This window comes from Lepus europaeus, chromosome 5, assembly GCF_033115175.1.
Source record: "Lepus europaeus isolate LE1 chromosome 5, mLepTim1.pri, whole genome shotgun sequence".
Taxonomy (NCBI): Eukaryota; Metazoa; Chordata; class Mammalia; order Lagomorpha; family Leporidae; genus Lepus; species Lepus europaeus.
Genome location: NC_084831.1, coordinates 148,735,529 through 149,883,504, shown reverse-complemented (window position 1 = coordinate 149,883,504; position 1,147,976 = coordinate 148,735,529). Strand labels below are relative to the sequence as shown.

The following is a 1,147,976-nucleotide window of genomic DNA, read 5'->3' as shown; positions in this document are numbered from 1 at the left end:
TCCTCAGAGAACACTTCCAGGGGATTAACTTAATGCTGGAGAACTCGGAGCTGTTCAGTGTGGGTTGGCCTCCTTGGTGGCGAGTGACTTCTCTGTCTGGGTGCTGTAGAACCCCCGTGAGGTGCTTTGCAGTTCTGGGGGCCGTGTGGTGCCCTCCTGTCTGGGGGCTCTTCCAGCCCTGAGGCCCTCCCTTGGGTTCATTTGTAGAGCTCACAGCCCTGTCTCTTACACCCCTAGAACACAAGTGGCTGGTGTTGTAGGGCTGGTTCTTCCCTCTGTTGGGGGTTTTGGAGGTGAGAAACCCACCGTTGTGGACCAACCTCTTCCTCTCCTGGATTCCTGCCTCCCAGGCTTGGGATGTGGGGGGATATGAAAGAACAAAACCTCACCCTTGGAGCGTAGGGAGATAGAGCAGGAATCCCCTGTACCCGCAGAAGGTAAGCTGGTCTCACACTTCAGACTGGCCCATTAATCATGTTCTGGACGGGGGAGCCCACGTGACAGGGGCCTTCTGTCTGCTGATACTAGGAAAATCAAGCTGGGGCTGGCGCCGTGGCGCACTTGGTTAATCCTCCACCTGCGGCACTGGCATCCCATATGAACGCCGGGTTCTAGTCCCCGCTGTTCCTCTTCCAGTCCAGCTCTCTGCTATGGCCCGGGAGGGCAGTGGAGGATGGTCCAATTGCTTGGGCCCCTGCACCTGCATGGGAGACCAGGAAGGAGCACCTGGCTCCTGGCTTCGGATCAGCACAGCTCCGGCCGTCGTGGCCATTTGGGGGGTGAGCCAACGGAAGGAAGACCTTTCTCTCTGTCTCTCTCTCTCACTGTCTGTAACTCTACCTGTCAAATAAATAAATAAAATCTTTTTTTTTTAAAAAAAAAAAGCACAAGAAAAAAAGAATAATAATTAAAAAAATCAAATAAAAAAATCAAGCTCTAAGACAGGTGGAAGGCACCACGCCACGCCTTGTGGTACCCTCGGCAGGGAAGGGTTTGAACAATGGTCTACATTAAAACACGAGAGATCGGAAAGGAAATGGTTCCTTTCAGGAGGAAATCAGTATTTTCCCTGTGTGGTCTCAGCAAGTGGGTTGTTATTCTTCCTGTGGTCACGCACAAAGATTTCATGGTTAAAAAGATGTTAAAATAACAAAAATAGAATAGCACTGGAAGGCGCCAAGCTGACAGCATTGTCATACCAAGGGGAACCTCCAGGGTCTTCAACATATGCCATACCTTTGTGCTTCCAAGAGGGGCACACGGGGATGGAGGGGCTGCAGCTTCTGTGGGGCTCACGGTGGGAAGCCTCCCACCTGCCTGGCTGTGTCGGGGGAGGGGCAGAGCGCGGGATCCTCAGCATCACTGGGAACTCTCAGCAATGCAGGTTCTCAGGTCCTCCAGACCCACTGAGTCAGGAACTCCTGTTGTGGGCCCAGCAATCTGTACTGTTTTGTTTGTTTGTTTCTTATGTATTTGAAAGGCTGAAAGAGAGAGAAGGAGGGAGGGAGGGAGGAAGGGAGGGAGAGAGGGAGAGAGGGAGAGAGATAATGAATGAATGAATGAGTGTTTCATCTGCTGATTCAGATGGCTGTAACAGTCAGGGCTGGGCTGATCTGAAGCCAGGAGCCAGGAGCTTCTTCTGGGTCTCCCACATGGGTGCAGGGGCCCAACCACTTGGGACATCTTCTACTGCTTTCCAGGTGCATTAGCAGGGAGATGGATAGGAAGTGGAGCAGCCAGGACTCAACCCAGTGCCCATGTGGGATGCCGGCACTGTGGTTAACCTGCTGCACCACAGCGTGGGCCCTGTGGTCTGTTTTAACAAGCCCTCGGGGAGCATAAGATTGGGTACCACAAGGAAGATAAAGGTCATGATCATGTTATTCCTACTTGATTCCATAGTCTGGTTTACAGGGAGATGCTGTGTGATAGAAGCGCCCATGGTCTGTGGATTGGCAAGCGTTGTCTGTAGGATTCTTTTGGAGATACCATGGACTTTTAGAGTCTTGTAGGTTTTTGGGAAATCCTGCAAAGAAAAAAAAAAAACCCAATTACATTTCAGCTCGTGTGTTTCAAATGTATTTGACTCCACACTTTTTTTAAAAGAAGACATTTATTTGAAAGGCGGAGTGACAGAGAGAAATGAGGGTTGGGGGAGAGAACGAGTGAGTGAGTGCACTGTCGTCTATGTTCTGGTTTACCCCCCAAATGGCCACAGCAGCCAGGGCTGGGCCAGGCTAAAGGCAGGAGCCTGAAACTCCATGTGGGTCTCCCACATGGGTGGCAGGGGCGTGGGCACTTGGGCCATCATCTGCTGCCCCTCAGATATAATAGCAAGACGCTGGATCAGAAGCAGAGCACTGACTCAAACCGGCACTCCAATATGGGGTCTGGCGACACAAGCGGCGGCTTCACCTCCCATAGTCTGCTGAGTGGCAGTGCTGGCCCAGACCTGACGCCTTTTTTAAATAACAATTATTATTAACACACTGCAGCACCTGTGCTTGGCAGCACTTCCTCATAAGATGAGCATAGCAGGGGCCGGCGCTGTGGCACAGCAGGTTAAAGCCCTGGCCTGAAGTGCCAGCACCCCATATGGGTGCTGGTTCGAGTCCTGGCTGCTCCTCTTCCGATCCAGCTCTCTGCTATGGCCTGGGAAAGCAATGGAAGATGGCCCAAGTCCTTGGGCCCCTGTACCCCCATGGGTGACCCAGAGGAAGCTCCTGGCTCCTGGCTTTGGATCAGCTCAGCTCTAGCTGTCGTGGTCACTTGAGGAGTGCGGCTTTACCCACTATGCCACAGTGCCGGCCTCTGATTGTAAAAATTAGTTGATGAGTGATTTTTTTTCCTGTGCGATTTAAAATCAAATAAGCATGCCGTTGGTTACTTGGGACAAGAAAAAATTTGGAAAATGAATTAGAAAAATTAGAACGTGAATTGTAAAGAGTTCGTTGAATTCACTGTATCGTAGGATCTTTAATAAACGCTGATGGAAGTTTCTGCATTCAGAATGGTCTGTGTCACACCTTTGCCTCTCAGCATGGGGCATGCAGGCCAGAAGCTGCCTCCAGCTCATTGGAAATGCAGAAACCAAAATGCACTGTGAACAGGCTCCCAGGTTGATTCATGTGCACATCAGAATTTGAGAGACACTATGTCTGTCATGTGGTGATGACACAGTAAATTTCCTTTGGGGGGGGGGTCCTGAGACAATGAGATTGTTAAAGGGCCAATGCCTCATTGTTTTTCTAAACTACATTAAAGTAAGAGGGATCTTCAAAAAGTTCATGTATTGGCCGGCGCCGCGGCTCAATAGGCTAATCCTCCACCTTGCGGCGCCGGCACACCGGGTTCTAGTCCCGGTCGGGGCACCGATTCTGTCCCAGTTGCCCCTCTTCCAGTCCAGCTCTCTGCTGTGGCCCAGGAGTGCAGTGGAGGATGGCCCAAGTGCTTGGGCCCTGCACCCCATGGGAGACCAGGGGAAGCACCTGGCTCCTGCCATCGGATCAGCGTGGTGCGCTGGCCGCTGCGCGCCAGCCGCGGTGGCCATTGGAGGGTGAACCAACGGCAAAAAGGAAGACCTTTCTCTCTGTCTCTCTCTCACTGTCCACTCTGCCTGTCAAAAAAATAAAAAATTAAAAAATTAAAAATAGTTCATGTAAAACACGTGTTGTGCAAAAACTGTGCGTGGGTTTCCATTGTCTTTCATCGAAGACCACAATTTTAGCCCAGTGCAGCTAAAAATCTTGCTTGCCTTCCAGGTCGTGCCTCTGATGCACATCTTTTTTGAGCATTAGGTGTGTGATACAGACACGCACAGCATGGCTCAGCCATCCTGTTAGAGCTGCGTGGTTCCCTTTGTCTCACTTCCGGTCCTGCTCCTTTATGGAACACACTCGGCATGGCTACTTCAGAGTTCATGGGAGACGGAATGAAATGATGTTTGTTTTGGTGTAACACGTTTTTGAAATCCATGCACATCCTTCACATGTTAGTGTAGGTTAAGAATGTCCCAGCTTCTGATCCAGCTTCCCGCTGGGGTAGGACCTGGGAGGTAGCTGGTGATGGCGCAAGAACTTGAATCCTTGCCACTCACTCAGGTTTGGGCTTCAGAATCCTGGCTTTGGCCTGGTCCAATCTCAGCTATTGGGAGCGTTTAGGGAGTGAACCAGCAGTGGAAGATCTCTGTCTCTTTCTCGCTTTGTTTTTCTGCCTTTCAAATACAGTACAGATAAATGAAATGCATTGTTACCGTGTGAACTTTTCTGAGACTCGCCTCTCTGTCTTCTGATGGAGACTGGCTGTTCACACCTGCAGTTGTTAACATTCAAGACTTTATCTGCTATTTTTTTTCTGAAGCTTTTCTTTAACTTTGTATCTATGGAAACCAGCTCAGAAATGCTTTCTTAATCCAAAAGCATAATTTGCCAAATATCCTTATTTTGAAGACATTGTTCCACTTCAGGAAATTGTCTGAGGACAAAAACACAGGGTGATTAACATGCCGCTCAGGAAACACCTCGTAGAGGTCGATGCTATCACAGCCTTAAATTAATGAAAGAGGAATGCATAATGCTGACAGCCCGTTTCCCAAACAGTAACTCCTGGGCTTTAAAAACAAACAACATAAATTCTGGTAGATTTCCTGAATTTGGTACCATTTCCTGTTCTCCAGAGAATTTAAGTAAATCTGTGCAATTAGGAAATTGAAACCAAGGAAGTTACTAAGAGTGTTAGTTCTCTTTTTCTTAAAAAAAAAAAAAAAATCAGAACTTACACCCGACTCTTTGGCCACCTCCTGATGTGGGACACAGTGGTTCTCTTGGGGGAGACCCTGACTTTGTGTAGGGGAGGAGTGGAAAGCAGGGCCAACTTCAGAATAGTGGCCCCTGGTTTGAACAAGAGTGGATTAAGAAAGATTGGATTAAAAAAGCAAAAGACAGTGCAGACGTGAGGCCCGGTGTGGACGTGTTTCCCTCCAGTGATGGAGCCGACAGGTCAAGAACACTGGGGGGTGGGGAGGAGCTTGAGGAGCCGTGGTTATCATTTTCATGGGCTCCAAGAATCCCCCTCTTCAATAAGGCACCTGTTCCTTGTCTGTGTGAGTGGGCACCCCCAGGCACCTGTGTCCCATGATGCCTTGTGCTACACCAGCATGGAATGAGGGCTGAACAGAAGGCCACCTCCCCTCCTCCCTCCACACACATACACACAAGGCACTGGGACCTGCACACGGAAGCGGTTCAGTGGTGAGCCCTGAGGTTCTGCAATGGCTGTGGTAGAAGAAACCTGACGTGTGTTTGCTAACATCATTAGCTCAGAATTCACAGCGTAAAGGTATCACGGAGGCCAGCATCGCCACATCGTCACTGTTTAGGGACGCATCCTGTAGTCTAAGACCCCAGTCAGTGGTCATGCGGTCCTGAGGCCAGAGCGCCAGTCTTCCCACTCTCAGGAGAATCCGTGTACCTGGCACTCTGGGAGAACATTCCAGAATGCTTCAGGTGAGTGATCCCCTTGATGGAGCCTTGCTTTTGTGTCCCTTCCTTCTTGGCCTCGGCCAGGATTTCACTGCCGACTTCTGGTCTGCATAGTGACTGTGCTCTCCTGGGGTTCAGCCTGTGCCGGTCGAGTGATGGGTCGGCTCCGGAGTGAGTATGGAAAGCATCCAAACCACTGGGCCGTTGTGTGGCCGGCCTGGGTAACTTCAGACCATGCGTAGTCTACTGCCTTTGGCCTGAGAAAAGTAATTGGAGCTCGCGTTGTGCTTGGGATCCTCTGGATGTCCAGAGATTGTGGTCTTCCGAGCCCCTCTGGGAAGTTCAGCCAGTGTCGGTGTGAATGATTGAGATGCCAGGGCCCTCTTGTCTCCAGAAGCTTACGAGCTCTCGGTGAGCACTGTGCCTACCTGCCAGTCCCGAGCCTCGTGGCCCCGCCGCAGCCTGAGCTGACATTCACGACGCCTGAGCCCGGGAGAAGACTGGCTCAGACAGACACGCCCTCACCACACGGGGTGATCCGTCACGAGCTGTCAGGCCAGCAGAGATGGGGGTACTGGTGCGGGCGGCTTGGCTGGCCTTGCCTCCACACTGCCCATCCACGTCTTGTACCATCTGTCTCTTTCCCCTTCCAAAGTTGGCCTCCAGAGCAGATTTTGTAACCCAGTCAGAATGAAATAGAACAGCCTGGTATCCTCCAAGTGCCCTGAGGTTCTTAGCATTTTAGGGTGGAGGCCCGAGCCTCTTGCTGTGAGTGGGAGAGGGCAGTGGGGTGGCAGTGTCAGAACTGGGGAAATCACGGTGGGTGAGGGGCAGGCACCACTCTGCAAATCCCTCCGAGCTGTGTCCCGGGTGTGGCGGGGGCAGGGAGGGAGAGATTGTGGGCCTCCTAAAAGAGCCCCTGACCCAGCGGCCCAGGGAGGGAGCCCTACAGGGTGTGTGGGGGACGCTGCAGGGACTGACGTCACCAGGCTGCAGGCCTGGCTGTGCGCTCAGCAGCGTAATTAGAATCCCCTCTCACGCCGGAGGAGGTTGGATGTGCTTCCGTTTCAGGCACTGCCCGTCCCCTCTCGTACACAGAGAGACAGCTGGTGGCAGGGGTGAGCACTGTCGCTCGCCTCTCGGAGCGCTTTCTGGGAGTCCACCAGCAGGGATGGGCGAGGCTAGGTGGCCGGAAGCCACCTGTGTGGACCCTAGGAGTGGAGCTGCAGCCTCTCTTGCTCCCTCCCTCCCTGCGTTGTCTTTGAAACAGCAATGGTAGGGCGAGGGAAGCAAGAGGCTCTGACCTGCGGTGTGCACTGCCTTAGATAACGGCCTTGGAACACGGGTTTCTGGCTGCTGCCTCCTCCCCCTGGGGGCAGAGCTGGGTCGAGGCGCTTTAATCTCTTGCTGTCTTTCAGGGCCCTTTTCTAAGAATAGGCGGTTCTGAATGTAGAACCCGGTTCCGGTCCCTGCCTGGATTTCCTGTCCTGGTTGAAAGCAGTTTGGGGTTTGATCTGATAGAGACATTCAGTGAGACTCCGTGGCCCCAACAGTGCCGGCTGCTGCCATCCATGATGGTGCCAGGACCATGGCAGTGGCCACCACCTGGGCACCAGGACCCTGTGCCAGGCACGGCCGGGGGCTTTATTCTCACAGCTCCTGCCATGGGAGCAGAGCGGGTCCCCACTTAGCTTTGGGAAAGTGAGCCAAGGTGTGTGCCTGTGATACGGAGAGGTGGGGCTGGTCGGCTTCCTCCCTCAGAAGGAAATGAACATGGATTTTCCCAAGACCGGCTGTCTGACACCGTTCTTTGTAATGCTGATGGGCTTCCTAGCAAACAATGCAAGCTAATAAAATTCCCTGTAGCCTCACTTCAGGTGTTCTACCAGGGAGGGAAAGATAAGGCGCCTTTGATGAGAGCCACTGCTCTGACAGACCTTGGCACTGAGAAATGTAATTGATGAGGAATTACCATCGCGGGCATCTCTAATATCAGTTAATTGAAGGACCGACTCCAGGCGAGAGTCCCGGGGTCTCCAGGGGTTCAAGCACAGCTTTTCTGGAGATTTCGGAGGGAGATGAGACAGAAATACAAAATAACAGGCAGTGGGTGGTGAGGGTCACGCACCATGGGTGTGGCGAAAGGCCGAGGGGCAGCGGCCCCTGTGGGTCACCAGTGGTCAGTGGGGGCTTGGGAGTGTGGCGAGGCTTTGCCAGGGTGTTGAACTGGGCGAGCAGCAAAGGCAAGGTCTCTGTTACTTTGCGTGGAGCTTTTTAGATTATAAAGTCTCTTGTTCCTTGCTGATAGTCGAACAGCATTGCAGTGCGTGACACTGAAGTGAAAGCTGTGACGACACAGGTGACAGTGTTGAGCCCCGGGGTCCGGATGTCAGACGTCTGTGACATCTTGGGTCACTGTCAGATGCCAGCTCACATCAGGTGGGTTTTGGGGTCTCTGGGAATTGTTTAACACATACTTCTTTGCATCCGTGTGGCTGTCAGGGATAGGGGTGAGGCTGGCTGTGTTACAGGAGCTGTATTGGCTGCTGCTTGGTAGAGGACCCCCCCCGCCCCCCACTTGGGCCATGCCTCTGCCTCTGAGCCTCTGGGTGGAGGTGCCGCCCCTGTAGCACGAGGAACTACGGTCTCAGAGGAGGTGACCCCTCCTTGTGGGTGGGGCCCTCAGCTGTCAGGGGTCTTGGCCACAGCCACCCCCACGAGGGCCCTTCCTGCTGCTCCAAGGGCTGGCCCACCCACCCCCAACAGGAAGGTGTCACCTTCCTGCACACTTGTGAGCTCTTCTGCCCCGGGGGACATGCACCCCGTGAAGCTCAATCTACACTTACAAAATCTCCTGTAGCCAGTAAGTATAGCTGTGCTTTCTCTGCCACTAAACTTTTTTTTCTCATCGATTTATTTGAAAGAGAGATTCTTCCATCCTCTGATTCACTCCCCAAATGTCTGCCGTGGCTGGAGTTGGATTGGGCTGACGTTGGGAGTTGGGAACACCACCCAGGCTTCCCAGGTCGGTGACGGGAACCCAGTTAGTGCCACGTCCCTGAGTCTTCAATGGCAGGAGGCTGGCATCAGGAGCTGGGGCCGCAGACCCAGCCCAGGCGCGCCGATGTGGGTCGTTGGCATTTGACCGCTGCGGTAAATGCCGCGCCTCCAATGCCACTTTTAGGAGGAGAGGGAGCTAGTGAGGTTTTTGCTGCGATTATGGAATCATCACATTGTCAACCTGGGGGCTTTGCAGGCCTCGCATTTAGCTCCCTCTGTAGCCCGAGAAGTGGTTGCTGTGCTGGGGTGAGACTAAAGATGCCATCCCCCACCCCAGAGGTGCTCCCTGCTCTGGAGGGAGACGGGTGGGCAACCTTCCTACTGCAGCGTAAGGGGCCAGGTGTGGGACAGGCAGCAGGCCAGGCCTCATGGGAGGTGATAAGAAGGTGTATTTCTGTAGGCAGTCAAAATGGTGCTTGCTACTCAGCTCTGGGCCCCAGGGCTTGGTTGTGGGCCCCGGTACTATTACAGAGGTGTCCTGGAGGGAGACCCAGCCACGGAAGTGCTGGGAGAGCTGGGGATGCTGCCTGGCAAGCTCTAACACACCCATCTGCCCCTTACGTTTGCTTTTCCTTTGCAGGTCAAGCATCACACACATGCACTGATTCACAGTGGCTGGAGTCTGGGAGCTTGCAGGAGGAAACGCTCCAGGTTAAGGGAGAGCAAACAAAGGAGGGGCACCACCCATCCTGGGCTCCTGCTGGGCCGTGGCCAGACAGGGCCCCTGCTCCCGGGCTGTTTTTCCGTGGGTTCTTTTGGTTTCTTCAGAATCTGCTGTGGGCTACGCCCCACCGTGGGCTGCAGCACCATGGTTCTCTCGATAGTGTGTGGGTAGAGCAGACCTTGTGTGTGCAAGGTCAGGAGCGGGGGGCAGCAGAAGAGGGAGGTGACGCAGGTGTGGTTAGAGGAGCAGAGTGGAGGGGGCCCCTGGCCGGGTCCTGCACCTGTTGCACCCCCTGTGATGTGAGGGCCCTCCCTGCACCCTGTAGGGGGCCTGCACATGTGAGGATCAGGACAGGGAGAGGATTGGGGAGAACCGCTCGACCCAGAGGACAGCTCAGTGTTTCAGTGCTCCTCTGTCTCCCCAGGTGCAGACGCGTGTGTGGGACCCACGCCCCCCTCTTACCTGGCACAGCGTGGAACAGTGGGGAACAGCGTGTTTTGGAGAGAGACGGACAGACCAGGCTTTGTGTCTGGTTTCACCACTCCCTGGCCGTCTGGCTGTGGGTGTGTGCCTGACCTTTCCAAGTCCTGCGTTCTCATTTGTAGAACTGGGAGTGGTGGCAGGTGTCCTGCAGGCTGTTGGAAGGGCCGGCGACAGCCAGAGCCGGGCTCCAACCGAGGGCAGCTCTCGACTTACTGCATGGCCTACGGGGCGAGGTTTCACGCCGTGTTGTTATTTACTGCACCGGAGAACTCAAAGAGAAGAGCAAACACTGCAGAGTAATGGGAAATCGATGAGCGAGAGCGCTTTGTTATTTGTGGAAAATTACCACTGGGGAAACAGTAATATACTTGCTATTAATATATGCCATATAGTCCACATGGCGGATGGATTTTGTTGTAGTTTTCATTAGTTACAATACTAAATCATTTATGGTGTTTCTAGCATTATCAGCTCTCAGGAAAATTCGGTGAGAATGTTCTTGGATCCTGAGAATCGTCCAGTTGTTTGTAGCCGAGCCCATAGCACCGATCCTGCTCGTGGGGCCCATCTGGGGAGAGAATTCATTGTCTCCGGGACCTTTGTCTCATGTTAGGTCCCCAGAACTATCAAATTCTTGGGCGTCGCCATTTGCCTCATCTCGGGGCTTTGACAAAACCCTATGAGTGGGGCCGGCGCTGTGGTGTAGTGGGCTAAGCCCCTTCCTGCAGCACCAGCATCCCACATGGGCACCGGTTTGAATCCCAGCTGCTCCACTTCTGATCCAGCTCCCTGCTAATGTGCCTGGGAAAACAGCAGAAGATGGCTCAAGTGCTTGGGTCCCTGCACCCAACTGAGAGACCTGGAAGAAGCTCTTGGTTCCTGGCTTTGGCCTGGCCCAGCCCTGGCTGTTGGGGCCATTTGGGGAGTGAACCAGCAGATGGAAGACCTTCATCTCTCTCTCTCTCTCTCTCTCTCTCTCTCTCTCTCTCTATCTCTATCTCTCTCAGGAGCCAGGTGCTTCTCCTGGTCTCCCATGGGGTGCAGGGCCCAAGCACTTGGGTCATCCTCCACTGCCTTCCCGGGCCACAGCAGAGAGCTGGACTGGAAGAGGAGCGACTGGGACAGAATCTGGCACCCCAACCGGGACTAGAACCCGGAGTCCCAGCGCCACAGGCTGAGGATTAGCCTATTGAGCCGTGGCGCCGGCCAAAATGCCGTGTGTTTTCATGGAAAGGGTAGGTAATACAGTAAAGCTAGGGATTACTGGTCTGCAGCATTGCGCACCACATGGTTCAGGGCCAGGTGGGCTGCTTGGGTGTTCTTCATGGACTTAGCTGCTGGCCTCCGTGCAGTGTCGGGCCTTTGGTGTAGACCATTGGCGAACTGACGCCCGGACCAGGTGCCAGAGCCCGTGTGAGGCTGGAGGACGTGGGGGTGAGCCAAGTGTCCGCCCGAGAAAGAATTGTTTTTTTCCTTGATGACTTATGGTCATGATCACTATTAGTAGGTAGCTGCTGTTTAAAATGAAATGTGTTCTTGCTTAATTTTAGAGCAAACAGCAAGACAAATAAATTAGAAGTGAAATTAGCATATTGACTGGCGGGGTGAAATATGCCCAGCGTTTGCAGCTCCAGCAGTAAATAACTTGAGATCCTGCTGTCGCCGTCGCCTCCTCTCCCGGGAGCGTTGCTGGGCTCTCTGACGCTCTTCTTCGTCCGTCCTTCGAAAGGGTCAAACGGGGCAGGGCGTCCCTCCAAGGTCAGGATCCAAATGTGCATTGCCACGCATGCCTTGTTCAGGGCCTCTGATTGTCAGCCGTGACTCAAGCAGGGACGGGAGGAGCCCAGAGCCCTTCCCGGCAGAGCTCTGTCCTCTGCTGTTGCCACGGGACGGGCAGGGTTCTGCGTGTGAGGCCGTGTCCGACCCTAGTGGAGAGGCGTGTGTGCACGTGTCCCTGTGTCCTGCTTTCCTCAAGGCCATTCTCCTGGCACCGGAGCCCCGCTGCGGTGACGCTGGGTGGAGAATTGTGTCACCAGCAGCAGCACGGTCAGGACGAGGAGCGGTTCTGTAGCACTGTGACGTCACCCTTTGCAGAGTCCGCACATGGCCACGTCCTGGCCGCGCCCAGCCTGTCCTGGTTGCTCAGGGGCTTGTGAATGCCAAGGGCCTGGGTGCTGGGAGGGGGTAGCAGGAGGCCTAGTGGGCGCCCCAGGGCCGAGCCTCTGTCTGGACTGCAGTGAGGGGTCTCGAGGCTCAGCGGTGGGAGAGCCCAGAGGTCGCTTTGCCTGGCCCTGCCTCCAGTGCTCACAATGCAGACAGTAGGGCCTGGGGGCTTCCTCAGACCCCTGATGCTGTGGGGGAATGACCTGGCATTTAGGCTTCCAACTCCCCAGTGCTGGTGCTGCTGTGCCTGGTGTCCCCTGGGAAAGTTCACTGCCGATTGCCTTCCCGGCTGCTTTGCCATTTCCACACCACGCTGCCGGGCTCAGGTGCTCGACGGAGGGAGGAGTGCCTGGGGGCTTTCAGACAGCCAGACTCTACTTAGCTCGCCTGGTCTTGAGTGCCTGCCCGCAGTGGGCAGTGTAGGCCAAGGAGCCGGCTCACCTTGGTTTCTCTGGGATGCCACTTAGGAGAAACAGGCCCTGAGCCATAGCCCCTCCCAGCCCGCCGTGATAAGCTGCTGCCTTCTCCTTTGGGGAGGTGATAAAGCTGTCACTTGCTTGGTGAATTCATGGTAATTCTATATATTTAGTTCTGCAATGATACTCGTGCTTTTTAAGATTGGTTCATTTATTTGAAAGTCAGAGTTACAGAGAGATTTCCACCTGCTGGTTCATTCCCCAGCTGGCTGCAACAGCCAGAGCAGAGCCAGGCCAAAGCCAGGAGCTCCTTCCAGGTCTTCCTTGTGGGTGGCAGGGGGCCCATGGACTTGAGCCATCCTCTGCTGCTTTCCCAGGCGCATTAGCAGGGAGCTGGATCAGAAGTGGAGCAGCCGGGACACGAGGGGGCACCCGTACAGGATGCCAGTGTTGCAGGTGACGGCTTTACCCACTACGCCACAACGCTGGTCCTAGTAATATTCGCTTTTGCTTGCTGTGCAGATAGATGGTGGTCTTGTGCGTCACTCAACCCGTTTTTGTGTCGTGTAATTGCATACTGCAGCTCTGAGGATTTTACACCAATGTCCTGGTGGGGAGTTAGCGATTGGGGGCTCTAAGGCACCTCTGAGAGGTGGATTGCCTTTGTAACTCAATGTCAGTTCCTTTTATTCATCCATTGACTCCGAAGCACCTGCTGGTTACCAGACACGTGGACAGCCGTAGTAGAAATGGTAGAGGTTAGCAAGAGACATCTGTGGTTCCTACCTGGAGGTGCTCTTGGCCAGGAGAGAAGACATGGAGGAGTCCTGTGATGGGTGTCGCACCTGGGCAGTCACGGGAGATTCTGTGGTGGACTCCCGGGTGGGATGTAGTGGCTGGATGGGACTTTGCCAGTTGGAGAAATGGCAGTGAAGACCTTGTCTGCCTCGGCAGGAGTGGGTTCTCGGTGTTGCCGGGAGGCATGGGGTGCTCAGCGTGCACGTGGCTCCTGTTGGCTTCTGCCCCTTGGCTGTGCCCCCGGGGACCCCAGCTTCCGGTGACGTCTGCTGCTCAGGCCGCCGTCGGCCCCCTGCACCCTCTCTGTTTTCTTGAAGCCCTTTCTGGATCTGCGGGGCACACAGCTGACCGCCAGCCTTCCCCACCTGCCCTGGCCTCAATGCCATGGGCGAGTGAGTTGCTGCGGCCGCACCTTCCCGGCTCACGTGGAGGTTTCCACGGCTCTTTCTAGGTGCGGACAGAGACCCCGCAGCCAGGAGCTGCCTCTCCTCCCGCGTCTTCCCCCGAGGGCCGAGCCCCTGCATCTCTCCGTCCTGTCTCTTCTCCCTCGCTCCTCCGTTCTCCTTTCATTGCCCCTCCACCATTGCTTCCTCTCTTCATTTTTCCTCTCGTCTGTGCCCGGCAGTGCAGCTCCAGGTGTGCCTGTGTGTGAATTAGGCACATGATGCTGAAGAGAAGGACCAGAGGTCCTGGCCCGTTTCTGGTGCCGATGGTGCTGACCTTAAGCTCAGCCAAGCATCCCCTGGGAGTGGCACAGTTAGCGGAGCGGAGTAAGCCCAGGAGGGTGTCTGCGTGGGTCCCCATGCCCATGTGTGCCTGCGAGACACGGGGCACACGGAGCAGCTTCCTGATGGAGAAATCGGCCCAGGGCACGCAGGGGCCTATGGTTCTGGCTGCAGGATAGTCAGGCCTGTCTCAGAGATGCCAGATCAGAGTGGCCCCTGCCTGGCTGTGAGACTCTGCAGCCGGCAGGTGCCTGGGCCGGCAGGGCGCGCCCCTTGTTCCTCCTCTCACCGACTCGCTGTCTTTTGTTTCTCTTGCCCAGGCTGCCTGTTCGAGGATGGCCTTTGCGGACCGACGGAGGCCTGCGTAAATGGTAAGTGTGACGTCCTGGATGTGTGCAGCTGGGGTTCGGGGTCTGCCTCTCTTTATGACGGGCTCCAGCTGTGTAGACCGAGGGGCCTCCAGCCCCGCCAGGTGCAGTGTGTCTCGTCTGGTGCTCCTGGGGAGAGCCGCGGCGCTGGGGCTCCTCTGGATGTCACATCAGTGGCGGGGGAGGGGACGTGGATCGTGCTGTTTGTATGCGGTTTCATGGATGCACGTCTTTGCCTGTATCTGGGCTGCGGCATTGTGGGGCGGTTCATGCGAAGCTTGGTAGCAGTCGGGGTGGTGTCCGGAGCCGTGGACAGTGGATTCCTGTGCGCCGGAACAAGACTTTGCTGGTTTGGAACGGGCACACCTGCCCTGACCATTCTCAACATTAGCGTCCACCATCCACAGTCCTGAACACGGATCGCTTGTCTCGCTTCTCCATCCTCCTGCTGGTTTTGTTACAACAGTGAGGTTTTTGTCCCTGTCGCCACCTGCTTGCCTGTCTTATCAGATAAAAAAATATCTTGCTTTAGAGTAGGGTTGAAGCTCACACAGGTGGCAGTTACAATACAGGGAGTGTGGGAAGTCCATAGAGAGCCAGCATTGGCCAGGGGCTACGCCAAGGGGAGGGGTCAAGCCAGAGCATCCACTAAGACACGTCCGTGACTGCTTTACCTGCAGTCAGATTGGGTCCGCACTGGCCCATCCTCTCCCTGCAGCTCTCTGCCCGCTCTGTTTTTAGGGAGATGGGGTGGGTTTGACTCCTGCAGGTTCTGCCCGCCCCTGTTGATGACCTGGCACAGATGTCCCCCGGCACCTGGACCCTGCATGAACACGGGTGCTGGTGGGCAGGGCCCACTTGGCAGAGGAAGGCATGGGCCTTGGGGCATGGCCCAGCAGGGCTGTTAGTGTTTTGAGCCCATTCCACGTGATCCAGGGTGGCCCTTCCCTGAGCACGGGCGTCTGAGCTGGGCATGCGCTGTTAGAGAGAATGTGCTTATGGCTTGAGGGCCCCAAAGGCAGTCGTCAGCGCCCGTGTGTGCAGTGGTGGGACCAGGCCAGGAACTTCAGGGCTGGGGACCATGTGCTGGTAGGAAGCAGAGCCGATGCTGGGAACTTGGAGAACACACTGTGGACAGTCTGGAGTGTTCTGCTTTGTGCTGTTTCCTTTTTTGGGGAGAAATGTCGGTACAGAAGGTGCTAAGTGCTGGCCTGGATTAGAAAGCAAGTAGGGCCGGCGCCGCGGCTCAACAGGCTAATCCTCCGCCTATGGAGCCGGCACCCCAGGTTCTAGTCCCGGTCGGGGCACCGGATTCTGTCCCGGTTGCTCCTCTTCCAGTACCGCTCTCTGCTGTGGCCCGGGAGTGCAGTGGAGGATGGCCCAAGTGCTTGGGCTCTGCACCTGCATAGGAGACCAGGAGGAAGCACCTGGCTCCTGGCTTCGGATCAGCACGGTGCGCCAGCCGCAGCGGCCATTGGAGGGCGAACCAACGGCAAAAGGAAGACCTTTCTCTCTGTCTCTCTTTCTCACTGTCCACTCTGCCTGTCAAAAAAAAAAAAAAAAAAAAAAAAAAAAAAAAAAAAAAGAAGAAGAAGAAGACAAGTAGAAGAGCAGTTGCACAGGTCGCAGGTCACAGTGCAGGGACAAGTGGGGGTGACGGGTGCAGCTCTGGCCGGCCGCCGGCCACCTGCTCAGCCCTGCTCTGTGCTCCTTGGAATGCACCTTAGGCAGCTTGTATTTGGAAGCTGCGTTTAAGAAAAATAGTTGTTTATTTTGAAAGAGTTACAGAGAGGGGGAGAGACAGAGAGAGAGCACTTCTATCCACTGGTCATTCCCCAGATGACTGCGGTGGCCAGTGCTGGGCCAGGCCAAAGCCAGGAGCTTCATTCGAGTCTCCCACATGGATGGCAGGGGTCCACATGCCTGGGCCATCTTCCACTGTTTTCCCAGGCCATTAGCAGGGAGATGGATGTGAAGTGGAGCAGCCAGGACTCGAACTGGTGCTTATATGGGCTGCCGGGTCACAAGGAGCAACTTTACCTACTATGCCTCAATGCTGGGCCCAAGAATTATCTTTTTTTTAAAAAAAGATTTTATTTATTTGAAAGGTAGAGTTACAGACAGTGAGAAAGGGAGGCGAGAGAAAGGTCTTCCTTCCATTGGTTCACTCCCCAATTGGCCGCAACAGCCGGAGCTGCGCCGATCCGAAGCCAGGAGCCAGGAGCCTCTTCCGGATATGCCGTGTGGATGCGGGGACCCAAGGAGTTGGGCCATCTTTCACTGCTTTCCCAGGCCACAGCAGAGAGCTGGATTGGGAGAGGAGCAGCCAGGACTAGAACCAGCGCCCATATGGGATGCCAACACCACAGGCAGAGGATTAACCCAGTGAGCCCCGGCGCTGGCTCCACCAAGAATTATCTTTTAAAACATACGTTATCTGCCTGGACTCAACTGATTTTGATGATAAAGGAAGCAGCTGTGTGTGTTTGTATGTGTGTTCATGTGCACATGTGTGTAGTTTGTGTGTGTGTGTGTGTGTGTGACTTAACTGGAGACACAGGCATCACCTGTCGCCTCAGTGGAAGGCAAGAATCCGTGGTGGCCACAGTCATTCTTGGATTTTTTTTTTTCCTTAACCTCAGCCTGCCTCCCTGACATGAAATTATATTAAGATAATAGCTTTGAATTCTTTGGAAAAGAAAAACAATTTAAATGTAAATCGTAAACATAAATATTCAGGCCTTGATTTATGGAAGTGGAAACTATTTGATATTCTGTCTTACTAGTTAAGGCCTAGGAAATAGCAAAGTGGGTACCGCCCAGTCTCACAAAATCGTGCGCATTGTGTAGCTGATGGGAGGAATAAAAAAACTGTATCCTGCTGCTCCGAGCCTGGATTTATGGTTGCCACGGTGACTGTATAATTCAGCCTGACAGCTATTTGGGGTGGAGAGGTGTGGCCAGGCAGCCACCGTGAGGATAGATGCGGCTGCGCTGGGGTGAGCCACGGCGTGGAGTCCAGAATGTTCTGTAGTCAGATCCGGCATCTGTCCGTCAGCCTGTCTCTCGTCCTCTCTTGCTACGTCACTCTCGTTTCTCGGGATACAAGTAGAAACATATAATCCTATTAGCCTGTATGTTTTTTTCCAAAAAAAAACCTTGTTAAAAAAATAAACATTAAAATGTTTGGGTGGAATAAGATACTTTATAAAGTAAAAACATTAATGTGTTTACTATCTCACATCCATTAGGATAGCTATTAAAAACATTGGCAAGGATGTGGAGAAAGTAGAACCCTGTGCCCTGTCAGTGGGAATATAAAATGGGCTGTAGAAAAACAGTGGTGGGGGGGGCCTGCATGGTGGTGCACTTGGTTAATTCTCTGCCTGCAGCGCCGGCATCCCAAATGGGCGCCGGGTTCTGTCCCGGTTGCCCTTCTTCCAGGCCAGCTCTCTGCTGTGGCCCGGGAGGGCAGTGGAGGATGGCCCAGGTGCTTGGGCCCTGCACCCCATGGGAGACCAGGAGAAGCACCTGGCTCCTGGCTTTGGATCATCGGTGCAGTGCCAGCTGTAGTGGCCATTGGGGGAGTGAACCAACGGAAGGAAGACCTTTCTCTCTGTCTCTCCCTCTCACTGTCTAACTCTGCCTGTCAAATAAATAAAAATCTTAAAAAAAAAAATAGAAAAACAGTGGTGGTTCCTCAGAGGACAGGGGTCTGACTCACCATGGCATGCAGCCAAGCCACTTCTGGGTGTAGACCCACAGGAACTGGAATCCGGGACTGGGAGCCGTATTTGTACACGCATGCTCCCAGCAGTGTTAGTTACAGTAGCTGTAAGGGGAACAGCCACGTCTCCATTGACAGAATGGCCAAGCACAGCATGGTGTATACAGAGAATGGACTACTACTCAGCCCTAAAAGGGAAGGCAGTCCTGACACCCAGGACAACATGGGTGACCCTCGAGGCCACACAGTGCAATGGAATAAGCCAGTCTCCCGTACACGAGGTACCCCGAGTGGTCAGGTGCACACAGAAATGAGTGTGGTGCTTGCCAGGGGCTGGTGGGGGGCGGGGGAGAGGCCGGAAGTTACTCCTGGTTGGCATGGGGTTTCAGGTTGAGAAAATGAGAGATTTCTGGAGGTGATGATGTACAACACTGTGAATGTAATTAATCCTGCTGGCTGCACACTTAAAAATGGCCAAGATGCGAACTTTTACATAGACATTACCACAATAAAAAAAAACTGAAAAATTAGAACTCTAATTTTGGTTGTTAGAGAAAAAAGCTAAGTTTTGACAACTTAGCTTTTTTTTTTTTAAGATTTTATTTATTTATTTGAGAGGTAGAGTTACAAAGAGAGGGAGAGACAGAGAGAAAGATCTTCCATTTGCTGGTTCACTCCCCAAATGTGGCTGGAGTTGCACTAATCCAAAGCCAGGAGCCAGGAGCTTCTTCTGGGTCTCCCAGGCATGTGCAGGGGCCCAAGGACTTGGGCCATCTTCTACTGCCTTCCCAGGCCATAGCAGAGAGCCACAGCGTAGCCCCCTGACAGTATGTCATAAGATTGGGTGATTACAACATCCTGGAGTAGCTTGCAGGAGGGAGAGCTCAGATGTGGTCTCATAGCTGTCCTAAATAATGGAGAAGTGGGTTTCAAAACAGTTTCTTAAATGGATTTGCTTCCATGGTCAGTAAGTAAATGGGACACACCTACAGCAGATGGTGTGTTCTAAAAATAACTTCTGAAGGTTTAATAATCTGCTGTTCCGTACATAAGGAGACCGGGGAAGCAAAGGCAAGAAGAAGGTCACTCCCGTGTCAGGAAGCAAGACGTCGGCGTTCACACACTGCTGGGGGGAGGCGAGCAGTACAACCAATCTGGAAGTCAGTTTCCCAACATATTCAGATGCCTCAGAAGCGCCAGAGTCCAGGGCCCAGATATGTCATTTGTAAGAATATATTTTTGGGCCAGCACTGTGGTATAGTAGGCTAACCCTCTGCCCGCAGTGCCAGCATCCCTTATGAGAGCCAGTTCGAGACCCAGCTGCTCCACTTCTGATCCAGCTCTCTGCTGTGGCCTGGGAAAGCAGTAGAAGATGGCCCAAGTGCTTGGGCCCCTGCACCCACATGGGAGACCTGGAAGAAGCTCCTGGCCGAGCTCCGGCCATTGCAGCCATTTGGGGAGTGAACTAGCTGATGGAAGACCCCTCTTTCTATCTCTCCTTCTCTCTGTAACTTGCCTCTCAAATAAATAAAATCTTTAAAAAAGAGAATATATTCAAGTACAAAGCTGTTCTTTGCGGTGATATTTGTGCTAATTTTAAGAACAGTGGACAGATTTTTAACATTTAAAAACACAGGAATGATTTTTTTTGAAAGGCAGAGAGAGAGATCGATCTCACTTTTGCTAATTTACTCTCCAAATGCCTACAACAGCCTACCTTGGAGCTGAAATTCAGACTGGGTCTCCCATGTGGGTGACAGAAGCCCAACTGCTTGAGCCTTTACTTCTTCCTCCCAGGTGTGCATTAGCAGGAAGCTGGAATTGATGATGGGCCTGGGACTCCAACCCAACACTCTGGTGTGGGATGTGGCCACCCTAAGAGGCTCAGCTGCTGGGCCACGCGTCCACCTGCAAATGCTGTTTTTTTGGTTTGTTTTTTAAGGATTTGTTTATTTTATTTGAAAGGCAGAGTTAGAGAAGAAAGAGAGATCTTGCATCTACTGGTTCCCACCCCAAATAGCCACAAAGGCCAGGGCTAGGCCAGGCTGAAGCCAGGAGCCAGGAGCTTCTTCAGGGTCTCCCATGTGGCTGCAGGGGCTCAAGCACTTGGGCCTTCCTCTGCTGCTTTTCCAGGCTCATTAGCAGGGAGCTGGATCAGAAGTGGAGCAGCTGTGACTTGAACCGACACCCATGTGGGTTGCCATCATCACAGCTGGCGGCTTTAGCCACCACACCACGGTGCCAGCCCCCTGGGAATGCCTTTGTAAAGTTATGTTCCGGTCACATGATTCAACTACTAGACAGACATTACAAACGAAGTGTGCATAAAGTTGTTAATGCATCGGAAAGTGCAGGTGGCGGGATGTAAAATGCGAAATGAAAAACTTGGGAACTAAAACTGTGTTTACTATGGTGACAGCTATGCAAAAATACGGATAGGAAAAAGGCAAAAGAAATGTGTCAGCCTTTGGAGAGTGGTTACCGCTGGGTGCAGATTTTATTTTCCTCGTAGCTCTCTGTGTTTTCACACTTTTTCATCCAAACACGTCTCTGTTAAGAGAATTTGGAAGGCGGCATCTAAGTGGACCTTGTACCTTTTGAGCTTAGATCCCTGGAGACAAAGCTCCAGGGACCCTGGGTCCAGAAAGAACCCAGGATGCAGGTGTGGGCTGGAGGGGGTGTGTGGCCTAGGTGCTGGGCACTGTTTCTGTCTGAAAGAACCAGACGAGGTGGCCGGGTTCCTGCACAGAGAGAGGTGGAGACGCCAGCTCTGTGCTGTGGTCCACTGAGGCTGAGTTCGTGCTGTGCTAACCAGCATGCCCAGAGCCCGGGGCCCCACGGTGAGGTGTGCCTGCGGGCTGTTGCAGGGGCATCTGGCCTGTGTATCCACTCACTGGTGGGAGGGCCGCCTCCTAGGACGCAGCTGTGGGAGCCGCCCCTGTCTTGTGCTCATGGTGAGGGGTGGGGGGCTTGCATGGCCTTGGCTTACACCCAGTGGCTGGGGTGTGAGCTTGCTACAGGGCAGGCAGTGACCCCTTCTCCATCGACGAGGGCAGGGTGTCAGCAGGAACCGAGGCTGTCTCTTACAGTGGGGTATCACTGGGCTGTGAGAAGGCATGTAGGGCTGGCACACGCTCCCCCGTGGGTGAGCCTTGGAACATGGCAGTCCCAGACTGTATGGTTCTGGTTATAGGAGCAGATCCTTGGAGGCAACAGTGGATTGGTTTGGGAGGCAGAGACCAAGGCAATGGCTCACGGTGCAGGCTTGTTTGTCTGGTGATGAGCTTCTGGTGATAATTACAGAGCTCTGAATATACTAGAAACTGCTGAATTGTACAAAGTGAATTATGGGGCATGTCAATTGTTCTTTTTTTAAGATTTATTTATTTGAAAGGTAGAATTAGAGAGGGAGAGACAGATCTTCCATATTCTGGTTTACTCCCCAGATGGCTGCAATGCCCAGAGCTTGGCTGACCTGAAGCCAAGAGCCACATGGGTACAGCAACCCAAGTACCGGAGGCCCCCCACCCCACTATTTTCCCAGGCAATTAGCAGGGAGCTGGATTGGAAGTGGAGCAGCCGAGACTCAAACTGGTGCTCATATGGGATGCTGGCACTGTAGGTGGTGGCTTTATCCACCATGCCACAGTGCTGGGCTTGTGAATTATATTTCAATAAGGCTATTTTAGAAAAGAAAAATAATAAAGGAATCGAGGATAGAAGTGTGGGGGAAGGTCTGAAGAGTGGAGGATCTGGTGAGAGAATCTTGCATGTCTGATCCCAGACACATCTGTCTCCCAGGGGCTTTATCCAAGCACGGCTCGGGCATCACCACTTGAGCGCAGGACCAGCGCAGGGGCCACTTTTCCCACAAGATGCTCACTGCACCACCCAAGAGCTGAAAGCAGTGGGGATGCTGACGAAGGGAAGGACTTTAGGATATTCAGATCTGAAACTTCTTCCCAGGTCTGTTTTTCTTTTGTTAAGAAACATTTTACTTATTTTATTTGAGAGGTATAGACAGAGAGAGAGAGAGAGAGAGAGAGAGAGAGAGAGAGAGGTCTTCCATCCACTGGTTCACTCCCCAGATGGCCACAGCTGCGCCTATCTGAAGCCAGGAGCTTCCTCTGGGTCTCCCACATGGGTGCAGGGACCCAAGGACTTGGGCCATCTTCTACTGCTTTTCCAGGCCATAGCAGAGAGCTGGATCAGAAGGAGCAGACGGAACCAGAACCAGTGCCCATATGGGATGCCAATGCTTCAGGCCAGGGCTTTAACCCATTGTGCCACAGTGCCGGCCCCCTTTTTTATTTTTTTTTAAAAAAGATTTATTTATTTATATGAAAAGCAGGGTTACAGAGGCAGAGAGAGAGAGAGAGAGAGAGAGAGAGAGAGAGAGATCCTCTGCTGGCTAGTTCACTTCGCTAATGACCATAATAGCCAGGCCTGAGCCAAGCTGAAGCCAGGAGTCTGGAACTTCTTCCGAGTCTCCCACATGAGTGCAGGGGCCCAAGCACTCAGACCATCCCCTGCTGCTTTCTCAGGCTCATTATCAGGGAGCTGGATCGGAAGTGGAGCAGCCGGGACTTGAACTGCTGCCCACATGGATGCCGGCACTGCAGGTGGCAGCTTTACCCGCTACGCCACAGCGCCAGCCCCAGGATCTGCTAGGTTTTGTGGGCCACTCCAGGGCAGAAGGACAGGGGAGTCCTAGTTTCTGGGCCTGCTTCCGTGGTTTGCTCAAAGGTCGACGTGCTGTATGTTGGGGCAGCGTGTCCTGAACCCTGTCGGAACAAACAGTGCATCCTCAAAAGTGTTTTTCAGAAATTGCTCAAGAAAGGCTAGTGGAGGAGATCATTTGTATCACACACACACGCACACACAGGCACACACACACGCGCGTGCACACACACGCACACACACAGATTTGTCATCTATTCCTTACTCATAAAGTGGAAGTCTTCTCAATCTCTCTGTTCGTGTTTTACGTTACAACAGACTCACATTTTATGCGGAGGAAATCATTACCAGAATCTACCTTCTTGGGATGTCCACGTGTAGCAGTCACTTTTACGGGGTAGGGAGATGGTGCCCTAATTGAATATGCAAACAGGGTGGAGTCTGCGTGAAGCTTCTGGATGGCGTCTCCTCCATCCAGGCGTGGGAGAAGCAGGTGCATCATGGGAAAGTGGGCATGCTGGATTGACAGGTAAGGGGTGGAGTTGCAAGGCAGGGCTAGGGGCAGAAATTATTAGGAAGATCGTCCAGCACACGTATTCCTGCCTGTCTCCCCCACATCGAAGCCAGCCCCCTCCTCACTAGACAGTTGGGGACCAGGCCTGCCCACAGGCATCTCGCCAAGTCTTCACAGCTGGACAACCTCGGAACTCCCAGATTTCCTTTTCCTTTGCAAGCTCTTTAGGGTGGTTCATGATTCAGACGGTGTGGATTTTATTGCTGCTACCTAATCTCTTTTTCAAACCAGCTGTGCTTTTTCACAGTCTCCCAGTTGTCAAATTAAGACTTCTTATTATTCTATTTTTTTTCCCAGTGCAATAAAACAGAATAGCTCTGTTTATCAAATTTGCCACAGCATGCTGGGTAACCCACTAAATCACAACCAGCCATTGAGAGAACCAGCTTGTGGTTGCTAGACATGAAAATAGAAAGAAAAAAAAATGTTCCAAGCCCTTCCCACAAAGTGTTTGAGCTACGTGCGTCCTTTAGACGTCAAGAAATCTTTAGGAAGGAGAGAAGAGAGGAGAGAGGAAGCTGGGAGGAACAGAATCCATCAGTAACAGATACACCTTATAGCATCTGCAGTTACATCGACAACAACAGCCATACGCACTGTGAACCGGGTGCTCACAGTTCAGTCCACTGCGTTCTGAGTACTTGGGCCACGTCATTTTGCTTACGTTAACTAATGCAATCTCACCCACGTGTGACGGTGAGGAAAGTGGGATTTGTACAGCTCCAGCGGCAGCTGGTTTGCACCTGGTCTGCCTGAGTCTGATCTGTGTTTCGGTACAAGGCGGGTGGGACAGGAGCTTGGCGGCGGGTGAGGCGCTCTGTCTCCGTGAAGTGCCGTTAAGGAACCCGGGAGCTGCACCTGCAGAGTGGGGGCCGCCTGACCCCCGTACTGCCGCTGCACACCGCCCACTCTGAGCGAGCGTTGTTGAGACACACGCAAGAGCAAAGCTCTGGGGACCGTCTCCTTGACCCTCGGCATAGTCACTCTTAGATGTTCACTGGATTGTTTAGGTGTCGTCTCCCTAGCTCTGCCGAGGTGAAGCCCATTTTCGCCTGTTTTGGATCCTTTGCATCTCCTCCTCTGACCGTTCGCACCTTTGCCCGTCTCCCCATTGCCTTGATTGGCAGGCGCTCTTTGTAAGCAGGCGTGCCACGCATGTTGCTGATTCGTCCACATGAACTGGCTTCTTTGGACATGAGTGCGTGGATCAGCATTTACCTGATGGTCTGTCCTGTCTGTCCCCTGAGCATGGGGCCAGTGTATACAGTTGTCCTGGTTCTTCCTCACGGCATCTCTTCTGTCAGCCTTGTTTTATTTCCACAGCTGTTCTCCCTGGCCCTGGTTCACTGTGTCACCCTCCTGGCTGACCTGCCGACCTCCCTTCTCACATCCTGCCCTTCATGTCCTCACACGCTGCTTCAGTTCCCCGGTTCCCCTGATCCCAAAACCTCATTGCCCCCATTCCTCCCCAGAATCGGTGTGAACCCAAGGCAGCATCAGCGTTTGTGGTCATTCACTGTGTGTTTCCAACCTCAGGCATGGTTTTTTAAAAATTAATTACTTAATTAAAAAATTTAATTTCAAGTTATTTATTTGAAAGAGGAGAGAGAGAGAGAGAGCGAGCTTCTGTCTGCTGGTTTACTCCCCAGATGGCCACGATGGCCAGAGCCAGGCCAGGTCAAAGTCAAGAGCTTCTTCCGGCTGGCGCCGTGGCTTAACAAGCTAATCCTCCGCTTGGTGGCGCCGGCACACCGGGTTCTATCCCGGTTGGGGCGCTGGATTCTATCCCGGTTGCCCCTCTTTCAGTCCAGCTCTCTGCTATGCCCCGGGAAGGCAGTGGAGGATGGCCCAAGTGCTTGGGCCCTGCACCCGCATGGGAGACCAGGAGAAGCACCTGGCTCCTGGCTTTGGATCAGTGAGATGCGCCGGCCGCAGCAGCCATTGGAGGGTGAACCAACGGCAAAAAGGAAGACCTTTCTCTCTGTCTCTCTCTCTCACTGTCCACCTGTCCAAAAAAAAAAAGAGCTTCCTCCACGTCTCCCATGTGGGTGCAGCGGTCCAAGCACTTGGGCCATTCTCTGCTATTTTCCCCGGGTACGTTAGCAGGAAGCTGGGTCGGAAGTGGAGCAGCTGGGACTTGAACTGATTGCCCATATGTGCTGCTGGCACTGCAGGCAGTGGCTTAACCCACTGCCCCACGGCGCCAGCCCCGGCGTGTTTTTAAAGTGACATCTTTCGTCAGGATCCTTTCCACTGTGTCCCCCATCCCTTGTGGTCCAGATCCACCCATTCTTAGGGACCAGGGGTATGCCTCAGCTTCCTCCCTGTTCCAGATGCTCTGATCTCTCCCTGCTTGTCCTAACCCGCGTCACTCAGTGCCTGGAGCGTTGGTCAGGGGCTGCTGTTTGGCATTGCATCTCGCAGCAGCTTCGTTAAAATGCTGGGTGCCCGCTGTCCCGCACAGGTGTCTGTGACTTCTGACAGTTTGCCTCAGGGCAGCAATAATGGGGCCTGACTGATCCTTGCTCGATTCAGGGCTGCCATGCCCCATGTCTCCTGGCTGTGTCACACTCAATGTATTCTCTCCAGTAACGGGACCTGGACCTGGGAGGGCCGCTGTGCCACTGGCTGCACTCACAGTTGCTCTCTGCCCATAGACCCACCCACTCGACTCTTCCCATTGGACTTCCCAGCTTTGTGGGGTCCTCCATGCTGCCCACCGGGGTTCCCGGAGCTGCCCTCACCCCTTCCCTGGCCAGGGATGGGCCCACAGCAGCCAGGAACCCGTCTCTTTGTTCCCTGTTTTGTGAAGGAGCTCGGTGTCCATCGGAACTGAATAGAGCCACGTAGGCACGCCTTTGTTGTGCCTTTTTGGGACTTTTCTGCCACCTGCGTGGGCGACTACAGAACTGGCGTGAGCGAGGTGGTCTTGCAGTGTATACAGATTTCCATAAGCTTACGGAAAAAAAGACTTTTGTTTTGCCTTTAATAGAGAATTCCTCACATTATTATTATTACTATTATTATTCTTAAGGTTTATTTATTTAGAAAGAGTTACAGAGACAGAGGGAGAGACAGAAAGAGAGATCTTCCTTCTGCTGGTTTGCTCCCCAGATGGCCACAAAGACCAGGGGTGAGCCAGGCCAAAGCCTGGAGCTTCATCTGGGTCTCCCACGTGCAGGGGGTTTGCTGTGTGCCCTGCGGACGGTTTCCCCTGCAGGCGAACGCAGACCTATGTCGGGCATGGCTTTGTGGTCTGTGGTAAATGAAGACTATCTCGCAGTTAGGGTGCCGCAATGGTGTCAACCTCTGGGGCATTAGTTATTCAGCAATTGGTAGGACGGGCTGTGTGGTCCCGCCCCGTGTCCTCCTGAAGTTGTGAGACCCAAGATGACATTGCCAGGAGTCTCGTTCCACGCCCAAATTCCAATTAATCAAACCTAAAAAGGGATGGGAGTTAATTACGGGATTACGCGGTGTGAAACTAAGCTTAATGAGGCGTGTTAACAGGAAAAACAAAGCAATGCTCAGGCTTCGCGTTAATGACGTGGGGTGGGTTAACATGGGCTCTTCTGAATCTCACACGCACACAATGGGGCTCTCGCGATTTCTGTGTGTGCCACCCTTCCTAAGCTGTTGGGAGAAGGAGGTGCAAGGGAACCGAACCTGAATCCCATCCTGATCCTCTTACCTGGTTGTATTTGTAGCATCCATACCGGGGAGGGGGGCGCTCTCATTTAGGGGAGCTTGTTTTGCTTGTCTTTCCAGGCTGCAGGGTGAATGACAGCACCCTTACGCTGACAGAAGGCAGATCGCTCTTTGGATCAGGGTCACACTCATGAGAGCGTGGCCCGCAGGCTCCTCTGCAAGGCACAGCCCCTTCTCCCCTGCCCTCCTGTGAATTTCTTCTGAGCTGTGAATTTCCATGGAGATCCAGGCTGATCTTTGTGTAGCTGGTGACAGAATTAAAAAGTCCTTCCCAGGCTGGGTGCATGGACTCTGCCTCTCTAGGCTGGCACAGCTGTGCCTCATCCATGTCATTGCTATGGCCCGAGCTTGGTCCCGTCTGCTGGGACTTTGTACCTAAAATGATAAGTTCTAGAGAAAGATGGAGAGTGTTTTGTGGTCTAAGCATGAGTGCCAGTGAATTGTTGCGAAGGGTGCAGAGCCGTGACATGTCCTCTGGGGTGTGTGCCCCTCCTGGGGTGTGTGCTATACCCCCCGGGGGTCTGTGTTCCCCCTTGATAGGTGCCCCCTGGGAGGTGTGTTTGCCTGGGTGTGTCTCCTGGGGTGTGTTACTCCCCTGGTGTGTGTGTGTCCCCTGGGGTGTGTCCTCTGGATGTGTCCCCTGGTGTGTGTGTGTCCCCTGGGTGTGTCCCCTGGTGTGTGTGTGTCCTCTGGATGTGTCCCCTGGTGTGTGTGTCCCCTGGGGTGTGTTCCTCCCCTGGTGTGTGTGTGTATCCCCTGGGTGTGTCCTCTGGATGTGTCCCCTGGGGTGTGTTCCTCCCCTAGTATGAGTGTGTCCCCTGGGTGTGTCCCCTGGGGTGTGTTCCTCCCCTGGTGTGTGTGTGTCCCCTGGGGTGTGTATATCCCCTGGTGTGTGTGTATCCCCTGGGGTGTGTTCCTCCCCTAGTATGAGTGTGTCCCCTGGGTGTGTCCCCTGGTGTGTGTGTGTCCTCTGGATGTGTCCCCTGGGTGTGTCCCCTGGGGTGTGTTTCTCCCCTAGTATGTGTGTGTCCCCTGGGTGTGTCCCCTGGGGTGTGTTCCTCCCCTGGTGTGTGTGTGTATCCCCTGGGTGTGTCCCCTGGGGTGTGTTCCTCCCCTGGTGTGTGTGTGTATCCCCTGGGTGTGTCCCCTGGGGTGTGTTCCTCCCCTGGTGTGTGTGTGTATCCCCTGGGTGTGTCCCCTGGGGTGTGTGTATCCCCTGGTGTGTGTGTATCCCCTGGGGTGTGTTCCTCCCCTAGTATGTGTGTGTCCCCTGGGTGTGTCCCCTGGGGTGTGTTTCTCCCCTAGTATGTGTGTGTCCCCTGGGTGTGTCCCCTGGGGTGTGTGTATCCCCTGGTGTGTGTGTATCCCCTGGGGTGTGTTTCTCCCCTAGTATGAGTGTGTCCCCTGGGTGTGTCCCCTGGGGTGTGTTCCTCCCCTGGTGTGTGTGTGTATCCCCTGGGTGTGTCCCCTGGGGTGTGTGTATCCCCTGGTGTGTGTGTATCCCCTGGGTGTGTGGTCTTTCCTGGCGACAGCATGCAGGACAGAACTCGCTCCCAGGGTGGTTTCTGCACAGTGGGTCTTCCAGTATCTGACTCCTCTAGGCTCAGTAATTGATTCACCCAGATCTGTTGGAATCCCTCCAGGAGTCAGCCCTCAGGTGACCAAGACCGTCTGCACAGCCGTGAGCGTCGGCTTGGAGTTTCCAGTGAGCTTGAAGCAGCCACTTGGCCCGCAGGCCTGAGTGGGGAGGCAGGCGGAGGAGGAGCAGGACAGAATCCCTGTCCTTGGAGCCAGTCGGGGTGTCAGCCCCCTGAGGGCCACCCCTGGGCGGGGGGTGTGCGCCATGCGGGGCCCGGTCCATGTTGATTTCTCTGCAGGAGAGGCCTCTGGGAAACTTTGAGTCTGTAAAGACATCATTTTCAAAGTGGCCTTTGTTTAAAATGGGCAAGCATGTGAAACCAGGGGGTGGGCTGGCCTTTGCAGAGCTGGGCTTCCTCACAGCATCTCCCCCAGGCCACAACTGCGGGACCTTACCCTGAACGTGCCCGGTCCTGACCCCGTGACCTCGGTCTCCCTTGGCTGGTCGGCGTCTGCCCCCTGGGAGCTGAGTGAGGCTCCTGGGACTCCCCAGCACCCCTTCCCGAGGGGGCATGGGGACAAGGAAATCCCTCTGTGCCTCGTGGTCACTTTGCTTGTGTCTGGAGTTCAGCTTCCATAGTCTGCCCGCCAGCCCTGGTCCTGCCTGCCTCTCCCTGGAATGTTCTCCTCCAGGAGCCCCAGGTGGCCCGCCACCCGATGTACCTTGTCAGGAGGAACGACTCCCGTTCCCAGTGGGCTCGGGACTTCCGCAGAGGGTACACCCTGCACAAGCCCACGAGATGTCATGCGTTCCTTTTATTTCCAGTGCCTGGATTGATTGACCCATTTATCAGATTCACCCCTCCAGGCTGGCGTTGTGGTGTAGTGGGCAAAGCCACCAGCTGTGACACCGACATCCCGTATGGGCGTTGATGTGTGTCCCGGCTGCTCCACTTCCAATCCAGCTCCTTGCTAACGGCCTGGGAAAAACAGCAGAGGGTGGCCCAAGTGCTTGGAGCCCTACATCCTCGTGGGAGACCTCATGAAGCTTCAGACTCCTGGCTTCTGCCAGGGCCAGCCCCAGCCAATGTGGCCATCTGTGGAATGAACCAGAGGATGGAAGACCTCTCTTGTCTCTCTCTCCTTAACTCTCAAATCAATCAATCCTTTTTGTTTTCTTAAATTAACTCCTCAAAGTCTCCCAGTTTCCAAGATACGAGAGGGTAAGGAATTATGTAATAGATGAAACTCATTTGCGCATTTCCCATGGCCGGTCCTCGAACAGAATAATTTTGAATGTTTCCCTGGAGGAAGGTTAACTCCAAGTTGCCAATTATGGTGCTTCCCAAAGAGCCTGGGATCCGCAGCCTGCCCCCCGCCCATCAAGTGGCTTAACCAGCTTTTCAGGGAAGTTTCCAAGTGTGGACTCCCAGGCAGCTTGGGTGGGGGTTGGCTCTGTGGGGGTCTGCGCCCACCTTGGAGGTCCACGGTCTGCAGCTGGTCTGCTTTGCCCATGCTCCTGTTTCCGCTTTGGTCTTTGAGGACCAGATCTTGATGTCTGCCCAGCCCAGGCTGTCATCCAGGCGGAAGAAAAGAGATTTTCTATGCTGAGGGGGTGCGGGGGGCCTGGGCAAAGCCAGTGCGGCCAATCGGTGATATCAGAGCCAAGAAATGCTCATATCCCAGGTCGCTTTTGCTTTGCCGAGTGCTTTTCAAAATGCTTAAAACGTTTGGGTCTTGAGCTATTTATAGCCAACCTTTTCTTTAAAAAAAAAAAAAAAAAATTAAGACGGCAGGATTTTTACCCCCAGGTGGTCTCGGGTGGTCTGTGCTGTCTTTTGAGCCACGGGGCGGGGGGGGGGGGGTGGTGTTCTCCAGTGCCCGCTTGGGAAGTGCGGGCGTCTGAGCCTCCTCGGGACCCCCTGTTTGACAAGTGTCTTCCTAAGGCTTAGGAAGCAGCTGCTGCCCGAGAGTCCGGAACCTTCCCTCCTCTTTCCCAGAGTCCCGTTGCCATGGAGATGGTAAATAAATTATGAGTCGGGGAGAGGCCAGCACAGCACACCGAGGTCTGTGACGCCGTGGCAGACGTGGCTCGGCTCACTGTGGCGTGGACTTAGCCCTAGCCGGGGGTCGCGCGGGTGGACCCGGGGGCTCTGCCCGTGTGGTTACCGTTCCTTCCCCTGAAGCCCGAGTCGCTGCAGTATTTATAGCACTATGCGAAATCTCGATTTAATTTTGGGTCGTTTTGCTAAGGGATTGGAGCAGCCTGGCAGGCAGTCCCGGGGACCGTGGGACCGTTGGTGTGCGCAGCCGTGAGCAGGAGGTCGGAGGAATGATGTGTATTGGTTGTCACGCCGTTTGGGAAAAACACAGCAATTCTTTATTACTAAAGCAAAAAATTTTAAAGTGAACTTGGGCCCTACAGATTATTATTATTATTATTATTTTGACAGGCAGAGTGGATAGTGAGAGAGAGAGACAGAGAGAGAGAGAGAGAGAAAGGTCTTCCTTTTTGCCGTTGGTTCACCCTCCAATGGCCGCTGCGGCCGGCGCACCGTGCTGATCCAAAGCCAGGAGCCAGGTGCTCCTCCTGGTCTCCCATGGGGTGCAGGGCCCAAGCACTTGGGCCATCCTCCTCTGCACTCCCGGGCCATGGCAGAGAGCTGGCCTGGAAGAGGAGCAACCGGGACAGAATCCGACGCCCTGATCGGGACTAGAACCCGGTGTGCCAGCGCTGCAAGGCGGAGGATTAGCCTGTTAAGCCACGGCGCCGGCCCCTACAGATTATATTTTAAAATCCTGTTTTATTTTATTTTATTTTTTCCTGTGTGTGTGTGTGTGTGTATGTGTGTAACCTATACCTGTTCCGGGCCTGGTTTGTAGCTGACTTCCAGGGTGTAGATCCTCCTGCCATGGCTGACTGCTAGCTGCCTGGGCAGTGTCAGGAAGGGTGGGGCTGAGAGGCCACGTGGGCCACGTGGGCTGTCAGCTGTCATGACCCGGCACACCTCCAGGCTGGTGCTGGCTCTCACGGTTTCAAATACGCGATGTACTCATCTGGGGGAACGTTTATCTGACCACTTCTGAGGCACAGTTTCTGCAGCTGTGGGGTCTGCGTGGTGAGCGTTGGTGGGAAATGTGTGATTTTCTACAGTGCTGGCATCCATGTCACATACGAACTCACAGGGGATTTTCATGGCCAGAGTTCTCGCGATCAAAGCTTGGAGTGGGGTTATTTTGGAAACTGTGGTAGTCTATTTCAGATCTCAGAGTGTGTGAGATAAGTTTTTTGTTTTTTTTTTAAGATTTATTTATTTGTTTGAAAGTCAGAATTACACAGAGAGAGGAGAGACAGAGAGGTCTTCCATCTGCTGGTTTACTCCCTAGTTGGCTGCGATGTCTGGAGCTGCGCTGATCCGAAGCCAGGAGCCAGGAGCTTCTTCCAGGTCTCCCATGTGGGTGCAGAGGCCCAACCAAGGACTTGGGCCATCTTCTACTGCTTTCCCAGGCCATAGCAGAGTTGGATCAGAAGAGGAGCTAGCCGGGATAAGAACCGGCACCCGTATAGGATGCTGGCATTGCGGGTGATGGCTTTCCCCTCTACACCACTACACCAGCCCCGTGAGACAGTTTTGAGCTGGATTAAGAACCAGCACGTTGCCATGGTGACTGAAATGCCATTGAGAGTAGTGGTGTATTTGCATTGGGTTTTGTACCTTGCTAAGTGCTTTCTGGGCTTTTGCAACATCCCAGAGTTAACGGGGTGGGGGTATTTCCCTTTTCGTTGAATGGATGGGAAAGTAGGTCTCTTAGATGTTAAATACAGGTGAGATGGATGGGATCTGCACTAGAACCCGTGGCTGAGCCAGGACTTCCCAGGTCTGCCTCCACTTCAATTCGCCACTTGGCTTCCCAAAGGCCCAAGGAATATACGGAGGTTCATTATATCTGTTTCAAGATGTTCTGGGAGTGCTGCTTGGACCTGCAGTGGTGTTTATCTGTGTCTTGTGAATTCCTTACGATACAGGCACAGACAGGAATGGGTTAGAGGAACATGGAAGGGAAGAAAGGTCATACCCCACTCACTGCCTGCAGGACGCTTGGCTGGGGTTGGGGACGTCAGTGAGCGGCCGGGCTGGCTTGTGACTGTCACGTGCCTTCCTCTTGTCCTGAAAGGGAGCTTCAGTTGCCAGACTGAATCCAGCATGACACAGGCACACCTCTGAGAGGAGTCCTGCGGGGAGGGTATCCATCTGTTTGGAGTCTGTTCTTGGTTGCCCTTAGCTTCAGAAATAAGAGAAAATGATGGGTAGAGGTCTTGTGTTCTTTTTTATTCATTTGGCTGGAGATCGGTCTTGCTGATGGGGTTCTTGTTCCCAGAACTGGAAGGGACCCCAGACACTGGAAACTCAGAAATGCTGTTGGTCCCCAGGCTAAGGGAACCCCAGCTGTGGACCCGGCAGACACCCACCCACGGTGTCGTCTCTGCTCACCCACCAAGAAGCACCCCCGTCCCTGTAACATGGGGTGTGGACTGTACACACTTCCTGCCACAGGCCCACTGTTTGTGGATCTCAGTACATCCCGGGTGTGGGGGCTTTCCCAGGCTTGTTCCTCTGGGGGGTGGATGCTGCCTTCTCCCCCTGACCCCCTCTCTCGCCCTCCTGAGTGCTGGACACAGTTCCTTTTGTTGCTCTGTCCCAGTCCATGGATGACTATACTGTGTTTACTTAGACCCTGTTCCCAGTGTCTGTTCTGGGTGGAGCTGCCATCAGCATTCTGTTGTGAGCCTTTGTGTTGGGGGAGGGGGGGAGCTGACTTCTCAGGGAAGGAGGAAGGCAGAGCTAGTGTTGGGCACCCACCAGGTTCCTTGAAATTTTGAAAAAAAATGCAGAGATGTAAAACATTAAAAACAAACAGGGGCCGGCGCTGTGGCATAGCAGGTAAAGCCGCATGTGCAGTGCCGGCATCCCATATAGGTGCCGGTTCAAGTCCTGGCAGCTCCACTTCCAATCCAGCTCTCTGCTATGGCCTGGGAAAGCAGTAGAAGATGGCCCAAGTGCTTGGGCCCCTGCACCCGCATGGGAGACCCGGAAGAAGCTTCTGGCTCCTGGTTTCGGATCAGTGAAGCTCTGGCCATTGTGACCATTTGGGGAGTGAACCAGCGGATGGAAGACCTCTCTCTCTCTCTCTCTCTCTCTCTCTCTCTCTCTCTCTCTGCCTCTCCTTCTCTGTGTAACTCTGACTTTCAAATAAATAAAATCTTTAAAAAACAGACAAATAAAAAAATGTATCCCCTAAGCTGCTAAGAAGTATGTAGTTGTCTAGTCATACAGTCCTATCCTCTTGATCAGTCTATTTTTTTAAATAAAAAGATTTACTTGTTTACTTGAAAGGCAGAATGACAGTGATACACACACACACACACACAGATGTTTCATCTATGGGTTCACTCCCCAAATGCCCGCAATAGCCAGGGCTGGGCCAGACTGGAACCAGGATCCAGAAACTCCATCCCAGTCTCCCACACGGCAGCAGGGGCCCAAGCACTTGGGACATCCATCTTCTGCTGTTTTCTTGGGTGCACTAGAAGGAGTGGAGTGGAGCAGCCGGGATTTGAACTGGCGCCCCTATGAGATGCCAGCATTGCCACTGCACCAAAACATGGGCCCGTTTAGTGTTTGTTCTTCAACCAAGTGGCTAATTTATGCTGTTTTCCAAGCGTTGAAGTGAAGTGATAGAACCAACCATGTTTGATTATAACCTGCTCCAAGGGCGGGTCTTCGCTTCTGCTTGATCCTTTTCTGACCTGCCAGATGCAATGGTAGAGATGACAGAAAAGCATCCTGCCAGTTTCCTTTGGCTGGACTTCTCCCTCATTTGCTGCGTGACATGATCCAATGCCCTTTGGCGTCCTGAGGAATGTGGGTAGGCTTGTGGTGTTCTTCTTTGTTTTCAAGCAACAGCAATGCAGCCAAGCACATACTCCACAGGGTTGGGTAGCTTCCTCTTCTACGAATGACGGGGTGGTCAGCAGTTTGCACTGTGTATCTTCACTCTTTAAGATATAATAGCAGGCTGGCGCCGTGGCTCAACAGGCCAATCCTCTGCCTAGCGGCGCCGGCACACCAGGTTCTAGTCCCGGTTGGGGCACCGGATTCTGTCCCGGTTGCTCCTCTTCCAGGCCAGCTCTCTGCTGTGGCCCGGGAGTGCAGTGGAGGATGGCCCAAGTGCTTGGGCCCTGCACCTGCATGGGAGACCAGGAGAAGCACCTGGCTCCGGGCTTCAGATCAGCGCAGTGTGCCGGCCGCGGCGGCCATTGGAGGGTGAACCAACGGCAAAAGGGAAGACCTTTCTCTCTGTCTTTCTCTCTCTCACTGTCCACTCTGCCTGTCAAAAGAAAAAAAAAGATAGACTAGCAAAGCAGCTATACACTAACTTGATACATTTTCAAGTCTGTTCGTTGTAAGCGAATGTTTTCACTTTCTTAACCTGAGAGCCCAATGCCATTGATTCGTCTGGTGCGTGCATGGATGTATATGTAGCTGTGCACACAAAAGATAGTCATGGTTTTTGTGTGGCACGCACATAGTGGGCCTGAGGTCAGAGACGTGGGCCTCGAGTGGCCTTTGCCACTCACTGTTGGCCTGACCTGTGGTTGAGTCACTTCTCCACTAATGTTTCAGGTTTCTCCCTGCAAGATGAGGGAGTCGGTCCATCAGTGGTCATCAACCCAGGTGGCCCGTTAGAAACTCCTGGAAGGTCATAGACATGCTGACCCCCAGGACCCGCCGGGCGCAACTGCATCAGCATCCCTGGGGGCAGGGCAGGCGTCCTGTCCTACTCTAATGTGTAGCAAGGGTTCAGAATCACCGGCTCAGATGACGATCTCCGTGAAAGCTTTAGCCCCCCGCACGTCATGAAGTCTGCCCTGAAATGCCAGCTGTGCTTTTTATGACAAAGCCAAGGTATGGAGCGGGGAATTCACTCTCCTCATTATTACCTCTATGGTTTGTTAGCAAGAACACCATTAGCATGAAAGATATTTCTCTGTGGACATGCAAATCAGTGCAAATGACGAATTCGCCATTTAAGAATTTGCAAATTGCAGTGCAAAATTGTCTTAGGTAAATAACCCTACCCTAATTGAGTGACAGTATTCCATGTTTTGTTATTAAGGATATTAGCCTAAGACATAAGAAGACCATAAAAATGCTGCACAGTCTTACTAATTACTTGCATGGTGTCTTACCATTTATGGGAGAGTTCATGCACATGATTTCATTTGAACCAGAGAATTCCAGTTGCGTCTTAGAGACTAGCGACCTGCAAGGCTGTTACATGGTCAGAAAGATGCAAGAAAGGGTGGCAGAGAAAGCAGGAATGGGAGCCGTTTGCCACAAGAGAACCCGACAGAAACAATAAAGAACACTGACGACAACAAGGCCGGATCCAGGCTACTTGTCTTCAGCAACAGCATTGCCCAAGTTTTGGAGGTTGGTGACTTCAACATATGCCACAAAAGTGGATAGCCACAGAAGAGAGGTCCTGCTGTGAGCTAGGGCACGATCGGAGAGAGGACAGTCTCTTCCCCAAATGGTGCTGGGAAAAGCAGACATCCACATGCAGAGGAATGAAATTGGACCATTGTTTTATACCATGCTCAAAAAACAACTTAAAATTCTTTTTTAAGATTTATTTATTTGAAAGGCAGAGTTACAGAGAGGCAGAGGCAGAGAGAGAGAGAGAGAGGTCTTCCATCTGCTGGTGCACTCCCAAGATGGCCTCAACAGCTAGAGCTGTGTCAATCAGGAGCCAGGAGCTTCTTCCAGGTCTCCCATATGGGTTCAGGGGCCCAAGGACTTGGGCTATCTTCTACTGCTTTCCCAGGCCATAGCACAGAGCTGGATTGGAAGTGGAGCAGCCGGGACTCGAACCGGCACCCTTATGGGATGCTGGCACTGCAGGCGGTGGCTTTACTGGTTATGCTACAGCTCCGGCCCCTTAAGGTGTTTTGAAGACCTAAACGTAAGACCTGAAACATGAAAAAGAAGCAAACACAGGGGTAAAGCTCCTTGATGCTGGTCTTGGCAATGGGTCTTTGGGTATGACACCAAAAACACAGGCCACAAAGCAGAAATAAACAAGTGGGACCACGTCAAACCACAGAGCCTCTGCATAGCAAAGGAAGCAGCCAGCAAAGTGAAAGGCAGCCTGCAGAATGGGAGAAGACATTTGCAAGTCCTGCCTTTGTTAAGGGGTCCGTGTCCCACATATATGAGGAACTCACGTAATTTAATAGTAAAAAATGAGTAGCCTGGGGGCTGGTAAATCTGCCGCCTGCAGTGCTGGCATCCCACATAGGTGCTGATTTGAGTCCCGATTGCCCCACTTCCGATCCAGCTCTCTGCTGTGGCCTGGGAAAGCAGTAGAAGATGGCCCAAGTCCTTGAGCCCCTGCACTCAATGGGAGACCTGGAAGAAGCTCCTGGCTCCTGGCTCTGGGTCAGCATAGCCCTGGCCGTTGTGGCCATCTGGGGAGTAAACCAGCAGGTGGAAGACCTCTCTCTCTGCCTCTACCTCTCTCTGTAACTTTTCCTTTCAAATAAATAAATCAATAAATCTTAAAACAATGAGTAGCCTGATTAAAAAATGGACCTGTAGAGATATTTCTGTAAAGAAGGCCTGAAAGTGGTCCACAGGTATAGGAAAGAGTGCTCAGTATCACCAGTCATCAGAAAATGCAAATAAAAACCCCAACAGAATGTCATTTCACTCTGTTGGAACGGCTTTTACCCAAAAGGCAAGCGATAATAAGTGTTGGTGAAGGTGTGGAGAAAAGAGAACCCTTAGACAGTTTCAGTGGGGATGTACACTGATTGGTTTAATCCCTGTGGAAAAACACCATGGAGGTCTTCATAAATGAAAAACAGAATTGCAAGATGACCCAGCAACCCCTATTCTGGGCATATACCCAATGAAAATGACATCACAACCTGGTAGATACAATTGCACACCTGGTAGATACAACTGCACACTTGGTAGATACAACTGCAGCATTATTCACAGTAGCCAAGAAAGAGAAACCACCAAGGTGTTCAACGACAGGTGAACGGGTAAAGAAATTGTGGGGTGTATGTCTGCAGCAGGGTGCTGAGAACATTAAGGGTGTCCTTCCATTTGTGACAGCATGGAGGAACCGGAGGACATTATGCTAAGTGGAATGTGCCAGATGTCGAAAGACAAATAGGGCATGATCTCACCGTGCGTGGAATCTGAAAAACAATCGAATATGTAGCAATGGAGAATGCAAAAGTGGTGATCGGGGTTGGGAGCAAGGAATGAAAGATGTGGGTCAAAGGGTATAAAATAGTGGTTCTGCAGGGTGAGGGTGGAGTCTAATGACAGCACTGCAGGCCGTGGCTTTACCGGTTATGCCACAGCTCCCGCCCCTTGAAATGTTTTGAAGACCTAAATGTAAGACCTGAAAGTGTAAAAAGAAGAAAAAGTGGGCCGGCACCGCGGCTCACTAGGCTAATCCTCCGCCTTGCGGCGCCGGCACACCGGGTTCTAGTCCCGGTCGGGGCACCGATCCTGTCCCGGTTGCCCCTCTTCCAGGCCAGCTCTCTGCTGTGGCCAGGGAGTGCAGTAGAGGATGGCCCAAGTGCTTGGGCCCTGCACCCCATGGGAGACCAGGAGAAGCACCTGGCTCCTGCCATTGGATCAGCGCGGTGCGCCGGCCGCAGCGCGCTACCGCGGCGGCCATTGGAGGGTGAACCCACGGCAAAAGGAAGACCTTTCTCTCTGTCTCTCTCTCTCTCACTGTCCACTCTGCCTGTCAAAAAAAAAAAGAAGAAAAAGTGAATCACACTGTGTACTGGCAGTTGGTCAAGAGAGTAGATTTTTTAGGTACTCCCACTGCAAGCACACACACACTTCTATGAAGAGAGAGAAAGAATAAGAAAGGAATATGTTAGGGTATGCTAATTTGCTCAATCATTGTCACCACTTCAGTATGCTTATCAAAGCTCCATGTAGTACACCTCAAACATACACAATACAAATTAAAAAAAATAAAGTGATGAGGGCCAGCATCTTGGTGCAGTGGGTTAATCTTCCACCTGCGGTGCCGGCATCCCTTATGGACACCGGTTCTAGTCCCGGCTGCTCCACTTCCAATCCAGCCCTCTGCTGTGGTCTGGGAAAGCAGTAGAAGATGGCCCAAGTCCTCGGGCCCCTGAACCCACATGGGAGACTGGGAAGAAGCACCTGGCTTCAGATTGGCACAGCTCCAGCCGTTGCAGCCATTTGGGGATGAACCAACAGAAGGAAGACCTTTCTCTCCGTCTCTCCCTCTCACTGTCTGTAACTCTACCTCTCAAATAAATGAAATCTTTAAAAAAATAAAGGGATGAGGTGAATTTTGTATCTACCTTGTGGATGTCCACTTCATTGCTGCGTGGAAGGAAGGAAGGGCACTGGGCATGTGCAGGGGATCTGGGTGCAAGATGTAAAAGCTTTTAGACAGCTCAGCACACAGGCTCAGCACATGGGACTGCACGGGTGCCCGTGGGCTCCCTGTGTTGTAGGTGTAGACTTAGAGACCAGGTTTGTCCCGCCCATGTGTGTGGCAAGCACCTGCTGGAGGTGTTGTATAAATACGCTTAGAGCAGCGTTGTAGTCAGAGCTGCATCTCATGCAATGGAGGAGCTCATGCCCTGGTGTGTGGGAATCAGGCCCTGCAGGGACTTCCAAGTATGGGCTCTTTCTAAGCCTCACTTTGCTTGTGTGTAAAGTATAACAATGCCACCTTCCTTGTATGGAGATGAAATTGCAAGTGGAATATTGAGTGCAATGTCTGGCAAAGATTAGGTGCTGAGTGAACGTTGGCTAACACTTACCATAATGACAAATGCCCTCAGTGAGCTTGTCTAGGGAGGAGATAAAGCAGAACCAAGTGACTTGCTCAGGAGTTGGAGTAGGGGAGGCCGGATGAAAGAAGAATGGAGACATTGTTTTAGGACTTGACAGGGGGCAAGGGGAAGGACAGAAGGGACCCCAGGTGATAGACAGAAGGCGGGCTCAAGGGAGAATTGTCATGGGTCTTGACGGGACTGGATTGTGAAGGTGGCATCAGTTGACAAAGCTTATGAGACAGGCACTCTTGGTGTTCGAGCATGACAGGAGGGGAGGCCCAGGGCACTTTGGGAACGGCCTATGATCGCAGACAGACCTACTTCCTGCTGGAATCGGGATTCGTCCCTAGCTAGCTTGGCTCTGAGCTGCCAACTGTGACCTGTCGTGTTATCCTTAGCAAGTCGCTTAACCCTTTTGAATGAACCTCCACTCCCCCTTCTCTGAAGTGGGGACAGCACTGTTCATCCGCAGATTCGTGGTGACGAGCGTGGCATCCCTGGCACAGACGCAGCACCCGGCTGTGGTGTTCACTGAACGGTGCAGCAGCTCTGATGGTGAGGAAGGTGAGGAAGGCGATGTGATGAGTATGACGATGAAGGTAACGTTTATAAAGACACTGATGGTTGATTTTGGTGTCGGTGACAACAGAGATGGTGGTGATGGCGATTATGACGGTGACGATCATGCTAGTGACGATGACCAACATGACACTGGTAGTGATGGTAGTGATGCCGAAGATGACAGTGGTACTGGTAATGCAGTAATGACAATGACAGCAGCCATGATGGTGGTGATGATGATGGCAGTGGTGATGAAGGAGGGAACTGGGAAATGGGGAAAGAGGGACTGAGGAGACGATGGGTACCTGACCTCTTGGAACCTGCTGTGTGCTCGCGTATTGAGGACAATGGTCTAGTTAGTGCTGCCCAGTGGCTGCAGCCACCTAGGGAACATACAATAAGACGACACTGAGAAGTGCAGCATCTCCCACTTTGAGCCTTGGGGTGTCTAGTACTCAAACAGTACAGTAATTCTGAGGCACAGCCAGGTTGTGGGAACCATGCCCCTTTAGCTCCAACAGCTTGTGATTCTGAATTCACTGCTATAACGCACACAGCGGAATAGGCTCAGTAATTTGTGCTCAATAAATAAATATCACACCCACGTTGTTGGAATGTTATTTGAAATAATTCACATTATTGGATTTTTTTTTTCAATCATGGATTTGCTTGAAGGGACCCAGGTTCCAACCTTAAACTCATCCTGTTTTTCTGAATCCCACACATAAGGAGTTTTCACAAAATTCACGGGAAGTGATTATTATGAAAAATCTTTGCATCAGTTTGAAATATTTTATACCAACCTATATTCATACTAATTTGTTACAACATATCTGAACAGGATCTGGTTTGAGGCACTAAGAAGGGAGGGTGTCGGTTTGGAAACAGCCCCCATCAGGGGCAGCATGAATTTTGGTGAAATTGAAGGAATCACAAAGATCAAATTTATGGTGAAGCGTGGGTGGAAGAATGGTGAAATCACTGATGTTATGAAAAGTTTATGGAGCTAATGCCCCCTCCCAAGTAAGCAGTTTGTGGGTGAATTCCTCATTTTGGGAAAGGATGAGATGATGTTGAAGGTGAAGTCTCCAGTGGCAGCCCATCGCATCAGTCTGAGAGGGAAAAGTTAATCTTGTCCACGCCCTAATTGAAGGGTGTTGATGGTTCACAGCAGAAACAACAGCCAACAACAGAGACACCTCAGCTGGTGTAGTACACACATTTAAACTGAAAACTTACAGTAGAGCAAGCGTTTGCTCGATGGGTGCCAAAGCTATGCTCAGATCGGTTTCAGACAAGTACAGTGCATTCTGTGGACACTTTGAACAAGCGGATCGGGATCCTGAAGCATTTCTTTGAAGAATTGGAACACGGGATGAAACATCGCCTGACCAGTAGGATCCTGAACACGACGCACGATCACGTGATGGCTGCCAGGCGGTGGAAGTGGTCCCGTCAAAGCATAGCCAAAGCAGAGCAGCTGATAGCAAAGGGCGTGCACGGCAGGTGTTCCGGGCTGCCGAAGACATTTTGCTTGTTGGCTTTCTGGAGGGTCGAAGAGTGATCCCGTCTGCTTCTTAGGGGACTGGCTTGAGGAAGTCAGCCAACGTGTTAGCAGAAAAGTGTTCAGGAGAGCTTCCTTTCAATGCCCGTCTTGTTCCACTCATCAAAGTGGGACAATGTTGTGAGTTTTGGTGCTGTCTCATCAGGCATTGTCCTCAGAGTCCTGGAGTGTCGTCTTCGGATTTCTCTGTGTTTCCTGATCCTAAAACACCTTCAGGGGGCACCTGTTTTTCTTCCGTTGCTAACATGAAGAAGACGGCAGTGAGGTGGTTATGGTCCCCCGGCCACCAGCCGCGAGTCCTCATCTCCAAGGTGGCTTGAATTTGATGAGGTTTGTGTTGAAACATGAAGTTGCTGTTTTTTATTTCTCTCTTTTAACTTTATTTTCCACAAACCTTCGAAAGTCCCTCTGTTCCATCTCTGGCAGCCCCGAGAGTTCGAGTCTGTCAGCTGGACACCCCTCCTGTGTGTGTGGGCGTGTACCTGTCTGTCATCACTACACGTGTTACTAGGGGAACGTGGGCCCCAAGGCAAAGAGAATATCCCTTTCTGTAATATCTTCTGTGTGGAAATCCTCGACTCTCAGAAGCACTCTTGGATCGCTGTCTGTTCTTGTGCATTTAAAATCAGTCTTTACCAGCTGGAGATGGGAGAGAGACTTCTTCCAGACCCGAAGGTGCTTCATCAAGTGTAACAGCTGGGGCAGGGAGCTAGGGCCGTGCCTTGGCTTTCTCAAGAGAGAACTAGACTAGTGTTCAGCAGCTGCACCTCTCACGCTTGGTTGCCTCATAAGCTTCTTTCCAGACAGCTGGATGCATAGGTGACCCTCCTGTGCTCACGAGGGGACAGCCTGTGTAGGAGGAATGGCAGGTTCCAGGGGTGTGGGACCACGGTCCTGCCCTGGCTCGACACAGGAAGTCACCGTGCTCCTGGGGGAGTCTCTGTGTCCTCCCTGGTGGTCCTAGGGTGGAGAAACCACAGGGCACCACAAGACGGGCTGTTGCAATTGGAGGAGGGCTTCAGGAATCCGGATTCCATTTAATGGGATCCTGGCACTCCCGGGCTGTGGCCCTCAGAGGACGGTGGGAGGAATAGAAGCCAAAGCAGCTAGGACTGAGGAGGGAGTCGCTTTGGTAGCACTGTGTGGAGAGCAGAGGCAGGTGGCTCCTGCAGCCCGTGAATCCCAGGACATAAGGGCTTCTTGCTCACCGCGGCCTGTGTGTGCACACGTGTCTGCATGTGCGCATCTTTGTGTACCTTGGGCAGGTCATTGCAGCTTTCTCTGGTCCCATTATGTTCCTCTGGGAAGTGGACACATTGGAACATGGTCTCCGGAGTCCTTGATTTGTGGCAAGTCCGGCACAGGGAGGCCGTGCCAAGGCCCTGGTGTCACCAAACAATGGCCACAGGCATCTGTCCTCTCACGTGGCATCCCCTTGGCCACTGCTCCAACTTGCCTCCCTCACCGTCTCTCCCTCCTGCTTCTCTTTGCCAACACTCAGCTTCCTCTCTCTCCCCCTCAAGAGGTGGCCCTCTTGGTGACCCTGCGAGCCGTGGTAGTGTCAGCCGGATGATCAACCATGATCAAGAGGGACGTGTGTTATGCATTCATTCTGTGCTGGTTACTAGGACTACAAAGGCAGATGAGATGGGTCTTTGCTCTCAGTAAGCATGGAGCCTCTGTGGGGAGGTGTTTTGGGAGTGCAAGCTTTGTGCTTGGATCCTAAAGATGCCAAGTAGCTAACAGTTTTGACCTGCAGGTCTCTCAAGTGTCAAATAGAGCGATCCTTGTCCTGACTTTGTAGGGTAGATAGGAGAACTGAACAGGGGGATGGATTCTCAGGTCCCAGCCACGGCCTCCGTGGTCGGCCCCAGGGACAACAGTGGGAACACCCAGGTGTGTTCAGGGGTGGTTCCTGCATTTTGCTAAGTGTTAGAATATTCAGGGGGTGCTCAGGCTGTGCTCCTTGTCAGTGAAGTCAGCCTGGGGGTGAGGCTGGGGAGCTGGTCTTCCGCTGCGTAGCCTCGGGGTGTTCTCCCCAGCCCTCTGGGTCCAGCCCGCTTTCCACAGTGCTGGTCTTTAAGAACCACTGGATGTTGGAGGAGAACACTCCCCTGGGGTGGTGTCCAGGCTGGAAAGGCGGAGGGGGCGTGCAGGCCATGCTGAAGGCGGGGAGTCGTGCTGGGTGGGCATTTCCATTGCTCTGTAATGAGGGATGCACATCACAAACTCTCGGTGTCAGGAGGCCTGCGAAGGGTCCGAGAGACAAGGATCAACTTAAAGCTCTTTCACCTCGTTTTTCAACCACTTCTTCCAACTTGCAGTTTCTAAAATGAAAGAAAAGATATAAAAAAAAAATCTATCTAGGGAGACTCCCAAGAGAATTGGAACATCTGTACATGGAAAGAAATTCGACCACAGACACGAGAGTTTTTGACCTTATGGAGAAAATTCAGGATGTTTGTGATGGCTTGAGCAGCCTTCCCTGGAAGGCCAGGTTTAGCCCGTGGGGAAGGGCAGTTTGGGCGCTGTGGTCCCTCATTCCTCTGTGGTGCCATGGGTTACTCTTGTCCCACGGGCCCCATTGCTGCCTTTGTGTTAGGGCTGGTGGGTTAGAGCTGGGCTCCTGTGGTCAGCTGCTGGCCGTGGGGACCAGTAACCTCGTGCCAGAGATGGCAGGTTGTTTCCTGTCCCTTCCTATCTTTGCCCTCATCCCCTCTGGGCCTCACACATGCACACCACCCATCTTATCAAGTCCCCAGCTGCAGGGACACTTTCTCAGAATCCTGGCTCTCTGGCCTGTGGTCATCTTGGGCCCTCCTCCCACAGTGTGCTGTCAGCGGCCCGTGTCACGCCTGTGGATAGGAATGGTAGTGGAGATGGGTGGGATAGGTTCTTGTCTTCGCGCGAGAAAGAGTTCAGGTGTGAGACGGAGAGGAGTGGTCAGCAAGGTAGCAAGGCTGAATGGGGTAGGGCATCCATCAGAATGGACAGGCACTTCTCCAGGTGGGGTCTGAGAGAGCGTGCCCAGCCATTCAGCCCGGGGAAGGCGAGGTTACGTAGCATGATGGAGAGGATACACTTGGCTGGCCAGGCGGGCATCTCAGCGAAGGTCTGAGCACGCTGTCTGTGTTCAGACCGGGGCTAGCAAGGGGAACGGTGGTGGTGGTGGTGGGGTCTAGTCCTTCCCACCCATTTCTCCTTCCGTCCTCCTGGACAAAAGGCTTGCTGGTAAAATTCCTCCCAAGGCTTTATTACCCAGTGTTACCAGTTGGTGCTGGGCAGAGGAGGTTCCCCTAGGGTTCCTCCCTTGAGGGAATGCTGGGACCCCCTGTCAAGGATGGGGGGGGGGCTTTGTAGTATGAAATACTGGGCTGCTTCTAATGCTCCCAGGGGCTGCTATAACCCTTTATTTTTCCATGGCTGCTTTGTTTTTCTTAGGCCCTTTCCACACGTAGGCTCAGTTCTAACTTCCTACCTAACAGGAAGAGAAATTCTGTGGCAGGAGGCGGTGGCCACGGTGAGACTGCAAAGGGCTGGGGTGGGAGTTACGAGCCAGCAGGACCCCAGCTTCTTGCCCCTGCAAGCGTGGAGGGGCTCATTGGGACTGCGCTAGTCTGGGAGATCAGGCCAGGGAGGCCTGGCTGGCCAGCAGTGCCCTAGCCAGGGGCACACTCCGTCAAGGCAAGTCTTGTCCTGGGGAGTGGAGCTGGGAGCCTCATAGCACAGCTGCGGCTCTAAGGACTGCCAGGAGTTGCCCCAGCCCGCTCAAGCCTCTTGCACATTAGAGCACTTGGCAGTGAGGCAGATCCCATCCAAACTCTGATCATGACCGGGACTGGGGTACTGTGCGGTCCTCAGAAGGGAGAGCCCTCTCTGGCTGGGGGTCAGAGGGTGCCAGACATGTCTGCGAGCAAGGGGGTGTTTCCCGAGTGGACACAGCAGGTGAGCTGGCTGCAGCGTGTGGAGGGGAACCGGCTGCAAGTGATTCCAGCAAGGTGGCAAGGAGGATGGAGACAGTCACCTGCCCCGAGGATGCGGGAGATGCCAGTTTAAATCCTCCCCATTCCTGGGGGCTCAGAGATGGGGCTTCTCGGACTTGCAGACAGGAAGCTGGGATGGGATCCAGGGTCAGGTCACTGTGCAGCTGGGGCGTCTCTGAGCTGTGCTGTCCCTACAGCGGGGAGAGCCGGGTGCTTGCCTGGTGGGTTTCACAGTGTGAGTGGAGTCACCTGAGTCAAGAGGCCCCAGTGCAGGGACGGGCAGCCGCCGGGGCTCCAGGAATGTGAGTCCTGGTCCTTTTCCTCCGGGCACCCAGGGGGAACAGCTTCAGGTCTGCCGGTTGCTTCCTGAGAACCAGGGTCTGATGCGGGGAGCGGGGGGCTTTCCTTGTGGATCATCAGCCCAGGGATGCCTGGGTTATCAGATGTGGACAGGTGCTTCCTCCCACGGCCTGTCTCCTGCCTGTCACAGCTACTTCTCTGCAGGAAACAAAGTGATTTGGGACCATTTGGGCCTTGTGGAGAGGAAGCTGTTACAGCCCCCCGCCCATCTCCCCTGCTGCCCCACCCCCGTTTAGGGAGCTGCTCTGTGGGTCTTCTCTTGAGTCCTGCTTCTGGGTGATTTGTGTGACCTCCACCGTTCCAGCAACCCATGGGCTTGGCAGAGCGTACCTTCCCTATGTAGGTCTGGAAACTCAACGTCGCAGCTCCAGGTGCAGAGCGCTACCCGGAAGTGGTGAGTGCTGCCCCCTCTCCTCCGTTTTCCACCTGCATGTGGAAGACCCCCGTGTCATAACGCATTTCGGTTGAAGATTTATTATTTTCAAGGGCAGAGTGGCAGAGAACGGTTGGGAGTAGGGGGGGAGAGGGCAGGAGGTGAGGGTAGGGAGAAGGAGATCTTCTGTCTGCTGACTCACTCCCCAAATGCCCACAACAGCTGGGGCTGGACCAGGCTGAAGCCAGGAGCCAGGAGCTCCAACCAGGGCTCTCAGATGGGTGGCAGGGACCCAAGTACTTGGGCCATCTTCTGCCTGCACAGGTGCATGTTAGCAGGAAGTTGGATGGGAAGCGGAGGTGGGACTTGAACCCAGACACCTGGGTTTGGACGTGGGTGTCTCCACTGATGGCTTAGCCTGCTGTGCTACATTGCCTGCCCCCGTAATGCAGTCTTATGTGAGACTTAAGTGTGCTCACAGGATGTGGTGACAACTCCCGTGACAATTTAATTCCACTCTCTGAGGCTTGTTTCTGACAGTAAGATGGGCGTGGGAGTAGGCTGGGTACTTGAACGGTGATCAGGAGCCAGATAATTCAATTAAAAACCCTCAGATAATCCTCTCTGCCAAAGGAGGTAAATAAGTATACAGATGAATAGTTACTAAAAATCCTTCAAGATTTATTTATTTATTTATTTTTTTACCTACATAGCCCTGTTCTCAAAGTTTAACTGATTCCTTTAAGATCAAAGCTCTTGTTTAAACATCAAAAGGTACTTGGGTTTTTTTTTTTCTGTTTACCCTAGGACAAACTCCCACTGCGGGAGCTGCTGCTACACCTGCAGAGTCCAGCGTTCACTTAGAAGTGTGGGCAGCTCAGTTAGCATGGGTCACGGTTGGGGCAGCGCGGCAACCCTGCAGGCTTCCCAGGTTGGCTCAGGGCCTCGTGGGCGTAGTTTAACCAAAAGGTGCTGACAGGTGTGGTCCAGGTCGTGGCATTTCATGGAGGTTTTGTTTATTATTATTATTATTTTTTTTCCATTCTAAAAGTTCTGGATGGAAGGGAAATTAGGAAGATGCAGAAAAGCAGAGAGAAGAAAAGAAATCTGTGGTCCTCTCATTTGATCTCATTTTTTTCTTGTTTTTTCCTACACGTGGACGTGATTTATACATTCATAAAAATGTTATTGTAATTATGTCTTCAAGCTATGTAATGAATATTTCCCCTTGTTATTTCACACTCTCCTAAAATACAACATTTAACAGCTTGGAGCCCTAAAATTAATAACAAAATCAATACCTTTATTACCTGGAAGAACATATTCATTCGTTCACTGTTTTCCAAGAGATTTTTGCTGAATAGGCACCATTGTCAAGCTGTGGTCCACGCCAGGATTTGAGTCTATTCTCTGAGGATGCAGGAGGTGAGTTTTGGGGCTGGGGGTGGACAGCTCAGTAACTAGGAGAAAGCCCACCCCAACCTTATCCCACCTGATGGTGGTGGAAGAGGAAGGAGGAGGCTCAGGATTTAATGAGCGCAGGGAACCAGAGAGAGCGAGCAGGACTCCCCAGGTTCTTACAGACCTTCCCTGGGGTCTCCCCTGAGCTTCCTCCGTCGGGGGCCAGGTCGCTGCTTTCTCAGCTCTGTTTGGATCCTGTGTCTGCAGTGGTGTGGGGGTGGCCACCTGTGTGTTTCCTCCGCTGGGACAGGGAGCTCTCGTGCTCACTGAGACAGGTGCCCTGTGGTCGAGGGGCTCAGAGCGTGCAGTCCTCCAGCCTCCTGCATCACCCTCCCTTGGGCGGTACGTGCAGCTGACAGCCTCACGTGAATTCATGCCGCTGTCCCCAGGTGGGCCTTTGTGGTCCTTAGGGCCCTTGGTAAGCGTGCGGACCAGCCATGTTCGCGTCCATAGGCGTGTGTTTCTTGAAGAAATGAATGGGCACGTTAGCTATAATGATATTGTTTGCAAAAATGCTGTCTGTCAAGGGACTGAAAAGTCCACTGGTGATTAAACAGGGAAGGAAAGCTTTCAAATTCTCTACTAGAATAACAGCACCGATGTTAGAAGTGGTGTGAGATAACCCAAACTAAAAAATTATAGTTCAGTACCATTATTAAGTATTCTCTTAGAAATCCTAAAGAAGACGTCTCTAATATGATCGTAATCCAGTAGCACGTAGAGTACGAGGTCAGAACCAAGTAGGGCACATTCCAAGAATAAAGAATCAATCAATAGTAAGAAGTGAGTATAATTTGCCATACTAATAGGCTAAGGGGAAACTCAGGTATTTATTTGCGTCATACCAGAAATATAGTAGAGAAAATTCCACATCTGTTCTGGACAAAGATTCTTAATCAAATAAGATTTGGTGGAAAATTCCTTAACACGGGAAAACATTTTGAAAGTGGAAAAACTGACAAGTGAGAGACAGACACCATGGTTGTCAGCATCCACCCATACACACTTACATATACTATCTGTTCATAACGGTGAGACTGCGCTGAGTGTGCCAGTGTCCACACAGGAGACAAGCAATTCGCATGCACGCACACCCATCACACTGACAGTAGCAGGGCAGCGTCCACACAGGTCAAGTGTACACACCTGTACACCCATCACACTGACAGTACCAGGGCAGCGTCCACACAGGACAAGTGTACACACCTGTACACATATCACACTGACAGTACCAGGGCAGCGTCCACACAGGACAAGTGTACACACCTGTACACCCATCACACTGACAGTAGCAGGGCAGCGTCCACACAGGACAAGTGTACACACCTGTCTACCCATCACACTGACAAGTACCAGGGCAGCGTCCACACAGGACAAGTGTACACACCTGTACACCCATCACACTGACAAGTACCAGGGCAGCGTCCACACAGGGACAAGTGTACACACCTGTCTACCCATCACACTGACAAGTACCAGGGCAGCGTCCACAGAGGGACAAGTGTACACACCTGTCTACCCATCACACTGACAAGTATCAGGGCAGTGTCCACACAGGACAAGAGTACACTCCTGTACACCCATCACACTGACAAGTACCAGGGCAGCGTCCACACAGGACAAGTGTACACACCTGTCTTCCCATCACACTGACAAGTACCAGGGCAGCGTCCACACAGGACAAGTGTACACACCTGTCTACCCATCACACTGACAAGTACCAGGGCAGCGTCCACACAGGGACAAGTGTACACACCTGTCTACCCATCACACTGACAAGTACCAGGGCAGCGTCCACACAGGACAAGTGTACACACCTGTCTACCCATCACACTGACAAGTATCAGGGCAGTGTCCACACAGGACAAGTGTACACTCCTGTACACCCATCACACTGACAAGTACCAGGGCAGCGTCCACACAGGACAAGTGTACACACCTGTACACCCATCACACTGACAAGTACCAGGGCAGCGTCCACACAGGACAAGTGTACACACCTGTCTACCCATCACACTGACAAGTACCAGGGCAGCGTCCACACAGGGGACAAGTGTACACACTGTACACCCATCACACTGACAAGTACCAGGGTAGTTCCACACAGGCAGGTGTACACAAAAAGGCACTTGAAAAGTTCATGGGGGGCCGGCGCTATGGAGAACTGGGTTAGCGCTCTGGCCTGAAGAGTCGGCATCCCATATGGTTGCTGGTTTGAAATCCAGCTGCTCCACTTCCTGTCTAGATCTCTTCTGTGGCCTGGGATAGCAGTAGAAGATGGCCCAAGTTCTTGGGCCCCTTGCACCATCATGGGAGACCTGGAGGAGGCTCCTGGCTCCTGGCTTCAGATTGGCGCAGGTCCGGCTGTTGTGGCCAACTGGGGAGTGAACCATCGGATGGAGGACCTCTCTGTCTCTCTCTGCATAACTCTGACTTTCAAGCACAATAAATAAATCTTTAAAAAGAAAAAGAAAAAAATTCATGGAACAAGGAATTAAAAGATAAGTTAATTTTGGCACTAAATGTTTTTTCAATCCCTGCACATTTTTTCATCAAATGCATTTTTCATGAATCCCTTGGAAGACTCCGAATGCTTGCATAAGCACCATCAGCGCTTTCAGTTAGCATAGCATTCTCAGGACCAGCCCAGGGCTGCTCAGCCTCCAGGGCTCATCAGAACCACCTAGGAGCTTTAAAGAACTACCATTGTCTGCAGTCCGCCCAAGGCCAATCGAATCAGAACATCGGGCTTGAGAAGCGCTGTGTTAGCAAACGAAAGTGAATGAAAACTGTGGGAGGTGAAAACTAAGGAGGAAGAGACCATGTGGTCATTATTTGCAGACGATACAATCATGATCATTTACCCAGAAAACCTGAACAGATCTACCAAGAAGCTACCGGCAGTACTCGGGTGACTCGGTACACACTTATCATAGAAATGGAGAGCCGTGGCTCACTTGGCTAATCCTCCACCTGCAGCGCTGGCATTCCATAAGGGTGCCGGGTTCTGTCCCGGTTGCCCCTCTTCCAGTCCAGTTCTCTGCTGTGGCCCGGGAGTGCAGTGGAGGATGGCCCAGTGCTTGGGCCCTGCACCCTATGGGAGACTGGGAGGAAGCACCTGGCTCCCGGCTTCGGATCGGCACAGCTCCGGTCGTAGCGGCCATGTGGGGGGTGAACCAACGGAAGGAAGACCTTTCTCTCTGTCTCTCTCTCTCATTGTCTGACTCTGTCAAATAAATAAAAAAAAATTGTAAATAAAAAGAAATGGAGAGTCTTTCTCCACACCAGCAGCCATCACAAAATATCATGGAAGAAAACACCAACAAAGGTCCAACCATCTGGAAATCATCATAAGAATGTACAGACCTTGTGTGAAAACACTCGAGGTGTAGTTGTTTCTGACTGCGGGGTTAGCTTGTAGCTGACCACTTTGTCCAAAAACTAAAAAGAAGTCTCATAACATACAACCATATTCTGGTGGGAGACATCAGAGGACTGCGAGGCAGCCAGGGTTTGGAGTGGTGGGAGAAGCAGCATCAGTTGAGCCGACCTCAGCGGCATCCCCCAGGGACTGCATGCTCAGCGCTGGTGGGAGGGGGAGCCGCCAAGGGGAGGCTGGGTTGTCTCGGTGGTCTCTACAGGCTGGGAGAGGAGTGCAGAGCTGTCATGGTGTCTGGAGCCTGAACAGCTGAGGGGGAGAGAGCCCTGAGCCTGGTTGCCTGAGCTGTTTTTCCCTTTGAGGCTGGGCAGGAAGGAGCTGCTGACAAGCAGGGTCTCGAACTGCAGGGCCGGTACAGATTGTCCATCAGGGCCGCCGAGGGCAGAGGACCCTGCTGGCACCCTCTGCCGTCGGTTGGGATCCCTCAAAGACCATGACTACAGCAGGGAGACAGGTAGATGGGACTCGGCCGTCTCAAGCCAGCTGAGGCCACGATTACACACAGATAATCTGTTCCTACACTCTGGCTGGCAGTAGAAAAGAGCTTGTGGGTGTAGTGTGTCAGCAGGAGCCTCTTCAGTTCCGGGCACACTGTCCAGCGCTCGTTCAGATGTTACCATGGATGTCCAGCGGCCGGCCAAGGGAATGGAGGCAGGGAGCAGACCCAGATGCAGTGGGTTATGGGCACTGATGTGATTGGACTTGGAAACTACAGGGATGGTGGTTAATACATTCAAACAGTAGCTGGTAAGTGGAGAATTTCAGAGAATTGCAATTTCTGGGAAAGAATTACGTGGGAATTCTAGTACTGGGAAATATACTACCAGAACTGAGGATTGCAGTCCGTGGGTTTGATACAGATGGGGAAGGAGGGTGGAAGAACACGAGCAGAGAGAAGATAGGATGGACGAGAGAGAGAGAGAGAGAAAGAGAGAGAGAGATCGAGCGAGAGGGGGAGAGGGAGAGAGAGAGAGGGAGAGAGAGGGGCGAGAGGGGGAGAGGGGCGAGAGGGGGAGAGAGAGAGAGGGAGAGAGAGAGAGAGAGAGGGAGAGAGAGAGAGAAAGAGAGGGAGAGGGAGAGGGAGGTAGAGAGAGAGGGAGGGAAGGAGGGAGAGAGATAGAGGGAGGGAGAGAGAGAGAGGGAGGGAGAGAGAGAGAGAGGGAGAGGGAGAGAGGGAGGGAGGGAGTGGGAGAGAGGGAAGGAGGGAGGGAGAGAGGGAGAGAGAGAGAAGTATGGGGCATTCTCAGAGAGCAGAGTGATGATGGGAACAGAGAAGTGTTTAAGAGGCACTATGAATCCCCAGGAGGGGGAGGGGAGGAGGAAGTGAAGGAGGGGGAGAAGCAGCAACAACCTAGGGACAGTTTAGTGAAATTGTTGAAAATACAAAAAATAAACAGCGAACAGATGTATCAGCCAAAGGAACAGAAACAAGAGCAAGCGAGAGGTTGCGTGGACGCCCCCTCTCCTCTCTAGCTGTCAGCGTCTGTGCTGGTCCTGTGTTGTGGATGAAGTGCCTTCTCCTTGGCCCATTCTGGGGTCGGCACTGAGGCTGGCCTGGGCCTGCAGGGTGAGGATGCTGTGGCCGGTGGGCCGAGGTGCTGGTCCTGACTCTAGGTTGCTCCCGCGCTCCTCGACGTTATCAGAAGACTTGAGTGGGCTACCCTGGCGCCCCAGGTGATGGAGAAGAGGCGGAGCTGAGCCCCAGTACTCACCCTGCTGTGAGGAATCCCAACAATCGCTTTACTTTTTTATTTTTATTTTTTTGACAGGCAGAGTTAGACACTGAGAGAGAGAGAGAGAGAGAGAGAGAGAGAGAGAGAGAGAGAGAGAGAAAGGTCTTCCTTCCGTTGATTCACCCCCTCCAAATGGCCACTATGGCCGGAGCTGTGCTGATTTGAAGCCAGGAGCCAGGTGCTTCCTCCTGGTCTCCCATGTGGGTGCAGGGCCCAGCACTTGGGCCATCCTCCACTGCACTCCCAGGCCACAGCAGAGAGCAGGACTGGAAGAGGGGCAACCGGGACAGAATCCGGCACCACGACTGGGACTAGAACCCGGGGTGCCGGCGCCGCAGGTGGAGAATTAGCCTAGTGAGCCGTGGCACCGGCCAACAATCGCTTTAAACCGTTGGGTTTTGGTCGTGGTTTCTAACGTGATTTACAGCTAGCCTCAAAAGCAGTGGCAGTAGCTAGTAGGTGGTGGACTGATCTAACGTGCTGGAAGAAAGTAACAAGTCAAGCTAAAATTCTATACCCAGAGACAGTATCTTTTTGAAGAGAACGTGAAATAGCAGCATTTACAGACCATCAGAAACCCGAGGAGCTCTATTGCTGGCTGGCCCCGACTGAACATACAATGAAAGGGGTTCTTGAGGTAGACGCTGTGGGTGTGGATGGAAGCCCAGAGTGTAGAGTGTGTGGGGAGCACGCTGTGTGTGCGTCTGAAGTCCCGCTAGGAGACTCGGGGGGTAGATGATAGGAAAGACAGCGTTCCTGGGTAGGAAGCCTGAATCGTGTAAAGATATACGTTCTCTTGAATGAGCCTCTGCCCTTACATGGCTGCAAAATGACACTAGATTTCTTAGACGTTAAGCAAGCAGGCTTCAAGGTCAGGGTTGAGAGCTACACACAGGCAGGGTAGGAAGAAAAGTTGTGTGCAGGGGGCTGGCTGACGTTGCATAGTGCGGTGCCGTACACGATGGAATAGATGCGGGTAGACAGACAGATTGAAGGGAAAGGATAGGAAGCCTAGAAATAGACCTGCATGCATATGGGTATTTAGTATATGGTAATGATGGCATTTTAAATCAGTGGGGGAAAGACATTATTCAGTAACGATTTGGGGACAACTGGCCAGACATTTGGAAAATATATATCTGGATCCCTCCCAAGCTCTTTACCCCAAAATAAAATCCAGATGGCTCCCAGACTTAAAAATATAATGGAGTTTTATAAGAGGCAAACTTGGGGGGGGGAATTTTTAATAATTTTGAGAGGGAATTAATTCTTAAAAGTAAGACCAGAAACTCTAGGAAAATTTAAAATTCATGTACTCTTAATTCAGCAGCAGTACTTTTTGGAAATTGCGTGATGAGTATGTTCGAGCATATGTGTGAGGAATCACATGTGAAGTGGTCCTTTGAAACATTGTAGTAGGCAAAGCCATGAGCATGCTCACTGTCCTCCAAACGATGGTTCGTCCTCAGGATGAAATGTGTGTGCTGACATCCGCAGATCCGATACATTCTGGGTGGAACAGGAGCAAAACAGCTGGAACTTAGCAAAGATGCGGTTGAACCCGATTTCTTTTAGGAAGATCAGCTCTGTCTTCTTCAGTGTGAAAGGCAAGGCTGTCACAGATCTTAGATGACAATGGGTCTTCCTGGGGGAGGGGTGGAGGAGTCTAAGATAGCACGCAAAGGCACTAACAACGAAGTACATGGTTAGTAATTTCAGTGACATGAGATCTAGGATACCTCTTTTTCATTTAAGATTTATTTATGTATGTGAAAGGCAGAGTGACATCCATTGGTTCACTCCCCAGATGCCTGCAGTGGGGCCAGGCCCAAGCCAGGAGCCAGGAACTCCATCCTGGTCTCCCGCATGGGTGGCAGGGGCCCACGCACTTGACCCATCGCCTGCTACCCTTCAGTGTGCTCTAGTGGGGGGCTGCAATCAGACTTGAATCCAGGTGTGGAAATATGGGGTTGCGGGAGTCTCAACCAGGGTCTTAAGTGTCTCACCAAGCACCTGCCACAGCATTCTATTCCTGACCAGGCTGTTGATTCTAGGAATTTTCACTTCCTAAGTGTTTGTTAGACTATACATTTTCGTGCACATTGCTGTATGTTACGTTCCACAGGAAGGTTGGGGAATAAAGCAAGGGTGCATCCCAGTTGTGTTTATGTGTTTGTATTTGTCCTTGTGTACAGACCAGTGTTCTCTGAAGGCTGATGTGATGGACTGGATGTTTGTGTTCACCCACAATTCACATGTAGAAGCCCTAACCCATAATAGGACGGTGTTAGCAGGTGCGGCTTCCTAGAGGTGATTGGAATTCGATGATGTTTGCAGGGTTGGGTTCCTACAATGGGATTAGGAGCAGACCTGAGCCCTCTCTCCACCACACGAAGACGTAGTGAGAAGGTGCCTCCTGCAGCCAGGAAAAGAGCCGTACCCAGAGCCCAGCTGTGCTGGCTCCGAGATCCCAGCCAGCCAGCCTCTGGAACAGAGAGACAATCCTGTTGTTTAAGTCACCCAGTGTATGGTGTTCTGTCGCAGTATCTTGCACTAAGACAATGTCAAGGGTTAGCAAGCAGTAATCCGGACAATGGGAGGTTAGTATAGGAAAATTTTATTTCAATTTAAATTCATTTTGGGGCTGGGTACCATGGTATGGTGGGTTAGGCTGCTGCTTGGGATGCCTGCATCCCATACCAGGTTTAAGTCCTGGCATCTCTGCTTCCAGTCCAGCTTCCTGCTAATGTATCTTGGGAGGCAGCTGGTGATGGCCCAAGTGATTGGGCCTCTGCCACCCATGTGGAGACCCAGATGGAGTTTCAGCCTCCTGGCTTTGGCCAGGCCCAGCCCTGATGCTGTGGACATTTTTTTCCTGCTCTTTCATCACAAACAGTGGAAGCTAGCACACTGATCCTGTTAAACCCGCAGCCTACAGAGTGCCAGGGAGCTCCTAGGTGCCTTGGTCTTGCCTTGGTTTCTTTCAGTGCAATGGCAGTGATGTGGGTGAGTTTGGAAAGAGGGAAGGCAAAACACTCCCATGAAGAGCTACCTCCTCCAAAGCTGTCGTCACTATACGTTAAAGTCTCATGAGGCCAGTGCCACAGCTCACTAGGCTAATCCTCCTGCGGCGCCGGCACTCCGGGTTCTAGTCCCGGTCGGGGCACCGGATTCTGTCCTGGTTGCTCCTCTTCCAGTCCAGCTCTCTGCTGTGGCCTGGGAAGGCAGTGGAGGATGGCCCAGGTCCTTGGGCCCTGCACCCCATGGGAGACCAGGAGGAAGCACCTGGCTCCTGGCTCTGGATCGGCGCAGCACCGGCCGTAGCGGCCATTTGGGGGGTGAACCAACGGAAGGAAGACCTTTCTCTCTGTCTCTCTCTCTCTCACTATCTAACTCTGCCTGTCCAAAAAAAAAAAAAAAAAAAAAAAAAGTCTCATGAGCTCATTCCCCCTTTGCTGGCACTTGAGCTTGGCTGAGCCGCTGTTGGCCCCTCCCCATCAGAGCCCATCTCTGGAAGGGCCCCGTGTGTGAGCCGAGTGTGTGAACTCGACATGGGATTGGAATTGGTTTGCTGAGTTTCTCTGGTGGGAACGAGCCTCCTTGAGGGCCATGAATGGCCTGGAAGGCAATGGAGTTTATTGTTTGTTTCCCTGGGTTGGTTGAACCCAGAAGGAGTGGGAAGAGAAGCTGGGTTTATTTCTCCCTCTGCTGTGGATACTCTGGGCCCTGGGCTCTCCCGTTGCTCAGAGGCGGAGCTGAATCCTGCAGACGGGGTCTCAGGCCCTAGCTCTGAGTGGTCTGTCACCTTCCCTTAGTTTCTCTCCACGTCATGGGGATCCCATGTCTTCCACCGTGGAAGGGAGCTGTGGAGAGAAGGGCGAGACAGTGTCATCGGAGTGCCACCCCAGTGCCCCCCTCCCTCCCGCCACAGACACCTTGGGTCCCACAAGTCTCTTAGATGAAAGCTCTGGTTCCCCTGGGGGTGGAATGGCCTAGGGTGCTCAGGTCTTGTAGCCCGGTTTTAGCCTGCGGGTCTCCTTAGGCTGGAAGGAGACCCTCAGTAGGTGGCCTTCCTGGGCCTGCTCCTGGGTGCTCGTGGAAGACTTCACACAAGGTCAGCCGAGCTCCCATGGCGGGACTGCACCATGGAGACAAAGAGGCCCTCCAGGCTGCAGCCCCTCAAGTCCTGCCCTGGCCCCTCCATGCTCCTGTCCTCCCATCTGAGAGCCACCTCATGGGTGCAGGGCCCTGAAGAGCCTGGGGTGGCAAAGCCAGCATCAGACTCCAGCAAAGGCCTGGCAGGGCTGCCTCCGGAGCAGGGAGGGCTGAGGTCTGGCAGGAGCCCTGTTGGTGTGTAGGGAGAGCCCTGCTGTGCAGGGCGTTTGGGGCCAGGCTGAGTAATTGCACTCACAGAGGGACATCCTGTGGGCTTCTTGTGGGGTGGCATGGTTGCTGTGGTTGTGAGTCCACAGTGATCCTTTCCATGCCAGGCTCCTGTACGGGGCCATTGCAAGCGTTGTGGCCCGCACAGGTGCAGAGGGACACCCACCTGCACCAGGCCCCTTGCTGCCTTGTCACTCTATCTTCCCACCAGCACTGCCGGCTGCTGTGGCGTCTGGTGTGACCTCGTTTGAGATCACTGGGAATAGATGGGCCTGAAGCCGCTGTTGCTGTCTGTGTGCAAGCCTTCCGGTTGCCTCTGGTTTCTCCCGGGTGCCAGGGCTGAGACTCCCCTCTGCAGGTTGGTTTGATGACAGCAGGACAGGAACTAACCTCCTCTCTTCCTCCTCCTCTCTCTCTTCCCTTTCCCCCCCTCTCCTCCTCCTCTGTTCTTGCCTGGTTTTGGCAGTGATAGTTTCCTGCTAAATTACTGGTTTTTCTAGTGAAAATGTAATGTGTGGTTAGGATAGAACATTGGGAAAACATAAGAAGTGCTAAGGAAACGGATATGCCACCATTCTGATGTGTATCTCGTGTGTAGCTTTCTCTCTGACCTGAGGACGATTTGCAGATATTCTGCTGGCCTCTCTGGAGTTGCCTGCTCCCACCCCTACTCTGCCCCCGCCCCCCCCCCCCCCGGCTCTGCTGCAGAAAGAGGCCCAACAGCACAACACAGACATTGACAGGATGGAGGGCTGTCTGCTGTCCAGGGTCCTGATCGGACAGAAGCAGGCAGCCCCTGTGCAGGTGGTCTGGTTTCTTGGGGCAGTAGGGAAGAGGCTGCTGATAAAGAGGAGCGAGATGAGCAGACCCCAGCCTCATTAGGCTGTGGAAGGCAACATCTGTGCAGGCTGGGCGGTGGCCATGCAGCTTCGGGGCAGCTGGGCAGGGGGTTGGTGCCCTGGCCTGGGTCTCTCAGGGCTTAGTTACTGAGCTGAGTCTTGGGCTGTGTGTGATTTATTATCTTCCTTTCCATCTTTGTGTGTGTGCGTGCCAAAGGATTTCATGGGGGGAGTTGATACAGCAGTTTACCATGTAGCTTGAGGCAGTGAATGGCTGGAATGCGAGTGGTTAGCTAAAGTGCAAGTCGAAACCATACTTTGGTGCCTTTCCCTCACAGTGGAGGCCGCAGAGATGCGATGAGTGCTGTCTGGGATCCAGGAGCAGCTGCCTGGGCCCTGATACGGATCCTGGATTGGTCATAGATTCTTGGTTCTGTCCTCACTTGGGAACAGTGATCCTGCTTGGTACCTGCTGTCGGCATGTCCCACCTGGTGTCCTGGATGCATGCCCTAGTGGGCACCTATGTCCCCTGCCTTTTTCTCTTCTAAAGTAGCCCATGGCTACTCGCTGCAAGTGGCCAGAAACAGTGTGACCTGGAGCTGTCCCCTCCCGACTGAGCTCTGTCTTTGTTCTGCGCGAGGCAGCCTGGAAGTATGTTCCAGTTCCTGCAGTCTCCACCGTGTCCACGGCCAGAGGGAGGTGAGGAGCACTGCGGGGGTGGAGCTCCTGGTCTCTGTGGCTCAGGGGATGGTGGAAGGTGGAGCCAGGAGCCATCTGGTGCTGCCCCAGGCTTCATGGATGCCAGACTGGTGACCATCTTGGTCAAGGAACCAGATGGAGGGCAGGGCTGGCTCTGGTGGAGCTCCTTCCCACCATCTCCTGCCATCCACCCCCCAGGCAGCACAGACCCCAGGATGGGGCAGGAAGTTCTTTCCCACAGAAGACATGAAGGCACGCCCTACGTTTAATGCTAATGTCTTTGTATACATGCGTGCGTGGGAGAAATCCATTTAGAGTGGGGCAGGGCGTCAGAGGCTCCAGACTGACGGGAGTTTGGACTGGATGAACCCGAAGGCCCTTGGGCTTCTATGACCTGTTTCCTGAGCGATCCTCGGTCTGATCCAGCTCTGCCACGGGGCTTTGTAGTGTTCTCAGCTCCAGCCTTCAGCAGGGATCTGGGGGTCAGTGAGGGGGTCTGACGGAAGTGACCTCCCTGGAGAGCTTCCTGGAGGAACACACAATGGACTTAATTCTTTTTTTTTTTTACAAGATTTATTTATTTATTTGAAAATCAGAGTTATACAGAGAGAGGAGAGGCAGAGACAGAGAGAGATCTTCCATCCGCTGGTTCACTCCCCAATTGGCCGCAACGGCCAGAGCTGTGCCAGTCCGAAGCCAGGAGCCAGGAGCCTCCTCCAGAGGTCTCCCATGTGGTACAGGGGCCCAAGCACTTGGGCCATCCTCTACTGCCTTCCCAGGCCATAGCAGAGAGCTGGATTGGAAGTGGAGCAGCTGGGTCTCGAACCGGCGTCCATATGGGATGCTGACGCTTCAGACCAGGGTGTTAACCCACTGCACCTGGAGTTGTTTTCTATTCTTTGGACTTAATTCGGGAGGAGCTTGCCCTTTGGGCTGATTGAGGCAGAGGTCAGTGGTTTGGGGGGGAGTCTGGCTTTTTGTTTGCTGGTAAGAATAAGTTTGTGGAAGAACAAGTTTGTGGAGCTGCATGCCAGTAGCTTCGAGTGGCACAGATGTGAAAGAGTGGGCTAGCCTGGAAGACAGGGCAGCAGGGGCTGGGAGAGGCTCTGTCCCCCATACCTGACCTTCTTCTCTTCCATTCTCCCTTGTTGCTTGCCCCTGGGGAGAGAGCCCCAAGGCTGGGGAATGCCCGGTGTGGAGACATCTGCCAGTGTGGTGTGGTGTGAGAATTCACCTGTCCTAGCCCTTGCTGAGGTGGGTCAGGGTGGCAGGTGCCACCATTGCACCTGCTATGGGAGGCTCCAGTGGTGGGCAAGACAGAGTGTTCTGGCTCGGCGTGATGGATCTGCTAGGAGAGGACACAGGACGGGAAGTCAGATAGAAGAAAATGGGTTCTATCAACCTCAATAACATCTAGAAAAATTCTCTGAAGATCGATATGTTTGGGAGTAGGGACTCTGTGTGCTAAAATAAGCTATGGCCTATTCAAGGAGGTTAAGGCAAGGGCACGTTTTTAAAGAAAAAATGAGGATGATTATGTAAGTCATCTGGAAACACCAATCCTGGTTCAAAAGGATTAACAGCAAGGGTCACACCAGCTGAGGTTGGGCGGGCAGGTGCCGGCAGAGGGTCACACCAGCTGAGGTTGGGCGGGCAGGTGCCGGCAGAGGGTCACACCAGCTGAGGTTGGACGGGCAGGTGCCGGCAGAGGGTCACACCAGCTGAGGTTGGGCGGGCGGGTGCCGGCAGAGGGTCACACCAGCTGAGGTTGGGCGGGCGGGTGCCGGCAGAGGGTCACACCAGCTGAGGTTGGGCGGGCGGGTGCCGGCAGAGGGTCACACCAGCTGAGGTTGGGCGGGCGGGTGCCGGCAGAGGGTCACACCAGCTGAGGTTGGGCGGGCGGGTGCCGGCAGAGGGTCACACCAGCTGAGGTTGGGCGGGCGGGTGCCGGCAGAGGGTCACACCAGCTGAGGTTGGGCGGGCGGGTGCCGGCAGAGGGTCACACCAGCTGAGGTTGGGCAGGCAGGTGCCAGCAGAGGGTCACACCAGCTGAGGTTGGGCGGGCAGGTGCCGGCAGAGGGTCACACCAGCTGAGGTTGTTCATTTCTTCATGTTGGGTTCAGCTGGATCTAGGTAGAGCAGGGTGTGATGTCTAAGCTGTCCTCACCAGGGTCTTGGCCCGAGACTTGGAAACCCCACTCAGCTGCTCACGTGCACTCTGCAGGGTGAGGGAGATTCCCATCCAGCGGCTCAGGAGGGCGGAGGTCTGGTTTATGGAGCCGATGTTTGTAACTGGCGTGGAGATGTCAAATGAAACATCAAATCGGGCTTCTCAGCAAAACATAAACAGATGTTGGGTTGACCTTGTTGTCATTGTGGTTGAAGCTCTAGCTAGGCTGGGCTGGTCAGGGGATGGAGGCTCCATCGCAGCCAGGGGCTGGCTCAGGTACCAGTGTTGCTGAGCTTGCTAGGGACTGGACTAGAATTAGGGGACAGGGGAGGGAATGGCCCCTCCCCGCCAAGACCTCATGCCCTGGACTCTGAGCTTGCCCTTCCAGGTTGGTGCTGGGGTCCCAGCACTGCCCCGAGGGACTGGTGGCCACAGCTTCTCCTGGCACTGCTGGGAGAAGAGGCAGCAGTCCCAGCTGGGGCACTTCCAAGAGTAAGAGAAGGTGCTGTTGGAATTGTGGGAGGAGACAGGCATGACACCAGGGCAGGTGTCACACACCCCCCTCTCCCGCCACCCCAGGTGTCACTTGGGTGACTCCCAGCTGCCCAGCTGCTCCGATGTCAGTCACCCAGAGCGAAGACCCCACAGAGGCTCGCACAGTAAAACAAGCTCCTCGTGGTCCGCTCGGTGACCATGGGCCGTGGGCGGGGTCTCTGCTGCAGTTCTGCGTGTCCCGTAGTAGGGAGGGGGTGGCTCGTTCCGGCTGCCGTGGCCGCTGGCGTCTGGCAGGAGGAATTCGTAGAGGCATTGCCCTTCCCAGCAGCTCCTCCTGCCTTCCGCTCGCTGCTCAGTGCCTGGCAGCTGGAGGCAGCACAGGTGCACAGCGACACAATGAAATTTAACAGCTCTATAATGGGATTGGCCGGTTGGGGCAGGGCGTGGGACACAGTTCTTAAAGACTTAGTGGGGAAAAAAAATCTCATTAATTCTCCATGGATTCACTTTATTCTTTGCCAAGAAGTTAAACTTGCTTATCCCTTGGAGACAAGCCGACCCCTGGGTTAGGGGAAACTCGGGCCGGAGGTGAGAAGCTGCAGAGACTTGGGAGTGTGGCTGGCGGTGAAGGCAGAGGCGGGTTCTGCAGCTCGCACAGCTCCTCCCGGGCCCAGGGAGCTGCTCCTCCCGGGGCTTGCTGTCCACCTGGTGGGAAGATGTGGTTCCTATCCTGGTTTTTGACAGCACTGAAAAGCATTCTGGCTTAAACAGAACAAAAGATCTGTTTCAAAATGAGATCCTTAAGTCGCGGAGAAGGTGTCTCTCTGGGGGCATTTATCATCCTAGGTCAGAGGCTTTGGCATTTTAGGTTTCTACAGATTTTTTTTCCTTAAAGATTTATTTATTTATTTACCTATTTTTCTTTTCTTTTCTTTTCTTTTTTGAAAGTATTCTGCCACTGTGGCTGGGATCTTTTTTCTTTCTTTTTTTTTTTTTTGAGATTTATTTTATTTATTTGAAAGGCAGAGTTACGGAGAGAGGTAGAGACAGAGAGGTCTTCCATCCACTGGTTCACTCCCCAGAGGGCCGCAACGACTGGAGCTGTGCCGATCCGAAGCCAGGAGCCAGGAGCTTCTTCTGGGTCTCCTACGTGGGTGCAGGGGCCCAAGGACTTGGGCCATCTTCTAATGCTTTCCCAGGCCATAGCAGAGCTGGATCGGAAGAGGAGCCAGCCGGGACTAGAACTGGCACACGTATGGGATGCCAGCTCTTCAGGCCAGGGCTTTAACCCGTTGCGCCACAGTGCCAGCCCCCTTAAAGATCTATTTATTTATTTGAAAGTCAGAGTTACACAGAGAGAGAGAGAGGCCTTCCATCTGCTGGTTCACTCCCTAATTGGCTGCAATGGCCAGAGCTGCACCGATCTGAAGCCAGGGGCCAGGAGCTTCTTTCGGGTCTCCCATGCAGGTGCAGGGGTCCAAGCACTTGGGCCATCTTCTACTGCTTTCCCAGGCCATAACAGAGAGCTGGATTGGAAGTGGAACAGCCTGGACTCGCACCGGTGCCCATATGGGATGCCAGCACTGCAAGCGGCGGCTTTACCTGCTACACCACAGCAGCCCCTCTTTAACTTAGTAAAGAGCCAATAAAAGCCATCCTTTGGGGTCAGCATTGTGGAGTAGTGGGTTAAACCACTGCCTGCAATGCCAGCATCCCATATGGGCACCAGTTTTAGTCCCTGCTGCTCTACTTCAGATCCAGCTCCCTGCTGATGCAGCTGGGAAAACAGTAGAAGATGGCCAAGTGCTCAGGCCCCTGTACCCACAGAGGAGACCCAGAAGAAGCTCCTGGCTTCAGTGTGGCCCAGCCCTGGCCTTGTGGCCATTTAGAGAGTGAACCAGTATATGGAAAACCTCTCTCTGTGTCTCTCCCTCCCTGTCTCTGAACTGTACCTTTCAAACATGTAAAATAAATCTTTAAAACAACAACAAAACAACTCTAAACACAGTTGTTTGTTTCGGGTCTGTCTCCTCTTCATGTTTCCTGTAAGAAGGGTGGAAGTAGAGGAATCTGTTTTAATTCTCCCCAAATGAGAAATGTATGTTTTATTTTCTGATAAGATAATAAATGCCCTTCCATGCTCTTTTCAAATGCATGTCTCCCATTACTATAATTAAAGCATCTACACAATTTTTTTTAAAAAAGGAAACATATTGAAACAAAGGAACACATTGAAACAAAGGAAACACATAAGAAACAAAACCAAAATCACCCCTTGATTGTGTGCTAAAACCCCAAATAGTCACTGTGAAAAGTGTTTGGGTCAATATCATGTCAGATGCTTTTCTGGGCTCCTGCACACATACATGAACACAGAACAAAAATGGAATCCTCTAATTTTACAGACCTCTCTTGTTGCATACCAAAACGCAGACCCTCTTATGGCTGTTGGCTGCTGTTCTCCCACTGGGTGGGTACAGACGGATAGTGTCCCATAGACAGATCGTGGGATGTGCCATTATTTATCAAGCCAGCCCTCTAGGGGGGAAAACTTAGGTCTCAGCATTTCTTCATTATTCAAATGACAACTATGAATAACTGTTCACTTCTAAGCCACTGCATGTTTGTGTGTGGAGAGGGCTGGGTGGAAAATGTCTTGGCTTTTTTTTTTAAGATTTATTTATTGATTTGAAAGAGTTACAAAGGGAGAGGGAGAGGGAGAGAAGGAGAGAGGGAGAGAGGGAGAGAGGGAGAGAGGGAGAGAGGGAGAGAGGGAGAGAGGGAGAGAGGGAGAGAGGGAGAGAGGGAGAGAGAGAGAGATCTTCCGGCTGCTGGTTCACTCCCCAAATGGCCACAATGGGCTGGAGCTGGGCTGATCTGGAGCTGGGCTGATCTGAAGCCAGGAGCCAGGAGCTTCTTCTGGGTCTCCCACATGGGTGCAGGGGCCCAGGACTTGGGCCGTCTTCTACTGGTTTCCCAGGAGCATTAGCAAGGAGTTGGATCAGAAGTGGAGCAGCTGGGACATATAGTGGCACCTGTATGGGATGCTGGTGTTGCAGGCAGTGGCTTTACCCTCTATGCCACAGCACTGGCCCCGGCCCCGGGGCTGTGGGTTTTGATGTTCTCGGTTTTAGCCCCTGTAATCATCATGTCTTGGCATTCCCAGCTCGTGCTGTGGGGAATCCACTGCTCTCGGTGTTGTCGGCTGGGTGGCCGGAGAACTTGTCACTGTGGTCAGTGTGGTGCTGCCAGCCTGGCTGGTGGTGCTAGAATCCCAAAGGTACCAGGACTCAGTCAGCCAAGGCCTCTGATTCTGTCCCTGCAGACAGCTTCCGTCCAGTTCGTGGGGACTAGAGCTGTGCTCGAGGGGTCTCTGCCCACAAGAAGACCGCTGTGGAGCATGGGTCTCTACCTTTTTGGATGCTGGCCAGCCAAGCCTTTCTGGTGTGTTTGAGGCATCATTCTTTGTCCCTATAGCTGAGTTTGCAAGAATTGTCCTCCAAGGTGAGGACACACTGGGTGAGAGGCCGGGCCTGGCAGGACCCCTGTGAGCACACAGAAACAAAGCTCTTTCCTAAGTGACGTAATGAAGTGCAGGTGGGGCCCAGTGTGGCCTCAGAGAGCCCGAATGCAGCTCCTCTGTGAGCTTCTCCTCCGTGGGTCCAGTCAACCTGGTCACTCCCAGGACATGGTATTCTAGAAGAGCTCGCCTCCCTGTGGGCACTGGGAGCTACATCCTTTAAACAGGCTCTTGGGTAGGTGTCGGCCTGCATCTCACCGTGGACATCTGAGTCCAGTTCCTGGATCCAGCTTCCCGACAATACAGACCGTGGGAGACAATGGTGATGGCTCAAGTAGTTGGATCCTTGCCACCCTCGTGGGAGACCTGGGTTGAATTCCTGGCTCCTGGCTCTGGCCTTGACTCAGTGCTGGTGTTTGTGGGCATTTTGGGAGTGAATCAGCAGGTAGGAGCTTGCTCTATCTCTTGTCAATTAAAATGTTCCCAGGGGTTTCTATAGATGTCTTTCCAATGCATAATTTTTTTTTTGACAGGCAGAGTGGACAGTGAGAGAGAGACAGACAGAGAGAAAGGTCTTCTTTTGCCATTGGTTCACCCTCCAATGGCCGCCGCGACTGGCATGCTGCGGCCGGCACACCGCGCTGATCCGAAGGCAGGAGCCAGGTGCTTCTCCTGGTCTCCCATGCAGGTGCAGGGCCCAAGCACTTGGGCCATCCTCCACTGCCTTCCCGGGCCACAGCAGAGAGCTGGCCTGGAAGAGGGGCAACCGGGACAGAATCCGGCACCCCGACCGGGACTAGAACCCGGTGTGCTGGCGCCGCTAGGCGGAGGATTAGCCTGTTGAGCCACGGCGCTGGCCCTCCAATGCATAATTTACAACTGATACAGAGTGGTATCTAAGTCCTATACTTTCCAAATCTGTTCGATGCATATTTATTATATAATCTCTATACCAACACACACTCAAACCTGATACTAAAAATAATGCAAAATGATCAGAAATGGAGATTGGCAAACCTTTTCTGTAAAAAGGTGATAAATATTTTTGGCTTTGAAGCTTACACAAAGTTACTGCTACAGCTGCCACTCCTCCATCTCTCCTCCTCTTTCCCTTTAAAAATGTAAACCTTTTCCACACTCCCTGTAAAAAGAGACTAAGGCTTTAGCTGGTCACAAAGTTATTCATGGCAGAAGTTCTACCTTGATCAGAGGAGCACCCGGCTCAGCCAGGGTTTCAAAGTACGTTTCACACAGCATGTGTTTGTATTTGGCAATTTCCAGGAGCCAGGAGTGAGTTGCAGGCGTCTCCTCTCGGCGATGACGATGTTGTACTTTGTGGTTGACCGGATTCCCTGCACACCCGGATGAGACACGTGGGACATCCGGCTGGCGACTCTGGGAGCTGCTCCAGCCCCTGGGGTTCAGAGGCTGAGGTCCAGTGCAGAGACTCTGGGGAGAAGGTGCCCTGCATTCTGCTCTTCCCTTGGAGCATCTATGAGTCTTGCGGAAGAGCTTGGGACACTGGGCAGGGGTGTAGGAAGGAGGCAGAGAATCCAGCAGAGCAGTTTGCAATCTCATGGGGGCTAGAGTTTCCAGAACAGCAGGATTCTAGATCCAAAGAGAAAATAAGTATGGAGAAGAGGCTGGCCCCTGTGGCTTCTCCCTGGAGGCGTTGGACTAATTCTTGAATCTCATGGATAGTGGCTGATCAGAAAGCATGGGGAAACAGAGCAGAATTTTTGGCATTCTCCTGATAATGAAGAGGTAAAATGGGAATTCAGGAACTTAAAAAATATTAACTTATTTGAAAGTGGCAGAGAGGGAGAGACACACACAGAGAGACATATCTTGTGTCTACCGGTTTACTCCCCAAATGGCCACAACAGCTCTGAAGTCAGGAGCCAGGAACTCCATCCTGGTCTCCCCATGGGTGGCAGGGACCCGAGTGCTTGGGCCATCTTCTACTGCCTTCCCAGCACATTAGCAGGAGGCTGAATTGCAAGGAGAGTGGTTGGGATTTGAACCGGCACTGTAATGTGGGATGTGGTTGTCACAAGTGGGTGGCTTAAGCCACTGCATTACAACGCTGCTCCCTGGAATTCAGAAACTTTTAAGAAAGAGGGGACAGAACTTACGCTGCAGATCTCAACCCTGATGAGTTACACCCTGGGTGTGGGGAAGACCGAAAGGGAGACTGACCTTACAAGAATGGCAACTCTGTCTCGTTGGCTGTGGCCTTAGGTTCACGCCAGTCTGGCAGCCTAACAGAAAAGGAAGGGACAAATATCACATCACCTGGATCCTCTGCAGTTGCCTACGTAATGTCCAGTCTTCAGTTGTCAAGAGACAAGTCTAAGGCAGTAAGCAGATAATAGAAGTATGCCCACAGATGGTTATCATACTTGTCACACAGGACTTCAAAAATAGTGGTGACTTACTTGTGTAAGAAAATAGATGATGAGATATAAAATTTCACCAAGGTAATGAATTCTATAAATAAAGTCATCTAGTAGAAGTACTAGAACTGAATTTAAGAATTTCATATTTGGGTATAATAAAAGATAGGGTATGGAGGAAGAGAAGGTTAGTGAACTGGAAGTAGGTTGGTGGGAAATATCCAGGCGAACAGAGCAGAATTGGTAATAATTATAGAAAAGGGTACGTGACTCACATGAGATATATTGAAGAGGTCTACTCTATGAGGGGCCTCAAGAAGTTCGTGGAAATAGTGCATTATCAGGATAATTAAAAATTTTTTTTGAGAGGAGTGAGAGAGTGGGTTCTCCATTCACTGGTTCTCTCCCCAGAGGTGTGCAACAGCTAAGGCTAGCTGAAGCCAAAGCCAGGAGACAGAAACACAATTTGACTCTCCAGCGTGGGCTACAGAGACCTAAGTACTTGAGCCATCACCTACTGCCTCACAGGGTGCACATTTGCAGGAAACAGAAACATTATCTTTTGATTATGTTTTTCCACTATTTCAACCCCCTCATGCATATAATTGGAGTCCCAGAATAGAAGAGAGAAAACAGTGCAGAAGTAGTAGTTGATGTAACAATGCCTGAGATTTCTTTTTTATTTTTTTTAAGATTTCTTTATTTACTTGAAAGAGTTGGTGGGGATCTTCCATTATTGGTTCATTCCCCAAATGGCTGCAATGGCAAAGGCTGGGCCAGGCAGAAGCCAGGAGTCAGGAGTTACATCTGGGTCTTCCAAGGGCAGGGACCCAAGCACCTCATCCACCATCTGCTGCTTTCCCAGGCCATTAGCAGGGAGCTGGATCAGCAGTGGAGCAGCCGGGACTCAAATCGGCTCTGGGATTCTAGTGCTGCTGTAGGTGGTGGCTGTGCCTGCTATGCCACTACTCCGCCCCCTAGATTTAGAGACCCTGAATAGCTAAAACAACACTAAATAACAAAAATAAAGCTGGAGGCATCACCATACCAGATTTCAAGACGTATTAAAGGTATGCTACAGGGCAGTTATAATCAAAACAGCCTGGTACTGGCACAGGAATAGACACGCAGACCAATGGAACAGAAGCCCCAGAAATTAATCTGTGCATCTACAACCAAATAATCTTTGACAAATGAGCTAAAATCACTCCCTGGAGAAAAGTCAGTCTCAACAAATAGTGTTGGGAAAACTGGATCTCTTAAGGCAGAAGTATGAAACAAGACCCCTACCTTACACCTTATACAAAAATCGACTCATAATTGATCAGACCTAAAACCATCAAATTATTAGAGTAAAACACAGGAGAATCATTGCAGGACAGTGATGCAGGCAAGGACTTCTTGGATAAGACTCTAGAACACAGGCAATAAAGGCAACAAAAGGTGAATGTGATTACATCGAACTAAAAGAAGCTTCTGACAGCAAAGTAAGCACTCAATGAAAAGAGGCAACCGACAGAATGAGAGAAAATATTTGCAAATTACAGGTGAGACAACGGATTGGTGTGCAGAATATATAAGGAGCTCAAGAAAAATCAATAATAGCAAAACAAAAAATCCAGTTTAGAAATGGGCGAAGGACACTGAAGTAGCACCTTGACAGTAGGGACTCCATTTTGGAGCACTTGAGACTCCACTCTGGGAAAGCACCCCCCCCACCACCACTGTGAGACTCTGGTCTGAAACTATGATCTAAAACAGTAGAACAAAGCAGTCCACTACATCACACTTGGCAGAGCATAGAAACCCCTAGTATAATTGTACAAGCTTGAAAGTAGAAAGGTTGCACCTGGGTTAATGATAAAAATGTAATTTGTCTATGTCCTACATATAATTAAAACCAATACCTGGATTAATGTCAGGATTATAAGATTGTAACTGGTATTGTCAAGATTATAATTGATACTAGTTTCACATAGGTATTAGGTCAGCTTGACCCCGGTAACCATGTATTCCCCCCTGTTCCTAGCAACCATGAATTCCCCTCTTGATTTTGTGGTTTTTGCCTTTATAAACCCTGTTGCTTTAGGCTTCAGGGTCAAGAGTTCTTTAGGGCATGAGCCCACTCTCTACTGCTGGCAAATAAAGGACCATCAGATTTTATCAATGTGTGGAGCTCCTTTGTTCATACTCGCTCAGGTACAACAACATGAACAGGCATTTTTCCAAGGATAAAATACAGATGACATGTGGAAAGTGCTCAGGATCACTGGACACCAGGGAAATGCAAATGAAAACCACCGTGAAGTTTCACCTCCACCCAGTTAGAACGACTGTCATCCGAAACAAAGTAGCATGCTGGTGAGGATGTGGGGAAAACGGTATCCTAATACACTGTTGGTGGGCGTGCAAGCTAGTACAACCACTGTGGAAGACAGTGTGGAGTCCTCAGACGTCTGAAGGTAGATCTACTGTGTCACCCACCTGTTCCTCTTCTGGGGATCTACCCAAAGGAAATGAAATCAGTATGTGAAAACGGTATTTGTACTCCCATGTTTGTAGCAGTTCAATTCACAACAGCTAAGATACAGAACCAACCTGATGTCCATCAACTGATGATAAAGAGATTGTGGTATATATACATGGTAGAATGCTGCTCAGCTGTAAAAATAAGAATGGAATCTTACCTTTCCCAACAAAATGGATGCAGTTGGAGGCCATTATGCTTAGTGAAGTAAGCCAGTCCCCAAAGATAACGCTCATATGTTTTTCCCTGATTTGTGGTGACTAATCTACAGAGTAAAAAAAATGGAATGTATATGAACAAAATTGATGTTTTGATATTTCATTATCGCTTACAGCCATTGTCAATACTCCTGAGGAACAGTGGTTTTTCTGCTTACTCATTGAATTCTTTATTTAGTGGTGGGTTAAGCTTGTCAATGTGAAGTTATTTGAAAGTATGACTTTGTCAAAATTATAGGAAAAATAAGGAAGGTGGTGGGAGGGTGGGAGTGAGGGAGGGAGGGTAAGGTGGGAAGTATCATTATGCTCTTAAAACTGTATATGAAATATATGAAACATGTTCCCTTTATATAAATAAAAAAATTTTAAAAAACCTGAAGACAGGCACCAAACCTCGAATTTTGAAAAGAGCTATTATGTTGCCATTTGGTAGATGAAAGGGGTTGTATATTGGGGGTTTTGTTTAGTTAAGCCTCACATAATGAATACAGAGCAGCACACCTGCGCACATCACTGTGTTTTTGGTAAAAACCAAAGCTAAGAGCAGATCTGGCCGGCAGCCAGCCAAAGGGCATGTGCTGCTGGGCAGCCAGCCGGGTTACGCAGGAGTCTTGGGAAACAGAAGATGCTGTGGAGACCCCTCTGAGGAGGTAGGGGGAAGTTCCTGCCCCGGCTGCTCGGATAGATCCGGACAAACGGAGCCCGAGGACTCCCTCCGTGGTTGGCTCCCCCTCAAATCCTCAAGGGAGTTTTTCTAAGAACAATAATCGCACATGCAAACAGGGAAATGCAGGAAGGTGTGGCGAGCTGGGGGTGGGTAAAGAAGCAGAAACCTGGGTGCTCAGGAGGCGAGATGTTCCTTTTCTAGGTTTCGGCATGATCTGTGATGGGGTGATGTTTGCTATGCTGTGATAACTCAGGGTCCGTTTTTAAAATAGCAATCAGAATACAGCAATGAGATTTACCCTCTTAACGTATTTTTAAGTATCCAATACAGTGTTGGCTACTACAGGCATGATGTTGTGCAACAGAGCCCTAGAACTTTCTCATCTCACATAATGGACGTTTTATACCCATCGATTAGCAACTTGTCCTTCTAAACCCCTGCCCCATGGCCAGTGGCAACCCCCCTTCTCTCTGCTTCTGTGGGTTTGACTATGTCAGGCGCCTCATATAAGTGGAATCATGCAATGCTTGCCCTTCTGTCCAGACTCTTTTTGATCAGATATTTATTTATTTATTTATTTATTTATTTTTGCTATTGAGTCCTGGGAGTTCCTTATATATTTTGGATATTAATCCTCTTATCAGATACATGGTTTACAAAGATTTTCTCCCATTCTGTACGTTGCCTTTTCACTCTGTTGATTATTCCCTTTGCTGTGCAGAAACCTTGTAGTTTGATGTAGTACCACTTGACTATTTCTACTTTTGTTGTGTTCTGTCGCTGCAGAAATTGGTTGTGGATTTGGTGCCCTATACAAAAAAATCATTACCAAGATCAATGTCATGAGGATCTCTTCCTATGTTTTCTTCTAGGAAGTGTATAGTTTCAGGTCTTATGTTTAAGTCTTTAACCTATTTTGAGGGTTTTTTTTTGTAGTGTAAAACGAGGGTCCAGCTTCATCCTCTGCACATGGGTGTTCAATGTTTCCAATGCCATTTGGGGTATGATGATGTGTGTTCCATGGTAGCAAGCCAAGGATCCATCCATGTTATAATAGAGGGTGACAATGAAAAGAACAGCTGACAAGCCAAGAAAGGCAATAAAAAGGAATAATAAACATAAAATAAAAGATGGTGATACAGAAAAAAGAAATATAAAATGGGGACAAAGGAAAAAACAATATAAGAAGGTAGATATACACTCCAGTGTTAGTAATTGCATTGAAAATGGTGGACTAAATATTCTAATTGAAAATGAAAGATTGTCATTAAAAAACATACCATATTATATGCTGCTTATAAGGGATCATGTACAGTGTTGCAAGTTAAAGGCTGCTGGCAGAGGGTACCGTGAGAATATTAACCTGGAGAGCTGGTGGATCTAGACGAACACAAAGTTGATTTTAAGGCGCGAAGCATTTTTAGAGGTAAAAAGAGCCATCATCATCATCATCATCATCATCATCATCAAAAAGACCGTGTATTAGGAACTCACAATTGTTATAGATTCGATGCACCCGGTAATACAATTTCAAAGCAAAGCAAAAATTGAGGGAAATAAAGGGAAAGAAAATGCACTCTCATAGCTGAAACCTTTACCATAGCTCTCTAAGTAATAGAACAAACAGTCCAATTTAAAAAACTCAGAACAGCAAAGATGGCGAGAACTGGACACAAGATTGCTAAGCTTGGCCCAACTTCTAGACCAACATGCTGAAACCTGCAAAGTAGGACATAAGCTCCTTTCAAATGCACATGGAAAATTTATCAGAACAACTATTTGTGCTATGATAAAGCAAATCTTAACATATTTCTAGAGTTTGAAATCAGAGTATTTCCATGGCCAAATAAATTAAGATAAAAATTAATGAAAAAAAGATAACCTAGATGTTTGGAAATTGACTAGTACTCTTCGAAATACTCCATATGTCAAAGAAAAAATCCCAGTAGAAATTGACAATATTTTGATCTGAATGTTAATGAACACGCAATATTTAGCAACATGTGGGAGCCAACCAAAGCTATGGTGAGGTGGAAATTTTAGTCTTACATGTTTTTGTTAGAAAAGAAGAAAAGTTGAAAATAAATAATCTTAAGTAGTCATCTCAAGAATTTAGAAAAAGAACAGGAAACTCAACTCAAATAAGAAGAGAAATATATAGTTTTTTTTTTTTTTTTTTTTTTTTTAGCAATGGAATGTAATAGAAACAAATCAAATGTGGCCGGTGCCATGGTTTAACAGGCTAATCCTGTTGCAGCGCCGGCAGTGGAGGATGGCCCAAGTGCTTGGGCCCTGCACCCGCATGGGAGACCAGGAGAAGCACCTGGCTCCTGGCTTTGGATCAGCGAGATGCGCCAGCCGCAGCGGCCATTGGAGGGTGAACCAGCGGCAAAAAGGAAGACCTTTCTCTCTGTCTCTCTCTCTCACTAACCACTCTGCCTGTCCAAAAAAAAAAAAAAAAAAAAAAAAAAGTACAGTAGAAAGAATGAACAAAGCCAATCATTGATTCTTTAAAAAGATTTTAATCAAAATATCTTATAATGTTGGTCAGGAAAAAAAGAGGGAGGGACCAATTGCCAATATTAGTAATAAAAACTAGATTTAGGGGCCGGTGCTGTGGTGTAGCAGGTAAAGCCGCTGCCTATAGTACCAGCATCTCATATGGGTGCTGGTTCGAGTCCCGCTGCTCCACTTCCCATCCAGCTCTCTGCTATGGCCTGGGAAAGCAGTAGGAGATGGCCTAAGTCCTTGGGCCCCTGAACCCACATGGGAGACCTGGAAGAAGCTCCTGGCTCCTGGCTTTGGATCAGTTCAGTTCTGGCCATTAAGCCATCTGGGGAGTGAACTAGTGGATAGAAGACCTCTCTCTGTCTCTTTCGCTCTCCCTCTCTCTCTGCCTCTGCCTCTCTATAACTCTGCCTTTCAAATAAATATACAAATCCTTAAAAAAAACCCCAGATATAGCTATAGATCCTACAGACATTAATGAGAAAATAAAGAAACATCTTTAAACAACTTTTCCCATAAATTTCAAAATTTCAATGAATAGGCAAACTTTGGTTTGTGTTTTTAACCCATTGCTTTCATTCCAGCAGCTGTGGTTTGTTGGCATAATAATTTAAACATATTCCAGGAGGCCTTCAAACACATCATCTTAGCTGATGCGTTCAGCATTCGGGAAATTTTCACCTTCACCAGGTAGAGGTGGGCTGGGCCAGAGCTTGGAACCTCTCTCTCCAGCATGTCTGAAGGTGATGTAGAGATCAGAGATTCATAAGTGACACGTTTGAAGTCTGCTGTAAGGGAGTTTGCTGCTTGACAAACTTGGGTGTTCATTTAGGGAACACTTTTGTGATCATTGGATGTCGCTGTGTGTTTTTGACCATGAAAACCCCTGTCCTCACGTCACTCCTAGTCCTCCCGTGGTTGGCTTCCTTGAGGTCTCTGCAGAGTTCATTAGTGACGGTCTCTACTGACCCATTTTCTCTTCTGCACGGCCATCCAAGGTCCGTGTGGTGATCTTGGCCCCTCCCCTTCTGTCCTGGAGCCAATCAGAGCATTCCAGGGTACCGGCTCCACAGACAGGTTCAGGAGGGATGAGGAGAGCAGGGCCAGTCCTGTCAGAGAATTATAGTACTCCGAGAATCCTGAGGAAGACCCTTTGCCTAGCTCAGGTGGACAGAGCTGCAAGGTCCTGGGGGCTGCTGGTCCCAAGAGTGGTGTCAACATCGAGGCAGATCACGGGTCACGGTGGAACCCTTTGGGGAAGCCCCTGCCTTTGATGCCCAGTGTTTTCCCTGCATTGAAGCTAGCTTGGTTCCCATTTTCTGATTATGACGGAAAACATCCCGAGGCTGAGATGGAAATGTAATTTGATCTGGCTTCTTTGCAACCACACAGCTCCTAAAGACCGAACTCTGAATTCCAACTTGTTTTTCTCAAGCTAAACTTGTCCCACTTGTTGGGTTAGATGCTCTGTGGTGGTTCTTGTTGTCCATCCTCCCTAGGGTTAGGTTCAAGTCCAAGATGAATTTTAGACACCATCTGATGTTCAAGAGGTTTATTCTGGCTGCGCTCTTGTAAGATGGGTTGGCAGGAGCAGGCTGGGGTTGTGGGCCAGATATACATAGTATCAGCTCTGTGAGATGTTTGAGTGGATCTTAGAGGCGTCATGATCTCATAGCCACAGTGTGTCTCTTGTATCCTGCGTTTCTGAACTGTTTGTTAAGTACAAAAAGCAAACATTCTAATAGAGTGACCTTCACTCCCTGAGCCTGAGTCCATCCCAAGAGAGCCGAGCTCACACCGAGCCACCTTTCAAGATCGCATGACCCTTTGCATACTTTTGTGGATTTACTCAGGGTCATCCTCACCCTCACAGATCCACATAAAACATAGACCTGGACTGGCATAGCCCTCTTCCGGCTGTGAGACCACAGCCTCTCCTAGGACGGGGCAGGAGCTGCTCTCACCTGGCTCCATCTGTTCACTGTATTCTTCAAGCCACTTCCAGTTCAGCTGGGTTCCCTCACCTGTTGGTCCCTCCCAAAGCATTGCTGTTTGAGAAAAACGAGTGTTACACAAGCGAGTATTTTTACCACGTGTCGTCTCAACGTGGGAGCTGGTTAGGTGTGGGGATATCGCTTGTCTTCAGCCTTCGTGTTTCCTCTCCTCGCTCATCTTTCTTCCAAATGGTTGCTTTCGTTTGGAGATTTGGCCTTGACATTTCAAACCCCATTAGCTCATAAGCCATGGTGTATTAGAGAAAGCTACGCCTTTGTCTATTTGAATTTAAATTAACATTTAAGTTTTTTTTTTTTTTTAAAAAAGCTGTGAATGTAGTGGAAAATCAGAAACTGTGAGTTTAACTGCATCTTCCCACACATGTGCGTGCAGGTGGTCTGGGCTGGAGTCTCCTCCAGGGCAGGGCCCAGCTACTTGGGGGACTGATTTGAGCAAGGGTGGCAGGGGCGAACAGGTGTCCACGGAGGGGTGAGACAGGGTGGGAACCAGGTGGCCCTGGAGTCTGTGGGAGTTGAGGATGAGGACCCAGTGTTGGAGCTGGTGGACAGTGGGTGGGAGGCAGAAACTGCTGAAGGGGCAGACGGTGGGTTAGGAGGCTGATGGCAGGACAGTGACAGGGGCGTGGCGGTTGCTGGACATCGGGTCGGCCTCACTTCAGACAAGATCCATCCCAAGAGTTTGTAACAAGGAGAAGCCCTTACAGTAGGCTCACGGCCACATGGTCTGTGTGTGTGTGTGAGAGAGAGAGCGGGTGAGTGTGAGAGAGAGAGTGTGTGTGTCCAACAGTCTATGGATCTACCAGAATGTGCTTTGGTTCTGACTTGAACATGACCCTTCTTGAGATACTGAGCGGCTCAGAGTATTAAGAGAAGTTTCCGATGCCATGTTTCCACGCTCTTGACTTTGACAAAGCCCCTGGACTGAGCAGGGAGCTCAGGGACCGGACCCAAGGACAGCCCCTTGCTTGTATGTCCCTGGGAAGTGTAGGTGATACATCCAAAGCACATTGGATCAGAGACTGGATTCTTCAGTAACAGAGCAGTTTTATGAGAATACCGTGGTTTAATAAATGAAATAGGCAGAGCAAGGATGCAGAAGGCTTGGTGCAAGTTCTGTTTGTTACCAGCTAGATAGTGCCCTCATTTGATCAGTTACAGTTTGTAAAGTGTAGCGCCCAACCATGATGCCAACACGGCCGTGTCTCTTGCAGTAACACAGCCTGGGCACCAGGTGGCACCACATACAGGTGGTAGATGCACACAGAATAATTTTGTATTGAGGTAGCATATTTATGATGAGTTTTCTAGGAACATAAGACAGTTTTGGTGGAATGATGTTAAACGAAAAAGGAAGCTCAAAACTATACCAATGATGGGATGTCATCCGTGTACAGAAATGCTAGCCACGATTCCCTCAGATTGGTGAGGTCGTGGACAATTTTAGTTTTCCTGCTTCGCAGTTTTCTTTGTGTGGACAAAAATTATTGAAAAGGCAGCCCGAGTGGCTTGTAGGACTGGCACCATGCTCCGCCTTGGAGCAGACAAGAACAGACCCTACTCTGGTGTGCCTCGTCCTGCACCTATTTTTTAAATTAATTTTTTCTCTCTTTTTAAAGAGCTTATTTATTTATTTGAAAGGCAGAGTTACAGAGAGGCAGAGGCAGAGAGAGAGAGAGAGAGAGAGAGAGAGAGTCTTCCATCTACTTATTACTCCTCAAATGGCTGCAATGGCTGGAGCTGGGCCCTTCAGAAGCCAAGAGCCAGGAGCTTCTTCTTCTGGGTTTCCCATGCAGGTGCAGGGGCCCAAGGACTTGGGCCATCTTTCTACTGCCTTCCCAGGCCACAGCTGAGAGCTGGATCGGAAGAGGAGCAGCCGGGACTAGAACCGGCACCCATATGGGATGCTGGTGCCACAAGTGGAGGCTTAGTCCACCATGCCACAGTGCCCACCTCTAAATTATTTTTTCTATTATAGAGTAGAAGAAAACACTCCACCTCCTCTTCTGTCTTGTAGGAGTGAATTTCATACGCAGCCCTCATTTACATATTCTCATTGGTTTTCTGGGTTCTGTCAAATCCTATTTTAATTCTGGGTTAGAGAACAGCTGAGACTTGGCCCCCAGGCAGAACTCAAGGCCTAGGTAGAGTCAGACCAGGCATCAAGTAGAACGGGGTAGGATTTCAGCTGTTTTTCTCCCAGCGAAAGGGTAGGTCTTCTCACCATGCATTGTTTCTGGTTCTCAGCTACAGCCAATGTCACTGTTCCTGCTTCTGCTTCTGGGCTCTCAACTGATTGGCTACCTTATGGAGGCTCATTTCCTACACTTAAAGTCAGTCGATGGTAGATGGACTCACATCTACAGCACAGCATGAACCGGAGTTTGACCCAACAGCCGGGCACCAAAGCCTGCCCAGGTCGATGCCGGAGATTAACCAGTGCAGCAACTGCCCAGCTTCTCACCGGCAGGACCTTGTCTGTCTGGTCGTCAGAGGTGGGCTGGGCTGGGTGCCCTCCTTGGTGTAGGAGCGCTTTGTTCCAGGGACCGCCCTCTGCAGGCGTCTCAGCCCCCTTGTTAGAAGAGCAACTCCTGGCCGCGGTAGTACACGTGCTGATGTGTGTGCGTGCGTCTGTTCTCTGCGCACGTACAGTTTGTTTCAATGAAGCCCGAGGCGCATCAAGAAGGGAACCAGGGGAGCTGATTCTCTAATCCATCTTCATCTTCCGTGTCGTGGACATAGCCTCTGTTTGCATGAAGCCATGCGCTCTCGGTCACTCAGAGCCAATGTGTTATAATCACAGACTTTAGGAGCGATGGAGCAGTAATAGACAGAGGTTCTGAAAATGACGCCTCACTTTGCTCCTTAACTGAATTCTATTACAGCCGAGAGGGAATCGATAGGACCTCCTGTTTTATCATCGCTTTTCTTCCACATGGGCAGCTGCTTAATAAAGCTGAGAGGTTCGACCCCACGGTGGACAGAGTGGCAGATGCTGTTTACCTGCCCCCCGGGCCTCTGTCCTGTGCCACAGAGCACACCTTGGGCACGTGTAGGCGTGCATCTGCCCTCGTGATAAACCATTCGGTGCCCTGTAGGGTGGGATGGGTGCCACGCCGGTGATCCAGTGGGTGCTGGGATCTGGCAGCCGTCTCCTAGGTCTGAGACCTTCAGCAAGGCGGTGGGCTTCTTCCCACCTCACCCTCCTCATCTCTGAGTGAAAACGTGACAATCATTGCCTAAGAGGGAAGCTGGCCATTAAGGGTTACGGATGTGCGGACGAAGGGAAATGGTACGCGCACCCTGATGATCACAGGAGAGCTCAATGCATTGCAGCTACTTTTGTGTTCTTCAACAGGCCCTCACTCTCTGCTTTACTGTGTTTTGATGTCTATTTTTCTATTTGCTCATCTGGAAGAGGGAGACAGAGGCCCTAATCTCTATGATCTCTCCCGCCATCAGAGCATCTGAATTAAGACCTAGTGCTCCAAGAAGAACGCATTGGGTATGTTGGGTGGGCGTTAATGGGGCAGGATCAGCACAGGTGCCTGAGCCCAGTGTATGTGCCAAGGGCTTGCTGTGCTCCCCACAGTGCCTGCTGAAGCTCCAGGGTCACTGGGGCTCTCCCAGAAGCTGTGGCCAGTGTTGTTCACCATGTGAAGGGATGGCAGGGCAGAGGGAGAGGCCCTGAGACACACGTCGCTTACTAGAGGTGCTGCTCGGTGCCGACCAGGGGAACGTGGGTGGGTCATGGTTTCCTTCCCACTGGTTGCCTGGGGTCTCTTACCTGTTTTGCAACAGGTGTGATTTATAGTTTACTCTCAGCTCAAGCCTGTTTCCATTCTGACCTTAGTAAGTGTTTGCAGTATGTTTGCATCCAGGCCCTCTTTCTCTTGTGGCTTTGGGCTGACTAGGGGAGGACAAACGCTGTGCTGTCAGACTGCAGTGAGATTGGTTCCCACCCAGGAACTTGGTTTGTCTTCCACACTGGCCATGGGCCCCCTGTTCTCTGTGTTTGGAGAGCAGTAAAGAGTGGTGCTAGACCTTGGAAATTGTTCCTTTGCTGCTAATTATTGTGCATGTGTTACACATGCGTGAGAACCCCCGGGCTTGCTACTGCTGGCTGCCCTGGGGGGTATTTTGTGACCAGGTCTGAATGGGTGGTCACTGGTCACAGGCACTGTATCCAGAGCTGCCGGCTGTGGTCTCTCAGATGGTGTCCGTGGATTCCTGTGGAGGCGAGTGTTTCTTTTTCTTTTTCCTTCTTCCTGTTTTCCTTTTATTCCACTTTCTTTGAGACATGCAAAAGCACGTGTGTGTGTGTGTGTGTGTGTGTGAGAGAGAGAGAGAGAGAGAGAGAATCTGGCAGCCTTCAGAATTTTCCAGCTCACGTTCATGTCCAAATTTGTAATTCAGAAAATCAGATGGTGTTTTGAAGCTGCCACTGATGGGCTTTGTTGATCCTTCTCAACGTGTCTACTCCAATTCTCTCCGAGCCCAGTTGGCCAAAGAGCCCAGAGCCTGGCTTTCCCTCTGCAGAGATGTGGGTGCTGCCTTGTACCGTCTCAGAGTCCACCTAGGAGTTCCATTCGCATTTTTGCAAAACAGTGTTGATTGCCGTTTAATTCATCACAGGCCACAGCTCTGTCACCGTTTTCGGTCTCCGAGGAAGATTTAGGAAGTCTGTAAACGTTAATGAATTCAGGCAAAATTGCATTTTAATGACACTTTCTCGTGGCTGGTCTTTGAGTAGTGGATTTTATTGAAGTATTTCTGTGATGCAACGTGACTGCCAGTGCGGAAACCTCACTGGCTGCTTGTGACCCACCTGCCCCTTTCATCAACAGCTCGCTCCACAGTTTCAGCCTCCGTTGCTTGGGGGTATTTCACAGATCTGAAAAAAGAAAGAGAAGCAACACTGCTTAGGGGTAAGGAACCTTGGCTTTTTTTTTTTTTTATTATTATTTATACCCCAAGCCTTAGGCTATTAGTAATTCCTTATTTTCCAACAGGTTTGGTCACTATTTTTAAATGTTAAAAAACTTCAATGTTCTATTCCATTTATCTCCAACAGACCATATGGCTCTCAGAGCAGCCCAGAGCATCCTGGGGAGGAAACCAGCCATTTACTCCACTCCTCAGCTCCATTTTCCCTTCATTTTCATGGAAACCGTAAGACTGTTTTCGTGTTTCAGATCAAACATGTTTCTGAGCGGAGAGCGTGTTCCCCAGCTGTCCTGGGAGCCATTACTTATCACTGTTCAAATTCCATCCGCGCCATCTGGTACCTTTCTTTCTTTCCATTTAGTTTTGAGAGGCACGTCACAGGAAAGCTGCTCCTTGACATCTCTCACTTGGAGAAACTACAGACAGGGAAATATGTCGGAAGCTTTGGATGTCGTGTTGTCAGTGGGTTTTGCATAAATAAGTCAGTGTGATTCAACTCAGTCTTGAAAAACCCAGCATGGATTACCCCAAGTTAAAAGTCAATTTGAAAACTCCAAGATTAAGAAAAAAAAAGAATCTGGAGGCTGGTGCTGTGGTGTAGCGGGTAAAGCCTCTGTGTGTGACGTTGGCATCCCAAGTGGGTGCTGGTTCAAATCCCGGCTGCTCCACTTCTGATCCAGCTCCCTGCTAATGCGCCTGGGAAAGCAGCAGAGGAGGGCCCAAGTGCTTGAGCTCTGCACCCACACAGGAGACCCGGAAGAAGCTCCTAGCTCCTGGCTTAGGCCTGGCCCAGCCCAGGCTGTTGTAGCCATTTGGGGAGTGAATCACTGGATGAAATGTCTGTCTGTCTGTCTGTCTCTCTCTCTCTGTAACTCTTTCAAATAAATAAAATACATCTTAAAAATTTAAATAAAAAAGAATCTGATATTTATCACTCTTAATGATATTGTTCTAATATCCAGCGATTAAATTTCTTCCTTGTAAGTGTGATACTAGTCCATGTTTAAAAATATTATTTTCGGGGCCAGGGCTGTGGCATAGTGGGTAAGGATGCCGCCTGAAGTGCTGGCATCCCATATAGGTGCCAGTTCGATTCCTGGCTGCCCTTCTTGTTATATGGCTCTCTGCTGTGGCCTGGGAGAGCAGTGGAGGATGGCCCAAGTCCTTGGGCCCTGCACCCGCATGGGAGACCTGGAATAGGCTCCTGGCTCCTGGCTTTGGATCAGGGCAGCTCTGGCCATGTGACCATCTGAGGAGTGAACCAATGGATAGAGGACCTTTCTCTCTCTCTCTCTCTCTCTCTCTCTCTGCCTCTGCTTCTCTTTAACTCTGCCTTTCAAATAAATAAATCTTTAAAAAAACGTTATTTTCTTTGAGAAGCAGAGAGAAAGAGATGGAAGGAGATTGAAAAACATAGACAAAGCTCCAGTCTGTTGGTTCATCCCCTAAAAGCATTCAACGACTAGGGCTGGGACAGACAGAAGCCAGGGGCTGGAACTCATTCTGGGTCCCCCATGTGGGTGGCAGCGAGTCGGCAACTTGAGCCATCCCCTGCCACTTCCCAGAGTGTGCGTTGGTAAGAAGCAGGTGTTGCGAATAGAGTAGGGACTTGAACCCAGGCACTGTGGCATGAGATGCAGGTATCCCAAATGGCATCTTAATTGCTAGGCCCACGCCTGCCCTTCCAGTCAACATCTTGTCTCAGGTCTTGAGAGTAAATGATAGTGTATAACACATATAGTAGTGTGTTTCCTGCTGGCAGTGTAACTGGTAAGTGGGTCTAATGGGTCTATTTTTATTCTGAAGCTTGAAATAAAGATTTGAACCACATGGGCTTCATGAGGTGTGGGAAGCACCAGTCCAGCAATGAACTTGAACCCAAATACTTCCCTATAGCAGCAGATGACATTGGCAGAGTTGGGTGCGATGCGTTTTCTGAAAAGCGGCAGTGGCTTTGGGAATTACAGTAAGATAACGGCTAGGATTATGGGATCTCTGGCAGAGATGGGTCACTCTGAGATGAGGCAGGTCACGTCAACAGGGACGTGGCGGAGAGTGACACATAGGGGTAGCAGCATCCCCAGCCAGAATTGAGCACCGTCCACAACAGATACGCGGGCTGCACATTTCACAGACAGTGCCACAGAGGAGGGGGCAGGGGCCACTTTACCGGTGGGCTTATTTCTGGGAAGCCCGTTTGGAGTAGTGAAGACCTTGTTCTCATGACTCGTGTCCGTGACAGCCTGGGTCTCTGTGAAGGGGATGTGCGTACATGTTGCGTCCAATCAAAATGCATGGAACTTTCTCTTCTTTTAGCTAAGAGCATCAGGCAGTTTTGCAATATGCTGATCTGATTGACTTTTGATGAAGAGAGAGCGATGCATGCTGGTCCCTCTGAAACAGTCCTGGGTTCCCCTCTCCCCAGAAAAAGACAATGTAAGATTTTATGTCCTGGAAACAAATGGGTGTGACTCCGATGCCCTGACACGTGAGAGGACCAAAGGTGACCCTGGGTCAGCCAGACCTAGTCAACCAAGGGCAGCTGTTGCTGTTGACGGAAGAGTCACAGTGTCTTTCCTCTTCGCTTCTTTGCTCTCTGTCCTGTGCCGATGGAGGAAGGAAAGCAGTAGGCTTAGGAAGAGAGAACCCTTTCCTGTTCTTTGCTCACATACTGTGGTGTTCAGACACACATGTGGCGGAAACTTACCATCACGTGGCTTCTTGGCACGGAGGATTGGGCGTGTCAAGGGTCGGATCAGTTGCCAACATGTAGAGCTTGCAGGAGCTGTTTGTTGGATACATGACAGAGGTAGCGGAAGAAATCTGACAGCTTCGTGTCAGACTGACACAGGAGAGAGTTTCAGTGTCTGCGCCCTGGCACCGGAAAGCCCTTCTCTCTCAGGAGTGGCCTTTGAAGTAAGGACCGCCACCTGCTTCGGGACGTGGGCAAAATGCAGCCCCGGAGCCTGAGCTGCCGAATGTGTTAAGGCGTTAGTTGTAGTCTTAGCCATCTCGTGGTGGTGACTATCAGCAAAGCAAAGTAAAGCAGGCTTGTTCGTTGCACTGCTTGCCCGGAGCTCTCAGGCAGGTGGATCACTTTAGCTGCACTGGGCAGTTCTGTGCTGACTGGCCCCTTGGCATGGAGGGGGAGATGAAGGTGCTTGTGAATCAGCATCGACCCCTTAGGAACAGCCACTGGGAAGGAAATGGCCAACACGCAGCTGACTGTCCGCATGAATTATGCGTGTGGGAGAGTCCTAGAAGTCCGGTGCACTGATGCATGCTTCCCAAGTCCTGGGTCAGTACTTAACGCAGGAAGGGAACTCTCGTTTGCTAGAGCATATATGGCATTCACAAAGCAGCCATTTTCTACAATGGAGCCTGCCTGGCCTAAAGTGCTTTATGTCGATTCCCCGCCCCCTAAAGTTTGTGCTGGCCTCTCATTATAATATCAGAAAGCTGGGTGTGCACATGGGTCATAGCTGGGCCGTCTCAGGAACCAGTTGCCAAGACGTATTCTTGCCTTAGCCTGTAGGGTCAGTCCTGCCAGCAGAGCTGGGCCGTACTGTGTGTGCTAAGGGTGGTGTGACAGTCGGGCACAGAAGCCGGGGCCAGGCGGTCCCTGTGTTGCACCACAGTGAAGAGCCTCAGGAGGAGTCACGTAAGCCGAGGCCACACAGCCACCACGTTCACTGGGGGAAAACCTTAACATCTTTGTTCAAACCTTAACAGCTTTGTTCAAACCTTAAAAGCTTTAAGTTATAAATGTATAGAGGCTCTTTGACTTATAGTGAGTTTTCTGTTGAGAGTATCATAAGTTAAAATACATTTAATACACCTAACATCATAGGTGGGCCAAGCTTTCCTTGAGTGTGATAACTTCTGTTCAGTTGTCAAGTCAGCAAATGTTAAGTTGAGCCAAGTTTCAATTGTGGAATGCTGAACCTTGGTAAGTTGTAGGAAGTTGGACCATGATACGTTGGGCTGTCACTCTGGGGAAATGAAAAAGGGTGACACTCGGTACTGATTGTGTAAGCTATGGCCTGAGATGCTAGAGCTTTTGAGAGTTAGGGTACCTCCAGTGTGCTTTGACTAGAGCCTGCCTCTTGTCTTGTACACTGTGAGAGGATCCTCCTTTCCACGACGTGGGAGCTGTCCCACCCCTTTCTAAGTCTGGATCCGCTTCCGGTGTTTTCCTACTCACTTTCTTTTTTTTAATTTTTATTTAAAAAAATTTTTTTTTTTTATTTTTGAAAGGCAGAGTGGACAATGAAAGAGAGAGACAGAGAGAAAGGTCTTCCTTTGCCGTTGGTTCACCCTCCAATGGCTGCTGCGGCCGGCGCACTGCACTGATCCGAAGCCAGGAGCCAGGTGCTTCTCCTGGTCTCCCATGGGGTGCAGGGCCCAAGCACCTGGGCCATCCTCCACTGCCCTCCCGGGCCACAGCAGAGAGCTGGCCTGGAAGAGGGGCAACCGGGACAGAATCTGGCGCCCCGACCGGGACTAGAACCCGGTGTGCCGGCGCCGCAAGGTGGAGGATTAGCCTGTTGAGCCGCGGTGCCGGCCCTATTCACTTTCAACGTGGTGAAATGCCTCCATGTATTCCTTTACTCGAAGATTGCTGGTGTTGTCTTCATCCTTTCCCTCATAGCCACTTCCCTCGTTTATGTGGACAAACCCCTAAGTTCCCATGGAGAGACATTTTTTATTAAAGATTTATTTATTTATTTGAAACACAGAGAGAGAGAGAGAGACAGACAGACATATCTTCTGTCTACTGGTTCACTCCCCAAATAGCCACAACAGCCAGGGCTAGAGCAGGCCAAAGCCAAGAATCAGGAGCTTCTTCTTAGTCCCCACATGGGTGCAGGGACCCAAGCACTTGGGCCATCGTCCACTGCACTCCCAGGTACCTTAGCGGGGAGCTGGATAGGAAGTGGAGCAGCCGGGAATTGAACTGGTGCCATATGGGACTCCAGTGTCTCAGGCAGCACTGCCACTCTACTACACAGACTCTGGAAACACATCTGACTGTGTCCGCTTTCCGCGGTCATCTCTCCTCTACGAGTATGCCCCCATCGGCCTTCATTTCAGATTTCACTCCTAGCGTGACCCCTTTTTCTCCTTCTCTGTACGTCCATTTCTGTGAAATGCCATGTGGTTTGTCCCTGGCAGACAGGGAGGCAACACAGCTCCATGCTTTGCTGTCTGTATATAAGCTCAGGAACAGAGGCACGATGATTGATCAACATGACAACCAGTCCTGATGCACAGTGGCTGGATGGTCGCGGTTGAGGAATGAAGACCCGGTAGCAACCTTTGTCCTTCAAGCAATTGGACTGTGTTGTTGGGGGCTAGCGATATGTCACTAAATTTTGGTACCATGCATGCTGGACCCAGCGAAAAGAGAGGAGCCTTATGGAATGACACCATCAATAGCAGTAGTCCCAAACCTGGCTGATTAGTGAGTGATACCGAACTTGGATTCCCGACTCCCCAGGCCTGTCGTCTCACTAAGACTTTGATGCACGGGATGTGGGAATGTGTATATAGGAGTGCTGTGTGGTCAAGTGTGGGAAGCACTGGCCCAGAAGATTTACTGCCACTGAAACCACGGCCCAGGTTGGGTGTGGATGGAAAAAAAAGCCGGCACTCAGCACTGATTCCTTGGGGAGACAGGGCATGGGGTGGTTGCTACCAGGGCTGTCAGTGCCTACAGGAGCAAGCAGCAGGCAGGCTTAGCACAAGGAACCTCAAGCCAGGCCCAGGAGATCACACTCTGCTGATGCAGGACCTCTGTGGCTCCCGCCTTGCCCTCCTGGGGGATGCTGTCCTTGACGACCTTCATGGAGGCTGTTTTCTAAACTCCTCTGGAGAATCTTCTAGACTGAATTACCCGGATCTGTTTAACTTGAGAACATAATGTCCTTATTCCATCCAGCTGGGAGGGAGAGTGGATGCCGGGGAGACCTTGATGAGGAGGGGATGTGAATGAGCCACTGTAGGGTAGGGATAGGGAGAGAGAGAGAGGTCCCAGGGATGATTCTACATTGTGATCTAGGGCCCAGAATCTACGTCCACAGCATAGATCCTTGTTCTAAATCCTGTCTGCATATGCAGGTCGCCTGGGCACCTCACGGAAAAGCCCAGTTCCCAAGCTACTTACATGTGAATCTTCTGGAGGCGGGGCTCAGTATCTGCATTGCACTTAATTGTTTAATTTCTTTACCCCAGAGAGGAAAAGACAGTAGAGAGCTCCCAAGACCTGGCCCACTCCCCCAGGGCCTGTGGATGCCAGGGCTGGGCCAGGCTGAAGCTGGAAGCTGGGGACTCCTACTTGAGCCATCAGTGCTGCCCCCCAGGGTCTGCATATCAGGGAGCTGGAGCTGGGAGCCAGAGCAGGTATCCAACCCAGGTGCTTCACTGTGGGGCGTGCGTATATTTGTGAACAATTTAAAAATATTTATTATTTGAAAGTTAGACAAAAATCTTCCATCCGCTGGTTCACTCCCCAAATGGCCACAATTCCCGGAGCTGGGCCGGACTGAAGCAAGGAGCCAGGAGCTTCTTCTGGGTCTCCTTCGTGGGTGCAGGGGCCCAAGCACTTGGGCCATTCTCTGCTGCTCTCCCAGGCCATTAGCAGGGAGCTGGATTGGAGGTGGAGCAGCTGGGACTCTAACTGGCGCCTGTATGTGATGCTGGCTACATCACCGTGCCAGCCTCCAGGACATAGGTACCTTAACTGGTGTTTTAACTACTGGGCCAAAAAGATACCCCAAGATCTTCATTTTATTTTTTTAATTTTAAAAATTATTTATTTATGGGGCCAGCACCGTAGTGCAGTAGGTTAATCCTCCACCTGAGGTGCCAGCATCCCATATGGGCACTGGCTCTAGTCCCAGCTGCTCCTCTTTGGATCCAGCTCTCTGCTGTGGCCTGGGAAAGCAGTGGAAGATGGCCCCTGCACCCGCATGGGAGACCAGGAAGAAGCACTTGGCTCCTGGCTTTGGATCGGCCCCGTTCCAGCCGTTGTGGCCATTTGGGGAGTGAACCAGCAGATGGAAGACCTTTCTCTCTGTCTCTCCCTCTCACTCTCTGTAACTCTTATCTCTCAATTAAATAAATAAATAAATCTTTAATAATTATTTATTGATTTGAAATAGAGATATATTTTCAACTTATTTGCTTGAGAAAAAGATAGCTCCCATCTGCTGGTTTATTTTTCAAATGCCTGCCACAGCTGGGGCTGAAGCCAGGAGCCAGGAACTGAATCTGGGTCTCTCCTGTGAGTGGCAGGGACCCAAGTACCTGGGCCATCACCTGCTGCCTCCCGGGGTGCACACTACCAGGAAGCTGGAATTGGAAGCAGAGCCAGGGCTTGAACCCAGAACATTCTGATACGGGAGGCAGGCATGCTAAGTGGTCTCTTACTGCTGCACCAAACCCCTACCCTGTCTTCTTTAACATTTTTTATCTGAAAATTTATTTATCAGAAAGGCAGAGTTAGAGATAGAGAAAGAGAGAGAGACAGAGAGGGGTAGAGAGGTCTTCTAGCCACCGGTTCACTCCCCAGATGGCTGCACCTGCTGTAGCTGTGCCGATCTGAAGCCAGGAGCTTCTTCCAGGTCTCCCACACGGGTGCAGGGACCCAAGCACTTGGGCCATCCTCTGCTACTTTCCCAGGCCATTAGCAGGGAAATGGATCAGAAGTGAAGCAGCCAGGACTCAAACTTGTGCCTGTATGGGGTGCCGGTGTTGCAGGCGGCGACTTTACCTGCTGTGCCAATACATGGCCCTGCTTTTCTTTTTTAAAGTTTGTTTATTTTCAATTTATTTGAAAGGTGCACTTGGCAAAATGTCTGCAATAGTCAGAACTGGGCCAGGCTGAGGCCAGGAGCCCCGAGCTCAATCCAGGTCTCCCATGTGGGTAGTAGGGACCTAAGTACTTGAGTAATTTAAAAGACATTTATTTATTTCATTTTATTTGAAAGTCCAAGAGATGGACATGCCAGACCTACTCTTAAAAGTTCCGAGCAGCCGGCGCCGCGGCTCACTAGGCTAATCCTCCGCCTGCGGTGCCGGCACACCGGGTTCTAGTCCAGGTTGGGGTGACGGATTCTGTCTCGGTTGCTCCTCTTCCAGTCCAGCTCTCTGCTGTGGCCCGGGAGGGCAGTGGAGGATGGCCCAAGTGCATGGGAGACCAGGAGAAGGACCTGGTTCCTGGCTTCGGATCAGCGCAGCGCACTGGCCGTAGGAGCCATTTGGGGGGTGAACCAACAGGAAGGAAGACCTTTCTGTCTGTCTCTCTCTCTCTCAATGTCTAACTCTGCCTGTCAAAAATTAAAAAGAAGTCCTGAGTAGGGGCTGGCTTTGTGACGTAGAGAGTAAAGCCGCCTCACATGGGCCCTGGTTCGTGTCCCGGCTGCTCCACTTCCAAACCTGCTTTTCCTGCTGATGCCTGGGAAAGCCGTGGAAGATGGCCCAAGTCCTTGGGCCTTTGTCATCCACATGGGAGGTGAGGATGAAGCTCCTGGCTTCAGCCTGGCCCAGCCCTGGCCATTGCAGTCATCTAGGGAGCAAACCAGAGGATGGAAGACCTTTCTCTGTCTCTTCCTCTCTCTATAAATCTACTTTCAAATAAATCAGTCTTTGAAACAAACCAAAAACACCCCAAGGGAGCGTACTGTGCAGCTAGGACTGAGGCTGGTTGGAGGGAGCTTGGTGCTGTCAGCCATGGCGCACCTGCCCAACCCTGGGTGGCAGAACCAGTTGCTTCTTTATCCAGCACAGGAGGGAGGTTTTCTTGGAACGGCCTGCTGCAAGGTTGTTTTTATTTGTCTTTCATTCATTAGATTTCCAGCTATTTACCAAGGCAGTTGTGTGGTCACGGAGTGGTAATTGAAGAGTAAAAATGGATTTGGAAACATCAGCCGAAGGTACAATTTATGGCCGTGCAATAGGTCAGGGAAGTAAACTGGTTTTTATCGGTGCTGCACTGCTCAGCTCCTGTTAAACAGAATTACGACGGGAACGGCTCCATTAATTTCATAGCGTGCTTTCCGTGTAGCGCCCCTCTCATGTGGGTGACTAATAACATTTTCTCTCCAACAAGTTGGTTCATTCAATTAGCGTGATGGATTTGGGGTGGAGAGGCTGTCGTCCGCCCCTGGCTGCCCCTCCCCTCGGGTTGCAGCTCTGAGTGTTAGGTGGGAGCCTCCGAGCATTAAACCGCATGGACGTGGGTTTGGCAGGAGGAGACGCACACCCAGACAATCACACTGGATTTAGGACCTCACAGGCGAGGCTTTGCGGGCCTCCAGCTCCCCCCCGTGCAACACCCCGGCAGGCCGGCGTATTCTTGATGGGAATTCGCAGTGGGTGGTTCTGATGTATTACTTACAGCTGAGCCCCGAGAGGGCCTGATTTCTTCTGCAGTTCTCTTTCTCACAGATGCAATTACTGTAGCGAAATCTGGTCCAGGAGGAAGTGACGAGATTCTATTTTAAGGTCGCTCCTCTCTCCTCCTTAGTGAGGAGCGAATAGCCATTGTTAAGCACGCGCGTGCCCTCGTGGCTCTGCCCTTTGGGACTTACTGCTCCGGCCCATTAATGTGGCTCTTTAATTTCTCACAGGTGAACACTGGCTGTCAGTTCCTTTGTCCTAACCTCCTGGTGTGGTGGTTATCCTTATTCATGATGTGCGGGTTAAATTCACTCCACTGCTGGGGGGTGGGCGGGGCTGGTGAGAGGAAGTGCGCGGCTGTGAGCTGTGCCAGGCGCTGCTCGGGAGCTAGGATGTCATTTCTGTCATTTGAGCGCACTCGGTGCTCCGTGCCGTACGGGATTTGCGGCAGTCCTGGTTCCCACTCCTGCCTGCGCAGCAGGGTCACCTGGGTCAGCAGCCTGGCTGGGCAAGTGCCATGGAAACCAGATGTACTGTATGGACTGTGACCTCCAGGGTTTCCCTGGAAACCCACAGTTCAGGCCAATTTTGTAGACAAACCCAGCTCAGATATTTCAAATAAGTCACCCAGGGTCTTGGCTAGGAACTCCTCCCTGGCCCACAGAGATCTCCCTGTAGGGCTTTCTGTGGGATAAAGCAGTGATGCTGAGGTTGCCATGGAGACCTGCCGTGGCCCTCCCGGGAGGGCTCCCCGCCTTGCTGTGTGCCAGCAGGTGGATCAGAAAGGCCGAGAGACGGATCCTCGTCCATTTGTTAACTTCAGGTGCAGGGGGGCGGTGGCCAGTTTCTCAGCCGGGATGAGGCACCCTCTCGTGAGATGCGGTGCGAGGTCCATGTAACGTTTTATCTTTAAAGATACAGTTTCAGCTGCACTTCTGTCTGCATGTGGGTTTAGATGCTCAGTGAATCACACAGGAAGTTTAAACGCTACGAGTTGGATTGTCTTTCTTTTTACAGCTGATTGTAACCAAGAGACAAAAGATTATTTTTGAACCTGAACAAAACTTAGGGTCGCGGTTGTTCTTGCCAGGGGTCTCTCATCAGCAGGCATATGTTGGATTGAAATTAGAAAGCAAAGTCTGTTGTGTGGTGAGAGGAAAGGGAATGGTGCTGGGGAGAGCAGAGCAGCCACGTGCCGGCCACGTGCGGGCCACGTGAGGGGTGCTGACACGCGCGGACTCCTGCCTCCGGGGAGCCCCTGCACCCTCAGGGTGTCCCGACAGGCTGACCAGGTACAGAGGAGGAGGGGGAGGCTTCCTAGCTTTCTTGGGGTTCTACAGCAGTCAGATCTGGGCCCGTGACCCTGGTTCCCTCGCCCAGCTCCCCCTGCAGTGCCCTGACCTCTGGGGTTGTGCCCACCCAGTAGGGTGGTGTGCACTTCCAGGCTGGGCCGGGCCAGTTTCCTGCCTTGAGGAGTACTTTGGGTAATGAGGAGAGTTGGTGCGTCCTGATACCATCTCCTTCCCCACAGCGTGGATGACCAGGGAGATGGCCTCTTAGGACCAGCAGGAACGTGTGACGTGTTCTCCCCAGCGCTGTCGGGTCTCCCCCTGGAATGGAGTTACCATGACAGCAGGAGGTTTGCGGGTGGTGTGAACGGTGAGAGCTTTGCATTCAATGTGGCCACACATCTGGGGGATGTGTGGATTTCAGGAGCTGGGGAAACACTGCTCCTGGGGCAGGCAGGCCAAGAGCTTGTTCCCCTCTCAGACTGGAATCAACCGCTAAACCTGTAAGCCCCTGACTTTGTGATCCTGTAAAAGGGGAAACACCGGCATCTTCCGTCCTGGTGCAAGAAACAGGATGTATTTCTAAAAATAAGGAGCTTAGGGAATTTTATTAATAGGCAAAACACTAATGAGAGCTGGTCTCTGGGCCTGAAATAGCAGTTATTATTAGATGGCATTTAGAGATAGTGCAACCTGAGGCTGCTTCGCACCTGTCGGCCCAGTCCCTGGATCAAGATAGGACAGAAGCTACCTTTACATTTTGACATCTGTAGGCCCAAAGCTTGCACACCACCATCCGTGTGTGCCTCCCCACTCTGCTCAACCCAGGTGAACTGCATAATATCGTCCATGGACAGATCACTGGGGCGGGAACCCCCCTGAGAGGGATCAGACAGGGGCTCCAAGTCTCCCTGAGGTACGTGGGCAAGGTGAAACCAAAGCTCTCACTGGTCACATCGGAGCTGCCTGCAAACCTGCTTTCGTCACTGCTGTTCTGAAGATCAGATGGTGTGGTGGTTAAGTCCCAGCTTGCATGCACACATCCCATATCAGAGCACCTGTTTGGGTCCTGGCTCCTCTGATTCCAATTCCTGCCCATGCATACCCTGGGAGGCAGCAGCTGATGGCTCAAGAACTCGAGTTCCTGGCTCCTCGCTTCAGCCTGGCCCAGCTCTGGCCCAGCTACAGGCTCCAGGGAATGAAGCAACAGATGGAAGGTCAGTCTCTTTCTCTCTCGCTCTGCCTTTTAAATGAAATAAAAACAGATTTTAAAAAAATGGTCACTAATTTAAGGTAAGCAAATGAAGGAAAGAAAATGTGGGTGAGAAACCTGTTTTCATTTAGATCTGAGAAATGCATATTTAGTGACTTGAGAAATCTTCTCTAAGGTGTGGCGAATACAATACTCGAGTGGCTGTGGAAGGAGGAAGAGAGCTGGGCTTTGGTTATGTTGCACAGGTTGGGTTTGCTCACTGGTCTGAAAGGACCTGCTGGGCACTGGCGAAACAAAGGCGCAGAAGCGGGCCATCACCCAGGGAGCCTGCGAGACAGGACGAGACTGTGCCCGGGGAGAAGGACCAGACTTGTGACAGCCCAGCTTGTGCAAGTCCCCACCAAGTGAATTTCCTGCTTGCAATCTGTGTCGCGTGAGGTCCTTTGGGTGCTTTGCCCACACACCGTGCCCTGGGACCCCAGGACCCCGTGGTGCCCCCTTCTTCTTCCATGGGCCCATCATGGCATCTGGGGCCACTGCAATGCAGGACCATCTCATCTTTTTTTTTTTTAATTGTATTTATTTTATTTGAGTGGAAGAGTTACAGACAGAGAGAGGGAGAGACAGAGAGAGAGGTCTTCCATCTGCTGGTTCACTCTCCACATGGGCATGATGGTCCAAGCTGTGCTGATCTGAAGCCAGGAGCCAGGAGCTTCATCCAGGTCTCCCATGCGGGTGCAGGAGCCCAAGGGTTTGGGCCATCCTCCACTGCTTTCCCAGGCCATAGCAGGGAGCTGGATCGGAAGAGGAGCAGCCAGGACTGGAACCGGCGCCCACGTGGGATGCCAGCACCGCAGACAGAGGCGTAGCCTACTATGCCATAGCGCCAGCCCCGCTGATCTCGTGTTGAAATCCTTCACTGGTCACCTCTGTCTCAGCCTCTGAGGTTCTGGCAGACATTAATCTGGGCGGGGAGGTTCAGAGCTTCTGATGTTTTTGTTTTTCTCATTTTATAGCCGGGAAAAGAGCAGCTCAGAGGTGGTGAGCTCCACCAAGGGCCGCTGCTGGGGTGACCCCACGTGCCTCACAGCCAGGGCATCGTAGGGCTGGAAGTAACCTCTGTGGAGCTGGACGGTGCCAATCACATCACCTTGTCCCACCAGAAGGAGCTTGCTGGCTCGTTTGTGTAGCCTCACCTGGGAAACTGAAGACAGTAGGATGGAGCCTCTGGCCTGTGTCCTGCCCTACCTTGGGGAGGACAGTCACATCCATGTATCTCGCTAGGTTAGTGTTTTGGTGTGGAGGAGGAAAGTGCTATAGAAAGAGAAATGGCTGGGACACCTGTGGCGTCAACATCCCTATGGGTGCCTGTTTGTGTCCTGGCAGCTCCACTTCCAATCCAGCTCTTTGCTATGGCCTGGGAAAGCAGTAGAAGATGGCCCAAGTGTTTGGGCCCCTGTACCCATGTGGGAAACATGGAAGAAGCACCTGGCTCCTGGCTTCGGATTGGTCCAGCTCCGGCCATTGCGGCCATCTGGGGAGTGAACCAGCAGATGGAAGACCTCTCTCTCTGTTTATCCTTCTCTCTGTAACTCTACCTCTCAGATACATAAATAACCTTTTTTTTTTTTTTTTTTACAAAAGAGAGAGAATGGCAATCTGGGCTATGAGTGTGCCTAAGGTTTGGGTGGGAATAGAACCGGTTTTTTTTTCCTCCTTAAACTTCTTAAACGCTGCCCAAGAGGTAAGGTGTCTCAAGTCCTCCATCATCAGCAGGTGCACTCGGTTTCGCTTGTGGCCCCTGGGGGAAACTGAAGTGGACCTTCAGGGGCACCTCCTGTGCCACGATTGAGCTGCTCTGATGTGTGTGTGGGAGGTTCAGGGCAGACAGGGACCAGGGCCTGCTCCCCAGCTCCTCAAGTTTTCAGAAAATTTTGGAAAACAAGTGCATGGATTGTGCTCAGAATGCACCAGTTTTTTTTCCCTTTTAAACCAGATTTTTTGACAGGCGATGTCAACACATTTTTCTCAGCTCTCCAGTTCTTAAAATACTCACAGACTCTGCAGGCTCTGAGCGTCTCTGTGCTCCCTAGCCAGGCGAGGGTTTGCAGGCAGGCAGCTGGCCGGGCCCTGCCCTGAGGGTGACGTGGAAAGCCAGCCAGATGGCCACCTATTCTTAGAGACCTCCGGGACGCCCTTTTAACCCTCCCTGGCTCGGTTCCAAGGATGAGCTCTTGGATGCTCCCTGAATTCTTCATTGTGCTCAACTTGGGTTTCAGTGGTTTTAACCACATCCTCTGTGGGCATGTTCGCGGTATGGAAAATGGCTTTGAGAAGCAGCCTGAGAAAACCTGCCTGCCTCTGTCTGTCTGTCTGTCTGCTTCCTCCCTTGGGCTGGTGGACCGACGGACTCTTCATGCTCACATTCGTACGAGTCCTTGGGGATTGTCCTATGGGTGACCACGCCCCCACCTGCCCATAGGGAGCCAGGCCAGGCTGGCCCTGAACACAGGCAGGTGGGGCTTTCAGCTGCAGACGTCAGGTGGGCCCCACGGCACCTGCTGTTTCCAGATGCCCACTTTGGACACCCACTTGGGACGCCGTGCAGTATCTGGGCTGTGCCATCATTCACCTCCATGGCCTGCATGAACTCAAACCCAGCCTTGCCGGCTGGGGCTTGGACAGAACCTGGTCTCCTCTGGCCCCGAGCTGTGCTCTGAGCCGAGCCCCGGCCTCCTTGCTGCGGAGCCCAGCTGGACTCAGGTTTGCGTCCGTTCTCTTGCGGCTGTGTCTGCTCAAAACTGCACGTGCAGAGGAGTTGTGGGCGGGGTAAAGATCAGGTTCTGAAAGACAGGCAGCAAACCCGTCAACAGGACAGCAGGGAAGCCCCTGTGAGGGGCGGCAGGCCAGAGGTGGAGCCCCTGGCTGTGGAGTTTGTGGTGCCCGCTCACTCCCGCATGCTTGCGGGTTGAGGGGCGGGGTTGGCCTCTGCTGTGACCTGGACATCTCCGTCCAGTGGCAGCTGCTGAGGCCCCTAGGCTGGGCAGTGCTGGACAGAGGGGCAGGGGTGCTGGAGAGCATGGTGGCCAGCTTGGGGGTCCAGGGCATAGCAGGCAGTCAGGAAGGCTTCTTGGAGGAGGCAAGCATTGTAGGAATGAGCAGAATAGAATGCTTGGGTGTTAACCCAGAGCAGGAGGGGCTGAGGGAAGAGCTTTTGAGGAAGACCGGCCAGACCAGGGGGCCGTGCAGGCACGTTCAGGCCACTGACCTTCCCCCGCAGGGCCGGAAAGTGACCGCTTATGCTGTTCTACCTCCTTATGTGCGGCTTGCGCAGCTGTAAGGTGGGACTCACGCATCTAGGGCATGTGAACATTGAGTGTAAAGTGGTTAGCTCGGATCTGGTCTCAGAGGATTCCTTGTTGTGCGTTTTGGTTTCCAATTAAGGAGAGTGAAATCATTACCAGAGCAGGTGACAAATGTGATGACTGACCTTGTATCTCTTAAGGTAATAGTCACGCCAGCAGGTTGCAGCTGTGTTTGGCGGGGGTAGGAACGGACAGGCCGACAAATAGAAACATGCAGGACTAAGTCTGGCGTCTCTAATAGCATTTTAGATGACATGCATGTCACCAGAGAATTTGACCTTTTCTCTGGGTCTTTTTTTTTTTTTTTTTTTTTTTTGACAGAGTTAGACAGTGAGAGAGAGAGAGACAGAGAGAAAGGTCTTCCTTCCGTTGGTTCACCCCCCAAATGGCCGCTACGGCTGATGCTGCTCCAATCTGAAGCCAGGAGCCAGGTGCTTCCTCCTGGTCTCCCATGGGGTGCAGGGCCCAAGCACTTGGGCCATCCTCCACTGCCCTCCTGGGCCACAGCAGAGAGCTGGACTGGAAGAGGAGTGACCGGGACAGAACTGGCACCCCGACCGGGACTAGAACCCGGTGTGCCGGCGCCGCAGGTGGAGGATTAGCCTAGTGAGCCGCGGCGCTGGCCTTCTGGGTCTTCTTACTCCTCTGGCTTGGTTCTCGCTGCAGCCAGATCATAAATCAGGAGACACAGGTTTATTTCCGCACACGCAGGCAACACCTTAACTTACATGATGCCATTTATCTTTCCTTACTTGGGCTTTTCCCGAGCCCGTTAAATTACCCGTTATGAATGTAATTTTGCGACACATTTGGTAATAAAAACCGTTTTTCACAAATAAGTAATCTGCTTCCCACGAAGACGTAGTTGAGCTCAGCGCCGCCTTTGTACTGTCAGCCCGCACAGGCGGGGATGCGCCTCCCGGCTGGTGCACACTGTGCCTCTTTTCTCTTTCTTCTTCTTTTAAAAGATCTATTTGAAGAATTCTGCTGCAGAGGAAGCTACTCTAATCTGCCCCCTAAGAAGATTTGGCCTGGGAAGAAGAAAATCATGCTTTATTATTTTGGTTTATTAAAATTAAAGATATGCATAATGACACTCTATTAATGTATTCACTCGCTCATTAACATTTTATACTGCCGCTGGCGGTGTTTGCTTTCAATCCCCAAGAAAATGCACAGGCAGCTCTGGTGCCGGTGCCCAGCATTTCTTCCTGCACTCTGAAGCCACCAGATGTCAGTGTAACTTAACAAATGAAATCTCTCCTCTGCCAGGCTGGTGACTTCATTTCTGGGTCTAGGCGCGACCTTTCGTGGTTGGCCTCCTAGCAACAAAGGGGAAGACTTTAAGAGACTTGAGCTGCTTTATGGTGGGAGAGCCTCCTTGCTTTCCCTCTGTTTTGTTTTTTTTTTTTTTTATTTTTGACAGGCAGAGTGGACAGTGAGAGAGAGAGACAGAGAGAAAGGTCTTCCTTTTGCTGTTGGTTCACCCTCCAATGGCCGCCGTGGTAGCGCGCTGCGGCCGGCGCACCGCGCTGATCCGATGGCAGGAGCCAGGCGCTTCTCCTGGTCTCCCATGGGGTGCAGGGCCCAAGCACTTGGGCCATCCTCCACTGCACTCCCTGGCCACAGCAGAGAGCTGGCCTGGAAGAGGGGCAACCGGGACAGGATCGGTGCCCTGACCGGGACTAGAACCCAGTGTGCCGGCGCCGCAAGGCGGAGGATTAGCCTGTTGAGCCACGGCGCCGGCCTTCCCTCTGTTGTTAACTCATCCTCTCTTCCCCACCTAGCGGCAAGGTTCTGTTGCATCCAGAGGACGGGCTCCAGACCAGGCAATGGTGGTGTTACCGGAGGGAAGGCCGTGGAAGCCGTGGGGTTCTTGTCTTCACGTGAGAAAGAATTCAGGCGTGAGACAGAGAGCGGAGTGATAATGAAGTGGGCAGGCATACAGGTTAGAATCGATTAGGTTTGTGCGTTGGAAGACCACGCCTTCACCACACCCCTCTGTGACCTCATGCCCCTACCTGGCCACACCTGAGTGCCCACCGGCCATGGTATCGGAATTTGGCCCCCTAAAATATGATACAAAATGTGGCCCCCTTAAAGTTCCCCAAATGTCCCATCTGAGGTGCCACATGTTATCGGAATTTGGGGTGCCATACAATATCATCATATGCTTATTAATAAGTTCCCAATATTGATAAGCCTGTGTGGGTTCTTGCCTAATATTTAGAGAAGAATTCTGAATACCGGCATAAATAAAGGAGGCAGCATGGTACACTTTAGGCTTTTATTTAGTGAGAAAGATGCATAGGAGAGTGAGGGCTTTATCTAAGAGAGAGAAAGGTAAATCTGGGTTCATACCGAGCACCAGGAACCAGCCACGTGGAAGAGCATCTAGGCCAGGAAGCCTAGGGCGGGTTGGCCAAGCGCCCTGCAGGCTCTGGGCTACAGCCGGCCCCCTCCTGGCAAGAGGCCAGGGCGAGGGAAAGGAAGAGAAGGCCCGACACACCCTGTCCCAGGCTTTTAACCCACTTCCAAAGGGGAGTGGTTAATTAACCTAATTGGCAGGTGGGCACTCAGGTGTGGCCAGGTGGGGGCATGTGGTCACACAGGGGCGTGGTGAAGGTGTGGTCTTCCAGCTCACAAACCTAATCAATTCTAACCTGTATGCCTGTCTACTTCAATAAGGCTTTATTGGGGACAGGGCATCCATCAGAACAGAAGAGACAAAGAGAGAGCGCCCAGTCGCTCGGACGGGGGGGAGAGCGAGGTTATGTGGTTGAACAGAGAGAACACACCTGGGCAGGCCAGACGGGCAAGTCAGCAGAGAGGCAGAGGGCTGAGCGCACAGTCTGTTTGGACTCCCTAGGTTTTTAAGGGAGCCTGTTTACCCCCCCCCCCCCCCCCGGACAAAGGATGGAGAGTCCTGGCGGAAGGGTTTGTTGGGTGAAAATTAGCAAATTCTCCCCAGATTTGCTGGCTCCTGCAGAGTAGGGGGGCTTCCCTTAGGGCTCTGAGAAGGTGTTGTTGCCCCATGTTATCAGCTAACCCCTTTGGTCCTGAGGAGAGAAGTCTCCTGGGAGCTTTCCTTGGGGAAGGGCCGGGACCACCTGGGAGGTTGTCAGGGTCTGGGCAGGACTTTGAAGTGCAAGATGCTGGGCTTCTGGGGCTTCCAAAGTAGATGTTAGCTTCTTCAGGCCCTTCTCACACACATAGGCTAATTTTTTTTAAAAGATTTATTATACTTGATCTTAGCCAAAAGGCCGAGAAGCGATAAAGATTAATTAATTTATTTGAAAATCAGAGTTACACGGAGAGAGGAGAGGCAGAGAGAGAGAGAGAGGGAGAGAGAGAGAGAGAGAGATCTTCCTTCTGCTGGTTCACTCCTCAAATGGCCTCAACGGCCAGAGTTGGGCCGATCTGAAGCCAGGAGCCAGGAGCTTCTTCCAGGTCTCCCACGTGGGTGCAGAGGCCCAAGCACTTGGGCCATCTTCTGCTGCTTTCCCAGGCCATAGCAAAGAGCTGGATTGGAAGTGGAGCAGCCAGGACTTGAACTGGTGCCCATATGAGATGCTGGCACTGCAGGCGCCAGCCCCCCGTAGGCTAATTTTTAACTTCCTAATTAACACCCAGATGGCCGAAGTGGCCTGTGTCAGGATCCAGGAGCTTCCTCTGGGTCTCCCATGTGGGTGGAATGGCCCAAACACTTGGGCCATCTTGTGTTTTTCCCAGGCAATTAGCAGGGAGCTGGATCGGAAGTGGAGCAACCGAGATGTGAACCGGTGCCCATATGGGATGCTGGCATCGCAGGAGGTGGCGTTACCCACTGTTCCAAAACGCTGGCTGAAACATAATTTTTTTTAAACGCCTGATACCACATGGGATAAATCGTGTTTTGCAGGCGGGAAAGAATTGTGTAAGTAAAGCCTCATTTATTAGGGAGCCTTGAAGTTTCTGGTTTGTTGTTCCTGCCAATTAGGGGGAGAGAGCAGATGCCTGCGGCTCAGGTTTGTGTCCCTGGCAGGCTGATTGCTGACAAAGCATTTCTCCACAGGGCTGGAGGGAGATGCAACTTCTTCGAGGCCCTAATTAGGAAGACCTCAGACCTCCCGGACCAGGGCGAAGCTTGCAGCCAAAGCTTAAGCATCTGGAGAGTTTTCCTTTAGCCAGGCCACCTCTGGCCTCAGCAACTCTGGCCATCTGCATTGTAGGGGCCCCAGAATCCTGGGAGGGTGTGGGATCCCAGAGTCCTTTCCTTTCCTTCCTGTCTTTTTTTTTTTTTTTGACAGGCAGAGTGGACAGTGAGAGAGAGACAGAGAGAAAGGTCTTCCTTTTGCCGTTGGTTCACCCTCCAATGGCCGCCGCGGTAGCGCGCTGCGGCCGGTGCACCGTGCTGATCCGTTGGCAGGAGACAGGTGCTTATCCTGGTCTCCCATGGGGTGCAGGGCCCAAACACTTGGGCCATCCTCCACTGCACTCCCAGGCCATAGCAGAGAGCTGGCCTGGAAGAAGGGCAACCAGGACAGGATCGGTGCCCCGACCAGGACTAGAACCCGGTGTGCCGGCGCTGCAAGGCGGAGGATTAGCCTAGTGAGCTGCAGCGCCGGCCTCCTTCCTGTCTTTTTGCGTGGGAAGCCATTGCAGCAGTAGAGCCTCCTGGTGGGAGCTGGGGACCAGGCAGCTCTCAGGCCCTGTGTCTTGATCCTCACACAGGAGTCCTGCAAGCTGCACCTGCTGGGGCTGGCGTCACCGTGATTTAAGGGATGCAACCCACAAGCGCCCTGGTAGGAGGCCCTCTCTGGGCTTGGGAACTCCGGCCTGTCTTGTTCGTGTGGTTGTCCGTGGGACTGGCCACAGCTGCTGAGCAGGGGAAAGCTGGAGTGGGATTAGTTCCTGCTGTTTGCTGCACACGAGGCATGGGGCTCTGGCACTTGTGCCCCCTCCTGATGGGCTCTGATGTCCCCGAGGAGTGACTGGCCGTGGTGTCCGTGCTCCTGGTGCTGCCTGGCTCTGCTGCTCCCTTGGTGACGCATCAGGAAAGGCCTCAGAGAGACCCTTCTCGGTTTTTTGTTGTGCTGTGTTTAGTGTTTGAAGTTCAACTGTAATCCTCCGCCTGCGGTGCCGGCACCCCGGGTTCTGGTCCCGGTCAGGGTGCCGGATTCTGTCCCGGTTGCCCCTCTTCCAGGCCAGCTCTCTGCTGTGGCCCGGGAAGGCAGTGGAGGATGGCCCAAGTGCTTGGGCCCTGCACCGGCATGGGAGACCAGGAGAAGCACCTGGCTCCTGCCATCGGATCAGCGCGGTACGCCGGCCATAGCAGCCATTTTGGGGGGGGGTATGAACCAATGGAAAAGGAAGACCTTTCTCTGTCTCTCTCTCTCACTAACTCTGCCTGTCAAAAAAAAAAAAAAAAGATTTATTTGAATTACAAAGCAAGAGATGGAGACATTTATTTTCCTCCGCTGGTTCACTCCCCAAGTGACCACAATGGCCAGGGCTAGGAGCCTGGAACTCCATCCAGGTCTCCCACGTGGGTGCAGGGGCCCAAGCACTTGGGCCATCCTCTGCTGCCTCCCCAGGTGTGTTAGCAGGGAGCTGGATCAGAGGCGGGGCAGCCGGGACTTCCACTAGTGCTCTGCCATGGGGCGGGGCAGGGGGCATGTGGCACGCGGTGGCTTACCATGGAGCCATTCTGTCTACGGCAGGCGAGCACCCCGGCTCCAAGCTCTGCCTTTGGTTGTTTCTGGGTGCCTGGTTCTGGGAAGCTCTGAAACCTGCCTGTGTGCACTGCGCCTCGGTCCAGCCACTCTGTTCTCCTGTTTCGGCTGTTCTCTCTCTCCCAGCTTGAAGCTGTCACATTTATATTCAGTGAAGTGACATTTCAGTCTTGGGGGGATAGTGTGCTCTGATGAAGTGATTTTTATAAAATTGATTTTTCTTATCGCAGTGAAACCTTTCATGATAGAAAGTTCAGAGGATGCACGTAACGCGATGGAAGGAACTGCAGGTGCGGGTGTCCTGTCACCCTTACATCTTGGTGTTATTTTTGTGCATGTCCTATCGGCTTCGCTTCTCTGTGGCTGCGTGCATGAGTACTTGTGAAAATGAAATCGTGGTGCAATTTGTGACTTTTAACCTGAGATTTCGATTCTCTGACCTGGATTAGTTAGCTGAAGAAGTAAGCCAGTGTCTGCGCTCCCCTCCCACCAACCCACCCACCCCTGCCCAACCACAGTTGCCCGTTTCCCAAGTGTGTTATCTGCAAGTCAGTTTTACGAGCTGGGGGGGGAATCAAAATTCCATCTCAGTTCTATGGGCTTTCGGGTTGAAGTGTTCTGAGTGGGGGTGCCATCTCCCCCCATCCCCCGAGTGGGTCTTTAGATCCTGGACGTCTGGTTCCCAGTCTGTCCACACTACACTGGACTCACCCCGGCTTGTTGCTGTTTTAACGAGCAGAGTGGAGAGAGGTGCATCACCATGGCAACAGAAGCACCTGCCGAGTGACCTGCTAGGCAGAGATGCTAGATCAAGCAGGTGCTGTGGGCAGTGGTGCTCAGCTCCGCTGCCCGGGAGAGTGGCCTGGGAGCTGACCCATTGTCTGGGGCTGATCCCAGGGTCTGAGTGGCACCTGTAAAAGTGCTCATGGGAAAAGCCCTCAGCTGGGTCGTGTGTGTAGCCTGGATGGAGAAGCACCCTCTGGCCTGTTCTGGAGTTACCTCTGTGAGTACACTGCACTGAGTCACTACAGAAAAGGACATTCCCTGCTGGGGGTTTTGCATAATTTGCTTTGCTTGGGCTCCTGTGAAGGAGGGCTCTGTTAACGGGGAGATCAGCACTTTGGTGGAAGTGAGTCTGTCTCTGTTGCTTGTGTGACTTTGTGTTTGTCAACTGCTTGCCTTCCGTGTGGCAGTAGTCAGCTTTTTTTTAAAAAAAGATTTTATTTATTTGACAGGTAGAGTTACAGACAGTGAGAGACAGAGAAAGGTCTTCCTTCCGTTGGTTCACCCCCCAAATGGCCACCATGGCTGGAGCTGCACCAATCCGAAGCCAGGAGCCAGGTGCTTCCTCCTGGTCTCCCATGGGGTGCAGGGCCCAAGCACTTGGGCCATCCTCCACTGCACTCCCTGGCTACAGCAGAGAGCTGGACTGGAAGAGGGGCAACCGGGACTGGAACCCTGTGCCCATATGGGATGCCGGTGCCGCAGACGGAGGATTAACCTAGTGAGCCATGGCACCAGCTCCAAGCAGTCAGCTTTTCACACCATAACGAATTACGCGAGTGAAGCAAGCTTTATAAAGAGAACAGGTTTAGGTAGCTCACAGTTTTGGAGGTTCAGGTTGATGTTTGGGTGACCCCATTGCTTTGTCGTCTGGTGGGGGTGGAAGGTGGCAGTGGTACAGTGTAAGCAGAGGAAGTTCCTGGGGAGCCAGGGACCAGAGATAGAGAAAGAGCGGGGAGGGAGGGAGAGAGGGGAGGGCTGGGCTCAACCCAGGCCTTTGTATTCAACTCCTGCAAGAATTACCTTCAGAGGGCGTGCCCCCAATGACAGAGGATCTCTGAGTATGGACTCCCTACCTCCTGCCGTGGGGACCACACCTTTAACACATGTGCCTTTGAGAGGCCCCCAAACTAACATGCAAACCACAGCACATGTGGACACCACGCTGGGCGGTGCCGGACCCCACCAGGGAGACGTTTCAGCAAAACCCCCGAGCTGTTGCCAACAGAACCTTATGGGAATGTGGCAGGTGTCCGTCTGCTGTCTCTGGGACAGACGCTCCCTGTACAGCCTCGGGAAGGTGCTGGAATGTTCTGGAATGTTCTGAATCGTGGGGACAGAGCCCTGGGGGATCCTGAGGGCCCCACAGTCGATGGAGAATCGTGAAATCAGGAGTGACCCTGCAGAAAACAGCACGGGCCATTGCTCAGCCGTTCTGGGTGTGCTCTGTCATGGGCTGAGTCATGTCCCTTTTTTCCCAAAATTAATCAAAGCCCAAAGCCTTAGAGCGTCAGAAGGTGACCTTCTTGGAGACCAGGTCTTTGCAGGTGTCATGAGTTGAGATGAGGTCCTGGCTTGGCTCTTCACCCAGTGAGGCTGGAGTCCTCATCGGAGGACGCACGGACGCACACACGGGGGACTCAGGGTTGACGGCCGTCTTCAAGCCAAGTGGGGAGGCCTGGGACAGGTCCTCCCCACACAGCCTCGGAAGGAAGCAGCCCTGCCCACACCTTGGCCTTGGACTTCTGGTCTCCAGACTGGGAGAGCGTGAGCTCTGCTGTTCTGGACACCCCGCGTGCGTGCGGTGCTTTGTTACGGAAGCCCAGGCCACCTCCTGAGCCGAGCCTGGCCCTCTGTCTGTCTTGATGGTAGATCTAGCTACTCATCTTCTCAGCTCACTTCTCCAGGGAGCAGAAGGTGCCGCGGGGTCTCTGACCCCCAACTCCCAAGAGCTCGCTGGCTCGGTCAACTCTCACGTGCATGCTAGGAAGGACATTCTTTTCTTTTTAAATTTATTTATTTTACTTGAAAGTCACAGTTACTTACAGAGGGAGAGGGAGAGGGAGAGAGAGGGGGAGAGAGAGAGAGAGGGAGAGAGAGAGGGGTGAGGGGGGAGAGAGAGAGAGGGGCAAGAGGGGGAGAGAGAGAGAGGGAGAGGGAGAGGGAGAGGGATCTTCTATCTGCTTGTTCACTCCCCAATTTGCTGCAATGGCTGGAGCTATGCTGATCCGAAGCCAGGAGCTTCTTTCGGGTCTCCCACATGGGTGTACGGGCCCAAGGCCTTGGGCCATCTTCTACTGCTTTCTCAGGCCATAGCAGAGAGCTGGATCAGAAGTGGAGCAGCCGGTTCTTGAACTGGTGCCCGTATGGGATGCTGGCACTGCAGGTGGTGGCTTCACCTGCTACGCACTGCGCCGGCCCCAGGAAGGACATTCTTAGTTGTCTCTTTCTGCAAGCAGTCTCTCTCTCTCTCTCTCTCTCTCTGGAATCATTAAGCCATTCTTAAAAATGACAGGAGCAGGCAAAGCGTGTGACCTTCTCTGGGAGCAGAGATGACGTCTTGATGAGGTCACCACCGCCATGGAGCTTTGATGGGAGCTCAGGTTGCAGAGTCTAATCTCTGCACCTGTTTCTGGAGAGGTGTGCACAGAGCTGTGTGCTGGCCGGGGAGGGAGGACGTGCAGATGTGTGGCCCCGGCTGCACCTGCACCACTCCCTCTGCCTGGCCTCCTGGGATGCTGGGCACACTGTGGGAAGATGGTGCAGGATCAGCACTGTGTGTCTTCTGTTTCAAGTCACGAGCTGTGACCAACAGCCAGGGAGGGGGGACTACTAGCCCTACGTCCTCAAGTCTGGCTGGCCAAGGACCAACGCTGCCTATTCTGAGACAGAGAGGAGGGAAGCTCAGATAACCAGTTCCGGTCAAGTTTGTCTCTGTTGCTTATTTGGTGCAGGATTCTGAGTTCTCTCTTCCCTCCAGTTGCTACAAATCCTGGAGCTGACCTAGAGCATACAGCCATCAAGGGGAAACCCTAGTGGGCTTCTGCAGGTGGATGAAAACCTTGCCAACTAAATCCAAGTGGGATTTAGAACACTCACTGTGTCTTGTCCCTACTGTGCTCCATGGAGCAGGTGATGTGTGGACGTGGTGTGTCCACACGCCTGCTGCACCGACGGACACAGTGGCAAAGTAAGGCCCCTGTTTGTACCTACAGTTACTCTTCTCCTTCCAATGGCACCTGCAGGTGCATTGTGTGTGCTGCATGTGGTTGGAGGGTTGAGTTTGGTTGCAATGAAGAAAGCAGCTGTCACGCAGGCTCTTGGAAAGAACCAGGGGCTGGAACAGACCACATGGAATTGGGTTGCAGGAGGACCGTGCATTTGTCTGCCCGTTTGCAGGCATTGTGGAGGTCACCAGGTGGGCAGACGGGCAGAGGTGGCTGAGCCGCCACCCCTTGACTCATGGACTTGAAGTGTCCAGAAGAAGGAGTGGGACATTGTATAGACAGCCTGAGCCGTTGGAGTGCCAGGCCAGGCCATCAGTCCCCAGTGCTGTGTCCCAGGGCAGCCTCAGATTGTATCTTTAGTTCTGGGAAGATTATCCACCAGATTTGGCCTTGAGTGATGACGATGACCAACCATGCTGGCCAGCACTGATGCCAGGCTAAGTGTCCTGTGTCAGTTCTTTCGTGAAAGGTAACTGTTCTTGTAGGAAGGAGCCCACTCTAATTACTGCAATGGTGAGAGATGAAAATATTTTGGAAGCTCAGGTCCCTGCGTGCACAAGCTGGTGCCTGGGACTCGGGCCCATTGCTGCTCCATTGGTGCCTGCAGCCATGCAGAGGGGGTGTTAGTTTAGCCCAAGCAGAGGGAGAATCATGCTGACACAGGCTGATGGACGCGTCTCCTCCAACGACTCACCCGGATTAGCACAACCCCACGCAAACGTTGTCTAGGCTTTGCAGCCCTCGGCTGACCAAGGCTTGTCTGGACCTTATGTCTTAAGCAGAGCATCAGTGTGTGTGACAGCAAAACAGCTTCCCACTGTGAGTTCACAAGAGCACTGGGGAGGGCCTGTGTCGGGGGCAAGGAGCAGCCAGATGTCCCCAGACTCCCCGGTGGACCCTCTGACTCCAGGTACCCCTAAATCGTTCCCTTTTTCCCTTTCTATCTGCTGTTCCCAAAGTCCACCTGCAGGTAACAGCTCCTGCATGGTTCCTGCGGCCCTTGCTGGGTGGGGAGGTATCTGTGTCTTTCCCCAAGCTGGGCTCCTGCGGCGAGATGGGGATTCTGGGGCCCAGGTGGGGCTCAGCCACAGCTCTGACACCCTGCAGTGGGGCTGAGGGGTTCATGGCGTTGGTTCTGATGATGATGGGAGATGTGGGAAGGGACCTGCAGGTGGGGCTGAGATTGGGTGGTGGTGGTGCGGAGTGTGGTTCCCTGAGCCCCAGGGACCAGCAGGGAGTGAATGAGCTGACAGGTGGGCGCCTGCACCTCTGTCTTGCTCTGATGGCACCGTCCAGCGTCACTTCCTGATGTCTGGTTCTAGGTGTTCTGGGAGGAGCCCCGTGAGCAGCTCTGGTCCTGATGCCTGTGGTGGGGACAAGCTCACCTTGCAGGGCGTGGGTCCTGAGGTTCGGATTTCTCACCACGAGAGGGTCCCGCAGCCGCAGCCACGGGAGCTGAGCGATGGGCGCGCTGGCTTGCAAGGGAGCCAGCGTGTGTCCCAAAGCCCCTGCGGCCCCTGCAGCGCCCCCACTCAGCGCTCAGCCTGTGCCCTCCCTGCCTCACTCAGCCTTGTCAATCAGATGCCCCTCTTCCCACGGAGGTTTTGGGGCTGGCCGCTGTGAGGACCTGGGAGAGGTGCGACACCCTCTTGGCAGGGAGAGGGTGGGAGTCTTGCATGGCAGGTGCAGATCCTGTGGTGCACGGGAGAGTGAGCTGCTTGTGTTCAGCCGTGGATGACGGTGGCGTGGGTCTGGGAGGATGGGACGCGCCTCCCTCTCGCGGGCCGCCTGTGGACCTGACATAGAGCCCAGCGCACCAGCAGGGCTCGGCTGGACTGGGCTTTCCAGCATGGAGGAGACTTGCTTTCCTTCTGTTGCATCGGTTTCTCTGCACTGAGCCCCCTCGGGGGGATGACACCCACGAGTCCCACAGACCCGAGACTTCCAGCGCGTCTGCTATCTGTCAGTGGCCAGCTTCCTGGCCAGTGGTCATGGCTGCCTCGGGCAGCCGGCTGCTGTGAAGACTCCCGTGGGGGTCCTGTGCGCCGTACATCCCCTCGGTTTTCCTTCTTCTCTAATCACCACCTTCTCGTTCACGCTCTGCTGCCGCGGAGACGTGGGGGGAGAGCGTCTTTCTTTCTGACCCGCTGCCTTCCCGCCCCGCTCTTCTGCATCAAGTGAGCGTTTGCTGCTGGGGAAAGAGAGGGAGGGCCAGGCGGTCAGCTGTGCCGGCGCTGGGCGCCCCCTGCCTTTGTGGGCAGCCTCTGTCCTCAGCTGCCTCGGACATGCACCGGCCTTGGACATGGCCCCTCGGCTCCCTTCAGCAGGTGCCCTGGAGACAACAGGTGTCACAGTGCACAGGTGACAGCCGGGCCTCCAACCTGAAAACCTTCACCTTCACCTCTCTGACCCTGTGACCTTGAGGGTCTTGCCAAGGCCACATGCCCGGTAGTATCAGGAAGAGAATTGTCAAGAACTCGCTGAATTTGGGGGAAGAGTTTACTTTTTTAAAAAGATTTATGTATTTATTTGAAATGTAGAGTTAGAGGGAGGAACAGAGAGAGAGAGACAAAGAGAAAGAGAGATATCTTCCACTGCTGGTTCACTCCCCAAATGGCTGCAATGGCTGGAGTTGGGCCGACCAGGAGCCTGGAGCTTCTTCCGGGTTTCCCACATGGGTGCAGGGGCCCAAGGACTTGGACCATCTTCTACTGCTTTCCCAGGCCAGAGCAGAGAGCTGGATCGGAAGTGGAGCAGTTGGGACTTGAACCAGTGTGCTTATGGGATGCTGGCACCGTAGGCAGTGGCTTCACCCACTACACCACAGCGCTGGCCCCAAGAGTTTACTGTTATCCAGTAAACACCGATTGAGCTCCTCCCGTGGAGGAGTGCACACGATATTTAGAGTTTGCCTCTACGGCATTTGTATTCCAGAGGGACATTTGACTCCCACTAAGGTAAATTCAACATAGGCATAAGAACAATTGGAAAAGGGTGGGGAGCCTTAGCTCAGACCCAGTATCATAAAGGGGCCCACACCAGCATGTCAGGTTACAGCTCCGAGGCGAGCTCTCGTCGGGAATGTGCACACGTGCATGGAGGTTGCACCCCCAGGTCAGCTTGTTTAGGGTGCCACTGATGGACGTGCCTCCCAGGGACGCGGGTCCCGCCACCCTGGCATGGACAGCCCAAGAGTCAGCACCTGGATATCTTGGGTTTGTCACTCGCTGGTCACCAGGTCCTACGGGACACAAGTACAACTCCTTGTGCCCACTCTCCCGTTGGGGTGTGCCTGGGATTCCTCTGAGGGAGGTTTGGGGTGGGTGCTGACTATGCTGAGCTCTCCTCATGTCCCGTCCTGTGCCGTGTGCCCCCCAAACCCTGCCTGGTGGGTATGCACAGCAGGGGTGGGACAGAGGGACTCCATCACTCCTACAGAGGACGGACGCTTAGCAGCTCGGCTCTTAGGGGTCATAGAGCCCCCCTCTGATGAGATGCCTCCGGAGGAATGACCAGACTCCCCCACGGAGACCTCCGTCTGCACTCTTGGCTGGCGGGGGTCTTGTCTTGCAGCCTGGAGGTCGGTCTCAGCTGCTGGAGGAGATGGCGCCACAGCGGGAGACCAGGAGTTGGCCGGGAGGGCGACTTGTGGTCATCCCTCACCGTGGTCCTCAAGGAAGCCAGAGCCCAGAGGTTAATGCACTCCCACTGTTTCTACTAGATCTGCATTGGCTTGCCCCTTGCCACGCCCTGGTGTCGAGACGGCTTGGCACCTCAGAGAAATTGACGCGCGCGATCGTCAGATGACCCCAGTGTCGTTGATGGCTGTAATTTTGTTGTCGTGACATGAAGAGATATTTTTCTGTCAGGCGCTGTGTTGGGAAACACACAGCAATAAAGCAGCCAAAACCTGTGCAGACCCAAGTGTGCAGGTGCGCAGGCAGGGTGACTCCTATGTCCAAAGGCCTGCTCTGTCTGCACCAGGCAGTGCTCTGGTCATGTTCCTGCTGAAACGTGATGCCCTGGGCCGGAGGGGACCCACGTGTTGGTCTTGGGCAAGTACCCGTCAGCTGTTTGTGGCGGAGTCTGTGAGCTTCGTGAGGGTCTCTTCAGCTTTGCTGTGTTAGGCAGAACATCCAAAGATGAGGTTTCAGGTCGTCAGGGGGCTCGCTGGATGCATTTCCAGCATTCTGCTGGCCCTTTGGTTTTCTGCGTGATCACAGAACGCGTCTGCGCGTCCCGTGAGGAAGGTGTTGCATGTTCTCCCTGCCCCAGGTCTTCAAGCATTCAAATACTGACCTGATGCAAATTGCAGCTCAATTGGAAAGCAGAGTGAGGAGTGCTATGAGAAAGAGGGTGCAGGCCCATCTTCTATGTCTGAGAACCGGAGAAGTAGCTGTGTGCGTGTCATTTAGAGATACAGAGAGGAAAACCACTTACATACACTGACGCTCTTGGTCCCTGGAGAACAGGGGAAAAGGGGTGGTTTGCTGGTTGCCCTAACAAGCCTTCAATTTCTCAAATTACGTGCATGTAAAAGGTTGAGACATGAATCCGAAGAGGAGAAAGTTAATTCTGCAAGTGAGAGAAATGCGTAGGGGAGTGAGGGTTCTGTCTATGGGAGAAAGGGAAGTCTAGACCTAGATGGAGCAGAGAGCAGGCCTGGAGCCGCGTGCAGCAGGTGTTTGGTGATGAGCAGCTACAAGCAGCTTAGCATGGGCAGAGCGAGCGGGCGGCCCGAAGGCCACGTGCCCCAAAGGCACAGGGCAACAAGAGCAGCAAAAGGCAGTAAGGGGGAAACAAAAGGAAAAAAGGGCCGGGTCCACCCTCCTCCAGGCCTTTTATCCACTTCCAAAGGGGCGTGGTTACTCAGCCTGATTGGCAGGTGGGCATACAGGTGGGGTCAGGTAGGGGCATGAGGTCACACAGCCTTCTCTCGGGGCTTTGGGGGGCTATTTCTGGGCTCTTGATGCCCTTGTTTCGGGAACCACTGCAGAGCTGTTTGGCCTTCACCACGGCTACCGTGGCAGAAAGAGAAACAGAATCGCAAGGGGGCTTGTCACTGGTGCGTGACGTGAGAGGCAGCCCGAGGGAGACCCCACCCACTCCTCAGGATCTCTCTGCAGTGACGTGACTGTGTGTGCAGCTTAAAAGGACTTTTCATTTGGCTTCATTTCATGTATTTGAAAAAAAAAATAATCCTGTTTTCCCGCCAGTATGCCTTCATTTTCTTTCAAACAGTTTCATGTATTGGTTAAAAAAATAAAATGCTCAAAACGCCTTTGCTGCCGACTTGGGGAAGCCAGTCCTGGCTTAGGGAGCGGCTCCTTCGGCCTGTGCAGCGCCAGGTGCACCTTCCCCTGTGTCCCAGGCAGGTCTGCACCCTGTTCCTCTGCAGGGAACTTGGGCAGCTTGGTCCCCCGTGGACGGAAGGTGCCTGTGGAGGAGCCCTGGTACTCACCTGGGCCCGCCGGAACCAGGACCCTGCAGCTGCAGAACTGTCGCTCCTGGGCGCTTGCAGTTCTGCCTCCTGGGTCTGGTGGGCCAGGAGTGAGGACTCTCCCTGCCTTGGTGAAAACTGGCAATGTTAATGGCAAGGGTGAATTCTGTAGCTAGATTGGATTCAGCAAAGACCTGTCCCTGGTGCCATCTTGTGGCGGCACGCTGGTATTGCAGCCTCTCTGCCTGACTCGCATTGCAGGGTGGTGGCAAGAATGGGTTCTATCACAGCTTGTGGAGGCGAGGAGCAATGGTGAAGCTCCTCCCTGACCTGTCAGAGGCAGGTGGGACAGCAGGGAGGCAGGAGGGGGGCTCTGGAGAAGCCCGCCCTGCTTTGTGACTGGTTGGAGCGTGCCCGGCTTCCTCTGCTTGGTCCCGAGCTGGAGCCAGGGAAGCTTCCAGGTTCCAGCCAAAGGCGGGGTGGGCGTGTGCACAGTCTGATCCGGCTGCGGCCCTGTGTCCTGTGAATCTTAGCAGCGGGCACCCCGGCTGCCTGTGCTCCTGCTGGGGCGTGCTTTTAAATGCCAGGCTGCGTCTTGCCCACTGTCAGTTGCCTGCAGTCCTGGCTCCTTTTCCTAGGGATTAGAAGCTTTGACATTTGCTTTTCATCCCCAGCTGCCCAGTTGTGAAAAGTCTCTCCATTTGCTCAGCAAACATTTGTGTCTTATCTACTGCCTGTGCTTGGGGGGGGGGGGAGGGACAAATGCAGCCTGGGGCTCGTGGCCGTCCAGCTTCGAGGGGAGGAGAGTCTGGGTTTTACGCGGATGGGGTCTGGGGTCTGGGGAGCTATAGGGCCTCTGTCTCTGTCCATCATCTCCCCAGCTGCCCCACTGCCCTCCTGGTCAGTCTCAGGGCCCTGACAGTGAGTCTGCATGCGGATGCTTCCTTCCACGCGCCCATGCATGTGTGCATGAATACCTCCTGTGCAGTCCTGCACACATCTAACTCAGGTCTCCTCTGGGGCACAATCTCCTCTTGGAAGCCTTTGCTGATGGCTTCCAGCTGGGAGCTCCTGGCGCCCGCCCTGGCTGCACTTCAGAGGCTGAACCAATGCAGAGGGGAGCCAGCTCATCATGGGAGGGGCTGCTGTTCCCCTGGGGTCCCAGTGGAGGGGGCTGAGAGCAGAGTTAGATGGGGACAGGTGCAGGGGAGAGCAGGAGCCCTCGCAGGGCTGTGGCGTCCTGGGGGTGGGTTGTGTTGCATGGTTGCAGGTGGGGCTGGGGTGGGAGAGGGAGTCCAGCGCAGGTCTGTAGGTGGAGCAAGTGCGTCTTGCAAAGCTGGTGACTGACACTCCACCACGAGGGGCGGGGCTTCGTGGCATGGAGGCTGCACCCCCACATTCTGGTTCCATCTTTGCCAGTGTCGGGTTGTGATGAACGCCATGAACGCCATGAGGGTTGTCACCCCATTTGGAAGGATCACCCGATAATCCATGAGAAGTTGCTTTGAAAAACAAGAAACTTGACGCAGTGTTGAATCCCCGTTGCCCGGTACAGATTTACCGCGGCTGGGACTGGATCTGTAACAGGCACCCACGCAGGGGACCTGTGTGTTGTTGGGAGCAGGGCTTTCACCCTCCAAATTATGCTGTAAATGTCATCTTTCACACGGGGAACCAGGCCTGTCTGGGGCTCACCTGGGGCTGCGGCTTCTCCACCCCGCTCACAGGGAGAGCTTTCATTGCCGCGCCTTGTCGGTGGCAGGGTGTGTTAAGTACACTTGACCTTTTTGCATTTGTAACCACAGTGCTCGGATCTCTGGGGTCTTTGCAGGATTTTTCCAATTCAGGTTTTTGGCTAAAAGAAGCCACTGAGGTGAGGTGGGAGGCAACATAAACAGGTGCCCAGCTCCCGTGCCCTTTCAGCCCTCTCTCCTCTGTGACCCAAATGCACGAGCAGCCTTGATGAGCCCGTACAAAACCTGCCGGCTGGAGCGGGGAGGAGGGGCTCCTGGTGGTGCACCTGCCGCTTCCTCTCTGTCGGCCCGCTCTCTTCAGCCTCCCTTGAAAGGGCAGGAGCTTCTCGGCCCACAGTTAAGTGGACAACGTTGGGCTTGAGACATTTGCTTGAGGTTGCACACGTGAGGACCATAGAGCCAAAGGCCCAGCTTCTGTCTGAGTTCCTGTCCCCTTCTTCCCATAATGAGAAAACTAGTTCCAGAACTCTACCTGCAGGGGGCGCACCTGCGGGTCCCAGGAGGAGACTTTTATAGAAAACCAGGCAGGGAGGGGGCCTGCTTGCAGGAAGACCCCAGGAAGCCCTGGCAGGATCCCAGGCTCAACCTCCATGGGCCCCGGGGCCTCCTGCTGCCACCCAGACCCCTGGGCTTGGCCTTGTATCTGCAGTTTCTGGTGCAGACTCCCCGTGGGCTGAGTCCCACTGACCGCTGCATCTCCTGGCTCTGACCCAATGCCCTTGAAAGGAACACCGTCCCAAGCACTTCTCCATGCTGGGGACGGTGCCAGGTGCACGGGGTCTCCGTGGAGGCCTCCCTCTGCCTGACAGCACTGGGCACGCTGGCAGATCCCCACTGTGCAGCTGTCCCTGGCTAGGCCGGCACACCTACAGGGGGGTCTGTTTTGCCTTCGTGTGGCTCGGCAGCAAGTTCTTGGCTGAGACTGCCTCACAGAGCATCCTCAGGATGTCCTGTGTCCACGGGTCGTGGTGGTGCTGGCGGCCCCTCATTCATGTTTCCTTGGACCCGGTCAACCCAGCACACAGCTGGGTGTGCTGATTCCTAGGGTGCCTCACAGTGGTGAACCTACTCCTGTTAGGTTCTGGGGTTCAGTTGTTCAGTTGTGGGGCCACTCACCTGCCCAACACCCCCTGCCCACTGAGCTCGGGGCCCAGGCTGGGCCACCCACCCTGGCCTCTGTTCTTTCTCCCACTTGAGCACCCTGGGGGTGAGCTGAGTCTGGGCCCAGTGGGTCAGGCTATGAGGGGGTCAGGGGGGTCCCCCTTCCTCCTACTCTGTGGACCCTAAGCCCCCCAGAACTCTAAGATCTTGGCCTCCCTGGGGTCCTGGGGGACCCTAGCATCAACAACATGGGTGATGGTGGGGGGAAAAATCTCAAAGGACCCTCCTGTGGGGTAGCTGGATGTTTCTTATAAAATGAGACTGTTGTCAGGGTGCTTTTAGGTCCTAGAAAGAGGCCTGGAGTCCCTCCCAGAGTGTAGACCATCCAGAGTATAGACCATTGTCCCTAAGGGGGAGATTCCCACTTGACTCTAGCTGGGAGTAGCTGGGAGCTTCTCCATGGACTGGGATGCGGGAAGTGTTGGGGGCTGGCCAGGAGAGGGGCAGTTCTGTGGAGGAAGGGGGGAGGCTGGAATGGGCTCCCTGCCTCTTTCTCCTGGATCGTGAGCTCCCAGCACCACCACGTGGGATTCTTGAGGAGCTGCTTGTCATGAGCTGGAGGTTGGTTTCTGGAGTGCGGATATTTTGTAGCTTTAAAGGAACAGAAGCCAGTGGGTCTCCACATTCTGAATGTATTTGTTGCAGTTTTGTATCTCAGTATCAACTATGCAATTGCTCTGTTATAGATGAGATTTCAGAAGGAGGGCTCCTATCTGTAGGATTTTGGCACCTGAGCCTGGGAGCTGGTCAAGCCAGGCTGGTTGGATGGTTTGTCAGTTGCCTGCTCCCTCCTACTTTTTGCAAAACTCTCTGCAGTTTGCTCAGTTTTAAACACGTGGATCTGAGCATTTGTCCTGCTGTGGCATTTTGGGGAGGATATTTATAACATGGAGCCGATGCCCAGGGTGGTGGTCAGGAGGGATGGGGGAAATTGGCCAGGTCTCGCAGGTGTTGAGAGCTTGGTGGGCCTGCACCCTCTAGGGGCAGAGCAGGCTGGCAGCCAGGGGAGTGGAAGGAGCCCAGAACACTGTGTCCTCAGCAGAGCTTGGTCCCTTGCCCCTCAGTGACCAGCAGGCCTGAGCGCTCCATTCCACCCTGTGTCCCAGGAGGGCACCCCAGCAAGGCTGTGCGGGGCATTGGCCCCAGAGCTCTGGGTTGTCGCTCAGTGAAGCCCCTTCACTCCGAGGATGGAGGAGGGATGTGCGGATGCTGCCCAGGCCCTCCAGGAAGGGACCACCCGCCCAGGGGGTCTGCTCTTGTCTCTCCTTCTGCCTCCCGTTGAGTTGTGTTTTTGCTTTAGTGCTCTTTGAAGGCAAGCCTGTGTCCCATCAGGCAAACTCATTTGACTTGACTTTGCTGTGGCTCGATGCCTTGGAATGGCCCTTTAGTAAAACCCTGTGCCTCATCCCAGGTTGCCTGGTGTGCTTTGGCTCTGAGCAGCACTGGGCCCTGTGACCCATGGAGGAAACGGGAGGGCCTTGACCCCAGTTTGATGCCTTATCGTTCCAGGGGAAACCGCGTTTACACGTCAGAGGGAACTTGGCCACTGGATGGGGGTGGAAAGGGAGGTGAGATGGAGACATGGAGGAAATTGATTTGAATAGAAGTGGCTCACGTTGAGCGGGCATTTTAGAGACTTGATTGATCTTATTTTGTGGACAGGACCACAACTGCACGTGGCATCATTGGGGGAGTCCTCCTGGAAGGTGGAAAGTAGGAACGTGGCATTGGCAGAGCGGTGGGCCTGGAGGGCGTGCGTGCTGCGGCAGGTGCCCCCGCCCAGCGGTTCTGACCTTTTGGGGCATAGCTATGATTTCACAGCTTGTGGAAAGAGCACCCACTCCTCTGTCTCCCCTGCCCTCTCCCTGCCCCCTCCCCAACCAGTAGCTCATTGTGAAAACTTAGGAGACAGGGCAAAGACAGAGGAAGAAAAGTACCAGAACAGACATGGAGCTTACTCCATTTTCGATTTTGGGAGCTACAGGTTCCAGTTTGTAAATCATATGCCAATGCATCTAACAAGAGTCCCTCATCTGACCCCTGCAGCCACAGACACAGCAGAACCCCGTCCCCAGAGCTAGGCTGATGAGGGATCCAGAATGACACTGTGGGCGTAGCATCCCTTTAGTTGAAGTGCATTATTCTTAAGTATTGATCTCGCACAAATCCCACTATTTTTCATTTGCTTAACGAGAAGAAGTGCTGGTTTCGTAGCTCAGAATCAAAACTCCCCTGGCTCATGTGTGCTGTAGCGAGTGCGTGAGTCTGTGAGAAGGTGAGCCTGGGGGCTGGGGCGTTGTTCATTGACCAGAGAATTTATTGAGGCGCCACACATGACCCAAAGCAGGTGCGGCGAATCTCGTTCCTAGTGAACTTGCATTTTCAGAGCTTGAAGCCAGAGTCAAGCGGTTTTCCAGCCCGAGAGCAGAGAGTTTTACTGTTTGTGGTTATTGACCGTGGCTGTGGGTCATCCATGTGCTTCCCCACGCGTGCACTGGTTTAAGACACACTTTGATATGACGCTACTGTTTCATTTCCTTAGGAATTGCTCCCTGGAACATGGGGTGGGCCTCAGCCACGTGTCTGCTTCCAGGCTAGGGCTGGAGAAGGCTTACCTTTAACCGTGGGGAGACTGCCAGGCCTGGGGCTGCCTCCCCCACAGGAGGACGCCAGTCCTCAGTGTGCGTGTCTCCCTTATGTCGTTACAAGGCTCCTTTGCTGGAAGGTCTTCAGGTGTCCCCAGCGAGCTCAGCAGAGCAGACCGGAAGCTATGTCATCTGTATGTGGCTTAGGGAAAACACAGATTTGGTCTTTGTCCCTGGCACATGGCACCCAAATCCCTTCGACACCTGCAGCCCTGCGCTTGTCCCCTATCCACTTGCTGAGTCTCCAAGCTGCCGAGCCCTCGGCCCCAGACTGGCCTTGCTCCTGCACCCAGAGCCTCCCACCCCAGATCTCCTGCTCCCTGTCAGTCAGCTTGGCTCAGAGGGTCCCTTGCTGGGTGAGGGACACTTGGGATCATGGAACCATTTGGCATGTTGGTTTACATGGAGATGCGTCTGTTCCCTCTGCTGGGGTGAACCTCAGGTGACAGATTCTGTTTCTGTCTTTTTGTTTCCAATTCCTAGCGTACTCCATGGCACAGAGTAGATGCTCAGTAAATTTTAAAAAAAAAGATTTTATTTATTTATTTGAGAGGTAAAATTATAGACGGAGAGACAGAGACAGAGAGAAAGGTCTTCCATCCACTGGTTCACTTACCAAATTGCTGCAATGGCCAAGGTTGAGCAGATCTGAAGCTAGGAGCCTGGAACTTCTTCCAGGTCTCCCATGTGGATGCAGGGCCCAAGGACTTGGGCCATCTTCCACTGCTTTCCCAAGCCACAGCAGAGAGCTGGATCAGAAGTGGAGCAGCTGGGACATGACCCAGCTCCTGCATGGGATGTGGGCAGTGCAGGTGGAGGCTTAGTCTAATATGCCACAGCGCCAGCCCCCGCTCAGTACATGTTTAATAAATAATAAATAAGAATTTATTAAATAATAATAATAAATGCCAAGTGGGTGAATGGGTCAAAGTGGCAAAAGGCTGGTCTCTGGCTGGTAAAAGGCCAGCCCCTCCCATCACAGAGCCCTCAGCCAGCCCTAGTAGTATTGATACAAGATCACTTCCTGGGCGTCGTCACCTCTCATGGCTTCAGTCTCTAGCCCTCGACTTCTTTAAATCTGTGCACAGCTGAGAAGTGTGTGATGAGATTGCATGGTGTGTTCTCTGACTGCACTGTGTGGGGAAGGGGAAAATGGCAAGGATTGGCTGTGCCTGTCTCTGCTCGCAGCACCAGCAGCGATTCTGACCGCTGACGAGGCCGTGGTCCGGGGGTGGGATGACCAGATGAGAGAGGGACCCCACTCTCGGCCTGGGGCTGCCCTCCTGGAGAACACGGCTCATCCTCGCGTCTCTGGAATCTCTTACTCCCCCTCTTCCCACCCCACTTCATTCCTGCCAAAGCCCCTCAAAGATTCTCATTTTTGTGGACACCACTGCACTCCCATTTCTGAACCCGCCCGGGGCCACCGCAGAGGAGCTGCACCCTGCATCCATCCTCAGCCCCGCCCACAGGGCTGCCTGATATCTGGGCTCTTAGGAGCCTGGTGCATGGTCGCTTCCCAGCACCGCCCGCTCCCACCCAGCGCTGCACACGCCGGGGTCTCCTTCCTGCCTCGGTGGCTCTGTGCTCCTCCCTGCATACCCTCTGCTTCCTCTAACCTCATCCCTGCACCTGCATCCAGCCCCTGCTGCCTGCTTCTTCCTCAGGGCTTCTGCATTCCATCTGAACCACTCAGTCCCTCGCTTGTTCTTTGCTGGCCTTTGCTCTTTACTTAAAAGCTCTCCTCTCAGCCCGTTAAGAATACACCTGAGACATTCCCTCCTAAATCCCCAACACCCAGAATAAAGAAAAGAACGAACAGGCACTCATGTGCCCTCTGTGCCGGGAAGACCACACGCTATGTGGAGCTTATTTCTAAGTGGTGAGCTGTCCAGTAACCCAAGAAAGGAAAATGATTGTTCTTCAAGACGGACAATAGAATGATTGTGGAAATGCTGTAGGTCCATTAATCTGTTTCCCCACAACCTAGAGACTCCAGAGAACCACCCGCTCAGCGAGGACTGCTGAGGGTGGCACGTTCGGCTCCTCAGTGGGAGAACTTGGACGAGGAGTGGGGCTCCTTGGTCTGGAAATAAATGTGCAGTTACGCGTTGGAACAGCTGTGATCTCGCGAGAGGCTGAGTTGAGGAGGCCACAGCGAGCTCCGAGGGTCACTCATGGTTCTGTGATTCGGCGCTGACGGTGGCATCCCACATCTTTACCCCGCCACCTGGCCCGTGGCCATGGCAGCTGGCGGCACCCACCGAAGGAAGCACCTTGCCCCTAGATTGGTGCCTCCCATTTCAAGATGTTGCCTTAGATGACGCCCTAGCCTTGGCTTCAGGCATCTCGGATGCGTGGCCTCAGGAGGAGCCTGGTTTTATCTCCTCAACTTGGTTCTAAGGATGTCTCTTGTCCCTTGTGCATCTAGCTCAACTTTTGCAATGACATCGACCCTCTTATCAGTTAGGACAGCCCCTCACAAGTGCAGGGCGTTGTCCCAAAGGTGAGCTCCCCAGACTCCCCGCAGAGTGATTCCGGTCTCGGAGAAGGCACTTGGGAATCTCCACTGTAGCCATTGTGCTTGGGGACCCCAGGGAGGCACACCTCGAACCCAGATGCGATGGCTGTCAGACAATAGCACATCTCAGCTGCTGGGGGCGGGGGGACCTTTGCAGCTCTCGATGACGCCCTGCCCTGTGCCAGACCCATGGCTTCAGAGCCTGTGGGAGTGGAGGGGGTGTGGGGTCAGGCAGCAGTGTTTCCTGGAGCTCTCTCTCAGTGATTCGCGTGTGCAGCCAAGCTGGGAAGTCTCTGTTTTTGGAGAAGAGGCTCTCCTTGTTGAGCAGAAGTTGAAATGCTGTTCTGGTTCTGGAGATCTGGAGGGGTGGTGCAAACGAGAGGTCCTGGCCCCGGAGCCCTGCTGTTTAGCTGGGCGCCTCCTCGCTGCCCATTCTCATTTCTAAAGAGAAGTAGCTCAGGGTCACGAGGCATGCAATGGTGGGCATGACTCGGCGGGGGGTGGGTGGGGGGTGGGGACACACTCCAGCAGGTCAGTTTGGTTTTCCCTATGGTGAATTCCTGTGCGTGGAAGTGCCTGGTTGATGGTCACCACGCGTCTCTTGGCTTCATCCAGGCATTAGGCAACGGGAATTGCATTCCAGAAGAGCGCTTGAAGACTGGCATAAGGGGCCTGTAGACCTGATTTCAATACCTAAATACAAGCAAATTAGGTGTCTGTGTTTACATTTCAGGTCTGTGTTACAACAGCAGCTGAGCCTACACACCCACGGGGCAGCTGTTGGTTGAAGCTGAGGATCCGTGGATCCACTGCCCCCTATCCCGTGTCTTCCTGCATCCTCGTGTTTTGGGTTAGCTGCCTGGACCGCAAAGGTCTTTGAGTAAACAGTCGGTGGTTTACAGCATACAGAACAGTCCCTGTCGTGGGGCTCTGAGTGAGGTGCAAATTAAAACGTATAGATTCTGTATTTCTGCACGTTTCCCTTCAATTTTTCTTTTGGACTGTGGTTGACTGGGGGTCACTGAAACCCAGAAAGCAAAACTGGATAGGAGGGAGACTGCTGTCCTGCCAGAAAGATGCACAGTGAGATGAGGACTCACAGTCTGCAGCGACTTGAGGCTTGGGTTGAAAGGAAGGAGGCAGGAGCCGCAGAAGGGCTTCCCGGGGATTTACCTGCGCCCACGGGTCTCCTCCTGGAGCTGGGTGGTGGTGAGTGTTCAGGGCCCACCGTAGTGTGTTCTGTGCAGACTCAGAAGGTGGAAGCCAAGGACCTTCTCATGTAATCTCCCAGAGGTGGAAGATTAGGTGAGTTGGCTGAAATGCTGGAGAACTGCATTAAAATTTAAAATGACCGCAGCAAGATGGGAGCATAGATTGACCATAAATAGGCTGAGCAGCAATTAGGAGAGCGGCAACTGAGTTAGGGAGGAAAAATCGCGCTGCGTGAGTTCAGGGAGTCTTTCCTCTGCAGAAAGCAGGGGTGGCCATGGCCTGGGACACTGAGTGGGCCTGGTTGCTCAACAGGGGTGAGCAGAACCCAGGACAGACGCTCAGAAACATTTGTTGATTACAGACGTGTCACACCCTTAGGAGGTGAGAAGGTAGAAGGATGGAGCAAGTATGTAGCAAATCCCTGTGGGCACTGCTGTGGCTTTGGGGTGCACCTGCTCTCAAAGCCCCACACTGATCTGGGTTCTTCATTTAAACTCTGGTGACAGGGTCTGTGGATAAACCATCAGCTGTTTACCTCAAGTGATTCTTGGAATTTTGTCCAAGTTTCTTTTTTTTTTCCAGAGCCTGACTTGAGGGTAGTTATATGAGGCAGATAGTTGTAAAAAATGGTCATTGGATTTCTGCCCTGTGATTCTTTCCTATGGATTTTTTTTCCCCTCCAAGGATAACTGTTAATTTGGTTGGCAGTAGTGTACGTAGTATTACCTATGGCCCTGTTGGACCTGTGGCTGACCAGGAAAATCCCGGTTTCTGAACTTTATTTACTTTTATTAAGACACACATACGCTCTCTCCTCCATACATAAATAGATATAGATATAGATATAGATATAGATATAGATATAGATATAGATATAGGTCTGTCTCTGTCTATACTCTCCCATCTGTTCCTCCTTCTGTTTTCCATCTGTCTGTCCATCTCATCTACCTGTTTCTATAATTTTTTAAAAAGATTTATTTATTTATTTGAAAGAGTTACATAGAGACAGAAGGAGATGGAGAGAGAGAGAGAGAAAGAGAGAGAGAGAGAGAGAGAGAGAGGTCTTCCATCCACTAATTCACTCCCCAAATTGCTGCAATGGCCTGAGCTGTACCAATCTGAAGCCAGGAGCCAGGAGCTTCTTCTGGGTCTCTCACACAGGTACAGGGACCCAAGGATGTGGGCCATCTTCTACTGCTTTCCCAGGCCATAGCAGAGAGTTGGATTGGAAGTGGAGCAGCCAGGACACGGACCCGCACCCATGTGGAGTGCCAGCACTGTAGGCGGTGGCTTTACCTGCTATGCCACAGCGCTGGCCCCATCTCTATCATTTAAAGGAAATGAAACAGTCATTCCTTATAATGATGTTATTGTATCCCTGGAAAAATCCAAAAGAATAAACCTAACATCAGTTACTACTAATAAAGCAATTCATTAAAGTTGTGGGTTATATCAATATATTTAAATTTCTCATTAGATTATATAATAGAACAAAATAACATCATAGCAACACAGATATCATACCTATGAATAAGCTTAAGATGAAATGCACAGTGCCTATAAGACAAAAATTTTAAAACATTATTAAAGGAGACAAAAATTATATGTTCTTGAACCAATGGAAAGATAGGTTTATGGATAAGAAAACTCAACACCATAAAACTGTCAATCCTCACAGCTAATTCATAAATTTAATGCAATATCAATGGAAACACTATGAGCTATTTTATTTTCTATTGTTGTTTGGAACTGGAAAAGTTAACTCTGAAGTTTGCCTACCAAAAATAAAAATGAATGGCTAATGGAGCCATCGGTGGAGTGAAACAAACTTTGCTGAACATAAAAATATATCTTATAGCCTCAGTGATTTTAGTTTTGTGTTTTGTATTTTTTAACAGTGTTTCCTCAATTGCTTTTTAAAATATTTAACTATTTGAAAGTCAGAGTGGCAGAGAGAGATATTGTCCATCTGCTGGTTCACTCCCCACATGGCCACAGCAGCCAGAGCTGGGCCAGGCTGAACCCAGCAGCCAGGAGCTCCATCCGGTGTCTGTATGGGTGACAGGGGCCCAAGTACTTGGGGCATCATCTGTTTCCTTCCCGGCTCATCGTGGGAAGTGGAGCAGCCAAGGCTCGAACCAGCACTCCAGTGTAGGATGCTAGCGAAACAACTGGCAGCCTAACCCGCTGTACCACAGCGCTGGCCCCAAACTCTGCAATCTTAATAGTTGGTGTTGTTGGATGCATAGATGGACAGACGAATGAATCTAATGGACAATTCCAAACTATTGTTTTGAAATGTTATATAAGATAAAAATAATATCTCAAGTCATTGGAGAAAAAAATTGAGGCTTTGGGAAAAAAAAATGCTGGACCAACTGAGGAACCTGACCCATAACCCCACCACACACCAGGATAAGCTCCAAATGGATCAGTAACATAAATGGAAAAGCGAAGCCACAAAAGCACTAGGAAGAGCAGGAAGTGGGCTCTTTCAGAGCCTTGGAGTGGGAAAGGCTGTTCTAACCACGCCCTAGATCCAACAGCTATACAGGATGAGTCATGCCAGCCCACAGAAAAGAAAATTTTTTCTTTGGCAAAGAACACAGCAAGAAAAGAAGTCGTTGTTGTCCAGTTCTTCTGAGACCTTGTTTCTATATCAGATGCTTCTAGAAATGAAAATAAAAAAGCCCAGAAACATAACTGTTTAAGTGGGCAAAAGACAGTGATAGATTTCTCTAAGAAAAGGAAGTACTAATGGCTGCTAAATACATGAGAAATTGCTCGACTTTACTCATTAAAAAAAGCACACCCAGGTACCATTTTTCATCTTTCATGTAGGAAAACTCTCCACCTTGGCCGACACGCGTTCTGCTGCTGGGGCCGTGTTTAAGCCGGCGCCCAGACTGCTCACACAAGTGCACACTGGTGCAGCCCTGGTCAAGGCGATTTCTCAGTGTTTATGAAATGTACAGATGCGTTTGCTGTCTGAAAGAGGGAACCTCTGGGGATATATCTGACAGCTGTGTCTGGACGGATATTGCAATGAGTCATCTGCAAGTTATTTTTTAAACTGTTGTTTATTGATTTATAGCCAAGGAGTAGCAACAGGCCAAATGTGTGTCCGTAGAGGACTCGCTAGGTCGTGCTGTACCTACTCGGTGGTGCGCTGTGTAGCTGTAGAAAGGGGACCACTGGGCGTTTCTCTGCACTGATGTAGGCAGACTCCAAGATACGTTGTTAAATGAGACAAAGCAGCATCCATAACAACCTTAGACTCTCTTTTATGTAGAAGAGATGTAAAATTGAGAAGGTATTTTGTGTTAATTTGCATAAACTTTTGAAGGATTGCAAAATACTTATAAGAGGCCAGTGCCGTGGCTCATGTGGCTCATGTGGTTAATCCTCCGCCTGCATTGCTGGCATCCCATATGGGCGCCGGTTCTAGTCCTGGCTGCTCCTCTTCCAGTCCAGCTCTCTGCTGTGGCCCGGGAGTACAGTGGAGGATGGCCCAAGTGCCTGGGCCCCTGCACCCGCATGGGAGACCAGGAGAAGCACCTGGCTCCTGGCTTCGGATAGGCTCAGCTCTGGCCGTGGCGGCCATTTGGGGGTGAACCAACGGAAGGAAGACCTTTCTCTCTGTCTCTCTCTCTCACTGTCTATAACTCTACCTGTCAAAAAAAAAAATACTCATAAGAGTGGGTACTTTTTTTTTTTTAAGATTTATTTATTTGGAAGTCAAAGTTACACAGAGAGAGGAGAGGCAGAGAGAAAGAGAGAGAGGTCTTCCATCCACTGGTTCACTCCCCAGATGGCTGCAACGGCTGGAGCTGTGCCGATCTGAAGCCAGGAGCCAGGAGCTTCTTCCGGGTTTCCACGTGGGTGCAGGGGCCCAAGGACTTGGGCCATCTTCTGCTTCTTTCCCAGGTGCATTAGCAGGGAGCTGGATTGGAAGTAGAACAGCCAGGACTCGAACCAGTGCCTATATGGGATGCCAATGCTGCAGGCTTTGGCATTACCCGGTATGCTGCAGCATTGGCCCCTAAAACCGTGTTTCTAAGAACCTCAAGTCTGGTTGAAAGAAGGCTGGGATGCTGCCAAACAGTCAGGTTCTCTTCTGAAAGCAGGTGGGGAGCAGTGAGTAGGAGACTTCAGGAGCAGCCTGGGGGCTGGAGAACAGAGCAGCTCCACGAAGTCCTGTAGAGCTCACCGTTCCCTGTGGAGCGTCAGCCAGGCCCACTAGAGTTTCTGGATTTATTATTATTGTTATTATTATTATTGACAGATAGAGTTAGACAGAGAGAGAGAGAGAGACAGAGAGAAAGGTCTTCCTTCCGTTGGTTCACCCCCCAAATGGCCGCTACGGCCAGCGCTGCGCCAGTCCGAAGCCAGGAACCAGGTGCTTCCTCCTGGTCTCCCATGCGGGTGCAGGGCCCAAGCACTTGGGCCATCCTCCACTGCACTCCTGGGCCACAGCAGAGAGCTGGCCTGGAAGAGGAGCAACCGGGACAGAACCGGTGCCCCAACAGGGACTAGAACCCGGCACCCATATGGGATGCCGGCATCACAGGCGGAGGATTAGCCAAGTAAGCCACGGTGCCGGCCCTGGATTTATTCTTAAACCAGTCTGGAAGGTTTTGAATGAGGCTCTCCTGTGTCTCTTTGGGCTGGGGTCTCAGGGTCTGGAGGTGGCAGCCCGGGATGGGCAGCTTGGCACACGTAGGGTCCCCCCCAGGTGCTCTCCCTGTGGCACGGCACCTGCCATTGCTGCGTCACCTCTGGTGAGCAGAGGGTGAGTGCTGTATGAAGTAGCTCTCGTTAAATTTCGAATGAGAGTTGGGCCTTTTGGAAAAGATTGTGTGTGTGTGTGTGTGTGTGTTTGGTATCTGGATTATCAACCAGTAGCAGGTGCTGCCCTTGAGAGCCCAGACAGAGAACAGGCGAGTGTCAAGCCGTGCCTGGGATCCGTGTGGGCAGCTGTGGTGTGTCCAGCCTCACTCCAGGGTTCTCTGGCACACAGAGCCCTTTGCTCCTTGAACTACTACTGACTGTTGAGTGGCCAGAGGGGAAGATCAGCATCGGATGAGACCAGGGTGGAACAAAGCTGGGAGAAGGTGGAGGAAAACACGCACTCAGGAGGAGGTATTTTCCTATGGGCTGTCTTTCTCCAAGCTCTTAAATAGGACCAGACCTGGGCTGGCACCGTGGCTCACTAGGCTAATCCTCCACCTGTGGCGCCAGTACCCCGGGTTCTAGTGCCTGTTGGGGCGCCGGATTCTGTCCCAGTTGCCCCTCTTCCAGGCCAGCTCTCTGCTGTGGCCCGGGAGTGCAGTGGAGGATGGCCCAAGTCCTTGGGCCCTGCACCCCAGGGGGTGAACCAACGGAAGGAAGGCCTTTCTCTCTGTCTCTCTCACTGTCTAACTCTGCCTGTCAAAAAAAAAAAAAAAAAAAAAAAAAAAAAGGACCATACCTGACGGCAGGGTGAGAGGGGCAGGAGGGGTGAGGCTCTTGGGTGAGCACAAACTAGAAGAGGTGTCTGTCCCTCTTTTTAAAATTTTATTCATTTAATCAGTTTATTTAATATATTCAGGGAGGTGAGAGAGAGAGAGTAGTGGGGGGAGTTATCTTCCATCCACTGGTTCACTCCCTAAATGGCTACCGTGATTGGGTCTGGGCCAGTCAAAGCCAGGAGTCAGAAATTCCATTCTGGTCTTCCACATGGGTGGCAGGGACCCAAGTACCTGGGCCATCTTCTGCCGCCTTCCCAGGCTCATTAGCAGGGAGCTGGATCAGAAGCGGAAGAGCTGGGACTCAAACCCGTGCTGTGGTCTGGGGTGCTGGCGTGACAGACAGTGGCTTGGCCCGCCGCACCACATCAGCAACCCTGCGTCCCATTGCTCTTGGCAACACTGTCATCTCGCCCACCTTCAGTTCATCAAATACCTTGTGAGGAAGCGGAATTTAACATTAGGAGGAAACAAGCATGTTGGTAGGATTCAACCTGAATACAAGAGTCCAGCGTCTTGTCTCCGAGGGCCCTGCCAGGCTGTCCCATGCAGTGTTATAGAGAAGGTTCTAGAAGACTGGGTCTGTTCAGGGTCCTTGCTGTGAGACAACCCGAGTTCCCATAACCAATTGCCCTGAATTCCCACGACCCCAGGCCACCCTGATCCAGAGAGGGGACTCTTTCCAAGATGCCAGCCCGAGGACTGACCGACATGGTTGGGGGACCTCCTCTAAGCCAGGGGGTGATCTGATCTGTGGGGCCCTGGCCGCTTGGCCCTCCTGGCTCCTCGTCCATGGAGAAGTGTCCTGCTACTGCCGTAGTTGGTATGTGCAAAGTTACACAGGTTGTCATCCCTGGGCTGGAGCTCTTATGTACTAACATACCCTTCCTTCCTCATTTTCTGGTCTTCGTCTTGAATTCCACATTATGCGGTCTTCATATACCCACCTCAGCTTTCTCTGTGCTATTTCCCTGGTGTGTATTTAATTCGCAAGCTTTCTAAATCTTTCTGTTTGGATGTATCTCTTATGGATAGCATACAGTTGGGCTTGCTGTGTGACCCATTCTGAAAACCGTTCTGTCTCTATGAAGATGTACTTTTATTAAAACAAAACGAGCCTAGGAGCTGAGGCCTTGTTCCCTGTCATGCCTTGGGAAGACCCCTTCTGTCCACCCCCTCATTTCTGAGTCCATTCTGATGGGTGAGGCCTGTCGGGGCTCAGCCGGGATTTCTGAATTAGTCACTAAAAGGGTGAGGTGCACTTGCTGAAGCTTACGAGGGAGGGCCTTTCTAGGTGTTTCCAGGGCCCAGTGGTCCCAGGACCTGCAGGAGGCCTTTGTGTTGGGCTGTGTCTTCCCATCTCTTGGGGGCAGTCACAGCACTGTGGACTAAAAGCATCGATTTGGAGGTTGGGTAGAAAGGTTCTGGAAGGTAAGGAGTTCTCTACTGTGTTCTTTGGAGAAGAGATGTGCTTGGCTCTGAGCACTAGGGTTTGGCAGGAAAATGCCAGGGGTCCAGGGAAGGAGTCTTCTTCTGTCTTGGAACCTGGCGACAAATGTGCAAAGAGGCGACGTGCAGCATTCTATGGGGTGTACAGCCACGCAAACGGCCTCTGGCCACCCTCTTCCGAGAGAGTGAGAAAGAGAGGGAGTGAGAGAGAGAGACATCTTCCATCTGCTGGTTCACTCCCCAAATGGCTGCAATGGCTTTGGCTGGGCTCAGCTAGGCTGAAGCCAGGAGCTAGGAGCTTCTTCTGGGTCTCCCATGTGGGTGCAGGGCCCTAAGCACCTGGACCATTGTCTGTTGTTTTCCCTAGGCTGTTAGCAGGGAGCTGGATGGGAAACAGAGCAGCTGGGACTCAAACTGGTACCAGTATGGAACGCTAGTGTTGCAGGTGGGGCTTAACCTGCTACACCACCATGCCTGCCCCCTTGTTCTAAGTCTTACAGATAGCAGAGAGCAAATGACAATAGTTTGTCCACTTAACCTCAAGCTGTAGATATGGTGGTCTCTATGCTTAACACCCACCATAACACCTGAAACCTATTCCTTGGTGGATGTGTGTGTTTAATAAGTGAATAAACTCATATGTCTGCTTATAAGTGACTAAGCTTAAAAATTAAGTTTAAGGGGCCGACACTGTGGCATAGTGGGTAAAGCTGCTGCCTAAAGCGCTGGCATCCCATATGGGCGCCGGTTCGAGTCCTGGCTGCTCCTCCTCTAATCCAGCTCTTTGCTGTGGCCTAGGAAAGCAGTAGAAGATGGCCCAAGTCCTTGGGCCCCGGCACCCACGTGGGAGACCCAGAGGAAGCTCCTGGCTCCTGGCTTCGGATCGTCCCAGCTCCAGCCGTTGCGGCCATTTGGGGAGTGAACCAGCAGACGGAAGACCTCTCTGCTTCTGCCTGTGCCTCTCTCTCATTCTGCCTCTCAAATAAATCTTTTTTTTTTTTTTTAAAAAGCTTAAAATAGGCTTCATCATTGTACAACTTGGAAGCAGCCAAGATGTCCTGCGGTAGGTGGATGGTTTGATAAACTGTGGTCCTTCCAGACAGTGGACTGCTCTTCAGTGATCAAAAGAAACGAGCTGTGGAGCCATGAAAAGACAGGCAGGCAGCCGCAGTGCACGCTGCCAAGTGGAGGAGCCAACGTGCAAGGCTGCACACCTGGCGATTCCCGCGCTGTGGCATTCTGGGAAAGGCAAGACTGCGGGGGTTTCTCGGGTTAGGAGAGAGGGAGGGCGATGGGCAGGAAGAGACAGGGGAGAAACACCCAGGACCCTGGAGTCTGTATTAGACTGTGCACCCTCCACGGTAATGCTGCATCTGCTAGGCGCATCTGTTGTGACCAATCTCTCCGGTGGTAATGGGGGGATTGTTGTGCACCTGGGGGTCGGGGGTTATGTGGGAACTCTCTGCACCCTCTTCTCAATTTTCATGCGACTTGAATTGCTCCCGAGCATAAAATCAATTAGTTAAGAAGAAATAAGAGGGTCTGGCACTGTGGCATAAGTGGGTTAAGCTGCTGCCTGTGACCCTGGCAACCCATATGGGTGCCGGTTTGTGTTCTGGCTGTTCCGCTTTCCATCGGGAGGGCTGGATGAAGCTCCTGGCTTCGTTGAGGCCATCTGGGGATGGCCTGCAGATGGGAGATCTCTCTGTCACTCACCCTCTCTCTTCCCCCGCTATGGAACTCTGCCTTTCAAATAAATAAATGAAATTTTTTTTTTTTTTTAAAAAGAGGGAGAACAAAGAATCTTCCTTATGTAGAGAAAGGAAGCATGCAGTGGCCTGTGTGTTATGAGGCTGCCCCCAAGAACCTGGGGATGTGTGGGTGTGATAGCCTGGGCATGGGGAAGCAGAGCCGACTCAGCGTGGAATGTGGGTGGGGAATCCCACGTGTGCGGGAGTAGCAGAGGCTCCCGGTGGGTGGGGGTAAAACCGTGGGGGTGGGGGTGGGGGGAGTAGAAAAGGGGGCAGTTTTGGGAGCACAAATCAGGGAAGATGAGCTTGGGCCATCAACAGTGAAGTCTGAAAAGAACTGAGCTGCACCTTGCAGCATTTTTTTTTTTTAAAAATGATCCATGTGAGTCAAGAATGCCATGTTCCTGGTTTATTTTAAGATAAATATTTTACATCTGTTTGTATATCCACATCCCGGACACAAGGACGTATGTGTTCATACAGTTACACCTGTACATGCATGTATTTGTGATAAAGGTAAAATAAGGAAACAATACAAACATGAGCATCCGTGTGAAGATGGTGACATAAATCTCGCTTGATGGTGACTGAGCAGGGACACCGGGCATGTGCTGAGTTATGTCATCGCTACTGGAAATCACATGGTCTTCCATTAAAGATAGAAATATGGCTTAATTATTTTGGTACACTCACACAGACTGGAGTATGTGAGCCATGAAACACATTTGATTCAACTCACAGGCATGAAGGTGGACATCTAGGGGAGTCCACCACCTGAGCATGAATCAGAGGAAGGTGAGCAAGGTATCTGTATTTTTTAAAATTTATTTATTTATTTGAAAGAGTTACACGGAGACAGAAGGAGAGCCAGAGAGAGAGAGAGGTCTTCCATCTGCTGGTTCACTCCTCAGATGACCACAAGGGCCAGAGCTGCGCCGATCCGAAGCCAGGAGCCAGGAGCTTCCTCCAGGTCCCCCATGCAGGTGCAGGGGCCCAAGCACCTGGGCCATCTTCTAGTGCTTTCCTAGGCCATAGCAGAAAGCCGGATTGGAAGAGGAGCAGCTGATTCTTGAACTGGTGCCCATATGGGATGCTGGCACTGCAGGTGGTAGTGGCTTTGCCTACTGCTGCACAGAGCCAGCCCCTGTATTTTTTTTTTTAAAGATTTATTCATTTATTTGAAAGGCAGAGTTCCAGAGTCGCAGAAGGAGAGACAGAGCAAGATCCTCCATCCGCTGTTCACGCTCCAAATGGCTGCATCAGCTGGGGCTGGGCCAGGCTGAAGCTGGGAACCATGAATTCCACCCTGGTTTCGCTTGTGGGCAGCAGGGACCCACGCAGTTGGGCCATCTTCCAATGCCTTCCCAAGCACATTAGCAGGTGCCTGACCCATAGCAGAGAGCTGGGATTCGGACCTTGGCTCCTGTGGGATGCCGGCATTGCAGGCTGTGGATTAACCCACTAGGCTCCTTACTGGCCCCCCCGCATACCTGCACACTCCCCATGGTCCACATATCGTGTTTGACAGACATTGGTTGGTGTGTTTTGCCCTTCCTTCCTCCCTCCCTCCCTCCCTCCCTCCCTCCCTCCCTCCCTCCCTCCTTTCTTTCTTTCTTTCTTTCTTTCTTTCTTTCTTTCTTTCTTTCTTTCTTTCTTCTCTCTCTCTTTCTGATTTATTTATTTGAAAGTCAGAGTTACACAGAAGAGAAGAGAGACAGAGGTCTTCCATCCGATGGTTCGCTCCGCAATTGGCTGCAACGGCCGGAGCAGCACTGAGCTGGAGCCAGGAGCTTCTTCTGGGTCTCCCACATGGGTGCAGGGGCCCAAGGACTTGGGCCATCTTCTACTGCTTTCCCAGGCCATAGCAGAGAGCTGGATTGGAAGAGGAGTGACCGGGTCTCCAACTGGCACCTGTATGGGATGCCAGCGCTTCAGGCCAGGGCATTAACCTGCTGTGCCACAGCGCCGGCCCCTGCTTTTTCTTTTTGTGATAAGCATCTCTTTTGACACGGTCCCAGTTTCCAGATCCAACTTTACAAGCAATATGCTGACGATCAGCCATGGAAGCCTGGCGTACCATGTACAGTATATCTGGTGTATGATGGCTGTGACATCCCCTGAGGACGAGGGGTGCTGCAGGGGAGTCAGTCCTGGCTTGTGGAGTCTGCTGTCCTCAGCTGTCCTGGGAGGTCGGCATGAGCGGGGCAGCCAGGACGTAGCGTCCTCCACTGAAGCTGAGTGAGGTCTCAGCTCCTGAGATGAGCATGACTGTTCCAGCTGGAGGGTTGACTTGACTTTGTGCTACAGGTGCATCCTCCCAGTCACAGTCGTAGCCGAGATGGTTGGGGGTGAGGGTGGAGAAGAAACACATTTTATATGTGCTTGAGATACAAGAAAAATTTGGGTATGGCAGGTGTGTTTGCTGCAGGTCCTTTAGCAATAAATCTTGGATTCCTTCCCTTGGTTTAGGAACACGTGGAAAAAGCCACATTCTTAGCATGCATTACGAGTGTGCTATGGGCCTGCACCAGCAGCTGGAAGGATGACTGGTGACGGGTGGGAGCTGACTGTCCTCAGAGAATCCAACAGTCAGCTTTTAAAAAAAGTATTAATTTTTATTATCTTAATGTTATGTATTTGTAAGGCAGAGAGAGAAAGAGAAAGACCTTCCCTCCATTGCTTTAATCCCCAAATGCTTGCAACAGCTGGAGCTGGGCCAGGCTATAACCAGGAGCCTAGAACTCCATCCAGGTCTTCTATGTGGGTGGCAGGGACCCAAGTACTTGAGCCATCACCTGCTCACACCTAGGGCGCACATTAACAGGAAACTGGAAATAGAATTAGAGCTGGGACTTGAACGTAGGCACTGCAGCATGAGACGTAGGCTTCCCAAATGGTTTTTGTTTTTGACAGGCAGAGTTAGTGTGAGAGAGAGACAGAGAGAAAGGTCTTCCTTCCGTTGGTTCACCCCCAGATGGCTGCTACGGCCGGTGCACTGTGCCAATCCAAAGCCAGGAGCCAGGTGCTTCCTCCTGGTCTCCCATGCGGGTGCAGGGCCCAAGCACTTGGGCCATCCTCCACTGCACTCTCGGGCCATAGCAGAGAGCTGGACTGGAAGAGGAGCAACCGGGACAGAATCCAGCGCCCCAACCGGGACTACTAGAACCTGGGGTGCTGGTGCCGCAGGCAGAGGATTAGCCTAGTGAACCGTGGCGCCGGCCCCCCCAAATGGTGTTTTAATACATTGTGCCAAATGCCTGCTCTGTCAGGTTTTGTGATTAAGTTAGTCATAGATACTGTTAGGATAAAAGAAGACACTCAGAACCATAAATAAGTGTCCACAAACCGCAGACAAAATGGAAAATTGACGAGAGAGTGAGCTCCGAACTGCAAGGTTGAGTGTTGCAAATACCAAGTCTTTCTTTTGCTGGGATTTTTAACGTTTTTAAATTAGCCCTATAATAATATGACCTAGAAAACCAAGGAAAGCAACAGTAAACAAATGGCTTGTCATGTCAAACTCTCTCCCTCGCAGCAGCCACAGTGGGGAGCAGATTCAGGACCCTGGAGGGCTGGGCTGCTGCTGATGTTGTGGGTCCCTTGAAGTGATGGTTGCTAGGTTGTGGACTTGCATTCGATAGTGATGGGGTTTATTTTCCTTAAAATAAGATCAAGGAGGGAAGGGATTGTTGACATCAAGGGCAAAGACTGAACCACATCCCTAAAGGTGCTCCTATCAGAATTCTCAGGACAAAGTCCTGCTCTGCTTGTGTATAGGACCTCGTGGTTGCTAAGGGATTTCCTGGGTCTTTATTGCACTGGTCTGAGACTGAATTGGCTGGGACGGGGGCTGCCTCCCTGACGTGGAAGTGGAGCTGCTGAGATTGCTCTGCCCAAGACTGGCACGGTGAGGCGGAACTGATTCCCTTCTGGCTCCGTTAGCGGAGGAAATTTCCAGATAATTACAGGCAGACGCTGCTGGCGGGCTGTCGTGCGACTCCGTGCTCATCTGTCCTCGGCAGACAGAAAGGGCACTGAGGGGAAGGAAGGATCCTGGGGCAGACATCGCTGAACTGCTGCTCTGCCAAGCAACAGGAGACGTTGTCTCCACCTTGACCTTTCCAGCCCAGACAGGACTCCGAGTCGGGGAGCGGGGAAGAGGCCAGGCTGAGGTCAGATCCTGGCGGGGGACACAGGGATGCATCTGTCCCAGGAACGTGGGGTGCTCCCTGTGTGCTCAGCATCCAAAGGGCAGGGGTGGGGGCTGGGAGTGATTCAGCCACTGTGGATGTTGGGTGGAGTCTGCAGGAGAGACCAAGCAGAGCCCATCTTAAAGGCACAGCCGAGGAAGGCGAGGGGAGTGCGCATCCTGGCTGCCTGGGCTGATTCTGCCAGACCAAAGCCAGGCCTTGTTGGCCGTGGCCTCTAGCGGTTCCTGAACAGGTGCCTAGTTACCAGCCATGAAGGAAGGACTCCTAAGCCTATTCCAAGTGACTTGGAGTGGGGACTCGCCCCAGCGTCATGCTGAGTTTTAGGATTATACATATGTAGTACAGGTGCTAAAGCTTCCCCTGTCACAGATGTGGTGTTTTCCCGTTCTGGTTCAGGGCCGGCCTGTGTGGCTGAAATTTGATCTGTCCCTTTAATTAAAGGAAGACTGCTTTGGCCATGTTAATGAGTGGACTTTGGCTGGAGGGCATGGAGGAGTGAGACCCTACTGTTCCATTACATCCTTCAACACATTTCTTACATTGGTGTACACATTGTTGAGTAAGCACCAAGGGGAACTGTTCAAGATGACACATTTGTGGGTGACCTGCCACCTCTGAGTACCTGGTGTGGTGCTATGGTGTGGTGCACAGGCGCGATGCTGGGACGTACTGCCCCTTCCTAGGTCTGCGTAGGCAGAGCACCAGGTGTCTGGAGGAGGAGCCACCGCCTGCTTTCTGGCCTGGAAACAGGGTCCTGAGGTTGGGGGTGGGGTGGGTATGGAGTTCAAGTACATCTGAAATAATTTCACATTTAGATGTAATTTTACTGTCTTAAGGATGGAACTTAAACTTGGATTTTTCAACATGTGTGTCAACCCTGTGCCATGATTAGTCTCTGTGTGTAATCTGTTATAATTATTTTGATGTTTTTTGGAAAAGGTTTCTCTAGGGATATGACCCCTTGAGCATCCTAGCACATACAGGCAGGAAAATCAATGGGTGAGCTGTAGGAAGCGATGGGATATGAGTGCCACTGGCCAAAGATGCCTTCTCAAATGTAGGGCTCCATCTCTGTTTTCCTACAGTAGTCTGTAACCCATATTCAGGCTGTGTCATTAGCCCTTGAGTTGACAACATCTGGCTAATGAGGAAGGCAGTCATTCCTTAGCTATGGTCATTCCTTAGCTATGGTCATTCCTTAGCTATGGTCATTACTTAGCTACCCGCACTATGGTGCAAATGGGGATGGTTCCCTAACAGGTCATGTGTTGGAGGCTTGCTCCTCCGTGTGGCGGTGGGAGACGGTGGATCTAGTGGGCGGGCCTTGACTTCCTAGAAACGTGCCCCTAGAGAGGACTGTGGGAGTCGCGTCTCTCTGGCTTCCTATCTAAGTGGTCTCCCTCTCCTGCATGCACACCCATGTGAGGCCCTCATCAGAGGCCGAAGCAATGGAGCTGCCTGATTTTGAACTTTCAGCTTCTAAAACTCTGAGCTGAACAAATCTCTTTTCTTCATAACGTTAGTCTTCCTTAAGTATTTTGTTATAGTAATGAAAAACAAAGTAATGAAAAGCCATAGGGATTTTGTTTTTTCGGGTTAAATCTTTGGTCATTAGGGTGGATTGACAGTGTGTTCATCTATTTTTTTCTGGGTTCATGTCTTGAGTGCGTCAATTTCCTACACCCATCTGTAGCTATAAACCCTGCCACTGGCCCTGCCGCGCAGCCTGGGAATGTGTATTCCATGGTCCAGGGGAAGTGGATGAATATGTCTGCACGAACTATAATTCACATCACAGGGAAAACGTTTAGAGCACATCACTTACGGTGGAAATGCTGCAGAGCCATCTCCATGGAGATAAAACCTCGCATTATCCCCAATGGGAGAAACGCACAGGGCCACTGACCAATCGTCCTGCTTGAGGCTGTGGAATTGTGGACCTGGAGATGGATTTTTTTTTGGGGGGGTACAGGCAGAGTGGACAGTGAGAGAGAGAGAGAGAGAGAGAAAGGTCTTCCTTTTCCGTTGGTTCACCCCCCCCCCCCCCCCCGCCCAGTGGCGCACTGTGGCTGGCGCACCACGCTGATCCGATGGCAGGAGCCAGGTGCTTCTCCTGGTCTCCCATGCGGGTGCAGGGCCCAAGCACTTGGGCCATCCTCCACTGCCTTCCCGGGCCACAGCAGAGAGCTGGCCTGGAAGACGGGCAACCGGGACAGGATCGGTGCCCCATCGGGACTAGAACCTGGGGTGCCAGTGCCGCAGGCGGAGGATTAGCCTGGTGAGCCGTGGCGCCGGCCCAGAATGCTTTTTTGATAGTACATAGCTTACTGGTAGCAGGTCTGAACTTGTACTTTTCCATATATACCATGTGTAAAATTTGAGTGATATCTAAACCCCATTAAAAGGGAAAATTTGCCATGGACTTATTACATTGACTAAGGTGTTATTATCACTATTGTCATTTTAAAAAATGACTGTAGTGAATCAAGGTATGGGATATTATTCCTATAGATCCTACAACATCACAAATTATCAAGTAAATATAAACAAAATAAAATATAATTTAGATTAATTACTTTTATCTCATATGATGAGCAGCCTTGGCTTGTAGACAATTCCAGAATCAGCATAACTGCTAGGATGCAGATTTTCTCAAACTTCATGTGCGTCTTCTTTCCTAGAACTTTTCTGTTTTTTTTTTGATACCTTTTTAAATAAGAATTTTAACTTTTAATAGTAATTGTACATACTGATGGGGTACAGTGTGATGTTTCTTTTCTTTTTTTTAAACTTTTACTTAATGAATATAAATTTCCAAAGTACAGCTTATGGATTACAATGGCTTCCCCCTCCCAAAACTTCCCTCCCACCCACAACCCTCCCCTTTCCCGCTCCCTCTCCCCTTCCAATCACATCAAGATTCATTTTCAATTCTCTTTATATACAGAAGATCAGTTTAGTATATATTAAGTAAAGATTTCAACAGTTTGCCCCCACATAGCAACACAAAGTGAAAAAATACTGTTGGAGTACTAGTTATAGCATTAAATAAGAGTGTACAGCACATTAAAGACAGAGATCCTGCATATTTTTTAACAATTGATTACTTTTGTATGCAATTTCCAATTTAATACCAGGGTTTTTTTTTTTTTTTCATTTCTAATTATCCTTATATACAGAAGATCGATTCTGTATATACTTAGTAAAGGTTTCATCAGTTTGCATCCACACAGAAACACAAAGTGTAAAAATACTGTTTCAGTACTAGTTATAGCATCACTTCACATTAGACAATATACATGTGTACACTGTGTAATGGTCACATCTGGGAAATCGGCATGTCTTTCTCAGTGATTCTATTACTGATACTTAAAAAAGCTACTGATATTTTGCCCGTTGATTTTGTATCCTGAAACCTTATTGAATTTGTTTATCAGTTCTAACAGATTTTTTGTGGTGATATCCTAAGACGTTTTATACATAGAAAATCATGTCATTTGCAATCATGGATAATTTGACCTCTTTGATTTATTTCTCTGGACTTCCCACTCTGACAAGATTTCCAGTATTATAGTTAAAGTGGACATCCTTGTTTTGTCCCTGATACTAGAAGAAATTATTTCAGTTTTTCCCAATTCTGTTTGATGTAGGCTGTGAGTTTATCATGTACGGACCGTGCTGTGTTGAGGTACTTTGCTTTTGTCCCTAACTTTTGAGGGTTTTGTTATTATGAAAAGATGTTGACTTATTGAGTGCATTTTTTTTTATTTGGCAGGCAGAGTTACTGAGAGAGAGAGAGACAGAGAGAAAGGTCTTCGTCCCGTTGGTTCACCCCCCAATGGCCACTACAGCCAGTGCGCTGCGCCCATCCAAAGCCAGGAGCCAGGTGCTTCCCCTGGTCTCCCATGCGATTGCAGGGCCCAAGCACTTGGGCCACCCTCCACTGCCCTCCCGGGCCACAGCAGAGAGCTGGCCTGGAAGAGGAGCAACCAGGACAGAATCCGGCACCCCAACCAGGACTAGAACCTGGGGTACTGGCGCCGCAGGTGGAGGATTAGCCTATTGAGCCGCGGCGGAGGCTAGCATTATCCTAATACTAAAACCATACAAGGAGCCAGCACCGTGGCTCACTTGGCTAATATTCCACCTTCGGCGCTGGCACCCCGGGTTCTAGTCCCGGTTGGGGTGCCGGATTCTGTCCCAGTTGCCCCTCTTTCACTCCAGCTCTCTGCTGTGGCCCGGGAGGGCAGTGGAGGATGACCCAGGTCCTTGGGCCCTGCACCTGCACAGGAGACCAGGAGAAGCACCTGGCTCCTGGCTTCGGATCAGCACAGCACACTGGCTGTAAAGGCCATTTTGGGGGTGAACCAACGGAAGGAAGACCTTTCTCTCTGTCTCTCTCTCTCTCACTGTCTAACTCTGCCTTTCAAAAAAAAAAAAAAAAAAAAAGGATAATGCCGGCCTCAGAATACATTTGGAAGAGTTCCTTTCTTCCAATTTCTTAGATTAATTTGGAAAATAATTTGTGTTAGTTCTTCAAGGGTTTGATATAATGAATAGTGAAAACTTCTGGTTCTGGGCTTTTCCTTGTTGGGAGATGTTTCACTATTGCTTTTATATCACTAGTATGTATTATTTATTTGTTCAACAGTTGTCAATCTTCATGGTTTGATTTTGGTAGGTTGTATGAATCCAGGAGTTGATCCATTTCTTCCAGGATTTCTAGCTGGTTGGTGTATAGCTGTTTATTTATTTATTTTTTTTATTTTTGACAGGCAGAGTGGACAGTGAGAGAGAGAGAGAGAGAGAGAGAGAAAGGTCTTCCTTTTGCCATTGGTTCAGCCTCCAATGGCCGCCGTGCTGCGGCTGGCACACCACGCTGATCCGAAGGCAGGAGCCAGGTGCTTCCTCCTGGTCTCCCATGTGGGTGCAGGGCCCAAGCACTTGGGCCATCCTCCACTGCACTTCCGGGCCATAGCAGAGAGCTGGACTGGAAGAGGGGCAACCGGGACAGAATCCGGCGCCCCGACCGGGACTAGAACCCCGTGTGCCGGCGCCGCTAGGCAGAGGATTAGCCTGTTGAGCCATGGTGCTGGCCGGTGTATAGCTGTTTATAACAATCACTAATGATCATTCATGTTTCTGTGGCATCAGGTGTCCTGTCTCCTCTTGTCTCTGATTAATTTGACTCTCTTCTCTAAGCTTTGTAGATTTTATCTTTGCAGACAAACAACCATTTCTTTGATTTTTTGTGTTACTTCAAAAGTGTTTTTCATTTGTTTCTGCTCTGATATTTTTATTTAGTTATTTTCTTCTAGTAGTTTTGTGTTTTCTCATTCTTGATTGTGTAGCTTCTTGAGTTGCATTGTTAGGGGGGTATTTTAAAATCTCATTCATTCTTTGTTGTTGTAGACACTCATGCTGTTAACTTTAGTTCAGTACTGCTTTTGTTACGTTCTTTAGATTTTGGTGTATTGTGTATTCATTGTATCCCCCCCCCCAAATTAAAAATTTCCCTTTGATGTAGTCATTGACATAATGGCTGTTCAAGAGTGTTGTCCGGTTTCCCTGTGTGCACAATGCATAATGGCAGCTTTGTTCATTTCTAGCCCTGTTCGTTTTTGGTGTGAGAAGATACATGCTTTGATTTCTGTTATTTTTGAATTTGACCTAACATATGCTGTGTCTTGGAGAGTGTTCTGTGGCTGATGAGAAGTATGTATATCCCCCATCTGTTGGGTGAAACATCTTGTGAGTGTCTCATAGATCCATTTGGTCAGTAGTATCATTTCACCTCATTTGTTGATTTTTTTTTGGTCTGGGTGATCTCTCCACTGATGAAAATGACATGTTGAACTTCCCTATTGTTATTGTACTAGAATCTATCTCTCTCCATTTAGATCTAATAATGTTTGCCTTACGTAATTGGCTGTTCCAGTATTAAGCACATTTATTTGCAATTGGCTTTTCATCTTGCTTAATTGATTCTTTATCATTATGTAGTGAGATTCTTTGTGTCTTTTCACAGTTTTTTATTTAAAGTCCATTTTATCTGATACATTTAACTGCTCTTCCTTGCCTTTGGTTTCTATTTGCATTATCCGGTCTCTTCACTTTTAATCTATGTATCTTTACTAACGAAGTGAGTTTCTTGTAGACAGCATTTTATTAGGATTAATAATTTTGAATACGTTCAGCCAGTCTATCCTTTAATCGAGGAACTGAATCAATTTGCATTCAAGGTTATTGATGATAAGGACATATTCCTGATAATTCTGTTAATATTTTAAGGTGGTTTTGTATGTCTTTGTACCCTTATTCGTCTCCTGTTTGTCTTTGGGTTGGTGGTGAGATAGGTTTATTCTCTTTCTCGTTTGTGTATCTGCTGTACTGTTGAGTTCTATGCTTTCACATAGTTACATGCTGAACGTTACTCCCATATGTATTTCTTGTAGGTCTGGTATGGCGATAATGAACTCCTTCCATTTTTGCTTGTCTTAAGACATCTTTCCTGGGGCTGGCGCTGTGTTGCAGTGGGTAGGGACCCTGGCCTGCAGCACCGGCATCCCATATGGGTGCTGGTTTGGGTCCCGGATGCTCCACTTCTGGTCTGGCTCTCTGCTGTGGCCTGGGAGGGCAGTGGAGAATGAACCCAGGCCCTTGGGCCCCTGGACCTGGGTCCCTGGACCTGCATGGGGTCGTCCTGGGAATGGCTCAGCTCTGGCCATTGTGGTCATTTAGGGAGTGGGCCAGCAGATGAAAGACCTCTTTCTGGCTCTGCCTCTCTGTGTAACTCTTTTTTTTTTTGTAATTTTTTTTTTTTTAGAGTTATAGGTAGAGTTATAGACGGTGAGAGAGAGAGAGAAAGACAGAGAGAAAGGTCTTCCTTCTGTTGGTTCACCCCCCAAATGGCGGCTACAGCTGGCGTGCTGCACCGATCCAAAGCCAGGAGCCAGGTGCTTCCTCCTGGTCTCCCATGCGGGTGCAGGGCCCAAGCACTTGGGCCGTCCTCCACTGCCTTCCTGGGCCACAGCAGAGAGCTGGACTGGAAGAGGAACAACCGGTGCCCATATGGGATGCCAGCGCCACAAGTGAGCCACAGTGCCGGCCCTGTAACTCTGTCTTTCAAATAGAATAGATCTTAAAAAAATACATCTTCATTTATTTTTCATTTCTGAGTGATAAGTTTGCTAGATACAGCGTTCCTTGTTGGCCGGTTTGTTTTTCCTTGCAAGCCTTTGCGTGTGTCATGCCACTCCCTTCTAGCTGAGAAGTCTGCTGTCGTGCTAATGGAGAGGCCCTTGTAGGTGACTTGCAGCTTGTTGTTTGGAGGATTCTGTCATCTGTCGCCAGCTGGACTGTTATGTCCCTCGAAGGCGGTTTTACTTTTTGTGGCCCTTGCGCTTCCAGGGCCTGGGTGTCCCTGTTTCCAAAGATTTGGAAAGTGTTCGGCAATTCTTTAATTGAGTAGATTTTTCTATTCATTTCCCCCTTCTTTTCTTCTTTGTCCAGTAGTTCATCAATTTCCCTTTGTTTGGGGTCTGTTGCTAGATAGTTGTTGTGTTCCTCTGGGGGCATGATGCTATGTTGTTTTTCATGCTGTGTGTGTCCCTACACTGGTATTGGTGTATTTGGTCTCTCTCTCTGGCTTTCGTATAAAAAACTTCCAGGCCGGCGCTGTGGCTTAACAGGCTAATCCTCTGCCTAGCAGTGCTGGCACACTGGGTTCTAGTCCCGGTCGGGGCGCCGGATTCTGTCCTGGTTGCCCCTCTTCCAGGCCAGCTCTATGCTGTGGCCCGGGAGGGCAGTGGAGGATGGCCCAAGTGCTTGGGCCCTGCACCTGCATGGGAGACCGGGAGAAGCACCTGGCTCCTGGCTTCCGATCAGCACGATGTGCTGGCCGCAGCGGCCATTGGAGGGTGAAACCAACGGCAAAAAGGAAGACCTTTCTCTCTGTCTCTCTCTCACTATCCACTCTGCCTGTCAACAAACAAACAAACAAACAAAAAAACAAAAACCAAAAAACTTCCTACTGGAGATGATGTATGCTAGGGTATTGATTGTCTATGCTGCATGGGTTTTGGCTTCAACATTAATGTGGTGTTTGTGCAGTTCCTTCGGCTCCAAGCAATGTTGGCCATGTCTACGGGTGGCCTAGGCTGCAGGAGTTCTGTGACTGCAGTGCCAGCTTGGGTGTGGCTGCCTCAGCTGGGGCAGGTTCATGGGCAACTCATGGAGTGCCTGTCCGAAGATGTGGGGAACTCATCAGCTTGTGTGGGTTGTAGGAGGGCAGAGCCACTCTCATGGGCCCCGGTGGCTGTGGCACAGTGTGCCCCATAGAGGGTTAGAATGCTTTGTTTGTGTCTGAGGACTGCGCGTGGGCTGGACCACAAGAGTAGGCACACATGGGACCAGCTGTATGTGTTTGAGGGCTGCAAAGGTGGCTTCTTGGGACCTCCACGGGCCCACTTGCTCAGGGTCATGTGCTCAGCTGCCTTCAGGACCGAAGGGTTGTATGGTTTCTTCCTTGGGAAGTTGGAGGGGAGTGATGCCTCCTTGCTCTTTTCTGGGGTCTTCTGCAGGCCAGGCTGCCCAGAGAAGGCCAGGCAGGTGTTTCGTGGTATCTTGTAAGAGTGTGTGTGGGAGCTCCTGTCGTCTTCATAGGCTTCTACTGGGGGCGATGGCCTGGCTGCTTCGTAGGCTCCTGCATGGGTGGAGTCTCAAGATGACTCGGTGCTGCAAGCGCCTGGGTGGGGAGAGCACCCAATGGGCCGAGCTCTCTGTCTGGGGCGGTTCAGCACGATGGTAACCTGCCAACTCCCTGGACCGGGTGCAGGGTCTTGCGAGGGCCCTGTGGTCCTCCAGTGGTAAACGTCTCGGGTGTCTGTGGTGTGGCAGGGGGCTTCTGCTTCCACTGTCCCCAGCCACCTTGGTTCTGGGTTGATCTTGAGAGGAGAGGGAGGTGCTGTGTGCTTGGTTCCTTCTTCGTACGCCATCTTGTATCTCCATACTCTGCAAGGTCCCTGTCTCCTGCCCACTGTGCCCTGGGGCTCTTCCTTAATCACACCTTGGAAGCAGCTGCTGTTCGTTCCTTTGTTTTGTGGAAAATCAGCCATCTTGTTGACGTCACCTCCCAGCTGCCTACATTTTTGGTAGCATGTGCCTTGGGATTTTTTTTTTTTGCTTGTGGATCTGTAAGTGTGAAAAAAAATTCTTAAAATGGTTCTATTCTTTGAAAGACATTTCTAATTCAAAGAGAAAATAAATAAAAAATTTTATTCCCTGAGAAGTATTATTTATTTATGAGAACTTTTTTTTTTTTTTTTTTTTTGGACAGGCAGAGTGGACAGTGAGAGAGAGAGACAGAGAGAAAGGTCTTCCTTTGCCGTTGGTTCACCCTCCAATGGCCGCCGCGGTAGCGCGCTGCGGCCGGTGCACTGCGCTGTTCCGATGGCAGGAGCCAGGTGCTTCTCCTGGTCTCCCATGGGGTGCAGGGCCCAAGCACTTGGGCCATCCTCCACTGCACTCCCAGGCCACAGCAGAGAGCTGGCCTGGAAGAGGGGCAACCGGGACAGGATCGGTGCCCCGACCGGGACTAGAACCCTGTGTGCCGGCGCCGCAAGGCGGAGGATTAGCCTGTTGAGCCACGGCGCCGGCCGAGAACTTTTTAAAGCAATGATATTTCCAGTCCACGCCGTTCAGTGGTGGGGCAACCAAATCCTCACATTTTCGCAAACGCTCTTGCAGAGCCCGAATAGATGCTTGGCTCTGTCCCTGGGGTCCGCAGCACTTTGCACTTCACACTGCCTCCGTGTGGCACCCTGTCACCTCTTGTTTATGTAGAAGAGAACATTTACGCGGCCGAGTTAAAGCCATAGAAAGTCAAGAATTTAACCAGAGAGAGGCTAACCTGGGCTCATCCTAGGGATTCTTGTAAGAATGACTGTGACCTTGTTGGCTGGATGGTGAGCTGGACTCAGAGCCTCCCTGCGGCCAAGCAGAGGGCGCCTGGTGACACTGGCAGTGTTGCCCATACAGACCTGGGAACCAACTCCAACACCTGCAGAGAGCCTTTGTTGGCCCCAGAGGAGGAAGCTGGTCACATCACCTCCATGAGCACCTTCATTTGTTCAGTGCTATTAGCAGTGGGGCCCAAAGCTCCCTTTAGTTAGAACTGTCAATGCCAAGGACTGGCTATGGTGGTGGAGCTTAGGGGAGAGAGCAGGTGTTGTTTTCTCATGTCTGTCCATGTGGCTTTTGTGGTGGAGTTTATGGACAATTGTGCTGTCTTTATGGAGAAATTAATTCAGTGAACTGTACTGAGTACAGTAGAGGTGCGGACTTCTTGTTCTTTGGGCTCGTGGAGGTGGTCTTTGACTTTCACTCTGAAAAGCACAAGTCAGGGTCACCCTTGCACTTGGTGGCAGATCTCCTTGACGTCTTTTCTGCTCCGTTGTGTTCTCACTGGGAGAACACACTTATCGCCGAAGACAGGAGCCAGGTGCTTCTCCTGGTCTCCCATGCAGGTGCAGAGCCCAAGCACTTGGGCCATCCTCCACTGCCTTCCCGGGCCACAGCAGAGAGCTGGCCTGGAAGAGGGGCAACCGGGATAGAATCCGGCACCCCAACCGGGACTAGAACCCGGTGTGCCGGCGCCGCAAGGCAGAGGATTAGCCTGTTAAGCTACGGCGCCGGCCGATTCCTGAGTCTCACAACCTATACCAGCCAGCTGCGTCCCCAGGAACAGCACAAAATGAAGAGAAGCAAGTTTATTAAATCTGGGTTAGGAATCCCCCTGACTGCATTTGGGGAGCGTGTTTTGGTAGGGTCGAGTTTCCAAGAGAATGACCTTGCATTGTGCTTCATTTTTCCCATTTGGACAGAATTCACAGGGCTAACTTTATGACGCCAGCCCATCCCAGCTCAGGTGTGTGCTCCAGGAATGTGGGGGACAGAGGTACCTGAATCGGTGACCGAGGACGGCTGGGGAGGTGGGAGCCACCCTCACAGGTCCTCAGTAGTTATTCCGGCAGCATCTGGGGCTGGCTGGAGCCGATCACTTCTGGCCATTGTTATCTAGAATAGGACGTTTCCAGGAACTTGAAAATTAAAGATTAAATTATTTGGCATTCTGATCACTGAGAAAAATAACATTATGGTTTTGATGGTAGTGATCGATTTTTACACCACGCAGGAAGCTTTATATTTGCCCAAGTTTGTGATGTTCTGCCTTAACCTTTTTCAATAGCTTGGTTTGGTCTCTATACAATGATATTTTTAAAATGGAAATACAACAGGTGCCAATTCTACTTTAGTTGTTGTAGGTTTACTTTCACATTTCTTCAGAAACTTTCAAGTCTGAAATTTCGTCAGAGTAGATGTTCATAGGTTTAATTTAAAAAAACTTTCTCCCCATGGCATCTTGCCCTAAATGGGACAGGAAAAAATTGTCATTGTTTGGGGATCTGGCCTCTGGAGTTATTTCTAGGACTTGATATTAAAGCAGCCAAGTTCTAGTGGGACTCATGCAATGTTGGTTTACACAGAAGATGCCCAGGGCCTTGTTTATGTTATCAGGAGAGAAATGGTTTCATGTTTACCAGGCAGTGTACCAAGGGCATTGCTAGGACCGAGGGAGATGGAGGGCTCCAAGAAAACTCTGTTCAGGAACATTGAGGTACCAGGTGGAAGCCAGCACAGGGAACTGCCAGGAAGGAGGCGCACCTGCTGTTACAGGTGAACACGGCTCCGTCACTGTAGGGGTCCCTTCTAATGTACAGGTGTTTTTTTGGTTGCACCTCTGGAACATCAAAATGTCTTCTAAATATTAGTACTTCAGGTTTTATACCTTTGGTCACTTTTATAACAAATACACATTCAAGAGGGACGCATAATAATGTTAGTAAGTTAAATGTATTTGAAACATGCAAATAGACCTTACTTACAGAATAAGGATAGACTTACTGTCTTGTTATATAGAATTATATGTGTATGGAATTTGCAGTGTTTGGGGACTAGCACTGTGGTGTTAAGACACCACTTGGGATGCTGGCGTTCCCCTATCAGAGCGTGAATCCCAGCTGCTCCGCCAGCTCCCAGCCACCTCCCTGCTGAAGCACCTGGGAAGGCAGTGGGAAATGACTCAAGTCCTGGGGTCCCTGCCACTCATATGGATGCCACCCTGGTGGAGCTCCAGGCTCTGGGTCTCAACTTGGCCGAGCTCTGGCATTGGGGCCATTTGGGGAGTGAACCAGAAGATGGAGAGAGTCAGTATCTCTCTCCCTCTCTCCCTCTCTATTCCCCTCTCTCTCCCTTTCCCTCTCTCCCCCTCCCTCCTTCTCTCTCTCCCCCTTCACTCCCTCTCTCCCTCGCTTTCTCATTTTCTGTCACTCTGCCTTTCAAATAAATAAAATAAATTTGAAAAAATTTTGCAGGGCTTTGTTGGGGAAGGGGAGGTTAATTTGGTCCTGCACACACTCCCCTGGATCAGCCTCTTCTCTGAGATGGGCTTTTGCTACGTGGCACTCACTTGTATTAGCCTAATCGTGGACACCTGCACTGATTTAAGTGGTTTTTTTTTTTTCTTTGTGTACTTTAGATTACACTGCAGAGATCTTCAATTGTTAAGGGATCGCCCACCCCCTATAGCGAGCGATCACCTGTACTTAGCCTTCACTAAGAGCAGCAGAAACGCCTTTGGGAGGTTGAGACATGGCCTTGGGCGTGCTACATTAGTTTTCCTATGTCGCTGATGATCCCAGGAACTTGGGCGTTTGGTCTTGGTGTTCTTTGTCTTGTGAGCTTGTGCTCCCAAGAGACATGTTGGGAACGGGCTGAGGAGTCCTTACTGGACTCTGTGAGTTTGAAAATGCAGGAGAACACTGACCCTAACCATATCCTTCTGTGGGTGGCCCCCAAGTGCTACTACGTGAACGATGCTGTGGACAGAGACATACTTGCTGCGGATTGGATGTTAAATGTCACAGCGGCCCACGTGTTACAGGCTTGGTCTCCGGGTGTCTTTGTTGGGAGGTGATGGAACTTTAGAAGGTGGACCTAGTGGAATCAGGTCACTGGGGGTGTGGCCCTGGAAGGGACTTCTCCTGCAAGGGTTGTGTTCAAAGTCTGAATTTGGGTCCAGACCCCTCTGTGCCCCAGCTCCTGTGGGCTCTTACCTTCACATGCACTTTGCTGTCTCCCAGGGTTTCCTCAACGAGGGCTAAGGCCTCTGGCAGATTTTTGGATTTTGAACCTTCAACCAGAATGAGCCTTCTCTTTTACAAAGGTATCCTGCCACAGGTATTTCACTGTAGTAATGAAAAGCTGATGCATACAATGCCTGACAAAAATGAGAAGAGGCTAAACCTCCACCTGTGTGTCAACATCCATATGGGCGCCGGTTCGAGTCCCAGCTGCTGCTCTTCCAGTCCAGCTCTCTGCTGTGGCCTGGGAAAGCAGTGGAAGATGGCCCAAGTGTGTGGGCCCCTGTACCTGTGTGGGAGACCCGGAAGAAGCTCCTGGCTCCTGGCTTCAGATTGGTCCAGCTCTGGCCATTGCAGCCATTTGGAGAGTGAACCCATGGTTGGAAGATCTCTCCTTCTGTCTCTGCCTCCGCCTCTCTGTAACTCTGCCTTTCAAATAAATAAATAAATCTTTAAAAGTTATCCCATTCTCTGAATTAAAGTTCTCAGCAGAAAGTTTTAACAATCCAAGGATTCAACAAAAGAAGGAATCCTTCAATGTATTTAACTCTCTTGATTATGGTAATCCTCACACATCAAATGATGCTTTAAGATTTACTGATTTATGGCTGGTGCCGCAGCTCAATAGGCTAATCCTCCACCTGCGGCGCCGGCACACCGGGTTCTAGTCCCAGTCGGGGCGCCGGATTCTGTCCCGGTTGCCCCTCTTCCAGGCCAGCTCTCTGCTGTGGCCCGGGAGTGCAGTGGAGGATGGCCCAAGTGCTTGGGTCCCTGCACCCGCATGGGAGACCAGGAGAAGCACCTGGCTCCTGGCTTCAGATCAGTGTGGTGCGCCAGCCGTGGTGGCCACTGGGGGGTGAACCAATGGCAAAGGAAGAACCTTTCTCTCTTTCTCTCACTGTCCACTCTGCCTGTCAAAAAAATAAAAATAAAAAAAAAGATTTATTTATTTATTTGTAGGTCAAAGTTACAAAGAGACAGAGAGGACAGAGAGAGAGAGATCTTCCATCCACTGGCTCCCTCCCTGGATGGCTGCCAGGAAGCCAGGAGCTTCTTCCATGTGCGTGGCAGGGGCCCACACACTTGGGTCATCTTCTGCCTTTAGCAGGGAGCTGGATTGGAGGTGGACCAGCTAATTGGTGCCCACGTGGGATGCGGGCACCATAAGTGGTGGCTTTACCCACTGTACCACAATACCAGCCTCAACACTAATGGATTTTTAACACAGTAGTGGCATTGTTACATACTTCTACAAAGAACTCGCTGAAATCCCGAATCTGCCGTGGTTTCTTGCTAGCACTGCGCATCGTCTCTTGTTGAGACACACTTGACGTGAAGGCTGATGGCGCCTGGGCGAGCCCCTGCACCGTCCACTCGAGCTTCTGTGCACGCACGCTCGCTCCCGAGAAGCACAGCTGGGCTGCTGCAGCACCGGCCGCTCTTCGATCCTTTTCAGAACCGTTTAGAGCTCTCCCGCTTTGATGACTTTATTTAGTATTATCTTGACTTTGGAATTTCAAATGACGTTTCTGATGCTCCAGCTAGTTAACTTAAAAATCATTTCTCGGGATCCCTGTAGGGTATTTAAAGTATCTGATTTCGTGTAATTAGTAAGAAACCGAGAGCACATTTAGCGGCAAAACTCAACACTTTCAACGGGCAGCTACCGAGGGGCGCCTCTGATCTCTTCTTGGGAAGATTGCACTTCAGCATGTTAAGTACGCGTTATTTTCTACTTTATTTATGGGGTTGATATTATTTGCCTTATTGCTCTTCTCGGAAGCCAATATCGGCACCGTAGATCGTATCAAATAGACAGGCTCAGTAACAGAAATGCCTTATCCATCTGCTACGTCTGCCTCCAGTTGGCTTTTTTTTTTTTTTAACTTTTTTTGAATGAGTTATAAAAATACTTCTTCAAAGCTGTTTAATAGGAATTTTACATTAGGTCTGCCTTTGAACTCCTGTCATGTTCAGCTCGGGAGGCGTGTCTTCCAGGGCACCCTCACCCATTAGCGGGCACATCCATGCTCTCTGGGCGTCGAGAAGTGGGTCTGCATTAATACATCATGAGCGGGTCGGAGGGATATATGTCTCTATTAGTATGCTGCAAGAGGGTTCGTGGAACTGCATCGAGAAAGTTCTTCTCCAGAGGCAGGCTGGGCCTTTCTTCCTTCCATGGCGATTTTCCGAGAGGAGAGGAAAGGGAGTGGGAGACGAGGAGAAAGTGGCATTTCTCCAGTGCTTTCCGGATGGGATGCTGTTTCCACGGCTGAGCACCGGGCTCGGGCGAGGTGGAGTGACAGGCCAGGGTTGTCTGGGGCGGGTGAGATTGGTCTACAAACTCAAGGTGGCAACTGAGCTGGCGCCCTTGAGCCTGGAACTCGGTCCCCTGGGGCTGCTCTCAGAGGGGCTTCCAGCATTGCTCAGGCTGTGCTGAGCGGCCGGGGGCTGGGCGCACACAGATCTGAGCACCACGTCGGGCCAGGGGTGGGTTTGACTCGGCATGTTCTGTCTTGAATGGTGGCTCTAAGGGGCCTCTCCTCTGGGAATAGCTGGCAACTACCTGCAGCTTAGGGTCTGTGCTCAGACACTCCGTGTGCCCACGTGAATCTGCTGTGGGTCTCTCTCCTCTGTCCATTTCTTTCCGTGCAACTGTTGTTGTTTCCTATCTACACACTTTCCTACAGCCTCCTCCGAGCCAAAGTCACTGGGAATTTGTTTGGACCTGGTCCCTTGGGATGGGGCTTTCCTTTCCAAAATAATCCACTTCGATTTCTTTTAGCTTTCCTTTCTTCTTCTTCTTCTTCTTCTTCTTCTTCTTCTTCTTCTTCTTCTTCTTCTTCTTCTTCTTCTTCTTCTTCTTCTTCTTCTTCTTCTTCTCCTCCTCCTCCTCCTCCTCCTCCTCCTCCTCCTCCTCCTCCTTCTTCTCTCTCTCTCTCTTTCTCTCTCTCTCTCTTCGCTCTGTGTAACTCTGACTTTCAAATAAATAAATAAATCTTTAAGAAACAACAACACAACAGAAAACCACCTCTTTGATGGATGTGCTTACCCAGATCTACAGGAGCAGAAACCACCCGAGCCGGGTGTGGAGCCTGGTGGCCGGCACTGCAGGGCTCAAGTCTCTGTGTCACTGCTTGGGAAGCATGAGGCTATTGAGGCTGGTGACTGAAGGAGAACGTGGGTGAGGGCTTTGGTACCGGCAGCGTGGCCTCAGGACATTCCCAAATGGAGAGGGCACCCTTTGGGGAGCGGCTCACCTTACAGAGGATCGAACAGCCCACGCTTGTCCTGGCACAGGGCTCTGTCACCGTCAGGAGCCAGAATCCTTGCCATGGAGCCCAGGAGGAGGAGAAACTGCCCGGTGATGCCTCCAGGTGGCCCATGACACCTGCAGGCCACTGTGGGAAAAAAACAGCCATCCTGGGAGGCAGTATCAAGACTGAGTGGGACTGCCTGGAGCCAGATGATGGGCTGCGGTGGCTTGATAGGTTAGAAAAACAAACCATTGTCAGGGACTTTGCGGCTGTTATTGATAACCTCCCTGAGCCTGCCAGAGGGTTGTCCTAAGGCCAGTGCATTCCAGCTACCTTTGAGTCGGCCTTATCGAGGTTCCTTTATTTAATTTGCATGTAGTAAATGCAGTGCACAGTGGTGATCTTGACACTTGCTCCCATGGGAACAGCACCATGACCGATGGTGTCTAAATTTGCTTAGCCCAGAGTTTCCCTCCCTCCCTGACCCCACACCTGTGATGGCCGATGCCATGCAGTTTTGCTCAGCCACAGCGTCACGTAGATGGAGCCCTGCAGCACCTACCTGGCCGTGGCGCCTGGTGTCTCTCATTTGCATGGTGCACTTAAGAGTCACTCGTGCTGCTGTGCGATTGAATTCAGTCCTTTTTCTGGCCACGTGGTATTCCCTTGCATGAATGTGCCGTCAGTTTTCTTTTTTTTTTTTTTTAAATACATCCTTTAATTTTGTACAATTGCATTGCTTTCAGTTGTCTGCTGTTGCGAGTCGCTGTAATAAACAGGGCCCCACGAAAGGGAGCAGATATTTTAATTTCTTTTGGGTTGTTGACCAGGAGTGCCGTGGCTGGATCACATGCAGAGGACGCGTGTGCATGTCTGCCTGCCCTGTCTGAGCGGACTGGTTGCTCCACATCCTCTCAGCGTTTGTATTAGTAGGGTTCCTTCCTCTTACTCTCTGGGTTTGCAGTGGAATCCCACGTGACCTTAATTTTCTTATATATAGTGATGTCATCTTCTCATGGGATATTTGCCATCCTTATCTCTTCCCCAGTGAAGGCCAGTACCTTTCACATGTATGCAGGTACTTATTTGAGGGGTGGGAGGATGAAGGAGGAGGGAGGAGAGAGAGAGAGAGCGAGCGAGCATATGAGAGAGCATTCCCGTTCACTGGTTTACTCACCAGAAGCCTGCAACAGCTGCGGCTGAGCTAAGGCTGGAACCAGAGGCCAGGAACTCAACCCAGGTCTCCCACATGGGTGGCAGGGACTCAGTTCCTTGAGCCATCACTGCTGCCTGGAGTCAGGAGTCAGAGCCGAGTGTCGATCCCAGGTACTCGGTGTGGGATGCTGCCCTCTGAACCTTGAGCTGCACCCCTGCCTCCCCCTACCTTGTAACTGTTCGCCTGTCTTAGATACAAGAGCACACATCAAGATTTTCATTAACACAGGCAGTCCTAGTTGCTACTGTGCCCATGATGCTTTTCTCAGGAGAACGACTGGTTTTCAGGGATTTAAAATGTGTGGGTTTAGGAGCAGGGCTGCTTGTTCATATCCCTGACCGGGCTGAGTCGGTCTCACAAGGTGCTTGGTGCCTGGTTGCCTTCCACGGTCTAGAACGTCTGCCGAGGTGCAGAGACTTTGTCGTCCACTCTCTCTGCTGTTTTCCTGGGCCTAGGACTCTGCCTGACTGTCAGGTGTTACCAAAGATTTGTTGAACGAAGGATGGTGGGCAAAGTAGATCCATGGCTGACACGTGGCCGAGGGTCAGCAAGGCTGGAGAGACCAGCGTGCCCCCTGCAGGGTTATGCTCCTTTCTGATTTCATCTCTGAACAGCCACTGCCTTGGTTTGAAGCAGGAAGGCATTGTGGCCCCATTTTTTAAAAAATTTGTGTTATTTATTTGAAAGACAGAGTTACAGAGAGAGGTAGAGGCAGAGAGAGAGAGAGGTCTTCCATTCGCTGGTTCACTCCCCAGATGGTTGCGACGGCCAGAGCTGTGCTGAGCCGAAGCCAGGAGCCAGGAGCTTCCTCCAGGTTTCCCACATGGGTGCAGGGGCCCAAGGACTTGGGCCATCTTCTACTGCTTTCCCAGGCCGTAGCAGAGAGCTGGATCAGAAGAGGAGCAGCCGGGACTAGAACCAGCGCCCATATGGGATGCTGGCACTGCAGGCTGGGGCTTTAATCCACTGCGCTACAGCGCCAGCCCCTTAGCCCCATTTCTTTATTATTTTTTGTTTACATTTTTCCAGTTAAATTTTACATGTAGTAGAAATCCATAGATCTCAAGTATTCAGTTCGGTGCATTTTGGCAAACGCGTGCACTGTGTAACCCCTACCTCTGTTAAGGTTACTCATAGAGCACTTTGCCTCACCTGGAGAGTTTTTTGCACCTTTTTTCTATCAAGGTCACGGCCCCCACCCAGGAAATGGCTTCTTTGATGCTTGTCCCCTCTGCGGGTGGTGCTACCAGCTCACAGCAGCACATACACGGATGTCTACAGCGTCAGCTACTTTGACTTCAGCCTGGTGTCTAAGAGAACGCTCTGGCCACTGTGCACCTCGGTCGTTAGTTTTCAATCGCCAAGCAGCATTCTATTATAAGGAAAAGACTGCATTATGGAATCCATCTCCCTGCTGATGGACACTTTTTTTTTTAGGAAGTCCTTCCCTCCTCAGTTTTTGGCTAATTTGAATAACGTCTCTATGAACATTCTTGTGCACTTCTTTTTAGGGGCATGTCTTCCTTGCCCTGGGCAGGTTCCTAGGACGGAATCGCTGGGTCGTGGAACCAGGTGCGTGTTCGACTCTAAAGGACTGGAGAGTCCTCCCTAAAGTGATCGTTGCCTTTTACCGGGAACCTGTGAGCGTGCCGGAGGCTCTACATCCTGCCCAGTTGCAAACTCCATCTTTCCAGTTGTTCTAGTTGGCGTGTGGTGGTGTCACACCGTGGTCTTAGTTTTCATTTCCAACGGCCTGTTCTGGAGACTGGTTCCCTATTCTCAGCAGCAGACCCTCGAGATCAGGGTGTGTTGAAACCCCCCTGCTCTGTCCTCGGCTGCTTCTAGGACCTCGGGGGAGAGGCTCGGGTGCAGGCTCAGTTTCCAGATCTGTGTGATGGGGTGATATCTACAGGAATCCTTCAGACAAGTGGCAGTGGTGGTAAAAGGTGTCAACTCCAGTGCCTGGTGTCGTCCTCGCTGCTGTCCCTGGGATGCAACGCTGGCTTACACCCCTGTCCGACTCGGCACCACACACCAGCACCTCTTCTCATTCATTTTTCCCATAGGCATCTGGGGCAGCAGGTGGGCACACAATGGAATGCTGGGTCTGCTCAGGAGGCGGGGGTGCTCCTGTGTATCAGGTGAACAAATTTTCCCTTCCTGGCTTCTGGGCCAGGCTGCTCTTCGGTGAATGATCTGAAACACAACTGCTATTTAATTGGATATTTCAGAGTCCTGCTTGGGAGACTTTTGTTTTTGGAGGATTGGCTGCACTGCGATATGATTCTTCGTTTCAGAGTTGGATGGATCACATTAATTCAGCAAACAGCAGTCGGCAAACCCAAAACAACCAAATATCTGCACCAGCAGGGAGATGTTATTGAATTCCAGGGTAGCTGTTGTGTGTTTCCCCCCAAAGAGATCAAGGAAAGGAATCTTAGGCACTGTGTGTGTGTATGTGTGTGTGTGTGTTGTGTGTCACAGAAATGGTCCCTCAGCCTTTGTGCACACTCATTTTCAAAAACGAAATATTTTTTTAAATCAATATAAATTTACTCGCTGAAGATACATGTATTGAAGAACATGGTGGGTGACATGAAATCGCTGTTATTCATATAGCAGAAACAAGAGCAACTTGTCTGTGAACGTTTCCTTTCAGAAGTCGCCTCCCTCTAGCCTCGGCTGGCTGGAGGTTCAAGTCACCAGCTCGGGATTCTGTTTCCATGGTGTGGTTCTGCAGTGTGTGCGCATCACAAGGACGTGCGCTGCTGTCTGACTGGTTTTGTAAGTGGCACTGCGAATGCTCCTGGATGGACAGAACCACCTTTGGCTCACATCAGTCAAAGTTTCTTCTGCAGGAAAATGCTTGACAAGCGATGCCACTGGCTTGAAGTCCTCCTGGTTCACCTTGGTTCAGCTCTGAGCTCCGGTGAACGGTCCATTCTGGCTTTAGCTTTGGTTTTCCCATGGGGCCGTCCCGAGTGGCCTTGGGTGTCCCTGAGTCACAGGGGAGATATTTTTTTTCTGCACTTAAAAATAATGCAAATTTCTGCCTGTATAACAGGCAGAAATACCAAGCAGAAGGGAGATGCCCGGGAGGCTGAGCCTGAGAGGGTGATGGGGGTCGTGGCTATCTGGGGGTGAGCTCCCAGGACCCACTCCTCAGGGAACACGAGACCTCGATGCAGCCTTGAGCTGCCTGGGCTGGGGGGAGAGAGAGAGAGAGAGAGAGAGAGAGAGAGAGGCTCTGCAACCCCAACAGAGAGAGCCTGCCAGCAGAGTGGTTCTCTTCCATGCAAGTGCTCAGGTACCCTCTTCCATCCACTGGTTCACTCCCCAAATGGCTGCAATGGCTGGAGCTGGGCCAATCTGAAGCCAGGAGCCAGGAGCTTCTTCCAGATCTTCTCATGCAGGTGCAGGGGCCCAAACACTGGGCCATCCTCCACTGCTTTCCCAGGCCATAGCAGAGAGCTGGATTGGAATAAGAGGACTTGGGACTCGAACCAGTGCCTATATGGGATGCTGGCACCTCAGGCAGAGGCTTCACCCACTATGCCACAGCGCTGGCCCCACAGCTACTATTGATGCTGAGTGTGCTGCTTCCGACCTTTAATACTTCATCTGTCTTTATCTTGTAGAAAATTACGCATATGTGATTATACAACTCTACTCCACAAATATAAGCATCTCATGTTGCCTGTTTTAAAGCTACAGTCTCCAATACTCACATAACCTTCACCTGTGGTTGGAAATTCCTTGGCTTTTCATTGTTTGCTATTTCAGTAATAAGTAAACAGTCTGTGGGAGTGAAAATCTCCGGGTCAGTGGGTTTATACGTTTTTGAGAGCCGTCGGATTGTCCTTCAGAGACATTGCATCAGGTTGTCTCGCCGCAAGCTTGGGTGTGGAATTTTGTTACCGGAAAATGCTTTTTGCGTGGGGGCAAATATGCTTTCTTTCAGTTTTCACTTCTTATGCTGAGTAAGTTTACTTTTATATTTTTTTAATTTGATGGCTAAGATGTTATCCATGTTTTATCCAGTATATCATTAGATTCTTCCATTTGAGAAATATCTAGGTTAAGCGTGGTATTCGGCCTAATGGTTAAGGTGCGGCTTGGGACACCTGCATCCCATCGTTAGTGTGTCTGGGGTTGATGCGTGGCTCTGCTTCTCATTCCAACATCCTGCTGATGTGCACACCCTGGAAGGCGGCAGGTGACGGCTCAACTACTTGGGTCCCTGCCCCCCACGTGGGAGACCCGGGTTGAACTGTCACTTCTGGCTTTGCCCAGGCCCAGTCCTGGCTGCTGCTGGCTTTGCAGAGTGAACCAGTGAATGGGGGCTCTCTGTCTCTGCCTCTCAAATCCATAAAATAAACACATGAATAAAAATTAAAATGGATAAAGAAAATGTGGTATACATACACAGTGGAATATTATACAGCCAAGAAAGAATGAAATCCTGCCTTTCGCAGCAAAATGGTTGGAACTGGAGAACATCATGTTACATGAAAAAAGTCAGGCACAGAAAGATAAACATTGCATGTTCCCATTCATAGGTGGATGCTACACACACACACACACACACGCACACACCAGATGAAAACCACCTCAATCTAAACACAGATAATGATGAATGGAGCCTGCCTGGGTTAGGGGAGAGACAGCTGTAGAGACAGCTGGGTAAGGGGTGCTGGATCAGAGTTAGAAGAAAAAGTTCCTAGTGTTGCCCAGCATAGTGGGTGACTTTAGTTCGCAATGACCTGTTATGTGTTTGATGAGCAATAGAAGAACGGAACTTTAATCATAAATTGATGTCAAAGTACGGGAATGGTTGACTAACCTCATTTGGTCAGTACATATTGTATGCATGTATTGAAATGTCAAACGGTACTCCAACTATGTACAACTATTTTCAATAAAAGTTTACAGAAATTCAAAAAAAGAAAAACTATAGGTTAAATCTTTATGAAATTAATTTTCTTTTGTTTTTCTTTAAATTTAGAAAGGCCGCAGCTGGCACTGTGGTGTAGTGGGTAAAGCTGCCACCTGCGGTACCGGCATCTCATATGGGTGCTGGTTCTTCTAGTCCTGGCTGCCCCACTTCTGATCCAGCTCTCTGCTATGGCCTGGGAAAGCAGTAGAAGATGGCCCAAGGCCTTGGGCCCCTGCACCCGCGTGGGAGACCTGGAAGAAGCTCCTGGCTCCTGGCTTCAGATTGGCACAGCTCTGGCCACTGTGACTATCTGGAGAGTGAACCAGAGGATGGAAGACCTTTCCCTCCCACCCTCCCTCCCTCCCTCCCTCCCTGCCTCCCTCCCTCCCTCCCTCCCTGCCTCCCTCCCTGCCTCCCTGCCTTCTTCCCCCCTGCCTTTCCTGGGCAACTCTGACTTTCAAATAAAAAAAATTTAGAAAGGCCTCCCTAATCTTAGATGTGATAACTATCCATCTAAACCTCTTTCTGCTTATTTCTTTTTCTTTTCTTTTTTAAAAGAATTATTTATTTATTTATTTTTAAAAAGATTTATTTTATTTATTTGAAAGACAGAGTTACAGAGAGAGGTAGACACAGAGAGAGAGGTCTTCCATCTGCTGGTTCACTCCCCAGATGGCCGCAACAGCCTGAGCTGCACCGATCCAAAGCCAGGAGTCAGGAGTCAGGAGCTTTCTCCAGGTCTTTACACGTGGGTGCAGGGGCCCAAGCACTTGGGCCATCTTCTGCTGCTTTCCCAGGCCATAGGAGAGAGCGTGATCTGAAGAGGAGAAGCCGGGACTAGAACTGGTTCCCATATGGGATGCCGGCACTTAAGGCCAAAGGCTTTAACCCACTGCACCACTGCACCGGCCCCTAAAGAATTATTTATTTATTTATTTGAAAGTCAGAGTTACACAGAGAGAAGGAGAGACAGAGAGAGGAGAGGCAGAGAGAGAGAAAGGTCTTCCATCCACTGGTTCACTCCCCAGATGGTCACAATGGCCAGGGCTGAGCCGATCCAAGCCAGGAGCCAGGAGCTTATTCCAGGTCTCACACATGGGTGCAGGGGCCTAAGGACTTGGGCCATCTTCTCCTGCTTTCCCAGGCCATAGCAGAGAGCTGGATTGGAAGTGGAGCAGCCGGGACTAGAACCGGTGCCCATATGGGATGCCAGCACTGCAGGCTGCAGCTTAACCTGCTATGCCACAGCACAGCCCAGTTCATTTTTTTGTCAACATCATCCCTGGGTGTATGACAGTTTTTTGTACAATTGTGGATGAGTTTGTTTTCTAAGGGTAACTGCTTCTACACTTTTTTTTTTTTTTTTACTTTTGTCTTGCAATTGTCTGCCTTAGCAAAAACAATTTCATTTTGATTTAGGTCATTTGATTTTTTTTAATTCCGATAATTGCTTACAACGGTCTTCTAAAAATGATTAAAAAGGGTATAGCCTTCCAGTCTTCAGACTACAGTCTGTAGTCCTGAAAGATTTCCTGTATTGTATGTTTGATGACAGCTTCCTTCCCATTTATTCTGGTTTCTCCTTTTTAAAATAAAGGCAATTATTCACATGCTGCCTCTCCATTGTCAATTGCCTCCATAAGTCAGCTTCTCACACTTTTCATCACTTCGTTCTTATCATCTGCAATTTAGATTTTTTAAGCTTAGCTTCCCCATTCTTGATTTGATGTTCTACAGAGGTAATTATGTTCTTTTTTAATTTTTAAAGATTTATTTATTTGAAAGTCAGAATTACATAGAGAGAGAAAGAAGTTACATAGAGAAAGAGTTACATAGAGAGAGAGGTCTTCCATCCGCTGGTTCACTATCCAAATGGCTACAACGGCCGGAGCTAAGCTGACCTGAAGCCAGGAGCCAGGAGCCAGGAGCTTCTTCCAGGTCTCCCACGCGGGTGCAGGGGCCCAAGGACTTGGGCCATCTTCTACTGCTTTCCCAGGTCATAGCAGAGAGCTGGATCAGAAGTGGAGTAGCAGGGACTCAATCCTGCACCCCATATAGGATGCCGGCACTACAGGCCGGGGCTTTAACCCACTGCACCACAGCGCCGGCCCCTCTTTGTGTTTCTAATCCAGATTCCCATTTTCAGGGCTGTCTTTTCTTGGTACTGTGTGTTTGCCTTTTAGTCTGCTTTACATCTGGCCTGTAGAATTATTATTTCATTTTTCCTTAAAAAAAAAAAAAACATTGAATGGCTGGAGTGACAGAGTCAAAAAGACATACACACATTCATATACAAGCAGAGAGAGAGAGAAGAGAGATAATTAATTGATTGGTCTTCTAGGTGCTGGTTCCCTCCCCAACTGGCTACAGCAGCCGGGGCTGGGCTAGGCTGAAGCCAGAAGCAAGGAGCTCCGTCTGGGTCTTCTACAAGGATGGTAGGCGCTCCAGTCCTTGGGCCGTCTGCTGCTGCTTTCCCAGGCACATTAGCAGGAGGCTGGATGGGAGGTGGAGTAGCTGGGACCTGAACTGGCGCTCCAGTACGAGCTGCGTACACCCCAAGCGGCAGCTTCACCCACTGCGCCACAGTGCCTGCCCCTCGTGTTTTCACAGTAGCTGTTTTCTTAAGAAGACAAACCAGATGCTTTTTAGAGTTCACAAGAATTTTCAATCGTGGTTTTTAAAAATGTTTCTCTTCTGCATTTTTAATGTCAGGTTGCTTTTTTGTAGGTTACAAAGTCATTTTCGTGTTGTTTTCATTTTTTTGTGCGTCTCAATTTGCTCTGGTTGTTTTTAGCTACTTTCTGCCTTGCGTGAGAAAAAGTGTGTTGGGCCCTGCTGTGCATCATGGGTGGACATCCCAGTCCCCTCTGCTTCCCTCCACAGACGATGGCTCACTCTGTGTAAGGCTTAGCGCTGGGGCTGGTGCTGTGGTGCAGTGGGTTAACGCCCTGGCCTGAAGCACGGGGATCCCATATGGACACTGGTTCGAGACCCAGCTGCTCCACTTCTTTTTTTTTAAATACGTATTTGTATCCTAGGTCATGTTGATTTTAAACTTGTAACTGACTCCAGCTCATTGCATCCACTGGGGGTCTGTGTGTGTGTGTGAGAGTGTGTATGACTGCCATAGCTGATGTTTGGGAGAGAAACAATGATTTTGGTTAATTCTGGGCATTCGTAAGGGGGTGGTTTAGGGGTGCCATGGGTTCAGCCACGGCTCGGGACGCCCAGATCCCACAGTGGAGCCGCTCACACAGGAGACCTGGATGGAGTTTCCCAGCTTCCAGCGTCAGCCCCTGGCCATTGGGGGCATCTGGAGAGTTGAACAGGTGGACAGAAGCTCTGGCTCTCATAAATAAACATTTCCATAGTATTTCTTGTATTAAAAACTAAGTTTATAGGAGGATGTGGGCAGTTGCTATGCAAATAGTATACAAGATTTGACAGGCAGAGAGAGGAGGGAAGAGATAGATATCTTCCACCTGCTCACGACAGCCAGGACCCAGGAGCCAGGGTCTCTGTCTGTGTTTCCCACGCAGGTGGTGGGGGTTCAAGTACTTCATCCTTTACATGCTGCTTCCTGGGCCCAGTAGCAGGAAGCCACTGCTCCACTTTCCATCCAGCTCTCTGCTATGGCCTGGGAAAGCAGGAGAAGATGGCCCAAGTCCTTGAACCCCTGCACCTGCGTGGGAGACCCAGAGGAAGCTCCTGGCTTCGGATCGGCGCAGCTCCGGCCATTGCAGCCAATTGGAGAGTGAACCAGCGGATGAATGGTTCTTCTCTTCTCTTCTCTTCTCTTCTCTTCTCTTCTCTTCTCTTCTCTTCTCTTCTCTTCTCTTCTCTTCTCTTCTCTCTCTCTCTCTCTCTCTTTCTCTCTCTGCCTCTCCTCTCTCTGTGTAACTCTGACTTTCAAATAAATCAATAAATATTTTTTAAAAAGTCCTAGAGGTGCAGTGTTGCCTGGTGCCCCTGCACGTCCTGTCCTGACCGCACCCCTGTTCTGGGTTGAGGGCTGTTTTGGGACTCTGTTCCCAGATAAGCAGGGAGAAGAAGCTCCCAACATCGCCCTGTCTCCTCACCTTCCTTGTCCCAAAGTTCCAGTTCCTGGGTGAACCAGGACAGGGATTTCGGGGCTGAGCCTGAGGGGCTGTGTAGGCCTGGGGCTCTGAGGTGGCCCAGAGTGGGGGCTCAGCTGTTTCCCTTCCTCGTGGTGAGGTGCTGCCTGGTGTGCTCCCAGGCGCTTTGGACCCTGGTTGTTCTTGCCTTTTTGCCACGGATCCAAGCTGGTGTGCTTGCTGTCCCCAGGCTTGCCATGTCCTTCAGTGATGGTGGGAGGCAGGGTGGGTCAGGAGCTAACCCCTCTCCCCCTGTAGGAACAGACAGACCGATCTCCCATTCCCTGGCTCACCCCCCAAATGCCCACAACAACCAGCACTGGGCCAGGCTGAAGCCAGGAGCCAGGAGCTCCATCCAGGTCTCACATGTGGGTGGCAGGGACTCGAGTTCTTGACCTCTCACCTGCTGCCTTCCAGGAAGCTGGATGGAGAGTGGGAGAGATGCAATCGTAGACACTCCAGCGTGGGATGCAAGGGTCCAAGCAGCGACACAAGTCCTACGCCAGACGCCTGCTCCTCAATTTAATAATTGAACTCTTCTTGGAGGTTTGTAGAGGTCAGATTAGGAATTCAATGGCTGCAAACAGGAACACAGCCCAAAGTTTCGGCGGGGTCAGATGGGCCATTTTTGGATGTTGCTTGCCAGGGTTGAGCTGTGTCTGTGTTCCGTGGAAATCGCTCACGTCATTGAGCCTCCTGAAATGAAGTTGTTACACACAGGCCTGCGTTTCAGTGGACAGTCTTGGGCCTGCCTCATGACACCCATGAAAGTACTCAAGAGGTTGTTTTCCACTCTTTGGGAATAAAAAAAAACAACTTTATTACATTTTATCTCACACTTTTTGGTTCTGCTTCCAAAGGATGCAGCACCCTGACTCACTCACAGGCTCATTTCTCTCATTTTTCTCCTTCCTTCTTCATTCTTTTTTGTTTTCCCCTAAAGATTTATTTATTTATTTGAAAGGCAAAGTTACAGAGAGGCAGAGGCAGAGAGAGAGAGAGAGAGAGAGAGAGAGAGAGAGAGAGAGAGAGGTCTTCCATCCACTGGTTCACTCCCCAGGAAGCCGCAATGGTTGGAGCTGTGCAGATCTGAAGCCAGGAGCCAGGAGCTTATTCCAGGTCTCCCATGTGGGTACAGGGGCCCAAGGACTTGGGCCATCTTCTACTGCTTTCCCAGGCCATAGCAGAGAGCTGGACTGGAAGTGGAGCAGCCGGGTCTTGAACTGGTGCCCACACGGGATGCTGGCACCGCAGGCGGCGGCTTTCCCCGCTATGCCACAGCACCGGCCCCCTCCTTCTTCCTCGAAGGACTTGGGATGAATTAAGCTGACAGCTGTGGCTGCACACTGAGCCTGACTAGTGTGTGACCGGCAAACGGCGGTGGCGGCGACATCCTGACTGCCATCTCCATCTCCTGCTCCTCCTGCCTCCAGGCCAGGGCGGCCTTTCTCCTTCTGACCCCGGTGAACACTGAGTAGCAGGGGACATAGTGATAAAGCCCAGGCATGTTGCTGGTGTGACGCCTTTGTTTTAGAGTTGAATGAACAGGGAACTGGAAGCTCTTGTGTAAGCTGGTGGTGGAGCCTGAACCAGAACCCTGGCCTTTGCCTGTGCCACACTTCCTCATTTGGTTGCAGGAGCATGATTGCCCGTGTTGTGGCTACAAAGCTTCAGGGGCCGGCTCACAGATAGAAATCCTGTGTCTAGGCCGGCGCCGCGGCTCACTAGGCTAATCTTCCACCTGCGGCGCCGGCACACCGGGTTCTAGTCCCGGTCAGGGCACCAGATTCGTGTCCCGGTTGCTCCTCTTCCAGTCCAGCTCTCTGCTGTGGCCCGGGAGGGCAGTGGAGGATGGCCCAAGTGCTTGGGTCCCTGCACCCCATGGGAGACCAGGAGAAGCACCTGGCTCCTGGCTTCGGATCCGCGCAAAGTGCCGGCCGTAGTGGCCATTTGCGGGGTGAACCAACAGAAGGAAGACCTTTCTCTCTGTCTCTCTCTCTCTGTCTAACTCTGCCTGCCAAAAAAAAAAAAAAAAAGAAGGAAATCCTGTGTCTAGTTGAAATTGCCTTTCAATGCACAGAGCTCTTGTGACGCCGAGCTCAGCTTTTTTCACCCCAAGCCTCCAAAGTTATTCCCCCGACCTCACCCCCAAGTCCTGCATAGCAGAGAACAGAGCTACCCACCAACAATGGCTCTGGCAGCTGAAACACCCGCTAGAATCCGCAAAAGGAAATGCTTTGCTGTTGTGACTCCTCTTTGCTTTCCTTGCAATGTTTTCAGCTATTTTCAAGGTTTATTTCCATTGAGAATACCTCTGAAAACAGGAATCGGTTCAATGACAGCAGCTTTGGCTCTCTGGCAACCAGAGGCAAAGACAAAACAAATGCAGGGGAGAGAACCCTGGCCGTAAGTGGTAATTGATTTTAGGAAGAAAATGTCTTAAGACAAGCCCCAACTAATGACAGATGAAGCACCCCAGGATCTAGTTGCCTCATGCCCTTCAAGCAGCGTGAGTCTTGGTAGCTGGAGATGCAGTGAGGGTGCTGTGTTCGGAGAAACAAGGAGAGAGATGGGTGCTTGTTCACGGTTGCTATGGTGATTCCTCATTATCTCCAAGTCGCAGAGAGACTCCCGCGCGGGGTATTGACAGTTTATGTATGGACCGCGGCTGCTTTTCCAGTGACGCTGTGTGCGTGTGTGTGCATACCCCCGCCCGCTGCCTTCCCTACAGAAGCGACTCCACTCGTACCAGTCCTAGTGGGTTGCAGCTACACACCGGCCCCGTGCCAGAGCCTGTGCCACTTCCTGCAGGTGCAAACATGTCTTCCTGCCACGCTGGTTGACTGATCAGATGCTGGGTATCAGCGAATAGATGTAATATGGTTTACTCTGGAGGAAGGGAGGGAGGGCTGGGGAAGGAAAGAGAGGAGAGAGAAACCACATCCTTGCTGATTGTAATGAGCTTAAAAAAAAAATATCCCAGCTTTCAGAAGAACCAATTAGGCTGACTTACAGCTTGGCCTGCCTTCTAGAACTCTGAGCAGTCCCAGCGGCAGTCCTAATCAGTGCAGACTTATCCTGACCGTGTGGTTCGCGTGGGACAGGTTCAAGGGTCATGTTCATCCACCTGTCCCTTTTATAGTCCTGACGTAGGGGAGACATTTCTGAACCTGGATGACATCTGAAGAGCGCTGTGGACCACATCACCCAAACTGACCATTCCTTTGGGATGAGAATGAGTGCGCATGGGCGTGAATGGGTGCACGTGTTTGTTGTATGTGTGCATGCATGTGGACACGTGCTTGAGTGAGAGTGGCCATGTGCAGGGAGGTGCTGGGTCAACGATCCCATTGTGTTAGCCGCCTGCCTCAGTGGTGGCCGTGTCGCTGCTCTCTGCTTTTTCTTGGTGGAAATCGAGTGCCTGTGCGTGTCCAGGCGATGGTTCCTGCAGGGAGTAAGTGTGCTTTGCTGACCTGTTTGCGTGTGAAGAGACAGTGGAATGCCTGGCTTGGAGATGAGGCCCCACAAACGCGTCGAGGGTGTGGATGGTGGCCTTCCAGCTGTGAGAACAGAGCTCGGGTGCTTTGGTGCCTGGATGGAGGAGTCTGCCTGGAGAACCTCGTGCGTGGTGTTTCAATGTGGCGTTTGATGTTTAATTGATCACCCATCCCAGCTTTAATAGGGACTTCTTCATGAAACTTACATGTGGATCTCTGACTCTTGACTTTATTCTCAGATCTTGGGGGATCTAAAAATGGACCTCTGCTCTAAACCAGAGGAGGAGATGTTCTCGTTCAGTCTTAACGTAAAGTGAAGGCGGAAGGCCTGGAAACACCTGTTTGGCAGTAGATTTAGGGTCATTCGGAATGCCTAGGAGAGCAGGTTCTTATGGGTCACCCATAACGGATTCTCCTTCCCAAATCCCATTGACTGGAATGTCATTGACGGGGTTAATGAAGTACTCCGTGTCAGGATGTCATGTCCGAAGACATGTGTGTGTGTGTGTGTGTGCGCGCATGCATGTGGGCGTCTTAGCCTGTGGTGCTCTGCTGTCTTGCCCTGGTCCACTGCATCTGGACACCAGAGATTGTCAAACCTCCCTTCCTCCAGGGGTGGCTCTCCTCTCCCTGACCTGCCAGGAGGAGTCTGGGGAAACCCAGCCTCCGTGGCTGCCTTTGCTGGCATCAGTGAAAAGGTCCCAGCTCACTCCCCTGCCCTCGCGCTGTCGTCTGCAGTAGCTCCAGTGCCCCAGCGGCCTGCGCAAGGTGTCTGCAGGTTGCGCTGAATTTTCACATGAAGTCGTCTCCCGTGCAAGTGTGCTGTGTATGTGTATTTTGGAACTAACACGTGAACTATCATGACTAGAGCCCCTTCTACTAAAAGAAACATCTCCTTGGGAACTGGTTTGCAAACTTGGAGAAACTGTGTGAGATTTCCAGTGAGAAGAGTGAGTTCAGAGTCAGCGGACTGACTTTTCCTGTGTCTTTAGTTGTTCCAAAATTGGACGCAGCACAGCTCCAGTGTGGGTTTTATTTATTTATTTGAAAGAGTTACACAGAGAGAAAGAGAGGCAGAGGCAGAGGCAGAGGCAGAGAGAGAGAGAGAGAGAGAGAGAGAGAGAGAGAGAGAGAGAAAGAGAGAGAAAGAGAAAGAGGGAGAGAGAGAGGTCTTCTATCTGTTGATTCACTCCTCAATTGGCCGCAGTGGCTGGAGCTGTGCCAATCTGAAGCCAAGAGCCAGGAGCATCTTCCACTGCTTCCCCAGGCTGCAGCAGAGAGCTGGATCGGAAGTGGAGCAGCCGGGACTCGAACCAACACCCATATGGGATGCTGGCACTGCAGACAGCGGCTTTTACCTGCTACACCACAGCGCTGACCCCAGTTTAGGTTTTAGTCTCAGAGGCTCTGAGGAGGTTCCTCCCCCTGCCCCACTGAAGGCAGCATCTTCCCATTTGCCTTCCAGAGCTGGAACTCACACGGAGGATTAACCACGTTAGCATTAAGCGCGTTAGTGGACAGGCAAGCTGCAGAACTGTGCTATGTGGGGTTCTGGCCCATAGTTTGTGCTGTCAAGTGGAGACACCTGGGAACCCTCCAAGGCATGCGTCTTTATAGACCCATCCCACAGATGATTGGCTGCAGTGCAACCCACACAGTGGTGGCCAAACTTGTCGGTTGTGTTTGCAATTATGTCATTTTTAAAAATCAAACTCAATTTTTCTTTGTTTCTTTCTTTATTCGATTTATTTTTATTTGAGAGGCAGAGTTAGAGAGAGAGAGAGAGAGAGAGAGAGAGAGAGAGATCTTCCACCTGCTGGTTCACTCCCTTAATGGCTATACTGGCTTGGATGGGACCAGGCTGAACCAGGAGCCAGGAGCTTCTTTGGGGTCTCCCACGAGGGTGCAGGGGTCCAAGGATTTCAGTCATCTGCCGCTGCCTTCCCAGGTGCATTGGCAGGGAGCTGGATCAGAAGTGGAGCAGCTGGAACTCAGACCAGCACCCACATGGGATGGTGGCTTTACCTACTGTGCCACAGTGCCTGCCTCACAGTGATGTCAGTTCAAGGCCATTCTTGTTTAAATCTGATTCAAGGTCAGTTCTCAGTGAAAGTAAGTGTGAGCCAGTCCAGTGTGGGGTTTGGTTCTGCTGGGCCCTTGGGTAGTTGGGCCCAGAAGTGAATGATGTTTGTGCAGATCTCCAGGTACATTTCTCCTGCCCCACTTGCCTAAGGTCAAGGATTTCCTTTATTTCTCCAAGTGGACTTCGGCTCACTCCCTAGATGGCTGCAATGGCCAGGGCTGAGCCAGGCCAAAGCCAGGATCCAGGAGCTTCTTCTGTGTCTCCTACTTGGGCCATCTTCTGCTTTCCCAGGCCATAGCAGAGAGCTGGATTGGAAGTGGAGCAGCCGGGACTAGAACTGGTGCCCATGTGGGATGCTACACTTCAGGCAGCCCCCAAGTGGGCATTTTCGCCTGTATTAACACCACTGTTTTAGACAAACTTGATTTCTTTTTATTTGAAAGGCAGAGTCATAGAGAGAGGGAGAAATAGAAAGAGATCTTCCATCTACTGGTTCACTCCCCAAATGGCTGCAGCTACCAAGGCTGGGAGAGGCAGAAGCCAGGAGCCAGGAAGTCCATCTGGGTCTCCACGTGGGTTCAGCGACTGAATCGGTTGAACCATCCTCCACTGCCTTCCCAGGTACAGTAGCAGGGAGCTGGATCAGAAGCAGATCAACCAGGACTCAAACCAGAGCTCTGTTATGGGATGCCAGCTACACAGGTGGCAGATTAACCTACCATGGCACAACACCAGCCATGCTTTTCTTTTTATGCGTGCACCCAGTTACTTCCCTAGAGTGTATTCCTAGGAGGGAAATTGCTGGATCTTGGAGTTGAACGTTTTAAAGCTTTCGGATGATATATCACGATTGTCCTTTAGAAAGGGCCACCTAATTTGTGCCCAGCAACAAGCAGGTGAACCTTTCTCATCATCCAACAGCAACCCGGATTATCATCACATAAAACCCTTTGCTAATTTGATGACTGGTGGACAAAATGGTTATGTCTTAATTCCCACATCTTTATGTACAAGGTAACTAAAATAAAATTGTGTATGCACGTGCAAAATAATGAGAGAATATTTTTTTCTCCATGCCTTTTTTTTAAAAAAACATTTATTTAATTTATTTGAAAGGCAGAGTTACAGAGAGGCAGAGGCAGAGAGAAAGACAGGGAGAGAGAGAGAGAGAGAGAGAGAGAGAGAGGTCTTCCATCCACTAGTTCACTCCCCAGAATGGCTGCAATGGGCAGAGTGGCACCGATTTGGAGCCAGGAGCTTCTTCTGGGTCTCCCACGCTGGTGCAGGGGCCCAAGGACTTCGGCCATCTTCCACTGCTTTCCCAGGCCATAGCAGAGAGCTAGATTAGAAGTGCAGCAGCTGGGACTTGAACTGGCTCCCACGTGGGATGCTGGCACTGCAGGCAGCGGCCTTACCCGCTACGCCACAGTGCTGGCCCCTCCATGCCTTTTTGGTTCCAGAATCTCACTGGGAGTGTCAGGAGCAGGGTTCCATCCGAGCATCTGTCTCCTTGTCACAGGATGGCATTGGCTTTGGGGAAGACTCCATCGATGTTGGTCGGCTTGGGTAGGCAGGAAAACCTCTTCTTTTAGGCAACACTAAGCTGAGTTAGAAGAGCACGGAGTGATGAGGGAACCCAAGAAGTCAGTGTGTGTTGGGTTGGGGACCGTGATTTTTCTCTTCACTGTGGTCTGGTCCTTAAGTTGATGCAACAAAATAGAATTGGATTAGCAGGTTAATGGCAGCAAAATGAAAAGAAGACCAATACACAGAGAAGGGAGGGAGAAACCTACAGCACCAGCATCCCATATGGGCGCCAGTTCAAGTCCCGGCTGCTCCACTTCTGATCCAGCTCTCTGCTGTGGCCTGGGAAAGCAGTGGAAGATGGCCCAAGGCCTTGGGCCTCTGCACCTGTGTGGGAGACCCGGAAGAAGCTCCTGGCTCCTGGCTTGGGTTCAGTGCAGCTCCGGCTGTTGCAGCCATCTGGGGAGTAAACTAGTGGATGGAAGCCCTCTCTCTCTCTCTGTCTTTCTCTTTACCTCTGCCTCTCTGTAACTCTGCCTTTCAAATAAATAAATAAATCTCAAAAAAAAAAAAAAAAGAATAGAGGAGGGATGATGAGTCGCCAGGTTAGAACCCAGGATGGATGGGATGAGGCCAGAAAGCTGATGTGAGAGGATGGGGGGAGGTTTAGTTATAAACAGAGTGAGCATTGGAGAGTGCTTGCTGAGGCACACACACGAAGCCCTGCCGCTGGCCAGCCTGTCCGCGGTGAATGGTCGTGATTCCACACCTAACTGCAGGCTTTGCACCTGCCTAGGGAGGTCACCGGAGTCTGTACCTCCCTAGGGTCTGTGGCTCAGCACCTGTTGAAAATAAGTCCCGAAGGCAAGGACTAGATCCAGATTTATTTTTATTTTATTTATGTACTTGAGAGATAGAGTTACAGACAGAGAGAAAGGTCTTCCATCCAATGGTTCACTCCCCAAATGGCCACAATGGCCAGAGCTGGGTTGATTTGAAGCCAGGAGCTTCTTCCAGGTCTCCCACATGGGTGCAGAGGCCCAAGCACTTGAGCCATTTTCTGCTTTTCCCAGACATTAGCAGAGAGCTGGATCAGAAGAGGAGCAGCCGGGACTCAAACTGGCACCCATATGGGATGCTGGTGCTGCAGGCAGAAGATTAACCTACTGCGCCACAACGCCAGCCCTTAGGTCCAGATTTCAGTCTTTTTGTAAAGCAGCTCCCTCCCTGTGGTCACTTTGATCTCAGTGTCTGGCCGTTAGAGCCCAGAGCGTAGATGGGACCGAAGGATTTCTGTTGGAGGGTGTGGGCAGTCTGAGCAGCAGGAACAAGCCAGAATGGTTTTCACAGTCCTCTTCTCCATCCAGCTAATGGTGGAGCCTGGGTGTGGATGGACGCAGCATCCGCATGGCCATCCAGGGTGCGGATGGACAAGTATTTGCTTCTCAACTGAGCGAGGCTGTGTGCAGGTCGATACTCGCGTGATGACTGAGAAATGGTCTTGCCCTTGACTCTACTCCTGTTTCTGATCGTCTTAGGCACCAAGAGTCCCCAACCCATGTGGTGGTTAAGCTACTATCTGTTGGAAGCCATCGGGGAAGGATGGCCGTGTCATCTGGCTTCTAAATTAACGAGAGGCTAGCTGCTCACTGGGTCTTTCTTCAGGCATCTGGGCTCTCGTACGGCCTGCCATTCTTAATCATATTTTAATTTTCAAATAAATTGCTTTCATTATCTTTTCATTTACAATACCGTGTGTGCATTACTGCTCATTACTGTTTGTCAGCTACTTTGCTGAGGCTTGGTTTTTAAATAGCCATGGTTGCAATGCAGTAATTAAAGATGATCTATGTTGGGTTTACAGAAATTATTATTTCTCTTTAGTCTTTGGGAAAACAACCTAGTGTGTTGCTGAAAGTGGTCCTGTAGGTGACCGTACTTGGAGGCCCTGACAGTTCCCTGTGTTGGTCTGCTGCACCTGCTGGTTGAGTTGTCTCTGGCTGGGGAAGTGAGGGTGGTGTTTCCTTTGGTTATTGTCTGTTGCCTTAGAAAGCTGTCTGTCAGTGTGATTCCAAATGAAGTGTGTTTGTTTTACATCTACTTGAAGGAGCAGTCTCTATACCTTAGAACGGGATCTCACCCAAATCAGAAGCCAAGATATTTTCACACTTAAGTGATGAATTCTGATAACTGCTGGTTTGTGTGGAATCTTTCAGGAGCAACAGTGGGTCATGTGGCCAGTCTGGAACAAAGCCTTGCTGGTCGTAGCCAGTAGTGCTCGCTGGTCCCGGCTCTGGGGTTGGGACTGCTGTAGACCAACACTTTTATTCTGTACTTAGCCTGAATTTGAAATCCCAGATTCCTTAAAGTATTGATGACATCTCTTCCATTCAGCTCCTCATTCATTTGGTAAACTTTAAAAAAAAATTATGGTGAAATATGGATGACCCAAAATTGCCCATCTTAGCCACTGTGGAAGCATTGAGGTCCGTGGGGCTTAAAGCCCGTTCAGCTCGTTGTGTATCCATCACCACCATCCGAGTCCAGAACTTTTCCACCTTCCCACACTGGAACTCTGTTCCGTTTCTCCTCCCCCAGCCCCTGGTCTCCAACTGGGACCTCAGATCAGTGGGATTATACAGCTGTGCTCTGTGACTGCCTTATTTCAGTCGGCAAGAGCTGGGATTTCCTTCCCTTTTGACGTGGAGTAATACTCCATTCCAGGGATGGGTTGGGTGTTCTCTGTCCATTCATCTGTCATGGACACTTTGGTTGGTTCCACCTGTTGGCTGTCGGGAAGAGTGTGCTGTGAACCGTGGCGGGCAGATGTCCCCTTTGAGTCCTTACTTCCGGTTTTCATAACTTCTGTGAACCATTTCCAGGGCCACAGCATGGTGACGTCTGGGCTGTGACGATGAAGAACCCTCTGTCTTCCTCCTAGCAGACACACTATGCAATGCTCCCTGGGCCCCTTCCGGAACTGAGAGTGATGCTAAGGGCAAACAGGCACCCACAGGGAGTCAGTCTCAAGGGAGGAATGAAGGGTCCCATGGAGACCCCGACCGCTGGATCCACCCTGGTGGACATGGGGGTAGAAATGAAGAAACAGGGGAGCAGTGTCCCCAGTTCTCCCCACGTCTCCCCATGGTGGGTGCATGCGCACCGAAGAAACAGACAAGGAGCAGCCAAGCCAGGGCAGCCCAGGGTGTTTCTGGATCCACGTGTCCTGGTGGATGGCATGGTGTACAGCCCAGGGCATCACGGCCAAGCCCATGCAGCTGATTGTGAGAGTACACACGAGAACAGAGGGGCTTAAGGGTTCAGAGGCAGAGGCCCGGAGCCGTGCCCATGGCACTGTACAGGTGGCCGGGCTCCTGCTGGGAAGGTCTGGCTTTTGGGGCTGTTCCACCCCTGTTCTTGGGTGGGCAACTGGCAGTCTCACGGTGTGCGTCTAAACAGGAACCTGGAACCCTTGGTCCTTGGGTCTGGGGATCTTCCAGGAAGAAGCAAAGACACAGCTCAGCCTTCTGCCTTGTCTCTGGAGGCCAGAGGGTAGGGGGCTGCCTTCAACCCTCCCCAGCCTGCCCTGCTGAGGATGGGTGTGAGTTCAAGGCTGAATTCACAGGAAAAGTGATACCCTGTGGCAGGGTGAGCTTCCTGGCCACTCCTCTCCTGCGTTTCCCTCCCATGAGCTTAAGAACAGAACCCAGAGTGAGTGGACAAGGGAGCAGACCCAGGTCTGTCCACAAGGGGGTTTGAGGCATCCTCCTGAGGGTGATGCTGGAAGCAGGTGCACCCCTAGCCTGGATGCTGTGCGGCCGGCTCTAGTCCCACCTCCCTTGATCTGAGGCTGCAGATTTGGGTAACTCAGAAAGTGGGACCCATGATTCTGGGCTACCTAGTGTTTCAAGGCAGTGGTGGGGGGCAGTTGTCAGAGAGGGGAGGAGAGAAGAGGGGAGGGCAGTGAGCTGGGCTGTGAGCCAGTCCCCTCCCTCCCTCTGGAAGAGGGGCCCGGAACACTTCCGTTGGTGGAATAAGTAGTGATGGGTGGCTGCCTGTTGAGTAACGGCCACTGTCCAGATAAGGTGAGGGCTAGCAGGTTCTCCCCTCACCCACATAATATGCCATTTTCATCTCACGCCGCTCACAGCCCACATGTCAGGCCCTTCTGTTCTTGTCTGAATAGGCCAGGGGACTTCAGGGGCCTGATAAGAGCAGCCACTCGGTTTCTTGGAAACAGCCCTGCGGCTGCTGCCTGGAGAGATTCGCCGGTGCAGATAATGGCTTTTCTCTGGGTTTCACGCTGCTGCGGCCGCGCGGGGAGTGCCACTCTCAGCCGTGGGGGTGGACCTGAGCATCCTTGGGCTGGTCCCCTGTCCTCATCCAGGCTCCTGCCCCAGGATAAGTGAAGCCAGCCCGCCGGGGTGTGGCCATCCCCTCCCGCTGACGATAAGCTTCTCGTCACCTCCATGAGGAATCAAATCAACCAAGGGTGATGGATCCCAGCCCTCACCTTTTGGGGCGGGGCCCTTGGGTCAGCAGCCCACACAAACAGCACCCCCTGCTGGGCTCATGTCTGTTCCCTTCATCTCCTACTTTGGATTCTTTTCCCCCATGGAGCTCGGCTGGTGCATGAGTGAGCTGCAGGGGAGCTAGGTGGTCCCCGTTCCTGGGTGCTGGGTCTGGGAGCTGCCCTCGTGCCAGCCTCCATTCACTTGTTCCTTCTGCTCCTCTGTTCCTTTTCAGTCCTGGTTGCCATCTTTGGTTGCTTGTACAGGACCACACAATCTCAGCACTGGAGGAGATGTGCAGGGCACTGTTGCTCCACTCTGGTATCTGCAGGGAGATAAACCCTGAAGTCCAGAGAGGCCAAGCAGCCAGAGAAAGTCACACAGCTGATCAGCCGCAGAACCAGCGGGACTCCCTGGCCCTGGCGCCCCCTCAGTCTTCCAGTGGTGACCATGATGAGGTCGGCAGGTGTACAGACACATTATTCATGGATTTCCCCAAAGGGAATGCGAGCAGAAGATTGTTTGTTGTTTGTTTTTATTTTTTTAGAGAGCGTTTCTACTCTCCTTCATCAGTTTCCACGTTGCTGTTGTTATTTGCTCTCTGGATCCTCAAGGGAAAAATAGAGATAAGCTCTGCCCCGTTATCTTGGCATTTTTGTCATGTGCAGCTCTCAGCCCTGCCCCTGGAAGATGGCACACGTCCTGAATCCGGGTAGTAATTCATTTACATTGAATTCATTTACTCAAAAAGCATGTGTGTTGAGCATCTACTATATGCTTAGCACTGTGCCATGGATGGCAACCCTGGTGCCTTTGGGTCTGTTAACAGCTTTTATTATGTTTATCTCCCCCCCCCCAAAAAAAAAAACCTATTAAGTAAAGACATAAGCCACAAGACATATGCATTTTTTTTCTAAAGATTTATTTATTTATTTGAAAGTCAGAGTTACACAGAGAGAGGAGAGGCAGAGAGAGAGAGAAAAAGACAGAGAGAGAGAGGTCTTCCATCTGATGCCTCACTCCCCAATTGGTCGCAATGGCCAGAACTGCGCCGATCCGAAGTCAGGAGCCTGGTGCTTCCTCCAGGTCTCCCACACAGGAGCAGGGGCCCAAACACCTGAGCCATCCTCCACTGCCTTCCCAGGCCACAGCAGAGAGCTGGATTGGAAGTGGAGCAGCCGGGACTAGAACCAGTGCCCATATGGGATGCTGGCGCTTCAGGCCAGGGCGTTAACCTGCTGTGCCACAGCGCTGGCCCCAAGACATATGCATTTGAAATACAGAGAAAGGAAAAAGAAACAAATGTTCCACACAAGGTTAATGAAGCAACTGGAATAGAGGAATATAGGGGAAAACAATGGATTGAGTGGAGTTTTATAAATAATAAAAAAATTTCGCACACTGTATTGGGCAAGGACGCGAGTGACTGGTTATTTTAGAACCTGGGGGGATTTTCATCAACAGGGATGACCCGATCGTATCGCCTGCATGTTCAAAACGTGAGTCTTTACGTTGGCATTTGTGAGTCATCTCCGAACCAAGACAGCGTCCATTGGTTTTCCCGAGTGTGCCAGCTCAGCACGGAGGAACGTTCGATTTTCCGTGATAAGAAAGAGATTGGATTTGGAGCTCCATCCTGAGTCCCCGTGAGGATGAGGCCTCGGCTGGTCATAGTGACCAGCCTGCTGTGTAAGCCGTGGGCACGAGTGGACGGTCTGAGTGCTGCGTGGAGGTTTCGGCACTCCCGGTGAGCTGATTTCTGCTCCCGCGTGTGTCAGTCCTGTGGCCTCCGCTGTCATCTAGGGCATGCGTGTTGTTTTGTTTTCAAACAGCAGAGAGACAAAGGCAGAGGCATCTCCTGTCTGCTAGTTCAGTCCCCAAATGCCTGCAGTATCCAGGGCCGAGCCAGGCTGAAGCCAGGAGCAGAGAACTCCAGCTGAGTTTCCCATGTTGGGTGGCAGGAACCCAACTACTTGAGCCATCGCCTGCCACCTCCCACGGCGCGCATTAGCAAGAAGCTGGGATTGGGAGCAGAGCCAGGGCTGGAACCCGGCGCTCAGATAAGCGAGGCAGGAGTCCCAAGTGGATATTGGGTTTTGGATGCGGCTCGTATGGCTCTGCAGCGCCGGGGAGCTTGAGGGTCCTGCTCCTGGAGAGTCCACTGTGCCCCTGCTGCTTCTGCTCCCACCGTTCTTGGCCATGGTCAGCTCAGCCCAGCACCATCTGCTGATTTTCTTCAGCTCCGTGTTTGGACCCAAGTGGATACAGCGCGAGCCCCTGCGAGGAGGGAGCCCCACAAGGACCTGGCTGCGGATGCCCAAGAATGGCATGAAGGAGGTCTTGCAGCTCAGAAAAACCGGTTTACAAGTTATTTTGTGTCCCAGCTGTTTTTACACAAACACAGAGCCTTTGATTAGAGAGGCTCTTAGAGAGGCTGGCGTGATGGTGCAGGCGGGCAAGCCGTTGTCTGTGACATCGGCATCCCCTTAGAGCACTACTTCCAGTCCCAGCTGCTCCACTTCCCATCCAGCTCCCTGCTCGTGCACCTGGGAGGGCAGCAGAAGGTGGCCCCGTGCTTGCGCCCCTGCCACTCATGTGGGAGACCTGGATGGAGTTCCTGGCTCTTTCTTGGCTTTGGCTTGGCCCAGCCTTGGCCATTGCACAGTTGAACCAACGGATGGAAGCTTCCCCCTTCACCACACCCTGGAACTGCCTTTCAAATAAAATAAATAAATCTTTGGAAAAAAGGGATCTTAAAGAGTGTCTGATTCAGTGGTCCTATTTTAGGAGAGCGAGGTGCGCAGCAGGCTGGTGGCACGGCTGGGACCGGAAGTTGCCTTCCTGTGCCCCGTATGATGGTGTTGCTCTGTGCTGTCTGTAGTAGAACTCAGAGACAGCCGACGGCTTGAGACGTGTCTGGAAAATGTGGTCTCACGCAAGCGTAAGAAGCTTTGAGCTGTAGCCTCGATACTGCACTTGGCAAAGTGAGCAGTGTCCAATCAACACGTTCTAAGGACTTGTTTATGCAGCTCGAAGCCACGTGCTGCCTTCTGACTTTGTTCTGTTGTTTTCTATTAAAGGAAAACAGACACTGGGGTGTCCTACCAGGACCGAGAGTGAGGCCGGCTGCACACAGTGGTCAGGCAGTGTGATGGGGGTGGGAGATGCACCCCCACCCCCTCCCCGACCCCAGCAGGACCAGGGCGGGCCACTCAGTCTCTCTGGACTTCAGTTTTGTCGCCTGGAAAACCACAGGACTTGAATAAATGACAGGCTGCCGTTCTCTTCATCTGTCAGTAAAGACGGATTATTGTCACTAATAAGAGCGTGAGGCCCGTCGACCTGCTGTTAGGGGACTGGCAGAGGAAGGCGTGTGGCCTGTTGGCACCCAGAGCGTTGCGAGTACAGTGGGTGCCCGGCGGCAGCCCTGTGTTTCGGGACAGAGCAGCCGGCTGCAGCTCCGAAAGGTTAATGTCCCCATTTGAAAATCTATTACTGCTCGTGCCTCAAACATTCAGATTCAAGTGACTCAAAGCCATGGTTGATGATAATAAGACAGTGTTTTCCATGCAGAGAATGGGCCAGGAGCTTGGAGGCTCAGGTGTGATGCGTTTTTGCCAATCAATATTGTACTCAAGATGACCCCTAGAAGCCTCTCCCAATCACTCCTCTCTGAAAAGCACTGAGCCTGGAACCTTCTCCCCGCGGCTGCTCCCAGCACCTCGGCTGCCAGACCTCCTCATCAGGGGTCGATCAGAAGTTCAAATGCTCCCGCCCAGCCTCACGCTCTTTGGGGCACAGTGGTTATCCTGGGAGGGAGAGGGAGCTGTTGTAAGAGCCATTCAGATATTTCTGGAAAACACATCACAGCCAACGCCGGGATCCGAGAAGTGCTCGTGTGGTCTTGCTCCCGGGTGGCCGTGCCTTTTCTCTGTGTGGGCCTGTGGACTTAGGCTGCCTGAGTCTAACCCACTGCTAGTGAAAAGGCTTTCTCCGTGGACTCTGACACGCCTGTCCCCAGGAGTGGGCCAGCTGGCCTTGGAGGGACCAGCGAGGGAGACTACACCAGGGCCGGGTTCATGTGGGAATCCTGTCGATTTATCCCCTCCGGCCCTGCAGAAAGACTGACCCCTTCTGCTACTTCACTCCTAGCCAGCACTGAGAAACCTGGGAGCTAAAATGCCTGTACTGTCTTCCGGTTCCTTAAAATGCCTCTCATGGGACAGTGGGTTCGAGTGACTGCACCGGCATGAGGGAAAACAAGTAGAGCCCATGGCTGCCGCCCCAGACACCTGTGGCCCAGCACGGAGCACCGGACATGGATGTACAGGCTGTCGTCGGCGGGTGCTGGGGAGAGAGGGCTAAGCGGGGACACACACTCCTGAAAGTGAGGCTCTGGCCTTCCCCAGCCTCGGGAGGGGGGCTGCTCAGTGAGCCCCTGCACCCCCACCCCTACACTAACCCTCCCGCCAGCGGCCCTCTGGGCGGTTGCTCAGTGTGTTCCTAAGAGCCAGGTGTGTGTGTGTGTGTGTGTGTGCACACATGCCCACAGAACGTGGGACAGTGACAGCGTCCCCAAAGTGTCACCATTTTAATGGGACCATGGTAGGGCCTGGAAGCCGGCTTGGATGTGGTCCAGTTATTCTCCGCAGGGACTCATGGGTTGGTTGGGAGTTCATGGTGGGGGAACCAGCGTATGAATTGTATGCCAAGATTTTTTTTTTTTTAATTTATTTTTTCACTTTTCAGAAAATCAGGTTTTTTTTTTTTCCCTGCCATGTGCATTTCGTTGCTACCCCAAATCCAGCTACTTAGTTTCGTGCCTGTTCCCTCATCCTGCAGGCCCCCGTGTAGTGTGAGTGAGGCACTGGCCGGGCTTCTGTGAGGGACTGATGGTGGTGGACTGCAGGTCAGGTGGTCACGGGGCTGGTCCTGTGCCCCATGCAGCCGGCCTCCTGGGTGGCCCTGGGAGGCAGATGAGGCGGCGATGGTCAGCGGTGCTCTGAGAGGCATGGTCACTCTTTAGTGCCAGCTGCCTGCGTGGGAGCTGGAGAGAGGCTGATGGGCGGGGTGGAGTCAGGGCAGAAGCTGCTCTTTTTGTGTTTTTATTCCCAAATCTCCCTCCCTTGCTGGGTGCTTGGAAAGGGGCAGCCTGAGGCCAGTGTTGTGGCGTAGTGGGTAAAGCCACTGTCTGGTGCCAGCATCCCATATGGGTGCTGGTTTGAGTCCTGGTTGCTCTACTTCCAATCCAGCTCCCAGCTGATGTGCCTGGGAAAGCAGTAGAAGATGGCCCAAGGTTTTGGGCCCCTGCACCCGTATGGGAGAGCTGGAGGAAGCTCCTGGCTCTGGGCTCAGATCTGGCCCAGCCCCGGCTGTTGCTGCCATTTGGGGAGTAAAGGAGAAGCAGAGAGAGAGAGAGAGAGAGAGAGAGAGAGAGAGAGAGAGAGGTCTTCCATCTGCTGGTTCACTCCCCAATTGGCCACAATGGCTGGAGCTGAATCAGCAGATGGAAGATTCTCTCTCTCTCTCTCTCTCTCTCTCACTCTCTCTCACTCTCTCTCTCTCTCACTCTCTCTCTCTCTCACTCTCTCTCTCTCTCTCTCTTTCTCCCCCTCACTCCCTCACTGGCTCTGCCTTTCAGATAAATAAATCTCAAAATAAAGAGGGGGACATCCCGTCCTGTTGGAGGCTGATCCCAGCAGAGGGAGGCAGCCGCCCCCTGCGCTTCTCCGTGGCTCCCCAGGAACTGACCCAGTGCGTGGGGCCAGAGTCTCTCTTGACCCTCCTCCCCGCCAGCACCCCCACCGTGCCCCAGAGACCTGGGGTCTTTCAGGGCAGACAGAGGTCAGCCCCGCCTTTGCTGAGTGTCTGTTGTGCAGGAAGGAGGTGGCGCTCTTTGTTTTTTTCTGTTAATGTATTTTATTGAAAATACTAGCATAGCAAAAGCTTCCAGTTACAGCCGGCGCCGCGGCTCACTAGGCTAATCCTCCACCTTGCGGCGCCGGCACACCGGGTTCTAGTTCCGGTCGGGGCACCGATCCTGTCCCGGTTGCCCCTCTTCCAGGCCAGCTCTCTGCTGTGGCCAGGGAGTGAAGTGGAGGATGGCCCAAGTGCTTGGGCCCTGCACCCCATGGGAGACCAGGAGAAGCACCTGGCTCCTGCCTTCGGATCAGCGCGGTGCCCCGGCCGCAGCGGCCATTGGAGGGTGAACCAACGGAAGGAAGACCTTTCTCTCTGTCTCTCTCTCTCACTGTCCACTCTGCCTGTCAAAAAAAAAAGCTTCCAGTTTCAAAAATTGTATGTAGTCACCTAAAGTAAGTAAATATTTGTTTAAAAATAATATGTGGCCAACAGTTTTGATTCAGAAAAGTTTTTTTTAAAAAGATTTATGTATTTATTTTGAAAGGCAGAGTTAGAGAGAGACAGAAGGGGAGAGAGAGAGAGAGAGAGAGAGAGAGAGAGAGAGGTTTTCACTCCCCAAATGACTGCAAGGACCAGAGCTGAGCTTATCTGAAGCCAAGAGCTTCTTCCGGTCTCTCTTGCAGGTGCAGGGGCCCAAGGACTTGGGCCATCCTCCACTGCTTTCCCAGGCCCAGCAGAGAGCTGGATTGGAAGTGGAGCAGCTGGGACTTGAACTGCCACTCATATGGGATGCCGACACTGCAGACAGTGGCATTACCCACTACCCCACAGCGCTAGTCCCAGAAAAGTTTTATTAACAATTATATGTGGATAGTAAAGGCTTGTTTGTTTTTTATTAATTTATTATTCATTATAACTTGCTAATATATTCATCAATACTTTCAAGACGATAACTTCTATTTAATTTTTTTTCAATTTTTAAATTTACATAATGTAAGCAGGTTCCATGTATTCCATGTATACAGCTCTGGGAGCTTGGAGATACTTCCCACCCTACCCCTCCTCCTCCTTCCCTTCATGTTCTTTTAATTTTCACAATGACATACGTTCAGTTTATTTTGTAATCATAAGCTTAACCCTCCCCTGAGTAAAGAATTCAACAAATAGAAGAAAAAAACCTCAAAGGTAGGGTCAGGGGCTGCAAACGATCATGGAAGCTCAAATGTCGATCTCATTCCTGTACGTTACATTTTTGGTTTTAGTTACCCCAGATCAGGGAAAACATATGGTGTTTGTCTTTTGGGGACTGGCCTATTTCACTAAGTATAACGGTTTCCAGCTTGTTGCAAACGACAGAATGCCATTCTTTTTGACAGCTGGGTCGTATTCCATGTGTATAGACACCACATGTTCTTTATCCAGTCGTCAGTTGGTGGGCATCTGGGTTGATTCCACATCTTAGCTATTGTGAATACACACAGAGGCACAGCTCACTTGTTCATAGGCTGACTTCGTTTCGCTCGGGTACACTCCCAGGAGTGGGATGGCTGGGTCATATGGGAGATACATTCCCACCAACCGTGGGTTAGGGGTGGGTGCTTTATCGTAGCTCCCTGTCTGCTGTGGACACACCTGGGAACGAACGCAGTCACACGTTCAGGTGACAAGGAAGCCAGGTGGGCTGCACAAGGGAGAGGGATGGGGACCCTGTGCAGTGGGCTTGGGGACAGGAAATGGGATGAGTCAGGTGTGGTCACCATCCAGTGACCTTTCACCTTGTCAGGGTGGGAGAGCCCCTGGGGATTGCAGTGTCAAACCTTAGGGTGGTGTAGCCAGGATTCAGGCCTGCCGCTGTCACCAGGACCTCACGTGTGACACTGAGGCAAGGGGCCCCGGTGCTGGAAGCTGGCCTTGGTCAGGACTGCAAGACACCGAAGGAGACCAGAGTCGGGTGGGATTTCTTAGGAGGTTCTGATCTGGCTTGGCCGGTTCTTAGCTGCGCCCCCCTGGCGGGATACTTTGTCTCTGGCTTTCTCGGACCCTCCAGGCCGTGTTCAGAGGCATGCTGGGCCACCATGCTTCTGCTTAGCAGCCCATTGCGTGAGAGAGAGCGGCATCAGGGCAGGGCTGTGGTTTGCAGAGAATCCTGGGTGCCTCCTGACGTCACTGGGCAGCAGTGGGGTGCTTGCTGTGCCAGGTCCCTGCTGCACGGGAGCAGGCCCCAGGATGGACAGCTGTCCTGGGACCCCCCACGACAGGGGAGGGGTGGCCCTGGAAGAGCAGGGTTGGGCTTCTCCAGGGGACACCGGAAGCCCCATAGGTAAGTCTAGTGCGGGCCCTACTGCCTCCGTTTCTCCCCCAGCCACTCCGGCCTCGTTTCGTTCCTTCTTCCTCCAAACCTCGAGCCCCCTAGGCTGCCAGCCCTGGCTTCTCGTGAAATCGCCCAGGGTCTCTTATGAAGAACCAGCCTCCCTGAAGACGTCCTTGTGGCCCCAATAGCTCATGGGAACCCCACATTACAGAACCCTGGCTGGGAGATGGGCTGCTAGGCCGGAGTACCTCCTTAACGTCTGCTGGTGCGGAGGGCGCCTCTTGTTCCGAGCTGGGGCTGGGAGCAGGCTTCTGTCAGTGAGGGTGGCCTGGACGCAGCGGGGTTTTTACCTATGAGATGAAAGGGTCTGGAGTTCCGTGTTTGTATGCCTTTCCAAATCCATGTGTGGCATTTCTGCCCAAACCCCAGCATTTCTTACATCGCATTCCGGGTGCTAGAATTGCACGCTCAAAACCCAGTGCTGGGCGTTGCCAGCATTCTCTTAATAACTGCAAAAGCAAGCCGTGTTGCCTGGGGAGTCACACGTTGTTGGGGCTTACGCATCAGACAGCCTCATGTCTGTTTCGTGCTGGAGCAAAAGTGCTGATGGTGGCTCTGCCCAGTGCCGTACCCGGCATGCCAGCTCCCTCTCCAACCTGGGCTGTGCTGGGGGCTTTTGTGCAGGTGGGGAGTTGCCTGAGTGTTGCCTCCCTGTGTGGTCTTGGGTCCCTGAAGCCAAGGCCCTGCCCTTTGCTACCCATTGTCATGGCTGCACCAACAACCCGGATGCTGGCTCTGGCAGGGTTGGGGCAGAGGGCACATTTGTGTGTCTGGAAGGTGCTGGGGTGGGGGTCCCCTACATCAGGCTGAGATGTAAGAGAGGGGCTGTCCTGCTCTGAATGTGAGCTTCTGGATTTGGGGTGCGTGGGGTGAGGTTGTGTTCACTGGTCTGAAATGAGCTGAACTTGAACTTGGTCTGGTGACTGGAAGTGCAGCCTTTGGCCTCCACCAAAGCCTGTTGCATGTGCTTCATTGTGCATTTGATGGCAGGAGCGGCAGCAGCAACACTCAGAGGTGCCGTGAACGGGAGTGCGTGAGCGTCTGTTCAAACCCCTGCTTCTAGTTCTTTTGTGTATATACCAGCAGTGGGACCACTGAACCACGTGGCAGCCCTGGGTTGAACCTTTTGAGGAACTGCCACCATTTTCCACGGTGGCCATGCTGTTTCACGTGTGTAGGTACTTCTGGGCACCCACAGATGTGTGCACCTGCAGATCGTGGCCAGCAGCATCCATCCTGGGCAGCCGAAGGGGAAGCGCCCAGCACTGAGACCCCTGTGCGGGCAGGCCAAGCTTGGGGCTGCACAAAGTAGCCCAAGCACCCAGTATGCCTGTGCGGGGCCTCAGCCCTTCTATCTCATGGTACTACCTCTTCTGGGAGGTTCCCACCGCGTGGCCACCTGCAGGGCTGGGGGAACATGGGAGGCCTGGGCCACTGCCTGTTTCTGGGACACACGTGGTAGGGCTCTCTCTCTGTAGGGCTCCTGCAGCAGGGCACATGGCTCGTTCTGGTGCAGAAGTGTGTTCAGACCCGGTCACTGGTAGACGCTGGCTGAGGAGAACCAGGCTCTGTCCATCTTTCCCATCTTATTCCCCCTGCAAGCCCCTGAGTAACTTCTTTTTCCTGGATTGAAGCTCAAGTAATCGTGACGATGAAGGTCCTGGAACTATTTGCAGTCTGGAACACGGGACTTCGCTTCCGTGACCGTCTCACTGGGTGTTAATTATTAGTCGCACGTCAGTGAGGAGGCTGGACTCCAAGGCCAGCCTGCTGTTGGCTGTGTGACCTCGAGCAGGACACACAACCTCTCTGGGCCCTGCTTTTCTTGGCAGGACAAAAGGGACCCTGATGGTTTATACCACTTAGGGCTCTCGTGAGGATGAACTCAGCTGGTTCAGGGAGCCGCTGGCCACCTGCTGCTGACTTCTTGCAAGAAGGGAGCAGTGGAGTCGGCCCAGCTTCCCAGGGCCACTGGGACTTCCAGATCCAAACGTAGATTTATACCCTCCCTGCAAGAGGCCTGGCTGCTGATCGGACATATGGGGTCGCTGGGGCTGGGCACAGACCCTGCAGGTGAGGGTCGCTAGCCCTGGTCACTAACTCTAGAGATGGGGTACCCTCGGCTTGGGCACTGACCTTGCCAGTGAGATCTGTGGGCCTGGACCAGACTCTGGCTTGGTCACTGCTGCTTCCAGCGTTGTTGGGGGGTGAGGGCAGAGAGGAGATCTGCTGGGGGCAGGAGCTGCCTTTGCCAGCAGGACCTGACTCCACTGTAGCAGGCAGTGTGTCTGTCAGTGAGCCACTGGCTCAGGCCTGGCAGGGGACTGATGGGAGGAGAGGGCTGCCTGGCGCCCTCCCTGCGCCCTCCCAGAACTGCCCCTCCACAGCGACAGGCCTGCCCTGCAGAGCCATGGACTCTGGATCGCTCTGCAGCCCTTCACGGGGGGGCTTCTGTGTCTTCCAGGAGCTGACGGCAGGGTGTGCAGTGTGGGAGAGGCAGGGCACGGCCCATCCCTGCCCAGCCAGCAGGCATGCAGCATGAGCCCCGTCTGGACAAGGCTTGGTCAGGGTGCACAGACCCCAGCCATGGGGGACGTCTGCAAGCCTACAATGCGGGAGAAATTTCCAGAAGGCTTGTGCTGATTCTTCTTAGTGTGTGGTATGAATATGTGTGTGAGTGTGTATGCACATGTGACTGTCCATGTGTGGCTGTGACTGCGTGTGCAGGCATGCGTGTGTTTGAGGGCATCTGTGTGTGGGTGAGCCCGCACGTGTGGGAGTGTGCATATGTGGGTTTGGGTATGTGCACGCGTTGTGAATATCTGTGTGGGTCCTGGTGTGTCTGTGCACGTGTGTGTGTGTGTCTGCTCTGGGCAGCAGTGACCCATCCCTTGATGGCCACATCACAGCTCAGACTGAGGGCTAGCCCCGTTGGCTCCTGGGCCTCCTGTACAGGGCATCTCCTGTCCACCAGGCTGAGAGAGAACCAGAGCTCTCTGCAACCTTTTGGATGAAGAATCTGGCACTACAGGGCTGTGGCCACCAGGGGCCACTGTTGCTGCTTCATCCTCGCTGGCATCTGGGTGACCAAGTTGGATTGAGGGAGGGAGTAAATGATAGACCAGTTTAAAAAAAAAAATCCAGCATGGAGCAGTTGTCACCGGAGGCAGATGCCCTGCCCGGGCTGACGGATGCACAGCGCGGCTCTGAGTGGACACCGTGTTTTCCCTGAGAAGTGAGCCTCTGAGCTCGGAGGGCTGTAGCTTCCAGGAGCTGAGTTGCCTCTCAGTGCATCCTGGGAGGCCCCGTTGCGGCCCAGGGCTCCCCTGCAGTTCCCGGCGCACTGCCTTAAGACAGACCCCCAGGCTCCTTTTATCTGTGTGGGTCAGCCGGCAGCTTCACCATGGAATGAATACATTTGCTGTCTACTGCATACAGTGTTTTGCAAACCCGAATGATGGCACAGGCCATCATCGCGTGGTGCTGGGTCCCTCCCCTGGCTTCCCGAACGCCGCTCATTCGCACTCTTGCCAGGAGTTCTGGACCTGGGGTGATTTAGCGTGTTTCTTTCCTGCTCTGTGATTATTTTAATTCAACCTCTGGTGCACCCTCATTTTCAGAGACTTAATAATTGTGGCACCTGTTCTGTCTCTTCCCGCTCACAAGTCAATAACTGTTTTCCTACCATGGTGTCGAGGGAGCGAGGATAATACATTTCTATGTGCATATTTTTTTTTACCCAAATAAACTGAACAAGTATGTGCATTGGTGATCATTTCAGTGCCCTAAGTTAATTACACCGTTTTGAAATACCAAATCAGGCGATCATCCTGTATTTATTAATTCCCAAAGATGTCGTCTGTCTCCCTAAAGAGATAAGGAAGAAATATAAAAAAGGTCTCTAATAAATAAAAATAGGAAAAGCAGAAAAGAAGATACAAATAGCCATTGTAATCCATAAGCTGTACTTTGGAAATTTATATTCATTAAATAAAAAAAAATTATTCCATAAAATAAAAAAAAATATTACTGATGCTAAGAAAACAGTGGTTTACTGCCATAAGACCATGCCCGATCCAGAAAGACTGCTCCCATCAAGGGCAGGGAGGCCACTCGCTGGTCAGCTGTGTTCACACTGGGGTGGGGTGGGAGGAGATGTGCTGGCCCTAGAGTCTGCGGGCTCTTCTGTGCATTCCCATGGTGATGTTTCCCATCAGGTGCACAATTAGATTCCATAGGCTGTTATCTTAGGGTATCTTTTTTTTAAAAAAAATATTTATTTGAGAGCCAGAGAGAGAGCCAGGTCTCACCTACTGGTTCATTCTTCAGATGCCACAGTGACTGGGGGCTGGGCCAGGCTGAAGCTAGGAGCTCAGTTCAAGTCTCCCACGTAGGTGGCAGGGACCCAGGATGCACTTCAGCCATCCCCTGCTGTTTCCTAAAGAGCACATTAGCAGGAAGTGGAGTTGAGGGCAGAGCCAGGGCTTGAACCCAGATACTCATGGGACGTGGGTGTTGCAAGCAGCACCTTAACTTCCAGGCCAAATGCGCACTCTGCTCTTAGGAGGTTTGTAAGACGAGCCTGGGCATCTCAGCTAAGTGAACCCTGGCACACACCCGTCGCTCGTGAGGGGCTGAAGCCGGCTCCTTCAGTCCACAGCTTTCAAGTATTCCGGCTTGATGACTCGGGGCTGTTTTCTGAGAGTCCTGGCTGGTGGGCAGCCACTGAACATGCACAGTCAGCATTTCAGCAGAGCCCCCGTCCCCTCCCCAGAGCACAGGTGCACTGCTCCATGCCTGGAGCTAGGAATGAGGTGCTGGGAGGAAGCCAGCCCCCAAGCTGAAGCAGAGGAAGCAGGGATGGGGAGAGCTTGGGTCACCAGGACGCAGGCCACTCGTTGAGGTCCAGCTGGGTCATCTGTCAGGAGGCGAGAACTGCTGAGTCAAGGTGAGGTTGCAAGAGAGGAGCCGTCTGGCTGTTGGGGCTGAACATCTCCGTGTTCTTTCAGGCACCTGGGAAATCAGCAGTGAAGCACGAGGGTCTCTTTCACCCACACTAGCTGCAAGGCATTGCACCCGACGACGCTGTGGGAAGGGTAGCCAGGCTGGAGCCAGGGCTGAGGCCCTCCAGGGACTCTCAGTGCCACTCACAGGGGAGCATGTGGGGGTGAGGAGTGGCTTGGTCCATGTGGAATTTGCATGTGTGTTTGTGGGTGGGCGTGCGTGTGAGTGTGCCAAACACGTGCGTGTGAATGTGTGCATTTGTATACATATGTAGGAGTATACATGCATGCGCGGGGGGCCACATGCAGCCCCACAGACTAGGGGCGAACCGAAATGGCTGGGATGTTGGACCCGGGCCAGGCCTTGGGGCCCTGAGGAGGCCAGCGTTTCAGGGGACAGTGGCAATTTTGAGTGGAACTGACTTTGCCCGTGGAAATACTCCAAGAAGCACTAGTTAAAGCAAACAAATAGGCAAGATAAACAAGCACTCTTTGTTTTTGATGGCCTTTCAAAAATTCAACAGCTAAAGGGTCAGTATTTTCCCTTTCAAATGGAAGCAACTGATGCTGCTGCTTTAAGCTCATCAAAGTCTCTCTGAACAGAGCTTTTGCTCCTCAAACAACATGCTGGACGCAGGACTTGGAGATGGCCGTCCACCCCTCAGCCCCTCCACCGTCCTCTCTGTCTTGTGCTCGTGTATGCTGGGGAGCCAGACTCTGCTGTGCATCGTAAGGGGGGTGGGCGGGCTGCTCTCCATCCCCTGGTCATGGAGGACACCCTGGTCAGCCGAGTCCACCAGGCTTTGAGTAAGGCCACCCATCGGATGGCCAGGGCCAGAGGTCGCTGTTGAAACTCACAGAGTGAGGTCTGGGGTGCTCCTCCCCTTGGGGGTTCCCGGTGGTCAGCAGGAGGGCTGCCATCTGCCCCCTGACCCCTGTCGCCCTGCCCGGCAAGGCAGCACGAAGCTTCTGTTGCTGCTTTGGGAAGTCTGTGAATCGTCTCCCAGAGCCCCGTGTGCCCGAGCCGCAATGCCTGGTGGAGAGGGCCTGGTGCCTGCCGCAGCTGTGGGTTTACCAGCTCTCCACCTGCCCCGGCCTCGCCATCATGGCTGCCACCCTGCTCTGGCTCAGGGCTGCCCCTTTCACCCACCTGAGCCCTGTGCACTCCTGGATACAGAGATCTGTCTCAAACTCAAATCCAACCAAGCGCCTGCCCTGCCTGGAAACTCGGTGCTCCTCCAGCCCTGGGGATGAAGGCGAGTTCTCCCACCCTCAGCCTTGGCCAACTCGGAGGCGCTGAGCGAGACTGAGTCCCAGGTGGAGCCTTGGTGGTGAGTGCACAGGGGACACTGGGACAGGAGTCGTGGAAGGGCCGTGTGCAGGAGGTGGTTCCCCAGGGCTCGGAGCTCCGGGCAGTGTCGAGGGTGGTTAAGCAGTTGGTTGGCCAAGTGACTCGGGCTGTGTCACTTCTTCGGATGGTTTTAGAATCCAGACTGTCTTACGTGGTGAGAAGCATTGATACTTTCACATCGGCTCCTACAATCTGCGCTACGCTTCGCCCTTAACCCCGTCATCTCTAGAGACTCAGTTGTGCCGCACGCTTGCCTGTTTAAATGTCCCCCTCCAGTCTTTTCCCGTAATCTTTACTGTTTGCTTAGAAGTCTTTGTGGGGACTGTGACTTAGTGCTAAAGTGCTATCAAGCCATGGAGAGACAGGGAGGCACCTTCAGTGCCTATGAAGTGATAGGAGCCGGTCTGTAAAAGTGGCAAACTGTGAGAAAGGCAACACGGCTGGTGCTGTGGCTTAGGAGGTAAAGCCGCTGCCTGTGACCCTGGCATTCCATATGGGCGTGGGTTCGAGTCCCGGCTGCTCCACTTCCAATCCTGCTCCCTGCTGATGCGCCTGGGAAAGCAGCAGAAGATGGCCCAAGTGCTTGGGCCCCTGCTCCCATGTGGGAGACCCGGAAGAAGCTCCTGGCTCCTGGTGTTGGCCTAGTTCAGCCCTGGCCATTGTAGCTGCTTGGAGAGTGAACATGTGAATGGAAATTCTCTCTCTCTGTGTCTCTCTCTGTAACACTCTCAAATAGATACATCATATATATGATGTATCCAATGGCTCTCTCTCTCTCTCTCTCTCTCTCTCTATATATATATATATACATATCAGCACTACAGACACGATAAGGAGACTGATAGTGCCCCGGGGCTGGGGAGGGATGAATGGGCTGAGCTCAGGGGACTTGCAGAGCAGGGAGATGCTCTGTATGGTTCTGTAGTGATGGACGCACGCCATCATGCAGGTGTCCAAACCCACGGAAAACACAACAGCCAGATGAACCCTGGAGCCATGGACGCGGGTGGGACTCGGGTGGGGATGTGTCCGTGTGGGTTCATGGATTCTAACAACAGGGTCACTCTGGTGGGGATGGAGATGGTGAGGGAGGCTGTGCTTGTGTAGGCACAGTGCCCATGTGGGCATTCTCATCCCTGTACCTGTCTTCCTCTCCATCTTGCTGTGAACCTAAACTGTTGTGAAAAGTGAAGTCCATTGAGAAGTGCACTGGGGGACAGCGTCGTGGCACAGCGGGCTAAGCCACTACTTATGCCAGTGCTGTCCCATGTCAGAGTGTTGGTATGGGTCCTGATAGCTCTGGTTCCCATACAGCTTCCTGCTGATGTGCATGGGAAGTTGGTCCAGGTACCTGGCCTTTGCCACCCTTGTGGGAGACCTGGAAGAAGCTCCTGGCTTCAGTCTAGCTGAATGTGGGCTATTGCAGCTGTTTGGGAAGCAATCCAGTGAATGGAAGATATTTCTCTCCCTCCCTCCCTCCCTCTCCCTCTCTCTCTCTCTCTCTCTCTCTCTCTCTCTCTCTCTCTCTCTCTGTTGCTTAGCCTTTCAAATAAATAATTTAATGGAGATAGATAGATAAATCTTCTTAAAAAATTAAACGTGCATTGGGATGGTGCTTGTTTGTTGTCCATCAGCATGGATACAGAATTGGGACAAAGAGAATTGAGGATTAGTTTCACCCCAACTTTCAAATAGTTTAAACTCTTAGGGGCTGGTGCTGTGGCATAGCAGGTTAAAGCCCTGGCCTGCAGTGCCAGCATCCCATATGGGCACTGTTTTGAGTCCTGGCTGCTCCACTTCTGATCCAGCTCTCTGCTATGGCCTGGGAAAGCAGCAGAGGATGGCTCAAGTCCTTGGGCCCCTGCACCCATGTGGGAGACCTGGAAGAAGCTCCTGGCTCCTGGCTTTGGATTGGCTCAGCTCCGGCTGTTGTGGCTACTTGGAGAGTGAACCATTGGATAGAAGACCGCTCTCTTTCTCTCTCTCTCTGTCTCTACCTCTCTTTGTAACTCTTTCAAATAAATAAAATCTTTTAAAAAAATATTTAACAGTATAAAGTTATGCATTGTATTACATGCAATCTAAATGGATGTTTAAAAGGTTGCAAGAACATCTAATAGATATTCTGAGACTATAGTTACGACACTGGGTGCAACAACCCTCATTTAAAGAGTGATGCCATTCTGCTTTGGTAGAGGGACAGCTGACCCTCAAAGTTCCAGAACAGAAATGCAAAGAGTGACGGGGCCAGCGTCCTGATGAAGGCCATCCTGAGCCCCATGTGTCAGTCCACTTTCCCTTCCTTTAACTAAAATACCCGAGAGGAGCTGCTTTGGGAGAGTAAAAGCTTATTTCAGTTGACAGTCTGGAGATGAGAGATCGAGCGGCCCCACAGCCTGGCTTCTGGTGGAGGCGGCTAGTGGATGGAGGCACGGATCATACATTGAACCAGGCAGGAGCGAGAACCCAGACTGGACTTGAACTCCAATATCAAACCTCTCAGGAGACCCGCTCTCCGAGGGCATGCCCTTAGTGGCCCAGACCTCCCACCAGCCCCACCTCCCAGATCCCACCAAGTCTCCACCCTAATCCATCCACCGTTACCATGACGACATCTGAGTTTGAACAACTGCAGGAGTTTTGGGGAGACAGGTCCTGCTGTACCTGGACCACCATCGATGTGTTTCTCCTGTATTTGCTGCCAAGTTGAATGGTGTGTGTGTGTGTGTGTGTGTGGGCAGATGAATAGGTCCTGCCCAGCCACGAGCCTACCACTTTGCACCCACCATGGGGTCATCCATCCTGTTCAGACCAGACATGGGCATGGCCGCTGGCCTGGTGCTGCAGCCAGGAGCAGGTACCTGGATCCCCGTTGCGTGTTCCTACCACACAGTGTAGCTGTGCAGGGTCCCAACTTCCATGGTCACCGGTGAGGACCCCAGCCTGGAGTCCAGGGACCTGATTCCATGTCTTCTCGCTCAGCTCTCTGTGGCCTTGCTGCTCATTTGTACCCTAAAGCGGTAGAACCATCTTAATACTTCATCCAGCTCCTACATATCCCGGTTCTACTTTAAAGATGTTTCCATGTGTAAAGTAGAAGGACGAGTTCTGAATACGTTTTAAGCAGTTTTCCTTCCCTTCAAGTCCCCCCCACAGGCACGCACGCAGGTCCACAAATTTCTGCAGGTTTGACAGAAACCACAGAGCGGGGGAACCAGCCCTGTGTGTCCCTGCAGAGCTACCTGCTGGGCGGGGGCCGCCCCATCCTCCCCTGGAGTCGTCCCTGGGAGCCCTCCCGGCTCTGTGTGGCCGTGGCCGTGGCCGTGGCCGGCACTCACACGGGAGGAGGAAAGCACATGCAGAAGGTGTAACTTCTCCGCGGCCTTTGTCTGCCGGCTCCGAGCAGCTGGGCACGCCGTCCGCCCGGCTTCTCCGGGCTTTGTACAGTCCCATAGAAACCCTGAGATACTTGCACTACTTAAGATGATTTTATGCTAATCACACGGTCTCGGCTGTTGTGAGTGTGTACGTGGTGTCAGCCCGGCAGTTCCCGAAGCAGCCTGGCTCTGGGCAAATGTGTCTCTGCTAATTAAACTTGTTGCCTTTGAATGGCTGCCTTCAGCCGCACGCACGGCGCAATGAAACTGTTGTGAACAATAAAAGAAACCATTTTCTTCCTTCCTCCCCGGCTGAAGCTGCAGATGGCTGCCCTGTGTGTGAAGCACTAGCCCCTGAATTAGTCTTTTGTGTGAACCAAAGAAGGTGATTTGAATGTTGGAAGCCTCCCCCGACCCACCACGCACCCCACCCCAGGAAGCTTGTCTCAAAGTGAACAATTTGCTGAATAAAGACTAATTAGGCCTAAATTAATTAGAGGGTGTGGTTTGAAAGCATGTGGATGAGCAGAGCCTGTCATTTCAGACAAACGGGAGAGAGCTCAGTGAATTAGCCCCATTAATGCGCATTGTTCCCGCGCGCCTCTCTTCTGTGGTCAGAAAGCACCCTGGAACCCGGCCTGCGCCTGCCTGGGGGATGCTGCCCCCAGGCGCCGCGGCTCCTGCGAATTAATATTTCTATTTCCCAGGTGTTGTGTTTTTCACCTGGAAAAGTGGCCTTGGATGTCACCGACTTGACAGAGGCAAAGGTTCACATCAGCCATGTGAAATGTGGTTGAGGAGAAGTGGGGGGCTCCTGGGGGAGGTGGGGATGTGGAATCAAACATTCGCACTACATGGGGCTCCTGACTCCTCTTCTCTCCCCTTCCGCATTGTGTGTTTTCCGTGGCACGGGGTGTTTTGGGCAAACAAAACCTTCCCCTCTTTGCAAGTGCTTCCAGGTTCTCCTGGCTCTTTGATAACCTTCTAAAGCCGCATTCCAAGGCCTCACCATGGTGCATCATGAAAATAGATGGTAAAGATGTGTGTTATACCTTTCTCCTGTCTGAAATTGAAATGTCACGTTCTCTCTCTTCGCCACCTGCCTTTTCTCACAGATGGAGTGTTTGGAAGGTGCCAGAAGGTTCCGGCGATAGACATATACCGCTATGAAGTGTCGCCCGTGGTTCTGCAGCACCTGAGGGTCACCTTGCAGAAGCTGTCCCGCACAGGTAGGGCGGGTGTGGGCTCCAGGATCGTGGTGGCTTCCTGCACGAATGCTCAATGATGAGTTTGCTTCTCCTTAAATGTCCAAGGGCTTTTTACATGGACTGACTTTGGTGGCAGTGGTCTGTAACCAGGGAGCCTGGGTCATGGAAGGTTCCCACTGCACTGTTCAGTCTGGGGTTAGAGGGTCCCTGGTCTGCTGCTGTGCACACGGGACTTGGAGGAACGTGAGTGTCTCAGGAGACCAGAGATGCTCCCGGCTGCTGTAGCAGAGGCCTGTGCCTGGTATAAGAGGACCAAGGTCAAGAGGACAAGCAGGACTGGCTCAGCTGGGGCTCACTCTCCGCCTGATTTTGCAACAGTGCAACCTTTTGTTAAGGTTTTGTTGTGGGAGATTCCTGCTACTTGTTTACGTCACAGGGATGCTAAGAATATTGCTTAAAAAAAGTCATACCAAAAGTTATGTGTGTTTAACTTGATATAATTTATGTGCGTTTTCATGTACATAGTCTGTTATGTGTTAGCTCTGTCATGAGGTCCAGCATTATTATGATGGTTACTAGGATAAGGTCAAGGGTCCTCTCCTCCAAGGCAAGAGGCCGATTTGTGATCGCTTGGGTGGTCATAGCCAGAGGCCAGGGCTGGAGTTCTTGGGGGAGGAGTACGATCTGCCTGTGTCACGGTCAACACTTCAAACAGCACCCGGCAGGGCAAGGCCTCGGATGGGACCAGCACCCCTGAGCCCTGCACTTGAGGCTCCATGTATATGTGAGGCACACAGCCCTTTCTAGAAAGTTCTTGAGTTGCTCCATATTGACAACACGTTTGGGAAACGTGACTTCCTCTGTCTCTCCTTCTGGATGTCTCGTTGGAGGCGCTGGGGAGTTCTGTATAGTGAATCACGTTCGTTATTAGCTCCCAGTCATTGGACCGGGGCGGCTTTCCTTCCGTTGATCCCAGAGAAGTAGAATTTTGGGGAGACCCTGTGAGAGTATCTTCTGTGATCGTTGGAGCCAGTGGAGCATCCATCAGATGCTGTCTTGCATCTGGTGCCTGCAGCCCCCAAGGCAGGCACTGGAGAAGGAGTGGTGCGTGGGAACTGGGAAGGTCAGGGTGAGCTGGGACCTCCCAAGGGTGGACAGGGGCTGTGGCTCCTCCTGTGGCCTTAACCTTAGTGTTGAAGATCAGCCCCATCCCTGGAAAAGAAAACAGAATCTCTTCTGTATCTTTGGGTGGTGTTTCTCCTTATCTGATTATCCTCCCTTTTTCTGACGTCCCATATCTTAAATCATGAGATAGAAAGTTAACTATGTAAGTGTCACAATGATATTAACACAGTCATGCAAAGATACTCACACATTTTAGATGGTAAGGAGGTGAGGGAAGTGAAGAAAGTATTTCATAGTATAGGACAGAACATGTTTATGTAGAATAAGGAAGAAATGCTCATATCTATTCCAGGCCTGTTTCTGGATGTGTTCATCGTTGGAGTCTCTGTCTGCCTTCTTCTGTCGCTTGTTCCACGTTGCCTCTCCCCTTAGGAAGCCATCCTCTTCCTCACGGTTCCTTGCCCAGTGGCGGATGGAAAGCTTTGTGCCCGAGTGTTTGGGGCCTTTTGCTGTCTTGTGTGGGGGTAGCAAGAGGCGCCCGGCATCTCTGATATGCTTCTTCTTGCCCCCATGGTGTCATGGCAACTGGATCTCCCAACAGTCAGGGTCAGTCCTGTAAGGAGCATAACCCCGTCTTTGCCTGTGGACTCAGGCACGAGGAACCCAAACTGGCTGAGCTGCCGTCGCAACTTCCTGTTCAGTGGAACCATTGCTTATTCCCTTATTCTCTCTTTGGAGCTGAGACCTCCAGACTGGCAGAGCATGCATTCTTGGGGACAGGAAGTAGAAATCTTGCCAGTGGGTCACTAGGGCTATTCATGGTGCCACTTCTGCTTTTACCCCTTGATTCTTGGACCTGTGCACCCTGGTTGTGGGAGAAACATATGACCTACAGGAACTTGAGAGCACATATACAGCTTTCCGGATAACCTTGCCCCAGCCCTGCAGGGCGTTATCACCTAGCTGGTCCTTCCACCATCTGTCAAGCCCTGGGTGGGGACCATGAATTCCGTGAGCCTGAGCATGAACCCATTGTGACACTTCCATTTGTTGTGAAGTGAGTTCCTTGATCAGAAGCAATGTTGTGTGGAATTCCATGACAGTGGATAAGTTACTCCGTAAGTCCACGGGTGGTAATTTTGGAAGGAACGTAGCACACAGCAAAGGCAAGTCTATATCCAGGATGTCTATTCCAGTAGGAACAGAACGCTACCCCTTCCATTCTGGGAGTGATCCAGTGTCATCAACCTGCCATGAGATAGCTACCTGGTCACTCCCAGAAATTATGCAATATCACAGCTTCAGGGCTGGTCTCTGCTGCGTGCAGATCAGGCACGTATCCAGTCAGCCTTGGAGAGTGGAAATCTGAGTTGCTCAGCCCATGCATAACCTGCATCCCTGCTACCATGGCCACTTGTTCATGAGCCCAGTGGGCGACGACATGGCTGGCTAGGGAGAGAGGCTGACCGGTATCCACAGACGGGGACATCTCATTCACTTGAATATCAAAATTTTCCTGTGCTGAAGTCAACCTTTGGTGAGCATTCACGTGGAACACACATTTCTTTATACACTGTACCCATTTAGAGAAATTCATTTCATACAAGGGTTCTTTAAAAAGTTCATGGAGCCAGCGCCGCGGCTCAGTAAGCTAATCCTCCATCTGTGGCGCCGGCACATCGGGTTCTAGTCCTGGTCGGGGCGCCGGATTCTGTCCCGGTTGCCCCTCTTCCAGGCCAGCTCTCTGCTGTGGCCTGGGAAGGCAGTGGAGGATGGCCCAAGTCCTTGGGCCCTGCACCCCATGGGAGACCAGGAGAAGCACCTGGCTCCTGCCTTCGGATCAGCGCAGTGTGCTGGCCACAGCAGCCATTGGAGGGTGAACCAATGGCAAAGGAAGACCTTTCTCTCTGTCTCTCTCTCTCACTGTGCACTCTGCCTGTCCAAAAAAAAAAAAAAGTTCATGGAGAAAGCAGGTGTTTGGCACAGCAATGCTATGCTGCTTGGGACGCCTGCATCCCATATTGGAGAGCCTGGGTTTCCTAACACACAGCCTGGAAGCAGTGGTGATGGCACAAGTAGTTAGGTCCCTGCCATCCACATGGGAGACCTGGATTGAGACCCTGACATTTAGGGAAATGAAATAGTAGATGGGAGTTACCTTCCTCTCTCTCTTTCTCTGCCTTTCAAATAAAAATAGGCAACATTCATAAAAAATAAAAATCAAAAGTTTATTTTTTTTAAAAAAAAGTTTATGAAAATGGAATTTAAAAATAAGCTTATTTTATTGCAAAGGAATTTTGATGTCTAAGCTTAGTTTTTCATAATATGCATTTTCCATGAACTTTTTGAAGATCCCCCTCAGTAGTGCAAAGCAATTCAGAGATCATCAGGGTGCTATTTTTATTTTAGGCCCAGAGTACCCAGGCCCTGGGTCGTGGCTGCTTACCGAGGAATTAAAAGGATGAGGTTTCCGAGAACGATAGAAGGTGTAGGGCCACAACCCCAGTCCATAGAGCTATAGGCAGGAGACCCCAGCTCAGCAGCTGCAGGGCTGTGGGAGAGAGCGGTTTGCAGGGGTGAGGCCCAAGCAGGGAGAGACTGAGGGGCTGACCTGCTGTGCTGTGGGAGCTGCACCCCCTTCCTAGTGAGCCAGGAAGGTGGAACCTCAAGCAAAGAGGACTGTGTTGGAGCCTTGAGGTTGAACGTGGTTTGCTCTGCTAGGTTTTGGATTTTCTTTCTCGTTTGCAGTGGGACCCCTGGGCTTCTTCCAACATTGTAATTTGGAAAACACATAACTAGCTTGGTGTCACAGATTCACAGCTGGAGTGCAAAGTATCTCAGAATGGATCTTATCTTGGATCTCCACCCGTATCTGGTTTAAATGAGATTTAGATGAAATCTTAGATTTGAGACTTCAAAACTGATGCTGGAACAAATGAAGCCACTGGGACTGAAGAAATGTTTTCTGGGTAAGAAAGACACATTTTGTGGGGTCAGAGGCAGAATGCTATGGATTCTTTGTGTTACCCCCAGATTCCTATGTTGAAACCCTAACCCTCAATATAATAGGGGTGTGATTTGGTCATGAGGGCAGAATCCTCATAGATGGAATTAGTGCCCTTTTATAAGAGACCCAGAGAGCAGCCTTGCTCTTTCTTGTTTTGTAAAGACACAGCTGGAAGAGAGTTGTCTATGAGCCAGGATCAGGCACTGGTTGGACACTGTAGCTGCCAGGGCCTTGATGTTAGACTTCGAGCCTCCGGAACTGTGGGAGATACTTGTTGTTCAAGCCACAAGTCTATGGGACAGTTGCTGTAGCAGCTTGAATTGGACTAAAACAGGAAAAAAAAAAAAAAAAAACCACCTATGACTATTTTAAGAGATAGAGAAAAAAACATTTGACAAAATCTGACACCCCATCACCATAAAAACACTGAACAAGCTAGGAATAGAGAGAAATGACCTCAACCTGATAAAAAGGCCTCTGTGGAAAAAAACAATTATCATCATAGACCAACGACCTTCTGCTAACATCAGCAGCAAGACCGGAGTATCTCCCAGCCACATCTTCCCACTGCATCATGAGACCAGGGTCTCTGAAAGGGATGAGGACCACAACCCCACCAATACCCGGGGACTTCAGAAAGTTTCTGAGAAAGTGAAATTAAAAGATAAGTTTGGTATAAAACATTTGAAATCCATGCACGATGGATGCACATTTTCTATGAACATTTTTAAAGCCCCCTCATCTTCATAGATTTTATTTTTTTTTTGGCCCCAAAGTGAACTTTTATTTCCATTTTTCACAGACTTTTTCAAGTACCCTCATATATACCTCTTCTCCTTGTCACCAGTTTTCCAATTGTGTTCCTTCCAAGTGTCTGGCTATCCAGCCTAACAATTAGCCACAGTCTATAAATCAGTATATAGTTTGTATGTCTGGCTGTCTCTCCTTCCAAACACAATGCACAACCAGGCACACTGATTGAAGTTCTGCATGCTGGCAGGATTCTCTTTCACCATTGCCCTGCAGGGATGTCCCAGATGGGACTGCATTTAGTACAGCCAGCTATCCACTTTTGGTGGAACCTACATATTATCTAGAACCATCTATCAACCTAGCCTGAGTCATCTGAGTTCAAGATCCATCGGCACCTCCCCCTGAAGCCAGTCTGCAGGCTGAGAGAGACAGAAGGTCATTTATAGTTGCACGGACCAAGGCACCTTGGCCACATCCTGCTTCAAGCTCTCTGTGCCTGCAGAGCCTGCTTGAACTGGGTTCCTGATCCAGCACTTCCATCTGCAGATGGAGTGTGGGGAGCATGCCCAGTGTTCTGGCTTGATGGATCCTTCGGCGACTAGTTCATAAGAAAGTCAGGACCTGTGGTAAGTTAGGTGGCTCATAAGCAGACATTCAGTCTTTTATTAAAAAATTATTTATTTGAAAGAGTTACAGAGATAAAGAGAGAGAGGTCTTCCATCCACTGGTTCACGTCCCAAATGGCCAGAAAGGCCAGAGCTGTGCCGATCTGAAGCCAGGAGCCAGGAGCTTCTTCCAGGTCTCCCATGTGGGTACAGGGCCCCAAGCACTTGGACCATCTTCTACTGCTTTCCCAGGCACATTAGCAAGGAGCTGGATTGGAAGTGGAGCAGCCGGGACCTGAGCCAGCGCTGCAGGCCGGGGCTTTAACCTGCCGCACCACAGCGCTGGCCCCAAGCATTCAGCCTTAATTGAGGCTTAGGAGCAGGAAAACTCAGTTTTTTAACTGGAGCATAGTTATCACAGAGGACATCTTGTATTGTTTCCAAACGCTAAGAGTGTGTGCTGTGATTGTCATCAACAAAGGTCTTCCAAAAGCTCCAAACAGCAGCTCTGTCTTCCACTGCCATCCTTTGGCGTGCAAGGGTCTTTAAAATGTGTGTGGATTAGTTCTACTTCCTGTTCACCAGGTCCAGTCCACATAGTGTCACCAATGGGATGGGCAGCAATGATGTCCTGTGGAAAGAAAAGTAGCTAAGACCCCAAGACCACATGATGACGCAACGCTGGAAGGTAGACAGCACCTGTTACAGGGCAGTGAGAGCATACTGCTGGCTTTTCGAGGTGAAATCAAACTACTTCTGAAGCTCTGCAGTACAGATATAGGGGAAAAACATTCATCAAATTAATAACTGCGTCATAGAGACCAGAGGACGTGTTAATTTGATCCAGCAGAGAAACTACATCTGGTACAGCAGCTGTAATTGGAGTTACCACCTGGTTGAGTTTATGATAATCCTCTCATTCTCCAAGCTCCATTTATTTTTCGCTTGGGTCACATAGGTGAGTGAAGTGGGGGTGTGGTGGTGGAAATTGCCAGCTCTGTATCCTGCAAGTCCTCTTAGAGTGCAGTGTTGCTTCCAGTTCATGATTCTAGTTCGTAGAGATAGTCCTGGTGGCTTCCTGTGGACTTTTCCCACGATAAAAGCCCTTACTCCACAGGTCAAGGAGCCAGTGTGGGGATTTTGCTAATTACTGAGTATGTCTATTCTAATTATATACATGGAGCATGGGAAATAATCACAACATGGATTTGGGGATCCCCTGGGGCCCCTGTGAGTCAGACCTGAGCTAAAACACCATTGATTATGGGAAATCCATATATGCCTACTCTGACTCAAACCGTAGTGACTTTTTGGGTTTCTCAGAATCAGTGTCCATTCAGAGCCAGTGCCCAGTGATTCCCTCAACCATCTTGGTAAGAGTCTGGGAGAAAGAATAACAGTGCACATTTCTGAACTCTGTCCAAGGGTCCTTTTTCAAAGGATCCTGCTCCCCTTTCAATCAAGGAGCTCTGGTGGTTCAAGTCTGGGGATTTATTGAGAGGCTGTGACCCCTTATTGGGATGGTTTAGGTCAGGCTTCTGTTCAGTAGACCCAGAACCATGGTGCTTATACTGATCTGTATGGTGTTTGAAGGCTGCTCATCTGTTTCAGTCCTGGGAACACCCCAGTCAATGACGCAATGCCAAAGATCTCTATGAGTCAAGCTCTTCAGACCATTGCTTTGTGGTGACCATGGGCCACCATGAGATCTCACTGTCCCACTGCACGTGGGAATCTTGGGTTGATGTTAGCAGTTTCTACTGAAATTTCTGACCTACAGAGAAACATCACTGAGGAGTTCTTCAGCATGTCTGGACACCTCTGTGAATGTATTTCTTGTAGTCAGGGGGAATGATGTGTCCTCTGGGCCTTCCGTGATAAGTCCAGGGGAGCATGCCACGCTCCCTAAGCCTTTGGACACTTGCCTCTGTGCACGGCAAGGGAGTTAGAACATTGCAACTTCATTTCACATGGACCTCCTTTGCTTCTACAGGTGTGCCAACCAGCCACGGAAACTGTAGAGCCACTTCTGGCCCCTCAATCTGAAACATGGGCCTGCTTGAATTTCTGTCCATTCCACTTTGATTTCTCATCTGTAAGGTCCTTTCTCCATGTTTCTGTTGACATCAGTAGATACAATCATGTGGTTCTTTTGATGTGCATTGCATTCCCTTCTGGGCTGCATTTTGTATTCTGCCCTAAGGGTCTACTGGGAATTGGTCCAGGTCCAGGTGAGAGATGGTGGGAGTGGGTCCTGGGGAGGCTCAGCACAGCCCTGGAAGGTGACCACTGTGAGATTGGGGCTTTACATGCTTTTTAGGCCAGGTGAGGCTTAACTCTCTCAGCAAGAGAGAGGAACACTTCTATTGGCACCAAGTGCTTGGTGAAATTTAAGGTTGTGTCCCCACCATCATCAGGGTCTGCCCATATATCCCCATACCAGTTTTCAGGATCTCATTCCTTTTTAATCAATGCCATAGCTGTAACAAAAGATGGAGTTCAGTTTGCACTGAAATTCAGTCACTTACTCAATTGATGTTCAATTAACAACTTCATGAAGTTGTTAAAAATGGAACAAGTGGTTTTTTTACTTAATAGATTTTATTTTTAGAACAATTTTAGATTTGTAAGAAGTTGAGCAGCAGGTAGAGAGCTGACATGTGCTCCTCATCCCAACAGTTCCCCCTTTTATTCACACCTGTGCTGGTGTGGGGGATTTTGCAGTGGGTGAGCCAAAATGCATCCATTAGTAACTAAAGTCTGCAGTTCACATTAGGGCTCACTCTTGGCTTTGCACGTTCTGTGGGTTTGAAGAAATGTTCCAGGGACTTGTATCTGTTACTATTGTATGTTCATTCTCCCCAGCCCCTAGCAGTCGCTAAACTTTTTAGTGTCTCCATAGTTTTGCCTTTCCCAGGATGTCATATAGTTGGAATCATTCATCCCATATCCTTTTCAGATTGACTTTTTAAAAAAGATTTATTTATTTGAAAGGCAGAGTTATAGAGAGGCAGAGGGGAGGGAGGGAAAGAGGGAGGCAGAGAGAGAGTCTTCTATCTGCTGGTTCACTCCCCAACTGGCCGCAATGGCCAGAGCTTTGCCAATCCTAAGCCAGGAGCCAGGAGCTTCTTGTGGGTCTCCCATGTGGGTGCAGGGACCCAACGACTTGGGCCATCTTCTACTGCTTCCCCAGGCCATAGCAGAGAGCTGGATCGGAAGTGGAGCTGCTGGTACTCGAACCGGCACCCATATGGGATGCTGGCGCTGCAGGTGGAGGATCAACCCACTGCGCCGCGGCACCGGCCCCCAGAGTTGACTTTTTAAAGACACTTATTTATTTGAAAGGCAGGATGGAGGGGGAGGTTGTCTCCCATCTTCTGGTTTACTCTGGCAAGAACGGGGCCAGGCTGAATCCAGGAGCCAGGAACTCCATTGGGGTCTCCCATGTGGGTGGCAGGGGCCCAATCAAGCACTTGGGCCACCTTATGCTGCTATCTCCGGTGCATTAGCAGTGAAATGGAGCAACTGGGACTCGAACCAGCACGCTTATGGGATGCCAGCATCTCAGGTGGAAGATTAACTCACAGTGCTACAACACCAGTCCTGATTTCTTTCACTTGACAATACACATTTAAGTTTCCTCCATGTCTTTTCCTTGTTTCTTTTTATCCCTGGATAATATTCCAATGTCTCTAGGCACCACAGTCTCCATTTGAAAGGGAACTTGTTTGCTTGCGAGTTGTAGCAACTATGAATCAAGGTGTTGCAAGTGCTCAGGTTTTTGCAGACATACATTTTCAATTCATTTGAGTAAATGAAAAGGAATCTAATGGCTGGAACATGGTAAGAGTATGTTGTGTTTTGTAGGCAACTTCCAGACTCTCTTGCAAGGGTGGATATGGATAGAGAGGGAAGTTCCTAAGCTCTGAGGCTCTATTTTTCCATATGGTGAATGGAGATATTAAAATAGTGTTGTCATGAAGGTAAAATGTATTGAAAACGTTAAAAAAATTTTAAATGTATTTCCCAGATATTCAATATTAATTTTGATAATCCATTTCTACTTACTGATAGCTAATATGTAGATCATTTGTGCCTATTCATTTTCTTTTTTCCAGTTTTATATATTTTTTTCACTTCAGAAACCTTTTATTTAAGGAATACAAACTTCATGTATTTCATAAGTACAGCTTTAGGCACATAGTGATTTTTCCAACCATACCCACCTTCCCACCCCTTTCCACACTCCCTCTCCTGTTCCCATTCTTACTTTTTACCAAGATCTATTTTCCATTGACTTTATACTCACAGGATTATATGCCTATTAGTTTTCGTGGGGACACTGCAAAGTTTTTTCTGAGTTGGTGGGTGCTGTGTAGAAAGTCAATGCCAGAAAAACAACTGTTTTCCAAGAGACAAGCATGTTCTCTAGTTCTTGCCTTAAAATGACAGCGATGATGATGATGATGGTAATACAGTGTAACATATTGCCTCCCTTGATAGGCGTCTATGCCATGAAACCTTGGTGTGGGTTTGAAATGGGGTGTTCAAATCTCTCACACCCATAGGCATTTAGCACTCTCTGGCAGCATGTCATATCAAGGCTACAGCTTGCGACAGACACCAGACTCTGTCATTATCATTGTTTTGGCACCACGGGCTTAGGAGTCAGAACCTGGGTGTTTTTTCAGTAAAATAAGACACAGAGGGGGAAAAAAACCCCTGTTGACTGATGCACAGAGTTTTTCATATGTCACTTCCCCAGGTCTTAACTATGCCACAGGCTCCACTCAGACGTAGGGGAAGCTGCAGAGGACTGCCAAGGCTTGTTATTTCTGGACTGTGATTTTTGGGTGGGTGGAGGGGGGTGGTGAGCAAGCAGGTATGGGTCAGTCATGTGGGGACCACGTAGGTCACACTTTTGATAGTCCTGGGGTCTCTCAAGCAGATGGAACTTCATTTCCATCTGCTTCCTCTCCCCTCTTAATAAAAAAAAATAGGAGACCGAGTATACTTTATAATTACTCTCTCACTATCCACTCTGCCTGTCAAAAAAAAAATAATTACATGCAACTGAAAGCTAAATAAAATTGAACGACATGCAGGCAATGGATGGGTGCCTTGGTACTGGTACTGGCTCCGCATCTTACGGTTCAAAATGACTACAAGTGCATTCTAACTCAACCTCAGAATGTGGTGTGTTGATTACTTTTGGGTATCAGCTGCATTAATGGATATTTGGAAAGCTGGTAAAGTGTTATCTCTGAGTGTGTCTGTGAAGGGATCAGCATGTGAGGTGGTGGTCTGAATGGGGGAGATCTGTCCTCCAATGTAGGCAGGGATCATCCGATCGGCGGGAGGCTTAGATGGATCAAAAAAGCAAAGGAAAGTGAATTTTCTTTCTCGGAGCTGAGACAAACTTCTCCTCCCTTGGACATCAGAACTCTGGGATCTCTGGCCTTTGGATTTGCACCAGTGTTCCCAGATCCTCATTCTTCCACCTCAGGCTGAGAGCTGTCCCGTGGACTTCTTTGGTTCTGACTTGGAATGAGTCTTGCTGCTGGCATCCCAGGGTCTCCAGCTTGCAGATGGCCTACCATGGCCAAAATGGTCTGTATAATTTTGTGAGTCAGTTTCCCTAAGTCCTTTCTATCGCCATCTCTCTTCCTTTCCCTTTTCCTCTCCCTCTCCCTCTAACCATATTATTGATTCTGTCTCTTGGGGGAACCCTAAGACACATAGGCTTACGAATTGCTACTTTGGATCAATTGTACTTTTTGTTTTTTTAAATTTGGCTTAAAACACTAAAATGTATTAAGAGGAACTAGGTAAAGAGATGTGTCTGAAAGACAAAGAGGTGATATGTAGATAGGTAGATAGATGAGGACAGATAGAGATTTAAATGATGTGGATAAACATGCAGGTGTAGATATAGATGTTAATATGGAGTAACTTCTCCTGCACCCCTGGGCCTGTTAACCACTGTCTGTCCATCCTTCTTCCCCCACAGCTTTCCGGCCTCTGGTAACACTGTTCTTCCTTAGAGCAACATTTTAACTTCCATATATAAGTAAGAAAACAACGTATTTGTTTTTCTCTGCCTGACTTATTTCACTTAACATAATATCCTCCAGTTTCACCCATATTGTCACAAATGACAGATTGTCATTCTCCTTTATGGTTGAATAATGTCCTATTACATAACATTTTCTTTATGCATTCTTCCACTGATGGACATCTAGAGTGACTCCATATGTTGCCTACTGTGAATAGTGTTATAGTAAAAAAGCAGAACAGATGATTTTTCAACATAATGACTTCATTTTGTTTAGATACATGCCTAGTAGGGAGCTTGCTGGGTCATAGGGCAGGTCAGTTTTAAGTTTTTAAGGGATTGCCATACAGTTTTCCTCAATAGCTATACGAATCTAAATTCCCTCCAACAGTGTATTAAAGTTCCTCTTTCTGCATCCTAACTAGAATATGTTACTTGTTTTCTGTCTGATAATAGCCATTCTAACTAGGGTGAGGTGGTATCATATTTGTGGATTTCATTTGCATTTCCCTGATGGCTAATGACATTGAACATTTTTAAATATACCTATTGGCCCTTTCCATTCTTCATTAGAGAAGTGTTTATTTAGGTCATCTGCTGATGTTTAATTTGAGATGATGATGTTTATGAGTTGCTATTGAGTTGTTTGAGTTACTTATATACTCTGGGTATTAATCTTTTGTCAGAGGAATGGTTTGTAAATTTTTTCTCCCATTCTATAGGTTGTCTCTTCACTACACTAATTATTTCTTTTGCTTATAATAGTCCCTAATGATCCATTGTACTCTGTGATATAAGTTGTAATGTCTTCTTTTTCACCTGTGACGTTATTCACTTGTATCTTCTCTGCTTTTTTCTTGGTTAGCCTAGTTAATGATTATGTATAAAAAAACCCCAATGATTCATCTCATTGATATTTTATGCATTTTGGTCTCTAGTTTTTTTCTGCCATGGTTGTCTTTTATTTACTAATTTTGAGTTGATTTTTTTTCTTCTTCTTCTAGTTCCTTGAGGTTTAATGGTAGGCTGTTTATTTGATGTCTTTCTGATTTTTGTTGTTGCTGTAGTTATCGATTGCTATAGACTTCCCTTTTAGTGCTGTCTTTGCTGTGTTCCATATGTTTTGGTCTTTTGTGTCTCCATTTTCATTTATTTTAAGAAAACTTCAAGCTTCCTTTTTAGTCTCTTCTTTGATCCAGTGGTTTTTCAAGAATATGCTATTTAATTTTTGTGTATTTATAATTTTTAAATTTTTGTTCTTATTGATTGCTAGTTATTTGCATTGTAGTCAGAGAAGGTATGACTTCATTTTTAAAAATGTATTGAGACTTGTTTTGTGGCCACCATATGATGTATCTTGGAGAATGTTTATGTTCTATACACTTCTTTTATTATGGCTTTATTTATTTTTTAAATTAATTTTTTAAGGAATACAAGTTTCATAAGTACAACTTTAGGAATATAGCTATTCTTTTTTTAAAAAATTTATTTGACAGGTAGAGTTATAGACAGTGAAAGAGAGAGACAGAGAGAAAGATCTTCCTTCCATTGGTTCACTCTCCAAATGGCCACCACAGGCACTGCACTGATCCAAAGCCAGGAGCCAGGTGCTTCTTCCCGGTCTCCCATGCAGGTAAAGGAGCCCAAGCACTTGGGCCATCCTCCACTGCCCTCCTGGGCCAGAGCAGAGAGCTGGACTGGAAGAGGAGAAACTGGGACTAGAACCCAGCACCTTTATGGGTTGTCGGCACCACAGGTGGAGAATTAACCAGTGAGCCATGGCACTGGCCCTTCGAATATAGTTATTCTTCCCACCATACCCACCTTCCCACCCATACTCTCACCCCTTCTCCTCTTCCCTCTCCCCTCCCCAGTCCCTTCCTCTATTAAGCTTCATTTTCAATTAACTTTGTACGACCAACTCTACACTAAGTAAAGATTTTAACAATTTGCACACATATGCACACAACAAAAAAATGAGAACAAGTTTTAGTGTTAATTCTCATAATATAACTCATTGAGGACAGATGCCTTATGAGAAGTTAGTGCACAGTGACTCCTGTTGTTAATTTAACAATAAACACTCTTACATATGATGTCAGTGATCACCTGAGGCTCTTGACATGAGCTGCCTAGGCTATGGAAGCCTTTTGAATCCACAAACTCCGTCAGTGTTTGGACAGGGCCATAAGCAAAGTAGAAGTTCTCGCCTCCATTCAGAGAAAAGTACATCCTTCTTTGAGGATTCTTCTGCTGTGTGGACTGTTTCCCATGTTGGAACATTCTCTCCTTTTTAATTCTATCTATTATTATTACCAGACACTTGATCCTATTTATATGATCACTTTAAATTGGATATTCTTTCTTCTGCTTCACCGATTCTGTTGTTAAGGCTTTCCACTGCATTTTGTATATGTTCTTTTGAATTCTTCATTTCATTTTGATTTCTCTTTAAGATCTCAATCTCGTGGGAGAAATTTTCTTTCATGTCCTGTATGAATTTCAGTAGTTTGTGCATTTGCTTCTGGTTACTTCTATGTAACCTTATGATCAATTTTTTAATTCTATTTCTGACATTTCTTCAATCTCATCATCTTCACAATCTAGTATTGATGTGTTGTGTTCTATTGGGGGCATCATGTTGTCTTCCGTATTCTTGTTTCTAGAATTGGTATTTGTTATTTGGCATTTGTGGAGATACTTCTTGGTTTCTTCTTTTTTGTTGGTGTTTTTTTTTTTTTCCCCCTGTGGTGGCTTTTATCTTTGTACTATGACTCTGTAGGTAAGTGGAGTGTCTGCTTTCAGTGAATATATAGAGGCATGTATTAGGTGTGGTCAGTGAGCTCTGTTCAGTTCTCCAGGGTGAAGGGCATGTCTAAGGTAACACACCCAGGTTGGTGTGGTAAATCTCTCTCTCTCTCTCTCTCTCTCTCTCTCTCTCTCTCTTAATCAGAAGGGAGGTTTATTCTGCTCAGCTGAGTTCCTGTCCTCATTGGAGACCAGTACCTGAGCGCTAGCCACAGTAGGTATAATATTCGTCCACTCTACCCCAAGGACCACACAAAGGATTTGTGCAGTCCTCATTGTAAGCTAAGATTCCCCAGCAATGTCTCTCACCAGGAACCAGGAAGCCCTGAGTGTATGGAGTCTCCCACAGTGACTGTCCAAAGTCCCAGCCACACCATGGGTCCTCCCATACACCCTCAGTGATTTCTACAGTCCTAGCACACAAGCCTCCCACAGTCACGAGCACCCAGCCCCGTCTGTTCTCCCCATCAGAGTCAGGCGTCTCCACTCGGCTGGTTGCTGAGCAAGGACACAAGCTTGTTCTATGCACTTCTGAGAAGAATGTATATCCTGCAGCTCTAGGTGAAACGTTCTGGCCTTGTTAGGGCCATTGTGTTTAGGCTGTAGCTTAATCCTACAGTTTCTTTGTTGGTTTTCTTTCTGGATAATCTGTTCATTGCTGAAAGCGGTGTGTTAAAGTCTCCTGCTATTGTTTTATTAGAACATATCTCTCTTTTTATATCTATCAGTATTAACTTAATATATTTAGATACCTTGACATTGTATACATATGTATTTACAGTTGTTATTTCCTGTTGAATTGGTCCTTTGTCAGTATACAGTGACTTTTCCTGTCTCTTCTAACTACTATGTGAATTGATTTACCTGATATAAGTTTGATTATTCTTACTTTGTTTTGGATTCTGTTTACATGGAATATCTTTTTCCATTTCTCTACATTAAGTCTATGCATGTCCTTCGAGATGAAGTGAATTTATCATAAGGAGCATATAGTTGGGCCTTCTTTTTTTCCCCAATCCACTCTACTCTATGTCTTTCAGTTGAGAATTTAATCTATTTATATTTGAGGTAAGACTTGATGGGTGAGATCTTATTTCTACCATTTTGTTACTTGTTTTCTGGTTTCATTGTACTTTCTTTCTTTCTCCCCCCTGTCAGTCTTAGTGGTGATTTTGTCTAACAGTGTGTGTTTCTTTATTTTGAGTGTGCTTATGATATTTATTATTGTGGTTACCATGAGGCCTGCAAAAAGTATCTCTTGGTTATAACAAGCTGTTTAAAAATGATAGCAACTTGGCCGGCGCTGCGGCTCACTAGGCTAATCCTCCGCCTGTGGCGCCAGCATCCCGGGTTCTAGTCCTGGTCGGGGCACCAGATTCTGTCCCGGTTGCTCCTCTTCCAGTCCAGCTCTCTGATGTGGCCCGGGAAGGCAGTGGAGGATGGTCCGAATGCTTGGGCCCTGCACCCGCATGGGAGACCAGGAGGAAGCACCTGGCTCCTGGCTTTGGATTGGCACAGTGTGCCGGCCGTAGCGGCCATTTGGGGGTGAATCAACGGAAGGAAGACCTTTCTCTCTGTCTCTCTCTCTCTCACTGTCTAACTCTGCCTGTCAAAAAAAATAAAATAAAATGATGTCAACTTAACATTGATCATGAACTTAGAGAGAACATGGTCTGCGCTCTCTCAGGCCCCTCTCATGGTCTGGTGTTAAATTTGCACACATTCTCGCGGCTTAGGCTGGAAGTGAACTTCAACACTCCTCCCTGGTGCAAACCTCCAGTTCTGAGGAGCAGGCCTGTGCTGCTGACACAATTTAGGGTTGGGCTCCGTGGGCAGAATCGTTGTTCAGCTGGGGAGTGTGAAGACTGGCAGTAGGTCCAGTGTGTTCTTTGTGGAGGGAGTTGGAGCCCTGTCCACCTCACTGTCCTTTTATTCCTGTCTCACTTCTTTTTCCCAAAGGAGCTGAGAAGGGGAGAGAAGTGGGGTGAATACTCCGTTTTCTCTTGACAAAAATAACATTATCATTTTAATTTTTTGAAATCGTTCCACAATGAAGTCTTCCTGGACCCAACCTTTCTTCCAGGCTATTCATGGTTTTGGCTTGACCCCATTCATCCCGAGCTCTGAGCCAGAGCACCATGGAGGTGGCCTGAGCCTGCACAGGCTGAGGCAGGGAGTGGCCAGGGCAGCCTCTTTATGACTTCGCTCAGCACCTGCCCAGAGACATTGTATCCTCTTGACATTCAACTCAAGCCTGAGAGTTCACTGCTCCACGTTGGTGGCACTTACTCTGGAAAACAAAGCGGGAGGCCAGGCCCACTCCAAATCTCCCGCCTGCGTAGGCTTTGGCCGAGTGTCCACGCGTGTGCATCATAGCAAGTAGGACATGTATGCTGTGAGCTCCGTCTTCTGGGGCTGCCTCCAGTCACCAGTGGGCTCTGTTTCCTGGGTTACAAACTTGAGGAAATGGCAGAACCACGGGTCTCTTCCCAGTTGGGCTCTGAACATGAGTTTGCCTGGGGACCCTTGGTCTGCATTTTCAGTGAGCACAGGAGACCCGTGTGGTCACTGTGGATCATGGGTGTGTCTCAGCCCTGCTCCTGCACCTGGAGCCAGGGATGCTCGCAGCTGGAAGATGCCTGAGTGTTGCCTGTGTGGGTGATGGAGGAGGCCGGTAGGAGGGGCGGTTGTGTGTAGGAATGGAAGGTCTGGATCACTGCAGTGGTGTGAATTTAGAAGGTGAATAATTTGGGTGTGGTTTAGATTCTGGAATGCTTTAGCAGATGTTAATCTTAGAATGGCCTCCATTTTTAGGTCCTTATATTTTTTAAAAAAGATTTATTTATTTTTTATTTGAAAGGCATAGTTACAAAGAGAGAGAGAGGAGGACACACACACACGCGCACACACACACACACACACAGAGAGAGAGAGAGAGAGAGAGAGAACTAGCTAGCTAGCTAGCTTCCATTGGCTGGTTCTCTCCCCAGGTGGCTGCAACTGCCAGGGCTGGGCCAGGCCGAAGCCAGGAGCCAGGAGCTTCTTCTGGTCTCCCATGTGGTGCAGGGGCCCAAGTGGCCTCAGGCACATCAGCAGGGAGATGAATTGGAAGCGGAGCAGCTGGCACTTCAACTGGCACCTGTTTGGGATTCTGGTGTGGTTGGCAGCGGCTTCACCTCCTATATCACAACGCTGGCCCCTTTAGGTCCTTTGTCCTCACTCCCACCTCCGCCAACACATACTTGTAGGTACATACAATACAGGTGTGCACTTGTGCTCACTGTATACACCTGCGCACACACACCCCTAAGTACATGCACTCATGTGTTCACAGTAAGTGTGCACACAAGCACACATCTGAACCTATACACACACTAATACATGCACCCACATTCACATGGTACAAGCACACATAGCCACACGCTTGCACACACAAGGACATGCAGGCACACATTCACATACAGCAACACATGCATGCAAACATGTGAACAGACATGTACACACATGTGTGCTCACTCACACCTGCACCACTTTGTGACCCCTCAGTCTAGCACAGTTCTTTCCAACAGTGCTGTATCATTGCAACTTTTTAGAGAATTCCCAGGGCCAGCGCTATGGCTCAGTGGGTTAAAGCCGCCACCTGCAGTGCTGGCATCCTATATGGGCACAGTTCAAGTCCCAGCTGCTCCACTTCCGACCAGCTCTCTGCTATGGCCTGGGGAAGCAGTAGAAGATGGCCTAAGTGCTGGGCCCCTTGCACCTATGTGGGAGACCCGGAAGAAGCTCCTGGCTCCTGGCTTTGGATTAGCGCAGGTCCAGTTGGGGAGAGACCCATCAGATGGAAGATATTGCTATCTCTCTCTCTCTTTCTCTGCCTCTCTGTAATTCTGCCTTTCAAATAAATAAACAAATCTTAAAAAAAAAAGAATTCGCTCAATTTCTACTGTCTACTTAACTTTTTTCTCTGGATCTTTCGGGTTTCTGGCTTTGATGATGGCGGCCTCCGCTGAGGCTGGCGTCCTGGGGTAGTGGGGGATTCTACGTCTTGAGGGAAGAAGCTGTAATAGCCAACGTGGTTAGCCTGCTGGGGGGATGTTTGGAGAGGGACGGTGTTCAGAACCCTTGAGGTCATTCCACCTGAGGAGCTGCGTGTGGCAGAGCAGGTTTCTGTCTCCTCCTCTTGTCTTTACAAAAGCCACTTCGTGGAGAGTGGTGTTGGCCTCCATGGTGGAGAGGCTCACCCTGCCTCTGGGAATGTCCACAGGAGGAACACAGGGTACATGGGACTTCCTTGTGCAGCTTTTCTTCTGCGACGTCAATGTGTACACGCAGGGACAGTACACATTCGCTTTGTTTTCACCGTTCTTGTCTGCTACCAGCAGCGTCAGTTCATGGGCAGACACGCTGTTCTCGCACATATTACACTTTTAAAAAATACATTTCACTTCTCCTGACAGGCCATTAAAATTCAGCATTTAAATGGCACTTGTTGGCATGCAATTTGCTGTCATGAAAACAACTATGGATTTATTTTCTGGCAAGGATCTCCTGACGTATTGAGCTATATGTCAAAAGCAAAAAGCAAAATAAGAAAAAAAAAAAAAAAACCTAATACAGTGTCATAATTGCTTAAAAGAGAATGAAAAGGAATCTCTCAAAGTCTGGCACCCGGCACCTCAAAGCAAAGGCCGTGGTGGTGGTCACGGCTCGTGTTGGCCGTCGGCCATGGAGCTGGCTGCTGCTGTGTGTGTCCATGCGTGTTCTGTGTGGCACTGCCCGGCACAGGCCAGGGAGCCTAGCTCTGCCTTCCTCCCTGACTGTTCTTTCTGCCTGAGGTTGATCCCCACTTCTCTTGTTTCAGCACCTGCCCTCTACCCTTGAAAATAGCAGGTGTTGCTCCTTACTGAGGTCCAGCTGAGACCCAGCACCCCACACTCGGGGCAGACTCGTGGTATAGGGTAGGAGGAAGGAGAACAGTTCCCTCCGGGTCTGATGGCTGCATGAGGCTTTGTAGCACAGTCACACAGCTGACAGCTGCCTTTGCAGGATTCAGCCTCTCTCCAGATAAAGAAAGAGTGGGTGCGGGTGGAGCCGTCCCTGCAGAGGGCCCTGATGGGGACAGAGAGGCTACAGACCACTGGCCTATTCAAACTGTCTACCTACCTAACCTGTAGGTAGGTAGCTGTGTCCAATTTCTCTACATCCCAAGGTGTTTCTGGGCGAGGAGCTTTTATCAAGCACACTCCACTTCCTGAATCACCAGTGTTAGCTTCTGGCACCCTAAGGTGTTGGTAAGTGGTGCTATGGATGGCCGAGGATATTGCTTTCTGTGATGTTGCATGTGATGATGGAGGAGGAAGCCTGGGAGCCAGCAGGGCTGCCCTCTGCTCCTAGCCCTGCAGCCTGCAAACACAGCTTTGTTAGCCCCTCGCTGCCACTGGGGATGTTGTTTCTGAACGCAGAGCTGTGAGGGTGTTAAGGCCTGTGTAACACATAGCAGTGACTCCTAGGTGATGAGGATTACCTGCTTGATTTTAACCAGAGTGAGTGCAGTGTTCTGAGGGAGGGGAATCTTTGTAAAAAAAAAAAAATCCATGCAGTAAATCCTTGCATAGCAGGGGAGCTGGAGGATGCTCACCCCAACATGAGTGATCAGACTTAAACTGACTTTAACTCTGATTACGTAGGTCCTTGATCAAAATTGAGTTAATTTTTATATGGTTTGAGGTAGTGGCTCAACTTTTTATCCTTTTCCATGTAGACAGAGCTAGCCAGCTGTTCCAGAAACACTTGTTAAAAGATCATTCTTTTGACAAATGCCCTAAACAGCACTCTGGCCTCAGAATCAGCCCTTAAGGCTAAAAAGCCCATGAGAGCATTTCAAAGCATGGAAAGCCAAGACACTGTGGCAAAAAATGACCCAAATGAAAGATCTCTGTGAGACCCCAGTGGAAAGAAGGGGCCATCAAAGAAGGAGGTACCTTTCTCTGAAGGGAGGAGAGAACTTCCACTTTGACTATGACCTCGTCTAAATAAGGTCAGAGTTTGTGAACTCAAGAGGCTTCCATAGCCTTAGCAGCTCATGACAAGAGCCTAGGGTGATCACTGACGCCATAAATAATAGTGTCAATTGTTAAATCAACAACAGGAGTCACTGGGCACTTACTCCCCATGTAGGACCTCTGTCCTTAATGTGTTGTACTATGTGAATTAATGGTAAAACTAGTATTCAAACAGTACTTTATACTCTGTGTGTCTGTGTGGGTGAGGTCTGTTGAAATCTTTATTTAGAGTTGATCTGTATATAAAGATAATTAAAAATGAATATTAATGAAGAATGGCATGGGAGAAGGAGTAGGAGGTGGGATGGTTTGGGGGTGGGAGGGTGGTTATGGGGGGAAGAACCACTATAATCCAAAAGTTATTCTTATGAAATTTATATTTATTAAATAAACGCTTTCTATAAAAAAAAGATCATTCTTTACTCATTGAATGGTCTGGTTATTCTTATCAAAAACCAGTTTACTGGCTGGTGCCATGGCTCACTTGGCTAATCCTCTGCCTGTGGCGCTGGCACCCTGGGTTCTAGTTCCGACTGGGGTGCTGGTTCTGTCCCGGTTGCTCCTCTTCCAGTCCAGCTCTCTGCTGTGGCCTGGGAGGGCAGTGGAGGATGGCTCAGGTCCTTGGGCCCTGCACCCGCATGGGAGACCAGGAGAAGCACCTGGCTCCTGGCTTCGGATCGGCGCAGTGTGCCGGCCATAGTGGCCATGAGGGGGGTGAACCAACAGAAGGAAGACCTTTCTCTCTGTCTCTCTCTTTCACTGTCTAACTCTGCCTGTCCAAAAAAAAAATGTTTACCTAGACGCATGAGTGTACATCTGGACTCTCAGATCTTTCTCACTTATCTGTGTATGGCCAATGCCCTCACTGCACACAGGAAGTTTGCAGTGGGAACACGTGAGTCCTCATTCTTTGTGTTCTTCTTCTTTAATGAATTGTTACAGGGTGGGGAATCTCTGGCCCCTGGTCCGTATAAGACCCATGAATCATTTGGGCTGACCCCTGCCAAGGCAGCTGCAGGGGAGACTTGAAATTCAATAAATCTACAGCAGGCTAATTTTTAAATTGATAATTTTGTACAGCCCCAGGGATGATGTTATAAATAACCACATGGCCCTTGGTTAAAAAAAAAAAAACAAGGTTCACCATCCCTGGCAAAATATTTATTTATTTTGAAAGGCAGAGTGACAGAGAGGGAGAGACAGTAGTGAGATCTTACATCTGATGGTTCACTCCCCAAATTGCTGCAGCAACCAGATCTGGGCCAGGCTAAGGCCAGGATACTGGAAGTCTCTGCTAGTCTCTCACAGGGGTGCAGGGGCCCAAGCACCTGGTCCATTTTCTGCTGCTTTCCCAGGCACATCAGCAGGAAGCTGAATAGGAAATGGATTAGATGGGACTGGAACCAGCACTCCGACACCCACTCTGTTATGGGATGCTGGCAGGAGGCCTGACCCGCTGTGCCACATTGCTGGTCCCTTTTCTGCTTTTTAGAGATCATCTTGGCTATTCCAGATGACTTGCCTTTCTATATGCATTTTAGGATAAGCTCATTAATTTCTGTGTAACACCCAGCTGAGATTTTGATGAGGACTGTATTAAATCTGTAAATCAGATTTTGAAAGTAATACCATTTTAATAATGTTAAATCTTGCAATCCGAGACACTGATATCTTTCCTTTTATTTGGGTTTTCTGTTAACCTTTCAGCTTTTCTGTGTACTAGCTTTGCTTGAATTTTGTTAAATTTATACCTAAATAATGTTATTATTTTTGGTGTTTTGGCAAAGAAAATTTTTTCTGTAATTTAATTTTCAGATAGCTCAGGAGTTCTTGTTAAATTCTTTGTGCTAATTTTTTTTAAAAAATATTTATTTGAAAGGCAGAGTTACAGAGAGGCTGGGGCAGAGAGAGTGAGAAAGAGAGAGAAAAAGAGAGAGAGAGAGAGAGAGGAGAGAGAGAGGAGAGAGAGAGGTCCTCTATCCACTGGCTCACTCCCCAGATGGCCACAATGGCTGGAGCTGGGCGGATCCGAAGCCAGGAGCCAGGAGCTTCCTCCAGGTCTCCCACGTGGGTGCAGGAGCCCAAGGACTTGGGCCATCTTCTACTGCTTTCAAAGACCACAGCAGAAAGCTGGTTCGGAGGTAGAACAGCCGGGACTTGAACTGGCACCCATATGGGATGCTGGCACTACAGTCGGTGGCTTTGCCCTCTATGCCACAGTGCCAGCCCCTGTGCTCATTTTGTGTGTGTGTGTGTGCATGTGTATTCCTTAAGATTGTCTAGATACAAGATGATGTATATGGTGAATGGATATAGTTCTGCTTTTTCCTTCTCATTCTGGATGCCTTTTATCTAGCTTTCTTGCCTAATTTCCCTGGTGAGGCCCTCTAGTACAATACAAAATAGGAGGAGGAAGAGTTGTCCACTCTTCTGGTCTCGATCCTGATGTTAGGGGAAAGTTTTCAGTCTTCATTAACTATGATGATAACTTTTTTTTTTTTTTCCACAGACGACTTTCACCAGGTTGAGGTGGATTTCCCCTGTTCCTAGCTTGTTCAGTGTTCTTACTGTGGTGGGGGTCAGGTTTTGTCTGCATGTATTGGGATGGTCAGGTGTCTGCTCCCCCAATGTGAGCCTGTTTCAGGCTGCTACACTTGAACAAGTCTTTCTCGTCGCTGTGGAGGATGCAAGTCTAACACCAAGACCCTGGCAGCCACAGTGTCTCCTGAGTGCCTGTTTTCTGGTTAATCAACACCTCCCTCACAGTCATGTCTTTCCATAGCAAAAGGGAGCAAGACTGCTCTCTGGGTCTCTTGTATAAGGGGCACTGTCTATGAGGATTCTGCCCTCATGACCTAATCACACCCAAAGGCCCACCTGTGGTGGAATGCTAACGCCATGCCAAGATGGCCGCTGGCAACAGAAACTGCCTGGCAACAGGCTGTGATTGGATGGATTCAGAAACTACAGGACAGTGGAGTCTGCCTGGCAACAGGCTGTGATTGGATGGCTTCAGAAACCGCCTGGCAACAGGGTGTGATTGGTTAGGGCATAGACCCCCTCCCTTGACCGGATTGGCTGCCTTGGCTATATAAGCTGCTGTAGCAACTGAAATAAACGAGTCTGCAGGCTGCTCGCCTCTGGCCTGCTTTCATTCGACTCCCGGGGTCCGTGTGGTGACTCTGCACCTCTTGCCCCCACCACGCTCCTCCTCCCAGAAATGAATCCACAGCAACACCCACCTTCAGATCCCATCGTACGGGGGGTTAGGAGTTCAACATAGGAATTTTGGGAGAGCACAAAGGCTCTGTAGCATGCGGCCTCTAACTCTCCAAAATTCATGTTTTTCTTATACACAAACTATTTCTTCAACCCAAATAGCTCCAACAGTCTTACTGTATTCCAGCATCAGCCTTAAAGTCTGAAGTCTAAGGTTTCATCCAGATCTCATTTGAATCAGATAGGGGTGAGACCCAAGATGTGACTCATCCTGAGGCACCTTGCACTCCAGCTGCCAACCTGTGACACCACGCACATTATGTGTTTCCAAATTACCGTGATGGGACAAGCCATGGTGGACAGTTCTACTCCAAGAGAGAAATAAGACAGATGAGAGGGTTAACGGGTTTCAGAGTAAATGCAAACTTAACAGGACAAACAATAAGCCTTAAAACTCAAACACAGGGGCCAGTGCTGTGGCGTAGAGGGTAAAGCCACTGCCTGCAGTGCTGGCATCCCATATGGGCACCGGTTCGAATCCTGACTGCTCCACTTCTGAACCAGCTTTCTGCTATGCCCTGGGAAAGCAGTAGAAGATGGCCCAAGTCCTTGTTCCCCTGCACGCATGTGGGAGACCCGGAAGAAGCTCAGGGCTCCTGGCTTTGGATCAGCCCAGCTCCGGCTGTTGCAGCCATTTGGGGAGTGAACCAGTAGATGGAAGACCACTTTCTCTTTCTCTTTCTCTTTCTCTTTCTCTTTCTCTTTCTCTTTCTCTTTCTCTTTCTCTTTCTCTTTCTCTTTCTCTTTCTCTTTCTCTCTCTCTCTCTCTCTCTCTCTCTCTCTCTCTCCCCCTCTCTCTCCCTCCCCCCTCTCTCTAATTCTGCCTCTCAAATAAATAAGTAAATATTAAAACCTGTGCATAGATATCAAGACTCTTTGCACCAAAATAAATTTCTCTCAATTCAATTTTTCCATAAACTTTTAGAAGTGCCCTATATTACCTAGCTTTGGTTGATATGGCTGGTCCATTTTAATCTCCTTATGCAAATGATTTATTGGCCTTGAGTTGTTTTCCCAAACATGCTTTTTCTCTCTCTCTTTTTAAATAATATGGATTGACTGATATTTTTTCAAATCTTTATGTTCTGGTTGCTTTTTGCTTCATTTCAACTTCGAATCATTTCTCTCTTGTATTTTACTATAAGCAGTTGGAAGGGACCAAGCTGATCATTTGATACTTCGCTTAGAAATCTCTTCAGCTAAATATCATATTTTATCACTCACAAGCTCTACCCGACACAGAAGACTATGCCATGAGCACAATTCAGCCAAGTTCTTTGCCGCTTTCTCATTGTCCGGTGGCAGGTTCCTCACTTCTGCCTCAGGCTTTGTCAGAATGCATTCCTGCTGCCTTCCCACCAGGGTGGCACAGGTATTTGCTGAGACAGAAGCTTTCTCTCACCTCTTACTTTTTTAAAAAATTTATTATTATTTTTTTTTATTTTTGACAGGCAGAGTGGACAGTGAGAGAGAGAAAGAGAGACAGAGAGAAAGGTCTTCCTTTACCGTTGGTTCACCCTCCAATGGCCGCTGTGGCCGGCGCGCTGAGGCTGGCGCACCACGCTGATCCGAAGCCAGGAGCCAGGTGCTTCTCCTGGTCTCCCATGTGGGTGCAGGGCCCAAGCACTTGGGCCATCCTCCACTGCACTCCCGGGCCACAGCAGAGAGCTGGACTGGAAGAGGAGCAACCGGGACAGAATCCGGTGCCCTGACCAGGACTAGAACCTGGTGTGCTGGCGCCGCAAGGCGGAGGATTAGTCTATTGAGCTGTGGCGCTGGCCTCACCTCTTACTTTTTCTGATGCCTAGAAGAATTGCCTCTAGAGGTGCGGTGCGTTCATAGCAAAATAGACCTTTTCCAGGTGGTCTCTCAAAACCCATTGCACCGGTACCCACTTCCCATTTTAAGGTGCACAAACACTTCCTGAGGTCTGAAGCAGGAGTTTCACCCTTGTGACATGTTCACGTCTTAAGTGCCCCTCAGCCTGATGCCATCACTTTAAGGGTTCAGTTTTTTTAATTCTTCTATATATTTTTAAATATTTATTTATTCAAAAGACAGAGTTAGAGGCAGAGAGATCTTCCATCTGCTGGTTTACTCTAGGGGTTCAGATTTTAATATATGAATTTAAACAATTTGAGAGGCAGAGAGAGAGAGAGAGAAAGTGAACAAGGTTCTCCGCCCCTCCACCCACGACTTCTGCTCCTCCACTCCCCAAATGCCTGCAAAAGCTGAGGATGGGCCAGGCTGTAGCCAGGAGCTGAGAATTGGATTCAAGGTCTCCCATGTGGGCGGCAGGGACCCAAGTACTTGAGCCATTGCCTAATGCCGTTCAGGCTGGGCATTACCTGGAAGCTGGCATCAAAGGCAGAGCCGGGACTCAAACCCAGGCTCTCTGGTGTGATATGCAGACATTCTAGGTGGATCCCCGCTGCTGGAACCAACCTTCACCTGCAGTGTAGGAATCTGGGGAGAAAGCACGCAGTCTGTAACACCCCATCTTCTGTGGACATAGTGAGTTAACGTTCGTTAGTGTTTCTATGTTGAACTTACCTGTATTCCTGAGATAAGTTTTAACGTGCTCCATGGATCGCTGTAATACTCCTTTTTAAATGTTGCTGCATTTATCATCCTAGGATTTCATTGAGAATTGTTGTGTCCATATTCACAAAGTATGTTTCTTTTCTTCTGTGATCCTTGGTTTGGTATTGTGGAAATACAAAATTCTTCAAATTAATTAGGAAATGTTACTTCTGCTTCTGTTTCTAGAAAAATATGTAAAAGACTTATGTGAATTCTTCATTAAATGTTTGAAGTGAAGTAATTGATAATGGAAGTTATCTGGTCCTGGGGTTTACTTTGGGGGAAGGTTTTAAATAACTCATTCAATATCTTAACTTGTTTTAGTGTATTCAGAATTTTTATTTCTTCTTAAGACAGTTTTAGTAGTTTGGGTCTTTATAGGAATTTTTCCATTTCTTTCATTTATCCAGTTATTTGCCATACTTTTTTTCATAGTATTTCTGTATAATTCTTGTAATTTTTTAAAAAAGATAAAAAGGAGGGAGACTTATAGACAGAGAGAGAGAGACAGAGAGAAAGATCTTCCATCTATTGGTTTACTCCTCAAATGGCTGCAATGGCTGGAGCCGGGACGATCCAAAGCCAGGAGCTCGTAGCTTCTTCTGGGTCTCTGGTGCAAGTGTAGGGGCCCAAACACTTGCCATCTTCCACTGCTTTCCCAAGCCATAGCAGAGAGATAGATAGGAAGAGGAGCAGCTGGGACACAAACTGGCACTCATATGGGATGCCAACACTGCAGGCGTTGAAGACTGGTTGTTGAGGCACAGGTTAATTTCTGGGGTTTCCATTCCATTCCGTTGGTCTACATGTCTATTTTTGTGCCTGTACCAGTCTGTTTTGATTGTAACAGCTCTGTTGTATGTCTTGAAATCTGCTATTGTGGTGCCGTCAGCTTTGTTTTTATTGTTTATGATTGCTTTGGCTATACAGGGTCTTTTGTGTTTCTGTATGAATTTTATGATTTTGTTTTCCTAGATCTGTGAAGAATGTCCTTGGTGTTTTGATTGGAACTATATTGAATCTGTAAATAAGGCTGGCATGTAGTGACACAGTTTTTGCCTGTCTTGGAAGGTCTTTATTTCACCTTCATTTTGAACAAGAGATTCCCTGGGTAGAATGTTCTATGTTGGCGTTATGATATAATCTTTGCTATTTCCAGTCTTCTTGCTTTATGTTTCTTTGCTGTTCTTTTTATAAACTTATGAAGGTGGAAGTTTAGGTTGCAACTTGAGATGATTTCTTTTTTTAAGATTTATTTATTCATTTGAAAGTCAGAGTTACACAGAGAGAGGAGAGGCAGAGAGAGAGAGAGAGAGAGAGAGAGAGAGAGAGAGAGAGTCAGAGTCTTCCATTCGATAGCTCACTCTCCAATTGGCCACAACGACCAGAGCTGCACCGAGAGAGAGAGAGAGAGAGAGAGAGAGAGAGAGTCAGAGTCTTCCATTCGATAGCTCATTCTCCAATTGGCCACAACGGCCAGAGCTGCACCGATCCAAAGCCAGGAGCCAGGAGCTTCTTCTGGGTCTCCCACACAGGTGCAGGGACCCAAGGACTTGGGCCATCGTTCACTGCTTTCCCAGGCCATAGCAGAGAGCTGGATCGGAAGTGAAGCAGGCGGGACTTGAACTGGCGCCCATATAGATGCTGCTGCTTCAGGCCAGGTCATTAACCAGCTGAGTCACAGCACCGGCCCCATGATTTCTTTTTTTATGTGTGGGTATTTATAGCTATAAGCGTCCATCAAAGCAATCTTTTCATCACATCCTATACAATGTGCTATGTTTTGTTTTCATCCATCTCAAGGTGTTTCCTAATTTTATCTATTAATTTCTTCTTGCACTCAGTTATGTAGGTGCTCTTAGTCTCCTCATACTTGTGAAGTCCCCATATTTCCATGTTATGGACTTAATTTCATTACATTGCAGGCAGAGAGTGTTCTCTGAATGACTTCAATCCTTTGACATTTGTTGAGCTTTTTACATTTAATATGTGGTCTTGCTTGGTGAATGTTTCACGGCCACTTGAGAAGAACACACTTTATGCTTTGCTGTGTGAAGTGTTCCATAGATGTATTGTAGGTCTGGTTGCTTTATAATGGCCAAGCCTTCCGTATCCTTGTTGATCCTCTTCCAGTGGTTTTATTCATTATTTAAAAGTGGGGTCTTGAAATCCCGAATAATTGTCTATTTCTCCTTTGCATTTTGATAGTTCTGCCTTGTGAGTTGTGAAGCTCTGTTATTAGGTGTGTATGTATTTATATATCTATTGACTGGTCTATCCTTTGATCATTATGAAATGTACTTCTTTGATAGCTGTTTGAAAGTTCTCACAGATTCTTTTGTTGAAACAAGATTTCTTTATTTATTTTGAAGGCAGAGTGACAGAGAGGAGGAGGAGGAAGAGGAGGAGGAGGAGGAGAGAGAGAGAGAGAATGATAACAATTTGCCCTTCACTGGTTTGAAACCCAAAAAGGCTTCAACAGCCAGGGCTGGCCAGATTGAGGCATCTGGGTCTCCCACGTGGGTGACAGGGGACAAGCACTTGGGCTATCCTTCCCAGGCACATAGCTGGATCTGGATAGAAAGTAAAGCAGCCGGGACTTGAACTGGCACTCTCATAGTGATGCCAGCACTGCAGGTAGTGGCTTAACCTGCTACACCACACTACCCCCATCACTTGAAGGTTCTAAATTGATTGACCTCATATGGCACTTGTTACCTCTTAGACATTTTACTGGTGGGCACTGGCACTCTGGCGCAGCTTGTTAAGCCTACAGAGCCAGCATCCCATATGGGCACCAATTCAAGTCCCGGCTGCTCCACTTCTGATCCAGTTCCCTGCTATTAAACCTGGGAAAGCAGTGGAAGATGACCTAAGTGCCTGGGCCCCTGCACCCACGTGGGAGACCAGGATAAAGCTCCTGGCTCTTTCTTTGGCCTGGCCCAACCCTGGTCATTGCAGCCATTTGAGAAGTAAACCAGTGGATGGAAGACTCTCTCTTCTCCTCTCTTCTCTCTTCACTCTTCTCTCTAACTCTACTTGTCAAATAAATAAATAGATCTTTAATTAAAAAAAAGATTACCCAGGGGATATCTCTTGAAAATTATGCAGGGTAATATTTCTCTTTTCATGCATAACATGAGGCTAACACTGAGTTACCTAAAACTTGCTTTATGTAGCAACACACAGGTCACTTTCTGTTTGTGTCTTCAGGTTTTTATCTGGAAAGCTCCTCTGAGCACATAGGAGGTGAGGCCTGGGGAGATAGGTTTCGGATCTCTTCAGTAGAGACTGGTTTCATGTGTGAGTTGCTTCATTTCGTTGGGAGTTAACAAATAGCGAACTGTCTGCTAAGTGCTTTAGGAGCTAGAGATGAATCCGAGCTAGGAGCTCTGTTTGGGAATTCCGAATAAATACGTTTGTTCAGCTGTTTAGAAGTGAGCACAAATTAGTGCCAGCAGGGCAGAGAGCTGAGGAGAGTATGTCACGAACCCTGGACACAGCACCTGCGGCACAGCTGAGCCAGCCGTGGTGCAGCCATGTTCCTGTCCTGCAGCCACATCGTTAGTAGGGTTGGGGGGCAAAGTGAGGATGTGGGCCCTTGGTTCAGAACTCACGGGAAGCACCATGAGAGGAACCAGCGTGTGTTTCCCTTCATGGTCTCCCTCTCCACTTGTCCGGGTGTATTTTTTTAAGATGGTATATATATTTTTTAAAGATTTATTTACTTATTTTGAAAGTCAGAGTTAGAGAGAGAGAGAGAGAGAGAGAGAGAGAGAGAAAGAGAGGATCTTCCATCTGCTGATTCACTCCCTGTAACAGCCAGGGCTGGACCAGGCCGAAGCCAGGAGCCAGGAGCTTCCTCTGGATCTCCCACATGGTTGCAGGGGTCTAAGGGCTTGGGCCATCTTCCACTGCTTTCCCAGCTCATTTGCAGAGAACTGGGCCAAAAATGGAGCAATCAGGGCATCGGCTGGCACCCGTATGTCGCTGGCAGCAGCTTTACCTATTACGCCACACGGGGGCCACCGACCTGGTGTTTTGATTTGCTATTTGACGGTCTAAAAAGAAAAAAAAAGATTTAAATTATTAGCGTGAATATTGCCATTCATCTTTTAAAAAAAAGATTTATTTATTTATTTATTATTTTGAAAATCAGAGTTACAGAGAGGGGAAGAGAGAGGGAGAGAAGGGGTGGGGGGAGAGAGAAAGAGGTCTTCCATCCGCTGGTTCACTCCCTAGATGGCCTCAATGGCCAGAGCTGCACTGATCCGAAGCCAGGAGCCAGGAGCCTCTTCCGGGTCTCCCACGTGCGCGCAGGGGCCCAAGGACTTGGGCCATCTTCCACTGCTTTCCCAGGCCATAGCAGAGAGCTGGATGGGAAGTGGAGCAGCCGAGACTTGAATGGCTTTACCCGCTATGCCACAGCGCTGGCCCCACCATGCATCTTTAAATCATGCAATACTGGCTTCGTATGCAAACTGAAGAGCATTTGATTCATGTGCAGAATTGTTAGCACTGTACAGTTTGTATCTCATAGCTGGAGCAGGCGTTTGTCTTTCCTTTTTATTAGCAGAGTGGAAATGCAGCACAAAACTGACTTAGCTGTTTCAACTGACTTATTTTTTTTAAGATTTTTTTTTTTTTATTTGGAAGGCAGAGTTACAGAGAGAGAGGCAGGGGGAGAGAGAAAGAAAGGGATCTTTTATCTGCTGAGTCACTCCCTAATGGCCATGATGGCAGGGGCTGGGGGCCAGGCTGAGATCAGGAGCTGGACTCCTCATGCAGGTGCAGGGGCCCAGGCACTGGGGCCATCTTCTGCTGCTTTCCCAGGTACATGAGCAGGGAGCTGGATCGGAAGTGGAGCAGCCGGGAATCGAACTGCGGCCCATATGGGATGCTGGCACTGCAGGCGGCAGCTTACCCCGCTGCTCCAGAACCCTGGCCCCACGACGTGACTTCTTGATGTGCTCTCGTTCCTGTACACTGTCCGCCTTTGGTTCACAAACGACGAAGCAAGAGCTGCAGGCTTCCCAGCCTCCCATCCTTTTCTGCAGAAATGGTGGCTACGACAGCTGGGCTCTGAGAACAAGAAAGGAGCCGGCAGGTCCTTGGTCATTTGTGTTAGAACACCATTGGATCTGGACGAAGACACACTCTGCATAGACATGACACATTCCTTTTAAATCGAAGTTTTTGTAGGGGCTGGTGCTGTGGTGTAGCAGTAAGGCTGCCATCTGCAGTGCCGACATCCCGTATGGGCACCTGTTCAAGTCCTGGCTGCTCCTGTTCTGATCCAGCTCTCTGCTGTGGCCTGGGAAAGCAGTAGAAGATGGCCTGAGTCCTTGGGCCCCTGCACCTGCATGGGAGACCTGGAGGAAGCTCTTGGCTCCTGGCTTCGGATCGGCAAAGCTCCGGCCGTTGTGGTCATCTGGGGAGTGAACCAGCAGATAAAAGACCTCTCTCTCTCTCTCTCTCTCTCTCTCTCTCTCTGCCTCTGCCTCTCTGTGACTCTGCCTGTCAAATAAATAGATAAATCTTTTTTTAAAAAAAATCTACGTCTTGGAGAGCCCCCAGCAGGTGGCCCGATGAGACTGAGCTCAGGGACCTTGCCTGCAGGTGTGCCTCGGGGCAAAGGTGGGCAGACTGGAGGTGCCTTTTCTGCAGGCGTGCAAGCCGTATCGTCCCACCAGACATCTCGTACAAAGCACAAGAATTTCCGAACAACAGCAGCTCCTTAGGGCTCACGTGCGCCCTGCTGAGCAGGGGACCCTGTGTGCACACACAGGTCATTGCCCGAGAGGCCGCCCTGCATTCTGTCCCTGACAGCTGGGTCCCATGCCTCAAGGGACCTGGCTTCAACTTCAGAGCTGGGGGCGGAGCCCACGCGTCACCACTGGTAAACTCCGCAGTGGATCCAGCCCTTATAATTACGATCACTTCAGCATTTTTTTTTTTTCCCCTATGAAATGGACTTCCGTTAAGAAAGTTTGCCGTTTCGGTGACCCGCAGCCTAATCTCACAGGCTTCCTCTGTGGTGCAGAGTGACATAAATTGCTTGCTGCCAAAACATCTCAGATTTTCACGCAGAGCACAAATATGTTCAACCGTCAGACTTTCGGAAAAATGTGATTCTTGTCGGAGGGGAGGAATGGTGCTCGTGTGGCTCCCTGACCCCGTGAGCCCGGTCAGTGCTGCTTTGGGAAGGGGCTTTTCTGAGACATGCCTGTAATTTCACCTTACTTTGTAAACTGGTTTGCAAGGCTGGGGCAGAGTGGGGCGGGGGGAAGGCAGGCGTGCAGCTGGGGGAGGTCTCAACCGAGGAACTGAACTGCCAAGGCAGAAGCTGGGGAGTCGTGCCTGGTTCCCTGGGCTGTGCCTGGTTCCCCGGACATTGCCTGGAGAGGCTGTGCCTGGGGGTAGGAATGCAGAGGGTGACCGGGAGGAGGCAGGTCAGTGTACAGGGGCCGTCTGGCTGTTGTGAAAGACAGATGTGCAAGGCTGAACCCCACGGTGCTGGGTGGAGAAATGGCTCTGTGTGGCTGTGCCTGCACCAAATGGAGTTGAGATGCTTGCAGCCCGGGGGGAAGTTTCCAGAAGCAAACTGAGCCCTAGGTGCTGAGGTAGACATGGTGGAAGTCACAAGAGGCCACTTCCAGACAGGGACAGAGGCCTGGGTCTAGGCTGCCCAGGGCTGTCTGACCCGTCTCCACCTTGTCGCCAGCATGCTCTGCCCTTGCTGCCATCCTGTCTCAGGGAGCTGCAGCCCATGGCTGCCCTTGTCATGACCTTGGAGAAGCACCTCTGGTCCTTTGACGCGGCTGTAGAGAAGCCTCTGCACAGGAGCCCCCAGCTCCAGGGCAGCATCCTGTCTTGGCAGTTCTCTCCCCAGCCAGCGAGTGTCTGTCTTCCAGCCAACCTCAGAAGCATCTGTGTCTCTGGCTGAGAGGTGTCTGCGTGGTCTGTCGTGGCCACGGTGAGGGGGCAGACACAGGACACAACTGCTGAGCACCCGTGGTAGAGTTTGGAGGAATTTAGAATTTGGAACCAGGAGGAATTTTGAGGGAGACAGGAGGTATACTGGATTATTATTATTATTATTTTTTTTGACAGGCAGAGTGGATAGTGAGAGAGAGAGACACACAGAGAAAGGTCTTCCTTTTTGCCATTGGTTCACCCTCCAATGGCCACTGTGGCTGGCGCACCGCGCTGATCCGAAGCCAGGAGCCAGGTGCTTCTCCTGGTCTCCCATGCGAGTGCAGGGCCCAAGCACTTGGGCCATCCTCCACTGCCTTCCCAGGCCACAGCAGAGAGCTGGCCTGGAAGAGGGGCAACCGGGACAGAATCTGGCGCCCCAACCGGGACTAGAACCTGGTGTGCTGGTGCTGCAGGCGGAGGATTAGCCTAGTGAGCTGTGGCGCCGGCTGGATTAATTTTGATCTATTTATTTGAAGCTGGAATTACAGAGTGTGAGAGAGAGAGAGAGAGAGAGAGAGAGAGAGATATCATTCATCCTCTGGTTCACTCCCCAGATGGCCACAAGGCTGGGGCTGGGCCATGCTGAAGCTAGGAGCCGGGAGCTTCTTCCAGGTCTCCCACGTGGGTGCAGGGGCTCAAATTTGGGCCATCTTCTGCTGCTTCCCCAGGCCATTAACAGAGAGCTGGATCAGAAGTGGAGCAGCTGGGACTTGAACCGGCGCCCATATAGGATGCCAGCACTGCAGATGACAGCTTTACCTGCTACAGCACAACACCAGCCTCAGATTTAAAGATAGACAGAAGGTAGAGGGAAAGAAACAAAACAGTATAAATCAGTGTCTATGTTCTACTGGTGTGAAAATTAGTTAACTGTGCAGCATTCATTCATTGGCCAGGAATACTGTGAACACTGCAAAGTCCCAATTTTCAAATGCTGCTACTCTCGGAATGTTTTGTGGCTTTGTTTAGTGCTTTTAAGTTTCTCCTGATTCATTTGCAATGTTGGCAGCATTCTTTAACCACCCCTAGCAGAGAGAGGAAATGGTGGGTGGTTTAGTCAGAGGCCAAATTCTTCTGAGCAACCTCCTAGGGCATTCCAAACTCCCCAGAAGGCAGCAGGTCCAGCCCAGGGGTGGATGCCCTTCCCTGAAGCACCTCCATCCTCACGCCTGTTCCCACAGGCTGGCTAGGATTCGGGTGGGAGTGCAGGTCCCACTCAGATAGGGCTACTGGGAGCCGCTGGGGAGCATGTGCTTGGAGGGCTGTGTGCTTCTTCATGGAAGACCTACCAGGACTCACTGTCTCTCCCCGCCCCACCCTAACCCACCGTCTCCACCCCTTCTCTGATTCCTTAGGGGAGGGCCATGTCCCCTCAGTCACCAGGTTTGTAAATACTGCCCCAGGCTCTGCTTTGTGGGCTGAGGACACTGAAGCTCACCGAGCACCTGCTGGGGCGTCCCTGGGTGGGAGGTGAGCGGGACCCTGGCATGGCTGGGATGCTTGCTCTGAGCACATCCAATGCAGACTTAACCTGTGGCTGGTCAAGCCGCTGGCGGGTAAGCAGCTCCTCTGTGGCTTTCACAGGCGCTGGCTGGCTGTCTTTGTCATGCTCCTGAGCTGACCAAGGTGGCTTTCTGGGAGGCCCTGCACTGTAGACCTTGGGGGAGAGGACCTGGGTGGGAGCTTCCCCAAGTGGGCTGCGAATGGGTCAGGGGCTCAGTTGGTAGTTCCAGATTTGCATTGGATTACCATGAGGGAGGGTATGGTGGAAGGATCACCATGTTCCTAAGTTGTGATCACGAAATGTATGAAGCTTGTATTCCTTAGATAAAGGTTTTAGGGGAAAAATAAAAAGAAACATGAGACTAAGTAGTGATGGCCTCACCCTCACTGCTTGGAATGGAATTTGAATCTGATGAAGCACTGACGTCGTGACTGTGAGAGCACCCTGATTCATCAGTGTGTGTGTAGGTGCACCTAGGTGGGTGTAGGTACAGCATTAGATTCATGTGCTCAGAAGGAACTGAGAGCCTGCATGTAGTCGCCCCTACTAGGTCTGCCTACACCCACCTAGCTGCGCCTACTCCCACCCAGCTGTGCCTGCACCCACCTAGCTGAGCCTGCACCCACTTAGCTGCGCCTACACCCACCCAGCTGTGCCTGCACCCACCTAGCTGAGCCTGCACCCACTTAGCTGCGCCTACACCCACCCAGCTGTGCCTGCACCCACCTAGCTGTGCCTGTACCCTCCTTTCTCTACTTACACACACCTAGCTGTGCCTAACCCACCTAGCTGTGCCTAACCCACCTATCTCTACTTACACACACCTAGCTGTGCCTACACCCTCCTCTCTCTTCTTACACACACCTAGCTGTGCCTACACCAACCTAGCTATGCCTACATTCACCATAGCTGTATCTACCCATACCTAGCAGTGCCTACATCAACCTAGCTGTGCCTATACCCACCTAGTTGTGCCTACACCCACCTAGCTGTACCTATATCTGTCTAGCTGTACCTACACACACCTTGCTGTACCTACACACACTTAGCTGTGCCTACAACCACCTAGCTGGACCTATACCCACCTAGCTGTGCCTACACCCACCTAGCTGGACCTACACCCACCTAGCTGGACCTATACACACCTTGTTGTACATACACCCACCTAGCTGTACCTATATCTGTCTAGCTGTACCTACACACACCTTGCTGTACCTACACACACTTAGCTGTGCCTACAACCACCTAGCTGGACCTATACCCACCTATCTGTACCTACACACACCTATCTGGACCTACACACACCTAGCTGGACCTACACCCACCTAGCTAGACCTATACACACCTTGTTGTACATACACACATCTAGCTGTACCTTTTCCCCATCTAGTTGTAGAGGCCTACCCCTTAGCTGTGCGCTCATATACCCAATGATGCCCATACCCGGTATTTCCATCCACCTGGCTAGCTGTACACACACCTAGCTGGCACTGCCTGATCATAGCTGTACCTACATCTACCTACCTATACCTGTCAGCTCCTAGCTGTACCCGTCCCCCACCTAGCACTACCTGTTTTCCACTTGGCAGCTTCTGCCCTCCACCTGGCTATAACACCCACCCCCCCCATCAGCGGAGGCCCCCTCGATGCTGCTGAGCACAGAGCAGCCTGCCCTTGCAGACGTTTCTCCTCCTGAGCACTGTGCTGCTGTACTCGCCAGTGAGAGCCAACTCTCCCATGATCATGAGGGGGGCCCACAGGGCTGTCGAGCTGCCCACCTCAATTCTGAGAGAAGACAAGGCATGTTTCTCAACCACAGAGAGAGACCCCAAGAAGCACATAGACCCTGGGTCAGAGGTGAGATGAACGAGGCCTGGGCCCAGATGTTGTCATCTCACAGCAGCCGCGTGCGAGAGGAGCATCTCGCCATGCGTGTGCAGGACAGGCGATGGGGAAGTCTGTGTCGGCAGTCCTGGTGCACTCGTGTTTTTACTGCTTTGAGCCCTTGAGGTGCGTGCAAGGGGATCATCCCTGGGGACATGAGGAGGCCCCACCTGGAAGCGGAGGGTGCCTGAGTGTCCTTAGTCTCTCTGGAGTCTCGCTCTCTGTCTCTCAACCCTAGGTCTTCACCTTCCTGGAGTTGGTTCTGTTGTGTGCGGAGTCGGGCTTGTATCTGGGTGGGTGGGTGTGTGGGGGCCAGGCTGGACAGGCTGCACCTGTGCTCTCTGTCTTCCCTCCCCAGCTAACAGAAGGGACAGAGTCACAGGGTGACCTGGAGAGCGTTAGGAGGGCTGGCCTCCTTGCTTCAGTTTGCAAAGGCGTCTGTCCCTAGGAGCCCAGCTGACCTCCGCCTTAGGCCTGGCTTATGTTTGGGTGTGGGTGGCGGGGTGGGGGTGTCCCAGACAGTGTTCCTCAAGGGGTCTACTTCCTGACACCCCCTCGGCCCCTCCTGGATGTTTCTTTGTGTCTACGCCTCACCCCCCACCCCCATCTCTCAGTTTCTGGTTCCGTGCTGGTTTGTGTCATCACTCTCGCACCATCACGTTCGTGGGGGTGGCAGTGGGTTTATCTGCCTGCCTAGGACAGCAGGTGTTCCACAGACGGCACACCGGGGGATGAACAGAGAGATCGGCTCTTTTCTTGCCTTTCCATTCCATATCTGTCTATAGGACCACGGAAGGAGACTCCATACACAGTTTGTTTTAAAATTATTATAGTGAGATCTTTGGATAATAAGAAGAGAGGGTAAACACATAGTGCTCTTTGGGTTTTTTCGGGGGGAGGGTATCTCTGAGTTTTAACCCTAATGTTCTTACCCTTCCCTCTAAACTAGGCAGAAAGACACATGGCTGTTGGCAGGTGTATTCCATTTCAGTACTGCTGAAAAAGTTAATATTTTACCTTTGTTGTTCAACAAACAAAAAGTCACTGAACAAAGCAAATACAGCGAGACAGCCCACCAGAGTCTACGGGTTCTTTTCCTTTTTAAAAGTTTTATTTATGTGTCTGAGAAGTTGAGTTATGGAGAGAGAGAGAGAGAGAGAGGGAGAGACTGAGAGAAAGGTCTTCCATCTATTGGTTCTCTCCCTAAATGACCACAATGGCTGGAGCCGATTTGAAGCCAGGAGCCGGGAGCTTCTTCCAGGTTTCCCACGTGGATGTAGGGGCCCAGGCACTTGGGCCATCTTCCACTGCTTTCCCAAGCCATTAGCAGAGAGCTGGATTGGAAGTGGAGCAGTTGGGACTCAAACTGGCGCCCATATGGAATACTGGCACTGCAGGTAGAGGCTTAGCCTACTACACCACAGTGCTGGCTCCTACAGGTTCTTTTCACCCCAACAGCACACAAAGCTGGATATGACTTTGGAGAGTGGGAAGCAGAATCCACAAACCTTCCCAGGAGCAGTAGCATCTCAAATCCAAGCACTTTCCCAGTTTATTTATCACTTATGTTCATTGATTTATCCTTTGCAGAAACATTAAAGGAAAGCCCCTGGTGAGAACTTCTGGCAATGGTTTTGCATCCGAAAGGGAGAGCCTTGCTCTGGGGAGAGCACAGGAGAGAGGGCTTTCCCTGTTAGGTGTCTAAAAACCAGCTGGTGCTGAGAGGGGGAGGTCTTGCGTGCGATGAAGAAGCCCTGGTGGGCAAGGCAGGGCACTGGGAGCTGTAGCCCAAGCCTCCTCCTGCCAGCGCCGCCGCTCCCGGGCCTCTTGGGGCTCCCAGCATCTTGTTGTTCTCCTGTCCGGAGCTCCATCACGGCTGAGGAGGGGCTCTCAGAGATGGCCACGTGCCTGGAGGTGACCAGGAAACCGGACTTCCAAATGCCCCACGGGGCCTCCCGCCTGACTCCCTCCCTGTTTGGAAGTGGGCGGAGGTGGTGGGGTGCTCTTGGTTGACTCACAGAGGGGAGCTCTTGGAGGTCAGTCCCCTCCATGGCGTTTCAGGAAATAGCAAAGTGACCTGCCAGACACAGCCCTAAGACGACAAGACGGGCTGGCGCTGTGGCTCAGCAGGTTAATGCCCTGGCCTAAAGCACTGGCATCCCATATGGGCACCAGTTCAAGACCCAGCTGCCACTTCTGATCCAGCTCTCTGCCATGGCCTGGGAAAACAGTAGAAGATGGCCCAGGTCCGTGGGCCCCTGCTCCCCCGTGGGAGACCCAGAAGAAGCTCCTGGCTTCGGATCAACGCAGTTCTGGCCGTTGTGGCCAATTGGGGAGTGAACCATCGGATGGAAGACCTCTCTCTGCTTCTCCTCTCTCTGTGTAACTCTGACTTTCAAATAAATAAATAAATCTTTAAAAAAAAAGACGACAAGACTTGCTCTGGACTAATGGGCATTTTTCTGATAGATTTCCACTCGGTTCAACGATTAGGATGGAGCACCGCGTCTCTGGGAGGTGAAGGGAGTGGATTGCTCTCTCCTCTGTGAGCTGTCTTCCGCTGGGTTCAGAACAAGTGCCACCCTCTGGCTAGTTCCAGGTGTCACCCATTTGGATGAGAATGGCCATCTTCAAAGTGGTGTCCTTGGGAGGTGTTTGTACGAACTCCATCTAAGCCACGCCTGCTGAAGCCACACTTGGAATACTCTAGAAATGCAACCAGAGGGTAGCATGTGTTTACCTGACGTCACTGAAGGCGGGACACTTTACAGGTGGACACTCATGGAACACCTCACTGATTTGCAATCAGATAAATCAGAATGACCAGGAAAATTTTCAGGGTGAAACAACCCCATGGCTTAAAGGGATCAGAGTGTTCACAAGGTGATGCTAAAGGTAGTTCCTGAAGGACAATTCCCGTGGAAATGGCCATCCTTAGAGTGAGTGCTTGTGCACTCGTCAGGACCATGTTTACGAAGGACAGGGTTTCAGAAGCGCCAAGGTCCCCGAGGCCCGGCAGAAGAGGGTGGAAGCCACTCTGCTGTGACAGGCAGGGCTGCCCTGACCAAAACAACCGTGAAGAAATAGACGAGGATGTGACCCAGTGAGATGGACAGCCAGCGGAAGCAACAGGTGGAATCAGACTCCTGGAAATCAGAGTCTGGGCAATAGAAATAGTGGAATAGTCTAAGTGGCCATATGCCAACTGTTTACGACGATTGACAAGAAAATAATGCAAACCATAATATACAGAGGAATGAGAGGGGAATGACGGACTGAAGCAAGATAACTACAACTTCCCTCTTTTAAAAAATTTTTTTGAAAGACAGAGTTCTAGAGGCAGGGAGAGAGACATAGAGATCTTTTTTTTAAAAAAGATTTATTTTATTTATTTGAAAGACAGAGTTACAGAGAGAGGTAGGGAGAGGGAGAGAGAGGTAGGGAGAGGGAGAGAGAGGTCTTCCATCTGCTGGTTCACTCCCCAGATGGCTGCAATGGCTGGAGCTGCACCAATCCGAAGCCAGGAGCCAGGAGCTTCTTCCAGGTCTGCCACATGGGTGCAGGGGCCCAAGGACTTGGGCCATCTTCTACCGCTTTCCCAGGCCATAGCAGAGAGCTGGATCGGAAGAGGAGCAGCCGGGACTAGAACTGGCGCCCCTATGGGATGTCAGCACTTCAGGCCAGGGCGTTAACCTGCTGTGCCACAGTGCTGGCCCCAGAGACACAGAGATCTTTCATCTACTAGTTCACTCCCCTAGAGGCCACAATGGACAAGGCTTGGCCAGGCCACAGCCGGGAGACTGGACCTCCATCTGAGTCTCCCACAGGGGTGGCAGGGCCCCAAGTTCTTGGGCCGTCTTCCACAGCTTTCTCAAGTGCACGAGCAGAGAGCTGGAATGGAAGTGGAGCACCCAGGGCTTGAACCGGTGCTCATATGGCATGCTGGGGTTGCAGGTTATAGCTTAACCCACTGTGCCACAGTGCCAGCCCCAACTAGAAATTCTTGAATTGAACAAAATGCAATCCTAGAGGTTAGAAACTGTGTGGGTAGATTAGACAGCTGATTAGACACAAATGAAGTGAGGCTTCTTGAACTGGAGGACAGATCTGAAGAAATGACCCAAAATACAACTGAGAGAGGGAAATGGATGAAAAATGTGTGAGATCAGGTGGGAAAGGTGCGGGGAACTAGGAAAGAGTAAAGAGAATGCTGGAGAAGCAACTCCTCCAGAAGTGCTGAGAGGTTCCTGAAACAAGCAAAATCATCAGACTTCAGATTGGAGGGGGACACAGGTACCCAGGAGGATGCACAAAAATAATTCTTGGACACTAGTGAAGCTACAGACACCACAGCCCCAGAGAACCAGAGGAGACTTAACAATGGCCAAACACACACACACACACATACACACATGTATACATGTATGTATATATATATATGATAATAATTAGTACCATCTCAGTAGCAATAAGGGTAGAAAACAGTGTTCTTCAGTGTGCTGAGAGAAAATAGTTGCCATCTAGAATGTTAAGCCCACTAAACTATAACTAGATGGATAAAATGAGACAGACACCGAGTTTCTCACTGATGGAGATAACTAAAGTAATTCCTAAAGCATTTTAGGAAGCACAGGGCCCTCTCCCTACTCCCCCAAAATAAAAAAAAAAATACAAAGCTTCACATGGCCAACACGGACTTAAAGTCCGGAGTGTGAAGAACTCTTGACAGTTTCTGCACATCCCTCAATTCAGAGGGACGGAAATTAACCTCAGAGGATATTTCTTCAATAACTGTGAAAATTAGCAAGAAGGAAAGTGTCTGAGTACCAGCTGATACCTAGGGCAAACTGCAAATTCTTAGGCATACCTGATAAATCATTGTGGATGTTATTTTGGCAACAAAAAATGGATTAAATAATAAAAACCCCTTCACCGTACCTCCCTTTCTAGCTGTCTGCTCTGCATTGCTGTTCTTGTGCACTAGAATTGTACGCGATGTTCCTATCTGTGTGTATTGTGGAAGCAAACAAAATAGATAGAACTAAGCACCCCTCAGCCAGGGTGGCTGCACTGTGCCGAGTGACCAAGCAGGTTAGTGGTATGGTTATCAACATCGTGTGGAGCTGAAAGCCGAGGTCCCAGCAGAGCTCACGTGGAATGAGACTGTGTGTGGAGTTCAGAACAGGAAGGGTGCACTGGGCTGTGTGGAGGATCCTAGCGGCACTAGCATAGTGGAGGTCGTGGATGCGGAACGCGTGTCACAATGGTTGTCTGAGAGAGGCATTCAGACGAGAGTAGCAGTGAGTCTCCTACTGCAGTGTCGTGTTTTCCATCTTACATAAAACTGGTCTATATGTGGAACATTTCATAGTAAACAATAAGACGACCAAAAAAATAGCAACTGTGTTAGCAAGAAGAAAATTATGAAATGGATGCAAATAAATAATTCAGGGATCAAGAGGGTGAACAAATACAACTCCAGTTCTATGAAGAGACTCACAAAACAGACCACGGTTTGACTGACACTAACATAAAGGGCATAAACACGCAATTGAAGTGGAAAATGAAGAAAATCATTATAGGTAAGTTGAGTTTAAAAGAGAGAATACCATTGGTGACTTTGTTCTAAGCAATGTGAAAAGGTGATTTAAAAAAAAAAAAACATAGAATTGGGGTTGGTGCTGTGGTGTAGTGGGTAAAGCTGCCGCCTGTAGTGCAAGCATCCCATATGGGCACTGGTTTGAGTCCCAGCTGCTCCACTTCTGATCCAGCTCTCTGCTATGGCCTGAGAAAGCGGTAGAAGATTGCCCAAGTCCTTGGGCCCCTGCACCCATGTGGGAGACCTGGAAGAAGCTCCTGGCTTCAGATAGGCCCAGTTCCGGCCGTTGCAGCCAATTAGGTAGTAAATGAATAGATGGAATCTCTCTCTCTCTCTCTTTGTCTCTCTCTCTTTCTCTCTCTGCCTCTCTCTCTCTGTAACTCTGCATTTCAAATAAATAAATAAATCTCTTTAAAAAACTATAGAACTTTTATAGAACTATAAAAGTGACTCAAAATGTATATAAAATACACCTCCAATAATTAAAAATTCATGTCCTTAAGTATTTCTAAAATGTTATAAAATAAAATATAAAAAGTAAACACATACAGGTGTTATAAACTTGGTTCTGTCAGTTCAGTGGGAGTAATCCTCGTTCCTAGCAGGGTATCTCTTCTGTCCTACAAGCTCTCCTATTGTGATTTGCCCCAAAACATGGGAAGTGAGGACACACCATGATGAGAGAGAGAGAGAGAGAGAGAGAGAGAGAGAGAGAGAAGCACTTCCATCCGCTGGTTCACTTCCCAAATGCTCGAAATGCCTGGGGCTAGAGTGAGAGCAGAGCCAGGAGCCGGGACCCCACTCCAGGTCTCCTGTGTGGGTGACGGGAACCTGATTCCTCCAGCCGTCATCTGCTGCCTCCTGGGAGATGCGTAGATAGGAAACTGGAATTGGGAGCGGGAGCCGGAATCGAACCCGAGCAGTCTGAAGCTGGACGCAGGCGTCTTGGCCGGTATCTTAACTTCTAGGCATGTGGCAGTCTGTGGAAACCACTGTCTGGCCGAACATTGGCCATGCCCTCCTGTTTCACAAGAAACCTCCTGAGGATATTTTCCTAAGTTTGTGTGTGGTTGGGACACACCCTTGAATGACTCTGCACAGTCCTCACCCAGCACGGTGGCGAGGCAGGACAAGAATTAAAGGAGAAATGAAGATAAAGACCCTTCCAAGACCAGACATTGGCCTTCTGTTTCTGCCGTGGAAAGAAGGGTTGAGGTCCACGCACGGTGTCCATGAGGGTTGCTGAACAGAGAGTTCCTTGGTGCATTTCGGAATCGGTTTCCAGATTATAACACCAGCTTAGACGTGCTGAAAGCCAGAGAAGAAGGAGCAGCTACCGCTGCTTGTCAATCAGTCTGCAATGAAGAGAAAACAGTCCTGTGTTAGAATAGAAGATGCGGGCCGGTGCCGTGGCTCACTAGGCTAATCCTCCGCCTTGCGGCCCCGGCACACCGGGTTCTAGTCCCGGTCGGGGCGCCGGATTCTGTCCCGATTGCCCCTCTTCCAGGCCAGCTCTCTGCTGTGGCCAGGGAGTGCAGTGGAGGATGGCCCAAGTGCTTGGGCCCTGCACCCCATGGGAGACCAGGAGGAAGCACCTGGCTCCTGCCATCGGATCAGTGCGGTGCGCCGGCCACAGCACGCCTACCGCGGCGGCCATTGGAGGGTGAACCAACGGCAAAAGGAAGACCTTTCTCTCTGTCTCTCTCTCACTGTCCACTCTGCCTGTCAAAAAAAAAAAGAATAGAAGATGTGATCCGTGTTGGGGGAGCCTAGCCCCAGGTCTCTGTAGTCTTGATGTCGGAAGCTGCATGTATGCTGCCTGTCCACTGTGCAGAATACCTAATGACATTGAAAGACACAGGGACAGGAGCTTGGATTTTCTGTGGGTCCAAGGCCCTTTAGAACACTGGCGCCGTAGCTCAATAGGCTAATCCTCCACCTTGCGGTGCCGGCACACCGGGTTCTAGTCCTGGTCGGGGCGCCGGATTCTGTCCCGGTTGCCCCTCTTCCAGGCCAGCTCTCTGCTGTGGCCCGGGAAGGCAGTGGAGGATGGCCCAAGTGCTTGGGCCCTGCACCCCATGGGAGACCAGGAGAAGCACCTACCTGGCTCCTGGCTTTAGATCAGCACAATGTGCCGGCCGCGGCGGCCATTGGAGGGTGAACCAACGGCAAAAGGAAGAGTCCCCCTGACCCTAAACCTGGCTTGTGCTTGGAGTTCCGTGGGTGTCATGCACGCAGAGTCCTGGTCTTCCCTGGATCCTGTGTGGGCCAGCTGGCTTTGAGTCCCTGTGACTACACACCACATGCTTGGCCCAGCCTGCTGCCTCAGACAGACAAGTTGGTCCTAAGAGGATGGGCCGAGAAAGTGTAGATTAATCCACACAGATCCATCTTTCTGTTTATTTAACTAACGATCTTAGACATAGGACGTGACAGTTGAAAAAACTGATTTGATAACTTGCATCAGTTATTAATGAGCAAATAGGTTATTATGAAATACTGCAAAGTGCCAAGAGAGGTGCAGTGTCGCAGGCTCCATCGATCCAGATCTGCGGGAAGATGGGAGAACCAAACATTTGGAACTAAAAGCAGCCTACATTCCTGTGTCCCATCACAGCCGGACTCCCACAGCTCGGTTCCTCCGCTAGGATGCTCCTCTCTCACCTCATGCTTCTTCCACCTTCTCTCGGCCCTGGGCCACCTCTCCCACTGTGTCGTGTCCAGTGCCCCAAGGACCCTGGCTGGTCAGTGAGAACGCACACACATTTCCAGTGTGTGTTTAGTAATTTCAGTTGAGGAGCTGAGAGCTAGGAATTAGTTGGGATTCTCAAAGAAGAGTAGGTGCAGAAAATAAAATTTCTGTTGTATGGGCCGGGGGACTGTTTGCTGATACCGGAGTCAACCTTCAATTTACATGAAGGATTTTCTAGAAATCTGGGACAATGTATATTCTCATGCAAATTCATCACTTTTGGGGTCAACCGAAAAAATCAATCATATTTATGAGAAACAGATTCTTGTCTCATAGGCTCAAGAAATGTTGATAAACTATACTCTCCTCTTAGACTTGCAACTCACTGGCTTCCCTTTGAATGCTTTGGAAGCTGGCGTTTGTTTTTTGTTTTTTTTTCTCATGCAAAACGCAGAGTTTGCTTTTGAGTTTTAACATGTGAGGTTGGGTAGACTTCATCCCTCTTTAAAACTTAAAAAGCCAGAAGCTTGATTGCGGGTCCTGTTTAGCGTTAATGGAAGGCGGACTCCATCTGCTTTTGAACATCCTGGAGTAGGGACCGTCTTTGTTTAATAGAGGCTTCATTTCAGACACAAAAGAGCCTTCCCCCTCGAGAGAATTAGATGTATCAACAGAGGAGGAAATTGAGACCTATCGAAACCTGGAAGCTCACCAGATGGCACAGAAAACTCTGGCATTTTTCTGAAAGAGGGAGGAAGGTGGGGAGAGGAGGGATCCATTTATGGGCTGTATGGAATGTAATCTTGTTTTAAACCTCACTAAAAGCTATATAGGTCATGGAGACAATCAGGCTTTTATTCTTTGAAATAATTCACATTACAGGCTTGTGTGTTACTTGCCTTATCAAATAAAAGCCTTTGGACGCGTGTGGGCAGATAATTACAGATTGATTTCTGGACCTCTCGTTCTGGAAATGGCTTTTCCCCTCCCCCTCTCTCTCCTCTCTCCTCCTTTTTCATCTCTCTCTTCTCCAGTTCAACTTTCCTGTGATTTTGTAGAGTTCTGGTGGTGTTAGCTGGCTGGCTGGGTGAAAGGCAAAGCTATATGAAGAAGTCACTTTTATATGAAGTCAGAAATTAAATTACAAATTGATGGAACATTGGTGCAGACAGAGAAACTTTTTTCTCCACATTGTATTCAGCCTCTAAAAGTGATTACCCCAAAAGCAATAAGCCAGGCAGCCAACAGCAACAGTGTTATCCAGTGTCTGTCTGGCCTGTTCTGGGGTTGTTTCTTGTTACAGAAGCCTATTTCTCTTAATCCAGTTATTCTTAAGTTTTAATCCAAAAACCAGATAAATAAACACCATTTGTAAAACATTAAAACCCACCCAAGATCTAGTTTTTTCATCGAAACTGCTGGGGGAGGCAGCCCCGAGAACATGTGTCTGTGTGTGTGTGTCTGTGTGTGTGTGCGTGTACTCTTTCTCTCTCTAATAAATTATATTATTATTTCCCCAGATCCCCAGATCTACAAATGTATATAGTTGTCTATCATATAACTTTGTACATCAAGGAAAATTGGACAGTATCCAAAACATTCCTAGAATCTTCAAGTATGAAAATGATCAGATATCTTAAGTAATAATACAAAGAAATGCAGTTAGGTTCTCAGTTAAAAAGTTGTGAAGGGGCCAGTGCTCTGGCGTAGCAGGTAAAGCCGCTGCCTGCAGTGCCAGCACCCATATGGGCACCAGTTTGAGTCCTGGCTGCTCCACTTCTGATCCAGCTCTCTGCTATGGTCTGGGAAAACAGTAGAAGACGGCCCAACTCCTTGGGCCCCTGCACCTGCATGAGAGACCTGGAAGAAGCTCCTGGCTCTCGGCTTCAGAATGGCTCAGTTCTGGCTGTTGCGGCCATCTGGGGAGTGAACCAGCGAATGGAAGACCTCTCTCTCTGTCTCTCTCTTTCTGCCTCCGCCTCTCTGTAACACTAGCTTTCAAATAAATAAATCTTTAAAAAAAAGGTTGTGAAGATCAAATAGGCTAATAATGCTGAATGTACTTTGGAAGTTATCAAGTGCTATAGGAATGGAAGCTATTACGTCATCCCCAGATGGAACAGAGTGGAGACAAGCCCCTGCAGCTCTTCTGGTCATATGGCTCTAAACCCCTCTCCCTCCCGGGAATGGAAATGCCACACCTCTGTACCCTGCTCGTAGCTCAGCTGACCTCCTCGTCTGGCAAAGCTATCCACACTTCATCCTTTGTCTCCTTGAGGAATCTGATGCCCCTTTCCCTGCATATTTGGAATATCAGTGCAGTGGTTTGGATAACATCCCCCATGTATTGGGGGATCGGCCTGCGAGGCCTTGTGTTAATGATTAATATAAATGATTGATAAATTAGGGGTGGAGATGACCTCTGTTGTGTAGGTGGGCCCAGTGAGAGGTCCATGGGTCGCTGGGTCCCTGGGAGTTCGTGGGTCGAGATGACCTCTGTCGTGTAGGTGGGCCCCAGTGGGAGGTCCATGGGTCCCTGGGTCCCTGGGAGTTCGTGGGTCACTTCTCATAACGAGGTAGGTTGTGTAAGCTGAGTTTGCCCAGCTGCTCTGTCCCTGCTCCCTGGCACACTGTGTGAAGCTCTGGCCACTTGCGTTTCACTGTCCACTGCCCTCATGACACTGCAGACTAAGGAGGCTGCCCAGTGTTGGACTGTGAACTCCCAAAACCACGAGCGAAAATCTTTCCCTTTATAACTTAGCTGCTCTCTGGTATGTTCATCAAGGTAATAAAAACAGTAATTCATTCGGTCGACATTTATCAGCGACGACCATCGGCAAGAGGGCAGAGTAGGCAGGACTCTGTAGCCTTTGTCTGCAGCAAAAACAGCTATCCACACCCAACAATACCTTCACAGGAGCTAAGGAAGCCAAGCAAGAGACAGACAGTCGTGGCAAGCACAGACATTGAAGAGGGATAAAGGAGACTGTTGCATTATCCACCTGCAGGCAGCACAGTGGGGAGAGAGAACCTCCATGTGGGGGAAGGAGAGAGCGGTGCCTTTGCCTCAGACCCCAGCACTGGGCCCACCTCAGTAAAGTCCAGCACTGAGCAGGCCTTTATGACCCCAGACAATAGGATACTACCCATGGACAGTCTCCAGACCCACCGTGGACCCAAGCAGGATGTACAGCCCAAGGCCCCACGTCCCTCCCAGCACCATGCCTACTCCTGTGGACTCATACCACGCCTTTGCCAGTGCCTGGCCCGCCCATGCAGGCTGAGGGCCAGGACCTACCCCCGGAGAAGGTCAACCCCATGAAGGACCAGGAGTTAAGCTGGCCGTCGCGGACACAGAATCCAGGTCTGCCCTCACTGGCCCAGGTTCCTGGGCTACCCCTGAGGACCCAGTCAGCAGATCCACTCCAGCAGATCCAGGCACCCCGCCAGTCTTCAGGCAGTGTGGCGGTGCATGGACTCTGCCAGACGGCTTGCCCAGACTCTCTGGACAGCCTGGCTGGTTAAGGGCCAGAGCCAGGCTGCAGAGTTGGCCTAAGTCCATACTTCTTCAAATGCCGACATCAACATAAGTCAAGGAACATCTAAATCCAAGGAGACACAGCGTTACCAAAAGAACATACTGATTCCCCAGTAGTTGTCCCAAAGAAATGGAAATACACAAACCACCTGACAAAGAATTTAAAATATTTTAAGGGAACTCAGAAAGCATTAGAAAGTAAAGGGAAATAATTCAATTAAATCAAGAAAACAAGAACTGATTAAAAATGAAGGAACTTAACAGAGAAACTGAAATTATAAAGGACATCAAATAGAAATTTGGGGACTGAAAAATACAATGAATGAGATGAAATATGCAATAGAGAGTATCAGCCGTCAGAACTGACGAAGCAGAGTCTTTGAACTCAAAGACGCTGAGGAATGAGAACGATCAGAAAAAAGAGAATAAAAAGAAGAACAATTGAGTTATAGGAGTTCAAGAAGAAAAAGAGAGAGTCAAAGGGCCTGGAAGCTTATTTAAATACCTTTTCAAGTCTGGGTAAAGATATCCAAATACTGGAAGGCCAATGATCTCCAACAAGGCTGCTCCAAGACGTGCTACAATTCATCTGTCGAAACTCGAAGTTGAAGATCCTGAATGTAGGAAGAGAAAGTAGGTATATCACATAGAAGGGAGTTTCAACAAGGCTAGCAGTGGATTTCTGGACAAAACCGGTACAGATCAGGAGGGAATGGACTGATACAGTCAAAGTGCTGACGGGGCAAAGCAAAAACCAAGACACCGGTGACCGAGAACATTGTAACTGGCAGAAATCCCAAGGAGAGAGAGAGTTTTCCAGATAAAAACTGCGGGAATTCACCACCACCAGACCTGTCTTAGAAGAAATGCCCAAGGGAAGATTTCTTTACACCAGAGGAAAAGCGTGCTAATTAGTAACACAAAGACATAGAGTTTAGGCCGGCGCCACGGCTCACTAGGCTAATCCTCTGCCTTGCAGCGCTGGCACACCGGGTTCTAGTCCCGGTCGGGGCGCTGGATTCTGTCCCGGTTGCCCCTCTTCCAGGCCAGCTCTCTGCCGTGGCCCGGGAAGGCAGTGGAAGATGGCCCAAGTGCTTGGGCCCTGCACTCGCATGGGAGACCAGGATAAGCACCTGGCTCCTGGCTTCGGATCAGCGCAATGTGCCGGCTGCGGCGGCCATTGGAGGGTGAACCAATGGCAAAGGAAGACCTTTCTCTCTGTCTCTCTCTCTCACTGTCCACTCTACCTGTCAAAAAAAATAGAGTTTAGAAGGATAGTTCACCATTATCAAATTGGAGTTATCTAGAGATACAAGGGAGCAAGGATGATTTAACATGTGCAAATCTATAAATGTCATATACCAATCCACAGAATGAAGAATTAAAAATTATATAATCAGGGGGCCGGCAGTGTGGAGCAGCAGATTAAAGCCCCAGCCTGCAGTGCCAGCATCCCATATGGGCGCTGGTTCTAGTCCCGGCTGCTCCTCTTCCGATCCAGCTCTCTGCTGTGGCCTGGGATAGCAGTGTGGGAGACCCGGAAGAAGCTCCTGGCTCCTGGCTTCGAGTTGGCTCAGCTCTGGCCGTTGGGGCCATCTGGAGAGTGAACCAGAGGATGGAAGACCTCTCTTTCTTTCTCTCTGTCTCTGCCTCTCTGTAATTCTGCCTTCAAATACATTTTTTTCAAATAAATCTTTAAAAAATTAATAATAATAAAAAATAGACATCCTCAAGAATGGCCAAGATGATGGGTGATGATGATTCCTTTGAAGGATGATCTCAGACTGTGGGCACAGTCTGGCTCATGGTGAGAAGGCTGGATGGAGACTGAGGGGACAGAGGTCCTCCATACCACTTAGGGCTGCACTGTGGTGAAAAGGGCATGCATAGGCAAGCATCGTGCCAGCCAGCCTACACCGTATTCTGATGCGTATGCACGTGTAGGTAACTGTTCACTTATTCAGGCCTGTGCATTCAGGACGGGGAGCCTGGAAGAGGCAGAGGGGGAAGGAGAGGGAACGGGTCAGGAACCAGAGCGAGTCCTTAAGGAGCCCAGGAGTGCAAAGGCAGAGAGGAAGCGCTGGAGAAACACCCCTGTGAGTTAGGGATTCTCCCAGCGACTGCTAAAGAGTAATGGCTTATATATTTGGTTTGCACATATGAATCATATATATTGGCAACCACACATGTGTGTATGTGAGTAGGTGCTTGAGAGAACTGAAGGATACCAGTGTGTAGTGGAAATACGACCGTGTGAAAACCTAGCTATGCAGTTCTGTTTCAGGCCTGTTTTAAACACGTTATTGATTAACGTGTGAACTGATTATGATTTCCTTAAACTTAAAACCTTTCAAAGGTGAGGACACAGTCGTTTTGCAGGAAAAAAAAAATGTCTGAACGGCCAGCTGGTTCAGCCTGTGCCTCTCCCAGACGTGGGGTTAAAGGAGGAGGCAGTTCTAGCAGGTGTATTTGGTGCAAGGCTCGCCTTTGCTACATTTTGGGAGTTCAGGGGCCAGTTGAGGGTGGGGCTGGGAGGCTGGGCTGACCCTCAGTAACGTCTGCTGCTGCTCCCTGCCACAGGCGTGTCCACCAGGGGGCGGATGTGGGCTCGAACTCACGCCTGTGTGTGCTGGCATCCGGTGCTGTTGAAGACGAACCTTCCAGCAGGGCTCTGAGGACGTGGGCTGGAGCGGGTGGGCTGTTGGCCCTGTGAGTGTCCTGGCCCCTTCTTTCCTGACTTGGCAGGTCAGCATGACCCGTCCTGTGGGCAGGTCCTTGTTTCCCCGGGGGAAGCCCAGCTGCCCCCAGGAACCCATGCCCGTGCGAGTTACAGTCATTCCGCTCTCTGGACATGACCACATCCTCGCCGTTCGTCATGAGCGCCAGGGGCTCTGGGAGGGAGAATTGTGTGTGTGAGCCAGCAATGGGCAACTGTGCCCTCCTCTCCCTGGGCATGGGGGCCCAGCCTGGGACTCAGGGCCTTGCTTTTCCCGTGACAGGTGTTATCTGATTACAGCACCTGCTTGATTTTCTTGTAGGGAACGTGAGATCAGGGCGTGACCTGGACCAGCCTGGGTTTCCTCGTGGGTGTAGGTTCTGTCTGATCTCAGGAATGCTTTGCTGTGCCCTCTTAGCCTGAGTGGCGAGGGGCTCCGTGGTGGGAGGTGAGAGGGAGAGCAACGGCCTGGGCTGCTCCCCAGTGGGGCCGTCTCACTCCACGGCAGACTTTGCAAGCCAAGCACAGGTATCTCTGACTGCTCCAGCCCGGAGCCTGCCTCCATTCACTGCCGCCAGCTCCAGTCCAGGACTCCCGTGTGCACCTCCCAAGCTCTCGTGCTTATTCCACGGCCCAGTTGGCTTTTGCACCTGCCAGGAAGCGACTGCATGCTATTCTCATCTTCGATGGTAGAAATAACTCACTTCTGGCGAGTTCCTTTCCCAGGACAACAGGGGAAGTTGTTACCCAGCTGTTGGTTTTGGATCCTGTGCTTGTTATGCTGGGTGAGAATCTGTTGTGAAATAACATGAAGGCATCTGAAGCTTTTGGACAGGTGTCTAATCTCTTCTGTTTCATTGCCTAACAAAAATCAAAGAGCGACTCCCGAGGCCGATCGGATTATGAACAACAGGAGTGCTATCCGCAGGCTCAGATCAGCTGACCAGCTTCTCAGGGGAGAGTCTGAGGTCTTAGTCCCCAAGACCAGCATCCCCCCTCAGAATGCAATGTCCCCTAACCCTAACTGTGGACAGGTGCCCACACCTCCTGCAGGATAAGCCTCCATGAGACCCACAACGTCTGGGAGGGAGATGCGGGGGGCTTTGACCTGGGAGCCCCTGCATGTGGAAATGGCGTGGGTCCCCTTAAAAATGCAAATCCTGCCCCCTCCTTAGCGAGAATTAGTTTTCACGGTCAGGCCCAGTGAGACTTCCGCCTCAGGAGGACTAGCAGGGTGTATTCTGGTTTTCTCTGATGCTGACTCCACACCGATGGGGAGGGATGCCTTTGCTAGGAGCACAGATCGGATGGAGCCCTGGAGGATTTTTGGTTTCCTTGATGCAGTTCCAAGATGCCAAGGCCTGTTCCGGCTGCCTCGTTCCTCACGGCTTGGATCTGCTGTGTGGTGATGCAGACCGGGCCATTCTGTCAGACAGCCTGGGCCAAGAGCTCTGCTTCCGCCTACGTCTGTGTCTTTGCAGCACGTGGGGGATGCCATAGTGCTTTATGTGTCACTGTTCTTTTTATTTATTTATTTGAGAGACAGAGTTATAGACAAAGAGAGGGAGACACAGAGAGGTCTTCCATCCTCTGGTTCACTCCCCAAATGGCTGCAATAGCTGGATCTGGGCCAATCCGAAGTCAAGAGCCAGGAGCTTCTTCCAGGTCTCCCATGCAGGTGCAGGGGCCCAAGGACTTGGGCCACCTTCCTCTGTTTTCCCGGGCCAGTAGCAGGGAGCTGGATTGGAAGAGGAACAGCTGGGACATGAACCGGCACCCATATGGGATACCAGTGCCTCAGGCAGAGGCTTAGCCCACTACGCCACAGCGCTGGCCCCAGTGTCACTGTTCCTATACAGGTGGCCCTGCCCACCTCTTGGGTTTTGGTGACACCATTCACAGTGGAAGAATATAATCACACATTCCCAACATTCTTTCTGCTGTTGTTTTTATTCGTTTTCATTTTATTTGAAAGGCAAAGTAATAGAAAGATGGAGAGTTAGAGAGAGAGCTTTCCTCTGCTGTTTCACTCCCCAGACGCCCACAACAGTCAGGGCTGGGCCAGACTGAAGCCAGGAGCAGGGAACTCAACCTTGGTCTCCCACGTGGGAGGCAGGGACACAGTGTCTGAGCCATCACCTGCTGCCTCCTGGGGTGTGCGCTAGCAGGAAGCTGGCATTGAAAGCAGAGCTGGCACTGGAACCCAGGCACTCCAAGATGGATGTAGTGTCCCAAGTGGTACGTTAACCACCGTGCCAAGTGCCCACTGCTCCCGGTATTCTTACCTGTACTTTGTTACGTAGGAATATGTTATCGCTATTTTAATGATTTTTGTGCTTCTAAACCATGCACAAAAATTTTTATAAACGATGTGATGAAGAACAAACAAACTTCAGAGTATTTTCTGTGTTTACCCTACGGCTAGTTGAGCATTTCAGACACAGCCCACAGCAGTGGGGCCATGTTTGTGCTGTGATGTGTCCTGTCTCATCTCCCCTCCCTCCAGTCAGCTCCTGCTCCTTGCTTTCTCTGCTCTATTTTTCTCTATAGAATTCTGTGCTCTTCTCCCTTTCTCTCAGTATTTCAGGAAAGGTCTTCAAAGCCCAGTTTCAAAAAACATCCCCTGGAGCTTGTGCCATGGTGTAGTGGGTAAAGCCACCACCTGCAGTGCTGGCATCCTCTATGGGTGCTGGTTCAAGTCCCAGCTGCTCCACTTCCAATCCAGCTCTCTGCTGTGGCCTGGGAAAGCAGTGGAAGATGGCCCAAATCCTTGGGCCTCTGTACCCATGTGGGAGACCCAGAAGAAGCTCCTAGCTTTGGGTCGGCTCAGATCCAGCTGTTGTGGGCATTTGGGGAGTGAACCAGAGGATGGAAGACCTCTCTCTCTCTCTGCCTCTGCCTCTCTGTAGCTCTGCCTTTCAAATAAATAAATAAATCTTAGAGGCCAGCTCTGTGGCATAGCAGGTTAAATCCCTGGCCTGAAGCACCGTCATCTCATATGGGTGCTGGTTCGTGTCCCAGCTGCTCCGCTTCCCATCCAGCTCTCTGCTGTGGCCTGGGAAAGCAGTGGAAGATGACCCAAGTCCTTGGGCCCCTGCACCCACATTGGAGACCTGGAAGAAGCTCCTGGCTCCTGGCTTCGGATCAATGCAGCTCTGGCTGTTGCGGCCATCTGGGAAGTGAACCAGAGGATGGAAGATCTCTCTCTCTGTCTCTACCTCTCTCTGTAACTCTGTCTTTTCTTTTCTTTTCTTTTTTTTTTTTTGACAGGCAGAGTAGACAGTGAGAGAGAGACAGAGAGAAAGGTCTTCCTTTTGCCGTTGGTTCACCCTCCAATGGCCGCTGCGGTAGGCGCGCTGCGGACGGCGCACCGCGCTGATCCGAAGCCAGGAGCCAGAAGCTTCTCCTGGTCTCCCATGGGGTGCAGGGCCCAAGCACTTGGGCCATCCTCCACTGCACTCCCTGGCCACAGCAGAGGGATGGCCTGGAAGAGGGGCAACCGGGACAGGATCGGTGCCCCGACCGGGACTAGAACCCGGTGTGCCGGCGCTGCAAGGCGGAGGATTAGCCTAGTGAGCCGCGGTGCCGGCCATCTGTCTTTCAAATAAATAAAAAATAGATCCTTAAATAAATAAATAAATCTTTTAAAAAAATCCCCTGGAGACAGCCAATTAAATACCCAAGAATGGTTCACAGTGAAGACTAACTCTCCTGAGTTCCCAAGTAGATCCAACGCCCCCGTCATCCTCCTGGCCACCTACTCAGTGGATTTCAGACCAAATTGTGCTCTGCTTAGCTGTCCAGTGGCCTGGCCAGTGCTGCCTGCTTGGGCAGGACGTTGCTCAATGGTGGTGTTAGCAATGCTCTCAGAGCCTGCTCCCTCCCTGAGCTGACATCAGCATGGTCGGGGACCTGCTTTGGGGCTGGTCAGAGGAAGCCAGACATCCTTGGAGGTGGCTGAGCTAGGGTTGGGGAAGTTCTAGACATGGAGTGGGACACAGTTTGTGTTCCTGTGGCCTGAGGATTTGATAGGCGGTGCGGGCCTTGAGCAGGTGTACCACATTGGAGAGCTCAATGTTGTCACATGTCTTGGGGCAGCTCAGGGGCCAGGTTGGTCCAATGGGGTCTGTGAGATGAGACGTGGACCTGGGGTGCGGCCACTTTGATCGTCACTGTCTTCATGGAGCTGATGAGACGTGTTGATTTTAACTGGCCACTCCATGGCTCAAGTTCACAGGTGTGTACAGATCAGGACGTGGCAGGGGTCTCGCTGGTTATTATCGATGGTGAGAACTTGACCTTGATTTCCTCCTCTCTGTGGGCAGGAAGTAAGGTAGTACGGGCAGACCACTCCTGCATGGGCAGACCACCCCCACTCTGTTCTCACGTCTCTGCCCAGTACGCAGCGTGTTCTAGAAGGCCATTCCTACATCCTTCTGGTTGCAGGAATGTTCTAGAAGCATGGTATGCAAAGCTGTTCCCAGCCCCGTGGAATCACTGGCCACCAGGACAGTGCCAGATATGATGAGCTCCCCTGGTGATGGCCAGAGAAGACTGGACCTCTGTTTCCTGTCAGAGCGTATCGGGGCACCAGGAGCATGTGACCCTCAGGTGGGTCACACTGTGCTGAGAGCCTATGTCACACTTGTGACACAGGACAGGAGGGAGGGGTGTTTGGTTCTTCCTCGGGGCACGGAGGGGCAAGCAAGGCCACTAACAGGCCCTTGTCCCTGCCTTGGTGCCTCTCTCCATCAGTGGGGAGTCATTTGGAGTCAGACTGAAGTCAGCATGAGGGTGATGGGGGTCTCCTTCCGGGAAGACACCATGGTGTTTTCCTCTGTTTCCACAGAGATGGGTATTGGAGACCAGGCTTGGGCTCCTTAGCATTGGGCATAAATCCTGAGCTTCCCAAGCAGAAGTGTGGGCTTCTTAGAGCAGCTGACTCCAACATGGATGGCGGTGCTCCTGGCCTGTCGAGTAGACTTGGGGACGCACAGGTAGGGTCCCTGGTGCCTCACCTCCCTCCATGAGCCGATTTCAAGGTGACATTTTTCCAAATCAGTCTCATTCCAAGAGTAGACTTGAGGGCTTGCAGGCTCAGGGCACTGGGGCTCTAGGGAGCTGCCTTGTGTCCAGTCGGCACAGCCTCTGCTTTCCTCCCCCAAGCCACACTGCTTGGGCCTTGGCGCTGAGACCCCGTTGAGTGGCCATGGGCTCTGGGTTCTCGTGGCCCCCAGGCTGCTTCTTGCAGCTCCTGTGGGCTCAGGAACCATGTGGACAGGACCTGCTGGTGGCCAGACTGATTTTCAAATGCTGTCATCTCACCTGCTCCAGCACTAGAGCAACGTGAAAGGGAAACCAAATGATGGGGTGTGACGATTGTGTATATGTGCATATGTGTAGAGGGGTGTGTGTGTATGAGAGAGAGAGAGAGAGAGACAGAGACAGAGACAGAGACAGACAGACAGAGACAGAGTAACAGGCGGTTTACAGAGGGCCGGTCAAAGCTAGTGTAGCATTGGTGCTGGGAGGGACCTTGCAGGATCAGTTTAATCAGCAGTGGCATTGGTGTGTGTGGCCACCTCCCACGTCGGGGGCACTGGGACAAACACCCTCACAGCTCCCCACCCCTTGCCCTGTCATGGGTCACTTGGGAACTTGGCCCCTCTCTCAGATGATTGCTAGCCAGTGAGTGGACAGGCCCTTGCTCCAGCTCACATGTGGGCACTTGGACCTCTCCTCCTTCCACACTGCTGTGAAGAGCTCACCTGCACGCGCGCCATCTTGGTGCCAGGGAAGTGTTCCTGATGGTCGTGAGCCCGCTATGTGTCCCTGTGTTACGGGTGCGGCGGCAGTGGAAGAAAGATGACCTCGGTTCTTTGTCTCACCTGGAGGAAGAATTTCCAAGTGGACAAGGCAGAGAGAAAAGCAAGATTTATTTAAGTCAGAGACCTCCTGGTGGAGTGGCCAGGGTGGGGCTCCAAGAGAGGAAAAACCCAAAGGTGCTGGTGGTGGTGGGGTTTTGAAGCACAATTTTTGGGAAAAAACACCCAACTTCACAATCAGCTTGACATTGAGTTACAAGGCAAGGACAAAACCCATCCAAAGACCTTGATCTGTAATCTTGCTTGCAGAAGGGTGAGATAGGCAACTTGTTTTACAGTAAACTGTGAGCTCAGAAGTACGGAATCGCCAGTGCCTTGCTGTTCTCATGGTGAAGCTGGAAGCTTCCAAGGAGTGCGCAGGCACTTTTGACTTTGCTAAAGATAATTTCTGGGGGAAGCAAGCATTTTGCACCCTCAGTTTCCACCAGGATCAACCTGACTGCCTTTTTAAAAAAAGAGTTATTTATTTATTTATTTGAAAGTCAGAGTTATACAGAGAGAGGTAGACACACACACACACACACAGAGAGAGAGAGAGGTCTTCTATCCAATGGTTCACTCTCCAATTAGTCACAATGACCAGAGCTGTGCCAGTCAGAAGCCAGGAGCCAGGAGCTTCTTCCGGGTCTCCCCTGTGGGTGCAGGGGCCCAAGCACTTAGGCAATCTTTGCTTTCCCATCTACTGCCCAAGCACTTGGGCATCTACTGCTTTCCCAGGCCATAGCAGAGAGCTGGATGGAAAGTGGAGCAGCCGGGTCTCAAACCGGCGCCCACATGGGATACTAGCACTTCAGGCCAGGGCGCCAGCCCGCTATGCCATAGAGCCGGCCCCCTGACTGCCTATTAACCCAGCTGACTCCTCAGCCCTGGTTAGGGTTAGGGTTAGGGTTAGGGTTGGGTTAGGGTTAGGGTTAGGGTTAGGGTTGGGTTAGGGTTAGGGTTAGGGTGCAGACAGTAGGGGGTGGGAACAAAGATGACCATGTTGTTGGGGAGGGGGGCTCAGTTTTTAATCCAGGCTCTTGCCCTGCATAAAGAGAGGAATTCTTTATGTTGGTATATATAGAGTTTATTTGGAAGCTGAATAACACCTGAGCATGGGTTGCCCCACACAGAGAAATACCCATCGTGAGTGGGCAGTGGATCTAGAAGAGGAAGACCGTGGGGGAGAGGAAGGAGAGAAAACACCCCAGCACCTCCTCTGGTCGTCGTCTCCAGCAGACGAGAGCTCTCGCCACCTGTCTGTCGGCCTCTTCTATCAGGTCGGAGCTGGGTGGCTGGTTACATCGTGTCTGCCCCCCCACCCCGCCCCGCTGGGTCCCGGATGAAGGAGATACATCCTGGGAAAGGAGGCATTTTGATTGACAAGTAGGAGTGCATATGGGTGGGAGGTGGTGGCTGGCGACTTCCAGCTCTGTGGTCCTAACTTAGCTACTTGCCTGTCCCATGTCAAGAGGTGCGCTTGGGTGGGGAGGGGTCGTAGATGGGACCAACTTGGCCATCAGGAGTCTCTGCAGGGAGCTGGGGCAGATGGGATGGCCCGCAAAGCCGACAGCGTCAGAATGCTGTTCTGGGTGGTTTCAAGGGGTCAGGGGTGTTGATGAGGAGGGGCATGCTTTCTGGAGAGTCCAGGCAGCAAGATGGACCTGCTACTCTGGAAGGTCCCCCGCCTCTCAGGCCCCGCTGGGCCCTGGGTGGCCCACAAAGGAGAGAGACTGCCACGCTGCTGATGCGGGGGCCCGCGGTGGCTTGGGATCCAAGACCAGGTCCACCACAACTCTGTGTCTCCGGGGAGGCCTGGCCTGGGGTGGCCACACATGGAGGTGCCCAGGGTGGGGGCCCAGCCTTGGAAAGCAGGCCTGGATAATGCAGCACCTTGCTTCTCGCCAAAGACCAAAAATTACTGACAATTACATGCAATTAGCAATTTTAAATTATTAATGGTGGAGAAAGAATGTGTCTATTCAACAAGTAATTTGTCGTAATTTTTGGTAATTGAAAGTAATTTCTAGCAATTAAATCCTAATTTAGTGCATTTTCTGGGTGATGCCTTTATTCCAGGGGCGCCTCTGAGTTTGATTGTTGGCTGCTGTTTTCCAAGCACTTTGTTCCTAGAATTTGCTGCACGGGAAATCTGGGGAGAGCAACACAGCCAAACTCCAGGATGCATGGAAACAACCAGAGAGGACCCAGCTAGGAGGGCTGTGAAACCCAGCGGGCGCTGCCTCCCGCTCCGCTCACTTCTCCGTGTGTTCTGAGCCCCTCGCAGGAGCTGGACCCGGTGGAGAGCTGAAGATGGGCACGGGGGCAGCGTCCATCTGGGAAGCTGGCCCAGGTGGCAGCTGGTGGCCAGGGCTTGAGAAAGGGCAGCTTTGGCTGCCCAGCGCCCACGTGGCGGCAGCCAGTGCTGCACTGGACATGGGATCTGCTTAGTTTGTTTACTTCTGTGTGATCTCACTCGAATGTGGAATCTGGAAAAGTGGACCTCATTAGAAGCAGCGGGTGGGATGCTGGGTATCAGAGGTAGAGAGATGGGGGCGTGTCGGTCCAAGGGGTTCTAATTACAGGTAGGCTGGAGGGATTATTAAAACACGCGCCCAGAAGAGGCAGACACAGAGACAGATGAAGTGATTGCAGGGTACCGAGGGAAGAGAGATGGGTATGACTGCTAATGGTTATGGAGTTTCGCTTCCCTGATGAAAATTCCTGAGATGGATCGCCCAGCTCTGTGTGCACTGAGCACTGTCGGATTGTGCACTCTGCATGAGTGAGTGGAGCGATGTATGAATTATTTCTCAATAAAGATGTTAGAATAACGTAGAACACCCTTCACCCATGGAAAAGCAGCTTCCTGGGCCCCATCCCAAGGGCGGGGGGCGGGAGGAGGGGTACAGGAGGAGGGCCAGGGAAGGAGAGGGTCTCCTACACCCCAGTTAACCTAATCACGGTGGATTTGAATATGAAAAGCGGTCCTGAGCCTGTCTTTGTCTGACCCAGGGAGGGAGATCTTATCAGGGGCCTAAGTCTGCCTTCTCCTTTGTCAAGCAGCAAATAAATATTCTGCTAACTTCTCCAGAAATGAAATGACTGCGGTTTATCTGGGAATGCGTTTTATTCCCCTTGGAAATTAGTTATTTTGCCTATGCATGGCTTCTTTCTCCCGCCCTGGGCTGTAATGGAAACTTTGCTCAGGTTCCCGCCTTCCCCTATGTATTTCCTATTGTGATGGTTGGTACTGGAGCAAGGAGGAAAGAGCTGAGAGCCAGGCCCGGGCTGCACGTTGCTTCCATCTTGGTCCTGACCAGAATCCGGACCACGGTGACTCCCTGCTCGGTGGGATTTGGGACAGGTGTGGGTCTACCCCGCCCCGGACGGCAGCCCTGCACCTCATAGACACCTACAGGCCTCGGTGTGCTGTGGCTTCACGCTGTCCCTGGCCAGTTCATGTGAGGTCATCCGCTGGCCCCAGGCATGAGCTGACGTCCACAATGGCCCCCCACGCGCTTCTCTGCTTCTGTGTGTTTACCTGTGCGCTTGGCATAACTTCTCTGTCAAGTCCAGACGTCCCTGTCTGGCTGCCGACTGGGTTTCCCAGGACCGAATGAGCAGGCACTGTCCGTACAACGTCGTCCATGGCCAGTGTCTGTCACAGCCCCCGCCTAGCCGGGGCCCTTTTGTGGCAAATATTTTTGTCATGCTCCTTTTACCCCTGAAATGACCGCCAACACACAAATTTTTTTGTTAAAAAAAGTCAATATGATGCCCTTGCTATCAGATAAGGCACAGGGAAGAGAAAAATAAATGATGATGAAATAATACATTTTGTGAAGTGGGAATGCAGAACCCCCAGTGACAGCGCCACCTACTGGCTGCACACTGCCGTGTGTGTGTGTGTGTGTGTGTGTGTGTGTGTGTGTGAGTGTGGCGTGCCCCTCAAAATGTTACTCTTGGTGTTGTGGTATTCTGAAATAATCAACTACCCTTAGCATGTTTTTTGAGGGGGGGAAATGCAATTTTCTCTTTTTCACATTATAATTGCATCCTGGAAATTTAATTATAGAGCAAAACTTAGAAAAAAGCCTGGTTGTGTTCATGTGCACAGCAGGATTCTGTCCGGTTCGGAGGATGACAAACAGCCTTCACGAGTTCGTGAGGACGTGTGGGTGGGTGGGTGGGTGGGGTGTCTCACCATGGCAGGGCGCCTGAGCCCCCACCCCGAGTGCTAATGGAATGATGTCACCCTGACCATAACCACAGCCCAGGACCCCCCTGCATGTGTCCAGAGCGTTTTGCCGTGAGGCTGCCAGGAGCCGCGGGTCGGGTCTCCTAGGTCACCCCACGTACGCTGGACCTGAGATGCAGTGTGCTGGTTTGTGGACTCGTGTGCACCCAGGAGGCTGAGAGGATGCTGCCGGCAGGGCTGCCTTAGACAGGACGTCTTACGATGGAGAGGAAGTGTTCCGGGGGGTGCTCAAGACGGGCCAGCAGGCAGGAGACCGAGAAGCCTCTGGAACCCACGTGCCCCGTGTCAGGAGGGCTCGTCCTCTGCCTCCCCGAGGGACAGTTCCAGCCTGGGGTCTGTCCTCTCTCTGCTCCCAAGGCCCTGGCTGTGCCTTTCCTGGGGGCAGGTGTAGCATCTGCAGTGGGATTTTGTGTCAGAGCTTTGCCCTGCTATGTTAATGAGCTGTTTGCAGGGCCCATGGACCCTTTGCACCTGTGGGCCTAGTCCCGGGCCCGAGTTACAGTAGGTTCTCAGTGAATGGTGACTGGATGAGAGGAGCCGGCTTCTAGAGGTTGTACGCCTGTCTTGCGTTTCCGGGAGATCACCAGGGTCCTTCAGGGCACAGCTCTGTGTTTCTGTGTCTTTCTTGCTGGCTGGCCCTGTGGAAAATGCAGAGCCGAGGAGCTGCGGGCGGGCAGTATGGAGAGGTTGACCTCCTGTGTGTCCAGGGGCAGAGATAAGAGCGTGGACACACATCTTCTCCCACCCCCTCCTCTTCTCCTGGAGCCCACGGCCAGGGGCCCCCGCTGCTCCGGCTCCCCTCCCCTGGGCAGCAGAGGGCCACACCCCCAGAGCCCAGTGGTTGTCTGGCTTGTTCCCCAGGGCTGAAGCAGTGGGCTTGGGTAAACCATCATTGCGAGGGGCACTCTGTCCACCCTGAGGAAAAGCCAGCAGAGCTGCTCTCTGGATCATTTGTTAAGGGCGAATCTGTGCGGTAGCCGGGGTGCCCCTGGCGAGCCCTGACCTTTTCAGCTTGCGTTGACTTGGTCTCTGTGTGGAAACAGCGATTGTACCTGCCAACGTGTCAACAAGCCAAGTGGTTAGGGGGCGGGAGGGAAGCAAAGGGCAGCAGGTTCCCTTTGTACAAATTTAACCAGAGAAAGCAAAGGTAAAGTTTGAAGAGCAAGGATCAATCTGTGCGCCAAACATCAAAGAAGAACAAAAGATCACTCATGGGATCAAGCTAATGGCCACTCATTGGCTCTTTCCATGGACTATGAGGGGACAGTAGGACCTTCTATCCGTCATTCTACTTACCTGGGTGACACTGGCTGAATGCATGGTGTGCCGGCCGAGCTGGCCCTGTAGGCACGCAGGTGGCTGGGAAAGGGGTGTGTGTGTGTAGGTGGGGGATCACTCTACCCAGCTCTCTCCTGGCTGTGGGCTGCATGTTCCTAACTCTGGTTTGGGTTGAAGACCCTCCACTTCTCTTCCCCTGCCCTGGTGAGCTGGAAGCTAACACACGAAGTTGGCAGACCCACAAGCGGGAGGCAGATTGGGTTCCTGAGGCATCGGTGGGCAGCGAGGCAGCTTTGGTGGCTGCCTGGCCCGCAGTGGACTTGGGTGAACAGGATGTAAAAGCTGTGTTGTGTTACAGCACCAAAGCTTGGGGCTGGCTTATTAGTACAGCAGCGCCAAAGCCTGCCTTGACCCATATCAAGGAAATTTGCAGTCTGGAAGAAGCTAACATAGAAACAAATAATAGTGGTATTGTTCGATAATTGGAATAGAAGCTTGGCATGCATGTGGGTGGGATACATGTGGGGTCTTCAAAAAGTTCATGGAAAATGTGTGGTATGGAGAAACTATGTATGGATTTCAAAAAGTCTTGCATCAGAAGCAATCTTACTCTTTTAATTCCCATTTTCCATGAACTTTTTGAAGTACCCTTGTGCGCTCAGATTTTTGCTAATGCCAAAATTCATTGACTCTATTACTGCATATAATTTATTCCCTTTAATAGTGGACATAATGATTTAAGAAATTAAGAAAAACCTCAGCGCCTTAATGATTCTGTATGTGTTGGGAACAAAGATGTTAATAAAGATACCAAAATAAATGTTGTCGCCAAAATAAATTTCACGTTTGTTAAAGCAACCCTGAAATGAGCAGGATCTGTGAGATGAAGCATTGAGGCATCGAGTGGTGTGGGCCCCTGACCTGTTGCCCCTGCGTGGAAGAAGTGGGGGGCTTGCCAAGGTGAATTAATTCCACCTGAGCTCAGGAACGCCCCTGACTTCTTGAAACATTGTCAGTGTCACCAGAAGACACTTGAATCAGTTGGCCGTGCCATCATGGCAAGAACACCCTCTAGATCAGTTCTCTTTTTTTTTAAGTTTATTTGACAGCTAGAGTTACAGACAGTGAGAGAGAGAGAAAGGTCTTCCTTCCATTGGTTCACCCCCCAAGTGGCCGCTACGCTGGCATGCTGCGGCTGGCGCACCGCGCTGATCCAAAGCCAGGAGCCAGGTGCTTCTGGTCTCCCAAGTGGGTGCAGGGCACCCCAAGCACCTGGGCCATCCTCCACTGCCCTCCCAGGCCACAGCAGAGAGCTGGACTGGAAGAGGAGCAACCGGGACTAGAACCTAGCACCCATATGGGATGCCGATGCTGCAGGCAGAGGATTAACCCAGTGAGCCATGGCGCCAGCCCCTAGATTGGTTCTTTTGGAAACACATGTAATTCGCAACCTTCTCCACACTGTGACTGTTTCCTGAGCTGGAACGTATGGGAGGATTTTTTTTTTTTTTGGAGTAGTTTTAAAACAGCAGCCTGGGGATGCTGGTGAGGTGATTATGCTCACGGTAGAATCAACAGGTTCTGAGCACTGCAGGTGCTCCTTCGTTACTGTGCCTGACTTCCCCCCGTCCTTCCTAATCTTGTCCACTGAGTGGACGCTGTCCATGTCTATGAGGCCATGGCCGCCTTCGTGTGGTAGTTTATGAAGGCGATCCCAGGCAAGACATTACTGTCTTGTTTCTAAGTGTTGTCTGCCCCCACGCAGCCACTTCTCATTTCCCTTCAGCTGATGCTGGGTTAGCTTTGTACAGCTGGCCCATGTGTAGACTCAGTAGCACCTGGGGTGCTTAGGATGTAAGCCCCCCCCGCCCCCCCCAGTGCTGCATGTGGGGTCCACCTGCTGGTGGAGAGCAAGACACAGGGGTCTCAGAGTAAAAGTGTTACTGTTTCACACGCAAACTGTGTTTTTTGGACCAACCAGCCCAGTGTCTTTGGCAAGCAATGCCTAAAATTCAAGATTCTGTGTCTTAAAGTATTTCTCTACTTCTGACACAAACCATTTAAAAATCAATCAACACAGAATTATACAGCGACTCAAACCTTTAAAAACCCTTCTAGCCGTCTAAAGATTTTATTTATTGGAAAGGGAGAGGCATAGGGGGTGGGGGAAGAAGAGATCTTGCCTATCTATTGTTCCCGTCCCAGAGGACCACAGCAGCCAGGGCTGGGCCAGACTGGGGCCAGGAGCCAGGAGCTCCATCAGAGTGGATGGCAGGGACCCAGGTACTCGAGTGATCACTTGCTGCAGCCTGGAGTGCACCTTAGAAGGAAGATAGAATCAGAAGCGGGGCCAGGACTCAAACCTGGGGACTCTGATACCAGATGCAGGTGTCGCAAGTGGCGGCTTAACCACCATAGCAAACGCCCATCCCCCTTCTGTCAGTTCTCATTCCTGGGGAGTTTGCATAGAGCAAACCCAGTTGGAGCGTGAAGGTGGCCACAGTTTGCCTGTGACCCAGGACTCCAGGACCTGCTGCTCCGAGCCCAGAAGTTCCTGAAGGTCTTCTCAGTAGGACTCATCCTGCTTAGCTCGAGACGTGCTAGAATCTTCTGTCTCCTCCAGCAGAAGCTGAAATGGTCGGTGGTCGGCTGATAACACCCTTTGGGTCAACGTCATGTCTCAGGAGGAAAAATGCATTTTAATTTGGCTTAAATGAGGCTAGAACAGGCAGCCCATTCTCCAGTCCCAGAGCCGGGAGCAGCTGTGTCTTGCTTGTGGAGAATCTGAAACTCACAGTGGACGTGGGGACGAGGCCACTCCTGCCCTGGCTGATGGAGACCTGAGATTTGCTTTCCACTAAATAATGGATGTGTGCTCTTTGTACAGAGACCGGAATAGCTCCAGACGATGGAGCTGTGTTGAGCCGAAAAGAATGTCAAAAAATTATTTTTTGTACATAATTGCAAGTTAGTAGTAACTTTTGCAATGGACTGAATGTTTGTGTTGCCTCCAAATTCCTGTTGAAACCCCAGGTGCCTTGGAGATGGGCACTTTGAAAAGCACTGGGCTACAAGAAGGGGGCTTCATGAATTGTATTAGTGCCCTTAGAAAAGACACCCTTTTCCAGCCTGCGAGGACACAGCAGGTGCCACCCGTGAACCAGGAAGCTCTCACCAGGACGCCGAATCTGCTGGTGTCTTGATCTCAAATTTTCAGCTCCCAGAACTGAGATGATTTTTGGTTGTTTATGAACCTCCCAGGCTGTGGCATTTTGTGTGAGCAGCCCAAACAAGTGAAAATACCTAGGAAGGAAGGACTTAACATTTGTGACAATTTGGCATGCATGAGCTTAAAAAACTACAGCACCTGCAGAGAAGTCTGGCGACCCCACCTGGCCTCATGGCACCGTGGGTGCCCCCCCATGCGTGCGGGCTTGCTGCTGCGGTACCCACAGTTAGAGGGGAGGACTCTGATGCATCGTGTCTCCTTGGGCTTCCTGGGTTGTCTGTGGTTTTTCATTATACGTGGCATAATCACACACTTTAATTAGAAATTGCTGCTCATCTGGTTTCATCAGCGTGGACTTGCCTGCTGTCAGATGCTTTGTTGGTTATGGAGCGTGTGGAGGGGCCTCTTGTGCCAAAGGCGTTTTTGGTTCATGGATCCCCATCACCGGAGTTTGCTTGGTGGCTCCTGTGGCATTCGGCCTGGTTCTGGTAGATGTAGCAGCTGAATGGGAGTGGGGCCTGGCCCTGGGCGGGTGGGGGAGGGGGGCTCAGCTCTCTCTGAATGTAGCTCTGTTAAGGCGCCAGCCCGTGCTCCGGTGGCCGGTCACCTGCCGTGTGGAGTCACCTCGGGGAATGCTTACTGTCAGCGTGCCCCGACCCGGCTCTCTCCACCCCTGCAAATCCACCCCTTCCTCTTGCCCATCTTCCTCCTGGCCTGAGACCTGCCCTTGGCCCACGGATGCCCCTGCCCAGCCTCTCATTACAGACGCTTTGCAGGCCCCAAGAGTGGCTGTGGCCTGACTTCTTCCCTGGGCTTGGCTTCTGCCTGCATTCTTATGTCCTTGGGCTCCTCATTACCTAAGCCTGGGCTCCTTCTCCACTAACAAGCTGGCCTTCTGCAAAGGAGTCTGGTCAGAGCTGAGTCCACAGGCAGAGTGGACAGAGTGCAGGGCCAGCAGCAGAGTGCATGGCTTGTTAGCTGGTGGGAGCCATGCTCTGGATCTCTTGGTGCCGCATGGGGAAGTGTCCCACAGCCTCATCACCAGTGAACCTCATGAGCTGTCTCTCTGACTTCCTTCCTGTGGATCTGAAACAGAAAACAGGGAGAGCTGGGGCTGGGTCTCCGTCTCTGGAACCCGTATTGTTGCTTCTGGTGTGGAGAGCGACAGACCGGATCTGTATTCCTGGTTGCCACTGCCTGCTGCCTCCTTCTTGATGCACCTGCCAAGCTGCTGGGTTCTTGTCCTGCCTGGCTTCTGAGACACGTTACAGCCTGTTCTTGTTCTTGGCACAGGGCATCGTCCTCCCGACCCTGGGGAGCTGAGAAACCCAATTTGAAAGAAACCCAAATAGTGTCGGAATTAGCATTGCCAAATGTTTTTCTCACACATCTCAGAGCTGCCAGGTGGGATAGCATCAGGGCACAGACAGAACGATCAAAAGGTAGCAGGAAGAGCAAAGAGGCTGTGGAGCTGGGGCGTGGGGGGCCACTGGCAACACACACACACGCACACACGTGCACACACACACGCACACACATGCAGTGAGGATGCGTGTCTACAAAGCGCGCTGTGACCTGACAGAGCAGGCCTCCACCAGGGAAGGTGTACCCACGGCTGCCACCTGTGATAGTGTGTGGTCATTAGTTACCAGAGCAGTGTGGGTTAAATCTGAACCTGTGAAGTTGGGCTCATGGGGGTCCTGTGGCCCTCACCCATCACGGGTGTTCATGGTGGCACAGACTGTGTGCTCTAGGAGATGGGGCCTTGTCTACCTGTCACACCTCCCACCTGGGAACAGCACAGTGGGCAGTGGCTGCCCGATTCGAGGGACCGAATGCTGGACAGCAATGGCCCATTCAGATTGGCACCAAAGAAGACGGGTGCAGAGGTGAGCTGTGATAATGTTGAACTTGACCGGCGCCTCCTGCTGCTGGCATTTTGGACCCTTTCTGGACCATGCATACCTGTGAGCTTAGTGCTCAGCCGCCCTGCTGAGGGAGAGGGAGCCACTCTGTTTCCCACAGGGAGGCAGGTTCAGAGATGGCCGGCCGTGCCTGGGGTGGAAGCCCTGCACTTGGCTCCCTCCCGGTCAAGAGCAGGGGCGTCTTCTCCATGGGAACGAGAAAGAGGCTCTCCCGTTGGTGTGTTTTACCCAAAGAACAACCAGACAGATGATTGGCGGGGGTGGGGTGGGGTGACCAGAGACAGCGATGATGACTCCTGAGGGGTCTTTGAGCTCCTCAATGCAACAGTCACTGTGTCCGTTCTTGAAGACAAAGCGGGAGACATACAGTACGTGCTTTCAAAAAGCTGCAATTTGCCGGCCCGGCAACTGCTTTCAATAACAATGTCACAGGGATGCTTCGCTCTCGGCTCTGTGTGCGTGTGCAGCTGTGGCCCTGAACGTTTGCAGACCATATTGTGTCATTGATCCGCTAAGAAATCTCTAATTAGCTGTCGGCTAGATGAGCCGTAATTGCTGCTGAGGCACTGCCATGCGCTATTGTGTGGAGGGTCCTGTGCCCCGAAGAGCGCTGAAATGGGCCCTGGCCCCACGGCCGCAGCACAGACGCCCCCAGATGCGATCTGTGGGGTCAGCATCTATGTGTTCCGCTGCCCCCCAATGTGTGTTTCAGCGGCAGGCTAGCAAGGGTCCGTGGCAGCCGCGTTTGGACGCCGTGCAGGTCGGAGGTCGGGGAGGCGATGTTAGGAGCTAGGAAAGACTATTTCTGATACTCGAGGCACACTTAGTAATGCAAAGAGCCCCCCTGACTCCTCGCTGTAGAGACAGCCAAAGGCAGAACTGTCCAGCCAGAACTGTCCACAGGGCGCAGGCTCTTTGCTGCCCCCAGCCCTGAGACACGGACATGTCTACAGTGAGTAAAGAATATTTGTAGCGTGAGCTCCTTAATGTATGGGAGGAGGAGAGACTGGAGAAAATGAGAGATGGCACCACTGGGGTTTAGACTGTGACGCCCAAAAGAGGCGTAGGATGGTTGCAAGGTTCAACTGTAACCAGGATATGGGACACACAGCAGGCAGTCCCTATATCCCCGGGGGTCCACTCTGTGCCTGATCACCCACTGCCTTGGCTCCTCTGGGTGGGGTGCAGCCCACATCCATCTGGTCTCCGAATTCCTGCAGCTCCAACACTGAGTGTCCCCGTGTGGACCCCTGGCCTTGTCCACAGTCAACACACGCACTAAGTCGCTCTCCTGCCTCCAGCCGGTGGGAATACAAGCCCTGCACCCTCCCCATCGTCTGCTCTAACAAGGCTCCTGCTCCCACCGGGCCTCGCTGCGGGGGAGAACCACGCGGAGCTGGGCGGGTTGATTACAATAACCTCCACCCCATTGTGCGAGGCCTGCCCTGGGTGCTGGGCTGATGCGAGGCGGGAACTGTTTTCCTCACCCTGTGCAACGTCTTTCTGATTAAGCCATCTTTAAAATACCACAGCGAGGTGTAAACATCTCTGAACCTCTTAAATGAGAAAGCTTCTGAGCGCCGGGCGGCCGCGGCCCAGGTGTGATGGCTGTGTAATGTATAAATCATCATAGGCAGGCCTTGAGAGCCAGCGGGCCTTCCTGCCTCCCCACTCTGCCCTTTAGTACCAAAGAAAGAGGAAAATACCAGCGCGTCAGGTGCAGAGACGGGAGGGCGGCGGCGCGGGCTCAGCCCAGGGCGCTCGGCAGGCCCGACCCAGTATGCGGGGCAGGTCCCCACAGTGGGCTCGGCATCGGCACCCTGAATTAACAGCAACACTTAAATACTGTCCCCGGTCTTCAGGGTCGTGTGAGTTTATTTTCCCTTTCATCCAGCTAGGGAATGATTTTTTTTTTTTTTTAATTTGGCGTATTGACAGTGCACGTCGAGTTCTTGAGCTGCTTGGGAATTCAGTCGTCAAAGGTAACAGAGCTGTTTTTGCCTCCACTCTGATAACAACTAGGACGTTGTAACTGAGCACATGCTGAGTCCCTCTTGCAGGGTCTTTTCCTAGTTCCCTGGAATTTGGGCCACCGGCTCCCAGGCATTAGCCAGTGGCTTGTTCGTTCAGCAAAATGCCACTTAAGACACTGTCCCGAGTCTCTTGGGACCAGGGGGCTCTGGTCCTTCGGACCCCAAGGGCAGCTCTTGATGGCAGAACTTCCCAACACCTCCTGGGAAGACTCTTCCTGGTCTTGCTGTCTTTGTGCCTTCTCTGGGTTGGGAATACTGGAGGGTGCACATGCCTGCAGCCCTTGGGCTCTGCACCCGGCTGGCTGAGCCCCAGGCAACAGCAGCAATGGCCGCTGGCCTGTCTGCAGATGCCAGACAGACTGGGCTGGGACCAGGGTCTGAGGAGGCTCCATTTGGCATTTTAATTAGCTATAAAGGAGGCCGGCGCCACGGCTCACTAGGCTAATCCTCTGCCTACGGCGCCGGCACCCCGGGTTCTAGTTGGGGCTGCTCCTCTTCCAGTCCAGTTCTCTGCTGTGGCCCGGGAGGGCAGTGGAGGATGGCCCAGGTCTTGGACCCCTGACCCGTGTGGGTGACCTGGAGGAGGCTCCTGGCTCCTGGCTTTGGATTGGTGCAGCTCTGGCCATTGCAGCCAATTGAGGAGTGAACCAGTGGATGGAAGACCTCTCTCTCTCTCTCTCTCTCTCTCTCTCTCTCTCTCTCTCTCTCTGTGTGTCTCTCTCTCTGCCTCTCTGTGGCTCTGCGTTTCAGATAAATACATAAATATTTGGAAGAAAAAAGTATAGTTCTTATAGTGGAGTGGGCAATCCTGCATTGGTGGGGTTATGGACCTTAGTAAGAAGTAACCCTCATGGCGCCCCCTGCAGGCTGTGCTCAGAAGGTGAAAAGTGAGCAGTCAGGAGTCCAGAGAGCCCCATCATGGGCTTCTGCCCCCTGTGTCTTCCCTGTGACTCTGGGTCTGTGGTCACTGCTCACAGATGTGTCATCCTTGGGCTTGCTGAACCCCATCTGTCCACCTGGATCTCCACTGGGCTCCTCCTGATGGCTCCCCAGAGGTAACGACCCGGGATTGGGGGAGCTACTGCCCCTAGGGTACTGCTGACAGCAGCGTGGCCCCTTCCCCATGCTTACTGCTGGGGAGACGGAGTACCAGCCCCATGCGCAGTCACGGGAAACTGGCCAGCCCTGTCTCGGGGCCTGTGGGCCGAGCAGCGGGGAGATTGAGCCGTCCCACACTCTCTGGCTTCAGAACTGTTCCTCAGGTGCAAGGTGATGCTTGGGTTTGAGACACCACGAGGGCGCATCCCCGAAGAGGAGGCCAGCTGGGACATGCTGGGAAGGGAGCTGCCGTGTCCACTCTGTGGAAGTGCAGCCCAGCACGGGCAGACAGCCCACCCTGCAGCTGGTGCCAACTGAGAACAAGCTCCTCCTTCTGCATCCTAAGCCAGGACACAGCTCGGGCATCTTGGGGGAGACAGCAGTCCCTTCCCGTGGACGGTCGCGGCTTGTAGGACAAAGTAGCTTAGAGCACTCGGAGGAGCCAGCAGGAGGCAGCCAAGCCTTTGAGCATCACCCAGCTCCACAGGTGACACCGTCAGGAGGTTGTTGACATTGAGACGGCTGACATGGCTGACACGGAGGGGCTGGGAGTGGCACGATGTCCTCCCGGGCGCCCTGGTGCCGCCTTGTGCAGCTTGCACAATATTGTGATAACCAGGATTGAGCTTTTCTGAGCTAGGCTGAGGAAGAGGGAGCAGGAACGAGGACCTGGAAAATGCAGTTCTCTCTCGCTGCTTCCTGGAGGACTTGAGCGTCCACAGGAGGGGATGGATAGACAGTGCGCGGGAGTGTGGGGAAAGGGTACGTATACACAGCATCGTCAGGGCTTCCCGGGAAACGCGCCGGGGACACCAAAGCTTGCCTTGGCTGTGTTAAAGACACACCTGGGGATGAAGAGCTGCCGAGGCCTCTGAGAGTTTGTGCCTTCAGCAGAGGGGTCCTGCTTGGCCTCTCCGGTGAAGCAGAGTGGGGGCTCTGAGAGGTGAGAAGTTCATCTCACAGGTGGCCAGGAGCCTGCGTCTGTGCAACTGTGGGATCCTGTTGTGCTGGAGAGAGAAACTGGGCAGAGAGAGGGTGGACACAGCCCCATGGTGCTGGCCCTCTGATTGTGTGTTCCGTGGGTAAGGGTTGTGGAGAGCCTCAGCCCAAAGGCGCTGGTTGAAACACCTGTTGATGGCTAAGACCTGGATGTGTGGCTCGCACGTTGTAGTCGCTCTTTGGTTGCCTGTTTGTTTCTTTCTGTGAACCAGTGTTCATCAAATACTGCAGGCCAGGTCCTGTACTACTTGGTAATAACTGTGTTCCCCCCACCCCCAGGCGGCTCTGGTTCTCTCTCTCTCTCTCTCTTTTTGACAGGCAGAGTGGACAGCGAGAGAGAGACAGAGAGAAAGGTCTTCCTTTTGCCGTTGGTTCACCCTCCAATGGCCGCCGTGGCCGGCACGCTGCAGCCGGCGCACTGTGCTGATCCGAAGGCAGGAGCCAGGTGCTTCTCCTGGTCTCCCATGGGGTGCAGGGCCCAAGCACTTGGGCCATCCTCCACTGCACTCCCGGGCCATAGCAGAGAGCTGCCTGGAAGAGGGGCAACCAGGACAGAATCCGGCGCCCCGACCGGGACTGGAACCCAGTGTGCCAGGGCCGCTAGGTAGAGGATTAGCCTGTTGAGCCACGGCGCCGGCCAGCTCTGGTTCCCTTGAGGGCCATTTGTGATGAGTTGATGACAGTACCGGGGGATGCCTCACCCGGAAAACAGGCACTTCAGCTACAATGGGCATTTGCATAGGGCAGCCTGGCCAAGGGAGTTGGGCGGGGGAGAATGGAGGCCGGAGGGGGAGACATGCATCCCGCTGGTGTGTATGGGTCTGTGTCAGGGCCACAGGTTCTGTTGCAAGCCCAGCAGGCTGTGCCTCCAGCGAGATGAGCCAAGGACAGGCTGTGAAACTAGGACAATGGGAGGTGCACCTGCTATAGGCTGCTGCTTGTCAGTTTCTGAGCAATGCCAGGGTCCCCAGCTGGCTTCCTGTTGGGCCCAGAAGTGGGAAGAGCACAAGATAGAAGATGTGGTCCCCACCACTGGGGTGGTGGGGGCTAGCCTGTGTAGAGCAGGTAGTGAAGGCACCCAGAGGAAGGTCCCTGGGCTTGGGGGCCAGTAGGTTCCAGAGAGGAGAGAGCCCTGTTGGGGGCAGGCAGCTTGTCCTCTGCCGTAGCAGGTGAGGACAGGGCTTCCCGGGGGAGGGAGAAATAGGGATGGGGGGCAGGGAGAGGAAAAGGCCGGGAATACTGAATGGCAGCACCCCCAGGGTTTCGACAGTGCCCTGAAGGGAACAGGGCATTAATGGGGAGAGATTTGTGCTCTGTGCTGTTTTGAGGATTTTTTTTTTTTTTTTTTTTTTTTTGACTAGGACGGTACATATCACAAGCCAGCCTTAGAATGGGCAGTTTTCAGTGCCTGCTTGAAGATGGGTGTGGAGCTTGGGCGAGGGAGGGGAGCGCTCCCTTGCCCCTCCCATCCTGGGGGCTTTGAGACCTTCTCAGATCTCAAGGCAACTACCACGTAGCGGGGCTGTCTCGTGTGGGCTGTCTCGCGTGGACGGTTGCTGGAGCCGCCTAGCAGGTCCCTCCTCTGCTCTTACCCCTGCAGTTCAGCACTCCCAGCCCTGGATGTGGAAGTCGTGTGTAGCTCCAATCGATTTATGTATAAACAGGGAGTGGGGCCCCGGGCAGTGGTCTTGAGCTGGGAGAGCTAAGTGGTGTGGGGCTAAGAGCCTCCCAGTGTGCAGTGCACAGTAAAAGCTCAACACACGGCTCTGGGAACGACGGCTCTAATCCAAGGTTCCTGGGAACGGTAGATGCTAAAATCACACACAAATAACATCCTGATTTTCGATTTCAGCAAGCCTGTGTCTTAGTGCACAGTTTCATCCGGATGTGCGTTTTATTTCCTCTGCTGAATTGCGTAGTTTTATCCCTAGTGCGACATTTTTAGAAGGTAGTTACCAAGTCTAAACAGATGTTCATTACACTTGATACACTGCGATGGTTATTAATTAGGGTCAGTGTCATCAGCAAGCCTTGAATTGAAAGTTAGGAGACTTTAATCATCCTAAATAACAACCCTCCGCTGCTTCAAAGCCCCCGAGGATAAAATGAGGGTGGCGAGCATATGAGTGGTGTTTGCGTGTGAGGAGGGAAAGGAGTTATACATGGAAGTCAGCTCCGGTCAGCTGGGCAGTGCCACCGCTGAGAGACTGCTGATGACATTAGGCTGTCAATCACCGGGAGCTGGTTACCACGCAGGATATGCTAATGAGGTGTTGGCACCTGCCCGGCCCTCACTGCAGCCTTCCAGATGGGTTTCTATCCGGAGCTTCCACAGCCACGCTGTGGGGAACAGGCTCGTCCGCTGGGGGCCGTGGCGCTGCCCAGGGTATAGGTGTGTGCAGGTGATACACAGGGGCACGTGCTTGTGTGCCTATGTGTGTCACGCAAGCACAGAGTGTGCAGTGAGAGTATGTACACATGTTTGCACTCATGGACGCGTGTTTAGATCAGGAACATGGCGGGGAGAGACAGGGAAGTCAGAGCAGCCTTGGGCCCTGGTGTGGGCACTTTATTGTTGAGGGCCTGACTCCAAACATCCCCTACTACAGTGGAGTAGGAGCCCCGGGTGCCTTAGAACTGGGGGGAGATAAAGAGGGTAGTGTGGACACTCAGCTTTGGGCCCAAGTGAGCTTCCCTAGGCTTCTGTCTCCTGAGCACTGCTTCTCCTGAAATTATGGATCTCTCCCCACCCACACTGCCCCACCAGCAATGTGCAAACTATTGTAGACACAGCTTTCCTAGAATCTTTTCAAAAACATTTATTTATTTATTTGAAAGGCAGAGAGAATGATGTCTTCTATCCGCAGGTTCACTCCCTAAATATCTGCATTGGTTATGGCTGGACCAGGCTGAAGTCAGGAGCCAGGAACCCCATCTGGGTCTCCCACGTGGGTGCCAGGGGCACTAGCACTTGCTCTATCTTCCACTGCTCCCCAGGCTCATGAGCAGGGAGCTGGATCTGATACGGATGTGGTGTAGTCCGCTGCACCACAATGCCAACTCTATTCCTAGAACATTGTAGCAGCTGACGCTCCGGTCCTGGAAGGTGTCTCTTGGGCGTCCCGTGCAGGGGGGTCTGCATCCTGACATGCGGACCTCTGGCTGGCATTTCTGAGTGCTCTGGGGGAGCCGGCTCCTGAGGTTGATTCTGCTGTTTGGTCCTTTCTGTGCTGTCCACAGAGAGATGTCCACATGCTGGCTTAGGACAGGCTGCAGGCGTTCCCCGAGACCCCACGTGCCCCGGTCTGGAACACGTAGGGGAGCCACCGACCTCCTTCCCACCTGTGGGGAGTCCGGACTTTCTTCACGTGGAGTCGCTGTGCCGACGCCCACCCTAGCAGAGCAGGACCCCTGCCTATCCTGGCTCAGTGCTCCTGGAACAGGGACCAGTGATCCTGGAGGAGGGACCGGTGATCCTGCAAAGTCGTTGGTGACCCGTTAGTGCTGGAAGGACATGTGCCTCGTGGTTTTAGATGCGTGGTTACATCCTGACAGCTACATCTTCTGGTTGTGTGGACTCCCTGCCTTGTCCGCTCTTGGCCGGGCCTATGTCCCACACCTTTCTGGTGGCCTTGTCCTGCTGCCATACTTGTCTGCTTGTTTGCTAACTCTGCCTTCTCCTTTGCCCCCTGCTGCCCATGGCCGTGGTCCTCTACCTTCCACCATGTCCTGTGACGCATCGGGAAAGGGCCGTTCAGGGCGGGCCACTGTTTAAGATGGAGACAGAATTTCACTAGCCAAGGTTGAGCCTCATGGCCAATCCCATTACCGTGTGAACCTCTCAGAGCTGTTGACTGTCCCCATCGCCTGCTGACTGATGGCTGCACACTGTGGAGTTGGTTTTAGAACTGGCAGGTGCCCCTTCCGTCTTCATGTCTGTTTCTCGGGAAACAGGAGCAGCGTCCTTGCTCAAAGACACCTGTTCTAGACCGCCAGGGAGATGCTGCTGCCCCTGCTTGTTGGTTTGCTTTCTTCCCTGGTCTTACGTTGTCCATTTCTGAGGTTCCTTTTCTTACGAGGATTTAGAAGGAGGGAGCCGCCGTGGCCGAGGTCCCTTTTCCTCGAGGAGTGGAGCAGCAGGGAGAGTCTTGTCTTAGAGTGCTGTCCCGAGGCATTTCAGTCCCATGAAGTATGAGCAGCAGCAACAGCTCGCCTGGATGTGAATCCTTCGGAAAGTTTATGGAAAATGTGTGTTATGAAAAAAACTCCGCATACCTTTCAAGAATGTTCTGTGGCCAGAATAAACTAAATTCCATTCTTCGCGGACCCTTCTGAAGTACCCTCATGTTTGTGTAAGTGTGTTCTTCGTGTGAGGATTTTAACCTCGTAAGCATCTGCGTGTCCACAGGATAAAGTCATAGATGTCTTTGGTCTTGTTTTGGGCATCGTGGGAGTACACGCTTTTACCATGTAGTCCATTGGGCTTTATTCAAATAGCCCCCTTTCCTAGGCCTCCAGTGGGGCCTGTGGCTTCTGTTGACCATGATTTATGGCTGTGTGCATTACTGTACATTACTGACGTATTATTCATAAGGCCGAGTTTTGTATATGCAGTCTTACTTCTCCGTGGAATCGGTTACTAACAGTCGCGCTGTGTGCTGAGAATACAATCTTGAGGGTGCCAGTGTGCAACCTTTTGTCACACTGGTGGCTGATTTGGGAAGGCAGCCCAGGCAGGGTCCTGGCTTAGTGTCCTTGGCACTGCTACTGTGAGGTGTGCAAGCTTTCCAATTCTCATGTGTGGAATGTGCCCCCTCCCATACCCACATGCATGCCCACACGTGTGTGCACACACAGCCTCATGGGCTTCCTGGCAGGGGCTGAAGGGGTGGGTCACACTTGTCCCAGTTAGGGAGCAGGTGGGGGCTCTGGGAAGAGGGAGTCCCTCTCCTGGGGTCTTACCAGCCTGTACACGGAGTGCAGCGTGTATAATCCAAGGTGGCAGGGAGACTGTTTAACTCTAAGACACATCCTGGCCATTGGTGGTGATGGCCTTTGGTGGAGGCTACAGAGCTTCCTTTAGGTTAACTCCTAAGGACTCTGACCGGTCACTGTGACGTCCCCTCTTCCTGGGAGCAGTGGTGGCTGCAGGGATGGATGTGAAGGGAGAGGCCCCACGCGCTGCCCTGAGCTGAGGGTGGTTGTGTGTCCTGCCTCGCCTGCCAGCTCTGCAGCCAACCCCTAGATGGTCAGGGACCCCTTGCCAGTTGTTTGTGGGCCCACCTTGAGGACACCATCCGGAGCCTAGAAGCTCTGCTTCTGATCGCTGTGTTTGGGATCGAGGTCCTCACCTGATGGATGTGTACAACATTAGAGGGAAGAGAGGCGGCAGGGGAGGGCCTTTCTGAGGACACGCTGATCAGATCTGATCACGGACAACTTTGGGACCATTAGCATTGAACAGCTTTGGGAAACAATGTTCTCAGTATCCACAGCACCAGCTCTCTGTGAAGCGTCAGACCAGATGGGCTTACAGGTAAATTACTTTCCATCTTAAGAAATTGATGATGTCAGGCTGTTTAATCTATTCCAGGGTATAGATAAGTGTTGGAAGCTGCTAGGTTTTGTACTGTGCTTTCTAGTTCAGTAGCAAAAAAGACTGGAGTCCAGAAATAGACTCAAATACATATGTCATCTAAGTATGATAACCATGGCGCTGGCACAGCAGGTTCATCTGTGGCTTGCAAGGCTGGCGTCCCTATCAAAGGGCCAGTTTGAGTCCTGGCTACTCTGATTCTTGTCCAGCTCCCCGATAATGCACTTGGGAAGGCAGCAGCAGATGGCCCAAGTACTTGAGCCCCTGCCACCATGTTGGAGACCGGGATGGAGTTCCGGGCTCCTGGCTTTGGCCTGGCCCAGATGTGGCTGTTACAGCCATTTGGGAAGAATGAGTAAAAGGGAGATCTCTCTCTGTCTCTGTCACTCTGCCTTTTAAATATATACATGCATCCAGTGTTAAATAGGAAGGAGAAAAATTATTCAGTAAATTGTGTTCTAGATGTTTTGTAGGAAAGAAATCTGAGTTTGTTTTTAGGCAAAAATAAATTCCAAATGGATCAAAAACATAAATGAAAATGATACAGAAAGTTGTAGAAGAAGGCGTGGGTGAATTTGATTTATATTGTAGGAGCCCTATTACACTGTGTTTCAAAAATCACAAGCCATGGCCGGTGCCACGGCTCACTAGGCTAATCCTCCGCCTGTGGTGCCAGCACCCCAGGTTCTAGTCCCGGTTGGGGCGCCGGATTCTGTCCCGGTTGCTCCTCTTCCAGTTCAGCTCTCTGCTGTGGCCTGGGAGGGCAGTGGAGGATGGCCCAAGTGCTTGGGCCCTGCACCCCATGGGAAACCAGGAGAAACACCTGGCTCCTGCCTTCGGATTGGCGCAGCGTGCCGGCTGTAGCAGCCATTTGGGGGGTGAACCAATGGAAGGAAGACCTTTCTCTCCATCTCTCTCTCTCTGTCTAACTCTGCCTGTCAAAAAAAAAAAAATCACAAACCATAAGTAGGAAGAGTCATAAATTTGACAAAAAAATTGAATGGAAGAAGTGTCAAAAGAAAGTGTAAACAGAGTGCCCGGGTTTGAGTGGCAGCTTTCCGTCAGAGTCCAGCTTCCTGCTCACGCGGATGCTAGGAGACAGCAGGGGACGGCACAAGCGCTTGGGTCCCTGCCACTTACGTGGGAGACCGAGATTGTGTGCTGCCTCTGGCTTTGGCCTGGCCCAGACCTGGTCATTACAGGCATTTGGGGAATGAATCAGAGGGTGGGGCATCCCTCTTTGTCTCTCTTTTTACCTTTCAAACCAATCAATAACAGACAAATCACGGGCAAAGAGTAAACTTTCCTATGCCAACATCTCACCCAAGTGAAGGAGAAAAGGACAATAGCAGTCAGTTGGAAAATAGCAAAGATAGTTTATGGGAACATGAAAATGATTCAACTGTAAATAAATAAAATATTCAATCTCATTCATAACTAAAGAGAAAGAAACCAGGACAACAATAAACTGCAATTTCTCACCTATTAGACTGACAAAACATAACTTTTGGTAGTGCCCGTTCTTAGGAGTTCCAAAACCTCCCATATACATGGCTAGCGGGAATGTATGTGGGGACTTCAAAAACTTCGTGGAAAATGGAGTTAAAAGATAAGTTTATTTTGGCGCAAAAATGTAGGAAATCCATGCTTAGTTTTTTCATAATAGTCATTTTCCATGGACTTTTTGAAAATCCCGCATTGTATAACTTTCAACAATTTTTGTACCAAAATAAACTCAAGAAGTAACAGTAGGCGGCAGCTCAGAGAGAGTGTTTATGTGTTTTTCTGGGGTTTATGGTTGCATGTACGAGTCAGGCAGGAAGCTGTCAGGGTTAGGTTCTAGAGGAAGCAGGTGCTGTGTTCCGATGGTCTCTCAGACAGCCGGGAGTGAAGTGCCTGTAACAGAGGTCTCAGAGTGAGGAAAAAAAAAAAAAAAAACCCAACAACTTAGCAGAGTGTGGAAGAGAGGTCCTTGTCCCACGTTTCTTGTCGTTGGTCCTTTGGGACAGTTTCAGCAGGAGAGACACTTCGGAGGGCTAGATCTACAGAGGTAACCATACTGTACATCCATTTGCAGCGAGAGGGGCTCCTTTAAGGGCTGTGTGCTCCCTAGAAGGCAGCCAGGTGTCCAGCAAGCAGATGGGGGTGCTGTTTCAGACCTCTAGAATTCCAGAGGTGTCTGAGAAGAGTGATTTCCCTGGAGACAGGGGTAGCGTGGCTGAGCCACACTGTGGGCGGCAGAGGCTCCCAGCAGCTCTGGGAGAGCAACTTGATAGTCTCCCTTCCCAGGACGAGGCATGGAAAGCTGAGGTGCTGGGGTGGGCATGGGGACCAGGATGACAGAGAGGATGACGGAGAGAGGGGGTATTAGGACTGAGGCTGCGGGGGGAGAGGGAGGTGGGGTCCCAGGGCCACAATCAGAGGGCATTTCTGGACAGATTGGAAGGGACACAAGGACTGGCCAAGGTAGGGGTTATTAAAGTGCCGTTCCCGAGGGCGTCTTTGAGGGTGGGAAGCATTTCAAAGGATGAAATCACGGGGCTGGCGTCATCACCCAGCAGGTTCTGCCGCTGTTTGCGATGCTGGCATCCCACAGGAGGGTACCAATCCAGCCCCCTGCTAAGACACCCAGGAAGCAGCTGAAGGTGGTCCAAGTCCTTGGGCCTCCTGTCACCATGTGGGAGACTCAGATGAAGTTCTGGGCTCCTGGCTTTGTGATGGCCACTGGGGTAGTGAACCAGCAGATAGAAGAAGATCTCTTTCTCTGTGTGTGATTCTGTCTCACTCTGTTGCTCTGCCTTTCAAATAAATAAATAAGTCTTAAAAAAATAAAATTTTGGATTGTTGACCTATTGAAGGAATAGGTCATTGATATTGCCTGTGTCGTTGAAATCCAGGCCAAAAGACTTGCCCTTTTCCCTCTTTTTTTTTTTAGCTTCTATTCAAATAATATTTAAAAAATATAATTAGAGAAAGAAGAGAGAAGAGAGATCCACCTTCTACCTTTCATGCCAAATGGTTGCAACAGCCAAGGGTGGGTCAGGCTGAAGCCAGGAGCTGGGGACTTCATCCTGGTCTCCCACAGGAATGGCAGGGACCCAAGCACTTGGGCCATCATTCACTGGCTTCCCAGGCACATGAGCAGGAAGCTGGATCAGAAGTGAAGTCACTGGCACTGGCTCTCCGATATGGGATGTCAGAGCAGCAAGCCACAGCTTAGCCCGCTAGGCGACAACGCTGGCCGCACTGTCTCTTTTTCAGTCTATGCAAAGGGTCGTCCTACCTTTGGGGAGTGTGGGAAGCCCTGCACGTTGGGTGTGAAGGAGTGTGGTGCTGTTGAGTAATTAGTACTTTCCCTGCAGCCGGCCCCGTGCAGGATGACATGTTGCCGCTGGTGATTCAGGGCCATCTGTTAGACTGGAGAGCTTAGCTAGCCCAGGGAGGACAGCTGGGAAGACCTGAAGGGAAAGGAAAGGGGATGCATGGCTACTGAAGACAAACTTGGCTTTTCACCTGGTCTTGTCCCAGGCTGGGTGGGATGTGTGGCATCCCAGGGCTCAGGACCTCTGTCGGGCATATGCTACAAACACCAGACATATCACTCATCAGGTCGATGCGTGGTGGGCTGTGTCCTGTGTGCTGTTTCTTGTTGAGTTTCAGTGCTCCCTAAGCTCCCCCCACCACAATGTGACCTGCAAAGCCAGGAGCTGTTCCTGGGTCAGTTCGTTCTTTCTTTTTTTTTTTAAAGATTTATTTATTTGTTTGAAAGGCAGAGGCAGAGAGAGAGAGAGAGGTCTTCCACCCAGTGGGTTCATTCCCCAGATGACCGCAACGGCTGGAGCTGTGCTGATCCTAAGCCAGGAGCCAGGAGCTTCTTCCAGGTCTCCTACATGGGTGCAGGGGCCCAAGACTTGGGTCATCTTCTACTGCTTTCCCAAGCCATAGCAGAGAACTGGATCAGAAGTAGAGCAGCCGGGACTCGAACCAGCACCCATATAGGACGCCAGCACTGCAGGTGGCGGCTTTACCTGCTACACCACAGCGCTGGCCCCAGGTCCGTTATTTCAGTCTTTTAGGATAAGGAATAAAAAAATAATTGGAGTAGTCCTAAGATTTTGCTGTTTAAGAGGAAGTCACAGGCAAGAAGGCTGCCGAGAGTGACGGGGCTGGCACAGGTGCAGCCAATGTTAGTGCTGTCGGCAGCCCAGGTGAGGCGGATGGGATGCCTGGGCCCAGAAGGTGGGAACAGCTGGGAGCAGTTTATCTTGGTGCCCTACAATCCAAGCTTTCTGCAGATCACCTGCCAAGCCCTACTGCATGGCTTTAAGCCAGATTCTCTTGCTGTATATTAGTGTACATGTAGTGTATGGAGGGGTGTTCTCAACAGCCTTGGGAAATTGAACCAAGACACAGGTTTACGTTGTGCTGAGGGGGGACCTCCAGAGAGGGCTCCGAAAACCCTGCATTCCCCCTCCCTGTGAAAGCCACTGATTGGAGCCTGCTTAGTCCACACTCAAACCAGGTGGCTTCAAAGAGTTCTGCGGGCCAGAGGTGGTCTCTCTGATCCTGGCACTTGGCTGATTCCTGCTACACTCACTCCCATGTCATGCGTTGGGGTGGGTGAGCTGATGGGGCCTCTCTCACGTGTCTGAAGGAGCAGCTGGGCTGTGTGCGCCTCACCGGCCAGCAGCCTTGCTCCGGCTCCACATATGGCGGTCTCAGAGTTCCTAGGAGTGGCAAGAAGACAGGTGAGAGCACATTGAGAGCTTGGTAAACCTCTGCTTGCATTTACTTCTGAAATGTCTATGCCCCCAAAAAATAGGAGTGAGAATTAGGCGATCATAGGCTAGCAATGATTCAGCTCCAGCTCTCTGCTGGCTGACACTGGGATCACCTTGATCTCTTAGATGGGAAGTTATCACGTGGCCCCGTTGGATCACGTGTGCATTTTTGGTGATGTGATGTTACTGTGCCTCTGTGAAGACACGTGTCTTCCCCTTCAAAGGGGTGTGGCATGTGAGTTATGTTGGCAGGTGGAAAAGGCAGAGGGCGTTTGCTGTGATTCAGACTGTAGGCTGGAAGCATTCCTCAGTGTACTGTACCCTTCTGGTACCCTGCGATCACCATTCTGCTGGGAAACCCAGCCACGCCCCCTGGAAGACCAGAGCCACGTGCAGGAGATCTGGTGCTCCCCAGCCAGCAGCCAACACAGAGCACTGGACACCGCAGCGGGGTGGCGGTGGACCCCTGGCACTTTTAGCCTGTGGCCCCTCTGTGCTTTGTTGTCATGTCGGGGTCAGGCTTCAGAGAAACTGTGAATGTCCAGGCACAGGCAGAGAGTGATTGAATGCGATTCAGTTTTCCAGTGGTGTGATCAACTATTGAAAACTGTAACAGATAAAGAAGAAATCAGGGACAATTTCATGGTGGACATAGATTTAGTCAGAGGTCAGTGAGAGGGAGAATAGGAGTTTTTCCAGGCTATGGGAGTCACAGGGAGGGTATTGATGGTAATGACGATGGAGATGGGGAGGTTGGGGGAGAAGAGGAGGAGGAGGATGAAGGAGAGGGACGAGGGAGGGCAGGGTGAGAAGGAAGAGGGAGGGAGAGAGAGACTGCAGAGAAAGACTGAAGATGGAGGGATGGTGGGATGGATAGATATTTCTGCAGCCCCAGAATTCCTCTGATTGTGCCTTGTTCCTCCTCCTTCTAATGAAACTGAGTGGTGGCTACTCTCTGTGAGCACCCGAGATTTGGATGCTCGCGTCCTGGCCGCTTTCAGTAGACAAAGCCTTGGCTCCTCTTAGCCCGTCTCTTCCTACGAAGGGATTTTTGGGGTTGCTTCCCGGACGACCCGGCTTTCTTCTGACATTGCACGCATATCATGCACTGTGCGTACTGCTCTGCCAGTGTGGTGGGTGTCCAGGGAGTAATGAACTCTGCCGAACACAGCCAGGGGTCCAGTGGAAACGGCACTGTGTAGCCTCAGTGGAGGACATGGCTGGTCCATCACGGGAAGGTTGGCGGCCCGGATCACCTGCTTACTGCAGAGAGAGAGCTTTGGCACCAGTGCCTGGAGCGGAGCCAACCCGAGCTCGTTGAAGCTTGGATTGTGTGGTCCACACCTTTTGTTCTGAGCCAAATGCATTTGGCGCCCTGGGTTCCGACCCCTGAGCTTACACTCCAAAGGTAAGACTGGGTCATTTTCCTGTGGCTGGTGTGCATAGTAAGAGTTAGGAAAGACCTGATACGTGAGCGTGCTTCCTCAGGAGTTGGCCCTGTGAGCCGTGTTGACCTTGCTGGCTGTTTTGGGTCTTAAAGATGTGTTTTTGTATGTTTCCCACCGTGTGAGAAAGTTGGTCTGAGAGGCGACAGGGGCATACCTTTTTTTTTTTTTTTTTTGACAGGCAGAGTGGACAGTGAGAGAGAGACAGAGAGAAAGGTCTTCCTTTGCCGTTGGTTCATCCTCCAATGGCTGCCGCGGCCGGCGCACTGTGCTGATCTGAAGGCAGGAGCCAGGTACTTCTCCTGGTCTCCCATGGGGTGCAGGGCCCAAGCACTTGGGCCATCCTCCACTGCACTCCTGGGCCATAGCAGAGAGCTGGCCTGGAAGAGGGGCAACCGGGACAGAATCCAGCACCCCAACCGGGACTAGAACCTGGTGTGCCGGCACCGCAAGCTGGGGGATTAGCCTATTGAGCCACAGCACCAGCCAGGGGGATACCTTTTCAGAACTAATTTACACTAAAGTGTGAGGCACTAGGACAGATACTGGGAGGACGGGGTGGGAGGAGCTTCTCCCCTAGGCCACACCATCCAGGTTGCGGCTGTAGAGGGGGTCCTGCCTGCTCCCTGGACCCAGGAGCCAGCGGCTCTGCCATCACAGGCCGGCGTGCTAGAAGTGTCTTCAGGGAGCATCATTTTCTCTTTTTATACCTAAAATAATCACTGCTGTGGGCTGGTCACATCCTGACATTTCAGGGCTCTGTGACTTGGGGACCCTGGCCCTGTGCCTGTTTCTGGAGCTGACTCGTTCTGGAGAATTCCACCTGCCCTCTGAGTGTGTCACTGTGGAACACCCCCGACTGCAAACCCCCAACCAGAATCGCCCCTACGACTGTGGGGAGGAGTTCAAGGTGGTTCCTCTGTTAGTTCCTCTGTAGTGGAGTCTGCTATCTGGTCTGCATAGGGTTGGTTTGGTGATCAGAGAAGATTCCAGATGAACACATTGTTAGACTGGTGGGGGACAGGGTAACCACCTTGTCCAGCGTGGTCTCAGCTGTCCCCTGAAATGCTGAATAGCTGGTTGGCAGCCTCGATTGCTGTGGGTGCAACCTCCGAGCCACACGGGGTTTGAGGTTTGGGGGGGCATGGTCCTTTTTCACAGCTCCTAGGGGTCATCCAGAATTCCAGACAAATGCAGGTTGCCTGGTTGACCCGGAATGTCAGGGGACAAGGAATGGTTATTCAGTAGAGGTGTGTCCCAAATTTTGCATGGGGCACACTCAACGCTAGAATCTGTTGTTGTGGCTGTTCACCTGACAGTAAGTTGAAGTAGATTCTCTGCAGTTTTGTTAGCTCCATGTGGCTGAAGAGGGCGGTCACTGTGGACACCGGGACTGGTGGACGCTGGATGCTCAACACTTCATCCTCCATTCAGCCAAGGCCCAGGGGTGTGAACCTTCTGCAGGTTTGGGTTCCTGTTCTAGGCTGATGGAACCTGACTCATCCGGCTTCAGCCATGAGTTAGGATCCGCTCTCCCACACCTCCGAGGTCAAGGGCACAGGATGCCCCTGTGAGTGCCACCCCGAGTGTCTGAGTTCCTCAGCCACCTTTGCATCAGCCCAGACCACAGGACAGCACAGATGTGCTGGGCTCTCCTGCTGGGCTCAGAAGGCTGCCTCCTGTATGTGCTGGGAGCCGCTGGCCTCCCATGAAACCTCAGCTCCAGCTGAACGCCAACTGTGATGGCTGTTCGTCCTCGTGTTGACAGGATAGACTCAATGCCTGTGCTTCCGTAAGTCCTAGACACGGGACTGGATCCTTCCACCATTCCTTAGAGACTGTGTTTTGGGGAAAAAAAGCCGTAACTTTTTTCCACCCCAAGGACGATGAATTTTATTACCGATGTTAAAGGATTTGTGCACAAAGTGCCTGTCAGGGCTGGGTTGAGTTTCCAGGGCACGGAAGGTGGGAACGGCTGTGCCAAGGCTACCTTTGCAGCACGCTCTCTGTGGCCCCTGCAGATTTGCCAATATTGGCAGCTCTATGTGTCTCCAATCAGCTTGAAGGTCACGTAGCCTATGTAGCCTCCCAGGTGGTCCTGATGGGTCTGGGCCACACCCAGGAGCCGTTTACCTGATTGGAAATGACAAGGCCCTTCAACAGGGAGCGGGTGTGTGTGTGTGTGTGTGTGTGTGGTATGCCATGCCATTTTAACCTGCTGCATGGGCTAGGAGGCAGTCTCCCAGCCAGGCACAGGATCACCCACAGGCCCCAACACACCTTTTCTTAAGTACCTGAACAGGTGCTCCTTCTGAGGCTTCGTTGGGACGTGTTTCTGCTACTGCGCGTAGACTCCTCACTAAAGCTTATAAAGGCCGGCGCCGCAGCTCACTAGGCTAATCCTCCGCCTGCGGCGCCGGCACACTGGGTTCTAGTCCCGGTTGGGGTGCTAGATTCTGTCCCGGTTGCCCCTCTTCCAGGCCAGCTCTCTGCTGTGGCCCGGGAAGGCAGTGGAGGATGGCCCAAGTGCTTGGGCCCTGCACCCGCATGGGAGACCAGGAGAAGCACCTGGCTCCTGGCTTCGGATCAGCGTGATGTGCCGGCCACAGACTGCTGGCTGCGGCGGCCATTGGAGGGTGAACCAACGGCAAAGGAAGACCTTTCTCTCTGTCTCTCTCTCTCTCTCACTGTCCACTCTGCCTGTCAAAAAAAAAAAAAAAAAAGTCAGCAAAGTGACTGGTATTGTGGTCAAGTGGGCTAAGCCGCCGCCTGTGACATGGGCATCCCGTGTGGGCACCGTTCAAGTCCTGGCTGCTCCCCTTTAGATCCAGCTCCCTGCTAATGTGCCTGGGAAAGCAGTGGAAGATGATGGGACCCTACACCCATGTGGGAGACCTGGATGGAGTTCCAGGCTCCTGGCTTCAGCCTGGCGCATCCCTAGCTATTGTGGGCATCTGTGGAATGAACCAGTAGATGGAAGATCTGTCCTCTCTCTGTAACTCAGCCTTTCACACAAATAATTTTTTTTTAAACAGAAGTGAGCAGAGAGAGCTAATTAGAAATGAGCATGGGTGTCCTGAGCGCAGAGAGATGGATGGAATCAGGGGAGCCTCAGGGCAGCATCAGCCAGTCTTGAGGCAGGTGCTACGAGGAAGGCGTGTGCTGGCTTAAGTTGTAGAGGAAGATGGATTAGCATGGCCCTTGTGCAAAATGGAATAAATGCTGCTGGGAGACTTAGCATTTGGTTTAAAATGACAGAGGAGACGTGCACATCTCTCACTGCCAAAAAAGTGGCACAGTTTCCAAGTTCTCCCGGCAAACATTTCTCCTCTGCTCTCCTCCGTATCTATTCTTTTATTCCTGAAGCTCCCATGCTGAGGCAAATGAACCTTCCTTTGCAAAAGTTTGGTTCAGCCACGGCTCTGGACTGGTGAGAATGCCGATGGGAGTCGTTGTTTCTGCTACAGGCAGGCAGTGCCCTGCTGCCTGGGAACCTAAACAGACAATCTTATGCCCGAGTTTCTTCTCCTTAACTCGGTCCCAGAAGCTGACCAGACTCGCATCACAGGTTCAGCTTCATGATTTTGGTTTCTTCTGTGGCGTGTTTTGAAGGATGGTTGTAGGAAGGGTCAGGTGCAGCCCAAATATCTATCCAAATATGCTGAGTGGAAGCTTGCCATTGGCGCTGGTGGTCTTGTTGCGGGAGTGGAGAGGGAAGCATTGCCTCGTGTGATCCTTCCAAGCCTCAGGGACACCCAGGAGTCCCTACAGAAAGCAGGGAAGACTAATTTTAACCTCTTCTACCCATTGTTCTTGGGGCTAGCCCATGCCTCACAGACTTCCCTGTAGTGCAATAATTAGCATTTCCTGTTTGTTTTTGCTATGCAAAGCAGGTGTGTCTAAGAAATATACTGCACGGCTAGAGAAAGTTTAAAAACACTGGTTTTTCAAGAGCAAAGATGACCCCAGTGACGCCCTGGCCTGTGGGGATGCAGCTCCTGCCCTCACCATCCTGATGTGGGCGGTGCCGGCAGGTTAGGTTGTGCCATCCGGAAGCTGCTACAAAGAGAAGGAACTTCTGTGTGCCTCTGAACCCCTGCTGCATTGCCCTGAAAAGTTTGTGCACTTCTCTGTGGCAGTGTTTCTCGTCTTCTCCTCCCTGTGTTTTCTAAGCACCAGCTGCCTCGTTGCCCAGGGTAGTCCCAGATCCTGGTTCGCCCCTGGACACGTTCTGAGGACGAAGGACAGCCATGACCGCTGCAGAGGACGCGGGCCAGATTCAAGTGTGGGAGCTGCCCCGTGCCAGCAGAGCCTGGGGCCCTCCCTGACCCAGGGGATGGCTGGTTTTGCAGATGGGTTCTTTGTGAAGCCACAGGCCGGAGTGTAACCATGGCAACCTGTCAAGATTGGAGATATGTATTCCTTCTTTCTAGAAAATGCCACCTAAAAGGAACCCCTGTGGCTTTGTCATCCTGTGAGAGGAACAGGTTGTTAAAAACCAGCCGTGTAGAGGACAGAGCCCCTGGCTGCCTTAGGTTTTGGCACAGTTCTGGGGCAGCTTCAGCTGGGCACGTGTAGGTACAGGTGATCTGGAAACTGAGCTGGGGCTACACGGATCGGGAAGACTCCTGCTTATGGAAACAACAGACTCTTCGATGTGTTTTGAATTCTTCCAGTCTTAATGCTTGGTACATTTTAAAGCACTGAGTTAAAAAATAAAAAACAGCTATGTAATCCTGGTTTTAGCATGCTCTGGACCACCAAGTCCCTTCCCAAGAAATTACATTTTCTCCAAGTTGTCCTCAGTTCTTTGTTTCATGAAAATGACATAAGCAATTTTGGATCATCTGGTCCACCTGAGGGTTAGGGCTGAATGATTAGCTCACCCTAAATAAAGTGATGGCCCCTATTAATCTCCCCATCAACCAGAATGTCCGGGTTGGTTTGTGTTCTGGGGCACGTGAGAGCAGGATGTCCTGGTTTTGCACCTTGTGTTGCTTATTGTTAGGGACTTGCTGTGTTGTTTTGCTGTTCAGTGCTCAATTTAACTTCCTGTCAGGCTCTGTCAGCTGCCAGCACTTAGCTGTGTGTGTTGTGCTGAACCTGTCTCGTCTACACAGCCCTGATGGCCAGGCACCTGGAGACAGGTTAGAGGGAGGCTTGTCAAACCCCCGATCCTTTGGAGAAACATGTCTCTTGTTTGCCCGTGATAACCAGGCAGCGGGAAGGCGGGAGATTAGAGACGGCAGAAGCTCCAGGCTCTCGGGTCCCTCCGGAATGCACACCAACCAATGACATACAAATAATTTAGTAGCAATATGCTCAGGTCTGCCGGCATGGAACAGCGTCCGTTCCCGCCACCGGGCCTGCTGCTTCTGCCTGTACCATCCAAACGGTGACACCCCTCGCTACGCAGAGGCTCAGGGTTGATTTCTTTTTCCTCCCAGTAATTGGCTCCAAGAGGCTTGCCCGTGTAGCATGATGGGCTGCTCTCGGTGCTGGGATTCTCCACAGTGGAGGGAGGGAGGGTCCGTCAGGCCGCGGGGCTGTGCCAATTCCCACCCACTCCACGTAGTAGTAGCTGGGGATTCTGGGGGCTGCAGAGTAACCTGAGCCGGAGTTGCCATGGCAACCAGAGAGGCAGGCCGCTTAGGTAAATGACAGCGGAGCCTTCACTGTCCACCACTCCTCTTATTTTTACTAAAACAGGTGCTTTGCAGAGGTGGCTCCAGAGCTCTGGGCTCCAGGTGGGCTGTCCAGGCTCAGTGTTTTTCCCACCAGCCCCTCAGGAAGCTCATTCTTGGCAAACGGTCCCAGGAATCCAATGGAGGCATCCCATCTCGGCTCTGGTTTCCGTGTCTTTCCTGAGACGGAAGCTCTGTTTACCGAGCGTCCGTGCCTGTCCCTGGTGGAGGACCGTTTGCTGGAAGAAAGGGAGAACTTGGATCCGTCGCGAGATCTGCACGGGGCGATGAGAGCACTCTTTGTCCCCAGGGGCTGCCCGCTCCCTCAGGGATGGATATTTGATTACTGTAAATCTGTGTTATTCCTGAGTGTCCACAGAGTGACCCCACGCCTGTGACCCCTGTCACCTGTGCTGTCATGGAGCTAGTGTTGGAATCTGCTCTTACATTATTTCCACCAAGATCTTATAGCACTTTAGTCTCTGTGCTTGTTATCAGCAAGTAAAATGTTTGCTCAATGGACTCAATGATTTCACTTTTTTTTTTTTTTTAAAGATTCTCCTGAAGGCACTTAGAACAGGTGAACTGTTAATTTTTCCCTATCTTTGCTAACAATGTAGGTAGCCAGGCAGAGTTACCGCTGGCTGACAGGTGTATGGGATAGCGCTAAACACTAGTGGCTGGATCTTTGAAAGAAAATGTCAGGACCGTGTCTCAGGAATCACATGTGGTTTATGTCACATAAACAGAGTAGGGCGGAGACTGTAAGCATTGAGCTAGAGATTCAACACAGGGAATCAACTTCTCCCTGAACATTGTTTATTCCTATAACGTTCTCTTGTTCTCTTTCTGTGTGGGGTGTGTTGCGTGTGTGATATGTATGTGATGTGTGCATATGTGTGTATGGTGTGTGTGGTATGTGTATGCTGGTGGCATATGTGTATACGTGTATATACTTGTATGTGTGAGCTGGTACTTGTGTATGTGTGTGAGTGTGTATTATGAGTATGGCTTGTGTTTTTGTATATGTGTGGTGTTTGGTGTGTAGTGTGTACGTGGTGTGTGTGATGCAGTGTGAGTTTGTGTGTGATATGTGTGTGTGTGTGTGTGGTATGTAGTGTTTGCATGTGTGTATATACAGAAACAAAGCATATATCCAGCCTGGGGAAAAGCAGTTTGAGCTTGTCGTTGTGATGCAGTGTGTTAAGCAGTAGCTTGCAACACCAGCACCCCACAGAGGTGCCTGTTCAAGTTCTGCTTGCTGTGTTTTCAATCCAGCTCCCTGCTAATGCGACTTGAAAAGCAGTGTGAGGTTTATTTTATTTATTTGAAAGGGAGAGTTGGAGAGGGAGAGGGAGAGACAGAGAGATATTGATTGATTGATTGTCCATCCACTGATCCACTCACTCCCTGAATGGCCACAATGGCCCAGGCTGGGCTAGGTGGCTGAAGCCAGGAGTGAGGAACTCCATTCAGACAGGAGATTCCTCCAGGTCTCCCACGTGGGTGCAGGGGCCCAAGAACTTGGGCCATCTTCTGCTTTCCCAGGCCATAGCAGAGAGCTGGATTAGAAGAGGAGCAGCCAGGACTCGAACCAGCAGCGCCCATATGGGATGCCAGCACTTCAAGTGGAGGCTTAACCTACTATGCCATAGCACTGGCCCCTCTATTCATTTCTTAAAGGAGGGCTGAACAGTGCCCTTGGCTAGAAGGCCTTGAGTTTGGGGAGAAGAGGCGGGGTTGGGGTGAATCTGCTGGAAGCTCTGCGTGTCTGCTGTGAGCGTGCAGGGGGGGCAGGTCTGAGCAGCACCTGCACGTCCTGCCTCACTCTCCACACCTCCCTCCCCCTGACTGGTCTTCGCACTGTTGAGCCAAGCCCTCACTATTGGATTCTCTCTCAAGAGCCTGCTAAAACCTCACTGCTTATCTCAGAAATCTGTAAGTTCTTTTCCTTCGACATAATATGTGATGTTACTTGGTAAGTTCTTGCTGTCTCGCTAGTGGCAATGACTGGGGAGAAAGGCACCTTCGCCCTCTTTCCTGCTCTTTCTGTTGGGTGGTTCTGGAGACCATGGTGCCCGCCCCCTGGGGCAAATCCTGAGGCTGCACTGTCCTAGCTGTGTCCTTTTTTTTTGAACAGGCAGAGTGGACGAGTGGACAGTGAGAGAGAGACAGAGAGAAAGGTCTTCCTTTGCCGTTGGTTCACCCTCCAATGGCCGCCACAGCTGGTGCACTGCGCTGATCTGAAGCCAGGAGCCAGGTGCTTCTCTTGGTCTCCCATGCAGGTGCAGGGCCCAAGGACTTGGGCCATCCTCCACTGCACTCCTGGGCCACAGCAGAGAGCTGGCCTGGAAGAGGGGCAACCGGGACAGAATCCGGTGCCCCGACTGGGACTAGAACCTGGTGTGCGGGTGCCGCAGGCAGAGGGTTAGCCTAGTGAGCCGTGGTGCCAGCCGGCTGTGTGCTTTCGAGCATTCTGCTCCTGTCTCTGTGCCCTCACTTCCTCATCTGAGAATGTCAGTGGCTATAGACCCTCTTGGCTGCATGGGGGTGGCCCCAGCACATGTCTGAGCGTGGAGTGCTGGGAGCAGGACGAACACCTGCGTCATGGGGAACGGTGATGCCTGAGCCGTGCTTGCTTGCTCTTCCCGCCTCTTCCCTTGCTTTTCCCTGTGCCTCTTGCTTAGAGATACTACAGAAGGTCAAGAGCACCCTCCTCTCCTTTTCTCTCTCCGCTGTCCACAGCCACCCCCAGCAGGACTGCACAGTGCCTGGCAAAGCTCCTTCGAGAACAAGGCAGCGCCCAGCTGCCAGGCTGAATGTCAGCCAGCACTCACTGTCCCTAGTCACACTTGCTAGTGTCCCCTACACAGGGCCACTTGGTGGCCAGGCGCTCAGTGCAGAGAGGAAGGAGAAGGGTGGGAGACATCCCGGCCCCAGCGTGGGTTCCCCCAGCTGCTTTGACCACTCTGTGGTCCAGCCTCCTAGGCAAGTCCCAGCTCAAGCTTGGCCCTAAGGCTTCGCTTCCTGTCTTTCCTCTGGAAATGTTTCGTACTGTTCCTGGAGGTATCTGACGCTTGGAACATCGTCTCTAAAGCTACCATTCTTCGTCCGGTTCTCACAACCACCAACACGAGGGGGTCGGCCTTACCCGTTAGCTCTGTGGGGTTGAATTGCAAATAAAACTGGATTATTTTGGTTGTGATCACTTTCTATGTAAGTCCTTTTAAAAGGGTCAAAAGGAAAATAAAAAACACGTTCTTTAGGATATATGGGCTGTCCTACTTCAAAAAGTCCTGGTGACAGGAACACTCGTTACCCAAAGTGAGTTGTGAAGCGCTCACCCTTTCCATATCCTACTTCGGAACCCAAGCTGCCTCCGTTGGCACTGTAGACATTCCTCGTCCCCCGCCCCCCACCAAGAGGGCTCACTTCCTGTGGACAGCACCCAGGTGAGCGCTGGATGTGGCATTATCGGAATTCCTTGTGCACAGGTGGAGAAGTGGATTCTCACAGGGGAGGGCTTGCCCAAGGTCAGGCCGTGTGTCAATCACAGAGCTGGGTCAGGATCCAGGCACCTGAGCCCCACATCTCTAACTTCTGCTTCTTTGTCCATCTCCCACCTCCACGAATGCCTATAGGTTGCAAGGAGACCCATGGTGCTGTCATTCCCTCAACAACAAGGTGTTCCTCCCTTACCTCTAGACCCTACTTTGATTGCATTTATGTGCAGTATTTCTACTTTGCTACGTGGGTCACCCAGAGGCTTAGGAGCAACGTGTATTTGAAGTCAGTCAATCGTCAGCCAATGCAACCCAGCTCAGACTATTCATTTTTAATGCCTCTTGGTTTTACAGCAACTGAGTCATCACTGGAGAGTAGCATCATGCAGTATTTATTGTCACGGGTGGGGAAGGTGCTCTCAAAATCTCACTGCTGCCAGCCATGCCCTGATATATGTCTCGGCACAACTGCAAACCACTTGAATTAGGATCTGTTTCCCAGTGAAACTCTTGCACAGTGTGACTGTGTGACAGATTGCGTCTAACCCTAAGCGCGTGTGTCGGGGTGGGGACAGCCCTGGTGCCAGAATCAGGAAGACGTGAGGGCTGCAGGGAGGACCTGGGGTGCTCCCACCAGAGGCTGCCGTCGGCCCAGCTCATTAGCCGCCGTGCGAGATGTCATGTCTAACTCTGGGGAGGAAGGAGCTGGAAGATGGTGCTTGTTGGCATTTCTATCAACTCAGATAAATCCAGTCCTGGGAAGTTCACTTGGCCCAGTTAATTGATAAGGTGGCGTTAGTCCTACTCTTGCTTATAAAAGCAAGTTTTATGCTGTTTCGCAAGATCTGCTCTGAGAAAGGATCTTTGACACAGGCCGGGCGGCCCATGCATTCTTAGATGAGGGCATGAAGAAGATGCCTTCTAGGGGCTCATCAAGAAAATCCGAGAGGCCCTGTGTTCCTGGCCAGGTGAACAGGGCGCAGCCCTCACCAATTCCAGGTTAGCAGTGTGGATTCCGTCCACCTAGGTGGTGCTTCCTCTGGCTGCAGGTGTCTGAAACCCCAACATTCCAACATTGCCTGGGTCTCTGTGTGCATGGAACCGCAGGGAAGGTGCGCTCTCTCTGGCTCTTCTGAAACAGCCCCCCACCCCCACCCCAATCAGACGTCCCGTGGTGTGGCCTGAGCATTGTCCTTGTTTTCAGCAGGTGCGGGGAAGGGCGGTCTCTCTGTGCTGGCAGCGCTCAGGTGTGGCTGGGCTTGCATCTCTGTCTCAGCGCCCGCCCACAGCCGCCTTGGCAGGGTGTCCTTCAATGGATGAAGCGTCTGGTCATTGGGACAGGGTGTCACTTGCGCAGGTGACACAGAGTCAGGGGGCCCTAGACCCGGGGCCGGGCTCAGGCCTGTTGCCACTTCCTAGGCTTCTGCTCTCCGACACAGATACGCTGTCGAGTCGGGGGCACTCCATGCTCAGAAAAGTTTAGAGTCCTGTTTGTCGCACACACACCCTCATGCTCCTCCGATGGCTCGCTGTCTGTGGCTGCCCCACATACTCATCTGGCTCTTGTCGCGTGGATACAGGGAAGGCACCGGTGGGAATCTCTCCACCTCCTGGACACAGCAACGCCTGCGCCTTTTGCTTGTCTCGTTTGCCCTTTGGTGCTCTCCCCTCCAGTGCCCTGGTGCCAGTTTGGAGATCAGATTCATTTTTCTGCTCTTCTGAAATCAGAAACAGAAGTCACGCTGGAAGTCAGCTGACATGACATCAGGACGGTTTGTGGGCTCCACAGGCAGCCCACACTCCTCTGGGAGGGGACCAAGCCTGCCTTCCCCCTCACCTGGATGGGAGCCATCATAGAAGTCCCGGGGGAGGGAGGCCGCTTGCTGTCTGCCCAGGGACAGGGTGCTGCCGGGATGGGCAGCAGCAACCCTGGGCTACATGAGAAAGGGGAGGAGGAGGATGGAAAGCCAGTGGAGAAACTCTGAGGGAGAGAGGGAGAGAGAGAAAAGGAGGGAGAGAGAGAGAGGGAGAGAGAGGGAGGGAGAGGGAGGGGGAGAGGAAGAGAGGGAAAGAGAGGAAGAGAGAAGGAGGGAGAGGGAGAGAGACACAGGGAGAGAGGGAGGAAGAGGAAGAGAGAGGGAGAGAGAGAGAGGGAGAGGGAGGGGGAGAGGGAGAGAGGGAGGTGGAGAGAGAGGGAGAGAGAGGGAGGGAGAGAGAGAGGGAGGTGAAGAGAGAGGGAGAGAGAGAGAGGGAGGGAGAGAGAGGGAGGAAGAGAGGGAGAGACAGGGAGAGAGGGAAGGAGACGAAGAGAGAAGGAGGGAGAGGGAGAGAGACACAGGGAGAGAGGGAGGGAGAGGAAGAGAGAGGGAGAGAGAGGGAGAGGGAGGGGGAGAGGGAGAGAGGGAGGTGGAGAGAGAGGGAGGGAGAGAGGGAGGGAGAGAGAGAGGGAGGGAGAGAGGGAGAGAGGGAAAGAGAGGAAGAGAGAAGGAGGGAGAGGGAGAGAGACACAGGGAGAGAGGGAGGGAGAGGAAGAGAGAGGGAGAGAGAGGGAGGGGGAGAGGGAGAGAGGGAGGTGGAGAGAGAGGGAGAGAGAGAGGGAGGGAGAGAGAGGGAGGAAGAGAGGGAGAGACAGGGAGAGAGGGAAGGAGAGGAAGAGAGAAGGAGGGAGAGGGAGGGAGAGGGAGGGGGAGAGGGAGAGAGGGAAAGAGAGGAAGAGAGAAGGAGGGAGAGGGAGAGAGACACAGGGAGAGAGGGAGGGAGAGGAAGAGAGAGGGTGAGAGAGGGAGAGGGAGGGAGAGGGAGGGGGAGAGGGAGAGAGGGGAAGAGAGGAAGAGAGAAGGAGGGAGAGGGAGAGAGACACAGGGAGAGAGGGAGGGAGAGGAAGAGAGAGGGAGAGAGAGGGAGAGGGAGGGGGAGAGGGAGAGAGGGAGGTGGAGAGAGAGGGAGGGAGAGAGAGGGAGGAAGAGAGGGAGAGACAGGGAGAGAGGGAAGGAGAGGAAGAGAGAAGGAGGGAGAGGGAGGGAGAGGGAGAGGGAGGGAGACTGAGAGTGGGAGGGAGAGGTAGGTTATTACCAAGGAGAGATTGCTGCTTACGATGTACTTAGTACTCAGTAGTACTTAGAGACTATTGCTTTGGGTACTTGTACTTGATACCAACTAGAGGCTACTAAGGAGTGACTTAGCATTTAGCAGTACTTATTATTAAGCAGAGATTATTACTAAGCAGAAATACTTAGTAGTTGATAGTAAGTAGAGACTGCTATGTAGGAGATATTTAATAGTTACTAATACTTAGTACTAAGCAGACACCATGCCAGGAGACCGTTGTGATACTTGATGCTTAGCAGAGATGTTAAACTAGGGGTACTTAGTACTTAGTACACTTACTAGTACTTAATAGACACTACTCCTTGGGAGTAGTTACTTACTTGATACTAAGCTTGACTGTCATTTGGTATAGTACTTAATAGTACTCACAACCCAACAGAGACCGTGATCAGGAGGTAACTGGTCCTCAGAAGTACTTAGAGCTAACCAGAGGAGCAGAGCCCGTGCTCCTTGGGGATGGGGTTGGCCTGCGGGATGTTGCTTCGTCTCAGCCTCCCAGATCCCCCTGCAGCTCCTGGCTGCCTCAGGGCGGAAGAACCTTGCTGGGTGGTGTTCTGGGCCCACGGAACCAGCGGGAAACTCAAGAAGCCTCTCTCTGGGCATTTCTTCCCATGAAACCAGAAACGATTTCATGGATCTTTTTCCTCAGTGCCTGGGATTTTAAAAATCTAATTGGCCGGGATGTGGTACTCAATGTGGGAATTATTTTTCCTGGGACTGAGCAAGAGAAAATAGGTGAGAAGAGCCAATCCGAGCAGTGAAAGGATTTGCTATTCTTCTAGTTTTGAGAAAGAGAAGGTTTCCTTCGCTGCTGCTTTTGCCTTTTTTTAAAAAAAGATTTACCTATTTATTTGGAAGTCGGAGTTATGCAGAGAGAGGAGAGACAGAGAGAGAGAGAGAGAGAGAGAGGGAGAGGTCTTCTATCCGATGGTTCACTCCCCAGATGGCTGCAACGGCCGGAGCTACGCCGATCCGAAGCCAGGAGCCAGGAGCTTCTTCTGGGTCTCCCACATGGGTGCAGGGGCCCAAAGACTTGGGCCATCTTTCACTGCTTTCCCAGGCACAGCAGAGAGCTGGATCAGAAGAGGAGCAGCTGGGACTCGAACCGGTGTCCATATGGGATGCCAGCGTTTCAGGCCAGGGTGTTAACCTGCTGAGCCACAGCGCCGGCCCCTCTTCCTTCGCTTTGAATCTGATTTACAGGAACAGAAACTTGCCTGCCCTGTTCTGTCCTAATCAGAGGCTGAGTCTGGAGTAAAGGCATCCAGTTTTGTTAGCGCATTTTTGTTTTCTAATCAAATAAACAACAGCACCTCCCACCTCAAGGAACTAGACAAAGAGCAAAAGCCCAAGTTGGCAGAAGGAAGAATATGAAAGAGATGAAGGCATCAGCAAATGAAAGAGAAAGGAAATAGAAAAGATCAATGAAACTAAGAGTTGGTCTTTTTTTTTTTTTTTTTGACAGGCAGAGTGGATAGTGAGAGAGAGAGAGACAGAGAGAAAGGTCTTCCTTTTTGCCGTTGGTTCACCCTCCAATGGCCGCCGCGGTAGGCGCGCTGCGGCCGGTGCACCGCGCTGATCCGATGGCAGGAGCCAGGTGCTAATCCTGGTCTCCCATGGGGTGCAGGGCCCAAGCACTTGGGCCATCCTCCACTGCCCCCCTGGCCACAGCAGAGAGCTGGCCTGGAAGGGGGGCAACTGGGACAGGATCCAGTGCCCCGACCAGGACTAGAACCCGGTGTGCCGGCGCTGCAAGGCGGAGGATTAGCCTGTTGAGCCACGGCGCCGGCCAAGAGTTGGTCTTTCGAAAAGACAAACAAAACTGGCAAACTTTTAGTTCCACGAAGAGAAAGACTGAAACACGTGAGCCAGAAATGCGAGACATCAAGCTGATGTCACAGAAATACAACCGATCGTGAGAGACCGTTAGCAACAATTATATGCCAACCCGCTGGATAGCCTAGGAGAAAAGAATACATTCCACCTGCCTGTATTGAATCAGAAGAAGCAAATCTCAACCAACCAATAATGCATTAGAAGATTGAATCAGTAATAGGAAGTCTCCCATCAGAGAACAGTGCAAGACTCAACGGCCTCACGGCTGAAGTCTGCAAACAATGTAAAGAACTAATGGCAGTTCTTCCCAAACCTTCCAAACTCTGGAAGGGAAGGGGAGGTTTCCCAGGTGGTTTTATGGGGATAGTGTTACTGTGATACCAGAGTTAGACAAGCACCCTCCAAGGAAAGAACCTCAGGCCAGTGTCCCTGGTGGACACGATCTAGGTCTATGCAGGAGGTTCTCAGTTGAGAGACTGGAGAAATCTGTGTGTGGGCAGGTGGAAGGTCCCGCCCAAGACTGCAGACAGAGAAGATGCAAGATGCAAATGAGATCAGAGCAAGGAGAGAGGAAGGTGAAGAGGCAGGGGGTGGGGGGAACACAGTGGGGATTTTGTGTTCGTCCTTGGGCTGATGGTTACAGCTGGGGGAAGCAGGAGCCGCTCGGGATCCATCAAGCGACTCTACTTGGGTGTGCTAAAGCCACCATTTGGGCCAGCCAGGTTCAGTGACCACAGTAAAGAAGCACTAGCAAATTTAAACAGCAAAAATGGAGCCAGTTAGTGAAAATATGGCCTCTGGCAGCAGAGAGGCCATGTGTTGTATAAAAACATGGGACACCAGAAAATGTCTGATTTCAGCGTGGTCTCCCCTCTCTCAGGTCTGTATGCATCTTTTTTTTAGGACCCTTAAAGCACTATGCAGCTTTTCCTTGACTTAAAAAGAAAGTTCTAATACATTTTTTTCCAAGCCCACATTTGGGGAGGAACTCAAAGCTTTGATATCTCACGAATGGAACAGTGAACTATTAAATGTTTGTTTAAAAATCGATCCCAGGCTTTCAGGGGGACACTTGCTTGTTTCCTGCTGTACCAAAAACAGAGGGAGTGGAAATTCTAGGCAAAAGGTTGTCATAGCCGAGTGCAGGTGGGATGGGGTGTCTGAGGAAGAGAGCGATTATAGCTGACGGTGAAATCTGTCGCATGGATGCTATGAAAGGGAAATATGGCCTGAATCAGAGGCAGGAGAGAGCTGACTTGGTAGTTGAAAGAATCTGTGAAACATTGGAATTACAGAAATGTGGACATCTTGCGTCACGAAGCTGGCCCTGCCTGCTGGCTGGTCCTCAGTGCAAAGCCAGTGCTCCCGGGGCTCCCAGGTCAAGGGCGGCCGCCCATGGGGCTGCTTTGGGCGTCTGTGGTTAGAGGTGGGCTCAGGCACGGTTCCTGGGGGCTGCAGCAGAGGCCCCTGCCAGCAAGTCCAGTCCCAGCCTGTGCTCCCGTAAACAGTTTGATGGCCTCACAGTAAGAATTCATGGCAACTATTTAATGGAGTTTTTCTTCCTTATGGTTATTGAAATACGGGTCCTGGCTGAACCAGGCTTCAGCAGAGCATTGGGGGATGTGGCCTCTGGGAGGTCGGGAGGCAAGCTGTCCTTGTCACTAAGAAGCCCTGGTCTCAAACAGCAAGCTGTCTTGCTTATAGCTGGGTTTTCCCTCCCTCCCTTCCTTCCTTCCTTCCTTCCTTCCTTCCTTCCTTCCTCCTTCCTTCCTTCCTTCCTTCCTTCCTTCCTTCCTTCCTTCCTTCCTTCCTTTTTTAAAGATGTATTTATTTACTTAAAAGTCAGAGTTACACAGAGAGAGAAGTAGAGGCAGACAGGCAGAGAGAGAGAGAGAGAGAGAGAGAGAGGTCTTCCATCCACTGGTTCACTCCCCAGATGGCTGCACCTGCTGTAGCTGTGCTGATCTGAAGCCAGGAGCTTCTTCCAGGTCTCCCACGTGGGTGCAGGGACCCAAGGACTTGGGCCATCTTCCACTGCTTTCCCAGGCCATAGCAGAGAGCTGGATCAGAAGTGGGGCAGCTGGGACTTGAACCGCTGCCCGTATGGGATGCTGGCACTGCAGGCAGTGGCTTTACCCGCTACGCCACAGCGCCAGCCCTGTGGGTCTTTATTTCATAATACCGACCACCTTTCTTTCCCTCTCCACCTCCCTCTTCATATTTATTTGAAAGGCTGATTTGTTGCTTTTATGTTCTTGTGACTCCGCCCTCCTTTTTTTTTTTTAACGTGTTCCTCATCAGCCACTGAGATTGTTAATCAGAGGGAAATTACGTGATATTAAACTTCTTCCACGTGTAGCAAAGAGACAATAAGTGAAGATTGACACAAGGAGAACCGCTCCACCAGATGGTGCCTGGGAGCCCGGGGCCCCGTCTGATGCCTTGGATTCCCCATTGGCCTTTTTCCTCTCTCCCTCTTAACTGCTGGTTGCAAGCCCTGGGGTCCACTGTGCCTTCCTCCCCGCCATGGGTGGGATTGTAACCAGCATCGGCAGTTCCGACTCTGAACTGCATGTTGGCGGATAGGCTGCCCTGAGACCCCGGACATGCAGCCCAGGCAGCCTTCACCCAGCTACTTGGGGTCAGTGAGAGCTTCCAGAACCTTCCTGAGCAACCAGCCATCATTAGCCAGGCTTTCGTGGAAGTGTGCGAGGGCAGCCAAGAGTGTGGCAAGTCACGGCCCCGTGTCACCCGGGCGCTGTGAAAATGGAGAAGAAAGCCGATCACACGGCGTCCCCGCGCGCTGTGTCGGCCGAGGGAGCCGCGAGCCATTTGCAGTAGGGTGCGAGGGGCTGGCGCGCTGCTCTGCAAGGAGTAGCCAGGCTGTGGGCTGACACGAGGCATCGTGAGCTACAAAGATGCTCCAGAACAGCTAAGCTGCTGGTTCGTTCCTGGCTGCCATTTAAACAGAGGCCTGTGAGTCCCCTTAGAGCGAGGCTGTGTCGTGTTGCTCCCACGGAGCAGAGGGCTTGCTCTTGTCTGGACAGTGAGTCAGCCACCCCGAGGCCTGGGGTCCCTAGAGCCATGTGAGCTGTGGCTTCTCCATCCAGGAGACTTGAGGCAGTTGGTTGGATCCGCATCAGGCATCCAGTTCCAGCAGTGGCGCGTCCTGACACCCCTGCGCTCACACTGTGTCTCCTCTTGACGCACCTGGGCATGGTGGCTCCCTCTTGCCCGCCACCTCTCACCAGTCCCCAGCACTACAGGGTGCCCACTTAGCAGTCATAAAACAATGGGAATGTTCCCATGTTAAGAACCGGGGCGCGAAAATGACTTAGAGTGATGATGGAGAAGGTCTGAAGTCTGAAATAAAATGGGCTCCATCAAACAAAAATTGGGGAGTGATGTGGAGGTGTGAGCGTGGCTGGATGAAGAGGGACGGGAAGCAGAGGCAGAAAAAGTGCTTTGTGGATGAGCCGAGGGGGCCTGGGAGCTCTTGGGCTCATGGTCTGGTGATGGGGGCATATATATGGACGATGACTGTATCTCCCGGCTGAATCGATGCTTCTGTCAGTGTGTGATATCCTTCCGTTGTCTCTTTTTTACAGTGTGTGATTTAAAGGCAGGTGTATCTGATAGGAGCACAGCTGCTCTCGCTTGCTTTGGTTTCAGTTTTCCTGATTCTGAGCCTTTCACTTTTGGTCCATGTCTATCTTTATTTGTAAAGTGAGTTTCCTTGGCCAGCGCCGCGGCTCACTTGGCTAATCCTCTGCCTACGGCGCCAGCACCCTGGGTTCTAGTCCCGGTTGGGGTGCCAGGTACTAGTCCCGGTTGCCCCTCTTCCAGTCCATCTCTCTGCTGTGGCCCGGGAAGGCAGTGGAGGATGGCCCAAGTGCTTGGGCCCTGCACCTGCATGGGAGACCAGGAGGAAGCACCTGGCTCCTGGCTTCGGATCGGTGCAGCGGCGGCCATGGTGGCCATTTGGGGGTAAATCAACGGAAAAGGAAGACCTTTTTCTCTGTCTCTCTCTCACTGTCTGTAACTCTACCTGGCAAATAAATTTTTTTTAAAAAAGTGAGTTTCCTGTAGGCAGCAGGCAATTGGGTCTTTTTTTTTAAAATTTTTCATCCATTCAGCCAACATTATCCCTTTTGACTCGGGAGTTTAATCCATTTACTGCTGCCCATAAACTCTTTGGTTTAGCATCTGCTGGGCCAAGGGAGAGGGAGGCATAGAGGGTGCTTCCCAGGAGTTACGGCAGCCCTCACTCTGATCCCTTGGCGCTGGGTCCCCTCTGTGGCCACCTCTGGTGTCTTTCCCCAACAGCCAATCCAGCCAGGGGTGGGTGCTCTCCCGCAGGTGTCGGGAGCAGCCAGCACAGGTGGCCACTGAAGCAGGCTCAGGTGCGTGCAACGCGACGGTGGTCCCGCTGTTCTCACGTCTTTCTTGAATCTCTTTTGAGCTCAGCACGGGGGCAAGGGTTCCTTGTTCACACTTGATTGTTGTGTGTGGGTGGGTGTTTAAGAAAAAGGGCCGTAGCAAGCCCTGGACTGTGGCAGAGTGGCAAAGAGACCAGAAGTGGGGGGTACATTCGGACTCTTGGGGTCGGGGGGGTGGCTGCTGTGATGACGACAAAGCACGCAAAGGCTCTGAGAGCACAGAGCCCCCACTGCACCCCCATCCCTGGAGGGCTGTGTCTGACCACAGGCCTGGGGGACGGTGCCTGCGCTCTGGGGAGTGTTGACCTAGAATCGCTGGGTGAGCTCTCCCCAGGGAGGATGGGGGAGTTACAGAAAGGGAGGAGGCAGGGGTGGTCCAGGGTCACCTGCGTGTAAGGGGGCAGGTGAGAGGCAGAGGTGAACAGGGGCCCTGCAGGAGGGAGCCCTGGATTGCAGGAGGTGATGGAAGCTGGGTGGGGCCTGCTCCCGCTAGGAGACCCACGGAATGCGTGCCTCTGCCGCTGGCTGCGTGATCAGCAGGTGCAGGGATGAGCTCATTTATTCTCCATGATGGCACTAAGGCGAGTTCCTATTTGTATCCTTATTGAGACTGAAGCTCAGAGGAGCTACTGGTGTGCCAGCCCCACAGCTGGTGCAGGCCTCCGCCTGGCTGAGAATGTGCCGATCTGACGGCAGAGGCCCGTCCAACCAGGAGGGCAGGCCCCCCACTATGTGTGCTCCCCATGTGTGGCTTTATGCCCTGCAATGAGGGCTCTGGGCCCACACGGTTTTATCCACCCACGCTGTGCTGTCAGCGGGGAGCGTCAAAGGCTGGTGGAAATGGGTTTCTTCTTTATTCCCCCAAGGAACCACAAATGGCCCTTCCTATGCCAGAGAGAGGAAGCGGGGGCTCCGTTGGGATGAGTCAGCACCACCCTCACCTGGCTGTGATGTCCACCTCACTGCACCAGCAATGACGCTGGCCGCGTGCCAGCTCCGTGCTCGGCACTGTATGTGCACCTGCTCAGCTAACCACCTCTGTGCCACTGAGCTACACCTCTCACCCGAGGAGCAGTTCTAGGCGTTGTTTCTCAGTGATTGCACAGTGCCCCTTCCTTCTTGTGATCAATCATGCTGTCCTGGAACTTAAAATAGCTGCGGTGGGGCTGGCACCGGCACCTCGGGTTCTAGTCCAGGTTGGGGCGCCGGATTCTGTCCCGGTTGCCCCTCTTCCAGTCCAGCTCTCTGCTGTGGCCCGGGAGGGCAGTGGAGGATGGCCCAAGTGCATGGGCCCTGCATCCGCATGGGAGACCAGGAGGAAGCACCTGGCTCCTGGCTTCGGCTTGGCGCAGCATGCCGGCCATAGCAGCCATTTGGGGGGTGAACCAGTGAAAGGAAGACCTTTCTCTCTGTCTCTCTCTCTCACTGTCTAACTCTGCCTGTCAAAAATAAAATAAAACAGCAGCGGTGGTGGTAACTCCCAGATGTCCATCTCCAGGCCTGATCCCCCCCCCCCCTCCTCAGCTCCAGGCTGATATCTCACTTGGCAGCTTTTCTTAACACATCCAGAAGGAATCTCACACTTGCCATGGTCAAGATGGAATTCTGGAACCTTCTCTGCCCAGTCGCTCTGCTCTTGGTCCATGGGAGTCTCCATGGCCTGGTTGTTGAATCCCAGAGTTAGAGGGTGTCATGGATTGCTCATCTCCCCACGCATCTCTTCTTCCTGAATCTGCCCACTTTTCTTCTTCTCACAAAAGCGCCATCATCTTGGTCCTCTTGGTCCTCTTGGTCCTCTTGGTCCTCTTGGTCCTCTTGGTCACCTGTAGTTCCACAGTCCCATTCTGCAGGTGGTAGCTGGCATTATTTAAAAAAAAATTTATTTTACTTATTTTAAATGCAGAATTACAGAGAGAGAGGGGAAGAGGCAAAGAGATCTTCCAAAAACTGGGTCATTGCCCAAATGGCCGCAACAGCTGGAGCTGGGCCGATCCAAAGCCAGGAGGCCAGGAGCTTCTTCTGGGTCTCCCACGTGGGTCCAGGGGCTCCGGCACTTGCGCCATCCTCTACTGCTTTCCCAGGCCATAGCAGAGAGCTGGATCAGAAGAGGAGTAGCCGGGACTCGAACCAGAGCCCATATGGAATGCTGGAGCCGGCGGCAGAGGCTTAACCCACTGTACCACAGTGACAGCCCAAGGAACAATAACTTTATAGATTAAAACAAAAAAAATCCTGAATGCTGATATGTTCCTGATTATCTCTACCTCATCAAATATTTACAAATCCTAACCAGGTATAAAGTGCTGTGTTCCTATACTCCCAGGAGCCAAGCCGCTGTATGGTTAGCTGGAATAGGCAGCTACAGGTGTGTGGGTCAGCATAAATGGCATTTCGGTAAGTGCAGAGGCAGGTGTTCAGCCCGCAGATATGATGCCGTGTGCTGCGTCAGAGTTCCTGGGTCCGATGCCCGGCGTCAGCTCCTGATCCCAGCTTCCTGCTGCTGTAGACGTGGGGAGACAGCCGTGATGGCTCGAGCAGTTGGGCTCCTGGCATCCACGTGGGAGACCTGGATTGAGTTTCTGGCCTTCAGCTTTAGCCCCAGTCCGGCTCTGGCTGTTGTAGGCTTCTGGGGAGTGAATTAGTGGAAGTCTGTCTCTGTGTCTTCCTTTGTCTCTAAAAGGTCAAAAGAAAGAGGGACGGGAGAGAGGGAGGGAGGAAGGGAGGGAGAAGTTCAATGGTGCTGTATTCCCGATGGCAGGAGACACGTGCACACAGGCACACAGAGCTGATGGAGACCAAGTTGAATTACCCTAATTGTTTGTAGTCAATAAGGCTCTGATGGGGCCAGTGCTATGGCGTAACCTACAGCATCAGCATCCCATAGGGGCACCGGTACGAGTCCTGGCTTCTACACTTCTCATCCAGCTCCCTGCTAATGTGCCTGGGAATGCATTGGAGGGTGGCCTGAGTGCTTGGGACTCTGCCATCGTGTGGGAGACCTGGAAGGAGCTCCTGGCTCCTGGTTTCGGCCTGACCCAGTCCAGGTTGTTGTGGCCATTAGAGGAGTGAACCAGTGAGTGGAAGATCTCTCTTTGTGTCTCTCCCTCCCTCTCTCTCTCTGTAACTCAGCCTTTCAAATAAAAAAAATCTTCAAAAAAAGGGGCAGAGGGCTCTGTTTCAATTCTTTTCCTTTGAAAAATAAAACTTATATTTTAGCACTAATAACATGGATTGAATCAGCTGTGCTGCCACATGATAGGAGGGCACTTTTAATATTCCATTTCTGTTGTCTTCCATCTTAAAACTAAATGGCGATAGGGACCAGTGCTGTGGCATAGGGGTTGAAGCCACCGCCTTCAATGCTGGCATCCTATATGAGCATGTTGGAGTCCTGGCTGCTCCATTTCCAATAAAGCTCCCTGCTAATGTGCCTGGGAAGGCAATAGAAGGTGGCCCAAGTGCTTGGACCCTGCCACCCATGTGGAAGTCCCTGATAGGGGTTCTAGGTTCCTGGCTTTGGCCTTGTCCCAGCCCCAGCCATTGTGGCCATTTAGGGAGTGAACCAGTAGATGGAAGATTCACTCTCTCTTCCTCCTTCTCCCTCCCTCCCTTCCTCCTTCCCTACCTCTATCTCTTTAACTCTGTCTTTCAAATAAACAAATAAATCTTTTTTAAAAAGTAAACAGCAGATAAAAATATTCAAATGGCGTTCCTTCTGCAATTGGCTTATGCTTTTTTCATTAGTGGTCAAATGTACAGATTGTAAAAAATAAAATATCCGTGAGTATAATTCTCCTGATCAGGTGCTGAGCTGGTAGTTTTCAGGATATGTGATCACACCTGTTCTGTTTCTTGCCTGTTGCAAAAATGCAGAGCGCAGCCAGACTCGGCACACTAGCGAATTTTTTTTTTTTTTTTTTTTTTGAGAAAGAGAGCTTCCATCCACTAGTCCACGCCTCACATGGTTGCACCGGCTGCACCCGGGAGCCAGGACCTCATCCCAGGTCTCCCATGTGTGTGGCAGGGACCCTACTCCTTGAGCCGTCATCCCTGCCTTCAAGGGTGCACGTCAGCAGGAAGCTGGAGTGAGGAGTTGGAGCCAGAAATGAAAGCGAGGCACTCACACAGGATACAGGCTTCACCCCTGGGCTAACGCATGGAATGTGAAATGTCGTGGTATAACATATTTCATTCTCAAAGACCCCACCTTGGAAAGATGTCTGCTGTCGTTTAGAACATTGAACACGTCTCTGAGCTCCTCCTTGACTACACTGGCATGGGCAGTTTCTGAATGTTCTCAGGAATGCTGAGCCCTTTCTCTGTGTAGGCAGTTGTGTGGGGGAAATGATGTAGCGTCATGTGCTACCAGGTGGGATGCGTAAGGTGTTTACATCCACATCAATAAGTAAGTTGACTATTACAGGGTTCAAAGCAAAAGTGATGTGTGAATGTATAAAAATAAGACTGATTTCTTGCAAAATCTGTTTGTAACCTGTCTTTGATAAATGTTTTCCAAAGAGGAACCTGCCTTTGAATGCATATACAGCTTTGAAGATCTTTTGGAGGTATAGATTCCAGGATGACATACAAATAAAGTTTTACAACTTTTTAAAAAAGTATTTCATTATTTATTCCTAAATATTTATTTATTGGAAAGGCAGAGTAACAGAGAGAGAGAGAGAGAGAGAGACAGAGATTTTTCCATCCATTGGCTTGTTGCCCAAATGGTTGGAACAGCCAGGTCTGGGCCAGGCAAAAGCTAGGTACTGGGAACTCCATCCTGGTCTCTCACATGGATGGCAGGGGCCCAAGTACTTGGGCTATCATTCACTGCTTTTCCAGGTGTGTTAGCAAAGAGCTAGATCAGAAACAGAGTAGCCAGGACTCCAATCAGAACTCCGATGTGGGATGCCAGCATTGCAAGTGGTGGTCCCAAAGCTTTATAACTTTATAGCAACACTTGGAATTCTTGTAGGGGTTGTGAAAACACAGTGTAAGTCAGGGAGTCTGTGTTGGCCCTGGCAAGCCTGGTGCAGGCGGTGCCTGGTCTCTATGCCTGCCACGCTCTGTCACCTTGGGGAGGACATGGAGATGCTACCTTCTCTGCCTGTGCAGGAGGACATTTTTAACCTTCAGCTCTCAATTTACAAGGCTCGTCATCTCTGCTCGGATCAATCTCGGAGGTGCTCGGCAGAGCTGCCCTGATGACACCGGGGACTTCCCCAGATGACTCTTCAGTAAAACACATTTGCAACAAGAGTTCTTTGCTGATTAGTGTTGCTCTGACTTTTGCTTTTGTTTTTAGGGTTTTCTTTAGTTCTTAATATGTAATGTCTTTTTATTTACTTAGACACACACACACACACACAGAGAGAGAGAGAGAGAGAGAGAGAGAGAGAGAGAGACAGAGAGGGAGAGAGGGAGAGGGAGAGAGGGAGAGAGGGAGGGAGAAAATATTCCCATCTGCTGGTTCAGTTCCCAAATGCATGTAATGGTCCCTGGCTGGGTCTGGAACCAGGAGCCAGGAACTCAATCCTGGTCTTCCCATAGGTGGCAGAGTCCTGAGTCCAGGAGCCATCACCTGCTGCCTCCCAGGGAATACATGAGCAGGTGGTTGGCATAAGAAGTGGAGTTGGAACTTGTACCCAGGCACTGTGATGTGGGATGCAGGCATCCCAAGCAGCATCTGTAGGATCAGGTTTCAACCCTGACCTTGTCCTGATTTTGAAACAGCTACCCATTTGCAGCCTTCTCTCTCTCTCTCTCTCTCTCTCTCTCTCTCTCTTATTTTTAATTGATTTATTTATTTGAGAGGGACATTTTCCATCTGCTGGTTCACTCCCCAAATGGCTGCAACAGCTGGAGCTGGGCTGATCCAAAGCCAGGAGCTTCTGCCAGGTCTCCCACGTGGCTGCAGGGGTCCAAGCACTTGGGCCGTCTTCCACTGCTTTCCCAGGGCGTATCAGAAAGCTGGATCAGAAGAGGAGCACCCAGGACTCCAACTGGGGCCCATATGGGATGGCAGTGCTGCAGGCAGAGGGTTAGCCTCCTATACCACAGCCCTGGCCCCTACAACCTTCTCTTGAGTAAAGCAAATGCTAAAAGATTCCATTTTCTACTCTTTCTACTCTACTTTACCTCTCAGGATTCCCGAGTTTGCAGTCACTGCTCTCCCTCCCTCACCCTTGAAGTTGGTCACCTTCTCTAAGCTCCCTGCACCCAGTCTTAGGTCGCCTTTGCTCTCAGCTCCTGTTCCTCTTGCTCCTCTCCCAGACGGGTGGAGGATGCATCCCGCTCTCCTTTTCCTTGCTGCCATAGGAAGGTACTTTAAAAAGTCCTGGAAAGCAGAATTAAAGCTTATTTTAGTGTAAAAGTTTTGAAATCCATGCATGCAAGGGATCTTCAAAATATTTATGAAAAATACATATCATGAAAAATTGGGTAGGTTTCAATTTTTTATGCCAAAAGGAGCTGATCTTTTAATTCTACTTTCCATGGACTTTTTGAATATTTTCCCTTCCCAGTCTCTCCTGCTTACACATGCAGCACAGCCTGATCATCATCTTTTCTTTTTTTTAAAGATTTATTTATGTATTTGAAAGGCGGAGTTACAGAGAGGTAGAGGCAAAGGCAGACAGAGAGAGAGAGCGAGTCTTCCATCCACTGGTTCCCTCCCTAAATGGCCACAATGGCTGAAGCTGTGCTGATCTGAAGCCTGGAGCCAGGAGCCTCCTCCAGGTCTCCCATGTGGGTGCAGGGCCCCAAGGACTCGGGCCATCTTCCACTGCTTTCCCAGGCCATAGCAGAGAGCTGGATTGGAAGTGGAGCAGCCCGGACTCGAACCAGCGCCTACATGGGATGCCAGCACTACAGAAGGTGGCTTTATACCCAATACGCTACAGCGCTGGCCCCCCTGATCATCATCTTCACACTTGGCTTTGTCCTGTGACCTCCAGGGCTCCCTGTCTTCACTGCCTTCTTCTTTGTTTCCGGTTCTCAGCATCTCTGCCTGGAATCTGGCTCCATCCCTCCTGACGGGTTGTTGTCGCCTGGCTCTGATCTTTCTTGAATTGTGAGCTACACCAGTCAATGGGCATGAGAATCTTCGAGTGCTGCAGCCACTAGAAGCTTATAAAAGTAAAACAGAAGAGAGTACATAGATGAAATTTTTTTTTAATTTTTTTTTTTTTGACAGGCAGAGTGGACAGTGAGAGAGAGAGAGAAAGGTCTTCCTTTTTGCCGTTGGTTCACCCTCCAATGGCCGCCGCGGTAGGCGCGCTGCGGCCGGCGCACCGCGCTGATCCGATGGCAGGAGCCAGGTGCTTCTCCTGATCTCCCATGGGGTGCAGGGCCCAAGGACCTGGGCCATCCTCCACTGCACTCCCTGGCCACAGCAGAGAGCTGGCCTGGAAGAGGGGCAACCGGGACAGGATCGGTGCCCCGACCGGGACTAGAACCCGGTGTGCCGGCGCCGCAAGGTGGAGGATTAGCCTAGTGAGCCACGGCGCCGGCCCATAGATGAAATTTTAATAAGGTAGCCTGAACTATGACACGCTGTAAGGGCAGGTGGAAATTTCAGTTTGTCTTCCCCAGGTTTCACTGTAAAATGTGCATCTTACTCTTGGATGCTACCAAAAAGAAAAAATGAAGCTTGAATGCTACTGTCTTAGTTTCCCGTATGTGCCACACACTTTTTAAAAAAAAAATTATTTATTTGATAGGTAGAATTATAGAGAAAGAGGCCGGCGCCGTGGCTTAACAGGCTAATCCTCTGCCTTGCGGCACCGGCACACTGGGTTCTAGTCCCGGTTGAGGCATCAGATTCTATCCCGGTTGCCCCTCTTCCAGGCCAGCTCTCTGCTATGGCCCGGGAAGGCAGTGGAGGATGGCCCAAGTGCTTGGGCCCTGCACCTGCATGGGAGACCAGGAGAAGCACCTGGCTCCTGGCTTTGGATCAGCGAGATGCGCCGGCTGCGGCGGCCATTGGAGGGTGAACCAACGGCAAAAAGGAAGACTTTTCTCTCTGTCTCTCTCTCACTATCCACTCTGCCTGTCAAAAAAAAAAAAAGAATTATAGAGAAAGAGAGAGATCTTCCACTGCTGGTTCACTCCCTAAGTGGCTGAAAAAGCCAGGTCTGAAGGTAGGAGCCAGGAACTCCGTCTGGGTCTTCCACCTCGTGGCAGGTGCCCAAATGCTTGGGCCATCTTCTGCTACCTTTCCAGGTGTATTAGAAGGGAGCTGGATCAGAGGTGGAGCAGCTGGGATGTGAAATGGCGCTCTGGGATGAGATGCCATTGTCACCAGCAGTGGCTTAACCTGCTGTGTCCCTGTTTTTGTGTTTTGTGGTCCTTGGTGTGCTTATTTACATATTGCTCAGAAACATGACCCACCATGTTCAGTCTGTGTCCTATTGCTTTATTGGAATGCTGGACACCGGGTACTATATAAGGGAAATCGGTGGGCCTGGCATGTGGTACAGGAGGCTAAGCTGCCGCCTGCAATACAGGCATCCCATGTCAGAGCGCCAGTTTGTATCCAGCGATTGCTCTTCTACTGCTAATGCTCCGGGGAAGGCAGTGGAGAACGACCCAAGTGCTTGGGCCCCAGATGGAGTTCCAGGCCCCTGCCTTCAGCCTGGCCCAGCCCTGGCTTTTGCAGCTATTTGGGGAGTAAACCAGGTGATGGAAGAATCATTCATTCTCTCTCTCTCTCTCTTCTCTCCTCTCTTCCCTCTTCTCTCTCTTCTCTCTCTTCTCTCTCTCTCCCTGTCTCTCCTTCTCTCTGTTGCCCTGCCTTTCAAATAAATAAATTTTTAACAAAAGGTTCTCGCCTCCATAACATAGAAAAATAAATAAAGAAAAGAGGATGAGTTGGCTCCCTAGCCTGGGGGCTGGGAAGCCCAAGCAGCAGAGCATGGTGGTGCCGGTGCCACCGTGGGGCATCTTACCACGTGCTAGGAGTGCCCGTGGGCACGGTGAGCTGGGGCACGAGAGGAAGGGAGAGGCCAATGGCCGCCCTCCTGCACGGATCCTGCCCCTCCAGCCCAGCCCACATCCACTAAGGGGCAGTAATCCCTGCCTGACCTCCCCAGCTCCCCTTAGGCCCCGCCTCTTCAAGGGCCCGCCGCCTCTCAGTGCTGTTAGCTGGGGACCACACAGGGACCCTGGCGCTTTGCACACTCTTCCTCCTCCTCCATTTCTCTTCCTGGGCACCTGCCGCTTGCATTCTCCACCAGCCACATCCTGCAGTGCAGCCTTTGAACAAACCGTCCTCCTACCAAGCAGGTGTGTCCCCATCCCCCGCTTTCCCAGGGGCCTGGCCGGCAGGCTGTCCTGTTACCTTATGTCTGGTTCTCTCTTACATCTGCCCATAGCTGCTGACCAGTTTCTACCAACTCTGCTTCTCAAGGCATTTACACCAGCGGCCATGGAGTTCACCACCCTACAGCGTCTCTACTGGACTCCTTTTTTTTTTTTCAGATTTATTTATTTATTTGAAAGGCAGAGTTAGAGAGAGAGAGAGGTCTTCCATCTGCTGATTCACTCCCCAAATAGCCACAACGACCAGGGCAAGGCCAGGCTGAAGCCAGGAGCCAGGAGCTTCTTCCGGGTCTCCCATGCCAGTGCACGGACCATCTTCCACTGCTTTCCCAGGCCATAGCAGAGAGCTGGGTCGGAAGTGGAGCAGCTGGGACTTGAACCAGCACCCACATGGGATGCCTGCACTGCAGGCAGTGGCTTTACCCGCTGCACCACAGTGCTGGCCCCTAGTGAACTATTTTGATAGCTCTCATCCAGTGTTTTCCTGTTCCCTCTACTGTCCTCATTTATTCACAGGTGCAGAGGGGTAAAATAGGAATTAACCTACAACAGTGGCCAGCTCATGGTTTAGGTCCCTGTGAATAGAAACTGCTGTTATTTAAATGTTTTGTTTCATAATATCATGTTGATCATCTTTCTAAGGCACAGTGGAGTACTATTTCTGCCATATTCAGCGAACTTGCATTGCTCCCCGCGGTATGCAGCAGGCATCAGCTGTTCTGGGCCTGGAGACTACACACAACCTCCCTGCCTCCCCCTGCCCCCTGTTGGACCCCCTCCTTGCCACCCCCCGTTGCACAGAGCTCCCTGAGCATGCCATGGGACGTTACAGCCATTTCTCCCGTTTCTCACGCCATCGTATTATCTCCCAGGTCTTCCCCTAGCCTGTCTCTGTCTGTGAGAAATCTGTTTACCTCTCCAGTCTTGTGCAAATGCCACTGAGGATGCTTTCCTAATTCCCCAACTCAGATTAACCTCTTCATTTCTCTAAGTTCTTAGAAGTTTGCTTATGACCTCATTATGTAATTGTCATACTCCAGTATGCAGCTGACCAGCGATGTCACCGTCCATGTTCAACACTGGACTTTAGCAGAGCACCAGGGGAGGTTGTCTCTGTTATCTGAATGCAGTCAGACGTGTAACCTTTAGAGATTGGTTTTCTTGCTCAGCACAGGGCCCTGGGCAGCCAATCAGGTTGTGGTATGAACTAGCAACTCTTCCCTTTCCATTGCTAAGTAGTACTGTGTACTGTGGACATATCACTGTTTGTTTAGACATTCACTCTCTGGAGGATGCCTGGTGGCTTCTAGTTTTGGGTTATTATAAGGGAGATTGAGATTAGCATCTGTAGCTATGCTTTTGTGTAAACTTAAGTCTTCATTTCTTTGAGATAAATAGCCAGGTATGCAACTGTTGGTTTGTATGATAAGTATACAAGTGTGTTTAGTTTTTTTTTACAATTAACTTATTTGTTTACTTGGTGAAGGTGATGGAGAGATCGAGAGAGAGAAAGAGAGAGGGGGGGAGGAGAGAGGAGAGAGGGTGATATATATATATATGTATAGAGAGAGAGAGGAAAGAGGGGGGTATATATATGTAGAGAGAGAGAGAGGAGAGAGGAGAGAGGGGGATATATATATATATGTATATAGAGAGAGAGGAGAGAGGGGGATATATATATATATGTAGAGAGAGAGAGAGGAGAGAGGAGAGAGGGGGGTGTATATATATATAGGGGGGGAAGGGGAGGGGGGAGAGGAGAGGGGAGAGGAGAGGGGAGAGGGAAGAGAGAAGAGAGAGAGAACCGTCTGCTGATTCACTTCCCAGATGCCCACAGTGGCTGAGTGGCTGGCCTGGCTACAGCCAGGAGCTGAGAACTCAGTTCAGGTCTCCCATGTGGATGGTAGGCATCAAATTTCTTGATTCTGTAGTAGTAGGCAAGGCAGCTGGACTCAGGGACGGGAGCCTGGCACACAGCTCCTCTGATATAGACGTGCGTGGGTGTCTTAAGCTATGCCAAGTGTGCACCCCTGATTTCCGTGTTTTATAGTCCTGCCTTCCTCTCGTAAAACTGGGTCCTGCCATCTCGCTTCCTACTTGAGGTTCTTAAGAAACTGCCAAACTCTTCCAGAATGGCTGCCCCCCTTTACATTCCCACCAGAAAAACGTGAGGGGCGTCCAGTTGCTCCATGACCTTGCCGGAGTTTGATGACGTCCTTGTTTTCTGTTCCAGCCGCTGTGATAAGCATCTAGTGGCAGCTCCTTGGGGGTTTCCTTTACCCCTCCCCAGTGGCTGCTGGTCGTCTGTAGTCCTCTTAGTGAGCATGCATTCTGCCTACTGTCTAACTGGATTTTTAAGAAAGGTTTGGCTTTGAGAGTTCTGTAAGCATTGCAGGTTCTAGTCCTTTGACAAATGCTTTGCAAATATTGTCTCCCGCCCTGCGCTTATCTTTTATCCGTTTAGCAAGGCTCCGTTTGGCAGAGTGAAGGTTTTAATTTTGGTGAGGTCTACTTTTTCACCTTTCTTTTGATGGGTATCATTTGCTGGCTAGTCAAAGAATTCTTTGCTATCCCCAGATTTTTTTTCTAGAAGTTTTTTATTTCACATTTTGTATTTATGTCCATGAGTTATGTTTTGTGTAAATTATGAGACGTACACAGAAGTTCGTATTTTTACCTCCAGTTGTCCACTTGTGCCAGCACTGTTGAAAGTGCAATATTTCCACCATTAGGCTGCTTTTGTACCTTTGTCACAAATCACTTGGACGTATTTGTGTGGATCCTTTTCTGGATTTTCTGTTCTGTTTCACCAATGTATTTATCTATCTCTCTATGTACTACATAGTCTTGATTAGGTATCTGTATAAGATTTGAAACTAGGTATACTTCCTTTATGATTCCATAGAAATAACTCATCTTTGTCTACAAAGAATCTTGCTGGGAATGATATTAAATATTTATACCAATTTGGGGATAATTGGCATTATTATGTTGGTATGTCTAACATTTAGTTCGTATTTGGTTCCATAATTTTTTGGCATAGAAATCCTGTACATGTTTTGTTAGATTTACACCTAAATATTTAATTATTGAGTGATTGTAAATACTATTTCATTTTTAATTTCAGTGTCTATGTGTTCATTACTAATGTATAAAAATTAGCTTACCAGTTCTAGGAGTTTGTTTTTCTTGCAGTAAATTCTTCATGATTTTCCAAGTAGATACCATGCCATCTGGAAGCAGGCACTGTTTTGTTTTTTTCTTCCTGATCTGAATGTCTTTTATGTTCCTCTCTTGCCCCACTGGTCCGAATGAGTGGTGAGTGCCTTGCTCCTGATCTATAGTGGAGAGCTGATGGTTCCTCTCTGTTGGGTGTGGTGCTAGCGGTAGGATTTTTGTAGACACTCCTTATGGGGTTGTGGAAGTTTCTCTGGATTTCTGTTTTTCTGACAGCCTCACCATGAGTGAGTGTTGATTATCTTCAAGTGTTCTTTCTATGTTGATCGCTATGATCATGTGGTCTTTTTTCTTTAACCTACTAATATGGTACATGACACTCCTAGTGTTGCTTTAACTGCACCACAAATTTTGATATGTTGCTGTATTTTCATTTTCATTTAGCTTAAGGTATTCTTTCCTCATACCCCACCCCTTGCCTGGATTTTTTTGGACTTGCAGATTATTTAGAAATGTGTTGTTTGGAGCTTCTCCATCACTGATTTCTAGGTTAAAGAACATACCCGGAATCATTGCCGTTCTTTTAATTTTTCTGAGAGCTATTTTATGGCCCAGGATTTGTCCTATCATGCCATATATTCCACAGGCCATTGAATGTGTGTTTTGTTTTGTTCCACAAATTGTTTATTAGATTCTCTTGATTGATGGTATTTTTGAGTTCTCTATTTTTACTGATTTTTCTGTTTAGTTGGTCTCCCATGTGGGTGCAGGGGCCCAAGCACTTGGACCATCTTCTGCTGCTTTCCCAGGCCACAGCAGAGAGCTGAATCAGAAGTAGAGCTGACAGGATTCAAACTGGTGTCTGTATAGGATGCTGGCACTGCAGGTGGTGGCTTTACCTGCTGTGGCACAATGCCGGCCTCCTTTATTCCACCATTTTAATTTTATTCTTCCTATATCAGTATACTTAAGTGAACTTAAATATTTTAAAATCTGCTCAGCCATCATCTGTGTTTTCATTGCTTTATTTGCCCATTTATATTTAATATGATTATTGATATGTTAAGACTTAGATATCTGTAACTTCTGTTTTCTGCTTGTTCTATTTTTTTTCCTCCCTTCCTTTGGGATACTTTAATATTTTTAAACATCCATTTTGACTTATCTGTAGTGCTTTTTGAGTGTTTTGATAGCTTGTTTTAGTCATTCTCCCAGATATTACATTACATATGCATTGCTTCTCATAGCTGACTGGTGTCAGAATTTACCAGTTTGGATGAAATATGGAAACTTTACCCCCCTTTATGTCCCTTTGCCTGTTCCCCTCACTTTTAATTGTTTAAATATTTCTTCCACATGGTTTAAAAGGACATCAGCCATTAAGTCAGACCTAAAACTCAAGGGAAGAAATGCTTGTTGTGTGTGCCCGTGTTGCTGCTTGCCGTGGTCCTTCCGTTCTGATGTTCCAGGTTTCCTTCGTTTGTTGTTTCCTTTCCGTTGAGAGGAGTTCCTCTGGTGAGTCTTTCGCAGTAGGTCTTCTGATGAAAGACTCTCTAAGTTTTTCTGAGAATATCTCAATTCTGCCCCACCCCTGTTTTAACTCAAGTGCACGGTGCCTGTGTGATCCTAGGAAAGCTCAGAGGTTGGGGCTGGGGGCACAGGGTCTTCCTCAGACTGCCCAGTCCAGATGCCCCTTAGCTGGCCAGCTGTTGTCCCTTGGGACTGAGCCCTTTCCACAGATCCCAGAATCAACACAGCTCAGACAAAGAACATACTGAATTGTAGTGACACTTAGATTTTATACATTAAATTTTTTTCAATGGGAAGTAACTTTCAGGTCTTCGATTGTTTTTTGGTTGTTTCATAATCAGAGGAACCTAAGGGTATCCTTTTGGGAATGGCATGGTTAAACTATATTTCTTTTCTGAGTCTACAGTGCTAGATAGTGTACTCACATTAAAATGAGCTTTCCATTGAGCAGAGTCCTGGGAATGGGCCAATTATAGTGACGTAAACACACATTTCCTAGAAGGTACGTTTGGCAAATGGAATAGATTTGGTTATTTTCAGTACATTTGGTCTTTGGTAAGGGCACCAGTGACTGTGGGGCCTGTTTTCCCTGCAGTGAATTGTTTAGAACAAGCTGGAGGCCATTGTATTTGGTGACTTTTCCCATCCATTTCCACTTTGGGTAACGCCAATGAGCCTTCTATGATTTGAAAATATGCCAACTGAATGTTAGCATTTTTAAACTTAAAAATTTTGGAATTTTGCATTTGAAAAAATATTTAAATGTGTTCATGAAAATAGATGCCATCTACTGAGTCTCTCTTTTAATTCCATCCAGAATATGTGGTTCTGGACCTGCACACCACACTCACACACACACACAACACATACACACACAGCTATCCTGATTTGAAGATTTTGGTAATGTGTTTTTGTACAGGGCATAAAAATATATCTCTGTAATTACATGATATTTAGTGATTAGATAATTGTGGGTAATTGCATGGGGTAGTTCTAAGTGCTGAAGTGTTACCATAAGATCTAAAATGTACAAATTGCACAATAATTATTCTTGGGAGTTATTTGGTAATTCTGAGCGTAATTATCATGTGATCCACAGTGCATGTAATTAATGCATAATCACATGGATTTTGCCTTCATAACTACTTCACCCTTGTTATAAGGCTCTTTGTCATAACATTTGAGTGTAAATATAATGTAATTGGCTCCCAGATACAGTACATTAAGCTCCATGATAATTGCTTTCACAGTTACAATACCCCCTATTCCATTCCAAATGCTTGCCTCTTAAGCAAGATGGGGTTAGGAAGAACAAATTACCCATGGTATGGGGGTGAGCAGGCAGACTAGTGAGTGAGTGGTGGGTAGACCTCCACACTCTGATTTTGCTCTGACCAAAACCTTGCATATAGAAAAATTTCCATCTTTTACACTGGACAAAAATCTGCTTTCTTTTTTTTTTTTTTTTTTTTTTTTTTTTTTTTGGACAGGCAGAGTGGACAGTGAGAGAGAGAGACAGAGAGAAAGGTCTTCCTTTTGCCGTTGGTTCACCCTCCAATGGCCGCCGCGGTAGCGCGCTGCGGCCGGCGCACCGCGCTGTTCCGATGGCAGGAGCCAGGTGCTTCTCCTGGTCTCCCATGGGGTGCAGGGCCCAAGGACTTGGGCCATCCTCCACTGCACTCCCTGGCCACAGCAGAGAGCTGGCCTGGAAGAGGGGCAACCGGGACAGGATCGGTGCCCCGACCGGGACTAGAACCCGGTGTGCTTTCTAACTGAAGTCACGTATGGTTGAATGCCACTGACTCTCTGGCCACACAGAGCAAACATCCATGAAGCCTTTTAAGAAAAGATAGCAAAGCTCCCATTATTTTTGTGGTCTAGAAGTTTCAGAAAGCTGGACTTTCTACAAGGAGGAGATCGTACATAAGGTACAGAGGTGGAGGCCCTTGTTTGTTGATGACATCATCAGCTGGAGCGGTAGCACTCGAAAGGAGGCGATTAGAGAAGAAACAGCTCTGGCTAAACTTCCAAGTGATAATGCAGCTCTTGCTACTTTCCGTCACAGGTTTCACGTGGCAGGATGACTACACACAGCGTGTGATGGCCCAGGAACTTGCACACCTACCCAAAACCTACCCATGGCATCCTGAAGTTTCCAACCCAGCCAGGTATGTGTAGACTCAGTTTCTCTCTTCTTGTTTCTCAGCCAGAGCTGTACCCATTAAGTCTACTGTGCTTTTTTTTTTTTTAATGTGTCGTATTACCCACCATCATTCTGATGTAGAAGTTTCAGAAAGTTGAGTGGTCTAGAAGAATGTAGTGTGCTTCCATCTGCTGATTCCTAGCCCATGAGAGAAAGATGTGTTGGAATGACTTGTCACTGGGAGACACATCCAAGGTCCTTCCCCATTTTCCCATGAGACCTTGGGAAAAATCCTTGAATTTATGTTCACCATAGTACAAAGGAAAATCTTTTTCTTCTCCCTCCCAAAGCATAACAATCTATTCTGAGCTACATATGTTGTTTCATATCATCTCATTTTATCCCCACTTCAGACTTGGGAGTGGATACTATGTGATGCCCATTCTTGTAGGTGAGGATGTTGACACAATTGGGAAGTTGAAAAAGTAGTTCAAAGACGAATCACAGTAGGAGTCAGAGGTGGTGTGCAGAGAGCTTCCATCTGCTGGTTTACTCCCCGAATACCTACGACAGTCAAGGGCAGGGCCAGGGTTAGAGCCAGAAGCTAGTAACTCAATTCACATCTCCCAGAAGGGTGGTAGGAACCTAGCTACTAAAGCCATCACTGCTACCTCCCAGAGCCCACATTAACAGGATGATAGAACCAGGAGCTAGAGCCAGGAATTGAACCCAGGTCGTCCAATGGGAGGCACAGGCATCTTAACCAGTGTCTTAGCTACTAGACTAAGTGCCCACGCTGCACTTTAAGTTGGATAATTGGGGTTTCCTGTGAAATTGGCTCAGGAACAGGGCATTGGGAGAACAGGGAAGAGGAACTCAGGAGAAACTCCTTGTGTCACCTAGGAAGGCCGTAACAGGTGCGAGCCAAGCAGTCCCCAAGTAGGGATTTCCAGAGGGAACCTGTGTCTGAGAAATCAAACAGGGTGGCACACAGGAGGGTGGCCTAGGCTGTGCATTGTCAACGGCACCGAATGTGGCTTTGGATGTTGTAAAAATACCAGTCTGACTTTGCAAAATGACACCTTTGTTTCTTTTGTTTCATTATAAGTGACATTAAAAGTGTAAAGAGGGTTAGTGTTATAACAGTTGGAACTTTCTTCTTTATAATTTTCCCGTACATGATCATGGTCCATGTAAAACCCAGTTCAGCATAGCCCTAAAAACAGGCCCTTCCGGGAAGGGTTGCATGGGCATTCCCAGACCCCTAGAGTTCCATATTTGTTAACTTGCTGTGGGTTGTGCTATGAGCTGCTCTTGGCTCCTCCAGGTCGAGCACAGTCAGACCCCACTGTGCTTGTGTGAACAGTTTCTGGGTTAGTGTGAGTGGGTGATGGACCACAGAGACTTGGCCTCAGCCTGGTGTCTGGGAGGTCTTAGGTCCCTGGGGGCATGCCCTCTAAGGTGGTTCTCGTGCAGTGGTGGTTGTAGAAGCAGAGTTTGTGCCCTCTGTCTCTACTCCTAGCTTGTCACACGATTCTCCCTCTGCATGCATTTTGCCTTCAGCAGACAGTAGACAAATGAAGCCATTGATGAACCTCCAAACCATAAGCTCAAATAAACATTTATTTTTTAAAAGATTTATTTATTTGAGAGGCAGAGTTACAGACACAGAGAGAGAGAGGTCTTCCATCTACTGGTTTAATCCCCAAATGGCTACAATGGCCAGACCTGGGCCGATCTGAAGCCAGGAGCCAGGAGCTTCTTCTGAGTCTCCCACATAGGTACAGGGGCCCAAGGACTTGGGCCATCCTCTACTGCTTGCCCAGGCCATAGCAGAGAGCTGGATCGGAAGTGGAGCAGCCGGGACTTGAACCAGCGGCCCATGTGGGATGCCGGCACTGCAGGCAGAGGCTTTACCTACTACGCCACAGAGCTGGGCCCCTAAAATAAGCTTTCTACCTACTGAAGAAGCTCATCTTTGGAGCTTTAGTTGTGTGGTAATGAAAAGCTGACTGTGCAGCGTATGTACTATCCTACTGCAGTGTAAGAATTATTCTGCCTATGTGTAGTTATAATCTCTTTGCTACTTTATTATTTTTTATTTTTTTGACAGGCAGAATGGACAGTGAGAGAGAGAGAGACAGAGAGAAAGGTCTTCCTTTTTGCCGTTGGTTCACCCTCCAATGGCCGCCGCGGCCAGCGCATCTCGCTGATCCGAAGCCAGGAGCCAGGTGCTTCTCCTGGTCTCCCATGGGGTGCAGGGCCCAAGCACTTGGGCCATCCTCAACTGCACTCCCTGGCCATAGCAGAGAGCTGGCCTGGAAGAGGGGCAACTGGGACAGAATCCGGCGCCCCAACTGGGACTAGAACCCGGTGTGCCAGCGCCGCAAGGTGGAGGATTAGCCTGTTAAGCCACAGCACTGGCCTCTTTGCTACTTTAAACTCAGTTTTTCTTTTCATCTTTTTAACATGATTTTTAAAAAATATCTCTTGGATTTTCTTCTTTCAGCTACTCTTAGATTTACTTTTTTTAAAAAAAAGACTTCTTTAATTGAACTTAAATTTTTATTTTTTTTTTAATTCTTTATATTTATGGGGAGGGCCCTGTGGAAGTTAAGCACACGCGCACACACACACAGTAATATGTAATGATCAGATGATAGTCATGGATGCTATCTCTTACCTCAGACACAAATTCCTGTTTTATGTTGGAAGAGTTGAGCATTTTGTCCTTATTTTTATTTATTTGTTTGTAAGGAATAATGGAATCATATAAATTCTATTCATTTGCCTTGGAGCGTAATTTGGCATTACTCTATAATGTATTCTCATTTGCTTTTGTTCTAAATTATCTATAATTATCACTTTATGTCCTTTTAAACAATAAGTGTTTGGTAGGGTTTTTGATGTTTCCATGTCTTCTTTAAACTTTAAATGAGTGTTTCATTCTACTGCATTTTAGTCAGAATATGACTTGTGCAACTTTCACTTTTGTGTGTCCTACTTTTACTTTTTCTAATATTCAGTAGGTGGTTCGGGAAGATATTTGTACTCATTATTTATGGGATATAAACATGAACTTTTTGAAGACCTCTTATATTGTGGATTCCAAAACTTTAAAAAAAAACCTTATTTGTTTTTAAACATTTTGAATTCATTTTTAAGATTCAGTATGGTTTTTAGATAAAATTCTAAGCATATAATGCTATTCCCTCTCACCCTCCCTCCCTCCCCGTTTCTCCCTCCCACCTGCTTTTCTTCTCCCTTTCTGTTGTTTTAGAAATTTTTGGGATAGCATACTTTAAATTTGCATTACAGTAAAAAGGCTTAATACTTTACTGAATAAGAAGTTTAACAAATAAAAAGCAAAAAGACCCTAGTTTAGTGGGAATATACCCAATGGCTATAAGCAATAATTGAATGGAAAAATGGCCATTTCACCCATATATAGTACATTTCAATGTAATCCCAGATCATTCAAACTGCAGAAGTATACCATTCTTAACCATTGGTTTGACAAAGGTCTAAAACAAAGTTTCACAAAACTATTTGCAGCAATACTGATGCACACATGGGTTCCTTCCTTCTTTTCTTTTTAAATTTTAGCTCCCACATATGAGGGAGAACATGTGGTATTTGTCTTTCTGGGTCTGACTTATTTCATTCAACATGATGTCCTCCAGTTGCATCCATTTTGCTGCACATGATAGAATTTCATTCTTTATTATAGCTAAATAATATTCCCTTGTGTGTGTATATATATGTGTGTATATATATATATATATATATATATATATATATATACACACACCACATTTTCTTTATCCATTCATCCGATGATGGACACCTTGATTGATTCCATATTGTGGCTGTTGTGAACAGTGTTTCTATAAACATCGTGGTGCAGTGTCTCTGATACATTGTGTTCATGTCTTTTGGGGAGGCACCCAGTAGTGAGATTGCTGGATCATTATGGCAAGTCTATTTCTAGTTTGGTATTTTTAAGAAATCTCCTCTGTGTTTTCCACAGTGGCTCCTAATTCATGTTCCCACCAACATTGTATGTGTTCCCCTTTGTTCACATCCTCAATAGCATTTGTTACTTTCTATGTTTTGGGTTTTAGCCATTTTGATAGGGTGAGGTGATATCTCATTATGGCTTTGATTTGCATTTGATTTGATGGCTAGTGATGCTGAGCATTTTTTCATATATTTGTTGGCCATTTTATTTCTTCTTTTTAGAACTGTCTGTTGAGGTCCTTTGTCCATTTCTTAACCGTGTTTTGTTGTTGTTGTTGTTGAGTTTTTAAAGCTGCTGATATATTCTGAATATTAATCCTTTGTCACACAGGTAGCTGCAAGTATTTTTCCCATTCTGTTGGATGTCTCTTCACTCTATTGGTCATTTTCTTTGCTGTGCAAAAGCTTCCGAGTTTGATATTGTTTCATTTGTTTAGTTTTTGCTTTAGCTATCTGTGCTTTGGGGGGTCTTGTCCAAGAAGTCGTCCTCTACACCAGTGTCTTGGAGTGTTTCCCCTACATTTTCTTCTAGTAACTTCACAGTCTCAGGCTTAAATTTAGGTCTATGCCCTATTTTGAGTTGATTTTTGTATATGGTGAGAGATATGACTCTAATTTCATCCATATATATATATATATATATATAGATCCAATTTTGCCAGCACCATTTGTTGAAGAGATTATCTTTACTCCACCGTATGGTCTGAGCACTTTTGTCAAAAATCATTTGTCTGTATGTATGTTGATTAATTTCTGGGCTCTCTATTCTGTTCCATTGATCTGTATGTCAGTCCTTATGCCAGTGCTATGCTGTTTTATTTACTATAACTTTGTAGTAAAGTTATAGTAACTTTGAAGTCAGATATTGTGATGCCTCCAGCTTAATTTTTCTTGCACAGGATCGCTTTGGCCATTTGGTGTCTTTGTGATTCCATATGAATTACAGGATTTTCCCCCTAATTCTGTAAAGAATAGCATTGGTGTTATGATGGGGTTCCATCTGTAGATTGCTTTAGGTAGTGTAGACATTTTAATGATATTGATTCTTCCCATCCATGAGCAAGGAATATCTTTCCATTTTGTTGTGTCCTTGGTGATTTCTTTCATCAGTGATTGATAATTCTCATTGTAAAGATCTTTCACTTCTTTGGTTAAGTTTATTCCTGAATATTTGATTTTATTTTTGGTGGCTATTGTGAATGAGATTTCTTTTTCATTGAGTTCATCATTTGCATATAAAAAGATACTTTTTTGTATATTTATTTTGTAACCTGCAACTTGACTGAATGGGTTTATCAAATCGAACAGCTTTTTGGTGGACTTTCATCATATCACCTGCAAACATGGCTGATTTCACTTCCTCTTTTCCGGTTCCGATGCCTTTTCTTTCTCCTCCATAGTTGCTCTGGCTAAAACTTCCAGTGCTGAATTGAATAAGACTGGCAAAAGTGGGCATCCTTGTCCTTTTCCATACCTGAGAGGAAGAGCTTCCAGCTTTTCCTCAGTGTGTGACCGGCTGTTGGTTTGTCATACGCAGCCTTAACAATTTTGAGCACTGTTCATTCCATACCTAATTTGCAGAGAGTTTCATCATGAAGGGGTGTTGAATCCTATCAGATGCTTTCTCTGCATCCACTGAGATGTCCACATGGTTTCTGTTCTTTATTCTAGTGATGTGGTTTATGTTTATTGATTTGTGAATGTCAAACCACCCTAGAGAAATCCCACTTGATCTTGGTGCATGATCTTTTTAATGTGGTTTTGGATTTGATTTGCTAGCATTTTGTTGCAAATCTTTGCCTCTATGTTCATTAAGGATATAGGTCTGTAGTTTTCATGCCGTATCTTTGACTTTGGTGATTTGCTTGATTTTTTAAAACATTATTTAAAGATTTATTTATTTATTTGAAAGGTAGAGTTACAGAGAGGCAGAAAGAGAGAGAGAGAAATCTTCCATCTGCTGGTTTACTCCTCAAATGGCTGCAATGGCCAGAGCTGGGCTGATCTGAAGCCAGGAGCCTGGAGCTTTTTCTGGGTCTCCAATGGGCGTCCAGGGGCCCAAGGACTTGGATCATCTTCCGTTGCTTTCCCAGGCCTTAGCAGAGAGCTGGATCAGAAGTGGAGCAGCAGGGACTAGAGCTAGCGCCCATCTGAGATGCCAGCACTGCAGACAGCTGCTTTTACCTGCTATGCCACAGTGCCAGCCCTGATTTGCTTGTTTTATCCTATTCGGTATTTGTCTTACTTTAAATTTGTGCCCTCCACCTCTAGGTTCCCAAGTTCTTTTTAAGCTAACAAACTTATTCCATTATTAACTGAGAGAGTCCACTATTTCTCTGTGTGAATAAGGAGTCTGTTAGACACTCGTCTTCTTCCCTTCCTCCCCCAGCTCCTTCTAAAGGTTGCTTCCGACCAATTATCCCCAAGGCAGAGTTAGTTACAGAGAAAGAGTGATAGCGAGAGTGAGAGTGAGAGCGAGAGTGAGAACGAGAGAGAGAGAGAGAGAGAGAGAGAGAGAGGTTCCATCCTTCCATCTGCTGGTTCACTCTCCAAACAGCTGCAGTGGCCGGGGCTGGGCCAGTTCTCCCATGTGGGTAATAGGGGTCCAGGTACTTGGGGCATCTTTTGCTGCTCTTCCAGGTGCAGTTGCAGGGAACTGGATGAGAGGCACCTGCTGAGCTACAGCACCAGCCCTCTTTGTACCTAATTTATGCGCTTTACAAAGAAGACGTTGAGTCACTGTGTTTGGAAGGAAGGAGTGATCTCAAGCTTCGAATTATTGTATGGGTAACTACACAACCAACAATTCACTTGGCTTTCTTCATCCCACACGCATCTACAGAGCATCCTGTACGTAATAGCTCTGCAAGTATCCTCAATCAGCCAGTGAAGTTGTAGTTGGAATTCTTCACACAAGACACTTTAATCTTTAGCGAGATTGAGTAACTCACCCCACACTGATTATCCATTAGGAAACAAAGATGAGGTTAGAGTTCCCGGTCCCATTCTTGGGGTGATCAGCATTCACAGCCCAAGGTTGTCTCACCTGCCATTTCTCCTCTTCCCACACTGGTGTGCCTTGATCAGGGTAAGCCTCGTGTGAGGAAGCCGGAAACAGGCACAACATGGAAAACCAGCAAAGCAGTAGTGCATCGTGGATCCTGGCTATGAGAACAGATCTGCAGGCATGAGGCTCACTGAGAATGTGGGAGCATTCATTTGCTGAGGGTTCCTGAGACAGGAACAGGAAACAGGCTGTGTGAAAAGCAGCAACAAATCTGTAGAGACCTTCACGGCGGTTGTGAACTTTGTATGTGGAGAATAATATGGGGCTGAAATGATTCTTGAGGAAAGTAACGAGAACTAGGTTCATGGTGTACTCTAAGATGATTTTGTTCCTAATTTGGATCTTTTTTTCCCCTCCAACAAATTGGGTAACAGCTTAAAGCAGATCATATTCTTGAAGCTTGAATGCCCCAGTGTGGAAGTGGAGAAAGCCAAGAGTGTAACGCTAAATGCAACAGCGTTTTGCATCTTTCTGAAGTAAGAAGTGTATATTTAGGAGTGTAAAGTTTTGACCTACTTCAAGCCACATGACAGGGCAGAAGTCAGTTTGCAAGTTAATTGCTACAACATCGCACAACATAGGGATGAATGCTCTCATCACTGTAACATATTACAGTGTCACAAACAAGTCCCTGAACATGGACGAGGCACAGAGGAGATGAATAAGACCATTTAAAGGCACATTTATCAGGTGGCTCTATCTGCATTGATTAGCAATTAGTGAGAAAAATAGACAAAATACCAGAAAAGTAAATTGACTTTGGTTAAATTACACTCTGACAACACGGAACATGAAATCTCATCCATTAAAAAATGGTCAAGGGAACCACAGCCATGATCTGAGATGCAAAGATGTGTGAAGTTCCTGATAATTTATACAATTTATATGCCTATTAAGTCTGAGCCAATCTAACTTGAAAAGGCACTAGAAATAAAACAGGATGACTTTATCTATTGAGATAATTAAACCCAAACAGGAAGATTTCCAGTAAGTCTCTGATTTTATGAACTATATACAGGTAGCACATACCTAACGTTAGAGGTCTATTCTTAGAAATCAGACTTTCTAGGCTCAGTGCCTTTGAATGGGGACTTTATAATGTCACCCATCCACCTGTCTCTCTGTGTCTTCCTGAAGTTCATTTAGTTTCCCTAAAGCAGCAGTTTTAAATTCTCCATCCGAGTTCATACAACCAGATTGCTTTGTGGTCAGTTTCTGGTGCCTTTGTCTGTTAGCTGGAGTCGTGGTTCCCTGAAGTTCCTGGTGCCATTGGCGCATGAGGACATCTGCACATTGGAGAATTCAGTCTTCATGGTCTCGCTGTGTTCTTTCCTTCCAGAAATTCTAAGCAGGCTGCTTGTCTTCTCTGAGGCTGCCATCAGTGCCATTGTTTCAGCACCAGATGGCCCTCTAAGCCCAAGTTGGCCGTGAGTCTGTGGTGCGTGGGTTGTCACGCTTTCAGCCCTAGAAGGTGCTCTACGCCTACATCAGTCATGCTGCTCAGGATGGACCAGGGGAAGGATGCCCTGGAAGGCTGTCTGTGCAGCTGCGGTTGTCCGAGACACCTTGTCCACAGTCACCATTCTGGGTCAGGCACAGCACGATCCTACTCAGCAATGAACCTCACGGTTGAGGGACTGACCCCGGGCTCCTTTGCAGCTCCTCAGTGCTTGTCTCCTTCTTCCCCACACAATGACATTGGACTGCCTGCAGCTGGGAGAAGGGAGGGGTGGGCCATCCCGTGGCCACTGATGCCATAATTCTGGGTCACAGCTGGAGCCCACAGTCCAATGAGACCAGGGTAGCACAGGGACAGGTTTACGGCCCACACTGCTATGGCCCACCTGTTGCTGCGGGATACTTGTGGCCTGAGATGGCTGTAACCAGCTAGAGGTTATGCTGTTCAGAATACAAATCCATCCAGTGGAGGCTTTGTGTCTCTGCTTGGCACTGTGGCGTTCTGGGCACAGGCACCACTGGGATTGACCCATCCCAAGGCAAACTCTGTGCTCTCTTCCTTTCCTGTTCCCTGGTGGATGGAGTCTTTCTCTGTGTTTGTTTTTTTGAAATTTTTATTTTCTTTATTTGAAAGGCAGAGAGAGAGAGAGAGAGAGAGAGAGAATCAGACAGACAGATAAACATAGACATATCACCTATTTACTCTACACTCCTCCAAATGCCCATAGCAGCTAAGACTGGGCCAGGTCAAAGCCAGGAAATGGGAACTTCGCCTGAATCTCCCACATGGGTGGCAGGGACCCAAGTACTTTGCCACGTGCTGCCCTCCTGGGTGTGCGTTAGCAGGAAATTGGAACTGAGTGTGGATCCAGGACTTGAACCCAGGTACTCCCAGTATGGGACGTGGGTGACCAAGCAGTGTCTTTCCTGCTACACCAAATACCTGCTCTTGGACTCTCTCTCTGTTCTGTTCTCGCAGCCTGACAGGCATGGAGACGTAGTAGAGCTAGTCCCTTGGCCAACAGGCTAACGCATGGGTCTGGAGGCTCCTGCTGTGGGCTGGGTGGGTTCTGAATTTCACCCTGATGGGTCTTTTACCAGATTCCAAGCCCAACACTTAAGTTCCCTCTCTCCCCCACATGGAACGCGTTTCTCTCTGGGCTGCATTGCTTGGAGTGAAAAGGGCAGCTCTCTCCTTCCTGCCCTCTTTCATGCATCTTGTCTTTGTGTTACTGCTGAAGCCAGGCTCTGTGATCACTCGTTTTATTTTCTTAGATCTTGTGAAGGTACTTTCACGTGTGACTTGCTGTTGATACTGATGTTTCTGGTGGAGCCAGGGTGGGGGAGGTCTCCAGTCAGACTGGAAATGTTGTCATTTATAGGTCACTGGGTGGAGTGTGGTAGACAACAAGCACGCCTCTATGGCAGTTACAGCCAAGTAGACACTGTAGTAGAAAATATTAGTGAACTTGAAGACACAGCAATAGAAATGATTGATGAGGAAACAAGGATTATTGGGAAAAAATTAAAATCTGGAGCAAGCATTTAGCCTAGCGGTTAAGATGCCCGAATTCCATAGTAGAGTGCCGGGGTTCAGTTCCCAGCTCTGCTCCTAGCTCCAGCTTTCTGCCAATACAGAACCTGCAAGGCAGCAATGATGGCTTCATTAACTGGGTTCCTGCCATCTGTGCACAGGAGACGTGTGTCATGGCCAGGCTCCTGGCCTTGGCTTAGGTCCTGGCCCAATTGTTGAAGGCTCTGAACCCAGTATATGGGAGCTCTCGCTTGTTCTCTCTGTCTCTCTCTGTCTCTCTCTCTCTCTCTCCCCACTAAAACAAAAACATCATCAGTGAGTTATAGGAGGATTTCTAGATTCCAAATATATGTGTAATTGGAATCCCAAAGAAGAAGAACAGAAAAAAAATTCAAAGAAAATGACTAGAATTGTTTCAATATGATCCGAATGATAAACTCAGATCCAAGAAGCTCTGTGATCCTTGCAAAAAAAGAAACATGAAGTCCATGAAACATCATAATCATATTAAAACCAGTCAGAAAAAATGACATTAATATTTATCAGTGGGAAATATTTTTAAAAAGATTTTATTTTATTTATTTGAAAGGCAGAGAGAAAGGGAGAGGCAGAGACATCTTCCATTCATGGGTTTGCTCCCCAAATGGCAACAATGGCCAGGACTTGAGCCAGGCTGAAGCCAAGAGCCAGGAATTCCATCCAGGTCTCCCACGTGCGTGGCAGGGATTCAAGGACTTGGGCCATCTTTAGCTGCTTTTCGAGGTGCATTAGCAAGGAGCTGGATTGGAAGCTAAAGAGCCAGGACTCAAATCGGCACTCAGATATGGAATGCCAGTGTGGCACACAGGGGCTGAACTGGCTGTACCCACAGCACCAGCCCCATTTTTAAAGTCCCGAAAGAAGAATTCTATATTCCATGAAAATGCCTTCTAAATGTTAAAGGTAACAATAAGACTTGCCCGGGGAATCCAGAAGCTCAAAGAAGCCATCACCAGCGGAAGTGTCTTTCCAGGAATAGTAAGGGGCGGACTTCAGGTAGGAGGAGAGTCACGCCAGGCAGAAACAGGAAAAGCGCACAGAGCAGAGACTCCGTGGATCAGCAGGTGCAGTGTTTTCTCATTATTTAAATAATAGTGAAAGATACTGGGACTGGCGCTGTGTTGCAGCGGGTTAATGCCCTGGCCTGAAGCGCCGGCATTCCATATGGGCACTGGTTCTAGTCCCGGCTGCTCAACTTCCGATCCAGCTCTCTGCTCTGGCCTGGGAAAGCAGTAGAAGATGGCCCAAGTCCTTGGGCCCCTGCACCCATGTGGGAGAACTGGAAGAAGATCCTGGCTCCTGGCTTCGGATCGGCGCAGCTCTGGCCATTGCGGCCAATTGGGGAGTGAACCATCGGATGGAAGACCTCTCTCTCCCCCTCTCCTATCTCTGTGTAACTTTTGACTTTCAAATAAATAAATAATTCTTTAAAAAAAAAAAGAAACTGATAGCTTACACAGAAGTAACCATGTATTGTGGAGTTTATAGCAAAGCTATAAATAGAATTTATGACAAGAGCAAATGGGCCAGAAGGGAGAAATGCAAGCGTGTGAATACTGTTTTAAGGTTTTTGATGAATCGTGTATGTGGAATAGTATAACACTTGAAGGCAGGTTGGGATAGGTTAAAAATGGGTGCTGTCCATTTCGAAGCAACCACGGCAATTACAAAAGAACTGTGGCTAATAAGCCAATAAAGGGAATGTAAATACTCAATTAAATAATGTTAGGGAAATTTAAGTGAAGAGTATAGGGGAGCCATCTGGACTGTCTCAGCAGTTTTCTGTAAATCTAGAAGTTTCTACCTCATGCAGCACCCGCTGTGGTTCTTGCCTTCTTGTGCCGGCCAGGGCCACAGCAACTGAGGTCTGTGCCTTGGCTCCCGAGGAGCACCTGTGGTCCCCTTGGACCGGCCTCTGCCGGGGCTGGGGCAGAAGTGCGTGGGCAGGCTGGGCTGTGACTGTTGGAGCTGCACACTGTCGAGGGGAAACTGGGAGACCTGGGGGAGGCTGGGCCAGCAGCGGCATTGCAGGTCAGAGCCAAGGTGACCCGACTGTCCAAAGATGGTTCCAATGCGGAACCTGGGCTTGGGGTGTGTGGATGTTTCCCAAGGCAGTAGGGGATCAGGGGTGGTAGCTCTGGGGATGTGGGGGCCGACCCTGGCTCCAACACACTTTTTTTTTTTTGACAGGCAGAGTGGACAGTGAGACAGAGAGAGAAAGGTCTTCCTTTTTGCCGTTGGTTCACCCTCCAATGGCCGCCGCGGTAGGCGCGCTGCGGCCGGCACACCGCGCTGATCCGATGGCAGGAGCCAGGTACTTATCCTGGTCTCCCATGGGGTGCAGGGCCCAAGCACTTGGGCCATCCTCCACTGCACTCCTGGGCCACAGCAGAGAGCTGTCCTGGAAGAGGGACAGGATCGGTGCCCCAACCGGGACTAGAACCCGGTGTGCCAGCGCCGCAAGGCGGAGGATTAGCCTAGTGAGCCGCGGTGCCGGCCTCCAACACACTTTTCTTTAACTGTAATTCCCATCTCCTCTTTTGTGGACAAAAACAAGGCCCTCAATGACTTGAAAAGCTGAAAATGAGCAGAATTCACAACTGCTTGGTCAGCACTAGGAAATACACCTGTGTCTGTGGATGAAGTGGTCTGTGGAACACGGACATTAGGGAAAAACCACGCATGGCTTGCACAGCTCTCCCGCACCCAAACTTGTCTTAATTCCACTTCCCATGAACTTTCTGAGATCCCCTGGTGTTGCATCCTGGCTGGTGGATGGGCCTTGTTGTTTGAATTTCCTTCCTCACGGAAGGTACCCCCTGGGTCCTTTTGGGGTGGGTGAGAAGATCAGAAAAGCAAGGGCCTAGGTCAGCCATGGGGAGCTCCAGGGAACGGAGCTGCAGTGTCCACAGCTCCAGGCTGGGAGGGAACCAGGCTCGGAGAGGCCACCTCGTCGCTCCCAGGGAGCTATGGTTAATCAGAGGACAGAGCAGTCATGACAGGACGCCAACATGCCTCCCCCTCCGACTCTAAACTTCCTCCCCAGGCCCGAGTGCAGCCGGTGGCCAGTCCCGACATCTGTGTCTGCAGGTTCCCGTGGGGACACCCTTTCCTTGGCTTTCCCAGCCCCTCGCTGCTGGCTCTGTCTGGGCCCTCTCTGGTTGCCTTTCTTGATGGCTACACTTCACAGTGACGGATGTCTCACTGGCAAATGAGCCGTTCTTTCTATGACTCTGAGTGTAATTAGTGGTGGCTGCGTGCAGTGGGTCCTTCAAACTCTCCCAGAGTCACCCTTTCCTCCATAGTCCTGTGGCCAGCCATGCCTGGATTTCTGTGCCCTTGTCCTCACCACTCCTGCTCCCCAGCCCCCCAAATCCTGCTGCAGGGTGAGCTTCCCAGGCTCAGAGCTCTTTGCTCACATGGTCTGTGCACACAGTGGTGACCTGTGCCTCGTTGTTTAATGGTGGTAGCAGCCACAATGGAGGAGCACAGAGCACCTGCTGTACAAATGTAACATCCCTCAGTAGGTAAGTTAAGAGTCCAACATGCATCTCACTAGGATAAAGCCATAGAGTGGGCAGGGCCAGCTTCTATTGGAACCCCCAGGCGAAGGTCTGTGGCTGGCTTTCCCAGTGTCTAGAGGCTACGTTGTCCCTTTAGAGCCAACAGAAGATCTGACGTCCACCTCCTGAACACAGACCTTCCTAGCCTCAGTCCGCCCCTCTCCTGCTTGCCTTTGAGATCAGACCCAAGTCAAGGGTCAACAAGGGGAGCCCCGGACCCCACAGTTTTGTGCACACAGCCTGCACTGTTGCGTGAGCTCTGGAGGCCACACTGGGCTCCCATTAGGCATCTCACCAAGACTGGCCCAGGCTGGTCAGCGCTGGTAATCAAACACGTGATTGATTCTTGGTTTTCTTTTCAGGACCTCAAAACAGAACATGGAGAATGACGTGGCCCTGGCCAAGACGCTGCAGCGCTACCTGCCATACCTGGGGGCTCTGTCCCAGGCCACAGCTGCAAATGTGTACCCCAGGAAGAAACATGACAAAGCCCCAACTGAGGTGAGGCCGGTGGCTCCCTCTCTGGGCCCAGAGCTTGTCTTTTGCCTGCTTGTGCAGGTTTCTCCAGGGTGTGCAAAGACTTGGGAGTGTATCCTAGACGTTTAGACTTGACTCCTGTCTCCCAGGCCAGTGGGCCTGGGAAGAGCAGGTGCTGCCTGCAGAGAAAGATTCCTGGAGCCCTTTGGAGTTCACATAGTCTCAAGTCCAGCAGAACTGGCCCTCCATGGGGTGGTCTTCCTGTTAGAAATGTGGCCCAAGCTGCCTTTAGGGGTGAGAGTCTTTAGAAGCTCATCTTTGAGACGAAGTGTTGTTGCCCATCGTGGAAACACAGACACAACACCATAGAGTGGTAGGTGGGGAGCAGAGCCTTGCTCTGTCATTAGGGACTGGGACAGCCGTGGACATGTGACCCTAAAGGAAGGACCCTCAGCTTGGCTGTGGTTGGGTGGGCATTGAATGTGTTCTGTTTTGGGCACTGCACCTGCTGCCCCCCCCGCCTCGGAGGCCTCTCTTTCGCAGCAGACCCATGCTGGGCAGCACTGCAGGGTGACAGAAGGGCTCTATCTACAGGTGCAGGCATGGAGGGGGCGTGGTCTGGGTGCCACGCACGGACACGTGCCCAGGACAGCAGGGCAGGCAGGCTTGCAGACACAGGCTCACCTGTCAGGGTGCCCAGGTGGAAGTTCTTTTTATGCCAAAGCAAAACCTGCTGGAAGCCATTTCAGGAGGCAAAGCCCATTCTCAGGAACATTTTTGGAGAAGCAGAAGGGGAAATCTCAAGGAACGTTTTAAACGGGAAAGAATGGTTTAAATGGTTTTGATGCGTATTTGTTACGCTGGGGTCACCAGCTTTCAAGTGGCCAGGAAGGGGAAGGAGGGTGTGGGCTGAAGGAGCAGGATCCAGAGCCTGACGTGCCCGGGCCCTCTCCAGCCCCTGGGCAGGCTGAGAAATGTGCGCCCAGCCTTGCACGCAGGCCGTGGGCAAGCCTCGCCACAGGAGACCAAGCCGAGTCCGTTGGACGCTACTTTTTAAAAAGTTAAACTTGGATTTTCCTACCCATTCACTGATAAGGACTCAGCGCTTGTGAGGGGCTCGGCTACTGTGAGGGCCAAGGTAGATTCCCGGTGGATTTTCAGGCTGGGAGCCAGTGCAGGCTAAGAGGAGCTCTCCAGTTCTGCAGCCAGCTCAGGAGCCAGCTGCTCCGTGCAGTGCTCTGTGCTCCAGGGCAAGTTGGCTAAGGTCTCCGTCCTGCGGGGTTCCTGGCTGAAAAATTGGGGTGATCGCTGGGCATGAGGTTATTGTGAGTGAGAACCAGAGAACATGTACAGGGCTCTTTGTGAAGTGCCCAGTGCATAGTCGTGAATAAGATACTTTTTTTTTTTTTTTTTTGACAGGCAGAGTTAGACAGTGAGAGAGAGACAGAGAAAGGTCTTCCTTTTTCTGTTGGTTCACCCCCCAAATGGCCACTATGGCCGGCGCTGTGCTGATTTGAAGCCAGGAGCCAGGTGCTTCTCCTGGTCTCCCATGCGGGTGCAGGGCCCAAGCACTTGGGCCATCCTCCACTGCCTTCCCGGGCCACAGCAGAGAGCTGGACTGGAAGAGGAACAACCGGGACAGAACCGGCGCCCCAACCGGGACTAGAACCCGGAATACCAGAGCCGCAGGTGGAGGATTAGCCTAGTGAGCCACGGCGCCAGCCCAAGATACTATTTTAAACATGGAATGAAAATTAGGTTAGGAGTCTGAAAACCAGGAACTGGGGACCTCGTGGAGTTCTGTGACTCCACAGAGGCGAATCAGGAGAAAAGAACAGTGCCCACGGAACAAATTTCATCCATGTGCCCAGAGCCCTGGAGAGGTTCAACCAGCTGTCATGCTGTGCACTGTGGATCTCATTTCTTGATTTTGTGACACCACGGGAAACAGGTGTCCCAGTCCTGTTGTGTCTTGGTGATGTAAGAACATACAAAGAGCAAACAGGTGCTTGGCCTTCCTCCTTTATCCCCTGATGTGCCTTTATCAAAGGGGCCAAGGAGCTTCATGCTGTCTTCCCCGCCACTGTGGGATTTATGGTGCCTGTACTGGAGACACTGCATCATGTCCCCAGATGCTGGGAGTGAACAGTCAGCCAGGAGCAAGCTGGGTGCAGCCCAGAGAGGGCATTAGTGACGCGAGAGAGCAGGGGATGAGAGTCATTAATAGTTTGAAGACGTAGAAGGAGTTCAAATGAAAGGGAAGGAAATGTGTTCAGATTTTTTTGTAGACATTTAATTATTTGAGAGGCAGAGTTACAGACAGAGAGAAGGAGGCAGAGAGAGAGGTCTTCCATCTGCTGGTTTACTCCCCAAATGGCTGCAATGGCCAGAGCTGGGCTGAACTGAAGCCAGAAGCTTCTTTCGAGTCTCCCACTCAGGTGCAGGGGCTCAAGCACTTTGGGCCATCTTCTACTGCTGTCCCAGGCCACAGCAGAGAGCTGGATCAGAAAAGGAGCAGCCAGGATGCGAACCGGCGCCCGTATGGGTTGCCAGCACCGCAGGTGGAGGCTTAGCCTACTACGCCACAGCGCCAGCCCCTGGATTTTTCTAAGAAGCAGTTTAACATCTTCCCTGCTAACTTAACAGTGATGGCTCCGCCTAGATGTCCACCCAAAGTGTGCTCTTGTTCAGCTCAGAAACAGCAGGAACACAGACTGGGAGCCACAGCCGGCCGATGCCCCAGAAGGGCCGCGACACTGAAGCACCAATGGCCAAGGTGGTTTGGTTTCATGTATGGGAATCTCAGCTGCTCGATCCGGACCTGGCGTCCTGTTTCTCCCCCAGGTGCAGTCATTTGCTTTAAAATTAGCTCTCATACTAAAACGGAAGAGGCATACTCAGAATAGAATTGGCTCCTTGGCCACGGCATAGTAGACTGTTCACCTGCTCAGGTGCCAGGGGTATAGCCTGAGATCCCCAGGGAGTGCCTGCCATGCTATTTGCTGTTAGTAACCCTGTGTATGGCGAAACTAGCAGGTGTGACTCGGGGCTGTTAGACACGAACTGCAGCAAACTGCAGGGACTTGTTGAACACGGAACGGTTTGGTGGAGTATTGAGCAATTCGTGCTAGGAGGTGTTGGACGGTATCTTGGGGAACCCCTAGGGGGAAAGCAAAGCCTATACGTGAGAGAAGCGCCCGTCTCTGAGAGCCACTCTCAGGATGTGCCTACAGAATTCTGCGAGACCCACAACAGCTGGGTGCACATCCCGCCACAGCTGGGGGAGGGGCAGCAGGTCTGCAGCCTCACTACTCAGTCAGCAGTGTTGGCTTTGCTCGGCTCGTCCTGACGTAGCTGCTCTACCATTGCAGCACCAGGAACCTGACCCCGAGTCTCAGGAATGCTTTCAAAAGCAGCCGACAGGCAGCTGAGAGCAAGCTGGGTGCAGCCCCGAGATGGGCTGCAACGTCTCTGTGCTGCAACACTGGCTGTTCAGGAGCACGGTCCATCTCTTGTGCTGTGTGTCCACTGGCTCAGACATATGCCTCGGGTCTAGGGTGCTTGGTGAATGGGGTGCAGGCCCTGCCCGTGTCTCTACCTGCCTCCACATCAAGAAACCATAAGGGGGTCAGTGGGGCTGGCAGTGGTCATAGCAAACGTTCCATCAGCAAGTCTCCCCTCCTCCTACTAAGTGTGCCTTCTGTGATATTTCAAACTCCCGGCCAGGGCATTGATTGACCATGCTTTGTGGTTTGCCCCAGCTGTTCTTTTTGGTGCCAGTTGCCCAGACCGATGGTCGCTAGGTCCTCTGTGACCAGTTTGAATGAATGAATGAATGAATGAATGAATTCTGTGGTCATCCTGCCACACAACCACGTGAGCAGGACACTCATGGCGTTATTCAGAGACAGCACTTGGTGGCATTTTTGGCTTAGGTAATTTTTTTCTTTTGTGTTGAGATGGATGCTTCTCTATGTTTTATTTTTTTAATGCATGAAAATCCAGAACTCATTATTTTTTCTGTCCAATGTTTAAATGAGAAGCAGGCTCTGAGTCATCTCTCTAATGAAGGAGCATTGACTAAAGTACAAGAAGCACATAATGAGGTGTTACCAAGCTGTTGTGCTGACGTGGCTGTGTGACATTTATGTATAAATATGGCCACGTAGGCATTTGGGCAGCATCTTCTGGTCCCCTGCCCCAGGCGATTGGAAATTTAAGGTTTCTATACTGATCTTCCAAGTGCAACCAGTTTCCAGTGAATGGTTTTATAAATCATTTTCTATGTATCTATCATAAAACAATCTAACTGTAGCATACAGAAATAGTATGAATTTATTATCTTTCAAAGCTTTTGTACTGATTACTTCATAACCAAAGCCATAGGGAATAAAATCACACCACTCCCCTTAAATCAAACCAACTAACTCAGAGCTCTGACACACTAATTGAGCTCTTATTGATCACTAAATCAACGTGTTGTTATTACTTCTGCATTGTTAGTGATGGTTACCAACTTCTCATTTTATTGACTGCAGTATCTGGGTCACAGGCCCATTAGTCATTGTGTAGAACACTAGAAATTCCTCACTCACACTGTGTTATGGAGGAGGGTTAAACTGAAATTAATTACTTGACAGTGATAAGTAATTAACTGATTTATTTGGGAAACATTTTAAAGACACACTTAGTGTGCAGGAAGCTGTATGAGGTGCCGATATTAGACAGATAAAACTTAGGCTCTGCCCTCTAGGATTTTACAGTCTTCCTGGTTAAGAAAGAAAAATCAAACAAGAATTGTAGTTGAAAAGCAGGTGCCATTCTGTAAGGGAGAGGACACTAAAAAGAGGAGGAACGCTGAAATCACGGGGCAAGCAGGACCCAGGAGGGCTTCTGAGAGGATGGGCGTTGGGAGAACAGCCAGACATCACCTGTTGGTGGTATAGGATGGACCAAAATGCATGTCCAGAAGCCAGCTCCACCCCTACCCCCCAGGCTGGCGAACAAACCAGAGGAGCTCTCATTATACCTGTTAGGAAACCCCCCAGGGAGGTGAGGGTATAAAGAAACCTGAGCGAACTCAATTCCAGAATGAACTCTTCTGGGGACAACTGAGCACAGCTCTTCCCATACGACCAGGACAAGAGTCAGGGAGACCAGTCCCTGGCAGGGTGGGGAAGAGTTTGGCCTACATTTTCAGGTGCTGCTCTCAGTGTCTGGAGACTAATTTGAGCAAGGCTAGGCTGCACAGTGTGAGTGGGCCCCCAACCCTGGCTCCTTCCAGTGGGACTGTACCATACGGACAGGAGAGGGGGAGGAGGGCTGGGAGCCGGCTTTCCAAGGAATGCCAGGCATTGTCCAGAACACCACCGTGGCCCACTGAGGGCATGGACAAAGCAGCAGGTGGAGATGGGTCTATCATATGGGATGCAGAACACATGGGGGGGGGGGTGCTGGGGAGGGAAGAGGAGTCCTGAGCGACTTACGCGCAGGCACTCAGCCTGCAAGCAGAGATAGAGAACTTGGCAGAGACACTAGAGCCTGGATCCAGGCCCTGCCCGTGAAGGTAGACTGGGACCCGCACTGATAAAATTACATTAAATAGAAGTGGACTAAGTCCCCCAGAGAAGAAGCAGAGATGTACAAACTAGATAAAAAAACCAAAGCGAGTTCCCGGTATACTCTAGTAAAACCAAGGCATCTGAGATTGAAAGACATACAGGTTGAAAGCAAAAGGATGGAAAATATATATGATGGAAACTCTTAAATATAAGAAGCTGGGCTAACTCTGCCAATACTAGATCAAGTGCACTTTAAGAAATTAGCATTATCAGAGATAGACACATTTTCTAATGGAAAAGTGGTTACTTCGTTAAGAGGACATGGAAATCTTTTTATGAATCTTGTGCCAGGGTTCAGATACATAAAGCCAAAATGTGAGAATAAAGAAAAATCCAAGTCCATAATCATTAGAGATTTCACCTCGCTCAGTAGCTGATTACAAGTTTTTAAAAAGATTTATTTATTTATTTGAAAGGCGGAGTTACAGAGAGACAAAAACAGAGAGAGAGTGAGAGAGATAGATAGATAGATAGATAGATAGATAGATAGAAAGATAGAGAGAGAGAGAGAGAGAGAGAGAGAGAGAGAGAAAATGAATCTTCCATCTACTGGTTCACTCCCAAAATGGCAACAATGGCCAAAGCTGGGCCTAGCTGAAGCCAGCAGCCAGGAGCTTCTTCTGGGTCTGCCATGCAGGTACAGGGGCCCAAGCACTTGGGCCATCTTCTGCTGCTTTCCCAGGCCATAGCAGAGAGCTGGATCTGAAGTGAAGCAGCTGGGACTCGAACTGGTGCCAATATGGGATGCTGGCAGTGTCTTTACCCACTATGCCACAGTGCCAGGTCTGCTGATTAAAATTTAAAAATAGGTAAAATATCAGTAAGGATACAGAAGACTTGAAGCATATCAGCCTACCTGATTCAATTGATATTTATAGAATCGAACACCTAAAAATGGCCAAATACATATCTTTTTAAAGTATACATAGACTATTTCCAAAGATAGATTCTGTTTTGGGCCACAAAATCAATCTCAGTAAATTTCAGTGTGTCAAAGTCAACCTGACAAATACATTAAAAGAAAAAAAAACTATTGATTTGCAGATAATTATCCTTTAGAAATATAGGAGCAAAAATCTGAAGCAATATTTTTTTTCAAATCAAATTCAATAATATATAAAAAGAATAGTATATCACACTCAAGGGAGACTTTATTCCAGACATTCAGGGTTGGTTTGATGCTTGAAAATCATCAGTATCACTCACCGTATCAAAAAGGAAACAAAAAACATATCTCACTGGGTACGGAAAAAGTACTTGAGAAAGCCAACTTCATTTATGATTAAAAACCTACATCTAGCAGATACTGGATGGTGTCTGTAATTAGACAAGGACGTGAGCTCTCAGGTCTTCTCTTCACCATGGCATTGGATGTCCTGGCCAGTGCAGTGACAGAAGAAAAAGGATAAAAGTGGCCGGCGCCGTGGCTCACTAGGCTAATCCTCCACCTGCGGCGCCGGCACTCCGAGTTCTAGTCCCAGTTGGGGTGCTGGTTCTGTCCCAGTTGTTCCTCTTCCAGTCCAGCTCTCTGCTGTGGCCCGGGAAAGCAGTGAAGGATGGCCCAAGTGCTTGGGCCCTGTACCCGCATGGGAGACCAGGAGGAAGCTCCTGGCTTCAAATCAGCGCAGTGCCAGCCATGGTAGCCATTTGGGGGGTGAACCAACAGAAGGAAGACCTTTCTCTCTGTCTCTCCCTCTCACTAACTCTGCCTGTCAAAAAAAAGAAAGAAAGAAAGGAAGGAAGGAAGGAAGGAAGGAAGGAAGGAAGGAAGGAAGGAGGGAAGGAAGGAAGGAAGGAAGGAAGAAAAAGAAAGGATAAAAGTAATCTGGATGACAGAATAACTTCTATAGAAAATTTGGCAAATCCTCTAAGGCTAGTGTGTAAGTGTGACCGTGCTGGCGTGCACAAGGCCCCTGCATAAACACAAGTTGTATTTCTACGTAATGCCAACAACTGGATTATAGCATTTTAAAAATCTCATTTGCGATCGTTTCAAAATTAGGAATAACTCTAAAATTATGTGTAACAGCTTTACAATGAAAATTGTAAAATGTCGTGACAGCAATTAAAGAAGAGTTAAATGAGTGGAAATATGTTCCATGATCATGTGTCAGAGATTTAGTAGCGTTCGGCTGCCAGTTTTCTCCAAACTGATCTCTAGCTGTGACACCAAAAGCGCATTCCAGAAAAGAAAAAGTGATAAATTGGCTTTTCTCAAAATTTAAAAATCTTCCTCTTCCAAATACTCTGTTAAGAGAATGAAAAACGAGTCACAGGCTGGGAAAATATTTACGAACGATACATCTGAGAAAAGTACCTCTTTTCAGAATGTGTAATTAACTCTCAAAATCTGTTAGAAAGAAAAAGCAGGCAAATAAAAATGAGGCACAACAGAGTTGAACTGACACTTCACTACAGATAAATAGATGGCCGATGCGCTCATGTGACATGTTCAGCATCGTTATTCATTACAGGTGGAAATCAAACCACCCCGAGATCCCATACAAGGCCACTTGGAATGGCCAACAGTAAGTCTGAGTGTTGACAAGGAGGTGAAGGAACCGGTGTTCTCATAGACAGCTGATGGAAATGTAGAATGTTACTGTTACCTGCGAAAAAATGTTGACTGCTTTTTAAACACTGACACACACACGGACCTCTGATCCAGTCATTCTGCTTCCGCCCAAGAGCAGTGAAAGTGTACGTCCATTCAGAGATTTGTACGTGAATCGTCGTGGTAGCTTTAATAGTAAATGTCCACATTGTGTCAACAAGGAAATGCGTAAATGAATTTTGTTTGGTCTGCAGAATGGAATGCTTCCCAACAATAAAAATGAATGAACTATTGATGCACATGACAGCCCGGGATAAATCTCAAAATAATTCTGCCGACAGAAAGACAGGCATAAGTAGAGCACCTGCTGTAATAATTGCATTTGTATAAAAGTGTAGAAAATGCAAGTAGTGTTGAGGTGGCGGGAAGCCTTGAGGGATGTCGGCTGGGGAGCAGAGGGAGGGAGGTATCACCCAGGGCACGAGGAACCTCTTAGGCTGACAGGTATGTTCACTACCTTGACATTGGTGATGATTACATTGATGTGCACCCAGGTCTAAACACATATGTACTGTTGATTGCATGTCAACTTATGCCTCAAAAAAGCTAAAAAAGAACAGAGAGCCCAACACACACACACACAAAAAATGTATAAAAGTTTTAAACAGATGCTTTGTAAGAAAAGATATACAGACAACCAGAGAGAGGATCGAACCTACTCGACATCATTATTCACTAGGGAGGTGCAACATAAAACCAAAAAGAACTGCTACTTCATGTCCATGAGATTGCCTGAAAATTGTTAAAAACGTCTCACACCCACACGTATGCTATGGAGTCACGACGATTCTCAAAGTGGTGGGCACATAAACTATTGCAACCACTGTTTGGCTGTTTCTTTAAAGTTAGGCCTATCTGTCCCTGGACCCAGCAATTCCACTCTTGGGTGGAAGGGATGGCAGGCATTCACCGGAAGACTGGCAGAGGGTGGCCTCATTCCTAACTTCCCCAAACCAGAAACAAGCCAGACACCCACCAGCAAGCCTGCCTTCTCGCCTTCTGTTTCTGAAGAGATACAGCCTTAGGTGGTTGCACCTGGGGACACAGCGTTCCTCCTTGCCCTCTACTCTGCTATGCCATGGGGACATGGTATGCAGAGGCACAGAGCTGTGAGAAGCACGGTCACATTTTGTGTGCCGCATCTATGATGTGCATTTGATTTAAAAAAACGAAAACAACAGGTGCCTGCTCATGCCGTTCTTTCCGCTGGCCTTGGTGGGAAGCTGAGCTGTGGCGTCAGAGCTGTTCGCAGGGTTCGTGTCGCGCTCTTAGCAGGCACACTAGTGGCTGTTGCATGATCAAGGGTCAACGCACGCGGGCCACAGGCATGAGGATCATCCCCAAGTTCACTGCCAAGCAGCCATTCTTTTCTTAATGAACACTCACAGTGGCAGATAAAATGCTACCTACAGAAGCAGCCCTGCTCCACTTAGAGAAAGCCTATGGTTCTAACCAGCTCATTTTAACTGCTCAGGGAAAACCACCCTATTAAGATGTGTTTGTGGCCGGCGCCGTGGCTTAACAGGCTAATCCTCCGCCTTGCGGCGCCGGCACACCGGGTTCTAGTCCCAGTTGGGGTGCCGGATTCTGTCCCAGTTGCCCCTCTTCCAGGCTAGCTCTCTGCTATGGCCCGGGAAGGCAGTGGAGGATGGCCCAAGTGCTTGGGCCCTGCACCTGCATGGGAGACCAGGAGAAGCACCTGGCTCCTGGCTTCAGATCAGCACGATGCGCCGGTTGCAGCGGCCATTGGAGGGTGAACCAACGGCAAAAAGGAAGACCTTTCTCTCTGTCTCTCTCTCTCTCACTATCTACTCTGCCTGTCAAAAAAAAAAAAAAAAAAAGATGTGTTTGTTCACCTGTTTACCCAGCGGGTTGAGTATCTAAGGTGTGACAGACGCGAGAGTTCTTGGCTCAGATATGATCTTATTTGCAATATGGTTGTAAACATTTCCATGCCAGTCAGACCCACTCCCCGTTCTGTCCCTGCTCCGTTCTCACGCCCTGGGTTCTCTCCATGTGGTGAGTTGAGCCTCTCCTCCTGCCAGGCCCAGTGGAAGACACGGCAGGTCAGAGGAGTGTAGCCGGCCCTGCCATCTGTAGCCGACTTGCCGAGGGAACAGGCAGTGTGCAAACACATCCATGCAGCGGGGACGAGGCATTGTGCGTTGTTGTTTTCATCATGTTTTGCTTTAGTGCTGAGTTCTGCGTGGGCAGAAGACAAGATCTTTTTTCTTTTCTCTTGACTTCTGATTTAGCTTCTCGTGTCACTGCGGTATTATTCTCTGTTGTTCGCCTTCCCCAACTGGGTGCTTCCAGGCTCATCAGGCGAACCAGAACACTCAGCAGGCGTCTTCTTACCTGAGGGTGTATTCTACTTTGGGTCGCCTTGCTCTGAATTAGGATGAGGAAGCCGGGAGACCTTTAGTCCATGCCTGTCGGTTTGTAGATAGGGAAACTGAGGCTGAGAAAGACGAATACAATGTTTTATTGGTGGCGGAAATGGATGTAGAATTCTGGACTCTTTGTTCAGCGTTTTTGGAATTTTGGTAAACTCAGGAAGGAAGATCATCCGACTCCCGTCTCCAAACCACGAATTCTGGCATTTTCCACCAGGTGGGCCGGGAATGCCACTGCACTGTCTGTGGTGTGTCACAGCCCTGGGTCAGTCAGCCAGGGCCGCGTCCTAGCACTGCCCTCTGGTCTCTCCTCTCCCTCACTGGGGGTAATTCTGTTTCCACTGTAGAGTTGCGAAGAGGGTTAAGGAGGACCAAAGCATACAAAGCCAGCAGCAGCCGGGCCCCGTGCTCTGTGTGGTGAGTCCCTTTGTGACGATGGTCTCCTGTCCTCTGAGGTTAGTATAGACAAGTGGCCTTGCTGGGTGCTGTGATGGTGAGGTAGTTTGGATATTGAATGTCCCAAGTCCCACTTAGGAAAGCTTTGGTCCCCAGAGTGGAACTAACGGGGAGTGGTGGAATCCTTATGAAGTGGTGTCTAGTGGGGAGTCCTTAGATCACTTGGGTGTGCAGTTCTCATGAAAGGGCTGTTTGAAAAGCCCGAAATTGGGCCCGGTCTTTCTTCTGCTTCCTGGTTCTCAGTGTGATCCCTCCTCTGTACAAACTCTACCTTCCAGCATCTTCCAGGAGCCCCTCCCCAGAGTCAAAGGCTGCGATGTTGCCACGTGGACTTTTAGCCTCCAAAACCGTAAGATAAACGAAGCTTTTCTCCTTTTCAGTTGGTTGCCTCGGGTTTTTAGTTATAATACTGAAAACTTGGCTCACAGAGAAAACCACTGTTGAGGATGCAATTGGTACTATAACTAGACCCAAGGTGGGGAGGAGCTATTAGTGCTGGTTTACTAGAAAAGATTCGAAGGGTTTGGAGAAGCAAGTGAGAAAAAGCCTGGAGCGCTGTAACGAACAGCTGAATGAGGCTATAGGTGATTCTGGTGATGTGGACAGAGAAAGCCATGCTAATGTGGTTTCAGATGGGATAAGGACCCCTCTGGGAACTGGACCAGAGGCCGCCTTTGTCATACTATGGCAAAGAACCTGGCAATCTTGTGTCCATGCTGATACTTTGTGGGAGGTGAACTTGCAGGTGACACATTTGTTTATCTGGTGGGAGAGATGTCCGGGCAGCAGAGTGTCCAGGCTGTGGCATGGGTTTGATGGACTGCTTCTGATCAGTTTTACAGTGAGATCTGAGAGTAAACAGGAGCACAGCGAGAGATTTCCAGAATCCATAGCCTGGCCAGAGAAGAAGAAAAGGAAGCACGTATGCATCCACAGCAGGAGAGTGTGATGGAGAAATCACTTGCTCTAAAGATTAGAGACAAAGTAGGAGCCATGGAGGGGCTGGCATGGTGGCGCATTGGTTAAGCTGGTGCTCGCAAAACTGGCAGCCCACATCGGAGCACTGGTTCGAGTCCCAGCTGCTCCACTTGCAAACCAGCTCCTGCTGATGAACCTGGGGAGGCAGCAGAAGATGGGTCACGTATTTGGGCCCCTGTCAGCATGTGATAGACCCAGACAGAATTCAAGACTATTGGCTTTGGCCTAGATCTGGATATTGCAACCATTTAGGGACTGAACCAGCAGATGGAAGATCTCTCTCTCTTTCTCTCCTTTGAAATAAGTGGTTTTTTTAGAAAAAAAGGAAGTCATGTGCTAATCAGCAAGGCAGTAGGAAAAAGGCCTTGAGGTCATCTCCAGAGTCTTTTGGGGGCTCCTCCTATCACAGGCCCAGAGGCCGGGGGGGGCACAAGTGTGTCCTGCAACCCGGGATCCTTTGCACAGGCTCGCCGAAACCTCAGAGTCACTGCCTTCAGCTAGTGAAGAGTCCATGGCTGTAGCCAAGGGGGCCCGGGTGCTGGAGATGCTGGTGGCAAGCTTCGGTGTTGTCCATGGAGTGCTCTTTTGCAGGCATGCAGGATGCCTGAGTTAGGCGGTCATGGAAGCTTCCACTGAAAGTCCAGAGGGAAGCCTGGAAGGCCAGGTAGTGTGCTGTAATGTGGGAGTCCCTTGCATGGAGCCCCCATGGGTGATGTCCAGTGGAGAGCTGTGGGAGTGAAGTCAATGTGGAGACCCCAGGAAGGGGAAGCAACCAGCGCTGTGCTATGCCAGCCCTGGGAAGTCACAGATATCCGTGTGCATCCCCAGAGAGCGACCACGTGGGCTGTGGGTGTCAGGACTGCCCAAGCCCTGGGGAGCTCATCCCGCACCACAGGGTGGCCACAGTGCCAGACGTGCAGTGTTAGCATTTAAGAGTCTAGTCTTGCTTTAGGTCAAGTCCTCCTCTTTGCTCTATCCCTATTTCTCTCTTTTGGAATGGGACTGTATACTCTGTGCCCATCCTGCCGTTGTTCTGTTGGGGGTAACTTGTTTTTGATTTTCACAGGGGTTCATAGCCAAACAAGTTTGCTCTGAGTCTCAGATGAGGCTTTGCACTTGGACTGTGGAGCCGTGCTGGACACTGAGACCCTGGGACTCCTGGGGCTGGAATGAATGTGCTTTGTGGTGTGAGATGAACACGATGAGCCTTTGGGAGCAGGGGCTGGTTTGGATATTAGTCTGGATGTCGCATGTGTCCCGAGGGCCTCTGTGTTGAAGCCTTGGTCCCCTGGGTGGCCCTCTTGGGTGGCAGTGGAACCTTTAGGAAGTGGATCTAGCGGAGGTCGCTGGTTCTCTGGGGGCGTGGCCTCGGAAGGGCGTTCTTACAACAGGGTTGTGATCAAAGCTGGAGCTTGGGCCCAGCCTCTCTGCTTCCTGACTCTCCGTATCACCCCCACTCTGCACACGCCGCCATGGACTCCTCACGGGTGCTAGAGCCTGAGCCATACCATGTGCACCTTGAACCTCCAGAACTGTGAGCTGAGATAAACCTCTTTTCTGGATGAAGTTAGCCTGTACAGGTATCCCACTGTCGTGAAGAGAAACTGACCGATGCCAGGGCACATGGACCACCAGGTTGCAGTTCTTGGCCTCAACCCATTCTGTGTACTTTCTCCTTGCCAGGGCTAGGGCTGGAGGCTGTGGAGGCTGGAACGGCCACAGTGCAGGCCGGGAAGAGAGCATGAGCAGGCAGAAATGACAGAGGGTGAGAGGCAGTCTAGAGTGGGGGAGAAATGGTGATACTGGCTCTAGGTCATCGCTGTTTCTTTAGAATAATCCCAAACTGGCAGGATGTGCATCCTTCGTGGAGATCTGTAACATCTACATTTCACATTACTGTCAACTTTCTGGACAATGTGTCCGTGTGCTAGTTTAGAACGGAACACCTCTCTCACCCCATAGGTTTTGTGAACTTGGTAAAAACTGCTCGGGGACTTTTTTTTTTTCTAACTGCAAGGTGTGTCTAGGCTGCAGAGATACACAGGCACCTCTGCCTCCCTCAGGGCAAAACACTCTTCTGTCCTCGAGACAACATTGTCAGTAAGAATGACCTTTCCATCTTCCCCTGCACTGGGGAGGGAGGAGCACAGAGAGCTGAACCCTAGGACACATGGCCACTGCCGCCGTGGTGAGATGGAAAAGACAGAGACACAGAGAGAGAGAGCAAGAGGTTTATGGGCGCAGAGAGAAGAGAGAGGCAGAGAAGAGAGAGCAAGTCGCCAGAACCACCTTATGGTGTGAGCCCAGAGCAGGAAAGTAACCCAGTCTCCATTAATGAGCTGGACACGGCCAGTGCCAGAGACGCCCCCCGCGCCCCGCCCTGAGCTCCCAAATCTTGCTGCCTCCAGTCGCTTCCTGGCATTGTCTCATTAGGAAGCCGGTGGACGGCCCCGCGACGGTGTGCTTTGTCAGGCCAGCAGGCAAGCAGGTCTTGATCAACATACCTGTCAAGGCTGCCTTCAGGCTGTGAGGCAGACGGGAGGAAATGTGTGTTATGTGGTCAGAGATGTCCTGGTTTGAGTTTCCTCATTTGTTTTGGATCCTTGGCACAAGAGAATAGCTGATGAGCACGAGCAACCCGTGCGCAAAGGAAATCTCCTCCACTCGGTGCCCGTGGCACGTGCGTCTCCCGGGACCTCCGGGTCTCCCTGTCAGGCTGAATCATAATTGTGCAATCGGGGACTGGGCTGGGAGGGTTTCCAGGACAGACGTGTTTCTTAGAGGAAGGAGCCCTGATGTTTGGCTCTGGATCCTTGTCCTGCAGGCTGGGAGCACGGGGAGCTAGGGGAGCTCGTCCTCTGTGCCTCTCGCTGCTGGGCAGGTGGGGATGTGACACCAGGAGGGGCCACGTGGAACAGTGAGCTGGCTCCAGAAAGCTGCTCTGACTTGCCCCAAATGAGAGTCTCGTTTTCAGTCACAGTTACTGTTACAACCGTGTCAGTCTGCAAGCTGTCTGAGGACAGTGCTGAGTTATTCTCTCTGATACATTGTATCCAGAGCTTGGCACACAACAGCGGTCTTAGCATGATGCTGCTGGGGGTGCTGATGCGGGGCGTTCATGATGCTGGTGAGGCTGCTGGCGATGGCCACGGTGCTGATGCTGGTGATGCTGATGGTGGTGGCGAAGGCAGTGGTGATGGTGGTGATGATATTTCTGACTGTGGAGTTGATGCAGATCACGGTGGTGCCAATGGTGGAGACGCTGCTGCTGCTGCTGGTGGTATTGACAGTGACTGCCATTTATCAAATACCTCCTCTGAGATAGATGTATGCTATAGGCGCTCTTAGCTCTGCACTCCCTAGCCCTCACAGCTACTTTTAATGAAAAGGAAATGGTTTTTCCAGTTTTGCAGGGTTGTAGATGTGAGGTTTAAAGAGGTAAGCTAAGTGGTCCCAAGTTGCAGTTACACAGAACTGTGCTGATGGGATTGGCCTGGTCTCCCATGCGTGCCTTCTCTCCTACTGGTTTTCTTCAGTGTAGGTAGGTGCCTGGGTTCCACCTTGTCTTTTGTAGAAACACCATGAGTTCAGATGGCACCTAGAGAGGGTGGCCATGTTCGCCTTAAGGACACCGTGTTACCGGCCATGGTTTGGAGAGGACCTGATGTGGCGTGAGAAGCAGGTGTTGTCTGTTACTCCTGCAGCCGCTGTTTGGGCTGCTCTCTCCCTCTTCACCTGCATTTGATTCAGAGCATAAACAAACCAGGAAGAGTTTGTTTGTCCCAGTCTGCTGCTCAGCCCACACTCTGCTGTGATCTTGTAATGCATCGTGTGAAGCCTGCTATGGGCTCTACCTGGGGCTGCTCTACTCGACGTTAATTAAAGGCCCTTTGAGAGAAAGCTCCAGGTTGGGCTGCATTCCTGGCAAAGAGAGGAGGGATGCTCCTGGGCACATTAATGAGGTATTTGAATGTGAGTTCCCAGCCCCCAGCCTGGTGACCTGACCAGGTGTTCAGCGAGCGCCTTTCCGAAGGGAAGTGCAGGCTCAGCTGAAGATTGGCATTTGCTCCCAATTTGTGGGAAATGGCTGGAGGGGCTCTTTGCTGTGATGCCGCTCTCTCCCTCTCTCTCTTGTCTCTCTCTCATCCTGCTTTCTCTTTGCTAAATGACGAGCAGTTCATTTCAGCTAGTTCTTGGACAAAGTGGGACAATTTGGATGATAGGGTAAGTCACATCATTGTGCACGTAATAATAAAAAATGTAGAGATCATATCTAATCGCCTTCTTTGACAGAAAACAGAATTGAGTCTCAAAAGGTCAAGTGATTTTTCCTGTGCGTACACAAGTGCCAAAGCCCAAGCCCGTTTCTACCCACTTCTGCACTTCCAGCTCGGCCACGTGGGACTCTGTCGCCGAAGCCTGAACCCAGGTGTTTTCGAAAGTCATCAGACCTGGGAGTCGGAACCACTCGCCTTGAATTCAGTTGGACTGAACACATTAACTAGCTGTTGGGGGGAGCATCCCTGTTGACTCAGCATGCATTATGTACCCTGGGGAGGTACAGGGAGAAAATATGAGAAGATTTAAAAACGAGTGGCCTGTGGAGCCATGCCTCACCTTCACGGGAGCTCTGGGTGTGTACCAGGACAGCCGTAGCCACTGTGAGGGCCCCCAAGTTGTGCACGTCCCTGACTTTTTGGGCAGCACCAACGTGAGAGGTAGACCTTTGAGATTTCTCGCATTTTTTATAGCTGGAGAGGGACAGCCGCTGGGCCCTGCCATCTCCAGTGGCAGAAACAAAGTATGAAGGGGTCATCGTCACCAAGGGGAATTCACCAAAGCAATGAGGGGCTCAATGCAATGTCCACCACGGCGTCGGCCAGTAAGTGATGTCAGAGGTCGTTATTTGGTGAAGGAACCTGGCAAACCCCCTTGCACGGAATATTGCTATTTTGAAAAAGTAGGCTAGGGGCTGGCGCTGTGTGGTAGGTTAAGCATTCTCCTGCTGCACGGGCAGCCCATAAGGGCGAGTGCCAGCTGTTGCACTTCCCATCCAGCTCTCTGCTGTGGCCTGGGAAAACAGTAGAAGATGGCCCGAGTCCTTGGGCCCTTGTACCCATGTGGAAGACCTGGTAGAAACTCCTGGCTCCTGGCTTTGGATTGGCCCAGCTCTGGCTGTTGTGGCTGTTTGAGGTGTATAGCAGCGGATGGAAGACCTCTCTCTCTGTCTCTCCCTCTCTCTGTCTGTAATTCTGCCTCTCAAATAAATTATTTTTTAAAAAGCAGGCTATAGAACTGTTTCACATCATTAATAAAGGAGTGGGACCAAAGTAGAGACCTGCAGACAAAGTTGTTGGAGACTACTGAAGGAGAGATTGAATTATGGAGAAAGCTGCCTTCTGGAGTTACAGTAAACACTGTGCAGGCAGAGGAGACAAATGGATGTCTTTCCCAAGAAGATAAATAAATGGCCAAAAAGCACAAGAAAAGATACCCAACAGCATCAGCCATCAGGGAAATGCAAATCAAAACGATAAGGAGATACCACATCCTAACCACTAGAATGGCTGCAGTAAAAGATGGACAGTAACAAGTGTTGACAAGGAGGTGGAGAAAATGGGCTGCTCATACTTTACTGGTGGGATTTGAAAATGATGTAGCTATCCTGGACAACAGGCTGTCAGTAGGTTAAATACAGACTCCTATGTCCCAGCACTTCTATAGCCTAGGTATATATCCGAGAGAATTGAAAACATGTGTCCATCAGCATTTTAATACACCAATGGTCATGGTGTGGAAACCATGCAAATGGGTATAAACTGATCAAGAATACACAAAATGTGGGCTGTATGTACTGTGGAATAATATTATTTGACCTTAAGATAGGAAATTGTGACCCCTGCTACCACAAGGATGTCCTTGGAGAACCTGCTATGTGAAATAAGCCAGACACAGAGGACCACGGGTTGTATGATCCCAATTACATAAGGTGTCCAAAGTAAGAAAATCCATAGAGACAAAAGGTAGGTTAGTGGCTTCCAGGTAATGAAGTCAGGAATGAGAAGGGTGCCAAGTTCTTTTTTCAGGGTGATGAGATTGTTCTGGAATTAGATAGTGGTGGTGTTTGCATGACTCTGGATATGCTAAAAACCACTGAGTTGGGTGAATTTCATGGCGTCTGAGTTACAAGAAAGCTGTTATCAAAAAGCCAGTGATCTTCTGTATATAAAGAGAATTGGAAATGAAAAAAAAAAAAAAAACAACCTGGTGTTAAAATGGAAATGGCATAGAAAATTAATTAATTTGAAAAAAAAATTATGTAGGATCTCTGTCTTTAATGTGCTGTACATTGCTATTTAATGCTATAATTAGTAATCCAATGGTAGTTTTTTCACTTTATGTTGCTATATGGGCAAAATGTTGAAATCTTTACCTAATATATACTAAACTGATCTTCTGTATACAAAGAGAATTGAAAATGAATCTTTACATGAATGGAAGGGGAAAGGGAGCGGGAAAGGGGAGGGTTGCAGGCGGGAGGGAAGTTATGGGAGGGGGGAAGCCATTGTAACCCATAAGCTATACTTTGGAAATTTATATTCATTAAATAAAAGTTTAAAAAAAAAAACCCACCATTAAAAAAAAAAAGCCAATGCAATAATAATGGTGGGATAGCAAAGTTGGTATGGCGTTGGTATGAAAGCGGAGAGCCCTGTTTTGGGTTTGCATTTCATAGATGCCTGGTGTGTAAGAGGCCTTGCAAATCGAGACCAGGTGCGACTGAGAGTGGCCGACTTTGGAGCCTGAGCTGTTGCTGTTTTGTTCCTCTGCCCCTTCAGGGTGATGGCCCATTCCCTGAGAGCATCCTGACCTACGTGGCCCACACATCCGCACTGACCTATCCTCCCGTGACCCGGACCAAGTACCCTGAGGACCTCCCACTGCGCACCTTCAGCCGACTCCAGCCAGATGAGCTCACTCCCAAGGTGGACAGCGGTGTGGACAGACAGCACCTGATGGCGGCTCTCAGCGCCTACACTGCTCAGAGACCCCCTGCGGCCTCCAGGGAGGGCGACCCGGGGCTGCAGTATCTCCTGCGTGATCCCTCAAGGGTACCGAGGCCCTTCTCGGCACCAGCAGCCCCCCAGCAGTGGTCCTCACCTCCAGGAGACCCAAAAGACCCCAGCATGGATGATGGTGAGTGAGCCCCTTGTGTCTCATTTGCTCACCTGTTTCCCTGGCCCTTGCTGATGCTCGGTTCACTGCATCTTTCCCGTGCTGTGAGGTCTTCCCATCAATGTCTCCCTCCAGGACAGCGTGGCAGAGGCAGGACAGAGTGGCAAAGGGACTCCCAGGTCCCCAGGCCCCATCAGTGTTGGGGGAAGAGCAGGCCATTTTCCTGCCCAGGGGGGCACCTGCTGCTGGAGGGAGAGCTGGGTGCTCCTGTCCTGGGGTGCCATTGTCCATATTGAGTTCTCACTTCTCTCCCATCCTTCCCCGCACATCACAAGTGCATGGTTTTATTGATGGAGATGAAAAAATTGGATGGAGAACATGGCCCATAGGTTGTATGTGTCGTGTACATTGTTTTTGGGAAACCAAATAGGAATGCCTCCATGTGTCCCCTGTCTCCCGGCTTGAAGAGGCTGATCACGTGGTCACTCATATGTCAGCTGTTATTTGCCTTGTCCTCAGTAGGATCTCCTCTGAGGATTCTACTGTGTATAGCACATCGAGTGTATAGTGCAGACCTTGGACTGACTGCTGTGTCAACACTGTGTGGTCTTCAATATTTGCAGGTGCATTACAACCTAATTTATTTTGATCATCCCGGAAAAGCAGCTCCTCCACAATACGTAGAAAGCTTCGAGCTATTTATTTTCTAAGAGTGTTTCCCCAGAACCACCCTAAAGTGGATTTCTGATAAAAGATGACTTCTCCTTTGAGAGGCCCAGATGCCAAAGTTAAGCAGATAGCGTGTTTTTTTTTTCTCCCTTAAATATTGCCTGAGAATCACATTAACATTGCACTCTCTATTTTCTGTAAGTGTAAGCTTAATTGAGGTGCTTTGAAAGTCGCCTTTTCTGCTGGCTGCTGGCTTTCAGCCGGGCAGCTCGCTCATTCTCACTCTCTCTTTGTCCACATGGCCATTACGGCAATTTTTAAATGGAGTGAACTGAAAATTAAAATTAGAGGGAAAGATGTGTTTCCATTACTGATATTTGCCTCTGGGTTCTGTCTTGAAAGAAAACGGCGTGCAAGGAAGCAGACTGTGAACGTGGCGAGCAATTGTTTGCGCATAAATTCACCATTAAGGAGGCTGATGTTTGTGTACAGGAAGTCATTTTTCCTGGAGTTTCTTCCTCTTGGAGGCTGCTCCGCTTCTGCTTTACACCGGGCACCGCTCTGAGGAATCTTATTTTCTTGATTTTGCGGCTTCTGCACCTGTACGCGTCATGGACTCCGTGGGGTTGCCTCTGCTGCTGTCGTGGCTCTCACACGATCACCGTGCTTTCTGGTCATGCCCAGCTCAGAGCGGGCTCACCCTCTGCCACTGCGGTGCCCCCTCCAGGGTGCCGGCCACCCTGTCCCCTGTATTTGTGCTCCTTCCTGGAAGCCACGAGGTGTTGTCCTCCTCTCATTCTCTCTTCTCTGTCTCCTGTCCTACCTCCCACAACTTAAAAAGCCCATTTACTGATGACCTCTGTCCTGGTCCTTGGAAACAGGAAGTGGTAAATACGGCTCCCCCTGCTGGAGGGACTGGAGACCTGGGTGTGTCCCCAGGTAGACCAGGCTCTGCCTCGCTGTGTACGCTGTCCACACTGCTGGGAGTGAGCTGCTTGCCTGCCCCTTGCCTTGCTACCTCCCCATTCTGCTCACCTTCCAAGCTGCAGACTCCGAGGATTCTGGCCCTTGAAAAATCCCCTCTCCACCGCCCAGTGCTCCTTGCATTTATCTAATTTCCTTGGCATTTCTCCCCCTGATGCTTGTAGCACTGGTTATCTTTTTAAGCATCTCGTCTTCCCAGCTGCACTGGCTTGGAGCTGCCAAACAGTGGTACCAGGAGCCCCCATGTGTGCATCACCTGGCTCCCGCAGGTGGCAACCCCTGGGATTTCTTTGCAGTGTATTTGTACCTGCTCACACCTTCTGCTCCTTCCCTGAGTGATTTTTAAAGCAAACTCAGGCATCAAATGATTTCATCTGTCAATATTTCAGTATTGTACGGCTGGGAGATTAGGACTCTGGTATAAACCTAGCCATGATAGTTTTCCCATTCATAAAGATTCATCGCAATGTCTGAACATCACCAAATACCTTTTCAGCACTCAAGTTTCCCAGCTGCCTTGGTTCTCCACAGTTGGTTCTTTTGAGTCAGGACCCCCACCGGGACCCTGAGTGGGTGGGTAGATTTGTTCAGCCTATTTTAGTCGACGGAGCCTTCTTCTCCCTCTTTTTTCTTTCCTAGAATTTCTTTTCTCAGAATCTAAGTCATTTGTCTTTTTTTAAAAAAAGATTTATTTTATTTATTTTAAAGAGTTACAGAGAGAGGCAGAGACAGAGAGAGAGGTCTTCCATCAGCTGGTTCACTCCCCAGATGGCTGCAATGGCCGGAGCTGCACCGATCTGAAGCCAGGAGCCAGGAGCCAGGAGCCAGGAGCCAGGTGTTTACTCTGGGTCTCCCACGTGGGTGCATGGGCCCAAAGACTTGGGCCATCTTCTACTGCTTTCCCAGGCCATAGGAGAGAGCTGGATTGGAAGAGGAGCAGCCGAGACTAGACCCAGCATCCCATGTGGGATGCTGGCGCTTCAGGCCAGGGCATTAACCCGCTGTGCCACAGCACCGGCCTGGTCATTTGTCTTGAGGAGTTTTCCCATTCTGAATTTGCCTGTTGCAGCCCGAAGATGTGTAACTTGTTTTTCTGTGTGTTTCCACTGAAGTAGGAATGGGACCCAGAGTTATGAGCGTTTGTGTTCAGAGCGGAGCAAGCTTTCAGCAGGAGGATCTGTGTGTTCACAGGAGGCTGGTCTTGTCCAGCTGGGTCTGGGGTCAGCTGGCAGTCGTGGGTCATTCAGCCCCCCTGGCACATCCCAGCTTAATGTTCCCAAACTGCTTGGGAAACCTTTCCTGATCCTTGTACAAGATGAGCACCCCCATCTCCCGGGGCTGCCCTCTTTTTTTTAAAAAAAAGATTTAATTATTTATTTGAAAGTCAGAGTTACACAGAGAAAGGAGAGGCAGAGAGAGAGAGAGAGAGAGAGGTCTTCCATCTGCTGGTTCACTCCCCAGATGTCTGCAACAGCCAGAGCTGCATCGATCCGAAGCCAGGAGCCAGGAGCCAGGAGCTTCTTTCAGGTCTCCCATGCAGGTGCAGGGGTCCAAGCACGTGGGCCATCTTCTACTGCTTTCCCAGGCCATAGCAGAGAGCTGGATCGGGAGTGGAGCAGCCGGGACTCGAACCAGTGCCCATATGGGATGCCAGCACTGCAGGCAGCGGCTTTACCTGCTACACCACAGCGCTGGCCCCAAGGGTACCCTCTTGACACCTGCCTTTTCTCTTAGTGCACGGTTCGCCATTGCACGACTGTGTGACTGTCAAATGTTATTCCCTCCTTAATGAAAATGGCACACTGCCTCTCTCTGTGCCATTTGTATCTCAAGGCCTCAGCATGTGCCTGACACAGTATTTGTTGGGTGAATGAATTCCTCCATGTGTGGAAAAGGTGAGCCCACTAGCTCCTCATATCAACCTACAATGATCGTAGTAGTTTCCGCCTCATTGTCCTGATGAGGAAGCTGACGCGTCACAGGTTAATTGGTGGCACCTGGCCAGGAAGTCGGCTCACTTTAGAGAAACTAGGAGCTCTTAAGAACCCGTTATCTAAAATGTAGGTTGAAACACCATTGAGTTTATTAGGATGGCTAATTGGTCCTGAACTCTGATGTTTACCGTGGCCATTCAGCTCCAAAAGTCCAGCTTCCTCTGGTTGTGCGTGGTGTACAAAGTGGTACACTAAGCCCTTGGAGGGGAGCAGAGGAGTGGGTGAGACCAGCTCTGTTGCTGGTTGTGCAGCAGTGGAGGCCAGAGGTGGGCACACAAGACCGAGACAGAGGTGGCCGTGAAAGGAGATGAAGTACTGCTGAGAGTCCGGAAGAAGAAGACCACCAGCTCACTTGGCTAATCCTCCACCTGCGGTGCCAGCACCCTGGGTTCTAGTCCCAGTCGGGGCACCAAATTCTGCCCTGGTTGCTCCTCTTCCAGTCCAGCTCTCTGATATGGCCCGGGAGTGCAGTGGAGGATGGCCCAAGTGCTTGGGCCCTGCACCCACATGGGAGACTAGGAGGAAGCACCTGGCTCCTGGCTTTGGATCAGAGTAGCACGCCAGATGCAATGGGCCAGCCATAATAGCCACTTGGGGGGGGGGGTGAACCAACGGAAAAAGGAGGACCTCTCTCTCTCTCTCTCTCTCACTGTCTAACTCTGCCTGTCAAAAAAAAAAAAAAGACCACCTGGAAGCAGACAGGGTCGGCTGAGATAGGCAGGATAAAGACGTCTCTCCTTACAGTTTCCAACAACAAAGAGAAGAAAGCATCAACGCACTGTCAAGGTGCAGTGTAGGGGCTCCCCTGGACTGCCTCTCCAGGGTGCAGCACAGCTGGGATCTAACAGATGGTGAGCCACAGCAAACACTCCCTGGAAAACCGATGGCAGCCCCCAGGATCACAGCGACAAGGTCAGATAGATTAAAGAGGACACAGTCTCATAGGAAGATGTGGGGACGCCAACAGCCCTCTCCATGGAACCCTATTTTACCTCGAAGGAAGCCGTGAGAAAGTCAGCGGGCAGGGCCAGAGGCTGGCGAATGGGGGTTTCTCTTCCGGTGTGCAGTATGCTTGCGAGGGTGGTGTTGGCACAGATGTGGCTCAGAATGGGGGGCCTACCAATTGTGGCAACATGAGATCCAAGATGGGACTGTCAGTTCAGTGTTCAGACAGAAGAGAGGGAAACCCACTCTTGCCTGCTCCCAAACACAAGGTCATGACTCCAAGATTGTGGATGTGATGCATACGGCCCAAGTTCACCGGGACAAAACTTAGAAAACAGAATCTCTTTCTTCCTTCGGTATTTACACCTTATCTGCCTTCAGAAAGCTTTAAGGAACCTGGAAATCAAGACTTACGTAAATACGAGCTTGGGAAGGAGTGCAGGTCAAGCACAGTGGAGAGAGGAACTTGGAGCCCTTCCAGGCAGCGTCTCCAATGCGCCCCGGAGCAAGGCTACTCCTTAGGATGCTGTCATTTCGTGATTGGTTCACTGTGGGAATCCGAATCAGAAAGCTTATTTGCTGGGCTTTTTGCCATTTGTAAAAATAATCATTGGTGACTGTGCGAAACTTGAATAGCAGGTACGTAGACAGGTAGTCATCTCTCAACTCATCAACACAGGATATATCCCTCCCTGGTGTTAATATGCACCAGTGAGGAGGAATCACGGGTGTGGCCACAGGTTGTATTTCCCCCACGGTGTTTCTCTAATGTATTTCGTCTGGCTGGTCTCCACCCTCCCCAGATGAAAACTCAGCAGGCACCATGGTTTCCGGCCACTCATAGCTAATAGGAAGTGCCACATCCATTTCTGTGTCAAAAAACTTTACCTATGATTGAATGCACAAAACCTCACATTTGTTGTATTAACGATTGCTCAGTGTGGAGTTCAGTAAGATCATAGTCACAATGCAGTGCAACATCAAACACACATCTACCATACCTCCACCACCACCTCAACCACCACCTCCACCTCCACCTCCTCCACCTCCTCCACCTCCACCTCCACCTCAAGCTCCTCCACCTCCACCACCTCCACCTCCACCTCCTCCACCTCCTCCACCTCCACTTCCTCCACCTCCACCTCCTCCACCTCCACCAACTCCACCTCCACCTCCTCCACCTCCACCTCCACCTCCACCTCCTCCTCCTCCACCTCCACCTCCACCTCCACCTCCTCCACCTCCACCTCCTCCTCCTCCACCTCCACCTCCACCTCCACCTCCTCCACCTCCACCTCCTCCACCTCCACCTCCACCTCCTCCACCTCCACCTCCACCTCCTCCTCCTCCACCTCCTCCTCCTCCTCCTCCTCCACCTCCACCTCCTCCATCTCCACCTCCTCCTCCTCCACCTCCACCTCCACCTCCACCTCCTCCACCTCCACCTCCTCCTCCTCCACCTCCACCTCCACCTCCTCCTCCTCCTCCACCTCCTCCACCTCCTCCTCCTCCACCTCCACCTCCACCTCCTCCACCTCCACCTCCTCCTCCTCCACCTCCACCTCCTCCTCCTCCATCTCCACCACCTCCTCCTCCTCCACCTCCACCTCCACCTTCACCACCTCCATCTCCACCACCTCCACCTCCACCCCCACCTCTACCTCCACCTCTACCTCCACCTCCACCTCCATCACCTCCACCACCTCTACTTCCACCTCCACCCCCACCTCTACCTCCACCTCCTCCCCCCCCACCTCCGGAACTTCTCATCACCCCAAGTTTAAGCTCTGTCCCTGTGAACACCGATCCCCATTTTCCCCCACCCTCACCTCCTGGCACTCCCTGCGGTTCTTTCTTTCTTTGTGTATTTGACTCCCCTCGGGAGCTGGTGTGAGTAAAATAACAATATACTGTTTGTTTTGATTGGTTTACCTCACTTCTATAATGTCCTCTGGCTTTATCCTGTTGGTAGCGTGTGCCAGGATTTCTTCCTCTTTTAACTGAGCCATGTTCCATGGTATGAATGGGCCACATCTTGTTTATCCACTCATTTGTTGAGGGCATGGATTGCTTCCAGCTGTATGCCAGTCATGACCTATGATGAGTTTAATTTTTAAAATATATTTTGTATTATACAGTTAGTATCTGCTCAGTTAAAAACCCCAATAGTGCAGAGAGTTCCAAGTGAGCAATGCAGTGTCCTTCCCCTTGGGCAGCAATCCTAGGTAGACTGTGCACAGCATGGGGTGTATCCTCTCTGATCTGTCTCCCCAAGCATCTGTCTGTATCTCTGTGTTTACGTATGGGATATGACTTCACAGCACATTGGGGCTTGCATTTTGAGCTTCATATAGCTTGGACATATCTGTATATCAACATATATGGATCTGCTTCAGACTGGTTGAGGACACAGAGTGTTTCTTCATATTTCTGCTGTGCAATCCAGTTTTAAGTCGTTTTGAAGCCGCCTTTTCTCATTGAATGTGCTGTTAGCACTTCTGCATCATTAAGTGCATTTCACTCATTGTCTTTGAAATAGAGTAAAACTGGGGCTGTTGCTGTGGCGAAGCGGGTAAAGCTGCCACCTGCAGTGCCAGCATCCCATGTGGGCGTCGGTTCAAGTCTCGGCTACTCCACTTCCAATCCAGCTCTCTGCTGTGGCCTGGGAAAGCAGTAGAAGATGGCCCAAGTGCTTGCTCCCCTGAGCCCACGTGGGAGACCCAGAAGAAGCTCCTGGCTCCTGGCTTCGGATTGGTGCGACTGTGGCTGTTGTGACCAATTGGGGAGTGAACCCCTGGATGGAAGACCTCTCTCTGTCTCTGTCTATCTGTCTCTCTTTGTGTAACTCTTTCAAATAAATAAATACATCTTTAAACAAACAGAAAAGAGAAATAGAGTAAAACATCGAAGCCATTTCTATGTCTCTGTCCATCTATTAAACTCTATTCAGCTTGTCAACTTTTGCAGTCCGTGTGATGTACGGTTCACAGCTTTATGCATTAATCTTTTTGATCACGGAACCTTGACTGTAATTTTTCTCAGGCTCAGTGGTCCCCGAGTTTTAACATAGTCTAAACCCATTCTTTTTTTTTTTTTAATAGATTTTGTCTTTTAGAGTCGTTTTAAGTTCACAGAAAAACTAAGAGGAAGGCTTCTTCCTGTCCCTCCCTACTGCCCCTCATTAACAACACCCCACCCCAGGGGTTCATTTGCTATGGTAAACGCACTGACCTGACACCTCTTTCTCCATAGTGTGCATTAGGGGTCCCTCTTGCTGTTGTACATTCTGTGGGCTTGGATGAAAGGGTGCTGACAGGTATCGACCACCGTGGTGCCATCCAGAGCGTTTTCACTGTCCCACAAACCCTCTGCATGCCACCTGGTAATCCTGGCTTCTCACCCACCCAAGATCTTGGCATGATCTCTGCAGCTTTGTCTTTTCCCATGGAATGTTGCAACAGAGACTTTTTCTAGGTCAGCTTTTTTGCACGAAGCGATGTGCATTCCAGGTTCCTCCTTGTCTTTCCATGGCTCCATCACTCATTTCCGTTGGGTGCTGAGCAGTAGTCGCTGTCTAGGTATTACACAGTTTCTTCACTCATTCATCTACTGCAGAGCATCTGGGTTGCTTCCAAGTGGTGGCAATCACGAACAAAGCTTCCCTTCACATCTAGGTGCAGGTTTTTGTGTGGACATCAATTTCCAGCTCATTGGAGTAAATATCAAGAAATATGAATGTTGCATCGTATGGCCAGACTACTAACTTTTGTCCTAGATCTTTCAGATCTTGCCACATGCTCTGTTGTTGTCTTGTAGTCAAGTGTTTTGTCACTTGTGTGGTCGCCCACCCCCAGTCCTCCACCTGTGCTAAGATGGGTTTCATCACACTGATGTGGGAGTTGGAAGAGTAGCCTCTGCTATGGGATATGTGGCTGTGTAATTAGGAAAGCCTGGGCGTACTTACTCATCAATTCCGTCCCTCAGATAGCACTGGCTACTCCCAAGCAGTCATATAGAATGTCTGATGCTCTTTCCCCATCCAGGAAAAACATGTTTCCTGACCTCTTCGCACTCGAACATTCCACAACCTTGTAGCACCCCCATTCACCTGCTGCCCTGGGAGTCCCCGCCTGAAACTCACACACATCACGGCATACCCTCTGCACCCCCAATCTCAGCAGGGCACTGAACCCAGACTTTGGCTTTTCATGGTGACAGTGGTAGATTACAATATAGAAAAGCTACTTTCAAATGCTTTTATCATGCTGGAGAAAATGTGCCCACAATTTTGGGGTCCTTTTCACTTGAAAGGAAGCACCTGCTACCTCTTTCATTTTTGACGAAATCCATTCATATTTGAGTGAAGGGCAATGTTGCTCAGTGCTCTAAAGCCAATCATGCCTTTTGGCTTTGAAGAATAACAAGACCAAATTGGCTCCCTATTCACTGGAGCAAAGAGGCTGCCTCTGGTCCCGGCTCCACAAGGAAGCTGCTGATAAGCCCTTTCTCCTGGATCCATGCCCCTCGCCGGAGATTCGGAGCACCTTCTAAGACAGCAGAGCGAAGGTGGCTCCGTTATCAAAGAGCTCCTCCCACATTTAGTGTGCAATGCCTGGTGCCTTTATCAGCCCATCACCGTCCCATCACACGTTGGCAGCAGCCACATTCCTATAGTGGAAGAGAGGGGACTGGGAGTCTCTGGACCACCACTCTGTGACTCCCACACAGGAGTGTGGCTTCTCTGGTCACACGTCCTGCTCAGAATGCATCCGGTGAGTTAACTAGGCCCAATGGCTGCAGCTTGTATGACCGGAGGGAAAGCCTGGGCGTGCCACCGTGTCCCACCTTCCGCCCAGAGCCATTGCCTCCACTCCAGCACAGTCACTGTTTTCAGACTTGGTCGTGAACTCTGCTCCAACCTGGGGGCACCTCCTCTGTCGCATCTTTGACTTTGATGGGCTCTCAGGCTCTGCCTAAGCACCTGTGAGCTCAGTGCTTCTCTGTGAAGTCCATCCCTCTGTCAGCCAGCTGTGTTTGTTCGAACGTTCTTTATTCTGAGTATTGAGCTGAAGTTTGCCTCTGAGAGTTATTCAGGCACTTATTGCAACTGTTCCCGTCACTTTCTTTTTTTTTTTTTTTCTTTTGATAGGCAGAGTTAGACAGTGAGAGAGAGAGACAGAGAGAAAGATCTTCCTTCTGTTGGTTCACCTCCCAAATGGTCGCTATGGCTGGCGCGCTGTGCCGATCTGAAGCCAGGAGCCAGGTGCTTCCTCCTGGTCTCCCATGGGGTGCAGGGCCCAAGGACTTGGGCCATCCTCCACTGCATTCCCGGGCCACAGCAGAGAGCTGGCCTGGAAGAGGGGCAACCGGGAGCCCTGGGTCTTTAAACCCCAATTCCATCTTCAGGGGGCCTCGGACACGCTCCATGACCCTGAGACCACCTCCTGTGCCTCCCGGGGACCACCCTGAGCCTCAGAAGGGAAGCATCAGCATATATAGTCAGGCGGCCATTGGAGGGTGAACCAACGGCAAAAGGAAGACCTTTCTCTCTGTCTCTCTCTCACTGTCCACTCTGCCTGTCAAAAAAAAAAAAAAAAAAAGATCCAGGGCTGTTGGTTTGGGCTGATCATAAATTGTGTGTTATCGCCCATCCTCTAGACTTGGCCTCTCTGGAATGTTGCTGGACAGCTCTCCTCACTCAGCACTCCTGTGAACGCTGGCTTAGCTCATTGAGCTAAGGTGACAGGTGTCAATCACTGCCCCTGGTAACCAACTCTAGACTGGCATTTGCAACCCAGCCCGTGTCCAGCATGCCTGCCCTTGGCGTCTGTCAGTTGTTGATCTGAGCGAGTAAGCTCCTGTTAGTGGGAGGCTAAATGATTCGTTCTGTGGGAAACAAGTTGACTGCCAATCCACACCATCGACGAAAGTTACATAATTAATGCCAAACTAATTGGACACTTTTTCTTCTTTATGCTACTGTTGCACATCATAGAGAGGTCAACAGGGAGAAGACCGTCCTGGGAGTGTGAAATGGCCTGGCATGACACTTCATTCCTACCGCGGTTTGGTCAGTTTCCATTAGCCAGTGAGAGAGAGATGCCACTTAGCTGGGGTATCCTTGGCCCCTCAAATTGGAAGGAGAATGTACTCATGTTATTTATGGTGTTTTCAGTGAACATAGAAGGGATGTTGACATCTTATACCCCTATCTTCTGGGCAGAAGCCCCAGAGAGGACAGGATAAAGTAGTAAGCTTCTGCTGAATTGATTTAAGTCCTTTCCAAATACTCAAGTGTTGGACTCCAACAATTTAATGGGCTGTGCACCCTCTACAGAAAAGAAACACAGCAGTTCCTCATGGTGATGGCTGATGGTGATGATACCGATGACGATGATGGTACGGGTGTGGCTAAACCTTGTGCACCTTCATAGGAACTTGTACATGCGGATGAAGGCATGTAGGAGCAAAACCCGTCATGCACGCTTCCCGTCGTCTTTGTTAAAGCGATTTTGTGTTGAGGTTATCTGTGGGTGATTGCTCGTTCTCTAAAGCTTATACCATTTTGTCTGGGAGACCCTATTAAGCCATATAATTTTAGTAGGTCAGGCCCATGACACTTGTGCATATGGAGCCGTCGCGAGGTGACCCCTTACTCCAGACCTCACGTATTTGATGTCCTGCCATTTCGTGTAATTGCCCTGCTAGGGCCCACTTGGCGCATTGAAAGCTACTTAAAATGTCATTATAAGCTGGCCAGATCTCTGAATTATATGGTGCAGTTGATGGAACAAAAGAGCGCTCCCTTTGATGCTCGTGGTATTTGATTGTGCTCGGTGGCACAGTTCTTCAATCCACCAGGGCCAGCTAGACTTGAAGTATTGCGTCATTTCTGTTCATCTTCAGATAACTGACAGCGAGTGCCTTTGAGGTAACTCAGTGTGGTCATAAAATGTGCGTGTGTGGGGCTTACACAGGTTATATGGGAGGGGATTTCTAGAATGCATTGTTCCCACAATAAGCTAGTGACTTGGAATCTACCAGCCCAGAGCCCAGGTTCCTTTAAAGTTCTTTTTTGTTACTAATGATAACCTGAAAAGTTTCTTTTGCAGTTGAGAGGAGTTGGTTTTAGGAATTATACTTTATTATTGCATTTTGAAGGTGGACATCGCTTAACAATAGTCGCCATAAAAGCCTAGAAGTGTCTTCTGTTCTCCGATCTTTATCTCAAAGAACGCGAGGTTTTATTGTGTGGTGCCGTATAATTCTGCTCCTCCCTCTGTCTAATGAGACTAGAACCCAAAGAACTGAAGGAAAAGAGGTGGTGGGCACCGTGAGAGGGTTTTTCTGAGCTATGGAGTGGCACAGACTGTTAGGCGAAGGAACACAGTGGTGCAAACAGAGTATCGGACAAGTGGGCAAAAGAACCTTCATTTCATTTTCAGAGCAACCCATCTGGTGGGAGCTGTCGGTTCCTTCCTGCAGGTGCAGAGCCTGAGGCTGGGCAGGCTGGGCAGGGCGCCCCAGGTCTCAGCGCAGGCACGTGGCAGGGCCGAGGTTTGAACCAGGTTGGCTTGCGCCCCACCCTGCCCCTGGTGTGACGTTGTCCTCTCTGGAACACTTCTGGGGCTCTTCGAGTATTTCCGGCCTGGCTCCCACAGCCTCTGAGCAGCAGGCGTGCCTTACCTAGTTCCCACTGGCACTGGCACCACACCTTGTTACCAGGTGGGTGCTCTGAGCCCTCGCCGGGCTCCCCATACTGGAATAGGTGCTTCCACAGCTCCTGCAGCACCCGCTCGGGCCAGTGTATTAGCTGACCCCGCCGGGGCTGTCTGCCAAGCAGCCACGTGCCCCACTTTCTCCCTTGGAGCTGCTTCACATGCTCCTCTGCCATCCCCTGCCAGATCAGACGAGACTCTCCTGGGGCCTCCCTGCCTCTGGCTTTGTCTCAGTACTACAGAGTGGTCCTTTTAATGTTGGGGATCGGGCTGCACTGTGGTGCCGCAGGTTAAGCTGTGGCTTGCAACTCCAGCGTCTCCTATTAACACACCTGGGAAGGCAGGGGAGAATGGTCCCATTACTTGGCACCTTTGTGGGAGACACAGATGGAGATCCTGGCTCCTAACTTCGGCCTGGTCTGGACTTGGCTATTGTGGCATTGGGGGACTGATCCAGCAGATGGAAGAGCTGTGTGTGTGTGTGTGTGTGTCCATGGCTTTCTTTGTCTTTCACTCTGCCTTTTTTTTTTCTTAAAGATTTATCTGTTTATTTGAAGGTCAGAGTTACACAGAGAGAGAAGGAGAAGCAGAGAGAGAGAGAGAGAGAGAGAGAGAGAGGTCTTCCATCCGCTGGTTCACTCCCCAGATGGCCACAACGGCCGGAGCTGTGCCCATCCAGAGCCAGGAGCTTCTTCCAGGTCTCCCATGAGGGTGCAGGGTCCCAGGGACTTGGGCCATCTTCTACTGCTTTCCCAGACCATAGCAGAGAGCTGGATTGGAAGTGGAGCAGCTGGGACTCAAACCAGTGCCCATATGGGATGCCAGCACTACAGGCGGCGGCCTTACCTGCTATGCCACAGCGCCAGCCCCTCACTCTGCCTTTCAAATAAATAATAACTCCTCAAAAAATATAATTTAAATAAGATTATTCACAATGTTCAAAGAATACACCAGGGCTTCTCATCTCAGTCGGTAAAAACCACCGTCCTTATCATTGTGTGTAAGACCCTGTGAGATCTGCAGGACCACCCACCCTGACACGTCTGTCGCTTTATGACCCATCAGCTCCTCCCCTTGCTTGCTGAATTCAAATCACTCTTGCCCACTTTCTGTCCTGCAACCCAACATACTCTGGGGGGTTTCCGCCCCAGTACCTTTGCACTCACTGTTACTTCTGCCTAGAGAGCATTTCCCCAGGACCCTCGGGGCTCATGCCTCACCTCCACCTTCTCAGTGAGGCCTTCCCTAATAATCCTCTAAAAAGCAGCACCCTCCCACCCTCCTCCCCTGTCTCCCACACCCTGGAGGAGTTTTTCCAGAGCATCTGTCTCCATTGCACAGTCTGTGTTTATATTTTTAGTTGATTTTCATCTATTCCAAAATGGGGATACTTCAAACAGTATACGGGAAATAGAATGAAAACGCAAGTTTACTTTGTTGCCAAGATTGTTGAAGTCCATGGGTTGTTTTTCATAATGCACATTTTCGTGAACTTTGTGAAGACCTCTTATATTAGACGGAGTTCCAAGGAAGCAGAGAGTTTGTTCACTGACTTAGCCTTTGTTCACTGACTTAACCTCTGCACCTTGCAAGGGAGCTGGTGCAAAGAAACTGCGATCAATGTTTGCAGAAGGAGAAGAGAAAGGAAGGGGAGAGGAGGGGAGGGGTGGAGGGGAGAAGAAGGTGGAGTGGGGGACGATTTCATGGCCTGAGCTCCCTCATCAGATACCCAAAGGGGGCTGGCAATGGTCAGCCCCCAAGCAAGGGGCTGCTGGAAGGGCCTTTCTCCTGAGGGCTGTGTGGGGGCAGGGGTGGGGAAAGAGGTGTTTGTCTGTGCAGGGGGCCGGGCAGACCCTGGTCTCCCACCCAGAAGGTGGCAGGAGGGAGTTAAGAGACACTCACATTGCTGGGAGCAGGATGAGATGTGCAATGGAAAATTGAGCCTGCTTTGTTGTTTTGTCTCGGGTCAGTTTGCTGACAGCCAGTGTCTGAATAATCACCATGAAAATTCATATTCTCCTCTTTGTGTTCCAGCTCCAGCCACAATAATCCCCATTATGTTATGTTCACAGTGTGGAATTAGAGGGAGGCTGGGGATAAACTCAAGATCTTCAAAGGCAGAGAACTTTTAAGATAGACAATCAACCTTGACATTATCTAAAAGTCCATTGGATTCTGGGCTCAGGGATTTTTTTGGCAAATCGCGTGATTCCCTTGGCTCAACCTAGAATTGCAGTGTCATTGCTGTGGGACCTGAGACATCCACTGGCCAGCTTCTGTTTGTGCCAGGTCAGCTGAGGGGCAGGGGATCCACCTTCAGGACACCTCAACTCTGCAGGCTGAGGGAGGAAAACAGAGACCAAGTCAGCCAAGGGGCTCAGGGATAGAATATTCTTGCCAGCTGAACTTCTGGTTAAGCCAGTGTTCGTCAAAAGTGTTCACACTCACACACACACACACATGCACACACACACAGGCCTGACAAGGCATCAGGTGTCTACAGGGGTCTCTCTCACATACACACACACATGCACACACACACAGGCCTGACAAGGCAGCAGGTGTCTACAGGGGTCTCTCTCACATACACACACGCACACACACACATAGGCACACACACACATGCACACACTGGCCTGACAAGGCAGGTTTCTACAGGGGACACACACACACACACACGCATACACACACACACACATGGCCTGCTCAAGGCAGCAGGTGTCTGTAGGGTCACGCACACACACACATGCACATACACACACAGGCCTGACAAGGCAGCAGGTGTCTACAGGGGTCTCTCACACACACACACACTCATGCACACACACACGCACAAACACACACACGCTGGCCTGACAAGGCAGCAGGTGTCTGCGAGGTCACACACACACACACGCACACATACACACACACATGGCCAGCTCAAGGCAGCAGGTGTCTGCGGGGTCACACACACACACGCACACACACAAACACATACACACCCTGGCCTGACAAGGCAGCAGGTGTCTGCGAGGTCACACACACACGCCCACATGCCTACACACATGCACACACACACGCACACACAGGCCTGACAAGGCAGCAGGTGCCTGTAGGGTCACACACACACACATGCACACACACACACGCTGGCCTGACAAGGCAGCAGGTGTCTACAGGGGTCTCACACACACACACACACACATGCACGTATAAACACACACACACACGCTGGCCTGATAAGGCAGCAGGTGGCTGTGAGATCACACAAACACACACACACACACGGCCAGCTCAAGGCAGCAGGTGTCTATAGGGGTCACACACACACGCCCACACACACACACACGCACACACACAGGCCTGACAAGGCAGCAGGTGTCTATAGGGGTCACACTCTCACACACACATGCACACACACACATACACACACAGGCCTGACAAAGCAGCAGCTATCCGCAGGGGTCAGCGTTGTTCCCGGATAAGCCTCAGCGCTCAGACGAGGACCAGCAGTGTCCGTCTGCAGTGGTTCTGAAGCTCAGATAATTGTATTTCCTCACGTTTTGTGCCACTGTAGCCACAGTGCAGGCTGCTCAGATTTGGTGGGTTTATAATGAGGCTCAATAGACAATAGGGAATTTTCTTTTTTTTATCTTATTTTTCATGTTTTATTAATTTTCTCCTTAAAATAGATTCTTGCCACTTTCTGCTCTAGGTAGCCTAGATTTCAAAATTATACAGTAATAGTTTATAAAAAGTAGAGAAGACATAATTTAGATTTAGTTTACAGAATCAGTAAGCTAATTGGGTTGCATTTGTTAGATATTAAAAATAAGAATTATTAAATTTTTTTAGTAAAATGTTATAGTTTATACAATTTAAGGGTTTGTAGAGAAAAGGAATTCATCACATGTAAGTTTATGTCAATTTAATTGTTAATTTCCGTGAATAAAGTAGAGACAGAAGTTTACAAATAGATTATGTTGTGAAAGTTTGGAGGTCGTGTAGTTGAAACTCGGGAAGTACACTTGCCTTACAAATACTGTTATAAGTGACACTTTGGGGAACCTGTCAAGCTAAATACTTGTCTATTTTGGGGGGAAAGAGAAATGACTTGAGATGTGCTGGTATTCAGTCTTCTTTGGGTTTTAAAGGTGGATGTTCCAGCCGGCGCCGCGGCTCACTAGGCTAATCCTCCGCCTTGCGGTGCCGGCACACCGGGTTCTAGTCCCGGTCGGGGCACTGGATCCTGTCCCGGTTGCCCCTCTTCCAGGCCAGCTCTCTGCTGTGGCCAGGGAGTGCAGTGCAGGATGGCCCAAGTGCTTGGGCCCTGCACCCCATGGGAGACCAGGAGAAGCACCTGGCTCCTGCCATCGGATCAGCGTGGCACGCCTACTGCAGTGGCCATTGGAGGGTGAACCAATGGCAAAAGGAAGACCTTTCTCTCTGTCTCTCTCTCACTGTCCACTCTGCCTGTCAAAAAAAAAAAAAAAGGTGGATGTTCCACATATTAAGTTTGTACCATCTACTAGTCAAGTCTCTCTGCATTCTAAAACATTTTGTTGTGCGCTAACAGTATTTTAGACCCCCCCCCAAATTATACCTTTAATTTCTCAAATTTCTTGTGATAATTTCTATTCTAACTATTGAACACAATGATGCTCAAAACAAGTTGGTGAAATGGACAGTGGGTGGATTGGTGGATGGAAGGATGTTTAGATGGAGGGATGGAGGAGGATGCATGATTGATGGGTCGGTGGATAGACAGATGACTGTGTTGGCAGGTGGATGGGTGATGGATGGATGAGCAGGTGAATGGGAGGCTGGGTGGATGGGGGGTGGATGATGGGTGAAGAGGTGGAGCCTGGGGTCTGACTTTAATGGCTGAGGTTCACATTCTTTTGAATGTAGGTTTGTTTTTGAGCAGAATCATGGTACATAATCCTATTTTATTTTATGTTTATTTCATTGCTAGTCTGTCTCTAGATAGAGACTGACAGTCTGAGTTCCCACCCACTGGTTTACTCCCCAGATGCCTGCAGTGGTCACACCTCAGTCAGACTGAAGCCAGAAGATTGGAACTTAGTCTAGGTCTTCCATGTGGATGGCAGGGACCCAAGGACTTGCACCATCACCTGCTGCCTCCCACGGTCTGTGGCAGTGAGCTGGAATCAGGAGCCAGACCAGGACATGAACCTAGGCACTGTGAAACAGGACACAGGTCTTAACCGCTAGACCAAATGCCTGCCCATGGTGCATTGTCTTCCACTGAATGTTGAACAGGTTGGGAGGTACCAGTCTGTAAAACTAAGTGTTCCAAGGGCCTCTCTGGTTGTGTGTTCTTTGTTTCGTATCTGAGGATTTTAATGACCTATGGCCAGAGCTCTCCATAGAGATCCCAGTGTTTGTCTTTGGAATGGATTGGAAGGAGGAGTGAAAGACAAGGGGGCCTAATCTGATTCCTCGCCATGATAAAATTCTCACCATGATGGTGGTTGCACTTTATTAAGCACTCAGAGTATGCCAGACATGGGGTTCTCGTGTGTATTTTATGTCCTCGCTTTGTAGGTAAGGAAACTGAGTCATAATCAGATGAAGGAACTTACCCAAGATCACTCAGTATGAGCAGCAGGGCCACACTTGGCCCCATAACCTGATTTGGACTCCAGCATCCTTGCTTGTAGTTCCATCAGCTCATGGCTTTGTGGAATCATATTTGGGACACACCACTGTCCTCTTCCTTTTAAGTAGCAGTACACTCCTCACTGGAAAACAGTCAACTCTCCTTGTGAATCCAGTTCAACAATCCCGAGGGCATAGTATCACAAGGATGGAAAATTTGATGGGTAGGAGTTTTGGATATGTACTTGAGGTACTTGAGAGCCAACGTCTTAACTAGAACTATAGCAAAGGATGGACAAGTACAGGTTTTGGAATGTTTTGGCCTGAGGAAGTAAAGTGGGGCTCCCCACCACCGTGGGGCTCCGGCCCACATCTGGTGTCTGTGCTGCTGTCCACACACAGCCCCCTCCACGCGTCTGGCGCGTGTTCTGGCTTTGCACTATCCTCTGTCACTCAGGTTTTCTGTTTCTTTCCTTTGTAGCCAACCACAGAGCCTACTCAGTTTCTCGAGGCTGGTTGCCTGCCAAATCTGAAAACTGCAGGTGCCCAGCCTCTCTCTCCACTCCTTGTGCCCCCCCCCCCCACACACAGTCAAGGCCTTTGTGTGGTTGAGTGTGGCATTCATCATGACACAGTTTATATTGGGACGACTTCCCATTCTCACCATGAAGCAAAGTAAGGCTTGCTGCGCTCTTAGTATTCTGCAGTGGACTTGGAAAACGTGAGTGCTGTGGACTTTTTCTCTCCAAGAATAGTGAGAGTGAGTTCTTGGCCTTTATGTCGGTTTGGTAGAACAAGTCTGCACCATTTTGTAAAGAGCAGGGTGTCTCAGCACACCTCTTGGTTTGTGTCACACATGCTTATTAGATCATAGTGACATCCACTCACCATTGCACACACACACACACACACTGTACACCTTTCGTGCACCTTTTCCTTGCAATGGCCCAAGAAGCACAGGTACATCCTTCAGAGAGTCAACACACTCCATATCATCCGGATGATGTAGAGTGAGTTGCCTGTGGGGATACATTCCCCAGTGTCATCTTTCTTTGGACACTTTTCTTCTGAGTGTCTTAGCAGTGCTATAGCCCCTTCGAATGGCATAATCCCGGCATACACCCCATGCAAACGTTGGGGAGTGCAGAAACGTTCATTTCTTGGAAGTATGTGGTGGCCTGCGTGGTGAAACAGGACTCGTGGCCACTGGAAGTTCTAAATGTGAGAATTCATTCAACCTTCTTCAGAAGCCAAGGGATTTTCATTCTTTGACTATTCATTATTTTCATTTTTTGACCATTCATGAAAATATCACAGACACCTTTTTCGGGCCCCTTAGAGGCACAGGGCCTTGCAAGAAGAATATGTTATGAAACTGCCTCCTCCCAGCCTTGCCCTCCAGCACCCCAGGATAGCTTTTCTGGGACCCTGGATGGCCTCACTGTGTTTGAGAGGATTCTCTGGGCTTTGTGACTCCCTGTTGAGGTGTGTGCCCAGTGGGACCTCAGCTGATGTTGGATGGTGAACCAGCCTGCCCACGGTGACTCTGGAAGGTGCTGGCTGCAGTCTCGGGAGGCTGCTCTGAGTTCTTGTGGCTGGGGGATCCTCTTTCGTTTGTGTGGTCAGGACAAAGGGATCTTCTGACTTGAAGATGGCTTGCTCCTGGGGACACCTGGGAAACTCCCTATTGCTATTTGCGGACATGTGGGCAGCACCTGCCCGTGCCCAAGAGGTGGCCTCTGATCTGTCCCAGCTCACCTGGGAACAAGGGAGTAGCCGAGGCACTCACCTGCTATGCAGGTTCTCAGCGCTCTATGGGAAGTGCCTGCCCCTTGAGAGCTTTCATTCATTTCCCACCTGTGGTTCCTTCTCGCAGATGAAATTTGGACATAGGGCCCTGGCTCCCATGGTGGTATCACAGCCCTGTTCCTGGCGGGCTGGCCAAGGCTGCAGCCCTCACTCCCATGCATGGAAGGGTGGTGATTTGGGGCACTGAAGTGACTCTTCTCTCTGGGTTTCTTTTAGCGGCCCTGCTGGTCACCTTTGGGGGTCATCACTGTGTTTTCTTCCAGGCCAGTAGACGCTCCAGGGAGACAGAACCTTGACACTGGCTGGGTTTGCCTGATGGGCCAGGAGTCCCTTACAGAGCTTGCAGGCTGAAGCTGGTGGCTATTGCTTTTCCCTTGATATGTTCCTGCCTCCTTATCCCACCCCATCCCCATTTCCATTTTCTTTGAGATGGAGTGAGTCCTTTGTTGTCGGTGTTGGACCTGTGGGCGTGGGCAAGTGAGATAAGACTTGGTGAGATAGAAAGCACCAGAGAAGAAAAGGGGGTTTGGTAGGGAGGAGATTGTCTTGTGAGAAAAATGAAAAGGTTAGACTTGGCCTGTTGCTCGGTGGCGCAGGTGCAGGTCTGAGATGGTTCCCTCTGATTGGAAGGCTGCAGGGAACGGCACGTTGCTCAACACAGCAACAATGCCCGTGACACACGCCCTCCTTTAATTCCAAAGCACGTCTTCTATCCTCTCTACAAGACAACATGTACCTCGTATCAGCCTGGAGAAGCAGGAATACTGACACTGTTTGTGTGGGATTGTTCAAGCGCTCAGCCTTTTGTCACTTGTAGAAAGGGGAGCCGGATGGGGAACACTGCAAGCATGTTCTTGCTTATAAGAAAGTGAGGGATATTTTTCCAAGTCCACACCTTGCAGCTGTGTTTGAAAGCAAGTGTTCAGCCGATGAACACTGGGCAGGGGTCACTGTGGTGGGCACTGATGGGTTCTGGGGCTGCAGGGTGGGGGCTGTCGCCCAGTCCAGGACTCCAATCTAGGGGAGAAGACAAAGAGAACTGCACTTCCTTCTACAGGAGGGAGGTGTAAAACCTGGGTTTTGTTATGATTCCCATTCTGTGAAGGCAGCTGGTCAGGGGACCACCACTGCTGAATGTCAATCACAGTTCTAAGAGGTGGGGTTGGGGGTGCTCAGGGTAGCAGCAGACAGGGGGTGGGGTGGGGTGGTGAGCCAACGTGGGTAGTGTGGTTTCTGGGGAAGAAGTGGGTGAAGCAGGGTGAGCAGGCCGGGATTGGCCAGTCTGAATAATTTCCCCAGGCTCTGGGCGCTAAGAGTGACCAGGGTGGGTGGACAGTGGCCCTGAGTTTAGTGTCTGGGAGTTGGCTTTCCCTGGTACAGGGTCAGCAAGACCCTCATTGGCACAACATTCAGAAACCTGTGGTTGATGTAGAAACCAGGGTGTGGATGGTGAAGATCTATATAACCGGGTTTTGTCTCCGGGCTGGCTCTGTTGTTGGGGGGGTGAGGCTTGTGCTGACCAGATACGAAGTCTACGACGTCCTGCTACTGTGGCACTGACCTAGACTCAAGCCCTCCCCCTGAGAGGACAGCAGCCACAGGCCTCATCTTCCCAGCCACGCCCAGGGGTACAGATGCTACCTGCCTTTGCCCATGCGTTCAGCCACGCTGTTTATGGAAGAGTCTGGCTCATTACAGCCAGCATCCTCCTGGTTCCTGTGGGCTTGCCCAGGTGTCTGGGACTTTGCAAGTCTCCAGGGGTCCTCATATACTTTCTGCATGTTCCCATTACGTACAGAGCCATTTCCCTGTGACATTGCCATGTAGAGTGCCCAGAGCTTTCTCCCGCCTGCTGGTGAGGAAGATCAGGCATGACAAATGCAACTCTAGTGTAGATCCCAAAGAACAAAACCCTGAAAAAGGTCAAAAGCCCAAACGTCTTCACTTGTAAGAAGCAGGAAACACCTCCCACCCCATCTAGGTGAGAGGACGGAGTGAGATGGGGCAGAGGTGCTGCAGGGAAGTCCTTGGCCCGCTGTGCGTCTCCGCACCACCGTACTTCGGGGAGGCAGAGGTGCGGTGGTTAGACCCTCACCTACACCTGTGAATGTCGGAGCTGGAAATTTCAACCTGACACTCTTAGGAGAGTCAGGTGTTGTTTCTAAGATAGGAAATGAGACTCCAGGGAGCTTATTTAGAGCTCGCTCTTTTGTTGTTGCGGTTGAGGTAAATTTATATGGAGTGCGATGTGCAGGTCTTCAGTGTACGTGGGGTGTGTGTGTGTGTGTGCGCGCGCACTGGCAGCCAGCACGCTAACACCATGTGGCACGTTTGCTCTCCCCCTGATGCCAACAGCCACAGGCAAGCGCTCTTCCGATGTTCCTAGACTTAGGGAATTCCTTGGCGACTGATTCCTTTTGTCCACATCTTTGCCTGTGTCCGTGGCGCGTTCCTTTGCATTTCTGGTGTGGGTAGACCACAGATTATCTGTCCATCCTCCTGTCCGTGGGCCTTGGGACTCTGAGAGCCTACTTTCTTAGCTGTTGGATGCACGAGGCTGTTCATCATGTTCATGTGTGAATCTTGTGAGTCTTCATTTCTCTGGGGTAAACACTTCCAAGTACAACTTCAAGACCATGAGAAAGAAGTCTGTACAGTGATGGCTGAGTGGTTTTCCCGAGGGCTGTAGAAATCCATATCCCCAGTAGTGTACGTGAGTTCCTATGGCTCTGTCTCCTTTCCACCATGTGTTCTCGGTCATTCCAGTGGGCACTAAATGCACTTCACGTGGTGTTAAGTAGCCTTTCAAGGGTTACTAGTGAGACCGAACATTTTTTCATGTGCGCCTTGGCTATTTGTATGCTTTTACTTGGAGTCATTTATATTATTCATTATGGATGTAGAAGGTTTGTTATTTAATTGATTGGGGATAAAAGTGTTTTGCCAGAGTGCTTTTTCCATCTTTTTAAAAATAGACTTAGCTGTCTCCACTGAAATACCTTGGTGCCTTTGTTGAGAGTGTCCTTAGCCTCATCGCCATCGCACTTCACATAAAGTGGAGAAAAACTTACGCCGGCGTGACTTCAGTTACCCTCCATCCTCTGTGTCATAAACCTGTGTTTCATAAACTCCACATTAGAAGGGGCCGGTTTATCCCCTCTAAGGGTTACATTTTACAGAGATTGAGACCACAAGGAAGGTGGTCTTATTGTTTTATTTTATTTTAAAATATTTATTTATTTGAAAGTCAGAGTTACATAGAGAGAGGAGATGCAGAGAGAGAGAGAGAGAGAGAGAGAGAGAAAGTTCTTCCATCCGATGGTTCACTCCCCAATTGGCCGCAACGGCCGGAGCTGCGCCTATTGGAAGCCAGGAGCCAGGAGCTTTTTTCGGGTTTCCCACGTGGGTGCAGGGGCCCAAGGACTTGGGCCATCTTCTACTGCTTTCCCAAGCCGTAGCAGAGAGCTGGATCAGAAGTGGAGTAGCCAGGTCTCAAACCAGTGCCCAAATGGTATGCCAGCACTGCAGGCCAGGGCAATAACCCACTGCACCACAGCGCCAGCCCTGAAGGTGTTGTTTTTTTTTTTTTTTTTAACAGGCAGAGTTAGACAGTGAGAGAGAGAGAGAGAAAGGTCTTCCTTCTGCTGGTTCACTCCCCAAATGGCTGCCACGGCCGGTGCTGCACCGATCCAGAGCCAGGAGCCAGGAGCCAGGTGCTTCTCCTGGTCTCCCATGCGGGTGCAGGGCCCAAGCACTTGGGCCATCCTCCACTGCCCTCCCGGGCCATAGCAGAGAGCTGGACTGGAAGAAGAGCAACCGGGACAGAATCCGGTGCCCTGACCGGGACTAGAACCCGGGGTGCCAGCGCTGCAGGCGGAGGATTAGCCTAGTGAGCTGCAGCACCAGCCCCGAAGGTGGTCTTTCTAAATCCCCACACACAGTTACCCTCCCAGGGACTTTCCCAACGTGTCCCAGAGAACTGAGCTTCTACGTGGTACACGTCTCCAAAGCAGAGCACCTTCTCTGAAGAGCCTCATGGTGCAGTTCTGTTGCTGACAGATTATCTTAGCTCGCTCTCTCTTTTTAAATTTTTGCATATACGTGCTAAGAAAGTGTCTTTTTTCACCTTCATGTTTGAAGGATATTTTCACTGGATATAGTCTTCAGAAGTGAGGGGTTTTTGGACCCTTCAAACATGCCATTCATATACACACACACTGTGACATATCTCATTACATAGGATGTCATTCTTACACAGCATTCAGTATGCCTTGTGACCTCCATTTCTAAGAACATTTTCCCGCCATGTGTAACATGTCTTTGTACCCTCTGACTGCTGTATATACTTAAAAATTATTTGTTTGAGAGGAACAGAGAATGAGAGAGGGAGGGAAGAAGAGAGAGAGAGAGAGAGAGAGAGAGAGAGAGAGAGAGAGAGGCTTTCTTCCATTTACTGGTTTTCTCTGAGAATGCCTGCATCAGCACAGCTGGAGATGAAACCAGGAACTCAGTCTGGAGTCTCCCGCATGATTGGCAGGATCCCAGACACTTGAGTCGTCACTGCTGCCTCCCTAGGTCGGTGTTAGCAGGAAGCTCGAGTGAAGAGTGGAGCCAGGGGCCGGTGCTGTGGCGTAGTGGGCTAAGCCTCCCTCTGTGGCACCATCATCCCATATGGGCACCTGTTCGTATCCCTGCTGCTCCTCTTCCACCAGCTCTCTGCTATGGCCTGGGAAGACAGAGGAGGATGGCTCAAGTGCTTGGGTCCCTGCAGCCGCATGGGAGACTCACAAGAAGCTCCTGGCTTCGGATCGGCTCAGCTCCAGCCATTGCAGCCATTTGGGGAGAAACCAGCAGATGGAAGATTCTCTCTGTCTCTCCCTCTCTCTCTCTGTAGCTCTACCTCTCAAATAAACAATTTTTTAAAATGGAGCCAGGATCAAAACCAGGTAGTCTAATGGGGAAGTCAGGCATCCTTACCACTAGGTAAAGTACCTGCCTCAGACTGCTTTTAAGAGATATTTTTCTTTCTTTTTTTTTTTTGCAGGCAGAGTGGACAGTGAGAGAGAGACAGAGAGAAAGGTCTTCCTTTTACCGTTGGTTCACCCTCCAATGGCCGCCGCGGTAGGCGCGCTGCGGCCGGCGCACCACGCTGATCCGATGGCAGGAGCCAGGTGCTTCTCCTGGTCTCCCATGGGGTGCAGGGCCCAAGAACCTGGGCCATCCTCCACTGCACTCCCTGGCCACAGCAGAGAGCTGGCCTGGAAGAGGGGCAACCGGGACAGGATCGGTGCCCCGACTGGGACTAGAACCCGGTGTGCCGGCGCCACAAAGCAGAGGATTAGCCTAGTGAGTCACGGCGCCGGCTATATTTTTCTTTTTTAATAAAGATTTATTTGTTTGCTTCAGTCTGCTGGCTCCTGCTGTACCACAAAGCCAGCCCCTAAGGTATCTTCTTTACCTTTGATTTTTCAACAGCTTGACTATGAGATGCTAGCATGTGGTTCTTTTTGTATTTATTCTTCTTGGGATTTACAGAGCATCTTAAATCTCCATGCTAATTCTCCATCAGATTTGGGAAATGTGTGTACTTTTTATTGGGACGTCTTTTCTTTGTCTGTGGCTTCATTTTTCCTTTCCCTGCTGGACTCCATGACAGTACGGCATGCTTGAGACTGTCCCACAGGTTACTGAAGTCTGTTCAGTATTTTTCATTTTATAAAAAATTATTTGTTCAATTTTATTGGAAAGAGAGCAGAGAGAGAGGGAGGTCTTCCTTCTGTTGGTTCACTCCATAAATACCTGCAATTGCCAGGGGTGGCCAAGCTGAAGCCAGGAGCCCAGAACTCCATCCAGACCTCCGAAGTGGGTGGCAGGGACCCAAGTTCTTGTGCTGTCACCTGCTGCTTCCCAGGGTGTGCATTTGGAATTGGAAATGGAGCCGACACTGAAACCCAGTGCTCCAGGATGGGACGTGGGCGTGCTGAACCGTGTCTAACCACTGAGCCAGACACCCATTCCTGTCGGATATTTTTATTGTTTTTCAGATAACAGTAATTTCTATTTTCTGTCTCCAGATTCACCAACCCTCTCTTTCATCAGCTACTCAGCTATGAACCCGGTGCAGTGAGTTCTTTCATTGCAAATGATGTGTTCTTCATTTATAGAACTTGTGATGGTCCTGTTGTGGTTGTGGTCAAGTTCACTTGACCGCCTTTTCCGTGACTGTAGGTCATGTTTCCAGCTTCTGCATGCATTGTGGACACAGGGACTTGGGATTATGTCACTTTCCCCCAGTGGGGCTTCCAGCAGCCGTTGACTTTGGGACAATCCTCTGATCCTGTGAGACATCTACATCTTGTATTTTATCAGAGTTGACCCTCTTTTGGTGGTCCTTCTCCTGAAGACACTGCCATCCTGGCTTTGCCCCCTCAGCGCACAGGTGTTCCATGGCCTAGTGTTTGACTTTCTGATAGTGACATTTCGGTCATCGCTGAAAACACAGAAGACGCATCTTGAGGGTCAGTCTGTCTTTCTGCTCCCCCAGTGATATCATCGCTCCATCCAGAAGCAGCTGGCCATGCAGGCGTGTGAACTGAGAAATGACCGTGGGAGTGAAATGTCTCTCCTCCCTTAGGCACCGGCCAGCATCTTGGGTTTGGGCAGGTTGCACGCAGCGTGGTGGTGGTGCAGGGTCCCCAGCGCCTCCCATGCTGTGTGCCTCTGCTCTCTGCTCAGCTCTTAGCCCAGCACTTTCTGTCCTAAGCCGTCTACCCAGACCTGGCTACACCCCTTTGCCAAGAACCATAGTGGACTTGGGTGCAGAGTTCTGGGGTGCCCCTCCTCCCGAAAGTGCTCAGCTCCTCAATTCGTCACCAGCTGCAACCTGTGGCCCTGACCCCTTAGCTGGGGGATCCTATTGCTCCTCTTCCTTACCAGGATCCAGAAAGTGCCCACACGTAAAGCTGGCCAGACGCAGGGGCCTCTTCCCAGTCCCCCTGCTCAGTGACCTCGGCTTCTCTGCCCACACTTCTGTTTCTGAAAACCACTGCTGGTGCATCCAGGCTCACAGCTGAGTGTCGTGGAGGACATCGCTAGCTCTGTCTTCCTGGTGTCAGAAGCAATATCGGCTGGACTTGTCCTAAATAGCAGGAATAAGGCTATTGCAAAGCGTTGGGTCGTTAGTCCCATCCCATCCCTAAAGCCACCTGCCTTTGTCCCATTAGCCTCCCTGGATACCCGGTCCCCAAGACTAACCTCCTGTGTTGTCTCTCCCGAGGGGAGAGGCCTGAGAGGAGGCACCTGGGAGCCAGGAGGCACCTGTTCACGTCTCTGTGATGGTAGAGGTGATGCATCCTATGTGTCCAATGAAGAAGCAAGCAAAATGCAGACGAACCATACAGAAAGATTTGGACACCAAGCCCGGGCCTGTACTGAGTGTAGCCGTAGATCTCCCACCTGCCAGACCGCACGCCCGTCCGTCTTCATCACTGCTGGGCCTGGTCTTTTTCTATGTGGTTGGCAAAGGGCAGAGGGGAGGTTGGTAGGGGGCGCAGGGATCTGCGGTGCACAGGAGGGGTGGTGGGTGGGGGTCTCAAGGACGAAGCTGGAGAGTGGTGAGCTGCCCGCCATTTTCAGATGCAGCTCATTCTTAAGGGGCTTTTTGCAAATTGGCATCTTGCCCCATGTTTGGTCTTATTGCCGCCTGCCTTGAGTGGTGGGTGCCCGGCACGCCCTTGCCCAGGCCCGGAAGATGGAGCTTGCTCTAGGGACAGGGGATGGGGCAGAATCTGTGAAGGGCAGGGGGCGTCTGCTGGGGCCCTCGCTGGGGGGAGGAGCCATCTTGTCCCCAACAACTGTAGTTTCTCTGATTTCTTTCTTAGATGTTCTTAGGATAGTGACTCGAGGGGCTGGCTTTCCAGGGAACCTACACCTGATGTGATTTCCAGGGGGCCCTTTGACTTTGCTGTTCACCTGCAGATCAGCTCTCAGACCCAGCTGTCTTGTAGAGGTTGTCACATCACAGAGCGGGCTCATTGCCACGGTGGCCAGAGTTCACCTGAGGCCTTTGTTAGCTATAGAGAAAAAAGGAAAGAAAGAAACAGAGAAAAACCAACACGGGAAACATGCTGTGTCCATGTTTGCAGTGTCACATGTCTAAGAGGACAAGGCACAGGGCTGTCCCTTTACATGTATTGTCTTTCTTTTTCTCAAATGAGAGGCAAACAGCCAATTGTCCCTCCTATGTGACCTACAGACTGATGGATTGACCGTGCCTTCCTCTTTTGCTCAGCTGTGGCGATGGTTATCCAGAGACCCGCTTCCCAATCCGGCTAATGCATTTGTCCTTCCTTCCCTTGCTTCTCCACATCCGGAGAGTTTTCTGAAGATGCTGACCTATGGCATTGACCAGTGGGTCGCATGTGACTTGGCGATTCATAATCCAGCGTAACAGGTGTCTGGTGAATGTCTGCCATGTCCAACTTTGGCAGGAAGTTGCCTTGGAAGCTCTCGGCCCACGCGCGGTACCCTTGGGTTTCCTTGGGATATAGCAACCTACCACTTCCTTGTGTTCGTTTTTGTGTATTCTGCAGGAGACCTCATTCAGAACCTGCTCAAGGACCTGAGGAAGCAGCAGGCCGAGGTGGACAGCCTGAGCTCCCTGGAGTTGGACGAAATGGCAAATGTGATTGCCAACATGATGCAAGGTGGGGGTGCAGGAGGAGGTCAGGCCAGCCGCGTGAGAGGAGCCGCAGGGGAGCCGAGAGAGCAGGTGGACAGCCCGGCAGCCGCGCTCCAAGGTGACCTCCGGACCGCTGGATCCTTCGCTTTGGGGGTCGACACTGGGGGGAGTGGGGGAGGCCTCAGAGCTGTGGAAGACCTGCAGCTCGCTGTGCTGTAATGTATTCTTCCTCCTGGGGACATGGGATTTGTATTAATGATTTTTATCTGTTTGAACTTTTGCCTCTAAAAGCTTTCTTAACAGACTAAGCCCACCCGAGCAATTATGTTGAATGGCAAATTGCTCTCGGTGAGGAGGTTTCATTCCTCCGTGTTGGGTTTCAGAGTTGTAAAAAAAAAAAAAAAAAAAAAAAAAAAGAATGGGAATGCGAGAAAGTGTTTTTGTTTGGATTATGTGTGTGAATGTTGTCAAATATTTGAATGATACGGTGGAAAGGGTTCATTCGGATGTCAGCATCCACCCTCTGAGGCTGCTAAGGGGAGGACAAATTACTGCCCCGCATCCCACGCTACCCATGTGGACAGCCAGACCCCTGCGCAGGCCATGACTGCAGGCCAGGCTCCTCTGAGCGAGGCCCTTCCCTGTGGCCTGATTGCTGTTCAGAGTTCTTGAAGGCCTAATTCAGTGCCACGCATTCAGCGGGCCAGAAAGCAAAGGGAGGACACATCCCTCTCCCTCTGTGGGCGGGAACTTTCTAGAAGCTGCAGCCTGGCTGCACGGAAGAGTAGGACGTAGGAGAAGATAGAGGCACTCCACCAGGACAAGGCCTTGTGTGAGGCAGCCAGCCAACAGTGAAAGGGATTGATGTCTACACCGGGGCCAGGAGGGAGGTGGGAGGTCCTCCAGGTGAACAGGCACCATTGGGCATTGCGGATAGGGTGTTCTTGGAGAGAAACGTGCGCCCATCAAACAGCCTCACCGAACGGATTCTGAAGCCATCTTAATTGCGAGACGGGTTGGGTTAGACACTTCACTTTCCTGTTTTGTAATTATCAACTGCTGCTGGGTACAATGGATTTTTCTTGCTGTGAGCTGACACATAGATCCACAGAAGTGGGAAATGCAATTTGTGACTGACTTCGTGTCCGTCCTGTTGCTGGCCAACCCTTCTTTCATGAAATTGACAGGACACTGTGTTGTCCTACGAATGGAAAAGGTTTACTTTGTGATAGAAATGAGGCCAGCGTCGTTCCTCCTCGTCTTGGGTAAAGAAGGGATTCTAGGTGCTTGTCTTTTTACACTGTGACACCTTGTGATGACGTCCTCGACAAGGACTTGGATAACGTGCCTGTCTTTTACAGATAACAGGGTACACGATGATGATGGTGGTGATGATGATGGAGTTTACCAAGAGGTAAGACAGAGCATCTCTGGATACAGTTATCTTGCTAATTTTTTGTGTCCATGATTTGAGAACATTGATGAAATGCAAGCTTTTATCTTTCTAAAAAAGAGCAGAAAAAAAATCCTCATAATCCCCAAATTGAGAACAAGTATAAAATTGTACTTATTGAGATAATCATATTTATTTTAATATAAACTAATATTTACCCATTGCAGTAATAGGAAAACCATGGAAAATTAGTATCTCTTAGAATTTCCCCACCAAGGGAAAGTGAGTGGTGACCCCGTGTGCCAGTTTGCATACATGATGTTGTCCTGTGAGTGCAGGTCTATGGCTCATTTCCTATGGGGACACACACAGTCTCTAGCTCACTAAGACCCGCACTGTCCCATATGCAGCCACCAGCCACGTGGAACTATTTAAACTGAACTGTAAATTACTTAGTCTTAGAGAAATGAGGAATCCAGTTCCTGCACTGGCCTGGCCACACTGCAGGTGCTCATCGGCACTCTGTCTGGTGCATCAGGCTGCTCAGATGCCGAACCCGTTACGGCAGAAGACTCAAACAGCACTGCCCCGGGAGGCAGCTGGCAAGAGGCTCCGTCACAGCACCTGGGCACTAGTGTTTCCTAAGTTTGTTGCTTTTGCCTGTTTGCAAGCTTTTTTTTTGCATGAATTCAAGTCTTAAGAATGCAGAAAATCAATTTATGTGTAACAACAATGGCATCGTGTAGATCTCTGTAACTCTGATTTCTGGAGTAAATAGGAAAAAGAAAAGTCTGGCTTGGAATTCTCTTGTCACACTGTATTCGTGTTTTGTGATTCAATGCCTGTTAGCAAACACTGGCAGAGAGCATGAGAGACTGTTGGGACTGTTCATTACGAATGGCAGCCCAGTCTCTGAGTTGTGGAGGGAGGACTGGGCAGGGAGACACCTTTCCGTCCTTAAGGAAGCTCCAGGGAGGGATTCTAGGGCGTCTGAGGGTGACGAGGGTGGCAGCCGGGCACCTGCTGCACCCAAGGCTACAGGACAGCACATGGCACCTAGTGGGGCTGCGTTCCTGAGTCCCCCAGTAGGGGGAGACTCCCCACGCCTCTCACAGCACAACCTTCCCATGCGTGGAATCACGCTCCACTGCCCTGTTGCGTGGGGTTCATTTTCAAGCAGTTTTCTCCCCAATTTTTGTTGTATTTCCTGAGTCCTTATGTATCTAAGAGCGTCCATCTTTTCCTTCCCATGTGAAACACACAGTGAGGCTGGTGTTCTCTGCTATCCCTGTGTGATAACACAGACACTAGGCACTGTTGTCGTGTAGGATCCGAATTCGAGCAAATGGTTTCATCAAAGGAGAAACTATAAGTGATCTTTAGTCACAAAAGGAGTAACTAACTTCCTTAATTTCCCAAACAAATGTGCTTTGGTAAAGCGAGCTATAAGCTAAATCTAGTCTTGTTTCTGCTAAAAAAAATGTTGGAGTTAAACTATTCTGGCTAATAGCAATACCGCCTTGAGGGGTGGGGAGGGGTGAAAGAAGTTTGGATTAATAGAAGAGGGGAATGGCCGGTGCCGTGGCTCAACAGGCTAATCCTCCACCTTGCGGTGCCGGCACACCGGGTTCTAGTCCCGGTTGGGGCATCGGATTCTATCCCGGTTGCCCCTCTTCCAGGCCAGCTCTCTGCTATGGCCCGGGAAGGCAGTGGAGGATGGCCCAAGTGCTTGGGCCCTGCACCCGCATGGGAGACCAGGAGAAGCACCTGGCTCCTGGCATCAGATCAGCGAGATGCGCCGGCTGCGGCGGCCATTGGAGGGTGAACCAACGGCAAAAAGGAAGACCTTTCTCTCTGTCTCTCTCTCTCACTGTCCACTCTGCCTGTCAAAAAAATATAAATAAATAAATAGGAGAGGGGAAGCCGGTATCGTTCATTAATTGTGACAAAGATACTAATGCGAGATTTTTTTATAAAACATTTTCCCTTCCTTTTTTTTTTTTTTTTGAAACATTTACCTATTTATTTATTTGAAAGGCAGAGAGAGAGAGAGAGAGAGAAAGAGAGAGAGAGAGATATCTTCCCTATGCTGGTTCACTCCCCAAATGGCCACAATGGCTGGGGCTGGGCCAGGCTGAAGCCAGGAGCCAGGAGCTTATTCTGGGTCTCCCATGTGGGTGAAGGGGGCCTCACACTTGCACCACCCTCTGCTGCCTTTCCAGGCACATTAGCAGGGAGCTGGATCAGAAGTGGAGCAGCCGGTTCTCGAACCAGCAACAACGTGGGCTGCTGTCACTGCAGGTGGAGGCTTAACCTATGCCTCAGCCCCAGCCCCTAATATGAGACGTTAATAGGGAAAACAGGGTGCGAGGCATACTGCTTTGTAGTACTACCTCACAGTTTGGTAAATTGAAAACTATTCTAAAATAAAAATGTTCGATTTTCCCCCACTGAATGGTTGTAACACTTGCCATTCATATGTTCCAAGAAGTGCCATTGGGCTGCCTTGCTGTGTGCAGTAGCAGGGGCACCAGATGTCACCCAGATGTTGGGCATCTGTAAGTGGCAGGGTGGCCCAGTGATGGAGACAGAATCTTTGACATCAGTTAGGTCCAAGATCAAATTCTGGATTTGCCAACCAGTCCCTCTGTGGTCTTTGTACGAATTATTTAATTTTAACCCGTATAAGCTGTGGAGTCAACGACTTAGACATGAAGCTAGTGTTGTGTTCATAGGGTTGGGTGATCATTAAAATAATTTTCCAAAGCAAATTTGTACCTGACATATAATCAATGCAGAAAGTTGTAATATTCATCAGTTTGGATGCCAATGGACTAGTTCTCAGGAACTTCTTGTCCAAGAAATGGGGCTCAGGATGGGGTGAGCCTTGCCCATAGGAGGACCCGAGACCCCTTGGAGATGGTGGTAGAATGCAAGTATGAGTCCTTGTGCCAGGCTCACCCGTAGGTCGGACTTTCTGTGCCTCAGTTTCCCTGTCTGTGGAGAGGGGCCTGGTGGTGGTCCCTCGTTCACAGAGTTATCCAGACTCAGTGCGTTAGTTCATAGGAAGTATTTAGTGCAGGCTTCGTATGCTGTAAAAATTCAGCAAATGCAGATTGTTGAAATTGATAATTATTATTAGGCGTTCATTGCTTCTGGAGGGATGGGGTCTTGATAGCCCATGGATTATTCTTTAAACGTGTAGAGACCAAAGATCTTCCCTTGGCTGTATGAGATCCTTCAGGAAGTAGTGCATGTGTGTGTGTGATGTAAGTATGAGAGAGAGAGAAGGAGGGAGGGAGGGGGAGGGGAGAAGGGGAGGGGGAAGGGGAGGGGACATTGAGTGATCATGGTAAACAAGGCCCTCATCTTTAGCATTTTCACATTCAGATCTAATTCCGAGCTTAGGCTGTGAAAGGTGTACCTGCATTGCTTGATTGCTTGTTGCCCTGTATGGATGACTAGTGCAGGTGTTTCTTCGTTGACAGATGTCAGTAATCCTCATCATAGACACCACCTCACCGCGTTTGCTTTCCGCCAGGTGAATCGTTTGAGCGTCAGACTGGGTGACCTCCTGCAGGACCGTGGGTCTCGGCTCTCCCCTGGGAGTCCCACCCCTGCAAAGTCGTCCAAAACGGAGATGAAGAAATCGGAGGAACCGGAAGCTTCCCTGTCTTCAGAAGAGGAGGCTGCTGGGGTGGAAGACGTGAAAAGCCAGACTTACTCCAAAGACCTGTTGGAGTTGCCGAATTCCGAGCCCAGGGTGGACAGGCTCCAGGAACCCCCAGACTGGACCCGAGGGCCTTGGAAGAAGCAGCAAAGCCTTCAAACAGGAGCCCGGGACCCTGCCAGGGAGGGCTTGCAGCTGGAGGTCAAGTCTTCAGAGGAAGAGGAGTACGGCTACGTTGTGACACAGCGCGAGTGAGTAGGAACCCTGGATTGTGTCTCCTGCTGACCTTAGATGCTGGTGGGAGGTGGGGCTCGTCAAAGTAGGGACCTACTTATTCTTGAACATCTTTAACCAAAAACACTTGGTGGAAATGTTTAGAGTCTTGGGGTAGGAGGCAGCCAGGAGCTCTACCAGAGAGTCCCACCTCCTGTTTCTGAACCAGCCACCGAACTTGGCAGTGATTCTCTGAAACGCACTAAACCAGACCCAACCAGACCAGACCGGACCAAGCCAAACCGAGCCCTTCCTGGGTTCTGTGGTCTTGTGCAGCAGGCAGATTCACCTTCGGAGTTGGCAGGCTGGGCTGCGAGTAGCCAGGTCTGGTCAGGTGGCATTGGGGGTGACCGTGCACAGGAGAGCGAGCCCGGGCAGGCTGGGGGGTGTGGGTGGGTGCAGGTCTGTGCCGACTACATGCCTATTAGACACCGGAAAGCTTTGTCTCTCTGCATCAAAGTTGTCCAAATATCAGAACCGGAGTCGCCCTCAGAGGGAGGCGCGAGCTTCACACACCAAAATGTTCCTTTCTCGCTCTGATTTTGATCTGAGCGTAATGAGGGGAAGGATTCCCACGCGATGTACCGAGCCAGTGACAAACGGTCAGCCATGTTCTCAGGTCATCTCGCTAATGAATCTGACATCTGACGCCATGCTTTGGAAAACTCTGTGTTTTTCTTCAAGGAAGGGGAGCCACGTTTCAAAGAGAAGGGCATGTCTGGCTGGCCTTGTGTACACACGTGTGTGTGTGTGTGGGTGTGTGTGTGGGTGTGTATAAGTGATAATTTTGCTCTTTGGTTATGATGCCCATTTGCTGGGGTAGTTGTACCTTAGTTACAAAGTACACTGTACCCCAGTGTTTATCCCCAGCGCACTCACGGCTCTCAACAGAATCCAACCTGTGACACACCAGCCGAGACGTCATTTCATCAGCCGGGGGTAGTCCCAGGGCACACCTCGGTGGAGAGTTTTAATCTTGAGCTCAAACCACAGACTGTATATCAAAGCCAAGTTAAAGTTCAAGATCGTAGTGGTAACCATGGTCTTTTCTTGTGTCCTGGGGTCAGTCGTAAGCAGCGGAGGCTCAGTTCTTCCCAGGGCGTGTTTTTCCTTAGGCGGAGTCGGCCCACGTCTGCCCTCTGCTTGGATGGCGTGCTCCATGGCGCTGTCCCTGTCCTCGGCTCCGGGAGGCTGTCTGCAGGTTTCTGCTCGTGTTGCACAGAGCAGTGCAGCAGGGACCTCACAGCACAGGTGGGGGACCTGCTGCCCGACCCTGGGCGGGAACGCACTGTTGTCACCTTTGCTTCCTACCAACAGTCAGATGTTGTGTTGTGGGCTTCTCTCTTCTCTAGTGAACATTGTGTGTGAGTGCTGTAGGGTGTAGGGTGCGAACCGTGTGTGTGTGTGTGTGTATGTTCTGGCATGTGTTAAGTACATGTATCATGTGTGTGGCGTCAGGTTGCTGTGTAGGTGTTGTGTGTGGCATACATGTTATCTGTCATGTGGTGTGTGTGTTGTATATTGTGTGGTTTGTGTAGGTGTTGTGTATGGTATATGCATTGTGTTCTGTGTGTGTGATGAATTTAGTGTGTTGTCTATGTGGTACAGGGTGTGTGGGTTTGTGTTGCATAGGGGTGGTGTGTTGTGTTAGTGTGGTATGTTGTGTGGTATATGCTTTTGTGTATGCTGTGTCTGTATTGTAATTTGTTGTGTTTTTATGTATGTGGTATGTAGTGTATATACATGTGTGCTTGGGGTATGTGTTTTGTGCAGTGTGTGAGTTGTAGGTTGTGCTGTGTGGGTTGTGTGGCGTATCTGTATGTGGTATGTTAAATATCGTGTGTTTTGTGTGTATGTGTTGAGTGTGTTGTGTGTACATGCTATGTGGAGGGTTGCATGTGCACATTGTGTCTTATGTGTTGTGCTGTTATGTGTGTATGATGTCTTGTGTGTGGTGTGTGTGGTTACCCGTGGGCCTGCACCTCACACTCTGCTGGCACAGCCCTGTGCTCACTCACCCACGCAGCCCATCCCCCACCTGAGGGCTAAACTCCCCCTGCAGGGAGACAGCTGCCCACCCCTCCTCTGGGCACTGGGCTCAGTTTACCACACAGGAGAGACAAGAGCAGGGCTGTGAAGATTCCTGATCGTTTAGAGACTTCCAGGTAGCAGCCAGGAGGTCCACCAGGGAGTGGCAGGTGGCAGGTGCCGTCTGCGCTGATCCACAGCTCACGTCAGGCTAATCCTTGGAGTGCAGTGCCAGCAAGGGCAGTGGGCTTCACGTAGCCTCAGCACTTCTGATAAGAGACCTGGCAAGTGGGGCCATCACAGTGGCCAGGTTTATCTTTGCATTTGCAGTATATTTTCTCATAGCACCTTCGCTGGCCACACCTTTTAAGACTGGAACCCTTACCTGCTGAAAGCCGTTAAAGAAAAAAAAAATCATTATGTTGTCTTTGTTGGCTGATTTCCCCTTTTTTTCTGTTGTCACTTCAACTGGATGAAAAATATCTGGTGAGGATAATGCAGCATTCTTTCAATAATTCTCACTGTTTTTGGCAAGGCAGAATGCACGGGAAGACCGTGCCTCCCTCCCTTCCACAGAGGGAGGGAGGAGTTGGCCCCAGGTATCAGATTAATCAATGATTTGTCATTCTCTGGAGCAAGATTTCATGGGATCCCAGCTTAAACTGTAATGGATCAGCTATTAATAGACTAGAATCAGATTCTTTGTCCCATGAAGAGGAGCGGGTATGTGACTTGTGAACTGTGTTGTCAACCACACAGGCTCTTTTCGCTGATGTGCGCAGCCTGTGGCTTAGCTTGGCCTTGTTTCCTGATTGATGGATTGCCATTCAAGCATTTATCCTTTCTACAGAATTCTGGATTATTCCAGAATGGAGGGAAGTGAGGGTAGCCACCTTCAGTCCTCCGAGGAGGATTCTAAAATTACTTCCTGATGGGGAGAAATCACGGAGTGGAGGCCGAGTTTGAAGCAAAGGGAGTTATTTCTCTATTTCACATCTAAAATACACATGCTTCAGCACACATGGCCTACACACATGCGCCTTTCTTTGCTTAGCCATAAAGTCCTCTTGTTGAGAGACCCATTTCTAGACGAGGATAATTTTTGGCCAATGATACTGACTTCAGAGAAGTGAAACCCGTGGACAGAAAAGTGTGGAAATTAGAAGTGGGAGGAAGGTGTGGCTTGCATTTGATGTCAGAGACCGGGAAAGATCATGTTGGAGTAGACCCTGCCTTGCCCTGGGGACAGAGCTGGCCCAGCAGGCTTTGCAGGAAGAGTGGACGAGGAATCAAGAGGTCAGGATCAGTGGTGCCGGCATCCCATATGGGCGCCGGGTTCTAGTCCCGGTTGCTCCTCTTCCAGTGCAGCTCTCTGCTGTGGCCCGGGAAGGCAGTGGAGGATGGCCCAAGTGCTTGAGCCCTGCACCCGCATGGGAGACCAGGAGGAAGCTCCTGGCTCCTGGCTTTGGATTGGTGTAGCTGCGGCCGTAGCGGTCATTTGGGGGGTGAACCAACGGAAGGAAAACCTTTCTCTCTGTCTCTCTCTCTCACTGTCTGCAACTCTATCTGTCAAATAAATAAATAGGTCACGCTCTTTTAGGACCCCCCTCAGCCATTCGGTGGAAATACTTGGGATTCCCGTGTATTGAAAAGGCTTTGGGGTCCCTATGGCCTGCACTGAAGATACCTCTGAAGCCTGGATGCTAGGGCCGTTGCTATCTCCCCCTGTGCTTGGGTCTCCCCTAACTCGAAAGCAGCCAGCAGCTGTGCCACCACCCAAGGTTACAAGGAAGAGTGAAGTCATGTGATACTGGAACAGCACCTGGGGTGTAGCCAATAGGAGGCCTCTGTCCATGAGAACACAGTTCACCTGCAAGAGAAGAGGAACAAACAGATGTCCATGGGGGAAAGGTTGGAGAAGGTGCAACACAGAGGTGCTAGGAAGAGGGGGACTGGGATGGTTTGCCCTGCCTCAATGCCTCCCGATAGTCCCAAGAGGCAGAGTTGGAAGTCAGGTTTCTTCCTTCGGTGGCTCCTAACGAGAACGCTTTCTTTCACTTGGAGAAGCCGATCAGTGAGGTTGCCAGCGTTGTTTCCCTTCCGCTTCACACCCAGGTACTCAGGGCATGACTAGCTCACGAGTCGGGGCTGTGCTGGTGCTCTCTCTCTCTCTGACAGTGGCTTGCTGGGAACTAGGTCAGGATGTAGGGCTCAGAGAGATGCCCCCGAATGTCAGGCTCGGGGCTGCTCTTCCCCCACTGGCCAGCATGAGAGATTTTGAAGCCAAAAGTTTTTTTTTTTTTTAAAGATTTATTTTATTTATTTGAAAGAGAGTTACAGAGAGAGTAGAGTCAGAGAGAGAGAGAGGTCTTCTATCTGATGGTTCACTCCCCAGATGGCTGCAATGGCCGGAGCTGTGCCGATCAGAAAGCCAGGAGCTTCTTCCAGGTCTCCCACGTGGGTGCAGGAGCCCAAGGACTTGGGTCATCTTCTACTGCTTTCCCAGGCCATAGCAGAGAGCTGGATTGGAAGTGGAGCAGCCGGGTCCTGAACCGGCGCCCATATGGGATGCCGGCGCTTCAGGCCAGGGCGTTAACCCGCTGTACCACAGCGCCAACCCCGAAGCCAAAAGTCTTAAGGAGAGTTCCGAAGTCAGTTTCTCCACTTGGCAGCCTATCAGCGAGTGCTACAAGGCACGAAGCCCAGAGACTCGCTTCTTGTCCTTGTCCACCTCTTGTTTGCTGTATCTCACCCTAAGTTAAAACCCACACCATCAGCCCCAGCTTACTTGTGTCCCTGGGGGCCAGTGCAGTGAACAGCAGGTGATGGGGAAGAGTCCAACCCTGGTTCTACCGCTTAGGGCTGTGGCAGCTGAACCTGAACCAGAGCCCACCTGCCCCACTGTAGGTGGCGGCTAAGGAGAAGGGCAGATGTGAACCTTTGTGAGAGCCAAACTGGGTGTAGGTGGGGATCCTGCACCTTGTTTCTTGTCTTTACATCCTTGGTTGGGACAACAGGAATCTTAAGAGTCTTGGGGGTGGGTCCTGAGGATTCTGTATTTCTGGTGTGGGGCAGAATCTCAGATGTGTTTTCTAACTCCTGGTTCAGTGGGTGCACCTGCCATCTCTATACAGGAACATCGTAGAGATGGAGTGCCCCCTGCTTAGGCACCAAGTGTCTCTTTCCTTTGCCTGTCTTAGAAGAATAAAGATCTGAGATGGAGGGAGGCAGTAAAAGTCATCATGGTTGCCTGTGTATAAATAGAGAAGGAGAGGTGCTGCTGTGTGGTGCAGCGGGTTGAGCTGCTGCCTGTGATGCTGGCCTCCCACATTGGAGCACCACTTCAAGTCCTGGCTGCTCTGCTTCTGATCCAGCTCTCTGCTCATGTGCCTGGGAAAGCGTCAGAGGATAGCTCGAGTCCTCAGACCCCTGCACCCACTTAGGAAACCCAGATGGAGTTCCAGGCTCCTGGATTTAGCTGGTCCAGCCCTGACCATTGTGAATGTTTGAGGAGGAAACCAACAGATGGAGGGTATCTCTCTCCTCTTGTGGGAGATCCAAATGGAGTTCCAAGATCCTGGCTTCAGTCTGGCCCAGCCCTGACTGTTGGGAATTTGGGGAATGAATGAGCATATACCACATGCCATTATCACGTCTAATGAATTAACTGTAATTCCTTAACATTGTCAAATATCTAGTCTATGTTCTGATTTCCAGTTGTCACATCCATGTCAAAGTTGTGGCTTATTTCATTTTTTTTTTAAATCTGCATTTGAATTAAGTTCCACAGCTTGAAGGTGGCTGTTTTGTCTTTAATGACTAAATCAGTAGGCTCACCCCCTTGTCCTCCTGTGCGGAGGCTGGAGCGCTGGGTTAGATTGTGGTGTCTCTTGTTTTTTGGAATTGTAGGACTGAGGGACATTTCGGCCTCTGTGACAGTAGCAGGTGAAGTAGAAAAAGCAGTGCTACAATAAACCGAGAGTCTAGTGGACGTTAAGTTGTTAGAGGGACAGCATTGTGATGCTCTGGGTTAAGCTGCCCCTTGGGATACCACATCCCTTGTTAGAGTGCCAGTTCAAGTCCGGGCTCCTGGCTCCTCTCCTTCAATCCAACTCTATTGTGATGCACCTGCGAAGGCAGTGGAAGCTGGCCCAAGAACTTTGCTCCCTGCCACCACCACATGTGAGACCGTGGATAAAATCCCAGGCTCTTCCCTGTGACCTGGGCCTGCCCTGGCTGTTGTGGGCCTTTGGGAAGTGAACCAGTGTGTGGAATTCATACTCCCGCCCCCCATCTTGTCCTCTCTGCATCACTCTGTCAATCAATCAATCAATCAATCTTGCTTACAAAGTTGTTAGAATGCAGCAAGTTTTCATCTCTTGACTTTCCATGGAACGAGCTGATGGTTATTGACAACTTTACCATGATCCTCCTGGACCCCCACGGTTTCTGAGCTTGGCCATCTCTAGCCACCCAGAGAGATGCCAGAGGAGACATGGCCTTGTCAGGAAAGGGCCCTGTGCGTCTCTGACTGTGCACCTGTGCCCTCCACTGTGGCAGAGGGGAGTGAGGGGGGCGGGGCAGGGAGGGAAGTGTTAGAATGGCCCGCTTTGACCATGAGAGCCAAGGGCCTTCTGTGCTCTCCCTGCTCTGGGCTTGTCCTGAGCGCCTGGTGGCCTGTGTCTGCTCACCAGCTCACACAGCTGGTAGGAGGGGCTGGGAGGGTCCTAATGATAGCAGCAAGGGGGTCCTTAGGTAGACAGCTGAGTCTGATGCCAGATTCGGGTCCTTAGGTAGACAGCTGAGTCTGATGCCAGATTCTATAACCATCCAGGAAGTTTTGCTTTCCTCTTCAGTGGTGCCATGAAACTCCAGGGCAGAGCAACCCCCAGGACTTTCCTAGCCCAACCATCATTTAAAGATTGATTTATTTGAAAGTCAGATCTACAGAAAGAAAGGGAAACACACAGAGAGAGTGGGGAGGGAGCGAGAGAGGGAAGAGGAGAGAGAGAGAGGTCTTCTGTCTGCTGGTTCACTCCCCAGATGGCTGTAATGGCCAAGTCTGGGCCAGGCAGGAGCCAGGAGCCAGGAGCTTCATTGGGATCTCCCACATGGGTGGCAGGGGCCCAAGCTCTTAGGCCATTCTCTGCTGCGTTTCCCAGGCCATTAGCATGGAGCTGGATTGGCAACAGAGCAGCCGGGACACCAATCAGCACCCGTGTGGGCTTCCAGTGTCACAGGCAGCGGCTTTACCTGTGGTGCCACAACGCTGGCCCTCGTAATTGATTTTTTTTGCATAGTGCTGGCTGTGTTATAAATCAACCTGCCCTTAAATCTGTTTAAGTGGTTTAAATTTCACCCCTACAGAGGAAGGTGTAAAAAGGAGGGTGAAAAATCTGGAGAGAGGAGATTTACTGCTCTCAAAATAGAAGTAAATCTGGATGGATGAGGAATCCAGAGGAAGAAAGAACAGAGGGAAATAGTCGCAGACATTGCTCAGTTGTGGAATATCGGTTTATTTGGCATCATGACTTAAGAGAAAAGTGTTTCACTAGGCCAGCCGGCTGTGGATTACCGAGTCCTAGTACATCCTCTTAGATTCTCAATAAGCAGGAGCCAGCTTCAAGCTCAAGACGGACTTGTAGGGGTGGCCGTGTGGAGTCACCACTGGGACACCGGCCTCTGTATCAGAGGACCTGGTTCCAGCCCCAGCTGCCCTGCTTCTGTCCCAGCCTCCTGCCGATGAGCACCGTGGGAGGCAGCAGGTCCCTGCCACCCAGATGGGACACCTGGATTGAGTTTGGGGCTCCCAGCTTTGGCCTGGCCCAGACCTGACTATTACAAGCCTTTGAGGATTGAACGAGCAGAGGGAGGATGTCTCTGTCTGTCTGTCTCTCTCTCTGCCTTTGAAACACATTGAGAATAAATACATTTTTAAAAGATGAACTTATGGGATGGCTTCAAGCTCAGTGAAAAGGGCAGTGGCTAGGCAGGGCGTCATGTTGCAAGGGGGACAGTGCACGGGAAAGTCCTGTGTTAGGCGGAGCGTGGGCATTGGGCGACAAGGCGTGGGAGACAGTGGGGGGTGGGGGAGTGCAGGGCCCCCTGATGTGGGTCTGGGTCCTCAGCCAGCAGCATGGAGGCCTCCTGGGTGCTGAGCATGGGCAGTGTGCTCTGAGCCCTCTCCTGGACAGCCCTGGTTGCTGAGTGGAGAGGCCAGGCCTGGAGGAGTCACAGCAGGAGCTGGGTGCGTGGAGTGGCATCTGGCCATTCGCCCACCCCTCTCACTCTGCCCTGCCTGGCAAGGGGTCGGCCCGGCAAAGAGTCATCTGTGCTGTGATTGGCTAACGTCTAAGCTAGACGGGTTAACTGTGCTTTGCCAGGGGGCTTTGAAGAGGTTCCCCAAGCAGCCTTGCTGGAGGCAGAGGACACGGCTGTTGAGTGAATCCATTCGACAAGGGAGGTGGAAGAAGGAGGACCTGGACCCTTTAGCGTGTTGGTGAGGGCAGAGGTGGGAGGGGCAGGAGGGGGAGGAAGTGGGGAGCTGTCCACAGGGGTGCAGGGCCGGGTTGGGGTCAGCGGGGCAGAGAAATGCCGTCTAGAGTCGCCAGCGAGAAGGCCACTGCCTTCTTGGGATTTCTCCTCGGAATGAAGTCGCTGTTCATCTTTGTAGTGTAGTTGATGTTACGTGTGTCTGTGTGTGGCCGTATGTGGCATGTGCATGTTTAGCGTGTGTGATTTTGTGGTGCGTTTGTGTTTGTGTATATGGCATGTGTGTGTATGTGTGTGTGGTTTGTGGTCTGTGGTGTGAGTATATGGGTATTTGTGGTATGTATGGCAGGTGTGTATGCTTGTGTGGTTTTGTGTGTGGTGTGTATATAGGTGTGTGTGCAGTGTGTATGGTGTGTGATATGCATGTTAATATGTGCGTGTGTGTGCTATGTGCAGTATGTGGTTTGGATGTATGTGTGTGGTGTATACAATGTGTGGTATGTGCAGTGTGTGACATGTGTGCTGTATATGTATGGTGTCTGGTTTGTATGCACAGTGTGTGGCGTATGTGTATGTAGTGTGTGATATGTGCTATTCACCTATGCACATAGAGGTGAATATGTGATTGTGGAATAGATGTGAACAGTGTGTGCATATGTATGTGTGTGTTGTATCTGTGTGCTGTGCATGTGAATATGTGACATACATGTGGTTTGTGTGTGCATGGTATATGTGTATATGTATATGTAACATACTTGTGGCGTGTATGTGTATCTATGTGCTATGTATGTATGACACACATGTGGTTTGTGTGTGCAGTGTGTGTATATGTGTGGTATCTGTGTGTTGTGTATGTGTGTATGACATATATGTGGTTCGTGTGTGCAGTGTGTGTATGTGTGTGGTATCTGTGTGCTGTGTATGTGTGTATGACATACATGTGGTTTGTGTGTGCAGTGTGTGTATGTATGTGTGTGGTATCTGTGCTGTGACTGTGTGTATGACATACATGTGGTTTGTGTGTGCAGTGTGTGTGGTATCTGTGTGCTGTGTATGCATAACATACATTGGTTTGTGGGTGCATGTGTATGTGTGTGGTATCTGTGCGCTGTGTGTGTGTATAACATTGTGGTTTGTGCGATGTGTGCGTGTGTATGTGGTATCTGTGTGCTGTGTATGTATAACATGCATGTGGTTTGTGTGTGCAATGTGTGTATGTGTGTGGTATCTGTGTGCTGTGTGTATAACATACATGTGGTTTGCATGTGCAATGTGTGATCTGTGTGCTGTGCATGTGAATATGTGACATGCATGTGGTTTGTGCGATGTGTGTGTGTGTATGTGTGTGGTATCTGTGTGCTGTGTGTGTATGACATTGTGGTTAGTGTGATGTGTGTGTGTGTATGTGTGTGGTATCTGTGTGCTGTGTGTGTATGACATTGTGGTTTGTGTGTGTAGTGTGTGCGTGCCTGCGTGTGATGGGGATAAAGGACGGAGGGTTCCAGTGCACAGAGCAGTGTGTGTATGTGTGTGGTATCTGTGTGCTGTGTATGTGTGTATAACATGCATGTGGTTTGTGCATGTAGTGTGTGCGTGCCTGCGTGTGATGGGGATAAAGGACGGAGGGTTCCAGTGCACAGAGCAGTGTGTGTATGTGTGTGGTATCTGTGTGCTGTGTGTGTGTATAACATGCATGTGGTTTGTGCATGTAGTGTGTGCGTGCCTGCATGTGATGGGGATAAAGGACGGAGGGTTCCAGTGCACAGAGCAGTGTGTGTATGTGTGTGGTATCTGTGTGCTGTGTGTGTGTATAACATTGTGGTTTGTGTGTGTAGTGTGTGCGTGCCTGTGTGTGATGGGGATAAAGGACGGAGGGTTCCGGTGCACAGAGCAGTGTGTGTATGTGTGTGGTATCTGTGTGCTGTGTGTGTGTATAACATTGTGGTTTGTGCGTGTAGCGTGTGCGTGCCTGCGTGTGATGGGGATAAAGGACGGAGGGTTCCAGTGCACAGAGCAGTGTGAATGGGAAACCTGGGCTCAGACGTGCGTTCAGGAGACAGCTCCAGAGGAACACAGCCAGTGGCTGCCCATGTTGGAGACCCCATGTGTGTGCATGGGGCTCAGGGCCCAGAGTGGGGTGAGAGGGAGTGAGCAGCCACAGGAGAGTGGGCCAGGGGTCCCTCCAGACGGCTTGTCAGCACACCCTCCTGACCCACTGTCCCATAAGAGAGAGTCCGGTCCACCCATTCCCACTGCCCCCAGCCCAGTACACTTTTCTCAGCCTCTGGTCCAACTCTCACCCATCCCATGCTTCCCGAGAAGCCTGTCCATGCCCACACCCACGTCCACATCCATGCCCACGCCCATGTCCACGCCCACACCCATGCCCATGCCCGTGCCTATGCCCACACCCACATCCACGCCCTTACCCACATCCATGGCCACGCCCCACATGCACATCCATGCCCACACCCACATCCATACCTATGCCCACACCCACATCCATGCCCATGCCCCACATGTATGCCCATGTCCACATCCATGCCCACATCCATGTCCACCCCCACATCCATGCCCACGCCCCACATCCATGCCCACATCCATGCCCACATCCACATCCACACCCACATCCATGCCCACACCTACATCCATGCCCACGCCCACACCCACTCCCACGCCCACACACACATCCTTGCCCACGCCCCACATGCACGCCCACATCCATACCCACACCCACACCCACGTCCACACCCACACCACCACGTCTCTGGGGAGCTCTGGTAGCCATCACACCCTGCACCACAGCACTCAGTCCAGGGAGCTGCTGCTGACGTATCCATAAGAAGAAAATCGCAAGAGCAAGGCTCTGGTGTTCACGGCCTGCCCGCTGCTGTCAGAGACCCGCACAGGTGGGCAGTGGTCTCAGACCCCAGCCTGGGCGAGGGCGGCCCACAGAAAACCCCAATGCTGATGGTAGTTGATGCTTAATGTAGAAAACCCCTCACTGTCGTGGCCCTACCCCCACAATTGTTTGCCTGCTGGTAAAGTTGACAGACACCCAGACCCATGTCGAGTCCCGCCGGGATCCCAGCCCTCTAAAAGCAACATCACAGCCCACGCAACGCCACAGACATTGTGCGGTTAACGTTGATGAGGCTGTCGGCTTTCTTGGAGAGGCGCACCTGTCGGTAGTCGGGAGCACAGCCGCATCTCGACATCAAGCTGTGAGGATGCGACTGTTTCCCTCCACGGGTGTTCTTCCCATGCCGCAGTGCTGGCTGTTGGTCACCTCCCTCGGCAGGGCCACTTGGGGCTGTTTGCAGCTCCAGGCGGGCTCACGTGGACCCTGCACACTGCCTGGCGCTCAGCAGGCAGAGGCACCAACGGTCATGGGTCCCTTCGCTGACCCTCTGAGAAGCCTCGGACCTTCCAGGGAAGAAAAGGTGGCAGGAACCGAATCAGAAGCGCAGAATCTGGTCCCATGGTGGGGGTGCGGAAGCTAGGTCCTGCTCTCATCTTGATTTCACCCGGTCCCTGAGTGACAGTAACAATGCTACAGACGTGACCAACTCTGGGTGCAGACTTAGTTTAGTTTTGCTAAGACGAAAGTATGTAAGACACAACCCCACCTTGCTGGAGACCTGTGCTGCAGTATTGGGTTCATAGTAACCTTTTCTGTTTGAGTTTCTCTCTCTCTTTCTCTCTCTCTCTCTCTCTCTCTCTCTGAAACTTGCTAGTAGCATGAACTTGGGTAAAGACTTTTTTTTTTCCATTGGTTCATCCCCCAAGTGGCCACTATGGCTGGTGTGTTGCGGCTGATGCGCTGCACCAATCCAAATCCAGGAGCCAGGTGCTTCCTCCTGGTCTCCCATGCGGGTGCAGGGCCCAAGCACTTGGGCCATCCTCCACTGCACTCCCGGGCCACAGCAGAGAGCTGGACTGGAAGAGGAGCAACCGGGACAGAATCCGGCGCCCCGACTGGGACTAGAACCCGGGGTGCCAGTGCTGCAGGCAGAGGATTAGCCTACTGAGCCGCGGCACCAGCCCAAGACTTTTATTTCTTTCACCTCGGTTTCCACTTCCTTAAAGCGAGAGTGACAGCAGCACCTCCCTCAGAGGCCTGTTCTGAACATGACATGAGATCCTTTGTGAGCAGTCTCAGCAGGACAGCCAGCCCAAGAGCGCTTGCAACAGTTTTCACTACTCTTGATATTTATTTTTTAAATAAAGATTTATTTATTTGAGAGACAGAGTTATAGACAGAGGCATAGAGAGAAAGAAAGAGAGAGAGAGAGAGAGGTCTTCCATCCAATGGTTCACTCCCCAAATGGCCACAAAGGCCAGAGCTGAGCCTATTTGAAGCCAGGAGCCAGGAGCTTCTTCCAGGTCTCCCACGTGGGTGCAGGGGCCCAAGCACTTGGGCCATCTTCTGCTGCTTTCCCAGACACATTAACAAGGAGCTGGATCCAAAGTGGGACAGCCAGGACTCAAACCAGCGCCCATATGGGATGCTGGCACTGCAGGCCAGGGCTTTAACTGGCTGCTCCACTGTGCCGGCCCCTATGGTTAATATTTCTGATCCTCCAGTGATCTTCACTGGCTCTGTAGGAGGGTGGCACTCCCCAGCCCCTCCCTTGTCTAAGGCAGTCGCCGCTGGCTCCTCTGTGCGTCCAGGCTGACTGTGGTGCCACTTGGAGGCCCGTGGCCAGGATGGACAAGAGGACATTGTCATGTCTCATAATGAGCCTCCCATCAAGGGAGTGATGACCAATGCTTTGTATTTTCCCCATTTTTCTTAGTTAGCAGATCCCTGGGAGCAGGCTCGTACAGACGATTGAACAGTCGTATGAAAAGATTTCAGAGACATGCGGCTGTACTTCGGGGTTAAAACGCAGTAGAGAACAGACACTATCTTTAGCTTAAAAAATGCTTTCTGCTGCTTCGCATTGAGCGTGGAGTGAGGCCTCACAGGCACTCCCAGCCCCGACCCCGACCAGCTAGAAGTGCCAGTGCCTATTTCTCTTCCATTGCAATATTGGACGTCCAGGGAATCAGGGTGACAGCTGCCACACACAGACAGATAAAATTGCACGTGCCGTAGTCTTCCATTGATTTTTGAGATTAACTCCAACTGCTTTCTAAGGAAGTTCAGACTATGAAATGACAGATGATGGTCGCGTATTTTAAAAAATAAAATAGAGGGAACTGCACGCTCATTTTATGCACAATCAGCCCCATCTGATTTGTCCGATGTATTGAATGTCGCCACTATTGTAATCAGCCATTTGCACTCTGTGTGTGGAGCTGTAACAGCTTGCGATGGGGAGGGAGGAACAGCGGTGGTTATGCGTTAGTAGTCTGTGTAATTAGGGATGTCGCGCTGGTGGGGGCCAGGGGTTCATGTCTGGGCTCGTGGACTTCAACATTGTCTCCAAGGCTGTTTTAAGTAATCTTGCTGTGCGTGATAATGTTGAGCGTCTGTACCGTGGGAGTGAAGGAACCTAGAGCCAGGAGGTAGTCACAGACTCATAGTCGGGGGGCTGGCGCTGTGGCGTAGTGGGTAAAGCCCCGGCCTGCAGTGTTGGCATGCCACATGGGTGCCGGTTCAAGTCCTGGCTGCTCTGTTTCTGATCCAGCTCTCTGCTATGGCCTGGGAAAGCAGTAGAAGATGGCCCAAGTCCTTGAGCTCCTGCACCTGCATCGGAGACTTGGAAGAAGCTTCTTACTCCTGGCTTTGGATTGGTGCAGCTCTGATCTTTGTGGCCATCTGGGGAGTGAACCAGCAGATGGAAGACCTTTCTCTCTGTCTCTACCTCTGCCTCTCTCTGTGTAACTCTGCCTTTCAAGTAAATGAATAAATCTTTTTTGGGGGGACAGGCAGAGTTAGACAGTGAGAGAAGAAACAGAGAGAAAGGTCTTCCTTCCGTTGGTTCACCCCCCAAATGGCCACTACGGCTGGCGCGCTGCGCCAATCCGAAGCCAGGAGCCAGGTGCTTCTCCTGGTCTCCCATGCAGGTACAGGGCCCAAGCACTTGGGCCATCCTCCACTGCCTTCCCGGGCCACAGCAGAGAGCTGGACTGGAAGAAGAGCAACCAGGACAGAACTGGTGCCCCAACCGGGACTAGAACCCGGAGTACTGGCACCACAGGTGGAGGATTAGCCTAGTGAGCCCCAGCGCTGGCATGAATAAATCTTTAAAAGAAAAAAAAAAGAGTCATAGTGGGCACTGGGACTCATGTTGGAACCACTCTGGATTTCATTATAGTACCAGCTAGCTTAAAAAAAAGCTAAAAATATAATTCATGGGCTTTGGTAGCAAACAGTGATGAGGAAGTTGGCTTATGTTTCAGCAGGGGGTTATGAGTTTTGGGGAGACAAAGATAAGACGGGGCTCATGCCCTTGATGAGTTTGCGTTTGTGGAAGGAGGCAGGATTCGGATACAGGAAACAGAGCGTAGTTCAAGGCCTTCTACCGGCGCCGCGGCTCACTAGGCTAATCCTCCGCCTTGCAGCGCTGGCACACCGGGTTCTAGTCCCAGTCGGGGCACCGATCCTGTCCCGGTTGCCCCTCTTCCAGGCCAGCTCTCTGCTGTGGCCAGGGAAGGCAGTGGAGGATGGCCCAAGTGCTTGGGCCCTGCACCCCATGGGAGACCAGGATAGGCACCTGGCTCCTGCCATCAGATCAGCGCGGTGCGCCGGCTGCAGCGCGCCTACCGCGGCGGCCATTGGAGGGTGAACCAACGGCAAAAGGAAGACCTTTCTCTCTGTCTCTCTCTCTCACTGTCCACTCTGCCTGTCAAAAAAAAAAAAAGGCCTTTTAAAATAAGTGCTAGGCTGAGTGGTTCTGACCAGTCGTAGGAGGAGTTGTGAGAAGAAGAGAGGTTTACAAGCCCAGGTAGTTATACCTGGGTGCCCGTATCTGACCTTCCTACCACTTCACGGAAATCGGGTTCTTCATCACGTGGCCCTGTGAGCCCGTGTCTGCTACTGGATTCAAACAGTGAAGCCGCACCACGGTGATGTGAAACCGAGTTGTGCGAACATGCCTGTGTTCAGCGTGGACACCCTTGAATGGACATGAAACAAAGGGAGAGTACAAGTGCTTTTTGCTGGAGTCTAAATCTTTCCACTGAGCCCAACTGTAAGAGTCTCAGAAGCCAAGGGATCCCTTGCGGAAGTCCCCAAAAATGATATGTAGGAGTCAGGGATGGGCAGTGAGTCACATGGGGGGTGGCAGGTGCCCAAGTGCACATGTTACTGGTCCCCACCCCCCCATCCCCGATTCTAAGCTTGTGCCCCATGACCCCCCACCCAGGAGCATCCTGTGGTCTCTGTCTTGTGTATCTGGGCGCTGGGGTGTGGCTCTGCACTGAGAGATCCCTTCAGAGCGCACCTGCAAGGTTGCAGCACTGTTCACTGGGGAATGGGTGTGGAGCACAGGGCAGGTGTGGACCTGGGCTCAACTCCGTGCTGTCCTCACAAGGGGCAGGTGGGACTGGTGAGCGACAAGATGGCCAGGTGCAAAGACCTCATCCCCAAGGCCCTGTTGCCAGGGAGTCGGATGCCTTGGGGTCAGCAGGGGGCATGAAGAGTGACAGGAAATGCTAGGTACTGCTCAGCCGCTATGTGGCCTTGGTGATAACCCGAGTCCTGAGCCTTGGTATTTTGCCCTGCAAAGAAAGGATTGCTGGGATCAGTGCTGTGGTGTAGTAGGTTAAACCTCCACCTGTGGCGCTGGCATTCCATACAGGCACTGGTTCAATCCCGGCTGCTCTACTTCTGATCCAGCTCCTTTCTAATGATCTGGGAGAGTGGTAGAAGATGGCCCAAGTGCTTGGGCCCCTGCATCCATGTGGGAGACCCAGAAGAAGCTCCTGGTTCCTGGCTTTGGATAGGACCAGCTCCAGCTGTTGTGGCCATTTAGGGAGTGAACCAGTGGATGGAAGACCTCTCTCTGTCTCTCCTGCTGCCTCTGTAATAATGACTTTCAAATAAATAAATAAATCTTTAACAACAATAACGAAAAGAAAGGATTGTTACATGCCTGCCTCACCCTATGTTGGGAAGGTGGAATGTGACGTAACAGAGATGAGCATCTTCCTGGGGTTCGTAGTGAGTTTTTCTCCCATCTCTAAACCTTTGTAGCTTCTGGGATTTTGCTTTCTTTAGCCCTTCAAATGATCTGATTTTACATGTCAGAATATTCCAGGGCTCTCCCTCAGCAATCTCACCAAGTCTCAGTGTTTCTGAGCTAAAATGCTGAGACCTTCGTCACTCCTGTCTCCGAGCCCACACAGTGGCCCTCAGCCTCAGTGTCACCCAATCCCAAAAGCCCCATTGAGCCCCCTGCCACTAACCCTTGTTTTGGGGGACCCCAGGCAGGTGCCTGAGTCCCCATTTCCTGCCCCCTCCCCTGCAGCATGATGTCAGCTTCCTCCTGTAGCACCTGCTCCCCACCAGAACCTCGTCCTTGTCCCACAGCTGACCCCTTCAGTGTGCCGTCTCCTGCCGTCTAGCAGTTTCCTGTCTCAGCAGCTTGGAGCAGGTTCGCCAGTCCCTGCCTCCTATCACCTGCTTCTCAAGCCCCCAGGGAGACTGTCACCCACTTTTAGGGGAAAACTAACGTTGGAAAGGCACAGGAAAAGCGACAGCAGCTGGGATCACTTTTCTTAGCTCGCACCCCGAACAAGACTGTTGGTTGTTTTTCAACTGTAAAATTACACAGAAAACGACTTCGGCACAGCCATTGATACAGAGTGTGCCACAGGCTTTCCTCAGAGACAGGGGGTGCAGGAAGGGACTCTAAGGAGGAACCCAGATCAATTTTCCTATCAAGCGATGCTGTGAGAAGTGTTGTGGTGACACTGAAATAGTACCATTAGTAATGTACTTGCCTTCCATGTAGAAAGTAGTTGAATTTCAACATGCTTTTGCTTAAATTGTCTTATTTGATTTTTTCCCCCATTTTTTGTATTGCTTTAAAATACATGTAACTCTAAATTTACCATTGGCATCATCTTGAGCCTGCAGTTCAGCGGTATTCCATTCATCTACAGTGTTGGTGTGGCCGCCACTACCGTGCCTTCCTGTGACTGCTTCTGGCATCGCAACTGTTCACATGAAACATGAATCCCCACTCTTGCCACCAAGCACCAGCACCCACCATTCTGCTTCCATCTCTACGAATTTATATTGTCCCTTTTCCATTGAATGATCTTCGCGACCTTGTCAACAGTCATTTGACCATATATGGGAGGGTTTATTTCGGGGCTCTGTTCTGTTTCATTGGTCCATATGTCGGCTTTTATGTAGTACCACTTTTTAACAATTTTCACTGTAGCATTGTAGAAAGCTTTGAAATTAGTACGTGTGAGTCCTTCTTGTTTTTTTTTTTTTTTTTTTTTTTTAGGATTTCTGTATTTACTTGAATTTATGAGAGACAGAGAGAGAGGGAGAGAGATAGAGAGAGAGAGGGAGGTAGAGGTGGAGAGAGAGAGAGAGAGATGTTCCATCTGCTGGTTCACTCTCCAAATGTCTTCAACAGCTGGGGCTGAACCAGACCAAAGCCAAGAACCAGGAACTCCACCCCGGTCTCCCACACAGATGACAAGGGCCCAGATGCTCCAGCCATCTTCCACTGCTCTCCCGGGTGCATTAGCAGGAGCTGGGTCAGAAGTGGAGCCGTGGGACTAGAACTGGGGCTTCTGTCTGGGATGCTAACAACCCTGGACCCTATTCTTTTTCAAGACTGCTGAAGCTGTTGGTCTCCCTTGAAATTCCATATGAATTTTAAGATAGTTTTTTTCTATTTTTGCAAAACGTGTCACTGGGATTTTTAAAGGGATTGCATTGAATCTGGGAATTTCTTGGGTTGTATCTGCATCTCAAGAATATTAAATATTCCGATCCGTGAACATGGCATTGTTTCCATTTTTTTCATGTATTCTTTAGTTTGTTTCAACAATATTTTGTAGTTGTCATGGTATAAGTCTTTCACCTCCTTGATTAAATTAATTCCTAAGTGCTTTATTCTTTTTGATGCTGTTTTAAATGGAATTGTTTTTGCAATTTCCTTTTCATACTGTTTATTGTTAGTGTATAGAAAAGCAGCTGATTTTTTTGTGTTGACTTTGTTTTAGACACTTTGCTGAATTTATTTGTTTTAATAGGGGTCTGTGCGTGCGTGTGTGTGTGTGTGTGTGTTTAGAATCATTAGAGTTTCTGGGCCCAGCTTTGTGGTGCAGTGAGTTAAGCCACTGCCTGCAATGCTGATATCTCATATGGGTGTAACTTGAGTCTAGGCTGCCCCACTTCCAATCCAGCTCCCTGCTAATGTACCTGGGAAAGCACCAGAAGACGGCCCAAAGTCCTTGGACCCCTGCAACCAGTTGGCAGATTCAGATGAAACTCCTGACTCCTGGCTTTGGTCTGGCCCAGGCTTGGCTGCTGCAGCCATTTGGGAAGTGAACTAGCAGGTGGAAGATTCTCTCTCTCTCTGCCTTTCAAATAAATAAAATAAATCTAAAAACAATGCTTGAGATTCCCACCTAAAGACTATATCCTCTGTGAATAGAATTAATTTTACTTCTTTCTTCCCTGTTTGGGTGCCTTTATTCTTTGCCTAATTGTTAAGGCTAAGTTTCAAGTACTTTACTGAATAGAAGTGATGGAGGGAGGCACCTTGCCCTGCCTCCGATCTTAGAGGAAAAGTCTTCCATCTTCTTCTACCTTGGAGGTTGATAATCATTGTGGGTTTTTCATATGTGGTTTTTATTATGTTGAGGTAGTTCTATTTCTAGTTTGCTGAGGTTTTTGTCATGGAAGAACGTTGAGTTTTTTGTTTGTTTGTTTGTTTGTTTTTTTTGATAGGCAGAGTGGACAGTGAGAGAGAGACAGAGAGAAAGGTCTTCCTTTTTGCCGTTGGTTCACCCTCCAATGGCCACCGCGGTAGGCGCGCTGCGGCCAGCGCACTGCGCTGATCCGATGGCAGGAGCCAGGTGCTAATCCTGGTCTCCCATGGGGTGCAGGGCCCAAGGAGACTTGGGCCATCCTCCACTGCACTCCCTGGCCACAGCAGAGAGCTGGCCTGGAAGAGGGGCAACCGGGACAGGATCGGTGCCCCGACCGGGACTAGAACCCCATGTGCCGGCGCCGCAAGGCGGAGGATTAGCCTAGTGAGCTGAGGCGCCGGCCTGAACATTGAGTTTTATAACATACTTTTTCTGCATTAATTGATATGATCCTATGGTTTTTTTTTCCACCCTGTTTATGTGATGTATTACATTGATATTTGTATGCTGAGCCATTCTTAAATTCCATTTGTTAACTGTGTATAATACTTTTAGATGCACTGCTGAGTTTGATTTTTTTTATGTGTTTTTGCATGAATGTTCCTAAGGAATCTGGGTCTGTAGGTTACTTGTGTCCTTCTGGCTTTGGTATGATGGCCTCATAGGAGGGGCTGGAAGGAGCCCCTCCGCTTTGGTTTTCTTGGAGAGCTTTGAGTAGGACTTATGTTATTTCTTCTTTGAATGTTTGGTAGAATCACCAGCAAAATTGTCAGACCCAGGACTTGCTCTTAGTCAGGACGTAGCTGAGCAGTGCTTCTGTCTGCTTGTTAGAGATCCATTCCAAATGTCTGCTTCACAGTGTAGCTGCAGTAGGTTTTGAGTTTTGTGGGATTTTTTTTTCCGTTTCATTTAGTAGTCTGATTTGTTGGCATATAATTCTTCGTTGTATTTTCTTATGATCCTTTCTATGACTGTCAGAGTGTTTCTGATTTTAGTAATTTGTCTTCTCTTTTTTCCTTAGTCTGTCTAGCCAATGGTTCTTAGATGCTTGATCGTTTTAAAGAAACAACTTCAAATTTCATTGATTTTCTCCATTGTCTCTCTCTTCTCTAATAATTTAGCTCTATTCTAACCTTTATTGTTTTCTACCTTCCACTAGCTTTGGTCTAGTTTGTTCTCATTTTCCTGGCTAGTTATATTGCAAAAGTAGCTTATTGATTTTAGATTATTCTCCTTTTTGGTGAAGATTTATTTATTTGAGAGAGTTAAAGAAAGTGATATATATATATATAGAGAGAGAGATCTTCTATCTGATGGGTCACCCCCTCAGATGGCTGCAACAGCTAGGGCTGGACCAGGCCAAAACCAGGATCCAGGAGCTTCTTCCAGGTCTCCCACGTGGGTGCAAGGACCCAAGCACTTGGGCCATCTTCTGCTGCTTTCCCAGGCCCATTAGCAGGGAGCTGGATTGGAAGTAGAGAACTGCACCCATATGGGATGCTGACAATGCAGGTGGTGGCTTAACCCTCTATGCCACGGTACCAGCCCCAATTTTAGATAATTCTTATTCCTACATGTAAACACATATAAGTATAAATTTCCCTTTTAGTAGCACTTTTGCTGCCTTCCATAAGCTTGAGTATATTGTTTGTTTATTCTCATTTGTCTAAGCATTTTCTAATTTCTGTTGATTTCTTCTTTGTTCTTTTGTATTGGTTGTTTTAGAGTATGTCTTTTAATTTTCACAAATTTGTGAATTTTCTAATTTTACTCTTTATGGAAGTTATTTGGTGGGCATATATACAGACAGACACACATATCGGTAGATAGCTATAGCTACAGATGGCTGGACAGACAGACATCTCCTGTCTTTTGCCTCACTCCCTGGATGCCTGCAGCCCCCAGCACTGGGCCAGGCCACGGCAGACGCCGGGGACTCCATCCATCTGGGTCTCCCTTGTGAGTGACAGGGACCCAAGTACTTGAGCCGTCACCTGCATCTGCAGAGATGCACATTAGCAAGAAGCTGGGATGGAGAGAGGAGCCAAACTCAAACTAAGTCACTCTGATATGGGGCATCCTCACAGCTGCACCAAATGCCCACCCTCAGCTTTGCTTTGCTACTGATTTCTAAATGCATCCTGTGGTGGTTGGAGAAAATATTTGTATGATCTCTATCATTGTTCATCTATTAAGAATTCATTCGTGGTCTAAAAAATGGTCTTTTCCTAGAATACGGCTCATGTGCACTTGAAAAGAATGTGTGTGTTGTTGTTGAATAAAGTGTCTGTGTGTGTCTGGTAGGTCTACTTGGCTTATTGTGTTAATTTCTCTATTTTCTTACTATCTTCTATCTAGGTATTCTGCCCATTATTGAGAGTGAGATATTAACTCTCAAACTATTATTTTAGAACTATCTATTTCTTCTTCCAGTTCTATTAATTTTTGCTTTATGTACTTCGTTAGTCTGTTATTAGGTGCATACTTTTTTTTAGATTTGTTTATTTGAAAGACAGAGTTACAGAGAGAGGTAGAGACAGAGAGAGAGAGAGGTCTTCCATCCACTGGTTCACTCCCCAGATGGCCACAATGGCCAGAGCTGTGCTGATCAGAAGCCAGGAGCTAGGAGCTTTCTCTGGGTCTCCCACATGGGTGCAGGGGCCCAAAGACTTGGGCCATCTTCCACTGCTTTCCCAGGCCACAGCAGAGAGCTGGCTCAGAAGAGGAACAGCTGGGACCAGAACCGGAGGCCACATGGGATGCTGGTGCTTCAGGCCAGGGCTTTAACCCACTGTGCCACAGTGCTGGCCCCAGGTGCATACATATTTGTAATTTCAATATCTTCTTGCTGTATTGAAGCTTTTATTTTTTTGTAATGTCTTTTTTTCTCTTGTAAACTTTTATAAACTTAAAGTCTGTTTTGTCTGGTGGTAATATAACCGTCCATGCTCTGTTTTTGTTGCTATTTGCATCCTTTTATTTTCAGTGTATGTGCTATTTTGATATTGAGTCTCTTGTAGTTACCATATTAGATCATGTGTTTTTGCCCATTCTACTTGTCTATTTATTTTGACTGGAGTTACATGTAAAGTAATCACTTGTAACAAAGAACTTTTTCATGTAATTTTGCTACTTTTTTCTGTATGTCCTATGGCTTTTTCTCCCTCATTTTTAGTAGATTTTATAAGTGTGTTTAGTAGATTTGATAATAATGTGTTGAGTATATTTTGTAATAGTGAAATCCTGAAGTTCCTTTCTTATTTTCTCTTGCATATATTGGTAGCCCTTTTCTTGTTGGTTACCATGGGATTAGATTCAGCATCCCAATGGAAAACTCTAATTTGAGTTATAACATCTTACCTTCAATAACATACAAAACTTGGCTCCATTACAACTCTGTCTCAACTCTCTTTGGCAACTGATTTCACAAAAGGGCATCTATATACACTGTGTGTCACCAGACATAAACTAATAATTTTTTTTTTAAGGATTTTATTTATTTATCTGAAAGAGTTACATAGGGAGAGAAGGAGAGATAGAGATAGAGAGAGGGAGCGAAAGAGAGAGAGAGTTCTTCCATCTTCTGGTTCACTCTCCAACTGGCCACAATGGCTGGAGCTGCGCTGATCTAAAGCCAGGAGCCAGGAGCTTCTTCCAAGTCTCCCATGTTGGTGCAGGGGCCCAAGGACTTGGGCCATCTTCTGCTGCTTTCCCAGCCCACAGCAGAGGGCTGGATTGGAAGTGGAGCAGCTGGGGCTTGAACTGGCACCCATATGGGATGCTGGCACTGCAGGCAGTGGCTTTACCTGCTATGCCACTGGCCCCATTAATAATTATTTTAAAGCATTAGTTTATTAAATAAAATGTGGAGTTACAAACTAACATTAGAATACTAGTTTTTAGACAACTAGTTGGTTTTAAAAAGTCGTATGGAACACAGAAAGGAGCTACAAACCATTGGTTCAGTAATGCTGGCATTTATAATTCTTGGGTATTTATCTTGTTGGAGACCTTTGGTTTTGCATACAGCTTTGAGTTGTGTAGTATCTTTCATTGCAACTTGCAGGGCTAATAACTAATCAGCACAGTGTGTTAGCTGGCTTTTCATTGCTTTAGCTAAGACACCTGGGAGGAGGGAAGAAGGCTTATTTTGGCTTACATTGGGAGAGTCTCAGTCTAAGATCAGGTGGTCCCAATAGTTGGGCATCGGGGAGGCCAGAAGATGCTGAAGGAGCAGTCACATGGTGATCCATGTGATCCAGGAAGCAGGGAGGTCCAGGGAGCACCAACCCCTTCTGAGGGCAAGCCCCCAAATGACCCAAGGACCTCCCACTAGGCCACCTCCCAGACGCCATAGCTAGGTCAAGTCTTAATCCATCATTAACCATCAGCATTAGAGTCTAGGCTTTAAATGTCTACATGGGTTTGTGGTGCAGAATCCTGTTCATGCAGTAACTTTGCACCCCTGGCTCCCCGAAACTCATGCCCTTCTCATATACAGCATCTATCATTGCATCCCCAAGTCCCAAAGTCTTATCTCAAAAATCCAGAGTCCACCATCTCATCTGAGTCTCCCTTAACCGTGAACCCTTGTACAACCAAAAACAAGTCACAGACTTCCCGGAGACAACGGTGGGACAGGCACTGTGTAAAACCTTCCCGTTCCAAAAGGGAGAGGCAGGGACATAGAAAAGGTTGGTCGGGCCCAAATAAGACAGAAAAACAGCAGGGCAGGCGTTCAATCCTGAAGTTCTGTGGGGGGCATCCTGAGCACACTGTGGTTGTGGTTGGGCTCCCAACGACTTCAACAGCCCCTCGCTCTAACAGCTCTGCTGGTCACAGCCCATGCTGCAGCTCGCACAGGTCAGTTTCTCTCTGCAGCTCTGCTGCGTGTTTCCCTGGTGGGGACTCCCTGCAGCAGCTCTGATTCCGCATTTCTCTCTGGCATTGTCCTGGTGGAGGCCCTGTGAAAGAGCTGTGCACCTGTGACCCAGCTCTGTCTGAGCCCCCAGTGTTCCCAGAACACCCGTTGAAGTCTAGGCAGGGGCCTCAGTGTCTCTCAGGCTCTGTTGGCTGCCTTCTGAGAATGCATGCTGACGTCAGCAGCTTTCCCGGGCTCACATGGCACACTGCTCCTAGCTTCCCCTAGCAGGTGTCTCATGATGCCGGTGCCTCTGTTTTCCTGGAGTCGCCTTTGTAGCTCTGCTGTCACAGATTCACTGTGCATTGTCCCACGCTTCTGCTGCAGCTCTGCCTGGCCTCCTCCACTGTCCCTGGAAGTCTCAGTGGAAGCCGTCAGGACCCCTGCAAAACCAGCATCATGTGACGATGCCACCGTCTGCCATCAGCAGGGGCCGTGCCTGGAACAGGACCTGCTGGAGTCAGGGCTGCAGTGGCCTCTGAGACCGGGCTGGTGAGCCAGGATCCAGAGCTGGCTCTGAGGTTTCAGGAAACGATTCTTCACCTCTGGGCCTTTCCCCATCAGCAGCTTTTACCTGATGAGCTGACCCTTTAAGCACGTGGCTTTTCTTACATCATTCTGTCCCAAACCTGTCTGTCTGCCCCATTCTGTCCCAAACCTGTCTGCCCCATTCTGTCCCAAACCTGTCTGCCCCATTCTGTCCCAAACCTGTCTGTCCCATTCTGTCCCAAATGCACTGCCTTTCCTTCATTCCTTCCCCTGGCTGGGCTACAGACATCCCAAACCTGTCTGCTCCATTGCACTTCTAATTCTCACCGTGAAACTTAACTAAGAGCAGCCTGGAACACCCTTGTTGCGTCCTTGAAATCTCATTTGTTAAACTAGGAACCATCTCAAAGTTCAGCCTCCCACAAAGTCTCAGGATATGAACAACAAATGCCATGTAACAAAGAAGGCCTTTATTTCCATCTGAAAAGTCATCAACATGTTCCCGTAGTGTCTACACGTCTACGAGCACTTGGTCTTCTAAGCGCTCTGCAGAATCACCCACAATTTCCCCCTTGGGGCATCTAGGCATTTGCTGACTTGCTCCTCCAAACTCTGCTAGCCTTTTCCAGCAAACCAATCCCAAGGACTCCTCCACACCTTTGGGTGCGGTTAGCAGTAAGGACTCCACTTACTTGAAATAAGATTCTTGAGCGCATCAGCTTGGGCAGGATGTGGGTTTGTGCTGGCTTCCGGCCAGGAGGGTCTCAGTCCAAGATTGGGCGGGGTCCATGAGTACTGCTGGTGTAGCCGGAGGGTGGCCAAGGTATCACATGGTGAGCGAGGAAGCAGAGAGAGGCAAGGGAGCCCACTGTGCTTCATAACTAACCTCTAGCAAGGCCAAGGCCCGCTGACCTGGAGACCTCCCACTGGACCCACCTCCCAGATGCCATAACTGGATCAAATCTCCATCCTTAATGCATCAAGGTATAAACTATTAGTGTGAAACTTCAGGGGTTCGTCGTGTACATGAGTTTGTGGAGGCAAATCCTGTTCAGACGGTAACACACCTTCTTCCCGACGCCCCTGCCTGCTGTTTTTGTGACCCTGGGCTTTCTCTCGTTCTGTGTCTGGAGCTGTGCTACCCTGTGTAGCTGTGTGCTACAGTATCCTTCTTGTGTAAGGTGCTGATGCTTGGATTTAGACAGAACCTTTTCCCAAGCACCTGTGCAGCGATGACCCCAGAGCTTCCAAAGCTACCCGCAGCCTGGACCCTGCGTGCAGAGCCCTGGCTGGCCATGGAGGGCAGGGGGGGGGGGGGGCGGTGGCAAGGGCTCAGGCTCCCAGTAGGCTTGATTGGAATGCAGCTGGCTGAGAAAAAGAAGCTGCAAACTTCAACTTGGGAGAGATGCAGGAAATGACAATGAGGACAGAGAAGTCCCATTGGACTCTCCCGCAGCTCTGTGAGATGATGTACTCGTGGGGGAAAGAAAGCACCTTTCACTCGTGAGAGATGACACTGCATTTCCAGACATTTTGGGTTAGGACATGGGGAGATGGGTCACAAAGGAACCCTTCCCCATGAAAAGCACACATCTTTTTTTAAAAAAAGATTTATTTATTTATTTGAGAGGCAGAATTATAGACAGAGAGAGGGAGAGACAGAGAGATCTTCCATCTGCTGGTTCACTCCCAAAATGCCACAATGGCTAGAGCTGGACTGATCTAAAGCCAGGAGCCAGGGGCTTCTTTCAGGTCTCCCACAGGGGCACAGGGACCCAAGGACATGGGTCATCTTCCACTGCTTTCCCAGGCCATAGCAGAGAGCTGGGTTGGAAGAGAAGCAGCCGGGATTTGAACCAGCACCCATATGGAATGCCAGCACTGCAGGCAGAGGCTTAACCTACTGCACCACAGTGCTGGTCCCAGCACACCTATTTTAAAAAACGCAAAATGGATATACCCGAGTCCCTCCATCCAGGATTCATTGCTTGGACACTGTCTGGACAGGAGGTGCCACTGATGGCTGCCACCCTGGAGCTGTGTGTTTTGGGAGGCTGGGGTCTCGTTCCTCCCTGGTGGAGAGTTTCCCAGCCCTGACTGCTCTGGGCTGGGGAAGAGGGCACAGAGGGGAAGGGGGTGGCTGACCCCAGGGAGGACCTGCTTCCCACGGCTGTGACCGGGGAGGCTGGACATTTGTGTCATTACCTCTTAGTGTTAACACCTTGAGGGCTGCAGGGAGGTTCTGGAATAATGACCCAGATGAGGTCCAAAAAGCAAGCCAGCCTGGGAGGTGTCTCAGTACAAAAATTGAGCTCCAGATTCTTCCCTGGAGCTGACAAGGCTCTTGCCAGCCGCATGGGATGGAGCATGGAGGTGGGCAGGATCTCAGGGCAGAGTGTCCCAGATGAGCTGTGTGACTTTGGGCTAATTCGGGACCTCTCTGAGCCACACTTTCCGGGGGCATTGCAGCACAGGAGTGAGAAATCCTAGAAGCGGTTCTCGCAGGGCCGCTGCCTCCCCCGTCCAACCACAGCCCTAGGGTTGCTGGCTCCTCCGTCTGTAGACTGTGGCCTCCCAGGCAACAAACACTCGCCAAGTAGCTCCTAGGTCAGTTCTTCCTCCTGAGACAGAGAGCGGAGTGATAAGGCTTTATTGGGGACAGGGCATCCGTCAGAACAGAAGGGACAGAGAGCGCGCCCAGTCACTGGGACTGGGGGAGAGTGAGGTCACATGGTTGGATGGAGAGAACACACCTGGGCAGGCCAGCAGGGAAGCAGAGAGCTGAGCACACAGCCTGTTTGGACTCCTGGCTCTTAAGGGAGTCTCATTACCTCCTCCCCTTCTCTTCCAGGACAAAGGATGGGGAGCCCTGGTGAAAAGGTTTGTTGGGTGAAAATACAAAAAAATTCCTCTCCATGTTTCCCACTGAGGTTGTCAGAGGTGGGAAGCCTTGCTGGTGTCAGCCTAGGGGCGTCTCTCTAGGGTGCCTGCCTTAGAGGAAAGATGTCTATCAGACCAGGTTAGAAGGGGCAAGACCACCTGGAAGGGTAGCAGGGTGACTTTGAAATGCAGATGCTGGGTGCAGATGCTGGGCTGCTGTAGGCCCTTCTCACACACAGAGGCTAATTTCTAACTTCCTGCCTATCAGAAGGTCCTGGCCATGCCTGCCTGCCAGCTGTTGGTGGCCTGGGATGGTCCTTGGCTTGTATGAGCTCTTCTTGTGCTGCCATTTCGTCTCCCTTCGTCTCCCTTCGTCTCCCTCCGTCCACGTCGATCACTGTGTCCAGATTTCCCCTTTTTCATAAGGAAACCCCGGATGCTGGATGAGGGGCACCTTAACTAATTACATTCCTGACAACTTTTTCTTAAATAAAATCAGGTCATCTCAACCATCAACAGATGAATGGTGGTGAGGGGACCATTCAGTCCTTAACAACCCAGCCTGTTTCTGTGTCCCTGTCTTCCTCTGTGAGAATTTGGCTCTGTGAGGCAGGGACCTGCCCCTTGTTGGTGAGTCTCCTTCTCGAACAACGGCTGCTGAGTGACCGAGTGCGCGGTCCTCAAGATTGAGAACCTTAGTGTATAACATGGTTTTCTGACTGCAACAATATAATAAGATGCTTCTCTTTTTTCTCATTTGCTGGTTCATTCCCCAAATAAATTTCTTTTATTCCATTTTTCTTAGCTTTTTGAAGTCCCCCACTTATGTATTTAAAATTGGCAGATAAATTTTTAAAGAGTTATTTATTTACTTGAAAGTCAGAGTTATACAGAGAGAGAGAGAGAGAGAGAGAGAGAGAGAGAGAGGTCTTCCATCTGCTGGTTCACTCCCCAGATTGGCCGCAAAGGCTGGGGCTGCACTGATCTGAAGCCAGGAGCCAGGAGCTTTTTCTGGGTCTCCCATGCAGGTGCAGGGGCCCAAGGACTTGGGCCATCTTCCACTGCTTTCGCAGGCCATTGCAGAGAGCTGGATCGAAAGTGGAGCAGCTGGGACTCGAACCGCACTCATATGGGATGCCGGCACTGCAGGCAGCGGCTTTACCCGCTATGCCGCAGTGCCAGCCCCGACAGATAAATTGTTTTTAAGAAAGCTTTTATTTAATAATATAAATTTCATAGATGAAGATTTAGGAATATAATGGTTCTTCCTCCATACCTCCCCTCCCACCCTCACTCCTGTCCCATCTCCTACTCCCTTTCTCACCTCATTCTTAAGATTCATTTTTAATTAACTTTATATGCAGAAGACCAACTCTATACGAAGTAAAGATTTCAACAGTTTGCACCCACACAGACACACAAAGTATAAATTACTGTTTGAAGACAAGTTTTACCATTAATTCTCATAGTACAACACATTAAGGCAGAGGTCCTACATGGGGAGCAAGTGCACAGTGACTCCTGTTGTTGATTTAACAATTGACACTCTTGTTTACGACATCAGTGATATTTCTAATAAGAGTTCACAGGCAGCTCGTGATGGACGAAGTTGCATATACTGGAAATCAGGATTTGTAACTGGAACTTCAAATCACACACAGCTCCTGCCCCGTGTCTCTTAGAAGGGCAGTACTGCTGTCCTGTGGCCTGGCGGGAGACTGGGCCATGGTGTTCTGCTGGACCACCCGTCCCCGTTTCCATGAGCGGCTGCTAGTGGGTGTGTACCTGCGCTCACCATCTACCCTTACATGTGTGACATTTAAGTATCCTTTCACTTTAGAGCCAAGTCCTCTCCACGGTGGGGGCTTCCTTCATACACTGGCCCTGTCCCGCAGGCTGACTCCCAGCACCAGCTCCTCGTTCCATCTCCCAGCCTCGCCCTCTCCCTTCTCCCTCCACTGCACCTCCCGTTATTATATTTTCATCGAAGGCTAAGATGAGCTGGTTGCCGCATCACAGGCCCATTACACTTCCTAACAATTCCATTTGCACCGTATTGTCTGTCTCATTGCTGGAAAATTCAGGTGATTCATCATGCCCGAAGAAGCACCTGATCCCAGACCCCCGAGAGCAGAGGCGGCGTGTGTCAGGGAGCAGCACGAGGGCGCGGGGCCGAGGGGGCTTCTCTGGGGACTTTTAGCTTCTCGGGCATTAATGAGCTCCATTGGTAATGCTGCCTCCCGCCTCTTCCTCTCCGTCCACAGCCCCCTGAGCCTGGAGAAGGGGAGGCGACTGATGGAGGACATCGCCCAGCTCCTGCAGGTGCCACCGAGCGTCTTCGCGGACATCAAGTAAGCACGGATGCGGGCCCGATGGTTCGTTCTCTGCCTGTGTCGTGTTCAGACTCAGAAATTGGCTTGCGAGTGGGATGACGGTGTGCCTGGGGTTCTTGTTAATTATATCACAGAGAAACTGTTTAGAAAAGAAATGAAAGGAAAATTCCTGTGGGCTTTGGGAAAGTTATTTAAATAGAGCCCAACCCTGCGATTAATTATAAGAATTACAATCTCTTGCAAGAATAGCGTTGCTGAGACCCTGGCTCAGCGGTATCCAGGAGGCCTGGCACACTGGGAACCCTGCCTTCCTGCAAACAAGTGAGATCCTCTGGGGATGTTCATGGCAGCAAACAGCACATATTGAGTACCCTGTGTATACATGGCCCATCTACAGGGTACAGGGGGGTGGGGTTGGAGGTGAGCATTGGAGCCTGGACCACTGTTGTGACTGCAGCTCCGGAGTGTCCTTGTCTCATCAAGCAACTGGACTTAGGGTCAGCGGCACACGGCATGCACACAGGGGATGGCCACTTCCCTATTTCTTGTAAGTTGTAGAAATACTCGAGAAGGGTGTATGTGCGGATGGGACTTGGAAACAGCTGGACATGGTCAGTGAGCAGAGGTGAGCTGACTGCCTTGTTCTCACGGGAGAGCCTGGCTGTGGAGATGGGATTTAAAGAAGAGCCATGGGAAATCAGCACACCTGGAGAGAAGTGTTAGAACCAAAGGAGGGCCAGCACCGCGGCTCACTAGGCTAATCCTCCGCCTGCAGCGCCAGCACCCCGGGTTCTAGTCCCGGTTGGGGCACCGGTTCTGTCCCAGTTGCTCCTCTTCCAGTCCAGCTCTCTGCTGTGGCCCAGGAAGGCAGTGGAGGATGGCTCAGGCCCTTGGGTCCTGCATCCGCATGGGAGACCAGGAGGAAGCACCTGGCTCTTGGCTTCAGATTGGCGCAGTGTGCCGGTTGTAGCAGCCATTTGGAGGGTGAACCAACGCAAGGAAGACCTTTCTCTCTGTCTCTCCCTCTCACTGTCTAACTCTTCCTGTCAAAAAAAAAAAAAAAAAGAAAAAAAGAAAAACAAAGGAGAAGACTTGTTTGAGTTCTTGGTCTCTGTGTGCAGGGGTACAGGACGGTGCCCATCCACATGGCCTTCTGTCCTCACAGCAAATATTCACTAAGCACCTGCTGAGGCCAGGCTGTGCGGATCACAACTCAATGTCCTTGCTTCAAATCTTAGCATGTCGGGTTCTCCTGGGCCCATGGGGCCTCCTCTGCACCACAACAAAGACTCAGACCATGGGTTCTGAGTCCGGCCCCATGGTCTGTGTCTCTTGTCTCTCACTGCACTCTCCCACAGCAACTGCAGATCAGTGTGTGTTAATAGACAGAACGAGGGGCTGACAGTGAAGGCCTGGTCCTCCCAAAGCAGCCCCCACCAGCTACATCAGACACAGCAAGGCTTCCACAGCCTAGGGCATCTCACCTGCTGCAGCCGCCAAGGCCTGTGCTGCCGGCGGATCCATGAATGAGTGCATGGGTGCGTGCTTAGCGCAGGTCAGCGTGTCGCGGCAGAAACCGGAGGTCAGTGGACAGCAGGCAGGGCTGCAGCCACAGGGAGGCCCTGGCACGCCCAGCCCTGAGCAGCGGGAGGAGCTGTTACAGCGCAGCCACATTATTAAGACCATGAACAAAAGGAAGGTAATCACACGGAGCAGCTTTGGAAGCAAACTTCCTCAGGCCCACTCGGGATTGCAGTCATTGAATTTTCATTATTTTCCTTCAGCAAAACCCTCCCGTGGTGATTGGGTTGCAAATGGAATGCGCGTGCATGGGGCCTTTGTGTTTCCCAGGGATTCCCTCTGCCTGCCGCTGAGGTTGGTTATGAACCGCAGGCTGTTTGCATCCTGACTCCAGAATGAGCGCCCGGGGCGGGGGCCGCCGCCCTGCCAGGGTGTGTGCTGCTGAGACAGTGCCAGTGGGGACCTGGGGCCTGGGAGAGGAGCTGCTTTATTCTGGGGATAAGACCAGGGCCAGCAGCAAGGTTGCTGAGAGCTCCTTGGCCCCACTGCCAGCAGCTCATGGGAGCCCCAAGGCTGACTGGGGTCCAGGCTGCACCCCTGTGCCCCCTCTGTCCTCTTTCATTGCTTCTGGAGATGGTAAGTCACCTGGGGATGGGGCAGGACTCAGAACCCACGGCGTAGGTGGGACGTGCAGTGGGCCCCAGCCGTACTCCAGGCTGGAGGCATACAGGGGCCAGGTGCATTGTGGCCCACGCTCACCACCACAGCACTCCCTGAGCTGACAGGTGCACCCGCCTGGCTGAGAGCACGGAAATGGGACTTGCTCAGACAGGAGATTGGACTGCTTTGAAATGCTGCATGGCCTTCATTGACATCCTGTCTTTTAAACTTTTTGGGTGTTTGAGGCCGAGAAGCGTGGCTTCCCCTGGACCCAGCCCCTGGGCGCCGTCACCTGCCCATCTTCTCCACCAGTGTTCCACGGGGCCCGCAGGGCCTGGCTGCTTCCTCTCCGTCCTCCCCAGCCTCACCTGGGGCTGTACCTCATTTCTCCCATTTCTCCCCGATAAGCCTCATCTCCGCATTGGATAATCCCACTAACCTTTAAAGAGAATCTCATCAAAATGGCAGATTAACCAGAGCCAGGCGCAGGGAGGGAGGGGCTGTGATGGCAAAAAACCAGGCAGTGCGTATAGGCACAGGGCTCACCCCGCCTCCCCCTGCTCCTTACCTGGGGTCACCCCTCCCACACAGAGCCCCTTCCCTGGCCGAGGATGGGCTTGGGTGGGCCTGAGCCTCCCTGTGAGTGAGGTCTGAGCACAACCACTCTGTCCCTGAGGGGCTTCGGGTCCCAGGTGAGTGTCCTCCCCACGGCTGTGCCCGGCTGGGATCTTTCACCCACCCAGCTACTCTTCTGGTTCTTGTCCCTGGGCCAGAGCTGAAGTCTCATCTTTGCCGGTCCTTAGCACTGTGCTCCCCATCCTGGCTCTTGGATTAGTGTGTGGGCCTCTTGTGCACACCCCCTTAGAGCAGCGGGCACCCACCCGGCAAATGCTCTCGGCTCTACAGACTGACTTGGGCTCGGGCTGACGCGATGACACAGGGTGTCTCCGGGAGGGAGCCACTCACGACCAGCAGGCCCGTCCGTCATCACTCGACACTTCATTGAAGAGCACGTCCCCATAGCCGCTCATTGTTCCAGGAAAGGAAGAGGGGACGTGTGTGCCGGCGCACGCAGACACGGCCTGCATTTTTATGGAAGTACTAGTTATGCTTAATATGTTTTGTTAATGGTTATGTAGCTGTCAAATAAATTCCATTATTTCTTATTACATCATTAGAGACCATTAAAACAGCATTAGCATGCTGATGTAATTATGCCAGCAGACGTACAACGACCACGGTTATGGTTTTATAATCTAATCACGGCTGTCCTAGGCAGGGCTGACTGATGCTTGGGCAGCTTTCCCTGGTATTTTGGTCAGGTGGGCAGCCGCAGCACTGGGAGGAACAACACCACCACCAGCAACAAAAAAGCATTCCCAAGAGCCCTTGCGCCCACAGTGAGATGGGCCCAGCGTCATTCTTGCAGACGTGCTGGGAAGTGCTGCATTAGCCTGGGGGTTCGTTCTGGGATCCATCTTCCTGCACGCTCAGGATGTGAGAAGCAGTTCAGCATCTCCTCTGTGGGACTTACTGAACTGATGGATACAGGGTTCTTGGTCTTCAGGGCGGTTCCTGGAGCTGCAGGAGTGGGGATTCTCCACCCTGACGCGTTTCATTAAGGTCCCCCTTATGCTCCCACCTGAGCCTCCCTGTACCCACCCTCCTGCACCGCCCTCTTAGCGGGAGACAGGGTCCCTGGGAGGTGGCGGGCTTTGGGAGATAATGCCTCTGTTTCCTGGGACCAGGGAAGAATTGCGAATATTTGAGCTGGGACTTGTCTGTCTATGTCGCTGGGCCGACGGGACTGGTGAAGACATTAAACAGGAAGCAGAAATTGGGAGACTGCTGATGCCCTTGGTTTTCTGTGTGGCCCTAAGGATGACAAAGCCTGGCCTCACAGGTGAACGGCGGCAGAGATCATGCGTGGGACAAATGCACGATGTTACTCAGAGCCAAGCACAGGAGGACCCCGGTGCCTGGAAGAAGGACTTGGCGGCCACCCTTTGCACCTGCTGCCTGCACACTCACTCTCACTGGTGGTGTCACTGTCCCGCCTGTGCCCAGGGTTTGCTAGGTGAGGCCACCTGGGGCAGGCAGAGACGGGCAGGCCTGATGTTATGAAATCCTTCCCGTTGGAGTAGGAGTGCGGGGTTTGGCCGCAGTGTCCTGTCTGTATGTCGTGGAAGATCGCAGAGGTGCAGTCCGGTGGCTGGAGACAGCTATGCGTGGTTTTCCTTACAGATAAGGAGCACCCTGGGAATGTGACAGTATGTCAGAACTACCCCAGTGCTGTCTGCAGATAGAAGAGGAGACAGCAGGGAAGAGCCACTGGGGATTTGGAAGCAATCATTCTGCCCGAGTGCAAGGGGCTGTTTTTTCATGCTAGGTAAACCGCGTGCTTTGGTTAAAGATTTTAGTATTTGAAGTACAAATGGAGCCTCCGTTCCTAGTGTGGAGTGATGTCACCACGCAGGAGGGGAGTGAGTCTCTTGCCTTCCAAAGCCTCAGTTTCCCTACCTGCTGTACAGTGAGAAGCCAGCGTGGGACCTGCTCTCGGGAGCCCCACCCAGGTCCGCGCTCTCCTGTGTCCATCTCTAGATGCTGATAATTCTTCATCAAGGGACCCTGTGAATTATGGAGCTCATCCCGAGACTGGCGGCGAGGTTGTGGCCACTCTGAAGAGCATAGGCCAGTGCCTGGTGTAGAAGCGCTTGGCACCTGTTGGCTCCTATAGTCACCCTGGCGTTGGCTCTATTGTGCTTAGGAAGAAAACCACGCTAACATCTACCCCAGGTGATCTTAGACTGGCAAAAATAAGCCACTCAGTTCTTTTTTTTTTCCCTAGACTTTAACATACACATCTAGCATGAAACGTTGGGTACATGCAGCCGTTGTGTGTAGAACTGGGTAGTCCAGTAATCAGGGACTCCTTGAGAGACTTTGTGGGTTCTTGTAGTGATAATTTTCCTCTGCGACTGTTGTCGTCTCTACTTTTCCCAAGAAGCTACATCCTGCTTGAAGTCAGGAATGGGGTCTGCATTGCTCAGTGCTGTGAATCTGTCTGGCCCAGGACAGGTGTCCATTGTTGAGTGAGTGGACAGATGAGTGAGTTGGCTTTGGAGTCAAAGACGGTTTTTTCAGATTGCTAAAGACATTGACACTTGGCTGGCGCCGTGGCTCACTAGGCTAATCCTCCACCTGCAGCGCCAGCACCCCAAGTTCTAGTCCTGGTTGGGGCGCCGGGTACTAGTTCCGGTTGCTCTTCTTCCTATACAGCTCTCTGCTGTGGCCTGGGAGGGCAGTGGAGGATGACCCAAGTGCTTGGGCCCCGCAGGGAGACTGGGAGGAAGGTCCTGGCTTCGGATCGGCGTAACTCCTGCTGTAGCAGCCATTTGAAAGGTGAACCGACGGAAGGAAGACCTTTCTCTCTGTCTCTCTCTCTCTCACTGTCCAACTCTATCTGTCAAATAAAAAAAAAAGACATTGACACCTTACTTAGGCCACAGTGTCTCAGCCTTTTCATCTGTGGCCTAGAGGCCAGTGTGCCCATATTGCACAGTCGTGGTGAGGACTGAGTGAGCGCTGTGCGAATGCTCTCACACACATCACTCAGGGAAGGGCAACTTCCTGTATAGAATGTTATCAGCATAATAAAATGTTACTTAAACCGAGAACCATGGACACAGGTGAGACCTAGATGTATATTGAAACAAAATGCACACTTTATTTATGACATGGGCTGTCAATGCTAGATGTCATTATTAGCTTCTTAGTTTGTTTGTTTGTTTTTCGACAGGCAGAGTGGACAGTGAGAGAGAGAGACAGAAAGGTCTTCCTTTTTGCCGTTGGTTCACCCTCCAATGGGTGCCGCGGCCGGCGCACCACACTGATCCGAAGCCAGGAGCCAGGTGCTTCTCCTGGTCTCCCATGGGGTGCAGGGCCCAAGCACTTAGGCCATCCTCCACTGTACTCCTGGGCCACAGCAGAGAGCTGGCCTGGAAGAGGGACAACCGGGATAGAATCCGGCGCCCTGACCGGGACTAGAACCCGGGATGCCGGTGCTGCAGGCGGAGGATTAGCCTAGTGAGCCGCAGCACCGGCCTTCTTAGTTTCTTATCAGAACAAAGCATAAATCACTTTTCAGTCTTTGAATGTCTCTCTTGAGCCAGAGACAGAGCATGCTAAATCATCCAGGCTTTGGAGCAGGTGGGCCAGGCTGTGTTACTCAGGATCCATCAAGGACCTTGGAGGAAGAGAACTGGATCTTGCAGTGCAAGACAGAAGTGCTGCCAGTGGTCCTCCGTCTCTGCTCAGTGCTGGCCTATAAGCTCTGCTCAGTTACCCTGGGCATTGCAAACTGGAGGTATTGAAGGCCACGCAAGGACCTCAGGATTAAGCAGCCCAGGGATCCAGAGAGACAGACCCATCCAATGGCAGGGAGAGGAGTGGGGGAGCACAGAGGCTCCTCTGCCTTTGCTGCCTGTCATGTTAGCCCTGAAAGGCGCCTGGGCCAGGTCTCTGAGCCTCCACGCTGAAGCCTCAGGTGTTTGCCACTGGTCATTCAATCATTTTGTTAGCTTCATTCATCAGGCACCGTGGGAGTCGATAGAAATACGGCTTCGGGAGAGAAGGGCTTTCTGGTGTTCCTGCTCAGATGTGGTGCCCACCTCCATACGGATGCAACAGAGGGTTCCTTGGGATGCTCACAGCACCCCGCAGTTGTCAGAGAGAGAGAATAGATCGCTGTGAGAGTGAAAAACTAAGCCAATCTTTCACAGTTCCAAGATGAGGCATACAAACAGAATAATCTACTTTATTCCACTTACTCCATGAGAAGAAAAGAGTGCCAGGCAGAGCATCCCCTAGCTACAGAAAGGAATTCCCAAATCGCACTACGCACAAAGTAATTGCAAATAAGATACAATCTGCCCAGTATTGCCAGTGCTCAGCCCTTTAAGAAGATAAAGTATCATCAGTAATTATGTGTTGGTTAAGGCTTGTGAGAATGTTAAATTACCTTGCTGTAACTTGGTCAGCCCTTATTTGCTCACACATTCACACAGGACTTGGTTCTTCTGTTAGTCCTTCTTCCTCTGTAAGCCCTAAAATGTGACATTTTGGCCTAGTGTTTGGAGGCAGGTGTATGCGACAGAAAATGAGTTTTAGGAACAGAGAAGTATGCATTTGTTTGCATCTTCATGGACTTCGGGAGTTTGATGGTCCAGGCAACCCCTCTGTATGTGACATAGATGGAAGAAGGCTTGCAGGGGCAGTTCTGTGGCATCCAGACCGGACTTCATTTGTTGGTTTTCTGTCGGTAGCTTGAATTAGGTCAGTGCAAACTACAGGTTCCCGGGGCTGGCGCTGTGGCCCAGTGGGTTAATGTTCTGGCCTGAAGTGCCAGCATCCCGTATGGGTGCTAGTTCAAGACCTGGCTGCTCCCCTTCTGATCCAGCTCTCTGCTATGGCCTGGGAAAGCAGTAGGAGATGGCCCAAGTCCTTGGGCCCCTGCACCCATGTGGGAGACCTGGAAGAAGCTCCTGGCTCCTGGCTTTGGATCAGCACAGCTCCAGCCATTGCGGCCAGTTGGGGAGTGAAGCAGCAGATGGAAGACCTCTCTCTCTCTCTCTCTCTCTCTCTCTCTCTCTCTCTCTGTCTCTCTCTGCTTCTCCTTCTCTCTCTCTGTGTGACTCTGACTTTCAAATAAATCTTAAAAAAAAAAAAAACAACAACAAACTACAGGCTCTCCCAGTGGCATGGTAAGTTAATGGACAAGAATGGGGGGAAGCCAGTGGACCCAAGAAAGACCTCAAAGTCAGTTCTAGTTCTAGAGAAAGAAAACATGAACTGTGTGGTTCTCGGTCCATAACAAAGTTGGAAATGGACTGGTGAGTGCCAGTGTGTGGGTTTTACGATTATAGGTGTTCTTATGAAAAGCTCTCAACTGAGACTCAAGCATTAATTCATATTAAAACTGGACTATTTGGGGGCTGGCGCCGTGGCTCAGTAGGCTAATCCTCTGCCTGTGGCGCTGGTACCTGGGTTCTGGTCCTGGTTGGGCGCTGGATTCTGTCCCAGTTGCTCCTCTTCCAGGCCAGCTCTCTGCTGTGGCCCAGGAGTGCAGTGGAGGATGGCCCAAGTGCTTGGGCCACCCACATGGAAGACCAGGAGGAAGCACCTGGTTCCAGGCTTCAGATCGGCACAATGCACTAGCCATGGCAGCCATTTAAGGGGTGAACCAACAGGAGGAAGACCTTTCTCTCTGTCTCTCTCTCTCAGTGTCTAACTCTGCCTGTTAAAAAAAGAATCACTGGACTATTTGGGGCTAGTCCCTAAAACTCCAGGGTTTCAATTTATTCCTCTCTAACATGAGGGCATTACCAAAGGGGTTGCTTTATGCTTGACTTATGCGATTAGGCCACTGAGCACCACCCTAGGATCATCACTTGGATTGTGCTCACTTGAGGCCAGCTGCAGGGCTGAGCCCGATCCCTAGTGCCTGAGTCTGAAGGTTAATAGAGGGACTGATTTAAATAATCATTAAAAAAAACTTGCACTGTGTATAAAGAAGTCTTTTTGTTCTTACTTTGCCTCAAGTTTTCGCTCAACCAGATACAGTAAGTCTCCTAAATTATTCTGGTTTTGTTTGGTAAGTTTGAGACCTGTAGGAGCCCTGTGCTTCTCTTAAGTTGGTAGTGAGAAAAGTACAAGTGGGTAATCCACTGGATGAAAAGAGTTAACTCAGAAGATTTCTTACACCAGTATTTGAAAAAAAAACTTACATGTTTGCATCAATATAGGCCATCTATACATGCATTTCTCTATTGTCTACCCATCTGCTTATCCATGCATTTCTGTATTATCCTCCCATCCATCCATCCAACCATCCGTCTACCCATGTAGCTACCCATCATCCATCCATCCATGTATGCACCTGTCCATCAGTTCATCCATGTAGACCTCATCCACCCATCATTCATCCAGCCACCCATTCATGCATCTGTCCATGTTGAGAACTTCACTCCACATCCAAATATCAACGAGAGATCTTCATTTGCTGGTTCACTCTCTAAATGCCTACAGCAACCTGAGCTGGGCCAGATGAAAGCTGAGAGCACAGATCTCAAGTGGGGTGCAGGAACCCCACTATCTGAGCCAGGAAGCTGGATTGGATGTGGCACTGGGTCTCAAACCAAAGCAAATGACATGACGCGTGGGCATCTCAAGTGACAGCTTTACTGCCGCACCAATTTCCCCCTCTAATGATTACCTTTAAATTGCTCTACTGTTGCCAAAATACTTTGGCTATCTTCTGCTTATATACAAAAGTCCAGGGGATCTAGTACCTGAGGATTTAGTCCAACTGATCACAAAATTGTTAACTGCTCTTTAGGGAACATTTGTGTGAAACACTATGGTCATCTGTGTTCTATTCATTATACCTTAAAGGTTGACTTGTGACCTCCTGTGTGATGTATATCCCATTATGACGTGGCAATCACTCCCAGATGAATCCCAATAAGTGGAACCCGTAATTGGAAATGCTTTTAAATAACCAGAAAAATAAGCATTCACTGAGATTCGGTTGCCTGCCCGCTCTCAACTGAATATGGATTGAGTTCAATATCTTGTTGTTCCCATGTGTCTGTGAGTGTCCTGCAGTGAAAGTTTATTCTCAGAAGATGACCTTCAACTCCATGACCATACATCAACATGTTGCTATTACAAAGGCATTGCATGTACTTTTCAATCATTTAAATTATTATTGAAATGATTAAAAGTAGGAAAAAGGGACCGGCATTGCAGCATAGCAAGTTAAGCCTCTGCCTGCGGTGCCAGCATCCCATATGGGCACTGATTTGAGACCCGGCTGCTCCACCTCTGATCTGGCTCCCTGCTAAGGTACCTGGGAAAGCAGTAGAAGATGGCCCAAGTGCTTGGGCTCCTGCACCCATGTGGGAGACCCGGATGAAGCTCCAGGCTCCTGGCTTCAGCCTGGCCCTGCTGGGGCCAGTGACAGCAGATAGAAGGTCTCTCTCTCTCTCTCTCTCTCTCTCTCTCTCTAACTCTGCCTTTCAAATAAAAAGTAAATCTTTAAAAAAAATAGGGAAAAACATATTTATAAATAGTTCTCAGAGATAAGACCATTTGATTATAACTTACTCCCTACACTGTGGTTAATGGAAGGTTGGTTGATTTAGTAACTTGAAGTGATAGGCTGGGAATACTATGGAAAATGAGTAGTAGGTGGACTTTAAAATGTTAGGAATAACTTCTTTTCTTTGTTCAAATATTCTATGACCATAGAAATAAAATGAATAATTATCAGTATATAGTAACATTTCAAGTAGAACCACTGAATAATAACATGATTCAGTAACAACTGGACACAGAGACAAAGTCATTCCTCATCCCGTGCACATGCCTGGTCTCAGGCCTGCTCCAGTCACTCCACCGCACGGGGCCTCAGAGGAAGACTCGCTTCGCCCTGGAGTTCAGATGAGACTGAAGAGTTGACCAAGTGAGATTACAGGAGCGTGTTCTCGCTTTGACCTGCGCAAGGCACCTGCTTTCCATACTAGGAGCAAGAAGTTTTGCTTGAGCCATGGACCACACCCTTTCGGGAAGCTCCGGGGAGCCGGGACAGACACTGGGAGAGCCTTTGCGTGCGCCTCCAAGAGAGAGGAAGTTGGTGCCAGATGTTCCAATGGTTCATACTCTCCAAGGAACCACAGCACATAAGGAGATGCACAGCGTTTGTGTGGAATTAAAATTTCATGGGTGGAGGCCTTTAGGGGAGGAAGCCCAGAGTTTCCTTAGGGAATTAATAATGACAAAAAAGTGGCAAAACACTGTGTTAGAGTGAGAACTTGTTGAGAGATGAGCCTTTTGGTTCTGGACTTGTGAGTCGGCCTGAGGCCATGTTTATTTACTCTGTGTATTTGTCTTTCTAGACAAGATCAGCTTCTATCTCACTATATTAAAGTGGATCAAGGCAGGCTGCAGCCTGCGCCAGCTCCAGTCGCCACAGCAAAGGTGGGGATGATAGAAGGAGCCTGGCTGTGGCCACACAAGTTTGACAACGTTGCATAGAAATTACAAAGTGGAAAGAGCAGCGTGGTCCTACCACACAGGTGCTGGTAGGGGTCCGCTCACAGTGGGGGAGACCACCCCATGGGCTACCTTCTGTGCCTGGGGAGGCCACCGCGTGGGCTACCTTCTGTGCCTGGGGAGGCCTCCGCGTGGGCTACCTTCTGTGCCCCTCTCAGGCAGTGTCAGCAGTGTGGGACTTTACCTCCCTGTGACCCTGACGTTCCCATCTCTGTGTTTTCTCTCTCCTAAAGACACGTACCCACCCCCTTCCTCCCCCAAGGTGAACTGGCCGATCCCACCTCCTGCTCCAGCTAGGGGGTGGGAAGTGCCCTTCCCTCTCCTTCCCGGGAACTTGCTCAGCCAGGAAAGACCTACAGGGCTACGCTTCCACTGCACCGGGCTTGGGGGCTTTTCTGAGCATGCTCATTGCTTCCACACTCAGAAGGTGTGGCCAAGGGCCGAGAGGGGCCCTTGGAGTCCACTTCAGACCCAGGGGTGGGGTAGGGGGAGCAGCAGCTATGACATGCTTTCCCTGAGCCAACTCTCCCCTTAGAAGGATCTGTCTTCACTATTCACCCCCAAAGGGACTCCTTTAAGGACTACAAGTAGCAAACTCCCACAACCCCCATGGCTGTAGACACTGTACCAAGCATAGCTGGATCCATGCTCCCTGCTCTGCCATACTGAGTGACAGCGAGAACCCAGGGAACCAGCAGGTCCAGGGTTCTTTTTAAGATTTATTTGAAAGGGCAGAGTTAGAGGGAGAGGGAGAGAGAGATCTTATATCTACTGGTTCATGCCTCAGATGTCTGAAATGGCCAGGGCTGGGCCAGGCCAAAGCCAGGAGCCAGAAACACTATCTGGGTCTCCCATGTGGGTGGCAGGGGCCCCAGCACATTAGCAGAGAACTGAACTCTTAACTGGTGATCAAATGGGATGCCAGCATGGCAGACAGAAGCTGAACCCACTGATCCACAACTATATTTTCATTTTTATTTAACAGGGAGAGAGGGGAGGGGAGTAGGGGGAAGAAGAGAAAGATATGGAGATAGATCTTCCATCTGCTGGTTCATTCCCCAAATGCCTGCAACAGACAGGGCTGAACCAGGCTGAAACTGGGAGCCTAGAATTCAGTCTGGTCTCCCACATCAGTGGCTTGAGCCATCACCCACTGCCTCCCAGGTGCATTAGCAAGGAGCTGAATTGGAAGTGGGGCAGCCAGGACTGGAACCTGGCTCATATGGGGTGGTGGCCTTGTAGGTGGTGGCTTAACCCCTGTGCCACATCAGCCCAGCAGCAGCTGCGATTCTCCAATGTCTAGCGTGCCTTACAGCGCTGGGATTTAATTGGTTACTCTTGGACTAGCCAGAAATATGCTTTGAAGATGTCTCAATGACCCGTACCTAAATGCTAGAGTACGTCATGAAGTTCATGGGAAAATGGAATTAAAAGATAAACTTAAATTTTGAAATCCATGCATAGTTTTTCTCCAAACACACTTTCCAGGAACTTATTGAGGACTTGTCTTATGCTTAATGTCAATATCAAAGCACAAAGTAATGAAATAGAAGCTCTTTGTATAACTGGGCCATAGCCCCCTTGTTAGAGGCCTCTGTTGACATCAGTTTCTGAAAGGGAGAGAGAGAGAAAAGAGATCTTCCATCCACTGATCACTCCCCAAATGGCTGCAGCAGCCACATTGGGCCAGGCCAAGTCAAGAGACCAGGAACTCCATCCACGTCTCCCGTGTGGGTGGCAGAGGCCCAGACACTTGGGCCATCTTCCACTGCTTTCTCTGGTGCCTTAGCAAGGAGCTGGATTGGAAGTGGAGCAGCTGGCACTGGAGCCCTTTAACCAGTGCTCCGATAAGGAATGCCAGCCTTGGGGTACAGAAGCTTGACCCTCCTTGCTACAACACCAGTCCCTCTTTTGACATCTTCAGGGTTTATTTTGAAACAAGATCAGGAAGGTGCTATTAGCTATTTCCAGAAGGGGAGCCCTGGGAAGAGAGCAGAATTCAGAAGTCTGGTCCTTGGGACAGCCAGGGGGATGGAAACCCATGCGGTCCGGGATGCCAGAGTGGGTGGGGCTTTGAGTTCCTGGCGCAGCCAGCCCCAGGACGGTGTGTGTGTGTGTGTGTGTGTAATTGCTTATCTGCAGGGTGAGAGGGGTGCTTGCCTGCCTTGGGGAGATAGCCCTGGGGCAAGAGACCTGGAGGGGGGGAGGGGAGAGTTAGGGGAGGGGGGGCACCCAGTACAACTGCAGGGGAGGTCCGTTATCCATGCAGAGTGCTGATTTTCCAAACAGCAGAGCAGAGGACCCCTGGGTAGTCTGTGGAAGGGGAACCCCTGGGGGCTCTCTGGGAAGCCTGTCCTTGGGCCAGGGATTGTCATGCATAGAGGTTGTTTACTCTCTGGTCTGATTACGTTTGCCTTAATTAGTGTGTTTGGGAATGCCCTGGAGGAGAGACCTCCGGGAGAGTTGTAGGCTGCTGTGAAGGTTCCCCTGTTTGAATTCCGGAGGGGACTCCCGATCGCTCTTCCAGCTACTGCTCTGTAGCACAGAGCAGCGGCGGCACTGCACAGGGATTGAGCTGCAGGACCTCACGCGCGGGCCTGTCATGTCAGAAACAGCTTCGTATGCAGATGCTGAAAGCGAAGACGGAAAGAGAGGAAGAGAAGTGTGAATGATGTCGTGAGCGCTTGGCGACCAGAGGGTCCTCCTGGCTGGGGCTTTGCCAGCCTCGGGCGACAGCCGCGGTTAGGTCAAAGCCATCGTGGGCTCTTCCCCACTGGTGAGAATGACAGGCACACAGCCCGTGACACCCCGGGGACCCTACGCTGTGTGATTGTCAGTGACGCTGGTCTGTTCCTTCTGTACCTTCTGCCCAGTGTCCTGGCTTTGGGTCTGGGCGGGTCTCAGGGAGAGTGATCTGAGCCCATGGCAGCCCCACCGACCTGGCTCTCTTGGCCGGCTTGGGCAGTCTGCAGGTTTAACCCACCAAGATGCTGAAGTGACAGCTAATAAGGCGTTTCTTTAGTCCATGGCTGCCAAGTATGCACCTCTCATGTGAAACTTGCATGTTCTGCTCGCTCTCCTGGGGGAAGATGCCAGAAGCTGAGGCTGTCCTCAGGGTTTCCTCATGGGGATCCCCTGATGGGGACTCTGCCCACGCCTGCTGATGTAGCCGGGGCAGGGTGAACTCGCGTCACACACAATCTCGCGTTTAGTCCACAATGTCATGGCAAGGCGCTAGTAGGGCATTCTGTTTTGCACCAGGGCTAATTCACCCTAGTGAACCTTGAACTCCTTGCATTTAAAAATATCAGCACATTACCCTCCAGGGTACTGGCCCAGCCTCATAGCACAATGTACAGCGTGTGTTCCGGCTGAGCCCATCACAGCTCTGTTCCTGGTCCCATCTGTCGCTATTGTCGGTTTGCCGGCATCTCCTCCACCACTTCCGTTGGCCTGTGAATGGTGGTTGAGCATCTCCCGTGTGCTGCCGTGTGCCAGAGGTGGTCCTCGGGAGTGGGTCTGAGCTTCTGGAACTTTCCTCCACCAGAGGATATGATCGGGTGCACCTGCTCCTTGGACAGCTTTTCACAGAAAGGCAGGAAGAGGAACAGGCCAAAGGGCTCACGCTGGGAGCATCACTTTAAGACACTTAAGGGCTCAGATCTGTAAATACTGCTTAAGCAGATAAGTGACCAGGCCCGCCTGCTGGCCACCTTTGTGTCACTCTGTTGACCAAGCTTCTTTTCTGTTGGGAAGGGTGGACCCTCTGAAATGTCCACCATGGAGGGCATCTGTTGAGGCAGGGTGGGCCAACTGTCCCCTCAGCGCCAGCCTCAGACCCTGTCTGTACAAACCCGTCATTAGACATCTCTGGTAAACAGAACACAAGAGGGAGTGTGATGACTGGCAAGATGTTGCCATGCCTATAGAGAGATGGCCTTTTAGGGCTGAAGGCAGCGTTATGGAAATAGGAAGAAATTAGCAGCAGGAGAACTGATGGCCAACAGAGGGGGCAGCTGCCTGTAGGTTTCAGCTAAGTTATTTATCAGGGCGTTAAAGGGGAGGGTGCACTCGGCACTACTCCCCACACAGGCCTCGCTACGTTGCCTACCTGGACGGGACAATAAATCCTGAAATAGCCTGGAAAGCCTTGTAAGTCGGGATCCGCAAACTCGACTTCCCACTGTTGTATAAAGCGCCTGCTTCTATCTGATCATGTGAGCATTTTCCCAGCAGCAGTGCGGCGGTCTTTCCCCTCCTGCTCAGTCTGTGGTCTTCCCTTGGCCGTGAGCCCACAGTGCCCCTGTCAATGGCTGGACAGAGCTGCTGTCTGCTCGAGGCCCCGTGGAAACCGTGTCTACCAAGCCTGTGGTCACGAGCGGCAGAGTTTGATGCAATGTGCAAACAGACCTCCAATGCCGTCGGGGAGGCATAAAGCAGAAATCAGGGGGAGGGGGGAGGGAGAAGACCCCCCCATTCGAGACTTGGCTGTAGAGGAATCGTGTGTTTTGTAGCATTTCTTGGGGCCGACTTTGCCTGGTTCGTAACCATTGTGGCCTACTGAGTCCCCCTTCAGAGGCTCCTGTAGGCACTTGTGGCACATTTGATGTGGGAGCTGACACTTCCTGTTCCGGCCCCATGGCACAACACTTCCTGATATGGTCCCATGGGACCCTGGGGTCTCACGGTGCTTGCTGGGAGGTGTGTGTGTTGTGTGTGTGTGGGGGGGAGCTTTGTTCTAGAAGGCATGGGTGGGGAAGCTTGTGTCTTCCTGTGGCTCTGTCCTGTGTGTCAGGAGGCCGGCAACATAGCAGTGCATTTTGTGGGGGACTACTGGGTGCCTGTGAAGGTGTGGGCAGGGGCTGTCCAGACTTGGGCCCCTCCTGCCTTCTTGTTCCCAGGGTGCCACTCAGCAGTAGTGCTGCCATCCATATCACCTTACATTGATTTGTGGTAGGCAATCTGGGGTCTCCAGGACAGAGCACAGCCAAGATGCCCTGTGGGCTGTGCCCCATTTTACAGATGAGTAAACTGAGGCCTGCCAAAGCCACAAGGCTCAAGAACCCCAGAGCAGTGACACTCAGAATGAGACTCGCAGCTGGGATCCCTGTGGGAAGACGTTTGGCATCATCTCCAGGCAGTGCAGCGACCTCGGGTTTTAGGAGAGAAGCGTGTACAAACGCAAGTCGGGAAGATCATGCAGTTGGGGCCAGTTGCCCCTGAGTCTCCTCCAAAATGGGTTTACTGGTCCTCAGGCTGGGTTCTTGCGGGCATGGGCCAGCTGCTGTGCCCAGGGCTCAGGGGGTCACAGAGATGGTGAGAGGCTGAGCAGTGCTCACGGCTGTGCTCGGGGCTGCGCACCTGCAGGAGGCAGTGCTGAGAGCACACAGGTGCTCTCTCATCATGAGAGCAACACAGGCCGTGACGCTCGGGCCGTGACGCTCAGCCCATGGAAAGGAAGGCTGGTCTCCACGCTGGCGTCTCCCGGAGCTCTGTGCGTGCCGGAGGTGATGGTGGTGAGCAGGTCTCCCTCAGAATTACAGGGCCGCCAGGTCTCTGAGATGCTCCGTACAGTACGTAGAGAAAATGTGCAGCACCAGAGAGAAACACTGGGTTTTGGTAAATGCCAGTCCCATCGGTCAGGGCCCCTGGCAGATGTGGTTTATACTTGACATTTGGTAGAAACGAACCAACACACCTCAAGTCCTGCTGTTCAGATCTGTGCTGTTTTGATGGTAGGTGACTACTGATAAGGACTTTCCATGAATGTAGAAACTTTGCAGCCCACATGTCTTGTCAGTCACACATAGGAATTGCTCCTCCACTTCGTGGGTAAGGTCATGGCAGGAAACATGACGCAAGCCCTCAAGGAGCTGGTCATCGGCTTGGGGCCTGAGAGTAACCTGCGAAATAATCCATGTGCAGTTGAAGCTCTGAGTATTGGACAGCCTCCACACTTGGTAGAAGGTTTTGGAGAATGGGAGGATTGGTCACACAGCCAGGGCTCTCAGCTGGGGAGCAAGGAGAAGCCCGTATGGAGAAGGCTTTGAGAGCTGGGGAGAATTTAACGCAGCCGTCTCCCTTTTAGTTCCTGGGGGCTACATTCTGAGACCCTCAGGGGATGCCCCAAACCTTGGATGGTTCTGAACCCTATATGTGCTATGTGTTCTTCTACACATCCATCCTCTGACAGGGCTTCGTTTATAAATCAGGCACACTAATAAATGAACAGTGGTGTCTAATAAAGTAGAACAACTAGGCCAGTGTACTTTAAAACAGTTACTTAAGAGTCTTGGAAAATTTACTTCTGGAATTTTCCATTGTGTTCTGTGATTGATGTCTGGTAACTGAAACCGTGGGAGGCAAAACCACAGATAAAACCACACATAAAGGGGGACAGCTGTCGTCACAGGCAAGGGGACAGAATGGTTGACTTGACTAAGACACAAAGGCAGAAGTAGCCATTGACTGGCTCCCGTGGGCCAACAACCTCATGCCAACAGCAGCTTCCAATGAGGAAAACGGGAAAAGGGCTCAGCTGAGAAACTTTAGAAAGGTGGTTCTGGGGGCCAGAAAGGGACTTTAAGCTTGGCTTGAGGGGCCGGCGCCGTGGCTCACTTGGTTAATCCTCTGCCTGCAGCACCGGCACACCGGGTTCTAGTCCCGGTTGGGGCACCAGATTCTATCCCGGTTGCTCCTCTTCCAGTCCAGCTCTCTGCTGTGGCCCAGGATGGCAGTGGAGGATGGCCCAAGTGCTTGGGCCCTGCACCCGCATGGGAGACCAGGAGGAAGCACCTGGCTCCTGGCTTTGGATTGGTGCAGCACGCTGGCCATGGTAACCATTTGGGGGGTGAACCAACAGAAGGAAGACCTTTCTCTCTTTCTCTCTCTCACTGTCTAACTCTGTCTGTCAAATAAAAAAAAAAAAAAAACAAAAAAAAAAAAACAAAAAAAAAAACCTTGGCTTGAGCCAGGAGATAACAGGCTCTGCTCGGTGACTAAGCTGTGGACGTGCTCCCAAACATAATCCCCCCAGATTACACCTGCAGGAGACCTGGACGTAGGAAACTGCTCAGCTCTGCCCTGTGGTGGTATGAACTTGAGCTATGACAGGTGCAGCTGAGCTGAGACAGGCAGGGGGGCACGAAGGCGTTTTCCAGGAGTTTCAGCAGCATCTAGTGTCTGTCTGGGTGTTTCTGGCCTGAGGGTCCATAAACCCGGAACCTGGTTTTCCCTCCGGAGCTGGAGCTGAGCCCAGGCGGATCTCATTGAGCTCTGAGTGATGCTGAGACTCATCCAGCAATGACGCGCGAATGATCCTTGTGCTGGTTTGCAAAGGCGTCCCAAGTTCACACTTGCAGAAGGTTTTCACACCAAGCTAGCTGTCTAGGAAAGCGTGTTGGAAACTCCCAGGAAGAGGACCAGAAATGGAGGTGTCATACGCAAAGACGATATTTGAATATACAAATGTGGGCGAAGCTTGAGGAGGCTGACTTAGCTCTAACAACGGGCAGCCCCCGGGGTGTAGGTAGTGGACATGCTGACAGCGTGCCTGGTGCTAGGAGGGAGGGAGGGAACCAGGAGATGGGAGGTGGGGGCGGACTGTTGTCATGGTAATTCCACCCCCACTGACTGTGCTCCCACCCTTAGGTGTTAGGGTGGCAGTGGGGATGTTGAAGATTTCTGGGTTACGTGGCAGAGTTACGTGGGCAGAGTGAAAAAGCTTGTGAGAAATAGTCGACCTTCTTGGTGCCTTCTCACACCTCAAGTCAGTCCTGTCTCCGTTTCTTGTCTGTTGGGGGGATTTACCCTTAGGAGTTATTTAAGGAGTTTTGTGCCATGAAGAGCTATTATGATTGCTGTCTATGGCAGTGGAGTTCGTCTGCCCTTATAAATGGACCCGAATTCCTGACCGAGATTGCCACACATAACAATATCCAGTTCCTAAAGCATGGAGGTATTCAGATGAATTAAATAGCTAAAAAAAAAAAAGTGATGTCTTTAAAAAAATCACACTCAACGTGGTGTTTGAAAAGCTTCAAACAATTTTGATAATTCATATCTAGCAATTCTCTGCCAGTCATTTTTTAAACTGAATAGTTCTTAATGACTTTGGTAGTTTTTGAAACAGTGGCTGTCAAGAGAATTTTTAAAAATATTAGTCTCTTTCCTTCTGTTCTTGCTCCCTTGGGAACCAAACACTAAAATCTGTTTCCATAACAATTTTTCCTTTTTTCTTGGGAAGATTGTCTACTTGCTGTATTTGGGTTACTAGGGTTGATTCGATTTTTTTTTTTTTTTTTTATGGTAAGAGCCAATCACACTGTAGTGTGTGTTTTAGAAAAGCAGAACCTTTCAGAAAGGGGGTACAGAAGCAAAGAGGCACAGTGTCAAGGAAAACCAACACCCAGTGGAAGTCACCCCTCAGGGTGCCGGGTGTGCATGTGCTTTTTAAACACATCCATGTTTCCCATGTGGTTTGCAGAGGAACACGTGGTGTGTGGACTTTGCAATGAAATCATTTTTAAATGATCTCTTCCAGTGTTCTGGGATCCGCAGTGACCTTCAAGGTGAACGCCAATGTCCAGAATTTAACCACTGCAGACGTCGCCAGGGCCACAGGTAAGGCTGTTTCCACACACGTGGCGCACACATGCACACACACACATGCAGTGTCAGGGCAGAGACGAACGGTTCAGAGCCGCCCAGAAGAAAGTACGTATTCCCCTCCCCCAGGCTGATGTCTAATGCAGGGTGTAACTTCAGGGTCGGCTATCAGTCCCTGGGACCTCATGGTTTGGCGAGGAACTGGGTTACAGGAGACCACAGCACCATGTTTGTGAGCAACAAGGCAAGCTTTAGGAAACACAAGGATTTAGTGTCTGGAAACCCCAGAGAGAACAGCGCAAATGCAATTTTGCTTTGAGGTTTTTCCTTTGGTTGCAGATCAGAAGCACAAATGGCCTCTACTTCTATTTATCACAGAGACTTAGCACAGGATCTGGATGGTTTGAGTAAAAATGGGGTTGCTTCCAGATGGTTTTGCTGCTGAGTCTCTGGGTATTCCTAGGCACACATCTTGGTGACCTGTTTATTCACAAAGCTTGGATGGTTCTTGTTGTGTGGTTGGCGTCATTGAATTTGAAAACAAAGCTCTACCAACTAGCATCTAGAAGAATGAAGGGGGTGGTGCTTATAATCTTCCAGTTTTCTTAAACCTGATCTTTCCTTTTATTAGCTTATTGAAAACTCTCAGGAAATGTATTGTACAGTCATTCTGCATAGTAAGAAAAGTACCAGACACAGAACAGAACCTTAGTACAGTTTTCAGTACTTTGAGGTGACTCAGCATTTTATAATAATTTCTTTTGTACTTTGCAAACATTTCTAAGAGACCTGGCTGAGTGCATGATCCCAGACATAGCAGAAAATGTTTCTTGTTCTAGCCAATACTTTATATTGCTAAATAGATGGACTACTTTTGACTTAAGTTTGTGTCCTTTTATTCCAATGTAAAATACAGTGACATATTCTTACTGATGTAGTGATTTGGACATTTAATTCTCACTAATTGAGGCTTCACTGATCACTATCCAACAATGGTAAGCAAGGCTTCACATCGCTGCTATATTCCATTTAATGGAATCAGTTATTGGTCTTATCTATTTTGATTGGTACTGGTTTTACTTGTAGTTTATCTTCATGCCCTTAGTAACTGTTACTTGCTGAAGCTGGTGATGGGAGTAGGGGGAGGTTCCTGGAGTTCTTTTCAAAGTTGTAGTAAACTCCAGGAATCTGACAGTTGCAGCTTCGTAGAGTGCTGAATCCCCTGGGCTTCACTTCATCGCCCCATTTCAGGACAAGGCGTGTGGCCAACAGGGCAGAGCGGTCAAGTGCGATTGCTACAGCAGAGCAGTATAATGTGGCCCCAGCAAAAGTCAGTGGAGTGCCTTCTAAATACTCTGCCATTATAGGGGAAGAAGTTCCCCATTAATGGCTCCGGCCCCTGGTAGGCACAGGCTCTCGCCTTCCAATAGCGTCTACTTTACTTGTACGAGTTCTTCAGCCTGTGTGATTATTGAACATACTTAGGACCGAATCTGCTGCCAGACTACTGGCATTTCCTCCAGGAGTGAGAAGTAACACTTTTGAAATTGGGTTTGCTGGAACTTAAGGATGTTCTAGGATAAAATAGAATGCAATGGAGTTTCTAAACCTTTTTTTAAAATCACGACAATATACTCACAGATTATGATCTTTATTTCATTGCTTTCTAGAGAAAATGAGGTTGATTATTGGAAACTTACTTATTTCTTTGTCATTTCCAGTGTGTTCACATCATATACTAAAATGCTGTACTAAGAAGAAAATTACATATAAAAATGTGTGTTTGGGTCTCATGTCAACAATTTTCTAAGTACTCAGATTTTGCTCCTTTCACTACTATATTCCTGTTAACTGTTGTAGTTGTGCAAGCCAGGATATTTCTCACTTGTGTGTATGCAAAATTGTCGCTACATGGACATGGTTTAAAATATCAGTGCTTTTTTATATTGAATAATTTTATGGTGTCAGGACCATGGCTGATACTAAATGGGAGAAGGATTATAAAAAACTTGCAGGTTGGCAGTAGCAATGACCTAGTGCAGTGGGTTGCTAGTGTGTCTGGGGAGAATGTTGGTTTCACAAAGAGAAATGATTTCTCACTGAGTTCCAAGATCCAGGTGAGATGTGGATACGCTCACACGAAAACAAGGAAGAATTCTTCACTCCAAAGCAACTTCTCATGGTTTCTAGTGTTAAAAGATGGAGGGGAATCATTGCAAGAAACCCAGTGTTATTGTTGGGTAGAGAAGCAATTTGGAAAGATGTTGGTGACGCTGGCACATATGTCTCCACCATCCAAAAGTTAATAGAATCGTCTTTTGAAGTTGCTGGGGATATTATGGGCTGCCTACATTTATGCTGCCTACAAATCCCATGAATGCATTTGGTTCCTTAAGGGGCTTTGTGACGCTTCGCTATGGAGATCTTCTGTTATTATCAATGAGAGGAGATGCGGCTCTGGCAGTAGAATTTAAATGGTATTTATTTTGCTCATTTTATACAAAATGATATAAAGCTTAATGAATAGCTAATATCACACCAGCCACACACTAGGGCTTTGTGCCGGCTGACAAATGTAGCTGGCTTTCATAACTCAGAATCCTTTCCCTATTCTAGGAAATCATTTTCTAGGAATTCTGTCTAGTTTATGAACTTGGGTATTAGCAAATATGAGCAATCAGTGAATATTGTACAGGAGGCACCGACGGCGGGGCGGAGTGTGCAGAAACGAGAGGTAGTTGCATTTGGTCTTTGTGGCTACATCATCCAGTCCAACTGGGCAGAACAGAAAAGTACTTTTCACCCTCCATTTCCTTGGTAGTTTATTTTCAGTGGTATATTTATAATGAATTGTTGCGTTTCTCCTTTCAAAGAAAATGGAATCAATCATGTTTTAGAGAAGCATTTGCTCTTCCTCCCCTTCCCACTCTATAGAGATCCCCACTTAATAGTCTTTTGGGTTCCCCTTGATTTATTGCCAATAACTTCCTGGCATGCCTGCTGTGCCTCCTTCCTAGCCTGAGAGTGGGCTATTTATTCAAACTTTTTCCTCTCCCGTCTCGGGAAAGGTTGCTGTTTTCGACCCTGAGCACCTATCTGGGATGTGTTTGACTCATTAGCTCTCTGTGTGTCCTTTGCCGTTTGTCCCTCCCTCTCAATGCGATCTGTTTGTCCAGCGAAGCCTTGGGGTCCATTCTTTCTCTGGCTTGTTGGAAAGATACCCTCTGTCAATTCAGACAGCACAGGGACTTCCTGAAACTCTTCTTGTATTCTTGAGTCTGGCTGCTGTAAATTCTTAGTTTCCCCTGTTGGACACTCTCGGGAAGTTAGGAGGACTGTTCTCCCCTTGGCTACAATGTTTCTCTTGTGGCTTGCAGTTTGTGGTTTATAAAGTGAGTTGTATACACAGAGGGTAATGCCTCGTCTTCTGTCTCATGGTTCCTCCCTTACATGCTGGATTGGGACCAGCTGGACTGGCGGAAGCCACAACCCAGTGCATCACATCTGTGGGTTTGATCAGAGCACTCACGACCAGAGTCCAACCCTCTGGTATCTGGGTGCAATAGACAAGTTGTACCTATTTTGAAAAGTGTCATAGAATCGCTCCTTATAAAGTAAAATGAGTGCTTCTGTAACACAGATTTACGATTCTGCTCGTCTTAACTGGTGATGCCAAATGAGCATCAGTGTTTTCCGCTCCAGTCTGCCTTGGCTTTGGTCCTCTCTTGAGCAGGGCATCACATTAGCCCTAGGGTGATATAAACCTGGCAAAGGCTGGGACCCTGCCCTTGAGGTGGGCACAGAGTTTGCAGGGTTAGTGAGGATCACAGGAAGGCAAGAGAGTGAGGAGTTGAGGAGGAGGCGCTAAGGGGCCCAGGTGCAGAACCTGATGTGCCGGAGACGTGCAGGCTGCTGGCCGCTGGGCTTCACAGTTTGGTAATATCATCTTCGGTATCCACTGAGCAGAGCTGAGATTTGAATGCCCCTACAGCTGATCAGCACTCCCTTGGGTGACACAGGAAGGCTTGGCAGGTGGTCCATCTCGGGAGCCTGTGCTGGGACTCCCAAAACCAGGAGGCCACAGGGTGAGTTGGGAAGAGGAGCCTGCCTTGTTGCATGAGTCCACACACACAGCAGGCTTCTCGTCTGGCTTCTCTCATGGCGCACTCACACCTGTATACCTACCTGCCACTCTGGGATGGAGCTGTGCATCCAGCAGAAGCCACTGGGCAGCCCCAAACCTGTAGATGATCATCATCTGTCCACCGTGATTAGGAGTCTGGAGTAGGGGGCTAGAGTTGCAGTGCAGGGGTTTAAAGCCCCTGCTTGTGAGCCAGCGTCTCCTATCGGAGTGCCAGGTCATGTCCTAGGTCCTCCACTTCCTATCCAGCTTTCTGCTAATGCAACCAGGAAGGCATTAGCCTTCCTAGCAATAGTTGATGGCTAAGTACTTGGTCCCCTGCCACCCGTGTGGCATACATGGGTGGAGTTCCTGGGTCCTGACTTCAACCTGGTCCAGCTCATTTCTTGGGGTATCTGGGGAGTGAACCAGTGCATGGAAGATGCCTTCTCCTCCCATCTCTTCCACTCCTCTCCCCTCCCTTCTCTTCCTCTTCCCTCCCCTCCCCTCCCCTTCCCTCTTCAACCCTTCCCCTGTGTAGCTCTGCCTTTCAAATAAATACATGAATGAGTAAATTTGTATAAAGAAGAGAGAGACTAAAGATTAGAGAAACTGATGAATTGTGAATGTGGAAAGAAAGTTGCATTTTTTAAAATGGGAAATAAGGTAGACATGTGGAAATGCTTAGAAAGTCTATTTGCTAAGAAAATTGTGCTCATTTACAGGTGAATGAGAAAACCGTTAAAAATTAATAACAGCAAAGTTCTACAAGGATCTGTTTTCTGAGAATATAAAGCTTGTGAGTTGGAGGGCTTTTCAGGAAACTCGGAGCTGAGCAGCAGGTGATTCTGATGCGGGGGCTGGTCTTCCTCCCCGGGCTGGGAATGGCCTTGTCAGGTTTTCCGGGTCTGGCTGGATACCCCTCAAGAACCAGCTGTGGCTGAGGTTTCTCCTGAGCCCAGATGCATCGCACTGGCAGCTGCCACGTTCAGCCTCCTGCTCCGGGCAGCTCCCTCTGTGGGTCCTGCAGAGACGGACCGGCCTGGGGGTCAGAGCAGATGGGCAGGGGGATGCCCAGAAGATGAGCCCGTGCTCACCGCCTCCTCTTGGGAGAGGGCTGTCCCTCACTCACTGTGTTGTGTGCACCAGCACCCAGCAGGTGTTTGGATACCTGAAGAAGAAGGCGATTGGGGCAAGTTATCAAGAGCTATAAGGGGAAAAGACAAAGATGTGGAGTGGGAACCACAGGCCCCAGATGGGGCAGGGAGGCTGGTCTGGGCTCAGGGAGGTGGCCTGGCTCCCAGCTGAGACCACCCCTCTTGTGTGTGCCATGGAAGTCTGATTAAGAGAATAATTTTGAAAGAAATGGTCTGTTTCCCAGCTCCGACTGTTCCTGTATTGATTATTATTTGGAAGAAAAGAGTTTTACTTTCTTTATTTAACTTAACTGATAGATTATAAATTTCAAAAGCAGAGTATAGGAAAGAGTTCTCTCATCAGTGTGAACATCCTAAAAGAAAGTTCTCCCATTCTGTAGACTACAGAATAAGAAATCGTCTCTTTAAAGACATCAGCGTAGTTGTGAGTAGACTGTTTTCCCTCAGAGGGAAGTTGGGTTTTGAGGTGCTCTGCTTTTATGCGTGCCTTTTGCTTGTTTGATGATGAGAAAGGCAATCTAAAGACAGAGAGCCACGCTCCTCATCCCTATTTATAAGAAAGCACACGATGAGTGACAAAGTTTCATCCTGGATCAATTTAATGACCTAGCTCCAGAGGGCTCGCCTGGGAGTAAGATGCGCTTCTTGCTATTGAAAAACTAATGAATTGACTAACAGTTAAAACGCACTGTCACTTGGGAGGTATTTCACTATTTGGAGAACTGAACTCAGAAACTTCGTCCTCTTCATATTCATGAGCTGACAAAACTTCCTTCTGTTTGGAGAGACATTAAAGACCTGCTCAGGCTACAGACCTCTCCGCTTGTCTTCAATCCTGGAAACAATGGGTCTCATCTATGTCCTCCCTGCACTGTGCCCACCCCCGGACAGAGTGTGGAGGGGAGGCTGGCTTTCCTCTGGCATTGCAGCGCTGGTGGGGCTGGTGTTGGAAGGTGACCCAGGGTCAGGCATGCATTCATGTGTTCTCAAACATGTGTGGCGCACCCCTGTCCAGGACGCTCCTATCCATACCAGAACACATCAGGGAGCAGAAGCTGATGCCCCAACACCAAGTTCAACAAGGACGTGGTGCACATCCAGCTTGGCTGTCACAATGGGCAGCTATGGCCCAGGATCTGGGAGACCGAGGAGGGTGAGCAGGCTTCCTCTGGGAGTCCCAGGATATCCTTAGAAGGATGGAGGGTGGGGCTGCTGCAAGGGGCTCTGGGTGGGTGGGAGGCAGGCAGAGGCCACGCCCTGCCACGGATGGAAACAGCAGTGTGATGTGCTGCAGCTCAGCTCCCAGCCCGACTGCATGGTGTGCCTGGCCAGTTCCAGAAGGCCATGCAGGAACCCAGGATGGAGGAACAGCAAGGCACAGACTGTCCAGAGGCCCATGTGGAGAAGACTGGGATCTCTTGTCTCTGAGGACGTAGAGTCTCAGGGAGTCTGCCTGGTACTCGACGCCAGGGCTGAAGGACTTAATTATTCAGGTGCTCCCTACAAAGAGTCTTCCATGTCCCAGCACCGTGCAGGTGGGGGAGAGACCAAGCTGAACGAAACACAAAACGACGACTGCCCTGGTGAAGATGATGGCCGAGAGGGACGATGGAAAAGCAGGAATTAGACAGGCGCTACCACACGATGGCGTATGGGACAGCCTAGTGTAGTAAAATGTGGGAGAAAGCAGCGTGGTACAGCCGTCCAGAGTGGCTGAGGAAGCTCTGTGAGGAAGGGAAAGGCCCGGGGTGGGATGGGGAACTCTCGTGGTTCTGGGGGTCAGACCAGACCTCAGGAAGTGGCACTGGTGCAGACCCCACAGATCTGGAGGAAGGGTGAGGATGTGCAGGTTCTGTCCTGGGAAGCCTATGTGAGCCACGCGTGTCTTCCAGGGCTGGGTCACCACCAAGGCCAGTCCTGAGCCACATATGTCTTCCAGGGCTGGGGTAGCCACCAGGGCCAGTCCTGGTCCACGCGTGTCTTCCAGGGCTGGGTCACCACCAGGGCCAGTCCTGGCAGGGCCTGGGAGGCTGGGTCTCCCTCAGGGAGGGCATCCCAGGGGGCTCTGACCCAGCAGTGCTTAGCCTTGGTTGGAGGTGGAGGGACCCTCTCTGGCTGTTGTGTGGAGAGGATGCCGTGGGCCTGGGGCATCTCCCAACACAGCAGAAATGCCGGTGAGAGATGCAGGTGGCAGAGTCTCACCCAGGGAGAGTGAACTCAGAGCTGCACTGATGTGCAGCCAGGCACCTGCTTGGAGACCCAGCAGGAGTGGGAAGGGAAGGGGAGCTGTCTCCCAGGCACGGAACAGAGACCTCGTATTCCAGGAGCATGTTAGTCAGAGATGAGCAGAGGTCCTGCCTGCCAGAGGGCAAATGTGCCGACTGGCCATGACCTCTGGAAGGTTTTCGGTGGGTGACAGGAGAAGGTGGGGCGCTACACCCCATTGCTCCTTTCTAAACAGCCAGGTAATTGCTTCTGGCATCTTGACAAGCCTTTGCCGCTGTGGAGGTCAGAGCTGTCGGCATGGAGGATCCGTGCTAATCTTCCCAGCTGGGGAAGACGGGGTGGCTGATGGTACTGTAATTAAACGTTGCAGAAGCTGGTTTTCACCGTGGCTTTACCCTGAGTCAAGGATATGAAGTGATTTTGTTTGTTGTCGTTTGCAGAGTTGCCCGTGTAGAACCAGAGATCAGGGGGTGGTAAGGGAAGCTACCTACTAGGAAGCCCACTGTCTCATTCCGCATTCACTCTTCTGCATTCATTTTCATACAAAAGGAGTTCATGCATTAAAGAGGAGTCACCTGTGGTGGGAGGACGCATTCTCACTTGCAAATGAGCGGAAGTGGGTCCCTCGGGTTCCAGAAGTGCATCCGCTCTCTTTGGCTGCGTGTGACATCACGGCTTGAGAGTAGCTCTTGTGACACCCTTAGGTGCACATTTATTTAGGAATCGCTCCACGAGGGAAGGCAGGGGAACTGAGTGGCTGCCGGCTTCCTGGCCCAGCTCAGGAGAGCCACACCTGAGCACCTGCTGTGCGTCTGATTGCCTGTCATACCCACACATTTGCCAGGGCGCCGCTAGTGCAGGCAGGGATTTGGGGGCCTGGGGACAAATGCCCTACAGGTTCAGTGGAGACTTCAGGCGCCAAGGTGTGCACTGTGACCCCCCTATCTTAGGGCTCTCTTGCTACCCTCCTGGGGCAGGCTGGAAGGGCAGTGGTTTGTGTCTGTTGGAAGCACCCTTAGCAGAGGATGGATGATACCTGCTCCTTCTCCTTCGGGAAGAGTCTGAAGACGTCCTGAAGCTGCCTGCAGGGTTGAGGCTGCGTTCCAGGTGGTTGCTTGCTCAATAATGTCCCATGATTCCCCTGTTGGTTACCTTCCCCTCCTGCCTCGCCTCTCCCCCTCTCTCTATGGTGTCCCTTCAAATAAGCTACAGGCTCAACTACTAGTCTCAGACCAATGTCTGGGAAACCCAATACATAGGACGTTGGCCTTTCCTTCGTACAAGACAGGAAGTCCCTGGTGACATGATCTGACACATTTGGAAGGCTTGGTTTGCCTGCTGTGTCAAGGCAAGATTGTGTGGTTGGGGTTTGAGATAAGGGAAAGCGAGAACAGAACCAGAGAGAGCGCGCTCACAACAGTTCTGATGTGAGACGGTGTTGGCTTGCCGTGGGTGATAATGTAGAGCTGCTCAAATTCTCACCAATCTCCTCCCATCCTTTCCTCCTACCCTCCCTTTCTTCCTCTACAAAGATTCGCCAAGTGCCTCTCCAGTGCCTGGTCCCACGCGAGGTGTCAGGGTTACAAAGTGCACTGGTCTTGTCCTGGTGCAGCTGCCTGTGGAGATGCTGGGCTTCAGGGTTGTGAGAGACATGGAAACCTGGGCCCCACAGCGGAGCTCCGAACTAGGCTGAAAACCAGGGAGGCTCTCCTGAAAGAAGAGCCTTATGGCCAAGTCGAATTCACTTCCCCTTACCAAATGGGACTCACTGCCTTATTTTCTGTTTCACTCAGCTGGTAACTGGCATTTGCTTATCCAAACAGGAGGACGTAAGGATAAGTAGACTAAGGGGGAGATGGTGAGTTTGGCTTTTCGCCTGTCAAGTTTTGGGGACCCATGCGCTGTCTAAAAGGAGATGTGGAGTGTGCAGTTACATAGGCAGAAGGGCTCAAAGCAAGGCAGCCGGTGAGCCGGCACCCTCTTTTCTGCACCCTGAGCTGGGTTTTGGGCTGGGGCAGCTCTGCCCTGGTGCAGACATTGGAGAGCCCACAGGGCTTGATTCTGGTCACGCAGCGACACCACCCAGCTTTCTGATCTCAACAGGCTCCCTCTTCTCCAGGGCTTGTGAGCTCTGCTGAGTTGGTGGTGTGGAAGCAGAGCTGGCAGGACTGTGGAGTCATGAATGAGGTGGGGTCCAGCAGCAGGCCCTCCATGCCATGGACGGGCAGTGCACAGGTTGTGCTACAGCTGTTGCTGTTGGGATCTGGTCGCCGGGCACACTATCGGGCCCCCTTAGATTCTCTCTCGAGGTGTTCTCTTCCCTGCTGCAGGGGTTTCTCTCCTTCCCTCTACCTAATGGCTCTGTGAAGTCAGACACGCTCTGGAGGACCCTGGACTGGCATCAGCGGTCAGGGCACACGGGCACCCTGCTGTTGGTGGTGGTCGCTCCCACATTAGCCAGTGACCTCCACTCTTAGGAGAATTCAGAGGGAAGTTGGGGTTAGCAACAGGAGCTCCGCTGGGTGCAGTGGGCATTAGGGACTCACAGCCTCACCGTGACACTCTGTGTCCACTGGGCATCTTACCGGGCAGTGAAAACCCCAGTCCATCCAAGATGCAGGGTGACAGCTGTTTCCATAACAGTTTTCACTCTGTGTACATGAATGCTATTTCTACTCTCTCAATACCTTAGCACAGACATGCCTTAATACCTGATTAGAAAGTGGCTCATTTGCAAAGCAATAACCAGTTTAAGTGACATTGCTTCAAGATAAGCCCCCAAGGGAAGAAAACAAGGAGGGTGTGAGACCACACCCAGAGGTGCAAGGATCAGCCTTGTGACCCAGTAGCTGGCACCCAAGGCCATGCTCTTGCCTCAAGGCCACCTTCCAGCCACAGGGCTGCCCAGGAGGCTCCCTCCTGCTCTGGCTGGGAAAGCAGGCTGCCCCTGTTGGGAGCTGACTTCCTGGGAGTTCTCCTACAAATACCAGTCCTCATGGCAGCCAGAGACAGGAGAAGGAACAGAGGCACAGAGGTGACTGTATTTCAATTAGGCTGTGGCTCCTCATGCCTGGGGCAGGCATCACCTGCACCTTATGGCAGGGTCTTGGTGCCCGAGGTTGCCACGGCAGTTTCCAGCCGCCTGTGCCAGGAGCCATTGCCCTCACCCCCTGATGGCCCCAGAGCCTTGTTCCACCGCTGTTGCAGGTCAGGAAGCATAAACCATGCCAGCAGGGTGCAAGGGTCAGATCCTGAAACACGGAAGCATACAGATGCTGTAATTGGAGAGGCTCTAAGAAGTCTAGCTACCGAAAAAATTCTTTTCCACCAGCCCATCAGTGTCTGAAATCCTCTCTTTATTCCTAATCTGTGGACCTTGGGAACCCCAGAGGCCTAGACAGCACCTGGCGAGTGTGGAACATTAGCCCCTCAGCAGTCATTAGCACTCATTAGCACAGAGTGATTAGCAAACTGTCACTTTGGCCAGCCTAGTGCAATTCCTGCTGACACCAGGACTCAGGAGACGTGGCTCTCGGTTGGGAGCACGGAGGAGACTCAGGGAGGTCCCAGGACTGCCTAGGATGGGATGGGATGGGTCCATGAGCACCGGGCACTTGGAAAAGAAATGCTTTTCTTTGTGGACAGATCTTGCATGGTCCAGCATGCCGGAGGCTAACCCTGCCTCCTAGGGCTTGCGTTCTACCCGTTAGTCCATTTTTTCCTCCTAGCCAAGGAAGACTAACACCTGCTTGGTGCTTTCTTGTCAATGAGCCTGCTAATTTGCATAGTGAGGCTGACACCCCCAATTCGCCTGACCCTGTAATGCTTATTTATGAGAAAATGGATACAAGGGTGGTGTCCACTGGAACAAGCCCATTTGATTGATTGATTTCTGACGTGTAGACAGTTGCCTCCTGGGACAACCGTCCTGGGGGTGATGACCAACTCAGTGGAACAGAAAGGGCTCAGTGGAGGAACCGTTAAAACCCTACCTTGAGAGCTCTCTTACAGCCTCCCCAGGAACTGCCTTTGTATTTAGCGAAGTGGAGAGTGGTAGAACTGGCCTCACTTTTAGCCTAGTGCCTGTTTTTACATTCTGAGGTGTGTGGTCTTGATGGAGAGCCATGAATCGGGCAGCGGTGCAAACCAGGTTCTGGTGCCTCCAGTCCTGTTGGGGCGCCCTCTCTGGTCTTTCAGAGTCGCTGAGGGTGGTGAGGTGGACCTGCTTAAGCGCAGGGGACTGCAGGTTCAGAACCTCAGTTGTAGGCCCCCGTTCTACTGCTGTTTTCAAACTCTCTGTCCAAGAGGAGTGATAATTACACTCTGTGAGGCTACAGTAGGATCCAATAGAGTAAGAAGAATTTCACATGAAAGCAAAATGTGAATTCTAAGGGGCTTATAAATGGTTGGTTTCCATTGCTTTCCCAAGGTTTCTGTTGACTTTGTAGGTCTGAGCATTCTCCAGAATGATATGAGGGTATTTCAAAAAAATTCATAGAAATGTGAATTTGCTTGCAGCAGAATACACGTACATTTTAATTTCATTTCCCACAGACTTTCTGAAATACTCTCATATTGTGCCAAATCATCTCGAAACAGATCTCATTTCAGAGGAGCTGCTCCCTGGGCCATGAGCCAACAGTATTGTCTCATGGGATTAGAACAACAGTGATGGGCCAGCGCTGTGGCTCACTTGGTTAATCCTCCACCTGCGGCATCGGCATCCCATATGGGCACCAGGTTCTAGTCCCGGTTGCCCCTCTTCCAGTACAGCTCTCTGCTGTGGCCCAGGAAGGCCGTGGAGGATGGCTTAGGTGTTTGGGCCCTGCACCTGCGTGGGAGACCGGGGGGAAACACCTGGCTCCTGGCTTTGGATAGGCACAGCACCGGCCGTGGCGGCCATTTGTGGGGTGAACCAATGGAAGGAAGACCTTTCTCTGTCTCTCTCTCTCACTGTCTATAACTCCACCTGTCAAATAAAAAAAAAAAAAAAAAAGCAATGTATCACAGAGAAAGATAGAGGCAGGCCTTGAACTAAGAAGATCTCTTGTGTTAGGCAGTAGAGACCCTCTGGTGCTGGCCACTTCTCTCTGGGCTTCCGTCCATGGAGAAACCACACCTGTTCACTAATGCGAGCGTGTGGGTGGTGTCACGCAGGACCTATGGTGGTGGAGGACCACTTGAAGTGGGTGGCAGCCTGCACACTCAGCACATCTCTTGGAAGACAGCCCAGGAAGGAGAGTTCGAATGTCTGTTGATACTTGAGCATTGATTAAAGGTGCATGTACAATTATACGTTCTACATTTAAAGACAGTTTGCACTCTATCAACACCTTGTCTTATTACAATTGCAAAACATGGAAAAGCAAGTTCAGAAGGAAAAGTCTTCAACGGAAGCAATTATCTAATTTCCTCCCGTAGTATTAAATGATACAAGTAAGAAGTCTCACCACCTTCACCACCCTCTTCGAACAAAAATGACATCAGCGTGACTAACGAACGCTGGGGGCAGCAGCTTCAGCCGCCGCTTGCCTGAAGAAATCTGAGTCTATTTAGACTGAAGAAGGTGTGGATGGACTGACCTAACAGCGATGATTCGGAATGAGCCCATGGTCACCACCGCTGGTGATTTGTTTTATAACTCTTAGCTTTAAGATGGAAACAGTGACAACACCAACTTGTTTGCAGAGTTTGTTCCTCTTGGTTTGAGAGCTTACAGCAGAGATGCTGCATGGTGGGCCTTATACTGATTTGAAGGAGCTCCCCAAGCCTGGCAGAACCTAAACAGATCCAGGAAGAACAAACCTGAGTGCCCTTGGCTTTTTCCCAACTTGGTAACTTCCTGGCCTCTTCCTTCTCAGTGGATAAAGAAAAGGCAGAGATGGGGTGGGCAGAGCCCTCTGTGGCTGCCGGCTCTGCTCCCAGGCGGCTCCTTCACAGCCATTGCAGCCGGATCCTTGCTTCCACCTCTGCCCTCTTGCTCCTGCAGCCCAGCCGGCCTCCTCCTTCCTCGGCTCCTCTCCTATCTTGCCTTTCCCTCAACGCTCAGATCACAGGAAAAGCCTAGATGGCAGTCCCGTTGGTTCCTCTCAAACTGCACAGCATCCACCTTGGTCCATCCCCGCCTCACCATCTGCTGCTGCGTTGGCAGATCCAGCTGCTGCCGATGCTGGAAGTAAACACAGCCACACACCTTCAGGGACTTGGCCTCTGCTTACACTCTGAAGGCAGAGTTGAGCAGTTCTAAGAGAGAGTATGGGGCCCAAAAAGCTATTTAACCTTTGGCAAGCTTCAGAGAACATTTGCTGAGCCCCAGGTTCTAGAACCATGGTTCTCAACTGCTGGTTATCTTCAGCTGGACGCTGTTAAAAATGCAAGTTTGGGGGGCCTGACCCCAGATGCACTGAAGTTCATTCCTTGGGGTGAGGCCCGGTAGCCTGAGTTGGACTTAGCCCTTGGGTGAGTTTAAGAATGGTCATCATTCAGTGCTGTAGACCAAACCTCCTTAAACACAGAACCCAATTCTCCTGTACCTGTAGACCCCACCCCTCAGATCGCTGCTTTGCCATAGTGGGTACTCAGTAAGTGATAACTGATAATGAGCACAGTGGTGTGGAAACTGGGAAATTTGCTGTGAGACATTTGAAAATGTTTTCCATTTCATTAGACACCTTAAATGGAGGAGTAGTCTTTATTGAAAAGTATTTGTGTGGCATTATCATTTATGTGGAAATAAAATGGTTCATTCTAATTCGACTACATGGTCCCTCCTCCCATCTAAACATACCCCAATCCGACCTTTGGGTGTAAAAGCGTAAGTAGCAGCTACAACAGCAGTAAACCACTGTGGTGCTCAGTACAGGAAGAGAATTTTCAGGAAATAGGAACATGTAGCCTGTTTTCTCCCGAGCTATAGGCTAATCCTCCACCTGTGGCGCCGGCACCTGGGTTCTTGTCCCAGTCGGGGTGCTGGATTCTGTCCTGGTTGTTTCTCTTCCAGTCCAGCTCTCTGCTGTGGCCCGGGAAGGCAGTGGAGGATGGCCCAAGTGCTTGGGCCCTGCACCCGCATGGGAGACCAGGAGAAGCACCTGGCTCCTGGCTTTGGATCGGCGCAGCGCACCAGCCATAGCAGCCATTTGGGGGGTGAACCAACGGAAGGAAGACCTTTCTCTCTGTCTTTCTCTCTCACTGTCTAACTCTGCCTGTCAAAAAAAAAAAAAAAAAGATTTTAATTATAATTGTAACTGCTCCTCACTGTGATTGGAGAGATTTGCTAATGACAAGGGGAAGTAACTGCAAATCTATGATTTTGCTTTGATTTCCCACCTGACAGCCTGGAGATCCACCAAGCGATGTGGTTTCCTTGTCACAGTTGCCCAGTGTGTCCAGTGATACGCTCCAGTCGCAATAGCCAGTCCTTTCTTGTCGAATCCCAAAGTGCAGATCCCACACCACGCCTGGCGTTGCTGGGTGTTGTCGATGCCCTCCTGGGGTACAAACTCTGGACAAGGGTGCAAGCACCGGGGAGTCCATCAGGTGAGACTTGAAGCAACTCAAGTGAACTGCTTGTTTCTAAAAATCATTTTAGCTCTCACATTTTTGTGTAGAGGAACCACTTTTTTCTTGTATCTATAGAATGTTTTTACAATTTCTTGGCAGCATTTTGTGAATGCCTCATTGTGTCTTCTTTTTTATTTGTCTTCATTTTCACTTGAAAGGCAGTGGGGGGGGGGATAAGAGAGAGAGAGATAGAGAAAGAGAGAAATCTTCCATCTGCTGGATCACTCCCCCAGTACCTGAGCCAGACCAAAGCGGAGAGTTGAGAACTCTGTCCAGGTCTCCCACATGGGTGTCAAAGGCCCAGGTGCTGGAGCCGTCACTGCTGTTGTCTGGGGAAAGTGTTAGCAGAAAATTGGCGTTGGAAACAGAGCCCAGACTTGAACCCAAACACTGCTATGGGATGTGGGTGTCCCTAGCCCCTTACAATGCCCTCTTAACAGATGGCGTTCACGTACGTGAGTCTCTCCATGCTGAAGAGCTTGGAAGACATTTGAAGGTATTTCCAAAAGGAGAAGCACAACAGACAGTGCTTGTTAGAAAGTTAAAGCCCGAGCCCCAGTAAGATAAAACCCCCTGCACGTCAAGTTGTCCACTGCCCGTGGCTCTGAGCCTGGCATCTCCTTCCCTCACACTGGGGCCGGCGTGGTAGACTCTTGTGGGGGATCCGAGGACCTTGCCCTCCCAGTCCTGCTGTTCACAAGCAAGGTTGGAGGGTGGTGAGGGCCATGTCCTGCAGCTCATGGAGCGTCAGTTCAGTGCTGGGACACTGAGTCCCAGTCCTCGGACGCTTACAGGGCCCGCTTGCTAAAGAAACAAAACCGCGTCATTACGTGCATCCCAAAGAAGGGATGTAGACACGTACAGCTTACTACCAGAGGGGCTCTGGGACACGTTGGCCAACTGAGGCAGAGAAGGATAAGCCTGCCCCTGTCTGCGGGCTAAAATCAGGTTTCCCAAAAACAAATTTCTTTTATGTGTATTCCGACCCATTCACCTTTTTAAAGGAAACCTTTTTAAGAACCAAAAGATCACATAATTTTCTTATTCTAAAGTACTGCACACTGAGAGACAATGGCATTTTCATGCTCTGGGATAATCTCCATTTTTAATGTGCAATTTCTCATCTTCTAATAGAAGTCAGATTTCTTTTATCTGTAATTAAATCCAGACTATGTTGTGGTTTGTTTTTTTTTTTTTTTTTTTGAGGGTCCTAATGGACTTTTGATTTTATTGTACTAAAAAATGAATGAGTGAAAAAGAGTTTCAGGCATCAGGTTAGTGAATGATTTAAGTTATCCACTCTCTGCGGCACTGTGAATCCTACAGGGGCCCCTTGAGTTGAGTTGAAGCAGTCCCCACCCCAGTGCCAGGCCCCGCCGCGTGCCGGCCTCGTATCCCTAGCAGACGCCTCCTTGGCCAGTTGTGTGCTCGCTGGCTCGTGCCTCCTGGCCCTCGGCTTCTGCTCCATCATTCTAAGTCAGAGTTTTGTGTCGGCCTTCTGTGCACCTTTGTAGGACGCTGCTGTGACGTCATGTCTGTGGTCTTCATGAAGGAGGTGATGAGTAAGCTCTTGGGGAAACCTCAGCTGCCGCCGATTAGTTAGTAACCTTTCCAAGTGTCTCTGCTTGATAAATCTTGGTGGTCAAGGCCAAGGTAAAGCTTGCTCTTCCTGTTGAACTTCTGTGATTCCTCCTGCTGGGTAGTAAGAGTGACTTAATTCATCACTCTGTTTTTTTTTTTTTAATATATTTATTTATTTTATTTGAAAGGCAGAGTTTCTGAGAGGTTGAGGCAGAGAGAGAGAGAGAGAGAGAGGTCTTCCATCCGCTGGTTTGCTCCCCAGATGGCCGCAATGGCCAGAGCTGGGCCAATCTGAAGCCAGGATCCAAGAAGTTCTTCTGGGTCCCACCAGATAGAGGAGCCCGAGCACTTGGGCCATCTTCCACTGCTTTCCCAGGCCATAGCAGAGAGCTGGATCGGAAGTGGAGCAGCCGGGACTCGAACCGGCATATGCCAGCACTGCAGGTGGAAGCTGTACCCGCTACGCCACAGTGCTGGCCCACCCTTTCCTCTTTCTCCCAGCAGGAATCTCACATCTAGATTTTGTGCTCACTTGCTTAGCTTTTTGTCCCCCAGGAGTGTATCACTGTTATCATGTACATATTTTATACTTTTTTTTTTTTTGCTTGCTTTCCCCTTCATTACTTTCTTCTCAGCCCTTGTCTTCCATGATGCTGTTTGTGTTGCTGCACCTGGGCTGCTCTCCGATCCTTTCAGAAATAAGCGGAGCATCAGTCAGGCCTTGGAATTAGCTGCTGTGCGCCCCATCACCCAGGGCCCCTGCCCTGTGCTTTCCCAGTGAAACTACTACATAAGGTATCAGTAGTAGAAGTCATGCATACACGGAGTCATTGAAAAGTTCCCTTAAACTCTTTTTTTTTTTTTTTGACAGGCAGAGTGGACAGTGAGAGAGACAGAAAGAAAGGTCTTCCTTTGCTGTTGGTTCACCCTCCAATGGCTGCCGCGGCCGGTGCACCGCGCTGATCTGAAGCCAGGAGCCAGGTGCTTCTCCTGGTCTCCCATGGGGTGCAGGGCTCAAGCACTTGGGCCATCCTCCACTGCCCTCCCGGGCCATAGCAGAGAGCTGGCCTGGAAGAGGGGCAACCGGGACAGAATCCGGCGCCCCGACTGGGACTAGAACCCAGTGTGCCGGCGCCGCAAGGCGGAGGATTAGCCTGTTGAGCCACATAAACAATCCTTAGAGAAGAGTATACCTGAACTTAGCTGACTGCATTCACAGGGTGGATGGGTGTTCCCTGCAGCCCCTGTTCCCCCCAGCAAGTAGTGAATGTTCCCCAGCAAATGCACTGGAAATGGTTTCATGTTAAGTAGAATAGGACAGTGACATTGAAAAGGAACAAGGAATGTTCCATGAGGGATGGAGCCATTGGCCCCCTTCAAATCCAGCACATCAGTGACTCTCTTGCTATAACAGTCAACTCCAGCAGAGATCAGCAGCAAGGTGAGGAGTGGTACCTGCTGCTTGCCCACTGTGCCTGGACCAAGGACCACAGCACTCCTGCCTACGCCGCTGCTTTTTGTCCCCTGGCCTCCCATGGCCGGAGCTGAAAGGCTCCTTCCCTCTGGTTCCACTGCTTTCCCTTGCAGCCACCCACACTCACTGGAGGGGCTGTGGTTTCCTTGGGAAGAGCTGTCCTTGTCTCCTGGATATGGGCTGGTCCTGAGAGGGGTCCCAAGAAGAAGGCCATGAGTACCCAGCTCTCAGACGGCTGGATTCAGGATGCTCCGTGTGTTTTCAGTCTGTTTGAGCTGAGTGAGGCTTACCTCCAACTTGCTTGGCATAGCTCCCTGTTTCCTCTGTGAATCACGTAGAATTAGCTCTGAGTGGCTCTCCTCCCTCTTGTATGGGAAGATTGGTCCTTTATCTGGAGGTTGAGGCCTGGTAGCCTGCAACCAGCGTACAAGCGCTTGCAACACCCCTGTCCTATGGGGGAGGCTGCCTACTGGTGGAGAGCGAGCTGCATGTACCCTGGGAATGCGGGTCACAAAAGCCAAGAGTGGCCCTCTGACCAGGCCCATCTGATTGTTACACTTTGCAGTGCCGTAAAAGTTATCCTGCACAGCATCCACATTAACTTCCCGAGTCATGTACTCAAGTGTGGGAACCACAGAGAGAACGCAGCATTTGTTTGCGACCAGCCCATCCCACGGCTCTTCCCAGCGTCTTACCTTGCACATCGTGTGTGTTTGTGTGTTAAGAGCACAGAATGGTCCTTGATTTCTTCAGGGTCTCCTCTAAGTAGTCTGGCTCTTTCCCCTGACGTATCACTGAACTTGCTTGAGAAACTACACAGCCTTGCACACATGTCCCTGGCCTGTTGTGGCAGGAATAGGACTCAGTGTCTACGGCACGGGCTGGAGTCCAGCAGGACTGGGGTTGGATCCCAGTGTCTCAGTGTACAGGTGACTTTGGACAGGTTCCACCCTTTCTCCAAGACTCCCTTTCTCCATGCGTAACACAGGTTGGTGCTCCTTCCCCAGCCTGAGCTGATGTAGGATCAGTCAGATGACCTCTGTAAGTGAGCAGTGTAGTGCCCTCGGCCATCGTCATGGCTGCAGTGCTGATCCCACTGCAGAACTGGATTCAGGCTTCAGATTTCACAGCTGAGGGAGGAGATCAAATCGGTGACCTCGGCTTCCTCTGGTGTGGGAGCAGTGCCTGTGTGGATGCTCAGGTATGGCTAGGTGGCACTTCTTTGGGCTGGGGAACAATCGTGTGACCCCTGTTTGTTTAAAATCCTTAGTTACCCTGTCTACTTGCCAAGAACAGTGGCGCCAGGCACTTCCGCGTGGGGAGAGAGGTCTCCTGCTCAGAATGGTACCCCCCTTTGATGCTTTGACAGGTTAACAACTTTCCCCTTCAACGCCATTGCAGCTCCCCAGGCGTGGTCCCTGAGCATGCACTGTATGTATAGATGAAAGATCGTTATGCCTGGGTAAGTCAGGACACCCCCATTTCATCCAGAAGTCTTGGAGCTATGTAGCTCTGCTGTTACAACAACAACTCCTGGTGGTAAGGGTTTCCTCTGAGTCCCAGCCAAAATGTCCCCTGGGAGCACGTGTGATTCTGGCTGCCACCATGCCATCACCGATGGTTGGCATCGTAGCCACGCCCCACAGCAGCAGTCGGTCCTCTTATGAATGACTGGCACCTGCAGAGGGCTTGCTCCCTGTCCTGCTTCTCCCAGCATCGCATCACGATGGGGTCCCCGAGCTGCAGGCCTCCCAGCCACAGATTACTGACGGCAGAGGGGCGCTGGGGCAAGCATCCGGGGCAAGGCAGCTTGCGGTCCGTTGTCAGACTGTGTGCAGACCGTGCCCTTGGCTTCCTCCTTGTGTCGGCGTCAGCCTTCTCCTTGTGGTTAAGTGGTTCCTGGGTCGTTTGTGCACATCAGTAATTGCAGAGGCGGGATGCCCGTTCTCTGAGCAGAGCAGCCTGGCTGGCTTTGTCCCGTTAATTTGCGATGCATTGCAGCAGGATTGTAATCAGCCATCGCCCGGGCTTCTGCCCGCTCTGCCGTGACCACACTCCACTGAGCAGACGCCTGAGTGACAGGGACGCCGCCGTCCTGTCTCGGGGTTGGGAAAGCACTCCTTAGTCAGTCGAGTTAGACCACCCTGATTTATTCTGTATTGTGGAAGGTCAGTTTGATTTAAGGAAATGTCAGGCTGATAGAATGTTTTGAAAGAAACGCAGTTATAAATACTGTGTTGAAAGCTCAGCCCCAATACTGGCGCGCTCTGCAAAATAACTTAATAAATGAAGAAGCTTTTGATTCAAACAAAATGCCTTGAAAGGTCTTCCCTCACTCTGGTGCGGACCGTTCTTAACCAGGTGGACGCGGCCTCTTTTCTTGTGTTCATTGCTTTGTGAAACCTTTCAGTGTTCATGAATATAGAGATAATGAATGTGATGTGTTCAGCAGCCTACCTGGTGAATGGCGGATGCTCCGCGAATGACAGCGGCTGTTAGCTTCTATTGTGGATAGAGAGGGTCCTCAAACAGGTGTGCTGACATGCTAACCTCTGGTGCCTGGGAGAGTGACTTTGTGTGCAAGTGGGATTGTTGCTGATACAGTGGAGTTGCGGGGAAGGTCACCGGGGTGGGTCCTTAGGAGACGAGGGAGCATTGCACGAAGGGGGAAGGGACCGTGTGAAGATGCAGGCACAGGTTGCAGAGATCCTGCTGTAAGCCAGGGGACGCCAAGAGTTGCCAGGAACCATCAGAAGCTGGGGGCCAGGGAGGCGTCCTCCCCGGAGCCTCCAGAGGAAGCATGGTCCTGCTCACCCTTGCTCTCAGATGTCTGCCCGGCCACCTGGTTGCAGTGACTTGTTTTGGTAGCCTAGGGAACCAGCCGTCCCAGTGCCAGCACCAGCACCAGCACCAGCACCAGTTCATAGACCATTCTAAACCAGTGAACCAACACGGTCCACGTAGCGTTCACCCAGCACACTGCAGCATAGTTTTTTTCTCTGCAGATGGCTCCTAATTAGTCCACTGGAGATGGACAGGTTCAGTCGATGCTGACAAGGCACGGGGAACAGGTTTGCAGGTGGAGAGCTTTGTGCCAAGGGCGGCTTCCTGTTTGGATGTAGCCCAGGCCGGTGTAGCCTCATCAAAACCAGAGTGCTCAAGAGCACGGGACCCAGATCGGCAGCCCCAGGCTCATTCTTACAGCCAAGGAAACCAAAGCCTGGGGCTGAATGGTCCATCTGAGGTCCTACCACTGGTGACCAAAGAAACAGGGATTTGCCCCCAGCCCAAGGGCCCCAGAATTAATTAATACAAAGAGCTTCCACACATGTGTGTGATTCAACACTGACCTAACACCCGGGGCAGAGTTCACTTGTCACATCGTAGGCAGGGCCTGGCCAGGCTGAGGGTCTGTCCCTTGACAGTGCTGGGCCACCTCCTGCCTCCACCCAGTGTCCTTTCTGCCCAACCCCTGAAGGCTGCCTCCGAGGCACACTGCTGCTTGCAGCTTCGTTTCCTTTCTTATCCTGTTGTACTTGCAACACCATCCTTGGAAGAAGTCTGGGGAGAGAAGGAAGGTCGGCACCACCGGCTGTCTCGGCACCCAGCACAGAGCCTGGTGTGGAAAGGACATGGGGGCCGGTGCTGTGGCTCAACAGGCTAATACTCCACCTTGCGGTGCCGGCACACCGGGTTCTAGTCCCGCTTGGGGCGCCGGATTCTATCCCGGTTGCCCCTCTTCCAGGCCAGCTCTCTGCTATGGCCCGGGAAGGCAGTGGAGGATGGCCCAAGTCCTTGGGCCCTGCACCCGCATGGGAGACCGGGAGAAGCACCTGGCTCCTGGCTTTGGATCAGCACGATGCGCCGGCCGCAGCGGCCATTGGAGGGTGAACCAACGGCAAAAAGGAAGACCTTCTCTCTGTCTCTCTCTCACTGTCCACTCTGCCTGTCAAAAAAAAAAAAAAAAAAAGAAAGGACATGGGATTGTGAGCGTGCTGTCTTGGTCATGCTGCTTCCCTTCTTGACTGGCACAGCCTTTGCCAGTGATGGATGGGGTGTGAAGCCTGAACGGACCTGGTTCTGCCACTCATAGCCATGTGACTTTGGGTAGGTTTCTCCCCTCTGAACCTTGGTCCCCACTTGCAATGACAGAGTGAAAGAGGCCACAATAGGGTTCTCCAGGGAGATAGCATCTAGACCAAGACCCCGCAGCAGGAAAAGGTGGCCCAAGCGTCACCCAACTCAGAAGGTGCGTCCATGCCATGAGGAATGGAGCGTCTCAGGCAGAGCCCCCGGTGCTGTGCAGGTGCCGGGGCAGGGAGAAGCTTGGTGTGTCCAGGGCATAGTGGGAAACCCAGGTCTGAACATATAGGATGGGAGCCAGACCAAGCCTATCAAACCCTGGGCAAGCAGATCTGTCTGTTTTGGATGAGTGCGTTAGGAAGCCTTGGCAGGAACAGGCACCTGTTTATGTTTGTGAGAAGTCTTCCATGTGAGGGTAACACATGGTAGAGTCCAGAGTGGAGAGCAGCAGACCTTGCGTGAGAGGTTGTGCAGGCTGAGGGTGGGGAATAAAGCAAGCAGATCTGAGTAGGCAGGGAACATGTGACCTGCTGGTCTGTCAGCTAGGATGGCTTGGAGAAGCCCAGTTTCTGGACTAAGCAACTCAGCTGAGGGTGTGACACCTGCAGGTCAGAGGAATGTCAGAATCGCAGTCAGCAGGGAGGGCTGATCAGGTAACACGGGAGACGTGTGTCCAAGATGCTCAGGTGGTAACTGCACAGAGGCTTGGGGTGAGAGGTGAGCGCTCAGGAGAAGGATGGTGCTATGTTTGCCCAGGATGTGGCCGTCAAACTCATGTAGATGGTTAAATCTCAAAGGCATGGCTGATGGATGGAGACTTGATCTAGTTACCGTGTCCACGGGGCGGGCCTACTGGAAGGTCCTTAGGCCACTGGGGGTGTGCACTTGGAAGGTGGTCCTTGCAAGAGGGTTGGTTATAAAAGCCAAGCTGAGTCTCGCCTCTCTCTCTCTCTCTCTCTGCTTCCTGGTTTACCATTTGCCCCTTCTCCTGCATGTGTCCCACCACCCACCACCCACCACCCACCACCCTCATCAGATGCTAGACCAGTGGGGGCCATCTGATCCTGAACTGTGAACCTACAAAACAAAGCTCCCTCCTTCATATGTAGCTTCTCACAGGTATTTGTTATAGGGATGCAACGCTGACTGGTGTGGAGGGGATAAAGATAGGTGTGGGGAGACGACACATTCTGTGAGCGGGCAGTGCTGCCCGGGGACCAGGTGAGGGGAGATTCGAGAACTGTTCTCATCTACACTGATACGTCGCCTCCCACAGTATGCAGAGCAACTCCACTGCAGAAGGAACTAGGTTTCCACGGAAGAAAACATAAGCCTTCCTTATGCAGATTTATTTGTAATAGGCCATTGCGTTTGTTGGCAGATAATCACAAAGTATTAATAAAGCACTTTCGTGTATGGGTTATGGACAGGAAGGTTTTTCAAACAATGGGAGATGTGATCTGGAGATTTCAACAAATTAGAAAGAAATAAGGGAAAAAAAGACATTTTAGTCCCAGATCCAAGAAGTTTGACGCCTTTGTAGCTGGTGTAGCTTTGGTAACTTTTTCTTTGAGTATTGTTAAAAGATGACAGCACAGGGGCCGGTGCAGTGGGGCACTAGGTTAATCCTCCACCTGCGGTGCGGGCATCCCATATAGGCGCCGGTTCTGTCCCAGTTGCTCCTCTTCCAGTCCAGCTCTCTGCTGTGGCCCGGGAAGGCAGTGGAGGATGGCCCAAGTGCTTGGGCCCTGCACCTGCATGGGAGACCAGGAGAAGCACCTGGCTCCTGGCTTCGGATCAGCGCAGCGCACTGGCCGTAGTGGCCATTTGGGGAGTGAACCAACGGAAGGAAGACCTTTTTCTCTGTCCCTCTCTCTCTCTCTCTCTCTCTCTCACTGTCTCTAACTCTACTTGTCAAGAAAAATAAATAAATAAACATTTAAAAAAAAGAGATGACAGCACAAGAAATCCAGTTTTGCACTCTTAATTGGCTTTAATTGCAGTTCTATAAGCAGGCAGCATCTGGACCGATGGGCTCAGAACGCTGTGCCCAGCCCGGTGGCCAGGTTGTATTTATAGCCAGAGGAAAGGAAGTGACCCGCAGGAAGCAGAAGTGAGGGACGGCGGCAGCCGGGTTGGTTCCAGCCGGGCATTGGCCTTACTTGAACATGGGTCAGAGTTGGCCGCCCGTGACTGGCTGCGGCGTGGCTACTGTGACTGGCTCAGCTCCTTGTTGCCAAGGCCGATTCCTAAGTTATGTTTTCAGTAAACTAAGTTAGGTGGCAACTTCTAATGTAAGCAGCTTGTTATGGAGGCTTCCTGGAGCCAAATTTAGTTTGGATTTTGACAGGCGTCTTCATGAGGAGTGATCTTTCTTGCCATTTTAGGACATGTGTGAGTAGGCACTGATGGTGGAGGAGGGAAACGCGCAGCTCTGGGCAGGAAATCAGAGGAGCTCGGAGAAGACAGGGTGGTTCGTCGTGCCAGGGAGTCTTGGGAGCTTGGATGGCTGTGAACATGCAGTCTTTGCCATGAGGGTTTGCTAGCAAGAAACTCAGGGGTGGCCGGCGCCGCGGCTCACTAGGCTAATCCTCCGCCTTGCGGCGCTGGCACTCCGGGTACTAGTCCCGGTCGGGGCACCGATCCTGTCCCGGTTGCCCCTCTTCCAGGCCAGCTCTCTGCTGTGGCCAGGGAGTGCAGTGGAGGATGGCCCAAGTCCTTGGGCCCTGCACCCCATGGGAGACCAGGATAAGCACCTGGCTCCTGCCATCGGATCAGCGCGGTGCGCTGGCCGCAGCGCGCTACCGCGGCGGCCATTGGAGGGTGAACCAACAGCAAAAAGGAAGACCTTTCTCTCTGTCTCTCTCTCTCTCACTATCCACTCTGCCTGTCAAAAATAAAAAAAAAAAAAAAAAGAAACTCAGGGGTGTCGCTTCCCCTTGGGAGCCTCAGCTGCCCTCCCTCACCCTGGTGCAGGTGAGCGAAGTCCAGCTCACCCGCCCAGGCCAGACGAAGACAATTCAAAGCGTGTTTTCTTTGCAGTTCTTAAACACAGGCCAGGAGAAATCTAGAACTAATAATTCCTGTAGCACCAGAAGACCACATTGTTTCATAGCTATAGGCTAGTGCTTGTAAGCCTCCGTGGGTTGGTGATAATGACGGAGCATGTGAGTTGTTTTAGGGTTTATCCGAATGCTTGTATTAAAGAAGGAATGCTTGTATTGGGCTTTGCTGTGTGTGAGGCTGAAGTTAATCTCAACTCATAGTCTCCATAAGTCAGATGATTTCAGTAGACCGTAAATATGCTGGTTATTAGCAAGTATTGCACCTGCAGATTCAACAAAAGTGCTGGAGTTTCCTCTCCGTTCTGTCACTGCCAGTGGAGAAGCAGAGAAGGCAGGGGGGATTTAATGAGAAAAGAGAGAGAGAGAAAAAGGGGAAAAGTGTGGATTTGGGATCATTGCTTGTATTAGAATTACTGGCAAAGGGAGAGGGCGTTTGGTCTAGCGGTGATGGTAGGAAGCCTGCGTCCTGTATCAGAGTCCCTGTGTCTGACGGCTGCCTCCAGCTCCGGACTATGGCTTCCTGCGAACAGGGACCTCACAGGCAGCCGTGGTGCTGATGGTTCTAGTAATTGAGTTCCTGGCTCCTGGCTGCAGCCCTGAGCTCAGCGCTGGCGGTTACCATTTGGAGAGGGAACAGGTCGGTGGGAGCTCTCTCTTTCCATCTGTTTGTAGCACAGATAAATAAATGTTTTTAAAAACAGAATTACAGAAAAAAAAATTGGGAGAAGTTCCTACACCCAAACACTGAGCTAGCCTAACAGAGATGAGGACTGAGCTAAGCAGCGAGAGCTGCCAGACTTTACCAACAAGCACCGAGAGAAGTTTCCCCGGGGGCCGCTGTGTGAGTCCACGGCCTGTTTCCTTGCTATCGTTTTCCAGTTGTACGGAGTTCGCTGGCTCATCGGACTACCCAGCGTGTCATCAGGTTAGCGCGGTATTGGTGGGTGCTGGTGCAGGTAGGCACAGGATCCCGATGTGAGAGCAATGCCTGTTTTACCTGGCTGCACACCGGGCCGTGACTTGGTGTTGACTGTGAATAACGTTTGGAACTTAAAAGAGAAGCCCCTACAATGATTCAGAGGGCGTTCATAGCATGATGGCTGCCAGCGCCATCCATGCTCCTGTTGTGTTGGCGGGACCCACTGAGAAAAGTCACTCAAAGTGAAATGAAAGTTGGCACGGCTTAACAAAGAGAAATAAACCTTACTGGAGAGAAGAGGTGATTATTGGCAAAGCCCTGCTCCGGAGGTTGACTTAGTTTTGGGGTGAATCGCTGTGCAGCCTGGCTGGTGACAGCATGCACGCTGGGGTACGTCCCATCACAGGCCCCAGTGCCCCCCAGGGGTTTTCAGTGCCTCTCTCTCCCTGGGTGCAGGGCAGCTAAAATGAACACAAAAGTGATTTTCACAAATGTAGGTTTTAAAACACTTTCCCTGGGAGGTGACTGGGGGAGGAGTGAGCACCTGGTGTTTGAGCCCTGAATGGTGCCCTGCTACCCCTCTGAAGAAGCCCCCCCTCCCACCATGCCATGCCCTTGGGATGCTGGGCCTGTGTGGGTGGGACAGGCTGCGGTGGTGGGCGGGTGCTGGGAGTCGTGCTGTGTGGTCTCTGTGTTTAGGGAGCGTCTGTTAAGGAGGTCTGAGTCAGTTTAAGGAGCAGGACGTTGCCCCTTGGTGGAGGTGACCGCTAGGTTGGAGGGAGTAGGCAGAGCAAGTATCAGCAAGAACAGAGCATTGTGGGCAGAGTGAACTTGCAGCCAAAGGTTTGTGTCAGGAGAGAATGGCCATCTGCTAACAGGTCCCAACCGAAAAAGGAGAGACAAGAACGAGGCAGGGGGAAGGTAGGCCTGGACCGTGGGTTTTATCCATAAGCTGTGTGGTGTGGGGCATGAAGGTCTGTTAGAAACATCCCTCCGACTGCTGCAGACAGCATGGGCTGGGGCTGAGGGAGTAGCAGGTGGAGACCACAGCCTGGCGTTGGGGCTGCTATGAGGGACAAATGGCTCCCGCCCTCCCAGGCTTGTCAGCACACAGTCAGAGAGGGAGAAGCCCACGGGGAAGGTGACAGGTGCAGGCAAAAGTAGCAGAGCACCCAAATAGAACATGAGACAGGCCACAGGTGCGGAGCCCAGCTCCATCCCCTGACCTGCTGTGGGGCCTCCTACAGGATGGCTGGGGCTGCCCTGCAAAGGCCACGTAGGGACCTTGTGAACCGGTCGTGCCGTAAACAATCGCAGTAAACAGTTTGACAGCGTGGTTGTCAGACTCTGAACTCAGGCGGACGAGAGCGCCACACCCACTGTTTTCCCCTTTCTGGTTTCCTCCTGTTCTCCCTCCTGGCTTACAAGGAGGGATCCATTTAAGCCTAGGTGGAAAGGGTGTTGGCTTCCTCTGGCTGAACCCTGTTCTGTCCCACCTTCCCCTCGCTTCATCTCATGGCTGCCCTGCTGCGGTTTCCTTCTTGGTGTCAGGTGGGGCCCCAGCCCGGGCGAGCACCTGCTATCCATTTCTGGGAGCCGTTCTTACGTCACCCTACGTGAGCACGCCCCACGGCAAGTAAGCTCCCCAGTGTGAACATGAGCGTCCAGCCAAGCCAGATTGGGAGAGGATTTCTCCCTAGGCTCCCCCACTCTCTCTAGGGTTGCTTTCGATCCTCTGCAGTGGAATAAAACAGTATTTAAGTGAAAAGCAACGACAGGCATCTTTCTGGAGCGTGCCTGTTTGGCTTAAATGTTTTTCTTTTGCTGCATTAAACAAATTGAAACCCTTTAAGTGTGTTTAATAAAGCACACAGGGAAAGCATGGTTTTTTTTTTTTTTTTTTTTTCCATTTTGCCACAATGTGTGTTCATTTCCGGAACCTCCCCTATTTCTCGTCCTGAACATGTTTTCTTTTTCCCTCCTTCGAAGAAGCTGATTTCCGCTTCTGCACTCTTTGTTTGCACATCAGTTGAGCCCCGGCAAGGCTGACACAATCGGAAGGTGAAGAGGCACTTTCAGCTCAACCCCACATCCTTGGAGTCGGTTGCTTAGCCCGCTGGTGTTTCTCTGTCGGTTACTTATTGCTCGTCTGCTCCAGCTGCAGCAAGTTTTCTATGGTTTTAGTTGATTTCCCAAAAAACTATATGAGTGAGGATCGTACATTTGGGGGCTACGATGTGAAGCTGCGGTGGGTACTGCTCAGATCGCGGTGACTGACATCAGCCCCTCGTTGGCATTACGTTATGGTTGGAGCTGGGCGCTCCTTGCTTCTGTTTCTCGTACACTAAGTGCTAGGCTATCTGGACTAAGTCTCCGCACTCTGCTGTGTAGGTGTTTGGTGCAGCAGGTAGGATGTCTCTGGGACTACTGCATCCGTGTCAGAGTGCCTGGGTTTCAGTTCTGGCTCCGCATCTGACTTCAGCTGCCTGCTAACGTGCACCCCGAGAAGCAGCAGGTGAAAGGTCAAGTGCGGGCCGGCGCCGTGGCTCAGTAGGCTAATCCTCTGCCTGTGGCGCCGGCACTCCGGGTTCTAGTCCCAGTCGGGGCACCGGATTCTGTACCAGTTGCTCCTCTTCCAGGCCAGCTCTCTGCTGTGGCCTGGGAAGGCAGTGGAGGATGGCCCAAGTGCTTGGGCCCTGCACCCGCATGGGAGACCAGGAGAAGCACCTGGCTCCTGGCTTTGGATCAGCGCAGCGCGCTGGCTGTAGCGGCCATTTGGGGGGTGAACCAATGGAAGGAAGACCTTTCTCTCTCTCTCTCTCTCTCTCTCTCTCTCTCTCTCTCTCTCTCTATCTAACTCTGCCTGTCAAGCAAGCAAGAAAAAGAAAAGAAAAGAAAAAAGAAAAGAAAAGGTCAAGTGCATGGTTACTGCCACCCATGTGGGAGACCTTGATGGAGTTCCTAGCTCCTGACTCATGTGGCCCGGTCCTGGCTATTGCAGGCATTTGGGAAGTGAACCAAGGAATGCAAGGAATAGAAGATCAATCTCTCTCTCTCTCCCTCCTTCTCCCCTTCCTTCCCCCTCTCTGTGTTTTTTGAGAAGTACAAAAACACCTTTTTTGTTTGTTTGTTTGTTTGTTTTTATTTGCCAGGTAGAGTTACAGACAGTGAGAGAGAGAGACAGAGAGAAAGGTCTTCCTTCCGTTGGTTCACCCCTCAATGGCCGCTACAGCTGACGCTGCACCAATCTGAAGCCAGGAGTCAGGTGCTTCTTCCTGGTCTCCCATGCCAACACCTTTGTTTTTTAAGCCCCTTCTGATGCAACATGGACCTAAGCCTCAGCCATTTCAGTGCCTTGCCTGAAAGTAAACCAGACTCTCTGAGGGGCTCCTTTACCCCTGCCATTTTTTCAAACACTCAGCTCCATCCCACTCCCTGTGCTGTTCCCACCACACCTTCAGCACTCTCTGCTAAGTTTAAAAAACCTGTACGAGCTAGCCCAGCTCTCGCTCTGCCTTCCCCTCCAGGCCCTTAGCCCACCCTTCGGTACATGAGACCAGGCCTGCTGCAGGGCTGTGCCCTCCAGCACGTGTTTGCTCTGTGCACATGTTGGCAGTCAGCCACCTCTGCGAATTTCTTTTTCTTTTTCTTTTTAAATTTATTTATTTGAAAAAGTTACACAGAGAGAGAAGGAGAGGCAGAGAGAAAGGTCTTCCATCCGCTGGTTCACTCCCCAGTTAGCCTCAACGGACAGAGCTGCACTGATCCAAAGCCAGGAGCCAGGAGCTTCTTCCGGGTCTCCCACATCGGTGCAGAGGCCCAAGCGCTTGGGTCATCTTCCACTGCTTTCCCAGGCCTCAGCAGGGAGCTGGATCAGAAGTGGAGCAGCTGGGTCTCGAACCAGCACCCATATGGGATGCCGATGCTGCAGGCGGTGGCTTTACCTGCTACGCCATAGCACCAGCCACATATTTTTCTTCTTAATAAATTCGTTTTGCCTGTGAGTTTGTACCCTGTCTCCTCTCTGTTCTACTCCTCTATCCTTACACTTTCTAGAACCTTAATGCCTAGCAAACGTGTGCTCTCTCACTAGCCATAAAAATTATTCTACATTTGTTGATGAAAATCACTTACTGGCATTAGTCAAGATTAAAAAGGTAATCCCTTCCCAAGACTATGGCAATGGCAAAAAGAAAAAAAAATAAGAAACAGAAAACAGACCTGCTTGTAGTTTAGGCGGGGCTGTCAGCAGGTCCTCTGAGAAGCAGGCTCCGGGGTGGGGTTGGTTGGGGCAGCCGAAAAGGAACAGGATGGGGACGGAACTCCAGACCAACACATAGCAGTGAATGGCTGTGGTGCTGGGAGAGTTCCAGCGGAGACGCGGTCCAACAAGGCCAGCCCTGCAGCCCTGCAGTGCCCTGTCCTTGCTGGCCACAGCCTGGGGGCTCAGCATGGCCTCAGGGGATGGTGATGGACGCCAGCAGCCACGACGCTGTGTTTCCTCAGAGGTCCTGTTGAGGAGGTCTCCAGGGCACCTCCGCACCCACCAAGTGATGGGGGAGACACAGAGCCTCCCAGGAGGCCCGGTGCTGGGGTGGCGCACAACTGAAACACACCTGACATCACTTCATGATTTTAACAATTTCTCTCTAGTCACTGCCTTCAGAGGAATCCAGTTTAGGCCTTCTGTCTGTCTGTAACGTCCACAATCCAATTTTCCTATGTGGGTTTTTCTGCTCTCCTCTAAAGAGAAAGTCAGAACGCAATGAACAAATGAATAGAACATCAAAGAAGATCACTTATGATAGAAAATGCTATGCATAATAAACATTAGCACATGTTTAACAAAAAAAAATTTTCCCCTAGTAGAAGTCATTGCCATATTAATTTAATCCTGCTGTCCAAGATAATATAATCTCTTTGAAACAGTCTTGACTTTCGTGCACGGGGACTTTTCTGGATCAGAGGCCAAATTTCCATCACCTGATGAGCTAATTGGACGAGGCAGCCTCCTATGCAGATGCAAACTATCTTGTCAATAGCTTTTCGTCAGAGACAAAGAGAGACAAATGTCTATATTCAATCCCTCCCCTCATGCGTGAGTAACACCACCTTTCCTCTCTTCCTCCCTCTCTACCAGGTAGTCATTGCAAATTTAAATTTTAGCCTTTGTGTTTGCAGCTCGCGGTGCCTGCAAAGCTGTTTACAGATGCCTGGCTGCCTAGACCCCTTGTTTAAGTACAGTGTGTATTTTGACATGTAAATTTACAGGAGGCATATTTAATCAGTCACAGTGATATGCTAATTGGATTCATCTGTGAGCTGAATAAACCACACATTTGAAGAAAAATGAAGTGAACTTATTACCAGCTGAGACACTTGGTAATCAGCTCTGTGTGTCGTCACCACAGGCATTGGCTGTAGGTATTTGCTGGGGGACAGCGGTCTGGGCGTGATTCAGATCGCTTCCTCTTCTAGCTTCACTACACCAGATAGAGTTTTACTTGCAAACAGCTGCTACTAAGGGCCTATTTTTGATGCTGATAAGCCAGAGAACTTGGTGCACTATGTCCCAGAGGGATGTGTGAATAACTGGGGGGGTGGGTGCAGGCAGGTGGAGGCACTGCTGTGCCTTGAACGTTGGGGTGCGTGTTGCCGTCTGGAGGGGAGGAGGGCTGCCTTTCCCGCCCTTTCCCGTCCCCAGCATGGTCTGATCACTTGAGAATTGAGCTCTGGCCGGAACTCAGATGAGGCAGTTTACCTTTCTCTCCAGCATCCTATGTTCCAATAACAGGGTGGTCCGTGAGCGTGAGGTTGGGAGCCAGGCTGAGTCATCTGGAGTTGGGCCCTTCCCTCTCCACTTGTGTGGTTTCCCTGGGACACCCAACAACACCTCTGTGCTTTCTCACAAGCTGGGAAAGGTGAGCAGAAATACCCAGGGCACCTGGAACTCCTAAGACCTACTCCTGGCCGGCGCCGTGGCTTAACAGGCTAATCCTCTGCCTTGCGGCGCCGGGTTCTAGTCCTGGTTGCTCCTCTTCCAGGCCAGCTCTCTGCTATGGCCCAGGAGTGCAGTGGAGGATGGCCCAAGTCCTTGGGCCCTGCACCCGCATGGGAGACCAGGAGAAGCACCTGGCTCCTGGCTTCGGATCAGCGCGATGCGCCGGTCGCAGCGGCCATTGGAGGGTGAACCAACGGCAAAAAGGAAGACCTTTCTCTCTGTCTCTCTCTCTCACTATCCACTCTGCCTGTCAAAAAAAAAAAAAAAAAAAAAAAAAAAAAAAAAAAAGACCTACTCCTGCACTGTGTTGGCCTCTGGAGCCGCTAGGGGGATTGGGCTTAGGGGAACGCAGTTGCGAGGTGCGCTTGTCCTGATGGGGCGATGCGTGGGAGTGGAGGAGCCAGTGTAGCCTGGAGTCGGAGGGGCTCTCTGGGGCTCCTGATGTTCCAGTGCCTTCTTGCATGAGCGCGTGTGCCTGGAGGGTAGGAGGTTTTTTTTTTTTGGCATTTGAGGAGCTGGGAACAGGTAGGGCAAGAGGCAGGAAAGGGACAGAACAGTGTTGGGGTTCTCAGCCTAGCCTGAACCTTCTGCTAAGATGGGGAGCCTTCCGTTAACCTTTCGGCAGTGAGGTTAGGTGTGAGTACACACCTAGCAGGCTGTGCACTTTGGGAGAGGCGGGGAGACCGTCGCGTACAAGTCGATTTGGGAGGACTGTTTAGGAGCCCCCAGGGGACACCTGCCGGAGACCCTCGGATTATCAGAGGCTCCAGAGGAGGTGGACTGCAGGCTTTACACACGTGAGCCAGCGAAGATGAGGTATCGAAGCTGATGTAACCTTGTTTATGCCAGTAAAGCTGCAAGGCATGGAACGAAAGAAACACCACAAAAAATTCTACCCACGCATATTTACAATGTGGGGTTTAGCAGGGGTTTCATTCAATGAATTGTGTTTCTCTCTGATTCTAATAGAAGTTAGAAATTCAAGCGTAATTGCTGTAGACATGAATAATCCATGAAAATCTGCATTCATGAAATGTTTCTATTCTTTTCAAAGTAATTCATTTTGTCAACAGTGTTTTAGCCAGTAACCTTTCTTAGGCCATTAAAAAAAAGTTATTTTGACTTAAACATACCTTTTTAAGGAAGATAGTTGTTATAAATCAAGGTATGCCCTTTACATGTATTTTATTTTTGTCCTAAAAACGGGGGTGGTTTGCAATAAATTAATGTGTGGCTGGACTATTCCTGTCTCCTTTCAACATTTGAAGGTAGTAGCTGCATTGCAACAAATCATTGTTGAACACCCGATTTCTATCCGTTTAGGATGCTGAGTGCTATCAACTGCATGGCCCAGGCAATGGAAAACTATGTATTCAGGTCCACATTCCTTAAGGAAGCAAACTCAAGGACCAACTGAGCCTTCAGTGAGTGGGTCCTGGCTTCCAGCCTGTAGATGTTTTTGCATGAGTTATGGAGTTGAGATGTGTACAGACCAGTGAAAGCAGAAGGACCCGGCAGGACGTTGAGCCAGCCCTCCTCTAAGGAGAGTGGGCAGACATGGTAGACAAAGACATTACATAAGATTGGCACTGGAGGTAGCAGGGGCAGTGATGGGAGCTGCGCCGATGACGGTAACCTGGGGGAGTTTATTTAACCTCTTTAGATATTAGCTTTCTCCTTCAGTAAGTGATGAGTTGTTGATAATATGAGCAATTAGAGAGTTGTTTAGGAGACTTGCCCTCAGTATAGTGCCTGACACATAATGACTGCTCAGGACATGTTGGCTGCCACTATGGTTATTTTTAATGAGTACAACACGAGTAGATGAATTCCCTATCTGTATTCTACTCCCAGAAACATGAGAGTGATCACTGAGCTACATAAACGCATTTAGTGATAGGCATCGAGTGAACAAGATTGTATAATGAGAGTAAAGTGGAGGGGTTTCCCCCCAGGGACTGTGCCTCAGGAAGGTGGAGGTGATGATGGTGACATTGGTGACGCTGATGGTGATGATGGGGACTTGAGCACTCTTCATATTCCAGTGTCACTCACCCACCCGAAAACAAACCATCCAAGCGTGCACAGCCCACCCATATTCCCCTGATTTAACAGAACTTAAGTCTGGGAAAGTGGATCGAAGTCAGGACAGGCAGGAGACATCTGTGACCAGTAGGGGCTGGTGATTTCTAGGCGAATATGGCACCTTCCCTCGGTGCATTTCGACAGGATCTGAAAAAGAAGGGATGCTCCTCAAGCTATAGAATTCTGAGAGCTGGAAAAGTGACATTTCCCCCCAAGATTTTATTATGGAAATATACAAACAAAAATGGAAAGAACAGGACTGAACCATACATATGCATGAATACACAGGAAGGTGCATATACTCGTGCATGTATTAGAGATTTAGAGAAGAAAATGTGTCAGCAGAAAGCTCTTAGGTACTGTTCTTAGCCACCTTCAATATCCATCTGTCCCTTTGTCCCTGTTACTCCCATCCTGTTATGCCAGTACTGGCTCCTACTGCCTCATGCCTGAATTGGGATCTGTCTTACTTGTGTTCCGCCTGCTCATAAAACCCCTAACCCTGGCTCATCCTTCACAGCCCCGTTCGTCTCTCCATGTTGCCATGTTGTGTCACTGAACCATAGAGCACTCCCAGGTTGCCCGGCCTGTGTGTGTCTGTGCTCTGTACCATGTCCTGGCACTAGCTCCACTCTCCAGTCTCAACCTGTTGCTTCCCTGCTGCACCAGTTACCCCCCAGCCCTTCACCATCTCTCGAAAGCCCCTGTGATACCGCCGGCCCTGGAATGCCAGGTGCACCAGCTCACCTCTCTCCTAACCTGTGCAGGGAGCCAGCTCTCTGCACAGGTGACTGGCTCCCTTCTCTGAGGTCCAGCATCACACCGGACCATTTTCATTGTGGTTCTGACGGTTGGCGTTGGGCCCTATCATGTATGCCTCCCACTTTACCCTCCTGGGTTGAAAACTTGAGAGGGAAAGAAAATTAAACAAACTGCCCTTGGCTCATTGAGCTCATCAATGTGGTGCCTGGATTCCAACATGGGTGCTTCTACTCCGGTGTGCCTGGTCTCTTTCACTGTACAGCCTGTCTTTGGGGACTGGTTTACGCATCTGCATATCCCTGGAAGAAAGTAGCACGATGTATCATACAAGAGTAGGCACAACAACCGACGTTCTGAGAACAAAGTCGTGTGAGGGAGGAGTGGGACAGGGGTTTGGGCTGAATCCCGCTGGAGACTCCATCCAGGGAGGCTCATCGGACCTCCGTCTGTGTCAGCAACTCTCCTCCCTTCTGGTACATCTGATTGCCTATCCCTCAGCTGATCCACAGGATTAAGGTTAAATTAAAAATAAGCATCTGTGGATTTAGACAGCCTTCTTGGTGAGCAGGTGGAGCTGGTGCAAGGTGAGGGGTGCACACGCCCGGAAAGACGACGAGAGCTCGGCTCCTAAAGTGGCAGGTGAGGGATTACTGCTGAAAAATCCATCCCCCACCTTCTCCAAAAAACGTCCACCTAGAAAATCGGCCTTGGAAAACGCCAGGGCATGCTGAGATGGACACGCTCTTCCCTCTGTTCTCCGGAAGCCCCCCAGCCGGGCATCCTCTTCCGGCTCCCGTGGCCACAGCGCCTCAATGTCCCAGTGTCCTTTAATCTCAGAGCTGCCACTTAACGCTGCACATCCTGAGACACCAGCCGGGATTTTCTATCAGGACTGAAGGCAGGGTGTTGAGACCACGCCACATGAGAGAGGCAAGCGCTGATCCTAGCCGCCTCCCAGGCAGGGTAGGGTCTCAGGCGTTTAGGGTTTTGCTCGGGGATCTGTCACTATTAGCAAGTCTCTCTGCCTGTTCCTTAGGTTCCAAGGTGGGGGATTTATGCTAATCCTAGATGGGAGAGTTGTGCTAAATAATGTCTGAAATCTATTCCAACTCCAAGGCTTTTCCTGAGTGTACTGGCCATCTCCAGCACTGTGGCCCATACCTGTGCCTGTCTTCTTTCCGCTGTGAATCGTGTATCTAATTATTGTTGTAAATATTTAACGTGCTGACATAGGGTCTGGGCCAGCAAGGAATTTGGGATGCTTCAAGTGCTATTTCTCTGGCTAGCTAGGATCTTTAACTCTGAAAAGTGAAAAACTGGAAATCTGATGAATGTAAACATCTTTCCACTTATTTTTTTTTTTTTAAATAAGAAATTTACTTCCCTAGCCATTTGGAGCTGTGTGACGTAGCTACTAGTTTAGCTTTGCTTATTCAGCACTGTCTTTCCTAGAAACAAAGAACACTGATGTTGCACATCATGTCAACTTTGAGTAAAAGCCATAAATTATTTTTTTAGCCGAGTCAAATCACGGATCTCCAGGTACAGTTGCAGCCTTTGGATGATTTCAGCATAAATCCCTGATCAATTCATGGGTCAATATCATTTACATGTATAAGTTCAGCCCAATCGCATTTAAGCTCCCTTTTTATTTATTTATTTTTTTAATTTAGGAAAGCTTTTTTTAAAGCCATAACCAAGCAATAATTATTGATATAAGTCTCTGGTATGTCCTAAGGAAGTAAAAATTGCACATGTTATTTCTGGCCACCTTTCATTGTTTTTCATTATTTCTATCCATGAATATAAGGTTCCTCCTAGTGTCTTCCAGGTGCTGTTGTGGAGACTAAAATGTCATTCCTGTGGTATACTCTTCAGTACTTAATTATAATCAAGCTGGCATCTGTTGGCTTCTGGTGCGGGAGAGACTCTTTCTCCAAGCAGGGGAGAGGCTGGGAACCTGGGGCTGCCAGCTCCCCTGGATGCCGATTCTGAAAATGATTTCCTCTGTGGTCCCCTCTGGGATGGCTCATTATCTCAGCAGCTTCAGGTCTCCTTCCCATTGCAGTTTGTTCTCCTCTGTTGAATCTGGGTTAAGCAACATTGTTACAGGCACTCAGGGCCCAGGAGTCTCCCCCAGAGGGAGGGCTTCAGAGCCACCTGCAGTGGGTAGACTTCCTGAGCCCCCAAAGACTGTTCTGTCTTTGGGGGTACCAATAACAGACTCAGCTCCGGAGCAGTCCCCACTTAGTGGCAGCAAGACAGACACACATGTCATAGGGTGCTCTTTTTGTTTCTGGAAGTTTCTACAGAGGCGGCCATCTGAAGGGAGAAGGGGCAGGGGAGTCCCATGTGGCTAAATGTCTACTAAGAACGCCCTCCTCCCCCAAACTCCCTGGCCTGTTTCTTCTGGCCGTCCAGTGTCCATCTCCCTGTGACATGTGTCCCCTAGACACACAGGATTCATAATTGCTCTTCCTGTTTTTCTATGCCACTCAATCATTTTTTATTTAACCAGAGTCTGCTCTGGACATTTCTTCGGTTATTGGCTTATAAAATCATAGAACTCTGATAAAATTATTCTAAACGTTCTTATCTTAGGCACCCCACAAGGTTGCTTTGAGGGTTGATTAATTTTATGAAAATCGTGTGTGCCATGATGTACTAAGATATAATTTTTACTATTGGTCTGTCATCGCCGATGGTATTGTGAGCTTTCTCTTTATTTTTTGCACTCTCTGCCATACTTAGCAAATTGCCATGCATATATTAGGTGCTCAACAAATTCTTTGAGTGAAGGACAATAAAGCGGTCTCGACTGTTTTCTGTTCAGCACTGAACGGATGGTGCAGGACTGTTTGTGTCTTTCACCTCGCAGCGCAATGCAAAGTGTTCTCTCTGAAGCAGCTGTGGTCTCTTCAGAGTCGTCAACAGATTCTGGAAGGCTTGCTTGCCTTGGTGCCCCAGAATTCAGGACAAAGCTTCATGGGCAGCTCTGTAAATGTCAAGTTACACTCCCTGGCAACCCTGCCTCGTGCTTGGCAACTGGTCTTTTTAAACACAGATGGCCTGTGAGCTGAGGTCAGACCTTTCTTGGCCTCTCCATTCTTGGCTGTGTCTTATGCCCAAATGCCATGCTCTCCTGCCTGGAGTTTGGTGTCAGGGAGGTTATTGCTACTGTGGTTGTTTGTTGTTGTTGTTGAAAAACTGTGCAACCCTTTAAACTCAAATGGGCCAGCGCCGCGGCTCACTAGGCTAATCCTCCACCTGCGGCGCCGGCAACCCGGGTTCTAGTCCCGGTTGGGGCACCAGATTCTGTCCCGGTTGCCCCTCTTCCAGGCCAGCTCTCTGCTATGGCCCGGGAGTGCAGTGGAGGATGGCCCAAGTGCTTGGGCCCTGCACCCGCATGGGAGACCAGGAGAAACACCTAGCTCCTGGCTTCGGATCAGCGTGGTACGCTGGCCAAAGCAGCCACTGGGGGAGTGAACCAACAGAAAAGGAAGATCTTTCTCTCTGTCTCTCTCTCTCACTGTCCACTCTGCCTGTCAAAAAATAAAATAAATAAATAAATAAACTCAAACAACAGGAGGCGAAGTCCTGCTGCACCTGTGCCCTGGTTTGCGATTGTAGCATCACTGGCCACCCCAATCTCTGATTTTTAGAGGTGAGAGTATCGCCAGGAGGATTGCCTCTGTTACTTCTCGGCGGGGTAAACTCCTGTGTTTGTTCACTTGGATTAGAGAAGGGCTTCCTCCTTCACGGCGTCTTAATTCCCTAGGAGCTTTTCATTTAACCTACTCCTCGTTCCACACCTCTCTTCTCCTCTCCACTTCACGCTGTCTGGATGTCTCAGACACTGAAACATTCCAGAACCTTCACACATATATTTCAGTTTATGTGGAATTGTGGCATTTATAAATGAAGTGACTTGCCGGTAACTGTAGTATTTAATTAGCCAGAACTCCCTATTATCAACTATGCCAGATGAAGAGAATTCACCACAATGGCATGGTAAATTGATCTTCTAGTTTCTTTCCCTTCCTTGCTCTTTAAAAAAAATATTTATTTACTTATTTATTGGAAAGGCAGAGTGATAGAGAGAGAGAGATCAATCGTCCATTTGCTGGTTCCCCAAATGACCTCAACAGGCAAGGCTAGGCCAGGCTGAAGCCAGGAGCCAGGAACTCCATTTGGGTTTCCCACATGGGGGGTAGGAACCCAAGTACTTGGGCCATTGATGACCGCCTTCCCAGGTGCATCAGCAGGGAACAGATCAAAAACAGGGAGCAGAAGTTTGAAAGCCTGCACTCTGACAGTTGATGCCGAGTGATGACTTCACCTGCTGCACCACCACACCTGCCCCTCCCTGGCTCCTTTTTTGCCATAGATTTGGAAATCCGTTCGTTATTTTCTCTGGATGTAAAGTCTACCTGTGAAGTCAGTGTTTCAATGCATCTGACTGCCCGTCTGCATCTTGTTACCATAAGCACCTCACAGAGTGATCCATAGGCAAAGTTGTGTGTCTGGCTCCGAAATTTTTTTGGTTTCTTTAATTGCATCATCTTTTAAAACACATGTTTTTCTTTCAATGCTGGTCTTCGCAAAAGCTCACTCAGTAATATCTATATCTAAAGAATTCAAAACCACGTGATTAGTAAGAGCTTTGCAAGACACAAAAATTAATAAAGAAGCTAGACATGGCTTGGAGGAAGTCTGCGTTTTCAACATGAACTTAATCATTGGTAGGAAGGAAGCAGTATTGGGAAGAATCACATAACAAATAATAGCAGATTCAGAGATGAACTTAAAACTAAATCCACATAAACTTAATTCCTCTGTTTTGAACCCAAGCATCTAGGTATTTCTTTGACTATAGACGTTTCAAGAGACTAAATACTGACTATGTGTGACTTTGAATTGTTTCTTACAGAGGTGGGGAACCTTTTGTTCTTCCAAGGGCCATCTGGATATTTATAACATCATTCGTGAGCCGTACAAAATGATCAACTTAAAAAGTAGCCTGCTATAGATTTATCGACTGCTGAGTCCCGCCTGTGGTTGCCTTGGCAGGGCCAGATCAAATGATTTTGCAGGCCTTATGTGACCTGGGGGCTGGATGTCCCCAGCCCTGCTTTATAACAATGTTATGAAGAACTACTTGGAAGTAAACGATTGGCAACTATACAGATAATGTATTTGCATTTTTACTTTCCACTTCCCCTGATGCTTAGGAGGTTCGGTTCTGCCGCCCTGACTTTCTTGCCGTTTCTGCAGCATTCTAAGCAAGCTCCCTGCTTGGGGCTTTTGTGTTCTTCTTGATTAACATTCCTGATTGACATTCTTCCTGGTGACACCTGGAATACCTTCCCTGGTGTCTGCATGGCTGCTTGGTGTGGACACAAGTTACTGACCTGTACCGTTTTCTTTCTTTCTGGAGAACAACTTTTAGCATTTCTTGCAATACAGGACGACTGTTGGCAAACTCCTGTTAACTTTTGTTTGCCTTGGTCTTTGCCTTTCCTTTAGTTTTGAAGGCTGATTTAATTGGATACAGAATTCTAGGTGGGTAGTTCTTTTCTTTGAAAAGGTCAAATGTTTCATTTCCAGGGGAGGTTTTGCCTGTGTACTACCCACAGGCACTCACAGCTGTGTGCCACGCTGCACAGGTACGCTCCACGGCTGACAAACAAGCTGCCCCATACCAGCCGAGCTGCTGTAGTGAACCCCCTCCTGCCGTGCCACCTGCGGAGACTGATAGCTGCAAGGTGCACCACGCAGGTGCATTGTCCTCAGTGCCACGCAAGGCACCTTGTACCTGCCTGGGGCCACTGGAGTGGCCCTGCTCCTGTAGGGCCTACAGACAATGACTGGTGTCTTGCAACTGCTGTTGCACACACAGCCCCAAAGCTACTGGGGCATGCAGGAGTGTGCCATCAGCATGTGATCCTGGTCATGACTTTGCACCTGCCTGGTCCTGTTGGAGTAGCCACCTGCCAGGGCTGCTGCCGTGCCTCACGCCTGCATGGCCTCAGACATGAGCAGGTTCTCTGACCCTGCCACAGCAGCCACTGTGCCCAGAGCCTTTGACTGCAGCTGAAGAAGCTGTAAGGAGACTACACTGTGGTGCCCAACTAGGACCACAGCAAACAGAACATGCTGGACCAATGCCCCGAGACACATCTAGAGGACAGTCACTGACTATGGAAGCCATTCTGTAAGATTGGCAGAGATAAAATGACCTTCCTGATGCATAAATATCAACATAAGGACATAAGTGTGAAAAAGCACGATAATCTGATGTCTCCAGAGGAATACAATAATTCCCCACCAACAGACCCCGATGAAAAGAGATGATATGTCTGAAAAAGAGTTCACAAGAAGAAGTCTAAGGCAGCTCAATGAGATACAGGAAAATAGACAATTCAATGAAATTAGGAAAACAATTCATGTTGTGAGTGAGAAATTCAACAAAGACATAGACATTATTTTTAAAAGCACCAAATGGGTATCTTGGAGCTTAAGAATTCATTAAGTCAAGTAAAAAATACAGTTGAGAGACTCAACAATAGACTATATCAGGCAGCAAAGAAGAATTTCTGAACATGCAGATGGGTTCTTTGAAGGAATCTCAGATTTAAAGAAAAAAGAATTCAGAAGAATGAAGGAAGCCATGAAGACACACGGGATACCATTAAATTAATAACATATTGAATTATGGCCATTTCTGGAGGAAAAGGAAAATGGCATAGAAAATTCAACAGAAAAGGACTGAAAACTTCCCAAATCTGAGGTCAAATATGGACATGCATGCCTAGATGGTTCAAATGACCTCAAGCAGATTTGACCAAAGTCCTGACTGTGGCATATTAATCATCAAACTGCCAGAAGTCCAAAACAAAAAGAATTCTAAAAACTCCAAGAAAAAAAGTGCCCGGTCACCTTCAGGGAAACCCCTATTAAGCTAATAACAGGTTTCTTAGCAGAAACCCACAGGCCAGGAGTCAAATGACATATTCAGAGTTGTAAAAGGAAAAATGCTGCCATCTAAGAATGCCATACTCGGCAAAGCCATCCTTCGGGAATGAAGTAGACAGAAACCCGTCGCCACCGACCTTACAAAATATGCTTAAGGGAGTCCTACATCCAGAAGCAAAAGGAAGTTAAACACCTTCATGAAAACATGTGAAAATACAAATCCCAGTAGAAGCAGGCGCACAAAGAAGAGAGCAAACAGAATCAAACTTGTATCAGTTCAGAGAACCACCAAGCCATGAAGATAAACAACTAGAGACAAAGACGCAGGGTTATTCAAAGCAACCAGAAGAAAACTAACAAAATGACAGGAGGGATTCTTTATATATCAATAATAGTCTTGAATCCAAACAGATTAAAATATAGAATTGAGGATAAGTGGATTAATAATGCAAGACCCCACATTAAAGGGCACGCAAGAAAGTTCACCAGTAAAAATACACACAGAATGAGAAGAAATGGAAAAAGATGTTGCGTGCAAATGGAAATCAAACGCTAGCAGGAGTAGCTATATGTAGATAACGGAGACTCTAAGTCAACAATGGTAAAAAGAGACAAGAAATGTCATATGTAATGATTGAGGGATCAATTCATCAAGAGGATGTAACAGTTGTAAATGTATGTGCACTAATGCAGAGCACCCAATTTTATAAAGCAAACATTATTAGATATAAAAGAGGAGGGAGTGTGTCTACTGCAATAATAATTAGGAATTTCAATACCCCACTTTCCTTAACGGACAGATCATCCAGACAAGAAGTGAACAAAGAAACATTGGAGTTAGACTGTACTACAGACCAAATGGACCCAACTGTCTTTTTTTTTTTTTTTTTTTTGACAGGCAGAGTAGACAGTGAGAGAGAGAGAGACAAGGGGAAAGGTCTTCCATTACCATTGGTTCACCCTCCAATGACCGCTGCGGCCGGCGCGCTGCGGCCGGTGCACAGCACTGATCTGAAGCCAGGAGCCAGGTGCTTCTCCTGGTCTCCCATGAGGGTGCAGGGCCCAAGCACTTGGGCCATCCTCCACTGCCTTCCCGGGCCACAGCAGAGAGCTGGCCTGGAAGAGGAGCAACTGGGACAGAATCCGGTGCCCCAACCGGGACTAGAACCCGGGGTGCTGGCGCCACAGGCGGAGGATTAGCCTAGTGAGCCACGGCGCCGGCCCACAATCATCTTTTCTGAAAAATGCCTGTTTCACTCCAACACATTACATTTCAAGTATTTTATTGGTTGCATCGGATCAGGGAAAACATATGATATCTGTCTTTTTGGGACTGGCTTATTTTACTAAGTATAATGGTTTCCAGTTGTGACCATCTTGTTGCAAAAGACAGGATTTTATTTTTTTTACAGCTGAATAGTACTCCATATTGTATGTATACCATGATTTCTTTATCTAGTCAGCAGTTGATGGACATCTGAGCATTGTATTCTTATCACTACGTGAAATGTTGTTAAAAATAGACCAGATACTATACACAAAACACGTCTCAGCAAATTTTAAAAAATCCAAAGCTTGTAACGTATGCTTTATGACTGCAGTGTTTTAAAATTAGAAATCAACAAGAGCAGCATTAGAAACAGTGCAGGCATGGGGAAACTAAGTATCACACTTTGAATAAACAATGGGTTATCAGAGAGATCAAAAGGGAAATTTTAGGATGTCTTGAAACCAGTGAAAATGGAAACACAGTGGACCAAAGCACAAAGCACACAGCAAAACCAGTACTGAGAGGGAATTTATAGCAATGAGCACCTACATCCAAAAAATAGAGAAAACAGGAAGGAAGGGAGGGAGGGAGGGAGGGAGAGGGGGAGGAAAAAAGGGTGGGAGGGAGGGAGGGAAGGAAGGTTGATTTGCAATACAAACCTAATGATGCAACGTAAGGTAAGAGGCTGGCGCCGCAGCTCACTAGGCTAATCCTCCGCCTGTGGTGCCGGCACCCCGGGTTCAAGTCCTGGTTGGGGTGCCGGATTCTGTCCCAGCTGCCCCTCTTCCAGGCCAGCTCCCTGCTGTGGCCCGGGAGTGCAGTGGAGGGCCTTGCACGCACATGGGAGACCAGGAGGAAGCACCTGGCTCCTGGCTACGGATCGGCGCAGGCTGGCCGTAGCGGCCACTTGGCAGGGGTAAACCAACGGAAAAAGGAAGACCTTTCTGTCTCTCTCTCTCTGTCTAACTCTGCCTGTCAAAAAAAAAAAAATAGCAAGTAAGAAATAACAAATATCAGTCCATAAATAAGTGAAATAAAGACAAAAAGTACACAAGATCAACAAAATGAAGATTTGAATTTTTGAAAAGATAAACAAAATCAACAAACCCTTAGTTAGACTAACCAAGACAAAAAGAAGACTCAGATCAAATCAGAGATGGAAAAGGAAAGCTTAAGACTGATATGACAGAGATACAAAGGATCATTAGGAACTGTTATGAACAGTTATGTACCAACAAATGTGAAAACCTGGAAGAAACAGGTAAGTTTCTGGATACATGTGACCTACCAAAATTGAAACGTAAGATATAGAAAACCCAAATGAACCAATAGCAAATAATAAGATTGAATCAGTAGTAAAAAGCCTCCCTCGGCCGGCGCCGTGGCTTAACAGACTAATCCTCCGCCTTGCGGCGCCGGCACCCCAGGTTCTAGTCCCGGTTGGGGCACTGGATTCTGTCCCGGTTGCCCCTCTTCCAGTCCAGCTCTCTGCTATGGCCCAGGAGTGCAGTGGAGGATGGCCCAAGTGCTTGGGCCCTGCACCTGCATGGGAGACCAAGAGAAGCACCTGGCTCCTGCCTTCGGATCAGCGAGATGCGCCGGTCGCAGCGGCCATTGGAGGGTGAACCAACGGCAAAAAGGAAGACCTTTCTCTCTGTCTCTCTCTCTCACTATCCACTCTGCCTGTCAAAAAAAAAAAAAAAAAAAAAAAAAGCCTCCCTTGAAAGTAAAGTCTAGTATGTGATGGCTCAACTGCTGAAATCTGCTAACTCTTAAAGAACTAATTCTTCTCAAACTATTGAAAAGAAAATTGAAATGAAAGTATCTCTTTACAAAGCCCTGATATTACCCTGGTATCTAAAGCAGACAAGAACTCAATGAAAATGAAAACCATAATCTCCCTGATGAGCACATATTCAAAATTTCTCAACAAAATAGTAGCAACCAAATCTAAGAGCACATCAAAAAGATCATACACCATGATTGAGTGGGATTTATCCTAGGGATAAAAGATGGTTCAGGGGGGCTGGTGCTGTGGCTTAGCGGGTAAAGCTGCCACCTGCAGTGCCGGTATCCCCTGTGGCCACCGGTTCAAGACCCGCCCGCTCCACTTCCAATCCAGCTCTCTGCTACGGCCTGGGAGAGCAGTGGAAGATGGCCCAAATGCTTGGTCCCCTGCACCCACGTGGGAGACCCAGAGGAAGCTCCTGGCTCCTGGCTTCGGATTGGCTCAGCTCCAGCCATTGCAACTAATTGGGGAGTGAACCAGCAGATGGAAGACACCTGTCTCTCTCTCTCTCTCTCTCTCTCTCTCTCTCTCTCTCTTTCTCTCTCTCCGCCTCTCCTCTCTCTGTGTAACTCTGATTTTCAAATAAAAATAAGTCTTTTTTTTTTAAAAAAGAAGATGGTTTAGTTCATGCGGATGAATAAGTATGATACATACATCAACAGAATGAAGGCTACAAGCCATGTGACAAAAGGCTACAAACATGTGACAAAATTCACCCCTTCATGATGATAAATTAGATACAGAAGAAACGCACCTCAACGTGAGAGAGGCTGCACAGGACACATCCACAGCCAACATTATGCTGAATGGATGGATGCAGAGAAGCTGAAAGCATTTCCTGTAAGTTCTAGAACAAGACCAGGATGTCTGCTGTCACCACTCTTCATCAGCATAGCACTAGAAGTCTTAGCCAGAGTAATAAGGCAAGAGCAAGGCATACGAGAAGTACAAATAGGAAAGAAATCAAATTGTCCCTCTTTGCAGATGACATGATTCTATGTAGAGAGAAACTTTAAGGTCCACCAAGAGACCATTAGAATTGAAAGAATTCAAAAAATATGGCCGGCACCATGGCTCAACAAGCTAATGCTCCGCCTAGCGGCGCCGACACCCCAGGTTCTAGTCCCGGTCGGGACACCAGATTCTGTCCCGGTTGCTCCTCTTCCAGGCCAGCTCTCTGCTGTGGCCCGGGAGTGCAGTGGAGGATGGCCCAAGTGCTTAGGCCCTGCACCCCATGGGAGACCAGGATAAGCACCCAGCTTCTGGCTTCGGATCAGTGCAGTGCGCCGGCCACAGCACGCCTGCCGCGGCGGCCATTGGAGGGTGAACCAACGGCAAAAAGGAAGACCTTTCTCTCTGCCTCTCTCTCTCACTATCCACTCTGCTTGTCAAAAAAAAAAAATATGCAGGGTACAAAATCAATGTAATAAAAATCAGTAGGATTTTTATACGCCAATAACAAGCTTGCTGAGAAAAAACTCATGAAAGCAGTTGCATTTACAATAACTAAAAAGCAAAACAAAACTAAGAATAAGTTTGGTCAAAAAGTGAAAGGCCTCTACAAAAAATTACAAAATAGTGATGAAAGAAATTGAAAAATAAACAAAAAATTGGAAAAACTCCTGTGTTCATCGGTTAGGAGAACTAATATTGCTAAATTCTTCATACTACCCAAAGTAATTTATAGACTCAATGCAATAACCATCAAAACACCAATGATCATCTTTATAGGAATATATTAAAAAATCCTAATATTCACATGGAAGCAAAAGAGACCCAGAGTAGCCAAATAAATCTTGAACAGAAAGAACAAAGCTGGGTATATTATAACACATGCTCTCAGCACATACATGTACTACAGGGCTATAGTAGCCAACAGAGTGTGGTACTGGCATGAAAACTGACGCATAGCAATGGAACAGGACAGAGGTACCCAAAATAGAGCCACTGATCTTCATCCAGCTGACATTTCAAAAGGCTGCCACAATATATACATCGGGGAAAAGGACAGCCTCATCAATAAATGGTGCTGTGATGCTGTGAATACTGGATATCCACCTAAGATGTGATCGTATCTTAGGATATGAAGAGTAAATCTTCATCCTTATCTTTCACCATAAACAAAATGAACTGAAAACAAAATAAAGACCTAAGTGTAAAACTGAAACTGTAACATTACCAGGAGACATCATATGGGAAACACTTAAAGACATTGGCATCAGCAATGATTTTTTTTTGGGGGGGGGGGGGGAACAGCCAAAAAACCACAGGACACAAAAGCAACAACTGGACAAATGGGATTATATTAAACAAAGAAACTTCTGCACAGCAAAAGCAACCACCAACAGAGCTAAGAGAAAACCTGTACAATGGGAGAAATATTTACCAGCTTTCATTTGATAAGAGATTAATACTTAGAATATGATAGTACTACAAGAATTGTGGAAAATTGAATTAAAAATAATTTATTTTGATGCAAAACCATTTTGAAATCCATATGTGGTTTCTGACAGTAAACATTTTCCATTAACTTTCTGAAGACTGCTTATATGTAAGAAATACAAAATCAGTAATAACAACCAAAATTAAAACATGGGCAGATGATCTGAATAGACATTTCTCAACATAAGATATAGGGGCTGGCATTGTGGGGCAGCGGGTAAAGCTGCTGCCTGCTACACTGGTATCCCATTTGGGTGCTGGTTTGTGTCCTGGCTGCTCCAGTTCCAATCCAGTTCCCTGATAATGACCTGGGAAGGCAGCAGAAGATGGTCCAAATGCTTGGGCCCCTGCACCCACGTGGGAGACCCGGACGAAGCTCCTGGCTCAGCCTTGGCCATTGTAGTCATCTAGGGAGTGAGCCAGCAGGTGGAAGATCTCTGTCTCTGTCTCCCTCTCTCGCTGTAGCTCTGCCTTTCAAGTTTTAAATAAATAAAGGTTTTTTTTTAAAAAAAGAAGAGATAGAAATGACCGAAAGCTGTGTGACAAACTTCAATATCACTAACCATCCAGGAAATGCAACTCAAACCACCATGAGATACCGTCTTTCCACAATCACAGTGCAGTTATTTAAAAAGACCAAAAACCAACAATTCTGGGTGAGGACGCTTAGAAAAGGGAACTCTTACATACTTTTCTGGGAATATCCCCGGGACCTGCACTCCATATGTGTTTGCAGCGCTATAGGCAAAGGCCAAGAGACTCAGTCAGCCAAGATGTCAGTTAAAGAAAATGTGGTATTAACACACAATAGGAGAGTAGTTCAGTGAAATAAGCCAGGCGTAGGAAAATAAAGACAGCATGTACTCATTCATATGCAGAAATTAACAAAAGTTGGTGTTAACGTCGATGTGAGTAGGGTAGTGATTTTAGAGGGTAGGAAGTTGAAAGAAAAAGGGATGGCAGGAGGCTGGGTAGTAGAACAGTAAGTTTAGGTGGCCAGCAGCCTGTTGGGGTATCTGTACCTTACAGTAATATTATATATTTGAGAAGAACTAGACAGGGGGATCCTAAACTCACTAAGCATATGAAATGGCAAGGAGATGAAAATGCTAATTCCTTGACTTGATCATAATACACTGTCTACATGCATTGAAGTATCATACTGTACTCCATAAATACATAACTATTCCATTTCACGTCATTCTCTTCTTGCTTGTGTGCTTTCTGAAAAGATGTCCAGTGTGATTCTCTAATTCTTTTCTTCTGGCATTGAGAAATTTCTCTTTGTGCTTGATTTCTCTTTGTGCATAGATTTTGGAGGTATTTATCCTGCCTGGTGTTCCGTGAGCTTCCTGGATCTTCAGATTCATGTCCGACATTAATTTTGAAAACGCTCAGCCATTACTACTTGAAATGTTTCTTCTTTTCTCTTCTTTTAGCTTTCTTGTGCTAGAGATCTTCCCAAAATAAAAACAGAAGAGAGAAAAAACTTACCCTGGGAATAGAATGGGGTCATTATCTGCTTGCATGTAACTGGTGAGCTTCTGCTTGCTAGCACAGAACGCTTGGTGTTAACCCTTGTCAGACAGCATATGCTGAGTACGCGTGTAAAAGTAACATCGTCAGTAACTAGATGGGCATGGGTGGTATTGTATTGACTTCTACAGCTGCCATACATGGTTAGAATATCCAACTAAATGCATGCATGTAGCCATATGGGGAGACTAACAAACTGAAAAGTATGTAAGGAAATATCCCTCTTTGTCCTTCCGTCTTTAAGCCTCTAGCTTTCCAGTTTGGGGATTTTCTGTTAGCGTTATCTTCACGCTTACTGAGTCTTTCCTCAGCCCTTTCTAGCCTACCGATGAGCCCGTTAACGGCATTCTTTATTTCAGTCACAGTGCTTTTGATGTCACACATTTCTTTTTAATTTCTTCTTGGCATTTTCATTGCTCTGCCCAAATCCCAAGTCTGTTCTTTGGGTTGGCCACTTCTCCTATGAAAACCCTCAGGGTATTAATCATAGTTATTTTATATTGCTGACCTGACGGTTCTAGCATCTCGGCCATGTCTGACCCTGATTCTTTGCATCTTTGACTGTATTATTGTCCCCTTTTAGGATGACTTGTAAATTTTTTGTTGAAAACTAGACATCATGTTTCACAGAAAATTAACCACAATAAATAAGCCATCAGTGTTGGTCTTACCTGTATCTGGCTAGAAGTCAAGCTGTTTGCTGTTTGCTGTAGCTGCTGGTGACTGAAGTTTCTGCTGGTGTGCGTTTTCTTTGGTTTTCCCTGGAGAGTTCTCCGTAGCGAAGGCCTGCAGTTCTTTTTACCTGTAATCTGTCATTGCGCAGGATTGTAGTTTGATGGGGGGTGAGGTGTGGAGGGAGGGAGGCACTCTCTAGTTCCATGGTTAGGTTTTGTTTCGTTGGTGAGAGTGAGCCCTGGGCTGTGACCTACCAAGTTCCCAGCTGCCTTTCCCTCCCCTCAGTGAAGTAGGAAGGCGCGAGGAAGCTGGACTAGGGACAGCGCTGGCTTCTGGTGAGGGAGGCTCTGCTAAAAGTTCCCCCTGAGAGCAGGCCATTTCCAGAACAGGGTGAAATATGTCTTCCTTCACTCACAATTCTATCTGGAGGGTTTACCATGTTGATGCTTGTAGACCAATCAGTAACTATGACGTGGCATAACCATATTATTTATACATTAGTCCACTATTGAAGGGTACTTAGGCAGTTTTTAAAATATTTTTCCACAATCGAATTTAATTGCTATAAAGCCTTTCAGTTTATGCCAGAGGATGGTCATAAAGAAGTGTTTTATCATTGCTTTTAATATGCCTTTATCTGATGTTTTTTGAGATTGAACAACTTTTTGGTAGATTTATTAGTTATTTACATTTTGTTCTTTGTGAATTACCTTTCTTTTTTTAAAAAAAATTATTTTACTTATTTGAAAGAGTTACAGAGAGAGGCAGAGACAGAGAGAGAGGTCTTCAATTCACTGGTTCACTCCCAAGTTGGCTGCAATGGCTACAGCTGGGCTGATCTGAAGCCAGGAGCCAGGAGCTTCTTCCAGGTCTCCCACATGGGTGCAGGGGCCCAAGGACTTCACGGGTGCAGGGGCCCAAGGACTTGGGCCATCTTCTACTGCTTTCCCAGGCCATAATAGAGAGCTGGATTGGAAGAGGAGCAGCCAGGACTAGGACCACGCCCATATGGGATGCCAGCACTTCAGGCCAGGACTTTAACCTGCTGTGCCACAGTGCTGTTTTGTGAGTTACCTTTCTAAACACTTTAATTTTCATGGTGGATTTTTTTTGTCATCTTATTATTGAAAATAAGGGTTCTTTATGTCTGATTATACTATTCTATAAATCCACATTTACATATTTTATAATTATATAATTTAAGATATACTTTATAAATATATATAATATTTATGTAATGCATTACAAATACTATATATGTTGTACAAGTATGTATGACATATAAATACAAATATTAATATGTAAATATATTGATATCCTATATATTATGTATAGTAGAATACTTTAATATACATAATATATGGCATATTTGAATACTTTGTTAGTATATTATATAATACAAAAATAAAGATATGCTTTATCTTAATCTTTTTATGTGATATTTTTTATTACATAGGATTTCTAAAAATTTAATCTCATTTTATCAGATTTTTCTTTGTAGTTTAGAATTCTAGGGTTTTAGCCATGGTATTTTTCCCTCTACAATGATGTCATAAAAATATTTGCCCACATTTTTTTTCTAAAATTTTATATTCTTTAATCCACTTGGCATTTTTTTATCATTGTTGTGAGCTAGGGATTGAATTTTATTTCTTGCTACCTAGGTAGAGAAGTGTCCTGGCACCTTTGTTTAAGAGGTGAGATAGCCTTTCTTCCTGCAATATGTGCTTTTACCTTTGCTGTATATCTAATTCCCATGAGCATATAGTTTCCAGCTTCTCATTTTTATTCCACTGGTTCTATTTGTCAGTCTTTCCAATATCATGCCGTTTTCTTTTTTCAATTCAATTTCCTCATTGTACCTTCTTGCATGTGTAAATTTCTGTTGAAGAAGAACATACCTAAGATGCACAGATCTTAATTGTACAGTTGGTTTACTTTTGACAAAACAGCTTCATTGTGTAATCACTGTCTTGCCCAAGACAAGGCTGGGGCACCCCAGGGGTTTCCATCAGTGTCCTCCTCACCTAACCATCCACCAAGTGGAAAGTTAGTGGAGTGAAACGTTTTACATTCTTTGTGTCTGGCATATCCCACTCACTGTTGTATCTCTGAGGTTCATCTACCATGGCATATAACAGACTTTTAAAGTTTTGATACTAGCTTTGTGACGTCTTGACAATGGGTTAGGTGAACTGTATTCCTGCCTAATCCTTTTTAAAAATATCCTGTATTCTAATATCATTTGTCAAATGAGCTTGTCAAATTGTGGAAAAATACTCTCTTGACTTTTTTATTGGAGTTGTGTTTAGTGCATAGCTTGTTTTGGACAGAATCAACATATTTACAATATTAAGTCTTCCTGAGTACTTCTATTTTATCTATTTTCATTTATTTACATATTCCTTTGCTAGTCAACTTTTATTTTTTTATTATAAAGCCCTTAAAAGTATCTTGTTAAATATTTTGAAGTAGTTTAATATGATTTGAATTATTTTTAAATCAGTATCTAACCATTTAAAATTATTTTATAATTGCTTGTTAGTGGTATGTATAGACACATTGTTTTGAGTTCTGACTTTGTTCTTGGATCCTTGAAGAAATTCCGTATGGATTTTAGTTGTCTGTCAGTTCTGTTGGATTCTGTGCAAGTTTGTCATCTGTGGCTATGAATAATTGTTTTCTTCCTAACCCCATCTATCTTGTGGTTTTGCTGTTTTGTTAAATGAGCTAGAATTCCGAGTACAGTGTTAAAGGAATTATGGTAGGTATCATTTTCTTTCCCAGACTTTAAGAAAAAGTTTTCAATATTTCATGGTGTTAAAAGCTCTTCTTGGCTGGCACCCCGGCTCACTAGGCTAATCTTCCGCCTGCGGCGCCAGCACCCGGGTTCTAGTCCTGGTTGGGGCGCCGGTTTTGTTCTGGTTGCCCCTCTTCCAGTCCAGCTCTCTGTTGTGGCCCGGGAAGGCAGTGGAGGATGGCCCAAGTGCTTGGGCCCTGCACCCGCATGGGAGACCAGGAGGAAGCACCTGGCTCCTGGCTTGGGATCAGCGCAGCGCCGGCCATGGTGGCCATTTTGGGGGTGAACCAATGGAAGGAAGACCTTTCTCTCTGTCTCTCTGTCTCTCTGTCTAACTCTGCCTGTTTTTTTTTTTTTTTGTTTTTTTGTTTTTTTGTTTTTTTTTAAAGCGCTCTTCTTTGCTGAAGTACTTGGGTAGAAAACCTTTATCAACTTAAGGAAGTAGGATTCCTAATTTCTTAAAAATTTAAAAATGTTGAGTGGATGAAATGCTTGTTCTTGAATCCTTGAAACATTACGGCTTTTTTTTTTTTTTTTTTTTTTCCCTCCATTTACTCTCTTAGTAGAGCAGATTACGTTGATGGACATTCTGGTGTGGAACCATTTTTCTACTTCTGGGCTGGGCCTTTTTCCATAGGTTGCGTTTCATTGGTTTTCTGTTGGTTCGTTCTGCTGACTTTTTTGAGAAGTGAGAACCACTTGTTTTTCTGTCTCTTATTTTCTTTGTAACCTCATCAAATAGGCAGAGGCTCTAAAAATGAGAAAATTGCCTACAGTAGGAGGCGACTGTTGCCTGAAGTATTTCCTTTTCAGGAGAGTTGAGCTTTTATTGTTGATTTAAATATTTAATGGCTACAAGTGTGGTCGGATTCTGGGCCTCTCAATTCAGTGTTGGCTTCTTGTAGACTTTTCCTAGGAATTGTTGCATTTATATCTTCCGGTTACGTTTCTGTCGTACCCAGTATTCTCTTGTGATTTTGTAAATCTCTCCCATGCTTTATTCTTTCCTAAGTGTTATTTATTTTTGCTTTCTTTACTTTCTTGTTGATTTCTAGAGACGTTTTACTATGTTACTAGTATTTTCACATAGCCAGTTTTATGTTCTTGTCAATACTTTATCATTTTTCTGTTCATTACTATAATCTTTCAAGTTTATACGGTGTTAATTCTCTAGTTTGTATTATCTTTTACATTTTGCTGACAGTTTCCCTTTGTGTATTGTTTCCTGTGTGATTTAAACTTTTTTTTTAAATAAAAAGATTTATTTTTTTTGAAAGGTAGAATTACAGAAAGAGAGGAAGAAACAGGTAGACGGAGAGAGAGAGATCCCCCATCCATGGATTCACTCCCCAAATGGCCCCAACAGCCACGGCGGGACCAGGCTGAAGCCAGTACCCAGGAGCTCCTCTGGTCTCCCGGGTCTCTGGAGTCTCCCACATAGTGGCAGGAGAAAGTACTTGGACCATCTTCTGCTGCTGTTTTCCAAGATGTGTTAGCAGGGAGCAGGATTCATAGTGGAGCAGCCAGGACTCAAATTGTCATCCATATCAGATTCTGGCTTAACCCACTGCACCACAGCATCAGTCACTATAACTTTTCGTTAGGATCTTTTCTCCTTGTTATGAGAGCCACATGAAAATCCTCCCCCCAAAAAGCCCTCATTGATGGAAGTATCCTTCCAAAGTGATTTTAATTGAAAATCGTTGTTCTGTTAGAGGGAAAGTGTTACTAGGACAGGACACTGTGTGTCCTGTGTGATGGGAAGTATTTTTGTTTCAATCCAGAGCTTGCTCCCTGTGTGAAGATGCTGTGTACATGGGCTGTCACCCAGCAGCCTTGCACCATGTGCCACCCAAGCAATGGCCTGCTCTTGTGTGGTTGGTAAAACGCCAGCTCCTGCCCTCTGGGGCCTTAACAGAGACCCCTCCCCAACACCACCACTGCTCAGCCCGCCTCCCTGCCTGGCATCCCTGGAGCTGTTGGTTCTCCGTTTCCGGCATCTGGGAATTCCCCTCTCTTCCTTTCAAGTTTAGTAACGTATCAACATCTCTGTCTGTCACATTTTATTTAGCATATTCATGCATTAGACTGCAGCGGGGCTGTGTTTTTTTTTTTTTTTTTTTTCTTTTTTCAATGTTTGCTTGTACCTGAGGTCCCTGTTGACTTTTTTTCTCTCGAGTTGTTATATTGTAGACGAGCCTAAGATGCTCGCTGGTGGCGAATCTTTAGCGTTTGGAAGCGTATTGATGCCATATTGATGCTTGCAAATACAGGGGCTATGCACATTAGATTCTGTACGCAGTAGACTTTCAAATCTTCGGTCCTCCTGAGGTCGGCTGCACGCGGCAGGACACGTGTTTTGATTTTGGAGTTCTGAAAGAAATGGTGACAGCAGCCGGCTCTCAATTTTCCCATTGTGTTCAATGCAGATAGCCAGGGAAGATGGATCGCTGACTGACAGGTTCCTGTGTGCACGTCCACAAAGCCTCCTTCAGAAAAATACGAAGTCTACCCCTTCAAACCATCGCCCCGATGGTCATTGTCATTGTTGGTCAGGCCTAGCAGCCCCCAAGTGAAGGCCCGGGCCTCACACAGCTATCCACACACTAGGGGTCCCCCCCCCCACCCACACTTCTGTAAATTCTGGGCTCCACCCATCTCTCAGGTACAAGTCGCTTGTCGCTCCTCTTGCTCTGGTAGATGTGGGTCTTCCTGGCTCCGTGCACGGCCTTGCACGTGGCCTTAATAAGCATGGTGACAGCGCTTGCTTTAGCTGGTATCTTTCAGGTGGTACCTCTGGCCCAGCGCTATCCTGACCTCCCTCTGGACCAAATCCATGTTCTGCTCTAGCGCACAGGGCCTGGGACCTAGAAGGTGGCCAGTGGCATCAGCGATGATTTCCAGAAACAGAAACATGCTAGAACACAACTCACAGAGGTTCTTATAAGGAGCCCTCCCCCCACCCCACCCCTGCCCGCCCTCTGCAGTTTAACCATTTCACAGCTCTGGGCACCCCTCAGCCCTTTCCCATGTAGCGTGGAGGAGACCCACCCTCACTGTCTCTGCAGCCCTGGGCACAAGACCCTCCTGGTCCAAACTTCGTGGGCCTCACCACCCCTCCAGTGTCCCCCTGGCTTCCCCGTGCATCTACATCTGAGCAGTTTTAGAATCATTTTGCATTTACAGTTGTACAAACTTAGCACTCACGGGATTAAACCCCCTTTGCCCGACATTTTCCTGGACTGAGACGCACAAGGCCCATGTAATTCTGGAACCTAAAACAAGTCCCAGGTGTGCCCGTGGCTACTCTGCACACACACCAGTCAGAACTTCAGAGCCCGGCTTCTCGACGTTAGCTGTAGACTCCTTCTGGATCGATGCTCTTCCGTTTTAGGATTTATCTTGCCCTGTCTTCCTCTGGATTCTGTTACATTCTGAGATGTATATGTGTCATGTATGACTAGGGTGACGTGACGATACGGGGCACGCGTTGACTTGGTCACTTGGCGTGGCTTGATCCCTACCCATCTTCCCAACATTAAAACTTGTTTTTAAATTCACCATTTCCCACTAGAAAAATGATGGCTTCTCAGAGTTGATTGTGAGGTGGCCCTGACACCTGGAGACCGTAGCTGCTGCCTCTCCAGTCACAAAGTTCCCTGCTCTCAAGGGGACACGATGGGGCCCCCCACATCTCACACTCGTGTTTTCTTCCTTGTTCATGTAAACCGGAGACAGTCAAAGAAGAGGGATTTTGACCAACACCATAAACCATAGATGCTTTTGGTCTTGGTTTCAAAGACATCATATGTATTTGCAGGTAACATCATATGTATTTGGAGGTAACTGAGTCATAGAACTATGTTTTATTTGCACATAAATAAGTAGATTGTCAGTTTGCTCCTTAGCTTATTCATAAATTGAGGTTCCTCCCCACGTTCAGGGTGTGCTGTGGTAGGAACCACTTCTCTGTGGCTGGTGGTGTGCCCCCAAATCTGACACACAGAGGCAGCAGCTCTGGGGGCTGGACAAGAGTGCCAGGTGCCACCTGGCACCCCGGCCGCCCTCGCACTGGGCCTGGGGTATGAGTGTGGCAGCACACGCCACTCTCGCCGGCTGCGAGACCTGCCCAGTGGCCTGGCACAGTGGGACGGGAGGAGGACTGGGGAGACTCGGCTCCCTCTCACGTGGTCCTCGAGGGCCCACGGAGGGGCCTTGCACAGAGCAGCGCCTCCTTCCCGCGGCTTCTGCTCCTGGGCAGGGTGCAAAGCAGTAAGTGCAGAAAATGGGGAGCCGATCGGGTCTGTGAGCGCTGCTGCTCAGCCAGGGCCAGGAGCCGGGAGCTGGGGTGTGAAGAAGCAGCCCGAGGCTGCACACAGCACCCCGATGACCTGGGCAGGAGCAGTCCCGAGATGCGCGGTCTGGTTTCTCATCAGTGGAGGAGAAAACAGCCAAAGGTCCCTTGAAAGTGAAAGCTCAGCCGCTCCACGGTGTCCTCCTGGATCCCGGGGAGGAGACAAAGGAAGCCGAGAAACTTCAAAGGTTTCTATGGCATTTGGCGGTCCGGCTTCAAAGCAGCCCCTCTCTTTTGTAGTCTCACGCTAACTATAATTAATACATTTTAAATAGCGCCACTGTACACAGCCGTGGCTGAATCCTGCCCACCTTTTTTCCTGGATGACTTAAATTGTTTTTCTGACGTTGTCAGTTGATTTAGTGGCTCTTAACCTTTCTTTTTCTTTTTTGTTTCTCTCCCTCTTTTTTTTTTTAACAAATGAACAGTAACATCTATTGAAGATGAAAATGCCTTTGGAAACGTGTATGTGAGAATGCCATGCCTAGGAAATACCCTTTGCTTGCCCTTCATGTATCATTTTTTCCCAAAGTCAGAATAAGCGTTAATTTGCCAATTCCTGAATATGCACTACCACCCTATGTTTTCATTTAAAAATAAACACCGGGCAACTTAAAGGGCTCCCTCCCAACACACACACACACATGTGCACTTTCATTTGCGTGTACTATACGATCACAAACTGATAGCATTTGGCACAAGCATCCTGGGTGTGAATGAATATTTTATGACAATTAGAAGCATTTCTGGAGCTTTATTGTCTGTTGCTCTACCCTGTGGGAGATCTTTTCCTTGAAAACAAAATAGACCCCAAATGTCAAATATTGGAAACAAGTGAGTACAGGAATGTAAGAAAAAATTCAGAAAGGTGCAATGTAAAATTTATCATCTTGTCATTGATGTACCAGTCGCTGCGGGATCAAGGGAGCCCCTGAGATCTTATGCAGAGTCTTTGGGAGCTCATATGAGGTCCTGTCTGTCTGTAGGTTTTAGAAAGCCTGGGTAGAATAGGACAATATTAAAGGCAGTAGTCGTCTAATTTATCAACAAGTTGTATTCTATTTAGCATTGTCCACCATGGCTTGTTGAATTAAACATAGTACCTTTAGATCTCAGGCAGCTACTGCAAATACTGCCTGATGATATTATTTAGTACGACTCCTTTTTGTCTGTTTCCAGTTCAGCCACAGTGACGGAGGAAAGGTAAGGCTTCCAGAGAGAGAAGGAAGCCGTGGCCTGGGGCTCACTTCTGGGTGACAGCCGTGTGGGGTGAGGATGGTGGAGGCGCTGGGTTGGCTTCCTACGGCTGCCACCCTCAACTGCCACAACCTGGGGGGCTGACCACAGCAGATGCTTCATCCCTCGTACTTCTGGGGCCTAGAAGTCGATGTCAGGGCGTTGGCGGAGCCCCGGTTCCAGAGCAGGGTCTCTCCTCGCTTATTCTAGGTCCTGGCGCCTCCTGCAGTCCTTGGCCTTCTTGGCTTGTGGTTGCATCTCTCCAGCTTCTACCTCTTTACGTGGGATTCTCTTGTCCTTCTGCATTTTTCTATCTCTGTCCAAATTTCCCCTTTAATTTTTTTAAAAATTAAAAATATGTAATGTAACATAGATATATGTGTATATGTATATATACATCATAAAATCTGACCCCTTACCCATTTTTACCTGTTGCTTATATGTATATTTCGTTGACACTTCTCATGCAACACATGTTAATTATATAATTCAGTGGCATTGAATTGATTCAGTGCTGTGCAACTATCATCATTTTAAAAACTCATTTATCAGCCGGCGCTTTAGCTCACTAGGCTAATCCTCCACCTGCGACGCCGGCACACCAGGTTCTAGTCCCGGTCAGGGTGCCAGATTCTGTCCCGGTTGCCCCTCTTCCACACCAGCTCTCTGCTGTGGCCAGGGAGTGCAGTGGAGGATGGCCCAAGTTCTTGGGCCCTGCACCCGCATGGGAGACCCTGAGAAGCACCTGGCTCCTGGCTTCGGATCAGCGTGGTGCACCGCCCACAGCGCACCGGCTGTGGCGGCCATTGGAGGGTGAACCAATGGAAAAAGAAGACCTTTCTCCCTGTCTCTCTCTCACTGTCTACTCTGCCTGTAAAAAAAGAAAAAGAAAAAGAAAAAGAAAACTCATTTATCTTCCCAAACAAAAATGCTGTCACTGTTAAAGATTCATTATCTGTTCTCCCCTTCGCGTAGCTCCTGGCAGCCTAACCTCTGTGAGTTCATCTCTTTCCAGTGTTTCATCTAAGTGGGATGGGATAATACCGGTCCCTTGCTGCCTGTCTTGTTTCCCTTGGCGCAATGTTTCCAGGCTTCTTCGGTGTTGGAGTGTGTGTCTGGATGTCCTCCTGTTTTACGGCTGAATGACACTTGTTTCCGCCTTCTGACTGTTAGGAATAATGCTGGCATGTATGGATCTAAGTCGCTGTTTTTAACCAACTACTCTGCAATGGCCCAAATTGTGCGTTTTAGTGCCTCGTCCTAAGCGACTTTCAGCCAGCCCTGTACCTTTAACACCTTCCCCTTACATTTTCTGCTCTGCTACCCCAGCTTCCAGGAGTACCTAGCGCTGCCAGCTCCTGAGTTTGATGACATGTTGTGAGTCATACCAGCTCCTCCCTTTCCCCACTGCCAGTGCAGGGTTGCATCCGGGGCTCTAGAGTTTCCCTTTTATAAGATCATCAGGCAGATTGGGTTGGCACCTACCCGAATGAATTCATTTTAGCCTGGTTTCCTCTGTAGAGGACCCCTTCCCAAAACACCCTATTCACAGGAACCAGGAGTTGGGACACGGACCTTGTTGGGGGCGGGGGGGAGGGCACAGTCTGTGCATTGCAGATGGTTTTACTCCTGCAATGGCCACAGGACTTAAGCAGCATTGTGTGGTCCCACAAGTTTCTTAGAGTGCTTTTGAGAATCTGTCCTGCTTATATGTCGCATCTCTTTTGACCGACTTATATCCATATTATTCTCACTTTAAAAAATAACCAGACTCCAGGGAGAAGGTAAAATTTCAGGATGAAAATAAGATAAGCAGGTTGGGCTCTGTCTTCTGAACTATTCCCAGTAGGAGCTGCTCGGTCTTTCCAGGGTGGCCCAAGTTGGTGTTACGTCTGCTCAGGAAAAAGGTTTCTTTGAATCTGACAAAATGCTGTTGCTACTGTAACCTTCATCGTCAGCAGCATTATGACCTCTGTGTGAATTTCCTCTCGATGAATCTCTGGTCATAGCTGAAGTTGGCAGAGCAACCACCATTTACACACGCAACACACCTGTCCCCTTTTTATTGATATTTTCCTGCTTAGCAGGGATTGGGGAAGAGAAATGGGGATTTGGTTGTTTCTGATTGCTGTGTGGATGCTGGGAGCCAGAGTCCCAGCGCCTGTGAGTGATCTCTTCCTGGGCAAAGGTGAAAGGTATTGGTACTTTTATTTTCAGATGACACAGTCGCACACATGTCTCTTGTCCTTATTTGTGGGTCTTTAGGGTTTAGGACCCTGGTGCTGAGAAACGTGGCTGCTCACCTAGGGAAAGGTGAAGACGATGTGTGAGAAGGGAAACCATGGGATTGGGTCTGCATTTAAGGGAGGCACAGAGGAGACAAAATGACAGGGCTCCAACCATTTGCCCTCTGGGAAGCTGCTGGAATGGACAGCCAGGGTCTGCTCATAGCCTTGGAACGATGTGGCTCTTCTGCCCTCTCTCTGGGAGTTCTTGACTGTTCTTACTGCGTGGCTTCAGGCTGCTGAGTGGAGCTAATAACACAGCATCCTGGTTTGGAAGTTAAAGCGGCCGTTTCCACCAGGCTAATGGAGTTTCAGCCTGCAAATTTTCACTTTGCAGACAGTTCTGCCTTAAGATGTGTCAGCTTACACGTTTTTGACTTTATAAAGTTTGAAAGCAATGCCTATTCAGCCTAAGCCACTGTTTGAACCCCAGGCTGGTTCTGGACAGTGGCCCAGCCATAGCTCGGGGTCAGCCTCAGCAACAGCGTGAACCAATCACCATGAACCACGGCTGATGCGCTACAGTAAGCCACGTTGCTGGTCTAGATGGTCAGCAGTTCAGGTACGGTCAGTGCATTTCCATTCTTGAGGTTTTCAACACGGCATGGGTTTATCAGGATGTAACCCCATTGTAGCCCAAGGAGCATCTACATGGAGGTCCTTCAAAATTTTGTGGAAAATGGAATGAAAAGATAAGTTTAGTTTAGCACAAAAATGTTTTGAAGTCCATGCAGATGATGGGATCTTAAAAGTTCATGGAAAATGCACATTATGAAGAAAACTATATATGGATGTCAGAATATTTTGCATCCAATAAACTTAGCTTTTCCTTGTAATTTTTCAGAAACCCTTTGAAGTTCCCTGCTGTCGGTAGCGTTGGGGTCCTCATCCCTTCCTGAGACCCTGGAAGGCAATGAGAAGATGTGGTTTTCTTCCTTTGCGTCGTGAGCTTTATCTTTCCTTTCCATGGGCATCAGGTTCCTCCCCTAACATCCTGCCCTGGGACGGAAGCAGCTGCATTCAGTTTGCTGGTTACTGCCTCCACGTGACACAACCTGTGGGAGAGAGAGGTGCGTGGGTCCATGTTTCATAAATTCAGGGCTTCCACTGTCTAAACAATGTTTGGCTTCTCATGGTTTAGTCTTTTTTTTTTTAATCAATATCTTATTTTTTTAAAGATATATTTATTTATTTGTAAGAGTTATAGAGAGAGAGAAGGAGAGGCAGAGAGAGAGACAGAGACAGAGACAGAGAGAGAGAGAGGTCTTCCATCTGCTGGTTCACTCCCCAATTGGCTGCAATGGCTGGAGCTGTGCTGATCCAAAGCCAGGAGCTTCCTCTGGGTCTCCCACGTGGGTGCAGGGGCCCAAAGACTTGGGCCATGCTCTAATGCTTTCCCAGGCCATAGCAGAGAGCTGGATTGGAAGTGGAGCAGCCAGGACTAGAACCAGCGCCCATATGGGATGCCAGCACTGCAGGTGGTGGCTTTATCCACTATGCCACAGCACCGGCCCCCAACATAAGTTAATTTAATTCACTTCTCTGTCTTGTTCCTAACTTCCATTTTTTTCCCTCTACGATCCCTTTCCCTTTTCGTTCTTGTTGATACTCCCTTCCTGTTTGTCCTGATCTGGCTTGGTCGTTTTTTGTTGGTGGAGTTCCTGTTGCCCTCGCTTTCTCCTCGATTTGGAGGGGGAAGCAGGGAGCTCTCTGGTTCTAGGAACATTTTGTTTGGAAGCTCCTTCGCTTTGCTGTGTACTGAATTCTCCCTCTTTAAATTAATTTATTTTTGCTACCTGTCTTTTTTTCCATTCTCCTCCTCCTCCCCCCCTTGAGCAGAGTTCTCGCCTCTGTTTCTGTTTGTGTAGGTTTTGCAAGCTGACTGCCACTCAAAACAGTCTATGGCCTAGCCCGATCCCCAGGGATGTCAGTGGAAAATTCTGTCAGGGCAGGTGTTCTTGTGTGGTTTGCAGCCCTCGAAATGTCCACTGGACTTTCGTCCGAGCTGGAGAGGAGACAGCAGGGTGGCAGGCCAGCTGGTACCTTGGGACAGTCACACCTGGGGAGGGAGCGCTCACGTCCCACTCAGATCCTTCACGCCTGCCGTCATCTTTGCATTAATTATTCATAGCAGTGGACATTTGCCTGATTCATCTGGCATTTCTGCAGTGTAAGTGAAGTTCAAACTCAGGGCTGCAGAAGGAAGTCGCGGCTTTCGATGCTCTTTGTAATCTCCGGTGTCTGACCGAAGGTCTCGGTGACGCCGACATCTGCAAACCTGCCCGTGGGCGCCCCGAGCTTCTTGCAGCTTGTGGGTGCTGCCTCATCTGGCTCTCCCTGGGTGCCTCTCTCGGTGTAGGGTCCATTTCCCCTTTAAAAGTCATTTCGCGGCTCAACAGGCTAATCCTCCGCCTGCGGCGCCGGCACACCGGGTTCTGGTCCCGGTTGGGGCACTGGATTCTGTCCCGGTTGCCCCTCTTCCAGGCCAGCTCTCTGCTGTGGCCTGGGAGAGCAGTGGAGGATGGCCCAAGTGCTTGGGCCCTGCACCCGCATGGGAGACCAGGAGAAGCGCCTTGCTCCTGGCTTCGGATCAGCGCGGTGAGCTGGCCACAGCGGCCATTGGAGGGTGAACCAACGGCAAAAAGGAAGACCTTTCTCTCTGTCTCTCTCTCTCTCTCACTGTCCACTCTGCCTGTCAAGAAAAAAAAAAAGTCATTTCGCTGTGGACTGTGAGCACTCATACTGTGTCACAGGAGCACTGCGGGTCTGCCCTGTTGGGGAGCACGTAGCTCGGCCTTGGTTTCAGAGAACTCGTGGTGGGGTGACTTGTGCACCTCAGAAGCATTAAGGAGTAACCGAAGTGCTTACAGCAACGTGGGAGACCGAGATCCATTCCAAAACCCAGAGGGAAGCCATAGAGGCATGCAATGGCAGGTGGGAGGACCTGGGTGTTCTCACTGCCCCTGCCCCGGAAGTTCTCGTTTAAGTTTCTGGGTGTTTCTACACCTCCTCACCTTAGGGTTTGGCCAAGAACAGAGACCCTCAGGCTGTGTCATGAGGAACTGCAGATAACGTTACCCGGAGGGGCAGGGTGAGGTCAGCCGTAGGTAGGGTAGATAGTCCACATCTGTCTTCCCCTCCCCCACCAGGATGGAAGGCGGGCCCTGTCTGTTAATTTGTCCAGAAGGAGGGAGTGTCCCAACTTGTGGCAGTCATTTGGAGTTCCAGGTCACCATGGCAGGGCCTGGTTGTGCTTGTGATGGGGCGGCGTGGCTCTGAGAGCTACAGCCTCGTCACCATCGATGCACCTGCCCCTACACCTCACGTAGGTCCTGTGCAGGTCCCGTGGGGAGGCCTTTGTCGTGAAAAGCATCCCCACTGTGGTCCCACCATCGAATTCTCCAGCATCCCATGCATCTGAAGTGGAAGTGCACCTAGTGTGCTGGCATCTCTGACAGGGTCTCCGGAGGGCAGACCGGAGGGCAACAGCATTCTCACCGCCGCTTGTCATGGTGTCTACTGCCTTCATCTATTGCTAAATAGATTTCTGATTTTCTCCTAAGCTGGACTTTAGAGTTTCTTAATTTTTTTTTTTTTAATTTGGAAGGCAAAGATGGAGAGAGAGAGAGAGAATATGGATGAGAATGATCTTCCATCTGTTGGTTGCTGGTTCACTCCCCTAAATGCTCACAACAGCCAGGGGTGGACCAAGCCAAAGTTAGGAGGCAGGAACTCAATCCAGGTCTCTCACATGGGTGGCAGGGACCCAAATGTTGAGCCATCATCTGCCACCTGCCAGGATGTTGGAAATGGGAAGCAGAGCCGGACTCACACCCAGGCACTCCAGTGGGGGATACAGGCACCCCGAGTGTCATCTTACTGTTGTGCCGAATGCCCACCCTACAGTTCTGCTGGTGACTCTCTGGCAACTGGGAGCATAAGAAGTTGCCTGTGCTTATGCTTAAGAAAACGGAAAGAGAAACAGCTTCCATGAATAATGACGTGAACGAGAGTCTTTGGCCTTCCAGAAGGAATTGGGCGTTCCTGGACCCTGCAGAAGTCTGGCCCGGCGTGTCCTCCAGCATCTAAGCAGAGAGACCCTAGCTCCCACTATTGCAAGAGCTACGTGGACCAGATCGGCCACCTCCTCTCGCATTTGCTGTGCATCCAAGTGCCATCATTGGTCGCCTAGCATCTTAATATATTTGGGGAAATATATCAATAGCGGGGATACCGATTCTATAATTTTCCCTAAATAGGCACTTACTCCGATGAAACCATGAAGCCTAAATAATACATAAGCATGTGGGAGCCCGCTGAGCCCCTCGCACCGCCCCAGCCCCCCGGTTTCCATCTAAATCAATATCCACGCTGCCGTGATGTGGCCCAGCGTGCGCTGTGCTTGGCGTACAGAGAGAGCTGTGTTTGTGCAGCCGCTGAGAGGGTCTTAGCAAAAGCCGCCTCCCCTTCAAAACACACCGCCTTTGAAGCCTCCTATTAATTGTCAGTAACAACCGCTGCCTCCATTACAAAAGGAATTGAAAGCAAAAATAAGACTCAGACAATTGAAAATAAACTGAAGAGCAAATCCCGCTCTGGATTTGAATTGTCTGTTTGGCTCGTTAATCCTTAGGCCTGGCGCTGTGAGCGTGGCCCGCGTCTTCTACAGGGCTTTGCTTTCTGATCTTATGTCAATTACAGCACAAAGCCTTCACTCCACACGGCGAATCCTTTTCATAAGTGCTTGAGTTTTTGTTCAATATTTTATGTTTCTGCTTCGAAATCTTACTTGCCGATATTCAGCTGATCAGCTGAGTGGGGAAATATAGAGAAGCCAGCCCCTTCTCTCCTCCGCCCTGCACCACCACCACCACACACACACACACACACACACACACACACACCCAGCTCCAGGGTGGGGGGCAGGGGCGAAGATTGCCTGCGTTTGTGTGCTTTTTAGTGTAATTGAGGCTGTCTGATATGTGTGTGGCGTCAGACCTTGCTGCACATACGGAGTTGTGTCTCACCCCTAGGAGCTGTGTGTCCTGCCACTGCGCAAGTCCAGCAAGATGGCTGCCCAGCGCTGGTTTCCAGGGAGGGTGGCCGTGGGGTGGGAGTGCTGAGTGAGACTTTGGGGCGTCCCCTCTGGACGAAAAGCTTGAGAACAGAAACCCAGCCGAGGGAATCGTACCATAGGGGCCTTTGTCTACGTTTAAAACTATACGTGTGATATTAGCAGAGCGGGAGAGGCTGTGGCTCATTGCATTGTCGTTCTACCTGTCAGTCGAATTACTGACGCCTCGGCTGACGTCTTCATTAGCGTGGTAAGCAGAGGGACCTCTTTCTGAAACGGGGCCGTCCTCATCCGGGCTCCTGAAGTGCAGGATGTTGCACGCTCAAAGCCTACTCCTCCTTTAACTGCTGCTGCACAGCTGTCTCGCGTTGTGCCTCTGCGTTTGGCCAGCGGTGGTAGAATGTTTGCCGGCCTCCCTTGGGGGTACCTGTCACTCCGCAGCCCGGCAGCCCACTTCCCCGTATGTGAGGAAGAAAACCTGATCCTCACTGTCCCAAGCCACCCAACCACCACCGGCGCAGCCAGAGGGGGGCCCCTGCAGCCCCTGAGCCCCACTCGATCTTCTGGGTTCTGTTTTTCTTTTGCTGGCTGCGATCTGTGGTTTATTGAGAACCTGCTGAACGGGTGGCTGTTTTCTCCATGCGAACAGCAGAGAGGAAAAGGAAAAGGAAAAGTGTGTATTAGCCAGAGAAGAGCCAAAGCAGCCAGTGCCTTCATCTCTCTGAAGAGCCTTCTCCAGCACACAGCTGTGGCAAAGTTGGCCTCCTCCCCACCCCCGCGACCCCCGCCCCAGGTCCCCAAGGCAATTTCCTCTTCTATTATCAGTTTGTCACAAAGCATCATGGTCTCTGCCCCACAGACCAGCTCTGGGTGGTCACCTCATCATCAGGGCCTGGGAAGCACCTCCAGCCTTGGTGGGGTGGGGGTGGAGGTGGAGGGATGCTGCTCATGAACGGTGGGAACACTGGACCGAGGCGAGGTGCTGCAGCCACCAGGCCCTTACGCCCAGGGCGTGCCTGCTTGTCCTCTGGTTATTACGCCCTTTTCAATAGCCTTCGGCAGTCGGCTGGCCCTTCTTTCTTCTAGAAATTTAAATGCATACGTTTCACTAGAAACCTTTAAACTACAGAGAGCCAAGGAGCGATTATTTCAGTTGAGTGGACTGTTCAGTGTAGCCAACTGCGCTTTTGATTGATTTGCTTCTTGGAACGAACTGATCGGTGGGTTGCCTGGACTGACCAGTCAATTAAGTCAGGACAGTGCATCCAGGCTCCTTGGGTTTTTGATGCGCTAATGCCGAATGGCAGCTAGTATTCTGAACTCCATCACCGTCAGGCTTTGCTGGAGTGCATTTGGGCATTTTGACGCAAGACGACAATGGGCCTCGTACTTCAAGGGGAATTGAAAATGCGGCCAGATACAGGCACCTGGCAGTTCTATTTAGAGGAGCCGCTTGGCGTGGGCCAAATACAAAACCCCACGCACCATGCTGGGGGTGTGTGTGTGGCTGTGTGTGCAAGCATGTGCTGGCTGTGTGTGTACATACGTGTGTATGTGTGTGGTTGTGTGTGCCTGCGTGTATAGGGGAAACAGAGAGACTGAGTGACTTGAGAGGAAAGAGGGTGATGAGATGAGAAATTAGGGCATGAGGATTTGTGTGCTGATCACAAGATAGGTTCTTCTAAGTACACACTTTCCCCGGCTGCAAGCTCGGAGGGTCTCTGCACCTTGGTAGTCTCTCTGAAAGCTCTAATCCACCTGTGCACGGCCCACGGTGGTGGGGGAGAGACACAGCCGAGGAGAACAACAACAGAATCCCTCCGTGCTGTCGACCTGCTGCCCTGGATGGCTCAGTCCCACAAACCACTGCGCATCTGAACAAACCCACTTGAGCTACTTCAAAGTATGGAAATTAGAAAAAAATACGTTTTAAAGGAGTGTTAACTACCACGAAGGAGAAGACCCATAGGAGAGGTCCCGAGAAATTGGCAAAAGGCCCAGAAGAGCAGCTCCAGGAGCTGAGCCAGTTCCCCAGTGGCCCTGGGGCATCTGGAGTCACAAAGCCCAGAGTTATCACCCCCCCCCCCCCGGGGGTGGGGAGCCCACCTTGACCTGAGCTGTCACAGAAGTAAACCGAGGGCTGGTTTCTGACGACTTGAAATGGGTTACGTGGATGCATGAATGTGGCCCTCTTTGCCAAATTGTTAGACAATTCCCCGTAATGATGAACATGTTTAAAATTTGTTAATCAATAATGAGTCATAAGGAAGCAGCTGCTGTGTTGGCACAGGGACCTCTGTTTTTAGCACAGCAGGCTGTATGCTCTGTTCTCCGTGTATCGGGGTGAGACACACACTGAGGATAAAGCCCTTTGTCGCTTTTCCCCCTGGAGACTGGTGAGAAGCCACCACTGCACACAGGCCTAAAGTTGCTAAGGTCTGGGGCTGGACCTCTCCTTTAAGCGCTCTGGGCTCCTGGCTGAGGCCTCCAAAAGGTTAAAGCTCTTCTGACGGGGGCAACAGCGGTTTGCTGTGTCAGAAAGAACCAGAAGCCAGCCCAAACAAAATGCCTGGGCCTTTCCTCCTGGGTGATAAATGCGCTGAGGGCTCAACTTGTCCTCCTCCAGTGCGTTAGCTCAGGCAGTGACGGACTAGAAGGGTGGGAGTGCTAGTTCGGGTTTTGATGGGAGGGCCCACTAGAGTCATCATGGAAGACCTCCAGAACGCGGACGTGTGCGCTGTGAGGATGTGAGGCATCCGAGCAGTGCAAGGAGCAGTGTCACAACGCCTAGGGTGTTAGTGCTGCGCGAAGGGAAAAGCGGTCACAGGAGGCCGCTTCCTTTTGTCATTGTCATCGCTCCTGAAGCCGACTCCTCGCGCCACATCTGTGGGAGTTGCTGAAAAGTAGAGGAAGCCCTGCAGCGGGCATACCTGCCCTGCCGATCGGTTCTAAGGCCGAGGTGTTGGGGACGTCTTCTCTCTGTGGTCCTGCAAGGCAGGAGGACAGCGAGTGTGTGTTGTGTCCTGTGTTCCTGCAGGAGGCAGGTGACACTGACAGCTGGGCTGCTGGGTCCTCACCAGCCTTTTCCCAGCGTTCCCCTGGGGACCTCATGAGGTCACTTGTCTTTGGCTTCAGGCCCATCTCTAGAACAGAAGTGGATGAGGTAGGGCCCATGAGCCGGCCACTTGTTTTATAAATAAAGTTTTGTTTTTTTTATTTTTTACAGGCAGAGTGGACAATGAGAGAGAGACAGAGAGAAAGGTCTTCCTTTTTGCCGTTGGTTCACCCTCCAATGGCCACCGCGGTAGGCGCGCTGCGGCCGGCGCACCGCGCTGTTCCGATGGCAGGAGCCAGGTGCTTCTCCTGGTCTCCCATGGGGTGCAGGGCCTAAGGACTTGGGCCATCCTCCACTGCACTCCCGGGCCACAGCAGAGAGCTGGCCTGGAAGAGGGACAACCGGGACAGAATCCGGCTCCCCGACCGGGACTAGAACCCGGTGTGCCGGCGCCGCAAGGCGGAGGATTAGCCTAGTGAGCCGCGGCGCTGGCCTTATAAATAAAGTTTTATTGGGACGTGAGTTGCTTCTTGTGTTAGTCTTCCCAGGCTGCCGTGAGATACGACAGGCAGAGTGGCTTACACATCCGACGTGTTGTGGCGGCACTGGTTTCTCCTGAGTGGCCTTGCCTTGTGCATGGCTCCTGCTCACCGTCTTCACACGATTGGTATTTGCATTTAGAACTCCCTAATACTATCTTCTCCCCGTGTGTGTCTCACACACCACACACACTCATGTATTTATTTTTTGCCAGCAACCTGAAGAAGTTTCTCATGGTCTTGAATTATAAAACTCTCTGTCCATTATCTTCATTTCTTTCTTTTTCTTTTTTTTAATTCTCTTTAACTTGCTATTTTCATTCAGGGCTTTTGAACGTCTTTTCTGCTATAATTACTGTGGCTTGAATGACACCCAGCTCTTTCCTAATACCTGCTCCGTCCTAACAAAGTGAATGCAGGCATTGAAAACCTTCCACACCAAAGGGTATCAACAGGCTGGAGAAAAACATGGAGAAAAGCGACAGAAATGATGAAGAGGCTGAAGGATTTTTTCATAAGGAAAGTGTCCAGGAACTAAGTAAGTTTTTCTTGGCAAACCAGCAACAGAGGCGGGCTATAAATGCCGCCGGGAATTTCAAGTCTAGAAATCTCAGGGCGAGAGAATTATTTTTGGGGTGGCGGAGGGAGTTTAATTACCAAAGTCCTGCTGACCAGGATAGAACTGTTCTACAGAGCTGGACCCAGCAGAGAGGGGCATCTACCCTTCCAGACCCAGGGTGAAGCGTGCCTTGGGGCGGGTTCATCGTGAGCCTGGCCCACGTCACCTGTCAGAGGCTCCTGGTGACACCCCTCCTTCTACTTCGCAAAACACAACTCCTGACCGGCTGCCCCCCGCACCCCTAAAGGAGACATAGTCACTGCTTCTGCCTGTACTGTTCCTTTGATGTGTCAGTTTCGGCCACGCTTGTCAGACATTGGCTGCTGGGCTTTGGGGACCTCGGACTCAGCCAAGTCCGAGTTTACCCCATTGACAGTACCTCCCCAAGGATGTGCGAGTGTATTCTAGCCTCTGATGGCTACACCACGTGCCTAGTCCAGCTTGACCTGGACCTATCTACAGAGCCACCCCCCTGGCCATCCTTCCTACCCGTCTGCAGGACGCCCTGTTGCCATGCATCTCACTGGATCCTGCAGGGACTCCTGGGCGTGGACCAAGGCCACGGTCTTTGCCCACCTCCTTTCCCCTTATCCAGCCACTTCCTGCCCTCTCCCTTCAGGTTCCTGGCAACCTTGAGCTGCAGCCAGCTCCCAGACTGTTGCCTTCTTTTTCTTACCTATTCACCTCTGCTCCTGAGCTTCCCTTGGTCAGGAACACCCAGCTGTAAAACTGTTCATCTCTGACAGCTCAGCTCAAGCAGAGCAAACCCACTGACCCTATCCACGGCTCTAACCGAACACCCACCTTAGGTGACCCTCCCTGAGCGCCGTTGTTCTCTGTGTGTCTGTTTCCAATGTTGACCAGAGGAGAAGAGTTGAACGAATAAAGATCGAAGGGGTGGTGTTGCAGGGAGTAATAACAGTGGCAGGGACCCTGCTTAAGAAAGGGAAGGGCAGAGCGGGGCTGGGGCTGCATCCAGCCAGGATGCTGGGCCTGGCAGGGATATCCCAAGCCCGAACCACGCTGAAGAAGCAAAGCAGAGAGTCCCAGCTCTAGCCCCTCAGTGCAGAGGCTCTGGGCAAGGGGTGGGGACTCAGCGTCGGAATCCCCCTTGGTCTATCTGGATTGGAGCAGGGCCATGGACAGCCATGCGAGGGGCAGGTCCTAAACTGCAGGAACGAAGATCATCTCAGGGGAGAGTTGAAGTGGCCGAATGTTGTGCACTGGAGACAGGGGCCGTTATCCTGGTACATCTTCTGAAATAAATTTGTATTTATTTTCAGAAATAAACCCAAGGCACCTTGATTAAAAATGTTAAGCCATACAAGTTGACATGAAATAAATACCAACATTTCTCCCCTGCCCCTCTGAGCACGTTCCCAGAAGTTGGCACCTGCTTGTGCATCGGGGATGACTTTTGTCTGCGTCACCCACAGGCATCTGGGTATCACAACGATACATTGTAACAGAGTGTGCATGACGTTCCTTGGTGTGGTTTGGCCATGTTAACAATACGCCAGCAGCCATCTTACCATTCCAGGGCCTCCTCTGTTTAAGGACCACATTTGTTGAGCCATCCTTGCCCAATGCTGGGCGTATTAGACTGTTGTAGTTTACTCCCCAATTCGAACAATGAACACGGGACAGCTCTACCTCTCTCAGTGTTCTCTTGAGAAATCGGGCTGGTCCTTCTACATTCTCTACCTCTTTTGGAAGTTGGCCTGATGATGCAGAAGTTCATGCATATTCAGTCCTGTTTTCCCCCTTGGTCCCCAAAACCAAGTATGGGAGGGCCGTGAGCTAATGATGGTTGCCTGAGGATTTAGAATCAGCGAGCTGGTTCCTAGGGATACCAGGAAGTCTGCTTCTACACCCTACACCAAAAGGATGGGCTTGGAGACCTTTGCTGGTGCCTGAGCAAAGAATGAGGCTCATTGAATTCCTGTCTCTGCAGCGATCTGTTATTGCAGAGGGACCAAAGGTAGCTAGGGAGTGAAGCTTCTTCAAGGTAATCGGTCCCATAGGTGAGGCGTTCTGTGTTCTGCTGAGCTGTCAGGTTGGTTGGTTGTTGGTGTTGCTAGGCTTTCAGTAAAGAAAGAACACGGTGCCCAGGTTGTGTTGCAAGCCCTCTTGCACACAGACCTCTGGTGGCTTCTGTGTGAGAAGTCCATGGACGATGTTTGAAATCCTCATGAGATGTGAGCTAGGGGCTGCATTGGAGCCATGTTCCCTTCCACCCCATCCCTGGGCGTTCCAGGTCTTTCCAGATGTCCCTTATTGGAGGGGGCTCCAGGGAGGAGCCCTGGGGGAGCAGGTCCTAGGGCCCACCTGGACCAGGGCATCTGGAGCCCTCCTGGACGGCTCCTTCCTCTGCGTACATGCTGTCTGTCTGGGGGCCTGGTGTTCCCTCTACTCCCCCAGCTCTTTCTAAGTTGCTCGCTCGTTGCTTCTCAGGCACTGTCCATGCATTTAACAATTCAACTTAGGCAGAATTGGGGTAGTTAATACAGAAATGAGAAAAAGAACGAAAGTTCTTATAGGGCATTTGAAACCCAAACTTAACCCCTTCATGGGGTGCATCTCAGTAGAGTGAGTGAACTCTGGACTCCATGCCTGACAGGTGCTGGTGCTGATGGAGCCCAGAGTGAAGATCCTTCAGTGTGCTCCTTGGGCCTCAGTCCTCTTGCCCCAGGGAGGGGGCCAGGCCACCCAGGATGCTCAGGACACAGGACTCTCTGGAGCCTCTCTGCCCAGTGTTTCCAGAATGACCTCTTTGAGCTGGGAAAACCAACTCTGGCTAATTGTCCTGGCCACTTCTTGAGCAAGCTTGTTCATTGGGAGCCACACTTGACAGAATGCACTGGCATTCACCAGCAAATGCACCATGCTGTAATTTTGAAGCCAAAAAAAAAAAAATATGCATTCCCAGAAGCCCACTCTGCCCTTTGCCATGGTGTTTGTTAACATTATTAATCTGATTTAAATGAAAATTATCCTTTCTACTGCTTCTCGCATATACACACACTTTCCCCTGTTGAAATTGGAAGGTTATACCAAATGCTCTGTTTTCCTTTCCTGCAAAGATGCACGGGGGCTGTTTTAGTAGAGATTAGTGGAAGTGCAATAGCAAAGCGCTGTAGGTGGTGCAACTCGGTTATCATTTGTATGATTAGTTTCACCTTGTAGCTGTGTCTCTGAAAATGCAATTAACAGTTTCATAGTCAGTGTAGCTAGCTTTTATTCCTGCTGCATGGTGTGCAACATTTGCATCATAAAAAAAAACTAATTGGTAAACACAGTCTTGCCAGCTTCTCCCCGATCCACCCAATTCTCTTCCCGTTAATTGGCTCAGCTTCAACACACACTGGATGGGATTTCAAAGGACGCCGCAGATTAGAGAGCTGGCACGCACTGGTGTTTCATGGAACCGACTCCAAGGAGACGCGGGGAAAATATTTTAAATGAATGCCGATTGCAGGCGACGCTCTTGTCCGATCGTTGCCATGGAGACCGTTTTGTCTGCTAATCTGATGGTGGGGGTGTGTGTTTATTGAAATTCGTCTCTAATGACCTTCAGAGAGGAAGTCGGCCGCCTGGACCCTCTGTGCCTGGCCAGGGCAGTGGCTAAGTGAGACATCCCGAGCTCTGTGTGGCTTCCTCCTCAGTCACACATGATCCCCCCCATCCCGTCCCCACCTCAGCCACTCGCGGCCGAACCCGAGCATGTGACCTGGCGCATGTGTGACCCCAGGGTGGCCGCCCGAGAAACACGTGGCTTGTGATGCGTGGAGCAGTGCCCACCTCGGTGGTGTCGCCGTGGAACCCCCTCTGGACGCCTCCCCGCCAGGTCCCCTGGCTGTATAGAGGCTCGGAGCTGTCGGGTGGGTCCTGAGCTAGGAACTCTGCCTGTCTTGAGGGAGACTCTGTGTCTGCCCCTTGTGTGCAGAATCTGTGCAAGAGCTCCCTCGGAAGCGAGTCTCATTCCTCCAGTGTCACTCCCCATGCTGTGTGTGCTCGCAGAACCTGAGACACTCGACCGCACGTTGTCCCTGTCACATGTGAGGAAGGAGACCCAGCTCCCCCAGTGACGTGGCTGAGCTTCTCTGAACCGGAGCCTCGCCTTGCCTCGCCTCGCCTCTCCTCTGCCTCTCCTCTGCCTCTCCTCCTCTCCCCTCCTCTCCCCATCCGAGGTTCTGTGTATATTTTTGTCTTAATTACCAGTCTCTAATGAACGGATGTTTTCCCCAGTGTTGAACGTGGGGGCTGTCAGACAATTGTAACAGACAGACGTGTTTGTTATTTGTTTTGAATTCCTACAAATAGCTAGTTGCTTAACTGCAGGGGAAAAAAAGAAGAAAGACCTCATATGTGCTGTGCTAGTGGCAAAAAAAAAAAAAAAAGCAGTTCTCTTTAGTTAAAAATTAACAAGTGTGTCTCTGATGAGAAGAGGAAATGATAGTGCTCTTCCTGGAAGTGGGTTCCAGATGCATAGACCAGGAGGTCGGTGTCGGGGGAGGGGAGGGAAGGATGGACCGAGGAAGGGCATTTGTCCATCCTCTCTGTCATCAGCAGGGGAGGGGGAGAGACAGTGTGAGACTGTAGTCAACAGACTTGGGGTTGAGTCTCCAGCTCCTGCATCTGGATGGGTCTTCCCGGAGGACACACATCCAAGCTTCCCTGTGTCCTTCTTGTTCCCTGTCTCCCCCCAAGACTCCTCTCCCCTGTGTTTGTCACAGATTAACTGCAAGGACCCCAAATCTTTTTTATCAATAGACGGGGAATTTGTTCACTTTAATTAATAAACAAAACGAATAAACAGAACAGCAAATGGAGAAAGCGGTAATTGAAAATCTCATGGCTGAGAGAAGTTCAAAGGTAGACAACCAAATAATTAGATTCAGCATGGAGTACAAATGAGGCCCAGATTGGCACTCAGCATTGCTCGCAAAGAAAGGTCAGCTGACTGCCCACACTCCCTGGGTGTTTGGAGCTGGGGCTGTTTTCCTCTGCTCCATCTAAGCCACCCATTTCAGCAATCCACTTTTTTCCCAAGGGTTTTCAATATTGAAGGGGAGAAAAAAGAAAAGAAGCGAATGAGAGAAGAGGAAGAAAGACATTCTAGAGAAACTTGGATTCGCTTAAGGAAAGAAAATACACTTTAGCATTTAAAAAGGACTGTGTAATAAACAACAGCCTTAAATCTTGTTGGGAACAAGGGAAAAGACAGATGGGTGGAAGTGGGGATGGGTGGATGGATGGACAGATGGGTGGGTAATGGATGGACACGGATGGAATGAACAGGTAGGCTGATGAATGGTTGAAAGATAATGATGGATAGATGGGTGGACAGGTGGATGGATGGATGGATGATTAATAATGGATGATCTGTGATAGATGGGTGATTATGGCTGGATGGCAGTTGGTAACGGGATGGAGGCATGCTTGGATACATGGTTGCTTGAAGGTACGGTTGGAGAATCTTCAGCAGGTGCAATAATACCACCTATTGGAAGATCATCTTAGAAATATGCTTAGTCTGCTGGAGGGCTGACTGGCTGAGGAGTAAAGGCACGAGGGCTGTGATTCTGAGGTGGAATACAGGGAACAGGATATTTCCTTCAAGGAGCAGGCTGTTCAGCTGTAGAGAACTTGCCACCTGTGTGAGGGGATAACATTACCCGTTCTCCTTTATGGCTGAGTTCTCACCAACCCATGCGTTTCATGCTGTATGGTGGAACAGCTTCAGTGGGTGACGACAGACCCAAAGAGCCACATGAAGAGCATGGTTTGGGACTGTGAGAGGTTACCATGGTGAGCACCTCCACGCCCTTTTTCTTTGCGCTCTCACGGGGTGCCCACGTGAGGACCAATGTGGGTGGGCATCCCTGGCACTGTAGCACACAGACTTTCCTAGATCTCTGATGCTTTGTCCACTGTCTCCATTGTAGCCTACCAGGCGTGCTCCATCTGATGCCAGCCTCTGTGTAGACTCCCCCAGTCCCTCACGGAGATGTGACCAACCCAGCATGTAGATCATTCTTTTCCATAGTAGCAGGACTGACGGTTCAGTCTGGGCTCATGGTCACCTCCACCTGGAATAAGCTCTACATTTCTCAGGCTCCCCTTTATTGGTGTGGCCACTGGACTAGGTGTTGGCCAGGGAGATATCAGCTAGAATGTTCTGTGTATGCCCTCTGTCCCTTCTTTGTCTCCCTTCCTTGTACCTGCTCCCGGAATTCCAACGTGATGGCTGGAGCTGGAGCTGCACCATGGTCTCTGTGAGCTGACCCGTGACTTAGGAAGGAAAAGGAAAGAAATCTTTGTGCATCAGAGTTCTCATAGTCACTCTAGACCGCCTCCTTCCACAGTTTTACACGAGGAACAGAAAGAGAGAGAAGCGCACTGTTGTTCAAGGTGCTGTTAGTGGGGACTGTCCATTCTCTCACGGCCAAACTCTGTGCCAGCAAAGGCAGTAGCTTCAGGCTGCACTTGCTTGGTGCCACTGTGAACTGTGTTTCCACACGTCCCAGCCCAGACTTTTCAAAGTCTTCCTCCTACGTTTCATGTATTCTGGTAATTCTCCCATGTGGATTTGTTACTCTTTACTTTAAAATCGCCCACGGTGGTATACTAAACACTGCAGATTATTTTTCTTAGAAACGTGGCTGTCTAAATTACACGCCCCTGAGTGAGCTTGCCTGGTGGTGACTTAATGGGTATAAAGTAGCATCACAGTCTAGGTTTCCAGCTTCTGCAGGCGTTGCCTCCTTTATTGTTTCACAGATTCACTCGCTCACCTGGTAGATTCTTGTAAACATCTGCTCTGTGAAAAGCGTGTCTGTAACACTGTGCAAAACACATGGATGCAGGAGTTGTGGCCTTGGTCGCTGTGCATTTGCAATCTATTAGAGAAGGTGCTAGGAGGGAACAGTCATCCCATAGTGATGGGACAAATAACTCATGCAAAATGGAGGTAAAAGTGACTTCCTCCACGTTGAGTAAAAGATTTCTATAGTCCTTTGATCTCTTGCTGTTACAGTTTCTAAAAAAAGGAATGAGAGGAGAGAAGGATGAGGAAGGCAAATCTGATTTAAAAAACTGGAAATAAAGTACCTTACTGTAGAATATCTAGAATCAGTTAAATCAGCAGGGCTTTTTTTTTTTTTTTTTTGGTAGGATTGTTTTTTCTCTAAAATTAGAAATGGTCTTCCACGTGTCTCCTGCTGCCTTCTCATTGGGTTTTACAGGACTTCTCTGTAAGATAGCATCAGAGAAAGGGCGATGGTCCCTGGCCTTCCCTGCGTCATGATCGGTAGTTTGTAGAACAAGTGAACAGAGGGGACAACACACAAGGTGTGGCTCCTGCTTCCACTTTCGGTTTTGGTATCTTGGGCTCTTGCGTGTGCCTGTGCTTCTCGCGCCTTGTGAAGTCAGGCACTGTGCTGTGTGCTTGCTTTGTGTATCTTTTCATCACCAGCGGCTCTGTGACCGGGGCCTGTGGTTCGGGGGCTTCTTTTAAACATGTGCTCCCTCTTCTGGTTGAATGGATGCTTCAGGCTGGAATGGAACCAACGCAGGCTTGGCTCTGACTCAGGGCACTGGTAATTCTTGACCAAGGACTTCGGAGACAAAGGTAACACAGAGGAGGCTTCCATCAACCCTGAGTGATCACTGGGAGATACAGACCATGGTGTTGTTCTTTTGTAAATTCCTCCTTCTTCATACATCATGGGAGAGCGGAGTTTCCATGTGAATACTTTGATGTTCTCTGTGGGTGATCTGCAGACAGGCGTGGTGTTGGTGAAGTCACCACGGAGACCCCTAAGAAACATGATTTTGGCCATTTCTGAGTACACCTTGACTGTCTCCTCCCAGGGTCCCACCTGTGTTCCTAAATTGGTGGGCTTCGAAAACCATCTGTGTGTAGAAGTGATTGTTATTCAAAGTGGAAAGGTCTTATTAAAATGGGGTGCTTCCTCCCTCTCAGGACCCCCCGGGGATCATTTGGAACAAGGATAAGCAGCCCACCTGCCTTAATAGCATCCTAGGCCCTCGGTTGGTACCCAAGAGTGGCTTGCTAATATTTGAAGTTAGGCGTCTTAGTCACCCAGATAAATTAGTTTTTGTTCATTCTGGCATGCTCACAGCCCCAGAGAAATAAGCAATACTCTTTAAAAATAGACTTCTGTTAAAAGTATATAAACCTCTCATACTGCTGCTTCTGTAGGTAGCAGGGAGTTATCCCACAATTAAATTTGTTTGGAAGAACCTTTATCTCACTGATGCTCAGTTGTCTTCCTTAAAACTTGAATTTTTATAGAGTCACAGGCTTAATTCATTGTATGTTAACCTAAAAGCACAGTGAGCATGGGAAAATGGAGTTGACTTCTGTGGAATAGTTCATCAGCACTTGTTTTGCAGTTTTGAGCAAATCCACCGTGGAAGATGCTGCTCCAGCCTTCACCACCTTGCTTGGCTTGCCAGTCTTGGGATCTGATGTGTGCAGCCTACTGGGGACCACCCTACGCTGCCGGTGCGACCTAACAATAGAGTGGTCTGTGGTTGTGGCTTCAGTCTGTGGACGCATCTGTCCAACAGCTGGGCTGTTGGGTTGAGAAGCAGAGGGAATAGAGGACAGGCGTGGAAGGCTTCGCAGCTGCAGGACCTCACGGTGCGACAGAGGACACAGACAACCCGTAGAGCCGATGGAGACTTTGCAGTGGGCGGAGCACCCCGAGGACTTCTGGGATGCTGAAGGGGAAGAAGCCCCAGTGCAGGCCGAGTCCAGCTCCATCCTGCAGGTCTAGGGCAACACAGAGCATCCACTCAGCACACAGGCGAGCTCAGGAAGGGCCCTGAGAATTCGGGAAATGGCAGGAATCGGTGATTCAATTGTGTGGGAAACTCAGGAATGTTGAGTTTGTAACAGGTGCATCATTGTCAACATCTGTATTTCCAGACTGGGCATTCACATGCTTGGTTGGTGTTGCCTTTGGTACTTTCTCCCCATCAGGCTTAAACAGATCTGTTTATTACTCTTCCCAAGCCCAGAAAGAGCCATGCCCAGGCAGACACTGGAAAGAGACGGGGCTGGAACTTTAGGGATGATTTTTGCTCTTTGGCCAGGATGTAAATGTATCCCTGATGTGCAGCACAATGTGATGGTTTTTTACATAAGTGTGAAAATTTTATTTGTCTACGATCTTTGATTAAGATTACCCAATTATCATTAAGAAGGAGGGCCTCATCATTGGCAACTCTTCTCTGTTACATTTTTAATACACTGTGACTTACAAATCATGCATAGCACTATTTCTTTCATTCGTGGGTTCTGCTCTCTAATGCTGAATTGACTTCATTTGCATTGAAAATAAGATTCTGCCTTTCCCATGGATAACAGCAAGTAGCAATCTAGAATAAAGACTTCCTTAGGGAAATTCCTTGTTGACAAAGAACTTGGAAGCCCGTGTGGTGCCTCAAAGATGCTTGCAAACACACTGGGCAGACACAGGTTGGGTCACTGGTGAAGGGGTTTTCAGGTGCAGCCTGTAGAGGGTGACTGTAAATTGTCTCCGATATCAACGCGGGTGTGAATACGATTCACTGAGTGGGCCACATGTCCTGCTGCTCCAAGGAGCATGTGGGTGGAACTGGGTGGTGGGATTTTGTTGCTTCGGACGAATGAGAATTCCCACCGCATCTCCAAGAACTGATCACACAGGCAGGCCATAGTGTTGGGCTTCCAGAGAGCTTGGAACCGAGGAGAGGTGAAAGGAGGAAGTCTGGGTGTATCACTTCAGAAGGAGGTGGTGGATATCAGCATGAATGATAAAACCTGCTGCCGATAAAGCATTCGACTGTCACTCACATTCACCAACATGCATATTTAACAGTGAAAGTTAGAAAAAAAAAACTTACGGTGACTGGGCCTTGAGAAAGATCTATGTGCATGGGAGAGAATATAGAAATAAGAGTTTTCCAGAAGCATTATTTATTTTCCCAATGTATTAAATGCCTACCAGGCAGTTTTTGCAGGCACTGTGCAAAGACCAATAATAAAAAGGCCTGAAGCCCTCACAGCCCCGAGTGAAGAAAGATCAGTGCAGAGTTTCCGGGAGAGGGGTGGCATTGTTCTTTTTTTTTTTTTATAATGACTTCCACATTTGGTAAAATAAATAAAAATTAATGGAAGGCAAAAACTCAAAATGCTAAACCTCTCTGTGATAATTAGAAAGCACTGAAGGGTATTGCAGATGCTTGAAGCCATCATAATGAACGTGGGATATATTTATCCTGTTTGTGTGGGCGTGGATGGAGCTACGTGAACAAGCACAGACTCTGTGACGAGCCCTGGCCGCCTCTTCTGGAAATAGATCTCGCCTTTTTGGTTTTTCGCACCTGTTCTCGTTCTCCTTAAAACGACGCGAAGACGGAGCTGTTATTTAACGCTTTGCCACCATGCAGAAGTCAGAAGCTTTAGCGAGTGTAGATACTGATTCATTTTTCATTCATTCTCCAAAGCCCTCCAAGCTGTCGTGGGATAGCAGTTAAGCGCCAGCCTTCCCTATGGATGCCAGTTCATGCGCTGGCTGCTCCGCTTCCAGTCCAGCTCCCTGCTAATGGGAAAGCAGTGGAAGGTGACCCAAGTGTGCGAGCCCCTGCCACCCACACGGGAGACCCCGGGTCAAGCTCCTGGCCTATGAGAAAGGAAATTTCCATTGTTGACCCCTCCACGGCTGTGGTGTTTATGGAGGCAGCCCTAAGAGACGGATGCATTTCCCAATTGTCAGCTTGTGAGTGGATGACCAGGGGAGCCATCTCTGAGGGCTGCGTTTGGCTTGGAAGGTCTTCTCAGCCCAGCACGACCGTGCTGGGATTTCCATAACGACTCATCTCATGGAGACCAGATTCCTTAGCCATTTCCTTGAGGAAACCCAGCAACAAACAGGGTAGCCCCGGCCAGTCTCCGTCTCTGCTGTGGACCCAGACACAGGCCTCAGTGAAGCCTGTCCACACTTGGCCAGGACACTGACTGCCCAGGTGCCCCTGCACGCATCTCTACATCAGTCGAATGACCCTAAGGATAAGCACCTGGCTCCTGGCTTCGGATCAGCGCGATGCACCGGCCGCGGCGGCCATTGGAGGGTGAACCAACGGCAAAAGGAAGACCTTTCTGTCTGTCTCTCTCTCTCTCTCTCTCATTGTCCACTCTGCCTGTCAAAAAAGAAAAAAGAAAAAAAGAATGTGTTGACATCCACAAAGTCTTTGCCTGGACTGGCCCCTGCCGGGACTCAGCGTGGGTATCCTGCAGGGTCTGCAAGGCCCAGACGTGGAGGGACAGCTGAGCTTCTGGAAATTCTCAGCAAGACTTTCTGGGTGCCAAAGAAAGCCTCGAGGTCCAGACCCGGCCAGCATCTGAGCCATGGCAGCTACAGAAGAGCAAACAGGATCTGGACTTGGCCTGGAAACGTTGGTGAAAACAGATAAGCTTCCCTGGCCTTTCGTTCTTACTGCCCAAAGGAACTGTGGCTCTTTGACAAGGAGAGAGGCTGCTGGGCGCACAGATGTCCTGTAGAACGTAGTGGTGGCCGCTTCCTTATGGATGTCACATCAGCCATTAAGTTAAACGCAGTAGTTAGCGCCAGCTGCACTGAGCATCCAATGGGGCTTGTGCCCTACCTCCCACGGTTCATGGGCTGGGTTATAAGAACCTGTAGGTTAGAAACGACAAAGCCCTGTGGACTGTGTCACAACAGAGGCACGAGGAAGACGCCTGGGAGTCCCGAGGGGCGGGATTCACGTGAGAGCCTTGGGGGAGTGGGAGACTTGCAGACAGTCATCGGAGCTGGGTCCTCTCTCTGACAATAGCTGCTATTTGCAGCACGTTTCTCGCCAAAGAGATTTGTCTTTAAGCACTGCAAAGAGATGTGGGTTCCCAGGGATGTGGCTTCTCAGCCTTTAGGCTCTTGTTTTCATAGGATTAAAAGAAGTGGCATCGACTTTTCTGCTGTGAATGTTCTAGCTACTCTAGCTACACGTAGCGATATATATATATATATATATATATATATACACACACACACACATTTTGGCCCAAACACACTCTATACTAACAGGATCTAATCCGGGTGCACACAGCAGCATGCACAAGGAAGTCGCTAGGCCAGAGGGAAGACAGATTCACAGAAGAATTGTTAAGACCTGTCCACACCCCACCATGGAGGGGCCCCCCAGCCGTGGCCCCGTGGCCGGAGCCCCAGCCAGGACACTCGGCTCAGTGTCCAAGCTCTGGATGTGTTTTCTGTCCCCACTCCTTTCTCCCTGCCCCCGCAGTTTTTAACTCTCTGCAGACAGCTGGAAAACCTAACCGCCACTTCTGATCTGATTTTCTGGCCTTTATTAGCCCTCACTTTTTTTTTTTTTTTTATTGTAGTCCGTGTTAGATTAGTGAATTCCAAACTGGCTCAGAGGCTGCGCTTCGTGACCTTTCTTTTCATTGCGTTTTTTAGAAGAAATCAACAAAAGACGACAATAGTAACCTTTCCATATTCATTACCATAAGCTGCTCCGACCTTAAGAGCACTGTGCAGCCTCATACCCAGGCACTCCGTGGCAGCCTGGTGCCAGCCAGGGCTGTGGCCCCCTGGGGAGAAGGGGAACTCTGTTTCTCTCTCACTTTGGTCCAGTCTCTTTGTTTCTGGGACTGTTAGCATTTAGCTTTGGTTTCTACAACACATTTTATACGGCAAGATCTTTGGAGTGTTAGCAAGATCACCATTGCTAAGGGAAGTAAATATTTTTCAAGACATAATTGGGTTTTCTGATGCCATTGGTTACAAGCTGATTCTAAGTCACAGAAGCGAAGTTTGCGTTTGTTGCTCAAAGGATGTGGTTTTATAAACACGCCTCAGGGAATCCAGTATTACCTGAGTTTTTGCAAAACGGAAACAAATTTAGGGAGAGTCAGCTTGGAAGGGGCTGAACCGTTCCCGACATGCACGTGGTGTGATAGATCCCAGAAACCGTGTGTGTAAAGTGGTCAGATTTGCCTGTTCCCAGAATATTAGAGAAACATGATGGATGGAAAGAAGCAATGAAAACCAAGGTTGATTTTTTGAAAATGACTTTTTGTTTTGGTCAACAAAAGTCTCATTCATATAGAAAGAATGCGCCCAATCCTTTAAAAATACGTTCTGGCTAACTTTATTATTGCTGTTAAAGAAACAGCACTTTGCTCTGGACACGGTGGGAAGCCCCTGGGAGAGACAGGGAATGGAGATCCAGGTTTTCAGTCTGTTGAGTGACCAGGTAAGGGTCTGTCCCGCAGCCTGGCCAAGTAAGCAGGTGACTCCATGCCCCAATCCGTGGAAGACTTACGGCGTAGGCTCAGAAAGCTCACCTAAACCCTGCCTACTTTTCCCAGGCAGAAGCAACACTAATAGTCTCTTTTTTTTTGGTGGTAAAAATCCATTCTTTACCCCCAAATTGGACCCCGGAAGCATTAGGAGAGCCACTCATGCTTTTGCCACGGTTTCGGGTCACGGAACGTTGTAAATGGGAGACTAACAAACAGCCGTGCAAAGCGGCTCCATCCCACAGCCGGCTCACTCCAGCTCCGTATAGATTTTCTGCATCGCAGTGAAACGAGAGCCCTCAGCCAGGTTTCGAGGCGCTGACAAGTTTCCTATAATGATATGACACTAGCAAATGATTTTTTTACAGTTTATAGAATTGTAAATGAAGTTTGCTGATTAAGTCAGCAACGGTGATGAAATTAATAGATACTCTCAAAGTAATTAGACAAGCAAGCCATTCTTCAAAAAATAAATAAATAAAGAGGTCTGCAGAATCTTATTCCCTTTTATCAATGGCCTTAGACACATGAGGGAGGGCTGATAAGCCCAGATGAAAAGCTCGGGATCACCAAGAAATGAGGTCCCCCAGCGAAGCCCAGATAAGTCCGCACTGAGCTTTCTCACCTGTCATGGTCAGCTGGGGCTACAGGACAGGACCTGCAGAGTGGGTGGCATAGCAACAAGAAGCTGAGCATCAGGGCCTTGGCAGCACTGGTGTCCGTGGAGGCCTTGCTCCCTGGCTCGTCCATGGCACCTTCTCCCTGTGCCCATGGGTAGGGTTTCTCTGTGCAGACGCACCCCCAGTGTCTCCTCCTCTCATAGGAGGACCCCAGTGCTCTGGGATTGGAGCCCCGTGCTTGGGACCTCACTCTTTCTTGCTGAGCTCCTGGAAGCCCGGTCTCCTGTACAGTCCCCCGGTTGGTCTGTGGCTTCAGCCTTGAGGGGGAACGGTGCAGCCACAGCCTAACCCGGGCTCCACCGTGTGCCCTCTCCTGTTCTGATTCCTCCTAATCTGAACTCAGGCCCATGTGGTGGATGCTGCCTTCTGCCACTAGGGTGCAGCACCAGGGGTAGCCATGGCCCACGTCACTGACCACTCATGTGAGGGTCACGAAGGCCTCTCCCTCCCTTCCCTAAGGACTGTCCAGACACTGGGGCCTGTGTGGTGGCCTTGTCCCCACCCAGATCCTCCCCCACCCATCCATTCTCTCACTCTTGGTGCACCTGCACACAGCCTCTACAGAACTACTTCCTGGGAAGCAGAGCCCAGATTACGTAATTCCTAGAGAATTTTCCCTGGACAACCTCCCTCCCCGCCATCATCATGACCCTTTGAGTCTTTCTCATCTCCTTTTAAATAACCCATCCATTCCATCCTGATCCCTGGTTTTAGCTCTTCGTGTGGATTTGGTCTGAGCCTCACGTGCTGCAGTGTTATCCCAGTAGTCCAGTTCTGCAATGCGTGAGGTCCATTGTCAGCACTAGGCTTGCTTGGTGCCATGGAGCCTGGTGCCAGGGGTTTAGGATATAGAAGTGATTGTCCACAGAGTGTTTCATTTCCAACAGGTCTCCTCACCACCAATGAAATGCAAGCTCTTTAAGGGCTCCAACCCAGTTACCTCGGTGTAGGGTCTTCCACCCCACACAGCTGTTCCTTCTCCCTCTTACTCTAAACCAAGTTAACTCAGTAAGTAGCTGCTGTCCAAATGAATGGATGGGTGGATGAATGGACGAATGAGTGACCATTGTGTGTCCCTAGCACGCTGCCTCCATGTAGGGGGAGGTTCAGTGGAGGGTATGGTTTCCGTTTAGCACTCACCGAGCCAAGGCTCTTTGGCAGCTCTGGTGTTTCCCATGGGCCAGGGCCGTCTGCCTCCCGAGTGCCAGTTTTCCACTTCATTTCCCATAGGAAGTTATATGATGGTGAAATATGGCTCCCTCCTCAGTGCTGGGGAAAGCTGGCCAGCACTGTCCCCCGTGAGAATTCAGCACCGAGTGTCAAGGCTCGTAATGCCTAAACAACCGAGTGCCGGTATTGGGAGACAGTTGGTCTGGCTTAGAAGCACTTTCTGAGTCTCATCACAGAGTGTTTGCATTCTGAAGCTCTTCGTCCAGTGGGCTGTGGACCACTTTGTACATGTCCAGCACAGTTCCAGGTGAGAAGTCAACAAGGATCGAGGCAAACCCACATCGCTGGAAGGCCCGGGGACCTGGGTTTTCCAACTTTTAGAGTATACATTGATCAAAATGTTTTTCTAGAGCTCTGTATGGTAGGAGCTGTTCTTGTAGTATCGATTGAGAAGCTGTAGCTTGGGAGAGTGACTGTAAGTTTACCGGTGCTTTTGTGCAGCGTCATAGCTTGTCAGTGCCAGCAGCACCTGTGTCTGTAAGTGAGGTGCAGGCACCTGTGTGCCACTCACCTGTCTTCAGACCGCTTACTGTGTGTGAGTCTCTGTGCACTTCGGAGCCCTTCAGTCCCCCGGGGGTTACAGGTGCAGTCGGCTACACCCAAATTCGGACTCTGGTTTTCATGTGTCTGTGAGCTCAGGCAGAGTGTTCATCTCTGAGTTTGTTTCTCCACACACAGACACAGGCTCTGACCTCTGCCTCTCGGAACTGGCATGAGCCTGCAGAGGAGCACCCCTCTGTAAAGTGCCCAGGGTGGCACAGAAGAGGCCAGCAGGAGGGGGTGCGCCCCACACCCCTGAACCCTGACGTCATTCACACTTCCTGGAGGATCTCCAAGATGGTAGCCTTTTGAGAAGGAGAAGGAGAGCCTGTAGAGGGGTTTAGCTTTGAAGATCGGGATGCAGTGAGTGTGCTCTCGTTCGGGGTGATTTGCTTTGGAGGACCCCACAGCCTAGGCACAAAGCACGGCCCCAGCACTCTTCCGGCCTCCCAGTTGCCTTGGCTAGTGTTTTTGAAGCAGTAACGTTAACCTTTTTTTTTTTTTTTTTTTTTTTTTGGAACGGCAGAGTTAGACAGTGAAAGAGAGAAAGAGAGAGAGAGAGAGAGAGAGGTCTTCCTTCTGTTGGTTCACCCCCCCAAATGGCTATTGTGGCTGGCGCACTGCGCCAATCTGAAGCCAGGAGCCAGGTGCTTCCTCCTGGTCTCACATACGGGTTCAGGGTCCAAACACTTGGGCCATCCTCCACTGCACTCCCGGGCCACAGCAGAGAGCTGGACTGGAAGAGGAGCAACCGGGACAGAATCCAGCGCCCCGACCGGGACTAGAACCTGGAGTACTGGCGCCACAGGCAGAGGGTTAGCCTAGTGAGTCGCGGCACCGGCCCAACCTTTTGTTTTAATTCTCTGGTTATTCCCCTGGCTGCAACCTGAGATGTATCCTTTGGCAAAAGAAAAGTTTTATTAATACATTTAAAAAGCCATAGGTCTGAGTTTGTTAAGTCAAACGTGGGTGCCAATCCTATAAAACCCCGCCCACCTCTCCCCCAGCATCCGGAGCAGGTGGGTTTCAGGCAGCCATGGTGGGGTCCTGAAGAGACGCATGACCACCTTGCACTTCTGTCATGGAACCTTGTGCCAGGAAGACAGGGCGCTGGCTGCAGGCGATGGGTCTCTCTCCTATCTGCTAGCCATGTGTGTGCAAGGGGGGTTCTCCAAGCCACTCAGCCCCTGGGCACGGTGGGTGCTGACCGGTCCAGTCAGTCACAGGTCCCACCACCCACATTCTCAGGCCAAGGATGCTACAGCTCGCACTGAGAGAAAATACCAAGTAAGTGGGAAAAGCGAGAGACGAGATGAAAACGTGAATCAATAGTCTTTATTTGACTGCTTTTATCTTTGTGTAGCACCATAGCATACGAAAGTGAGCGCATCTGAGGTTTTGTGAGAAATTTGGGTGGCGCAGTGCTCAGTCACCGTGAAACTAATTTCACTCGGGGAGATGAGTGGTGAAAATGGGTTTGCTGTTTATTTGGAGGGTGGATGAGAGCAGGCAAGCCGACGAGAACCTCTGGTGGCAGAGCCGGGAGGAGGGGTGTTTGTGTTGGGGTGACTAATCCTCCTTCTCTCCTCCTTGCAGGCCTGTTGGTGTGGTGCTTGGGGATCTGACTGTGGGTTCTCACGGGTAGAGATTTAACATTTGGTAGGAGGCTCCCTGTGGGCACGCACGTGGTAGCAGGATGGGACAGGTGCCGGCACGAGGCAGCCGCACTCTGAGCACCGGCGTGGTCGACCCCAGCTCATCTGCAGACCGAGATGGGTTGGCACTGACTTTGAGACCTGCCCTTTCCCACGGACGAGAAGCAGGCCTGTCCATGACCTTCTCTCTCATGCAGGGTGTGGAGGGTGGAGTCCAGCCAAAGATGCTTAAACCCTGGAATGAGACCTTAAAGTGAGGTTGATTTGTAAAAGCGCATTTACCGAGTTCAGGTTGTATGGCTGGTTTACTAAGTCTATATCTAAACCCACATAGGTTCACACTCCCAGGTACTCCACTCAGCTCGCTCTCACAGTTGGGCCAGATAACCCTGCCCCGGCACACACGGTGGCCCAGATGTGGTCCAGGGGCGGACAGGCAGGAACGAAGCCAAGGCAGGCACTCTCGCCAGGGCCAGAGCCTGGAGTGAGCCCTGGCTGTGCTGCTTGCTAACTCGGGCTGGGTTAGAATTCTTTAATTATTCCATGGCCCTCTTCCTGTGCCACAAAGGAATACAAATTAATTATTTGGTCGGGCAGTTAATTTAAAAAAACGGTCTGAGTCTGGTGATTAAAAAGCTGTCGTGAGGCTGGAGTGCAGAGCTGCTCTGTCTGTGTGAAGCAGGCGCATCTCAGTGACTTTATGTACACCTGTGGGAGCATCGGACTGTGCGGCACTGGGCTTTTTGTCATCGCTTCCGGTTTGTGGAATTGTCTCCTGTCCACATGTGGTTTCCTGCTTTGGGTTGTTAGCTGCTTCTTTGCCAAGGTGAGGAAAGCTCCTGGGATGTGCTTGGTTTGGGTCCACCGGGATGAGTCTCTTTCCTTCTCTAAGTGAACATCTTCCCGTGGTCCTTCAAGTTGCTGATGGGCAACTGGGAACAAGCAGCATGGGCGGCGGGCACCAGCAGGTGGAGGTAGATGTTTGTGTCTGAGCCGGGAGGGGATTCGCCAGGAGCTGCTTGGCTGGGTCTTATGCTCAGCCTGCTGGTGTGGGGCCGAGTATTGATGAGGGGAACGGAGCAGCTCAACCAGGCTGAGCCTCTTTGACCTGAATCTAAAGCTGGGTGCTCCAGCCACTGGGGAGCAGGCCACGGTGCTCAGGTGACCTGGACAGTGTGCCGCACGTGGAGATGCTCCAGCAGGGCAGTCTCAGAGGCTGGAGCCCCTCCATCCTTGTGTGAGGCGAGCTGGAGCATGAAGGGTCTAGCTGCACCGAGTGCTGCGGCTGCCGCTGACCCTGACATTCAGGCCCCGCTGCCTTGCTGTGGAAGCAGGTGCTGCCCCAGGCGATCCTGTTCCCTGGTCACCTTGGCATGGGGCATCCTCTGAGGACGATGGACTGGGGCCTTTGCCACTTCCTGGTGAGGCTTCCTGCCTCCTACCTTGTGCACGTTCGGATGCTAATGCGTTCCTGCCTTGTGGTCTTTTCTCTTGCTCCTGGTTTTTGTCCACTCTCAGTCCCTTTTCACATCACTTGGGAGCAGGACCTTTAATTCTTTTTTTAAAAAGGCCCAGTCCCACTGCTTCATTGCCTGCAGGTGCTGTCTAAGTGCCCAACCTGGACAGGAGGCAGCTGGTCGCCTGAGCCCAGTCAGCTGGCCTTTCCCTATGGGAGGGCGAACAAGCAGAGAATAGAAAAAAGACAATTGGGTGTACTCGTGCCACCAGCTGCCCTCATAGCCCAGCATCCCCAGTTTCCTGGCCCCTGCTCTGTCTGGTCTTCAGGGATGCTGACTCCTCTCCAATCAACTCTTCTACTGAGGTCAGCCAGAAAGAGCTTCTGGCTCTGGAAGCTGGAAAAATCTGGCTGTGGTAGCCTCCAAGGAGCCTCCCCAGAGCCCAGGCAGCTCAGGGGTCACTTGCCCTGGCTCACAGGGGGAGGGGTGATGGAGGACGTGGAAGAATGATGTGGGTGAGCAACCTCACATCAGCTTGGAGCTCCTGTTAGTCCCCACGCCACCCCTCTGGAGCAGGTTCACTGCTTCCAAAGCTTAAGTCAGGCTTGGTAAATCCTGGAGCCCCCAGGAACAGATGGGGCCCTGGTCAGCCGGCCTCCTCCCCCGACCGTGGCACCCTCACTGGTTCTCCAATAGGCCAGTCATGACCACTACACCACCCAGGGACAGGCGAGAGGCAGAGCTGGATTTAAAAATTCAACAAAAAGGGGAAATAGAGGTGGGCTTGCAGAGAGGACAAAGAGGGTTGGGGGCCTGGGCAAGAGAGCACACATGTGCTTAAAAGAGGATCAGTTCTATAAGGCAGGGCACGGGAGAGAGAAGAGGAACCTTGGTGACTGGTTCTTGGTGATAACAACGTCAGAGCACTTGTTTGCTTTCCACTCAAGGTGTGGAACGCAGAAACTTGTACCAGAAATAGTGCAAGGTCTGGCCCTGAAGATCTGCTACTTAGGGGGGGGTTTGGAGCTGTCTTACCACCCCTGGGGAGGGGCTTACCAGGGCCTGAACCATCCCAGGACAGGAAGCAGGGGGTGCTCCAGCAGTCAGGGGCTGCCCACTTGAGCTTACCTTCCAAGATACCACAAGAACATAGCAGATCCAAGAGAGCCAGCACCCTAATCTGCAATGTCGTTGGCTCCTCCTCACTCTGCAGGGGCCATGGCTAAAGGATAGCATGTCTCTCCCATTCTGCCCAGCTCATGTATGGACAGACGTACCTCATTCACTCCAGCCAGTAGCCTGGCCATTGCCAGGCAAGATGGGGCTCAGCCCTACATGGCAGGGGAACTAGTAACAAATGTGGTAGCAGGTTCACTGGCTCCTACGTTTGGCTAAATTGAAAGCCAGCATAGAGACCAGAGTGTTGTCTACTCAATCTTAATTATTTTTTTAAAGATTTATTTATTTATTTATTTGAAAGATATTTAGAGAAAGAGGGAGGGAAAGAAGGGGAGGAGAGAGAGAGAGAGAGCGCGAGCGTGAGAGAGCGTGAGAGAGCACTTCCATCTGCTTATCTACTCCCCAGTTGGCTGCAATGGCCAAGGTTGGGCCAGGCTGAAGCCAGGAGCCAGGAACTTCATCTGGGTCTCCTACATGGGTGGCAGGGGCCATAACACTTGGGCCATCCTCTGTTGCTTTTCGCAGGCCATTAGCAGAGGGCTGGATTGGAAGTGGAGTAGCCGGGACATGAAACAGCGCCCATATGGGGTGCCAGTGTCACAGGCGATGGCTTTACCTGCTGCACCACCATGTCAGTCCCTTACTTAACCCTCTTAAACCAGCGTAGGCTAACACAGGGGCACCAGCTCTAGATTCAGGCAGACACTGATTGGAAGGCGTGCTGGCCCTCTGTACCGTCAGGTCCCGGTTCCCTTAGCTGGAACCAGGGCTGCCCATGTCTGCTGTGCTGGTGTGAGAGTCAGAAGTGAAGGGTATGGAGTTCTCCCTACACTGCCGTGGGTCATCTCTGTGATGACTCTAGTTAGTAGCAGTGAGTGATTATCTGAAAGGCTGTGGATACACTCTCAGGTAGCCAGGCTTTGCAGCGCGTCAGGTGGACCACTTGTAGCACAAGGAAAAAGTGCCATATATACTAAGAATGTGATACTATTTAAAAAGTGTTATATATACTATATATATACTGTGCAACATTAGATAAGCACAGCTAATAGACACATTCTGTACAGTTCAATTTTTATTTTTGTTATATGTCTATCTTCAATGCAGACCTTATCCATATATACTGATACATTCCTACAGATTGGAGCTATTCTATTGTGAACCAATATTTTTGAATGAGTGACTTTAGCTCATTTTAGGTAGGGAGATGGCCTTGACTGCAGGTGCACCATGGGCCAAAAATCCAGATGATCCATTTGTAACCCAGGGTGTTTCAGTGCACAGATCAACCACACCAGCTAGCAAAGGTCATGGTGGGCGCAGAGCCAAGCACATACTTGGCATTGTTTTCTATACACGTGTTAATACAGTGAGTTAGCACCCTGCCAGAGCTGTGGGTTATTTTTAAGTGTTAAGGAAAAGCTACACAAAGTTACAGTGACCTTCACGTGTACATATGGAATATAAAATGCAGATGTATCTTGCAGAATGGGTTTACTTTGGCTAGAACCATTGCCCTAAGAGTTACCAGGACCTTCCCTCGGGCGTGTAGAATTCGTGCTGGGTTTCGCACGCTGCTCCGGGTAATCCCGATCAAGCCCTTGCTTCAGTGGGTTCCTTCCGTGCTGTGAAGTCTCATTTTCGGCAGGCACCACCTTACCTTCTGGGGGTGCCCTGGGCAGTGGGGTGCACCTGGTCACTCGAAATCACGCAGCTGCAGGAGGCCCTGCAGACGTTACCTCCTGAGTGCCGAAGGTCTCCCCATGCCGCACGTTGAGATCGCATGAATGGATGATGACACCTGTCCAGGGCCAGTCGTCCTGCTGACAGGCGCTCCAGCTTCCAGAGGAAGTGAGACCAGGGCCGTCAAAGCGTCTGTCTGCCTGCCTGACTCCCATTTGGAAATCCCTGCTGTAGGACCCCTGTGCCCTTCAGCAGTTACTAAGAAAAGCCTGCAGAGGCTGCCCCGACCTCATAGCATGGGCAGGAAGAGGAATGCTGGGTGAGAGGGAGGGGTCCCCACATAAACCAGCGTCACAAGCCAGGGCCACGCGTGGTCTCAAATGCTTCCTGGTTGCATGTGTGAGGCCAAACAAGAGGGCTGCTGGTATAAGGTGAAGCACCTGTGTTATAGGGAAACATCACAATCTGGCCTTTAAACACCTTTTGTTGTTATTAAATTGAATCCATTGACCTGAGATGCTGAGTGGGGCTTGTTCAGTACAGCAGCCGCATGTGACAATTAAAATGAAATGAAATGAAAAATTCAACCCTCCGTCAGATGAACCGCGGTTCAAGTGCCGAGTGACCACAGTACTGGACAGATGGCAGAACTTGTCACCTTTGCAGGAGGTGGGACTAGATGGTGCTGTGGGACACAGGACAAGGCCATGGATCAGTAACAGCAATGGACGCTTACTGAATAGGACGTACTGTTTCTGCGGGAGCTGGAGTCATGATGACGCCTGTATGCGTGTGTTTTTGGCGATATAAAATGATAAGAGTAGAAAGACTAGTATGCACATGGGCTGGAAGAACTTTAGCTGTGGTGGCCGGAGAGGTGCCTTCACGGACAGTGTGAGGTCTGAACAAGACCTTGCCAAGTTTGAATGGGCTTGTGTTAGAGCATCTTACATCTGTGTTTAGTGCCACAGAACTGCCTGTGGGGGTGGGGGGTGGGGTGGAAGCTGTCCTGAGGAGGTGTTAGTGGGTTTTCCGTGATGATCAGAATGCTGTTAACGTGTTACAGTAGGTGACGTCGAGGAACACCAGGCACATCCTAAGAACTGGAGGCAGACTCCAGCATCATGGCACAGCAGGTTAAGCCGCCCCCTATGATCTGGCGTTGCATATAGGAGTGCCGGTGCAAGTCCTGGCTGCTCCACTTCCAATCCAGCTCCCTGCTAATGCACCTGGGAAAGCAGCAGAATGTGGCCCACGTGGCCCCTGCCACCCACATGGGAAACCCAGGTGGAGATCCAGACTCCTGGCCTTGGCTATGCCCAGGCCTGACTGTTGCAGCCATTTGGATAATAAATCAGTGAGTGGAAGATTCTCTCTCTCTCTCTCTCTCTCTCTCTCTCTCTCTCTCTGCATAATAAATACAATACATCTTAAAAACCTGGAGGCAGATGCTCCAATCCTCAACATTCTACTGTGTGGGGAGTTTTACCCAGGAAGAAAAAGGGTTATTGAACTATGTAGATCCTTTAACGTGGGTCAGCCTCCAAGATCTGATCAGACGGACAGATGCAGAGTTTCGGTGTTCAGACAGCTAAACCAGGCGCCTCTCAGATGGCTCGGTGTCGGCACAGAAGGGATTTCTGTTATAATTTTAGAAAACGTCGGCCGACGCCGTGGCTTAACAGGCTAATCCTCCACCTTGTGGCGCCGGCACACCGGGTTCTAGTCCCGGTTGGGGCGCCGGATTCTATCCCGGTTGCCCCTCTTCCAGGCCAGCTCTCTACTATGGCCCGGGAAGGCAGTGGAGGATGGCCCAAGTGCTTGGGCCCTGCACCCCATGGGAGACCAGGAGAAGCACCTGGCTCCTGGCTTCGGATCAGCGCGGTGCGCCGGCTGCAGCGCGCCTACCGCGGTGGCCATTGGAGGGTGAACCAACGGCAAAAAGGAAGACCTTTCTCTCTGTCTGTCTCTCTCTCTCTCTCTCACTATCCACTCTGCCTGTCAAAAAAAAAAAAAAAAAGAAAAGAAAAAAAGAAAAAGAAAACGTTCATTTCAGAGGCCAGCCATTGAAAGTACAAGTTTAAAAGATGCTGACTTCTCAGCACCTGGATGGATGATCGTGTAAATCAGTTACCCTCAGGGCAAGAAGATTCCCCAAATTACCCCAAACCTCCCCGGTCTTAACGTCACCTTTTAAATAAAAAAATGAGCCCATTGATGGAAATGCACATTTGCTTTCTGCTTGGAGCAAGGGTCAGAAAGAGGACCTGCGGCTGAGGTCCAGCTCCCGGGCTCCCACCTGTGCCTCTTCCATGGCGCAGCTGACCACAGCCAGAACTACAGGAAGCAGCGAGGTGCGTGGACTTGGAAGCCCCTCCCCTATGGAGTGGAGGAGCTTTCGAAGGTATAGCAGGCCCAGGCCTGCGTGGTGATGGGTTTTCATTACGCTTTTTCTACGACAGGAGACACTGCAGGGAGGGAGGGGGCATCATCTTTGTCCTCTGGGCTCCACCAGGAAGCAGGCAAGGAGCCCCCCCCCCCCCACCTCCAGTTGGGCTGGAACAAGTCTGCCCCATCCTGCAAACCCCAGGCCAGGCCACTAAGACAGAGCCTTCCATGTGACACAGGGGCAAACCGAGTTGTCCGGGCTGCCCTGAAGGGCGCTCGGGGCCTGGAACTCAGCACGGAGGGAGCCTGCTGGTGGCAGTCCCTGCCGTGGCCTAGCGTGGCCTTCCGTCTGCACGTCCTGGGGGACGGCAGACACAGAGAAGATGTGACTGAGCACAGCTGAGACCTCGGTGTGGAGGGGAGGCTTCCTGGGGACCCCTGTTGGGGGAGATTCCATTCTAGAATTACTTCCGGTGCCTCTTAGGCGGAAAAGCAGGATTTATAGAGCAGTCATGTGCTGAGAAGGCAAAAGTTGCCGGCTTCCAGAGAAGCGCGTTCATGTTCAGCCCAGGACTTGAGACATGCACAGGTTGGATTTCTCACTGCCCCTGGCCTGGGGGTTCACCCTGGATGAGAGAAAATGGTTTGCTGGAGGAAGAAAAGATCTGTTTACTATTACTGGATTGAAAACACCTTTTGTTTCCCCCAGTGCAAATCTAAGTTATTCCCAGGAAGAATACATTCTCTCTCTCTCTTTTTTTTTTTTTTTTTTTTTTTTTTTTTTTGACAGGCAGAGTTAGACAGTGAGAGAGACAGAGAGAAAGGTCTTCTTTCCATTGGTTCACCTCCCAAATGGCTGCCATGGCCGGCGCACTGCGCTGATCCAAAGCTAGGAGCCAGGTGCTTCCTCCTGGTCTCCCATGCGGGTGCAGGGCCCAAGCACTTGGGCCATCCTCCACTGCCCTCCCAGGCCACAGCAGAGAGCTGGCCTGGAAGAGGAGCAACCAGGACAGAACCAGCACCCCAACCGGGACTAGAACCCGGAGTGCCGGTGCTGCAGGCGGAGGATTAGCCTAGTGAGCTGTGGCGCAGGCCAAGAATACATTCTTTAAAGGAAAATAAGAAAGAAGGAGCCTGGGGAATGTGCCTTTGCCGGTCTGGTGTAAGGACAGAGCCACACTGGCCATGCCAACCAGTCTAGTCTGGCACGTGAGGAGGCCCAGGCCCTGGGCTGGTGCAGCAGGAGCCCCTGGCTCATGAGAGTGGCTAAGCCCCCTCAGGTACACCTGATTCTGCTTGGGCCTGCAAAGAAAGAGATAGCAAAATGAGCAATTAAAATTCCCCACGCACTGACTAGCAGAAAAAACCCAAAATCAGCCCCGGTGTTAGGTGATCTTTATCAAAGCAGTCTGATCAATAGGTTATTCATCATCATCTTTTTCAAAGAATAATCTGCTTTTAAAAGCTTTTTCCTCAAGCTTGAGCATGCCTCAGAAGTCATATCTGTATGGATGGCTTTTCCTCTCTGTGTGTCGACACGCACGCACAGGTGGGTTCTGTCCTTGTCCCCAGTTGGGGACGTTGAGACAGAAGCCTGTGGCCATCCCTGGCATCCCCAGGGCTGAGGACCTGCCAATCAGCACCCCACCTTAAGGTGGGCTTAATGACTGTGAATTGAATTGAGACAGCAGTCTTCCCCCGGGGTAGTTGAGCATTTTCGCCTCCCAGATGTGGCCAACGTGGGGTTAAATTTGTCGCCGAGCATCAAACAGGCATTGGAAGAGCCCAGTAAGAATAAAACCGGTTAGAAACCTTAGACTGCTACACGGCATTAAAGCTAGGACTGTGGACCTCATCTCAGGGAAGAGGGGCTGTGGGCTGAGAAGTGAAGCCACGGGATGAAGCCGGACGCCCATCCCGTTCCCTTAGCGAGGGGGAGACCACACCCATCTTCCTCCTTCTGCCCTGCCTGGTCTGGATCCTCAGCTTCCCGTCGGTCCATTTGAAGAACAGAAATATTAGGAAGTTCCCACGTGCGTCTTGGTGAGTTAGATGAAGAAGGAAACAGTGGCAGGTTGTAACCGACAACCTCTGAGCAGTCGCCACCTGCTTAAGGAAGCAGTGTAATGATTCGAACATTGTCAGTGGGCCACGGTGAAGCGTTGTGCGTTAGGAGTACTTACAGAGGACGATGCAACGTGATGGATTAGGTCTGTTAGGTGGGCGTCGAAGAAATGCTCAGTACCGTCCTCAAGAATATAGGAAACCTGTCAGCGACGCAAGGTGCAGTTTGTGGTGTTTATTGGAAATTAGGGGCGTAACACAGCCGCCACCCTGTATGGTGACAGAGGCTAACGCAGGCTGTCCCAAACAAGCAAGGCATAGGGAAAAATCTCATGACCACCTGGGTTTGTTTTCTGCTGGTCAGTGGCCCTCGGGGGCAGGCCTCCGGCTCCTCCCAGCAGACCCGTCTGCTCATCTCAGCACTCTACGGAGAGTCCTTCAGCCCCCGGCATGCAGGCTGCAGGTTGGAAATCTGAACGCCCAGCATTGAGGGGACCAGCTTCCCCGTGTCTCAGGCCCGAGCAGTGCCCTCTCGCCAGCCCCTCTCTCTGGCCCTCTTTCGCTGTCCCTCCTCTCTTCTGCAGCTCAGCCTAGTGAGGTGGGAGTCAGGGGCAGGCCACATCTCGGCTGCCTCGCCTCTGATGGTGCCGGCCTCGCACACGGTGAACGGTGCTGCTCTTGGGGGTGTGGGGGGCTTCCGGCTGCCCCTTCTCTGCTGCAGGTCCCTGGACCTGGGAAGGTGCATCTTAAATTACTCTTCTGAAAGGAAGGCCAGCTGACACGGACAGTGTGTCGTGGGTGTGCCCAAGGACAGGCCTCTGCGTGTAGGGTCTTTTTTTTCTACAAATGCTAGAAGCTGCTTCTGGATAGTATTTTTTTTTTTTAATTTCATAAAGTCCTACCACCTAGGGAACAAAATTCTCTTTTTCCATTTCATCTTTGGACTTAATGTGAACACGGACTGGTACACACCGATATGGGAAACCTACTCTTCAGAGAAATCCGCATCTATTTATGTTTTGATAGAAAATCTTGCAAGCCGCCCATGATATGTTGTGGCAAAATGAGGTTGAGGCAGCTATCAGAAAATGGAAAGTCACAGTACACGGCCCAGTGGCAGCCAACCACCCAGCAGTGATCTTCCCAAGAGCTCGGCCCACAGGCCGGAGTGGAGGGTGGGGGGTGGGAGGTGGGAGGGTGACCTGGACGGGCCCCCTCGCCCCTGACCCTCTAATAAAGCAAGCACCTGCGGCACGCAGCCCACCTCGGCAGCACAGCGCCCCGCTGGGTCTCACAAGGATGCTGCACCGTCTCCTGGTATCTGTTCCCTTCCGAGGGGGCTGTGTGGGGGATACAGAAGGTATTTTCTAATGCTTCCTACATGCAGGAAGGCAAAGGTCTTGGGATGCTGGGGTGCATTGTTACATCTAGGTGTTTGCAGTAATTAAACTTGGGCTCTGCAGGTGTCTAAAGAGATTATCTGCAAAGTCCCCACACTCTGGTTGGCCCCTAAGGCTCCGGATGGTGGCTGCTCGCCATCTCCTGTCTCTGCTCAGCCCTCAGTAGACCACCCCCCCCACCAGGGGACCCCTCATTAAGGCCTGACTGGGATTTTCTGGGGGCGGGAAATGGTTTGTCACTTTTATTTTAATGTTCATGCTATCTGAAATACTACTGAAAACCTAGCGCTGTATACCCATGACTTCATGGATGCCGGGGTTGGAGCAGTGGCTGGAGGGCTGGGTGGCCCGGTGATTCCTGCTCCCCGACCTCACCTCCTGCTGTCAGCCCAGTGACAAGATTCCTGCAGGGTCACAGCTGCCCTCCTCTGCACGGAGTCTTTTATCATGATTTAAAATGTCTGAAAATGTCTGTTTATTTATTTGAGAGGAGGAGAGGGTGTTCCCATCACTAGTTCACTCCCTAAATGCTCAGAGGGGCCAGGGCTGGGCCAGGGCCTAAGTCAGGAGTTGGGAACAGAATCCAGGTCTCCCACAGGGCTGGCAGGGACCCAATTACTGGAACCATCAACTCTGCCTCGCTGGGTTTGCATTAGCAGGAAGCTGGAGTCATAAAGCAGAGCCAAGCATCCAGCTCTGATGTGGGACATGGGCATCTTTTTTATATAAATATTTTTATTTATTTATTTGAAAGGCAGACAGAAGGGTCTTTCATTCTCTGGTTCACTCCCCAGATGGCCACCATGGCTGGAACTGTGTTGATCCAAAGCCAGGAGCCAGGAGCTTCTTCCGGGTCTCCCATGTGGGTGTAGGGGTTCAAGGACCTGGGCCATCCTCCACTGCTTTTCCAGACCACAGCAGAGAGCTGGATCTGAAGTGGAGCAGCTGGGACTTGAACCGGCACCCATATGGAATGCCGGCACTGCAGGTGGAGGCTTAGCCCACCACCCCACAGTGCCGGCCCAGACATGGGCATCTTAACCAGTGTTTTATCCATGACACCACACGCCTGCCTTGGTTGTTTAAAATCTTAATAGAATAACGTGGAATTGTTCTTATGCAACTCATCGTTGTGATTGCCTTTGTCGTAACAGTGACACCAGTTTTCAGCTACAATAGCAAAACGTTATCTTCCCACAGTATTAACTCGTGTAGCAAAACCGAGGCTTTTACCAGTGATCGTATGTGTAAGAGCTGGGGCGGTGTGCGGCAGTGAGCACTCCAATTGAGTTACGACATCCGCACGTCTGTTCTGAACCACTGGCTGGGGGCCTCCCCCGTGCCCGGGCTGGGCCAGGCTGCAGCCCACAGCTGGTTGAGGTCCTTGCTCCGCACAGGTCCTGGATGCAAGTCCGTTAGAACCCTGGTTCTTGGGTCCCTCCCTAGCCTTGAATGAGTCCCTCACAGGTGCTGGCCACAAAGGGCTCTGTATGCCTCCTGCCTCTTGCCATTCCTATCTCCCATTCCAACAGATTCTTAGGGCCCCCCACCCAGCAGCAGGACTGTGCTAAGGGCCCGGGTTCTACCAGAGAAGCAGGTCCATCCTCACTCTGTGGGCTTAGGTCGCTGGGAGGTAGAAGCCATCTCTGAAACTCTGCCCACATGGGCAGTGGCTGGTGCCCCCCAGGGCATGGTGAGTATCCATGTTGGGTGCCAGAGTGAGATGTCAAACCCACATTCAGCATCAGAGATTAGAGGGGCAGGTGACAGGCTGCAGCCCTCAGCTGTCCCGTGGGGCTCTGTCTCTGGGTTCACAAGGAAGTCTCGGACAGCCACCCTTTTTCCGGCCTCTTCCATAGTATGGATTGTTCAGGGTGCTGTCCCGAGAGCCCCTGGCACGCTCAGAGCCTGGCCCCCTAGGTGGTGGGAAGGGGTTCAGGAAAGGAGGATCCAATCGTGGCTTGCAGACCCCGGGCCCACAGCTCTGCCCCTGGGCTCAGGAGAAGCCCGGCTGCCTGCCTCTTACAGGAACAGGAGCAGAGCGGCTGGGTACAGGCCGTGAGCTGGGCACATGTGGGAGGGCGGTGAGCGACCCTGCAGGGCAGGTGCTGCTGGCCTGAGGCCTGGGCTGGCATCTCCCCAGTGCCTGCAGAGAGCTGTATTAGACTCCTGGGGCCCCGTCTGAATCCTACTGTCCCAGCCAGCTGAGCTACTGGGCCACAGAGGCCCAGGCAAAACCATAGGTTTCCCCAGTCTCAAGGAGAAGACTCACTGCTGTCACCAAGAAGTTCCTTCTTCCCTTTGAACTTCCGGTGCGGGCCCCAAGTCCTGTATCGGAGGGCGTATTTATCCCTTCTACACTTCTGTGCGCCTCCCTCACCCCCCACCCCACCACCCTAATAGTCCTTCCTGCCTTCCCCTCCCCCTTTCTTTCTGCCTCTCTCTCCTTCCCCCCATTGCTGGGGAATGTCAGCTTTCCTGCCATCTGGGTTTTGCGTGTCGCTCTCTGGTTCCCTGGGAAAGGACAGCCAGGAAGCTGCTTCAGGTCCACCTGCTGGTCCCGTGACTCTCCCAGAAGGCAGCCAGAGGAGCCGTGCCTGCTGCCAGCACCTTGCTCTGCTCCCCTCCGATTGGACAAGGAGCGGGGTGTGGTCAGGACTGTGGGTTAGGATGAAGCAGTGGCTGGGGTGTCTGTCTTTCTCCACGCTGATGTTGTCGAGGGAGACCCCAGCCTCTCAGAGGTGGGAGCCACTGGGGACTGCTGAGCCCCCACTGACTGATTGATACCACTGTGGGCCGGTAGGGGTGTCCCAGGCTCCAATAACAACACTACCATGGCCTAGCGCACCCTCCGCCCCCCAACCCTGCAGAGCTGTGCTCCGATCTCTCAGCGGCTCTGGCTCTGGGTCGTTTAGAAACTGCCGCTCCCATGGCCCTGCATCCAGTCTAAGATTTGTCGAACTTGATGAGCGTTGCCTTTTTTCCAGATGGCATTAATAAATTATTGATCTGAGATCCCGCTCCGTCTCAGGCTCTTATTAATATTAACTGGCGGTCCCTGGTCTGCAGTTTTCACCCGGCTTGGTTTCATCCTTGGGCACTTGGAGCACAGAAAAACAACTCGTGGTTTTCTTCACAGGGCTACAGGGCCAAGGTTTGCTGAGCAGTACGGATTCCATTTCCCTCTTTCTGAGAAAATGATTGTCGCTGTCGAAGAAGGGACGCACACTCTGCATTTGGCAAACCTGCCGAGAAGTTGCCTTTTCCGGCAGGCGAGGAGTGTGGGAGAGGAAGGGGCATGTCGGCCCAGGGAGCGGGAGTTAGTGGGGTTAGTGTGGATGGAAGGCAGCCAGCCCAGGGGCTCGGGGTCCAAAGTCCTGGCCCTGGCCTTCCCTGCCTGCCCTCCGCTGTTATGGAGTTGTCCCGCTATGTGAAGTGGAGCAGGGGAGCCCAGTGCTGTGTCACCTGGACGTGACAAGTGCCTGTGGTTCCAGCAGTTCCAGTACTGAAGATGAGACAGCACCTGCCTCTGAGCTGGCTCCCCAGAGCCGTGAAATGAGGGATCCCTCGGCCCCTCTCTCGCTGTAGCAGGACTTGGTTGGGGTGGGGAGGAGGGGCACTGAGACAAGCCACACCAGGGCCATCCCAGGGCTCGTCATTAGTCAGCAGTACCCCCTCTCCATGATGCTCCTGCCACCCTGAGCCTCGCTGCCTCACCGAGACCACTGTCATCCTGCAAAGACGTGGCCAAAGGGAGCCGTGCTGAGACTTCGCTGCCGGCAGCCCTGTAACCCGGGCCAAATGCCCCAGGGGCGAAGGGCAGGCCGATGGCCCCCTAGAGCTGTGGCTCGCAGGGAGCGACCCAGCGCCATCATCCAGCTCATGTTTAGTGGCCAGGAAATGAATCCTGACTTTATTAGAAAACGCCCACATGCAAAGGCTCACACACCATGGCCAGTAACAGCCTGGGGACCAAGCCGAGTGGGCCGCCCCTCCTTCGTTCCTTGTATTCGTACTGGAGCCGGCCCACGTGTGGTTTCTGCTCCAACACAGCCCTCAGAAGGCTCGCTGGGTGCTCACTGTTCCTAGCATCTGCTTTGAGGAATTGTTTGCTTCTTGGATGTCAGCCTCATCCAAACAGCGAGCACATGGCTCAGGGCCACGTTCAGAACCACCAGCTGTGGTCAGCGGCTCCTGGGCTTCCACTGCTCCAGCTGGGCTGGGCCACTGGAAAACCAGCCCTGGGCTGAGCATCCTGGAGGCAAGAACTGGCTGTTCTGTGTCCACTTTGCGACACGTTGGCTATGAAGCAGAAAGGAGAGAGAGAAAGGGAGAGACACACAGAGATAGAGAGAGAGAGACTGTTGGACATTCTCTATGTAACCAAAGTGTGAGTGACCCAGCGAAGGGCTTGTCTATGGGCCCCTTCCCACCCCACTGCCTGGGCCAACTCTGCCCGCACATGTGCGGAAGCCCACCCTCAGCAGCTGGGATGCTACACATAGGGGTCTCCAACGGCCACTTCCATGCCGGTTCCCCAGAGCAGGGTTCTGAGCAGCCACACACAGCCCAACAGGTGAGGAGCCGGGGCCCCACTGATCTTTAACTGGAGAGATCAATCAACAGGCATTGCTAAGTTGCTCCATCCATCATTCACCCATTCAGAAAAACCAGGCCCTGTGCCGGACATGGGCTTGTGTCACTGAATCAAACAGCTTTGGCTTGTGCTCTTGGTGACTGCAGGCCTCTTGGAGAGACAGACAACAAACAACTTGGCAAAAAAGCAACAAAATGCATATTTTTTGAGTTGTCGTCTGAGGCTGGAAACCAGCGAGTTCGTTGACAGGTAATGGAGAAGGGGAGGCGGCGGTGGACACAGAAGAAATGACAGGTGCTGGGTCATTTAGAAGTTTCCACAACACAATGAGAGAGGCGATCAGAATCTAGACACAGCTTAGAAAGGTGTAGACGTGGGGCGGCGTCGCGATGCGGCAGGATAAGCCACCACTCGGGAACCATGTCTCATATCAGAGTGCCTGGCTGAAGTGCTGGTTACTCCATGCTTGTCATCCAGCTTCCAACCAATGTGCCTGGGAGGCAGCAGGTGATGGCTCAGGGACTTGGAGCCTGGCCTAGGCCCAGTTATTGCAGGCATTTGAGAAATGAACCAGCAAGTGGAAGATTCTCTCTCTCTTTCTCTCTCTCTCTCTCCTTCGCTTTCTGTCTAACACTGTGCCTTTCAGATCATAAATACAAAAGGACTGGACTCCGATTCTCCTCTTCCTTTGTAGGAGCCAGCTTTGACCCTGGCTTGGAGAAGACTAAAGGCGAGGCCCTTTGTTGGATGCTTGCTTGTGTTAGGGGTGGCAAAAGGTGGAGTCGGGGAGAGCCTGATAACCCAAGGTATATACGTCCTTAGTTTCTGGGAAGAGTCCTCGTTGACTCTAACTATGGCTCCCAGAGTGGGATGATAGCAGTGACAGGGCTACAGGACAAAGAGCCGGTAGTGTTTAGAGAAACCTGTGGTTCTCATCGTCTGAACAAAACCGGGAGGCTGTTTCCTCCTGTTACAGCATGTGCAGGTGTGAGTTAACTCACCAGTGGGACAAGCAGACCCTGCCTGGACACCAGCATCCTCCTCCCCAGGGGACATCATGCCATCCATCGGACTGCTCCTGGGCGGTGCTCTCAGGCAGGCCGTAAGGACTGGCCATCATGCCCTGTTTTTGTTTTTGTTTTTGTTTTAACTTTTATTTAATAAATATAAATTTTGAAAGTACAACTTTTGGATTACAGCGCTTTTTCCCCCCATAACCACCCTCCCACCCACAAACCATCCCATCTCCCACTCCCTCTCCCATCCCATTCTTCATTAAGATTCGTTTTTAATTATCTTTATATACAGAAGATCAACTCAGTATATACTAAGTAAAGATTTCAACAGATTGTACCCACACAGACACACAAAGTATAAAGTACTGTTTTAAGACTAGTTTTACTGTTAATTTGCATAGTACAACACATTAAGGACAGAGGTCCTACGTGGGGAGCAAGTGCACAGTGACTCCTGTTGTTGATTTAACAATTGACACTCTTATTTATGACGTCAGTGATCACCCGAGGCTCTTGTCATGAGCTGCCAAGGCTATGGAAGCCTCTTGAGTTCGCCGACTCCGATCTTATTTAGACAAGGTCATAGTCAAAGTGGAAGTCCTTTGGGCACTGGCTTATTTCACTCAGCAGGATGTTTTCCAGATTCCTCCATTTCGTTGCAAATGATCGGATTTCATTTTTTTTTTTTTACCACCGTATAGTATTCTATGGAGTACCATCATACCCTGTTAACGACTGTCCCTCCTGCCCTCCCTGAGGCTCCAAGAGCTTCCATACCTTAAGGGAGGAAGGCATTGCAGAAGCGGATATTCCAGCTGCGAATGGAAAGTCCATGCTGGCAGACCCTGTGCACACAGCACACTGAAGAAGGGGCCTTCACTGGCTCACTTCCTGCCGGGCAGTGGGGGGGTGGGGATGTGGCTCCCCTCGTTGTGTGACCATTATCCCTGCAGGTCAGAACTGCAGTTGTATCCTAAAGGGAGCTCCCCTGGGGCCCGAGGGCGTGAGGTCATCCCATAGCCTCACAGTCGCTGTTGCTGCTGCCCCGGGGATGACTCCAGTGCCGTCTGGGCTGCTCTGGCTGTAGGTCCATCCTGGAAGAGCTAGGGGATGGATTGAGTTGGCAGTTTTTATAAATGGGTAGGCATGGACCATCTGCTAAAATATGTCTCTTCTTGGGGCCAGCGCTGTGGCTCAGCGGGTTAAAGCCCTGGCCTGAAATGCTGGCATCCCATATGGGCACCGGTTCTAGTCCCAGCTGCTCCACTTCCAATCCAGCTCTCTGCTGTGGCCTGAGAAAGCAGTAGAAGATGGCCCAAGTCCCTGGGCCCCTGCACCTGCATGGGAGACCTGGAAGAAGCTCCTGGCTCCTGGCTTTGGTTTGGCTCAGCTCCAGCTGTTGCAGCCATTTGGGGAGTGAACTAGTGGATGGAAGACCTCTCTCTCTGTCTCTACCTCTCTCTGTAACTCTTTCAAATAAATAAAATAAATGTTAAAAAAAAATCTCTTCCATCTGTGTAACTCTCTTCTTCCTATCTGTTGGTTTTCACTGCTGCTTCTTCAGGATGTAGAACTCTGTGGAAGCGGGAAGCCCAGCTTATTATTTATGACTTACTGGTATTTGCTGTAACCAAACAGCCTTAGTATCAAACCTGGGTAACGTTGAATAAGTGGGAATGTTTGAGTGAGGGGACACAGAAGCTTGGTATCTGGGAAGTGGAGACTTCCCAGAAAGATCAGGAACGAAAGGCATCACAGGGCAGACCCCACCTGGGGGGAGGGGGCACAGCCTTTGCCATAGACAGGTGGGAGGTGGAAGGACCCTACCCTGAATTCTCGTCCTGTCTACCAGTGGCCGGAAGCCCTTCTCCTGTCATTGCACCATAGCAAGCTGCTGCACCTCTCTGGGCCTCGGTTTCTGTGTCTCTAAAGAAACCGTAGTGGCTTACTTCTCAGGCCTTTATCTGCCCCCAGACTCTGTGTTTTTTTTTTTTTAAAACCATCCAAACCTAAACCTCACCTCCTGGTAGTTTTTTCCCTGGGACCTAACGGTGGATCCTTCGTTTCCCAACGTGTGACAGTAGCGTATCAAATGCAGAGGCGGTGGGCTGCAGCTCCATAGCTTTCCCTCTGCCATCATCCGTTGTGGACGAGAACATCTTCCTACACCCACTCCAGAGACCCCGAGAAGCAGAGCAACATCCTGTTCTGCTGCCTCCACCATCCAGGTGGGGGTGACTGTGTCTGGTGTCTCGCCTTTTTCTTGCCACTGCTGGAGCAATTAGTGATGTTGCCACTTCGGTTCCCTGCAGTAGGGGCTGTGTCTTGCAGGTGCTCTCCAGATGAAATGAGAGACGGTTGGTTAGGACGCACTCTCATTAACCGAGTGGGACGTCTCTGCTTTTCTCACTCAGTCTAATGGGCTCTTGCATACACCTCTCTCAGGAGTTTGCTCAATGGCAAGGTTGGCTTCGCGATTTATGGGAGACGCACTTGCCGTGTGTTAGACAGAAGACAAAATTAAGAATCGAAGGATGGAGCCTTAGTGCTCATAGTGATAGCTCTGGGGGTGACTGAATCTTAAATCCCATACGTAGTCCTTTCTGACCAAAGGATTCTATAGCATAACTGTATTTCTCATCTCTAATCACCGGTGCTACATGTCAGTATCTTTTATTTCTACCCCATTTTGAGTGACACAGTGTGATATGTCTAATGACAACTAGAACAAATTCTAATGAGGTCACCTTGGGCCTGCATTACTGTCTGACTGCTGTTTTCCATAGAAATTATTTGTGAAGGCGACCCACGTGCTCGGAATATGGCCCTCTTCCTCAGCGTGGGTGTAGACAGGCCAATACGTTAACAACTCGTGGGGTGGAAACGGCTCACTGTGGCCTTTCTGTTAAACTCATCAATTGCTCTGTAATGAGACGGCGTCTCCTTTCATCATAAGGAAAGAGGGATTGGTTGTGATTAAGCTGTGTAGTTCCCGTTAGGTGCCAGCTTTCTATGCAGAATGGACGGAGTGGCTTAAGTAGAAGTGGGGCCCACACAGATTACATTGTTGTGATATACAAAGAGCGTGTTTAGTGAGCACCTGCCATGTTCCCAGCGTTGTAGAAAGGATTGTTTGTTGTGGGAGAAAGTACTCAGCAAAACGTGGTTGCAGACATCCCTTGATGGCCGAGCAAGGTTTGGGAGAATGCAAAGCAATAGGGTGGTCCCTAGCATCCTTTGGTGGGGGTCACGTCCAGGGCCCCTCACAGGTACCAAAATCTGCAGGTGCTCAGATCCCCTCTATAATTTTTTTTTGGACAGGCAGAGTGGACAGTGAGAGAGAGAGACAGAGAGAAAGGTCTTCCTTGACCGTTGGTTCACCCTCCAATGGCTGCCATGGCCGGCGTACCGTGCTGATCTGAAGCCAGGAGCCAGGTGCTTATCCTGGTCTCCCGTGGGGTGGTGCAGGGCCCAAGCACTTGGGCCATCCTCCACTGCACTCCCGGGCCACAGCAGAGAGCTGGCCTGGAAGAGGAGCGACCGGGACAGAATCCGGCGCCCCAACCAGGACTAGAACCCGGGGTGCCGGCGCCGCAGGCGGAGGATTAGCCTAGTGAGCTGCGGCGCTGGCCCTATCTTCCATATACTTTCAATCATCTTGGGATTATTTAAGATACCCAGCACCAGTAGATGCCGTGCCAACATGTGGGCTTGTTATGCTATACTGTTTGGGGAGTGATGTCAGGAACACAGTCTGTACGTGACCAGTACAGGTATGGTTCTTCTTCCAAATGCATTGGCCCTGCAGAACCCACGAACGTGGAGTGCCAGCTGTGTGGATGCTCAGCACGGGAAGTAGCATGGGCACAGGGAGGGAGCAGGAGCGATGTGGGCACTGAGAGGCCATGAGGAGGCTTCAGTGCAGAGAGGCAGGGTGGGGGGTGGGTCTTCCATCCGCTCGTTAACCCTCCAAATGGCCACAGTGGCTGGAGCTGGTCCGATCCAAAGCCAGGAGCCGGGAGCTTCTTCTGGGTCTTCCACGTGGGTGCAGGGGCCCAAGGACTTGGGCCATCTTCTACTGCCTTCCCAGGCCACAAAAGAGAGCTGGATCAGAAGTGGAGCAGCCAGGACTCAAACTGGTGCCCATATGGGATGCCAGTACTACAGGCGGCGGCTTTACCCATTATACCAAAGCACTGGCCCAGGAGTGACGTGATTAAGTCATACATGGTGCTGCGGGGCAGACTGGGGTCTGGGGGTAGCAGGACCACCTATATGGGGCATGGTTGGAGTTGTGAGACAAGCACACTGAACAGTGTGTTCACCACGTTGCTGCAAGGATTGCCAGGTGCCTGGAACTGGATGGAAAGTCGGAAACACGAGGGCGTGGTCACAAGAAGAAATATGTGTTGTGCGGACAGCTGCAAGGGGCCCATGGCATTTGGCACCCTGGCCGGAGTCTGTGGAGTATCAGCTAGAACAGGGTGGCCGGAGCTCAGGGTGGCTGAGGGTGATTTTGGATTTTAGTAGTATTCACAGGCGATTCAGACAAAGTCAACTCTCTCTGGATAACACTTTCTGAATAATAAGAAAATATGAACTGAAATAAAGCAAGCTGTGGCACTTACAGCCTGCCGCATAAGTCATAGAGCCTGGCCTTCTCCCTCTCTACTTGGCTGTGCAAGTTCATCTAGACAAGCTGTATTTTCCAGTCTCGGAGAACCCCACTGTGATTCAGGCAAAAAATAACTCCTCTGCTTGGAGTACTTGGCATCTCATTAGTGTCCCTCGTGGGCATGGGAGAGGTCCCTTGTGCCGTGGTTTCCTTCGGAGCAACACCAAAATCCACCTCTGTGTCCAGGGCCAGCACTGCTATGCACGGGGCCAGAGTGGCACTTTTGAGTTAATGATGTTGGCACAAGTTCCACTTGTGATGATCCATAAAGCCCATCACTGAGCCAATGATCCCATGAAGAATGACTTAATATAGTGATTGGACGGGTTTGGCTAGCATCCTGTTCTCAGATACACATGTGTGTAGAGGCTTACTCACGCCCTCACACGCACACACAGGTACATACAGGCACAAACTAAATGTCTCTCAAAAGCACGCATGCTCGCTGTCTCTAAGCCATCGTTCTAGATGGAGGCTCCCTTGTGGGGGCTGTGCTGACACGTGTGGCTGGAAGCTTCCTGCCTTCCTGCAGGAGCTGAGTGGACGAATGGACATGAACTTTAACATAGTGACTTCAGATGGTACCTGTGTCAGAACCAAGCATGGTTAGCATGCAGCAGGCTTGGGTTGGGGTCCTATAACTTGCATCTCTAAGCATTCCCAAGTAATGCCTGGTCTAGGACCTGCACTGAGAGAATTGTTGCTTTATAAAACCATTGAATAATTATGGCATTTCATAGAGGGACTAAAGCTACATTAACTTGAGGTCCTCAAATCACAACTTATGCCGTGCTGAAAGTGTTGCCGATTAATTAACTTGGTAATGGGTCACCCAAAACACCCAAAGGCAATTTTAGAGCGAGCCTTGCTTTATGTAATAGATGTAGATCCTGATACATTATGAGCCAGTAGAATTGTAGTACATGGAAATCATGAAATCATTTGGTACACTCAATTATTAAAAAGAAAAAAAAAAAGAAACTGGAATAGCTCCCTGGCTAAATTAACCCAAAGGGAAAAGTCCCCTCTAAAACAGGAATTACTGTTTCTTCTATTTTATCTATGATTAGAGTCCATTTTTTTTTTACATCTTGATTACATTAGTTGGTTCTGTTGAAGTGAGCTTCCTCTCTACTGGACTAGAATTCTTAATACCATAGGAAAGTTTCTCCTTGTCTCGTGTTATTGTCTAAATGGCACTCTCATCATATAGTTTCGTCTTCTGAATTTGCGTGAAGCCCACGCAATGCGTGGGTTCCTTCAGACTCCGAGGTCACCTTCGGGTAAAAGCCTATTTGATAGATTTCTGTACAAGTGAATGATCTTAATGCTGCAGTGCCTGACACACTGCCACAGCGAGAGATGGGTGGCCTCTCTCCATGTTCACCGGCACAGTATGAGGCTGTGGGCCAGTTAGGTCTCTCCTGTGAGCCACATCTTTCACATCCAGGTAGGGAGGGCGGTTAGCCTGTCTTCCAGGGCTGTGGACAGGCATGTGCTAGCACACGAATGTGGTACCTGATGGCTTCTCGGTCCTCGTGTTTCTCTTCCACCTCCCACAAAGCGTTGGAGTCAGTTTGAATCTGAGAAACTTGACTTCATTTCTGAGATACCTGAAGGATATTCCTCCCTGGAAGTTGGTAGAGAAAGCAGATTCCTCGCGGCCAGCGCCATGGTTCACTAGGTTAATCCTCCACCTGCAGCGCCAGCATCCCATATGGGCGCCGATTCTAGTCCTGGTTGCTCCTCTTCCAGGCCAGCTCTCTGCTGTGGCCCAGGAGGGCAGTGGAGGATGGCCCAAGTGTTTGGGCCCCTGCACCCGCATGGGAGACCAGGAGGAAGCACCTGGCTCCTGGCTTCGGATCGGCACAGCTCTGGTCGTTGCGGCCATCTGGGGAGTGAACCAACGGAAGGAAGAGCTTTCTCTCTGTCTCTCCCTCTCACTGTCTGTAACTCTACCTCTCAAATAAATAAATAAAAATCTTTTAAAAAACAAAAAAGAAAGAAAGCAGTTTCCTCCTTAACGTCCAGAATAGCTTAAGACTCAGGGGCTACATCAGGTGAACTCCCTGACCACGCAGTTACCATCAGTACTGCATTTTTACCACATCATCAGAACGTGACAGCCACTGAACCTCGTGAAGTTAGCAAAGGTGATGGAGTCCCCGGTTATCTTTGCAGAGCTCTCCCAGGCTCTTTCCATCCTTGAGGAAACAGGCTGTAGTGGTATCAGATGCTGGCTGACAAAGGCCCCCCCGGACTCGCCAGCTGAAAACAGTGAGCATTTATCACCCACAGTTTCTGTGAGTCATAAACCCAGCAGTTGCTTAGTTGACGAGGTTCTGATTTCTGATTCGCGGTCTCTCTTGAGGCTGTAGTGGATCTTCTAGCCTGGGCTCCCGTCTCCTCTGGGTATTTAACTGGGCCTGAGGGCTTGTGCCTTTAAGAAAGCAGGTGCACATAGCTGTTGGCCTAAGGCTTCGGGTTTCTCACAGCGTGAACCATGGCAGGGGGGAATCCAGGACCAGCTTCCCTAGGAGCAAGGAGTCCAGGAAAGAAAGTTTGAGCTGGAAGCCACAGTTCGTTTTACAACCTGCTCTTTTCTACTTATGCTGTGTATATGAATCATCAAGTGCAACCCACACTCCAGAGGCTCCGCCCCTTGAAGTGGGTGGTATCAAACAGTGTGTGGGATTCTAAAACCACCATAGTATCCCCATGATAAATAAGGATAACATCACTCTGGTGTCAGGCTCCCTGAGCTAAGATATTGGCTCTTCTACATATTAACCACATGCCCTTAAATCTTGCCTGTTTCTCTGTCTTTGAAACGTGGGCTGTAGTAGTAGCTCCCTCTTAGGGTTTGCATGAGTTAAATATGAGTTAGAACTTACAACAGTGACTAGGACAGCCTACACTCAAACACTATGGCTACTAGTGCAGAAACCTCCTGACTTAACATGAGTTGACTTAGGATTTTTCTGCTTTATGATGGTGTGGATATGAAATGCATTTGGTGGACACTGTGGTTTCTGTTCTACAGGGTACTGTGTTTGCTAAGCTAGGATGTTCAGTGGGATAGGTGTATTGAATGCATTTTTGACCTAGGATAGTTTCGATTTTTGATGAATTTATTGCTCATTAACCCCATCCCAAGCCAAGGTATCTACTGCATCAGCAGCAGTTCGTCATCGTCTCTGATGCTATTGCAGCTGCTGCTGCAGCCCACGGCTTCGTGAAGAGCAAAAGTTCTAAAGTGTGGTGGTTTTACAGAAAAGCGTGGAAGTAGGGATAATGTTTTCTACATTTTCCTTTACAGTTAGCATGCCTTTCTATTGGGCGTTTCATCTCCTGCTAACTTAAACAGTGTCCTTTTGTCTCCTTCAAGTATTTCAAACACTTAAAATATTTTTCAGAGAGGGTGTTTGGCACATGGCTTAGGATGACTGCAACCCATCTCAGAGTGCCTGGGTTCAAGTCCCGGTTCCACTTCCGTTTTCAGGTCACTGTCAATATGTACTTTGGGAGGCAGCGAATGATGGCTCAAGTACTTGAGTCCTGACCTGGATTGAGTTCTAAGCTCCTGGCTCCAGTCTCGCCCCATCCCAGCTGTTGTGAGCATTTAGGGAGTGAAACAGCAGATGGAAGATGGCTCTGTGTCTGTCTACCTTTCAAATAAAGAATAAGTCCATTCAACGTATGCTCCTTAGGTACTTCCTGTTCCTGGGTCCCATGGTAGATTCTGAGTATACAGAAAATAAGAAAAGACCTCGTCTACCCTAGGACTTACAGTGGACAGAGGACAGGCACAAAGTGAGCACACGTGGCCTTAGGGGATGTGGCACCAGATTCTGGTGCTAACCACATCTTGCTGGGTCGCTGCCCTTCCCTGGCTGCCGTCCGACGTGTACAGTAGAGGCCAAGTGTTCAGCCTCGGGGAGTGGCCACGGAGGCCCAGACGATGCTCTAGGTGCTTGTGGAGGTCTCGCAGGTGCCACAGCAACCAGTGACCTGGGCCCCAAGAAATCAGGGCAGAGCTGTTCAAGGAGGAAACAGGACTCTTGCCTTGAACGAGGAGCAGAAAGAAAAGACAGCGTGGGCCTCCTTCGAGGAAGAAAACAAAACGTGTGTAGTCCAGGAGGGAATCTGGGGATGCTGAGGGAGTCTCTCCTGTTTTAGAAAACGCCAGTCCCTTGGGGCCAGTGCCGTGGCTCACTAGGCTAATCCTCTACCTGCGGCGCCAGCACCCCGGGTTCTAGTCCCAGTTGGGGTGCTGGATTCTGTCCTGGTTGCTCCTCTTCCAGTCCAGCTCTCTGCTGTGGCCCGGGAGTGCAGTGGAGGATGGCCCAAGTACTTGGGCCCTGCACCCGCATGGGAGACCAGGAAGAAGCACCTGGCTCCTGGCTTCGGATCAGCTCAGCTCCGGCCGTTGCAGCCACTTGGAGAGTGAACCAGTGGAAAGAAGACCTTTCTCTCTGTCTCTCTCACTGTCTGTAACTCTACCTGTCAAATAAATAAATAAAAATCTTGGAAAAAAAAAAAAAAGAAAATGTCAGTCCTTGGAAATGTCTTAACTGTGATCAGATCTCTCCTACAGAAGAGTTTATCTCTGGCTTCTGTTCTCATAGGCAGTGACATTGAAGGGTTTACTAATGATGCCAACGTGAAGACCTTTCCATTATTTTCACAAATGTCCCCCTTTCAGTGTGAACGAATGGGCTTCCTGTGCCTGGAACCGAGATGGCCTTGAACCTGAAAGCTTTCTAGAGAGCAAGAGACCCAGGACGCTGCTGAACAACTTCTCAGATGGAAATTTGACTGTGGGAGAATGTGAAGTCATAATATTTTGATACGTCTCTTCTAGGAGGAGAGGCTCGGCTCTTGAAATGAAAGGTCAAGAAAAATGTGATAAATAGAGCACGTTGTGAGGCCACACCTGACCGTGGAGAAGGTTAGGGCCCTTGTGGAGGGTTTTCTGACTTGAACTGTTCAAAAGCAAGAATGCTGAACATTTGAAGCTCTTCGCCACGGATGGCACAGCTCCCATAAACCAAGGAAACTTGAGCGCTAGATTCAGATTGTGCCAGATCATCTGGTCAACCTCTTTTATCTTAATTAGTGATAACAATTAAAGTCTACCTGACCTATTGTTGGCCATTGTTTTATAAACATGTTTGGAATTTAATCCATGGCTGTTCACATGATACACCAGGGAGTTCAGGATCAGAGGTTCAACTTATTTCCCAAACTCCAGCAACCTCCTGCTCACCACACAGATCTTATTGGCCTTCCCAGATGTGTCCAGGCTCTGCCCTTCCTTCCTGCGTCCCTGGCCTCTGTTCTCACTGCTGTCCATGCTGGCCAGGAATGATTCCACTTCCTGTTTTCTCCTGCAGCAGCCACAGGGATCCTTACACTGTAACTGAGTCGTGATGTTCTTGCCGACAACATCGCAGGACACCACGGTCCCGGCCTCTGGCTCCAACCCCGTCTGCTTGCAGGGCACTAGATGGTGGCATGTCTGCTCCCTGGTCACACTCTGACCGTCAGCCTCGGTGGGTCCTCAGCCTGCAAGTCTGATCCCCGTTCTGGCTCTGAACTTGATTCTGAGCCCTCATCGTGATTGAGATTGTCTTGGCTAGGGTCAGCACTGCCACAAAAGAAGAGCCCCGTGGCCCGGCCCCCCACCCCCACTCCCTACCGCTGAGTCTCCACATTGGGTCCCAGGAGCTGGGACAGCATCTGTGTGTGATGGGTTCCCCAATGGCTGTGATAGTCAACATGAGATTCATTGATGATATAGATGCATGGACTGTTAACCCCGGCTTCTACCACGTGCCCTTCTTCAATTCCTACTCATAGTTGTCACTATGAGTGACACTCTGTTCATCATTGCATTTGTCTTCCAAAGCTGCCCAGATGTGTAACACTTCATGGCATGTCAGTTATCTTTGTTAAGGAACTTTGGTTTAATTCCGACAATTTCTCTTATCCTTAGTTTGGCTTTGTTGATCCTGCTGCATGAGCAAAACTAATTTTTCCTCTGATGACTTAGTAAAAATGCTCCCCGTTGTCACTCCAGAGCTCAATATAAACAAGACTAAGTGGGCTTAGACACGTTAAAAATTATTATTCAGTTTTATTATTAACTAGGTACTAAATATCTTTGCCTTAATTATCTATGCGGAGACTACTTAGCTAAATCCAGTGCACATTTACCAAAGGTTTAACTAAAATGCAAGATATCACCCTGTATACTCTAGAAGATGTGGCAAAGAGTGAACAACAGTTTGTGGCTCCAGACACTGTAGGGACTAGAAGGGCTACACAATAAGTTCACAAATGACCACAGTGGAACGTGGAGTTACAGTGCAACTGGAGGTTCCTGGGGACTCGGAAGGAGCCAGACTGAGACCCTGTGTGTGTGCAGTGGTTTGGTCTTCTCACACTGGGCTTGTGACACAGTAGATGAGCTGATATTTTTTTAAGATTTATTTATTTATTTGAAAGGCAGTGTTACGGAAAGGCAGAGAGAGAGAGAGAGAGAGAGAGAGGTCTTCCACCTGCTAGTTCACTCCCCAGTTGGCCACAATGGCCAGAGCTGTGCTGATCTGAAGCCAGGAACCTGGGGGCTTCCTCCAGGCCTCCCATGCAGGTGCAGGGGCCCAAGGACTTGGGCCATCTTCTGCTGCTTTCCCAGGTCACAGCAGAGAGCTGGATCGGAAGTGGATCAGCCAGGACTCGAACCAGCGCCCACATGGGATGCCGGCTCTGCAGGCAGCAGCTTTACCCTCTACACCACAGCACTGGCCCCAGGCTGGTATTCTAAGGAGGCGATTTAGCACTGCACTGTGCATAGCAGGGCTCCTAGGGTCCTATATGGGTGGCTGAGGGACACAGTCCCTAAGCCAATATTATAGGGAATTAGGGGTTTGGGACCGTTGAGAGGGAGAGGTTCTTAGACACAGCAGACAGGTTGGCATCTAATTTGTGATCAGAAAGTGGAGGTTTAAACCTTGGAGAGAATTGGGGGCAGAGACATACAGATGGGCTATAAATGCTCAGGACTGATGAGAGTGTGAGTAGGAAGGGGTCGCTGCAGCTAGGGACCTGGGAGGAGGAGGAAGGGCCCAGGACTGAGCCACGCCCAGCTGGTTGAGGCCAGGTGGAGTCCATGGCCTTATGTATTGACCTCAGGCCAGACACACCCTCTGTCCTCCACTCTCCACTGTCTCCTCACCCTTGGCCAGTCTTGCTTAGCGGTCATGTTTATCCGGAAGCCTTGCTCTGGGGTGGCCTGCGCTGTCCCCACTGCTCCCCTCTGTTACTCCTGGGCCTGCACGCAGTGTGTGCACATGTGTGTGTGTGCACCTGAGGAAGCAGGTCCGGGGGAGCAGGTGCACACCTTGGGAATGCCAGTCTTCAGTCAGTTCAGCTGCAGACCAGGCACTCCAGCCCATCCCGCCCCTAAGGCACTTGCTTCCGGACTGGAGCCCTCGCCTGCCTGCACGTGGGGGCTCCTGTTTCTGGCACCACCGTCCTGAGGCCGGCCCTCACCTGCCTGAATTGACCACCCCCTCCCACATCCAGCATTGGGGTCTTCCTGCAAAGCCCTGTCCAGCCCTGTACCCTCCCTGGATTTCAGGCTGGGGTCTGAGATGACATCCAGCGTAAAAACCAACTCCGATGGCTGAAAGCAGACGTGCCCCAAATCAGGGGCATTTCTTGTCTCTCTAATATCGCAGTGCCGCCTGGGGGAAGACGGCCACGCTGTCTGCTAATGAAAGACGTTCTTCTGAATACCTCGCCCTACTTTCCTCCTCTCCAAGTGCACTCCTCAGCTCCTGTGGCAGGCCCGCCGTGCGACGCTTGGGCACCTCGGGGAATCCCCCAGCAGATCGGCACCACTCTGCGTTAAGTGCAGGTGTCGTCCCTGTGCCGGGGGGAGCCAGCCCTTCCTGCTGGAAGGTGCCACCTTGCCGGGGCCTTGCCTGAGCATAAATAAATACTCACTAAGTGGAATTAAATTGAATTTATTGCAGAGCTGTCCCGAATGTTAACCAGACTGCTGTCCGTTTCTCCCCGGCATGAATAATTGACCCCGGCTATCTGCCCAAGCGGTGCTCACGGCCTATCTGGTGTCAGCGCTCCTCACTCGGCTAATCAGCGGTGCCCAGCGCGCTGACGGCTGCACTCCACCGCGCGGCAACCTCGCCGCCCCACAGTGTCAAAAGGAATGGTCAGAGAGATCTAATTATAAATGTGTCATTCAGTATTTATTCTAGAAGAAAAGCTCACCAAAGGCTCTTAACACCGCTGACAATGAACACCTTGAAATGTACTTCCAGTCGCTCCTAACAGAAAGATTACTACGCGGAGAGGCTGTTTCCTTTGCTATATTGTCTTTTCACAGGGGGCTGTTTATCTTGATTCTTTTTCTTTTATCAGTTTTTTTTTTTTTTTATTTGGCACTGTCATTTTTAAAAAGCGACTACCGGGTTTTAACATCTTCCAATCATGCTCTATGTCTTCTATCTGCTACCAGATGTCTATCCGACCCAGAATCAGAAGGGGGGGGGGGGCATTGATATTTCAGGATTGCCTCCCTCTCACCATCTGCTGGTGCCTGATAGTTGCAGAGTTTCTCCCGTGGACCAGCTTGTGGGGCCCCAAGCAGGTCTCTCCCATAAAGCCTCTGATGGTTTTGCCGCGTTATTCTAAATGGCAATGTATAAACCCTGGAAATTGATCTCCCCTTGGTTCGGAACATGATATAAGTAAGAGGTCTCTAGATACATCAGAATCTTCAGTACCAAAGGGTCAATCCCATTTGTTTTTCACCTCTTGCCACGTCGCTCCCTCCAAACGCCAGTTGCTATTTTACATCCATGAGTCTCCCATGAATCTCTAGTTGGCCCTTAAACCACGTCTCTCCTGTCATCCCGTAGGCCAGGGTCAGGTGCCCAGGACTGTCCACACTGCTCTTTCATCCTCGCCATGCTGGCACCGGGCACTGGTTCCCTGCTCCGGGGCCGTCTGAACTGTGTGCCTCGCGCCTCCGCACACTGGCCGACGCCTGTCGCTCCGTCCCAGGATGGAGTTCCACGCCACCTTTCGTGTGGCTGGCGGCGGGGCTGCTGTCTTGCTGTGAACTTCCCGCGGTTCCCCCCACCTACACCCCTTCCGAGCTGCAGCCAGCCCTGTTGCTGGGACGGTGTCAGTGTTCCCCCGTTCCCGGTGTTTGTCGCTCGGCGCTTAATGCATCTCCAGGTGCTCTTGTTTCATCCGTGCCGATCTGAGGCGTCGTTTGCTGCCTTCCAGGTGCTTCCACGGTGCCTGTCATCCCTCGGATGCATTTGAACCAGAGAGAGAAAACCAGGATGATGGACGTGGCTTTTGACCCGATTTTTGTCAGGACTCCGGCATGCCATTTGCTGGGGAGCTTATTCTAATGACTGCCTTTTACACGTCCAAGCTGCACAACCTTGTGATACGTTCGCTTTTCTTCCACCTCAATATCCAAATGCCAATCACTGGGGAGAAAAATTATGCTCCTGAACGAGATAGCATGCAATTTACCCTCTAGAAATTGAACAGTTACCTTAAGTGGTAAAAAAAAAAAAAATGTTTTCTAAACCTCGATAGAAGTTGCATGTAAATCCTTGCCGTATTTCTCCTTCATGTACACAGAACATATATCTTTGCAAATTAGCCTCTTTTCTTTCACTAGCGTGTTTAATACACATTTTAAAATCACTTCTGTACATATGCAGCTAATACATTAAAGCACAGGAAAAGGTATTTTCCGTTTACACCTTCTCTGGGGAGTTCTTTTTCTCTTCAATTCAAGGGTAGCCCCTTGGCAGCGACAACTCTGCTATGTTGCCAGCGTTTTCATTACTGCGTTCCAGTAAGGTACGGGCTTTTTTTTTTTTTTTCCATTCCTACTTTTTTTCTTTATTGGCTCGGGATTTGTGTCTTAATCAAAGTGTGCAAGAAATGCACTTCATCGTAAAGCAGGGTGACAGTTTTACATGATGCTCCAGTTAATTAATGCTGAATTGCTGTGGAATGTTCCAGGAGTGCAAGTGATTTTCCATTTACATCAAATGAGTTTGCTGTGATTAATGTTATCATAGGAAATACCAAAGGAATTAATAATGATTAGGCCATTACTTGCAAGTGGCGCTGAAAATGCAGAGATCTTTCTCATTACAACAAGAACTTTAAAAAAAAAAAGAAAAAAAGCTCACCAACTTTTTCCTTTCTCCGTTCTGATGTTTTATATTCATTGGACTCGAGTGGAGTGGGTCCCCAGACTCATCGGATGTTCTGACTTCTCCAATTCATCTTTTCTTCTAGAAGTCTTCAGATTTGGGCTCCTGATGGATTAATTGCTTTCACAAAAAAAAAAAAATTTGAGGGGTTCCTGCTTCAAATATCCATTCGTTCTTTGCAAGAAGTATGAAGTCCAAAGGCAAATATTTATCATGGGCAGGGCTCTGAGCTGACAGCTCCTCAGGGGTGACACCAAAGATAAACCTGACACAGTCCCTTTTCTTGAAGACCTGATGGCAGAAACCCCACATGAGCATGGGGAATCGCAGTCTTGTGGAAGGAACTCGCTCCAGGGTCATTTTAGAGGCTGTGCAGGGGAAGTGAGATTTCAACTACTTCCAGGCTGCTAGAAGAGTTGAGTTTGCAGCATGGAGGAGTCAGGTCTACTGCTCCTGAGACAGGACGTCCCAGGAGGGTGGCCAAGAAAACCCCTGGGCAAGCAGCTGGAGTGGGAAGAGAAGACGGAGAAAGCTCCAGGCACGGAGACTGGTACAGAGCTTTGCAGAAGCGACGTGGACTCCCAGAGACGGATGGGCTATCTCCAGTGCTGGCCACCAGGACACTACACCCGGGGCACTGGAGTCACTCTGCTGGCTTCACCGTGCCTCCTGGCCGGGCCTGAAGACACAGTCGTCCTGCACCTGTCCATGGTTCGTCTTTCTGTGATCTCTGTAACCTGTGCTCAACGCTGGCCCCTGAAACACTGACAGCTGTTTTGAAGCTTTCAAGAAAGAAGAGCATAGTCACGTAGCTTTTATGACACCGTATTGTTGGCCTTCTACTTTATTATTAGTTATTGATCATCTGTTTCTGTGCCCAGTTTATAAATTAAACCTTTTTATCATACGTGCGAATGTGTAGACCAAAACTTAGTACACATGTATATGGGGTTCAGTCCTAGCCAGGGGGTCTTGGTGTCTATCCCCCCTCAGCTAAGGGGGACTATTGTTAGAATGGATATCATGGACCCAAGTTTGCCTGGGTCCAAGCTGTTGTCCTTGAGCCAGATGTCCTGGGAGAGGAGATCTGCTTCTGAACTTGACCGTGAAGATGACGGTTGGGAGAAATAGGAAAAGAAAGCCCCCAGCCGTCCTGCTTTCCTCCACCTCCCCTCCAGGCTGAGGGCCTCCTAGACTTTGATCCCTGCACAGCAGTGGAGGGCATCCTATCCGCATGAAGAGGTCCAGCCTGGGTTTCCTCTGACTTGTTGGTTGTCCCAACTCTTGCAGCACGATGCTGTGTTCTCTCTCCATAACCTCACATCCCTGTACCAGGCTGGAGACCTCCTTTCTGCCTCCTGGGCTCATCACCTCTATGAGCTGACCACCTGCTCATCCTCCAAGTGGAGCACCTGGAACAGAGTGAGGGGCTGACCAAAGCAACTTGGGTGGACCCTCTGTTTGCCTGTTAACGCTCTACTTAACCTTGGTACAAGTGTCTCCAAACACTTAGCTTTAGAGCTTGGGGAGTTCACAGGGCCAAGGTGGAAGACGTGGTCTTTTATGACCGACAGCTCTGTGTCCAGTGTCTTCTGAGCTCCAGTGAGTGCGTGGAAGCTCCATCGTGTGGAAGAGGAATGTCTTCGAGCAGTTCCCCTGTGCTTTCCTGGAGCCGAACCTCTGCTGTTCCCCTGGCTGAGGCTGTTGATGTGAGGGTGTCCCTGCACCCTCCTGGTGCCTTCCTCCAGGGCAGGACCTGCACCTCCTGTGGAATCCCTTGGGGCTCTGCTGTTGCCTTCCCTCCTACCTTTTGGCTGCTCACTTCTTTCCTTGGCTGCTTCCTGTCCCTTCCAGCCCCAGGGTTGTTGGCCAAGACCCTCTGATCATTTCTCCCTCCACTATGGGAGCTCAGGACAGACAGCCTTCCTGATCTGGTGTTAGAAGCTCCATACGCCTCTATGATTCTTTCTCTGTGGCTGTCTCACTGTCATCCACAGTCCCGTTTGTCCCAAACCAGGTGCCCCAGTGTGCTTGATGGTGCCTGTTTCCATTGTGACCAGAACCTCAGGGTGAACCCCTCCTCTCCTCCACACCCAGGATTCAGGCCGTGTCCTCAGAACTCCCTCCCCAGGCCTTCTCCTCCATGCCCATGGTGACCACCACAGTCACTCTGTCCTCAGGAGGTCTTGAAACCAAATAGCTGCACCAGCCTTTCTTCATTAAGATTTCATTTCAGAAACTAGAAGCAAGGAAGTGTCCGTGGACAAGCTCAGGAACTTAGGAAAGTGGAATGTTCATGCTGTAGATATTAGAAGATGTTACACCTTCACATGCAGCTCTCCAAGACTTAAGCAAGTATAAAATTGAAATGGGAAATTCTTTTGTGATTCCCCAGGATAAAGAGGTCTCCAGCTACTTCTCTGGCAACTTCTATAGAGGTCACTTCCATGGAACAACCCCACAAAGCCAAAGGGGAACCAAGGACTTAACTCCTGGCTCATTTCAACTACTTAGATTGTTAAATCAGTTCCCACATGTCCAGATTACAATAGCAACCTGATATTGTTCTTTATTTTTCCTTCATCCTCTTCACTATATGTATGGCAATAAAGTAAGTAAAATGACATCAGGAATTCACTAGAAAACACAGAGCAAAAAGACGCCCAGGCTATCTCATGGGTCAACAGACACTCAGGATGGATTCTTCATCTTTGATGATAACCCCGGGGAAGCACAGAGCAGGTAAGTTAGGATTCCAGGGCAGGAGATTCCCATCCTTAGTCTGTGCCTACTGAGCAATTTTTTTTAAATATTTCATTAATTTATTTTTTTAAAATTTTTTTGACAGGCAGAGTTAGAGAGTGAGAGAGACAGAAAGGTCTTCCTTTTTCCGTTGGTTCACCCCAAAATGTCCGCTACTGCTGGCACTGCGCCAATCCAAAGCCAGGAGCCAGATGCTTCCCCTGGTCTCCCATGCAGCTGCAGGGCCCAAGCACTTGGGCCATCCTCCACTTCACTCCCAAGCCACAGCAGAGAGCTGGACTGGAAGAGGAGCAACTGGGCAGAACCAGCGCCCCAACTGGGACTAGAACCCAGGGTGCCGGCACCACAGGCGGAGGCTTAGCCAAGTGAGCCACAGTGTTGGTCTCATTTATTTATTTTAAAGGCAGAGTTACAGAGAAAGAGAGAGAGACAGAGAGAGGAAGAAATCAATCTTCCATCCACTGGTTCATGCCCCAAATGGCTGCAGTGGCCAGGGAACTGAAGCCAGGAGCCAGGAGCTTCTTCCAGGTCTCCCACATGGGTGCAGGGACCTAAGCGCTTGGCCATCTTCTGCTGCTTTCCCAGGCCATAGCAGAAAGCTGGACTGGAAGTGGAGCAGCCGGGACTCGAACTAGTGCCCATATGGGATGCTGGTGTTGTAGGCAGCAGCTTAACCTGAGCAATCTTAGACAAGCAGCTCAACCTCCTGGGTCTGAGATTGCTGCTCTGGGAAAAAAAAAACAGAAAGATGCTGAGTGCCACCTGTTGCTTGGACTCCTGAAACCTAGAAGCCTCTGAGAATTGTACATTCTTCACGGCTCCCTTTGCGGTCAGAGGTGATAGATGGGCGGCTTTGTATGCTCCCCACTCATCTCGGTGTGATTATTCCTATGTTCTGCTGTGGAAGTATCCACACAGGATGCTCCTGAGTATCGCCCGCAGCCGCTGGGTCTGGTGTACAGAGAATGGAACACGTGCCATTCCGAAAAGCTCTCCAGGCTAAAGTTGGCTGCCCCAGGGTTCCGCGAGAGCTGGACCTGCGCTACCTCCATCTCAGTGGATGTACATTACAAGTTGTTCGCTGTGCAAGGTGCTTTATAGGCCATAACATTTCATGCTCATGTTTTAGTATGAATCTTCGATGGCAGCCCTCAACACATTCCTGGAGCTGTGGGATTGTCACAGAGCTGGGTGTCAGAAGTCCTCACCCCCCACCCGCTTCTCTGCAATAATTCATGACCCCTGGGTGGCACTGGGTGAAGTGGCCTCTCAAGAGCTAAGTCTAGAAATGAAAGATACAGAAAAATAAAGCCGCTGTCCGAGAGTGCGCTACAGAGAAGTTCTCTGAAGGGTGCTGCATGAAGACTGTTCAAGCCGACTGCTCATGCCCGAAACAGAAGCACAAATTAGATGAACTAATGGACGCCTCCCTAGGCCTCCACTCTGAAGCCATTGCCTGCGGCCCGGGCTCCTCCTCCCGTGACTCAATCTTTACTTTCCCTGAAAATTCATTGCAGGATCAGTTGGTCTTCACTCCTAGAGCCCCAGCCAGCCACAGTTCTCCGTTTCCATCCTCCTACCACTTATTTCTCCTGCTTCCTCTGTATTTTTAACACCTGTTTTATTGGGTATCTTTGACGCTGAGTCTGCTTCATGCATTTAACTTGTGCAGTTTGATGACTTTTAAAACAGGTGAGCATCTCGCTCCTTACCCATCACTGAGCAGCCCTCAGGCATCCACTCCTCTGAAACAGGACCAAGACACACCCACCCTCTCTACTGCAGAGTCACCTTTCAGTCACTCCCAGTCTCCTTTAGGTCTAAGGAACAGGAGCAGCTAATGCTATTTACAATGCCAGGCTATGTAAATGAGCTGTAACCACCACACAGAGAGACTGGGCTGCATCTCCCCACCCTGCTTCTGATCACCTGGGATCACTCAGAGACGCCCTGAGCCCTTGGACACCTGCTCCTCTGAGCCCTTGGACACCTGTTCCTCTGAGCCCTTGGACACCTGCTCCTCTGAGCCCTTGGACACCTGCTCTTCGGCGTGATCATGCCAAGGGGATGAGGGCGTGCTTGCTCGATGCAGTTGTTACTATATTGGATTATGTGCATTCAGTTGTATTCTCTCTATGCCTTGAAAAGTGACTTTCCACTACATGGTATTTCGTAGACCACGAAATGTGAACACAGTTCGTTCCTTGATGACTGGAAAATAGGAAGGTAGGTGGTGTTGTCTCAGTTTTATTATTGGAAGAGCAGAGATTCTGAAATGTCCAAGAAAGGAACAGCATCTAGTAATGCATGCCCAACTCCTGGTCTGCTTTTTATCCAAGATACTCTGTGGTTGACAGAATAATATCCCTCCCCGCAGGGTGTCCTCATCCTAACTCCCAGAACCTGTGAATACCTTACATTATATGGGAAGGAGCACTTGGCAGGTGGGATTAAGTTAAGGAAAGTGACCTGAGGTTGTCTGTGTAGACACAATGAAATCACAAAGATCCTTGACAGTGGAAGGAAGGTAGAAGAAGAGACTCAGAGGGAGATGTGAGCATGGGAGACACAGAGACAGGAAATGTCGATGTTGAAGATGGAGGAAGGGGCCATGAACCAAGGAGGGTGGCAGCCTCTAGAAGCTGGGAAAGCCAGGAAATGGGTTCTGCCCTAGAGCATCCAGAAAGCATTATGGGCTGGCCAACACCTTGATGTTAGTGATGTGAAACGCATGTTGGACTTCTAACCTGCAGAACAATAAGTTTATTGACTTTCAGCCGCTAAGTTTGTGGTCCTATGTCAAAGCAGCTGCCATGTAATTAGAATATGCATCCAAATTCAGAGCTTTTTGGAATTCAGTCCTTTTAAAAAAATAATGATAATCAGGGCTGGTGCTGTGGTACAGTGGGTTAAGCTGCCGTCTGCAGTGCCAGCATCCCATATGGGTACCACTTTGAGTCCCAGATGCTCCACTTCTGATCCAGCTCTCTGCAATGGCCTGGGAAAGCAGTGGAAGATGGCCCAAGTGCTTGGGCCCCTGCACCCACATGGGAGAACCAGATGAAACTTCTGGCTCCTGGCTTTGGCCTGGTCTGGCCTGGCTCAGCCCTGTAACCAGCAAATGGAAGATCTCTCTCTCTCTCTCTCTCTCTCTCTCTCTCTCTGTCTCTCTCTCCTTTCTCTCTATAAACTCTGGCTTTTGAATAAATATATCTTTTAAAAAATGGTGATGGAGAAGTGATAGTGTCGCTGACAACAGTGATGTTGATGATGGTGGTGGAGGTGATAAAGACGGTACCAGTGGTGATGATGGTGATAGTAAAAGTGACAGCAATGGCGATGGATCGAGGATGATAAAGATAGTGACAGTGATGATTAAAATCACAGGAATGGTGATGATGCTGAAGCTGTTGATGGTGATGATGGTAACAGTGATGCGGAGGAGGGGCCGGCACCGCGGCTCGCTAGGCCAATCCTCCGCCTGCAGCACCAGCACACCGGGTTCTAGTCCCGGTTGGGGCGCCAGATTCTATCCCGGTTGCCCCTCTTCCAGTCCAGCTCTCTGCTATGGCCCGGGAAGGCAGTGGAGGATGGCCCAAGTGCTTGGGCCCTGCACCTGCATGGGAGTCCAGGAGAAGCACCTGACTCCTGCCTTCAAAAAAAAAAAAAAAAAAACAACAACAGTGATGGGGAGGAGGAGCAGACATCTCAGGGACCAGACAGGGAGCTTTACTTCATGGGAGGCAGGTGAGCCAGGACAGTAAGAATACTGCCTCATTAATACTGATTCCCAAGTGTAGAACATGATTCCAAAGCAGCTCCCAAGGGTTTTGTAGCGCACTGAGGTCTCCCTTCTCCGAGAGGCAGGCTGCGTACTGGAGGAATACTGCCACTGGAGATGGGCCCTGCAGGTCTGCTTGTGGACTGAACTCCGAACGTCTCTGTTCCTGCAGCTGTGAATGTGGGAAGCTAACATGCCACCGTGGTGTCGCAGGGGCTTATTCTGCAGTGTGGTCCAAGGGCTTGGTCCCAAGTACTGTGGTCCAAGTACTGGGCTTGGAGGAGGGGTTCAGTGGCTCTAGAGGGGGAGGGGGTTATGGAGTTTCTGCTTTCCTTTGGAGGCATTTTGGGAAGCACGCATTTCAGTAAGTTTTTGGTAAGCAGAGGGCCTGGTGTTTAAGCCGACAGAATTCTTTTGAAAATCATGATTTGAGCATCAGACTGTCAAGCCGGATATGAGCAGAAGACAAGTGGTGATCTAGGAAGGTGGAAGAAGAGACATGGGACGATGGAGAAGAGGACACCTGTTCCCAAACATTGGCAATCTCTCTGACTCTGACTAGCCTTTCTCCTTCCTTCACAGGGCCCAAGCCTGGCCTGGGAACTGGGTGGGGAGGGTCACCGTGGAGTGACGTTTGAGTGGCACCTACAGTCAGGATGGTGTAGGAGCAAAACCTCAGAATCTTAAACTTGGGCCAACTTCGATCTGGACATGGGCTTTCACTTTCGGCTGTGTGCACCTGGAAGGTTATGCAACCCTTGGAAGACTCACTTTTCCCTCTGTGAGTGTTTGTGAGTGCTGCAGCCCATCCAGTCCAAGCCGGGAACGTTTTGAGAAGCAGCACCACTTTATGTGTCGTGAGAAAGAAAATACTAAACTGTCCTGTTGTTACAAAGAGGCCTCTTGATTTCAGAGATGTGAAAAATTTAGAAAACTCTGTCTTGAAATTGATGGAATATGCCAATACTTATATGTGTATGTGAGGGTTGACTAGGGAGTATTTAGCACCAATCGGGTGCTCACAGAATATTGTGTCCTTTTTCATCTCTCTCTCTCTCCCAAAACACCTTCCTTATCCTTTCAAAGTTCCCTCTAGGGAGACCACCTTCTGGGTGTCTTGAGGTGTCTCCTGGCATTTCCTATTGTGTGGAATCATGTCACCTACTGGTGAAGGGACCGCGTGTCCCCATTTGCCTGGACAGTCCTGGCTCGTATTTCTGATCTCTGTATGGCACTGAGACACATACTCAGAATCCTCTGGCTGAAGGTGAAGTTACGTGACGATCTTGCTCATAGGGAGCAGGGGCTGCTATCCAAACCCCAGGCCCACGAGCACAGTTAGGAGCTAGGAGGCAAGAGGAGAATGGTGCAAAATGCAAATGGCGATGCATCGTGGAGGGCTGAGCGGGAGGGGTCTCACAGATGTGCCAGGGAGCAGCTAGCCGAGGTGCTGCAGACACACCTGTCGCTTTGCCTGGGGCAGGTCTTGGTGGTAACAAGTGCACATGTCAGATATGGGTCCACTCTGCATCTGAATGCTGTAAGAAATCCCCCAGTCATCTGTAGCTGTGTCCTCTATCATGGGCTACTTGGGCCAAGTGGGAGTGGCCAAGCATTTAAATCCACATTCATTCATTCCTCTCAATTATCCTCAAGTTTCACTGGGTTGACCAATTCAAGGATTTTTTTCTTCTTCTTCTTCTTCTTCTTCTTCTTCTTCTTCTTCTTCTTCTTCTTTTTTTTTTTTTTTGTGGCACAGAATCAGAATGTTAGAGCCAAACATCATCTTTAGATCTTTAAACACATTTCATTTTACTTTTTTTTAAATTTATTTATTTGAAAGAGTTACACAAAGAGAGAAGGAGAGGCAGAGAGAGAGAGAGAGAGGACTTCCGTCCACTGGTTCACTCCCCAATTGGCCTCATGGCCAGAACTGTACCGATCCGAAGCCAGCAGCCAGGAGTTTCTTCCTGGTCTCTCATGTGGGTGCAGGGGCCTAAGAACTTGGGCCATCTTCTACTGCTTTCCCAGGCCATAGCAGAGAGCTGGATCAGAAGTGGAGCAGCCGGGTATCAAACCAGCGCCCATATGGGATGCTGGCGCTTCAGACCAGGGCGTTAACCTGATGAGCCATAGCACCGGCCTCTCATTTTACTTTTGAAAGTCAGAGAGAGAGAGAGAGAGAGAGAGAGAGAGAGAGAGAAATATCCCATCCACTGATTCACTCCCCAAATACCTGTACTAACGGGGGCTGGCTCAGGTCGAAGCCAGGAACTAGGAATTCCATCCAGGTCTCCCATTTGGGGACAGGGACCCAGGCACTGGAGCCATTGTCCTGCTGCCTCCTGGGGTGTGCATTAGCAGGAATTGGGATTCGGCTCCAGCCCAGAATCTCCAATATGAGACGCAGGCGTCCCAGGTGGCATCCTACCCACTGGGCCAAATGCCCACCTCTCATCTTAATAACCATGCAGGAATCATCTCGGAGGATTCTTAGCTTGCTGGTGTTCAGGCCCCACCCCCTCACTGATGCATCAAACTGTAGGAGCGGGACCCAGCTTCCATTGTCAGTACACCTCAGTGACCCCGCTGTGCACACCGGGGCAGGAACCCGCATCTGGCCTAGTGTGCATGTAGACGTGTGAATGTCAACCATCTGGGAATTGTAGCTCAGCTACCCAGGGAGTCAGGACCAGAACTCAGCTCCCTTCTGCCCAGCTGCCCCCAGAGTACACTGGGTAGCAACGGCGAGTCCCTTGGTCATGAGCAAGAAGACGGTTTGCTAAACCACCTTCTACAGACAGGCACTGAGATCTATTGGGAGCAGTCTTCATTTTTTAAAAAGCATGTATTCAACGGCAAAGGAAGACCTTTCTCTCTGTCTCTCTCACTGTCCACTCTGCCTGTCAAAAAAAAAAAAAGCATGTATTGTTGGAACTTAATCAGGGAAAGAAACCCACAAACAGAATGTACTAGCAAAAATTGAATTTCCATCCTGCTGTTAGATTGGAAAGGCAAACAGAAGCCAGTGAGTGAGTAAAGTTAAATAGGTGTGTGTCAGGACACCTGGCCTCCTCTTTGCTGACAAGAGGTGCCGTGGCGCTGTGTGGAGGTGGCCTTTCTGTAGAGAGGCAGCGAGTCCGAGAGCCTGACCAAAACGCTCAGCTGTCCCAGCTTCCGCCCCAAGCTAGAGCTGTCTCCTGTGCTTAGCCAAGGTTGCACAGGTATTGAGGGACTTCTTTATGCCTACGGAACACATTCTCTGAGAAAATGTAAAGTAATTAAATCCAAGCTAATGGGCTATGTAGCAAACGACCTGATGTATGTAACACATATCCTGTGTAATTCTTTTTAAGAGCTGGGTCTTAACCACAGACGTGGTGCTTAAAGAGAAATAATAAAAGCAAATTGATTCTTAATTATTCTAGTCCTAGAACACACGGGTGCTTTCAGTAGATAAAGTCCGTAGATTCCTCACAAACCTTGTTTCTAACATTAGTTCCAATATTTTCCAGGTGACAAAACTGTCAGTTTGTTTTCTTCCTGTCTTAACTTCTCCATTGGCTTCTAGAGTGGAAACACAGAAAGCATGGGGTGAAATAGAAAAACAGGGATTGGCGTTAATTAAAAGTCTAGCAGGCATTTGGTGTAGCAGTTAGGCTGCCGCTTGGGTGCCTACATCCTATCACAGTACCAGGATTCAGGTCCCAGCTCTGCTCCCAATTCCAGCTTCCTGCTAATGAACACCTTGGGAGGTGGCAGGTGCTTGCCCAAGTACTTGGGTCCCTGCTACTCATGTAAGGGATCTAGATTGAGTTTCTGGCCCTCCAGAAATTGAGGAATTGAACCAGCAGATGGAAGTTTCTTTTTTTTTTCTCTTCCTTTCTCTGTTTCTCTGTCTCTCTCTTTCAACCTCTCAGTTAAACTAAACTAAGAAGACTGTTTTAAATAGGCAGAATCCCAGTATGAGGCACCAAGTTGCCACTGCTATGTCTACAGGGCAATTTTCACAATGGCATCAGAGTTGGGAGTCAGTATTTATGGAACCCAGAAGTACTGAGTGCTGGGTTGATTCGTTTATCCACATATCATGCTTAGAGGAAAGAACATCACCCCCTTTGAGGGTGAGGATAACTGTGGAACAGACAATGTAAGGGCAGCATAAATCCATGCACAGTTTGGGTCATAGTCCTCATTTTCCATGAACTCTTGGAAGATACCTTGCCTGTATGGATTTCAAAATTTGGCACCAAAAAAATTTCATTGTTTATTCCATTTTCTAAGAACATGTTGAAATGCCCTTATAACTAGCCAACACCACATGGATAATAGTGGATTTTATCACCATTTCAAGGCTCAAACACTGATTTGCCCAAGGTCACCTAAGCTGCAGGAGATGGAGCCAAGAACCGAATATGGGTTTATCTGATCCCACAGTCCACACAATATATGGCCCCCAAACTTGATAAAAAGTTTTCTCGAAATCAAGTTGTGACATTAACATTTGTACATTCCTTCTAGAGTATGGCTGAGATCATTCTTTGTCTTTTAAGACTTATATATTTGGAAGACGGAGTTAGAGAGATTTTTCCATCTGCTGGTTCACTCCCCAGATGCCTGCTACAGAAGGGACTGCACCAGGCCAAAGCCACGAGCCAGGAACGCCATCTGGTCCTGCCACATGGGTAGCAGGAGCTCACTTACTTGTACTGTCATCTGCTGTTTCCCAGGCACACAGAACTGGATTGGAAGTTAAGTATCTGGGACTCAAACCAGCACTGTGGGGTGTGGACAACTCAAAAGGGAGCTTAACCCAATGTGCTGTAGTGCCCACTCCTGAGATTATTCTTGATTGGTTCATTTTGAACTTTCCCCAAGTCCTTATTAAAAGGATATTTCATAAATAGATATTCTTCCAGTGTGTACAATATAAAACACTCCAAGGGGATTCCTTCTTTATTCTGTCCACAGATGTTTGAGTTCCTGCCGTGTGCAGGCTGGACTTGACTCTTAGTAGGTACAGAACAATGCGAGGCATGGGTGCTAATTTTAGGGAGGTTGCATAGTAACACTTGTAAATAAAAGTAATCTGTGTATTGGATACTTGTATTGTCACAAAAAATAGACACCCCTGGGTTTGGGGGGTTGGTCAGTATCTCCTGATTTCCAGTCATAAAACTTATTATTGAAAAATAAACTTGCTGGTGACTGAGCTTGAAACTTCTGTTTTTCTGTATACCTGAAAACCTCTATGTTAAAAGCAACACCAGAAATCAGGACATCAAAGGGAGAACTAGTCCCTTATGCTTATGACTGGCTAATCACATCAGATTTTATTCTCTGAGCTCATCATTCCATCACAAGCAGGAAACACACAAACATTGGTAGCCGTCTATGCTAAATCACAAACATTTTAAAAGCTTGTTGCTTCTCTCCCTGAACCTCAAAGGAAAATAGAAGACATGGTGAATTTTTTTTAAAAAAAGTAAATACCCTACTTTCTTCTCTTGATTTTTTTAAACCATTGATAATACTCCCAGACTGGAACATGCTGAAGGCACCACACCATTTGTGGGCACCTATGGAGCATCGGGGGTCTTTGCATCAGCAAGGAAAGCAAGCATGTGCAGTTACCAGGGGCCACCCTGGTAACAGCCACCCTGAACCACCTAGCATACCCCAAGTTCAGCCAGACTGGGGGTCCCCAGATCTCCCGTGCCCACTGAGCATGGGTCTCAGGCAATTTTTTCCATATATATATATATATATATATATATATATATCATAAGACTACCTGGTGCCATTTAAAATTTTGCATCATTTTTACTGCCCGAATAATTTTTCATGGACCCCAGAAATAATTCACTTAGCTATTCCCCTACTGCTAGACTTCTATTTCTATAGCTCATATTTGGTAAAAATCTCTTTAAAAGTATTATAGAATGAAGGATATATCTTTGAATTGAAATTATATCATCAAAATCCATCTGATCTTTAAAGACTCTTGGTATGTGTCATCTAATTATTTTTTAGAAAAGTTTTATTAATTGATAGTCTTAAAAAAAATGTTTGACTTCAAGTTTTCCCATAGTTTTTTAACAATGATTTCTTGCAGGAATGTATATGTAGTAAAACTTGCCATTTTAACTACTATTCAGTGTACAGTTCAGTGGCATGAAGTATGTTCACTTTATTGGACAACTATCACCAACATCTATCTCCAGAACTTCTTCATCTTCCCAGATTGGAACTATATCCATCAACAAGATCTTATCAACAAGGTCTTACCATGTCCCTCTCCCAACCCCTGCTGTTCACCATTCTACTCTCTGTGTGATCTTGACTACCCTAGGTGCTCACATAACTGACGTCACACATTTACCCATTCAGTACATGGTTTATTTAACATTGTATGCAGCATCCATCCATGTTGTGCATGTATCAGAATTTCCTTCCTTTGGAAGTGTGAACAAAGATTCCATTATAAATGGATACTTCAAAAAGTTCATGGAAAATGGAATCTTATTGCATTTATTTTGATGCCAAAAAAACTGAAATTGTGCAGTTTTCATAATATATTTTCCATGAACTTCTTGAAGATCACTCAATATACCTGAAACTCAAAAAATGTTTGCATCAAAATAAACTTGCTTGTAAATGTCATTTTCCATGCACATTTTGAAGTACCCTCGTATGTGGGTACCACATTTTGTTTATTCATCCACTCACAAGCATATGATTTTGCTTCTACCTTTTGGCTGTTGTGAGCTACGTTGATTTAAACATTGGTGGACTCGTAAAGTTAGAATCCCTGTTTTTGAATCTTTTGTGTGTATACCCAAAACTGAAAATGCTGGGTCTTGAATTCTGTGTTTAATTTGTTGAGGAATCTCCAAAATGCTTTTGACACTGGCTGCACTATTACACGTGCCCATGAACAATACACAAGAATTCCAGTCTCTTCACACCCTGATCAGCACTTACCTTCTGTTTCTATGATGATAGCCATCCTAACAAGTGTGAAGCAGTATCTTATACTTCTGATGTGCATTCCCCTAACGGTTGGTGAGGTTGAATATCTTCCCATTTATTTATTGGCCATCTGTGTGGGTTCTTTGGAAAAATTTCTATTCAAATCTTTTGCCCATTTTTCAGTTGGATGATTAGAGTTTTTTGTTGTTGAGTGGTAGGAGCTCTTTATATATTCTAGACATGAATCCCTTATTGGGTATGTGATCTGCAAATGTTTTCTGCCATTCTTTGGGTTACCTTTTTACCTTTTTGATAATGTTTAATACACAAAAAGTTTTAATTCTGATAAAGTCCTATTTGTCTATTTTTTTCTTTTGCTTCCTATGCCTTTAGTGTTATATCCAAGAATAATGGCCAAATCCAGTGTCCTGAAGCTTTCTTCCTGTGTTTTCTCAGAGTTCTAGCTTGTGTGTTTGAGTCTGATCCATTCTGAATCCAACTTTATTCTTTTGCAAGAGTGTATCCAATTGTCCCAGTTCTACTTGTTGAAAAGATTCCCCTTTGAATGGTCTGGCTACTCTGTCAAAAAGTATCTGATCATGTTTGGGAGGGTTTCTTTCGAGTTCTCTGTTCTTTTCATTGACCTGTGTGTCTGTCTTCATGCCACTCACACACAGTTTGGATAACCGTAGCTCCGGGTAAGTTTTGAAATCAGGAAGTGTGAGTCTGTTAACTTTCTTCTTCTTTGGTTATCTGGGGACCCTTGGATTTTTTTTTTTTTTATAGAAATTGTGTCGACTCCTGGATCACTTTGGGTGGCACTAACGGCTTAACAAGTCCTGCAACCCATGAGCGTGGAATATCTTTTCATTTATTTGTGTCTAATTCATTTCAGCAAAATTTTCTAGCTTTGGTGTACAAGTCTTTCACCTTCTTAGTTAAGTGTACTCCTAAATTCTTTATTCTTTTTGATGCATTTGTACAGGGAATGGCTTTCTAAATTTCCTTTTGGAATTGTTTTTGTTAGTGCATAGAAATGCAATTTTTAAAGCATCAAGTAATATTATCAATTATCAACTGATAATTGATAAATTAAAAAGTAGCCAGAATACTATTTTAAGTATTTAGAGTATTTTATAATTTATAGTATTTTAAAATTTTATGTATTTATTTATTTATATTTGAAAGGAGAGAAACAGAGAGACAAAGAAAGAGAGAGCTTTTATCCACTGGTTCATTTTCCAAATGCCTGCAACAGCCAGGACTGGGCTAGGCTGATGCCAAGAGCCTGGATCTTAATCTAGGGCTTCCACAGGAGTGGCAGAGACCCATGTCCCTGAGTCATCACCATTGCCTCCCTCTGTGTGCGTTAGCAAGAAACTGGAATGGGAAATGGACCCAGGACTCAAAACTCAGGCACTCCGGTATGGAGTGTGGGTGTCTCGAGCAGCATTTAAACCACTGTGCCAAATACCCCATATTTTTAACCTTTATCATTGTGTTTATGGTGAATATTTTTCCTTAGGGATTATTTCACCATACCCTGATTGTGTTTTCATTCTGTAAATTCCTTTTTTCTTTAAACTTAACTATTCATGGCAATGTTTTTATAGGATCCACTCATATGGATTAATATTCAAGTGTTAGATGCCAAACACTATTATGAAGTAGTGTTTCATAGTCGCACAGTTCGGATACCCTGCTATGCTGTGGCGAGAAAATAGGTATTGGTGTGGGGTAGGTCCTAGGACGTGTTCATCAGGTGAGTTTGTGAGAATACCAACTTGCTTTCATTCCTGCACTGGTGTTGGGGTGGGATGAAAAGTCTGAGCACCTCTGAGCTCGTTGTCCACTCTGACCTCCTCACTTGCTTCCGAGTCGTCCATTCTCTGAGCAGCTGTTCCTGTCTCTGGCTTTGGGGCAGGGTTTGTCCGTCAGGGACAGCCTGAGCTCAGGGAGGGGCAGGTTTTTGCAATGGGATGCATCGGATATTATAGCTAGGTTTCAGATGTCAATGATCCCTTTTGGTTGGTGACAATTGAAAAGGCTTCTTTTTGTGAGTTTCTAGCATGAATTAGTCACACAAATGAATTCCAGCTCACAGGCTCAGAAGCCAAAATCAATCAGGCCCTGTCTATAAAAATGTATCCACAGGGAAAGTAAGATTTTTGTTAAAAACTGCAGCGGTGACCCCTGAAACTTGACTACTTGTGTGGGCTTTTACTTCTTGTGGCCATCCATCGGGAGCTCCCCGGGGAGAAGGGGCAGCTCTGTCTTGGAGCCTTGTGGACGGTCCCTGCTCTGGGGGGCTGCGGCATCTCTCTGCTTGCGTCTGTCTTCATTTTCTGCCATGATGAGGCTAACGTCGGAAAGCAGGCTGATAGGCTAGGCAGGGAAGAGCAATGGCAGGTGCATCGAGGGATGCCGCAAAGCACTATCACCCGACCATTTGTAGCCTGGTGGCACAGGTGCAGACTGAGACTGGCACATGGCCTTGCTTATCCCAGTTCATGTGAAATCCTCATGCAACTTCCTGTTCCTCTCTCCCTGTTTGTGCTGCTTCCTGCTCCTGTGCACACAGAGAACCCACCGGGAACGTCCCTGGCTCCAAGCCAGCCACTCCCTGGATATTTCTCATGAAACAGCCAAAAAGAACAGAGTGCGAAATGCCAGTGTGTGGGAAGAATACAATCTCATGCGTGTCCAGCAGCAGAGCGTCGTCAGTTTTCAAGGCACATTAACAGATTGGAACAATGTCCCAGCAGCTGATGTCACAATAAGAGAACACGTTGGCTGAAATTTGCATGTTTCTTTCTTGGTCTCCTGGGTCTCTGCTGACCTCTGGCTTTCTTTAGAAATATGCAAAGGCCACTTTTTGTTGTTGAAATTGCACCAATTTTTGGACTTTCTCAGAGATGCTATTTGGGAGTCTCTTGACCTCCGCCTAATAAGGCTGGGGTGCAGGGCGCATGCTGAGCCGCTGACCCTCAGCTGACAGGGACCAGGGGATGAATGCTGGCTGCGCATTGTCCACGGGCTCCCCGTGGGCACCCCGCTGGGCGAGGCTGCTGCACTGGCCCTGCCGTCCCTGGTCTTTCTTTTCTGAGTGGTGCCCTGCCACTTACAACCAAAATGATTCAGAGTGGAGGAGGAGGAATTTGATCCTGGAAAACATTTCTTCAAACGCTTCAGTGGCCGCCCTGCTGTGTGCTGTCTAGAAGCAGCTGGGTGCACAACTGAGGAGTGGCTGTTCTCAAGGGATCAGAGATGGGCCCGCAGCACTTTCCCGGTTCCTGTCTTTAGAGAAGTTAACATGGTTTAAAGATCCCTGGCTGGCCCTCCCTCTTCCCAGCTGCTGGTTAGATGTGGAAATAGCTCCCCACCAGGGGTAATGCAGCCCTGCCTAACGCTTCTTGTCAGGTTTCCCAGCTGCAAGGGACCTACGGTGTCACTAACATAGCCTGTGTTCTTAGAATCGCTTTTCTCCCCCCAAGTTCCCAGTGATCTGTCATAAATGTACAGCTTGTGTGGCAGACGCAGGTCGCTTAATCAGTCGTGAGGAAGCATGGCTTGGTAGAACATGCCGGAGCTTCCCCCTGCTGTATCACTCTCGTTTCCAGCACCTGGGGGAGTTGCCTTTTTGTGTGCACTGCTCCATGTAGGCAAGAATGGCCTTAGCAAAGCAGGCGTTCTGGAATATTCCTTCGGAGGATGTCCTTCTCCGAGCAGTGAGCCTACCCTGATTCCATACCCTCCAGCCCCGTGGCACAAGACGAAGATGAACGAAGTTGTGGTATTGGATAGAGACAGAGAAGTGTCAAAAAAACCCTGAAGTTGTACGTTGTAAGCGTATCGTTTTGTTTGGTCATTCTTTAAATTTATTTTAAAAGATGGTTTCATAGAAGTGAATAGAAATGGTGTCTAAAAACACACAGTGTCCAGATGCCTCACCTGACACAGCCGAGGGTGCTGGAGGGAGCCGGGAGGAGCCGGGAGGAGCCAGGAGAAGCTGGGAGGAGCTGGGAGGAGAATCTGAGCTCCTGTGCCCAGGAAGCTAACTGCAGCTCAGCAAACACATTGTCCTTGCTTGGTCCCTGGGGTGTTCAGAGGGCCAGGGGCTTCAGCACCATCTTTCCTGAGTGACACCTGAGTGAGACCTCTTTTCCCTCATCCTGGAGTTGGGCCCACTCACAGCTGACACAAACAACATACACAACAAACCTTACACACATGCACACATGCCACACTACAAACACACAAGTACATGCCACACAGGCACACACCGTACACACATACAACAAACCATACACCACACACTACACACACCACAAAAACGTATGTTGGCCGGTGCCACGGCTCACTAGGCTAATCCTCTGCCTGCGGCACTGGCACACCGGGTTCTAGTCCCGATTGGGGCGCCAGTGCTGTCTCGGTTGCCCCTCTTCCAGTCCAGCTCTCTGCTGTGGCCCGGGAAGGCAGTGGAGGATGGCCCTTGGGCCCTGCACCCCATGGGAGACCAGGAGGAAGCACCTGGCTCCTGCAGGCCGGTTGTAGCAGCCATTTGGGGGGTGAACCAACAGAAGGAAGACCTTTCTCTCTGTCTCTCTCTCTCACTGTCTAACTGCCTGTCAAAAAAAACCATACATATGTACAAACACACAACATGCATACAACCATACACACACACCCCATACAGGCACACACGCACACACACACACACACACACACTCCCCGCCCCATCTGAAGATCTCTCAGGCAGTTAAGAGTAACATAACAATTGAAGGTTAAATGCATGGCATTCCCTTTTTACCCAGAACCCACCTGTCTGTTTGCTGGAGCCTCCACTGTTGTGACATTTAGAAAACAGCTCTTTGAACTGGCTTTTATGAGCGCTCTCTGGATGCGACTGCTCCAACATGCACCTTCAAAGGGTATGCATATTCGAGGGTGAGCAAATGGAGAAAAAATCTCAGCCAGCTATTTCTGCCCGCAAAGCTTTGCTTTCACTTTTTCCCATTCATTCCTCTCCCTCTACCCCCTTTCCCTCTCTCAGGATAAACCACCAGTCTGTGCCAATCCCACTGCCGAACCCAGCTGCCAGTGTCACCCCCACCCCCGGGGGAGTCCCGCAGCCCCCACAAGTCAGCAGTGCTGAGCTGAGCTGGGCTGGCTGGACCCGCCTCCTGCAGCCCCTTTGTCGGGGCGCTGAGCAAAGCCCCATGCTGGATGGCACTGGCACTGACTCTCACCCCAGGCAGTGGAGGTGTGGGACCGCCTGCTCGAGGACGGGGCCATGCAACAGGAAGGAGACTGTTTCTGCAGGTCTGGAATACAGAACCAGCCCCTGAGTGGGGTGGAGCAGAGCCCAGCTCCCCAATAACCAAACTGACCTCCACGAAGAATCCTCCGTGGAGGAGGAGGGTTTCCATGCAGGGAGCATCCGGGCATGCAAGCAGGGCTGTGTTGGGGTGTCATCAAGGCTTGCACGAGGGGTGACAAGAGCAGCCCCCCAACAGCAGGGATGCAGGCTGACCGTGGGCACAGACACAAAGCCAGTAGGCAGAAGGTGTCCACTCCAGTAATCCAGCTGCACAAAGGAGGTGAGCAGCCCCGTGGGCAATGAACACACTTCTTTCTCCAGGGGGCAAGGTGTCCAGCCCCGTCCACGCCAGGCCCACTGAATCAGTGTGTGGTTCCTGCCACTCTTATAAGCCTCCTCTCTGCCCTGTGCGCTGAGCAGGATGCAGGCTCCTGGGAGGAAGGAGCTATCCCATCTCGCCCTCCTGGGCTCCCCTCCAGCTCATCCCACTTGTACACAGAGCCAGCCCAGGACTGGCTGATCCGCACAGGTCATGGGTGCAATGCAGCATTGCACATGTGCATCTGTGACTCTCTCTGGGATGTTGCACAAGATTTCTTGCACTGGATAACTTACCCACGTCTTTCAACCGCAGGGCTGTCCCTTGTCACTGTGGTGAGTTGCTTTCCTCTATCGCTTGTTAACGTCCAGGCAAAGGAGGTCTCTTTCGTGTGCCTGAAGGGGGAGTAGCTAGACAGGAGATGTCAAGTCTGACTGTGCCCTTGGAGACTGGGGCTGATTCAACTCGGAAAGAAAATGAACGCTTTTCAGAGCATTTGCTGAGTCATCTTTAATTCCCCAGGGATTCCCGAGCCTGCTTTTCATGTTATAGGATGTTGTAGGTGGTGGGCACTTGGACCCTGGTTACAATGCCACTTGGGATGCCTGTATTCCCTATTGGATCGGCCTGGGTTCGAGTTCTCCCAATTCTGGCTTCCTCCTAATGTATGTCCTGGGAGGTAGTAGGTGATGGCTCACGTGGTTGGTCCTTGCTACCATGTGGGAGATCTGAAGTGAGCTCCAGTCTCCTGACTTCAGCCTGACCCAGTACTGGCCATTGCAGACATTTGGGGAAGGAACCCATGGACAGAAGCCCACTCATGCTCTCTTTCTATCTCTCTGCATTTCAAATAAATAAAATCAAAAGAAATGTTTTTTAAAGAAAACAATCACTCAGGAAGTACATTCAAAAAAGGTGTTGTATTTAGTTTCAGAGTAGATCTAGGGTCTCTTTGTCTCCGTCCCCTTGTGTATCTCTCTGTCTTAGTTCCCTTCCTCACACTGCATACATGCACACACACACACATGTGTGCACACACATACACACATGCGTGCACACACACGCACACACATGCGTGTAACACAGGCACACACATGCGTGCACACACAGACACACATGCATGCACACACAGGCACACATGCACACACGTGCACACACAGACACACAACCCTCTAAGTGCCTCTCTTACCCCTTCTGCATCAGTGTTCTTTTGCTGTCTTTGCAATGTGGCTGATCCTCAAAATGCCTGTGCCGCACGCCTCTGTGGGCGCTGAGCTCACCCTGGCTTAGCTCGTGGCTTCTTCTGTTGCCATGAGTGGCTTGCACAGACTTCCTGCCCAGACTGGCCGAGCTGCCCAGCTCAGCTTTGGGTTTTGTCTTTCTCTTTGACCCCTTGCCTCATTGCAAGGCATGTGGAGGGTGCTGTAGCATGAGGAGAGCAAGACATATGGCAGTCAGCTCCTGAGCTTTGGGGAAATATGGGCAGCAAATCTCAAAATGAGGCCCAATCTGGAAAAGATAAATGAGGCATCTGGAGAACAGAATCAGAACGGCCGCTGTCCTGGATGACAGCGGCAGTGGAGTGAGCTGATATCCCGGCACCAGCCACGTACTTACCAGCTAGTCCGTTTGAGGAAGCAGCACTGGAGCCAGCCTGGATGTGCTTGTTAGCATCCCGTGCTCCTCTCAGGTTCCACCTGGACTAAAACACAGGCATGGGGGCTGGCGCGTTGGCGTAGGGGGTAAAGCCGCCACCTCCAGTGCCAGCATCCCATATGGGCGCCGATTTGAGTCTTGGCTGCTCCACTTCTGATCCAACTCTCTGCTATGGCCTGGGAAAGCAGTAGAAGATGGCCCAAGTCCTTGGGCCCCTGCACCTCCATGGGAGACCCAGAAGAAGCTCCTAGCTCCTGGCTTTGGATCAGCACAGCTCTGGCCATTGCAGCCAATTGGAGAGTGAACCATCAGATGAAAGACCTCTCTCTCTCTCTCTCTCTCTCTCTCTCTCCGTCTCCCTCTCTCCTCCCTCCATCTCCTTCTACCTCTGTGTAACTCTTTCAAATAAATAAATAGATCTTAAAAAAAGACAGGCATGCAAATCAGAAGTGTGGGAGCAAAGGGAGGAAACCGTAGGTAGAAATGATGGTGGTGCAGAGGCAAACCCTGAGATGTTATCTTGGTCAAGCCAGAAGAATAGAAACAAGGCTCCGGCTTATTGATGATCTCTAAAACCATCAAATCTTGCCACACTTAAGACTATGGAGGTCACAAGATGAGATTGCTTAGTTATTCTGTTTCAATGAGACTCATGTAGTAAAATAATTGTGTTTTAATCTTGTGTTGAAATGTTGTTAAAGTGTGTTTGTGGATGTAGAGCCCGAGTGTATTGGACTATACTGGAATCCTTCTTACTGTGATGAGCTGTGCTGGGCTTGTTTCTAACAACATCAGGTCTGGTTCTGCAGGATTCAAGGTGTTGATACAGAACACAGGAAAAGTTGATATAAAACATGCACCCATCGCGGCACATCGTCCATCAGTTCTAGTTTGCTGTTCGGACAGTTGTCAAACTGTTGTCATTCATTGCTGTGTTTCCTCTTCTTTACCAGTGATTCTTTGTGGAGTCAAATTCTAATTTCTTGAAGGTTTCTATGAAAAGCGTATAGTAATAGCTTCAGACGACAGGGCGCTCTTCTCTGAACGTTGTGAAAGTGGGCATTGGCGTGTGCTTCTCGCCTCTTTGTAAGAATGAGATTTGGAGTATGCGACTGGGTGGCTTAAGAGGGCAGCAGCTGGGCTCCTGGGGAGGTTTCTGTCTTAGGGTCCTTCTGTCCTGAGAACATGCTGTCAATTTGGGGGTATGGGTGACAGCACAAAATAAACCTGTCCCATAGGAAATTAAATGAGGACAACTGGCAGTTAGCCATCCAAGGGTCTTCCTAATCAAAAATTAACAGAATAACTGCATAGGTGAAGGTGGGTGCCCTTTTTTTAAAGATTTATTTTTATTTATTTGAAAGACAAAGTTACAGAGAGAGGTAGAGACAGAGAGAGAGGTCTTCCATCTGCTGGTTCACTCCCCAGATGACTGCAATGGCTGGAGCTATGCCAATCCGAAGCCAGGAGCCAGGAGCTTCTTCTAGGTCTCCCACATGGATGCAGGAGCCCAAGGACTTGGGCCATCTTCCATTTCCTTTCCAGGCCATAGCAGAGAGCTGGATCAGAAGAGGAGCAGCAGGGACTAGAACCGGCAAACCCTTTTGATTGTTAAATTTTTTTGTAAATGGAAAAAGGACCACTCTCCTAGCAGATTGATGGCTGGTCGACTCAGACGGGTAGACCAGATAGATGGTTTGGGTAAAATACCCACAGCTGCTCTCCCAGTAGCAGCTGGGCTTTGTAGCACTTCCACTCTTGATTCCTGGTTCGATGCATGACACTGTTCTCAAGGAACTCCTTGCCTCCTTCATTATTTCCAGAATCCAATCTGGAAAACCAAGAGCTTTTACTCCAAGCAGACCTACTTCGTTTATCTTTTTGTGAAATAGTTGCAGAGGGCGCTAGCTTCATTCATGAAACAGATGCCCACCAATGGCAGGTGAGGTTGTGTTTGCTAGAGACAGAAATCAGGAATAACCAAGGAGTATAGAGATGTCAGAGAAATAGGGGTGGGTGGGTCGCAAACCAAAATTCCCACCTACAGGCCAACAGAAACAGCCACCTCTACATCTGAACGTTTCAGGGCAGAGATGGGGCCAGTTACAAGGGTTCAGTCCATCAACAATCTCTGCTCATTCATTCAACCAGAAACACCTACAGGGCCTGAATTGTCTGCCATGTTTGGAATTATGACCCAGTGGAAGAATAAATATTGGGGCCAGCGTTGTAGCACAGTGGGTTAGGTCACCGCCCATGACACTGACATCCCGTGAGTGCCAGTTGAGTCCTGGCTGCTCCACTTCCAATCCAGCTCCCTGCTAGTGGCCTGGGAAGGCAGCAGAAGATGGCCCAAGTTGTTGGGCCCTGCCACCCACATGGGAGACCCAGATGGAGTTTGACGCTCCTGGCTTCAACCTGACCCAGCCCTGTTTTTGTAGCCATTTACAGAGTAAACCAGAGGATGTAAAGTCAGTCTGTCTGTCTGTCTGTCGGCTTGTCTGTCTCTTTCTCTTTCTAACTCTGCCTTTCAAATTAATGCATAAATCCTTGATAAAAAGAATAAGTATGAAAATAGATACTGATAATAAAGCAAGAAAATTACCTCCATGGGGAGATACACAGTGTCTATTAAATATTTAATCCTTCATAACAAACTTTAAACATTTATTATAAAGTTTTTCACTAAGATATAAAAACATGGGCAGCACAAGCTAAATGAAAAGTATTTATCAAAACCCCACCATCTCAGGGCCACCGATCCTGTATAACTTCTCAATACTTCTCTACCAATGTAAACTTCTTTAATGGGTGAGACTGTTAAAAGCTGGTGAGGCCTAAAGAAGTCTGAATTGTCATGGGAACCTCTTAAGGAGCCTCGGATGAGTCCAGGAAGTGAGAATGCCTGCTTAGCTCTGCTCCACTCAAGTTCTCACCCACCTGCTAATTTTTTTTTCCAGGCAGAGTTAGACAGTGAGAGAGAGAGAGAGACAGAGAGAGTTATAGACAGTGAGAGAGAGACAGAGAGAAAGGTCTTCCTTTACAGTTGGTTTACCCCCCAAATGGCCGCTACAGCCGCACGCTGTGCCGATCTGAAGCCAGGAGCCAGGTGCTTCCTCCTGGTCTCCCATGGGGTGCAGGGCCCAAGCACTTGGGCCATCCTCCACTGCACTCCCTGGCCACAGCAGAGAGCTGGCCTGGAAGAGGGGCAACCAGGACAGAATCCGGCACCCCAACCGGGACTAGAACCCGGGATGCCAGCGCCGCAGGTAGAGGATTAGCCTAGTGAGCCACGGCGCCGGCCTGTGGCTTGTTTTTAAGGGTCTTGAAAGAACATGGTCCAAAGCTGGCGGTGGTCAAAAATTGTCAACTGTGGGAACAGCAAAGACTTCCGGAGAGGGGGCCCTATGACCCGCACCCCGAAACACCAGACAAGTACAGGCACCCCGATACATGTGCAGTCAGGGATGAGGAACAGTTCTGAACATGAGAGGGGGCGCTAAGGGGTCTTCAGTTATGAGAAAGGCCAGTTTTGCATTTCCCTGTGTGGTGATAGAAAAATTAAAGCTGGAAACAGACTGCATAGATGATAAAGGCCAGGGGAATGTGCCAATGACCCAGGAGAAATAATATGAGGGTCGTCCAGGCAGTGGCCGTGGGGATGGGGGCCTGGGGACTGATGGACAGATGCCCAAGGGGCTGGCATTAGGAGCTTGGGAAATGCAGAGGGAGTGGTTGAGGTGCAAGCTTGGGTGAGGGGGGTGGGGGGGCGCAGTTCATTGGATGGCACAATTCCAGGACAGCACTTGCTTGGTCCGGGCTGGACGGAGTCCCTGGTCAGTGGCCCAGACCCCGGCAGAGGCTGGTAAGGACCAGACACCCCCACCTCCTGCCGAAGGTGCTGTCGTGGCTGGGCCGTCAGAGGACGCTGTGAATTTTCCAGAAGAGTGGAAAGTCCCCCAAACCAGCATCAGAAAAGATCGCCTCGTTTTCTTGAAACTTCCAAAAATCCTTTTAGCAGAGAATAAAACCTTTCACTCCTTAGCCAAAGATAAAAGGCTTAAAATGCAAATGCCCCATTGATGCCTCATGCTGACTGACACCCATTCTCCCCAAAGTATAATCATTCAATCAGTGGGAAAATGTGTCTGACAGAAGGAAGGGTGGCTGAGGACTGCGGATTCCAGAAAGCAGAGCCGTGGAGGCGGCGGGAACCCTGGGAAATAGTGGGTGCTGAGAGCTTGGGCGGTGGGTGCACCTGCTGGCCCTCCTCTCGGTCTCAGACGGATGTGGTGGACGTCATCCTGACACTCAGCCGCTCCATCGTGTAGAGTCGGCATTGCTCTGTGTGTGGTTTCAGCGAGGTTTCATTCTCTTTGAAGAAGCTTCATTCTAAGAGAGAGGCTTTGTGTTTGAGAGGTGTGTCCACATTAGAACATGGTTCAAATTAGAAGACACCGGCCATTACCTCCAGGAAGCCAAACCATGGCCCTGACCTGGGCCACTGAAGCTTTTTGACATGTTGCGCTGGCTCCACACCCTCACAGGGCAGGTGTTCTGTGTTACAGGCTGGAGGGCAAAGGAGACCCTGTTCTAGCTGGCTTAGCTGCGTGTCCAGACCCTGATGTCCTCAGCAAAGTTTAGTTCTGCATTCAAAGGAGATGTTTCTGGTATAGGTGTTGTCTATTTGTTCCAGTTCTGTGACACTTCTCTTTATGGTTTTTCAACACGATTTCAATAAAGCCTAAGACAGTGCTTTCCCTCAGTAAAACTGGAGGTTACCTGAGATAAGGTTTGTCCTTGGACCTGCTCATCACCCACCGCACCCCACTGTGGGACCTCCCTCCTCTCCTGGGGACAAGGCATTCCCGTGAAACTGAGCCCCATCCCAGGATCCCTCCCTGGTTGGTGAGCCTCTGCCTCAACCTCATCCATCCAACTTGACAAGAATTCCCTGTGCACCTACTGTGTGCACCTGCTGTGGACATCTTAGATGCCACAGGGGAGTCGCATCATCATAGCATTTGCAGACTCAATGTTAAGCTGCTTCCGCTCCTGGCCTCCCTTCCAGGGAAAATGCAGTGGAAGAGATGAGCTTAGCTCCTGGCTTAGTTCTCCCGTAGTTTTCACACTGAGCGTGCCTTTCCGTTCATTGATACCCGTGTTTAGAACTGGATAGTTGTCACATAAAACAGCTTTCAAACACAAGCCAGCTACTTTGCCTGGCTCTCGAGATAAGAACCCCAATTTCTCCCACAGCTGGGGAAGGTAGATTGGGGGATACTCAGGAGAGAGTGTGTTGGCCCTGACTCCCTCTGATCCCAGGACACTTGGGTGGTGGGGATGGATGTGTGGCAGTGGCACCTAGCAGACGACCCGCCCACACCGGCTCCTCGGGGCTCTCATGTCCTGGACGGCTGGTTGTACACCACCTGATACCTGAGGAATGTCTTTAAGGGAAGGCACACGCCCTTGAGAAACTCGGTGACTTCTACTCGTGTTTTTGGAACGGAGTCCGGCAGCCCTGGGAGCAAGGCATATATGCACTGGACTTGTTTCTCTGGAGCAATGTTGCGATCTTGACTGTGTACCAGAGATCATCTGGAAGGTTCTGTAAGCACATGTATACATGTAGACCCATGAGTACATGTAGGCCCATGTATATGGAATGCCTTCGATATATATGGAATGCCCATGTATATGGAATGCCCATGTATATGGAATGCCCATGTATATGGAATGCCCATGTATATGGAATGCTTTCGATTGCCACAGCGCCTGGTCCTCCCCAAATGTGCTGGGTGCTGCTAGGAGAGCAGTGCCTGTCAGCCCCACCTTGGACACGTGCTTGTCGTCACCACCCCCAAGTCATTCCCTCCAAGGCTGGATCTGGGGCCCAAGGATTTTGTACAAGGTTTTGTTTACAGCACTGGCCGTCATAACAGGCCAGGCAGGCAGTGGTCACTGTTCTCAGACGTGAGGCCAAATGGATGGCGAGGAGTTCCAGGACCTCAATACATTCCTTGCTGACTTCTGTTTTATTCGTAAGATTAAGATTGATAATATTAAGGCTCTACTTCTGAGGATAAGCCTCTGGATGAAGCCTTCACACCAGGTCTGTCTGTCTGTCTGTCTCTCTTGTATGCACGATGCATGCCTGTTGTTCAACTTAAGGAAATGAAGGCCGCAGATGTTAACCAAGCGGCTTCAGCTGTGAGCGACAGGCCCGCACGCGGCCCCTCGGGGCCTTGCTCCGCGGCTGATCCGTGCTGCTGCTATACGCGCTTGTGTCTGCTTTCAGGCATAACACCATGCACTAATTGGAACGCTGGGAATAGTTTTAGGAGATCATTCAGATCCAAATTCCACACAGAGCAGCCTGTCTTACAAAGAGCTGACGTTAGATTAACTATCATTCCAGGAGATCAGACCTGCCTACATCTTGTATGAAGTGGAAGAAACCCAGAGAATAAGCTGTGGATTTTTTTTATGATTTTGATTAAACTAGGCAACTTCAGTGTGGGACATACAGCCCGTTAGCAGGTTTGAAGTCAAATGTCCAACATGCGTGAGCAGAAAAATGCACTCAACACCCCAGTAAAAGCGTTAAAGACTGGGACATCCCAGGCAGCAACGTCGATCAAGCAGGCAGCGGGGAAAGAGTGGGCAGGGGCAAAAGGGAAACCCCTTGGTCACCTCTTAGCAGACTGACTCCCGCATCGTAAGCCCCTGCACTTGCCCAGGCTGCTGGGTTTGTGTGCAGGCACTGAGCTCTTCGGCACCCCGGTTTAAAGGACTGGTTAAATAGATTCCCATCAGTGTTGCTCGTGCTGAGCACTGAAAAGTGGAGGAACAGGGGGCTGGGGCTGGGTCAGTGCCGTGTCACCAAAGAACATCTGCTCCTGAGCCGGGTGCTCCATCCTCCGGGCAGGTGCTCCATCCTCCGGACAGCTGCAGCGCGGCTTCCTGGGGGAGCGTTCGCTGCTATGAGGAACAGCCAACAAACAAAAACCAGTAGAATTCATAACTTGTTAGAAATGACAGTTTTTTTAAAAAATTTTATTGAAGATATACTTATTTCATGTATTTCATATATACAGGCTTAGTAACATAGTGCTACTGCCCACCCTACCCTACCTCCCGCCCACACTCCCACCCTTCTTCCTCCTCCCTCTCCTATTCCCACTCTTAATTTTTACAAAGATCTACTTTCAGTTAATTTTAAACTCATAAGGTGAACCCTACACTAAGTCAAGAGTTCAACAAATAGTATGAAGAAAACACTGTTCCTCAACAATCGAGACGAGGGCTGTAAACAATCATCAAATCTCAAAATGTCCATTTCACTCCTACACAATACCTTTTAGGTTCTCTATTAATTATCACAGATTAGGGGAAACATATGGTATTTGTCTTTCTGGGACTGGCATATTTCATTAAGTTCAATGGTTTCCAGTTACATCCATTTTGTTGCAAAATACAGGATTTCATTTTTTTTAAAACCGGTATATAGTATTCCATAGTATATATCTACCATAATTTCTTCATCCAGTCTCCAGTTGGTGGACATCTGGGTTTATTCCACATCTTAGCTATTGTGAATTGAGCTGCAATAAACATGGAGGTAGTTAAAAATGGCTATTCTGAAACTTCCTCAAAGTTGTGTATTCCTATCCTTACTGCAACTGGAAGAACCAAAACTTGTACAAATCAGCCAGTGCAAATGAACTGTTGGAAAGAGAGGGCTTAGCATTGTGGTGCAGTGGGCTAAGCTACCACTTGGGATACCCACACCCCTTGTCAGAGTGCCCACGATCATGCCTGGCCTCTGCTTCTAGTCCAGCTCCCTGCTGATGTGCCTGGGGGTCAGCAGATGATGAGTCCCTGCCACCCACATGGGAGAGCTGGCTCCAGGCTCTGGTGTGGTCCAGCCCTGGGTGTTGCTGGCAACTGGAGAGTGAACCAGCTGATGGAAGATTTCTCTTTCTCTCGCTCTCTCTGCCTTGCAAATAAACAAAAATGAATAAATAATAGTTTTAAGAAGAGACAGAAGCAAAGAGAAGAAGAGGAAAACAGATGGAGAAGTCCGTTGGTGGCCTGAGTCAGCAGTATGTGGACCGTGGCATGAGTCAGCAGTATGTGGACCGTGGCCTGAGTCAGCAGTATGTGGACCATGGCCTGAGTCAGCAGTATGTGGACCGTGGCCTGAGTCAGCAGTGTGTGGACCGTGGCCTGAGTCAGCAGTGTGTGGACCGTGGGTGTTATGAGGAGCCGTGGGACACGCACTGGAGTTTGCATGTGTTTTGATTTTGATGCTCCTGCTGAATGGAAAGTTCAGGTCCATGGCTTGAACTGGCCCTGCACAAAGTGGGCTTCAGTGTTCGTTCCCTGGTAGTGGGTCAGCCACCCATGTCTGACTTACTCAGTGATACTAAATTTCACAGTACTTGATGCTTCCAACGGCTGTATATGGTGCTGGGCATTGTGCTGGATAGCACTATATAAAGAAGAATCAGGCCCTATTCGTGACCTCAAAAATCTTATCATGTAGAGAGGCAAAGAAATAAGATATAGATAAATGCAACACAGCTAAGTTGATGGAGCCTTTTTGAAAACAAAATTGAGATAAAATTCTCATAACATGAAATTGGCCATTGGGGCTAGTGTGGCGTAGAGTTAAGCTGCCACCTGCAATGCTGGCATCCCACGTGGGCACCAGTTTGTGTCCTACTTCTGCACTTCTGAATCAACTCCCTGTTAGTGAACTGGGGTAAGCAGCAGATGACCCAAGTGTTTGGGCCCCTGCCACCCGCGCGTGAGACCCAAGTGAAGCTCTTTGCTTCAGCCTGGCCCAGCCGTGGCTGTTGCTGCCATCTAGGGATTGAACCAGCAGATGGAAGATCTCTCTGTGTCTTTCTGTCTCTCCCTCTCTCTGTAACTCTGACCTTCAAATAAATAAAGAAATCTTAAAGAAATTTGCCATCTTATAGTGAACAATTCAGTGGCATTTAGTACCGTTCGTACATTCACAATATTGTGCAGCCACCATCTCATTATAATTATTAAGCATTTCATCATCTCAAACCATATCCTTTCACTTTCAACCAATTGATGTCTGGATCTAAAGTGAGTCTCTAATAAATAAAATAGTTGGATCACGATGTTTTATGTATTCCGCCAGTCTCTGTCTTTTAATTAGTAAACTTAACCCCTTTATGTTTAAAGTAATTTCTGATAAGGAAAGACTTATATCTGCAGTTCTGCTATTTCTTTTCTCTATGTCCTTAACCTTTTTTGTTCCTGAATTCATCTAATATACAATTTCTTTAGGGTACTGTTTTGATTTCATACTCATTTCCTTTTTTTTTGCAAATTTTTAGCTATTTTCTTGGTGGTTACCATGGAGACCACAACTAATATGCCATGTTTATTACCTAATTTGAATGAATACCAACTTAGCATCAAAAGCATACAAAAACACCTGCTCCTGTACAGCTCTATCCCCTTGCTTTTTATTTTTCTCACAAGTTCTCTCTTTAATACACTGAGTGTCCATTAACATAGGTTTAAATTATTGTTTTATGCATTTGCCTTTTAAATCATGCAAGGAGATACAAACCAAAGCTACGGTGTCAGTGGCTTTTGTCTTTGCCCCTGAGGTTCTCTAGCTGCACATCTTGATTTTGCGGTTTGGGTTCGGGTCATGCTCTGGTGTTCTTCCTTTCAGCCCGAGTGGATCCTTGAGCAGGTCTGCCAGGAATACACTCTGGGAACGCCTGTCTGGGAAGGTTTGAATTTGGGCTTCACTTGTTTAAAAGATATGTTTGCCAGATGTAACTTCTCCCTTGATGGTTATTCTTTTTCCAACATGTTAAAAATGGCTTCCCAACGCCTTCATACCTTAGTGGTTTCTGATGAGAAATCAACTGTTGATCTAACTGGGGATGCCTTGTATGTGAGGAATTGCTTCCTCAAGATTCCGTCTGTCTCTGGCCCTTGACAACGTGATGCCAGTGTCGTGGTGTGAGTCTCTGAATTAGTCGAGCTTCTTGGAATGTTGTTGGTCAGGATGAGTCCTCAAATGATTCCAGCAGGTGCTGCCTGGGAAGCGGATCCAGCCCAAGGTTGCTACACAAAGGTTACTCTGACGGGGCTCAATGTTCTTTTGTAAGATTTATTTATTTTTTGAAAGGCTGAGTTGCAGCGAGAGAGAGAGGTCTTCTACCCACTGGTTCACTCTCCAAATGGCCACAATGGCTGGAGCTGTGCCAATCAGAAGCCAGGAGCCGGGAGCTTCTTCCAGGTCTCCCACATGGGTGCAGGGGCCCAAGGACTTGGGCCATCTTCTACTGCTTTCCCAGGCCATAACAGAGAGCTGGATAGGAAGTGGAGCAGCTGGGACTTGAACCAGCGCCCATATGGGATGCTGACACTGTAGGTGGTGGCTTTATTCACTACACCACAGCACCACCGCCTGCCCACCCTCCATTTTTAAAGATTCATTTTGCACAATGTTCTTTAGAATAAAAATCCATTTTACTTCTGGTACTTCTAATTCTCACCTGGAATGCAAGCTTCTATGCCCATGACAGCTGGTAGCTGAGAAAAGGAGTAATAGATAATCAAAAATATAAGAATGCATTTCCACAAAAACAGCAGTTTTTATTTTCATTCAGCACCCCCTTGCTTGCTGTCAGTTTTTTAAAAATATATTTTATTTATTTATTTGAGAGGTAGAGTTACAGACAGTGAGAGAGAGAGACAGAGAGAGAGGTCTTCCATTCGTTGGTTCACTCCCCAAATGTCCACAACGGCTGGAGCTGCCCCGATCCGAAGCCAGGAGCCAGGAGCTTCTTCCGGGTCTCCCACACGGGTGCAGGGGCCCAAGCACTTGGGTCATCCTCCACTGCTTTCCCAGGCCACCAGAGAGCTGGATTGGAAGAGGAGCAGCCAGGAACTAGAACCGGCGCTCATATGGGATGCCGGTGTCGCAGGCGGATGACTGACCCACTGCACCATGGCGCCAGCCCTGCAGTTTTTACAACTAGATTGTGGAGTTCTGTCAGTCTGTGCCAGCTTAGTGGTTACTTCCCTGGAGGAACGTATCTTTGGAGCCACCACCTCCCCCATTTCCATGGCATCCGCTGATCTGATGGAGGCCATGGGCTCTTCCCATTTGGGAGAAGAAGCTCTGTAAGAGACTGACCTGCCCTGAGCCTGGCGGTGCTGTGCTGGCAGCTCCTCCTCTCGTCTTTGAGCACCTGCGCCTGTCTGAGCTGAGCAGACACTCGCAGCCTTGCCCGGGGTGGGCTCTTCCTCAGAGAGACCCTCAGGGAACACGGCACGGGCATTGGTGGGCAGTCACCCCTGCTGCTTTGCCCTTGGGATGGCGCCGGGCACACTGCACACCGTCTCTTGGAGGAACGGGCTCCAGTTGCCGGCCAGCACTTTGTCCGTGGCCCTCTGTTGGCTTCCTCCCTCCCGGATTGGCTTCCGCACTCTGTCACCTTGGGTTCCTGGGATCATGTCCCACATCCCTTCCAAGCAACCTGCCTCCTGGTTTCAGTATCCGTGAGGAAACCCAAAGGAAATCAACCTCTGCTTTCATTCCTCAAAGTACCTGATGCCACCGAAGTGACATTGCAGCCGCCGAGGCGTGCTGGGTTAGCCATCAACAGCTTTCAGGCCAACAGATGCAACCCAAGCGGCCCGGGGCAGCCAGGCGGGAAGCTGTCCGTTGCTGGCCAGGTGATGAGCCCTCAGTGGCTGGCAGTGGGTCCTAACATCTGGGCTCCATATTAACAATTAAAAGCCTCTCGTCTGTGTACAGCTATGTCAGGGCGATGGCATACAGAACCCTTGCCTTGGGATAAGAATAGACACGTGTGAAATGGTGTGAGAAAAAATAGCTTCGCTGCTCCTAGTCTTGGTGACTTCATTCAGTGCATAAGCGATATTTTTCCCTGTTGGATTCCCAAGATTGAAGAAATCGTTCTCTCTGCGGACCAGCTGGGTCTTACTATTTTTTTTTTCTTTTGAGTGTCTTCTCAAACACAGAAAGATCTATAAAAATTCTCATGAGGCATTGAGGCATGAGCCAGCTGAAGAGACTTCAACTACTTGATTGCATTATTTTACAGAAGTAGAAACATGGGGGGATTTTTCCCCCTAAAGTGGGTTTTAGCAACTTCGCAGCACCACTGGGAGAGGGGGATGAACGACTTTTCTCCCCTTGTTCCCTGGCAGCTGTCTGCTGGGAAATGGTGCCAAATGTGTAGTAGGTGCCAGTACAGAGCTGGGTTCTAATTTCTCATGCTGTGCTGTGGGCACATGGCCTCCCAGCCCAGTGCCCTGGGCCCCCGGTTAGCCTAGGATGCAGGCAGCAGAGAGCAGGGGCTTTTTTGGGGGGGCGGCCACAGCCTGGTGGTGATGATTCATCTGCAAATCAGAGCCTTTCCTGGTGGGATTTCTTCAAACAGTGAGCTTGGATACGGTGACCGTGACACCTTGACCAAAGCGCCGGGGAGAGCTTGTACTGTAACAGGTGCACCTGGGGGAGAGGGAAATTATACCCTTGAAACAGACATGATTCCAGAGGGGCAGCCACGCTCAGAGCGAATCCGTGGCTGCTCTCCTCCCTGCCCCTACCCCAGGGTGCGTCTGCTCTTTGCTGCGGCTGACAGTCACTCCTCTCCTCTGTGCCCTCTGGAAGCTCTGCTGGGAGCGCTGTCTCACTGCACCCTGCCCCGGGCAGCTGAGGCTTCCCCGAAGTTGGTGCCTCAGCTATGTGTCTCCTGGGCAGGAGCTTCTAAGAGCATAGACACCGTGAAAGAGCTTGTGAGAACTCTGCCTGACTCAGACGTTTGGGCAAAAGGCAAAACCCTGAGCTGCTTCTAGCTCTCAAGATGAGAAGCACTGGGGAGTGGGTGGAGTGGCTGGGCAGGATGTGAAATCAGGAAGCGGCTCCTGAGTCTACCTAGGTCCGTAGGAACCATGTTAGGAGCCTTACGTTCAATCATTTAACTCTCAAGACTCGTGCAGTTGGAACTTAAATGTGAGACGGCGGAACAGAAAGAACCTTGTGGAACCTGAGCTAAGCCTTCCTGGGGGTCCTGACCACTCTGCTGGGGGCTGTGTTCCTGCCCCTGGGTCCTGGGAGGGCCTGGCTGGATGCCCCCCTCTCGCAGGCTCTCTGGGAAGAACGTAGTTGGGGAATGCACTGGTCCTCGTGGACTAAGGATTTTGCATATGGACCTCAAGAGGCTCGCGTCCCCTCCCAGGGCCTGTCCGGGCTGTGTAGGGAGAGCAGCAGCAAAGACCCTTGAGGATGCCAGGGTTGCTCCTGAGCCATCGAGGCATGGCTGGGTTTGCTTGTCACAGAGCTGGCTTCCATAGAGGCTTAGGGAGTGTTGTGAGTGCGGGCACAGGGGCCAGGTAAGTCCTGGAGTTACGGCACTGAGCGTGGAGATGAGGAAGAATGAATGGATTGGAGAAGTGTTCAGGAGACAAGGCCTGTTTGTTCTTCAGACGGAGGACAAGGGAGCAGGAGAGAACAAGGTGGTTGCAGGGGGAGGCGATGGGTTCTCTTGGGAGCCTGCTGATCAAGGTGCCCAGACAGGCAGGCGATGACGAGTCCCGGTGTCTGGGAGGAGAGAGCCCAACAGCGGGCAGCAACTCAGGCATCGCTGCTGTAAAGGAAGATGTTGAAACCGTGAGAGAGAGAAAGGCCACTCTGGGAGGAAGTGCCTAGTGGAGAGAAGCAAGCCAGGAAAGCTTCACCCTGGAGACCCTCTGCGCATCTGGGACGGCCGGCTTCCTCCGTCCCTGTGCCAGCCGGGGCCTGGCCTCTTGCCGTATGCCCCCTATATCAGAGCACGCATCCAGCGCTTAGAGATGCTGATCTGAAACCTGACTTGATAGAAATCTGAAAGTTGCAAGGAAAATCAAAGCACTTTTTTTAACCTGGGAGTAGATGAGTGGTAATTCTTCCTTCCCTTGTGACAGAATACAGCGCTGGGAGTGGGACAGAACCCAGTCCATACACGGTTGGTGTCAGAGTTTTTATCCATTCCCCCACGGTTCCTGCAGGACCCAGTATGGCAGATATGCTGTGTTCTGTGTGCCAGCCAGTCTACCCTGTATACTGAGGTTCCCGCCCTCGAGAAGCACCCTGCCCTCCTGGGTGGATGGGCAGGTGCGTGTCCCTGACCAGGATGGGTGAGGTGTGTCTAGCAACAGCGTAGGAAAGAGCAGTAGCTCTGCAGATGGGCTGACCTTGATCAAGGCCTAATGACGAGTTTGCCTGTGAAATAACTCCTTTTCCAGGGTATTTGCATCTATACTCGTGTCCTAGTCTTTTGGGACATATTTTGACCCCTTTGAGATGATTTTTAACCAATATGTCTTAGTGTCCTTATGTTTCTGATTTAAATGTTTTCCTTTTACAGATAATTATTAGATCTGCAGCAGTGTGAATGACTGTAGCAAGCATTTTACATTAGGGGTGTGTGTATGTGTGTGTGTGTGTGTGTTTTAAGAGATAGACTCTACATGAATTTAGCTTTATCTCAATACACATATTCATGCTACCCAGTATATTAATCCAGCTGCAGTTCCTGCACCGTATTGATCCCAAAGTTCAATCTGTTATTGGCAATGGATGCCGCACCAAATCAGGACATAGTTTGCTTTATTTGACCAGAATTACTGGGCCCCTGTCTTGGGATAAAGCGTGTGATCCCCAGGAGCAGTTAACCCTGTGCTGTGTGTGCAGTCCTTTGTCATAATACCACCAGAATAACTCTCTCTAGCAAGAAAAGAATGCCCAACCTTCTCTCTAAAGGCCATTTGTGCGATGCAAACAGTGAACTTGGAAGTCTGTCCCAGAGGGCAAAAGTGTCTCTAATTGGCACTGCCAAGCACAAGAGATAACATTTCGAATACTTACTAGAAACATTAAATTAAGCCTGACATCCCCTTAGAAAAATTGGCTTAAAGTCCTTAAAATGTGAGGGAAAAAATGACAGAGAAAGACTAAGATAGTCTTAATGGATTTGTTTTAAAAACCCATAAGAAATTGCAGTAAGATAAAAAATAATAGAAAATCAGAAGAGATACAAAAACTCCTAACAGCATTGAATGCTGGTCAAGTGGGCTATCAGGCCTCCTGGTTGTCAGTGTGTTTCTAATTTGTCCTGGAGGGAGAGGCAAGCTTCACCAGGGAGGTGACTCTGGGCTGGACCTCACGTGTGAGTAGAATTTCCTCAGCGGGCGGCCCGAGGAGAGGGGCCAGGAGGGTGTTGGGAATGGCAGGCGACACGCGGAGGTCAGCTGGGGGTGAAGGAGCTTGAAGGGCACGCGCTGAATAGGCAGACGCGGGGGAGTGGGATGTGAAGGTAGGAAAGCGACTCTGTTGGATGTCACTGATTTAAGGCTAATTCAGTTGCCCTCCAACTGTTGTCCGGGGACTCCTGGGGTCCCTGTGTGTTCTCCAGGGTCTGCAAAGGTCTGCAGGTCCCATGTGTTCCTAGCAAAGCTACAAGCCTATTTCCTGGTTACTCACCTTCTCTCCTTTTCTTGTGGGTTTCCATGAGTGGAGCCTCTCAAAGGCCTGTGACGCTATCATTGTCACAGCCAGTGGAACGTGTACTCGTGTGGTCTTATATCCTAAAAACTTCTCCATTGGTTTTAAGTGAAGACAGAGGGCATATTATCATGTAGATGGTATGACTCAGCGAAGACAATATTTTTGCTATCTTTATACCAAATGAGATGGCATCCACACATTTTAAGTTTTGATACAGTCAACAGCAATAGACATAGGCCACAGACACAAAAGCTCTTAGGGATCCTCAATAATTTTTAAGTCTAAAGAGCTGGTACCCCAAGACATCTTTGGAACCCCTATTATCCTTTGGGTATGGCCTCCCCCACCCAACCCAGCTCCGGTGTGTGTGTGTGTATGTGTGTGTCTGTGTGTGTGTTGCATGAGTGGAGATAGAGGGTCTACAGATGCTGAGATTGGTGGAGATCAGGACCGAGTCAGGTCACGGTGACTCAAGCCAGGACCAGAGGTGAAGCGGACGAGTACCATGGGAATAGAAAGAGGGGAAATGGAGGGAAGGAAGAGTTCCAACAGCTCTGGTGCCCCCTTTCTGAAGGTGGGGGGCTGGTATCTCATTGTCACGGGGGCACAGCCTGGGGAGGACAGCAGAGGGATAGAGATGCTGAGTTTGAGGTGTTTGCTAGACACACAGATAAACTCAGAGGAGCTTAGCGAATTTCACTTCCTGTTGTTGATGGGCACACCTGGTCCTGAGGATGCAGGTGGAGGCTGGGACCCTGGAGCGACCCCCATTGCCCACCCGGGGCCACCTCTCAACCGCGTGCCGTTCTCGGTCTTGACCTCTGCCGATGCCCTCACCGCCCCTTTCATTCTGAAAAGGAGCTGAGTGATATACATCCCCAGGAAGTAGCTTCGCACAGCATTCCGTGTCTGGTGGAATAAAAATTCGCAGCAGAGCCGTTTTCAGGAATCCTACTACGACCAAATTGATTTACCTGCCGCCCGCCACCTGCGGCGAGGTCAGAGGTCACAGCAGAGTGAAACCCAGTCCTGGGACGCAGGAGTCACTGGGGTTAAACCGGAGAGGCCCTCGCTGATGGGCTTGACCCTCCTACCACTGCGCCCCTCCGGACCGCAGGGCCGGGGAGCTGTCGAGAGCTGAGAGGCTGTTCACCGTGCCACCTGGAAGAGCACTTTCTTGGGAAAGGTTTTGTCGGTGCACCACTGTGCGTCATTTCGTGGCGCTGCAGGATCTCCATGCTAGGACTAACCTCTTGGCAAGGCAGGTCAAATCCATCCACACGGGACCGGTGAGGACCACTGAGAAAATGAGTTTCTCTCCTCCAGCCTTTTAATTGCAGTGTGCTTCCTAGAAACTCCACAGCGGACCGCGAGTGCTCTCCTCCACCATCTCACAGCCAGCCCTCCGTGCTGTCGGAGAGAGACGGCGTCCGACTGGAGTGCGAGCGTGGTTCTGGGTGCGTCCAAGGCACCTGGAGCCGAACCCAGGACCCTTCCTGTCCCTCGGCCGCTGCTGGGTGACCCAGATAGGGCCGGCGTGCATTTGCGTGGGACGGCTGTCTCTGAGCTCACCCAGACGTGAGAGAGACTATTTCTTAGATCCTTTGAACTGGAAGGGCTCCTTGAAATTGTTTCACACAACCCTTAATTTTACAGATGAAGGAACTGAGTTTCTGAAAGTGTCCATCGCCCCGAGAATGTCAAGTGGCCGTTGAAACCTCCGCCTCCCAAACTCACCCCCGGAGCCTGAGACCCTCGGAAGCCAGCCTGATGCTGGTGGGCACCGCTGGCGCCCCGCCCCTCCAGACTGCATCTTCAAGAGCACAGGGTGGGGGCTGGCGCTGTAGCATAGTGGGCTAAGCCTCTGCCTGCAGTGCCAGCATCCCATATGGGTGCCAGTTCAAGTCCCGGCTGCACCTCTTTCAATCCAGCTCTCTGCTGTGGCCTGGGAAAGCAGTAGAAGATGGCTCAAGTCCTTGGGCCCCTGCACCCATGTGGGAGACCCGGAAGAATCTTCTGGCTCCTGGCTTTGGATCGGCGCAGCTCTGGCTGTTGCAACCATTTGGGGAGTGAACCAGCAGATGGAAGACCTCTCTCTCTCTCCTTGCCGCTGTCTATCTGTAACTCTGCCTCTCAAATAAATAAAGCTTTAAAAAATTTTTAAAGAAGGAGCACAGGGTGGCTTCTGACCCCTGAAAGGGGCTGGGTGGGTGGTCCCAGACAGCGGCTGTCCCTCTACTCCATTCTGTAGAACTGTTGGCCCCATCCTCAGAGGGGCCCGTACTGGCCAACCCTTTTGAGCACCTCTGTATTTCATCCACTGGGCTGGGCCTGGAAGGTCCTGCATGGATTAAGTGTAGTGCTTGCTTGCAAAGCACTCTCAGTGAGGCAAGCAGGCCCGACGGGACCGACTACCAGCTGTGTGTTGAGAGGACTGCCTATCACTGTTTGGAACCACGCCAGGACACACTGACCAGTCCAGGCCGAGTCCACTGCAGCCCTAACTGTCACCCCCTAGGAGTAGCACCTCATGCATGTACTGTCACTCTCCTGCCGACCGTAGGCCCCTCGGGAGGCTCTGCTTGTCTTCAAACTCTCCCGAGAGCCTGCTAGAGCTCCTTATGCATTCAAATACCAAGCGTTCTGTGGGGAATGGAGGAGTGAGGAACTCCGTACGAATGTCAGAACATGTGGCCGGCCAGAGCGAGCTTTCAGTGTCACTTGCCATTTGAAGTCGCGTCTCTCGGAGGGTTCCGGTGAGCCGAGGCCCCCCAGCTCCCAGCCAGCTCCCTCCCAGACGCGCTGCACTTTCCCAAAGCTCTCCTGTGCTTGAGTGCTATAGGGAGTCGTGTCTGTGAATTGACGGTGAGTTCAGCGAGGGAGCACAGTGTGTGGGGATGCCGTAGCCAGGCCTGGGGGAGGACAGGACCCACACTGTAGCCCGAGTGAGTGGGACAGTGGGAGCCTGCACCTGCTTCTGTGTGCTGTGCTCATGCTGCTGGGAAGAGAACACAGCCCCCGACAGGGGAGAAACGACTCCGGAAGATAGACAGGGGTCCCGAGAGCTATGTAGAAAGAGATGGAAAAACTAGTAAAATCAACTTGTCAACAACCGAGGAGAACTCAGTGGGCCACACCAATGTCATACGTAGCAGAAGGCAGACGCAGGGCCTTCTGTCCTGGGGAGACAGCTGGACTCATGCTCAAGTGTGTGTGAACGGGCAGGTTCCGCTGGGGGCTGCTCAGAGTCAGCCTCCCCCCACACACACACTGTCACACTGTCTCGCCCAGAGACACCAGGAGCCTGTCTGAGGAAGACAGCCATCTGGGGACCATGGTGGTTGTGATTCTGTCACTAGGCTTCCCGGGTCTGCAGACAGAATGCTTCCTGGAGAAGAGAGAGCAGCCCGAGGTCTGGACGTAGTCAGGTGTGGCACCAAGCGAGGGGGAGGGCGGAGTCCCAGGGGGAGGAGCCAGCAAGCCCTGCCTTGGTCCCAGCTGGCCAGAGCCGGTCCTGCAGGAGAGCAGTTGTGTGCTGTGAGAAAGGGTGAGCTCTGAGGCCTGGTCTCTGACAGTTCACGATTGGAACTGTCCCCAGAAGCCCACCTGCTGCCACTTGAGGGGCCGAGGCCCGGCTGAGTGTGCCTGATTTTAAGAATCTCCAAGTCCCTGCTTTGCTCGAAGGATTCAACCCCCCACCCATCCTTTGTTGCTTTTATTAAGCAATTGCTCCTTCTCACACTCAGAAGGGCCTTCTCCAAGCACAAGCAAATGAACATAGGCAGAGGGGATTCCAAGAGAGAAAAAGGGAAGGGAAGGAGAAGCCAACTCAGCGACACACAGGTGCGTGTCAGCAGCGTCCCCTGGAACACAGGCCAGTGTTAGGAGGCACACCTCCCGTGTGTCAGCTCTGCCAAGACTGGTCGTAGCGTGATGGAGAGATTGTATACGAGGGTCTTCCAAAAGTTCATAGGCATGAAAAACCATGCATATACCTCAAAATTCTTTTGCACCAAAATGAAGTTATCACTTAATTCTGTTTATCCACAAACCTTTGCAGACCCTTCATGCTACAGACATATATGGACAAACATGGGCATGGGGTGTCAAGAGTGCATGCGTTCACACCTGGTCCATTTGTCACATTGATATTGATCCAACTGTTTCATCTGGAAGCAGAAAGGAGGCAGAGCCCCGCTCCATGACAGTGGTTCTGTGTGCCGCCGCCGTGCCGGGAGTCTGGTGCTGAATCACTTCCCAGGTCACAGGGGGTGAATTTTAGCTATTTTATAACACCAGGGATCTCTTGGCCTCTTTATTTTTAATTTCCGGTATGTTCATGTTCGAGCACCTGCTGGGTACGGGTCTGCCTCTCCAGGGCAAGGCAGAGTTTTCTTTGAAAGTAAGGAGTACGGACTTTATAACGTTTAATAATGAAACCAGGAAGGGGAAAGGAAAAAAATCTACAACCAAATTTCCAGCAGGAGCAGGGTTTGACTTGGAGCTAAGTCCTGGACATGGTTATTGGTGACCGAGCGGTGGGACAGAAGTGCTGAGGGTGGTGAAAAAGCAGAGGGGGCACGTCCCCAGGGTCTGTGCCTAGGGTCGATGGGCACAGGGAGGTCTTCCCTTCTGTCTGTCATCCACGCAATGAGACCCTCCTCTACTTGGTTCATTGGTTCATTCTTTCTACAAATATTCGCCTGCTATGTACCAGAGCCTGGACGTTCAGTGGCTACCATGGCCAGAAGACCCAAGTATCATTCGCAGACATGAATACGTCAACCCATACCTTCCTGGGAAAAGTGCAGCACCTGTGGCCAGCCACGTGCATCCTTTCAAGGGCCTTGCAAAACCAGCAACAGCATAAGCACATCCCAGAGCCCCCGGATTAAAACAGATCACAGACGCCGCCAGACGGAATGCCTGAGCAAGACTTTGGGAGGTGGGATTCTGCATCCGTGTGTGCCCCGCCATTGTGGTGGACACCAACGTGAGGCCAGTGGGCCCTGCGTCTGCACACACGCTGAGATTACTGGTGTGGACAGATTTGGTCCGTATGCGGTCTGTGCCCTCTGTTGGTGGTGCAGCCCTGTCCACAGAGCGGTTCCTCACACTTGGTAAGCTCCCTCCATAACAGTCAGCACTCGGAGGAAGAAGTTGGTCTCCAGGGTGCTCTGGCTTGCTCTTCTGTAGCCAGCAACCAGAGCCTCCGGGTAGCACGGTCCTGGGGCTTCTTGTGACTATGGAATGTACAGGTGCACACTGTGTAGTGTGACAGGCAGCTGCTGAGTGCTTGGAATGGTAACAGTGCGACAGACACCGGTGCAATGGTTAGGGCATCTTCGGGACACCTGCATTCCATCTTGGACCGCTTGGGACTGAGTCCCAGCTCCACACCCAGTTCCAGCTCCCGCAAGCACACACCCTGGCAGGCAGCAGGTAATGGCTCAAATAGTTGAGTCTCTGCCACCCAGAGAGAGACCCAGGTCGAGATTCTGGCTCCTGGCTTTGGCCTGGCTCAGCCCCAGCTGTTGTGAACATTTGGGGAATGAACCAAAAGACAGAAGATCTTTCTTCCTCTCTCTCTGCAATTTGAAAGAGTGGAGGAAGGAGTGGGGGAGAATGGGAAAAAGAAAGAGAGCGAGAGAAAAAAGAGGAAAGGAGGGAGGGAGGGAGGGAGGGAGGGAGGAAGGAAGGAAGGAAGGAAGGAAGGAAGGAAGGAAGGAAGGAAGGAAGGAAAAAAATCTGTCTCCTGGAATTTGTGGACTGTGGAGACGTGAAGAGTTCTGCTCTGGTGTTCCTGGAGTGTCTGCCTCTGGCCTCTGTGCCAACGTGAGCATCTTGACACAGGCAGACTGTTTTCTGTGGGCCCAGCCTACAGATCTTCAGTCTTTTTGTTTCTCTGTTCAAAGCTGGAGCATCCCACCTGATGGGTAAGCCTCCAACTCTGGCTATTTTCTTTAAAAAAAAAAAAACAGGTTTAAAGTATCAGAAAGATGATATATCCTTGACATGAAAGAGAAGTTTGATGAAAACAGTTCCCCAGCATCCTTGACTGAACAGCTTAAACACTTAAATACTTCATGTATTAACTTGGTGGGTCTGATACTGAGTAGTGAGGTCTTTGGTGTGAGACCGACGTAGGTTCAGATCCTGCCTTTGCATTTTGTGGTGTGGCCTGAAGATGACTGACAGCTGTGCTAGGTCTCCCTTTCCCCCCGCCCCAGGGAAAAGTAGCAACAATTCTGAGCTCTGTGCCAGGCACGTGGCCGGGGCACATCAGTAGCAGTTCCAGTTGGCACAGCTGAGCCTGATGCTCTTTTGACCATGTGGTCTGTTTCTCATGTTTTCTGCTTTGTCCTCTCCTGAGTCTCCCTGGCTGAGCAGGTGCATTTAGGACCTTTGACCAGGATCACCCAAGCAGGTCCAGGTGTCTCTCGGGTCCAGCAGCAGATGACGCCAACCTGCGGGTGCAGCACACACATCCACCTCCTCATGGCGGCTCCTGCCTGAGCGCTGTATTTCCCCTGCATTTTCGCTTTAGTTAAGATGGAATTTTCAACCCAGTGGGTGCTCCAATTTTTCTGAAACAGTCAACCATTCAAAGCAGAGGAAGCCTTTCATAAACCATAATTCGTGTGTGCATTTGGCAGCCCAAGCTAGGAGCCCACTCTGAGGCAGCCCCCTCTGTCCAGAGCACTCCGCTCCACACCAAAAGTGGCTCTTCACTTTGAACAGCTGGGCTTCGAGTGATGCCTTAAAAACATATTTAGATGGCCCCACATGCATTCTGCTCAGATCTGAGAGGCTCCCCGTGTCACACTGCTTCTCCATTCTAGCCTGACATTGTCAAAGGAAAATAAAGCTGGAGGGAGCAGGGAAAGTGTCAAATAGTTATTAAGTTTGCAGGTCCTAGCGGCTGCAAATGGTCCTGCTGAGCACAGGCGATTGCCCGGCTCCCAGCATCAGAATGCAAGAGGGCAGGGGAAGACCGGTTCAGAGACGCACGGCAATTTCCAGGCAGACTTCGCAGCTTCTCTGTAGAGCTTCATCCATTCATCTTTTTCTATGTCTATGGGCCATCAGGCCCTGACTCAAACCAAAGCATAGGAAGGCTCTGGTGCATTCTCAGCAGTTGGTGATGGTCAGGAGCAAAACCTTTGGACTAACAAGTCCCAGGGACCAACCCGACTTCTAAAGGCGCGTTCTCCAGGGTGTAGAAGGTGAGACACTCGGGTTGACTCTCGCTTTCTAGAGTCACTCTGGAGCATTCTTGCCAGAACATGAAGTCATGAGATGCCTTGCCTCAGATGATATTATTCTCTCGCCAGACTCCTGTGGGTGTCTCCTCTGTCTCAGGGTTGCACCAGACAAGAGCAACTTGGTAGAAGCCAGCATGATCTGTTCCCACACCGGAGGCATACACAGAGTCTCACTCCTTTTCATCTCTTCAATCATTTCACTTCTCTGTTTGTTTCAGTAATGGCTCAGGCCCCTACACGTTCAGTTTAAAAAAATTCCTGGATCCACCTCCAAACCTGTCTCTTCCTCTTCCCTTCTTGACATTGAAGCCAGCTCACTTTTTCTAAGATTGCCTAGTCACTGGTTGGGACTTCATAGTGCTCATATTAGGATGTCCAAGAAGAGTCCCAGGCCTCCCATGTGCAGGAAGCATCCGCCCTGAACCTCTTTCTTAAGGGAGAGCTTCCTTGAGAAGGCAGGCCAGGCCGAGTTCTGAATGATGAGCTACAGTTTCCCCGGTGAAGTGTTTGACAGAGAGATGAGAGAAGCAGATGAGAAAACACTCTACAAGAGGCAAAAATATGCGGAAAGATCCCGAAGTAGAAGTCCACGTGACCCGTTGTGACAAGACGGCTGAGAGAGGCAGGAGAACCTGAGGATTCTCAGAGAACCCTTAGAGGAGGTCACCCAGGGTTTCCTGTGTTCAGATTTGCATGGAGAATCCTGACCTGGCTTCTGAGTGGAAGAGGTGTTAGAAGTGAGATTGACTGGAATTTCTGTGCCAATCTCAGGCAAAGATGGCTCAGAAGAAGAGAAAGGAAGGGGATGGGTTGATAGCTATCAGGAGGACCCTCTATAGGATTTGGTGAAATGGTTGGACATGGAAGAGGGGACAGGAAGTAGTCCAGTAGATTCTGGTTCAGGAAGCCATAGGGGCAGTGACCTAGTGTGTATCGCCTAAGGAAAACCAAGAGTTGTAGCTCCGGCAATTTCAATCTTGTGTTAATTAGTGGAGGCAAAATAGTTTTTCCTGTCTGTTTAGACTTTCATGTGGTAGCAGGACAAAAACTCAGCGATGGAGACTAAGCATTCTTGTCCAGGAAAAATGTGGTCAAAAGTTAAAGTAGGATGCGTATGTATGCATTTACTGCAGTGGCCGATGTGGGATTCACTCACTTTTGCATTACAAAATGCACCTGTCAGCACTGTGTTAATTCACACTGTAAGGATAACTACACACCCAAAAAGAAACGAAGCAGGTGCTCATGACTCACAGTTATCTTAGATTTTACAAAGCAAGTAGCAGGCTATGGCCGGATTCCTAAGTTGCACCATTCACAATGCCCAGCAGGGCCCTTTTCCTCCCTGGCTGCCTGTGAACCAGCTTCCATCATGAATGTCAGTCTGATGACTTGGGTGGAAACAAATGATCATCAATATCCTTCACCCTGGGAAGGCAACAGTTCCCAAGACAGAAATTCAGGGAAAATTAGCCAACACACAAAGATCATACTGGTGTCATCTTTGCATTTGAATCCAGAAGCCATTCTCAGACAACTGGCTTTGGCATGACTTATGATTCCTTGGATTATGTAAAAAAAAAAAAAAAAGAATCAAAGTGTAGATTTGCAAGAGATGGCCAGTGTGCTACCCCAAGTAAAAAAGTTCAACAAATAGTATGTAGAGAAAACAAAACACTGTTCCTCAATGAAAGAGACAAGGGCTACAACCTATCATTCATTGTCAAAATGTCTATTTCACGTCACTACATTATATTTCATTACCTCTGATCAGTGAAAACAATGTATCTGTCTTTCTGGGACTGGTTTATTTCACTCAGCATAATGGTTTCCAGTTGAGAACATCTTGTTGCAAAAGACAAAATTTCATTTTTTCTTACAGCTGAGTAGTACTCCATAGTGTAAATATACCATAATTTTTTATCCAGTCATCATTTGATGGAAATCTAGGTTGATTCATTGTGTGACCTGTGACTTGTTCTGTGATGAACATGGGGGTACAGATAACTCTTTCGTATACTGATTTCTTTTGGCTTGGGTATGTACCCAGGAGTTGGATGGCTGGATTGTATGGTAGGTCTATATTCAGATTTCTGAGGTATCTCCATACTATCTTCCCCAGTGGTTGCACCAGTTAACAGTCCCACCAACAGTATATCATGGTACCTCTTTCCCCAGATCCTCACCAGCATTTGTTGTTTGTTGATTTCTGTATGTGGGCCATTCTATTGGAGTGAGATGACACCTCATCATGGTTTTGATTTGCATTTCCCTGATGGCTAGTGATCCTGAGATTTTTTTCAAGTGTCTGTTGACCATTTGAATTTCCTCTCCTGAAAAATGCCTGTTCAAGTCCTTTGCCCATTTCTTAACTGGATTGTTTGTTTTGTTGTTGAATTTCTTGAGCTCTTTATAAATTATGAATGTTAATGCTTTATCAGTTGTGCAGTTTACAGATATTTTCTCTCATTCTGTGGGTTTCTTCTTCACTTTGCTGATTGTTTTCTTTTGCATTGCTGAAGCTTCTCAGCTTGATGCAGTCCCATTTGTCAGTTTTGGTTTTGATTGCCTGTGCCTCTGGGGTCTTTTCCAAGAAGTCTTTGCCTATGCCAACGTCTTTCAAAGTTTCCTCAGTGTTCTCTAATGATTTGATGGTATTGGGATGCAGATTTAGGTTTTCGATCCATTTTGAGTGGATTTTGTGTAAGGTATAAGATAGAGGCCCAGTTGCTACTTCTGCATGTGGAGATCCAGTTTTCCCACCATCAGTTGTTAAAGAGACTGTCCTTGTTCCAGCGATTGATTTTAGTTCATTTGTCAAATATAAGTTGGTTGTAGATGCATGGATTGATTCCTAAGGTTTCTGTTCTGTTCTGTTGGTCTACAAGTCTGGTTTTGTGCCAGTACCAAGCTGTTTTGATTATAACTGCCCTGTAGTATGTCTTGCAGTCAGGAATTGTGATGCCTCCGACTTTGTTTTTGTTGTATATGGTTGCTTTAGCTATTCAGGGTCTGTTTTGTTTCCATGTGAATTCTAGCATCATTTTTTCTAGATCTTCAAAGAATGTTATTGGTATTTGGATTGGGATCACACTGAATCTGTAAATTGCTTTTGGTAGTATGGACATTTTGATGATGTTGAATCTTCTGATCTATGAATAGGGAATGTTTTCCCATTTTTTAATGTCTTTTTCTATTTATTTCTTTAGTGTTTTGTAATTTTCATTGTAGAGATCTTTGACAGCCTTGGTTAAATTTATTCCAAGGTATTTGATTCTTTTTGGAGCTATTGTGAATGGGACTGTACCTAAGAGTTCTTTCTTAGCCATGACATTGTGTATAAAAGGCTTTTGATTTTTCCATGTTGATTTTATATCTGGCCACTTTATCAAACTCTTTTATGGGTTCCAATAGTCTCTCAGTGGATTTTTTTGGATCCCATGTATAAAGGATCATGTCATCTGCAAATAGAGACATTTGATCTCTTCCTTTCTGATTTTTATTCCTTTGATTGCTTTTTCTTGCCTAATGGCTCTGGTTAAAACTTCTAGTACTGTGTTAAGTAGCAATGGTGAGAGTGGGCATCCTTGTCTGGTTCTGGATCTTAATGGGAATGCTTCCAGCTTTTCCCCATTCAATAGGATGCTGGCTGTGGGTTTGTCATAGATTACCTTGATTGTGTTGAGGAATGTTCTTTCTATACCCAATTTGCTTAATATTTTCATCATGAAAGGATGCTGTATTATATCAAATGCTTTCTCTGCATCTATTGAGATAATCTTATGGTTTTTGTTCTTCAATTTGTTAATGTAATGTATCATATTGAATATTGCAAATGTTGAACCATCCCTGCATACCAGAATAAATCCCACTTGGTCTAGGTGAGTGATCTTTCTGATGTGTTACTGGATTTGATTGGCTAATATTTTGTTGAGGATTTTTGCATCTATGTTTATCAGGGACATTGGTCTATAGATCTCTTGCTCTGTTGCATCTTTTCCTGGCTTAACAATTAAGGTAAAGGAGACTTCACAGAAAGAGTTTGGGAGGTTTCCATCCCATTAATTGTTTTGAATAGTTTGAGAAGTACTGGAATTAGTTCTTTAAATATTTGATAGAATTCACCTGTGAAGCCATCCTGTCCTGGGCTCTACTTTGTTGGAAGAATATTTATTACTGATTCAATTTCAATTTTGATAATGGGTCTGTTTAGCTTTTCTGTGTCTTCATGACTCAATTTAGGTAAATTGTATGAGTCCAGGAATCTATCAATTTCTTCTAGGTTTCCCATTTTGTTGGCATAAGCTCTTTGTTGTAATTGCTGATGATTCTTTTTATATCTGGTATTTGTTGTTACATTTCCTTTTTCATCTCTGATTTTGTTGATTTGGCTTTCCTACCTCTTTTTTTTTTTTTTGGTTAGTTGTGCCAATGATGTATCTATTTTGTTCATTTTTTCAAAAAACCAGCTCTTCATTTCACCAATTTCTTATATTTTTTTAGTTTCAATTGTTTATTTCTTGTCTAATTTTAATTATTTCTTTCCTTCTGTTAATTTTGGGTTTGGTTTGTTGTTGGTTTTCTAGGTCCTTGAGATGAATTGATAGCTCGTTTATTTGGTTCCTTTCCAATTTCTTCATGTATGCACTGATTGCTATAAACTTCCCTCTGAATACTGCTTTTGCTATATCCCATAATTTTTTTTTTACTTTTTGACAGACAGAGTGGATAGTGAGAGAGAGAAACAGAGAGAAAGGTCTTCCTTTTGCCGTTGGTTCACCCTCCAATGGCCACCATGGCCGGCATGCTGTGGCCAGTGCACCATGCTGATCCGAAGGCAGGAGCCAGGTGCTTATCCTGGTCTCCCATGGGGTGCAGGGCCCAAGCACTTGGGCCATCCTCCACTGCACTCCCTGGCCACAGCAGAGAGCTGGCCTGGAAGAGGGGCAACCGGGACAGAATCTGGTGCCCCGACTGGGACTAGAACCTGGTGTGCCGGCGCCGCAAGGTGGAGGAATACCCTATTGAGCCACGGCACTGGCCTCCCATAAGTTTTGATATGCTATGTTGCCATCTTCATTTGTTTCCAGAAATTTTTTTATTTCCTCTTGACCCACTGTTCATTCAGAAGCATGTTGTTCAGTCTCTGTGTGTTTTCACATGATATAGGGATTCCTTAGTTGTTGAATCCTAGCTTTATCCCAGTGTAGACTGAGAAGATAAGATGGAATGATTTCTATTTTTTGAATTTACTGAGACTTGCTTTATGGCCTAGCATATGATCTATCCTAGAGAAAGTTCCATGCACTGGTGAGAAGAATGTGTATTCTGCAACTGTAGATTGAAAAGTTCTATAGATATCCATGAAGTCCATTTGGTCTATAGTATTGATTAATTCTGCTGTTTCCTTGCTGATTTTCTATCTGGTTGATCTGTCCATTGCTGAAAGTGGGGTGTTGAAATCCCCCATTACTACTGTATTTGAGTCTATGTCTCCCTTTAGGTCCCTAATATTTCTTTTAAATAGCTATGGCCTTTAATTAGGTGCATATAGGTTTATAATAGTCACATCTTCCCTTAATCGTTACATACTGTCCTTCTTTGTCTCTCTTAACAGTGTTTGTGTTAAAGTCTGTTTTGTTTAATTACTAGGATGGCTACACCAGCTCTATTTGGGTTTCTGTTAACATGGAATATCTTTTTCTATCCTTTCACATTCAGTCTGTGTGTATCTTTGTTGATAAGATGTGTTTCTTGTAGGCAGCAAATAGATGGGTCATGTTTTTTTCAATCATTCCAGCCAGTCTTTATCTGTTAACTGGAGAGTTGAGGTCATTTACATTCAGGGTGACTATTGATAAATAACGACTTTGCCCTGACATTTTTCCATAAGTATTCCTATTGTTTACTTTGGATTTCTTTTGTACTACTTCTGGGGGATTTTCTGCCTTCTCATTGTTTCATAATGATAGTGATCTTTCTGTGTTTCTGTGCGTAGCACATCCTTAAGCATCTTTTGTAAGGCTGGATGAGTGGCAACGAATTCTTTCAATTTCTGTTTGTTATGGAAGGTCTTTATTTCACCTTCATTCACAAATGAGAATTTTGCAAGGTACAGTATTCTGGGTTGACAGTTTTTTTCTTTTAAGACTTGGACTATATCTTGCCAGTCCTTTCTAGCATGAGGGTTTCTGATGAGAAGTCAGCCATGTGTCTAATTGGAGATTCTCTAAAAGTAATATGGCATTTCTTTTGTGTACATTTTAGAATCTTTTTTTATGTTTTACTGTGGAGAGTTTGACTGCAATGTGTCATGTGATGTTCTTTTCTGGTTGTGTCTGTTAGGAATTCTATATACTTCCTGTATTAGACATCTTTTATTTCTCCAAACTGGGGAAGTTTTCTGTACTTACCTCACTAAATAGGCCTTCTAATACATTCTCTTTTTCCACACCTTCAGGAACTCCTATGACCCATATATTGGGTCATTTGATGGTATCCCATAAATCTCCAACACTGGTTTTAAGTTTTCTATTTTCTTCTTGTGTTTTTGGTCTGACTGTTTTATCTTCTAGTTCTAATATTCTTTCTTCTGCCTCACCAAGTCTGCTGTTAAGGCTTTTGACTGCATTTTTTATTTGACCTATTGAGTTCTTCATTTCTAATATTGCATTTTGATTTCTTTTTAAAATTTCAATTTCATGGGAAAGATTTTCATTCATGTCACAAATAATTTTCTTTAGTTCATGAATTTGCTTCTTCTTGCTTCTGAGAAGTCCTATGATTAATCTTTAGAATTCCGTTTCCAGCATTTCATCAATCTTTTCATCTTCTCATTCTAGTATTGAAGTGTTATGTTCCTTTGGAAGCATCATGTTGACTTTTTTATTTTTGTTTCTTGAATTGCTGCATTTTTTTGGCATTTATGGAGATACTTGTTTGTTTTTTGTTTGTTTGTTTGTTTGTTTGTTTTCCCCCATGATGGCTTTTATCTTTGTTCTGTTCCTCTGTGGCTTAGTGGAGTGCCTGCACTTTCAGTGAATACCTGGAAGCATGTGCTGGGTGTGGTCAGGGAGCTCTGTTCAGTGCTCCAGGGTGGAGTGAGTATTCAAGGTATCACCCGAGCTGGGGGTGGCAGCTCTCTTCTCATTAACAGAAAGGGGAGAGGGTCACATTGGCTGGTCTCTCCCTTCCTCTCCTTTAATCTGAGCAATAGCTGGGTGTTAGTCCCCAGTGTGTTCAACACCCATCTGTGATCATGAGTGATCTGTGCAGAGCTCCTAGTGTTCATGGTTCCAGATGCAGTGAGCAGCCCTGGCAACCGAAGAATTCCCAGAGTGGGCTCTGCACCCAGAGCTTGCCCAGAATCCCAGATATACCCTGCCCCCTCTTACACAGTCACTGCATTTTCACAGTCTCAGCACACAGGGCTCCTACAGATAAGGAATGCAAGAAAATCCACTCCACCCCACTAGGCTGTCCTGTCCACAGAGAGGCTGGGGGGTTCCCAGAGCCACTGCCTGTGTGTGTTCCACCCCAGGCAGATGGAGTCTGATCCCCCCAAGCCAGACTCAAAGTTTGTGGGGAACTCAGTGGGAATCTGTTTGCCTCTGGGGAGCCTTGAGGTGGGTGCAGCTGGCGTGGGAGCTGGCGTGTGTGCAGCTGCCCTGGGGCAAGGGCCAGACAACTTAGCATCTTTAAAATTCTGCAAGGAGGAGAAAAATGCAGAGTCATACGAGCAGCAAAAAATATCCTTTAAAATCAGGGTGACATAAAACAAGTTTCATGTCAACCCTTCATGAAAGAACCTGCAATATAGACCTGCACTTTGCAAAATGCCAAAGGAAATACTTCTGACGGAAGTGAGAGCAGAGGGAAAGCCGTGTACAGAAGGGAACAAAGAGCCAGGACATGGCCGACAGTCCCTGAACCAGGCAGCAGAGTGGGTGCTTTGGATGAAATATTGAAAAAAAAAATGACATACTCTGGCAGGCTCAGTGGCCTAGCAAGAATCTGGTGCCTGGAATTCTCTGTTCATCTCTTGCCAAGGAAAGATGTATGGTCCAGTGAGTCTGCAGGGGGTTCTGTGCAGGGCAGGGAAAGACAGGAGCAGGAAATAGAAATAACTTTGTATCTAAGAAATAATAACAAAAATAAAGATGGAGTATGTTGCTAAGTAGGAAAAAGAACTCTACGTGCCAGAAACTTCCAGTCCAGTGTTTGTTTACATACAGATGATGTCAAGGTAAACTGGTGTGCCAATTTACTTCTGTCCGGTCCAATTTCCTTCTCCTTTTCTCCCCCAATTACTCTGTTGAAGTAAGAATGAAAGGTATGTCATTCATACTTGCCATCTATGGCTATTAGCACTTAAAATTGCCTTCACATTTGATATGTGAAGAATTCTTTATATTAAAATCACATAGATCTTGTTTTAATTTTTGAAATCAGAAAGCAGAGAGGCAGACATAGGAAGAGAGAAAGAGATTTTCCACCTGATGGTACACTCCTCAAATGGCCACACCAGCCAGAGAAGGGCCGGGCTTTATCCGGGGGTCTGGAACTCCATCTTGGTCTGGACAGGGATGGCAGGAACCCCAGTACCTGAGCCATCATCTGCTGCTTCCCGGGTGCGCATTGGCTGGAAGCTGGAGTAAGAAGCAAAGCCAGGGGATCCATACACTTACTCGCATCATTTGTAATAATTCTTGACCCAGACTGCCAGTGCACGCTAAAATGCGGAGTGGGTGAGGGAGCTTCTGCGGAACAAGCTGGACCTCACCACAAGATACGTATTAATTAAATGGTAAATAATAATGTTTGCAATGAGGAAATCTGGCAAATGATGAAGCGGATATCACCAGCAGTGGGTAAAACCAACCCGTGTGCCTTTTGGTGATACATTGGGAAGCACACAGTGTAACTTCTGTGACAGTCACACCAAAAATGCAAAACCTGAATCCAGTCCCGAGGCACACACCACAAAATAACTCATCTGCACTCTGAAAATGTCGTTATTATAGCAAGATAAACGCTGCGGGATCATTCTCAATGGTGACTGCCAATACATATTCTGGACTTTGATATAAAATAATTGGTTCAGTGGACAAATTGAACAAATTTTATGGACTAAGTATCAGTACTCTATCAGTGTTTATTTCCTGATTTTGATAATTGTACTATGATTATGCACGAGAATGTTTTTTAGGGAAAAAAAAATTTTAGGGCTAAAAAGATGCCATGTATCCAACTTTGTTTCAAATGGCTCAGAATAATAAAATAAAAATGCAAATATAAATATAAATATAAAGAGAGAGATTGGAAGAGATAATAAACTGTAGTAAAATGTTAACACTGGAGATTTGAATGAAGAAAATATGTGTTGGTATGATATTCTTATAACTTTTCTGTAACTTTTCATATTTTGAGATATGTCAAAATTGCATGTTTTTAAAAAATGATTTATTCATTTGAAAGGCAGATTTACAGAGAGAAAGGGAGCAGTGGAGAGAAAGAAATCTTCCATTTGTTGGTTTACTCCCCAGAGCCAGCCTGAAGCCAGGAGCTTCATCTAGTTCCCCAACGTGGATGCCAGGGGCCCAAGTACTTTAGCCATCTTCAGCTACCTTCTTAGGCACATCAGCAGGGAGCTGGATCTGAAGTGGAGCAGCCAAGGGCATGAACCTCTATCTCTTCCTCTCTCTGTATCTCTGCCTTTCAAATAAATAATTAAAAAAAAAAATAAAATGAAAACCTGGCCAGCACCGTGGCTCAACAGGCTAATCCTCCGCCTAGCGGCGCCAGCACACCGGGTTCTAGTCCCGGTCGGGGCGCTGGATTCTGTCCCAGTTGCCCCTCTTCCAGTCCAGCTCTCTGCTATGGCCCAGGAGTGCAGTGGAGGATGGCCCAAGTGCTTGGGCCCTGCACCCCATGGGAGACCAGGAGAAGCACCTGGCTCCTGCCTTCGGATCAGCACAGTGCGCTGGCCGCGGCGGCCATTGGAGGGTGAACCAAAGGAAGACCTTTCTCTCTCTCTCACTGTCCACTCTGCCTGTCAAAAAAAAAAAAAAAAAAAGAAAACCTAGATCCACTCACATGCATGCACCTGCTGAGAACAGTCGTGGACTGATCATCTACCTCCTGCTCAAAGTGCTGTTCTTTAAGTACCCATTCAACATTGGTTTGGAGAAAGCTTGGATGCCCTGTGGAAGAAGAGCAAAGAAAAATTACCCAGCGTCTATTAGCCTAGTGATTCTTCTCAGGCCCTAAACTTGCACACCCTTCTGTGCTACGCACACAGCTGTCCACTGGACGTGGCTTCCTTGGAAAGGAGCATGGACAGTTATCTGAAGTCACTGTTCTCTCAGCCTGAGTATCTTGTATCAGTCCTAGCCCTTGCTGATAAGTAAAACAAACCTGGCTTAAATAGCAGCTATGTTTAGGGAAAGATAAAGATGTTTGTGGGATGGAGAGGTAGGGAACAGGCTCTGAGCAGCTTGTCCTTGGCCATTGCCACCGCTACTCAACACCAGGTGCAGCATCCCATGTCACAGACCTCAGCACCATGGCTTCAGAAACCCCATCTCGCTGCGTCTCCCACAGCTGCAGGAAGATTTCCCCACTCCCTCTTCCTCTTCCCTCTGGCTCCCTTCCCAAAGTGCTGGCGGGAACATCCAGTGTCACGTGCCTGCATTGCCACTGTCGGGAGAGGAGGAAAGCCATCGTCCCGCTCGGCATCTTAGTTTACCTGGGGGAAGCTGGTTCTACCTCTTGCCAAAAAAGAACAAAAGCTTTGATGCATAGGAGGGACATCCAGATATGTTGATCAGCCAAAAAGAATTTTTTTTAAGCAGGCAGAGCTAGACAGTCAGAGACAAAGAGAAAGGTCTCCCTTTGGTTGGTTCACTCCCCAAATGGCTGCTAGGGCTGGTGCACTGCGCCGATCTGAAGCCAGGAGCCAGGAGCTTCTTCTGGGTCTTCCATGTGGATACAGGGGCCCAAGGACTTGGGCCATCTTCTACTGCTTTCCCAGGCCATAGCAGAGAGTTGGATCATTAGTGGAGTAGCTGGGACTTGAACCAGTGCCCATTTGGGATGCCAGCGCTGCAGGTGGTGGCTTTACCCGCTGTACCACAGCGCCAGCCCCCAGTGTGTGTTCTTGCAGGCAGCAGGTGATGGCTCAGAAAGGTGGGTCTTTACCACCCATGTGAGAGATGGGAGACCTGGGTTAAGGTCCTGACTGCTGGCTTCAGCTTGGCCCAGTCCTGGCTGTTGCAAGTGTTTGGGGGAGTAAACTGGTAGATGGGAGTTCATTCTCGCTGTCTCTGTCTTTCTTGGTGTTTCACATAATATATATACATACACGTACGCATTTCATTTATCATGGTAGCTGTCCTGTGAGTAGTCATAGAAGGTGCATTGTACTCCATGCTCTCCATTGGCCTCCCTCTAGGCTGACACCCTGGGAAGGGGCCCAGCTCCTCCTTTGCCCAAGGCATGGCCTACCAGAAGCAATGATGCCAGCTGGTGTGTGTCTTGGGCATCACACCAGGATCTTGGGAACAGGAGAATGAGACAAGAAGGTTCTCTATAGCAGCCCTCCGAACTCACAAGGGAGAGCTGGCTGGCTCGTACGCTCCAAGGTTTCACATGGGGGAGAAGTGACAAGCATTTCAATGCTTATGGCACCTAAATCCACCTGCTGTCACCCTGGAAAGGATCTGCCCTGCAGAGGAGCTGTGAAGGGCTGCAGCTGGAAGGACCTGCGTGCAGGGGAGTCCCCGGGCATTTTGCTCTGCTGCTCCTGTGGTCAGATGTTAGTGAGGAGGGTCCTCACGTTCACTGATGACACTTCGCACTCCGTGTGCTACTCCTGTTCTGGACCTGGGGCCCAGTGAAACACGAGCAGGAGTAACACGGTCTGCTGGTTCGCACAGAGGGACAGATCCCACCCTGGAAGGTGCCACTCACCCCCAGGCGGCCCCCGTGTGGATCTCGGACTTCCTGTGCAGGCATGGTTCTGGTGTGGTTCAATCGGCTCTTCACAACAGTGCGCAGAATGGCCTTGGTTACACTGCTGCATGTCATTCGGGCTGAGAGACGGCTGACAGTGGCCCAGAGCCGAGCCTCTGAGCTGGGTCTGGGCACCCAGCTCTGTGCGGGGAGCCACTATGATGAGCAAACTTATTTTACCTTTGAGGCTTTGCTTCCAGACAGGGTGCTGGTATGGGGGTCCCTGGAACCAGAGTTCTGGGTGCAAAGGACACAGCCCCAACAGTCGGGGCTGCGGGGTTTCTAGCAGGGTTAGATCCAATGATCTACAAGAGCTGAAGGCAAGAATTTCCCTCCCAGGGCTGGGCAGTAAGCAAGGGAACGATGTTTTAAATTGACTGCAGGACATTTGTTACAAAATGTGGCTCCCAGAAGGGGCACTGGAGTATGTGCAGGGGAACTTGGGGCTTGGGAGAATTCTGATCTGCTGCCCGGAAATCATGTGGCCCTGGGAAAACCCCTCCTTCCTGCTGCTGTAACCTAAGTGGGATTAAACCAGATGACTCTGCAGTTGTTTCTTGCCTTCTCAGACTTTTTGTTGAACAATGACTATCTCATGTGAACTTAGAATCTGTGTGTATATATATATATATATATATATATATATATATATCTCCTAATATGGAACCTGGCACAAAGAGATGTCCAATGGTTTTTATCCATTTATTATGACTATGACTTAGTGATATCTTCCTATACAAATATAGAGATATATAAATGTATAGCAAATCCATTCATTTGCATCACATACATACTCAAGAGCCAATAAAGTCTATACCAATCTGCCATAATTATAGTCCACATCTTGAGGACTGTAAGAAAATCATAAAATATATTTTGTGGAGAAATAATCCTCTTATCTCTGGAAGAAGCAGCGTCGGGATTACCCAGAAAAAAAATCTATGGGAGTATTTTCTGATCCTTCTAATGGGTGCCCATATTTCTCTCTGATCTGTCCCCCTTGTTTAATGACATTTCATTTTCTGCCAATTGTTTCAGGGTACCGTGATTACGTGCTAGTTTCTCCTTCGCACCTGTATGTGATCTGGACCGGGATCTGGCTTGAAGTATAGGATTGTGTGTCCCACTCTAGACCTTTGAGTTGGAGCTGCATTTTAACAAGATGCCAGTGGTTACCATGCACAAGAAAGGTGGAGAAGAGTCACTGTTTGGGCCCTGTGGTTTCCACTTGTCTCTGATTAAGACAACTGTCTGCCTCCCATACATAGGCAGTGTTTGCCTCCAGCCAAAGGAAATTGTAGAGAGTAGGATCAAGGATAGGTCTGGGTTGGTAACAGGGACCATTAGGAAGCTGAACTCAAGAAATGCTGTTCTGACAGCCATAGCTTGAACATGGCCAACACAAGCATTTTGAGTCTCAGGGTTCTGGAAGATTCTGGAAGAAATTCAGCCTACTAATGCAAGGTGCTTAAACAGGTGTTTGGACTTAAGCTGAACTGTTTTCACCACCTAAAGACAGAGAGAACTGTGTGTCTTTAGCTATGTAAAGTCGGATGAGAGAGGGAGTAAAATATAAACAGCAAGAGGTACCGTTTCCAAACTGGCATAGCCAGTCTTATATCTACTTAAGCGCGGAGTTCTTATCCCTCTGTTATCAGAATAAAATAGAGGCCTCATCCCATCAGCTGTAGAGGTTCCACGTTACATCTTTCCAGCTCAAGAAAGCAAAGCATTGCCACCAGGGCAGGGCCAGCCATGGTTCGTGGTCAGTAACAGCCTGGCTCTGGACCCCAGCGGGGCCAGCGCACAGCATGGCCTGTGAGTCGGGCAGGTCCTGTGAAGGGCCCCTGGAGGCTCCTGGGTCAGAAGGGCACAAGGAGGAGTGGCTGGGATGTGGTGTCGCAGATGGATGACCGTTCTGCTCTCCTCCCAGCTCGGCTCGTCCCATCAGCTGCTGATCCAAGGGAACTTCCTTGGCTTTGAATCCCAAGGGCTATTCTTTAAGATGCTTCAGCAGAGAATTCTCCCTTGTAAGGAAAGAAGAAAAAAGGTGAGGTGGTTTCCATGAGAGCCACCTCCAGGAGCCCCAGAGACCCTGCCGACACCCTTGCACCCACTCTGGCCTTGTATTCTCCGTTGCCCCTCCCTGCCAGGTGGGGAGGACTTGATGTGATGACCCAGTTGCCTCCCTCCTCCACTAGCCTTCTGAGATGAGCAAGGCTGTTGGCCTGCTACGGACCCCTTCCCTGGATCCCTTCCCCAACATAACCTTTAGCCTTTCTATTCAAACCACCCGCCAAGGGATGCCAACAGGGCCTCTTAACAGTGGTGTCCAGAATTGAAAACGCTACCGAAAGTGTAGTCCACAGCAAACAGAACAACGGTTCAGCAAGCCGTTCTCCCCTGATTCAAGGAAGTGAGCCTTTAGTCCTGCCTGATAATGACGTCACTCTTTGACCAATCATTCTGTATTGCTGAACTCAACTAAAATCTGTGTCTTACCGAAGAGCTGTGGAGGCATGATCGTTATCGCTCACGTCCTGTACTGACAATGTTTATTCTTCAAAACACTTCCCATCACTGATGGCAGAGATTCCACTCTATCCTTCGCAGTCTCCTCTCACTGGCTGCTGGCATCAGCACTTCTACCAGTGAGAGCCACGTGCAGAAGTGACCACCTCTCTGCTCTGGGTTTTTTTCCTGTCTTGGCTGAGGGATGGGACGTGAGCTGCTCAAAGGCCTGACAGTCAATGACTTAGCCCGATACAGCTTGAGCTTGGTCTTTGGAGTGTGTAAGGGTCCTGCACTTGGACGAACATGGGAACGGTGCTCTTGGCGTATTTCCCAAATAGTGACAGCCTGATGTCTCACACTGCCTCTGAGGATGGCTAGCACGTCCGAGCCTCAGCAGCCACAGCCTTGAGAAACCTGTGTGTGTGTGTGTGTGTGTGATCCCCAAAGGGCCTGCCCCCCCCACCCCCTTCTGACATGCCCACCTATTTTTTTCTCAGTTGCAGGCATAATAATCAATTGCCAACTGCTCCCACTCTACCTATTCTGCTAGTAGGAAAAGATCTTGGTGACTTATGTGATTTTTATAGGCTGGGGTTAGAAAAATTTCCCAGTGGAACTGCAGCTCTAATATTGTGTGGTGCATGGTATTGGGATGAAAATGAAAAACCCAGAATGATGTTTTATTTATAGACCTTCATTGAAACCCACACGGTTTAGGCTAAATTTCACATTAAACACTGGTTACAAATAAACGTGTCACCTGAATAAACACTCTCTGGGGTCTTTATTAAAATGGCTTGAAGGAGAGGGAAGAATTCTTTTTTAACTACCGGGGACAGGACACAATGGGGAAGACTGGGTCCAGAGCCGCCTGTTTCTGGTGGCATCATTTGTAATATATATTTCCATTTTGCTCCAAAGCAGAGTAAATAGATTTTTGTAAGTGAATGACCTTAAGGATTAGCTGTTATTTGTGACTTAGCGAAGCAGTCAGTTGAAATATTGAAAACGTTTTCCCAACTCTGGCTGATTCCGGCGGCGCTGCAGTAGTGACATGACGTGGTACTTGCTAATGAATAATAAAGATGGCTCGCCTCCTGCGATCTGAAGGGAGAGAACCCAACCTTAGCACAAGTGCTCCTCCTCTCCCCCAGCGAAGGAGCTCAGATGGAGAGAGCCGCGGAAGCAAAATCTTATTTGCTAATTTGCATCCAACTAAAGAGAATGTTGCTCTTGTTTAAATCAGTACTTAGCTGTGGGTCCGAGTGGTTTCCTTATGTGCTCCACCCATAATTTTCAATGTCGTTTCAGTTTTACAAAGTTGGTAAAACTGCCAACTCTAGGATTATAAGACCAATACAGGACTGATCCAAAATTCCTCTTTTCTTTTCCACTTACTCGGCTGGCTGCATGGTGGGGTGCGGCGTAAGGCTCCATGGCACAGCAGAGGACACCCAAAACTAAGCCCTTCTACAGGTCACCTCTTCTTCTTTGCCCCTGTTCCCGAGTTCTTAAAAATTACAAATCCCACGGCGAGATGTTGAAGGAACAGCAGTCGGTTGAGTTGGAAAATAATAATCTCTCTTCAAAACTCTCCTATCATTCGTGGCAGTAATACTCTTTGTCTACCCAGAATGCCCTTTGCCTACAGTTTTTAATGGGTCTAACATCCACCCAGGGACATCTGTACTTTCAATAAAAGCAGGTCTTGGGACAGACGTTTGGTGTGGTCGTGAACCCACTGCTTGGGCCCCCGAATCCCCTTTCGGAGTGTGTGGGTTCAAGATGCGGCTCCACACTCCATTCTGGCTTCCTGCTAGTGTGCACCCCAGGATGGCTCAAGTACTTGGGTCCCTGCCACCCATCTGGGATACCCAGTTTAAGTTTCTGCTCCTGGCTTCAGCCTAGCCCAACTCCAGGTTTGCCTGAAGGGGGCATTTGGGGAGTGAACTAGTAGGCTAAAATGCAAACGACCTCTGCCTGTGTCTTTGTCTCTCTCTGCATTTCAAGTAAAATGGAAGCAATCTTTTTTAAGAAGTGACTGTTAACCTTTTTAGTTTCAATAGGTTTCATTTTTAGAGCAGTTGCAGATTTACAGAAAAATGGAGCAGAAAGTGCTTATACACCCTGTCTTACACACACACACACACACACACGCCTTCCCTTATTCATAACGTCTTGCATAGGTGTGGCACACCTGTTGCCTGGATGAACCTGCATTGACACAACTTGATCACCAAAGCCCATGGCCACCCTTAGGGTTCACTTGCAGTGATGTGTGTTCTGTAGGTTTGGGCAAACATGTGAGGCCGTGTGCTCACCATGATAGCATCAGGCAGAACGGCTTCACTGCCCAAGGAGTCCTTGTCCTGTGTCTTTGCCTCTGCCCCCCGCCAGCCCCAGGCAAGCACTGGCCTTTTGACTCTGTGCACAGTTTGGCCCTCTCTAGAGAGCCGTATAATTGGAACCACACAGTAGCGAGCCTTTTCAGATTGGTTTATTTTGCTTAGTGAGATGCACTTAGGGTTCCACGTAAGGTTCTCCTGGCCTGGCAGTGCCCCACTTCTTAGTGCTAAATGACATTCCATTGTGAAGATGTGCCACAGTTTCTCAACTCTGGCCCTGAAGGCCGTCTTGGTTGCTTCCAAGTTTGGCAACTGTGATTGAAGCCACTGCACACATCTGCGTACAAGGTTTTGGGTGGACATGGAGTTTCAACTCCTTTGGGTAAAAATAAAAAGTGTCATTGCTGAACTGTATGCCAACAGGGTGTTTAGTTGTTAAAGAAGCTGCCAGACTGTCTTCCAGTACAACCGTCATTGCACCAGTTGTCATTTGTGTTACAATGTGCAGTGTCCTAGGGACATTTGATATTGAGCTCTTTCCATAGGTTTATGTGCCACATTTTTTTTTTTTGCAAAGTATCTGTCCATGTTTTTTGCCTTTTTCTTATTGTTGAATTTAGGAGTTCTTTGTATATTTTTGCATGATAGCTCTTTTATAGATAGATGTTTTGTAAATGTTTTTTCTCCCAGCCTGTGGCTTGGCTTTTCATTTTCTGACCAGTGTCTTTGACCAAGCAGAAGGCTTCAAGTTCAGGGAAGTCTAGCTTACCAATTTGTCTTTCATGGATTGTGCTTTGGGTATTGTGCTTAAAAGGCCATCAACAAACCCAGGTGACCTAGAAGTCACCCTAGGCATCTTCTACGACTTGTGCGGCTTGGAATTTCACACGTGGGCCTGATGTTGAGCGGGGCTCTGTGTCTGCATTCACTGTTTTGCATGTGGACATCCAGGTATTTGAGAACCAGTTGTTGGGAAGACCTCGCTTCTCCATCCATTGATTACCTTGCCCCTTGGTCACAGCTGAGCTGGCTCCATCCATGTGACTGACGCTTCCCTGTTGACGTGTCACATGGCATGATGAGACACGTGCTTAGCACAGCTGGCGTGGGAGGTTTCACACGTGGCAGCACCTGTCCTGTGGCAGAACTTCACACCCAAAGGGCAGGGGGAAAAGAAGCAGGGCCGCCAGCCCACCATCCAGGGAGGCCTCCATGCCACAGTGAGGCCCCACCAGCAGGACTGCACTCATCCGCTGTGAGCCCGGCCTGACAGCACCGCCTCACGGGCTCCTGGGGCTCCATGGTGTAAGACCTGCTCATTCTTTGAAGTTTTGAAAGAATTTTTTATATCACAGTCAAGCCCTAGTACTTTTCTTGAAGGAAATGTCTTTGAAAACCGTGAATTTGCTCCTTGGTTATCTATTCTGAGTTCTCTCTCCGATCTTCATCAGCTTAGTAATTTATGTTTTCTTTGTTCGTGATTCACTTTTTAAGGGTCCCAAGTTCTTATCCACAGATATATAAATAAGATTGCTGGCTTATAACTCTTTCATTCCCACTGTACCTGTCGTCATTTCTCCTTTCCTAATTCATTTTTTATTTTTTGGAGTTTAAGATGCTCTACTTTTCTTAATATAACTTCCACAAAAAGTGTATGTATATTCTTTATCCTAAGAGCAAACTCTTGGATTTATTCAGCAATCCTGTTTCCATTTTATAATTTTTTAATTTATATCTTCATTATTTAATTTCTGCTGCTACCCTCAATGCTTTGGTAGGCTGTTTTACTCTTTTTTTTTTTTTTTTTTTTTTTGGACAGGCAGAGTGGATAGTGAGAGAGAGAGACAGAGAGAAAGGTCTTCCTTTTTGCCATTGGTTCACCCTCCAATGGCCACTGCGGCCGGCGCGCTGCGCTGATCCAAAGCCAGGAGCCAGGTGCTTCCTCCTGGTCTCCCATGGGGTGCAGGGCCCAAGGACTTGGGCCATCCTCCTCTGCCCTCCTGGGCCATAGCAGAGAGCTGGCCTGGAAGAGAGGCAACCAGGATAGAATCCGGCACCCCAACCGGGACTAGAACCTGGTGTGCCGGCGCCGCAAGGCGGAGGATTAGCCTGTTAAGCCACGGCGCCAGCCTGACTTTTTTTTTTTTTTTTTTTTTTTTGACAGGCAGAGTGGACAATGAGAGAGACAGACAGAGAGAAAGGTCTTCCTTTTGCCGTTGGTTCACCCCCCAAATGGCCGCCGTGGCCGGTGCAGCACGCTGATCTGAAAGCAGGAACAGGTGCTTCTCCTGGTCTCCCATGCAGGTGCAGGGCCCAAGCACTTGGGCCATCCTCCACTGCACTCCCGGGCCACAGCAGAGAGCTGGACTGGAAGAGGGGCAACCAGGACAGAATCCGGCGCCCCAGCCAGGACTAGAACCCGGTGTGCCGGCACTGCAGGTGGAGGATTAGCCTAGTGAGCCGCGGCGCTGGCTACTCTGACTTCTTGAATGGAATGCCTAGTTTAATTCCCTGCTCTGTAAGGTCAGGTGTTCAGTGTGCAAATGCAAGTCTGGTGAGTGCTAGGGTTCTCTCCCACAGTTTTGGTTTATAAAGTCCTCATTACCATCATTTCCTAAATATTCCATACTTGTGGTTTCATTTTATTCTTTAACCTGTATTACTGAGAATAATAATTATATAAAATATTGGAAGGTGCTTTCTTTTAAGAGTTGGACAAACAATCGGAGAGAGAGAGAGAGATCTTCCATCCATTGGTTCATGCCCCACCCAGATGCCGTCAGCAGCCAAGGTTGGACCAGACCAAGAACTCGTCAGTCTGGGCCTCCCGTGTGGGTGGCAGGGACCCAACTATTTTAGCCATCAGCGCTGCCTCCTTCGGTCTGCATTTGCAGGAAGCTGGGGTCAGGGGTGGATTAGGGGACCCAGCCGTCTCAACCACAAGGCCAAACGGTCATCCCTAGAAGGCATGTTTGTAAGCTCAGCTGATTGCAGAGTTTTGTCTCTGTGGTTATTAATTTCTAATTTGTGATCAAAGAACGCAGCTTGTGTAATCTCGACCGTTCGGCGATCTTGAGGGCTGCTCTCAGGGCCAGAGCAGATCAGTTGCGTTTTGGTTCCTGGACCATAGTGTTTGATCAGCCATGGTTGAATTCTCCTCCTGGTTAAATTCTCAGCCTCTACCTGTCCCCCGTGGGGCTGGGGAGACTGGTCTGCAGGGTGGCTCTATCCACCAGCCCTGAGAGTGTAGGTACACTACTCACCTCTGTGAGGCGTACTCTCCCTTGCTGGTGAAATGGGGCTGTCCCAGGGGGCCGCTGTGAGGGCCGGGTGTGCAAGGTAATCAGAGGGCTAAGCTCAGCACCCAGAGTGTGGTGAGACAGAACCAGGACGTCCGTCTGCCAGCCCCCAAGCCACACTGCTTTATGTGTTCTTACCACTTCTTGATGAATGTCAGCGTTTTATTCTATTTCTTGGCGCGTATCAGTTTATGAATGCTGTGTCTTCATTTGGATGTTTAAAAATTTATGTAGGGCTGGTGCTGAGCGCGTTAGGTGAATCCTCTGCCTGTAGTGCCGACATCCCATTTGGGCACTGGTTCTAGTCCCGGCTGCTCCTCTTCCTATCCAGCTCCCTGCTAATGGCCTGGGAAAGCAGTAGAAGATGGCCCAAGTCCTTGGGCCCCTGCACCCACATGGGAGACCCAGAAGAAGCTCCTGGCTTTGGATTGGCTCAGTTGCAGCCATTGCAGCCATTTGGGGAGTGAACCAGCAGATGGAAGACTCTCACTGTCTATAACTCTACCTCTTAAATAAATAAAAAACTTTTTTAAAAAAAGCAATGTATATTTCTCTGCCTATCCCATTATTATAAAAAACTTAAGATGTACATTGTACCTTGTCTAGATGTTAGTGCCATGACCACTTGTTTCTGTTTACGCACCTTATAATTTTCTCCTACTTTTTTTTTTTTTTTGGACAGGCAGAGTTAGTGAGAGAGAGAGACAGAGAGAAAGGTCTTCCTTCCATTGGTTCAGTCCTCAATGACTGCTACAGCCGGCGCGCTGCGCTGATCCAAAGCCAGGAGCCAGGTGCTTCCTCCTGGTCTCCCATGCGGGTGCAGGGCCCAAGTACTTGGGCCATCCTCCACTGCCTTCCCGGGCCACAGTAGAGAGCTGGACTGGAAGAGGGGCAACTGGGACAGAATCCGGCGCCCCAACCGGGACTAGAACTCAGGGTGCCCACGCCACAGGTGGAGGATTAGCCAAATGAGCCACGGCGCCAGCCTGCTCCTACTCTTAATTGTTAATCTTTTTGAGTGGCTTTTTCTGGATGTGTCTCTTGTAGATAACATATGGTTTGATTAATATAGAAGATTTTGCCCAAATAGAATTTAACCTATTTATATTTATTATCACTGTATGTATTTTATCATCTGTTTATGTTTTCCTTTTATTATTTCCTGTTTCTTGATTATTTATATATTTTTGAAGTCTGAATAGTCCTCTTAATTTATTTAAGAAATTTATTGATACATTACATTCTTGGGGTCACAGCAAGTGCGTGATATTTACGACAACACAGTTCTCATCTATTCTCATGTTCGTGTGATACTAAAACAAAGAGAACAGATGTGGTGTAGTCCACAAATACAGTTCTATCCATGTAGGTCATGTTTGGTTTGGTTTTATAGTGTTCTCACGTAACTTGGGGGTTACATTCACAGCTTTGCAGTTCTTCACACTTTGCAAAAACAACTTGGCTCTGCGTATTTCTAATGATCAACTTCTTGTCATAGAATATCTAATATCTAATTTCTCCCAAAATTTTTAACAGAGGAGATAGAGACCTCATTTAGCTTTGTGTTTGCCTGTATAAAAGGAATATCTTCACCAGAATTGGTGCTAATATCTTGGAAAAAAGAAAAAAAAAAAAAAAAAAACGGAAACCACAACATGTGAGAAAACTCAGAACCGGAACCGCTTGTGACAGTGTGTCCAGGAGGAAGAGTGTTCAGGGCAGACTCACAGATGATGGCTGAAAATTGTCACAAAATGTGTTTCGAGGATGTGGCTGTTGATTCAGAAGGCTTTTAATACCAAAAAAAAAAAAAAAAAAAAAAAAAAACCTTAGATTTCACTGAAATTAGCATTGGGAAAGCCAATTACATAGTGAAATTGGTGGAAAATCTTATTATTATGAGCTCCCAGCCCCTGTGCTACCTGCTTGCTTTAATGTCTAGAGATAAATGATAAGGAGACAAATTTCCATTTCTCCTAAGCACCGGCAGGACCTTGGTGCTTCCCTTCCCATCACTTTTATTGAACATAGCAGCTTGCCCAGGACCTACGCGTTGAAAATTGCTGAAGATAAACATTGTATTTTAAATTACTCCAGGCAACCAGGCAGACTGGAAAAAAAATCATTTGAACAAATTGAAAACTGAAATGTTGATATCAGATATTAAATTAATGTAAGTGAGATTGAAACAATATCTAATTAAAATAATTTGAAAAATGACTTGGAAATTGAAGCTGACATTAGCTTTTACCAGCCTGTCATGATCAGTGCGATGCAGCCGGGCTCGGTTCTCACGGACGCCCTGCCTGCTCGCAGGAGACCCTCGGGTGGACGGCTCATTTATTTACCCAGTTATAGCTGGAAAACCAGGGCCTAGCAACCTTTCTCACCACCCTGAGGCGTGGGCTTTGACAAATTGACCTTTCAGCGTCCAAGGAGAAAATGGGTTTCAGCTTCTCGGCTCCACTGCGTGCCCCTGCCCTGGGTGTGCCTGGTGATGGAGGCACTTCCTGCAGGCAGGGTCTGGGACTGCAAAGACAGCAGCTGTCAGCAAGTGGCGGGGGTGCACAGCCAGTGACCCCCGCCACGGTGTCCTCAGCAGGGCAGTCACAAGTGCCTTCCCCTGAAGGGGACTCCTCGTGATGTCAGCAGTGGGCGCTGGCCGGCAGGCGGCCAGAGCGAGGAGCTGAGTGTTCTGCAAATGAAGGGCGCGTCTCCATGCTCCTGCTCCGGCATCTGCTTCCAGCTGTCCTCACCACTCTGTTTTAGGAATAAAAGAGCATTAAAGGAGAGAGGTTTACTGCATTAAAACTCACACTTCTTGAGCCAGGAGGGCTGACCTGACTTCCCACAGCCCCTACTTGCAAGCTAGGTAGCGTTGGGCAAAGCTCCAAGGGGCCTGAGCTCCTTGGTTGTGGCTGGTGAGCACTAGCCATGGGACTCCTGTTAGGAGCCCAGGGCTGTGCTGAGCTGGAGCCAACAGTCAGCCTCACGCCCTGGAGCAGGTGCAAACGCATTGCATTGTGGGTGAAGGCGAGACCACCAAGCCAGAACTGGATACCAAGTGGAAATGTCTTTCCATAAGAGGACTTAAAAAATAGAGAGTTACAATAAAGATAATTTTAGAAACATAAGTTTGTCACCAACAGATCCTCATTTAGGTATATTCTAAAGGGTTTGTTACAGGCAAAAGAAAATAACCCCAAAAGGAAGATCTGTGGTGCAGAAAAAAGTCAGTAACAACACAAACACATCAAAGCAAGACACGCCCTGTGAAACAGTGTCTTTTTTTTTTTTTTTTTTTTTTACAGGCAGAGTAGACAGAGAGAGAGAGGCAGAGAGAAAGGTCTTCCTTTGCCATTGGTTCACCCTCCAATGGCCGCCGCAGCCAGCGCGCTGCGGCCGGCGTACCGTGCTGATCCGAAGGCAGGAGCCAGGTGCTCCTCCTGGTCTCCCATGCAGGTGCAGGGCCCAAGCACTTGGGCCATCCTCCACTGCCTTCCCGGGCCACAGCAGAGAGCTGGCCTGGAAGAGGGGCAACCAGGATAGAATCCGGCGCCCCGACCGGGACTAGAACCCGGTGTGCCGGCGCCACTAGGCGGAGGATTAGCCTAGTGAGCCGCAGCGCCGGCCCGAAACAGTGTCTTGTGAGGCTGAAATCTGAAATAGCGAATGGGAAATAGCATAAAAATGAGGGGGCAGGTGTTTGTGCACTGGTTAAGCCACTGCTGGGATGCCGCACCCCGTGTCTGAGTGCCTGGGTTCAAGTTCTGCTTCTGCTTCCAGGTCCAGCTCCTTGCTACTGTGCACCCTGGACCAAGCGCTTGGGCCCTTCCACTGATGTGGGATCCCAGATGTGGAACGGCCCCGAAGCTCCTGGCTTCAGCCTGGCCCAGCAGTGGCTCTTACGGGCAGTAGGCGGAAGACCCGTCTCTGTCTTTTTCTGCCTTTTAAATCGATTTTTAAAAATTAATTAAAAATTTAAAAATGGGATGAAGGTGATTAAATGCCCTAAGGTCTTTACAATATTAAGAAGGGAGTATAGATATTTACTGCTTAAAAATGTATTTATGTGTTTATTTATTTGGGAGGCAGAGAGAAAAAGATGGGGCGTTCGCTCTCATACACTGGCTCACACACACATACACCCCCCTCCTCCTTCCCCGCCATCCATCCCCACAAATGCCACACCTGGACCAGGGCCAAGGATTGGAGGTCTCCCATATGGGTTGAAGCAAGCAAACCACTTGAGCCACCGCTCCTGATGACTGGAGTCCACACCAGCAGGAAGGATTCGAGCCAGACACTCTAATACAAGTGGAGGGGCTGATGCTGTGGCAAAGTGGATAAAGCCACAGCCTGCAGCACCAGCATCCCCATATGGGTGCCGGTTCAAGTCCTGGCAGCTCCACTTTTGATCCAGCTTCCTGCTAATGTGCCTGGGAATGCAGCAGAGGCTGGCCCAAGTCCTTGGTTGCCTGCACCCGCATGGGGGACCTGGAAGAAGCTCCTGGCTCCTAGATGTGAACCAGCCCCACTCTGGCCATTCTAGCCATATAGGGAGTGAGCCAGTAGGTAGAAGATCTTTCTCTCTTTCTGTTTCTGTCTCTGTCTCTGTCTCTCTCTCTGTAACTCTGCCTTTCAAATAAATAAAATCTTAAACTAACAAAGCAAGCATAAGACAGTATGTCCCAAGATGCAGGCAGTAGCTGTGTATCTCATGTTTACTCTGTCTCTTGATTGAGTTGGGAAGCCATATTGAGTGACTGGCCCACTCCAGGTTTGCATTGGAACACTCTGCGACGTTCATGTTCCCACAGTGACAAAAGCACCTTCCAATGCATTTCTCAGAACATGGCTGCATCATGAAGCCATGTGTGACTCTGTGTGTGTGTGCATGTGCGTGCAAACCTGTGTGCATTCGTATGTTGCCAACCTAAAGCAACAGAGAGTCCCCTGAAGAAAAGGCATTGATTTGCAATGGAGATGGGCGTGGCTAAGTTCATGGAGGATGAGGCAAAGGGAAAGTTTTAAAGACAAAATGAGGGGATCACACGAGCTGTCTTGAGACAGGAATCCTTGGCTACAAAGATGGATATCAAGGCAGTGTCGAGGTTGGACGGGCAGGTGCTGGGCAGACGTCCCTGCCCAAGTACTTTTTTTTTTTTTTTTTGACAGGCAGAGTTAGACAGTGAGAGAGAGAGACAGAGAGAAAGGTCTTCCTTCTGCTGGTTCACCCCCCAAATGCCTGCTACGGCCGGCACTGCGCCGATCCGAAGCCAGGAGCCAGGTGCTTCTCCTGGTCTCCCATGCGGGTGCAGGGCCCAAGGACCTGGGCCATCCTCCACTGCTTTCCTGGGCCACAGCAGAGAGCTGGACTGGAAGAGGGGCAACCAGGACAGAACCGGTGGCACGACCGGGACTAGAACCCCGGGTGCCGATGCCACAGGCGGAGGATTAGCCTAGTGAGCCGCGGCGCCGGCCCCAAGTACTCTCTGTGTGTGGCTGCAGGGGCCTCTGTGCAGAGCTGTGCTCCCCCAGCCTTTTGTCGTAGTTATCAGCCAACTGTACCTGAGAGCCCCTCCTTCATAACCTCCGGGCTTTAGTGATTATTTTGTTGTTACTAGGGTTTGACACAGGGATCCATTGTAATTCTGACAACTCTCTGGGTTTTTTTTTTTTTAAGATTTATTTATTTATTTGAAAGTCAGAGTTACACACAGAGAGAAGGAGAGCCAGAGAGAGAGAGAGAGAGAGAGAGAGAGAGAGAGAGAGGTCTTCCATCCGCTGGTTCACTCGCCAGTTGGCCGCAATGACCGGAGCTGTGCTGATCCAAAACCAGGAGCCAGGAGCTTCTTCTGGGTCTCCCATATGGGTGCAGGGGCCCAAGGACTTGGGTCATCTTCTGCTTTCCCAGGCCACAGCAGAGAGCTAGATCGGAAGTGGAACAGCTGGGACTCAAACTTGCGCCCATATGGGCTGCCAGCACTGCAGACGACGGCTTTACCCACCACGCCACAGTGCCGACCCTCTTGACGACTTTCATAGGGTATGCTTAGAAAGGAAGATGCAAACCTGCCATTATTTACCATCGCATTATTTACTTGGAAAAACAAAAGTGGGAAAATAGAATTAGTTACACGGTTTAGGAAGGCTACTGTAGATGAAATCATGTACAGTAAGAAAATGCTTTTCTGTACTTAGGGGAAAGTTAGAAATTTGCGGTTTAAAAGATGATAACCGGGCCGGTGCTGTGGCTCACTAGGCTAATCCTCTACCTGTGGCGCCGGCACCCTGGATTCTGTCCCAGTTGCTCCTCTTCCAGGCCAGCTCTCTGCTGTGGCCCGGGAAGGCAGTGGAGGATGGCCCAAGTGCTTGGGCCCTGCACCCGCATGGGAGACCAGGAAGGAGCCCCTGGCTCCTGGCTTTGGATCAGCACAGTGCTGGCTTCGGATTGGTGCAGGCCGTGGTGGCCATTCAGGGAGTGAACCAGCGAAAGGAAGACCTTTCTCTCTGTCTCTCTCTCTCACTGTCTAACTCTGCCTGGCAAAAAAAAAAATAAAAAAAAAAAGGATGATAACCATCTACAGTAGCTTTGGAAAGATGAAGTACTAGATATTTATTTATTAGTACAGGGAGGCTTTGAACAGTCCGTGGAAAATATCTATTAACTTTTCATTCCATTTTCCACAAGGTTTCTGAAGCTCCCTCGTAGTTTTAAACACGCGAGGATTTTATGGGGAAAATTATAAACATTAGTGAAAGATGTGAAAGAAATCCCAACTAGATGGAGGTGCTTCCTTGTTCACAGATGGAGAGTAACTCCCAGGTCTCCTAAACTCTAGATTAAATAAAATTTGAACAAAAGTCCCAAGAGACAGATCGACTGCTAAATGTAACAAGCTGATTCTAGAAGTCTATTAGTAGATACAAAGTCAAAACATCCAGAACACTTCTGAAGGAAAAGAGCCAGGCAAGCCCCCTGCCTCCCTGTCTTCAAGGCGTGCACAGCACGTAGGACAGCGTGAGCCTGTGTGGGAGGAGACACAGAATAGGCCCTCGTGTAGAATAGGTCGATGATAAGGTTGGCATCACATGGGTGGCCTAATTTGGGGGAAAAAATTAAAAGTTAAATTTTTAAGAATGGAATGAAGTGACCCTTAGCTCCAATCCCACATCAAAGTTAGTTCTTAGATGTTAAAGACTCACCTGTGAAGAGCTACTCTTAAATCCTTGAGAAGAAAACGGAATTCTATCTTTATAGTCCTGGAATGGAGAAGAATGTTTCACGTAGGATACCAAAAAGGCAAAACCATAAAGAAGTTGATAAATTGGACTCAAAAGTGAGAACCTTGAAAACCAAACTGCGGCAAGATAGTGACAGCCCATCAAATTAGCAAAGTGTAAGTATGAAGACTGTTAAAAATACCCTCAAATGATCAAGAGAAAGACCAGTAATCCAACAGAAAAAGAGACGAAGAGCACAAAGATTTCACGAAGAGGAAGCGCGGGGTGGAGAATACACATACAAGAAGCCGCTCAAGCTGATTGGTTGTCAAGGATACGCATATGAAAAGCGCAGGAAGGGACATTGTGGTGGCCACCAAGTGCGCGAAAGTGTCTCAATCCGAGGGATTGACGAGAGCCCAGAGCAGCAGAAGTCCTGACTCTCTGACGGCAGGGGTGTAAGTGCCTGAAGCCCTTTGGGATGTTTGTGTCATCAGGAACGTGGTAGAGAAAACGCTCTACATGTGCAGGAGAGGTGTGCAAGGATGCTCACGGCAGCACTGTGAGAGATGTGGGAGAAGAAAAGAAGCAACCTGTTTGCCAGCGGGTTGGACAACAAAATGGCAAAATCAAGAGTGATGCACTGGAGCAATACGGGAGAGCCACACAGCTGCGGATCTCAGAGCCATGGAGTGAACCCGGGGAAGCAGGTGTATCACCGAAGAACGCGTATCTTGTCATTTCATCTTACTAGGTTCAAGTTCAGCAAAGCCAAACACCATGGTGGTTACGGATATACACATATGTGGAAGCCTACAGAACGTAAGGAAACAACCAACCAAGCACTCAGAAGAGTTAGTAGCCTGACAAGATCAGTGAGAGCTCAGAGAGAGAACCAAACACAGATTGCGTGTTTTATCTTTTTTAGCATGGTGTCGTGAGTGTTTGCCATCTTATTAGTTTTTAGAACCAATATGTAGTTTACAAATGTCCTTGGGTCACCTGCCTGATCTCTAATTGAATATCATTATAAAATATTAATAATTTGGGGCCAGCACTGTGATGTAGCGGGTAAAGCCACTGCCTGCAGTGCCGGCATCCCATATGGGCACCAGTTCAAGTCCCGGCTGCTCCGCTTCCGATCCAGCTCTCTGCTATGGTCTGGGAAAGAAGTGGAAGGTGGCCCAAGTCCTTGGGCCCCTGCATCCACATGGGAGACCCAGAAGAAGCTCCTGGCTCCTGGTTTCGCATCAGCACAGCTCCGGCCATTGTGGCCAACTGGGGAGTGAACCAGCGGATGGAAGACCTCTCTCTCTCTCTGCTTCTCCTCCTCTCTATGTGTAACTCTGACTTTCCAGTAAATTATAAATAAATTAATTAATTAGTTAATTAATTGATACATTTGAGTCACAGATTAGCAAAAACATTTTCTAATTATCAAGCACAAGTCAGCATGAGTTGGCAAAGACGATGCTCTCTGGAACGTGCGACGTGCGTATTCATTAAGATAATGTATGAGCGTACTACACATACGCCGGTAAGTATGCTTTTGTTATTTCTACCAAAAGATCTTCGTTGTTCCTTTTCTAAAGCGCAGTGAGACGCTGGTCGCTGTTGTAGAAATGAGCATGGCTGTGTTGTGTGGCCAATGTTCAAGCATCGGTGTGCAGAGAGACCAAGTAATGGGTGGGCGCTCCTTAGTATGGCCGTTCCTGCAAGAAGCCTGCGACTTTGCCGTCACGCCTAGCCCCTCCCTCTGGTGACCAGGCGTGGGCCCCCTCCCCAAGGCACAGGCGGGGACCTCTCTTCCTCGTTGGGCTGCCTCCTCCCGGGCCTGCAGGGCTGTTTCTAGTTCTGCCCAGTGCCTCTAGAAACGAAACTCCAGGAGAGAAGAGAGCTGGTGCAGTCAATTTCCAGCAAACACGAGGGCACTTCCTTCTCTTCCCCTCTCTTAGAATTCAGCCCTAAATGGTACCTCTAGTTTTAGTAAGTAATTGTCAGGAAAGCCGCTATGTTGCAGGGTTATTTTAATTCTTTCTGACAGTTAGCAGAATTAAATATCCAAACATTGTGGCAACACGCTACATTCGGAGGGCTTGACGTAAAATGATTAACATCAAAACATGTCCTCGTGTTTTGTGTTGTTGCTGTGCCATGGATCACAACACATTACAGAAACGTGCCCTGGCTGCCGGGCACATCACCGCCGCCGCACACAAGTGCCCCTGCGTGCTACCATTCTGCTCTGTTTTGATAGTCAGCTGTGTGCGGCTTTGCTCCGCATACAAACAACCAGGTTACAGTAGCCACGTGAGCACTGGGAACCTGCGCTCGCTGTGCGTGAGGCTGGGTTTGCATGAGCGAAAGCCGGAGTTCACGGGGCAGCAGAAGACGATTAGGAGACTCCTAATAGGGTGTCCTTGGGAATCTTTTTTGCGTTGGCATTTTGATTCAAAACCCAGAACCACAAGTGTGAAGGTGTAGAAAGGGCCACTCCCACTTCTACACCGTTGGCACCGCCTCTGGCCCTGATAACAGAGGTGGCAATGGTCGCTCCATTGTTCCAGTGATGGCAAGGTACAACTCTGGCCGGGAATGAATGTCTTCCTTCATCCTATAAATTCCTTATTTATTCCCTCAACAATCGTCATCAAGAGCCCTCTTAGGCTCCTGACACTGTTCTCAGCATGAAGGCACTTCCCTGTCTTTGCCTAACTTACATGCCAGCCAAGAAAATAGATAACCAACAAACAAGTGCACGTATGTCAGATGGGGACCAGTGTTGTGGGGGAAAATACAGCAGGATGGAGGGGGTAGGCGGGCATTAAAGGCAAAGGGGCCGTAATATTAGGTAAGAGAGAGAGAGTCGTATGGCTACTAGAGATAGCTGGAAGAAGGAGCATTCTAAGCCCAGGAATAAACAGCAGGTGCAAAGGCTCTGAGGTGGGTAGAATCTGAGAGTTCCTGGGTAGAAGGAGCTAAGCAGGCTGGGCAGGAACTGGGTGTCTCGTAGGAGGTGACAGCAGTGGTAGCGAAGGGCTCGATCCCGAAAAGCCCTCAGACTTGACCTTGGAGAGAGGAGGGAGGTGGCTGCCGGCTGCTGGATGAGGTCGTTCCCCTGAACCTACCCAAGGCAGCAGTACAAACAGGGGGCAACCTTGGCTTTGAAATGGTTCAAAGTCTACGTCAAACTCGCAAGGTGTAAAATGTCCTGTCTCTGGGCTGGGTGTTGTGCAGCAGGCTCAGTCACTATGTGGGACAACCGCATCGCATGTCTGAGTCCAGTTCTTCCAATCCAGCTGCCTGCTAGTGCACCTGGGAGGCAGGAGATGATGCCCAGGTGGGACACACAGCGGGGCTCCTGGCTCCTACCTTCAGCCTGGCTATGTGGGCATCAGTGGAGTGAACCAGCAGATGAAATAACTCTCTCTGTCTCTCTCTGTGTCACTCTGCCTTTCAAGTAAGTAAATAAATCTTAAAACATCCTGTCTTCATACTTAGCATATTTTAATAATCAAAAACTAATATAAATATGCATATTTGAATGTAAATTATTCCAATATAAAGTCAGTTTGGTGGAATTATTATCATGTAGGGATTATGATCAAGTAAGGGTGTTCTTTTGATGGGCTGGCAAGGTTTGTGAGTAATAAATTATAGACACACATAATTCCTAAATTATTCCATATTAACTTAAAGTTGTATTTTCTTCCCTTCATTGCACAAAACCACTAAATCATTTAAGGAAGGTTTTCATAAAATTGTTGGGTTTTTTTTAAAGATTTGTTTATTTATGTGAAAGAGTGACACAGAGAGAAGGAGAGGCAGAGAGTGAGAGAGAGAGAGATCTTCCATCCACTGGTTCACTTCCTAATTGGCTGCAACAGCTGGAGCTACGCCAATCCGAAGCCAGGAGCTAGGAGCCTCGAGCCTCCTCCGGGTCTCCCATTGAGGTACAGGGGCCCAAGGACTTGGGCCATCTTCTACTGTTTTCTCAGGCGATAGCAGAGAGCTGGATCAGAAGTGGAGCAGCTGGTCTTGAACTGGCGCCCATCTGGGATGCCGGCACTGCAGGCAGTGGCCTTACCCACCATGGCACAGCGCCGGCCCCAAAATTGTTGTGTTTGACACAGAAATTACCCAACTGTAATTGTACATAGGGTATAAAATGTGAAAGTGTTTTTATCCAAAATATAAAATTCATCTAAAATTGAAAATTAAGGGGCCAGTGCTGTGGCATAGCAGGTAAAGTCGCTGCTTACAGTGCTGGCATCCCATGTGGGCACTGGTTCAAGTCCCGTCTGTTCCACTCCTGATCCAGCTCTCTGCTATGGGCTGGGAAAGCAGTAGAAGATGGTCCAAGTCCTTGGGCCCCTGCACCCACATGGGAGACCCAGAAGAAGCTCCAGCCTTCTGGCTTCAGATCGGTGCAGCTCCGGCTGTTGCGGCCATTTGGGGAGTGAACCATTGGATGCAAGACCTCTTTCTCTCTGCCTCATCTTCTCTCTGTGTGTAACTCTGACTTTCAAATAAATAAATAAATCTTTTTAAAAAGTACATGTTTTCAAAATTTACATATTTTCAAAATTGTTCAAAATACTCAAAAATAATATAAATGAATTGTTAATGTTATAAAACAAAATATAACATGTCAAAATTTTAATCAGAAATAGAGTCTTAAGTCTATTTTTTTAATTAAATGAAATTTTAGTCCATATTTTTATAAAAATAAAATACGTGGAATTCTAGTTTCAATATACAGCTAGTGGGGCTGGTGCTGTGGTGCAGTGGGTTAAGGTTCAGCCTGTAGCACTGGCATCCCACATGGGCGCTAGTTCAAGTCCCAGCTGCTCCGCTTCTGATCCAGCTCCCTGCTGATGCACCTGGGAAAGCAGGGGAGGACAGCCCAAGTGCTCGGGCCCCTGCACCCACATGAAGACTTGGATGCAGCCTCCTGGCTCCTGATTTCGACCTGGCCCAGCCCGGCCATCGTGGCCATTTGGGCAGTGGACCAGTAGATAGAAGATCTCTGTCTGTCTGTCTATCTCTCCTTTGCTTTCTGTAACTGTGCCTTTCATTTTTTAATTTTTTTATTTTTATTTATTTATTTACAGGCAGAGTGGACAGTGAGAGAGAGAGAGAGAGAAAGGTCTTCCTTTGCCGTTGGTTCACCCTCCAATGGCCGCCGCGGTTGGCGCGCTGCGGCCGGCGCACCGCGCTGATCCGATGGCAGAAGCCAGATGCTTCTCCTGGTCTCCCATGGGGGGCAGGGCCCAAGCACTTGGGCCATCCTCCACTGCACTCCCGGGCCACAGCAGAGAGCTGGCCTGGAAGAGGGGCGACCGGGACAGAATCCGGTGCCCCCACCAGGACTAGAACCCAGTGTGCCGGTGCCGCAAGGCGGAGGATTAGCCTAGTGAGCCGTGGCGCCGGCCTAACTGTGCCTTTCAAACAGATTATATTTAAATATATGCATACATCTAGTTGCTAATTAATGAAACAGCAGTATGGTTCCTGTGTGTTATGGCTAGACAGAAACATAAAAATTGAAAAGTAATTGTTTAGTTCAGTGGTCCCTCCTCATCCATGGATTTGCTTTCTGAGGCTTCGGTTACCCACAGTCAATGATGTTCTAAAAATAGTACATGGAAAGTTCCAGAAACAAACAATTCATGTGTTTTAAATCGCTTGCCATTCCGAGTAGCATGATGAAATGTGCTGTCCTGCTCCATCCTGCTCCATCCTGCTCGGGACATGGATCACCACTTTGCCCAGTGTATCCCCCTATATATTCTACCTGCCCAGTGGTCAGATAATGGTTCCCTTGATGATACCTTGACTGTCAAGTGTAGCAGTGCTCATGTTCAGGTAACTCTGACTTTACCTAACAATGGCCCAACACACGAGAGCAAGGATGCTGGCAATTTAGGCGTGCCAAAGAGAAGTCATAGACTGCCTCTGTTGAGTGAAAAGGTGGAGTTGCTAACGTCTACAGTAAGAAAAAAAAAAATCTGTGAAATTGTAAAGAAGGAAAAAGACATTTGCTGGTTTTGCTGTTGCACCTCCAACTGCAAAAGTTACGGCCACAGTGCAGGTTGAAGTGCTTAGTTAAGATGCAGAGGCATTTGATTTGTGTGTTTGTGCCTAGGGAAACACTTAGTATGCATGGGGTTCATACTGTCTGCAGAGTTAGGCGTGCACTGGGGATCTTGGATTGCATCCTGCACAGATAAGGAGATCACTGTCTTGGAAGACAGGGGGTGGTTGCTGGGAACACCACGCATATCCATAGCCCTTCCAGGAAAATGAGACCCCGAGTGGGTGCCCAGCACTGCTGGGAAGTGACAAGGCTCTACACACAGGTCTTCCGCTGTCCTGCTCTCTGAGAGGCAGGACTGACGTGTTATTAATGTGTGTCTTTTAGCCACGTGCCGCTGCTCTCCAGAGCTTCCCTTCCCTCCTAGGCACAAGCAGCTCCATGTGCCATACTGCTTCCGGAGCAGCAAGGCTGCAGGATGGGGCTGGAAAGACCCTGCAGCTTGGCCCAGAGAGGCCCCTCGCACAGGCTGGCATGGGCAGGAGATGCTGTTGATGGCCGAGCCAGGCAGCTCCATTGGGGCAACTACAGGATCTAGGGTAGAGAACCTGGTGCTTGAACAAGGATGGTGAAGAGAGCGCACAGGTCCTGAATGCCTGTTGGGGGTAGAGCCAGCAGGACTTCCTGATGAACTGGATGTGTGGTCAAAGGAAGTGAATTAAGAATGTGCCACTGGGCCGGCGCCGTGGCTTAACAGGCTAATCCTCCCCCTTGCAGCACCGGCACACCGGGTTCTAGTCCCAGTCGGGGCACTGGATTCTGTCCCGGTTGCCCCTCTTCCAGGCCAGCTCTCTGCTGTGGCACGGGAAGGCAGTGGAGGATGGCCCAAGTGCTTGGGCCCTGCACCCCATGGGAGACCAGGAGAAGCACCTGGCTCCTGGCTTCGGATCAGCGCGGTGCGCCGGCCGCAGCGGCCATTGGAGGGTGAACCAACGGCAAAGGAAAACCTTTCTCTCTCTCTCTCTCTCTCTCTCTCTCTCTCTCTCACTATCCACTCTGCCTGTCAAAAAAAAAAAAAAAAGTGTGCCACTGTTTCTTGTCTAAGCCGCTGGCCGCTGGCAGGCTGGAGACATCAGGGAGGAACAGATCTGGGGAAGTCGGTGACATCAAGAACCTGTTGTTGTTCTTTAAGGTTTATTTTATTTATTTTTTGAAAGGCAGAGTGCCAGAGAGGAAGAGAGACAGAGAAAGAGATCTCCATCCATTAGTCCACTCTCAAACTAGCCACAGTGGCTAGGGTTGGGCCAGGCCAAAGCTAGGAGCCTGGAACTCCATCCAGGTCTCCCACATGGGTGGCAGGGACCCAAGTACTTGGGCCACGTTCTGCTGCTTTCCCAGGCACATTAGCAGGAGGCTGGGTTGGAAGTGGAGCAGCTGGGGAGCAAACTGGTGCGCTGATCCAGGATGCTGGCGTTGCAGGCAGTGGCACGACCCCTGAGCCACAGCCCAGCCCCAGGAATGTGTTTGGAGATGTCCACTAGACATCCTAGTAGAGACGGCAGGGAAACGGAGGCTAGGATCAGGCCAGAGGAAGGGACACAGGCCAGCCAGCAGCTAAATGGCATTGGAAGCTTAGGGCCGAATGAACTGCCTGGGAGTGAGAGAGAAGAAAGAAAAAGTTAAGGCGTCAATCCCAAATCACTTCAATATTCAGGAAAGAGGCAACTGAAAAAGGATGTCAAATTAATATGAACGTACCCAAGACAAGAGGGAGTCCCATAAGCCAAGTACAAGTGTTTGCAGGAAGGGGCACAGAACGTCAAACACCAAACACTGCTCCCACGCTAAGACGAGCGTTGTGAGTTGGTAAGGAATGAGACCGACACCAAGAAGGAAGCCGTCTCTTGCTTCTGTCTAGCCCATTTCACAGGTAAGAAAACTGAGGTGAAGCACGACAGAGGAATTTGTCTCAGAGGCCGTAGCTATTAAGTGACAGAGCTGAGTTGTAACTTCAGCTTCCCTGTCCTAGCCCTTGGGTGCCCCCCCCCCACACCCCGATGCCACTCCACCCTGCGTTGAGGTAGGTTTGAGCTTTAAAACTAACAGCCGACTGAATCGTGAGAGATCCGTGCAGATGTGAGGGGGCGATGCCAGCTGCCACTCTGTTGCCAGTCCTTGCCTCTGAGGGTCTGGGGACGATGAGTCATTCCTGGCTTAGGGACTGTGGACACAAGGGGCCGGCCTGGCCACCGCGGTGCCCTGCACTGTGGTGGGGTGGAGACAGAGCTGGCGCCACAGATGCTGCCAGCCCAGGCCCAGGGGATCTCTGTTCCTCCCGTGCCCAGGGCACCTCGTGTTCTAGCTGAGGAGCCAGGCCCTCTGCAAAGCAGGCTGGGCGAGATGAGGGCTGTTGCCTAGCAGGGATGTGCCCACGCCCAGCTGCTAGGCCGCTGCTCCGATCCAGCAACAGAAACCTAAGAGAGCCAGGTTCGTGCGGATTTGCCCAAGTTCTTCCTGCAGGTACAGGTCCTAAGACAGCACCCCGTCTGATGGGGGGGGGGTGTCTTATGAGCTGGAAAATCCCCCCAGAGAGTCTTCTCACCTGCATAAGGAAATGTCCAGGGCCACGTAGCCCCCACCTGCCCTCAGGCTCCTGGGCCCCTGTGCCATGCAATTCCCCTGACATCTACCCTTCCCCAGCCCCAGGCTGCACCTACAGACACATCCTGCCCCACACGCGCCAGCCTCCAACCTTCCTGAAGCATGGCCCGGCGTCCCCAAGTGACCACAGAGCCATCTTTTTTGTTTTTTTTTTTTTCAAGATTTACTTCTTCATCCAAAAGGCAGAGTGGCAGAGAGACAGGTGGGGGCGGAGGAGGGAAGGGCCGGTATCTTTCCTCCTCTGGTCAACTTCCCAGATGGCTGCCACAGCCAAGTCTGGACCAGGCCAAAGCTAGGAGCAAGGAGCTGGGAACTCTACTGGGGGTGGCAGGGGCCCCGTCACCCAGGCCATCCGGTGTAGGATTCCAGCTGCTGTGGCATAAGGCCAGACCCAGGACAACCATCTGAAATTCCCTTCCTAAGTTCTAGACCTTTCCCATGGATGGACAGGCTTCATTGTCTGAAGTCTTAGCTCTGTGTTTGCATACTTCAGCCACAAGTGCTGGCTGAATGATAGTGTTTGGTTTTGTAATGACAGAATGATCAGTCATCACTCTGCAAGGCATTTGATTTTTGACAGAGACGGTAGGGGGCTGGCGCTGTGGCATAGTGGGTAAAGCCACTGCCTACTGTGCTGGTATCCCATAGGGTGCTGGTTCAAGTCCCAGCTGCTCCACTTCTGATCCAGCTCTCTGCTGAGGCCTGGGAAAGCAGTGGAAGATGGCCAAAGTCCTTGGGCCCCTGCACCCACGTGGGAGGCCTGGAAGAAGCTCCTGGCTCCTGGCTTCAGATTGGTGCAGCTCCAGCCATTGTGGCCATCTGGAGAGAGAACCAACAGATAGAAGACCTCTCTCTCTCTCTCTCTCTGCCTCTCTGTAACTCTTTCAAATAAATAAATAAATATTAAAAAAAAAACAAACACAGAGATGGTAGAGGGTTCTGGAACCAAAGACCCATAGAGCTCGACCCTACCCTGGGGGCCCATCAGGCCTCAGCTGTGCCTGATGTCTTATGAGAGGAATCAAGATGACCCAGGGGTGACACCGCTCCCGCCCCAGGTCTAATGTGGGTGCAGCCCCTTTAGGGAGCCACACGCTCATCTCTCTGTTGAAGCCCCCAAGGAGGCCAATAATTTTTTAGGTGTTTAACTTTATTTAGCTTTGTTTCCCAAACGTACATGAACAGAGACTCTGTTATTTCACAGAATTCCTGTGCAGGACAGGGCCTGGTCTGGGCTGAGTCAGGGCTGTGGAGGGGACAGAAGTCACCCCTCTCGGGCTGCAGCTTCTGACCCGGGTGTGGTCTCTTCTTAGATCTGTGGGGAGGGCCGGCGCCGCAGCTCACCAGGCTAATCCTCTGCCTTGCGGCGCCAGCACACCGGGTTCTAGTCCCGGTTGGGGTGCTGGATTCTATCCTGGTTGCCCCTCTTCCAGGCCAGCTCTCTGCTGTGGCCCGGGAGTGCAGTGGAGGATGGCCCAAGTGCTTGGGCCCTGCACCCCATGGGAGACCAGGAGAAGCACCTGGCTCCTGCCTTCGGATCAGCGCGGTGCGCCGGCCGCAGCGGCCATTGGAGGGTGAACCAACGGCAAAGGAAAACCTTTCTCTCTCTCTCTCTCTCTCACTATCCACTCTGCCTGTCAAAAAAAAAAAAAAGATCTGTGTGGGGGCTGCCGTGTGGTGCAGCAGCTCCGATGCCACCCGGGCCCCCCAAAGCCGAGAACGGAGTGCCCGGGTTCAAGTCCTCACTCTGCTTAGGATTCCAGCTTCCTGCTAATATACACCCTGCGTGATGGCTCAAGTAGTCGGTGCCTTTCAAAAAAAAAATAAAATAAATAAACCTTAATAAAATAGAAGAAGGGGCTAAAGTTGTTAACTTTGGACATGTCTCCTTTTTTAAAAAAATCCTGTTATTGGCCGGTGTTGTGGGGCAGCTGCTTAAGCCACCCCTTGCAGGGATGACGTCCCATATTGGAGCCAGGATTGAGTCCCGGCTGCTTCACTTCCGATACAGCTTCCTGCCAATGCACCTGGGAGCCAGCAGGCCATGACCAAGTGCGTGGGCCCCTGCCACTCGTGGAAAACCAGGCTTCAGCCTGGCCCACACTTGGCTGATGGAGAAATTTGGAGAGTGAACCAGTGGATGGAAGATTCTCTCCCTCTCTCTCTCTCTCTCTCTCTCTGTCTCTCATTCTGAGAATGGCCACAAAGCAAGTCAGGATCCCCAGTGTCCCCTCCCCGCCTCCCCAGTGCTGGGCTGCTCTTCGTCTGCTCCAGCTTTCTAATAGAGCGAAGCCATTAAGTTGTCCCCATTGTAATTTAGATCACAAAGAGACTTCTGCACATTCTTTCAGGTTAAAATAACGGGGATAAAGAAAGTAGGCAAAATTATTCCACTGTAGCTACGTGCTTAATTATATGGAATACTGCATAAATTGTCAAGTGCAAAGAATTATTCTGATAAATTAAAATACTAATTAAATAGGCTATTGCAGAATTTTGAGAACATTATATGGTTCCGCTTCTTCAGGTAATTTGCATATCCTTCATCTAGTGAATTTAATTTTAAAGGACTTCTTTCTTGTGTTTGGAAACCCTTTTTGTCTCCTATGAAGATAAAAATGGGCTTTCTGTGTTGTTCTCTGCCTTTATTAAAGCAGTTCCTCCCACTGTCTCCACGTCCTGGCCTGCTGGCCAGCTCTCATACATATCAACCCAGAAAGTCCAGGAATCAACTTAAAAAAAAAAAGAAAAAGAAATTGAAAAAGAGCTGGCCACTGGAATTTGATAGAACATCTGGCTGGAAGAAGTCTTCTTTCTCCCCACCACCTGGCAGTGTCATCAGGGGGGTTCCCTGTGAGGCGTGAGAGCCTGCTGGGTGTCCTGGGCTGTTTCCCCCAGACCCAAACTGAGAGGCGAGGTTCCCATTGGGTGAGCTTCTGAGTCTGAGAACTTGATACAGGTGCCCCGGGCATCTGTGGGAAGGCTCAGCTGACATCACAGCTCCGTGAAGCCCAAGGAAGGTCTACGAAGAAATCCTCCTGGTGGCTGCCCCGGGAAGTCCACACGGAAACATTTCACAACTGTGAATGCTGGGGAGAAACCCAGAATGCTCTGTGGACAACGAACAAATGCTGAAGACTACTGTGCTTTGTGTTTCTTTCTTGGGCTCATGAGTATTTGAGCTCAAAAATGAAGAAACGTGTGTTTTGGCATAGCAGGTTAGGCTGCCACTTGCCATGTCTGCATCCCATATCTGAGTGCCTGTTAGTCCCAGCTGATTCTCTCTCCCTCTCCCTCCCCCTCTCCCTCTCCCTCTCCCTCTCTCCCTCTCTCCCTCTCTCCCTCTCCCTCCCCCTCCCTCTCCTTCTCCCTCTCCCTCTCTCCCTCTCTACCTCTCTCCCTCTCGTTCTCTCTCTCCCTCTCCCTCTCTCTCTCCCTCTCTCTCTCTCTCCCTCTCCCTCTCTCTGCTCCCCTCTCCACTGCTGTGTCTTTCAAACAGATGCCAATAAAAATAAATAAACACAAAGCAAAAAAGAAACAAACAGAAGAGCTGTGTTGCTCCGGATAAATTGTGTGACATTTTACGTAGGCTAGAAAAAATGGGAAATCTCACAGCCTCTCTCTTTTTCTGTCATCGCCACCGTGAGAGATTTCAAAATGCACAAAATAAAATAGAAAGGGAGAGCAGGCACTGTTGAAAGGCAGCTGAAGCCAGAGACTGACAAGGTCACAAGAGAACACAAGCCCGCATTATCAGGGAGCTGGATTGGAAGTGGAGCAGCCAGGACTTGAACCGGTGCCCATATGCATTGTCAGCATTGCAGGCGGCAGCTTGACCATTATGCCACAGTGCCAGCCCCACGAAGTTTGTCCCTTTACCTTGTTATTCCACATTGCCAAGGGGACTTGCAGTGTTGAAAGCACTCTGCACCCCACAATGGGAAAATGGGGGATCAGGATTCTGTCCCCTTTGAGAGTCCCCACTTTCTTGACATCTCTGCAGGGCACTGCTGGGCTTTCCAGGGGACAAGGGAGTTCCAGGAAGTGCACCAGGGGGTTGGCATGGTTCTGCAGTGAATTATTAAACAGAAGTGGGTGGGCCCTGCCTTGGGAAGGTGGAGGTGACTGCAGGAGCCAGGCAGGCTTTCTGTGACATGTTCTGCCAGACCTTCCATCTCCCTGGTATCACAGCCATGACTGGCCTTTGCTTAGCTAGGACTTCTGACTGCTCCTGATGTCCTGGTGAGAAATAGGAAGAAATGTGGACAGAGGGATGTATTGTTGGTTCGATTCCTCACTCAAATAACCACAAGTAAAGAACAAACCCTGTGGGGCCGGCATTGTAGCATAACGGGTCAAGCTGCCACCTGCAACGCTGACATCCCATATGGGCACCGGTTCAAGTCCTGGCTGCTCCACTTCCAATCCAGCTCCCTGATAATGCACCTGGGAAAGCAGCAGAGGATGGTCCAGGTCCCTGGACCCCTGCACTCAGGTGGGAGACCAGGTGGAAGTTCCTGACTCCTGGCGTCAACCTGGCCCAGTCCTGGCCATGGCGGCCATTTGGGGAGTCAACTGGTAGATGGAAGATCTCTCTCTATCTCTATCTGTCCCTGTCTCTGTTACTCTCCCTTTCAAGCAATAAATAAAATAAATCTAACAATGGCTAAATCAACTATATTATTAAATGATTAAAAAAAATTGTGGGTTAATCTAACTTGGAAAGATAGCTTAGTCATCCCTGCCTCTGTTCCTGGGTCTATCTTGTCTGTGTCTATGTGTGTGTGTGGAGGGGGGAGTGGTTACTTAAATAGGAATTTAAGAATCTTCCTCGTGGGTGAGGTAGCTCTCACCCTGCAGTCTGGGTGAAGAGCAGCCGGGACCCTAGGATGAACTGAACATTGCTCTGTGGATCGTAACCGGCACGGATGTCATCTTGAGGTTGAAGAGGAGTCGAGGTTAAGACGTGGTGCCATCCCACAGGGCAAAGCCTCGATGTGTTACCCCAGCCGCTCAGCCTGTTCAGCACAGCTGCAGAGCAGGTGGCTGGTCCCTCACACCTGCAGAACAGGGGATGCCCTCCTAGGTTAAAGTGGAGTCCAGATCCTGATCCTTTGCTGCCGCTCTGGGGGCTGCACCAGGAGTGGGACACTCAAGCGTGGTCGAGCGTCTTTCAGGAGGTCCATGGGCTTAGGAACCAGCACACGTCCAGGACACGCCCCCCACTCCTGCCGCCTTCCATGCCCCACCTGCTGGTCCACTCACAACCCTGTCGCAGACAGACATGGTGTCTTCTCATCCCTCTCCCCAGAAGCTCAGCTCAGAGAGAGCACGGGTCTGGCTGGTCTTATGTGCAGCACCTAGCCCGGTGCCTGAGTGGGTGAATGAATGAATGAACAAATGAATCCAGGAGAGGGAGGGATGGAGGGCATGATGCTTCATTCAGGGACACTGAAGTCTGGCTAATCCTAGCAGGTAGTTCCTGGTAAGACAAGGGAGCAACCTTCTTAACACGTACGGTTTACTACACCCTGGTTCTGGATGTTCTGGGTGGGGCCAGGAGGAGTGTTTTCACAAAGGTCCCAGTTTGGGGGAGCTAAATAAACTCCCTGTTCTGGGGTCAGCGGAAGGAACAGAAATTCTGTTCTGAAGATGAAGAGAAACCAGGAGATATCGAGTGCCCTTCATGTTGGGTAGAAGAGCAGAGAGAACCAGGTCTTGCTGCTCTGAAGGCAAGCTGGTGAGAGACACAGTGATGCCATGGTAACAGGAAGATTTAATCATTTGAATAACCTAGAACTAAGTCACCTCTACCTGGTGTTTCCATAATGCCTCCTCCTGATGGCTCCATCCCATCTCTACCTGGTGGCTCCATCCTACCTCTACCTGTTGCCTCCATCCCACCTCCTCCTGGTGGATCCATCACATCTCTACCTGATGTTTCCATAATACCTCCTCCTGATGGCTCCATCCCATCTCTACCTGGTGGCTCCATCCTACCTCTACCTGTTGCCTCCATTCCACCTCCTCCTGGTGGATCCATCACATCTCTACCTGATGTTTCCATAATACCTCCTCCTGATGGCTCCATCCCATCTCTACCTGGTGGCTCCATCCTACCTCTACCTGTTGCCTCCATTCCACCTCCTCCTGGTGGATCCATCACATCTCTACCTGGTGTTTCCATAATGCCTCCTCCTGATGGCTCCATCCCATCTCTACCTGGTGGCTCCATCCTACCTCTACCTGTTGCCTCCATTCCACCTCCTCCTGGTGGATCTATCACACTCTACCTGGTGGCTTTATCAGACGTCCACAGGACTCTACGTCAGTCTAGGGCTTCCTGGGAAGTGTGTCTTTTGGTCTCTACTCAGCCCCTACCCCACCTACCCACTTCTTCTTGTATTTTGACATATGATTCCCTAGAGTGCTTCATTCTGGTCTCAGGAACAAACCTATAAAACAGATTCTTGTCATCCCCCCTCCCCCCGCCCTTGCTCATCTGGACAAGATTCTCAGAACTCCCTGGGTTTCCAGGGTAGAAGCACGTAGCAGAGAAACACATCCCTAAGCAGAATCTGTGGCTGTGAGCATCACTCATCAGTTCCTGGCCTTGGTGACAGAAGGGCCCAGATCACCGTGGCTCAGATCCAGGCCTTAGAGACAGATCCACCTCTGACTGAGCAGTGACATCATTTTGTTCCCCACTTCTTGAATGGAGGTAACAGAATGTACAGTCTAGGTGGGTTGAAGCAGGAAATAAGCTAACGTACAAACAGTGACTGCACCGGTGACTGGCAGGTAGCAGGTATTAACAGCAGGCAACCTTACATTTAAATATTCATTATTTAGATTTGGACTTAAACTTGTGTCTTGGGTTCTTGGATTATTTCAGGGACAAAGCAGTTCGTTACTCTTTGAAAGCCCTTTAGACTCTGCAAACAACACACTGATTTACATGGCTCAGGTCGCTTGCCTCACTTGCTGATGGCTTTGAACGGGCCAGACCGAACTGAGAGAAGGTCAAGGCAGTTCTGAGAAGCTTGTCCAGCGGTACCCAGAGGCACGCTGGCCGGGGCTGCTGGAAGAACACTCACTGTTCCAGAGCCCATGAAATGAGGATGCGTGTGCTGGGGGCCCTCGCAGTCGGCGTGGGAGGCAGATAGCACTAAGAGCACACAGAGGCCATGCGTGTGCTGTGGCTCTGGGCACCAATCAAAGGGCAAAGACACAGCCAAACCCTAACCAGCACTTAGCAGCTGCTCAGAATTGTTCTGTAGGTTGAGCAAGCTCGCTCTTACTCACGCAGAATCACGCTGGCAGACACATCTCCAGGGATGATTCTAACAGCGGGTGGATTAAAGACTTCCTGAAGCACAGTCACATTCAGAGGCCACTCCTGGGTGTCCCACGGCTCTGGTTTCCCACGATGACAGCATCCATCACACCATTGGTGTTGGTGACACGACACTTCTGACAAGAGCTTCTTACAGCCTTCCAGAGCCTAAAGACAATTGTTCAGAGGCTGGTTAACGTAGTGCCATCTCGGGCTTGTGAGAAGGCGTTGTCTGCATGTATCAATAAAGTTTTATTGGAACACGGCGCCATCCATCCACTCTGTACACCGCACGGCAGGACAGAGTTACTGCAACAGAGACCATTGCCTGCCAAGCCTAAAATCCTTTCTGGCCCTATAGGAAATTTTGCTCACTCCTGGACTGGATTACTCTCCATCATTAATGGTCAGGCTGCAGAAATATGCTTCTGCTGGTTAGCGATGACTGAAGTGTTTTTTAAAATTCCTTTGTTGATGCACTTCCTGTTTCTCCGTCTGTTTAAAGGAGTTCACTAGGTGTTATCCCACCCCCAAATAGCTTGCCATGAACGAACATATTTCCTTTGTTCCTCGCAGAACATTAAACTTGATTATTTCATACTCCGTGTCTTTAAGAGATACTCTCCCAGGGCTGACATTGTGGCACAGCGGGTTGAGCTGCCACATACTGCTCCCACATTCCATGTCGGGGTGCTGGTTTGAGTCCAGGCCACCCCCCTTCTGACCCAGCTCCCTGCGAATGTGCCTGGGAAGCCAGAAGGTGGCCCAAATACTTGGGTCCCTGCTACCCAAGTGGGGAACCCAGCTACAGTTCTGGGCTCCTGGCTTCAGCCTGGCCTAGCACCAGCTGTTCAGGTGCAGTTCACTCCTTTAGGGAGTGAACCAGCAGATGGAATGTATCTCTCTCGCTCTCTCTGCCTTTTAAATAATAAATAAATAAATCCTTACACAGTTGAAGGTATTCTCTTACTGTTCGAAGTTTACATGTGCAGCTCACTGTCCACCCTCCTCCTACATGCGTACCCCATCCTAAAGTAATTTAAAGCACTTTTGATCTAACCCAGATTATTTTATGTCTGCTTCATGAATGATTACCTGTATGTAAAAAAATAACATTCATTTGTTCAAAGAAAAAAAAAAAAAAACTCCCTGTAAGACAATGAAAATGCCCTAAAGATGGGAGAGCAGCCTATAACAAGATCTCATTTGTATCCCGTAAAAGATATAATTTCATTACTCGGGATTAATGCAGGAGTATTACAATAAGAGGTGAAAGTAATTGCTATTTTCTTGCTATCTTGTTCTGTATTAATCACAATGGCAATGCACTCTTTATTCATAGGGTTTGCAATAAAATTCTGTTTTTCCTGGTTTTCATTTCCAAAGTGACAGGGGCTTTATCCAAAAGAATATTTCTGCAGAATCGTAAGCCAAGGTCAATTGCCTTGTGACACACTCCCTCTCTGTGAAGTGGGGGCAGGTGGGCTCGCCGTTGTGGGCATTGGAATGGCTGAGTTTTCATTTACATCTGCTAATTGTTTCCAAAGCTCATTTCTCTGGGTCTGATACTGAGTGTAATTCATTCTCTGAAAGTCTTCCTCACTCTAAGCCAGGAGCACACTAGAATGGATTAGGCTTTTATTGGTGCTAAATTATTATAGAATGTTTCTTGGAGGGACTTGAATAAAGGAAGAAATAGCTGTCAGCTTTAATAACATAAATACACACATTCAGCTGCGCCTTCAAGGGAGCTGTTTTAAATAATGCTACTCGATAAAACATATTTCCCGATGATTATATAATTAACAACCAATATATCCTTTTAAAATAAGACTTTGCCATTTGAAAGCTGTTCTGTACACAATGTCTCATCAAGTCTTCACAGCCATTCTGTGAATTTCCTAGTCTGACATCATTTCATTGATGAGGGCAAAGGCACACAGTAGTGCCAACCGGAAATGGACCAGGCTGCTCATGGGAAGTAGGGTCTCAAGTCAGGGCCTCTGACTCAGGCTTCCTGACTCCACACTGGTCCATCCATCAGAGCACCTGTTCTATTAGACAGTCCAGCCCGTGATGAAATTGAGGTTTTCAGTGCAGGAAAATGCTAAATGCTCAGCTGTGACTTCAGGCCCATTCCTTCGCCTAGCTAAACCCTGTGCTTCTTAATTTTTTTCTAACAGTGGACAACAAAGACAAACTGGAAAAAACTTCTGGATTGAAAATTCTTCAAACCGGAACCGGGTCGGTGAGTACATGAGGGGCTGGTGGTGGTGCTGGTCTTGTTTCTGGTGCAGGTCTCGGCGCCTGTGTCCAGTGTGTGGGTTGATTGCACCAACGTTGTGTTGACATACAGAAGACCACTGGGTAGCTCCTCCCATTGGTTGGGAATGAATGCTGGTTGGTGTTGGTGACTGGCAGATTCGACTCTTTGTTTGGCTGCCTTTGAAATCCTAATTTGGTGTCTCCCCAAGAAAAAACAGTCATGGATAAGAAAAACAGAGAAACTGTCAGAAAACATGTATTTTCTGCTTCAGATACTTCATAATTGCTGAATTTGTGAAATGAACAAGTGTAGAGAAACTACTCTTTCCTCTTGGGATCTAGTAGAACATGTTTTTATCTTCTTATAAATATATATATATATATCATCTTATATATATTTGGAATTGGTAATATAAAGGAATGAACACCTCCATAATGTAACTTAAAATCTATCTGATACTGGTCATGTCCAAACATTGCTATCTTGGTATCCAAAAGAGGTCCTTGACCAAACACTCCATCGGCAATTACAGCCGATGGTCCTCCCTTCCCCTGCACCTTGCCAATACTGGCTTCCCCAGCCGCATGGCAATTTAATGAACTGTACACAGAGCCGCGACGCGATCCCTCTCAGGAGTGGTATGATGCCACTCCTAAGTCAGCGTGGACCGAAACCAATCTGTACTATTGCGTTTGAAATTTTAGATTTCACAGCACTCACCATTAAAGATAATTAACTATTAAGGAGTGCTTATTTGTGAGAGTTCTTGCTACACGGCAGAAATGTCCTCTGCAGAGCCACTTGAAGATTAGTTGCTTCTTTGGGGAAATCTCTTATTCACTGGCTCTGAGTCTTGGGCTCTTGAAATAAGAACTTGCTTAATTGGTTGCTCTTCCCAAACACAGGCTGCTGTGCTTACCAAGTAGTATATTCTTAAGAACTGCTTGAATTGCAACTGTGCCTTGAAAATGTTCATGTTTAGTTAAACGATGGGCAAATGCAGGAGAGAAACACAACAAAGGGCTGATAGGAACTTTTGAGAAATTGCTTGAAGAGTCCTGATGGATACTACGGTTCTTGGTGTTTTCCCATTGCCTTTTTGGCACAGGCTGGATTAATGAAGCATTTGACAGCTCTGACATCCCGGTCTTTTCCCTGGTAGCTCGCTGTGGCTTTAGCAGCCAGTGAAGGAAGAGGAAGAAAGCAGGTGTCTTGGGGTTCCCAAGAACCATCTGTATCCTGGGGCAGGTGCAGTGACCGATGGCAGAGGGGGCCGGAATGGCTTAGCGAATTCAAGTCAGTGGTAGGGGTGCTTTGATTCAACTGCCTGTCGCTTGACATTGAGAAGATCTGACATCCCCGTGCCTCCCTCCCTGCTTTCCAAGCTCATCACGTGGCATAATCTGGCATCTTATTCATTCCGATAGAAAGAATCATGGTGTCCAGTGAGTGAGTGCAAACCTTAATTGATACTGGCTATCATTGGTGTAACCCAACCAGAGGAAGCCCCAGTGCTATGAGCCCTTTCCTTCAACGTAGATTATTTAGGCTACATTGGAAACCAGCTATGATGGGTTGGGAAGTGTGTTTGAGGTGAAGCACGTTGTATCCCGAGAAGCTGGAGAGGTAGGCATGGCGTTGGGTGAATGATGAGACTCTGGGGCTCATTTGGGAGGTGACTAGCCTGATACCTGGTGCTCAGGTGCCATCTTCCTGTTTGGGACATAGACTCCCATTGATTCCAGGAGAGAGAGGCAGGATGCTGTGACAGGGCTGAACTGACTGGCCGGCCCTCATCAAGCACGGCTTTCACACGTACCTCCTGCACTTTGCTTCCTAAGCTTTGGCAACCAAATGCTATCATCAGTACAAATCGGAGCCTGAAGGTCAGACCCTCCACTGTGGCCTGCTTAGGATGAAGCTGCTTCTGGCCCACACAGGAGGAAACAGCCACGGAAAGTTGTGACGTCAGCCTTCTGACCACGCCAACAACAGGGCCAAACTCTGATTTCTGGCACCTTCTTAGCACTGGGCACTGTGTCCGTCTATCAGGAAACTTTAAGCTTACCCTTTTCCATACTCGATGTGCTCCTTAAATCCAATGGCCTTCAATTCTGCAAAATTTTCATCCATTATTTTTTTGAATATCGGCTCACTTTCAATTTTGTTGCCTCTATTGAAAATTGGATAATCACAGTATCCCTCTCATTGGATTTTGTAAAGGTTTATTGAAATATAAAACACCTGAGTGTGGTAAGAACTCAAGAGCATCACTCATGTTACTGTTGCTGTTTGGATTCTTGTATGATATTCTGATAGACACATGTTGGACCTTCTTTGTCCATCCTCTTTGCCTCATAGTTTTACCTCCTGCTCATTGTATCTGTGGTCTCTCCCTCATGGAGGTTTATTCTCTTGTGTAGTTTATGAGGGTTGGTTAGTTGGCTTTTTAAATTGTTGATTTGTCATTAGCAAGATTGATTACACTGGAGGTGTTGGGTTTCCATGTGAGAATTTCTGTCTAGGAAGATTGGCACTGTCTCTCAATGGCTCAGGGTGTCCACTTCTATGTTAATTTGCTACCTGGATGTTCCCATCTCATTTGGGCGGTGAAACTGAGAGGCCCCACCCTGGCATATGGCCCAGGTAGGGGTTTAGGCCTCCCTTCCACTCCTCCAGCAGGTGAGTGCTTTGTTTATGGACTCCATTCTCCAGTGAAGCAGCTCTTCAAGATTCCAAGCTTGGTATGGTTCCAGCTTTCCCACCACTGTCAACTCCAAGGCCACACGTGCTATCCTCGTATGGGTATAACAACCCCAAATCCCAAACCATGGTCCTACAGCTTGGGTCCAAGGTACTGCTTTTCCAAGATCAGCTCTAACATCAGCTTCCATATTCCTCTTCATTTTTGGAACCTGGAGATTTTTCCCTTCTTCTTTTCACTCTTGGCTTTGTGTTGTCTTATGCTGATGTTGTATTTTATGCAGTATTTCTGCATAAAGGTCCATTGAGGGATAAGGTTCATCCTTTCCCATCACCTGCATTCATTTATTTCTGTACTCATAGAGGCTTCTTCAAGCCCAATGGCCTTTACATGAAGTCCATTGATGGACACCTCTTACAATTTTCCATCACCCAAGATTGCACTGCCTCCTAATTTGTGCTGTGGCAGCTCCCTCCTCTCTGTTCGACTAATTCCCTCCTCGCCACAGGCTTTCTTTGCCCTCTTTGAGACCTATGTCCCTTGAAGTCTCCTTCTCTCTTGATCTCTTTTCTCTTGAGGTTCCTGCCCTCACCATACCTGCTGGCATATTGTCTGCACCAACTTCCTGTTCAAAACCCACCCTTCTTCCCCGCACACTCATCCCCTCCGAACTCCAAGACCACTGCCTCCTTGCACTAAGTATGTGTTGTCAGGAACTCACATCCTTCCTTGCTGTGGTTCCTTTCCTCTGCCTCCTCCGCTGGGTTTCTGGATGGCAGGGAGTATTTTATTGACTTTGATGTCACCTCCCTGTTGTGCTGATTGATGTCACTTGAAATTCATCACAACAGTCCTCGAAGGAACACTCAACACTGACAGACAATTATTCCCAAGGATGTTCACTCTCCAAACCAGCTATTTTATAATTCTCCCCTTTCCAAGTGCCAGTCTACACATACGTGTGCACGTGTGCACACACAAAGTCATACACTCATAGTCGTATTTCATTGAGCAAAAGATCCTGGCATACTCCCTCCGATCTACTCTGCGATAAGGAGGAACCTTGCTGTCTCTTATTTAATAGTAGATAGAATACCTGTTTCTTCCTTGCTTTGGGTCCACTTCCTCTTGTTAATTAAAGAAAGATCCGCTTCTTCTGTGACTTCCTCTCTGTTACATCACTGTGATTCCTGCACAGACCTGTTACTATCAGCATACAAATGCACTCTGGTGTTTCCCATCTCACTGAAGCTGCAAAAAATCTTTGACGCCAACAGAAATTGTTCTCACCCTCCCACCAGTTCTGTTTCCATTCATGCAAAACTTAGTTTATCCCCATTTATCCATTACCTCACCACCTGTCTCTCTTCACACCCTGCAGTCAGGAATTTGTCCCTGCTGCTGAACTGCAGTATCGATTGTCAACCTGATAGGTAACTTCCTGGTCGCAAAATCTGATGGTCACTCTCCTGAACGTGGGCCACATGTCCTCTCCACACCGTGTGCTGATCACCTACCTTCTTGAAACACCAACTTCTCTAAGGAGGCCTCTTCAGAGTCCCCATCTGTCAACCCTTCGTCAGCTTGATTTCTCCGTGTCTGAAAGCCCCAGGCACTGGTCCTCTCCTCGTGCCTCGTCCAGGCCTTGGCTTCTTGCCTTATCTGTGATATGATGATCCCAAACTTAGGCCTGTAGTTCTGTGCCGCCCTAGTCTGTACAGCCAACTGGATTCCTTTACTTGGGGATGGGTAGAGATATCTCAAACCTAACACGGGCCAAGTAGGACTCTCTGCTGTCCTGCCAGAACCTGTCTCTGCTCCCCTAAATCTGATCATCTCAAAATAGAAATTGCATCACAATAAGCTGGTGAAACTGTGATTAAATTAACGTGATTCGTAGAAGCCTGAATTGCCACTTAGATTATTTGTAAAGTTAACTTAACTCTTGAAGGAATGACCCTCTGCCCACTTGATACGCACAACCTTCTCACACGTGTACAAGAAGCTTGGTCTAAACCTGTGGACTCCTGGCTAATGAGCTTTCTGAGGGTAGCTGTGGGAGCAGTGGCTCCAGACCAGGGAGCTAAGGACAACAGCAAAGCAAAACCAATACCACAGCACTGGCTCCTCCATTTTTATGCCAAGTCAGATCTGATCCCATACCTGGTCCCTAAGTGATGAGAAGACTGACCTTGCCACTCCCATGGGCAGAAATTCAGCCATCCCTTGTGGCAGAAAATGATCCAATCCGTGACCACGTATGTCATGTATGTGAAGTGCTCACAAGATAATATTTCTCTTACCTTTGAAGTTGATTGACATCATGCCCTTGGGTTCTCAATCCCCGGATCTCTACCCATTCCATTTGATTTGTGCCTAACCAGTATCCAATTGGGAAATGGCCCTTCACAGAGAAAAAGCAAGTTGATGTATTTGGAGCAGATTTGGGGCAATAAAAATGGGGAGAAAGTGTGCAAGTTGAAAAATTTTTAAACAAAATTAAAATTATATTTTAATTGCTTTCTCAGTATTCAGTATGATTTTGATTATCTGGGATTTTTTAAAGATTTAGTTAGTTAGTTGAAAGGCAGAGTTACAGAAAGAGAGAGAGAGAGAGAATGAATCTTCTATCCACTGGTTCACTCCCCAAATGGCCACAGTGACTAGAGCTGGGCCAATCTGAAGCCAGGAACCAGGAGCTTCTTCTGGGTCTCCCACACAGGTGCAGGTGCCCAAGGACTTTGGCCATCTTCAACTGCTTTCCCCGGTGCATTAGTACAGAGCTGGATCAGAAGTGGAGCAGCTGGGATTCAAACCAGCACCCATATGGGATGCTGGCGCTGCAGGCAGCAGCTTTACCTGTTATGCCACAACGCCTGCCCTGGTCTTGAATTTTTTTTAAGTACATTTCAAATTCTTTTCATTCCTGATTCCAGAATGGGAAGTGGAGTTCGATTCTTAGAAATCTAAAAACATTTACAGAATCTCTCTGCAGTACCTGTGATTCACATGTGCGATGACAGATAGTGGAATTAGAACATGTTAAGCCGAGCAGAAATATCTCAAAACAAAATGTAAAGGGAATGAAGAGATTACAGTGCAAGCACACATGTCTCTAATGGATTAGTAGTACTTTGATGTACTTCAAAATCTAATTTCTGATATCTTGAAAAGTTGTACATTTTATTCAAATGAATAAAGCCGCGTTTCTTTTAAGGGAAAAATAATCACCACAAAGAAAAGCTCAAAGTTGTGTAAGAAAAATGATCTAAGTGATTTTCAGGAGGCAGATCCGTGAACACAGCTCCCAGAGTCGTGTCTGGAGTAAGGAGGTACTTTCTGATTTCTGAGCAGTAGTGAAGTGTGTAAAGTTATAAGGCTGGCCTGCCCAGTGCTTTAGTAAGAAATAGTGGCTGACCCTTGAGTGACCCAAGTCGCTGACCCAAGTCCCAAGTGGCTGACCCAGAGGCGTGGCTGCAGTGGACTCAAACACTTTAATACGGGCTGAAGAAGCAGTACGTTTCTGCAGTAGACACTGTGGCAAAATGGGCGAAGTCGCCACTTGGGATATCCACATCCCACATCAGAGTGCTGATTCAAGTCCCTGCTACTCCACTTCTGAGCCGGTTCCCTGCGCGTGCTTCCTGGGAGGCCACAGATGATGGCTCAAGTACGTGGTCCCCTGCCAGAGACCAGGATGGAGTTCTGACTCCTGGCTTCACCCTGGCCCCGGGGCGTTTTGAGGGAGTGAACCAGCATATGGAAGATCTGTTTCTCTTTCTCTCTGTGTCACTTTACCTTTCAAATAAATACAAATACATAAACATTTTTTTAAAAGGAAGCAGTACATTTAGACTAAATGGAAGTCCTGATTCGGCCGCCTTGGGTGGCAATGAGCTCTCCATCAGGAAGAAGGGAATCTATCTATTAGTGCCCAGTGATGTCAGAAGTGATTTTCAGATACTTCTACAAAGAACCCTAGGGGTTCGAAGAGTTTTGCTTGAGCGAAGATGGTTGAGTATAAATCCCAACATCACAGCCGTGCTCACCCTCTGCTTTAACTAGCTCTGTGCTTTTGTTGTCTCTGTTACTTATTGGGCTCCTGGGTAAAATTATGTTCACAGAAAGGATTCTGTAGCTAGGAATATGTTGATCCCAAAAGTCCCTTAAAAGTCTATGAACCTATGATGATGCTCCCACCCCCATGAATTAATGTCCATTTACTGTGTGCTGTGCGTGTTGTCTGGAGGCAGGGGTGTGTATGGATGTTTGACTGTCATTACTGTGCAAAACAAGAAGGCATAAAGGAGATACATGGTAAATGAAGGAGAAAACAGCTTAATGTTCCTCCCCCCCCCCAATCACACCCGGTCATTTCCCACCTCTCTGTTGAGGTACTGCTACTATAAATAGCGATTAACAATCTAAATCCAGTTGCTTAGGGATTGCTAAGAGAAAGTGGGATATTAAATGCAGGAATTGGGGGCAAATAGGTGGCAGGAAAATGCTGGCAGTGATGGCCCAGCCTGGTGGTGCACCTGTGTGGCTGGGAGGTTTTTGAAGGTGATGTTTCATGCCTGACTCTGTAGATGCCAGCTTTAGTAGGTCCGGTTTGACCCAGGAGATGAAGAGGGACCAGTGCCCACAGACCCTGGAGTGGCATAAACTTTGTCCAAAAGAGAAACCATGGCGGAGTTGCTGTCTTGGGTTGTCCGGTTGGCGGTGAGCTGGGATATTTCCCATGTGGTCATTTGTGTATTATGGGAGCAGCAAGGGCCTGCCTCTCTCATGCTTACCCAGCACTTACAGGTTGGTCACCGAGGCTTTTGGATAGAAGCCATCAGGAAAATGCCATCAGGGTTGTGCCACGGTAGGTCAGTTGAGATCTCAGAGGACTCTCTAGCCAAAATAAGATTCCCATGAGACAGGAAGCTTGCAGTCAGGCGCAAGGTGGAATGTCAGAGCCACACCTGAATGTGAAGTTAGTCAGTATCATCCTGGAATCAAATCCAAGGACTCATCTTTAAGACTAGTATTGGGGGTTGCTTAAGCATAACACTTTTTTTTAAATAAAGGTGAAATTCAATAAAGCTTGGGTACACATACTCCATCAGGGGCCAGGTAAATCAGTTTAACTCTTTTTATAAAGCAGTCTGTTAGTAGATACCTATAGCTTAAAAAAAATTCTTACTCTTCGGCTCAATAATCATACTCCCAGAAATTTGTTATAAAGACCATCCACCAGACAAGAAAACAAAAACCTTCACAAAAATAAGCAAAACTGATTTAAAATATAAAGCCACAAGAGAGTAACTAATTACATTTTAGTAATAAAATAAGTAGAGTTCTTTGCTTTCATTAAAATCATGAGAAAGCCAGGGGCTGGCGCTGTGGCTCAGCAGGTTAAAGCCCTGGCTTGAAGCACCAGCATCCCATATGGGCGCCGGTTCTAGTCCCAGCTGCTCCTCTTCTGATCCAGCTCTCTGCTATGGCCTGGGAAAGCAGTAGAATGTGGCTCAAGTCCTTTGGCCCTGCACACGCGTGGGAGACCTGGAAGAAGCTCCTGGCTCCTGGCTTCAGATTGGCACAGCTCCAGCCATTGCAGCCAACTGGAGAGTGAACCAGCAGATGGAAGACTGCTCTCTCTGTCTCTACCTCTCTCTGTAACTCTGTCTTTCAAACAAATAAGTGATCAATTTCAGTTCACAATTGATCATACTAATAGGTCTAAGAGTCAAAAGGATCACATAAACAAGACTAGTGTCTGCAAATACTAACTGATAGAATAAAAAAGGGAGAGAATGATCCAACATGGGAAGCAGGATACACAGCAGACTCCTAGAATGGCAGATGTCCTAAACAGCACTCTGGCCTCAGAATCAGCCCTTAAGGCATTTAGATTTGGCTGAAGAGACCATGAGAGTATATTAGGCATGGAAAGCCAAGAGACTCTGGGAAACAAAAAACAAAAAACACCTAAATGAAAGATCTCTGCGAGTGAGATCCCAGTAGAAAGAACGGGTCATCAAAGAAGGAGGTACCTTTATCTGAAGGGAGGAGAGAACTTCCACTTTGACTATGACCTTGTCTAAATAAGATAGGAGTCGGTGAACTCAAAAGGCTTCTATAGCCTTGGCAACTCATGACTAGAGCCTAGGGAGATTACTGACGCCATAAACTAGAGTGTCAATTGTTAAGTCAACAGCAGGAGTCACTGTGTACTTACTCCTCATGTAGGATCTCTGTCCTTAATGTGTTGTCCAATGTGAATTAATGCTATAACTAGTACTGAAACAGTATTTTACACTTTATGTTCTGTGTGGGTGTCCCAGTCTTCAGACAGGGCACATATTTGGAAATCCAAGAGCAGGAGCACACAGTGTGGGTGGCAGGGGACAGTGTAGTGAGTGACCATGAGCCTGCGGGTCCCAACTGGGGTTGGTCGGGTGGTGGGGCACGAGAGCTCAGAGGAGCTGGTCCCAGGAGCAGATGCTTGCCTGGCCCAAGACAGGCAAAGAGTAGAGCAAACACGACTCAAGAGCGTTGCCAGGAAAAGGTTGCAGCATCTGAGCCAGTACAGTGAATTTAAAAGACAGGAATGTCAAAGTGGACAGGGACCTTGGCATTGAGACGGTGCGTTGAGTCTGAGATGACACTGGCGGGTTTGATTGCAAGTGCGCATTGTGCGCTGGAGAAATGAGGCGTGGGATTCTTCAGATGGGAACTCTTAGACCCCGCGTCCTCATGTTGCTTGTTCCCGCTAAGTCTAAAGAAGCAGTTTGCCACAGTCGGAGGGAGGGAAGCTGGACTTTAGGAGCCATGGCCTCCCCCACCGACCCTGAGAGCCCAATCACAGTTCCGGGGCTCTCTCTCCTCGCATGTGCCACCCCAGAGGGGCAGACAGATTTACACACTGCTTCACACCCCCCGCCCCGAAGCCCACCCAGTGATGTCCTCGGAGCTCCAACACAGCTCCAAGGAGCAATGGCCGAACCTCAGCTGGGGACAAGGGGGGTGGCTCGGCGGCAAAGGAGCCCAGGCTGCCGTCCAGTGCCAGCTGCGGCCACATCCTGTATGGTTCCTGCTGTGAATTCTGGGGCAGGGCTGAGGAGGTCTGGGGTCCCCATCAGTCATTGCCACTGTGCGTGTGTTCGCCTTATTTTGTTCTGATCTGCATTTCTTGGCAGAGAAAATGGAATTTTTTTTCTCCTAAATGGGAAAGGACATAAAGCCTGTTTAAATATTCTTAATTTGTGTTTGCAAAGGGAAATCTGCATGAAATGGTATTAAAATATTTGCAGCAGCCCACCCACAACTGTTCTGTGGTCCTCCCGTCTCAGGATGTCCTGTGCAGGGTGCAGAACTGTGGGGCTGATGTGAGGTCAGAGGTCACGGAGCAGCACTGGGGGGCTCAGCTCCTGCCACAGCTCCCATACGTCATCCCTACCTGCTGCTCTTCAGACGCTTTGCTTAGTCCTTACACGTGAAGAAAATCGCATGAAAATACGTTCGCTGTAATTAACTGCACTTGACGCACCAACCAATACGGGTTCATCATGAAACAACGTCTTTTTCCTCTGAAATACTACAGAGAGCGTGAGGCTTCCAGTGTCATGAATGTCTTCTCAATACTTTTCCGTGATTTAAAGGCGGGAGAGGGGCCGTGGGATATGGCAGTTGCCATAGCGACAAATTCAATTTTTATTCAATATCAGAGTAAACAGTCACGTAAAATGAAATAAGTCGTGTCTACCGGTGGCATTGGAAGCTCCTGCCTCCTACCCTCCTCCTTACCTCTTCTCTTACCTTTCCTAATGTTTTCAGCTACAATTTGATAGAACTATGCATAATACAGACTTCAGTTGCAGGGACATGGCTTATTATCCGAGACTGGGATTTGTTGATATCTTATGCCAGATTCCCCATAAGAAATAGAGGGACCAACTTTTGCCTGTGTCTTCACAGAGCACAAGATTGTTCCTGTAGGTTCCCTGTAGTAGCCTCCGTAGTGTGACATCAGAAGTTAATTTCCATTTAAAAGCTGAGCTCTGGAGATACTCCTAAGAGCCCACAGGATATAATATTCCAGGAGCCCACCTTCAACTCTTGAGCCTGTAAGACTTGCAATTGCTTACGGAGAGTGATGAAAACTAAAGGAATACCACGCCCACTCTAACCTCCCACGCAAAACAACTGTGGCATGCCAGCAGCCAACATTTCCTTGATGCTTTCTCCCTGCCAACATTGTATCTACGTCATCTGCTCTGTCCCTAGAAAGTAGCACATTTCACAGATGAAGTTAAGGCACAGAGAAGTAATATGACAGATACAGTGGCTAGGGGTCACTCCACTCTGTTTAACTCCAGATCCCCAAATCGTGCTTCAGTAGCCTAGAGTCACAGACACCCTGAGTTCTGCCTTCTGACTTGGGTGCTTGGAAGTGGACCCACTCGTGGGAGGGGCCTCCTGGATGGCACATGAGCACCAACAGACAGATTAGCATCTGCCCGGAGACCCCACAGCTGGCTGCAGGGTCTAGCCCTCCTCCGTGGGCTATGGGGTATAGCTAGGAATACTGTCCCACCCTGAATGGAGAGGCTTCAAACTGATTGGAAGTCCTGTGTAGTAATCGTTTGACAATGCATATATATGTCAACTCATCGCACCATGCCTGTTAAATATACATGTGTCTTATTTGTCAATTCTACCCCAGCTGAGTTGGAGGAAAAGGACTACCCCCTGTGTGCATGACTGGGAGGGCGATTGCTGTCCCACACCTCTTACTGCGGCGTAGAATCCCTCCTCCTGTCATTCTTCTGTAATATTTATCAGAGTCCATTCCAGTTATATGATTTCACGTCTGTCTCCCTTTTAACCCCTGAGCTCAAGAGTGGAATCCCTGTGTGTCTTCACCATCTTGGTGTCTCCAGCATTTAACACAATGCCTGGCATAAAGCAGGAACTCAATAAACACTAGTAGAAATGAATTGAGTTGTGAACTCTGAGCTGCAGGATAGATACTGCCTTACTGGGACACTTCCTCTCTCTCTGCTATCTGTTTCATGGGTTATCCAGACTGCCTTCCCCAATACTTTGAACTTCAGTGAGAAATATATTACCCTTTAAACGGTTCCTCCCTGCTAGTGTGCCTGCTTCATCTGTTGTCAGTGAAATAACCAACGACCCCTCTTCAATAACATCAGCTCTGCATGTAGCCGAGACACTCTCGTTCCTTAACTGTTAATATTCTCTCTGCTTCTCCAGACGCTTGTCTCTAATTACCCATTTGAATGCACCCCTTACGCCTAATGCCATGGGTATTGAAAAAATGTCTATTTTCACCCATACGAAATAAATGGCCACCTGTAGCACAAAACATACTCAAATGCCAAGTTCAAAACAATCTCATGTCAAAATAGACATACCGTAAGAGCTGTGGGAGTTAGATGCAGCAGATACTAATATAGCTTGGATTATATCACTTATCAATTATGTGTTGATGTCTCTTCTATAGTAAGAAAAGGATCCACCATATAGAAATGTCCTAGAAATTAGGCCTAATTCATCGGTGTATCTCTAGCACCTAAAAACTATAGGAATTAACCAAAAGTCAACAAATAAGCAAGAATCCACAACTAGCATGGTATAGACACAGTAAGTGTGGTGTAGATGTTAGAGGGACAGAGCCCATGGTAGGACCCAGGTCCAGATTCAGCCCTGCGGGTGGTGAGAAGGCCCACAGCTCAGCAGAACCGTCCCTCTGCTCTTCCCTGTACAATCACGGACATCTGTTTAGCTATTCCCTAAGGCACGCTGATGCCCACTGTACCTTCTGAGTGTAAAATCTCTGTAAAAGGTGAAGCACAGTTAGAAAAGGTTTACCTAGCAAGTTCAGGAGACTCAAGAGAAAAGCCAAGTTTCCAGGTCTGAGTAAGCTACCCCTATGATGGACCTGGCGGGGGTAATGGAAGGTCATGGAAAATGTGTCTCTAAGGAGAAAGCCTCGTGGTCCAGGAGAGCAGACAAACTATTAGATTTCAGTATCACGCATAGGCCAGGCCCCTCCTTCCTTCCTGACCACCCCAGCCCTTCTGCCCAGGACCCCTTCTCCACCTGAAGGAACCAGGAGGTCAGAGAGCTCTCGGCCTGGTCAGCTTCAGGGTGCAGTTGTGGTAGACATCTCGGCGTGGACCACAGCACCTGCCGTGCTTTCACTGTGGCCAAATGACTGGAACTTGGGGTTGCACTGCGGGGCAGGGTGGGGTGTGCTTCTGTGGCCCAGGGCACACCTCCCTCCTGCAGAACTGAAGGTGGAATCACACCTGTGCCGGTGCAATCCATCGTTCTAGCATCTACTCTGTAATTCCTGTTTGTATCCCATTTGAAAATCGTTGATTAGCTAATCCTCCAAGCGTGCAAGTACAAAGAGTTTGCCTGAGACGATGGCCCCAGCCTACTTGGTGAAGACGAGGAAAAGTGATGTTTCTTTTCTTTTTTTTATTTAAGATTTTATTTATTTTATTTAAGAGGTAGAATTACAGACAATGAGAGGGAGAGACAGAGAGAAGGGTCTTCCTTCCGTTGGTTCACTCCCCAAATGGCTACAATGGCCAGAGCTGCACCAATCCGAAGCCAGGAGCTAGGTGCTTCTTCCCAGTCTCCCATGCGGGTGCAGGGGCCCAAGTACCTGGACCATCCTCCACTGCCCTCCTGGGCCACAGCAGAGAGCTGGACTGGAAGTGGAGCATCCGGGACTAGAACAGGTGCCCATATGGGATGCCAACGCCGCAGGTGGAGGATTAACCTACTGCGCCATGGCGCCAGCCCCAAAAAAGTGACTTTTCCCTCTGCTCTTCTTAGTTCTTAGTCAGGATAGACCCTTTTAGCAAAGGAAGATGACCAAGAGAAAGCAAAAGTCTGTTAACATGGGCACCTCTTGTATTCCTAGGCGATACCAACAGAGATGAGTCAACCCTAAAGAGGTAGCTTAGACCAGAGACGTAAACTATCATCTGTGAAACAAAGGCAAGAGGGCATTGGAGGGGGTGGGGAGGGCTAGGAACTGGGGGAGGGGGTGTCAGTGAGTGCCAGGTGGTTCTGCGGACTCCCTCCGTGTCTGCTCGGTTGATAAGAGTCAGCCTCCTGTGTCTGGTAGCAAGAAGAGACGCCCTAACAAAGGGAACTGTCTTTTATAAATATGAACTTACTGGCTTACACAAAGCACACTCCTCTGGGTTCAGAGCGTCTCCTGTGTCTGCAGTTACTCTAAGTCGTCCTCCGTCCAAAGAGGCAGGTATTGGAGTGGCAGATCCTGGTGTCCTGCTGTCATGTTCTGGGGTGGCATAATCTTATCTCCTGTCTCCCAAAGGGTGCGGGCACAAGGCGCTGGGGGCCTACAGCTCTTAAACTGGTACACACACAAATGTCACCTTCCCCTCTGTTTCTGTGAGGCAAAGGCTTCTGTAGGTGCAAACCCATTTTACTGAACTGCAGCTCTGTTTTCGGTTCTGTTTGGTTCTAAGAATGTGAACGTAAAGGAAAAAGAATTCTTAAGAACTAACTTTGTCCTGTTGGCAAGCACTCGGACTTAGGGCCACACTAAGAGCAACTCTTACGTGGTCAGTGCACACCCCTGCAGGCGTGGGAAAGGACTCATGTGGGACAGTTGACGCACACCTAAGGGGCCGTCCCCGCGCCGACTACACTGGCTGGCCCACGGCCTGGGGGCTTTAAGAATAGAAACGTGTTCCTCTGGGTTCTGGGGCTGGAGGCTGGAGACGAAGCTGTGGCGGCCTGCTTTCTCCTGGGGCCCCCGTGCTTGGCTGATGGACAGCCAAGTGTCCCCTTACAGTCACCCCGCTGTGTGCCTCCGTAACCTAATCTCTACCCGAGGACACCAGCGAGATTGAGCCAGGCCAGCCTGGATGACTTTGTTTGGTTTAATAACCTCTGCAAAGATACTGCCTCCCTAGGCGGGGGTCCTGGGGGCTAGGGCTTCTCTTGGGCTTTTTTGGGTGGCCACAACCATAGAACATTGGCCCATAGTCCAGTACAGCCTGGGATGAGTGTCTCATGGAACTCAGAGGTCTTTAGTTCATAATTAGAGTTCTTCTTAGTCATTAACAAAAGATAGCATTTGGGCAAGCTAGCTTCTAAGAAATATATCTAGGCTATTTTCTTAAACCTTATCAAATAATAAATTAAAAAGTAAGAAGTCTACAAAGGCACTCAGAATTAATTGATTTTTAAGACTTATTGTGTATTTTAGAAGCCTAAGAGGACTATTTTGTCCAAATCCCATTACATCTACGGTTCAGTCTGGGCCACCCAGACATGGCCAAAACAGTACAAATCACCAGAGTGCAAATGAACTAACATATCACTCCCGAGGAAATTCAGGGTGGACAAAGCTGGCCACTCCGAGGAGCGGGGGAGGATGTAGCTGTGCCTGCTTGGTCTCCGAGGAGCGGGGGGAGGATGTAGCTGTGCCTACTTGGTCTCCGAGGAGCGGGGGGGGGGGATGTAGCTGTGCCTGCTTGGTCTCCGAGGAGCGGGGGGGAGGATGTAGCTGTGCCTGCTTGGTCCAGGAGAGATTTTCAGGGAAGGTGTGCAGGATCCTCCTCCCTCCAACAGGATGTGAGGGCTTTGATGAGGACATTTTCAGAGCAGCCAATGCTGGCACCTGAGAACATTCTTGGCTTGGAAACCATGTCAGTTGTGTTGGAATTTTGCTTCTGTGGCCAAGGGTTAGCCTCTCTGCCACTTATTTACCGGTAGGGGGATCTTCATTTGGGTGTTGCAGCAGGTAGAGTAATGACGTTGTTTCAGAACTGTCGGTCATGTTTTGGGATGCCGCCTTTGGCAGCAATAGAAGAGGGACTGATTGTTAAACTTGTAATTTACAGATCTCCTCTAAGTGAATGCAAACAAATTCTGGTCCTCAAAACCCTACTAATATACAATGTTCAATTTTTAATTTCCAGTCCATCTTAGATTATGGGGATGAAAAACAATATTTAATCCCTCGTTAACACATGAATAAGCGGGAGCTGTCATTTTCAACCAGACAATAACGGGATTATCTCAAGAACTGTCAGTTTATGTGAAAACATTATGTTGCCCAAATTTTCATAAAAATTAGCAGTGGATAATATTCAAGATCAGAGCAATGGAAAGAGAAAAATCTGCATTCACGGTAATAAATATTCATATTTGTCTGCTTGGGAGATGAAAATCTAATCAAGAGGCTATTGATGCACTGGGTTTCTTTCTTTCTTTTTTTTTTTTTTTTTAACCAAGACGTTTCATCTAAATTGGGTTTGATATGGAAATTAGTCTCACTCACAGTCCTCCAGGCCACGCGCTCGCTGGCATCACAGGGGCTAGGGTAGCCACTGTATCAAATGTTACTTCTGGCATATGCTGCTATAGACAACGGCACCAGTGTGTAGGTTAACGACGTCTCCCTCGGTTCCGTGTCCTCGGAGTTTAGGGCCACGGAGCGTTTTGGACCCCCCTCCCTTTATTAAGGAAAAAATAAATAAATAAAACAGCATACTTGCATGCTAGTTAACTCCCAGCTACTGCAGGGTTAAAATTGTCTGTGTTTTTCCCTTTTATTGACAATTACCATAAATCAGAAGACACTCTGCATGAAGCTTAATGAAATATGTATGATTGTAAACAGAAAAGGTGGTGACTGCGGGATGTGGCTTCTCTCTGTGTGCGTGCGTGTGCACGTGTGTGCGTGTGTTCCTGCTATGTTTCCTTCCACATCAGCAGGCATTGGAAAACATGGGATTCAACAGCTGTTTTATGAAGCACTTCGATGGATTGCCTGGCCCTGTTCAGGAGTCCCCGGCCACCGTCACCGTTTGACGGTAGGCTCCACGTCCCCGGGTGAATCCTGGAGGCTTGGGGAACCCCTTAGGCCACAGGTCACCCCGGGATGGGCTTTTGGGGGGCATGCCCTCTCCTAGCAGGTGCTTATAGACTCCTAGGAAGCAAGAAGACTGAGTCCTTGCAGCTCTAGCCAGGAACTCAAGGTGGATCCTTGAGAACAGCAGGAACAAAGATGCGTGCAGGAGCCTTTCTCGGGGATCACAATGGTTTCCTGCTACATGAACGGGATTTTCTTTCCATGGCAACTCTGTTAGGGGGCAGAGTTAAAGTTATGTTCCTGAAATACAAATGTTCCTTTCACGTTGACCCCTGAGCCAAGCAGAGCCCATCATGGGAGATTCTGATGATTCTGGAAATGCACACGGCAAGCATGACTTCTAACGACGAAAAGTTCAGCCTCCTTTGCTGGCTGCACCTGCAACGGACGGGGGCACTGAAGACAGGAGAGGCAGGGCGGGGCTTTAGGAAAGGCAGTCTCCCCAGTCCATGCGGCTTTATGCCTCGTGTGTGCCCCTAGCGTGAGCTCTGAAGTCGCCAAGAGCAGCGGGCTCTCTCCTTCTCCAGCACGCCGTGTGCTGACCACAGCCCCGACTTCCAAGTGGGGCCCAGAGACACCTCATTCCTCCGTGCGACATGGCCGGGGATACGGAGACCACAGAAAGGGCCCATGGGAAGAGCCAGGCTCGCCACACTCAGCTCTGTTGGTTGGGGTCAGGAGCTAATGAGCTTCCCAGGGTATCACGACCCTCCTAGAAGCCAGGTTTGGTGTGTGTCCCTTGTGTCCTTCTTGGGTTTGACCTGAGGGGTGGCTCCCAGCACACAGCTGCCTGTCATTGACGCTCCCCTGTCATGCTGGCACTGTGCCTGTCCCCAACGTTTTTCCCAGAGACCCCTCTGCGTTGGAATGTGGGAAGAGGTACTACGTTGCCTTAGAGCACTGCCTCCCACTGCGCCCCGACTTCTCCTCATGCTTAGGGGACTCTGTCACCTCTCCTAACCCTGCCAGTGTGACTGTTCTTCCACACAACACCTTGGCTGACGTGGATGGCGTTGAGCGTCTCTTCCTGCACCTGCTGGCCCTATGTGCGTGTCATCTTTGTGGAAATGTCTATTCGACATCCTTTGCCCGTAAGGAGAACATTTTAATAGGTGGGGATTTTTGTGATTAGGAAAATGCAACAGCATCTTTTAAAGGAATGATAATTTGTCGCAGTAAAACAAACCTAACACAACGTTCAGCATCAAGGTTAGACACATCCCACACGCATCTTCTGGTGATGGACTGTGTCTTGGATTGTGCATTCGTCTTGGGGCAAAGCACCGTTTCCAGGACAATGCCCCCGAGGGAGCGTGGCTCTCTGTCCTCCACCCCTCTGAGGCCACGCAAGAGAAAACTCAACCTAAATAGCAAGTGTGTCTCCACCGCAGTGGAGACCAACAGAGGACGCTGCGGGGCTCACTCGGGCAGTCGTTCACGGCCTGGCTCATGGCGACCTCACTGTGGAAGGCAGAGGCCTTGGGAAGGCAGAGTGAGTGGAGGGTGAAGTGGATGTCGATGCTCTTAAGGAATGGGGGTCCTAAGCTCTGACCACGGTTAAAGGAGCTTTAGCAGGTGTTTCCCCACCAGAGACACTGCCTGAGGATCGCGATTCAGTCAGCGAGGGCACAGGCATGGCCGCAGCAGGAGAGCTAGCCAGTCCCTGCAATGACACCTAGCTGGGCAGCTCTGGGGGACTGCCTGTGGGTCTAAGCATCCCCTGCCCTCCCCATCCGGTGGCCTGTATTGCTGCCATCCATTGTAGCCACTAGGGGTCAGACTTACACATCTCTTATCTAGAGTTAATGGGTTCCTGAAATTAGGGTGACTTAATCCTCCACGGGTTGCCAGGCATTTACCAGGATTTAAAGGAGATGGGAAAGGAAAAGAGAAAAAAAAGATGTGAGGAAGAGATAGGAAGATGGGAAATAGACAAATTGGAAGAATCTGGAAAGATCTGCCTTGGAGTCACTCTGCCTTCCAGAATGAAGACTTCTGAGACTACACGAGAAAAGCCCCGGGAGGGAAAAGACTTCTCAATGACCTGTTTTCTAACATTGACATCTGAATTGAAGCTCCCTGTTGCCAACGCGCGGCCTTCAGCAAGGGCATCAGAAATTGCTGTTGAACATTTCCCACCTCCCGCTGCAGCCTCTGGAAGCTGATGGAAAAAACCCATCGGTAATGTCCTCGGTTCCTACTCAAGACCTGAAAACTTCCTGGTTTCCTCTTGTTTGAAGAAGTAGCCCCCAAGGGGCCCCCTGGAGGGCGCTGCCCAGACCGTTCCCAAGCCCTCTTAGGAGCAAAACAGCAAATCAGCTGAGTCAAGGCAATGGTCCCACGGCACCGTCTTCCCTCTTTCGAAGGGCTTCCTGCACAGTCATGCAACAGGAAAAGGACTCTGACCCAGTGTCCTCTGCCCAGTAGTGAGTGGCTGTGAGTGTGTGTGTGTGTCTGTGTGTGAGCTTGTGTCTCTGTGTATGTGTGCATGTGTGCACGTGTGTCTGCATAGCTGAGGGTATTGTGCACACATCGCTGTGCACACACATGCACATATGTGGGATTGCTATGTGCACGCCCCCGCTTGTGTCCACACATGTGTGTGTGTTCCTGCTTGTGTCTCTGTGTGTGTGCATGTGTGCATGTGTGTCTGCATAGCTGAGGGTATTGTGCACGCATGGCTGTGTGCACACACATGCACATATGTGGGATTGCTATGTGCACGCCCCCACTTGTGTCCACATGTGTGTGTGTTCCTGCTTGTGTCTCTGTGTGTGTGCATGTGTGCACGTGTGTCTGCATAGCTGAGGGTATTGTGCACGCATTGCTGTGCGCACACACATGCACATATGTGGGATTGCTATGTGCACACCCCCGCTTGTGTCCACACCGCTTGTGTCCACACATGTGTGTGTTCCTGCTTGTGTCTCTCTGTGTGTGTGCATGTGTGCACATGTGTCTGCATAGCTGAGGGTATTGTGCACGCATTGCTGTGCGCACACACATGCACATATGTGGGATTGCTATGTGCACGCCCCCGCTTGTGTCCACACGTGTGTGTGTGCATGTGTGCACGTGTGTCTGCATAGCTGAGGGTATTGTGCACGCATCACTGTGCACACACATGCACATATGTGGGATTGCTATGTGCACGCCCCCACTTGTGTCCACACGTGTGTGTGTGCACCTGTGCTACTCTGCTGCTTACAGCAAACCCCAGCTCCATGGCTCCATCATCTTCACTTTCTCCACTTCTCCCCAGACCCCAGCAGGTCTGTGTTAAATGAGTCAGAAGTTTTTTAATTGACAGGCAATGCAGGTGCCCTGAGGGTTCTCCAGAATAAAAGTTTAGGTTGAAGGGATCACGGCTCTTCCCATGGGGACCTAGAGTGATTTGGGCAGATACAGACCATTGCTCTAACGTGCTATGGTACCTCTCACATCCCAGCCCTAGATGAACAGGACTTCTTGGCTCCGATCTAGAGGGAGCTTTTTGGCTATTACATCTGATAAATTCTCTCCAGGGTCATGCCGTAAGTGAAAGAACACTGGTCCCCTCAGCCAGCGGCCCTCGTGTTTGTCCCCAGAATCACCTGTAGGGTTTGCGATGGCTCCAGCTCTCAACCCAGGCCAGGGTCTGGGGCCCACCCGCTGTGGCTGGCACGTTTGTACCATGAGGTGAGGCAGCAAAACTAGACCACCTGTCTTTTGCTTTCTTCCCTGAGGGTCTTGGGCAGGACCTAAGAATCTGCTTTTCAAGTGAGCTCCCCGGGAGGCTGCTCACCTGGGGACCCCCCTCTGAAAACCACTGCTTTGAGCTACTGGGTCTTCCAGGCTGGATGAGGGGAATGGGCACCAGGGTCAGAGTTGCTGCCTCTAGAGGGACCGAGGAGCCAGGTTCTTTCTCAGAGCACTTGGTCCCCAGCCATGTTCCCATGACGACACTGCTCCCATAGGCACCCGGAGACAGCAGTAGCTGCACCCCACCCACTCCAGCGGTGCAGCACAGGGGAACCCCTGCCCAGCGGCCCTGCAGAGTCATGGGCAGGGGACACTTTTGTTGTCTTAGAGCTGGGCTGTCTTATCCCCAACACCTAGCACCTAGTAAACATGGAAGGTCCATCCACCTGAAGTCCCACAGAGACACTGGCGACAAATGTTCTAGGAAACACCCAGGGCTGCGAGGGACCAAGGACGGGAGATGCCCATGGGAAGTCCTCTCTTGGGCCCCTGGATGCCTGAGTAGCTCATCCCCCTCCCCACTGGTGCTCTTCTGAGACTTGGAGTGGTCAGCCAGGCTTAGGTCATATTTGTCTGCTAACTGGGGACACAGTATCTCATGCTAAGTGTAGTTCTACAGAACTCTCTCACCCCATGACTGAGTTCCCAGGAATCCTGCGTGGAGGAAGGAGCAGGTGAGAGGCTCCTGCCCTTTCTGCAGAGTCCCTGGGACCTGCTCTGACCACCCAGGCATCACGTGGTACCTGCTGGGAGCCAAGCAAGCGCTGCGCACATCCCTGGGGCCCTGGGCAGAGTGGAAGTACCAGAAACGTGTGTAGAAAGAGCTGCATCATTCTCATAAAAACTGCTCTGGCAGCAAGAGGAGGATGAGAGCTTTGACGTTAAAACTGGAGGGCTTACAAATGTTGCATACCAATAGTCTCCCCTTGTCTAGGGGGACCACGTTCCGAGACCCCAGATGGGTGTCTGAAACTGGAGAGTGCCGAACCCTACCACTTAATGCCCTTTCCCTCTTAACTAAGCACCAACCACTCACTGTGGCTGTAACTTTTGCACTTCGAGGGGAGGCAGCAAGACTAGCCCGCATTTCTCTTGCTTCCTTTACAACGTCACAGGTAGCAGAAGATGTCTTACTAAGCCGAACACTTGCCCTCTTCACTTAGAGGAAGAACTTGGTGGCTTCTCTTTGACATATCCAAATTGCCAACATCGCCACTTCTGCAGTTTGGGTAAAATGATTAGGTAAACTAAGGATGACTTGAACACAAGCACTAAAACAGCAGCAGTGGGTCTGTAACTGAGACAGCTCCCGGGTGACTAACAGGGGGTGCGCATATACCCTGGATACACTGGGTGAGAAGACGCGACAGGGACATCCTAGGTGGCGTGGAGCAAGACAGCAGATTTTTTTTAGAAAACTTTTATTTAATAAATATAAATTTCGGAAGTACAATTTTTGGATTACAATGGCTTTTTCCTCCCATAACCATCCTCCCACCCACAAACCATCCCATCTCCTACTCCCTCTCCCATCCCATTTTTCATTAAGATTCCATTTTTAATTATCTTTATATACAGAAGATCAACTTAGTATATACTAAGTAAAGATTTCAACAGTTTGCACCCACACAGAAACACAAAGTATAAAGTACTGTTTGAAGACTAGTTTTACCATTAATTCTCATAGTACAATACATTAAGGACAGAGGTCCTACATGGGGAGTAAGTGCACAGTGACTCCTGTTGTTGATTAAACAATCGACACTCTTATTTATGATGTCAGTAATCACCCTAGGCTCTTGTCATGAGCTGCCAAGGCTATGGAAGCCTCTTGAGTTCACAAACTCCGACCTTATTTAGACAAGGCCATAATCAAAGTGGAAGTTCTCTCCTCCCCTCAGAGAAAGGTACCTCCTTCTTTGATGGCCCCTTCTTTCCACTGGGATCTCACTCGCAGAGATCTTTCATTTAGGTCAACAGCCGGAGATGTCATCACATTGCTCAGAAAGGCACACGGTTTAAAACTTGGGGATCTTTTATTTCTAGAATTTTCCATTCAGTATTTTCAGGGTGCAGTTGGCCATGGAAAATGAAACTCCAGAAAAGAGAGTCCCAGAGTACATCAGGCAGGCTGTTCCGGGGCCGTTGGGGTGTCCCATCACTGTCCCCTCTTAGGCCTTTAAGAATCCTCATCCAGTCCTACATGGACCCTAGCCCAGAAACAGCTGGTGTTGTGGCCAGAATGGTGGAGGAGGGGTTGGGCGCCAGGTGTCACCACGAATGTACTGGTAGTGCCGAAGGAGTCCAGGGACCCCTGCTGACCTCATTTCCTGTGTCTGACACGGCAGAAGTGGGCAGTGCCTCCATGGAAGCTTCCGGGTGGGGCACGGGTGAGCGTGGGAGCTGCACCTGTCTGGAGCCAGCAGCTCAGCGTGTGTTCCTGATACGTTCTCCATCAAGCTCTGTTGGACGAGAGAGTGGGTGGCGGATAGAAAAGTGAATGGGCGCATCCTTCAGTTGTTCCGCTTGGCAGCCCTGGGCTGGCAATGAAACCTTTCTCCATGAGCTGTTCTTTTCTTCTCTTTAAGAGATTTAGCCAGTCCTAGAAATAGGTCATTTTGCTGAGTTAAACCAGGGAACCCAGAGAGCATAGTCAATGCCCCTCTCAAATACACGAGCTGTTTTCCCCCAAGCACAGTTTTATTTCAAAGATAGGGGATTCTTGAGGCTAGCATTATGGCATAGCAGGTAAGGCTGCTGCCTACAACACTGGCATCCAGTGTGGGAACCAGTTCGAGTCCCTGCTGCTCCACTTCTGATCCAGCTCCCTGATAATGCTGGAGAAAAGCAGCAGTGGATGGCCCAAGTGCTTGGGCCACTGACACCCACGTGGGAAACTCGGGTGAAGTTCCTGGCTTCGGTCTGGCCCAGCCAGTGAACCTGCAGATAGAAGATCTCACTCTCTCTTTCTCTCCTACTCTCTTTATACCTCTGACTTTTAAATAAGTAAGTTTTTTAAATATAGGGGCTTCTTTCCAAAGCCCAGGGCCTCGAGAGGTCATTCTGCAAAGCTCCAGTGTCTTGCCCCTGTAAATTCCTCACAGAGATATGATGTCATGGATACAAGCTCCAAAAGGGAAACCTATAATGTGGCAGACCCCCTGGGCTGGGGCAGCCTGCAGAGAGCCCAGCTCAGAGGAGCTGGCTGGTCTGAAATCCACCTGTCGCTTTAGACATGAACCAGTTATAACACTCCACTGAGCCCGCAGGAAAAGAGCGCTTCCTGCATGTCAACACGCAGAGAGCTGTGTGTGGGTCAGCACGCCACACCTGCGCATTTGACCTGCTTCCTCGGTACGTCCTTGGTTCCGGAACGTGCCTCCTGCGGGATCCTGGGGGTTCACCTGGCCTTTCCCAGGTGACACGCAGTGACCATGCCAGCATCAGTGAATCCAGGCGGGTCACGGTCACTGGGTCACCACCCAGCCCAGAAGGCTGTGGCACTTGGTGTTGTGGGGCCCCTCAGGTCCCGGCTTACCTCTGGCGCACCTGCACTCCCCTCTGCTCACGGGCTCTGTTACCCACCCCAGACCACCCCAGTCATTCCTTAGGTCTGTGTGTGCACAGGAGGAGGACTTGGGCCTCCATGACTGAATTTTGAGAGGGACCAACCATCCTTTTATCTTCTTGACTGCTAAAGCGTAGACTTTTCTAGTCTTCCTACCTGTTCTGTGTTGTTGAGATTTATTCACATTGATTTACGTGAACCTAGTTCATCCTTTTTACCTCTGGCACCAGGTTTTAGTCTGAATTGAAATCGCAGTCCGTTTCTCCATCCTACCCTCAGTGAGGATGGGAGTGTTCTGCTGTGTTACCATCAGCCATGGCTGTGTGTCTCTGGGCAGGTGCACTGCTGAAGAGATTCCGGAGGAGTGGAGCAAGTGTTCGGGCTGCCCACGGTCAGATGGCCTGGGTGCAAAACCCCGACTTCACCACTCACGGCAGGGCATCCTGGGGAGGATGTGAGCCCACCTCCATCACTGCAGGCGTATGTCACTGCTATCATTGGGAGGGCAGACAGAGGCACGTGGTGCTCCAGAATGTCATGAGCACTGCGTGTCTGTCCACATGTGTACACATGTGCACACGGGCATACATGTGGGTGTAAGTGTGTATAGGCATGTTGCTTCTGGGCATGCATGTGTGTATTGTGTAAGAGTGCATATCCATGTGTATATATGGGTGTGCATTTTGGTGTGTATGTAGATGCGCCTATGTGAGCGTGAGCATGCATGTGTAGTCTGTACATGTGTGTGTATTAAGTGTGTGCCTATACACATGTGTGGAAGTGTGTATATGTGTATAAGTATGCAAGGCACTGTGGACATGTTCATGTGTTCGTGTTATGTGATATGAGCACATCAATTGTGTATATGCTTGTGTTTGCAAGTGTTTGCGTGTGTGTGTTACGTGCAGCGTGTGTGTGCATGTGTGGTTGCTGTGTGCATGTATGTGGGGGGCATCTCTATGTGTGCATGTATGTATACATCGTGTCATTTCCTTGTCACTGATTCTTAATTTACTAAGACAAAGGCGCAACTAGCTCCGAGCGGGAGGCAGCACTCGGCTTATCACTCGGCACACGGAGTGAGTCACCGCTTTTCCCACAGTTGTAGCCTTCACATCACCAAAGCCGTGCTTGTATGAAAGGAACAGAAACCACAAAAAAAAGGTGCATTTGAGTCTGATTTTCTAGCATCTGCTAGAGTGTATTCATGCAAAAAGAGGGGAGGGTCCTTGTTCTGCAGCAGGAGAATACAGGGGGGTGCAGCAGGAGGGGGAGGCGGGCGCAAGGGAGCATCTGTCAGTCGCAGCCGCGCAGGGGAGAGGTCACTGAGGATGGTGCCCGGAGCAGGGGCTGGGGGCCTTTGTTATGTTAACCGGCCCCCCACCTCACTCCCCTGCCCACGCCTCCTGGAGGCAGGTGCAGCGGCCAGACTGGTGTTAGTGACACAGCGTGGAGGTGGCAGCCCCTGCTCTGACCCCACACAATGCCACGCCCAGCCCGTGGTCAGCCTTGTCAGTGGAGGCCGGCCGTGGGCACCGCCGCTCAAGCTGCACCAGCCTCTGTGGTGCATCACACAACACAGGCACGAGTGACACGCACCGAGTGTCTTCTACGGTAGTCCCCGCCGGAGCAGGCTCAGTGCCCCCAGCCCAGCCTTCCCAGACTTGACCTCGCCCACGATCATTGCTGCTTCCCCCAAGCTGAGCCTTCATCAGGCCCTGACTCTGCCAGCTCCACGGGCAACATTTCTGAGGTTCCGGTGAGCTGAGACCATCTGTCCCCAGGACATCTGACCGATGATGGTGTCAAGACTCGAACTCAGGTAATGGATTAGTGAAGATTGGGAAGATCGGCTGAACTAATAAGCCCAACACAGAGAAGTCGACTCCTTGTTCTCTGTGGAGGCTGTCCTAGGGCTCTGCCCTCACTAGGGGCTCTCCCTGTGCAGGTCCGTCTGTGTCCAAGTCCCTGCTTCTGACAAAGAGCCCCGGTGTTGGATCAGGGCCCTCCTGATGATCTCATCTTACCTTAATTAACTTGCTTTTTTTAAAAAATATTTTACTTATTTATTTGAGAGGTCGAGTTACAGACTCGCAATGTGGCCATTACGAACCAGCAAATGGAAGACTCTCTCTCTCTCTCTCTCTCTCTCTCTCTCTCTCTCTCTCTGCTTCTACTCTCTGTAACTCCACCTTTCAAATAAATAAATTTTAATAACTAAAAGAATTATATTTACCTTCTCAGTTTTGGGTGGCTTATCTTTTTCTTTTGAAAACTGCTTCTGAATATAGAGTTTTACTGGGACCAAAGTGGGTCCAGCCAGATGTTCAGCGTCAACGATACTTCAAGTCCGGGAGCTGGTGGGCTCGCCCAGGAATTTGGCCTCAGTCAGGCCTCTCTGAGATGTAGACAGATGGGAAAAGATGACCAGGGCCTGTGTGTGGGCACTTGGCACACGTTCTCCAGAATACTCATTCCATAGGACACCTCCAAGGGGAAAAGTAAGAGTTATAATACAGTAGGTTGAGAGGTATTGTGTGGGATATACCCTCCTGCAGCACCCCATCAGCCCTGTAAGGTTCCAACATCCCATGGCAAAGTTTGAACACCCTCTCAAGGTTCCCAGACTGTAGAACTTATTTCTTACATCATACTTCCTATGGCATACTTCCTAGAGAACATTGGTTCTTGTGAAACCACGTCACTGGATGTGTCTGATCGTAGCCCCTAGGTGGAGCATGTGTAGGTTGGCACAACACTCTTGTGCAAGGAAATTTTGTCCATGTGGAGCCACCCTGAGTTCCAGCTTTCTGGTAGCAGTGCCTGTCTTCTGTCTTCTGGGTGTTTGCAAAGGACACGCCCACATTGTCAATCTCACTGCCCTCTTCCCTCCGCCCCCCATCATGCAAGTAGAGGAACAGTTGTGCCCTGTTTGACTGTCATGGCTGTGCCTTGTGTCTCCTGCATGTCTCTGGGCTTGCGCTTCCCAGAGTTGTGCCTGAACAATACATGGAGTCTGTGCAACCTTGGCAAATCCTTTTACATTGGGGATTGTGCTGGCTAGGTAAGAGGCTCTGGGATTGAGCAATCTTTCTCTCTCTCCCTCTCCTTCTCTGGGGGTGAATGTGAGAGTATATGAGTATGACACATTCACTCATTCATTCCATAAATGTATTTTAGTCCCAGGAACAGTGCTTGTCCCTGGGAACTGTGAATAGAGCAGTTTTTGATCAAACACACAATCACCAGTAGTTTCAGCTCAAGGGATTTGAAAAGCAAGACAACAAATATTTGGCCATTTGGGTGCCAATTTCTATTCTAAAAATAGAACAGAATATAAAATTTCAAAAAAAAAGTCATGGATCCTTCTCTCCATTAATAATCTTGTGGGAGAAATATAATATATGCATAACCATTAAATACGTCAACTGTATGTGACAAATCAGCGTATGAGGGAAACAAACAAGAAATCGAGAATCCCATCACAGTCATAAAGGAACTTCTAACAGATGGTTCATATGTGCCTCTCCCCAAAATAGGTTAAAGTTTTAACCCCCAGTCCCTCAGATTCTGACCTTGTTGGTGCAGACCTAATTGCACGTGGGACTAGGGTGGGTCCTTAACCCAGTGTGACTGCTTCCTTAGGAAAAAGAGGAGACGAAACACACAAGCGGGAAGAGAGTCATGTGACAAAGCCTCCCGGCCAAGGGTTGCCAGCAAAAACAGAGCTGGAAGGATCCTCCTCAAGCCTTCGGACCGAGCCACGCCCTGCAGATGCCAGGCCTGAATTCCAGACTGAGATGACACAAGTCTGTTGTTTCAATGCTGAGTCTGTGGCACTGGGTTCCCATGTCCCCTGGGGCCTGATACAGCCGATCTGTGGATGCCTGTGGCATATCTGTGGCTGGAGACAAGGGAAGGAAGCTACCGAGAGGAGGAGCCCTATGCATGGCAAGAAGCTGATCTTGGGAGGGCACCGGGCTGGTGGGGAGACAGGAAGTAGCCCAGGGCACTGAGGCCAAGCGCTTAACCGAATCGGAGCCAACACACTGAGCCTGTGCCCAACAAAATGCTAAAGTCACTGCCAATGGAAATGGACAAGGCAGGCTGGGGGCTCCTCATCATCCAACCTGCTCGAGGCCCCTCACACAGGGGCTTCAGGGCAGCGATCCAGTGTTACGAATTCCGTTTCTTTGAGGAAGGGTAAGAATTGAACACTGGGACCTCCCGAGGTCATGCTGCTAAGAAGCCTCCCATGAGTCCCTTCTCGGAGCCACGCTCTCCCTCTGTCTATGAGAGCGTCGGTCTTCCCAGCTGATATCCCGAAGCCCCGCGCGCTTTTCACCGAACTTGAAATCTGCTTGCAATTTGGGAGTTCCTCTCCGTATCCCTTTAAGAAAGAACAGATCAGTCTCACGTTCCCCCTTTTATACAATTCCCTTGAACGAGCCGCATTTCATTTATCCTCCTCTTGATTTTTAATTAACTTTGGGTTGGCCCAGCTGTGCCTGTTCTGGACTCCAATTTTGACAACTATTGACTGAATTGCCTGGTCAGTTCCATGAAAAAATAAAAATAAAAATGAGCCCAACCAGCCAGTTGCTGATTGAATGAACCAGCCAGTGCAACCAAATGATTTTTCAAGTTGCCTGGCTTAGACGGGCCATGAATGCAGGTGGCTGGTGTTTTATTTAAACCGTGTGTATTTTATATAAATATAAGAATCTGTCTGCTCTCTGCCCACAGAGTAATTGTCTCACTCTATCACTTAATTATCTCCACACGTTTAGTGAGCCAGACATTAAAGCAGAAGATGAGATATTAAAAGACATCGTTAAAGAACAGAAATGAGATTTGTGTAGACGGGTTTCCAACTCCAAGGTGGGGCTGCGTCCACAGAGCACATGATTAGATATGTAGATTTTGCTCTGAAACACCCAGATGGGAGAACAAAGATGAAAATTCACTACTGTGAATGTATGTCAGATATACATATCCATATGTGTGTGTAACTCTGGCATGTTTTAGGAAATGGCATCCTGCGACTCCCCAGGAAGTGCCTGACGGTAAATGAAGTGTGGGATCCTCTCTAATTGCCAGCCAACTCCTGGAGAGTCCAGGCACCTGCGAGCAGGGGTGCTTCTCCATGGCCATGTGGACATGATTTCGAGAGATGCACGGGTTGGGTACCACCCTCCACCTCGTGTGTCCTCAAGGGGTCCTGTACATCCAAGGGACTCTCAGAGAGGAACACAGCTCAAGCTGGGACCTCCGGGGTGCAGGCTCATTCCACCCCCAGACAAGGCCTCCCCAGAGGGACGGCTGCACCCGCAGATGGCCATCTCCACCCTGCTTGCCTGAGCGTCACTTTGCAATGTACCATCAGCGTGCCGTGATGCTCACCCATGTGGCCTTTGAGTGAAAGGTCACACTCCAGTGTGTCTCAGGGTTTTAAGGACTCTGCCTGTGGGAGTGCTGGCAGCACCTCTGTTGGGGTTATGAGGCCATTGCGTTGACTCTGGGAACAGGAAGAGGTCTGAATGTCTTCCTGCACTCCTGGTCAGGCCTCTGTCCTTTGCTGGTCTCCTGCTCCTTAGGCACACGCCTGTGTCAGCAAAGCATGTTCTCATTTGTGTTCCTGTCCTGCAGGACCAGGGACCATGGCTTACCCACCTTTGCCTCTCCAACACCTAGCATAGGTCCTTGCACAAAAGAGGCGTGAAAGCATTGTTCAGCTGATATGAATAATAATGACTGTCCTTCATGGGCACTTAATGTGCCATTTGGGGAATACTCCAGGTGCCTTGCCTTATGACATGGGTCTTAGGGACGGAGCTGCCTGTCAGCCCAAGTGGGGAAACTGAGGTCAGGCCGGAGGGTCCGAGAGAAAGATCTCTGACTCCTTGGTAAGAAGAGCATTGCCTGGGGCAGGCAAGCAGACACAGGCACGGGCCCCTTCCCAGAGCCGGTGTCAGGATTCCTCATGGAAGGCTGGATCTGCCACTCAGAGGGAAAGAGACTCCAGTAAGAGGAGAGGGGGGCCGGCGCCGTGGCTCACTTGGCTAATCCTCTGCCTGTGGCGCTGGCACACCGGGTTCTAGTCCCGGTCGGGGAGCCGGATTCTGTCCTGGTTGCCCCTCTTCCAGGCCAGCTCTCTGCTGTGGCCCGGGAGTGCAGTGGAGGATGGCCCAGGTGCTTGGGCCCTGTACCCGCATAGGAGACCAGGAGAAGCACCTGGCTCCTGGCTTCGGATCAGCGCAATGCGCCAGCTGCAGCGGCCATTGGAGGGTGAACCAACAGCAAAAAGGAAGACCTTTCTCTCTGTCTCTCTCTCTCTCACTATCTACTCATCCTGTCCAACAAAAAAAAAGAGGAGAGGGGAGCACAGAGCCTTAAGGAAGGCAGCTGGACCCCCACTCTCGTCCTCCCAGATGAGGTCGCTGACCCTCTTCCCTGCAAACAGGTGGCCATGAGCTACAGTGAGGTGCAGAACTGACATGGCCCCTCCTAGTTTGGAAGGAAACCGTGAAATCAGTGTCATCACTTCCAACACTGTCCACTGTCCAACCTAGAGCCGTGAGCAAGCCCGGGAATTCACTGCTGCCTCCATTCTCCCCAGCACTATGGACGGATCAGCTAAGCTGCACAAACAACGCAACTGGTCCATGCTCTCCTTGGTAGAACCGCCTCCCTGACTGACTGCTGGCTGCCAGTGCAACAGCTACACACACATCATTGTCAGCAAGTGCTTGGGAGAAATGCAGAAAGACATTGCTAAATATTGGAAGAAACCAATTTGAGAGCACATTATGAACTGCAGAAGTTGGCTGCACAGTTGGCTGAACGTACAGATGCGACCCACCTTTCTCTACTTACAGTGGTTGCTAAACGTGGGCTCAGTACTGAGTTTTATGAACTACTTGGTTGCAAACCACTGAAGAAAAGATGTAAAGAGCAAGATAGGTTCCCAGTAAATGGTTTCTCTAATAAAAGCAGTACTCCACGGGGAAGGGTGAGCTCCACCCCTGTGTTTTCTAATTGTTGCATCAACAATGTGCAGCTCCATGCTCAAGAAGTTAATTTCATACATGTGTGTAATCACCTACATTTTTAACTTTTATAAAAACAAGACCTTTGAACTACGGTTAATTAACCTTTGTAATAATATTTTAACAAAATAAGGAGAAGCCAGGAAAAAAAAATGTGTCTTTCAGAGGGTTGCTGGTTGCCCATAGCAGAAATTTTTAAAAGAATTGAAGGGCTGTGAGATGCACGGGAGCCAGTGTTTCCAAGGCGCTGGCCTCTGACTGGGAGTAGGACGGCCCCAGCAAATATTTTCAAATAAAACAAACCTTCCATGCAAAAAAGCCGTCTCAGCAGTGGGCACCAACGTGTCTGCTTAAGACAGCACAAGTGAAAACACAAACAGGAAAGCACCCACTTGTGGAATGTTTTAAAAATGACTCCGGTATTCGGACGTGTTTCCCTTGCTATAGGATAGAGTTACAGGCAACAGTTTGCTTCCCTTATAAAATCACTCACAGCTATGTTTCTGTAAAACTTGAAAGCGGGAATTGTCCAATCTATGTCAGCATCTTTCCAAATGATGTGTTACAGTGGGTCGAAAATATATTAAAATTATAATACAGATGTGACACATTCCAGTTGCTTTCAGGAGACACTAATGGACATCAGGCAAAGTGGGGGAAAACGCTCTTTGCATGGCTGGGAGATGGGAATGAGCAGTCAGCCCCATAATTCAATAGCACAGCTAACGTCTTACATTCAGGTCTGTACACCCATAGACAACGGTCACCTGGTAAACTAGTATTTCAGCTACAAGAGCAGTGAGGATAAGTATAAAAATGATACTAGACATAGAGTCAGACTTTCAGTGGCTGCAAGACAGGATATAAATGCAGTATCAGTATCAGCAAAAATAAGGAGGCACATGCAACCCTATGGCTGTTACTAAAATTATTTGTTTCGAGAGAGCAATACGATTTTATGCTGTTAAATGATACATGGAGTTATGCTTAAAATGTTATTTAAAATATTTTTCTCATCCTTGAAAGGTTACTTTTTGCGTGTTATGCAACATTCACAACATATTGGTGCAGTAATCGTCGAATACGAGGCCAATACACCCATCAATATTGGCAGGTGCTCAAAGTTACAGATAACGAACATTGAAGAAGAGAGGCTGACGATGTATGGGTTCTGAGGGTTGGCTTTTTTTTTTTTCTCATTCTTCTCTATGTCCCAATGTCTCTGAAAAATACCCACCTTTATAACTCCCAGTGCACCCACATAGATCTCTGACAGCTCCTCAGGTGCACTCAGTGTTGGAAATGAGGACAGGTTCCCGCTGGTCTGGGCTCTCCAGCCACCGGCATCAGGGCATGCTGGTCCTCCTCAGCCATCCCTGCCTGCATCCCTTCAGGGCGTGGCTTCTGGCTTCCTGCTCAGCTCAAGCCCTGCCTTCCCGCTTCCTGTCCCCCGTGCTGCGTCCTGTGGAGGCTGTTCCGTCCTCCCTCGCAGTAAGGTGTCACCCCTCGGGACACAGCAGCCTGTACCTGGACTGTTCCACAAAGAGAATTCTGCACACTTCTGGAGGGACCCTACTGATCCCAAGGGCCCTCAGGCTCACACCATGGGCCCAAGAAGTAACATCACTGGCCGGCGCCGCGGCTTAACAGGCTAATCCTCCGCCTTGCGGCACCGGCACACCGGGTTCTAGTCCCGGTTGGGGTGTCAGATTCTGTCCCGGTTGCCCCTCTTCCAGGCCAGCTCTCTGCTACGGCCCGGGAAGGCAGTGGAGGATGGCCCAAGTGCTTGGGCCCTGCACCCGCATGGGAGACGAGGAGAAGCACCTGGCTCCTGGCTTTGGATCAGCACGATGCGCCGGCCGCAGCGGCCATTGGAGGGTGAACCAACGGCAAAAAGGAAGACCTTTCTCTCTGTCTCTCTCTCTCACTATCCACTCTGCCTGTCAAAAAAAAAAAAAAAAAAAACCACCACCTTAAAAAAAAAAGAAGTAACATCACTACATCTGGTGTCTTTAACTTTGAAAGAAATACATCCAACAGATTTTGTTGTTATTATTGTTTGATAATTGCTGTTGTCTGCTACAATCATTGGCATTAAGTGATCCTGGAGTCTGTGTGGCTCAGATGTTTGAATCACAGGGACCAAGCTAGAGTGAAATACAAGCTTGCTTAATTCTACCCAACCAGAAACCTGCCCCTTCTGGGTTCCAGCCCGAGTCTCTCCAGCCTCTTCCCGGGATTGGTGCTGCTCCTCTGGGCCATTCAGAGTGCAGGAGATGCAGATGTGTGGGCTGCGTGCCTAGAGGGATGTGGACGTGGAAGGGTGGGGCAGGAGGTTCCCCCCCACCCCCACCCCAGAGCTGAGAGGCAGTGGAAGAACTGGGGAGCTGCACCCAGGCTTCCTGCTCTGGAGTCCTGTGGGCTGAGCATGTTTGCCTTGCTGGCCCTCTGACATCCTGTGGGCACAGGCAGCACCACATCCAGGCTTGTCCTGAGGGCCAGGGAGGCCGGCTGGAGAGGGCGAGCAGGTGCAGAGTGTTGGTGTCCTGCCAAGAAAGCACAGCAGGCTGGGCCACGTGGACAAGAGGACTTCTTCTCTCGCGGTCTGGGAGCTACAAGTGCAAGGTCAAGGGCTGGGCAGGGCCGGTTGCTTCTGAGGCCATAGAGGAGGGGACCTGTCCAGGCCCCTACTCGTGACTCACGGACACTTGTTTCCCGACCACACGGCATTCTCCCGGGGCTGTCTCTGTGTCAGAGAACTGTCAGAGATCTATGTGGGTGCACTGGGAGTTATAAAGGTGGGTATTTTTCAGAGACATTGGGACATAGAAAAGAATGAGAAAAAAAAAGCCAACCCTCAGAAACCATACATCGTCTGCCTCTCTTCTTCAATGTTCGTTATCTGTAACTTTGAGCACCTGCCAATACTGATGGGTGTATTGGCCTCGTATCCGACGATTACTGCCCCAACTGAGGGGCATCTTCTTCCTCGCTATTGTTCACTGCTCAGTCAGCAGGGGGAAAGCTGATCTCCACACATCCCACTTGGTAGAAGGGCACCGGTATCGGCTTAGGGTCCACCGTAACAACCTCATTTCAACCTAACTAGTTATGTCTGCAGAACTCTGATTTCCAAATGCACCACATTCGCAGGGACCAGGAGTTCAGCTCCGATGTTGCAATTCTGAGAAGGCCTGGAAGTGTCTCCGCAGAGACATGGCTTTGCCTGCAAGCAGTCAGGGTGGGGGTTGGGGTGGGGGTGGGGGTGGGGGGGTTACCACACGAAGCGCTCACTTATCCTGGATGAAACCTCATTCTATTGTGCAGGAATTTCCGGGGAGACTTCCTTCCCTGGGCTTTTTGCTCTCGCCTTCTCTGAGCTCAGCGTCCGGGCCTGATCTTCCAGGCCGTGTTTCTGATAAAGAATCATCGGGGAGATTGTGCAGCCACAACAAAGGACCGCCCCGGCCTGCTTGGCTTGGAAGGGGCTTAAATTGTTGATTGCAAGGATTTCCCACCTCAGCATTCAAACAAAGGTCACATACAAAGAATATCGTGCATGGAGGTACTTGGGGGTAGAGAGCGAGCCAAACAAAAGCAAATGCCCTTGGACAGCGTTTAAACCAAGTTCCCCTTGCATTAGCAGGAGAGAGAGCCCAATCTGATCCTGGGGCAGCCTAGATCCTGAGGGGGCTGCTGAGCCCCGGCCCTCACCAGCACTGGCTGCATTAATAATCAAACCCATTTGAGGGGCATCTTCTTCCTCGCTATTGTTCACGAATATTTATTTATTTATTTTTTGACAGGCAGAGTGGACAGTGAGAGAGACAGAGAGAAAGGTCTTCCTTTTTGCCGTTGGTTCACCCTCCAATGGCCGCCGCGGTTGCTGCGCTGCAGCCGGCGCACCGCGCTGATCCGAAGGCAGGAGCCAGGTGCTTCTCCTGGTCTCCCATGGGGTGCAGGGCCCAAGCACTTGGGCCATCCTCCACTGCACTCCCTGGCCACAGCAGAGAGCTGGCCTGGAAGAGGGGCAACAGGGACAGAATCCGGTGCCCCGACCGGGACTAGAACCCGGTGTGCCGGCGCCGCAAGGGGGAGGATTAGCCTAGTGAGCCGCGGCACCGGCCTATTGTTCACGAATAAATTGCTGCTCGGTCAGCAGGGGGAAAGCTGATTTCCAGCCCCCAGTGACGGATCTGTGCTGTGAGATGCAAGTTAGTTGCTTCTCATTGGCCAGCTTGGTGGATAGGAAGTTCATAAGCTGGTTCCCCGAATGCCTCATGTCCGGTGGGGTAAGGGAAGGGCCCTGGGACCTACCTGGTCACCCTCGTGTCCCCTTCTTGTCCTCGCGATGCTGGGACACATTTCATTCCAAAATCAACAGTGTCCCCAGTGGACAGGAACAGTGGGTGTGGGCAGCGTTCACTCTTGTAGACTAGCTGATGGTGCACCCCCGTGTTACACGCTTTGTTGGTGCTGGTTCCCCAACATCATTGAAAGACACACACGTTGCTGGTGTTTTCTTAACGGAGCAGACAAAATCTAACCGATAGAAACCTCTTTTTGAACACACGCTACGTGTACCTACATGCCGTTCCTGTTGAATATGCTTTTATGACCAACTGACTTGAGCTTTTAATTTAAAATCATTTACAAAAAAGAGGCATGAGTTTGAAAATAATAAATGTTTAGATTTCCATTTTTAGCTCAGTCTTCTGAATTTTATTCATAAAATTATCTCAGCATAAGTGTACCCAATTCTACTTTTTAAATATTTGGTTTCTTAAATATTTGTTTCTGTAATTGATTTCAACAGAGATCTACAAATTGACCCTATAAAAGAAGATACTGGTGTCCTCATGTGGAAACCTATGATAATTTTTTGAACATTTATTTGAAAGTCAGAGTTATGAAGAAGGAGAAGCAGAGGCAGAGAGAGATCTTCCATCTGCTGGTTCACTGCCCAAATGGCCGCAATGCTGGAGCTGGGCCAGGCCAAAGCCAGGAGCCAGGAGCTTCACCCAGGTCTCCCACTTGGGTGCAGGGGCCCAACCACTTGGGCCACCTTCTACTGTTTTCCCAGGTGCATCAGCAGGGAGACAAATTGGAAGCTAAGCAGCCAGGACTCGAACTGGTGTCCATGTGGGATGCCGGCCCCGCAGGTGACGGCCGAACCCACTGCACCACAGCACCAACCCTGAAAGCCTACAACAATTGAGCAAAGAGTCTGCTAACATCTCAGCACCTTAGAAACAAAATAATTCCATGTAACTACAATTTCCTTGGCTGTGACCCTGAGACATTTTTAAGCATATTTGAGAAATCTATATGCATTAGTGGGTACTATTTAAGCATACTTTACCCTAAAGCCTAATAACTATAAGATGTAGTTTTCATTACACACAAAATCCAGCAGAGGTATTTTTTTTTTCCTTAATAAGTAGTTACGCACTACTTTTAAAATAGGATTCTCAGTAACACGTCTGCCCCATCAACCTTGCAGGAAAAGGGGTTGCCTGAAGTGAGGGGAGTGGGTAGCATGTGTGCAGCACCTTGAGAAGAGAGGTGTTTGTTCGGCACAACGCGCAGGGGCTGAGGTTTTGTGCCAATGAGAAATCGGGAGGAATATTTGCAGCGTGAGCGCCTCACTTACACGGGGCAATCCCGTAGGTCAGTGCTGGAAAGAAAGAACGCTTTTGGGAGAGAGACTCGGAGTCCACACTGCCTGCTGGCTTGGCTGGGTTTTGTCACAGTTTAAGACACAAGCGTAGGGCCGGCGCCGTGGCTCACTTGGCTAATCCTCTGCCTGCGGCGCCGCATCCCATATGGATGCTGGGTTCTAGTCCCGGTTGCTCCTCTTGCAGTCCAGCTCTCTGCTGTGGCCCGGGAGGGCAGTGGAGGATGGCCCAAGTGCTTGGGATGTGCACCCGCATGGGAGCCCAGGAGAAGGCATCTGGCTCCTGGCTTTGGATCGGCGCAGCAGCGGCCATTGGAGGGTGAACCAAGGAAGACCTTTCTCTCTGTCTCTCTCTATCTATAACTCCATCTGTCAATAAGAAAAAAAGACACAAGCGCAAACCAGAAAACCCGAAAGCCACCTTCCCGGAAGCCGCTCTGTGGTGACCAACACCTGTCCTGATGGGCAGAGCCGCATCTGAGTCTGGAGAGACCTGGGACACAAGATTTCTCTTAAGGGAGAGTGGGTTATCTACGTCTGCGGGTGGCCGGGCCGGCCCCTACGCGAGGCGGTGACCACACTCCGTAACGTATCTTCCCTTGTGAAAAACACAGGATACTTGACTCAAGCAGGTTCTGTGACCGGGGAGTCTCCTGGATGGCAAATTGCTGTTAAGCAGGCAGATCGGGGGGCCGGGGAGCACGGTGAGACCCCGGGGCTTCCCGTCGGTGCGCCTGTGTGTGTATTCAAGTGACAGAACTGGAGCCGCATTTTTATTCATGAGCCGTATTTGTGTGAATTTTCAAATGCGTGTTATGATTATTTTGAGAAGTTAAGGGATAATTTAGGTTCTCAGCTGATATTCTTTTTATTATTTAAATAGTGCATGTGCTTATTAAGCATTAACTACCACGCTGTAGGAGGCGGGAACCCAAAACAGCCTCATTAGGGGAATGATAAAATGCACCCTCGTTCGAGAACTCTTTTCAGGACTTGGTAATTACCGTAGATATTTATTAAGTAAAAAGGGATGCGCCATGGGATTCAAAAACACAGGCGGCCTGGCTCCTGCCCGTGGCTGCCCTGTGCCCCCTGCCCGGTTTCCCTCTGCCACCCCCTTCCCCAGCCCAGCAAGAACTCACCTTGCTTTGGGCAAACCAAGAATTCTCCAGATCTGAAAAAAAAAAAATCCTAATTTATAAAACATTTCAGAGGTCCTAGTTCACTTCCCTGAAAGATGATTTTGCTCATTAATGTGGCACGGAGTTCCTGCCTAAGCAGGGATTAAAGCATGGCTGTCACCCACCATCTCCACCACAGCCACCTGCTATGCAACGCAGCGCTTCACCCACTCCCCAGACCAGATCTGTGCCACCGTGAACCTGCAGCCCTTGGGGTTCTAGACTTCACGTCCCTCCAGGAACTAGGGGGCCCAGGACCTCCCTGAGGCCCCTGGAAATACTCATATTGTAGGGAACTGAATGAGGTAGGTCTGAGAGGGATGTGAGAAAGGTGCATTCTGGGTACGGGATCATCTTTGCTTCTTCCTCCAGCCTCCTTCCAGGACATCCAGGGAGTGGATGTGTCAGCCCCTCCAAAACCCCAGATCCCTTAAGGGAGACAGGGGTGGTACCTATGGGAGACAGGGGTAGCATCTATGGGAGACAGGGGTGGGGCCTGTGTTATGTTTCTTTTCTCTGACTTTGCTCAAACCTTCTGGAATTAACTCAAAATGCCTGTTCTTTCAGTGGAGAGAGACAAGCATTGGCCCCACTTCTTAGCAGCAGGTAATACTCCAGGAAGCAGTTTCAAGCAAAGCTGACCTGGTAGTTCACTTAAGCCAACAGCATTTGAGAGGAAGGTGATGCCAACTAAAACAAATGACATAGAAGATGCTTTCCTGGAAGACCAGAGAGCCCCCGCACCCTAAGCATTTCCCCAGGGACCAGCACTAGCCACGTCCATGCCTGCCCCTCCGGGCTGCAGGTGCATGGTCTGTGCCATCTCCCCTTAGCCAGGTGATGCCTGGTCTGACTGTGAATGGACATTCGTCCCACCTGGGGTGACCGTGAGGCTGAGCATCCAAGGGAAGCAGAGGAAAGTGAAGGGCTCCGGTGCCGGCTGCCACCCAGCAGGGACTCTCCCCTGCCGCCCTCAGATTGGTTGCACGTGAGAGGAGATTTCTGTTCTTGGCAGCTGAGTTTGGTCCTGAACATTTAGTTAATCCAGACTGGTGCAAGACAGGGATTTCACACAGCGGTGGGGACAGTGTGACCCAGGAACCCGGTGGCAATGCTCTAATGCTCTTGTTAGGATTTATCTGATCCTTCTTTGCTGTGTGGTTGTGTGACCTGGAGCAGATACGTGATCTCTTTGGATCTGACGTGAATTGGTCGGGCTCAAGGGGAGGGGTGGCCACTTGCTGTCTTCCTCCCATCCCAGCCTGGGTTGGGGGAGAAGGTGGTGGCCTCTGGGTGCACTTATCTGCAAGTAAGGAGGAGTGTGGGGTGCTGACGCCATGTTGGGTTTGACCTTGGCTGAAAGGACCCTGAAGCATCACCTTACGCTGTGTTATCCCAGAGTGGCTTCGGTCAGCTGGTGGGACTGTGGATAGGAAGTTGGGTATTGGGTCTGGGAGTCCTGGAAACCAGCCAGGCGAGAGGTGATGGGAGCCACTGATGTCACCCCAAGCCTCTGCAGTCAGGTGAGATGTGATGGGGACCAGAGCTGTCACCAAGACAGCAAGACCATGTGGCAATGTCCAGACCATGTGCCCTCCCAAGGGTGGTGACGATTGAGCCAGGAGTCAAGGGGACAAAGTGGCCATGCACTGAGCTGCCACAGACCTGGTCACCGCAGAGGCTGGGAACTACAAGCCGAGCCGACCCCTGCTGCAGGTGATCGGGGTATGTGAATGGTTAACTCAGGGACGCATTCGTACAGATGGTCTTTCTAGAGATGGTGACCCCAGGCAAGAAGTTCTCGCTGCCCCCTGAAACCTTATTGGAACTATGAGACCCTATGATTCTGTCTCCCTGTGGCGGCCTGGTGACGTGTTCTGGGACTTGATTGACTTGGGGGACTCAGTTTTCTCTCCTGGGAAATCAGGCAGCTGTCATCTGTCTCAAGTGAAATCGTGGAAGTGCTTTGTCAACATCCACGCAGATACACGATGCAGGGATACCTGCTACCATTGTGAGCGTGGTGACTCAGCCAGTGATGAGCTGAGAGCTGGTGCTCCATACATTTTATTGACTGACTGATAGGTGAGAATCCGGCCCCCTACCCCGATCTCTTCTGGCCTCAACATTTTTGCAAAAAAATTTGCAAAAAAAAATTATAGTGAAGCCCCAACCTGCTCAGTGCATCACCAACAAGAGGTTGATGGGCTTTCCTCAATGGCTGATTAAAAGGCGTTGTATTTTTAGAGCCTCATTTTCCTGCAGGCTTCTTGACATTTCTTACGTGACACCTAATTAGTCCTTTCGTCGCTTCCCTGCAGTGGGAGTGGATCACTCGTACATGAGTAGGGTTACGGGGTCCTGATCTCCAAGGTCAGTGTTTCGCTCTTTAATTGTGTAGAAGGCAGGCTGAAGTCGCACCTTGGGAGGTTTTGGGAAGGTTCACTTTCAGTGCTTTGTCTTTTTGAGGACGAGATTGGAGGAAAGTCTCTTCTACACTAAGTTCAGAGAGCTCCTCAGATGTTTTCCTGTATGTTCTTTGAACCAGCTAGGATTTTTTTTCACATTTCCGCTTTACCCTGCCTAGCAGCTGAGGTCCAGGTTTATCTGCTCTGCTTCCCCGTGTGAACTCCACTGGTTGGTCCTTCCTTGTCCCGTTGACCTGTGGAGGTGCCGTGGCCACCTCCTGTTGGCTTGGTTGCTTGCTTCACCTTCTGCCAGTGCCTCACTGTGGGTTTCCACAACTGCGTGGTGCGTGCCGGGATCAGCAAGGCGGCTCTTCCCGTGTTGTCACTCATCAGCGTTGCCCCATGCAGCGGTGAGCCTGAGTGACGTAGAGAGATCGCAGGCCCATGGAAACAATGCCAAGGGAGGAGACCGTTCTGTACTCTGCCTCCCCACGGGGCAGGGGAAGAACAGGGATGCCATTGACTGTCTGCTGTGGCTTTTCTGACCCCGGCTGAGGGTACTTCTGTGCTGGTTACACCAGTCTAGATACAAAACAGTCCATTTGCGGAAGGCCAAAGGAAAATACTCATGCCGTTCTATTCTATGTAAAGGCGAGGGAGAGGACTGGGGTGTCCCGTCTTGGCTGTGTGGTTGTTGTCATCTGAGGGCAGACTCTACAAGAGAAGGTAGGCTCCCAACCGACACAGCCCTGCTGTCAGCCCATCACCGTCCAGGGCTCTCGTGGGACGGCCAGCTGGACCAGAAGAACCTGCCCTACATAATCATACAATCGTACAAACAAAGGCCCTCACTGTGTAAGCAGCACACCCACAAGGTGCCTTCGTGCCCCACTGTGTTGTTGTCAGACTCTGGTAGTACCCAGCCCACCTCTGCAGAGCTCAGAACTCACATTGTCAGGAACACAGACCAACGTCAGAAGGGAAACAACCCTTGAGCTACCAATAAAGTAATCTTACTCATTTCCAAAAGCTGTCCTTTGGGGATGCTGAACCAAAGATTCCAAGTCCTTGCGTTTGACTCATGCCCACCTGTTCACTTCCATCCGCACCCTCTCCAGAAGATTCCGTGTGCCTCGCTTTACCAGCTTCCGTGCTGGTGCACCTACCTGCCTCTGCCCTGGAGACCTCATTCTCCCTGGAGTTTCAGTTCCAGTGTTACTTCTCCTTCTCACCGCCCTCCACTTTCCACGTGCCAGTCCTCCTCCGCTGAGCCCAGCATCCACAGCTTGGAGACTTCTGCCCCTGCTTGGCCTGGATGGTAGCAGGGTGAGGTCAGGGAGACCTGGATAGCTCCTGCAGAGAGGGGGGCTCTCATCCAGCAGAGAGACGAGAACCTGCCATGGCTGGTTCCTCCTGATCTCTACTCTGCCGAGACCTGAGTTCAACACCTCCTACACGCAGGGCATCCGGATTCTTTGCTGGGCAGCCTCCTTCTCCATGGCAGAGTTCACAGTGCAGACAGCAGGGTCGCTGTGGAGATGGCTCACGTCAGAATCCCTGTATAATACAGTTGCCTGGCAAGGATGCCAGTATTGCCCTGCCCTCTTCTTCCCTCCCTCCCCTTTCATCAACAAATTAACATCCTTTGCATTCAGCCTCTGTCCATGAATCAGCAGCAGCAAAACAGAGATTTCCTTTCAAACTGTGTGTACAAAACAAAGACTCATATTTATTATTATGGCACTTAGGGAAGAACCCAGAAGAAATCTGCTTGTTGATAGAGGGTCACTGATTTTCTCCAACACCTGCTCTCCGTGAATACCCCCAGGCTGTCCGGGGTCACCTCTCAACCTCCCCCAGAGAATGTGGGTGTTCAGTGGCAAGAGGACTCTCTTTCCGTTTCCTTAAACTCGGGAGGCCTGGGTGCTTTGTTCAAGTGCCCCAGGTAAGGGGAGGTACAGAGCAGCCAGCCAGGAAGCAGCAGTCAGCGCCCTGATGAGACCCACACACAGTCCCCTCCGCAACGATTCATTCATTAATGCTGGAAGCAGCATTGCATTGTTTTCTTGTAATTATACACACCTCATACGCTCGCTTTTGAAGACATTAATTGCATGATTAGTTTTATGATTTCTTCTGATTACCAATTAAGTTACCTTTTTTCTTTGTATTTCATACATACCATTAGACTTTATAGCACGGCTTTTTTAATTTCTCACCTAGCAGGGGTTCTTGCACGTCTGAAGGCTACATTATCCACTCAATAAACAGAGAGAGTTTAATTTTCTGTGTAAAGTATTGGTGTGGACTTGGGAAGATGATGTATCAGATATTATGCTATCAAGAGTGACATTTAATTTTACAGGGGGAAAAATCTTGTTTTTCACTGTCATAACGATGTTCACAGAGCATGATTTTAGACCAAATCCAGCGATTCTGTGTCGCGGGCTTGGACCAACCTGTCACGGCTCCCTTGTCTGAGAAAGATACCACCCATCCCTCTACGCTTGCTTTACTCCCACTTGTTAATACATTTAATGTGCCTGTGCCCAAGATTCTGTGACCATTTGGTGCAGTGCCATCCCCTAGGCAGACGTCCCGTGGGTGTCGCACGCCTGCCGGGTTTGCAGACACAAACTGGTTGTGCGCAGCGGCTGGGGGCGCAGGCACGGGATTTCTGGGGTCCTCCTAGTCCTGAGAAAGCGAAGTGGCCAGGCTGCACAGCCGCTCCCAGATGGCTTTCCCGCGCTTGCTGTACTACGTGCCCGCCAATGTCTCCTCTCCTCCCCCCAGGAAAAAGGAGAGCAAACAATCAATGGACGGTCAGGTGGACAAGAGCCGCAGGGAAACGACCCCATAAAGCGGGAATGTGCGGGAGGGGGCCCCACCGGTTCACAGCCCCGCGCACAAAGGGGCCCCCCCAAGCCTCTGCTCTGCCTCTGCTGATGTTGTGTGTGGGTCGCAGGCCTTCAGGTTGATTTAAAATGTATGGTTCCAGGGCTCTGACAGCCAGCCCGCCCCGAAGGGGAAGCCACTGGGAGGTCTAAGATACTTTTAATTGAATGTGGCTATAGAAAGAGAAAGTTCCAATTTTGATGTTGATCCTTGAAGTATTAGCCTGACAAAGCTTTGCATTATGGTGGAGAGAAAGGGGGTGGGGTGGGGGAAGGAAAGCAACCAGAGGTTGTCCTGTGTGCCCCAGCAGGTCCCTAGAAGAGTGGGGGAAAGTCCCAAATTGAAGGTGTTCCGCGATGACCAGGGAGGAGGTTACGGGCGCCCTGCACCCTGCAATTTTTCATAAATGCTAGGAAAAATAGTTGGGTTCCCTGAGTAACCTTTACTTACTCCTGCTCGGCTTTTTAACCACACTTTCTCTCTCTTGTTGGAGTCTGCTTCCTGTATTGTCCCACGCTCATGAATAATGCATGAGCCAGCCAAGGGTTCGCCTGTCCAGGCTGCACAAAGGCCCTCCCACCCCGCCGGCACCCCCTTAGCCTCGAGGTAATTACTGTCCCACATTTGTGTGTGTGTTTTTTTTTTTTTAGGACCAATTTAAGGTTTCTTTCGGGGAGCTTTTCAAAGTCATCACGTGTGGGGTGGGAGGGCCCATTCACTGGGGTTTCATTGAAAGCCCAAATGCAGTACGATGAGTTTGGGGCGAGGGGAACTCCATCAGGAGAAAGAAGACAGCCCTTTCAGTGACCACTTGAGTGGGCTCCAGGGCCGGCCTTCTGTGTGCTTCCGCGTCTTCGCTGGATCTGACCTTGTCTTTCAGCCCACACCGGGAAGGCTGTGGGGAGGGTAGGCTCTGTAGAAGCTGCATGTCCCATTCCAAGAGCAAACCTTCGGAGTTCCTGCCCCCGCCCATCCTGGTGGCCCGGGAGCCACGCTGTGCAGTTAGGACGTCCACAGAACTTATGCACCTGTGTTCTGCGTGGTGCCGGCTGGCTGGATAGTTCCAGCAAGGAGGCGCACGGGTGGAGTGGTAGCACCGCTTTTGCAAGTGGAGAGTCACCTCTGCCGACTGCACCCTGAGGGAGGAGGACGCAGCAGGGGCAGCCGCACAGCCCAGCTGTGGACCGGATGTGGCCACAGCACCTTTACCATGTGCATCTGTTCCCCAGATGCAAAGAGAGGGGGTGTGCTTGCTCCGGGGGGGTACTCCCCCAGGGGTCCCCAGCCCCATCTCTTTAAGAAGAAAGCTTTCTGGTCCCTGGGGATGGGGAGGGTGTATGTGGGGTCCCTTGTGGGAACAGCTAGGTGCTTTCATTGGTGAGGGCTCTGGGAAGTGCTGGAGGCCACCTCTGCTCCCAGGTGGGGAGTTGGCAGCTGCTGTCTGAATGCATCCTAAAGTTGAGCTTCCTCACACACAGGCGCTGCCTGGGGCAGTGGGAGGGTCTGGTATGGGGGGCCTCGGAGGAGGGCTCATCCATAACACCCCATCTGCCAAGCGCCCCAGGTGTCGCCCACATTGTACAGGTGCCTCAGGAAGTGCTGAGTGCGCAGCTGCAGCTACCAGAGCCCAGGCTCTTGGGACAGAGAAGTCACAGCCGGAGTGGGTCCCGGCGATGTCAAACACACCGTCACACACACACTCCTACACAGTGACAGGCCCACTCACACACACACAGAATGCCCAGTGACCCAAAGACAGACTCACAAACACAGTGACACACACTTAACACAGTGACACACACTCATTCACATACATAGTAACACAGAGACACACAGTGAAACACACCTAACACAGTGACACACACACTCATTCACATACATAGTAACACGGTGACACATGGTGACACACACCTAACACAGTGACACACACACACTCATTCATATACATGGTAACACAGAGACACACGGTGACGCACACCTAACACAGTGACACACACTCATTCATATACATAGTAACACGGTGACACACACCTAACACAGTGCCACACACTCATTCACATACATAGTAACACAGAGACACACGGTGACACACACCTAACACAGTGACACACACACTCACATACATAGTAACACAGAGACACATGGTGACGCACACCTAACACAGTGACACACAACACTCATTCACATACATAGTAACACAGAGACACACGGTGATGCACACCTAACACAGTGACACACACACTCATTCACATACATAGTAACACAGAGACACACGGTGACACACACCTAACACAGTGCCACACACTCATTCACATACATAGTAACACAGAGACACACGGTGACACACACCTAACACAGTGACACACACACTCACATACATAGTAACACAGAGACACATGGTGACGCACACCTAACACAGTGACACACAACACTCATTCACATACATAGTAACGCAGAGACACACGGTGACACACACCTAACACAGTGACACACACTCATTCACATACATAGTAACGCAGAGACACACGGTGACGCACACCAAACACAGTGACACACACACTCATTCACAAAATAACACAGAGACACACGGTGACGCACACCTAACTCAGTGACACACACTCATTCACATACATAGTAACGCAGAGACACACGGTGACACACACCTAACACAGTGACACACACTCATTCACATACATAGTAACGCAGAGACACACGGTGGCGCACACCTAACTCAGTGACACACACTCATTCACATACATAGTAACGCAGAGACACACGGTGACACACACCTAACACAGTGACACACACACTCATTCACAAAATAACGCAGAGACACACGGTGACGCACACCTAACACAGTGACACACACTCATTCACATACATAGTAACGCAGAGACACACAGGATGACATATACGTAACATAGCCATACTCACAATGACACACAGACACACATACACAACACACAGTGACAACTCTCAAACTTACCACATAACACAGTCACACTCACATACACAGAATGACACTTATACACAGAGTCACACACAAGCACACATACGTGTTCCAAAACACACACACAGGCATTCACACAGATTAAGTCATTAAAAAAACAATTAAGTGGTGGCCGGTGCCATGGCTCAACAGGCTAATCCTCTGCCTAGCGGCACCAGCACTCCGGGTTCTAGTCCCGGTTGGGGCGCCGGATTCTGTCCTGGTTGCCCCTCTTCCAGGCCAGCTCTCTGCTGTGGCCCGGGAAGGCAGTGGAGGATGGTCCAAGTGCTTGGGCCCTGCACCCCATGGGAGACCAGGATAAGCACCTGGCTCCTGGCTTCGGATCAGCACAGTGCCAGCCGTAGAGGCCATTGGAGGGTGAACCAATGGCAACGGAAGACCTTTCTCTCTGTTTCTCTCTCTCACTGACCACTCTGCCTGTCAAAATTTTTAAAAAAAGCAATTAAGTGCTAATCTGTCTCATGCTAGATGTAAGTCGCTGGCTTTGAGAAAAAGGTATACTCAGAAAGGGATGGACAACACGAAGAAGTTAAATCTTGGCTGCTCCTTGGAGGACACGAGGGATTTGAATAAACAGAGAAGTAGGAAGACTTCCCAGCATAGAACTTGTATTCATTTGTCCCTTCACTTGGCAAGCATCACACCTCCACCTCTGTGCCGGGCAGTGAGGACATGAGATACCCCTGAGCCAGGTACTCCAGTCTAATAGGCACACCCATGGCAACAAGGAGTAAGTGTGTGCTGCTTCACACAGGAGCCAGCTCTCCCAGGAGGAGGCATGAACCCCAAGGATGTGGTCAGACACGGAGGTGGTCCTGGATGTGTCTGCTGGGGATCGAGTGCACAGGGAAAGCTGACTGCCTCCCGAGAGGGTGGGCTAGCATCTGTGCTCCACCCACCCCTATTTGGCCACGTGATGTGACTGCATTACAACAACCTGTTCCCTCCACCATCTCTTCTGTTAGCCTCTCCTCCCACCAAGGGCATAAATTAGGTCCTAACCATTCTTTGCTTGTAGGGCCTGACCTACAGCATACCACAGAAGAAAGCTCATCTGATTGGTGGATTGGTTGACTGGCTGAATGGTTTCATGGGTGGATGGGTAGATGGGTGGAAGGGAGGATACGCAGATGGACAGGTGGATGGATGGATGAGTACTTAGGTAAGTGGACAGGTGGTTGAATGAATATGTACACAGAGATTTGATGACATCAGCAGAAAGTCTCTGGGGAGTTAAAGATGGGCTGGGACAGTATGTTTTCATGATGTAGGCCATAAGCTGCCATCTGTATTTTCAGCTAGGAAATCATATTTTTATTAAAATGCTTCTTGAGTGCTTACTGTGGAACACCTAGAAAATATATAATATAAAAACTAAAATCACTCATAATTATGCCACCTAGGTTTACTCACTAGTTGGTATCTCTTTTAGCATATGTATCTGGGTTTCTCTTGTTTTTTACTTTGTGTGTTTGGCCCTAAAATTTTTTAAGGAAGAAAATTTAGTATTATAAATATTAACATATATTAGTATATAATATAAAGAATATAAATTCTTTATAGGTTGCACTATAATTTGTTTAACTCATCTGCCATTGTTGAATATTTAGCTGATTTCTAGACTTTCAAGTGTTAGGAATTTTGCGGTGTTTAGTGTCTTTATCCATACATTTGACCTGTGTGGCTTATTTCTTTAGGACACATTCCTAGAAATCTAACCACTGTCCAAACATGCAGAGAATTTTTTGGCCGTGGACATTTTGCGTGGTGGTGAAGATGCCGCTTGGGAGGCCTGCATCTCATGCTGAGTGCCAGGGTTCTCACTTAAAGGCCTTGCAATTCTCCAAGACAAATGATAGCATCATTTTTTAAAGATTTTTTTTTATTTACTTGAGAGGCATAGCTATAAACAGAGAGAGGGAAAGACACAGAGAGAAAGGTCTTCATCCTCTGGTTCACTCCCCAAATGACCGCAATGGCCAGAGCTGAGCCAGTCGGAAGCCAGGAGCCAAGGGCTTCTTCCAGGTCTCCAGCATGGGTACAGGGTCCCAGGCACTTGAGCCATCTTGTACTGCTTTCCCAGGCCATCAGCAGGGAGCTGGATCAGAAGTGGAGCAGACGGGGAGTGAGCCGGCGGCCATGTGGGATGCCAGTGCCTCAGACAGATGTTTAACCTACAGCATTAGCCCCAAATAATAGCTTCTCATGGTTGGTTTAGGTTGTAATTTGGGGGTTTTCTGTAAAGTTAAACATTTTATTATGCTTACTTTATTCTACTTCTGGGAATGATCTACAAGTTTTTTTATGGGAATATTAATTTTCTTAAATAGATTCAGAGTGCTCTTTGTTTGACTTTTTGCTTCTCTGACTTATGGCAAATGCTCTGCCAGTCTTGTCTGTCTAATTTTACTCATTAACCTGTTTGAAGTTCAGAAATATTAAACTTTGGTGTATTCAAATATATAGACGGGGGGCTGGCACTGTGGTGTAGCGGGTAAAGCCACTGCCTGCAGTGCCTGCATCCCATATGGGTGCCAGTTCAAGACCCAGCTGCTCCACTTCCAGTCCAGCTCTCTGCTGTAGCTTGGGAAAGCAGTAGAAGACGTCCCAAGTCCTTGGGCCCCTGCACCCACGTGGGAGACCTGGAAGAAGCTCCTGGCTCCTGGCTTTGGGTCAGCACACCTCAGACTGTTGTGGCCAAATGGGGAGTGAACCAACAGATGAAAGACCTCTCTCTCTCTCTCTCTCTCTCTCTGTCTCTCTGCCTCTCCTTTCTTTCTGTAACTCTAACTTTCAAATAAATAAATAAATCTTTAAAAAAAATAAACAAATATATAGACAGTCCCTGACTTACGATGGTTTCACTTACAAGTTTTTGACCTCCCAGGGTAGAAAAGTGATGTACGGCGCGACCCTGTCTCTCCTTGCAGGACAGCGGCAGCAGGGCCAGCTCCCAGTCAGTCCCGATTCTCCACAGTGTGCTGCGTTGTTGTGAACCTCGGTGCAGATCAGGGTGGGTACATGCGGTACATTTGCAGCGTATTGCCTTTTCAACTCTTCATGCGTTTATCTTGAAAGAACCCACTGTCAGCTGAGGATCAGCTGTCCTTATCATTCCCCATAGCATGTATAAATTGCTCTCATGTTTAGAATGCCCTTACTCATCCCATGATCAGTTAAAGCTATATCTTTTTATGGGTTTGCATTGTCCCATTTAATGTTTTCATTTATCTGGGTCATTTTTGGTTGCTGTTGTAATACAAGTATGTTGTGAAGTGAGGGGTAAGCTTTTCCCAAACTCAGCCATCACTAGTTGATGAACCCACTGTTTGTCCATTGATTTGCAAGGTTTCCTTCATCAGTATTATTTCTGCCTAAGAGAAGCTTCCAAAGTGTCTGCCCTGGATCCCTTACGAAAATCTTTTAGATTTGGAAACCAAAATTATATTGGAAATTTTGCAGCTGTTTTTCCTAATTGTTCTGGCTTTTTCCCACCCCTCCCTGATACCTGTCATTCTTAGGATAAATCTCCGTCCTAATATCCCTTCTTTCATTGTTTTTTGTGCTTTTACTCATTATTCCAGAAGAGCTTAGCAAGTTGAGCTCTGATATTGCAGTCCGTTCTGCTCTGTTGCCCCCAATGTAAATTTTAACTCTGCTATTGTAGTTTTAATTTCCTTGCAGTTATTTTTCATCTCTCCCAGTTCCTGTTCTTTGCCTTCCTAACTTGAGAGCTGTTTTTGTGTTATTATGCCCAAATTTTATTTTTTATCACTGCATTACGTATTTCTGCCATTTCATAGACTGTGTGTTCCTGTATTTCTTCTAGAATGGGCAACAGTTTCCTTCTGACCCCACTGGTAAATCCCGTCCCCAAGCCTGCTCGTCCTTGGAGGAGGAGAGTGCTATTGCTTTTCCTACATGCCAAGTGTTTGTAGATGCCCGCGATGCTGGGTTTTGTCCTCCCTCTTGACTCTTTCTGACATGAGGAGCCCTGTCCATCCTCTTTTCCTGACAGAACACAAGTAGGATCTCACTCCTTTGGCTCCAGTCATTGTCCACTTGTTTGCTAGTTGTGTGCTTTTCCCAGATGCATAGCATGGGGAGTGTGTGTGTGTGTATGTGTGTGTGTGTTGGGGGGGCAGGTGAATGTTCACAGTTGCTTTTGTGCATTTTCATCAGCTTTATTGAGGCGTAAGCTACTGTAATAAAATGCACTCATCTGATGCACTTTGACAGCGATGTTAGGCTTGGTCACCCCATGATCAAGCCCTACAACATTTCCATCACCCCAGAAAGCGCTTCCTCACCCGTTTCTACACTGAGTCCTCTCTCCCTGGCCCCAGCCTGAAGAGCGTGGATTTACTTTCTATCATTCTAGCCTTGCCTTCCTGAGTTCCACGTCCATGGAAAAGTGCAGCCAGGGGTCTTCTGTTTTGTTCGCCTTTCATCTAGCATGTGGCCTTGAGAGTCATCACCGTGGTGTGTGTGTTGGGTTTGTTCCTCTTGCTGTGGCATCGTCTTCTCTTTCATGAATTTGCCACCATTTGTATCTCACGGTTTGACACTGTCTGTTTCATTGGTCACCTGCAGGGTCTCCCCTTCCTCCTCTGCTTTTCTGGGACTCTGACCTCAAACACTGGAAACCCGAGTGGACCCCTATGAGGATGCTCCCATCTCTGTCTTCCTGTGATGGATTCCCTGGGGCACCACCACACATGCAGTTTTCTCTTATCTTCAGAAAGTTACGGTGTCTGGACAGATATAGGAAGAGCAGGCTTAGGGAAGAATATAACCCCAGGCACCTTACAGAGCAGCAGCAACCCTGCAGTGGAGTGCAGCTGTGGTGCTCTGGAGGGTAAGTGCCTGAATCTGGCCATGGACAAAAGGCTGGGGAAGGAGAAGCCCACGTCCTTCCTCCACTGCAGGAAGTTCCGGCTCTGTGTCCACGTCCCTCAACTTAGAGAACTGTCGTCCAGTCCTGCTGGTAGGCTCCCTGTAAGGCTTAGCTCTCAGCATTGTGTATTGTTAGCTTACTTTTAATTGACAAATGGTAATTATATATAGAGAGAGTATATGTATGATATTTTGAGCTATGTGTCCAAATAGAAAACGTGTCCATCAAGCTAATGATACATCTACCACTTCACTAGTTTATCGCTTTTTTGTAATATGACTGTCAAAAGTCTATCTTGGCAATTTTGATAAATACAATGTGTTATTACCCACTGGGGTCACCATGCTGTGCTTGATGTTGTATTATAGTGCAAAGCTGGGAGACTGTGTCATTGGGCACTGATGGTAGACGATGACAAGAAGTTTATGTATGCACATGTACAGATTTTTAAGATTTATTTATTTATTTGAAAGGCAGAGTTACAGAGAGACAGGGGAAGAGAAAGTGGTCTTCCATCTACTGGTTCATTTCCCAAATAGTAGCAATAGCTGGTGCTGGCCCAGGCCCAAGCCAGGAGCCAGGAGATTCTTCCAGGTCTCCCACATGGATACAGGGACCTAAGCAGTTGGGCCATCCTCTCCTGATTTCCTGAGCACATTGGCAGGGCGCTGGATCAGCAGTGGTACAGCCAGGACATGAGCTGGCACCCATATGGGATGCTGATGCTGCAGGCAATGACTTGACCCGCTCCGCCACAGTGTTGGCCCCACACGCATTAAATGGTAAATGCGTTTTTTTTAGTATTTAAGCCTAGATATGATGTTCCTAAGTCACAAGACATTTTGGGTCATGACAAGAAGTTCTTCTTGTTTCTCCAGTAGCTTGTTTCCCCTGAGATGTGTCTTCTCAGTCAATGCAGAGCTTACCTACCCAACAAGCCCAGTTCTGGTGTTCCTCAGGGGTGGACCTCTGCAGCCCCAATGAAAGCCCCTTCCCTGACAGGTGTCATTCGTGAATCTTTATCACCGACAATTACTTTTCTTGTCCCTCTGACTCACCCTAACTTCCCTGCGGGCAGCGTCTAAACCAGAGCACCCCCTGGCAGCTAGCATGGTGCCAGGCACAGTTGGCGCCCTGGGGCATCGTTTGATCGATTGATGGAGAGCACTTGTAGCTAATTGACGGATGAGTGCAAAGTCCTGCAGGGTTTTTTGAAGGACATTGGCAGGGAGACAGAGATGCTCCAGTACCTCCTGTTGGCACCTGACGCACAGAATTTGAGCAAAGTATTGGTCGCTGTGTGTCCTGGACTTCTTCAAGGCCCAGGCATTCCTCAAGCCACACTGAAAATAGGCAACTATAATGTCAGTTCTACCCACTTTCTGCCCCAATTTGTTGCCTCGAGTGCAATACTGCTTTATAGAGGTGGGTGTCTGGTTATCCCTAAGTTTCCATGTTATTGAAAGCTCTGCCTAGAAGAAATGCAAAGATTTTTTTTTTAATCTAGGGGTATTGATTTCTTCTAAAAGGAAGTTCCACTATGTATAGCAAGTGTGCTCATGGCTAATTGTCTTCACCACGGTCTCCAAATTATTGAGAGCTAGGAACACACTTCCCTAGTTCCCCCAGCTCCGTTCAGTTGTGGGTGTGACACCCTCCATGCCTTTCCATTCCTTCTGAAGAACCCAGTGGGCTGTCACATGTCTCTGACTGTTCGCTGTTTTCCCCATTTGGTAAATTGCTTGGGTAACTTTTCCCACTGCCACTATGTGGATTTACCATGGATGCAGTAATTCTCTGCTGTTGCTTTTGCTACGAGAAGGATGAGGGCAGCTCCATGAACAGAAATAGTCTGGGCCATACCTTCCAGCAACAAAAGCTCTCTCCACTCAGCCCTTCAGCCAACCCCGGTTCCCTACAGGAAGCACCCGTTTCTGAACCAGATTCTGTGTTCTCTTCCTTCTCACCCTCACCTCCCGCAGGCTCCTCCTTTGTGTTTTTCAGTTCCCTTATTCCTTCTTTAATCACTCCTGTGGTATCTGGAAACAAATGTAGGAGGGCTTGAATAGGTTCAGCCGTGGGGGGAAAAATGTGGGTAAAACTTAGACGCTGTGGGTGTAGCCATGAACTCAGTGGAACCACTGAGTTTTCTTGATTTCATCCCGCTCCTAAATTCATAGTTAAGATAAAAACAAAAGCATTCCATCTCCAGTTTACAAAAATGCAGCCATCCCTAACAGACCGGAGTGGATTAGAGCTGCAGCATCCGAGGAGCCCACTTAGCAAGCTATGAAACGCAGTCACAGCACAAGGCAATTTGCAAAATGCAGGCGCCTCTGATCAGTCTGAAATAACCCTCCTGTTTATGAAACAGAACAGGAGACGCAGCATCAAGCCCCATGCCAATTACACCGGTAACACGGTTTTAAAATGGAGCCCAAGGCCCCAAGCCTGTTGGACCAGCCAAACATCTGCTCGCAGGCTCGCTTATTCTCTTTCTTATCCTTGGTGCTGTTTGGGTGCTGCGACAGGAAAAGAATTAATCACATGCTCATGCGCATAGTTGCCTTCCCTGGGAATTAACAGAGGCACTGGGGACTCTGGAGACTCCACAGCACCATTCATAATCCCACCCGGCTCCGGGCAGCCGCCCAGCCAACGCCTCTCATGCAGATGCCAGCCAGAGCCAGGGCAAACTTTTTCTATCCATTTGTCAACAGTGGCTCGCCCTCGGGTTAGAGAACTGGCCTCCGCTGCTGTAAGGATGCCTGTGAATTAAACCTTTGACTGCTGGTGTATTTCAGTGCCTAGGGTACAACTCCAGCTCTACTGATTCCTGCTTCCAAGGAGGTGCTGATGAGGGTCCAGTGTGGTGACGCCCGTACCAGGACTGGGCTGTGTGGCCATGTGGTGGTGACATGAGCTCTTGGGAAAGTCGCGTTCACCCTGGGGACTGCAGTAATTACCTTCTTTGCTTCCTATTGCAGGACCTGAAACAGAGAGGGCCCAGATGCCAAATATTTGTGGATTTTTTTTTCTAAAGATTTAGTGTCTTCCTACTCTTTTTGATGCCCAAGATTGCTCAGAAATGTATTCTGCATATATCCCAAACTCTGCTTTTACCATTGTTTGCCTTCTTTGTCCCACTCCGTGTTATGGGGTGAGAAGTGAGCTGGGCAGGAGTGGGGGGGGGGGGCGGCTATGGAGTCTCTTTGCCCCCTTCCCTAGGGACAGCTCCCAGTGTGCCCCATCCTTTTCTACCTCTTCTCTCGAGGCTGTAACCTGTATGAGCTAAGATGCGTTGGGAAGAATTAATAGGGGGAAAAAACACAGTGGGAGAGGGCTCAGTCCACAAGGTGTTGACTACCGCAGGTGAGCAGAAGCCCGGATGTGGCATGGTTGCAGAAGTGGTTTCTGGTGCAGGTGGCTCTGCGGCTTTCACTGAAGTGGCTTCTGCCCTCCTGCTCATCCCCTCCGGGCCAGGAGATGGGAGAGTAGCTTCCAGCACACCCTCTTTCTCTAGCTGTGCTCTTCAGGGCAACAAAGAAGGGTCTTCCTCCATGTGTTCTTCCTGTATCCCCCGGAATTTTATTTTGCAAGCTCCAAACTTTCAGAGAAGTTGAAAGAATAGTAATATTAGCACCAACATGCTCTAGGTCTGCATTGACCCCGTTGTGGACTTTCTGACATGGTTTCAACTCTATCATGCACCTGCCTACCTGGATGGAAATCTTCTCTTAGAGTGGGTTCCAGACTTTATGAAACATGCAAGCATGTGTTTTCCAGAAATAAAGATACACGCCCACATCATCCCCCAAAGTTCAGCATGAACACAATAATATTATTTATCAGAAAATTTGAGGTCAAATAGTTCCCATGATCCCAATAATGTTTTTCATATCTAGCTTGTTACTATCAATCCAGACTCCAACCAAGGGTCAGAGCCACATTTTTGCTGTCACTTCTCCTTCATTGTCTTTATTCTGGAATACTTTTTCTTTTACCCTGTTATTTAGCATTATTTTTGGTCTTTTCCAACACTGCAAGCTAGGTTGGTGGTGCTATAGATTAGCCCTTCATCTAATTTTGTCAGGTTGATTCTGCACTAATTAGGCTCAGACAAAAGGTTTTGATGAGAGTGTTGCCTGGGTGAGCAGGGAGCCTCCTCCCATCCCTGCAGGTGCGTGATGTCATGGTTTGAGCCATGCTGAGTGTGACCGCTTGGCAAGGCGGAGCCCACCACATTATTCCATGACACAGGTAACTTCTTTCCTTGGTAACTGGTCAACAGCTTGTGTGGTGCTACTTTGACACTGTAAGAACATTCTGCTCCACCTACCTTTCATTATGTTCTTTCAAAGAGCTGACAAGGAAAGAAGGGGAGAGAGAGCTGAGGAGGGAAGGAGGGGAGGCTAGGTGGCCCTGGCCATGAACCATGATAGCACTGGCCTGCCAGGCCTCCTGGGGTTCATGGTGGGGCCTCTCCACCGGTGAGCAGGCACAGAGAAGCCACCACTTTGTTTCCTCTGAGTTGGAGCTTACTGTGAGACCAGAGGGTAAAAAGGCAGGAGGTCAAGGCCGCCAGCGGCAAGGATGGTGGGAGGGTAGGGGGAGAAGCAGGAGAGCATTGGTCATCAGGGGAAGCGAGGATTCTGCAGGAGACAGGAGTTCTGGTGAGCTCGAGGCATCATGGTTTTAGGAAGAACTCAGCCACAGCACTGCTTAGAGACAAGTGAAACTCATCAGAGGAAGACCTGCTCAGGCGAGGTCATGGCTGACTGGGGGCTGCAGGGCAGTGGAGAACATGGCCACATGCTATGGAAATCTGGGTGGCATAGCTTTTCCCCAAGGCTGGATTTGTCAGTGCCCAAAGCACTGTGTGTGAGGGGGGTCAGAATAGAGCCTGTCCTGGGGAGATCTTCCAGGGACCCATCCTCCCCCACTTCTCTGATCATGTTGGTGCCTCTGCTCTTGTGGCTGCCCTGTTCTTGGCCAGGAGGGAGGACTGTGTGGACATACCATTTGCCCTTCCAATTGTAGAAACGTCTTAGCCTACAGAAGCGTGGCGCTTTTCTGCTTTCTTAAAGAGTTCTGAGCATTAGCCACCTTCAACTTCCCTTGTCAATCTTGTTGGTCTTGCTGGAGCCTGTAGAGAGGAGAGCTTTCATTTAGCATCACCTGGATCCCCTGACAAACCTGCGTGCATGGATTTCCCAGGCGGTTTCTAAGCTTTCCCAGCCGCACGCATCAGCCTGCAAGGTGCGCATAGTCGTGTTGGTGGCCTCAAGGAAGTGTTCCGGACCAGCCTAGTGTTTGTCACTTTAAAAGGCCTCTATTTACCAACCAAGTTTGTTGTGAGTCACCGGTGGAATCACATCTTTTGTAGGCCAACAACCGCAGTGTTTGGGTAGCACCTGCCTAAACAATTCCTTTGAGAATGGATTCCTTGAATTCTTGTTGTCAACTCTAAATAGCTTCTCTTTGTAGAAGACAGTTTATTGTGGACTCTCTCAAGTGCATTTCTAAGGAAACAAATTTAGTTGTCCTTATTAAAAATGTATTACATATTTCAAAATTAAAATTGTGACTCACGAGCTCCCAGTGCCTGGTTGCATCTTATGCTAGCATCAGCAAACGCAACATGAAAGGAAACGCTCTGAATGCATTTGAAATGAAAATTGTGTTTAGTTTTAAGATGGGGTTGTAATCAATTTCTCTTAGAAAATTATAAAAACTGTGATGCATAAAAAAAGTAGCTTGGAGAAAGAGTGATGCCATCTTTTTTACCGAATTTATGACTGCAAATGACTTACCTCTCAGTGATAACTTTTATAAGGAGCTACACAAATAAAACTCGGTGGCATCATGAACATTTTCTGCCGCTGACCCCTTTTAGCAAAAATGGGCACATTCAGGAGTCAGAAGCCCAGACAGGTCTCTTGTAATTTGTCAACAGTTTTGCAGGAAGTTGGTACTTTGCCATAGATTTACGTTTTCCTGGTTTTGTTTAACTTCTCATCAACACATATTGTACTGGGTTATCCATATCTGTGATAATCAGGAGTTCTATTGGGGTCTCTTTATGAGACTTGAGAATGTCTCCTTGTGCGCTGTCTTCCTGGTGCTGACAACACAGATGGCCACAGGGGCTTGAAGCCTGGATGGCACCGCCGTGGCTGGGCCAGAAGCTTGTGTCAGTGGGGCTTTGTCTAGTGATTGACAGCTCGCTTCATGCCTCGGGTCTTCAGCCTTGCTAACCTTCTTTCTTATGAGCTGCTTACCAACACAGACCGGCGTTGGCTCCAGAGAAAGACACACGCTAAAGTAAAGGCTATCCAGACAGACCAGCAAGGAGCTCTGTGGTTCTGGAGGAGTTTTGCTAAGAAATCGCAGCCTAAGGTAGCGTCAGTGCCCTCACCATCCCAGCACCAACATGTGAGAGTCACTGGCTCTTGTCCGTGGGTCTCCCGGTAGGCCGTCCGATCATCCCTTCAGGACCAATCTATCTTGTCTACCTTTGTATCCCCAGTACCCAGTACATGGTTCTTAGAACAAAAGCAACTTAATAAATTATTATAGAAAGGAACCATAGAAGAAGCATGACTGTTCTGGAGGGGGATCTTTATTAAACAGAGAAAGAACGTTTCAACAGGTTCTCTGACTTGTCCAAGTGCGTGCTGATGACCCTAGAGTCAGGGAGGGACCACCAGGTCTCCGGGGTGCTGACCCAGTCCTCCCTGGTGTCACCAGCTACTCAGCACTTCCGGAATCTATATTTGTAACACGTAGCCATGGAGCAGCCTAGTTTGTGAACTGGCTAGCATGCTGTGATTGGGGAGGTTCTCCCTCCTGAGTCTTTGTCTCAGTAGCTCCAAAATGATGTAGTCGTAGGAGGTTCTCTGAGGACCTTGCGGGCTCAGACACGTCATGATTCACTTTCTCGTTCAGCAACACGTGGGATGTCAGTCATGTCCACAGCTAACACTCCGCCTGGCTCTGGGCCCCAGGCCCGAAGTGTGTTGTCACTTGAATCTACCCAACAAGGCAATGAGTCACGCTCATTTTTCAAATGCAGAAGCCACATCAGAGACAGACCAAGTGACTTGCTCTTGGTGACACTGGGTCTGTGACCTCCGTGGTAGGGGAGCCTCACCCTGTGAAGCAGGCTATATCTGAATTTCTTTGACTGGGTAGTGTTCCTACAGGCTTCTGTCCAGCTCTTTCACCAGCTCTGACCTGGTGTTGGAAGACCACTTGCCCACGAGTCTCCCTAGTGGGAAGCATGTCCCCCCTGAGCCCCCGTGCTCACCACATACCCCCCGACACACACACACATGCACACACACACAGCCCAGTCTTGTGGATACTCACACTGGACGAGAGCTGTACACACAGAAAGAGCTCAGGGAAGCAGGAGGGCACCCTGGCGCCTCCACCTGCAAACGGTGCTATGATGATCAGACGCCACGTCTTCTTTATCCCAGAGAATCAGGTTGGCTCCAGCTTGTCTAGATTTGGGGAAAACTATGATAAGGAAAGAGGGGACATCAGGACTTTAGTGCTTTACGGTGTGCACCTTACTGGAAATAATTTTTCGATTGGCTTCTATTTTCCTGAGGTTTCTGTTTGCGCCTGTGTTTTGAGTGGTGCGTCCAGAGGGGTCTGCTAGGGTCCCAAGCCTCACCCTGAAATGTGAGGAGCAGTGAGGGGAAGACCTGTGGGTGGTGGGAAGCTTCTAGACTTGCCGTAAAGAGCTGTCAGTGAGATGATCCACGCTAGTTCCTTCCCCCCAGGGCTTCTGATCCGCACCTCGCACTCCCCGTGGTGGCCTGGCGCTATCCTCAAGTGGGTCCTGTGTCTGCTGCGGGGCCTTTGCTGAGGGTGGGGAGATGTGTGGCCTGTACCCCAAGCTGGCTCTTTGTCACGTGACTCCTTTCCCCTTGTCTTGGACTCTGTGTCAATTCCTCTGTATCCTTCAAGAAAAGACTGTATGTAAGGATCTTCGTGTAGTAAAACTCCACAGAGTCCTTGATTGTTTGTTTTTAAAACTATTTCTGCATGTAAAATCAACAACCTGAAGGCACACGTAGAGAGGCACGTTACTAGAAGAGAGGGGTTGGGACAACCCCCGGAGAAGGGGTGTGCCCCGGAGCTGCTCCGAGCAGAAACAATGACAACACGATCCCCTCCTTGAACCCTGTCTTCCAGCTAGGGTGGGCGTGTGCCCCTGTATGGGAAGAGCAGGTAAACCTGTGGGGCATAATTAGCCCCTGTGAGCGATGCTAAGCACCCCCTCCATACATACCCTGCTGAGACTCCTGGTGCAGGATGGATCCTGGACCAGAACAGCTAAGAGCTAGCAGCCAGGAGTGGCCCCAGGAGGCCCCTAGAACACAGAGCTACTGACAGGATGTCAAAGTCCTATCCGTGCCTGGACCCGCCTCCTGCCCCTCGCACAGGGCGGGGAATCCCCTGCTCCCAGGCTGTGAGGAGACCTGCGTGACCCCACCACCACCACCACGGGACTCAACACGGGCGCGTCCTGGTCAACCTTTCCTGGAGTGACGGTGACACTCGCAGAGTGACTGAGCCAAGTGGGTCCCCTGACGACTATGACCCTCATGGCACCTGCCCCATGGAGGCTCCCTCAGCACCCCCACATCCCACGGCTGCACCCCATGGCTGGATAATCCGTTCATGGCACACACGTTTGTATTAGGATGCCTCCTCATGGTCTAAGGTGGCTGCTGCTTCTCCCACCAACAAGCTCACATTCCAACCAGCAGTAAAGAGCAGGAGCTGAAGATGGGCCTGTGTCCTCACCCGGGACCCTTCCTGCAAGTGGCATTCAGCTCTCGCACTCATCCGCGTGGCTGGAGCTCAGTCACGTTCCAGCCACAGGAGAAGCTGGGGATAGAAACTTTGGCTCATGATGTGTCCGGCTGAAGACCAGAGGTTCCAAGGACAAAGAGGGTGGCCAGCAAGCTGGCGTGATGAATCGCCCTGGCTTCCCACCGGCCAAGCCACCTTGAGGTAAGGTTGAGGTCAAGGCCACCAGGGGCCAGCCAGATCAGGCGATGGCAGTAAAGCCACAGGGACCCCAAGTGCCTCAGACCCTCGCCCGTGCTCTGCCATGACCCAGGGGCCCAGTGTGGATGTCACTCTTGACGCCCTGATGCCTGAGTGGCTTCCCGTGCCATGGTTGGCTTCATCACCCTGTGGCCTCCTCCAGATGTTTGTGTCCATCTCATCACTCACGCTGAGCGAGGTTAAGAAGGGCCCCCTGCCCAGCGGCTCCCTGAGTTTTGGTGCCCCCTGCCCAAGGACTGGGGAGTGATGCTCGCCTGCCGGACTCGGTGGAGAGCAGTGCCCAGAACGGCACTCACACGTGCTTCTGCCTGGGATCCAAAGCTGTGCTTATCTCCTCAAGCTTCCTGTTGAGCCAGACCTCGTCCTCTGCCCCCGAGACCCGGAGACAGCCTCCACTCTCTACTTTGCGAGTGGCGCAACTCCTACCCGCAATTCTTCCTGGGGTGAGGATCAGCTCCACGCCTGCACACCATGGGAAGTGCGGAGAGTCCACAGACAGGCTGCACCTGCCCCCTTGGCAGCTTCTGCCTGCTGCAGATGGACCTGCTCATGAAAGACCCTGCTGTAAGCCAGCACCGCGGCTCACTAGGCTAATCCTCCACCTGCAGCGCCAGCACCCTGGGTTCTAGCCCCAGTTGGGGTGCCAGATTCTGTCTCGGTTGCCCCTCTTCCAGGCCAGCTCTCTGCTGTGGCCTGGGAAGGCAGTGGAGGATGGCCCAAGTGCTTGGGCCCTGCACCCCATGGGAGACCCGGAGAAGCACCTGGCTCCTGGTTTCGGATTGGCGCAGTGCACCGGCAGCAGCGGCCAATGGGGGGTGAACCAAGGGAAAAGGAAGACCTTTGTCTCTCTCTAGGCATGTTACTGTGTTGGAGCCTGTCCCTCTAAGATCATCACTAAAGGGAGGAGGCCCAAGAAGGGACATTGTTGCCATTCCTCTCCCTGTCCCCTGCCAAGGAATGAAGGCTGATGATGTCCTCAGTGATTAAGGTGTTTGAATTATCTGAGCTTTTCAACCTTAAGGAAAAGCTTGATATGATCAAAACCTGCATCTCAGGACATCAAATCCCCAGATGTTGAAGGTGGACCAGACATCAAGGCTTTGAAAAATTCAAAGTAATGAAAAAAAATCTGAAAATCTAATCAGTCCTCACCTGTCAGATGAACCTGAGGATCTAACTGGTAGCCTTGGATGCTGGGGGCCTCAGAGACCCGACTTCCAAGCCAAAGCATTCTTACAAGAAGAAGACATGAAGGATCCTAGGAGTCCAATTCTAAATAGGGTCTCCATGTCAAGAATGAATAATAGATGGAGTCCAACTGTTTGGTAGCAGAGTGCAAATGAGCAATTCATTGATTGTAATCAGAAGCAGCTGCTTATAATCATAGACCAGGTACGAATCGCCCATTGTCAAGTGCTGTTAACACTTTGCCTATAGCCCGAGCACGAGGTTGGGAGCAGCTTGATGCTGGAGATAACCTAATCTTGTAAACATTAATTAGAACTTCTTCTAGCAATAATTTGCTATTTTTCCAGGCTTTCATATTTTAGGCTTTTATATGTTTTTAAGATCTTATGAAATATTTTAGATATTTGCTCTATTTTTAATAATGAGTTCTCAACAAAAGTTTGGATGGATGAGTGGAAGGAAGGAAGGAATAAAAATGGATGGATGATGGATGGATGGATGGATGGAAGGATTGATGGGAGGACTGATGGGTGGATGAATGAATGAGGGTAGTTGGATGGATAATGGATGGTTGGGAAGATGGATGGGTGGAGCCAGATCTCTCACCTTAGAAATGTCTCTTACAGTTATCTTTACTACCATGCCTGTCATCGTTCTCTGTGACTTCAACAGCCATCCAGTTCCCTGGCCTCGGATTGCTTTGTCTTCCTCCTGGCCTCCCTCAGTCCTCTCTCCCCCTAGCCTACTGCCTCCACATGCTGCCCGCACGGGTGGGCCGCAGCCCACGTGAGGATGCTTTCTATCCTCGCCGTACCCACCAGAGCCACCCGTGCCTTATGCTGCCAAAGTCAGTGGTCAGTTGCTCAGCCTCATGGGCTGTGGCCTCTCCAGGAGCATGTGGGAGCTGATGAGCCACCTCTCAGAACCTTCTCTTTGCTTGGTGTCACTTCTGTCCCCTTCTTCTTTGGCTGCTCTTTCTCGGCTCAGCAGCCACGCTCACACCCACAGCATCCCTCAGTGCTGGAGTCCCTCAGGGTGCTTATCTCCAAACACTGTTCCCCGGTGACCCCACGCCTCCCTGTAACTCCAAACACCAGCCAGGGACGACTTCACCCCGGTCCCATCCGACTCCACACTTCTGTCTTCAGTTGGGGATCCTATGACTTTTACATAAAAAAAAAACAAATTCTTGGTGTTTTCTACAAACTTCTTATGAGGCCAGTTCTCAGGTCACCTTCCCATGTCCCGGCTCAGTCAAGGCAGCAAAGTGCACACAGCCCCATCCTGCCCTTACCACCTCCTGGCCTGGGCGAGCTGTCCGGTGCCTCTGGCCTCACCTCCCTCTCTTCCTACAGCATGGTGAGTCTCCTCTGGGGCCACACAGGGGAACTCCTGGTGCGTTGTGGCTGCTCAGCAAACACCAGCTCTTTGCTTTATCCACTGCCCTAAAGGGCTGACAAGTAAACCCCAAATCTGAAGCTGCTTCCGTCCTTGGGCAGGTTGCTAAGTCCCTTGGTTTGTGTCTCCACCTTTCCTGGCATTGTACAGAGAACAATGAGTAAGCCCGGGGCCAGCATCATGGGAACCTCAGGTGCACAGGCATCATTTGGGGAACCTCAGGTGCACAGGCCGAAAGGCTCTGAGTCACCCTCTGAGTCTCCACACACGGCCTCACAGTTCCCTCCGTCTTAGCCTGGCTCCAGGTCAGAGTGTGTGCATCGGCGTGCATAGAGCATGTGTGTGTGCCTGTGCACGTGGAGGTATGTTGTGTGTGTCTGGGTATGCTGTGTTCGTGTGCATACACAGTGGGTGTGTGTTGCATGTGTGTGTGCATCTGTGTGTGTGTGTAACTGGCACTGAGTGGGCAGCAGGTACGGTGCTCAGAGGGAATCCCAGGAGACAGTGATGATGGCGATGTTACCTTCATCGCTCTGCTCATCCCACACACTCCCCTGCACTGCCTAAAGGGAGTGAGAGGGAAGGCTGCCTCGCGGTCTGGTCTGGCCTCAGGGCAGGCGTAGCACCTGCCTTGCCCTCCTCTGTCCCCACCCACACAGACCCTGCCGTGCAGTTCTGAGCTGGGCCAGCACCCAGGCTCCCTAATTGATGCTGACGAATGGACTGAGACTTGAGGAGCCAGAGCCAGTTGAGTGGAGCCGTTGGAAAGTCTCACTTATTAACCCAAATCCTCCACCCTGTTCCCGCAGCCTGTCAGGGTTATGCTAATGAGGCCCCCGGCACACGGAGCGCCTTTCAGAAGATCCAGCGCCAAATTAGCCGCGGCCGTCTGGAGTCTGGAGGCGAGAGCCCTCCCTCCATGGGAGTGACTCATCCTCCAGCAGGGCCCGCTGGGTCGGATCCTGCTCCTGTGGGGCAGCCAAGTCTGCACCCAGGACTCAGGACTCACAGGGTGTGTGGGAGGCTGGGACCCAACGGGGTCCACGGCGCACCTGTGCCCCGTCGGCAGGCTGGGCTGATGGGCTGATCAGTCTGACTTCTGTGTTCACGTGCATACGCAGGGTGTGTGTGTGTGTGTGTGTGTAACTGGCAGTCGGGTGCCCCACAGGAGATTCTCCACACAAATGCATTAAGGATGCATAAAAACATTTATAGGATGTTTCATTTTTCTCACTAAAACTAACATGTGATCTTCCCAGTCATCCCCTGAGGGGATATTTGCTTCATTTGATAGATGAGCAAACGGAATCTCAGCATCCGGGGGACGCACACTCGTGACCTCTGGGCTCTGGATGGCCCCTCTGCACTCAGCCACGGTCAGCGCCAGCTGGGGAGTTGGCTGCTGGGGGTCCTGCCTCTGGAAGGTGTTTTATCTGCAGCCCCTGGCTCAAACCATCCCTCTCTCCAAAATGACCCGCACAAGCTTCCTGTCTTCCTCGTTGTTGAAGGCTCGCCTTCCCTTACAAAGTCTCCCTAACCATCCAGGTTGTTAACTGATGCTTCTGCTGCCCCCGGCTCACCCCACCTCAACTCCAGGGTCTTACAGCCCTCCCCCGAGGTTCACTCCATTTTAGAGAAAATGATCCATTTGCTTCTCTCTCTCTGCTCCTAGACTCCACACTCTGTCTTTGTCCACTCCCAGCTAGCACAACGCCTTGCCAATGTTAGATCCTTGGGAAGGATTTGTTGAATTGAACAGAACTTACAAACACATATGTACACAGCACACACGTACACACGGCACGCACCTGTGTGCACACACAGGCACTCAGACACACAAACATGCATAACACACACGGCACGCACACACACAGCCCAGCTGCATGGGCTGCCCAAGGTACCGCTTCTCTCGTCCCGTTTATGACCTTCACAGCAGCTCCTGATATTGGATTGTGAGAGCTGGATGTGTCCCTTGTCAACACGTAATAGAAGTTACATTTTCCCCTCTTTTCTCTAAGGGCAGATATCATGTTATTTGGTCTTCAGCTACCCGGGGAAGTGAGGAGGATTTGATGGGGTGAAATTGTGCAGTGATAACTACGATGGGGCCAGGGTTCTTGCAATAACACCGTCCACCTAATACTCATTTAATCTTGCTGCCATGTGTCTTCCCCTCTCCCTTCAAAATCCATTCTCCGTGTCCTTGTCAGCTTCCCTGTCTTCCTATTGGAGGACAACAAAGGAAGAGTTTGTCTTTGAGTTTTTGCTGTGTTGTTTTTTTTCTCATTTTGGGGAACAATAGTGCCTTCTCTTAATAAGCCACATGTACTCCAAATGCATGATGCCACCTGCAGTGGGGAAAAATAAAAACAGATCCTCAACACATACAGTTTCTCTCTCTTCTAAAAGTACAAGGGTTGAGACACCTAATAGGACCTTGCCGGTCGCTGCAATGCATCACAATCTAGCGTGGGTAGGGAGGAAGCTTACCGAGTCCTGAGAACCCCTGGGTCCCAGCAGCCACAGCCAGCACTTCTGCACAGCCTCATCTAATCCTCAAGGAACTGTGGCCTGGGTGCGCCTCTGGGAATGTCAGCAAATTGTCCAAGTTCACTTGGGCAGAGGCTGGTGGCCCGAGGCCCTGTGAGATGCCGTGGGTATCTGGCTCCCAACAGAGCCCTGAGGAGACCTTACCCCCAGCGCTCCCAAATCTGAGGTCATGATGCTCATGACTAAGATGGGATGTTCTTGACGAAAGAGGAAGGAAGAAGGGAAAGAGGGCATGAAGACATCACAGGATGAGTGTGTGAGTGCGTGCATTGGGAGGGAAGGGAAACAGGAGTAGCTGTCCAAGCAGAGCCCCATGTAGGAGGGCAAAGGGAAGATGCTGTGGGAAGAGCCCTCTCTGGCTTTTAAGGATGTACTGAATGCCAGAACAGGCCAGCCCCAGCGCACCTCTGAGCAAAGCGCACACCCGGCACTGATGGCCTCAACACTCTAGGGCAGCTTCCCCACCTGCCCTTGGGCTCCCTCATAGAGACAGCCAGCAGTTAAGAGAACTCTGGCTGCTGCTAATGACATCTCCGAATCTTCAGGACTTAACCCAATACAAATTTATTTCTTGCTCACTTACAGTACGGTGACTCGTTGAGGGGTGACTCACAGTCACCCTGAGATCCAGGCAGGCCCAGTCTCTGCCCATCCGTCTCAGCAGGCCAAGGAATGTGTGTGCAAGGCCAATGAAGTGAGACTGGAATGGAATCCGCCATCACTCACCCCAGGGCTGACCCTCTGTCTGACACATAACCACACGGAGCAGCAGGAGTATGCACAAGGGAGCCATGGGCCCAGAAAGGAGGGAGACAGACTGGTGTGAAGGCAGCAACTGGTGTCCACACGGTGCACTCCTGGGAGGTGGGAAACAGGCTTGACAGTGGCACGGATCTCTGGGCTACAAGGTATGGATTGTGCTGTTCCCTGTCGGGATGCTTTCATGGACAAGCATGGGGAAGGCACAGGTGTGCTCATGCATACGGGGTACAGCGGCGGGGAGAGGGTGGTGTTCATGTGCACACAAGAGTGAGAGCACACGCAGGACAGTGTGTGTATTCATGTACATGAGAATGTCCCATGTATAGAAGCAGGTGTGAGGCTGTGTTCATTTGTATACACGAGCAAGAGTGTGTGTTCATGTATATACAGGAGAGAGGGCGTGTTTTGAGAAGGCTGGAGTAGGGGAAATGGTGCACCCCGGCCCTCTGCTGTGGGGTGGTACTTCCTCCTGGGAGCACCACCACTGGGCTCTTGGGAGCAGTCATGTTTGCAGCCATGCTGTTGCCGAAGAATACCAGCAGAACCTGCCAGCCTGTACTCTAGGACACACACGGGTTCCACAACCCAGACATGCTCAATGACACACATGCCTCAGGATACACACATGCTCTGCAACACATGTGCTCTATGACATGCATGTTCTACAACACACAACATGCTCAATGGTGTGCTGCTTCAGGGCACCCACATGCATATGATTTGCATGCGCTGTGTGACACACTGCACCACGATACACACATGCTCAACAACACATGTGCTTCAGGACACACGCCTGCCCAACAGCCCCACCCTGACAGATCTGACCCAGGCCTCTCTCCCAGCTGCTGATGGCCTCGGAGGTCTTTGTCTTATTGGTAGTTTTCTCATCATCTCTTCCCTGCACGCATCTGTCTCCGTGTCAGATTCTCCTTTTAATAAGGACATCATCGGAGCTGCCCTAATGACTTCATCTTAGCATGATTATCTGCAAAGACTCTATTTTCAAATAAGGTGACATTCACAGGTGCCAGGGATTAGGATTCCAACATGTTTTTTTAAGATTTATTTATTTATTTCAGAGGTAGAGTTACAGAGAGAGGGTGAGATAGAAAGGTCTTCCATCTGCTAATTCACTCCCGAAATGGCTGAAATAGGTGTCCCACATGGGTGCAGGGGCCCAAGCATTTGGACCATCGTTTGCTGCTTTCCTGTGCCATTAGCAGAGAGCTGGATCAGAAGGGGAGCAGCTGGGACATGAACTGGCGCCCATATGGGATGCTGGCACTGCAGGTGGAGGCTTAGCCCAGTACACCACAGTGCCAGCCCCTCCAACATGTTTTGAGGGACCACAGTTCACCCCATTGTCACTTCTGCCTCACTGGCCATTTCTAAGTTGCTTCACAAATACACATGAAATGTCAGCGAGACACTCCAGGGCTAACTTTGAGTTTTCATGGACAGTGTGAAAATTGAGAGCCCACTCCATGGAAGGATAGAGGACAGAAGAAAGAGGGTCATGGCCACAGGAGAGCCCAGGTGCTCCCCCAATCCAAAGGTAAAAGAAAACGCAAATCCACCGAGATGCATAATTCTCAGCCCCCAGCCCAGGGTCCATGCACTCCCCCAGCTCTTGTGGCCTCTCCCCAAGCAGAGGGTCTCTCGCTCGTGTATGCCCACCCACTGGCCTGCTCAGCAGCACCCAGGTGGGGGACGAGAGATGAGCAAGGTTAAAGGTTGCGGAATCTTCTACAGATACCACACACTGGAGTGCCTCTCTCCAGAAGGGCTCTCAAAATCAGGAGGAAAAGGTTGCAGGCACAGAGGGAGAGTGACGGTGCCACTTTTAAAAGGTCAACATCAAAATCACCGGAAGCCAAATCATCATCGTGATCATTTACATGGGAGCATTCAGCGTTAGTGAAACAGATATTTAGCGTGGGCTGGAATTTGCTTCCGTTCCCTGTGGGTCCAGGTGTTTGCTTCTCTTGTCCCGCTACTCTTGAGAAAGAAAGCAGAGCAGCCGTCTTCAAAGCCATGGAGACTTGAAACAGGTTGGTCACAAATGTGGGCCTTGCGACGCTAAGCCAGTTCCGAGGCTGAAAGATGTTTGCCTTTCTTGTTTTCGAAATGATGGAGGGAGCCCACCAATGTGGGGTTGAGCCCACGGCCCTGTGTTTGTTTTGATTTTGGAGGGATCTCTGTGGCCCTGTCCCCTCCCACAATGGCAGTTAACACATTCCAGGGTAGCAGAAGCTGAGGCTGCCCTGGGCTTGATCAGGAGTTCCCAGAAAATTCCCTTCCCAGCCTCCTTTCTCCTTGCTGTGGTGCTAACCCCAGCCTGCATGCCCCCTCTTACCACCAGCATTCATAGGCAATGCTCTTTTCTTCATTAGAAACCTATCTATTTATTTAAAAGTCAGTTACAGAGTGTGTGTGGGAGAAAGAGAGAGAGAGAGAGAAAGAGAGAGAGAGAGAGAGAGAGAGAGAGAATCTTGCACCAGCTAGTTCACTCTCCAGACGGCTGCAACTGCTGGAACTAGGCCAGATCAAAGCCAGCAGCCAGGAGCTCTTCTGGGTCTCCCACGTGGGTGCAGGGCCCTAAGCACTTGGGCCATCTTTTGCTGCTTTTCCCAGACCATTGTCAGGGAGCCAGATCAGAAGCAGAGCATCTGGGAAATGAACCGGTGCCCATGTGGGATGCTGGCATCGCAGGTGGCAGCTTTACTCGCTAGGCTACGATGCCGGCCCCCTTGATCCCTCCCCATCTTTCTTTGGAAATCATTGTGATCAGGGCACATCATTGTGGCCCTGGCATCCATGCTGGTCCTGTATGGTGGATCATGGCATCTCCTTCACCTGCACGAATCTGTTGTAAGATGCATAAAAGCATTTCAAGGACCTGGAGTAAACAGGGACATCTGGGCTTGGAGGTAGCATCAGAAAGCAGCACCCACACCTGCCTACGCAGGACTAAGTCAACCCCAGGGGGAGGCATTCTTGAACAGATGTCAGAAGGAAGCTCTTCGTGGTGCTGTCCAGTGGCTGACCAGCATTCCGGGCCTCCCCTGGGACAGTGCTCTATGGCCAGACAAGACCCTTCTGGGAGTCTCCCTCGGTCCTGTCAATCATCTCTCAGGATGGATCTGGCCTCAGCAGGTTTGGACACCACTGGAGCAAAACATCCTTGCTGTACATTGAGGGATGAACCTGTCAAAGGCACCACAGGCTTGTGTGGCGTCAACTTGTGGGTTCTCCATGTGGGGTGCGCAGCCCTTGGGAAATGCTGAGAACGTACATTCTCAGGACCCACCCCCACACACAATGACCCAGAAGCGCTGGGTGGAGCCAGCAGTTTGTGTGTTGGCACACAAATCCCAGGTGATTCTGACTTCTCTTGATAACCGTGAAGGCAAGCCGGTTGTGTGAGTGATGACAGGAGAAATATTCAGCACCTGGGACAGCACCCCAAAGGGCAGGAGCTCCAAGCTGGGGTGGTGCACAGGACAGCCAGCCTTGAGCCCATTTCCATCCTGGTGTCTCTCATCTTTGTGCACCAGTGTCCCCCTAAACAGGACTGCCCACGTACTGTGGGGCCCAGGGCAGACTCCCATCTGCCTGGCCTTGGTACCACCGGTCCTCGTGTGTTAGCCATGCTCTGCTCTTCTTGACTGAGCTGTTAAGTGGTTCTGCCTGTTAAGGTGATTTTTGCATGCCAGTCATAAAATTGTGCAGTGATTTTCCTAGTTTAACTGTCAGAGTTCTGGGAATATTTTGCTGCCACCTGCCATGTTGTCCATTAGAAATGTTTTTGGCTCCATGTAGTAGACTGCCTGAGAAAAAGGTGAAGAGCATCAATTATCTCACATAACAAGAAGCTGAGAGGTCAGCTGTCCAGCAGGGGCAGCAGCACCATGACGTCCACTCTGTGTCTCTCTGCTCTGCCATCTCCAGTATCCATGGCATGAGATGTCTCTGTGGCTCTTTGTGTCAGAATCAGGGTGGTGGCCCATGGAGTTTGTGCCACCAGGTGCCAGGCAGAGCGAGAGCTTTGCCATGAGCTCCATAGGCAGATTCTGCTGTAAGTCTAGACTTGACCAGAGCTGGGTCCCATGGTTGCCCCAAGCCATGTGAGAGTCTTGGAAAGTTGCAAGATGCTGTGAGTGGGTTAGACAATGACTAGAGCTGGGCACATTGCTGCTCTGAGCAAAGCTGGGTTCCATTAGCAAAGACCAAGTAGGGAATTGATACTGAGGAGGCCTTAGCAGTGGCAGCCACGTCTTCTAAGCCCAGTGTATCCCCAGTAGACAGATGGTGAGGGACCTGCCCCAGTGTCTTGTCTTGTTTGTTTGTTTGTTTGTTTGTTTTGAAAGATTTATTTCATTTATTTGAAAGAGTTACAGAGAGAGGTAGAGAGAGAGGTCTTCCATCTGCTGGGTTCATTCTCTAGATGGCCACAATGGCCGGAGCTGCACCGATCTGAAGCCAGGAGCCAGGAGCTTCTTCCGGGTCTCTCACATGGATGCAGGGGCCCAAGGACTTGGGCCATCTTCCACCACTTTCCCAGGCCACAGCAGAGAGCTGGGTCAGAAGAGGAGCAGCCAGGACTAGAACCAGTGCCCATATGGGATGCCGGCACTGCAAGCCAGGGCTTTAACCTGCTGCACCACAGCACCGGCCCTTGCCCCAGTGTCTCTGTAATGACTCTGAAGCCACCTTGGATGCTGCCATCTTTGGAACAAAGGATGTAATGTTATTTTGAATTATTTGAGTGCCTGTTTGTCTTGTGTGAACTTCTCCTTCCAGAACCAAAGTGGAGACATTCCTTGAAAGCCCAGTCCCCGGATAACATTACTGAGGAGCCAAAAATTCTCCCTCCACACTGAGATCGATTCTAAGGGATTGGCTGCTCACTTCATTGTCATCTCCTCCCAAGCGGGAATGCTGTTGCTTAAAACATGGCATCTGAGCACCTGTACTGGTAATTAGAGAAAGGAGCAGAGGTGATTCCAAGAGAGACAAACGGGCATTCAGAGCTGGCCACGCAGCCTTGAAAATGCTGAGTCAGGGCTGTGAGTCAGGGCTGTGGGCTGGGACGGCCGTGTGTTCTCTGCACACCAGTGGGTCTCCGAGTGCCCCCACATGGCATTTCAGTGTCACTAGTGAGTGCTGTCCTTGGGCACGGGTCTTGGGGCTCAGCCAGCTCCCTGCCACAACACATATGTTGCACCATTTGGGGGTGCAACAGGTTGGTCCCCAGGACCCATCAGTCCAGAATAATGGGGGTATTGAGGGTGACTTTAGGACCGCACCTTCAACAGAGATCAAGTGACCATGAATACCTGGATACAGCGGCTCTGTGCAGTGTTGCCATCATGGTGGGCAGGATGGAGCCTTGAGTTGCCATCCAGATGTGCATACTTCATTGACTACAGATTACACTGAATTTTAAAGGGAGCCAATCTTTGCAAAGTCAGTAACTCCTTTCTATTTGTTTGTAAAGCAAATTTTCATTATAAAAAAGTGCTCTTGGAATTGACAGAGCTTCACAGGAAAGCAGTTAGGGGGAGACGTCAGCCCTCCCCCCAGCCTGCAGCAGCTCTCAGCAAAATGTCAGTGCTCTGTGGACACCGGCCCTCCCGTCTCAGTGTGATCAAGCCTGTCTCTTATCACTGCCTTCACCCTCACCCCTGCCTCAGGGTAGAACCTTCTCCCCACCCAGAGGGTCTTCCAACACCAACTGATTAGAAGTAACCAGGCTGTTTCCTGCCCACTGACGTGCACACAGTGAGTTGGGACTGGCTATCGCGCGTGCATCTGTGAGCTGGCTGTTTTCTAAGTCGGGTTATCTCACACTTCAAGATGTGCAAGGCAGCTGAGAAGGCAGAAGCAGGAGGCTGAGATATGGGAATCTGCAGACTCTGGTGGCTTTGGGAGACAGAGGGAGGCAAAGTCATCGCAGCCATGAACCCTGGGAGAGCCCGAGGCCTCCGAAGCTCGAGGCGTCATATCATGCGGTTGAACAGCGCTTGGCTTGGTTTGATAATCTGGGTACTGTACATGAGATCACTGACACATCTGTGTCTGGAAAGAGACGTGGTTGGGCTGCGAGGTCTCCCCCAGTCCTGTCTGCTCCAGACTTGTAGAGAGCCACGTGGGAAAGGCCTTCGGGAGTCAGCCCTGCGGGGGTTCTCACGTGAGGTTTGGGGCTCTTGGAACCCTCTGCTGGTGTGGAGTGAGGAAGCAGGAAGTATCCTCTGTGAAGACCATGTCCCCTGGTGGAGCCAAGGCCCAGCAACAGCTCCGAGATGCAGCCTCAGGTCTCTGGCCGCCATACACGGTGTCCCCCCAAGCCCCGCTCTTTCCTTCTAGCTGCAAACCGCCCAGGAAGTAGGGAGGTGTTCTCCCCGTCCTGGTTCTTCTGCCTCCCCCTCCGCCCCCTCCTCTGTTGACACAGAGGAGGTTTTACTTGGACCAAAGCTATTGCCCTGGGTGAGGGGCCACCCCGGTGGCCTCCGGGACATCTTTAATTCTTTCTCTGGCTGCTTCAGATGTTCAGAAGGTGGTCCACTGGTCATTCCAGGTCATTCTCATAAGTCGGATTTTTCTCCAGCGGTAGCACTTTGTAAGATTCTGTGCGGTGTGTTTATAATGTCTCTATGTGGGTCCCTATTTCTCAGGTTGCTGTGAACAACTGGACAGAAACAGAAAGGAACTCGGACCCTGAGCCTTTCTGAGGCCAGCCCAGTAGGTTCTGGTGCGCTCACGGGATGGGGGAGCCTGCTCAGACCCCTGCTTCCCTTCCCACCATGGGGGCGGAGGTAACACCCACAACAGGTTCAGATACCTGCTGCCCACTGACTCAGCAGATGGCACCAGCGCCCACCAGCTGGGACCCCAGACCTGGGCCTCATTCTCAAGCCCTCTCTGGACATCAGCTCAAGGTCCACTTCTTGCCACAGTGTGTGCCCCTGGACCTGGCATGGCCTTCTCTAAGAATACGCAGTGTATAAAATGCTGCCCTAGGGGATGATTTGGCTGGGTGGCCTGGGGGCATGATGTCAGATAGGTAAGGTTTGTTAGCGCAGGGCCCAGCATGGAGCAGACAACCCTGTCCAGGTTGCTATCATTTGTTCTTCAATTCTGCCTTCAATCACCAAGGTCGCTCTTCTTGACAATACAGAAATCCATTCGGAGGCCAGTGGTCCAATTCAGATAATTAGATGGGAGCATGGAAAAAATGAACAGGCATTTGTTCCTTCTGAGCAGAAGGAGGTTTTGGGGTTGGGGGAGGGTCCGTATTTTCCACATTATGACCCCAGTTTGCACAATCCTTGTTTCCAAATAGAGTTTTCAACACGAGAGAAGAATATGACAGCAAAAGCCCTGGCTCCCTTTTGTGTGAGCTCAATCTCTATTTCCATGAACCCCTGTTTCTTGCCTGTTGTGGGTCAGATGGATGAAATTACAGGCCTCCTTGGCTATAAATTAAATGGAAATTGGCTGGTACCTGGTTACCGTGGGGTGACATTGCAGTGATGAGAGAGAGACATCTGCGTGTGGACTACAGTCATTTTTTTTTTTTTCATCTCTTCTGTTGATAAGTTTCTCAGCCAAAATATAGTTTCTGGTTTCCTCTGGCAACTTCTTCCTTTCCTTGTTAAGAAAAAGCCCAAATCATTTTAATCTCATCTATACATAAGGTATGATAAGAGTTCTTTTCCCCTTTGATTAAAGAAGTTTCTAGAATTCTGGGTGCTCTGTCTTGTGGGCTACCCTGCCTCTCCATAGAAGTCTTCTTGCCATGTCAGGTGACCCCAGGATGGCTCTCTGTCTCAGGAGCCAGGGAGAGGCCCCCATAGACCCTTCCTCATTCTCAAGTGAGAAGAGCATCCTAGGTGTTGCAATGGACAGTTGCTTGGGACAAGCGGAGCAGTCTGTTATCTGCTGTTGGAAATACAGGAAGACAGGGCAGGGCAAAGAGACTGGGAAGTTGGCAGGAAAACGTTCATGGTTCCTTGGACCATGAAGTCTCCACACATGTGTTGCCTGTGTGTCTGAACACACAGGGTCGGCTGGAAGGAGAAGGCTTCTGCCCCACACTCAGGGTTTCCTAACAAATGTGTGGAGAGGTATTTGCTTACAATATCTTTTTTCAACATTCATGGTACACCTTAGCATGCTGACGGCTCTGAGGAGTTCTGCAGTCCACACAGCAGAGAGAACCCGGCAGGTTCCATCTCGGCATCTGATCACCCCAGGACTCCCATCCGGAAGAGCATCCCAGGAACCTCCCCTGCACAGCACACACTCAGCTCCCACTCGCTGCCACAGTGCCTGAAGGAACAGGCTGCCCTGCACAAGCCCTGATGAGTTCCTGAGGACGATGGCCACACGGCTGTCTTCAGAGCACCTCCCAGCTGCGGCCTGGAGCTGGGCCCTCAGCTTTGCATGTGTCTTGCGGTCCCCCTCACTAGCCCTGGGTGTCCTGCAGGTGGCCCTCAAGGCACTGGAGGCGCAAGACCGAGCTAGTGTGGCGCAGCAGAGCGAATGAACATGGCCCGGGAGCCAAGTCGATCTGGGTTCATGTCCATGCCCCCACTGAAACGCTTTCTGCTCTTGGCAAATGTCCTAAGCTTTCACCAAGGGGGTGGGGAGGACTATCTATTAAAAAATGCAACTTGTGATTCCTATTTAGCAGAACTGACAGAAAGAATAATTGCAATAGTGAGCAATTAGGGATGTAGTGCAGTGCCTGTAATACATAGTGTTAGTTCCATAATACAGTTCCATAAATGCTAGTCGTTTTGGTGATTCCCAGGGGCCCCTTCGGTTCCCCTCCCCCCAAGCCTGTGGGCCCTGCACACATCAGTTTGTTCTGGAAAGGAGGGAAGGGGCAGGTGGGCTTCACCTGCTGGGTCCTCAAGATGGACTTGCCTGTGTGGTCCTATGGCAGCGACAGACCAGGCTCTGCCCTGCCAGCCAAGCTCATGCCTGAGAGGCACAGGGTACAGGCGGGATTCCGGTATTGCAGTACTGGGGCACGGAATAGGCATATGGAACGTTAGGTCAAGATTGAAACGGAAATAGGACTTACCTCCTGCAGGTGGAAAAAATGCACTTGAAAGGTGAATCTGAACATCTCTGGAAAGTTCCGTGGGCAGAGCGCGCCCTGCCTGCTGGAACCTCTATCTCAGGAGCTCACAGTCGTTTCAGAGCACAGCAAATACTGGTTTGCACACACAGCTTCTCGCACACACAGCTTCTCACTCACACAGCTTCTCACACACAGCTTCTCGCACACACAGCTTCTCAGTCACACAGCTTCTCGCACACACAGCTTCTCGCACACACACCTTCTCACACACACAGCTTCTCACACACAGCTTCTCGCACACACAGCTTCTCACTCACACAGCTTCTCACACACAGCTTCTCGCACACACAGCTTCTCACTCACACAGCTTCTCGCACACACAGCTTCTCACACAGCTTCTCGTACACACAGCTTCTCACTCACACAGCTTCTCGCACACACAGCTTCTCACACACACAGCTTCTTGCACACACAGCTTCTCACACACAGCTTCTCACACACACAGCTTCTCGCACACACAGCTTCTTGTACACACAGCTTCTCACACACACAGCTTCTCATACACACAGCTTCTCACTCACACAGCTTCTCGCGCACACAGCTTCTCACACACAGCTTCTCACTCACACAGCTTCTCGCACACACAGCTTCTCACACACAGCTTCTCACTCACACAGCTTCTCGCATACACAGCTTCTCGCACACACAGCTTCTCGCATACACAGCTTCTCACACACAGCTTCTCACTCACACAGCTTCTCGCGCACACACAGCTTTTTGCACACACAGCTTCTTCCACACAGGGGCTTGCTAGCCTTTATTATGGAGCAAGTATTGCATAGACTCATAGTATATCCTAGCACAATATCTGGCTACCGTGATATTAAACACTAAATTACTGCGTTGTGTTATTAGGATTGGGTGCCAGCCATGGATTATGTCCTTCCCCAAGCCTAACCTTCCCAAAGTAAGGTACATACCCCAGGTATGCAGCACCATGCCAACAAACAGAAGAAAAGTCCCTCCACTCAACACAAAGATTTGGGTGAGATGATTTTGATACTAAAGCAAACAGACGTTACTGTACTATAAGGTACATCACAACACTCCCTGTAAATTTTTAAGATAAGAGCAATTCAAAGACATCTCCTGCTGCTGTTGGACCCTCGCAGCTCTGTCCTGGAGCTCCTGTTGTGGGGCCTGGGCAGTGTCTGGTGCAGAGGTATGAACACCTGTCGGAAGGAGGCCCTGTTGTCCTGGAATCCACACACAGCACCTCGAGCCCGGCATGGTGGCGTCTGTCACATTGCAGAGCCCACCCGTGTGCCAGCATGCCTGCGTGACGATCCCATCCATGTAGATTGTCAACCGGGGTCACTGAGGGCATTTGTGCTGCTCCGATGTCCTGTGTTAACTGTCCACAGTTAGGCAGGCGTTGCTTCAAGAACTACTATTGGGCTAAGCATCACAATTTTAGGAAGCAGAACTTGAGCCTCTTGGCAGCTAGACCTAAAATACTTCAGCACATTGCCCTCACCCAACTCCTCCATGCCGGCTGCCCCATGGACCTGGACTCATGGGGCTCTCCTGCCCATGCATCCTTTGTGTCATTGTCCCCCAGCCCCCTGGACGGGACAGTTTCCCTGGGCTTTGTCTCTTGTCTGGGGACAGTGAGTTCCTCCAGAGAGTGAGTCCAACAACACAGAGTTGAGGTCTCTCGTGAGTTTTCCGCAGTAACACAGAACCCTAGATGGGCATGGGGGACTCAGAACAACAGAAATCTATCTCCTGACAGTGCTGGAGCCAGACGTCCAAGACGAAGGTGCCAGCATGGCTGCATTCTCTCTGATGACTGGCGGGGAGGATCCCCAAGGCTCCCCTTGGTGCTCCCTGGCCTGGAGATACATCACTCTAGTCCCTGCCTTGTGAGCACAGCACCTTCCCTCTGTTTGTGTCTGAGCCTGTGTCTCCTCTCACAAGGACATCACCAATCCTGGATTAGAGCAGCCGTAATGCCTGCAGCTTAGGCCATTGCACCTATAAAGAGTCCATTTCTTTTTTTATTATTATTTTAGATTTAATTTATTTGACAGTAAGAGTTACACAGGGAGAGGAGAGGCAGAGAGAGAGAGAGAGAGAGAGAGAGAGAGAGAGAGAGAGAGAGAGAGGTCTTCCATCCTCTGGTTCACTCCCCAGTTGGTTGCAACAGCCAGAGCTGTGCCAATCCAAAGCCAGGAGCCAGGAGCTTCTTCCAGGTCTCCCACGTGGATGCAGGGGCCCAAGGACTTGAGCCACCTTCTACTGCTTTCCCAGGCCATAGCAGAGAGCTGGATCGGAAGCGGAGTAGCCAGGTCTCGAACCGGCACCCATATGGGATGCCGGCACTTCAGGCCAGGGCGTTAATCCACTGCACCACAGCGCCGGCCCCTGAAGAGTCCATTTCTAAGTGAGATCACCTCCCAGGCACTGAGGGTTTGAACGTCTCTTTTGGGACACAGTTCTACCCCATCCCATTGCTACCCATCACATGTCATCTCGTCCACCCCCTGGGCCTACACAAGAGCTTGCACATCTGGTGGATGAGGGGCTGCTCTGTCCCGTGTCCCCGTGTCCCAACTCCTGGCTCCTACAGAAACTGTCCGGAACCCAGGGCCCTGAGGGCCAAAGTCACAACCTTCTGAATTCACACAGAACTCCTGGGTCTTCACCAGGGCTTCCTCTTTGAACAGATTGCGCTTTTCAGATCCCTTTACTCAATCCTAAGCAATACCCTGGAAATCATGGTGTTGATGTGCTTTTATGGTTTTTTTCCAATGCACATTAAAACAAACACATATTTCTACAAACCATCCACATTCCACCCCAAACCAAATTACAGCACCGCACTTTGGGAAATATTGCCGATGCTCGATGTTTAAACTGTGCATCCTCCGAGGAAACAATTGGATTTTATCAGAAACTTAATTTTAAAAGAAAGCTACTAACAGCAGCGATTCTAAGCCCCATGGTGGTCTGGTGAGCAGAGATTGGGCCTGGGTGCCCCGGGGGGCTCTTGGACTTTTCTAAAGAGCGCCTGCTTCGGGGGCAAACAAACTTGGCTTTGGGTCCCAGCTCTGCCACTCCCTGACTTGATGATCTTCATGTACAGTGCATAACCCTCTGGCCTCGGTTTTTGGTCTAAACAGGTTTTTGCTAAACAGGAACCATTGTAGCAGCTGGTAGGGTTTGTTGAAGCAGTCCACATAAGGCACCTCACCCAGAGTCTGATCCTCCATAGAGACTGGGTCTCTCCTGCCCAGTGGGAAGCCCCCTGTGTCCAGAACCACTCATGGGCCAGCCCCAAAGGAGGGCCAGAGCAGTGCAGAAGCCTGGTGTGCCCAGGGGACAACCTCTCTCTGCTGCTGGGGATTGCTGAGATGTGCAGTGTAGACGTCAGAGGCTCCCGGGTGCCTGGACTTCTCCTTCCTCTCTTGTGATGGATTGAGCCAGGCATAGAAAGACCCAGAACAGTAGACTCCCTAGCTCTTAGGGCCTTGCAGTCCTGCTGGCCCAAGAGGATGCCCCTCTTTCCCATTGTCCCAGGTCCCAGAGGCAGGGTCCTCTGAGCATCAGAGGAGACAATTATTCCCTCGAGGATGGTGCTCAAGCCATCCCAGCTTTTTGAACCCATGTGTGGCTCTCATCTCCGCTTCCCTGGAACATCTTCTGTCTCCAAGCAGGCGATGAAGAGTTCTACCTTCTATGGGCCTGGCTTTCCTCATAGAGATCAGAAATGACTTTTCAGCCAGTGCGCGTGTTCTCTTTCCATCCATCTACCCTAATCCATCACAGGAGGGTGTGAAAGAACCAGGTGTGCAAGGGCCAACAAATCCTGCACGTGGTTAAGGTCTGTACTGCACGTCTCCGCGTGCCATCGGCTCTGAGGGTGCCACTCCTGCAGGCTTGGCCTGGCAGGCGGCAGAGTTGTTGAAGCCGTGGAATCCTCAGGCATGGTTCTCTGGAGGCATGAATGGCCCACCTGCGGCTTTGGCTGGGCACGTCGGAAGAGCCAAATGTCTGCCTCTCCTCCAAGAAGGTCATGTCCAAGCCACCAGACTGTCCAAACCTAGCAGACAGCCGAGAGCCAGGTCAGGAGAATCCTGGGAGAGGGGAGTGGACCCTGAGGCAGCAGGGAACTCTTCCCCGAGCAGGGGAGCAGTGCTCAGGGGGCAACCCCAGGAAAGTCCTGGGCTGGGCAGTGCTAAGGTTTAGGTCTCACAGGGGACGCAGGCTGCACACGCAGAGGGGACACAGCTGGGCCTGGGCTCTGAGCCTTGCACCGTATGTGCTGATGAGAGGACGTGCTCTGTCTGGCTACCACTGTCCTGGTCTGGGGCTGAGCAGCTGCCCAGGACATGGGCTGTCAGAGCTACAGCCCAGAGGGTACCAGGCAGTTAGGACAAGTGGCCACCCTAGCTAGTATGGGCTCCTATGGGAAGGCAGGCCAGTCCCTATAAACGTGCTGGTAAGACTGCAGAGAATGGGAGAAGCAAGGTGTATGCACAGGCACACACATTTATACCTATACACACACATAGATATACATTAGCAAGTACACCTATAGGTATACACATCTTATACATTTGTATATATACATGCATGCCCATATACACACATGTGCACACACAGCATGTAAAATGCATACATATACACTCGTGTGCTGTACGCACATGTTTTATTGCTTCCAATATTCAGCTTTCCCCGTGTGTGAGTGTCATTCTCTTCACAGAGAGAACTCAGTAAGTGTTCCCTTGCACTGAGACAGCCTCCACAGCTGATGCGGCCAGCCTCGGCTGCACCCCCATAGACACGGGGTGAGGAAGAGAAGCTCCTAGCCAGGCCTGGTTTCTGTGTCCCAGAGCCTGGAGGCCCCTGTCTCTCCAAAGCGCTTCATGGAATCGCAGTGTGGGTCAGGGCATGCCCAATGCGCAGGGGTCATCCCCTCCATTCGCCAGGCTCTCCCAGATGGAATATTCTGTGTCCTTCTCCGCCTGGAATCACCTTGGGCTCCCCGCTGTGCCATTTGCCTCCCTGCTGAATCACTTATGTTCTACTTTGCAAAATATGGTTTTTTTATGGAAGCGCCATTGTTGTGCTAATTAATTAAAATTCTTTTCTTAAATATCGGCCAAGGGCTGCCCCACTCCCATCCATTAACTGGTAAACAAAGCTGGGAAAACCATCACCTGACACCCAAAACAACTTTCCAGCACTTGAAACGCCTAGGATTTTATGTCTGATGAATGTTCCATGCATCTAATTTTCCTCTTTGTTGCTCATTTAAATTCTTTGCATGTTTTAAAATCTTATTTCTTCCTTTCCTGTCTCACTGAATTTTACTCCTGCCTAATTTATAAGAAAAATGTGCTTTGAACTTTTAACTAGGGTGTTGAAGAATAAGCCACCTTTCATTCTTGATAAGCTGACATTCTTCTTCCTTTCTTTAAACTTTCAATTGCTGGTATATATTTTTCCTTTGCTTCTTAAAGAAACAACAAAGTCTAAAAAGACCTTCCAAATACAATGCATGAAAAGTTCTCCGAGGGAGGGGGACCAGCACTCAGAGAGAAGGAAGGGAAGATTTCCTTAATTCCTTATTGGAGTGTGTGGGTTTCTGGCTTTAGTGGAAGCCGTATCTGCTAGCACAGGCTGCGGCTTTTGTGGTTGTAGTTAACGGTGAGGAAGAAGTCCAGGCCATTAGTGCCAGACGCACCTGCCGCACTTGCGTGATCCACTCCTCTGGGAGCTCAGAGCAACAGAAGCCAGCTGGGCAACAGGCAGCGCCACTCCCAGTGGCGTCCCTGGGTGGGGATGAAGCTCCAAACAGCACAGGGAAAGCCAGTCCTCACCCCTGAGTAGGACTCGGGCCTGGGGGAGACTTGGAGGACAGAGAGAGAGGCTGCAAACATCGCCATTGCCAGAAGTCAGAGGCCATAATATTCTGAGAATGATGGGCTGTTGGTCTCCGTACCAGCTGCTGGTCAGCTGTTTTGGGTAGGAAAGATCAGAGGAGAGATTTGGGTGCGTGTGTCTTGCCTGTCCATATCACGGGCTCCTCTAGAGCTATTCAGCTGGGAATGTAGACTTCTCTCTGGGAGCAGATGAATAATTGCACAGAATAGAAACTCCAGGCCACAGAAACCGGCTCTGTTTGGTGTTTTACTGCTGTCATCCAGCCCCCAGGAGCTTCCTCACACATCCTAAGTGCTCAGCCGGTATTTGATGAATTTTAAAAATGAGGGAGAAGAGGGAAGGGGGAAAGGAAAGAAGGAAGAAAGACGGGCAATCCACCCAAACACTGAAGAAAAAGACCCCTATCTACTTCCCCCAAGGAACATGTTAACAAGAATGTTATTATTTCTCTGTCAAATTTTAGTCTGCAATACATAAATTACACCAAATAGAAGAGTTGACATAACTTTCCGTCATGAGAAATCTGCCCACAATTCTTAAAAAAATCATGCAACACTCTTCTTATTTCAAAATACATCACAAAGTGAAGTGATTAAAATAGTATGGCACTGGCGTAACAACAGACACAGAAACCAGTGGAACAGAACTGAGACTCTAGGAGGTAAACCCACACATAAATTATCAACTAATATTTGACAAGGCTGACAGAATATAGCATGGAGAAAGGACACTCTTCAATAAATGGAGTTAGAAATTAGATATCCACAGGCAAAACATTGATATTGGACATAAAAATCAACTCAATGGAAATGGAAGACTTAAGTGCGAGGCCTGAAACTGTAGAACTACTAGAAGAAAACTGGGGGGGAAGCTTCATGACATTGATTTGGGCAAAGATCTCTTGTATAGAACACTGAAAACACAGGGAATAGAGGCAAAAACAAGGATGTGGGACTACCTCAAACTAAATGCATAGCACAGCCAAGGAAAAAAGTCAACAAACTCAAAAGGCCACCCATGGAATGGGAGAACATATTTACGAGCCACATAGCTGATAAGGAATTAATATCCAAAATATATAAGTTAGTCTTACAACTCAATAGCAAAGTAAGTAAATAACCCAATTTTAAAATAAAGGACTTGATAGACATTTTTCCCCCAAAAAAAGACATCCACATGTCTAACAGCTACAGGAAAGATGCTCACTTTGACTAATCTTCAGTGACGTTCACATTAAAGCCACAATGGGATATCAGTTCAGACCTGTTAGGATTCCTGTGATTTATCAAAAAGATGTGACAAGTGTTGGCGAGGACATGGACAAACCGGACCCTTTGCACTGCTGGTGGCAGTGGAAATTGGCACAGCCATTGTGGAAAATGGGCAGCTGTGTTCAGAAGTTCCTCAAAAAACAAAAGCCAGAACCACCCTAATGCCCAGCAAACTTCTGGGTATATCCAAAGGAATTAAAGTTGGCATATTGAAGAGCTAGCTGATTCCCTGTGTTTACCATGGCGTAACTCACAGTAACCAAGAGCAGAGTAGTATTCAGCCACTAAAAATAAAGAAATCCTCTCACTTGACACAGCACACATGAACCCGGAGGACATTATGTTGAGACAAGCCAGACATGGCAAGGCAATTGTATGTGCATTTATATATAAAATTTTTTTTAAAAATTATTTATTTATTTGAAAGGCAGACTTAGAGAGAGGGATCTTCCATCCTCTGGTTCACTCCCCAAATGGCTTCAACAGCCAGAGCTGGGCTGAACTGAAGCCAAGAGCCAGGAGCTTCTTCTAGATCTCCCACATGGGTGCAGGGGCCCAAGGACTTGGGTCATCTTCTTCTGCTTTCCCAGGCCATTAAGAGGGAGCTGGATCAGAAGTGGAGCAGCCAGGCCTCACACCGGTGCCCCTATGGGATGCCGGCACTGCAGATGGTGGCTCTACCCGCTTTGCCGCAGCGCCGGCCTCTACATATGCAATCTAAAACAATGGAACTTGCAGAAGCAGAAAGTAGAGTGGTGATTGCCAGGGACTGGCGCTGGGAGGAGATGGGGAGATTCTGGTCCACGGACACCAAGTGTCAGTCATGCGGAGTGTATCAGTTCTAGAGATTTGCTGTACAGAACGTGCCTACAGTCAGCAATACGGAACTAGACAGAGAATCTGTTAAGGGGCAGGCCTCCTGCTAAGGGCTCTTCCCACACAGAAGAGAGTGAAGAAGGTGGAGTCAGAGAAGCCACCCACTGGCTTTGAGATGGGGGGACGGGGGCGGGAATGGCAGATCCGGGAATGCCATCAGCACACACTGGGAAAGAGAAGGAACTGCCCCAGCAGCTCCAGAGATTGCCCGACCACATCCAACACCTGTCTTGCAGCCCCGTGCATACCATCTTGGACTTCTGGACCTCCAGAAAGCTAAGAAAATAACTGTCTGCTATTTTTCACCACCCACCACCAACAAAAACCCTGTGCACACGTCCAGTACGCTGCAGCTGTCTTGGAGGGAACCCGTGAGCTCCAAGACCAGAGACTCTCGCGTGTGGCAGCTCTTCCTTGGGTCCCTTCTGCTCCAGATAATGCTAAATTATACTTTTCAGCTGAGGTATTCAATAGCCACTTCCTTGACTTTCCTTAAATATCACTTGGCAATAAACCATATCGTGGCCATCAACTTTTCCCCTAGAGTAAGTAATTGTTTTTATACCTTTAAAACATTTGCTCTTTCATTCTTCCAAGATAATGTTTGTTTTCATGCAGGCTAAAAATATATGTTTTTTGCTACACCCTCTCACCCACAGATTTCTTAACTCAGTGGGGCAGAAATGGGGATTCGAGCTCTGTTTTCATGTGGAGTTCGACATTAAGAAAAAATCTGTGTGTCTGCTCCCGTGGGGGCGCATCACACACACCCCCAAACGGATTAATGAATAACTCTCTCGATGCATCCCTGCAACGCAAGGGGCCCGAGCATAAATCACTACAGCTCTTTCCGGAGACGAGAAAACAATGTTCAATAAGTGATGGCATTTATTCTGATTTACCGTTGTTGCTCCAAACAGGAGAAGCTGGGAGACTAATCTCTAAGGAAGTGCCACGCGGAATCAATTATTCTCCTGGTCTTAGTTCAATTTGTGGTGTGGAGTAACTTCTGCCTGGATCGCATAATCAGATTAGATGTACAAAATGCATTATAACATCTCAGAAACACCACGGCACAGGAAGCTGTGAGCTGGATCTTCATATTTTAAATGTTAAAAAATTCTCAAATCCTGTCTTTAATGAGGTGTTGACTACATTTTTAAATGAACCAGGTTCAAGAGGTTAAAAAAATCAACACCTGTGTCCATGGAGTATTACACAAGGTGTTACCCAAGGAACAGCATTGTGGCCTGGGATACACACACGCAGTCCCTCCATTCTTCAAAGGGCTCCAAAGTTGCTCTGATGTGCCAGTCACTTTTGCAGGAGCTGAGAGCCACATGGGAAGCAAAGTGGTTCGAGCCATGTTGTTATGGAACTTGCAGCTCAGCGGGAAAAGCGGATGGCAGAAGGGGGAGTGGGTGAGGAGGCAGTCTCAGACAATAAGGGATGTAAAGGAAACAGAACACAATGATGGGACAGTCAGGACTGGACGGAGGAAGTGCCCACTCAGGGGTGAGACCCAGCTGATCCCCAATGCCAAGCAGAAGCCCACCTTGCACAGGCCCAGGAGAAGGGACACGCAGGCTCATGCTGGGGCTGACCTTGACACACTCGAGGAGCCAAGGACGCCGCTGGGGGTGGCTGAGCGTCAGACCACCAGGGTTTGATGATTCTGTTGAGAGTGGGGACTTCGGATCCTGTGCCAGCCAGGGTGTACCAGGAGGAAGGCAGCATGATTTAAATCATGATGGAGAAAGGTCGCTTGGATCTCAGCGTAGGAAGCAAGAGAGGAGACAGGGAGCCAGGAGCTGGGAGTCCCCGAGGTTGACAACACCATGGTGTACCCGGCTGGAGCTAAAGATGATCAGTCACGTGGTAAGGATGTGTGGCGGTGGGCCACCAACAGGACCCGCTGCTGGACCGCATGTGGGATGCCCAGGCCAGAGGAAGAAGAAGGGCTCTTGGGCTTTGTCTTGAGCACCCAGGTGCTCCAGGCTGAGGTCAGTTGTGGTTGGGAAACAAGAGCTGCGCTTGGCCGGGTTCTGCAGGGTATTCAAGTGGGGACTGTGAATGAGCAGTTAGGTGCACAGACTCGCAGAGGACTCAAGGCAGGAGATACCAGTGCAGGGGGCTCAAGAGCCTGAGGCAAGCTGGCTGCCCGGAGCCGAACCTGAGCGCTCCGGGGACAGGTGCAGTGTTCAGCTTTGGTCTTGGGATGATTGGCTCCTGTCTCTCTCTGTGTGCCCATCATCCAACCACTGAGCACACCTCCTGAGCACAGAGCACATTCACCTTTGGGGCCCCTCTCTGCTCCCTTTGGCTTCCTCAGTACAGTGGACAAAGCCGGGCACAGTCTCCCCATCTGTCCACCTCAGCCTCCGTGCCCCTAATGCAGAGGTACTGGCTTGAGTCTGCCCTCTGCCCTCCTCTGTGCCCCTTGTTGGGCAGTGAACAGTGTAGGTAGGGCTCCGCCTACCTCCCCCAGAGCCCAGTGCCCCTTATCCTGACCATGATAAGTCCAAGAACAGGGCCTCATCAAAATTAATGGCTCCTAGGGATTAGTATTGTGTACAGCGGGTAAGCTATTGCTTGGGATGCCTGCATCCCACATCGGAGCACATGGTTCGAGACCCGGCTACTCCACTTCTGATCCAGCTTCCGGCTAATGTGTCTGGGAGGCAGCGAATGATGGCCTAGGTGCTTGGGTTCCTGCCATCCACATGGGAGACTCAGATGGAATTTCTGGCTCTTGGTTTCCACCTGGCCAAGGCGTGGCTGGTGTGGGCATTTGGCGAGTGAACCGGCAGATGGACGATCTCTCTGTCTCTCCCTCTCTTCTGTCACTGTGCTTTTCAAATAAATAAACAAGTCTTTTAGGATGATTAATGGTTCCTGGCATATCACTGAGCACCTGTTTCCCCTTGCACCTGTCCCATCACAGGGCTTTGGCACACACCCCATTAAACTTCATGCTAATTACACTTGTGATAGCCTGTGCCTGTCAGTGCTACTACAGTCCTCCAGGGTAGAAATTCCTTCCTGTGCCTGCTTCTGTGTTCCAGAAGTAGCAAGCCTGGCTGATTCTTAGAACTAAGGCCAGAAGGCAACGAGGCAGGTGTGTGGGTCTCGGTCTCTGCTGGGTGAATTGGCAACTGGCCGTGCTTCAGGGGTTGTACTCTGTGGCTGTGGCCAGCCATGCGGCTTGCTCCACAGAGTGGCCATTGACACAGTGACCAACACGGGGCTTAAAGAGCCGTGTTCCTGGATGCAGCCCTGCCTTTCCCATGTAGCACCTCTGTATCTACTCTGACCTCAGTTTCTTCGTACACAAAACGGAAACAACACTCTTCAACTCATGGGCTGGTTGTAGAAATTAAAAGAGTTGGGGCCCAGCGCTGTGGCATAGCGGGTAAAGCCCCGGTCTGCAGTGCTGGCATCCCATATGGATGCCAGTTCGAGTCCCAGCTGCTCCACTTCCAATCCAGCTCTCTGCTATGGTCTAGGAAAGCAGTAGAAGATGGACCAAGTCCCTGGGCCCCTGCACCTGCGTGAGAGACCTGGAAGAAGCTCCTGGCTCCTGGCTTCGGCTTGGCCCAGCTCCGGCTGTCGCAGCCATTTGGGGAGTGAACCAGCGGATGGAAGATCTCTCTCTCTCTCTCTGCCTCTGCCTCTCTCTAACTTTGCCTTTCAAATAAATAAGTAAATAATTAAGAGAATTAAATTCTGACCGGTGTGGCACCCAAAACGAAGGGAGGTGATTCACAAGCAGTAGCTGCTGCTGTGCAGTGAGTGACAGGATGCACAGTAACATGACTCCCCTAGGATAATGTAACAAGGAAATGGCTTAACAGTGATGTCCCCAACCATGGGACAGCCAGAGAGCCACAATGGACTGCACCCCTGGGCAGCTGCACTTCCCACCGTGGTCGTTGCCTGTTGTTACATGTTTCTTCAGCAACCTAGAGTGAAAGCTAAACAGACGAAGGACCCCCCACTCTCCATGCTACCGCAGGCCAGGAAGGCTGAAGAATTTGTAGCTGCAGTGACAAAAATCAATGAGCATGGAATCCAAGGAGTGCGCATTTCTAGGGAGGTCAAGAAGAAATCTGAGCCAAAGTTATAACCATGGCCGAGAAGAAAGGGGGCATGGGGGTGTTGAGAATGCACCTGTACATGGGGGATCCCTTCCTCCCCAGGGCAGGGACGGGCATGGATGTATTAAGGGAGAAGCGTGTGCAATGACACCTGTTAAAGCAAAGCCAGGCAGACTTCACATAGCACCACTACGACAGGTGCAGGCCTCATCACACGGGGGTTTGCAGGGCAGGAGAGCTCAGCCCTTTGAAGACGGATTGGGCAGGTGGTAACGGATAGCCAAGGAGCAGGATGGGGCCGGAGGGTGGACAATGACAGAGGGTGAGGGGGATTCCGATAAAGTGGCCAAGCAGGATTCTTGCTGAACATAGCTCAGGGTGGTCAGACATCCCCTGGCGGAGAGCAGGATGAAGAGTTTGAGCAGGTCTTGAGGGGCAGAGGGCTCTCGCTACATTGTCTCAGCAGGGCTCTTGCTCTAGCTGTATCTACAAGGAAATGCATGGCTGGGCTTTGGAGAAGGTTCAGAGCCTAAGGCTTGACCATGCAGACAATCTTTGACAGGAGAGTCGTGACAGGGGGACACCCCTGCAGCCCCTGCTGGGCAAGCAGGGGACAGAGGGGCCACCTGAGGGCTCGCTGGCGATGGAGGTTTTCTCCCTATGGAGGTTCCGGCGTGGCCAGGCAGCCTGGACAGAGACCTCAGCACTGACCCTGACGGCCATCCACTCCCCAACTCAGGACAGAACGAATGGCAGGGACTTGACCCTGAGGGACTTGCAGTCACGGGTTTTTGGTCACTTCTTCGGACCACATGTGGAACTTAGAGATAAAAGGACCCGGACCATGCACCCCAGCTGTGCAGATGGCATTGAGGTGGCATTGAGATGGGATTAGGAGTCTGTGTTTTACAGCTGCCGTCCCGGAGATGCAGCCGGGAGCAGGTCACAAACAGTGAGATGTTTTCCCCGAGATGAGCTGGCCTGACCCAGACTGCATCACTGCACCCCCACCCCAGGAGACATCTACTACTTGGTTTCCAGTCTCAAAAACACGAAGCAGAGAAGAGTCTGTAATACTTTTAGCCTTAGATTTTTTTTTCATATCAACAGGCAGAAAAGAGATAATTAATAAAATGAACATGAAGTTGTAATTATAGGGTATAAATATCTCTCTCATCAGAATCATTAAGATGAGCGATGGTTTTGTGATTAGAAGGAGAAGGAAATAACCTATTCAAAGAAATGGAGAAGAGGCAAAGTTCTCAAACTAAATGTGTTACGTGCATGTGTCTGTGTGTGTGTGTATATGTAGGGGTGTGTGTGCATGTCTAAGTGTGTGTGTTTGTGTGTAGGTAGTCTGCATTTCTGTGTGTATGTGTGTGTCTTTGTATATGTATGTGTGTAGGTGTGTGTGTGCATGCCTATGTCTTTATGTATGTGTGTATATGTGTGTATGTGTTCATGTGTATATGTATGTGTCTCTGTGTATATGTATGTGTATAGGTGTATGTGTGCATGTCTATATGTGTGTGTGCATTTCTGTGTCTGTGTGTATGTGTTCATGTGTATGTATCTCTATGTGTATGTGTCTGTGTGTAGGTATGTGTGTATGTGTGTGCATTTCTGTCTATGCGTGTATGCATTTCTGTGTCCATGTGTGTATGTGTGTATGTGTTCATGTGTATGTGTATGGGTCTCTGTGTGTAGGTGTGTGTGTGTGCATTTGTGCATCTGTGTGTATGTGTTCGTGTGTATGTGTCTGTGTGTAGGTATGTGTGTATGTGTGTGCATTTCTGTCTATGTGTGTATGCATTTGTGTGTCTGTGTGTATGTGTTCATGTGTATGTGTATGGGTCTCTGTGTGTAGGGGTGTGTGTGTGTGTATGGGTCTCTGTGTGTAGGTGTGTGTGTGTGTGCATTTCTGTCTATGTGTGTATGCATTTGTGTGTCTGTATGTATGTGTTCGTGTGTATGTGTATGGGTCTCTGTGTGTATATGTATGTGTGTAGGTGTGTGTGTATGTATGTGCATTTCTGTCTATGTGTATATGCATTTCTGTGTCTGTGTGTGTAGTGTTCATGTGTATGTGTATGGGTCTCTGTGTGTAGATACTCTGTGTGTATGTGTGTTTGTGTGTGAGCCACTGCTAAAGTCTGCACAGTCAGAAGACATGACTGTTCTGTCTCTGGTGGTGACAAGACGTTTAGTGTAAGGGGTCAAAGAAGGCTCTGTCACCTGCAGGTGACAAATGACAAGTTTGCTTTAAGGGCAATTTCCCAGTCCAAAGACAGCTAGATAACTCTCACAGCAGGGTGGGAAGATGGACCTCACTCATCCCACATTCTCAGACTTGGAAGTTGTGGTGGTTGTGAAGTTGGGGAGATCTGCACTAGCAAGGCAAATAGGAAACCACAGAGGACACTAATGAAGAGGTGGGGACCAGAGAAAGACGCAGGGATAGATGGGAGAATGTTACAGTGCAGGCAACACCCATGCCTGGTCCAGGGTCGCCTCTTGGCCAAGCTGCTGTGGTCAGGCTGTTGGGGCAGGTGCAGTTACAAGAATGGCACCTTCCTGTTGGACAACCTGGAACATCTGAGAATACAGCAGATGGTACCGGCAGCTCCTCTGTTCCTAGTCCAGTCACCTGGTAGCCTATCCCAAGGTCCCAAGCACCCTCCTCCTGCCTCTGGCTCGGGCGATTGTCACACAGACATCTGGTATACCCCTCAGCAGAGGGGTGGGGATGGAATGGGAGGTGAGAGAGGCAGGTTTCATGTCACAGACCCGAAAGGTGAGAGGAAGGAAAGCAGCAACATCATCACTTCTTGTGGGATAACCCCAGGCACAGTGATGCCAAGAACCTGGCTTTTCCCCTGTTTCTTACCAAGGCCCTCCTCTGAGATTCTAACTGGGTGTGGGGTCGGGTCATTGGAGGAATAGATATATGTTCCCCTGCTAATTCTCAGGAAGCTGGATATCAGTTCTGCTTGTCTGGACATGTGCAAGCCTGAATGGAGGTGAGAACTGTGGAAGGAGCCAGATGGGCCTGAAATGTCTGTGTAGAGCGAGAAGGTGAGTAAGGAGGTGCCCAGGGCTTCTGGAGTGATGGACGTCCATAAAAGGTGCTGAGCATCTATTCTACCAGGGGAGAAGGGACTCAAAGGGGCAGAATGAACCTGACCTTGGAGCCCACCTCCCTGAGAGAGCCCTGCTGCAGCTGCACCAGGTCCTCTGTCCCATGGTGAACTTGAGGTGCTGTGATAATTCATTGATAAAATATTGGAGTTGTTCTTGGTGATCTTTTAGAAATTGTAGAGAGTAGGAGTACTTCTCAAAGAGAGAGATGGGTACATGTTCAGATTTCAAAAGGAAGAAGGCATTTGGAAAACCACAACTGAACACCTTGACCTGTAGCCAAGTCCATAACATATATGTTTTAAGAGTGGCAGGTGAATTTTAGAAAAGAATGAGATGAGCATAGGAACCAGCTTGGGTCCACTAGGGTAAGCCATCTTGGAGCAGGCTCCTTCCTGTCCCTTTTTTTTCAAGTTATAAGCCCATTCCACCATATACTTGGAGGTGTAGAAGACATTTACAAGGTCTTTATTATACACTTGAAGAAAACAAAATGATGGGTATAATTAAGCATGCTTGTAGTTAGTTACATAGCGAAAGAGCACTAATTAGTGGTTGAATGTCAATAGTTGGACTTTTCCACAAGCTTACTAAGAACAGACCTATTTCACTATTTTTATTACAGGCTTAGGTAAAACTATAAGAATCATGCTTAGCCAGTAGTCTTTATGGGTGAAGCAAGGGTGTGACTTGGATGGTGCAACCCAGATCTCCAGAGAGCCAAAGGCTCTCTCTCCGTGCCTCCAATCTGGTCTCCATTCTCTAAGGTTATCTTCCTGCCCCCTGCCCCCTGCCCCAGGCCCCAACCTCAAGCAAGTCCTTACAGCTTCCCCAGCTGTTCTGTGTGGCCCTGTCCCATCTGACCCTTGGAACCACTCTTGGCCAACAGCCTTTGCATGACCACCCAGGGGGTGGATCCCAGCCTGGGGCCACATTAGCATCACTTGAGCCAGCTGATCTAACCGGGCCAGACCAGAGGCTGAGCTAGCATCTCCTTTATCACACATCGGGGTCAGGCTGCCCTAGCAAGGAGCGCATGCAGTATTCTGCTTGGTGGGGAAAGGTGTGTCTATAGGAACATGGTCTTTGGGGCTGACTTCATGCTTCTTCATTTTTGATGATTCGATGGTTAATTTGAAGCCGGAGGTTTCGCTGATCCCACGTGTTACAGATGAACCTGAGGATGGGACAGTTTTGTTTTTATTTCTAAAGTCATTGGGATTTTGGTGCCATTTAAATCCCATGCTTTTCAGCTCAAGTGCCATCCCTTTCTCCCATGGTGCCTGCACATGCATCCGAACCATCAGGCAGAACTTACTGTAGATCCCTCCGACTGCCAAAGGTTGTTGGAGCTTAGTTGTTCCCCCAGCTAGATTCTTCAGAGCAAGGTTGTATCTTCCACTCCCCTGCGCCTTTCCCAGGAATCAGGACGGCGACTTTGGAAAGTAACTCCCCGTTGACTCAGCACCGCCGGTTCATGACTCCTTTGTATTGCTCTGGTAGACACAGCAGCTCTGTTTGTAATTGGGTATAAATATGCCTTGGTTGACATTCTCCTCGGGGCCCCCAGTGCCCCAAAGTGATGTCATTATCCTAGTAAAATGTGTGCACCATTAATGAACAGGAGAATCATTTGTTTAGCGTGTTCAACATCAGCAGTTAGGAAAGTTCATTGGGAAAGAAAAGAGCCATAAACCCTTTCATCAATACTTGCAGAAACAAGATAACCTGGCAGCTGCAATTTCATTGCCTGGGTGTGAGCATTTGCCTCCTCTCTAAGGAGGATATTTATGTAATTTAGATGGAAAATTGATGGAACTTGGCAATTTCCTCTGATTTATGTGAAAGCTTTATTTCACGTCCTAGAATGTGTGTGTTGATTTGCTCTTTTACTGTGTTGGCTGTTTTCTCTCCAGCCAGGCAGGATGGGAATGTGCACCTCTGGGCCTCAACCAGGTTGGCCCTCGGCTGCACCTGCCCCCCTTCATCAAAGTGATTACCTCTGGCCACAGTGCAGGCCTTCAAGGTGCTTTTCTGCCATTTGTATCTGGGATGCTCGGTGGGATCCCTTCCTTGGGCAAATCTGGGTTTCGGGGAGTGTGAATGTGTGCAGGAGGCTGGGACCAGCACAGGGGCCCACAGAGGCTGCAGAGCAGCATCCTGGCTTCCCCTGCAGCATGGTCATTGTTCCGTGATGGCCTGGATCTTGCTGAGAGCCGGGAGGAGCCCTGTGTCTGGGTAGACGTGAGTCACGGTCTCCTTGGCAACCCCAGGCCTCTGCGACTGCATGCCCTTTGCTAGTCTTATCAACCTTTGTTGATAGTTGCAGTCCCTCACCCCGGTTACCAGCAGGGATGGGCTTGTGAGACTGAGCTTCTCGATCCTAGAGCCTGCTAGAGCCCCAGAGCCTCGTCTTCTGGGATCCAGCACCCATGCTGCAGGGACAGAGTGGTTGCAGGAGTGGGGACAAACTGACACTGTGGCCAGCGGGCAGCCTGGCACCAGGGCTGCCTGTTCAGAGCGAGGGACGGGGAATGTCAGAAAACAGACAGTGGCCATCTCCCGGCCTTGCTGGGAAGCCCTGGATGAGAGGAGGTCCCCTACAGGACAAGGGTAGCTGCTTCTCATCCTAAATATAATGATAATGAGCATTCTCTTTGGGCCAGCGCCGTGGCTCACTAGGCTAATCCTCTGCCCGCGGCGCTGGCACCCCGGGTTCTAGGCCGGGTCAGGGCACCGGATTCTGTCCCGGTTGCCCCTCTTCCTGTCCAGCTCTCTGCTATGGCCCGGGAGTGCAGTGGAAGATGGCCCAAGTGCTTGGGCCCTGCACCCGCATGGGAGACCATGAGGAAGTACCTGGCTCCTGGCTTCGGATCAGCACAGCGCTGGCCGTAGCAGCCATTTGTGGGGTGAACCAACAGAAGGAAGACCTTTCTCTCTGTCTCTCTCTCTCACCGTCTAACTCTGCCTGTCCAAAAAAAAAAAAAAAATCCCATTCTGGATGTGACACAGATAGAGTTGTCCCTGTCATTAATCTACATCCAGAGCAACGGCCACGCCCCCCGCACCCAACTGCTTCATGACGAAACCTAGCACGCGCGACACCCCGTGCCTGTGGTCCCTGAGGGTCGAGATTCAGACCCAACCCTGGGTGTTGCTGGCAGTGGATGCTGGTGGCCAGTAGGTACTGTCTAAAGGCCTGTGCGTCCTGTCTGCCTCCAGGGGGAGGCTCAGGGTGATAAGGGAACAGAGATAGAATTGGGGAGAACAGTGAGGAGCCTGGGATGACAAGACGCCAGCAGGCAGGCAACTCGGCCTCTCTTCCAAACACACCACAAGCTGCTGTGAGACACGGATCACAGACACGCACCTGAGATACATGGAGGCAGGCGTTCCTGCCCTGGTTCCTGTTTCATAGCCCACGATGGCTATAACGTGCTGCTGTCACCCCACATTGGCTCCCCGGTGATGCCTCCGTGCCCCATGCTGTTAGCAGCACACGCCTCTGTTCTCTGCAAGTGTTACCAGCATGTCGCCTGTCCTGGAAGACTGGAAATGCCCCCAGCAAGGCTAAGGCGGGTGGCTCCTCTGCTTCCTGTGGCCTCAGGTAGGAGGTTACCTGTGTACCATGGCTGGTGCTTAACAGCAGGGGCCACGCAGGCTCCACAGGGGGTGAGCCAGGCTGGTAGACACGGCACAGAACGCGCACCAGGGCAGCTGGCTCCTGCTGGCACCTCCTAGGGTAGGCTCAGGCACTCCCTTAGGAATACCCACGAGCCCCGTCTTTCAAAGATTCCTCCAGGAAGGCAGACGGCATCCTTGAAGGGGGGGATGACGTTGTTGTTGTCAGTAAGAGATCGATCACGCAGAGCCACATTTCCTGAATAAAGGGGAGGTGCGAGTTTGAGGGGCAGTGTAGGAAGTGCTAAGAAGGATGCTCTTGTGGGGCTTGTAAATAAACACTGAGTGTTCGTCCATCGGTAGGGTCTTGGGAAGAAGTTGAGAGCAGCCATCCTCAGCCCTGGCTGTGATCAGAAAATCAGCGAGGAAAGTGGTGACCTCACTGCCCTGTGGGGTCTGCCCACTGCTGGTGCTCCCAGATGACGCCAATGGGCCCAGGCACCTGCTCCAGGATCCGTGTCTTCGAGGAAGGCTCACCCCTTTCTAATCACATCCCAAATAAGTGAGGAAACACACGAGCCTTTCACATGGAAACGCTGTCTCTCTCCAGCCAGTGCTTTAGCGTGACAGTTCCTTGGGGCAGATAGGAGGTGTTTGGTGATTGAAATTCTGCGCGTGATATTCCAGAGCGGCTTCAGCTGGGAAAGCAAGGTGGCACACTGCTGTGCCAGCGAGGTGGGCGCTAACTCAACACCGCCTGGCTTTTATTTTCAGCCCGGATGTCTTCGGGCTCCTTGAGCTGCTTCGAAGTAAATAACACGATAAAAATATAAAATGCGTAAGGTGCCGATTTTCCCCTTTTATGGTTTTCCTATCGGCGGTGAAGAAATGAAATCCATGCATTTAAACAAAGCAGAGAGACAGCGTCGGCGGTCGTCCTATTGTGTGGCTGCCCGGCGTTCGCTCGCGGGGAAGACGAGCCTATTTTCATATGGATCCAAAGGCAGTGAAACTGCAAAGAGTAGGGCAAGACACAATAGGCCTTTCAGAGGGGAGACCTCACTGCCATTGTTGACTGTATAATTTGTCGCCCGGGTGCCCAAGCACCCAGGGCAGGACACAGGACACTGAGTGGCCGGTGTGGGGCTGGCTGGGACATGTGTGGCTTGGGGAGGAGGGGATGGGGTTGTGAATGGGAGATAGGAGCCTTTTTGGTGAGGACAGGGTTGACCAGGCTGAGATATCTGAAACAGCCCCTCCCCGGTCCATGCCATCCGACACCCTGGACCCTGCGGGCTGAGCAGCCCCTGGGCTCGCAGTCCTGGTACTGTTCACGAAGAGAAGGCTTCCTCTCTCTAGCACTCTCTCCTCACCAGCCACGGGCACCCGGAAGGCAGGCACCCTCTGAGAAGCAGAGGGGCCATGGGAGTACCCAGGAAGGTCTTGGTCCTGGCTCTGGGTGAGGCGGTCACTTGTGGAGCTTAAGGGGGCAGATCATAGGAGGAGGAAGAAGAGGCAGCTTGCTCCTCCTTCTTGAACAGGAAATAGTCACCTCTAAGCCTTGGGAGAAGAGGGAATGATCCCCATGTCAGGGGTATTATAAATTGTGCCATTCAGTCATCCAGGCAAAACCAAGGTCCAAGGAGATAAAGTACACTGCTAGGGGCTGGCGCTGTGGTGCAGTGGGTTAACACACTGGCCTGGGATATATGGGCACCAGTTCGAGACCCGGCTGCTCCTCTTCTGATCCAGCTCTCTGCTATGGCCTGGGAAAGCAGTAGAAGATGGCCCAAGTCCTTGGGCCCCTGTACCCATGTGGGAGACCCAGAAGAAGCTCCTGGCTCCTGGCTTTGGATCGGCGCAGCTCCGGCCGTTGTGGCCAACTGGGGAGTGAACCAGTGGATAGAAGACCTCTCTCTCTCTCTCTTTCTTTCTCTCTCTCTCTCTCTCTAACTCTGACTTTCAAATAAATGAATAAATCTAAAAACAGTGCATTGCTAGAGATTAAGCAGCTAGAATGACAACTTGAGGCTGCAGTCAACCTGCTGCAGCTCCAAAGTCCAGGTCAGTGCCCACTGCATACCTGGGGTCTTCAAGTAGCTTGGGAATTCAGACTGAGCCCAAAACCTAGTCCTATTAATGTGTGACATGTGACATTCTTTTGGCCAAAAGAGTGTGTTTGCTGTGAAAATGTGACCTCAGGGACTTGCAGCTGGTGGCAGTGCCTGATCCCAACCTATAGTGCAATTCTGGAACTTTCTCTCCGAACAGCATCCCCACCCAGTACAGCCCGCAACAAAGGGGCTCCATTAGTTTTGAAAAAAAAAAAATCCTACAAGATATGTAGAAATTTTGTCCCATCTAGTTAAACGCATCAGTGTTGGTTGAGCCAACCAAGATACCTAGCACCAACTTGGGGTGTGTGTGTGTGTGTGTGTACTTTTTCATTGACACATATTTATGGGGTACAGTAATATAACTTGATATCTGCATACCATGCATCATGATAAAATCTCAGCATTTCCACCCCCTCAAACACTGCTCATTGCCATGCGTGGGGAATCTTTGTATTCTTTTCCAGTTATTTTGAAATATAGTATATTGTTGTAGACTGTGCTATGGAATACCAGAACAAATCCCTTCTCTCTAACTTTTTTTGATGCCCATTGCCCAGCCTCTCTGTGTCTCTTTCCCTCTCCTTCCCCCTCCCTAGTGCCCACTATTCCACTCTTCTCTTCCAGGAGCTTGAGTTTTTAGCTTTCCTAAATGAATGAGAACATGTGTGTGGCTTAATCTCTTCACATAATATTCCACACTTCCATCTGTGTGGACACAAGCAACAGGACTGCAGTGTTTTTACGGCTCAGCAGTATCCCATGGTGCATACGCACTGCATTTTCTTGACTCATTCACCCATTGGTGTATACTTCGGTTAATTCCAAATCCTGTCTTCTCCGAACAGTGCTGCAATAAACATGTGGGTTTATCTTCGAGGTGATGATTCCATGCCCTTTGGATATAAATCCAATAGTGGAAGTGCTGGATCATGTGATACTTCTACCTATAATTTTTTGAGAAAACACCATACTGTTTTCCATCATGACTGTACTAATGTATATTCCCGCCGATTGTGCAAGAGAGTTCCTGTTTCTCCAGTCCTCACCATTTGTTATTTTTTGGCTTTTTGATAATATTAATTCTAACTGGAGTGGGATAATATCTGTTGTGGTTTTGATTTGCATTTTCCTGATGAGTAGTGGTATTGAGAAATTTTTCTTATGTTGTTGCCCATTTGTTTGTCTTCTGTAGAGAAATGCCTATTCAGGTCATTTGACCATTTTCAATCAGGTTGGTTTTTTTTGTGTTGTTGAATTGCTTGACTTCCCTGTGTATTCTAGATATTTCTCTCTTGTCAGATAGATTTACAAATATTTTTCTCACTCTTCTGGCTATCCCTTCACTCTGTTGATTGTTTCCCTTTGCTGTACAGAAATTTCTTAGATTGATACAGTCCCATTTGCCTGTATTTTACTTTTGTTGCCTGTGCTTTTGCAGTCTTATCCAAGAAACTTTTGTCTAAATCGATGTCTTGGAGTGTTTCTCCTATGTTTTTTCCTAGTAGCTTCATAGTTTCGGATCTTAAATTTAGGTATTTGATCCATTTTGAGTTGCTTTTTGTATATGGGGTGAGACAAGGATCTAATTTCATTCTTCGATACATACATATATATACATATTCTATGCATATACATATATACATTCTTCTATACATATATACATTCTTCTACACATACATATTTATATACAAATTCTATATATACATATGTAGACACGTATCTCTCAGCACCATTTATTGAAGAGTTTTCCTTTCTCCAATGTATGTTCTTGGCTCCTTTTGAAAAAGTTTATTGGCTGGGGCTGGTGCTGTGGCGCAGTGGGTTAACACCCTGGCTTGAAGCGCCGGCATCCCATATGGGTGCCGGTTCAAGACCCAGCTGCTCCACTTCCTGTCCAGCTCTCTGCTATGGCCCGGGATAGCGGTGGAGGACGGCCCAAGTCCTTGGGCCCCTGCACCCATGTGGGAGACCCGGAAGAAGCTCCTGGCTCCTGGCTTCGGATTGACTCAGTTCTGGCTGTTGCAGCCATCTGGAGAGTGAACCATTGGATGGAAGGCCTTTCTCTCTCTGTCTCTCTCTCTCTCTCTCTGCCTCTCCTTTCTCTGTAACTCTGACTTTCAAATAAATAAATAAATCTTAAAAAAAAAAAGAAAAAGTTTATTTGCTATATGTATATAAATTAATTGTTGGGTTCTCTATTTTGTTCTATTGGTCTAAATGTCAGTTTTTATGCTAGTATCCTGCTGTTTTGATTACCATAGCTTGGTAGTATGTTTTAAAATTAGGTATTATGGTGCCTCCAGGATACTTTTTGCTCAGGATTATTTTAGCTATTTGGGGTCTTTTTGGTTCAGTATAAATTTTAGGATTATTATTTTCATTTCTGTGAAGAATGTCATTTGTACTTTGGTGTGGATTACAATGAATCTGTAGATCACTTTGGTTATTATGTTTGTTTTAAAACTATTCATTCTTCCAACCTATGAATATGGGATATCTTTCCATGTTTTAATATCTTCTTTAAATTCTTTTATCATAGTTTTGTAATTTTCACTGTAGGAATATTTCATTTTCTTGGTTAAATTCATTCTTAAATTTTTTGGTAGCTCTTGTGAATAGGGTGACATTCCTGATTCCTTTTTCCAGTTAATTCATTGTTGGTCTGTGAAAATGCTACTCTTTGTATATGGGCATTTGGTTTTACAACTTTATTAGATTTGTTTATATAAGTTCTAATAGCTTTTTAATAAGTCTTTAAGTGTTCTAATGTGAAATCATGTCATTTGCAAACAAGGATAAGTTGACTTCCCCCTTTCAGTTTGGATGTCCTTTTGAGTATTTCATTCTCTTGCCTTATTGCTCTTGCTGAGAATTTCAATACTGTGCTGAATTAGAATGTTGAAAGTGGACATCCTTGTCTTGCTCCAAGAACCTTAGAGGAACTTTCAAACTTCTCCTCATTCAGTATGATATCGGTTGTGAGTTTGTCATAGAAACTTTATTCTGTTTAATCATGAAAGGATATAGAATCTTATTGATTGCTTTTTCTGCATATATTGAGATGATCATGGTTTTTGTTCCTCATTCTGTTGATGGGATGGATTGCGTATGCTGATGTGCCAATATTGAGCCATCCTTGCATTCCTGCAATAAGTCCCACTTGATCCTGGTGTATAATCTTTTTGACATGCTGTAGGATTGGGATTGCTAATGTTGAGGATTTTTGCATCTATCCTCATCAGGTATATTGATCTGCAGTTTGCTTTTTTTGTTGTGTCTTTGGTTTTGCCATCAGGGTAATGCTAGTCTTATAGAAAGAATTTGAAAGAGTTCCTTCCTTCTCGATATTTTGAAATACTTTGAGAAGTAGCTCTTTAATTTTTTAAATAGAATTCAGCTTACTAGGTTTTATGTGTCAAGGAATTTTTTCGTTTCTTCTAGGTTTTCTAATTTGTTAGTGTATAATTGTTCCTAGTAATTTCTTATCATCCTTTATACTTCTGTGAAATCAATTATAATGTCTCCTTTTTCATCTCTGATTTTACTTATTTGAGTTTTATCACCTTTTTCTTTGTTCATTTAACTAAAAGTTTGTCTATTTTTTTTTACCTTTTCAGAAAACTGACTTCATTTCATTGATTTTTGTATAGTCTTTTAGGCACCAGAATTTTTATTTATTTACCCAACTTCCTGCTTTCTTTTTTTTTAAGGTTTATTTATTTATTTGAAAGTCAGAGTTACACAGAGAGAAGAGAGGCAGAGAGAGAGAGAGAGAGAGAGAGAGAAAGGTCTTCCATCCTCTGGTTCACTCCCCAGTTGGCTGCAATGACCAGAGTTGAGCCAGTCTGAAGCCAGGAATCAGGAGCCGAAGAACTTGGGCCATCTTCTACCCTACTTTGTTTTAAAACTAAACATTACATAAACATTATAATATAAATTAGTATTCTTTTGACCCAGGGATGTGATAGAAACCATCATATTACAAACTGATGGCAGATCTGTGCCTCCTTTTGCTTTTTTCTGGCCCCTCTCAACCTCTGGCTGTCTCTTATAGAGGTTATTTTAACCCCTATAAAATGAGAACTAAAAAGAATATTTCATCTATTTCTGCTCTGATATTTATTATTTGTTTTCTTCTACTAATTTGGGGTTAGATTTGTTCTTACTTTTTTGAGTACTTGAAATGCATCATGAGGTTGTTCATTTGAAATCTCCTGTTTTTGATATATGCATTTATTGATATAAATGTTCTTCTCAGTACTTTTGTATCCCACAGGTTTTGATATGTTATGGTTTCATTTTCATTCATTTCAAGAAACTTTGTATTCCCCTTTTAATTTCTTATATAACCCAGTAGCATATTATTCAATTTGTATGTTTTTAAATATTTTTTCAGGATCCTATTAATTTCTAGATTTATTCTTTCATGATCAGGGAATATATTTTATATTATTTAACTTTTTTGAGATTTAGTGAGACTTGGTTTGTGGCCTAACCTATGGTATATCCTGGAGAATATTCCATTAGCTAATGAGAATATATTCTGCAACCATTAGATGAAATTTCCTATAAATGTCTATTACATACATTGGCTTTATAGGGTAGTCCAACTCCAATGTACCTTTGTTGATTTTCTGTCTGGATGATGTGTCCATTGGTGAAAGCAAGCTACTAAAGGCCCCACTATTATTGTATTGGTATCTCTCTCTCCTTTAGATATAATAGTATTTGCTTTATATTTTGATCGTTCATTGTTAAATTAATATATATACATATATTTTCACCATTATTATATTATTTAACTGAATTGATTCTTTTATCACTATAGAATGATCTCCTTTGCCTCTGTTTATGATTTTTTATTTAAGTTCTGTTTTATCTGATATGACTATAGCTATGCCTGCTCACTTTTACTTTTTATTTCTGTAGAATATCTTTTTCTTACCCTTCACTGTTGGTGTTATAGGCAACATACGTTTGGATCTTGTTGTTTTTAATCCAGTCAGCAGATCTGTATCTTTTGATAGGAGAATTTAGTCTGTTTACAGTTAAGGCTGTGAATGGGTAAGAACTTACTCCTACCATTTTGCTAATTATTTTCTGATTGTTTTATATATGTTCTCTCTTACTTTCTGCTTTTAGTATTTGTCTTGGTGGTTTGGTGGTTTTCTGTAATGAAATGGTTTTATTATTGTTCAGTTGTGTCAGTTTTATCAGTGAGTTTTATACTTTTGCCTACTTCCATGACAGTTGTCATCCTTTGCCTCTGGATGTAGAATTCCCTGAATATGTCTTGGTCTGGTGGTGATGAATTGTCTCAGTTTTCATTAGTCTGGGAAAGGCTTTATTTCTCCCTCATTTCTAAAGTAGAGCTTTGCTGATACAGCATTCTTAGTTGAATACGTAGATTTTTTTTCTTTCAGAACTTTGACTATATCATCCCATTCTCTTCTAATCCACATTGTTTCTGCTGGAAAACCTGCCGTTACTCTAATGGGGGTTCCCTTTTATGTGACGTGGTGCCTTTCTTATGCTGTCTTTAGAATTTCTGCTTTGTCTTTAAGTTTTGAAAGTTGACTACACTTTGCCTTAGAGAAGATATTTCTAGTTGTGTACATTTTAGTTGGGGTCCATTGAGCTTCCTGAATCTGAATATCCACATCTCTTTCAAAACCTGGGAAATTTTCTTCTATTACATTGTTAAATAGGTTCTCAATGCCTTTTTCCCTTTTTCCTCCTTCTGTCACCCCCACATTACAAATATTTATTCAGGTAATGATGTCCCATAAGACTTGATGGCTTTCTCCTTCTTTTCTTTAATTAACTAATTTATTTATTTTGATCTGAACTGGATTATGTCACGATACCTATTTTCAGGTTCCATCTTCTGCTTGGTCCAGTCTGCTACTGAAGCTCTCCATTGTATTTTATACTTAATAAGTTGAGTTTTTCAGGTTCAAGATTACCATTTGGTTCTTTTAATGATTTTTTATCTCTTTGTTGAATTTCTTTCTTTCTTTTTTTTTTGTTTTTTTTTGTTTGTTTGTTTGTTTGTTATTTGACAGGTAAAGTTATAGACAGACAGAGAGACAGAGAGAAAGGTCTTCTTTCCATTGGTTCACTCCCCAAATGGCTGCCACAGCTGGTGCTGTGCCAATCCAAAGCCAGGAGCCAGGTGCTTCTTCCTGGTCTCCCATGTGGGTGCAGGGCCCAAGCACTTGGGCCATCCTCCACTGCACTCCCGGGCCACAGCAGAGAGCTAGACTGGAAGAGGAGCAACCGGGACTAGAACTGGAGCCCATATGGGATGCCAGTGCCACAGGCAGAGGATTAACCAAGTGAGCCACGATGCCGGCCACTTGTTGAATTTCTTATTCCTATCATTAACTGCTTTCCCTGTTTTGTTGAATTGTCTCTGTGTATTCTCTTGCATTTTGCTGAGTTTCCTTAGGGTCATTATTTTGAATTCTTTTTTAAGTACTTCATAAGTTTCTTTTGCATGGGGGTCTGTTTCTAGAGAGTTATTGTATTCCTTTGGTGATGCCACAATCCCTTGCTTTTTCATGCTTCACTTCATGTCTCCATTTCTAGTGTAACCATCAGCTCTTCCATTTTTATGGAGTAGCTTTCACAGGAAGAGACGTCCATTTAGATAGGACATAGTGTGTCAGTTGGGTAAGTGCTTTGGCAGGGGTTCTAAGCAAGCACGGAAGTGTAGCCTCCTTCTGATTTCTTCAGTTATAGCCAATGTTATCAATGTTTACGGGTTCCCCATCATCTAGATAGCAGGTGTTTATGGAGGTAGTGGTGTGAGCTTCCAGGGTTGTGTGTTCTCAGGCCCTGCAGAGTTGAATGCTTGTTGGCACTGGGGTTTGTGGCAGCAGGAGCCACAGTCCCAAGGCTGTGGACCACAGAGGGACTCGTCTTCAGGCCTCAGGAGGTGAGTGCCAGTAATGCCAGTCTGGCCTGCGCTTTAGACAGAATAGATCAAAACCCCACATCCATGGCCATGGAAACATGATGGAGATTGATCTGCCCCCATGGTGCTTTGGATTAAAGAGAAGGGTTCATTGATTGCTTATGTTAAATTACCAGCTGGGCTTTAAGATGTAAAAGCCACAAATAAGAAGTGTCTGAGCACTCGCAAATGTCACTGTTAGAAGTCACCAGGGCCCCTCATTGCCTATGTGTGCAAGCGTGATGTGAGAGCAGAGCTCTCCTCCCTCACAGAGGGTCTCATGGTACAGTTTTGGCTGGAAGAAAGGCATATTTTGTAGATTCTCTTTAATGATATTAATGAGCACCTAAAATTTCCAAGGTCCTTCCATGTTGGTTGGTTGGGATGCTGGGGAGGAGCTCAGAGATGACTCACTATTATGCTGAGTAGGATGGGGTCATGCGTGCTGGACCCCTCGCACCAACCCCTACCTCCTTCCATATCTGAAAAAATTACCCATGGACTAAAAGGCAGCTGCTGTTGGGAAATGGAGGCCTCGGCTGGACACTCACAGTCAAATCCTGGAAGCTCCAGGCCTCTGCTGTGTCCACCTGCAAACAGCCACAGCAAGTGGGAAGAGCCCCGGAGAGATGATGGCCTTTCACCCAGCGTGGGTGAAACTCAAGGGAACAGCTACAGTCTGGGCTGCTCTGAGTAGAGCAAGGATGCTACACACCAGGCTCAAAAATGGATCTGCAGGTCCTTCTGAGCCCTCCCATTGCGTGTTGGCTCCCTGCTGGGCTCTGGGTCTTGATTATGTCAGTTCTGTGCATTTCAGAGGTCGAGTGGGGACACAAGACCCCCGGCATAAAACAGTTCCAGATAGTCTGTGACAAGTTGCTCCGTTGTGCAGCCTGAATGGGGGGGGGGGGCTTCCCAAGGCCAGGGATGCCTAAGATGCCACGTTGCCCGGCTTTGATGGGGCATGACTGATAGGGGGAAGGAAGAGCTCCCCTGGTGAAGACGGACTCTTAAACAGAAGGCATATTTTATATTGTTTTTAAGCCCACTTTATCGGCATGATGATTGACGTGTAAAAAGCTGCTCATATTTAATGTATACACTTTGGTGCGTTGGGGGTTATGTATACATCTGTGAAACCATCGCAACCATTGAAGCCATGCTTATCCCCATCACTTCTCTAAGGCCTCTCCCGCCCCTAGATCGTTATCATTGTGATTTCTGTGGTTGGAGCACTCAGTGAGAACCACCCAGTGGGCCAATTTCTGCTGGTGCTGTGCCGCGGAATATGGCTCCAGGCCCTTCCCTCGGGCAGGTCCCCAGGAAAGACGGTCTGTCAGAACTCCTCTGGAATCATACTTTGTGTTTGCAGCACGGCACCTGTAAGAACTGTGGAAGTTCAAGGTTTTGTCTCGCACTTTTGTTGCCAAGTGAACATAAGAACATACAGGAAGCTCTTCCCTAAGGGGAATGGTCATATGACCAGTGACTAAAGCTCACTGAAGTCACTGTGGTTATTCTTGTCACCCTGAGTTGTCACCCTCAGTGGAGCGAGAGGAGGTGGCAGGCAGATCCTGGGTCCTTGCAGAAGCCACGGCCTCAGCAGGAAGCAGCAATGCTTACGCACGCCCGTCTGTGTAGGTCTGGACCCAATGCCAAGCTCAGTGGCCCCTACCTCTCAGACTGTGGGCACCATTGTTGTCATTACTTCTTTATTTCCCTGGGCTGTGCGGGCTTGTTCATTTTTACATTATTTATGTCCTTATTTTTATTTGAAAGAAACAGATAGATGGACAGATAACCCATTCACTGATTCATTTCCCAAGATGCCCACAACAGACAGGGCTGGGCCAAGCGGAAGCCAGGAGCCAGGAACTCAGTCTGGATCTCCCATATGACTGCAAGCACTCAAATATTTGAGCCATCACCTGCTGCCTCCAAGAGCGTACATTAGCAGGAAACTGGAATTGGGAGCAAACCCAGGACTTCAACCCAAGAACTCCCATCCAGGGACTCCAGGATGGGATGCGTGTGTCCCAAGAGACAGCTTAACCACTATGCCCAGCATCCACCCGAGCTCGCGCCCTTTCAAAGATCCAAAAAATAAAATCAACAAAACCCTTAACTATTACCCTCCAGTCACATTCAGGAAAATGCGTAACCTGGCAAGGGTCTCAGCGAACTCTCTCCCCAGCCCCACTGCAGACCCCAGAGGTAAACACTGCAGAGCCCAGCGCACCCTCACTGACCCAGGCACAGAGAGCCATGCCCTCAGGTTATGATTTGTTGGTGGGTTTTGTGCTGTTCTGTTTTGAAAAATAAAACCAAGCATTGCATGTGTGTATGAACAGCGGAAATGCTTCACAGCAACCAGCAGAATATGAAGGCCCTTCCTCATCAAACCATATACCATATCCCATTCTTTATAATTACGTAAACTATTTGAAGGCCCAGTGAGAGCTTGTTTTCTGCTTGTTTATTTGCTATTGCAGGCAATGCTGGAGTTATTGTTCTCATACAAAAATATGCATTTATGCTATAATTTTGGTAAATTATATTACAAGGGATGGGATGTCTTTGCTCATAGAGTATGTGCATTTTTATTATAAAATTACACTTCAGGAGGGCTTACCAATTTATATGTGTAACAGCACTATAGGAAAAAATAACTATTATTAAACTTTTAATGTGAGAGGCAAAAAATGTTGAATTTTTTATTTTTTAATTATTACAGAATCAAATGTCTTTTCCTGCACTTTACATTTATATATCTTCTATTATTTACCTAATCATCATATATGCTTATTTGCTATTTTTTTCCTTACTGGCGTATAGGAGGGGTTATTGGAAATACTAGCCTTCTAATTCTTTTGGATATTTAAATATAGCTTCAATTTTGTAGCAGTTTTTCCCCAAGATAAGACAAAAAAGTATAATATACTTTCTTCTAATCATTTTTTAAATTTTTACTTATTTTTATTTATTTGAAAGGTAGAGAGACAGAGATCTTCCATTCTCTGGTTCACTCCCCAAATACGCGTAACAGCCGAGGCTGGGCCAGGCCAAAGCCAGGAGCCCAGAACTTCACCAGCATCTCCCACCTGGGTGGCAGGGACCTGACTCTCGGGCCATCACTGTGCCACCCAGGGTGCACAGTAGCAGGGAGCTGGAGTTGGGAGTGGAGCTGGGACTTGGACTCTGGCGCTCTGATATGGGACGCGGGCCTCCACACAGTGGCGTGACTGCTGTGCCAGGACCAGGCCCCTGTTTGCATCTCGTCATTGTAGAATTGCTTTCTCCATTTAGATTTTGAGCCCTCTGACTTTTCTGTCTTTGCTGGAGTCTCACTACACTTTCTTCTACCAGGATATCTCATTTCCCAGATGTGTTTATTGGATAATTTATTCTCTGCCCATCGGTTTGAGACGCCACCTTTATCTTACACCGCATTTCCATGTATTGCTGGCTCTGGCTCTGGATGACCTGTTTCAGCCCACTGATCTGAGTGTTTATTCTCATGCCAGTGTGAGACTGCCTCAGTACTTCACAGTGCGTTTGTCCAAACCCTGAGGGCATGCTGTTCCTCTTTGTTGTTTCCCCAAATTTCTTGACTGTTCCTGAACATTTCTTCTTTCAGGATCAGAATCCAAATGATCTTTTGAGCCAGCTTAATGAGACAGCTCTCCCACGTCCACACACACACACACACACACTTTATTATTAGAACTATCCTTAGATTATATTGCAATTATGTGTTTGTGCGTAATGGACTGACCTTTCAGAATTGGAACTCCTTCAGCGCAAAGCTGTAATTCGGCTCTTCAGTCTTGGAGGACTCGCTTGCGGTGTGTTAGCAGTCACGTTCCTAGGTGCCTTACAGGTGCTCTTTCCGTTGTAAATGACTCTGCGTCTGCATTTCAATTTCCTACCGAATGGAACTGCAAAAACAAGACGCAACAAAACAACGCACTGGCTTTGGGACATTACCCTTTTCCAACCATCTGGCTGAATTCCTGTTCGCGCTGGAAGGTACCGTTGGAGACGTTATCACGTCACAGTAACTTGAACCTCTGAGACAAGATGGACAGGGGCCTTCTCTGTCATCTTGCCGACTCCAATAGCCTTAGTACAGAAGGTTCCTGAGTTAATGAAGGCTCAGCTTAATGACTGTGTTCACGCTGTGATGGTGTGAAAGCGATACACATCAGTAGAAGCCATGTTTCACCTTCTGAGTTTGGTGCCAGGCTAATGATGTGGGGGATGACGCCATCTCAGCGCTGGGCAGGGCTCGAGGCCCTGCAGTGTATGTGTTGCTCAGCTAGGATGTTCTGCAGGTTAGGAGTGCTGGATGCAGCCTCAACTCGGAGCATTTTCAATCTATGGTGGGCGTATCTGTCCATAACCCCATCCTACATCAGGGAGTGTCAGTGCCAGCAGTGGTGCGCTCTGCCTCCTTAGAAATGAATGTTGAATGTTCCTGAAGCCAAAGGCCCAGTCTCACCAAGCACTTGCGGAGTGTCTACTGAAGAGTCGATGGCTAGGAAGAGAGAGAAGGCAGAAGCAGCAGGCAGGCTGCTCCGATGGAGAACTCAGGGACGGCTCAGCCCCGGAGCTGGGTCCCCTTGCACTACCAGGAAGGGAGCTTCCAAACCAGGACTCTCAGGAACTGTAAAAGGGGCAGTGCCCGAGGTGGGAAGGTGTGCCAAGAGCAGGCCACTGCTCACTGACCGTGAGAACCAGGCCATTCCTTTAAAGGGTCATCAAAGTCCCCAGAGCTTCTGACTTCTCGATCTCACCAAGAGGATCAAACGGACAGAAAACAGGTGCTTTTCCCCCACCGGAAATGCACATGTACTTAGAAGCGGCTGACCTCCCAGAACGCCTAGGAAGGTGTCCAGACTCAATTCTGTTGAGGTCTAGCAGCATCTTCTCGTGTGTCAGCCCTGTCGCGACACCCCCGAGGCAAGAGAGGGTTCTCACCAGCCTCGTGGGGTACACAGGAAGCCTGCAGGGACGACACAACCAGGTTTGAGGGACCAGCAGGTCCTGCAGCTTCAGACCTGGGCTCCCCGTGGTGGGAAATCTCCCCTTGAAGTGCTTCCTCTGTGGCTGAGCCCCGGCCCGTGCTGGCCTGCGGGGAGCCCCTCTCTGACCGGACCGACCTTGGCTGTGTTGGCGGATGACAGCCTAAGGCGACACCACGCTGACAAGTGGCAGTAGTTGCTTTGCTGCTTTTTCCTGCTCTTTCTCTTCTTGGGGAGAATTTTGAATTTCGAGATCGACACCAGGCAGGGTAGAAGTGGGGGTCTGGTGTATGGAGCCCCGTTGTGTCTGCCAACCCCTCGTTGTCCCAGGCTCCACAGGGGGCACCATCACTCTCATTGGCATAGCCTTGTTGGGTGAGGGAATGAGGAAAGACCCTGTATGGAGAGAAGCAGAGCCTCCCTCAGCCCACGGCAGCTGTTGAGTGCTCTGTCCAGCCCACGTGGCCAGCGCAGCCTCCACACTGTGGACAGATGACATCTGGGGGGTGGGAGGGAGGGAGGGCCGCTCCTGCCATCACTCAGGAGCTATGCAAGGCACGCCCCTTGCCACCGTGGAACAGGAAGTCACTAGGAAGAGCCAGCTGCTCATTCACAGGAAGTTCACTTCCGTGTCCCGCCCCCATCATGGCTGCTCTCTCCTGGCCCCCTCTCTCCCACAAGAAATGAAGGCTGATGACCAAGGAAGAACAGGACCCCAGGGTTCCATGGGGCTCCCGTCCCTGGGAGGGGGCGCTTACCTTTTAAGGCTCTTCCTGGCCACTGCTCTGCCTGCTGGTGGCTGAGCACCTGTGTCTACAGCTGAGTTCGCCACCCCCTCCCATCCCATGTGCAGTTTCCATCGTTGCCCCATCACATCGTCACATGTGAGCCTCCACGGAGGTCGGATGTTCTCCCGTCACCACCCCTACTGGGTCAAGGACAGGGCCCTGGGCATAGCAGGTGGCGCCGCCTCTTTCCTCACACGGTCTGAAGCATTCTCCGGTGAGATTGTCAGAGGTAGCAGGCCGGCACCTGGGGGTGCGTGCCGTGCCGGGTAGATTCCTCATTGGAATTCTCCACGGACAAGGCCACTGAGAAAGACAGCCGTCCCGGTGCTTCCGTGGTTGCCAGCACGCGTGGGCCGGCACAGGTGCTTTGTGGTTGGGAAAAGTGGCAAATCAGCCCAGCCCCGGGAGCTTCTCCCGGGAGAACAATAAACAATCTTGTTTCTCAAGCTTTGCAATAAGTTCCTTGTTTGGGCAGTTTTTCAAAAAACATGCTAATTTAAATAATACTGAGCTAGCATTAAATCAGTGAGAAAAATCAGCAAAAATGCAAGCCCAGGGACAGGGAAGTTGGAGCAGGTCTGGCCGTAGGTGCTCGTCCTGGGTGGTAGCAGTCACGCTGCACCCCTGGTGTGGCTTATGTGTGCAAGGAGGCGGCCACGCAGGGCTCGCCCGATGCATGATCCACGGCACGAGATCCACACATCAGAAGCTTCCCAGCCAGCACAATGCCCACGCTCCTGCCCCACAGGGGACAGCAGGGGCCTGGAGCAGGTGTCTGGGGAATGGTCTCCCCCTGGAAAGAGAGTCCTACATCTCTGCAGCCATCCCTACCTGGCTCTCCCACCGTAGGTTCAAGACCAGGCTGGTGAGCACAAACAGGGGTGATTATTGTTCACCAAACTGCTGAGCAGAAGGGGAGACCCAGCTCGGCTCCCGGGCCCAGCGCAGCTCCGGCTCGCCAGGCACCTGCCCGACTCCCCTTGCCTGGAAAGAAGTGTGGCTGTTCTCTCTCTTCTGCTCCACTTCCCTTCCTGGGCAGGCCCACACGGTCTTCAGAGGATCCCTCCACTCCATCTCTAACCTGACCCCTCCTCCGAAGCTGTATCCAGTCTGTCCCCTATGTCGGCCCCGGCTCCTGTGGCCCAGCCAAGGTGTCAGGCCACCCTCTGCAGGAAGTGGGCCCTGCCCACGCTCTGCCCAGTACCCCCTGAACAAGATCACCTCCACGCTTGTGCAGTGATCATTGGGATATGGCAGTGACCAGAGACATGACCCTGGTATCCTGGTCCTGGCAAGGCTTAGAGTCCTGGTGCCAACCAGCAGTGGAGCCCTCCAGGAGTTGGGCCTCCCAACAGCACCCCTGCCTCCCTCTTGGCACTGCTCATGGGGCTCCTGATTGCCTTGCTTAATGTTCACAGATGATCTAGTTCCAGTACTCTCTGCTCTGGGTTTATGAAGCAGCTCCCAGAGGGGCTGGTGCAAGCTGCAGGGGACAGTGGAAACAGACTGAGCCACGGATTTAGAAGGGCCTTTGGTGCCCGCGACAGGAGGTTCCAGTTCCCTGTGTAGCCTGCAGGGCATGGCACAGCCCACAGCCCGATTTCCAATGTCTGCTGCAGATCTATAGACAAGTCATCGTTATCAGATAGGCGGAGTCCAGAGAATTTTCTTCACTCTTTTAACTCTCGAGACCTCGGTCTGATTTCTCCTGGGTGCCAGGCACCACCGCCCCCACCAGGTCGGTGAGACACTTGCGGTGGCCACTTTCATCCACACTTCCTGGTGCTGTGCCTGGGTCACGCATGAGTGCACATCAATGAGGATTTAAATCTGTGGAAGTCGTACAGCTGCGCTATGAGATAGCTCTCATAATTGCTGCTCCAACCAAGGACGCAGAAGCCGAGAGGGACTTCAGTCTGGACCCTGCTGCCTCTCCCTCTCCCTCTGCCGGTGGCTAATCGGGCCACCAAGGCAGTGAGAGTTTGCCTAGGTCTGAAGATACCGCACTCTTAGTACTTGTGCAGCCCCTCTGGATGCCCTGAGCCCCACAGGTCCCACCCTGCAGGCTCATTGCTTTCTGTTTGTGAATTTTCTGGGAAAAAAGCTGGGAAAGGCCTGGCGTGGGGGTCGGGGTTTGCTGTGACATGCTGAGACCCCCAGGGACTATCAGCTTGCCCCACAGGGGGGGTCAGTTCCAGCCGTCCACCTCAGGGGTCCAAGTGCTTTTCAAGCCCTTAGCCAGGACCGGGCTGAGGACCATGGGTGTGGTCGCCCAGCCCTGGGGCTATTTCCTACAGGGTCAGGAAGCTTTCCTAAGGTAAATTAAGGCCTTTGTCAGTGAGGCCAAATCAGGATCAGCACATGCACCCCCCATGGGGGATCCTGGAGGCTTTGCATTGTCCTAGGAGCACCACCCCCTGTTCAGAATGGCAGATGCCCAAGACGCCCACTATGCCATGCTCTCCAGCTATGTCACTGCACCAAGGACACTGAGCCCCTCCCCCAGCCTCCTGACCCCTCACTGTGCCTCCTCCACTGCATCAGGCTGTGTCTCCTGCAGGCTTAGAGTCCTTGCGACTCTGAGCTTCCCACCAGCAGCCGTATAGTAAGTCCAGTACCTTCCGTAACGTTGAGCAGCCCTGTGCCATGGCCACAAAGCTGGATTCAAGACCAGCTCTCTGTATTATTTTGTAAAGACTTATTTCTTCAAAAGGCATAGCAATATTCAGAAGGAAAGACAGAGAAAGAGAGAGAGAGAGAGAAGAGAGAGAGAGAGAGAGAGAGAGAGAGAGAGAGAGAGAGGTCTTCCATTCACTGATTCACTCCCCAAATGCCCCAAAAGCCAGAGCTGAACCCTGGAGCCCAGAGCTGCATCCAGGTCTCTCATTTGGATACTTAAGCCATCCTCTGCTGCTCTCCCAGGCGCGTTAGCAGGGAGCTGGATCAGAAGCAGAGCAGCCAACGCTCAAATTGGCGCTCTGATATGGGATGCTGGTGTCACACATGACCCCTTAGCCTGCTGCACCACCGTGCCAGCCCCCAAGACTACTTCTTTAGAGATTAAAAATACCCATCCTACCTTTCTTCTCTCCCTCCCTGTTTATAACGTGAGCAGCCTTATCTTCAGAGGCTTAAACTCCAACCATGTAGGAAGCAAAGCTGCACCACTCATCCTGAATGTACACCCTCTGGACTGGAAATACACACCACAGAAAGGAGTCCCAGGCCCTCAGGACAGACACTTGTCTTCGGGGTTTCATTTTTCTACTTGAATGAAAACAAAGCAGGGCCCAGGCCTCAGGGGGCCTGCAGCAAGAAGACCATGTGAACAGCCTCCAAAGAGAATCTTCCACAAACAGGGTCTGGAAGCAGGCCTTCAGCCTCGTGGTTAAGGTAGCTGCATCCCTTTGGAGCACCTGACCCTGGCTCCTGACTCCAGCTCCCTGCTGGTGAACCCTGGGGAGCAGCAGAGACGGCACAGCGATTGGGTTGCCTGCCATCCTCATAGGCATGGGAGACCTTGATGGAGTTCCCAGCTCCCAGCCTCCACCGAGCCCAGTCCAGCCCTTTTGGGCCTTTGGAGAGAGAACCAGCAGATAGAAGCTCTTTCCCTCTCTGCCTCTCAAATCTATAAAGCTCGTCTTTTAATTCTGGATTTTCTTCATCTATGATCTCCTGTTAGAAAGCTTCTGCCGCTTCAGAGTAAGTGAGAGGAGAGCCCAAAACAACCATGGACATACCCATGGGCAAAGTCATCCTCACACATTATGGGAAGCCGTCCTGCTTGTGGCCGTATGAGTATGCGGATACATCCTCCATCATGGACACGTGTGTGCAAAGACATCCTCCATCATAGAAACACGTGTGTGTGCAGATACATCCTCCATCATAGACATGTGTGTGCAAAGACATCCTCCATCATAGAAACATGTGTGTGTGCAGATACATTCTCTATCATGGAAACATGTGTGTGTAGATACATCGTCCATCATGGACACATGTGTGCAAAGACATCCTCCATCATAGAAACACGTGTGTGCAGATACATCGTCCATCATGGACACATGTGTGCAAAGACATCCTCCATCATAGAAACATGTGTGTGTGCGGATACATCGTCCATCATGGACACGTGTGTGTGGATACATCGTCCATCATGGAAACATGTGTGTGCAAAGACATCCTCCATCATAGAAACACGTGTGTGCAGATACATCGTCCATCATGGACACGTGTGTGCAAAGACATCCTCCATCATAGAAACACACGTGTGTGCAAAGACATCCTCCATCACAGAAACACATGTGTGTGCAGATACATCCTCCATAATGTACACGCGTGTGCAAAGACATCCTCTATCATAGAAATACGTGTGTGTGTGGATACATTGTCCATCATGGAAACATGTGTGTGCAAATACATCCTCCATCATAGAAACACGTATGTGCAGATACATCGTCCATCATGTACCCGCGTGTGCAAAGACATCCTCCATCATAGAAACACATGTGTGTGCAAATGTGTGCAGAGATGTCCTGTATCATGGCCACACACGTGTGTGAAGCCATCCTCCGTTGTGGGTACTTGTGTCTGCAAAGACCTCCACCAAGGGTGTTTTCTCGGCAGCTGAGCTACAGCTCGTGGAATCTTGTTTATGGCCCTAATTTTCTTGGCAGAACTTTTTGTAGATAAAATCAATCAGCTTTTGTGGACTCACTGGCTACGGCAAGCTCTAAATTAGTGGATTCTTATTAATAAGATTATTTTACACTAGATTAAATAAACACAATGCGCTATCAGGACTGTAGCTGTCAATTCTTCTTAGGCTAACCCAGCGCTGAGTAACGTGAAGCTCAAGTGTGCATGTGATGAGTGTCCCCAGGCAGTGTTTGAGCACACTCCGAGCGTTTCGTGCGTCTCATTGGAAGTCTCTGCTAGGACGTTTCATAATAAAATAATGAACTGGATCACAGGAAAGCGAGGCGCTGTAGTATTTCCATCGCGGGCAAATGCCACTGTGCATGCCGTAGTCTCTCAATCAAGAGGCAAGAACATCTCTTCTACAGAAGACAAGGAAGCCGAGCCGATAGCTCAGTGTCTATTTCCCTCGGATTCCTCTTTGTGAACGGGGCGTTTTAGTGCTGGGAAGAAGTGTTGAATGTTGATGAGCTGCTGTGTGATCATTTCTCGGGTAGTCATTTTCCAAATAATTTCTTTGAGCAGCAATGCTGGTTCCTCTCTTGGAGGGACCCCTGGGAACAGTTGGGATATTATACATGTATGAGTTTTTAGATGGGCTCTCTCTCTCTCAGAGTATTTCTGCTGAGATTATAGACAACGTAACCCGGATGGTTGATTTCACAGGTTGACCCTGGGCGGCTTTCCATGCCTGGATGAGCAGGAAGAAATCCCGGATCCCATTCGTGTTGTTGGGGGCGGGGAAATTGTGCCTCTTTCTCCTTTGTGCTGAGTCCCTCTCTTTTTAAATTCTTGTGCCAAACTCATCCCTTCAAAGTCCTTCCTGTAGTTGATTCTGGCCAACACGGCACACTCCCTAACCCTGCACCCCTTCAATCCCAGACGCTGGGGTCCCCAGATCCACTTGACTCAGCTGGTTGGAGCCTTGCTGGGGGGAGGGTGGGGGGAGGGGTGGGACTGGGTCATTGGTTTAATTACCACATGAACCAATTACTTGTAAAGCAGTCCATAGCTTCAGAGCACTGTCCCCCCTCAGGGTGCCACTCCCCAGCCTGTGCCTGTGGAACTGCACGAGGCCAGGGGAGACCAGGACAGGTCCAGCTGCACCACTGGGAAGGCGAGCCGAGGTCTCTTCCCATTTCGTGATGGAATGAACGAGTGTGATGTGTCCCAGGCAGTATCTGTTCAGCCCAACTCAGGCCTCTAGTGCCTTCCTGGAAGAAATAAACAGCTGACATATACGAGCCTTTTCAGGTTACAGGTGTCAAGTCCGAAGCCACAATGGCGGGCGTGTAGAGCCCATCTCCCAGAAAATGATGGCGGTTAGTACACATTAACAGGAGTGTGATGTGGAGCCAGCCAGGAGGCCAGGGTAGGTTATTGAAGCTGAGCTGAAATAATATAGAATATTCTAGATGCTGTTAAGTCAGAAGACTTGCTAAAGACAGAAAAAAAAAAAAAGATGATTTAACTTAGGGCAAGAAAACAACCCAGGAGAAAACTGATTCAACCTTGATCCAGTGACGAGTCTTCCTAGACCGCATTGCCCAGCAGGTCCCCGAGCTGCACGCTTTGCGCCCTGACGTTTGTGACAATAAAACAAGAGGCTATGTGGGATTTTGCTGAAAAGGTGGCCGCTTCTCAGGTTGGTGCAAACCCTTCTCGTCTTGAAGCCTCAGACTGCACACAGCTGATCACGGCTGTGAGGCTGTAGCTCATGGCTTCATGCTTGCTGAGCCTGGGGAGAGAAAAACACAAGAGGTGCCGCAGGGACTGCCCTCAAAAGAGATTTGACATCGGTGGCTTCGGCACACAAAGGGTTAACTGCCTATCTTGCCAAAAATGATTTTTGGGTCCAGGCAGGCAGGCAGGCAGGCTAGGACAATAACTTAGCGGTTGGACTACTTTGGTTATATAATCATCAAAAGTAACACATGTAGAGTGTCTCAAATAAAAAATAAATCCAGCTTCAGGAAAGAGAGCCTTTGATTCAGGATTATTGCAAGGGGGAGGGAATGACTGTCACAGTAGCTGGGGGAGGGGGGTGCATCGGGGACACTGTGACCCAAAGGGCACATGCGTTGTGACACTTGAGCCAAAAGAGGTATTTTGTTTGTTTGTTTATAGAGGGAAGTGAACAAGACCAGAAACAACCAAGAGCGGGGAATATGGGGTGGCCACGATGGGGCAGTAGCCCTGGGAAGATCTGACCTGTGATGGGGTGGGGTGGGCCAGAGGTCAGGGCCAGGGGAGAAAAATGGGTCTTTTGATCAGTCAGCGGGAACGAGAGTCAGCTAATCATAGGGAGCACAGATCGCATGGGGACAGGGGCTGTTTGCAGCAGGTGGGCCACCAGCACACGAGGGTGGACTTTGTTCACCTTCACATCCTGCCAAGGTCACGGGTTCAGGTGAAACCCCACAGTGCCATGTGCCTAGCTGTGTCTGTATGTCTACCTCATGTATTCTAACATAAATACTCTATCAGCCCTACTGAATAGGTATATATCCATCTGCCTGAGTGGGGAAACTGAGGCACAGAGGAGCTCTGCCACTCATCCACTGTCTCTTATGGCTGAGAAGTCTGGGGTCAGGATTTGAACCCTGAGCGATGGCCACAGCGTCTGTGTCCTTGACCCCTACCCTCTGGGCTAGGTCAAGGGCCCCCTGTGGGTATGGTCATCCCTCAGTTGTTCACCTGGCTGTCCAGTGGCGAGGTCCCTTTGGATCGGGGCTGGCTCTCTTCTCTCCTTTGGTGCCTACCTGTGGTTACCGCCCCACCCATAGAAACTGTCAGGTGGATGGATGCTCTGACCTCACCTGAGACTTTAGGTTCGTCTGCTACTTCATCTCGTCGCGTTCTACTTGTTAGATGGGAGCGAGGAGGGTGTGTATAGAAGTCAGGACAAGTCACCTGCCCTGTCCTGGAGATATCTCAGGAGAGGTACCGCTCGGAGGCTACTCTTGGAGCAGAAGAAAAGTAGCAGTAAGATCACAGGGTGATGATTCTTTCTTTGGCTTTCCTTTGGTGAGCAACCCAGAGGTGCATGCTAATTCTATACTGTTCCATCAAGGCTGGTGCTGTGGCACCGTGGGGGTAACCTGCTATTTGTGCTGCTACAGGTTCAAGTCATGGCTGCTCAGCTTCTGATCTGGAACTAGCTAATGCCCCTGGGAAGGCAGCTGATGATGGGAGCTGCCACCCATGTGCGAGACCCAGATGGAGTTCCTGGCTCCTGGGTTCAGCCTGGCCCAGCCTTGACAGTTGCAGTCATTTGGGGAGTGAGCTAGCAGATGAAAGATTCTCTCTCTCTCTCTCACTCTCGCTCTCACTCGCTCTCTTCTCTCGTTCTCTCTTGCTCTCTCTCCCTCTGCTGCCCCCTTCCTTCATCCCTCCCTTCCTCCTCCTGTCTTTTCCTGTACACAAAGGGTGGGGACATCAAAAACACATAGCAGTTCATTGATAAGTCTTAAAATCCTGCTCTCCCTGGATATTGGAAACCCTGGAAATTTGAGTCAACATTTTTATTGACCAATGATAGACACAACATTCAGAAACAGTATTCCATTCCTTGCAAGCTGTTTGTAGAATCTTACAGTACTGAGAATTTTAGTTAATATTGATTTTAGCAAAGTTCCCTCCTACTTAAACCCCAGTGTTTCCTGGGCTTTTGAATGGGAAGAGAGCTGGTGACCAGGAATAGCATTTGTCTAAGAAAAACCTCTGAAATTAGTGCACCAGTTGTGTCCGTTTGCCTCAGCCACCACTGCTCCCTCTGCCCTTGTTTTGCAAAGCAAAAATAAGACAAAAATGATGTCCTATGGTGATGGACAGATATGGAGCCCAACTCAATCCCGGCACCATTCAGCGACTGAAATTACAGGTGGGTGAAATTCAGAGGACAGGGCAAATCCAGGTAGTTGAGTCATGGCATGCCCACCCAGCTCCTCTGTCACACACCTGTAGAACCATTTATGGGAGGGAGGGGAGGATCAAAGCGGCAATTTGAGCAATGCACTCATCATGCTCAAGTCTTAACAACGAGGACACACACTGCCTGCTTTGAACGGGGGCAGCCAGAGTTCCCTCTTCCAGGGGGCTGATCTCAGGTGCACGTCTGGGCGGCTTGGCCCGTTGGTCTCGTGAGCTATGAAGTCTTCACCTGCCCGTCAGGACTGCTCCTGAGCAGCTGCAGGTCAACACGTCCATCCGGGCAGCTCCCCTCGGCCCATGGCTTCCTGTGCAGAGTCTGGCTTCGTCTTCGAGCTTGGAGACTGCAGGAACAGAGCTGGAAGCAGGGACAAGTTCATGAGAGACTTCACGGCTCACCACTGTCCTTAGACCTTTTAGGAACGAAGCAGATGACCCTGGTCAGAGGGCTGGTTCTCTGGGCCCTGGCAGGAGGAGCATGGCACGGAAGAGTGGGTGAGGGGCAGTTATGCAGCAGCCTGTAGTCCCCCAAGGACAGGCCCCTCTTGGTCTGGGCAGATGAGAAACACTGGCTTTGTCAGGACAGCGATCACTATGTGATCATCTGGTCAGCTGCCCCAGAGCCGAGGCAGCCAGGCCTTAGCTAACTGACCAGTGCCTGCTGGCCCTGGCCAATAGGAGCCAGCCGTGCAGGACTGGGCCTCCCGCCGTGAGGACACACAGTCCAGCATCTGCAGCAGACCGCTGGCACCTAGACTCAGTTTTGTATTGGAGATCTGCCTGCGCCCTGGCGACCCAAAGGAGTGCTTTGCCCCCAGGCAGAATTTGCTTGAGGCACCCAAGACCCCCGGGAGAGCAGCATCTGAGGGCTCCTGAAGGCAGGCAGGAGGCTTCCCCAGGGAACGGGCCGTCCAGCTAAGCCGCCGCTCTGCCTGAGCGATTCCGGAGAGAGAAGTCAACAGTTTCCTAGCGCGGGAGTCAGCAGAGGGGAAACCGGATGGAGCCGCGTGACCGCCGTGTCTGGGATGTGGGCTTCAGAGAATCAGGTGCACCATGAAAACGCTGAGCTACTTACTGCTCCACGAGGGGACTTGGGCACCCGAGCTCAAGTGTACATTTGTCATCACACAGACGGACCTTGGGCTTTGGACTTTTATTTTTTAATTGTCTTCCTCGCTGTCCTTGCCTGTTCTCTGCTGGGGAAGTGAGAGGGGTCCATGGCATTTGTGGAGTTGTCTGGTTTTCACTGCAGAGTTGGGTTGGCTCACCTTGAACTCTTGTTCTGTGGCTTTTTTTTTTTTTTTTTTTTTTGACAGGCAGAGTGGACAGTGAGAGAGAGAGAGACAGAGAGAAAGGTCTTCCTTTTGCCGTTGGTTCACCCCCTAATGGCCGCTGCGGCCGGCGCACCACGCTGATCCGAAGCCAGGAGCCAGGTGCTTCTCCTGGTCTCCCATGCAGTCTCAGGGCCCAAGGACATTTGTTTTCAGGTTCTTTCACACTGTAGAAGTCAAAACAGAAAAGCAGAGTAAGAAGAGAAAAAAAGGGAGAAGCCCCAGCAAGCAAGGAGGGGAGGGGACGGAGGGAGAAAGGGAGAAGTAGTAAGACTGCAATTTGTTGAACTTTATTAAACTTTTTCTTTTTTTTCTTTCAGAATAAGAATTTATTAATAGGAAAAAGTAGATAACTAGATGCCGCCCAAATTGCTGCAGTAGGCAATGCACAGCACCCCATTATGTAATACAAGAGGACTTCAAAAGCTTCGTGGAAAATAGAATTAAAAGATAAGTTTATTTTAGTACAAAAAAATTTGAAATCCATGCATATGAGGAGAATTCAAAAGATCCATGAAAAATGTGTATTATGAAAAAACCATGCATAGATTTCAATTATTTGGGGCATCAGAATAGACTTATCTTTTAATTGCGGTTTGCCACAGACCCTTTGTTTTTGCTTTGTCTATAATTTCTATTTATTTATTTTATTTATTTGAAAGGCAGAGAGACAGAGAGAATTGCAGGCAGATGAAGAGAGATCACGTATGTGCTGGGTCATTCCCCCAAATGCCTGCGACAGCTGGGCGGGGCCAAGCTTAAGACAGGAGCTGGGGACTCAGTGTGGGTCTTCCATGCAGGTGGCAAGGGCTCAAGAACTCGAGCCATCACCTCCTGCCTCCCCAGTGCACACTCGCGGGAAGCTGGGATCAGAAACAGAGCCAGAACCCGGACTCAAGCACTCAGAGGTGGGATGCAGGTGTCTCAAGTGGGATTTTAACCTCTATGCAAAACATCCACTCTTCCATGAGCTGCTGGAACTCGTTTCATATTGCTAAAAGTTTCAAACCTGAACCTGATAATGAAGAGACAAAGTGGGGCCAGCATTGTGGCACTGTGAGATAAACTGCCACCCGTGACGCCGGCATCCCTCCCAGGCGCTGGTTCAAGTCCTGGCTGCTCCACTTCCAATCCAGCTCCCAGCTAATGTGCCTGAAAAAGCAGCAGAGGATGGAACAAGTGCTTGGGCCCCTGCACCCATGTGGGAGACCCAGAGGAAGCTCCTGGCTCCTAGCTTCCGCTTTGACCCAGCCCCAACCATTGTGGCTATTTGGGGAGTGAAGTAGCAGATGGAAGATCTCTCTCTCTCTAATTCTGCCTTTCAAAAAAATAAATTGAATAAAAATGAGCAAAACAAACAAACAAGAGAGGAGCCCAGCAGATTCTACCCACACCTCTGTGTTGTGGAAGGCAGAGTCTGAGTCCTTCAGACGGTTGCAGGGTGCCTTTCCGTCTCCCGTGGGGTCTCCTGTCTCATGGCGGGAGTTCCCCAGGCATGGGCAGGAAGGGTAAACAGCTAACTTGTGTGGGCATTCGGGATGTGCCAGGCCCTGAGCTCAGGACTTCTTCATGACGTCATTAAAGTGCTCACTATTAATTCTTGTTTGCGAATGAACAAACGACCTTGAGAGGTGACGGGTGTGTGTGAGAGAGAGACAGAAACAGAGAAAGTACACAAAAGTATCATAAATGCTTCAGGCCGTCTATTTCCATCGTGCCTTTCTCTTTTAGCTTGTCCTGATGTGGCCAGCACTGGCCCAGGTGCTATTTCAACCTTGTCGAGAGCAGGCGGCATGGGCTGGGCAGGTGGCACAGGCACCGATGGCATCAAGACGAGTGCCACCCTTGGGCTCACAGCAGAGGATGGGGCTCCTCTGAGCAGGGACGGATGGCCTGACAGGTGAACGGTCCAGGGTGAACAGGGCAGGGCTCGTCCGTCGGGACGCGCCCCGTCCTGTGAGCAGGGCCCCGTCGTCCACGCCTTCCGCTCAGTCATATCCCCATTCTGAGAGCTCTGCCTGCACATCCCAGAAACCCTCCACCTGCTTCCTTCATTCCGGGCACCTCTTCAGACCCCTCGTTTCCCCCGAGTGCCCGAGGCAGGCAGACGTGCAGTGCTGCTCCCCGGAGAAGTCACCGTGTTTAAATGGGCACCAAATCCCTAGGCTGCACTGTGTGCGTTTTCCAAGTTGTGAGCCCCTCCGATGAAGATGGGAAAGGACACTCCAGTTGGAGGCAAAATGGACAGTGGTGTTTTTTGGCGGTATTTAAGTTGACCTTGAAAAAAAGAAAGATGAAGTTTAGGGGTGCAAAGTGAAGGAGATGGCATATTCGGGTAGAAGGAAGTATGGGGGTTACGTGTGAGAAATGGCACCCTCACCTTCCAGCCCTGGGGTCACTGCTGCCTCCCCGGCATCTTCCCCTGTGGTCAGCTCCCAGAGCGCTCATCTGGCTCCAAAGGGCATCCACAGGCACCCAGGCTCGGGCCAGGGAGGTGAAGACGGGGGCCCTGCTTTGAGATCACACCCCGCGCTGCTCCCCAGCAGGTCCCCACGGGTAAAGTGAGCTGGAACTGGAGACCAAACAGGACGCCGGGGCCAACAGGGAAACCTGCAGATGCGAGGGAGAATGACGTTCAAGGCCAATGCTGCTTCCTGGGCTCCTAGGGCTCTGCTGGGGTGTGAGCTACACCTGCCATTTCCACGTCATACGTCATAGATGTCCCCTCTCAGTGTCCCCTCTCACTTCCGCTCCTCCTTCCTGCCAAGCCCTCCCCTCCCCCCAGGCCAGCAGGAAAACAAACCAAACGGGATGCAATGCGTGCTCTTAGTCCCGGTCTCGGACAGCCCCTTCCAGGAGGGCCCAGGTTTTATTCCGCTCACTCTCTGAGCAGGTTTCCGCTTGCTTTGGTGCCCTGGGAGGGGGGAGGGAGGCCTGATGGACGAGGAGGGGACCTGGTTGTGACTGTGTCCTCGGCAGGTCACCGCGGAGCGCTGGTTCCATGTCCGTGAACGCAGCCCAGCATTGTGCACCCCTAGATCCTGGGGGTGCTCTTGGTGCTTCCGACTCAGCCACGCATCTAATCTATGAAATGTAAGAGAGCCGAACGCTGGGCATCCCCAGCCAGCCACCGCTTGGCCACACCGCAGGGGGAGCAGGGAAGAAGGGCTGCCCCGGGGCTCGAACACCACCCTCTCGCACTCTCATGCTCACTGGAGCTTGCTGCTGTGGCCAGCAAGGGGGAAGGGCTCCCTGGGCGAGGCTGGGAGGGTCAGGGTCAGGGTCAGGTGCAGGGTCTCCTCCACCCCAGGTGTCACGTGCATGCACACCTCCCACCAGGGGCACAGTGCAGCCTGTTTGCCCAGGGAGCTCATTGTTGGGGCAGTACCTGCAGGCACAGCACCCACCTAACCAGGGAAACCCCAGAGGGCGGCAGGCCACCTGCGTCCCTCCCAGGCCACCTGCGTCCCTCCCAGGCCGTGGGAACCACCTCGGCAGCCAGGGACTCTGCTAAGAGCCCAGTTCCTGGATGCCCTGCGAGAGCCCTCCTGAAGACAGGATTTGCTGAAGACGCCATCCACAAGCCGGCTGTGTTACCTCTGCCCGCCCACGCCTCCCCTGAGATCCCCGCACCACAGGGTGGGGCACAGGAGCCACCCTCTGTCCTCAGGGACGCCCCAGGGACTGGTGTTCCTCTGAGGACCAGGGCACAGGCAGAAGGCCCCAGGACCCCTGCTGTGAATTCTTCTCCTCCCTTGCTGTACCCTTGCTTCTCACCGGGAAAATGAGTGGGAGGTTCCGTCACATCCTGCGTGAATTTGGCAACTGGCCTTTCTCAGACAGGCAAATGTGGTCACTTCCCAGCCTTCTCCGGCTCAGGAGGGCGGGCTCTGCTGCCTTTACCCTCCATGCGTGAGAGGAGGAGGAGGTGAGAAAACTTGGGGAAGTCCTCTCCCAAGAAAACAGCCCGCGCCGTGGCATCATTTTATTTTGCTGATTAGAAACTGTGACGTCGTAGGTTTCCATTCCTTCTGTCATTAAAACAAAGATCTAAGTAACCACTACGGAACCAGGCTATGCTGGGGAAGGCAGCATAGACCAGAGGGATTCCTACCCAACTGTTTGTGCCCGAACCGATACAGATGTCCGTCCTATAGAAGGTGCACAGATCTTGTGGAATCCAATAAGCGTTTTGTGGATTTTCCCGACTTAAGCTTCTAGAACTGTGTTTGGCACACAGTAGGTGCTTAGTAAATGCTGAACAGATTTTTAATTGCTGAACAGATATTAAATATGAACAAATGGCCGTAGAACATACCTCTGAAAATGGTTCGCGTTTGTACATTACCCAAAGGCTTACTCGTATTTCTTTCTGGGTTTTGGGAGCCTAAGGATCCTGAAGATACCATGGCATTCTGTCTGTCTCCCAGCCAACTCCCTGGGTCACACAGAAAACCCCGATCTCACCTTGAGCATCCTGTGGGGACTAGGGTGGAGTCTCATGTGCAGGCTCTCAGGTATTTTTCATAAAAAAAAAAAAAAACCATGAATGCTATGGCTGAATATTGATCTCATTATAACTCATATTTATTTCATCGTTTCTGGGCTGCCCAGGGAAGGGTACTCACAGCTGGGTGACAGATAAAATGAAGCTATCATTTAGGACACGTACCAGAGCTTTTTCCTGGATAAGCTTTCTTTAGATATGAAGAAATTCTCGTAAGAACCACATGACAACATAGAGTTCTAAGCCTCTTCAGTTTCCATGACGGCCAGGCTTAGTCCTTCTCCAGACTTTTGGAGGAGGGAGGTGGGATGACTACCTAGAGTAGGGGTACTGTTTGAGGAACAGAAAGATCACCTGCCTGGCACCCAAAAGCAGTTAGAGGTGGGACACAGAGCCCAGTGGTCACACTGAGACGACAGAAATTGCTGGAGGGTCTCGGAAAGAGATGCCTTAGAGAGTCAGCAGCGGGGATACGATGGGGAGGGTGTGTGGGAAGATCAGGAAGGCAGAGACCCCACAATTAGGCTTTCTGGGCCATCTTCTGTGCCCCAGCCCTGTACTGGATACCTGCCTGCCCTCCATGAGCTTTTCATGAAAATTTTCCCATAAGTCTGGTTTCGATCGTAAGAATTCCAATGGTAGCAAGAAAAAGAATTCTTGTGTGTTTTGAAGATAGGTGGTTCCCTCTGATTGCTGTCTCCTACCCGGAATGGAATTGAAAGCAAGCAAGAATCCATTCCAGCTTCGGACTTGCGTGTTGACTGGAGGCTGGGTCTTTTGGTTCTGGCGTTGTATGAGAGTCGATTTGAGTCGGGTGAGCTCCCTGCAGGCAGCCCCGGTATCCTGGCACTTTTTGTTGCCATGAGTATCCCAGTCTTTGTCTAGGGAAGTTGGGAGTCCACCATTCACGCAAGTCTGGAGAAGGATTCTATGAGCAGCACGGAAGGCTGCTCCCCGCCCTCTGTCTTGCGTGGGAGTTGCGTCTTCACCTCCTGCCAGCTGCACCCTGGGGGCCATGGCACAGGTCCGAGGCTTGCTTTGCCTCTGGGAGCCCCCAGGTGGTCTCCATGCCAGCCCCGCGGCTGCCTGGCTCTCTCCTTCCTCATGGAAAAATCCCGTCCTGCTCAGTCTCCAAGTCCCCAGGCACTCCCCACTGCTACTGATGGGCTCCCTTGAGACCTCAGCAACACCTGTGCAACCTTGAGCAACACCTGTGCACCTTGCCCCCTTGCCCCTGCCATCACCCTTGGACTCTCCGTGGCACTTCCTGTCTCCCTCCCCCTGCAGGAGCCGGGAGTCGGGTGGGCAGTGCCCCGTGAGCTCACCCCAGCAGCCACACGAGAACCTGGCACTCAGTGGACCCCCAGCAGCTACTGCTGCATGGAGCATGACTGTGTGAATGTGGACATCCTGGTGGCTTCTGGCAGAAGGGCCGAGGGCCAGGTGCCGGGAACAGTGGCCCTGGCAGCTTGCTGACCTTTGGGCCCTTGGGGTAGATCCCAGGAGAAAGGACAACCAGCCGGTCCCGACTCAGCAGCACCAACTTTGCAGCCCCAAACCGCGTGATGGAAATACCAGTCTCGGCTTAAAGAGGCACTGGGAATACCGCACTTTACTCCCTTCTGTGTGACTTCTCTGTGCTGGGGCAGTGCTCATCACCAAGGATGTAGGACCCCAACCCCACAGTGCAGGCAGCAGAACCACAGAGAGCCCCCTCACAGCGCCAAGTACCATGGGAGCCCAGGGGAGCAGGAGGCGACAAGACTAATGGGCAAAGTCACGTCCAGGATTCTCAAGGTCACTTGCAAAGTGTGCAAAGCTCTTGTCTGCCTGTTTCCACAGGGAGTCTCTGTGAGCATGAGGTTTAAGTACCCAGAGGTCATCCCTAGTACAGCCTAAAAGCAGGAAGCCATGACCTGTTAAATTTCAGGACCTTACGAGAGGGGGACACCCAAAGACATGAATCTCTAATGGTGCATGCAATTGCAGTGGGTAAAAACACGCAGTATCCAGCCAGCAAGGTATGTGCCCGCACAAGAGAAAGGTGTTAGAAAGACATAAAAAAAAAACAGGCCCCAGGCCAAGAACTTCCTGTTCTCCTAGAACAAGAACATCATGGACTTCTTGTTTACAAGATTAATTTGGTCCATGCAGCACTTGTCATGGCGGATTTCTAAGGTGACTAAGCATTCAATTAGAACCATAGCTACTGATGGAGGCGATAAAAGCAGACTGTCGACAACGGCCATAGTGGTAACACCATAAGGAAGACAGGGCACGTGAAGGTTGTGCCCATTTTGCAGAGGAGAACACCAAGGCCCACAGGGCAGACGTAGCCCACCTGGGCTCTCCGTGCCCGAGATCCTGGCCTCCCCACTCCCCTTTGTCCCTTTGTGACAACTGCCGTGTCCGGAGCTGTAGCCCCTGGGTTGAGCCATGGTTTCAGAAGTTGCCTCTCTTGGGAACCGGCCTGCACCCCACTTCCTCCCCTTCCCTCCGCCCATATCCAGGGCAGCCTGGACCACTCAGGGCAGCCTCCCTTCTCCCTGCACCCACCCGCCCTGTCTCCCAGCAGCTCCAGGCGCTGGAGGCATAGGCCTGCTGCACAGGGAGGAGGGGGGCTGCCACACAGGGTCCCCTCCACTCCTACCCTGCAGCTTCAGCTCTCTGTCTTCTGGTAGCTTCTGCCAAAGACCCCAATGGCCACCCACTCGTGTTGAGCTGGGGCCTCTTCTCCCTCCCCTCGCGTGGCTCCATTCCCAAGAGCTGGGTGCTCGGTCCCAGCCGCTTGTTGGCCTTGGTTTGCCAGCTGAGACTGGCGTGCCTGGGCTCCGTTCTTATTTCCATCCCTCTGTTCTGGATCCGGCTCCATTTCCGGGCCAGGGCCGTCCTTTCTGGACTGGCCTGGTCTGTCATTCATTGTCACTCCGTCGTTTGTCCCCAGCTGGAAGCTGGAGACTATGCTACTCACCCCAGAAGAGCAAGCACCCTCTCCCTCGAGGCTCCTCACCCACCTGTGTGACCTGCATTAGAAATCTGGCTAGGTTCACCTGCGCGCTATGACCATACGTAGTCCTAGCACCCTCGTGGTCCCCAGGCCCTACACTCACCATTGCCTGGGACTGTGGGGTCATCCATCCAGGAGCACACGCTGTCCAGGAAGTAATTGCTGGGGCCCCCAGACCCAGGTCAGCTCCCAGGGTGCACTGCCACACTGGTTACCCCTCCCGTGTCAACGTAGAGAATGAGGGTACGTCAGACGACATCGGGAGCTGATTCAGCCTGGCCACGGGCGGCCCATGGACTCCGCTGGAACAGGGAGTTCTCTGGGTTTGCCTCCTGGGACTGCCCCTCCGAAGAGCAGGTGGTACCCAGGACGGCATCTGACGCAGCCCAGATGGGTGAGATCTGGTGGCTCCCACGGCGCTGAGCCCTGTGGAGTGGCACTGTCCCACTAAGTCAACAGCCGGAATGGTGACGCTGTCATTAAGCAGTGCCACGTCCCAGGCTGTTCACATTTGCACGAAGCTTTTCTCCAGGCTCTGCTGGAGCAATTAGGATTCTGGGGAACCTGTGGAAGTCCCAGCAGTAGATGCACAAAGTGACCAGAGACCATGTTTGCCTGAAAAGACACTCCACCACCTCCGAGCTGGGCGGGTCCCCCGGGGCCCTGGTCACAGACCCCTTGTCCCAGAGTCCTCTTTGTCCCTTGGCATTGCGCTGGGTGTTGACTGCACCTTATAGCGGGAAATGCCTGGGTCTCAAGTTCAAGGACGTTTAGGAGAACAGGAGCCCTCTATCGGGGGCAGGATACTCCCCCAGTTTCCCTCTGCAGGTCAGTGAGCAGCCCAGCTCCTGACACCAGAGCTGGCAGGCCCCGGGAGCCTGTCCACAGAGCTTTAGGGAGAGCGTCGGCATTGGCAGCCCACGGCTGCAAGGCTCCCTGGAGAGTCCACTCTGAAAACAGTGGCACCGCTGGGAGGCGGGCCCAGCAGGCTGTGACTGCACAGGAGCCCGGCTGTGAACTGTCACCGTGGAGACCCGCAGCGAGGGGCGGAGGGGATCACCGGCCTGCCCCTGCCCCCACCATCACCCCACCTCCTCCGCACCCTCTTGAGGCTAGCCACATCACCCCCACGCCCAACACGCCCTGCGGAACAACCCAGACTCTCTCCTCATGGACCTCCCATGTCCTCGCCGGCCTCTCTCTTTCCAGCCTCTCACTTCAGGCTGCTGCCCACAGCCTCCTGGCCAGGGAGGCCCCCTCAGGCCCTACCTCTCGCCTTGTTTGCAGTGGTTACCTGGAAACCCGGCTCCCTCCAGCTGGGCAGGGCTGTGCCCTGACCTTGGGGTCAGGAAGACCTACACTCAGCTCCATTCTTCCTAGCTGGGCAAGCTTGGAGGAGCCTTTCAAGCACCGTGAGCCTTGGTTTTCTCGTCTGTAACGTTGGGGATATTAACAGGAACCAGTTCACGGGTGTTTCATGGCCATGTGTGAGTGGTGCACACCACGTGCTTAGCAGGGTGCCTGGAAGGCACACCACAGGTCCCTGACAGATGTATGTATTGTTATTGCCCTATCAAAATCCTATTCTTGGCCAGCACCATGGCTCACTTGGCTAATCCTCTGCCTGTGGCGCCAGCACCCCGGGTTCTAGACCCGGTTGGGGCGCCGGATTCTGTCCCGGTCGCTCCTCTTCCAGGCCAGCTCTCTGCTGTGGCCCGGGAGTGCAGTGGAGGATGGCCCAAGTGCTTGGACCCTGCACCCACATGGGAGACCAGGAGAAGCACCTGGCTCCTGGCTTCGGATCGGCACAGCACACCGGCTGTAGTGGCCATTTTGGGGGTGAACCAACGGAAAAGGAAGACCACTGTGCCTCAGTGCAGAAGGGCCTGAACCCTCCGCAGGCCAGATGTAGTGTTTTCCGTGGAGTCGCATAGAGGGGAGAGAACCTCGGCAACCTATTGCCGCATAGCAAGCTTTCCCAAAGCTTAGGGCTTAAAGCAACAGCAATCGCTTGTTTCGCACACAGAGCTGTAACCTGGACGCGGATGGTAGGGAAGGCTCGTCTCTGCTCCACTGGCATCAGCCAGGGCCGGCCCAGCAGGAGCCGGAGGACCTACATCTGAGGTGGCTGGTCCACATGGCTGGCATGTTGGGATGGGCAGTCAGCTGGAACCAGCCAGGGCTGGGGGCTCCGTGCTTCTCCAAGTGGGCGCCTCCCCAGAGCTGCTTGGGCTTCCTCTCTGAATGGCAGTTTCCCAGAACAAGCGTCCCAAGAGCTGCCAGTCTCTCCAGGCTGAGCCCGAAGCCAGAAAGTGGCAGGCCATCCCTTCTGCACTCTTATGCCCGAGCAGGCACTTAGCCCCCAGCCTCAAGGGCGAGGACAGAAGTCTGCTCTCTCGGGTGGACAGGTGCATCAAACAAGGGTCACCCAGCACGGAAGCTACGTCCCAGTGCCTCCCGACTTTGCCGCTGGCCGATGCCAACTGGCAAGCTCTACTCCTTAAGAATGGAAGTCTAGTTTAACTGCGCCAGGATAACGTGTTAGGATTTTTTTTTTAGCTCTGTTCTGTCGCTGAGCCGAAGTGCCTCCCCCCATGGCCCTGCATAACTTTTTAACAAAAGTTTCTCTCCAGAGGAGAGGGTAGGATTGCGTATCTGCAAAAGCTCATAGTACCATTGAAGGGAAATGGAAAGAAATGAGCTTCATGCATTCATGATTCCCCCATTCCTCGGGTGCATAGAGCCTAACAATAGCAGAAAACCTCTGGTTAAACACAAAGAGAGAGGGGAAAGCTGCTGAGAGCTTCAACATAGCAAATGCTTAATTGAAAATTTGGTTTCTCTACGTGTTGCTGTTAAGAATACTTAATTAGCATTATCATTTAGCAATAATAGTTTGTTATAATGACATTATGCGTTCTGTGACTGATACGTTTAAAGTAGCAGAGACCTCGGGTTATAGTCTATCTATAGAAATATGTTTTGGAATATGTTTCCAATATGTTTTGGAAATTGAACTTGCCAGATTAAACAGATAGAATGAAGGGTGCCAGGAGTTTGTTTTTTGTTTTTTTTTTTTTAAGAGGTGGAGTTATAGGTAGAGAGAAGGAAAAGCAGAGACAGAGAGAAAGGTCTTCCATCCACCGCTTCACTCCCCAAATGACCACAAGCTCTGAAGCCAGGAGCCAGGAGATTCTTCAAGTTCTCCCACGTGGGTGCAGGGGCCCTAGCTCTTGGGCCATCTTCCGCTGCTTTCCCAGGCCACAGGAAAGAGCTGGATCGGAAGAGAGCAGCCAAGACTCGAACCGGCGCCCATGTGGGATGCCGGTGCCCCAGGCAGCGTCTCAGCCTACTGTGCCACAGTGCCAGCCTGGGTTCCAGGATTTCATATGTGCATTGCCTATGGTGCAGGGGAAAGGAGTGAGAAACCATGGCTGGGTTTGCTGACTCGCCGTGTACCTCACCAGGAAATAAGCCGTGACCTGGAGTTGTGCGCTTTGGTGAGTTCTAAAGGAAGTGTCGAAGGTGAGCCCAGCCTTCCCTGGCTCCAGACTCCGAGGCTGCACCCTGGATCCGCTGCACTAGAGCCTCCCAGACACGCAATGGTGAGGCTCTTACTCCTTGACTTACGCTGCAGGACCTTACGAATAAATGGCCTTATGGCATCAACCACTGTATTTAATGCTGGGCCACTGTTGCTGCTTCCACGAGCTCATAGTAAACCGATTCGCATTTTTCTCGTAGATATTATGATTCTTGTAACAGTTTTTCTTTGCTTTGGCCTCCTGGCAGCCTGGGACCAAATTTATCGCTAGATTGGAGCAGCCATAATGTCATGTTAGGGTCTGCATATCTGCTGTTTAATCTTCCACTGGGAGTTTTTATTTTTAGGGATATTTTCCTTGGACCTGATTTTCCTTCTAATTTACATATTTTTCTATGTTATTGTATGTACTCTTTTTTTAAAAAATGTATTTATTATTTAAAAGGCAATTCTAGAGAGGCAGAGGAAGATAGAGTCAGAGACAGAGAGAGAGGTCTTCCATCTGCTGGTTCACTCCCCAGATGGCTGCAGTGGCCGGAGCTGGGCTGATCTGAAGCCAGGAGCCAGGAGCTTCATCTGGGTCTCCCACACAGGTGCATAGGCCCAAGAACTTGGGGCATCTTCTACACAGCAGAGAGCGGGATCAGAAGTGGAACAGCTGGGACTCAAACCTGTGCCCATATGGGATGCCGGCACTGCAGGTGGTGGCTTCACCTGCTATGCCACAGCGCCGGCCCCTGTATGTATTCTTATAAGCGGTCCTTTGTAGAATGAGAAGAAATAAGTTTTAATGCTTGCATGAATGGATAAACAAGGAAATGTATCAAATATTGGCATTTATCAAATGGAGAGTGTGAGAAACCAGATACACATTATCAGAGTACATCAAAAATGTCATGGAAAAATGGGTTAAAAAATACGTTTATTTTAGTGCAAAAAATTTTAAAATCCGTGCTTAGTTTTTTTATAGTATGCGTTTTCCATAAACTTTTTGAAGACCGCTTGTGTGTTTAGATTTCAGGAAACTTTGTTAAGATTTAATTATTTATTTACTTGAAAGGCAGAGCGAGAGAGAGAGAGAGAGAGATCTTCCATCTGCTGGTTCATTCCCCAAATGGCTGCAACAGCAGGGGCTGGACCAGGCCGAAGCCAGGAGCCAGGATCCCCATCCAGGTCTCCTATGTGGGTGGCGAGGGCTCAGGTTCTTGGGCATCTTCTACTGCCTGCCTAAGCACATTACTGGAAACTGCATTGGAAACACAGCGGAACCTGAACTGGCACTCCAACATGGGATGCTGGCTTCACCTGTTGTACCAGAACACCGGCTCTTGATTTCAAGTTTTTTTAAATCTTTTAATTCCATTTTCCACGAACTTTTAAAAATGTATCTGAGAAGCAGAGAGAGTTGCCATCTGCTGGTTCATTCCCCAAATGCCAGCAATGGCTGGATCTGGGCCAGGGCCAAAGCCAGGAGGCAGAAATTCAATCCAGGTCTCCCACGTGACGGTGGCAACCCAACAACTTGACCTGTCACCTGCTGCCCCCAGGGCCTACACTGGCAGGGAGCTGGAGTTGGGAGCTAGAGTAGAGAGCTGAAGTCCGGTGCTCCAACTGGGGCTCCGTGAACGTTTCGGAGTTCCCTGAAACATTCAGTATTTTTATATGGCTTTGGACTAGTGGGTTGTGAAGAGCATGCTTTTATTCCTTTGGCAAATACTTACTGAGTGTCTACGCTATGGTGGTGCCTGTGCTTGGTCTCGGTAGCATCTAGTGGAAGCGATGAATCTTCAAATTGCAGCTAAGTTCTCTTGACCCCCACTGGGCTAGCGGGAAAGTCAAGTTTGAAAAGCTAACAAGGAGTGGATGGTGAGAGGGACCAATAGGGAGGGGGGCACAGAACAGTGTTCTAGAAGCAGAAGCAGCAAAGGAGGGGGAAACACAGCCTTTCCCAGAGTGAGAGGCCTTGATTGAGATCCAGAATCCACAGATAGCACAGAGAGCGCTGAGCCAGGGCCAACCTGGCACCAGGTCTGGTACTTCCCAGCCTGTGTTGGGGTCTCCACCCTCAATGCAGTAGTTAAACCATGGAAGGCTTCACCCTGGAGGCAGCACATAGATTAGATAACGTGTTGCAGACCGTCTGCTTGGTCTCGCGAGAACAGGGTGCAGTGTGGAAGGGGTGCAGAGTAGAGGGGGGGAGCTCACGTGAGGAGTGCCCCAGGGCCCTCTGGTGTGGCCATGGATATTTAAGATGCAAAACCAGCAGGACCAGGAGTGGAAGCAGATGCATGGGGGAAGGGGACGCAGGAGGTAACAACATGCCTAAGAAGCCGAGAGACCTGGAAGAGGCTCTCAATAGGAGGAGGAGGAGGTTGGATGTTTGCAGTGCTGTTTAGAAATCCTCATAAGGACGCTGAGTATGGAGCTGATACAGAACAGGGGAACCCAGGACGTGACTACAGCCGTTCTTTTGTGCCCAGCATCCGCTGGAGACGTGGGGTCCGCCCAGAGCCCTTACGGTCTCAGCGGTACTTGTAGCACAGTTCCCAGACGTTTGCAGGGGGCTGTTGGATTCCGGATATCGTTATGACGTTTGCACTTCTCAAGCCTTCATACTCCACAGCTTTGCAAGCAAGCCTCCAGGTTCCATATTTGCTTAGTCATCCTGTTCCACCCAAAACACAACACGAACTGCTGCTTCAAAGACGAACAGCACTATTGGGGAGACACCGGGGCGTGTTGGAGGAAACGGTGTTTGGGGACTCCAGCAGGGTGAGCTGCTATTGTGGCGTGGATCCCTGGCAGCTCATTAGCTCGGCCCCCCCTCAGATTAGCAGTAATTAAACTGTGAAATCAGAGCAGCGCCTTAAGCCCCGACACCATACCAGGCTGTCAGGAGGAGTCCCGGGGGATAAATCAGCGGCCCGTGCATCGGTGTCCCCTTGGCACGGGCAGGGCGTGCGAGAGGCGGAATAATGAGGACATTCAGTCGCTCCTCGCGGGTGGACACTGGGCAGGCGAGCTTTGGAGGCGTTGTCATGGCGATGGCGGGGCACAGGCAAACTCTCCCTCCCACTCACTGTGGTTAATGAAGACGATAATGAAAAATTACGCCAACATTATGGCCATTTTTTTTATGCTGCCTGGCACACGTAACCTCACGCCCAGCGACACCACACAATGGTGACAGTAATTGTGCGTTGATAAATGGGGTAAAGATGGCGAGGAAACATCTGACTTGGTGATGCACAAGTTGAGTTAGCTGAGTAATTTCTTCCAATGAGCCCGTGCTTTGTTCTTTAAACCTCAGTAGGTGGCATTGGATTCTGGGTGCCAGAAACGTCTCTAATCACTTTCCATTGTTGCCTACAGAAAAGACGCTGTAATCAGAGCAGGAGTGGCTCCCCTCCGCAGGACGAGTGAGATCGAGCTAAATCCGAGTGCTGGTTTTTAATTTTAAGGAAATCGCGTGTGATTTCCAAATGATTTTTCTTGCAGGGTGCTTCTTTTTTTAAGTTTGTTTGTTTGGATTTTTTTTTAAGACTGCTTTCATCTCTGGGCCGAACCACTGTAGTGAGATGGGGCTCCATCTGTCACTGGCTGACCCTTGCTCCCCACAAGCTGGAGCGCCTGATGTGTGTCCCCACGGCATCCCCTGTCAAGATAAGGGCTGCAGGATGGGGACGTGGGAATGGGGAGGCCAGGACCTTGGGGATCCAGGCCAGAGCTGTGTGCTCTGTCCCCATGGCGGGTCACCCTCAGCACACAGAAAAGCCTGGTGAAGACAGCATGTGCCTTGAGCCTTGTGCCCCATGCTTTGGGGCACAAATAAATTGATTGCACAAATAAATGCAAATGAGCCGCTCTGAGGAGCAAACAACAATTTACTTACTGTAAAATGGGCATCTGCTGTGGGTCAGATTTGAAGTTCCAACCATTTAGCCAGTCCGTGGAGACTCACCGATATAGGGTGCAGTCTGCTTTATTCTGTTGTTAGTCTCATTAAACAAATGAAATCATGTGGTGGTGAGTCTTGTTGAGCAAAGCTCCAGTAATTGCGATTCGAGGCGGAGTTTGTCTTCCCATTGTTTTTATTTTGCTTTTGTTTTTGGAAAGCCGGTAGTCAGTGCCACGCTACAGAGTTGGGTGATTCATGGGAGTAATTCTCTTTTTATTGCTCAGTATCGGCAATAGCAGGGATTTGTGCGGACACAGTCTATTACTGCGTCTTCGAGTCTCTAATGCCCCTCCACGGAGCTCCCTCAGCTCCTACGCCCCAACTTCCTTTTGAGTTAAAAGAGAAAATACCCAATCAACAGCAGGGAACACGGGACTGGGGGGCTGCAGCTTCAGCTTGGGGGCCACTCCACTCCCAGTCTGATGGCAGGACCTGCCAGGACCACTTGTTGCTACACACACACACACCATGTTTCTCAAAGGAGTGGGACTATGCAAGATTTTAAACTCCATGGCTGCATCTCAGAGCCTCAGAACCTTGCTCGCCACATTCCAAAACAAACTGAGCACTGGCACAACGTTGCGGAAGGAAGGTGCGTCTGGTTCAGCAGGGCCTGGCGGTTCCCACCCTCAAGCGCCCGCTCCTCTCTGTGAACTGCACTTTCTTTCTGCCAGTGGGAGTGTTTGGGGTCTATCGCAGCAGGTGTCGCCCTATGGACTTCTGAATGATAGGTAGGCAAAAGCACGCCAAAGAGAGTATGAAGGGTAACGAGGTAACAACATTCCGAAGGCAGGAGGACGGAAGGCAAGCTGGGCACCCTGAGAAAGCAAATGACAAAGTCACCTGCCCCAGTGAAGGCAGAAACACTGGGAAGAAACAGGAACATCTCCTTTTGTTGTTCAAGAGCTTCAGTGCCCAGCAGGTGTGCAAGGGCTCAAGGGTAAACCTAGTGGACATGGACTACAGGTGGCCACGTGGCAGCTGAGTGGACACTGTGTCTCAGGCCCTGTCTGGCTGTGTCATTTAGACTCAGAGCAGCAGGGATGGGAGGGCCATCGTTGTCCTCAAAGGGAGCTCAGGAACTCACCCAAGTCCCTTATCTACACTGGAGAAGCCAGGATTGGAATCCAGAGGAACTGGCCCAGTGAGAAGGAGTGTGGTATGACTACCGCGTGGCGCTGTGTGGGACAGAGGTGGGCGGTAGTGGGCTCTTGGCACCCAGAGGAAGGACAGGCCCCTTCTGATGGAGCCACCATATAGGGCTCTGCTGCCCAAAGGCTGGGCGCTCAGGCTGAGCTGGGCCAGGTGGCCAGCAGGGCCAGCCCTGGTTGCCACAAACTCCAGGGGCAGATGGGGGCACCAGGACCTGAGCGGGGTCCCTAAGGCGGCGATAGATGCGGCTGAGATGGCTGAGGAGCGGCCTGACCTACAAGAAGCGACGACGTGTCCTCCAGACGCCGTGGGGTCTCAGGCTGGTCGCTTGGCTTCAGCCCCGGGCATCTGTGAGGTTTGCCCAGGCCACCGGGAGAAGCTCTCTGGGGTTCCACCACCAAATCGGCAGTAAAAGTGTTGGTGACTTGGGGGGCAGGTTCTGGGGAACTTGTCTCTCCTCTCTCTGTCCCTTTCCATCCCCGCTTTAAAACAGACCAGCTTCCCCCACCAGCTCCGCGTGGTGGAGGCACTGCTCAGGGCTTGTGCTTGTCCCTAAGGGAGGCCCCTTTCTGAGAGCAGGAGGCCTCTGGTCCCTTAGAAACCAGGGAGCCAGCCTTCTCCAGAAAGGAGACAGGAGCGGCAGGCCAGGGCCCAAAGACTGAGCCCATACACTGCACGGGGCAGTTGGGAAATATGTCTAACTTCTCAGCTGCACACAGCACCTAAATGTCTGGAGTGCGAGAACACCCGGCAAGACAGGACACCCAGCAGGTGGTTTCAGGGCACAGAAAGACACAAGGGCTGGGAGTCCTGAACCCCTGGGCCCTGCTCAGCCCTGTGGCGCCGTGTGCCGGGGCAGGTGACAGTCGGGGAAGGGGGGGACGATGCAGCAGGTGCCTCTGCCTCTCCCCAGGTCCTGGTGCAAGTCTGTCCATCATTGTCGGGAAGGAGAGCACTGCATGCTGGGTAGCATCAGTCTTGCTGGTTCTTCCCAAAGACATTTGTGTGCCGAGCTCATGTGGGGCAGTGGGTGCCCATCGCCAGTCGAGAGCAGATAACGTTTTATTTCACTCACATCATGTCCCCAAGGTTCACCCATGTTGTAGCATGTGTCAGAATTGCCTTCGTGTGTGTGTGTGTGTGTGCAGTGTCTATCCGTTCTTCCGTTGATGGACAATTGAGCTGCTTCTACCTGTTGGCTCTGGCAAATGACGTTGCTGTGAACAGGGGAGTACAAGTATCTCCGAGGCGCTGGTTTCAGACTTTCCGTAGAATCGCTGGATCGTACGGAATTCTGTTTGAGTTTTTGAGCAAGCGCCCTAGTGTTTTCCCAAAGTGACTGTACCATTGTACAATCGGAGTGACACTTCCGATTTCTCTGCACCCTAGCTAACAGCTTTTCCCTTTGGGGTTCTCTAAATTGCAGCCGTCCCTGTGGGCGTGCGTGGCACCTCTACTAACCTCTGCTTCTTCGTCTCAGATGGTTCTAACCAAAGCCTCCCTGTGTTCTGGGGACACGTTGAAGATCAGCATGAAAGGCCTCGGATGCTGGTCTTGGGTTGGACCGAGGATGGAGCACTATTTTTGGCATCTCTGAAAACAGAGGCTCCTAGGCATACTGGCACAAGATCTGTGCCTAGCAAAGTCAGCTGTCCAGGAGCACAGCCCAGGGGTGCTCTGCAGGAAGGCATGTGATGGAGAGAGAGGCTCAGAGGCACAGGGCGATGCAGGGGCAGAGCCCACTGTGGACCTGGAGGCCCCCACGTCACTCAGCTCACTGGCAGTTGGAGATGGTGCCCTGGCCACCACCTTCCAATTTGCTATGCGTGAGGAGGCTGCTGGACAGGGTAGCGGCCACGCTGTAGAGCCTCCAGACAGCCACTGCCCCAGCCACAGAGCGGATCCTCCCGTGCTTCCACTCCTGTCTCTCCTGCCCTCAGGGGTTCTCCCGTGCAACTCCACATGCAAGGAGAGAGAGCATTTACTACCAGCTACCACCACCCAAGGGAAAATTAATTCCTCATGGAGAAGAAATCAACTCATGAGTCACTTTCGGATTTTAAGCGGATTCCAGTCAACAGGCACAACAGCATGGTGAGGCAGGTCAGGGATGGTGTAACTCAATGGGTAACTCAAGACAGTGGCGCCCCTAGACCCCTAGACTGAGATTGGCGCCTACGGTGAGGCTCGCCGCGGGGCTGGAGGGGAGGCGCCTCCACAGAGCTGCCAGTGGGGCTTGCAGGAGGAGGTCTGCCCCAACGCCAGGGCTCCGTGCCGGCCAGCAGGCAGTGGGAGCAAGGACCCCAGTGTAGCCAGTCACCAGCACTGTGTGCCCTACTCTCCGGGCTGGAGCTGGAGTCTGGTTCCTGGCCTTTGTCTCCAGTTCTGAGCTCCACGCTTGGCCCACGGTTCCTTCCACCCCACCTCCCACCCCCCAAACCATGTTGAAGAACAGGAAGGAGCCAGGGAGAGGGAAGAGGATGCAATGTTTGCCTGGAAGCCAGGGTTGAGCCGGGCGTCTCAGGCCACTGTGTGCTCTGGCAGGTGCACCTGCACCATCCAGTGTGCATGCGCGGGCGCTGGCCTGGATCAGGCGGCTGCAGAGGAGCTCAAATGCACAGGACACTGCGGCAGGGCTTAGGGGGGCTTTGAGAACTCACAGGGATCTATTCCCAGAGCCCCTGTGCCATGGTGGTTGGGTCCCTCTGCACTCACCCTTTGCCTCTGAAAGGTTTTCCCAATTTCAAGCACCTCTAAGGCGAGTATGCCAGGAGATTCCTGTGGAGGCTGTGCCCCCCGAGGAAAAGTGGCAGCGAGGTAAGGTTGGGTGAAGCCAGGAAAGGGCTGGGGGGCCCGAGATTGGGGCGGGGGGGGGGATGCAGGGGCTGCTTTGTGATTTTTCTCCTGCCCAGTGCTCTTGAGAGTCTGCTCTGGGCCCAGATGATGATCGCTTCAAGAGCAAGACTGGTTCTGGTTTTATTTGCATCGTGAGCATTTAGGAAATTTGCAGCTGTGAGTGTTACAGCGAATTGAAGGCCACAGAGCAGTTAAACCTATGCCCACTGCCTCCACACGGAGGTAGTTTACCTTTCTCTATAAAAACATGAACCCAAGTCTTGTTCTGGATCATGCTCCCTCGCTCCACATCAGCTGTAAGATATTGCAAAAGCTACCAAACTCCTTAGGTATAAAAAGAAAAGACTCCTGGGGGATGCTTTTGGCATCCAATAGATAATGTAGCCATGGAAGGAGACCCGTGGAGCAGGAGGCGGAAGCTGTCCTACGGCTGAGATGCCAGCTTCCCCCCACACACATACACAAGGCCGTGTCCCTTGGGTGGGGACAGTAGCTTCTTCCATCCCAAGGCCCATACAGGGCCTGAAACTTCATATGTGAATGATTAACTGTTTGAGGACAAAGGAACAGGTGAAAGTCAGAGTTACACAGAGAGAGAAGGAGAGAGAAGGAGAGAGAAAGAGAGAGAGAGAGAGAGAGAGAGAGAGAGGTCTTCCATCTGTTGGTTCACTCCCCAGTTGACCGCAATGGCCGGAGCTGCACTGATCCGAAGCCAGGAGCCAGGAGCTTCTTCTGTGTCTCTCACATGTGTGCAGGGGCCCAAGGACTTGGGCCATCTTCTGTTGCTTTCCCAGGCCATAGCAGAGAGCTGGATCAGAAGTGGAGCAGCCAGGACTAGAACCGGCGCCCATGTGGGATGCCGGCACTGCAGGTCAGGGCGTTAACCCACTGTACCACAGCACCAGCCCTTCAGTGATGGTTTTATGGATGCTTCTCATCCACATAACAGAAGATTAGCTCCCACCGCTGTGTGACTTGAGATCCATCCAGCTCCCCCACCCCAAGAAGCATGGAGGCTGGGCTGGGTTGGTGCTCCCAGCTGGGTACCTCCCCATCCGGGACCTGGAGCATCCCCAGTGAGAGCACAAAGGACTTCCGGTGCAATCGCTGCCCTGGTGACCGTTCCTGACATGTACGTCATTTTAAAAAGTATTTTTTAAAAAAACCTCAAAGTGATGAGTCCTGAACTTGCAGATCTGAACGTGAAAATCATTGACCAATAACACACAGCATTGAAGATCAAAGCCGGAACACACAGGGCTGTGGGAGCCCCACGCTCTCCCGAGAGCTGTGTATTGTGTGGCTTCCATTTGAAGAAGGCATTTGAAAGGACAGCACCCTCACTCCTTTAAAGTCTGGCTTTAAATTTAGCATTAATGAAGGAGGCTTTTATGTACTCATGAGGAGCTGACACTAAATGTGCAAGAGACAGCGTCCTCTGTGATGGCCAGAATGTTCCTGGAAGTGTCAAAATGAGTGGCATCCAAGGGCAAAGCAATACATCCCAGTGCATTTCTCCAGAAACGCATTTCTAGCAAGTGGGTCAGACACACTGGGGGATGTCAAGCTGCCAGTTTAGAGATGGATAACCAGGCACCCTTCATTCTGTGTTGGGTGCTGTGAACAGGTAGGAATTAATGGAGAAGTGAAGATGCGAAATGAGAACACAGCTGGGAGCATGAGGCCACTCTTCTGCACGGTGCTCCTGTGGGTCCCCTTATCATTGCCCGAGTGGTTGCTGACCACAAGGAAGACCCCAGCCACACCCTGCCCACCACGGCGAGCATGCACAAGTGTGGGTGCTTCTCCCTCCTGGGGTGACTCGGGTCTTTCCAGTTGCCCAATCTCCTCATGTTGCCGGCAAAAGGGCCTCCAAGTTTCAGCAGGAATATCACTCCCTACAGTGCTGCAAAAGCCGGAAACTCTCCCAGCACATGGGCTTCCACAGGGCATGGGGTGGGATGGCAAGAGAGACCCCTCACCTGCACAGAGCTCGGGAGATCGCAATCACTGAGCAGGGGAGATATCGCTTAGTCCAAACCTAACAGCGTCCAGGCTGGCTGGTAGCCCTGCTGGACCCCAAGAGAAGGGACAGAGACAGGCAGCAGCGGATCTCTGGGGGACTATGACCCCAAGGTTGGTCTGAGAGGCTTTGTAGGACTTGATTTTTTTTTCAGACGCAAGAAGAATGAGGAATGAAGTTTCCTTTCCTTTGAAGCATCTTTATCAGTCAGTGTGACTTGTCTAACTTTGAACACGCTACCTAGACCCTAAGTGTGGAAGTTGAGGCTTGAGCTCATTTCTTTTTTTTTTTTTTTTTGACAGGCAGAGTGGACAGTGAGAGAGAGAGAGACAGAGAGAAAGGTCTTCCTTTGCCGTTGGTTCACCCTCCAATGGCCACCGCGGCTGGCACGCTGCAGCCAGCGCAGCGCGCTGATCTGATGGCAGGAGCCAGGTGCGTCTCCTGGTCTCCCATGGGATGCAGGGCCCAAGCACTTGGGCCATCCTCCACTGCACTCCCTGGCCATAGCAGAGAGCTGGCCTGGAAGAGGGGCAACCGGGATAGAATCTGGCGCCCCGATCGGGACTAGAACCCGGTGTGCCGGCGCCGCAAGGCAGAGGATTAGCGTAGTGAGCCGCGGCGCCGGCCAAGCTCATTTCTTTAACCATTCAGCGGTGACCTACCACTGTGGATGAAGCAGAGCAAGTTTCACTGAGCTGCAGTGTCTGCTGGGACTCTGTGGGGCAAGCCAAACCACAAAAGGCCCCCCATGAGGGTTTGCTAAGCAGGGACCCTCTGTTGTGCAATGGGAGTCTCTGTCCGGGATCGTGGGGGGACTGGAGAAGAAGCCATTGCCTCTGTGTGCCCTGGGCCAGCAGAGTAGGCAGCCAGGGGAAGATGCTGGACACGAAGGCAGGAGAGTGAGGAGTGCAGGGGTCTGGTGATTGGGATACAAAGGGCAAGCTGGGACCTCTCTCAGGGAGCCACACATGTGCCTGTCCAGGACTCGGAGGATGACACCCCGCAGGAGCACCAATGGGCCCACCTGCAGGGGCCTGGCCACAAGGCCTTCCCAGCATAGTGGCTGCCTGCTGCTTCCACCCTCCTACATCTCGTGTAAATTCCTTCCATAGCCAGTGGGACCCAGAACTGCAGAGGGAAGAGATCTGGGCACCAGGGTCCCCACTGGGCTGAGTTGCCTGGACGCATGGCCATCACCTCTCTGAACCTGTTTTGCTATTCAGGGAAGTGGGGATTACCCTGACTCATGGGCAGTTTCACAGGAGGGTTGTGTGAACCCAACGAAGTGATAGAATGTGGAGGCCCTTGGGGCCAGTGGTGCGATGTAGTTGGTTAAGCCGCTGCCTGCACCGCTAGCATCCCATATGGGTGCCATCTGGGTCCCAGCTGCTCCACCTCCAATCCAGCTCCCTGCTAATGGCCTGGGAAAACTAGCAGAGGATGGCCCAAGCGCTTGAACCCTGCCACCCATGCAGGAGACCTGGAAGAATCTCCTGGGCTTGGCCAGGGCAGCCATTTGGGGAGTGGATCAGTGGATGGAAGATCTCTGTCTCTCCCTCTCTCTATGACTCTGCCTTTCAAGCTATTAAATATATCTTTAAAAAAAAGTAATGCATAGACCCTTGGGAAAGATGATGGTCAGGACAGGTGTGAGCTGTCATCCATGCTCATTATTATCCGTAGTTGAATCTGGTTGTCATTAATACGTGTTGAATAAATTATTAGGGTTGACCTTTTCTTTCCTCCCAAGCCACACTTGATGATGAGAACAGCACCTGTTGCCTTCCTTCTCCATTTCCATCATGCCTGCTTCGATAAGCCCTTTGTTTCCCTGCTTGGTTGCAGGGCTATATGTTTAGCCGGCATTGACCCTTGCTTGCGTCTAGCAGGAGACTAACCAAGTGGTGTTGAATTCTAAAGGTGCCTCTGAGATTCTAGAGAACCCAAGGTTGCCTTTGTGTCTCAAATGCCTTGGATGTCGGGGCAGGCTCAGTTCACCTGTGGGGTCCTAGTTCAAGTTTAGCAGCGTGGCACACTTCAAATACCTCTGCCTCATCTCTTTGTAAGCCAGGGGACCTTTGAAAGAACATTCCCCTTGTTTTTCAAAAGATCTGTTTTGCAAGCCTAGATTTTTTAAATATAATTATTTATGTTCAGATGGGAGAGGTTTTTTCTTTAAAAAAAAATTTGTGAGCAACGTAGAACCCCAGATGAATAATGGACAGAAAGACACGCAGGCTCAGAGATGGACAATGTCCTTCTAACTGACCGATTACCATAAATGCTGCCGATCTTGGCACCTCAGGTCTTTCCCAACTGACTTTCCTTCCCCTGTTTCCAAAGTTACTTGGGGATTTGCTGGAACTCCAGCCCTGCAGGCACCTGCCTGGCCCCCATTGGTAGCCCTGGTTACCCAGTGAGCTCCCAGTGTGCTGCTGTGGCCCTGGAGGGGTAAGCGCGGCTTAGGACGTTGGAGTTCTTTGTCTCTCTGCTCGCCCCCTCTGCCTCGTGGGCCTGGCTCCCTGTGTCTCATGGCTTTGGGTAGAACATTGTCCCATTCGGAAGGCTGCTTAGCTTCCATCCCAGCGTGGGTGTCCTCCCTGGACAGTTTAATCTTGGCATCCACCCACCACCCTTGCTTGGGGGATACTGCTCACTCCTCTGGGTCTCATGGACCCTCCTGTGCTGTCAAGGATCTCTTGGTTTCCTGTCAGCCCATCTGCTGCATGGGGCACACCCTTGCCCACTTCCCAGGCTTCTGAACCCCGATGGGCTTGTGTATGTGGCTGTGTATGTAGAGCTCCATGTTTCACAGAGAACCTTCTCGTCTTCAACTCCAGTATTGACTAACGTTTCAATCCATACAACATTGGCAGAAGAATAATGGGGTGGCAAAGCCATTTCTTCTTTCTCTGAGCAGTTTCTCACCCATCAGTAACAGTTGATCTTTTTCTTTTTTTTTTCCCCCTCTCCTGAATTCTCACCCATAGATTGTGTGGCCTTAATTCCTATCAAGTTAAAAAGTTAATGTTCATTGAGTCTCTGTGCTTAGCACGTTCCATGCCATTTCTCATCTAATCTCCGTGTCTGTAGTGAAATTGCTATGCAGTGCCAGAAGTGATTATTAGTGCCCACTTAAAAAAAAAAAAAAAAAAAAAACAGGCTACTGGGGCTTAAAGAGGTTGTGAAATTTGGCCAAGTTTGCCCAGAGAATAAATGACAGAACCAAGACCCGCACCCCGGGCCTAAATTATTAACCCTTTCGAAAGCTTAACTCATTTATGGAACTCTTTTTTGTTTGTTTGTTTTAATTACCCACTTTTCCAGAGAATTCCATTTAAAAACACAAAAACTCTGTTTTTGCTGCAATAAGTCTGATCTTGTCACTGCCGTGTTGTATTGGTTTTCACATGCACATTTTGGCTTGAAACCGTTCTTGTCTGGGCATACAAATCCTGTCCAGGAAATGTCAAAACAGTCAAGTGCCACGTACTGGCAATGTGTTTTACCTGCATGTCCCTAACCCCACCCTGACTGTGGGCACTAGACACAACCATGAAAAGGGCCTTTGGCAAACTCAAAGGGATTCCGTGTTTCTTTCTGTTGAAGGAAGATAATTCAATTTTACAAACCCACAGCTAAAAACAAACCTAACTATGAAGATTCTGAAATGTGATGAGCTTCTCAAATATACTCTGTAGTACTCCTGCTCGTACTCTAGCGTAAAGAAATATGTTCTGTAATGCTACCACTGGTGTCTAGTACTACATGATAATTTTAAGATAATAAACGTCACTAGTAGTTAGTGCTTTTGTATTGTAGTTCTTGACATTTGGCAAGGTTCCAGGTTCCTGGTTAATTCGGCCTTGCCAGCAGCCTCAACCTAAAATCTCAATATTTACATTTTTCGTATAGATTTTTAAAATAAAACTTTATAATATTAGACTTTATTTCCATTGAATCAAATCTTGTTGGAGACTTTTCATTACATACTTTCATGTCCCGCAACTTAAGTGTTTGTTCTAACTTTTACCGGAAATGGCCAACTTGACCTGGCATGCCTAATAATTACAAAGAAAAATGCTAAGTGCAGCTGAGAGGATGTCTCCTTAACTCAAATGAAATACATGGATTTCCTTGGAAGGACCCTGCAGACCCAGCGGTGACTCAGTTTGCCCAAGCCTGTTCCCTCAGAGGAGTGGGAGGGCTCCAGGCTCACAGATTGCCCAGGGGTTCTGTAAGCAAGAGCCATGGGGTGTTTGGGGCAGTACCTGGAACACAGTAGGCACTTGTTTTGTTTTCTTTACTTTTTACTTATTTATTTGAGAGGCAGAGAGAGGGAGAAAAAAAAAAAAAAGCTCTCCCATCTGCTGGTTCACTCCCCAGATGCCCACAATGACTGGGGCTGGGCCCGGCCAAAGCCAGGAGCTCAACCCCAGTCTCCCGTGTGGGAGGCAGGAACCCAACTACTTGAGCCTTCACCACTGACTCCCAGGGTCTGTGTTAGCAGGAAGCTGGAATGAGGCGTGGAGCCAGCACTCAAACCCAGGTACTCCAGCAGGGGACACGGGCGTCTTAGCCAACATCTTGACCACTACAGGAAATGCCTGCCCCAAACCACAGTTATGGCAGGACCAGGGTGTGCTTGTTCCAGTGGTTGCCTGTCACTACACACTTCCTCCTTGCAGGCTCCCTCTAGGAAGCTAAGTGCCTTGGATTGCCCTACTTGGCCAGACCAGCAGCCTGTATGGTGGGTGCTGTGGGCTCCAGTTGGGCAGAGCACTGGCGATGGGACTCCAGGGGACCTGTGTCATCAGAAGGCACACCAAGTGGTCTGAGCATCCTGACACACGAGTCCGAGGAGGAAGCCGCAGCGATTCCCAGACGTACCTGGGCCCTGGGTCCTGCCTTCCCAATGCTTGCTCAGGACTCGCACTCCACAGATGTCCCCTGGAAAAGGCCATTGTCATGCGAGGCTGTCCGTGTGCTTGGAGGACACGAGCCTGAAACAGGCCTTTCTTTTCATCTTCGTTCCTTAACTCTTGGGGTTTACTAAACACTCCCTCCTGGGCGGCCTCAGACCCTGGGTCGGGCCCCGAATCTCCTGACCTCTCATCAGTACCCACTGGCAGACACACAGCAGACATCAGTGGACTGGAAAAGTGGGGCTGTTCTACGGATGTGGCCAGCCAGGGTCAGGCCTGAGAAGGAGATGGGGCAGTGCTGCTGGAGCTAAAGTGGACGGTGTGGTTGCCATGTGCTGCTCCGGTCATGATCACAAGCCAAAGTCACCTCTCCAAGTGGGTTTAATTCTAGTTTTATAGAAAAGCAATGAGGAAGAAGGGAGCCAGAAGGCTCCAAACACAAGGAGAAAGGGAAGAAATGGAAAAGTTTGTTGCCTGGTTGGATCGGTTTATGCCATATATACCCCACGAAATATACAAGTATTGCATGTTGCTCTAGAATTTCTAACAAGGAAAGGGTGAAAATGAACATGGAGCCAGAGCAGGAGTGGTGGTGAGGCTGCAGAGTGTCGTGTGTGCAAGCACTGGCAACACAACTCAGACAGAGCTTGGGTAGGAGCTGATGGTGAGGAATCCACACAAGCGAGAGGACCAGGCTCAGACCAGACTCGTGGATGTTTCCAGAGACGCGGCACTGAGGCAGCAACAGTGGTGCACAATCCACTGAGGATCTAGACAACAGCACCTGGGGCTCTAGGCTGCGGGACCAACAAGGGCAAGGGAACTGGACTGTGGGCCAGATTGTGGTCAAAACGGCAGCATGGTCAGTGCACTGATCGTATTTATAGTTGATTTTTTTAAAAATCTAGGGCCGTATTCCAGGGGTGCAAAGGAAAAAATATAGTGGCTGAAAAATAAATTAATATGCATTAAGCTGCATTTCCTATTTGTAAGTTGTAATATCCCCGAGCAGAGATCTTTTTGAAAACACTCTGCAGTGCCTGTTATCTGCAGGGGCCCGTTTGGCATGTCAGCTTTTTGGACAACACCTGTGTCCTAAGTTGAAGACGATCCTTACAATTCATGTGACAGCACTTTGGGAGCTGTTCTGATGGACACGGGCCCAGCCGTGGAGTGGGCACGGATGCTGAATTCCACAGAGGAGTGGGGAGGGAGGTAGTTTAGGATTCGAGCAAAGAAATTGTTTAGGGAAGCTTTATTGTCCTCATCCACTGGACGGAACAAGGACAAAGCGTGCGCCTGTGCAGAGCTGGACAGGGGAGCTGGCACACTTGGCAGCTGCACTTCCTCCCAGTTAGGTTGTGCCCGACTGAGAACAGAGCCATACGGTGGCCGGGCCATCCGCCCAGGTGGCCATCTTTGTCACCAGCGCCCTCAGCCACCTCTATCGATTGTCGGGACTTCTGTGATGGATAGACGCCCTGAGCTGTTTATCAGCAGGGCCTGGATCAAGGTGCCGCTGCTTCTGAGTGATGGCCGTGGCCACCCCATCTGTAGAGCCTATCAGCACAGGCCACTCCTTGTGTTTGGCTGCCCTCGCCGTCTCTGAGAAAGAGCTGTCTCATCTCTGATAGCTTATTCCCCGTGTCAATGGGCTGTGGCCTTGCAGAGTTGTTCTTTTGTTGTAAGACACGGGAGCAGCGTGCCCCAGTAGGAGCTCGAGGTGGGAGAGGAAGAAGCAGGAGTCAGGGAAGAGAACCAGGAGCAAGAAGAGTGGTCTCTGTGCCCACGTGAGGGATGTGGATTAAGTTAGGGGGTGGAGGTCTGCAATCAGGGAAAGGTGGGATTTGGTAAGACAGGAACTGGAAGTCTGGGTGAGGAAGCCAGCTGAGAAACAGAGTGTGCTTAGACAGGAAATGGAGCTCAGGGCAGGCAGGAGACTAGACCAGAGGGGAAGGGACAGTCACCACCATGAACCAAGGTCCCCTGGCTCTGCTCCAGGTGAGCCCTAGACTGGGAGAGGCGGCTGGGGTGGGAGAATTGTGAAGCTGGGGACACGAGCTGCAGACCCATCCCAATGTCTGGCCTCCCTGGGATTTGTAGAGGGGATAGGAGACGGGCTGTGCCCAGAAGGAAGGTAAGGGGAGATTCTGATGAATCGCCACTGTGCAGAACGGCTCCTGGGGTATTCCTCCACCAGCAGCCCCCACCGCTGGTGACAGCCACCCTTCTCTGGTTGGCCCGGCCCCTGTGGGGTCTGCCCTGCAAACAGCCCAGCCGTGCCCACCACGAAGTGCCGGAGGAGCAGGTAGGGCGGGGCTTGGGAAGTCCCTTGAATGAGACCAAGGATCTGAAGATGCCAGTTCTTGGGGCTGAGCATCCAACAGTTTGTGGCCTGAAAGCTGGTGTTTATCTAAACACCTCTAAGCCTCTGCAGTTGGAAAATTGGATGGGAAATCTCACAGGGCCAGGTTTTCCCTGGCGATTTGAGTCCCACATGGCTGCAAAATCCTGTCTGATGCCGCACCCGTCCACACTGGGAAGCACCGAAGTGCACTTGCCACTCCCCTCTGGCCTTCTCCCTGCTTCCACCTCCTCCTCCTCCTCTCTGTTTCTCTCTCCTTTCTTCTTTAGAACAGGAATACCTTAGATGTGTGTTTCATCCCCCAGGACATGATCCCTTCTGCCTTGGTTAATATTGGAAACAAAGGATGCCGGGCCGTTGGGATTCTGAGCAGGCCGCACCATCAGCCTTGATTAAGTTCTCCAGGTGCGGGCTGGCTTCCATCACGGGCAGCCCGGTGTGGAGTAACCTCAATTAAACAGTCATTCGGAGGAGAGAAGAGAGACGATGCCTTCCAAACAATGCTCTTGTGTGTTCTACCTGCCGCCTTTGGGTTCACCTTTATAAAGACCCTCCCGTGAAGGTAGATGGAGGACTCACCTCCTGAGCGAGATCTTTCTACAGGGCGCTGGGGCGGGTGCAGCAATTAACCACTCAGAAGAGCTGTCGGTTTGCTATGCACACCCTCAGCCTCTTGATGCCTGGATGCTAAATTATATCTGACATTTAATTTAAATGCACAGTGCTTTCATTCAAAAATAAACCCTGCTGCCGCAGTCCGGGTATTCACGGTATGGATTTTTTTCTTTTTGCCCACTCTCCCTCTCTGACCCCGTGCTCACCTTGTCCAGCTCACACAAACTGGAATTTAGCCCATCTCTTTAGTCTGGAGATTGCCCAGTGCACCCTATCCCTGGGCTTCCCTTTGCATGTCAGGATGTCTCCATTTGCAATTTGTAACTGAGAAAGAAATCAATTCCTTGGTATTGCTGCTGCATGAAAGCCCCCCAGCCCATTAATGGGCATTTGGAACGCCTTCTCCACTTGGCACCTCATAATCAGTGCTGCACAGCGGCTCCCAGCCTCAGCATCTGGAAGATTCTGCCCAGAGGGGGGCTGGGTGCTTATTGGAGACTGATTTCTGTAGCAGGAGCCTATGGTCCAGGAACCCTTCCCAGTTAAGACGTAAGAGGTGGCCCAGAACATTCCATGACCTGATGGGGAGCCCCTTGCCTCTGTCCCCTGAGCCAGCCTCACCCCGGACAACAGCTACACCTGCATCTTCATGGAAACATCTCAGGTTGCCTGAGACCCAGTCCTAGCTGCTTCCAGCCAGACGGAGGGTGTCGGGGACCTGGTACATGTAAGTGTTTCCCTCCGAACAGTTCCTTAGGTACGTGACCACGGAGCCAGGAGAGAGAATAGGAATTGAAAGCCAGAGGAGTTGATACCTGAAACTTTTTTTTTTTTTTTTGGCTTCCAAAACCTATTTTTGGAAGAAATCAGAGACATTCCAATAAATGGCAAATTAAATGGACTGTGCTCCAATGGGAGGGGTGCAGGGTCCAGGGTCTCCCACTGGCCTCTCCTTCATCCTCCTCTTCCTCATTGCCATGGCCCACTGGGAAGCCTGGTCCCTGAGCATTGTGGAAACTCAGTATTCGGCCTCCTGATGTCGCTTTGTTAGTTTACAAGAACAAAGTGGGGGAACCTTGACACCATGACCAGAATCCCCTTGGGCAGCAGTAGCTGGCTTGGATGTGTCTGGCTCTGTGCGACTCCAGTTTGCCTCACCCTCTCACTCTGCCACACCCCCAACAGGGCCTGCTGGTCTCCTGAGCCCCTCACCCCAGAAATGGGAGTTTCTAGCCACCCACCACCCACACCGATGAGTAGATATGAAACTCTATTTCTGGGGCCGGCACTGTGGCCTAGCGGGTTAACGCCCTGGCCTGAAGCACCAGCATCCCATATGGGCGCTGGTTCTAGTCCCGGCTGCTCCACTTCTAATCCAGCTCCCTGCTGTGGCCCGGGAAAGCAGTGGAGGATGGCCCAAGTCCTTGGGCCCCTACACCCACTTGGGAGACCCAGAAGAAGCTCCTGGCTGCTGGCTTCGGATCGGCGCAGCTTTGGCCATTGCGGCCAATTAGGGAGTGAACCAGCAAATGGACAATCTTTCTCTCTGCCTCTCCTCTCTCTGTGTAACTGACTTTCAAATAAATAAATAAATCTTTTTAAAAAAAACTCTGTTTCCAAGCAAAAGGTTCCCCCCACCCCCGAGGTCTCCCACACTTCTCTGGGAAGGTCCCGTGGGCAGAGGCAGTGGCCTTCCTAGCATAACCATTGTCAGTGCCTCCCCAGTAAGAGCAAGGTGAGAGGCACCTGCCCACCTGACGTTAGCCCCCTCCCCTTCTCCTGTCCACCAACCTGTGTGTTGATGGGGTAAGAAGAGGAGCCCCCGCCGGACTGCAGGTCTGCGCCCCACTCACCACAGCTTCGCTCCAGCGGTCGGCTCGGCTGTGCAGAGAGAGGAAAAGGCTCGGCTCTAAAGCATGGCGGCTGATGTCTGGGCTAAGCCATGACAACCTGGGCTGGGCAGGGTCATAAGTAGAAAGATCTTGGCCAGGGGTCGGGAGCTCTGGGCTCTGCGGGAGCCTCACGTCTCACCGTCCCAGTTTCTTTTCCCATGAGGTGCTTGGGCTGGGTAACTCAGGGTACTATGTCAGTGTCTGGGTCTCAGTGCCCTCTGCTCTGACCCGGGCTGAGCCTCGGTGTCCAGCGCACGCCCCCTCAGCTGCAGTGCCAGGCACCTCCCAGATTGATTCGTGGAGTCCCACAGGGTGGTGTGGCGGGGGTGGGGACCTGCCCTGCGTGGAGACAGGTGGGAGGGGAGGGCCGTCAGCTAAGGCTTGGCTCCCAGAGGCCCGATCCTCACGGCCCCTCAGAAATTCTGGGGAGCAGACTCAATCTAGCACCCGCAGGCTAGGGAGAAGTCCTAATCATTCCGTTTGTGTTCCCTGCATCCATTTTGCTTTGCTTTTCCATTTGTTGTGCCTGGAAGAATCTGAGTGATAAGGACAATGGAAGTGGTTTGCTTTCTCTTAGCTTGCCTCGAAATAAACCAGCCAGGCTACCTGTTCTTAGAAGCATTTTCCCATCTTTCCTCTTCTATGTATATGTGTGTTCCGATGGCACTAAAGCACTTCACACATTTAAATGTGAAAAGAGCAGACTTTTATTACTTTCTTAAATTCAAAAGCAGATCCAATCTCATATCTTAACTTGAGGTGATAGCTGGCTACTGTATTATAATTCTATTTATGTTTTAAATAAAGGATTATTTTTAATTTTTAATATTAAAATGGAATCCTGAGTATGTCCACAAAAGAGCCATTTATTATTTCCAGAGTGGATTCCATTTTTGTCATAATAGACTCCACATAATAGACCGAGCGCTAAGAATAGAGGCTCTGTTCTATGAAACAGGCACTAAATTGGGGTCCCCATCCCTGTTACATTTAGATGGGCTTTCCAATACCTTCTATCTATTTGAATGTTAAAGTCTGAATCTAATTCGGCATCTCGGAATGCTCTTAAGTTTGCACTGTCTGGACAAGACATTGCAACTCACCCAGTGCCAGGGCGTCTGCCCCACACGCTGTTTGCCCGGGCTTCTCATGTCCACTTGTTTATGCTCTGGTTATACATTGGACTCCTTGTATCCCTATCACCTAACACATAGTAACTGTTCAATAAGTAACTGTTGGATAGAAAACATAAAATGATCCAGACAGTATGAAGTATCTGCTCTTCTGGGTTTGGAGTGGATGCCTAACTTGTTCTGCTGTTGAACTAGCTCAGTGTCCGTGAACAGACACACAAGTCCTTGGCGTGAGGACTCGAGTCGCATCTTTAGCATCCTTGCTAGCTGCCACCTTACACAGTCACCCTAGGAATATGTATCTCACCCAGCAAACGTTTTATCTCAATTCAGGAAAAGCAGGATGAATACCGACAACAGAATAATTCGGATCGTCCCTCACCAATGTCACTGGTAGACTGGAAGCCTAATCCTCACTCTGGCTATCAGTGTAGCCCATGCATCCGGCAGCCCTCTGGCTCATCACGGCCAGTCCAGTTGTGACACATTGTGTTATTCCTGGCTCAGAGACACTATTTTGTTGGGAGGACCCAGGGTAGGTCCAACCCCGCAACCAAGCCTTGTTTTTAAAGGCTGCTCTTGGCCAATAGCTTTAAATCTCCGGCAAAGGCTGAGAGTTGGTTTCTGGGGCCGTCTCCCCTCTCCCTGGCCTCAGGAGACTCCTGGCCTGGGTCTCTAGAACGCCCCATCAGAAGTCAGGTGGGTGGAGCTGCTCAGGCTAATTGAGTGGTCACTTCATTGAAAAGCTCACTCTACCACGGTTAATGCAATCAGAGCCTTAGCACGGAGCATCTGGTCAGATCGATTCAGCACGTTAGCGAAATTCTGAGTCCTTTTAAGATGCATTTAATTGAGGAGAGAATAGCCATTTTCCTTGGCTACTTCTGAGTAATAAACGTCAAAACATGGGATTGTAAACAAAGACGTTAGTAAGAAGAAACTAGCTTCCAGGCTGGTATCCTATCACTTAGATTCTGTCTATCTGACCACACTGTCAAGTTAGCTGCTAAGAGATCAAGAGAGGTTGGGCATTTGGTGTAGGGTGGGCTTGATCCAGCTTCCCTCCTGAAACCTGTTTCCTGCTAATGCACACCCTGAGAATCAGAGGCGATGGCTCAAGTGCTTGGGTCCCTGCCACTCACTTGGGAGACATGGATTGAGTTCCAGGCTCCTGGCCTAGGTCCGGCCCAGCCCCAGCTATGGAGGGCACTTAGACAGTAAACCAGTGGGTAGGGATCTCTCCCCCCCCCCCAACCTGTTCCCCCTCCCACATGCAGTGGGAGAGGATTTTTTGAGAAGTTTGAATTCAGACACAGAATGACAGCAGACGGCAGGCTCACATCCTGAGACAGAGATTGGTGCAGGGAGATTTGGGTCTGGGCTCCTTCACCCCGGACTGCGGATGACTTTGAGGACTCCCACCCTCAGGGAAATGCATGCTGTCGCTCGATGTCACGAGCCTCCAAAACACCGACTGTGAATTTCCACCACATTTCCATCTGCCCTGCCATCCTTGTTCATCACTTACCCCATTAATGAACCAGTCTACAGGCCCATCCCTGGGAGACAGAAGCAGAAGTCTACTCATCTAGTGCAGTGGTCTTTGCATACCTCCCAAACTCCTAGATGCGTGGACACCTCACTATCTACATGGAAAACTTTCTGTCCTAGTTACACCTAAGCAAATGTGGTTTTCTCCTCCCCTCTTAGAAACTCTCAAGGCAGCTGTGTCAAGTACAGTCAAGCAGCAGAGGCCCCAGCCAACTGTGTTCTTCGTCTACATATGCAAAAACATGGGGCCGGCGCCTTGGCTCACTTGGCTAATCCTCCACCTGCGGCACCGGCATCCCATATGGACGCTGGGTTCTAGTCCTGGTTGCTCCTCTTCCAGTCCAGCTCTCTGCTGTGGCCCAGGAAGGCAGTGGAGAATGGCCCAAGTGCTTGGACCCTGCACGCACATGGGAGACCAGGAGGAAGCACCTGGCTCCTGGCTTCAGATTGGTGCAGCGCCGGCCTTAGCAGCCATTTGGGGGGAGAACCAACCCTTTCTCTCTGTCTCTGTCTCTGTCTCTCTCTTTCTCACTGTCTAATTCTACCTGTCAAATAAGTTTTTTAAAAATGCCCTTTCCATGGTTCAAATCAGTTAATATTTTAATATTTTCAAGGTATTTATAGGTACAAACAAAACCTTACTCAGAAGCATTGAGTGCAGCCCACCATCTTGGAGAAAGATGTCTAGGGAGGAAATGCACTTAATTATTTAAATATTTGCCAACCCAGTGCCAGAACACCCATGCAGAAAGAGTGTCAGTCAGACTGGGGAATATGGATGGGGGTCTGCACCATATCTGATGGCACACATCAACTTGTTGTTTGCTCAACTTCTACAATCTGACGGAGGAGGTAACTCAGACTGCACTCTGCCCTCGGGGAACCCCGGCCAAGAGGAAAGACAAGCAGATAAGGAACTGTGATTGGAGGTTTCAATGTTGAAAATTCTGAGGACAATACTGAGAAAGTGCCAGGAAGTCCCAGAAGACGTCAGAGGTGGGTGGGTTGTCTACAGTGTCCGTCTTCCCATGGACCACAGAGATCACAATTTGCTCAAATGGATGTCCTTCCTCCTGCCTCAGAGCTTAGATGTGTTCCTGCCAGGATTCCATGTCTAACCAATGAAACTGACCCACCCAGAGAGGAGAGTCCTTAATTATGTTGGGTCACGGACTGGGTCTTGCCCATCCCTGCTCAGAACATGAGTCGTCCAAAGAGAGGGGAGGAAGAGAGCACCAGGGGTGAGAATCAGGAAGGCTTCAGAAGGCAGTAACCCTTGGAATGGGTTTGATAGAAAGGAACCGTTCTAGACAAGTGGAGCAATGTGAGCCACGTGGCAGGGAGGAGGGGCCCGCAGGGAGAGCTGCCGCCCAAGCCTGGCAGTGTCTTCCCTCACCTGTTCTCAGTCTTGCGTTTGATGTGGGCCAGAAACAGCCAACCCTTCTTGTGGGTGTAATGGACGTAGTAATTTTATTTCTTGAGGCTACATTCACATCAGTGTTCGTTACTGATTGACTAGTCGCTTTTTATAAATGAGCTTAGCTTTTTTTAAGGTTTATTTATTATTTATTGGAAAGGCAGAGTTACAGAAAAAGGAGGAGAGACAGAGAAATAGAGAGAGAGAGAGAGAGAGAGAGAGAGATTTTCCATCTGCTGGTTCACTCCCCAAATGGCCAGGCTGAAGCCAGGAACTTCCAGGAGCTTCCTCCGGGTCTCCCACCTGGGTTTGGGGACCTAAGCACTTGGGCCATCTTCCGCTGCTTTCCCAGGCTCATTAGCAGGAAGCTGGATCAGAAGTGGAGCAGCCAGGTCTCCAGCCAGCACCCATATGGGTCGCCAGCGTCACAGGCGGAAGCTTAACCTGCTTTGCCACAACGCCGGCCCCTAACTAGTCATTTTTAAAGTGGGAAAACCAAGCCATAGCAAAGGTGTTGAAACCAAAGCTGTTTTTCAGATGGCTCCAGGATGGCCAGTTTGACACTGCAATGCCTACAGCGAGGAGGCCGTAGACTACCCTGCTCGGGTTCTGAGTTGGAAACCAGTAGAGATCCAAACAGTAGCTTGCTAACCACACGTGCTTCCTCCTCTAAGTAGCTGTGTGGCTCATTTTCAGTAGCTTCTGAGCTGATGTGTGTTTTTGGTTATTTTCTTCTTCTCTTACAAAGCAAATATTTTGTTCTAACCTCCCGTGCAGAGAGAACAAGATGACACACGGGTTTTCAAATAGTGTTTTGGCTTCTTGACTGTGCTGAGGGGAATTTCCAAAGACTGGGGGCGCTAATTGTAATCTGAAAACTGATCTGTCTATGAACCCATCAGAACTTGAGTCTCGGGACCGCACAGACCTGTGGCACAGAGGTTATTTCAATGTTTGCAATAAACAGGAGGCCAAAGCAGCCCGTCAGAGTGGGATTCTTCAACCTTCTCAATAGCTTATGCTATTATGCAGTAAGAAAAGATGGACTGTCAGAACTCAGGAAGGCTTTTTTTTTTAAGATTTTATTTATTTATTTGAGAGGTAGAGTTGCAGACAGTGAGAAGGAGAGACAGAGAGAGAGGTCTTCCTTCCACGGGTTCACTCCCCAGTTGGCCGCAACAGCTGGAGCTGTACCAATCCAAAACCAGGAGCCAGGTGCTTCCTCCTGGCCTCCCATGTGGGTGCAGGGGCCCAAGCACCCAGGCCATCTTCCACTGCGTTCCCAGCACCCATATAGGATGCCGGCACCGCAGGTGGGGGATTAACCCATTGCGCACGGCGCCGGCCCCTTGGGAGGCTCTTTCTGCGCCCCAGTTTCTTGCTGGTGCTTCGTGGTTTCTTACAGGAGGCTGTCTTTTCCTCCCTAATGAAATCAGAGTCAAATGCAGGCACTCCCAGGGTGGGGGGAGGTGGGGGGGGGGCTCTCTCAGGCACAATGAACTCGCAGCCGATTGGTCCCCAAGTGCTGCAGAGCTCTGGAGGCAGGTGCCAGGAGGTGAGAACAGGATCAGGAAGAGGAGGTTGGGGGTCCGCTGATGCAAATTGCATGCATCTTATCAGCTTCCCTGAGGCGGCCCCAGCCAACATCACATCCTCTGCTTTTACGGGTGTGTCTAGCTGCTGTTATTTGGGCGATTCAAAGCCCTGACTTTCAGACAGACCAGAGTCAGCTTTGATCTCCGGAACATCACAGATCAGCCGCGTGACTCTCGGTAAAGTCGCTGTGCTCCTTAGGTTTCGGCTCTTCATCTCTGCAATAGTTTAGGACACACTACCTGTCTCCCTGTCTCGCAGGGATTTGGAAACAAGACATGAAAACTTAGGTGAGAAGTGCTCAAAGCTTCCTGGAATACGGATCCTGTGTAAATTGGAGGAGCCTGTAAAAATAACCCCATGCAGAATTCAATCTTGAAATCGCAGAGATCCGAGGGGCTCCCTTGCCCCCACTGCCAGTCCCTTCCCCTGTTCCTCCAAACCCAAAGTGTGCAGGAAGCGCGGCCTACTGGTTGAACAGCCCCATGCTAGCCTGTGTTGACCCCTTCATATGATTAAAAATAATATGCATAGTCATGAAACTTATGTCTAGGAACAGCAGAGTTCTGATTTTTTCCTGTGGTGTCTCATGACAATGACTCTGATGCCTGAAACACTAAATATCAAATTATCTTTAATATTAAAAAGTAGATGTCCTAAGTATAACCTTGGTCTGCTTCCAAGCAACCCAATGTTGGTTTCGCCAGGAACAACCCAAGACCAACCAATGCTGAGAGCCTGCCTCCCTCGGGCTTGTGCTTTGACAAAGAGCAAAGGAGCTGCCGGCCCTTGGAGGTGGAGAACTTCCTAAGAATCAGATTATGTTCATGAATCCCTGGTTCCAAATAGGTCCTCCTACCCCCGCTGTTCTGCTGACCAACTTCATGCGAATACCCAACTCTTAGCCCCGTTCCCTGCCTACCATGTTTCCTCTCCCGTGAGAAGACCTGTAGAATTCAGTGCACTGGACATTGAAGTATCTGCCTTCCAGGAGCAGGAAGCAGTGTTGTCTAAGGGTCATAGGTCATAGGTCCCTGTTGATCCTCAGTTAGTGGGCTATGAGATCCTTACTCTAATAGCCATTTAAAAAAATATAGTACCAAGAGCACTTATAAGATCATGCAAAAATGAAAACTTTCATGATGCAATACAGTTTGTAAGTAATGGCAATCTTAAGAAGAGTGGGGCCTTTTGGGGGCACAGGGAGATAAGTGGGGCAGAGTGGTAGCCCTTGAGAAGTTGATTCTCCCTTGATTAAAACCCCGAGAAAGAAAAGGGAGACCTTCTCTTCTCTTCTCTTGCCTGTGCGAGCACACGAACTCCTGGCGCCCTGGACTGCAGGTGACCCAGGCTGCCCCCACCCACCTCCAGGTGAACACACAGTGTCCTCACTCAGTAGTCAGGTGCTGTTCTAGGAAGCTATGTGGGACTCACATGTGTTTTTGCCCTGTGGATTGTGGCCAGCTCTCCAGCCAGGACATAGCACTACGCCAATGCACCTGAAGACTAATTAATGCTTGCCACACCCAACCACCTAGAGGGTATGGGATGGGGTGGAGGTGGGGGAGACAGACTCCTTCCTATAGGAGAATACTCCCAAGCTTGAACTCAGGACAAGGGAATAAGAATAGGAACACCTCACTCCCCCCACCCAGCCACCCACTGAGCTCAAAAGACCTCGTAGATTTCTGGTGGTATTTTTGCTTAAGGGAAGATCAGCTGTCCCCTAGAGCTCTCGGCCAGGACACAAAGACCTGGTTCCCCAGGAGATGAGGCTGCTGTCAAGGCCCACTGAGCTCCCATGGGTGCAGGTTCACACATGACACGTGTGTAGTCCAAGTTCAAGAGCTCCGTAGTTCCCTGGAGCATGCTGGGGTAGGTCTGGGGTAAAGCGAACAAAGCCACCAAGTCATTTGGGCAAAGAAGCACTCCTAGGGGCCAGCTAGGTGCTTGGCCTTAACCTGGGGACCACTCGGGGCCTTCCACACGGGAGACCTCTGCCAGGTCACCTGCTGAAGGGGCCAGACGCCAAGATAAAATCAGCGCGCGTCTTAGAATGTGTGCTAAGGCTCCGTGAAATACTTGTCAAATTAACTTTGTAAATGAGTGTGTGAAATAAATCCAGCTGGAACCTAGGACGTAGTTCACTTATGTTTATCCAAGACGCCCGGTGTGATCCCTGCGACGGCTTCTTCTCGTCTAGAAGATGCGTTGCCCTGGGAGCCCCCACGAAGCCTCTGCAAAGGGCAGCAGACGCAGGAGCAAATTTATTCTACCCTTTAAAAATGTCATTTCCTCATCTCGCCAGGACAGAGAGGAGCGCCTCATTTGTAGAGGGAAACTGTTAGCCCTTGACTCCAAAACCAGTGCGCGTCCGGGCTGGCACGGGCATCGTTCTGTCCTGTGTGGTATTTTTGAAAAAGGAGGGGAAGAACGCAAAGCGTAGATGCACAGCGCAGTGTGCACACAAAAGTAAATACATAGAAGCCAGGCAAGTGGCACGCCCTGGAGGGGCCTGGAGGAAGAAGCTGAGCGTCACCCCACACAAAGATGGACGCCGTCTGTGTTCCCAAAGCCATCCCCTGCCCCCCACTCTCGGTGTGCATCAGCTTGGGCTGTGCTAGCACACTGGGTGCGTTCAACAAAGGAAGTGCACATTTCACTTCTCTCCAGGCGGGAAGTCCAGGGTCAGGGTGTTGGCAGGGCTGGTTCCTCCCAAGGCCTCTCTCCTTGATTTGGGGACAACTGTCTTCTTGTTGTGTCTTCATACATTCTTCCCCTTGTGTGCCATCCCTGGAGTCTCTCACTCTTATTATAGGGACACTCAGGAATCCTACTGGATCAGGCCCCAAGCCTTATGATCTCATTTAACCTTAACTGCCTGTTAAAGGCCCTGTCTCGAATACAGACACATAGGTGGCCATAGCTTTAATATATGGACTCAGGGGACACAGTTCAACCCATAATGCCTTCTAAAAGTGCAAAGCTGGAGTTACACCCTGAGTCCTGCCCACAATGAAGCCTGGAACACACAGGTCTCCCAGCTAAAGACTGTCTTGCTTGAACGGTGGGAGGAAAAGGGAAAGTGTGGGATTTGACAAGGGCAGTGTTGTCGTGTATTTTGTTAGCAAGCAGAGACACTTGTGTACCAGGAGGTACACTGGGACAGCAGGTGCCAGCCCATCCTAGGCAGAACGAGGACACTGGCAAAGTCCCACTCCCAGGGCACAGGACTCAAGAGGAGGTATCTACGAATGGGGCCCATTGTGGGGCTATGCCTGATCCTCTCTCTTCTGAGGCCCATATTGTAAGTCACAAGCTGGAGAATGACTGTCTCAGCTAAAGGAACACAAAATAGCTCCCTCCCTGAGACAGCCTCGTGGTAGATCCAAGACCCTCCCGGGTCGCTGTGATCCAAGTTTACCAAGGAGGCACTCAGCAGCTGCTGGTTGGGTGAACACATGAACAGAGCAATTCATCCATTCCCAATGTTGCTATACATCTTCCATGAAGAAAGAGCACTAAGACTGTGCACACAGAAACAAATGCACCTGCCCTGAAGAGTTTAGAATCCAGCACAGAAGTTAAACGGTGTTCTGAAATGTGAAGTGTTTTGATGTCATCAGATCCTGTTGTAATTTTTTATAACAGATTTCTCCTTATTTTTAGCCCCAGATGATTCTTCTAAAACACGCAATGTTGAACTCCCTAATCATTTATGAGGTACAGATTCAAAACCTTTTTTTCAAAGCCAACTCACGTGCACTCCACATTCCTTAGGCATCCGTACTCAGTTGAGTGTGAGCCCAGGTAAGATGGTGGTCACCAGGGAAATCGAATCCTCCCAGGGCCACTCTGTGATGCCTCAATGACACCTGACTGTGCACAGGCACAATGAATGGGATTGTTGCTATCAAAACGACTCACAGGTTTAGTTCAATAATGGAAAAATTGGCTGCATTTTCCTACCAAATGTAGGCAAAGGTTGCCTGACCAGGCCTATTTACTCAAGATAGCCAACCCCATTGTGAGTGTGGGCACTGAACTTGAACTTGGAGGGCCACAGGGAGCAAAACAGTAAGGGATTATTTTGAATATAAGTGAATGTTAGGACCATGCCTATTAGAGCCGGTTCCAGGGTGATTCAGGCACACGGCACTCACAGTTGTTGGAGGCAGGGTCCTCATTACCCAGAGGACCACGGCCATGGCAAGACTCTGGAGCCACCAGATGCACCACTCACAGCCTCGCGCTGCGCCGTCAGCATCGAGACTACAGTTCATGGTGGGGGCGGGGGGTAACTCCTTCATGGTAGCAGTAGTGAGTGGCTGCTCTTTAGCAACTTGGCTGGCTGGCATGCCACCATCCACTCAGTGAAAGGCCAGTTTGGGGACAAGTAGTGGGTTGGAAGTCAAAAGCCCAGGCCCTAGAGAAGGCTTTCCTGTAACCAGCTGACCCATGGGTCCCCAGTTCTTCATCCACGCCTTGGGTGGGGCTGGACTGGGACCACCAGGGCCCTTTCACATCTAGGACATCATACTAGCCTTGTGTTATCATTTCCAAGCCCATGAACATGGCTTTATTCCAGATCAAAGGGAGCCTTGTCAGATTTTAGTGAGATGGGAACAGAGTTAAGAATAGAGTATTAGTTATGCAGGCAATCTTGGCTGAATCACCATTTAGTCACTGGGATGTTGTTAAAATATTTGTACATCTCTGAGGCTAGATGTTGAAATTGTTTCTTTGCCTTCTTCTTTTGCTCTATAACAGATCCAAAGAGCTAAAATTTACTATAAAGGCATACCACTCTCATTACAGTAGGCATGGCACTGAAGTTGTCTATAAATCTTTTTTTAAACACTGAGTTGTGTGTTCCTGGAACAAACATTGGTGGAGCTACTATATGTCTATTATATACTAGGTGCAAAGAGGAGGAACATGGCCCTTTTCCCAAGGTATGCCTTATTAATTCGTTTCTTTTTAAAAAAAAAAAGATTGATTAAATTATTTGAAAGTCAGAGTTACAAAGAGAGAGGAGAGGTAGAGAGAGAGAGGTCTTCCGCCCACTTGTTCACTCCCCAATTGGCCGCAATGGCCGTAGCTGCGCCGATCCGAAGCCAGGAGCCAGGAGCTTCTTCTGGGTCTCCAACATGGGTACAGGGGCCCAAGGACTTGGGCCCTCTTCTACTGCTTTCCCAGGCCATCAGCAGAGAGATGGATCGGAAGTGGAGCAGCCGGGTCTCGAACTGGTGCCCATAAGGGATGCCAGCACTGCAGGTGGCAGCTTTACTCACTATGCCACAGCGCCAGCCTTGATTAATTCATTTCTTCCTCTTTTCAGTAATTTTTTGTGCTGAGGCTGTATTATATTCCAGATACTGTTCTAGTGACTGTGCCATCTACTCCTTACACAAGCAGTTGATACTATGATGGTTGCATTGTTCAGCAGGTTGAATCATGAAGAGAGCCATCGTTTATTTCATGTATCTCAGGACAAGGAAAACAAGCAGTTGTCGTACAGTGTAGTCATGTTGTCACAGAGCTTTGTACGTGGTGCATAAACGGCAAGAAGGAGGCTTGGTGAACTTTCTGGGGAGCTCAGGTTGGGCTTGGCAGAGGAGTTGCTATATGAGCAAGGTCTTGAGTGCAAAGTAGTTGGACAGCTTGATGAAGTTAGCAAGAGCTTTCTGGGTAGGGGGCGGTGCTTTGGTAACGCCATGCATTAGCATGGCACACTAAGGGAACAGGTAGCTGCAGGAGTCTGGGTACATAGGATGTAAATTTAGTGGTGGGGTCAACTGAAACAGGACAGCAAGATATTCCACCGGACAGCCTCAAAGTAGCCACAAGTGGAGACATATGGATGTGGCCACGGCAGGTAGTTGTGTTCAAAAGGTTAACATGACAGACTTGCAATCTGGGAGGAAAAACTTGGAAAATATCTTGAATGGGGGAAGGCAAGAGGCAACAGTATGAATCCAAGGAAGAAAAGAGTGACAGCTGGTCTCCAACCATAGGAGGAAATAATGTGTAACACATAAAAGAAAGGGGAGAGTGGCTCAGGCTGACGCTCAACTAAATAGGAAAGGAAATGTCTCAAGGCAGCCTGGGGCAGCACAGAGGCACCGTCTCCCTTCATCATGGGGCGTAGACAGAGCTCCGAGCAACAGGAGACAAAACTGATGGAAACAAAGGGAACAGAGAATTCACCCTACTGTAGGAGCCTGGAATAATTCAGAGACTGATGGATCAGGCAAACAATAAACAAGGACAAAGGCAGATCTGAAGAGCGCGACACATGGGCCGGGCCTGCTGTCCAATTATGAGCCCAACAAAGATGCAAATCCTTTCCAAAATGGGACTGTTGTCAGCAAAGATCCCAGGCCCTAGGCCACCAAATTGGGGTCTCCGTGTATTCCCATGAGGACAAATGGCATCATCAAAGCATTGCGTTTGGGCTCAGATCACCACAGTGCCTGGCCACACCGTTGTTCTGTGGTCTCAGATCTTCTGCCTTTGTCATCAGGGGGCTGGAGGAGGAAGACAGGTTTGCTGTCTTATTTTTCACATAACCCAGTGGGCTCACCTGGTGTCAGGAGGGAGGCATTGCAATGGACAAGAGCCCAGGAGGGCTGGGCACAGGGTAGGGGCAGATACCAGGGGAGACGCTTGCTAGTGGGGTTGTGCAGGACGGACAGAGGGGACTTGGTGCCTCACCCAAGGCTAGAGAGGTGGGGAGCCCACGTGTGGCACTGCCAGTTCCCCGGCTACCTAAGAGTAGTTACAATTGGTGGTGGGAAGTCAGAAAACAGGGGAGCAGGCACTGAGGGAAAGAGAAAGAATTATGAAGACACGACAGACATTCGCCAGAAGACGAGGGTTCCAGGTCGCACCTATGTGGTCGCAGCCTGCAGAACTGCAGGATGCACCAGGGTGGACGTAGCAAAGTGAGTACAGCTGGGGACCAGGTGGTGGAGGGAATCCTAGTGCTCTGAGCCCGAGGTGTGGCTCCCACCACCACTCATATCCAAGCAGGCGAGAGACGTGAGCACCCTGTATGAAGAACCTCCCAAGGGTGCATCCATCTGTCCAGCGACATACTATGCTGCCTGCACAGTCTTAGCCTGGATCCCATAATAATCCCTCTGTGACACACTATGGTGGCTGCACAGTCTTAGCCTGGATCCCACAGTGATCCCTCTATGACATGCTTTGCAATGCTGTACAATCTTAGCCTGGATCCCATAGTGGTCTTTCTGTGACACGCTGTGCAATGCTGCATAGTCTTAGCCTGGATCCCACAGTGATCCACCTGTGACACACTGTGCAATGCTGCAGTCTTAGCCTGGATCCCACAGTGATCCCCCTGTGACACACTGTGCAATGCTGCACAGTCTTAGCCTGGATCCCACAGTGATCCCCCTGTGACACACTATGGTGGCTGCACAGTCTTAGCCTGGATCCCACAGTGATCCCCCTGTGACACACTATGGTGGCTGCATAGTCTTAGCCTGGATCCCACAGTGATCCCCCTGTGACACGCTGTGCAATGCTGGACAGTCTTAGCCTGGATCCCACAGTGATCCCCCTGTGACACACTATGGTGGCTGCATAGTCTTAGCCTGGATCCCACAGTGATCCCCCTGTGACACGCTGTGCAATGCTGGACAGTCTTATTCTGGATCCCACAGTGATTCCCCTGTGACACACTATGGTAGCTGTACAGTCTTAGCCTGGATCCCAGAGTGATCTTTCTGTAACACACTGCACAATGCTACACAGTCTTAGCCTGGATCCCACAGTGATCCCCCTGTGACACTCTGCACAAGGCTGCAGTCTTAGCCTGGATCCCACAGTGATCTTATGCAAAGCTCAGTTGTGAATCTTGGCAGAGGGAGGGAGAAAGGGCCCAACCTTTGTTTCCTCCTGCACCCGTTGCAGGTGTTGCTCTCACAGGGCCAGGGAGAGGTGCTCAGGAGCTCAGGGTCCTTTTCAACTTGGACCACTTAACACTTCCAGCCCTGTCTCTGGGCTCCCCAACCCTGTTTTCCCAGAAGAGGAAGGGGCAGGTCCCCAGGTTCCTAAAAGAAACTACAGAATTCGTGTTTGGTTTATAAGGTGAACTTTGAAACCAGGTGCGGGTAAAATGCAAGGTGAGTTTTCTTGATTAGCAGGCCTTCGAGTCCAGGATCCTGTGCTTTGGCTGTGGTGGCTCTGCTCCATCCAAAGGCCCGGGCGGTGACACGAGGTTGGCGCCTTGCACTGGGTGTAGCCCATCCCCACAAGTAGCAGAACAAGAAGCCAGAAATTGCCAGGCTCTGTTCCCTGCTCTGGTTAAGGTTTTATTTGAACTTGGAATTCCACTACTTGAAATGGGCATTTTTTTGTTGGGATGTAAAAACAATTTTCCCTAAATCGTCCCAAAAAATTGACCCCCAAGAATGTAGGGCCATGCTTATCTTTTAGCTTCACATCCTCTTGGAAGAGAGAGGTGTGGTCTCTTTAAGCATATTGCTTTCTCTCCTGAAAAGGAATGGGGGAGAGAGAAAGGGACTTAGGGCCTCCTGTGCTATGGGGACTTCTCAACACCCCCTCCTGGGTGTCCCTAGGGGCACCTCTCCAGGAGCCTGGAATCTCCATCCACCCCGAGAGTTGTGCATGTGGAAGCCCCGGAAACCGTTCTGACCATCCTGGACCCTCTTCTGTCCCACCCCAGCCTGCTCTCCTCCCTCCCTCCTCACCACTGCCGCAGCCTCACTGCTGTCATCTCATTCAGTGAAGTCAGCCACCTCCTACTTGTCTGCATTAACAAGGGTTCTCTGGGGTTTTTTTTAAGATTTTATTTATTTATGTATTTGAAAGTCAGAGTTACACAGAGAGAGAAGGAGAGGCAGAGAGGGAGAGGGAGAGCGGGAGAGAGAGAAAGAGAGAGAGAGGTCTTCCATCCTCTGGTTTATTCCCTAATTGGTCACAATGGCTGGAGCTGTGCCAATCCAAAGCCAGGAGCCAGGAGCCTCCTCTGGGTCTCCCACGTGGGTGCAGGGGCCCAAGGACTTGAGACATCCTCCACTGCCTTCCCAGGCCACAGCAGAGAGCTGGGTGGGAAGTGGAGCAGACAGGACTTGAACCGGCACCCATATGGGATGCCGGCACTGTAGGTGGTGGCTTTAACCGCTATGCCACAGCACTGGCCCCACAAGGGTTCTCTAGACAAACAGAACCAGTAGGAGATGAGAGATTATGACAGGTAGGTACATGGATAGACAGATGATAATTGATGGATAGATAGTAAATACATGAATGGATGGATAGATTATAGATCAATTGATCGACAGATGGCAAATCAAGAGAAGGAGAGACTTATAAGGACTTGGCTCAGGTTTTGGAGCCTGAAAAGCCCACCGTCTGCCTTCTGCTCACTGGACAGCCGCTCATGGAATTCCAGCCCGAGTCCAGGGGCTCCGCTGGCTCCCTGGAGGCAAGTGTGAGGGCGTGAGAAGATGAGAGGCGATATCCCAGCTCAGGCAGAGAGAGGGAGTTCTCTCCTGCTCGGGATGTGTGGTTCTGACTGCTTCCCGGGTGGATCAGATGAGGACCACCCTCACTGGGGAGGCCGGCTGCTCACTGGGTCCACAGATCCAAATGCTGATCTCATCGCAAACACCCCCACAGACACCCAGAGGCTGCCCAGTCGGGTTGACAGAGAGGCCAACCTTCTCACCATCCTTACCTCCTCTGCTCTGGCATGCTCCCTCTCCCCACGAGGCCTACAGCTGATCCCTAAAACCATGACACTGTCACCCCCCTGGGCATCACCCTTACTGTGCAAGTGAGATTTGCAGGCCACCCTCACTCTGTGTGCTTTTTTAAATTTTTTTTTTTAAGATTTTATTTACTTATGTGAGAGGCAGAGGCAGAGAGAGGTCTTCCATCTGCTGGTTCACTCCCCAAATGGCCACTATGGCCGGAGCTGGGCCAATCCGAAGCCGGGAACTTCTTCCGGGTCTCCCATGTGGGTGCAGGGACCCAAGCCTTCTACTGCTTTCCCAAGCCATTAGCAGGGAGCAGGATTGGAAAAAAGCAGTAGAGACACAAACTGGTGCCCATAAGGGATGTGGGTGCCGCAGGCAGAGGCTTAGCCCACTATGCCACAGCGCTGGTCCCGCTCCATGTCCTTTCCAGCCACAAGGGCTCTTGGAGTCCAAACCCTGTGACCCCCCCAGCAGCCCCTGAGGGCCATGTGGAGACCCGGAAGCCCCTCCAGAGAGCAGGTCACCCTTTCCAGCCCCCGAAGGACCATGACATCCTTCCTGCCAGCCATGGGAATGTTTGCTGACGCCCACTGTCCAGAGGGCTGGAGGCTGCACACATGGGGGCCTGTCTCGATTTTTGCCATCCCTGGGCCCAGTGCAGCGCCAGTCTAGAGGGAGGTATCTGTGTTTAAAGGTCCCTTCTACTCGTTAAAGCAACAGCTTCTCGTGTTCTGTCTGTGGGGACATTTCCTCAAAGAGAAACCTTTCTGGAAATTCAAGGAAGAGTTGAAGGCAGAGCTGCTGGGTGGGAGCAATGCGGGGACCCCGCGGGTGTCCACCTGCAGAGTGTGGACTCTGGTCACTGTCCTAAGAAACAGCACAGAGTGACCATGTGCTTCTGAAAACCAACCCAGGCTGCCACAAGCTGTGGTTTCAATGTTTTCTTTTTTTTTTTTTTTTTTGGGGGGGGGGGGTTTATTTATTTATTTATTTGAAAGTCAGAGTTATAGAGAGAGAGAGAGAGGCAGAGAGAGAGAGGTTTTCCATCCGCTGGTTCATTCCCTAATTGGCCACAACAGCCGGAGCTGAGCTGTTACGAAGCCAGGAGCCAGGAGCTTCTTCCAGGTCTCCCAGGCGTGTGCAGGGGCCCAAGCAACTGGGCCATCTTCTACTGCTTTCCCAGGCCACAGCAGAGAGCTGGATTGGAATTGGAGCAGCCGGTGCCCATATGGGATGCCAGCACTGCAGGCGACGGCTTTACCCGCTACACCCCCCCCCTTTTTTTTTTTTTTTAATATATGTAGCTTCAAAGATGAGCAGCCACATAAAATACTCGATAAGGTATTCAATGAAGCTTCTATTAAAAAGATCAATATATGCACATAATTATTGGCTTTTCCATCTTTTCTGCTTTCTTCCCATTTATTTTCATTTCCCAATTTTATTCCCTAGATGCAGATGACCAGGTAACAACCCAAATTCTGTTGTCCTTGGCCAGACATCAACCTCAGCATGGCCCCTGCGTGGCAGGGCTCAGGGGCCTCATGCCTCAGCCCCAGGAGGAGCTGGGCCAGGCAGGCTGTTTTCTCTGTCTCCTGGGGAAACTGACGAGAAGAGCCGTGGTGATGGCGTTACCTGCTCCCACCAAGAAGGGTTGCCCCAAGCCTGGGTTCCGTGGCGCTTGGGGAAGTGTGTTCTCAGGGCCGCGGGGTCCTGGCCTGGCTTGGGAATTCATTCCTTTTTGTTCCAATTTCATTAACCTCGTATGAGAAGCAGGTGAAAGCAATTTATGTAAATCCTTTTTTCAATAGTCTAAGACATTTTACCTTTTGATAATAGGCAGTCAGCCGAGGGAGAGCGCCTCAGACAAGCAAGTGTTGAGGACCAATTTAGGATTGGAGCTACCTTTTTCTCCCCCCCCCCCACCCCCCACACCTCTTCAAAAGCTTCTCTGGGGTAAGATAAGAGTGTAATCCCTTAGTTTGGTGCAAACGTTTGCGACTTTGTGTTTCTAAAATCCAATTTGAATGAGCCTTGAACTTTAAAGCTGTTTTGTCTACTGAACCAAAAGACACCACGTGATGCCCGTCACAGGGACCCATGTGCCATCCCCCTTGGCTCACCTGCTGTGACCCTTGGCTGCGGTTGGTGCCGGGAAAACCAGCTCCCAGGCAGAAGCCATCACTTCGCAAAGCTGCCGTGCTTGTTTTTTATTTATTTTTTTGCAACTATGATTTTCCTAAGTTCCCTTCCCCACAGACTTTAGGAGTCCCACAGCTCAGTAACACGCCTAAGCCAAGTGTGACCGCAATAGGATGACCGTCTGGAATGCGGGCACAGGAACTGGGGAGTGACCATGGCTTGTGGTGGAAGGCAGAGCTCTGTGTGTCCTGTCCTGGGCCTCCTAGGAGCACCGCGCTCCAGGCCCTCTCGGCAAAGCACCTGCTCACCTGCTGCACGCCAGGCAGCCCTGGGAAGTATAAGAAAAGCTCCATGGCCAGCGCCGCGGCTCAACAGGCTAATCCTCCGCCTGTGGCGCCGGCAGCCTGGGTTCTAGTCCCAGTCAGGGCACTGGATTCTGTCCTGATTGCCCCTCTTCCAGGCCAGCTCTCTGCTGTGGCCCGGGAGTGCAGTGGAGGACGGCCCAAGTGCTTGGGCCCTACACCCGCATGGGAGACCAGGAGAAGCACCTGGCTCCTGGCTTCAGATCAGCACAGTGCGCCGGCCGCGGCGGCCATTGGGGGTGAACCAACGGAAAAGGAAGACCTTTCTCTCTGTCTCTCTCTCTCTCTCACTGTCCACTCTGCCTGTCAAAAAAACTAAACTAAAAATAAATTAAAAAAAGAAAAGCTCCAGTGTTGGCATGGAGTCAGGGCCCCACCAGGGATGGGTAGGGTGACATGGGAGCCCACAGACCCCCATAGCAGAGAGAAAGGACATGGGCTGAGCAGAAGCTGCGAGTGTTGGAGAGAGGGAGACTCTCGGGGGGTCAGCCAGAGACACAACCACGCACACGTCAGAGCACCTGGGTTCAACAGCAAGGATCCGCCTCCATGGCGGGGTGAGGCCGGGGACAGAGGCTGGGGCGTCAGCAGAGGTCAGATCTTGTAGGGCCTCCCCCATCTCACCATTTCCCAATTTTGGTTTGTATGTGGGTCTCTCAAGCCCTGTTCTCCGTAACGCACCACCCAAGATGCCCCATAGCCTTCCCCTCCTATGTACGTTTTTATAGTGTAATAAGCTATGTATTACAGTTTAGCACCTTAGACTTGCAGGTGCACACCTCGGGGGGACGAAGGGCGTTCACACTGCTGTGGACCCGTCACTGCCATCCAGGTCCGGAGTTCATCTTGAAACGGAAACTTGTCCCTGCTGAACCCGAACTCCCCAGCCCCTCTCCCTCTGCCCGTGGCACCCCCGTCCTGCTTTTTGCCTCTAGGAAGTAGGCTCTTCTAAGTATCTCAGATATGTGGAGTCAGACAGCATTTGTCCTTTTGCCACTGGCTTATTTCACTCCACGTAACGGCTTCACCCCTCTGGTCGCCTGTGTCAGGATTTCCTTGTTTTAAGGGAATGCTCTGTTGTACGGAGAGACTCCATCCATCAGCAGCCGTCTGGGTTGTCTCTGCCTGTTGTGCATAATGCTACAAACAGGTGCAGAAATATCTAAGTGTTTGCTTTAGTGATTTGGGACTTGCAGCCGGAAGTGGGTTGCTGGAACACAGGCTAACTCTAGATTGGCTTTTTGAGGAAGCGCCGTACCGTCTTCCACAGTGGCTACACCGTTTACGTGCCCACCAGCAGCATACAAGGGGTTAAACTTCTTCGCCTCCTCTGGTTGTCTGGTTTTGTTCCCTGATAGCAGCCATCGTACTGGGCACTTCCCTAAAGTGCTTTAGGGAAGTGCTTACCGGAGTCATTGTTATATATATATATATATTTTTTTTTTTTTTTTTTGAGAAATGTTTATTCGTTGTCACTTTGAACTGGGATTGTTGTGGTTAGTGTTGGGTTGGGGAGCTCCTTGTATGTTCTGAATATTAATCTCTTCACAGACACACGATTTGAAGATTTTTCCTGATTTGGTAGGCTGCTTTCTTTCACTTTCTTGGTAGTGTTTTTTGATGTACCACATTTTATGTTTGGTGCAGCTCCTTTTACCTCTGTTTTCTTCTGTTCCTGACACCTTTAGTGTCGTATTCCAGACGTCAGTGATGAATTCATGTTGTGAAGATTTCCCCCTATGTTGTCTTCTAAAAATGTGTATTTTACCTCTAATGCTTAAGTCATGGATCCATTCTGACTCAGTTTTGATAGATGGCATAGGATGAGGCCAAGTCATTCTTTTACATGTGGATGCACTCTGTTCCCAGCGCCATTTGTTGAAGCTATGGTGCTTTCTCCATAGATCTGTTTTGGGGGTGAGTTTACTTTTGTTCAGTATATGGGGCAAAAGATTATTTATGAGCAAAAGATAGCTTTATTCAAATAAGTGCTTTTTTGAAAAGATGTACCTATTAATTTGAAAGGTAGAGTTACAGAGAGCCACTGGTTCACTCCCCAGTTGGACGCAATGGCAGGAGCAAGGCAGATCTGAAGCCAGGAGTCAGGAGTGTCTTCCAGGTCTCCCACGTGGGTGCAGGGGCCCAAGGACCCAGGCCATCCTCCACTGCTTTCCCAGGCCATAGCAGGGAGCTGGATCAGAAGTGGAGCAGCCGGGACTCGAACCAGTGCCCATATAGTATGCTGGCACTGCAGGCAGCAGTTTTACCCACTACGCCACAGCAGCAGCCCCCAAATTAGTGCATTTTTAAAATTAATTTATTTATTTAAAAGGCAGAGTTATACAGAGGCAGAGAGAGAGAAAGAGATCTTCCATCCACTGGTTCACTCCCCCGATGGCCAGAACTGCGCCAATCCGAAGCCGGAAGCCAGTGGCTTCATCCTGGTCTCCCACGTGGGTGCAGGGGCCCAAGGACTTGGGCCATCTTCTACTGCTTTCCCAGGCCATAGCAGAGAGCTGGATGGGAAGTGGAGCAGCTGGGACTCAAACTGTTGCCCATACTCCAGCACTTCAGGTGGTGGCTTTACCCGCTATGCCACAGTGCAGGCCCCAAATTAGTGCCTTTTTAAAAATGATAAAATTCATTTAATATCTTTAAATTGATCGTATATAAAGCCAAATGTTGACTTTGTTCATTTAACATCTGATGCATACTTTCTCATTCACTTTAAATTAATTGTGCAAGAAAAAGCATAACTCATGAAAAGTAGACTCAACAATAATATGTCATGTTTAGTTTGGAAACTGAATATGTATATATGAAAATGGAAATTGAAATTTAACTAGATGCTACGGCTCCAATGACAGACAAAAGGTGCTTTAATGATCTGATGTTTAAAATTTTTGCTTTTGCAATCTAGGAGGGTTTATTTTTTATAATTGCTATGTTTATTAATGCTAAGATAAAATGAGAAGTTCCAGGGTGTTATTTGGAAGCAAGCCTCTGGAAATCAACACATTTCACATGTGGATAGTCGAATTTCTTAATAAATTAAAAGCCGAGTCCTTGGGCCCCTGCACCCATGTGGAAGACCCAGAGGAAGCCCCTGGCTCCTGGCTCCTGGCTCCTGGCTCCTGGCTTCAGATCGGCTCAGCTCCAGCCGTTGTGGCCATTTGGGGAGTGAACCAGCGGATGGAAGACCTCTCTCTCTGTCTCTGCCTCTCTGTAACTTCACCTTTCAAATAAATAAATAAATCTTTAAAAAAAAAAAAAAGCTGATTTGGATATACTCATCCTTAAACTTGCTGTTGTGGGCATTGTTTTTAAGGAAGGGAGTCATTTCGGTGTGCTGTTTGAGAACTGTGATTCGATGGAGGTACACTTGTTGTTGTTAGTATTACTTGTGTACTGCCTCAGCAGCTTGTTTAGAGTCGATACGCTTTGCAAAGCTGCCTTTAATCAGGACTCCATTATGGGAAACCATTTAACTGTGTGTCCCTGAGTATAAAAATCTGTAGTTTTACATCTGTAATGCAGGGTCTGTCCATGTGGCTGGCCGTGGCTAAGTGGTGGCAGGATGGCCACTCAGTGGACAAGCAGGAGCCCCAGGCTGGCGACGCAGGAGGTGTTGGGGCCTGGTCTCGTGGTGGAAGGCGAAGAGGAGGGAGAAATTGAGAAACAAGAGCAGTAGCACATGGCGATAGTCTGAGTCCAGGGTAAGAGGGGTCAGAGGGAAGGGATTCAGCCTGGAGCTGGTGTGTGCTAGGAGCGGTGCCTGCCATAGGCCCAGTGAAGAGGTAGCTAGCTGGTCCAGTGACAGGCAGGGGAGGCCAGGGGAAGGGGTCTGGGCAGCACCTCAAGGGGAGAGCCAGAAGCAGAGCTGTGATTCCGGACATCCTGGTACCAGAGCAGGGGACAGAGCCCAGGCCTGGCGTCATTAGCAGGAGAGCCATCTACTAATTGGACTCTTTTATCTTGGCCCTAGCCTATCGTCCTGGATCAATTCCATTATTCTCAGAAGTTTGCTGTTTGGCTTGATTGTGTGAGCTCCTCTTTGAAAGAGGATTTCTGGATATTGCTTAATTCAATTTTGTACCTCCAACAAATCTTCCCTCATTAAAAATAATTAGGAGACCATCTGCATGAGTGAAAGTCTGAGTTTATAGAAAATCCTAACTATACTTTGAAGTAGGGGCTTGAAATCCATGCACAGTCTTTTCATACTCTGCATTTTCCACGAACTTTTTTGAAGACCCCTTGCGTGCATAAATTTCAAAAATGTTCACACCAAAACAAGCTTACCTTTGAATTCCACCTTCCAAAGACTAACTGAAGATCCTTGTGTGTAGTCATGCCGTCTCACGGCCGTGAGAACGAGTAGCCGTGCCGTTTGATTGGCACGTTGCCTGCATGGATGTGTGCTGAGCACCTACCAGGGAGGTAGGTGCAAGGCGTCCAGGCTCACACCACAGACCCATCCACAGGCAGCGGCTGCGTGAGGCCACACTGTGCACTCCCTGGTCCCGCCCTCCTGAAGCTTGCAAGTGCCCAGTGCTTCATTGTTGCCTCCCATCGGCCCCATTCTCAATGTCTGCAGGGGGCAGTCCCCTCCCAGGGTCCTCCACCTCAGGGTTGTATAGGAGCCCCTTCCTGCACACAATCCAAACACTGCAGTCCAAACTCAAAACTCCCCGTGATCTGGGCCATTCTGTTGTTCCAGCTTGTACCTCCTGCCACCCCGCCCCTCACCAGTCGGCTCCACAGGCACTAGCCACTTGGCTTACTCCTCTAACCCAGTGGTCCCAGTTATCTACATGCTAATACTCTTCCCTCCGCCTCGCCCTGCCGTGCATTCACCCACACATCCAGAATGGACTTGGAGTCCCGCACCCTCCACCAGCCCTCCCCGCCCTCAAGGAATTGTTCCCTTCTCAATGTCAAGTTGAAGGCTACCATTTTTTTTAATACAAGGCGTCCTTCATTTGTGATCTCGTTAGTCCTCCTGACAGGGCTGTGAGGTTGGGGTAACCTCGTACAGGTTACTGTGTTACTGGTTATAGGTTACTGTGTTACTGGTTACAGGTTACTGGGTTACTGGTTACAGGTTACTGGGCATTCTCAGGAAGGGTGAGTGAAGTCCCAAGGCTCGTGAGTGCGGGAGCCAGGTGCTCCCCGTGCCCCTAGCCTCCTGAGACACACAAGGCATTTCCATTGTGAGTGCCTTCAAGGGAGGGCCCGAGAGCACCTTGCACAGCGCCCAGCTTAATGCTTGGTCCTCAGGGAACCTCTGTGGAGTGAATGACCGTGGGTCTTGGTTGCTTTTGTGTTACTCCAAGTGTTTGAGGCTGGTTACTTTGTAAGCAGCTCGCAATTCTGCTGGCTGGACAACTGAAGCAGCGTGGCACCGTTGCCCTAGCGAGGATCTCCCAGCCGTACCACAACGTGGCAGAGAGGCGGACAGGAAACCAGCCACCTGCAGAAGGGGCTAAGCATGTGAGGCGGCCTCGCTTCATCCCAGCCTGCTGTTGTGGGAACCAATCCACTCCCGTGGCACCCAACCCGTCCCCTGAGACCAGCATTAATCCTTTCATGAGCGTGGAATTCCCTGACCTAATTCCACTGGGCCCCACCTCTTACAACACCACCACACTGGAGACCAAGCTTTAGCACATGGTCCACTGGGGAACAAACCAGAGCCAAGCCCTAGCTCTGTGGCTTAAAGACATCTGTGTCCCTTACCTCCCTCTCTCTCTCTCCCTCCCTCCCTCTACATATGTGTGTATATATATATATCATGCTCTCAAATAAAATACATTCAAAACAGCAGAGAGGTTTTGACACAGAAGCAGGTCTTGTAAGAATGAATTCTAAGGGTGTAACGGCAGGTGTGCCCCAACAATGATGCGTACGGTTTCCTATCACGGTAGGACTTCTGATCTGGAAACACTTCAAGGGGTTTTACTGATGTGGGGAAAAGGTCACAGTGTATTGCTAAATGAAAAAGCACCTGTCAAAGAAAATGTGCAGGTGACACTTGTTAGCGACCAGCGCATCTATACGGGCAGCTCACGGAGAAGCCACTGTAGGGCAGCATGCATGTTCAGTAGCGAGATCTTAGCAGTAATTGAGAAACAGGGATTTTTTTCCTCTCTGTGTCCCCCTTCACATCTTCCTGGAACTCCTCCCTTCAGCCCTTGAGTCTTCTGTGTTATGGACGTACCTAAAAGAGGCGGGGACACACACACACACCGCAGAGGCGCTGGGGGTCACCTTTGTCATCGTGTCCCCTGCCTGCTGTGCTGAGACTGTTCCGGGCATCCTCTCCGTGTTCTCCCAACCCAGGGCCTCGTCCTGAAGTCAGAGTCTTTGCTCGCTGTGGGACTGATCCTCCTCTTGCCCCAGAAGAGACCCTCTGGGTGGAGAGACCCGGAGCTGACCTGCCCGGCCTCCGTGCCAGGCCTGGGACTCCTCCCGAGCCGGGCTGGTCGCTGCTCTGTAACGAGAGTGCGATGTGTTCTGTTTCCCTATCTTTTTACGAGTCCTCTCACAAAAGTGAAATGTGTTCCTCCTTTCCTATTAGCCTGGAAGGAGTTTTCTCCGCACCCAAGTGGCCTAATGGAGACTGTGGCACTGCAACAGGTGCAGCAGTGGGAACTCTTCAACAGTGTGCGTTCAAGGTTCCCACCCATGTCGTGCTGTGTCAGTGCAGCCAGGACCGTGCCCCGCCCCCATCCTCAGCTTACCACTGCTGAGCAGGCTTTCCCCTCCCCACCTCTGCCAAGCCACAGAGGGAGGGGTGGGGTGGGGTGGGCAGGAGGACTTTGTGTGTGTGCCTAGCTGTGCATCACACACTCCCGGATAGACAACAGGAAGATGGGATGCAGGCAGCAGGCTGTGCCCTGTGCCCACGCATCCTCCCCTCTCACCCCCAGGAACCTGTGTTCATCCGGGGTGAGAATCGCCAATAGAGTCATACAAGAAATCCCTGTCCCCTTGTCACACAGGTGGCAACCAAGTTAAAACCATACCCAGAGAGAAGCCCCTGGGCAGTACTCGGACAAGGGACATCCAGTGCTGGCCATGCATCAGTAATGGCTTCAGATGAGCTTTCCAGGATCCACTACTACAATGCAGGCAGAATCACAGGACACGCGTGGTCTAGGCGTGCCGGGCACCGTCTGCCCCTTCCTGCACAGCTCCAGTCCTGTGACAGCTCCTTTCTCCCAGCAAACCCTGTGATGGGCTCGACAGCAGGTGCATGACCCCACTGCTCTTGTCTCATTGACCTCAGGGTGCAAACATGAAATGCATGGCTGGGAGAAAACCAAACAGGCCACCTTAGAGTGGCGACACTCGCGTCAGGAGCGCTGTGGCCTGAACTGGGGGCCTGTGGTGCTCTGTGCTGAGCTCCCCTGGTGGCGGCACCAGCGAGCCTGTAGGAGATGGCTGGGACAACGCCGGCAGAAGGAGACCACAACAGAAACTTGCATCATCTGCCTCCCAGCAGCCGTGACCTCTGCCCTTTGCGTGGGCAGAAAACTGACACATGACTAGGGCAGGAGAACACCGCTGTGTCTGTCATGGGAGCAGTAGCTGCGGCCAGGAACCAGCAGCCCCAGGCTGCCGTTGGATTGGAACAACCAGGGAGGGCATCCCAGGTGAGCTGGGTGCTCTGCCCCCTGGCACTGCCGCTGGGGACCAGGGTCAGCATTGCCTCTGGCTGGAGCAGTGCAGGCTTCTACAGCAAAGAGTAGAGAGGAGGTAGGGATGGATCAGAGACACATGTCCCCTCTGCTTCCATTTCCCGAAGCAAGTGACATCGGGAGACGCTGTAGCTGCCCACACAACTCCTACAGGGACATACCCAAACTGACCCAGAACATTTAGCTACAGTCGCAAGTTCCATTCTCCCTGTTTTATTAGGGAGATGGGGTGAAAGGGGGACTGGGGTCATAGACACACTTGAGGCCTGGCCTGCTGGTTACTGGTCACTGGGCTTCTTTTGCGTCTTCAAGCCTGTCTGTGATGTGGCCCTGGTGATGGATGGCTTGTATCCAGAGTCGGGACCCGGACCCTACCACAGCCCCCTGGTGACAGCTAAGTCTCGGAGGAGCCAGGGCAGGTGGGGACAGTGTCCAGGCTCCAGGGGCTGTCCTGTGCATGCTAACGGTTTGGCATCCCTTGAAGCCAGCACTCTCGTAAACGTGTTTCCCATTTTAGGTGTCGGTTGAGGGACAAACTGCGTTCTGCCAGTGAGATGACATACTGGAATTCACTTGTATTGGCCAAAGCTAAGGCGATCCGAGAGAATGTCCAGTGGAATGTGTCCGGCTCCTTGGTGGCTTTCTCTCACTTTAGTTTTGTCCCTGTGGCCGTTTGTAACCAGGGCAGCTGTTGGAGGCATGGTAACAGCCATGGACTGTAGGTAACTGAAGTCGTTACCACTGAGGAATTCTAGCACTACAAGAGGACTTCAGAAGTTCATGGGGGCGGGGAATGGAATTGGAATATAAGTTTATTTTGGTGCAAAAAAAATGTTGAAGTCCACACATTTCTCATAATCCCCATTTTCCATGAAGATTTTAAAGAGCCCACATATACATGGATTTCAAAAATGTTCTACGCCAAAATAAACTTATCTTTGAATGCCATTTCCTTGAACCTTTGGAAGGACCCCCATCTTCAGCTTGAGAATTCTGGTGGACGGGCGGCATTGTGGTGTCAGGGGTAAGGCCACCACCTGCAGCACTGGTAGACCATGTGGGCGCCTGTTCAAGTCCTGGCTGCTCTGCTTCTGATCCAGCTCCCTGCGAACAGCCTGGGAAAAACAGCAGAAGATGGCCTGAGTGTTTGGATCCCGGTCACCCACGTGGGAGACCCAGAGGAAGTTTTAGGCTCCGGATTCTGCCCTGGCCATTTGTAGCCAGCTGGGGAGTAACCAGCAGATAGAAGACCTGTGTGTGTGTGTGTGCCCCTCACTCTGTGTGGCTCCAACTCTCAAATGAATGGATAAATCTTTAAAACAAACAAATAAGCCGGCGCCACCAGCTTATTAGCTCATCCTCCGCCTGCGGCACCGGCACCCCGGGTTCTAGTCCCTGTTGGCGTGCAGGTTCTATCCCGGTTGCTCCTCTTCCAGGCCAGCTCTCTGCTGTGGCCCAGGAAGGCAGTGGAGGATGGCCCAAGTCCTTGGGCCCTGCACCCGCATGGGAGACCAGGAGGAAGCACCTGGCTCCTGGCTTCAGATCAGCGCAGCGCAATGGCTGTAGCAGTCATTTGGGGGATGAACCAATGGAAGGAAGACCTTTCTCTCTGTCTCTCTCTCTCACTATCTAACTCTGCCTGTCAAAAAAAAAAGAAGAAGAAGAAGTCTGAAACGGAGGGTGTCAGCAAGGCCACACTCCTTCTGGAACCTGTAGTGGAATGCTCCCCACCGCCTCCAGCTGCTGGTGCTGCGGACAATCCCGGGTGACCTTTGGCCTGTGGCCGTGTCACTCTGATTTCTGCCTCATGGTCCCCTGAGACATGACAGAGACCTATGTGTGTTTTCGTGTGCCATCCTCTTGCAAGGACACCAATGATCCTGCATCCGGGCCCAGCCCACTCCAGGATGGCCTCAGCTGAACTCCCTGCATCGCTAACAACCCTGTTTCCAAATAAGGTCGCATTCAAGGCAGCGGGGCGGGGGCGGAGGGGTTAGGATGTCAACATATCCTTTGGAAGGGGATGCAGTCCACCCCATAACACTACCCCCAGGGTGCTGTCTCCTTCCATGCGAGGGAGACGCATTCGCAAGCATCTCCTAATATTGCAGTTTTCAGAAGGGCAGGAAGGGCTCCCCGCACCGTCCCTACGCCTCCTCCAAGCCTCACTCTGGACCTATGAAGATCCAGTTCAAAAGGAAGCCAAGGGTGGCACACAAGGGTGAACTGCTTCACTTGCTCAACCCCACGCTGAAAATGGCCCCCGGCAGTACCATAAGGCTGATAAGAAATCTTTCCTATAAATGAATCCTGTCTCCTCCCAAGCAAAAGTGTTCTCTAAATTCCAAAGGAATTGTATCTTTTATAGCATGTATCACCTTTCCCAGTGCATTGGAGTCGTTTTTGCTGGTGGCTGCCTACCCCACGGGGTAAGGAGAGACTTCGGAATAGGTACCACGTCTTATTTCTCTTTATGGTCCTCTTAGCAGCTATTACAGTGCCTTGTACTTCATAAGGATCCAATAAATGCTGATGAATAGACACTAATGAATTAATTAGTTAATGTGCTGGTAACAAACCTCTGGTCCAGTTAGACTGTAAATTAATAAGACCTTTGAGGAACGCACAGAATGAGTGGGGCATCCCAGAAAGGCAGGGCACAGAACACGGTGTCTCGGGAGAGGACCTCTGGCCTCCGTCCTCCCACCTCTTCTCCCTGGCCTCTGCCAGTCCACCCGCACGAGCAGTTCGTCTGCAAGAGGGCGTCTGCCGCTATCCCTCTTCCTCTCGGGGAACCTCTTGTTCCTACTGCTTCCATGGGCTACTCGTGCCTGCGTGCTGACTGCAGCTCCTGGGTGCTAGGGACCAGCCTGGAGGTGGGAAGTTCTTGCTGTTCCCTAGGAGGGTCGGTGCTCCTGGACAGGATTTGCAAGGAGGTGATGGGAGGCAGTCTTGCCTGGCACCCTCCTCGGGCATGGAGAAGGGCAGCATTGAAGAAGCTGGGGGCAGCTCTTCTTTGGAATGCATAGCACGTTCCTCCACTCCCTTTTTGGAAGTCCTCAAACCAGGGACAGGGCCTTCCAGGAAAGTTTGATCCTGGTAGCTTCTTTAGTTGGTGGGGAATGGGAGCTGGAGGCAGACTTCCGTGTAGAAAACCTGGCTGTAGTGAACCAGAAGCTTAAAGGAGATGAAACCTCAATAAGGTCCACCTGGCCTGGGGCAAGTCTTAAAGGGGCCTACTGAGGGGCGTGTCCTGCTCGGCTGAGAGGACTATGGAAGCTTGGTTTGGGCTGCAGAGCTGAGCAGGTGTTTTGGGGACCAGGGCCAGTCAACCAGAAAGACAACAGGGGCCCCCTTGTTGGAATCCACACGGGCAAGGACATCCTGCAAGAAGAGGTGGTCCAGAGAGCAGCCATCCCAGGCAGGTCAGAAACCAGATGGGGTTTAGGGGTGGGGGCAGGGGACAGGGAAGATGGCCGGCAGCCACGGTGCCGCCTCTGGCAGCGCCACCTGCAGGAGGGAAGCTGCTCGAACATTAAAGTGATTTGGGAATCAGAATTACAGACATCTGCACGTTGTAGAGCTCAATTGGAGCCAGCTGGGGGAACTAAAAATGGCCATCCCAGCCCCCAAGTCAGGCTCCCAGGGGCCGGGGGAGAGAGAGTTGTTTCCCAAATGAACCCCACCAATCCAATTATGGAGCAACCATTTCATTCACAACCTGGTCTTTACCGATCTCTCGGACTGGGTGTGCTAAGGAAATCAGTGCTTTTAAAACTTTCACTAATCCCTTGTTTTATTTGGTTTACATGAAAGCAGAAAAAACTGAATTGTTTTAAAAATAGCCTCTCCTTCTACAAGTGATTATTTGTGGAATTAGCTGATAGTTCAAAAACTCAATTCATTTGCCATGTGCATTCAAATTATTCTGATTTTATCATCTTTCCCAAATCCCATATTTATTAGAGCTTATTTATTATTTATTGCTTGTTCTTTCTTGTCCCCTCCCACACACACACACACTCACCAATGGCTTAGGAGAGATTGCAAAATGTAATTTAAATAGAGACATCATCATGGCAAGGCTACTTACAGAAAATTTCAGGACGAAGCACCCCCCCCCCCGCCCCCAGCCACCACCCAGAGTGGAAATGTGATTTTCTGGGGAAGACAGCTCAGGGCCCTGGTTGCCCACCAGCGTGGAAACATAAATGAAATGGTTGTGTGTATTTCACAGTCACTTAGAGGAATACTGACAAATGACTTCCTATTAACATCTGAAAGTTATGCAGTGGTAGGAGCAATTAATTTTCTTCCGTGGTAAAGAATCCAAGTGCTTTGGCACTGATGAATGTCTGGTCTTTGCTCTCCAGGGCCTTGCAGCAGGTGTGATAGGGAGTGAGAAATGGGAGCGTGCACCTGCCGATGGGGATGCCACTGCCATATGTCCCCAGCCATGCCCGGCACGGAGCCACCAGGTTCTGTGTCCCTGTGTCCCTGCAGGAGAAGTTGGGCTGGCTGGTGCCTGTCTATGTGACATTACACTCCCATGGGTGATTGTAATGGAAGGCATGGCAGACTTGCAGGAGCCATCAGAAAAAAACCATTTCCTCCATGCAGGTAACCCTGGCCCACTAGGGAGGGCACCAATTTCACGTCCAGAGGCCCAAGCCCAAGCCCTGGCTCAGCTGCTTCCTACACGTAGGAGCCTGAAGAAGTCCCCTGGCCCTTCTGAGCACCAGTGACACACCTGCCGTGGTGGCCATGTGTCTCCATGCGGGGCTGGTGGTGATGTTTGGGGTCATGTTTGCAGGGGACCCAATGCCAGGCCAGCCCAGCGCCGCGAAATCCTTGCTCCGCACGAGCCCAGCCGGCTGTTACATCACTTACAGCACCAACAGGCTCTTCCCGACGCTCCGTGGCGTTCAGGCCTGGGAATAGGTAATGCTCACTGAACCAACTAACCAACTAACCAACTAACCAACTAACCAACAGCTGTGCGTTGTCTGCAAGTCTTGGGGATCGATTCTGATGACGTGGTGAACGATCCCTCTCATAGCCACGGCTCCCGGTTCTAGGAACAGCAGCCGCACACCCGTTCACCGGGAGGCTTCTGTGGGCTCGGGTGCCGATCCCAGAGCCACAGTTTCTCAGTAAGAGAAATCGAGGCAGGTGTCTTCCTTCCCGGGTCCAGCAGGGTCTCAGCCACTGTCATCCATTCCTGAGCAGCTTTGCTGAGGCTGGCGGGTCCTTTATTAACCAGGCAGGCTCCTTAAGGCTTTGGTTTCCATCCCTAGTGTTAGGGGCAGTGGGTAACACAGAATTGCATTGGAGGGGAACAAGAAAAAAAAGCTAAGTCAAAGCACTTAACGCCAAAGTTCCTGACCGTTGGTGGCTGGTCACCATTCTCTGCTTCCCCCTTCTCGGAAAGCTGCCCACAACTTTGCCTTGTGAGATGTAACTCCAGCTCCCTCCGTTATGCAAAGTCCCGTTTCTTCCTGTGTTGGGTAGGAGATGCTAAAAAAGCAAGCGCTCCCGCCAATGCAAGGCTCTGTGCTGGTCCTCCCCACCCCACCCCCCCATAGTTCCTCCCAGCCAGCAGAGACGCCTTGCCTCTTAGCAGTTCTGGCCCCAGGCAGATTTGCTTGAAGTCACCACTCAGCTCTCTGCTGTGGCAGGCGCTGGCCTTTATCTGGAGAGATCTCGGTCCAGGATGATGGACACCCAGTGATCTTGCCACAGCGTGCTACCTGTCACTGCGGCGGAAGCCACCATTCGTTAGCATCAAAGCAGCAGTCAGCAGAGCTTAGAAACAACTAACAGGGAGGCGGCTGCCTGGTGGCCGAGCCACGGAGGCCTCATCCCACTTCTGGGGGCCACACAGCAGCCTTCGCACTTCGTCCTCTGTCCCCTGCTTTGCCCTGTCCTGTTTTCCGCCTCAACACTTGCAGAACCATAGCAGGAGGAGCCCAGCAGTCCGATGTCTTTGTGTCTCGCTGTGGGGGTGCTGGCAGCTGGAGGGGGATTCCCAGAGAGGTCGGGGGACACACACAGGATCTCCCCAGACCCACCGGCCTGATCCAGTCTTGCCCTGCATCCCCCTACATGTGCACACTCCCCTGGGACCCTGCCCCGGTCCCCTGCCTCCAGCTTCCCCCACATCCCACGTCTCTCCCAGCCTGCAGGAGAGGGACCGTGCTCATTCAGAATGGAGGTGACACAGAAGTCGCCGGTGACAAATTACTGGAAAGCTGGAGCGGCGGAGCGCTCGGAGAAAGCGCCGGCCTGGGTGCTGGGCTTCCGTGGGAAGCTGCCGCCGAGCGCTTTCACACCATCTCCGCCCGTGAGCTCTCTCATTACAGCAAATACTGCGTTTCTGGAGCTTTAAGGATATTGATTTTCTGAGGAGGAAAATAGTTTGAACATTCTGCTCAATACCAATTATGTATCCCCCATATCTAAATTCATAAGTTTCTCTCTGTGTTTTAAGCCTCTGTGGGGAGTCATCTCTCCCACAGGCAGCTCACCCTGGGAAGGGGCTTTCTCTCAATCCTGAGACAGAGGGCCATGAGCACCGGCCCTGGGGGACAAGGAAGGGCCCCCCTGATTGTCCTGACCCGAGTCACGTGACCACCTGGAGCCCATAATTCATAAAAGATGAGCAGTTTGACAGCTTGTGCCGTACTGGTGATAAAATGAATCAGCCTGGCATCTGTGTGCTGCGTTAGCCAAACTCAGGAACGAACTGAGGTTTTAAAATATTCTTTCTGTGTTTTAATGTCTTTAATTTTATTTATTTGTTTGAGAGGCAGAGAGAGAGAGAGAGAGAGAGAGAGAGAGGTGGATAGAGAGCACCCATTCTTTGCTTTACTCCCCAGATGCACATCATGTCCTGGGCTGGGCCGGAGCTGAAGCCGGGAGCCAGGAACACAATCCAGGTCTCCCAGTGGGTGGCAGGAGCCCAACCACTTGAGTCGTCACTGCTGCCTCCCCAGAGTCTGCAGCGGCAGGAAGCTGGAGTTGGGACCAGAGCTGGGTGTCACACCAGGGTACTGGGACACGAGCCGCGAGCATGTTAAACGCCAGCCCAAATACCGCCCTCGCTTTGATGTCTTATGGCAAAGCAACGTGACTTTGAAGTGGCACCACAGAATTGCCAATGAGGCCCTTGGGCTCCCCTGAGAACGTGTGCCATCTGATGGCATCAAAAACAAGATATGGAGCTTGCGTATTTGCCACAGCCGCTCAGACACCACGTGGGATACCCACAGGCCATATGGCAGCGCCTCGGCTCTCAAGTCCTGGCTCCACTCCCGTCTCCAGCTTCCTGCTAACCCACACCCTGGACGGCAGCTGGTGGAGGACTTGGGTCCCTGCCACCCACATGGGGGACCTGAATGGAATTCCAGGCTTCTGGCTTCTGCCTGAGCCAGCCCTGGCTGTGTGGGCATTTAGAGAGTGAACCAGAAGATGGAAAACCTGTATCTGTCTGTGTCTCTGTGTGTATTTCTCTCTGTCTCTCTGCCTTTCACATAAAAATAAATAAATAATTTTTAAAAGAAGATATGGGAAAAAAGGCCTTAGTATCTTCTTCTAGTTGCACATCTTAAAATCTGGAGTTTTACTACTTATGTAGTTTTTTTCTTGAAGAGTTAAACACCAGCTAGAGATCTCAAGGTGGAGAATAGATCATAATCGCAATGAGAACTTTGCAGCTTCAGGTTTACTGATGCCTCCTTTGTGAGGGGCATGACACTGACACCACGGAGTAGCCTGTGCATGTCCATGTGAGGGCTCAGAGCCATCCTCTGCAGGATCCATGACGTGGGCGTGTGGCTGTGTTCTGTGGCCATGACGTGGGTGTGTGACTGTGTTCTGTGTCCATGATGTGGGCGTGTGGCTGTGTTCTGTGACTGTGACATGGGCGTGTGGCTGTGTTCTGTGGCGATGACGTGGGTGTGTGACTGTGTTCTGTGACTGTGACATGGGCGTGTGGCTGTGTTCTGTGGCGATGACGTGGGTGTGTGACTGTGTTCTGTGACTGTGTTCTGTGGCCATGACGTGGGTGTGTGACTGTGTTCTGTGTCCATGATGTGGGCGTGTGACTGTGTTCTGTGACTGTGACATGGGCGTGTGGCTGTGTTCTGTGGCCATGACGTGGGTGTGTGACTGTGTTCTGTGACTGTGTTCTGTGGCCATGACGTGGGTGTGTGACTGTGTTCTGTGACTGTGTTCTGTGGCCATGACGTGGGTGTGTGACTGTGTTCTGTGACTATGACATGGGCGTGTGGCTGTGTTCTGTGGCCATGACGTGGGTGTGTGACTGTGTTCTGTGTCCATGATGTGGGCGTGTGACTGTGTTCTGTGACTGTGACATGGGCATGTGGCTGTGTTCTGTGGCCATGACGTGGGTGTGTGACTGTGTTCTGTGACTATGACATGGGCGTGTGGCTGTGTTCTGTGGCCATGACGTGGGTGTGTGACTGTGTTCTGTGTCCATGATGTGGGCGTGTGACTGTGTTCTGTGACTGTGACATGGGCATGTGGCTGTGTTCTGTGGCCATGACGTGGGTATGTGACTGTGTTCTGTGACTGTGTTCTGTGGCCATGACGTGGGTGTGTGACTGTGTTCTGTGACTATGACATGGGCGTGTGGCTGTGTTCTGTGGCCATGACGTGGGCGTGTGGCTGTGTTCTGTGACTGTGACATGGGTGTATGGCTGTGTTCTGTGACTGTGACATGGGCATGTGGCTGTGTTCTGTGGCCATGATGTGGCTGTGTTCTGTGGCTGTGATGTGGGCGTGTGGCTGTGTTCTGTGGCTGTGATATGGGCGTGTGGCTCTGTTCTGTGACTATGACATGGGCATGTGGCTGTGACGTGGGCATGTGGCTGTGTTCTGTGACATGGGTGTGTGGCTGTGTTCTGTGGCTGTGACATGGGCATGTGGCTGTATTCTGTGGCCATGATGTGGCTGTGTTCTGTGACTGTGACATGGGTGTGTGGCTATGTTCTGTGGCTGTGACATGGGTGTGTGGCTATGTTCTGTGGCTGTGACATGGGTGTGTGGCTATGTTCTGTGGCTGTGACGTGGGCATGTGGCTGTGTTCTGTGGCTGTGACATGGGCATGTGGCTGTATTCTGTGGCCATGATGTGGCTGTGTTCTGTGGCTGTGACATGGGTGTGTGGCTATGTTCTGTGGCTGTGACATGGGTGTGTGGCTATGTTCTGTGGCTGTGATGTGGGCATGTGGCTGTGTTCTGTGGCTGTGACATGGGCATGTGGCTGTATTCTGTGGCCATGATGTGGCTGTGTTCTGTGACTGTGACATGGGTGTGTGGCTATGTTCTGTGGCTGTGACATGGGTGTGTGGCTATGTTCTGTGGCTGTGACATGGGTGTGTGGCTATGTTCTGTGGCTGTGACGTGGGCATGTGGCTGTGTTCTGTGGCTGTGACGTGGGCGTGTGGCTGTGTTCTGTGGCTGTGACATGGGTGTGTGGCTGTGTTCTGTGGCTGTGACGTGGGCGTGTGGCTGTGTTCTGTGGCCATGATGTGGACATGTGGCTGTGTTCTATGGCCGTGACGTGGGCATGTGGCTGTGTTCTGTGGCTGTGACATGGGCGTGTGGCTGTGTTCTGTGACTGTGTTCTGTGGCGATGACGTGGGTGTGTGACTGTGTTCTGTGACTGTGTTCTGTGTCCATGACGTGGGTGTGTGACTGTATTCTGTGACTGTGACATGGGCGTGTGGCTGTGTTCTGTGGCCATGATGTGGACATGTGGCTGTGTTCTATGGCCGTGACGTGGGCATGTGGCTGTGTTCTGTGGCTGTGACATGGGCGTGTGGATGTGTTCTGTGGCTGTGACATGGGCATGTGGCTGTGTTCTGTGGCTGTGACGTGGGCATGTGGCTGTGTTCTGTGGCTGTGACATGGGTGTGTGGCTGTGTTCTGTGGCAGAGTCTCCAGCCCAAGAGAGTTGCATGTCAGGATTCTCAATAATATTACATCAGGGAGCTGTTGTCAGGGGTGTCTGAGGGATTAGTGAGCTGGGGAGGATGTCAAATTGACAGAGTTGGGGAAGAGCTTCTAAAGGGTTGAAGGTAGGACTGGGAGCTGCACATATTGGATCTATGATGAATCCAAGGGACGCATCATTAAACAGAGGGGGAGGGAACCCATGATCACCAACCCTCTTTTTGATGGTAGTGCATGCTCGGAGATCAAGGAACTGCTGTTGGCTCATGAATCCAGATTTTGGATGAGCTTGATTGATTGATTGATTTGAAAGGCAGAGCTACAGAGAGGAAGAGATCTTCCATCCCTTGGTTTGCTTACTAAATGACTGCAATGGCTAAGGCAGGGCCAGGCTGAAGCCAGAAACCTGGAACTCCATCCAGGTCTCCTTCATGGCTGGCAGTGGCCCAGACATTTGGGCCGTCTTCTGCTGCTTTCCCTGGAGCATTAGCGGGAAGCTGCATGGGAAGTGGAACAGTCAGGACTCAAACCAGCATCCGTATGGGATGCCAGTGTCCACAACGCCGGCCCCTTTATTTATTTATTTTTCAAAAATCTCCAAAAGAAAAGCTAGCAAAGTGAAATCATGATGTCATTAGATCGGTTCTACCCAAGTAAGCTCCTCTTGCAGATTATTAATTAAATGATTCGTTAATGAGGAAAACTAGACGAAGCCAGTAAGGGGTTTCCTGGAATGCACCATGGAATCCTTCCTCCATTCTGTCCTGTTGCTCGTTTTCGTCAGGATCTTATGGAAGATGTGCAATTGGGCTTCTTAGATTCTTACCTGGTATGGAGTTCAAAGGAGGAGGAGTGACGGAACAAGATAAGGATTAAAGTTTTAACATTGATGCTGAAAATAGGGAGCAGTCAGATGAAAATGGCTGTATGGATGCTTTACGTCCAGTCCACTCCAGAAAACCTGCTGATTCCTAGCCGGGGACCCACGCCCCCTGGAGTGATACAGGCCACACACATATTGCACGTGTGAGTCTCCTGTGGCTGCCTTAAGGCAATAGACATGTATTCCGTCACAGTCCCAGGGCCCCAGCCCAGGTCAAGGCATCTGCAGGGCCCTACTGCCTCCACGGGCTTTGGGGAAAGCCCCCTCCTGCGTCCGAGTTTCCCTGGCTGCTGGCTGTGTCCCTCCAGCCTCCGGCTCCTCCTGTCACCCCCCCGCCCCCCGCGCCCGAGTCTTCACATCTTTGCATCTGGCCTGTTTCCAAATTTCCCTTTTTTGTCTTGGCCTAGGGACTCAGCCTAGTATCTGTATCACAACATGATCATCTCTAACGATCTTGTCTCCCAGTAAGTCAGGTTCTGAGCTCCCAGGAGTTAGGGCCATATCATCATTTTGAGTGGACACAATTCAACCCCTGGTAGCTCACTATTTTCTTTTTTTTAACATTTTTATTTATTTACTTGAAAGAGTTACACAGAGAGAAGAGAGGCAGAGAGAGAGAGAGAGAGAGAGAGACAGAGAGAGAGAGGTCTTCCATCCACTGGTTCATTCCCCAGTTGGCCACAATGGCCGGAACTGCACCAATCCGAAGCCAAGAGCCAGGAACTTCTTCCGGGTCTCCCATGCAGATGCAGGGGCCCAAGGACTTGGGCCATCTTCTACTGCTTTCCCAGGCTATAGCAGAGAGCTGGATCAGAAGTGGAGCAGCCGGGATTCAAACCAGCGCCCCTATGGGATGCCGGTGCCGCAGGTGGAGGCTGAGCGCACTGCACCACAATGCTGGCCCCTGAGTGGTTCTTTTTTTTTTTTTTTTTTTTTTTTTTTTTTTTTTTTGACAGGCAGAGTGGACAGTGAGAGAGAGACAGAGAGAAAGGTCTTCCTTTTGCTGTTGGTTCACCCTCCAATGGCCGCCGCGGTAGGCGCGCTGCGGCCAGTGCACCGCACCGATCCGATGGCAGGAGCCAGGTGCTTCTCCTGGTCTCCCATGGGGTGCAAGGCCCAAGCACTTGGGCCATCCTCCACTGCACTCCCTGGCCACAGCAGAGAGCTGGCCTGGAAGAGGGGCAACCGGGACAGGATCGGTGCCCCGACCGGGACTAGAACCCGGTGTGCCGGCGCCGCAAGGCGGAGGATTAGCCTAGTGAGCCGCGGCGCTGGCCTCCCTGAGTGGTTCTGTAAAGACCCCAGTGGCCGTGGTCTGCTCAGGCTTCTCATAGAGCACCAGGCACTGGGAGCCTGTGAAAAGCAGGACTTTCTTTTTCACACTTCTCCACGCTGGCCGAGCAGAGTGAGCTGCCCGCTTCCCGGGTCGTGGACAGTGCCTTCGGGCTGTGTCCTCATACTTTGGAAGGTGGTAACTGAGCTTCCTCAAGCCACTTAATACCATACCTTGGGGGAGGAGGTGAGGATTCCAGCATTTGTATTTGGCGGGGGGCATCAATGATCCCACAGAGCCCTCCACACAGGGCTGGGGCACTGGCTTCTGATGAGTGGACTTGCGGAGTCCAGGTAGCCTGTGTTCAGCCCAGCCCTGCGGCAGTGAGCTGCCATGTTCGTGTGCCTGTTCATTCTCTCCCCTGCACAGTGCAGGAAGGGACAGCCACCAACAGGCTGCGTTTCTGAACCCTGGATGTGTTTCTTACCCAAGAGAAAAAGTGGATGAAATGCCAGCATCATGTGCAGTCGAGTGGAAGGAAAATACGCTTCTGGTGTAATGTTGCAAGGGATGTGGGTTACCAGCATTCACTATTCTGTAAAAACCTGGGGCAAAAAGATAAGTGCACTCGATCCCGCCAGGCAGCTGAAGGTATGGCCTTGCTCGCCACCACCCCTGGAAGTTTGGTGGCAGAAATCTGACCTGTGGAGAAGTTAACATCTCCCTCTTCCCAAACGTGGTTTCCTAGTAGACTGGGATGATGCTGCTGGCTCCAGCCCCAGACCCCTTCCCTGCCTGGACTTCTCTGTGGGGCCTGCCCTCTGCAGCACCTAGGAATTCAAGGCCCTGACATAGAAGATTGTTGGAGGCCGGCAGTGCAGCTCACTAGGCTAATCCTCCGCCTGCAGCTCTGGCACCCCGGGTTCTAGTCCCGGTCGGGGCGCCGGATTCTGTCCTGGTTGCCCCTCTTCCAGTCCAGCTCTCTGCTGTGGCCCAGGAAGGCAGTAGAGGATGGCCCAAGTGCTTGGGCCCTATACCCCATGGGAAACCAGGAGGAAGCACCTGGTTCCTGCCTTGGATCAGCGTGGTGCACCCGCCGCAGCGGCCATTGGAGGGTGAACCAACAGAAAAGGAAAACCTTTCTCCCTGTCTCTCTCTCTCACTGTCCACTCTGCCTGTCAAAAAAAAAAAAAAAGAAGAAGAAGAAGAAGAAGATTGTTGGAGCCCCTTTCCCCCATTTCCTCTCAACCTCTTCTCTGCTTGGAGGAGACCAGCTGGGCCCAGCGGCTCAGGGGCTCAGGGGCCAGATGGGAATCCCCTGCCCTCCACAACATCGAGCTGATGTCCCATGCTGGGACTTGGACACTCTTGGTTTCAATTTTGTCTATCATGACTCAGTTTGGGTAGGTTGTATGTGTCCAGGAATCTATTCCTTTCTTCCCAGCTTTCCAATTTGTTGGCATACGTCTCTTTGTAGTAGTGCCTGATGATTCTTTTTATTTCTGTGATATCTGTTACGTTTCCTTGTTTCATCTCCAATTTTATTGATTTGCATCTTCTCCCTCTTTTTTTTTTTTTTTTTTTTTTTGGTTAGTTGGGCCAATGGTGTATCAATTTTATTTATTTTTTCAACAAACCAGTTCTTCATTTCACTGATCTTTTGGGTTTTTTTGTTTTCAGTTTTGTTTATCATGACTCAATTTTGGTAGATTGTATGTGTCTAGGAATCTATGACTTGGACACTCTTGGGAAGAGTGTTGTAATTCTGTGTCAGACATGATACAATTGAGCATGGAAGTAATTTTAATAAGCACATAGCCACTGTCTCCACAGTCTGAAAAGCCCTGTATAAGAAATGGAGATTTTGCTTATTCTGAAATTTCCAGAAAGAGTAAGTGGGTAGGAAGAGAGGAGAATGCTCAAACTTTAGCTCATTGTAAGGAAAACTGACCGACGCCTGTAACCCATGTATGCTGTGTGTTCCCCTATAGGTGGGTGCTCAATTTGGTCCCTGTGTCTTTCATCTGATGGTTGTCCCCTGCCCAGTATCAGGGCCTTAGCCTTGTCCCCTTTCTTGTTCCCTCTGGATGTCCTTGGGGTGGTACTCAACCCACACGTCAGCCATCTCCCCCACCCCAGCCCTGCTGCCCCATCTCTTGATGTGACTGCCACAGGGAGTCTCTTGTCCACCTGGGCTGGCCCAGACTCCCCAGCCGCTGGAAGGGCCGCACCTGCCCCACGTCTCAGAGGTGCAGCTCTCTCTGGTTGTGTTCTGGGTCCTTGTCTCTAACACAAGAAAGAATTCAAGGATGAGACACAGAGGAAGTTCAGCACAGAAACGAGATTTGTTTACTTGAGAAGTAAAAGCACACACACAAAAGGGAGTGTGGCTCAACAAGGTTCGGAGCTACGCCTTCCTGTGAGCTGGAGGGGTCTGGCATGGGGTTTGATTGAATATTCAATAGGGGCACACTTTGGGGCAGGGTTTGAGTGCCACCCATTTCCTTGCCCTTTTATGGAAATCTTGGGAGTATCATGGTATCAGGTACAAGGTGGGAGTAGGGAGCTACCAGGGTAATTTTATTATAATGACATTATAATGAGATAAAGGTCATTGTGGGAACACAGTTGGCAGCCATGTTGGATATTTTTGGCCAGCTCCAGTTCTGGGTGGCAATTTCACAGAAGTCATGATTTTTTTTTTTTTTTTGACAGGCAGAGTGGACAGTGAGAGAGAGGGACAGAGAGAAAGGTCTTCCTTTGCCATTGGTTCACCCTCCAATGGCCGCCGTGGCTGGCGCACTGCACTGATCCGAAGCCAGGAGCCAGGTGCTTCTCCTGGTCTCCCATGGGGTGCAGGGCCCAAGCACTTGGGCCATCCTCCACTGCACTCCTGGGCCACAGCAGAGAGCTGGCCTGGAAGAGGGGCAACCGGGACTAGAACCCGGTGTGCTGGCGCCGCAGGCGGAGGATTAGCCTATTGAGCGGCGGCGCCGAACATAGAAGTCATGATTTTTACACTCAGTGGAAGTAGAAGTTGGGGGAGGGAGCCTTGATCATAGCAGGTGGGGTGCAGGGCGGGGCTGGTGACCTCAGCTCCTCCTTGCCCATGTAAGTCACACGGAAACAACTGCACACATCTGTCGCCCCAGCAGCACGGCCTGGGCCTGGGTGATGCTGCATGTCTCTCTCTCTGCCATCCGCCGTTTGCACGCCAAAGCCAGGGCCAGGCATAGGAAGCTCAGATACACACCCCTATCGTAAGGAGCCCCTACTGCTTTCCAAGATGGGGTCCTGATACGGGAGCTGGCGTGCGCTGCCAGTCGTCCATTGTCTTCGTTTATGGCGATTTTCCCCCTGCGTCTTCATTGGCCATCCCTGAATGGCAGCTTCCTAGAATGTCAAACGTGTGTGCAGGTATCCCAGCCCCACTACAGACAGGTGTGGGCTCTGCCCCCTGGAGTTTCTGAAGCCCACGCCACTTGGGGCATGAATCTAAAAGGCCCCTCAGTCACTCAGTGTTGGAGCAAGCATCTCAAATCCTGAGTCCCACCTGGTGCAGCTGGGGGCTGCTCCCCGCCCCCCCACCACCACCAAGGCCACGAGACTGGACACCATGGAGAACGAAACCTCAGAACGCGGAGGCCTGGGGCCCCCGTTGTGGCACAGCAAGTGAAGCCTCTCCCTGCAAGGCTGGCATCTCATATGAGCACCAGGTGAGTCCTGGCAGCTCCACTTCCAATCCAGCTCCCTGCTAATGCACCTGGGAAAGCAGTGGACCCACTGAGACCCACTTGGGCCCCAGCATCTACATGCAAGACTCAGATGAAATTCCAGGCACATTGTATTGTAGCCATTGTGGCCTTTGGGGAGTGAGCCAGTGGATAGAAAATGTCTCTTTCTTTCTCTCTCTCTCTCTCTCTCATTCTGCATTTCAAATAAATTCTTTTTTAAAGATTTATTTATTTATTTATTTATTTTTATTTGACAGCTAGAGTTACAGACAGTGAGAGGGAGAGGTCTTCCTTCCGTTGGTTCACTCCCCAAATGGCTGCCATGACCGGCACTGCTCCAATCCGAAGCCAGGAGCCAGGAGCTTCCTCCCAGTCTCCCATGCGGGTGCAGGGCCCAAGCACTTGGGCCATCCTCCACTGCCCTCCCGGGTCACAGCAGAGAACCAGACTGGAAGAGGAGCAACTAGGACTAGAACCAGCGCCCCAACCGGGACTAGAACCAATGTTCATATGGGATGCCAGTGCTGCAGGCAGAGGATCAACCAAATGATCCATGCACCAGGCCCTAAAGATTTATTTATTTATTTATTTATTTATTTATTTATTTGAAAGTCAGAGCTACGCAGAGAGAGGCAGAGAAAGAGAGGTCTTCCATCTGCTGGTTCACTCCCCAATTGGCCACAACGGCTGGAGCTGAGCTGATCCGAAGCCAGGAGCCAGGAGCTTCTTCCGGGTCTCCCACGCAGGTGCAGGGGCCCCAAGGACTTGGGCCATCTTCTACCACTTTCCCAGGCCATAGCAGAGTGCTGGATCAGAAGTGGAGTAGCCGGGACTCGAACCAGTGCCCATATGGGATGCCGGCACTGCAGGCAACGGCTTTACCTGCTACGCCACAGCACCGGCCCCATAAATAAATCTTTAAAAAAGGAATACAGAGCTCCCAAGACAGCTGTCAGGGGTGGGCCCCCGGTGAGGGGGAGAGGCTTTGCATTTCTGGGATCGCTAGGCAATCACATGGTAAACGGCTCCCGCAGATAACTGCCCGCTCTACCACACAGCCTCACAGATCTGTGCTCTTAGTTATTCTGGGAAAAGAGGGGCTAAAAGAGTAGTCAGAGGTCAAAAATCATTTTGTAATCCTCCCTGCAAACAAAATTCTGTAGCTTGTTTCAGAAAGTATACCCGTAGGGAGTCTGCACAGAGCGGCATCATCACCCTGCCCTCCGAGTGAGCTCCTTCCCCCAGGACACAGGCTTGATTACAGGGCACGTCTGGCCACAGGCAGTGTGTGCCCTCCCTGCCCCAGGCAGCCCTCGGTCAGAGGGAGCAGAGACCACGCTTGGTTCTCCCAGGCTCACTCCTCTGCCGTCTCCCGACCAGATCTCAGCATCGAGGCCCCTGTAGCTCCCCATCACCCAGGTAGCTGACAATTAATCTCTATCCAGACCCTGAGTGGTGGCCAGGCTTGCAGAGAAAAATAAATGGAAGGACGTTTTCATCTATTAATGGTAACTTTTATTGAGCCCTTCTTGGGTTGTTATTAAATTGTGACTATGACCCATATTATGTCTGATATAAAGGATAAGGAAATTATGCACCTGTAGGTGATTATATTACATTCTTTGGTTTATGAACCTAAAAGTCCCACAGAGAGAATTATCAATGACATGGCACCTTCATGGCTGGATTTAAAATTTAAAGCACTAAATTGCTTTAAAATGTGTAAAAGCAGAGAGCTGCTTCTGATGTGGATCTTATAATTATTGTATGGTTTTACAAAAGTTTGGGCACAGGTGAGGCATGGCCCAGTGTAGGTGTAGACGGCGACCCTTAATATTCTCAGCGGAGAGCTCTCTGGGGAGGGTTGCTGTTCTCTGTCCATCTCTATCCAGGGACCGTGGTGGCCTCTGGGGGTGGTGTGTGGCCATGTCGCCCTCAATGGGAGCCTCTCTGCTGGTGATACGGTCATGCTGCAGGGAAACCCGGCTCTGAGACCCACAGAACACAGATGCAGGACTCTCCGTGCTCACACTTGAGAATGCAGAGTGAGTGAGAAAAGAAGCCTCTGTTGATAGGGGAACGTGTAAGAAGTTGGGACAAAGTGAAGCAGCGTCGTGTCGGAGGAAAAGTGTAAGAAAAAAGCATCGCCATAGAGGGCAGGACTCGCTCTAAGGGAAAAGAGCCCGTGGAGGGCAGACACCTTTCCCCGACGCTCAGCCTCTCCGAGGCTCCCCTGCCCTGCCTGCTGGGGTTCCCCCGCCCAGGTACTGCTCCACTGATCCCCTGGACTCTGTGGATTGCAAGTCAGCTTCTTGGGGATGATATTTTTGCCACCATCGCAGTGACATTTGCTGAAATCAGATAATAAGATCCACAAGGATTTGATTTTTTGACAATCAAAATTAAAGGAATTAAACGTCTTATTGTCACACTTTGTAAAAGGTGCACAAAGAATCTGTCTCTGCCTCTTTAATGTAATCCGGTTCCATGAAAAGTTATCTGCAGAAGTAACTAAAACCTGCCAAGAGTGAGAACGCCTTGTGGAATTCTTCTTAAACAACTGTCAGGATCGCCATCGCTGGGGTGGTATTTAGGAAGCACATATCTCACATGAATTTGCAATGTTATCAGTGATAAGGAAGTGCAGGCTCTGTGTGTGTGTGTGTGTGTGTGGTATGTGAGTCGTGTCTGTGTGTGCTGTGTGTGGCATGTGGCATGCTGTGGCACTGGTGTTGTGTGTGTGTGTGTGTGTGCCATGGTACATGTGGTGTGAGTGTGTTGTGTGTGGTGGATGTGTGAGGAGTGTGGGATGTGTCGTGTGTGTGTGTGTGTGTGTGTGGTATGTGGGTCGTGTCCGTGTGTGCTGTGTGTGGCATGTGGCATGCTGTGGCACTGGTGTTATGTGTGTGTGTGTGCCATGGTACATGTGGTGTGAGTGTGTTGTGTGTGGTGGATGTGTGAGGAATGTGGGATGTGTCGTGTGTGTGTGTGCTGTGGTATGTGTTGTGTGGATGGCATGGCTGTGGCATGTGGGATGTGTGTGTAGTGTGTGTGTGTGTATATAAGGATGACTGGGGATGCTGAAGCTGAAACTACAGACTGCCAGCTACTTATGCATCAGAAAGGGAGCATTGTTACTGAGTTTTCTGTTTCCTTCAGCTGGGAAGGGTGCAGGTGGATCAAGAAATCAGAAGAGTTGATTCGTTCAGTTCACACCCACCCTTGTCACTTCCTGTATGGCCTTACATAGGTTACCTAGCAACCTGCACTTCCGTCTCAAATCTGGAAAATGGAGACAATAATAGAACCTACCTCATAGGATTATCGTCAGTTTTTAGAAAAAGACCTGTGGGGCCGCTGCTGTGGCACAGTGGGTTAAAGCCCCGGCCTGAAGTGCTGGCATCTCCTATGAGCCTGGGTTCGAGTCCTGGCTATTCCACTTCCGATCCAATTCCCTGCTTATGGCCTGGGAAAGCAACTGAGGATGGCCCAAATCTTTGGGTCCCTGCACCTACGTGGGAGACCCAGAAGAAGCTCCTGGCTCCTGGCTTTGGATCAGCTCAGCTGCAGCCATTTAGGGAGTGAACCAGAGATAGAAGACCTCTCTCTGTTTCTACCTCCCTCTGTAACTCTGTCTTTCAAATAAAATAAATCTAAAAAAATAACTCTTTAAAAAGAAAAAGTCCTGCAAGTATGTAGGCTAGGACTTGGGCACAGAGGCAGGGATTGTTTTATAACAATCAAGGTCATTGCGTGAGGGTTTTCCAGTTGTGAAAGAGCTGCTCTTAATGCAGAGACATAAAGATTACTTTACATAATTTTATAAAGATTTGTTTATTTTATTAGAAAGAATTTTATGTAGAGAGTGTGATCTTTCATCCTCTGGTTCACTCTGCGAATGGCAGCAACAGCCAGAGCTGAGCCAGTCCAAGGCCAGGAGCCGGGAGCTTCATCCAGTTCCCCCACATGGGTGCAGGGGCCCAAGCACTTGGGTTGTAAGCACTCAACTGCTTTCCCAGGAGCATTAGCAGGGAGCTGGATTGGAAGCGGAGCAGCCAGGACTCGAACCTGCGCCCATATGGGATGCAGACTCTGCAGATGGCAGCTTTACCCGTTACACCATGATGCGGGTCCCTACTTTACATATGTGATCTATGTCGATGCTGAGTTAACACTCATCTGCTTTGAAAGTCCCAAGAGCCACAGGACGGTTACCCTAAACTCCGGTAAACACCTATGGCGAGGTGGCAGCCCCAGCATCCAAACTCCTCCTGTACCTGATGTTCCCCAGGAGGTGCTGGTCAGCAAAGACACCGAACCCCGGCTTCTCCCCTCCGTGTGGCCCCAGAAGAAAAGCTAAGCAGGGCAGCACAGTAAGCAGACACTGTGGTCCTCAGGGGTCCTCCCCACTCCGTGCTCAAGCTCAGGGCGCCCAGTGCAGATGGGCTGGAGCACACACCCTCCACTGGGGGGCCATTCTTTCCACTTTACGTTTCTACTACCGGATTGCATGATTTTATATTGCAGCTGTAATGTCCGAAAACAGAATTTTCCTTGGCTTCCATGACAGTGCAAGGAAGAACACATATGATGGAGTTAATAATAAAGCAGTAACCAGTACTTGGGAGCGTTGACTCCCACACACGTTCCCAGGCATGACACCTGGTAGATCATTTCAGCAAGCCCAGGAGTTCGGTACCTTTTTATCTGCATTTCTTTTTTTTGACAGGCAGAGTGGACAGTGAGAGAGAGAGACAGAGAGAAAGGCCTTCCTTTTGCTGTTGGTTCACCCTCCAATGGCCGCTGCGGTTGGCGCGCTGCGGCCGGCGCACCGCGCTGTTCCGATGGCAGGAGCCAGGGGCTTATCCTGGTCTCCCATGGGGTGCAGGGCCCAAGCACTTGGGCCATCCTCCACTGCACTCCCTGGCCACAGCAGAGAGCTGGCCTGGAAGAGGGGCAACCGGGACAGGATCGGTGCCCCGACCGGGACTAGAACCCGGTGTGCTGGCGCCACAAGGCGGAGGATTAGCCTAGTGAGCCGTGGCGCCGGCCTTTATCCGCATTTCTAAAGCAAGAAACTGATGCACAGGACAGTTAAGCCACACAAATGGTACGGCTGAGGTGGAAACCCCCTTTCTCGGAACCACCACACGATATTGCTTCTGGCCACCACTGATGTGAGCGGGAAGGGACGTTTCATAACACACGGCGTTCAGGAGAGAAGGGGAATGATCCCAGTAGCTGTCTTCATCCCAGAGAACACAGAACAGCAGTTGCGATTTGGAAGTAACAGAGGCCATTCAGCTTCACGTCCGGTGAGATCCTCAGCGAACCTTGGACCCTGCTGCAATGAGGCGCTCGCGTATTCTCTGAGCGTAGCAAGACGAAATGTGATCCACCAGGGGGAGGCGGCGGCTGCTGCAAGGGATGAGAACCAGTACTTGGCCAGTGATGCTCTCTGGCCTCCCAGTGATGGTGAGGTGGGGACAGGCAGACTTGTGGGATTGTGCAGGTACAGGGGGTGGTACCCGCAGCCTGCCAGGTGGTCTGGAACCCACATTTTATGTCACACAGATGGCTCCGCGGAGCCCAGAGGAAGCTCTTTTGAGGAAGGTCCATGTGGGCCATGTCTCCTGCATGCCTTGATTTTGCTTTAAGATCATTCCTAAAGGCCAGAGTTTGGCCGAGCAGTTAAGCCACCAGTTGGGAGACCTGTGTTCCAGACCAGAGTGTCTGTGTTCACATCCGGGATCTGGCTCCTGGCTCCTGACTCCAGCTTCCAGAATGAAGAAATGGGAAGGCAGTAGCGATGGCTCCACTAACTGGGTGCCTGCCACCCACATGAGCCCCTAGCATGGGCCCCAGCCCAGCCCTGGTTGTTGTGGACCTTAGGGGAATGAACCATTGGATGGGTGTGCACTCTTGCATTCTCTCTGTCTCTCTCCTCTCTCCCTCTCTCTCTCCTCTCTCTCTCTCCCTTCCCTTTCTCTCTCTCTCTTCCTTCCTTTCCTCTCTCTCTCTCTCTCTCTCTCTCTGACCCTCCTCTTTCTCTCTCAAATGAATAATCTGAATAATGATAAAAACATTCATTCCTAGTTCTATAACTCATCCTTTGCTACGTAACAACCTATCCCAAAACTGAAAACTGTCTCTCAGCTTCTGTTGAGGGTCAGAGTCTTGGACAAACAGCAGTTGGGGGTCCAGTACAAGGACCCATGTAAGACTGGGATCAAGGTGTCATCTCAGGGTTCAGCGAGGTCCACTCTGCCAGCAGGCCTTGGCTCTGGCTGCACACACTGGTTTCAAGCCATGTGGGTCTGCCCATCTGCTGCTTGGGATGTGGGCGCTGGTTTCCTTGGGCCTGAAAGGCAGCCAAGGGGATCTGTCTTGTAGCCTAGTCTTGGAAGTGACCGCCATCACATTTGCTGTATCCCACTCTAGAATCAACTCCCTAGGTCCTGCCTACAGTCAGGGGAGGGGATGTCAGAAGATGGGCTCCCTGGGGTATCCTGAGGGCTATCCACCACACCAACCTTTCAAAATAAGCCCTGTTCGTTCTTTTTTTAAAATATTTATTTTATTTATTTGAAAGAGTTACAGAGAGGGAGGGAGAGAGAGAGGTCTTCCATCCACTGGTTCACTCCCCAGATGGCTGTAACTGCTGGAGCTGAGCTGATCTAAAGCCAGGAGCCAGGAGCTTCTTCCAGGTCTCCCATGTGTGTGCAGAGGCCAAGCACTTGGGCCGTCCTCAGCTGCTTTCCCAGGCCCATTCGCAGGGAGCCGGACCGGAAGTAGAGCAGCCAGGACTCCAACGCCTATATGCGTTGCTGGTGCTGCAGGCCAGGGCTTTAAAACCATTTGGTTTTAGTCCAATCACTTTGCCACAGGCTGGACTTAGGAGTATGTTTTCTTCATTTATTTCACAAACTTTCCATAGGGTAATTATGATCCTTTTTTTTTTAAGTCTTCTTTTTAATTTGGGACTTCCCCGAGAGGTTTTATTGCCAGCCCTCCCCTAAAAGTAGTCCTGTTTCAAAATGGTAGCAGCTGGAAAACAGCTGTGTTGGCAACTCCAGATGTAACCGGTCACCCCCAGATTGTCCTGGACAGAGAGAGGGCAGATCGATTCAGCCACCCAAGGCCACCCAGCTGCCCGCTCAGCATTAGACAGGCCACAGTGAGGAAGCCACATGGGGTGGACTACCGGTACCAGAATGAGCACACCTGCACTCTTCTGGTTGTGTCTGTCATTGGATTCGTTTAACCAAAAATTCCATTTAACCACCATCAGTACACAGAACTGACAATAAGAGGAAACAGTCAAAAAATATTAAGGAACATATGCTAGAAATCTAATGGGGAACCAGTGGTCCTGGGCTCTCCCCGTGGCTGGACCACACCCACCATGTGACAGTGGGTAAAGCCAGTCTGTGAGAAGCCAGTGAGCCAAACATGCAAGCAGTTAGGGTACAGGGCTGGCAGCAGGGTGGGAGGCACACACTAGGGCTTGTCCCTCTGAGAGGAGCGACCAACTCTCACCAAAGCTGGTCGTGCTGGTAACCACGTAGCCCAGGTCAGTCAGTGCAGCCTTCCTTGTCTGAAACCCCAGTTCTTTTATGATTAGGGCCGAGCATGGGATAAAGTGTGTGTGCACAATTGTGGTCCAGAATTCTGTGGGGGAGGGACCCCAGGGCAGCAGTCAGAGGCGGGTTGAGGTTGTATCTGAGGCTTCCATAACAAACACCGTGTTTATTCTTGGATTGGGCGCGGTAGAATGAGAAAAGTGACAACAATGGAAAGATGCCTATGACTGCACTATATAGAAGGCCAAGAATGAAGATGGTTATTGTTGTGGGATTATTATCCAAATCAGAAGAGCTAGAGCTAGTACTAGTTGCAGGGGGAGGGCTTGAAGGGTCCCGTGGAGATAAGGGAGTCCAAGGCTTATAATGAGCTCCTTACTGCGTGATTCCTTGAGTCTCTGACTACAAGCCAGGGTTCGCCCCGGAAGACGTGTGCGCTCCTACGTATGCATGTGCCTACGTGTGTGTGTGTGTGTGTGCGTTTACCGAGGTTCCAGCATTCACCAACAGGCGTGGGCTATTTCACAGACCTCTCAACACGTTGGTTTTCTCATCAGTAAAACTGCAAATAACGATGCACAGATCACATGGTCTCTGTGAAATGAAATATGGAAAAGTAGCTAAGAAGTTGCAGAGAGCGTATTTGCTTTTCCCCACAGGTGCAAAACTACGCCTGGGGGTGAGATGGTTGTACGAACATGAACTGTAGTTCCCCCTTACCCAGGACCCCCCGCTGTTGCCTGAGACAAGGACCAGCACCACTCTTACCATAGATCCGAGCAATCCTAGCATGCGAGTTCTCCTTGCTCTTTCCTTACTAAGAGCTTCCTTTTCACTTAAAGGAAGCACTTTATGGCTTCTCTTTGGGGTCTCTGAATTGCCTGCGTCACTGCTGTTGTGCCTGGGGGCCATTATTAAGTAAAGGAAGCTTGATCACAAGCACTGTGACACTACAGCAGTGGACATGATAACCAAGACACCTGCTAAGCGACTACTGGGCAGGTCGTGTAGGCAGTGTGGATACACTGGACAAAGGGATCCTGCTCAGCCCCGGCCAGGACAGAGCAGAAAAGTGCGAGATTCCATCACATTATTTAGACCAGCGTGCAGTTTAACATGGGTGAATTATGTATTTCTTTTTCTAAGATTTCCTTATTTGTTCGAAGGCTGGCTGGCATTGTGGTACAGTGAGTTAAGCTGCCACCTGTGATGTCGTCATTCCATATGAGCATCGGTTCAAGTCCCGGCTGCTCCACTTCCCATCCAGCTCCTGTTGAGGTACCTGGGAAAGCAGTGGAAGATGGCCCTAGTACTTGGGCCCTTGCATCCACGTGGAAGACCCGGATGAAGCTGCTGCCTCCTGACTCCAACCTGGCTCAGCCCTGGCCATTGTAGCCATTTGGGGAGTGAACCAGCAATAGAAGGCACCCCTCTCTCTGTGTCTCTCCTTCTCTCTCTGTAACTCTGCTTTTCAAGTAAATAAATGAATCTTTTTAAAAAATGTATTCATTTGAAATGCAGAGAGAGAGAGAGAGGTGTCTTTCATCCCCTGGTTCACTCTCCAAATAGCTGCAACAACTGGGACTATCCAGGCCAATTCCAGGAGCCTGGATCTCCATCCAGGTCTCCCAAGTGGGTGGCAGGATCCCAGGTCCTTGGGCCATCTTCTACTCCTTTCCCAGGCACCTCAGTCAGGAGCTGGATTGGAAGCAGAGCAGTCGGGGCTCAAACTGGGGGCTCCAGTAGATCCTTAACCTGCTGTGCCACACACCAGCTCCTGAATTATTTATTTCTAGAGTTTTCCATGTAGTATTTTTGGGTGGTAGTTGACCATGGGTAGCATGACACTGGGTAAGCTGGTTTCAAACAAGCGGAAGACCCACAACAGGCCATTGTCCCCTGATCTGGCAGGGAAAGCACAGAGGAGTAGGTGCAGCCCCAGCTTGTGGGCAGCTCTGGGGCTCCTGTGGGTGGGCGCTGGCAGGCAGGGTTGCCCTGAGAGCGCCGCCTTGTGCGCTTGCTTGGTTGGATGAAAGGGGAGAAGCCTTTGATGGATCTGAGGAAGTGTTGATGAGATTACTTTTAAAAAGTAGTAAGCATTTTCATTTTATTTGGAAGGCCAAGAGACAGAGAGAGACAGACAGGGAGAGATCTTCTGTCTGCTGGTTCAATCCCCAAACACCTCTGATAGTCACGTCTCCCACATGGGTGGCAGGGACAGAGGCTCTGGGCCATCTCTGGCTACCTCCAAGGCTGTGTGTCAACAGGAAGCTGGATCTGAAGTAGAGAGGCCAGGACTGGAGTCAGACACTCCAAGCGGCATCCCAGCTGCCATGCCGAATGCCCACCCCCTGAGATTCTTAGTGAGGGAGAGGGAGTTGTTTAAATGAGGTGGAGACAGCTGAGGGGGGAGGGAGGTGCCCTGGGGAACTGGGGGGCCCCAGGGCTGCTCTGCGCTGAGCACCAGCAATAGGGTTGGGACTAGGACTTAGAGAACAAAAGGTACCACTGAAAAAAGTAACAGGAGCTGACACAAGATAAGGAAGCCTCCAGCCTCTCTCTCTCCCCAAAGATGGACCTCCAGGACAGGAGAAGCCCAGTGGAGGAAAGTAACTGGGGCTGCCGTGATCATGTGTTGACATCCATGATGGCAGCCGGAGAAGGAATCTGCTTTCCATCTCACTGTCCTGGCTCACCCATCTGTCCAAATGGCCCTAAAAAAGACATATCCCGAATGATAGCTCTTTCTTTAAAGGTTTTTAAAAAAAACTCTCAAAAATCAATTGGAGATAAGGGTGGCAAAGAGGGGAGAGGGGTGTGATTAGGTCAGGTTGTGCGGTTTGGGGGACTCAGGAGCAAAAAGTGGCTGGGAGATGGGAAGCTCAATTTCTGGTTTTGTGTGAGCACATCTCTCAGATAATTCCAAACCGGAATTTCAGAAATGCCCGAGCAAGGTCGAGCTAAACACGTAACTTCCTAAAGTGTTTCAATGGAAAGATAGGAGGCTGTATGCATCCAATGAGTTTGTAAGCATTTTAAGAGCTGTCTCAGTCCATTATAGCGCCCTATTTAAGATTATATGCTAATGTCACGCCATACTTGCTGAAATGCCAGCGCACATCACGCTGTACCTAGAGCAGACTCAACTATTTTTTATTCAATTGGCTATTTGGCAGCCATGGGTGAATTCATGTGGAATTCTGAATTACCAGGACTAAATTTTTTCAGAGTGATATCTAACCCTTGAGCCTTCCCCATGTTGTGTCAGAATGGAAAACCACAAGCCATTTCCTGAATTTTTGTCCACATTAGGTCTAAACACAGGGAGATACATTTGCAACATAAAATCAGAAAATATCAGTTTATAGTAATTCCTTTTCAATAGAATCTGGGTCCTCGGGCAAGCTGTTTTTGTCAGGTAGTGGCTGATCCTGCACTTAATTGGAACCTATTTTCATACATTAAAATATACATAGGCATTTTTCTTAAAGCATCTGTGAACAGTACATAGCTGAATTATGTAATTGTGAAACAAACATTTACCTGCATTGTTGCTCCACGTTTAATTCCAAAGCAATTCACGGAAAAAGCTGTTTCCAAACAATTATAATGGACCTGTTAGTATGTAACTAACAAAATACAAGAAAGAGCTTTTAACCGCAAAATGGAGATAACCTGAAATTCTTCACAGCAGCGGTTTCCTCCCTTTCATCTGAACATAATGGCACTATTTAGCCATTTTCAGAAAAGTTAGATTCTTGTTCACGTGGTAATGAGTCTTTCTTACAAACATTCAGTCTAAGGAGTTTCAGCTCAATTTTGTAAAGAAGAATAAAATCTAGTCTTGAACATTCAATATAGACACTATACTGAACATCGGCTATTAAATATGCATTTTATAGCATTATTTTGTAAATAATGAGAGGTTCGATCTTTACGCAGAGGTAAATTGACGGTATTTATCTTCTAGGCTCTAGCATCTAGAGAATAAAAGCGAGATTAACCTCTGGGGAGACCGTGCCGTCACTTAATACCTGTCCCACGGACAGCAGTTTTTCAGAATGCTACTTCTAATGGACAGAATTAACAATAGGAACAATAAGGTCTTGAGGCTTTTCTTGCCCTTTGAATTGTTATTTCAAAGTTGGAAAAAGAAAGTCTAAAAATCCCTACATGTTTGCAATCCTGCAAGCATAAGTTTTTGCTCAAATATGCATTTGTTTTTTAAGCACATGGTTTCATGTATTCACATTAAGCCATTGGGTGGGTATCAAGTCTATCTCATAATAGAATTCCTGATTTTGGATTTCACAAACTTTAGATCAATGAGATTATAAACCAACGTGGGAGCTAATAATAACTGTTGAGTTATTTGGTAATTTTTTTTCCAAACAAAAGACTTGGATTTGTTTTGAGTAAGGAATTCATATTTTTTCTTGAAATACAGTAAAATATCTGAACAAATCATTTCAGTATGTCTCAATTCCTCTCAGTTTTAAAGTGAAGGCATTGATTCTTATAGCAGCATCCTACAGTTGCTTCCATAAGCAATGCAGTGAGGTCTTCTGTCCAGGAATCTCCCCAGTTCATGAATTTGAATGTCCTGCAGGATACACTCTGCTTGCGTCTGTGAGGGTAGCCCAGAGGGCGCCTCCAAAGGGCAGTGCTTGCCTTCCCCATTGTTGCACTGGACTTGTCTTCTTTCACTGTAGATAAGAACTTCTCACCAGTGCCTTGTGCTCTTCCAAATATTGTCCTTGAACACAGCTATTTGCTGGCAGTCAATGAATTTCAATTTATAGACGTCCATCTTGACTCACGTGCCCATCTCTTCTTTATAAAAGCATCTTAGTGCCAATTAATGTGTTTCACCAGCAGGTTGACCAATGAAAACATCTTGCTTTTCAAAATTCATTAATATGAATATGTGTATGAAAATGCCATAGGCACGCACCTCCAATATTTTTAAGAATCTAACTAAATTTTTATAAAATTTAAATCATTGAATAGACTACACTATTTGTGTACTATAATTATGAATCATTGTTTTATTTTACAAACAGAATTGATTTAGGTTTTCTTAAATCAGGCATCTCAGAAGGTTTTCTTTTATAAATCATTTTCTGCCTTATCATTTCATTTAAATTTCTGAAATAGGTATTTGGCTTTATAATCATAAGTTTCCCGTGACAGTCTTTCCCTATTTTGTTTAAAAAATACGTTTTCTCTGATAATTTAGTACACTGGAGATTTCTTCTAATCACTTAAATGTGTGATCTATAACTGTTTGGTGTTTCCCAAATTGAAAATGAGATTCTTATCACAGAACATTAGGTTTTACACATAACAAATGTGAAATGCACTTTAAAAGAAGTATTAGGACCAGCACATCAGTGTAAGTTCTGTTTTTTGATGTTTTGTAAGTCTCGAGGAATTTTACATGTGGTTTATTTTCCTTCATCAGCCAAGCAATCCTAATCGCCTATGAATAATATACTCATTTGGTGTATATATAAATGATTTCAATCAACATGTCTCAAAAATATTCTGGGTCATGCTTAAAAGTTTTCTCTGAAAATCTGACTCTGAAGCATGTAAATTTAAATTCATTACTAGGTAAAGTCTAAGCTTTCATGACCAAAAACAAAAAAATAATCCTAGCATCATCATTCTCCCTGAAGATGGCTGAGAGGAGTCTGACGTGGTTTCCCAGACACTTTTTCTATAAAGTATTTTCAAGAATTAAAAGGTACATTTTTTTTCCCCTGCCCTGGAAATAAAAAAGGAATTGTAAAATAAAGGCAAAATAGAACGAAGATCTGGTGGATTAATTTATCAGTTTTTGAAACAGCGGGCTAAAAGGATCAGCCCCTAAAATACAAATACGTTCTTTTAATGAATTCCCTGGACAATCCGTGTATCTGTCAGCTTTGAGAGTGCCAGTTAAACAGCCAGGCATTGATGTCAAGGCAAAGCCGTGGGGAGGTGGAAGGCAAGGGGACCAAGGAAGGGGACGCTGGAGGATAAATCGTCGACTCCCACAGAGAATATATCGTGGGCGGAACACCAAGTGGTTGGTGATAAAATGTACTTTCCTACCTAGGAACACCTGGGCGAAGCTACCCCACAGTTCACAAAGTGGCCGAAATCGGCCCTAAACGGTGCCACCTCTCTGTCCAGCCTTCCTCAAAGCCCTAGTGAGCCGACGAGGCCATTACATTCAGAGTAAATCAGGAATGTGGTGCTTTGATGTTGCAAGGGAAAGCCTCTGGGACAACTAGAAAACTCGCTAAATAAAATACGTGTATTTATTACTTGCTTATTTATCACATGTCGTGCTGGTGAAGAAAGCAAAACTGGCTCTGGAGCCTTGAGCCGCGCGCCCTGTGCTGGGCTGCAGCCGGCTTTGAAGCCGCCCAGCCCCTGGCCGCCCCAGGGCCCCTGGGCCCCACGGCCCCGGGTCCCGCTCGCGCCGTCCTGCGGCTGGGCCGCGCGTGGAGTGCGCGCCTCCTTGGAGACTGAGGAGTTGCACACTTCCTGGCTGAGCAAGACCGCCCTTTCCCGGGCCGCCCGGGTGGAGGCCACACCTGCTTGTAGCTGCTGGCGACGGAGGGCTGGAGAGGCGACCCAGGCGCGCGCGCGGGAAAGGGGCCCGGCGCCCAGGGTGGCCGAGAAGTCGCGTCTTTGGAACTGGCTCAGCCCCTTGCATGCGGCCTCCTGGATCCTCTCCGTGTTCCGCCCCGGGGACCTAGCGCTGGTTCTGCAGCGGCGGGAGCTGTCGAGGCCCGGAGCTGCTGCAGGCGGTGCACTGGTCCCCCAGCCACCGACCCCGAACCCGGCGCGACCCCGCCCAGACCTCAGGTGCGCCGGGCGCTGGGGCTCGGGCGCAGGGCGCCGGGCTCCTGTCCGTCCCCGCGCACCTCCCGCCCTGCTCCCCGGCGGTCGCTGGGCCCAGTGACCGCAGCAGCAAGGCCCCGGGAGCCCTGGTGCCCTGCGGGGCCGAGGCCGGGACCCGGGCGCATTCTCCCACCCATCGCAGTACCCGGAGCGGCGTCCACTGAACCTGGGGTGCTCCAGCATCTCCGAGGCTGCGTCCCCAGGCCTGAGGGTCACTCCTCGGCCCCTCCACCCCCGGGTCCTGTGAGTCCTGTGCCCCCCGCCCCCAGCCCGGTCAGGGAGGCGCAGAAACTCCCCCGACACACACACACACACTCGCAGACACTCGCGCGCGCAGGCCGTTGCCATGGAGAGGCCGGTTACCAGCGAGGCTGAGGGCGGCGGGTCCCCTCCTCCAGGCCTCCCTCCCCTCCACGGTCTTCCCCCCTCTTCCCGCCGGGGCTCCTAGGCCCCCTCCTCCGCGCTCCCGCCCGCGCGCCGTCTCCCCTCCCCTCCTCTTTCTCTGCCCAAGGCCAGGCCAGGGGTCGCTCCCCAGACTGGCTGGGCACGCCGGAGCACCGAGCGCCCTGGGGTGGCCGGAGCCCTGGTGGCAGGGAGGAGCTGGAGCGGCCACCACGCGGGTCTCTGCCTTGAGGAGACCATTCCGAGGCCCGCGCGGGGTGCCGAGGTCCGGGCGTGGGCCCTGGGGGGTCAGGGAAGCCCGCTTCTCTCGGACCCGCCTGTCCTCTGCGAACTGCCCGGCCGGCAGGCAGCGGGGACGGCCGCCGCGCCCCTCGCCCAGCCGGCTTGCAGGGCATTGTGCAGGCCCTGCCCTTGAGGGGACAAGAGAAGGCCCCGGTGACCGGTCCCCTCCCAGCACACCAGGTGCATGGGGGTTGGTGGTACGGCGAGCCTTTGCACCATCCCTCTGTGGCATCTGGGTAACCGATTTTGCACCCGGTTTCTCTCCATCGAGCTGCAGGCGAGCCTCCAGCCGCCCCGCCGTCCTGCGGGAACTGGGCTTGGGCCTAGAGCTCCTTGTGGCTCTCATTCCCTGTCCCTGTAAACATAAAGTGGAACTCAGCCTTGGCCTGGGGTGGTAGGAAACGGAGACCCTGGGACACTCTTGGACGCGGGCATGGGCTCAGCTGGTCTTGCTCTCGGAGCAGTGGACGACCCCTTTCTGGGATCCGTGCCCTCGGGGTTCACCCGGAGGTTTTAGGGAACTCGGCTTCCAAGCGCGCCAGCGAAGCCCTGGACTCGGGGCAGGTCTGGGGGCAGCGCAGGAGTGGGAGGGGCAGGGGAGGGTAGATGCTGGAAGCTCCGCCCGGGCCGAGCCTGGGGTGGGGGTGGGTGCGGAGTTCGGGAGGGGCCGGGAGCGGGCGCCGCGGGCAGCCGGGTGTGGGGCGGGAGGGGGCGTCGGATGGCGCGGTTCGCCGTCTCCAGCTGTCCGGAGCGCGGGGAACAATGGGGAGGCGGTGGGAGAGGGGGACTGAGAGGGGGGCGCCGGGGTTTCCAGAAAAGGAGAAACTAAAGAGCCCTCCGCGGACTGTCATCTGCCTGTGACGAGATGCGCTCCCCAGGCTTTTCTTCCCCTTGTTCCTGCAGCTGTGGGCCTCGCAGAGGGCATTGTACACACAGATGTTGCGTTTCAGCTCTCCGGCTCCCGGCTGCTCCGCGGGGGCGCCGCGCGCCGGGGGTGCCCCAACCTGTGGCAGCGACTCAGGGTCCGGCGCTTGGGGAGGGCGAGGGGGCCGCGAGAGGCGAGTCACAGGGCTCCCAGGCGGCCGCCAGTGGGTCGCTCTCGAGGCCCCCGCCAGCCAGGCTCGCGCCCTAGGCCCGCGCGCGCGGGGGTCCAGGGACAGTGGCGAGGCTGGAGCGGCTGGGAATGTGATCTGGCGGTCCCGTGCCGCTCCGCCCGCCCTAGGGTTGGTGGTCCAGGCCGGGCCACCGTCCTGAGTGTGGGAAGGAGGGCAAGGATTCAGCTTGGAGTCCCCGGCTCTGTTGCGCGCCTGGGTCCGGCAGTTCTCCTGGACCAAAGGTGGCAAAACCTCCTTAGTGCCCGCGTCCTGCAAGGCGCTTTCTACGCGCATCCGAGACCTAAAAACTCAGCGGCGCCGGCAGCTGGAGGCCGGAGGGTGGGGGCTCTGGTAGCGTGATGGGGGAAGGGTTACGCGTTGATCTGCCCTGCGTGATTGGCCTGTTTCAATATAAAAAGGGAACGCAAAAAAATCCACGGTGATATTGGAAGTAACTGGAGACAGCAGTGTTGCGCGAATCGGTTTCTTGCTGAGTTGCTGCGCTCCCCACCCATCCCTTCCACAGTAAAGGTCACGGCAGGGCCGTGCGGGTTGACTTTTCTCGCCCAGGCCTCTCTGTCCCCCGAGAGCTACCCTGAACTTGCCCAGTGTGAAGTGTGACTCGCTCGATGAAAGGGAGAAGGACTGAAAAGAAAGAAAAGGCGAAGGCCCTGGCTGCGGCGTTGTCCCAATGACTGACAAAGCCGATGTCCATTCATAGTCTCCGGCGGGAGAGGGTGTATGGAGAGCCGCGGCCCCTTAGCCAATTGCTGTCAGCAACATGTGGGGGGGGGGGACATCGCTATAGCAACCGGTGGCTGGGCCGCGAGCCGCGCCGCCGCCGGCCGGGTGCGCGCGGGGCCGGATATAAGGCGGGGCGCAGCGGCCGCGCCGGTTGGAGCTGCGCGCGCGGCCGGCGGCCCTGCGGGGACCGTCCCGCACCCGGCCCTGCGCCGGCCAGCGCTGCGCCCCAACCCAGCGCGCCTATCCCGGGGGCCGGGGCTGGGCGGACCACGCAGAGCTGGGCCGAGCCGGGACCAGCGGAGCTGCGGCCACCCGTGGGCTCCGAGCCCCTGCCGCCGCCGCCGCCGCCGCCGCTGGAGACGCGACGCGCGGCACCTTTGTCTCCACCGACCGTCCGAGAAGTTTGTGGTCGGAGCAGGATGGCCCTGCTCGTCTGTAATTCCAGCGCAGGGAAGCAACTGGCTGTGATGATGGCGCCTTTGCTGCCGCCGCCGCCCGCGGCCGCTGAGCCCCAAGGCCGCTCGGCCCGGCGCACGCCCCCACCTCCTCCCGCTTGGGCTCTGGGCACCGACCCAGCTGCAGGTAACCAGGAGCGCCGGCCCGGGCGCGGGCACTGGTGGGGCGGTCGAACGGGCTCTGGGAGAGGGGTGGAGGGAGAGGGACTAGGGTGGGCGGGAGGGAGCAGGAGGGACCCACCGCGGGCATCTCCCGGGGCGCAGAGTGGGATACTTCGAAGGGTGGAGGGTGTGCGTGCAGGGCTCCGATGGGCGACCCGGGCGTCCGAGAGCCCAGCTCAGAGGGTTACGCCGACTCGCCTTAGGACACCTGTCAACGGCTCGGGCGGGCTGGGGAGATCTGAGACTGGGGTCATCCCCGGATGGGTTTGGGGTGGGCGTCTGGGACAGCCGGCGGCTGGCAGCTCTTCTTGAGCGCACAGATTCAGAGGGGTGGCAGCCGTGCCAGCCCAGCGCCCCGAGGGGATCGTCCCAAGGAGGCCTATCCGTAGACTTCCCTCCAGCGCTCTGCTCTCTGCCTCTCGCGTCGCCGGCTACTCTGGGCTGATCCAGAAAGAGGCGGTGGACCGGGGTGGGGGGGTGGGGTAGGGGTAGCAGTGGGATGCTTGCGGTTAGGGCGCGGGGCCGGGAGGAGTGTGGGACGAGGAGGAGGAAGGCCGGGGTTGAACAGTCGGCGAGGAAAGGAGCCAGCGTGGGGACATTTTTCCTCCCAGCGCATTTTGGAGCGCTCTTCGCCCTCCTCACCGGGGTCCGGGAGCGCGCCTCTGTACCCACCAAGTATTCCTGAGGGCAGCGAGTTGGAGGAGGGTCCGTGGGGAAGCAGGTGGGGCGGTCAGTGAGAGCCGAGGGGTCCTCTGAGCCCCAGCCTGGCGGAGACACTCCGGAGAGCATCCGCCTCTGCTCCTCCAAAGGGAACCGGAGAGCTCCACTCCCCTCCCCATTTAACAGCACCCCCTCCGCGCGCGCGGCCGCGTGGACGCCCGAAAAACTTCTGACTCGACGCTGTTTGAACCAGGGACTCCCTTCCCTTCCTTCGTGGTTGTGAACAGCTGCCTGCTTCGTGGTTCCGGGGAAGCCTGGCTCAGTTAGTCGGGCGCACCCCAAAATGAGGGGTTAAAAAAAATCTCAGCGGAGTTGGCTTTAAGAGCTGGAGACTCCCGCCCCTGTGCGTTCCGCGTGCACTGCTCTCGCGGCGGCGCTCCTGGCTGCATGGCCGAGGTGGGGGGGGGGGGTCGCTGTCACAGCCGCCAGTGCGCTGGACCCCCATAGGCCCCCGCTACGAGGGTCCTGGCAGCTGGCTGAGGGCAGCTCGGGTCGCAGGGCGCAGAGATGGCTTGAGGAGGCAGCGACGGGCGCTCCCTGAGTGGCTTCGCTCGTCCCCCGCCTCACTCTCAGTCCCTTGTGCTCTGGGTTGGACACCCTTGGGTCTCCTGCGCGGCTTAGGTCCCCGCTGGGCGCCAGGGAGCCTCCCCGCCTGGAATGAAGGGCTCAGCGTGTCCAAGTGGTCTTCGCTCAGCTGGCTCTGCCCTGCGATGCCCAGATTTTAGGACGCAAGCGAACGTGCGAGGAAGTGAAGGTTTGTGCAAAGACGAGAGAGGAGACGCTCGCGCCTTTTATCAACGCAGGAGGAAGTACGCACCGGCACCCAGCCAAGCACACCGGGCACTGGGCTCCGGAGCAGCCCGGGGGGCCTGGTGGGGCAGCCTGGACCGCCGTGTGCGGCGCTGGGGCTGTGGAGCGCCCGGGATTCCTGGGGGAACGCGGACGCTGTTGGGGACATTAATCCCTCCTCGGCGGCCCGCGCGCTTTGTGGCCAGGGAGGTTGGGCCGCGGCATTGTCCCCGCCGCCGGGAAAGGGGGCTTCGGGCCGCGCCGAGTCCCGTCTCAGAGCTGTGAATACCCGCGGCTCCCGGGGGCCCTCCACCCTTTGTGTCCGGCGCTGCGATCCGCTCCCACCGACCTCTGCAGGGATCTTGTGAATGAGTGGGGGGGGGTGGTGCTGGGAAGCAGGGGTGAGGTCCTCCTCGCCCTGAGTGGGGGAGGGGAGGGCCCGAGACCGACTGCCAGCTCCGCCGGACCTACTGGCAAAGTGGAGCCACCGCGGGGTCCCGACCGGCGTCGCCAGGCAAAGCCTCAGGATGGGGCTGCCCGGCCTGGGTCCAGGGGGCAAGGCCAAAAACCCCCCTTCCCAGAAGCGAGTTGGGTCCCTGCGGGGCGGGGAGAAGCGGCTCCTCCGAGGCTGGCCGGGGAAGCACCTGACCGGGCCGGCGCGCGCCTGCGTGTGTGCCAGCCCGGGCCTCGGGGGCCGCGGACGCGTGCCAGAAACGCGGGCCCGAGAGGCGTGCGGGGAGCGGGTCGGCCGAGCTCGGGCTGGGATGGGATGGAAGCGCAGGCAGGGGCTCCGCGGGAAAGGACCAAGTTTCCTCTTGGGGGGCCCGCTCCGTGTCGCCCTGTCCTCAGCCTGTGGGCCGCCCTCGGTTCCACCCGAGACGACTTGCCTGGTTGAAGGCTTGCTTAAGAATTAGTTCGCGCGAGGACGTCCCCTCTTGGTATCTTAGAGATGTCTGTGGAACTGAGGGGGTACTTCAAGATGGCAAACAGCAACGTGTTACCTTCTGTATTCACTTTTATGCTATGCCTGAAAAAATCTTCAGCAAGTAGTCCGTTTTAAAATAGCATATCCCAACTTATTTTCATTAAAGTTTACATTTAAGAGCAGGTATTTCTTAGAGATTCTGTTCTTTTGCGCATATAGCCTTTTTTTTTTTTTTTTTTTTTTTTTGCTACTTGAATGGCAGATTTGCAAGTACAATTTCATCTGCAAGGAGGAACAATGGCTTTCAGTTGCACAAAGGACTTCTCCCACCCTGAATTCAGACCGCAGTGCCTCTTGCTCTGATAATAGCTTCTGAAAAGATTTTGTAATGCAGAGAATTAATACATGATTATTTCCGCCTGACTTCTCTCATTTATTAGAATTCTGTGGCAAATTCCAAATTAAAAATAGTTCAGTTAACAGCTTTAAAAAATACTTTTATAAATATTATAAGACATTCCTCCCCCGTGTTTTTAAAGTTTGGTCACTTGGCCACAGCCTGAAAACTTAAACATTCTGATCCACTTTAAAGGGGTAGTTACTATGCTTTGGTAAATTTATCATGGAATTTCCAAATAACTCTAACATGATTCATCTAGCCAACCAAAGGCAGACTTGCTACAGTAATTCATTAATAGTCTCTAAAGCTAATTTCTCAATTTTACAGGGGGAAAGCTTTTTATAATTATAGTAACATGAAAGTGCCGACACACAGGGCTTGCAAATCAAATTCTTTAGAAATGAAACAAAAACACTGACAGTATCAGAAGTTTAATGTTAATGAAATTGAATGCTGTGTCCCTAAGTTGTGTTTTTTTGTTTTTTTTTTTTTTGTTGTTGTTGTTGTTGTTTTTGGTACAAGCGTATTTTAAAATTGCAAGTCAGTGACTTAGATAATGCTCTTGTGAATGGTGGCGTTACATAACCTTGGAAGAATACTACATTTTGTTAGCTGTCAACAAATATTTGCCATGAAGTGTTGTGTGTGTGTGACTGTCTCAGTTCTCACAATCGACTGTGGGTATAGAATGCCCTGCTTTTATTTTTCCTCTTCTCCTTTCTCTTAAGCCTAACACATGGACAGCTAAGAAAAAAGTCCTGAAGGCATTTTGCCATAAATGGCTCAGAAGGGTCTGTAACAGAAGTTCTATGCACTCTGACTTACAAGCACATGCAGTGTCGAGGTGCTCATTTTGAAGAACAGTTCTATAAGTTGTTTCCGGGGTCACACATTTCTTTAAGCACCCCAACGTTTGAAAAACTGCATACTCTTAATGTGAGGAGTTGCAGGTGCAGATGGATGAGAGAAATGGGTAACTGTGCTGTAACTTACCCTCCGGAAACATCTCTACTGCTATTGGGTTGACTTGATAACTCCTGGTGCTGGAAAGTTGTATTGTTCCGGCACCTGAGTGCTTGGTACCTGAGTGCTGATATCCCTGTGTGCGTCTCCTGCAACTGGGGATGCTGGGGTGTCCGTGTGCACCTGCGCCCCCAGGCACGTTTTGGAGGGCTGCTGCTTCTCCACCCTCCTCCTCCTCACTGCTTGCCTGTTCCAACCCTCAGTAAATGGAGCTGCCGCTGTACAGAAGGAGGTGTTCTGGTTTTAAAAGGCGCCTGACTGTAAATGTCAAAGTCATAAATATTTAAGCATCATTTTCTTTCAATTTCAAGTCAAGACTGATAAGATGCCTCTAATTAGTCTGGGCTCTCTTCCGGACTTGTAGTCCACACAAAGTTGCTCAGTGTTGGGGAGCCAGGTTGGTGGGGGGAGGGGGCCCACCCAAGCCGCACCTGGCGTCAGGAGTGTGATGCAAACCCACTTTCAAGCCCACAGAGACTCATTTCTTTCTCTTAAAGCAGGGGTCATCAGTATCTTTTTTTTAAGTCCATACACACATATCAAAAATAAAAAAAAAAGTTATTTAAACTCTGTTAGTGAAAAAGGAATTGCCATGTTTAAAAAAAAAATAGCATTTCTATGCATTTTCGTGTCTTCCGGGATTCTTAAAACCAGACTTGCACGCAGGCCCTTCTCTCCCAATGCTGCCCAGAGCCAGGCAGGACAGGGGGAGCTGTGGCAGGGTGGGGGAACCTCGGGGAAGCGTGGCTTTTCCAGCTCCTTCTCAAAGGTCTCCGGCCGGTCCGGAGGCAGGGTGTCCCAGCCGGGCCCTGAGACCCCGCGACCTCCATGGCAGCTGGTCCCTCGGTCACACCCCGTCTCTCCCTCAACACTGGCGCGGCCAGACTCACCGATGGCCCCGGGCCTCCCTGCGCAAGGGCTGGAGGTGGTGAGCCGGAGGCGGCTCTCATCCTGCCTGGGGACCCCGGTCACCCCTTCTCCGTGGAACAGCCCAAGCCCGGGCAGCGGGGGGGAGCCCAGGGAGACCCGAGAGTATGGGACTGAAGGGGTCGAGGTCACCTCTGGTGCCTTCGCATCCTTTCCCTTCTCCGGGAGCGCCTGGGACCCAGCGAGGGCCCTGGGAGCAGCGATTCTGAGGTCCCCGGGCAGTCACTCTCTCTGACATTTTTCTTTGACCTTTGAGTAAATCCCAAGGGGCCGAGTGAAAGACAGCCAGGCAGACCCGTTCCGCTTAGCGCGCAGGCCAGGCTCGCCGTGGGTCAGGGCGACCGTCATAGTCCGGCGAGGACTCGGCTGGCCGCGGTGGTCTCAGCCTGCGCCGCGTCCCTGGGATGAGCTTTGGCGTGGTCCCCCGGGGGACCGTGCGGCTCCCGCGCGTTCACAGCTCCTTAACTGGCAGGAGTGACACCCAGCGTCAGTGTCCTCCGCTTGGGAGGCCGGCGGTGGTCCAGGCCCTGTGCGCCCTGGTGCCTCTGCCGCACACCGTGGAGACCCAGGCTGGCCACCGCGCGCGTGTGCGCCTCGGGTCGCGGGGCGGGAAGATTCGGAAAGTCCCCTGTTCCCAGGCGCAGGTGGCCACGTGGGCTCCCCGGGTCCTCGCGACTGCTGGGCGGGACCCCTCGCGAACGCTACGCTTCGCTGGGGGCGCGGAGAGCGCTCTCGCCTGCGCGGGCGCGGGTTGGGAAGGAGCGCAGGGACCGCCGGGCTCAGGGGTGGGAGGGCAGCAGCCGGCGCCCACTCTGCCCGCCGTGCAGCCGCTTCCTTTGTTTCCGGGTTCCGTCCGCCTGGGCGAGGCGGAATCCACCCGAGACTCGGCGCCGCGCCGGAGTCGCCGCTGGCGGGGGACCCTGAGCTGTCCTGTGGGCAACCCCCGCCCACCTGGGTGTCAATTCAGGCCTGGGGGAAGGCGGCCCTGTCTGCCGGGCGGCGAGCCGGGCCCCCTTGTCCTGGCGCGCACCGGACCCCAGGCTGGAGCTCTCGAGGAGCGTCCGGGGCTGGAGTCCCGGGCGCTCCTCCCCGCCCCCAGCTCCGGTGCGCTGCGGCTGCTCCCCGCGGGACAGTGCGCGGGGTGCGGCGGGCTGGGCGTGAACGATCCTCCGCGCTCCGGGCCGCCGAGACCCCGGCCCTAGGAGGTGGCGCTCCCTCTCGCCCCGGTCGCACGGCGATCGCCTGGGTGGGCCCCCTCCGGCTCCTTTACGTGGCTTTGGCTCGCGCCCCGCGCGCGGGGCGGGGAGAGGGGTGCGGGGGATGGGGGACTGCGCGGGTGGGGGCTCCGAGCGGCTACCTTGGGGAGGGGGGCGTGGGTCGGGCGGAGGGACTGTCTTCTGGAAGCGGCTGCGTGGGCCCGGGAGGGAGAAACGACAGAGAGGGGGTGGGGGGAGAGGAAGCCGGGGAGGGTTGGGGAGGGGTCTCCTCTGCGCGCTCTCCACGCCGAGGGCGACTGTGCGCGCAGGTTCCCCGCGGCCGGGGCCGCTGGGCCGCCCCCGCCCCCTCGTCGTCATCCCGGGTCCCTCCCCATTCCTCCCCCCCCACCCACCCAGTCTCCCGCCCGCCTTTCTCCCACTGCCCCTCCCCTCCGCTCCGTCCTGCTCCGAGCGCGCAACCAGGCAGCAAAATCCGGGCGCCTTTTCTCATTTAACCCGCGTTTCCATTAACTCAGTCCCTGCGCCCGCTAATCCGCGGCAGCGAAGGCAAAAGGAGGCTAATTAATGACCAGCTTTCGCAGTCAAGACCGGCGATAATTGCTTTCGTGGCCTTTATGATTACAAGATAAAACTGGGCCCGGCCTGACACAGAGGCACTGTGTACACTCGGAGACAGGAGGAAATGGAAGAGTTGGGAGGCTGAACGCGGAGCAGAAAATTACTAATAGAGGAGAGATAATGAACAGGCCGGCCGGGCATTCATGGGGAAAAATCCATTTTGTTACCACGCGAAATGAGGTGGTGGAAAAGAGTTTGCTAATTGTTCTCCTCTTGTAGCAAACCGGCACTGAGGCAGGGCGTGCTTTCCCATTCATTTCCCCAGTAATTGTGGGGGGCGTGGGGCGGGGGTCTGCTGGCCGGGGGTCTCGGGCGGTTTGGCTGTGGCGTGCTGAAGGGTCGCTAATACACCTCCTAATGAAGCTAATGAGGGGAGCGCCGTGCAGCGCGCTGCACGTGGAGGGGAGCGCAGCGCGCCGAGGGGATCTTCTCCTACTCCCCCACCCTGCACGGCCGAGACGGGGAACTTCCCGGGCCGCCCGGCGGCGGCGGAGGGCTGGCGGTTCCGTTCCGGGAACGGCGGCGCTTGGGCGGCAGGTGCTGGGGTGTGCGCTGGAGTCGGCGGGACCACGGACGCCAGGGGGACGCCTGGGGTGGCCAGGGAGCGTTTCCCAGGACTGCAGAACGCCTGGGTGGGGGTGGGGGGGTGGACAGGACGGGTGTGACTGTGAAAGCGGGTAAAGCCAGCCCCGCGTTCTGTGCACGCCCTGGATATATACAGGTGCACCTGCTTAGAAGAAGGGACGCGTGCTTGATTTAAGACAGCGAATTAGCTGCCAGACACCTTAACTTTGCCACACAGCCACCCACCGTGGGGGACTGATGCCTCCAACTCCCTGCGGAGTGCTATTTTGAAATCACTTCTGCTCCCCTTGGGAGGGGGGGAGGTGCTGTCTGGTCTGACCCTACCACCCTCCCGTGCTGCCTTGGCGGAGCTTGGCTTTTCAGGGGGGCGTGGTTTGCCAAGGCCTAACTTGCCCCGTCTTTTTCCTGGGTCTGCAGAAAAGCCAGCTGAAGCTCCTGCCTCACCAGGCGGAGCAAGAGGACTCCACCAAGTTCATCGTGCTGACCTTCCTGTCCGTCGCCTGCATCCTAGCCGTCCTCCTGGCTTCCGGCCTCCTCTACTGCATCCGCCACAGCTCTCACTACAAGTTGCGGGAGAAGCTGTCAGGACTAGGGGGCCACCCGGGTGCGGATGCCACCGCCGCCTACCAGGTAAAAGGATACTTTGTTGTTGTTGTTGTTCTAAGTGGGGTATTGGAATTATCAACAATTTCGTTCCCTCTCCCATTGCCAGCACTTGCTCACTTATTCATAGTTTGGGTTCTTTTATGGTGCCAGTTGAAACTTCTCATTAACATGCATGTCAGTACCTTGCAACTACAGTTTTACGGCTCTTATATTAATCTTGGGCCGTTCTTGGAGGGTCTCCTGTTAGCTGGGAACGCAGGTTGCTAATTAGAAATGGGGGGGGGGAGCACAATGCATGAATTATGTATCATCTGTTATCTTTCTTAGTTTGGCCTCTATTAATGAGAAATCCAGTGTTGCAAGATGAATTGCTTGTGTGGGTGTTTGAAGATGTCTTAAATCATGCACTTCCTCTCAGGGTCTTAGATGAAAGATCTTTTGACCTGATCTGCCCCCACCCTCTGCTATTATTCTGCTACCGTGAAGTCTAACATTGGCAAACTGCAGGTAAACCAAGTGTGTCTGCAGCCGTGAGCTGGGAACACAGAGCGCTTGCAAACACACCTGGAAATAAATTAGACCAATGAGGGAGGGAGGGAGGCAGGTTCAGGCGGAATGGGGCAGGAGACAGCTTGCAGAACTGTGAGAAGTTGTGTGGCATGCATTTCGGGCTTCATTGTGTCCTGTAGTGAAAATGCGACTTCGGTTCCCAACAGCAGTGCCAACCCAGCAGATACGTCAAGTCAGGCCACTTGATTTGCTTTCGTGTAAAATAGTCTTTCATTCTGAGTGTAGATTCCCATTTGGGAAGATAAAATAATTTGCTTAATCACTGTTTTCCAAGTTCAATCAGTGAAAATTTGTAAGATTTTTTTTTTCCTCCCCATTGGACCCTTTGTTTTCTCAGGTCACGTGATGATGATGTATGTACTATGACTTGTAAATAATTCATTGCCTTTTACACTGATATAGAAAGTGAATCTTATTATCCTGTTGTCAGAGTTTCCTAGGTGGGCTCTCAACCTCTTTCCAGAAATACCCTCCATTTGACCAGCAGTGTGCTCCCCCCAACCCCACCCCCCTCCCCACTGCCCATGCACCAGTCTGAGCTGGCATGCCTGCTCCATGGGGCTGCTCTAACCCTGCCCCACGGAAGGAGCTGCCATGAATTTACAAAATCGCTGTGCTCAGAAGCGAACAGGGACAGGAGATAGCCTTTCCTCCCATTTCAGATTTTCAGTGTTGTCGTGGAGTGGAGAAAACCTCTGGTCTCCTGGCAGTGCGATCTTTTTCCCGTAAAGAAGTGGCAACTTCAAATGTGGCGAACATGGCATTTCACTCGCAGCGCGCGGCTTTGCTTCAAAGTGAAGGGGAAAGAAATCATGTTTGAAGAAGCAGCCTGAAAAAAAATGTCACCTAAACTAGTCAAAATTCATCCAGAAGTTCTATTGAGCAGGACCGTCAATACAGGATGCCAGGTCTCAGGGCCAAGTCCGAGTCAGAGCATAAATAAATTATCACACCAGTTCTATTCCATGTGTGAGAGACGGGAGATCACACAGGCGTAGGTTTTTAGAAAGCTTGTGTCCTCTGATACACTTTGAAATTCAAATATAAAATATTGATAGAATGGGAAGGTTGGTCTTGCATGCAGAAATGGCTAATTTTTTTTTTTTTGCAAAAATGCAGGTTGAAAATGCATACTTAGGACCGAGTTTGTGATAATTAACAGGAAAAAAAAAAAACTTCCCAGTGACAGCTCTAATTAATAGTATCTGTAATTAAAATCATGCCCTTCCAGCAGGAAAATTGTTTGAATTTCTTAGAGTGACCTTTTTGCTGTTTCTCCTGGGGGCATGGTGGTTAAGTTGATATTGATTTTATAATGAGCTCTGGTTTGTTTAATAAGAATGTGTAATCCAGACAATAAAGGAAATGTGTGCTTTGCTTCAATCCAGATTAATAAAACGGGAAAAAAAAAAAAACAAGGAAAAGATTTCCTTTAAAAATATGATCTAGGCAAATTTGGAAATGAAATGGCTATAAAAAATATTTGTTACGCTTCGTTTTGAAATCACTCTAAAATATTCTTGCAGGGACTTGCCTTGATAAAACGTGAGGGTTTGCCCCACTGAAAGCGATTGTTTTCTTGTGAGAAAATTCTGGAGTTAGACTGTTGTGTTGTCCTGTTTTTTGTTTTGTTTTGTTTTGTTTTGTTTTGTTTTCAAAGGAGAGCAGGACTCAGCAAATGAGGATGGGGGTTTTGTGGTTTGGGGCTTTAAATTTAGCTGAATAATGTATGAAGGTCCCATGCTGGTGTAGTTACAAATAGAGCAACTTCATTGGTAGATGAAGCAGGTATTAATTCATTAATGCATCCATATCTCTGTGGGCTTTCAGCAGCTGCCACTGATACCCCCTCAAGTTAAAAAAAAATAAGATTTAAAAAAAATTGCAAGCCTAAAATGACAGATGTCAGGAAAAGTATTTGTTGCATCAATGCATTTATTTATTTTTAAGTAAGAATTTCTGCACTTTGCTAATTCTACAGTAAAATTGAGGTAGTAAATAGACCTCATCTGAATTATAAGGAAAGTTAAACAATTTGATGTTGTGCTTTACTTCATGGGGATATAATAGGAATACTGTGTGTTTTCAGGGCTCCTAAAAGAGAAAACGATTATGGTGTAAGTTAGACATAAGTAACCTAGGAATGACAGCAGAGTAGGTGGCAATGTAAGAAGTTTTATTACTACTGGAATATGTAGCTCCCCTTTGAGTAAGAGAACTCGGTGTTCTTGCGCAGAGAAGGACAGGCTAGGAGCACAGTGGTTCTGATGGGGTGGAGGAGAGAGCTCGGTGATGGTGTGCTGGAAGAGGCATTGGTGGCCTCCCCTTGCGGGTTCCCTTCTTCCCTGGGAGTCCAGAAGGAGAATCCACTGTGCCCCGTTGAACAGCACCAGCGTGGGTGAGATTCTTCTAGCACAAACTACATAGACCCTTTGTGCTGTTGACCCTCGAGGAAGCCTTTATCTGTGTCAGCCCTTGGAATGCACACGGTAGGGGTCTGTGCAGTCCCCACTGTGTGCACGGAACTCATTGTGAGGCTTTGGGTCAGATCCCTGGGAAGATCCTGAATGGTCAGTCAGTTTCTCTGAATGTGAGGTTCAAGGTGGCAAATCGTTTGGATTTTTAGATTCCAATGCAGACATCTTTAAACATCATTATAAATTCTCTTCCACAAAATAGAACTAGTGCATCAACAAGAGGCAGGATGTTAGAGCTCTCTGAGATTGTGTGTGTGTGGATTGTTTTTGGTTTGCTGAACCTATTAGAAAGTCAAATCTTTCTTGACAGATCCTTATTCTCGTGACACTTTCTAAGATGTCAGTCCCATCAGATCATCTAGCAAAGATTAATGTGCTCAAACTTGGAAAAAAAAACTGGTTGCATTCATTTTTAGAATAACTGAAATACGTTTTAAGGGTATTTAAGAAATGCAATACTGTACCATGCTTTCCCCCATTTTTTAAAAAGTTGTATTTTATTTATTTGAATCCAACGCCTTAGACCACTCAGCCATCCTGACACACTATTTTATTCATTTGAAAGAGTTGGCGGGGAGGATGGTCTTCCATCCTCTGGTTCACTTCCCAAATGACCACAATGGCCCAGGTTGGACAGGTCCAAACCCAGGAGCCAGGAGCTTCTTCTGGGGCTCCCAAGTGGGTGCAGGGACCACAGCGTCTTCTGCTGCTTTCCCAGGTGCACTACCAGGGAGCTGGATCAGAAGTGGAGCAGCAGGGACTTGAACCCATGCCCATATGGGATGCAGGCATCGCAGCAGGTGGCCTAACCCGCTGTGCCACAACACCGGCCCATTCCCCACTGCCTCTGTAAAGGTGACTTTTTTTTTCTTCTGAAACACAGTATGTTTGGATTACATCTCTATTTCATTATCTACAAAGCAGTTTTGTTTACTTTTTGCACGCTGGTGTAGCGTATCATACACGTGTGTACACAGATGTGAGTACGTGTAGACACACACAGACACAAACACTGGGATAACGTAAAAACAGAGAAGGGCTGTGCTATTTGGTATCCATACATTTCATGCATTTTTTTAATGTAGGCGTCCTATTTCTATGGGAGGTGATTGGGTGAAAAACTGTGCCAAAAATAAGTTGTTAGGTGATTAGAAGACATTCTCCTCCTTTCTCTCTCTGAGTCTCTTTGAATGTTGCATCCATTTCTCGGAGGCTTTGATCATCTCCGAGCAGCAAGTTTAGTATTCTGCCAGCCCTCTCTCCCTTCCCCGACACGAGGGCAGAGACTCCTGCAGAATTTTCAGCAAGTTTTCTTTTGATGGTTGATTTCACAGTACCCAGCAGGTTTCCTCGTGTACTTGGAGGCCTTTGGAACCAAACCCAGAGGAAGGCATGCGTTGGGGCTACAGGGACCGCCTGTAAACAGAGCGGCTAAGTGCACATCTTGGTTGCCGCTGCTCCTATTAGCAAGTGATTATTACTGTAATGACAGTGTGCATGGTGATGGCGGCTATGCAAGGCTGCTCGGTTGACTCCGGCTGATGGATCTGCACTTCCAAATGCACCCTGGCTTCTCACCTCTGCTGAGAGAAGCTGCGTTCTGGCAGAGACAGGACAGGTCACCAGTTGGCTCATTTCTCTTGTGAATTAAGAGACCCTGCTTTGTCTAGGTGAGTTTAATCTTCCGTAATTGGTGTAATCACTAGTAATAGAAATGGAGAAATGATAGGCTGACCCCCAAGGCCACTGGAAAGCAGAGTGAATTTTCCTGAGGTCGCTTGACCCACCACGAGTGTTTGAGAAAGCCTTGTCCACTTCAGCCAGCTGTGTGTCTCTTAGGATGGCTTTTCTTGCTGTGCATTTAAATTTTCAGGTCAAGATCCTTTTTATTTTTTTGCAATTGTTTGCGACGCAGAACCTACCTTGCTTGGAAATCGGAAGGGGGTCCTAAAATATTAATTTGAAGCCTTTCTTTCCCTAACATAGCCAAGCCTGCGGATTGAAATTTTTCTGATTTGACCTTTGCAAAAATAGCTAGTAGGATGGATGTCCGGAGGTGGGATCCTCTTGAGATTTTTCCGACATGGACATGGTTTTGCAGATGCCAAGTCCTTGGCGTGAGATTTGTCCTACTGTTCGCAGTCTCCCGGTGCCCAGAAGCGTCCCTGGACCTATCTGTAAAGTAAGCAGATGCTACATGGTGGTTTAATTGGTGCCAAACTCCAGGCTTCTTGAGGCAGTAATGTGATGATCCAAGGACAGCTAGCAGAGTTTGGCCGTGATGAGAAGAAGGGAATGCAGTTTGTCCCCAACAGCCCAAGAACTAGTTTTTGTTTGCACGGGTGCTCTGTTTGAAATGACCAGTGTGCACGGGCAACACGCTTTGTTTTTGGGAACTTAGTAGCATCTCCTCCATACCTCCTCACTACGGGTCTGAGCAGTTTTCTGGAAGGCATCCATTGGCGATGCGTTTTTCTCCTAAACCTTAAGCTTTTAAATATGCACTTTCCAAAGCTGTGACTACATGTCTGTTCCACAGTTTTTGCCCATGCAAAATACTTCCTCAAATAGAGCTCCTGAGATGTGAAAAATAGATCTTCAGAGAACACTGACGTCTGGAAAGGTTGCCAGAGAAAAATAGAGCATGTGGCCCGTCCTGATACAGCAAGCCACTTCCCTCGATCAGACAGGAATAATTAGATCAGACTTAATTAAAAACAGCACTGAGATGTTTGGGCGGTCACGGACTGTGATGCCTAAAATGTGAAAATTCTGGGGCCTGAATTCGATGGCTTCTTTCTGCTCCTGTGGTGTGTACTAGGTTTGTTTCTGCTTGTGTAGCTTATTAGCAGGCCTAGATACTGCTGGAGTACCTGTTTCTAAGGAAGCCCCTTCATGCTTTCCAGGAGGAAGAAGACAGGGAAAGGAGGCAGGGGCGTTAGGAGGGACACCCGGCCACCTGCCAGGTGTCTTTGCCCAGGGAAAACCATGTTGCCCTCTGGCTCCCAAAGAGAGAACCTTCGCGGCTCGCAGAGGGAGGTGTGTGTGTGTGCCCACGCAGCACTGAGCGAGGGAACAGTTTCGGTGGTAGTACGCCTTGCTGACATCGGGTGTATTCTAGTGCCTGTCTCTCTTTCCTTGCAAAAGCAAGAGTAGCTCCTCAAGTGACACTGCGCACACACAGAGGGGGCCTCTGAGGGTCCCTCTTCCCCAGCTCCTCCGCTGCTCTCGGCATCGGTCAGCCACATCCCTCCAGGGAAGCCCTGGTCCTCTCGTTGCCTCCTCGCAGTCGCAAGAGGGAAGCAGAATCCCGCCACCTCCTCCACTTACAGGTGGACACAGTGGGCGCCAGATAAGCTGTGTCTTGCCCCGTCCCCGGGCGAGCAGGTGTCAGAGCTGTGTGAGGACCAGGCTGCGGCATCCAGGCCTCCCAAGTCTGCGAGTGGTTAAGAGGTGATGGGGATGACATTGAAATCAGACACCTGTAGATGACAGAGGAGGGACCCCCGGGGACAGCCGGTACCTGGAGGATTTCGTGGTGGGCTCATGGAGCAGGTGTTGGCTGCGTGGATGGGTGGAGAGGCTGTTCCAAGCAAGAGCTGGGAGCCGGGCACTGGGCGCTCACATCACAGTGGTGGCAAACCCGACAAGGACCAGGCATTCTATGGAGCAGCAGGAGGATCTGTAACGAGTACCAAGAGCCGTCAACTCTGCAGAGCTGGACAGAGGCACCCCTCTCTGTGGGGTGTCACAGAGAGGACTCCTGTGTCAGGCCCCACAGGAGTGGAGGGTCCCCGGGTGTCAGGCCCTGCGGGAGTGGAGGGCTCCCAGGGGCATACAGGCACATGGGAAGGCTAAGGGTGTCTGTGTGCTCCCTGGGAGGACTTGGCTTCACCATGTGGCCAACTGATTACAGAGAATAAGAGCCTCATCCTGCCCTCTCCATCCGTTCCTTCCTCGTCTGCTTTCGCTCGTGCCGCACTTTGCGTACTTTTCCATCATGCAAACTCATGCAAGAAAGAGACCATGATACCCTGCCTCCCTCTAGGCCCTGAGGGCTCCCCCGGGCCCCACCTGCCCCCTCTGTAAGCTGGGAGGCTGTGCGTTTTCACCCCCCTCGCTGGGCTGCCGAGACGGTCACGTGTGGCCCTGCTTCCAGGCGAAGGGTGAATTACGCGTGGCGATGGTACTCGTGGACCTCCCTTTCCCAAGAATGTCTCCTGCTACTTCTCCTCCTTCCTCTGGGGCGGCTCCCTGTCCTGTAAATCGGACTGACAGAAGCCGGGCCTGTTGTCTGAACTAAAACTCAGGACGTACAATCTGCAGAGAAAGCCTGAACTTCTAGGGAAGACGGGCGGCAGATCTGAAGTCCAGGCTGTTGTACAAACTCCAAGGCATGTTAGGGCAGGCATCCAGAGAAGGTGTGAGTGTCCCGGTGGACTTCTAGGTCATTCGGGACTCCACACAGGTAAAGTCAGCCCTCCAGTTCATCCCCAGCATCAGGTGGGCTCCGGGATGCAAATGCAAGCTTGGGTCATCTTCAACCTGCTTCAGCCCCACCACACAAGGGGGTTCCTCGCCCACGTCCAGGTGAGGGGCTCAGCAGTAGGAGTTCTCAGTAAGGAGAGGCAGCTACTGCTGGCAGAGCGCCAGGTCTTCCATGCGAGAGGCTGAGCTGTTGAGAAATGAAGTGGGTGTTGGGAGCAGGGGAAGCCTACAGGCGTAAAGGCAGGTGTCAAAAATGGATTAGACAGGGATTTTAAGGTAAATGGATGGAGCGTGGGGAAGCAGTTCTAGAGGACAGGTAACCAGGGACTCAGAGCAGCTTGTAAGGGAGGGAGAAGTTCCAGCAGGAGTAGCAGACCCATCCGACGTGGCTGCAGTCGCTTGTGCTTTGGCCCCCAGTATTTCAGCATTGGTCTCTCCAGCTCTTGGGCGGGCCGGCATCCTGCTGGGGGTTAGGGAGCATCCCTAAAGGCAAGGTGAGGAGGCCCAGGCAGCTCTGGAGAGGCCCTCTCTAGACACCCCGGTGGGTGGCACTGCTCCCGTGGAGGAGTGAGACACCTGTCGGGCTCCGACGCCCCTTCCGGTGACCCCCCTCCCCCGGAGCTGCAGGGCAGGGAGAACCGTCTGGGAGGCTCCCTTAGGGACGCACAGGGCACTCAGACCACGCTCCTTCTCCGCTGTCTGCCTTGATGGGTACGAGAGGATGTGCCTCGTGGTGAATGGCGTTATCTGCCGTGAAGTGCATTAGTCTGTCAAAAATAGCAAAGCCCTGCTCTTCACACCACGTGTGTACTGGCGTAAAAGAACGTGAGACGCTGCACAAGGAGGTGGAAGGAGGAATGAGAGCTGGGACCATCAGAGGCCCGCAGGGGCTGCGTGCGCACCAAGAGAGAGCTTTGGGAAAAGCATCGCACAGACGGAAGAAGGAGCGGGCAGAGGACCGTCCTTTCCAAATGTCAGGTCAAGACCACTCCGGGGATGTACGTGCTGAAGACCCACCTGACCAGGAGCCTCCAACCAGAGGCAACCCCGTGCAGGAGAAAGGTCTCGGTGCCCAGGAAGGACTGTCCCCCGCTGCTCCACTGTTTCTCCCACCAGCCGGGAACCTCCAGGTCCATTCCGCCTTCTCCGAGGCCCCTGAGGTCTGGAGTCCTCTTTGCCTCTCAGGGAGCCCCGCTGTCCTCCCACCCCTGGCTGGCAGCCGCATTGGGTACTGGCTTCTGGCCAAGGCCCCCACAGGCATGTGGGTCACCCCTGAGGACCAGGCGCTGCAGAGAGCCCCAGGTGGCCTTGGAACCCTAGACTGCCAGACTCAGAACTGGTCCCGCAAGGGTCTTTCCAGAACACGGATTTCTTCTGATAATAGGATCGCACTTTCTGAAACCACAGGAACAGCAGAGAATTCGGTTCTGTGTGAGGGTGGGCCCCCATCTATACTCATGAAGCATTCCTGGGTGTTCAGAGGGTGGTAGAGACAAGCGACACTGCAATGACGTGGCGGGGGGAGGGCTTGGGGAGGCCACACAGGGAGCCCCAGGGGACTCCTAGAGGACGAAGGAGGCAGTGTGCAGGCAGAGATGTCCTCCTGTAGCCAAGGCTTACGTTGAAGAGAGAGAGCAGCTTAGAAAGGCTTGAGCCAAACCAGAGAGGGCCTCGGACGCCCAGATAACAAGGGGAGGAATTCCAAGGCCCAGGCAAGCTGTTTATCGTCTCTCCTGTAGACCTGGGAGTTAAGCAATCCAGCCGTTTCTCCAGGTGTCTCAGTAATGACTTTTCCTGTCACTCTGGAGGAGTTAAATAATAGTGTTTTTCTTCCCCATCTAGTTAACCATTCTTAAACTTTGCTGCTCAAAATCTAAAGTCTCCATTGGGGTTTTCTGCTTTGGGAGAATTGCTGATAATTAAGAATGGAATCTTAGTAGATTATTTCTCTATTAGCAAGCCCAAGGTACACAAAAGGACTCTAATTAGAGAGGCAGCAGTTGTGAAAGGTACACCTTCCAGATTTTTTTAATGTGAAGAATAATGCCACTAGCTCAGTGAAGTATCTAAACGTGTGGTTTTGTGTGTCTGTGTGTACAAAATTGAGGGCACAGGAAAAGGAAGATGAGGGGCAGGTTGTTTGGCACAGCCGTTAAGACACTCACGTCCATATCAGAGTGCCTGGGTTCAAATCCTGGCCTGATCCTGGCTGCATCTTCCTGCTGGCACACATCCTGGGAGGCAGAGGTGAGGGCCCGAGTAGCGGTGCCCCTGCCGCCCACATGGGAGACCCTGATGGAGTTCCCAGCTCCAGGCTTCCGCCTGGCCCAGCCTGGGATGCTGCAGGCATTTGGAGAGGGAACCAGTGGGTGGAAGATGTTTGTCTATCTCTCTACCTTTCAAGTAAACAAAGACATTTTAAAAGGGGGGCTGGTGCTGTAGCCTAGTGGGCCAAGCCTCCTCCTGCGGCTCCTGCATCCCATATCGGCACCAGTTCAAGTCCCGCTTGCTGCACTTCTGATCCAGCTCTCTGCGATGGCCTAGGAAAGTAGTGAAAGATGGCCCAAGTGCTTGGGCCCCTGCACCCGCATGGGAGACCAGGAGAAGCGCCTGGCTCCTGGCTTCGGATCGGCACGATGTGCCGGCCGCAGCGTGCTGGCCGCGGCGGCCATTGGAGGGTGAACCAACGGCAAAAGGAAGACCTTTCTCTCTGTCTCTCTCTCTCACTATCCACTCTGCCTGTCAAAAAAACAAACAAACAAACAAACAAAAAAAAACCAAACACATTTATTTGTTTATTTATTTATTTGAGAGGCAGAGCCACAGACAGAGAGAGGGAGAGACAGAGAGAGATCTTCCATCTGCTGGTGCACTACCCAAATGGCCACAGCAGCTGGAGCTGGGCCAATCCGAAGCCAGGAGCCAGGAGGCCCCCCACCCCAGGTCTCCCACAAATAAGTGTTTAAAAAAAAGAAATTTTAAAAATTTGAAAAGGAAGATCAACAAATGGTTGTGTCAGTGACTAAAGCCAGTTTTTTTAAAAAAAATGAGTAACTGTGATATTTAAGAAATATGGATATAAAATACAATTTAAACTTGGATTGACTTTGTTTTTTTGATAGTATATCAGTTAAAAGAGTTTCTAATGGCCCAGGAGTGCAGTGGAGGATGGCCCAAGTCCTTTGGCCCTGCACCCGCATGGGAGACCAGGAGAAGCACCTGGCTCCTGGCTTCAGATCAGCACAGTGCGCCGGCCGCGGCAGCCATTGGGGGGTGAACCAACGGCAAAAAGGAAGACCTTTCTCTCTGTCTCTCTCTCTCTCTCTCTCTCTCACTATCCACTCTGCCTGACAAAAAAAAAAAAAAAAGAGTTTCTAAGTGGTAAATGCTGGGATTGCTACATGGCCTAGGATAACGTTGGCATCAGTGTGTAGCTAGACTTAAATCTTCTAATTAAAATAAAAACTTGGATTTGCTCTGCAGGTAAGCAGTGCGTCATTTTCATCTTTTTGTTTGTAGAGGCAATGAAACAGAAGAACAGCACTTAAATGAAAGAATATTCCTACAAGTCCACTTTCTGTGGACCCGTGAAATACGCACTTGTACCGGAAATCCAGGTGTTCTTGACTGGAAGCAAAATACAGTTCACACATAGAACAGAAGAATGGAGGTAGGAGTTATACCTGGTTTGAAATTGAAACGTGAGGCAAAAGGAAACCAGGAAAGAACTCCGATTCTTCTGTTGGTTGGATGGAAACGCTGTGGACTCCTTTGTGGGGGCTCTCGCAGCATTCCTGGCAAGGCCATGGTGCTCCCTAGCACTTCTGCTGGGCTCAGCCTCGCTTCCACCCGGCCAACACCTTGCTTCCAGATGGTTGAGGCACATCTTTTTTTTTTTTTTAAAGATTTATTTATTTTTTGAAAGTCAGAGTTACACAGAGAGAGGAGAGGCAGAGAGAGAGAGAGAGAGAGAGGGATCTTCCATCTGCTGGTTCACTCCCCAAATGGCAGCAACAGCTGGAGCTGGGCTGATCCAAAGCCAGGAACCAGAAGCTTCCTCTGGGTCTCCCACATGGGTGCAGGGGAACAAGGACTTGGGCCATCTTCTACTGCTTTCCCAGGCCATAGCAGAGAGCTGGACAGGAAGTGGAGCAGCCAGGACTCGAACCGGCACCCATATGGGATGCTGGCACTTCAGGCAAGGGCATTAACCTGCTGCGCCACAGCACCGGCCCCCAAGGCACATCTTGACTCTTCAGATTTCAGAAGGACTCCTAGTGAGACCCCAAAGCAGACCTGATACCCGGCGTGTGACAGATGGCTCTTGTGCCCCCCCCACCAGTGACCCTCCCACTCTCCCCTTCCTCTCGCCCCACCCCCACCCTGGTCACTTCCCACAGTCCTCCACTCTTCATCTCCAGGAGCCCCCCCCACACACACACCTGCTGGCTTTTCTCCAGGGCCGGTGGGAACATTGACTTCCTGTGAGAGGTGCTGCACCTGTTCCCTTCCGGCCTTCCAGAGCCCTGGGTCACGAGGCTGGAGACGAACAGGGCCCTGCTGATGAACAGGGCCCATTTGCTGGTGGCCACGCGGCCGGGCTCAGGCCTGAAGATTCTAGAAGGAAGGTCCTCGCACAGCTGTCAGGCCCCACGTCATTCAGATCCGTCTGAGATGGAATAATGGGGCCCCAGAATGATGTGCAGTTTCTGAAAATGTAGAAGCAGCTGCGCGGGTCCCGCTCCCACTCCCCCAACACAGCCCTGCCCTGTGGCTTAATTAAGCAGTGGCCACCAAATGGAAAGACGTGAATACCTTTTGTGTTCCTGGACTGGGCTCCCTACAGCCCCCGAACCACCCCTGTGCTTGCTGCGTCTGAGCCTTTGTTCCCACTGCCCCCTCCCTTGAAGGCCCTTCCCCCACTCTGCGGCCGGATCACTCCCATCTGTCAAGCCCTGTTCAGATCCCCCAGCCCCACCACGACCACCACCAAGCCCCCCCGCCCTGCCCTGCCCCAGGCCAGGGGACCAGTCCCCGTTCTGATGGCCAGAGGCCCTATTCATCCACACCTTTCACTTTATCCTTTGTCGTCTTCCTCCGTGGCGTTCCTTCTGGCTGTATTCTCCCCGTTAACAGTTACTTGTTCCTCTGTGCAGGACCCAGACAGACGTGATGCTGAGCTGGACCTGTTCCCTGTGTGTGAGGGGCCCCTCAGTTTCCCCGGGCGCCACATCTGTACAAACCCACAGGGGACCTTGTTGGCGCTTGATAAAAGCTGATCAATAAATGGAATTAAGACTGACGTGAGAAGGGCTGGGTTGGCGTGGCTACGGCGGCAGCAGGAGTTGGGTGCATTGAGAGCTCACTTCCCATAATTTCCAACGTGCAGAACGGCGCTGGGCATGCAGGAAGCAGCCGGCAAATGTTAGGCATTGCAGGTGTCTAAGGGTGACAATGAGGATGACGTAAATGGTATTTGCCGTGTTAGGAAGGCAGCACAACTTTCTTGTGCGAAGGCTGCTCTTTGTGGCATCCTGCATCTGGCCCAGGCTGCTCCTGGTTTGAAACAGGAAACCAAGGGGTACGTACGGGCACCCTGCTCCAGGGCGGTTGTGCCCACAGACGTGAGCTAGAATCTGTGGTCTTGGAGGGCACCCCCTGACTTTTGGGGAGCCCCTAAACTCTTAACTGCAGGGCAAGGCCTCAGCTGTGCCAGCTGGGAGAGTTTGGGGTTGGCATTTGCCGTCTTACCAGGCGGCCTGGCTGGAGGAGGGTTTGCAGCAGTGGCTGAGCCCTTTGAAAACTGGCAGTGTTTTGGGTGTCAGAGATCAGAGGCGCTCTGTGCTGCACAGGAGCGTGTTTGCACCGGGGACTGAGAGCTACAGAAGTGATGAGATGAGGCCTGGGTTATGCACGAGGGGAAACCCCAGAATCATGGCCCTCCCTCCTTGGTTTTCATCCTCACCGAGCTCCATCTGATATTCACCTGCAGCAGACAATCGAGGGAGGTGAGTGTCTTCGGTCTTAAAGGAGAGAGGTCTTTTAAAGGGAGGTGGTGAGTGCGCTGTTGGGCACGTCGGTAACTTCTGGAAACAGCGGAGCACGCTACATCCCTCGCCTTCAAGTCCTCACCTTCAGCCAGCATGCCCACTGCAAATTTTATGACCCTGTGCGTCTTCGGTGCTTTGAAACTGTGCAGAACGATAGCGTTGTCCAGCTGTCTGAGGGGCTTGGACAGAACTGAACTCTCTTCATCAGACGAGGAAGCCGAAGCGCCTGGCAGCGGGATTCAATTCCAGCTCCTCTGGCAATGCCTCGTCCACGGTCACAGGCCACTGCCGCAGGGTGTGGGCTCCGAGGGCCCCTGCGGTGGGCTGGCACGCCGCCTGGATGCTGGTGCTACTCATCGATCAGCAGGCATCCCATCGAACATCCCTGCTGTGCTGTGGCTCCGGGTGAGGAATAGGCGAACAAGCAATAGGGACTCCTGTTCTCGAGTCTGGGAGGCAGAATGTGTCGAACATGAGAATTAGAAGGCGGTACAAGACTGGGTGTTATATAGCGCCCAGCTGGGAGGTGTGTGTGGCAGAGAGAGGGACAGGCGGCCTAGGGATATCATAGGGAATCATAAGGCTGCTACAAACCATTTTTTTCACTTCTATTTGTTAAAGTGTGTCTATAGCTTTAAGTCTCATTTTGAGAAAACATCTTGCAGAATAGGGAAAAAATTAGTATTGCTGGGTAAACACTGCTGATCACGGAGCTGTTTTGGTGACTTTGCTAATGTCGTGGGTCCCAGTGCTTAAAATAATGCAGCTGCGCCCGCTCACGGAGCAGCCCAGGCTTGCAGCCACTGAGTCGTTCTTAGCGTCTCAGCGTGGTGGGCTGGGAGGGAGAGGGGGGACCAGTGCTCCAGCTGAGAGGTCCTTCTGAGACCCCGCCCTGCAGGAGCTCCCTAAGCTGTTCATCCCTGCACAGACGCAAGTGTGTTGGAGGGGGGTGTACACTAGCCTAAGTGTAAAAGTCCCCCAGGTGTCACAGGTAAGGCCATTGGAGACACCCAAGCTGTGTCCCCGGGAACTGGGGAGCTCGTGGTGGCTCACGCCTTTTCAAGAGATTTGGGGTTGTGAACCCAGGACTCCATCATGGGGAACAAGTGCTTCTGCAGCTTAGGCATGGGGTCGCCAGCAGATCTGCCAGGGCTTTGACCTCCCTGTCGCTCAGATGCGACCATGGCCTGCTCAGAGGTGACTGTGGCCCCATGTTCCCCTGATGTCTCAAGAGGAGGCCCCCTGCGCCCCTAGACATTGGAACAGGGCCCCCTCGGCATGCGCTGGATCACAGCTGTCATTTTTCTTTTCCATAGCAATAGAAATCAGGCCCGCTATTAATGGAGGGAATATTGATGTAAAATAGCTCTCAAGAGCTAAAGTGCTGGCCACTGTGTGCTCACAGCCAGCCTCGCTGGCCTGGAATGGGAGGTGATTCCTTCTTGGTCATTTGTAGTGTTATGATGATACAAAAGCCTGCTTGAATAAAACTGTGTTACGAACGAAGACAGGTGATTATACAAATCTTCTTTTCTTTACGTGCTTTATTTTCTCGTTATGAAATGTGCACACTTTTAACAATCTGGAATGCATCCTCCCCTGGCTTTTCACAAACATTCCACTTAATTTTGGTGATGCTTCATGGAGAAGTCTGTGTATCGTAAACATAACTTGCTTTGGCTTTTCTTATTCCAACGGTAATGCATGCCTCATTTAGAAAGTGCAAATAAACCAAATTAAAAAAAAAAATACAAAGCGACCTCTAATTCCATCCTAAGGTGTGAGAATCAACTGCGTATTCCAGGTGTGTCTTTTGCTTGTGAAATGTGGGATTCTCTGGTAAACAGCTTCCTGCACCACAGGCTCTCGGCGTTCTGTCGGAACGTAGACCTTTGCTCTCACATCCAAGAAGCCTGCAGGTGCACTTGCCCCAACTGTTTCCTCCCTGTGTGTCAGATTCCGCCTGGCCCCGTGAGCTAGACCAGGTCTCTTCCCCAGAGGGTGGGTGCCTTTTCACTGTGTTCTCTCCAGCCTGCAAAGTAATTGGTGTTTATCGCTCCCAGCATATCCTAATGAACCCAATTTTTTTTTTCCTTCTGTGGCTTTGTGCATTTATTCCTTAGTTTTGTCCTGTTACCACCAATTACACTCTCCAAAGAACCCTGAAAATTCCAGGCCATCCTTTGTGTACACACTCAGGCAGTGTGCCGCTTTGCTCCAATTGTTCCTCAGGAGGTGCAAAGAGGTTGTGCTGAAGCCTTTGTAGTCTTGGGCTTTCTCTCGGCAGAATTGGAGAACGATGGGTCTTTTTCTCTTCCCAGGGATTCCCACTCTCCGTAATTTGCCCCCATCAGATGCAGTGTTGAGAAATGAGACATTTGCATTATTACGCGTAAGGGTGATTTTCTGCTCCCAGAACCCCATTCAACCTGCTCTGCGCGGTGTGTTGTGGAGAAGTGTCTTAGACCTGCCAGGGCTCTGCACAAAGCTCCCAGGGCCCCAGCTCGGGGTGTAACAGAGCAGCACGTGGTTTGACGGAAGGGGAGCCTTGCGGTGTCACAACGTGGAGTGTGGTCTCTGTTTCCTTCGTATGCGCCCGTACACCCAAGCGATCGACTCAGCGAGGGTGAAGCCTCCCACGTTCAGCCAAATCCTCTGCTGACGTGACTTGTTGGGGGTCCTGGGGGTGCTCTCTGGTGGCCTTGGGGTCCTGGTATTGGTGCCTGGGGGCCTTGGGCAGTGCCAGGCGCCCACACTCCCCTTCCTCTAGGCTCTGCGCACTGCACAGTGTCAGCCCTACTCATTTTCTTGTTGGGGACAGCCTGCACCTGGGCATAGACCCCTTGCACCGGACCTTTCTTGACAAACACCGGCCACGTAAATGCTGTTAAGTAGCGCGGCACAGGTCTCCCGTGTTTGTTTTGCGACAGAGCACTTAAATTTAGGGACATGATGGGAGGTGCTGTTCTTTCCCTTTGAAAACCTCGGTCTGTCTGTTTTCACCTGGGGAGGATGAGGGAGCATCTCTTCGGTCCCGTGAGGACCAGAGCCTGTCACATGTCCCCGCTTCCTCCCCCTGGCTGTGTCACCTTCTCATTGCCTATGTGTAAATGGGGATGTCACCACAGGAGTCTAGACAGTCTAATCGGAGGCCAACAGTAGCCTCGATGAGGGAAGTAACATCTGTTTACATGCATTGACTCTTGGAATACTCCCAACAGCATAACGGCAGCGGTCTGTTATCACACCCATTATACAGATGACAAAACTGAGACGCAGATTCGGGCAACTTGTCCAGCGTCACCCAGGATTCAGACCCAAGTAGTGTACCCATAGAGTCTTGGCCCTCAACCTACACCATGCAAACCTTGGGTTCCTCTTGGGCCTGTTTGCTTTCTCTGCCAGTGATGAGTTTCATTTTCTGCTATGGGATTTTTTTTTTTTTGACAGGCAGAGTTAGACAGTGAGAGAGAGAGACAGAGAGCAAGGTCTTCCTTCCACTGGTTCACCCCCCCCCCCCAATGGCCACTACGGCTGGCGCACCGTGCCGATCCAAAGCCAGGAGCCAGGTGCTTCCTCCTGGTCTCCCATGCGGGTGCAGGACCCAAGCACTTGGGCCATCCTCCACTGCCTTCCTGGGCCATAGCAGAGAGCTGGACAGGAAGAGAAGCAACCGGGACAGAATCCAGCGCCCCAACCGGGACTAGAATGCGGGGTACTGGCACCGCAGGCGGAGGATTAGCCTAGTGAGCCGCGGCACCGGCCGTGATATTTTTTTCAAAGACATATTCACCGCCCCAAAATATAGGCACAGTATCGTCATTGTTGGCTCTCACTGTGGAGACCACCTGTAAGCTCCTGTCCTTCTGTCATTAGATGAGCACATGCATCCTTCCCATCAGGCACTTGAAACAATTTGCATCTGCTCTCCTCGATAATTTCCGGGGGGGGGGGGGGGGCAGACAGCCAGGAGGCTCCCGAGCAGGGGTGCTGAGAGGGGTAGAACCCCCCAGGAGCAGAGAATGAAGCCCATCTCCAGGGCTGCACGTCCTGTAAATGCGCAGCCACAGCGATTGCCCCCTTTGCTGTTTGGAATTTTTTCTTCTGCGTCCACATATGCATTGGCCTTTTCTTTGCAGCTAAAGAGTAGAATGTGGGATGAGAAAAGAGAAGAGATTGGGTCAACCCCTGGTGGGAGTGAGCCTGGCGATCGCCAGCCTTCCAGGTGTGCAGTGCAGGTGAGCCGTGGCTCTGGCTCTGCACTGTGCACAAGGAGCCATTTGAAGGGAGCTCTGCGGGTTGCTGGTTGACCCCATATTTGCATCTGTGATCAAAAGATCCACTTGGCTAAAGCAGCCTCTCTTCTTTTATAATTAATTACCTGTAGGTTGCTGAGTGTGTGAGCTACTGTAAAGATGACAATTGTCTCTATACACTCAAGGTTATCGGACTACATGCCCTGGGTAATTCTTACTAATGATCGTAAATCATATCTTTTTTATTAGACTTAGCTTAGATCTTAAATATCTTGTATGATTGGCTTTAAGATATTTATTTGAGAGGCAGAGAGACAAAGACAGAGAGAGAGAGAGAGATCTATCTATCCGCTGTTTCACTCTGTAATGACCTCATCGGCCAAGGGCTGGACAAGGCTGAAGCCAGGAGCCTGGAACTCCATCTGGGTCTCCCCCGTGTGTGGCAGGGGCCCAAGCACTGGCGCCATCTTCCGCTGCCTTCCCGGGTGCACTAGCAGGGAGCTGGATTGGAAACAGAGCAGACAGGACTGGAACGCGTGCTGCGATATGGGATGCCGGCCTCGCAGGCGGTGCCTTAACTCACTGCGCCACCACGCCAGCCCCTACAAAAATTGGTTTTGCAGAGGCTGGGAAGGTCTGGACCTTTTGTCCAGCCACGTGCAGACCTATTTGCCAAAAATCCTTCCGTGCACACAAGCAAGGCTGTGCTGAGGATGCCCTGGGAGCCCCGAGGGGCGCTGCAGCATTTGGAAATTGGCGGTTATTGGGATTGCATGTGTTTGCTCCCTTATTAGTTAATACTTTCGATAGGCCAGCGTATCCTATAATTTTCATTTGAGGGTGTTAATGATGTTAACCAGGGAACTTTTTTGCTCCGGGCATTGATTATGTCCCTTTTTTGCTGGCTGCCAGGATTACAAATGAGGGAAATTTCAGAACGTAATCGGGTTGGTCTCCAGGTTTCTTTCCGAGTATGCTTATGTAGTTTAGTTAGCATTATCAATTATCTTTTGCTCGAATAAAGCGCTCTCTGGGTCATAGCTCTGTATTCCAAACTCGCTTCACAGACTTGACTTACAGAATACCAATGTTGGGGGGCGACTGTTTCTGCCGCTCGCTGATGTGGGTTTCCTGTGTGGTGCTACGTGGGCCTCCGTGAGAGTTGGACCATGTGGGTGGGGCGGCAGGAGCGGGGGAGGGCGTCGGTGTGACCACAGTTCTGGTACCTCGGCAGCTCTCGTGTTGTGAGTGTCTGTGTGCACCCCAGCCGTTCGGTCCTCCCCCAAGGGCTGGGAGGCTTGTGCTTGTACATTTGCCCTCTCGGGCATAGCTGATGCGTTTAAAATAAAGAATGGAGCAGCCCCGCGAGGCTGCAAACATCCGCCTTCTGGTCTAGGGAGGGGGAAAACGTAAGCAGTGGCGTCTTTACTGAGCCCGACGCTGGAGGCATCGTTTGGAGCTTGGATCTGTTGGAAGCAGCTAGAAACATTCCCACAGCACCGAGCCCCCAGAATTAGCCTCCTCGACCCCCGCTGGGTCCTAATGTCAAGAAGCGTTCAACTTTTTTTTTTTTTTTTAATGTATAGTCTATTCTGGGAAAAAGCAGTCCCTATTCCTTAGAAAATTTTTTTAAAGATTTATTTTATTTATTTGAAAGACAGAGTTACAGAGAGAGGTAGAGACAGACAGAGAGAGGTCTTCCATCCACTGGTTCACTCCCCAAATGGCTGCAACAGCCGGAGCTGCGCTGATCCAAAGCCAGGAGCCAGGAGCTTCTTCCAGGTATCCCATGTGGGTGCAGGAGCCCAAGGACTTGGGCCATCTTCTACTGCTTTCCTAGGCCATAGCAGAGAGCTGGACAGGAAGTGAAGCAGCCGGATCTTGAACCAGCGCCCATATGGGATGGCGGCGCTTCAGGCTAGGGTGTTAACCCACTGCGCCCCAGCGCCGGCCCCTCCTTAGAAAAATTTTCAAGTGTATTGCACAGCAGTGGGTAGAAGATGGCATGTCTATGGTGGATGGCACAGGAAGGGCTGTGCTCCCAGACCCCTTTTGTAGGGAGTGAGCTGGCATGGGTCCATTCCCCACGCGCACAGCACTCTGGGACAGTGCCAACTGAACCCTGAGGTCATCTCCGTTGTTGTCACCAAGGGGAGCATCGGAAGTCGGGACTTGCTACCTGATATCCCAAGGCGCACGTGGCAGATGCTTGTCTGCCATGACTCCGATCAGCCCCTGACTTTGTCATCATCACGGTTCCCATGGGGCTGGGGATTGCTTGCCCCCGGGGCTCAGGCAACAGCATCTAGAAGAGAGAGCGCGGGGCTGCCTTTTCTGCCTCCCGGCTCCAGGGTGCAGTGGAACCTGGGCTTCCAGAAGGCGGCAGAGCAAATGCCTTGCAGAGCTCCTGAGCTGAAGTTCGAAGCAGCCGAGTCCTGAGTTGGTCCCAGGAGAGCCACGCTGACGTAGCCACAGCTGGGCTGCCGTGAGACCTGAGCTTGCAACTGAACAAGAACTCTTCAGACGCGGGTGTGGTCGAAGGCCAGCAGGAGGGATGGGGCCTGAGGAGGGCAGCATTTTCCCTTCAGACCCTCCTGGGCTCAGGAAGCCACCTCGCTGATAGCCTGCGTGACTTCCAGCTGAGCAGATGTACATCTTTTCTTTTTTTTTTTTCTTTTTGACAGACAGAGTGGATAGTGAGAGAGAGAGAGACAGAGAGAAAGGTCTTCCTTTTTGCCGTTGGTTCACCCTCCAATGGCCGCTGCGGACAGTGTATCATGCTGATCCAAAGCCAGGAGCCAGGTGCTTCTCCTGGTCTCCCATGCGGGTGCAGGGCCCAAGGACTTGGACCATCCTCCACTGCACTCCCGGGCCATAGCAGAGAGCTGGCCTGGAAGAGGGGCAACCGGGATAGAATCCGGTGCCCCGACCAGGACTAGAACCCGGTGTGCCGGTGCCGCAAGGCGGAAGATTAGCCTGTTGAGCCACGGCGCCGGCCTGTACATCTTATTTGCAAAAGGGAGCTTAACCATAAAACAAGAACAGCAAGCAGGACAGGGGGAGTGGAGTGAGCTTGCTGGCGGCGGTGAGGTAAGGAGGCACCGCTCTGCACCTCCTAGCAGGTGCCATGCCTTCCGTGGCTGCCCAGCACCTCCTAGCAGGTGCCATGCCTTCCGTGGCTGCCCAGCTTTGCATCCGAGCCCCAGTAGCACGAGGCACCCCTGCAGCTGGCCCCGAGACAGCCTTCCCGTGAAAACCCAACGCAGGTCCGCAGTACTTCTTGTGGTTGTCCATGCCCAGCTCTGGGGGATGTGGGCACTGGGTGGCCAGGGCCCCGGAGAGTCTTGTTTGACCTGGCATTGCTGGCATCTAGCCGTGTTTGACACGTGTATGTGCTGGAGGAATAATTAATCCTAATAATTAATAAGGAGCCGGCATGTGCTAGGCACTGTCTAAGCTTATTGGTCTTATGTAATCCTCACAGCAGCTGTGAACTTGGTCCTGTTATCACCATGCCAGAGATGGGGGAACTCGGGCACAGAGAGGTTAGGCAGTTTGCCCAGTGTCACACAGCCAGGACTCAAGATCAGGTGTCCTGGGGCCGGCACTGTGGCGTAGCGGGTAAAGCTGCCACCTGCAGTGCTAGCATCCCATATGGGCACCGTTCAAAACTTGGCTGCTCCACTTCCGATACAGCTCTCTGCTGTGGCCCAGGAAGGCAGTGGAGGATGGCCCAAGTGCTTGGGCCCTGCACCCACATGGGAGACCAGGAGGAAGTTCCTGGCTCCTGGCTTCGGATCGGCACAGCTCTGGCCGTGTGGCCATCTGGGGAGTGAACTAGCGGATGGAAGACCTCTCTCTCTCTCTCTGCCTCTCCTTCTCTCTGTATAACTCTGACTTTCAAGTAAATAAATAAATCTTAAAAAAAAAAAAAAAAAAAAAAAAAACCAGGCATCCTGAGTCCAGGCTCTGAATGAATGAGCATCCTGGAAGTCAAAGAAAGGAATCTCTCCTGCCAGTTCCTTCGAAGAAGTCACTGTGTCTGAGTGCCAGCTTCCGGGAGGTCTGCTTCCTGGGACATCACGGGCCATCTGGCTGTCCATGTCTCCATGTCCATGTCTCCAGGGCAGCTTTGTGGAGGTGTGGAGACCCTCCCATATTTCTGGTTTGTGAAAGACCCTGCGGAAGCACAGCAGGGTGCTGCCGGTTGTCCCTTAGCTGAAGGCAGATGAGCACGGCAGAGCCCCAGGACGTAGGGCCCAACGCATCTGCTAGGTTTGCGGCAGCAGGGGGAGGCCAGCCCCACAACCCCATCACCACGGGCCCCAGCCTCCTCTACCGACCTCACCCCTCCTGGGGAGAAGACCTGGCTCGTCACCTCTCGGACAGTAGCTGTCTGAGTCGTCTGTTGTCTAGGAAGCCGCGAGCAGTCAGCTCACAAAAGCACGCCCACCGTAGCCAGATGCACCTGCTTTTATCTTTAGAGAACAGTACGCAGTGAGTGCATCTTGAATTCACGAAGTCAGATCTCTCCCTGGCAAGGGGTCTTCTTGCTGTGGGGACACACTGCCCCTCCCACAGCGCGCGCACCTCTGAGCAGGTGACGAGCGACCCCCGAATGGTCCCGAGCCCTCTGGGCCAAGCTTCCAGGTGTCTGCTCTCCAATCAAGGCGCCCAGCGTTGAATACCTGCTGTTGGGGAGAGAGTGGGAGTAGATTTTTCTTGGATCTTTAGCTCAGCTTCGTCCCTTGGGAAAAAAAAAATGAAAACCAGCCTATGAGGAGGCTCAGCCCAGAGAACACTGGGCCTGCGCCAGCAGGTGCCATCCCAGAAGTGACCCAAGCACCTGTGCCTCTTCCCTGCATTTCCAAATCAACTGTGCGTCAGGCCGGCGCCACGGCTCACTTGGCTAATTCTCCGCCTGCGGCACTGGCACTCCGGGTTCTAGTCCCAGTCAGGGCGCCGGATTCTGTCCAGGTTGCTCCTCTTCCAGTACAGCTCTCTGCTGTGGCCTGGGAAGGCAGTGGAGGATGGCCCAGGTCCTTGGGCCCTGCACCCCATGGGAGACCAGGAGAAGCACCTGGCTCCTGGCTTCGGATCAACGAGGTGCGGCGGCCATTGGAGGGCGAACCAATGGTAAAGGAAGACCTTTCTCTCTGTCTCTCTCTCTCTCACTGTCCACCCTGCCTGTCAAAAAAAAATAAAATAAAAATAAATCAACTGTGCGTCATCCACCAGATGGGAGTTCTGGGTCGATGATCTGTTGGCTAATGCAGCTCTAAAATTCTGCGATCTCTTTGGAAATGTCTTTGAATTTGCCAAGTCTTCATGGTTTTGTTCTGGTTTAGAGGATTGTTTTAATTTTTATTGCACTAATATTTATACTATTTTGCTGACTAATGTTTGAAGGTTTTCTTGTAGCAGACCCCATGCCAAACATTTTATATACTTCAACTTTTTAAAAAAAAAGATTTATTTTTATTTGAGAGGCAGAGTTATAGAGAGAGAAAGAGACAGAGAAAAAGGTCTTCCATCCACTGGTTCACTCCCCAAATGGCCACAACGGCTGGACCTGGGCTGATCCGGAGCCAAGAGCCAGGAGCTTCTTCCAGGTCTCCCACGTGGGTGCAGGGACCCAAGGACTTGGACCATCTTCCGCTGCTTTCCCAGGTGCATTAGCAGAGAGCTGAATAGGAAGTGGAGCAGCCAGGACTTGAACCGGCGCCCATGTGGGACGCCAGCGCTTCAGACAGAGGCTTTACCTGCCACGCTACAGTGCCAGCCCCTATGCTTCAGCTTTTAAAGTGAGAAAAACAAAGAACCGTAGGCTTAGAGACCTTCAGCGATTAGTGCACATTCACCCAGGTGGTGAGCAAGGACCCCAGCGCAGGACTCTGAAGCTCAGTTGGTGCACCTTGTTCTCTGGATGTTGAGGGAAAGACAGAAACCCAGGCTCTGCTGCACTCCTTCCATCGGGGACAGCCTCACGCCATGGCCACTTTGATTGCTGTTTCAATCCATCTTCCCCAGAGGTTCTCCTTCTTGGAGGATGCGCTCTGAATTCTCTCAGCTCTGCATAGCTCTTTCTGTGCTGAGAGGTGGAGAGAGAGAGACAGAGGTCTACTGTCCACTCATTCACTCCTCAGATCGCCATGGCGGCCAGCCTGGGCCAGGCTGAAACCAGGAGCCAAAAGCTTTATCTCGGTCTCTGACACAGGTGGCAGAGACCCAAACACTTGGGCCATCTCCCACTGCTTTTCCCAGGCCACCAGCAGGGAGCTGGATTGGAAGTAGAACAGCCGGGACTTGAACATGGCACCCATGTGAGATGCCAGCGTCACCGGTAACAGCTTTATCCACTCTGCCACAACTCCGGCCTCCCCACCTCAACTTTCAGTCCAGCCTCCTGCTAATGTGCCTGAGATGGCAACAGATATTGGCTCAAGTACTCTATGTGGGAGACCTGGATGGAGTGGATGGCTTTGGATGGCTCCTGGCTCTGGCCTGGCCTAGCCCTGGCTGTTGCAGGCATTGGCAGCTGGTCAGGGGCATGTGGCAGGTGTGGCCTCCCCTGGACGCCACCAAAGTGAGAAGGTAAAGGAACACTTTCTTTTTCCAGGAATACATTTCAGCTTCTCCTCTGTGGAGCCCGAATTCTCTTAGAGACGTCTGGATGCCCGTTTCATTTTGCTGAGATCTGTTTGCACCGGGCAGACGATGGAACTTGTGCTGTGGGAACTGTGGGAACGCTGCCCACGTGGTGCAGAAGTGGCAGGGAGCGTGCAGGCTGAATCTGGAAGCGACCGTCGGCCGCCGAGGCGCAGCCCTGCCAGCACGTGCCCGGAGAACCCGCGGCCCGAGTGACGTGGTGGCACTGGGCTGCAGGCAGGCCCCCGCTGTGTATGCGTGGCAGGTGCTGGGCAGGCCCAGGTCCCCCTTGTGTAATGGAGTTCATACCCTGCCACGATCCGGCTAAAGCTTTGCGCTGTAATATGGAGATTTTCATTGAAACCCAGCAGCTCATGTCAGAAAGAGTAAACTTCGTCCAGGACCCTATACTTTCTTTTTGGTGTGCACTTCCGGTATTCTCTTGAATGGGCTTTTGTCAATTTGGAAGTTATTTTGGGAAGAGAAACACCAACATGAGGGTTTTTTTTCCTCCTCTAACCAATCTGATTACGATACTAATGCCTGTATTTCATCCCAAAATCACCCTTATCTCCCAGATGGCTTATTTTCCAAAGACAAAGGAAAGATGCCGAACTCGGTCTTCCTGTCGCGTTATTCCAGGATATTCCGTGTTGACCACAGAGGAAGATGCTGTGGCCCCTTTCTTGAATCTATGATGTGTGTGTGTGTATGTACAGGTGTGTGCATGGGTGTGTGTACAGTGTATGTGGGGGTGTATGTACAGGTGTGTGTGTGTGTATGTACAGGCATGTGTGTATAGGTGTGTGTGCACGTGTGTATGTATAGATGTGTATATGTATGTACAGGTGTGTGCATGGGTGTATGTACAGGTGTGTTTGTGTATAAGTGTGTGTATAAATGTGTATGTGTATACAGGTGTGAATGTGTATACGGGTATGTGTACAGGGGTGTGTGTATGTACAGATGTGTGTGCGTACAGATGTGTGTACACGCAGGTGTGTATGTATAGGTGTGTGCGTGTGTGTATGTACAGGTCTATGTATGTACAGGTGTGTGTTCAGGTGTGTGTGCATGTGAGTGTGTGTTTATAGGTGTGTGTATACGTGTGTGTGTGTGCATGTGTATGTTTTTAAGGGCATGTGTATGTATAGGTGTGTGCGTGTGTGTGCACATGTGTACACAGGTGTGTCTCTCTGTGTGTATATATAGGTGTGTGTGCATGTATGTGTAGAGGTGTGTGCATGCATGTGAGTGTGTGTGTGTTCATTTATTCTCAGAAACAGCCCAGCTCCGTGTAACCTGAAAGGCTGCCAGAGAGCGGTGCCAGTTTCCTCTCCCACGCGAGGAAGGAAGCACCTATGAAGTGTGGTGCCTCTGGGAATCAGGATGTCCCGGGGCCACCTGATGGCCCGCTGGACAGCCCAGAGGTGAATCCTCGGCTGTCTGGACCTTCGATCTTAGGACAAGCAGGTGGAGGGGCCCCCTACCCTGCTGGGATCCCCTGATGCCCCTGACGTGTTCTCCTCCCCATCTCTCCTAGGAGCTGTGCCGCCAGCGCATGGCTGTGCGGCCGTCGGACCGCCCTGAGGGCCAACACACGTCCCGCATCAACAGCGTCTCATCCCAGTTCAGTGACGGGCCGATGCCCAGCCCCTCTGCCCGGAGCAGCACCTCGTCCTGGTCCGAGGAGCCCGTCCAGTCGAACATGGACATCTCCACCGGCCACATGATCCTGGTAAGGCCCTAGGCCGCTGTGGTGGGGGAGAGCTGTCCTCACGGCCTGCCAGCAGGGGCTGAGGGACGTGGCTGGCAGTGCTCCCGCCCACACACACAAGCACTCAGCCCTCCTCCAGCGCCGTCTTCCATCGCCAGCCCAGCCTCACCTTCGTGGAAGCTGACGGGCGGGGCTCTGTCTGCAGAGAGGCCTCTGGACGTCAGTAGGCAGGAGTGCTGTCTTGGGGCGGCCTTTCCCATTCTGCTTAGGGTGTGCAGCCCCCACAGCACCTCATGGGGTGGGAGAGCTTGCAGGGATGGGAATGCACCGCGTGTGACGCTTTCTTCAGCCCTCTAAGTAGCCGGCAGCAGTCTCCCTTCACCCTGCTTTCCCAGCCCGCTGCTTGCTGTCTGGGTAAAGCATCACTCACATACACCTGTACGCATACACATACACACACACCTGTACACACACATCTATGCATACACGCACATGCCTGCACACACACACACCTGTATGTACATACACCTGCACACACACACATCTATACATACATGCACATTCCTGTACACACATATACGCACACCTGTACAAAAGTATGTACATACACACACCTGTACGTAGACACGCACACCTGTACACACACATCTATACATACATACATACACATGCCTGCACACACACATGTACATACATACACCTGGACACACACATGTACACACATAGACATATAAGCACATGCCTGTACACATGTGTATACACACCTTACATACACACATCTATACACACATGTAATACCTGTATGCACACATATGCACACACCTGTACATATACACACCTGTACATACATAGACATGCACACACATCCATGCATATACATACATGCTTGCACACACATGTACACACACCTGTACATACATACACCTGTACATACGCACACCTGTTCATGCATAGACATGCACACACATCTATACATACACGCACATGCTTGCACACACATGTATACACACACCTGTACATACACACACATGCACACACCTATACATACACACACACACATTCTTGCCAGAAAGCAAGATCGGAGGAGGAGGGGCGGGCTTGGTCTCTGTGGAGGTGCGGGGGCAGGAGCTCAGGGGAACGAGGCTTCAGCCGGCCTGGAGATGCGACTCTCCGGCTGCGCGTCCTCCTTGGAGTGGCCATTGTGGAGTGGCCGTGCCTTGCTGCTTGGCGCATACGGAATGTCTGGGCTTTGTTGAGTTGTTGGTGACTGAGCGCTGCCTGCTGGCTGTCTCCTGGATCGTCCCCCTCGGGCGTCGCCCTGGTCAGTGATGGTGACAGCAGGAACGCGAGCGTGGTGGCCGCGTTAGGTCTGTGCTGGGGACGAAGCCTGCTGACAGAGGAGAGCCCCGCTTCATGGCTTGGCTGGAGCAGCTGCTGCCTCTCACCCTGCAGTGGGCTCGCAGCTCCCGAGGTGGGCCCTGAGAGTCGCAGCTGCTGGGTGTTTATCGACAGGGCTAGGGTGGTGGGGGAGGGGCGGATATCTTTACCTGGCCATTAGGTACCAATATAGACCACAGGGTTAGGCCACGAAAGCCAGCAAACCATGCAGGAAATGCTCCGAGACCCTAGGGAATGGTGTGGGCGTGGGCGCCGAGCTGCTTAAAACAAGATAAGGCCAAGTCAAGGAGTTTGGCTCTCCTGGTCAGTGAGTGGAAGATGCTGCTCCCTTGCGTTCTACCATTTTTCGTTTCTTGTTTTGAAAGATCTGTTTTATTTATCCGAAAGGCAGAGTGACAGAGCCAGAGCAATCTTGCATCCGCTGGTTCATTCCCCCGAATGGCGGCAGCAGCCAGGACTGGGCCACGCAGAAGCCAGGAGCCTGGGACTCTGGGTCTGTCATGTGGGTGGCAGGGGCCCAAGTACTGGGGCCATCTTCTGTTGCTGGGCCAGCACGGAACTGGATTGGAAGTGGTTCTCGAACAGGTACTCCCAGATAACAGACGGGCATCCTGTGTTCTCGGTCTTTCTTGCCGTCTAACCTTGCAGGGCTTGTGGGGCGGGAGGAGGGGAGCTCCGTGACCCAAGGCTGCCTTCCGGAAACCCTCTCCCTACTCTCTTGTAGGGATAGATGGGGATCCCCGTGTTTTCAGCTTTTGGGAGCAGTCAGTTCGTTGTTCATTTAGCAGACACGTGCTGAGCGCCTACTGTGTGTGCTCGCAGCTGTTACTGTTGTCGGAACCTCTTCTGTCGCTACAGAGCAACGCTGTTCCTTGATGTCTGGCTTCTCAGAGAATATTTTGACATTTGTCCCTTTCGGAAGAAGGAATCGAGCCCAGAAGTTCAGATTGGTAATGAGCTTGAGTACTGGGGCCAAATACAACAGCTGAGTGTATTTATCTGACAGGTTAGCGAAGGAGAGATTTGCTTAGAGAGCTCTTACTAGATTCTGTATTTTCATATTTCAAGACACTTGAGTCACAATTTGATGGTATCTCAAGCCCAGCTGGTACGTGAAAAAACTGTTTTTCATGGAGAATCGTGTCCTGCCATTCACGTGTAAAATGGCAACTCTGAAAGCAAACATCGTGGTTAATTTTCAATGGAAATGCTTAAGCCACAAGAACAAACTGTCCGAGGCATGGCTGGGCACAATGTCAGCTGTCTCATGTCATTGGTCATTCAACTGTGTAATGGGCATAGTTCTTTTTTTTTTTTAATTTTTTATTTATTTGACAGGTAGAGATATAGATAGTGAGAGAGACAGAGACAGAGAGAAAGGTCTTCCTTCCGTTGGTTCACCCCCCAAATGGCCACTACGGCCGGCGCTGAGCCGATCCGAAGCCAGGAGCCAGGTGCTTCTCCTGGTCTCCCATGCGGGTGCAGGGGTCCAAGGACTTGGGCCATCCTCCACTGCCCTCCCGGGCCACAGCAGAGAGCTGGACTGGAAGAGGAGCAACCGGGACTAGAACCGGTGCCCATATGGGATGCCGGCGCCGCAGGCGGAGGATTAGCCAAGTGAGCCACCCTGGGCATGTTTCTAAATGCACACTCACCATCACGCCCGACCATTAAGGCCGATCTCGGAACGCGTTCAGACAGGAAGTTTCAAGCTCAGCCAACTCCCTGGATTCCGTTGGTACAGACTGTAAACTCCGGGGGAACTGGATCTTTCTCATTCATCGACGCTGTGTTGAAAACTGAACATTACCAAACCTCTTTCCTGCCTTCAAGAAGGCAGGCAGTGGCCTGGCAGAGTTGGGATCAGTGTGGGGAGAGACAGAGGTTTGCACAGAGTCCTTGCAACCATGTGCACCTGGGTTGCGCCCAGGACTGCTCTGTTACCAATAGTGCCGATGTGCCTTCCTTTGGTCTGGCTTTGCGGGTGGGTCCATGGGCTCTGACAGGCACATGGTGTCTCATCTCTGGCATCTCCCTGGTATAAGAGCCAAGAGGCCTGGAGACCTGCCTACGTGAACCCCAGCTGGCATTTTGTTTGTTTGACAGACAGAGAGAGCTGCTATCCACTGGTTCATTCTCCACATGCCTGCAGTGGCTAAAGCTGGGTTGGTGTCAGAGCTGGGAGCCGGGAAACCATTCCAGGTCTCCCGCATGGGTGGCAGGAACCCAGTTACTTGAGCCTCCCAGGGTCTGTGTCGGCAGATAGCTGGAGTCAGGGTCTGGAGTCAGGAATTGAACTCAAACACTTGGATGTGGGAACCAGGCCTCTCAGCCACTGGGCTAAATGCCTACTCCCAAGGTAGCATGTTTTAAAATTTTTTATGAATTTATTTGGGGGGAAGATGGAAAGAGGAGAGAGAGAGAGAGTTAGTTCTCCCATCCATTGGTTTATTCCCTACATGGCTTCAACAGCCAGGACTGGGTTGGACCAAAGCCAGAGCTGGGAACTCAATCCAGGTCTCCCACGTGGATGACAGGAGCCCAGGCACTTGAGCCATCACCTGTGGCTCCTAAGCTCTGCCTTAGAAGGAAGCTGAAGCCCGGAGTTGGAGTCAGGAGTCAAACCCAGGTACTATGACGTGGGCCTTGGGCACCTTCACCAGAGTCTAGCCACCTCTGGTTAGCATTTCAACTTCTCACCTGCTGAAATTCAGCAGTCATCCTTTAGCTCGGGAACCATGGGCCTGTTCCAATGGGCGTGGCTGTGGGAACACATTTTGATTGGACCAGAGTCATCTTCAAAGGGAACTGGCTCGTGAGTGGCTCTCTCCCTTCTCAGCATAAGCTGTAGAAAGCCTGTGTGTGTCAGTGCCTGAGAACACACTGGAACAAGTGACCTTCCAACTCATTAAAGCTACAAGGAAGATAATTCTGTGGTAATCAGTCAACCTGACCCTCCGTAAGAAAAGGCTCGTGTACGTCCAACAGCTAACACGATGATCTTACTGAACTACATAGGAAGGATTCAAGAAGCATCAGATAAATTATGCAAAGTCCAAGTAAATCCAATGAACTGATTATTCCAGATATTCAGCTGCTCCCGTGGAGCAAGATGTGACATTTTAGTGTAAAGAGGCAATCAAATAAATACCAGGAGCTGTGGATATGTGAACACCAAGGTGGAAGCGTAGTCGGAGGGAGGTTGGCTGAGGTGCCTGGAAACCACTCATCACCAAGACCTGCCAGCACTGTGCAAACTGTGGCATTTCCCTGAGCAAAGAGCACAGAGAGTTTTTGAAGCAATGAGTGGGACCGGATGTTAAAATGCACCCTCAGGTGGGGCTGGGACCCCTGTAGGAAGTGCCCCCAGGCCCTGGGAGAGCCCTGATCCCACTCATGGGTCCCTCCTGCCTCTGTAGGTTGTCTGGTTACTTTATGTGCTGTGATTTCGTGCTAGAAACCAGTAGTCCTAGAGCTCTGGAAATAGCGCCCCATACAGACTGCTCACACGTCTTAAAGGAGACGGGCGGCTGGGGGCGGCTCCTCGGGGGCGGAGAAGGAAAGTTGCCCTGGGTGGGTGATGGGATGAGCAGTGTGTGAGGACGCACACCCAGCCAAGAATGCTGAGTGCAGCATCTTGCACAGAGCCGCATCAGGAAACTTTACTTCCCCCTCAAAGAAACCTTTTATTTAAGGAGTACAAATTTCTTAAGTACAACTTTAGGGACATAGTGATTCTTCCCACCATACCCACCCTCTCACCCCCACTCCTACCCCTCCTCCTCCTCCCCTTCCCAGTCCCATTCTCCACTAAGATTCATTTTCAGTTAACTTTGTACACAGAAGACCAACTCTGTACTAAGTAAAGATTCCAACAATTTGGGTGCACACACACAAAACTGTTTGAGAACAAGTTTTACAGTTAATTCTCATAGTACAACTCATTGAGGACAGAGGTCCTGCATGTAGGACACGTTTTGCCACAGTATCTTTGCTTTCCATGCCTGCAGGGCTCTCATGGGCTTTTTAATCAGACCAGAGTGCCTTAAGGGCTGATCCCGAGGTCAGAGTGCTGTTTAGAGCGATTGTCATTCTATGAGTCTGCTGTGGGGACTGCTTCTCATGTTGGAACATTCTCTCCTTTTTAATTCTGTCTATTATTATCACCAGACCCTTGATCTTATTCATTTGATCCCTTTAACACTTAATCCTATCTATATGATCCCTTTAACACTTAAGATGGCATTTTTACCACCCTGCTGAATGGGATTTGGGATATGAGGAAACATTTGTAGTGGAGCTGTGACTGGCTAGAGAACTTCCTTTCGAGTGTGGCTACTGGGAAATGTATTGGCTTAATACTTTCTCTCCATTAGGTGTAAAGAGTACACAGAATCCCCAGGGTAGTTCAGCTTACTTCTTTTCAGCATTGCCATGGTTCAAAAGTTACATGCATTCAGTAGAAAGCAACATCGGATTCTGAGTTGTGTGTTTCTCCTGGATCAGACACATCTGCAGATACTGGGGAGTGGCGGTGAGCAAAGCTCCCAGTCATCCTGTGGTCCCGAGGGATCAGTGGTGGACTGTAGAGAATTCTATAGGTTAAGTGTTGCTAAATATACTTTTGGCTTACAGTATTTTCAACTTAGGATGATACTATCAGGGGCAGCAGCCCTATTGTAAGTTGAGTATCATCTGTTTAGGATTTAATTCAGGAAAATGGTGCCAAATAAGTACTTTTAAAAAAAGATTTTTTTATTTACTTGAGAGGTAGAGTTACAGACACAGAGCGGGAGACAGAGAGGAAGGTCTTCCATCTGCTGGTTCACTCCCCAAATGGCTGCAACTGCTGGAGCTGGGCCAACCGGAAGCCAGGGGTCAGGAGCTTCTGTGTCTCCCATTTGGATGCAGGGGCCTAAGCACTTGGGCCATCTTCTACTGCTTTCCCAGGCATGTTAGCAGGAAGCTGGGTTGGAAGTGGAGCAGCCATATGGGATGCCGGTGCCACAGGTGGAGGCTTAGCCCACTAAGCCACAGTGCCAGCCCCATAAGTACTTTTTTTTTTTTTTTTGACAAGCAGAGTGGACAGTGAGAGAGAGAGACAGAGAGAAAGGTCTTCCTTTGCCGTTGGTTCACCCTCCAATGGCCGCCGCAGCCAGCGCATCGCGATGATCTGAAGGCAGAAGCCAGGTGCTTCTCCTGGTCTCCCATGCGGGTGCAGGGCTCAAGCACTTGGGCCATCCTCCACTGCCTTCCCGGGCCATAGCAGAGAGCTGGTCTGGAAGAGGGGCAACCGGGACTATAACCTGGTGTGCCAGTGCTGCAAGGTAGAGGATTAGCCTGTTGAGCCATGGCGCCAGCCCCCATAAGAACTTTTTTAAAAATATGTTTCACTCATGTGTAAGGTAGAAAGATGGGACAGTGACCCTCGTATTCCTTTTTTCTTGGAGCATGCATGACTGACAGCAAGAATGAGCATTGCTAAGCATGTGTGTTACGAGATAGCCACTCGTATCTAGGAAGTAGGATCTGCTGAAGCCCTACAGTGTGTGAAGAACATCGTGTGTGCCCGTGTTGGAGGTGGCCCGATGCCAGCCCCGGCGAGGACCACCCTAGGCACCTGGCCATGCTGACAGCAGGGCTCTGAACCTGTGTGTTCATGTTTGCCTCGAGCCCCATTTAGAAGCCTTTCTCTTTCATCTGGTGCACTCCCAGCGATCTCATCCCTGTGTCTCCCGTCTGGCTCATTGGCTTCTGCTTAGCAACAAGATCAGTGAATTGCTGACCTGGGGAGGTTTCCTGAAATGTCCCTTGCCGAAGGGACTGAATCATCCAGGGCCATGGGACGGGGGGTGGCTGCAGGAGACGTGCTTCCCTGGGCCTCCACTTCTTCCTCTGTAAAATTAGCACCTTAGATTTCTAGAGAGTTCTCATTCCATTGTTCACTCATGGATCTCAGTCAGATTCATTTGTTCTGAACAGCTTTTGTCTTGACTGTTGAGAAACAGGTTTTTTTTAAACTATTTGTTGAACTCAGCATAGAGTTAATCATATGTGTATAAAGTCAATTGAAAATAGATCTCAATTAAAATTTTTTTAAAAGGATTTATTTATTCATTTGAAAGGCAGAGATACAGAGAGGCAAACACACACACACACACACACAGGTCTTCCACTGGTTCACTCCCTAGACGGCCACAGTGGCCAAGGCTGGGCCAACCCAAAACCAGGAGCCCAGAGCTTCTTGCAAGTCTCCCACGTGGGTGCAGGCAGCCCACTATGCCACAATGTTGGCCCGATGATTTCAAAATGTTTTGCACCAAAATAATCTTTCAAGTCAATTTCCCAGGAACCTTTTGAAGGACCCTAAAGATTTATTTATTTATTTGAAAGGCAGAATGACACAGAAGGAAAGAGACAGACAGAGAATTCTTCCATCCTATGGTTTATTTCTCAAATTCCTACAACAGGCCAGGCCAAAGCCAGGACCCTGGGACACCATCCAGTTCTCCCACATGGATGGCAAGAACCCAAGTACTTGAACCATCATCTGCTGCCTCCCAGGTACATTCGCAAGAAGGTGGATTGGAAGTGTGTAGCAGCCGGCACTGAAACCAGCACCCCAGTGTGGGATGTGGGCATTGCTAAGCAGTGGCTGAACCTGCTGTGTTACAGCCCCAGCCCCTCGAAACTTCTATTTACATAACCCTGACAGTTGTGTGACCACACATGCCTGTACCTCATTCTTAACAGCCATACGTGTTCCATTATTTGATGTGCAGTCATTTATTATTTCCTATGGGGCAATTTTCAAACTTGCCATTCCAGTCAAAACAGACTATACAAATCTACATATTCTTTTTTTTTTAATTTTTTTTATTCAAATCTACATATTCTAAATTTCTCAAAGCAAAACCCTGGGTCATCCAGGATACATGTTTGCCACACTTTCTGCCACTTTGACCAACTGACAACCCTATCAACTGTGGAAATGACCCGTGTCCTCAGAGTCTCCCATTGGAGTGGGTCAGCAAACTTGGAGCCACTGAAAGTGGGAAGTACTACTAGTTTCTTAAAGGCTTGTTTTACTTATTTGAAAGGCAGAGTGACACAGAGAGAGGAGAGAGAGAGATCCACTGGTTCACTCCCCGACCAGCTGCAATGGCCAGGCCTGGACCAAGCCAAAGCCAGGAGCCAGGAACTCTATCTCGGTCTCCGACATGGGTATCAGGGGCCCAAGGGCTTGGGCCATCTTCCTCTGCTTTCCCAGGTTCATTAACAGGGAGCTAGATCTGAAGTAGAGTAGCTGGGGCTTGAACTGGCACTCTGATATGGGATGCCAGTGTCACGGGCAGCAGCTTAACCTGTTACGTCACCACCTCGGCCCCGCGTTTTTAAATAGTTTTCATTGGCATTTCTCTTACTGTGCGTGAGACTGAGCGTTTTGTCCTCTGTGTGGGAAGTATCCCACATGGGCTGCAGGAATCCCCACCTCCCGAGGGGGTGCCCAATGAGCACCCTGCACGGTCAGAAATCCCAGTGCTGAAACCACGTGCTCTTGTCCCTGTCCTCTGACCGCACGTGGGAGTCCGCTACAGTCATCCTGAGAGCAGGTGGCGTGGGTTCATCAGGGAGAACTTTCGGGGAGACAGAGAACAAACCCCCTAAAAAGTCAGCGTCGGGATGATGCTGATGGGAGTCATGAGTGGGGAGGCACGCGTGTTTCCTGTGTGTGACGGTGCACCTGAGTCTGGTGATACAGGCGGAGAGCGCTGGGTTGACTGATAACATCAGCAAGAGGGGTGGCGCCTGGCAGGCACGCCAGGTGACACCAGCTGGGGCTGTCATGACACTGCCCCAGGCTGGGGGTCTGAGCCCCGGGGGATGTGTTCCTTAGGGTCCCGGAAGTCAGAAGCATGTGGTCAAGGGGTGAGTGGGGCTGGTGTCCCCTGAGGCCTCTCCCGGTGGCTTGCAGATGGCATCTTCACGTGTCCCCACGTGGCTGGCCCTTGGTATGAGCGCAGCCCTGGTGTCTCTTCCTACAAGCACGTCAGTGGGATTGGATTAGGGCCTCGCCCTGCTGGCTCTATTTCACTGAGTCACTCTGTACCAAGGCTCTGACACCCGGAGGCACCGGGGGTTAGGGATTCCACACAGGAATCGGCCCCTAACTGAAAGTGGAACGCAACACCCACCCCAGCATTTCCTGGTGGCTTAAAGTGAGTGAGAAGCCCCCACTCTCCCATCCATAGCCCACAGAGGGTGTCGCTTCCATCTCCCCCCACACCTGGTGAGCTGAATGTGTGGTCAGTACAGCTGGCTGACCACTGGGCCCTGTCACACTGCAGCCTGTGCTGGCCGTCACCTGCCCTGTAGGTTGGCGTTGCGACCTTGGCAGTGGGAAGGACAGCTTGCACTTGTGGGTCAGGTCCTGACCCCCCAAGCCCACGTTCCTGTGGGTGAAGGTGGATCTCGGACAGGTCCTGGGGGAGAGGACTAACGCCCGGAAGTCTCCCAGGCTCCCCATGGCTCTGTCTCTTGCCCAGGGGACACAGGAGCTTTAGGTGGGAGTAGGGGGTCAGGCTGGGGGTTCTGGAGGCTTCCCTAGTAGAATAGATGCTGGTGAGGAAGACTGAGAGAGGATGGGCCCCTGGTGGAGCAGATGTACAGTTGGAGAAGCATGCAGGGCAACTGATGTCCAGATTTCCCGTGGGCCACTTGGGGGTGTTGGTGTCGTCCGTGTTGCGGTGGCTGTGAGCAGCTTCCCGTGAGCAGCAGCCTCAGTGGCTCTCCATCCCGAGAGGTAGCGGGGCTGGGGGGGGGTGGTGGAGGTGGGGATAGTTGGCAAGTGCTCCAGTGGCACATCCTCATGGTTTGGTTAAGACACGAGGTGAGGAATCGTTTCGATCTTAACTGGGTGGCGTGGAACTGTCGTGTGCTTGTGTTTTTCTTTCGACAAATCCGATGTGCTGCTTAAGGTGCCGGTGCTTTGTTTTCCATTCTCTCTGAGTTTCCCAAACACCATGTTCCCTGCCTCCATCCTTTACTGCTTCAAGAAAAAATTCACTGGGTCCAGTCAGAGCGCCCCTCCTGCCGCCACGCCGGCACCGCCTTGTGCGAAGAGCTGGTGGCGTCTTGTAGTTACGAGATGCATAAGCTGATTGGATGGATGATGTCGGGGCTCCAGAGAGGGTGGGTGACAGCAGGAGAGTCCAGGGAATATCACAGCTAAGAAATACGTGGCTGCCTGTGCCGTAGACGGGTGGATCTTCTGTTGGGGGGTGATTTGCTGAGCTGGGCCCGTCACCCTGGAGTTCCTCTTTTCTCTTTAAAAATTGTTTTCTTCTTTATCTTTTTTTCTTACTTATTTCTTACTTGGTAGGCTTCCAGTGGTGGGTAAAGGAGAACCAGTAAAATCAGGCAGCCCACTAATATTTGCTAAATTAAGTTGCGGGATCAAACACTAGGCTTGGTTGTTCACAGGTGTATGAATTAATAGTTACAAAGGGAAGCGATTCAAGCGGGTGCCTCAACTAGAGTTTGAGAGTGTTCATCGCTCAGCAAATGTTTTCTGAGGGCCTGTGTCTGAACTAACGGAACCTCCCCAAGGCAACGGGACAGGATGAGCCAAGAGGCCATGTCCTCTGTCCTGTGGTGGAATAACAGCACATAGCTCGTGGTGGAATAAACAGAAAGTTAACACAGCCCCGACTCGGGTGGATCAGTACGGCAGCTTTGTCCTCGACTCCCTGTGCAACCAGAAAGTCCACACTCACTCACCATTTGTGTCCATTTGCTAAAAGGTGAGAGCATTTAGGGCTCACAGGTTAGCGGCTGAGAAAGGAAAGACCACCTCCACTGAAGCAAGGAGAGAGGAGACGCAGGAAGCTACAGAGTCTTGTGCCAGGTAGAGAGATGGCGCAGCTCTAGAGGTTTCCCTGGGGGACGTGTGGGTCAGCAGTAAGTCCTGCGAATTTAGCTGCCCTGTCCATGAAAGGGACTGACAACACCCACCTGTCGTAAAGGAAAATCATGACCCATTATGGGAAAACCTTGCGTGCTGCGACATATTGCAGGGACATTTTTGTTAGGAAAGATGCTCTCAGTTAATTGTTATGGGAAACAAAGTGATGATAACTTTTTTTAAAGCAAGTTTTTCTGTAAAAAAAAAAAAATCTATCAATTGATCAATGTTTAAAGCAAATATATCTTCATCTTGTGTTTCAGGCATACCCTACATTTTCTCTGTGTGTTTTGTTGTCTTGTTTTGCTTTGGCACCTGCTCCCATCTTCTGTTGGAACAACTGAGTTTTCCTTATTCCCTCTTTTGCCTTCAACTAGCTCAGCAATTATATTTGAGAAACTATCTTGATAATTTTTTAAAGATTTATTTATTTATTTATTTGAAAGGCAGAACTACAGAGAGGCAGAGAGAGAGAGAGAGAGGTCTTCCATCTGCTAGTTCACTCCCCAGATGGCCACAATGGTCAGAGCTGTGCTGATCCAAAGCCAGGTTCCAGGAGCTTCCTCCGGGTCTCCCACATGGGTGCAGGGGTCCAAGCACTCGGCCATCTTCCACTGCTCTCCCAGGCCATAGCAAAGAGCTGGATTGGAAGTGGAGCAGCCGGGACTCGAACCGGTGCCCATATGTGATGCCGACACTGCAGGTGGCTTTACCCACAATGCCACAGCACTGGCCCCGATCTTGATAACTTTTATAACTGTATTTGATTTGGCAAAATCTGCCATTAATAACTCTGTCTTCCTCTCAACAAACCCATATATTTAGACACTGACCTCAGCTGTCTCCTCCTCACAAACACATGCTCAGTATTTTCATCTTCTGTTTGTTAATTAAATTACCCTTAAATTACCCTTTTTATTTCTAATCTTCTGAGATAGCAGTTGTTCAGATTGACTCTCGTTTTACCACATTTTTTTTCCTCTTTAACTATTGCTCTTTTACTTCACAATTCTTCATTTCATATACCCTCCTTTCATCTGTTAGTGGGAGAGTTTCCCAGTCTTGGTCTGAAAATGTCTTTAATTAATTCTCATACTTTCCTCACAGGTTAACCAAGAGTCAAGTTCATATTAGTTCCCTTTCAATGCTTTAAAAGTTCTGCTCTGTTGCTTCTGACACCATTGCTGTTGTGAAGAGTGTCGCTGGCCTAATGGTGTTCTTTTGTGGGTCGTCTACACTTTTGCTGATTGTTTCACCCTTATTTATTTATTTGAAAGGCAGAGTTAGAGAGAGATATCAGTCTTCTATGTGTGGATTCACTCCCAAGATGGTCACAACATCTGGGTCTTGGTCAGGCTGAAGCCTGGAACCAGGAACTTCATCTGGGTCCACCACGTGGTTAGCAGGGGCCCAAGCATCTGGGCCATCTTCTGCTGCTTTCCCAGGTGCATCAGCAGGGAGCTGGATCAGAAGTGGAGCAGCCGGGACATGAACCGGCAACCATATGGGATGCCGGCATTGCAGGCAGCAACTTAACCTATTGTGCCACAGCAGTAACCCTAGTTGTTATACTTTTATTGTTTTGGAATTGGCTTATCTCCTGTTGGTATGAATTTATTTTATTTTTGTCTCTTATAGCAGACTTCTGATCACTGCATCTGAGAATTTCTTTCTCCATCATTTCTCGAGAACTATAAACCTTTATCCCCATCGTTTCTAGAAAAGTATAAACCATGTATAACATAAATTTGACTCTCTCCTGTTCTCTAATAAAAGTATATTGAACATTTTTATGCTCATTTCTCTTAAAGCTTTTTCATATTTTTCTCCTTCTCTGTGCTTTGTTCCTGGGACTTTCTTCAGATCTGCCTTCCAATATGCCATGCTTCTTTTCAGCAGTGTCTAATCTAGTGTTTATTCCATCCATTGTATTTATAATTGCAAGGAGCATACTTTTCACTTGTGGTTGTTCTGTTTTATTCTTTTTGAAGTCTTCCTGCTTTGCCAGCCTTTTCTTATGTGGTTTATTCCCACTTTATACCTGCAATCACCATAAATCCATTATATGATTATTTCCGGTCATGTATTTTTATTAAGTTCTCCTACATCACATCCTGTCCTTTGATAAGTTGGCAGAATTAGTCATGGTGGTTTGTTGTCTATAGTGGGTCCTATAATTACATTATAAGGTCCTCACCAATGGGGCTCTATCCCACATGGCCCTGTGCTGAGGGTATTAGCCCCAGGAGGGGCTTTGAGAATGTTTTCCCCGAATGCTGCTAGATCCCGTGAAACCACTATCTTTTTACATCAGTTCCTCGCCTTTGGGATTCCCAGGTCACTCATATTTTGTGACTGTTAGCCCAGTATTGTGAAGGTGAGGCCCATGGCTCACACGTCTTTCCATTTTGAGTCAGTATGGAGACAGATGAGCACACCTGCCACAGACAGGGTCATCAGCTGAGGGTCCTGGTGTGTGATGATCTCAGGTCAAGCTCCCTTGCCAGACGGAGCGGTTTTCTCTCAGGGCCCCACATGAGCAGCAAAACCCAAGACAAGAACCGTGGCTTTAGATGTGGGAACTCTTGTCCAGGGCTGCACGCACGCCACACTGACTGGCTCAGTGTGCGCTGAGCAAGAACAGATCTGTGAAGCCCTCAGACACAGAAGCTCCTTGCCCTGCCCCCTCTCAAACATTTCGATGGCTTCAGACTGCGTGTCTGGTTTTCACTTTCCACTTCATTTTGGATTCCCGGGGATTTCTTTTGTGTGTGTGTGAGTGTGTGTTTTCTAAAGAGTGTTGTGCCATTTGTCCAACATTTCTAGATGTCTTGTAGAGGAAGACACTTCAGGTTATCTCATTCTTCATATCACTGGAAACGTTCACTTACTGCAAATCAAGCAGAGAAGTACAAATGCTGAACTGCCGTGTGACCTCCCTTGTCACACTGACAATTGCATCTAAGGACCAGCTTAAAGTTCTGCATAATAAAGAAAGATGTCTTAGCGAGGGCTGTCTATAATCAAAGAAAGCCAGGCAGTGGCCACATCCAGCCTGCTTCCCATATCTGTGCGCAGGCAAAGGAATTACCTTTGGGAAACACCTGCAAACCCATGACCAACATGAACCTGCTGGGGGTGTGCGCTAACAGAGGCCTAGGTCAGTAGGCAGGGTGGGCAGGTGAGGGTCCCCTAAATGCACGAGGCTTGGAGAAACTCCGGATGTCTCACTGCAATGACGACAGAGATAGCTATTGGGAAGCGAAGGCTCCAAATTCCACTGCTGTATTATTCTGGAACCCAAGAGCGAGAAGAATGGCATCTGATGATCTACTCCTGCTTCATCCGTCAGACGCCGAGGGTGCACGTGGGTGTGTAATTTGGGCAGTCCGTAATATGATTGGCAGTTGAGCTGCAGAAAAGATTAAAAAGATGTTTTTTAATCTTTCTCTGGCTTTTTACCCTAAAAAGTAAAAAAATGCTTTTTGACAGATCGGCTGTCTCGTCTCTTCTACTTCAAACTCTTCATCTCACAGCAATGAAAAGAGGAATGATCACTAACCAATTGTTAGTTATTGTGGTTGACTGTTGAATCCCAGTTTTTTTTTCCCTTTTCTCCAGCACCATTTGAGCCTTTCTGCTGTTCCTGGGGAGGTCTGGGAAAGTAGAGGAGGTAGATGTAGGACCCTGAGCTTCATTCCTTGTTAGCGAGTTTGGTTGGTAAAGAGTTGAAGATAAAAACTCTTTTGAGTCTTGTAAGAGCTTTTCCGGTATTTCTGATGTCACTTCTCTTGCCCTACTCCTGTGTCGTTGCCCACGAGCACACAGCATGCTGGTTTCAGGAGACTAACACACAAGGCATCATACCGTCTCTGAATACTTTCAGGATTCCTGCAAATATTTCCTAGAAATGCATTGCTGAATTGAGTGTTCCCCTTCTGCATATGGGAGTAAAAGTCGATGTCTGTGTTGCTATCCTAGGTAATCTCTGGTGCTCTTACTCTCTATTCCTCAAAACGTCATCATGAAATCATAATGCATTGGTACAGAATATAAAAGGCTGCTGCTAAGAAGATTCCCACTGCTCTGTAGTGGGCAAGAAGCTGTGTGTCGCTAGCAACCCTCCCGCCCTTCCCTCCTCCCAAAGACACCCCTGCTATAAGCCCTGCCGTCCCCCGTATGGGAGAACGGATCTTCTCTGGATGCTTCTATGTTAGTTGGTGATCGTGGGCCTTGGAGAGAATCCGCTGCTCTAATTGTGGCTCAGCACTGGCGCAGGTGACCCTCCAGTCGGGGGAGAGGTGGGCGGATGCCGTTTAAACAAGTGCACCTGCTATTGCACGACAGAGAGAGAGTTATGCAGAAACATCTTGGACAGGATCTCAACCAAATCAACACTGCCGGAGTCGGCAAATGCCGGCGTGGGCACAGCTGATGAATCACCTTGATGTCTCCTCCACATGGCTGCTTTTCTGTGTGTCACTCACCAGTTACCCACTGTGCTGCAATGACAGCAGGTGCCGTGTGCTAGGAAGAGTCTGTCTTTCTCCTGGAATGTGTGAACAGGTTGGAATATCTTCTCAGGGCTTTGTTACCTTAGAATTACACTTTTCATGAATCCTTGCCCTTTAACCCTTTGAATCCAAGGTTGATTTTCAGCTGAGTTTTGTACATTAATTTTTTTTTAACTATATCATAGTTTAAAGCATATGTCAACAGGCCATCAAGGAGAGAGGCGCCTTTTTCTGAAGGGAGGAAGGAACCTCCACTGTGACACGGCCTTGACTAAACAAGATCAGAGTCGGTTAAAACTCAAGGGGCTTCCATAGCCTAGACAGCTCATAGCAAGAGTCTCAGGTGATTGCTGACGTCATAAATAAGAGTGCCAATTGTTAAATCAACAACGGGAGTCACTGGGTACATGCTCCCCACGTAGGATCTCTGTCCTTAATGTGTTTTACTATGAAACGTAAAAACACTACTAGTTGAACAATACCCTATACCTTGTGCGGTTGTGTGAATGCAGCTTAGTATATACTAAGTTGATCTTCAGTATATGAAGGTAATTGAAAATGAAACTCGATAAAGGGCGGGATGGGAGAGGGAGAGGGGGAGGCCACGGGAGGGCGGGAGGTTGGGCGGGGGGGAAGCCACAACAATACAAAAGTTGCACTTTGTAAATTCACATTTATTAAATTTAAAAAAAGTGAAAAAAAAATAAAGCATATGTCGGGGGATATGGCTGAGACTGTAACCGACTCCTTGTCTTCTCATGTAGTAAAGAATGTGGGCTCGGGAGCAGCTGCTTAGCACAACTGTCAAGACGCGGCTTGGTTTACCCACGTCCCATACCGGAGTGCCTGGGTTTGAGTACTGATTCTCACTTTCATTCCAACTTACTGAGCATGTGCACCCTGGGAGCAGCAGGTGTTGGCTCAAGTATGTGGGCCCCTTCCGCCCATGTGGAAGGCCCAGAATGAGTCCTGGGCTCCTGGCTTTGGCCAGGCGCAGCCCTAGCTTTGTCGACATTTGGGGAATAAACCGGAGGATGGTAGATTCTCTCTCTCTCTCTCTCTCCCCCTTTCAAATAAATGAAAATAAATTTTAAAGGATTGTTAAATAGTTGTGTTTATATTGATAAAAATGTGTTGCACAACAAATATCTGCAAATAAATTATTTTAAATGATCTAAGTAAGTCATAAAAATAAGTAAATCCATAGTTTTTTAAAAGATTTATTTATTTATTTGAGAGGTAGAGTTACAGATAGAAAGAGGGAGAGACACAGAGAAAGGTCTTCCATCCTCTGGCTCACTCCCCAAATGGCCGCAGTGGCCGGAGCTGCGCTGATCCAAAGCCAGGAGCCAGGAGCTTCTCCCAGTCTCCCACGTGGGTGCAGGGGCCCAAGGACTTGGGTCATGCTCTGCTGCTTTCCCAGGCCATTCTCTGGGAGCTGGACGGGAAGTGGAGCAGCCAGGACTCGAACCAGTGCCCATGTGGGATGCCGATGCTATGGGCAGAGGTTTAACCTACTATGCTACAGTGCTGGCCCCAAATATACAGTTTTAATCCCATTTCCCTTTTCCTAGTCACACCATCCTGATGCCTACTCCTCATCCAAGCCTTAGAAGATACTGACTTTCTTAGGAAGGTTGACATTGGTTTCTGTGTTAAACTATCTAGAGTCAGACTTTGATTATCCAAATGGAACGAGAGGATTTGATAATTGCTAGGCAGAGAGATTTAAAAGAATGAGATAAGAATTAGGAGAGTGTAATCTGTTTAGAATGGTTAAGGTTTCTCTCTCATATGCCAGAAGTTTGTTCTAAATGTTCCATTTATCTATGAAAATGACGTTGCCATTTGTAGCAGTGAAGATACCTTAATTGTAATTTTTTTTGATAAACAACTATTTCAAGAGTTTAAGATACCATGGGTAGACATTTTCAACTTTTAAAAGGTAGAATTCTGTAGAAATATCATAAAATTGATTTAATTTTTTTCTTTAGACATGTTTTAATTGAAGTAGCTGAAGGCTGGTATTTAAAATCGCTACATTGTTCGTTTTGTAAAAACCGTGTGTAGCTCAAAATTACAAGAAGAAAAGAAACACACAAAAGATATTTGGTACAGGCAGGTGGTCTGGATGCATAATGTTCTTTTCATTAACATATTTCCCTTATTAACTGTGTAATTAATTGTACATAGCCAAGGGAAGCTATGGAAATTGCATTTTGAGATGTATCAAAGCTGACTTATGCTCCAGACTTCCATGCAATTTACCATTAATGAAGCCGGAGATAGAAGCCTCAAATCTGTAATTATTAGTTACTATTTGAATGACAAGCAAAGAATTTTATCAGCAGAGTTTTAAATGAAAGGGGATTAGCAGCTAATGTTGAAATTGTTAATCTTTCTTATGAAAATAATTTTGAATAGAATGTTTTAGTGGGAAGAGATTTGAGGAAAGCGTCTGTCATTAAAATAGCCACTTTCTGATACTCCATATGAATTTGTCTACATTTGACAGCAGGGTGCAAACATTTTTGAAAATGAATGAATATTTTTACAGGGTCCAGAGTTGCTCGTGCATTCCAGGGATGGATTATATGACACTCCCGAATCCCCTGGCCAGGGAGAAAGAGTTTATAAACTGGCCAGAGAGCCAAGCCTATGAAAACAGACAAGAATATTCCAGAAGAAATGTACACTTCCTTAATTTTTTAATAACAGAGAAGCCTGCCTTTCTCCTCTTCTGGTAGCTCCTTGGATTTTAGTTGATAAGCAGTACATATTGTTTAAGAAAGTTACTAAATAAACCCTAGTATCCAGGAGTCCAAAAGTGTTTTATTGGCAGCACTGCCATGGTTCAGTGTTTCCCACATACGTTTCTGAAGAGTGGGTGATTTTCACCTCAAATCTGTGTTTCTGACTTCCGAGACCAGGACTCCGATATTCCCCAGACAGAGCTCAGTGGGCATCTGCACCCTTCATCCACTCGGTGAATAGTTACTGATCAGCTAGGATGCATCAGGCTCCGTGTCCAATATTGGAAATACTGCAGGGGAGAGAAGCAGCCTGTCGGGAGTGCCCGCAAACATACCGTCAGTGCCATTCATTCTCTGACCTTCGGGTTTTCCCCACTGGAGGGTGGCACTCACTAAAACACCAGGTTTGTGGCATTGTCCGGTCGAGCCCAGCGTAGCCAGGAACAGGGAGGGAGAAAGGCTGTGTTTACACACCCGGAAGTGTGGGAAGCTTGACCTACGATCCGTCTCTTAGGGCTGGTGGTGCATCCACGTGTGTTTTCTGCGCTTGCCATCATTTTAGAGACACACACTGGGCGGCGGAGACGTCTCGGACCTGGAACTCTGTCAGGTTCTCGAGAGAGTTCTCAGTTCCCCGCGCACGTGGGTGCCCCAGGAGGAGATGCAGGAGATGACGTGTGGCGCAATTGCGTGTTTTAAACAATGCTTGCTTTCTGAAGACCTGGTTGTTCCCTTGGGTTCAGTCTGTGCATATCGCAGTGGACTGGAATCCCCAGCAGCCTGCTCCAAGGTGTGAGTCCTTCATAGACTCGTTTGTGCTGTCTCGCAGCCAGGTCGTGATGGCAATAGTAAGTTAACAGCCGGGACAGGGCTACCAGCCCAGTGCTCCCAGGCCGTGCTGTGACTGGTTAGTACGTGTCTAAGGGGCGGTGTGTTCACCTGCCAGTGCTTCGTCTGTATTTCAGACTTTGCCTTAGGTGTGAACATCTAAAGTATCCTAGGTCAGTTTGGTTGGTTGATTGTTTTCGGTTTTTAAACTGTGGGTTAATCTAGTGGCTGTTAATTTTCCATGGCACTTTAAGCAAACCTACCTTCAGTGAGGTTATGTAGGATAAAAGGAAACCTAAGGAGAGCTATCTGGTGCCCGAGTATTTTGTCCATGGAATAGAGGCATGAAGGCTGATGGAGATATCAGGGCTTTTCAGGGAATTTCTCAGGTTTTTCTCCAGACTTTAGATGAGTTGAGACTGTGACCTTGTCGAAGGTCGATTCATGAAATCTTTCCTCTCTGTGATGGGTTGAGGGATAACGAGTTGAAGCAATTGCAGAGTATTTCACACACTAAACGCTTTAGGCCTTTTAGGAGTATAAAACAGATGAGTAAGTAGACGAAAATTCTCCAGTTCGCTCTGTTGGTGACTCCTGGCCGTACGACCTCCACAACATACCACACAACTGTCCCTTTCTCCCCATTGCTCTCGCCACCCAACTCTCAGCCACTGTCATCTCTGACACGGATGGCTGCCACCGGCTCCACTTCCACACCCTCAGTCTGCCCACCCAGAGACTGGAGCGATTTTACAGAAGCCCCTCTTTTGCCTAAGACTCCCTGATGGCTTCTGTTCCTGTCACACTGCTGACTCCGTAGCGAGGCCAGGGGTTCCTGCACGGCCTGGGCCCTGGATCTCTCTGTGGTCTGGCTGCCCTGACCTCCTGGACTGCGCTCCGGCTCTTGCTGCTGGCTCTCTCCCTGTAACACCCCCACAGTCCTCTGGCGTCCCCGGCTCTTTCCACCTTGCAGAAATGATGTCAGACTCACTCTTTGGAGAGTGGGCGGGCCCCAAACACTGTCCTGGTGTATGGCACCATCCCCTGCCCCCTCTCACTGTCCCCTCACTGGTCCGTGCCTTTTCACACTGGCTGCTTTCTGAGCCCATCTTTCTAAGCTGTAGTGCTCCAGCCAAACAAATCATTCCCAAGAGGATAGGGTCTTTGCTGGTTGTGCCCCAGAGGCTAGACCTAATCAAACTAGTGACTGAGCGAATCAATGACCACACCAACCAAGTGGGCAGGAATCCATTTGAATAACAACCCACTCTTAACCGCTCTCTTGTAACGAGAGAGGAGTGGCCAAGTTTTGCTCAGAATGTCAAGCAAACCTCTTTTGCCCTACATTTAAATACTAATAACTGTACATTTATAGAAAAAAATATAGCATAATTCTGTTATTTTCCATTGCTTATAAGTATTCATCAAGTTTTCTCTATGTTCATAGAACTGTAATTTTTAAGATGTTAAATAAGATAATAAGGAACATAAAATTGTTCATTTAAAATTCTTTGCGCTTCTCTGGGAGTGACAGCCTGTACATATAAAGTGGCATTATTGTCATCATCTCTATTATTCGGTACCTTCTTCCTTAGTCTTTCTGCAGGGACCCCGTCACCCTCTCCTACCCACACACTCGAATACTGTATCATACTAAAGAATGCCCGCCATAAAACAAACTATCAATCATAGTGCAAAACAGGCCTCTCCCCCCACCCCCCTCCTGCTTCGTAGGAGTGGGTGGCAAGGACAAATCTACTTAATTTTTTAAGTTCATTAATTATTGTGTTTCTGGAATAGAATGTGTTCGTTATTAACATTTTCCATCAGTGTTTCAGTTTAAGTTTTTAATAAAATGGTGATTTTCTTTTTCTATAAACCACCCGGGGCCATCTAAAGGCCAGCCATTCACCTGCAGACCATCTGGGGGTGGCTTAAGAAATGCTCTATCAGGGTGGTTTCTTTCAAGTCTGGACTTAGTGCCAAAACCCACAATTATAATAAAAATACATGAACTGAAGCTCCGATTCGTTGTATTCTGCACAGTCACCATCTATCCGGTTTTCCAGTCCTCTTGGGTCACCACTTGGCGAAGAATTAACCTTTCTTTTCCCTGTGCCCCTCCAAAACACATGAGCGACAGGGGCCACACACCTCGACTGCCGTATCAGAAGCAAGGAATTTGTTCTCTTAACTCTTTTTCCTTTTTTTTTTTTTTGACAGGCAGAGTTAGACAGTGAGAGAGAGAGACAGAGAGAAAGGTTTTCCTTCCGTTGGTTCACCCCCCCACAAATGGCCACCACAGCAGGCACACTGCGCTGATCTGAAGCCAGGAGCCAGGTGCCTCCTGGTTTCCCATGCGGATGCAGGGCCCAAGCACTTGGGCCATCCTCCACTGCACTCCTGGGCCACAGCAGAGAGCTGGACTGGAAGAGGGGCAACCGGGACAGAATCCGGCGCCCCAACCGGGACTAGAACCCGGTGTGCCGGCACCACAGGGGGAGGATTAGCCTAGTGAGCCGCGGCGCCGGCCTTAACTCTTTTTCTAACAGTACTTGGAAAAAAAAATGCTATTTCCGTAGAGTTTCAGTGGAGCAAGGGGAGGTTCTTAGTTATCGCGTGTATTTTGTTTTTCAAGTAAGAAAAGAATTTTAGGTAAAAATAGGTGGTTCCATGGTGTTCATGACCTCAAAACCGTGGGTCACTCTTGTTTCTCCCAGCTGTTCTCTGCGTCTGTCTTTGTCCTAACTCCACCTTCACTGATGTCATTTGGGAAGGCTTTCTGTTTTGAAGTCTCGGAACTTCACTCCGTTGATGTTTCGTGGCTTTGCTGTCACCCACGATGTGGGAACGATGTGAACGGGCGTATGTCCCTAAGTCACGTGAAGATGCACAGAGAAGAGTTTTCAAGGCCATCGGGCTTAGCAACTTTGTACTTCCTCCTCAGAGTCGGCTGGCGTGAGAGCTTGGGGAGAAGTGACACTGGCTCCCCACTTCTCGGTGAAGCCAATTCTAGTGACAAAGTGTGCCTCACAAGGTTTATGGAAAGTGGAAGTAAAAGACAAGTTTATCTTGGGGGAAAGAAAGTTTGAAGTCCATGAGCAGGTTTTTCATACTGCGTACTTTCCACAAACATTTTGAAAGCCCCTCGTATGCATGGATTTCAACATGTTTGTGGACCAAAATAAACTTATCCATTCATTTCTCATTCCATGAATTTTTTGGAAATACCCTTGTAGGAGGCTTTTGCTGGCCAATTTCATCCATTTTTACCACTTCCCAATTCATTAGGAAAACAGAATCTTATTCCTTACCAGGGATATATGTGGGAAAACTTCCTCCTTAAAAAAAAAATTCCATGGGTGCAGTTTTGTAAATGTAGCAGAGAAAAGGGCTCCAGGAACAGCATTTCCCGTCCTCCTAATGCCTACGGCCTCATTCCTGTGTCTTAGGCTGGTGCAGAAAACCCAGAGATTGCATTCCAAATCTGTGCTTGCTTTTCCCCAGGAGACACCCTGTGGACATGCAGGTGTTCTTTGAGTGGGCTCATCTGGTCCTGTGTTTTCCTGTGATGGGTGCCTACCTGGTCTGCATTTCCTTTTCTGGAGGAACCAAAACAATATATGTTTTACCTACCCAGTAAGATCAGTAATTCTGTCAGTCAAAAATGAGGCTGTGATTGAAGGAACAAGATGGCCAAGGAGGTGACTCACTCTGTGCTGTTTCGCTTTGTGGTTGTTTATTTTCTTAGAGTCGGACGCTGATTTGAATATAGTTGTACATCTCCGATTCCCGTCTCAAGCAGATCTTTCCTAAGCTCGGCAGTGCTAACACGTCCTCCAGCCGTTTAACCATGGCTGTCCTTTTGAGTTTGCCTGTACTACTTTGAATTTCTAATTCCAAATATTTAAGCATGCCTACTGCATAACATTAATGAGTAGTATTTAAAATATGCCAGATGCAGCCATCTATATTCAAGCAAAATATGTATTGCAATCAAGCAATTTGCTTTTCCCTGAAGTTCTGTCCATCTATGCTGAGCCAATGCAATTGACCTTATCTAATTTCTCCTTTCACCTTTTCATGCTTTTTGCTTGCAATTCAAGTGCCTTAGTTTTGGAATTCAAACATCAAACATAAATATTTCCTTTTAAGACAGTAATGAAGGCAGGTGACAATGTTTATTTTTAAAGAGAAAAAAAAAAAGGTCATCTTTTCCCCAAATGGCAACAAACCAGCATCCTTCTTGCTTTTAAAAGTCTTGGGCTAGCTTGTCATCTTAAAACAAGGAAGCAGTAAATGGGTCGTATTCTTCTCTTTAACAAAAGATTTGATTGTAACATCAGTAAATGAAACGGCATTGTGCTGTGTCATAGGCTCCAACGTAAAGAAAGGAGAGAAAAGGAGGCCTCCCTCCCAATCATTGCCCCCCCCGGAAGCACTGCTTCCTTTCGGGTACCTTCCCCACAGCGGACAGGTTGTTCTCTTGTTTCTGGAGTCGTCATCATCAGAATGAAGTTTGTGCTGGGATAGTTCCTGCTCCTTCCGTGTCTGAGGACCCCAAGGCAGGGGACATGTCCAGTGAGCTGTGGAGACTTGTTTTGTGCTGAGGCTGGTGGTGTGGGTGCCTCTTGATTGAAGCGAAGCAATGCTCAATGGATCTTGTTTTTGCTTACTTTTTTTTTAAAGAATTATTTTATTTATTTGAAAGAGTTACAGAGAGAGGTGGAGCCAGAGAGAGAGAGAGAGAGAGAGAGAGAGAGAGAGAGAGAGAAAGTCTTCCATCCGCTGGTTCACTCCCCAATTGGCTGCAACGGCCAGAGCTGAGCTGAACCAAAGTCAAGAGCCAGGAGCATCTTCCTGGTCTCCCACGCGGGTGCAGGGGCCCGAGGACTTGGGCCATCTTCTACTGCTTTCCCAGGCCATAGCAGAGAGCCAGATCAGAAGTGGAGCAGCCGGGTCTTGAACTGGTGCCCATAGGGGATGCCAGCACTGCAGGCTGGGGCTTTAACCTGCTGCACTATAGCGCCAGCCCATTTTGCTTAAGGCACTTTGGATGCCTGCACCCCATCTTGGAGTGCCTGGGCTGAAGTCCCAGCACAGCTTCCGATTCCAGTTTTCTGCTAATTTGCACCCATGCGTGTGTGTGACTTCCAAAATAGAAAAGAATCCTAAGAACTATAAATCCGTAAGAAATAGTCCACCATCCTTAGGAGTTTCAGTGATGTGTGATTGGGGTTCATTTTCCTTACTCTCTTTAGTAATAGTAATGAATCTTCTTGTACCTCCTCGTGTGTCACTGTGTCACTCTTAGAGCTCAGAGATTCCAGACCAGCAGAACTCCTGTGACTCTTGGTGGACCTCTCCGGGTGTTCTTCAGCACTGCCATCCATTTGGAGTTCCTTGAGCACAGGTGGAGCCAGGACCTGTGGGGACAGGGTGCGCTGCTGCATGCGGCACTGGGGAGTGGGTCACGTGAGCCTTCTGTGAGTCCCAGCGCTCAGAGGCGGCGGCAGTGCTACCTCCAAGCAGCAAACAGCAGACAAGCTGGGCCCACCAAGCACAGGATGCTGTTTGCTTTCCTGAATCAGAAATGCATGTCCCATTTCTACTACAAATGCTGGCTTGTCCTGACGGTGGAGTTACATATAAATCACACACACACACCACTCAATCCTTCCCTCTTTAAAAGGTTAATGAACAAAAGTGAGTGAGTGGATCGGAGTGGAGATGTGTTCTAGAACCATCTCTCAGATCATGGCAGAGAAGGGGTGGTAACCCAAGCATCAAGTGCCATTCATGTGTTAGTGTTAGATGTGCCATGAGGAGTTTACAAGTTTGTTAGCAGTACCTCTGTCCCTTGCAAACGAGATGCAATTTCTTTCTTTCTTTTTCTTTTCTTTTCTTTTTTTTTTTTTTTTTTTTTTGACAGAGTTAGACAGAGAGAGAGAGACAGAGAGAAAGGTCTTCCTTCCACTGGTTCACCCCTCAAATGGCCGCTACGGCTGGCGTGCTGCGCCAATCCGAAGCCAGGAGCCAGGTGCTTCCTCCTGGTCTCCTATGTGGGTGCAGGACCCAAGCACTTGGGCCATCCTCCACTGCCTTCCCGGGCCACAGCAGAGAGCTGGACTGGAAGAGGAGCAACCAGGACAGAATCCAGCGCCCCAGATGGGACTTGAACCTGGGGTGCTGGCGCCGCAGGCAGAGGATTAGCCTATTGAGTCGTGGCATTGGCCAAGATGCCATTTCAAGGCCATGTCTGTAATGTAAGAGTCCGACGGTATCAGTGGTAGTGTCGCTGCCCTCAGTGACAGGAAGGTGCTCACAGCTGCTGGCGTGACTTGGTGTGTTGTATTTCCTTAGGTACAGGGTCAGTGCTCCCAGAACCTCAGAGAGTCAGAGTGTGGAAGAGGACTGGGGAGGTCGCCTGACTTCCTGTCTCACTGATGGAGCCCTGAGCCTCTCCCCGGCCCCCACTCGCCTCCGTACACACTTTGCAGCCCATGGAGTGTGTTTTCCATGTTGCCTCAGTCAGCCTTCAAAACCACCTTTAGAAAGACACCCTCAGGTTCCCGCCGTGGGAACCCCGGCTCCCATTTCCCGCAGGAGTAAATCAGGCGTTGGTGACATTAGATGATTGGCCCAAAGACTCGTAGCCAAAGAGCAGGTGGATGGGGACCAAAACCGTTTTGTTTATTACACCTTTGAGAAGTCTTTCGAAATCAATCCCAGTGCCTTCCTCCTGTCCTTAGCATTCTCTTCTCATTCAGCAAAAGAGCCTTCCTGTATCCCAAAGGCTTTGTCAGCGGCAGGTGCAAGTCCTGAAGATAGAAAAAGCTCGTCCGGTTATTTACCAAACCTTATTGTGTTCCAGAGCATCCAAGAGCTCCATGTTCCTAGAGATCCCTTTCTTGACCTCAAGTGTTGGCGGTTTGACCAGAAAACAGTGCTGCTAATATGTGGCTACACTCATTAATGAACTGTGGGTACATCATCCATCTCACAGTGGCAAGAACACTTGTCTTACATAAAGTTTGCAACTCTGTGTAAAGTGATTCCTTGGTCAGACACAAACCAACAAATTTTCCTACAAAAGTCATCTGGTGGCCGGCGCCGCAGCTCAATAGGCTAATCTTCCGCCTGCGGTGCCAGCACTCTGGGTTCTAGTCCCGGTCGGGGCGCCGGATTCTGTCTTGGTTGCCCCTCTTCCAGGCCAGCTCTCTGCTGTGGCCTGGGAGTGCAGTGGAGGATGGCCCAAGTGCTTGGGCCCTGCACCCGCATGGGAGACCATGAGAAGCACCTGGCTCCTGGCTTCGGCTCAGTACGGTGCGCCAGCGGCAGCAGCCATTTGGGGGGTGAACCAACGGAAGGAAGACCTTTCTCTCTGTCTCTCTCTCTCACTGTCCACTCTGCCTGTCAAAAAAAGAAGTCATCTGGTGACACGTAGTCCTTGTGACCCAGAAGCTGGTCCTACTCTGAATGGTCTGCAAGTATGGGTTAGAATTCTGAGATACGAGACTGGGACCTGGAGGGGCGAGATCAGAAATGAGAGATTAAACGGGAAAACCTTAGGCTGAGTTAATATTTCTCATCAAGTAGGTCTTCAGAAATCTGTTGTCATCCTTCTCAAAGCAAAACGGTAGCAGCTGTACCTTCAGCTGTTGTCAGTGCTGATGTCATGTGATTTGGGATCAAGGCCAAGGCAGTGTGTGCTGGCCACAACTTGGAAAACCCACATTGTGACCCATCAGGGCTTTTTCCCACAGAAGGCTTTATCTAGGGATTATCTCTTATGCAAGCACATCAAGTCTGGGTCTTCAGAAAGCATCCGAATTCAAGAAAGTTCTGTACACTTCCCTACTCAGGGCTCATCCGGAATTAGCTTCCATGAAGCTCCCGTAACAATGTCGAACACTGGGCAGTGTCAGGCTGAATTCTTGCAGCTGGAACTCAAAAACGTGGTCAAGAACGTTAGTGACCAACTCTGAAAGAGTTGTGCTTCCAAACATTCCGTCAGAACCAGGGGGAGCGATCACGATGGACGGAGCTGGGCTGTCAGACTGAATGAGCTAACACGGTTCTGCAAACAGCACGGTGTGATCGCAGCTGCACCTGCTATTGTCATCGCCTTCTCTTGACCCTCCCATAGCTCCCTTCTTCAGGCTTCAATGCAGAAGCACTTAGGAGGCCCCGGAACAAGGGCTTCTTGTCCTGTGAAAAGTTACTCGTGTTGCTAAGACAGGCTTCCTAACCGCCATGGAGGAGACCCAGCTCCAGCTGTACTGCTGACAGCACGCAGTATTCCCCAAATGAGAGGTATTGATGAGCGCACACAGAGTCACAGAATGGGCAGAGCTGAGCGAAAAGGTCCCAGAGAAGCAGAGCACTCAACATGGGATCTAGAAGTTTACAACTTAAAAAAAAAAAAAACCAGAGAGTTGGGGGTAGTGCTATGGCATAGTGGGTAAAGCTGCTGCCTGCAGTGCCGGCATCCCATATGGATACCACTTCAAGTCCTGGGTGCTCCACTTCTGATCCAGATCCCTGCTAATGGCCTGGGAAAGCAGTAGAGGCTGACCCAAGTCCTTGGGCCCCTGCATCCAGGTGGGAGACCCAAATGAAGTTCCTGGCTCCTGGCTTTGGCCTGGCCATTGTGGCCATTTGTGGAGTGAACCAGCAGATGGAAGACTCTCTCTCTCTCTCTCTCTCTCTCTCTCTGTAACTCTGCTTTTCAAATAAATCCATCTTTAAACAAAAAATTGAAAACTCCTTGTTGTTGAAGACTCCCTATTGCTGCAGTTGCCAGGGCTCTAATTTTACAAAATTGCCACCAAGTAGGGGCTGTGCTGGGAACACTGGGATGTGCCAGCCCCTATTTGGCGTGAGTTATAAAGTTGTTTGTTGGATAATCCAGAAGGGAAGAACACAAAGAAAGTGTATAATGAAGCATTCCAAATTCCTTATGTTACTTTTTGGGGAAGTTCCTTCAGAAGACTCAAAGGAAATGGATTTCCATAGCTGTCATCAATATACAAAGTTTATCTGTCACACAGATGGTTTATGGAAATTTCCAGATTTTTAAAAAGATGTCTTTATTTGAAAGGGTGAAAGAGAGAGGGATCTCCCGTTTGTTGGTTCAGTCCCCAGATGGCTGCAACAGCCAGGCTGAAGCCAGGAGCCAAGAACTCCATTCAGGTCTCCCTCATGGGTGGCAGGAGCCCAAGTACTTGAGCCGGCATCCATTGTCTCCCACGTGCATTAACCAGGGAACTAGATTGGAAACAGAGTAGCTAGGACTTGAACCAGCACTCCAGTGTGGGAGATGGGCCTCCCAGGCAGTGGCTTAACCTGCTATGCCACAATGTCAACCCCTAGAAATTTCCAGATTAAAAATACCATTCAACAAATGTTGGCCGTGTGCCCAGGGCATGTGCCAAGTGGCCAAGACACTCCTCTCTCCGTCCACCCTGCCAGAACATAAAATTAATCTGAGTCCCATCAGAGCTTGAAGCCATAGTAGACCCAAAGCAGAACATGGTTAGTGCCCTGGAGATGTATTTTGTAACTAGTGTTTCATGTGGGGGTGGAATTGTAGGCAAGGATCATGGGCAGTGGGTTGGGCATGTGGTAATCAGGCTCACAAAGGTGGAATTTGACTGGACCTTGAAGTTTGGGTAGATGTATCACAGGAAAACGCGCATAAACGAAATATAGAGAAAGACTGGGGGTGGCTCTGTCAACCCCTGGGGAATAGAGTCTTACTGGAGTAGAAAGTAATTGGCTGGAAAAAATGAGATTTGGACAAAGGAAACTGTAAGTCTAGGCGCTGATGGGTTTTGAAATAGGTTGTGTATATTATTAGAAATGATAATCTGGTTGTTCTGGTCAGAAGTCCAGTGGGGAGGCTGCAGCCACAGGCCAGGACGAAACCAGCAGTGCATCTCAGCGTATGGACAAATTTTCTGGGCCTTGGTGTCCCCATAGCTGAGTTCCAAGCCTCTATCAGCGTCTTTTCAACTTACAAAAGAAAATTCTGTAGAATTGCCGTGTCCAAAGCCTGCACAATCGGAGTCAGTCCTAGGGGGGAAACAAAGTAGCCCACACACGTACCCGGAGGGTGGAGTTTACCAAAGCCTGGCTGTTTGTGCTGGGTGCTGCAGTTACGAGTGGTTCTGTTTTCATCCTGCTTACCTTCCCTTTCTGTATGGACTATTTATGGAACAAAAAAGTTGCAGTTTCAAAAAAAAAAAAAAAAAAAAAACAAGTCCTCCCACCACTGGCACCACCACATCTCTTCACACATGCACTCATGTATAAAATAAAAGCATTTAAATGCCAGTTTTTGAAACACCTCCAGCGAAAGGCCCGCTATGGGGAAGACTGTTAGCATTGCTGAAATTACCTAAGAATTCCAGACGATGCCTCTGTCCCGGTCGGGGGGTGGGGGTTGTTCTACCTGCCCCAGTGCACGTTTCTCATGTCCTCGGAGGGCAGGGGTCTGCACACGACGAAGTTTCCATGGCCCTTCTTGCTGCTTTTTCTTTGGTTGGTTAAAAGCGTGTTCTTATACTGCAGCGGCCTGACTGCCTCACAGACTCCCTGATGAGAAGTGTCTTATCCACAGACCACGAAAGAGGGAACCGTCCTAAGATGTGATGGGGCAAATTACATCCGTTGAATGCCAGAAATGATAGTTCATAAAAGTGTTCATTGAAAAGAACAGCAAATTCAGACGAGCAGAATAGGACGAACCCAGGCTGACGGAGCAGGAGGCTCTAAAACTATCTCAATGTTAGGGCGATCAAGTATATTCTCCAGGTCACTTAATTCTCCATGACAAATACTCCGTCTTCCTTCCCGGCCCCAGTCTGGCTTACCAGAAGCTCAGTTTATGTTTCTTTTTTCTTTTTTTTTTTTTTTTACAGGCAGAGTGGACAGTGAGAGAGAGAGAGAGAGAGAGAGACAGAGAGAAAGGTCTTCCTTTGCCGTTGGTTCACCCTCCAATGGCCACTGCGGCTGGCGCGCTGCGGCCGGCACACCGTGCTGATCCTAAGGCAGGAGCCAGGTACTTCTCCTGGTCTCCCATGGGGTGCAGGGCCCAAGCACTTGGGCCATCCTCCACTGCCCTTCCGGGCCACAGCAGAGAGCTGGACTGGAAGAGGAGCAACCAGGACAGGATCGGTGCCCCGACCGGGACTAGAACCCGGTGTGCCGGCGCCGCAGGTGGAGGATTAGCCTAGTGAGCCGCAGCGCCGGCCTCAGTTTATGTTTCTTGGCATAAACTTAGAAATCAAGTGAACTTGCAGGGTGATTTCATACCCATCGCTGGGTATGTAAACATTCAAGCATCCAGAGTGTATGGGGATTCAGATAATACTCAGTGCCCCCTTCGCAGATGGTCTTGAAAAGTGGGTTGAACCTGCCCAAGTCCATCATTTTAGGACTCTGTCATGTTTTATTGAAAGAAGCTCACTTGTCCATGATGGGTTTTAAAGAGCATTTTTCTGAAGGACCCCGGATGATTTTGCCAGGAACCTTTTTTTTAATGTCTATTTGTAGGACTACACATTAATCATCCTTGAGAAAAATGAACAACAGAAACACACCCAAGCCGTGTATTTTTGCCAGAGCTACCCTCACCTCCCACGGCCCCCTTCACACACCAAATTTCAAGCAGAATGAGTCGTCAGTATTCTCACAAAACTGAAATATTATGGCGTGCCAAAATGTGTTCTCCATCGGCATCCCTTTGGCACAAACATGTGTATCTGGTACAACGTAATGATCATCTCAGAAGAACGCAGTTTGTAGTTTCTGTTTTCTAAGAGTGAGACATTTGAATTTTGCCTAGTTTCCTAACTCAAGATATCTCTGCGGGGTGTTTCTCGCCCACGCAGGGGAATCCTGAGGGCTGCCTGGGTGTGGGGGCTGGCCAGAGCAGAGCTGGGAGCTCATTTTCTTCAGCTCAGAGCAGCCATGAGGTTCCTGCTACTAGTCACGAAAAAGGTGTTCCTGGCAGGCTTTTCTGCCATCGCCTGGAGTGGGTGCCGCGCTGGGTGGGGAGAGACTGAGTGGAGCTCCTGATGGATGGAAGAGGGGGCATTGTCGGGGAGTGGAAGGTGGAGGGCGGCAGGTGGAGGTGAGGCTAGACAAGGACAGCCTGGCCAGGCAGCACTAAAGTCTTTGTGTGTGTGCATGTGTGTGTACACACACTTGGAAACCTGTATCCATCCATGACACACAGCACATTGAAAACCACAAGCAAAGGTTGGAGGACAAGCCCTCATTTCCTGTGGGTGCAGGATTGCAGCTGGGCTTGGTCCTTTGAAATGCTTCCCCTGAAATCCCCAGCTGTTTCTCAGTGAGCAGATGGATAAGAACGGAGCAGCCTGCACTGGCGGTGTGCATCTTTGTGTCCGGGAACGTGCGGGACGCCTTTGTCTTCTCCATTGTCTTCCTAGCAGTCACCGCTTCGGTGCCCAGAAACACGGCCAAGGGTCGGGGTCTTTGCTGCCGTTGGTTTTGTGTTTGATGCTAGAAGCTGCTTCAGTGTTCTGCACAGATCCGAGCCGCCCAGTGTCTTAAATGCATTTCATCATCCAGCGGATTCCGAGAAGTTTGACAGTTTTAAGATAAATGACCGTGCAAACGGAACTGGAACAGCCCTCCAGAGAGATTGGGCTGAGCTCCCTGGCCCTAGAAGTAGAGTAGAAGATGACTGTGGCCATCCTAGTGCTCACCGACGACATCTTGTGTTTTTATGTTTGTGGTGCACACAGTGACCGCGCACATATTTCATAGAACAGTGCACATCCTGTTGCGTGCTCCCAATTAAATGACTGGTATTCCCTTCCAACAGGCCAGCACGCCCACCCCCGGCCCTGAGGAAAGCAGGAGAGACCCCCACCTCTCTCAGTCCGTCCCCTGCAGACGCCCACTGAACACTTGGCTCCACTGCAGGCGCTCTGGGGGAGGAGGGTGCAGTTTCCATCCCTATTCGAGAGGGTCTCTGAATTAAGCTGTTTCTACAGGATTTTGATTGGATATATAAAATAGTTTTCAAACTGTGCGCTTCCTGTTTTTTCAGGTACATAATTTCGAGGCACTACAGCCACGTTGTGTCTGTTGGTGACTAGTGGTTTTCTTAGAGAAAAATCGCCGACTGGGGTTCAGCGCTGTTTCTCTGACCCACCTCCAGCTCGTCTCCGCCCTGTGCAGCGGCGTCGTGTCTGGCGTTTATGCCTTCTCTGATGTGGAGTGGGCTGCTCTCGGGGATGTCTGCAAGCTCCAGACGCACAGCCTGCAGACCCAGCTCGTGGCTCACACGGCCGGGGCCCACCGGTCTCACCCAGACCTCCCAATGTGCCTCCTGCCCCACTTGCCTTTGCACCTGCTCTCCTCCTGCTCCTCAACACAGCTCACCCCCGGGCCAGACCCCTGACCCCTGGTGCTGGTGCCTGCCCCTTTTCCACGGGAACTCCGTCCTCCTGCAAAGCGTGGTGCATGGGTGCGCTTCAACACCCTCTCTGACTCACCCCTCCTCTTCACCTACTCTCTGGCAGGACGCACTTTCTAGCAGTCTTTGGTTGGCTAGTCAAATGTGGTCTGCAGGGGGTTTGCTTTGTCCCTAACACTTCATCCAAGCTCAAGGATAGACTTTGTAGAGTGGTCATCAAAAAAGGGGATGCTTTTCTCTGAAGGAAGGAGAGAACTTCCACTTTGCTTATGGCCCTAAATACTGACCGAGTTTGTGGATTCAAAAGGCTTCCATAGCCTAGGCAGCTCATGTCAAGAGCCTCGGGTGATCACTGACATCACACATAAGAGTGTTAATTATTAAATTAACAACAGGAGTCACTGTGCACTAACTTCCCATGCAGGACCTCTGTCCTCAAAGAATTGTATTATAATTACATCCAGGTGCTTGCAAAAGATGTATCATTCTTGGGTGCTTCTTTAAAGTTAATGAAGTTTCTATGGCCGGCGCCTCGGCTCACTAGGCTAATCCTCCGCCTTGCGGCGCCGGCACACCGGGTTCTAGTCCCGGTCGGGGCACCGATCCTGTCCCGGTTGCCCCTCTTCCAGGCCAGCTCTCTGCTGTGGCCAGGGAGTGCAGTGGAGGATGGCCCAAGTGCTTGGGCCCTGCACCCCATGGGAGACCAGGATAAGCACCTGGCTCCTGCCATCGGAACAGCGCGGTGCGCTGGCCGCAGCGCGCCTACCGCGGCGGCCATTGGAGGGTGAACCAACGGCAAAAGGAAGACCTTTCTCTCTGTCTCTCTCTCTCACTCTCTCACTGTCCACTCTGCCTGTAAAAAAAAAAAATAAATAAATAAATAAATAAATAAATAAAAAATAAAGTTAATGAAGTTTCTAAAAAAAAAAAAAGTGAAACTAATTTCAAGATGCGATGACTTTGAACAGCCCTTGTCTCGACTGTTGAAGAACAATTTTTTGTTGTTGTTTGTGTTTTCCGTTCAAGTTGTTGAACTCTCTACTTAGTGTAGAGTTTGTCTTCTGTGTATAAAGTTAATTGAAAAAGGATCTTAGTGGAGAATGGGACTGGGAATGGGAGAGGGAGGAGGGGGAGGGGTGGGAGAGTGGGTGGGAGTGCGGGTATGGTGGGAAGAATCACTATATTCCTAAAGTTGTACTTATGAAATTCATAAAGTCTGTATGCCTTAAATAAGAGGTTTCTTTGGGGAAAAAAATAGACTTTGTAATCCAAGAATTTCTTGGCACTCAAGCTCAGCACTCACAGTGGGCCCAACACACAAACAAAATCACAAGTAGTCTACAGAAAGTTCACAGAAAACGCAAATAATGAACAAACTATGCATGAATTTAAAAAAAGGAGGATGGCCGGCGCCATGGCTTAACAGGCTAATCCTCCACCTTGCGGCACCGGCACACCGGGTTCTAGTCCCGGTCGGGGCACCGGATTCTATCCTGGTTGCTCCTCTTCCAAGCCAGCTCTCTGCTGTGGCCTGGGAAGGCAGTGGGATGGCCCAAGTGCTTGGGCCCTGCACCCGCATGGGAGACCAGGAGAAGCACCTGGCTCCTGACTTCGGATCAGCGCGATGCGCCGGCCACAGCGGCCATTGGAGGGTGAACCAACGGCAAAAAGGAAGACCTTTCTCTCTGTCTCTCTCTCTCACTATCCACTCTGCCTGTCACAAATAAAAAAAAAAAATTTAAAAAAAAAGGACATCTTTTTTCCAAATTTTTTTATTTCTTTGAGAGTTAGAGTTACAGAAAGAGAGAAGGAGAGAAAGAGAAAGGCTTCCATCTGCTGATTCACTCCCCAAATGTCCACAACAGCTGATCCGAAGCCAGGAGCCTGGAGCTTCTTCTGGGTCTCCCACGTGGGTCAGGGGCCCAAGCACTTGGGCCATCCTCCACTGCCTTCCTGGGCCATCAGCAGGGAGCCAGATGGGAAGTGGAGCAGCCGGGAGTCAGCCGGCACCCATATGGGATGCCGGTACCTCGAGCAGAGGCTTAGCCTACTGTGCCACAGTGCCAGCCCCTAAGGAGACATCTTTTAATGCCATCTTCCTAGCAGCTTTTGAAGTCCCCTCGTGCTCCATCCTGTGGTGCCCTGTGCTCTTACCAGCTCCCAGCCTCCCACACACCTCCTGACTGTGCGATTTCCTTCCCAGGCCTACATGGAGGACCACTTGAAGAACAAGAACCGGCTGGAGAAGGAGTGGGAGGCGCTGTGTGCCTACCAAGCAGAGCCCAACAGCTCGCTCGTGGCCCAGAGGGAGGAGAACGTGCCCAAGAACCGCTCCCTGGCCGTGCTGACCTGTACGTATCACCCAGGCTGGCGAGCAGGGGGTGGGCCACAGCAGGAGTGAGCTGTGCCTTGGGTGTGCAAAGCCCTTCCCCTCCTCGCCCCACCTTTCTGTCTCACACACGTACCCCTCTTTGGACATCAATGCAGACGCCACAGCCTGGGAAGCCGTGCCCGGCCCTAATGGCACTGACCCAGGTGCCTCCGTTGACCCCCCTGGCACGGTCCTGAAAGCATGGGGCTGGGGGCCTATGAACCCCGTGTATTGGTTTCTCTTGGAGTGGGACTTGACTCACACCTTGACCTCTTTGAGCCTCATCTTTGTAACCGACATCATGCTGTTGTGCTTGAAATATTACTGCGGTAAAGACTCAATGAGATCATTCACATAGCACCAGCATAGCATGGTCACAAAGGGCACAGCAGTGGCTACTATAGCACGTTTTTAACCTAACTTAACGTTTGTTGTTACTTCAACAAACATTATCGAGGACCTGCTGTCCAAGCAGGTGTTGTGGGTGGAAAATGGAGACACAAAGACAACAGGCTTTCTAAAGTGACATGAGTGGAGCAGAGAGACACAGGCCGGTGCAGGATGGCAGGGTGCAGCTGGTGGGCTGATGAGATGCAGAGCCCCATGGCACATCCATGCACCTTTATGCAGTCCTGGCTCTCTCTGTCCACTTTGCTAATCCCCAGCAGGCTCCAGAAGTGGGCTTGGAATTTTTTTTATTTTATTTATTTATTTGAGAGAGTTACAGATGGTGAGAGGGAGAGACAGAGAGAAGGGTCTTCCGTCCATTGGTTCACTCCCCAGGTGGCCTCAGTGGCTGGAGCTGTGCCAATCAGGAGCCAGGTGCTTCTTCCAGGTCTCCCATGTGGGTGCAGGGGCCCAAGGACTTGGGCCATCTTCTACTGCTTTCCCAGGCCACAACAGAGAGCTGGATTAGAAGAGGAGCAGCCGGGACTAGAACCAGTGCCCATATGGGATGCCGGTGCCACAGGCGGAGGATTAACCTACTGCGCCATGGCACCGGCCCCTGGTCTTGGAATTTGATAAGCATTTAAACCTATCCCACTGGAGGGAAAGGGGTCCCAGGTGTCTCTGGGACCAAAGTGTCAAGTGCAAATAGACACTGTTGATTCGTGAGTGATGAGTGATTGTGTGTGTTGTCAGATACTCTTAGTAGCCATCAGACAAGATGTATTCAGGCGTGTTTCAAATACAGTGGAATGACCTTGGTCAGTCTATGGTGCTGAGGGCACAGCAAAGCTACTGTTTTAGTTCAGCATCCTAGCAATGGCAAAAATCCCTGTCCACCATGGGGAAGGTGGTCTCCTTGTCACGGGGTCCCTGCCTAAGCCCTTGGAACCAATCAGGGAGACTGGCCTGGTGCCCCCCTCCCCGGGACATCACAGGACATTTTGTCCTGACAACCAGAGCCTCATGGGGCAGCCCCCTCTCAGCTGGCCTGGGAGAAGAGCTACAGCTGCTCTCCTTAGCGGAAGTGAGGATGTTGACCTGTGTTTAAAGGTCAAAATAAGTACACGAATAGCTAGATCTTGCTTCACTTTAGAGCAGAGCTGGGGGGTGTCCGGCCCGCGGGCCACGTAAGGGCCACGTAAGGCACATAAGATCATTTGGCCTGGCCCAGCCAAGACAACAGCCAGCAGGGATTAAAATACAGAAAAGTCCACATCAGGCTAATCTTTACGTGGATAATTCTGCGTGGCCCCCGGATGACCTTGGAAATACCTAAGTGACCCCCTCATCAGCAGAAAGATTCCCCACCCCTGCTTTAGGGACTAACAGAGAATTCCAGATGTGAGAAAGCAAGCAGAGCCACAGCCCTCAAAGAGGAGCCCTACGGGGTGGGGAGGGAGAGGGATAGGGCAGGAGGGGCTGGTGGGTGAGGAGGCTTCCAACTGTGTCTTGAATAATGAGCTGCTTTGGGGTAAACATTCGGTAAGCAGGCATTAAATGTCTCTTGTTGCATGCCTGATTGTGGACTTGGATTATTAGATCTTTTATGGTAAATAGAATTCCAAACCTGTTCTTACCCAGAACACAGCCGGGAGATGGGGGTCCCCCCTGTGCTCCCACAGCCCGTGTGGCTTTGGGCTCCCTCTGTGCCACGTGGACCAGTGGATTCCAAGGCTAGGAACTGAGTCGTGAAGCTGGAGCGCCTCTCCGGGGGTGGTAGTTGGTGCTGAAGTGGCAGCCACTGAGAACCGGGGTCCTCTGTGGGGTGGAGCTCTCTGCCTGCCTGTCCCCAAGCAGGGGACACAGTGTGAGGAAGCAGCACCTGGAACTTGACCCACACCACCCCCACCCCCAGGGTCCTACCTCCAGGGGCGAGCCCTGCCCAGGATGCTGAGCTGTGACAAAACATCGCTGTTGTCTGAGATTGAAAGCTCATTTGGAGGAGACAGGGAAGGGGAAATACCTTGGTTGGGGCAGCCCCAGATAAAGTATTTTGATGGACAAATGGTTTATTTGAGGGAACTTGTTTTGCCTGCTTTGCCTCCTTACCTTTTAGGAGGAAGTCTGACCACCGGGTGCCGATCTGCCATCCCTTCCCAAGCAGGGCTCTAGAGGGAAAAGCCACTGCTCAGTATCATCACTATTGCCTCCTCTCTTTCTTAAAGCCTGGGTATTTTTGTCCAGGTATTGCAGAGCGGGCTCTGTCTAAGAGCTGAAAAGCCTGGAGTGGTGTTGGCTTCCACCTGACTCCGTGTTCCTACGTCGGGGGACCAAGCCGCCCACGTTCTCTGATGCACAAAAGAATTAGAGGATGAGATACAGAGAAAGACCAGTGGAGGCAGGAGACTTCTCAGCGAGAAGCGGGAAGTATACATTCCAGAGGGAGTGCAGCAGGCTTTAGAGCGAGCTGCACACCACGAGCTTCGGGGTCACCGCCTATGTGATCTGGAGGCGCAGGGCTGGAGTTTTGCGGGAAAGGGCGGAGCTTTCCAGGAACTCGGTGACTGCCCACCTCCTGGCCCTCTCCGAAGTCTTGGAAGTGTCATGGCTTCAGGCGCGTGCCGGGGGGGGGGGGGGGGGGGGGGCGTGTCGGCCATGGGGGTTTTGTTATAGTGGTAGTTTAATAGGCTGTAGGTCAACACAGGACACGGCACTTGCATGTTTTCGTGGGGCGCCCGTTCTGGGAGGCGAATTTGCAGGTTGCTGGCCGTGGGAGCAATCATAGGGGAGGGTGTGGTACTACAAAGAACTGGGAGAGTAGATGACTTTGGATCGCTTATACCTGGAGATTCTATCCACATCTGGATTAGCTTTCAAACGAGAAGATAACTGATATTATTAGGTGCTTAGACACCACTATGCTAATCACATTATCTAGTTACATTATCTCAGAAATTAAAGAACGTACTTTGTTCTTGTAAGTTTCTTGCAAGTTTAAAACGTCGTGATGCAATACTGTGCTAATTTGCTTGTGAAATTAAGAACAGAAATGGGATGGTATTTTGTTACGCAATCCTAAACAACAACAACAAATTGGCTCTTTGTTTAAAGAACCAAATTGGAACAACTGAGAGAAATATGCAGAGACAGACAACGTTACAAGAAACACTTTGAGGGAGACAAAAGCAGAGAATGAAGAATGGAAGCCCAGGTACACGGAGAGAGAGAAAGGGACCACATAGCATTCGCTATGTGTTTTGGCTTTTGAGGCCATTGTAACTAAAGAGCCCAGCTAGTGGTGTCCCCGTGACCCTCGCCCTGCCCAAGTGATCACATGAAGATGAGAGCTATCCTGACTCACTGCTTTCCAAAGTCAGGCTGCCGGGGAGGTCCACAGCACCCAGCCACACCTGGTCAGACCCTCGGCTGTAGTCTGCCATGCCCAGAACCATCAACATAAATGCTCCAAGGGAACCAGGAGCCGCCAACGTGCTTCCCTCTCCAATTGGGTTCCCATAGTTCTAGGGTATTCGGGCTCATATCAAGGCTGCAGCTCACTGAAGTCCAGGGTCTTTTCCCTAAGGATGGTGTCAGGCCCAGGACCCCCCTAGCGCCTCTGCCATCCTTACATGGTCGAGTATGTTGTTGTTGTTTACAGGCAGAGTGGACAATGAGAGAGAGAGACAGAGAGAAAGGTCTTCCTTTGCTGTTGGTTCACCCCCAATGGCCGCTGCGGCCGGCGCACTGCACTGATCCGAAGCCAGGAGCCAGGTGCTTCTCCTGGTCTCCCATGCGGGTGCAGGGCCCAAGCACTTGGGCCATCCTCCACTGCCTTCCCGGGCCACAGCAGAGAGCTGGCCTGGAAGAGGGGCAACCAGGACAGAATCCGGCGCCCGGACCGGGACTAGAACCCGGTGTGCCGGCGCCACAGGTGGAGGATTAGCCTAGTGAGCCGCGGTGCCGGCCGAGTATGTTGTTTTAACAGAGGAACTGAACTTTGCATTCCCGGCTAGTAAATGTTTCTTGTCCAAAATCAAGAAAGTTGATTACTTCACCCCCTGCCCAGTTTTTTTGCCATCTGCTCATTTGATAAACACGTTTTTCATGTCTTGAAGTCATTGATTAAAAAAAAAAGAAGCATGTCCAATAAAGCACACATGGAACACTGCATCACATGCCAACACAGGTCCATCACTGAACATTCCGGGTCCTTCTCCCAGGAGCTGAGACTGTGTCTGCAGCTGAGGGAGCTCACAGCCATCCGCAGGGCTCAGCACACGTTGACACGTGCTCGCCAGGAAGCCCCACGCGAGGCACGCTGCTCCATGCCTTGTACAGTGTCTCCTTTACTTCCTTCTACCAGTGGGGGTCATTGTATTGTCTCTGCTCTACAGGTAAAATATCAGAGCTGAAGGGGCTTACATCACTTGTCCAAGGTGGAAAGTTCCCAGCGGGGGCACCCAGCCCTCTACACCCCACAGGTGAGAGCTCACCTGTGAACACCCAGTTAGCTGTGACCCACACTTGCTACATCGAAGGAATTCTGTCTCAAAAGAAACCTAGCAGCCTGTGCTGCGGCTCACTAGGCTAATCCTCCACCTACGGCGCCAGCACCCTGGGTTCTAGTCCTGGTTGCTCCTCTTCCAGTCCAGCTCTCTGCTGTGGCCCGGGAGTGCAGTGGAGGATGGCCCAAGTGCTTGGGCCCTGCCCCCACATGGAAGACCAGGAGGAAGCACCTGGCTCCTGGCTTTGGATCGGCGCAGTACGCCGGCCCTGGTGGCCATTTGGGGGGTGAACCAACGGAAGGAAGACCTTTCTGTCTCTCTCTCTGTCTAACTCTGTCAAAAAAAAAAAAAAGAAAAAAAAGAAACCTAGCTGGTGTGGCATGATTTCCCTGCCCCCCTCACACACACACACTTTTTATTATTTTTATCAAGTCAAAATGATGGCTTGATGACCACCTACATTCCTGCTACGGAGACTCAACGTGTGTTTCCTCCATTTGAGGCTAAACTATTTCAAAGTAAATTTTAGACACCATAACGTCTGCATCCTGTAGCCTACATCTCCTGAAACTGACGACATTCTCCTTCATAACTCTAAGCCCGTCATCGCCAACTGAAAACTTTTAGCAACAGTTCCCTAAGATGACCTGGTACCTGGTTGTCTGAGCCTGCGTGGGCTGCCCTGACAGCAGCTGGGTGCCTTTAGCATCTCCAGCACCAGTCCTGGTTATCCCCACTGTAGCCTTTACAACAGCTGCTTGTTTCGCTTTGTTTTGTTTTGTTTTGTTTTCCCCATGATGCGATCAGAGTGCATAATTGGTTCTTAGGTCTCTCTGGTCTTTTTTTTTTTTTTTTTTTTTTTACAGAATGGACAGTGAGAGAGAGACAGAAAGGTCTTCCTTTTGCCGTTGGTTCACCTCCAATGGCCGCCGTGGCCGGCGTGCTGCAGCTGGCGCACAGCGCTGGTCCAAAGGCAGGAGCCAGGTGCTTCTCCTGGTCTCCCATGGGGTGCAGGGCCCAAGGACTTGGGTCATCCTCCACTGCCTTCCCAGGCCACAGCAGAGAGCTGGCCTGGAAGAGGAGCAACCAGGACAGAATCCGGCACCCCAACCGGGACTAGAACCCTGTGTGCCGGCACCGCAAGGCGGAGGATTAGCCTGTTAAGCTGCGGCGCCGGCTCTCTGGTCTTTTTAAGTTTAACTGCCCTCCCTCCCCACTTCTTCCCTGACACGCCTTGCTCCTGATAAAGCTCTTCTCTCCTAGGGACCTCCCTTCCCTTTCCAAATACTCACAAGCTCTGTGTGCACCCGAGAAAGCCGCCAGGGCCGTGGGAAGGTCACCTGCCTCATTCCGAGTCCACTGTTGTCCCCTGAGAGATAGCCTTGCTCGGTCTGCACCTTGGGGACCACAGCCAGTGCGCCCTGCAGCCTCACCACCACCCTGCGGTGAGCCCTTCACACCCCCACCTCCCCTGCCCCTCCTTTTTCTTCTTCTTTCTCCCTTTTCTCATTGTTCACGTTGTTCTGGCTTCCCTGTAGAACGGTTGTTCCTGTTAGTGCAATGAGAAACCCGGTTCACTGTGGTCTCTCAGCCGCCGACGTGCACTCCAGGATCATGATTAGGATCCCACTTAGGACGGGGAGTGTCGTCTGTGGCCCTGTGATCTGTCTTCGGCCGTAGAAGTCTGGGATCACACAATCAAAGGCTGCCGTTTGCAAGGCGCTGAGTCTCTGGGAGGTTTCCCATTGTCACCTTGCTGAGTTCCTCATAGAATAACAGCTCCCAGGACGCCCACCTCCTAATTCCCGCAGTCTGTGAACGTGTTAGCTTCCGTGACAAGGGGCCTTTGGTTGCCGGTGAAGTTTCTGCATCAGCTGAGCTAAGGCGATGACTCATCAGGATTATCCAGGCGGGCCCGGTGTTATCAGAAGAGTGCTCACCTGTGTCGGGGAGAGGGCGGCAGGTGACGGTCAGAGACGGCAGCATATGAGAACAAGGCAACTCACCACGCCGGCGTGGGAAATGGCTCTGGAGGGACCAGCCCCGCCAACACCTGGAGACTCACAGCAGACTCCCGACCTCCAGCAGCGTAAAATGATGACTCTGTGTGGTTTAGCCACGAGGCTCGTAGACGTTTGGGACAGCCCCCCCAGGGAGGCTCCCACGCCAAGGCTGAACAGCGCTTGGTGTGGTGGTGGGCGGAGCTGGTCAGCCATGCTCGCACCTGCTCCTCGTGGCTGTGTCCTGCACACCCAGTCACTGCTGCCGTAGCTGTCAGGACGTGATCATAAGGGGATTTTGTTGCTGCTGTTGTTCATCTCTATGGGGAAGATGGCACTGGAAGTGAGGTCGCCTGCTAATCCCACCACGGAAGTGAAGGAGAGCTAACCCAGTTGCTCCTTAACCCAGAAAATAACCCTGTCATAGACCCACTTAATGGACTGCTTAAGGATCAAAGGCATAACCTGCTTTTTCAGTTCTACTTTTTGAGTCTGGTGGGGGGCATTAGATGTTGAGGTCCACCTACAAAAGCCCTTCCTCAACAGTGGAGCTCCACCTGGCCTCCTCCTGCCCCCCCCCCCCCCACAGCACAGCCGCACGTGTCCACCTCCTGGGCTAGCATGCCTCCCCACCCCTTCCTCCTCTTTCCCCTTTGGATCCACTCAGGCCTCCTGTTGCTCTAGAAGGTTGTATCTCCTTCTGGCATGGAGCTGCCTGGACTGCTGGGCGTGTCACTCGTGCCTTTGCTCTGGTCACGGGCACACGTGTCACTACAAATGCTGCTTCTGCTTCTTTTTCCTATTATTTCATCCCAAGAAAGTCTGTTCCCTCCCCTGCCGTCGCTCCTCTTTGCCCCTGTAAGTGGTCTGTTGGGAAGGCTTCTGTGGCCATTCTTCCACACCTGGCCATCATAGTTTAAATCTCTGCTAAATGAATTGGCAAGTTTTACAGCCAAGTTTCCATCCTAAACTTCTCCAGAAGCATCCTGTTGGGCGGAGAATAAATGATAATCTTGTTCTCATAACCCTTCCAAAGGGTCAGAGTTCACCACGCTCCCTTCCCCAAAGTGGATGTTTTATCTCCTCAGGCAGTGTAGACAACAGGCCAGGATGTCTTTTCCTGGTACCACTACCAATTTCAATACAATAGAAAATTGTGTCTATTTCTTTTAAAGGTTACAAGTTGCCAACCCACTTAGAGTTTAAGCTCTCTGGAGGCCGGTGCATTTGTATCGTCTGTGGGTCTTGCTTTTCTTAATCTCGCCCTTAATGAGTTAGCCAGCTCCTCAAAGAGTAGATTCATAATCAGTGTGTGTTGATTGATGGTCTCTCGGTAGAACGATGCAGATGGCATGGTCTTGCTTGGCTGATATCTATGCTCTTATTATGCAAAATTGTTCTTGTGCGTGTGCAACTAAATTACAGCAAGCAAACATCGCCACACTGCCCTCCCCAGTCTCTTTGCACTTGGAGATGACGCCGGGTGTTGGCCAGGCACTGCTGTGACTGTGTGATGGCATCCGAGCAGGTTGCCTTCTACACTTAGGCTCCTACGCTTCCGTCTGCACCTCTTGGCAGTGCAAACCCCCTGCTGGTCCTGCGCAGGCCTGAGGCTGTGAGGACGGGCTATTGGCTGATTTGCTGATGGAAGTTTGATTGGAGTTCAGCTGCTAAGACCTGTGTGATCATCCGCGTTCACCAAGGGTTGACAGAGGGCACAGGTAACCACAAGCAAACAAGACCAGAACTGAGTAATCTCACTCCCAGTGCTTCCAACTCCTGGGGTGCCTGGTACAAGGGCCCTCGGGCTGGGCCGCTTAAGTAGCAGAAACTTACTGTCTCGTGGTGCGGGGGCCAGAAGTCCAAATCAAGGTGTGGACAGGGCTGGATTCTCCTGAGGCCTTTCTCCTTGGCTTGTTGATGGCTGTCCTCGTTTTTGGATGGGTCCTGCCTGTGTGTCCAAATTCCTCCTTTTGTCCTAGGATACCAGGAACTTAACAGGTGACCTCTGAAAGGACCCAGTTTCCAAGCGAGCACGCAGTCCACTGGTTAGGACCCACAGCGTGCCTTTCTGGGAGCTGCATGGTTGGTTCAAACTTTGATTGACACCAGGTGCCTCCAGGACAGCTTGCGGGGGCTGGATGGGCATTGCCCGGCCACAGCAACCTAGCCACCTTAGAGCAGGTCCTCTCTGCCCCCTGGGCAGCGCACAGTCCATCGGGGAGCTCCTCTTCCACACAGATGCACTGTGTGGTTAAAACAGCCTCAGACGTGGGAGTCCCACCGTGCACTAGGATTTATGATCTACCTGTGTGCACTGTCCTTCCCCTACCCTGCAAGTCACTAATCCTATGTGGGGATTACTTCTTGAAAGATCTGCAGGCGATGCCGGTGAAATAAGATAAGAAATGAGATACAAGGCCAAGACTCAGGACGGCCACATTGCAAGTCTCTCTTTCACCACCCGGAGATTTGCCAGTGGAGTGTTTGGTCGAGGAAGATGATCCGGGCTCTGAGTGTGTCTGATGACCCACCGGCGGGCAGCGTGCTGACTGGGCAGTAGGATGGGAACATGGTTCCTTTTCCAGGCCATCTTTGGATGCGGGGTAGTTTTCTGGACGTGGAACCCCAGCCCTTGCCCGGTCTGCCCGCATGCAACTTTGTGTGATGATCCCAGGAGACCCGAAGCAGAACTCTGCTGGTTTTCTTCTTAGATGTTTGATGATGGAGCGCATTCGAACTAAGCAGTTCTTACAGGCTACCGTAGAATCCCGGCTTGCTGACTTCGAGAAGAAGGGAAACGTATGGAAAGAAGTGGGAGTGAGCCTTCTCACTAAAGACTTACCTCTTCAGGGCAAGTGTGTTTCAGAATCACACTGTCGCTGATCTTCAAGTTCCCAGATCTGCAAAGAAACGCACCTGTTAGCTTCTCAGAGTCTTGGAACAAGTATGGCAGCATGATGTATTCCTTTGCTCAACTATGACACGTCCAAATAAATCAAATGGTTTTCATGTGTAATTGGCTGGAATCATTAGACCAGCACGAACAGACAGGGTGCCAATAGCAGCGGGCGGTTTCGGCTGCGTCTCTGCAGTCTATCAGACCGTCATTGGGCCCCTGAAAGTCCAGGAAACGGCTGCCATTTGCTGTCAGCGTCCCTGTTGCACAAATCCCCCACTGCAGTCCTGCCCCCTGCAGGCCTGGACTGTCAGCAGCCATGCTCCAAGTATCCACAGCATCAAAGTAAAGAATATGGCATCCAGCCAGAGAAAATGACTTGGTCTAAGCCGTAACAGAAAGTTAGAATTCCTGTAGAGCCCCCAAGGGAACATGGGGTGGGCCACTTGGATGGAGACATCTCTTAAATGTTTTCTTTCATTTTTTCTGTGGCCACGTACCAGTGTTCAGCAGTGACTCCTACAGACGCCTCTAATTCGTGTTACCAACCACAAGATCAAGGAGTTCATGCACTTCAGGCATTTTGGGTAAAATACTGAGTAATTTGCAAAACCCACACTCTCCTGCTGACTCCGTGACCTTTGCCAAGTACCTCATCTCATCGTCCTGGGCCTTGATTTCTTCAACATAAAATGGGAACATAGTTCCTATTCGATTGATGGCCCGGGGATCCGGTACTCGAAGATGAGCTACGTGAAAATACAGAATATTAGAGAAACTTGAAATGTTCCTGAACAAGGCACAAATGCATGATGGGAACTCAGGAAAAAATTACCTGTGGAGGGTTTGTTCAACAGGTTTCTTTGTGACATGCACTCTTCTCTCTCCCTCCCTGGTAAGACCTATGATTGTGGATCTTAGGGCCAGATATTTTAAAAGGTAGAAGCAATGTAAATTTCCATGTTTCCCTGGTTTCCGAGTAGGTTCGGAAGTAAGCTTTTAAAGACTATACCCACTTTTTAATTGGGCAAGTACCTGGATTATTAGATTTAGATCCTTGCCTTGTGATTCTGCTCACTGAGTTATGTTTGCCCACAAGGGAGGTGTGTGCATGTGTGTTTTATCCTGGAACTAGGAAGGAGCAACCTTCAGGAAATCCGGCCTGGGTAAGACCCTGGGTGTTTGCTTATGAGCCAGACCTTGAGTGCAAGGCAGCAGATAACAAGGCCACTGTGCCCTCCCTGTGCACTGTAAAAGGTGGCGGCGGCCTTACCAAGCCGTGTATTTGGAAGAACCTGTTTTGGGATGCAACCATCAGCCTATTGAAAACACGGAGGATGCCTCCCAAGGCCCATCGTGGATGCCAGAAACCGCAGATAGTACCAAACCCAGTACATACTGTTCGTGCCTATGTATATAGGATGAGATTTAATGTTAGAAACTAGGCGCAGTAAGAGATTAACAACAATAACCAATTCGAAATCTTGGCTGTCTCAGCACACAATTTTTTTTCTTTCCTTATCGAGTCCAGAACTTTTACCTTTTCACTTAGAGGAAGCACTTTGGGGCTCCTCTCTGGCAGAGCTGAATTGCCAGCGCCTCTTCTCTTGTGCTTTGGGGCCACTACTGGGTAAAACAAGGGTCACTGGAGCACTAGCTATGCAAAACCACGCCAGTCAATCTGATAACCGAGCAGGCTACCCAGTGAGTGGCAGGCGGGTAGCGTATACTGCGTGAACACACGGCCGAGGCGGGGGTGCACGACCTGGGCAGGGCAGAGTGGGGCAGCTCCAGGTGCCCTCCAGCTACTCAGAGCGACAACCCGCAACTTAAAATTTGTGAATCGTTTTCGGAATTTTTTGCTTACCACTTTTCAGAGCTCAGTGGACCGAGGGTAACTGAAACTGTGGGTGGGAAACAAGACAGAAGAGAGAACAGAGTGGACCGCTGCCCTCAGAATTTGCTGTCATCATCTCCTTGGCTCTCAGGACATCTCTTCCAAGGAGGTGAACGGGAAAGGTGAATGGCAAAACAGTTCAGAAATTTGCACAGGCAAATGAAGATCTGCTGGCCCAGTGATCGCCGACCCTGTCATGAACCCAGCCCCGCCGCACCCTGGCCAGCATCACTGGCCCTTCCAGGTGTCTCCAGGTTCCAAATGGCCCCCACTGTAAAACCCAAATAGCTTCTCTGTGAGTTTTTGTAAAGCAGAACCTTGGTGCACAATCCAATATGCGATCGCCAGGCAGGGGCGCTCTGCGGCTTTTGCAGCCCTTGTCCCTCAAAGCGCGACCTAAGGGGAACCGGCATTCTGCAGAGCCATGTGCCGGCGTGGGGGCCGTGGGCTCACACCGGGTTGACCGGCCAGTGCTCTGAGGACCAAGCTCTCGGACTGCCAGTCTTGGGAAGCACTTTGCCGATTTTTTGTTGGGGAAGTCCAGCGGACACTCTTCCTCGCTGAGCCCTGGAAAAGCCCAACTTGAGCATTCTCTCCGCTGTGTCACACGGACGGGGCTGGGCAGTGCCGTCCCCCTGCGGGGTGAGGAGCAACTACAGGCACCCCCTCAAAGCTGGGCTCCCCGAGTGCTCCTCAGCTCCGCCCAGAGGCCTCTCCTCCCTACACATCTTCAAAGCCTGCCGTACCCTGAAGTCACAGACTGCCAACTCTGGTTTCTTCCCCGGTCCTGGCTCCCTCCCGACCCTGCCCTTTGAAAAGGTTTCTCCGCCAACTGCCTGAAGCTGGCTGTGTTGAAAATGTTTGTAGTGAGGCAGGGCGTGGGGGTGACCCTCGGGAAACCTCTGGAAGCAGTCCACCTGTGTGGCCGGCAGAAGAGGCCGGTGCGCCCACTGCTGAGAAGAGCCTTTGATGTGCCTGGGTGGCACCGCACTGAGAAATGGCGCTCCCTGGACTTGATTTTAGGGGTAGTGTTTGTAGCATGTTAGGAGGTCAAAGTTGACTTTTTTTTTTCTTCTGGTAAACTTTATTTCCATTTTCGCTCTCTGAGCAATAAATTTGTACAGGAACCCAGGAACCGTTGAGTCCACAGGATCATTATTTGTATCATTATTTATAGCTTGGCTGAGCTAGTAGCAGCTACATAAATACCTTCCGAACACTGCCACGTTTGGGCACATACATTATACGTACATGTAAACATGCCATGTAATATATGCACTCCTTCCCCCTCTCTGGGGGTTTCTGATTTTTTTTTTCCAGCCTTGTCTCTACTGGGAAAAGGCTCACATTAAAGTCTTAGTAAGATTGCTGGTATGGCGTCCAGTCTAGTAGTACATTGGTCTCAAATAGATGACACTTTCCAAGTTCAAGCCATTACGGGCTACTCCAAGGAGTTCTCCCTAGCCCTAGATTTTGTTGTTTAAGAAATCTAGCAAAATACCCAGGAGGGACGCCAACAAAAGCAAACCCCAGGGCCTTCGCTGACCCCTGCTGGGCCACTTTCAGAATTGGGAGCCGCTGTCTTCTGGTGACTGGACCTCTGCAGGACGTGGTGTGACACGGTCGGAATTGGGACGAGCAGGAGCAGCGGTGAGAAGCTCGCCATCCCGGAACCCCGGCTTCTGATGGGTCCGGCCCGGGCGAAGAACAGGGTTGCTGGTACCACCTGAAAGGCATTCCCAGGAGCCAGAGAGAGGCCAGAGCTGAGAGGCTGCGTCACTTTGTGTCTTCAGCAGGCACCTTGCAGAGAGGAGGGCGAGGTGGCTTATTCCTGCAGAAGCTGGGCTTCCCTGGCTGACCTTCCCTGGGGCTTTGCCAGGCTCGGCGATGCCATGCAGAGCCAGGCTACACCTGCCGCCTCCCCGCGGCCCCTCCTCGGCTTCCCACGGAGGGTCACGATTTAAAAGTCCCTGAAAACAGGGCAAAGGGAGACTCTTAGCAAGCAGGAGCAGGATTGTCGTCCCAGAACCAGCATTAGGAGCAGGTCACATACCAAGTGCGTTTCATCGCGACGCTCCTAAGCGCTGTCAGTCCTGCCCTGCTGTGTCCAGGTTCTGTACTAGTCAGACCCAGCCGGACACAGTGCGTCTCCACCTGTGTGCTTCTCCACTGTTCCCTCTTTGTCAGCATTTCCTGTGTCTCTTCCTCTCCTTTTAGAACCTAATTCCAATCATCTTGTCAACTGTGTATTGTGGATGGTGGCCGCTGCTGAATATTCATGTGTATACCATGAATTTGTGATGGGGTTCCGTTCCCAGTGCGCCCGTGGTGAGCTGAGAATTTCGTACGTCGAAGGAGCATTTAGCAAACCTAACTCCCAGAGCGTCGCTCGGTCTTGCCTGCCTTGAGTGTTGGTCGGAGGACTTGCATTAACCTAGAGATGGGCACAATCATAACGCAAAGCCCGTTTATGATAAAGCATTGATGATCTCAGGTAATCGCTTGAAAATTGAAAGCGAAAAGCAGAATGGCTGTATGCGTAAGTTTTAACACTTTCATCAAGTGGAAAAATCCCAAGTCGAACCAGGGATCATCTGCACTTATTTACTGTGTGTAGTTAACTATGTCTGTTAGTTAAAGGTAAATACCATACAACATACTACAGATCACTTGACTTTGGCATTTGAACTTTGCAGAAGCAAAACATCAGAAAGACCCACATTCTACCAAATGAGAACTTTGAACCAGTTCCCCAGGAACCCTGTCTTCATGCCTCTGTACTGCAGGTGGGGAAGGGAGAGCTACCTTTTTTTTTATTTTAAATTTATTTGAAAGAGTCAAAGAGAGAGAGACAGAGAGAGAGGTCCTCCATCCGCTGGTTCACTCCCCAGATGGCCGCAATGGCCGGAGCTGCGCCGATCCGAATCAGGAGCCAGGAGCTTCCTCTGGGTCTAAGGGAGAGCTATCGTTAAAGAGAGCATTCAGGCCGGCGGCGCGGCTCAATAGGCCGGCACCCCGGGTTCTAGTCCCGGTCGGGGCGCCGGATTCTGTCCCAGTTGCTCCTCTTCCAGTCCAGCTCTCTGCTGTGGCCTGGGAGTGCAGTGGAGGATGGCCCAAGTGCTTGGGCCCTGCACCCCATGGGAGATCAGGAGAAGCACCTGGCTCCTGCCTTCGGATCAGCGTGATGTGCCGGCCGCAGCGCGCCAGCCGCAGTGGCCATTGGGGGGTGAATCAACGGCAAAGGAAGACCTTTCTCTCTGTCTCTCTCTCTCACTGTCCACTCTGCCTGTCCAAAAAAAAAAAAAAAAAAAAAAGCACTCAGAAGGGCTGTGCAGAGTGCGGAGAGGGGTCGTTGGCGCTGCCCCTGGGCCCGAGCAGGGCGCTCAGTGCTCACGGTCGGAGCAGCCACCTGGTCCCGGCAGGTGAAGGGCTGTGCTGAGATCTAACGGTTGCTCTTGGGCTTGCTTGCAGATGACCACTCCAGGATCCTGCTGAAATCCGAAAACAGCCACAGCAACTCGGACTACATCAACGCCAGCCCCATCGTAAGTCCCTCCTGGGCTTTTTCCCCCGCGTGGATGTGACCCAAGGATTTTTCACGCCCCGGCTGTGGATCGTGAGCTGGTGGCTGGTTTGGACCAGGGAGACTGGGCCCCACCCAGGCCTCCTGAGCTGTCCGGACGCCCCCTGCAGCGGGCAGGGGCTGTTCTGTAAGCACAGTGGACCTAGTGCTCAGATTGGGCAGCGTCCTGTAGAGCGTCCAGCAGTGGTAACTTGACAGCGTACTGACTAGAACCCGAGACTTTCAGCAAAACTTCGGTCAGTGGTGGTCTCCTTCCCCCAGCCACTGATTCCCTGTTTATTCAGCGGAGTTGGAAACATGAGACCCAAACTTGCCTCTTTTTAAAACAAGCGGTGGCACTGAGGCAGGCTCAGAACTGCAGGTTCATTTCCACTCGGTTTTTGCCTGTGGGTAAGATCCTACCTTAAAAACAAAACAGCAGGTGCTGAGGGGCCGTGCCTCTCCCAGGTGCTGTCATGTCAGAAGAGTGGGGGAGCTGGGGAGAGTTTTCCATTTCCAAAGGCAGCCACGCAGCAGCTTCCCTGGCACCATGAGGCGTGAGATCCCCAGGACCAAGAAACTCGGAACTTCTGGATGACTCCTTAGCAGGCCTGGCGCCACCTGAGTGCTCTCCTGTCCTGAGCCTTAGGGTTGCAGGGGACTGAAGAGGGTAAAGTCAGAGCTGGCCGAAGGGGGGCTCCCAGGCCAGGATCCCATCCATGAGCACTCAGGCTGACTTTCCAGAATTAGAATGGTGGCAGGTGGGAGAGTGAAGTCAAACTAAAGCAGGACTTTTCTAAAGACTATGGTTGATGCCTTTATAGTTTTTTAAAGATTTATTTATTTTATTTGAAAGGCAGAATTACAGAGAGGCAGGGGCAGAGAGAGAGAGAGAGAGAGAGGTCTTTCATCCTCTGGTTCACTCCCCAAATGGCCACAATGGCCGGAGCTGAGCTGATCCGAAACCAGGAGCCAGGAGCTTCTTCCGAGTCTCCCACGCAGGTGCAGAGGTCCAAGCACTTGGGACATCCTCCACTGTGTCCTAGGTGCATTCGCAGGGAGCTGGATCAGAAGCAGAGCGGCTGGGACTCAAGCAGGCACCCATATGGGATGCCGGCACTGCAGGGGGCAGCTTTGCTGGCTGTGCCACAGCACCGGCCCCTGATGGCATTTTCAAACCAGTGGCAAAGAGGGAGAGGTGTTAGTGACGGTGTCCCCTCTCCCCCACTTTAAACAGAGTTTCTCAGTTTTGGTCTTCAAGGAGGCATCAGGGCATCTCACTAAAATTCCAGATTTGCATGCAGCCTGCAGGATGAAGGGTTTAAGGACAATGGTGGTGCCGAGGACTGAGAGAGAGCGGGCCTTCTCCCGGGGCGCAGACGCACTGCACCGCGGCCTCTGCTCCCTTTCAGCTCCTTTAAGAGAAAGCTTCGGGTGAGACCATTGGTGTGTCTGATCGCTAACAGCAGCCGCTCGTAGGCCTGTTTGTTGGACTACAAGGCTGTTTATTTCAGTGCCCCCTTTGGGATAAAGCGGATTGCTGAGACTCCCCAATGCTGTGGGCCCATTCCATTGTCTGACGTTTCACATTCCAAAAGTGATTTCAGAGTGAAGCGCTCGCCTGGTTACCTCATCCGCACCTCCTGGAGCCCTGCCTTGTGTTTATGTCTTCATGTTTTCAAAAGAAATAACTCCTTTATGTCCAGCAGAGGTAGACTTCAAAGACTGGTTCTGTCTGTGTTTCGAAGGTTCTCATTTGGAACCAATTAGTCTTTCTCAAGAAGATTAACTAAAAAAAAAAAAAATCAACCCCAAACCTTATTGATTTACCAGTCTCCTATTGTGGGTGGAGCATCACTTCTAGTGATGTTAGGTTTTGTGAGGGCCTGGGTTTGCTTGCTACGTGGTGGGCAGTATTGATGGCCAGTGCAAAGAGACAGAGGAAACACTCCTCTGGTTCCTTGTCCCTGGACCAGATCGTTTTGTGAGACCAGAATGAGGAGAAACAGAGCCATCATTTTGAAGTTCAGTGTTACGGCCTGGTCCAGCTGCCCTCCCCACCCCACTCCTTCCCGGGTTCCAACTTGCGATGTCTGGGCTGTGCCAAGCTAAAGTCCAGTCTCAGTATGAGCATCCATGCTCAATGTGGAAGCTGTGTCGTCGGCAGAAGCCTTCCACAGCTTTTGTCTGCACACGGGCTCTCGAGGGTGTCTGGACACGCCGGGGAGGGCGCAAATTCCCGCACTTCTCTCTTCCATTAGTGGAAATTCACAGCGACCTCCCCAGGCCTTGCAGGCCAGGAACTCGGGTCAGAAGGTGACTCCGGGAGAGAGAAGCAATTTTACAGTACCTTTTATGTTTTCCCATTATTTCATACCCCAGGTTTTTTTTTTTTTTTTGTCCTTCCAAATTGGGATTGTAAGAATGAACTACAGGAAATCCGCGTTGCCTCTTGTCTGTGGACTAACTGAAGATACAATGCTAATGGCCTTCCTAGCAGCCGTTGAGTGAAAAGCTCACAATTATAGCACAAGAAGACCCTGGCTGTGCGGAATAAAGCTATGATAATTACATCTGTCATATTTGTACTTAGTCCTCATTAAATTTCAGGGAAGTCATCCAATAGTAAATAATGTGCAATCTTCGCTTTTAAATCAGAGGTCATGGAAGTAAATGGGAATTCGGTTCCCCCGCGCAGGGTGTCAGAGAGAAGCCCGTCAGCTACATTTAAAGCTCAGCTTGGTTATTACCAAGGATGCCAGACGGGGCATTGCCCAAACACAACACACGAGTCCTATCCCGAGGAACAAGTCTGAAATTCCCCATGACACTTACCAGTGAGCTTAATCCTTCATCCCTCTGTTGATGAAGGAAGAAAGCATTGGTTAAGGTTTCGATTCGGAATGCATCCAACTAATTTAACGGGACAGGCTGGCTCCTAAGACAGTCTTGACAGCCTATGCATCCTGCCTTGCATAAGAAACTGGCCAGCAAGGGGAGCCAATTTTTTGGTTCTCAGAAGATGTGTACAACCAAACACCGGTGTGTTTCTTTGCGCTTTCTATTCAGTCAGTCTCAGCCCATAATGATACCCTGTGAAGGTGGGGGCCAGCATGGCGGGGCAGCAGGGGCTGTTTGGAACACGGAGTGTTGGTTCAAGTCCTGCTGCTCTGCTTCCGATTCGGCTCCCAGCTAATGTGCCTGGGAAGGCAGTGGAAGATGGCCCAAGTGCCTGGGCCCCTGAAACCCGTGTGGGAGACTCACATGGAGTGCTAGGCTCTTGGCTTCAACCTTGCCCAGCCTACGTTGGCAGCCATCTGGGGTGTGAACCAGTGGATGGAAGATCTCTCTCATGTGTGTGCCCGCTGTCTCCCTCCCCTCCCCTCTGTCACTCTGCCTTCCAAGTAAATAAATGAACCTTTTTCTGAAAGAAAGAAGGGGGAGGGAGGGAGGGAGGAAGAAAGATAGGTTTATAAAATAAATAGGTTTATAAGCCAGTCTCTCTCCTGTTGATTACCAAAACTACAATTTCCCAATAAATTCTCATATTAAGACTCTGTATCTAGAAAATGATTTGACAACTCAAATAAAATCAGATTTCTGTATCTATCTGAAAGGCAGAGTAACAGAGCGGAGGAGAGAGAGATTTTCCACCTGCTGGTTCACTCCCCAGATGCCCCCAACAGCCAGGGCAAGGCCAAACCAAAGCCAGGAGGCGGGAGCCCCTTCCAGGTCTCCCACAGCTGGGCCCGGAACCCGAGTGCTTGAGCCATCACGTGCTCCCTCCCGGGACACAGGAGCAGAAAGCTGGATCAGAGGCATGGAGTAGCCAGAATTCAAACCAGGCGTTCTCATGGAGGAGGAGGCTTAACCCACCGCACCCCAGTGCCAGCCCCTAAAATGCGTTCTGAAGGTTGGAGAACGTAGAAGTTGATAGGTAACACACACAGTCGCTCTCTGTGTAAGACATCAGAGTAACCGATGTGACCCCCAGATCTTCCCTGAGCCAGAGTTGGTTTGGGAGCAGAAACTCGTTCCCCACCCACCTGCCCACCTGCAGGGCCCTGGGGCATCGCTGGGCTGGAGCTGGTCAAGGCTTAGGGTCTTGATGTACTGAATGTTTCATTTTGCAAATTGATTTATTGGAGGAAATTATTGCTAAGGTTTTTTAATGCAAATTAGAGTTCCTAAAGAATACGTCAGTCACTCCTGCTTATTTAATAATTGCTGTCCCATAGCTTAAGGCAGAGTGTTGGCTTATTTTTTGCCATGCGTTTAGAAAGACATAAGAATAGACCATGCTTGTATCCAGTTTCGTTTGATGTCTCCCTAGAAATCAGTCCACTAAGGGATAATAGATTCAGCACAAGCAAGAGGTCTTTGTTTATATGAAAAAAAGCAGCTTAATAAAACCAGAATTATGCTTTTGATTGCACTCGGATCCTGGTGCCCTCTGACCGCCAGTTTGCACGCAGTCACGTGGTGTTCTCTGCGACGGCACTTCTCCGGGCAGGGTGTGGCACTGCAGAGGCCACCCCTGGGGGAGCACAGGTTTATAATGCCACCGTGTTACCCCCTCAAATGCCCCGGCTACTCAGCAACACTGGAAAGCACATTAACTTTATGCTCACCTGTCCAGAGTTCTTCCTTCTTACGCAGGTCCCAATCAGGAGAATATAGGCTGGTACTACCAGTCTTGGGGCCACCCAACAGCCAGGTGCTTCACTTAATAAATGTACAGGTTTTCAGGGTCACAGCCAGAGCACTAAGACACACACATAAATGTGTTAGAGGAGTCTGCACATGGAATTCCAGAGCTATGGGGCCCCTCGAGGTCCTATTGTCCATCGTCCCTGCTCCCCCACCACCCTCACGTTCAAGTCACCGAGACAGAGGCCCAGAGACTTTAGCTGACTTCCTCCGTGGGCGTGCTGTTCCTGTCTGAGACTAGTAACACAGTCCTACAGCTAGACGCTGCACGACCAAGACGTGGCAAGCAAGGAGAAAGAAGGAGAGGAGGATGAAGTGCAAGGAGCAGAGGAAGCCGGAGTTTATCACCAAATGGGGAAGCCGGATGCATTTGCCAAGCAGGTGCTCCTAACTGAGGTGTGGGAGGAGCCTTCAGGAAGTTCATGGAACACACGTAGTGCGAGGATGCAAATCGTGAAAAAAATCACGCGTGGGTTTCAAATGTTTTGCACCAAAATAAACTTAGCTTTTCATCCCATGAACTTTTTGAAGCACCCACGAGTGCTTCTCCTGCCTTGAAAACCTCAAATCGTTTAACACTGCTCAGCTGAACGCTCGCGTTGGTTGTATTCAGTAGAGACTGTATAAAACCGGCCTTATCGCGGCTGCGTGTACAGGGTGCTTCTGCCCAGGCTCGTTCTGTGTTCCACCGAGTGTGCCTAGAATGAAATCATTGTGATTGTCCTCTGAAGTATTGTTAAACTGATGACACATCTCCCCCACCGCGTGACCACTGTGCTATTTACCGCCTGCCCAGTGGCAGCCACGTGGCCGCCGTGGAGCGGGGCGGGAGCGCGGAAGCCGGCCCCTGGGCTCTGTTGCTACTGCTGTCAGTGTCTCCTCCCTCGTGTCTTGCCTTCGTGGCTTCTGTCTTGGGCACCTGAGCAGGTGATGGGCTTCAGGCGTTTGGAACGTGGAACTGCAAAGACCCAGCACGAAAGTTGCCTTACTGAGCCTCCCAAAACTATGCCCACTGCTTCACCTTAAATCACGTATGCCATATTTTGGAAACAACCAGATGTGCCAGTTCGTACACGCGAGGCTTTGTAAGATGTGTCCCTGTCGAAGCTGCTCGGGTGGAAAACCATGTTGCAGAAGGAGGAGGGGTTTTCTCGCTGCTGCACGGCTATGTGCGGGGAAGAGACGGGGTCTCCGTAAATAGCTGTCACCCCCGACAAACGCACATTTCAGAAAAATGAAAACTTATTTCTGCTGAGCGTTTACCCACTGAAACATTTTAATTGGGGCTTTCAGCGAGAGTAACATAATTTTACCTGCATTGTGTGTGTTGTGGTGGATTTCAAAACGAGGTCCGGTTTTAATTATGAATCACTAAATTAGATGCACAAAAAGCTTTTCTCGCTGGCTCCCCACCCCCCACCCCCCGGCCCCCGGCTAGCGTCATTTTGTTGTTCTGTTAGAATAACTTACATCTGTTCCTTTATGTGTCTCCCCTCTTTTATGGCGCACATAATTATAAGGTGCACTTGATGCATTCTTCCAATGCTGACAGCCGTCATTGTGGAGAGCGCTGATGGGCTGTGCGCAGCTTCACCGGGGGTCGCCGGGAGAGGGGTGCTGCCTGCAGGCAGAGCGAGCTTTAAGGTGGCACCGGCATTTCCCACTGATGTCCTCACGTGTTGACTCAGAGCCGCACAGGGTGAAAGCTTTCTCAGAAAATGCATCCTTAATCATCATCTGTGAACACTGAGCAGTTTAAATTGTACAGCGAACTCTGACCTCAAAGGAGTAAATTCCAGTTCTAGGCATGCAAGGAGATGATCTGAGGAGTAGTCAGCCGTCTTACCCAGAGGTGAGGTTCTACCAGCAGAGCCTCACGCTGCCTCCTGTCTCCTGGGAGGTCAGGGAGTGGGGCTCAGTCCTGGGGATGGAATGTTGACCAGATGTCGCCTGTGCTTTGGCGAGGTGGCCAGGACTGGCCACTGGGGCTCAGAGCCCTGTCTGTCTGTCTTCCTCAATGTGCCTTAATACTGTTTGCATCTCTGGGCTTTGTTCTTCTCATTTCCCATTTTATTTTTAAGTATTTGAAAAGCAGAGAGAGAGAGAGAGAGAGAGAAGGGTCTTTCATCCACTGGTTTATTCCCCAGATGCCAGCAACAGCCAAGCTGGGCCAATCTGAAGCCAGGAGCCGGGAACTCCACCCAGATCTCCCATGCAGGTGGCAGGGAGCCAGCAGCTCTTGCCTCCCAGTGTGTACATTAGCAGGAAGCTGGATTGCAAGCTGAGCTAGGGCTCCATCCCAGGCACTGCAGTATGGGTTGCAGGTGTCCCCAAGGGGTGGCTTAGCTCACTGCACCACTACCCCTGCCTCTCCTGTTCCTTTTCAGTTTTTCCCTGCATAGTCATTCCTTGAATTCCATGCTGCAATGAAGGTCTTTTAAGCCGCACTCGCCCTGTTGGAGTTAGCAGGATGCCAGCCAACAAAGCAGCTGGCCAGAAAGCCCACGGTTGCATTCTTCTTTGTGAGAAACAGAACAGAAAATGAGTTCCCGGGAAGTACCTGCTGCCCTGGGCCACAGCCAGGCCCAGACAACTGCCTTTGCCTGGGCTCTCTTCTCCCGGTGAATGAACACAAGCGCCTACATGAGATGAGCTCACTGTTCTGGGGACCCAGGAGGCAGATTGGTCCACAGGGCCCTCACTCCTAAGAGCTTACGCTTGTCACCTCCCTAGCCCAGCACCCACAGTGCCAAGACGTGGGCTCGTTATCCCAAACACAGCTCCTAGCCTGGGATGGGCTTGGAAGTTGCCCGCAAGGGCACCGTGGCTGTGCTGCACTGGAATCGCCTGTAACCTTGGCAATGCGGTCCGAGTTGCCAGGGCCACCCGGCTGCATCTGTTAGGTGGGCTGATGGATGGCTTGCTGTTGGCTCTCATGGGGCTCCTGGTCTTCGTCTCTGTAGAAGCTGCTCTTCCGACCTCCGTTTCAGGTGTAAGAAATCTTGGATGTGTTCGCCCTGGCTCACGATTCTGCCTGTGCCTGGGTGCTCACTTGCATCGGTGAAGGCGATGAAGCTGAGGGGCCCTGGGGTTGTGACCCTGTGGCAGGGGCTGTTGGTGCAGGGTGCACAGCCCTCACGTCCCCGTGAGGTCCAGCGTGACTTCCTAACTTAATCCCTGTGCGGTGATCTTGTCTCTGCAGATGGATCACGACCCGAGGAATCCTGCCTACATCGCCACCCAAGGACCACTTCCCGCTACCGTGGCGGACTTCTGGCAGGTGAATCTCTCTTACGAAATTTTCTTTCTGCAAATAAGTTCTCAGTAAGTTGGTCGTGAGTCATGCCGTCAGCTTGATCAAGCCGGTTCAAACTTGCTTACAGGTATTCCTCAAACGTTACTTGATTTCGGAGTTTATAATATTTTTTTATTATACCCAAAACTTGAATATGAAAAATTCCTCTTGCAAGAGCTATGTTTTGCAGATCTTATGTGTTAGCCGTTTTATAGTTTCATTTTATAAAATACAAAGAAGTGAAATCAATAAATGTTTAAATTATTACATTTTATTCAGATGGAGCTCTAATCTATTTTTTGTTGTTATGAAGGTTAGAAAAAATGGTGCTCAAATCAGAGTTTGTCTTCTTTGTGGATTCTCTGTAATGTGTTTGAGAGGCCAGGCTCACACAGCACGTTCAGTGTGATCTCGAGTCGCCTGTGCTGAGACAGGGGCGTTGAGAACCCGTGTTAACATTAGCTGTTAAGAGCAACTTGCAGAAGGCCAGTGGATTGTTCCCCTCTCCACCTCCCCCACTGTCCCCTCCCCAGTCATCCACCACACGGCCAAGCAAAATAGAAATGGCGTTTGGAAAGAGGCCCCGTGCCGTGTCTGCAGGAGTGCACGCTTCTGTTCAGCCACGGCAGTGAACAGCAGTGAGCTCCTCCTAGGTGACGGGCGCGCGGCTGTCCCCAGCGCCGGATGTGGCCGGCTCTAGGGGATGGCGTGCCTGTCTCATCCAGCAGTGCCAGTCACCAAGTCCCAGCGGCGGGTTCGTCTGGATCACTCAGTGATGGCGCTGGCGGAGCTGGTAATGCCTACAGTAAATGGATGAACTGGGGGACGTTCACTGAATTCACCTGTACTCCTGTTTCTATTCCGTGTCACCTTACGCTCCCTCCTCGACCTGCCCAGTCCACCCTCTCCTCACCCTCTCTACCTAACTGGTGGGGTGGGGGGAGGGAGACATCCCTCTGTCTTCCCTGGAGATTATTCTCTGCAGGGGTTTTCGGGGAAAAAAAAAATGAGGAAGAAGACCGGGATTGGCAGAAGATCTGTTAAGTCTCCCGTGTCTATCCATGGTTGCCACACGCTTGGATTCATCCAACTGTGAATCAAAATACTTGAAAAAAAAAAAAAAAGCCTGCGTCTGTTCTGAATGTGATTGATTGATTGATTGGGAAGTCAGAGTTACATAGAGAGAGGGAGAGGCAGAAAGAGAGCGAGGTCTTCCATCTGCTGGTTCAGCCCCAAATGGCCAAAGCCAGGAACCAGGAGTTTCTTCCAGGTCTCCCACTTGGGTGTAGGGGCCCAAGCTCTTCTGCCATCTTTTGCAGCTTTTCCAGGCGCATTAGCAGGGAGCTGGATTGGAAGTGGAGCAGCTAAGACAGGAACTGGTGCCCATATGGGATGCCAGCGTCACAGGCAGCAGATTTACCCCCCTGTTCCACAATGTTGGCTCCGAGACTTTCTTGTCATCATATTCCATAAAGAATATAGTATGACAGCCATTTGTAGAGCATTTTCATTGTATGACATGTTACAAGTAATAGGAAGATAATTTGAAGTATATGGGAGACTAGATGTAGGTCATGCACAAATACGTCATTTTATATGAGGAACTCCTAGGAGCATCTGTGGGTTTCAGTATCCTTGTGGGGTCCAGGAACCAATCCCCCATGGATACTGAGGACCAGCTTTGATCATGTTAATATTCAAACATCAGCATCCCGTTTTATGGGCAAGGCAGGTGAGTGCGAGACTACCTGATCGACCCAGGTCAGCAAGGATGAAGCCAGGACTAAAAACGTGCTCATAGGACCACCTCTGGCTTCTCTGTGCCTCCACCTTCACTACTGGAAAATCCTAAAAATGGATCTCTGTGCTGCTGCATCGCTGACTCATGATCGTCACCTGGAACCATGAACCGTTGGCTGTAGGATGGTTTTGAGGACTCTGATCCCACCACCTTGGGTTCCCCCCATGTTGTACCCACAGAGAGTCTCCAGCCCGAGGGGGAGCACCTGCCGTCACAGGGAGGCAGCACCCCGTGCCACACCATCGTGGGACGACTTCCCACGCTAGGACGTCCTTTCTCACATCACGCAAGGAAAGGCTCCTCCCGAAGTGTGCACGTGGGCCACCCACCCTGGCCGTGCTCCACAAGTGGAACCCAAGTCCATTCAGTGCCGCTCACTGCCCTGCACAATCACCCCGGGCTGCTTTCACTCAGGGGACAAGACGAAGGACGTTCTGGGCGGTGGGATGCGGCAGGGAGCCGCCACGGGATCCTAACATCACTGGGGGTTTTCATCTACCCCAGCCTGTTACCCAACATGTACGTGGTTGGGTGTGCCATTTACTGTCCCCACATATGCATTCTTGCATTTTTACCAGCCTTGGGGCCCTGCCCACCAGGTGCAAGGCTCCCCTTGCCAACCGAATCCCGGCTCCTTGAAGGCATTTGACACGTGATGGTACTAAATGCTGCCGTTAACCACTCACCACGCACCAGGTGGTGTGCTAAGGCTTTCATGTCTACAAGGCAATCCTTGGCAATCCTATAAATCTCAGAGGCTCGAGATTTTCCCAAGTTCACCTGCTAGTAAATACAAGAGCAGGCTGGTTTTTTTCTTACTGTTTATCATACATAGTCCCCATCTGGGAAGTAAGTCATTTTATCTGTATTTACAACTCACGGGATATTTTAGAGAGTTTGTCAGGACATGATTTTTTTTAAGATTTATTTTTATTTATTTGAAAGCCAGAGTTAGAAAGAGAGATCGATCTTCCAACCACTGGTTCATTCTCCAGTTGGCCGCTATGGCCAGGGTTGGGCCAGGCCAAAGCCAGCAGCCAGGAGCTTCTTCCAGGTCTCCCACATGAGTTACAGGGGCCCAAGCACTTGGGCCATCTTCTGCTGCTTTCCCAGGCACATTAACAGGGAGCTGGATCAGAAGTGGAGCAGCCGGGACTCGAACCAGCACCCATATGGGATGCTGGTGTGACAGGCAGTGGCTTAACCTGCTACACCACAGCACAGGCCCCAAGGACATGAATTTTTGACATGGATAGAAAACATCTCTAAGTAGAATTACTAAAGAAAAGTTTTTTTAAAAAATATTATTTATTTGAAAGGCTGAGTTAGAGAGAGAGAGAGCAAGAGAGAGAGGGAGCGCTCTTCCATCAGCTGATTCAATCCTCAAATGGCCACATCAGCCAAGGTGGGGCCAGGCCAAAGCCAGGAGCCAGGAGCTTCTTCTGGATCTCCCACGTGGGTGGGAGGGTCCAATTACTTGGGCCATCTTCGACTGCTTTCCCAGGCACATTAACAGGGAGCTGGATCAGAAGTCGAGCAGCCAGGACACAAACCGGCACGTACATGGTATGCTGGCATCACAGGTGGTATCTTAACCCACTTCACCTCCACATTCAGCCCCTAGAGAAAACGTTTTAAAGCGAGATGAAGAGTGAGATGATTTGAGACACATCTCAACCAGGACTTATCAAAAGTGGTTCTGATAAAAGAAAAATAAGAAAGGAAGGAGTAGGGAGACTGGTGGCAAGGGAGGAAGTGTAGGATGGGAAATATCATTATGTTCTCAAACCTGTGTGTATAAAATACAAGGAATGTGTTCCCCTCATGTACATAAAAAGGTGGTTCTGAAAAGCACTAGTGTCTCCCCCAATAGTGAGAGCTATTCTAATTAGGAAGATCTTGTGTCCAGTAGGCTCAGCCTACTGCGCCCTGGGCACAGGGCAAAGCCTCTGAGAAGTCCCATACAAATTCTTGAAGAAGCCTGTCCAGCTGTGCTGTGTGCAAAGTCCTTGGACCACAAAGCCACTGTTAACACACCCTTTGCCATCTCGCGGATACTGCTTGTATGTGCAACACCGTGAAGAGATACGCCTATTGGCACGGTAAAACCAGATGGAGCGAGGCGGAAGAGATCTGCTGCTGGGCCTCGTCGTGTTTGGCTGGCCTCATGCGTCTCAGACCGGGAGTATCTGTCCAGCAGAGCTCTTCGTTGAATAATCCGCCCTAGGACTGGTGTTCTTACAAGTTCAAGGTTGAGGTTATCTTTGCCACCTGTAGCTTCGCAGGGTGCACGTCTCTGTCTCTGAACCTTCTCGGGAACGTGTGAGTATTTGCAGGACCAGGGCTTGATGAGAGGCAGAGACGGTCGGCTGCGTCAGAGGCGACATCTCATCTCATCGCCTGGGTTGATGGCATTTCCCAGACGTTGGCCCAGGAGCTCGGCACGTGTTACAGAAAATAAGCAGAGCATCTTCTTATCCTCCCAAGCTTGTGGGTGCAGCCCGGAAGCTGCTCCCTGGGACGGGTTCCGGGGTTTGTTCTCTGTCGATGGTGAGCGAGTCGCAGCCACGAGGGGCCGGTGTGACGTGGCGCCAACAGAGAAAGGCCCCAGGGTGTGAGAGACAGCCGCACCTGCTTCCTATGGCTGCCCTAATGAAGTGCACAAACCAGGCGGCTTCACAGGAATGAGTCCTCTCCACTCAGGAGGCCAAGCTCACGGAGGCTACAAGGGTGGGTCCTCCGGAGGCTGCGTGGGAGTCTGTTCCGGGCCTCTCCCCGGCATCCAGAGTTACTGTGAGTGCTTGGAGTTCTCCGTGGACGGATCACTCACTCTTCCCGTGCGTCACAGAATCTTCTCGCTGTGCACCTGTGTTCCTGTGCCCTCACCTCCCTGCTCTTACGGAGGCCCCAGGACTGGACTTGGAGTCCTTGCTGACCAGTGGGATGTCCTCTTAACTTGATAACATCTGCAGAGACCCTCTTTACAAGCAACCCGCATGCACAGATGTGGATTTTTGGGGGGAACACTGCTCAGGCTCATCCCTAGCCCCACCCTCCATGCAATGATTTAAAAGGGGAAAAAACCCTCATTGAGCAAGGAAGTGGTGCCATTGCAACACGGTCACATCCAGGAGGCCACCATGGAGGTGACAGAGCGATCTTCAGAAGCTGGGATTGGGAAGGAGCCGCAGAAGGAGCTCTGGGATTTCCAAGGCTTCAGCAAGAAAACAGTTAGAACAGAGGGCTGGAAGAGGGACCAAGGGTGGCCCTGCTGGTCCTCGCTTAACCGTGGACACCCAGCCCGCTCGTCCCTGCAGCGCTCGCTCCGGGCAGCACCAGCCCCTGCACCTGCAGCGTGGTGCAGAACCTCAGGCCCCGTCAGGACGCCGCTCCTGAACTCCCAACCCCACCTCCTGCCCGGTGCAGCTGGAGCACATGCGGTGCCTTCGTAGTTTGCTGTGGCCGTGAAGCAAAAACAGAAATAGACGAGCGGAGAGACGGAGGGGTCGTCATTGACTTCACGAGCCATCTCTGCGTCGTCATCTAGTGACTAGCGTTCTTCCCTGAGTCTACACCATGCATGTTAAGAATTCGATTTCCAGGGGCCAGCGCTGTGGCGTAGCGGATAAAGCCATCATCGGCAGTGCCGGTATCCCTTGTGGGCGCCAGTTCAAGTCCCGCCTGCTCCACTTCCAATCCAGCTCTCTGCTATGGCCTGGGAAAGCAGTGGAAGATGGCCAAGTCCTTGGGCCCCTGCACCTGCGTGGGAAGATTCGGAGGAAGCTCCTGGCTCCTGGCTTCAGATCAGCACAGCTCCGGCCATTGTGGCCAATTGGGGAGTGAACCAGCAGATGGAAGACCTCTCTCTCTCTCTCTCTCTCTCTCTCTCTCTCTGTGTGTGTGTGTGTGTGTGTAACTCTGACTTTCAAATAAATAAATAAATCTTTAAAAAAAGAGAATTCGATATCTGATTTGCATGAAGAATTCTAAAACTAAATGTTTTCTAAAAGGAAGACAAACCTCCCATGATCCCCTGCCCCTGTTGTCCTCCACGCCATTCACGGGAATGCTCGCTTCTCTTGCCCCCTGGAGGGGTCTTTGTGCATCTGAGTTAAGCTGCAGAATTTACTAGAAAGGAGGATGCTGACCGCTTAGAAATAATCTAGATTTTAAGGGGAACATAACCAGTCCGAGGAGTGAGTCATTTTGTCTATCAGACACGTTTTGCAAGGAGTGTGCAACAGCCTTGGGCTCCCTTTCCTGGAGTGAGACGCAGATCTGAGACACGTTTCCACTCCCCTCTCTGCTGGGCAGATTGGAGTCGTAATTCCAGAAAGGGTGGTGGCATTTGAGAAACAGAAACAGACCCCAGACTCGAGTGGAAACAGCGAGGCTGCTGGGAGATTGGAGAGGCATAGGAGGCAGGAAAGTCATCCTCAGTGGACAGCGCCGTCAGCAAGGTCCACGCTGCCACCCAAGCCACCGTCAGCCGCGATGTCACCAGAGTGCTTGGCCTTGCGTGGAGCCCCATAACCGTCTTCCTGGAATCCTCTGCACTCCTAACTCTCTGCTCCTGTCTCAGGAGGGCCGCTTCTCTGCTCACACGTGTTCGATTAGGAGCATCGGTTTGGCTGTGTGAGGTGTGGCCTGCGTGCTGAGTACTTCTAAAATAACTTCAGGCAGAGCCTAACCCCCAGCGCCCGCACCCTCGTGAGCCACAGGCGGCGAGCTCTGGATGGTGTACCCTCGCCGTTAGGGGAGACTGAACATCAGAGAGGAGGGGGAGGCAGCAGCAAGAGTCACTTGCCCACTGTTCCCACCCCTGTGGCTCGGCAGACACACAGGAGAGACCATCTTGGCTCTGGGTCTAGGAAACGCATTTTAATCCATACGGACGGACGCCTCCCAGCTGCTAGCTGGGGCTGTAGTGAGTGAAAGACGGACACGCACCTGTGCCAAGGAGGGGACGAGGGAAGAAAGTGATGTTTATTGAGTTCTTGTAGGCCAGCTCCCAGGGCAGGCAGTCAGCAGTGGGATCTCATGGGGCCGGCCTAACCACTCTGCGAGGATGGTGGCGGTGAGCCTCGGGTGGCTCCACTTACCTGAGGCACTGTGGGAGCCGCCTTCAGGGAGCCAGGACGTAGAATGGTGGGCACCAGGGCCGGAGGAAGGGGGGCTGGGGAGACGGTGTCTGCTGGAGACAGAGTTTCGGTGAGAGAAGACACAAAGGTTCTGCATGTGGGTGGTGGCAGTGGTTGTACCACAATGTGAAAATGTCCTTCCGGCCACTGAACTGTTTGCAACTACAAAGGGCCACTCGCATGCTGCGCGCCCGGGTATTTCACTGCCTTGTGTGGAGAGAGAGCCTGATTCTACCAGGAGGAAGCTGGGGCTCAGGGGGCCCACACGCCCTGCCCGGCGCCACACAGCAGGCCTGAGAACCCCAGATCTGTGTAGCTCAAAAGTGTTTTTCAACCACACCGACATATGTCTGTGTAGACAGGAAAGGAAGGGAACCGGCTCTCACCGTGGCGACCGTCAGCATTCACAGCATAAACACGCGGCATGTGAGGTGTTGCGTGCTGATTCTCAACACCCAGGGTGTGTCAAGTGTGCACGCTCAGAGTGTGTGCGATGAAGGAGGGAGAGATTCCCGGGTCTCCCCTCAGGGCAGTGAGGGCGTGTGGAGGCTGCAGCCCAGCCCGCAGGACCAGTCCCCTTCGGGCACCAGGCGGCAGGGAGGCATTCGGCCACTCCTCCTCCCTCCAGCCTCCCCCGAGGTCCCTCACCCACCTGCACTGTAGGGCGTTGGCCACTTGCCAAAGCTCCTTTCGCATGTTTAGGATGAACTGGCATAATCATCGGCTCCTCCCCCAGTGCCGGCCGGCGTGTGTGCGCCCCGTGTGGACCTGTAGAACCGCAGCCTGTCAAACAGCAACTCGGGCTTCGTGGTCGGCCGAGTTTGGGTGCACAACCCAATGCAAACGTAACCGAAAGTTTGCAGACTGGGAATACAAAGCCAGGGTCCTTGAAGTCCCCAGTACTGGGACATGGAAGTGCCTTAGCCCCAGCAAGTGGGAGTCACCACAGGACTTGGAAGGGTCAGCATTGGCAGGTTCACCACGGGAGTCGCTAAGGCCAGAGGAAAATGCAGATTTTAGCCTTGCCTGCCCTGTTTGTCAAACAGCCTAACTTTTTTATTTTTTTTTTTTTTAAGATTTATTTATTTACTTGAAAGTTAGAGTTACATAGAGAGAGGAGAGGCGCAGAGAGAGAGAGAGGTCTTCCATCTGCTGGTTCACTCCCCAAATGGCCGCAAAGGCCGGAGCTGTACCGACCCGAAGCCAGGAGCCAGGAGCTTCTTCCAGGTCTCCCACGTGAGTACAGGGGCCTAAGGATTTGGGCTGTCTTCTACTGTTTTCCCAGCCCATAGCAGAGAGCTGGATTGGAAGTAGAGCAGCCAGGACTCAAAACAGTGCCCATGTGGGATGCCAGCACTGCAGGTGGTGGCTTTACCCGCTACACAACAGTGCCAGCTCCTAACTTTTAGTACTGAACCAGGCACCAAGCACCTGTCCTGACCAGGCAGCTGTGACATAAACCCCAAGCAGGTGTTCAGTTCAACCCCACTTGGTATCCACTGTATGCTGTTTTCAGCATTCTACCTAGAAAAAAAGTCCACCTGTCGGCTTCTGGTTTTCACTTTTTTTATTATTATTATTATTTGACAGGTAGAATTATAGACAGTGAGAGAGAGAGACAGGTCTTCCTTCTGTTGGTTCACTTCCAAATGGCCGCCACGGATGGAGCTGTGCCGATCCAAAGCCAGGAGCCAGGTACTTCCTCCTGGTCTCCCATGCGGGTGCAGGGCCCAAGCACTTGGGCCATCCTCCACTGCCTTCCCGGGCCACAGCAGAGAGCTGGGCCGAAAGAGGAGCGACCGAGACTAGAACCCGGTGCCCATATGAGATGCCGGCGCCGCAGGCAGAGGATTAACCTAGTGAGCCACAGCGCTGGCCCCATGGTTTTCACTTTCTAAACGTATTCTACGATGAAGTCTTAACTAGTGGAAAACATGGTTCCTCTTTCCAGGGAATGACATAGGCTTGACTGAAACAAAGCGTGGTGTAGCATCCGTCGATCATGGTTCTTCCTCTGGTCACGAAGCCATCCTGAGCGAAGTACTCTGGGAGACCCTCAGAACGTAGAAGCCTTTCCTTCCGAGCGCTGGCCACCGGTGGGGAACGAGGCAGAACCTCAGAAGCAGCAATTAAGAGCTAATTACCACCACGTGAGTCAGCCGTGCCCGAGCCGCCCACAGCCCTGGCTCAGGGCCTTGTGTGTGTGGTTGCCGCATGGCCATCAGCAGTAGCACCGGTCTGGACAGTGGGTGCCTCGGTTTCCATAGGGTGCCCCCATCGCTGGGCAGGCTGCCTGCCGCCACCAAAAACAGTCACTTTGTGGGATCCCCATCAGCATTCCCCCGAAGCAAACCTCGGAGCAGCTGGATGACCCCAGCACGGCCTCCGTGGCGGACAGTGGCCCACACTACCAAACTTTTTTTTTAAGATTTATTTATTTTCCTGAGATGCAGAGTCACAGAGAGAATGAGAGAGAGAGACAGACAGAGAGAGAGAGAGAGAGATCTTCCATCCGCTGGTTCACTCCCCAAATGGCCGCAACAGCTGGAGCTGGGCCAATCTGAAGCCAGGAGTCAGGAGCTACTTCCAGGTCTCCCACGCGGGTGCAGGGGCCCAAGGACTCGGGCCATCTTCTGCTGCTTTTTCAGGCCATCAGCAGGGAGCTGGATCGGAAGTGGAGCAGCCAGGACTTGAACTGACGCCCATATGGGATGCCGGCACTGCAGGCAGATGTTTAACCCACTATGCCACAGCGCCGGCCCCTGAATTTTTAAAATGTGTGTTCTAGTCCCACACAGGAGGCATGCGTTCTGCCAGAGCCAGCTGGTGGGCCTTCGGCCGCTCATGACCGTTCTGAGACTGTGCATACAGTACCCGGTGCTGCTGCACCTCCTGGACAGGCCCAGCCTCCCGCGGCCTCTGCTTCTCCTTGGACCATGCCGGCCGGGAGGCGTGAGCTCTGGCTGGGCTATGGAGCCACTTCCTGTGACCTGGCTCTGAGAGCCCTCGGATCTGCCCCAAGTCCCTCAGCTCCTGCATACTTGTCACGCGTGGCTGCTCATCCCTTTATGTTCTCGGATGACCCGAGAGAGAAGTACTTAGAGACTTTTACAGTTCCTGGAGTGTTGGGAAGTTGTGGGAGGCAAGCGGGGGCAAATTTACTTAGGAACCTTGCTCACGTACAGAGTGGTCACTTTTACGGGACGTTATTTGATAAAAGGGAAACACAAGAATTGAGAATAGTTCGTTTCATAGGAAAAACTTGATTTTTCGTTTCCATGATTTATATGTACTTTAGCCACCAGGATATTTTATTTGAAATATTTAGCTTTGCTGGATTTGCTTTACCTAAATTCACAGCCCTTTAAAAATGAGACAGTTTTTGTCAGATGACCAGAGTTTGTGTAAAAATGGGTTGGAAAGCCTAGTTCTGATGCAAAACCAAAAAAGATTGAAATCCGTGCATCTTTTGTGCATAATGTGCATTTTCCATGAACTTTTTGAAGATTCCCTCATTTCAAATTGGGACTTTGGGAACAGTGACCTCGGGAGAAGTTGCTTCGTGATGATGTTGGTGGCCATCGCAATATCAAGGACATGTGTTGCCTTGCCATGCACCTGGGGAATTTGGAATTGGAGTTGGATATGTGGATGTGTGTGTATACATGTGTGTGTGTGCAGAGAGAGTGTGTGTGTGTGTTGGTTTTTTACCTGGTTTATATGGCTCACAGCTGAGCCATCCCGGCTATTTGCCTGTATACATGGTAGCAGCCTCCCGGTCCTCCTCCTCCTCCTCTTCCCTCCTCTCACCCCCTCTTCTTCGTCTTCTCTTGCCTCACAACTGGATCTGATGGATTTATATCAGGGCTTGACCTTGGAAAGGAAAAGGGCACTTCTATCTCAGGGAAAAAATACGCATATTCAATGTGAAACATGAGCACAGGGTGAAGATGCTGTGAGTCTAAGGGGTGCCCCCCTGGACCCAGGTGGCTCCCGCACCTGCCAGACAGCTGACAGTACACAGATCTACAGTGATGGCACAAGGGTGGATGAGAGGACGTCTACCCTGTAGGCACGAGCAGCAGCTATAGGAACCCCTCCAGCACGTGGGCGTTCCACCCAGCCATGCTGGATACGCGTGGCTAACAAGCAGGCAGTGGCATCTTTGCAAAAGAACTCTTACTTGATTTCCAGTAAAATGAGAAATAGTTGTCCTTTAGATGCTTTCTCTTTTTTTCAAAGATTTATTATTTATTTGAAAGAGAGAGTTACAGAGAGAGGTAGAGACAGAGAGAGAGAGAGAAGTTTCTATACGCCGGTTCACTCCCCAGATGGCCACAATGGCCGGAGCTGCGCCGATCAGGAGCCAGGAGCTTCTTCCTGGTCTCCCACGCGGGTACAGGGGCCCAAGGACTTGGGCCATCTTCTACTGCTCTCCCAGGCCATAGCAGAGAGCTGGATTGCAAGAGGAGCAGCTGAGACTAGAACTGGTGCCCATATGGGATGCCAGCGCCACAGGCAGAGGATTAACCTAGTGCACCACAGCACCGGCCCTATGCTTTCTAGTTTCTACCTGGGCACAAGTATTGCTGACGGGAAAGAAATCCAGAGGCGACTGTGGCTGTTTATCAGCTCTCAGATCGTAGCTGCGGACTGGGGACACAGGTGTCTGATCTAACAGCCACGGAGGTGGACTTCCCCTCCTGTGTCCCCACCGGACATCAGCATCCGCTGTCAGTCTTGCTAACTGTACCTTGGCTTACATCACCCATTGTATTCTCTCTTAGTGAATTCCATGCTGATGTACTTGTTGACGAAAAAAGGTAGATGCGTTAGGAGTCAACCTAGAAGACACAACAGACATTCCTTTGGTTAAATGGCCACGTCCCAGAGCTGTAGATTGACATACAGCGTGTGACTCCAGTAAAACCAGCGCCTCAAAGGCTTCAACTGTGCTTTTTTTTTTTTTTTTGGACAGGCAGAGTTAGAGAGAGACAGAGAGAAAGGTCTTCCTTCCGTTGGTTCACCCCCCCCCGAATGGCCGCTACGGCCAGCACACCACGCTGATCCGATGGCAGGAGCCAGGTGCTTCTCCTGGTCTCCCATGCGGGTACAGGGCCCAAGCACTTGGGCCATCCTCCACTGCTCTCCCAGGCCACAGCAGAGAGCTGGACTGGAAGAGGAACAACTGGGACAGAACTGGCGCCCTGACCGGGACTAGAACCGGGGGTACCGGTGCCACAGGCGGAAGATTAGTCTAGTGAGCTTTGGCGCCGGCCTCAACTGTGCTTTTTAAGACTTTCCCCCTGGGCTGGGTGAGAGCAAGCCAGGGGGGCTCCCCTGCAAAAGGTGTCACCATTTAAAAAAAAAAAAAATCTGAGTTACCATAGTTACAGCTTCCTGATGTCAGTGACCTCATCAGGAGTAAAATGCAAGAGTTCTTCCACCTCAGTTGAGTTCTCGTGTTCAATGTAGTCAGCACCTGCATTACAGGGTTCAGGTTTACCTCTGTTCAACCTTAAGAAGGGATTGCCAGCCAAAGTGACCCGTGCAGTCAGGGTGACGGGGAGACCCCCCCCCCCCGCTGGAAGAGGCCAGCTACACAGACACAGCCTCAGCCCACATGCAAACAGTTAGTAAGCTTATTTTTCATAAAACAAGTTTCTATGCATCTAAGCAGATCCTTAGAGGGGTTCCACTGTGCAAGTCTTCAGTGGTGTTTTCTGTGAGTTACCTCTTTTCACGCAGTCTCTTTTTTTTTTTTTTAAAGTGCATTGTTTTCAACCAAGCACCCACTGTACTAATCAAGCTGGATACCTTGGAAGGTTAAAAAAAAAAAAAAAAGTCCAGCAGCCAGGCTGGGATGTGGTCTTTAAGGAGATGACCCTCTGCTGGAGGAAGTTGTGAAAATGTAGGTAAGGCTAATCCGAGGTAGGGAGGGATGCATCACGAGAAGTGTAGGGGCGGGACGAGAAGTGTTCCATCCGCAGGGAATGGGGTTGTTTTCTACAGATAACACCCCGGGGTCCTCTTTCCTCTAATTGGGTCCCAGTGGGGCCTCCAAAGAGTTATATCTTCATCATGAAGTACATGTTGGGTGCACAACCCGGTATTTTAACACATGGTACAGAGAGACGTGACCACTACAGTTAAGCTGATTGGCGTGTATCTCTGCTCACATAAGGGCTGCTTGTTTGTGTGCGATGCAGAACTTCAGCAGGTCTCCTGTACTCAGTTACAGGCACCACACTCTCCTCTCAGGACTGAACAGCAGCCCCCATTCCCTCCCCACTCGCACTCAACCCCTGGTAGCCATAGCGTGGCTGCAGTGAATAGTGTCGCGATGAGCATGGGGGTGAAGATGTCACTTGGGCATCTCCTTTGGATGTATACAGCCAGGAGTGGGATTGCTGGACCATACAGCAGCCATGTTTGTAGCTTCTTGAGAAACCCCCGCCCTGTTTTCCAGTGGCTGCCCCTGTGTGCGTTCCCAGCATCCTCACCGGCGCTTGCTGTCTTCCAGTGAGCCTGCCGGTCACCATCTGAACTACAGTCAGGCATAGGTATCTCATTGCGGTTTTGATTTGCATTTCTGTGATGCATGGTGATGTTGAGAACATTTTCATGTACTTAATGTTCGTCTGTATGTCTTCTTTGAAAAAAAAATCATCTTTTGACATCCCTTGTGTATTTTTCAATCAGGTTATCTGGTTTGGTTTGCTACTTAAATGTTTGGTGCTGGTAAAGGACTGCTGGGTGCTTCTAAAGACCTTGTGTTTCCATCTACATCAGTTCACTTTCATATGAAACCAGATAGGGTTGACATTTCCAGCACCTCTGGAAACTGCGATGGATGGATAGGGGGTGATGGATCAGCGGGTGTATTTGTTTCCTGGGGCCTCATGTAACAAGGTACCACGGACAGGTGGGCTTGGACCAGCTGAAAAGATTCCTCACAGCTGTCAGGGCCGGGCCAGGCTCCCTCCAAAGCCTCTGGGGAGGATTCTTCCTGCCCCTCCCAGCATCTGGTGGCCCCGTGTTCATGGCTTCGGTCTCTGCAGGTCTGCAGCGGTCCTTCTCCTTGGTGCCTGCACTTCACAGGGACTTCATGTTGGATTAGGACCCATGCCCATCAAACAGAGCCTTATCTTAACTAATCACAGCCACAGTGGTCCTGTTTCCAAATCAGGTCATGTTCACGGATGCCAAGGGTCAGAGCTTTAACTTAACTTTTAGGGACGACACACAGTTCAGCCAGTAACAAAGAACAATGCGATCTTTTTGTTTATTTTTTTTAGATTTTATTTTATTTATTGCAAAGAGCAATAGAGGGATGGAGGGAGTGAGACAGGCAGACTGGGGGTGGGGGTGAGGAATGGAGAGGTGGGGGAGAGAGAGAGAGATCTTCCATCCACTGGTTCACTGTCCAGATGATTGCAGTAGCCAGGGCTGGTCCAGGACAAAACCAGGAGCCTGGAGTTCCATCCGGGTCTCCCACATGGGCGGCAGGGACTCAAGTACTTGGGCCACCTGCTGCTGCCTTCCCAGGTGCATCAGCAAGGAGCTGGATCGGAAGCGGTGCAGTCGGTACTCAAACTGACTCTCTGATACAGGATGCCAGCACTGTAGGTGGCACCTAGCTCACTGTGCCACAACCCCAGCGCTGATACAGTTCCAACGAAATCAGTCATCGGTAGATCGAGTTGGAGCAAATAAGCCACTTGTATGCATTTCACATCACTTGGGTCCACTGTCTGAATTATTTAATTTTCATTTTTCTGCTGGCCTGCTGCTGTTACCTCGGCTGTCGTCGTCAGAGGTCTCCTGGTGTGAGCGACTCCAGATGGGGTGGAGTCGTGGCACACAGCCGAGTGCCCTGGGATAGCTGATCGCCACTGGGCTCAGCACTTCCTCTCCTGCAGCGGGAAGAGGTGGGAAGAATACACGCCCCCAAGTCGCCAGCGCTCCTCTCCCCTGCCCCAGCCGCGCAGAGTTCAGAGTGATCCCAGCAGCCTGAGCCTATAGGGTGGACATTGCAAAGTGGTGCAGGTGCATCTAGAAGGAAACGCGAATCTTCAAATTCTCCAAGGCACAGTGCCACTCAGGTGGAATACTCAAGGCTCACTCTTTTTTTTTTTTTTTTTTTTTTTTTTGACAGGCAGAGTGGATAGTGAGAGAGAGAGACAGAGAGAAAGGCCTTCCTTTTTGCCGTTGGTTCACCCTCCAATGGCTGCTGCGGCCGGCTCATCTCGCCGATCCGAAGCCAGGAGCCAGGTGCTTCTCCTGGTCTCCCATGGGGTGCAGGGCCCAAGCACCTGGGCCATCCTCCACTGCCTTCCCGGGCCATAGCAGAGAGCAGGACTGGAAGAGGGGCAACCGGGACAGAATCCGGCACCCCAACAGGGACTAGAACCCGGTGTGCCGGCGCCACAAGGTGGAGGATTAGCCTGTTAAGCCACAGCGCCGGCCAAGGCTCACTCTTAATTCATGCTGGTGACTGTGTCTGATCCAGGATAGACTCGTGTGCTTCCTGTCTGGGAAGCGTGATCCCCGCTAATTCTGCAAGCCCGGGGGGTCCTGAGTGACACCAGGCATTGCCAGTCTCCTGAGCCTCCAGCCAAATGCCTGACACCTCGCAGGTGCTCAGTGTGACGACTGGAAATGCTGTGTTCTCTGATACTTAGCCAAACAGATAGTGCTAGAAATTGCCATTTCTGGGATCCAAAAGTCCAGGTCTTTTTTTTTTTTTTTAAGATAAATTTATGTCTTTGAGAAGCAGAGTTACAAACAGAGGGGAAGACACAGAGAGAGATCTTCCATTCACTGGTTCACTCTCCAAATGGTAACAACAGCAGGAGCTGGGCCGATCAGGAGCCAAGAGCCTCTTCCGGGTCCCTCACCTGGGTGCAGGGGCCCAAGCACTTGGGCCATCTTTCACTGCTTTCCCAGGCCATTAGCAGGGAGCTGGATCAGCAGTGGAGCAGCCGGGACTCGAACTGGCGCCCATCTGGGATGCTGGCAGAGGCTTGACCCACTGCGCCGGCGCAGTCCATGCCTTGAGTTTTGTCAACCGCCTGTTCTGATGGACTGCATTAAGACTGAACATGGATTCTTGGACACTGGTTTACTTGCTAGGAAGAAAAGCAGTGGATTTGTCAGCAAATAGCACCTTTCTTATGTTGGACATAATCTGTATCTCACTGGACAGAGAAGAGGAAAAGAGTGAAATTGTTGCCTGTGGAGGAATTGAAGCTTAGCTGACTGCAATTTTTACTAATATTCTACATTTCAGCCAAAAGCCAAGTTCAGGTTTTTTCCTGGATGTTCAGAAGTTAGGCTGGGCGGGCCCTGTGGTTGAGAGCAGGGCCCGCCCAAGTCAGGTTGCCACGCACGGTGCAAAGGCACGCCAGCTAGCACAGTCAGATCCGTGAACGGCGTGCGATGCCAGTGCCCAGTTGAGCTGCGCATTTGTTTAATTTAGTAAATTCTGCTCTCTGCCTGTCCACACGGTGACCTAAAAAGAAATATGATTCCCCCGAGTGCCTTTGCGATTGTTTGTTTAAATTAAGTTTCCTTTGGATTTCATCTTCGTCAAATCTTCGGAGAGCCGGGCCGGCTCCCCGCGATGAAGCGCCGCGTGTGGGAGCCAATGAGAGAGGCTGCCAACCTGCGAGGACCCCGCTTGGAACGAGGGGGCCCCGTAATGTCACGCTTGGGCGGCACAAGCAGAGTGCCGGATGATTAGTTTATGGTCTGGATCATTGTGTTTTTATTACACTCATAAAATCTGTGTTTCTCCTCATTTTCGTAACGGTTTCCGTGAGCTTCTGCACCTTCCAAAGGCACGCTAAACGGCTCTGGGAGGGGGGTGCCCGCTGGGCAGAGCAGGCTGCAAAGCCGGAGGAAGTCAGAACCGTGCCTTGAATTCTCGTCTTGTTGTGGGATTGCCGCCAAGGAGAGAGCAAGTGCGCGGGGAGGTTTGAACATCGTGCGTACTCACTTTTCCACGTTTTTGTAAATACATCAGTGGTTGCCACTGAATTCCAACATCGGTGGCACACACTGAGGTGCCTTAGGAGCGCTCACGCTCCCTATCACAGGGGAATAAAGCTAACGTTAAAGACCATGCACATGTCTGCCTTTTAAAATCGCATCTAAAGGGGGAACTAAGAACTGTGATGAGGAAACATTTTGTATCAGAGGATTTGTGGTTTTTTTAAGTAACAAGTACTTAACTGGATTTTTGGTCACTGTACAAGTAGTTAAGAGAAATCGAAGCTGTCTTCAAAACCAGATTTCCACATAAATGCAGTTGCTGATAAATATCTCTGTGCAGGAAAAGCAGACTTCTCTTCCCTCTGCAATGTAGTGTGTGAATACAATCTGCAGATGCCCCATCAGTGGACCCCGGAGGATCCGTGCATTTTGGTCATTTACGCTGCAAGTGTCAGGACAGCGGCTTCCGGCCACCGAGTGTCAAGCCGTGTTTGCAGAGAATTCATTTGGACGGCGTTAGTGCCTCTGCCATTCCCGCGGGTGTACATGTGCCTCCATGGGCTCCTGGTGTCCCGGGGGCTGTGTGTGCGATGTGGCTGCCATGAATTACTGAAGCCGTTTTGGACTTGCTCTGAGAAGGATTGGGATAGCTTCTTCTAAGAATGAAAGCCGGGCGGTAAAAACGCCGCTTCCCGCACCTTCTCAGAGCCTGCGTCTGAGCGGGGAGCAGCTTCACAAAGCGGACAGCTTCCCGGGCCGTGCAGAATCTAGATACAAGCCCCCGGGAGAGGAGGCGCTGGGCCCATTTCCGTCTGCGTGGCCAGGAGAGGCGAGCGTCTTCCTGCAGGGCCCAGCCTGCCTGCCCCCTGCTCCGCTCTGTGCTGCGTTACACGAAGTTTCCCTTACAGACGTGTCTGATGAAAACGAATTGGGTTTCCTGTGAGTGGAGCTGATGCGGGCCGTGTCGCTCTGAGTGTAGGGATCGCGCGTGCCACGCGGTGCCGAGGCAGTCACGCTGTGGCCACGGGCTCTTCTTTGTCTGCAGATGGTGTGGGAGAGCGGCTGCGTGGTGATTGTCATGCTGACACCCCTGACGGAGAACGGCGTCCGCCAGTGCTACCACTACTGGCCCGACGAGGGCTCCAACCTCTACCACGTCTATGAGGTACTTGGACGGCACCCAGGGCAAGGAGCGGTGCACCCTGGTCCTCGGGGCTGCCCAGAGAGGCCACCCGCAGGCCTTTCTGTGAGGCTGGGGATTGCACCTGCTGTCCTCAGGGAGTTCTGGGCTCGCACTGCCGGTAGAGACTCAGACCCTGCTCCTGGCTGTGGGGGTGGGAAGAGGGAGCTGGATTCTGCAGTAGCAATGTCCTTGTCCCCTCCAGAATGTCGTCAGGCTGAGTGCTGACAGTATTTTGGGAACTTCACCTCCCAGGGCAGACCGGGCTCTGTGTCCCAGGCCTTTAGGAAGGGCCCATTGTGAACAAGAACCCCGCTATTATTCTGATTGCTTATCGATCTCGTTGTCTGAGCCACGTGGCCTCCCCGTGGCTGAGCTTGGAGTTGTGTGTGTGCGGCATCCGACCTTTTCATCCGGGGAGAACCTGCCGACAAGTGCATTCCTCTCACCGGGTCTCCCACCCCCATCAGGGATAAACTTGGGCAGTCCAGCAAGGACCGGAAGGTACCATGGCTTCTGTTTGCATTACAGTCAGTCAGGATGCAAAGACCCACAGAAGGACACCTGGTAGAAGCTTACATGTGAGCCCACAATCACAGCGCTGTGGCTTTTTTGTCCCAGACAGGAGGCTCGAATGTGAGAAGCGACTGAACTCAGGTCCACGTCCGTGTCGCTAGATGGGTCTTTTGTTTTTCTCTACCCTGCGCCAGGCGTATGCCACCCTGGGCAGAATTTCAGTGGGAGTAGAACCACTTAGCAGAATATGTACTTACATTGGTGCTTTTGTTCGAAAGTCGACTTTTTCTCCATTTCTTTCTTTTTTAAAAAATTGTTATTTGACAGAGTTAGGCAGTGAGAGAGAGAGGTCTTCCTTCCATTGGTTCACCCCTCAAATGGCCGCTACGGCTAGTGTGCTGCGCCGACCCAAAGCCAGGAGCCAGGTGCTTCCTCCTGGTCGCCCATGCGGGCGCAGGGCCCAAGCACTTGGGCCATCCTCCACTGCCTTCCCGGGCCACAGCAGAGAGCTGGACTGGAAGAGGAGCAACCGGGACTAGAACCCGGCGCCCATATGGGATGCCGGCGCCACAGGCGGAGGATTAACCAAGTGAGCCACGGCACCAGTCCTCTCCATTTCTTTTTCTTGAAGATTTCTGACTTAGAGATGTGAAAGACAAGAGCTAGAAGAGGTTTGGATTGTAGCCTTTTTGTGTGATTTTCAAGCCGCTAAGTGGCATCACACACACACACACACACACATAGAGTGCTATCTTTTGTGTGAACTGAGTTCAGATTGAAAAGGGGAAGGGGCCAAGTCCACCCACAGCTGCACTGGAGAACTTGTCACCTTCTCTCCGCTCATGGTGCCTGTGGCTGCTTCTCTCTCCCTCTTCCCCTCTCCTGCTCCCAGGTCAATCTGGTCTCTGAGCACATCTGGTGCGAGGACTTCCTGGTGCGGAGCTTTTACTTGAAGAACCTGCAGACCAACGAGACGCGCACGGTGACCCAGTTCCACTTCCTGAGCTGGTATGACCAGGGAGTCCCTTCCTCCACGAGGCCTCTGCTGGACTTCCGCAGGTAAAACCCACAGCCCAGCTGGCCGGTGAGCGCCGCAGAGAGTGGACGTCAGAGAGAGGGGGGCACAGTGCATGCCCAGTGTCCTTGTTTCTGACAGCGCCCCTTGCTATGAAGTGTACCATCTGCGTATAACTAGGGGGATGGGAGGGAGAAGAAAAGACAGAGTGGGGGTGGGGAGGGGGTAGGGGAGGGGTGGGGGGAGGGGTGGGGGGAGGCTGACTCTAGCTATACATCCTGATGGGGAGGTACTTTCTAGCTTTAATGATGTTAAGATGTGCGGGGGGGGGGGGGGGTGGTTAGGCCTCTTGGAACCATGGCATTATAGCCATTCTTTTCCATCACGTTCTTCCACGGACAAAAAGCCCCAAAGTTTATACTTCACGGAATATTGATGAATAAGAGCCCAGATTTTTTTGGTTTGGATACTCATCGGCTTACATATGAGGATGTGCTTGAACAAGTATAAGCCCAGCTTCTAAAAATGGGTAATCTTGGATGGAAGCCTAGATGTAGTTAGCACATGGCTGTATGTATTTTTAGTGCGATTCTGAAGCTGACAGGTTTTTTTTGAATATCCATTTTTTTTTCTCCATCATTGCTGTAGTCAGCCACCCACCCAGTGATGAGTTGTCCTGTGTTAAAAGTGTAGTCATTGAACTGTTGAAGCAAAGGCTAGAATCTGCCTTGCAGGAAGATATTGATAATGCAAGGAAAAGCAGACAGAAGCTCTGCTTGTACAGTGATGACGGTTGGTTGGTGTGGGCTGGTTGATGGCAGTAAACGAGTAGAGAGCCCCAGAGAATGAAGCCCCAGCACCATCGATTCCAAGTTTTCTAGAATTTCCCTTCTATGTAAACCTGCCCACGAAGAGAAACAGAAAAACATTCCAACAAGGAACGCAATGATAAGGATAGCATGCGATTGAATCCAGTGTAATGTGTTACCCTAAAGTGATTTGTATCTGAACAGTTGATTCGTCCTTGAGTCTACCGTTGTGTCATTCAAGGGAGGTTGAAAAGGCAAGTACTGCCATGAAGGTGGAGTTTCAGACTTCTCTCTGAATTTCTTGAATTTGTGTGTTAGAGATTCGCAAGTGTATGGTGACACAGTTTCTTTTGCCTTTTAGTCCACTTTGAAAAATAAAAGAAAGCATACTCCTTGGAACCATTCTTTGGATCAGACAGCATGTGCTGGAGCTCAAGGAGAGACACGAATTTAGTGTCACCTTCAGTGAGCCCTGGTCGTGCCCTGTCCCCTCCCCCTAGGATAGAGAGATAGAGTCACAATCATGAACGCATCATAAGTCAGCTACTGTACATAGTTCCCTCCTAAGCCATCCTCATCGCCTGGCCATGATGCGCATTTTCTCAGCATAAATTTATTTCTAAAGCTATGCTACGTACCAATCGTACCTGATCTCCTAAAACAGACTCTCCACATAAAGTCACTCCTGGCGAGACGGAGGTAGCTACAGAGATGGCAGTTCATCTCGACGCCCGTCTTGCTGCTCCTGTGACGTGTTTGTGCGTACATGCATGTGGGCGTGTTCCCATGCCTGGATCCATGTATGGAACTCAACACACGCATCAGCAACCCTCTGTGTACAATTGATCACGAAGAAAAATTGGATTCTCCAAATCCCCCTGCTCCAAGGGCTGAGGGGCTGCCCCAGGGCCCAAGAAAGTCCGTGTGTTACATTAAAAGGAAGATGAACCCCAGACAGCGCCGGAGGTCTTGTCCCAACAGGAAAGCTTCCCTTGCTCACCAGAGGGTTCCAGTCCAGGCCCCACCTTAACGCGCATCACCTGGACGATGGGGACCAATGCCCCCATTCTCAGAAGGCCTCCCGCTTGGACACGCGTTGCTGATGGGTCGTTTCTGTGCCCCGGTTCCAGCGACCGGGAAGTGGGGGTGGCGTACATGAAGACACCGGCCTCTGGGAGGCGACAGGGTTTCTCGTCTGGGGACAGTAGCGCCAACACCCTCCCTCTGGCCTGGTGCGTTCGCCAGGCACCAAGACGTGTCATTACATGTTTCTGGAGCCCGGAGGGGGCACATTTATGTTTTAAAGCGAAACGGCTAAGAGATCATTAGCATCACCTGTGAGGGCTTTGCTTTTTAAACCTCTACCTCTCTCGCTCTCGCTCTGGCTCTCTCTCTCCCTCCTCGCTGTGTGCCATGGCATCCACTAACGCCGCTCACTGTAGAAATGGACAAACCCTTACTTTGCCAGCTAATTAGCGGTGGCCAGTGTCATTTTTGTGATGTTGCAGCTAGTAATATGAGCCCAGTTGCATAGTCACAAAAGTGATCATTGGAAACTGTGTCTGTGCTGCAGGGACATGTGGGAAGCCCCTTTCTGAGCCTCTAACGACCTCTGACCTTGGCTTGCTGTCCGTTCGCTTGGCGGTCCGTTCTCAGGGACCCGTGGGTTGGTTTGTATCACTAATCATTCTTTCTCAGTGGATTTCTCCTGTCGAAGTCTACATGATCCCAATTTTTCTTGATGTTGGAGACCTTCCGTTTGCCAATGATTGGTTGTAAGAGAGTCAGATGAGACCGCTGTGCCTGGCTCATCTCCATGAATAATCTGCTGTCTACATCTTAGGTCCACGGGATGGATGCTTTGGCTCAAGATGCAATGGTTTTGCTTCCTCTCTTTGCGATGTTTCACACTGTAATGCTCCAAGCGCATGGTTCTCTGTAATAAAACTCGACACGCTACCACCTCGGTGTGTTCGCACTGCGAGACTCCTCGATTGCTTGTGGTTGTTTGTCAATACTTGTGTCACGAGGCAGGGCTGGCGCGGATATGAAAATTACAACGAAACCTTGCTAACGCCTGCCGGGGCAGCCAGTCTCGGCATGTTGGAGAAAATGATGCATTCGCTATGTTGTAAAGCCAGGGCAGAAATTACAGGAGTGGAGGAGCAAGCGATGGCCACTACCGTCATTTGCCTTTTTGCAGTGTTTCCTAGCCAGAGAGTTTATTATTGCATTTTGCCCAAAAAGGAGCTGAACGGAGCTACACATGAGATACTCCTGTTCTACTGATTTCTTACATTTGTGTTTTCTTAAACCAGTACAGCTTTTTGAAAGATCTCTGGTTATTGTGTTTATTTTAACATACTTTTTTGTGTGTGCTTGATCCCTTCAGGAAAAAAAATATATATTGACCGATATATACAGACATGCAGAAGTTGAGTTCAGTCTTTAAAGACACAGACTGAACTGTCCAGGATGAAATATAATAGAAAGTGGGGAGAGGTACACCTGTGGTCACTCACATTAGCGAGATTTAGTGGCTGAGAAATTTCCAGTAAAACCTACTTGCAGATAAAAAGCCTATAAAAGTAAAGCCGCCCAAGATCTGGTCTGATGGTTGACAGCGCCTGATTCTACACAGGCACAGGAAGACACGTCATACATACACACATGTGCACGTGTGTGCATGAACACGTATCGCACAGGCACACGCTGACTCACATGCACACACACATGAAGACACGTGCTGTATTGACCGGTGGGCCCCATAGCCTCTGCTTGAGGTGCCATGGATCTGTTTGTCAGAGCCGGGGCTCATGCTGCCTTTACAGCCCGAGTTGGGAGTGGGACATCTTAGAAGCGAGGAGTGAGCCTATTTTCCAATCGGTTTATTCTCCAACAAGCAAGAAGACGTTCTGGATTACAAAGAGTTCATTTTTGCTTTCTCTGCCATCCCCTGAAGCCTTAACATCACAGTGTGCACCATAAACAGTGCAAGGCTCTGACAGAAATGGTGACGTGCGGTCCCTTCACTTTGCTCTGTACACCTGCCTGAGCCTTCTCCATTTTGGGTGAGCCGCAAGGTGTAGGTGCTGCGTACTCTCACTGACTAGTGAGCAGCCATAGATCAACTTTGCTGAGCGATTCAGGGCTTAGAACGTGGCCAGCCTGTGGCTGGCTGCTCTATAGCCTGCCCCTTAGAGCCCCACTATGCTACGCAGGTTGAAAGGTTCAGACGTCTGGCACAAGGACCTCATTCTGCAGACTTCATTGAGGAAGTAGGAAAAAAAGAAAGAGACCCATCTGGTCTCTGGCTGCACGATGTCCACAGTCCCACCAGGATGCTCACTTTGCCTCCTGCCCACTGCTGGTTTACGGCAGAGCAACCACTGATTGCATTTTCACTTTCGGGTGACCATTTGCGTACTAAGTGGACAGGCCTTTGCAAAGAAACGTATTCCCATTCCTGGCCCGAGGACAGAATGTTTTCTATACTGCTGCTTGTTAAACTTCTAACTTATGTCCCGTGTCGTAGGAGTTCATACAAGGCGGTTTAGAGCACTTCTTCTTGCACGTTTTTTTCCCTCCCAATAAACAGAGATCTTGTCTGCTGTTTTCTTTATATACAAATATTTGGCCGGCGCCGTGGCTCAACAGGCTAATCCGCCGCCTTGTGGCGCCGGCACACCAGGTTCTAGTCCCGGTCAGGGCACCGGATTCTATCCCGGTTGCCCCTCTTCCAGGCCAGCTCTCTGCTATGGCCCGGGAGTGCAGTGGAGGATGGCCCAAGTGCTTGGGCCCTGCACCCACATGGGAGACCAGGAGGAAGCACCTGGCTCCTGGCTTCGGATCAGCGCGGTGCGCCGGCCACAGCGGCCATTGGAGGGTGAACCAACGGCAAAAAGGAAGACCTTTCTCTCAGTATCCACTCTGCCTGTCAAATATATATATATATATATATATATATATATATATATATATATATATAACTGAGAATTCTGCGGTACTTTATAAACATATAGAGTCATTTCGCTGGATTATTAAAAAAAAAAAACAAACTTGGCACTTATACAGTGAAATTAATTAAGAATTATCTAACAACGTGCTCAATACATTCTCAGTGTCAAGTTTTGTAACTCCTGATCTAAAGTCTGCATAGTGCTGTTGTTTGAAAATGCATTCGAATTTTTTAAATGAACAAGACTTGTCTTGCAATTACCTGAGGTTTCTCTGTAATTTAGATATCCTTGCCACAAAGTGTCAGGTCCAAATGGATCTTTAAGATGCTGCATGTAGACAATATGGTGATAGTAAGTCCCAGTATGCATAACTTGAAAAACTCAAAAAATTTGGTCAAGAATCTAGACTCTCTGTATCACAGCCAAAGGTCAGGTCAGTGGAAGCCCAAAGAGAAAGTGTGGAGGAGAGGGCCAGGAAAGGTGGGGGAGCAGGAGGAAGGGGGTACAGAACCAGAAACCTGGAGTTCATAGTCTTAAGAGGAAAAAAATCATGAAAGTGTAAAAACTGTTTTAAATCTCTGATAATTCAATATTGAAAAGACAAATAAATCCTTGAACTTGTGTGTGTAATTTTGTTCTGGTGTTTGTCAAAATGGTTTCAAAGATACAGACATTTTGCTTTGGCTTATTAGCTAACTTGGAGACTTTGTCCGTAACTATAATTTTCATATCTCTTTTTATTTCAGAAAAGTAAACAAGTGCTACAGGGGCCGTTCTTGTCCCATAATTGTTCATTGCAGGCAAGTACCACTTTTAGCATGGATTAAGAAGTTTTTGCTACCTCAAAGAGAAACTGCACAGTTATACATAGAAGTTGAACTTTCTGGTTGCTTAATGAATACATCTAACTGGTATTTTTTAAAGGAAATCAAAGATACACACTTACTTTTCTAGGCTTTTCTATTTATTGACTAAATAAAAGCCTGTGTTGATTTCCTGATTCCTGAAAGAGCTGCACCTGTCATATTCCGTTGCTGGCAAGCCACTGGGTGCTGTGTGATATACTCTGTTTCCACATCTCCTGTCCTATCACTCTGTCTTGACTGAAACCCTCAAGAGGCCACTACACAAACTTGGAGACAACGGTTTTGATCTATTGCATCGTCTCAGCCAACAGTACACTTAGCAAAGGTTTGGAGCCCTCGTGGACAAGGTTTAAAAAAATATGCTTAGGGCTACTGCTAAACAGGGACAAAACCTGCCAGTACCAGAGGCCACTTCCAGTGTACCAGGTGCTTCTGGGCCTCTGGGCACAAATGCCATGACCCACATCCCTAAGTAGGTTAAGTAAGAAGCCACATCGGTAAGAAGAGACCCACTCAGAGCAAACCCAGCCTCGTGGCACCATTTCTACTGGACTTGTTGGCCAACAACTTTGGGTAAAGACCTCATCCTTCGTTTTTCTAGAACTTTCTTACAGGATGCTCTACTCTGCCTGGAATACAAAGGAAATCTGCCTCCAAAGATCAGACACCAAATGTGTCAGTGCAATCCAGAAGCAGGCGTGTCTGGGTGTCCATGTGGGCTTCTGCCCGTCTATAAGAGAGGAAGATGAAAACCGAGTAGGGTTTGTTAGCCTCAAAAACCCAAAATAGACCGCCTTCACCCCCATCAGTGCACCAAGACATGCCACAGTTAGCCGGGAGATTTATCTGAAAACATGCATGTGCACAGGTGCTCCCCCTGGGAGACGTGTGAGGGAAACACTGAGCAGCAAGCCCCACCCCCGCGGTCGCACAGAGTGGACGGTGAAGACTGACCAGTGAGCAAGGCTGCTGCTGCCTCCCTGCCCTGATGTGCAGCAAAGCACGCTGGGTGCAACGTTTATCTTCCCACATGCAGCTTCTTCCCACCGTGACTCTGCTGTGACGAGATCAACCTGGCAAGAGAGCCTTACCCATGAGTCCTTGGGATTACGGGCCAGTATGCAAATCAGAAGCTGAAAGCCCAATGGTTTGCCGGTGACATCATTCTTGACCTCTACAAATGGAAACATTGGCTTTTTTCAACACTGGATTTTGCTAGGAGTAGAAATGCAGCAAGCTCTCCACTTAAAAGGTGGCCGTGGAGTGAGCAGAAGCCCGGTCAGGTGGGAATTTCCGAAGCATCTCTCAAACGCCAGTGACTCAGTGACGACACCCACGAGGGGACAAGAAATGGCTCCACACATTCCCCCTGTGAAGGAGGGCTGGGTCTGGGGCTGCCTTCCCCTAGAAAGCCCTCGTCTTTTTCGTTTGCTGTTGCTGAGATATAATTCAGAATGTTTTGACACCTCTAGCCCAGATGGTAAATACTCCAGTTGCATAGCTGGTGGGATGAGGAAGGAGCCACACCAGAGCGCTCTTCGAGAATGTGGTTACCAGAGGATACAGATTTGCAGCCCTGAGAGGGAGGACACGCGCTTAAAGAGGGTGTACACCAGCCCAGGAGGGCGCACACCAGCCCAGGACCATGTGCCGGAAGTGCACCTGCCACTCCTCCACCCCCAGGGGTCGGCTAGCAATCACAGAGAAAGTGTCTTGCAGATACTTTGATCATCAACAGCCCTGATGCCGATACACTGAAACATTTCCTTATTTCTTTCTTTTCTTTCCTCCTCCCTCCCTCCCCCCACCACCCCGACCAAATTTACCACATCCCTGGTCAAAAAGAGAGAGGGGGTAGAGAAAGAAACAAACCTACCAGAGCACAATAGCTAATCCCCAGAGCTGCTCAGAAGGCTTAACAGGCTCCTGTTCTCCTGCAACTCTCCCCCTCCCCACCCCGGCTTTCTTCTTCCCTCGGATTCACAGTCTCCCTGGCCCCACTTAAGCATAAAGGAAATAAATTGTTGCCAGCTTTGTTGTGTGTTGGGGTTCGCTGTGGACAGACAGCGTTTTCATGTTCTCTCCTCTGTTGACAGTGACGGCGCGGGCAGGAGCGGCACCTACGTCCTGATTGACATGGTTCTCAATAAGATGGCCAAAGGTGAGACTGCTTTGTTGTGGCGCGGAGACAGGATGGGGTTGCTATGGCAACGCGGGGTGTCCTATTCGCAGGAGGCCTTGGGGAAAAAAATTAGCCCATTGTGGTCCCTTTTCCTGAATCATATTAAGGTGATTTGCCGCAAGCGTGTTTGGTTTTTTGAGGTCCATCCTTTGTGATCAGCCTGAATGCGCGGGGCACATAGTAGGTCCTTGATGAGTCTTTTGTTACCCTCGTGATGATGGGACCACCAGAACCGAGGGGATGCAGACTTTGGGTCTGTAATGTCGCAGCAGCTCAGAATATCCTTACACTACTGTGGGTCCCTCTCGGCTGGTACAGAAACAATAGGTGGCAGGTGTGAAGTCACACTCAAAGGCTCCGGGAGTGACTGTCTCCAATCACAAATCACCTCTCTCGAACACACCTCTTGGTGTTCCCTGCTGATGGCACCTGCCGGCAGAAATCTATGTGCCGTTGGAGTTTCCCTCTCCGTGACGGCTTCCGGGGCTCTAAGGCAGCAAGGAGCACCCCGCACAGGGGCAATGTTTGCACCACAGCCCTGCCCTCGGCTCCCGGGCTGGCCCGCCCGTCGTGGGTTTTAGTACTTTGGGCAAAGCATTCAACCGCCTCCCTGGGGCCCAGTTCCGCTGGACAGAAAGTGAGTGTGGGGGGTTGGGCTGCTCTGCACATCTCAAACGGTGACCTAAGGGACACCAGACGTGCAAGGTCACCTCGCTAACGAGTCGGAGTTTGAGAAAAGAGTCTCCAATCTGCCTCTTGCATGATCATGATAAGCATTGGCAGATAAAGGCCTGAAGAGCCCGCGGTGAGTAAACTCTCCAGCGCGTTTGCTCAGCTGACTTGAAGAGACACTTGGTTTACCTTGTGGCACCTGTCAGTGTCCCATGGGACTCGGAAACACTATGGAGGGTCTCTTTTCCACCTATCTATCTCACCATTCTATCTCAATACACACACACACACACACACGGTCTTCCAGAAGTTGGTGGAAAATATGCATTATAAAAAAAAAAAGATGTAGGGATTGAAAAAGATTTTGCACCACAGTAAACTTATCTTTCAATTGCAGTTTTCTAGGAACTGTTCGAAGCCCCTTTGCGCTTGAATAGAGGCCCCCACCTTCTGGAAGACCCCATTCTTCATCCTTTGCCCAATGATAAGAGAGCTTGACTATATAGATGAGAGCCTAGGTACTGCACACAAATGCCAGCAACTCTAAAAAGAGGCATTCTCCTTACTCCATTTTCTCATGGCTAAAAAAGTAAAGCAGACGACCTCTTTAGCCTCCCCCTGGGTAAAGCTGACGGAAGATGAAGCAGTAGTCAGTGGCTTCCCCCAGCGCCAGAGAGCTGAGCCAGGTCATCTATCGGCCTGCATGGAATGCCCGGGCACTGGGACAGAAACCCCAGCTCTGCACTGCCACTCCCCCACCCCATGGCCCCAGGCTCTGCTGGCTGCTGGGGAGAAAAAGGAAATTGGTTTTTACACCAACAAATATTGTTTTAAGTGCCCTAACTCAGCCTAGTGGCTGGAATGTGTGAACGCAAATACTTCGGGATGGTGTTCAGGAATAGCTTCGGTTTTTAGAACAGCACAACTCTTAACTTTTTGGTTTTTTTAAAAAAAAGTTCCTATTTTGCTTGTCCATTAATACTGCTCTCTCATCAAATATCTTCTTTCCCTTTCGACCTGCCAGAGCTACCCCCTCCCCCGGGCGCAGTGTCCCTCTCTCTCACATGCAGGTGCATCCCTCGGAACAATGCAGGTCCTTTTACTTGGGTGTGGACCCGACTGCTCCTGTGTTTGTACACAGCGTGCCGAGATATGAGCCTTGGTACATCAGTTACTTGTGCAAAGAAAAGAAGCCCAGGCGGAGGCCATGGGGTAGAACTTGGGCTTGCAGTCCCCGGCCTGGGGATACCACCCCCCACCACCCCGGGCGGGGGCTGGAGGGGGTTGGGAAGGGAGGGTGGAGTGTGTGTGTGTTGGGGGGGGAGGGGGAGGTAATCATCCGAGCACCGAGTCGGCCATTGGCTGGCTCCACCGTAGCGTGGGATGTCAAATTCCATTTTAAGTGGGGGCTCAGCCGCGCAACAATGTGAGGTCAGCCATGTGGAACTGGCCGAGGGGGCAGGCTCAGGGCCTTTTCTGAGATTGGTCACCCCTCTTTTCTGTTCCTGACCTGCTCCCCTTCCCCAGGAGGGGGACCGTGTGGTGTGAAAGCGCCTGACCCCGGGCCCGGGGCCCTCGGTCTCAGGAGAGATCAAAGGGCAGGCGGCCCCTCCGCCGGCGAGGTGGGCCTTTCCCAGGCCGCCGCCCCCGAGAGGCCGCCCGGGTTTTGTGCGGTGCGGCCGGGCCCGTCTTTGTCTGGCCTGAGAAGCATTGCACACCCGGAGCTCATCAAATGATCAAAGGCCCCAGGCCCTGGACGTGCAGGCTTTCTTCCCTTTTCCCTTTCTGAAAAGCAATGAATTGCTCGGGCCCCCGCAAGAAAACCTCCGCAAAGCCGGGCTGCGCGCCGCTCCGAGCGCCCAACCCCGGCGCGCACGGTCCAGCTGCAGCAGCGGCCACAGCCGCTCAGGGATTAAGGCCCCGGGCCCCGGGGCAGGGCGGCACGAATACACCGGGAACAATTGAAGTGCTCCTCTCTCCGCTGTCTAGTTTATTAGCGAGGAGACAATGATGCAGCGCGAGATTGAAGTGCGCGGGCGCGCTCTCTGCCAAGGGGTCGCCGGCTGTGAGACGGCTCTGCACACAGTTTTCTGTGGCCCGTGTGTGTGTGTGTGTGTGTGTGCAGCTCACAGGTCGCACGCTGTGTTGCAATGCGGGTGCAGGGACCATACTGTCCTCTCTTTGAGGGGCTTGGCTTACATTTCACTCACATGCAGAAAAAAAAAAAAAACTTTTTCAGCCAACATATTTTCCCAATGTTATACTTTTTTTTTTTTAACTTTTTTACAGTTTTTGCCAGGGAAATCTCTTTGCCCAGAGTTATTTTTTTTCTATAGCAACATAATTTATTTTTATTTATTTTATTTATTTTTATTTTTTGACAGGCAGAGTAGACAGTGAGAGAGACAGAGAGAAAGGTCTTCCTTCTGTTGGTTCACTTCCCTAATGGCCACTACGGCCAGCGCACTGCGCTGATCCAAAGCCAGGAGCCAGGTGCTTCTCCTGGTCTCCCATGGGGTGCAGGGACCCAAGCACTTGGGCCATCCTCCACTGCCCTCCCGGGCCACAGCAGAGAGCTGGACTGGAAGAGGAGCAACCAGGACAGAATCCGGCGCCCCAACCGGGACTAGAATCAGGGTGCCGGCACTGCAGGTGGAGGACTAGCCTAGTGAGCTGCGGCGCCGGCCACAACATAATTGGTTTTTAAGATTCCCATTGGCCAGCCAGCACCGTGGCTCAACAGGCTAATCCTCCACCTAGCGGCGCCGGCACACCGGGTTCTAGTCCTGGTTGGGGCACCGGATTCTATCCCGGTTGCTCCTCTTCCAGGCCAGCTCTCCGCTGTGGCCCGGGAGTGCAGTGGAGGATGGCCCAAGTGCTTGGGTCCTGCACCCCATGGGAGACCAGGAGAAGCACCTGGCTCCTGCCATCGGATCAGCGCGGTGTGCCGGCCTTGGCAGCCATTAGAGGGTGAACCAACAGCAAAGGATAGACCTTTCTCTCTGTCTCTCTCTCACTATCCACTCTGCCTGTCAAAAATCAAAAATAAAATTTAAAAAAAAAAAAAAAGATCCCATTGGCTGACCCTCCCTCAGCTTCTCTCCCATCCCAGACCAGCCTAGAAATCCCACTATTGAGAAAGGTTCGCCATGTTCACGGAAGCATTCCCACCCGGAACCGGGGCCTGTAAGGGTCTGAAGATGCCGGGCTGCCCGGTGCCAAGCAGACACGGCCCAGCCGGCCATCGCTGCTGGTGCTGAAGACCCCAGTTTGTTTGGGAGAGGCTCATACCTTGTCGGAGGTGGGCTGCAGACGGGGAATCTCATTGTCCCAATGCGTCTCTGGCCCTTGACGCCCAGGGAGTTGCTAAACGCACATGAACCGAGTTACCCAGTGGTGCTAAGATGCCGGGTGGCCGGGGGCTGTGTGGCCATCGGTCCGGCTCCTGGCCCCTTGCGCAGCAGCCCGGTCTGGTTCACAGGTTCCTGCCCCGGGGAGTGCTGGTGGACACATGTCCTTGCAGGAGGAGGCACGTCTATCCCACTCCGTGGGCGTGGCTCCTCGGGCCTTGTGAAGTGGGGTCAGGCCCCGTTTGTCCTGGCGTGCCTGGCGTATGTCCCTCAATACTCCATTGCACGGGGAGCCCACATGTTGTTTCTCTGTGGATGGACATGCGGGCCGTCTCCAACTTGCGGCTATTGTGACCAGCGCTCCCACACAGAGAAGTTTACAGATCTCTGCTTCAACCCCTGCCACCAGTCCTTTGGTGTGGATGTCTCGAGGTGGAATTGTAGATCCCACATGTGGCGAGTCCACATGGAACTGTCGGAGGAATTCGGCAATGGGCAGAGGGTCCAGTGGGCGCCCACTCTCACTCCGTGGCATTTTCCTGAAAACAGCCGTCCTAGTGGGTGTGCAGTGGCATCTCACTGTGGTTTTAGGGGTCATGTTTCTGGCAGCCGTGATGGTGAGCGTCTTTTCGTGGGTCTGTCGGACGTTTGTACTTCATCTTTGGGCACGTGTCTCTTCAAATCCTTGGCTTATTTTTTAAATTGGGGCTGTTTGGTTTTTGCTGTAGGAGCTCTTTGTATATTCTAAATCATAATCCGATGTGAAACGTACAGGTATTTTCTCCATCCTCTGGGTTTTCTTGTCACTGTCTTGACCGTGTCCCCTGTTGCACAGAAGTATTTCATTTTGATGAAGTCCAATTTATCAAGATTTTTTTTTTTTTGCTTAAAATTGCATTTCCTTTGTTGCCTGTGTTTTCGGTGTCATATCCAAGAGACCTGTGCCAAACCCAAGATCATGGCGATTTTCTCCTGCACTTTCCTGTAGGAGATGTTGGCTTTTAATAGCAGGTCCGAGGAGCAGATGGCTCGGAGAGACACTACAGGGCAGAAAAGGTCAAACAGCCTAGTTGAAGACAACCATCATCTATGGGCTTAAGTGTGTGCATCACAACTCGTCACTTACTGTGTGTCAAAGTGACCAAATGGCTCCCTCAAGCAGTATTTAAGGCTCATTGAATTTTTTTAAAACCCACACCCCTGCAGAGGTGCCCCGTTCCATACAACAGGTTGCTTAAATGAAGTAAAATGGAATAAAATGTGAAAGTCAGCTCCCCAGTTGTACCAGCACCAATGCCACGTGTGGTAGTTGCTGCCATGTTGGGCACAGCAGGTGGAAGACCAGGTCACCAGCACAGAGTCCAGGTGGCCACCCCGCCCTAGAGGGGTCATCTCGTGGTGCCCACTCCTCTCTGGCTGCTCTCATCGTCGCCCTAGCCCAGCTGCCACCACCCGTCCGCACCTGTTGCGCAGCCTTGGCACTGGTCTCCCGGCTCCACTCGGTGCCTGCACCACAGCCAGGGTGATGTTCTAGACAGAAAGACCTGAGGCCTATCCCTCGGCACTGGCCTTAGCTCCAGGGCCCTTGGCGGGCCGGGCTGCTGCTGATCTGGCCCCTCTCTGGGCTGTGCGGGCTCCGGAGGCGCTGTAGACTCGGGGCCTTTGCACATTCTGTTGCATAGGGTGAGCCGTGCCCCATCGGCCTCTCTCTCAACCGCCCCTCCTCCCCATGTATCCTATGGAATCCTGATGTTCCATTGTGGTTATTATCACTATCATTCACTCCTTAAAAAAAAAAAAGATTTTATTTATTTATTTGAGAGGTAGAGTTACTGACAGTTACAGAAGGAAAGAGAGGTCTTCCATCTGCTGGTTCACTCCCCAAATGGCTACAACGGCCAGAGCTGCGCCGAGTTGCGGGGTCAGGAGCTTCTTCTGGGTCTCCCACGCGGGTGCAGGGGCCCAAGGACTTGGGCCATCCTCTACTGCATTCCCAGGCCGTTAGCAGAGAGCTGGATCGGAAGAGGAGCAGCCGGGACTAGAACCGGTGCCCCTATGGGATGCACTGAGCCACTGCACTAGCCCCAGTATCATTCACTCTTAAGGCAAACACAGCAGCACCATTCCGGCAGCTCGCAAGGGAACGGAGCCACAGTTTCACGCACTTCAGCCTGCTGTGTGAGGCGCACCTGCTACCCCCCAGACATGGTGTCTGGGAGTTCACAGCGAACAAGCAGCAAGAACCCCATTCTCCTGCTGTCTGTGTCTGCGGGGAGAAGCAGACGCTGGCTGTGGCGACCGCTGGTAGTTTCCTTGGAGTGGAGAATGCAGAGTGCTTGGAGAAGAACCGGGCGGGGTTTTTCACAGAACTAAAGGGGACATTTATTGGGGTCACTTTGTTGTAAGCTAAGGACGCAGATCCCAGGAGGTCTGGTGACTTGCCAAAGGCCTCAGCTGACCGGGGTCAGAAGTGGAGCCCTGATCTTCCTGTAGGCTGGCCAGCGGCCACCAGGGAAAGCAGGGGGACAGGGTTAAGACTGCGAGGGACTGGTTAGTTGGGAGGCTGGGCGGGGGGTTGTCTGGGGCTGTGATACAAACCACAGGAGGAAGAGGAGACCTCGAACAGGGTGCGGAGGGCTTGAAAGACAAGCTCAAGAATTTGCTGTCTCGTGGGCAGCCCAGCGTCTCTCGGGAAGGAGAGTGGGGTTAGCCTGGCAGCAAGGGGTGGCTGCCGGAAGGTGGGAGAGCTGGGACCCAGGACCCGGTCAGACCCACTGGAGGGAGTCCACGGGAGGAGGTGGCCCACCCAGCCGTGGTGGTCCAGCAGTGCACATAGGGCGGCACCTGCGCTTGCTCTCGGTGGAAGGGGCTGGTTTGGACACATGGGCTGGCTACAGCCATGAAGACTGACGGAAACACCTGGTGTCAGTGTTTGGTGGGACCGTGCGAGTGTGACGTGGCAACAGCAGGTGACCCCACAGAGGCCCGTGGCCATGGCCTGTCTCCCAGTGCAGGCAAGTTTTAGGCTGAGAAAGGGCCCGGGGTTGGGGCGGAGGAAGGGAGGGAGAGAGGAGGGGAGGGAGGAGGGCTCTCCTGGCCTTTCTCATGGTTGGAGCGATTGCATTCAGTGAGGCACTGTGCAGGTACTTGTCCTCATCTGTTGATGTTTAGCCGACTCCCTCCGCTGTGCTATTGTGAGGCACTGGGGCGAGTGCGTGTGTGAGGTGTCACTGCTCCTAGTGGGAAGATGCCCCGTGGAACTTGGGTGCTGTGTGCACGTCCCGGCCTGGAGAAAGCTGCCACCCTCTGGTATAAGAGGCCAGCTGCCGGAGACACTGGGGACAGTTATGTACAGGAAGGGCCGAGAGGAAGTGGGGCTGCCATTCTTGGAAACACCAGAACCACGCCTCTCTCCCCCACGGTTTCCATCCTGTGCAGCGAGCAGCTGTAGCTCCCTGCTCTGCCTCCGTCTCCAGCCTGTGACTGGAGCTCGCACCCTGGCCCTGCCTCAGCTAGCTCACACCCTGCACCTCCTGTGGACACATCAAGGCACAGCACACACCGGGAGACAGTCAGCTACAGTTCGGGGTGGCTTCCCTTGTGAGCTGTGTCTTTCTCCCAGGCCCATCCTTGCTCATCCCAAACCTGATATAGCTCCCCACACCCCCAGGTCCACAGCTGTCTTCCCTCTGTCCCGCCAGGCCTCGCCTGCTGGCTCATGCCACACACCTGGGGGAGCTGCTGCCCACTTGGGGACCAGGCGTGCCCTTTGGCACAGCTGGCACTGCTCACAGCAGCCCTCTCTCTGCTCCTCCCTGGATACTAAGCATCCCTCCCACTAACAACCACACCCCGAGGAGGACAGAGCCACTGGAGAAGTCGCCTGTGTCCTCAGACCCAACAGGCCAGCAGCAGGCGGAGGCCAGGAGCGGACAGACCTCTGAGGATGGGGTGGGAGAAAGCTAGAGGGGGAGCCGTGTGGCTGCAGCCCCCAACCCCACCCCGGGGCCGCAGCATGGTTGGGTGTTCTTGAGTCTGTGTTTTTTGGGCTCTGAACCTTGTTTGGAAATTGAGTTCCATGTCAGAGCTGCCTGGAGATGGGCTCCCAGGTACACCTGTCAATCACCTGCCCCGCCCAGCCGGCCGGCCCTCTCTCTGCTCTTGGATGATTAATGGGGCTAGGTTTTCGTGTTCCAGTCCCTTTGTCTGCTTCCTATAGGACTGACTTTCGTGCCCTTGGTCTCTCCTGGTTCCTGCAGTCTGCCTCCCGCCGTACTCCCTGCCAGCCCACTGCTTGCCTTCTCTCTCGGCCACTGCCTGGGGGCCGTCCCCTGTTTCTCGAGAATTGTCCCACGCTCACACCTAATGTCCTTCTGCTCCCCAGACTGTGACAGTGTCCCCAGCCCGAGCAGATCCTGCTCATCCCGCTCCTGGTGGCAGGAGGTCCCTCTGCACGTCACCCTGGCCATCGGGCAGTGATGGCTTCCATGCTGTGTCGCGTGGACTCTGAGGGCTGCACGGTGCTGCCACACGGGAACAGCAGTTAGGGACGCGCTGTTGCCGCTGTGGGTCAGAGGCTCCCATAACCATGTCCGCGCATGTTAGCATCCATCCAGGAGAAGTGCGGGCAACCCTAGGCTGTGATTGGCAGCTGCCGGGGCTTCCTCCTGCGGCTTCTACTCCAGCTTCTTTTTACAACTGAATTCAGGGAACGGAATCTCAGTGCTTGCCCTGTAACCACAGAACTGAACATTCTGTGTGCAGCGGGCCTCTTTCCGAACGGACATGGGCTCGGGGCACTGCGGGCAGCTGCAGCCCTGCGGCAGGAAAGCCTGCATTGTACGAGCTCTCGGGAAGCATTTAAAGTGCACAGCCCTGAAGCCCCTGCCTTAGTTCTGCAATGCCAGGCCCAAGGGTGGCCCCTGGGCTGGCAGCGGGGGGCAGCAGTCGGGGGAGTAGGCGAACGCAGCGTGCACGTGGGAGAAGCCGGTGGAGCTGGAGGACCCTCCCGCTCCCTGAGCCTGCCCGTGGCATTCACGGCCTGGAGCTGCGGTTAGTGGTGTGCACTTGTGTACTGAGGCCTTGGGTGTGTCGTGGAGATGTCCCTCGTGGGTAGTGGGTATCCGGGTGTTCTGCAGCCTCCCTGTTGAAGGCTGCACCGTGTGCAAGACCAGGATACAGCGCACTGAACCACTCCCTGGTCCTGCGTTGTTTCTGGATCTCAGCTTTAGAAGGCAGCCTGCACGTGAGTGTCGCTCATGCTCCCTGTGCCCCAGGCATTGTTTCAGCAGGTGGACGTGGGTTAGAAACAGCCATCCACACGGTTTACACAAGCTGCAGGTGGACGGGCCACGAAATGTTCATGGTCCCATCTTATTTTGCATTTTCAGTTCAAAACTCATCCTTCCTTTCTCCCCCTTAAAACTGATTTATGGTCATTGACGTGTGGGTGTTAGGTCCAAGGTCTAGGTGAATACTGTGATACAGTGCAGTGTGACAGGGTGTCCCAGGTGAGGCTGTGACACTGTGTAGTGTGATGGGGTGTTCTAGGTGACACTATGCAGTGTGACAGGGTGTCCTAGGTGAGGCTGTGACACTGTGTAGTGTGACGGGGTGTTCTAGGTGACACTATGCAGTGTGACAGGGTGTCCTAGGTGAGGGCTGTGACACTGTAGTTTGACAAGGTGTCCTAGGTGAGGTTGTGACACTGTGCAGTGTGAAGGGGTGTTCTAGGTGACACTGTGCAGTGTGATGGGGTGTCCTAGGTGAGGCTGTGACACTGTGTAATGTGGGGGGTGTCCTAGGTGAGGCTGTGACACTGTACAGTGTGACAGGGTGTTCTAGGTGACACTGTGCCATGTGACAGGGTGTCTAGGTGAGTGCTGTGACACTGTGTAGTGTGATGGGGTGTTCTGGGTGACACTGTGCAGGGTGATGGGGTGTCCTAGGTGAGGCTGTGACACTGTACAGTGTGACAGGGTGTTCTAGGTGACACTGTGCCATGTGACAGGGTGTCTAGGTGAGTGCTGTGACACTGTGTAGTGTGATGGGGTGTTCTGGGTGACACTGTGCAGGGTGATGGGGTGTCCTAGGTGAGGCTGTGGCACTGTACAGTGTGACAGGGTGTTCTAGGTGACACTGTGCCATGTGACAGGGTGTCTAGGTGATTGCTGTGACACTGTGTAGTGTGATGGGGTGTTCTGGGTGACACTGTGCAGGGTGACAGGGTGTCCTAGGTGATTGCTGTGACACTGTGTAGTGTGGGGGGTGTCCTAGGTGAGGCTGTGACACTGTGCCATGTGATAGCATATGCTAGCTGGGAGCTGTGACACTATGCAGTGTGACTCAAGGTTTCTATTGATGACAGAAAACTGCATTTTGCAGTGTCCTGTTCTCTCTCTTTGTTTTTAAAGATTTATTCATGTATTTGAAAGGCAGAGTTTCAGAGAAGCAGAGACAGAGAGAGAGACAGAGAGAGAGAGAGAAGAAAACAGGTCTTCCTGCCTCTGGTCCACTCCCCAGATGGCCACAACATCCTGAGCTGCAGTGATCCGAAGCCAGGAGCCAAGAGCTTGTCCAGTCTCCCACGTGGGTGCAGGGGCCCAAGGACCTGGGCCATCTTCAGCTGCTTTCCCAGGCCACAGCAGAGAGCTGGATCGGAAGTGGAGCAGCAGAACTCAAACTGGCGCCCGTATGGAATGCCGGCACTGTAGGCATTATGCACTGTACCACAGCACTGACCCCACTGTGCCCTGTTCCCTTGTGGGATGGAGATAGGGAGGCTGTGAAATGACAGTGCACATTTATACAGTCTCGTGTTTGGCTTAATGTGTTTTCTCGATAAAAATCTGGGGGTATCTTATTATCTACATGTAAACCATTTAGAATCTTTTCAAAAGGGGAAAACTAGTAGTAGCTAGTTTTGTTTTGCTCTGACAGACTTGGTTTCAAGTGAATATTACATAAATTTGCCTCTTTGGATCCCACTGAAATATACCAAAAAAGAGATCATGGTTTATGTAGGGTAGCAAGAAATCCTCCAGCTTGTAATTTTCTGAAGACTTCATTTCAGAGCGTCCAGGAAGGTGTGGAGCCAGGACTGATGGGCACTGAGTGTGTGACACTGTGTTTGTGTGTGTAGGGTGTGTGCATGTGTGTAGCAGGGGTGTGTGTGTGGAGTGTTTAGAGGGTATGGGGTATAGGATGTGTATATGAATGGCATGTGCATAGTAGGTATGTGATGTAAGGTGTGTATGTGCATAGTGGGTATGTGTGTAGGGTGTGTTTAGGGGGCATGGGGTGTAGGGTATTGTGTTTCTGTGTGTCATGTTTACATACATATGTCACGTGTATATATCAGCAGAGTGTATGTAGTGGTTGTGGGGTGTAGGGGGTGTGTATGTTTGTCGGGTTTGCATGTGTGTGTAGGGTGTATATGTCAGTAGAGTAGATGTAGGCGTTATGGGGTGTAGGGAGTGTATGTGTGTGTCGGGTTTACATATGTGTGTGGGGTGTGTACATGTCAGCAGAGTCAGGGGACATGGTATGTAGGCTGTGTGTGTCAGGTTTACATATGCGTGTAGGGTGTATATGTCGATAGAGTATATGTAGGGGCTGTGGGATGTAGGGAGTGTGTGTGTATGTCGGGTTTACATATGTGTGTAGGGTGTGTATGTCAGCAGAGTGTATCTAGGGTTGTGGGGTGTAGGTAGTGTGTGTGTGCTCACTTCAGCAGCACATATACTAAAATTGGGAGTGTGTGTGTGTGTGTGTGTCAGGTTTACATATGTGTGTAGGGTGTCTTTGTTGGCAGAGTGCATAGGGTATGTATGTCAGCAGAGTGTGTAGGCTTGTGGGTTGTAGGGAGTGTGTGTGTGTGAGGATTACATATGTGTGTAGGGTGTGTATGTCGGCAGAGTGTGTAGGGTTGTGGGGTTTATGTATGTGTGTGTGTTAGGTTTACGTAGATGTGTAGGGTGTATATGTCAGCAGAGTATGTGTAGGGGACATGGGATGTAGGATGTGTGTATGTGTGTTGTCGGGTTGATATTTGTAGGGCATCTATGTCAGCAGAGTGTGTGTAGGGTTGTGGGGTGGGGAGTGTGTGTGTGTGTGTGTCAGGTTTACATATGTATGTAAGCATGTATATGTTGGCAGAGAGTGTGTAGGGTTGTGGGGTGGGGAGTGTGCATATGACCTGGTTATGTGTGATGTGCATGTGATGAGCATCATGGTACATGATAATGGGTTGCTGTAGGGCACGGGACATGGGTGTGTGTGGGGTGTGAGTGTGGTGTGGAGTGGGGGTCTTTCACAAACTCCTGGTATGTGAGATAGCAGAACCTTCTGTGAGATGCAAGACCAGGGATAAACCCAGCCTGCAGAGGGTGGCCTGTTGGCAGAACTGACAGTGTGAGTGTGGTCTTGGGCAGCCTCAGACATCTGGGTGTCCACACCAGGAGGCAGGGCAAAAGGCTTGTCACAGACAGAGGCGGCATTCTGTGACTAAGCAGAATGCACTTGGCCATTTCCGGGAGAGATCAACACCCCGAACTTGAGCTAAGGGACATTTCAGGGGCTCGCCTGCCAGGTCATCGGACAGGTTTTGTTTATCACATAAGGGTTGGGATGGCCGTCTGCTTACCTGAAGCAAGATGGCAGCTACATCCAAAACAGCTGCTGTCGTGGCCAGCTGTGTCCCTGCATGGGGCATGGTGCTATGTGTGTGTGTGTGTGCGCGCACATGTGTCTGGTGTGTGAGAGGGAATGGGGATGTGGGCGTGTACACGCAGGTGCACGTGTGCATGGTGCAGCCTGCATGTGTGGCCACCTCAAGCCAAGGTTTGCTGTGTGGGACCCTGGAGGACTCTGCCCGTGACGCCTCTCCCCCAGCTTAGGGCTAGGATTGCCTCGGCTGACATCGAAGCCTGGAAAGAGAGGGCACCCTTGTGCTTCGTCGCACAGCCCTTCCGAACTGGGAGCTCTCCCAGACCGAAAGGCCGGGGGCTACCCTCTCCTCCCGGAATGCGGGAACCACATGGCTGTGCTCTTTGGAGATTTGTACTATTCACCCTTATTCCTTCCTTTGGTTAGGAAAGAGTATTTTCTCAGTTCTTCCAGAAAATAGAATTGAGAAAATACATTCATGCCAAGTAAGGGCCGTTCTCTCTTGAACATTTGATACATACTTTCGAGAGAAAAGAATGTAGGGCTGTCTCTGCAGTTTGCAAAACTTTGTGTTTTAAAAAAAAAAAAAAAAAAACCTTTGTGATAAAATGCATCTGTACTTATGGAGCTCTTATTCCTGAGCGCGCTGTTGAAATTCTAGCCGAAGAGCGGCTGTCAGGATGCTACAGTGATGGCCCCACAGTGAATTGTGGTCCACACTCCCTCCCGTCGGCCTGGAAGGATGTTGGCCTAACAACATTAGTTGCATCACGAGGTTCACCCCAGCCAGTAACCAAACACCAAGAGAAATCAAAGCAAACCTTAGGAAGAGACACCAGTGTCATATTTGCTCAGTTTTCTTTAACTTTGAATTGATTCTTTCACTATAAAAAATAGTTTTAATACTTTAGTACTAATGCTCTTTTAATGTGTAGTGTTTCATGGCTGGTTCGTTTTATCTGAAGCTGAAAGACCTCTGTTGTCTTAAAAATGTATTTAACCAATATGTAAACTTGTAAGCCAGTGAACCCTGAGTGAATTAGAAAGCGGTTACTATGTATCAAGCAGCGCACTCAATGGCACCCCAGTGGCCACTGACGACGCCAGCAGAGCGTGCAGGGGCTGGTGTGTGCAGCACGCTCCCTGGTTCCCCTCCGAGGCCCCAGGGAAACAGAAGCTCCGTGGGTGCAGGGCAGGGCTCTGACTCAGCCCCACGCACAGCCTGCACCCACGTCCTCTGTTCCTTCCTGGAGTCACCCCGTTCAACTCCCATCAGTTAACACAAAGCAGGACTTATTTATTTCTTTTCCATCTCATTGATTTGTTTGAAAGCTCTCCCGTTGTCTAGCCTACTCCCCAGATGCCCACAACAGCCAGGGCCCAGCCAGGCCAAAACTCCATCCAGGTCTCTCCCCCATGGGTGGCAGGAGCCCACGTACTTGAGCCCCCGCCTGCTGTCTCCCAGGATGCATTAGCAGGAAGTGGGATCAAACACAGAACTGGGACTCGAACCCAGGTGCTACAGTATGGGATGCAGGCACCGCACCTGCCCGCAGGAAGTGGGCTTTGAGAACCACCCCACACTGCTGTGCTGTTTGAATCACCACGCTGTGTCTCAGAGAAACCTGGGACGTGTTCGCGGCCCCACGCTCTGTATCCCGCTGCGGCTGCGGTTAGAATTCCTGCCTTCACTGCCGTCCGGCACCCCCATCCCTTCGCTGTGTGTGCTATAACTCCTCCACTATTTCCATGTTTTTCAACTTGAGCATCATCACGCCCCAGAGGTCTGCTCACCTGGAACTTAACCTTCCTGTTGGCAGCAAAGCGGAATTTTCAAGAGAGAATTCTGTTTTGAATGCACTAGAGGGAGCTTCTCGTGTCAGGTAGGCCAGGCTTTCAGTGAATCCTTTTGCCATCAGCAGAGCTTTTTGTGAAGAAGGAAGCACACGTGCACCCCGCCCCACCGGACCTCTGACAAATGTAGAGTGTGCAGGCAGGAGGCGGAGGTGCAGGTGGGACCCAGCGGCGCCTGCCCTGGGCCAGCCTTGCCCTGGGCTTTTTTAGCCCTGAGAACAGATACCTCGTGTGAGTTCTATTAAAGCTTCGACTTTTCAAACAACTCATTCTTCTTATTCCTGACACACAAGAAGCCATTAGCCATCCCCACCAGACCATTGATTGGACTTCATAAATCCAATACTTACCTAATTTTAGTGCTGTGCGGCTCGTCAAGCATCAGTGTGATTTCCTCCACCGTTCACTTTTGGTGTTGGGCTTAGTCTGATTCTGAGGCCTCTGGCCTGTATAGCTCCGTGTTTTAAATAACCCTGTGTAGGGGTGTCCGGAATGAGGCTTCCTCCTTCCTTTGCCCCGTCCACAATGTCATAAAATGAGGTAGAGGACAGTATTGCTAGCTGCTTATCGAAGGCCCATGCCATAGCTTTGGGAAGCTTGCTGGGGACCGGTTGTCTCCACAGGACAAATGTCTGCCCAGCACAGCCACTTCTTCCTGCCCTCACAGCCTCCCAGGAGCTCCCCTCACAGGCAGCCCTTAGGATCTAAGTGACTCTTGAAGGATCAGGCAAAGAAAAGCAACTGAGACTAAAAGGTACCCTGGGGCCAGCGCTGTGGCCTAGCGGGTAAAGCCCCAGCCTGCAGTGCCGGCATCCCATATGGGTGCTGGTTTGAGTCCCAGCTGCTCCACTTCTGATCCAGCTCTCTGCTGTGGCCTGGAAAAGCAGTAGAAGATGGCTCAAGTCCTTGGGCCCCTGCACCCACATGGGGGACCCAGAAGAAGCTCCTGGTTCCTGGCTTCAGATAAGCTCAGTTCTGCCATGGTGGCCATCTGGGGAGTGAACCAGCAGATGAAGACGTCTCTCTCTTTCTCTCTCTCTCTCTCTGCCTCTCCTTCTCTCTGTGTGTAACTCTGACTTTCAAATAAAATAAATAAATCTTTAAAAAAAGAAGGAAGTACCCAAAGCAACCTTAAGGGGAAAAAGGCGAGGTGGTGATGGGGGGTTTTTAGAGGCTGTACCCCAGATGCGCCCCTCAGTTTTGTATTTTGGAAAGACCACGCTCCCCTCTGCTGAATTGGGCTATTTATAGCACACCCGGTCCTCCTGAAGTCCATGGATCGCGGGTCAGAAGCCCAAGGGCTGCCCCGTGCTGGAAGCCAGCATCGACCAGAATTTTATCTAGGCTTCATCCTCGTCACAGGAGAGTTTGATTCACGGAATCTGCGATGGCATTGAGCAGCGAATATACAAGATGAGTTCAGAAGTGTCAAGGAGGATGGTTTTTGTGCACAACGTTTTGAAATCCAAGCTTTTTTGTTGTTGTTGTTCAGAATACATGCTTTCCGTGAACTTCAGAAGATCCTTTGTGTTTTGTAAATTTTGTCATAACCAGATTCCGGCTCCTGCTCGGAGCCTTACCAGGGCCCTCTGAGACAGGGAGAACAGTGCAGCTTGTGGAGGTATTTCCAGTCTGCACCCCCGGCACAGACGGAGCGGGGGCAGGAGACACAGCAACACACACCCCAGGGCAGGGGACACGGTAACACACACACACCCCAGGGCAGGGACATGGACACACACACACACACACCCCAGGGTAGGGGACACAGTAACACACACACACACACACACCCCAGGGCAGGGGACACGGACACACACACACACACACACCCCAGGGCAGGGGACACGGACACACACACACACACCCCAGGGTAGGGGACATGGACACATACACACACACACACCCCAGGGCAGGGGACACGGACACACACACACACACACACACCCAGGGTAGGGGACACGGACACACACACACACACACACCCCAGGAGGGGACATGGACACACACACACACACACCCCAGGGTAGGGGACATGGACACACACACACACACACACCCCAGGGCAGGGGACACGGTAACACACACACACACACACCCCAGGGCAGGGAACACGGTAACACACACACACACACACACCAGGACAGGGGACATGGACACACACACACACACCCCAGGGCAGGGAACACGGTAACACACACACACACACACCCCAGGGCAGGGGACATGGACACACACACACACACCCCAGGGCAGGGGACACGGTAACACACACACACACACACCCCAGGGCAGGGGACACGGTAACACACACACACACACACACACCCCAGGGCAGGGGACACGGTAACACACACACACACACCCCAGGGCAGGGGACACGGTAACACACACACACACACACACTCAGCCTCCTATGCCGCCACTAGCCTGGCTACAACTCGGGTTCCTCCTTTTAGTCCACCTTGCTTTGTTTTGCGAAGACCTTCTAAACAGCCAATAGATACATCTGTGGTTAAGCAAGACCTGTGCGAGGAAATGTCTCGCTGGAATCCTGTGTCCCAGCGCAGGCTAAAGTCACCCAGCAGCGGGCTGGCTGTGCACGCGGGCGGGAAGCCCCACCACAAACTCCACCTTGGTCAGCTGCTTTCCTGATGTGTGGTCTCTGCCGCTCTGGGCTCATTGCCTGCACAGTCCTGCCTGCCTCCTTACTGCTGCCAGGCACCGGGACTGCTGTGAGACGCTGGGAGATCGTGGGGCGCTCCCCCAGCTTATTGTCAGTTCTTCACTCCGTCCACAGCGCAGCACTGGGAGGAGAGAGGGAGAGCTGGCAGAGGGGCTCCACTGGACATAAATAGTCTCCGTAACGTACAGTGGTATTTGTGAGAAGCTATTTAAAGTTACTTTTTTATTTATCTATCTATTTATTTGAAAGGAAGAGAGAGAGAGAGACAGAAGCAGCCAGGGCTTCCATCTGCTGGTTCACTCCCCGCAATGCCCAGGAGCCAAGAGCCAGGAATTCAGTAGGAATCTCCCACAGGGGTTGCCGGGGCTCAACTACTTGAACCATCAGCTGCTGCTTCCCAGGCTGTGCGTTCACAGGAGCTGGAGTTGGGAGCAGAGCTGAGACTCCAGCCCAGGCATGCTGATGTGGGGCGTGGGCATAGCACCCAGCAGCTTAACCCGAACACCTCCCTAAAGGTGCTTTTCTCCTTAAGACTGATTTATTTATTTGAAAGGTAGAGTTACAAAGTCAGAGAGACGGAGAGACAAAGAGATCTTCCATCTGCTGGTTCACTCCCCAAATGGCCCCGGTGGCTGGAGCTGGGCCAGGCTGAAGCCAGGAACTTCCTCCAGGTCTCCCACATGGATGCAGGGGCCCAGGGACTTGGGTCATCTTATGCTGCTTTCCGAGGCATATTAGCAGGGAGCTGGATCAGAGTGGAGCAGCTGGGACTCGAACTGGCATCCATATAGGATGCCGGCACTGTAGGCGTTGGCTTTACCCGCTATGCCACAGTGCCAGCCCCCTAAAGGTGTTTTTCACACGTTACAGTTAAACAGCGCAAGTATGGCCATTTCTTAGGAGCCAGCCAAGCAGTATGGGTGCTGGGTGGCCGTGCAGCCTGCCTCTGGGTGTGCCTAACCTGTGCTCCATGGTCAGCGTGAGACCCCACGCCGGCTCTGGATGCTTGAAAAGCAGGCAGCGGCAATTGCAACAACTTATTTCTGGTTTTCACAGCAGACCCTCTATACCCGGTGTGTCCAGCAGGTGCAGCGCCTGCCACGAGGCATGGTCGCGACTGCTAGAGTAGAGGGCTGGGCATGTCTGATGAGAATAGAGCATCCTGTCGTGGACCTACAGCCTCAGCTCTCTCTCTCCTCGCCTTAGCAATTAGAAGGCAGCTTGTCCTGGGGAGAAGCCAAGTTCTTTGCATAGTTGTTACTGTAATTTCTGCTGTGTCGGCACCCACCGCTGATGTGACCCCGGAGGCCAGGAGGCTGATTCCTTGGGCTGTAGCTGCCGTGGGGGGGGGGGGTCCTTAGGAGCCTGTGCGCCTCCAATTCCTCACTCGCTCACTTAACTCGCTCATCTGTGAGTTCCATGCTATTTTAAATTCATGGATTTCCTTTAAAACAAGATTGTATTGATTGTGGCCTTGTCAACTTTTGAAACCTTTCGAACCCTGAAAAGCAGCAATTAAGAAAACCCGTGAACTTGACCCCTGTTCTTCACGTGAATGGCCTTCTCAGGCAGCTCCCTGAAGCCATCTGGCTGTCCCGAAAGAGATCTCTTACCCCACCTGGCGAGGCTGCTGCTTGCAGGCTGGCAAACACCCAGGGTGTCCCCGCACCGGACGGAATGCTGTCATGTCCTTTTTTTTTTTTTTTTTTTTTTTGACAGGTAGAGTGGACAGTGAGAGAGAGAGACAGAGAGAAAGGTCTTCCTTTTACCGTTGGTTCACCCTCCAATGGCCGCTGTGGCCAGTGCGCTGTGGCCAGCGCACCGCGCCGATCCGATGGCAGGAGCCAGGTGCTTATCCTGGTCTCCCATGCGGATGCAGGGCCCAAGCACTTGGGCCATCCTCCACTGCCTTCCCGGGCCATAGCAGAGAGCTGGACTGGAAGAGGGGCAGCCGGGACAGAATCCGGCGCCCCGACTGGGACTAGAACCTGGGGTGCCGGCGCCGCAGGCAGAGGATTAGCCTATTGAGTCACGGCGCCGGCTGTTTTCATGTCCTTTGCGGAGTATCAGAAACCGGGGAGCCCGCCAGCCTTCGCTCTGCCAGTGAAGCCCTGATTTCTGCCAGGCACCATCCTGGCCACCTTAGAAGGTACAAGTGCTTCTTCATGCACGTTTCAGAGGTGGGGAGATGAGACCAAACCTGAAGATGGGCGCAGGTCGCCCCACTGGCAGAGCGCATGTGCGCTGGGGACGACCCGCTCCGACCTCTGCCTCCTGCCCACCTGCTACACGGCAGTCTCAATGCTTTCCGCCTTATGCAAATATGACATTGGTTTGTATTGTATTTCCGGCCCAGGGCCTCCCAACCACCCCTACCTGCCGGCAGCTCCACCCCCAGGCCCTTTGTCTCTCCCTGGTGGCTTGTGGGCACCTCATTATTCTACCTCCTGTTGTTCCACACATCAGCTCAGGGCAGTCCCGCTGATGCAGAACTGATGGCTGCCTGCCACTCACACACACACACATACACACACACTCACACACACACAGACTCCCAGTTGCCGCCCAGGAAAGCCCTAGAAACCGAAGGGTTAAGAGACAAAGCCAGCCTCGGAGATGCTCAAATTCTCTCCCCTGTTTGGACCGTGAAGGGATGTGGCATGCACCCACCTCAGCTTGTACAGAAAAGAAAGACCTGGAATTCTCCCAGTGGCCACTGGGGCCGTGTCTCTCCCCCTGGTCCTCTGTGGCTTGCCCCGTTCTGCGTGGCGTGACAAGCACAGCCGCCTACTATGTGTGTGAGCTGGGGTGAGTCGTGAGCTGGGAGAAGTCGTGGTCTCCTCACTGCCCACCGGGGTGATCCCAGCTCCCTCTTCACCGCCGGCTCCAGCGCTGCCCGTAGACCCCTGGCACCTGTGTGGGCTTTGCTCAGGGAGCCCCTGGTGCCCTTGACGATGCTCTGCCCCTCTCAGTCCCTGTACCTTGCGTCACTGAAATCGTGGCCGTGCCCTGTCTCCCCCCACAAAGTCTGTGCAGCAAGTTGGGATCCGGGCTCGCTCATGCTCCATCCGCTAAAGGACCAGGCAAAACGGAGAAGCGAGAGAATCCATGTTGAATTGATGACGAGGCCAAACTTTAGAACGGGAACGGCGCTGTCTGCGGGCCTCCAGCGCCCCTGGCTGTAAGCTGGGTCCCGTGCACAGGAGGGCGGTGCCTGGGACATCGCCACTTTTCGCCAGCATTCAGAACGCTCGATTTTAAAAGATGGCAGCTCTATGTTGAAAAGCCAATATTAAGATATAAAAAGTTAATCTAAGCCTTCATCTTTTAAAATTAAGAATAATTCTGGCCGGCGCCGCGGCTCACTAGGCTAATCCTCTGCCTGCGGCACCAGCACCCCAGGCTCTAGTCCCGGTTGGGGCGCCGGATTCTGTCCCGGTTGCCCCTCTTCCAGGCCAGCTCTCTGCTGTGGCCCGGGAGGGCAGTGGAGGATGGCCCAAGTGCTTGGGCCCTGCACCCGCATGGGAGACCAGGAGAAGCACCTGGCTCCTGGCTTCGGATCAGCGCAGCGTGCCGGCCATAGCGGCCATTTGGGGGGTGAACCAATGGGAGGAAGACCTTTCTCTCTGTCTCTCTCTCTCTGTCTAACTCTGCCTGTCAAAAAAAAAAAAAAAAAAGAATAATTCTATGCAGCCAAAACCAAAGCTTCTATACTACTTCCTGTGATTTAAGGCATTCTTGAAAATGCCACCTTAAAAAAAAAAAAAAAAAACTAATAACACCTTGGGCTCAAACGCCGTGGCTTGCTGTTGGCAGATATCTATATGGGCATCTTCTAACCGTTTTTCCGCCCGGCTCTCTTGAATTAATGCTAATGAAAGCCGCCCTTCCCTTATTTTTCTATATGAACACCGAAATTGCAGCTGCCTGCCAAGCCGGCGGAGGGCTGAGTGTAATAATTTTCAATTGGCCTCTTAGCCCAAAGGGAACCCCGATAGCAGGAGATTGACAGATGTGGCATGGATTATCGTGTGCTCTGAACTCAGCCCAATTTGTGGTTTGTTGCAGGTGCTAAAGAGATTGATATCGCCGCGACCCTGGAGCACTTGAGGGACCAGAGACCAGGCATGGTTCAGACAAAGGTACTGTCAATCAATCCTCGGGGACGCTAAGTCTATTGAAGCTGTCTCTCTGCTGCTGTTTTCCTGCGAGGGGAGAGAGGGGATGAGGCCCGATTTAGCATAAGCCGGACGCCGATGGTGCCGCTCTGACTGAGCGCCCTCCGTGCCGGTCCCGCGGGGAAAAGGCACGTCCAGAAGCTTCTGGAGAGCGTCGCTCGCAACACGCAAATGTGTCCGACATGGATAGATGCAGGGAAAACTCTGTCCTTGAAAATCTCCATTCAGCAGATCCGGGGGGCTGGGGGGGCACTGCATCTTTATAGAACACCGGTCAGTGAGGAGCCCCGAGTCTGGGCTCACGGCACACTCTGCCCAGCCCACTCCGTTCCCTGTGTCCACAGCCGCGGCGGTCCGCGGGACGGAGACCACCAGAACATCTCTGTCGCAGAGCAGGGTCCATGAGCCCCCCAAAAACAGCTGCTATTGATTGAAAAGTCCCGGTTCGCAGCAACAGGGATAAAAACAAGCGATTTCTGGCTGGCCCTGGGTGAGCCAGAACTAGAAACTCATGGGGTGTTCCATGCCCTTAGCATTCCAGAAATGTCTCTCATGGGTCTGTTCCGCCAAAACGTGTAAGTCATAAAAACGTAAATTCTTCTCTGATTAGTGTGTTCCTGACACTGTGGACATTGTTCACGCCCCAGAAACGTTGTGAAATTGCTCACGGATGCCCTGGTTAAGTCATTTCTTTATACATAAGTGGGTTTTAAGTCATTCAAATGCCTCTTGTAGAATAGGGCACCCTCGGGTTGCACCTTGGTCCCTGGTGTTGGCAGCTCCGGGGTCTCCAGCAAGTTCTCCAGCTTCCCCGGGCCTCATGGTTGCCCTCTGGGACCTGCAGGCAATTCGGAAGCCCCTCCGTCCGTCCACGTGTTGATGAAGTAGACAACGTCAGGGTAGCATTTGAGCTGTGCACGGATGGGTCTAACCCAAACCCCAGGCGTGCTGTTGGCTTCCCCAGAAGCCGGAACCTCGTGGAGTCAGGCTGAGCACACTGGGAGCCGCACGATCCTCTCCCTGAGTCCCCTTGTGGGGCCTCTGGCCCGTTCTCCATCGCCAAAGTCAGCCTCAAGCACAGAGGCGCAAGGAACTGTTCCCTTACACAACCACAGAGCCACACAGAGGCACCGGAAGCAGCCTCCTGAGGACTCGGGAGTGCTCCAGACCCTCCCAGCAGGAAGTCAGAGCTGTCTCTGGTCTTCCAGGGACAAGGCACCACCACCTGGGAAGAGTGGGGACACAGCGCGGGGGCAGCCGTGGGCCCCACCTGTCCCTTCCCCCTCCTCCTCTGTGGGACGTGCAGGGTCTCACCAACATCTTCTGTGACCATCACCGCTTTCTGTTTTCTTCGTTTCTTGTCATTTGACGTCGTGACATTATTTTAGACTTGCAAAATCCAAATTCACAGAAACAATGCAAAGTGTCCCAACCTTCTCTTCACCTGCCTCCCCGAATTGTTAACACCTTAGATGAGCACAGAGCGCTTCCCAACACCATTAAGTCCCCTACAGACCAGATCGAAGCCCATCCATGGCCACCGGCCACCTCTCACCGCAGCACAGCCCGTCCAGGAGCACCGGGAGTGGAGCTGTCGCGTCTGCCTTCCCTCCTGGGGTGCGGGGTGGCTCCCTGGCCACGAGAACCCTTTGTTCTGTGTGTGTGCATCCTCTGCTGGTGGGGCCTGTCCAGTGTTGCCCTCAGGGTCAGTGTTTGGGCAGGATAGCGGCAGAGCGAGTGGAGCCTCCTGTGTGGCCGCGTGTTGCGGGGGAGGAGTGCATGGCCCCGGGGGGTCCCTCACAAGTTGCGGGGGGGGGGGGGGGGGGAAGGGCAAGTCTTCTGCTCACCTGAGCGCGTATCTGCAGGTTTCTGCACATACCCTTGTGTAGCCACTCAGCGTCCGTGGCAAATCCTGAGACCTCGTGCGCATCTGGAACCGCACTACTGGGGACGCCGTGAGGCTGCAAGGGGAGGCGATACCAGGCGCGATGGCCGTTCCGGCCACAGCAGACCCACAGGCTTTGTGCTCATGGAAGGATCTGTTTCGCTGGACCGCCGGCCTTGTCAAGTCCAACACGCAGCCGTCACCACCCCAGCACGGGACCCGCGAGGCCCAAGCTGCAGGTGGCGCAGGTCAGGGACAGAGGAGGCTGTTGCAATTGAGGAAACAGGGACAGCTTTAAAACCCAAAGTGAGGAGCAGATTCTACCTCTGGCTGAATAAAAACAAACAGAGATCCTCCATCTGCTGGCCACAGCCAGGGCTGGGCCGGGCTGAAGCTGGGAGCTGGGAACCCCATCCGGGTCTCCCACATGGGTGGCAGGGGCCCAAGTGCCTGACGCACCATCTGATGCCCCCCAGGTTGCTCAGCTGGACTCAAAAGCAGGGTGGGGACTCAGACCCAAGCATTCCCACGTGGGATGTGGGGGTCGCAGGCAGCGTTCCAACTGCTGCACCAAACACCCACTCCTCGGGCTGGATCTTGGTTCCACATGTGCAGCAGGGCCTGTGCTAATCCGTAAGAAATCTGCCTGCCTGTCAGACAGCTCTTCCCCACCAGATTGATCAGAATATCCAAAAACAGGCGTTGATGGGAGACCCGGATGGAGTTCCTGGCTGCTGGCTTTGACCTGGCCCACACCTAGCTGCTGTGGCCATCTGGGGAGTGAACTACGTGCCAGATTATTTGGTGAACGGAAGCTCTCATCCTCCCGTGCTCCCACATGACAGAAAGTTTGCCTTCCTGGGCGGATTTCTGCAGGGCCCCGCCCCCTGCGTCAGACTGGCTGTTTGGAAGCCGTCGCGAAGATGCGAAGAATCAGTAAAATGTGGAAATCACCACCCCATCCTCATTTATACTCCGCCCTCGGGGTTGAGAGCGCGTTTGGGGCAGGACCTGGGATGGGGAGGGAGCCTCCTGACAGCAAAATGTCATTTGTGTGTTTAAAAAAAAAAAAAAAAAAAAAACGGTCTCAGGAGAGCTGGTTTCCTCCCTGGAACGCGGGCGGTTACTGAACGCCCGGCTGAGCCGTGTGGGCCTGGGCAGTAATGCCGACACCAGACACGCTCAGGTCTCTGTCACCCCGGAGGACAGACCCACGCCCAGACCTTGGGCACCAACAGCAGCACGAGACAAAGAGAAGCCACACATGCGTGCTCGCTGTGGTGTGTGCGATCCAGCCACGGCAACTTCATAGCAGACAAAAGCCTGGTAAAGCCACCGCCTGCAGTGCCGGCATCCTATTTGGGCACCGGTTCAAGTCCCGGCTGCTCCACTTCCCATCCAGCTCTCTGCTATGGCCTGGGAAAGCAGTAGAAGATGGCCCAAGTCCTTGGCCTTCTGCACCCGCATGGGAGACCTGGAAGGAGCTTCTGGCTCCTGGCTTCGGATCAGCTCAGCTCCGACCATTGTGGCCAACTGGAGAGTGAACTAGTGGATGGAAGACCTCTCTCTCTCTCTCTCCCTGCCTCTCTCTCTCTCTCTCTCTCCTTCTCTGCCTCTGCCTCTCTGTAACTCTGTCTTTCAAATAAATAAATCTTTTAAAAAAGAAGAAGAGACCTAAACCACAGGGTGTGGTAACAGTCGCGCCCTCCACTGAGCCCCTCTACTGTACGTGTCTGTTGTAAAGATTCTTTCGCTCCCTCCCCTGCCCGTTGATCCTCTGGGAGTGCCTTTTTAACCAAAAGCCTTCACATGTTCCTTCCCATAACAACGTTTCCTCTCTCACACTTGTCAGCCCTAGAAATAAAAACCAGTGTCCAGTTTGTCCAACGCACGAGAAGTAGTGACGTCATACTTGCCAGGGGACATCCCTGGTGTGTGTGTCGGCAGGTGCCCAGTGGACCCCGCCGCTCCCTGTCTCCTGCCCACACTGTCTCGTATCCCTTCCTTGTTTTCTATTCCACACGTCCATTGCCCGAATGTGCTCCATTGCCCTTTCTCAGACATGCCCAGACAGAGGCCCCGCATCCCTGGACAAGGGCACTGGTCTCAGGCGTGTTCATACCTCCCCAGCTCGTGCCTAGACCAGCTGAGGCCAAGTCACACCAGATGTGGCCCCCTGGGCCCTGTGCCATGTGCCATGGGCCCTGTGCCATGGCATGGTTCCTGTCTGTCTTTGTGTCTCTGTTCTCCCTCCCTGTCTCTCTCTCTCTCTCTCTCTCTCTCTCTCTCTCTCTCTCACCACCCCTTGTGTGCACACACAACCCTTGGTCCCTAACTCCCACTTGGCTCCAGTATCAACGATGTAGCTGGTCTGCTTTTATGAAGAGAAGCTAAGAGGGATAGAGAGAGATTTTGTCCAGCCCCCTGGTGAGGGTGATGCTGGGGGCAGCCCTTCCCTGGAAGGGGGAGTGGCAGACTGCATAGGGGCACCATCGATCCTATCACAGAAATCCACAGTGGCTCTCCTTAAAATCAGGAGTGAGCCAGTTAGAGTAGCAACCGCTCCTGTCTGTGTAGCTCCACCCAGACCTCTGTTGGAGCCAGAAGAATCACAAATGTAAGTGTAAAAGCCCACATAGCCACTGTCCCACTCCCAGAGCTCCAGGGCCCAGCCAGCACCAGCCGCAGCTCGCTTGTTAGGCATGTGCTGTCCCAGGACCCCGGCCACTCCTCGAGGGCCAAGCCCTCCCGTCTGACCAGCCACCCAGCTCACCCAGTGCCCTGCAGGTCCCCTGGTGGTGACCAGGCACCCGACCCTCCTGAACCTAGTAGCAGGGCTGGAGTAGGGGGCAGTGGCAACCAAACTGCGGGAGACTGTAGGATCCACCCACAGCCTCGCATTGTGGACGTTAGTCATTTGCAGGAAATGCTTCCTTGGCCAGAAGATCTGACGTCAGGTCTTTGCAAACCCAGCTAGTTCGGACACTGCGCCACGGGAGGGCACTCAGTCTGCTCAGGTGCCTCGGGCGCCGAGATGCAGCCAGCATCCCACAGGTGCTGCGTGTGCTGGCCGTGGCCTGGGAAGCCCGCTGTGTCACAGCTGAGGGTCCAGTTCCCGGCCACTCTACAGGGATGACTTACAAAGTGCAGCTGGCCGGGCACGTCCTTCAGCCTGCATCCCTTGTCAGAGTGCTGGTGGAGTCCTGGCCGTTCCCACTTGCAATCCAGCTCCCTGCTAATGCCCCTGCGAGGCAGTGGGTGCTGCCTGTAGTGACTGAGCCCCTGCCACCCACGTGGGACACAGAGTGGAGCTCCGGGCTCCTGGCTTCGCCTGTTGGAGAATGAATCAACAGATGGACTCTCTCTCCCTCCCTCTCTCTCTCCCTCTCTCTCTTTCTCTCCCTCCCTCTCTCTCTCTCTCTCCCCCACCCCATCTCTCTCTTGCTCCTTTCCCCTCCCTGTCACTCTGCTTTTCAAAGAAAATAAAATCTTCAATAAAATAAATAAATAAATTTTGACAGTAAATATACCAATTCCCTCCGTGGCCTTCCTGTTCCTTTTCGATGTTTTGTCCTGTGACTGTGTGATATTTCGAATGATCACAATCCGAATGTGTTGCACTTCTTCATTGTGTCTTTGTCACTTAACATGACAGGATGCATATCTGGCTTTCCTACTGGAAGTTTCTAAATGACTGCAAAAGGTCCTCCCTGGTCCTATAAAGTTCTTTACCCACCTGTGGTCCCGAGTGTTTTCCAGTCTTTCGCCATATAAATAGGCTGCAGTGTGTATCTTCCAGCTTGCCCACCTGTCCCTTCAAAGATTATTTCCAGGGCTGTCTTTGCAGTGCAGCAGAAGACGCAAATAGGAATGTGATGCTCACATTGAGATTCCCAAAAGTCCACCCTTAACTCTCTGTGGATTTGGCAGTCACAACGAAACCTCCGTCCCTGTATCGGCAGGTCTGCCTTTCGGGAGGAAACCGTCTGTGCGGCTCATGCGTGATTAGCCTGGATCCTCCGGACAACATATTCGTAGATTAAACTGTTCGTTGGAGAGCCAGGGACAGGAGGCAGTGTTGGGGCAGAACATTGGGAAGCCATCCTGGTGCAGCCATAACCTGTGCACCTGCTCTTCCGGGGGCAGCTTCCTCCTTCAGGGGCACATGATCTCTAGGAGAGAGAGAGGGACTGATGAGGGGCGAAGACAGGGGGAGGGACCATGGGTGGGCTTCGCTGTGCCCCCGGCAGCTCCCGTCCCAACCCAATAACCAAGCCCAGTGTCTAGCAGCCATTTATAAAATTCCCACTGGGAAGCTGGCTGACCACACCCGCAAAAGACAGCACACCAGAACACAGTCAGTCATTCCCTTCATGTCAGGCCGGGGGCATAGTCAAGGAGAAAGTGTATTTTGTTCCAAAGCGAGCATGAAATTACTTTGATTTTCTGCTTTAATTCAAGATGTTTTCTATGTCCCTGTCAGAGACTGGCAATTCTAAATGGAAATTAATCATTAGTTTTTGATTGGGAGCACCCCTATGACTCGAACTATCGAGTATTTAAGCCATCCTTAATCCAAAAGGGCTAGCTAGGTAATCGTTTGCATAATTTCGACTTCCCTGATAATTGGCAAGTGTCTGACGGCTACTCTCAAGTTTCCTGCCACCGTATGTAGAGGCGTTAATGTGGAATCTGAGTAGCAGGAGACACGTGGCCACTTATCCACCCGCGCTGTGTGGGAGGAGCCTGGGTTTCCGTCTGCTAAGCCCTCATCTTCTAACAGACTGAGTAGTCCCGACCTCGTGAACTTGTGTTTCTACTCGACGCCCCCAACAGCTGTTTCCACGTGAGGGCTGTGTGTCTGGGAGCAGCCATGGAGGTGCACAGGGCCTGAGTTGGGAGGTCTGTGCAGGACACGGGGTTTGTTTGCAAATGAAACAAACTTGGGTTGGGCTGCAGGACCTGCTGATGTCAGAAGCAGAGCCAATCTGATGCTTCCCATGTCTGAGGATGGGGAAGCCCACAGGTGCCTGTGACTGTTCTAATGACCAGGTCCGCCTGACACCTACACCTACCCCTCGCTCCGTCCTGGCGGAGGGATGTAGGGTCAGGAGGAACCAGGTGACTCCTGGGGAGCCTCCATGGGTCAGGTCCATGCTCACTGCTGGTGTGGGGCAAAGTCAAGGCTTTCCGGGGTGAGAAGTTCCCGTGCGCGTCAACTCTGGGTCTACCTCGCACACCTAGGAGCTCTGCTGTCCTTTGGAAGCCAATCTACAGCCTTTCTCTTGTTCTAAGCAGCTTCCTTCTGCAGATGGACACACGCCGGCGTGGAAAGGAAGGCACTCGGTTCACACCTTCTCTCCTTTCTCGTCCCCTGCACAGGAGCAGTTTGAGTTTGCGCTGACGGCCGTGGCCGAGGAGGTGAACGCCATCCTCAAGGCCCTCCCCCAGTGAGCGCGCGTCCGGCTGGAGCCTCGGAGGAGCCCCTCCCCCGTCCCGTGAGCATCGTCGGGATTCGTGATACGACTTCAATTGTGTGTCTCCTGTTGTCACTGCATAGTAATAGGGTCCTTAAAACTCCTGTAGTCAGTACAGTTTAGCAATTCAAATGTGCATTTCTGTTTGACCAAATACTCATCGAAAGGGGTCCGTGGAAATATTCGGTTATTTTCACTTTCTTTAAGAAAAAGACGACTTTTCCTTGAAGCACACGGTTCACAGTCTTACTTGCCAGCAACAATGACAAACGATGCAGCCCTTGGGACCTGCCAGGTGGGCTCTGGGACAGTTTGGCTGTGGTCTGGGAGTGTCTTCCAGGAACGAAGGCCACCCGGGGTCGAAGCCACGTTTGGCATTTGTCCCCAGCATCAGAAGAAACCACTGGCCCAGGACAGTGTGCCTCCTGCAGCGTGGGGCAAATGACAAGAAAGCCACCACAGCAGGGGCTCCCCTGCCCCCGGACAGACACCATCGCAGCCCCTGGCGGGTAGCACCTGCTCTTGGAGCCAGGACCTCACCCGACCACCGCAGCTTTGCAAAGTTACAGAGGAGCTGCAGCCCGGAGATGTGTTTTTAATGTGCTGATACTGAGTTCTGCATTGCAAAACCTAATGCTCTGCTGTGAGAGGCCCGAAATGGACCAGAAGGAACCTGGACACTCGGAGGCATCTGCAGGCCCTCCAGGGAATGACCCAGGCCCTGCCAGGTCAAGGGAAGGTTCTGGGTCCCTCCTTCCTGGGAAGGCTCCCGGGGAAGGGAGAAAGACGCTGCAGGGCTGGCTTTCCTGGTGTGGAATGTTAGCACCTGGGAGCCACAACTCACTGCTTCCTCCCGGGCTGTTGGGCTCCTGGGATCGTTGAAGGAACCACTTGCTTTGTTACCATGTCAGTGTAAGCAACAGCCAGACGATTCTGATCCGGAAAATAGCATTGGAGCATCAATTTCACTATCCCGTCCCAGCCTCAGAAATAGCAAAACTCACCTCATTGAACAATCCCGTCCAACACTGCATGGATGAAGATTTCTCCTCGAAGGTTAAGTACAAGAAAGACCCCCACCCTGCCATGTCCCCCGCCACCCTTTCCTCTTAAACAGGACTTTTCAGAAAGCGCTGTAATAGGGAAAGCGGCCAGTGACCCGAGAGAAAGATGCCAAAATGTCATTTGTCCATACATGGTATTGTAATGTATTTCTGTTTTCCTATGTCTGTCATTTCTTTTCCAAAGTCTTTTCCTCTCTCTGGAATTTAAATAATGAATAGAAATGAATTTATCTGAATTATAGGAAGCATATACCTACTTGTAATTTCTAACTTCTTATGTTTCAAAGAAATCCTCCAGCGTGAGATATATAAATATATTTAGCTGTGGCATATTAGACTCCTGGCTACACGTGTGCATGGTCTCTTTATGGGGGGAGCAGACAGCAGCGTTTGCCCGTCCACCTTTCTGCTTCCGGAGGCTACTGAATGCTCCGGTTCCTGAAACAGCATGTGCCTTGAACTCAGAACGGCTACGCCGCTGGCCTACTGCCGGCGTGAGGTGTGCAGAGTGCTCCTGGGATTTTATTCTTAAAGGCGACAAAGCAACGTCAGTGGAAGCTGCAGATGGTACCCGCTCCGTGCCCCAGCCGCCTCCCGGCTTGCGAGTCCCAGGGAAGGAGGGAGTTTTGGGTAAATATGTCCTCCTTCCCGACCCGTCCTCTGTGCTAACCACCTGCTGGAAGCGCAGGGCCCTGTCCCAGTGAGTCTCCTAATGCGTTTCCCCCAGTGCGCTGATCTGGTCCGGTTATTGACCCTTCTGTCCCCAATGGACGCAGGACCTCATCCTCGCTGGCCACACAGCCACGCTGCCCACGTGACAGGAGAGCGCGCTTGGGGACCTCTCAAGTCGTACTAAAAGGGGGATGGGAAGGAGTGGGTGCGTGTCTGGCCTCCTGTTCATCTTCTACCCCTCTGTTCAGCTCCCAGTGAGAAGGAATGAAGATCCACAGGGATCTGTTATCCCAAAACCAGACCGCTCCCCACAGGGCCCACCAACTCAGGGCATCCGGTGTGCGGCACATGTCGGCGCTGGCTCCTGGGGAAGCCACTCTTAGCCTTTCCCCTGAGCGTGTCCCTCTTGGCCTCCCCTCCCCGCGACTTCCTCGTGTTGGAGTCCTCCCTAAGCATCCACCAGATACCTGATTTTTACTGTAACACGTTTCTGGTGACACTGTCGTTTCGAGCGCATGGAGCGATCCGTAAAGCTTCTCACGGTAAATTCATTTCAGAACGAGGAGCCCAGGGCAGGAGGCAACCTGAGAAGCCCCGTGAAGACCCCGCACCTGCTGTGACTATTGAGAAATGCTGCACACACACAGTGCTCCACGAAACACTTCCTAACACACAGCCGGGCTCTGAAGACCCCGAGAACTGCCCAGGTGCTCCTTAGAGAGGGAGGGACATGCACTGAGCATGAACGGCCCCAGGGCGTGCTGTGCTGCTACATGTTTGACAACCAACTCTTAAAAAACACTTGCAGGCCGGCGCCGTGGTTTAACAGGCTAATCCTCCGCCTTGCGGCGCCGGCACACCGGGTTCTAGTCCCGGTTGGGGTGCCGGATTCTGTCCCGGTTGCCCCTCTTCCAGTCTAGCTCTCTGCTGTGGCCCGGGAAGGCAGTGGAGGATGGCCCAAGTGCTTGGGCCCTGCACCTGCATGGGAGACCAGGAGAAGCACCTGGCTCCTGGCTTCGGATCAGCGAGATGCGCTGGCCGCAGCGGCCATTGGAGGGTGAACCAACGGCAAAAGGAAGACCTTTCTCTCTATCTCTCTCCCTCACTATCCACTCTGCCTGTCAAAAAAAAAAAAAAAACTTGCAGAAATGAATGCTGTTGATGGGCTGGCGTTGTTGGCGTAGCGACGTCAGCCTCCCACACGGCACCAGTTCATGTCCCCGCTGTTCCACTTGTGCGCGGCAAAGCAGCAGAGGTTGGTCCAAGTACCTAGGCCCCTGCCAGCCACCTGGGAGACCCGGATGAAGCACCTGGCTCCTGGCTACAGCCTGGCCCAGGCCTGGTCATTGCAGCCATCTGGGGAATGAACCAGCAATAGAGGATATCTCTGTCTCTTTCTCTCTTTCTCTTTCTCTCTTCTGTCTCTCCCTCTCTGTAACTCTGAAATTCAAATAAATAAATCTTTTTTAAAAGATTTATTTGTTCATTTGAGAGAAAGGTCTTCCATCTGCTGGTTCACTCCTCAATTGGCTGCAATGGCCAAAGCTGTGCCGATCCAAAGCCAGGAGCCAGGCGCTCCCTCGGGGTCTCCCACGCAGGTGCAAGGGCCCAAATACTTGGGCCACCCTCCACTGCTTTCTCAGGCCATAGCAGAGAGCTGGATTGGAAGTGAAACAGCTGGGACTCGAACCAGTGCTCATATGGGATGCCAGCACCGCAGGCAGTGGCTTTACTCGATACGCCACAGCGCCGACCCCAATAAATCCTTTTTAAAAAGAAATTGTGTGGGACCAGCGCTGTGGTGAAGCAGGTAAAGCCACCGCCTGCAGTGCCGGCATCCCATATGGGTGCTGGTTTGAGTCCCGGCTGTTCCACTTCTGATCCAGCTCTCTGCTATGGCCTGGGAAAGCAGTACAAGATGGCCCAAGTCCTTGGGCCCCTGCGCCCACGTGGGAGACCTGGAAGAAGCTCCTGGCTCCTGGCTTCAGATCAGCACAACTCCGGCCATTGCAACCATCTGGGGAGTGAACCAACAAATGGAAGACCCCTCTCTCTCTCTCTCTGCCTCTGCTTGTCTGTAACTCTGCCTTTCAAATAAAATAAATAAATTTAAAAAAAAAAAATTGCACAGCCTGCCAATGTAAGACTAGCCCAGCACCTACAAATAACAGCACAAAGGTCTTTGTGGTAGTCAGCTGGTTCCCGTGCAATACACACTTTCATTTTGTGTGGCACTCTGGTATCCCTAGCCAAATCGTGATTGCCCTCGGGGGACGGAGTGCAGTTCCAGCGTGAGTGTCGGTTGACGTTCGTGCGTCTGAGTGGCAGGAGGAGGCCACAGAGGGATAGGTCGGGACCTCGCTCATCAACCGCCTGAACAACTTCTGCAAGACGGGAGGGTGGTTTGGAACCCTGGGGGCCACGTTTGCGCCCAACCTCGGTGCCCGTCACTGTGGAAGGGCCACAGACACCACCGTGTGCACCTTTAAGCGTGACCAGCCTCGTGGACGCCTTCTCAAGAAACGCGGAGGGCTGCCCTGGTGAGTGGCGTGTGCTGATTTCCGAGATGTGAATGCAGGGATGTGATGTGTTTCGGTGCGGCGGTACAGGCCGTGGGAAGCAGCTCCACAATGCGGGTACAAGCAGTGGAATCAGGAAGAGCTGACGGCTGCTATGGTGACAGTAAAACAGGCAACATGGTGAGAAAGTGAAAGTTTGGCTGTTGCCTGTGTTTTAATGCTGTCCGTTTAGAGTAGCGTCAGGAACGGCTGTATTTAATAACAAGCCTACACAGCCTGCTCCCGCAAGTTAGCACAAGCTGACCAACGCACAACCACACGACACAGGGTGGGACGTGGGTGATCGCTCTGTAGCACTATCCAGCAGGAAATAGAACAGTCCCTACTACAGGCGTAGTCTACCCCACCCACATGGTACAGGAAATCCAGGTGGAAAAATGAGGCTTGAAAACCAACTGCAGCCCATTGAAATCCTTGGGTCCCCCAGAAAAGTGAAGGCAAGAACCCGTCAGTATGTACCCTACAACCCAAAGAAGAGATGACCCGTGAAGATCAGCTCTCGGTGAAAGGTGACAAAGCACCATCAGGGAGCGACATCTAGGAGGAGAAATGCAGATAACAATAAAAAAAAAAAAAGGGAATAAAATCCGCTTTAACTATTTGAATGACAGGCACATAACAGCATGGGGGGAAAAACTGGATTTGAAAAAGAACCAAACAAAAGTAGAAATGAAACCAAAAGGGAGAAATCACTTTAAGAGTAGAGGATGCATGTTCACATGATATTAGCTAAACTTAAAACTCAGTGTCTGAGTTAAATAGAGGACTGGGTACATCTGAACACCCATGGTAATGTGGAAGATGGGGCTGGCCAAGACCACGCATGAGATGAGAATATACAAGAGAAGTTAGGAGAGGTAGCGAGCAGGGTGCACGTTCCTGCAGAAAGTGGAGTTGAGTGCCAAGGGCCCTTTGGCATCTCTCCAACCAGACAGGTGCACCCGTTTGGACACAGCTTTTTGATTTCAGCATCATTCTCAGAGTGGAGATTCAGTTCTGCATGGGCAACGGGGACTTGTTTAAAATTCCTGCTGTCGGGATGAGACTTTCTCCCGGACTGATGTGTGCGACTCGGGATGGGGACCCTGGCTGGCATCAGAGGGTGTCAGTGCCCCCAACCACGAGCAGGGCTTCCTTCCACCACAGGTGCCCAGCAGCTGCTGGTGGATTCCAAGATGACCCTGACTCAGGGTGGGGTAGGGAGGGCATGGGGCAGGGCGGTGTGGGCCCTGCCTGAAGGGCTTCAAGATTAACTAAGAAATTACCCAGCCCTCGAGAGGCTAAAGAGAGCAGGAGACTAGCCAGAGAGGGGAGGTGTGCCCGCTCACCCCACTTTACAGCAGACCAGCAGGTTGTGCACACGGCTCCCAGACAGAATGAGTCGGTGTCCAGAACACAGCCGTCGCTCTGAAGTCTGGAGTTCAGCCGAGACGCCGAGGTGACTGGTTCCTTCCTCCCAGGTCTCTCCTGGATTTGGAGCTCGCTTTGGGGGTTTCCGTTTGCCATCTCAGTGGTCAGGGGCTTCATTTCCCAGCAATTCAGCGATGCACTTTTATGCAATTGTTGCTTAAGACTACAGAAAAGGGGGCTTAGGCGTGATGTTACAAAAAAAATGGAAGATCTGTGTGTTACAGTTCTCTGCCTAAGACATGTACCCATGCTTATCTTAATGGTGAGAATACAAACCTTTTTTTTTTTTTTTACAGGCAGAGTTAGACAGAGAGAGAGAGAGAGAGAGAGAGAGAGAAAGGTCTTCCTTCTGTTAGTTCACCCCCCAAATGGCCGCTACAGCCGGCACACTGCGCTGATCCGAAGCCAGGAGCCAGGTGCTTCCTCCTGGTCTCCCATGCGGATGCAGGGCCCAAGCACTTGGGCCATCCTCCACTGCCCTCCTGGGCCACAGCAGAGAGCTGGACTGGAAGAGGGGCAACCGGGACAGAATCCGGCACCCTGACCGGGACTAGAACCCGGGGTGCCGGCGCCGCAAGGCGGAGGATTAGCCTGTTGAGCCACGTGAGGTATTTTTTGACATGGTCACTGGGGCCTGACTCTCAATCTGGCTCCTTCAGGGTCACACCCAAGCCTGCTGTTACTATTCCAGCCGCCCGCCGGTCCCCACCCCCACCTCCGCCGGCCTACCCATCAGCTGCAGACTGGCCTTGGGGAGAAAGTGTTCCCCAGCAGTGCATACCTGACCTCAGGTGGAACTGGTGCTGGACAGAATCTCCCAGCCTCTGAAAAATGAGGTCGCACAGTCCTGGGCCTGGGGAGCCGCTGAGGCCCCTGTGGCCACCCTGGGTCCTCTCCGGCCTGTGGCCGCAGTCCGGCATGGGCTGCAACAGGCCACTTGTGTGCAGGGGCCAGCCCCTTCAAGGCTGGCGGGAGCATCTGCCAATGAGCACCCCAAGTTAATGCCACAGGTCTAGCTCTCCTTCCAGGAACCCCTGCCAAAGAGGCCTGAGATTTCAGTCAAATGCATTTCACCGGGCAACGTAAACAGGACGGTTCTAGGATGCTTCCTTCTTTTTCTTACCAATTTAATAGTTTTTAAAAGTCAATTTGCATGCCTGTTCGCTCTCTGCTCTCTCCCTTTCTCCTCTTCTCTCCCTCCCTCGCTCTGGAGTTTAAATGCATGCGCGAAACCACCGGGAAACGACAGCAATATTCTATGTAATCTGTGTTTTGTGCTTTATTAATCAAGTAGAACGCTAATAAAAAACCTTCATAATTAGCGGAATAGGCATTAATTCAAAGATGTTTATTGGAATAGAAAATTAGAATTTGATTATACCTTTGTTCTTTAACAATGGCTGGTTTTCATTTTATTTGGCTATTTGTTTAGAAACTGGTCGTAGCCATTCATGTCGCTCCAGCGATTAGACAAGCCAGATGGTTTATGTAATTTGCTTTTTTTTTTTTTCCGGTTGTGCGCGGTGGATGGGTATCGAGGCGGGTTTTCAGGACGGGCGGCAGTTTCTCCATGGTGGGCCCCAGGCGGCGCTGGGAGACACGTGTGGGGCGCGGATGGGACCGAGCACATGAACCTCCACCCCCACCCCGCGTTCTCTCCAGGCAGCCATGGATTTAGGGAAGATAGGGCTGGTGGCCTGACTGAGAAGAGGTACGAGCTGGGGACAGACACCGTGAGGGAGCAGACGGCCCCCGTGGGCCCAGGCAGGGCTGGATTCGGCTTCCTGGGCCCTGCTACGTGGGCTCTGGCTCCCTCCTCGCTCTTGGCGAGTCTTGGCACACCCACACTCTCTTCCCCCATCTCTGTCTCTATTTCTCTCTTCGGCTCTGAGCCTGCCCTGCTTTGTCTCCATCGCTTGGGGTCTCCACTTGAAACGAAGCCATTACACCTAAGTCTGGGGTTGAGATTTTTTTAAAAAATGTATTTATTTACTTGAAAGTCAGAGTTACGCAGAGAGAAGGAGAGGCAGAGAGAGAGAGAGAGAGAGAGAGGTCTTCCATCTGCTGGTTCACTCCCCAATTAGCCGCAACGACTGGAGCTGCGCCTATCCAAAGCCAGGAGCCAGGAGCTTCTTCCAGGTCTCTCACGTGGATGCAGGGGCCCAAGGACTTGGGCCATCTTCTACTGCTTTCCCAGGCCATAGCAGAGAGCTGGATCGGAAGTGGAGCAGCCGGGACTTGAACCAGACCCCATACAGGATGCCGGCACTGCTGGCAGCAGCTTTACCCACTAGGCCACAGCGCCGCCCCTAGAGATTTTTTTTTTAATAAGCATATCAATTTGCAGTGAACCTGCTGGATTTTAAAACTAGCTCCCTGTGAAAAGCTGGGTGCTGATGCGGGGAGCAGCTACAGACTGTACCATGTTGGCCCCGGTGGGAGATGGCAGGCTACACCATGCTGGGTGCTCTTTAGAGCCAAAGCACTTGTCTCTCTCTGTGAACTTCCCTTGGCCAAACACTCTCTGACCCCCCCTTCCGAAGGAGACCCCCGTCCCATGACTGGGATATTGGGGTACAGGCCCTGACCAGAGTCATGCCCAGTACACCCACTGCTTGCAAACCAGAGTCATGCCTTCCACACGTGTGCCTGGCTCAGCCCCTGACCTGGGACCCCCACGTGGCAGGAACACCTGTCACATGCCCACCTGTCTCAGATCCGGGCACCAGGCGCTGTGGAAAGCACAAACCAGCAGTTCATTTTCTCCAATGGCAGAGGTAGAGAAAGATGGAAAACCTCACCTTTGAGCTGTGCTGGCCCCAGGGCAGCCAGGAGGCCTGGAGGAGGGCAAGACGGAGGGATGGCAGCCCCAGTGGGCTGACTGGCTCTCCCTGCTACAAAGCTTCCCCCAGCAGCTCCTATGCGGTGCTCTGAGCTCCTGCCTGGGCCTCCACCCTGAAGCATCTCTGACCCCAGTCCCAGGCACGCCTCTCACTGCACCCCTGAAAGCTGGGGGCTCCATTCCTTCGCTCTGCTCCATTGCACACGGAATCAGGCCGCTTCCGGCATGCGAGGGTCCCAGAGGGGAAGGACACAGGGGTTGTCTCGGCCCTGGCCTGCTCTTGGAAGGCGGCGGTCTTTGGGCAGGAGGGTGTCCAGGCTTCTTCCAAAGCTAAGCAAGGCCTCTAGATGGGGTTGGGGGTGGGGATGGCATTGTGAGGGGGAGATCCTAAGCACTGGCCATAGGGGCTGGAAGAGGAGACGATGGGCAGGCTCAGCAGGGAGAGGCACAGGTTGCCCAGGGCTCACCCACTCGAAGGCAGGGCAGCACCTGCCTAGTGCGTGCCCAGCACCCCAGGCAGAAGCGGCATGCATCACACAAGAGTGGACCAGTCGGGCCCAGGTGCCAGGCAAAGTGCTGGTGCCCTGGCACTCAGCTACAGCACCGAGTTCCCACTGCACCTGCAGCCAGGGCACCTCCAGCCCAGAAGCTCAGCCTGACGTGCCCCCCTCCCCGTGCTTTCTGGTTCTCCCTGCGTGGTCCCGCCCACCTCTGCGTTCCTTCACCTGGGGAGGTCCCCTCCCTGCCCCGCTGTGCCCCCAGTTCGCACCGCGCACCAGTGCTCTCTTAAGCACACGAAGACGTGGGTGGCGACCTCTCAGGGTGGTCCGTGCAGACTTGGGGTAGAGGGGGTAGCCCTGACAGCAGCAGAGGTAGGGGGACGCGAGGCTGGGGTGTTCGTGTGTTTATTTCAGGCCGGGCTGACGTCACCAGAAAAAGCTTGCAGTGACATTTAGCAACACTCCCCACAGCTTGTCCCCTGGGTAGCATTAGCTGTCGGCTTGCACACTTTGGGGGTCCAAGGCCTGGTGGCACCAGCAGACCACAGATCCCTTCCAACCCTGGGCATCCAGTCCAAGGCCAGTGTGTGTGGTGGGGAATAGGCCCGGTCATGTTCACAAGCCCTCCCAGGAGGCCTCGGGGGTCTCTGCCACAGTGCTCACATGGACTTTTGGAGCAGGGCTGTCCCCAGCCAACACTGCCCGCCCACTTCCTGTCCTGCTCATCAACTTCTCCACCCCCCAAGGTCTCTAGGATCCCTGGAGCCTCTTGCTCCCTCCCTCAGGGAGTAGGGGCTCCAGGACTGGCTGAATAAGACTCACGTGGTGGGGCTCCCCAGAACTGCTCCCCAGCCTGACGGCTGCAGCCCACAAGGGACCATTGCAGCCCAAGCAGCGAGAACCCCAGGTGCCCGGGGTATGGTGGGTGGCCCATGGCCCTGTTCCCCTCCGCACTTCCCGTGTCCTGCTGCCCTGCAAAAGGAAGGGCTGAGGGTTGGCCCCACCTTTCTCCCACCCTGGGCTCCCCCCTGCCTTCCGGCCCCCCACCGCATGTCCAGTGTTCACATCCTCTGGGCCCTGCTCCACTCCCAAACAAGGGAGGAGCTGTCATCCTTAACAAGTGCACAAGTCTTTACTCTCCCCAAAAAATAGGCGGTCCCCTGAGGTGGCTCCCCCAGTACCCTCCATCTCCCACCGACACACGTGCACACGTGCCCACACGTGCAGGTGCACCACAGCCATGCGTGCACACTTCCACACATATGCAAACAGTGCCCACTGCACTGAACATGTGCACACATGCAAGCACATGTTTGGGCATGCTTATTCACACGTGTACAGTGACACACATGCACACACTTACATGTGTGCCCCTGGGAGCTAAGGACAGGAGCCCACAAAGGTGGGGGGGAGGCGACAGGAGAAAGCCCCCCGTGGCTGCCAGCGGGGAGAAGGAGTGAAAACCCTTGTCCCTGAGATGCCACAAGAAGACACAGGGGACTCCAGCGTGGCCCGGGGGCTTCGTTCCTTCAGGGCCCATTTAGGAAACAGCTTTGCTCTGACAAAGGGGGTTGGGCACAAGCCCAGGGTCGGCCTGTGCGTCCTACTGCGTGCCTCAGGTTCTGGAGTGGAGATCGCCCGAGCCTCACCCCAGGCCGGCTCAGGACTGACTCCCAAGGCTCCCGTCTCTGGGGCCGTCTCATCAGCAGCTGTAGGAGGACAGTCGAGGGATGCTACACCGTAGACAAGGCATCCAAAGCATTTAGAAATGAGTCAGGACTGAATTTAGAAACTCAGAGCCATGGTGTGTGCTGACTGTGACTCTAGGAGCTGGAGGAGGTGGCGGGGTGGCTACAAGGCTGCCCATGACTCAAAGGCAGGCACAGCCCCAGGCCTCCTGCCCTTGGACAGTCACCAGCCAGGAGTCGTCAGCGGAGAAGCCCTTGGGGGCTCCCTCGTGGCTGGCTGGCTGGCAGTAGCAGTCCCCAGGGAAGGGGCTCCAGCCCCTGCGTGGGCACAGCAGGGACCTCACAGCAACATAACTGGTCAGCCAGACCTGACGGCGTCCTGGTGACCCCGGCCTGGACCAGCACGAGCTAAGAGTGCCAGGATAACGCAACCATGAAAGGTCTGGACGAGGAGACCCCTGAGGGAAGCCAGGAGCACTTCCTGGAGCTGCCCAGCTCTGCCACTTGCTAACTTCTCTCCCATCTCTGGTCTTTGCATTGCACAGTTTTCATTAAAAGAAGACACTGAAGACAGTGATAGTCCACAGATGTCTGAGTACTTGGAAGGGCAGAGAGGGAGGGAGGGTGGGTGAGACAAAATCGATGCCTTCTCTTCTGGGCTTGTGCGTGACTGTGCCAAGCTGTTTGCTGCTTTGGAAGAATTCTAAGCCACCGAGACAGTCTCCTTGAGGCTCATTTTAGGGGCGCGTATTTAATGGACAACTTCAAACCCTGGGTGGAGCTACACATGTTTCAGGCCGTGGCTGACACATTCACACACAGAGTGCACACGGCCACCCATGATTGCGCTATGCGTGTGCACACATCCCTGCATACACACGTGCACACGTACTGAGGTGTGCCAAGGAAATGCTCTCCTGCAAACCTACATGTGGGCCGGCGCCGTGGCTCACCAGGTTAATCCTCCGCCTTGCGGCGCCGGCACACTGGGTTCTAGTCCCGGTTGGGGCACCAGATTCTATCCCGGTTGCCCCTCTTCCAGGCAAGCTCTCTGCTATGGCCCGGGAAGGCAGTGGAGGATGGCCCAAGTGCTTGGGCCCTGCACCCGCATGGGAGACCAGGAGAAGCACCTGGCTCCTGGCTTCGAATCAGCGAGATGCGCCAGCCGCGGTGACCATTGGAGGGTGAACCTACGGCAAAAAGGAAGACCTTTCTCACTGTCTCTCTCTCTCTCACTATCCACTCTGCCTGTCAAAAAAAAAAAAAAAAAAAAAAAAAAACCTACATGTGGCCCCCAGCCTCCACAGGTCAGGGTTTGGTGCTCCTAGGATCTTAAAAACCCTTCATCTAGGGACAGAAACTCTCCCGGCGCTTTGGAAACCACCCAAGGGGCAGGTGTTTGGCCTTGTGTTTAAATCTCTATTTCCCAATACAGAGTACCAGGGTTCAACTCTTAACTCCAGCTTAATGCTGGAGACCTGGATTGAGTTCCGGGCTCCTGGCGTCAGCATGGCCCAGCCCTAGGCGTTGCAAGCATTTGGGGAATGAACCACTGGTTGGGATCTTTCTGCCTCTTAAATAAATAAGTAAAATCCACCCGGCCAAGCTAAGCTCCCGCAACAGCGACCCTTAGCTCCCATTGCAAAACCCCACAGAGTAGATCCAGGGCCGCCCCCGTGCTGGGCCCGCCCCCACAGGAAGTGGGCGACTTCCAATTCAGAACCATCTTTTGTGAACATGTGCTCCCGTCTCTGTTTTATTTCCTGACATAATTATAATTATACTATCGTAATAACTTGTTTAATTTATCAAGTCTCTGGAAATAGCTTCTCCCGACACACGTGTATCCGTCAACCCCACTTCCATCAAAGCGGCTTGTTAATGAGTCTAGCCACATGATAATTGGAACTCTTTCTTTTCACTCCTGCGAAACTGCACGCACGAATCAATCAACTCGTCCCTCAAATCATGAGAGCAGCTGTGGGTGAGCCCGTAGCTGTCTTGATCTCCTTCCTAGGCCTCTGCCTTGAGCCCTTGAGCCCGTCTGCCCTGCTGGGGCTTCATGGTCTCTTCTCTCTACGTGGAAACTCCCCCCCCCCCCCCCCCGCAAGAGCTATAACCCACTGATGCCCACATCCGGGGCCCAGACCCTGCCCACTTACTGTCCCTATGACCCTGGGTCGTGCATTTATCTCTCTGCATCAGTCTTCCAACCTGTGAAATGGGGACAGGCAGGGCACTACCAAGCTCACCAGGAAGTTGTTGTGTTTGAAGCTGGAGCCAAGCCTGGCTACGGTGCTTGTGGACCGGCTGGTGTCAGCCTGCTCTACAGCGCCCCCACATGGCTGAATGGAGAACACCCCAGAGCAGAGGGTCTCCCTCCTAAGGAAAAGCAGGGATTGGGCTCCTGATGGGACGCCTCCCTGGGAAGGGGACTGGAAAGTGGCGCAGTCTTGGGAGGGCGAGAGGGCTTGTCTGTCCCCTCTGCCTTGCCCCCAGGCCCGCTAGACCCCCATCCGCCCCGCTACACCCAGGAAGCACCATGCTCCTCTCATAGGAAGCATCCAAGGTGCAGTTGCTTTGGGTCCCGCCATATGCCCAGCCCGAATGACAGGTGGGCAGGGGCTGGGTGCGTCCTCAAGAGAAGGCCCCCCGCCCTCCATGATGTGAGAAGGCTACCTTCCAACAAGGACCTGGCTCCAGAAACTTGGGACGAATGGAAGAGTGGGGGTGATCCCAAGCCCCAGCCCCAACACCGGATCCTGGTCACCTTTCCCAGGAGGCTCCAGGTGGACTGGCTCTCACGAGCCTCCGCCCCTCCCACTTCCTGGGACAGTTCCTGCAGTGAGGGTGAAGCCCTGGCGGCGGCAGGTGTGGCTCCACAGAGCACCAGGAGCCGGCAGGGGCAACAGCGTGGCCTGTGTGTGCTCCGCACCTCCCCCACAGAAGGGAGACAGAGCGTGGGTGCTTTGGGGAAGCTGCTTTGAGTCTCTCTCAGGAGCTGCCCGTGTACCTACTTCACTTTTCCCAGAAACCTGCCTGCAGTCAATTTGTATAATTGACTGGACAGGTCAACCAGCTGGCCACACCGTGCCTACCCATTCTGTGCCCAGGAGCACTCCAGGAAGGGGGCCGAGCGGTAGTTGGGAAAGACTTCCTCCTATAAACATGGCAGTAGCCAGAGCCCTCCGACATGGAGCGAGATCTTGTGAGACAGCAGGCCAGGAAGGCGGTGACCCCAGCAGCTGGTGGGAGCCCAGCACATGTGGTGACGACCCGCCGAGCCCGCTGGCCAGCCCAGGTAGGAAGCCGAGATGGAAAATGACTCTTGGGCTGCTGGGCTCCCAGCTCCCATGGAAGATGAAGGGCGCTTATCAGCCTGTCTGAATGCCTCCAACACGAAATGAAAGGAAATAAAGTTTGATCGACGATAATAGGACCGTGATTAGCATAGTAAGCATCAGGCGAAAGCCCAAAATGACTGCACCTTTCAGCGCCGTTTAATAAACGTTGATTTCAGCGCAGGAACCCAAAGGGGTAAGAAAAACAATTTGCATGGAAGACAGAAGTCGCTTGAAAGGTCAAACCATCAAGTGTAGTTTTATTAAAAAATACGTAATCAAAATCATTTTCCCCAACCTGGAAGAAAAGGCCGAATTCACAAAGCCCGGGAAGGACTCAGCCTCGGCCAGCAGTGAGCTGTAAAGGAGGGCCACACTCCAGGGCTCCCAGCAGAGGCACCTGCGCCACCGCCGGGGGACCCGGACCACAGCTCATCAGCCGACGGAAGGAAGGCAAGGACCTGCAGGCAGAGCTGTTAGATGGCTGAGGTCCCAGGCGGGCAGCTGGGGGTGCCCGGAGCCTCAGCAGGAGTCCCTGCACCCGGGAATCAGCACACACCTGCCGCACGGCTTCCTCTTCCTAGCACGCAACAGCCAGCCCCCTGCCATTATTATTCTGCTTGGCCTTGTCGAAAGCACACGCTTAGAAAGGTTTGTTGGCTCCAAAAGGAGGTCACGTTCTCCCTAAGTTTTCCAACTGACTCTTGTAATGCGCACGGCATCGGAGCACATCTGTGTTCCCCTAGCAGCGTGAAAGATCGGAATTGTTTCTGTGGAGAATGAGCAGATTTCATCCCCGCGATTAATTATGCAGCGATTCAACTCTGACAGCGCAGTAGCTGTTGCCTTGTGGTTCTCTCCGGATTCCTTTCCGGTTCAGACGTGGGTGGCTGGGGAAGGGGCCGTGTTCGCGCTGAGGAGGTAGGCTGCCAACCGGCTGGCCACAGCCCGGCCGACCGCACGCTGGCTTGGCACCCCGTCTTCCCGGGGTGGAAGGTTCAGGCACTTGTCTGCAGTGAGCACAGGGTGGGGAATGAGGAGAGAGTCTGGGGGCCCCCGGGAGACCCCAGGAAGCAGTTGTGAAACAAAATGCAACATCCCTGCCATCCCCCAGGAACCTCCCCAGAGAGGCACAGGTGACTGGGCCCCACCCCAACACACAGGGGTTCTGGAGGTCGACAATTTCCCAGGCTTGTTATAGATGGTGAGGCGCCGGAGACTGCTTTGCCCAGAGCTAACCCCAGCCATGGGGAGTCAGAGCCTGGTGGGAATGGGGCCAGGAGGGCTGCCTCTCTCAGCCTGGGGCACTCCTGGCTCTGCCCCTACAGCCGCTGTAGATAAAGCACAGCTTCTTCCTGGCCCTGGCTACTGCTTATCTGGAGCTGTGCGTGCTCAACATGAGACCAACTCCATCCCCAACCCTGAATCTGCCGGACAGGGCTTCTTCCCACGGCCCTGATGGGGTCCAAGGAGTCACCTCCCCGGACCTCCCGTCCAGATGATGGCTTTGGCGATGCCTGCGATTGTCTCTACCCAGGCAGGACACGCAGGGCCTCCTGGAGCTGCAGGGGGTTCCTCGTTCTCCCAGGGCCTCTCCTCAGTGGGTCTGTCCTCCGCTGGTACCCAAGTCTTTTGGGATTTTCTTCACAGCCCTCAGATCGTGCACCCTTGGCCATGAGAAAACATGATGAGAGCTAGTGGACGGGACCCGGCTGGAGACCCAGCTCTTGCATCCTGGAAGTTGGCCATCAGTCCCCAGGACTGACCACTCAGGCCCACCCCCTACCCAGCGGGCAGCCCGGGATGCACGATGCTACCTGTGTGACAGCTGCTCTAGAAATGGCCTCATGCTCAACTACATGGCAATTTTCTCTTGAGAGAATCTTTCTGTAACATCAGATGGTTCTCTCTCTCTCTCTCTCTCTCTCGTGCCCAAGTGACAAATTCCTTGTTTGTTTTTTCTGCTGAGTTTACAACCAGCCCATGTGTGCAGGACTCCCAGGGTTTCCTTGATGGCACCTAGGTCTGTGCACCTGCACCGCCCACCCCTGCTGTGCCCCCAAGGGCTCACAGGCTCGACAGTGAAAGGGCCCAGAGCCCCCTCCCAGCCCACACTCTGTCCACAATGGCTGCCTAATCCCCAGGACACACACAGTGGGCATCTTTCACAACCCCCCTCACCACTACCACCCCCACCCCGGCCAGGGAGTGGTCAGCCTCAGAAATAATCACTCTCTAAGCAATTTCCCTTTTTTTTTTTTTTTTTTTTTGACAGGCAGAGTGGATAGTGAGGGAGAGAGATAAGAAAGGTCTTCCTTTTTGCCGTTGGTTCACCCTCCAATGGCTGCTGCGGCCAGCGCATCGTGCTGATCCGAAGCCAGGAGCCAGGTGCTTCTCCTGGTCTCCCTTGCGGGTACAGGGACCAAGCACTTGGGCCATCCTCCACTGCCTTCCCGGGCCACAGCAGAGAGCTGGCCTGGAAGAGGGGCAACCGGGACAGAATCCGGCACCCCAACCGGGACTAGAACCCGGTGTGCCGGCACCGCAAGGCGGAGGATTAGCCTGTTAAGCCACGGCGCCGGCTCGCAATTTCCCTTTTTATCTAAAACATGAAGGGTGTCCTTGTGTTTGGGGGAACAAAACGTTGAATTTAGAATTGTTTGCTGGGACCGGCACTGTGGCACAGCCGGTTAAGCTGCCGCCTGCAGTGCCGACATCCCATATGGTGCCTGCTCGAGTCTCGGCTGCTCCACTTCCAATCTAGCTCCCTACTAATGCCCCTGAGAAAGAAGAAGGTGGCCCAAGTACCTGGTCCCCTGCACCCATGTGGGGGACCCGGAAGAAGCTCCTGGTTCCTGGCTCCTGGTTTCAGACTGGCCCAGCTCTGACTGTTGTGGCCATTTGGGGAGTAAACCAGCAGATGGAAGACCAATCTCTCTTTGTCTCTTCCTCTCTGTCTCTGTCTCTCTCTCTCTCTGTAACTCTGCCTTTCAAATAAGTAAATAAATAAACTCTGACCACCAGAGATGAAGATAATTTTTTATTTATTTATATTTTATTTGAAAGATAGAGTTACAGAGAGAGATAGAGAGGTCTTCCATCTGCTGGTTCACTCCCCAGATGGCCACAACGGCCAGAGCTGTGCCAATCAGAAGCCAGGAGCTTATTCCAGGTCTCCCACGTGGGTGCAGGGGCCTAAGGACTTGGGCCATCTTCTGCTGCTTTCCCAGGCCATAGCAGGGAGCTGGATCGGAAGAGGAGCAGCCGGGACTGGAACCGGCACCCATATGGGATGCCAACGCTTCAGGCCAGGTCGTTAACCTGCTGTGCCACAGCGGCAGCCCCGAAGATAATTTTTGAAAACTTCATTCTATATTGAGCTGGGGAGTCAGAGGAAGATAACACAAGACCTACAGATTGGAGTTTGATTCCCCTTGCTACAAAGGCACACAGACCCCCTGCCTGGACCAGGCGTGCAGCAGCTCAGGGAACAAGGTTGACCTAACTGACCTACAGTTAATCATACACAATACCTGCACGCGATAACTGACGCACATGCCAGTCACCGTAGCAAGGAGCACGGGACCTGAGCCAGATTCCAGGAGACCTCCACCTACTTCCCCCTTATTATAACGCACCTCCCCTTCCATTAAATAACCCATAAGACAGCAAGTGCCGTCCAGAGACGGAACCACTCTTCCGTGGAATGAGTGGTCGGCTTCCTCAGTGGAACACTTGCTGTTCACTCTTCTCTGACTCATACAAAAATCCCTTCCCAAAACAAACCTGGGCACCAGCCAGCCCTCACTGCCCAGCGCCAGCACCACCGTGTTGGCACAAACCCCTGCACGGGACCTTGGGTGCAGGCAGCAGACACCACCAGCACCTCGTCTCCCGTCTCCCAGCCTCCCTCCCCCACCACACCCTGTGTCCCCTGTCTCCCAGCCTCCCTCCCCCACCAGCACCCTGTGTCCCCTGTCTCCCAGCCTCCCTCCCCCACCAGCACCTCATCTCTCCTGTCTCCCAGCCTCCCTCCCCCACCAGCACCCTGTGTCCCCTGTCTCCTAGCCTCCCTCCCCCACCAGCACCTCATCTCTTCTGCCTCCCAGCCTCCCTCCCCCACCAGCACCCCATCTCCCCTGTCTCCCAGCCTCCCTCCCCCACCAGCACCTCGTCTCCCCGTCTCCCAGCCTCCCTCTCCCACCAGCACCCTGTCTTCCCTGTCTCCCAGCCTCCCTCCCCCACCAGCACCCTGTGTCCCCTGTCTCCCAGCCTCCCTCCCCCACCAGCACCTCATCTCTCCTGTCTCCCAGCCTCCCTCCACCACCAGCACCCCATCTCCCCTGTCTCCCAGCCTCCCTCCCCCACCAGCACCTCGTCCCCCTGTCTCCCAGCCTCCCTCTCCCACCAGCACCTCGTCTCCCTGAATCCCAGCCTCCCTCCCCCACCAGCACCCTGTCTTCCCTGTCTCCCAGCCTCCCTCTCCCACCAGCACCTCGTCTCTCTGTCTCCCAGCCTCCCTCCCTAGGCTTAAACCTAATTCCCTTGCCCTACTTTTATGATTGCACATCAGCCTCTTACTAAGCCCCCCTGAAGGCAGGGAGTGGTGCCCCCTGGCCCTACTGGGTCCCTTCACGGAACTCATGAGGTCATTTTTTTCCCCTCTGAATATCACCTTGATACCTGGTCTGGTCTTGAGGGGTTTCTGTTCCAGGAAGTACAGGCGCCTACCACCTGCATGTAGCCTTCACACCACCTGGAGCTCACCTTGTCAACATCAAAATGCCCCAAAGAACACAGTATTGCTGAGGCTGGCACTGTGGCACAGCCGGTTAAAGCCCTAGCCTGCAGCACCGGCATTCCACATGGGTGCCGGTTCAAGTCCTGGCTGCTCCACGTCTGGTCCAGTGCCCTGCTAATGTGCCTGGGAAAGCAGCAGAGGATGGCCCCAGTCCTTGGGCCTCTGCACCTACCCACACGGGAGACCCAGAAGATGTTCCTGGCTTCAGATCAGCTCATATCTGGACATTGCAGCTGTCTGGGGATGGAAGATCTCGCTCTGTCACTACCTCTTTCTGTAACTCTTTCAAATAAATAAAATAAAGCTTTAAAAAGAGACAGAGAGAGAGAGAGAACATGGTATTGCTGATCAATCCAAGGCATTGGTGACCAACCAGGGACCGGGACACGCTGGACCTGCAAGGCTCAGCCCTGACACTGAGCCCCGGCATAGGTCTCCCTGAAGCAGAAGCCTGGCTCCTTGCTCTGTGCTTTGCCGTTAAAGTCCTTTCTTCCACCACCCTGATGTGAGTGAGCAGACCCAGGTTTGGGGGCTCGATAGCAAGCCCCCCAACTGCAACAACCCCAACTTCAAGCAGCCCACAAATGACGCAATAAGCGCCTGGCTCCTTGCTCTGCACTTTGCAATAGTTCCTACTTTCTCCACCACGCCAGCATCAGTACGGGAGAGTCAATCCAATGGGGGGGGGGGTCTACAGTAATTCCTACAGCCGGTGTTAGGGGTGTTCTGTAGCTGTAGTCTGTTTTATCCACTTACGTATGTTTCGGCCATCTTATTTTCTACTATCAAGGTTTGTATGAGCCTGCCTGGGGATCTCAGTACCAGTTTTAACACTGTCCTTGTAGACAATACGTTGAATTTCAAACAACTGATTTAGCGGCGTGGTTCCTGCTTTATTTCCTTTATTTCCTATTCAGAACTAAAGCTCCATCCGCATTTTAGATCTTTAGAAACTCATGAGGTTTGTATTGTCAACGTAGTAATTTCCAACTGCCTAAAACGTTAGTTTCACCAAAGCAACCCATTTCCTGACCATTGCAGTCAACAAAAATTACAGCTGTAATGTAATTCAGCCACTTTAAAGTTCCAGGAATAATGTGTTTTCCAGCAAGAGATGGAAAATGGTCAAACTTGTCCTTTACGTTATTTTATTTTATTTTATTTTATTTTATTTTATTTTATTTATTGGAGAGAGACACAGAGAGAGGGATTTATTCCCCCAAATGCCCACAAGGGCTGAAACAGGGCCAGAGGCAAAGCCAAGAGCCAGAAGCTCATTCCAGATCTCCCGCATGTGTGGCAGGAACCCAGCTACATGAGTGATCAGCTGCTGGCTTCCAACACGAGCAGGAAGCAGGAGCCCAGAGCCAAAGCTGTGAATCTAACTCAGGTACTTCAATGTGGGATGCACGCAGTTTTGTTTTTTAAAAAACATCTATTTATTTATTTGAAAGGCAGAGCTATATAGAGAGAAGAGAGACAGAAAGAGAGAGATTTTCTATCTGCTGTTTCACTCTCCAAATGGCTGCAATGGCCAAGGCTGGGCCAGGACAAACCAGGATCCAGGAGCTTCATCTGGGTGTCTCATGTGGGTACGGGGGCACAAGCACCTAAGCCATCTTCCCCTGCTTTCCCAGGTGCATTAGCACGGAGCTGGATAGAAAGTGGAGCAGCCAGGACTTGAACTGGCTCCCGTGTGGTACGCTGGAATTGAGGGCAAGGCATGGTGTAGGGGAGCTACCACGTAAGATGCCCACATCCCATAATGAAGTGCCAATTTGAGTCCTAGCAACTCCACTTCTGACCCCGCTCCCTGCCAAGGCACTTGAGAAGGCAGCAGAAGATGAGCCAAGTGCTTGGGTCCCTGCCACCCACTTGGGAGACTCGGAAGAAGCTCCTGGCTTTGGCCTGGCCCAGTGCTGGCCATTGCAGCCATCTGGGGAGTGAACCAGTGGATAGAAGGCCTCTCTCTCTCTCTCTCTCTCTCTCTCTGTCTCCTCCCTCATCACTCTGTCTTTGAAATAAATAAATAAATCTTTTTTTTAAAAAAGTTAATGACTGAAATACATGGAAATCCCCCATACATTGTAAAGTGCCACCCCAGTGCAAGCACAATTAATAATAATAATAATAATGAAAACAAACACGCCACTATACTGCAGGCATGACCCTGAGTGAGCAGCAATCCACACCGTAAGGTTTTAAGAATAAAAGCACGGGTTGGATTTGGTGCAGCAGTTAAAACGCCACCGGGCGCCAGCATCCCATATATGAGTGAATGGGGTCAAGCCCCAGTTCTGCTTCTGACCCCAATGCTTGCTGACAGACAACCTGGGAGGCAGTGGTGATGGCTGGAGCAGCTGTGTCCTGCAACCCACATGGAGGCTCAGCCCAGTCTAAGCCATTTTAGGCCCCTGGGGAAACAACCCAGTGACCCAGCAGATAAATCTCTCTCCCTCTCTCCCTCTCTCTCTCTCTCTCCCCCTCCATGCCTTCCCTCCACTTTTCCAATAAAATAAAAAATAAATAAAATTTTAATACTATTTTTTAGGAAAAGAAAATCTATACTTAAAAAAAAAAAAAACAAGTAAAAGGATTTAGCGATTGCCACGGTGTGCTCTCACACACCGGCGAATGTGACTTGCTTTAATCTAACCGTTAGTTTCCCCTCACCTTCCAGAAGATGGCTACAGGAACGCGTTGGCGTGGAAACGAAACCCCAGGGTTGGCAGACCTGAAGGCTGGCTCCCCTGGAGCTGGAAGGTCTCAGAGCCATCCTCGGCCCCCTCGTGCCCCCATCACCTTTGCTTGATGATCCTCTGGCTGGCCATGGGGACCTCAGACCCAGAGCTGGCAGAGGGCAGAACCCTGGGTGCTGCACAGGGGATGCTGGCTGTCGGCAGCCTGAGGGCAAGGGGGCCGAGGACTGCCAGGACCGAGGTGGGAGAAGAGGGAGGGAGAGGGCAGGCAACAAAGGTAAGAGAAAGCAGAAGCCTGGGGCAGGGGGGCGGGCAGAGAGTGAGACCTGTCTCCCTTGTTCAAGGCTGAGTTCCTGGCTCCTAGGATGATGCCTGGTACCCGAGAGACACTTGATAGATATCTGTTATTTTTTTAATTAATAATTTAGGAGAGTCTTAGGTCTGAGAGATCTTTTAGAGATTGTCCACTTCTATCTCCACTCCACGGCCCCTCTCCGTGTGCTGCACGCGTACGCAATGCACACTCGTGTGTGCACTTGCACGTGAGTGGGGGTGTGCAGTGTGTGCACACGCGCAGAGATGAGGAAGCCGTGCCCCACAGAGCCGCACGCTGAGAGCGGCGTCAGAGCCCACACTCTGGGGGCCTTCGCTGAATCCACTGGCCCCTGTCACTCTTCCCAAAACAGAAGTGTGATTTGTAAAATGACAGCTAGCCAATGACACGCCCTAGGGAAGCCCCTTCCTTCCACACCTGCTTCCCACTGAGAGTCCCCTGGGGTCCTGATCCAGCTTAGGGGACACAGTAAGGTATCGCACTAAGGGTGGGCTCTTGGTATCCAAGACTGCACGGAGGACCACAGGTCATGCACAGGAGAGGAGGGTTCAGAGAGGTGCCCGGCAAGCCCAGGTCCTGTGGTTAGCAAAGCGCAACTCCCGGCCTGGCCCTGGAGTGTCTAGCTGGCTGACAACCCCCTGGCTGGCTGACCACTCAGATGTCCAGAAGGAGCCTGGTTTCCAAGTCCTCATTTTATGCAAAAGGATCCGGCAGCCGTGTCCTCTTCCACCTGGTCACTTCCCCGCCGTGGGATCGGGCCACAGCTCTGTGTACACGTCTAAACCAGAATCCGCAACACGACTCGGGGAAGGCGTTTTAATGCAGACCTCGGTCTAGGTGTGGACGGCATGGGAGCCGGCCAGTGGGCTCCCAGCAGCCTGTCAGAGCCACCGTGCTTGGCCTTTGCCACTTCTCCTTCAGAGAGAGGCGCAGGGCCACTGCGCTGGCTCCCACAATCCCACTTACACGCAAGAGCAAACCTGCATTACTTCCCATGGTCCAATACTTCCACTCCGCCAAGACATGGAAACTCGCTCCTCCAACCTGCTCCAAACCCGCTCCCCGGCACCACAAATGCTGCCCCCACTGACGGCTGGAGTTCGGTTCCTAGCTTCCCCAGGCCCAGCCTGGGAGTGGAGATGGCTGAAAAGGAGGTGGCTCTCCACGCTCCTGCCGCGGGCGTGCGCGCTTCCCAACGGCTGCTTCTCGTTCCTGATTTTACAGGCTGTTTCAGATTTATACCGGCAAGCGAGTGTTGACACAGTCAATGAGATGTGAGTCAATACCATAAATGCCGCTGATGAGGTCTCTCCCTCCCCCCTCCTCCTCCGGCCTTTCGATTTTCCCAGCAGCGTTGGAGGCAAGATTAATGGGCAGCGGCCGGCACGTTGGCTGCCTCTCCAAGGCTTTCCCCACGGTCCCTCCGGATCTTAGGCCGCTGGGAGCTGCCTCTCTCAGGGTGCAAAGAAGGAGGCATGGGCTGGCTGGGGCCTGCAAAAACCAGGCCAATGCCAGCAGGACCGGCCTGGGGTGGGGCTGGGGCAGGGCCAGGGAGGGAGACTCAGTGGCCGGCAGGGATGAGCCCCGAGCCAACACTCATTAGCACCCTCATCTCTCATCTGAGCGTCTGGGTGTGATAAAGAATTAGGTTTAGCAAATTAGGCGAGGGAGCCAGCGTTTGGAAGTGACACGGAGAGTGATTGATGCTGCTAATAAGCCTGGAGCCGGGAGGCGCCCCCGCCCCGCGCCCAGCACCACCCCTGCCGGCAGCTGGCTCTCATTCACAAATGCCAGGCTCAGTGCTGCGAGGCTCAGCGGGCCCTGGGGTCCCCCAGAGCTCTGTCGCTCGGGTGGCGAGGAGGGTGTTGAGCCAGGGCAGAAAGGAGAAAAGGGTCCACAGAATGGGTGACTCCGGGTGTGAGTGGTCCTCATTCCATCCCTCCCCACCCCCAAAGGCACACCGGAAACAAAGGACAAAGAGCAGGAGGGTGGGGGGTGGGGCAGGGACGAAGGCACAGCCTGATTGTGACTCTATTTGCATGTTTTGTTCCCAGTGTTTTCCTTAACCCCCTATATATCCCAGAATGTGGGCCCAGTGCTGTAGCACAGCAGGTCAGCCCCCCGCCTGTGACTGCCACCTGCATCCATATGAGCCTCTCAGTCCCAGCTGCTCCACTTCTGATCCAGCTCCCAACTAATGCACCTGGGAAAGCAGCAGAGGATGGCCGGCCCAAGTGCTCAGGGAGGGGGCCCCCTGACACCCACGTGGGAGACCCAGCTGGGGTCACTGGCTTCTGACGTTGGCTGGCCCAGCACCGGCCATTGTGGCCATTTAGGAAGTAAACCAAGCAGATGAAAGCTCTCTCTCTCTCTCTCTCTCTCTCTCTGTAACTCTGCCTTTCAAATAAATAAATGAATTTTTTCCAAAAAGAATTATGGGATGCTTATCCATTGGATAGCAGGCAACTGGACACTATGGGATGCCACAGTTAGATGGATCTAAAGCAGCCAACCTCCCTCCACTGTGCCCTGACAGCTGGACACCCACCCCTCCTCACCTCCCCCAGCCCCACTCTTGCTCCTCTGAGCCCCTGTAAAATGAACCCCACCTTCAGACTGGTCCCCACTAAGAGGGAACAGACCCTGCTCTAATAGAATATAACTTCCAAATAGCTGAGGGATCTTCTTCCTTTTAGTGAATAATTATGTAAGCACCACTTGGAACAAAACATTGCTAGGCATAGCAGGTAAAACAAACTTCAGGAAGTTATAACAAAGGTCGATAGGCAAGGCCTCCAGGGCTGTCCTGAAACCTAGGGCAGGGAGGTGAGCAGCAGGAACTCCAAAAGGGAGCTCAGCCACGGCTTGAGCCACAGCCTGACGCTGGGAGAGCCAGTTTGAGCCCTGGCTGCTCCGCTTCTGATCCAGCTCCCTGCTAATGCACCTGGGAAGGCAGTGGATGATGGCCTGGGCCCCTGTCACCCACATGGGTTACCCGGATGGAGTTCCTATCTCCTGGCTTCTGCCTGGCCTGGACCTGGCTGTTGTAGCCATTTGGAGAGTGAGTTGGGAGATGGAAGACCTCTGTGTCTGTGTACATGTGTGTGTGTGTGTGCCTGTCTTTGTGGCTCTGCTTTTCATATAAATCTTTTTAAAAACAGGACAGAAGGAAGGAAGAAGGGGAAAGAAAGAGGGGGAGGGAGGTGTCAGTGGGACACTGGGTGGGGAAAGCCAGGCAGAAGAGCTAAGGGTGAAACAGAGACCACGAGCCAGGTCCAGCAGAGGGAGTATGAAGGGGACGACCCCAGTGGGCAGGCAGGGGCAAGAGTGGGCTTCACCTGGGGTGGGGAGGGGGCAGCCGGCAACCAGCCAGGCTGGAGGAAGGGGAAGACAAGCTGGGAAGCAGACGCTGAGCCCAAGACGTGGACGGCTCTGGGTGTCAGGCTAAGGGTTTATTGACTCTTAAGGGAGCCGTCAGAGCGATTTAAGCAGACGCAAAGCAATCTCGATCGAACTGAATGTCCTGGCACAGGAGAGCCTGAGAGGGGGCCCGGGCCCACCCCCTCAAACTGGCAGTGTTTCCCAACTGCCTCGCTCACCGGCCACTGTGCCCCGAGGACTTACGCCTCCTCGCCACAACGGCCAGGATTCCCTGGACCCGTGCTGATGGGCCTAGGGGTGGAGCAGAGAAAGCTCTACTCCAACCCAGTTTAAAGCTGCCCAGGTTGAAGTCGCTCCCTTCCCCAACAAGCTCTGCCCTCACACACACGCAAGGAGCCGACTCCTTCCAGCCGGGGCTCGGGCTGGCTCAGAAGTCGGGTCTCTGTCTCGGCCGTTCTGTGAGTTCCAGGGGCAGAGACGCACCCGTACGTACGTGCCTGGTGTGGGGAGGGCAAACAGGCACCTGTGATGGCAGCTGCATCTCAGGCAGGCCCCTGAGTGTCTCCTCCTGCTTGCCCAGTTTGAATTCTGTCCCGTGTGTGCGCCGCTCTCTAACTAGGAGATGCGTGAGTGAAAAATTAATGAGGAACTGGGAGAAAGATGCAAACAAACCTACTTCACACGTAGGAGGAAGCTGTTTACAAAAACATGTTACGTGAATGCAAGGGGTTCACAATTGTGTGGACAGAGACTCCTGGGGCCCCCACCTGACTGTTTCTCCCTTTCTTACTCTACCCCCACCCCCGAAGCTCCTCACGGACCCCATTCCCGGCCGCCAGGCCCATACACAGAAGATGCCCAAGCACTTGGCCTCCACCCGAACCTACAGCTACACTCGGCCCCTCCACTTATAATCTCACCACAGCTCAGAGTCACCGTGGCCCAACTGACCTCCTCCTCCCCAAATCCTACCCCTCCAACCTGTGCTTCCCCCAAAATAAATGACAGCACAGTCCACGGGGACACTGGGGCCCAGAGCTCCCGGTCTGCCTCCCCACCTCCCTGCTCTCCAGCCCTCCCATCCTGTGGCCTCTCTCTCTCTGCCCTCCGCTCCACTCCCCATCATTCGTCATCGCTAAGGGGTGGGCTCTCCTGCTTGTCCCCTCTCTGCCCTCTGCCCCTCCCTAATCCACATCCCAAAGACAGATCTGATCCCAACACATCACCACACCAGTGGCTTTCCCTCCAGGGTTAAAATGCAGCCCAGGGGGCGGCCCTGTGGTTCAGCGGGTTAAGCTGCAGTCTGCAGTGCCAGCATCCCACGTGGGTCCAGGTTCGAGTCCCGGCTGCTCCACTTCTGATCCAGCTCAGTAAACAATGACCTGAGACCTTGGGCCCTTACACCTATGTAGGAGACCTGGATGAAGCTCCTGGCTCCTGGCTTAGGCCTGGCCCAGCTGTAGCTGTTGCAGCCATTTGGAGAGTGAACCAGAGAATGGAAAACCTCGCTCTCTCTCTCTCTAACTCTGCCTTTCAAATAAATTAATTTAAAAAATGCACCCTACGCGGCCGGCACCGTGGCTCAACAGGCTAATCCTCCGCCTTGCAGCGCCGGCACACCGGGTTCTAGTCCCGGTCGGGGTGCCGGATTCTGTCCCGGTTGCCCCTCTTCCAGTCTAGCTCTCTGCTGTGGCCTGGGAGTGCAGTGGAGGATGGCCCAAGTGCTTGGGCCCTGCACCCCATGGGAGACCAGGAGAAGCACCTGGCTCCTGGCTTCAGATCAGCGTGGCGGCCATTGGAGGGTGAACCAACGGCAAAGGAAGACCTTTCTCTCTGTCTCTCTCTCACTGTCCACTCTGCCTGTCAAAAAATTTTTAAAAATGCACCCTACCCTCAACTCCTTCCCATCCTCCCCAAACACACCCTAGGCGCTAGGCTGCTCAACTCCTGGTTGCTCTGACATCAGCGTCCTGCGCTGGTCCCTCTGGGAAAGCCAGACCAGTCCAGAGAGATCCACCCAGGCGTGGTGGTCTCAGGCTCCCAGCAGCCTCCCTCCCTCCTCCACCGGGAGCCTCGTCACCCAGGGATCTGTGGCACTGTTCTCTCGGCGAGCACACAGTGGGCACCCTGTCACTACCCTGCTGACTGTGGGGGACAGCGGCCCCGTCCTTCCCCAGCCTTGCTGTCCCCCCATCCCTCGTCTTCTTATTGTTATTTATATCCCTGCTTTTTCCAGAAGGATCTAAGGCCGCTTTGATCAAAACTTCACAAAGACTCATTTCCCAGGACTCCCGGATTAGCCAGGAGAGCCAGAGGGCTATAATTATAAATTCCTTCTTTCAATCAACAAATATTTATTCAGCTCTAAGTGCCGGGAATAGGTTTAGTTCCATGAAGGTCGTGGCTTATCCCGTCCCCCTTCACCCCCCGGGGTTTCTCAGGGAGCTTGGCTCTTGTTCGCTGACTACGAGTGGTTTGGTTACAAGGAAAAGCTACCCATGGTCTGCGTATGACCAGAGGGAGAAGGTGAGCAAGAAATCTCTTGCACACTCTTTGAAAAGGAGCTGCTGAACATGCAAGTTTATCCCACCTCCTCCCCAGCACGGATGCTAAGAATATTTTTAGACAATGCCCCATGTGAGATTGTCAATTTCTACATCGTTTTTAAGGAACTGTAATCTTTGCAGGGGACCCTGAGAGGACCCGGCCTCCTCCACTCCCCAGCTCTTGGGACCCCAGGCCTTACCTCCATGGGACTCAGATGACTAGGGGATGTTGGGGGTCCAGCGCTGTGTCAGGTAAAGCTGCCGCCTGCAGTGCCGGCATCCCATCTGACTATTCAGCCATTTGGGGAGTGAACCAGCAGATGGAAGATCAATCGCTCTCTCTCCTCCTTGTCTCTCCCTCTCTCTCTATAACTCTGCCTTTCAAATAAATGAATATTTTTAAAATAAATAAATAAGTAAATCAGAATTCATCAAAATTAAAATGTTTGTGCTAGAAAGCACACTATCTGGAATGTGAAGAGACAGCCCAAAGAAAGAGAAAATGTTTCCAAACCATGTTTTTGTTTTTGTTTTTGTAATATTTATTTATTTTTATTTTAAAGTCAGAGTTACAGAGAGAGAGAGAGACAGAGAGAGAGAAAGGTCTTCTATCAATGGCTCACTCCTTAAATGGCCACAACGGCTGGAGCTGCGCCGATCCGAAGCCAGGAGCCAGGAGCTTCTTCCGGGTCTCCCACGTGGGTGCAGGGGCCCAAGGACTTGGGCTGTCTTCAACTGCTTTCCCAGGCCACTGCAGAGAGCTGGATCGGAAGAGGAGCGGCCAGGACTAGAACCAATGTCATATGGGATGCCAGCGCTTCAGGCCAGGGCATTAACCTGCTGTGCCACAGCGCCAGCCCCCCAAATCATGTTTGACAAAGGACTTGTATCTAGAATATATAAGGAGCGCTTACAACTAGATAATAAAGACAATCCGCCGGCGCTGTGGCTTAACAGGCTAATCCTCCGCCTTGCGGCACCGGCACACCGGGTTCTAGTCCCGGTTGGGGTGCCGGATTCTATCCCGGTTGCCCCTCTTCCAGGCCAGCTCTCTGCTGTGGCCCGGGAAGGCAGTGGAGGATGGCCCAAGTGCTTGAGCCCTGCACCCGCATAGGAGACCAGGAGAAGCACCTGGCTCCTGGCTTCGGATCAGCGAGATGCGCCGGCCGCAGTGGCCATTGGAGGGTGAACCAACGGCAAAGGAAGACCTTTCTCTCTGTCTCTCTCTCTCACTATCCACTCTGCCTGTCAAAAAAAAAAAAAAAAAGACAATCCTATTTTCTAGATGGCCAAAGCCACTTGAGAAGGTGCTCTATGTCCTTAGACATCAGGGAAATGCAACACAACAATGCAAACCTCTCTCTCTCTCTCTCTCTCTCTCTCTCTCTCTCTCTCTCCCTGTGTTCGCATGCATGTAACTCCACCTTTCAAAATAAATAAAATAAATTTAATAAAGAGTTACAGAGAGGGAAAAACAAACAGAGGTCTTCCATCTGCTGGTTCACTGCTCAAATGGCCTCAAAGGCCAGGGCTGAGCCAGGCTGAAGCCAGGAGCCAGGGTCTTCATCCAGGTCTCCCACAGGGGTGCAGGGGCTCAAACTTGGGCCGTCTTCTGCTGCTTTCCCAGGTGCATTAGCAGGGAGCTGGATCAGAAGTGGAGCAGCCGGGACTTGAACCCACACCCATATGGGGTGTCGGTGCTGCAGACGGCGGCTTAACCCACTCTGCCACAGTGTCGGCCCCCTGGCCTTCAAAACAAATGAATCTTTTAAAAAGAAAAACAAAGGCCGGCGCCGCGGCTCACTAGGCTAATCCTCCGCCTTGCGGCGCCGGCACACCGGGTTCTAGTCCCGGTTGGGGTGCTGGATTCTGTCCCGGTTGCCCCTCTTCCAGGCCAGCTCTCTGCTATGGCCAGGGAGTGCAGTGGAGGATGGCCCAAGTGCTTGGGCCCTGCACCCGCATGGGAGACCAGGAGAAGCCCCTGGCTCCTGCCATCGGATCAGCACGGTGCGCCGGCCACAGCGCGCCAGCCGCGGCGGCCATTGGAGGGTGAACCAACGGCAAAAAGGAAGACCTTTCTCTCTGTCTCCCTCTACTGTCCACTCTGCCTGTCAAAAAAAAAAAAAAAAAAAAGGATTAAACACAGTCACTATATGATCCAGCGTGGTTGTTCCCAGGCACACACCCAGAGAGATGAAAAACAGACCTCCACCATCCACACAGAAACCTACCCAGGAATGTTTGTAGTAACATTAGTCATAACAGTCAAAATGGGAAAACAACTCCATCAACAGAGAAATGGGTAAGTAAAACATAGAATATTCATAGGATGGAAATTTTTTGGCCATAAAAAAAAGATGCTGGGGCCAGCACTGTAGTATAGCTGGTGAAGCCACCGTCTGCGAAGCCTAGACACTGGTTCAAGTCTCAGCTGCTCCATTTCCTACCCAGCTCCCTGCTAATGCACCTGGGAAAGCAGTGGAGGGTGACCCAAGTGCTTGGGCCCCTGCACTCACATGGGAAACCTGGAAGAAGCTCCTGGCTCCTGGCATTGGCCTGGCATAGCCCTGGCTGTTGTGGCCATTTGGGGAGTGAACCAGTGGATGGAAGATCTGTGTGTGCGTGTGTGTGTGTGTGTGTGTCCCTCTTTCTATAACTCTACCTTTCAAATAAATAAGTACATCTTTATAAAATAAAATAAAAGCATAATTCCCTTGTGCTTCTCTGAGGCCTGGAATCAGCTCCACTGCTCCTGTTGGGGGGTGGGAGCCGCCATGCCCTGACCTCCGTGAGCCTCCCCCTGCCCAGGGCAGCTGTGGGTCCAGGGCTCCCTGGAGAGTTCCTAGAACTGACCTCTTCCAGTCTCCCTCCTCCCACGGGTGAGGCCAGCAGCCTCAAACCTCCCACTCCGTCTCTCTCTGAGGGGGGAATGTTGTAGGCAAGCACACAGGATAAAATTGACCAGGCTTGTGAGCTGGAGGACCACGCCTTCACCACGCCCCTGTGTGACCTCACGCCCCTACCTGAGCCCATGGCCAATCAGGGTAATTAACCACTCTCCTTTGGAAGTGGATTAAAGGTCTGTAAACGACTGCCCCTTTTTGCCTTTTGCCCTGGACCCTCTTGCTGCCCTGCGCCTTTCGGGCCCATAGCAAACACTTTAAAAAATGCCAGGTCTTTGCACCTGCACCTGGACCAAGGCCAGACGGAGTCCAGGGCAGAGGAAGTGCTTCTGCCCGGCTGCCAGCGCCCTACCAGCCCCACCCACAGGGCCTCGCCCTAAAGGAAGCAGCGGATACAATGGAAGAAAAGGGGGCTTATGACAAAGGACAGAACCTCAGCCTAACACAGGGAGGAAATGGGCACACCCCTCTCCCCGCCCTGCCCCCGCCCCAGCTTGACTAGCTGCTCAGAATAGCAGGGGTTTTAACAGTGAGAAGGTTTAAGAAGGTCATTATGCATTTATCAGTGCAAGAACAATATGCATTTCTAAGCAGCAACATCTGGAAGATCAAAAAAAAAAATCATACTTCAATCACCAGAAAAAATCTCTGGTCATTACACACAATCATATTTAGTTATTAATAGACGTGGGCTCCACACTGGCATTTCGCACATTCCGTCCCAAGATGTGCCGGGGACACTTCTGGCATTCGGTTTATCATTTTCATCAGTGTCTGCCACAGATTGACCGATCCGACCCCAAAATCTCACACTGTCACTCATCATAAGCGAATTTATCAACACGTACGTAATCAGAATACACATGAGAGTTTTAACTGTTTGCATACGAAATTACTTCATTCTTCATGCTTCAAAAAAATTCAATTTTGCATAATAAATAATGATAAGGACCAGTTGACAATTATATAGGTGGGAATGGTGTGCGGAAATGATTGGAATCTCAATAGGCCCGGTGAGTGTAGCTGGTGCCGGCTTAGGTAATCAGCTGCCAAGACAGAGTCTGCTCATTGCGGGGGTTAATACAAAGCTCTCCAGCTCCTATTAGACACAGCCTTACTTAAACTGCAAATTGGCACATCTCCTATTAGTATTTTCCTCCCGTGACACATCCTCCAACCGACTTAGATGCACAGTCAGGCGAATATTAAAATTAATTAGGCTATTATTTTAATGCAGGAGAACAGCCGCTTGTCTGGAAAAATAAACCATCGGAGGACACACACACACTCACACACACACACGCACACACGCACCGGCCCTCCAAACAAACGCCACAACCAGGCTTGGCCTGCACAAAGACCCCATCCCCCACCGCAGGCCAGCCCTCGAGTGCTGGGAGCCACGCATGTGGAATAATCGCATCAAAGGAAGGCAGAGCTCTGCCCAGGCTTTGCCGAGGCCGGCAGAGGTGTCATGGCGGCTTGTGCGGGAGTGGAACTTGCCCGGCTGGTTAATTAGCTACATCCCTGCATTTTCTAACCTGGTTACTGCGTCCGTCAGTGCCCTGCTGCTTTGCGCCTTCTGCCATGGCTAGCAGGCCCAGAAACTGTTGTACCTGAGCGAGTGCAAACAGAGGGACAGCACACGTTAATACAATTTGACGGTCTTTTATTGGCAGTGGTAGAGCGCGGGCTCATGCCCTAAAGAACTCTCAACCCTGAAGTCCCGGAAGAGGAGCAGCTGGGACTTGAACCGGCATCCTTATTGAATGCCAGCGCCGCAGGCAGAGGATTAACCTACTGCGCCACAATGCTGGCCCCCACAAAGTAACAGGGTTTATAAAGGCAAATTAAAAAAAAAAAAAAAAAAAACACACAAAAAACGGGAGGGGGAATTACATGGTTGCTAGGATCGGGGGAATACATGGTTACTGGGGTCAAGCTGACCTAAAGCCCATGCAAAACTAATATCAATTATAATCTTAATAATACCAGTTATAATCTTGACATTAATCCAGGTATTGCCTAAATCATATGTGGGACATAGACAAACTACAATCTCACCAATAACCCAGGGGCAGCCTATCTGGTTTTTGTTTTGTTTTGTTTTTATTTGAAAGGTAGAGTTACAGGCAGTGAGAGGAAGAGACAGAGAGAAAGGTCTTCTTTCCATTGGTTCACCCTGAAATGGCCTCAATGGCTGGAGCTGCACCGATCCTAAGCCAGGAGCCAGGAGCTTCTTCCAGGTCTCCCACACGGGTGCAGGGGCTCAAGGACTTGAGCCATCTTCTACTGCTTTTCCAGGCCATAGCAGAGAGCTGGATCGGGAGTGGAGCAGCCGGGACTCGAACCGGCGCCCATATGGAATACCAGCACTGTAGGCAGTAACTTTACCCACTGCACCAGAGCGCCGGCCCTCAGCCTATCAATTTTTAAGCCTGAGCGATCATGCCAGGGAGTGCCCATGCTTTGCCCAGTGTGGTGTAGTGGACTGCTGTTGTCTGAGTGTTTTAGGTCATGGTTTCAGATCAGAGTCTCACAGTTGGGGGTGGGGGGTGCTTTCTCGAGTGTTCCAAAATGCAGTCCCTACTGTCAAGGTGCTACGTCAAAACCAACCATGGGCCCGGCTTCCTGGGAGGCGCTGGGTGTCACTTTGTGTCCCCTGAATGGAGGTCCACCCTGACCGGCAGCGTTCATGGCTTTCTCAAAGGGGCGATGATGACAATGAACTTCACTTGTAAGTAAAAACAAGTCCACACACTCCGAGAGCTCCTTCCCACTGAATAGCATCGGTGCAGATTTAAATCGCCCTTTCTCATCTTGAAAGAACTCTCCTGTGTCTTTCCTTGGAGGTGTTCCTCCCGTTGCTGCTCCCTGGGAAGGTGTCACTCTCTCCGCCTGGGGTGGCGCTTGTCACCCCCACCAGCAGAAGGGAGGATATGAGGGTCCTGACTCACCGTGGCTCTCTGTTGTCTGCCTGAGCCCACTGCCAGTCGGGAACCAGATTCTCTGCCTCCCTCACCACCAGAGACCCCTGGCCAAGCGGCAAGCCCCAGAGGACCTGCCTGCAACATTGGGTTGCAAAGGGAAAACACTGCCCACAGCCTGTGTTTCCGTAGATATGTGCAGGAACAAATGTCACCATCCACCTGTTGCATAGGAGAGGGGGAGGAGTGCACCTGCCTCCAGTCTTTGAACCCAGCTCCATAAGGACAATGGGGACACAAACGCCTTCTCAAGAACTGGCTTGTTAAATGCAGAAGGTGACAGAAAGAGGTGGTGTGAAAACAAGGCACAAACAGCATTTCTTGGCACTTTTAGGTACGATCCGATCTGAAGAGGGGCCAGCACTCCGGGCAGCCACGACCCCAGGAGCTAAGGTTGCGCTGGGCTGACCTACGTAGCTTCTTCTCTCCACACCAGCGTAGGCGAGGGGGAAGATCTGGCTCTCTGTGGACGGAATCGGAGAACCCCAGGGTAACCCGCCACGTAGCTTATGGGTCCATGCGACACCCGGGAAACTGAACCCCCTGTGATAGCGATGTCCCCAGCGTCACAACCTGGAGGCTGTGTCTCCAAGGGGAAACCCACAATCCATTTTTTTAAAAGATTTTTTTTATTTATGTATTTGAAAGGTAGAGTTACAGATAGGAAGAGACAGAGAGAGAGGTCTTCCATCTGATGGTTCACTCCCCAGATGGCCACAACAGCCGGAGCTGTGCCAATCTGAAGCCAGGAGCCAGAAGCTTCTTCCGCGTCTCCCTCGTGGGTCCAGGGGCCCAAGGACTTGAGCCATCTTCTACTGCTTTTCCAGGCCATAGCAGAGAGCTGGATCGGAAGTGGAGCAGCAGGGACTCAAACCGGCAGCTATATGGGATGCCAGCACCACAGGTGGAGGATTAACCTACTGTGCCACAGCGCCAGTCCCCACAATGCATTTTTGATGTCGCAGTGTCAAGATCTGCTCCTGGAGGCGTCCCGATGACAGACCACTCAGTGGTCTCACTCTTCTGGTCCTGGCAGAGCCCTGCCCCACACACCCCTGTGCTCCAAGTGACTTGTGCTGGTGCTGCTGAAACAGAGTCCACTCAGAGGGCCAGATGGTAAGGAGATAGGACAGCGGACTGAGAGGTAGGGACCTATGGTCACAGCAGGAAACGCTCCTCTGTTAACTCCCTGCAGTGGGGGCCCATGGGAGTGCCACCGCCCCAGAAACACGGCAGATGTGGCCCCCAGGGCTCTCCCTCAAAAGGCCAGAGGGCTCCGGCCTGGGAACTGGGCTCCCCGGGAACCCCATAGCAGGAAGGCCAGGTCCTTAAGGAACGAGGACCCCAGTGGGCCACGGAGAGCCCAAGCCCTGGGCATCCGTGGGTGCCCCAGCTGTGGGGAAATGTCATGTTCTCCCATGGAACAGAAACCACAGGGAGAAGAATAATTCCTAAAAAACAGAACATTCGAGAAATCAGAAAAGAGTCCAGGCACGAAGTAAACGCAGCGAGAGAACTCACTAGGAACGCAAAGGCGCTCCGTGGCCCAGAAGTCAAACTTGTAGCGGAGAGTCTGGAGGGTGAAGCTGAGGATCGAGCCCAGGAGGCGACCGCGAGAGCTGAACACGGGACGACGAGCACGCCGTCGGGGTGGCACAGGACCCCAAGCGCAGAGACAACGGGCAGGGGCAGCTGTCAGAGAGACGCCTTCCCACAGCAGGGAGGAGCACACGCTCACACGCACGGACGTCCAACGTGGACTCCCCGTGGAGAAAAGGCGCTGAGAGTTCTCAGAGAGAAAGGCAGGACTCCATTTCCCAGCACTCAGGACCCTGGGGTGCTTGCCCTTCCTGGCCGGAGGGGGCAGACGTCTCGGCCGTGCCCAGCCTGTTGGCCAGTCTCGGTCTCCCTCCGTCTGGGTGCTGTCCCCTGGGCACACGCACACAGGCTTGGCTCCATCATAGCTAGGGTCAGGGCCGTGTCAAGGGTGACCTGACCTGGGCTGGACCTGTTTGCCTTGGTCTTATCTATGGGGGAAAAAATTATTATTATTTTTTTTGCCAGGCAGAGTTAAACAGTGAGAGAGAGAGACAGAGAGAGAGTTATAGACAGTGAGAGAGACAGAGAGAAAGGTCTTCCTTCCGTTGGTTCACTCCCCTAATGGCCGCTATGGCCGGCGCTGTACCGATCCGAAGCCAGGAGCCAGGTGCTTCTCCTGGTCTCCCATGCGGATGCAAGGCCCAAGCACTTGGGCCATCCTCCACTGCACTCCTGGGCCACAGCAGAGAGCTGGACTGGAAGAAGAGCAACCGGGACAGAATCCGGCGCCCTGACCAGGACTAGAACCCGGGGTGCCAGCGCCACAGGCAGAGGATTAGCCAAGTGAGCCACGGCGCTGGCCAAAAAAATTTTTTTGAATAGCCGCTTTGATGATAGGTAGCATCTGCAGAGGTTAATTTTGTCTTATTTAATAAAACAAATTTACATACTTCAAAGCATTAAATCAATGAGTGCCAGTATGTCTGACTGCCCCTCGTGGGGGACCCTGCCAACTTGCAAAAGGGGGAGGCCACTATTGGGGTGTAGCCCCCAGGAAACTGAAAAGCTTCAAGTAAAACAGGCTTGGCTAAGAGAACCATCTTTTTTTTTTTTTTAAAAGAATTTTCCATCCGTTGGTTCACTCCCCAAATGGCTGCACGGCCATAGCTGGGCCGATTCGAAGCCAGAAGCCAGGAGCTTCTTCTGGGTCTCCCACTTGGGCCATCTTCCACTGCTTTCCCAGGCCATCAGCAGAGAGCTGGATCGGAACAGGAGCAGCTGGGACATGAACCGGCGCCTATATGGGATGCTGGCACTGCAGGAGGAGGCTTAGCCCACTACACCACAGCGCCGGCCCCAATAAACCATCTTGATTCCACACAAAGCGCACTGAGCTCTAAGGCAGCGGGAGAAGCACGCTTCCTGAGGTCTGGCCGGAAAGTGGTTTCCCAGATCCCACCGGGGGCATCAAGAGAACATGTTCAGCTCAGCCTCCCGGGCCCACGCCCCAGGACTGACCAGGTCTGGGTCTGATCGGCCTGCCTTCTTCCTTCCTTCAATAGGAGGCCAGGCGAATCCTGTGGGAAGGGCACACTCTTCACCCTGGGCTTTATTCGCAAAGGCTTCCCGACACGAGGAGCTGTGCACTGTGAAAATATCTGACAGTTCCCGGTAAAGACTCACTTTCCCCAGAGACTCGGAACCGGCGACATCTGTTTCCTTCTACTTTAGGTTGCTTCTGTGTCCTAGGCTCAATGCTCATTCCCACTGTGCCTCTGCTGCCAGCCCGGGGGGCTCAGGGATGCTGGCAGGGCACAGGGACATTTCTCTGGCCTCAGGGACGGGAGGGTGGCAGTTCACTCTCTGATGCTCACGTGGAGACAGCTGCCCACCAGGCGTGGCAGGCAGGATGGACACACGTCTTCCCTGAGGCCACTGTCACGTGGTGGGCCACGCCTGGGTACACCTGGAGGCACATCGTAGCTCCAGCACACATCGGAGCTTCCAGCGCTCTCTGGACTGTGCCCAGTGGACAGTTAGAGCATCTATTGGTTATCAGCACGAGGGCACACACAGGGGGCCTGCTGACTGCTCCGCTCCCTCCTTCCTGGGACTCTCGCCCTGACACGCTGCAGCCGACGTGGGTAAGCACGTGGTCCAGAGACCCTGGGGCTGGGCACAGATGCTCACACAGTGCTGCTCGTTTTGTGGTCAGGGGGACTCCAGAGTGCACGCGGCCGAGGCAGGAAGGGCCAGAGCCAAGTCTGACCTCCCAACTCCTGCTCCCTCATCCCACCAGGGCCCGGTGTGGATCCCGGTGAGCGACAGAGGCACCAGCAGCTCTCAGGGTCTCCCCGGCGGGGCTGCTGAAGCCCATCTTTGGGGTCGTTGGGAAGACAGCAGCCCTGGGAGCCAGGACAATGGGGAGAGGAAGAAAAAAACCCAGAGGAAGAAAGGAACAGAAGTGACGTGGCAACCAACGCAGACCGATTCCGTCTCCGAGTTCATAAAGCCCACAGAGGAAATTATGGCGATAATTGCAGGTAATTGAATATGGATGTAGAAAAAAAAAAAAAAAAACAACAGTATCCCAGCCACGCTGATGTCCTGCCCACGGTAAGTTCATGTGGCTTCCTAGGAGTTTGCCTCTGACCTTAGGAGATGGACACAAATGGTTGCAGACATGTCACAAAGCCTCAGTCTCCAGGGGTCTGGCTAATAAAAAAAAAAATTACCCCTACAGAAGTCAACGTGCACACCCCACGCACACTAGGAAGACAACAAGGCTGCAGCGTCGTGACAGTCAGCTGGCGTCGAGTTTCTGTTCACCCTACTACCTTGCAAATGTATTCCAGGCTTGCTTTTTCTTTCTTTCTTTTTTTTTTTTTTTAAATAAGAGTGGGATAAAAGAATGCAAATAGCAAATAAAATTTAAAATGGCAGAAATACAAAGAAGGAAAATAAGACAGAAATTCTTCAGCGAGGAGAAAGTAGAAAGTGAAAAGAGGCAGAAGGCCACAGTGAGCATTGCTGAATTCGTGGAGAACCCTTAAGGAGAGCTGCCGGCCAAAAGTATGCATTGTGATGGCGCTTTAGGGTAAGCTTTCTAACAAAATCGAATGAAAATGCTACCCAGACACCATAGCATGGGAGAAGGGCGGGAGAGCTCAGAGGGGGTGCAGCCCCGGTGAGAGAGAGAGACAGAGAGAAAGGTCTTCTTTGCCGTTGGTTCACCCTCCAATGGCCGCCGTGGCCGGCGCACTGCAGCCAGCACACCGCGCTGATCCGAAGCCAGGAGCCAGGTGCTTCTCCTGGTCTCCCATGCGGGTGCAGGGCCCAAGCACTTGGGCCATCCTCCACTGCACTCCCGGGCCACAGCAGAGAGCTGGCCTGGAAGAGGGGCAACCGGGATAGAATCTGGTGCCCCGACCGGGACTAGAACCCGGTGTGCCGGCGCCGCAGGTGGAGGATTAGCCTATTGAGCCGCGACGCCGGCCAGGATTAAGTTTTAAAATGCAAGGAGGCTGGGACAGGTGTTTGGCACAGTGATCTAGTCGCCTTTTGGGATGTCCACATGCCATACCAGAGTCCCAGGTCCACTTCCCAGCCAGCTTCCTACTCATGTGCACCAGGGGAGCAGCAGATGATGTGTACTTAGGTCTCTGCCACCTACAAGGGAGACCCAGATAGAGTTCTGGGCTATCTGTTTCTCTGTCTCTCTGCCTTTCAAATAGAATGGAAATTTTTTAAATTTTGGTGTAACTGTTAAAATAACAAAAATAGACTATAAAGGGGCCAGCGCTGCAGTGTAGCAGGCAAAGCAGCCGCCTGCAGTGCCGGCATCCCTCATGGGCACGGGTTCAAGTCCTGGCTGCTCCATTATCATCCTGCTCTCTGCTATGCCCTGGGAAAGCAGTAGAAGATGGCCCAAGTGCTTGGGCCCCTGCACCCACGTGGAAGACGCGGAAGAAGCTCTTGGCTCCTGGCTTCGGATTGGCACAGCTCCGGCCGTTGCAGCCATCTGGGGAGTGAACCAGCAGATGGAAGACCTCTCTCTCTCTCTCTCTCTCTCTCTCTCTCTCTCTGCCTCTCCTTCTCTCTGTGTGTAACTTTGCCTTTCAAATAAAAATAAATGTCTCTAAAAAAAATCTTTAAAACAATAAAAGAAATACTTCAAGAAGCGCGCCCAAATCCTTGGGTTCCTGCATCCACACAGAAGACCCGGAAGAAGCTCCTGGCTCCTGGCTTTGTCCTGGCCCAGCCTTGGCCATTGCAGCCATCCAGGGAGTGAGACAGTGGATAGATCTCTATCTCTATGTAACTCTGCCTTTTAAATAAATAAAATAAATATTAAAAAAAAAAAAGGCAACCAAGAGGGAATTCCACTCCAGACTGGCAGCCCAAGGAGGCCGCAGACTCACTCCCCAGAGAAGCAAACCAACTTCTGGAAAGTATCCTGAGGGCACACAGCAGGAGCAGGGAGAACCTATGGCTCTGAGCCACAGGTGCTCCCTCCTCTATGGAGCTCACCTTGATAGAAACTCCACTGCCGAGGGGTGCAGCCAGGACCCGCGGCTCCCTCCCTCCGGCATCTACCATAGCCCTACCAGGGAAGGGAAGCCCCCCCAGCCACATGTAGCAAAGGTAAGTTCCAGGCTAAGAAGCATCCTTGAGAGGGGACCCTAGGAAGACCCCCGAGGGCCTCTACAGCCCCAGTGAGAAGACAAACACATTCCAGACCCACTCCTTCTCCTGCATGACCTCTAACCCTCAAACCCAGCCCACGCACCGCCGCTCTCCTCCTGGACTTTGTCACTGGCCGCAGCCAGTGTGCGCACCACAGCGGGAAAACACAGGGGCTCCACGCGTAGCCTTGCAGGTGGGACACGGGTCCTAGAGGGAGACCTGCAGGGACACGACAGGGTGATGGTGAAAACAAATATGCATGCAGAGGAAACACAAGGCTGGGGCCCTCAAGACCGGGCAGAGGGAGCCAGTTTTGGGAGGACAGAAGCAAGAGTAGTGGCAGGAGGAGCCCGCGGCTCCAGTCACTCATCTCTCTATCTCGTCCCCGGGAAACGTAGCAGATTCTTCTTTTGGTGGATCTCTTAGAAACGGCACAGCTCCTGTGTGCCAGTCCTTGGGGCTGCAGCTCTGTGTGTTACCCATCGGGCTGCAGCTTCTCTCCTCTGCCAGGCTCTTTGTCTCGTGCCCATGAAGAATGAGGCACACAGACGAGGAAGGTGGGGAGGAAACACGGTCATCACATGTGTTCGGGAAAGACCCAGTGTGTAAAAACCAGCCACGGAGCCAAGAGACCAGAGAAAGAAGGCAAATCCAAGTTCGCATGGAATGTAACTTATCAGGGGAAGTTAGACATAGAAGCGTGGTCTTGGGTGGCCTCAAGACAATGCTGCCCATGCCGCGAGACAGGAGGAAAAGGGTGTTGCAGACCCAGGCAGCCTGTAGCTAATGCCACTGCACCTGCATCTCTCGCGGGCCATCAACACGCAGGCATTAGGTAAGGGACCTTCAGGGCTTGTCTGCGTAGCTTTGTGTGCCCAATACAGGGCTTGGGGTGACCAACGGAGCTACCTAAAGGCAATGGCAGTTCTGCAGAGTGGAACTCCAATGGCATCCCATCAACTCGCACCCCCGACACTCAGGAGAGCTCAGTCATGCCGGGCTGGGGCAGCCACATACTGGAGAAGAGTGGGCTCCCTCCCTACCCAGTGGCAGGCAGTGTGCTGACAGTGCGAGCCAACTACCTCCACGGACCTTCCTTCAGCTCCGTGGCCGGGTTTGGGCCCTCCCAAGACTGCCTATGGGGAGACTGTTCCGACTCCTCATTGGCTCTGCTCCGGGGCCTGACAGCACTTGGCCCCGCCCCCTGGAAGGGAGTGAATTCTGCACAGCCCAAGCAGCAAAGAGAACACAAACATGACCCCAGCTCTGCCTGCATCCTGTCTTCTGCAGCTGACAGCCCCCCACCACCACCAACACACACAACCCCCTAAGCTGCGTAGCCTTGGCAGGCACCTCTCACCCTCTGGGATCTGGGGCTCCCTCCCTGACGCCCCAACAGGAACCTTGCCCATTGCACGCGGTGCCCAAGCGCTTCTCACCCACTAGGTTTCATCTAACACTCGCTCCGTAATTGGTAGCCAGGCAGGAATCTGTCGTACCAGCGGAGACTCAACTGCGAATGAAACAGGAAGAGCTGGACCTCACACCCCACGGCCGATGAGAACTACCTGGGGACGGAGCTGGGCCTGTCCAATTTTCAGGAAACACCACACATTTCCTGCCTGCCCCTTGGAGGCTTCAGCAGCAAGAAAGCTCTCTCTCTTCACATTCAGAGTGAGACGGGTGCACTGATGGAAGGCGGAGACTGGCTGTCCTACTGGGGGTGGGGTCCCACGCAGAGGAATGGGCACCACGGGCGGGGAAGGGCGGAGCCGAGTCATCCAATCATGACCTTAGGGGGAGAGAGGACCGAGGGCCTATAGCAAGCGTCCCAGGGGCTTTGGATCATGTCTGCTTTTTGGGGTCTGGAGGGTTTTCTGAGGTTGCCACAAAAATGTGTCTGTTTCTACGTCTTCTCTTACATAGTGCACTTGTAAATCAACGTCCATAAGAGGAAGGCGAGAGAAAAACAGGCTGCCCACGGATGAGAGAGGAAGGCGGATATCCTGGGCGGAGTACAGACTCAGTAGGTAGAGGGTGCGATGCCTTGCAGCCTGGGGGAAGGCCGGGGCCAGCCAGCAACAGCCACGCCTACCCTTGCAGGGCCTTGGTCTGAGCGGGAAGGCGTGGGCAGCACAGTGACAGGGCGGCCCCCAGCCGGGAACGCAGACAAAGGGCCCCGAAAGGCAGAGCTCGGCGCACAGGCTGCTTCAGGACAGACCCCGGCCAGGGGAGGTCCCCGCCCCAGCACCCAGCGTCTTCCACCGCTCGGGCACAGCGGGCCCTGGACGTGGGAACAGGCCACGGGGAACACCCACAGCAGCCACACTGACTGACCTGGGGCACGTCTGGGGGGCGAGCACAGTTTCCGCCACGCATTCCACAAGAGCCACCCAGAAACACAAGCGGGGCACTGGAGCTTCCGGCTCCTGGGTGAGTGACATAGAAACATCTCCATACAGACGCACAGTGACTGAGCCAGAAGCGAGCAGTCACACACACACACACACACACACACGCACACACACACACATGCACAGATCACACGCATACACCTTTGGATATCCACATACATACATTCATACTCACACAGACTCTTGTATGTACACAAACTGCCTTGCCTCACGTCTGCTGGGCCACACGTTCATGGACAAGTCTTTGCTCCTTAGGCACGCGCTGGGCTCAGCACTAGGGATGCAAGTACAGAAAACCCAGCAGAGGCGGCCCAGACGTAGACACAGGCAAACATTAAGCATGTGATAAAAGCAGCAACACAAACATTTGTGGAAGGGATAATGCTCAGTAAAAGGCACAAGAGGGCCGGAGCCGCGGCTCACTAGGCTAATCCTCCGCCTTGCGGCCCCGGCACACCGGGTTCTAGTCCCGGTCGGGGCGCCAGATTCTGTCCTGGTTGCCCCTCTTCCAGTCCAGCTCTCTGCTGTGGCCTGGGAGTGCAGTGGAGGATGGCCCAGGTCCTTGGGCCCTGCACCCCATGGGAGACCAGGAGAAGCACCTGGCTCCTGGCTTCGGATCAGCAAGATGTGCCGGCCGCAGCAGCCATTGGAGGGTGAACCAACGGCAAAAAGGAAGACCTTTCTCTCTGTCTCTCTCTCTCTCACTGTCCACTCTGCCTGTCAAAAAAAAAAAAAAAAAAAGGCACAAGAGAAAGAAACTAACTCTCATTGTTGGAAGGAAAAAACAAAGGCATATCGTCACTTCCCACAATGCTCCCCAAGAAAGCCCGTATAGATCAAAACTCAAAGAAATCAAAGTACACGGGAACATTTGCCTGATCTCCAATAAGGGAGACGCTATCAACTGGAAAGTAAATGGACTTTATGTTAAAATGTACAACTTTCTACCAAAAGAATAAAGTCATAAATCAAGCTAAGAGATAAACAATGGGTGAGGGGCAAATATTAGCAATAAATGTACCTTAGAATAAATATTTAACATGTATAAGGAAATAATATGGGGCTGGCATTGTGGTACTGTGGGTTAAGATGCCGCCTGTGTCCAGCTCTCTGCTGTGACCTGGGAAGGCAGTGGAAGATGGCCCAAGTGCACCTGCATGGGAGACCAGGAGGAAGCACCTGGCTCCTGGTTTTGGATGGGCACGGCGTCGGCTGTGGCGGCCATTTGGGGGGTGAACCAATGGAAGGAAGACCTTTCTCTCTGTCTCTTTCTCTCACTGTCTAACTCTATCTGTCAAATTAAAAAAAAAAAAAAGAAAAGATGCCGCCTGTGATGCTGGCATCCCATATCGGAGCATCTATTCCAGTCTGGGCTGCTCATGTTCCAATCCAGCTTCCTGCTAATGCACCTGGGAAGGCAGCGGGTGATGTTCCCAGTGTTTGGGTCCTTGACAATCACCCGGGAGACCCAGATGGAGTTCCTGACTCTTGGTTTTGAGCTGGCCCTGTACTGGCCGCTGCAGTCCATTTGGAGAGTGAAACCGTGGATGGAAGATCCTCCATCTCTCCTAATGCTCTGCCTTTCAAATGAATACATCTTTTTTTAAAGATTCATTTATTTATTTGAAAGTTAGAGTTACACAGAGAGAGAAGGAGAGGCAGAGAGAGAGAGAGAGAGGTCTTCCATCTGCTGGTTCACTCCCCAGATGGCCGCAACGGCCGGAGCTGCACCAATCTGAAGCCAGGAGCCAGGAGCTTCTTCTGGGTTTCCCACAAGGGTGCAGGGGCCCAAGGACTTGGGCCATCTTCTACTGCTTTCCCAGCCATAGCAGAGAGCTGGATGGGAAGTGGAGCAGCTGGGACCTGAACCAGCATCCATATGGAATGCTGGCACTGCAGGCAGCAGCTTTACCCACTATGCCACAGTGCCGGCCTCAAATAAATATATCTTTTTTTAAAAAACAAAACAAAAAAATACATCAGTTAAAAAAAGAGAAAAAAAAAAACCTAGACCAAAACTATTAAAGGCAAATGACATTAATAAAATAATTCACAGTTATACATAACAAATGAATGTCTAATGAACATTCGAAAATTTTCCAGCTCTGATAATAATCAAAGCAGTTGCAAATGAAAACATCAATGAGATAGCACCTTTTAGCTATCGAATTAGCAAAAGTCTGAGGGGTTCTGATTTGGGGTGTGTTTGTGTTTATAATGATTATGCTCCTGCTCACAAAGGTGTATGAGGGAGAGGCGCTTCCGGTTTGCAGGTGGCTGTATGCGTTGGTTCAATGTTTCTGGAAAACAACATTTTGTAATGGGTACTGAGAGCCTTGAAATATTCATGCCCTTTCAACCTCTAATTTTATGTAAAAGTAAACATTGGCAAACACCTATGTCTATAATAAATAAGGAAATGGTTTGTTAAAAAGTGCGGTGCACCCACACGGCAACCTATTAAAATCATGTTTACAAAGAGTTCTAATGACAAGAGGAGCTGCTGGCGACCTGAAGCGGAGGGTAATTAGGACGGTTTGCTTTCTGAAGCCTGGAAGACCACACTGCATCCTAAGTAACTACTTCCACTAGGCTGGGGCTGCAATTGTAGGATGAGGGATTACTCTGCTTGTTTTGTGACTTCCAAACTTTTACAATGAGCATGAATTAGTTAATGGCCAGAAAAATCCATCTCAGAATATCTGCGCTAGCAAAAACGAGTACGTCTGACGCCCTGGACAGCTAGCTGGCCCTCACTGAGCCCACAGGTGTGCCGCGACTGCCCGAGCGTGTTCATGTGTGTCGTCACACTATCCTCACCACACCACTCTGGCACGGATGCCAGGGAGCCCACCTTGTGCTCCCATGAGCGGGGAAGAGCCCTCTACGCCCCCGAAGTTTGCAAAGGTGGCGGTGGGAACTATGCGTTTTGGTGTGGAACTATCAAGATAATGGTAAAGGAAGATGGTAGGTACGTAGCTCCCTCTTAAGGTCAGGAGGTTGGCCCTTGGCATCTTGGAAAGGAAACACCAAGGTTAAGGCCTCAGGACTTGAAATTCCTCCTTGTGTCATAAAGCATGTCATCTATTTCCACCCCTCTTCATTCGCCCTCTAAAACGTGTTTGAGAGGCCTTGCTCTTCCTTGGCTTGGGACAGCAGGGAAGAGTAGGTAGGAAGGGTGCCGGGACCGGCTGGTGGCAGCCAGGTTGCCCTGGGTCCTGGCAGTTGAACTTGGCCAAGTTACGTCACCTGTCTGTGCCTCCATGCCCTCATCTGTGACACGGGAGTAAGGAATCGGAAAGAGCCAATAAAATGTGCCAGTAATGTGCTGGGCCCCTGGTCTGCGTGGAAGTGGTGCCCCCCCAAATCTCAGCAATGCCACCCCCTCGCTGAACTGGCTGTCGGGGGACCACAGGACACACGGATGAGTACTCCCCTCTGGAGCTGAGGGTCCCAAGGTAGTTAGAACTTGCCGGTGGACAGCCTGCGACGGGGCTGGGTACAGGCAGCAGGTGTGGTGAGGCCTGGACAGGCAATCCTGTGAGGCTAAGAAGTCTCGGGCTCACCTTGAAGTCGACACAAGGATGCTTACTCGGAATTCACGCGAACCATTGACGATTGTTGGATTATTAACTCCCATCGGCACAGAAGGTATAATTAGCCAAACTGCCTGCACTCTCTCCAAGTCAATATTTTGACTTTATGCTTCCCCTTTGTCACAACAAAATTCTAGGTTGAGTTCTTTCCCATCAGGGGACTCTCCTCCTTAGAGGGGTGCTCACAGCTTGGGCACAAACAGCATGGCCTTGTAAACAGACCCTGGTCCACCCTTCGGGCAAAGCACGAATCTCTCCCGAGAAGCACACACCAATTCCGCGTCCGCCCTCCTAGGGTGGGATGAGGTGGTAGGGGACAGGGCTTCTCCTCTGCTCAGGCCCCTGTCACCCCACACCTTGTGCTTGCACCAATGGCACCTTGAACAGGTGCACTGCTTTCCGTGTAACTCTCCTAAAAGCTATTGGGATCAGCTCAGCCGATGGAAGGAATGGCAGGCTCTCTACAGCACAGGTGAATTAATTTTAGATGGTCGTGTCCCTTTGCCTCCTCCTAACTAAGCACACGTGTGCGCAACCAGCTAGATTTACATCTTCCCTCCTTTTTTTTTTTTTTTTAATTTATTTGACAGGTAGAGTTATAGACGAGAGAGAGAGAGAGAGAGAGAGAAAGGTCTTCCTTCCATTGGTTCACTCCCCAAATGGCCGCCACGGCGCCGATCCAAAGCCTGGAGCAAGGTGCTTCCTCCTGGTCTCCCATGCGGGTGCAGGGGCCCGAGGGCCACAGCAGAGAGCTGGACTAGAAGAGGAGCAACCGGGACTAGAACCCAGCACCCATGTGGGATGCTGGCACCACAGGCGGAGGATTAACCAAGTGAGCCATGGCGCCAGGCCCTTCCCTCTTAGTTTTGCTTCTTCTCCTTCTGTGAGAAAGGTTCACAAGGAGTGAAGTGTCCAAAAGTTAGGTAATGCATATTAAAAAGTCTGAAATAACATCTCTGGGATATCAGCAACACTTCATTTTAAAAAAATCCTAGAAAGCTCCTTGGACTTTGTGAGGTGTTCATAATAACAAAAAAAGAAACGTTCCCTCTTTCTAGAAAAATCCAAGGAGTGGGCATTCGACACAGCAGTTAAGACACTGCCTGGGACACGATATTCCATATCAGTGGAGTGCCTGGGGTTGAGACCCAGCTCTGCTCCTAATTCCAGCCTCCTGCTAATGTGACCCCTGGGAGGCAGCAGGTGCTGGCTCAAGTCCTTGGGTCCCTGCCACCCACACGGGAGACCCAGGTTGGGTTTCAGGCTCTTGGCTTCAGACTGGCCCACACTCATCCCCTACCCCAGCTCTTGCTTGGGGAGTAAACACTGGCTGAGAGATGTCTCCCTCTCTCCCTCTCTCCCTCTCCCTCTCTCCCTCTCTCTCTCTCTCTCTCTCTCTCTCTCTCTCTCTCCCTCTCTCCCTCTCTCTCTCTCTCTCTCTCCCTCTCTCCCTCTCTCCCTCTCTCCCTCTCTCCCTCTCTCCCTCCCTCTCTCTCCCTCTCTCTCTCTCCCTCTCTCTCTCTCTCTCCCTCTCTCTCTCTCTCTCTCTGCCTTTCAAATAAATAAAATGCAATCTAAGTAAATAAATACAAATAGATGAAAAGCCCAAGCATCCGAGCTGAGACCCTTGAGCAGGCCCTCCGTGTGTGTTTGCAGACTTTTTTCTCACTCCTCATCAGGGTTTTACCTCTGTGCAGCCTGTCCCTCAGAGGCTGGTAGGACAGGGCTGCAGAAGGGATACCGAGCCAGGTCTAAATCTTTGGGTCACCCGGTCTGGCCCGTCTTCCCAGTATGCAAGAACCCTGTCCCCCATGGCAGCCCCCCAGACCCCACAGTCACCAACCTGAATTTGATTCGCTGGATTTGATTCTTATTTTCCTTGCAGGAACAAAAAGTTCTCTAAAATCTTCAGCCACCAGTGATAGATCAGGCAGAGTAAAAACTTCTTTAGATGGGAGTGTTGTCATCAAAAATAAATACAGGGGACCGCTCGTGATCTGAATCAGACCGGCAACAGGGGGCGAGGGCTGAAGACCGTAAGGAGCCCCTCAGCCGCGGGTCTCTCCGGGCTGAGGGGCAGGCAGGAAGCTGTGGCCTGGATTGTGAGGTTGTGATTGTCCACATGAACACAGCTGCCTGGAAGCCCCGACAAGTGTGAATTTCCCAAACGCTGAGTGACCTCCTAGGTAGATCTTCAAAAAAAGAAATTGACTGGGCCACAGGCTGCCCATTAACCAGGAGAAAATTCAGCAGAAGAGATTCAGGGACAGGAGACAGGGTCTCCCCGGGGTCTAGGGGGTCTCTCACAGTCCCCCAGAAGCTGCTGGGCCTTGCAGACAGCATTCTGGTTGAACCCAGGGGAAACTGCCTCCCCAGGAAGAGCTGTTAGGCCCTTGGTGTATTTTTTCTGGAAACCATCCTGAGGCCAAGACCCTGAAGTGGTTTTCTTCCCTCTGACATCAACCTCTAAACATGTGGCTCCTGCTTCCCAAGCTACTTATTGTTTATTCCCTTGAAGTCAATATTATCAGATGTAGATATAGCTACACCTGCTCATACGGTCTCCATTTGCCACAGTCCCTCTCTACCCCTTCACTTTTGCTCTGTCAGTGTCCTTGTGTTCTGGGCAGGCAGGCACTGTCGGAGAAGGGAGCTGGGATCTGACAGCCCCGGCTGCACTGTGGACTGACAGCTGCAGCTGATCTGCTGATTGATGGCCCCAGAGAACCATGGGACAGCGTGGGCCACAGGTGGAAAGCTACGGCTGATCCGTGCAGATCCGCACAGCACAGGCCACTGTTTCACAGATCCAGTGCCACGCGCCACCAGACAGCTGTGACGGGGCATTGCGAAACAGCCCGGGCTATTATGATAACCTTTTATTTTTAAGATTTATTTATTTATTTATTTATTTGAAAGGCAGAATTACAGAAAAAGAGAGAGAGGCAGAGGGAGAGAGAGAGAGAGGTCTTCCATCCACTGGTTCACTTCCCACATTGCCACAACAGCCAGGGCTGGGCCAGGCTGACGCCAGGAACCAGGAGCCACCTCTTCTGGATCTCTCACACGGGTCCAGAAACTTGGGCCGTCTTCTGCTGCTTTCCCAGGTGCACTAGCAGGGAGCTGGATGGGAAGTGGAGCAGCCGGGACTTGAACTGTCGCCTATATGGGACGCGGGCTTTGCAAGCGGAAGCTTAACTACGCCACAATGTCAGCCGTTGATAACCCTTTTCTGTGCACCATCCAGCTTTCCATGTAACACCAAGCTCCCCACTTTTCCGTGTGGCGGAAACCACTAGTTCTGCGACGTCAACTGAAAATATCCAATATGGCTGCAGGCCATGTTCCCTTGATGACCCCTAAGTCATTATAATGAAATTACCATGGGGGACACTCCCCCTCCTATTGTGCACCCGGTGCCATGACACTTATGACATTTCTAAAAAGAACACAGAAATGGGCAATACTCAAGCCCACTGAAGGTTCAACTAAGCTCCACCCCTCTTGAATATTCAGTTAAGCTCCACCCCCGCCAGGTCTCCCAGTGGCCAGCAGCACCTGGGCAGTTGATGCAACACTTCAGCCTACATCGGGGTGTTTCGTTCATAAACTCAACCAACATACGGCTCCCAATGCAGGCTGCTCCCCCAACCAGCAGCCAGCTCCAGTCTCCACTGGGACTCCCCTTTTCCAACCTCTGATACATCGGCTCTACTAAAGATCCACGTGGGCACTTCGGCCCCTGACACGCACCAGCCCGGCTCCATCCACGCCCCTTTCCTTGTTCGGTTTGGTTTCTTGCTGTGCTTCCTTCGCTGTCTGGATCCTAACGCCGCGATTATTCCACTGCTTAATGGATCTGACAAGCAGGAGCTTAGATAGAATTAATAATGCATTAATAACTATGGTGATCCAGTAAAGCGAACAGGCTGTGTTTTAATAACAAAATCAATAGTTCCTTGAAGCGATGCTTATTTATTTTACCACATACGGAAGCAGAGGCCCGGGTGGCTGTATTTTCGTGGTTAGCTGAATGTTATCTTGCCCCTCACAGATGGGTTGATTCGGTGTCCCTGTCGCATTTTCCTTGGCTTTGGCTTGTTTGTGTGTCTACTGGTTTTCACGAAAAGAAACTATATGGCTCACAGCGTATTTTTTAAAAAAAAAAAAAAAAAACACCATTTTCCTACAAGCCGTGTCTGTCTTAGGTGTTCCAAAACAGAACACTTTCGCGTTAATCTAACACTTCATGCTGTCAGCCCGTCACACCATCGTGGCGCAACCACAGAATTCCCCACCGAGTTCCAGGGGTGTCTTCACCGTGCAGTGGGGGAGGCCACGGCTGTGTCTACACAAACACGGCAACGGAGGAATCGGGTTCAGTAACTCAGGCAAGAAAAGCAAAGCCTCCACGCAGCGTTGTGCCTCAATTATCGGGCACTTTTCCTGCTTCATCCAATTAATTGTCTCTGTTTTTATATCACTCGGGACAGGTAGATACGTGGAGAGAAACCGGAGTCCTCTGGGCTTTCCTCTCTTCCTGAGCGTTTTGCTATTTTTAAATTCGAAGACAATTGCTATTACCAATTATTGTTGTCTCTCCGTGACCCCGCATGGAAGCAGTGACCCATGGTTCTTCATTAAGATATCCCCAGGCTCTAAAAACAGAACCTCCCTCTCTCTCCCTCAGTAGAAAGAATCGGAAGTCAGACACTGCACACGACGTTCTGGAAGGAGCTTTGTGTATGACACGTGAATCCATTACTTCGATGTCCTGTGTCTCTTTGAAATTCTTTGTGATGACCCAGCCACCGTGCAATAAACACCCTAATATGGGGGTGACAAATGTAATTTTCACCTAAACTGCTTTTTCGTCCGTCTAGGATAAAGACGCTGCCTCTTTGAAATAAAGTTCCTTTTCTCTCTCTGAATAATTGTGGGTCTGCCTGTGGTGGTGAGATGGCCTGCTGGCTGAGGCACGTAATAACAGGTATCTTCAATCCTCGCCAGCGCCGGCTCTGACGCCTTCCCAGAAAATTGGTTTATTGTGTTCAGCGCTCCCGGAGTCTCAGAGCCGGCGTGTTTTACCGGATTCTGCGGACGGGCAAAGGCTGCTTGGGTCTGTGCATGTCACGGGTGTTGCCATCAGGGGCCCCCTGTGCTCCTGAGAGTATTTACAGCGTCTCCACCTCCTAGAGGAAAAGCCAACACGCGTGGGGTGATCTCTGCAGAGTGTGGAGCCAGAGGCTGATGTGCCCTGGGCTGGCTCCCTCGAGTGGGGCTGGCACGAAGAGGCTGCCTTAGCTCCAATCTCACTCTGGGGCATGTCCCCGGGGGGCTGGTCGTAGCCGCAGGACTGAGCGCTCTGCTTTATTCCAAACCCTCCCAGCCCACGAAGCACCAGCTTGGCCGTTAAGAGCCCAGGGTGACCCAGCAAAGATGCCCGCCAGATTGCCACTGTTAGTGGACATCTGTTTGAGAGAAAGCCAGAGTCCCAGCCCTTGGCCCCTCTGCCCACTCCGGTCAGGGTGATGTGGCGTCACCAAGGCTGCGGCGTGGACACTTTGCAAAGGTGACACCTCCCCGCTTCTAGCTCACGCCTCCGGAAGAAGATTCCCGTGCTGGGTCCCATTCTGGCACTCGCTGCTTTGCCTCTGGAGCTGTGGCTTGGAGCCAGAGGAGAGAGGAAGCGAGGGAGAGAAACCTCACGCTTTGCCTGACCGAGTCCTGGGCCTTCCAGCTCCTGGCACGGACTGCCCAGAGGAAAAGTGCCTCGTATTTTAAAAACGCCACTTCCAGTGTTTATATCCCATTCTGTCTCTGATCACAAAAAAGAGAATGCCCCCCAAAGGTCACAGGGTTCAGTGAAAATCCTACAAGCTTTTCCAGAACAAATAACAGACAGTGACCCCTGGCCCTCTCTTTGCATAAGAATTAACGCTGTGGGCTGAGTCACTGCTGGTGGCAACTCGGAGGAGGCTAACGTGGCTTAGGGTTTAAGACTGAATTTTTTTTTTCTTAAGAAACCAGAAGAAAAGGGGGGACTTGGAACTCATCTGCATTACAGATCAGCCCTCTCAGAGAAAATCAACCATCCATAATTCATTACATGTTTCCTGCAGGGGCTGGAGACAGGTCTGATCCTAGCAACAGAGTCATGGCAACGAGGGAGCCAATCGGGGCTGGCCTGGCTCCGCCCAGCGGGGACTTGGGGGGTGGGGAAGAGGCAGGGATGGAGATGGTGGGACTCCCTGCTCCTCACGGGAGCACCGGCTGGTTTACAAGCCGTCACATGGGTGGGGTGAGGATGAGGAAGAAGATGGCGAGGGGTGGCAGTGGAAGTGGGGATGGGGGAGGAGGTGGATCGGAAGAACGCGGGCTCAGCCTTGGGGAGCTGATTTTGAGAAGACGAAATATTGGCCAAAGTGGGAGGCTAGTCGGTGTTGTTACAGAACAGCAACAGCTACCCCGCTGGGCTAGCGGATCTGAATGCAACGCATGGGGTTCCTCATCTCTCACTTGCAAGTCTCTTTTACAAAAAACATAGTAACTTTGCACAAACGCCGCCCGCTGCACTATGGGAGGGAGGTCTGTGTGGGCACTCGAGGCACCGTTGTGTGCAAACAGCTTATTGCAGCCCTCACTTGTCATGTTGGGCATCGCAACCTGGATGCAGAGCTCCTCTGAGCAGAGCTCTGGACACACCTCCCCTGCTGGAGCACCTCACCCACCGAGCTGAGAATGCGCTGACTTCTGACCGCCGGATCTCCACTCACTCGCCTCACAGCCGCGTGAGGACAGGGTGCTTTGCGCATTTCAGCGACCACAGAAAACCCACCAGCGAGGATCCCCTCGAAACCGCACTGAAAGCCAGGGGCCCTTGGTCCAGGGGAGGGTGTTTGGCTCGCGTCGGAATGGCTACGGTCCTTCTCTTCTCCAGGGATGGTCTGATCTCCAGCTTGCTCTCGGGGAGTAACGGCTAAGCCTACCCTGTAAGGTCTACACTGCCCCCCCAGAAAGCCTACCCTGTAAGGTCTACACTGCCCCCCCAGAAAGCCTACCCTGTAAGGTCTACACTGCCCCCCAAGAAAGCCTACCCTGTAAGGTCTACACTGCCCCCCCTAGAAAACCTACCCTGTAAGGTCTACACTGCCCCCCCAGAAAGCCTACCCTGTAAGGTCTACACTGCCCCCCAGAAAGCCTACCCTGTAAGGTCTACACTGCCTCCCAGAAAGCCTACCCTGTAAGGTCTACAAGCCCCCCCAGAAAACCTACCCTGTAAGGTCTACACTGCCCCCCCAGAAAACCTACCCTGTAAGGTCTACACTGCCCCCTAGAAAGCCTACCCTGTAAGGTCTACACTGCCCCCCCAGAAAGCCTACCCTGTAAGGTCTACACTGCCTCCCAGAAAGCCTACCCTGTAAGGTCTATACTGCCCCTCCAGAAAGCCTACCCTGTAAGGTCTACACTGCCCCCCCCCAGAAAGCCTACCCTGTAAGGTCTACACTGCCCCCCAGAAAGCCTACCCTGTAAGGTCTACACTGCCCCCCCAGAAAGCCTACCCTGTAGGGTCTATACTGCCCCCCAGAAAGCCTACCCTGTAAGGTCTACACTGCCCCCCCCAAAAAACCTACCCTGTAAGGTCTACACTGCCCCCCAGAAAGCCTACCCTGTAAGGTCTACACTGCCCCCCCCAGAAAGCCTACCCTGTAAGGTCTACACTGCCCCCCCAGAAAGCCTACCCTGTAAGGTCTACACTGCCCCCCCAGAAAACCTACCCTGTAAGGTCTACACTGCCCCCCCCAGAAAGCCTACCCTGTGAGGTCTACACTGCCCCCCCAGAAAGCCTACCCTGTAAGGTCTACACTGCCCCCCCAGAAAGCCGACCCTGTAAGGTCTACACTGCCCCCCCAGAAAGCCTACCCTGTAAGGTCTACACTGCCCCCCAGAAAGCCTACCCTGTAAGGTCTACACTGCCCCCCCAGAAAGCCTACCCTGTAAGGTCTACACTGCCCCCCCAGAAAGCCTACCCTGTAAGGTCTACACTGCCCCCCCAGAAAGCCGACCCTGTAAGGTCTACACTGCCCCCCCAGAAAGCCTACCCTGTAAGGTCTACACTGCCCCCCAGAAAGCCTACCCTGTAAGGTCTACACTGCCCCCCCAGAAAGCCTACCCTGTAAGGTCTACACTGCCCCCCCAGAAAGCCTACCCTGTAAGGTCTACACTGCCTCCCAGAAAGCCTACCCTGTAAGGTCTACACTGCCTCCCAGAAAGCCTACCCTGTAAGGTCTACACTGCCCCCCCAGAAAGCCTACCCTGTAAGGTCTACACTGCCTCCCAGAAAGCCTACCCTGTAAGGTCTACACTGCCCCCCAGACGACAAGCTAATGCCCCACTTCAGCCACAGCCGTGAGGGTGTGTGGGCCTCACCTTGGCCTTCGGATGCCTTTGGCCGAGTCCATGCATCACACACCTCACTCTTCCTTCAACTGGAAAGCGTTGACCACGACGCCTCGTCTGCTCTTGCCGGACGGCATGAGGCACCCAGGCCATGGGAAGACTTCCAAGGCGTCAACACCCACTCCACGCCATCAGTGCCCAGTCTCTACTGGGGAGCCTGGGGTCACGCCTGCCAATCCTGAGAGAACAAACCCGTGGGAAATCTGCATTTGTGGGGAGCCCCGTTGGCCTGCCCCGAGTGGGGTGAGGCTGGCAGGAACCACCTCCCCACCCCAGGCCCTTCGTGCTTGTGCGGCTCAGGTGATGACAGCCAAGATGAAGACATGGCTTATGGAGGCTTCAAACTCTATCTGGAGCCTCTGTTGCCCCCTTTTGAACTCTACTGAATTGAATGGTTTAGCAATCACCCTGGGCAACGCGCCAGGAGCCAAGAAGACAGTGCAAGGTCCCCATGGTCCCCACCTTGCACCCCAAACCCCCTCACCAAGGCTGGGCTGGGAGAGTACTCCCCAAGCTTCCTCGAAGTAATTTCACAGAGAACATTCCTCCTCACACCTATCCTAATGACTCTTCAAATACCGCTGGAAAAAATTATTATCTCCTCTCTCTCTCTCTCTCTCTTGAAAATCCAGTGGTATTTTTTTTTTCCTGTGTTTGAAATGGATGGTTGTTCCCCCAAAGTCAAATGGAAATGTCACCTTTTGCAATTATTGCGATTTTAAAACCACTCCGTGTTTCTGCAGAGTTCAAATGGACTCCTCAAAGCTCGCCATGCTTTCAAAAACTAAAAGCGCTCCCAGCCACCACACAAAGACCATCTAACAACAGTGCTGATGGCCACGCGCAAGGGAGCGTCCGTAACGGGAGAGTGGAACTCGGCTTCTCCCGGCGATTCATTTCAAAGGGAAGGAGGCTGTGTCCGTGAGATCTGGGGCCTTTCGCTGGAATGACCTCTGCTCCGTGTCGCTACAACGAGGGGTGCGGGGCTGCAGGGGTGGGAAGAGGGCTGCTCCTGTCTCTGCCCTTAGCCAGATCCACACTGTGAAACAGCACCCGGTCTGTCCAGGGGCCACGGCAATGATGACAATGTATAATCCCCCCCAAGGAAAAGAATCCTGAAAAACAAGCGGACCCAGGACCCTAACCAGCTGCCCGTCGCCAGCAAACTCAGCACGGGGCAGCTGCGGCTCCTGCCTGCTCAGCTCATGACAGAGTATGGAAAACGGGAGTGTTTGAAGGCATTGACCACACCCCCCAGACAGGATAACTGATGCTTGAACCTGCTCTCCGCCAAGGGCACCCAGGTGAGGGAGAACAGAGAATTGGAGGAGACTGCACCGAAGTGCGGCTGCTGCCCCCGTGCACTCCCCGACCACAGCCTGCAGCTGCAGGGGGCAGGCCCAGTGTGCCCCCAGCAGGGCCCCCCACCCCGAAGGCTGACCCCAGGCTGCAGCCCGTGCCCAGAGGAGCTCTCTGGGGTTCCTTTTGGGTCACTTCAGTGGGCTTTTTGTGGCTGGGGCAGGGGTTTGTGGCAATGTCAGCCATTGCTGGAACTTCTACCAAGCCCAGGTTGCAGTCAGCCAGAGTTCTCAAAGCTGTGCACCTCCCTCCATGAGCCTTTCTGAAGACAGGCCAGGCACGCATGTCGGTGCGTCCAGGCCTGTGTCTGGCTCTGACTCAACAGACATGCACCTACATGTGCATATACACAAACACAGTGCACACGCGCATTTACACAGACATGCACACACGTGTGCATATACACAAACACAGTGCACACGTCACACACCACACAGACATGCACACACGTGTGCCTATACACAAACACAGTGCACACGTCACACACCACACAGACATGCACACACGTGTGCATATACACACAGTGCACATGTCACACACCACACAGACATGCACACACGTGTGCATATACACAAACACAGTGCACACGTCACACACCACACAGACATGCACACACGTGTGCATATACACACAGTGCACATGTCACACACCACACAGACATGCACACACATGTGCATATACACACAGTGCACATGTCACACACCACACAGACATGCACACACGTGTGCATATACACAAACACAGTGCACACGTCACACACCACACAGACATGCACACACGTGTGCATATACACACAGTGCACATGTCACACACCACACAGACATGCACACATGTGTGCATATACACAAACACAGTGCACACACGCATTTACACAGACATGCATATACACAAACACATGCACACACATACACACGAACACATGCTTGTGCACACACATGTACACTACCACACGTGCTTACATGCATGGTTATACATGTATACAAACATACATGCGTGCGCACATTCAGATCATACAAACACATGCATATACACAAACACACGTGCAGGTACCCATGTGCATACACACACGGACACACAGGAAGGTTTATTTCTCTATCGACTGAATTTCTAGTACTCAGAGATGACCGTTTCCCTAGGATGAACCAACATAGCAGCAGGTGTATGCCTGTCAACTTTTGCCAGCAGGTCATGAAAGAGCTTCCTGCCTCAAAAGCGTGTTTGTGTAGGATTTCTCCAAGTTCAGAAGGGTTTTCCAGGTCGAGCTCTGACAGGGAGAAGAGAGGAGCGCATCGCAGCCCCCACACGGTGGTGAGCTCGGTAGCTATTTCGCTGATGTGTGCACTATAGCAGGACTCTGAGCTGCGCCCACTGGGAGTCCACTTCTGTCTTGGCGGCGCTTGTCCCAACACCGTGCGCTCACCGGTCAGGGAGGCGCGGGCCCGCCCACGGCGTTCACAGCGACCCTCTCCCCATGGTGGTGTCTCCCTTCGGCTTCCCTGAGCTCCCCACCTCTTCTCAATGAGCATTTGCACTGCGGGGGGGGGGGGGGGGGGGGAGGTGCAGTCAGAAAGAGCTGAAATCCAAGATGCTTGCTGCCCCGCAAAGTTCTAGAGACCCTCAGCTGCTGGCGAGGGCTGACACAGAAGGTTCTAGAAGGGTGGCAGGGTTCTCAGGAGAGGGGCCGGGAGCCCGGGCGCCTGGCTGGCAAGAGACAGCTGCCCTGTGCGAGGGTCCCCCTGACAGCAGGACACAGGGGCCCATCCCTGGGCTTCCTCCTCGCCCTCTGAGGACACAAGCCCTCATGTGTCTGTGCCAGTGGAGGAGAGGTGGAGGGGTGAGGAGACCATTGTGGGCACATCCACCCTCCTCCCCACTGAGGGCGCAGGGCGGGGTGGCAGAGAACCAGCTGCTCGGTGCCCTTCACAGGGGCCTGGCAGAGACGCCGCGGCCGCGTCTCCTGCCCAAGGGACAGGGAGCTAAGCGAAGTGACCTTTGTAGGCCTCCACGTCCCCAGGCTCACACTGCGCCTGTCCGCCTGCCCGCCCAACACTGTTCTCCGCCATCAAAGGCACAAAGAGGGGATTAGCATCCCCAAACAATTCCCCTCCCTCCCTCCCTCCCTCCCTCTCTCCCCCTCTCTCTCCCTCTCTCTCTCTCTCTCCCTCTCTCTCTCTCCCTCCCTTCCCCTCTCTCTCTCTCCCTCTGTCCCTCTGTCTCTCCCTCTCTCTGCAAAGCTGATGCTGGGAGAGCAGGAAGAGGCCCTCCCACTTGGGGACAAACAGCTCCGCAGTCTCTCCTCTGAAGACAGATGGACAGCTGTGCTCCCAGAAACTGTTTCGAGGCAACCGGCCACTCAGCACACAGCAGCCGAAGTGACCTTGCGTCGACTTCTGTGTGAGCTTTCAGGGCACACAAAGGGGGAAACTGAATCTTTAGTTCTCTCGGGCAGAGGGAAGCTGAGAAAATGACCCTTAACCCTGAGCTCTGTAGGGGGCTAGGGTTCAAGAGAGGTCAAGAAGAATGGCCCTGGGGCCCGGGGGGGCTGGGAACGTGGGGAGGCCACCAAGCAGGACCTCTTCCTCTCTGGAAGACAGGATTCTTCCACCCCTCACCCTCCAGGGGAGAGTCTCAGGCCAGACATCAATGCGCCAAGCCCGATGGAAACCAGAATGAGCCTCAAACTCTCTGACCTAGAAATCAGAAAGAAGAGTGGGGAAAATTAAATCACAAAAATCAGGGACGAGGCATGGAATCAGGGGCACCTGCTGGAGAGGCGCAATCAAGACCTCGGGCCACAGACTGCAATGGTTTTGATTAAAGAACAAATCGTCACAGTGAATCTCCCAGGCGCCTTGAGCCTCTCCTTCTTAAGGGGACGCGATTTTCCAAGGGCAGAGCGAAGACGGGAGGGAACGGAAGGGGAGGGGCCCTGCCTGCACCATCCGCCCCCTCCCCTGGAGTCTGTGTCTTAAGAGGAGCCGCCCCGGACCAGCCTCTGGTCCACAAGACCCAGGCCCTGTGCAGGTGTGCAGGAGCCGGGTGGTCACAGGCCGGGGATATTAACCCCAGGGCCACAGTGAGACCGAGTGGCTCTGTGGTGTCCACTGACAGCCGCTAGCTGTGGGACTTCAGGCAATTCTGGGCCTCTCTAAGCCTCAGTTTCCTTGACTGTATAATGGAAGAGCCAAAAGTGCCCCTGTGTGGGTTTTTGTGAATATCAGACAACCTCCGGCTGTGTCAGTTGCTTCTCCAGCCCCAGGGTGTTGGGCAACAGCCGTCAAACGCAGAGGGCCCCAAGACCTAGCAGAAGCTGCAGTGTCAATGTCAGTTTGGGGGAGTCCCAGAAAGCTGAGGGCGTCCACAGAGCTCTGTACCCACCCCCGGAGTTTGCAAGGAGCCAGGAGGGACCTGGGTGAGGCAGGGCACCCTGTAAGCCATTCACTGACCAGGTCGCTGAATGTGAGCTGGGATGCAGCCACCGACAGGGGTCAGCGTTTCAAGATTTCTGCCTAAATGCATTTTGGGAACCTTTAGAGAAGGCAGCACTAATTTGCAAATAGGATCTGAAAGCCAAACTGTTGGTGAAATAGGACTGGATGGGCCCGGGTTGTGGTGCAGCAGGTTGAGCTGCTGTCTGCAGCGCCAGCATCCCACGAGGCACCGGTTCCAGTCCCGGCTGCTCCATTTCCCATCCAGCTCCCTGCTAATGCACCTGGGAAAGCAGCAAAAGGTGGCCCAAGTGTTTGAGCTCCTGCCACCCACATGGGAGACCTGGAAGAAGCTCCTGGCTCCTGGCTTGGGTCTGGGCCAATCCTGGCCATTTCAGCTGTTTGGGGAGTGAGCTAGAGAATGAAAGACCTCTCTCTGTGTCTCTCTCTCTCTTCTATAACTCTGCCTTTCAAGTAAATAAATAGGGGCCGGTGCTGTGGGGCAGTGGGTAAAGCAGCCACCTGCACTGCGCATCCAATATGGGTGCCGGTTCGAGACCTGACTATTCCACTTCTGATCCAGCTCTCTGCTATGGCCTGAGAAAACAGTAGAAGATGTCCCAAGTCCTTAGGCCCCTACACTTGCATGGGAGACCCAGAGGAAGCTCCTGGATCCTGGCTTCAGATCAGCACAGCTCTGGCCATTGTGGCCAATTGGGGAGTGAACCAGTGGATGGAAGACCTCTCCTCTCTCTCTCTCTCTCTCTTTCTCTCTGCCTCTCCTCTTTCTGTGTAACTCTTTCAAATAAATAAATAAATCCTTTTTAAAAAATAAGTAAATAAATAAATCTTTTAAAAAGAAAAAAGAAATAGGATTGGAGATTCCAGTAACTGCAGAACTAGAAAATTTCATGTTGATCCCTAGCTAAATTCTGGAGCAATTCATTAAACGACAGATTAGAAAGTTATCTTGTTGGAGCTGGCATTGTGGTGTAGCCTGTGTCCCTGGCAACCCATATTATGGGCACCAGTTCGAGACCCAGCTGCTCCACTTCCAATCCAGCTCCCTGCTAATGGGCCTGAGAAAGCAGCAGAGGATGGCCCAAGTGCTTGGGCCCCTGCACCCACGTGGGAGACCTGGATGAAGCTCCTGGTTCCTGGTTTTGGCCTGGCCCAGCTCCGGCCATTGAAGCCAACTGGGGAATGAACCAGTGGATGGAAGACTTCTCTCTCTTTCCCTCTCTCTCTATGACTCCGGCTGTCAAAAATCTTAAAAAAAAAAAAAAAAAAGTTCTCTTGTTTTATTATCTTAAGAATATGCAGCATTTTGGGAGGCCAATATTTCCCTGGTACTAAAACCATACAGAGTCCTCACAAAAAAATTACAGACCAACATTTCTCTTTTTTTGAAGATTTATTTTATTTATTTCAAGGGAAAAGTATCTTCCATAGACTGGTTTACATCCCATATGGCCTCAATGGCCAGGGCTGGGCCAGGCCAAAGCCTGGAGCCTGGAACTCAGTCCAGGTCTCCCACGTGGGTGGCAGAGGCCAAGGAGCTGGGCCACTTCTGCTGTTTTCCCAGGCGTATTAACAGGGAGCTGGATGAGAAGTGGAGCAGCTGAGACTACACGGTGCCCACATGGGATGCCGGCACAGCCGGTGGTGGCTTAACTCGCTGCTCAACAACGGCGGCCCCCAGACCAATATTTCTTAAGAATATGGCCACAAAAATCCTCAACAAAATACCAAATCCAGCAATACATAAAAGAAAAGATAAATCATAAACATGTTAGATTGATCCCAGCAAGCAAGGTTGGCTTAACATCCAAAAATATCAATTAACTATAATCAATAGACTATCAATAGAACTGTAATATCAATAGAATAAAAAACAAAATCACATAATCATCTCAATACAGGTAGGGTAAGTATTAACAAAATTCAGCACTTTTTGTTAGATTTTACTTATTTACTTGAGAGGAAGAGTTATAGACAGTGAGAGGGAGAGAGAGAGAGGTCTTCCATCTGCTGGTTCACTCCCCAATTGGCTGCAATGGCCGGAGCTGCACCGATCTGAAGCCAGGAGCCAGGAGCTTCTTCCAGGTCTCCCATGCAGGTGCAGGGGCCCAAGGACTTGGGCCATCTTTTACTGCTTTCCCAGGCCACAGCAGAGAGCTGGATTGGAAGAAAAATAACTGGGACTCAAACCAGTGCCCATATGGGATGCTGGTGCCGCAGGTGGAGGATTAACCTACTGCGCCACAGCACTGGCCCCCAGCACTTTTTTATGATAGGAAAAAAAAAAAAAACACTCAAACCAGGAACAGAAGTTAACTCAATCTCAGAAGGAACGTGTACAAAAGCTCGCAACTAACAAGGCTGTAAGTTACAAACAGCTGAAGATCCGGAACAGGACACCGGGGCTGGCCCTGGGGTGCAGTGTGTTAAGCAGAATGCCAGCTCAAGTCCCGGCTGCTCCAGCTCAGAGCCTGTTACTACAGCTGTACTAACAGAGCTGTGTGTGTGTGTGTGTGTGTCTGGCAATGTCTTTCAAATAAATAAATCTTTTTTAAAAAAGTAAAATAATTCCACACAACATTAAAAAGAATCAAATATTTATAAATAAACAACAAAAAAGGCAAACTTACACATTGAATATTATTAAATACAGTTGTAAAGATGAATTGTTAAAGATAGCTAAACAAGCAGAAAATATCCCATATTCATAGATTATAATGCACCCAAAACTGACCTACAGATTCAGTGCAATGCCTGTCAGAATCTGACCTAATGTCTTTGAGAAATGAAAATTTAGAAGCTAACTTTCTTTTCGTTTTTAGAGTTTACAGAGAGAGAGAGAGAGAGAGAAAGAGAGAGAGAGAAAGAGTTCCTCCATCCGCTGATTCACTCCCTAAACGGCTGCAATGGCCAGGGCTGGGCTGAAGCCAGGAGTTTCATCCTGGTCCCCCATGTGGGAAGCAGGGGCCCAAATACTTGTGCCATCTTCCCCCGCTTTCCCAGGTGCATTAGCAGGGAGCTGGATCAGAAGTGGAGCAGCCGGGACTCGAACTGGCGCAAATGGGATGCTGGCAATGCAGATGGTAGCTTTACCCACAACCCCACAACACTGGAAGTCATGTGGAATATCAAGGAACCCAGAATAGCAAAACAATCCTGGAAAAGAGACTAACAAAAAGAGTCACACTTCCTGATTTCAAAACATACTGCAAAGGAATGTTAACGAAGACAAGCACGCAGTCGGCCCCACAATGGGACAGCACTGAGCCCACACATCTGTGGACAAGTGTTTCCCACAAAGATAACAGGGCTATCCCTGAGAGGCAGTCTTTTTTTTTTTAAAGAATTATTTTATTTATTTGAAAGACAGAGTTACAGAGACAGGTAGAGCCAGAGAGAGAGGTCTTCCATTCCATTGGTTCACTCCCCAGATGGCCGCAACGGCCAGAGCTGTGCTGATCTGAAGCCAGGAACCAGGAGTTTCTTCCAGGTCTCCCACATGGGTGGTGGGGCCCAAGGACTTGGACCATCTTCCACTGCTTTCCCAGGCCATAGCAGAGAGCTGGATCAGAAGAGGAGCAGCCGGGACTCGAACCGGAGCCCATATGGGATGCTGGTGCTGCAGGCTGGGGTTTTAACCTGCTGCGCCACAGTGCCAGCCCTGGGAGGCAGTCTTTCCAACAAATGGTGCTGGTCAGCTGGATATCAACATGCAAAAGAATGAAGTTGGACCATACCTCACACCATAGATAAAAATCACTCCAAGTGGGTGAATGACCCAAACCCAAAGCTGTGGAATTCTTAAAAGACACCATGGAGGGAACTCTTCATGGCCTGAGATTTTTACAAACATGTTTTAATATGACACCAAAAGCACAAACAACAAAAGAAAAAAATTAGTTGCATTTCATCAAATTTTAAAATTTTTGTGCCTCAAAGCATAATATCAAGAAAGTGAAAGATAATCTATAGAATGGGATAAAAATGTGTGTAAATCATGTGCCTGATAAGGGACTTGTACTTAGAATGAAGAATTCTTACAAATTGATAACAAAAGGTAATAACCAAATTCATAAGTGGGCTAAGGATCAGATCAACATTTCTCCACGGAAGATGTACAAGTGGCCAATAAGTACATGAGAACGTGTGTAACACTCCTAACTATTAGGGAAATGCAGATCAATGATGTATCACTTCACATCCATAAGGATAGATAATCTAAAAAAAAAAAAAAAAAAAGGAAAATGACTGTGGGGAACCGCAGGCTGGCCACCTGTGAGAACCTCCTCATCTGCATAGCTTGCAGCAATCGGTCGACCACAAGGCCACGAAAACAGCCAGGTGAAGCAGATGAAACAGAATGGACTCTGCATAAACAACTAGGAAGAACACGGTGAAACAGGTGAACTTTCGACCTGAGGCTATACGCGCCCTTTCATCTGATTGGACGATACCAGCATAAAGGGACACTGGGATTTGGGCGGGCTGGCGTGGCTGCCACTGCCGGCGGCGGCCGCTGCTACCCCTCCTCTTCTTTTCTCCTCTCCCCACTTTCCTTCTGCCCCCCCACGTAAAAGTTCCTTGAGAACCGATGAACAGTGACCGTGTCGTGACTGCGTTGGACCCTTGCTGGCGAGGGTCCGACAATGACCAAGTAGGTGAGGCTGTGGAAGAAATCAGTATTCTGGCCGGCGTTGCGGCTCACTAGGCTAATCCTCCGCCTTGCGGCGCCAGCACACCAGGTTCTAGTCCCGGTCGGGGCACCGATCCTGTCCCGGTTGCCCCTCTTCCAGGCCAGCTCTCTGCTGTGGCCCAGGAGTGCAGTGGAGGATGGCCCAAGTGCTTGGGTCCTGCACCCCATGGGAGACCAGGAGAAGCACCTGGCTCCTGGCTTCGGATCAGCGCGGTGCGCCAGCCGCAGCGGCCATTGGAGGGTGAACCAACAGCAAAGGAAGACCTTTCTCTCTGTCTCTCGCACTGTCCACTCTACCTGTCAAAAAATAAAAGTTAAAAAAAAAAAAAAAGAAATCAGTATTCTGTGTATTGCTGATGAGAATGCAAAATGGTCCAGCTGCTGTGGAAAACAGTTGGGTAATGCCTCCAAAACTTAAACACGGAATTACTGCATGATCCAGTATTCCACTTCTGGATATACACCCAAAAGAATTGAAAGCAGGGACTCCAGCAGGTATTTGTACACCCTTGTTCATAGTGGCACTGTTCATAGTAGCCGAACGAAAGTCATCAAGGAGTCCATGATGTCTGAATAAGGAACCAAAATGTGATGTAGACGACAGGATAGATATATAGATAGATAGTTAGATAGATAGAGGGGTATATGAATGGATGATAGATGGATAGATAGATAGATGGATAGATGGATGGATGGATGGATAGATAGATAGATAGATAGATAGATATAGATAGGTAGATAGATAGATAGACAGGTAGATAGATGGGTAGATGGATGGATAGATGGATGATAGGTGGATGGATGGATGGATGGATAGACAGATGGATGGATGATAGATGGATAGACAGATGGATGGATGGACGGATGGATGGATGGACGGATGGATGGATAGATAGATAGATATAGGTAGGTAGGTAGATAGGTAGGTAGGTAAATAATAGACAAAATGTGATACAGTTAATAGATGATATATAGACATATATAGGTGGATAGACTGTTGGATTGATTAGGAAAGGTATAGATGATAGAGGAAGTAGACAAAATGTGATACAGATGATAGAAAATGATTATAATAGTTGGATAGATTGATAAAATACATAGATAGACAGACAGACAGACAGACGGATGGATGGATGGGGATCCATTCCTTGGAGAGAGTCCCTTTCTTTGACATTTTTTTAGAGTAACCATCCACACTGGAATGAATATATATATATATGATGGAATATTACTGAACCTTTTTTTTAATTAATTTATTTATTTGAAAGGCATGGCCAGTACTGTGGCTCACTAGGCTAATCCTCCGCCTGCGGCACTGGCACACCGGGTTCTAGTCCCAGTCAGGGCGCCGGATTCTGTCCCGGTTGCTCCTCTTCCAGTCCAGCTCTTTGCTGTGGCTCGGGAGGGCAGTGGAGGATGGCCCAAGTCCTTGGGCCCTGCACCCGCATGGGAGACCAAGAGGAAGCATCTGGCTCCTGGCTTCGAATCGGCACAGTGCACCAGCCATGGCGGCCATTTGGGGGATGAACCAACAGAAAAGGAAGACATTTCTCTCTGTCTCTCTCTCACACTGTCTGTAACGCTGCCTGTCCAAAAAAAAAAAAAAGAAGAAGAAGAAGAAGAAGAAGAAGAAGAAGAAGAAGAAGAAGAAAGAAAGAAAGAAAGAAAGAAAGAAAGAAAGAAAGAAAGAAAGAAAGAAAGAAAGAAAGAAAGAAAGAAAGAAAGGCAGTTACACAGAGAGAGGAGAGGCAGAGAGAGAAAGGTCTTCCATCTGGTGGTTCACTCCCCAATTGGCCACAATGGCCAGAGCTGGGTTGGTCCAAAGCCAAGAGCCAGGAGCTTCTTCCGGGTCTCCTACATGGGTGCAGGGGTCCAAGGACTTGGGCCATCTTCTACTGCTTGCCCAGGCCATAGCAGAGAGCTGGATCAGAAGTGGAGCAGCCAGGGCTCAAACCGGCATCCATATGGGATGCCAGCACTGAAGGCGGCGGCCCCTTATTACTGAACCACGTTAGTTAGGCCAGAATTTCCACTCCCATGCCCTGGTCTAAACCTTATCACTTCCCAAGATCCCACAAGCCAACACCGTCATGCTGGGAGTTTGAGATTCAGGATGTGAGTCTGGGGACACATCCAGTCCTCAACAAAAGGGAACAGGATGTGGAGAAAGGGGAGGTGATCCTACAGTGATCCCTACAGCCGGGGACAGACACCAACCAGAGAATGCTGGGTGAGCAAGGACTGAGTGGGGGCCTGGTGAGGAGGGGGGCTTCTCTCCCTCACAACTCTGTAGCAGCCAGGGACCCCGGGGTGCTCACCCTGGACTTTCCCCCAACGATAGACAATGGGGAGGACCGCGCCCAGGTGTCTCCAGCCCCCCACCTCTTCCACGCCTCCTGCAGGCCAGAGAGCTGAGCTGCCTGTGTGAAGGTGGAAGGTCCAGACAGACTTGAGTTTCCCCAGAGCAGAGGTGGGCGGGCCACACCTCAGGAGGTTTACGTCGAGTGACAGTGAACTTGCTGGGGTTTCAGGGAGGGGCGTTCGTTGTTGGTTCTGCTTTCGTCTTGATACTTCCATTTGCCTTTAATTTTCCATTTAAGAAACAGCTGGATCTGGAGAGAGTTAATTATTGAACAGCATCAGCTTTTCAAAAGAAAATTTTAAATAATTAAAAATACTCAGATCTCTCCTTCCATCCATGCCTAGGGTCTCAGGGCTGAGAAAAGTAAGAAAAAGTCCAGATAGAGAATTTAAAAAAAAAAAAAAAAAGTGAACTAATTCCTCCGCCCAGAGCACTGCCCCACCTACCCTGGACCTTCCCACCTGGGATTTCCTCCAGCCCTGGATTTTGCCCCATGCACTGGTCAGCACCGGCTGCCTTAACAAACACACAGGCCGGGCCATTTCAGTGATACAAGTTCACTCCTGGGACAACGCCCACATCCCACGTGGGCGCCGGTTCCAGTCCCAGCTGCTCCGCTTCCAATGCAGCTCCCTGCTAATGTGCCTGGGAAAGCAGCCGAAGATGACCAAGTCCTTGGGCCCCTGCACCCACATGGGAGACCTGGATGGAGTTCCAGGATCCTGGCTCAGCCTGACCCATTCCAGGCTGTTGCAGCCATTTGGGGAGTGAACCAGTAGATGGAAGATCTCTCTCTTTCTCTCTCTCTCTCTCTCTAATGTTCTGATGTTTCTTTTTTAGAAAGAATCCTGGGATTCCTGGGTCACGCTGACAAGCAGCCTCTGTGTGGCCCCTCACAGCAGTGGTTGGGTTCTACGCACTGGCTCTCTATTATTGTGGGGAGCAGTGTCCCTGCCAAGTGCCAAGAGGCAGTGCAGAAGCCCTGAGTTCTATGGACGCCAGCATCTCGCCCCAGGAGGGGTCCATGGCCGCCGTCAGACTGTGCCTGCCCCGGAGCTCCCGGCTGCCACCCCTCTTTCCGTCTCTCTGTCCCTTTAAGCATCATTCCTCCTTAGCGCATCCTCACTGGCACAACCCAGGTTCGCCATCTGAGCCCTCCGTCACCCAAGAGAACCCAGCGCGTTCCTGTCTCCAGAACTCTACCCACACCGTTTCTGCCAAACCTCGCCATGAGCTCAGCCCTGCTTATCCTCTGAGGTTGATCTCACCCTGCCGCTTCTCAAAGATCCCTACAGCAGGACCCGGTCTTCCTGCCCGGCCTCCTAGTCCACAGCCGCGCGCTGGCCCCGAGCCCAGGGCTATCTGGGCAGGAAGGGAGATGGGCGCTCACGTGTGACGAGCATTGTGCCAGCAACCTTAATATTGGGACGATTCTGGGAAGTCGGCACTGTGCCCGGTCACTGATGCTTGGAGCCAGCAGGCACAAGCCACTGATGGACTGGAGTCCAAGCGTGCGTCTCCTGTGCAGACCCAAGTTACCACCCGCCCCCCACCATCGTCTCCCACCCCCGTGAGCTCCCAGAGGGCAGAGTCGTCCCTGAATCCACCCTCACCTTACGCAACACCAGAAACGCCACCATTCATCCCCACCAACCCCTCCGGGAAAATTAACCAACTGCTGCGACCCCCGGCAGCCTGCGGCTCCTCCCGCTGCAGGAAGCGAGGCTGCAGGACAGCAGTGCCTGCCTTGCGTGGGACTCTGACCCTGACCCTGACCCGCACACTCACCAGCTGTGGAAGTGGAAGCCCCAGCTGCCTCTTCAAGTGACTGTGTCACTCTGCATTTCCCGTGCTCGTGGCAAACATGGGAATTCATGACGACCAGCCAGCCCAGGATCCTCCAGGCACAGGGCGAGCTCAGGGCAAAGGTGCACCTGAGCAACATCCCAGGATTCCTCCACATCCCAAGCCCCAGCCTTTCTCAGAAGCCGTCTGGTGTAAAGGAGACATAAATAACGATTAAGACAACAAAGAAATAAATAGGTGAGGCCTGTCCCTCGGCAAATAGGCACACGCATCATTAAGTAACCAGCTGGGCAGACAAGCCCGGAAAGAGCCACGCAGGGAAATGCAAAGTTCAGGTTTGCGCTGAGCGGGCCGGGGTCTGTTTTCTGTTGCTATAACAACAGAACACAGCGGCTGGGTAAACTGTTTATGTAGCCCACGGCTCTGGAGGATGGAAAATCCTAAGTCTTTGCCTGGAGAAGGGTGGGGCCACAGAGCAGAGCGAGGCTGACTGTGATCGGAGACCTCTCCCCTGATGACAGTGTTAACCTGTTCACGAGATCATCTCTTATGGGTCCCTTAGCACCATCACAGGGACCATCAAGTTTCAATGTGATAGGGCCATCGCTGTGGTGCAGCGGGTTAACGCCCTGGCCTGAAGCGCCGGCATCCCATATGGGCACCAATTCGAGACTCACCTGCTCCACTTCTGACCCAGCTCTCTGCTATGGGCTGGGAAAGCAGTACAAGATGGTCCAAGTCCTTGGGCCCCTGCACCCACATGGGAGACCCGGAAGAGGATCCTGGCTCCTGGCTTCGGATCGGTGCAGCTGCGGCTGTTGTGGCCATCTGGGGAATGATCAAGCAGATGGAAGACCTCTCTCTCTCTCCTCTCTCTCTCCCTCTTTCTCTATTCCTCTCCTCTCTCTGTGTAACTCTGACTTTCAAATAAATAAATAAATCTTTAAAAAAAAAGTTTCAATGTGACTTTTAGAGGGGATCATTCAGACCAGAGTAGACACTGCAAGTCGGACTCCTTTCTCTCTCTCTCTCTCTCTCTCTCTCTCTCTCTCTCTCTCTCTCTCCCCCTGCCCCTGATTTCCAAACCTGCAGCAGGAAGGTGCCCAGAGCTTGGTGACAGCTGCAGGCAGTGGCTCTGGAGGGTCAGCAGTGGCTTCACTACACGCATCTCAGCTTTGGGACCAGGCCAGCCTCGGGCCTCCCAATGCAGGTGGGTGGTGACGACGCTCAGAAATCGTCCCCTGCAGGCTCCCGTAGCGACAGGAGGAGCTGGACACGGCCCAGGGCTACTCTCTGTGGCAGCCCCGGGGAGCTAACCCTGCCCCCAGCAGCCATCAGCATGCCGGGGGACTTTGAGCCCTCAGCCGCTAGACCTGTAGATGACATGGATGCAAAGAGTGGTTGGCGACTTTCACAAGAAGCGCTGAACACGAGTCAGACACCAAAGGCTCCACATTGGACAAGACCACAGGCACCGGCTCAGGTCACAGCGGCGGCTCCCCTGAGCAGAGCACAGGGACGGGGAAGGTGTGCGGGCTGCAGCCGCTGCCCCACCCGCCTCGTCCTGGCGGGCCCTGTGCTGTGCTTACAATGGGGAGCTCCCTGGAGCACCGCACTTTGGGGGGCAGGTATTGGATTTCAGTAAACAGCTTCAAGGAACTGCCCTGGGGACAAGCGCTCTGGCGTAGTGGACTAAGCCTCCGCCTTTGATGCCTGCATCCCACAAGGGCACCAGTTTGAGTCCCGGTTGCTCCTCTTCCCATCCAGCGCTGTAGCCCAGCCTTGGGAGGGGAACAGGAATGCCTACAGGGTCCCCTTCCGCCACCCGTGACCTCCATGTGCGTGGCAGCTCCCCTCTCTCATTTCAGAGGGGCTCCATGACAGCCCACCGCTCCTCAGCGACCCTGGAACTACAGAGACAGGCACGAGCCGCAGCCGGTGGGCTGGCTCCGGGTGTGCCTTACACCCACAAGGCCTGGGCAAGGCCTCAGGCTGCGGGCTGCCCCTCACTCTAATAGCCGTGAGCAAGTGCCCTGGGTGCTGACGTTCAAACGTGGAAGTCCTAGCCCCTGGGGCCTCCGGTGCCCTTCTCCATGAATGGAGCCACTGCAGGTGTATGAGGTCACAGTGCAGTGGGGTGGGGCCTGGCCCGTCACGCCTGGCGTCCCTGTAAGAAGAGATGCGGACGCCAGCACACAGCGGAAGAAGGCGCCGTCTGCAGGCGGAGAGAGGCCTCAGGGGAAGCCAGCCCGGCCGCCACCTTGATCTTGGTCTTGCTGTCCCGCCGCCACCTTGATCTTGGTCGTGCTGTCCCCCACATACGTGAGGAAGAGGCGGGGGGGGGGGGCAGATCAGACACCTGGGGGATTTCCTGAAGCAAAGACAGCGCGTCACCACCATCCGGAAGGGTCGCCCACCGCTGCTGTTTTTTCTGAAAACGAATCCTTGCCTGTAACCTTGCGGTGCTGGTGCCATATTCTGCCGGCCGCCAGAAGCCATTGGAATCGCTGGGAGCCAGGATCGCATCTGTAGCGGGTCCCCGCACCGGGCGGGCTCCTGGGTCGTGATCCTGAGGTTGTCGGCATCCCTGTGGCTCCGCACAGGCGGGCCGGGGAAGGCTGTTCCCACCCTGCTCCCCGACTTGCGGCTCCATCACGAAGGCGGTCATTTTCAGCGTGGCTCCTTCTCACAGAGCTGTAGTTGGGCCCCGAACGCGTTGAGTGACCCCCAGACAGAGATGGAGCACAGCAGGTGCGGCTGCCGGAGATGTGTTTCCTCAGGCTGGCACGGAGCCTACGAGGGACACCCTGTGTCGGAACCCCGCTGAGCCTGAACTTGAGGGACACGTGACCAGCGGCTCCGCGGGGTACACCTGCACGGGCGTGGGCACCACACCTGGCTCCTTTCCTGCCTCAGCCCGCTCCTCCTCCCTCACTCCCGCAGGCACAGTCTCTCCGTCCCTGATGGTGTCACGGCCACCTCGCACTTTCTTTAGGGCAAGGGCTGAGATGGGAAACGAGAAAAAGAACACGCTTGGCGTTAGCATGAACATCCAAAGAACCCACTCCTGGGCCTTGGGGCCCACGTTACCCCAGTAAGATCTCATCTGGTTCCATCTCCAAAGACTCAACGCCCAAACAAGGCACCAAGACTAAGACTTCAACAAAACTTGCTGTAGACAAAAGTCAGTCCACGCCACTGAGACTGGTGGGGTGCTCAGACCCCCACACCCACTGCCGGGAATGAGCATGTGCTTCTGGGCGCTGGGCACCACCTTGGACACGCGATCCCTCAGATCCGTTCTGGCTCTAAGAATCTTGATTCCTAATTGTTTTTCTATTGGGTAGCTTCTTTTATTTTTGTTTTATTTGATAGACAAAGAGAGAGAAGGACAGAGAGAGCTTGCATCCGCTTGTTCACTGCCCAAATGCCCATAATAGCTGGATCCGAGCTACCCAAAGGCAGGGGCTAGGAGCTCAATCTGCATCCCGCACATGGGTGGCAGGGACCCAAGTACTTGAGCCATCACCTGCTGCCTCCCAGGGTGAGCATCAGCAGGAAATTGGAGCAAGAAGCAGAGCTGGGTGTCTAACCCAGGCACTCAGTATGGAATACAAGTATCTTAACTGCTGTAGTAATCCCCACCCTCTTCTCCTGTATAAAGTTAGGCTGCCTCAACCCGTGACCGTGAACCGTGAACCAGGCTTGTCGCGCAACACGTTCCTCCACACAAGTGTGGCTCCCACACAGCGGAAGCTTCAGTCCTGTTGTCTTCAAGAACACGTCCAGAACTCACTGTCTTTATCACTCGTGATTAATTGGGCCATGCAGGTTAACTAGCTGCCTCTCCCCACACCATGCTTTACCGAAGACGTAGAGCCGTTTATCCTGCTGGGATTCCTGCAAGACTTTGAAAAAAAAAAGACTGTTTGCCTCGCAGCTGCCCAGGCACTGAGCTAGACAGACACCTGTCCCCTCACCCTATTCACCAGCTTTGCCTTCAAACAGCTGCTGCTTGTCCCCAAAGATCAAATCGCTCCCACCAAAGGACACAGACTTTCCTCTACCACTCGCTTGCAGGAGAATCGTTAGGGACTGGCATTTGGCGGAGCAGCTGAGGGCGCGCCTGGGACTGCCTGCGTCCCACATCGCAGCGCCTGGTTCGAGTTCTGACTTTTCTGTTTCCAATCAGCTTCCTGCTCATGTGCTTCCTGAGAGCCCACAGTGCCAGCTCAAGGACTTAGGTCTATGCCACTCATGTGGGAGACAGGATTGAGTTTTAGGTTCCTGGCTTGGGCCTGCCCAGCTCCATATGTTGTAGACATTTGGGGAGTGAGCCAGTGGATGAAAGGTATCCCTCTAAGGACCAGCGTTGTGGTACAGTGGGTTAAGCCACTGCCTGCAAGGCCGGCATCCCATGTGAACTCCGGTTAGAGTCCGGGCTGCTTCACTTCTGATCCAGCTCCCTGCCAGTGCACCTGAGAAAAGTAGCAGGAGTCTCAGGTGCTTGGGCCCCGCTACCTACGTGGGAGACCCAAATGTAGTGCAAGATCCTGGTTTCGGTCTGGCCCAGCCCCGAATGTTGCAACCATTTGAAGAATGAACCAGTGGATGGGAGCTCTCTTTCTTTCTCTGTCTCTCCCCCTCTCTCTGTAACTCTGCCTTTCTAATAAATAAATAAGTCTTTTTATAAAAAAATGATTATCAATGCTGGTGTTGTGGTGTAGTGGGTAAAGCCGCTGCCTGCAGTGCCAGCATCCCATATGGGGGCCAGTTTGAGTCCTGGCTGCTCCACTTCTGATCCAGCTCTCTGCTGTGGCCTGGGAAAGCAGTAGAAGATGGCCCAAGTCCTTGGGCCCCTGTACCCATGTGGGAGACCTGGAGGAGGTTCCAGGCTCCTGACTTTGGATCGGCCCAGATCTGGCCAATGCGGCCATTTGAGAGTGAACCAGCAGATAGAAACACAACCTCTCTTTCTCTCTCTCTTCCTCTGTAACTCCATCTTCCAAATAAATAAATAAATCTTTAAAAAGGAAAAAACAAAAAGATTCTCACTCTCTTTCCCTTTCAAATAAAAATGAAAATACATAATTTTTTTTACAGGCAGAGTAGACAGTGAGAGAGAGAGAGACAGAGAGAAAGGTCTTCCTTTTCCATTGGTTCACCGCCCCCCCCCCCCCCATGGCTGCTTTGGCCGGTGCACCACGCTGATCTAAAGCCAGGAGCCAGGTGCTTCCTCCTGGTCTCCCATGGGGTGCAGGGCCCAAGCACTTGGGCCATCCTCCACTGCCTTCCCGGGCCATAGCAGAGAGCTGGATTGGAAGAGGGGCAACCAGGACAGAATCCGGCGCCCCGACCGGGACTAGAACCTGGGGTGCCGGTGCCGCAGGCAGAGGATTAGCCTATTGAGCCGCGGCGCCGGCCTAAAATACATAATTTTTTAAAAGACTCTTTAGCTGTGCCAACACGCACATGTGCATGTTTAACACACAGGGATGGACTCTCCAAAGATCACGAAGTTTGTGTGGGATAGCACAGTGCTGCAGAGGGAACACACGGGCCACAGGGTGCCATGAATGCATTCGCGGGTGGTGAGGTCAAGACCCACAAGGCAGCGTCAGGAGGATTATGGATGATGTTCTGAAACAATGACCCTCAGCCACAAGGCTCTGTAGCAAGGGCGGCGTGAGCCAGGGCTGGACAGGTGCACAGGCAGCTGTGGGGCAGGCACCTGGTGGCAGCGTCTGGTGCCAGCTTGTGGCTCTGCAGAGGCTCTTGAGAGCAGTTCCCGTGATCACCCATACGCACCTGCCCACCTCTTAGCTTCATCCCCACTTCCGCTCTGTCAGAGCATCATAAAAGTGACCACTTTTGGCCGGCACCGCAGCTCACTAGGCTAATCCTCCACCTGCAGCACCGGCACCCTGGGTTCTAGTCCCGGTCGGGGCGCCAGATTCTGTCCCAGTTGCCCCTCTTCCAGTCCAGCTCTCCGCTGTGGCCCGGGAGTGCAGTGGAGGATGGCCCAAGTGCTTGGGCCCTGCACCCCATGGGAGACCAGGAGAAGCACCTGGCTCCTGGCTTCGGATCGGCGCAGCGCGCCGGCCGTAGCAGCCACTTGGGGAGTGAACCAACAGAAGGAAGACCTTTCTCTCTGTCTCTCCCTTTCACTGCCCACTCTGCCTGTCAAAAAAAAAGTGACCACTTTTATTCCGCCGACTTCCATGGTCAGCTGGCCATCAGGTTGAGCACGTCTGCTCCCTGAGTGACCACTTTGAGGGCCAGCTCGTCGGGGCCCAATGTCAACTCTATAGATGGCCAGGAGTCCCCTGATGTGGCTAAGACACAGTAGAACCTGGTGGGACAAACACGGTTGATGATACCTCTCAAGCGTTCTAGAAGACACTGTGTCTGGGGAGCTGTAGGAGAGGCCTCCCCAGCGCACCCCTCTCTCACCCCAAATATGCACCTTGTGTTGGGCAGCATGCAGCACAAAGATCTCCCTGAAAACAAATCAAAAAGCCTCTTGGACCAGCTCGATCTTCTCATTTTATAAGCGAATTCCCTGTGCCCAATGCCTCACTCCGGCAGAGCGCTTGTTTGCGCCACACGATGATGGCCACACTGTGATAATTTTGCGTGACACTGACCTGCTGCTTGCCGTGCCTCTTCTGCAAGCACTCTCTCGACACTGATGAACTCCCAGGCTCCCCGTCGACCCCCGAGCAGCCAGAGAACATTGGACATAAGGCAGGAGCCTTGTCTCATTGTCGCTGGCTGCCATCGGCTTCCAGCAACGCGATTGCACACTGGGGTATACAGTCTGCTTGCAAAGTCCTCAGACAATTCCACGGGGGGGTAAAAGCTCTTCTCTCCCGTCTCGCTATCAGTACTGGCCATCTCTGTGTGCCTGGCCCCCAGGTCATGTGCACATGGGTAAGAGGTGCCCATTGTAGTGTAGATCATTGGAAGGGGACACACATAGGACCATGGTGTCTGACGCGCACGAAGACTGGCACCGTGCAAGCACATTAATGTCATTTGCTCAGTGCTTAAAATGAGATGCTTTCCTGGTCAGGCGTCTCCTAAACTCTTGGTAGAAATTCCCCCACTGGGGCCGGTGTTGTGATGCAACAGGCTAAGTCACAGGTTGCGCCTACAGCATCCTGTATTGGAGCATGGACTTAAGTCCCAGCTGCTCCACTTCAGATCCATCTCCCTGCTAATGTGCCTGGGAAAGCAGCGGAGGGCCACCCGTGCAGGAGACCAGAATGGAGCTCCAGGCTCCTGGACCAGCCCTGGCCATTGCCACCATTTTGGGAGTGAACCAGCAGATGGAAGTGCTCTCTCTTGCTCTCTTGCTCTCTCTCTCTCTCTCTCCCCATCTCTCTCTGTCACTCAGCCTTTCAAGTAAACAAGTAAGTCTTTAAAAGAAATTCTACCCTGAAAAATATATGTTTTCTGCTAAAAACAGGCAGGCAAGGGGGTTAAGTCGGGAGCGCTCCCCACCAGGGGTCTCCCAGGCTCGCTCATCAGTTGCTTAACATGCGCTACCCCGGCACATTGAAGCAGGAGCTGTCTCTGTGTCGTCAGAGTCAGATCTAGCAAGGCGAAGGCACTCAGCTTGGGGAGTGTCTGCCATTGTCGGTCACCGTTTTCCTCACTGGCAGCCACAGGTGGTGGTGACAGGGGCTGTCGCCGGAGCTGACCGTCCCGGGTCACCTCACAACAACTTGATCATTTATTTCAAAGGAGATCCTGGGTTTTTAACTTCAGCTTTTAGTATTCTCCGCGTCAGTCTCTCACACTGAACTCCCTGTAAGTGGCTTTTAAAATTCGAAGAACAACTGACTCGTGTTAAAGACGCACACAACACACGAACACACACACACATACGCACACACACACACCTTTAGCAATACTTTATTTTAATTGACTATTCAAACAGCCTCTGGTAATATTTCAGACATCAAATTTCATGATTTCTTGTGGCAGCTATAATACAGGGCTATTCATATCAAATGTTAAACTTTGAGATTGTTAATCTGTGTCCCTAAAAGTGGTAATAAAATATATATTCCAGAGCAATTGCCATTTCATTCAAGCGATCGTATTTTATGAAATACTTGCATCCCAAAGACTACAATTTACTTTTTTTTTACCGTTTCATTTAATGATCTGACATTTGCCATGTTCCATAATTAATTCCAACGCTGTCTAAACCAGCTGTGATAAATATAACCTGTACCGCAGATTATAATGTCACTTCCTGCGAATCCAGGGAGCTGCTGAGGGAGACTCACGTGGGGCAGGGGCTGGGCGGGGCCCGGCCCTGTGATCTGAGCTGACTGTAGGCGTTGCTCGCCACTGAAGCTACAAGACCGCAGGTGAAGCGGCAGCCCCGGGACTCCACAGGCTGCCTCTTGATCTAAAACGGAAGTGCGTCCTGGCTCCACGTGAGATGTGTTCAGCCGGCAGCCCTGACGCTTCCGTTTTCCCAGGATGCTTCGCACTTACACCTAAGTATTTTTCAGAGCAGCTGAAAACCAGGAGAAAGTATAGATTAAAGAGCGCTCAGGGGGCCGGCGCTGTGGTGTAGCGGGTAAAGCCGCAGCCCGCAGTGCTGGCATCCCATATGGGCGTCGGTTCTAGTCCCGGCTGCTCCACTTCCAATCCAGTTCTCTGCTAATGGCCTGGGAAAGCAGCAGAGGATGGCCTGAGTGTTGGGCCCCTGCCATTCATGTGGGAGACCCAGAGGAGGCTCCTGGTTCCCGGCCATTGCTGCCATTTGAGAGGTGAACCGTGGATGGCAGATCTTTCTCTCCCTCTTCCTCCTTGTCTCTGTAACTCTGCCTTTCAGAAGAAATGCATAAATGTCTTTAAAAAACAGACGAGGGGAAAGATGTTTGTTGCTAGGCCACGCTTTTTTCCCCCTAGTTCCTAAATCTAGGCGACAGGCTCCTCTAACAGCTACGGCTTCGTTCACGCCTAAGCCGTCTACACCGCCCGGCTGTCAGCAGGGGACAGCTAGGCTGGGTGTGCAGTGTGCGTGCTGTGGAGCCTTCCCACTCCAGATGACGCACGGTTCTCACAGCTCCCCAGGGCCGGCTGGACACCCAACTGTGGCTACCACGGACGGCTGCTTTCCATTCAAACAATACGTCCTTCAAGTGTGAGACTTGGTCCACAAAAGGGTAGCATCAATCAATGCACTTGCACCAAACTGAAGCCGATCTATCCGAGAACGATTTCTCACCCTGGGTGGAGAACGGGTTTGGGGCTGTGGCTATTTGGTTCCTGAGGGTAGAGAGAGGCAGGGACATGGGTACGGGGCACGGCGGGCAGCACCACATACACTCCTGCAGAGCGCGCGATGTGGAAAAACGAGGCGTGGATCTCTCGGGCTTGGGGCGTGGAAATAAAGTCATCGTTGGAGTCCACTTCCCACACACTTGTTGAAATCCTTCTACATTGTAAATTGGCAATGGGGGTCACAGCGCAAAGGGGGCGGACGGCTCTCCTCGCATTCGCTGTGCCTGCCCTCCGGCTCCAATTCCTGCTGTGAGCTCAAGGTTTCCCCCTGGAGGCCACAACCATCTCCTTTTCCAGCCGAGGCTGTCCCATGCTGCTCGCTTTGCTGCGTATGTCAGGAGAGACAGAGACAGGGACAGAGACAGACAGAAACGGGGGGTATCCTCCCCATTACCACTGACGGGGTGCAACGGGTGCTGGGACAGTTCACTTAGAAGGTGCTGAATATTAGCGACAGATTTTAATTTTTTTTTCTATTAGCCCTGGGAAATACAAATGAATCAAAGACGGGGAAACATGTGTGCTGTGTGAGTGTGGAATAAAGACGCTGCCTTAGCCGGGCGGTAGTGGAGCCCGGTTTACCTCTTACAGCTGGGATCTTGTGGATCCTGCGATGTCGGTCACGGAGCGGATGGCGCCATTGGACAAGGAGAGGTCCCCATTCCACAGTCACACTATTTTATTCCCCCAAGGGGATGGTGTGGGCACTCTGCCCTCTCCTCCTCCACTCAGCTGTAGCTCTGATTCCCGTGAGGATAATTCAAGTTTGCCTGACTCGTTCCCTCCGTTGTGTGGGGCAGAGTGAGGGCCTGTGCCTGTGTGTGCGTGTGTGCCTGTGTGGATGTGTGTGTCTGTGTGCCTGTGTGTGTCTGTGTGGATGTGTGTGCCTGTGTGGATGTGTGTATCTGTGTGCCTGTGTGGATGTGTGTGTGGATGTGTATGTGTGGATGTGTGTGTGTATGCATGTGTGTGTCTGTGTGCCTGTGTGGATGTGTGTATCTGTGTGCCTGTGTGTGCGTGTGTGGATGTGTGTGTCTGTGTGCCTGTGTGTGTGTCTGTGTGGATGTGTGTGCCTGTGTGGATGTGTGTATCTGTGTGCCTGTGTGGATGTGTGTGTGCCTGTGTGGATGTGTGTGTGCCTGTGTGGATGTGTGTGTCTGTGTGGATGTGTGTGTGTGTCTGTGTGGATGTGTGTGTGTGTCTGTGTGGATGTGTGTGTGTGCCTGTGTGGATGTGTGTGTGTGCCTGTGTGGATGCATGTGTGTGTGCTTGTGCAGATGTGTGTGTACCTGTGTGCATGTGTGGAGGCGTGTGTGCACGTGTGTGCCTGTGTGTGCGTGTGTGTGTGCATGAGCGGGGTCGCCTGAGCCCAGTCCTGTTTTCTTTTATGAAGGCGCCCTCTTGTGGCCACTGAAAATATGGCATCATAAAAAGCCGCCTCCACCCACAGTCAAGTGTGTTTATGTTGCTCTTGTTCCCCAGGACACGAATCTCTCTTGGATGAATAAAAGCTCCCACTAAGCCACACAGACACATGGACTTTTTTCATAAGAGATTTGATTGGTGGATTTTAGCAGTAGGGATGCTTAGGTAAAAGACCTAAAATCCAAGAGCTGAGGGTGGTAAGGCCAGGGGTTGGCGTGGATATGGCGTCAGCGTCCAGGGGCTGCAGGAACCAGGGGCCACAAGCCGAGGTCTGGGAACACGGAGACGTCTTCCCGCACAGTCCAAGGCCGAGGTGCAGTCAGGGCTGGCTGCCCTGCTTCTGCTCGCCTTGGTCTTTGTGTGGCCCTCCCCGTCTCTGTGGCTCCCCCTCTTTTCCCCTGTACGGACGCCTGGCACTGGATTCAGAGCCCACCTGACACCCAAGACACTCTCCTGGCCAGGCCTTAACTTCATCACGCCTGCCAGGACCCTCTGCCCCAGAGTCACGTGCGCGGGTTCCCAGGTCGGGACCCCGGGGGCTGGGAAAGGGAGTGGCCGGGAACGAGGAGACGTACAAGAGAGCAGAAAGGAGGAGCTGGCCTGGCGCTGCACCACTCCTGACTATGCAGTCCTCTGCCCAGGGGCCGACGCTGTGGCGTAGTGGGTAAAGCCGCCGTCTCAGTGCCAGCATCCCATTCGGGCACCAGTTCGAGTCCTGGCTGCTCCACTTCCAATCCAGCTCTCTGCTGTGGCCTGGGAAAGCAGTAGAAGATGGCCCAGGTCCTTGAGCCCCTGCACCCATGTGGGAGATCCAGAAGAAAAAATATTTCTCTGCCCAAAGACCTGCTGCGCACACCCCCAGCCTCTCTGATCCCAAAGGCTCCCAGCCCTCAGTGCGGTCGAGCTAATCAATCCCTACTAGGAAGCCTGATGGATCTCCCCACCAGCAGGTGCCCCCAGGAGCCGGCTGAGTCCCAGGGCCCACCCCCGACAAGGGTGAGCCCAAGTGACTGATCCTGTCACTGGACAACATCCCCACTACAGGGCAGCATGGCAAAGTGCACAGCTCTGTGTACCCCAGCAGTGCCCGGCAGGCGTTGGACGGATGGACAGACAGACGCGTGTCTGGAAGGAGAGGACAGATGTATGGAAGGAGGGGTGAATGGACAGAAAGACAGACAGACAAACCAATGAACAAACCAGGCATCGCATTTTATATGTTCTTATGACGGCACAAGAGCCCACAGACACGGGATGCACGATTACATCATCTTTTTTCTTAAGATTTGTTTATTTGAAAGTCAGAGTTACACACAGAGAGAAGGAGAGGCAGAGAGAGAGAGAGAGAGAGAGAGAGAGAGAGAGAGAGAGGTCTTCCATCTGATGGTTCACTCCCCAACTGGCTGCAACAGTCAGAGCTGCGCCGATCTGAAGCCAGGAGCCAGGAGCTTCTTCCGGGTCTCCCATGCAGGTGCAGGGGCCCAAGGACTTGGGCCATCTTCTACTGCTTTCCCAGGCCATAGCAGAGAGCTGGATCAGAAGTGGAGCAGCTGGGACTAGAACCTGCACCCATGTGGGATGCCAGCACTGCAGGTGGCAGCTTTACCCGCTACGCCACAGTGCCAGGCCCCAATTGCATGATCTTTAGTGTGTTCACAGCATGGAGCAGCCATCACCGTAGTCTATTTTAGGCCGTTTTTATCACTGTAGACAGAAGCGGGTCTTCTGGTTTGTAAGTCAGGGATTCGGAATGCACACGAGGCCTGGGGGCCTCAGGCACTGGAGCTTCTGCCCACTTACTCTGCCCAGCCCGACACGCCAGGTCCCCAGGCTACACAGTGGGCCCACAGATCCACATGAGCTGTGGCCACTGCCAGGGACAGGGCTCAGCCGTACCGGACCCAACACCTGGACCGCAAGGGGAGGTCCCCCGACCCGGCCAGGGGAGGTTGTGAGCCGGAACAGTCAGCCGGGCCTGTGGTTCCCAGCGGCGTGGCCACTGTGTGGTCCCCACGCTGCCGTGTCCGATCCGCCGTAACGTCCTGTGAAGACGGCAGCTGCGAGAAGGTTCACTTAAGCTGAGAGCAGAGCTCAGCTGCCCACAATCCAAGCTCCAGCCCCCGCGTGCCAGGCTGTCCCCGGGCAACAGGATCCCTGTGGTTGTCCCCAAGTGAACCCAGGGCCCCTCCTAGGTGAGGTCAACGTCATGGATTCAGACGGAGCCAGTGGCAGCAGCAGGCCCAGGAGGAGAGAGGGCAGGCGTTGTCCATCTTCCAGAAACCAGCCCTATGGTTGCGGGGCCGGCAGGGACCCTGGGGAGCTGAGCTCTTCCCGGAGGGTTTGAGGCCCCCTGGCACAGAGACCCACCTCCCTCTCACAGCACTTTTTAAAAAAGATTTATTTATTGATTTATTCGAAAGGCAGAATTACAGAGAGGCAGAGAGAGAGAGAGAGAGAGAGAGAGAGAGAGAGGTTTTCCATCCACTGGTTCACTCCCCAAATGGCAACGACCAGAGCTGTGCCGATCCGAAGCCAGGAGCCAGGAGCTTCTTCCGGGTCTCCAATGTGGGTGCAGGGGCCCAAGGAGTTGAGCCATCTTCTACTGCTTTCCCAGGCCACAGCAGAGAGCTGGATCGGAAATGGAGCAGCTGGGACTCAAACTGGTGCCCATGTGGGATGCCGGCATTTCCGTCGGTGGCCTACAACCTACTATGCCACAGCACCAGCCCTGTACCTCTCATCATACACACACACACACACAGCACCAGCCCTGTACCTCTCGTCCTTACAAACACGTGCACACACACAGCACCAGCCCTGTATCTCTCGTCCTTACACACACACACACACACAGCACCAGCCCTGTACCTCTCGTCCTTACACACACACACACAGCACCAGCCCTGTACCTCTCGTCCTTACACACACGTGCACACACACAGCACCAGCCCTGTATCTCTCGTCCTTACACACACACACACACACACACAGCACCAGCCCTGTACCTCTCATCCTTACACACACGTGCACACACACAGCACCAGCCCTGTACCTCTCGTCCTTACACACACACACACACACACAGCACCAGCCCTGTACCTCTCGTCCTTACACACACACACACACACAGCACCAGCCCTGTACCTCTCGTCCTTACAAACACATGCACACACACAGCACCAGCCCTGTACCTCTCGTCCTTACACACACGTGCACACACACACAGCACCAGCCCTGTACCTCTCGTCCTTACAGACACGTGCACACACACAGCACCAGCCCTGTACCTCTCGTCCTTACGCACACGTACACACACACACAGCACCAGCTCTGTATCTCTCATCCTTACACACACGTGCACACACACAGCACCAGCCCTGTACCTCTCGTCCTTACACACACATGCACACACACAGCACCAGCCCTGTATCTCTCGTCCTTACACACACATGCACACACACAGCACCAGCCCTGTATCTCTCGTCCTTACACACACATGCACACACACAGCACCAGCCCTGTACCTCTCGTCCTTACACACACGTGCACACACACAGCACCAGCCCTGTACCTCTCGTCCTTACACACACACACACACACACAGCACCAGCCCTGTACCTCTCATCCTTACACACACGTGCACACACACACAGCACCAGCCCTGTATCTCTCGTCCTTACACACACACACACACAGCACCAGCCCTGTATGTCTCGTCCTTACACACACACACACACACAGCACCAGCCCTGTACCTCTCGTCCTTACACACACACACACACAGCACCAGCCCTGTATCTCTCGTTCTTACACACACGTGCACACACACAGCACCAGCCCTGTACCTCTCGTCCTTACACACACATGCACACACACAGCACCAGCCCTGTACCTCTCGTCCTTACACACACACACACACAGCACCAGCCCTGTACCTCTTGTCCTTACACACACATGCACACACACAGCACCAGCCCTGTACCTCTCGTCCTTACACACACACACACACACAGCACCAGCCCTGTACCTCTCGTCCTTACACACATGTGCACACACACAGCACCAGCCCTGTACCTCTCGTCCTTACACACACACACACACAGCACCAGCCCTGTACCTCTCGTCCTTACACACACGTGCACACACACACAGCACCAGCCCTGTACCTCTCGTCCTTACACACACGTGCACACACACAGCACCAGCCCTGTATCTCTCGTCCTTACACACATGTGCACACACACAGCACCAGCCCTATACCTCTCGTCCTTACACACACGTGCACACACGCACACACCACCTCGCTCAGCACCCCCGTCCTCCTGGAGCTACTCAGTGACATCCGCAGTGACTGTGTTAAGTACCTGCCCTAATCACCATAAGCAGTGTTGTCACCCCTGTGGACAGAGAAGACCAAGGCCTGGGGACAGTCTGGGATGTCCCCTTCAGCTGCAGTGGGGGTGACCTGGCTACAGCCACTCCGACGCCTGTGTCAGCACCGTCCTGGGCCAGCCGAGCCGCTCTCTGTGGCCTGGTCCCGGGTAAGACCTCCCAATGGGCCCCCTCACCAGGAACGGGACGAGGTATCCCAGGGCCCACGGGGGAGAAGCTTGGTTCTCCTTGGCTGATGGAACCCTTTCCACTTGTGTTGCTGCCAGGAGGCCCTAGGGAATAGCCATGAGGCAGGAGGAGGTGGGGGTGTCTCCCAGGTAGACACGTGAGTCAAGGGACCCTGGGAACCCCGGGGCGCTGCAACCACAGTGAGCGTCCCCGGCCACAGCCCCGCCCAGCAGGAGCAGCCAATGAGTGCTGAGCGGCCCTCCTCCCCACGCCCGCCGTCTGCAGCCACTGCTCTCGGGGACATCTGCTGGGCTTCTCTGGGCCACAGCGCCCAGCAGGTGCCAGGTCCTCCTGTGAGGAGCCTGTGGAGGCCGGCACCCTCCCCTAATGGGGGCACAACGTGAAACCCCAGGGAGGGTGCAGGACGGGGGCCACCCCGCCACGGCCCCCCAGGGCAAGTGCACTGCAAACGCTGCTGCTTTTGAGGGAAGCAGTTGCCCACCTGCTAAATGTGCACTTGTGTCTTCCAGGCAGGTTTGAATCTGGGCCGCCATGATGATGATGGTGATGATGATGGTGGTGGTGGGGATGATGGTGGTGGTGATGATGGTGGTGGTGATGATGGTGGTGGTGATGATGGTGGGGATGATGGTGGTGGTGATGATGGTGGTGATGATGATGGTGGGGATGGTGATGGTGGGGATGATGGTGGTGGGGATGATGGTGGTGGTGGTGATGATGGTGATGATGGTGGTGGTGATGATGATGGTGGGGATGATGATGGTGGTGATGATGATGGTGGTGATGATGGTGGTGGTGGGGATGATGGTGGTGGTGGTGATGATGATGGTGGTGATGATGGTGGTGGTGATGATGGTGGTGGTGGTGATGATGGTGGTGATGATGGTGGTGGTGGGGATGATGGTGGTGGTGGGGATGATGGTGGTGGTGATGATGATGGTGGTGATGATGATGGTGGTGATGATGATGGTGGTGGTGATGATGATGGTGGTGGTGATGCTGATGGTGGTGATGATGGTGGTGGTGATGATGATGGTGGTGATGATGGTGGTGGTGGGGATGATGGTGGTGGTGGGGATGATGGTGGTGGTGATGATGATGGTGGTGATGATGATGGTGGTGATGGTGGTGGTGGTGATGATGATGGTGGTGGTGGTGGTGGTGGTGGTGATGATGATGGTGGTGATGATGGTGGTGATGGTGGTGGTGGTGATGGTGGTGGTGATGGTGATGGTGGTGGTGGGGATGGTGGGGATGATGATGGTGATGATGGTGGTGGGGATGATGATGGTGGGGATGATGATGGTGGTGGTGGTGATGATGATGGTGGGGATGGTGATGGTGGTGGTGATGATGATGGTGGTGATGATGATGATGGTGATGATGGTGGTGGTGGGGATGATGATGGTGATGATGATGATGGTGATGGTGGTGGTGGTGATGATGATGGTGGGGATGATGGTGGTGGTGGGGATGATGGTGGTGGTGATGATGATGGTGGTGGTGATGATGATGGTGGTGGTGATGATGATGATGGTGGGGATGATGATGGTGGTGGGGATGGTGATGATGATGGTGGGGATGATGGTGGTGGTGATGATGATGGTGGTGATGATGATGATGGTGATGATGGTGGTGGTGGTGGTGGTGATGGTGATGGTGGTGATGATGATGGTGATGATGATGGTGGTGGTGATGATGGTGGTGATGATGGTGGGGATGGTGATGGTGGTGGTGGTGATGATGGTGGTGGTGATGATGATGGTGGGGATGGTGATGATGGTGGTGATGATGATGGTGGTGATGATGATGATGGTGGTGATGATGATGGTGGTGATGATGATGATGATGGTGATGATGATGGTGGTGATGATGATGATGGTGGGGATGATGGTGGTGGTGGTGGTGATGATGATGGTGGGGATGGTGATGGTGGTGATGATGATGGTGGTGATGATGGTGGTGGTGATGATGATGATGGTGGTGATGATGGTGGTGATGATGATGGTGATGATGATGGTGGTGGTGATGATGATGGTGGGGATGATGATGGTGGTGGTGATGATGATGGTGGTGGTGGTGGTGATGACGATGTATAGCACGATGAGAGGCGAGATGTGGCCATGTGCAGGGAGGGACAGGCAGGACACCGTCAGCAAACCAGAGGGAGTGCAGGATGGAGGAAGCACAGAGTGGCCGGGGCCGACCCCCGGGAAGACGGACACCGGGAGCCCCGGGCGAGGTCCCCAGGCCACACCACCTCTGCTACCCAGAGCACCGTGGCGTGCCTGTCATTGAACGAGAACCCAGAAGCCACAAAGGCCGAGCAGACCTGTCCATGATGGGCATTGTGAGATGGAGAGGCTGATGGCCGAGGCCTCACGGCCCACCCCAGACACCTGGAGGCAGGCACCCCAGGGACACCAAGGCTGGCCACCGAGATGGAAGAGGACTTCTGCGCGAACCCATCCAGTTAAAGGAAGGGGAAGGGGCCGGCCCTCAGGACTCAGGACCGAACCCCGGGACGCGAGCCATGGCCTTTGTCAGCAAGGTGTTGGGGCCATGTGGCGGCTCACAAGCCTTGGGGGTAAGGGGGCCAGCATTGCGGTTAGGCCACACCTCAGTGCTGACATCACATATCGGAGTCCCGGCTGTTCCTCTTCCATTCCAGCTCTCTGCTTACGTACCTGGGAAGACAGCAAAAGACTTGGGCCCCTGCCACCCATGTGGGAGACACGGATGAAGCTCCTGGCTCCTGGATTCAGGCTGGTCCAGCCCTAGCTGTTGCAGCCATTCAGGGAGTGAACCAGCAGATGGGAATGAACGATACTCTCTCTCTCTGCCTCTGCCTCTCTGTGACTCTGCTTTTCAAATAAATAAATAAATAAATCTCTTTTAAAAGAGCTCACAAAATTTGCCTTGTGGCTCAGGCAACAAAAGAAAAAAAAAAAACAGAAGAATTGAACCTGGTGAAAATTAAAAATGTACATGTTGGAACCGGTGCTGTGGCATAGCAGGTAAAGCCACCACCTGCAGTGCTGGCATTTCATATGGGCGCTGGTTCTAGTCCCGGCTGCTCCATGTCTAATCCAGCTCTCTACTATGGCCTGGGAAAGCAGTAGAAGATGGCCCAAGACCTTGGGCCCCTGTACCCATGTGGGAGACCAGGAAGAAGCTCCTGGCTCCTGGCTCCTGGCTTCAGATGGTTGCAGCTCTGGCTGTTGCGGCCAACTGAGGAGTGAACCAACGGATGGAAGACCTCTGTCTCTCTCTCTCTCTCTCTGTAACTTTCAAATAAATAAAAAAAAATCTTAAAAAAAAAAGTACTCAAACTAGCCCCCATATGGGATGTTGGCTTAACCAGCTGTGCCACAATGCCAGCCCCCAAGGATGTGGCTGTCTTAACCACTGCTCCGCCCCCCATGGCAAGCCCTTTATTTTAAAGACATAGCAACCATATAACAACCAAACACAATGCGTCTCTTGACAGAAGCCTGCTTTTAAAACCTCAGAAAAATAATTTTTTGAAGACAGATAACTAGGTGGCATTGGGAAATTACAATGACTTCCATGAGGTCCCATAGCCCCATTGAGTGCATGTGCAAGAATGACTTCTATCTCTGGAGCTGCACAAGAACAAATTTAACTCAGCTTACAATGGTTCTGCAAATTACACACCCCCATTAACAGCTGTTGACTGTAGCTATCTTCCTATAGGTTTGAAAATGTCCAGTCTGCAAACCGAAGACGTAAAAGCCCACTAGAACCAGGCAGGTGCAGATCCTGACTGGCCCTGGGTGTGCTGCCCCCCAAATCCCTCAGCCCCCGCCGTCCTGGTAGAACTGGTTGCCTGCCTGGCTCCCCTTCCAAAGCAGCCGGGCTTGGCTGGCGAGTCCTGCGTCGCCCTGGGCAGGCTGCTGCACCTGCTGGCCACCAGCGTCCCCACAGGACATTTCCTGGCTGTTTCCCCCGCTAGCTTCCGGAACCCCTTAAAGAAGAAGTGACCGATGTGTCTTCCAACGCCGGAAGACTGAAAATCTTAAGAAATCGTGCACATGCCCCACCAGGGAGCTCAAATTCCAAGAAGGTGTGTCCCCCAGCCTTTTGCAAAATCACCAGTAGTTACATCTGAGAATGCCGAAGCGCTGAGTGGGAGGAGCCGAGACCGTCCAGGAAGCAAATACACTCGGCCCCCTCCCGCTCTGTCTGTGGACTTCGGGAAACTTCAGGACATCCAGAGCTGTGATCCCCTCCGTGCGGTGATAAAGCCGAGCTCGCAGGAGCAGGTGCACAGGCAGAGCCCCAGGGGAGTGGCGGCGTCTCCAGGCCTGGCCACTGGACTCCCATGCTGGCCTCCGTGGCGCAGGGAGGAAGACATCTAGGCAAGTAGAAGAGGCAGGACCAGTGCAAGCCGCCCGCCCAGTGCAGATCCAGACAGCTGGGTTCAGCCCCCTTCTCGGTGACAGGAGGATTCACCCCCACTCCACCAGCCCTGCCCCGCACCTTGTCACCTGCGCCACCCACAACTTCGCATCGTGGCTGGTCGGTGAGAGAAGTCATCCTTAGGCCGTAAAAAATGGACTCTGGTTGTCCACTAAGAGTGCGTGCTACTGATCAAGCGTGAGCCCCTGGGCCGGACGGTGAGCTCACATGCCCATGTCCCCCGGGGGAGTCCCGGCTACTCAGGCAGGCCCCTCCCCTACCTACCACAGCCTGGCAGGTGTGGAGGCAGCCGCAGGTGAGGCCCAGGACTCTTGCCAGCTGCAGGCCTGTGAGTGGGGCGTTGCCAGTGACACCCCTCTGGGGGCGGCGTTGTGTCTCCCCACATTCCCATGTGAAGCCGACACGGAGTGTCAGGACCTCAGACCGCATTTGAAGATTGGACCTCTGAAGAGGTCACAAAGCCAGGCCCGAACCCGCCATGGCCTGTAAGAAAAGCAGAGGGGCGGGCTTTGTGGAGCCCTGGCTTAAGCTGCTCACATCCTGTATCAGAGTGCTTGGCCACTTGGCACTGGGAGGCAGCAGACAACGGCCCCAGTACCCAAGTTCCTGCACCCACGTGGGAGACCCAGATGAAGTCCCTGGCTCCTGGCTTCTGCCAGGCCTGACCCTGGCTGTTGTGGGCATTTGGGGGAGTGAACCAGTGAATGGAAGATCCCTCTCTCAGATAAACAAAAATAAGTATTTTCTAAAAAAAAGGAAAGAGAGGTAGGCATTACACTGCTGCCTGCATCCCATATGAGCAGCGGTTCGAGTCCCGGCTGCTCCACTTCTGATTCAGCTCCCTGCATGGAGTTCTGGCTCCTGGCTTTGGCTTGGCGTAGCCCCAGTCATTGTGGCCATCTAGGGAGTAAACCAGCAGGAAATCTCTAACTTCCTTTCACACAAATAAATTTATTCGAAAGGCAGAGGTACAGAGACAGAGAGAGGGAAACTTCCACCCTCTGGTTCACTCGCCAAACGGCTACAACATAGAAGCCAGGAGCCTGGAACTCCATCCGGGTCTCCCACGTGGGTGCAGGGGCCCAAGCACTTGGGCCATCCTGCACTGCTCTCTCAGGCCATTAGCAGGGAGCTGGATCAGAAGCAGAGCAGCTGGGACTTGAACCAGTGCCCATATGGGATGTGGGCTTCAGAGGGGGTGGCTTGACACACCATGCCACAGCGCCAGCCCCAGGGAGGGGCGGCTCTGGAAATGCACGCACTAAGTGTGAATGTATTTAAGGCCACTGCACTGTAGTTAAGTGGGCTAAGACGGTAAATTTTAGGTGATGTATAGTTTAGCAGGATATTTTTAAAAAGATTTTTAAGGCTGCTCATGAAAAGGTTTTGAAAAGGTGAAGAACCTTGGGCCACTCTGGCTTCTGCAGCTGAAGCCTAGGGTCCTTCATTCATTCCCTCCATTCATTCCTTCATAATCTATGCCTTCTGCAGCCTCCGTGCGTGGGACAGGTCCGGATATCCACGGTGCCATCGAATCGTGTTTGTCTGAGCTCCCTGTGCCGACGGCCTCGCTCTGCGATGAGAACACGCGGCTGCAGGCGAGGTCGCTGGTCGTAGCACGAGGTGGCAGAGTCCCGCTAGGTCACTGCTGGCCTGAGTGAAGGGTGCGGGGTGGACCCCTGTAGGAGGCACTAAGCAGCCAAGGGCGGTTCTTGCTGGCCCCAGTGACTGGCATCTCCAGCGATGCATCAGCACACTGGGGGCAGTGGGGACTCCCACAGAGCCAGAGCTGCAGCCTGCAGACTCCCCATAACCGAGGGGCCAGCCCCACACTTCCTTAGACAAGGGCGGAGGTGGGACTCCAGTCCCAACACGGTCACATACAGGCTGTCATAGACGCCTCCCGGGGGGCCCGACTTCACCCAGCATGCCTCTTTCTTACACGCTGGCACAGATCTCCCACCCCCCCTCTTGTCTGACACCATGGCCCTGCTGCCCGCCTGCTCCCGGCACGCCCCCTGGTGGTGGCGGGCTGGTGTGCAGAGAAGAGCCACATCCACTCTCCACCCATGAAGACGGGCAGGGGAGGAGGGACTCCTTCGGTGGTCACCAGGGTGATGGGACGAGGGGACATCAGCTCCTCCCGGTCATCTTGGTCAGCACAGTCCATCCTTGGGATGTGGGTTTGGAAGATGATGCAGCGGAGAAGCGGTGGCCGGCCCCAGGTGGGGACACAGCACGGAGTCCCTCAGGAAGGAGGCGGCCACTGCCACACTGTCTGCCTGGACTCGGGCCCACGCGGCACTGGAGGTGCCACAGCCCCAGGCCTCCCTTCAGCCTGGGCCCCCACCTGTCCCACAGGAGCCCCCGCACGTGCCTGCTGAGGGTCTATCATGTGTCGCGTGGTGACCTCAGGCACAGGGTCTTGCCCGGGTCTCCCAGGGAGGCAGGGGTCCTGCGGCAGCAGGAACACTGCTCACTGGCACACAGCAAACTCCCTAAGAATACCTCGGTTCCAGCTCTAACAAGGGGTGAGGCCCAGGGTTGGGGGCACACCAAAAAATCTGTTTGCCTTGTGCCCATTTCCTCCCTTGGTAATCATGTAATCACCTAGCTGACCTGGTATACAGCAGGCGCTCCATAGGTGCTGGCTCCGGTCTCCCCAGCATGCAGCCGTGCCAGGAGGAGCCGCCTTTGGACATGAGCTCACACACCTGGACAGGTCAGATGAGGCTTTGGCAAGAGCTTGCTCCCCGGGTGGTCGGCGGCTCTGCTAACAACGTCTGCTGCTGTGCACCTGCTAGGCAGGAGCCCAGCCTCACGGGCAAAGTGCTGGGGCTGCACGGAGCCACAGAACCTTCCCTCGGTGGGACTCATCCCCCCTTAGCCACAATTTCACCAGCCAGTTCTGGGACTTGAGCAGCTAAGGTAAGCGATGACTCTCTGTAAAAATCAGACAGGCTGCGCGGGCACCATGGGAGGTGGAGTTCTTACTCTGATGATGACAACCTGGAACGTGAGCAGGACCCAGCACTCAACCAGCGATCAGTCCTGTCTCGGCTGCTGACCAAAGCCAGGTCAGAATCCAGGGAATCTCCATGCGGTGGCTCCCTCCGGTTTTCTGTAGCACCGCTCAGCACCGTGTTCCCCACCCCGGGCAGCAAGGTGTCTCACAATCTAACTTCCTGCCCCGCCCCCAGTATCACTTCATCCTTCAAAGTGTCAAAGAACCGCTTTTATTTTTCGTTAGGAACAGTGCGATCTCCCGACACAAACGACGCGGCAGGTGGGCTCTCCTCAAGAAGGCTTACATTTTATTTACGAAGGCAGCATTCAAATACATCAGGCATTCAAGGTAACAGTTTCCGTAATAAGCATAACACACCAATCCACTCTGTGCCCCACATCACCTCCCCACCAAAACCCCAACAGAGCAAACCCTCTGTAACTGAGACTTTCAGAGGACATTCGTTTCTGGCTTCTAAGCCTGTGGCACCGCTACACCCCCCCCCCAAAAAAAAAAAAAAATTCCCCGTTTCCACACTGCTAGGTTAAAATTGCTGGCATTTTAAAATCTCCAAGCTTTTTACGATGCCCTCAGTTGCAGGAGGACAAAGGAAAAAGCACTTATGAACCACAGATCGTGTTAAGAAGGAAGGAGGCACTCCCCGAGGGGAACATGCAGGCCACACCAGAATCCTACTCAGGGCTCAGCAGAGAGAGAGAAGGTTAGGAAGCAGTGGACCATGCGAGGGAATGGTTAGAGGAAGCTGGACAGAACCTAGCTAGGCCGAGACGACGGCTGCCGGGGGCCAGTGTTTGCCGACTGGACCATTTAGCTCTACCTACTTGCTCGGTGTCTGGTTATTCTGCACGGGTGACGGGCAACCAGCCGATTCTCCCAGCAGGGCCCTAAACCATAATAAAAGCTAGAGGCGGTAGGGCTGAGCAGGATGCTGAAAAGAGTATATAATTATGGATCCAAGAAAAAAAAAAAAAAAAAGGATGAAATTTAGCCAAAACCAAACGATATCTGAAGTCGAATTTGGACGACCTGGAGAAGAGCAGAAAGCAAACAGTAAGTAGGAGGAATGGTTTCACATCTGAAGTGACTCCTGATGACCTGGCACGTGGGAGACTGGACCGCAGAGTGGCCTGGCAGCCTCCGTTCACTGTGGGATGTGGGTGGTCTTTAAGCTGAGGTCTTGAACTCCATTCTCATTCCAGACGCTGCACCGTCGCTGGGCTAGGGGGTCATCACCCTTCTAACAGCGCGAGTCTTCCTGTCGCTTGTGGAGCGCTCAAAGGGGCGAGATAGGTCCTAAACAACTCGAGGGAAACGATAACGCACTTAGCGCGGGCCAGGGCGGGGAGTGGAAGGCAGAGGAAGTCCAGGCCGCGTCCCCAGATCTCCACCACGGCCACCCACGATTGTCCATTCCCGTCTCTTCTCACAGCCCTGACCCTGACGCTCGGTGATCGCGTGTCCGTAATCCTGCTATGAGAGAGTGTGGCCCGGGGGGCCCGTGCTGAACAAGATGCCGCTACCTAGAGTGTGAGCACAGCACAGCCACCCACCAAGCGAGGCCGCGCGGCTGTCGGGGGGCAAGCGCGCGTGGGCCCGGCCAAGGCCAGCCTAGCGATTCCCTTTGGTCGACTTCTTCTTCTTCGACTCCTCTCTCTGCTTCTGCTTCTTCCGCTTGCCACCTTCTTTGATTCCTAAGGAGACACGGTGTGTAAAACACGGCACGACAGCACCTGCTTCCCCGCGAGGAGGCAGAGGTCCGCCTAGCAGGTCCCCGCTTTATGGAAATTAAGTGAGCCACACAAAGCCAGCTATCGTGTCCACTTCTCAAACTCAAGGACAAACACCAGCTGCCTTCTTAGATTGTCCCCTGGGGAACCTGTCGTGTGATTGGAAGAACGTCACACGCGTGCAGAGAGCAGAAATAACCGGACCCCTCAGAGCCACACCCCACAGCGGGGTTCAGAGCCACCTGTGCCCCTGACTTCACCTTGGGTCCTCCAACTGCACCCCGCCCCCCAGCCTGGCTTGTCACTAGGCACAGCCCCTAGGCACCTGACCACAGGAAGCCCTTCTCAGAGAGAGCGCCCTCTGCAGGTGCAAGCCGGCCCTGCGGCATTCCACAGGACAGAGTGCCCTTTCTTGTCTGAGAATGGGGACCTTTTATCTTCCCTGTGCTAGCTGCTTCAAGCCAACAGCTGTGCGACCCACTCACTAGCGGGAGCCAAAGGAGAAAGGCACATTGTGTCCAAAGAGCCCGAAATAAAGGACTCTGACTTTAGTTCTGCAGGAATGGCCTTGGAATCAGTCCCCAGCGTGTGGGTGCAGGCCATGGGCCTGATCCTGAATTTGGGCCACCAAAGACATCGAGAGAATGCTGGGAGCCACCAGCCTCCTCCAGCTGCCCTCTACAGAGGCGTCAAGACTTCTCATGCCAATGACTGCTTTAAAAAACAAAAAGGTCCTCATAGAAAAAGTGTTAAGAAATTGCTGAAAAATGTTTTAACACAGACAACACGTGTAAGTACATAAATTAGTTTCATTAAAAAGCGCGCACTGGGGTTAAATGCCAGTCTTTGTGTTAAGAGCTTCGTGCTGGGCACTGCAAAACAGGGAGGCATTCCACAGCTTCCTGGGTGAGCAGCAACCTTCACATGAACAAGCAAAAAAGGTTAAAGGATCCATTTTATTCTGTGACTCATCTTTTTTTTTTTTTTTTTTTTTTTACGGTAGATAATTTTAATTTCCCTTTCTGGAATAGGCCTGTGTGTGTGTGTGAAATCTGTGAGTGAAAAAAAAATACACTTAATGCTTTTTCAAAGCTCTACCCATACCTAATCATTTCCTGGCTCCCGGATGCACCACCAGCGTGCGCGCGACCTCTAACATAAGCAGAGCCAGTTCTAACGGGGGTTAGTCATTTAGAGTACCAGCACATTCAACATGATGGCAAATGCCAGCCGGGCAAATCGTGTTACGGTTTCACCCTGTCACCTGCCCAACACCGACAAGGGCCACCTCAGCCCTGAACCACGCTGGCTCAAAGTCAGGTGGTCAGTTCTCTCTCTTAGCCTCGCCCATTTGAAGCAACAGCTCACTGTTAGCCTAGAAAACTCACTCCCAGGAATCACCGGGGTGTGTCCGCACACTTCGCCACGGCCCAGCGAGGAGAAGCCCCCCTCGTGGGTTCTAACATGTCACCCTTCCATTCGGCGACAAACGGCCGGCAGCAGGAGGCAGGGGCCCCTGACACTTCTGGGGTAATGATGTGGCTTGCTTGGTGCTGTTTTTTTAGGACAAACTGCCCAAGATGCGCACAGCCAGCCAAGAGTGGACTGCAAGACCTCCTGAGGCTGCATGGGAGCCCCGAGACGCCTGGCCTAGCTTTTCTGAGAGCAGGGATTCCTGGGAAGCAGGAACATGGTCATTCATGTCTGCAAGAGAGACAGGACCCTGCTCCACCCACTCCTGATGCAACCGAGCGCCCAGGCTCTGCAAAGTTGGACGCACAGGCATAACCGGCTTCGGCAGAGACGCTCACCACTCCGCTGGTGGGAAAAAGAGGTTTTACTGCCTCAAAGAGCAGCAACCACTTCTATTTACTACTCTGTAGCAGTTCTACAGGATCTTCCCTTGAAGTGGCTTTGTCATCTCTAAGTCTTTGAGATGGGCTCCCTGTATTTTTTTTTTTTTTCTATGCGAATCATGTCTTTAGTTCTTTGATGATTTAACTTTGGTACTGTTTTCAAAGCCTCCTGCCATGATTGAAAAGAGAAAGTGGCCAGCTCCCCAGCATCCAAAGCCCTCCCTGGCAGGTGCCTGGCTCCTAGCTTGTGGCCCCCATGGGGGAGGAAGAAGCAGGCACAGATAAAACGTCTATCATTTGCCTCCTTGGTCTAAGGATTTGTCCTGGGGTTTATCAGTCAACTATAGTTTCTTTCTTATGCAGAAAAGACATCTGATAAGGAACCAGAAGATAGAAACTGACAAAACAATGAGATTTGAGGAAGAAGAAAGACTTTTCTATCTTCACTACCCCCCCACCCCCCCCACCCCCCCACCCCCCCCACCCCCCCCACCCCGCCAAATTCTTCAGCAGTGGCAAGTTTCTCTCTCACTCAACAGCAGGGGTCTTGGGGAATCCACAGCAACAGGTGCCCCACCGTGGGAGAGGATGAATCTAATTTTAAAAGAAGGGTATGTGTGTGCCTTCGGGCGCCGGCTGCTACCAGCGGTACACTCCCTCTTCTGGCTCCTGTTCTGGGAAGCCTGTTTTACTTTTCAACAAAGCTCCACCAGGCAGGCCCACCCCCTCACGCCTTGTTCTTGCGAACCAGAAAACTTATGAGGCACCGAACGCCCCGCGTAGGTCACCCTCCTGGCTGAAGCTGTTCAGGTGATATTTGCCCCAGGACACCCAGGCTACAACCCTGCACCTTGCAAAGACTATGCCTCCCACGGACCACCCACGGACCCAGGAGCTGATAACCAACACTGGGGAAGCCTCCACAAGCCCAGTCCCTAAGGGTGAACTCCTGGCTCTGTCATTCAATTGAACAGCAAAAGGCGAACCTGGCCCCAAATGCTCCCCTCCGTCTTCCTGCAGAGCAGGGCCGCTGGGCAGTGGGAGCCCAAGGCCCAGGAGGACCTCAGCCAGCGAGGGGCACACACATGTCCCCGGGCTAGTACTGTGGAGGGCACATCCTCTAGTGCCCCGTTAAAAACCACGTCAGCCACTCTGCTTCTCCTGAAAAGGACTAGAACAGACGACAAGGGGTGGATTTCTGGGCAGTTAGTTCTAGAAAGCAAACAGACCCTCATCTTCTTACTTCCCTGCTTACACAGTACGGCTTTGCCCACGTGCACAGAGTCAACCTCCTGCCACCTGCCCACGTCACCCTGACACCCGGCGCTCACTGTCCGATTTAACCTCCAACGCATACCCTGCCATGGCCTGATGGGAACCAAGGAGGGCTGAAGGCAGGAACCCGGGAATGCTGGTGACTAAATTGGCTTTGGCTTAAAGACCAAGTCCAGGTCAATGCTCTGTGCACACAGCACACCCTCGGGGCCCCTGAGGCTCTGTCAGACGTGGGAAGAGGGCAGAGCCAGGCTCCGGAAGCCCAGGGCACCCCAGAGGAGGGAGGAGGCTCGGTCTCCACCCTCACCTACAGCTCAAGGTTGGAACAGCGCCCGAGGGCCTGGCTCCCTGGGGCTTTTCCTTTGGTTCTGAAGCCAATGCCAAAGGCACAGGTGGGTGATGTTGACACGAAGGGTGGGAGGCAAGAGGTGGCCCAGGCTGAGGCCCAGGCCCCTTCAGGCCTCTTGGGAGTAGCCCCTGGGCACAGCAGCTTAAGTCACAGACCTTGGGCACTAGGCTAAAAGCTACAGAAGGCAGCAGGGGCGATGAGAGCAGGACCCTGGGGCTCTCATCCTCCGCCCAAGACAACACACTTCATACACGGCACAGCAGGCTGGGACCCCGTTGTAATAGTGCGGGAGCTCTTAGCCACGGCGGCCAGACCTCACGTGGAGGAGCCCCCGGAGGTGAGCGAGGAGCGCAGGCACCTGCCCTGCCTCCCCCTCAGACCCACCTGGTGCCTGCCCCCAGCTCCCTCCTGCCTCCAACCCGCTCAGGTCAGCACACAACAGCACAGGCGTGACTTCTGTCCTCTCTGTCCTTCTGCCCTTAGGGAATGATCGCTCGGGGCACGCGGCACGCCAGGTCCCCTCCGCACACCTGCTGAGCACGTGGGGGACTCCCAGCCGCCGGGGACCCGCAGCCTGTCCTGCTCCTCGTCATCTTCCCAGATCGGGTGCTGCACGTGTCTGGCCACGGGTGTGTGCCGGGGCGGCTTGTGCAGGCGGGCGCTGGCAGGCTGGGCGGGCAGGGCTGGCTGGCCTCTCCGCAGGCACTCCTCCGCCAGGGCGTGCTCGTCAGCCACACCTGAAAAACAGCACCGAGAGGACCATGAGCGGGGATGCCGGGACAGCCACGCCTCCCGCGAGAGCAGAGGGCTTCCTGCTCTCCCAAGGCAATGGCCGTCTCTGGATGCCAGGATTTCTGCGAAAAGAGGAGGAGGGGGAGGACTGTCCAGTTTCATCCACGGCACTGTTGGGGCCTGCATGGAACCTTCCAAGAGGAGGAAAAGAACAAAGTTAATTCTCAGCTTGCAACACCAGCATCCTGCATCGGAACACGGCTTCCAGACCCGACTGCTCCGCTCCCGATCCAGCTTCCTGCTTCCGCGCCTGCGGAGGCGGCAGTTGATGGCTCTCAAGTTCTCATGCCCTGGCCACCCCTGGGGGAGACGCGGACGGAGTTCCTTGCTCCTGTCTTCAGCCTGGTCCACCCCTAACTGACCGCTGTGGTCATTTGGGGGAGTGAACCAGCAGATGGAAGATCTATGTTTCCATCCCTCCCTGTCACTCTTTCAAATAAAAATAATCTTTAAATAAAAAAGAGAAAGCAATCCTGTGCTACTGAAATAAGCAGTGCCCAAGCCCACTCCCGGGATGCTCAGGGTTCTGCAGCCACAAACCTCCCACCCCCACCCCCACCACGACCATTTTTTTCTGAGCATCCTGATGGAATCACTCTGCAAGGACAGGCACTGGCTTCCACTGGCAACCTCATCCTCACGCAGCTGTGCTTTGGGTTTTTTTTTTTAAGATTTTATTTATTGTTTATTTGAGAGATAAAGTCACAGGCAGAGACAAAGAGAAAGGTCTTCCATCCACTGGTTCACTCCCCAAATGGCCACAGTGGCTGCACTGATCCAAAGCCAGGAGCCAGGAGCTTCTGCCAGGTCTCCCATATGGATGCAAGGGCCCAAGGACTTGGGCCATCTTCTACTGCTTCCCCAGGCCACAGCAGAGAGCTGGATCGGAAGAGGAACAGCCAGGACCCAAACCAGTGCCTACAGAGGCCACAGGCGGAGGCCTAGCCCACTATGCCATAGCGCCGGCCCCGGCAGTTTTAATCCTGGAGTTTGTGCCTGGAAGACAACGTCTGTCCTCCCAGGAAGTCCGTTTCAGTAGAGGTAGCCTAGGAGAGGCCGTACTCCTCTGGGAGACGAAGCCTCCACTGAGCACCAGGCTCGCCCGCTCTGATCCTGCGGGAACCAGCAGTTCAGGCCTTGTGCTCTGGGTTCTGGTGCATAGCACACACACACCCACTTGCCCCTCACTGCTCTGAAAGTTCTTCCGTAAAGAAACACTGCACATCAGACAGGTCCTAGGACTGAAGAAAACACGCAGTCTCTGGAAGTTTTCCATTAGCAGGTGCTTCACGGCAGGTGAGGGGAAAGAGCACTGTTGGAACTCGGGGAGCACAAACTGTGAAGCCAAAGGTGCCAGCGTTCCTCGTGCCCGTCGGACGGCCTGCTGCAGGGACGGAAAGCGAGCGTCTGTTCATCCCCACCGAGCAGCTGTCAGCAACCACCACTCAGATACCACGTCATCACGCCCAGGGCTTCGCATCCAGAGCTCCAAGCACAGGAACTCAAGGGGCCACGTTCCCTTCCAGGAGCACGCGGGAGACAGGACTCCCCAAACCCTGGCTTCTCTTTAGTTCCTGCTCCCCCAAAACCATTATAGAGCACGGACTCACTGAAACCCCTCCCCCAAAGAGAAATGGGTTCAGCAACAAATTGAAGCTCTGGGGTGTTTACAACTCTGCCAACCTCCACATCACTGGCCGGCATTCGGGTGCCAGGCACAGCACCAGGGCCCGCCCTCCGGAGCCTGGCTTAAAATGAAGCTGGGCTTGACCAACCTACCCCCCCATCAGGAACTGAGGACCAACCCCCAGGCCCTCCAATGCAATCTTGCTCTCTGTCTCTGGGCCCCAGCAGCTCTCCCCTGGATCACAACAGTGGCGCTCAGCTAAAGGGAGACGCCCTCCCAACCACACATGAGCACAGAGACACTGCCAAGAACACCCAGACCGACCTGGGCAGTCTACAAGCTGGGGGTGCTGTGTCCGACCTCAGGGGAGCAGCACAGGCCTTGGGGCTTCGTCCTCCCCCCCACCCCCACCCCAAGAGCAGCAGAGAAACGCGTGTTATTTTTGTAGCCGTGTAACTCAGTACTGCGAAGCAAGCTGGGAGGCAATGCCAGGCTGTCTCACGGTGTTGCTACATCAGACACCTCATATAGCACAGCCAGAGGCCTCTGGGGGCTCCTGATGAGACACCCGGAGGACAGGGCCCGGGCGTCTCCCTCAGCATCAAGTCCGGCTTCAGCAGACAGGGGTGTCATCCCGGCCTTGGGCGGGTTCCCCACCTGACCCCACGTGCTCACCTAGTGGGCCTGGCTACTGTCCAAGACCCATAGCCGCAGTCTACGGCTGTCCAAGGAAAGAAGAGCGTTTGGTGGGTGTGGACTTGAGCATGGGATCAACACACACCCACGGCCTTTCCCGAACATCCTTGTGGGTAGGGGAAATGTGGAGGGGGAAGAACCGGGGGACAGGGGTCCTGCAAGTCGAAGGCTTGGAGCAATCAGGAGGAATGAACAGTAGCATTAAGCATTTCAGCAGATAAACGTATGTCTCCCAACCACCTGGGGGCCTTTCAAGAGCGTGGGGGCACTGGAGAAATTACTGTCCATGTCTGGCTTTGAAAGTGAAGGGTGAGGGGGCCGGCGCCGTGGCTCACTTGGTTAATCCTCCACCTTCGATGCCAACATATGGGCGCCAGGTTCTAGTCCCGGTTGCCCCTCTTCCAGTCCAGCTCTCTGCTGTGGCCCGGGAGGGCAGTGGAGGATGGCCCAAGCCCTTGGGCCCTGCACCCACATGGGAGACCAGGAGGAAGCACCTGGCTCCTGGCTTCGGATCGGTGCGGCGCAGCACACCAGCCATAGCGGCCACTTGGGGAGTGAACCAATGGAAGTGTCTCTCTGTCTATAACTCTACCTGTCAAATAAAAAAAAAAAGTGAAGGGCGGGGCTGGCACTGAGCCCCAGGGGGTTAAGCTACCACCTACAGCCCAGGCCCACCACGGGGGCACCGGTTCTAGTCCAGGCTGCTCCACTTCCAACCCAGCTCCCTGCTAATGCGCCTGGGAAAGCAGCAGCAGATGGCCCAAGTGCTTGCGCCCCTGCACCCACGTGAGAGACCCGGATGAAGCTCCTGGCTTTGACCCGGCCCAGCCTTGGCCATTGAGGGAGTGAACCAGCAGATGGAAGATCTCTCGTCTCTTCCTCTCTAATTCAGACTTTCAAGTAGATAAGTACATCTTTAAAAAAGAAAGTAAATGCGTGTAGAGAGGCAGGAGGGAGGCATGGCCGAGAGGTGCCAGCAGGGAACCCCAGGAGTCTCAGTGCCCTCATCGTGGCGTCCTGTGGCTGGCAGCATCCCCAGAGCGTGGGAGAGCACCCTCGGCATTAAACTTGACCCCAGCAAGCACCTGCCTGCGGCGCTCACCTTGGATCCCACGGACACAAAAGCAGGAAACAGAAGCCACCCTTAAACAGAAGCCGACCTTCCAAGGTCAAGTCCTGCGCCTGCCTCTAGGTAGAATACAGGAGTTAATTCCGGTGCGTCCTCTTAAGGGTGACACCTGAGGGAAGAACTGAACGCTTTGGCACTGTGGCACCGAGCGCCGACTCCCAGCACGGTTTTGTCTCTGGAAGGCGACCCGAGCCTGGGGGAGCGGCTGGCCACCTTCGCGACACCTCACTTACCTCACCTGCAGCCCAGGCTGCCGTGACCCACGGCCCACGAGGACGGGGGGCTGCTGCCTGCTGCCCAGCGCGCCCACTGCGTCTCCAGCCACCTGTGCCGCGCGCCACTCTGAGACTTACCTCCTGGAGGCAGAGTCTGAGCTGGTCCCCACTGTTTCCTCATCAGCCAGGACCCAAAGCAAGTTCTCCTGCCCCTCTGTCTCTGGCCCCGGTCCCCCCGTGCGCGCTCTGGGTAGGGACGGTCAGGCTCCGCGTGACTTCTCCCGCCTTTTGCTGTCCCCTTTAGCCACCTACTTTCCCTGTGCCTGGGGCAGCCGGCACTTTCCCCCGTTTTGTGTTGGCTGTCCATGTAGAGAATCAAATAGTCACTAAGCTGTTTAGCTCAATGGTCTGAAAACAAAGACACCCAGGAAGTCACATTCCTTTTGGATCCCGGGACAGACTGGTGCTAAGAGGTAAGAGGGGATCCCACAACTGACCAGACCATTCACTTAGAAATAAAAGTAATCCGAGAACCACGTTCTGTTCCTCTCCCGGGGGAGGAAGCACCAGGCCTCACAGGGGCAAGCGGACGCACACAGCCCGCAGCCTCCCTACGGATCCGGCTCCAGTCGTCTCAATTGGCCCCAGCTCCTCCAGGCCCCACACCTCCCTCTACTGCTCCTCCAGCAAAAACGGCCTTCCCAGCCCTCTGCTCCCAGGAAAATCCCAGCGCCTGCCCAGCTCCCGGGCTCCCCCGGGTGAAGCCTTCCCTCCCGTGACCCCCACATCAGGGAGGCTCTGATGGCCACGGCATGTGGCTGGCGTGGAGAGTGGCTGCTCTGCTGTAGTCTTCCTTCCGTTGGTTCCGTCCCCAAATGGCCGCTTCGGCAGGCGCTGCACCAATCCAAAGCCAGGAGCCAGGTGCTTCCTCCTGGTCTGCCATACAGGTGCAGGTCCCAAGGACCTGGGCCATCCTCCACTGACTTCCCAGGCCACAGCAGAGAGCTGGACTGGAAGAGGAGCCACCGGACTAGAATCTGGCTCCCATATGGGATGCTGGCACCACAGGCGGAGGATTAACCAAGTGAGCCACGGTGCCGGCCCGATAAACGCTTCTAAACCAGTGAGAGGACTTCTGTCTTATCCACGCAGGCAGACCCTGGAGGAGGGCAGCATGGCCTCCAACCCCTCTGGGACATGTCCCACATGCCAACCCGAGCACGGGCAGGTTTAACCAAGAATGACCAAGGCGCTGCGAAAACCTGTTTCTAAAAAATGACTCGGAGGAAAAGAAATGAAGGTGGACAATGAGGGCCTTTCATATTAAACCGTTGTCGCTGCACCCAGAACTTCCAATAGGTACTGTCACCCAACAAGCACTCAGTTTGCCCCTACTGCACATTGGCACACGGGGTTGGCACCAGCTCAGAGTCCCCAACAAAAACCCAGCTGCTAGGGGCACGCATATGCCTCAGGGGTCTGCCTTTATACAACTGTGGCTTTTAGTAGAATCACTGCCATGAACTTGAACCATTAACTGCTCCAGACCAAGGCGCCAGGCACCGATGCCAGCAAAGCAGGTTCCATAGGGGGCTCTGCCCTCAACGCCAGGGGGCAGGAAGCCGTGGCCTGCTAGGCTCTGAAAAGACTAAGCCAGGAAGGAGAGACCGAGAGAAAAGAGGGAGGGTAGAGCGTCCAGGGACAAGCACCACCCCCAAACTCCAGCTCCAACAGGGACAGCCAGCCGCTGGGCTCCTCCCAGTTGTACTGGGATCATCCCCGGGGTTCTGACTCCCACGGGCCCCAGACTCAGGTCCTGGGTGACTGTGTGGGCACCCCAGGTCATGACCTGCCCTGCACACACACGTCCTGGGGGCTTTTTAGGGCAGACGCAGCCACGGAAAACCAGCCTGAGACAGGGAGCGACAGCGTGGACTCTGCCATCCTCACACAAAGCATGGAGGTGGTTATCAGAAGGCAGCATGTGGGGAACAGAGCTGAGGCTGCTGTACCGGAGGGGCGGGCACTGACAGGCCTGGGTTCAACTCCCAGCTCCTGATTCCAGAGCCTGGCAGGCAGCCGTGGTGGCTCAAGCACTTGGGGTCCTGCCATCCATGGCCGAGAGACCTGGATCCAGTTCCTCCCCACCACTGCGACACCTGGGAAGTGATGCAGCTCCTATCTAGTTCTTTGAGAGAAAGCACTGGACCAGGCTCCTGAGGGCCCAGACAGCCCTAAAGCATGCTGGGACGAGGCTGACCAGTGCAGACTGACCCCAGGGGACGTGCTGGGCTTCACAAGCTGCGACCAAAGCCCTCCAATGCCAAAGGATGTCCCGGCAGCGATGAACACCCAGGGGCAGAACTCGGGACAAATCCCCAGGGTGACAGTGTCCCTCAAATATCTGGCTCCCCGACAAGCACTTGTTTCAGAGTGCCCGCGGTGTCACTTTGTGGACTACACCCTCATGGCTTCCAGGTGCAACAAGTCCTGGACACCGGTGTCGCACAGGGTCCTCCGGCCACGTCTGTTGAGGACCAAAGAAATCTCCGTCCCCTGTGTAGCACACTATCCTGTTCCAGAGCTTATCCTGTCTTCATGTGTTGGGGAAGAGCTCAAAGCCACAAGGCTGCAGCACCTGGACCGTTTACTTACAGAACTCCTTTTCAAATTCACACAGATTCCCCTGCCTCCAAGAGTACGGGTCACCACACACCTTGAGAAGTTAGGCCCATCTTTTTCAGTTCTGGATCCCTGCCCTCTCTGGCAACCAGCAAGGCAGTGTCACAAATGAAACATCTTGGGGCCAGCGCTGTGGCTGCTCCACTTCCCCATCCAGCTCTCTGCTATGGCCTGGGAAAGCAGTGCAAAATGGCCCAGGTCCTTGAACCCCTGCATCCTCATGGGAGACCCGGAAGAAGTTCCTGGCTTCAGATCGGCGCAGCTTCGGCTGCTGGCGGCCAACTGGGGAGTGAAGCAGTGGATGGAAGACCTCTCTCTCTGCCTCTCCTTCTCTCTCTGTGTAACTCTGACTTCGAAATAAATACATCTTTAAAACATTTTTTAAAAAGTGAAACCTCCATTCACTCAATGGCACACCTGACAGGGCAGAATCCAGAACAGTGAGCCCTGGAGGTGGATGCATGGGGCGCGTGCAGAAAAGGAGGCAACACAGTGCCTCTCACTACAAATGGAGACACTACACAGGAAAAAAAACAACACTGAACCCGTGTGATTCTCGAGTTTTAAGACATGAGTTCTGAGCGTTCAAATAGAATTAAGATACTACTTCTCTCTAAATAGCCCTATTACAGAAATAACTTTTACACTGTCTTTGGCTGCTGAATTAGATGGCAAGGCATCAAAGTGGACCAGGGCCAGTGCTGTAGCTTAGTGGGTTCAGCTGCTGCCTGCAGTGCCAGCATCCCATATGGGCACCGGTTCAAGACCTGGCTGCTCCATTTCCCATCCAGCTCCCTGCTAATACACCTGGGAAAGCAGCAAAGGCCCCTGTGCCCATGTGGGAAACGCGGAAGCAGCTCCTGGCTCCAGCATTGCATAGCCATGACCACTGTGGCCATCTGGGGAGTGAACGAACAGATGGAAGGTATCTCTCTCTGCCACTCTATAACTCTGCCTTTCAAATAAATAATTTCTTAAAAAAGAGACAAAAAGATAACAAAAGACTCTACTAGTGTTTAAAAAAAAAAAACAAAGTAGACTAGAAAGCTAATCAAGACAAAGGGAGTTGGGCCTTCTAAAAGTTTCTCAACACTAGTATCTAAGGCAAACCAACAAATGTTCTCCTACGCAGGTCAAGCCTGGCCTAACACTAGGCGGAGGTCCCATGAACCCTGCCTGGAAAACCACACTTGGTGAAAACCTATCACACCTGTTAGGCGCCGCACTCCGTATTTTCTGAAAGGCAGGGTCAACAATGCATTCGCCAGGCCACGGCGACTGAGGAGGGGCAACAGTGCTCTTAGCAACGCCCACGCTTCCCAGGGCCTGCGGGGCCTCGGGCGGCAGAGGTGTGCTTCACAGTCAACGTCACCCACCAGTGGTGCAGGCAAAGCCACCCACGCATGATCAGATGCACACCTGAGTGTATCCCATGCCCACCTCAGCAGTATGTGCAGCATCAGGTGGAAGCAGCTCACAGCACAGCGCTGGGGGGCTAGGAATGCCCACTGCCCGGGTGGGTGTGCCTTAGAGCTTTTACTTTCCTTATCCTTACAAGGAGAATAAGGGTGAGCACACAGAACGAAAGTCCGGTTAAAGAAGGAACAGTGGCAGTGTGTTTAGGATGCTCTGAATCCCAGCTATGCTTCCAATCCCAGTTTCGTACTACTGGGCACCCTGGAAGACAACAGATGGTGGCTCAAGTACCTGAGTCCCCACATCCGGATGGAGTTCCAGGCTCCTGGCTTCACTCTGGCTCGGCACTGCTGTTGCAGGCATCTGGGAGGTGATCCAGCGGAGGCTTTCACAAACATAAGTAACAATTTAAAACTGCTAGGCCGGCGCTGTGGCTCACTAGGCTAATCCTCTGCCTGTGGTGCCGGAACCCCGGGGTTCTAGTCCCGGTTGGGGCGCTGGATTCTGTCCCGGTTGCTCCTCTTCCAGTCCAGCTCTCTGCTGTGGCCCGGGAGGGCAGTGGAGGATGGCCCAAGTCTGTGGGCCCTGTACCACATGGGAGGCACCTGGCTCCTGGCTTCGGATTGGCACAGTGCGCCGGCAGTAGCAGCCATTTGGGGGGGTGAACCAACGGAAAAGGAAGACCTTTCTATCTCACTAACTGCCTCTCCAAAAAAAAAAAAAAAATGTATACTGAGGGGAGAAGTGAATTACTGTCAAGAGCCAAGTCCTATACATCTGTGAACGGTGGGGTGATTTAAACCATGGGAACCTTAGAGGAGGCTGGCAAGAAGTTGGTCTCAAACCAGCCACTGGTTCTGACTCACCCCAAGTCACAACAAGCAGGAAGCTAGCAAATCTTTCAGCTCCTGGGACCACAATGCACATCGCAGAGACCCTGTGGGACCCATACCTACAGGGCCTGAGGTCAGTGCCCAGGAGGCCCCAAGGGTTCACGGTAAACTTCTCACTTCCAGAAAAGATCCATGGCATGTCCTCCCCACTCCACGCCTCAGCTGACCTGGGGCTCAGGTCCGGTTGTGTGTTAGGCAGGGGACCCCACTGCTGGTTCTGAACCATGAACACCCACGACTTCCACCCAGATGACACGCACGAGGCAGGCTCCACACAAGACAGCCTGGTGAGCCCACACCTGCCTGTGTCCGCTGGAGCCAGGCTTACCATAAGGTGCCAGGTAATACACTTTTAACTGGCTACAGGAGAAATGTAAACATTTGACAACCCAACCCAGAGGGTCAAATTACGTTTCTGTTCCCTCCGTTAGAAGCTCCTGAAACCCCAGTGGGAAGTGCCTGCAAACACAGGGCAGGCCCGGGTCTCCAGAACATATGGACAGGGGCACGAAGCAGAATCAAGTCAACTGTCACCCAGGTCAAAGCCACTTTCACAGTGTGCACCACAGCCAGCCGTGAGCAAGGAACATCTAGGAAAACGCGCTGCGGGGTGCAAAGTGCCCGAGTCCCGTGTGAGCGTTCCCCAGAACGTTTCCCCTTTAACCACTTCTCAAAAACTGAAAACACACGACCAAGAATCAGTACACTGCGTGGGTGTTTAGCAGATAAACACCGCTTGGGACACCTGCACCCTTATCAGAGCACCTGGCTCAGGTCCTGGGTCCTGGCTCCTGTCTCTGCTTCTGATCCAGCTTCCTGCTAATGTACATTGTGGAAGGCAGCAGGTGATGGCTCAAGTACTTGGGTCCCTGCCACCCACCTGGGAGACCCAGACTGAGTTCCTGGCTCCTGGCTGCAGCCTGGCCCAGCCCTAGCTGTTGAGGTCATTTGGGGGAGCAAACTAGTGCTGGAAGCTCTTCCTCTGTTTGCCTGTCAAATAAAATGAGTTTTGTACAATCATCATACATGTAATGTTCTGGCTTCAGAAATATTACTGTCCTGGAAGATAAAAAATACTTAGCATTGTAATTAAACAAAAACTTAGAAATTTTCATTATAACTTTAACATAGGTCCATGTTCTCCTGACAAAACATTTTCACCCAGGGAAACCATCTCAGAAACCATCTTTCAGAGGCAGTACCATTTGTCGCTGATTACAAGGGCAAGACTCTTTCCCATAGAATGCTTGTGGCCACACAGGCAAGCAGTGAACTAGAACCCACGCTACGCAGGCTGAGAAAAATTCCAGCGATGCGCTGTCTCAAAGGACCTCTACTGGCGATAAACCCCCCAACATGTCGGTGGAACGCAAAGAAACATACTTAAGAAATCAACTCAACATCTCACAAAGCCACAAGGATCAATTTGATGTAACCCAAAATCCCTCAAATTAAAATCTTACCAAGTGTTTAAGCTCCACGTTGGTCTCAGCCAGCCCAGTTCAGCATTACTCTCTGAAAAATCAGTCACCTTTGAAGCACTTTCCAAACTTTCTATGATACCGTTAATTACCAAGTCATCCCTCTTCTTTGAAAATTTACCACGAATGCCTTAAGCAATTTTAGTCGAGCAATTTCTACTATAAAGGCAACACGCAAAGCTACCTCTCATTCTAGAACCCATAAATGATTTACTTCTTTGGTATAATTTCTGCTAGCCTCAGCTAACTACTAAAACTTAGAAATTACTAAAACATAGGCTGCTTACAATTCAAGTTTCTATCTCACTTGGGGAACTAAATATATCACAAAATATCCTGAACATCGAGTTAAACCAAGTTTAAAAACAAAAACAAGATTTGCCAAGTGTCCCTCTGAGCCAAAACACACTGAAATCACCCAGAAGTTATTAAAGGAATGTTCCAGCAGCTGCTACATGTGCATGACCTCATATCGAACATTGCGCTTTTCCCCCCAAATGGAGTCCAAACATACAGCGTAGAGTCTGGCTGATAACATGCAAGTGAAAACAAACTTCTATAGATAAAGGCAGAATCATTTTTCCCAAATATGCACAACTCAAGAGGACTTTGCTATGCCTGCTCCATTTTCTCCCCCTGTTGCGGGGTGGGGTGCTAATCCCACACACTCAAATCCTGACTATCACACAATTCGACATGGTGCACGCTGGCCCATTAGAGGGGTTACTCACTCCATCAGTGCCTAACATGGGCCAGGCACCAGGGACACCAAAGAAGTCTGTTGTTGTGCTTAAGGAGCTCACTGGGGAACACAACACAGAATTACCAGTGAGGAAAGTCCTCTTTTCCACATCTATGCAAACACACAGGATAGAGGACTGATCAGACAAAGGCTGCCAAGATTCAGAACGAGACCCGAGATACAGAAAACCAAGGCTGTGGCTTGCCAGGATGTTGGAAACTTTGGGGGAAGGCACAGGACACAGTCTGTTAGGGGGATTCGAGTGTCTGACCTGGATACAGCAGAGAGGATGAGGAAGGGTGGGCTAGGAATCGGTAAATGTCATAAACAAGCATGGCCCGAACGAGCTCAAATAGGAGAGTAGCTTAATTCAACCGGTCACAAACGGACACATGTGAAACTACTGAAGCTCAATACAGAAGACAGGACAGAGGTCAGAAGCTACAATTCTTTTTAAGAATTTTTTTTTTTTGAAATCAGAGAAAGAGAGAGAGACAATCTTCTACCTGCTGGTTCGCCAGGCTGAGCTAGGCCAAAGCCAGAAGCTCTACCCCAGTCTCCCACATGGGTGGCGGGGGCCCAAGTACTTGGGCCATGTTCTGTTGCCTTCCCAGGTGCGTTAGCAGGGAGCTGGACCAGAGCAGAGTACCTGGCTCTCTCCTATGGCACCTGGGTGTCTCAAGCAGTAGCTTAACCCCTGCACCACATCACCGGCCTCTACAATTAATCCTTAGTGGCTACTACTAGGATTTGTTTTATTTCTTTGAAAAGCAGAGGGACAAAGATAGCACTTCCATCCACTGGCTTACTCATTATTTACCCACAGGAGCCAGGGCTGGGTCAGCCTCATGCTGGGTCTCCCCACATGGATGGCAAAGACCCAGCTACTTGAACCATCACCAGCTACCTCCCTGGATGCACACGGCAAGAAGTTGGAGTTGGGAAGAGCAGCCAGGACTCTGCGGTGGGATACAGGCATCATCTAAATAGCAAGGAGAAACGCCCATCCCTTGGAGCAGTAATTTCACAGTGCCTGGACTGTGGCCGCACCAAAAAATCCTGAAGCTGGCATGAAAAGCAGAGGTAGCAGGTCACGGACCATTTGTCTGAGAAGTCCCTTAGACTCTTGTCACCAGTTCCTCAGCCCCAGGGGATGCTCCTTGGCCGCCCTCCCCAGAGCTGAATTCCTGTGACCTGCCTTCCTTTACTGGAACTAGTAACACGCCTTGGGCCCCTGCACCCGCGTGGGAGACCTGGAAGAAGCTCCTGGATTCAGATCGGCACAGCTCCGGCCGTTGCAGCCATCCAGGGAGTGAACCAGCAGATGGATGACTTTCTCTACCTCTCTCCAAACTCTGCCTTCCAAATAAACAGATCTTAAAAAAAAAAAAAAAAAAAAAAAAAAGGAATGTTCTAACATTTGTAGGTTCCCTATTCATAAAATCTGCTTTAAGACAGGGCTCATTCCACATAACACTAAAGTAATTCTAGTAATTCCAGTTTCTTCCTCAAGGTCTTCTGTCTTCCTGTCAGGACCTTCCATACGGGGACAGGATAACCACTCCACCAGTGCAGGAGAGGGGCAGAGTGCAGGAGCCCAAAGCTAGGTCCACCTACTGTTGAAAACAGAGCGGCACGGGGCTGGTGTTGTGGCTTAGTAAGCCGAGCCTCTGCCTGAGTGTCAGCATCCCACATGGGCACCAGTTTGAGTCCCAGCTGCTCCATTTCTGATCCAGCTCCCTGCTGGTGACCTCGGAAAGCAGTGGAGGAGGGCCCAAATGCTTGCGTCCCTGCACCCACATGGGAGACCCAGAGGAGGCTTCTGGCTCCTGGCTTTGGATCAGTCCAGCTCCGACAGTTGCGGCCATTTGGGAGTGAACCAGCAGATTGAAAACTTCTATCTCTGCCTCTCCCTCTGTCTTCTGTAACTCTGCTTCCCAATAAACAAATCTTAAAAAAAAAAAAAAAAAAAAAAAAAGCACGGCAAAGAACGCTCACTCCATCCCTAGGATTCTCTTTAAAAAAAACACACACACACACACAGAAGCCAATAGAACATAGGTTATGACCCTTCCCCAGTATACTGCCTACAAGTCATGGGCCTTCAAATCACATTTCCCACCCTGGTCAACTAACTTCTGCTTTCTGAATTCACAGCCTAGAAGGTCAAGATGAAATTTATTCTTCTTGATGGCCCAGGTCCTTGAGCCCTTGCACCCGTGTGGAAGACCCAGAAGCAGCTCCTGGCTCCCGACTTTGGATTGGCGCAGCCCCGGCCGTTGCAGCCAACTGGGGAGTGAACCTCAGATGGAAGACCGACCTCTCTCTACTCTCCTCTCTCCGTGTGACTCTTTCAAATAAATAAATAAATCTTTAAAAAAAAATTTATTCTGCTTGTGACATTCTCTTATTCCTTGAAAAGAGTGAAACACCCATCAGTCCTAAAATTTATTCACTGGAGGAGGATCCCAATACACTCTCTCCCAAAACATGTGAAATCAACAAATTAAAAATTAAATCACATTTCACAGCAGACAAAAGCTATGGGAACTACCCATACAGAGGGAACAATTTAGACTCCTGCCCCGTGTTAGAACTCTAAGTAGGTTAGTATCTTCAATTTTTTTTCCCCAGAAGGGAATTTCCCCAGACAGAATTTCCTAAACAGGATTGGGGAGGGGGGCAGGGGCAGGGGTGGGAACAGAATAAAAGTGCACAGAATCAGAGCTGGTGCTATGATGCAGAGGGTTTCGTGGCTGCCTGCAACACTGGCATCCCATAGGGCACCTGTTCGATTCCTAACTGCTCTACTTCTGATCCAGCTCCCTCTTAACACACTTGGGAAAGCAAAAGACATCTCATGTACCTGGGCCCCTGCCAACCACGTAGGAGATCCAAATGCAGTTCTGGGCTCCTAACTTCGGGACAACCCAGCCAAAACTATTGTGGTCATTTAGGGAGTGAACCAACCATAGGATGAAAAATCCCTCTCTGCAATCAATCCTGCCTTCCACATAAATAAAATAACTTAAAAATTGTCAGAATTGACAAGGTAGAATTCTTGCTCTTTTTGAAATATTCATTTCAAATTTCGTATTCTACAAGTAATTTAAATGGAAATAAAAAGGAAAACAAATGATTTAGAAAAACAAAAATGCTTTTATATGACAAATCCAAAAGCAATAGACTCGTATTACATTTATGAACAAGAAAGACTGCAAATAAACATTCTGCAGAAGCAGTTAACCATGAGAAAAGGAAGAAAATCTATTAAAAAAAATGTAGGTATTTGGAGATTTGGCACAGAAGATGCTCCTTGGAATCCCCACAGCCACACTGCTGTGCCTGGAGTTGATCCCGGCTCCACTCTCGATCCCAGCTTCCTGCTAACGAAGCCGCAGGCACAGTATTTGGGTCCCTATCACCCGTGTGATAAGCCAGTTTCAGCCTATCTCACTCACGGCTGTTCGGGGCATCTACAGTATGAACTAGTGTTTGGAAGATTTTAAAAATGAGAAAGTTTACAGCAGACCTCATAGATCTCAACAAAGTGGAGACTTTCCAATTGAAGTATTACATTGGCAACCAGTTAGAGAAAGCCTAATCACACCACTTAAAGGTAAAAACTGTAAGATTAACACGCCAGGCACTACGTGACTTACAGCCATGCAGCATGTGTTAAGTAGAAGCTGTCCTTTGGATTTCAGATCTGGATCCTTCCCTAGGCTAGACACACAAGATGCTCCTGTCAGAAGGAAAGTATGTCCACGGTGCCGTGTGCGGCCATGCCAGGGTGGGGGTTGTACACAACAGGTGTGTAAAGAACATCTAGACTTACGGTATTTCCATTTATTGGGACATAACTCACCATAGTCCAAGAAGCATCTGTATCATTAGAACATTTCTCTGTCCTCCCTCCCCCCACCCTACAGAAAATGTGCCACAAACAGACGACTTTGTAGGCGTGCTCAGTCTAAAAGGCCAACCCCCTCTGGAAAACAAAGCCTGCGCGAGAGTATGACTCCAAAATAAACAGTTCAAGACAATCTGGCATTGCTACATAGGGTCACCCCCCGCCCCCCAAAAAAAACCCAGAGGGCAAAGATGAAAAACTGAATTACTTCAAAAAGTCCCGGGAATTCAATGGCTAAATTTCAGCAGCAATGTCCTATTAAAAGAAAAACTAAAGAGACTTTTTCATCTTAAACACATTAATCTCTCTCAGGAACAAAAGCATGATCCCATTGTAAAGTACCAAAATCACCCTACTGGGATATAAGACAGAAAACCTTGACATCATTACACATGCTAAGAAAAAAATAAGGGAAGAGAACGTGAGATTCGGGGGCCAGCACTGTGGCACAGTAGGTCACACACACACTGTGGGCTGGGCATTTGAGATATCAGTGCCCTCTCCCATCAGAGACGCTGGGGTGAGATGACCACATAGTGACAGTCCTTGGGTTCCTGACACCCACGAGGGAGGCCTGAATCGTGTTCAAAGCTCTCTGCTGTATCTGGACATTGGGTGAAGGGATGGGAAATGTTTGGCTCCCTGTTCATGTAAGTAATTTTTAAATAAAAAAATTTTAATGGTTTACAAGGTATTCCTAAGTATGAGGACACTGCCACTCTCAACCACAGCTGATGGCAGTGTGCTCTTTGTAGGACTTATCAACCCTAAACACACACATTTCTCAACCGAGGTATTCACCGGAGCTACACCTACAAAGATGTAAGAGGGCACGGTGTTGCGTCATAGCCTGTATAGCCACTGCCTACAGTGCCGGCATCCCATTTGGTCAAGTCCCGGCTGCTCCACTTCTATCCAGCTCTCTGTTATGGACCAGGAAAGCAATCAAAGATGGCCCAAGTGCTTGGGCCCCTGTATTTTGTGGGAGACCTAGAAGAAGCTCCTGGCTTTGGATTGGCGCAGCTCCAGCCACTGCAGCCAACTGGGGAGTGAACTGGCAGATGGAAGACCTCTCCTTCTCTGTGTAACTCTTTCAAATAAATAAATCTTAAAAAAAAAAAAAAAAAAGACTATGCAGATACATAAAATATTACATGAAAAAAGGATATCCACATTTTGCCATTCTCCACAAGACACTCAGGGCAGGCCTGACAACATCCTAGCAGCCATGGGCTGTGCACAGACCACTGAACGGGGAACTCAAATCCTTGGTGCTTAAAGGACGACCGCTGCGAGCGCCCAAACTTCTGTACCCAGCAGTCCCTCCTGAACAACACTGGACTCCATACTACCAGACACTCCCTTACCATCCACTCACCTTGAATATGGTATCAGAGTTCACCTGGGTAAAGACCCATTGTTCACAAACAGTGAAAGAAATGTCAAAGGGACTTGCTGAAAATACTTTCTTTCCAGGTCAGGATTTAACTTCATCAAAGGCCTGGCATTACACAAACCACCCTGGAAGTATCAGGTAAGAGGTTATCCACTTTGGATCAGGGTTGATAAGCAGTATTCTCGATGCGTGAGAAACACATTTAAGAAACAAGTCTCGCAGCCTACCAACTCCACAAAAGCTGACCACCACTCCAAGAGCCCTTGCTCTAGCTGTGGTTTCACCACGATGCCCCAGCCCACAGACCAGCGGTAACCCAGGGCTCTCAGTGGGCATCAGACAGCCCAACGTACTCCTGGAAGGCAGGGCTCCCAGCACTGAGGTATCCATCCAAGGCAGGATAGGGCACCCACCCCATCTCTGCAGTCATGTTTCAGAACCAAGGCCTCGTTCACTCCTGTTCTGGACGTGATTCCCTATCAGATCAGCCTCAGTAACTGGCTGGACGAAGAGGAAAGAACATTTGGGAGAATCAATGCTATTAGGAAAAGGCTAGTATGCAATAACTTGCAAAGTTTAATGAACAGACTGTGAGATTCAGCACTACCTTAAGGACTCCAAAGGAGAGAATAGCCCAAGTGAAGATACAGCTCCTTCCGTAAGCCCTCCAAAACCAGATGTCAAGTTGGTGATCAGCTCACTGCTCTGAAATCCAAGTGAGCAAGTTAGCACACGAGACATTTCTGCAGCCAGAAGTGTGCAAGGGTTTACTCAGCACACACAGGGAGCAAGTACACATGCTGGGATAACGTGGCGACGAACACACACACAAATCTTGCACTTCCATGGTCTCTGCGTATGTGTGGCTTTACTCTAAGACCGAAATCTTCTTTTATTCAGAATGCCAGGGTAGGAATAAACGGGATAAAGTCCAGTCAGGGTTTCCACTGGGTACAAAGTTCCCATGTAGGTCATAAATCGCAGAATGAACTGCTGGATGGTGTGATAAGATCACCTGTCATACTACACAGGACTTCAAAATGTTGGAGGCAAGTGTTGTAGCACAGCTGGTTAGATCAGCACTTCAGATACCCACATCTGGGATCAGAGTACCTGGGATCAAGTCCTGCCTCTCCTTCCAATCCAGCTTCCTGCTAATGTGCTTGGGAGGGAGCAGACGATGGCCTAAGGGCTTGGGACCCTGCCACCCACATGGGAGACCCAATGGAGCTCCTGGGTTCAGCTTGGCCCCATCCTGACCTGGTTATTGCGATTTGGAAGTGGACCAATGAATAAATCTCTCCCCATCACCTGGTCTTTCAAAAGAATATATAATTCACTTCAATACAAAAAAAGCTAGCTTTAATCTCTGGAAATCAGTGGCTACAGTGGTTTCTAAATTTCTGTGAGTGCTGTCTGTGATATTCCCTCCTGCTAACTTCCATGAACACTAAAGACAATAGCCAAAAATACTGTAGCTAAAAATAGATTCTTCGGTCTGTCGCATTTCAATTGTTGGTTCAAACCTGAGTATCAAGATGTACACAAAATTACTGAATACTCGGTATACATACTCAAAGGTGCTGCGATTAGAAACAAGAATCAGAAGTCATCCCTATCACCAAACCTAAGCTATTCAAATTTTAGATTTGCATCCCAAAGTGGAGATACCTAAAGCAGAAAGGGCAGAAATCACATTGACTTTAAGAGATCAATAAATGGTAATGGGGAAAGAATTTAGTAACTTAACCAATGTAGGGGAAACAACATACTAAAGAGGACTTGCATGAGATTAAAATTCCCAATGAAGAAATATGATTACCTTCAAAAGTTTTCAAAAGGTATTTGAAGCTAAAGAGTATTTTTTAAGGGCATCGAGTCACAAGAAGTTCCAAAATTTTTCTCAATCCACAGCATTTTCTTAATTCCATTTTCCCATGAATATTTTAAAGACTTGTAAGTATAACTTCTTCCCTTCATAATTCCCAATATTCAAATTGCCTAGAAATGACCTTTCGTGCCTCAAAAACTACCTGACTCTACGAATATGCCAAAAGCTGAATTACATCGCCCATAAAAATTAGCGTAGATAATAAAATCCATTAATTATCCTGGATGCTCTGGAAACATTATACAATATACGTTTACAAGAAAAATAAGATCAGTAACCTTTTAGAGAGTAATGGAGCAAATCGATAATCAAAAGAAAATAACCCGGAACTTTCAAACTTTAGTAGATAATTAACAAATTTTAATCAGCTAGGAAGATGATCACCCTACAATCTTTACCCTACTATAAAGGAATACATACTTCAGCAGAGTAGGTACCACACAGGTGTATGAAGAACTTGAACAATGGTAAAGCTACTCTACAAACTTCTAAATTCTGTCCTTGAAGAACTACAAAACCAGGGTTGGCATCGTGGCTTAAGCCAGAGTGACCTATGACACTTGCTCCACTTGCTAATCCAGCTCCCCGCTAGCCCACCTGGGAAAGCAGTGTAGGACGCCCCAAGTGCTTGGGCCCCTGTCACCCACAGGGTTTCCAGGCTCCTAGCTTCCTGGCCAGAGGGGCCATTTTGGGAAATGAACCAGTGGAAAGAACATATCTCTAACTCTGCCTTTCAAATAAATAAACCCTTTTTAAAAAAAAGGTACAAAGCCAAAGATGAATCACACAAAAATCACACCTTGAAACTTTGGAATTTGAGTTTACATTTTACAGATGGGAGAGGAATGTGAGGACTAATCCATGACTGAACTGAAACCAGCAGGGGGGATGGAGGGACAGACCTTACGTGCAGACTGCTCCTTCAGGAAGGAAGATCCTCTAGGCAAGCAGGTGGGGCACAGTCCAAGCACAGAAGACGGACAGCAGAGAGTAGGGCCGAGTCGTTGGGTAGAACTGTGAGGATCTGAGAGTATCTATTTACAAACAGTCTTTAAGTAAGTATTCAGTTTCCCATTCTCAAAGGGACTCAAGGCTACAGAGAAACATTTAAAAAAAAAAAAAAAGAGAGAGAAAAGGTTAAGTCTGGACTAGCTGTGACAAGAGGGGATTGGTATGTTGCTGCCTTCAAGAGTGGGCATCCCACATCCGAGTGCTGGTTCAAGTCCTGACTGCTCTGCTTCTGATCCAGCTTCCTGCCAATGCACCTGTGGAGGCAGAGGAAGATGTTGGACAAGCACTTGGGGCCTGCCACTCAGGTGAACACCTGGACAGAACTCCTGGCTCCTGCTGTCTGCTTGGCCCAGACTGGACGCTGCGGGGTATGAATCAGTGCACGGAAGATCTCTTTCTCATCTTTCACTCTGTATCACTCTATCAAATAAGTAAATAAATCTTTAAAATTAAAATATAGGGGCTGGCATTGTGGCACAGTGAGTAAAGCTGCTGCTTGCAATGCTGAGATCCAATATGGGTGCCATTTTCCAATCCTGGTTGCTCCAAATCTAATCCTGCTCCCTGCTAATGTGCTTGGGAAGGTAGCAGAAGATGGCCCAAGTGATTAGGCCCCTGGTACCCAAGTGGAAAATGCAGATGAAGCTCCTGGCTCCTCAATTCCACCTGGCCCAGCCCCAGCTACTGTGGCCATTTGGGGAGTGACCCAGTAGATGAGGAACTGTCTCTTAACTCTGCCTTTCAAATAAATAAATTTTTACACACACACACACACACACACACAAGGGACTACCAAATTTAACAAAAACCAGCAATAGAAATTAAAAGCCATTCTTCCAATGTATCAATGCACGTAACAATTTAACTTTCCAAAGCTGATACACTCTGTCTGGACTTAATTCTCCAGGAATGAACTTGATCCAAGCTCAGAAATCGAAGGAACAAGAGTTGACAGCAACAAGTAAATCTTCCATTTTATTAATAACTTAATACAATCAGCACTCCCATCAATGAAGGAGCAAAATAAAGGTAATCTTTTTAATGCCCATGAGGAGGAGTGGGTGACGGCCTGAGTAGGTGGGTTCCTGTCCCCCCTATGGGAGACCAGGAAGAACTCTGGAATCCCTGCTTTGGACAGGCCCACCTCTGGCTGTTGTAGACAAATGGGAGTGAACCAGTACATGAAGAGCTCTCCTTCTGCCGTTAAAATAAACCTTCAAATTTAAGCTTATCATCTTTCAACTGTCCTCAAATACTTGAACGCTTACTCCCCTCCCCTTTTGTAGAGCTCTCCAAGATTTCTCGATTTATTCTACTCAGTTTCAGTAGCAGTACACGAAGTGCCTTACAGACTCCATGGTACCGTCCTGAGCAATATGCTTTCCACTGAGCTCACAGTAATGAAAATGTTTTTGCTGGGAAATGGCCCTACAGCAACCACAAAACAGCAAAACAGAAGGGGGTGGATTCAACGCAATAGCACCAGTAACAATCTTACAGACTGAAACAAAACAAAACAAAACAAAACAAAACAAAACACCTTTATTTTTGCTCACACCTAAATCATTCCATGACTTTACCATGCAGAATTGTCCTTACGTGATCTTACATTAAATATACCCTAGAAAACTAGAACATACTTGTAAGAACGGACAAATTGCATAGCTGTTTCTTCCCTCCCCCATAGAAATGTTACAAAAAAGTCCAATTGCTAAATCATTACTTATCAATAGCAAAGTCTTCACATAATCTCAAAATACACTGAAAAAAATGTAACTTAAGTTCGGCATCCACCTTCGTGAACAGCTGAAATGCTGATAAAGTGACACTAGAAGCCCAGGCACAAAATCATACACAGACACAAGAAGGCTACAGATCCCACTCACAAAAAAATGCACCAAACACATTCGCATTTATTTTCTTTTTTAAAAGCAAATGACAAAAGACCCAGTTTACCAGCTTTACTTTTTTGAACCTAAGCTTAACATTACATATTTAAACAATTGTCAAAACTTACTAAATTACCAGCTTTCATGCACAACTAGAAAACATCCTTAATTTATATTAAACCAGAAATGTATTACCATTAATGCATTAATATCTTTCACTACTAAATACTGAAAAAACTGAAATTATTTCTGTAGAAGATTCATCCTGGCAATGTTAACTTCACAGCAGGCTGACACTACTTGGCTCACATTTCAAACACAATGGAAAAGCAGATCCATGCTGGTGTTAGTGTACAATCTTGTCCTACCACTACTGAAGAGTCACGGCTCACCTTGGGTAACGTTTAATAAAAAAGCAAAGTGCATACAGAGATTTACAACAATTTTAAAGACAAAAAAAATGGTCCTATTATGTGGTCCCAACAATAAACTCAAAAGTCTATGACAAATAGGTGCTCCGATGAGCTGTTTATAAATACTTTAGATTAGGTACAATTATACTGAAAGTCGAGTTCGTTTGAAATCTTCAAAAAAATGTTCCTGTTAATCCTCAAATGGTGCTTGTTATAGTTTAACATTTCTGTTAAATGCGTGCGTTGAATTACTTGTTATCCAAGCGTAGCGGCTGCTCCTTACCATTTATCGTTAAGGACTTTAACTGGCCATCTTCTTCGACTTCTACTCTTTCTTGACCGTTCTCGACAATTCTGTAGAATAAAATTCATTTAAAATATTTCTTAAAAAAATATTATTTGTGTATATGAACAGTAATAAAATTTCTTAGACACGAAAATAATTTTTAGTCTGAAAATCACAGCTTAAACTAGTCTATTGAAAGTTAATCTTTCCTAAAATAGATTCAGACAAAAATAAATTGTCTCAGACACCATAAAACTGGATACTAAGTACATGCTGAGATAGGATTACAAAATACAGGTTTTATTACATAGTTTTTCCGCTTCACTTTTTTAACAACACTGAGAAGATGTCACATATTACATGTCAAATATGACGCAAAATTAAAATAATGTTAAGAAGGAAAAGCCCTAGTTATAATGAATATCCAATTAAGTAGAAGATTCTCCTGATGTCATATTTGGCATATACACCTATAAATCTCACTATGGATGTGTAAACATGGCAATGAAACATTATGCCAGGGGCCGGAGCTATGGCGCAGTGGGTTAAAGCCCTGGCATCCCATATGGGCGCTGGTTCTAGTCCCCACTTGCTCCTCTTCCGATCCAGCTCTCTGCTATGGCCTAGGATAGCAGTGGAGGACGGCCCAGGTCCACGGGCCCCTGAACCCACGTGGGAGACCCGGAAGAAGCTCCAGGCTCCTGGCTTCGGATCGGCACAGCTCCAGCTGTTGCGGCCATCTGGGGACTGAACCAACAGATGGAAGACCTCTCTCTCTAGCTCTTTCAAATAAATAAAATAAATCTTAAAAAGAAATTATGGCTACTTATTAAAAATATAAAATATATAACACTGACCTCTTTGTAGTGATTTTTCTGCCATTAACTATTTTAGTAGAAGTTGATATAGACTTGAAGTTGCCCATCCCACTACCACCAAATGACGTGGAAGAGAATGAAGTAAGGCCTCCATGACCCAGGGACCCAAACGAAGTAAATCCTACAGGAAAGCAGAAAATAATGATAGGCAACAACACATCAAAATTACCGAAGCAAGAATTACTTCAAAATGTAGTAGTGCTTCAAAATGTACTAGTGAACCTTCTCATGTCAGGATGGCTAAGCCAATCTAACTGGCTTTGAAATGAGACCACAGGGGATAAAAATGTCAAATAGTAAAATATACAACAATTTTAGAACAGTACTGTAATTATCTGAAAAAATAGAAATTACAGTACATGAACATACTTAACCACATGACTATCATACTACATGCACTAAGGAAAATTTTTACAAAGCACACCAGAGCAAACTTATCTTGGATAAGAAACTTAGAAGTTGGCCTATTTCTAAAATGTTTGCAATGAAGTAACGCATATACCTGAACATGACTCAATCACCTAAGCTCTACCACAACCCAGGATTATCAATATCTGAAAGAAATGTGGGCCACATACAAACTTTAAATTTCAAGCTATCTCACAAAATAAGAGGAAAATTAATTTTAGTAGCTCATGTTACTATTCAATCCAATTATGAAAAATCTTAGGTTTGTAATATAAAACCTGAGGTGGTTTAGATTCTGTAAATCTAGTGTGTTATTTCACACTTGTAACACATCTCCATTTGGACTGGCCACATCTCCAGTGACCAGTGCTTATGTGTGCTAGACAGTATAGTTCCATAGTGAGCCCGGGGCTATAAATGAGGACAGCTTCCCCTACACACACACACTCTAGCCACTCATTTCTTAAATTGCCAATTTTAAGTTTTTTTAACCAGCTTTTATACCTCCTAATCTATAGTTATTATATTACAAGGCACAAATGAGGGAACTGTAAGAGAAAAGTACATCAAAAATTGAAGTCAAATTGTGTGGACTATTCACCTAGAGTGTTATTAACACAATACTTAAGGGGAGCATAATTGGGCAGCCTAAATAATAAGCACTGCCAATCCTTAGCATAAACATCTTAAAATAAAACAGAAAAAAAATAGCTTCTCTTTTAAGAGAAATAGCTAAATTTTTAAAAGGTGGCAAGAGAGGCAGGTGCTATGCAATAGTAGGCTAAGCCCCAGCTTCTGCCGCCGGCATCACGTATGGGCGCCAGTTCACACCCTGGCTGCTTGCTCCTCTTCTGATCCAAATCTCTGCTGACGGCCTGGGAAAGCGACAGAAAATGGTTCAAGTGCTTGGACCGCTGCACCTGCATGGGAAACCCAGAAGAAGCTCCTGGCTTCGGATCAGCCCAGCTCTGGCCTTTGCGGCCATTTGGGGAGTGAACCAGAGGATGTCAGACCTTTCTCTCTGTCTTTCCCTCTATCTGTAACTTTACCTACCTCTCAAATAAATATATCTTTTTTTAAAAAAAAATTTAAAGGTAAAACATACAACTGCTTTATGATATATGTATATTATCCTAATGTATAAACTGCCTCTCTATAGGTCATGTACTAGTACCAGTGGCATATGGCTAAGTACCTCACTAGTGAGCTAGCCCAGCTGGTTCACAAAACCAGGCTGTGGCCAGCACTGAATCCTACCATGAATACATCAGGTGGACACACCTAGTAAGGGTACTACTGCCCGTGTAATTTTAACTGCAAGAGGTCAGGAATATGAAGGAATTCACTGAGATTATCCAAATGAACTATTCTGCACTTGACCCAAAATAGATATTTGCCCCCTTTTAAGAATTTCATTAAACTTTGGCCATTAATAGTAAGAACAAAAGCAGGTTTCTAAACATAACATTCCTGGAAAGATCAGGAGGAAAATATAGGTTATTAGACACAGGCAAGTACATGCAAAACATATTGGCAAGTCCATAAACTACTCTAACAAATGGAATACAGGAATGCTTTAACTAAAATTATTCTAAGCACTAATTTCTGTTCAGATGACAGAAAATAAATCCAAGGATTCAGTACCTGTATCAAAAGAAGGAAATCCACCTCCGAAGGATGGAAACCCACCGAAGGCAGAGAAAAATGAGCCTGGGCCTCGGCTTCTGCTTCCTCGGGGACCCCTTCGGTTCCCAAAAAAGTCCTCAAATGGGTCTTCTAGAAACAAATAAAAACACAGGTTGTAAAATCCTTATTCAAATTTGTTTTTTTCCATTGGAAAGCTGTAAGAAAGAGAAGATGAGTTAATGTTTAGTAACATACCACTCCATTAGGAATAAAAATTTTACCAAGATATTATAATTAATTAGCTTATCTAAGGAAAAACTCAAAGACTGACTTTCCCAACAGCTTTAATTACAAGTTTGAGTCAAAGCCAGATAACAGAATAAAAAAGCAGACTTATTAAAAAAAAAAAAAAAGCATACATTCACATACAAAGCTTGGGATCATTAATACACACTTCCAATCCAGAGTTTTTTTTTTTTTTTTAAATGTGGCCTTTTAATAACATCTTGTTAAGACACTGTTTCTGCTGTAACCATTTGAAAGATGGTTTCACACTCAGGAAGTTGTATTCCATAACATGAAAGCTACATTCTCCAAAGTAATTCAGAAATAAACACAAAAATGAATTATTCTAATGTGCTTACTGATAAAACACATATAAAGAGATAATAGTCTGCAAGTGGTTGAAATAAAAAATAGTTATGGAACATAGCCACGGATGCGAGAATTCCTTTCAATTTTCTATAGCTTGATTATCTCAAAAATTATACTAAAATATTTAAGGGTTAATTAAAGTCAAATCTAATGTTAATTGCCAAATATAATATTGTGCATTAAGATATTATAAAAGGGGGGAGCCAGTGCTGTGGTGTAGGGGATAAAACTGCCGCCTGCAGTGCTGGCATCCCATATGGGCGCTGGTTCAAGTCCTGGCTGGCTCCACTTCTGATCCAGCTCTGTGCGATGGCCTGGGAAAGCAGTCTTTGGACCCCTGCACCCACATGAAAGACCTGGAAGAAGCTCTTGGCTCCTGCCTTTGGGAAGGTGCAGCTCCAAACCATTGCAACCTATTAGGGAGTGAACCAGTGGGTGGAAGACTTTTCTTTCTCTTTCTCTCTCTCTCTCTCTCTCTCTCTCTCTCTGCCTCCCCTTCTCTCTGTAATTCTGATTTTCAAATACATAAATAAGTCTTTTAAAAAAAAGTTATTATAATAGAAAATACTGACACAGATAGGCATTGTATTACTACTAGAGATACCAAACATTCTTGAAAACATAAGTAAGATTAGCACAGCCAGTTTAGTCTGTGTTGTGCTTATCCATCAAGGCATACTTAGCAAAAACATTATAAACTATATACTGCGCTGACTTCAAAGCGTTACTGATAGTGAAAATAACTGTCCAACAGAAGAGCAGGCATGTGGATAAAAATACACTAAGTGCAGATTTTAAGAATTTATGCAGAGTTGGAGCTGTGGAGAAAGGCAGAGCGGGACTCAAGTCGCAGCTATAACACACCAATGAAGACAACCACAGTGGGGGTCTCACACGGAGCAGAACCAACAGCAAAACCATCCCTTGCTTTCACCTCATTTCCAAAGAATCCAAATTCGCCCAGTAGGCATTAGACATTTTTGTGTCTAAAAAAGACAGAACTTTTTTTAAAGGACAAAAAAATCATAACTAAATGTGCTACCAACTTCGATTTCTGTTCACTTCACCATGTTAAGAGCCATGACTAACTGAGGTACTTGCTGACGGCACAGAAAACACAGGACAGGTAGCAGAAGATGGTTTTAAATAACAGCCATGACCACATGACCAGTTACAGAAACCAAGACTAGAACTAGCATGGTTATCTCCTCACTGTAAATTAATATTTCAGCATATAAAACATATATTCAAGCAAATACTTTCAATTTCTTCCATTTTTATGGAACAATAAGTTACTGGCTATTCAGTTACAGGATTATCAAAATGAGTATCAGGGCTGGTGCCAGCATCCTATACGGACACCAGTTCTACTCTTGGCTTTCTTCTTCTAATCTAGTTCCCTGCTATGGCCTAAGAAAGCAGAAGATGGCCCAAGTGCTTGGGCCCCTGCACATATGTAGGAGACCCGGAATAAGCTCCTGCCTCCTGGCTTTGGATCGGCCCAGCTCTAGCCATCACGGCCATTTGGGAAGTAAACCAGTGGATGGAAGACCTTTCTCTCTGTCTCTCCTCTTCACTGTCTATAACTAACTCTCAAGTAAATAAAATCTTAAAAAAAAAAAAAAAAATCAGTATCACTCAAGGATCTCACCTTCACTAGAGAAAAGGTCATTGTATTTTCATGTTAGGGGGAATTATGACATAGCTGGCTTACAGGTGCTACAATAACGAGGGACAGACAGGTGTTAACTTGACTGGGATATGAATAGGGTATCCAATTATTTGGCCACACATTCTGGGTATTTCTGGGTAAGATTAACAGCACTGTGAATTAATAAACTAGTAAAGTAGATTGCCATAAATTCAAATTCAGTTAAACACTAAAACAAAATTCTAATAGCTTCAAAATGCAACCAGAATAACCGCTCTGCAAACTGTTACTTGCCTGTCACGGTAATAATGTGTGTTAATCAGAAACTGAGGGGCCAGCACTGTGGTGTAGTGGATAAAGTCCCCAACTGCAGTGCCGGCTCCTAAACGGGCAGTGGTTCAAGTCCCACTGCTCCACTTCCAATCCAGCTCTCTGCTATGACCCTGGGCCCCTGCACCCAGTGTCTAGGAGATCCCAAAGAAGCTCCTGGCTCCAGCCTGGCCCAGCCCTACTTGCTGTGGCCATTTGGGGAGTGAACAAGCAGGTGGAAGACCTCTCTGCCTCTTAAATAAATTTTTTTTAAAAAAATTCTGAAACCGAGTCTCTAGTCCACTATCTTTGATGTAGACTTTAATCTCTCCCTCAGCTGCACTTCCTTCTTATGTCTTCCCTGTAATGACTACAAAGTAACTCCTTGCTTAAGACTAATTGGTTAAGGCTGGCTCTACCCTGAATCCCATGGATTTAGAATTCAATTGTCACCTTTACAGTTCATATCTCAATGCCAGTCTGTGAGTTTCACAAGATCGTGCAGTCCCTGCTCAAAGAAACACCCAATCTACTCCTAGATGGGAGCCCACTTCGCCATCACAAAGGAAACAAACTGGCCCCAACTCTGAGCAAAGGAAGGCTCAAGCACTATGGACCAACCAGGAATCTACACAGGAGGTGATCCGTAACTACTCAACCCCAGCTTTAACCTACAAAACTCACCACCCCTGATCCCTCAGTGAGTCCGGGGATTAATCACAGTGCTCTGTGCCCTACAAACTAAAATACTTTCTTCCATTTCTCTAGTCCTCATTTGCCTGCTCCAAGTCAGGGAGCAGGTCCAGGTTTGGCAGTTCTATGGTGAAGTCCTCCTCTCCTACTGGTTCTGTCTAGAGAACATTAGTACAAATTTTACACAGCAAAAAATATTCTCGGTCATCTAACATCTTCAGGCAGGCCTTTCCCTCATAATACATACGTATGCTGAGATACACATATAGATACATACCTGCACTATGATCAAACTCTTCCATTCCGGTATTTTAAGCACCTTACACAAGCGCTTCTTTAAAGCTTTGTAATGTCCCACTATTCTTAGAAATAATAAACCCAATTAATTAAGAATTTATAATATTATTAGCAAGATACCAAATTAATAATTGAGTAACATCAAACTTATGACCGAGGAATACAATGCGTTCAATGGCATGACAAAACCTGAGCACCAAACACAGAATACAAACATACATCCACAAACAAAACTGAGAAAACTTGCTCAGAAAACTGAGGAAGCATGAAGGTTTTCCCATACAAGGACAACGTGAACAGAACAGTTAAGCATGTAACCGGGCCGGCGCCGCGGCTCAATAGGCTAATCCTCCACCTGCAGCGCCCACACCGGGTTCTAGTCCTGGTCGGGGCACCGGATTCTGTCCCGGTTGCCCCTCTTCCAGGCCAGCTCTCTGCTACGGCCCGGGAAGGCAGTGGAGGATGGCCCAAGTGCTTGGGCCCTGCACCCCATGGGAGACCAGGAGAAGCACCTGGCTCCTGGCTTCGGATCAGCACGATGCGCCAGCCACGGCGGCCATTGGAGGGTGAACCAACGGCAAAAGGAAGACCTTTCTCTCTGTCTCTCTCTCTCTCACTGTCCACTCTGCCTGTCAAAAAAATAAATAAAGAATGTAACAGTAGGGGCTGGGGCTGTGGTATGCTGGATAAAGCCTCTACCTGCAGTGCCAGCATCCCACATGGGCACAGATTTCTAGTCCCTGTTGCTCCACTTCCCATTCAGCTCTCACTATGGCCTGGGAAAGCAATAGAAGATGGCCCAAGCCCTTTAGCCACTGCACCCGTGTGGAGATTTGGAAGAAACTCCTAGCTCCTGACTTCTGATTAGTGCAGCTCTGGCCATTGTGGCCAACTGGGGAGTGAACCAGTGGGGCGGAAATCCTCCCCGCCCACTCTCTGCCTCTCCTTCTCTGTGAAACTCTTTCAAATAAATAAATAAATAAATCTTTTAAAAAAAGAAAAAAAAAGTAATAGTAAAGACAAAGCACAAGAGCAAAAACTAAACACCAGAACATTCCAATAACTATAAAGTTCAACCACGGAGAGGCCTGTTTAATGATTTAAGGCATGTTTAATGATTTAAGGCACCCATGCTCTGTTCCTCACAGCCTCACACTATTAATTCAACCGCACGCGCCCACACACACACACACACACACACACGAACAAAAAGAAAAATCTAAAGAGCATCACAGATGTTTTGAATAAACAGAAATAGTTCATTATTTACAAGTTTCAAAGCCTAACATCTAACTACCAGCCACCCTCAAATGGGGAAATGCAGAAATTGACAGGATAATTGTGACCGACATTCTCTGACCTTCCAACTAACCCTGAATCAGGAGCTAAAATAAACAGAATATTTCAAAGTAGAAAATAGCATATTTGGTAGGAAAAATGGTAACCATGTAAGAACCACAGCCAAAGCATCACAATGAACTGTGAACCTCAGGGGCATAGAGCCTTTGGGGTCTCTTTCTTTACTGTTTAACCAGCATCTGAAATATTGATAGGCACTAAACAGCAAACACATCATTGTCAAATAAATGAACACCTTCATTTTCACTTTTCTATGCAATTTTTTACTACAAGATACAAACTTTAGTTATATTCTAGGTTAGTTTAAAATAATGTCTTTTGCGGGCCAGCGTTGGGGCTCACTAGGCTAATCCTCCGCCTTGTGGCACCGGCACACCGGGTTCTAGTCCCGGTTGAGGCGCCGGTTCTGTCCCGGTTGCCCCTCTTCCAGGCCAGCTCTCTGCTGTGGCCAGGGAGTGCAGTGGAGGACGGCCCAAGTCCTTGGGCCCTGCACCCCATGGGAGACCAGGAGAAGCACCTGGCTCCTGCCATCAGATCAGCGCGGTGCGCAGGCCGCAGCGCGCCTACCGCAGCGGCCATTGGAGGGTGAACCAACGGCAAAGGAAGACCTTTCTCTCTGTCTCTCACTGTCCACTCTGCCTGTCAAAAATAAATAAATAAAAAAGAAAAAATAAAATAAAATAAAATAATGTCTTTTCCAAGAGTTACAAATATCTGTCCAATTCTTAGGATTAAAAATATTGCAGATTCAAATTATTCTATTTCAAATGCCAAGAAGCCTGATTTTAGATGAGGAACCCGGATGACAGGAAAACACAATCTTACTTGCTATGTGACTTTCTTCTGGGACAGCAACAGATCTCTGGGTGTTTTTGTCCTCAAATCCCAAAATAGCAATGTTTCTTCTCAGCCTCCCATCTTCCACCTTATTATTCCCTCACAAGACTTGTTGTGCCCATTAAACTTCCCTAGGGGTGGATTAGACAGCTCAACAAACACTAAATATTCCATATACTTGAGAAGCCTGAGGCTTGAACCAAGCTTCCTATATTTGCAATTCCAGAACACCTACATGCACCTAAAAATGTAAATAATTAAGTCAGGTACACAAATCTTACCCTGAGGTATTCACAAATTCACCACAGACCACTATCTCACAGGAGTCATCTGCACTGTAGCACAGGAAGCTGCCACCTGCAGTGGCAGCCTCTCACATGAGAGCACCAGTTTAACTTTCAAATAAATAAATCAATCAATCCCACAGGAGATGGTGGGAAAACCTTACAGAGGACTTGGTCAACTTCTGCTCAAGTGACTGACAATCATGCAACCAACATGAAAGCACAAGAGGGGCCAGCGCTGTGGTGTAGCGGGTTAAAGCCCCAGCCTGCAGTGCCAGCATCACATATGGGCGCCCGTTCAAGTCCTTGGTGCTCCACTTCCAATCCAGCTCTCTGCTATGGCCTGGGAAAGCAGAAGATGGCCCAAGTGCTTGGGCCCCTGCACCCACGTGGGAGACCGGGAAGAAGCTCCTGGCTTCAGATCAGCATAGCTCCAGCCACTGTGGCCATTAGGAGAGTGAACCAGCGGAATGGAAAACCTCTCCTCTGTAGAACTCTTTCAAATAAAATATTAAAAAAACATAAAAAAGCACACAAACCAAACACCAGACAAGGCACATGCCTTGCCTTCAGGAGGAAAAGCGTATGAATGAGTAAGCAGGAGTGCCACTGTGTGCACAAATCTAATTACACAACTCATGCCTCCTGTGGAGGTAGGGACTGCTAGATGGTTCTCATGGCAGAACAAAGGTTTCAAGAAACTGTTTCTGGAGACAGCGTAGTGGTGTGAGGGTTAAAGCTGCCACCTGCATCCCATGTCAAAGATGCTCTTCTTCACATCAAGTGCCCTGCTAACGCACCTAAGAAAGCAGAGGATGGCTCAAGTGACTGGGCCTCTGTCATCCACGTGGGAAAACCATACGGAGCTCCTGGCTTCAGCCTGGCCCAACCTGGGCCACTGTGGCCATTTTGGGAGTGAACCAATAGATGAAGATCTTTCTCTGTCTCCCCCCTATTCTGTCACTTTGCCTTACAAGTAAATAAATCTTAAAAATTTTTTAAAAAGGAGGCATTAAGTGAATTTCTCAGTTCTCAATTTTAAAAAGAAAAAGAAAACTATTCCCTTTTCCTTGAGGGTGAAATGGGAAAGAGTCAGAGGAAGCAAGTGTCTTAAAATCAAGCACAGGGGCCGGTGCTGTGGTGTAGCGGGTAAAGCCGCCACCTGTGCTGCTGGCATCCCATGTGGGCACCAGTTCTAGTCCCGGCTGCTCCACTCCCGATCCAGCTCTCTGCTATGGCCTGGGAAAGCAGTAGAAGATGGCCCAAGTCCTGGGGCCCCTGCACTCACATGAGAGACCTGGAAGAAGCTCCTGGCTTTGGATTGGGGCAGTTCCAGATGCTGCAGCAAATTGGGGAATGAACCAGCAGATGGAAGACCTTTCTCCCTCCCTCTCTCTCTGCCTCCTTCTCTCTGTATAACTCAAATAAATAAATCTTTTAAAAAAGAAATTAAGTATAATAGTGAAAAAAAAGGCTGAGACTCACACAGCATCTATTCTCACTTGTCAGGATAACTTTATGTGAAAATGAAGGATTTTCAAGTGGTAGCTAAACATCTCGACAGGAGCTGTCAGAAGTGCACACAGAATGCACTCTAAGAAAATCTCTCCTGGGGCAAGCTCACCCCACTCACGACAGAAGGAACAAGCAGAGAGGATAGTGGAGCAAAACTTACTGACCGGCCTTAAGTATCAAAAGTCACATGCAGGGGGCCGGCGCTGTGACGCAGCAGGTTAACGCCCTGGCCTGAAGCGCCGGCATCCCATATGGGCGCTGGTTTGAGACCTGGCTGCTCCACTTCTGATCCAGCTCTCTGCTATGGCCTGGGGAAGCAGTAGAAGATGCTCCAAGTCCTTGGGCCCCTGCACCCACGTGGGAGACCCAGAGAAAGCTCCTGGTTCCTGGCTCAGATCAGCCCAGCTCCAGCCACTGTGGCCAATGGGGAGTGTACCATTGAATGGAAGATCTCAATCTCGATCTCTCTCTCTGCCTCTCCTTTCTGCTGTGTCTTACTCTGACTTTCAAATAAATAAATAAATCTTTTTTTTTTTTAAAGTTACATATGAAAATGTTTTCTACTTCAGCTGGAAATTAGTCTACTACATGCTATTAAAAGGCCCTATCCCTTACTTTCTTTCAAATTAAATGCATATAGGTATGTTGTGTCTATGAAACTTTGTGAAGTAATCAAGAAACATTTGTGTAAACAAATTACCACAGCACCATATGATGAGATCATGGATGCAAAACACAGGTCTGTATGTGGGATTAATCGAATCTGATTTGCCTCTCCCATCTGCATTTCCGTTCTTCTAACTCCTCTTATGTCTTACACTGTTAAGTTTTCCCTTTGCTGCTTGCTTCTAAACTGTACAAATCAGAACCAAAACTTAAGGTAAACTATTAGCAAGGAATGTTACAAGATGAATTGTGTCTCCCCGCCCCCATACCCCAGTGACTGTGGATATCACTTTATTTGGAAGGTCTTTATGTAAATGACTGTGTTAAGATGAACCTTTTGGGGTGCACCCTCATCCAGTAATAATCACTCACGTCCTAATTAGAAGGGGAAATCTGGACACTCTGGTCAGTGCAAAAAGGAGAGCACCATCTCTCAGCCAAGGACCACCTGAGGCCACCAGCAGCTGGAGAGAAGCAGACCTACTCTCCCTCACAGCCGCAAGAGCACACCGTGGCTGGTGCTGTGGTACAGCAGCTGAAGCAGCCAGCTGAAGCACTGGCATCCAACATGGAGGCTGATCAAGTCCCGGCTGCGCCACTTCCAATCCAGCTCCCTGCTGATCAGCACCTAAGAAAGCAGTGGGGGGAGGCCCAAGTCTCTGGGCCCCTGCCACCCACGTGGGAGACTCGGAGGAAGCTACTGGCTCCTGGCTTCAGGCTGGCCCAGCCCTGGCCGTTGCAGCCATTTGGGGACTGAACTGGTGGATGGAAGATCTCTGCCTCTCCTCCCTTTCTCTGTAACTCAATTTAAATAAATGAATAAATTTTTTTAAAAAAAAAGGACACCTTGACCTTGGTCTTCTGGCCTCTGTTACATTTCTGGTGTTGAAGCAACTCAGTTTGTGGTACTGTTAGAAAGTACAAACCTTATGGTATAGCCTTAGGAAACCCAAAGAGTCCAAAAAAATTGTTATTTATGGGCTGTGACTTCTAGGGGAAATTGGCCTGCATACAAGGCAACAAATCTGGTGCTTCAAGGCTCCCCACCCTTTTCTAGTTTCTTGGATTCAACCTCTAAGGCAACTAAGATTATCTGACCAAGTACAATCTCAAGATACTACCAGAAACTTTTTTATTCTAGACAAACTTTCAATAAATTAAGCTGTCTTATAAAAGAGACTGGGGGTGGTTCCTTTTACAATTTATTGTTGAATAAGCAGTGCCTCCGGCTCCGGCCCACTGTGCTCCTCCTCACTCAGCAGCTCCTCACACTCCTCGCTGAGCTCTTCCACATCCCCAGGACTGGCTTCATCCTCACTGGATATGAGCTCCAACTCCTCACTGAGCAGCTCGCCCCGGTCCCGGCTATAGCCTTCACTTGGCTCTTCTTCACTAAAGAGATCGAGTTCCTCGCTGGTTATCACATCCAAAACCTCACTGTTCTCTTCACTTGGGGTGTCTTCTCCTGTCTCCTCAAAACCAGGCTGGTCTAGTTCTTCACTAGGCTCCAAGTCATCACTGGCCACTTCCTCGAACCCTGGGAGAGTAAAATCACTGACTCACTACATTAAATTAAAATCATGGCTCAGAAAACGTGGGCTATTTTTATCCTAATACAATTACACTTCCCTCCAAATCTGCTTTCCATAGTTCTATTTACCCAAATGAGTTCCCACTGCTACATTAATGCTTTTATGAAGAAAAAATGTGCTAACACGTTAAAACAAAAAGGCTCTCTGGAAGCAGTTTTAAAGTTTAGTTTTTCTGCTCCAAAGTGACAATACATATGAAGACTTCTAAGTCTCCAACAGGAGAAAGGGCACTAATATTAGATATTTTCCTCTCTCAGAACACTGTTTCACCGTAATGGTGTCCAGTAATGACAAAGTTATGGTATCTTCCTAATTCTAATTGGCACATTCTGTTACATAGTTTTTCCCATCAGTATTTTGACAAGAGGCTTATTTTCATTGTTCCAGATTTGGAAAGACTTTAAACAAAGTCAGCAAGCCTCAAATATTCTGACCGTACCCCAACATTTCAGAGACAGCATGCAAGCAGAGCTGATTCTTAGATCTGCATCTGCTGCCTTTCCCGAGAGCTTCTCTGGTAGAGGATGTCAGAGGTGGTCCACCACTGGCAGGCCCCAGGACCACACCTCCCTGGCCACACTGCGCTAATTCTGCAGAGCCTGGTGTTCAGGCACAGCACTGCTCACAGTCTGTCCACACCCTGAGCCTCTCCCCAGTCCTCTGGATCTGAGCTTCCCCATCAGATACAGGGTCTGAAGTACAAACAGCATTAAGGCTCTGTATTCTGACAAATGGGAAGTGCAGCTCAGAAGTGTCTTATAACAGATCATTACTGTTTGTGGAAGCCAAAACCCGAGATTAAACTTCACTTTATAATTACATGGAGAAAATCTGATTTGATGCTATGAAACGTCAACAAAAAAATAAAGTAGAACCCCCAAGTCCTGCATCCACTCTCATCTACCACTAAACATACCGCCAGCAGGCTGCACAGTTACTTCATACATGTAGTAGCCATGGAGCAACTTCTTTTCCTGAGTGCAAATCCTGACAGCCTGAAAATGGAAGTCACCTAGAACACCTACAAGAATGGATTGAAGAAACATCACTGCCACACTAATCATGGAAAACACGGGACATGCCTACTGACAAAATCTGAGCATTCATACCTAGAATGAATATAATTTCAGTGTGGCTACCTGGTCCTTGGGCTAGTGGGTAACAACTTATTCTTTCACATCTAATCATAATCTCTATGGCTTCTTTACTCTAGAAAGAATTGCTCAAGGAAAATAATTTTAATGTCAGATTTCTCCCCCTCAAGAGAAATAAAAAACTCACTATAATTCATTCACTATGGGACCACAGCCCTCTAAAAAAATTTTCTGAACACCACATTAAGACAGAGATGGGGATTTAGCATCAATAAACTACCAGGCGGGAACACCCACATGCCATATCTAAGTGGCTGAGTTTCCATGTTGATTACAGCTTCCTGGTCATGTGCATCCTGGGAATGATGGGTCCCTGCTACCCACATGGGAGATTTAAATTAAGTGGAAGAACTGAACTGAGTCCTTGGCCCTGACAGTTTCGGTATCTGGGGAGTGTATGAGCAGTCTGTTTCTCAAATTTTTCTTTTCCAAAAAAAAAAAAAAAAGAAGAAGAAGAAGAGAAACCGCCATGTAATATACAGTTAGTAGATGCAAAAGTTGATTTCTGACTCAAAATATCAACTTAGACATTTTTTCCTTGGATTAACATGTATCGACTACAAAGGTTAATTATGAAAGATGTAAACATACTATTTCATACGTGAAAATCTGAAATACTCCAGAATCAGAAACTTTCTGAGCATCTTCATCCAGTACTGTTTACAGGAAGCCTTCCCAATACATATTTATGGCAGCAGTAATTAAAGGAAACATGCCCTCAGCTACGAAAAAAAATTTTTCTTCCCCCTGCCCCTAACAAGAACATTCCTTTGCTTGGGTGCAACTGTTAACTCTGTCAAAGAAAATGCTCCTATGTACAGGAGTAAAGGACTCTCTTCAAGCAAAGCCATGCCATGAAATAGGGAAAATCTCCGTGAATTCCTATTTGAGATAAACTGGAGGATGACATCATGCACCAGACCATGTACCTACCAGGGAAGGCAGCAAGTTGTTCCTCGTCATGCCCGTGCTAGGCAAGAGATCCACTTGTCTCCCTGTGTTTTTTGTAGACACAACTAGTCTGGTTTTCCCTCTGTGGAGTGGCTGGTGGTGTGTGGTCTCTTCCTTATGTACCAGCCAATGAGGGAGGGAAACACAGGATGTATTCCTTCCTCAACGAATCAGACCAAAATGGCAGAAGCAGCACATGCAGTCCTGCCCTCTCAGGTCGCTCAGTGTCAAAGAGGATCTCAAAGGAGACAGCTAACAAGGGTACCTAATACTCCACTTGCCTGTGATATACCCAAAAGCCTAGTATTAGGCATCAAAAGAAAGAGACGCATTTAGTGAAAAACCAATTTCCTCGACAAGCAAACAGCAGCTAACAGTTGTCTCCTTCAACAAAACTATGCCTTTGCCTTAGAGATGGTCTTCCTTCTCCACTGACTGTGAATGACTGCTACCACATACCACCCACCATGAGAAAAAGAAGTGGGTGTACAGATCAAAGGCTCAAAAATACATAGGATTAACAGGAACATTCCACAGCGTATTCATACAGAAACTAATGTTCAAGAGGAAAACACATTCCCAAGACTCAGCACCCCTCATCGCAAGGGGCAAAAGCAAGCTACCTGCAGCCATACACAGCCAGAGAAAGAAAAATCTGACTATTCAACTGCAAATTCCAAAAGTTTTCAAAAAGGAAAGAAAAGAGGTTTATCTGCACCTACCCTGCAAAAAACAAAGTTCAGTGACAAGGTAAGAATGTTAATTAAACAGAAAGGGCAATATCAGCCTTCACCTGGGTCAAGGACACACCATACATACCTCATCACTAACAATCCAAGTGATTAACTTACCAAAGAAGTCGAATGAAAATGGGTCCCTTCCACCAAAAAATTCCCTGAAGACATCTTCTGGGTTGCGGAATGTGAAACCAAACTCAAATGGAGCGTCAAAGTGACTTCCACCTACACAAATACAAGCACAGCTTTTAGTGCACGAATTTGGCGTTTTTAGACAAGTATTGTATATGGGACATTATATAAGTCATAGAAAATTATTTCCTAAATCTGCGATTCTCAAATTGAAAATACGAAGCCTATACTGATTAAAACTATCTGTACCTAGACCTAATGACAAGGGAGTGTGCCGATGTCAATACCGCAGAGAGGCACAGAAATGACCCCTTCATGGGGCCTGCGCTGTGGTGCAGCTGGCTAACAGCTGCCTGCGACGCAGGCACCCCACTGGGCACCAGTTTGTGTCCAATGCTCCACTTCCTACCTAGCTCCCTGCTAACAGCCTGGGAGAAGCAACAGAAGATGGCCCAAGTGTGTAAGTCCTTGCCACCAACATGGGAGACTCAGATGAAATCCCTGCCTCCTGGCTGTTGCTGCCACCTGGGGAGTGCAGCAGTAGATGCAGGATCTTTCTCTGTGTGTCTCCCTCTCTGTAACTCTGACTTGCAAATAAATAAATCTTAAAAACAAAGTCCCTTCTAACATCCCTAAATCTACAATCAGTACTTACTAGACACTGTATTTATCACCATTTATGAGAATCAAGAATAGGTTCAGGGCCATAATTTGACCATTGTCAAGCTGGCCAAATTGCTAATCATGAGATCATGACAAACCAAAGTCCAGACTCCACCTGAGGTAGTTATTTTAGCTTTTTTTCCGTACAATCTACTCTTTATACACTAAATATATGTTCACATATTTGGTGTCGACCTGAAAGTGTACATTCACAATTACAGGAAGGTAACAAATTATACCTATGAAATAAACTCTAACAAACACTTTGCAGACTAAAATAGATATATATATTCTTAATTGACTAATATTAGCAATTTCCCCCTCTTCTCTGTACTTCAGCCCATTTTCAAGGCTATAACTGTATTTGTTATCACAGACTGACCAAGGAACTCAGTAATTCACAATTCAGAAACAGACAAACTCAACTGCAGTCAAGATCTTTTGCCTTCAACAAGAAAACTCATTATTTACATACCTCCTCCTCCACCGTTTAATCCTTCTTTGCCATATTTGTCATAGATGTCCCGTTTTTTAGCTATAAATTTTAAAGAGAGAGATTAAACAGAGTTTCTTTTTCCCCCAAAACCTCCAAAGTCAATAGGTAAGGTTATTTCCTGAGTTACAAGTCAGCTTTCAATTTCTCACAATTAAATTTTAAAGACTTAGGCTGGGGTGGGGGCCAGCACTGTGGTACAGCGGGTAAAGCCACCACCTGCAGTGCTGGCATCCCATATGGGCACCAGTTCAAGTCCTGGCTGCTTCACGTCAGATCCAGGTCTCTGCTATGGCCTGGGAAAGCAGCAGAGGATGGCTAAGTCCTTGGGCCCCTGCATCCGCGTGGGAGACCCAGAAGAAGCTCCTGGCTCCGGATCTGCGCAGCTCCAACCATTGCGGCAAATTGGGGAGTGAACCAGCAGATGGAAGACCTCTCTCTGACTTTCAAGTAAATAAATAAATCTTTTCTCTTTTTTTTTATTTTTTAATTTTTTTTGACAGGCAGAGTGGACAATGAGAGAGAGAGACAGAGAGAAAGGTCTTCCTTTGTCGTTGGTTCACCCTCCGATGGCCGCTGCGGCCAGTGCATCTCGCCGATCCGAAGCCAGGAGCCAGGTGCTTCTCCTGGTCTCCCATGGGGTGCAGGGCCCAAGCACTTGGGCCATCCTCCACTGCACTCCCTGGCCACAGCAGAGAGCTGGCCTGGAAGAGGGGCAACTGGGACAGAATCCGGCGCCCTGATCGCTAGGCGGAGGATTAGCCTGTTGAGCCGTGACGCCGGCCTGTAAATAAATATCTTTTAAAAAAAAAAAGACTTAGGATAACAGTACTTTAAAAGAAAAGGAGGCACAAAAAAAAAAAAAAAAAAAAAAAAGAGGATGCAAAGAGGAGAAATCTAAAGCTTCTCCTGAGAAAAAATTTTAAGTGTCAAGAATTTTCAGAAACATATACAAATTACTTGTTCTACTGGATCTTTTTTTTTTTTTCCCCCACTAAACTGCCTACAATCTGCAGAGACATCAGAAACACATTACTGAGGCTAGCACCATGGCATAGCAGATTTAACTGCCACCTTCAATGCTGGCATACCACATGGGCACTGGTTTGAGTCCCAGCTGCTCAATTTCTGATCCAGCTCCCTGCTAATGAGCCTGGGAAAGCAGCAGAGAACAGCCTAAGTACTTGGACCCTGGCACCCATGTGGGAGCCAAGAAAAAGCTCCTGGCTCCTAGCTTCAGCCTGGCACAGCCACAGCTATTGTAGCCGTTTGGGGAGGAAACCAATAGATGGAAGATCTCTCCTTCCCTCTAACTTTGCCTTTCAAATCAATTTTTAGGCAGGAAAGAAAAAAGCTTAAAAAAAAAAAAAATCACAGAAAAAAACCACATTACCAAGTACAAAATTATTCCCAACCTAAACATGTGCCTTTACTTCAAAAATCATCAAAGGCAGTTCCAGCACTGTGGCACAGCAGGTTAAGCCCCCGTTTGCAGTGCCAGTATCCCATATGGGCACCAGCTGGAGTCCCAGCTGCTCCACTTCCAATCCAGCTCTCTGCTGTGGCCTGGGAAGACAGTGGAAGATGGCCCAAGTGCTTAGACCCCTGCACCCTTGTGGGAGACCTGGAAGAAGCTCCTAGCTCCTGGCTCCAGATTGGCCCAGCTCCAGTCATTGCAGCCATCTGGGGAGTGAACCAGCAGATGGAGGATCTGTCTCCGCCCTTTCTCCAGTCGGACCAGAGGTTGTCTAAGAGTTGGTGAAAAATACACTCTCCACAAAAAACACACAGACCTTTTATGGTAATTTAAAGATCTCTTTCTATAAATACAAAGATTCATTTCAGCCCCCAACTTTTCTGTTACTGGTATACAAAATCCATAAACCCAAGAACAGTACAGAATCAACAAGAACCAAACAAGGAGGTTAACACTGGGGCTGAAATCATAAAAAATAGTCCAGCTCAAAAATCTGACCCAATAAAGACCTTAAATGCTGTATTTCAAATTATTTTAAGTAACAGGTTAATGAAAGTAATTTGATAAATAAGCAATCTGAGGTTTCTTTAAAACAAAGGAGAGAGTTTGAGGGTTTGGCGCATCAGCTAAGATACCACCTGGGGTACCCACATCCCACGTCAGAGTGCCACTAACACACACCCTGTACAGCACAAGTACTGGAATTCCTGCCACCATGTGGGACACCTGGATGGAGCTGCCGACTCCTCATAAGGCTGCCCCAGCCTCAGCTATTGCAGGCATCTGTGGAGTGAACCAGTGCGTGAAAGTTCGTGCTCTCATTGTCTCTCTGCGTTTCAAATAAAATGAAAACAAGTTTTTTAAAAAAAATTTTGAAGGGGAGTCACAGCAATACTACATAAAGCAAAAGTGGTCAAGTGCTTCTAACTTTTGAAGATGAGTGATGGTCATGGTAGGTTCTTTCTAAAAACAACTTTCTAAAAAGTGGCTTTAGGGGACAATGTAACATAGTAGGCTAAACCATCTGGGGAGTAAACCAGCAGATGGAAGATCTTTCTCCGTCTTTCCCTCTCTGCAACTCTACCTCTCAAATAAATAAATGGAAGGGAGGAAGGAAAGAAGGAAGGAATCAATCTTCCATTAAAAAAAAATGACCTCAGGGGCAGCACTATGGCATAGTGGTAAAGCTGCTGCCTACAGTGCAGGCATCCCATATGGGCACTGGTTTGAGTCTGCTCACTTCTTTTATTTTTTTTTTAATTTTTTTTTATTTTATTTTTTTTTTTTTTGACAGGCAGAGTGGACAGTGAGAGAGAGAGACAGAGAGAAAGGTCTTCCTTTTGCCGTTGGTTCACCCTCCAATGGCCGCCGCGGTAGCGCGCTGCGGCCGGCGCACCGCGCTGTTCCGATGGCAGGAGCCAGGTGCTTCTCCTGGTCTCCCATGGGGTGCAGGACCCAAGGACTTGGGCCATCCTCCACTGCACTCCCTAGCCACAGCATGTATTTACTTGAAAGTCAGAGTTACACACACACACACACACACAAAGGGAGGGAGGGAGGGAGGGAGGGAGGGAGGGATTAGTCTTCCATCTGCTGGTTCACTCCCCAGATGGCTGCAATGGCCGGAGCTGCTGTGCTGATCCGAAGCCAGGAGCTTCTTCTGGGTCTCCCACGTGGGTGCAGGGGCCCAAGGACTTGGGCCATCTTCTTCTGCTTTCCCAAGCCATAGCAGGGAGATGGATCGGAAGTGGAGCAGCAGGACTCGAACTGGCACCCATATGGGATGCCGGCACTGCAGGCTGGGGCTTTAACCCGCTACGCCACAGCGCTGGCCCCCCAGCTGCTCACTTCTAATCCAACTCTCTGCCTATGGCCTGGGAAAGCAGTGGAAGATGGCCCAAGTACTTGGGCCTCTGGACCCGCATGGGAGACCCAGAAGAACCTCTAGGCTTCAGACTGGCCCAGTTCCAGTCACTGCGATCATATGGAGAGTGAACCAGAGGATTGAAGACTCTCTCTCCGCAACTCTGCCTTTCAAAAATAAATAAATAAATCTTTTTTAAAAAGTGACCTATTACTTGATCTGATAAGGACACACCTGGATCCTATGTGGTCAGTGAATCCATCCCTGACCTTTTAAATGTCTTTACTTTTACTCACTCCAGGCTGTTCCACACTACAGCACATCAGGGCATTGGTAGCAGCTCTCCAGGTCTCTTAATACTATTCTCCCTGGCCCCTTGGAGTCTTTTCTTTACCATGAAATTATTAGTTAATAGCCCATCTTTCACCTATTTATCAAACCAGGCCAACAGATCTGACATTCAATAACATTCAATACCTACGCTCCAGACCCAGGATAGGAAAAACATTCCAGAAGTTTTAAAGCCTGTGTGTTCAATTCCTTCCTTACTAAACTTAAAGAAGTCCTTTCAAATGGTAAACTTACCCCATTAACAAGGAACTGTTTAAAAGTAGGGCAATGGGGATGAGCTGTCAGAATACTCAGATGGAAAAACAGTAAGTCCTATGACCCCATTTCCTTAGACACAGGGTATCAGATACTGCTTTCAGATAGCCATCCTAGGAAAAACTGTTTGAATCTTAGGTGCCTCTCGGCACTGTTAACTGAATCAACTGAAATCATTGTAAGAAAAATAAAAATGCTCTCAGAGGCTCCCAAATTCAACTGGGAATAAGAAAACTCATTTGTGTTTGCACTATACTAGCCCTGAAGAATACCCCAATTCCTGGTCCCCTATCACCACTCTGACCCACCCACCCAAAGCTCTGTAAAAATGCAGCAGTACTCACCATCAGATAACACCTCATACGCCTCAGCTACTTGTTTGAATTTTCTCTCTGCTTCTTCTTTATTATCAGGATTTTTATCTGGGTGCCACTTCAGTGCCAGTTTCCGGTATCTTGAGAAAAGTAAAAGGTACCAATCACACCTACAGTTCAGAAATCAACTCGACTTTTGAAACATAATTGAGAAAATGGTTTCACAGCTATCAACTGGCGAGTTTCATACCAGTTTTAACTGTAAAGCCTCCCTTTCTACTAGAATAAACAAGTTCTAAATCCATACAACATAATAACAACACATCTCTAGATATACAATCCAGAAACAAGGATCAAAATGTCCACAGCAGAGACTGATGATGATTAAACTAACAAAGTATATAAACTCATGGAGAAAAAGGGTCTTAGTCATGGGAACTCTCCAGATGTCCTCAACCAGCCCACTCCTTAGCAGATCAATGTCACAAGGTAAACTCTCAACCACAGGGTGTAGGGGCCCAAGCACTTGGGCCATCTGTTGCTGCTTTCCCAGGCACATCAGCAGGGTGATGGATTGCAAGTGGAGCAGCCGGGACTTGAACTGGTGCCCATATGGGATGCCAGCATCACAGGCGGCAGCTTTATCCACATTGCCACAATGCTGCCCAATCATTTAACTTTAAATCCTGACTTTCAACCTTGCCTGACCTCACTGGCTCTTCAGCATTAGGGAAGAAAAGCCAATAAAGAATCTGGGTGTCCTTGGGGATTAGCAGAACTAGGTGGCAGCCACACACCCTTAGACTTCAAACAGAAAATTATCAGCATACACAACAAAACCAAGAGCCCACACAATAAACTAGTAACATGGGGTTCTAGGATTATCATTTTGTTTACTTAAAAATTCAGTACTGGGGCTGTTCTTGTTATGCAGTTGGTTAAGCCACTGCATCCCATACTGGAGTGCCAGTTCATGTCTCAGCTGCTCCACTTCCAACGCAGCTCCCATCTAGTGCACCTGGGAAGCAGCACTCTAGCCCCTGCTGTCCATATGGCAGACAGGGATGGAGATCCAGGCTCCTGGTTTTGGACTGCCCATTATGAATAATAGTGAGATTAATTCAAAGGGCAGAATGAGAAAAAAGTGCAGACAGGCGAGAATTTTCCACTGGTTCACTGCCAAAGGACTGCAATGGCAGAGGATGGGCCCAGCCAAATCTCGGAGCCAGTACCTCCATCCGGGTCTCCCACGTGAGTGGCAGGGGTCCAGGCACTTGGACCATCTTCCACTGCTTTCCCAGAAGCATTAGCAGGGAGCTGGAATGGAAGTGGAGTAGCAGGAACTCAAAGATGTGATGCCAGTACCACAGGCAGCAGCTTTAACCTGAGCCACAATGCTAGTCCCAATAAAATCAATCTTTAAAAAAGATATTAAGGGGAAAGAAGTATGAGAAGACTTCAACAAGTCCGTGGAAAATGGAATTAAACAGGTTTATTTTGGTGCAAAAAAGTATTCTGAAATTCAGGGACAGTTTTTCACAACAAGCATTTTTCATGAACTTTTTGTAGACCTTCTTGAATATATAGCCTAAAATTTTTTTACACCAAAAGAAACTCATCTTTTGAATTCCATTACCCAGAAACTTTTTGAACTGCCCTAGTAATTCCAACTACCTCTTTCTTTCTTTCAGAATCCACTGTTAACTGCTACCTATTAGTAAAACATAGTGTGTCAAGTATCCACCTTCGGCCCATACACACCCCACTGGTGACACCAACAGTGCCAGCCTAGTCTCTCCTCAGTGGGCTACTAAAACCCTGGTTCCCTGCCTGAGGTTTAAACAGGAATTTGCTACTGGCAACTTTAGGTCTGTAACAGCATTTTAAAATCAACTATTCAGGGGCTGGTGCTGTGGCACAGTGGGTTGGGCCACCACCTGCAGTACCAGCATCCCATATGGGCACCAGTTTGAGTCCCCAGCTGCTCTACTTTTAATCCAGTTCTCTGTTAATGTGCCTGGGAAAGCAGCAGCAGATGACCCAAGTGCTTCGGCCCCCACACCCCCATGGGAGACTTGGCTGAAACTCCTGGCTTCAGCCTGGTCCACCCCCTTTGGGGAGTGAACCAATGGAAGGAAGATCTCTCTATATGTAACTCTGCCTTTCAAATATATAAAATCAATCTTAAAAAAAAAAAAAAAAAAGGAACTTATGACTGCCAAGCCAATTCCACTGCAAAAGGTTCTTTGGGATTATTTCTATCATGAATACTTTATCTGATTCAAGCAGATATGGGCTTCATGATCCCAAAGCAGAGTACCAGAGTAAATCAAGTGATGAAATAAGTGACAATGATCATTTGTTAATTGCTCTGTCTCAAGTTAAAAGGTCAAGTGTGTGGTATTCAGAGACAGCATACTACATTAAAAGCCATTTTAACAGGCGATAGGAAAAGTTATGCTATTCTTCTGCCAATGTACAATTGTGCAGATGTACTATTTCAGAAACAAAATTACTTACGCCTTTTTAATATCCTCGGGTGAGGCGTGTCTTTGCACGCCTAGAACTTCATAGTAATCCACCATGTTTTTAACAGGTTGCTGGAACAAGTCCTGCAATTGAAAATCTGTGGTCAATAACAAGACAGCCAAGGTTGTATAAAATGGGGGAGGGGAAGGGGGGGCAGAGAAGAAGGGAAGAAAGGTTTCACGTTAGAACCTACTAGCCTACAGCGAGAACCTCTGTTAGCTAACCATAAGCCTACCCCGTCAAGGCTCTGTCTGGGAAGTGGTCCAAGATTCACGCCCTAAGACCCTTCTCTAGATCTGGAAAACAGATTCTGAAACAGCCTAAGAATAGCTCAACTACAAAAATCAACAGGTGACTCAGCTGGGTGGCCACTTGACCACTAGCTGTCCGGCTCACTGTGTCTTGTTTTCCTAGACACGGGTTGTGTTCAAGGAGTTTCAGTTTCCTTTTTCTTTCATTGCATTCCTGTGCCAGGTATTGGGCAAGACTATGAGAATCCCAACACGAACACACTGTCCCTGCTGAGAAGAAGCCACACCGGAATAGGAGAAAGACACCCTTCCTCCATTCTGTGGGTCTTGCTAGGTGAAGGCTTCCAACTCCCACTCACTCATCATCCAAACAAATACAATACTGTCCTATGGTCAATCATTAGAGGCTACCAAGACAGATTATCCCTTCAGGAGAAACCCAGCAAGAGATTTCACCTGTGGATCTGGTTTTCACTGATTCGTTGGGCTAACAATGAAAATCCACGTTGCTTGTTCTACCACCTGTAACCAATGCCTCTGGATCCCACAAACTGCCGCTTTAAAAAAATTTTTTTGTTTGAAAAGCAGAGTTGTGGAAGAGAGGAAAAGACAGAGATCTTCCATCTGCTGGTTCATTCTCCAAATGGCCACAACGGCCAGACTGACTAGGAGTCCAAAAAGTCCATCTTGGTTTCCCACACAGGTGGCAGGGCGGCCCTTTGCTGCTGCTTTCCCAGGGACATTAAGCAGGAAGCTGGATCAGAAGTGAACAGCCAGGGCTCAGACCAGCACTCATATGGGATGCCAGCGGTGAACCACAGTGCTGGTCCCTGCAAGCTGCTTCTTCAAGATGTGAGATTCCCTTATCAAATTTCTTTATATATGATTGGCTAGGTTGGGTGTTTCGGTGGAGCATATTAAGTTGTTACTTGGGAAGCTAGCATCCCCTATCAGAGTGCAGGTTCTAGTCCTCCACTTCTGATCCAGCTCCCTGCTAATGTGCCTGGGGAAGCAGTGGGTTCTGGTTCACCTACTTGAGTTCCTGCCACCTACATGGAAAACCAAAATGGAGTTCTGGCTCCTGGCTTCAGCCTGGCCCAGCCCTGACTGTTGCAGTCATTTGGGGATAGAAGAGCACTCTCTGTCACTCTGCCTTTCAGACAAGTAAATCTTACTTTGAAAACCTTATTGGCTAAGCCACTACTCCATGCAACATGACAACCTAATCAGCAAGCTATCAGTTTGCCCCAGACTGATGGCACGTTTTCAGGAGCCTCAGAAACCAGCTCTGGAGAGTCTCAAGACACATTCTGATCATAAACAAATTCATGAGATTACAACCTTCCTAAACCCATGTTACTGAAGCTGAACAATGCTGAGATTAAATAATGCCACCAGTTACTCCACTTCTCAAAACAAGCGACATACTTTTAATATATTCTTATTTTCCAACTTCAGGGATCAATTCACGGTAGGAAAATGGGTATTCTCTACATCATGATTCAGTATGGCTTATGCAGTGCTCATTAAACATTACACAGTAACTCTAGGAAAACACATAAAGATACAATCTACTTGTTACCAGCTCAGCCACCCAAAATAAGAAATTATCTCAAAAATATTGCATGGCTATTTAATAGAGACCCTCTGACCATAAATATCTAGAAATTTTGGACAAAATATAACAAATTTTAATAGCTCAGCAAGAAAAGAAAAAGAGGAGCTTGGGTGCCAGAACCACCAGGGTATTATAAGCAAACATGAGATGAATGAAGCTGTGGATTGATGGAACAAGAATTTTGCTTTTCTGGCCAAGACTTGCTTCAGGTACAGGAAGTCAGTGGCTCAAACTAAGATTTCTATGTAATTTTTGGCTCCAAAAGGGCTTTAATTCCCAGAAAGGGGACAAAGAACTCTTCCTTTGGGACTGGCATCGTGATATAGTGAGTTAAGCCACCACCTGCAACACCAGTTTCCCATATGAGCAGCGGTCTGAGTTCCAGCTGCTCTACATCTGCTCCAGCTCCGTGCTAATGGCCTAGGAAAGGCGGTGGAAGATGGCCCAAGTGTTTGAGGCCCTGCCACCCATGAGGAAGACCCAGGTGAAGCTCCTGGCTCAACCTTGGCCATTGCGGCCATCTGGGGAGTGAACCAGCAGGTGGAGGATCTGTCTCTAATTGTTTCATATGAAGAAAGGGGGCATGTGTTGTGACATAGCAGGCAGAGCTGCCGCCAGCAGTGCCAGCATACCATATGGGCGCCGGTTCAAGTCCTGGCTGCTCCACTTCCAATCCAGCCCTCTACTATATAGTCTGGGAAAGCAGTGGAAGATGGCCCAAGCCCTTGGGGCCCTGCACCCATGTGGGAGACCCAGAAGAAGCTCCTGGCTCTGGATCTGCAAAGCTCTGGACGTTGCAGCCAACTGGGGAGTGAACCAGCTTTCTACTAATGGAGACTCTGAGAGCAGCAGTAATGGCTCCAGTAACTGGGTTCCTGCTACCCATGTGGAAGACCAGATTTGAGAACCCAGCTCCTGGCCTTGGCCACTGCAGAATTTGAGAAGGAACCAGTGGATGGGCATTCTTTGACCTCTGTCTCTGTTTCTCAATTTTTTGGTTTTAGATACATATATTTGGATTTAACACTCACAGCCAGCCACAATTCTGAGTGTCCTACAAACATTAACTCATTTAACCCAAATACTTTAATAAACCCAACAAAATAAATATGAAAGAGGGGCCTGCATTGTGGTGTAGCAAGTTCAGCCACTGCCTGCAATGCCAGCATCCCCTATGGGCAGCGGTTCAAGTCCTGGATGTTCCACTTATGATCCAGTTCCCTGATAATGTGACTGGGAAAGCAGCAGCAGATGGCCCAAGTGTCTGGGCCTCTGCGTCCCCATGAGAGAGACCCGGATAAAGCTCCTGGCGTCAGCCTGGCCCAGCCCTAGATGTCACAGCCATCTGAACCAAAAGATGGCAACCTGTATATCCCTAACTCTGCCTTTCAAATAAATAAATAAATCTTTTAAAAAAAGATTTGAAAGGCATAGTTACAGAGTAGAAAAAACACAGGGAGCGATCTTCTAGCCACTGTCTCATTCCCCAAATGGCCATATGGCTGGAGGTGGGCCTGGCCAAAGCCAGGAGCCAGGAACTCCCAGTCCTGCTTCAACCTCTATACCACCATCTGAAAACTTACTCTAACTTAAGGTCAATACTAACAGCCTCCCCACAGAAACACTCCCCAGACATTCAGGGTCTGACTTTCCATGCCCCTGCCCTATCCACTTCAGGATTCTAATCTCTCTCCCATAATCTGCTTGCTCTCCTTTACCAGCCACAGGAAAGCTACAGCTTAAAGACTCCTCTTCACCTGTCTTCATTCTTTCCCATTATATAAATACCACTTATTTAGCAATGAGTCCCAAATATAAGCTTCAATCCTAGGTCTCTCCTGGGTGCTTCGGACACAAATAGATAGATGACTACTTGACACAGCCACTTGGATGTCAAACAGACATTTCAAATAGAACATGACCGAAGTTTAACTCTTGGTCCTCCCACTTCACAAACCTCACCCTTCTCTAGTAAATGCTACCTACCTTGAGCTCTTTGATTCATGCAACTTTCACTCTTAACCAACATTACTATAACCTGTCTCTTCCTCTCTCTCACACATTATGCACAAAGTCTTGCCTAGTCTGCCTCCAAAAACTCTTAAACCATTTGCTTTCCCCCATTCTTTTTCTTTTTCTTTTCTTCTTTTTGGAAAGAGATTTACTCTGTTTATTGGAAAGGCAGAGTTACGGAGAGGTAGAGATAGAGAGGTCTTCCATCTGCTGGTTCACTCCACAATCAGCCTCAACGATCAGGGCTGGGCCAGGCCAAAGCCAGGAACTTCCAGGTCTCCCACATGGGTGCAGGGCACCAAGCACTTGGGTCCTCCTCTGCTGCTTTCCCAGGCTGGACCAGAAGTGCTACTAGTGCCCATATGGGATGCCGGTGCTTCAGGCTGGGGCTTTAACCTGCTGCGCCACAACGCCAGCCTCCTGCTTTTCTCCATTTTCAAAAGCACCATCATTGTCTCCTACCTGAACTACAGCAGGTGGCTAATTTCAAGGCCCTTTCCTCTCACAGGTATGAGCTTAATTAACATCCAGATTTCATCACTACAATCTGTGGTCATGCACTGGACAAAACCAGTCATAAATGACACTGTCAGGTCAACTGGGAATTACACGAGATAAAAATTTATTGTGCCTAATGCCAGATCTGGGGCAGGAGAGGTACAAGATGAACCCACGATATTTCATCAAGCAAGAAAGAAATTATCAAATTGTAGGCCTGGCCAAAACTGAGACAGAAGACCTACTGTAAAGCTTGGATATATCAGAAACAAGGGAGAGAGGGAGGGAAGAAAATAACTAAATGAGATCCAGTTCTAGACTGGTTTCTGGAACAGGAAAAGGACATCAGTGGAAAAACAGAGTATGAATAAAGTATACAGTTTAGTAAGTGATAACATACCAGTGTTAATTTCTCAGTTTTGATTAATGTACTATGTTAAGTAAGATCCCTTATTAAGAAATTCATCCAGGAGTAGAAGCACGGTTACCACGGGCTAGGGAAACAAGGTGTTGGGGAGATGTTGGTCCAACTGTCAGTTATGCCGGATAAACAGGGTCTGGTGACCTGATGTATAGTATGATGACTTAAACAATGTCACTCAGTGACACTGGCCACAGTCCAAGTGCTCAGGAGCCACACTGGCTACTGACCTCCATATGGAACACAGCTCTTAAACACAAACAGCACCATTTTAGAGCAGTCTAAGAAAAAAGAAAAAATTAGAAGTGTGTGTTTGGCGTGGTGATTAAGCCACAGCTTGGGATGCCTGCATTCCACAGCATCCCACATCAGAGTGCCTGGCTCCAGTCAGCTGCTCCACTTCCAACCCAGCTTCCTGTTAATGCATACCATGAGAGGCCACAGACGATGATTCAAGCATTTGGTCCCTGACACCCATGTGGGAGACCCAAACGCAGTTCCTGGCTCCTGGATTTGGTCTGGCCCAGTCAGAGCTGTTACAGAACTCTGGGGAGTGAATCACCAGATGGAAGATTATCCACCCCTCCCCCTCTTTTAAATACATTTTTGTTAAAGATTTCTTTTTCATTATTTGAAAGGCAGAGTTACAGAGAGAGGAGGAGGGAGCAGAAGAGACTGATCTTCCATCTGCAAGTTTACTCCCCAAATGGCCACAATGCTGGGGCTGGGTCAGGCTGAAGCTAGGAGCCCGGAGCTTCTGGGTCTGCCACATGGGCACAGGGAACCAAGCAGTTGGACCATCTTCTGCTGCTTTCCCAGGTGCATTAGTAGGGAGCTGGATCAGAAATGAAGCAACTGGGTCTCAAACAGGTGCTTATACGGATCCCAGTATTGCTGGGGAAGGCTTAACCTGCCATGCCACAACACCTGCCCCTTAAATAAAAAAAAAATTTTTTTTTTGACAGGCAGAGTGGACAGTGAGAGAGAGAGAGAGAGACAGAGAGAAAGGTCTTCCTTTTGCCATTGGTTCACCCTCCAATGGCCGCCGCGGTAGGCGCGCTGCGGCCGGCGCACCGCGGTAATCCGATGGCAGGAGCCAGGTGCTTATCCTGGTCTCCCATGGGGTGCAGGGCCCAAGCACTTGGGCCATCCTCCACTGCACTCCCTGGCCACAGCAGAGAGCTGGCCTGGAAGAGGGGCAAACAGGACAGAATCCGGCGCCCCGACCGGGACTAGAACCCGGTGTGCCGGCGCCGCTAGGCAGAGGATTAGCCTATTGAACCGCGGAGCTGGCCCTAAATAAATTTTTCAAAATGTTTTGAGGGGCCAGCACTGTGGAATAACGGGTAAAACCACCACATGCGGTCCAGCATCCCATATGGGCGCCAGTTCCAGTCCTGGCTACTCCACTTCTGATCCAGCTCTCTGTTGTGGCCTGGGAAAGCAGTACAAGATGGCCCAAGTCCTTGGGCCCCTGCACCCATGTGGGAGACCTGGAAGAAGCTCCTGGCTTCGGATTGGTGCAGTTCCAGCCATTGTGGCCAACTGGGGAGTGAACCAGCGGATGGAACACCTATCTCTACCTCTCCTTCTCCCTCTGTGTAACTCTTTCAAATAAATAAAATAAATTTAAAAAAACTTTTAAAAAACATATCTCAGAAGAACACGTCTATGGATGTATGTGAGCTATGTCATTCTCTCTCAAGTCTGTGTATCACAGTCCAAATGACTGTAATTCAACAGAACAAGTCAACAACTGTCCACCAGTCTTTTGCTACCTCAAACCATGCTGCAAAGAGCATCCTAACAGATTTACAAAGGCAATGATTCTAACAGCTAATATTTAAGCCTTTAATGTACCAAGCAATGATCTGAGAATTTATCTTCCCTCTTTTCATCCTCAGAACAGCCTAGAAGGCCGAGGTCTCATACACGGGTGGCAGAGACTCAGGCATCTGAGCCATCACCTGCTGCCTCCCAGGGTACACACTGGCAGAAAGCTGAATCAAAAGCAGAGCTAGGACTCAATCCCAGGCACTTTAACATGCGATGTAGGTATCCCAAGCAATGGCTTAACCCAGTACACCACAACATCCATCACAACATTCACTCTTTCAACATGGAAACGCCCATCAGGTTCCATCCACTGCTAAGGCTGCAAACAACTGGTAAATTGATAGTGCTCCTTCTGAGATGTGACTGAGTGCAGCTGAAAGTCCAGGAAAGTACAAAGTGGGCAACAGTTCACTGCAACCAGCAGCTGTCAGCTTAAATGCTAATGAGAAGAACATGTGCAAATAAAAACAAACTGAAACAGAGAAAGATGCCAGTCTACAAAGCAAATTACTGAAACATCCATAAATGAATGTCTAAAAGCAAACTCCTACATACTGCAGCCCGAAAAAAGATGCTATCTGAACAGTATGTTAGCCTGTGAATCTTCAAACAACCACCCCAATGACTGTAAGTTATCTTACCATAACTTACACTAGCCAATGCAAACCAAAATATTAAAGTGAACGCACAACCAGCATATACTGGAATAGGGAATACACCTAGTCAGGAAATCAATGTTGTTATATGCCAACCTAGACCCCGTATCCAATGTACTATCCATAATGTCCCAACAAGACTCAAATGGCCATGACAATCACTGAATGACAAAGTTCAAGCCCATGGATTCTCACTTAAGGTTACACTGCAACAATCCTGCCAACCCAGAAGACTCCTGTGGTGCAAATATTTGATTCATTTGAGGAGAAATGCTATGCTGACAGAAGCTTCTGTTCTCACAATACAAACGGCCACTAATGCTTTCTTCTTTTCCTAGTCCTCAAAGTATTAATTTTCCATTTCTAACCCATCAGGATCCACCCTTGTTCATCCAACATTCTTGTTTTTTCTAGGTAGATCTTAGAAATACCAAAACACAAACCTGCATGTACTGGGTCCAGCATATACACACACATTAAAAAACAAGCTCCTGGGGCCAGCACCATAGCGCAGTAGGTTAATCCTAAACCTGTGGCGCCGGCATCCCATATGGGCGCTGGCTCTAATCCCTGCTGTTCCTCTTCCAATCTCATTCTCTGCTGTGCCCTGGGAAAGCGGCAGAAGATGACACAGGTGCTCGGGCCCCCGCACCCATGTAGGAGACCGGGAGGAAGCTCCTGGCTCCTGGCTTTGGATTGGCACAGCTCCTGCCGTTGCGGCCATGTTGGGGGTGAACCAACAGAGAGAAGACCTTTCTCTGTGTCTCCCTCTCAAATAAATAAATTCTTTTAAAAAAAAAAAAAAAAAAAGCTCCTGGGGCTGGCGCTGTGGCATAGCGGGTAAAGCTGCTGTCTACAGTGCCGGCATCCCATGTGGGTGCCGGTTCGAGTCTCGGCTGCTCCACTTCCCATCCAGCTCTCTGCTATAGCCTGGGAAAGCAGGAGAAGATGGCCCAAGTCCTTGGGCCCTGCACTTGCACAGGAAACCCAGAGGAAGCTCCTGGCTTCAGATCAGCACAGCTCCCGCCATTGCCGCCATCTGGGGAGTGAACCAGCAGATGGAAGCTCTCTGGCTCTCTGTAACTCTTTCAAATAAAAAAAAAAAGCTCCTGGGACCAACAATGTAACACAGTGGCTTAAGCCACTACTAGTGATGCCAGCATCCCCTGAGTGTCAGATGGGAGTCCTGGCTAATCCCCTTCCAATTCAGCTCCCTACTAACGTACCTGGGAAAACAGTGGAAGAGGGTCCAAGTGCTTGGGCCCCTGCCACCCACATGGGAGACTAAGATGAAATCCAGGCTCCTGGCTTCCACCCAACCAAGCAAGCACCAGGCAGTGTGGTCATGGAGAGTGAACCAGTGAATGAAGATCTAACTCTTTTAAATGAATCTTTAAAAAAAAAAAAAAAAAAAAGAGCCGGCGCCGTGGCTCCCGTGGCTCAACAGGCTAATCCTCCGTCTTGCGGCGCCGGCACACCGGGTTCTAGTCCCGGTCGGGGCACCGATCCTGTCCCGGTTGCCCCTCTTCCAGGTCAGCTCTCTGCTGTGGCCAGGGAGTGCAGTGGAGGATGGCCCAAGTGTTTGGGCTCTGCACCCCATGGGAGACCAGGAGAAGCACCTGGCTCCTGCCATCGGAACAGCGCGGTGCGCCGGCCGCAGCGCGCTACCGCGGCGGCCATTGGAGGGTGAACCAATGGCAAAAAGGAAGACCTTTCTCTCTGTCTCTCTCTCACTGTCCACTCTGCCTGTCAAAAAAAAAAAAAAAAAGGCCTTCCAAGTGTGAAGGCTGGTGGCTTAAATATCTATTTCTTTACTGCTGCTTGTGCTTTAATTAGTTTTATTTCCTCGAACACCCAAAAAAGTAGGTTTTACTTCCAAAGCTAGATCACCTAGCATGTATCTTCTGCAGTTACTCTACAGGTGAGCTAACCCCTATAACAAGTTTATTACCAGAACTTCAGGTCAAGGGCAGGCATTTGGTTCAGCAATTCAAGACACCACTCAGGATGCTCACAGCCTCTATCAGAGTGCCTAGATTCAAGTTCCGGCTCCTCTGTTTCCAATCCAGCTTCCCAGAACAACGCAGATTCTGGGAGGCAGACAAGGTGGACTCAAGTAGTCTAGTCTCTGTGACCTGAGCAGGAGACCAGACTTGAATTCCCAGCTCATGGTTTCAGCCTCGTTCAGTCCCTGCTGTTAAGGGCATCTGAGCAGTGAGCCAGTGAGTGGGAGATCTCTCTTCCTTTCAAATAAATAAAAATTAATTTAAAAGAAGTCTAAGTCATTTTCGCTAAGTCCTGAGGTTTTCCTTTTGCTCTAAGAGGAAGAAAACCTGCATAGATCTTTCAACAAAACTGCCTTTACAGGGTGGGCACTGAGGTGCAGCGGGTTAATGAATCCCAGATCAGATCCCCTGCTACACTGCTTCCTGCTAACGTACCTGGGATGGCCCAGTGCTTGAGTTCCTGCCACAGGGAGATCCAGATGAGGTCCTGGCTCCCGGCTGTGCATGAGGAGTGAAGCAGCAAATGGGATATCGGAGTGTCTCCCTGTCAATCTACCTTCCAAATAAATGGATGAATCTTAAAAAAAAAAAAAACTACTTCTGTCCCTGCGTATTGCTGAGAAAGTGCTAACAAACTTCCCAACCAGCTGGCTGTACTCGAAAGCCCACTTCAATCACTTTAGACCCTCTGACCAAACTAACCACTTCATGTTTCTCTGAATACATGTATTACTTAAAATATCCCTAGCAATATAACTCTTTCAATCACACACATACTCAACATCAATGCATACAAATCAGTATGGAAATGAAAGCTTTTATTTAATAAATTAAATTTCATAGGTACAGCTTTTGGAATATAGCGGTTCTTTCCCCCATTCCCGCCCTCCCACCCCCACTCTATCCACCTCCTATACTCCCACTTTCATCCCATTCTTTTTTTTTTTTTTTTTTTTTTAGTGGGAGGTAAAACAGCAAGGTTTATTAGGAAGGAACATCTGTAAGGACGGATGGGCACCTCTCCAGACAGAGCCTGAGAGACTGGGGGTGGGGGGAGGAAGGAGGGAGGTTACAGGTTACATGTTGAGTGGAGAGATTACACCTGACCAGGCCAGGCAGGCGGCTCAGCAAAGATGCAAAGAGCTGAGCGCTTTTCATCCCATTCTTAAGATTCATTTTTAATTAGGAGATGGCCACTTGAATTTTATACTCTGGAAGTTCTAGCTTCAAAGTCAGCACCTTAACTACAAAATGAAAAATATAAATAATATCCAGCAACACTATTACATAGGTACCAAATCAACAACTAAAATCAACAAAAGCACAGACAGCAACAGTTCCCATGGGACAAGGCAAGGAAAGCCGTAGGGTTGGGCAGTGTCATGAAGAGAGGCCTGAACCGTCACCTCTCCTTTAAATCCCTCTTCCTCAGCTCCATGGTATATATGTAACTTTGAAGACATATTCCTGTCTGTGAATCTACTATGTTAAAGACAAAAGTTTCAGCTTTCGAGGTCTTCCATTATGAGTTACTTTCAAAAAGTCAAGCTTTTTTGCATAACTCAGTTGGTTCCTTTTGCATCACAAATCTTGACTTTAAAATTTCTTGAGGGGCCAGTACTGTGGCATAGTGGGTAAAGCCATTGCCTGCATGCAGTGCCAGCACCCTGTATGGACGCAGGTTTGAGTCCCAGCTACTCCACTTCCGATCCAGCTCTCTACTATAGCCTGGCAAACAGCATGGCCCAAGTGCTTGGGCTTCAGGCTCAAGCCTTGGATTGGCTCAGCAACTATCTGGGGAGTGAGCCAGCAGAAGAAAGACCTTTCTCTCTGTAACTCTACCTCTCAAAGAAATAAAATAAAATCTTTAAAAAAAAAAAAATTCCTTGAAGGATTTCTAAAAGCTATTAACTTAGCCCATATTAATGAAACAGAAAAATGCATATGCCCAAAGTGACTGTTACAAATATACTACCCTTCCTAGACTATCCATCTGAAGCAAGTGACTTTCTTCCCAAACAGGGAGTCCTTTTCAAACTGAATTCCATCTGGCACCTAAGAAACAACTCTGCAAAAACACTATACTCATCCAAGTCTCTGTACAGATTAGCACCCAAAACACAGGCTCTTTGCCTTCCCAATCCAGAAGCCAATGCTGAAAATGAAGCTAAAGGATAAAAAGTTTCCTCTTCGAGAAAGTCTAACTACCCACCCATAAAATACTACTTACTACACACCACTGACTGGTCAGGTTGGCCTAACATCCACATCCGAGTGCTGGCTCCAGTCCCAGCTACCCCGGTTCAGCTAATGCACCTGGAAAGGCAGAAGGCAGCTCAAGCGTGTGGGTCCCTGCCCCTGGCGTGGGAGACACAGCCGGAAGGAAGTCTCCAGCTCCTGGTTTCTCTCGTCCTGGTCAGGCCCAAGGGCTGACTGTTGCAGACCTTTGGGGACCGAACTAGCCAGTGGAAGATCTCTCTCTAAAGGTCTCTCCCTCCCTGTCACTCCACCTTTCAAATAGATAAATAAATCTCTAAAAAAAAGAGAAAATATTTTACTTTAAAAATTAAATTTTTAAGAACAATTTTTAAAAGTACTTCTTGGGTCGGATATTAACGTGAAAAAAACATGATTTTCCATGTCTCTAAAAACACAAAGTTTGACAAAATACCTATTATTAGAGAAGCTGAACTGCCCACTGTCATTTTTTTGCAGTTAGGCTTTATCATTGCCATTCCATTTCTACACTATCATTTCTACCACATTTTTCTCCAACTCCACTTCTCATTAACCTCATTCAATGTTCTCTCAAAGTTTATTCATCAGAAGAACCAAGCATCTGTTAAAATTTGCCACTCTAATCTCACTCACTAATGCCTGCAGTTTCCGGCTTTCCACCAGTAGGTGGTGTCCGTGATGAATCTGAACTTTATTTCTAACTCAATTCTCATTTGTGAGGAAAGAGTGAAAAAGTTCTAAAATCTGTTAAATCGCCCACTCGAGTATGAAGGTTGATTACATTCACTTCCTCCTTATCAAGGGACATCAGACTAAGTGTTTCATCACCAGGAAGCACTAACCAACACGGAACGTGACCTCTACAGCGGCTGCACGGTGGAGTGCTGCACCTGTACTCCAGCTGGCAGGTGATGTTGGAGCGCACAGCCCGAAGATCGAAGATAAGGCGCGTTCGGAAGCGCCCTCTTTACACGGTAAGCAGCCCAGACTATACCAGCCCTAGTTCTAGGTTTGCCAGCATGGAAACCATCAAAGGCGGCGAGGGCTGCAGGTGTACATTTGTCCGAATCTGCCCCAAATAAATTTAAGCCGAGAGAAAGCAGTTCTACCACTTAAAAACGAGCTTGCCTGAAGAAACTACTTATGGTCTGCAGAAATCAACTCCGTAACTAGTCTATGCAGTAAAAACCCCCACCGAGAACTCCAAGAGTCAGCCTTCAGCCGGAGATCATCTCCTAACCCTAACATCCAGGAGAAGATAAACCTGGAAAACGCTTATGTCCGCAGAGGGTGCAGCAGCCGCCCCAACTTTTAAAAGCCCTGGGTACTGTGAAACCCCCAACTCTCTCATCAACTTCCACAGCGCCACAAAGCCAATTCTCAACCCTTTCGGTCTCCCACTTCCTGTTAAGTCACGCACACCTACAAACCACTGCACCAAACGTTTACACACCAAGCTTCACGTTCCGCACCATCCAGAAAACCCCGCACAGCCGCATAGGACACGCATAGTGAGAGGACTCAGCCCATCACAGAACGGAGGGAGAACTAGCAAAGGCGCCCCGACTCAGAGGCGCGCACAGCCCCAGCAGGACCACAGGAAGCCCGGGGTAAGCCTCCCCCGGGACCAGGGGGTAGGCAGGGCCGGCAGGAGGCGGCACCTTCGTTCAATTCCTAACGGGAGACCACCGAACCGCTTTGCCATGCAAAATCGTTGGAGAAAGCGTGTGATCAAACCTTTAGAAAAAGTAGCCACGACACTCAATCCTTTCAGCGCCTTCCCCCTCCGGGTCACCCGGCCTCAACTCTGCAAAAACTTGACCGGGAACCCAGAAGCCCAAAACCGTGGAAAAACAGAGCGCGCGCTCGGCCTACCCTCCACCAGGCTGCGGCCGCCTCCCCCAGTCCACGCGACAAAAGCGCGCCCACACCCCCGGCGGGCCACCCAGCCGCCGTCCCCGCATCGAGACGACTCCTCGGCCCTGAACCCCGCGGCTGCGGGAGCGGGCATCGGCTCCGGTTACGTAAACTCCGGTTATATAAACCGGGGCACGGACCCCCGCGAGGGCTCAGAGGGGCCGCGGAGGCCCCGCCGAGAGGCAGCTTCCGCGACTTCCAGACCGCCCGCCGCGAGTCCCAGGGACGCGGCCCCCGCGCTCCGACCCCGGCGCCGCCGCCCACACCGCCAGGGCCCCTGGCTCCGAAAGCTGACCCCGGCGCCCGCCTCCCCTCCACCGCACCGCACACACGCCCTGCAGCCTCCGTCCGAGCCGGCGGCCGCCCCCCGAGGCCGAGCGCCCCCGAGGCCCGGCGCCCCCCGAGGCCCGGCGCCCCCCGAGGCCGGCGCCCCCCGAGGCCGAGCGCCCCCTGAGCCCGAGCGCCCCCCGAGGCCGAGCGCCCCCCGAGCCGGCAGCCGCCCCCCGAGGCCGAGCGCCCCCTGAGCCCGAGCGCCCCCCGAGGCCGAGCGCCCCCCGAGCCGGCAGCCGCCCCCCGAGGCCCGGCGCCCGCGCGGCCCCACCCCCAACCGCCGCCGCCGCCGCCGCCGCCGAGGCCGCCGGGCTCCGGCAAGGACGCCGGCGGGGGCGCGGGAGGACGCGGACCCCGGCGCGGCCCGCAGTCCCGCCCGCCAGCGGCCTCCGCCCCCCGACTCCCCCGGCCCTCAGCCCTGGCCGGCCGGCCACCCCACACGCCGCTGCCGGCCGCGGGGTCAGGGCCTGCCGAGGGCTGCGCGGCGCCCTCAAGCTGACCTCTCCTCGGCCCGGGACGGCCCCCTCACCGAGGACGCGGGCGGCCGGCGGCGGGAAGGAGCGGAAGCGGGGGTGGAGGGGCCACGGCCAGGTCGCCTCTCAGCTCCGGCACGGCTCCGCGGGTGACGGCGGCGGCGGCGGGTCCTCGCGCTTTCCTTTCTCTCCTTTCTCCAACAACAAACAGGAAGTGCGTCACGCGGCGGCGACGTCGACTTCCGCCCGGCCCTGACGCCGCGCATGCGCGGCAGCGGCTGCTCCCGTAGTGCCCCGCCCCCAGCTTCGCGAAGCTTCTCCGTGCCTGTTGGGCCTGGGTCCGCCTTAAGGGTCTTGGGGGGGGGGGGTCTCGAGGTGCCGGCGGAAGCGGCTCGCCGGGCTTGGGGCTGTGTCTATGTGGACGCGCGCGCTCCCGCCGGCTACACCCGGCGCACCAGCCGCTTGTCCGTGTGAAATCCGTCGTGCTGCCCGAGGAACGTGCTACACAAGACGGAGCCTGTTCGTGGAGATAGCAGCGACCGGGGCGGTGGGAGCCCGCCGCCTGTCTTCGTTAGCTCCCGCGAGCTGAAGCAGCGCCATGCTGAGAGCGCGGGATGAGCAGAGTCGTGGAGAGGCGGGAGCGGGCAGCCAGCAGGTGCACCGCTCCCCCAGAGCTCCCTAAGCACGTTCTTGGCAAACCCCGACCACCTGGGAGCGTGCTCGGATG

At 50.7% G+C, this 1,147,976-nt stretch overlaps 2 protein-coding genes and 1 non-coding gene across 6 annotated transcripts; 2 read left to right on the top strand and 1 right to left on the bottom strand.

The window, feature by feature from the left end:
* The first annotated feature begins 190,164 nt into the window (after nucleotides 1-190,164).
* Nucleotides 190,165-990,704, top strand: PTPRN2 (protein tyrosine phosphatase receptor type N2). Its single transcript, XM_062190222.1, has 24 exons — nucleotides 190,165-190,177; nucleotides 190,260-190,373; nucleotides 308,713-308,819; nucleotides 315,248-315,272; nucleotides 321,103-321,110; nucleotides 322,847-322,972; nucleotides 341,853-342,210; nucleotides 370,504-370,710; nucleotides 371,954-372,006; nucleotides 375,527-375,906; nucleotides 405,794-405,880; nucleotides 425,700-425,779; nucleotides 632,918-632,982; nucleotides 849,557-849,769; nucleotides 875,778-875,972; nucleotides 911,068-911,215; nucleotides 926,398-926,471; nucleotides 934,401-934,478; nucleotides 952,477-952,596; nucleotides 954,020-954,186; nucleotides 959,657-959,710; nucleotides 961,873-961,937; nucleotides 983,256-983,329; nucleotides 990,633-990,704. The coding sequence occupies exons 1-24, from the start codon at nucleotides 190,165-190,167 to the stop codon at nucleotides 990,702-990,704; spliced, it is 2,883 nt and encodes a 960-aa protein (XP_062046206.1).
* Nucleotides 793,912-793,979, top strand: LOC133761351 (small nucleolar RNA SNORD77). Its single transcript, XR_009866149.1, has one exon. It is a non-coding gene; the product is annotated as a small nucleolar RNA SNORD77 (small nucleolar RNA).
* A 91,134-nt stretch (nucleotides 990,705-1,081,838) lies between the features above and the next one.
* Nucleotides 1,081,839-1,147,444, bottom strand: DNAJB6 (DnaJ heat shock protein family (Hsp40) member B6). Of its 4 annotated transcripts, none has more exons than XM_062192934.1 (10): nucleotides 1,147,306-1,147,444; nucleotides 1,132,984-1,133,075; nucleotides 1,130,494-1,130,603; nucleotides 1,126,185-1,126,244; nucleotides 1,125,029-1,125,139; nucleotides 1,112,234-1,112,362; nucleotides 1,110,161-1,110,302; nucleotides 1,109,301-1,109,371; nucleotides 1,087,362-1,087,568; nucleotides 1,081,839-1,083,315 (listed from the first exon to the last, which is right to left on the bottom strand). In XM_062192934.1, exons 2-10 carry the CDS (start codon nucleotides 1,133,046-1,133,048, stop codon nucleotides 1,083,233-1,083,235), a joined length of 978 nt encoding a protein of 325 aa, XP_062048918.1. In that variant the 5' UTR covers nucleotides 1,133,049-1,133,075; nucleotides 1,147,306-1,147,444; the 3' UTR covers nucleotides 1,081,839-1,083,232. The 4 variants fall into 4 exon arrangements, with proteins under 4 accessions (XP_062048918.1, XP_062048916.1, XP_062048915.1 ...); XM_062192932.1 differs by having other exon boundaries at nucleotides 1,081,841-1,083,315; nucleotides 1,112,234-1,112,365; nucleotides 1,147,277-1,147,442; XM_062192931.1 differs by having other exon boundaries at nucleotides 1,081,841-1,083,315; nucleotides 1,112,234-1,112,365; nucleotides 1,147,306-1,147,441.
* Nucleotides 1,147,445-1,147,976: the final 532 nt, after the last annotated feature.

Coding starts and splice junctions, on each gene's coding strand:
- PTPRN2 (XM_062190222.1), top strand. Junction 190,374..308,712: donor GCAGAAGCTGTCCCGCACAG/GTAGGGCGGGTG, acceptor TTTCCGTCACAG/GTTTCACGTGGCAGGATGAC. Junction 952,597..954,019: donor ACCTCTACCACGTCTATGAG/GTACTTGGACGG, acceptor TCCTGCTCCCAG/GTCAATCTGGTCTCTGAGCA.
- DNAJB6 (XM_062192932.1), bottom strand. CDS start 1,133,048: ATGGTGGATTACTATGAAGTTCTAGGCGTGCAAAGACACGCCTCACCC. Junction 1,125,140..1,126,184: donor ATTAAACGGTGGAGGAGGAG/GTATGTAAATAA, acceptor GTATTTGTGTAG/GTGGAAGTCACTTTGACGCT. Junction 1,109,372..1,110,160: donor AGAAAAATCACTACAAAGAG/GTCAGTGTTATA, acceptor TTTATTCTACAG/AATTGTCGAGAACGGTCAAG.